This window comes from Pholcus phalangioides, unplaced genomic scaffold, assembly GCF_987345545.1.
Source record: "Pholcus phalangioides strain wild (caught in Gottingen) unplaced genomic scaffold, Ppha-v1.0 ptg000003l_1, whole genome shotgun sequence".
Taxonomy (NCBI): domain Eukaryota; kingdom Metazoa; phylum Arthropoda; class Arachnida; order Araneae; family Pholcidae; genus Pholcus; species Pholcus phalangioides.
Window position 1 is genome coordinate 8,791,074 of NW_028301596.1, and position 1,153,433 is coordinate 9,944,506.

At 36.5% G+C, this 1,153,433-nt stretch overlaps 11 protein-coding genes and 1 non-coding gene across 26 annotated transcripts in view; 6 read left to right on the plus strand and 6 right to left on the minus strand.

Annotated features, from left to right (window-relative positions):
• Nucleotides 1–355: 355 nt before the first annotated feature.
• Nucleotides 356–88,164, plus strand: LOC149088013 (sodium/potassium/calcium exchanger 2-like). Of its 2 annotated transcripts, none has more exons than XM_089243722.1 (9): nucleotides 356–676; nucleotides 38,454–39,885; nucleotides 55,306–55,408; nucleotides 62,609–62,916; nucleotides 64,609–64,827; nucleotides 65,700–65,843; nucleotides 71,188–71,307; nucleotides 77,250–77,386; nucleotides 78,460–88,164. In XM_089243722.1, the coding sequence occupies exons 2-9, from the start codon at nucleotides 39,049–39,051 to the stop codon at nucleotides 78,707–78,709; spliced, it is 2,118 nt and encodes a 705-aa protein (XP_089099848.1). In that variant the 5' UTR covers nucleotides 356–676; nucleotides 38,454–39,048; the 3' UTR covers nucleotides 78,710–88,164. The 2 variants fall into 2 exon arrangements, with proteins under 2 accessions (XP_089099848.1, XP_089099856.1); XM_089243730.1 differs by having other exon boundaries at nucleotides 62,609–62,907.
• A 2,900-nt stretch (nucleotides 88,165–91,064) lies between these two features.
• On the plus strand, nucleotides 91,065–98,203 carry Amacr (Alpha-methylacyl-CoA racemase). Its single transcript, XM_089243744.1, has 6 exons — nucleotides 91,065–91,346; nucleotides 93,668–93,806; nucleotides 96,533–96,676; nucleotides 96,820–96,980; nucleotides 97,076–97,271; nucleotides 97,386–98,203. The coding sequence occupies exons 1-6, from the start codon at nucleotides 91,239–91,241 to the stop codon at nucleotides 97,775–97,777; spliced, it is 1,140 nt and encodes a 379-aa protein (XP_089099870.1). The 5' UTR covers nucleotides 91,065–91,238; the 3' UTR covers nucleotides 97,778–98,203.
• Nucleotides 98,204–100,093: 1,890 nt separating this feature from the next.
• LOC149088015 (uncharacterized) lies at nucleotides 100,094–617,909 on the minus strand. Of its 3 annotated transcripts, none has more exons than XM_089243788.1 (29): nucleotides 617,838–617,909; nucleotides 511,872–513,155; nucleotides 483,819–484,010; nucleotides 309,341–309,394; nucleotides 243,296–243,680; nucleotides 242,249–242,548; nucleotides 220,610–220,792; nucleotides 220,157–220,277; nucleotides 215,150–215,249; nucleotides 214,908–215,000; nucleotides 214,696–214,812; nucleotides 212,671–212,918; nucleotides 211,034–211,172; nucleotides 165,037–165,159; nucleotides 122,089–122,340; nucleotides 119,699–119,902; nucleotides 118,803–119,572; nucleotides 117,387–117,581; nucleotides 115,338–115,413; nucleotides 113,659–113,832; nucleotides 113,369–113,458; nucleotides 112,283–112,426; nucleotides 110,739–110,816; nucleotides 110,362–110,541; nucleotides 109,519–109,696; nucleotides 108,583–108,699; nucleotides 107,000–107,212; nucleotides 105,464–105,636; nucleotides 100,094–103,543 (listed from the first exon to the last, which is right to left on the minus strand). In XM_089243788.1, the coding sequence occupies exons 1-29, from the start codon at nucleotides 617,892–617,894 to the stop codon at nucleotides 103,523–103,525; spliced, it is 6,261 nt and encodes a 2,086-aa protein (XP_089099914.1). In that variant the 5' UTR covers nucleotides 617,895–617,909; the 3' UTR covers nucleotides 100,094–103,522. The 3 variants fall into 3 exon arrangements, with proteins under 3 accessions (XP_089099914.1, XP_089099905.1, XP_089099923.1); XM_089243779.1 differs by having other exon boundaries at nucleotides 117,387–117,584; XM_089243797.1 differs by lacking the exon at nucleotides 617,838–617,909 and adding an exon at nucleotides 549,736–550,421 and having other exon boundaries at nucleotides 117,387–117,584.
• Nucleotides 494,032–496,210, minus strand: LOC149088016 (uncharacterized). Its single transcript, XM_089252718.1, has 2 exons — nucleotides 495,769–496,210; nucleotides 494,032–494,307 (listed from the first exon to the last, which is right to left on the minus strand). Exons 1-2 carry the CDS (start codon nucleotides 495,934–495,936, stop codon nucleotides 494,089–494,091), a joined length of 387 nt encoding a protein of 128 aa, XP_089108844.1. The 5' UTR covers nucleotides 495,937–496,210; the 3' UTR covers nucleotides 494,032–494,088.
• Nucleotides 617,910–660,368: 42,459 nt separating the features above from the next.
• nesd (SHC binding and spindle associated nessun dorma) lies at nucleotides 660,369–680,888 on the minus strand. 2 transcript variants are annotated; one of them, XM_089243821.1, is made up of 10 exons: nucleotides 680,506–680,858; nucleotides 680,049–680,310; nucleotides 676,718–676,929; nucleotides 676,218–676,307; nucleotides 674,742–674,975; nucleotides 673,017–673,128; nucleotides 671,970–672,123; nucleotides 663,218–663,474; nucleotides 662,697–662,944; nucleotides 660,369–660,885 (listed from the first exon to the last, which is right to left on the minus strand). In XM_089243821.1, the coding sequence occupies exons 2-10, from the start codon at nucleotides 680,304–680,306 to the stop codon at nucleotides 660,741–660,743; spliced, it is 1,710 nt and encodes a 569-aa protein (XP_089099947.1). In that variant the 5' UTR covers nucleotides 680,307–680,310; nucleotides 680,506–680,858; the 3' UTR covers nucleotides 660,369–660,740. The 2 variants fall into 2 exon arrangements, with proteins under 2 accessions (XP_089099947.1, XP_089099955.1); XM_089243829.1 differs by having other exon boundaries at nucleotides 660,372–660,885; nucleotides 680,814–680,888.
• Nucleotides 680,889–681,174: 286 nt separating this feature from the next.
• Nucleotides 681,175–692,781, plus strand: LOC149088018 (ADP-ribosylation factor-like protein 2-binding protein). The gene is made up of 7 exons (XM_089243841.1): nucleotides 681,175–681,268; nucleotides 682,735–682,768; nucleotides 684,415–684,470; nucleotides 687,045–687,151; nucleotides 689,429–689,514; nucleotides 690,233–690,335; nucleotides 692,366–692,781. The coding sequence occupies exons 1-7, from the start codon at nucleotides 681,253–681,255 to the stop codon at nucleotides 692,411–692,413; spliced, it is 450 nt and encodes a 149-aa protein (XP_089099967.1). The 5' UTR covers nucleotides 681,175–681,252; the 3' UTR covers nucleotides 692,414–692,781.
• A 31-nt stretch (nucleotides 692,782–692,812) lies between these two features.
• On the minus strand, nucleotides 692,813–725,177 carry LOC149088019 (nuclear pore complex protein Nup93-like). The gene is made up of 24 exons (XM_089243839.1): nucleotides 724,913–725,177; nucleotides 723,329–723,514; nucleotides 721,885–722,002; nucleotides 720,932–720,994; nucleotides 720,425–720,553; nucleotides 719,774–719,848; nucleotides 718,495–718,593; nucleotides 718,160–718,299; nucleotides 714,552–714,684; nucleotides 714,216–714,313; nucleotides 712,464–712,523; nucleotides 712,296–712,373; nucleotides 710,647–710,825; nucleotides 708,969–709,160; nucleotides 708,018–708,144; nucleotides 706,095–706,167; nucleotides 705,945–705,989; nucleotides 705,191–705,307; nucleotides 703,639–703,757; nucleotides 702,434–702,551; nucleotides 700,761–700,844; nucleotides 698,971–699,041; nucleotides 697,094–697,154; nucleotides 692,813–694,257 (listed from the first exon to the last, which is right to left on the minus strand). Exons 2-24 carry the CDS (start codon nucleotides 723,511–723,513, stop codon nucleotides 694,135–694,137), a joined length of 2,487 nt encoding a protein of 828 aa, XP_089099965.1. The 5' UTR covers nucleotide 723,514; nucleotides 724,913–725,177; the 3' UTR covers nucleotides 692,813–694,134.
• A 10,965-nt stretch (nucleotides 725,178–736,142) lies between these two features.
• On the plus strand, nucleotides 736,143–743,028 carry LOC149088020 (uncharacterized). The gene is made up of 3 exons (XM_089243851.1): nucleotides 736,143–736,393; nucleotides 738,293–738,479; nucleotides 740,835–743,028. Exons 1-3 carry the CDS (start codon nucleotides 736,357–736,359, stop codon nucleotides 741,220–741,222), a joined length of 612 nt encoding a protein of 203 aa, XP_089099977.1. The 5' UTR covers nucleotides 736,143–736,356; the 3' UTR covers nucleotides 741,223–743,028.
• Nucleotides 743,029–743,747: 719 nt separating this feature from the next.
• LOC149088021 (uncharacterized) lies at nucleotides 743,748–767,727 on the plus strand. The gene is made up of 8 exons (XM_089243863.1): nucleotides 743,748–743,794; nucleotides 745,154–745,354; nucleotides 747,795–747,953; nucleotides 749,721–750,253; nucleotides 752,824–752,911; nucleotides 756,113–758,721; nucleotides 761,551–761,653; nucleotides 763,117–767,727. The coding sequence occupies exons 2-8, from the start codon at nucleotides 745,214–745,216 to the stop codon at nucleotides 763,186–763,188; spliced, it is 3,705 nt and encodes a 1,234-aa protein (XP_089099989.1). The 5' UTR covers nucleotides 743,748–743,794; nucleotides 745,154–745,213; the 3' UTR covers nucleotides 763,189–767,727.
• A 19,426-nt stretch (nucleotides 767,728–787,153) lies between these two features.
• Nucleotides 787,154–931,870, plus strand: LOC149088022 (high affinity nerve growth factor receptor-like). The gene is made up of 14 exons (XM_089252728.1): nucleotides 787,154–787,370; nucleotides 858,553–858,627; nucleotides 880,724–880,795; nucleotides 890,545–890,613; nucleotides 912,953–913,149; nucleotides 915,497–915,847; nucleotides 917,531–917,710; nucleotides 921,361–921,471; nucleotides 922,267–922,379; nucleotides 922,479–922,758; nucleotides 923,635–923,941; nucleotides 929,732–929,972; nucleotides 930,062–930,220; nucleotides 931,478–931,870. Exons 1-14 carry the CDS (start codon nucleotides 787,159–787,161, stop codon nucleotides 931,661–931,663), a joined length of 2,553 nt encoding a protein of 850 aa, XP_089108854.1. The 5' UTR covers nucleotides 787,154–787,158; the 3' UTR covers nucleotides 931,664–931,870.
• Nucleotides 931,871–992,235: 60,365 nt separating this feature from the next.
• Nucleotides 992,236–992,309, minus strand: TRNAT-GGU (transfer RNA threonine (anticodon GGU)). Its single transcript has one exon. It is a non-coding gene; the product is annotated as a tRNA-Thr (tRNA).
• A 67,344-nt stretch (nucleotides 992,310–1,059,653) lies between these two features.
• The window catches only part of LOC149088024 (sodium channel protein para-like), a 270,116-nt gene continuing 176,336 nt past the window's right edge, over nucleotides 1,059,654–1,153,433 (minus strand). For 3 of the 11 annotated variants that reach the window (XM_089243876.1, XM_089243882.1, XM_089243942.1), the window contains 26 exons: nucleotides 1,151,771–1,151,862; nucleotides 1,148,874–1,149,086; nucleotides 1,147,530–1,147,587; nucleotides 1,145,662–1,145,806; nucleotides 1,143,503–1,143,694; nucleotides 1,140,773–1,140,982; nucleotides 1,133,684–1,134,070; nucleotides 1,128,759–1,128,846; nucleotides 1,127,868–1,127,933; nucleotides 1,124,538–1,124,830; nucleotides 1,115,670–1,115,843; nucleotides 1,114,134–1,114,309; nucleotides 1,110,449–1,110,623; nucleotides 1,110,194–1,110,352; nucleotides 1,108,845–1,109,034; nucleotides 1,108,579–1,108,676; nucleotides 1,106,010–1,106,211; nucleotides 1,105,653–1,105,927; nucleotides 1,103,978–1,104,151; nucleotides 1,093,517–1,093,639; nucleotides 1,089,667–1,089,939; nucleotides 1,088,680–1,088,733; nucleotides 1,087,781–1,087,918; nucleotides 1,076,334–1,076,441; nucleotides 1,068,898–1,069,168; nucleotides 1,059,654–1,064,082 (listed from right to left, as the gene is read on the minus strand). In XM_089243876.1, coding sequence (XP_089100002.1) covers nucleotides 1,063,025–1,064,082; nucleotides 1,068,898–1,069,168; nucleotides 1,076,334–1,076,441; nucleotides 1,087,781–1,087,918; nucleotides 1,088,680–1,088,733; nucleotides 1,089,667–1,089,939; nucleotides 1,093,517–1,093,639; nucleotides 1,103,978–1,104,151; nucleotides 1,105,653–1,105,927; nucleotides 1,106,010–1,106,211; nucleotides 1,108,579–1,108,676; nucleotides 1,108,845–1,109,034; nucleotides 1,110,194–1,110,352; nucleotides 1,110,449–1,110,623; nucleotides 1,114,134–1,114,309; nucleotides 1,115,670–1,115,843; nucleotides 1,124,538–1,124,830; nucleotides 1,127,868–1,127,933; nucleotides 1,128,759–1,128,846; nucleotides 1,133,684–1,134,070; nucleotides 1,140,773–1,140,982; nucleotides 1,143,503–1,143,694; nucleotides 1,145,662–1,145,806; nucleotides 1,147,530–1,147,587; nucleotides 1,148,874–1,149,086; nucleotides 1,151,771–1,151,862 — 5,392 coding nt within the window. In that variant the 3' untranslated portion in view covers nucleotides 1,059,654–1,063,024. Of the gene's footprint in view, nucleotides 1,064,083–1,068,897; nucleotides 1,069,169–1,076,333; nucleotides 1,076,442–1,087,780; nucleotides 1,087,919–1,088,679; nucleotides 1,088,734–1,089,666; nucleotides 1,089,940–1,093,516; nucleotides 1,093,640–1,099,602; nucleotides 1,099,726–1,103,977; nucleotides 1,104,152–1,105,652; nucleotides 1,105,928–1,106,009; nucleotides 1,106,212–1,108,578; nucleotides 1,108,677–1,108,844; nucleotides 1,109,035–1,110,193; nucleotides 1,110,353–1,110,448; nucleotides 1,110,624–1,114,133; nucleotides 1,114,310–1,115,669; nucleotides 1,115,844–1,124,537; nucleotides 1,124,831–1,127,867; nucleotides 1,127,934–1,128,758; nucleotides 1,128,847–1,133,683; nucleotides 1,134,071–1,140,772; nucleotides 1,140,983–1,143,502; nucleotides 1,143,695–1,145,661; nucleotides 1,145,807–1,147,529; nucleotides 1,147,588–1,148,873; nucleotides 1,149,087–1,151,770; nucleotides 1,151,863–1,153,433 lie in introns of all 11 variants that reach the window. The other 8 variants (XM_089243917.1, XM_089243900.1, XM_089243909.1 and 5 more) reach the window with 8 other exon arrangements.

Genomic DNA, 1,153,433 nt, shown 5'->3' on the forward strand with positions numbered 1-1,153,433 from the left:
AGTAATCACCCTATATAACAATTGCAGCCAAATAATAATTTGGAATTCTTCGATAGGAACCCTTTTCTACGGTCAACTTTTACAGACAAATTGTTTTGTCCCACCGTTGTGCACAAAATAGGGGGGGGGGGGATTTCACCGTATTTTTAAGTGTTAATCAGTATTTCTCAAATGCACTCAAAAAATTCGAATTTATATAATTTACTCTTATTTTCATTTTCTCTTCGGAATGACGAAAAGAGAATGGTTCGTTGGCGACATTTCGATCAAATTTTTGGCGATGCATTTGGCGACGTACCACAAGCACGGTTTTTCGTTCCCTTTCTCTCCAGTCGGTGGGAGGAAAAAAAAAAAACCTTCAGCGGCGTAGCTACTCGGAGAAATAATATTACGTTACTGTCTAGCAGTAACCGCGTCGGTCAGTCGGTCGGACGGTACTTTTCGACGAAACCGGAAGGCCTATGACCGCTCGGACTTTTCCCGTTTCATTTATTCAATTTTCCTGTTTTTTTCGAAAAACTAATTTGAATACTATCGAAAAAAGTGCCCTACGATGAATAAGAGTGAATTATCATTTCCAGCTTTTATCGCATGTACCAGTACTCGTACCCTTAAATATAACTTTGGACATCGTCACCGTCATCTAAGGTGGACACAACGCTGAATTCTCTTATAGGTGAGTCAATATACATTATATTTTGTAAGTACCGAAAAAGTATTGTTGTTCTTGCAAATAGTGTAGTTTTTGATAGTGTTAATAACAATCAACCATAAATAAAAAAAATAAATATTTATTTAATTATAGTTCAATGAATCAATTCTTAAATTTATATTGATTATGATTTGTTGAACATTTTTGAGGTATTATGTAGATAAAAATATTCTGTAGGCAACAGTTGTTTTGAGATTTTCTGTAGACAACATTATTTGGTAGTTATTATGTAGTAGACAACATTATTTTCTAAATATTGTGTGGATAATAATTAATTTGAGATTTTCTGTAAACAGCAATAGCAGTCCAATTATTCCGGGGGTGACAATTTTTTTAGATATTTTGTAAACAATGGTTTTTGAAGTATAATGTAGTGTAGATGATATTGAGATACGCTGATGTTCTATAGACATTACTTTATAGATAGTCTGATGACATTAATGTTTTAAAGATATTCTGTGTATAAAAACATTATTGAGGTATTCTGTAAATAAAAATATTTGTGACATATTCTGTAGACAACAATTGTTTTGAGATTTTCTGTAAACAACAATATATCGAGATATTCTGAAGGCTAAAAATATTTCCGATACCCTATAGTGTAATGATATTGACAACAATAGTTCTGTGATTTTCTGTAGACAACATTATTTTGTAGATATTGTGTGAACAATAGTGAATATGAGTTTTTCTGCAGACAACCATAGTAGTCACATATTCCGTGGATAACAATATTTTGAAATATTTTATAAACAAACATGGTTTGGAGATATTCCATGGAAAACCAAGTTTAGTGATATTCTGAAGGCAACAATATTTTCACATATTCTATTAAAAATCTGTTCGAGATGTTCTGCAGACAAAAATTGGTTTGAGATGTTCTGTTTACAAAAATCTGTTTGAGATGTTCTGTGGACAAATATGAATCGGTTTGAAATGTTCTTTTTACAAAAATCTGTTTGAGGTGTTCTATAGACAAAAATCGGTTCGGTGTGTTCTCTAGACCAAAATCGTTTGAGATGTTCTGTAGACAAAAATGGGTTTAAAATGTTCCGTAGACGAAAATCGTTTGAGGTGTTCTGTAGATAAAAACGGTTTGAGATGTTTCGCAGACGAAAATCAATTTGATGTGTTATTTTTGACTAAAATAGAAGTATTTTCGTATGCAGCAATATTTCTGAGATTTTGAATAAACAAAAATGGTTTTTCAATTTTCTTAAGACAACAATATTTCAGACAACTCTGTATATAACAATATTTCTAGATATTATGCAGACATATAATAATAATTGGTTTGAGATATTCTGTAGACAAAAATCGGTTTGAGACGTTACGTAGACAATTGATGCATTCTTTAGACAACAATGGAAGTGTTTTGTAAACAACAACGGAGGTATTCAATAGATAACAGTGTTTTGTGATACGTTTGTTGACAAAGTGGTTGCTTAAACCAGTGGGAATGCAAAAATTATTTTTGAAAAATATTTCACATGATAGATTATAATTGCTGGCAGAAAATTGTAATGGATTCCCCAACATGTTGAAATGCCACAGATAAAATTTAATTCCGGGAGATTAATCGGTATTAAGATCAGGAATGTGAGCTTCAAACTACGACAATCATGAACTATTTCAGCGGGATAACCCACGACAAATTTTGTGAAAACAAGTAAATTAAAAACAATCAAAAAAGAGTTATAGTTCCCAATCAGTACCTCACAGGACTTTTAAGTGCCCCGGTGTGCCTCAAAGTGTGCCTCAAACAATGCTTCATTGAAAATATAAAGATGTCAATTATTCTTTAATAATAATGAAAACTTTTCAGCTTTAAAGCTTAAAAAAAAATAAAACACATACATAGTGTAATTGCCTATAAAGCAGAATAATATAGATGTCACTCCGGTAAATGTGGTAAATCTGGTTACTATGCATAATCGCAGAGCGTTTTCGTAAGTTTTATAAATTTGCCTAAACTTATCACTTAGTTAATGCATAGTACCCAAGCGCCGTTGGTAGATTTAATAAGTACTAAAAAAATTATCACTTTTGCTGGTGATTATGCATAATAACAAAGCGTCGCGCCATTGGTAAACGTGATAAATGTTTCTTGTGTCATAATTCATGTATGCACTGTATCATTATATCGGAGCATGATCGTAAAATTTGTTACCGTTATATAGAGGTCCGACTTATATTCATCACATATACTAAACTCATTTGCATTTTTTTCATATTTATCAAATTCACTAATTACATTAGGCTTTATGCATAGTCAAATTAGATTAAGGGCATAAATATCAAGTATTTATAAAATTTTTGTTTACCTGCGATCACGCATAGTACCCAAGCGTCGTTGTTGAATTCAATAAGTACTAGAAAAATAATCACTTTCTCCGGCGATTATGCATAATACCCAAGCGTCGCATCATTGGTACATATGATAAATCGTACTACATGACTAGTTCATACATGCATCGTACCATTATATCGGGGTACGATCGTAAAATTTGTTATCGTGAGAATCGGGTTCATCAACTATATTCATCACACATACTAGACTCATTTAGATTCTTTTTCCCATACTTCTCCAATTCAACAACTACACTAGGATATTTTGCATAATCACAGATAAAAGCGATAAATGTCAAGTATTTATTAAATTTACCAACCAATAGAACTTTGGTATCATGCATATTGTCCGGTAAAATATTATTTTTTTTAGTATTAATCAAATTTACCAACCGTGCATGGGTGTATTATGTATATTCACCGGTGATAAATTTATCAAACTTACCAAAACAATTGGTAAGTATGTATAATAACCGTTTATTATGTATTATAACCGATGTATCAAATTTTAACCATAACATAGATATCTTTCTTGAAATACTGTAAAGCAACTAATGCGTAGTCAGAATACCTACATGCTTGTTTCTTGTCACATACACCATTAGTGCGGTGTAAACAACTTACATCTTACGTTATGGGAGGGAAATGATAGGTTCTTATTTCATTCACGTAGAAGATTCATAAAATATTTTTTTTTGTCCGTAAAATAAAAGCATTAAATTATTTGGTTTTGCGTTTCCCGTTTCGTGAACGTGTAATGGATGAAATCCTAGAACAGAAATAACTCGCTTTGTTTTTATTTTAGACAGAGAGTCCATCATCTTTCGGTCAATTAGTATTTTTGTCACGGCCATGGACATATAATAACAAAAGCAAAATATCCCTGAGTAATTACTAAAAGGTTTTTGTCTCCAATCATTTTGTATTCATAAGGCGTGGTCTGAATCTCGACTTTGCCGTGAATTACGCCACTGTACAAAAACAGTGTTGAAGAAACGTGTTATTAATTTTCATTCTGATATAGGATGGAAATAGCCATGCGCATTTTCTTCCCCCCTTTGAAAACTTATTAATTATAAAATTAAGAGTTCAATAATGACGGTTATCAATCATGAAATTGTTTCCGTCGGAATGAGAATTTGACGTTTCTCCAACTTCAGCTTGGATTTATCCTTCCAAGTAATGAAAATATGCCGTAAATATTTGCATATGAGAGGGAGAAACTATTCGTAAGTCGACGTCAAACTGAATGTCGAGCAAAGTTCAAAAATAATTAATTATCTCAGGATAATTACAAAAGCACTCGTGCTGATGTCCTCCGTAGTTATGCACTTTTAAATGAGTGCCATAATGCTTTTAAAATCCTTGGTGTTTTAAGAAAATTTATTTAATTTTTGTTTTACTTTTTCAAAATTCATTTCTCAACATGGAGTTCATTTTCGACATTTTTTGGTTTCTTTTTTCATGTAAAATTAATAATAACGATAAAATTAATCCAAATTTTTGACCCTAACGGTTTTTCATAACAGTTAATATTTATTTAAATTTTTAATCAAATTCAAATATACATTTTTTCCCACTTTTAAGCTGTGATTGGAACTGTCATATGATATAAAATAATAACAAAACAGAGAATTCTAAAAATTGAGATTTTACTCCAAATTATTTTGAATGGAGATGAAGTAAGAATTATTAAAGGGTGTGTGTGCCATAAATCTGGTTCTAGTTGATTATATGATATTCAATAATCATAAAATGATCAAGTTCAATAGTTATTCATCAATACTGAATCAGAAATCGGTTAAAATTACTTAAAATTCACTTTTAGTGATGATATTTTATTCGTTTTATCTCATGTCCATTTAATTGATTGATATTGATATATTTAATTTTATTAATTTATGTAAATGGTACATTAATCAGATTTCCAGATGGATTTTGTGCCTGCTCCATGTATGTTTTTATTTTGCTCAAATTAAATGACTAAATGTCTTGAATTGGAAAATAATTTATTATTGTTATTATTATAAAAACAGTTTTAATCAGCACGATAAGAACAATTATAACCGTATAAATTTCACTAGCAGTAGAAAGATAAAAAAAAGACATGAAGGATAATTCAGTCAACAATAACAATTAAAAAAAATAATAACTAGGAAAGTCAAAAAATTTTCAAATATAATATAGGTTAAATTCCATTGTAACTTCATATTTGATTATATGAGAGAGCCCTATATTATATTTATTAACGTATAAAATATATCCTATCAATAAACAAATTTCTCGTTTAATATATTAGTAGCATTTAGAAAAATCATTTATGTGTCTAAATTATACTTGAATAAAATTTTTACTTGATGTGCTTTTATTTTTCGTTTTTTTTTTAGTATGAAATTCATTGCACGAAAATACGTAAAAATTAATAATATAATTACGTAGATAATACTCAATATATATATATATATATATGAAATATAATAATTTATTGCAGAGATTTCATGTTTTAAACTAATATATGAAACTATGAAAAGACAAAGAAGAAAATTGTTACTTGAAGTATTGTTGAATAAAGTTTTCATACAACCGAAAAACAAAATTTATTTCTAAGTTGAATTTATTGTATAATTTCTAAATTCACATAAAAATGCCAAAAAAATTTGTAGAAACAATTTTTAAAAGAAATAGTGCTTCCAGAATATAGTTATGTGTTTGAAAGGCATAAGAACATTTCAGAAAGACTTTTACCACGCGTAAAAAAGATACTGTAAGAATATTAACGGCTTCTAGTGATTTATATTTGGTCTAAACATTCACAACAAGATAACATTCAAACACTGGTAATAAATTTTTAAAGGAGAGAAAAGAAAAGTACGTTTTTTATATAAAGAAAGAAAATATTCTTGAATATTCGCTGAGAAAATATAAATGATATCCGAGAGTAAAGACTATAAATTTTAAATAATAACAATAAATCATACATAAAGTATTTCCCTGAATGGCCATTAATTTTTCAATATGTATCCCATGCCAAAGCTGTCCATTACCAAAGCAGTCAATTAATGTAGTAATACCATTAAAAAAAATCACCCATGAGACTAGATTATTATTTAAATAAAATGGTGTTATACTTAATTTACTTCTATTTTTAGTATCTTTTTCCAGTATGAAATTCATAGCAAAATCCCAAATTAACAGCATAATGACGTGTATTATTTATGTTCAATATAAGCAAGCTTATCGAAAGGCAACGAGAAAAATGGTTACTAGTATTGTTGAACAAAGTTTCCATTCTCCCATAAAACAAAATTTATTGTGGAATTTCTATGTCCACATAAAAATGTAAAAAACAAAAAAAAAATTTCCAGAAACCATTTTCAAAAGAAACAATACTTCCAAGATATATTTATGTGTTTGAAAGACATAAGATCATTTCAGATAGACTTTTCCCCCCTCATAAAAGAAAATGCTGTAAGAATATTAACGGCTTCTAGTGATTTATATTTGCTCTAAACATTCACAACAAGGTTACACATTTAAACACTGGTAATAAATTTTTTAGGGAGAGAAAAAAAACGTTTTTGAAGAAAAAGATTGTTCTCGAATTTTCTCTGAGGAAAATATAAATGATATCCGAGGATATATAGAGCCTGTGAACTTAAAATAAAAAAGAATAAATCATACATAATGAGTTCACTGAATGATCATTAACTTCATGCATTAATATGTCTCCCATGCATTACCAAACTTGCCGTTTAATATAGCAATATCATTTACAAATTAATCTGTGAGTAGATTGTTACTTTAATAAAATTACTATTATACTTCATGTTCCGCTAATTTTATCTTCTTTTATTAAAAATCATATAAATTAACAGTATGATAACGTATATTATAGATACTCAATACAGGGTGGCCCTAAACTCATGAGCCAAACTTTAAGAGTAGGTAAGATACACTATAAAGAAGGTTTTTTTTGTGTAGCAATGTGGGGTCAAAAATGAAAAGTGTTGGCAAAAACACGAAATCCACTAAGGAAATGGAAAAAGCTTTTTATTTGCATTAATAATTACAGTAAGTGCTTAAATGTGCCACCAACATGGATACAGGCCTGGCAGAGTCTAGCAAGTGATTGGCGTGCCCTTTCGAAGATGCCTGTGTTTCACGAGCAGTAGCCAACTGAAAGTTTTTCATTTTCTCAGCATTTTTCGTGTTTTTTGCGCCATCACTTGTCATTTCCGATCCCACATTGCTATAAAAAAAATGTATATTTCACCTCGCCTTAAAGTTTAGCAAATTTGTTCAGGGACACCCTGTATAAACAAATTTATCTAAGCGCATAAATAAAAATGGTTACTTGAAGTATATTGGTGAATAAAATTCCCATTCAACTTTAAAAAATTTATTTCGGGGGGTTAAATATATTTTAGTATTTCCAAGTTCACATAAAAATGCCAAAAAAAGTTGTAGAAACCCATTTTCAAAAGAAAAATAATACTTCCAAAATATATTTATGTGTTTGAAAGACATAAGAACATTTTCAGAGAGACTTTTTCCACGCATAAAAAAAGATACCGTAAGAATATTAACGGCTTTTAGTGATTTATATTTGCTCTAAACATTCACAACAAGGTTACATTTAAACACTGGTAATAAATTTTTGAGGGGAGAAAATATAAAAAAAAAGAAAATTTTTTAGAATTTTTTTCTTTTCGAAAATATAAATGATGTCCAAGGAGGGCAAAGCCCATAAATTTAAAATAATAATAATAAATATATGCGCAAAGTTTTTAGAAAAAAGGAGAGATCGTTCACTGAGAGCTAATCTCACGCATTTTGCCGTAACGCCAAAGTTTTACGATTGCCATGTTAAAGTGCGTGCCAACTTCTCCTTTCCACTGTAATCGATACCCTATCGGGTCGATTCCGGAAAATGAATCGCTCTCGTCCGTCCTCACAGCGGATAGCAATTGGCTCCGGAATTACTACGTTGGAAGGGATATTGGCTTCTTGTAATTCGTTTACCCAGTCAATTGACTTACATGCATACACGTACACACATGCGTATATATATACATATATTAATAGGATGCCCATGTCGGTAGATGTGTAGCTATAATGTCTTGACCAATGCACTTCATTAGAACGGTCGTTTATTTGCTTTCTTTTCATGTAATCGTGATTACATTGGATTTGAGATGTATCAAAAGTAGATTTATATCTTTCCAAACAAGTCTTAATCGTTGTTTTTTCTATGGAAATGTATTTGATGGTCTTGGAAATTGGCTAGAATTATTTTTTTGTTTTTACAAACTTCGTTGGATTTGTCATTATGTCAAGAGTGTGTATCCGCCAGGATAAATTGAGCTTAGGAAAGCTATTGTTGTTGTCCAATAAAGGATCTGAAAAATCCAATATACTGTTAAATTCTGAAAAATTCACATGAAATAAACAATTCATAAAATACTGAGTAATTTTTAATACTATTTTTGCATGCACACACGCACATGCGTATATGTGTGTGTATATATATATATATATCTTACGTTAAATGTGGTAAGTCTGTTATTATATATAACAACCGGTTACAATGCATAGTTACCAATGGTCTTGATAAGTTTGACAAATTTATCACTTGCACTGACGAATATGCACAATACCCAAGCGTCGTTGGTAAATTTGATAAATACTTGAAATTTATCACCTTTATCTGTGATTATACTCTAGTCTAATCGATGAATTTTATAAAATGAAAAAAAAATTCTAGTTGAGTCTAGTATGTGTCATGAATATAGTCGGACCACGATATAATGGTAAACAAATTTACGACCGTACCCTATATAATGATGCAATACATGCATGGATATAGTACGATTTATAGTAGTCATGTTTGCCAACAACGCTATGCATAACCGCCAAAAGTGATAAATTTAGAAAAATTCATCAAAATGCTCGGTGATTATGCATAGCAACCGTCAAACCGAAAGATACCCATACCTCCATCGCCATATGGCAATATCGGCTCATTGTCCACACGAACTGGATACCTCTGACAATTTATTCATAAAAAAGCATACATTACAAAATATACATTACAATCATAACAACTATAAAATCATAATCTAAGTGTGAAATCATAATCTAAATATAAAATCAATTGCGAGATCACAAATCTACGTACACAATCGGAAATCAAACATATAATCCTATATATTCCATATTAAATCTTAATTCGAGTATAAAGTCCTGAATCACATATTGAAATCAATAATAAATCAGATAAAATTCATAATCGATTTCATCCTCAATTTAAATCGTTCGATTTCCATGACATTATACTGGTCTTGTGCCATCAGTCAGTCTTCTTTGTAGTTGATCAGTTTCTTTTTTCTTTGTGAGCGGCGAGGTGGTGCAGTTTGTACTTGTGCTATAGGCTGATGAGGCGTCCGTGGGATCACTTTGTCTTCATTGATTCAGCCATCGTTGATTTTCCATGGAAAATGTCTTTGATGGTCCTGAATATTGGCTAAAATTATTTTTTGTTTTTGAACTTCATTGGATTTGTCATTGTATCAAAAGTGTCCAGAGCAAATTGAACTTAGGAAAGCTATTGTTAGGGTCCAATAAAGAATCTGAAAAATCCAATATACTGTCGAATTCTGAAATTCATATGAAATAAAATATTCATAAAATAGTTTTTAATACTATTTTTAGCGAATTTAATTTTTTTAAATCTTTTTTTGTTACCAAAGAGTTTAAAAAATACTCGGCTTTTCTTAGTTTTTAGTTTTTAGAGTTTGATTTCTATGAAAAAATTACTAAAACCGAATTCTTGAAGTTCCCTAGTTTCTAGTATTCGATTTGCATAAACTTCTGAAATTTCTAGAGCTTGGTTTCAGAAAATCTTTATCATTTTAAAAATATTGTTTCACAAAACTTTTAAAATTCAAAAATATTTTTTCACAAAACTTTTAAAATTTGAAAATATTATTTCACAAAACTTTTAAAATTTAAAAAAATTTGCTTCCATGATCCCTTGAAATTCCTAGAACTTGGTTTAATTATTTGAAATTCCTAGAACTTGGTTTAATTATTTGAAATTCCTAGAACTTGGTTTAATTATTTGAAATGCTTAGAACTTGGTTTAATTATTTGAAATGCTTAAAGCTTGTTTCTCTAAAGTATCGCAATTGCTAGAGCTTGTTTCTCTAAAGTATCGCAATTGCTAGAACTTGTTTCTCTAAAGTATCGCAATTGCTAGAGCTTTTCCATCCATATAAACTTTAGAAACTTTTGAAACATGTTATCTTCTGAAATGCCATATATTCTAGCACTTAATTTCTATGAACCTTCAAGAGATTCAAGGAATTCCCCCCCCCCCCATCAATCATCAAAATTTCTAGAACTCACATTCAGAAATGTATTTTTTGCTCTTCAAATTCATTCGAAAACGGACAAAGTTATCAATAAAGATTCCAAACTGAAAGGATGCAATTATAAAGATTTTGAACCATTTTTATTATAATGTGCGGAAATGACTTCTGAAATAATTTCACTGAAAAATACAGCAATTGACTCGTTGAATCCTCGTAACGTAACCGTGGTCAAGTGACATTTCTTGATATAGATCAGTGTTTCCCAAAGTGGGCAATATCACCCCCTGGTGGGAGATGAAGTGGTCCAGGGGCGATAGAAGCTACTGGTATAACATAGGATCTTATGGGCTCACTTGAGGGGAAGGGGGCGATGAGAGAAAAAAAAATTCTTAAGAAGGGGGCCATGGAACCCAAAGTTTGGGAAACTATGATAAATATGGACTCTGTTTCTAGAAATTTCTCAGTTTTACCAGAGCTATGCAGTAGCCTAAGGGCTGCTTCATCTCTTTGATATTGCATTTGCCACCTTGGCTCGGGGGTGTGGTCTCGGAGGTGCTGTGTGACGTCATGGCCCTGCTACTTCATTTTTTTTTTTTATAGCAGATGACATCATTATACGATTGAGAGAGATTTCTTATTTATGATCTTGTTTTAGTGTCCCCGGTATACGTATGTAGTATTTTTTAATATTTTTATGATCCCCCCTAAATATGGATTAGAAATGGATTAAATCTAATCAATAGTCTGTTGCATTATAATGCTTTTTGATATTAGCATTCGGAATATTAATTGTAACTTATAACACTGTATGTTAGGAGTTTCCTATTGATGCACCTTAATAAAATGAAAATTATTTAAAAATCGCCCTAATGGAACCTCAGAAAGATCTCTTCGCGTTCTCCTAAAGTGATCCACTTTTCCGGGGCTTAGTTCGTCCTGGATTGGAGTATGCCGCCAGCTTTTAGAGACCATACCTACAGAGGGACATAGACTTGGTAGAAGGGGTGCAGAGAAGAGCCACGAGTGCTGTTGATGACACACGGGCTTCTGATCAAAGATCAAACGATCATTTTTTTTTTAGATATGATCAAAGCGTTTGTATTTTTTAACGCGATGATTAAAATGAACCATGAGTTATTAATACACCGTCAATCAACTGCTTCAACAAGGGGACACCAGTATCGATTGGTAAGAAACAATTCTAGGTTGTGGTGCGCCACTGAGAGGTTTTTTTTTTTCTAACAGGGTTATGAATAGGTGGAATAGTCTACCTCCGGGAGTCGTGAATTCGAACACAACTGATACGTTTAAAAAGAAATACGATGAACCTGTTGCGATAAATCGAGAAGCTATCCGTACTATGATGAGACAACCATAATTTTTATAGGCAGTATATGCATATTTTTTCATAATTATTGGGTTTTTATTGGTTCTTATGGGGTTGCTGTATTTTTCATATAGTTTAAATATATATATATATATATTCCACATCTGTATTATTTTATGGGCATCTTTTTTTTCGCTCGCACCAGCGCCGCCTATCGGCTGTTTTTTGAGGGTTTTTCTGTAAAAAAAATTACCGTGTCGCAGCGATGCTAACCCTGCAAACCGTTTTTATTTCGGTTATTTTTCCGGTTTTTAATGTAATAAATCGGTTATTATGCATACTTACCAATCGTCTTGGTGAGTTTCAAAAATTTATCACTTTTACTGACGGATATGCATATTACCCAAGCATCGTTGGTAAATTTGATAAATTCTTGAAATTTATCTCCTTTAACTATGAATGTGCATAATACCCTAGTGTAATTGGTGAATTTGATAAGTATGAAAAAAAATCCAAATGAGCGTAGTATATGTGATGAATACAGTCGGACCCCTATATAGGAATAACAAATTTTACTATCGTACCCCATGCATATATCAATTACCATGTATGGTATATCGTATAGTACGATTTATCATGTTTACCAACGACGCAGAGGTTGGGTACTATGCATAATCGTCGATAAAAGTGATTAATTTAAGGAAATTTATCAGACTTATCAAAATGGACGACGATTTTGCATAACAACCGGTGATTATGTATAATAACCGACTTTATCACATTTACCACAACATACATATCGGCTGCGTATTAAGTTAAGTGTAAATTTTTAACCAGCATTAATAGTTATTATCTTGCATTTCCATTAATTCATTTCGGCAATATGGGGGAAATGGTTTTTTTTTCGGGGTCGAACGGCGTTTAAATGTATCGCGTAGTTGCTACGAAACGCTTTTTTTTTCATATTTATACACAGAAAGAGAGAGAGGAAGGGTTTCAGGCCATTTAATATCGAATTCTCGGGAAAGATTGGGCAGTTACGAGCGCGATTCCAACCGTATAAGCCCTGCGGAGTTTAATTCACTGATCACAGTTCCTCTAGTGCAAATAGCGGAAATCAATCGATACTATCGTTGTACGCGGAATTCGCCACGATTATTGCGAGGGTACTTCTACATTCGGGCTGTTAGATATTAAAGTCCACACAAACTAACGCAAATAATGTGCGAAATTCTTTAAAGCCTTATATGTTCAACCGATGGCCCGCGGGCCAAATGTGACCCCCCCCCCCCAGAATCATCTGATGTGGTCCGCGAACTCAAACCTAATTTTGTAAAATTTAACTACGGTTAACGTCGCATTTACTGATCACTTTAGCGACCCGCAGCACGTTTTCAGTGACATGTGACTGGTTCCAGAGCCCTTATGGGCACGCGGTACAGTTCGAAATCACATAAGTTACTCGTGACACAGTTACAGATTACTCAAGTGGGCAAAGTTACATTTCCATACCATTTAAATGGATCACATCGTATTTCTAGATAACTTGACTGATCCACGGCACAGCACCGGTGAGTTCCACCTGTTACAACGGTTCACATAACTTACTCACGGCACAGTTCCAGAGCACTTAGGTGGCACGCGGTGCAGTCCCACATGATTTAAGTTACCTGCAGCAGAGTTACAGATGACATAAGTGAGCCCGAAAAACATACATTTACTGAGCACTTGAACAATCCGCAGTATCTTTCCAGATTACTCAGATCATTAGTTCTCAAAGTGTATCCTAGTCGTGTCCTCTTCGTGGCTCCTGGGGGCCGCGCAGTGAGCTGGTGATATTGATATGCGCCTGTTCGGTGCTTTGGAAGTTTTTGTTATACTATTCTGGGGATCCGCAAATGTACCTTTGACCATGGCAAGGGAGCAGCTGGCGATAACTCCAGAACTACTGACTTAAGGGATAGACAGCGCCTTTGCAGATAACTTAAGTGATCCGCCACACATTTACATCAATCATCCTCTAGTGATTAGCGGCACAGCTTCAACTTGAGCGTCATGAGGCACATTTTCAAACCCCCCCCCCTCTCATACAGATTACCTACACTTTCTTTATGGTTTTTCCTAAAGAAATGAATCAAATTGATTTTGACAATAAGAGATGAAATATCTACACACCTATTTTAACTAATTAGAATAGTTATGAGTTAAAAATGCCTTTGGTACACCATCGTGATCATCCTCCAGAGTCACATGCGAAGCTGCTTATCTCGATTATCTAACTAGGGCTTTGTATTTGCATTTCAGTCTCCTAGTTGGGCATTTCGCCTGTCGCGGCCTTTTGTATTTGTATTTTTAGTTAAAATGTACGAATGTATTTGAATGAATTATATATTATGGAAAATAATGGAAGAGATAGAATGCTGCGTGGGTAACAGAGCTTATGACATTTTACTGGCGAACCATGGATCCTAGAGACATGCTTTCAAGTGAAAAGTATCCAAATGACGTGTCAGGTGATTCATGTTGCAAGTGGTTGTGTAATTATCAAAATAAAAAAAAAATAACTTTTTATACGGACACCCTGTGCTCCAAAAAAATGCAATTAAAAAGCTGTTGCCCAGTCTCTCCTGATCAAAACAAAAAAAATGTTTTTAAGTGTAATATTCACTGAGATACTCGAATTCGAAAAACGGAGAACAGTTGGGGGAAAAAGCAGCATTAAATGCGGCTAAAGCGGGTTTCATGGACATTAATTGACATGCGAGCGTGACTAATAGAAGGACATATGTACAGAATCTGTGCTGAGAAAAGTGTTGGTGAAAGGGCAGTCACGAATAACACGTGGGTAATAATCACAGTTCACAGATCACTATGACCACTCGAACACAGTTACTAGTCACTCAACTGACCCACAACATATTTCTCTTTGACTTCAGTGGCTCACGACATATTTCTTTTTGACTTAAGTGGCCCACGACACATTTCTGTATGACTTCAGTGGCCCACATCAGACATTTCCACATCACTTTAGCGACTTACAGTTTCACATCACTCAAGTTACCTGTAGCACAGTTAGAAATCACTCAAGTTACCTGTAGCACAGTTAGAAATCACTCAAGTTACCTGTAGCACAGTTAGAGATCACTCAAGTTACCTGTAGCACAGTTAGAAATCACTCAAGTTACCTGTAGCACAGTTAGAGATCACTCAAGTTACCTGTAGCACAGTTAGAAATCACTCAAGTTACCTGTAGCACAGTTAGAGATCACTCAAGTGACCTACGGCACTTGTCGGGTTCGTTTTTGACGATTGATTACCTTCAACCCCACAAACACTGTCACTTTTTTATAATAGTTGATTTATTTACAACTGTTAAAAGTAAACATTAAAACATCATACATATCCTCCTCGCTTACAGCGAGGTTACACATATGAGTTGTGCGATTGCAACGTACAAGAAGTACACTCGGAGGACAAAAATGCTTTGGGATATACAAGTTGCTTATCATACTTTTCTTAAAGACCCAGAAACTCTCAAACTATAGGTGTCCGAATGTAAGAGACTCAGTCAAGTAAACTGTAAGTTAAACTCATATTTGACTCATGTGGACAAACTTCATCCTTTGGTGGATTAACAGTGCCGTCGGAGACATGGAGAAGAACGGTTGATATAGCTTCGAAAGAGTTTTTAAATATCTCCATGGACAAGCATGAGACATTAAACCACCGAAAAAAAGGTGTTATTAAAGAGCTGAAAGAAAGACTGACGAAGGTGTTCCCTCATGCATTCCCACAAGCTACACACATTCATTCAAGCATAAGCACTTTTACCAGATCTAAAAGTTTGAATTTCAATAAAAAGTGTATTAGGAAAGACATGGAAAGACTAAGAAATGGATTAAATCCAAAAACTAGTATGTAAATAGCAATGTCTTGATTATAGCAATCAAAATAATAATATATTCATTTTATATTAGGGTTTCTTTTATGTTTGCTTTCCATGTTTTACATTGCAGTTATATTGGTAATAACGAAGTCTCAGCACTTCTAAAACCTACAGCTAATTCAAATGAAAATAGCATAAAATAATTAAAAATTATAGGAAGTTCGAAAGAGATAATTGAAATTATTTTTCTCGAGTTGGCTCTCTATTAAAATTAACTAACGTACGTGATTCAACTGAAATAAAGAAGAGGAAAATATTTTCAGTGGACGTTCCCACATATAAGCAAATACAATATTTTTTATTTTAAATACTTAAATGGTTGGATAAAGGAAGCCAATAATTATAAAAATACTAATGAAAAAAATCGAAAAAAAACGTGAGAATCTCACGCGATAGAAGTGAAACTTCTAGGTTTGATACATGACTAGATTCACCTCAATTGAATTTATTTTTAATTATTTAAAATTGAGTTTAGAAATTTTAAATTTAATTAAATGCCGTAATAATCCCACAGTAAATCCCATGTGTGGCAAATTTGTTCAGTAAAAATTTCTGGTGGTAATCGTGGTTGGCTCTATAATCGCCCAAGCAGAACCTACAGTGTGACCGACCGCTTAGCTACCCTGTTAAATGGCTCTACTGCCCATTTTATTGGATTTTTTCAAAAACTAATTTGAAGTGAAACTTCTATAGCGACGTAAGAATGAACGTTTGTGAGGGAAAATAAACCATCATAAAAAGTGAAACGCTTTTTTCCACCTTCAAAACCCATTCTGTAGAAGGATCGATTGTGTGATGAAGTTCCAAGAAGCAGATCGGTTGTGGTGGCGAGGATGTCAATAGACATTCGGCCGTGTAAGAAAATGTGTTAGGGAAGGGTTCGGACGGTATGCGTCGAACAAAGACCGTTTATTATTCCCCCCCCCCCCCGGCTACATGAGTATATTTATCACGCGAATGCAAGTTCTGTGACGTCACAGTACCAGTTCCTAATTGGCTGCGCTGTCATGAGCGCGTCATTTCTTTTTCTTTCTTATTCTTCACTATACTTCAGTCCCGATAAGAGGTTCTGCTCCCCCCCCCCCAGCAGAACCTACAGTGTGACGTGATGTCACGCATGACGTCAGCTGGTACCGACACCAGCGCCTCACGAGACAGCACTTATTACATAGCCCTACCTTTATAATTTTCCTACAGAAACGAATCAAGTTTATTTTGACAATAAGAGATGAAATAGTCATGCGTATTCTAATTAAAATAGTTATTAGGGAAAATGGTCTTTGATACCGTCATCGGCAATATTTCTTCAGAGTCACATGCGAAGCTGCTTATCTCGAATATCTAACTGAAATGTACGCGAATACGTATTATAATGAATTAAATCCGGTGGAAAAGAATGGAAGGGCATTACATTATCGACCTAGTATATATCAAAGTCACGTGTCGTTTGTCAAACAGTCGTTTTGATGTCCGCTTCCACGATTCGGAACTAGAATACTTCATTAAAGCACACGAGCAGATTTAATCTTTCAAAGTCTTTTCATGGACATTAATTAGCACGCGACTGAGAAGAGAAGGGCGCACATACAGGAACTGTGCTGAGAAGGGTTGGTGAAAGGACAGTAGCGTACACAACTTCGGTAGCTACGACCAACGTACTTGTTCTCTAAAGGAGTTGAAATTGCGACGAGTCATCCATCAGGATGTATTGTGCAATTCAACGGACGGATGGTTTCAATCCGAAATAATTGGAGTCGGATTTCAGAGAGGATTCGATTCATTAACGTGATTATTTGAATCGGGGGTATAATCGTATGGATAGCTTCTGAACCATACAAATACATCGTATTTGTTGTACAATGCACGATGTATTTGTTGTATACTTTCTCCCGAGTTTCCATCTTTTATGCGACAACGAGTAACAATCTTAAGAGATTGTTATTCGTTTATCGGCATGAATTCTTGATTTTGAATTTATTTTATACGTTGTACGGTAAAACCCCCACTTTTGCGGGCACTTGCCGACAAACATTTGTCCATAAAATAGGGGTGACAGTATCAGAAGGCGTTTCTGTTGAATTTTAAGAAATAATACCAACAATAACTGAAATGCGAGGGTGTTGTCACTCTCCTCTATCCATACGAACACATCAGCCAGCTGTTAAAAACCTCCGTATGGATAGCGGAGAATGACATCACCCTCGGAAAAGTCGCCATCTGGTGGCAGTGTCAGCAATTATGATCTCTGGCTTGAGTTAGATCGACTGTCCATGTGCGGTTCCGTTCAGTGCGCATGAGCTCCAAGGAAAGATTAAAATATTCGTTGCCTTTGTAGTCCATTGGCCTAGGGCGTTTACCCGGAAAGTGAAAGGGCGTGGGTTCTATTCCCCGCAAGGGCAGTTAAATTATTCCCTTTTTCCTAGATATATCTATGCATCCGCCAGCTTTTTAAAAACCTTCGTATAACTGAAATGGTTCATTACATGAATAAAATGCTGACAATATGCGATGCATTTAATGTCACGAAAATGCATAATAAATGCACGTAATTTAGATAACAAAAGAAAAGCTATACAAAGTTTACATGATGAATTTACATCTTTCTGAAATACTAATCAATCGATGTTGGGCCGGTTTTTCTGAGTGTTCCAACTCCTTCAAAATGTGTTTTACGCTATGAGACTGAATTCGATGCTTTCTGTCACTGTGTTTATAGGAAAATGTATTCAAGCAATTTTCATTTCATTTATTTGCAAGAGCACGAACTCCGATGTTACGTTTTTCACTGTATTCGATGACATCAATTTTTTCTCAGTGATAGAGAGCGACGCTTATTAGAACTGGTCATATCAAACAGTCATGTGTAAAATATACGCGAGCACAACCAGCTACACGTGATATCAGATCAGATTCTAAACCTACATCAAAGTTGCCAAACATATTAAATAAACTCCAAGCCAAAATTTCATTCAAAAGTAGCAAAGTATGAAGAAAAGGTCAAATATTAAATCTTGCTGCCATTTAGTGATCATAATTCGAACCAAAATCACAACTGTTGTCCGTGCAGGGTTTCAGTTCAATGGAAGAACGATACAAATGTTATCTGTCACCGTTAATCATGGGTTCGAATTATTCTACTTAGACTATTTACTTCAAATAAGTTCTAAGAATTTGAAAACTTGATCGAACATATAAGAACATTGTCGAAGACAAGTAATACAAATTTAAAACCTTCGTTCTAAAAATTATATCAAAAAAGTTTTATTGAAACTAAATTCTTAAAATTTTGATACAGCGTAAAAACCAAATATTGCATTAATTTACACTCACGAATAACCCGGTGAATGTTTTAAAAACGCAATGTAATTCAATTTGAAATCATTCTATACATATACTTTTGAGTTAGGTTCAAACATGGACTTCATGTGAAAGGTACACATCATGAAAAACATTGATGTTCCAAAATAAAAAAAAGACAGTACGCAAAGTATTATAAACCGTTGAAACAATATCAAGTATTTTATCCATTCTTTTATATAAAAATTGTTGTCAACACCAAAACGACGGAAGCGGTCGTTTTGACCGCAGAGTTAATCTGACATGCGGTTACATCCAAACGGTTACCTCCGGTTGATGAAATTTCATGACTTTTCTCATCTTGTTAAGGCTTTAAATTCCAACGGTATAAATTTTCTACGTTTGTTGGTTCAGTAGTGAAATGAAGTTCTACTTAGAACGACGGTAGTAGCAATTTTCACAGCTATAGAGATATTTAACAAATATGATTGCAAAACATGCTAAAATGGACAGTCTTTTTTTTGCGAGCATTAACATTTAGAGAAGAGATCTCTTCTATCATGGCGTTTGCTCATTTTGTACAATTCAAAGGTACACATATTTGAACATGCTCGTGTTTGTACGTTATTCAATTCATTCAGAGTTTCTACGGATCTCTGCGTTTTTACTGCATTGAATTCATTGAGTAAAATGTCGCACGACGAAAGGAATCTTCATTTTTCACGATTTTACCCATGGACCGGGCCCCCCCCCCCCATCTCGGAGGCCGAGACGATTCTTATCATTTTTTGTTTCTTCACACTATAAATTCACTATAGAGGGGCCCCGGAGGCTACACCAAATATCTCAGCTTATTTTTAAAGTAACAAAATACGGGATTAATCTTTGCCATAAGAAACCCTTTTGTCCAAAACTGCGCAAAAAATTGGTGCATTAAAAAGGGTTTTTCACAAAAATAAGTCCTAGAGATTGAACAGATACTGTTGAAGTTTCGGTAAAGAAAAATAACTTATGTTGATTTTTTTTAAATTGCGGTCAAAATAACACCTACCGTCGTTCTAGTGTAATCCCTGAATACCCTGCCTTAAACCACTCCTAGAGATAGAAGGCCTCCGCACTCTGCTTGTGACGTCAGTAAGTAGTCCATTTTCCCTCAGAATATTCAGGGAAAAAAAAAATACCCCTGCTCGTGCCAGTATCATCTTTGTGCGGAAAAGAAATAATCGGGCCCAGAATTGGCGATTTCTATGCCTCACGTCCAATCACTATGCGGTACTTGTGAGCCAATCAGGAAGATTCTACGCCAAAGTAAGAAGAAACGAAAATAGGATGCTGTGTCTCAAAACGTGACAAACTTGTTAGGTAGTCTGAATGACGTTTATGGCAACCCGTGCGGAGGCCTTCTATCTGCTTAAACACACACATGAACGCAACTTCGAAATTCTATATTCAATTAGGATCAATCCTGCAATACCTAAAATCTTCAAAATGCAGTTCTTCCATATTTGAACAATCGATATCGGAAATTCATATCATTTCTCTCTTGTTATCAGAAAAAAAATAATTAAAATATCTAAGGACATGATACATATAATTATATGATTCCCAAGACATCGATTTCTTTGAGGAAAATACATAATAACATTTATCCTTACAGTATTTGAGTTCAAATAATGTATGTATTTGTTTCCAATAATATGTATATACCAGGTGGGATCTCATTATTTTATTTGAAATGATGGAGCTGTAAAAATCGGATCAGAATTTTATTTGTATTCAATGCGACGAATCAGATTGGAAACTTCAAAATTTCTTGATTGGGACTTGAATGAATTTTTGAAATTCGCAAAATCAGTCCATTTTATGCGTATGGGAGCAATTTACGATATTGGCGTGTACATCACTGTGATCTTAAAATGTGTGAAAGGTTTATACACCCCCTTTAAAACACGTGGAAGACTTCCTTATCGCTTGAGATGAGTGAGAGGTCAGTGTGATTTGTGTACCTCTTTAAATGCTTAAGAGGTTCGTACCTCTTTGAATGAAGACCAGTGAATCTCTTGAAAAGAAATCATATATAAGAGGCTCTAGTACCTCTTGAAATGCGTAGGAGCCTTTTGTACCCCTTTAAATGTGTGAGAAGTTTGTGTACTCTTAAAATACGTACTCACTCACTTATTCAGCTAATTGCACATTCACACAAACGGTCACTCACTTGGTCACTCGTACAGTCATCATCATCATCCTTTGGTGTCCCGTAAGGGAAAAGCCTAGGCCCATTGCTCTAACACCAAGTGGTAATAACATGAGTTGTGGGTCATGTGGATATGAAGAGAGACATTATTCTGTGGAAATTCCGAGAGTTTGTGGCCGCTCTGGGGCACTCGTACAGTCACTCACTTGGTTATTTATACGGTCAGTCACTCACACAAACGGTCACTCACTTAGTAATTTATACGGTCATTCACTGACACAAACAGTCATTCACCGACACAAACAGTCATTCTCTGACACAAACAGTCATTCACTGACACAAACAGTCATTCACTTGGTCACTCTACAGTCATTCACTGTCATTCATTTGGTCATTTGGTCACTCGTAATGTCACTCACTTGGTCACCGGCGTGAGTCACTCACTTGGTCATTTATACGGTCACTCATTCACTCATACATTCAAGCGTACACACTTGGTTATTTTTATTCATTATTATTTTAGTCAATCACTCACTCATATGGTCACTCATCCACTTATATGGTCACTTACACAGTCAGTCACTCATACGTTCAGGGCAGGCAAAATGTCAGTTGCGAAATTTCCGGTAGCGATACGTAGCAGGGATGTAATGTCGAAGGCGGAATTTGCAGATCCCCATATTAAGCGGGGTGAACTATATTTCGCATCCATATTTTTAAGGGCATCTTTTCACAGCCAACTCGTTGGCCAATGCGCCTGTTGTGGCCTTTGTATTTGTACAGACAGTATGAAGATAACGAAGTTTGCAGCTGCTACTAATTATTCTTTTAAATTCAATATTTCTTTGAAAATTTAACATACGGACGGAGTAATGTCCAAAAAACAAAATCGAGAAATTTCTTCGAAATACGGGACGGGATCGTATAAACGGGACTTCCGCTTTCCCCGATATGAAGCTAAGTCCATGAACGCAAACTACAAGCGCTTTAACATCAAGAAAACGCATTCCATTCTACTATAACATTAAAAAAAAATATATATATATATATAATAAGTTTATTTTTTTTGGTATTTAATGCTATTATTTTTTCCCTTTTTTTGCTTAATACCGCGCATTGAAATTTAACGCAGCGAAAAACTTATTACACAGAGGCAAATATTCAAAGAATTCCCATTTCTAGCATTATATTAAAAAGCATCTAAGAAATTGCCTTCCTTTTATAGCATGAGAAATTGCGGAATGCGGGGGAGAAAAGAGAAATTTCTCTTCTCCTCTTGGATTTTTATTTTCCTTGTTGTTGTTATTATATGCTGATATAAGAAATCTGTTCATAATATGAACCTATTTCCGTAAAAATGGTGTCGCGGTTCAGATTTTCTTACCGAAAGTGTTCATAACTGTTACCGAGCTTACGTAAATATAAATTTGTTTTTTTTTTTTGTTCATGTTCACATAATATTGATTATAGCGGATAGAGTATGTGTGTGTCGTGTTTGAGGATGATTATGATGAGAAAAATGTTATCGAAATCCTAAATGGTATGTTATAGGAAAAATAACCTCGTATATAGACTTGCTTCCAGAACTATTGCGTGTGATGAACGTTACCTATGATGGTAAGATTCGGATCATGATGGTATACGTATCAATATAGATTTGAACTGTTTTAACCTTCTCTTTTCTCGCAGAAACCAGTCGGAGATTTACCTTTTGTGTTGTTGTAGTGCTTCTACTGCTGTGATCCTCATGGGATCAGTATGATCCATCCAGAAATTTTTGACTTTGATTTGGATTTATACTCCTGTAATTGGACTTGTTATTCTGTTATACAAATTTATATAGATTTATATACATTTATATACATATACATATTTAATAAAATTCCGAATGCACCCATCTTTCGGGAACGCTTTGATATTTCCTTGAGATGGCAAGCGGGGTGTGTCCGGTCCTTCAATGTTCAATGACTTTGATTTGACATTTCTGGTGTGATAGATGGCATTTCTTAAAATATATAGATCAGGGTTCAATCCTTAAATGCGTAGATTTGCATACATGAAAAGTATGTTTTAAAAGCTCATTACTGCAGCCAGTTTGAAGATAAAAATGCAGAACCGCCTTTGCACATAAGGTGAAGTCGTATTCTTATCGTTTTATGTTTCGAATTAGCTGGCAGATGTCATATTTAACGACAACTCTTTTTGTTTGTTGCATAACATGGCTGTGATTTCACTAATTTTGTTAGGATGTTTTGTTTTGCATTGCGCTTTTTTTATACCGTCAAATTTGCAATCCGAATTTTTTTAAGATTAGTTTTAATCACAAAGAAGGTAGTTAGTTATATAAAGTAAGTAAAGGTAATATGGCAATGATAAGCTCCAGTGATTTTTGCTGAGGCCCGTATTATAAATTCTGAAAATAAAATAATGTTAAAAAATAATTTGAAATCAGTGTTGAGTTGTTAAATGAAAAAAAAGGATCCACGGTACATCTCAATGAAAAATATTGAAAAATTTTGTAAGAGTCCACCTTTTGGACATATACCCAACAGGTGAAGGTTGAATTTCCAGTGATGTCCTCAACAGACAGGACAGATAAATCCATTTTCTAAGTGGATAGAAATTTGGAAAAAGGGGCCCTAGAGACCTGGTCGCATGAAAATTCTGACAAAAAAAAAATTGATACTCGTGCATGCGTAGTGAATATAGAATACCTGACTCCTTTTAAACGCGTAATCCGAGTGCATATTCTTTGAAGGGTAGAAGACGTGTGCTTTCTTTAAAAGGCGTAGAAGGCGTATATATTCTTTGAAATGCGCAGAAGGTGTATGCATTCTTTGGAATAGACAGAATGCGTTATCCTAGAAATGTCATTAGCGTGCGTAATCCATGGGATACAATAGACGTGAGTAGTCATGAAATATGTAACGAACATGTAATCTATGAAACGCGCAACAAGCATATGTATGCTTTGAGCATGCGCGAAAGGCTTGCGTACTCTCTAGAAATACGTAAAAAATGCGCTTACTTCTCAGAAATAATTAGAATGCTCCCCCTCCCCAGAAATAAGTAATAAAAATGTGCATATATTCCTTGAAATGCATAGGAGGCTTGCGTATGCTTTGAAATGTACAGGAGAAGTTCCTGCCCTTAGAAATGTGCGAAATGTGTACTTACTCCTGTATCAGAAGCTTGTGCAAGCAGTTTATATAAGATACAGAAACCTGATATAACTGGTGTGTTTTTAATCGGTCACTCATGTGGTTAATCACTTGGTCACTGATACGGTCAATCACTCAGTCACTCACTTTGGAACTCATACAAGCAATCACTCGGTCACTCATGTGGTCAATCATTTGGTCACTCATACGATCAACTACTCGGTTACTCATACGGTCAATCACTCACCTGGACACACATACGGTCACTCACTCATACAATCAATTCCACACTCATAGATACTACTTCGCCAAACACCAACTCTGGCCATATCGCTACATTGCAATTTACTGCCATTAGTGAGATGGGTTGGAAGTGAAGGCGCTGTCTATCGGTTTGTCGCCTCGAGTTCGTTAGGGAAAATATCTTATTCATATCCTCCCTTGGGTTCGAACCCGGGACCCTGACAACAACCTTCACGATGGTAGACGAGCATGTTACCACCATGCCACTCGGGCACACTCATAGATACTGTCACTCACGTGGTCAGCCATTCTGTCACTCACTTAGTCATTTGCACGGAAGCTAACTCACTCCTGAAACCGATTTCACACTCACTTGGTCACTCATCCACTTTAATAGTCACTCACGCGTTCAGGGCAGGTGAAATACCAGGTGCGAAAATTCCGTGGGCGAAATGTGATGGGGACGAAATTTCCTCATACCGATATAACTGGTGTGTTTTTAACATTCTTATTACTACACTCCTTTGATTATTTGCACGTACCCATTTCAGGAGGTACACTTATCGTAGTAGATAGCATATTAATCTCATATGGAAAAATTCGAAATGCATCTTGTTTCCCGAATTTCTTTTCCGAAACTTTCCTCTGATGTTCATTTCGGATGGACAACAGGTACATCGTTTATAGTCATAGCAGCAATTGTTAGAGCCCGCTAAGAAAGAAAAAAAAGAAATTCTCCCCTCGTCCTTATGAAAACTTCTGAGATTACTATACTGTGTACGTGTACTTTACTAGACACCTGAGTTGGGATTAGGGTTGTGTATATTCGACTACACGTATCCGCTTAATAGCATCACGCGCGAAGAAATGGTGGAAAGCGTTTTTAATAATAAAAAAAAAGAACTTATCCAACTTTCGTCACTTCGTTTCACGTCCACGGACATTTCTTCGCTGAAAGATGTCGTGCGCACGTACTGTGTATGTATAAAAACAAATTATTTATAAATTTCTATACCTGAAAAATATACTAATGTAGCCTGTATTCATATAATAAGGTTCTCACTATATTTGTCATTGGAGAAAGGTAGAATGCTTGAGTATTTGCCCTATTAACAATTTCAGTTTTTTTTTTTACTTAAGGTATCCGACTACCTTTCTTGTTACTTTTTCTTTAAAATGGTTCTGGAGTGAACTTTAAATACATTTTTTGATAGAAAGTGTCTCGAAATGGTGAAAACAGTTACAAAGTTTTGTCTATCTATTATATTTTCTATGAAAAAGTCGTTTCTACGTCAAATTTTTAGGTAAAATTCATGTGACATTCGAAACACGATTGCAAAAAGTTTTATTAATTAAATGCTATGTGATTTTCACAGTGCATTTAGCTAGTAATGTTGAAGGTTATGAATTAAAATTTGAAGGATTGCATGATATGTTCATAAGTTACATGTTTAAGTACGTGTGAATTTTCTGAAATTTCATCCTACATTTTGTCTATCAAACACTGTAATTCAAAAAATATATGCGATAGACCTTAGATTTTGGTTCATAACCTCAACAATATGTAGCAAAATACCACATTAAAATTACCACATTATTTCGGCATTGAACACCTCACGAAAATACCTATAATCCTGTGCACAGAAAGTACCCTACATTCTTACTTGGGCACTTGAAATACCTAACATCATTATTTAGGGAATAAAAACACTTGAACGTCATTTAGGAACTTGAAATAGCTGAAATAATTATTTTGGCAACATAAAAATACTTTACGTCATCATCTTACACTGGAAATGAATGATATAATTATTCAGATGCTGTAAATATATATATATATATATATATATATATATTCCAGACATCATTATTTAGGCACTAAAAGCCACTGAAAATACATAACATAACTTTGCACTTAAGCAATAAAATCTTCCTGAAAACACTACATCATTATTTGGGCAATCAGAATCGTCCGAAAATACTTGACATCAAATATTACTTTAAATAGAGAACATTCGAGCTGGATCCCTCTGCTGCCACCTGTCTAATGAAACCAAAACTATTTGTTATAAATTCTTATTAAAATTCTATTAAAATTAACTATTGTTTTTATACCGGTATGAAGCATGAAAATGAACACGTGGTATGACGTCGTATATTTTCTATTTCATTCTGCATACCGATGTAAATCTTATGCGTCATATAATACCGGTTATACTATATTCTAGCGTTTGCCGCAAAATAATATTGCAGCAAACATAAAAGCATAGTAACCGGTATCACATAGTACATAAAATTTACTCCTGTAAATACGTCTATGTAAGAATCAATGTCGTAAAGCCCGTTCTCTGCGGAGAGACATTTTCAAATGAGAAAACGTTTCGCATTTGCGCCTCGAGGTTTGAAAACCGCAGAGAATCATATCTGTGTCGCCTCACGACGATGAGTCGATGCCCACACGACCGCCATTCAACAATTAATAAAGTATTTAATTATGATTTAAACAGCCATTTATCTTAAGCATAAATGTCAAAGGCATTATTTATTCAAGTACTAAATGCGTTCGTCTCGCTGGCTATTTCGGCTGTGACTCATTTCTGAGGTTGGTCTTGTGTTACCGAACGTGATAGCCAGGTCAATAAAATGCTTTCCTAAAGTACCAGAGGACGTTTAGAGGTATCACGAGTTCGGCAACTGGTTCATCCTTGTCAGAAACTTTCCTGACACGGAGATACAACAGAAACGCCGACATAAACCAACACCACCTATAGAACAAGGCCTCCGCACGAAGCTTGTGACGTCAATGAAGAAGCCTCCTGAATTTCTCCTGTTGCCATTGGATATACTGCAAAAAAAAAAGGTAAAGATATCGCATGCGTCGGCCTGCTGTATCCAATGGCAATAGGTGAGATGGCCTTCTTCAGTGACGTCACGAGCTTCGTGCGGGGGTCTTGTTCTATATGGGGTGTTGAATGAACACGGAAAAGAATTGCTGTAGCAGAGAACCCCCACACCGAGAGGTCAGCGCGCGAACCTCTGGATGAGTACATAAAGGGTGCTGTTCGGAATTGGCAATAATTTGTAGATCCCAGTCTAATTTCCCTGCCGCTGTGGTGGTCGAGTGGTCATAATGACGGACTCGCATCGCGGGGATACGGGTTCGAACCCCACCGTCACCGCAGTGGTGGTCGGCTGAAGTTGGTTTCCTGTATTTCCCAACTTCGAGGCGCAAATGCGAGCCGATCTCCCCATTAAAAAGTCTCGCCACAGAGAGCAACACGGCTACAACGATAAATTATTCAATCATTACACTTCACTCACAGTTAGAAAAACTGATGGCAGATGGCAGCACGACACATAACAAGCATTACACAGAAACAAACTTCACGTCAGGTTTCACTACACGTACACACACATTCCCGCATGTACCAATTCGTTAAAGGTTCCGCAGAGGAATATGGACGAGGTGCACGTGTGGTTTAGTAGTAGTAGTCTAATTTCCCTCGTGTGCAGAAAATGACCATGGTGTGACAAAAATGATTTTAAAAAAATGTGCTTATATTACGAGTATCCTGAAAAACCAAGGTCTTACTTTCCGGAAAATCCTGTTTATTTTCGTGGCAGTTACTAACGTTAGTGATTCAATACCAGGCATCGATCGACCGGGAAACCCATATCCATGCAATCCCCATATGCCCTTGCAAAAAAGAAAAGTACCTCAATCTCACTCATGAATTTTATAGGGTACGAAACTGTTAGCTAGTATCTACAATCCGTATGATTCTTTTGTCCTTCTAATCGTTTATACACATACATCCAGACCAGTCTCGGATACTTGTCCCGCGATATCACGAAGGAGAAGCCGTCGTACCTGGGTGTGTCCCCCCATGAAGTCAAATATTACTTTGTTCCTATTACAAACCACTCAGCGATTCGTTAACGGCCTGGGAATAACTCAAATTTTATTGCCTGTGAAAGCCAAGAGAATTTATTCGGGAATAGGGCCACTTATACATACTGCGCACATCCTTCACGATCTCCTCCTCCTTTTTTTAAGCCAAGTATCCGTCGTCAAGGTCACTGTGGTATCGAAATAAAATACTCCTGTGTATGTTTTATACATACAACGTATATTCATGCAGAGGTGGAAAAAAAGTATCTTGGATTAAGGGTTTGAGAAAATATTGATCCACTTTCATGTGTGTGTGTGTGTGAAACCTATTTTTTTTTTTCGTTTATTATATTTTGCTAGAGTGTTAGGGTGTATGTTTCCAGGGGGAAATGAATCTGTTACTTAGGCGATGTCGTGAAGAAAAATCTAGACACCAATATCTATAGATATTTTTTTAAAAGAGAAATGGAGCTTTAAGAATATTTTGATGAAAATCCATTGAATTTTTACTTACGGGAAAAAGAGGATTTTTCCAACTCTCTCTTTCTCTCTCTCTCTCTCTCACATACACACACACACAACTATCCTCTAATTATTCAAAGTTAGGAATCGATATTTATTAGCAAGCGCATACAGAATGTGGGCATGCACCAATTTTCTACAGCCAGCCCCTAATCCTTGTATAAGGCATCGATTTTTGATTGGATTTGGATTTAAATTTTTTTTAGGGCAAGAACCATTAGCTAAGGGTCACGCAGCCCGTTAATGTTTTACTTTGAATGATTTTTACAAATTACACAGTAAAACCTCACAACAACGGTCATTAACGGGACCGAGCAAATGTTATCGTTGTTTATTTATTTACGTCCACAAAAGGCTGGTTGCACTTACATTGCGGGGAAAAAAAGCAGGATAAAAATCAAAAAAGAAAAATTCCAAGTAATTACATACTGTGCACACATGGGGAGCATTAAATTAAAATGGAAATCTGATCAAGAAACTCGAAATGTCGAAACCTGATAGTAGTTTGCAAAATTACGCGTACGTTGGTGTGCAAATGAGATCAGATGGAAGTCTATTCCAAGTTCCGCCAGCCCGACACAGAAATGAATACTGTATAATCGGTTTCTTCTCTCAAATGAAATGCGCATGCACAGCTGGTGACTTCTGGTACGAGAGTTCATGAACTTTATGTTCGATGAAAGAGTCGATGCATATGTTAGACCATAGTTTTCCTAACTTTTTGTTCCATCACCCCCTTCTGCAGAAATATTTTTCACCCCCCCCCCACCGACTCAAGCGAACTCATAGGATTCTATGTTATTTTCGTAGCTTCTATTGCCCTCCCCCACCCCTGGACTATCCCATCGGGCGATATTGCCCACTTTGGGAAACACTTGGTTAGACCATTCACAATTTTATACAGCAGTCTCAAATCGTTGATCAGTCTACGCCATTCTAGAGAATGTTGCCCCTAGAGTTGCATTCGTTCGGGATAAGAGAGGTCCCGGAGACTAGGCAGGCACTTCGCGAAACGCTTTTGGGTTTTTTCAATTAATTCGATGTCGCCAATCAGATAAGGGTTCCACACTGGCGATGCGTGCTCGAGAATCGGACCAACAAGTGTTGAAGGCTCATATCACAGTCACGCTGACGCACTTCGAATAGCACCTTCTTATCATGTAAGCAACGGATTGCTTACATGATACTTACTTGCTTTACTTGCTCACGATTTTTCTTATATAGCTGGACATTGAAAGGACTCTGATCTATATCGATACCTAGGTCATAGTGTATGGCTACTGCTTTCATTACACAATCATTTAGAAGATGTCGGCATTCAGGATTGTTGATTCCTATGTTTAACACAAACGTTTTATCCATTTATATAGGCAGTGAATTTTGTTCACTCCATATCAAGAGGCGATCACATTCCAAATGACGGTTATAAGCAGACAGAAATTAGTGGCTCAGTATTTATGAAACATATACTGAATTTTTTGATTGCTTGTAGAGAATTATACTATGCTATAATTAATTACAAAAGGTTGTTTTGTAGCACATATCATTTATTTAACAATTGAATATGCGTGAATTTTTCGTGAAGAACTTTATTTGTGATTTTTTATTGTTCATTTCGTTCAAATGAGAGAAAATACGTACATTTTTGCCCTAACCTTCGTATCCTGAAACATGTATTCTTTAGATCAGATTCATCCTCCGATGCAATCATCTACTTTTTGTTGTAACCTGGATCAGTATTATGAGTTAGTGCTTACCCGGGCACCCTTGACTAGAACAGCATCGAAAACAAGGACTCTCTGGTCTAGGACATAGCCACTTGCCGAATTCCAACCCTAAATTCCGCTTTGTTCTTTCTGAAACGCGTCTAATGTATCCGTTAGCATCTACTTCAGGAACCTCTGGGGGGGGGGGGATCCGCAGACCCCATTTTAAAAACCACGGACTTTGGAAAGTGCCCATAGATATTTTTATGTTCGAAGGATTCAAGGAAGGAAAAACTCTTTCAAAAAGGAAATCTCCAGGGTTATTTTCCTTATTTGAAAAAATTCATAATTTTTCATTTTAATTTCCAAAAGCGGCTGTTATTCGGAAATCGTTGTTCGGAAGTGACCGGAGGTTATACATATTCAGTTTGAATAACCAAAAGTCACTAGGCTCTCCCAGGCTAGAGCACTGCACATCTTCCATAGGAAGGTCCATGATTAAGAGGAAAATGTGTTTCATTGAGAGATCAGCTTCACAAAATATCTGAGCTTGTCATTGCTAAAATAATGCGCTTATATGAATGCGATTTATCTTTTCAATGCCGGTCAGAGGGTTAGTAGACGGCATATGCCGTCGAGGCCGCATTGCATACCGTCGAGAGCCGCAAATTGTCATCGCACCAGGCCGAGAAACAACCAGGTCTCGCCGTGATTTCGGCCTCCTGTTCTTTCTTTTTTAAACCGATCACAACTCCGGTCCACCGTATGGCTATAAATAAATAAATAACGCGATCTTCACGTATTTCCCAAGAGATCCGCAAGATCTGTTCAGCGAATTTGTTTTAGTGTTAGTAGACATCCATGCCCGAACCGGGATTCGAACCCAGACCTGCACAGTCCGAAGCTAGTTCTCTTCCGAAGTTGCCTCTGGTCTGTCCCATGACTATATTTTCCTTCTTTCTTTTTCCAACTCAGCACAAATCCGGTCCGGTCTATAACAAGTCAACTTTTCAAATGGCCAACGACTGCTACTACTTCCAACAGTACATGGACTTCGTACACATTCCTCTACAGAATTTCTAACGAACCGGCACATGCCGGAATGAGTGTTCGGAGTGTATGTGTGGCCCTAACGTATTTATGTTGTGGAGTTGCGCTTGTTTCGTGTACGTGCTGCCATCTGTCTTGCATTTTCTGAAGTAAAGATTAGAATTTCTTGAATTTTTCATGTTATGCCAGTATCGTGTTGTTGGTCTGCCCTGCTCTCTGCGGAGAGACTGTTTTCAAATGGGAGGCCAGCTTGCATTCACACCCCGAAAATGGAAAACCGCAGAAAGCCAACTTCAAGCCAACGAATACTGCTGATTGAGCTCCCCTCAACACACAATGATGGAAGAGTGTGTGCCAAAACACACTCTTCCATCGGTGAAAAGCCGTTTATTAATTAATGGCTGTTTTTAATTCTTTCACACTTTGATGCTGCTTTCTCACCAAGTGATTCAATAATGTAACCCTTCGCACCCCCATGCCTTCTTCTTCTTCTGGATCTGTAGTGTCCCACAATCAATTGTATAAAATATTTTTAAAAATCCTCGTATAAAATTCCAACACGAGAAGAAATTTATCGCTGGTAATACGAACACATTTGTATGAACATCTTAACAACTTCTTTTCTTTGGCCGTTTAAAAGATTCATGATATCCTGACATCTTGCCAAGAAATATTCTCCGGAAAATGAGGATAAAATAAAAACACAAAATTTCTGTTGGCTTCAATTCAGAGGAAACAGTTAACGCCGTGGAAGAAGCTTTTTTTTTCACTATTAATACAATAGAGAAATTAATTTCGGTCATTTAACAATAAACGAGACGACAAGAAGACCAAAGAATTAACTAACCACTTAAAAAGATCAATAGATAAATGCTCAAGTTCCAGGGCAATTACCGAGTTTCTTCGCCAAATTTTATTTTTGTTCTTATTTTATTTCGCCAAGATTCACAAGAACTCGAAAAACAATTAATTTTTATTTCTTTCATTTTAATGAAACAAGAACAAACGAATTTATTAATTGGTTTTTCCTTCAAGAAAAAGTCAAAAGTTAATGAATATCTGAAAGGAATAGAATGAAGTCTATTTGGTGATAAGTACATATAAAGATGTTTAAATCTGTATCAAATTTTTGTTTTATATAATGATACAGTAATTATGAAAAACTCATTTTTTCTGTGAATTTAGCCTTTTTTAAATTGATTCAAATTAACTTATTTAAATATTAAGGTAATTTTATCATATAATTGCACCATGAGTGTGTAATTTTGATCGCTAAGACATCGTCAGTAGAAGCCAAACTGTACCCGTAAACGCCAAATTCGGCACAGAATTGTACCGAATTCGAACCAGCAAATTAGTTTTATTTATTCATAATTCTGTATGTTGTTTCTTCTTTTCTTCATCCATATTGATACAGTATCGGATAAGCTCATTTTTCTGTGAATTCGCAATTTATTTTCAGATTTCATGAAAATTAATAAATTATTCTTGTTCGTTAAAATGGTGTATGGTCTTTGGAAATAAACGCCATATTCGGTACCAAATTGTGTCAAATATCAAAATTCGAACTACCAGATACATCTTTTGTATAATTTATAAATATATATATTACACAAAAGAATGTACTATTTTTAAAAATATAATAATAAATTCTCATAGATAAGTTCATTTTGTTGTGAATTTGCAATACTTTTTTTCTCATATTGCACGAAAATTGATTAATTACTCTTGTTTATAAAAATAACATATGACCTATAACAACCAAATTCCTCACCAAATAGTCTAATAGCAACAAATTCGAACCAACGACCATTCAGAAACGTTTTTTGAATGTGTTATAATATTTTCCTTTATTTACATAGTTATAGAGTGTTCAATTACCGAAATTAATTTATCATTTTGACAGTGAATCCGACATGTTTTCCAAGTTGCGTGCAGATTAATTAATTAATTGCGGGTAATTTCATCCTATTATGATTTTTGCCATGTGTGTAGGTATTATTTATCGCCAAGACACTGCCAATGAAAGTGAAATTAGCACCTATGCGTGCCAAATTCGGGGCCTACTACAATGTGTTTTTTCTTTTCTCTTATATACATGGTGTCCTGTAAGTCCTAATTTGGCCTTTATCTCATCAACCGTTTGTCGTAGAGGTATGGTTTCAGTTTAAAAAAATGCTCAAAACGTATTCAAAAATCTCCGTGTAACACTTTTGGTAATGGAAATAGTGTGTCACAAGATACAAAATCTAAATTCTTTCATGGACACTCTGTCCTAAAAAACCCAACTAGGAAGTAGTTGCCTTGTCTCTTATGAGACCAACCAAAGAAAAAAAACACGTTTTCAGGTGCAGTATTCGATGCGACACTTGAATTGAAAAATGCGGAGAAAAGTTGAGAAGATCAGCATGAATGAGGGAAAGAAGCGTTACACGTTAATTTATGCTGTTCTTTCCCAACTCTTCTATTTTGGAGCGCACATTGCACTCAGAAACAATTTCGTTGTTGTGGACCTCAGGATAGATAGGACAACATCTGTCTAATTCGGTTCTTTAGAACAGAAGGGCCGTTTAAATATTTAGATTTTTTTTTACTTTGCGACGCATTGTATTTTCACTCTCAAAACTGGCACAGATTGGCTTTTGAACACATTTTGAGCTTTTTTTAAAATCGGAACCATACCTCTATCTACAACGAACAGTTGATGAGATAAAGGCCGCATTAGCACTTACAGGACACCCTGTATAACAATACAGTATCAAACATTTTTTTAATTCATTCAAATTAAGTAATTGTATTAAAATAATTATATCCTGTTATCATTTCATCTTGTGTCGATATTTTTGATCTCCGTTACACCACTAATGGAACCCAAACTATCACCAAATTCATCGCTGAATGTCACTGAATTCATACCAAACATTGTGCCGATACGTTTCCTTCATCTACCTGCAAATAATACACGTTATGCCTGGAAAAAAAAAATTCATTATAATCCCATTAAAGCTTTTTCTTGTTACATCCACGCTATTTTCTACAAAATCCAAACTTCGATTCTATTCGAATACATTGCTTAGGCTTACGTATCATTATTTCTTCTTCTTTTTTTTTTAATGTGTATTAACCAACTTCCAAGATATATGGTGGGGCAAAAAAAAAATATATATATTTGCATTAATTGCTTCTAAAGAAAAACCATTAATACTCTCGTTTCCATATGATAATGATATTAAAGAACATCAAGTATAATTTTTGACGCCTATTTACGCGTTTCTTTATAGCAATAGTATGCAAATGTAGTACAGGATAAATCGTTATTTCCCGATGAAAACAAAAAAGAATCGCCATCGATCGAGATAACATCCGCAGTTAATTAATTTTGGAATGTTTCCTCTTTTTTTTACTGCTTATAATTCACTCTAACATCATTTCCACATGGGGGCTAAAAAAAATTAATTAAGCTTATTCCAATGTAAATTTTTCCGTTCGTTTTTTTTCCTTCACCGGAAGATAATTGAGCAAGAGGGAATTACAATACATCATTGAGCAGTGCAATGTAGTGAACATACAGAAAGAACAGTCATTAATATTTACATAAATTTTTTTTTTTTTACAGGTTGTGGTTTTGTATTAAACAAAAACGATTGTTAATGATGAAATAGCTTGTATAATTCCATTTTTTTCCCCCCTCACTGGAATACATGTAAGGTAAATTGAAGGGGAGGAGGAAAAAATCGAATAATTTCGTTTCCGTGTTCATGAAAAATTTCTTTGATTAGAAATCTAATTAATGGGTAATTGTTTCTTTTAATTCTTCTAATTTGTTTTATTTTCGAATGATGGAAAAAATACTTTTTTTAAAATTTTTCTCAGTGAATTTCAATTTAATTTGTTTTTTCTCCTCTTAATTGATTGCTTTTATTGGAATGGTTAAACTTTTCTAAAGAATATGGAGAGGTGATTTTTTGATAGGTTTCTTTTTATTATGAATGTTCTGAACAGCTTGGTTTTGTTCTGTTAAATGGTTTTTCTTATTGATGTAAGAACGTATCCTTCAACGGCCAGAGTTATTGATATAAGAAGATCCCAGGCTAAAGAGCCAGGGGTTTAGAGAAAAACTATTTCCAAAAATTCTCATTTTCAACATGAAAATTTGAGATATTATAATTATTCGTGTATTGCAAATTAATCGCTTTAATCACTTCAAAAAATGCTCGATTTTTTTTCCTTTTTTGCTTTTTTTCAGACGTCGAGGTTTTAGGTATCAAATAGCACACAGGGTCTTTAACCTTTAACAAAAACAGTGATCATCATAGAATAAGTAGATAAATAATGATAGTCTATAGAAATTAACTTTTTGAATAAAATAAGCTGCTTTATATGAATTTTTTCTTGTTCAATGTGAATGTTATTTGGATTTTTTCTCATTCGTCTAAAAAAAACTAATAAAGATAGACATGAACGGTTTAAAGCATTTCAAACAGAAGGTTTGGAAGTTTCTTTTACTTGCTGAAAAATTTCTACATGGGCACTTTTAGTAACGCAGAGTATGTCAAACACATATAGCATTTGTTGCCATGTTATTAGTAACGTGGGTGTTACAAGGAACTAACGGTGGAAGTAAAATGAATGGGAATAAATAAAAACAAATTGAACCTTCTCTTTCCAATGCTTCAAGCAGTTTGTGTCTATCTTTAAGCGTTTCTTTTTCATTTCCAAAACAGATCCAGACTCTTCTGGACCACCCAGAATTTGATGCAAGTACAGATATGAAATATGAAATTAAAAATCCACAAACTCAATTAAAAACTTTCGTTTCAACAGCCCAACAGAAATAAAATTAATAAATTATAAATCAAACAGTTTTTTTTTTCACTTCCATCTATTTTACTTCCATCCTTATTCCCATCTCTTGTAATGTCCATGCTACAAATAACATTGTAAGAGAGAGATATGCTATATACAAACTTGACATCCTGCGCGTCACCAAAGGTCAGCATGTAGGAATATTATGTAGGTAAAAAAACTATGAAATCTTCTCTTTCAAATTCTTTAAGCTGTTTGTCTTCATCTTTAACAGTTTTTCGTTTAAATATTTTATTTTCACACAAAACAGGTCATAACACATCTGGACCACCCTATACATCTCATTCTGGCATGCTAAAAAAGTTATAACTTATACCAATGTTTTCCAACCTTTTTGATGACGCGGAACCCTTTAGTGAAATTCAACGCCTCGCAGTCCAAGGTCAATTCTCCACAGCCCCGGCCCCCCAGACCGAAGACCGATTTGGAGCACCCCTTTCCCATATAATCTAAAATGTTTTGTGTACTTTGCATATCATAAACAATTGGCGTAATAAATTATAATTTCACAGCACTTAAAATGCGTTATTCATGTGATTGTGGTGAATAAAAATTGCAACAGGTTGCGAAACACTGAATTATACACGATGACTTTCAAGTAAATTTTATTTCATGTGGCTGCTTTCTATTCAAATCCAAATACAAAACCTAAGAAACAAAGGGCATTTGCCCAACAAAGTGGCTGGAAAAAAAGTAAAATAAACAAAATATATCAAACTAATATACAGGGCGCATAGCAGACATTGGCATTTTTCTGGCGAACCGTTGATCCTAGAGGTATACTTCCAATTACAAAAAATTTCCAAGTAACGTGTAGTACTCAGATAGGCCATTCATGTTGCAAGGGATTTTATAGTTATTAAAGTAAAAAAATTAATTTTTTATACAGTCCCCGTGTGTGTCCAAAACCAAATTAGAAAGTTGTTGCCCTGTCTCTCTTGATGCAACCAACAAAAAAAGACTCCAGGTTTTGATGTGCAATATTCACTGGGACATTCAAATTCGACAAACGGAGGAAAGATGGGAAAAAACAGCATTAAGTGCGGGTAAATTGGTTTTTCCGCATTTAACGCTGTTTTTTTTTTTTTCAAATTCCCTAGTTTGCTATGCACCCTGTATATGTGAATAGAAACGTTCGTGGTAAATATACTGTAAGTGCCCATAAATTCTAAATACGCTAACCTGAAATTAAGAATCCTAAATTAGAACTTCTCCTAAGCTAAGCATAACCTCAATTTATCGGCAATTTAATGCCTCAATCTATCACTATGGGTAATTTAAAACCGTTCTACCTCTTTTCAAGGCTAAATTGCGCCGTGTATGTACGCGTCTAGTGTTATGCGTAAAGTAAGTAACCGTCTTCTTTTCCAATTGAGAATGACGTTGTATGATTGCATGTTTGTACGGTTTATGTGGTTCCATTGCTCTCTGTGGCGAGTATTTGTCCCGTAAAATACGGGTGATATGCTCACCGAATGGATTACTGTATTATGTTTTTATGTGGTTCCTTTAATGTTAATTGCGTGGAAATACTCAATTAAATAGGGCAAATAAAAATTTCATGTTTCAATAGAGCCACCATTTTGTATTCTTGCGGAAAAAAAACATGTTGACCAGTATAGTTATATCATCTCCAGCGTGGTTCAACGGGGTAAAAGGCTTATATCCCTTATGGGACAGAGCCTGGGCCACGACCAGTCTTACAGTATAGTTATATCGATTCTTTTTACTTTTTAAATTGCTGCATACATAGACTTTGTGAAATTTGTTTTCTCTGTTCAACTATCAATTAAAATTATTTATCATTTTCTACAGGTCTCTGAACTGACGATTCACCATATAGTGGCTTCATCTTGATTACAGGAATAAAATAATTAGAGATGCCAAGCATTGTGAAAAATTTCAGCTCGACCAAAGTGCTTTTCCAACTAGTTAGCTCGACCAAGAGAAATGGAGTCTCACAACACTTGCGGCTAAATCGCCAACAATCGGGATCAATACGAGAGAGACCCGAAACAAAGAACATTCCTTGAAGGATCGATTATGAATCGGAACCAACAGAAAGCCTATAGTCACGTGGTATTTTCTACATTCGGAACTTATCATATGATCTTGATATTATAATAAATAAAAAAAAAAAAAAAGCACATTCTGAGATGCTAGCCTTTGAATGCTCGTGACAAAAGCCTTCGTCACCGGAGCATTTTTATCGCAAGTGCAGTTACTAGAAGAGAATTATATTGAATAATCTATCTCTAGCTATTTTAGAGACACCAGCTGAGTAGTGAAAAAATGCACATTTCGACAGATATCGTGGAACTTTATTTTTAGAATAATTGCCTGTTTCAAAATATTCCTATTCGTCAGTGTCTGTTTTACTCTCAACGAAGTAAAAACAAGTAACTTAATAATGGCCTTGAAACGTTTCCACAGGCAACGATGGAGGAACCCTCTGTTAGTGTTTCTCTCGGCAGTGTTCGTCGTCGTGTATTTTGCAGTGCAGAAAGGTGTTCCCCTCGGGACGTTGTTACCATGTCCAGGTAGGAGAGGTTCCTCAGCCTTCGGTGATGAATCCCTACTGAAAAAACTGGACTTTGTTCCGTCTTCGGTCTTTCACGGGCGCCACACGCTGTCCGAACCGGAGCACAAGAACGAGACGAAAACCGCACAGTTTCCGGAGGACCTGTTCACCCTCGAACAGCGGCAGCAGGGTGCTGTCGTTCTGCATCTTCTTGGACTCGTTTACATGTTCGTGGCCCTGGCGATCGTCTGCGACGAGTTCTTCGTGCCATCACTGGACGTCATCACTGAGAAAGCCGAGATCTCGGAGGACGTGGCCGGTGCCACTTTCATGGCCGCTGGCGGCAGCGCACCAGAACTATTCACCAGCATCATAGGCGTATTCATCAGCTACGACGACGTCGGTATAGGAACCATCGTCGGGTCGGCGGTGTTCAACATCCTGTTCGTCATCTCCATGTGTGCTATATTCAGCAAGACTGTCCTGGAACTGACCTGGTGGCCGCTGTTCCGGGACGTGACTTTCTACGCGGTCATTCTAATCATCCTAATGACGTTCTTCCAAGACAGCATTATCTATTGGTACGAGGCCCTGGTGCTGCTCTGCTGCTACTTCTGCTACGTCGCTTTCATGAAGTTCAACGAGCATGCGGAGAGGTTCGTCAGGAAGCTGCTGAACAGGAACAAGGTGACGCGCGTCGGAAGCGCCGACAAGCTGATGCCGCACGTGAGTACATTCGTTCACCAAACTTGTCTTCCATAATACGTTTTGATATCATGTGGACCTCTGTTATAGCAATTATCTTCGATCCATGTCAGCTCAGTATAATCGGACGGAAGTTTTAGAGCAGAGATGCACATCAGCTCCGGCCCGCGAAATGTTTCGGTAGAAAAGTATCAACACACTTAACACTATAAATAATGACTAGCATGACCGCATATCCTTCATAAATATACGGAAAATTGGGATCCATACGAGGATCTACTAACAATTATCGCCATAAAAATGCAAATGGTGAAATGCAAATAAAGTTGCCAGTTAAAACCAAAAAAGATTATTGTCAGAACTTCACGTTTTGCTAATTACAGCCAAAAGAAAATTGACGGTATTACAGCCAGAAAAGTTGCCAATTAAAACCAAAAACAAAGTTGTCAAAGGCAAATAACGTTGACCAGAGTTGTCAAAGGCAAATAACGTTGACCAGAGTTGTCAAAGGCAAATAACGTTGACCAGAGTTGTCAAAGGCAAGTAAAGTTGCCAATGCTAGCCAAAAAAAAAAATTTCAAACGCTAAAAAAGCTGGCAACTATCGTTAAAATTGCTGAAAAATCGCCAATGACGAGAAATGCAAGTCGCAATGGATAAAAATGTAATTCATTTAAAAAAACGAAGATGTTTGACAAATACGTGCTAATTTTTTTGTTTGACCATAGCTAATTATGATAGTCATAGTTATCATAATGTAATTTATAAGTCATGAAAATAATCTTAATTCGTGATTTCGAAAATTCTATTCCCTTAAAAGTTATATATATGTATATATATATATATATATATGTATATATATTTTATATATAATATATAAGTATATATTTTATATATAATATATAAGTATATATTTTATATATAAGTATATATATTTTACGCTTACGTTTTTGGCCCGCAAGTGGCAGAAATACCGCATATCTGGCCCGCGGACTGCAAAGGTTGTGCAGTGCACCCTTGGTTTAGAGATTTAGAAACAGACATCGCTCTCTAATCAAATCCCCACCCATTTCTGCTTAGATATTGGTAAATAAAAATGTTCACACGATTTATTTATCGGCTGCGTGTTCGTGCAACACCTAAAGTACTACTGCCCCATATATTATCAAATCTAATGGTTAATACAGTCAATATCATCATCATCATCAATCGTTGTGTTACTGATCGTCGATCGATTCGTCGCACCATGTGTGATTTCGTTTCCTCTCAGACAGATATCTCCTCATAAAAACCAAATGTTATCAAGATATAATGGCTGTAACAAAACGATTCACGAACATACTAATTATGATCCTATCATCAAGCTGCACTGGGCGAGTATTTGAATCCCGCGCTCATTGTTTCCTCGGCTCCATTTATGGACTAGTCATCTTATTATGACTTAGTCTCGGAGTTTCTATTCATCACTTTGCTATGACTAACTAGTTTCTAAACTTTAGGCCCCTGATACACATGCTACTAAGCAGTACGAAAGCATGACACTTTCGTGCTACTTAGTAACATGTGTGTATCTCACAGGCCGAGATACTCATCATCTCGCTATGACTAGTTTGCTAGTTTCTAAACTTTATTGTCATTCTCCTGCTATGATTAGTTAGTTTGCTGGTTTCAAAACTTGATTCAAAACATCATGTTGCTATGACTCGTTTGGTGGTTTCGAAACTTGATGTTTTCATTTTCTTGCTTTGACAAGCTTGATAGTTTCGATAGGTAATCTTAATTTCGAGAGTTCCATAGCCATCATCTTGCTATGGACTCAGTGTTTTAATGCTCATCATTCTGCCATTTTTTTGCCGTGTCTTTGAATCCTCTGCACATTACTTCTTCGGCTCTCAGTTTATAAATTCTTTGGTCATGGCATTGCTATGACCCAGTCTTAGTTCCATGTGGTCATCATCTTGTTATGAATTTGCTATTAAATTCCCATGGCTGATCATCAGGTAGTGACAGTTTTCAAAATATATGTCTCTCTCTATTGTGGGAAAAATGAAGATATCTGTTGCGTGATGCTAAAACAATAAAGAACATATCAACGACAGAAACAAATAACAAGAGAAGACCCAGAATTTCTTTACGGTGTTCATTTTACTGTGGCTGTCTTTGGTCACCATCTTGCTGTGAAACATTTTGAATCCCATGCCCTTGTGGTTTTGCTATGAAGTCTTTGAAACCCACGGCCATTAACTGGCTACGACTCAGTCTTTGTATCATATTACATCTTACTACGATTCAATCTTCGAATCTCACGCAACTTGATTAATATCCTGACGGTTATAAATCAATATCCCATCCAAAGTGTCTTTCCAATTGTATTACAGTCGTCATTCGATATAACAGGCGTTATATTGGGGAGGTCGTTACGTCAAAAAATACGTATAAGATAGTCGTTCTATAAACATATTTGGGACTTATCCTACCAGTCGTTGTAATGGAACAGTCGCTGTAACGTGTGGTCGTAATAACGAGCGTCGAGTGTACTACACAATCGGGCAACGCATCACGTGTGTAATCTGAATGACTGAAAATCTTTCGTCGTATTTGTACAGGGTGTCCCACAAAAGACTCCCTGATTTTAAAATGAAATAACTTGGAAACGGCGATAGGTAAAAGAATAAAACAAATGATACGTTCATTTTTAAAGCCGTAAAAAATCTGATAAAGATACAAAATCAGTTACAAATGCTGCCGGAAGGTGGCCCGTAAAATCGCAGTACGTAGTCCTAGAGACCGGCTATAATATGTCCTTTGCAAGTAGTTGTTGCAATCACATCACAAAAGATTCAAAATATGCACTTTCACAGAGATGGCACAAACGAAGAACGGAAATTTTCAGTCACCCTCTCAACGGAAATGGATGCACATGCCTCACAGATCAAATCTTAAACCTCGTCTATTCTTGCAGGATTGATATGGATAACGGTGCCCTTCCATTCACTCCACAGAAACTTGTCACTGGATAAAGATAGGGTGTGAGAATGGAGGCCGATTCATGCCTGTTTCCAAAAATTTGGAATAGTTCAGTGCAGTGACTCTATTCCCGAAGAGTTCTTCAAGAAAAGCAAAAAACCGTTGTGGTTGCTCCCCCCCCATATCTTGCATGAACCACGAAGTGCCCATCCACCCTCGAACCCATGCCGCAAATGTTTCCAAAACGGAAACGTACCTTTCAGTTAGAAACGTTTGCGTCATCTCTGTGCTCTGAAAGATTCTTCACATTTCAATTCGATTGTGATGTGATTGCAATGGCTGCTTGCAAATGACAGTTTATGGCAGTGGTCTTCAACCTTTCAGACATTGCGAGCTAATTTAAACTTCCCACGGAGCCCGCGGGGCCACTCAGCCATACCGTGATATCCACGGTTTTTGTACCAGGTTCCCCGAATTTATTGAACACTTTTTTTTTTTTACTCTGAATTTATTTCATTGAATTTGAATTTTTATTTATTTGCACAAATAACTTCAACTAATTAATTAATTACTTTTTTAGTCACTTATTTCTTTTACTAAATCTTAAATTTCGATAATTTAAAAATTTAAGATTTTTAAAAAAATATTTAAATTTAAATTTCTTAATTCTCGCGATAATTTTGAAATTATGTTTTACTAGTTTTGCTCATTTTTTCTAATTATGAAATTATTTCTTTCAAAAATTGTTGAATTATTTCATGAATTATTGCTTTTAGCAATTCTGAAATCACTCTTGACAATTCTGGAATTATTTTCAGTAATTCTGAAAATTTCTATCAGTAGTTCCACAATTATTTATTTCAGTGATTCTCTATAACTATTTTTTCATTATTCATAAATTTTCATCAATCATGAAATTATTTTCCCTCAATCAATTCTAAAATTATTTCTTTCATTAAGGTGTTTTAGCCTTTTTATAGATTCTGTAATTATGTGAGCCTATACCATTTGGATACCGAATAAAAAATCGTAGGCTTCAAAAACTGTTTTGACTCCAGGTTCCCCGTAATTACAATTAATTTTAATAATTCTAATAGTAATTATATTATTAATTATTATTATTTTGATAAATTATAAAAAATAGCTATTTTCTAAAAATGATTTGCGGGTCACAGCAAAAAAAAAAAAAAACGCGATAGGCCTGGTTTAAGGCCTATTTCTCGGACTCTGTACTACTTAACCGTACATGTATTTCATACACATTCATTCCTTTACGAAATTTGTAACGAATTTGTACAAGCCGGAATGTACATGTTATAAAGCTTGTTTCTGTTTTTAATGCTTGTCTTATGCAGTATTGCCATCCTCCATCAATTTTTCTAACTATGAGTGAAGTGCAATGATTGAATGATTGTACCGTTGTAGGCCTGTTGCTCTCTGCGGCGAGGCTTTTTAAAACCGGGAGATTAGGTCGCATATGCACCTCGAAGTTGGGAGCCACGGAAAACCAACTTCAGTCGAACACCACTGTGGCGACGCTGGGATTCGAACCGCCGCCGACATCGCCACCTGTCGGCACCATTTGTAACTAATTACGAAAATTAGTTAATTCGGAAACAGATTTTTACGGCTTTCAAAATAAACGCGCCATTTGTTTCATTCTTCTATCGATCACCGTCTCACAGCTATTTCATTTTAAAACCAGGGAGCGCTTTGTGAGTCACCCTGTATTAACTAATCACCTTTGAGCATTTAGGCTCATAAAATAAACTTTTTGTAAGAAGTAAGGACAAGTTTTTTTTCCATTCGATGATTTTTACACCAAGTTTTTTTTTTTCTTAGTTTCCATGTCGCCAATGGTGTTAAGGTCAATGGCCTACGATGACCTCTCTTTATCACATACGTCCATACAAGCGAGATTTCGGTACCGATTCAATCTGAAAGGTTACTAATTCTCTCTCCTGGGATCTCACACACACATATAAAAGGGGGAAAAAAAGGCTCGTTTTTTGAAAAATATCTTTTCCCATGGATCGAACTCTCATTCAGTATTTATAGCTCAACCCATCAGCTGCTCTTTCGGTATCAAGTTGGCGAATAGCCAAAATAACCTCTTCAATACGATTCCCGTAGCTAGAGTAATGGCCGTAGTTATTCGGATTTATACTGTGTGTGTGTGTATTTTCTTTTTCTGTTATTCTGCCTCTAACCGTGATTCTATTTCTTCGCAGCCCCCCCAAAATGGCGTGAAATTCTTTTTTTGTTATCTCGTTTATTGCCGTAGCATTTATTACATTTATGGGCTGTACATATAGCGTTTGTTTCGAATGCGTTACATTGCCGGGGCGATGCGTTACCCCAAGGCTATAGCAATAAATAGCGATCGTGATGATCCAATGTTCCGTGTTACATCCAAAAAAGAAGCCTATATATGTATATATATGGTTTCTATTGTCCAAATTCACTGATACGAACATTATAAAGCAACCAATAGTTTTCTATGTTATGTTTTAGTGAATACATTATTGAGCAGGTGTAAGACAAAACTAATATTTTTTAAGAGTAAATGCTCTATATCACTCACAAAATTCATTGTAATAGCAAATTGATCGATGATTATTTAATTTACAATGAAATTAGTTTTGGCCGAGATTTATAACTTCGTGTGTGATTTTATACTGTATAGTTTTTTTATGAAGTTCATTGGAAGAAAACAGCACTGTGTGTATGTGTGTGTGATAGAGAGAGAGAGAGATGTGTTTTATAATGTTTCACATCATGCCGAAAACAAATTCAAAGTCGAGGGGATGGAGGGTTCTAAACAAATTTTCACGTTCCGAAAACATTTCTTCCGCGGAGATGGAAGGGGCCAACAACTGTTAGCGTACCGAAAACGAATCCAAAGTCGAAAGGACCGAGGGTCACTAACTTGTCTACGTACCAAAAAAAAAACAACAATTTCCTACGGAGACGGAGGGAGCCCAGCAATTGCAATCGTGCCGAAAACAAATTCGAACTAGAAGGAACAGAGAGTTCCTAACAAACTTCCACGTGCCAAAAACACATTTCTATGGAGGAGGAAGAGGCCCAGCAACTGTTAGCATGCCGAAAACAAATTCAAAGCCGAATGATCCTTAACACAATTACCCACGTGCTAAAAACATTTTCCCCACGGAGGCCCAGGCGGATGGGGCCCAGCATTAGTCAGTGGAATGTTTTTTTAATTTTATGTACCATGGGAAAATAATCAGCAATGTATAAAAAAAAAATGAGTGAGTAGTAAAATAATGTAGAAAATTTGTTATGGCTCAGAGTTGCCAGGGTTTGCTCAAATTTCCTGTGCAGTTATATTATTACACAAGGTTTTCTGAATTTACATTAGCACACGTGCTATTTTTGCATTTCTATCAACACGCAAGTCTCCCACGCAATTTTCCAAGATTTCAAAAAGCTTTTTCTTCACATTTGAGATATCACGCACGTCATCTAGGCTTCTCCAAGAATACGTAGCGCATCCGTTCGTACTAATTCTTTCAGCTGACATTTCCTGTGCATTTTTATACAAATACAAATACAACGCCACAACAGGCAAAATGCCCAACGAGCTGGCTGAGAAGAAGATGTCCATAAAAAAAAATATATTTCAAAAATACAGCAACCCAATAAAAAATGCAATTAATAAAAATTATAAACTATATATACACGTGATAAAATATTATACAATGTACAGTTTAGTACCCATCCCACACAAACCTCCTTTCCAAAATTCCCAAAGCTTCCTTCGTATTCGTAGATACACGCACGCCTTTTTTAGGCATTTCTAGGAATTAAGTAGAGAATCTCTTCTTATTACAATTCATAAGTCGACTCATACTATGTATTTTTATCAGCGCGTCCATAAGCCTCCTTACGCATTTCTAATAGCTTACAACAGTATGAGTTGGATGTATATCGGCTATCTCCACTATCTTTTAATTTTTAGCATAGTTGGGACAGATTATCTCGGTGAAATATCTATAGTGAGACATCCGATAGGTCGTAGCACATTCTTGGCCTTCTCGCAAAAATTCAAAGCGCAGCATTATATAGTTTTGAAATGGCTAATCTCTCTCTCTATATATATATATATAATCAACACTTAAAAAAAATTTGCCAAAAATATCTCTTGGCACCTCTGGCCAAGACATATGATCTGAAGACATCCTAAATTCTCACGACATCCTGATATGAGATCAGTTGTCCATATCGCAATTACTCCGTTAATAGCTTGCAGGTACACAGCTATATCTATGCATTTTGGCCTATTTATATTAATATCGGTTAAGTATGATGACAAATAATATTTTATTGATAAATTTATCTTTATTCCCCTTTATTGATAAATCATCAATAAAGTTCAAATTCTGTATACCATGTTAAATGATTTGTCGATGTGTAATATCAAAATAATTCGAAACATTCCATCGACAATTTACTGACATTAATTTCCGAAGAAAATACTAAGAAACAATCCAAAATCTATACGTAACCAAATCTCTCATTCTATTATACGAGTGGTTTAAATTTAGATTTTTTTTTTTTAGAATTTTGAATTTTTTTCCCTTAAAATTTTCTTAGTATTAAAAAAATTCTTAGTTTTTTTTTGCGAAAAATTTTAAAATATTAAAAAAATCTTTAAAAAATGTTTTAACATTCTAAAATTTTGTTCTTAATATTTGAAATAGAGATTTCTTCACATTCTCAAGAAGTTTTTCTTATTATATAAACATTTCCTTAACATTATCATAAAAATGTTCTCCAAATATTTAAAAAATATTTTCTATTAATATTTAAAAAATATTTTCTATTAATATTTAAAAAATATTTTCTATTAATATTTAAAAAATATTTTCTATTAATATTTAAAAAATATTTTCTATTAATATTTAAAAAATATTTTCTATTAATATTTAAAAAAAGCAATTTTACTAATATTTGTAAAAGATTTTTTTCTCTTGACATTCAAAAAAAAAAATTCTCTTGACATTCAAAAAAAATTCTCAATATTCCCAAAAAAGTTTCACTTGATATTTAAGAAAAAGTTTCTCCTAACAGTCTCTTAATCTTCTCTTAATCTTAGTTTCTCTTAATCTCTTAATATTAAAAAAAAACAAATTCTTAACACTTTTAAAAAGTTTCTTTTGATATTTAAAAAAAATTCTTTTAATATTAAAAAATAAATTTCTCCGAATATTAAAAAAAATTCCCAATATAAAAAAAAAGTTGTCCCAATATGTAAAAAAATTGCTTAATATTCTCAAAATTTTTCTTGTAATACTTCAAAAAGATTTCCTAAAAAAAATGTCCTTTTTTCGAAAAAAAATCTCTTGTAACATTCTGAAAAAAACTTTTGCTCTTCCTATTCTCAAAATTTTCTCTCATTTTCGAAGATGTTTTAAATTAATATTTGAAATGAATCATGTTAGTGCTCCGAAGACGGCAGTGAAACCGATCAAGAATTAGTCGCTTTGATGGAGGACGAGCCAGTAAGCGCGAATCAATCGACTGATAGTATGGAAGATACGCAAGTGAGTTTGTGAAATGGTTCAACACTTTCATAACCACGTTTTAAAGTCTTTGACGCTAGTGTTATAAGCGCAGGTTGATTCCAGCTATATTAACCCTTTGCGGTCCAGAAGTTTTTTCGGCACTTCACTGGTACGGCTCGCACTTTATAGCCCCCTGCCCGCAATGAAGAAGGCCTCTGGATGTTTGTTCATTTGCGGTTTTTGTATACCTTATGAGTTCTGCTAAGAAGCCAAATTCACTGGGGGCTTTCCTATTAACACGAGGGGCAGTTGTAACAAAATACCGTTGCATCCTGATGAGGTCCGATGTCGTATAATATTATCATTCCCATGTAAAAAGTTTAGAACTCGAACCAGGAAAAGTGCTTGTACGTATGCTGCACAGACCAGCCTGTAAACCTAAACATGGAGTTGACCTTTATTGAATTTTAACACAGGATTCACGTCTACTGTGATCGTGAAATTCAGTTGAGTAGAGTGTCACAACTGTCATTCTTGTAGAAGGACAGTCAAGACAGCTCTTCAAAAAATTTTCAAGTTTATAATGGAATTAAAGTCTGAAACGTAGGATAGCTGCTGCGTGCGAACAATAAATATCTTTGCTTATTAGCAAACATTTAGGCAACGTTTTTCGTTTAAAAAGGAAAATTTCCAAATGCTTTTCTTTAAAATTTTTGTATGAAATTTATGAAAATTTCTTGGAATTGAATGGTCTAAAGAGTGTAATAGTATTTTGTGAAATTTTTTTACAAAGAAATTTGATATTTTATGATTTTTCAGAAATTTTATTCCTTAATTTTCTTGACCATGAACAGAAATAAATTTTAAAAAATAATAATAATAATAATTTTTTACCAATTTTTTTCTGTCACAAGGTACATGAGGTTTTCGAAAATTATAATTATTAATTATTTTGATTAAACTAAGACAATTAATCAGACAATTAACATAAATTAGAAAGTTAATTAATTGGAAATTTACATTAATTACAAAGAAAAACATGCTAAATTGGTGACCAAGTTTTTGAGACTTCGAAAATGTGTTATTTAAGTAGCCAGTCACCATATATAATAACATTGCGCTATTTGGTCACGAATTGTAAGAGCGCAGTCAAAAATGGATTGGTGTGCTCATCCATCGGCGTACATCTGTGAGAAGCACCATAACCCGCAATAACTTCTTTTTATTGGAGGCCTGTTTTGCGTTATTTCTGTACAGCTATCAGACGCATTGCAGTCGAATCCCGTCATAACGAACTCCAAGACACCGTAGAAATCACATCGTTAAAACGAAATTTCGTTATAAAGGAATTCAAGGTTTTTGCATTGTTCCTGTGTAAACTTATCTGGGGGATTAGAAAAGTGTTCGTTAAAACGAGATTTTCGCTATAAAGGCGAAATATCTCGCCTCCTTAAAAGCCTTGTATTTTAGCATTGACAAGCCCAGATAATTTTTAGAGTTTATTTCGCATACGGAATACTTTTCACTTTGTTGAAATTCGCAAAACAGCCTACTTCATTAAAAAAAGATAGAAATTTTTGAAAGGGGTTTGAGGATTTCTTCTGTGCCGCTCAAGGGTTGAAAATAATAATCAAATCTGTTGTTATCTCACATTATGATGAATTAAATTGTATAAATTAGTTTAAAAAAATCAATATCTTATTAAATGACTTGATATATTCACTCAAAAATATTTTTTGTTGATTTAGAAATAATTTTTAAGAAAAATATCTTTTATTTGTTCGGAAATTGTTTTTATTCAAAAGTAATTTCTGAATTATTCGAAAATACAATATATTATCTGTAAAATTACATAGATACATTATTTACAAATTGTTTTTAATTCAAAAATAATTTCTGAATTATTTAAAAAAAGTACAATATAATACATGAAAAATATACACATCAACATTATACATAATATGCATTATTAACAATTATTTTGATGCAAAAATAATCTGTTTAGAATTTATTTTTGTTCAAAATATAGATTTGTTAACTCAGAAAATTATTTTTATTGAAAAAATAGTTTATATGAAAATTATTTTGATATAAAACATCTTTTGTTAGTTCAGAAAATATTTTGATGTGAAGTATCTTTTGTATAGCAATTATTTCATACAAAATTAATCTCTCTTTTTAGAAATTATATATTTTTTCCAATTTAATTTTTATTTGTACGGAAATTATTTTTATTCCAAAAATAATTTACATAAATTCTTATTAAAAAAACTGTTTAATTGAAAATTGTTTAATTTAAAAGTATTTTGATAAAAAATATATTTTGTTTATTCAAAAATTATTTTTGTTTAAAAATATATTTTAATTAGAAATATTTTTTCTTTGTTCGGAAATTATTTTCATTCAAATACAATTCTAAATTTATAAAAACTAAATCTCTTTGGAAATTATTTTTTATCATGATCGATGTATTCAGAAATTAATTTTAAAATTTTATTTCAAAAAATATTTTACAAGAACTCTAATCCAAAAGTAATTTAATTGAAAATTACTTTAATATAAAATAAATATATAATACAGTACATATTATCTTCTTTGTTTATTCAGAAGCTATTTTTATTCAAATAAACTTTTTATTCAAGAAATTATTTTTATTCATAGCTAATTTTTATTTATACAGAAACTCGTGTTGTTTTTTACTGAGAAGGATATTTTTCAGTCAGATAATATTCATCATGAATGTAATAAAATATATGAGTAATTCGGCCCGAAAAAATGTCGTGTTTGTGGTAATATTGTTGTCAATATTGATTCAAGGTAGTTTTTTGTCTCCTTTGTGTGTGATGTCATTTGTATTAGTTACAAATACCTTAAGAGCCATGATATCCATAACCAATAATTATATTAAGCACGATCCGTGTGACCACGGGATGAAAATGTTCGAGGGAGACGACTTTTGATGAAAGCTACATGTGAAGTCGAATCAAGCCCTCATTTTCGCAAATTTGATGTATAGATTTTTTTGACCGGTCGATAACACGCCGTAAATAGAGTAATGGGTGGTGCCATTTTCTGTCTTTCGTGTTGAGTTTAACATCTAGTTTGCGGTCAAGGTTGGTCCGGAGGAGAAAAGGAGAGAGAGAGAAAAAAATGGGTGGAATTCATTGAAAAGTCAAACATAGCAAAAAACGATCGTATGTCATATTACGGACGTGAAACGCGATAATACGTTTTCTTTGGGATTGACCACACTTTTTTTCTTCTGAACGTTCACAATAAAAAAAAGAAATGAATAAAAGCAATTTACGTCAAAGAAATCTTAAGTTTTTTAATAATGTAGTTATATACTGTAATTTGGTGCATGGTTAGGCATAATAAGTTTTAGTTTGTGGCTTTTTTTTTAGGGTTTTCTTAGTGGAAGTCGCAAGGCCGTCCGTGACCAGTGGTGGAATTACGTTCAAAAGAGAATTTCGTATTTATTGCCAATAAGAATTGTGTATTATCAAAAAAAAATAGGTTTGCCGCTTTAAACTAATCTCGTTATAACGGGGAAAAATTATGAAATGATGACAAATTGATTTATCAAACTTAATCCAGAAATATATGGAAAAGTAAAAGTGAAAATTGTGTAAAAAGATAATTTTACGAAAGTATTCATTTAATGGAGTTTTTGAAGTGAAATAATGCTGTATATGATTTGATAAATGTGATGTAATTAGTGAATATGGGAAACTAAAATCTGCAAAGAAGATACAACACGAAATTATTGTTTACTTATTTTATGAAAGAAACACAAGTTTTTTGCCATTAATTTCGGATAACATAGAAACCCAAAATTTTTCTATACTAATTCCATGGAAGAAAAAAAGCACAAAATCCCTGTATAATAATTTAATAATTTAGATGGAAGGAAGGAAAACATAAAATTCTTGTATTCTAATTTCATGACAAAAAACACGAATTTTTTCCCTACTCATTTCAAGAAAGAAAGAAAAAGCAAAATTCTTGTTTACTAATTCCACCACTAGATAATTTGCTGATGATTGTGTACTTTACCGTATCATTCACCATGAATCTGATCAAGAACTTTTCCAACATAACCTGGCTTCCATCGCAGACTTGGGTTCTTTATGACAAATGGCAATCATTATCTCAAAAACGGTTCACATGAAAGTTACCCGTAAATTACTTCCTCTTGAATACTCGTACTCCATCAATAATTTAACGTTATCCCCAAATTTCTCAAATCAAATACCTCGGTGTCATAATCTCAGCCGACCTACGTTCGAACAAATATGTGTTGACCACGTTTTCCACAAGTTACTTAACAAACTTATCTTCCTCCGCCCAACCTTAAACACTCCCCTCGGGATATCAGACTACTCTGTTACCAAACTTATATCTCCCCCGTTCTTTCCTACGCCACTGAAATCTGGGACCCCTACACCTCCAGTAATATAGACAAACTCGAATCAATCCAAAATAAATCCACCCGACTTGCTCACGACTGCTGGTCATCTTTCGTTTCCGTGTCTGAACTGAAAAACGAACTTCATATCCTCCCCCTCTCTACTCTTCGTCTAATATATATATATATATATATATATATATTTATTTATTTTTTTTATTTTTTTTTTATTTTTTTTTTTTTTTTTTTAATTGGACAAAACAGAACACGTTACAAAATACATAAGAAAGACAGATGACAAAACAAAATACATAATAAATAAACAAAAATAAACAAAAATGGACAAATGGACATACATATACACCCACTCTGTGACCCTCAAGGGACTACTTGTCCTTCCAGAAGGTCGAATAATTTGTAATACTATATTTCTATTTTTCAAGCAACCTTCATTATTGTTCTATTATCATAAACAAAAACAAAAAAACATTAGTAATTTATGATCGTGTGCACGCACAATAATTGGATTTTTAAAACATCAAAAAAATATTTTGAAAATATTTAAAATTAAAACTAAAAATACATCTTGTTCGTAGTATTATCTCTTCAAATTTTGATTAGTGTTCATGAAAATTGTTGAAAATATAGATATTTATGATAGATATCTCTATGCACAAAAATTAAACACGTATTGTAAAAGTAAAAAAATATATATATATATATTTTTTTTGTATTAGTAAATATTTCTATTCTATTATCTCGATTAACATTGTTATATAAATTTTTCCAAAGCCAATTCAGCATGGATACTTCTGGCAATCTTAGCCAAACCATCCTATATCTCTAGAAGACTCGACCATTCCCTTAAAATAAAACCTATTTTTGCTTCCACTGACTGCTTTGAATATAGCTTCTTTCCTCATACCATTGGTGAATGGAACAATCTCCAAGCTCTATTGTCGAATCCCCCACTATCGCTAGTTTCTTGTCCAATATCAAACAATATCTTTGTCATTTTCAATCGCATCCTCTTGTATAGGCCACAGGGACAACAATATTGTATAAATAAATAAATAAAAGAGAAAAAAATTTTTGTTTACTAATTTCATGAAAGAGAAAACAGCCGAAATTGCTGTGTACTAATTTCTCGGGGGGGGGGGGGTAAACGAAATTCTTGTTCACTAATTTCTTTTTGATAAAATAAAAAAAACTTTAAAACTAATGAAAAACTCTTGAAAACTAATTTAACAAAAACGAGAAAAATTCTTGTATAACTTCATGAAAATGTGAGATCAGGAACTCTTTATTAGGCTTTCCCGTGTCCACGCTATACGTCATCGACAGGTGACGACAGCTGTCAATCATTACAGATTTTTTGGAAATCAAATCACAATGTTCTCGAAGTGACCGCTATATTTCCCGGAAACCACACGAGATACGAAAGCAATAGATATATTAATTTCTCTGCAACTGTGCCGCGGGTAAACTCAAGTGAACTGATAATGCACCGCGAGACATTTAAATGCTCTGGAATCGTCGCGGGTCACTTGAGTGATCTCAATATCTGCCACGGGCAACTTCAGTGTTCTGGAACTGTGCCACAGGTCACGAAAGTGATCTGGAAATTTACAGTGGACAACTTGAGCGATCTGTGAGATCTATAAATGTGCCGCACGCTATTTAAGTGATGCGGGAATGTGTCACGCCCCCCCCCACCCCCCGCGCGAGATATGCAGAACTACAACGTGGATCGCTTAAGTGGTCTGAAAAGAGTGCAGCTTTGTTATTTTTCAAAAATTGGGTTTCATTTCACAGGCCCACATCAAATGACTCCGGGGGCCATTTATGGCCCACTCACCACTGGTAGAGATTGTTTGCTTTTAGACACATACAGCGCCATACGTCGGAGACATTGTGTATGTAATAACACGTGGAAGCTTACTTAAAAGCTGAAAGTCGAGCATTGATCTCCTGAAGAAAAATAACTTTAATAACCATCACCGTTTGTTTGCTGTCAGAAAAAATCAGTTCATTTTTGGACACCCTGTATTTTCATCATTAAAAAGATACCGATCAATAAATCGATCGGTTGGACATAAAATTTATGGGTTAAGGCTTTTTTCTCAGTCGCATTAACAGCCTAACAAACATCAGAAGTAATAAGAAATTCAAGAACAAAATATTTCTCCGAAGCGTCAAAATTTAATTGAAAATTCTCATTTTTCCCTTTAACGAGAGGTCAATAAATTTTGTTTCTTCAGTCTTTATGACCTGTATATTATCGAAATTATTTCCTCTTCTAGTACTGAAATCATCGTAAATAAACAACTCCCGAAACGAAAAATAAAATATTGATCTCACAGTTCCTCCGTGTTTTATCGGGCTGTGAATCTTTAACAATGTTAGTTAATTATTAACAATAATGCCTGCTTTTCCTTTAATCACTTCCACGAGAGTGAATATGTTGTTGTTGTTTTCTTTTTCGTACTTTCACATTGCAGTAAAATTTTAATAATAAATTTGTGTTTGTTTTTTCTAGATGACTAAGAGAAAGATGAGCACTCCGATGCTCCATGCGGGAACAAAGTTTCGATCCGGGTTATTACAGCTAATGATCCATACTATTGATCCTTTACATGATGGTGAGGACTCGTCATTTGAATTAACTATTAGTTTTTCTCATTATTTTTCAGGATACAAATTTTAATATTTATTATTCGAGTTCTGAATGTTTCTAATGGTAATTAATTTTTCATTACGATATCGATGGCACGCCCGTAATAACATAATGAAATTTGGATGATTGAATCAGTCGAAAGAGAGTCAATATTCAAATGCTTCTCAATTCTAAGTTATTCTAGGTATTGGGTTCTCGCTGAAGTATCTAAGAGTGCTTATTTCGTGCTCGTGAGTTCCATATTGGCACCCTGATCAAACCATTGCATTCAAAAAAATGCTCCTGATTATGGTATATCCCTTTCAGATCCGGGCATTCATTTTTTTGTAATTTTCAAGATGTTTTTGCATTTTTGATGCTCAAATATTCATAAGAAACATAAATGTCAGCAATTTTTTTCTTCAGATTTTCATGTTTTTCGTGAAGAAATAATTCACTTCCTTCAAGTTTTTTTCAGCAAAGAAGGTACAGGGTATATCCGTCTACACAGATAATTTTTTATAGAGATTTATTGTTAAATTTTTTGTAATAAATCACGATTTTTTTGGAATCATTATTTACTGGAAGTCATCTTAAACTCCCCCCAGGTTCAAGTGCTGCCCTCTTATTAAAGCCCCTAAAGTTCATATTCACCACATTTCTAACTCGAAATTTTCATAATCCTTCAAATCAAGACAACTCCCTGAGGTTGAAAGAAATAATTTCTATAAAGCGAAAAAAAAAGCAACCGACACATTTGTGGCACCTGCGTCTGAAAGTGATAGGGTGCTCACTGAAGGGTGTAAGAGTGCTGATTTCATGCATGCGAGATCTTGACCGGCACCCTAATCGAACCATTGCATTCAAGAACTTTTCTTGAATGAGCAGTGCTCACGACTCGAAAAATTTTTAAGACTCCTATCCTATCCTATGGTGTCTAGTAATCTCTCTTTCTAACCGAGTAAAACTCCGTCTACCGCCATTAGCAATTTACTACCGAATGAGTTTTGCCGGAAATGCGCATGAGTAGGGGTGGCTCAATAAAAAAAATACCTACTCAAGCTAGACTCATTTTTTTGACGCCCCTGACCACTTTTTCTTTTGATCTACAAAGCTTTTTTCCTGCCCTTTCAACTTTGATTTTACACCCCTCTTAGATCGGTGCCCCATGCTGTAGCATGGGTAGGACGACCAAAGAGCCACCCCCTGTGTATGAGTACCGTCAACTGGGATGAATCTGCCAAATTTTTATATTGAAATTAAAATATTTCATTCGACCCATTGATTGAGAATCGAAAATACAGGGTGATTATAAAAAAACTATCCCGACATATGGACCCCTCCCTAACTATCATACCATTCACAGAAACTGAATGAAATTTTGGCATAAGGTATTTTGATGTATGCGCTCAAGAATGATATGGAAAACAACAGTGTCACTCTAACAGTTACGGTTACAGTGAGAAAATTTCGAAAATATCAAATGGCAACACCAAGTTTTTTGTATTGGAATGCGATCTCCATACTGAAAAACACTAAATAGCGTTGGAATGGCACCTGTAGCACGAAAATCCCCGGAGCTAGGCAAGGAAAAAGTGAAAAGGACTTTGCCGTGACTTTACCAGAGCATTAATGTTCGTTTCATTCGTCACACCGTTTGAGATCCCAGCCTGATTAGTCCTCCACAAGGTCATGTGGAAAATTTGTGAAACACAATAAAATGCTGTATTTTATGCTGCTTCTCTGTCCTTATTGGTTGTCCTCACTTTTAGCCTATCTACCGCGGGTAATTATCATGCTACAGTTGCCGTTCGAACGCTATTTAGGGTTTTTCACAATGGAGATCACATTCCAATACAAAAAACTTGGTGTTGCCATTTGATATTTTCGAAATTTTCTCACTGTAACCGTAACTGTTAGAGTGACACTGTTGTTTTCCATATCATTCTTGAGCGCATACATCAAAATACCTTATGCCAAAATTTCATTCAGTTTCTGTGAATGGTATGATAGTTAGGGGCCCCATATGTCGGGACAGTTTTTTTATAATCACCCCGTACTATTGGTTGTAGGCTCGTGGTTCGTAGATATGATTTATGTAGTTTTTCTTTTAATGGGGTCTCCCTTTTTATGAAAAACTAAGAACAGCGTGGGCAAAATCACCCGGTATTTTCCCACCACCTGATTTGTGTATATAACATAGATGGGAGGGGATTTTGGGGAATGTGACCAACACGGGTTGTCAAGAGAGCGAAAATGGCAACAAAGATAACAACAAAGCAAAATGCAATGAAATTTTATTTTTGAAACATATAACTTAATTACACTGAAGTGCCAAAAGTCATGGGGTACCTCTTAATATCGTGTGGGACCTTCTTTTACTCGGCGAAGTGCAGCAATACTAAGAGGTATCCCATGACTTTTGGCACTTCAGTGTATGACTTTTTCCTTAAAGCGGGTCCAAGAAATATTACGATCAATTAGAAAATTACGCGTGAAATTTAAATTAGGTAAATTATATGCATTAAAAAATTCATCTGTTATTATAAGGATGTGTGTAAGCTTTCTAGAAAAAAAAATTGGAAGAGAACGAAGGAGAACGTAGGACTCGAAGCGAGTAATAGCTTCATAAAATACGTGAAATCTGATATATTGAATGCTATGGGAATTGGGTTGACATTTTCCACTCAAATAAAACTCTTCTGGTAAGGTGCGGAACCAAAATCTTCGTTTCAATCTTTAAAATCTTCATTACATGTACTAAATATAATTTATAATAATAACTGATGGGCTCACTTCAAAAACCTACAGAAATGAAAGTTAGGGGTCTTCAATTTTTTCTTGATATTGAATTTCGTCGAAAAACTGGCTTATTGGCGATACCGCCGACTGCAGCGCCACAAACGATTAACCAAATAAGTTTAACATCCCCAGGAAACATTTTTTTTTTTCAAAACTGGACAAAATCATCCCATTTGACAGTAGCAAAGATTGCAACAGCGTTTAAAATCATTACAGATTAGGACTACGTCAAAATTGCCACTGATAGTCATAAAATTATCACTACATCTAAATTTAAACCGGATTAGAGCCACATCCCAAATTATCACAGGTAACTTTAATAGTACCTATTAAAGGGTCTCCTACCCTTTAACATGGTAAAAACACTTTTTTATGTAGAAATATCATTAAAAATATTATTTATATATCCATTGATTCATTTCAAATTTTCATATCTAATGCCAGTACAAAATTTTAAATATCTTTAATACTTATTTTTTTACAAATTTTCAAAAAATGCAATAAAAACAGCTTGCGACATGATAAAATTGCACGAAATGTATGTAATTGAAAAAGAAAATTAATTTAAAATGGAGAAAACTGTTCAATTCACACACACACATAAAACGATGAAGAATATGGAAATTTTGTTGAACTCAATCTTATGTAAAATCAAATTTTTTAATATTTTAAACATTTAATTTTTGTTATAATATCAGTATTTATTCATTTTGATCTCAAATCTTTTCTGTCATTTTATCAGCTGAATCCTTTATTTTGAATCAAAATTTATTCAATCTTATTGATGTCATACTATTTTATCATGCTCAAAATCTGTTTTTTAATGGTTTTTTTTTTTTTAAAACTTGTAAAGCATTTGGTATTAGAGATATCTAAAATTTTGTTCTGTCACATAGGATAGCATACATTATCAAATGCATGTGGTATAATTGATTAAAATAAATCATTGGATAAATGATTTTGTCATTTTTCTGTGTAAGAAAGTTTTTACCATGTTAAAAGGTAAAAGACCCCTTAACTGATGTAATTGCCGCTGTGGTGGTCGAGTGATTATAGTGACGGACTCGCGACGCGAGGATCCGGGTTCGAACCCCACAGTGGTGGTCGGCTGAAGTTGGTTTTCTGTGGTTCCCAAATTCAAGGCGCAAATGCGAGCCGATCTCCCCATTAAAAAGTCTCGCCACAGAAAGCAACAGACCTACAACGATAAATCATTCAATCATAACACTTCACTCATAGTTATAAAAACTGGTGGCAGATGGCAGCACTACACATAACAAGCATTACAGAGAAACAAAAAACTTCACGTCAGGTTTCACTACACGTACACGCACATTCCCGCATGTACCGATTCGTTGGGGGTTCCGCGGGGGCGGCGGGGGGGTGACGTGGGGGGGGTGCATGTGTGGTGTAGCAGTAGTAGGTAGGGCCTCCAAAAAATGGCTCGGGGATCCATGATGTTCTTAAGTCAGCCACCTCGTTGGGCAATTTGCCTGTTGTGGCGTGGTATTTGTATTTGTAAGTTAAATTATTATTTTTCAGTTATTATTCAGTAATCATCTAGATATTAAATATATTCCCGGCACTTTGGACGTACATCAATTTCTCATAGGAAATTGTTTGAAAAAATATTGCTGGATATTAATTATATATTCCCAATCGAAAATATAAATTTATTCACCATGGTTTTTGAATTTTCACAAAAGCAAGGCGTTATATTGATTTATCCCCCCCCCCCTTTATAAATAAATATTATATTTCTTTTCCCCAAGTTCTAAGCGAAACTCAAGTCCGTCGAATAGCCATTAGCATGAGTTAAGAGTTAAGAATGTGAATCAGAGAAAACTTCCATATTCAAGAATGAAAAAGGGACGGAATATAATATTAAAAAGCTTCATTTTTTTCCCCCTTCCTTTTAAAAATAGAAACTCATATGTTTAAATCATGGAGAAAATTTTAATGAGAAAGAAAAATGTGGCGGCAGTTGTGAGATTTATAAATTCATAAAAATAGCGTCTGAAAGAGAAGAACAAATATCGTAAGATTTTAGGAAAGAAAGTCCCTCTCTCATAATGATAATGTCTTGAGAATTAGACGGGATCACCCCATGGGCTTTAATAAAGACTTTCTCGGTGGAAACACAAAGAAGAAATGTATTTGGATGTTCTTTTCTCGACCTAGAATAAACGTTAAGTAAAAACCACGAATTTAAATTACTTTTGTTTCCGAGAAAAGTCGTAAGTTCCCGAGAATTTAAAAGATTTCCCGGTTTCCTCAAAAAGTATTTGAGACATTGCGCGAAATATGTTTCGTGTTATGACATCAGCTTAAGTACAGTAGGACGTCATTACAACGGACCCTATTATAACGGACAGTTGGAAAAATTGTAATAATAATAATAATAATAAAGTTCTTGTTCCCGTCTGACGTGTTTTACATTTCCAAGCAACGATTAAAATTCAATCGTTGTGTTTGTTTTGTGTAAACATGGAACGCTGAATGACTCATTCCGTTCCCCAGCCAGAAAAATTAAGGTTAATACATGTTACTGCCAAAGCCCGAAATAGGTCAGTTCGTGAACTGGTCTGCCCATTCATTCCGGCCAATGTCTGAATTTCGGGCTTTCGCCGGCAGTTATATATATTATATATATCCTTATATAAATATCGATCATCATGATCGTATAGTCATTGTCGTATCTTTTTGGGATAACTATGTCCATTCATAGTTATGGTTTAGCTGTGAGGACCCTAACAATTACAGAAATCGGACTATAGATACACTTGGGATCGTTGTGTAGAGGCCGACTAAAGCCCGATCGCTAAATGCCAAAGAAAATTCTGCTCGCCCAGGAATATCATTACCGCAATTTAATTTATGTAGAAAAACATTTAGTTTAATATTCAATCCATCTTATATAAATTCGTAAATAATTTTTAAGATTTATAAAAATTTATATATTTGAGTCCAATTTGCGAAAAAAGTTACTTTCACGAAGGTAATTTTTTTTTTCCATACAGAAAACAAATAGTTTAAATTTCTGTCGATAAAGAGCGCTGCACGAAAGCAAATCACTGAAAATTTGTAAATCGGAGTCCTATAAAATGCAGGGTGTACTCAGCATGCCTAGGCGTTGTACGGACTGTATTTTATTGCATGGGAGGCATGCAATGTATTAACCATCATACCAACCATGTAATAGTAAGTTTTTGTAAAGGACATATTTTTTACAATTGCTCCAGGGAGCAAAAATCGTAGTTTTTATGAATGGTATCATACATACACCATCGTTTTTGTTCTTTATCTTTTGTTTAATAAATGGGCTTTATGAATAAGTAACGTTTGTTTTGTTTCTGAACCTTTATTTGCCGGAGCTGGCATTATCCTCAATTTATGGACATGAGTGTATATAGTATGAGAGCCTAAGTCGAATCTCGATACAACGATCTCTTCTTTTGCAAATTTCACGATCGTACACCGATATAAAACGAACCCTCATTTACAAATTTTACTATCGCACCCGATATGATGATATTTTACTTAAAAAATTTCATGAACATACCCCGATCTAACGATCTCTCATTTAACAAAGTCTTTGATTTAACGAATTTATACAATTTTTTGTGAGCATTCAATTAGACCTCGATATAACAAACTCCTACTTAACGAATTCTACAGTCGGACCTCGATATGTTTAACCCCCCATTTGACGAATTCTACAATCAGACCTTGATACAATAACGTCCTTTTTTTTTACGATCGTATCCTATATTACGTATAATTTTATCAAATTATCATCACCCATAATTCCTATAGCGTCTATCAAATCTATCGACCCTTGGTTATCGTGCATAATCCCCGGTAAAAGTGAACATTTTTGAGTATTTATCAAATTTACCAACGTTACTTGGGCATAGTATAAAACTGGTAAAAGTGTGATAAATTTTTAGAACTCACTGAGACGATTGGTGATTATGCTTAATAGCCGATTTATCACATTTACCGTAATATTGACATTGACGGATAAATCACTATTGGTGAAGTTGTTTTACCTCAGCAGCGAATCACTGGTTTTAAGCTTTACGAACGTTACAGACACAGAGGAGACTAAAGAAAAAAAACAGTTCGGGTCCAGTCAGTCCTGCAGGAATTTCGTAAAGTGCTCTCTATCGACGAAAACTTGAACTAAATTCTATTTCTGTATCAAAAAAAAATTCCTCCTCCGTAAAAGTAACTTTTTCGCAAACTGCATTCAAATATACCAATCCCATCAATTTTCATGAATTTTTAAACAGTTTTTTTAACATATGGGACACCCTGTATGTCTAAATTCATTTTTTGGAGATGGAAATAGTGATTGTCTTGAATGTATATTTGACGGCAGGTAAAGTCGATGACAAAGCGAACCAACTCCACGCAATGGCATCCCTGAAAGTCCTCCTGGATTCCCAGAAAGTGAACGGAGCACCGGGCATAAAACAGATGCCGGCGAAACCGGGCGGCGTCCCAAACAGTGCCTCATGTCCGGCATGCTCGGACTGCCCGTCTTGTACGACGCACGGCGCTCAGAACCACCCTTCGATGATGGACAGTGGGCACCTCGTGCCCGGTGGCAACTCTGACCTCAACGCGTCGTCCGACGAAGACCAGATGCCGCCGGTGGAATCCGCCAACAACGTCCGGGTAATTTGGGTAAAACATCATCATTATCCATTATCATTACCTTAAGTATAATTTTGATACCGAATTTACGATTATTTCCGAGAGTTACGTATTTCGATTAAATTTTGCATCTGTATAATCCCTCACTGACACATCGCAAGTAGCTAATAAACATCAGTAACAAATAGTTATAGTAGTGCACCAAAATACAGTAAAACCCCCTCTTAACGGACACCCCCCCCCCCCAGATGCGGTCATCCCTCTTTTACGGCTGAATAATAATTTCTCCCTTGTATAATAAAAGTATTATACAAGAGGTATTACTGTACTATCTTTCTAATTTACACTTACCCGTGGACCCTTGGTCAAACAACGAGGATACCAAAGAGGCCCCCTGAGCTTTTTCCACGGATTTCTAAGACACCTTTTGCTAGTCCCTGGGGGTCCGCAGATTACTTTCTCAAAACCAGTGTTCTTCAAAGATTCCCACACTAGTGGGTATCCTGTAACAATAATATTGCATATTCAATAGCTCTTTATAACAGTGTTTCTAAACCTGGGCCCTAAATAAGACGGGCGGAGGTGGGTTTGAACCAAAAAAATTAGAGAAACGTTGTTCTAAAGCATGGATAAACATTCAAGGAGAGTTCTGTGGAAACATTAATATTTTTCCGAGGGTTCCCTAATACAGCATGGATACTAATTTTGGGGTTTACTAAAACATGGACATTAATTTCATGGTTTACTAAAACACGGACATTAATTTCATGGTTTACTAAAACATGGACATTAATTTCATGGTTTACTAAAACATGGATATTAATTTCATGGTTTACTAAAACATGGACATTAATTTCATGGTTTACTAAAACATGGACATTAATTTCATGGTTTCCCAACACACATGGATTTTAGTGTTTCCTAGCACATGGATCTAAATTTCATTGTTCCCTAACTCATGGATATTACTTTCGTTCCCTAAAATATGGATATTGATGTCAAGTCTCTTTGAAACATGAATATTAATGTCAAGTTTCCTTGAAACATGAATATTAATGGCAAGTTTCCTTGAAACATGAATATTAATGGCAAGGTTCCTTGAAACATGAATATTAATGGCAAGGTTCCTTGAAACATGAATATTAATGGCAAGGTTCTTTTCCTTGAAACATGAATATTAATGGCAAGGTTCTTTTCCTTGAAACGTGGATATGAATTTCAGGGTTCCCTAGAACGCGCGTATATATATTTTTGAGGCCTCATGATACAGGATGTTGCAATTTCCTCTGAAAAAAAAATTGATATTATTTCCTAGCATATGCAATTATCTCTAGGGTTTTCTTGAACATTGATATTATTAACATTGGGTCTCCTATAGGAAAAGAAACTTATTTATAAAAGATCCACAATGGGGGCGTTGAAATATGAGAAACCCTGGACCGGGTCGCCTCCCAACCCGGGAAGCGCCAGAAAAAAAAATTCAAATTTTTAAAATTACTCAGTAATTGGATTTTTTAACATTGTCTCTATTTGAATATGACATTGTGGAGCTCTGCGCGCAGCTTTCTGATACTAAGGATGCAGCCACAGAAAAAGATATTGAAAACCCTAGTCGGTACTTTTGATAGAAATTTGTCGATTTCTCTAAAATATACGCTGTATTCTTGATATTTTTCACTTGGTTTAGGCCTTTTTCTATCTCTTTCTTTCTCGAACTCACAGACAGCCAATAACTCCACTGCAAGTTTCATGACACGAAGTATCAGGAGCGATCCCGGTGATGGAACCGTGATGAGACCCGAGTCGGCCAACTGCGAGCAACAACAGGAGAACTGCGATTCCTCAACCAATGTCAATATAGTAATGCCCGAATCGAAATCTCAAACGATGAATTCGAATCAGAACATCGTCGTGACACCGAAAGATGCCCCTACCCCTCAGGTGACGATGAAACTCGTTATCCTACCAAAATATGTCAGGGATGCACAACCTCCGGCCATCGGGCTTAATGCGGCCAGCCAAGAGGTGTTCGGGTAGAAAAGTATCAATGCACACACAACACGATAAATGCCTCTGGGCTGACTGATTTCCTTCATAAAAATACGGGAAATAGCGATCCATACTGGTTGTCACCAAATTATTGCCAAAAAAACTGTCAAATTTAAGCAAAGTTGCCAATTACAGCCAAGAAATTTTCACAGGCAAGTCAAGTTGCCAATCACAGCCAAGAAATTTTCACAGGCAAGTCAAGTCGCCAATCACAGCCAAAATTAATTGTCAAAGGCAAGTAAAGTTACATCATAAAATTACATCATAAAAAATTGTCAAAGGCAAGTAAAGTCGCCAATTACATCATAAAAAATTGTCAAAGGCTAGTGAAGTTGCAATTAGAGCGAAAAAAATTGTCAAAGGCAAGTCAAAAATTAGAGCGAAAAATTGTCAAAGGCAAGTAAAGCCACCAACTTCCGTCCAAAGAATTGTTGAAGGCAAATAAAGTTGCCAATTACAGCCAAAAATAAATTGCCAAAGGTGTAATTTATGTCATGAAAATAAACTTTTGATGTTGAACAATGTACATATGGGGACATTGGTGGCATTATGAAAAAGTGGGATGACCCAAAAACTACGAGAATGAACCGTAAAACGCAGGTCACTTTACATATTCAAGTTTCTGACCCGCGAGCAGTGGAATCATTGCTTATCTGGCCCGCGGACCGAAAAGGTTGTGCACCCCAGGTATAAATAAATGATCGATAGTTTTGTGAAATTAATCCACCAATTTTTGATTATTGGAATCTTTTGTCCATTTGCAGCCTTCAGACCCTCTAGAAGAAGATGAACCAGACAAGCCTCTAGATATCTCTTGGCCAGACACGTGGCATAAGAGAGCCAATTACATTCTTCTCGCTCCTATCATTTTCCCATTGTGGATAACGCTTCCAGATACCAGGAGACCGGTGAGTTAATTTACTTACGCTTTTCTTTTTTTTATTGTTTAAAATTCGGTTTATATCGATAGTATCTTATTTATCGTCTGTATTCGGAGGAGATTTTGCTTTCAGCCTTGTTTTGATGAGGTTGATCAATACCGAATGTCATCTAACTTCAGATTTGACAGCAAACGATTGGCCTGAGACAGCTTTCCTTGATGTTACCTCTAGTCTAGATCATACACCAATTCCAGTCGTATCGCTATGCCAATTTACTACCTTTTTAGTTAGTTATCTACGGGTTTCTTCTGTCGTTTTTATTAATTGGAAGGGTTTTTACTGCTCAAATAAACACATTGGAAGTTGAATCGGAGAAAAGGTCAGCCGAAGTAGACTACCACGCCGTTTATATACAAGATGGTTACTATTTTAGCGAACACCAACTCCAGTCATGTATCGCCATATAGCAATTTCCAACAATTGGAGTTGGGTGGGGAAATGAAGGCGCGATTCTGGTCGCACCAGGATTGATAAAGAACTTTTCTGATGGTCTTTTGGCTGGATTCGAACCCATGGACCATGACGGCAACATTAATTTAATGAAAGACGAGCACCTTACCACTACGCCACCCCGGCGGTAAGGTGTATACTATCGATCGCCCAATAATTAGAGTTACATTTAGAGTTTATTTACATTACAGTCATTTCCCACCCAACTCCTATTGTTGGAAATATGGCGATATAGAATGAGCTTCATTTCCCACAACTGTCAATTTTTCGACGATATTAGTAATAACCGACAATTTCCCTTAATTTTTGCGGGCTTAATGATTGGAGATTTTTCGGTGACGTTAGCAAGAATTGGGAATATTTGTGTGCCTTTGGCACCATTTTCCACAATTAGCACTCAAGGGAATGTGGTCAGCCTATTTATAAAGGCATCTTTTTAGGTTTTTTGGCATATTTTAAGATTTTAGGGCATAAATTCATTTTTATACAGTATATTCAATCGGTTCTTAATTCATAAAAATCCTAGCCCTAGATATTACGCATTATCTCACCCTTACGAATCACCTGGAACATACGCTCAATAAAATGACTGGAAACAAGCGTTTTTGACAAAAAAATGCTAGCAACCCCCACAACAATTAAGGCCAACACATGCTTCCAGCTTATCTTTCCCACTTCAACAAACACATAGTATCTTTGAATTAATACATAAACATCTATCAAATCATACAAACGGCAAGTCGAAAAATAAAAAAATTTCTCTCACACCATATATCCTGCCATTATTACCTACTTCGACAGATATATAATCGATTTCACACCATACGTTTCGCGTTTAATCGATTCTAGATCCGGTATATATCTATATCATTCTTTTTCTTTGTCTAGGATACAACTACTACTACTACTGTCCTCTAAGTACATAATAGTCTTTTTTTCCCTCTATATATATATCCACCATTTTTTCCCCCCTTGGTATATACTGTATTTCTCTTCCTTCGCCATTACCGTTTATATTTGATTGAAACTCCCTGGTGGCGTTGCCAAAGATCTTTTGTTCAAAACCTTACTGTATAAAAGAAGATGGGGGGAAAAAAACGTTATAGAGACGTTGATAACGTCTCATCCCCAAACTTTCTCCGCTTAATGAAAACGTCTGGTTGATCTTGACATCGACTCTTTCTTCCTTAATCCATATTTTTCTTCTTTTCTTCTCTTTGGTTCCTTTTTTTCCCACCCTTTGGATATACGCCTTTCATTTCCTCTGAAGGATACTCGGGGAAAAAGTTTTCCGAATTGTTCCTGGAAGAGACGTCCTCGTTTTATCACAGTTCAAAAATGCTTCCCAATTACCCTCGATTCACTTGACACAAGCCGTGAAATTTTCTTTCACACAAACGTCTACCCTATTTTTCTTTTTCAAAAATTCCGTATTCCTCTTTTACCGGAATTAGAATTTTTTGCTGTTAAAACGGGAAAATTTGGAAAACATGCGATCCCTGATAAAAAGACGGGACACGATAAGCATGTCAAGTTTCTTTTAAATCGCTTGACGGTACTACTTCAGCCCACACTAACTCCGGTCATATATTACCATACGGCAATTTCCAACTAGTGGAGTTGAATGGGAAATGAAGGCTCCATCTATCGGTGGTCACCCCCAGGTTCGTGAGGTAAAGAAATTTTTTCTGGTGTTCTTGGCCCGGATCCGAACCCGTGGAGATTAGCGACAACCTTCATATTGGAAGACGAGCATCTCACCACTGCGCCACTCTTGCACGCTTGACGCTACTGGGAGTATTCGCAAAAAGTTACGTGACGAAATTGTTTAAACGCTCATATCTCAGTACCCAACGCAAGTCAAAAGCAATAGCATCGTCAGTTGTACATGGCAAAGGCGCACCTAATGTTATCACTTCGGTTTCAATATCGCCTTCGTTCTCGGCCTTAGGCCCGTTGCCCTGATTCGTAACAATTTTTTCCCCCGCTATATCTTGAGCAGTTCACAACGATAATAGACGACATTAGTATCATTTGTTAGCTATTCCAAAGACAAATCCGATGAAAATGACATAATTTGATTACGTCAGACAGGGTCGGAACCAGAGGGGAGCGGGGGACAACTGCCCCGGGAGGCAAAATTTAGTGGGGGGAGTGGTAGTTCTAGTTGGGAACACAGTTACAAAATTATCGAATTTTAAAGCTGGAAGCAAAATAATGTTTGCCCCTGGCAGCTGAATCATGTTTTCCCCGGACTGGTAAAATCCTAGTTACAGCTCTGATGTCAGTACCTAACACGCGATTCAAGGCACAAAAAACGTATTCACGTCAGAACTTGAAGCCGTGTTCTATGACCAAGCCTACCCCAATTTTTATTTTATTTTGACCAACCCCAGCGGCGGCTCTACCTCATGCATTTCCCCTAAAAATGTCCCTAGTAGGAGAATGAAATTGTTTTATTCAAGTCCGAGAGAAGCCACATGTCATTGTTTAGTCTACACAATGTCTTTGACCGTACGTCCCGCTTTTAAAGGAGCTGTCTTGTGCAGAATTATTTTACCGTTCTTAATTATGCCTGATAACTTTTTTCCATGATGATCTTGAGACGGCCTTGTCATTAAAATTCCGAAATTATTTCTTTCATTAATTCTATAATTCCCTTCCTTCCTCATTTTCGTTAATACTTCAAACCTTAACCTTACCTTAAAAAAATACCATGAAAAAAAACTCATTTCCTTAATGGATGCCATAAGAAAACGGGGATTGACGTGTCAAATGATCTTCCAACGAATGATGTTTGGGGCACCATTCTCCGCTAACGTCATGCTCCCTCCAGTAATATAAGCTTGATGGATTGAAGCGATCTTGTAATTTTTTATTGAACGTTTGTACGGTAGAGATAAAGGGGCCTGAAACGTTAAGAGTATTTCCACTCCTTGAAACAATTTGGAATAGTAAAATTGAATTTTCATGCGTGAATCACGTATCTAGATGCGAATTGGCGAACACTGTTAGGGATTGAGTTAGATGTTGCAAGACAAGTAGGCTTGATATCTCTCAAAGTTACCCTTGGTTTTCGCTCATGGAGAGGACAGTGGTTGTCTTTTATTTGAAAAGGTGGCTCCATGAAAAGAGAAATAACGTGTACTCTACTTTTCTTATAACCCTTCCAGTACTGACAGTACTTAAAAGGGCCATCAATATTCTTACCCCTGTAACATCCCTTATATCCGTTGTTTGGTATGTAATTTTATGTATGTATTTTTTTTTTACTTTGAAAAAATAAATGCTCCCTTCCGGGAACCCCCGTATAGCGAATCGTATTCGCCGGGTCAGGGTTAAGTTATTCCGGTAAGTTATTCATACGTTGTTTGGTGTTGATATTTTGAAGTTTAAAGGCTGTATAACTAAACAGATGAAAGTTTTTGAATATGAAAAATATTCAGTTAGATGTTTTTCAAAAGCAGTGTTTTACTGCATTACATTTCTGTTTAATGCAGTAAAACGCTGCTTTTTAAAAAAAAATGCTACCTAACAAATGTATGAAACAAATTATGCCTTTCTTTGTGTTAACATAAAGAAATAATATCAATGTTATGCATTATCTAACGTACTCTTGAGAATTGGTATTTTTTTATATTTACTGTAAGCATGTAATACTGACGAAATCTTCAAGTACCAAGTGAATTAATTATTATTATTTTTAATTTTTTTGAATTATTTTTCTTTTTAGGCCTTAATTAGAACTAAAATGACCTACCAAAAATTAACGCGATAACTATTACATTTTTTCTTAATGTGGTACTGAAAGGATTAAATCAGACTGCTGTAGAACAAATGTATCTGCATATGTTGGGAAACTGACTCATGCAGCAGTTGTAAACTACCAGTATGAAATTCGTGTACGTTCCCTCCATATCCATGTCGGAAACTCTTGAACACCTGATTACGAAAGCGGTAGATAATTAGTGTTGAAAATGATGATTAGCAACTGTTGCTATAGCTTCCCCGTTCCCTAGATATATATATAACCCTATAGTAAACCAAAAAAATAAAGAAAGCTTTATGATCCCTTCTGTATATAATTGTGAAATTTTATTACCATGCGTCAAATAATTTGCCTATAATAAAATCTTGGAACAACTTCAATAATTTTTTAATATTCTATATAAGTGTCAAATTTCAAAACGTAATCTAATTTGCTGGAAATGGATGGCGGGGATTGAAAAAAGGCTGAAATCCCAGATGCGTGAGTATATACTATCTGCGAAAAATCAAGGGTCGTGAGAGGCAGCTTTAATGTCTATGTCTATTTCTTGTTTAATTAGATATCATCTGATTAGTGTAGTCAGAAATAGAACGTTAATTTGATTTTTAAATGAGAGTCACGCATAGAGATACGTAAATTTTGCGACTAAAAAATACGAATTTCGGAAAAAAAATTGCAAAATCGGAAATTTCACATTTATTGGCAAAAATAAATTTTTCAAGTCAAGATACTGTGTGTACACTTGAAAGTTTCAGAATTCGAGTGCCCAGCAAAACTACTGCCGATTTTCGCTTCAAAATGTATAAATTATCAAGATTTCGCGGAAAAGTGGTAAAAATCAAATTTTTTGGTCAATTTATAATGATCAAAAATGGCAAAATTGCGCATTTATCGGATCTATTTCGTAAATATGAAAGCTATGATATCTTTCGTTGCTGGATTGAAGTTTTGCCTTCGACGTACGTGTCTTGTAAGGATTCGGAATAGAATTTCTGAACAAATGAAAAAAAAAAAGACAAACGTAGCATTTAATTGTCAAAAACTTTTGCAACTGTGTATTGCATACGCTTTTTTTGTTTTGCTATCCAACAGGAAAAGAGGAAATGGTTCGCGATAACGTTTGTCGGCAGCATTCTATGGATCGCCATTTTTTCTTACCTCATGGTCTGGTGGGCATCTCTCGTCGGAGAAACTGCTGGAATTCCCAATGAGGTAAATATGTAGCGAAATTCCTCAAGGTTTTCCTGCGTTAATATAACAACTTAAAAAATTCTTTATGAATATATAACTTCAGATTATACGTGCGTTAAGCATGGCCAGTGAGCCAAATGTGTGTGGTCACTTGATGTGGTCACATAATTTTGTAAAAATTAACTAATCGGCACATTTCCGGATCATGTGACCCGTGATGCAGTTCCACGTCACTTGAACACATAGGCAGATACGTGGAGGAAGGGGACAATGGGGGGGGGGGGGCTGATCGCCGCCCCTCCCTTCCTGTTTAGCAAAAAAATTCATTATATGTGGGTGGGAGAACGGAGTGGACATTCTCCCCCCTCCACCCGCTCCCCACCTTCGAAAAGTCTGAATCCGCTCTTATGCTTGAGTAACCCGTGACATATTCCTAGAACACTTGAATTACCTGCGGCACATATACAGATCACTCAAGTGCAGGCGCAGATCTGTGGGGGGAAGAGGGATGATCCCCCCGATGGCAAATATGATTATATTTGCATTCAATAACTCCATTGAAAATTATTTGTATCAGAGTTTTTGATTGAATAACAAATTCAAGAAAACTTCCGACTAAAAAACCAAGGCTTTTTTTTTTCAAAAAAAAGTCGGGAAAAAGAGAAACTGTCCCTTAAAATACGGTACAAAATGTTTGGCGTATGGTCAGTCTATTCATAATGATTTGAAAAATCGCCCCTCCCAGCAGCGAGTGATCTGCCCCTTCTCAAGCGGCCCGTAGGATAATCCCAGATTACTAAAGTGACCCGCGATTCAGTACCACGTCACTTAAATGACCAGCAGCACATTCCCAGGTCACTTGAATGACCCGCAGCATATTGACAGGTCCCTTGAGTGACATGTACCACATTTACAGAGCACTTAAATGACCTGCACCGCAGTTCCAGAACACTTAAGTGACTTGCACCACATTTACTACCAGTCGAGGTACCCGCGGTGCATTCACAGATCACCGCGGTGCCGTTCCGGAGCACTTGAGTGAACCGCGGCACATCGACAGATCACTCGAATTACCCACGGCATAGTTCCAGAGCACGTAATTAAGTTGCCCGCGGCACGTTTTCAACGAAATTAAGTAGCCAGCACTGCCCTAAAGCCTAAAAATCCTTACTTTAGATATTTCAAGATGGAAAATGATCAGTTAGAGAGAGAGAGAGAGAGAGAGAGAGATCTTTAAGTAATGGCATCCATATTTCACAATCATGTCCACTATTTTTCAAAGGGTAAAGACAGGAGTGTACAAACTCGGAAAAAGAACATTACTCTGATACTAGGCCTATCCGATTACTCTCTGCTAAATCTTCTACTTTCTATGCATCAACTGCAAAGAGAGAGCGGAGGGTTCTCTAATATCTAAACCTTCGAGAATATTCCGAAAATATTCATGAGAAAAATATGTGGCGGAAAAATTCTAGAAATTTTCAGGAATGTCTGCGATATGAATGATGCCTGTTCTTCGGACAACTCTTCATCGGAACAAGCAGGAAAATTTGTGAGACCTGGAAATGTTCCATAACTTTGAACTTCGACTCTTTTTCTTCCCCCCCCCCCACCCCCGCGCTTTCTTCGAGTCGAGATCCATATTTTTATCTTAAGAAACTTATGTTATGCCGATGAAATCGCTGCGCAGTCTGTGAAATAGGTGTGCCGCGGTTCCTGGAAGTTCTAAGGGAACACACGGAATGCACAGCAAAGTCCTTTTACTGTTGAACCGCCAATCACAGAAGCATACAGTAGGACCCCCGATTAATCCTACGCTGCATTATTTATTTCTCTTTCGAGCTGATAACTTCTCTCATAGTTAATGCCACATATAGAAAGAAAGAAGAACCTATTTCGAATTTTACTGCCTATACATGGCCTTAAGAGGACGTACAGAACTTTAAAAAACCGCATATAAAATATATGTATTGAACTACAAATACAAAGGCCACAACGTAACGGGCACATCGCCCAACGCTGAAAAGATGACGCCCATAAAAAATGTGGATGTCAAATACAACTAGAATACAGCAACCCAATAAAAGAATATAGAAAAACCAATAATTAATAATGTGTAATACACCCAAAACTTTTTAACAGCTGGCTGATGCGAAGATATATTTTGGAAAGAGAGAAAATTCAACTGCCCTGAAGGTAATCGAAACGCCCTAGACCACTAGACTACAGAGGGCGTTCACCTGGAAAGTGAATGGATGTGGGTTCGATTCCCCTCAGGGGCAGTTGAATTTTCTCTCTTTCCAAAATATATCTTCGCATCAGCCAGCTGTTAAAAACCTTTGTGTGTGTATGGATAGTGGAGAGTGACATCATCCTCGGATATAACACACCGATCATAAAAAGAATATTGGTCATCTTATTCTAAGTATGGATAGCTTCTCGATTTATCCCAATTATGTTTATCGTATTTATTTTTAAACGTGTCAATTCACGACCTCTGGAGGTAAGCTATTCCATTTTTTTGACAACTCTACTAGACAAAAATTTCCTTGCGACACTAGAACCTGGAATTGCCCCTTACTAAACGATACTGGTTTGTCCAAGCAGTTGATTGACGATGAATTAATAACTCAGGGTTTATCCTATCTATCCCGTTTTAAAATTTTAAACACTTAGATCATGTCCCCCTCCCCGACACCTGCGTTCTCCCAATGTAAACATATGTAGGAAAATATATATGTAATATTACTTTGAAAGTAATATTGCATTCCAAATGTATAACTACCTTCTTTGTGTGATTCAGACTACAGTAAGGAAAATATATTCGGATTGTAAGCTTCAAGGTGGAAAAAAATAAATTCAAATGCCCCCTCCGGGTACTGCCCGGAAGGGAAGGGGCTGGAGGTAAGAAGAATTGCTACTAATTATGTATAATTGTGAATAATCAGGGTCTTACTATAATTACAATCAGGAAAATTATTCTAATAGCATATGTATCTTAGAGGAAAGCATTCATTTTACAAGGGAAATACTGTACATTGAAAACAAATTTCGACTCCTTATACAGTCCCGCTTACCTGTTACTAATATTTAGAAGTTTTTAGACCTGCATTTCAATCAGTCAAGTAGAAATAAATTCCCAAATACAAAAGTTAATCAATTTGTGTTCATCTGCAAAATAAATACTGTATATTTTTACTGGTTTCGTGTCCTCTTAATAAGAAAACTCTGCTAAAAAGTAAAGAAATAAATATCCTCCTCTCATCCTCAATTTTCTTTAAATTAAAATGTATTTATATTTCGCTCACATACAAAAAAAAAGTAATTTATATGCTAACACTCTTCCTATATTATATTCATAGTAGATTCTAATCAAGTTTCTCGAGAAAACTTATTAATACAGATCTTTCGGGAGGGGGGAGAAAGAAATTTATCTACTTTCAAGCCTTCACGTTGTATTTCTGGTATTTCTGACGCATTTTTTCGCGCTTCTTCAATTTAAAATACTGATTTTTATCATATTGGAAGAAAAGTTAATGCTATTCCACAAGGATGAAAATTTCCGACAGATATGGGATTTTACTTCAAATGAAAAACCAGCGATTCCTTGAATGATGACTTCAAGGAAAATTGAAGTTTTCTAAGAATTATTTCCACTGCATTTAAGAGATAAGATTCCAGGGAATGACTTTCAATAAAAATAACAGTTTCCACTGTTTTATCACGATTTTTTTGTTTGTTTTTTTTTTTTTTGAAATTTGAAAATCTCTTGAATTCTGGAGACTAAATTTCTCTGCACAGATTTTCTTGAATTTAAAAACAAATTTATTTCATTCCTTATAATATGCAATGGAAACTTCTTTTTTAAATTTTGTAACACAAACTTTTACAAATTAAATATTAGTACAGCGTATAATATAATTCTTCGATTACAAATTACATATTAAATTGGAAAAGGAAACTTTTCTTATAGAATAAAGAAGTATAATTTTTTTGTTATAAGCAATGGATTTTAATTTATTTATTTATTCATTTTGTCAAATATGTAACTATAAATATGTGCTATAAGTAACTAAACTTCAAAGGGGTCTTTCTTTAAAGTAACTATACATAACTAGATATGTCTTTCATTTTTACTTCTTTTCTTCAGAAATAAATTTTCATACTCACAAATAGTTTTCTGAAAATTAATATCGCCAAAACAGTATTCCGTGGTTTTCACGAAACGAAATGGAAATATTTAATTTGAAAATTTTCTGTTAGAAAAATTTCGTACATATATAATTTGGACATACATCCACTGGCCTCTTTCTTACTCCTCTTATATTGTCTTCAGAGACAACAAAAGGCTCAGTAGATATAAGGGCCTTATAGTTCAGTGCACTCTATATACTGAGACGCTTGCCAGAGCACCCTCAAGCGGTCAGGCAGCAACCAGCTTAATAATTTCCTCCTCTTCGTGAATATGAATTAAAATTGAATATACAGTCCGAAGCTGTATTAAAAAGTTATTAAGTCTGTAATACACTTTGATACAGTTTATCCAGCCCCTCTTAGAGATAGAAGGCCTCCGCATGCTGCTTGTAGCGTCAGTAAGTAGTCCATTTTCCCTCAGAATATTCAGGGGGAAAATTACCTGCTCGTGCTAGTATCATCGTTGTTCGGAAAATAAATGATTGGGCTCAGAATTGGCGATTTCTATGTCCCACATCCAATCACTATGCGGTATTTGTGAGCTAATCAGGAAGATTCTACGCCAAAATAAGAAGAAACGAAATAGGATGCTGTGTTTCAAAATGTGGCAAACTTGCTAGGTAGTCTGAATGACGTTTATGGCAAACACTACAGAGGCCTTCTATCTCTAGGAGGTGCTGGTCCCTCTCGACGCCGCTTATTATAATTACGGATAATGAAATCATTCGTTGTCACTTTAGCAAAGAAGTCCTGTTTTGGGGATTAAAGTAAAAACAAAATAGAACGATATTGAGAGTATTTTGCAACCAATTATGTGGAAAGAAAAACAGTTGTCTCGTTTTATCATGCACGTTTACCCTACATTCCGTTTGACTTTTATATATATATATATATATATATTGGTTATTATTATCAGAAACCCCCCCCCCCGAAATGTGATCGCATTAGGTGGCATGGACTGTAATTTGTTTTTATTTTTGAGGAATTTCTGTATCAATGTAATTGATCTCGCATGCTTCTTAAAATTGTTTCTCAATGCACATACATGACTATGCGTTCTTTAGCCCTTTCAGACCCTGGTGCTACAAATGTGTGAGTAGCTTTATCTCACTGTAGAGTTTTTTCTTCTGACCTCAGAGAGTTGGGCCCTGACTTTTAAAGGATTGTGTAAGTTTTGATTTAGAAATACGAGGAATACGAACTTTGGGGGCTTTCATCGTAGGGCAGTACTTAAAGTTGAACTTTCAGCGGGGGGGGGGGGTTAAGATGGCTTCCAGGAGAAAGTGCCTCTGAAAAAAAAACGTGATTTATTGCATGAAAGTTAGCAATAAAAATCTGGAAAAAAATTATGTCAAGATGAGTATATATCCTACATCCAGGGCGTATGAGTATATATCCTACATCCAAAGAACATGTACTCTCAATGTATTTATAATTTATATATATATACCATTTTTAATGTATTTTTGATACTCAAAAATGCAAAAACATTTTAAAAATTCCAAAAAAATTATGCTCGGGTCTGAACGGGTTAGATCCCACGATACAGGGGAACCCCTCCCCCAATTTTATTGGTAACTCAGAATTTTCTCTGGCACGATGACGTCCTTCGGGGCAATTAGGTTATATCGCGTAAGCTGCAGAGCTTGGTCGTACTCGGTCCGTTCTGCTCTGCATGAATATAATAAAGACTCTTCGCTAATCAGTGATTTATGTGCATGCTTTAATTTCGAATTGTTTAATGTGATTTATTCACAACTAAATCCTAGGTCATGGGTCTGACTTTTCTCGCTGCTGGTACAAGTATCCCTGATCTCATAACCAGCGTTCTAGTCGCCAGGAAAGGTTTAGGTGACATGGCTGTTTCCAGTTCTGTCGGAAGCAATATTTTCGATGTATCTGTTGGGTGAGTATTTGAAAGGATCAACAATTACAGTCACACCTGGTTAAGGCGTCACTCTCGGAACAGTGAAAATATAGCTTCGTATGACTCGCTAAACGGAGTAAGCGAAGGCCTCCGCGCGAAGCTCATGACGTCAAGGAAGAAGTTATTTCACCTGTAGCCATATTGGATATAGCAGGCCGATGCATACGATATCTTTAATTTTTTTTTTGCAGTAAATGCAATATGACTATATGTGAAATAACTTCTTCAGTGGCATCACACGAACTTCGTGTGGAGGATTTCTGCTGTAGATGGTGTTGTGCAAGCTGTGGTTTTTGTTTATGACTATAGTGCCACCTGGATTGGCGCTCAACTAAAACCTGCTTATACTATTATTGATATAGGGTGCAAGTTCTGGAAATATGGCTTCCGACTGTCGCACTAAAATAGAGATTGAAAAATTGCCCAGCAAAACCCTTCTTTGTTATTGATAAGCCAATATAAAAAAGAACCGGTGATTACGCATAATACCCAAACCTCGCTGGTAAACATGATAAATCTCGTTCTAAATTCATCGTATTTGATAAATTTCAAGTATTTAATAAATTAACCAGGTACGCTTGGGTATTATGCATCACCGGTAAAAATTATGTAATTTTTTTAGTATTTATCAAATTTACCAACGATGCTTGGGTATTATTCATAATCGCCGCAGAAAACAATTACGAATCTTACGGAGACGATTAGCAAATAAATCGGTTATGCATTACATAACCGATTTATTACATTTTCTGTAACATTATATACTAAAACATTTTGAGCCCCTTGCCTCTTTGGCCCCGCCTTCCTTTTCAGTGACGTAATAGTGATCTCGGCCAATGAGCGTAACCCCGTGTTAAAACCCTATGTATAGGATGGAATAACGCGACCCGGTAACCCGGTAAGCGGTGCGACGCGCTATCCTGGTGGCCCACTAACGAGGTTTGACTGTATTTAAAAAAAAAAAAAATTATTGACTGAAACTGAATATGAGTTCTTCAGAAAATTTCACTTTGTGAATATTGATCGGATGTAATTCTTCTTTATCGATACAGTCTACCTCTTCCGTGGTTCTTGTCCTGCCTCATCTTCGGGCCAGTTACAGTAAGCAGTAAAGGCATGGCATGCTCTCTCCTGCTTCTATTCATCATGCTCCTATTCGTCATCATCTCGATAGCGGCTTTCAAATGGAAGATGAACGTCGGATTGGCCATGGTCATGTTCTTCCTGTATTTCGTATTCATAGCCTGTAGCCTCCTCCTCGAATACAACGTGGTCAGTTGCGAGAAGATCCTCAGACACTAAAAAAAGGAACCGAAGAAAACAGAAAAGAGACATTATAATTGTGTAACGGAATGATAGGAAAGGGGAAAACTCCTCTACTGCCCCCCCCCATGTGCCGTGGATCTTATTAAAACAAAGAATGCAATAATTATAAATATATATAACTCATATACGACATGTAATATAATATGTATACATGGCTGTATAAAAAAATGGGGAAGTACAAATACGAGAAATGAAGGGGAACCCTTCATTCACCATTCTCATTCACTTTGCAACGAAGATTTTGGACATTGGATTTGTAACTCGCTCTGCGATCCACATCTTCAATAATCCTTAGATAATTAGGATAATTAGTTGTTAATTATCATTTCTCTGGTTACGTTCCATGTTGGTGAATATTATGTTTTCTTTTTCGGGTGTGTGTGAAAAATTCTCAGAAATATAATCAAACCATTAAGTGTACATATTTAATTTAAATTAATTTTTTTAAAGGATGGATATTATATTATTCATTTATAAATATACAATCGATTAATTATTGAATTTCTTTTTAAATAATCATATATATATTGTTATACCTTGAAAGGAACTGTTTTTCTCCCCGTTATTTCCTGGTGAAATCAAAATTCAAAACTCGAGGAAAGAAAATGGCTAATGATAAATGGTAGTACTATTTTAGAAAAGATTGGAGACTGAGGATTTATAGTCAAAGACCAATTCGTGATGCCCTCAATCGGGTTTCGAACCCAGAGTGTTAAGAACTGTACAATATATATTACGATAATTATTTGAATATGATTGGAAATGTTACTTGTTGATTTGGGAAATGTTTTTTTTACGATTTGGTCAAATAATAATGATTTTCAAAATGTCGGTACTTACACTGAGGTCTCATTTGATGATGGCCGCCTTTTCCTTGACATCAAACATCTTTCCGTGGTATAACAAGATCGAAGCGTTTTACTAGATGGAATACTATTAATAATTGAATGTTTTTCTGTAAATTCGAGTATAAAAAAGTACAGTATATTGATGGCGGATTTTAAACATCGATGTTTCAAGCTAGAGACACATAATAGTCATTGGGGGATGGTGGAATTAAATTGAACTCCAATCAGAGAATAGATATCGATCATCATTTTATGATCATAAATTTTATACTTGTTTACTGGCAAAGTGTATAATGGCACCTGCTTATGTATATATATATCTTGTTCAACCCTTATTAAATTGTTAGGTTCGCTGGAGGCACCCAAATCCCCTGGGTATGACAGAGCCTGGGTGTCTCTCGGTTCCTATCACTATCACCATCAATCAAGGAATAAAGGTATTACAAAGATATAGTCTATTTATGCTCCAACAGAAGAGAGAAAACATTCTATATTAGAGAAAGGGAGGTGATATCTCCGCTTTTGGAAAACACTACTCTATACGTAAGGGGGACATTCATGGGACATCAATTTAAAATTCACAACGACCAATCAGAGCCTAGCAGTGCCTGACAAAAAGCATAAGTACACGACGTGACCAATAGTCGGTAAGCTATTGAAAATACTTGGACTTCTAGCTAGAAACAAATCCTCGAATTCAGTACCCAGCAATGCAACTCATACACCTCCTGATGAGGTCAACCACTAGAGATGAGAAAGTTAAACGTTTAGAAGAAGCTGGCAGCTATCGGAACGGCGGGGATTATTACCCCTGAGAAACTCTCTTACAAATGACCAAACAGCCGACAAAAAATGGCCAATTACAAACCACCCTTCTATTCCTCAACATTTCATTATTGATTTATTGACTACAGATAGACAGCAGCAACCAGAAATTAGCATATATGGATTAAAGGATATAACTTCCTTTCTCTTAACACATCGCAAAGCGAAGGACTGAGATCTCAGGTCACCTCGTCTCACTGGAATTTAAAACTTGCTCTTTTACTGCAGAAAGTTGCAGAGTGTGCAATACTTTGTCAGATTTTGAAAACGGAGAAGAAGAAATGTTTTCAGAGTTAAATCTATTTTCCTTCCTTTCCCTTCGTTGATGGAAAAATACAACAATATGCGTACGGTATATATAATAAATGATAACAATGTTTCTTTTTCTGGGTTTTATCTGCTGATGAGAAGAGGAAAAATAAGCAAGAACGGGGCAAATGTTCGTGTGTTTTGTATGGAGTAATTCTGTCTTCGACAGGGTTGCAATACCATGCCAGTGCTGTGCCTAGTTGAAAGGATACAACAATTTCACCATTACAGCTGAAAATCGCCAGCGTAAAAAAGTGTTAAAGTAACGGCAGGTGTATCTTCGGATATTTAACGAATGAAATATTACAGTATCTAATCGAATTTGAAGTTTTACACTAACCGTGATTATACACGTGTGATCTCACGCTTTAATACTCGTAACTTTTCCCACAAAGGTCACAAATTGGCAGGGACTTATCAACGAAAATCCAGTTACTTCTAAAACAGCCTGACAGTTCATCTGTAGATAAAAAAAATCATAATTATAATTGAATTCTTTTGAGATGGAAGTTCAATACGATCGAAATGGATATGAAAGTCTATAATTCCACGCTGAAACAGCGCCAATCAGACCATTTCTTTACTTGTCATAAAGTAAGACAAAAAAAAATAAGGAATTTCACTTTAATTTATTTCTCTATAGTGCTTCCATAAAACGTTCACGATAATTTCGAATTCGAAATTGTTCATTGTTTAATGAATTATTAATTCACTTCAATGTGTAAAATCATGCTTCACCCGTTAGAACTTTTTTTTTTTTTGGATGCCGATGCAAAGAAAGAGAGGATTTTCTCTTAGCACAAGTAAATGTTTTCGTAGAGTGTGCACATAGTAGATTAGCACATGAATATTTATTCACATCAAAAACTTTGTGATAATTGACAACAACGATTTTTGAACTCGACTGTACTATACTGTTCAATGATTTGTGGTTTATTTTGAATTCATTTATGTTTCTGATATTTTTCTATCTGGACAGATAACAGTTTATAATATATATTGTATTGCTTAGCAATATATTTAAATGTTTTTCTCCTATTCCTGTATACCTTTAACTTACCCTTCATCTGTCAACGAAGTGTGTCGTTCGGTTGTGATCAATGCCTTTAGCGACTGAAAATGTCACCAAATTTCGATTTTTTGGTTAAAAAAAATTAGGTCAGACCGGCATTGTATGTGTATGCCATACATGCGCAACAGCGAGCCAAATATGGTCCTCGGAGAAATCTGATATGACCCGCGACCTCAACCTAATTTTGTAAAAGGTAATTATGTGGCACCCTTATACGGATCACTTAAGTGACCTGCGGAGTAGTTCCATACCACTTGAGTGACTCACGGCACATTCCCAGATTACTTTAGTGACCAGTGGCACATTTACAAATTACTCCAGTGACCTGCAGCATATTTTCAGATCATTTGAATGACCTGCGGCGTGATTTCGCAGCAGTTAAGTGACACGCGATGCAGTTTTGCACCAATTAAGTGTCCAGCGGAACACTTCCAGATCACCCAAGTGACCTACGAGTTGTTTTCTAAATTTTACATCCAGGGAAATCTTTTTAGAATATATTCGTTCTCCGAGATCATTCTCGTGTCACATCTCTGCCCACGACACGTTTCCAGATCACTTAAGGAACTGCGGTACATTTACAGAACACTCAAATGACCTGCAGCTTATTTACAGATCATTTGAATGACCCGCGGCACAATTCCAGAGCACTGGAGAAACTCGCGAGGCATTTCCAGATCACTTAAGTGGTCCGCAACAGGTTTTCAAACCCATGAAACAGCCCGCATTCTCCTAAAAGTTAAGCAACCTTGGTGTATGCTGCGTGCGTGCGCGCACGCTTGTGTTTTTTTTTTCCCCCCTCTTTACGCGGAAGATAGCATTACGCCTAAATTAGCGTAAAAATGTCGCCAATTGGCGAAGTACCGTATTTTCCACGAACTTTGACAGTTAAAGGGTTAGCTGCATTACCTTGTCATGTTTCGAGGCAGTTTCTTCAGATTTTCGTTTCTTTCTTTTGTATCATAACAATTCACGTAATATAGCGGATAATATAGGTGCCTCTCTATTCTGAAGGCTTCCATTACTGATACATAATAAGCAACGAAATGATGCATCACTTACTGTGAATAATGATATTTACGAGCACTTGGGCTTTCTAATGCACCGAAAAAAAAATCAAAATGCTTCCTTAATGTGTATATAGAAAGAGTATATGATTTTTAGTTATTTTTTAAGACATTAATGCACATAGTGTGAAATGAATGATGTCAATAATGTATCAACGAGAGAAAAATGTATTGTTATATATCAGAGTATGTGTGTGTGTACGTAAAAAGACGCAGAGATGAATATCGAAATCTCATCTATGATGTGAACTGCATAATATGGAAAGAATGTATATGTAACTGGTTGATACACACGTGCACGTAGGTGTAACAATAGTATTTAAGGTGAATATTTGATGAATTTATCAGAGTATTGTGTATATGTGAATGTACTACAGCATTACCAAAACAGTTATTTTGTCATACACACCAATTGTCTATGAGTGTCTATGGTATTTCCCTATTGAAGAAATATTGTTCCGTTGAAATTAATAACTTTTAGCCAAAAATAAGGATTGTTGTGAAACTTGGCGAAAATTTGAAATGCCGATGGGCTTCATTTAAGTATACAGGGTGGATACTATCGACCGTCTAATAATTGCACACGTGATTCCTTGTGAAAAACTGATATGGAAAAAGTATGTTCAGTTTTGTGATTTGACCAATTATTATGGAGTTATATATATATATATATATATAACGCATTAAAAATTTATGACGTCACTTTCGAATCCTGCCAAATTCACCGAACATGCACCAAACGTATAATGAAATTTGTCAATAGAGTGGGACGAAGGTATTAGTATCAATATCAGTATAGAACCGAGCACGCCCAGGCTCTGTCTCTTTTGCGATATAAGCTCATTGATCGTGAGATCGTGGGCGTGCCGGAATGGGACGAAGGTAACACGTAATAACTAGATTAACATCACTCTGCATGAAGAGCAAAGAGCGCCAATCGTGAAAGTAAATAACCGAACTTGGCTTCTAACGGGGTTGAGTATTTCATTTCATTTTCGATTAACGGCAGTCCCAAAATAGGGAAAAAACTTTTTTTTCGTTGGGTGTTTTGTGCGTAACTGGCCATTACAAAACTGACGTCACGAAATTTCGAAACGTTATAACTCGCTCAGTGTTTGTCCGTTCCTAAAATGTGTGAAAAACACTTTTCTTTATTCGTCTTTCACAGCGAATCACGTAATGTGATTATTGGACTGTCGATATCCATCCTCTATACATTAAAGCATTTAAAACTATACAATTTAAGATAAATACAGAATATTAAGCCAGGATGTTTAATTTTCGGAGTGCTTATTAATTTACACTTGAAAATACGAAAAATTTCTAAATATCTGAATGTTTTCTACAAATTGCATAGTTACTATAATTGGCTACCTATTACTCTTGTAAGACACTAGCGGTCGTTTGGCGATATATTAAAGTATAATATGAACCTCAGAATTTTAAACATCGACAGAGTAAACGTAAATAATACTAAACAATACAGGATCAATACAGAATATCGAACTCATATTAGATTCTTTTGAAATTCGAACCACATAAAATAAATTCATAAAATTACCAATAATTTCAACCTCTCCCATCATTATTGATATGATTACTCAATATGGAAAACTTAGTCAATTTGGCTACATTTCTTAAGGCACTGGTACTTTAATGGGCGAAGTTTGGTGATGAATTGGAGACGAAATATAAACTTCGAGCAGATTTTCACTGATTCTATTTTTTCTTCTTTAAAATAAAAGAAAATTATGCATTAAATAAAATTAGAACGCCCTCTTTATGCATTTACCTCTATCTCTCTCTCTCTCTCTCTCTCTCTCTCTCTCTCTCTCTCTATCTTTCTCTCACTCTCTCTCTCTCTTTCTCTCTCTCGGCATCAATGAATTTTCAGTAACATAGGTGAATACTGTGATACTATGGAATTATGGTGGAAAACTTAGCAAAATAATAATAATTCGCTATATAATTATATAAACTGCATTCATCAGTTATAGACGTTAAATAGCAGCGTAAATATATTTCCTGCATAAATAATAGTTTTCCTATAATTATCACGGATATTTCACCAACGATGGAAGAAGAAAATTATCCTATTGTGTTTCAAAGTCTATAATACATAATTACATGAAAGAGCCCATTTATTGTGCCTGTTATTAAATATAAGAAGATTATATAGATATTATATAGAGACCTAAAAATATTTAATGCATGCGAGATTAAGTATAAGAGTATATTGAGAGTTATAATGATGTTTGAAGAAAAAATATGATATATAATAATATTCTACGAATTATACTCAATTATTCGAGATAATTATAATTGCCCGAAAATTCATTATACTTTGGAAAAAAAATGAAGGAATATTCATGGATTCAGATAATTTTAAGCATTTATGGTATAAGTTATCTTCAAGAAATATATTATTACATATAAGCAGTATATCGTAATTTTGCATCAATAATATGCGATAGTAGAAGAGTAATACTTTAGTTTCCGCTTTGTAATATAAACGTGCATTTATATAATGTACAGTATATTGAACTAAACTGAGACAACGAAGTATGTCACTAAATGTAGCACTAAAGTACCTCGAGTACGTGTCGATACCAAACAAAAAAAAATAATAATTGTGCCTGCACTAATGTGTAATGTTTCATGACGTAAGAGGATATAAAAGAATTATAAAAATACATTGAAAGATGAGCTTTCAATGCATGTGTATAATAACAATAACAATTTCTTTTTTTTATAATGTAATCCTACGCAGTATAGAGTGCTATTATACATATATAATTTTTATAGGAAACTATATTATTTGTGTCTGTGTGTCTGTGCGTGTATGTGCTGTTTAATATTACAAACGTCCAGCGAAGTGAGTTCTAGAAATTTCCAAGTCTGTTGTATTTACTCGAGTATAAATATACACAGGTATATAGTACATATGTGCATAGGGCACTAGGAGAGTGGTAACAGCTAGAAGGAGGAGGATAGTTTCTGTTATGGTGGATTGGCGGGCTTTTTCATAATTATAAATACCACGTGTTTTGCAGGTGTGAGGAGTCGATCTTTATCAGTAAAATTCAAAAGAAAGCATGTTAGGTTATCAGAAATTCAGGATTGGACTTACCCGCACGAGGCCGTAAAACGGAATCCTGGCAGAGCGTGCGCAAGCGTTGAGTCCAATAGACAACATTCCTTATAAGGTAGACTCGTAAGGTAGATACTTTATTGTATATATGTATATCATTGTTATTTTCACATAAATTAATAAATTTCCGGATACACCCATCCCACGGGAAAGCTTCGATATCTCTCTGATATTGGGAAGCGGGGTGTGTCCGGTCCTTCAATATTCAATGTCAATCCACGAACGTGAGCTTCTTCCAGTAGCTGATTTTCATAGTGCTGCTTAAAAACACGTGTCATTTTGGTCATTAATTCCTTTTTTTCTAATTGGAAACTGGTGTCTGGCAGCTCAGTGGACGTTTTTCGTGATTTGGCGATGAGAGAAAGACTATTTTGGCCGCCAGAAACGGTGCGGGTGGAAAAGATTTTCGGAGGTTACGACAGAGTTATCGATGAAGTACTTTCCAGCGACCATGAGTCTGAGCTGCAGTTTGAATTGCGACTGAACAGCTGAAGAAACGAAGAATGCAATTTAGACGAATTGTCAATTATTCTTTGGCAGAATGTCTTTTTGTCCTGGAAATAGTTATCTGCATTAATCACCATTTCAGATGCCACAGGTAATTTCAGAAGGAAAATTTTTTCCTATCGAAAATGGTATGATATGATATATTCTCGTCCGAGAAAAACGATTTCTTTATCAATCAGTGTAAAATAACTTGGTGGAAGATGCTAGTCCCCAACAGGCGTTTGGCATGCAGATAGGTGAAAGAGTCTCTTGTCATTCTCGCATCGTCATTCTACAAAGGTTGTTCGTTATGGTTTTCTCACTGTCTTGCAGAGGATTAGAAGGCGTGTGCAGAGTCCAATTACACTCAAAAATCACTGAAAATATTTAAAAAAATAGAATTTTCACATACAACTTATTTGGCACAAATTTGAACAATCTATACTTCAAGTATCCGCGATTAATCTCAAAAACTGTTTTTCTTATTCGCATATTAGAAATAGGAGAGGGAACAATAGGGTAAATTTGTTTTTCGTAATTTTCACGAAAAAATAAAAATCCGTCACGTGGGAGGAATAAATACTTACACAGCTTCATAAAGAAAGACGACAAAAGGGGGGGGGGTGCTGAAGTGAACGGGGAGGATCTGGGAAAACAACACTTCCGCTCAATGAGTTTACAATAAAGCCTCGCGATTCCATGGCTAGGACAAGAGATATTTTCACATAAACAATCAAATTTGTGCTCAATCCTGGGGAAAAGTCAGTGATAGCACAAAATTCACAACACTTTCGTAAAATTTGACACCTTCGCATTTTGCTGACAAAGAATGGCTGCCCACCCATGCAAACCACCTAGTATTTATGGGTGTAAGAAAACTGAAGAATTACCGCCAAAACAAAAACCAACCATCTCAGTCTGTTATCTCGGAGTCACGAAATTCCTTCCTAGTACCCTATGTACAGTAATTTAATATGCACGGTCAATGACAACAACAACAACTGTGGTCACTTAGCACACTTTTTCGATTATTCCTCGATAGCCCTAATGGAGGGCTTGATCATTGAGACTTCATACTGTATGTATATGTATGCTACGTTTTTACTGTGATCATATGGAAATATATTATGCATATGTAATTTTTTTTCCATCAAAATGTCCGCGCGTTGTCCCGCAGTAGACTTCTAGGAAATCTCACTCTGGTAAAAAAAAAAAGAAAAAATGAAATTCTTCCGTACTCTTTACATGTACTTGATGATAATGCATTAATACATATACATAATGGTTATCGAATACATTCATACATATATTATATAAATTAGAAAGATTGTGAAATTTGAATGAGTTTTGCAATCTTATAAATCGTTAAGATGTAGATATTACATGATATATATATATATTTTTCCTTGAGGACTATGCATTTTAGTGGATAGAAAATTCCATTTTTCGCCGGGTTTTTTTTTTCTTCTTTCTTGATAAAATATATATATTATATATTTAAAAAAAATAAAAATGTCTTCAGGATTATCTCGATGTCGTAGGCAATGATAATAACGATGATGGTCGTGATGGAAGAGGTTAAAAATAATGATTTTAATTGGTGCTGTCGGAAAGAGTATTTAAACATATAATATAAGAGAGAATTAATTAAAAACTTCTTTATATAATATCTACATGGGTTGTGTCTGTGTGTGATTTATTTGAGATTTTGATTTCCTCGTATTTATGTTGTTCCCATTGATTTGTATGCACTTGGTCCAGCATGTATGTCCCATAAACGGAAGACAGGCTGGAACTTTCACAATCGCATCTGCTTTCAGAATATACGTTGATGAGCGAAATAACCGGTCCATCAGCTCCGATTTCAATTTGACTCATCTTCGCGGTTCTGGAGAAGGCCGAGGTGATTTGAAAAGCGATGTCGTCAGAAAATACCAAAGCACGCTGGGCCAAAGAACGCAAGGCCGTGTGGGAAATTTTGTTCATTCAATTATGTGGAGTCCAGCATAATTCAATGAACATATGAATGAATTGGTCATATTTCACCGGTAAAAGTACGATAGAAAAAATAGGAAAAAATCGAGCGTCTTCAAAAAAAAGGGGGGGGGGCACCGTGGGTAGAACTCGAAGAAATTAATTGTTGACTGGTGAAGACTCCCTATATACGTAACTTAATAGGATGATTGTGCATCCATTCAAAGAATATAAAACTTCCCAAGTTATAAATGAATCACACCATCGCTAAAGTCATTCGTGTCACTGCTGTAGCCGTAGGAACTATAAATATGGAAACAGTGAGTTTTATGGTGGAAAAGCTTTAACTTAAATTTGTGCCCGAGGTTACTTCTATTTACCGTACCAATCGGAAAGATTATAAAAGACATTTTCACGTTAGGTTGATGAAAGATACAGATCGATGATATGGACATAGCATAAATCTAATAATTAATTAAATAGCAATCTAGATACATTGACGCGGAATTAATCGAGATGACGGCTTCTGAAACTGGTCATATCCGCATGAAGATCGAGATGACGGCTTCTGAAACTGGTCATATCCGCATGAAGATCAAGATGAAGTAGGAGGCATACGTTCACCATGGCAACATATAGCGGATACGCCTCGTAAGTTTAAATCACCAAAGAATTACAGTCAACTCTTGGTTTAAGAACGTCGTGGTTTGCGAACAATTCGGTTTACGCACAACAAAATGATTCGGTTTAAAAACACACAAAACGGTCTATATCCCGTAAGGAGCATATTTCAGAAGTCTGAGATGACTTTGTTTGGCAGAATTAGGTTTAATAATTACAATTTCATCAGAGTACAATTCCCGCCACCAAATACAAATCCTTTTATACAGCCCTTATGGATCAGCAGGTGATTTCAAACTTTATGAAGCTCTGTAGAAGAACTTTTTTCAAAAGGGTTTTGCTATAACATCTGACAGAACTAACAGTCAGTGTAATTTCTCGAAACGTTATGTTATTATGCTGCATTGCCTAGTTCTTATTCACAAAGCTCGGCAGAAAGTGCCTTAAAGAACTGTCATTTTGACTTGAAGTATATTTTGCGGCCAGATACTATTGCACGCGGAGACTTTTGAGTGCTTTGACATTGAAATTATAGATGATACATATTTACAAAAGCAAACTTTTCCCTGGCATTATTTTCATTTTATCTCTCAAATTATGGTAATTTTTTGTGTCGGTTTAATGATTACTATCGGTAATGCCCAAGAGCTTTTGTAAAAGGTAAAACGCTGGAATGTGTCACGCTAGAAAACGTTGGAGTCCCAAGAACGGTTTAATCCATTATACATCGATTTCCGTGGGAAAAAATTACTTCGGTTTGTGGATAACTCGATTTAAGAAAGAATTCAGTTCTTAAACCGAGGGTTGACCGTATTACATTCGCAATGAAATACATGATAATACCGATTCTCCACATGTTGAAAACTTAATAGATGAAGCATCGCCTCTTTTCGTTATACGGCTCCAAAACAAAATTATCTGGTTTTGATTATTCACGGATTCTCCGTATTCGTGAAAAAAATAATTTTGTTCCGGAAAATTCTGGACGAATGATCACATTGATAATGGCTGAAATCAATTATAGTTATTTGGTTGCCAGGCTTCTAATGAGGCTTTTTGGATCACGTAATATTTCTCTCTTTCTTTGAGAGAGAGGCAAACCGTGTCCAAGGCAACCAACATGGCGACTTCCTCATGAAAGATTGAAAGCTTTGGCAGCTCATGAAAGATTGAGAGAGCAAAAAACAAAAAAAACGAAAATTAAAGAAATGTAGAAATGAAGTAGATTTACTACTTCATTTCTACATTCTATGGTGCTAAATATATATTTCGATTTTTTTTTATGTTCAAGTTATCTATCTGCCTGTCCAATTATATTAATCAATTGCTGCGGAATTATGCTATCGTAATTTATGAGAAATTAGTAATTTAAGAAAAAAAAAAACTTAACCTGTATGAGTTGATGCAGTTGTGAATATTCGAGTTGGATATCGTGCAATAACATATACTGTAAAGTTATACACTCGAAATCCGTAATAACGAACTCCAAGAGACCGGAGAAATCACTTCACTATAACGAACTTCCGTTATTAAGGAATTCCAGGTTTTTCCATTGTTCCTATGTAAACTTATCTGGGGGAATTAGAAAATTGTTCATTAGAACAAGATTTTTACTATAGCGGTATTCGTTAAAACGAGATTCGACTGTATGTTATTGCATGGATATCCAACTCGAAAATAGGTCCCGCTAATTATTTTATATTTAATTTTCTTGGCTTCGTATCTCTAAGCGAATTCAATTATTTCAAAAATGGAAAACTCAATTCAATTTCTAAAATGATTGATGTGGCGGAAATCTCCACTAAATATCCGTATTTCTGTAGTAAAGTCCTCAGTTTTAGATTGATTTCTATGGCGGGTCAACCCGTGCCTGTCCCTCAAAGTGATGCTGCTGATGATTATGACGTAGTTCAAAAGAGTCTTATTGCTAGAAATAGTTTTTTCAGCTTGGCAACACTTCTGAGAGATGACTAAAGCCGTCCAGACGTAAGCATTTATTTGTTTACTTCCTTGTTTATTCACTCACTTAATTCGTTTATTGGTTGATGACTTCCTTATTTTCAAGTGCAGACGACAGTAATTAATCAAGTCAAGACTTCCTCATCTTGCTCATACTAACGATATAATTGCTGGTAAAGAAGTTCAATTTTCCATGGCTCTGAAAGGCATAAAAGTGATCGAGCTAGCCGGACTCGCCCCGGCTCCATTTTGTGGCATGATTTTAAGCGATTTCGGGGCGAATGTCATAAAAATTGATAAGGTGAGTTCTTCCATGACCTTTTAAGACTTTCCTCAAATGATCGGTGATTTTCATTTCCTTGATTATACCAATAGGTTTATTGGTTGTTTTATCAAGTTTTATAAAACTTTTATAGTGTTATCCAGGCCTTATACTGAGAATATTTATTTACTCTGAAGAGCCAAAAAAACTTGCCCACCTGCCTAATATCATGTAGGGCCTCCGCGAGCCCGCAGAAGTGCCGCAACACGACGTGGCATGGACTCGACTAATGTCTGAAGTAGTGCTGGAGGTAATTGACACAATGAATCCTGTAGGGCTGTCCATAAATCCGTAGGAGTAAGAGGGGGTGGAGATCTCTTCTGAACAGCACGTTGCAAGGCATCCCAGATATGTTCTATAATGTTCATGTCTGGGGATTTTGGTGGCCAGCGGAAGTGTCTAAAGTCAGAAGAGTGTTCCTGGAGCCACTTTGTAGAAATTCTGGACGTGTGGGGTGTCGCATTGTCTTGCTGAAATTGTCCAAGTCCGTCGGAATGCACAATGGACATGAATGGGTGCAGGTGATCAGACAGGATGCTTACGCACCTGTCAGAGTCGTATCTAGACATATCAGGAGTCCCATATCACGCCAACTGCACACACCCCATACCGTCACAGAGCCTCCACCTGCTTGAACAGTCCCCTGTTGACATGTAGGGTCCATGGATTCATGAGGTTTGTCGGTGTTGTCGGGCCCAGGCGAGGCGTAAAGCTTTGTGTCGTGCAGTCATCAAGGGTACACGAGTGGGCCTTCGGCTCCTAAAGCCCATATCGATGATGTTTCTTTGAATGGTTCGCACGCTGACACTTGTTGATGGCCCAGCATTGAAATCTGCAGCAATTTGTGGAAGGGTTACACGTCTGTCACGTTTAATGATTCTTGCCAGTCGTGGTTGGATTTCTACAAAGGCATATATATTCAGGCCTTCAACAATACACTAGTAAATGACAATAAATCTACACCCCGATCACAACACTACGGCTTAAATTCATTTTGAGCGGGAATTCAAAGAAAATTTGAATAGACCAATCGGGTAGCACTATTCTGCAAGCGTCCAATCAGGACACTGCATTAGTATCTCACGCAGGCTCACGGCTTCATGCTGACCACTACGTTTGAAGTGAACAGACCTAATTTTTTCGCTGAGCAACTGAACATTAAGATTTGGTATTCAATTCAAGTGGGAAACTCAGTGAGTGTGACTAATGGTTTAAATATTTTTCCTGTGAAGACGACACCCATTGGTGTCAAAATGCATTAGGATTTTTGTATTTTCGTGCATTTTCCTTATTCGTTGGAGTCTTCTTAATATTGTTGGGCAAAGTCGATCAACTCTTCCATAAATTTCCCTATCAAAACATGTCCCTCCACACTAATGAACTCGTACACAAAATAATATTCAAGTGTGTATTGTTGCAATACATATATGGACGGACATTATGTCTCTGTATATTGTGAAATTGAAAAGTGTTGCTATTATTATTATAACTGACATATTCTGTGGAAGTAGAAGAAAAGTAACGTAATTATGATATATTCACATTAAATTTCCCCGTTAACATTTGTGCCCCACATTAAAGAACACTTCACGTACACTCATCAATTGTCCTAATTAATGCTATGTTATTATATGACCACGTTCAAAAATTAAACCCTCATTTTTGACCACTTAATTCCGTTTCCCAATGTCACGAGTAGTACCAAAAGATGGCGGAAAATTCAACAAATCCAACTTTAAAATTTCAAGGCATTCGAATCATAATTTCAGCTGAAATTCAAAATCTTGAGAATTCAAAATGAGAAAATTCAAATCCTCAAAAGATGAACCAGGGTGTGTGTACAGTCAAACCTTGTTAGTGCGTCACCCGGTTAACACGTCAATCCGCTTAATGGGTCACGTTTTGGAAGTCCCAATTGTCCTCATTCAGGCATTGGCACAGCTATGGCTTACTCCGTTTAACGACTCACTCCGCTTACTAAGACATATTTTTGCTCTCCCAAGAGTGACTCATTAACAAGGTTTGGCTGTATTTCCGAATTCCCCCCCCCCCCTCTCTCTCTCTTTCCACTGTCTTCCCTGTACTTAAATTCTGAAATTTATGATCACTAAATTTAATGAATAAGTCAACTAATGGAATTCAAATGACAATATAACATATACGGCTGAAAAAGCACCTAATCCTCCCTTCTCGCCAAGAAAGCAATAAAGGGACAACTACGCTTTACATTAGAGAGCTCGTTGAACAAATCTCTTATGCATAATTTTCATGCTGAAACAACATTTTTATTTTGATTACAGCCTGGAATACAATTTGCTCCGGATACTATGGCAAGAGGTAAGCGGTCCATAGCCATCAATTTACGCAAGCAGCAGGGAGCTGAGCTGTTCAAGAAATTATGTAAAACTGCGGATGTGCTGATCGAACCATATCGTGCTGGTATGTTCATTCCTTGACTAAAACTATTTTATTCAGATAGGTCTTTGACTGAGATTATGCTGTAAAAGTTTGATAAAATATCTTTAGTAAAACTTGAAAAAAAAACAATAAGCTTATTTCTAGTGCACTTATTGGTTTGTAATTTTCAAGTTTTATAAGAGAACTTTCTAAGTCTTTTATAGTGTAATTCTGGCTTTATACAAGGCATGAAAGCTACAACCAAGGATCATCTGGACTAGCCTACACCACAGCAGAAAATATATCGAGCTTTTATGTTTTTACACACATCCTGCAGACCCCTTATCAAGAATTTTACCATTTTTGTTACTAGTTGATTATCGGGACAACCATATGCACACTTTCACGTGATAGTCTATGTCTTTTAAATCATCCGACGATTCTAGATGCATTTGCAAAAAGTTGTGCAATGAAATAATTTAAACATCCATATTTCAAGACGTATTCAGAATAAATCAATGCTTTTTTGATGTCTGCTTGTAGATTTTGTTAAAGCAAATCTAATGATATCCCTCTGGTCTGTGCATGAGGCTTGCAGCCTGCTTTCGTAACAAAATTGTTTTACACCATGTCTTGAAAGGTTCGCAGTTCAAATAAAAACCAATGGTTTAATCCAATAGCCACTTTTAAGACAAATCCAATGATATCACTCTGGTTTCAATACCTCTTCTATTTTTAGCACCAGGCTTGCGGCCCTGCCTCTGTAACAAATTGTTTTAGGCTGTATCTCGAGAGGTTTGCAATGCATATAGACGACTTTATCATCTGTTAGCTATTCTATAGACAAATCTGATGATATCAGTTTAATTATGTCATCACCTATCACATGATTCAAGGCACAAAGAATGTATTCATGTTAAATTGCAGCCTCCTATATGACACAGCCTACTCCAGCTTTTTTTTTTAAGTAACATGATTTAGAGAGCTATCGATGGCATAGGTACCAATGCTTCAGATTTATCTGGAACCTTTCAATTTTCTCAGCCTTATTGAAATCTTGCAGTTGAAAACCAGACTCTTCCAATTTTACATATCTTTATAGATAAAATTCCTTAAGAAAATACCGTTTCAGACCTTGCGATTCCAGGCTGCCCATCTTTCCTCAGGGGAAAAATGTATGGGATATTAGGATTTCAAGTACGGGAAATCAACAATTGTTGCCATATACAATACAAAGTAAGCAAAGTTTCCAATTACTGCTAAAATTGCCCAAAAATCACCAATAGCAAGAAATGAAGAGCTAAATCACAGTGGATTGAAATATATATGACTTTTTTTTAAAAATAGAATTTATGACAAACGTGCAAGATACACCATGTTTATAGTCATTTTTGTTTATATGAGTTGGCAAATTAATATTAATCCTTGATTTCAGTGAAGAATGAAAAATTCATATAGGTTACTTTGAAAATACTGAAAAAAATAGGGCATTTTAATATATGGAGGCATACCCAAAAATAACTGTAATCGACTAACAGTAGGTGGGGCATCCGTAGTACACAGTTTTTCAGGAGGCCACACCTCCTGAACCAGTGTGCCAAGCGGCATTGTTTGGGAAAGTTGTATTTAGCATTTGTGATTTTTTTTCATTGAAGTTTCCTTTGTTTCTCGTTTTCAGTCGAGGCAGACTTGCATGAACAGCGTGCAGCAGCAAAGTTTTGCTTTCTGATCGGGCAAAAAAGCTGCAGAAACCATTTGGCTGTTGAAAACAGCTTATGGGATTGCTGCTATGAGTAAAACTCAAGTGTACAAGTATTTTTCCTATTTGGAAAAAAAGTGAAATGTCAATTGATGACCAACCACTCTCTGGACATCCCCAACTTCCCAAACAGATGAAAATGACAAAAAACTTTGTGACATTGTGCTTGAAGGTCAATGATGTATGAGAGAGGAAATTGAGGAGGTATATGGAGTGAGTAGTAACTCGATACAGTAAATTTTAACTGAAGATTTGAAGGGTCAGTGTATAGTTTGTGCCTCTGCTCTTGACTGATGATCAAAAACAGTCTTGCTTAGAAGCATGCCATGCTTTTAAAATCCATCCCCAAACAGACCCAGATTTTATTATCCAGAACAATTACTAATGACAAGATGCAGTGCTATGGCTATAATCCTGAAACCCAAACAGCAATCAAGCCAGTGGAAGACTTCATTGTTGCCTCAGCTGAAAAAAAAAAAAACTCGGCAAGTGAAGTGCTCATCTCATGTTAAAGGGGACTGTGTTCGATTCCAGACTAAGAGACTTTTATTTCCGAATTAACCTCCACATAGTATCTGGGAAAAAGGCCTTTCCTTCATAGATGAACACTATCTAGTTTCATCTTGTCAAAAACCTTTTCGGTTTGATTAAAATTATGATAGCATTCAAATTTACACCTAGAAAGGTCTATGTCAGTGGTGTTCAAAGTATATGTCATGGTTCCTAGAGACGTATCTAACTTTTGTCAGAGGTGTCAACAGGAGATGGTGTTATTGTTATATGTATGCCCACGGTGCACATTATGTCCTTCGAAGTGTTTTGGTTCTTGATTATTCTGAGGAGCCACAATTGAATGATAAGGCCAAGGGAGTGCCATTCGAAAAAATTTGAGAAACACTGGTTTATGTGAATTGCTGTTTTTTTGAATAGTGCTGAACCATATCCAATTATTCGTTCAAAATGTTTTTATTCACGTAACTATTACAGCATATGCTTTTGGCTTCTCTAGGAACCATGGAAAAACTGAAGCTTGATCCCCTAGTCTTGTGCGAGGAAAATCCCAGATTGATATATGCTAGATTAACTGGTTTTGGACAGCATGGACCATATTCAAAGATGGCGGGCCATGACATAAATTATATCGCCACATCAGGTAAATATTAGATATTATTGTTATCACACTTTAACTGAAACAATATTTGGCGTACCTATTCCCCACCCCTTATGCCACAGCTTGACTTTAAATCATTGAGCAAACTCCAATGAATATCTATTGTTTTTTAATTTGTTTAACAGGAATATTATCAAAATTTGGTCCTTATGGGCAGAAGCCGTCTTTTCCTATAAATTTACTCGCCGATTTTGCTGGTGGTGGCTTAATGTGTGCCTTAGGGATATGTGTGGCTCTTTTGGAACGTACACGTTCCGGAAAAGGACAAATCATTGATGCCAACATGGTATGTTGGTTTTTTTTTAAATCATTTTTATTTACATTACCGGCAAAATGTTTGTCATTTCCATAAGATAAAATTATGACCATTTCACATTATAGGTGGAAGGATCAGCTTATGTGGGCAGTTGGCTGTGGACATCACTTAATGTGGATTCAATACCACTGTGGAGCAACGAACGTGGTAGAAACTTACTAGATGGCGGTGCTCCGTTTTATCAGACATATAAAACTAAGGACGGGAAGTACATGGCGGTTGGGGCACTAGAGCCTCAGTTTTATGATCAGTTACTAAAATGTAAGTATCTGTGGTACAGTAGACACAATTCAAAGCTATAGTTGATAAATGTCAGTTTCTCTGTCCATCAAGTGTAACAAGACTGATTTATAAGAGTCATACGTTTCATTCAAGGTCTGGAGTTGGATCCTAGCACCCATTCGCAAATTGGAGATTGGGAACAAATGGAGAAAATCTTTACGAATATTTTTGCTTCCAAGACCCAAGAAGAATGGTGCAAAGTGTTTGATTTCAAAGACGCTTGCGTGACTCCGGTCGTTGAATTAGAAGACGCCCATACTCACAAACATAACGAAGCTAGAGAGTCGTTTAAGAAATGCAAGCGTTATTATGTTCCTCAGCCAGCGCCACAGCTGTCAAGGACTCCTGGTTATGCATCTACGGGAAAAGTTGAAGGAGGGCAACATACCATCGAGATCCTGAAAGAAGTAGGTTATGATGACTCTAGAATCGAGAAATTAGTGTCCGAAGGGGCAGTTGAAATCAAGCAAAAATCGCAGCTGTGAACTCATCGAAAACCTTCACTGGCTTTAAAAAAAATAATTCTTGCCTTATCGAATGTTTTGTAATTTTGGAATCGGTGCAATATTTTACATAAATGTGATAGTCCAACGAGGAAAATTGTTTTGGGAGGGCGCCCTCTATAACATATATATATATATATTTTTATGTTTATAATATGGTGTAATATTGGATGTTATTTTCTTGCAATGGCACCTGGTATATGCCCAGTGAGCACTTAATATATTTATGTACCACATAGAAATTTTAATTATCATTACTATTCGCCATGAGATGAAAAAGAAATTGAAGTATGCTTTTTTGTGAAGTTGTATAATTATATGGCAGTGTTTTTATGTATACAATATACATATATATGATCTCGTTTGATTTGTTGAGAATTTGGTTAAATACATATATTTTTTATATGATTTTCGTGCTTTTCTGATGTGTCGTTTGACTAGTCTCTTGCTAAATATGTTTTGAGTTGAAAATCAGGTTTTTATATTTTTCAAAATTACGAGTTAGGTTTTGGTTGCTGTCGTTAATTGATATGAATGCATTTTTTTTTTACTGGAGTACGTTTTTGGTTGTCATTAGCATCAAATTGATTTGAATAATCTGTACGGTTACACTGTTAGCTTGTGTCAAAAAATGGTCCCCATAGAGGTCGATTTGCTCATCGAATGTTACTCATGCATTTTAGAAGCAAATATAATAACCAAAATCCCACCAATCATCGTGCTGTTTTTAAACATACAATCAAAGCTCGTGTTTATGAACTTATACAGACGTGAAAAACTAGTTTGTGAAATCAAAATATCACAAGTGAGAAGGCAATTAAAGAATTGGTATATTTTTTTTTGGGACCAGCAGAATTAGTTTATAAAAACATGCAATTGTAAACGGGAGATTCATAAAACCAAGTGTTGACTGTATTAATACTTTTAATCAATTAGCATGGTGCAATGGTTTGCATATCATGCAGAATAACACTATTGCTGACAAGATCAAAATGTGGTATATAGTAGTCTGACATTGCATTGGCTTATGATTAATTTGACTTTCTTTCATATGAACCGTCATTTTCTGAAAAGCATTTCATGTCAAATTGAATAAGAGTCTAGACTATTATTAAACTTTTTCTTTTCATAATTTGGATTGCTTGTTAAAAATTAACATTGGCAAGTCAAATATTTTGCTACACTATCAATATTGTGATAGCCAAGCATTGTTAAGCAAGCAAGGTTTTAACCCCCCTCACAGATAGCATAGTACCATAATTTCATGCAGCTATGGTCCAAACACTTGTTTTCACTAAAACATCGATAATTGAAATGCTAACATCATCTAGTGAACTATTCAATTATTAAAGCAAAGAGCATAGATAGTGTAATATGGAGATGTGGTTAAGAGATGCTTGATCCGATACTTTCCTGCGAATCCGCTGTTAGTTGGGGTTATGCTTTTCACATAATCTTGTCAGCTGTTAACTTTCTGGGCTACAAGTTACTACAACAAGCTGTCCTGCGTTGATATTCTTTATTACAGGTAATTTGATATTTACACATGTTTAATATAAACAGTTTTACAGTAAAAAATATAGTAGAAAATTGTGTGTACATTGCTCTCAACTATAGTTCAAACATTTTTATGGACCACAAGCTGTTACGCGCGTGGATTTGGTAATCTGACGGAGCATGTCTGACAAAAGTCAGCGTACGCAACACCACCACTTGACTGGTTAATGTTTGGGTTGGTCCACGTTAGCTTGGATAATCCAAAATACTCAATCGTGAAACCTCCCTCTAATTCTTGTATCCTGAATAGACTTTTGCCACATAATCAGACCATGATATGCCGGATGTTAATTTTTTGCAAAAGCAAATTTAAATAATATAAACGTGTGAGCACACAGATATGCACAGTGATATGTTTACTCCTCTCCGCTCAAAGAAAAACATTGGATTATGGAGTCTACTATAAACAAATCGCAATCAGCTCAAAGTCACAATTGGAACTTATCAATTATTATTTCAAGAACTGCCAAGGAAGAAAAATATATAACGCCACACACACAAAAGAAAGCCACAACAACCAAATATTACTTATATATAATTAAAAAATTGTTTTTATTATTAATTCCCACAAAAGTGTTACAGAGTTAAACATATGATGATGACTTTTCAAATATAATTAAACTGTTGCTTGTGGTTCTGTTGTTTTTTTAAATTAAAGGAACACCTTTTAATGGCACTGAAACACCACAAATAAGGAAAACGAGAAACTCTCTTAAATTAAAATTAACTAGGGGGAAAATATGTTGTTAAGTTTATTTCTGTACAAGTGCAGAAGTACATTTACATGAGTGGCATCTCTAAAACAGTGTTACTCATTCTCTGTTAAGTTCAGGATTGTCTCGCCCGTTAGCAACATAAGCTTTATGTAGGTGCTTCTATATATAAGTATAGATTATTCATTTTGACGGCATAACTGTACAATAAGTATATATATCTCAGTGATATTTCTCAAACATAATACTGGCTTAAAAACTTATATACGAGTACATATTCTGTAATAGACGTGACTCAAACCACAGTCTAAGTATCTAATGTGATACTTAATCCTTAAAAAAAAACAACAACATGCATTCGACTGGAAATAATTAACCAGCAAATCATGTTAGTCAAGATGCCTCTATATTGCTCTAGTTCTTAAAGCGATAACATAGCCATATATTCTTCATGCAACCTTGCCTGTGTATGTTACATCCTCTGATTCAACCATACTATAATGTATGCTAATGACATGAAACGACCATGGTCTTGGTGAATTTACGCAACCCACATGCAACTATTACATATAGTCTTCGTAATCTTATTTTTCCGTCCATGCATGTTAATCTAAATAAACCACAGTGAAGCCAGGATTATGCCTGAATGATACAGTGACAAATGTGTACGATATTCAAAATTGATTATAATGAAAATATAATTCATACTTCTATAAACAAATTCAATTTCGACACAAAATAAAGCTCACAATATAATTGAGTTACATACCATCCATGCATAAGATATCGACAGACGTGCAGGCATAGAAATGTGTAAAAAAAATTTCCACACATTATATTTACATATATATTGCCACTTTAACAATTAAAAACTTTGCACTAGTTGGAGTCATTAAACGCTGTTGATATTTCATCTGCCGATACCTTATACTAGTTATTCATGCTATGCGATATCTTCAGAGAGAATAACCAACTTTTAATACCCTAATACAATATTAACCCTAGAATACCAACTCTATGCCTCAGAAACGTAGAGGTATAGGCAGTTAACATGCAGTTTTTATCAGCTTTTTTTAGTTAGTATTCTAGGATTAAGAGACATGTACATTACTTAAGTACCATCAAACTTGATTTGTAACGAAACTTGCTGGCCCAAAACCATAGGATGTTCGCTTATTAGATCGGATCTAACAGACAAACTTTCCAGTTCCTTGAAGTTCATTGTAATGAGGTTTGGCTGTATTTTATGAGAAATAATTTTGATGTGGAGGAGAGCAAATATCGAGAGAACATAGCATAAAAATGTTCATGAAGCACAAGGATAACCAGATCCTTATCATATCGTAACTTTGAAACAAAATTTCTCAGCCATAGAAATAAATATTTATAAAAAATAGACTATATCTTTAGAATTGTTTCAATTAACTCTATTGCGTTACTTCATTTTCTTCCCGATATTTACAACAAGCATCAGGTAAAACAGAAAATAGATTTTAAACTTAAAAAAATAAAATTAAATGACAAAGTTAAATGATAAATCATATTGAAAGGATGACGAGAAATAAAATTTCCAGATCACTTATTTACATTTACTTATACGATATATAGCTTGTGATGTAATTCTAAATCTCTTTTTAAATTTATGTACATGGGTGCGGGAAGATGTTTTTATACATGCCTAAAACAGCTATACAATATTAGTTTGAAGCTTTATGAGACCCTATGAATGTTAGTGAAACACCAATGATAATCAAGCAAAGCAGAACTCGTTATCACTTAAGAAAAAACTTTGAAATGATAGAACTGTAGATATTTATAGCAGTATGAAGGCAGATCTACTACTACGTTCAAAACGCTTCAAGACTTATTTTATTGCGAAATAATTTAATACAGATAGAACGTGATTATTTGGCATTTCTATTGAACTAACTACTCTGTGCAATTATGAATTTTTGCTAATGTTCATACAAAGATGTAAATGTGGATTGCAAGCCTTTGGGCCTTCGTTGCTGCACTTCTTTGCAATCTCAGAACTGTTGCCCATAAAGCAAATTCTTTATCCAAGGAAAAAGTCACATGGGGCAAGAACAGGAGGAGATTACCCTGGTTGTAGAAGTATTAGAATGTGATGTTTTGATAGGTAATCCGACACCAGGAGGGACATTTTAGCCGGCGCATTGTCATGATAGACCACCCACGACATGACCTTCCAAAGATCTGGTCGTTTATGTCTCACCGAAGCATGCAGAAGTTTAGGGACTCGTAGGTCGCTCCTGGTGCCAGATTACCTGTCAAAACATCACATTCTGATACTTTCATAACCAGCTTATTCCCTTGATCCTGATCCGTGACTTTTCCTGTGGATAAAGAATTTGCCTAAAGGTCAACGATTCTCAGGTTCTAAAGAAGAGCAGTGACAGAGGGATTGGAGGATGTAACAGCAAAAGGTTTGCAATCTGCATCTACATATTTGTATGAACAATAGCAAAAATTTATAATTTGCACAAGGTGTTACTTCGAAGGGAACACCAAATAAACAGGATCTATCTTATTCATTCTTCCGTAATAAAATAAGTCTCAGAACTTTTTGAACCTAGTAATATTTTAAAATGTCACATACATAAATACTAAAACATATTTTCTCATATTAAAAACAAAAAAAACAATCATCAACATGAATTAACTGCAAACGAACAAACTGGTACGATTAGTCGTAAAACTTATTGCACGATAATAGAACATTACATTGTAAACATCACACACTATTCTATTTTTTTTTTATAAATCACACACATAATCTGTTCCATGAGATGCCACTTGTAATCATACACAAATATATATTAATTTAAGAAAATTATATTCGACGAAATATTATATTCCATCCGATAATAAATCTCTGGTTAGAAGATAAACACACATTTTGATTTACAACGTTTTCATCAAGACATTCAGAAAAAAAAAAACAAGCTTTAATGAATCGTTACAAAACATGTTTTCATCAAGAGGTAGAAAAAGACTGTTTTCATACATTTAAAAAAAAAAGGCAAACTCGCCTTCGGGAAAACAAAAAACCTTTGAGGCACATTAACACCATTAAGATGTCCTTCCATTTTCATATATATGGCTATCAAGCGATTTTATAACATAAGTTACAGAAAAAAAAAAAAAGAAACAACCTAACTATATCGTGAAAAAAAAATTCTTGGTTAAACTTCATAAAAAAATTTCGAGGGAAAAATAATGTGATTATTATAATCAATTTTTTTCCATATATATTTATTATATGTTATATATATGGCACACTAACGTTTGTACATCCATTAACTTTTCCACCGAATCCCTTTGTCTTCGCTGTTGATATTCAACAGTATATATCTTATAAACTTGTTAAATATACATCGGGAATACAGAAATGTACACTGGTGCAGTTCGCATTTAATAACTTATGTTATCAGCTTCACATGGACGTCGTTATACTCTGAAAAGAGATTAGAAAATAAATAAGTCATCCAATGGCATTATTGTGAAACAAAATGAAGTGAATTTTATTAAATAGTAAAAATGAGCCAGCATTTCACTCTTACTGTGACATTTCAACCTCTTCCGGAGGGGGAAGGACGTAAAGAACATACATTCAATGTATATATATGTATATATATACATTTTATATATACACACATTTGGCTACAAGCAGAATATTCCAAAATCTGCAACATACGTCACAGAACAAGCAGTGTTACTGAAGAACAACAATCTGGAAGAATTTTAAGAAAAGTGCACAAAACACTATTATGGAAATTTTTCCAGTTAGCCGAAGGCTCTGTGCAGAACAATGCAAAACATTCTGCTTTGGGGTACATTTGTGTGCATTTATATATATACATATTTTTTTAAGCCGGGCGAGCCACCCCCCAAATGACAGGCCTGTGAAAAAAATGCATTACAACATATTTTAGGGATGTTTTTACTTTGTTCAGAAATGTCAGCTTGGGTATCCACAAATATTTAATTACAATGCATATCATTTATCAACAAAATATTATTTTATTCTGATTTGCTTAATTCTGATCGCTCAGTAATTAATACTAAAATTCATATAAGTCTATCAGAAATGTATCTTTTGAATTATTCAGTGATCCTAAGCCTTGCTTTTTCCCAGCATACGGGGATGGTTCATTCCCAAAGATGTTCATTCAAAAACATGTTGTCCCTCGAATTTTACAGGATGCTGGAGATTATATATATATATGAAATGCACTGAATATGATCTGTATCAATATTACTTCAAATTTTAAAATGCCCTGTATTGCAATACCAGACGAGCCAACTTTTGGAATCCAGAAATCCGGAGATTCTCCGGGGGGGAGGGGGGTCGACACTCATAGACTCGATCAAAAAAAAATTCACAAAAATAATTTTCAATTTTTGTTGTTTTAATCAATTAAGAAAAAGTTCCATCCGCGCCCCCCCTCCAAGGCAGGTTCTGCATCGCCTCTGAGCAGAATACAATTCCATGTCAGTCTTTCCATGTAGAATAGAGAAATCACATCTACATACTGTTCATAAAACATAAGTGTTTCCTTTCGTGGATGCTATCAGTGATTGATAATCTTGGGTATAAGAACTCTTAAAAGCTTCATATTTCGCTTCATATAGCTTAAAGTTTTATATTTTCTTTTTGAAGACATGTTTAATCAGAGGAAACAATAAAAAAAACTTCAAAATACAAAGCTGTTGACGAAAAAACTTGTGTTTACCGCACGGCGGTTAATGGAATACAATAACGATTATACAAGAATTTCAGCAACCAAGGTCAGGCCCCCTGATAAATTATTGCAGATAAACTCTACATAAACAGTCATGTCTTTGCCAGTTGCTTAAATGCGGTCACCAAGACTTTTTTACGGCTGCTCGACGGAAATGACCACGACTGTCCTCTGTGGGTGTTTTCCCTAATGACAACGGTAGTCACTGACGCCACGACAACGTGAAAGCTCGCGTAAAATTTAATTTTCTGCCAAAATCCAGAGAAATTTTAACAAATCCAGAGAGCAGGAGGTAGGGTGACAAATCCGGAGTCTCCCGCCTAAATCCGGAGAGGTGGCAGGTCTGCAATACACTTAATGCCAACCATGATAACACATCCTAAAAAGTCATACTAGAGCTTATTTTCAAGGGAAATATGGTACAATAAAAATGTGAAGTATTTAGTTTTTAACCCTTACAGCAGCAATCCAGAGATATCTCGTCAAACTTGATCTGCTGTATTTCGGCCACCCCGAAATATCTCGGGTTCTTAACACACTTTTATTTCCAATGTGGCAGTTATAATGAAAATCTGGAAAATTTCAAAAGCTGCCTAAAGGGTTAAATACAAGTTCACTTGAGATATATTTACCTCTTCGACTGGGTCTTCACTGGGCAAATAGTTAAGCTCTAGAGGAGAAGTGTTCGTCGACAAAGAATCACTAGATAAGAGACTATCACTTCGTTCGGCTTTCTTATGGCAAGAACGCTCCGAGTCTGTCGGGCTGTCACCTGCTGTGCTAGTGTCCGTGTAGAAGCCACTCTCTGAAATTAAAAATTTGATTATATTCTTCATCAGCTGGAACTTGAAAATATATATGAGAAGTTACAAGTACCAAGAAATACAGAGTATGGGTCAGTGCACAAAGAATTAAAACTTATGATACAGAGATTTATATGAACAAAAGAGAAGGACGCATATTGCCGAAGAACATCTGCAATAAAAAATAAACAAAGTAAACTAGAGTTTTTTGGAGAATATATCGCAAACATATGGTTACTAGTTTTATTAACTACAGTTTAGTCTCAATAATCCAAGGTGAACAGGACTTAAGCCAATTTGGATTTTCAAAAAACAGGAATTACTCAAAAAACAATGAAAAATGCTAAATATTAGCATACAAGCTGTATGCTAATTAAGCCACTATTTTTAATTTTTGAATAAACTGTATTTTTAATTCTTAGATATAGATGCCACACGATGTGTTTCAAAAAATGAAAAAGGTGGGAAGATTAAGATCAACTCATCTCAATCTACCATTGAGAATAGTTGGGGATGGGATTGATGGTGATGCTGAACCACTGATAGCTTTCAACTGTCTTTCGATGATTTTACATAAACAATTAGGGGACACTGCCATTGTTCACCATTATGAAGAAAATGGTCAAACTTGCTCCTTTTTCTCGGCGACCCCCCAAAAAGTTAATATGGTCTACATTCATTCAAGGACGTTTAATATTTTATTTCACCAGTTAACCATTATAGGGTTGCCTAGTCCCTTTCACACTATAATTACTGTGTGGTTCCTGGAAAAGAAATTAAGAAGTTGGATTCTTGGGGAGAGAAAAAAAGAGAGAAAGAGGGTCTCGAGAAGAAAATTAAAAACTTTCAGTGCCTTGGATTATCCGGAAACTTGAACTTTCATGGCTCAGATTTTCGAGACTCTACTGTACTCGAATTAAAAACTGTTGCCTTTGTTAAACAAGTTCCATCATGTATAAGCTCAGCCACCCATTTCTATGAACAAAAACTTCTACATATGACACACATTCAATTTCATAAATTCTTTAATTATCATCTCTAAAAGATTTTGGAAATTTAATTTTCATGGCCGAGAAAGAAAATTCAGAAGATAAAATATTTGGTACTAGAGGGCAAACTGTGGAAATCTTTGATTAGTATTGTGCGTGCTTCTAAATCACAACACACAACAATGCAATACACAATTTGACAAAGGCAAAACGTTAGATCTGATCAAACTTTCATCTCAAAAGTGAAAAAAAAAAAAATTCAATCTCAACCTCAAAAATGTACTCTTCTCTCAATACCAATGAATGGTCACAAGAAAAATAAATCAGTTTAATACAGCAAAAATAAATATGAACATGGCAAGTTCGAATCAATTACCTGTCGAACACTGAGACTGTTGCGTTAGCGACCTGTGCAAGGGCCGAGGACTATCACCAGGTTCAAAGCCCAGATTCAACGTTCCATAGAATGTGAATGATGACTGACTGCTACCAGAGGAAGAGCTGCTGCTGACAGATATGATAGAATGAGGTCGTTTGTTGGTCTTTGAGTCATATGGAGACATGCCAATAGAATTCCTGAATCTGGGAGCTAGTAAAATCAAGAGGAGAAAAAATCAATTCCCTTGCTACCACTAATACTCGCATATCCCAAAGTAAATAAAATAATGAAGCATTCATACAATTACATTATCAGACTTGTCTAGAAATATTTTTACACTGAATTTTTCATGACCATTAAACATCTCAAGTTTAAAATGCAAATATAGTCAGATTTTTGTAACTGGATACCGTTTAAGCCAGTTAAGAGGAAAATTCTTTGTAATCCCAGTTCCATCTTCAGCAGATTTCAACAGAAAAACTGGTTAGATTGACATCGCAACCTTACTTGTCATGCTAATGTATAAAAAATTTTATATTTTCCAACTTGATTGAAGACCAATACATTTGTAATTTTATGAGCGCATGTGTCAAATCAATGATTACTGTGATTACTGAACACATGAGATTTTCCCTTGATATTTTTAGCAAATCAAAAAGTTCCCAAACAAGTCAAGGTTTTCCCTGGCTTTATGAACTTCATAGTGATCTGCCTGGAAAGAATCTGGGGCAGTGTTTGCCAATACACATCTAGATACATAATACACACACATCAAAATTCAATTTTACTCCCCCAAAAATTTCATTAAGTGGAAATGCTTCAAATTTTTAGTTTTTTAAATATTATTTATTATCAGATATATATATTATTCTCACTGATGAAATAATAATATATAATACCCCTTAAAATTTTGGAAAGGAGTAAAATTACTCTTCAAAATTACATTTTCAGATAATACTGGTCTGATTCACACAGTATAAGCCCTACATAAATAACGCTCCCTATGTGGATATTGATTTTTTTTCTTGTGCAATTTTGAATGATGGGATAAGTGGATAAACCACTCAGGTGAACATTTTTGCAGTCCCATCAGTGTACACATACACGTATAATAATGGCTCTCAAAGTATGTGCATTGCAGCTCCAAAGTGTCGCCAACCTTTGTCAGGAGGGTCACAAAGAATTGCAGCAATGTGTGTTTGTTCAGTGCTTTGAAATGAATTTTTTCTAGACTATTATGGGAGACCATGGATAAAAAATGACAAAGTTAATGGAGTTGCAGGTGGAAAAATTTTGATAACCACTGACTTGGACAGTTATTTATACAATTATAATAACTGATATGCTAGAATCGTATTTCTATTTAGTGAAGAAAAAAATCAAACTAAATAACAAACTTCCTATTAAAAGGACATGCATTCTACATACAATTATAGGTGCACTAATAATTCTCATTTTTATACTAATATTTACATTACAAAATTATTGATAGTTTTGAAATCATTAAATTTTTAACTTAATCTTTAATATTTCACATTTTTATATACCTATAAGATGGTTACAAAAATGTGAATACCGACCCTTAACTAGTTGGTGGAAAGTTATGGATCGGTCACTTATTTGATCCTCACTGGGTTTGATGTCCAAACATGGTTTGTTTCCGATGCCCATTGAAGACATCTCAGCCAGGCGCATCTCTGCAAATATAAAAATATATATACACGTTAAAAATTCAGCAAAAAATATATATATCCTATAACAATATTCCTCCCTGGTCCTGACATATACTTCCTACAGTACTAATATATTCCACCCATAATGATAGATCCCATATAATAATACTACAGTGGAGCTCTTAATAATGGACACCATGTGACCCAAATTTTTCTTCCCTTAACAGGGAGTCACAATATATAGTGAAATGCACTGAGGCCCTGTCCCACAGACTTCAAAAGTGCTTGTTAACAGGAGGTGATCACTATAGAGCAGTGATTCTCAACTTTTGAAAGCCTGCAGCCAGGTTTCATTTACTTTTATAAGTAGAAGGCCCGGTCAAACATACGACTAAAGGAAAATGAACGGGGGAAAACACAGCCAATCACTCGCGGCAGGGTATGAACGATGTCGGGGGCCCAGCGGTTGAGAAACACTGCTATATAGGAGTTCCACTTTATTTCCTGGTCCTTTTAACATCATTATATCAGAGTTTTGCAAAATATTTTGAAAAAAAAACTACTCAGTGAAAATCATGAGCAAATTACTCTTTCTGGAAAGAATAATAAAAAAAATTAAATAACAAGTAATTATTCTCACGCTTTTTATTTTCCAAGCAGTTACCAACTCTGAAATTCACAAAACACCGTAACATAAAAAAATAAAGATTATTTATACAATTGTGGCGAAACAGACTAATTTTAACACACATAGGCCTACATGCATTATAATTTTTTTTTTTTTTTGAAAATTAATATATTTGTTAGCTATACCATATATACAGTAGTTAACAGAACTCTCACCTCTGTTTCGTAGCGCCTGCTTCCACAACAGCTTGGACAGCTCATGTACCCATGCATTTTTGATGTCGGGACTTAGAGCCTGAAGTAGATATGTATCATTCAGCTTCCTTTTTCTGAACCAAATCTCAAATTTGGTAGGGCTGTCACCAACCTGTTCAGTAAGGCCCATGTCTGTTGTCTGAAATCATAGATATCAAATTCAATCAACATCCTTTTCTTGCATTTGTGCTTCCACTGCAGCAAATTTAAACTATTCAAGGTTCAAAAAGACTTTTTCTACTGTTTACTTTTCACGAGCAAAGAAATTTTTGTAGCATAATAGAGAAATCAACACGCACGTCTAATATGCAGGGCTACCATCTGTTCAATTCCTTTTTTGCCTGAGCTACAGTCAGGAACGGCAGATCGCTCATCCTAGAAATCAGCTCTGATTAAGCTAAGTAGCCAGTAATGCATAATAGATGACAAGTTTGTTTTTTTTGCTTCAATTTGATTTCCCTGATTTTGTAATCATGCTTTTTGTAGGATTTATGATAGACATGCAGAAAAGTGGTTACAATTTGCAGAATATTACATTGAACTAATTGTGCTCTCAAAAATGTTAATAGCCACTTAAATAAGTAGATATGAATTGAACAAATGGAAATTTACATTACAGAAATATATTTCAGCAAAGTTACAAAGCAGGTTTTTCCCCTTAGTAATGAGAAGCAAAAAAAAAAAAAAAAAAAAAAAAAAACCCTACAAATCACAATAGTGTGACAAATTTGGGATTATGGATTATTAATATCATAAATTTTCAAAATCTAAATACTATTTAAAGTACAAGTAGAAATTTCACACCTTCATGCTATGTTTGTACTGATACATCTCGTAGCCTTTCCTCTGAGGGTCACGTCGCGCCTTGCTGAAAAGAATAAGATCCTCAAAGAGGAAAACATGGCGAAGAGATTTCCTCGACCTGCCTTGCCATACTAGGAACTCGTCTTGTCGCAACAGCCTTCCTTGCTCTTTTACATTAACCTACAAGGAAAATAATATGAAACCAGGAATGATGAAATAGCACACAAATATGTTTTGCAAGTTGAAATTCAAAAACCATCTGATAGTTCAGATTATATTTTCAAAATAGTTTTTTAGTATTCAGTAACAAAAATAATTTGCAGAAATAACAATCAGTAGCATTATGTAACAGATACAGAATAAGAATGGCAACATACATCACAGTCTCTGAGTGCATCCATGGCTAGTAAATCATTCCCATGACGCAACTGAAATCTCACCATTTCTTCAGCAGCCTATAAATGAATACATAATTTTTGTTAGAAAGACATTTTTATTATAAGCCATATCTTTGCTGAGAATAGCAATTTGCCGAATGTTTTGAGATTTTTTTTGAAAAAAAAAAATCAAGCACATAATTGAACTGTGTACGATATAAAAAAATAGAGAAAATAGTTTTTCCCCCTCAATTAAATGAACTAAAATGTCTTCAAATGAATGCCTTGGGGTTTTTTTTATTTCATTCATACACTTTGTAACTCTTTACATTAAAATCACAGACTAGGATAAAGGGAAATAAATATTGTGTAAAACACTAGTATACAATAATCCTGATTTAACAAATGCACATTGAAATTCTTAAGTGTATATTTGTGATCATGTCAACCTTGGTTTAATGAATAAAACTATTAGTCCTGAATAATCTGATAAATCCCAGTTTTATTGCCCTTAGAATAGGAGTCATAAACTACAAGTAGCACACCACATACCAGATATGGCCCTCCACAGCTCAGAATGTGGTCCACAATTTGTGTTGTAACGTAGGCCGCTGTGGTGGTCAAGTGGTTATAGTGACGGACTCGCAATGCGAAAATCCGGGTTCGAACCCCACAGTGGTGGTCGGCTGAAGTTGGTTTTCTGTGGTTCCCAACTTCAATGCGCAAATGCGAGCCGATCTCCCCGTTAAAAAGTCTCGCCACAGAGAGCAACAGTCCTACAACGATAAATCATTCAATCATAACACTTCGCTCATAGTTAGAAAAACTGGTGGCAGATGGCAGCACTACACATAACAAGCATTACACAGAAACAAACTTTACGTCAGGTTGCACTACACGTACACGCACATTCCCGCGTGTACCGATTCATTGGGAGTTCCGCGGGACGGTGCATGTGTGTTGTAGCAGTAGTAGGTAGGGCCTCCAAAAAAAAATGGCTCGGGATCCATGATGTTCTTAAGTCAGCCACCTCGTTGGGCAATTTGCCTGTTGTGGCGTTGTATTTGTATTTATAAATGAACCCATTAATAAAGAACTTGTCTCTATTTATATCTAAAATTCCAAAGTTTAAATTGGCAGTGGAGTGGTTAAGGAGCATCTGACTGTGCAGGTATGGGTTTGAATCTCAGTTCAAGCATGGGTGTGTACTAGCACTAACAAAGTCCCTGGACGGATCATACTGATCCCTCGGGAATACATGAGGATCATTATTATTATTCATTAAATGATGCCTATAATTTATGAAAATGTGCAACAAAAGCACCTTTACTGGTACTTTTTATCGTTTCTTCTGTTTAAGATTTTTGTTCACAGAATGGGGCTAGCATTTGATATACTTAGTTCATTGACTTTTTGCTTCATTAGAGCTTGAGACCCAGCTTTACAGACATTCATAAACATTTGTGATAATTTTATGGAAACAAAGGCTGATCAGGCCAGAAGAGACATACAGGTTAATCCCCCTTTCACAGATATATTTTTACCTTCAGATCCTGATGAGCAGCTTCTCTCTCAGGACACTCCTTCAGCAGCTGTTTCAAAAGCAGAGCATATTTGCCCATTCGCTGCACAGGTTTCAATAAATAACTAGCCAAATCCATCTTGTCCTCCAGCTCAAGTTGCTTTTTCTGAAATAAAGTGATCAGTATAATATTATATACTTTAAGTTTGCATAAAACTACATTCTAAAAAAATGGTCTAGTACAGTCAAATGTGAAAAAAAAAATTGTAACCCTTTGAGCAGCAGTGACGAGAGATATCTCTCACCTCCTTGAAAGTCTCTCAATTCAACATTGACAAAACAAGACTAGATATTTTGTAAAGTTGATTTGGTGGATGGAATATTTTCCCCTATATCCCTTAGTTTGCACTTACTGAAAATTGAAAGGAAGCCTACTTTATTAAAAGAGATACAGTATTTTGAAGGGGATTTGGTGATTTCTGCTGTGCCACAAAGATTAATGGTGTCAATCAATGGTGTAATTAATTTTTAAAGGATTAAATTAACAGTATTATTCACAAATAATGTATCAGTTAAAAATTTCAAACTATAGAAGATAAAAAAAAATTCTAAATGATGAATTACTTGTACAATCGGCAGTTGTACAGACGTTTGAAAACTGCATTCACTCAAAACTGAGTGAAAATGAAATGGCAATTTCAACATGCAACATAAGATTTACAAGCACAAGTAACTAAATTGACATTGACCAGTGTTTATCTAGAAAACATGAAAAGGAAGAAAAAAATCTTTGAATTATGCACATAGCACCATTAATGGCTCTCATCTGGAGTTCATATATTTTCTTCAATTCATCTTATTCCCGAAAACTTCAACTGAGGAAGAAAACTTAGAATATAGGAAAAATATTAACACCAAAACAGAATTTGGGGTTCTGGAGCCATTTGAAAACTCAGAAATTTGACTTATCAGCATTGGACTTATCACAAACTGACAGTATCTAGTGAATTTGGAGAAAATGAAACATTTATTTTAAACAGTGTGGGCACAAGAGAGAATTTGCTTTGTTTATTACAGTGATTCAACATTACTTCAGTGATAGACTTACTTTGAAGAAGGCGTTTCCATATTCCATCATCAATGCATCTGATTTTGGCTTGTTTTTGTTGTATAGAGCATACAGATAAAACTGCGGCTCCTTCAATGATACCGAGAAAAAATACATTTAGTGAAAGAAATATGCAAATGAATTTATATACCAAGAATAGACAAAAATATGCAAATTTTCACTCAATAAAATGGAGGAGGAACCAATACTCCTGTTAATCAGTATAAAAATAAAATCCAATAACAATCACAAAGCAATCAATAATGGGGGACTTCTGGGAAAATACTCACATATTTTAGGAAGCACTGGCCAACAATAAATGGAGTATTTTCGCACTGTTCCAGCTCATTTAGAAAGAACTGGCTGTGAAATTCGAATATCTTCTCTATGTTTCCGAACACTACATTCCTTTGTCCCCTCAATGCTTGGGGAATATCTTCACGAAGAAGTTCAGGAATGTAATTCTGAAAGAAAAAAATAATAATTAAGACTTGAAAATGCTTATTGAAACAAACAAAACAGATCAATTTTCATTATTCCTACATTTTAGTTTCCCTTGCTTCCATTATCCTAGCTGAAGTAAACTGCACATTGATAATGTTTGCTCACATCATCTAAAAATATGGATGGCTAGTTGTAATATATTTTTAAATAATAGCTGAATGTAAATTCTGTCAAACCAGTTGAGAGTCAATGCGCAGTTTATCCCAACCCGACCTTAATACAGGATAGATTCTGAGGATCCTGGTCGAAAGCGCAAGAGGCTGAGCGAAGCTGTAATTCTCATCTTTTATTTCAACGAGTTTTCCACAGGCTGGTCGCAAGGGCATCGAATTGACCAACCCCACAGAACTGGAGTTTATTATTTAAAAGGGATCACATCAGAAGGGTAAAAATTATAATGCAACCCACCCTTTTTGGTTGTGTGACAGTTGAGAGTCAAGTGTCTTATGAGAAAAGGTTAGTGTCAACAAGTGATACAAAAGCTGTGAAGTGTAAATATATAAAGCTGTTTCCATAGGTGAAAATTCACACTCGAAAAATCTGTAGTTTATCACGTGATGGCACATTCCACATAAAAAAAAACATGTCACACAAATAAAAGGAAAAACACAGACATTTTTTTAAAATTTCAACAGGTCACCACACATAAATCTCGTTTTTCCTGGATGGATTTTTTGTAGTCCTGATTATTTTAGCAATAATTGGCCATCTTGTATGCTTTTGGTATCATATTTGGCAACAATTATCAATTTTTCGTACTTGAAATCCTCATTCCCCATATTTTTCCTGAGAAACTGGGGTCAGCCTGAAATTGTAAGGACTGGGTTCATTCGGGATTTTCTATTCAAACAAACCACAATTTAAGAACTTTTAGGGATTTTTCTATGAAATACAAAAAATTGGAAGAATCTGATTTCCGACCGGAAGATTTTAATAAGGCTGAAAAGTTGTAAGCATTGGGCACCTACGTGTTTCATATTTTCATGCTCTCAAAATAATTTATCTAATAAAGCAAACTGCCTTGCAATTTATTTTGAGTTACATGTTTGCGAGCATGTTTAAATGGCAAACTAAACACTGTATTTGTATACTTGATCTGTGTTATGCATCATTGGTGCTAGAGAAGCATTTTATAGTTTGTTGTACCTCCATGTTAAGAAAGGTTTTGGTAAGAACGAATCTGTGGTATCGAACTCTCAACACCTGTAAACATCCTTTGGTACTTTAGGCAAGTATATAATCAACCTGAGCTATTGCACTCCCTACAGAGCCATGTGAGTAACATTTCAAAGAATATGCCGCACCCACATTCCACTACTGAACATGCTATTTAAATATTTCTGCTCTAAAAATAAATGTTTTTTCATTAAAAAAATTATTAAAAAAATCTGTAAACATTAGGGAAGGGGAATACATTGTACAATATAATTTCACATTGATTGGATGTAATAAAATTAAAACTTACTTCTATGATATATTCAAGTGATTTCACATAATCCCTTTCCGTTTGAATCATCTCATTCATCACCAACATCAGCGTTCTTGAATGAAAAAAACAACAAAGTTTTTTGATTCTATATTCTAAACAAATACAAAATATTTGTATACGAAACACTGTAGTTGTATTTTACATTTTGAGGCAAAATAAATAAGTTAGCTATCATATAACTGTTTCTCTATATACTTTTTATAGTACAGATATACCTTGCTTTACGCATTCTCGCTATAACATGTTTGATTTTAGGCCTGAAAATACATTTGAAAATTATAGATGCAGTGCAGTTGAAATGAAAAAGTCTGTTGGTTTGAGGATGTAGATGAGACAAATGTGCATGAAACACTCGAATCCTAGTCATAAGAATGTCTTTTGGGAACACATTGATAATGCCATCAGAATTTTGACTGAAAAAAAAGATCAGAATGAGACTAGAAGTTGTCATATTTGCAAGGGGTATCCAAAATTCTTGCTTGAAACAAATTTTTATGGGGATGAAGAATGCTACTGATTAGCTGAATCTTGACTATTTCATTGAAAGCTCTCCAGCAGAGAAATAGATCAATGCTCACCAGAACCAATTCATTAATTGAGAACAGCCAGAGCAATAAAAATCTTAAAATTATTTTATACAACGTGAATTCCCGATGTTTATTTATCCAGTTTAAATAATTGATTCATTAACAAAAATTTATTTCACGGCTGGAGTTTTTATTTTTCTATCCCCTTCTGAAGAAACTCTCCCTATTTCAATCTCACCCATTAAATTCAACTCTCTTTACACGATTCTGTCTTATTATTTTCATTGATTATTTTACAGAATCAATCAATTGCGTGGAGTGAAGGACATCTATATATGTTTTTTTAGGGTATACATGTTTTTCCTACAGTACTGGTCACTAATGCAAAAAGGAAAATCAGTATTGGTGCCAAAAAATTTCTACATGATTACACCAGGGATTGACAAATCAAAAAATAATATTTAGGTGCCAACCCAATTCCTTAAGAGCCAAGCATGACTTTTGCACAAGAAATATACTCCTGAGAGAATGAAGTTTTCTTTTTCCTATTTTAAAAGACATAGCGTAATGAAATCAGAAAAATTTTGTGTCATCCTTACACTTCAATTTAGCAACCACATTTAGAAAATTTTAAGTGTCAACACTGATTTTCTAATCGCCATGGCGACCTGGTATTTGTCCAGCTGCGGCCTACATATGTAGATATCAAGTTCGGGAAAGTAAAGAAAAAACTTTAAGACAATTTTTCTAGAGCAAAAAGCCATGCTTGATCCTGAGAAATTTGGTTAGTGCATAATTCCCCCCACCCTGATTCGTCAAAAGCCCTGGTGTTTTTTTTTTTATGGTAAAGTTTCAATCTGCCTGGAGAACTTAATGACTACTGATAGGTATTCTTCTGTGATGACCTACTGACAGACGGTTGTGCACTCCCTGCCAAGGCTGTAACTAGGAATCACTTAGCTGTAACTAGGAATCAACTAGGGGTCATTTTCGTCAGGAAGGGACAGGAATACAAATGAAATTTTAATGCCCTCTTTAATTTTAAAAGTATTTTTTGTTTCCCTTAAAATTGCTGCTTGGGACAACTATCCCTACTTTAGTTCCAACTTTGCACCCCTCACAAATTGGAGTCTCTGAAACTCTGGTTTTGTCCTCAAGAACCCCCCCCCCCCCAACATAGAGAACAAAATTACTCAGTTTATACAAGTTTGTGTGGTAGGGCTATACCATTGCACAGCTTACAATTTGAAGGATCTACAATTAACAAAATGACAAAATTGAATATAATGGAAATATGTTGAACTTAAAGCTCAATGGCACAACAAATCACATATTATGACAAAATTACAACAAAATCAACTTTGTAAAATTAAATGTAAAGTAATTCATACAATGTTTATCGAGCATAAACCTACAAAACTCACTCGAACATCAATCTTTTACAATGGTTTTGTTTTTGTTAATAATTTGGGAAATCTTTCTTATCAAGTTCACTCACTTTTTAGCTTTGGCTTCTGCACTTATAGCAGGGGAATCACTGGATCCATCCACTGCATCTGCAGCATCACTGGATGAAATAGGACTCATGAGATGTGTATTCACAGGCACCGGACCACGAATGGGATCAGACTGCGTGTGAGTGAGAGGTGCTTTGCTGCAGTTGTCTGAACTAGGCAATGACTCAGTCTCAGCACTGCTGAAATCATGATAAACAAAATCATTATTATAATAATCAAAATATTTTATATATGCCCTCGTACATTATAAGCATTTGTTATACAGTACTCCCCTACATCAGCCAGCCAACACCTAGAAAATGTTGATCTTCAAATCCGATGAAAGCTGAATCTATAATAGTTGCCTGTAAGTTTTTGCTGACTCACAGAAAAGCAGTTACGGAAAACAAAGCCATATAGATCCCGGTGCACAATTTTTTCAGCCCAAGTACCACATTTGAGACACTTACTGCTAGTGGCCTAGAAACTGGTATATGTATGAAGTGACCATATGGCCCGTGTCTTGTAGGACATACCCATAATTTTGGCTGTCCCAACTACTTCATAAAAGTGTCCCATATTTTCAATGAAGCTCTCTGATTTGAATTTTTTTTTCTTTACTGAAATTCAAGATTTTCATTACTTACAAACTATTACCACGATATAATTAAGGCTATAAATATTCTACCCACATGTTTGGCATGTTAACCTTTTGTCCCCCCCCCCCTTTAAAAATACACTTTAATCTTCAGTGATTTGCAGTAGTGCTTCATTTCCCACCCTTGACAATTTTTTTTAGTGATAATTGCCGATATCCTGTATGGGTTCCACATTTCCCATATTTTTTTCTTAAATCAAGTAAATATTGTTAAATATATTTATAGCAAAAATATCGTGGGTGTACCGATACTTTTCTTCCAGAATGCCTTTTGAGGGGTGGATGGAACCTCTTGGTGGGACACATTGGACCCCGTGTCAGATGTTGTGCACCCCTGCTACAGGGCCAAAACTAGAAGAGGGTCAGGAGGCAACTACTCTTGGCTGCAAATTTTAGGTGGAAGATTGATATCAATAGACTTATCGATCTTCTAAATGTATCCTCTACATCAGCGGATCTCAACCAGTGCTCTGCAGAACCCTTGGGGCTGCACACTTTGCAGAGGTTCTGCAGCTGCTCAAGAAAAACAAAACATATCAATAAATTTGGTAAATAAAAAAAAGAAAGATCAATAGGACTCAATAAGTCAAGGTTGAGAATCACTGCTCTTCATGATCCTGCCTAAACCTTGTTACGGGGAAAAGTCCAGATTTCAAAATTTAAAAATCTAGTGTAAACACCCCAGTTTTATGACACACTGGCTAATGCAGGGGGGAAACAAAGTGCTTACTTTCAGTGAATAAATAAAACGATACTATACCTGCAAATGCTCTCAGTGTTGCTGTCTTGCGATGGGGATCGTAACCGTTCGACACGAAGCAAATCATTTTGTTCTTTGACTTCTGTTTTGATTTTTTCCAGGGCTTCATCCCTTAGCTGCCAAGACTGGCACCTTCTAGATCCCCCTTTCTTGCTCCATCTCAAGCTCACGCCTCCAGATCCACTCACATTATAGGAACCTCGGCCAGAGCTCCTTAGCACACTAGTCACAATGCCTTTACTGCTGGATGATGATGAGGAGGAGGAAGACGATGATGAGGAGGCGGAGGTTAAGCTATCCCTGTGAGCCATACGAGAGTCCAGAAAACCTCTAGAGATCGAAGTAACCGGGCCCTGGGAAGTCAAATCCTCTGTAATAAGGCCACGTTGTAGTAGCTGCTCTTCTTTTTCTTGTATATAGGAGTCCAAATGATATGAATCTTTGCTGGTCGGATAATAACTACTAGGAAAAGATGTATAAGACCCTATGGGAGACCCATAAGTTTGAGGAACACTGTGCATGGCAGTTGAATCGGAACATCTCCTGTGGTGTCCGAGGCAGGAAGAATATGGAGTTCCGCTGATTGCTCCCATCCATACATTGGAGGGCTGCGAATTGGAGCGTGAGGTCCTCGGAGTAATTGAAGCATCATCAGATTCCCAAAGCGGTCCACGGAAAGATTCAACCTCCATCTGCTGTTTTACTCTCATCAGGGTGGCTAGCCTGGCTTGAATAAGATCTACGGTTTCTTGACATCGCAGCTTGACAACCTGTGGATAACCAGAAATGAAGTTAAAAATATGAATTATTCCTCTACACTCAGAAGGGATCGGCAAAAATACTTTTTATGAAAAAAGGGATCGACAAAAATACTTTTTATGAAAAAACAAAGTTACCCTGCATTGTTCGAGAAGCTTATCACTGCCGAGACGAGACGCGATGTCAGCAATCTCCTGGAAAGTCTCTTCAGATATCGGAATGTGGTTGTCTAGATATTCCTGCAGGCATCTGATTTGCTGAACGATGCCCTCGGCGCTACATGTATTTGCTAGGCCGAGTTGAGAAACAAACCTCATAGCATCCAAAGCCCACTCATAGGACTAAATGAAGAAATAAAAGCACAGAAAAATTAAGCATTAGCTAGCTACATAGTTCTAGTAAATTACGCCAACTTTTGATTCCTTCTATATTATAAAACCATACAAAAATTTTCATTTCAATGATGTGTGGAATGATGAAAGGTTTCAGGAATCGAAGTCAGGTTTGAGAAAAATTCTAAGCAAAATTATACAGAAAATTAGAGAGGAAAAAGCACGGCAAAATTGAAAATTTAGTCAATTATAGCAGAATAACGGGCTGCCAGAAATATTTTAAAATTTGGATACAGTGAACATACTTACAAACTTAATGGGGGAAAGAAATCAATTGCATTTAGTTTTTTTGCAAAAAAAAAAAACATTTTGCTTTCAGTGAACAGAACGCTAATTAAACTTTCACATCTATCGCTTGACAGATGTAACCCTATTTATTGAAATCAACCCACTCTATAGTAAACTTATAGAGTGGAAGCTTAACTTAAGGCTTAACTTAGCTCATAGGCTCATTAGGCTTGGTAAAATTCATATACATAGGATGATTATAATTAAAAAGTTCCCGCACTCTCCGAGTAGTTTTTCCTCAAAAACTGCTTATCCAAATGCAGCCAAATTTTTAGGATATCTCAATGAGACCATGGGGGGAAGAGATTTATACAAAAAAAATAGTTATATTTTTTACCACCAGGTGAAAAAGTGGCAATTTTTTTTATTGCATTTTACATTTTCCTATGGTCCATATAGCACACACACATATATATATATATATATATATACACCAAGTTTCAATGGAATATGTTTACAACGGGCGCTACATAGGTTTGACTAATTTCAGTATACCGATACTGCTGAGATCAATGTAGCGCCCGTTTTGGAAGACGCATTACATTGAAACTTAGTGCATACGCTATATGGTCCATGGGAGAAATGAAAACCAAATAAAAAAAGCCACTTCATCTGGTGGCCAACAATTGAGCTTTTTTTCTATTTCATAAATCTCTCACATGGTTTCATGATATAAGATATCCTAAAAGTTTGGTTGCATTTGGATAAGCAGCTTTTTTAAGGAAAACCTCAGAGCACGAAAACTTTATAATCACCCTGCATATAGATCAGTTCCTAACAGAGTGAAGGAAAATTTAGACGCATAAGCATTACATAAGACCTAATTAATTAAGTCCAAAGATAGTTTTGCTCCTCCTATATTCCCATCTGTAATCCTAGCAAAAGGTAGTACGGAGTTCAGATATCAGACTAGGTCATAACCTTCAGAAAGTTGTCAAATGTGGCATTTTGGTTACATTTATTTTCTCTGCGCTTGCCTGCTTGGACTGGATTTTACTGTCTCGTTTGTCTATTAGGGCTTTAAACCAAATAAATCGCCAAATATTAATAGCAGCATCATCGTATTAATAAAACTGATGTGATAACAAGTTTCATGTCAGGATCACAAAGCGGGAAAACAGGCGAGCTGTAAAAAAGTATTTTTATTTCCCTCTGTGTTATGTGTGTTGCAACCGAAGGTCTTCGCACTCGATAAAGGTATAAAGGTAAATAAACTTCATTTTCCCTGAACTGAATCTTCATATAGACCTACTGAGATCTGGATACAACTCTCAAGAAGGATGCATGTAAATTGGTAAGCATGTACTTATTACAAGGCTATTAGACAATATAAAGCTCATTAATTGCTAAGTTTGTCTTCAGAAGGTAGATGGCAGCACATAAACAAATAAGCCTATATGATGGGTGCCCGCAAAAGATCCCAGCCTAGGAGTCCCGCTACAGGATGTGGCACAAATTTCGGAATGTGTGGGAAAAATTTATTCAAAAGGGAAATTTCGCTTGACGAGGTTACCATCACTGCTGAGGTGTAATGGTAGTAACTTCTCTGTGGCAGCAGTGTATTTAGTGAAATAAAGCCCTTAAATAAATGATTTAATGCTTTGGAAACTTTACAATCAAGCATGACCCCCCCCCCCCCACAAGAATGGGACTGACAGGGCCCCAGCCCTGTATTCCGGTACACAATTGCTCTTCTTTTGCACGGGGCCCCACCAGAGATCCCAATCCAAGGCCCTGCTGCAGGATGTGGGTGGGGATGGGGCAAGAAATTAAGTTCACGAAAATATATTTCATAAAGTGTGGGGGGGGGGGAATGGGAAAGTAAACGCCATTCTCACATGACTCACCTTATCGACGAGCTGATAGCACTTGGCAGTGTCTTCGATTCGTTCCCTGGTGCCTTCCAACTTCTCACTGAATGAACCGAGGTGTTGACGTAGGGAAGCCGCAAGTTCTTGGACACCATCGTTGTCTTCGGTGGTGTTCGTCGCTTGCGGCGGCGGCGATTCTTCGCGGATCTTCGGAAGTGTCGTCGATTCCTGTTGGCTGCTGAGGACAGACACTTCTTCGAGGAGGTCATTTCCTCTCTCGATTTGTCTCTGCAGCAGAAAATAATTAATCAAATCATTGTTAGAAAACATCGGCAATTACACAAATACAAAGTTAGGAGGGCAGGAGAAAAAAACCCCTCAAGTCACAACAAATTCAACATTTCGCGCGGGAAACGACAGTCGCAATGGTCTTTCCGCCGTCGTAAGGAAAAATATCCCTAACCATGCATCTTATTAATCCAAACGGGACGGTCTGATCGTCTGGTCTACGGCTATAGGTGCGTGAATCAAGCAATGAAAGCATTCGCATTCGGTTGTTCAATGATTTGTATGGTTTTGTGAACGATTCTTGAGCTGTTTGAACTGGACCCACCGGGAATCGGTTCCTTGAACGAACAGAAAGGAAAGAAAAGGATCGCCTCAGAAAAAGTTTGGATACCCACGAACGGATTAGAACCGCTGCAGGGGGTCATACGTTGCAAGATCGGCGCACTAATGTATATGCGCCTTATAGCAACACCATCTACAGCAGAGGGGCCTCCGCGCGAAGCTTGTGACGTCACTCAAGGTGGTCATTTCACCTATAGCCATTAGAAAGATCAGGCCGAAGCATGCGCCATCTTTACCCTTTTTTTTCTATATCCAATAGCGAGATGAGATGATCCCAAGGGCGTAGCCAGGGGGGGGGGGGGGGACTTGGGGGTCTGGTCCCCCCCCCCGAAATGTGAGAAAATGACCGAAAAAAGGGAAAAAGATGGCCAAATCCATTGTTCTGTCACTGTGGTCCCCCCCCCCGAACGAAATTTCTGGCTACGCCCCTGGATGATCCTATAGGTGAGATTATATATATAAGGCATCTGTATATTGGCGTACGCAAAGGGGAATTTTGGGGTTCTAACCTCCTCGATGGTTCTAACCCCCCCCCTTCCGAGCAAAGATTATAGTGTTATTTTGCAGGAAAAAAAGTTAAACCCCCCCCCCCCTCAGAAGGGAAAAAATCTTAAATTCCCCCCTCGAGAGAATTCTGCGTATGCATCTGTATAAAGCTTATTTACAGTGGCTATAGGTGAGATAACCCTCAATGACGTCAAGAGCGTCGCGCGGAGGGCTTCTGCTACAGATGGTGTTGGCTAGAGCCACTAGAAACCCAAGACCGGCTTCTCATGTCTCATTAGTATGAGACTTTTGGATCACGTGATATTTCCCTGTTTCTTTGAGAGACACATAAAACATATCCAAGGTAACCAATATGGCGACTTCCTGCGCAACTCATGAAAGAACCAAATCTAGATTAAAAAAACGTTGAAATGAATCTTCCCCCCCCCCTTTTTTTTTGACACTGATTTCAATGGGGATCATACTTTGCCTGACCGTCAAAGTGATGCTGATTCTGACGTCTATTCGAAAAGTCTCGGCCACTGTAAATCCCGGGCCAACTTATCATCTACCATTAGTGGTCACTGGAGAGAGAAAACCCCAGGTCCAATCATCATTTGCTATGAGTATATAGCCACTGGAAACAAAATGCCGACTTATCCACCGTTTGTGTGCAAAGTGTGATGCCAGTTTTGCCACATTTGCTGTTGTTGGGCATTCCAAGGTATTCTGAACATTTATCACAAAAAGTTTGATTTATTATTTTCTGATATTTTTTTGAGTAATTTTATTATGAGGAGCGCGGCAAATCTGGTTGCGCATCAATGGAGGACAATGAGTCCACCAGGGATTTCTAAGTTGCCTTACCCCCAACCGACTCGGTGTTTGTATCCGAGCTGCATCTAACTCCATGTTAAATTTCTGTTGTATTAAATAGTTGAACCTCTCGATAATGATCGCCCTTGGGACCGAAAATTTTGTCCGCTAACGGGAAGGTTCCATCGAATAGTTCATTGCTTTTGATAGTTGCTAATCATATGTAAAATCACTAAACGGTTGTTGAGGAACAGGGAATGAAAAGCTACTGTGAATCTCAGTGTATTAAAATACATTTCACAAAAGAGAAACATTGTGTATGACTCAATCGTGTGAGATGATCATTTGTATTTATCACAGTCATAATTATCATGATATAAATCAAAAATATCAGCCTTGATTTCAATAAAAAACAGATAGCCTATTCAATTCTTATTTCTTTACTAAAAAAAATGTTGATGCTGAGTTTACTGGAATCTGTTTTGCTGGTTAAAACCCTTTCATGAACACGGTGATTTCACACCAAAAGCCATGCAAGGATTTCGAAAATTCTCTTTTAAGCCTTCATTAAGACGTTTCTAAATTTTTCGATGGGTTTTTAAGGCTGTAGACACCATAGAGCTTCAATTATAAACACCCATTTTACTATATGAATTGCATTTTTACATTCTTTTAAAAGCTATGCATTTTAAATAGAAAATAAAGTGTGCATTATGTACACAAATACATCTCATCTGACAATTTGCCAAGAACAAATCTCTTTTGATCATGGATGCAAATTTCGAACAACAGTTAGTAAGGGGGAAAAAACAAATGTAATATATTTCTTATAGTAACCAAAAAAAAAAATTCCAGAAACTAATAAAAAATTTTTATTAGAAGACACTCTATTTCAATTTCCGGAATCTTAAGTTGATAAACGGCTAGTGAAAGTTCTCGTATGAATCCCACACGAAGGGAAACCTGCCAGAGAGCTTTTATAACAAAATGTGGGCGTTCGTTATGAAAGTTCTGAAGCAATAATATAAAAACCACGAAGGACGCCTCCAGGCAGGGAGGAGCCCCAAGCTGATTTTTCGGTTTATCGTTTGGATTCGGGCATAAATCTAAAACGCCAGAAGGAATTTTTTTAAAATTTATGGCAAAGATAGGCTCTTTAAACAACAGGCACGAAAGATAGGAATATATCTGACATATTATATGCATTGTATTATATTTTCTTCAATGCTTCGAGATAATCTTTCTCCTTTTTACCCGACGTATTTGCAAAAAGCTCACTGGGGTTCAAACGAAACTAAGATTGAATTCGTGTTATCTGTAAAAAATATGTATATGACTGCGATAGTAAAATAAGGGGCGGGGAAAAAACAGATCTGCAGTAAAATCTAGAGAAAAGTCAGTCATTCCAAAAAAAGGAAATTTCTACACACAGACAGAAGAAAAATTGATCAATTAGCAGTTTAGCTGTACTCTTTCACTTGCAATCCATGAGCTAGCATAGCTTCCAGTTTACTTACCCTCAGAATTTCAAGAAATAAACCGTTTAGCTACACAATATGGCCAAAAAACGAAATTGTTGTGTTCAAAAATAAGCACATTTTTGATGAACGATTTCGTATTCAAATCGATTACATAAATTCAAATTCGCAGTCAAAACAAGTATTGTATTTATTAATTTATGCTAATTTTTAATTACAGCGAAAAAATGACATTTTTAGTTGGCTTTTTTCCGAACTAATTTACGAAAAGCAGTAAAACCTGACGTTTAAACCGGTTTACACTACTCTTAGGATCCAAACTTTACTGGACAACTAGAGCCATCTATTAGAAACACTGCAAACTAAAAAAGACAAAAAGCCGGGCAAATTAGAGGATTGGCGTAGAAAAATACGCTGCCCGAGTTTTCTTCAATTACTGAGAGGATTGAAACAGTGACAAACCATTACAAAGGCATGAACTATCACGCATAATACTGGCAACATTTAAAGAAGTGGCAAACCTTTGTAAAGGCATGCACATGTCTGATACGCATTGTTATTAGGGAACCACGGTAACCAAAGTAAACATTCCTAATGTTATTGTTAAGGCGGAGAAACTATTGTTGGCCGTCGGGTTTTCGTCCATTTCGGGCACTTGCCCAGCTCTGACGAACTTTTAAAGTAGCCTACGGTTCAATCTTGGTCCTGTTTGGTATATGTGCAAAATTTGGCGACGATCGGTCTAAAATTGCAGATTTGTATAAAGAGCAAATATAAGATTTCACCCATCACACTTGATACTGAAAAATAAAGGTAAAATCAAAGAAATATTAGGCAATGCTGGAGATCAAGCAAACAGACTTCATCACGTGGCATCTCAATAGGAAATTTGGCAGGGCCCGTTAAACGAGAGACCCATAGCACGTCTAGCTACTTCTTCAAAAGACAACATCGTAGGCGGGCTTTACCCACCAATGTCATATCTCAAATCTTCCGTCTCTCTGCCTTCTCATCTCACTTGACGTTCAAATACAAACACGGTCGATAAGAAATAATCACAGCGGCAAACCTCTTCCCCCATTACTTTTGACTGTATGCATACTTTCTTTTATTTCGTGTCTTCTTTGTATACAGGGATGGTAACATACAGTGCATCATCTCTAAAAAATTGGCCCTGAAGACTGGAGACAGGGAAAAGTCGTAGGTAAAAGAAAAGTCATTCTCAACCTACAAACACTTTTTCATGACTGGACTCCACCTGATCCACGGCGCCATCGAAGGCTGGCTTTGTTTTATTATATTCATTTCACGTCTTGGACACGTTGCGAAACCCTTTTTTCAGTCGAAATGAAAGAGGAGTATGCGACGAGACGAAAAGACAGCGGTAAGTTTATGCGGTCATGAAAAATACAAATTCCCTTCCCTTTTTAGAATGAATTATTTGGTGAATTAATACGATGGAAATGTATTATCGGAGATAGAAAAGAAAGCAAAACATCAACTTGAGAGGTGTAAGGAACCTACAGAGAAGAATAAACTGTACATTTCAAATGGAAACGTGTACATCACAAGGTGAGAGGGTTTCCAGCTACTCAACGACTGTGTCTTAGAATACAAAAGAAAATATACAAAAATTACCCAAGTTTGTTAAAACAGCAATTGATATTGGCATGGAAAAATTGTTCACCACCAATACAGCTGATCAGTAAGTTCGATTGTTTGGAATTTATCCCTTTATGTACATACAGACAAGTCACAAGTAGATGCTTGATGAGCCTGTGCAAAAAAACATTTTAACTCCCCTCATAATGTTAGAGAAGTTGAAAGGCGAAATTTGAACCATTTCTGGTCTGGCACCCGGGCACGAGACCCGACCCCCTCAGTTGTGGCTCTAACACACAGTACTTGCTTATTATTACTATTAGCTCTGTTTGTAAGAGCCGATAACATTCATGGCAATCTTTTTCGTCATTTGGCAGGAATAAGGGTGATAAAACGCCAACAATGAAGCTTCGATCGAGCTTGACCGCGTTTGCACAGTTTTTTTCTTGGTAGCTAAAGACTGCAACTGAACCGCTACCGCATTTGTTAGTTTGAGGTGAAACTAAAGTTATTCACCAAACATGTCAGGCTTTCAGTCATCATCGTTGATATTGTTACAGTGATAACGAAAGTTATTAAATTTACTATGAAAGGGAGCTGAAATCGTTGGGAGGTCATCAAAAGAGCATCGGTTTTTACTATTACTTGATCTTCATTCAATTGTATAATAATTGAATTTATGAAGATTTTGTATAATACCCTCTGACGAACTTTCAAAGTAGCCTACGGTTCAATCTGGTCCTGTTTGATATATGTGCAAAATTTGGCGACGATCGGTCTAAAATTGTAGATTTGTATAAAGAACAAACATACACACAGACACTTTCACATTTATGTATAAGATTTCACATTTTTGAACCCGGGCCTCCTGGAAATTTCGCAGCTCTAACCAATAATTGAAAACGCTTATTTGAACATATTACGGAACAAAAATAAATGAGAAAGGGAAATCAAATGTTAAAAATTAAATTTTACACGGTTTCTCTCTGAAAGTAGACATTTATCTCAAACGTATGTCACCGTTTTCTGCTAGTCGGGTCCTGCCAAGTGTCAATGTTAAATGCGGTGGATATGGAAGTTGAAATCTGTATGGCTCGCATATTTAAATCAATTTCACATATAAACAATAACGATATCCAAACCCGGAAAAGCCAATTTCTCGTAACACATGGATAAAATGTAAGACAACCGGGAAGTATTAAATATCAAGCTACTGAATTCGGTGAATAGATAGCGCCAGAACAATTCCTGATAATTTCAGGATTCTCATATGTGTTAATAATACTTCATAACTCTCTCATGCGATAAATTCATCAAGCACGTCAAAATGGAAACAATGCCCATAAAATATCTCATATACGAACCAGAGGTTAAGTAACAACCGAGTGGATTGAACTCCCGCATAATCTTCCTGTTATAATAATAGTAGTAAGACATCAAGTGTGGGGGTAAAAAAAAAAAAACAGTTAAAGGTCAGCGAACGAAAATTGCAACTGCAAAAACATAGGTTAGGAGGAGAGCAATTCCAGTCCATTTAGGACCGAGCGAGACGAGTAAAAAGAATGGCAGTAATTGAAACATTCAACAAATAACCGAGAGATCAGTCAGTATATCAATTGTAACATCCAGTCCATTTAACGTCGGGGAATTACACAGAAGCCAAGTGTAACAGCCAACTGTACTCAAATTGAGAGTCAAGTGCAGGTTCAAGGATAGACGACTCCAGAATTTTTTTTACATTTTAAATGTATAACATATAGTAAAATCATTCCCGGAAAAGAAGCAAAACAAGACGATTTCTTTAATCGTTCTTATTCTTGTCTGGGTGTATGCTTCCGATGCAATGCTCTCTCTAAATGCAAATGACCTCCTCTACGGTAATTATATGAACATTTTCTTCGATGGAATTTGAGCATCTGTTGTGCACGTGCCATCATTTAATCTCATTAACAAAACCATTAAATTCTACTCAAAAAAATTCCTACTGTTTAAATCTTTTAAAGTATTTTTCCTCTTGCTTTTTAGTTACAATAATACTAAAATGTTGAGATAAAGAAACTGATTTTATCGTATGTGGTAATGCATCATTTTCGAGGCACTTTTCTCCCGATTCTTATAGTAAAGGCAGCAGTTCTTCCAAGTGAAACACTTTCAGTTCGGCCAAGTAGTTCAGCTTCATGCATTCAATCGATATGTAATCGTGGTCAGAGCCAGGGCCGTCTTAAGAGCATCACGGACCCCCGGGCCAAGTGGTTTTTTTGAGGCTCTACCGGGTAAATTCTAGAAAATTTCAACCAAATCTCATTTTTGTGAGCCCCCCCCCGCTTCTTCTCTTGAGGCCCCCGGGCCGTGCCCGGGTGAGCCCATGCGTTAAGACGGCATGGTCAGAGCAATATACAGGGTGTCTCAGAACTCAGGATGAGAGGGATGATTGAACTCAAGACAAACAATTCTTGCATGGAGCCCAGGGTTGCAACTCATTTATTCGGGGGATACGTGCATCACTTTTCTTCAGAAGTCACTAAAATATAGTAACATTGCTCACATCATGAGCTGCGACAGGGAAATCTCATACACGGCTGGAGAGGGAAGGGAAAAAAATCCTTTCTTTCAGTCACCATATTGTTCCCTTTTTTCTCCAAAGGTGTTATGTGTGTGCGTGTGTTTGTGTGTAAGAATGGGGGGGAGTATCTTTTCCCTCCTTCATTCTTAGGGTTACTTTAGGAACTTCTTCCTGATTTTTTTTGGGGGGGGGGGTCGGTGTCTTATCTTGCGTTGACCAACAAGTTTGTTTGCGATCCCAGATTCCATTGCAAAAATTGTTTGTTTGACAAGATTAAATTTTCTGGTATGCAGTAAAGGGCCGAATTTGACTTGAGAGTTCCTAAAGAAAGCCACCGTCATGATTCTACGCGCGCGCGACTAGGGTCAAAGATGTCAGTTCATGAAATGGTTTCTAAGTTTGGAGGGGAGGCCTCTCTCAAAACTATATAGCTGTAAGCAAATGCCCCCTAGTATGTATAAATCCCCCCCCCCAAAGATAAAATGCTAACTGACCAACATAATGCCATTCAGGCAATTATTGTCATTGACATAAGCGTAAGCAGGATTTTCTCAAGGGAGTGGTGTTCAATTTTTTTTCTCTGAAGGGGAGGGAGTTATGTTTTTTCCTAATAAACACTATAATTTCGACTCGAAGGAGGTGACCCTGGTCCTTTGCGTACGCCAGTGGTCATTGATGACATTCACTAAATTTTGCCAAAAATTGCAATTCATTGCTTTAAATGCAAATGGATAATTACTGCTGAAGGGTGTAGAAATAAAGAAATATGTGAAAATCACATTATCTCACCAGAATCAAGCGAGCTTGAAATTCTCCGATCGTTCGTAGAAAGTCGATGACCAGAAAACTTGCTCCACACACAGAGCTGACAGCTAACGAATGCAGGCGTATTTTCAATTTCTCTTTATAGGTAGTCATGTCTAAATATCTTTCTCGCGACGGTCGAGATCGGAACTGGGTTCTGAATCTTCTTTTGAAATTAGCTATTGATTTGGATCAGATCACGAAACATTTTCGGAAGTACTTTTCTTGATTGTGCCACCAGTTTCTTATTTTATCAAATAAGAATTCGCAAATAAGCGAAACAATTGGTAGTACAGTAAGAAGTCCTCCAACGAATTTGCAAGATTCGTTAGCGAATGGAAGTAGATTCCTATATATATATATATGCGGTTTTATTTTGATTAATGGAAATGTATATCGCATTTCACGTCTGCAATAATCTCATCGTTTACTTGCAGTACAGCCTGGTATTGAATTTATTACTCGCAGCATATTTACTAAAAATAAATATGTAGTACTCATGAAAAAAATAGAATTTTTCCGTCTTTCTTGAATAAATTTTCGAACACGTATCACTCACGGTACAACCAACGCTTTCACCAACGTTAATTTGACGAGATAAACTCATATCACGTACACACATGGGGGGGGGATGACGTATGAAATACTTTCCACGCAGTCATCTCCATTCTCGACGAAGTCCTACATTGAAGAACGTTTAGGAAGAAATGTTTGAAAGAGTAGATCCAATACTTCAGTGCACAGGCAAAAATTAGGAACGGAACGATAATATGAAAAATTCAAGAGTCATCTTCATAGACTTTTCACAAGAACGGTTTCCAAGTCCGTTTCTTTGCGTAATGATGCAAGGTTTATCACTACAGAAAATCCACCTCAATGATAAATGTGGAACCTGTAATAATTCACAATGTCATACGAATTCTCTTTGATCCCGTACAAGCTTTCTAAAAAGATATCCAGAGACACCGCTACAAACCGTACACTAGCAAGATAAGCTTCAATATGGGACATGATAAGAAAATGTTATTTTGCAACTGCGATGTTTGTTTTCTCTGTTCAAGAAAAGGCGAAGATATTTTATTTCTCCCCCTTCATGAATTTATGGCCCGGGCAAAGATGATGATAATATTAATGACACTGGAGGCAGAGAGAGAGAGAGAGAAATGTATTTGATAATACGATAAAGGGGAACAAATTTTCTCTTGAAAGGATAAGTGCAGTAAATGATAAGAACGACACTTTTTTAATGATTTTTGAATACCTCACCGACGTCATCACACTCATTTCATTTCGCTGGTAATGGAATTATTAAATGCAATTTGCCATGTGTATCAAGATTCTGAAGATATTGGTATTATTTATGTTCTCGTTTTTCCTGTCTGAAACTGTAAATGACTCGAATTGACACACTCTCCCACGTTACTAATATAAAGGGTGTCCCATAAATTTTCTGAAATTTTAGTGAGAAATTTAAGTTTGAAAATTCGTAAAAATCGAAGAAATCAGTATATTTGATTGCGGTTTGCGAAAAAGTAGTTATCATGAAGAGGGATTTTTTTTGGAGGTGCAAAAAAAAAAAAAAAAAAAAAAAAAAAAAAAAAAAAAAAAAAAAAAAAAAAAAAAAAAAAAAAATTAGTTCAAATTTTTGTCGATAGAGGGGGCTGAACAAAAAGTCTGGAAATATGGAAATCAGAGTCCTATAAAATGCAAGGTCTACGATCAACGGCTCACTTCTGAATTTTCCTATTGCTCGCGCTTGCATGAGGCTTTCACTTCAACCATTGTTGAAGTTGTTTTACCTCAGCCACGGATTGCCGGCTGGCACTTCAAGAACATTTCGGACGCAGAAGAGATTGAAGAAAAGTTCAGGTCCAATAACTCCTGTCGGACTTTCGTACAGTGCCATCAATCGACAAAAAAAATTTGTCTATTTTTTCTGTACCAGAAAAAAAAGAAGATTGTTTTGTGTATGCGCCCCCCCCCCCCCATATTGCAGCAGGGTTCCTAATAAAATAGGCTAGGATCTTTGGCGAGCCCCACAAGAGCGATTTTTTCTGTGTGAAAAGAAAATGGATAAGAGTCGTCCCGCGCCCTGTCAGCTCCTCTTGTGGGTGCCATGGCTTTGTGGCAATGATAGTGTCACGAGTTAGGAAAAAGTTGGCCACCCGAGTCCTAGAATGAGCTGGTAAACCCGGTTAAGGCGTTCTTATAGAACAAGGGTTGTTAACCTTCATCAGCCACGACCCAAAATGAACGGTAAAAAATCAGCTTCGGGACCCATGGGATTGTTTGTTTTTTAAAATTAGTGAAATCAGTGCCGCAATAAGTACAAATAATAAGCGTGGATTTATGCGACCCATCTCGGAAGCCCCCCTCGTTAAGAACCCCTGATGAAGAAGCTACACATCTGCAGATAGATAGCATGATGGTAGGAATTTCATGACATTTGAGCATTTCAAACATGCTTTTGGTGGTGTTTAAACACAGTGATGATCAGGGTGGGTCTTTTTTATTTTTCTTCTATGCAAAATCACACAAATGTAAAACACATTCACTGGATACTTCTTTCAATTAAATTCTCAGACCTGACGAATTTTAAGAAAAAGTAAAAAACCCAAAACGACCTTAACTCCCTATTTAAAGAAATATTCACGCAGAACGGGAAACATGGAGGATTTAGAACTATTCCCTCGTGGTATTTTCAAGCGATGCGAATAGACAATTATCTAAACAACTTCCTTCTTCGCATTAAAACAAATTATAAACATTAAACTGGAAAAATTTCAATTCAAGGTTACTAGTCATTTATCTACTTCAGAAAACTGAACCAAACCACGACACTGAAACGGTAACTGCACCAAATTAAACAAATTATGTCTTTTCACCAATTATAAGTTCAACCTTCGGACAACTTCTTTCATGTTCTCCCTTCATGTTGAATTAGAAGATATGAAAGAAAACAACACACAAGTTTGCGAACAGTCGGTTGGACGTGAATGAATTATGGTCCTCCCATGAATGCGCGGCGGGGTGGGAAAAAAAAAATGAACGGAGTGGCCGTCACCCGAACCAAATTGATGATCGGGATGAGTAAACACTATGCAAAACAGCACAGAGATCGAGAAATCGAACGTATCAAACGCTGAATGCCACATGGTTGATATATATGTGTGTGTTCGAATTAGTGAATAGGTGCTAAAACGTGATGAACAAGAACACCGACCTACCTTGACCCACTAATAACAAAAACAAACTCGGTAGTTCACTAAATCTTGGGGTGGAGGGGGGATGGCCATTGTGAATGAAAACAAGGAAATCGGGGTCTTTATCAACAAGAGACCCGCGAATAGGACCATATCAGGCTGCGTGACCTCTATCATTGCTAGTTGCGGCGGCGGAGGATAAGATGGTGGTGGTGGCAAAAAATAAAAAAATAATAAAAAGTAGGCGATTAGATTAAAAATGCCTCGCCTTATAATTCACACTGACTTTTCTGCAAGGGTTAAACTGAGCTGCACGACACCAATGATGCCGAATTAGCTGCTGAAATGCACACGATATCCCTTTCAGATTCTGGTGCCACAAATGTGTATGGGCTGTCTTTTCTCGTTGTAGAACTTAAAATTTTCAGGGGTTTTCGTTGAGATAGTTTCCGGGAGAAGGTGCCTCCGGGAAAAGTGTGATTCATTACATAAAATTTAGCAAAAAAATTTGCATGTGAAAATTAATATACCCTGCATCATCTTTGCTTAAAAAATTGGAACGAAGTAAATTATTGCTTCACAAAAAAGAAAATAAAATTGAAAAAAAATTAAGATTTGCTGACATATTTATGTTTTTAATGCATTTTTTGAGTATCCCAAATCCAATTTTTTTTTTTTTTTAAATGACAAAACATTAATGCTCGGGAATGAAATGGATAAGAAACATTCCTGTGAAAAATCGATGATATATTCGTTAATTTTACATTTATGTAGTAGCTTTAGTACTGGAGATCATTAACATCTGGTGACTATATGACCCGTTTTTTAGGATTTTTTTGCACAAATGTTCGTTTATTCCGAGTACAGTAGACGCCGCATATTAGAATCGCAAACAATGTTATCAATCGGGTTTGTTGTCACTTTCGCAAAATACGGAACAGACCAATATTAATCATAACATCGAAAAAAAAAAATCTGTTCCAAAAAATGGATTTTTTTTTACATACATGTAAGAGAAAATCGGCAAGATTAAGCATTTTGCAAACTGTTATAAGAAAAAAACAGAGTTATTCCGTTTTCATACGTCCTGTTTGACCAAACGGGACTTAGATTGGCTAATCGGGTAATTAGATTGGCTTCTGATTTCTTTCAGATATAGTTATGAATCGGCTATTGATATCAGAAACCCCGAGTCCCTATGTGATCGCATTAAGCGATCGGCACTATATTTGAGGAAGCTGAAAACTTGAAAGCTGCAGAATCTCTACCCGACCCCTTGAATACGTAAACTTGAAGTTGCCTGTATAGCAAAAGAGTGACGTCAGTACTACCCCCATAGCCCAATGGTTCTCGATGTGTGTTTCGACAACCTCTGTCAGGGGCGTCGCAAGGATTTAGTGAGGTCTTTTGTGCCAGTTCAGTGCATTGAAGTGATATATTTTTCTAGGGTATTCTGGGGAGCCGCGGAGAAACACTGATAGGGCAAAGAGAGGAGTGGATGAAAAAAGTTTGAGAACCACTACTATATGCAATTGCTGTTATCTTGCAATTTTCAGACGTCACTTGTAGCGGCAAACCAGTTTTTAATTCAAAGATTGACGAACGATGAACTCGCTCTCCTCCAGTGGCGTCGCAGCCAGGAGTGCAGTGAGTGCTAGAGCACCCCCCCCCCCCTCCCCACCGAATTGATTCAAAATCTCTCGCATGAAGCAGCACCCACAGGTTTAAAACACTTCAGACGTCCCCGCGTCTCCTTTTAGGAGTCTTAACATGCACTTTCACCCAGTACTTGAGTGAAATGTATTTCTCGCGGTGACTTCTCATTAAATATACAGAGTTGTAGCCGAGCATGTGGCTCGCTAGTTTTTCTCGTAGCTTTAATAATACTCTCTGAACAAGTCATTCGCCCTCTGGAGGAGGTTCCTCTAACCCCACGTGTTTCCCATTAATCATTTTTACGTTCAGATGAAGGCAGAACGACTTCTGCACTTATTTACATTAAAAAAAAATCTTTTCAGCTCGATTCCACACGTGTTCGCGAATTTCGCAATAAGATCGCGTTGCAGCAGCGGGAAAAATAAATATAAAGCGAAAATATTTCTGTAAGTAACACGAAATTCGATTAATGTTGGCTAGTATTGCATGCAAATGTTTACACAGGCACAATTAGCTTGGTATAGTTCTTGTAAGCTCTTTGAGAGCGCGTGTGCCGAAAATTCATCGACAAAGTGACATTGTAGGTGAGTGAGTTAGTGAGCAGATGGGCAAATGAGTGAGCAAGTTACTCATACGGTCGTTCACTAATTTGGTAACTCACCTACTAACGGTCACTTATCAGATCAATCATTCACTCTGTCATTCATAATATCACTGACTTGCTCAATCAATCACTCACATGGTCACTCCCTCATTCACACTCACTCAATTACTTATTCAATTGGTAACTCACCCACTCGCTCGATCACTAATATGGTTACTCTCTCACTCCCCCAAGCACTTGGTCATATGACCACTTACTCACTTTTTCGCTAGTTCATTAAAAAACTCATTCGGTCACTCACTCTATCAGATATTCATTCACATGTTCAATGATCCGGTCACTCAGTCGTTGGTGACGAACCTTTGTAGGAAAATTGTTGGTTTGTGTCGTAAATCTTTCGATTTGAAGCCCCGGGCGCAGAAAAAAATACTGACCTCGCCCCCAAATTAGAAATAAATGTAAAGCTGGAGTTTTCGGGATCCTTCAGAAGTCAGGGTCCTATGCGCCCGCCGTTAAATCTTCCTCTGGATATAATACCTCATTGCAAGAAACATGAAGGTGTATGTCACGCTCCAAAAGTTTGAGAAACAATACAAAATACAACACATATTCATGAAAAGCAATAATTTGTACATCTCTGCATTTTATTGATGAAAGTAACATTATTTCAGAAATTCAGCTCCTGCACTGAAAATTTCTGCATAAATGTGCGTGAGAGCATGTGTGAAAAACATTGAGTAAAATTTACATCCCTAGGATGTCTTGCGAATAAATAGTACCATCAAAATGGGGGTATCCGAAGAGGTATAATACAATCAATACAAACCACCCGCGAAATGTCTTCCATTGAGAATGATGTCCCCCAACTCGCTAGTTGAGCTCGCTAGAACGGCTTTACCAGCTGCGAAACATTGAGATAATCGCCTTGATCTCGAGGTTATTGTGTTCCTTATGGACCTTCGCCCACAGCTGCAAGAAAAAATCTCGCCGATTTTTCTAAGGGCATTCCTACAAACGCAAGTCCATGATCTCACCGTGATGTATCGGTCAACCATTCTCTGAAGCGTACGGACGGTTCTGGAATCTTTGACAATTTCGTCGTGCGTAGCGAGTCTGTGAATATCTAAAACATTACCTGACGGATAATTCGAAGTATCACATTCCAGAAGTCTTTGTTCTGGATCGACAAATACTCCTTTCATATCCTTAACACCTAGTTTTCCATACACGGCACAAAACGTAATAGTTGCAAGAAAACCCAACAAGACCGTTTGACCCCCCTGCAACAGTAACTCCCACGTTTGTTGAGATGTTTTCATTCTAGACCAGAAGGTCAAACTACCTGCTGTCACAGCATTCCAAGACCTCTTCGATATCAAGATCTGAAGTTCCCAACTCAAACTCATTCCGTGAACTAAAAAGCACCAAATGGTGTCATTTAGGTCACAGTTGATGCACCAAAAACGGCTAAGTGTCGAGCAGAAGCTCTTCCATAAAATCGGACAGTTATTTTGGATGATAGTCCAACATGCAGGAGAATAAGAGCAGATAAATGACCATAATATCGAGGATAGTTCGCAGACCATAGCCCAAATTCTAGGAGATATCAATACGATCCGCGTCCAGAATCCTGGAAGCGTGGACTTCGTGAAATTCCAATACCGAGCCATAGATTGACTGAAGTTAGAGTACAGAATTGGCGCAACAGTTGTCGATACGTTCCATGTTTCACGGCAGATAGAGCAATAGCCTGTCCACATCGCTGGAATCAGCTTGGTTGTAAGAGACCATAGTTCAGGAGAAATCAATCTCACCCATTTCCATAAAATCGGACATGCAAAACAATTCAGCTGAACTGCTTTAATCAATGCCTTGTAAGTTAGAACAATAGAGCTATGGGTAATTTTCTTCACGAGTTCTTGTACGAGATTAGAATCACATTTTAAAACGGGAGCTGCTCGAGATACGACCATTTTACAAAGGTACCCACTAAGTGGGATTATAAAGCAGAATCCCAATGCTAATTGAGAGCTAATCGACGCAGCACGAACCACGTTATTTGATCCGAGAATCACGCTAAGCCGGGCGTAATAATTCGTGTAAATTTGAAACATCAAAGGTTCGACCTTTTCATAGCAACTTCTCACGATTTGGACGTTTGCGTCGTATATTAAGGACAATGCAAAAATATTGCTTTTTGATACAAACACTTTACTGTAAAGTGCTACTTTTTGAGTCATCAACAGCATACTTTGACTTTTCTTCCTTATTTTGGTAGTAATGGTAGTGATGTTGGCCGCGGAAGTCCCCGCCAATTCAGAATCTCCCGCAGAAAGCGGCGCGGCCGATTTCAGGTAACCTAAGATCCGAATCGTAGCATGGACCTCGTGCAGAGACGTCATAACAGAAACAAAAGAAGCGTCAATCGCTGTCGTCACAGCAGAGTTCAACTCGTCCAGCGAGGTCTCGGCACTGTTCATGATAACGCATACTGCATTGGTTACATCACCGATAACGGTCGTGACGCCACGAGACAGGGAACCCGTCATTTTCGTTAGGGCGATAAGATACGCGCGTCTGATTTCCAGGATCGAAGAACGAAATGAAGTTCCGATTTCCGCGGACGCCGCAATCACGGCGGGACTCACTTCCTTGATTGCATTTCGCAATACCGGCTTCATGACTCGGACGGAATGCAGGACTACCGGGCCCACGACGAGTGAGGCCTTGGTGAGATCACGCGAGACTGTAACGAATGCTCTGTAACTTGTACTGGTCACTTCTGTACAAGCCTTCAATAAATCGGGTTGCACAACCAGAAAAGCCGCGAAAATAACGGGTGACACTTCGCGAACAGAAAAGACCACAGAAGTCAGAATCTCTCGCGTAGACGAACTGATCGCTGGCGCAACAATTTTGGCACTGGTGTATGTGTCTTTCGCTAGCACGGAAATTCCATCTTTCAGTAAGGGAGCATAACAGCAGATATCGTTCTTGGCCATGGGTGCAATATCGCGCGTCGCAGATATGACACCGAAACTGACGCCTTTCGCCACGGCAAATAAATATATCAGTGATGAATCGTTGAGGATCAGTGAGGATCCATCACGGACACAAACGTACATCACAGAAGCAGCTAGTCGACCAGATCTCGTGACAAACCAAAGAACTCGAGACAAGTCCCAGCATTGCAGAGAGCAATTTAGACGTGACGCAACACACGTGAAAGCTGGGAATAGCGTCTCTAATGTTCTGAAAGACAAACGGGCCACTACAGGAGTGATCTTGAAAACATTGGCGAAAACTGCACTGGTGACGAGCCCGGCCACTGGAGTTCCTTGACGGATGATTCGACCTATTACCTGAGTGAAGTCTCCGAAATATCCGATAACTTCGGGGGTAGACGAAACGACGAGAGGAACAACAGTCTCGGAACATGTTGATGAGACGGAGCAGAACTGTCCGTAGGCTCCGGAAAGCAGGCCCTTCAGCTCAGGAACTTCTTCGAACAATTTGTTAGACACCAATCCGATCTTCGCACCACTCAAACTAGTTATTTGATACGCCACTTTCACAGATCTGATGAGCATGGGAAACAGATGCGATGCAACTTTGCCGGTAGATTTCACAGTGAGTAAGAGGATGGTACGCACAGCTTGCTGATTCTCGTAGTAAAAGTTTTGACATTCAGGATCCCTGAGCATTTGATATATTCCTTTATTGACATGAATTAGGCATCTCGATAGTCTCTGGAGCACATACGCAATGTCGAAAGCATGGAAACAGCACTTCCCAACAGTCATTTTGACCACCGAACAGCTGACCCGACCAGCTTCAAACACCATGGGTTGTGCCCATTGGATGAAATGCGCGACACTGACGGCATTATCTTTCCATTGTTCCACGATTGCAGGGATCGTCTCTTCACAGAACGCCATGATATTCTGCTTGTTGCCACTGACGCACCTGTACACGAATGCCGATGAACAAGTCCTGCAGGTGCTCCCGTCATAGTCCCGTTCGCAATTACCACCACACGACGGCCTGGTAGTAGCCTCGATTAATATTAGACCGTTCTTTATGGTGAGGAGGACCGCTTCGTTCAGTCCAGATCCAAAGTAGCACAGTACCCTTAACACTTTCTTGCTGTGCTGTAGGAGCGACAGCGCCGATTGCAGGTTCGCCAGCTGGTCTTTCTGAATATCGTATTCAGCGTCATGTTGCTGATTGCGATACGATTTCGATGACCGAAACTTCTCAAGTGAAAGGAAACGTGGTATCCTGAACCATCTCCGATTCCTCACATTTTCGTCGTGGAATGTTTGAACGCCATTTCGAGCATCACTTTCTTCGTCGCTGGTCTGCTCCTCAAGGTGCTTTCTACATTGAAACATGCGTGAGTTTTGGGGGAGTCCCTACTGAATGTAACAAAACATCATCGCCGTCGCTGAAATACTCGTGCCGATCACGACTCGATCAGCAGCTTTTATATTGATCTCGCAGCTCCACGTGGATTCGTAGTAACGCAAAGATTGATCAGATACCTCAAGTGAAAAACAGTTGCACAAAAATGTTTACGCTAAAATTTTCGAGCAGCCTCTTATGCTAATTATTTTTTATTTCGCTCACGTTCGCTCGTTCGAATAGTCTGGATACTTTAAAAAAAGAAGCCAATCTTTTTATAAATATTAGTACTATCAGAAAGAAGCCAGTTAGCGGCATAATTTCGTCATTCCTTTGGACTTTCCACTCTGGAATCTTTGCCGAACTTTGAACGAGGTCTATCTAGCATGTTTAGCACGACATTTGGATCGATCGCCCTCCAAATAAGTCACGGTCCATTGTTTTTTTTTCATTTACGTTTTTGTTATCACACGTTTACCGTGATTTCACTTTGATCCTGGCTGTTAATCAAAATGAGAAAAAAATCGATGAGCTACGCCTAAAAAAAAGTCGTCAATAACACACGTGCGCTCGCTTGAAGTGGCGACTGATTGTAGTATTATATAAAAGAGGTTATTTTTAGAACCAAAATAAACAACAAACACATTAGATTTCACTGATAAGAACATTTTATCAAGTGCTTTTCGTAGTTTCATGGGGGGAAAACAGAACAGCTGATGTTTCATTGTTATTTTTCTTTTCGAATTGAGCGATTAATGAAAGAAAGAGTTGTTACGTATCTTATCATTACGAGCAAGTTATATACGCAGTACGAAAATGAAATCGAAAGACAGATTCGTGAATAGAGATGAGCGTTTTTCGAAAACGCCTTCAAGGTATTATTGAGCACATATTGAAAAAATTATTGCTGTGTTGCCAGATTTTACCTTTGATAAAAAAATATGTACAAATATCTATTGGAATTTTTTCCCCCAGTATTCTCAAAAAATTTCTGTGATTAGAAGTATTGTTGGAAAAGTTATTGCAAGGAAAAAATTGTTGAAAAAGTGTTAAAAAAAGCATATTTGAAAAAGTGTTAAAAAAAGCATTGTTAAAAAAGTTTTCAGAAAAGAACTGCTGAGAAAAAATGTGGGAAAGAGATCATATTGTTGAAAACTATTTATAAGGAAAGCATTGTTAAAAAAATATTTTTAAGGAAAGCGTCGTTGAAAAACTATTTGTAAGAAAAGCATTGTTGAAAAATTATTTGTAAGGAAAGCATTGTTGAAAAACGATTTGTAAGGAAAGCATTGTTGAAAAACGATTTGTAAGGAAAGCATTGTTGAAAAACTATTTGTAAGGAAAGCATTGTTGAAAAACTATTTGTAAGGAAAGCATTGTTGAAAAACTATTTGTAAGGAAAGCATTGTTGCGGGAACCACTTCTAAGGACAATTTCATCGGAGAAAAAAACTAATAAGACGCAAAAGTAGGACAGAGAACAATTATTATTGTTAGTCTCAGACTATAAGACTATCCTTTATAAAAAAGGCATATTTTATTTTTGTTTTTTCTTTGTTTATTTCTTTCTGGAATGCTCCTCTATGTTTTTTTGTGTTCTGGTTACATACTGAGTGTGTGGTTGTGTAATCGTTCTGTAACATATATTGATAAATCCACGTGATATATTTTCGTCTTTACTCTGCAAAAAGAGCAGTTTGAAAAAACTGTTAGGAAGAAAGAATTTTTCTAAAAAGTGTAGAGAAAAAGTACTGACAACTACTGTAAATAGAGCATTTTTTAAAATTGTTGCAGTGAAAACATTGTTAAAAATTTGTAGGGAGGAGAGCATGGTTGAAAAACTATTAACTATTATAAGTAGAGCTTTGTGGGGGGAAAACACTCAAAATGGCAACTTTCATAGAGGAAACAAAAATTGCGAAGACAGAACTGAGGGCTGCCAGAAAAGCATTGTTGAAAATGTGTAGGAAGAAATGCTTTGTTGGAAAAAGTGTTGGAAGGAAAGCATTATTAAGAAAACCACTACAAAGGAAGAATTTTTGAAAAAAAAACCTATTGCAAGGAAAAAAACTGCTGAAAGAAAAAGAAAAGCTGCAAGATAAGCACAGTCGGACAAAATTGTTAGAAGGAAAACATTGTTGAGAAAACTACCACAAAGAAAGCATTTTTGAAAAAAATATTGCAAGGAAGCGTGTAATAAAAAAAAGCTAACTACTAAAGAACAACGCATTGCAATGAAGCACCCCATGAAATGATGTTTGTTAGAGAAAAAGGAGCTAACATGAGATGCATTACGGCAAAACATGAAAATGCTGTGCAGCCGGGACCGGATGCGCTGAAAAAAACATTTGCTCGTGTGTGAGCCACTTCCAACGCTAAAACTTATTCCGAAATTTAACACCTCTCAGGTAAATTTGGCTTTTCACATACATACATACACTGATAAAGATCGTGTCCAGAAAATTCACCGAAAGGGAAATTCATCGGTTGGATTTGAATGAATGAATGAATGAGCGAAACCGGCCGTCACTAGAGCTTTATAGCTCGTTCTCACTCACTCACAAGGATATTCGGTCAATCACTACGTACGTAGCTCATTCTATCACTCGTTCGCTATCACTAGGTCACTCATTATATCACTCACTATGTCACTCGATCACTCGTCTACCACCATGAAGATTGCTGTCACGATCCCAGGTTCAAACCTGGGGAAGAATAAAGATAAGGTATTTTTCTTAACGAGCTTGAAGCAACCACCGATAGATGGCACCTTCATTTCCAACCAAACTCATTCATGGCAGTAAATTGCAATACATCGATATGTCCAGAGATGGTGTTTGGTGAAGTAGTGAATATCTAAAAAACCCATGAATATATATATATATATATATATATATATATATATAGGCCTATGTTTTCCCTATGGCCTATGTTTTTTATTGATTCATTCCTGAAAGTTTTGCCTTTCTACTTTTTCGAGCCTACATGTTACCGTAAGATGACCTTCTTACGAAATGCGATTGCGAAACGAGGAAGTTCTAATACCCGAGAACATATTATTTTCCATTAAAAAAAAAGTAATAATAATCGAATCGTATCATTCATTACACGACGATCAATTCACCTCCCACCGCGATCGATCGGTGCAGAAAAAAATAATAATAAAATGCATCTATTACTGGCTCCATCTTATGTCCGTTACGTCAATTCATACTCTGCGTTAATACATACCTATATTCGATTTCCCCGCTAATTACAACAATTAAAAGGTGTGACAATTTCGTGCGTGGGATAAACCTGATATAGGGAAAAACCCTCGTCTATTAATTTCTTATAATTATTATTTTTCTCAGATACGTAATAATTCGAAGAGACTTTCTTTGTAACACCGTGATTGGCCAAAAAAATAAATAAATAAATAAGTAATTTCTGAAATATGCATAAAAAATTCCTTTACGTTTTTCTATAGATTGATCAAACATATTTGCCCGAGTCTGTGGGGACTCTCATGTCAAAGTCAGACCTTATCAACGTTAATTTCAATCAGAATTTACAGTGATAAAATGTAACTTTTAAGAATGCTCACACATATATGTATTAGTGTTTCTCATTCTGGAGACATGGGAGCCTCTTTCGGTCTCGAGATATTCAAAGAGAAGGGGGTGGACACGAGTGAAAATCAAGTTGGAAGGGAAGCCACAAAGAGCCAAAAAAAAAAAAGATTCAGATGTAAAGAAATGAAGCTTTTACCTGAAATACAGCGGGGGATAAGTGTGAGTTCTTTCAGAATGAAGCAATCCATATAGAACAAAGGTCTTCTGATCTCCATAAGTAATGGGGCCTCATCCGGATCCAGACACCCCCCTACCCTACTAAATAATGAAATCTGATACATTATGCTTTTAAGGATGTAAATATTGGTGTACGTTTTACTTTTAACCAGGTAGGGATTATCTGATGCTGCTAAAATGGGCCTGCATAGAACCAGTCATCTTAACGCGTGGGACCCATCCGGGCATGGCTCTGAGCCTAATGTTAATGAAGGGGAGGGGGATACATAATGAGATCTGATACCATGATTTGAGGGATTAAGTGGTGAAGGGGAAGGCGCAGAGAGCTGTTAAGAATGAAGCTTCCAAGTGAAATATTGAAAGAAAAATTTTTACTACTTTCGGAATGCAGCAGAGCTGCCCATAGAGCCAGGATCACCTTAACTAATGGGTGCACGTGGGCATGACCCGCGCCTCGTATTCAAGGGGGGGGGGGCTACACGATGGCTGGTGCACTACTACACTACACTAATCTGGTGCTATGATTTTCAAATGCTTAATGTGGATATGTAAGTTATTTCCGGTCAAGTACGGAGCCCCCAGAATACAATTTTTCTAGAGGGGTGTTGAGACGGCACTGCATAGAACCCTCACTGAATAAGGGGTCGACTTTGCTCCTGAAAATTTTGTTGACAATGAAAATTTGCTCAAAAAACAATCTTGACTAAGTACGTAAGGTCTCACTTCTTTATAGGGAATGAAGAAGGTGGGGGGGGGGGGGAGGTTATGAGTAAGATAAGGGGGAACCATGAGGGATAAACATGATTTAAGAGGCCACGGGAGAAAAAGGTTAAGGAAACACTGTTTTAGTGGTGAAATTTCCTCATTCCTCATCAGGTTTTGAATGATGGATATTTTCCCACATTCAACAGACAAAATATTCAATTCCGGAACTTTTAGCATATAAAACGGTTATGAAAAATAATTAATTAATCGATAATTAATTACATCGAGAATCTAACCAATGTCAAACACTTTGGATATATGGTAAGTAATTCACCAAAAGGTCTATTTACCTTCTTGAAAATCAACTGACCGTATCCGTAAGAACCACAGCCAACGCTAAGAAGTAAACTCGATTCTTAAACTTAAAAAAAGGGGTGGGAAATATTAGTGAAATAATAAATATTAAAAAGATAAACAGTTTCTTAATAGTTTTTTTTTAACTAATCTTTACTACAATCATAAATAGTGGAATTTCAGACGTGAAAAGTAAATGAGACAATAAATATTGTTGCGTAAGCTCAAATTTAGGGTCTCATGGATTCATTATACAGAATAAGGCTTATCACAGCCACATACCCGACCTTTCTTCCCATCTTAAATCAATCGGAAGAAATTAAGTGGGTAGTTACACGGTAATGAAATATTTAACAAGCGACTCATGAAAAGGAAAGAAAATACTCCAGGACTCATGAAAGCCATCCAAGATTTTGACAATATTCATTTAACATGGGAGTCGATTAATTCAACTATTTAAAAAACAAAAAAAATAGGGTGAGGCTTAGACTTGGTTACTTACGCGCTCAGTAACTTAATTGCTAATAGAAAGGGGGAAAAAAAAAGTGAACATCTGAATTAAATTACGTTTCCGAACAAAGGGTTTTTTCTGCTTCTTTTATATCGCACGGGGAAACGTATAGAGAAGGAGTTTCGGTATTTTCCCCCGTCGTACCTTCAGCTCATAAGTTTTTACACAATTACAAATTAATTTCGAGGTCAGAGCAACACAATCACGATTTAACGTCCCCAAGACAACACGTTATTAAGGTCACGTATAATACAGTATGTATATTTTATGTATGAGGTTCCAGTCTCACGATTATTTTTCAACTAGGAAATCACAATGGAAAGTGAAATGTTTTTTAGGGTTTTGTAGAAAAATTCTGATGTGGGGAGGGGGGGGGGGGGGGGAGAGAAATTATGCATGCGTGTTTTAATGACTCAATGAGGTAAAACAATGGGCGGGGGAAAGTAAAGCGGTTTTGGTCATATCCATACAGCAGATAGAAAAAAATTCGAACGTTGGTAGATACTACGTAAATAAAATAAAAGTTTCTGGCAGAGCTTTTCAGATTCAATTTTCTTGTGTAATAATGCTATATAATTTCAAGTAAAACTCTGAACTCTTACTCTACAAGCGAAAATTGTATGTCTTTCAATGATTTTTGTCTTGTCACCCTAACTTCATTCACTGCTTAGCTCTGTGAATTCTGTATGTATGTATCGATATCTGTATTTCTTTGAGGAGAAGTGAATTAGCTGGATTAGTTTAATAAGGTGTTTCTCAAACGCCGGGTTTCAGCAGGCTCCTACATTAGTCCTACCAGGTCGCAAAGAGGTCCATTTAGATATTTCCCATTTTGTTTCCCTCCCCCATTCATATTATCCTCTATTTTACGAATAATCTCATATTATTGATAATTCAACTGATTATTATTCGACTATAAGGTTATCGATTCCATGAATAATCTCAGTCATATTCATAATTTGCAGTCACATTTGTTATCATGCGGAATACGATGTCAGAATCAGTTAGCAATCGAAGTAGATATGCCATACTTCGATGATTTCTAAATAGAATCTTCGGTTTGTATTTTGAATCGATATTGGAAGTACAAGTCCCTTATTGAATGTAGGACCTCTCTGAGAAAAGATCAAAAATGTAAAGATATACATCAGAATAAATATTAATTATCTATCAACTGAAGCTCCCAAGATACCAACCATTATATAGACATCAAGAGCTATTTCTACAAATAACTACTCATAGCAGTGGTTCACAAACTTTTGTCTTTCTCAGCTTCTTTGCTTTAGTTTGTTTGTCCAGGCTCATCCCGTGCAGATAGATTCCTCTGGTAGAAATCCCTTTACCCTAGTGGACATGTATTTGCTGCTCCCCAGAATAGTCTAACAAAGAACCACTTCATGGTGTTGAATAGGCACACATTAATACGGATAGTTCACTACGGCACCACTGACAATGATTGTCGGCACCCCAAGGAGTTGTAGAGCGCACTTTGAGATTTGTGGTATTATCAGTAGCTAGCGGTGGAATGCCAAGTTCCTGTCAAATTTTTCACTAAAAACCCAGTGGGCAAATCTGGCTTTGCACAAGGGCGAGAGCTGATACAGTTGTGCCTCGCAGTTCGACACTAATCCATCGCCGAACTACTGTCAAATTGAGGGACAATATATTATCTCAAATATTACACTTCTTGCGATTTCAGTCACGTGCATGAGCTGTGTATCACTAACAAAAAAAGACGACCGAGTCTGGATTGATCAGTTCGTTTCCTGCACTTCTTGCAATCATAGTATTCAAACTTTCCTCGATGATTTGAACACCAAATAACCATCTGAATACAACATTGCAGATGCAAACGCATCAGATCGGTCAGAAAAATGCTGACGGAAAGTCGGGAAGACAAAAAATGACCGCGAATATACTTAGAAAACTTTCATTATAGTCACTGAATTGAAAAATCCATCACCACATTTCGATTAAAACTTGTGAGACAGCTCTGTCTAATCATTCCATCGAGCACAAAGTCACCGCAGAAGTCGCCATCATGCCACTGATTCTATAATGTTAAAAGCATCAACACATGAATGAGATGAACATTTTGAATCCCGCTGACAAAGTGCGTCTATGGATACGTTTAATTGCGTTTCGAATCCATTTCGATAAAGTCCAAAAAAATAATTCTTTTTTCATTTCTTCGTTCTAATCTGATACATAAGACTTAAAATAGAACTGGAAAATATATTACCAAAAGCCCTAATACGTCTTCGTTATCTCCTTCTCCAAAGGACTCGAGAAGAGCCCACTATAACACAGAGGGTTCTCTCTCTCTCTTTGCATAATGGTTGTGGTGATAATTTACGTCCGCAAGATCCGTGGGTGTGTCTCTCTCTCTCTCTCTGATGCAGCCGATGGATCTTTTGTCTTATATTATACGTATGAAAATAAAATACTTATTTTGACACCTACCCGTTCCTAGGGTTCATGAAAGATGCTTCAACACTTTGTATATAGTGAATGAGCGAGTGCATTCGCCCTCCGAAAAAAAGAGAAAAGACATGACGCTATACATAAACTATTAAAAAACTTGAAAGGATCCATTTGTTTTCGGAATCGTGCATCAAGATTCAACTAATTTCAGATTCACAGGAAATGTGTTTTTTCCCTCCTTTTTTTTAAGAACATGTACGAAAAACATGTGTTCACAAAATTTTGTACAGATCACAGTAATTTGAAAGTTTAGCTTTTAGTAACCGATTTTTAGACTTTTTTTTCCAAAAAGATTTATTGCCAAAATTTTGAAAAAAAAAATACAATCTGAGATTTAAAATGTTATAACAGCACTCAGAGATATTATTGAGTTAATTGACCTAAGAAAGCAACTTTTTTGCAATAAATTAGCTTCAAGTTTTTTGTGATAGTGATTGGTTTTTAAGAAAATTGAAGAAAGATAAGTGTATTTTAAATTCTTGTGTGTTTGCGAAGTTTGAAGGATCATTACCAAAACACGAAATAAATCCAAATATACATTCAAATAGTTTTGTCTTAACAAGAGCCTAGATATTGTACATGTAGCTAGGTCTGTATCCTAGATCCTGCAGGCAATGGTTAGATTCTCATTCGGGCTCTAGATTTTTCTACTATACTGAATGATGAATCGTTGAATTTGCACAGTAATTAATGCTCGCGAGTTTTCGGCAGTGCGTGTGGGGGGGGGGGGACCTAATAGGACGGGGGTGCAAAATCTCCGGTGTGCGGGCCAGATGGGGCCACTAAGGAGGTTCCAACCCACCAGCGAAAGATGTTCCTAAGAAAAGTATTAATCCACAGAACATCTTAGGTAAGCAAAGATGCTAGCTTTTAGTCCACAAGTGGTTGACAGATCGCATATCTGGCCTTCGGACTGAAAAGGTTGCACACTCTCGCCCCCATCCATCCTACAATAGACTATCTTTCTAGCAGTTGTTTGAGTTGGATCTGACTCTATGAGCTCTCTTATAACTGGGCATGACAAATCCTAGGCACCTGGTCACCATAGTGATTGAAAACTTGACATTGACGCTTTGTTGTTTTTTTTTTTTTTTATCATGATCACTGAATTGAAGTCTGACGACAGAATGTAATTTTATGAAGCTTAAATTATGACTGCGTATCAACTAGCATGGAAAGGGGTTTCCAGAGTTACGAATAAGTCAAAGAATACACTATTTTGTCTGGGAGGGATGCTCGGCATCTATAAAATTTTGCTAGGACCTACATTTATTTTTTCGATGTGTAAAAAACCCCTGGTGTTTTGTTTGCGAAATGTTTTTGAAGACGAAGTCTTGAACTTACAAAAAATGTCATAGTAATTTACAAAGCCGTAACTAGGATTTTTGTGGTGGGGGGGGGGGGACAACATGATTTTTTCTGTGCCCGACCACTGCAAAATTCGATTATTTTCTCACGTAAAATTTTCCTGTCCGAGCAATTTCCCTCCCCCCCCCCCGCCTCCCTCTAATTCCGGCCCTGCTCAGCACTTGCGATCACGGAAAGCAGTTTGCATAAAATTTTGTAAGTCATTGTATATCATTTGGAAATCGGACCATTACACTGATTTCTCTCGTAGAAAAAATGCCTGCTTTACCGAAAAATTTTGTTAGTTTCAGAAATCAACTGTTTCACTACATATGGCTTTTTAAAAACCACAGCATCAGGTACGGTAACGGTTTTTACAAATCCAAGGGTGGGTGAAGTAGAACTCGCATTGTATTTTGTATGTTTCCCCGTTAGACAAGTTCCGTTTAATCCAGGTTTTCTAATGTGTATTTTGGCATTGAAATCCCGGGACCACGATTTTTTTTTCCTTTCAAGACAGGTTCCCGCTTAATGCAGGTTCTCTCTGTTAAAGACAGGTTTTACTGTATTTTGAAAGCAAAGAGAGGCCATGGAGGAATTTAAAAATCCCGCAAACCTTAGAGAGAGACGCCATTCAAACAATAATTGCACCGATAATTTCTTTGTTTTTATGCATTTCTGGGTAAGATGAATGTACTTAAATTTTTTCATAATTTTTTTGAGGACACCTTGGGACCCATTCGTTGTGAGTGATATAAGCGAGACAAAATTCATCCACTTCTGCGGTGCTTGGTTATTCCCATATACGGTTCTTATGTTGTGGTGAAAACATTGTTAAGCAGTGCCGTCTTAACGCATGGGCACGGCCCGGAAGCCTCAAGAGAAGAGGGCCTCAGAAAAATGAGTAGTTGAACTTTTCCGAGAATTTGTCAAAGTGAAATCACTTGGCCCGGGGGGGACCCCATGATGCTATTAAGACGGCCCTGATGTTAAGGTGAGGTATTATTGAAAATAAATTGTGTGTGTGTATAAATTGTTTTCGGATGATTGATTTTGCAAGTGACGTTTTTGAACGGTAATTAAAATACTCTCTAAACAAAACAAAAAAACAATCAGATTCTGCCCAGTCATTGCCCAGTGTGCTTTGAAAAAGTTCTTATTGTATTGCAAGAGTTATTCATAAAATCATTTCAGTAACTGAATTCTTTTTTTTTTGTTTTGTTTGTGAAACATACATTTGAATACATGGAAATAGTTTCAGACACAGTCCATTAAGAGAACTAAATCTATTCTATCACGAACCAGACAGGTTTAATCACCCTTATGTCTAGGACTTCATCATTAGCAGCATCAAGCGTCATCGGGAAAATATTCGAGTAATTCAAGGGGCGAGAATGGCATACTTTGATGATACGTTGGTACAGTTAGCGACGTTATATTCTGAGCGGATACGATCATCATTTGTTTGGGTTTATTACATTCATTATAAATAATTAATCCTGCCAAAAAGAAGTAGTCGGAACCAGGCTTGAGCAGATGCGAACCGGGACGCTATACTGTATACGAGGTGGTCCGTAAAACGGGATCGAAATAGATTGACCACGTATTAATTTTGATTTTAACCTCTTGACTATGCATTAAAATCTTATCAAAGCACAAAAATGTCACTCAAGTTTTAAAAATGTCTTTGTGTTGAGTCTTGCACCTAATTAAAGACGCGGCTAGAAACAGATGTTATAGAGCAATGGTGTTAAACTTCCAGGGGTGTAGGGGCCATTTCACATTGATTTGAAAACGTGTCGCGAGTACACTTCATTAGTGATTTGGAACAGTTCCGCAGGGTTACTTGAGCGATATGTAAATTTCCCCCCTCCGCGGGCCACCCAAGCGATCTGGGAATGTGCCACAGTGATCTGTATGCGTGCCGCGGGCCACTCTATAAATATACCGGCGGCCATTCAAATGATCTGGAGATGTGCTGCGGTGGCATGTAAATATGTCGCGGGTTACTTAGGTGATCTGGTAATGCGTTGGGGGCTACTTAAGTGTTGTGGAACTGTACCGCAAGTCACTTAAGCTATCTGTAAATGCACCGCGGGTCACGCAAGTGCTTTGGAATTATACCGTGGAGATCTGTAAATATCTCATGGGTCACTCGAGTGTGTGATCTTCAAGTGTGTCTCGCGGTTCACTCGAGTGATCTTGGAATGTGCTGCAATCCACAGTGTTTCCCATAAGTGATCTAGAAATTGTGCTGCTTACTTTGCGAAATTAGGTTTGAGGCCCATCAGATGAGTCCGAGGGCCAAATTTGGCTTACGGGCCATTGGCTAAGTATGCGTGTTATAGAAGTTCACACTATTATTTTTCACATTAGGTAACAAAATGCTTAAACAAGACATTTGAACAATAAATTATGACTTCATTGTCTTGTAACCTTCCCCAATTTTGATCAGACTGGTTATTGGATAATGAAATTGGTACTTACATGTGATGAACAACTACCGTCCAATATCAGTACGCTATTCGCTCGCTTGACACCAGGAGAACACCCAAGTCGAGACAGATCCTCTTGGGATTTAGCATTTCTTAGAATTTTATCCTTGAACGACAGCACCTCGTTGTTACGATGCTCCACGAAATTGCCCCTGTACCTCACGCATCTTCGAGGAATTTCACAAATTTTATCGATGTCCGTGACATCTTTTACGGATGGAACTTTCCCGGCACAACCATCATTACAAGGCGACGCGGATATAATTTCGTCTGCGTCACTCTCTTCCTCGGACACCCGTTCCAAATCACCGACGGTCATTTTCAGCCGACGGACATCAAATACATGATATAATATTCCGGGGAATTCCAAGCGTTAATTTCAGATCAAGGACCACCAACACTGGACAATATAATCCAATTCAAACATGTAATGAACATTTGACGATGACCACTCCAAATTCCAATCTCGGACCAGATGATGACGCACACACACACAATTCAATAGCACATACAATCACTTCCGGATGAACGTAAACAAACAGCTATCTCAAAAAAATCCCATCGTCTTCCTGCTCGAAATTGTTGTTATACATAAACACTTAGAAAAACTTCTTCTCTCCTCTTTTTAGGGCCTAATTATTGATACAAAATGCTGTACGATGGGAAAACTAAAAGCCATGGGCCTCAGAAATTATAGAAGAGACCAGATGTGGCCTGGTGGAAGAAGAATATATATATATAAAAAAAAAACATTTACGCTAGCAACGAGAGAGTTTGAACTTGCGGAGTGGAGAAAACAAGAACTTCACTTCCCATTCATTCACTACAAACTACCGCTTTTTGCCTTGCCTTTTCCTCTTGTTGCTCTCCCTCTTCTCTTTCTGTCTCTTTCTGCTAGTTTTTAGGGCCCTTTTTTTTACTCTGTTCTACCAATTGCACGATTTGCCCGTAGCCTTGAAAAGCCCACGCTTCTGTTGCGGCAGAGATTTGGTTCACTCCTCCTGTTATGAACCTTTTTTTTTTGGCTAACCAGCCCTGTCCCCTTCACATTAGAACCACCCTCTCTTCTCTCACGTAGTGGAAGAAGGGCTAAAGTGTGCGAATTCACTGGATTCGGACCAAAATATACAACTGTGATGCTCAATTTTTTTTTTCCCCCCACCCGTTCAGTTCTCTTCTCAGGGTTGTTAGTAATATTTTAGGATAAGTGATTTTCGTGTTTACGAAACAGATGCGATAAATGCGAAATTTGCCAGTTTCTAAAGAATAAATGCGAAATTTGCCATTTTTTTAGAATAAATGTGAATTTTGCCATTTTTTTAGAATAAATGCGAAATTTGCCAGTTTCTAAAGAATAAATGCGAAATTTGCCATTTTTTAGAATAAATGTGAATTTTGCCATTTTTTTAGAATAAATTTGAATTTCGCCATTTTTTTAGAATAAATGTGAATTTCGCCATTTTTTTAGAATAAATGCGAAAATTTAATTTTTACCATTTTTTCACTAGATGCTGCTAATCACGCTTCCTCTCCCCCACAACGGCGGAGCTGACAGGGCTCTAACCCTGGGGCCCGGGACCATTCACCTTTTCTTTTGCTTTTTCACGCTATAAATTAATTATAGAAGGGCAGGTGGAAAGTCTGACCGGGGTCACCGCAAAAAATCCACAGCCTAAGTGCTCTGTTCTAGAATGTGTGGGGGGGGGGGCACGTTGATAATTTACACATTTTGAGTCGGAAAAATACAGTCCAAGCCATTTAATGGGATCACATCCAGACTTAGAGTTTCTGATAAAAATAACCGAATGTTAACTATATCTTAGAAGTATGAGCGGGTTGCGTTCAAATTGCATCTTCTTTTCAGTGAAGGTCCCGAATCTATTGACATCCACTATTCATGTATTTTCCATCTTACATTCTTATTTCGTAGCTTCATACCTTGCCAGATGAATTGTGCTTCATCGGCAGTTGGCCTAAAGCACGTTCTTTCTTTCTTACATAATCTTATATCACTCGTGGTCGCCCTGCACGTGTTCTTTACAACTACCCAAAGCCAAGTTACCAAACACAAAGTCTCAATACCACACCTGTTACCTAGTCACCTTCCAATTAACCTTTTAAATACAAAATAATCCTTAAACAATTAACCATTTAAATAAATTAACAATTTTAACTAATTACCTTTATATTCAAATAATTAACGAATAATTATGAGCGGAACGGCCCCGCTCATAGAAGTCCCGTTTGCGATTTCATTGACCATACATCCCGTTTGGTTGAACAGGATAAATGTAAGCGGGTATTGGTATAACGGGACAACTCCACTTTTCTTTGCCACATAATTGGCTGCAAAATATATATTCGATCGTTTCATTTTTTTTTTTTCAAGAATTCTATTTTAAAACGGGACTCTTTTCCTTTGAGCGAAAGATCCTGCCTTTTTGAATTTTTCAATCTTGCATTTTTGTTATTCAGCCATTGTGAGGCGTTAGAATGGAACTGTCTATTGTATATAACGAATTACGAAATTTTCTTAAACGTACAAAAGTTTTATAGATCCCTTGAGAAAGTCTCTCGGGAAGATCAACTGAAAGAAACCGATTAGGAACCAAAGAAAAAAACATTTTTCAGTCGCATATGGAATCACAGTGATACTACTGACTGATTACGACATTAAGTGCGGCAATGTTTGTCAACAGAGAAAAAGTGAGAGGAGAACACCTTCCTAGCCTCCTGCATAATCTGCCAGCCTGATAACGATAACTTACAGGAAAAAAAATTAAGTTTGACAAAACATTAGCTTGAGATTGGATAATGTTATCTTTTTTTCGTTGGTGTTTTTTTTTTTTTTGCCAATGTCCTGATAACTATAAACTAATTTTTCCTCTATGCTATGATATTGGTCCGTTCCGTTCCTTGCGAAAGTGACAACTAGAGCCCGGATAATATGCGCTATAAAAAGCGGTAAAATATACACTGAAAAACTCCGAAATATGCACTAAAATTGCTGAAGTGTTCCCCTAAAAATAAAAAGCATGCACAATAAGAAAAAATATGCATAAAAACACAAATATGTACAAAAAGAAAAATACGCACACAGAAAAAGTGCAAAAAAATGGAAAAATATGCATAAAAAAAGCATTGAAGTATAAGGCCTAACCTAAGAGAAAAGAAAAATATGAGCAGTCAAAAATATGTATGCTGGAAACTATGCACAAAAAATGAAGAACGTGTATTTAAAAATGCAGAAATATTCATTTAAAAAGAGCCTAAAAATATGCCATAAAATGAATAATACTTGAAGAATGGAAAGATGAAAATCTTGCAAACATTGGTACAATACCATAAATAGGAAAAATGCAAAAAATATGTATTTTTCTAAAATTTTGATTTTATGCATTTGAATCCACTAACTATAAAAAATACTTAGAATATGCATTTGCATATAATCCGTGCTTATAATCTATGTGCCGCAGGCTCTAGTGTGCTCATGGGCGGAAATACGGGGGGGGTGGCGTGGGGGCATTGCCCCTCAGCATCAAAGGTGGAGCCGACTGATCTAATGTATATATGAAATGACATGCACCCCCAGCCTTCCAAGTCTATCTCCGCCTATGAGTGTATCGCGGGTCACTTAAACGATGTGAAACTGTGCGTGGAGCCAATTAAGATAAATGTGTCGTGGGCCGCTTGAGTGATTTGTGAATTTGCCGCGAGTCATTTAAATGATATGTAAGTATACCGCGGGCCACTTGTGTGATCTGGAACTGTGCCACAGGTCACGTAAGTCATCAGTAGATATGCAGCGGGTCACTTGAGTGATCTGTAAATGTGCCATCAGTTCATTTGCACAAAATTAAGGTTTGAGGTAACGGGCCACATTAGGCCCGCGGGTCATGATTCGAGCATGTATGGCTTACGGCAACGTATGATTGAAATCTGCTTAATCGTAATTCTTGAATGCAATTTTTATACAGGGTATTTAATTGACGAGTTGATAGATCAATTGCTCGCGAGCACGAAATCTGGCATGAGCATTGAGCATTCTTGGTGCTTCGGGTTCGGGGAGGATGCTTCCATGATACTTGCGAGCAATAATGTTGAAAATGGCCGTCTTAAAATATCCCAGCACCTCAAGTGGGGAGGGGGGGGGGGCGTTTAGCTCCAGGTTGAGAAAAACCGCGACTTCACCCTATTGGTTTTCAACTTGTTCCACTGAACTCTGGGTTCTGTAACCAGTTCCGTCTCAACGCATGGACCTAGCTGGACACGGCCCGGAGGTGCTCAAGAGAATAGGAGAATCACGAAAATGAGATATAGGCTATTTGAAATTTTCAAGGCATCAGAAAATCTCTTGGTCCGGAGAGCCCAAGGTTCTTTTAATACGGCCCTGTCTATGACAGTTTTCTGGGGGGGGGGGGGGTTCTGCGGTACCAACAGCTGTAAAAATTTCACATTCAAGTTGAAATAAAAACATTCATGTTCAAGAACAGAAAAATTTGTTAAACCAGTTAAAACAATCACCATAGCTACGGAGAGAAATCCCATTTTTCTCCCTAAAAAAACAAGACCCATGTTGAAAACCAGGAAAGTATCATCTCTGGCATGCCAGAACGCATGGATACAATGGCTTATCTCTTCAATAGAGTCAAATTAACCCATTCGCTTTTATTTTTTCAAACAACTTGGATCAGACTCGTGAGAAGTTTGTGCACGTGAACCCATTATTTTTCTGTGCAAAGCCCTCCTACTTAAAAAAAAATGAAATCGCCAAAAAAACTCGGCGCGTGGGTTTTAATCACAGACCTGCTGCTGCTGCTCATTTAACAAGTGGTGTCGTTGTCATCATCGTAGATTGGGGCGTGGGCCCCGGTGGCTAAACGCGTACACACACACACACACCGCACCATTGAGCAACATTTTTTTTATTTAATACATACGCGTGTATATAATACAGTTTTTCAACAAGTGTCACGTGGCGTCTCCCTCCGAGCTAGCTAGAGCTATAGACCCAAGAATCCATGACCTATCATCTACCTCCCCTACAGACGCCCCTAGAGATTTTAGCGCGATCAAGGGCCTCCATCTGCCGCCGATTTTTTTTTTCTTTCATTTACGGAATCGAATGTTAATGGATCAAAACCTTGTATCTGATTTTACAACCGCAACATGTACAGGGCCCGTCATCATCATCATCATCGGGAACAAGGAACAACGATTGCTGCAGCAGATGGCTTCGTGGCATCGTAGATGTCGACAGAGATATATAGAAACGAAAAAAAAAATAAAAAAAATACAGTATATATAAAAACACTTTCGAAACGGAAATACGCGGTCATTGTAGAGTTCATAATTACCCGGTCATAATTTCGCTAACTCGCACCAGATGGCCAACTCGTGAAACATCAGCAAGTTTTGCCCTTAATTTTTGTTTGGGGCCTCCAAACAGAGAGAAGAGAGAACCGTAGAAGGTCTTTTATACCACTTCGCGGTCAATCATCGGCCACCCACGAGAACATGCGAGATATGAATCTTGACTTGGTGACAGTCGCTTTGATAAAATGGCTGTGGGTTGGTTGATTTTGTTGTTGTTCGTGTGTGTGTGTGTGTGTATATATATATATATATATATATATATATATATATATATATATATATATATATATATATATATATATATATATATATATATATATATATATATATATATATATATATATATATATATATATATATATATATATATATATATATATATATATATATATATATATATATATATATATATATATATATATATATATATATATATATATATATATATATATATATATATATATATATATATATATATATATATATATATATATATATATATATATATATATATATATATATATATATATATATATATATATATGAACAGTGTTTTATATATATATATATAAAACACTGTTACCAGCTAATGTACCCTCAAACCAAATATTATAACCCGAATATTTCTGATTGATTAGCATAATTACATCTCAAAAGAGATAAGAAGGCTTCTTCGTTGATTTTAGAAATAGCTTCGCCATATCAATAAAGGATTACAGAAAGTCATTTTTAATGAATAGGTTTGAGCAAAAATAAATAAATCGATCAATAAATGGGCACATTATGAAAAAAAAATACCGTTCAAATTTAAAATCCCATTAATTTAAATGGACATGAATAGAATGTACAAAAACAAATTAAATCGATGTATGTTACAAAAAAAAAACATTACATAGATGGCTTTGCCTAGCGTGTCTTTTCCTCTTCAAAGTCTAAGAAGTAGCATAATCACTATTGAAGATGATAACTCGCTGACGGAATCGTGCTCAATATCCATAGTCATTCGTGAGTGTGTTTTTTTATGGCCGGAGAGGCTAATAATCGATAATTTTTTTCCTCCAGTCTCGAAAATCACGCTCAGATTTCTCTTAAACAGCACATACAAATGAAGTTTGAAGGAAAATTATACAAATGCCACAACTGGCAAAATTCCTCCAATGTAAAGATATTCAAGGAATCATGTCTTCATAGCTCAAGCCCTGTCTTATGGCATCGCTTTATGTCTAGATCATTCCCAGAACCCATCTGTTACAAAAACTCTGACGTTGTATCCGGACACCTGCTCTTATGATCAAATTATATATATCATACTTTCTCTACTGCCATTCGAGACGTCATAATTATTGTTATTCATCAATATATTGTATTCTTCATGTGTTCGAATGTATACCGCCGGTGAATCTACTATTGAACACAACTGAACTTTATATATTCAAGTGAACATTGAAAAAAAAATTCTCCGGACTTGCTCATTAGGACTATAACATACAAATATGTCTCTAACTGGCAGCGAAGTTCTCTCCAGCTCCTTCAGTCTTGTGATATCGATGCTAGTAATTGGTCAATATCGATAATTCCCAGTTACACCTTTTTCTGCTCGAAGGCGTGCGGGAGGTCTTGTATTCTGGATGCTGTTCCAAAGGAGGCATCGAATTCATCGTTTAAGCTCCTTTTAGATATTGCAGGGGGGGGGGGCAAAATGCATGCTTGCCCTGGCTGACGTAGCATCTAATTGGGGCATTTGTCTTTGGGTTCAAAAAATTTGAGAAACAACGGCTGAAACAATTGGTTCCGTGAGAGAAAATACAGTAAAAAGTTCTCTCTGCAACAATAGATTAATTTATTATTACAGGTGTTCTAAACTGAATGGCATTCGTTCAAAATTGCAACTCGGGCAGAGTAGGCTGTCATGGAATGGACGAGTTCATCCACAAGAAAATCAGTGGTGATCTCCATCACAAGCCCCCCCCCCCCCCAAGATCCATCCAAAGAGGGGGAAAATGAACAACACGTGTCACAAATAATGCAAGGGTACGTTAATGCAACATCCCCCCCCCAAAAAAAAAAAAGCATAGAAGATAGTGTCAGTACCAAGATCGGTCCCTTTGGACGAGACGCTCCCTTTTCATTCATTGCCAATCATGACCACAGGTGAGGCGGAACCCAATCCCCTTGTGTACCTACAAAAATAAAAGCTTACTTCTCGTTCAAAAAAAACACAGAAAACCCTGTACATTTTGCCTGTTGTGGCCTTGTAATTGCACACTTGAGAAGGGAAAAACCCGATCCTTAAGATTGAGGCGGCCATACGTCCCGTATTTTCATGTAATTTCGACCATCTCGACTTATTCGTAAAAATGTATTTTCAATGAAGCCAATTTGGATTTCTATTTTTTTATCGAAATCAAGGATATTATCTTCCCAACTCATAAATTATACAGTCAACGCTCGATTCTACGAACTTCCAATTTACGAAGTGCACACTTTTACAAACTAATCTTCTGGTCACAAACAATATACTATTCCTTTAAAATGTGCAGTAGAACTTCCCGTTAACGGACACTTTTCTCATCCCCGGTCCCGTGGGGGATAACATATAGGAACCCATTTCGACAGAAGCCAAACATCGTATAAATGTGATAGTCGTAGAAACGAGGTTCTACTGTTTATCGTACCTCCCCAATAGCAGACAAAAGTTTTGGTGCCATGGGTGTCCGTTATCGACAGGTTCTACTGCATTTCTGTTTACGAACTGTTTTTCACGTCCGTACGGGTTCGTAAAAACGAGCGTTGATTGCATTATGATAATAACGACTATATTAAGAATATTCAATTTATTTCGTAAAACTCCTTTTAAATCCACTGTAATCTGCAGTAGCGCTTCATTTCCCACTTTATTAGTGATTTTAGTAATGGCTGACAACTTTGCTCGCTTTCGACATCATTTCTCGCGATAATTGACAATGTATGTCCCGTATTTTAAATTCAAATACCCCGTATTTTTTTTCGAAGAAATATGGTTAGCCCACTCAAGATAGGGGAAAAAAATTAACCAAAAGTTGGTAAATTTCAAGGAGACAGAAATTATTTGCCATCGGAAATGGAATTTTACACAAATGGAAACATTTTACGCATGTTTGTTTTTCGAATGAAAGTATTCACGTGGACAGCGATGGATACTCAAACGAGTCCTGTTTTAGGGTCACGGTCAACGAAAATCACATTACGTAGGTTGGTCGTTATAGCGAAAAAAAAAAAAAGACATCGAGCGACCAGTCAGCTCTGAGAAATTCAGAAGGTAGGCGGAACAGTCATCATCAAACGATGAAGTCGATCTCTTGATATTGAACTTGCAACTAAACTTTTAGGGCAAAATTTTCAATTTAAAAACAACATAATATTGATTTTTCTTATAAATCCCATACGCATAGTGTAACTTTAAATGGCAAAGCGATTGAACCTTGATACTGAGATTGTAATCCGATTTTTAGGGCAAATTTTCAACTTCGAATGAAAATTGATTTTTTTCGCGATAGCGCAACATTGGTTTTTCTGATCAAAACTCCCGGAGACATAACTTTAAATGACGGAACAAGAACGCAGTCAAACTTTATTATAACGGTATCTAAGATTCCGCAGAATTTTGTCATTATAACTCTTCACAGTTACGATCAAAGTTGAAATTTTCAAGAGCTTTCAAACATGGAATATATGATCAGATGCAATACGGGAGATGGGGATTATAAATACGGGAATCAATTTCAACGTCAGCTCTATTCTTGCATACTCTCGGGGTCACTATTTTGGTCGCTCACTGACCTGGTCATTCGCTCTCTAGGTCACTCCTTTGGTCGTATATTGACATGTTTCTTCGCTTTCTACGTTACTTCGCTTGCACACACTCTCTATATCACTCTTTTGATAACTCCCATACGTGCAAACTGTTTTGGTCACCCACCACATGCCTGCACACTTTCTAGGTCATTCTTCTGGTCGCATACTGGTAGTGCCATCTAAACGCATTGCCCGGGTGAGGGCTCATGATAATGATATCTCGTTACTGTTAAGCAGGCATTTTCAGTCAGCTGTAGAGTCTCAGAAAAATCAATTTGCTCGGGGGCTTATGCTCTTAAGATGACGTTGCACACTTGCCGAATCTCTCGCTCTTGGTAGCTTACGTGTATGCACACTGTTACTCCCATGCTCGCAACCCTCTTTTATGCTGGCCTAGTCAATCGTTCTCGAAGTACTTGTTTGCTTGCTCACATGCTTGCACACTCTCTTCGTAACTCTTTCAGTCGCTCACTGACATAGTCCCTTGATATCCAGGAAGAAGTGATTTTATGAATTTGCACCCTTTTCTCCAATTCTATTTCAATTTTCTTGACCACTCATTCCTGAAATATGTTAGCTTTACGAATTTGCCACACTGTGCTACAGGTCACATAGCCCCCCACTCCTTGTAAATACGCCTCTCACCAATAATTGATGTTATAACTGTATTTCATTTTTTTATTTGCAGCTTTCTATATCCATCCACCTGTTTGAAACCGAATTCAATATTCAAAAACTTACGTAAAATATTCCGAATCACTGATGACCTCAATGAAAAATATCACCGAACAGGTGCGCTTTAAGATAACCATCTGGTCATTAAAGTTGATTTAGACGCTACTATAATTTTTGTTTTAGATGGAATGATTCAATTTACTTACTCCGCGGCGTGAGTAACACTCATGTTATCGCACCTAAAACCCATATCCGACCTACTATAGTATTCACAGCATAGCACGGACACTAACGCCGTTTAGATTATCAATCGCCCATCAGCAAAGCAAACACATAAATAAGCCTTAAAGCCAATAAACGAGCGAGCAAGATAAGTTAGAAGCAAGAAGAGGGCTATTAAAAAAAATCGGGTAATCGATTCCATAGCCGCTGTAATATCCAAGGACTTCCATTCCCTTATATCCCAAAACGAACACCATGATCTTTTTCTTCTATTTTTTTTTTCTTTCTTACATTATATCCTGTTCTTGGTAAAACGCTGAAAATTGTGTAGGGCATTATAGCTGAGGGGTCTCGTGAAAAGAACTTAGCTTTTGACCTCCTCTCTCTCTCTCGCTCAGGTAGGTCCCAGGTACTCAATGACCCCTCCTTGCTTTTTTCCATTCTGGAAAAAAAGTCCATGAACGTGTCGCCCGCAGCGTAGCATATAACTCAAAGTCGGTCGGTACGTTGCTTATCTCACGTATGTGCCATAAAAGAATAATAATAATAATAATAAACAGAGTATTATGAGAAAAGAAAGATCACTACTTTGCTTATAGCGACAGGTAAGAAGGGCAGAAAAGAAGTATCGAACCTTTGTCGTAAACAAATGAATACTCTGTATCCATCATGTAACTGTAAGGACGTTGAAAATCCATTATTTTGATCCTTTTATGTCGTCGTCCCCGGACACACTACTGAAAAATAATTCGAATTCGAAGATTGGTCTTCTCTCGTTGCCCTGTCTGTATAGAAGGGCTCATAGACTCGACCGTTTTACGTTAAGCAGAGGCGCCGGCAGGAGGAAACCATTGAGAGGGTTGAAAATCGCCAAACGTCCTGTATATAAGTACTCAAGCCTGTATGTAGGATACATGGCCCAGCCGTAAGGTGACCTGCTTATATCCCACAAGGGACAGAGCGGGGGCCATGTTTGGTGTATGTAGGATACGGGAAGGGGGGGGGGAGAGAGGTGTGTTGCATCTTTTGTTTTCTCACTGACCGTCCCTCACTCTCTGGGTCACTCTTTTATGTCACCCACTGAAAGGTTCTTTGCTCTATTGGTCACTCTTTTGATCCCTCACATGCTTGCATACTCTTTTCTTCACTCACATGCTTGCTAACCCCGTAGTTCACTCGTTTGGTCATTCACTGATCTAGTGTCCCACTCTCTAGACATAGGCAGATTTCTGTTTTAATTGCTTGTGGGCTATAAAACTTCTTACCAAGCTTCTTCCATTTAAATAATTTTCTTTACCACTCATTCTTCAAATTTGCCCCCCCCCCCACCTCTGAACTTGCCGCTTTGGACAACAGCCCGCTACGCCAAGTCTCTCTGTAAACACGCATATTCTGACCTTATTTTTTCACAAGGCTATATATCCATTAGAAAATCAATGAAAGCGTTCAGCTAAAAGTCCTTCCGCACCACATGAAGATGTATAGGATTGTGAGGTACACATTTAATGAATGACTCAATGTGGATCTTAAATCCGAGTCCCAACAACAATCTGGACTTTAATTCGAGTCTTAATGATTTCAAAGAGATTAGTGTTCACATTGTAAATCGGGAATAATGTTCCTATTCAGAAATCACATTCGTTTGAGAGAGAAATCCAATCTGATTTACCTTGTGGATTCTAGCAAATGGTTTCGCACGATAGGATTTGATGGTTCGAAAATTACTGAAGTTCTCGACCAACCATAAGTTCGGCGCTAATTACATTTTAACGAGAGGAGGGGCAAAACTCCCCCAGGATCGAACACAAAGAATAGCATTCATTAAAGCTGCTCCCCAGAGTAATTGCTATTCAATCTCGTTTATAAACAGCGGTTTGGCTTGTACAAAACGGTAATGTCGAGATCAGGGACAACGTTTAGTTATTAGCGTTGATTTAAGAAAGAAAATATAACCTCGAAACAGGGTCACCCTCATCGGACGCAGAGCCCGGTGAGAAATAATTTTCGGGGCTCCTTAGCCCCGATTTTAGGTATTTTTTGGAGGGAGGGGAAATCGAGCATCTGAATATTCATGCATTATCGCAGAATATAAAAATGCACAGGAATAATGAAAATCAATAAGTTAACACAAAAATTAATGAACATTTTGAATCAGTAAAATAATTTCAATACTGATGAGAACTGAAGCCTAATGATTGATCGAAAATTCAGAATTAATGAAAGAAAGAAATCCCAGGATTGATGGACATTCAGAATTAATGAGAGAAAAAAATCCTAGAATAGATACAAATTCAAAATCAATGGGGGAAAAATCACAGAACTGAGATAAAAATTCAGAATTAATGAAAGAAAGAAATCCCAGAATTTGATGGAAATTCAGAATTAATGAGAGGAAAAAAAATCCCAGACTCGATATAAAAGTGCGAGAAAAATCCTAGGATTGATGAACATTCAGAATTAATGAGGGAAGTAATTCCTGAATTGACGAAAATTCCAGAATCAAATCTGTTGAAGCTCAGGCACCTTGTTTAATGCAAAAGAAGAAAAAAAATGTAATTGATATATGTAGGCATTTTACTTCTATTACGGTTTGTGCGGGTTCCCACAAACCTCGGGTCTTAGGTGACATCTATGATCTGTCACACACCTCCTATAAGGGTGGCCTGCTTCGAAATACACTTACGACTTGACTTATGCGGTGGGATTCGTACACATAGACATCAAGTTCGAGAAAACAGGGCCCAAGCATTCTTTGGGGCTCTTTGAATCAAATTTACGTACTAAAAACGTAACTACAAATCTTCAATAATTTAGTGCCTCTGCTTGACTCGATACCATAGATAGGCTCCGTTGGCCTACCAGTTGAGACACTAGTGAGTGGGGGAAAAAAGGCACCAAAATAAAAAAGGCGAAATTATATCACAAAAAAGAAGCTTTTGACTCACCATGGCCAGGAAATAGAACTTTTCGAATTCCTCTTCTTGCTCCTTGATGCCCACCAAGGAATCCGCGACGGCTTGGTGTTTCTCCAATGCGTCCGACCCCTTGCGGCATAGCCATGATAACACCTGCAGAGAAAAAAAAGAGAAGGAATTTAATCAATGTCGTCAATGAACCAATTGAAATGAAAAAGCACCTCTAAAAATCACTCTAATGGGATTCAATTCGCAAATCCCCGGAATGAGAATCACCCCCACAATCTTCTATGGCACTCGAATTCGAGAGCATTTTTCGTGTGTTTTCAACCATTTGGCCATCAGGCTAACTTTTCTCTTGTGAACGGATCATGTTGCCGGAAAGGGACTCGCAGATAGAGCTGTAAACACAGAAAAAAGGGGGGAAAACCCCCTAAGGAAATCCCTTTTGTGACTTACTTTTTATTATTTTTTTTTAAAGTGAAATACAGATCTATTGTATTGTTATACCAAAGCCTCCTAGATACTACCAATCTCTAGGAGGCTTTGGCTACCCACTTCAGGGCGAACGGATACAGAAGTGGATGTCAAATTCAAAAGACAGCCACGGAGAATTACTTCCCATTGAAAAAAAAAAAATCGGCAGGGATTTCACAACCCTTTATAATACGAGCTGTTAATCTCGAAGCAGGTTGCCGTCCCTCAATGCCATTCATTCATGAGTCACGAATCAATTATGGCTATGAAGAGTTACTATTCATCACCATTTCCACGACTGAAACAGATGTTGATTTGGGAATGATTATGAAGACTGCTACAATAGAGCTTCGATTATCCGAATACCGATCAACTGAACCATCAATTAACCGAAAGCGTCCCAGTCGGCAAATTCAAATTTTAAGCGCTGTGTGTAGAGAATCCGCTAGCGGAAGATAGTCTCAGCTCTGAAGCAAAAGAAAATTTTGGATTTTTCTCAAACTGTAGGCCTAGTATAACGGCCATTTTGAACTTGTTAAACTAGGCTAGTTAGTTCTCAGTGTTATATGTAAGACATTTGATACAAAATATTTTATATACAGTTTTGTGTTTAATATCATTGTTTCTTTGTTTCATATTGCTCCTGTGACACTGGTATAATTTTTTTTTCTATGAATGATCGGTTATCAGAAAAATCAGCTACCCGAACACCCCCAGTCCAAAATTGTTTCGGATAACCGATGATCTGTTGTATATTAACCGATGGAGAGGAATTGATTGTATTCCGAGTAACTACGTTGAATAATACTTCGTTAGAAATTTAAAACCAACTATACCTAAGGCTAATAGACAGAACCGAACAGAGTACGATCAGGCTGTTACTTACATGATATAAGCTCATTGCCCCGGAGGGCATATTCATGCCGGAGAAAATTCTGAGTTACCAAGAGAAAAAATTATAATAATTGGGGTCCCTATGTATGTACATAGAGACAGCCATGTAGTCATTCATATAGAATTACAAAAAACATTTGCGAGGTCAGACATACAACGAAAACGAAGAGAATCAGATTATGCAATGAGTTCGGGGGCCGTCTAGTTTTGGGTGCCTACAGGACCCTTTGACATTATGCATTCAAATACGAGATTCAAAGTAACATGTATTAGTATAAATTTATATATAAAAGTGCAAGACTGTGCATAAAATATGAGTAAAAATAAAAAATAAATCGGGGAACCTGGCCTGGGACCTAATGGTTCCCGAGTCATGGACATTCAGATCATAGGCGGAGATTGACTTGGAAGTCTGGGGGGGGGCAAGGTCATTATTGCTGGGGGGGGGCACGATGATGATGATGTCAGCTCATATATACATTAGATCAGTCGACTCCACTTTTGACGCGGGGTGGGGGGGGGGCCGTATCTCTGTCCATGGAATGCAATTTCAAAAAGCATGTGTGAAAGCAGGCAAATACGAAAATGATCAGATTATGCAAGGAGCTAGAACTCCCCCACCCTTATTTCACGCTATGTATAATAATTACGCTTATTATTTGTATGCATCCGGTGCCTAGAGGACATTGATAATATGCATTCAAATACTAGATTTGAAGAAACGTATACAAGTGTACAAAATGAACAAAAGGGTAAGAGACAGGGGGTCGGGCTCAAGTAATTTGCAGCCCGTAGCAAAAACAGCTTTTCGGCCCTCTAAAATTGGTTTTTCCTCCAACCTTACAGAGTCCTCGGGCGCCCTGGAAAAATGGTTTATATTGGCATTCGAAAACGACTACCCGCTGGTAAGAGGAAAAAAGAATCAAGTATGCTACCGGGCACTTAATGGTTTAAGACAGCTGTGTTTGTAGAATAACGCAATATAAGGGCTGTACGGGCTAGAGAACCGATTATATGTGTTATCTACTATTATCAGAGCCGCCACTGAATACGTTTGAAGCAGAGGCAAGCATGCGTTTCGTCTTCCCCGAGTAATTTTAAATAAGAGGTTAAAGAAAGAAATTAGCTTCCATCTTCTGGTTCAGCCCCCCGGGCAAGAAGCCCAAGTGTGACCTCTCTTGGCTTGTGGGTCTGTCGAAACAAAAGGTCTGAGGGTTCCCTGTCTTGGACAGACGAGGTTCTACTGTTTATCGTACCTCCCCAATAGCGGACACTCCCCGTTAGCGGACGAAAGTTTTGGTCCCATGGGTGTTCGTTATCTAGAGGTTCTACTGTATTTCCTATTTACAAACTTTCGATTTTATGAACTATTTTTCACGTCTGTACGGGTTCCCTGCCTTGGACAGAATTTTAGACTGTTGCTTTGTTAAGAGGTTAAAATCAAATTTTTTGTCAATCTCATAGAAGTAATTTTACAGCCCTAAAATTTAGCAGCCCGTTGAGGGTGCACCCTTTTCCACCTGCCAAAAGACCGGCCCTGTTAACGTAGGACAAAAGCTGAATCAAGGTCAAGGAACATTTGATACTGTCAAAATTTTAGTTGAGACAGCTGGGCCGTCAAAAAAAAAAAAAAAAAAAATCATAGGTCCCCAGGCAAATTGATGTTCTGGGACTCCCTACCTGACTGGAAGTACCAGAGTACTAATTCACACTCTCTCACAAATGATATCGAAAATTCCTCATCGAGCCCCTTTTTTTGTGCCGTCTTAATGCACCACCAGGGGCCCTCACAAAAATGACATATAACAGAAATTTCCGACAAGTATGCATGCAAATTTTCCCGGTAGGGCTTCAAAAAAAATCACCTGGTCTGGGGGCCCATGATGCTATTAAGACGGCCCTGGTGTCTTATGCACCTGAGGTTTATCCCACTAAGCTAGTCTGGGCCGGATCCAGAAATTGGCGATCACCCCCAACAAGAACCTAACATTCTTGCAGAATACACAGAAACACTGAAAAATATCTATACAAAAATGTAAACACACGCTAAAAACAAAAATTAATGAAAATTCATAATTGATGAGAAATTTGAAATTGACGAGAAATTTGAAATTGACGAAAAATTTGAAATTGACGAAAAATATGCACCATTCAAGAGTTAATGAAAAATGAATTAATTCAAGAATTAATAAAAAATTTGGAAGTTATGAAAGAAATAATTTCGGAGTTGGTGAAAGCTATCAATAGAATTCGTAAACCTTGTTTGATTCGGGGCCCCGACCCGTTAAGCCCTTTATCCAGTAACGAACACCCGGCGTTACGTCACGACGAAAGAGAGTGGTTCTTAGACTGAAGTGACAATTTCTTTTCACTTCAGATCATGAAAAAAATTGAGATTTCATTCAAATGGACATGATTTGGTGGTGATTATTTATTGAAAGGGGAAGATAATAAACACTGGTCCTTGCAATTACTGCATAGCAGGCAACCCGTTGCTCGCGAGCACCATGGTGCTCCCTGAAGTATCCAGAGTGCTCGTGTCCGATTTCGTGCTCGCGAGCACTTGATCAACGCTCCAATTAAACGCCTTGTATTCAAGGATTGAAATCGTCATTTCATGCATTCGTGTGTTAAACTTAGCGTAAAGGTGCTATTTTTATGATGGTTACAGGAATGGCCAGACACATCTTTGAGCAGGGACCCCGACGCCCCAGGGCTGGGATCCTTTGCGGGCCCCCTGAAAAGGACTTTCACGACCCCTTTATGATAAATTTATATCATGAAAAAACAAAAAAAATGAAGAGAATCCGGGTCCCAAAGATTTGTTTCAATACAGTCGGATTCCCTCGGCCCGTGCCAGTTCCGAGTCGGCCGGCCACCGAAGCCTCGGGAGAGCGGGGGGGAGGGGTTCCCTCTCGACACAGCTGCGGCATTCCACCGACACTGGTCCGAGCTCGACCAGCGCCATCTTTAGCTAGGTGTTTTGTAAGGTGCTGCTTTAGAAAGTGTTGGCGCGCCTCGCATCCGCCGGTATCGCCCACTCCCGAAGCAGCCCGACTCTCAAGAGCCAGTCCTTCTCCCTTCGTTACGAATCCGTCCCGTCGACTAGAGGCTGAAGCCCTGTCAGCCCAGCCCATCGGTACAGACAGTCCTCCAGCCGCAACTAAGGGGGGGGGGGCACAAATTTCATTCTGAAATCTCTCATTCAACATTACAAGGGGGCGTCAAAATGCGCGCTCTCGTCCCGGGTGACCAATCATCCACTGTAGTTACGGTTCCCTGCTATACCCCATTCGAAATAACATTCCAGAGACAAGACCAGAATTGAAGGCTGTATCCATAACAGAGGAGATTTAACGGGAGTTTAAACAAGCATAAAATAATTTAAAATTATTTTGTATTTGTAAATAATTTCCTTTTTATAATATCAACCGATTTTGAAATTAATTTCAAATAGGATTAAGATTATAATTTTTGTAAAATATATGTTTTTTTTTTTTTATCTTTTCCAAAAGATGGAAGTTGTATCAAAGATGACCTTTTTTGAAAGATGCTGCATGTAGCTGCTGCCATCTATGAGACTGCGGACAAACTACACACGGAAAAGTGGGAAATTCAAAAAAAGAACCATAATTTCTTTACGGCCAGAGCCACTTTTTTTTAGACGAAGGGCCAGGGGCGTCACAACAATTTCGGGGCACAAATATATTTAGGATCCCCTTTGCCTCGACGTATGTATATATATATGTGTGTGTGTGTGTGTGTGTAATGGAAGAATGGAAGATGTAATTTAATTTCCATTATAAAAATTCAGAATTAATACAAGAAATTATTTAAGAACTGTTGAAAGCCGCCAAAAATTCATCGTGAATGCTGGGTCTGGTGCGACCACGCCTGTCGCACACACCCATGGCCCACATCCTGGGGCAGGGCTCCTTACGCTGCGATTTTTGGCGGGCCCTAGAGCTAGACTTTTCACGGGCTTATAGGATGAAAAAAAAGATGGTATTTGTCTCGTCCCCCCCCCCAGGGCTAGAGCCCTGTCAGCCCCGCCAATTTGGGGGCCACGCATACATCCCTTAAGACGGCTCTGCTTACGGCTTCAAAATAAGAGCTCAGGTATTTTGCGACCTTCAGGAGTGATTTTTGCGGTGCTTGGAGGCGACCGCTGTGGTGGTCGAGTGGTCATAGTGACGGACTCGCATCGCGAGGATCCGGGTTCGAACCCCACTGTCGCCGCAGTGGTGGTCGGCTGAAGTTGGTTTCCTGTGGTTCCCAACTTCGAGGCGCAAATGCGAGCCGATCTCCCCATTGAAATGTCTCGCCACAGAGAGCAACAGTCCTGCAAATAGTACAAGTTTTCAATCGTTACACTTCACTTCTGAAACATAGATGGCAGCACTGAAAAATCAGACTGAATTAGGTACTTACACTTCCGGCACAGCTCACTAGGTAGTAAATTGCGCATGGCGATAGACCTGACGCTCGGTTCGAAAGAAAGCTTCCAGTGCCTTATGCTAAGAACCACGGTGCAAAATGTGGCTACTATGCCTACAATATCTGTAGTACCACAATGAAAGGGCTGTCAGGGATATATATAGACGACAGATTATCTGTCCAGAGTTTCAACTAAATACTCTTTCAGATGTGACAAGTATGCATTTTGCCAAAGCCTCGTGTAGTTTTAAATACAATACATCATTAGAGTGCGATTTCAGCGCTCTTCCTTGTCCAGCGTCCGGGGCACAAAACCCGAGTGCACTCTTGGCTTGGGCAGTGCCTGTTACTCGCATGGGAAAACTGGGCACGTGCCCACAAATTATCACGGCACCGACAATGGCTACCTTTTGCATTGTAGGCATGAGTCCCTCCCCAAGCCTCTGCCCAGGACCCGAACTGATGAGATACAGGTTCTGGGTTTGGAGGGGGGGGGGGGTGTCAAAATTCTAGACCTCGAGCGCGACCTGTCTTGGAGAGAATTCTTTTAGCTATTGCTTTGTTAAGTCAAAAATGTTACTCAATGTAATCAAAGTGTTTTTACCCTGGTACCCGCCTAATCGAATAAAACCCTCTGGGACCAAATTTTCTCCGTTAAAGACAATTCACCATTGCCTTTAACTGTGTCCAATCTGTGGCTCCAGTATATTTAATTATATTATTTTGTTTTTGTTCTCTGTTTGACCCATAGAGGACGCTAACTTTTTTCGATGAAAGTGAAAATCTGCACAACGTCATGTCTTCATGCAATGAATGTCTCATTCAAATAAAACGAAAAAAAAAACCAAAAAAAAACCCACATTTAATCAATGAATCAATCATTCAAAACGAACCATAATACTTTCGGTGCTAAACCACAATTTGTTCCCCGCATAATCGGACACCCTCACTTAATCGGGCATTGTGTGCTGGAACCGTCGATATCCATTTGAGCGGGGCCGACTGTACTTTAAAAATACATTTCCCCCTACCCTGTGTTTTGTAGGCTGTGATCGTTAGCAGGTACTCGTGCCAGATTTTTTTACGGTCGCTTTTCAGGGAATTTATAATTCGAAATATAGATGAGATAAAAACCATCTCGGGTCCTCCTGGGCTGGAGCCCAGACAGCCCCCATCGTTGTTGGAGTGACATTTATTTTGCACTTTCACATTTCTTCCAAAAAATATCAACGAAAAGAAAGAAATCGGGCAAGTAAATACTTTACTTACACAAACATTATGCCATCTGAACATCTGACAGTCAACGCTACAACATTCTTATGAAGGACATTGACATGAATGAAAACGCAGATGTTCACATGTTTCATCTCTACAAAGATCTATAAACGGCCACACCCTGAAGATTTTAATTCCATATAGTCACTCTCTCACTATACCATTTATATATATTTCTTAGATCTGATCCGTTAGGTAAACAAACACACACACTAAAAGCATAGTGTTCAAATCTACTGCCCTTCTAACCTTAATCCCATCGAAACCATACCTGGGTTCGAACTCACTCATCTGAGAAAAAACTGAGTGTTGTCTTCCAAAAATAGGAGAAAGGAAGGGTTTCTATCTTCATTTAAAGAACCTTCATGTAAGAGGATTAAGTCTCGAAAATAAAGTTTATTTTAGACGAGTTTCGGCCAAGAAAAGGGTTTGCTTTTTTTGAGTCAGCAGGTGGCGTTCGTTATTCCCCCACATACAGCTTTATTTTTTATAAAACGATTCAACTGGAATTATCAGAATAGAACTTGAAACAATTTAATAGATATTGTTACGGAAATGGCTTGTATAACCAAGTTTTGTTGTTAAATATTGTTACAACTAAGGTTTTTCCCACGGGATAATAATGGTCAAAATATAAATTTGACTCAAAAAACGAACAAATTAAGACGAATTAAAATATTTATAAAAAAATATCAGAGATAGTTGCATGTCATTTCCAATGTTCTAAGTGTTTCCTCTTGTGAACTTTCGAGCGAAGTTATATTCAAGATACTTTTTTCTCACATTTTTAAGCTTTTTTTGGCAGCCAATTTCTTAATTCTATACTTGAAGTAAGTTCCTTTCGAGGGGAAAAAATTTCATTCATGTTGCTTTTTTGAAAGCACCGCATAGACAGTAGCGTTGGAAGTGTTTTAGACTCGTGATTGCAAGACTTGAGCTTTATTTAGAAGATTTTCAATTTCCTGAATTAATTCTGGGGGTTGCTCGACGCAATTATACAAAATACTATGGGCTCCCAGCGTTCGAAATCATTGGTGGTCCGCTGGTCCGAGACCAGTAAAACAATTGGACCACCGAGAAGAAAATTGTGGTGGTCCGCGGGACCAGTAGTGGAAAACGTCGCGAGAGCCAGTTTGACACCTGAAAATGTCTTTATTTCTTGCTGACGATGGTAAAAAAACACGTGTATATATGTGAAGATATTTTGTTTTAATTATTTCGTAATAAATGTTGCTGTTTGAATCTTCAGTGGTGGCTTCGTAAGGTTTGACTTCAGTTCTAATTGTTTTTTATGGCTTTTTTCACCTCTTGGTGGTATATCACTCTTCTAAATGGTAATATATTTATGCTTATGTCCCATGTGGGATATAAGCATATTACCCCTAAGGGTTGGCCTCGTATTCACTGGTCCCAGAGACAAGTGACTTTTATTTTTCAATTCGATAACGCTGGCTCCTGAGTATTCACAGCAACCCCAGCGCATTCCGTCGCGCGATGACTGGTCTGTATGATGGATGGGATGGAAACATCCGAGGAAACATCTTGGAATTCCATTTGGGTGATCGAAGAAAAATGATGAATTGGAAATAGGTCTTTTCCATCGCGTATCAGAAGCGTGTCATACCCTGAATATTGTGATCCCGTCAGTTTTTCCTCCGACGAGTTTCACCAAAAATACCAAAAATTTAGGAACGACACTGCATCTCTGCGAGTGTGGTCAGTTTTAGGTTTTTCGCCTATAACATGTCATCCGCATTCCATACCGGGATTTTTTAACCGTTTGTATTCCACGGACCCCCCCCCCCCCCAATGCATGTAAAATGAACGCCAGAGAAATTCCTTTTGAGAATACTATTCAGTGTTTAATACAAAAATAATAAGTCAGTGATTGCTATTCATACACGGTCCTCCAAGGTTCTTAAGGGGGGTCCGTGGACTACCTCGGTCCCGGATCTTAATTATAAGATTTAATACTTCGAGTAATTGTCGAGTAGTTGATTTACGTAAAGCATAACCTTTGTAGATTTCTTAGGCATGTGTTTGAAAGTTTGAGGAAATGTCATTTTAAAAAAGCGCGTCCTCCCTAAAATTCCATTTTTGATGTGTTCCATGTTTAAAAGCTGTAAAAACAGGGCCGAAACTAGAGGGGAGCAGGAGAGTCTGATGTCCTGGGTGCTGGACAAGGGGGGGGGGCAAATTTCACTCTTTAACCTCACCTTCAACACTTCTGGTGGGGGGAGTGATTATACCTGAACCTTTTTTTCAATTTCTTCTGTGTCCCAAACGTTCGTGAAGCTTCAGCCGGAGATTTGTGACTGAGGTAAAACAACTTCACCAATACCGCCAGTAACAGGGAAATTGAGAAATGAGCTTGTTAATCTTATAGCTTGCATTTTATAGGAATCTGATTTGTATACATCCAGTGATTCGCTTCGCCCTTTATCGACAAAAATTCAACTAATTTCAACAAGATTTTTTTTTTCTGAACCAAAAGGCCCGCTTTTTCACACACCGCATTCAAATATACCAATTCCACTGATTTTTTTATGAAGTTTTAATTCATTTACGAATTTATGGGACACCTTTTACATTGACCCAATGGATTTAAGGAGAAATTGTTTTGGGTTTTCTCTTCATAAATAATACAGTCATCAATAAATAACATCATTCAACAAATATTTCGAAAACGCACTTTAGTTTCTCAAACGTATGTAATTTTACAGCAAGGAAAATTATAGAAAACTGCGCATACCTCGAAATTGCTCACTTTTTTTAAATATGATTGCAAAAGCTCTTATTTAACGTTCAATAATTACAGGCGTCCACAAATGATGAAAGGAAAAGCCCAGGCCATTGAAAACAAGAAGCGTGCAAAAAAAGAAGAAAAAGAGCTGGTTCTTGCTCAATTAGGAAAGAAGAATGCCTTACATCAGACGGAACAAAAGGTATGCATGTGAAAATAACATGACTGCACAATCAATCTATACAGGAATAAGATAAAAATAATAACGGAAGAGTTATTGACACCTTTTTCTATATAACCGTGGTAGTGATGAAAGGTATCTGGGTTCAAAAACTCCTTGTGGAAAAAAAAGAAGCTTCAAGCAATGATTGTGACGACGACAGGAACAAGCTTTTCTGGTGGGGATTACAAAAGATGTGGGAAGAGAAAAAACCACCAAAACTAACCTCATCACTTACCTTTACCCAATTTCAGGTTTTTCTTAAGTAGCATAGAAAGAGAGAGCAAAGTTCGTAAGTGAGCGTCGAGTACGGTTGAAAGATTCGGCCATTGTTTTATAGGTTGATATAAGGGTATATAGACAGGACAAGGGTTACACATGGTTGTTAACCATTTCTCTCCACTTCTTTTTTTTTACCTTTCATTTCACCTTCAAAACTTACTGCTGCACAATCAAGGTATTGAACATGACCAGGCACCAGAACAACATCTAAGAATGAGCATGGGTAAGTAAGATGCATTGAATACACCAAAGACTTTCCGAATCAAAAAACTTCGAATACAATAACGTAGGGCAGTTTCTCCAATATTTTCGTCCTACCGCCCCCCTTCTTCAGATATTTATTTTGTTCTCATCACCACCCAAACTTGAGCCAACCCATAAAATCTTGTATTATACTGTTAGCTTATACCATTCCTCTCCCAGGCAGCGGCGTATGCAGAGTTTACCTTTGGAGGCGGCACAAGGATTCCTTCCACAGAAGTTTCGAGTAACTAGGCTTCGAAAAGCATTTTAAATAGACAAAATTTGATTAAGATTGCGCTTAAAGCGGTTTCTCTTTCGGCATTTAATTTTTCGCGTATGCCTCTACCCCCCCCCCCTCGGGGGCGACATACACTCAGGTAAAGCAAAATTCTAATGCATTTTTAGAGCAATGTCTAAGCTGTAAAAGTTATACGAATCGGTGTTTATTTAAACTCATTTAAATGAGCTGGATAATAAGCAAATCCAATGTTAAGATAGCCCCGATAATGATCACAATTTTTCGATAAAAATAACCTCCAACGAGAATCCAGAATCACGGTCCTCCATAAGGGTAGGGCTCCAGCCTGCAGCCCCAGGAAAAAATGCCCTGTCTTATCATTTTACTTTTTTCATACCATAGATTGTCAAACATTGGAGCCCGTTGAAATTATGATCGGGCCAAAGATCCTAGGCTATTAATCCTGTTGCAGTATGTGTGTGTGTGTGTGGAAGGTGGGGGCACGTTCCCTAGTGTTATCTCCAGGGGTCACTGGTTGAGAATGCATGGTTTATACAACGGGTTTTTAATCTTTTTTCCGCGGCGAACCAAAATCAAAAGGATCAGCTTGGTTGTCTATAGCAATGTTTTTACTCGAAATTAGTAAAAAAAACCAGTGACGCGATAAGCGCGTTTATAATAAACTGTAAATGGATTAAAACGACTCACCTAGGAAGCTTCTGCGAATAAAGATTAGGTCGAGACCCTTAGCTTAAACACCCCTGGCTGCAGAGGATTTATGAAATCCATCTCGAAAGTGCCTTCGAATCAAGTTTGGATTGTGACCCATGGCACGAAAACCCTTTGCTCTCAGTGGATTCATACGACCCTTCTCGAAAGCTCCCGCGAATCAAGATTGGGTCGCGATCCATAGCTCCAGAGCTTTTAATGTTAGTGGATTTGAGCGATTCATCCCTCACACAAAAGCCCTTACAATCCCAGGTTGGATCGCGACCCTTAGCTTGAAACCATCCTGGTATATACCTCAATCCGAATTTCTTTTCTTCGTAGGTCTCAGACTGAAAAGTCTAGCAACGTGTTGTGCGAACCTCTTGGTGCCGTTCCTGTTGTGAGTTACATCTTTGTTACAAGAAAGACGCTACAAGGGCTATTTCGAACTCGCGATACCTCTTGATATTCTTTGGTAATGTAGGCGCGAGCGTCTTATCCACCTGGGTTACCGAACCCCTACTAAAAACGGATCGAGTTGCTATTATAATTTTGAAGAAATTCATAATATACATCGAAAAATTTCACTTAAAACAATTACCCCTTTCTGCTGAGGAGTCGGTATAATCCAGTCAAGTTCTCCATTTTCTTCACGAGACCTTAAAACTGCTGAAAGTCGACACATCGCTAGAAAAACACGTAGGAATTCCTACTTCACACGGGATAGAAAGCGCGAGAACCTTCAGACACATCCGAAACGTATGGAGTTTACGACACCGAATGAGAACGACGCCAGGCTTCACACTGTGACCAGGAATTATACGGAAGAAAAAAAAAATTCCAATGACTCACGAATGAATGCCTTAATAGAACGACGCAGGTTAAATGAGAGAAACAGGCTAATTTGCGTATGCTAAAAAGCCTCATCACCCGATAAGCATTTGCGATTGCTCGTATACCGATGGCAGGAGGGCTAGCGATATCCAATGTAAAACATGGGGGGAAATGAAAAAAAAAACAAAAACCTCGAAGAGATCAATGGGTGGTCACTCATTAAAACTGGAAGAAATCGCTGAGGAAAATTGGCGGTGAACCTTTGATGGCATAATGATGAGCAAGATAGCGGAGTACACGCACACACGAATGAGAACTAATATATCCGTTCGACAAAAAGGGTGTCGAGGATTTTCGGCTTTAAAAATTATGATTTCCTAAAATCAGGCGACGACAGCAATGACTAGCCATCGTGAAAATTTTTAAAAAGTCTTGGAACTAGAACAAGGACGGAACTTTTGGAGCGGCGACGTTGGCAATTGCACTTGCAAGTATATATAAGGGGCGGTAAATTTTAAGGGAAATGAAAAGCACAGTTATGAGATCAACTTTTACAGTGAAGGGGTGACAAATTCACGAACCCCCCCCCCCCCCCGACGAAAAAATCCCAGTTACGTCCCTGAGCATGAAAGTATATGCAAATGATTCTAAAAGTGAGCGTTGACGCTCTAAGGGAGAGTCACCAACCTAAGTCAGGGGCGTCGAGAATAATTGGTGTACTGATGTGTGCTCGTTCAGTGTTTTGGAATTATTACTTTCCTTGAGTAGCATTCCTGAAGCCATGAATGAATGAACGCCAGAACTTTGCCACTGGACTTATCCCGTTGCCGAGATCTCTTCCAGCCCAGCTTCGTGGCAGAATCTGAAACACTTTATTTAGTGTCAAAACAAAAAAAAAAGAAATCAGTTCAATAGGGGGAAGATGTTTCCTTCATTGTATCAGCGTTGTAGGACCTTGTATAAGACGGCGAGGGCCACGGGGAAAAATGGTCCGAAGGCGGCCCACGGGCGAAAAAAAGATAAAAAATACTGTTCAAGACTACTATTGTCATTATTTTTGTAAAATAAGGATAAATAATATAACATGATGAACGATAACAAAGCTGAGGAACACACTCGTGAAAAACATTTGAGAACCACTTTTATATACCATCATAATCAACCCTTCGGCACCGCAGAATCCAAAGAAAGATTTTCAAGCAGTGATTCGGAGAAACGAAATTTTGAATCTGAACACATTTACTCTGCGTTCTTACGGGAACATAAACTTAATGATGAATTCCCCTTGGAGTCCAATACCCTGTAAATCGGCCCCTTTGACCGGAATTTTTAACTCAATAAAAAATACGACTCATCTAGAGCCCTGACAGCCTATGAAGCGGGGACCATGACCGCGGTTCTAAGCCCATATTGGAAACATCGGATACCAATACATACAGAAGCGATTTGTGATTAGAAGATTCTCTTTTTTACCTGAATGGAGATGAGAGTGATGATGGTGTGACTCACTCCTGAACCCCCGCGAGCGTTACCCGTACATGGGCACCATTAAAAAAAATTAACAGAAATAGCTGGAGGGTAGAAAACGCGTGTGGCGTCGTAGTTCGTCAACTGATTTCGTATTCATGTAAACAAGAAAAGAACGAGTTCAGTAACTAACATTGAGTCACCTGTAGTTGTTATACCCACTAAATCAGCATGGCAAGGTTAGTAGGGAGAGGAATAAAAAAAATCTACTCACGTCAATGGAAAATTCGATTCGAATGTAAATGGAAAATAAGAATTATAATTCGTAGAAATAAAATTTAGAAAGTAATCTTATGTCACTTCATTTTAATACCACGGCCATCAGACCCTAATTGGTCAAATTGGACCAAATTGAAATTTCACCACGAAGCCAACGCGGGTCAACAACTTATACCGAGATATTTATAATTGTAAGACAGGATCGAAATTTGCAAGGGCTTCTCATGCAGAATACAATGCCATCTTAACAGAAGGTGGCAATGGGGTCCCGAGTTGAACGGGCCAAATGTGACCCGGGAGCCACGCGCTGACCGGATCCCTGGTCTAAGCTATCGTCGGTACATTTAACTATTTTGTTATTTTTGTTCTATGCTAAGTAAAGTATCTAAATCCCATAGAAGGTGCTAGCTTTTCTATTGGAAGTGAAAATCTCAAACGATCTGCACGAACGCCATACGGCTTCATGCAATGCCATGAAATAAGAAAAATGATCGGGAAAAGAAAAGATTTGAATTTACGCAACAAGTTGAAAGTTTTGAAACTACAATTCCCAAAGAGTACGGAATTTCTCAAGATTAGGTATCGAGCATTAAAAAAACATCTGGATGAAATTGAAGATCGGAGAAAGAACGGAAAATTTGATCAGAAAGCGGAAGAGAAAATCTTATTTCCGTGTCGACCAAGCTGTATATTGCAATGATTTTCATGCTGAAAGATGGAAAAAATGCATTAATCAACAGTACCAAGATTAGGCAAGAAGCAGAGAAAATCGACAAAAATTTTGAAAACTGAAATTTTGTTCAAAAGAATTGTTACACAGATGGCAGCAAACGGAGAACTTGATGTTTAAGACACTGCAAACTGTATATAATGCATTTTACAAACTATACTTACGGTGTGAAATGGCAATTAAATTGTTCCCCCGCATAATCGAATACTCCGCTTAATCGGATAATATGTACTGCAACCGTTGTTATCCATTTAAGCGGGGTCAACTGTGTACAGTAGAACTTTGTTAATTCTAGTTCGGGCAATTCGAATTTTGGTTAACTCGAACTTTTACGAACTCCCCTTCGACTTTTCTATCTAATTTAATGTTATAACTTCTTGGTCAATTCGAACTGTTTTCGAATTTTTTTGGATAATTTGAAGTTAATCACGGTTTTTGTATGAGTAAAGTTAGTTTGAAAAAATTCTACAAGAAGCCAGACTTGGTTTTTTCCGATCAAGTTGGTGAACAACAAACTTTTGAAGACCAATAAAAATGTTTGGCAATCCTGTTTTTCTCTACTTCTTTTTTTCTTTGACGATTTAATGCTTATTTTAACATTGTTCAGCTGGAGTGCATCGACACTGTATCACTTGATACCGATTATGTTGCTCGACTGATGTATCAACAAGTGTACCATTCAAAATTTCAATTTTTTTGTCGTCATTTAGGAGTATGGGGGAAAAAAGTATCGGAAAGTTCAAATTGCAATACGTTAATGAACATATATTTCCTTGTAGCATCAGAATGATAAGCAATATTTGGGAAGCAGTTTCGTAACGGATGATCATGAACTGTTTCTATAAACCAGGCTTTAAACATGGTCAAGAAATTCTGCACTGATGCTGATTCCAGAACAGAGGAATAATGTAGTAGCTAAGATCAATTACAATTATAAATTATTAAAATTTTGGAAAAAGGTTTCATAACATTTTAATAACTGATAATTATTATCCTATGTGTGAATGTTGATGATTAAGGTGCAATTTGTAGTCACTTTACAGATCCAGGATAGAATAAATGTGCAATTTGAATTTTTTTTCAGCAACTTTGGTCTTCGAATTCGGTCTTCAAGTTCGAGTGCATTAACTAAATGTATCAAGAACAGACTAGGAACTTCCCTTGGAAGATAATCTGGTTTTTCCACCCTTGGGGTATTGAGAGGAATTTTTTAGATAGATCATACCAATAAATTGTAACCATCGTGCATCCAATCAAATAGAAAATTTACTGAAATTGAATTTTCTGAATGTTATGCCGAAAAGAATATTTGGAAAGAAATGTGACTTGTCTCCACCCGGAATCGAACCCGGGTCCCAATAATGCGTGTTATAAGGAATTGAAAAGTGTGTTTCTGGGGGTATTGGTTAGCGCACTTGCCCGGTATGCAAGGGGACCCAGGTTCGATTCCCGGAAGAGACAAAATCACCTTACTTTCCAAATATTCGTTTCCGCATAACAAACATCCAGAAAATTCAATTTCTCACTACATTTCGGGCCGAAAAATACCATCTGTAAATAGAAAATTTCTCATCAGAGAAAACACGCTAAACAATATATTGCAAGAAAAAAGACCACACAAGATTCAGATTAATTGGAAAGATAAGAGAACAGGGCCGTTCAAGTATTACGTCAGCAAATTTTTAACCATTTTTGACCCCCTTCTCCCCGTCAGCAATCACCCCCTCCCCCCCTTTGTCAGCAAAATGCGTCATCTCTATCCATACCTTCCTCTTAACACATATTGGTGGGATGAGAAAAATAGGGGGGAGGGGCTCATGCTCTCCCCCCCCCCCCCAGCCAGACGATCAAAATTTATTTTTTGAATGAAAAAAAATTTTTTTTAATTAAAATTTCGAAAGAAACTACCTTTATATGTTATTATAACCAATTTTTATTAGTTCCAATGCTATTTGAAGGCAAAGAACTCAAAATTTATTTTTTAGAAATTCATTGCGACTCACCCTCCAAGCCACATGATAAATCCTTACCTGTGGACCAAATGCGTTTCTGGGGGGTTTTTCTGATCTGGCCTGCCTACTCAAGCCTAATTTTGTAAAAATGAAGGAAGCGGCACAGTTATAGATCGCTTAGGTAACCTATTGCACAATTCCAGAGCATCCAAGTGGCCCGTGGCACATTCACAGATCACTTAAATGATCCGCGACACAGTTCCAGAACACTTAAGCAATCCGTGGCACATTTAGATATCAATCGAGTGACACGTGGCGCAGTTTTAGAGCACTTAAGCGGCCCCCACTGCAGCTCTACATCACTCAAGTTACCCGTGGCACATTGCCAGATTACTCAAGTGATCCGCGGCATAATTACGGATCACCTGAAGGATGCGTGGCGCAGTTCCAGAGCACTTAAGCGGCCCAGACACATTTTGAGATCACTTGGATCAGCGAAACATTTAGAGATCCTAAAGTGGCTCTGTAGAGGACTTATGAATAGGGAGAACGTTAGCTCAGGTGCCCACGAACTAGCAAAAAGTTTTCTCGTTTTTGGCGCACCGAGTATAAGATACCATTAATACAAATACAAATACAACGCCACAACAGGCAAATTGCCCAACGAGGTGGCTGACTTAAGAACATCATGGATCCCCGAGCCCCTACCTACTACTGCTACACCACACATGCACCCCCCCCCCCGCGGAACCCCCCAACGAATCGGTACATGCGGGAATGTGCGTGTACGTGTAGTGCAACCTGACGTAAAGTTTGTTTCTGTGTAATGCTTGTTATGTGTAGTGCTGTCATCTGCCCCCAGTTTTACTAACTATGAGTGAAGTGTTATGGTTGAATGATTTACCGTTGTAGGACTGTTGCTCTCTGTGGCGAGACTTTTTAACGGGGAGATCGGCTCGCATTTGCGCCTTGAAGTTGGGAACCACAGAAAACCAACTTCAGCCGACCACCACTGTGGGGTTCGAACCCGGATCCTCGCATCACGAGTCCGGCACTATAACCACTCGACCACCACAGCGGCCATTAAGAATATTTTATATTTTTATGAAGGGTGGTTTGATACACGTAAGCATCATCCAAAAGTCAGCAAATCGGAAACCCCCCCCCCCTCCCCCACCGATGCTGACGTAATACTTGAATGACCCCTTAAGCGTTATTTTTAGTCAGATTTGTTCTGAAGGGTTGAGCTCACAGGAAAAACAAAGTAATAAAAAAAGACGTCATTTGACATAGAAACCTAAAAAAAATAGGAAATTTCGTCATGTAAAAAAAAAAAAACATTGAGAGGGTAACATGATTGACGAAACGTATTTGTGACGACAGTCCATTCGAAAAAAAGCTTGTTAAGATGGAGGAGCAACGAAAACAGTTTATTACGGAGAGGAAAAAAAAACACACACAACAAAAGCACACCATTGATGGGTGTTTCTGCGTATATCACAACAGGGCAAAAATATAAAGAAAAATATATATAATACCTATATTTTTTTCCACGAAACAATAGGAAAGACGATAATATAGCAAAATAATAATAATAATAAAAGATGGTCTCAAACGGCCTTGCACTTGACCCATTTCAAATGGTTTTTTGTCTGATCATTTAACTCGCGTAAGTACCTATATAAATGTATGTGTGGGACACCTTTTCTGTTAGGAATTGAGAAGTGGCATGTCAAGACATCGTTACGTTTTATACGAATATACTCTCCATAGAAAGTCTTTTAAATTCGTGGGAATAATCTTTTTTTTTTTCCATTCGTTAGACGTTTTCGCTACTAGGTTACGCTTAAAATATAAGTTATATCATTGAAGACGTTCTAAAGGAAGGCGTGAACCGAAATTCCTTCCACATATTGTGTATATATATAGAAGGAACTCCGTTGTTTGCTTGTTATCAAATTGCAGCTTAGGAAAAAGTACATGATTATTAACATTATTATAACTTGCAGTTGGAAATGTGTCACTTGAGTTGGCCTCTTTGTGAAGAACCCTTTGTTATCAACTTTCTTTCTTATTCGACTAATTCGAATGTGCCATTGAGAAAGAATACTCTCTTTCACAGCAAAGGTCACGATTTTTTTTTTTTTTTGAAATATTTTTCATGGAAGTCGGAATAAAAGAGTTACAACGGAACAGCGTTTCTTAACCTACGGGCTGTAGACAAGAAGTGGTCCGCAGAGAGACGATAATTTAATGAAGAATTATATTTAAGAACTTAATAAGAATTGAATGAAAAATTTAGCTGGAAAACAATTAAATTGCGTCTGACATGAAAATATACGATTCCAAGTGAAGGAAACAGATATTTTCTGCATATTGTGCTATAACGGTGATAAGAAAAGTCATCTTGTCTCCGCCAGGACTGAAAATATCTGTTTCCTTGATATCTTGGGCTGAGAAAAACAATCCGTCAATTCCAAGTGGTTGTGACTTGTTGAACACGAATATTACCATGAACAAGTTTTATAGGATTTTCATTTTTGAGATATTACTCTCTGTCAACAGTAATGAATCGGCTGTATGAGCGTTATTGTATGGTGAGAAAAGTGCTGAGGGCGTTAGAAAGGAAAAATGGTCAACCTTGATGCTGACTGACTAAAGTTGGACAATTGTAAGAGACTTGACTTGTATCCAGCACAACCGCAGTGTAAAATGAAGTAGCACGTCACATACCGACAAATGAACTATTCAGTGCAGTCTTAACGCATGGGTCCACCCAGGTACAGCCCGGGGCCCTCAAAAGAAGAGGGGCCTCTAAAAAATTAGACCTGGTTGAAATTTTCTAGGATTTACTAGGTAGGGCCTCCGAAAAACCACTTGGCCCGGGGCAAATGACTCTCTCAAGACAGCCCTGGAGATATTGTGCTGTGATATACGTTTATATGTATTTTTGTTGTGTTTTTATTTATCTGTGTTGTGTTTTATGCATATTAATGCTGTGACTCAATATTAGTGAAGTTTCCATATGTTTGTGTGTTTATTTTTTCTATATACTTATGCTGTCTTTCAATGTATTGTACATGTGTTGTTATAAAAATGTGTATTAAATGCTGAAATTTCAGCAAAAACCGCAGCCAAATTAGCTTTTTATGGTCAAATTCTTGTTCCGCATCTCGAATTACATAAGAAATTATTATTTTTGTTTTGGACGCAGAAGCTATGCCAAAATTTGTTTTGCTCAGTGTTATATTAAATTGTTGTAATTAGTATCAGTAATATCCGCATGGATTCGAAAGGAAAATCGAACCGTACTCAGGATAAAATATTTCAACTAGAAAAATACGGAAAATTGCGCTCCTAAATATGGGATATCACCAATGTAACTTATTATTATCGTTAATGTGGTAATTGTTATTATCGCTAATATGATAATTGTTATTATCGCTAATATGATAATTGTTATTATCGCTAATATGATAATTGTTATTATCGTTATGATAATGGTTGTCAAAAAATGACACATTTGCTAATTTTCTTCTAAAATTGATAAAAGGCGGGGAAATAAAGAGCTGCTCTATTTCACGAGAAAATCGTTCATCGTTTGAAAAAACGGTGATATTTCATAGCAAAATTTAGGATCTTAAATACAGGAAAATGCATTGACATCGCGTATTGTCACCAAATACGCTGCAATAAATCAGCAGAAGGGTTAGTGGAATCGCAGTGAATTGAAATCACGGGAAAATACGCAGAACCTGACTAATATACAAGTATGCGAGAGCTTAATACTTAGTTATAACCATAATTTACATCATGACTTTAAAACTTAGGTAAATTATCTTCATTCACGATTTTAGTAAAGATTACAAATTCAAATATGCTTCGTTGAAGAAAAAAAGGGCAATCGTATAAAATAGTCGGAACAAACAAAAACATATGAATGTCCCGTAAAATAAGGGTCATATGGTCACCCAAGTTCGTGGTCTGTTGAATCGTTGAGATTATCCGTTGTCCCAATTTGGTGCCATTCGGTCAAGTAGAACCACCTTCCACAGCAAACTCACCAAAAAAAAAAAAAAAAAAGAGCAAAAGACACATCTACATAATTGATTTCAAAAGCAACTCAATTCCCTCCTCTTTCAAAAATGGAATTTCCGCAGTAGTCTGAACAGCATAAATAATTCATTCAATACATTTTTTTAAAATGAAATTAAAATGACCAAAATATATAAGAAATCGAGGATTAAAACAAAATTTTTATGGCTAGCTTTTGAAATTTCATTTCTGTTCCACGTTCTGGAATCACTATTCTAAACAAAAAAAAATTTCATAAATATGCTTGAATAATGAATAATTCATGTGTATTCATTGAAATTCATTATTCTGATTGCAATTTGATTTCCGACGAAGATTGATATTCGATTTCTTCCCCCCCCCCCCCCCCGATTTCACCTACCTTCATTGTGATTTCCCCATCTACTTTTATTTCAGAATCTATCTGGTTCGTGGAAATAATGTTAATGAAAATCATGCTTTTTTTTTTTCATGACATTTTATTTTTAGCTTTTGCGCATAATTTCAATGTTGTGAATACATGCTGTATGTATTATGAAATGGTTCAATAAAATTTCTCTTAAAAACTCCTTAAACTATACGAATTTTCTGCATATACACGAGCGCCCTCTTTAGCTCGGGCTGCATCCAGACCAGTGAAAGGGTGCTCGTGTTGAATTGTGGCAGCAGTGCGCCCGAGAATGAACAAGTTTTTCAGTACAAAAGTAAATGAATAAGTTTTTGACAATAAACGTAGATATTTACGTTCGCTGCCCGAACGAAAAATTACGAATGCGCTCAACCAACTACCAGGCATTGGGTTTCCAACTGGGGTTCCGCATGATCAAATGCCTTAGAACCTTTAAAAATTCCGGAACCCGGAGAGCTTTCAAAAGAAAATGTTTCTTGTTACTAACACTCGCAAAGTTGCTCTTTATTTTGAGTTTTAATGATATAATGTCTCTTAAAAAAACTCAGCAGATTGAAAGAATAGTATAAATCAGAGGGAAAGAAGAGTCGTCCATTAGTTTATGCTGTTGTTTTTTTTTCAAATTTTCCCTCGGTTTTTTTTTAAAATTTAAATCTCTATGAATATTAAATTTCGAAATGTGTTTTTTTTATTTTTGTCATTAGGAGAGACAGGGCAACAAGTTTGTAATTAGGTTTTTGAGGACAGGGTGCTCGAATAAAAAGTTATTTTTTCTTTTATTTTGATAACCCCTTCCAACGTGAATGACATATCTGAGTTCTACGCGTTATTTGGATACTTTTTCTAGTTGAAAGTATGCCCGGTGCCCCAATCGTAGGGATCGAGGGCTGGGGATTCCGGGGCTTGCTTCGTGAGCCTCTTGGCCCGGCGTAATCAGTTCTCTCCAGCGTAGCCCAACCCTTCGGGGTAATGTGCTTATATCCCACACGGGACAGTGCCTGTCTATGCAGTTGGAAGTACACCTCTAGAATAAACAGTTTCTCAGTAAAATGCGCCAACGGGAGAATTGAATAATCATACTGAATATATATTATGTAAGAACATCGCTGAACTAGAACTACTGCTGTCACCTATCAAACAAAAATACAACCTTTGTGATGCTTCTATGGAAATTGCGATGGATGACCGGTTTTCGATCAATGCGCCGCATAGAAAGTTTATATAATATGATATTGATAAATATTTTATGATTAACAGTTAGTTTATCAAGTTAGCTTAACTATGTTAGCAGTTGATGTTTACGTTCGGTAAACAAACACTAGTGTGACACGTAGAAATGTTGAGGTATATATTTGAGAGAATGAAAAATTCCAGCCATCAACATATCAAAGACTTGGTTGATTATAGTTCAGCACCTACACCAAAAACATCGGCTCGAACAGTGTATAGGAGACCCCAGCAGATTTTCCACCTCCCTTGGGAGGAGATTGGATAATGCAGGAATAACTTGGAAGCCTCCTAGGCTATAATTAGGACTGTAAATATTATATATATACACTTATTCTCTACTAATGTGGCACCTATTTTAAACGCATTTATCTATGTGGCACCTATTTTAATCGCATTTATCTATTTGGCACCTATTTTTTCACTTTTTTCCGCATCTAATTATCGTATTTAATTAACACCTTGTACATATGGAAATTACTATAAGGCACATATATTGGAACTTGGAAAAAAAATAATAAAAAGCCACCCGGACGAATGGCATTTAATTTGACGAGTGTATAAATTAAAGCTTTGGATTATAACCACCATTCTTTTATTCTGATTGAGTTCACTTTGACGCATGCAGTTACCACTAAGATAAATATGTGGGTTGGACCTCTCTCCATCCGGCAGTGACGTGTCATCGAAGAGTTGTGGTGGCATTTTCTTAGTGATTTATCTGCATTTAGGCTAAATTCTGTATAGCTATGACCGTGACCTGGATTTGACTATGCTTTCTTTCCCACACAAAACACATACATGCACACACACTAATTATCTTACAAAACTGACAGTCTATTTTTTCCCCCATCTTCATAGGCCTTACTGGGCCCGTTCGTAACCCCACAATCAGCCAAGAGCTGGGCATGGGGGGTAACAATTTGATTCTGTTCTGTTCTGTTTGAGGTATATTAGCTAAAATTATACAGGATATTATACTCATGTTAATTTACTTTATACACACAGCAACTGTTAAAATTTCGAAACAAACTCCCCAATTCAACTAATATTATTGCTCAAAAAGTAGTTATCAACATTATGGTATATTAACTTTTTCCATGTGGCACATTAATGAAAACCAGTCATCTCAATTTCAATCAAAGATACAGTAGTCGCATTTTTTATTCGATAGGTGACAACAGTAGTTCCAATTCAATGATGTTTTACATGCAATATAAAATGTATATACTGTACACTTATTTTCAATATTTCCCAGAAGGCACATTTATTAGGTACGTCATATGTGCAATATAAAATGTATATACTGTACACTTATTTTCAATATTTCCCAGAAGGTACATTTTTACTGATAAAATTAAAATTTTTACCCGTTTATAGGTTATGGACAAAAGTAACAAAGAAAGGCACAACTCTTTTCATGGTGAATAAGTTTGTAAAGTATGGACGTGTAGAGTTTGAAAATGACTAAGAATGCTCCCCTTTTTTTGGCTGAGCAGAGAAAAATTCCCTGTAATGTTTGTTGTACAAGGTAGCATTTTATGTCGTCATATCGCGCAAATATCGAGACATAAAAATTATGTGTGCAGCAGCGAAACAACAGTTCTCAGAAGGTGAAATAAAAGGGAATGCGCCCACTATTTGAAAAAAAAGAAAGAAAAGAAGTTAGAGTAGTTTTAATGCAGAAATAAAGAGTTTTACTTCCCCCCACAACTTAGAGCCAGAGCCAGGCTTCCTGAACCGAGGTATTTGGTAAGCTTCCTCTATAATGAATGCATCGTGTTATTTATACCCTTGTGGAGGGATCATGATTCCACACTCAGATGATGTTCATCGACAACTCGGATGAACACCCAATGATTCACAATGATTAGTATCGTGATTATTTCAGTTAAAGAATATGTCAGCGTTCTTGTACGGAAGGTTATTTTCTGTGTGGTAACGGTTATAATCAAATCTCTTGATTCGTTTTTTTTTTAAATTTTTTATCCACTAGAAGTGAGGATTCTTGGATTGCAGAATTTACATGTACTTTACGGGGCACCCAGGACCATCTCAACAGGAGTTTCATCCGAGCACACCGCGGGGACCCATGGCCCCCACATCCTGAAGTAGAGACCCTAGGGTGCAGAGATCTTTAGCTGGGGCCCTCAGGTCAGACTATTAACGAGCTCATCTATTATGCATTTGTTATGGAAAACGAAAAATGATGGGGGAGAATCATCTCGGGCTGGAGCCCTGTCAGACCCTTCCATATGGGGGCCATGCGGAGACCTTATTATATAGGGGCTTCCACGATAAGATCTGGCACAATGATTTATGATTACTGAAGGTGGTGCCTAAAGCTCTTTCATTTTACCCTTTTGAGACGGCAGTAGGGACATTATTATTTTTGTATGAATATTCAAATATTTGTTTGAGTTGCGTAAAACAGCCTTACCATCAAGGGTTCTGCGAAACAACCTAATAATTATCAAAGGTTCCGCGCGAAACTTTACGTTGGAAACCCTTGCTCTAGGCACATGAAAGTCATGAACTACTGCCGTAGAAAGTTCCGAGCTCTAAACCCGAGAAACTGAAGGCTTGTTAATTATCGGGTCAATTCAGTATGAAGATTAAGAGTTTTATGAACCCTCGTGCTGAAGTCTATTCTGTATAAATAAGTTAAAAAAACAAGTGCTTGTTGCTAGTTAGATGGATAGTTTCGTTACGTGTTCACCGTCCTATCATCTATCGCACTTTGAAATCTTCACGGGCTGGTGAATGTATGATCAAGCAGACCAAGTCCACACGCCCTTTTCCTACCAGACACTACATTAAAGAGAGATCAATGAATCGAAAGAAACAATGACTTTTACGAGACAGGTAAGTCTGGATTTATGTGCGCTCTCCAATATATTCTCGGAGTGCCAAGTAATTACGTCGATGGAGACTATCCAGCACCCTCTCAACCACTATACCACACACCACTATAATCTCTAGGCGAAGAACTATTCCCCAATTAAGAAGATGGCCTTTAAACAGACAAGAAATAGGGACCTCACACGCAAGCACACACACAAAACACCGCTCATCTCTATTTGAACGCAGAGATAGATCTTCTCTTCGGGTTAATTATCACAGCAATAAGTAACTTCAAATAGGAAAGAGGGGAACTTTCTCACTGAGATAAACACCGGGTAATCGATGGTGAAGATTTAGGAAAGATTAAACTTACATGACGCAAGTTCAAGGGTTCCGGGGACTAGTGGAGACATCAACTCTGCTTAAAGTTTAGATGAAAAGCATTTTCCTCCCGTCTCTTGAATCTGACAGCGAATATCTGATGTTTAATGAAGAGAGAGAGAGACCTAAATTGTGCTTCAATAATATTCATATCTATACAGAATTATCCCGACTCTTCAAATATTTGAAGAAAAACGAGAAATAAACAAATTCAAATAAAACAAAGTTTGATGTAGGGATGGGATGAAAGGGCTCCAACCATAATCATCTCAACCATTTCCTTGACCAAAACTCCTGAAGAAAGAGATCGTAACATGCGAAATGTTTTTCCAATTTCAGCTTTTTCCCTTCATAGAATATGTTCCCTGATTTTTTTTAATCAAATATTTGCTTATTTTTTTGGACTTTTGTTTTGGCAAATGTTTTACATTTGCCCTGACTTTCCCAGTCGCTGATAACAGTGTGAAAGATTTCCATGACGGGAATCATCAGTGTAAATTTTCAGGATATACAGTTGTAGTGCAGATGAAAAATTTTCAACTCTACCACAACTATCTACAGCGAAGAGGGGGGGGGGGGTGCATAAATTCCTTTCCGCGGGTCAAACGCGGCCCGTCAAGGGTTTTCATCCGGCCCTCCAAAGGTGTTCCGGTAGAAAAGTATTAGCGTGTAGAAAAACATGCAGCATGATAAAAGTCTTGGCTGTTCATATTTCCTACATAACAATACGGGAAATCGGGATCCTTGGAGGTATTGCTAATTATAACAAAAAAAAAAAAAAAATCTGAAGTTACCAATTATAGCCCAAAAGCTGTAGAAAAAAGCTAATAAATTTACCAATTACGAAAAAGAAAAATTGTCAAAGGCAAGTAAGGTTGCCAATTACAGTCAAACAATTTGTCTAAGGCAAGTAAAGTTGCCCATTATGACCAAAAAAAAAATCGGCAAAGGCATTATTATTAATCCATGAATCATGAGTATAGTTTCAATTCTTGATTTCAAAAATTCAAGCAAGCTTCGTTGAAAAATAAAAGAAAAAAACTGGAAATTTTATAAAAAAGTTGGGAAGACCAAAATTACGTATTACATAATTATGTAATTAATAATCAAAATTATGTCCCGTAAAGTACGGGTCGTTTAGTCACTACATATAAGTTTCTGGCCCGCGATAGTGTTTCAATAACATTCGTGTCTATATAGAATAATCCCGACTCTTCAAATACCCGAAGAAAAACATGATGTAAACAAATGCAAATAAAACGAAGTTTGATGTGGGATTATAAGGGTACCCAAGCAAAATCTTCCTTATCATTTATTTCCCCTGACCAAAACTCGAAACTTTCCCTTTCTCTGACCAAAACTTCTGAAGGAAAACGTAACCTGTGTGAAATGTTTTTCGAGGTTTTTCCCCCTTCATAGAATATTTCCCCCTTGATATTTTATCTAATACTTGCGTTTTTTCCTGACTTCTGCCAAATGTTTCATATTTTCCCTGAAAATTTTTCATTTCCCAGTCTTTCCAGGTCGCTTGGAACCCTACGTCTGATTTCCACGGCTCTTCGGCCCTCTAAGTTTCTACTGATAACGTAAGGTTTAAAATTTTTTTAAAAAGGCAGGGACCTTCAAAAGACGATGTATGAACTTTCTGGTAAAAAAATAAATAAATCGCCAAGCGGATATTGACAGCGTTGATGAAAACATACGCAAACACAGACTGAACAAAATTACTCGTTACCGAGACATCATTTAAGCCACTTCAAATATTTCTTTTTCTCTCCCCAGTGAAAAATAGTCGACATTAAAATGTTACACTGGAACCACAAGTAGGTGACACAGAAACAAAAAGAAAAGGGCTGAAGTAAATTTTGAATGACCGGCTTCCATCTTTCTTTTACGTCAGTAGACAGAAATGCATCGCACTCCTTCAACATCACATCGCAAACACAGCACAAGAGACGAGACGACAAAGCTATTCAACACGCACCAGCTATTTATAGAGGCCTCTCATTAATACATAATTTTTCATTTTCTTTTTCGGAGAGGAGGTATCCCCCGCTGTCTCATTATATACAGAAAGGGTAATCATCGAGATAGAAATTGGGTAAAATACCCGGATGAAAGAAATATTTTAAATAACTAACAATAAGATAACAAGGTTAAAGGTTGGTTCTGATAAGAAAAAAAGAAAACCATTCGAAGTTTGATTCAAGGTGATGCTGATGCGCTTGACCTCAAGACCTACGAATTTACTGCGAAACTATGAAAAATAAACGTAATTTGTGTGTGTTTATCAACTCGTGGACAAAAAGAAAATGTGCACTTGTTTAGCATTTTTTGAAGGAATAAAATTCAGTATATTCTTATTTTTTAGTATAAAAACTGACCTTAAAACAGCCACTCCCCCCCCCCCCTCGTCGGGATCAGAGACGAGGCAGCCTCATTTAAATACAACTAAGTTGATAGAAGTTACGCTTGAAAAGTTAAAAAAAAAACCTTTTCAATGCAAGATTTATAACAGTGTTTTTTTCCAAGGGGGGCATCGCTTTCTTTGTCAAAGGCGCCGCAGTGAGCTGTTGACATTGAATGCTTATTTCAGGGGGTGGCAAGCCACGGTATCAGGATGCACGCGAGAACGCTTTTCAAAAACTAGAGAAATTCTGTTCAATTTTTCAGAGTTTAAAATATTTTTGTCAAATACCACCAAGGTCAAGTCAGTATTTACTATAAGTATCGAAAAATTAGTAAGCCTAATGTTCGTAAGTCGAGGAGTGGCTGTATTTGTTCGTTGATATTTCAAATTAGGTATTTAGCAAATATTCTGGTGATACTTATGGCGATTTGGGATCAAATAACTTGTTAAAATAGACATGAACGGGTACCAGCATCGCTGCTTGCCTCATTCACATTCATGTACATTAAGGTTTTTGTACGGACGGTTAAGTTAGATGATTATTCTCTCTTTCCTTCATCTGTGCTATTAGCCGATCACTCATTATAATAGATTATTGTGTATAATGGAAGAACATTACCCCCGTACCAGAAAATTGCGTTGTTTTTTCTCGGAATTCCCATGGAAACTGGAATAGTTCCAGTCAGTAGATGAAGGTGAAGCAATGCCAAGAGCGCACTTCAGGAAAGGTCAAGGCGGACATAACGAGGTGAATTTCAATGCCACTACAGAAATGAATTGGGTAAACTGAAAAAAATATATATCTTTGAGGACCGACAACTAGTCGTTGTCGAATTCATAGTTGATGCCTTGTTGTCTAGCTCATAGGGTTTGGTATTGGCTCGGAAACACCAGGAGCCCCGCCCTTCCTATTACAATTAGACAGCGCCTTCATTACCATAAATTACAACGAGTTTGATGCACAGTAGCGAATATGCCACATGGAAACCAACAGCTACCGTTTCCATCGCATGTGATTAATCACTGAAATTTGCATTCGCACTAGAAATGAATTCTTCAGAAGTTCAAAAAACTCAATCAATTTTTTGAATGAGAAAAAAGATTCATCAACTTTCCGTGTAATGCATCAACTTAGACTGACGTTTTGGCTGAAAGCTTTAGTACTATCTCGCAAATATTTTTTCACGGCCGCCGACTAACCAATTTGAAGCAGAGGACATCCTTTTCTAGTTAATTTACCGTGTAAAATATCCAGGTTGAGTTACCGATTGAGTGAGTGGCTGTATGAATGAGTGAGAAAGGTTGGGGAGGGGACGAAATGTCAGAAGCCAAACACCCGTAAATTGTATCATTCATACTTATCAGTTCACATGGGGAAATGGAAAAAATTGCACCTATGAATTTTCACCAATGTCTGCTCCCCATTTCTTTCCTTACGAAAGAAAAAAGTCGTCAAGCGGGTGTTAGAACTCCCAATGCTACCGCAATATTTGCACATGAGAACGGAGCTATCGTGGCACTAGGGGGCTTATAATACACAGTCGAGTCACATTATAATGACTAACCCTACTCTTGATATCGACTGCAAGTCTCTGATAATGTAATATTTCAGTTTCTTGCGTCAATTCCTGCGAGATGCCACGTGACTTCAAATAGAAATTACTAGAAAAATACCACGTATTGTTCGATTCACGTTATTCAGTTTCCACCAAATAAAACGGTAAGATGTTAGCAATTAAATTGAGACAATTTCTTCAGAGAAAGTGTCAAACAAGACATCTCAATTGCTTTAGCCATATATAGGACCATCAAAGAAATCAAGGCTAAAATATCGTTTTAATATTCGATTCACCAGCTCTCAAGCCAAGTAACTTGCTGCTCGTGGTCACCGTGGTGCTATTTAAAGCTTTTAATGATTGCTATATTTGTGCTGAATAATTCCCATGCTTCTGAGGTCTTGATCAATATGCCGCGTATGAACAAAACCATTGACGATACTTTGACTTTGCATTGAGTATAAGCATACGCCAGATTTGAAAAGTGGGAGAATCTTCTTATAATACTTGCCATTAATGTTCCACGAGACCCCAAAAAGGTTGAAGACATTTGTCCTAGACCAGGGAGGGAGGTTTCTTAACCTATTGATCGAGACTCAAACTTGGTAGCAGGAGCTTTTGGATATGGGTCGTTCAAATTCACTGTCAGTCAGGGATTCTTTATTTGATCATGACCGAAACTTGATTCAAGGGGTTATCCGAGAAGGGAAACACGAATCCATTCCCAGCCAGGAATTCTTTTCCCAACTTCAAGGCGCGAATGCGAGCCGATCTCCCCATAAAAAAGTCTCGCCACAGAGAGCAACAGGACTACAACGTTACAAATATTCAATCGTTACACTTCACTCACAATTTGAAGTATAGATGGCAGCACTAAAATATCAAACACAACACTAACTACACACTCATACTGTTACGTGCACTCACTTTGTTCCAGACTCTGCCACGAAGCTGGGCTGGAAGAGATCTCAGCAACGGGATAAGTCAGGTGGCATAGACCCTGGCGTTCATTCATTCAGCCAGGAATTCTTGATTACGACCCAAACTTAATTCGCACGGCCTTCCGAGATGGATCGTATAAATCGACTTACAGCCAGGGATTTCCGAGATATGGGTGGTCACGACCCAAACTCGATTCTCAGGAGCTTCCTAGATGAGTCGTACAAATCCACTTACAGTCCGGTTATAAATGAACTTATTGCATCACTCTGATGTCACTAATTTTCAGAAACAAACAGTCCCATGTGTCAAGAAGCTGATTTTTTTTTTTGTTGATTTTGGGTCGCGGCTGAAAAAGGTTAAAAACCCCTGTCCTAGACGAACGTTTCCTCCATAAGTGTGCGAATCACGACCTACCCTCCTACCTTCAATTCCACCAGCGCCAAAAAGCAGGAAGGTTTTTCTTTCTACACATCCAGCTGGATACGAAAATACCTCTAATTCTTTGGCCATAAAATTGCTGAATAAAATATAATAATAATAATAATAATTCGATATGATCAAGGAGTGAGTAAGATGAATAACTTCCTGAAGCACTCTGTATGAAAGGAAGGAATCGATTATTTTTAAATGATGAGGAAATGCAGCAATTTTCTTCGGCATGAGAAGCTATTTTGATATCTTAAACGCTATTCACATAAGTCCTGGTCAATTGAAACCATATCATCATCATCTCGTTCCTCTTCTTTCAAGAGGTCAAGAAGTTCATATTCACACCTCCGAAAATTGAAATTCTGTCGGAGAATACGGTTTCCCTCATGTGTGAGAAAGAAGGTCATATCTCTGCGAATGTTTAAAAGAGGAAGAAAAAAAAAAGGCTTGAGAGATTCGAACCCCGGACATTTAACAAAGAAAGAGTGAGAAATATGAAGTGGTTTTTTTTTTGTTCCAAAAGGGTTAAGGATCCGAAAACATTAATAAAACGACCTCATCCCGACTCGATTCTATTCAAGGAGGTCTCGACCTTCTTACGTATGTGTGTATTGACCGATGGTCAACATATCCTAGTAATTGAAAGGCTTTCGCGAAGAAAAAGTTAACTTAGATGTTATCGTCGTTAATGCGAATGCGAAATCAAACAAAAAGTTGGGAAGAAAATGACCCGGGATCGTGGTAAAAAAACAACTTCATTTCAATAGAAATGCTTCTCGATGGTTCGAGAACAAAACTAAGCCAAGGGAAGTAGCTTATATCAAGAAAAAGCGAACTTATCTTTTGAATGCCGTGTACAATATGATTAAGAACTCATGATAAAAAAAAAAAAAACTTTGAAGAGTGATAGAACACATTTGAACAAACAGTTTTCGTCGCAAAATGCATGGTCGCAACACAAGCGGCGAACCGCTAGACGATGTCATTGAACACACAAATTTACTATAGGAGGGCCTGTGAAAAATCTGGATTTTAGACCCCACCAAATATCCCAGTCTAGTGGCCCTGTTGCAGAATGTGGGGGGCCATGCCCACAAATCTAGAACACTTCCGACGTCTCTGGTCGCGTGTATGCGCAAGACTATTACAGTAATATTGCACATACAAGCGTCTTGTTTTCGCTCGTAGCTGCTTCCATTGGATCACCGGCCTAAGTGACAAAATGAGCACTTCATGTTTTGAGTGACACCGCCATGTAGCGGTTCATAACCAATTTTTTTGCGGTTTTCCAACCACGAGTAGCGAATGCAAGGTACTTGTATGTCCCACTTGAAAACGTTTCCCCACTAAAAGCAGGCACTAGTTCAACACAATAACTACATACCATGTAAAAATTGCCACTTTCCCTTCCGAATGTGGAAGTCAAATGGCAGCACTACTAGAACACGAAACAGCCCAACTCTGAACTCTGATAACATAAACACGTTAAGGCCACGCATATGCACACACTCAACACGTTCCTGCACGTGTCAGTTCGTTAGAAGTTCCCGAGAGAAATTTCGAAGCGGTTCATCGCTTGTGAATTCATAAATGAAATTCACCACCCAGTCCCCTCCCCCTCACCCGGGGCAATGGCGAAAATTGACAAAGGTCGACAGAGCCTGGGCGGTGCACGGTATGAAATAAATGACATGCGTACTCAAATTTTAAATTCAAGCGATTGACGATTCCGTATGAGAATTTCAATTAAAACTCTCTGAAGGACTTCTATCATAATATGTGAGATCAGAAAGAAAGGAGAAAAGATAATAGCCCTATATCTTAAGCTAGAAAGCTAACCAATTACACTCGATAATAAATAGTCTCTGATGTAACTACAGAACGAGAGAGGGGCTCTACAACACTTCAGCACTTTATAACGAAACCTGTGTAATTAAAACGAGATAAATACACACTTGACATATCGTTTATTTATGCTTTCATCTCGCAATTTGCATCATGTCAAATGGGTTTCGGCCACGAAATCATATTAAATTCGTACCGTAGGAATATTGATGGAATTAAAATAGGTAAATAAAATAACAGGAGGCGTCGGTCGATGAAGTTCTTAACCTTGGACTCAATCTGACAGAAGCAGTCCGGGGATGAAAGATGGAATCCATTCGAATAACTCTGACGAGGTTAAGAACTAGTCACTCTTATTTATTTTTGTAGTTATATCGTGGTTAGACATGATTGGAATTTTCTTGGAGAGTTTTTATTTGTATGTATAGCGTTTCGGAATAGTTTTAATTTGCCTCCTCGATGTAATCGATCGACTGGTAACTAAAATTAAAAGTGGATTTTTAACGAAGCTATATAAACATATGGGTGGAGTTGAGAAAACCATTTTGCTTATCATGATAATACGTGCATATATTTTACGAATCAATCTCGCCTTGATTTTTTTTTTTTTTTGGACAGTGAAATCTGCGATGAACAGAACTCATTTACATCAACTTGAATGGACTGATGGAAATCAATAATGTAACGCGATTCAAGATTCTGAAGTGTATCTACCTTTCTACCATATCATCTTATATATAAATGTGAAAGTATGTATGTATGTATGTATGTATGTATGCTCTTTATACAAATCTACAGTTTTAGACCGATCGTCGCCAGATTTTGCATATATACCAAACAGGACCGGGATTGAGCCGTAGGCTACTTTAAAAGTTCGTCAGAGCTGGGCAAATGCCCGAAATGGGCGAAAAACTGTCGGGCAACAATGGTTTTGGGGGCCTCAACAATCACTTTCGGAACGTTTACTTTGGTTACCGTGGTTCCCAACAATGCATTTCAGACGTGTATATATCTTTACAATGGTTTGTCACATCTTTAACGCTGCCATCATTACAGTTTATTCCTTTATAATGGTTTGGCTCTTTTCCAATACTCCCAGTAATTAAAAAAAAACCCTGGAAGCGCCAGATATTTTTGCTTGCATGTATACAGGGTGTCCTGTAAGTGCTAATGTGGCCTTTATCTCATCAACCACCCATCGTTGAGGTATAGTTTCAATTTAAAAAGTGCTTAAAAGGAGTTTGAATAATATTCGCTGCAGAAGCTGGACATCTGACGTCACTAACAACTACGGCGATAAAACTGGGAATAAAAATGTTAAACGCCAGCTGATGAACTCAATGCTTGCCTCAAATCATCAGCACTCTACTTCACCAAACACCAACTCTAGCCATATCGCTACATTGCAATTTACTGCCATTAGTGAGATGGGTTGGAAGTGAAGGTTCTGTCTATCGGTGGTCGCCTCGAGTTTGTTAGGACATCAACACTCTGGCACGAAGCTAAAAAATTATCATTATCCACCAACATGCGAGTTCAACTGCAAAATGACTCAGCACTGCTATCATTTTCACATCAGTTGATCAAACTTGGCAATAGAAGAATTCCCGTAGACCCAAGCACTGGACTGATAACGTTCCCAAATGGATTTTGCCAGTTATTATATATATAAACTCAGTTCAAGAACTTGCAGACAAAGTCTTCCCAAACATTCAACAAAATCACCGAAACCATGAGTGGCTTTGTGAGAGTGCGATTCTGGCACCGAAAAATGAGTGTGAACAAGATCAACGGAAAAATCCTAAAAATTATTCCGGGAGACTCCACATCTTACAAATCGGTTGACACTGTCACAGACACAGCGCAGACAGTTCTGTATCCTGCAGAATTTCTGAACTCTTTGGATATTCCGGGTGTGCCACCACACAATTTGACCCTCAAAGTCGGATCACCTGTAATGCTTTTAAGAAATTTGGAGAAACCGATACTCTGCTATGGCAACAGACTCTGCGTGAAGAAATTGCACAATTGCATCATTGAAGCAACGATTCTAACTGGATGTTACAAAGAAAAAGAAGTCTTCATTCCACGTATCCCAATCATCACCGAAGAAATGCCATTCACTTTCAGGCGATTACAGTTCCCGATTCGTTTAGCTTTTGCCATGACAATCAACAAAGTGCAAGGCCAGTTGTTAGCAGTGGCAGGTATCAACCTACTTGAGCCCTGTTTTTCACACGGACACCTTTTCGCGTGTTGGTAATAGCAAACATTTGTACATCTACACACCAGATGGAAAAAGAAAAAATATTGTGTATCCACAAGCGATTACCTGAAGATTTTAATTAAAATATTTAAATATAAAAGTAATTTTCTCTTACTTGATGCAGAAATGTTTTTGATTAAGAAGTAATTAATAAGCTATACATATATAAATTTTTTACGGGGTGGGCAACGTCGCCGGGTATCAGCTAGTCTTATATATAAATGTGAAAGTATGTATGTATGTATGTATGTATGTATGTATGTATGCTCTTTATACAAATCTACAGTTTTAGACCGATCGTCGCCAGATTTTGCATATATACCAAACAGGACCGGGATTGAGCCGTAGGCTACTTTAAAAGTTCGTCAGAGCTGGGCAAATGCCCGAAATGGGCAAAAAACTGTCCGGCAACAATGGTTTTTGGGCCTCAACAATCACTTTCCGAACGTTTACTTTGGTTACCGTGGTTCCCTAGCGATGAGTTTCAGACGTGTTTATGTCTTTACAATGGTTTGTCATTTCTTTAATGCTGTCAGTAATGTATAATATTTTATGCCTTTATAATGGTTTGGCACATTTTCAATACTCTCAGTAATGAGGCTTTTTGAATAGACGTCATAATCATCACCATCATCGCTTTGAGGGTCAGGAAAAGGGTGATCCCCATAGAAATCACTATGAAAATTGCCGATTTAACTGCATAAATACGGAAATTTAGTGGGGGGAGGGGGTTTCCTGCCACATCAATAATTTTAAAAATTAAATTGAATTCTCGATTTTTGAAACATGGAATTCACTTCGAGATACGAAGCCCAGAAAATTAAAAATATGAATAATTTGCCGGATCTACTTTTGAGTTTGATATCCATGTAATAACATTGATTTCAACTTTTTATTTATATCTTCTCAAGCATGAAAATTAAGTTCTCCGTATTGTCTTTTGATATTTATTTGCATAAATTCATATAGTTTAGGATGTTTTTAAAATTAGTTTTGGGCCCCGTAAAGTGCATCGAAAAAATTCCACAGCTTCAATTAAGCATTTTTGGAAGCTCAAACTGGCAGAAATAGATAACTTGAAGTTCAGGGGGAGGGAATCGAAATACCTAACACCCATAAAAAAAAAGTTGGGGGGGGGGGGACTATTCATTTCTACGTTTCTTTAAATTTATTTCTTTCATGAGTGGCGCAGGACGTCGCCATATTGGTTAACTTAGACACGGTTTGCATGTCCCTCAAAGAAAGAGGGAGATATCGCATGATCCAAAAAGCCTCATTGAAGAAAACCCGGGCAGCGCCGGGTATTGTAGCTAGTCTTATATATAAATGTGAAAGTATGTATGTATGTATGTATGTATGCTCTTTATACAAATCTACAGTTTTAGACCGATCATCGCCAGATTTTGCATATATACCAAACAGGTCCGGGATTGAGCCGTAGGCTACTTTAAAAGTTCGTCAGAGCTGGGCAAATGCCCGAAATGGGCAAAAAACTGTCGGGCAACAATGGTTTTGGGGCCTCAACAATTACTTTCGGAACGTTTACTTTGGTTACCGTGGTTTCCAACAATGCGTTTCAGACGTGAATATATGCCTTTACAATGGTTTGACACACCTTTAATTCTATTATTATAACAGTTTATTCATTTATAACGGTTTGTCACATTTCCAATCCTCCCAGTAATTGAAGAAAACCCGGGAAGCGCCGGGTATTTTTGCTTGCCTGTATACAGGGTGTCCTGTAAGTGCTAATGCGGCCTTTATCTCATCAACCGCCCATCGTATAGGTATAGTTACAATTTAAAAAATGCGTAAAAGGCGTTTGAATAATATTCGCTGCACAAGCAGGACGTATGACGTCGCTAACAACAGAGAACAACAACTACGCTGACAAAACTGGGAATAAAAATGTTCAACGCCAACTGATGAACTCAATGCTTGCCTCAAATCATCAACACTCTGGCACGAAGTTAAGAAATTATCATTATCCACAAACATGCGAGTTCAACTGCAAAATGACTCAGCACTGCTATAATTTTCACATCAGTTGACCAACCAGTAGACACAAGCACTGGACCGATTACGTTCCAAAATGGATTTTGCCAGTTGTTAAACTCAGTTCAAGAACTTGCAGACAAAGTCTTCCCAAACATTCAACAAAATGACCAAAACCATGAGTGGCTTTCTGAGAGCGATTCTGGCACCGAAAAATGACAGTGTCAACCTAAAAATTATTCCAGGAGACTCCACATCTTACAAATCGGTTGACACTGTCACAGACACGGCACAGACATTTAGTTCTGTATCCTGCAGAATTTCTGAACTCCTTTGGATATTCCGGGTGTGCCACCACACAATTTGACCCTCAAAGTCGGAGCACCTGTAATGCTTTTAAGAAATTTGGAGACACCGATACTCTGCTATGGCAACAGACTCTGCGTGAAGAAATTGCACAATTGCATCATTGAAGCAACGATTCTAACTGGATGTTACAAAGAAAAAGAAGTCTTCATTCCACGTATCCCAATTATCACCGAAGAAATGCCATTCACTTTCAAGCGATTACAGTTCCCGATTCGTTTAGCTTTTGCCATGACAATCAACAGTGGCAGGTATCAACTTACTTGAGCCCTGTTTTTCACACGGACACCTTTTCGTCACCTGTTCGCGTGTGGTAATAGAAAAAATTCGTACATCTACACACCAGATGGAAAAAGAAAAAATATTGTGTATCCACAAGCGATTGCCTGAAGTTTTTAATCAAAATATTAAAAAATAAAAGTAATTTTTTCTTACTTGATGCAGAAATTTTTTGGATTAAGAAGTAATTAATAAGTTATACATATATAAATGTTTTACGGGGCGGGCAACGTCGCCGGGTATCAGCTAGTGCAAAATAACAGTGAAAAATTCAGTTAATTTTTAAGTGAATTTTCATTTTTATTAATTTAGAATTTTTATTAATTTAAGATCCTTATTAATTTAGATTTTTTATTAATTTAAGATCCTTATTAATTTAGATTTTTTATTAATTTAAGATCTTTATTAATTTAAGATCTTTATTAATTTAGAATTTTTATTAATTTAAGATCCTTAGAAATTTTAAATTAAAAAAATTCTAAATTAATATCAATTTAAAATGTTTATTAATTTAGAAATTCAAATGATTTTAAATTTTTATCAATTTAGAATTTTTATTATTAAATTGTTATTTTTTAAAATTAAATTAATGTTTTTATTAAATTTTCATTTTAACTTGGTATTTTTAATAAATTTCAATCCTTCAAGGCATGAATTTTCATTTCATAATTTAAAATTGACCATGTGTAAAATAAAATTTTTACCACGGTATTTTGCTAACATTTTTACCACGTTTATAATTCACAATTCATGCTCATTTTTCGCGTATAAGAACAGCACAAATAATTTAATTTTTTTTTCTTATGCCAAAGTTAAGTAGGATAGTGTTTAATATAGATTGATTGTAGCTTTTTAGCCCCGCAATTCATCGATGGGTGAAATTTCCAGAAAAATTCATTTCCAATTTCGATAACAATTTAATTTTTTCAAAACTCGGTTTAATATAAAAATGCACAAGTCTGACCAAATAGTAACCCACTGTTCTTGTTTGTACAAACGATGGGTGATTTTCTTAACAGAACATTTACTTATTATGACCTTTAAGTTTGTATTCACAGGATGAGAAAAATTAACTTTCAGTTACAGACATAGTGACATTATTAATTTTATTAAAATCTATAACACAGACAGAATTTAATTTTTCTCGTCGCTTCCCGAAGGGGCTGTCTGGCTCTTCTATATTAAAATTCAAAATTGTTATCGATAGAGAGCGCTACACGAAAGCAAACCACTAGAAATATGCAAATCGAAATCCGACAAAATTCGAGTTGTGCGATGCAGGATTTAATTTTTCAATTTTTCTGTTGCTGGCGCAAACAAGGTTTTCGTTGTGATGTTAACATTGGTGGATGAAGCACTATTGGTAAGTTGCTTTACCTCAGCAACGAATCACCGGGAGAAGATTTACGAACTTTTCGGATGCAGACGAGATTGTAGAAAGGTTCAAGTCCAATCACTCCTACCGGACTGGTTTCCCTGGCCCTCTACAAACAAAAATTTGAACTAATTTTTTTTTGTATCAAAAAAAGAAAAAAAAAATTCATGAGAATAACTTTTTTGCAAACCGCATTCAAATATGCCAATTCTTTCAATTTTTAGGAATCTTCAAACTATTTACGAATTTATTGGACGCCCCGTGCAGGCTCTTCTGAGACAAATACACCACACACAGAGACTGCGTTTTCGTAAATGACATTTCTGTTCCCGATACATCAGACCACACAGAGAAATGTCATTTCTCATTTAAATGGCTCGGAACATATCTCAGTAATTAAATAGAAGTGTTCCGACAGTGAACTAGGCTTTGCTAAAAGATTAATAAAAAAATGCTTCCTTCCCCCCCTTAGAAGTCTTCATTATGCGAATTGTTACACATTCAGAGAAGCGTAAAACGATGGCGGAACTTAATGGACAAGTAACTGCTAAGTCGGAGTAATTTTGGTCGATTATGAGCTCGACCCCTTTCACTTTATTTGCGTTCGTTCTGGTGATGATGGTGGCGGTCCATTCTTATACGTGCATACATAAGTACACATATACGTACATGCTCTCATTATCTTTAAGACCTTAAAACGATTGGGGATGGTGAGGCGGGTTTGAAAGAGAGAAAACCGAACAGCTAATATGTATGGTGCACGTAATGGCGAGGATATCTGTATAATTGCGTTCCAACCACCAATGATAAATCAACTTGAACCTACTTCACTAATGATTGAATAGGCCTGTTTCATCAATAAGCATTGATGAACATCATCATTAACTTCCTCGAGACGCCTAATATAGACAACGAGATACGGAACTAAAGCTATCCATAAATTTATTGATTTTTTATGAATAATAATAATAATAAAAACATGGCGCCAGTCTTTTAAAGTTGTGCGCTGCTAATCACTGCAATAAAAACTCGTGGTTTATGAGATCTATGTGCAGTAAAATCTCGATACGACGGTGTTCCGCGGAACAAGGAAAATTTCGTTGTACAGGGATCACAGTTTCGAAAGCGGCATCACCAAGTTTATGCTGATGATGACACCTTCTAAATCGGCGTTTTTGGTGCCACAAGGATATTCACTTGCTGGCATTTATCGGCCAAATAAAATTATAACTAGTTACTTAAAAGCAATTCAGTTGATCGTTACACATTATTCACTGATTTCGATTACACAGTTTCTTGTTTTTCAAGAAACTCCTGTCGAATTGTACTTGTGAGGAGATGAACTGATGCTTCCACTAAGGGGCCGTTCAAGTATTACGTCATCATTGATTGGGGGGGGGGGCAAGAGGGGGTTTCCGATTTGCTGACTTTTGATGACAAGAGGGGAGGGGCTTTGGATAATGCTTACGTCATCAACCACCCTTTATGAAAATATGAGTTGGATTCAGAGGGGCAGAGCTGATGACGAAATTTTGCTGACAAGGGAGGGTTCAAAAATGGCTAAAAATTTGCTTACGTAATACTTGAACGGCCCCTAATACAAAAAAGCTAACGTCACAATGGAGACAATGAATTTTGGTTGTCATCTAAAACTCACATCAAACTCAATTTCAAACTGAAATCATCAGTTTTTGTTGAATCCAATTTAATCAAAATATTGATTGAAATATTTTTTTAAAATATGGTCATTTATCCAAAATGTTCTGTATAGAGCATGATTTATAAGGTATCTAATCAGTTTTTTAAAGAAAAATCAAGTCAATTCACAAACTTATAATAATAATTTTAATCGAATTGATCGATACGATTAACAGAACTAAAATATTTAACTGCGATTAACAATTGATCGATTAACCGATCCGATTAATCGATTAATCAAATACAAATACAAATACAACGCCACAACAGGCAAAATGCCCAACGAGGTGGCTGATAAAAAGATGCCCATAAAAATATGGATGTCATATGTTTCAAAAATACAGCAACCCAATTAAAAATGCAATTAACACAAATTACAAACAATATATACACATGATAAAATATTATACAATGCCCATAAAGAATACTTATGGTTGTCTTATTCTAAGAATGGATAGCTTCTCGATTTACCCCAACATGTTTATCGTATTTCTTTTTAAACGTGTCAATTGTGTTACAATTTACTACCTCCGGGGGTAAGCTATTCCATTTATTAACAACCCTATTGGAGAAAAATTCCCTGCGACACCATAACCTTGCATTGTCCCTCACCAATCGACACTGGTGTCCCCTTGTAAAAGCAGTCGATTGACGGTGTACTAAAAGTTCATGGTCCATCCTATCCATCCCATTGAAAATTTTGAACACTTCGATCATATCTCCTCGACACCTGCGTTCATCCAATGTAAACATATTCAAAAAATGAAGTCTTTCTTCATAACTCAAGCCCTGTGTGCCAATAAGGACACGCGTAGCTCTTCTCTGCACCCCTTCAACCAAGTCTATGTCCCTCTGTAGGTATGGTCTCCAAAACCTTACAGCATACTCCAGTCCAGGACGAATTAAGCCTCGAAAAAGCGGAAGAATGACTTTAGGAGAACGCGAAGAGACCTTTTTGAAAATGAGACCAAGCATTCTATTCGATTTTTTGACAACCGCTGAACAATGTTCAGAAAACTTAAGTCGCTCGTCAATGAGAATTCCCAAATCGGTGACTCTAGTTGCATCCGGGATAGTGACACCATTCAACTCGTAAGAGAACCGTGGGTTGTTCGAACCAAAATGAGCGACCATGCACTTATCTACGCTAAACGTCATGCTCCATTCATTTGCCCATGCTGCAATCTTGTTTAAGTTGGTCTGGAGCAACTCCCTATCGCTTTCATTTCCGATTACCCCCATTAGCTTCACATCATCTGCGAATTTGCTAGTAATTCCATCGATACCCTGATCGAGTTTGTCGATAAAAAGTGAAAAAAGTATGGGGCCAAGGACACTTCCCTGAGGAACTCCACTTGTGACGTCTGTCCAACCAGAGAATTCCCCGTTCACCATAACTCGTTGCGACCTATCTCTTAACCACGATTCTATCCAATTCAGCAAGTTGCCCCCTATTCCAATCTCGTGTAAACGCTTCAAGAGTTTGCCATGTTGGACCCGATCGAATGCCTTCTGGAAATCAAGGTAAACAACGTCGACATTTTTGCTCTTACCCAAAGCCTTAGTCACGTAATCATAGTAGCAAAGGAGGTTAGTTACACATGACTTCCCCTTCCTGAACCCATGCTGATTATCCGACAATACATTATTCTCGTCTATCCACTTCACAAACTGCCTTTTGATGATAATTTCCAAAATTTTCGAGAGGGAGCTCGTCAAACTCACTGGACGATCGGAGCAGTTCTAAATTATATTTTCGGTAAGAAGCAGTTTTTTGTTTGAAAAGAAAAAAAAAAAGTTATGTTTACCTTAACTTATAAAAGTTTGTAAATAATAATGTTTTTTATTCATATTAACTTTTTAAAATGGTGTAAAAATAGTTTTAGGCTAAACAAACATCCGAAGGTTTTTAACAACTGGCTATTGCGAAGATATATTTCGGAAAGAGAGAAAATTCAACTGCCCTGCGGGGAATCGAACCCACGTCCTTTCACTTTCCGGGTGAACGCCCTAGACCACTAGACTACAGAGGCACAGAATCTCTCAATTCTAGTGGTCTAGTGCGTTCACCCGGAAAGTGAAAGGACGTGGGTTCGATTCCCCGCAGGGGCAGTTGAATTTTCTCTCTTTCCGAAATATATCTTCGCAACAGCCAGTTGTTAAAAACCTTCGTATGGTAGCGGACAGTGACGTCATCCTTGTATAAACAAACATCGCCTGAATTGGAGTAGGTAGTAGGGCATTCTACTGTGAATCTAAAGGGCAAAGGTTCAAATCCGGCTTGATAAAGTCGCCTTAAATTAAATCAATCGAGGGGAAAAAGTCTCTTAATATTTCTTTGCTGATCTTCAGGTGCGTGTACGAAATGTTCGATATATTTTGTTCACTCCTAAATATAACTATAGTTTTTCTCACTTTAGAATATTTTTTCTTCGACCTCAGGAAGTCAAGTCCTGACTTGAAGGATTGTGTAAGTTTTTTGTTGGAAATGATGAATTTGAACTTTGGTGGAGGGGGGGGGGGGCTTCCATGGAAGGGCAGCACTTGAAGTTGAACTTTTAGGATTTTTTCTTTAAGATAGCTTCCAGGAATAAGTGATTTAGGGAAAAATGTGATTTATTACATAAAACTTAGCAATAAAACTATGGAAAAAATTGTACTTGAAGATGAATATATCCTGCATCATCTTGACCTGAACTTGAACGAAGCGAATTATTTCCTCGCGAAAAAAATATATATATAAATATAAAGATGTGATGACATTTATGATTTTAATGTATTTTTTGTATATCGAAAATGCAATTTTTTTTTTAATTTCCAAAAATATGAATGCTTGGGTCTGAAAGGGTAGATGGACCTGGGCTGTGTATGGTACCGAAAGCAGAATGTAATTTCTGACTGCTGAAGTAAGTATACAAAAAACACAAGCATGTACGACAAATTTTCAATACATTCATTGTTCAATTAAACACTTTAGAATATTTGAAGTATTCAAGTTAACTGCTGTATTTTAATAGTTTACGCCACTTATTATAATCACGAATAATGTTATCATTCGGGTATCGTTATAATTTTTGCAAGAAACGGACCAATATCGCAACATAGGAATAAATTTTCATTATCAGGACTTCGGATAATGTTATGAATTTTTTTTCTATCGAAACTTCTTTTGCGCATTCTGAAACTAAAGTTCAACTAAACTTATGTTCTCCAATTCATCCCTGTAAATTATCGTTATGACGCTGCAAGATTATGTTGAAGGTGTTCTCCCTCAGCCCCCGTTGTTGACAAACATTTCCATATTTAATGCCGTAATCGGCCCATAGTATTCACTGTGATGCATGTACGTGGGGAGCTGCTTTTGCAATGGCCTTCCCGTAGTGAAGGCAAATGTAAGAAAAAAAAACCTTTTCCGTTCAGTTGTTGATCAGTTTTATTTCAGTTGACTTGATTCGAATTGCTTTTTCCAAGAGATTGTCTCAAGGGAATGTATATAAACATACAGCACATTATGGAATGTATCGTGATTCGTAATAAACATTAGACAGTTTCATTTTAACGCATGGCTGAATGCAGCTTTTTATCTTAAATGCAGAAAAAGAAGGAAAAAAGGTCCCGTTTTGGAATTTAAAAAAATAAAATATGGAACGATTGAACATTTTGCAACTACTTATGTGGGAAGAAAAACAGTTGTCCCGTTTTAACTATTCCCAACACCCCGTTCGACCAAACGGTATGTATGGTCAGCGTACTTGCAAACGGAACTTTTTCAGATGTAGTTATCATTCGGTTATTATTAACAGGAAAACTGATGTGATCGTATTAAGCGGAGTGTATAGAAACACAGAATGTCCAGGAAAACACCAAATTCATCGAGGTAATCAATAATAAAATCCTTTTAAAAGTAGGCATAGGTACATAAAACATTATAGAAGTATCCCCTATATAATATAAGATGAAACCATCGAAATTCGAGAAAAAGTATAAACGAAAAAGCAACAAAATATAATTCATTTCTACGAAAACCACGAACACATATATTTGAAATAACTAATACGAGAAACATGACAACACTTTTCACGATATTTTTCTGCATTACTTTGAATCATATAAGCAAACAAATAGCTGCGTACACCTCAACCCTAGGCAGATACACAAACTAATGTATTTTTGGACGAGAAACGCTTTTTTCTTTTGAGAATTATACACATTTTCTTATGCCTTAAGGAGGAGAAAAAAAAAAGAGCGAAATTGATTTCTGGTCACGTTCAAGCGCGATTTTTCCATCTCGGGGCGTAGACCACAACATCTTTTCTTATATTTTTTTCAGGGTCAACCATTTCCCAGAGAGCAATATGCATACATAAAATACATTTCTATTACTTTGTATCTTCATACAGAGTGTGACTTTTGTACTTCCTGCCTCACACCAGCGAACTTTGACTCTCTCTGACTCTCTCGTGTATTTCTCTTTTTCATTCAAGATTCTCATTTCATTACTTTTTTTTATGGGAATTTCGCACTTATATGGGTTTCCCTCTTCGGTATTACAGAACAGAAAAAAAAATGGGCAGGTTGTGTGAGAAGAGCAAAAAATATATATATTCATGAAAGAGTAAGTTGAGAAGTGTTTTTTTCCCTTCTTGTCCGCAAAACATACAATTTTTTTGCCAGGTTTTCTTTAATTTTCCTATTTATATGCATAAGCATCACACTGAAATGATATGTGATATTTTCAGAAGGATTAGCGGGACAATCAACACTGTAAAGCTGATGATGATAATGCACTTTTTTTTTTTTGTTTAGGAACTATCAAGGCTTCAAGGAAGGCTTCTTTCAAGATTGTGATTGACAAACACGCGATGGAGATGAAATATTTGAATAATTTAACTTTTTCTTTGCCCTTTTTACCCCCAATATCATCGATACTACTTAGTATTCATGCAAAAAATAAAGTTTTGGGGTTTGTAAATGATACCTTAAGAAAAAAAGGTTAATTTTTTTTTTTTTTTTTGTCATTTTCCTCGAACCAAGGTCACGTTTCACGCATAAAGGCCAATTAGACCAGGGCTTTGGGTTTAAAAGTCTCGTACGCGATAGGTAAAAATCGAGCTATAGGATCCGACCTACTGAGATATTTAGTGGGACTTACTTGACTAGATTCTTCTTGGAACGTCCTCATTTGCAAGCACTCCTCGAGGCGTCGCAATCTCCTGTCGGCGAGTCGAGAAAGCTTCGACATGGCCCTCTTCAGCTCGTCGTACAGGACGGTGGTGCGCTCCAAGTTCTCACTGATATTCAGACACAAAAACAATTATAGAAATATGAAAATAATCACAATAAATAACGAGAAATATGCAGGGTGATTCCATAGTCCCCCTTTGCCGCAAATTACTGCTGAGCCCCAAGAGGCATACTTCTAATTAGAAAAAGTATTCAAACAACGTGAACTCAGATATGTCATTCATACTGCAAGGGGTTGTATAGTTATTAAAATAAAATAAATAACTTTTATACGGATACCGTGTTCTCAAAAGCCCAATTGGAAAGTTGTTGCCTTGTCTCTCCTAAAGCCAACAAAGTTAGTTTCATGTTTCTAGTGCAATATTCACCGAGATATTTGATTTCAAAAACTGGAGAAAAGTTGGGAACGTTATTGGATAATTTTTCTAATTGGAAGTATGCCTTTAGGATCAACGGCTCGCCAGTAATTTGCGGGAAAAGGAATTAAGTAATCACCCAGCATATGCTATGTGAATATGATAAATTAATTTATTATGCATAATAACTGGTTACTATACACATTCGCCAACCATTTTGGTAAGTTTGGTAAATTTCCCTAAATTTTTTATCACTTTTACCGGTGATTATTCATAATACCCAAGCGTCATTGGTAAACACGATAAATCGTACTAAATTCATCACATTTGCTGGTTATTATGCATGATCACCATGTCTTATTGGTAAATATGGAAAATTGGTCTCATTGCCGAGGAAAAATTTGTTATATATATTTAGGCGACCTCACTTGTGAGCCAGAGTCTCTCTGCACCTGATATGATGAACCCTGATGTAACGATTTTTTCCGAACACCCCCGAAATAACACTTATAGTTCTGAAATCGGGTCTCGACATAACAAACTCCTATCTAAAAAAATTTACGATCGTACCCCGATATAAAAAAAACTTGTATTTAACTAATTTTTTGATTTATTACATTTTTTAAAAGTTTTTGTGAGCTCTCTCTCTCTCTATGCGAGCTCTTACTTGCCAATTTTAACTATAAGTTAACTAACCAACAACGATTGCATATTATACATACAGTCAAACCTCGATAATGAGTCGCTCTTGGGAGAGCAAAAATATGACTTAGTAAGCGGAGTGACTCGTTAAACGGAGTAAGCCATAGCTGTGCAAATTCCTACCTGAGGACAATTGGGACTTCCAAAAAGTGACCCGGTAAGCGGAGTGACTCGTTAAACGGAGTAAGCCATAGCTGTGCAAATTCCTACCTGAGAACAATTGGGACTTCCAAAAAGTGACCCGGTAAGCGGAGTGACGTGTTAACCGGGTGACGCACTAACGAGGTTTGACTGTAAACCACAGACAAAATGATAATTTTTCAGAATTCATAAAATTCAACGACGACACGTGGGTATTAGGCATAATCACAGGTAAAAGTAATAAGTTTATCGAATTTACCGAGACGATTGGCGATTGCACCTATAATAACCGATTTATCACATTTACCGAGGGGAAAAAGAAAGGAAAGTATGTGTAAATAATTACCCATAATCGGCATTGTGAGGGGACCTCGTCCTGTACGAGTCAAGCTCCTTGAGGATGGTGTCACCTTCTTCCTCAAGGTGCCTGAGCTGCTCGTCCTGGAAGGTGGTCCTGACAACACTCTTCTGCTGTTCGATCATCTGGTGGGTGAGCGCGGACGAAGGCGGCAGTCGGCTTCCCCTCAGCTCTTCCAGAAGGTTCACCAAGTGACGGCCAGACAGCCGGCAGCCGTTGATGAACGGCTCTAGGAACTGTATACGGGACAGATCAAATCAGAACTTCACGAAGAAAATAATAAATTTATTACATATATATACATACAGTCACATTCGATATAACTGGTCGCCTCCAATGAAACATAATGAAAAGCTATTAATAGAATACTGAACGGGTTTTCTTTCCCCAAATGCATTATTAATGTTTGGAAAGAAAAATGATTTCATGAAAGTTATTGAAGCGAAATTATTTAGTAGAAAAATTAAATAAAACAACGCAAGCTTTTCATTATCTTTAAAACAAAAAAATAAAGTGTACATAATTCCATTTGTTTCCGCGCAGATCAAAATCCATTTAATAAGAACTGAAACAACATAGAAGGGTTCCGAAAACCCTCAATGAGGACATTGTATCATATTTCTCCAAAATTATCCTAATAATTGCAACCCACTCGAAAAAAAGACGATGAAAAAAAGAGACTTTCAAAGAAACTGTCGAGCTTTGGGCAATTCGAAACCACATATAAATAGAATTCCAATTACCCAGGAGTGCTCCAGAGAGAGAGAGAAATGCTTTCTGATCTCAAGTATCAGTACATTATAAGCGTTATCCCGCCCCCCTCCACACACACATACCCTCTCGTAAAGTTCTAGATATAATGATGAGTTATTTCCTCATATTTGAGAAATATTCTCTTTTGATTCTTCCACTTCTAGAAAATGGGAAGAATTAAACTGGTAATTATGAACTCCGTTACTATCATTGCAAATTAATCTGTTCTTTATAAATTATGCAAGACTTATTAACATTATATATATATATATATATATTTTTTTTTCGATTATTGTTAATTAATATCTTCAATCCGTATATTCTCGTCTTTCAACGACCGGATTTATCTTCGCTGGAAAACGTTAGATACAATTATATTATTATTTACTGTACATGATTATATTTTATTCAGATAATTTGTTGGATAAGATCACAATGTAAGCTAAAATAGTAAAGGGTAAGGGTGCGCACCCCTTTAGTCTGCGTGACAGATATGCGGTAAATCTGCCTCACGCGCGGATCAGAAACTTTTATATAAAACGGCGACCATTATGACCGTATTTCACGGGATATATTATGACCGTATTTCTCGTTTCTGGCCATCCTAAATTCTAAATCAAACGTCCCGTGTTTCCCCTATTTTAAATAGTTTAGTTGAAACCACGAATTAGGATTATTTTTTCATGATTTATAAATTATGTATAATTCATGGCTCTATCATAATGAATTACAATCTAATATATAGTCTAATTCATCTCAAATACTTGTCGAAGATATACTTTTTTTTGAAGAATTACATCTTGATTGGCATTACCCATAATTTTCCGCGATTGGAATTTTTCGAAAATTTTAGCAATATATTTGGCAACTTCACTTGCCAGGAAAGAAAAATTAATCTCTGCCGTCATGGGAACTCGAACTCGGGTCTCTCTTATGCCGAACGAGTGTTCTAAGCTATGAAAGCAGATATTCTCTCCTTGGAGCGTATATATGTGCTGAATGGCTCTGTGCAATGAACGGCGGCAACATTCTGCTAATTAATAGCTTGCGAATGAAATCATGGCCACAAGATGGTGGCGTAGAGGTAGAGCACTCGTCCGACGTACCAGATACCAGAGTTGGAGTCCCCGTAAGGACAGAGGTGAATTTTCCTTTCCTTAACATAAATATCTCTTCACACAGCCATTTTTCCGTATATGTTGTATTTACAAACGGGAGGCCGTCTTTCCCAACTCAGTTTATCGAATGAAATAAGAATACCTTCCGGAAGCTGATCCATTCCTGATGGTCGTAAGAGAAAGATCCTCCGTGACATGATAGGAGTTGGTCTTTCGGAACAAAAGTCTGAAGCATTTCTTTCGAAGAAACAACTTCACACTGAAAATTTAAAAAAAAAGTATAAACCATCAAAGAAAGAACATTCTTCATACGCTTATCACTGATAATAAAATCAAAATTGGATTCTTCACTACCTGTATCCTACTCGTTGAGAATAGAGCAGCTATATCGATGGAGTCTTCACCGCTCAACAGCACTATTTGACTAACAGCATTTGACACATTGGCCTAAGTAATAAAAAAAAAAAATCATAGATAGCTATCAAAATTTGAACATTTAAAATTTAAAAGCAGCAAATAATCATATTTTGACCTCCAGACAAAACTGGTTCAGGGGTCACATTTATTTGTTGAGAACGTTAAAAACTGTCCATTACCTCTAGAAGACAAAATGTTTCGTCCAAAACGTTCCAGAATTCTTCGCATGGATTCGATCCATCGATCAACATGAAGAAACCACGAGAAATTGCCTCTTTCCTGATGATGATAATAATAAAGAAACGGTCAATATAAGTGAGCACGGCAGGGTAATAAATTGCGTGGCACAGCAGATATTATCGATTTTCGAGAGACCTCACAAGATGGGGAGTGACACACAGATGAAAAAAAAAACACACACACACACCAAAAAAAAACATAACCATAGGCATATTTGAGTCTCTAAAAAAATGCTCTAATGATTATATTCCAGCATGAGGTCTTAATTACTTCATCAGGACGTTGCCTGCTTGTGCAATATACTGAAGGATAATGAGGGGTTATTAAGTTGAAAGTTTTGCGGACGGAGGGGAGTTTAGGGCTCCTGTAATTGGCACTTCACCAGTAAACGATCTTTTTTCTCCCCTTTAAATCCGTCGCCACTCCTGTATAATTACCATCACGCGACAACGTCATATATAGGTCCTCTTACTAATTTTTTTTTGTTTTTAATTTCGATCATTTTAATCAATAACTTCATCCTAACAAATACGTCCATGTGCAAAAAAAAAAAAAATGATTCGATTAAAATGATCAAAATTTAAAGAGAATCTAAAGAGTGCGTTCAGAAAAATCAAGGCTTTTAATACGAGACTCCCAAAAGGCAGGGGTTCTCGAAGTGCGAGTCGCAGTTCCTAAGGACGTGGCCAAACATTGTCACTGAGTAGGATAATTACGTAAAGGACTATTTATAAGGAAATTAATGTTAAGAACCACTAGAGCGATTAACATGCAAGTAAATGTTTTGGCTAAGTAAGACCAGGGAGCTGCACTGGCAAATTATGACTGTCATAATTGAAATAGCTAGCTAAGTAAGAATGGTTGTAAAAGATTACCACTCGTGAACGCAAGCCACTGGGTAAACGATTTCTGGCTGAAGTAATTGGTGAATAATGCCTAAATAAGATAACTTGTTAACGATGTCTAAGTAAGGCGCCGACAAACGATGGCTAAAAAAACAGCTTATAAACGATGGCAAAGTGAGGTGGCTGAGTAAGACAGCTGGTGAACGATTTGTGGCAAAAACCATTGACAAACGATGGCTAAGTAAAGCAGCTCGTAAACGACGGCTAAATAAATTGGCTAAAAAAACATCTTGACCAGGATGACTAAGTGAGGCTGCTGGTGAACGATAAGTAAATGAGATTACTTGTAAACGATGGCTGGGGCGCGGTAGCCCAGGTCGATAAGATACTCGCCTAAAGTACCAAAGGATGTTTAGAGGTGTCGCGAGTTCGATACCAGGTTAGTCATTGTCGGAAAACTTTCCTGACACAGGGGTACAACAAAAACAGCGACATGACCGCCGAAAAAGTTGCTACCGCAGGGAGTCCCCCATCGAGAGGTTAGCGCACTAACCTCTCGATGAGTATAAAAAAACAAGCCTGCCGTTCGGAATCGGCAATAAATTGTAGGTCCCGGTCTAACCATCCCTCGTGTGCAGAAAATGACCGTGGTGCGACAAAAATGATCAAATGATAAACGATGGCTAAATAAAAGATTGTAAACGATGTCTAAGTAACGCTATTGGCAAATGATGGCTAAATAAGACAGTTTGCGAATGGTGGCTGAGTGATCCAGCTAGTAAACGATGACTCAGTAAAGCCATTGACAAACGATGGCTAAGAGAGGACACTGCAAACGATGGCTAAATAAGACAGTTTGCAAATGAAGGATAAGAGTTAAAGCTAGTAACTGATGGATAAGTAAGGTGCTGACTAAAATTTAGCTGGTGAACGACGGCTGAGTGAGACCCACTGATAAACAACGTCAACGCAAAAGGAGCAAGGGGCAAATACAGGACATTAATGATCAAGGCAATGGAGCCACGAATAAATTATCTCAAGGGTAACACTGGGGGCTAAAAGTTTAAGAACCACTGCCAAAAGGAGCGATGAAAGATATTTTTCGGAAAACAATTATAACGAACATTTTAATAGGGCTATGATTCCAAACCAATGTATTACCACTTTCAAGGTTCAAACCGAAAAATTCTCAATTAAAATTCTTATCCTATTCCCAAGGGTGCAGCGGATATGTAGTAAAAAAAAACTTGTCAATTCCTGCTTCACGATAACATCCTCTGAGAAGAAATGATCGTAAAAACAATCGCTATCATATTAGCGATGCAGCAAAACGAAAAAAAATATAGCTCTGACCAAAAAGTTAAATTAATTAATTGCATATCACATATGATGCGAAGACGTTTGAATGGATAGTTTATGACCAGGATATGATGGGAACCGGATGCGATCCGTCTCAAGATGTGCGTTGGAACGCATCCCCCCCGTCTTTAAAATAATAATATCCGGAAAAATACAATGGGAAAAAGAAAATTTTCGTAGTTTTTCCTGTCAAACAAAGCGAGATAAGCGGAATGTAACATCGCCAAATCTGCATCACGTACTTTTCAATGAACGAATCTGCATAAACATGCTTTACATTTGAATCGAGGAGAACTTCATTGGGAAGGGGTGGGGTTGCATTCATTAATAATTCCGAATCGAGTTCACTTTACTTCGAATTATATAAGCGAAGATTAATAAGCGTGCATCATTAGTATCATAGTACACGCGCACTTATTTAAATCTCTTATCAGGCCTAATTAAGGCCAAGAGTGGTCAGTTGAGAGAAAATCCGATTAAAAAAAAAGAGAAATACCGTAACTTTATCGTAATATTAATAATTATGTATGCACAGTACATATGTTGGGGGTATTTCGAACAGGAATATTACATTATAGATACCTTTCATTTGAGGGGGGAGGGTGTAAAATCAAAATAATCTTGAAGTCATTCAAAGAAGAATATTGCGCTTTACAGAGCCGATAGTCACATACATACTGCTACTTAACATTCTTAGGTGAGCGTCGTACAGATTCCTCCACGGAATATCTAACGAATTGGTACATACAGGAGCTTGTGTGCATTTATGTCACCCAAACATATTCATGTTATGCTTGTTTCATTTTATACTAGTGCTGTGCAACTGTATAAAATGAAATCATATACACAGTAGTTCGTTTGCCATACATATTTTAAAGTGAAAATGACGAATGCTTGAATTTTCATGTTATGTGAGTATCGTGTTGAAGGTCTGCCTGCTCTCTGCGGAGAAAAATTTTTAACTGGGTGACCATTTATATATACGCGAAGACCTACATGCTACGAATTTCTGTACACACCTATTATAATACAAATTACCCCATAAGTTCCTGAAAGGTTTAAAAATTCATAAAACTTAAAGGAATTAGTATGCTTTAATGCGATAAAATTTCGGAAAACAGAAAAAAACAATCTAGTTGAATTTTTTGTAGATAAAGGACGCTGAATTCGGGTAGGAGTGATTGGACCAGAACCTTTTTCCAATCTCTTCGGAGTTCGAAACGTCCGTATAGCTTCAGCCGGCGATTCGTGGCTAAGGTAAAACAACATCCATAAATGGTGAATATCACAATGAAAACCTTATGTCGCTACCAGTGACAGGGAAATTCAGAAATGAGTTGTTAATTGTACTCCCTGAATTTTATAGCACTCTGATTTGCATATTTCCAGTGATTTCCATTCTTGAGGCATTCTCTACCGATAAAAATTTGAACTAATTATTTTCTACCAAAGTAACGCCCCCATAATCAAAATAACTTTTTCCGCAAGCTGCATTCAAATATTCCTTTAATTTTTATAAAGTTTTAAAACATTAACGATTTTATGGACCACCCTGTGCATTTTCTTAAAATCAAATTTTAGAGGAACCTCTTCATTTAATTCAATGATGAAATCAAATAGGTTTCCGCGATTTTTTTGCCAGTAAATGTGATAAATTTTTATTAATAGGGCTGTGTTTCCCAACTAGTGGGTCACGGCATTTTTGGGATTCAATGGAAGTGTCACGATATCGCGTAGACACGACTGACAACATAACCAAATAATTTCAATCTATTTCTCAAAGGTGACGTAAGCATTATGGAAAGCCCTCGGAATCCTTCACTAAATATTCGAGTGAAAAAAAAAACGGAAAAAAAGATATCGCACATCAGAGTTTTCATTCTAAGAAATAATGAAGATTTTGCTTTTTACACGAATTTAAGAAAGATCAAAAGATTTTCTGTATCTATAGATTTCCATTGATTCCATTCGATTCGTGGAGCTTGAAATTCAAAGTTATTTGGAACGTTTCAATGATTTTTCACTTGGTAAATGAAAAAGAAAAATGCACGTTGTGATTTTCTAAATGGCAAAAGGTACACACACACACACACACTAAAATAAAATTAATGAGAAAGATAAAAGAAAGTTTGACAGTTCTATAGCACCGAAATCGAACCTGATTTGTGGGAAACATCGAGCTCAAAAGACAATGCACGCATTTCGATTTTTTCCAGGTTCGGGTCAATGGTCAAGTACACAAAGATTACGCACGACGAATTGCAACGGAGGAATGCGCGAAAAAAAAGGGGTGTTGACCACTTTCCCACGTTCTTAAACAACGGAGAAGGGAGAGAATGAACGCATTCACTTGTCATGGAAATCGAATAGGTAATCCTTATTCCGTTACGAAAATAGTTTCATATGCTAAACGAAAATTGGATCACGGCAGACATTGTCTTATAGCATCCATTCATTTTATTGTGTTTCGTTCGTAATTGATTGTTATCAAATTGACTTTTTGTCAAACATTCTTTTCATTTCTGAGACTTTTGTCAAACACTTTCCATTTCTCTTAGAAATTTGCCAAATATTTTTCATTTCTCTGACCCTTATCAAATAATTTTTTATTCCCCCCCCCCCCTTTTGTCAAATACTTTCCATTTTTCTGACTTCTGCAAAATATTTCTCATTTCTAACTTTCCCTCTGATTTTCCAGGTCTCTGAAAACCCAGTAAAAGTCACTCATTTCCCAGTACTTACTTCGGTATGGTTCGAAAGTACAGTAACAGTTGCGCCAGCTGGCACGCGGATACTGAACCGAACTCTTTCATCGCAGGGCTTGATACTATCACTATGCTCCTTCCTGACGAGTCTCGAGACCCTAAAAAAATGAAATTATAATTATCAAGCTCATGACAAGTATTCACTTCTTTCTGAATCACTGATTAAGATCAACATTCTGGAGAGTGCCACAAGTTTGATTGAATGAGGGTTGGCTATTAATGACCACCATCCGAAAAGGCTGTCAGAGCTGTAGTTTGGGGGACCCAAAGCAGTGCACTGTCAGTGTTTTCTCCATGTGGGAAAGACATGGACAACGTATACCCACATGATTCACCCACCCGACAATGTCAGCGGTTCCCCATGTGGGGAGCCATTTACCCCAAATGATTCACCGGAAATAAAACCCAAAACCTACGACAAGACTCGTACCTGGAAGGATGGCAACCTCCGAATGGAGAATGTCTTGGTCGACTTGGCCAATGGCAGTTGGATGCGTTAGCGTGTGCTCGTAGTAACCATCGTCTGGTTCGTCATCGCCATGCTGACCGATGACGGACAATCGTATGACCTCGTCGGTCATAGTCGTTGCAGAATCACGATTCTTTGATTTATCTGTTGAAAAAGACAAAAAAGAAAAATGCATAAAATGTCTCCCCCACAGCGGGCGACAGACGCACAGTATAACAACACTATTTAATTCAACATCACATTTGCTCACAACAGAATAAGATAATAGGTGGCAGCCCCTGCCGAAGTAGATGTTCAGTAGTTTCAAAAACGACGAGAAGCGGCTAAATCTTTAAAAGTGTCTAGTCACAGCATTAGCTCATATATAACCGAATTCATTCTTCCAGAGTTTGTTCCTATCACTTTCTTTCGATTCTTATCACTAAGTAATTTTAAGAAATCAGTAAGAACAAAGTTCGAGTCAGATCTAAGATGACACTACTTACATAATAACATATACATTATGTACAGGGTGTCCAATAAATTCGTAAATAGTTTAAAACCTCCTAAAAATGAAAGGAATTGGGACATTCAAATGCAGTTTGCGAAAAAGGTTCTCACGAAGGGGGTGAATCTTCTACAATCTTTCATGACCTTACCCACCATCACAATGAGAACCTTATGTAGCATCAATGGCGGGAAAACTAAGAAACGAGACGTTAATCTTAAATCCTACATTTTTATAGGAATTTGGTTTGAATATTTCCAGTGATTTTGTTTTCATGAAGCGTCCTCTATCGACAAAAATTTTAACTAAATTTCTTTTCCTATCCAAAAAGATTTTCCTTTGGACAGTAACTTTTTAGTTCATTTGTTCAATTTTTATGAATTTTTAAACTATTTACCAATTTGTGGGACACCCTGTATAATATGTTGATATATATAGGTTTTGTACTATTTTAATCTTATCTTCGACACCTTAATATACGCGTAAAGGTGCAAGCTTGTACTATCCACACACACACTACTGGGTTCATCAACAAAATATTTAGGCACAGCCACTTTTTAGGTTGATTCCTCAATAGAAGGAAAGTTAGGACCTATAACGGTGAATAAAGAAACGCGAAGCCGATTTCAGATACGGGAATTAATGCTTTTCCTGCAATTCTACAGAATTTTCAACCAAACCATACTGAGGAATTTTTAGCAACATTTAAAGTCAGTTTCCGAAATTTCAATCAAACATGACCATTATATAATGTATATTTCCGAAATAATACAAATGACGAATGTCAGAATCGAAGTTTATATCATAAAAGGGAAGACGCTTGATTTGAAATAAGTCTGATTGATAGATTTCTTGGTGTTTCGAGGCAACATCAACTCTGGAATTTAAAATACACTGATGCTATATAATTCAGTTTCTTTTATTTTTTTTCTTTCAAAGAAAAGAACCAAGGATTTTGCGTATTTGGTTCCATTTACTGGCGCAGTTTGAAGTCCGATAAATTTGACAGATTTATCATCACCGAATCGCTCCACGTGGGCTTTAACTCAAGGCCTCTCCGTCTTTCTTACGACGGTAGCATTTTAGAGGAAACTCATTCCGTTTGCAGATTAGTTATTTTGTAAGAGGATTTACCTACTCACGACGTCATGCTCATACCGTAATAAGGAGCGCGACGGGCGTAACGCCACAACTACGACTGTGTGGTCGAATGTCAACCCATGCATCTTATACAAAAGTTCCATTAGTGGAAGTTACTATATTTAAACAACATCCTCAATATTTGTTAAAACCGCCTCACAGAATAACAAAGGCAAAATATTTTGATTTTCAACAGACACGAGAGATGTGGTGTATGTTAAGGTAAATGTGATGGATCAGCTACTTTGCATCACCTCATCTCGTCTCAGTAAATTGGATAAATTTATCAATTTTACCTGCGATTATGTCTAATACCCAAGCGTCGTTGGTAAATTGGATAAACACTAAAAACATTATCACTTTCACCGGTAATTATACATAATATCCGGGTGTCAAAATAGGAGTTACCGATTGTAGAACTCGTTAAGCAGGAGTTTATTATATCGAGGGCCGATTGTATAAGCACAAAAAATTGTAAAAATTCCTTAAAGAAATCTATTAAATGAGCATTTGCTATATCGGGTAAAAATCGTAAAATTTGTTAAATGAGAAACCATTATACATGAACGTGTTGACGAATATGGACATAGTGCCTTTTTTACCTTCGCCATACACATATTCAGACGGTAGTTTATAACGATTTGTACATGTGGATGGACTGAAAACTAATATATTGCAACCAAAAGTGAAATTGCTAAAAATTTTATCTTTTGCACACAGTTTGTGTATTCATACAGAAATCCAATTTCTCATATTGCGCTTTGTATAAATTTTTGCTTTCCATATATACATACACACACACACGTATATATATATATATATATATATATATTGCCAAATGCAATCAAATACTATGCATGAAGTTATTTCATTGTAGTTGGGATGACCATATTTTGATCGAGGAAAAATATAAAAAATCGGAACCATAAACACGAGACATCACCAATGTCGTCAAAAATGTTGCCAATAGTCGGCAAAATTGCTAAATATTCCTCATGAATAACTCTAGACGAGCAATACCGTGCCAGAGCAAGTGTTCTAAAATACATTTTACGGAGGAAAATGAACATGGAAAAAGTATGTTAGATGAATATATATGGTCATTGTAAATGCAACACAATTTATAAATTATATAAATTATTTATATCCTCGATTCTGGTAAAAATTAGGAATTAAAATAAGCTTCGTTGGAAAAACGGGACACAAAAAAAGAAATAGTCGAGAAGGAAAAAATACTGGGATTTACAGGATTCGGGTCGGTTTACGGAAACTTTGCCGTTTCATTCCGTTCCTAGCACCTTACGTCCCTGGTACAATTGACCCCCCCCCCCCCCGCAAATTTCACCCTTGACATTTCGCCTGCCCTGACTGTATGAATGACCCATATAAGTGAACGTATGAATGATGGTACGAGGGAGCATACAAGTGATAAGTGAACGTATGAATGATGGTATGAGTGACCAATTACCGTATGAGTGATTAAGTGGGTGGAACATTTACCACCCGACATTTCGCCTGTCCTGACCGTATGAGTGACCAAGCACATACCCGTACGAGTAATCAAGTGAGCGACTAAGTGAGTTGGAAGGTTCAGCTCCGGATATTTCACACCCGACATTTCGTTCGTGTCTAAATATGTGAATGTGCTGAAAAAATTTCAACAATGTAGGCCTATATAATGTTTTGAGTAACCGTCACTTGGCCATTCACTCAACCTCACATAGTCACTCACATTCACACATTCAAACGGTCACTCCGTTGGTCATTTACACGGACACTCACCCGCTTATATGGTCACTCACACGGTAAGTTACTCATACGTTCAGTGCAGGCGAAATGTCAGGTGCAAAATTTCCGTGGGCGAAACGTGTATGTAACGGGGAAGTAATGTCGGAGGCTAAATTTCCGAATCCCACTCAAGTCAAGTAGATAAGCTTAAGTCGGAGCATCAAACATGTAATAAAAAATCTTTTTCAACGTTAGGTATCAACAAACATAGGAAAACAATGTTAGGAACAGAAAAAGCATAGTTTCATGTGAATGAAGTGAAATAATGTTTATGAATTCTGTAATTCTGGGAATTTTAAAGAAAAAAAACATAAAACCGTGAGCGAAATTGACGAAAAAATTGCCGTTTCATCCGAGGTAGAAGTCTGCATTTTAGATTTGGAACGAATCACGAGAGCCACTACATTACACCAAAGAAAAAAAAAAAAAACACATTTCAGGAAGTGCTGCCACCTATCTTTTTGATAAGAAGTGAGAAAACGGCAGATGATTGTTTTCCTTTTTTTTCCCCGAATAAAAGTAGTGAGTTTGGTTCTCGAGGTCCTTAAAATTTGAAAAAAATAAATATCACAGTTCAAAAATTTCAATAATTAATTTTTAGAAAGGTATTATATTTCCTAATTATTTAAGAGTATTAATAATTGTATTGATGATATAATATTTCGGTAATTGATCAGATACCCTTCACGGGGATAGTAAAAAAATCAGCTTGTGGTTTTGATTTTTCTTCTTAATCTCAAGCCAGAGCGATTGCATTATCAGTGAAGATGTTAATGTGCACATTACCTAGCTAAGCTGTAGATTAACTGATTTCCGCACTTTAGCGGTAACAAATACAGCAATACAAGCGACTACCACATGAAATAAATGTAAGCTTGACACAAGCATGCATGTTCTATTTTTTTATACAGGCATGTTTGAGAGCCTGTGTGAAAATTTTACGCACGTATTTTGATTGTATAAGCCGGCTTGATGATTGAATGAATTCTGATATGCACGTTCCGTGGCGGGAAATAAAATTTTGAGCTGAAGGAGTGGTGTCCAACTATATTTCAGCGAAAAGAGTGCGGTTGAAATCTAGATCTCAAATAAGGGACATTTCTAATTCTCATTCGAAAAAAGTTCCAAACATGAAAGAAATTGCCAGTCATGGCTAATAAACACCGATAATAAAGCCCTACTGCAAGTAGCAGGAAATCAAATTGAATTTCACGAGTGAACGTGGTACATGGCAAACATTGCCACCATTTATTTCGCATATTTCTGGTGACACAACGAGTTTTGCGTAATATGAAAACATGGTTAAACTCTTGTAATACCTATATTTATGAAAATTTGTGGTTCAAACCAGGGTTGGCACGGCTTCATAGGGTGCTATACCGGATTTCAACTGTATTTATATTCATAATTATAATAATATAATTCATCAGTTTAAAAATTTCTTGAAAGAGATGAAAAAAAATTCACCACGGGAAAAGCTAAGCGTCCTTAGAAAAAAGCTGGGACAGCAAAGAAAATGTCCGTAAAATACGGGTCATATGGTGACCATAATAAAAACTCAATCTGCATCTATGGTCGTCAGAAATTCTTTCATCACGTTGCCGTTGACTAAAAAAAAAAATTCGAAAACTATAGTCATATCTTTCCGACCACGTGACCAATCTGGTATCCCAAGGTCGTCGTAACGACTTCCGAAAGTGCGCTTTTCACTCGTTATGTAAAGAAACAGTGACAGCAGAAAATTGATTCAACCCAACCTTTTGTCTCTTAATTTAAAAGACTAACGACACGCATGATCAAAACTCAACTGCCCAGAACCTCCACCTTTAATGGAAAACGTTGAAAAACGATATAAAACAAAAATATAAACATTACTCAAAAAAAAAAAAATAAAAAGAACGGGGAGAAATGGCCGTTAACAAATTACAACCGCTATTTCGATTACGTTATAACTGCCGTTGGACTCTCAGAAAGAAAAGTCGTTGAAGAATAAAAAGACCAAACCTGATTGGTCACACCTACGCATACAAGAGTTTCGGGTTCGAGTCCTGGTACTTATACATTCGAGTCCATTCAGAGTATAAAAAAAAATGAATCAGAAAGGTAAATAGTGAGAACCTTGAGCCGGAATGGAGAAAATTACTTTCTTCACGCACTACCCGTGAAAGTCCCTACGGAATCACTTAAGTTGAGCAATTCACCTTCAGGATGAGATCTGGATGCTGTAAGAATTGAAGGTGAAGAGGGTGGCCCAAAACCTACTACACGACAAAAAAAAAAAAGAAAGAGAGGTCCTTCGCTCGTCGATCTGAGGCATCGCCTCGCTTTCTTCTCAGATAACCCTTTCACGAAAATTCAATTTACCTCTGGCTTATTTCTACGTGACCCTCCTCAGTGGCTGTTATTCTCACAAACCAGTGTTTAACGACAGGGTAGAAAATGATATTAGCGTCATCTTCTCCAGTCCAGCAATTCTCTTTAGATAGAGAGAGATCGCATGGCAATAAGTAATAACAAATTGATGTTTGTGTGTGATTTGGTAATTACGATAATACATGGGTTATAAGTAAATTGTTGGTTTCAATTACTTTCGAGAGAGGGGGGTTTTTACTTTCGCATCATTTGCTGCCGATTTCAGATCCGTTTCACGAAAATGGCAATTGCATTAGCTGGATGATGATGGTGATTGCCACCGAATGGCCATCGGGGTATTGAGAGACACGGGTAGCTATATACAGCCAAGGAATGGAAATAAATGTTTTCGAATAACAAAAAAAAATTTCGTCAACTTTTAATCAAGCTCGCTTCTTTCGATTTAATTGTATTTGAAGGCGTATGCCGAAAATTCACCGACAAAAATTCACCGCCACGCAATTTACCGAAAGGAAAATTCCCCGACAAGCAATTCATTCAACAAAGTGGCATAGTGAGTGGGTGGTAGAGCAGGTGAGTCAGTGAGTTTAGTGAGCGACTGAGCAAGTGAAAGGATTAATAAGCAATTGGGGGAGGATGTGAGTAAGCGAAGGAGTTAGTGACTGAGTAAGTGAATGAATGAGCAGGGGGGGGGGCAGGTGAGCAATGAGCGAGTGAGTGAGCAGGTTAGTAAGCAACAAAACAATGTGCAAGCATGCGAATAACCAAAACATTGTGTAAGCATGTTAGTAACCAAAGAGTGAGAGCACCAGGTCAGTGATCAACCAAGACAGTGCCTGTGAGTGGCTTAAAGAGCGAGGGACAGTTACACTAGAGCAGTGATCTAGAGCAGAGGTTCTCAAACCACCCATCGCGGCCGCTCAGGACAATAAAATAAACCAATAAACCAGCAAACTTGATAAATGAATTAAAAAAAGCCATACGGGGCTCTGTCATAGAAACTATATGCTGGAAAAGGCTTCGCGATTCATAAATGTCGAGAACCGCTGAACTAAAGAGTTTGAAGCATGTGGACGATGAAAAGAGTGACTTAGAGATAGATAGATAGAACTGCTCACAACCCCGGACTGATGCAAAGCAACTTACTTCCGTTACCTCAAAAGAGGCAGAGTGACTTAGAGAGTGTGCAAGCATAAGAGTGACTGTATGTAAGCATGTGAGTGACCAAGAGAGTGGCCGAGAAATGAAGAAGCATTTGGGTGACCTAAATAGCGACTTGGAACGATTACAAGCATGTCGTTGACCGAAACAGTGAGCAATCTTGTGAGTGATCATAACAGTGACTTAGAGACAGAAGCGTATTTACATGGTTGCAGGCTTCGCGGAGGCATAACGGGCTTTGCTCAGGGCGGTAAAGTTGATTAATGACTGAGTGGTCAAATAAGTTAGACTAGAATGGAAGAAGGACGTCAAAGCTATAAATCCGCCTCTGTAACTGCACACAATTTCGTCATTTTGGCGGACGTATCGAACGATATCCATGAGAAAGATGATCGGACTCACCCATTGCGGATCTAAAATAATGAAGCATGTCACGAGAATATGTGAGCCAACATAAACGTGCTTCGTAGCAAATCTGACCAAGAAAATGAGAGGTTCCAGCGTGGAGAACTGATCGCAATACCCTCAATAGTCCATTTTAAAAGCATTAAATAATGATTACTGATATAATGCACCTATTCTTGTCTTTTAAAAAAAAAAACTGCTGATACCAATTTAACTGTGAGAATAATGTCAAAGGGTGTACACAAGGAGATATTGTCGTTAGTCGTCTATAGAAGTGTGGACAATGGAGTACACAGTACATGAACAGCTTCTGTTCATGACTCATATAATAGAATTACCACCATACATTTTATGAAGATATTGTTGTCTCATTGTTTTCATAAGGGCTTAAAAAAATAGGAAATGCTAGAACAATAGGCATAGGTTCCCAGAATTCCTCTCATAGCTCCTTAGTTGGGGCCCCCACTCTTCGAATGGGCCATTGAATGAGCATCTCTCGAACCAGGTGATTCACCTTTCTTACCGAATGTTGTTAAATGAAAAATTACTTCTTGAATGATGCTGACAAGCGATAATTGGAACTAAAATGATCTCAAAACGAATAGCGACAAATACTAGTGCTCTTTTTGAAACCGATCAAAATCTGAACAGATCAAATCTCAAGAAATTGATAGGAAAAAAAAAATTCCAATTTCAATGTGACGATGGTAGAAAAAAAACGAAAGAGATACATTTATTTAGAGGCTTCCTGGAAGAACTTCATGTTGTTGAGGTGGTCATTAAATTCAAATGATTTCAACAAATTTGGGGTCATTCAAGTATTACGTCAGTCCTTCGGCAGTTTTTGACCCCCCCCCCCATCAGCAAAATTTCGTCAGTTCCGCCCCCCCCCCACCTCTTAATGCATATTGGGATCAGAGACGTACGCCTGAGGGGGAGGGCGATCAAAAATTTATTTTCGATGGAAAAAAATAATTGAAATATCGGGAGAAAATACCTTTATATGTTATTGTAATCAATTTGTGCTAATTTCAATGCTGTTCGAAGGCTAAGAACTCAAAATTTCTCTAAGAAATTCATTGCGATTCCACTTCTCTTCCCCCCCCCCTTCCTGCGTACGCCTCCGATTGGGATTTCCCTCCGAGATTATACTTAGGGCGGTAGGGTTAAAGTAGACAATTCTTCCCCCTCCCTCGATCATCAGGCAAACCCTCGATGAACCACACCCTCTCATTCGAAAAGCTAATGTACGGGAGTTCAAATCACTCAAGGACAACGCATGTGTCAGGTTGAGTTTACACAAAACTGTTTAGCTGCCCCCCCCCTTCCCCTATAAGTTAGAGAGGATTTGTGTGGGGGGGGGGGTCCGCGAGAGGTCTGCTAGAGAAGAAGGTTTTTTGAAGACATCAATAGGAGGAACATTAATTCAGGTGAGGTAGGTAATTTTCTGTTCGAGCTACGCGTGTGGTAATTGTGGTCCTATAAATGACCTGAGGGACCTCAAATACTTTATTTTGGACTAGAAATAAATTTAACTTGGATTATCAAGTTATTCAGTTATTAGTAATAATTAAAACAATAGACGGATAAAGTGCAACCAATTTTTCAGCTAGTTTTTGGACCCTTAATATTCCTTGGTTTTTAGTTATATTTACTTTCTTCCATAAATTATAAATGCCTTTTTAGTGCCTTTTTGCCTGCCTATTTAGACCATTTTTAGTGCCTTTTCATCAACTAAACAATTGCATTTTTTTTTTCTGTGAAAATCTCTCACAAATGCATTTTATTGTGGTGCTAAAAACGTCAATTCTGGGGAGATGAAAAAATCCATAAATTTGTCAGTGCCTGATGATATAATGCTTACCCTCGATATAACGATAATCCCTTTACACAGTCCATCTCAAAAGTTTAGACACTATAGCTGCGCCATGGAGACCGTTTCAAATTTCGATTTCTTCTTTTTTTTTTGTTTGCGATCACAATGCAAAAACCTACTTTAAACTTCAGTGTTTGTCGAGGAAAATAAGTTTTGGATTTTTTAAACTCAAAATTTCGAAAAATGCTGTCTCAAAAGTTTAGAAAAACATTCGATTATAAGCAAATTTCGAATATTGTGTCTATATGGCGTATCAGAGACCTGATTGTATAAAAGTGGAAACTACCGGATTGGGTTTAATTAAAATACAAGCAGAAGTCGTCGCATATTTTGTACGATGAAATCCTTTGAGGCTACTTTATTTGAAAGCAAAAAAGAAAGGCTGTAAAAGCCATTACTATTGCTTTGAATAGGTCGAAATGAAGTGTCTGACGTATATTGAATCAACGTGCCTCCCAAAAGCCAATCCTGGTTGTGGTAGGCAACGCAGTACAAATTTACGCGAAGGTAAAACCGTTGGAAGATTGGCTTCAACGCACAAAACGACCATGCATGAAATTATGAAAGATCTTGAAGTGAAAATTTTTCAACAGATACAGTTCACAAATGGATCAGAGAAGCTTGTGTTTGATTCATAAAAGAGTGGTTGGGAAATCGCCTGTCACAAGGAGACCGGAGCTTCGATAATGGTACGAGTAGCTTTTGCTTCTAATGGTCAGGCTTCCTTAACATTTGAAATTGGTCTCCTAACCTCTGGTGCTTAAGGAGATCCTCGAGAACAATTTGCTACTGATGGGAGAAGATTTAGGGGGACCAAACTTGACATTTCAACATTATAGCGTGTATATTCAAAGATCTGCTTCACAAAAAATCTCTTTAATCGCAAAAATGTATCGGTTTTAGACTGGCCATCGATGAGTCCTGACTTGAATCCTATTAGGAATGTATGGAGCATACTTACGATAAATGTGCTTAAAAATGAAGTACAATATTCAACTGTCGATGACTTGAAGAGCTCTATCGAGGAAGCTATGGTACAATTTTGCTGTTGAAAGCCAACAGAGTTTAATTAGATCTAGTGATGATAGTCTGTTTGATGTTAGAAAAAAAATGAAAAGTCTATTAGCTGTTAAAAGCCTGTGATTTTTGTAAATCTGAATTTTCTCTAAACTTTTGAGACAGCCATTCACAGTAGTTTCGATACTATAAATATTCTATAAATGTTCTTTCGTAGATTTTTTTTTCTTATAAATGCAGGAAATCTTCAGGTATTATCCATTAAAAGATGCTAATTTTACCCGCCGTATTTTTCTTGCTATTTTAAGAAAAGTGCATTATCTAAACCTTTGAGACAGACAACGATATTTCTTCTTGATCCGCTGAGTATAGTTTTATCGAGGTTTCACTGCACTGACAAAGGATTGTTGACTGATTCCAAATTGAATTGAAGATTCAATTCAATGCAACCAACTAAAACAGATATTCTACACACACAATTATATGTATATATATATATATATATACACACACCTAAAAGCTAACAAAATACAAGTGTTACGTTTCTACCGTAAACAGATTAATATCTGTAACACGTATCTGTGACTAGATGCATAGAAGAAAGAAAAAAAAAAATCAAAAAGAGAAAATGTTTTCACCAGCTGGTATTAAGTAGACAAGAAAACAATAGTAATAATAGTAAAAGAAAAAAAAATGGCGGATGAGTCATTCAAAACAAAAAGAAAAACATAAACCTGCTTTTCTTTCTTTTCAAGGCCATTGGCTTGTGTTAGGTAATAGAATATAAAAAGAAAAAAAAGGCAGGAAAATAACAAAATAAAAACAGTATTGAAATGAAAACAAACAGGTAGGTAGCAGCAGTAAGAGGACCGCCGCCATGTTTGTTATCCCTCAAAAAGAATACAAACTTATTCCTGACAGGAAAATGAAATACGACACCAAGGGTAATAAACATGCAAACACATTAAAGTTTCGAAAATAAAAAGAAAAAAAAAATAAAGACAAAGGGATAAGCGTGGAATTGTTCTCTCCATCTGAGATAAGACCCTTTTTATATTTGCTTCTCTTATCATTCCATGAGGAAGACTATAAACAAAAACCAGAACTCACTATGGAAATTGTAAAACGACTTATCACGAGTGGGATAAGAGAAGAGGATTTTATTTCCCCGTTAATGCCTTATTTTGTTACTGTATACACACGACTCTAAACCTCGATTTTCTATGTATCGAAATACATAAATTACGTCGAAATATTCAATTCACTAAGTATTAGAGACTTTTCATTGTAGGTAACATTCAAGCATAATTACCTATTGATAAAAAAAAAATTGAACGTTGATGACTTTAAGAGAGATTAATAAAAATGGCCCGCATAAATTTAGGTAAACCCTCACTGTTTCTCATTTTATGTTCTAATTTATTTATTTTTCTTAAATTTTAATTTATCGTTTATCCCAAATTGATAAGTTTGAAATTTCATCATCGTCATGAATATTATAAATTAGGAAAACGGAATTTGACATTGGGTTATTCATCCATTAAATGAGGAACGAACGGATATTTCTTCTTTTGTGATTGGTGACATATTGACATACTATTCACTAAAAATATGCAAACCACAGAGTATTGTAGAATGCAGGGAGTACTATTAAGAGTATCATTTACGAATTTTCCCTGTTACTGGCGCTTTCATAAGGTTTTCAATGTGATGTTTGACATGGGTGGACAAAACACTATTGGTAAAGTTTCCTCAGTCACGAATCACCGACTGAGGCTTTACGAACGTTTCGGTCGCAGAAGAGATTGAAGGAAGGTTCAGGTCCAAAAACGTTATTTTATTTTGTGCAGTGCCTTCTACTGACAAAATTCGTTAAATCAAAGGATTTGTCAAATGAGAGTTCGTTATTGCGATTGTGAAATTTGTTAAAGATGAGTTCGTAATAACGAAGTCCGATTACAAAATTCGTCATATAGGAGTTACTTATAAGAATCCGGTACAGAATCTGGTTCACAAGTATGGTCATCTAAATAATAAATCTTATCACGGCCTTATTAATCTTACAGGATCCATTTACCATATTTAGCATTATGAAATGTCGATTATGCAAAATAACCGGCAAATGATGAATTTAGTACGATTTATCATGTTTCCCAACGACGCCTTGGCATTATGCATAATCACCGGTTAAAGTGATATACTTAGGAAAATTTATCAAACTTACTAAGATGGCCGGTGATTATGCATAATAACCGACGGGATGTATTACATTTACCGTAACGTACGCGCCACAGTGGAAACCTCATTTTAGCCCCTGTAACAAGAAAAATTCAGAAAGAAACTGTTGATCGTACACCCTGCATTTTATAGGATTCCGATTCACATATTCCCAGTGATTTGTTTTCCTGTAGCGTCCTCAAATGTCAAAAATTTGAACTAAAGCTTTTTTTTCTGCACCAAAAAAAGAAAAAAAAATCCTCTTCATGAGAAATTTTTTTTCAAACGCAAACTGCGTTCAAATTTACCAATTCATTCAATTATTTCTTCTGCATTTTTAAACTATTTACATATTTATGAGTCATACTGTACATAAATTACATTGATATATTAAATTAACCATGTGCATATTAAACTTTAAAAATTTAAACAATATACATTTACTGACAAACATCTAATATCTAGCATCTATCTAATATCTAACATCTGTCTAATATCTAGCATCTATCTAACATCTGTCTAATATCTAGCATCTATCTAACATCTGTCTAATATCTAGCATCTGTCTAATATCTAGCATCTATCTAACATCTGTCTAACCAAAGATCTTTGGCCATAGTTGCATGGGTTAGACATCTTTCTCCTTTCTTGCATTTATCTTTAGCCAAAATCGACCCAAATATCAAAATATTGCATGGGAATATATATCATTTGCAAAGTAAAGAGTTGAAAGATCAAAACAACCCTACGACGCATATTGTTGCCAATTGGCAACATCTACTTTTAACACTTTGAACGAAATTGCCGTGCCGAGATATCTCGCCTCCTTGGCATTCTCGCCATATCTCGCCTCCTTGGCTCTCCTCCTTCTTATTTTGGCATTGACCAGCCCAGATATACTACCAGATAGACTAGCATTTAAAAATAATTACCTACTGATAGAGAAAAAGAGGGAACGCTGATGACTTCAGAACATTGATGAAGCTGACCCGTATTAATTTAGGTGACCTTTCACTGTTTATGAATGTGTTTTCCCTCATTCCGTCCTAAAATTTTGTTCTTTTAAAATTATTGGTTTTCCGGAATTGATGAGTTCGAAACTTCATCATCGCATCAGGATTATTGAATATTGAGAAAACGGAATTTGGAACTAATTATTCATCCAGTAAATGAGAAACAAACGGAACTAAGTATTTTTTTTTTCATGTCTTGTACGATATTAGTTTTTCTCTTCTGCGAATTAGTAAATGAAATATGTTATGAAAATTTGCTATGAGAATATTATTAAGTCACGATAATTAATCTAATCGACCATCTTTTAGTTTGGTTTTCATTGAAGAAGTCTCTGAACATTGGTTCAATAATATCCAAAATTAATATCAGCGAGCAGCTCTTTTGAAACACACAATTTTATAAAAAATATATTGATCACACAAACGTGCAACATTCAGTCTTGGCTAGATATAGTATTAACTGTTGATGTTGCACATTTTTAACCACTGTGTGATTTTAAGCTTTACATCATTTCCTTACATCATCATATAAGAGTTTTTACATAAAAATAGATTAATTTTACAGGAAATTTGCTGGAAAAAGTATGTTATCCCAACAGTCCATGATTTATTTTTGAGCCGATAATTTTTTTCCATAGTTAATAAAGTGTAGAGAAGGCTGGAAATAATATTTGAAAAGTCTATTTTGAATTGCACTGTTTATACGGGGTCGTACAGAGGACGAAGAATCACACATAATTTGAATAATACATAGAATAACAATTTGAATAACACATAATTGAAGCAATATTACTTTACAAATATATATCTACATTGTTTGTGATTCAAACTATAGAAAGAACAGAAATTCGGGTTGCAAACTTCGACGTAAAAAAAGAAAGAAACGTAAACAAAACCTTTCAACCTTGTCCACTTCAACCACGACTTTCTTTTTTGGCGAGTTACAGAAAATTTTCATTTCTTTTTTAAATAACGAGTTTCAATGCCATCTATGAATGACTTTCAAACGAAAATGAAGGAATAGGAATAAAGAATGTCTCAAACATGAAGTTGCCAATCGGCAACGGGAAAAGAAATACATTAACCCTTTAAGCAACATAGCAGAAATCATTAAACTCCTTATAAAATGTCCCGAGTTTTTTAATTGAGTTGACTTTCGCCCGATTTATAATAGCAGGTGCAAAGTAAAGGGTATGAGGGAAAAGTTTTCCATTGAAAAATCAACTGTACAATATATCTGGGCTTGTCAATGCCAAAAAAGGGGCCTTCAAGGAAGCGAGATATCTCGGCACGGCAATGTCGTTCAAAGTGTTAAAAGTAGATGTTGCCAATTGGCAACAATATGCGTCGTAGTGTTGTTTTGATCTTTCAACTCTTTACTTTGCAAATGATATATATTTCCATACAATATTCTGATATTGTATGGATTTGGGTAGATTTTGGCTAAAGATAAATGCAAGAAAGGAGAAAGATGCCTACCCCTGCAACTAAGGTCAAAGATCTTTGGTTAGACAGATGTTTGTCAGTAAATTTATATTGTTTAAATTTTGGGGGCTTTAAAGTCACGGGGCTTTCGGCTGACACTACACTTGCTCATACGGAAATCGGACTTAGCCCTAAACCATAATAAGACGCACATTGATTATTCCCCCCACCAAAATTTTCAGTCAGGAACCACTCAGGACCACTTCTTTAACGCACTCATACGCTGAATGAGACCAAACCGCTTTAAATAATAAAGATTAAATTTAATAAATGAACTTAATTATGATGTAAATATCACTAATAGGAAAGATTAAATCATAGATTAAAAAATATTGGTTCGGTGGTCAAATATATTTATGGTTTTCAAATTCTCCATTGCCGGCCTGCATTATTTTGATAACAATAATATAGTATACAGGGTGTCCTGTAAGTGCTAATGCGGCCTTTGTCTCCCCAACCGTCCTTCCTAGTAGTATGATTTCAATTTAAAAAATGCTCAAAAGGCGTTCAAAAATTACCCTGTACCAGTTTTGAAAGTGAAAATACAGCGTTTCAAAAAAAATCGATGCTCTTTCATAATTTTCTCCGATTTCTGAATTCAATCATCTTAGCGAATGTTGCAGTTAGAAACATGGAATTTTTTCTGTTAGCCTCAAGAGAGACAGAGCAACAACTTGCTAATTGGAATTTGAGGAACAAGGGGACAGTATAAAACTTTGGATTTTTTTATTTTTGAAACGCTGTGTTTTCATTCTTGAAACTGGTACAATGCAATTTTTGAACGTCTTTTGAGAATTTTATAAATTGAAACTATACCTCTACGGCGGACGGTTTTATGAGATAAAGGGGGCCACATTAGCGCGTACAGGACACCCTGTATACAGTATACGTACAAATGAGAAATACATTAAGCTGAAATTCACAAATGAAAACGAACAAAATAAAAATACACGACGTGTTTGTCAAGAGACTGGTGTACTTGTGCTACAGTTGGAATCATGTTTTTCTCTTCTATTTTGATCGTGGACGGAAAAGAGGTACGGGGAATAAATGAAAATGTGACAAGATAGGAGAAAAAGGAATTCGATTGTTGTGATAACGAGATTCTGGCAACGTGCTCAGCGAACTGTGTAATTTCCCGAGCAAAAAACAATGAATTATTAGATTCTAGTGAGAGAGAGAGAGAAATAGAAAAGGGAGGGTTCACTCATACAACATATACAGTCTTCTATTAAGTAGCATCGCAGGTTGACGGGAACTAACCGCACATACGGTAGAAAATCAATGCACATTATATATATATATGTATGTGCAATTTTATTTCTTTTTCTCTTCATACAGATGAATTCCTTGAACTCCTTACCCTATTCTGCCATTATTAGAAGGAGGAGGAAAGAAGTCAGTGAAACTGAAAGGAAAATAGGTCTGCCATGGCAATGAAAGCTGAAATGGTCCATGTTTCTGAAGTGTATTTATTTATTAGATTTATTTAAGTATAAGATTCTTGTATTTCTTTGTAATTGATTGATTGTATTTACACATTTGTTTTTTCTCATACACAGCGAGATTCGATGAAAAGGGAAAGAGTAAACTTGAAAATCATAAGAGAAATAAACAAAGAGCTAGCGACTGTGTAATACAATACTACAGCTTCGAGAAATCATTATAAAATCATATTATAAAACAATAAATATTCAGTGTTGAAGCAACGGATATGCTAGCACACGTTTCGTTCGTTTTTTTAAAATTTACTGAGCATGACCCTCCATAACTTAGCTCCTAAAACAGGGTTTCTCAAGGTGTGCATCGCGGCTTTTAGGGGCGTCGCCAGCCTTTGTTAGGGGCGTATCGACTAACTGAAAATATCGATGTGTGTGACTATTTATGCTTTATAAAGTGGTCCTTTCCTGAATAGAATATATATAGAATAATAAACTCACGTGACTCACTGTTCGATCGATTAAAACTGAGGTTCTTAACCTTTTGTGTTCCCAAAACCCCTTGTGATGAAGACCACGGACCTCTTTACGCAATATTATTCGATATGAAATAATTTAAAACCATATAAGTGAAGTGTTTTATCATCCAAGCTCACGGGTCACCCTGTAACCTCTGAAACGACCCTCAAGGAGTTCGTGAACCAATGTTCAAGAGGGCGTACTCAAAGTGGAAGTCACACGAGTTCTTTTTCTTTTTTTTTCAATATTTTCACCCACCACGTTGCGGGCAATTTCTCTTAGTAACAATTTTTACACAAATATTACGTGGGAACCTTCTCAGAGAATGATAGTTAAAAAAATATTGTTTTCAATAATCATATTCCTGACAAAAACGAACTGCCCGAATTCCACTGACACCATTTCCACTCACTCTCTCATAGAAATTTACTACTAATGGAGCTTCTCTGACAAAAAATAATGCAAAGAATAAAGAAAAGTTACGGGAAAAAAAACTCTTCGTAGGTGGGCACCAACACAACTTTTACATAAAAATTTACATTTCCATAAACAATATTTGAATACGTATATATGTATTGTTTTTCCTCACGAGACACCAACACATCCACAAAACAACAAACGCCATAATCTCATTTGACCGTCTACCCTATTACAATTACCTTAATAATCTCTCTCTGTAGCGGAATAACGGTATAATGACGACCGTAGCAACGACCTTACACGACTGAACAAATTATCCACATAAAACAAAACTTTGATTAGATTGCACGGAACACATACAAAACAAACTGGGAAGAAAGAGGTTTTTTTTTCCATGAATGTCGAGTGGGTGAGTGCCTTCATGAGAAACAAACAAACAGAGATAGGAAATGAGAGAAGCTCCGCTCTTACATTCTTTTCCCTTCCGTCGGGAGGTCGACGGACATTAAAAACAGCACGTTTTGAATATTTAATTAGTACTTGAGATTATTATTATTAAAGCTGAGAACTTCTCTCTCTCTCTCTCTCTCCTCGATTGAAATTTAACTTCAATCTCCTTTCACGTGAGGTACGTACAGTGAATTCTGTAAATTAAGAAGTGTGGGATGTTAATGATGATTCAAAAAACAAGCGGGGCTCGGCCCCAAAAGAAATTTACATTTAAAAAAAAAATGGTGGTCATTAAGGTCAGTGTTTTATTTGCGATTATTACATCCATTTACAAGGGCAGCTATTAGTGAAGACAATTTACATTTTCTTTCATGTTATAAGGGGGAAAAAAAGGTCGCGAGAGAATTATATATTAAAGGTTCCCCTTGAACTAGTGAAAACCTCTAAATACCAGGGAAGTAATAAATGTGGTCATTTATTATTACTATTTTCTTCTTACTGACCGTTCCTCTTTTTAATATTCAGGCTGACAGTTGGAATGGTCTGAGGAAGTTCGTGGGCTTTTGTTGTGTAGTTCGAACTGCTTCCCTATTATAAGCTTTATATATTTTTAGTGATCAATAAAACGGAAATACTGCGTGAGCCCATTTTGTTTTTATTTCACACTTCAAGGCTGAATATTACTTCCAGGATATCATAAGGTGTCTTGCAAAAACCCAGGTCATTTCTGAAAAGCAGTCGAATATCCACTCGATATTAGAGCGTATTCAGAATGCAAACAGAATTTGTTTCTATGGAAGAAGTATGAAATGTATAGCTGTTTTCCTAACATCAGTACCACTTTCTCGCATGAAGTATGGTTAATCGAAGTATATCAAGGTATAATTTAATTTGAGTCTATATGGATATTATTAATATTAATAATAACGAGTGAATAATTTTATCAAGTCCGCCTGCGGTTGAGAAACGATGACGTAGATGCAATTAATAGTAATAATAAATTACACCAATTCTCCTGGTCCCGCCCGTCTGCAGAAATTATAGAAGCAATTGAAAATCAATGAACGTAACCAGGATTGTAGCAACGATTTCGGGAAGATGTCTAAAAACCGAAAAATAGTGACTGAATCCGATTTGATTTAAACCTCTATTAAAAAGAGTTATAATTGAAAGGGAAGAATATCGGGTTTGAATTTCGGTGTCGCCTGTTCTGTCTACACAATGAAGAATAAAAGAAAAGAAAGAAAAAAAAAGGATTCTGTGTGACACACCATTGCACATCATCTCTATAATTGATACAGAATCCAATCGATGTTTTCTTTCCTCGAAACAACGAAAGGTAAAACCAGCATTTTTCTAGCTGAAAAGTTGAGCTTTTGCTTCATTCATATCTTGGTAGATGCAGTTCCGCGAAAGAACAGTTAGAATTTAAAAAAAAATAAAAAATTCTATTCGCAGAACGCACCTTATCGTGTTCATCAGAATGTTTCATTTTTTGTTAATTTAGCAAAACAGTACACTAGATGGAGGTGTGTGTGTGAGATGAAACTCTCTGCTATTCATGAAAGGTTTCAGACAATTGGATTATACGCGAAGCTGAATTTTGGACTACCTCTGAGGGGAATGGAACCACCGTCCCTATGCAATCCGGGCGAGTGCGTTAGACCACTACGCTACAGAAACACCGAGCTTTTGAGTTTCTCAATCGTTTTTTGTCCATGGGGGGACACCTTTGACCATTATTGTCTTTTCATGGCTCCCTGTGCCATGAAGGCCCTAAACCAAGAGAGGGACACTTTTCTTCTAATTGAATGTTTTTTCAGTACATTAAGGGTCGATCTCCGGACCGCTGAGCTAGGATGCATTGAACTTCCCCTCTTGCGGGGTTTTATGCAGGGCTGTCTCAACATCACGCGCATTCCCGGGAAAAGTGGTTGCACCCCCCTTCCCGTGTTGAGATAGGCCCTGATTCTATGGGCATTATTGTTGAAAAGTGAAAGTGTAGTCATAATTTTCTCGTATTTCTCTCAAAAGCTTCCTTTCCTTGCAACTGAATTTTTTTTTCAGTTCTCTGTAACCCTACTTGGCCACCTTTCATGTCTCTCCATTTCATTTTCACCTACGGCCCTCTTAGAATATTCCAGGACCATGAGAGTCCCCTATGACTTTAATTTCTTATATGTCGAGCCCTGAATGATTCACTGTTTCATTCTACCTCCATTTATTTCTGATTAGTCGTGTTTGTGACCTGGCCTTCCACTCAAAAAAGAATTCAAACTGGTCGCGGGCTCTCAAAGGTTGAGAAAAACTGCCTTGCAGCATAACTTTCTATGTTTAATTTTTTGATTCAAAATAGTGTTCCGGACTCATTGCCTTACAGCATATATGTGTATATTACTGTCAAAGCCCGAAGTGCGGCAGATTCGGCCACACTTCACGAATTAGTTGAAAGTTATGGGCATCTTTTTCTCAGCCACCGCGTTGGGCATTTAGCCTGTTTGGACTTCGGCAAAAATACAAATACAACGCCACATGTCCAGAAATGATTCGGGCTTTTTCCATTCAAGTCGCGAAGTGGCCAAAAACCCCCGACCGAAGTTCGATGTGCTGATGCAAGACGGTCCGGTAGGTGCCAAATACATTTCTTTTCATCGCCGATATGGGATACGTGGCTGCATATAGTAGCCGTACTGGATTAGCTCCATGTGACGAGAGAAAAAAAAATGAAAGGAAAAACTATTAATATGAACGTGGTTTTTCTGCCAAAGTTTGAAGAAAAAAATTATTACCGCATCGTGACTGTGTGGTTTGATAGGTTGCCGTAGCTATGTAGACATAAATATCAAGTAAAAATATGTCAACTTGGCGTTGACCCCCAATCAGTCTTTTGTTATCGGACTTTGGTCAGAAATCTCCGGCAACTTCGCGAACTGACCAATTTCGGGCTTTGGCATTTTCATTTCATTCCGTGCACCGCCCGGGCTTTGGCAGTAACATACAAAAGTACGCAGAACGGAACTGGGCAGTCAGACCTATAAGTCAGCAATTAGCTCATATACTGTATTACTGACATTGGCCCACCTGACCTGATGCGACGAACATGGACATTTTATGTCACTCTCCACTATTCATCAAGGAACGCGAAAATGAATTTTTTTTTTTTTGGGGGGGGGGGGAATTTACAAGTCCGGGTACCATCTCAAATTGTCTGGAAGAAGAATTGTGTAAAAGAGAAGTATCAAGCCCAATAGTCTAAAGCAGTGTTTCTCAAAAAGTGCGTTGCATCTCCGAGGGGCGATGACAACATTAATTCAAAGCGTCGTGGTCAGCTGTCGAAATTGATTACTGTTTTTTTTCAGTGCTTTGAAGTGGTTCTTTGTCTAAAGAAAGACAATTCTGGGGAGCTGCGGAGTCATGGGTGAGAAATCTAAAACTAACGAGGTACTGTGACACTCGCTTGGTTAAGGAATAGGGTTGCCCCTCTTAATGAACACTTCAATTTGAATCATTCAATGCGATATTGCTTTGTTTTGTGAGTTTTTTTCAAGGAGGGAAAGCCAACAGTACATAATATCGAGCCTCCTATCGAGAAACGATCACATCCTTTTATTTACATCAAGGAAAAATTAAAATTCACTGGTTTACTCATGATGCAGGAAACTTGCGTGGTGAAAAAAATGCTGTAAAGCGTTCGTGTTTGCGTGCAGACACACCGTACCGTGTGTGTATGACCTTCAAATCATTTTAGTTCAAAACAAATAAATGAATAAGCTGGTGAAAAAAAACAACAAAAACAGAAAATGCATTTACCCGTGTTCAGTCCGTAGCCGTCATCAGGTCGACTAGCGCTTCTCATCGTCATAACTTTTTGATGGTGGTGATGATGGTTGAGGTGATCATTATCCTTCTCGGTAGTGACTTCGGTACCGCCGTCTAATGAATGGTGTTGCTGAGACTGGGATGTCTGGACCTCATGCTCGGGGCTGGTCTGCACGGAACAGTCCTTTGTGTTTGAAGCGACGAGATGGCAACACCGGCTAGCGACACCATTCTGGCCACTGAAACCCGGCCAGTACCTACAGACGCCATCCCATTCCAGCCTCTCAATCCCTTGAAGAAAAAAATAATAACACGAGAGTTTAATTGACACATTGAAAATCGTTAATTTAATTATATTTTTATATGGAATTTCTTACGGAACATTTTATGGCATTATTATTATGTCACACATGGAGTCGAATGTTCATGTTCTGCGTTCATAATTTATAAGACTCAGTATGCTTAACCCTTTCAAATTGTGTTTCTCAAAGTGTGCGTCGTAGCTTCTGGGGAAGCAGTGGTGAGCTAGATATATTAATTTGTGTTCCTATTTACGGTTTGAAGAGGTTCTTGTATATGGGGAAATATCTGCAAAATTTTTCTGGGGAGCCGCAGAAGAACCATAAATTGGGCAAGGGAACCGCGTGTGACAAAAGTTTGAGAACCACTCTTTTAAGCGAATGAAAATTTCACACTGATCCGTATTAAAACTACCACAGTGGAAATTGCCAAGCCCTTTGTAAAACGCGTCCCTTTTTTCAAGACGAATATTTTTTTTTCAGATTTTGTACAGGCGATAGTGTTTTTCCCGCCAACTACGATAACACGAAACCGAGGAAGAGAAATACTCTGGCTTTTTCTGCACACATATTCCTGTACTACCCTGAAGGGGCAAGAAAAAAACACACCACCTAATCTCGCGATTGTCGAAATACAAGGAATCAAGTTAGGCGAGATATCTCGTCAATGCCACTGTAAGGATTAAATATATTTGTTATGAAATTCAGAAGCAAGGAGATGGAATGCGTTCAGACATACCCCGCTCCACGGAGAGTAAGAGATGCTGGAGGACGTTGGTCAGTTGGTCGTCGCTGATCATGGCAAGATCAGATTCCCCGGACTGGAGCCAGTCCATGGCCGAGAAAAGATTGCCGAAATCCTTCTCATCGATCCGGTGTTCCTTGACGCTTTCGACGGATTCGGACTCCGTCTTAGGCCTGTACTTGATGCTCAAGTATACAGGACGGCACCTCGACGTCTCGGGCGATGGTTCCTCTCGGATGCAGATGTACGAATCTCCTGGCTTCACCAGCCCTTCCTCCAAGTCGCCGAGATGAACGACCAGGCGGCGGTTGTGACAGAGAGGCCAGCCGGCGCTGGAAGGACGACAGTCGACAACGAACTGACGATGACCAGCGGCGTCCTGTCGAAGAAATAAAATGAGGACTATTTATTATATATATTCGTACTAAACATCAAGAAACACTCATTTATTACATGTATCAGCGTGGGAGACTTAATAAGAAATCGAAAAACACTAAAATAGTGGGGGTTTTTTCCGTGGAATTACGTCATGTCTCGTGAGATAATGTTTCAAACACTTGACACAAAAGCGAAATCGGCCACAGACCGAGACAGACTTAGTCTGCCCTTCACGTGGCAGGGCCAAACGCGGGCACCCGGCGCTATATCATAGGAAATGTTAACGTCACTGATGATCCCAATCTTAAGCTATCAAGTTTCAGTGAAGCTGAAATTTTAAAAACATCTTTTAATATGAAGTATCCGAAAGGAACCATTGACTTATAAACATGCCCCCTTCCAAGGGTGGAGCTGACGGGGATCCAGCCAGAGTGGAGCTATGGTAAGCCGCTCGTGTACCACCATGAAGGTTACCGCCAGGTTCGCGGGTTCGAACCTGGGGGGGGGGGGTGAGAACATAGATAGCAAGTCTTTTCCGTACCAGACCTGAGGCGATCACCGATAAGACCAGATGCATCCCATCTTCTACAGATTTCAAGGCGTTCCCAAGGGATGGAAGCGTCTAGCGTTTAATTATAAATCAAACCTTTGTATACAACGAATATGATGGAAGTATCTGAGCATACGAGCGTCCTCGCGCACTTACAAGTGTCCCGTAGTGCCTGAGTGCGATACATTATCGAAGACCACAACGGTTGTCTTATAGTTCTTGACGTCCGTTGGTCCATGTACCGGACTTGATGAAGTGTCGCTTATTTCCTATCAATGTTTTACGGTCTTGATGTTCCGCGATAGCAATGGGTAAACTAAGGCGACCACCGATAGATGGCGCAGTCCCTATGCGGTTGTGTGATCATAGGGAAGGACCCTGGTTCGAATCCCCCCCATCGGCAAAGTTGGTGGTCGATTGAAGTTGTTTTTCTGTAGTTCCCAACTTCGCGATGTCCGAGTCGATCTCCGTATTAAAATGTCCGACCAAAGAGAGCAATCGGGACCCGGAGCGGTTTTTTAATCATTTTTTTTGTCTTTTCACATATATCACCTCTCCATGTACAGCGCATGCAATGTGGAGAGGCGCGTGAAAAGTATGTCCAGGGGGGCCCGCCAGAAACCCCAAACTGGGGGCCCTGCTCGAGAATTTGAGTGCCATGATTATACTAGAAAAACCTAATTTTTGGTCTGTCGTTTACAGATTCTACGAGTTTTGGGCGGTTGCGATTTCGACAAGATAACTAACATGGCTACCAGATTCAAGCTCCTGACCTACAGACCGATCGGATTAACACACCACAAGATGCCACGATGAGAAACAAAAGATTTTTTTCCCCTGGAGGTCAACAATGTTATGTTATTGTATACATAGATAGTGCATATATAATATCTCTATAAATCAATACAAAAGTCCAAAGATTTCCACGAAAACTTCAATATTATCTTGTCACAGAACAAAGACGGAATTCAGCCAAATGCCACGGTGTGATAAAGAAAACATTATATATATACACACACACACCATTGTTCGCTTCCCCTCGTGAGAATGAAAACTCTGGACGTTATTATAACTACATTACACGAACAAACAAATGAATAATTTAAGGGGGGAAAAAAGAACAGCGTGAATACATAATATAGCGAGACCTCCCTTTAGGTCAGCGGATAACGTGGGCAACACGCAGTGACCTCCGAAAAACAACAAGCTTGCGATGTAACGGATGATGAGGATAATATTCAAGATGACCACAAGAGATTCCAATGTCCAATCGGGGCGAGATCATTTTGGATATGAAAAATTATTCTATTAAACAAAAAAGGTCATGCAATTATGATATTTACGATCGCAGCATTCGTATCTCGAGCTTGGCATTGGATGCGTTCGTTGCATCAGGGTTGATCAAAGGAAAACCGTCCGGATATCTATTCATTGAGACAGACGCAAAAGCATACCCGAAGGCATAGAGTAGTGTCTCTTGAAGTGTGCGTCGAGGCATCTTGGGGAGCCGCCAACCTTTGTCAGGAGATATGTGTTTATGCCTATTTATGCTTTGAAGTGGTTCTTTTATGTAGGAAAAAATATCTACTTAACAGGCATTCAAATACGCAAAACTTCTCGGGGAGAAGGCAGACACTGCCCGTTTCTCATTGACTGCACATGCTGGTCACTAGGCCCCCCTCACTAAAGGGCCCTTTTCCAAGACAAGTACAATTTTTGTTTTTTAAATTCTGGCCGTTTCTCCGGTTTGAAATAATTCAAGCAGACCACGCTGTCCGGGCAATGAGCTTATATTCGCAAGCGACAGAGTCTGGTTGTGGTCGGTTCAATCTGTCTCTATAGCCTTAATACCCAACAGAAAGTTATGAAACTTTAAGAAACTCTCAATGAAGGTACAGTGAGAATTTTAGAAGCTTCTTTTGAAAACCGAAAATCTCCGCATAGCATTTGCTGTGAAACCACCATGTTTTTAACGGATTTTCACCGAAAGCAAAGAGATACAGGCTCCTCGAACGGGGTGAGGGCAATCACTAATAATGTCCGTCTCCTCCCACCCAAATATGCCAAAAATACAATTTGTTACTGGACGGGGGGGGGGGGGAGCAGCATCACCCTCCGCCTTTCCCTTGCATCCACCTAAGAGTTTCACCAGCAAATCACGTTGTTGTAAACTCAACGCAATGCTTTTTAGGCCGGAATCGCACCATAAAAAGTTCTACAAAATATATTTTACAAAACTTGAAAAATAACCAATAAGCCTGCTGTTCGATCGTATGTAACTGATACGCTAATTGGTTGCATTTTTCAATTATTATGAAGGAACTTTTATCAAACTTTTATAGTGTAATCCCAGCCTAATTGAAGAAATAAAAAGGAAACGGTTATGGGGTGGGATTTTTTAGATATCCTCCCAAGGAACTTGAGCATTTTTGTCACAATCTTTTGGAAAAAATTAGCATGTGTGCTAAAATTTTCATAAAAAAATGTCTTTTAGTGATGAATATTGGAATTAAATTTTCCGTTCTTGATTTCTTCCCATCATTTCATCAAAACATCCTCAAAGTTTCATCACTTTGGATGAATAATATAATGGCTGTAGATAGCTCTGAATAGGTGAACTTACGTAACCCCTGTGCAGCATCATTTTGCTCATCAAAGGTGTTCCAGGACACAAGCATAAGTAAAAAGCTGACCATATTTGTTTCATATAAATGCGGTAATTCGAGATCCAAACAAAACATCGCAATTATCGTTAACGGTAAGTAAAATTGCAATTATCGCCAAAGAGATTGTCAAAAATTAGTAAAGTTGCCAATTACTCGATGTCAACCACTGACCTAGAATTTATTGAGCTCCCAGATAGTCTGAGTTCTATTCAGGGCCTCCTCAACATCATGGGCCCCCCTAGGCAAAGTGATGCTATGATAGTCCCATACTTAGCTGGAAATAAACAGCCTACATATTTCCTCCTTATTTTCAAAATTTATTGTATTATACAAAATATCATAAAGTGGGGTCACTTATGGACATGAGACCCCCCCCCCCAGGCATGACCTCTCACAAGAGTGGGACTGACAGAGCTGCAGCCCGGGACCTGATATGGTTTTGATCATTTTTTGTTTTTCACACTATGAAATTAATATAGAGGAGGGGTCTGTGAAAAATGTAGCCGGGGGCCTGCGGAAAACCCCACCCTAGGGAACCTGCTGCAAAATGCAGGTGGTGAGCCCGGGTGGGCCCATGCCATAAGATGGCCCTGGTTTTATGGGTGGTTTTGTTGGATTCTATAAGTGTATAGTAACAATATAAAAGCTTTATTTCTTCACACCTTAATTTTTCTTCTCAGCTCTCTGCAGCCCTCCAAACCACCTGTCATGGCCCCTTTCCCCATTTTCTTCCGTGGCCCCCTTGAAGTATCCCAGTACCACTAGGGGGCCATATGGCCCCCGGTGGAGAACCACTGTGTTAGTTAGTCTAATGTTAGTTAGTCTATTATAATGAAATGAACACATTTACATTACTATAAATAATTATGATAGTTGGAGTCATAATTATCATAGTACAATTTATTAGCAAAGAAGAAAAATTGAATTATATGCTTCGTTCAATAAGAAAAGATTTTATAGATAAATACAGCTTCGCCAGATAAGCTTCGTTAAAAACATAGGGAAGAACGGGACATTTGATAGAAAATATCGGGACGGCCAAAATTACGAGAATGCCCTGCAAACTACGGGTCATATGGTCACACGATATATTACAGTTACTGGCTCACAAACGGCGGAAATATCGCATATCTAGCCCGTGGACTGAAAAAGTTGCGCACTCTTGCTGTACAGTATATACTGTATTTCTTTTCAACTCTGTTGTATCATGAGAGACGTACCTTTACATCCATTTCAGCGCATCCCCACTCGAATGATTTGATCGACCCTTACGAGAAGTGAATTCTCTCTCATCACTTATATTCTATCATGAAGGTCATCATTTCAGCCTCGTATTTTCTGATATACACAAGCTGGTATGTGCTTCTTTCCGCTTGATTCTCTATCGCACATGCAAAAAGGTAAAATCTCCACGATGAAGACGTCAACTGAAAACGTTCATGGCTGACTTCATTAGCTCATGTTTCCCCTCTCAAATTCTGTGCCCCGACGACGATGATAGTCACGCACCAAGTGTCCGACGCTTATGAAATCAACACATTGAAGTGACGGATGAGTGAAAGATGCGGCGAAAGTTTCAAGGTGATGCCGTTTCCTGATGATTTTATTATCGCCGCGGACGAAAAAAGTGAAAGAAAAATTGTATTGTATCATTTTTTTCCTTTTTCTCACAGCTTTGCTCCCAGACGAAAATGACCGCCCATTTGAGGTTTATAAACGGTTATTTACGAATTAAACTGTCATGGGGGGAAGAAAACAGTTTTCGTATGACGTCGCAATTATGGCTGATGGAAGTTTGCCGCAAACAAACAAAAAAAAAAGACTTTTATTATAGTAGATGTTGCCTTTCTTCATAATATTCGTCAGGATCCGGTACCGCGCGTGACTCCAACCACCCCAGTCATGAAATGCGCACGTTCCTTCTCACACGAAAGTGAATTTCTTACGTCGGTGATTTTGACACATTTCATACAGGGTGTCCCGTGAGAATTCGTATATGGTTTAAAAATAAATACAAACTGAAGGAATTGGTGCATTTGAATGCGCTTTGCGGAAAAGTTATTCTTACGAAGGGGAGATTTCTTTCGATACGGAAAAAAAAATAGTTCTGTTTTTTGTGGATAGAGGGCACTTCTTTCTTTTAAACCGAGCACAACTCAAGCCTATCGCCACGGGCAATTGTGCTGGAAGCGTGCGTACCTAAAAGTCTGAGTGCGTATCAAGTGTTGTGTCTGAGTTTTCAGTGCTGCCACCTATATTTTAGAAGTGAAGTGAAATGATTGAATATTTGTACCGTTTGTAGGCCTGTTGCTCTCGGTGGCGAGACTTTTTAAAGGGGAAATCGGCTCGCATTCTGCCACCTCTGTGTCGACAGTGGATGGGACTGCACGAAAGTCTGGCAGGCGTGATTGGACCTGCACATTTCTTCAACTTTTTCAGTGTTCGAAAAGGTTTAACCGGTGATTCGTGCTCTTACAGTGGCAATCCCGAGATATCTCGTCTAGCTTGTTCTGCTTTATTTTTGTAATGCCGAAATATGTCGGATTCTCAAAACGCTTTCATTTGGGCAAACCCCTAGCCCAGATATCATTGTAATTTTCTTCTGTTGCCAACATGTTTTCCTTTCCCCTCAGATTCAGAACTTTGAAATACCAATTTTTCCTTTCCCCTAGTCCTGCCAATCAACTTCCAACGTGCGAAGACAGCTTTGGATAGAGACTTTTTTCCTTTTCTCTATGAATTATTTATTGTGTACACTTAAATTTATAACTAACAGAAAACGATAGTTTTTTGTTTGGTCTTCCTTGTTTATTTTCATTATTTTGTGATGAGGAGGAAATCACTCATCATGCTCACGCAATCGGAGGAAAAAAATATTCTTCTTAACAGTAGATGACAATTTGTAAATGGTTTAGTCAGTACCCCTCTGGCAGATAAACGTTCAGGAAAATTTTAAAAACCACCTTAAGAGTTAAATAACTTCAGTAATACTGCTTTATCCATCAATGTGAACATCACAACGAAAACCTTATGTTAGCATCCGTAACAGGAAAATTCAGAAATGAGCTGTTAATCGTAAATCCTGCCTTTTGCGATTCTGATTTGCATATTTTCAATGACATGTTTTCGTGCAGCGCCCTGTATCGACAAAATTCTGAACATTTTTTATCGAAGAAAATCCCCCTTTGTGAGAATGTATTTGAATGCGGCTTACGAAAAAGAGTATTTTTTTTTTGTATACGGTATCTGTATACCGATTCCATTTATTTTTTGGAATTTTTAAATTATTCACGAACTTATGGGACTCCCTGCACATAAAAAATGAAGCTATGATGAGAATTTTTTTTTTTTTAGAATTTCTGAAAGCTATTTGCAACGTTTATGTACGAAAATTCATCAACAACTTCGATGCATCACAAAAAATCTCTGAGATAAATGAAACAAGCACAGAATTACTTTTGGACATACCTACCAGCTTCGACATCCCTTCCTCGTTAATTTTTTTTCCCCCATCAGACCTCAATATGTCCCATTTTTTATCTCAGCCCCCCTTCCACAATACACAGGTAAAAAGACTCCTAGTTATTCCAATCACAAAACGATGGAATTCAGCAAAAAAAGGACCTAGATATTCACCTCAGTATTTGTAATGATGACAAGTCAGCGTCAGTTCATCCTCCCTCATGATCAATGGCTCTGTGCGTTTAGGAAGTCTTGATCAAGATATCACTTCCAAGAGCATGAACCATTCATCATTTTTATAACTCATTTCTCAGCCATAACCGAGCCGCGTATCGTTTTCCACCATTGAGCTATCAGAATGCGATATCTTTTACATAACAACGCTCTATCAACCATTTTTCAACTGTCATCATGATTATCTGTCATATCAACTCCCCTCCACCACTCCACACCGTTTTCCTTCAGAAGACGACTGACGAACAGTTACCTGAAGTTGATTAAGTTCGCATCACACCAGGAAAGTATCTAAAGGAATTGAGGTATGGAGAGGAGAGAAATTCCGAAAATATATTAATGAATAAATAAATGGAGGAGGAAAAGCAAAAAAGCCATCAACTGGTTCAAGGTTGACAGTTGATGAAGTTGTGCTTTTTTTTTCCTTCTTATAATCGCGTTGTGCAATTATAAACGGCCCTATAAGCTGTCGGACCGGATGCCTTGGATCGCCCCAGGAAATGCCCAACGCGTGTATATACGCGTCTAGTCTGTGGGACAACATGTTGTCATAGTACGTGTCCTATTCGACACGCCTTCGAAACACAGCAGGTCTGATGAGTCACTGGTGACTACTGAGTAGACAATTCATTTTTTTTTTTTTTATGGGTTATACGACAGGATGGGTTAGCTGTCTCCAACCGACAGGAACACCGAGGAAATCCGCCTTTCACTTTCGTCTCGCGTTATTATGAAGAATCGCTCGCATTGATTGCACAATAGCGTGCTCGCAATACTGAAAAAACAAACCACAAGATTCTTGAAAGGATGCGTGTGCGAGTCACATCTTGCAGGAGATGGATGTGTTTTCTTCTTATTGATGTTTTACTTATTTTGGAAGGTGTCGGGTATGATGAGAATCACAAATTATTGATTATTATAATCATTGCGATCATAAGTTCGCAATGGTTAATAGTGATGGCAGATTAAAATGCTCAAGAATGCGAATTAGTAACGAAAATGAGTGGCTGAGGAATGACCGTATTGACGTCAATAATGGTGGTTACACCTTAAAGATATGATGTGAAGTGAGATTCGATCGAATACATGGACTACTTTAAATTATGGAGGTAATTAGAACAACAGTGTTTCGGGAACTTATTTTCTCCTATCATCACAATAAGGCTGGATGCACACCGGTTAGATACGACCAGACAAGACAGCCTTAGGAAAGCTAAGCCATTATTGTTCTCATTTATTTGTATGACACAACGTTTCAATTTGTCTGACTAACCAGTGTGTGCACAGCCTAAGGGCATGAACATAGTGCACGCTATTTTCCGATTCTGCGACTCGGCGCAGCGCCTCCTAGAGATAGGCCTCCGCACTCTGCTTGTGACGTCAGTAAGTAGTACATTTTCCCTCAGAATATTCAGGGAAAAAAATTCCCTGCTCGACCCAGTATCATCGTTGTGAGGAAAAGAAATGATCGGGCTCAGAATTGGCGATTTCTGTCTCACTTCCAATCTATATGCGGTATTTGTGAGCCAATCAGGAAGATTCTACGCCAAAATAACAAGAAATGAAATAGGATGCTGTGTTTCAAAATAACGTTTATGGCAAACAGTGCAGAGGCCTTCTATCTCTAGGAGGTGCTGGTCGGCACTGTTAGATTGGTCAAAAAATCTGAAATTCAGGTCATCAACCAATCAGCAACGACGCAGACTTGCAGAATCAGAAACCAGCGTGTACTATGGGCACACATAGGTTAGACAAAATAAAGCAAGACAGCTTCAGATAACCTAGTCATTATTGTTCATGTTGATTTGGATGGTGCACCGTTTCAGTTTTGTATGACTAACCGTGGGGCTCTATACAAATCAACGTGAACAACATTGGTCAAGCTTGTCCAAAGTTTTCTTGTCTTTTCTAACTGGTGTATGCCCAGCTTAATTAAGAAAAAAAAGTTCTTTCGCAGCTTCCTTTTGTAATAATTGACGAAGCCCTATATATTATAATTTAACCTTCTTATCCCCTCCCTCCAGTAACTGCCACATGGCGAATTCACCCATTTTTGGTAAAACAGACATTTTCAGTGTTGCCACTTTGGTAGCTGGAATTCGAATGATGACTAGCGTATGACGTTTTGATCCCATGCAACTCGTGTTCTTAGAGACAAAAGAATTCTCAGAAAAAAGGTACTGTGATAGCTGGATATATAGAATAATTTATTCAATTTATACAAAAATCGCCACGTTTTTAAGACAAATAAATTCAATTGGTCGAATGGTCGACGCGTTTCGGCTCTTCAATGGAGAGCCGTCATCAGGACCTCGTGGTCAGAATTCACACGAATGAGTCGTGGAGGAGTGATGTCTACGTCTGGTCGTCCGAAGAGTTCGCCTTTGTATTTGCTGCGTCCGAGTGGTCTTTGGATGCGCATTAGGGAGCCATCTATTGACAGATGGCTCCCCAATACAAAGGCGAACTCTTCGGACGACAAGACGTAAACATCGCTCCTCCACGACTCATTCGTGTGAATTCTGACCACGAGGTCCTGATGACGGCTCTCCATTGAAGAGCCGAAACGCGTCGACCATTCGACCAATTGAATTTGTCTTAAAAACGTGGCAATTTTCGTATAAATTAAAACCAGGCAAAGTTTCTCATTTTTGTGATAATTTATCCAATTGTTTCCTCTAATATAACAATTCATCTATTATCACCTAAATTAGGGAGAAATATAACTTTATAGCATAGTTTTTGGAGTGGCAAACGCCTTTGATGACGTGAGGCATCAATAACTTGTAATCATTTCGATACGATCTTGAAGTCGAAATTGACAGATCAACATCGATATGATCTTTGTATAGTAACTGACTAATTATCATGATTATAATATTTTAATCGTAATCGACCGATTTCCATCAATTTAATCATACACATAGAACCATAATCGACCGATTACTATCCCCGTCTTGGAATCGTAACTGACCAGTTGTCACCAATACCTCTTGGAATCGAACCTGGCAGATTGCTACCGATGCCATCTTAGAATCAAGCTGTTGGAATCCATCAATAATGACTTGGAATCGCACCTATTATATTTTTATAATAGGATCTTGAAATCGTAACTGGCCATATCTGTGTCATCAATACCATTTTGGAATCACGGGCAGATTGTCAATAGTACGATCTTGGAATCGTGTTTTTGGAATACATCAATATGATCATGGTATCACGTTTTTAGATTCAATCAATGTGATCTTGGAATCGTAATTAGCAGATTGTAATAATACGATCAGGAATCGTCATCGGCCAGCAATACTATCTTGGAATCCAACAATATGATCAGGAAATCATAAATGGCCAACTGCCATCAATGTGATCTTGGATTCTGAACTGACTGATTATCCATTAATGGTTAAAATATATTTCATAAAATAAAAAAGGAGGAAACACACAATCATTTTGCTTCAGCCTTTAAAAATTAAAAGAATTTGTTGCTGATGATCATTGCTCATCCTGACTTTTTCTGTCATAAAATAACATTCGTTAGAAGGATCAAACCCGGATGATAAGACATAAAAAAAATCAGTAGGTACCAACTAGATCTATCTACATCAACGAATACGGAACTGGGTATGGTCTAAACATGTTCCGTTCTAATTAATATAAACTGATCGAATGGCCAGTGACTGTCGTGAAGACAGAAGGAAAGGAGGGAGTGTTCGGTTATCGCGGCCTTCCAATCAACTAGTACCACTAGACACACACATGTGACCAAGTGCAACCACGCCCCCGATATCGTGTGAGACCGTTCCCCGCAAGTCCTATTAGTATGCTAATCCCGTATTTATAAAAAAAAAAAGAAAAGAAAATCCAAAAGAGAGGTCACTAGTTTAGTGTCTCAAACGGATACCGCAACTTGAAAAGGGCAAAACATGTATTAATATCAGGAACACGGGGGCCCGTGTCATCATGTCCAACAGACATCCACTGAAGACGTTGTCTGGAATATGATAAGACAAGGGGGAAAAAGTATCAATACCGAAAAACCATTAATCTTTTTGATACTTCATGAAAAAGAAAAGAGAAAGAAATATATTCTGATGATGCTGTGACCAGATGACCTCGAGGACTTATTTGAAAAAAAGAAGTCATCATCTTATGACCATCCCTGCCTCTTTCGTTTCTTGTACCTCTTTCGCGTACCTCATCGTTGATGAACTTGACGAACTAGAAATTAAATCATGCAACCAATATAAACAGATGTTCACAACATGGATCGTTGTAATTTCCTATACGCTTATGTCGTCTCGAAAATGGGTTAATGAGAGAAAAATTCACTTGATGACCATTTCACGTACTCGCCACATTTTATAGTGGACGCAGTACGTACCTCGTTAGAATTTATTCAATGTTTCTTTGAAGGGGCGAGGTAGCCCAAGCAGATAAGAAAGTCCCCTAAAGTACCAAATGATGATTAGAGGTGTCGCAAGTCCGAGATACCCGATTCGTCCTTGTCAGATACTTTCCTAACACGGAGGAAGAACAGAAACAGCCGCAGGAGAAGATTGCTACCGCAGGGAGTCGCACATACACACCGAAGGGTTAGCGCACTCTCTCCGAGCATAACAAAGGCTGAAATATCAAACGTTGCCGTTGGGAATCGAAAATAAATTGCAGGTCCCTTTGCGACAAAGCCAAGTCATTATGAATTCTTGGTTGTCGATTAGCAGCGTTTTCAGCCGATTCCTACCGAAAAAATCACGTTAATCAAACTTGATTTCAGTGTCACTAAATGAAGCGACCACGCATATACGAATACATTTTTTTAGAGAGATTTTGCTCCAGCTATCTCTCACAGTTCATTTTTCTTCCAAATAACAGTAAAGATTGTTTTAACGAAACACTGATAGGAATAATTATGGTCACCACAAAGAAGCGTTTCACAGAGTCTGGCTTTTTTGCCGACCGAGGATCGACGTTATAGAATGTTTTTTGTTTTGTTTGTTTTTTTTTCTACGCTGTAAATTCAGAATTTAAAAATTGGTACAAGGGGTGTATTGAACGTCATACCTTGAAAGCCCACCGAAAATCCTGTCCTGGTGACCCCACTCGGAGATGCGGGAAGGGGGAGCATGTGAACGATCCACGTGATTTTTCCGTTCTTCTAAACAGTTGAATTAATCAAACGAATATCCTTTTCAGACATCACTGGCTGAGGCGAACGAAAAGTGTTTCCGCCGGGAATCGAACCTAAGTTCTCTGGCAACTAGGTCTGGTCCGTTCAACGATCACTTATATATATATAATGAAATACATATGTATAATTTTATAGCATCTATTAATATTATATGGTCACAAAAAATATTCGATTAAAACTCGATTAATCGATTAACATTTTTTGATTAACCAGTTAAAAATTTTAATCGATTCCCAGCCCTACTGGCAACCGATCAATGCAATATAGAGCCAGGGTTCAATTCCCAGAAGAAAAAAACAAACCTTTCTTTCCTAAGTAAGTTTCAGTATTGACACCTGAAAAGTCTTTTTTTATGTGTTGTAGAAGGCTGAGAAAAAAAATAACATCTCTCATTTTTTCCCACAATACAGCCATTGCGTACATATATAATTAGACCAGGTCTCACAGTTTGAAGCTGAATAGTTAAGCTTTCATAACCCTCATCGACATTCGAAATCAGACTTTTAAACCCTGTGGTCGTTCATCCACATAAATGCTTCCAAAACTGGAAGCGTTGAAACGAATCACGGGGAATGATCGAAGATACCGGCACAATATGAAATCCTGTGGCTCAGCTTAACATGAGGGGATGTTGAGAAAGGAAAAAGTTTCCGAGACTGTGCGTGAGTATTAAAAATGTGTATTTTTTAATTTCGATATACAGACTGAGTCTCATTTACATATTCGATTACGACAAATAAAATCTCGAAGTTGGCACCATATATTAGATTGTTTAAAATTTGCTTGCGTTTAATTTATCCATTTACATTGCATGATAAATTTATGCAAAAAATATTCGCAAAATAGGTCACGCAGTTGTTGTCTGGCACCCTAATTAGCAATATGAAAAAAATATCAAGCAACGCAATGAGCTTAGATTATGCATCCGAAATTTCCATAAATTTAGATTTAAAAAAATTCTATTTAAAAAAAAAATTCTCTCGAAGATGCTTTTTCTTTTCAATCATTTCACACTGAGCTGCGGACAAAACACAAGGTCGACTGACAAGGTCAAGACGAATGACGAATCACGGCGCCACATACTGGAGAAAGAGGTGAATTATCATTACCTATTCTTCTCTATATACTGCAAAACACATAAGCTCTCTCTCTTTTTTTTCCCCCTTTGTAAATGCTGCCTCTTTCTGCAAATCACCAGGAAGGTCTCGGAACTGTATGCAAGATTTTCACATCGTCATCATCATCATAATCCCACGCGAGAGTGCCACATTCAGGTAAATAATCGTACGTAAATGGGAGGAAAATTATCCTTGTCCACATCGGCGTTACGTCGGTGATGGACTTCAAAATAAGAAACAAAAAAAAAATGTATTCTGCGTGGGCGGGATCAAGACAAGACGAAAATAAAATGAAATGATGCATTCGTAGAATACCTTCAGGTATATCGAGAGAATAGGCGCTTTGTGTTTCTCCGATATTCTCCTGAACTCTATAGATATAGGGGCCATTTTAAGATCCCTGAAAGATCTTTTGGTTTCTAATTATTTTAATAAAAAATGTTCATTTTTCAGCAGTCCAGATGTTGTTTTAAGCGTGAAGTGTGGTACCCTAAAGAACGCAGCAGGAGAAAATACGATAACTTCCAGACATGTGTCCAAAAACTTTGCATACCCAGACTTGCTTGTAAATTTAAATGATTAATACATCTCCGAAAAAATATTTTACACACCAGATAAATATTATAAGTTGATTTGATTACTTCAAATACAGTTTACGCTCGTTTTTACAAACCGTACGGACGTGCAAAACTAGTTTGTGAATGGGAAAGACGTTTAAAGGAATAGTATGTATACGCTGCTTGTGAGACCGCGTTAGTGAAATCATGCGTCGACTGTATTTAAAGCAGAATTTATTATTTGCATGAGGTAATATCGGAAAATTATATAAAATAACTTTAAAACAGAGTTGTTCTACTTTTCTACTTGAAATTAAGCGAAAAATTACGCGGGGACCAGCGGGAGAAATACTTTGCAAACTGCCGGAAAGAAAATAATTTCGGAGGAAAATTCCTTCAGTCGGACTTGTGTTTCCATTTGTATATACTGTACTATTTATTAGTATACATGCGATGATCGGCTACAACCGTGAAGGTTGCCGTCAGGTCCGAGGTTCGAATCAGGGCAGAGGCGTACCTAGAAATTTCGTTCGGGGGTGGGGGGGGGCCAAAGTGATAGAACAATATAGATTTGGGCCTCTTTTCCCTTTTTTCGCTCATTTTCTCACATTTCGGGGGGGGGGGAGGCAGACCTCCAAGTCCCCCCCCCCCCCGCCCTTGCTACGCTCTTGAACCAGGGGAAGAATACATGTAAGGTATTTTCCGTAACGAGCTTGAGGCGGCCACAGATAGATGGTGCCTTCATTTCCGACCTAACTCGTGAATGGCAGTAAATTGCGTGCAGCGAGGTGGCCGGAGTTGTTGTGTGATGAAGAAGTGATATACAAGCGAGAAACGGCATTGACTCCTTGTGTTGTTGCCTATTAAATAAATACAAAATATGTGTTGTAATTCTTCAAGTAAAATTGGTTGTTAGTTTATATCCGCGTGCGCGCAGCGTGAAAATGAACGATAGATTTGGTTACGAGACCGGAATCAATTTCATTCGCCAAATTATTTTTGTCGCTGAACTTTGGCAATATTTTGTGTGAAGAATATGATTATAGTTGAAATTGAATGATGTGCACTTTTTTCGATTTTGTTGTAGATGGGAGCAGGAGTATTTGTGCGACAATAATATGCTCCATTATTATGACGAGTGCTGCTACCTATCGAATAAAAACAAAACTCTGTTAAGATTCTTTGACGGGAAATTGATTGATGGTTTTAAACGGGTGTGCGGCATTTATTTATTTATTTATATATTGATTTCATTCATTCATAATTTGCTCTTCCATTGTCTTAATTGTGCATAGCTTGCAGTTGAACTTCTTCCTTATGTTTGCAATATCAGCAATATGGTTATTTTCCGCATTCTAGATTTTTGTTGTTATAATTTCATTCTTTTTTTTTTTTTGGATGAACAAATAATGCATCAAATTCATGTGATATTGCAATTGATTTGATTACTATACAGCGATGGTGTGTGTCATGTCTTCATTATAACTTTTTCTTTGAGGCCCTTGATTATGGTTATATGACAGATGCCGGTTCTACAGTACCTGTACTGCCGAGTGAACTAGTTTACACAAAAATTTTGCCATGAACTAATCTTTTATTGATTTAAACATCTCCGATTGGTCTCTCGATTATGTAAAATTTTATAATGTTTGAGGTTTTTAGGTAGCATACCATCAGCTACTTCCCTTATGACATTTCCCCCCTTTTTCTTCGACTGTGTTGTGTTTCATCTCGATGAGCATTCATTTCGCAAAGATTTGTAAACAATACTCTCTCATGGCTCTTTCATTCTCTACACATACATACACTACACACCTTACACACATGCACAAACTTGTCTTTTTCCTTCACATACGACCAATGGTAATCTGTTAGTCGCCAGGCAGCCTGCAAAGGCTGGACGGAAACGTTCAATTCTGGTCTGGTCTGATATTTCAGTAAATCAGGTATTCTGGTCTAGTATTTCAGTGAATAAAATTTTCGCCGGTGCGCATTATCAAATCAAATAAAAGATTTGATCAGGGCGCTTTTTGTTCGTTTCATGCTACGTACCGGTTCGAAACCAACAACAGCGTTCACTTAAAAAAATCATAACGAATAGTTCAGGTTTTATTTGATAGGTGGCAAGAGTGGTCCATATTTTTGTGATATTTTTCTCCGATATTTTTGTGTAGAAGGAAATGCACTTAAATATTGCATGAATTCGATATTTTAAGGAATATTTATGTGCTTTTGACTACTGTAAAATATCAACTGTATAAATGCAAGATTATTCTGGCTTGAGTTGTCAATAGCCATTTGGCAGCATGTAGAATACATACGCAGTAAAAATACCATCAAATTTGACTCCCGTGTTTCCAAAGCATTGAAACCGTGAGTGTGTAACATAGATAAATGAACGAAGTGACCATCCCTGCTCTAATCTCATTAACGAAGAGCATTGGCTATATTCTAAGCTCCTAATAAACTGAATCGAGTTCTCCTTAGGGGCACCGAGTTTATCATTAACAAAATTAAACCGAGTCCTGCGTCCGTTAGACGGAAAGTAAATCATTACAAAAATTTATAATTGTTTCCTTTTTAACCAAAAGAGTCCACATGACTTCAGTCTTGACGCAGGGTCTCCTCCCACGACCAGAAGAACAAACAAGATAAGGAAAGAACAAAAAATATATATATATTCTACCATAAAACTTATATTTTGCTATTTACATTCTGAACCCCATTAGGGAAAAGCATCCACCGAGAGGTGGGGTTCGACCTCTTTAACCTCTTCAAAACTGATATTATTACTTAGCAGAATGAAATCCTCCCCACTCTTTTAGACTTAATTGACGGAAGGGGGCGCAAAACACGAGCACCGAATACACACACCGCAAGACATGAGATTATGGGGGAAGGGGGAATGATGGACGGTCGAACTAATTAACCTGATTACAAGCAGCACGTGGATTGAAAAAAAAAAACCGGCCTAATATGACAAGATTTTGAGGAAGAAGGAAAATAATATAGTTAATAATTAGCTCTGCAACAATCTACTACATAATATAATTTTTTTTCTATATTCGTGATAAGAGTCAGAATTGGGCAGTTTAAAAGGAATAACGGTCTAACATGAGGTTTATCGGATAGTTAAGAACAGCAAGTGGAACGAAAACATGGTAGTGTACGATAAATTGCTTGGACGTACTTGTTACAGATTTTCTTCTTATAGGCTTATAAAAAAAATGGCCAATTCGTGTACACCAAGGGACTAGAAACAAGGCCACCCGAAATAGAGAGGCCCGTCCCAGTTATATTGAAGGGGGCCATGAGATAGTAACTCCCCCCAATGGAATTTACACGTTTCTCGAACGGAGATGGCCTTCGAATTGTGTCTATATATGTACAAGTATATATATTTTGACAAGTACGAGTATGAAAGTCTGGAGCAGGAAGATGAGAAATGGATGTGTAGTTTCGAACAACAGATAATTACAGACTAGGGGATACCTGAACATGGCATGCGGCTCGAATAATATATAAGCTTTAGATTTCCCTCGAGACAAGTCTACCTTTCACATGGAATTACTGTCTTTAGCGCGTTAACCCAAATAACAATAGCTGTACTATATGACCACAATATATCTAAAATCAAACTTTCAGTTTCACGGTAAATCCATACACAGTTCACGCCGTTTAATGTGATCACATCGGTACTCTGATAAAAATAACTGAACGATAACTATACCCGAAAAGAGCCCCGTTTTCAAGTATGGTGGCCAAACTCTGACGTTGTACCCGGACACCTGCTTATAAGCACATTTTATATACTTTCTCAACTGCTATGAAACGCCATAATTTTTGTTATTCATCAATATATTCATGTGTTCCAATGTATACCACCGGTGAATCCACTAGTGCGCAGCTGAACTTTGTATGTTCAAGTGAACTTTGTAATTTCTTCGGACTTGATCTCATCATTAGGACTATAATAACCAAATCTAAACATGTCTCTAACTGGCAATGAAAAGTCCCCCCCCGGCTCCTTCAGTCTTGTGATATTATTAACACCAGCAATTGATCAATATCGATAATTCCCACTTACATATTTATAGTTCATTGGACCTGAATTTGTACATGTATCCTGTTTTTCATGTTCTATTTGCAGATTCGGACCTATGAAAAAACCCTTCCAACAAAAGACAAGATGAGTGAAGTTGGTGTTGCAGATTGGCTGATGGTTGGGGACAGAGTACAGTGATGATGGCGGATGGCTCGAGATGTTTTTGTTGGCCTCTTGCGGGCGATTCGCCCGGGCTCCTTGGCGGGGGTTTCCGGGGACTTTGGGGGTGTAATTGCCAGGAGTCGGGGGCGATGGGGGGCCTCGGCGGGATTGGGTCCTGTGGCTTACGGGCCGGGGATGCCTGCCGGGCCCGAACATCAAGATAGTTTTTCCAGCATGTCCCAGCCGCTGGGTAATCTGCCTCAGAGCTGGGCCATGTTTGGTGTTGGTGTCTGTATTCCTTTCCGTGGGTTGGAGGTCGGACAGTGGTCTTGGTGGCTAGCGGGGCATTTTCTTTTTTCCAGCATGGCCCAGCCGCAAGGTAGCCTGCTTATATCCCACAAGGGACAGAGCGGGGGCCATGTTTGGTGTTTGCATACATCTCGTTTGGTCGAACGGGACGTATGATAAATTGGTTTGGGAAAACGGGACAACTTTGTTTTTCTTTCCCACACAATTTTGGTTGCAAAATTTTCAATATCGTCCCATTAATTTTTTTCCCTGCTTAACTTATTTTACCCCTATCAGCTAAAATTCTGCATTTTTGTTATTCAGCCATTGCGAGGCATTAGAATTTATATATAACTATTTAATGTATAGTGTATATCACGAACTACCATCCTTTTTTTCAAAGTACAACACGTTTCATAGATTCCTTGAGAAAGTCTCTCGTAAAAAGAAATTTGCGTCTGTCAACTGAAAGAAATTGATGAAAAACTAAAGGAAATGTCTTTTTTCCCCGTCATACATTTAACTCCACTATAGGGGAAACCATTGTAAAAGCAGCTTCATACCTACATAGATCACAGCGAATGCTAGGGATTGATTACAACATTAAGTACGAAAATGTTTGTCAACAAGGGAGGGAGGAGACAACATCATCTAGTCTCCTACATAGTCTTGCAGCCTGATATTTACAGGGGGAAAAAATAAGTTTTTAGCTAAACCTTAGCTTCAACATGCACACAAAAACTTTCGACGGGTGAAAAAAAATTAACATTATCCAAAGTCTTGATAACGATAAACGAATTTTTTTTCCCATCTTATGATATTGGTCAGTTCTGTTCTATGTAAAATTGATATCAATGCCCGAACGATAACATTATCAGTGATTCTGATAAGCGGTGCGTCGACTATATAAAATTGATTTTCTCTGTGCGCGCGCGTGCATGTTCTCTACAAATTTACAATTTTTGTCCGATTGTCGCCAAAATTTTGCATATGTAACAAACCGGGCTCGACTTGAACAGTTCGTCAGAACTGCGAAAATGCCCGACACAGGCAAAAAACTTTCGGTCAACAACGGTTCGTCAGCTTAAACAATGACTTTTAGAACGTTTACCATGGTTCCCAAACAATGCGTTTTAGACATGCGCCTTCACCAAGGTTTGTCATTTCTTTAAAGCTGGACATATGGAGCAAACCCGGGCTGTGTCGGGTGTTGCAGCTAATGATGTTTATATATTTTGTTACAATTAAGTATACAGTAAATACAGAGGCATAGTAAAAGTCCGCTATAACGAGTGATTTGTGATTTTTAAACAGCTAATGTTAAAGATACAAAAATATTCGATTATAGCGAGTTGAAAAAAAAAGGAAGCTTTCGTTATAACGTCAACAAAATTCTCCGAAGAGGTCAGTTCCCTTTCTTTCTCTTGAAGAATTGATTTGAAATGATGAATTACTATCACTTATGAGCAATGATTACGAGGAGCACGTGTGTTTTCGTAATCATTGCTCTGAGGTACTTCTAACAAAGTTTCCTTTGTTAGAAGAACCTCAGAGAGCAATGATTACGAGGAAATTTCCCCCCTCCTCTTCTTCATATTTTTAGACTTTCCCTCTATACACACGGAAAATGCGAGGATTTTATCCGACTTTTATCTATCCCAGACTATTAGGTCATGGTCAGCCAGGGTTTGTTTGAAACTTGAACGGAACTTGCCGTTTAGAGTCGCTTCCGAACGGCTGAACAAAGTGCTAAAACGGGAGGTAAAAAAATTGAATTAGGAGAAAAAAATAAACATGTCCATGAAGCAAGCGTGAATTTCCATTGCTCGGCCGGTCTGCCAAATGGATCCCCACAAGGTTGAGGATGACAGGGCTCCAGCCCGGGTTTGATTTTCATCATCTTTTTTTTTCCCGCACTATAAATTCACTATAGAGAGGCTTGTGGAAAGTTTGGTATGAAAACCCTCTTGCAGGACATAGTGGCCATGGGGCGGACAACTCATATTTTTCCCAGCTTCTCTGTAAAATTCGATGACTTCATAAAGGTGTTTATTTATTTCTCCTAAAATTTGCTATCTCCTCAAAATCACCGCCAGGGGAAATTGCCCAGTCACTCCTATTTCCGGCCCAAGGGTTTAATCGAACAAATTTTTCAATCGAAAAATATTTCAAGACTTGTCCGAAATCTGATTATACTGGATCCAACCGCATTCAAATGCTCAAACCTATTTATTCCCCGAAATAACATATCCTATAATATCTGCGTAATGATAATTCACGCACAGAAATGATATATAAATGACGCAATAAAATATTAGAATGATAACTCGCATTTGATGATAATCTAAATCCTATGTTCAAGCAATCAGATTAGAGAATGGTCGAATGGTCAATTCTATTCATTTCATCGGAATTTTGTGAGCTTTCTGAAAAAAACCCACTAGCGAGCCCATCTGGAAAACTCTAATTATCATACTATAGATACTACAGGAGATGTCTCTCGAATGCATTATACATTAACTCGTTTATTAATGGTAGTCATGAATTCAATGGCAATGAAATAAAAATTAGCATTTCGGGAATGGGCCTTGCATCTCATTACAACGATTAGATCGTTTATTCTATTCTCGTGTACCCCAATACACGATGATTCCTAATGATAAAGAGAAAAAAATGGTAATAAAAATACAAGAAGAAATCTCAATCTTTGGCTCGATAACTCGATAAGTACCAGCTGAAGTACTAAGCCAAGTCATTTTTACGTGTGGGGGATTCTCTCCCCCCCCCCCCCCAAGAACGAGATGAGTCATAAGAAATTTCAAGAAACAACCCGAAGAAGTTCACTGACCGGAACCGTTTCCGGTGGTGGTTGGCAACAGAGATAACATTGTTGAATAGGAAATCGAACATGACAATGAAAATAACAATAACAGTAATAATAAATGGGACGTAACGAGATGCCGGACTGTCCACAAGGGAGGTTTGGACACCATTAGCACCGAGGACACGAGCTGAATATCAAACAGGTGACGATTCGTCATCATCTTCATTAGAGGCTGCGATGTGAAGAAAACGTTGGAGGGAGGTTGCTGGGGGGACGTCCCGTATTAAACGGGATTCAGGGGCGTGCACACCAAGTCTAGGTTCGTTGCATTTTACATTCACAAATGATTATACGAGAGGCATCAGTCCTCCTGAAGTTCTATCGGAGTGGGGGGGGGGGCTCAGGTGACTCAAACCCCACCACCAGATTGCAGTACACAAGATCATGCTTCCCCCCCCCCCTCCTTAGCATGTTTCCTCAGGTAAAACTTTTCACTGGCCCCACCAGTCTCAAAAAAAGAAAAGAAAAGACAATCGCCTCTGGCAACAGTACACTGCATAATAATATACAACTACTATAGCTGGCGTTGCTCGGGCTCCCGGACTTTGGCCGTGACAGCTTCACCCCAGAAGGATCGTCATTCCAATGCAACACCTTCGAGAGCAATAGGACAAAGATTTTACGCCAACATGAATTTTTTTTTTACAAAATTCCAGTGCTATATCGAGTTTGGCTTTATATGGTATTTTACATTTTGTAACCCTCAAGTTAAGTCCACACTCATATCCAGCCTGATCTAATACTCATTCGCAAATATTTGCTTCTAATGTTTGTCTCCCCACCACTCTGCTGTCATGAAACACCAGTGGCATAGGCTAGTTACACACTGATCCAGCCTAGCTCAATGTTCTTTGGTGAATATTTGACTTCGGAACACACTCTGTTATGACTGTTGGCGTTCTACGACCAACTTGTGGCCAGACTGATTGGAACATAAGGAAAGATGGCGGCTCTCTTTCGACTTTGGATAGGACTGGAAAGGCCTGGTCATTCTCTTCGGCCAGCCTTCAAATAACTTCCAGACATACATTTGACGGTCATTGCCAATAGTGAAGTGGTCGCACTTCTAGCCTATGACCAACCATGGAACATATTGTGCTAGGCAGGACACGAGTGCGGTTTCCATATTTATATACGTAAGAAATTTTCAGTGAACAAATCTTGAGTTTAAGCGGTGTCGCCACTATATCGGGGTTCAACTGCATTTTTTTTTCACCACCAGAAAACATCATGGATTGTTTCACTATTGGCGCAAAGCGAATGGCGCGAGAGGATTACTCCGCATTTGCTGTTTATGGGGACAATAAAAATTTGCGGAATATTCCGCTTGTTTATACAAATGGGTTGAGAACTAGCCATGTAATAAATGCATGAAACGATCCGATTCGTATCCCAGCACACACAAGAGCCATCCCTCCCACAGATGATATAAAATGGATTTATTTCAAAGCCAATAAAGGGGGGGATACTTTTCAGAAGAGGGATTTCTGTATTCGATACGCAGAAGCAAGGGTGTATGCTATGCGCACGTGACTCAAAAATACATATATATGGTATTTACTCCTGCGTGGGAAGAAGAGCTAGAGTAGATCCGCTGGTGTTTCTTTGAAGTGATGGTAAAATACGCGAAAAATAACAGGGGGGGGGGGGGAACGAGTTTGGTAGTCTAACATCATAGGCAGCTCACGTCAGATGAGGATTATATCCTCTGAGGAGCGACCAGAATTCCAATACATAGACTGGGAACTTTTTATGGTGAAATTTTATGCACCGACTGTTTACTTTCGACTCCATCTCGTATAGGTGCAGCGCTCAACCACCACTGGGGGAAAAAAACACTAGAAAAACGAAAGCTAAACCGTGCTCCCCTTATAAATTCATTTCTTACTGTACTCTGCAAATACGGCTTTTGAAAAAAACACATTGATAATATAGTCGACGCTCCCATTACAAGGACCGGTAGAGAGCAAGTTCCAAATGGAATCTGAATTTTTGACCGAAAAATTTACGTTTAATAAGTCAATGTATCCCAAAGTGGACATTATCGATCTATGGGGGGAGTGGTGATGAGAAAAATGATTTTTTTTGGAGAAAGGGTCGATGGAACATAAAGTATAGGAACTATGCTCCTAGTCATAGTTTTCTAAAATCTGATTCCATTAAGACTTCTGCGCCCCTCTGGATCCTCCATCGCTTCCAGGGGGTGATAGTGCTTACTTTGAGAAACACTGCTGACCAAGTCAATAGGCGAATAACTGTATAAATGATCAAGTGAGTGACCGTATGTCTGGTCAAGTGAATGACCATATGAGTGACCAAGTGAACATACGCGTACGCAGAATTTTCCATTTTTTTCTGCGAAATAACACTACAATCTCTGCTCAAGGTTAGAACCCCCCCCCCCCCCTTGCGTACGTCAATGCAAGTGAATATATGAGTGTGAGTGACCGCATGAGTAGCCAAGTGGTTGATTGACCGTATTAGTGAGCACTTGGTCACTCATACGGTCCCACACTTTGTAACTCATTCGATCACTCCCTTGGTCACGCATACTATCACTAACTTGATCATTAATACAGTCAATCGGTCGGTCCCTCATACGGCCAATCACCCACTAACTTGTTCACAAATACTTTGGTCCTTTTTGTCGCACTACGGTCATTTTCTACACACGAGGGCTAATTAGACCGGGACCTACAATTTATTGCCGATTCCGAACGGCAGGCTTGTTTTTTATACTCGTCGAGGGGTTGGTGAGCTAAACCCCTCGAAGGGGACTCCTTGCGGTAGCAATTTTTTTCCTGCGGTCTTGTCGCCGTTTCTGTTGTACCCCTGCGTCAGGAAATTTTTCTGACAAGGACGAAGCGGGTATCGAACTCGCGACACCTCTAAACACCCTTTGGTACTTTAGGCGAGCATCTTATCGACCGGGCTACCTGCTCATAAATACTGTCACTCACTTCTTCACTCACACGGGTAAGGTCAGGCGGACTGTCAGGAGTGAAATTTCTCGGTGCGAAATGTGCCGGGGACAAAAACGTCGGAGGCCAAAAAAAATGCCCGTAAACCATTTGCCTAACATTTATTTGGTATGGAGAGGTTACCCATACATATCCAGCCACCATATTCTTGTAATTCCACAGAAAATGACTGGCGGTTCGTGAATGAATGACTCAATGCTGGTACCGTCATTAAATTTTATGATTTTATTTTTGTTAAAATATAGTTTCACACGTTGTATTTCTAGAATGTTTCTCTTGAAAAAGAAAAAAAAAAAACACAACATCATAAGCGATTTCTCTCATGTATGAAACTATTCATCAACCCATCAACTTCTGTCGTCGAAAATCAATAAGATTTTTACAAACGAATCAAAAAGCGTGTTAAAACATTTTTTTCCCCCTTATCATCTCCAGCTTTTATTGTCCCGCCGGTTCAAAAACATTACCGATTCCATTTACCGGCAAAACTTTGTGTCTCACCGAAAAATTTCAGTCCGCTGTCAAAATTCCACACAACTATGTAGACAGGTAAAGAAGAACAACGAAATAGTTGCCAGGTTCAAAGAACGAGAACCTGTAACTTTTTCAAGAACTAATCATTTCACTTGCCTTGAAAATTTTTCTTTTATAGGATCATCAACAGAGCCGAGTGGCCCGTCTACAGCAAAAAAAAAGGGGGTGCTCGTAATAGCGAGAGTAAAGTGAATGCCCGTGTAAAAGAGAGAAAAAAAAAGAAGAAAACAATAAAATAATGAGTTTTCTCTGGTATAATACTACGGTGTGTTGCGTCGACGGAATTCCACAGAAAATGACTCGAGATAATCCTTTCGGAACGAGTGGTTCAATGCCGGTAATGTCCGTGTGTGTGTGTGTCATTTTCAAGAACGTCCTTGGGGATCGTTATGGTCTCCGCAATTCAGGTCACAAGAGCGTATAATGTGACTTACCTTTTGTTGTTGTTGTTGTTTCTTTCATCATCTTTACGAGAGAGAGAGAAGAGAAAAATTCTTTAATTGGTTGTTGAGAGAAGGAATTCTGTTTTTTTCTCTTCATTACAGAAAGAAAATGATTTTATTTCTTCAGAATTGGCTGATTGGACACACGCATTATGCTGACCCGCTTGTATTGAACGGAACTGTTAGAGAATAGGAATATTTGCCGTTTTCTTCACAATAAAATGTTCTCGTAGTTTTTTTGAAATTGCGCATTGGGAACCTGATTATTTTTTGTATAATTATGCGAAATGGATACAAATTGGAGGAGTTCTTGATTGAAATTTAATTTAAATTACGAAAAAAAGTGTCCTTTTAAATTGTATTTTTGATTGCAACCAGATCATCGCCCGCCGCTCTCTGTCTCAATGAAGAGATATAAGCTGGTAGTCGAAGACCTGGGCCATGCTGGAAAATATGTGCATGTGTTGTGAACCTAACGTGAAGTTTGTTTGTGTAATGCTAATTTATAGTCCTACCATCTGCCACTTACAAAACTACAAATTTTGGAAACTTTACTTACCTTCGGCCGTAACTATAAACTGTACGTGCCTTTAACAAGTTTCTGTTATTTATTTTTACTCATTTATTTTCTATTCTTTTGTGTGTAACTAGTAGCTTTGAATAACTTTTGCATTTGAAAATATTTCTTGACCGTAACTTGCATGTTTACTCACCTTTGACAATTCTTTTTCGGTATAACTGGCAACCATACTTGCTTTAGACAGCGTTTTTTTTTTTTTCCATTTTTGGTTGTAATTGACAACTTTACTTACCTTTGACAATTTTTTTGAAAGTAGGGGTTTTCAAACTTTTCTCTGAATATGCAGACTTTCCTGAATTCCCTAAATCTATAAGACGCCTTCATACCCCTATGCCTTTCCCTAAAAATATATTTTTTGTGAAGTTGGTTAAAAAATTCAGAATTTCTCTCCTCCCCATCCTTCCCGTAAACATTCTTGCCCTCCCCCCCCCCTCCCCAAGGAGGCACAGATGACAATTTTACGCACAGTATGTAGCAGAATTAGACAACCCCGGCCTAAATGTGGCCTATAGAGGGTTTTTATTCTGGTCGCAGCAGAAATTTTTCCATCAGAAAACTGTCGATACACGCAAGTGGTCTGTATTTTGGCTAACCATGTTTCCTCGCTATAAATACTGTAAATCAGTACCCCTACGGGAATATATGGGACAACGCCAAAATAGTTGTCAAAGGTAAGTAAAGTTGCCATTTATCACTGAAAAGTTGCCACAGAGGTGGAAATCGAAGCGTTACTGCAAAACGAAGTGGATCGAAATTTAAGTCTTGAAAAAAATTAGTAGTTTGTCAAATGATATAATTTATAGGTATAACAATAATCTTAGTTCTTGATTTCAGTAAAGAATAGAAAATTCAAATAAACTTTGTGTTGTAAATTCTGGAAAAACAAAAAATTTAAAAATGTCGGGACGCGAAAATTACAGCAATGTCCTGCTTGATACTTGGTGAAATTTATGGAAGCAAATCCAAATCTGGAACGAAGAGACCTATCGACCATAACAGTCAAACCAAGCACTATCACGATAAGTCCCCGAAGATCCTCAAGAATCAGAGGACCGGTTCTTTCATATGCTGAGATGTCTGAAGACGAGGTGCTTTTGAGTGAATGATGTTTCAATTTAGGAATTAGTCGTTGCAGAGCTGTGTCGTCCCTTGTCAAATTTGCTTCCCTCTCGATGGCAAATTCTATTTCTAAGTATATATATATATGTATTACTTTTTTTTGTACTTTTCCCTCTTTTGTGTTTTCTCAATATGCTAGACGTTTCACGCATTTAATATCTATCTATCTATCCATATATTATATATAATATTATACAATATTATATATATATATATATATATATATATGTATGTATGTATGTATTGTATTTTTGCATTGCTTTTATATTTTTGCACTGTTTTTGAATTCTTCGTTGTTTTTGTGCATTTGCATTTTTTGTGTTTTTGTTTTCACACACACATTCACTGTTTTTTTATTTTAATTTTCTCATTTTTGTGTTGCAATATTTTGTGTGTATGAGATTCTGTCTATGCACATTTGATTATCAGTAATAAAGTTTCCTCTGACATGGTCCCGCCCCTTCACAGGACAATGGCTGAAATTGGGATGCCTGGGCCGTGTTCGGTACGAAAGAAAGCAATGTCCTGCAAAACACGGGTCATATATGGTCACCCTATATATACAGTGGAACTTTGCTTAACGAGTGGTTCGGTTAACGAGCAATACGCATAACGAGCAAAACTTTTGAACAAATTTTGATTCGATTAACGAGCTATGATTCGCATTACGAGCAAAAATTTTGAACTTTATTTATTTCCCCGTTGTCGCAACTGAGCCGATGGTTTTCCGCTTTCGTCCAGACACGTGCTGTGAAATTGGGGGTAATATTCTCTCCCTACAATCTCCAGTCAGCGTGCCTAACTCGAAAAAATGAACGCCCGTACGAAAGTCGCGGTTTACAATGTGAAACTAGATGAACCATCGTAACCACTTAAAGCATATTTTTAATTGTGCTTGGAGAAAACTGTGAGCCGATTGCATTATTGAACGTGATTTTGAGGGGGCTAACGCAAGAATAAGGAGAGATTGTGTCCTTAGGGAAGCCCATGGGACTGGAGGTTCATCAGCCCCTCATTCAAGAAATAGTAGTGGAAGAACATGGTCATATCCATAGGCGAACTGATGAATCTCCATCGCGTTCCTCAGCATGAGCTTATGCATGGGATCGATCTCGTCTGAGGAATACAAAGAGAGAAATGAGGAGTCCCCCACTTCAAATGAGATTAAGAGATGTGTTGAACGTGGAATTCTATGCAAAACTTTGTAGAAGAGAACCACCCCAAATAAAGCTGTAGCAGTGTGAGCAACACATCTGTCAAATGATAGTGCGATTTCTCATTTCCGAAATAACCAAAAAAAAAGAGGAAATAACAAGTGTTGTTTTTCAAAGTCACACAAACAGAATACAGAAGTGACTCATTAAGTCACCCTAAACGATAATCTTCCCCTCTTTGATCGTTTAGAGCGAGTTAATTTGCAAACATTATCGTTATTGTATATTTATTTATGTCCTTGTTATATTTATTTCATTGTATTATTTATTATATTATTTTGCATTATTGAATGACGTTTTCATTACTAATTTTCATGTGAATGAATAATTGTGGAACGAATTATCCAAGTTTCCATTATTTCCCATGAAAAAGTTTGATTCGAATAACGAGCACGTTGGCGGAACGGATTAAGCTCGTTAACCGTATTTACAATATTCTGTCCGTGTGGTTTGAAAAGGTTGTGCATCCCTGGTATACAGCGTGTTGTACTGATAATAAAGATTAAAAAAAAAAAATGTAATTCTTACCAAAATTTACACAAAATTATTCAATGAGTAAGAATAGCTGTGAAAGTTATGCCATCATCCTCACAGATACACTAAAATCTATGCACAGAAAAGAAAAAGAACTCAAAAATTGACTCGGGGGCAGTACCATGGGGCTGTGAAATTATCCAACCAACGACCTGCTACCACGATAGTAGTACACCCAATTCTCGTGGAATAATATGTTCATATACGGATGCTCATTATATACAAGATGCATAGTCAACAGGGCGTGTGACATTCTACTGGCGAACCACTGATTCTAGAGATATACGTCCAATTAGAAAACGCATCTAAATCATGTGCTGTACACTCAGGTATGCCATTCATGTTGCAAGGGATTGTGTAGTAATTAAAATAAACAATATTAATTTTTATATGGTCACCCCGTGCCCAAAAAATATGAGAACGTTGTTGCCCGTCTCTGAGGTAAGTGGGGAAAAACAATAAAATGCGGGAAACATTCTAACAGCACCCCCCCCCCCCCAACGTTCGCGTTTTTCGATTTCAAATACCTTAGCGAATATCCCACGCAGAAACGTGGATTTTTTTTTTAAACTGGCATCAGGAGAGACAGGGTAACAACTTTCTCATTGGGTTTTTGGGCACAGAGAGTCCATATAAAAGTTAATTTTGTCTATTTTTAATTAGTATACAACCTCTTGCCGCTTGAATGACTTATCTGAGTACTACATGCTATTAGGAAAATTTTTTTAATTGGTAGTATGCCTCTAGGATCAACAGTTCGCCAGTAAAATGTCGTGCGTGCTGTTCTTTATGCGCACTCAGCATATAAGAATATTAAGCTCAATCCGTGCACAGATCACACCGATCTCGTTGAAAAACGTAAGGATTTCGTTATTACTTATTAAAAAACAAGCAAACAATACAGTAAATAAAACCCATTAACACTCAAATGACCGCATATTATTCCCCGTAGGCTTACTCTAAGACCGGCGATTTCTCGGCACTGAAACACGAGAAATCTCGTGAGTGGTCGTTTAAGTGTTAAGAGTTCAGTGATTCTGGCAGTGGAAATAAAGATGCTTTCAACAAGGATTCACAAGCAGAAGTGCACAAGTAAATGCGAGATCACACAGTAGTTATACGAAACTTGACAAGTCAGAGAGATGCGATTTCTCGGAGAGAAATGCAGTTTTTCTCTGAAAAACGACGCCCACTAAAATGCATTCAATAATATATTACACATTTATTGATCGTTATCAGTACAAGTTAAGATCTCCCCAGCGTGGTCCAACCCCTCGGGGTAAAACGCTTACATCCCTCTTGGGACAGAGTGTGGACCATGTCTGGACTTACAGTACAAGTTAAGAGAGGAACAGCAAAGTATGGGCACTGAATTGCTTATCGAAAGGAAATATCTATAGCTCTTAAGAAAGAAAAACACTTGAATTGTTCGTAGGCATAGTTCACCAAAAATACTTGTAATAAATAGACTTCATACCAGGTGCAATATTAAATACTGCTAGTACGCAATTCCCACAACCGACTGTTGATATCAATAACAATTTCCCATTTTTAAACTCTCACAATAATGCTAATGATCAAGAGCAACAACGAGAGGGGCATCATTAAATGAACCTGGAGAAGAAAAGCAAAAAAATATCATATTTTCAGAGCAGCTTAAACGAAACACGTGAATTGAAATTGTAACAGGTATCGCCGAGTAGAAAAAGAGCGCTTCCAGAATCAAAGAAGAAAAGACCAAATATAATCCGAAAGGGTCAATGTTGATAGATCGTTAGACCGTCAACCTGGCATTTCCCTTCATCCAACGGCTTGATGAATGAACATGACTCGAGTGATAAATAGCTATTAAGAGTTTAAGCCGCTTTCTTTTAAGGAACAACAACAACAAAAAGTCCAGCTAGGGTATAAAGAGTTAATAAAAAAAACTGAACTTTTATTTCTTATAGGCGCGGTTCACCGCCCTGTATTTCGATATGCCTCCTACCTACGGGGGTATACAAGTCCCATATAAATTTCATCTGGTAAGGCGCGAAAGAATTTATTCATTGACCTTAAACGCCGCATACGTATAGCAGAGTGCTTCAAATTTCCTGTTCGCCCCCTCAAAGCATTCGGTTCCACTTGCGTAAGGTAGTTCATACGCTTTATACAGAACCGAAAAGGAATGGTATCAAATATCAAACCTCATATATTTTCCTACTCCTCCCTGTTATTTAGATACGCTTTTAAAAAATATGTCTAACAATAGAGAAATCTCCAGATTGATTATCTTACAATAACACTGAAATGCTAATGTTATCAAACATTTTCGGGTCAAAGTTTACAATTCAGTTCAATATCTTGAACGGTAATTTCATTTATTGGAAGCTTAATTTTAGGTTAAAAGGGGGGGAAAAAACCATTTTTAATACATATTCGAGCATCAAAACCCCAATTAGAAGATCTAAATGAAGAACAGAGGCTAACTCATCATAAAACATTTTTTGTTCTAATTACGAAATGATGGAAATATTACTATATAAAATGCAATTAATCAAAAAGAGATGACCAATAATAACCAGTGAGGGAGGAAAAGGTGTTATTCTCATAATGCGCTACCGAATACGGTGTTAAAGCAGTACTGATAAGATAATAATAATAATAATCATAATTGAAAACCATCACCTTGATTCACCACGGACGAACTCCAATTATAATCGCGACCTAGTTAATAAATAGAAATTTCTGCCACCGGAGTAGAGTCATATTCCTCGTATCATATCGGTGATGGAATGCATGCACGTTATGATGAGCAAAGCAAGGAGTCTTCATGATGATGAGAGCAACAGAAAAACAAAACAGACGCAACCACAGGTGTTACAAAGGAGTAATATCCGTAGAGGAAGAGAGGAAAATGAAAAAAATAGCAACTAATTCTGTCACTATTTGAGTAATGGCCATGTTTCGTTATGAAAACAAAACACTTATTTTTCTTGTCTTCAAAAAACCGTTTAATGAAAAATCGAGAAAATACAAGAACTTGACGACCAAGAGGAAATTGTTCATTGCTCTTTTGAGTAAAACGAGTCATAATACCCGTTGAGGGTAGCTACAGAATTGGAAAAAAAAATAGCAGTATATTTTATGAGTGGAGAGAGAGAAAAAAAATGATAATAATGACCAAAAAATCCAGACTCCATAAACAAAAGCTGTAATTGAGTTCATCGAACACAAACCGGCAAAGGTCATCAAGTAATATAATGAGCACCTGTCGACGATGTACGTACGTACTTCGATAGTTAGTTAGCGAGGAATGTTTACCATTGAACTAGGACATTGCCATACTTTTTGTTTTTTTATAATCTATTCTACGCGTGGTCAATTCCATAACGTATGATATGTGACTGACGATTATTCCACAACTGATAGAAGTTTTTGAGAAATAAAATTATTTATTGGAAATTAAAATTCGTGGTGATATCACTGTTTAATGTGTTTCGAAAAATATAAAAAATACAATTAGAAAAGAACTCATTTCAGTGTATTTAAAATTTTAATCAGGAACTTCGTGCACATGTGCAGAAAATATTTAGTTTCTGATTTGCAATTATAAGAAACTTACTGTGAAAAAATTGGAGGCTTATTTTATTTTTACGATAACAACTGGAGTAAGGGTGCACAACCTCTGGCCCGTCGAGGAGTTCCATCCGGCCCGCACACGTTTTTCCGTAGAATAGTATTCTCACTCACACACATCAACAAAATACGATAAATACCTAAGCTGAACCTATTTTTTCACAGAAATACGGGATATTGCCAGAAAAAATTATTAAAGGCAAGTAAAGTTTGCAAGTCGAAGAAAACAATTCACAACGGCAAGTAAAATGGCCACTTACAATTGAAAAAAAAAATTGTCTGCCTCAGTTACAGCCAAAAAAAATAAAATAAAAATAAAACAATTCACAAAAGCTGAGATTACACTATAACCTTTCATATAGATCTTTTACAAAATTTGAAAAAAACAACCAGTACGCCTATTGGTTAAATTCGCTCTAATGTAATCGATACGCTTAATGGTTGCATTTTTCAAGTTTTACAGTGTAAATCCAGCCTAAGGCAAGTATTGCCAATTACAATTAAAAAAAACTGTCAGAGGCAAGTAAAGTTGCCAGATACATTTGAAAAAATTGTCAAAAACAAATAAAGTAGCCAATAACAGGTGAAAAAAATTCTAAAAGGTAAGTCAATAGTAAGTTGCCAAAATTTGTAGTTGTTTTGTAAGTAAAAATACAATTAAAAAGCACTCATTTTCTTTCGTTATTGAAAATTTCAATCAAGAACTATGAATTGCCTAAGTTTCGCATGAATCGACAAAAAATAATTGTTTCCAATGCGCAATTATGAAAAATTATAAGCAAATTTAAGACGTAGTTGAGATAATATCTGGGGAGAGATGTTTCATGGCATATAATAAAAGTTTATACAATATTACATTTTTCTTCCTCCAATATTAGATGAAAAATTCATTTAGAGGAGGTTCGGACCTGTCAGCACGATATGGTTCTAATGAATGGTTCCTTCATCATCGAATGGTGCATTATAGTATGTAAGGTATAATCGTCGTCAATGACTGATATTAACACGCCATAAAAACCCACAAGGAAGTTTTCGATATTCTTCACCTTTCACAAATACCATCAACTTGCTTGGTTTAGTAACGCCCTCTCATTTTTTTTTAAACTTCTTTGGAACAATAATAGATAAACAGCAATAATACATCATCCCTAGGGAGAGGGCGCATCATCTTCATTTTTCCGCGAATTTTGAATAGAATTGTATGGTTATAAAAAATATACATATATGGGAAGATCGCCATAAACAGCTGTAAATACGCAAGACACTGTCATTATTGTAAAACTCAATGAAAGTTCAAGCATTTACCATCTCACTTTAAAATATGGAAAGCAGATGGCAACACTATTCAACACGAAACACGGAGAGCTCTGTCAATATGAATACGTTAGGACCGCACACATACACTCAGAACACAGATTCCGGCATGTACGTTCGTTAAAAATTCCAAATATTAGTTCAGGAGGTGCATGTACGGTAAACACTAGAACGACGGTCCATACCCGGGGTTCGTCCTTGTCAGAAACTTTCCTGTACAACAGAAACGGTGAAAAACTTCTCAAAACAGCATCTATTCAGTGTTGTTTCGACTTATTTTTGCAATAAATTCTTGCTCATGGACCTATTTTTTGGAATTTCGGACAAAATGTCTTGTTATCAGCAAGACTAAACCATCCTTTTGCTATCCAGCAGGGCTCCTAGCCTGGGATTTTTTGTGGGGGTCCCGGGACCTCTCTATAGTGAATTTATAATGTGAAGAAACAAAAGAATAAGAATCGTCTCGGCCAGGTGCATGGGTAAAATAATGAAAAATGAAGATTTCTTTCGTTTTTCAACCTTTACCAACGAATGCAATGCAATAAAAGAGCAAAGATCCATAGAAACGCTAAATTAATTGAATAACCTACAACGACGAGGTTATTCAAAAGTGTACTTTTGAATGCCACAAAATGAGTACTGGAGAAAAGCAAACACCACGCTAGAACATCTGTTTCCTCAATGTTAATGTTCGCTAAGAAGACTGTCCGTTTCAACATGTTTTACAATCATATCAATTAAATATCAAATATAGCGGTCAAAATGACCGCTACCGTCGTCGTAGGTATAACTTCATTTTACCACTAAAGTAAGCATGCTAGAGCATTTTTATTTTAGGAATTTAAGAGCCTCAACAAGATGAGAAAAGTCATACAATTTCAATAACTTCAGATAAACCATTTTGTAATAATCACATGTTATTGCCTCTTAAAGCCAGAGACCCGTACACTAAATGAAAGTGGAAGTAGTAGATTTGCGGTCAAAATTACCGCTTCCGTCGTTCTAGTAGTAAAGTAATAGTACTCCTAGATGAAAACGTTCCCACACATCTAGTCTCCTCGTAGAGAACGGCTAGAAGTCCTTCTTGGAATCTAACCGGTCATTTTTGTCAATATATGCGATTTCGCAAGCCATCGAAATGGCGGAAAGTTGAGTGATTGATCATCGGCAATTCGACATTTATAGTGTGATGTTTACTAATTGAGATCTGGACAGTCTCAAGGACAGTCTGGTAACTTGTTTGACAGTTCGACCCGTCACCAGAGAATAATCACGTCCTTCTTATTACAGTTCGTAATGCCAATCGACGTCAACGTCAAATTTATAACAGGAAGGAAACGTTAACTATCTTAAGGGGGGCACAGGACTGTTGAAGAAAGAAGATAGTCGATAGATAGAATGTAGTTATATGTCATAAAGTTATAATTAAACAAACGTCATCAAATCTACGACTGAATTCAAGGTTATTTTCATCACTACAGATATTTGTTTTCATCATTTCTGATCATTCACGTGAAGTTGATTGATATGCAAACATTCGCCTGACATCGAATGTTCTTTCGGAAAGGGGAAAAAACAACGTTAATGCATCCAAAAGAAACATTATATCCTCATAAAGATAATGATATGCAAATTTACTATACTAATACAATAATATGATGTAAATTGACCCAGTCTATATTACATCAACATGGCTGATGTTTACAAACAAATCGCAGACAATGATAACAGCGCCAATGAGGGTCCACAATATCTCGGGATGCATTTAGGAAAAGTAAACACAAACACACCAAAAAATAGAGTCGCGGCCTCGTGAACTTCAAATACTGTCAGTGGTGTAGATGGGGATTGACCCTCAATTGTTTTCGACGTTTCTTCAGGCTGAAGCTTTATTACCCATCAAGAGGAAGGAAGTTTCTTTTCAGATCGAAACAACAGCGTCATAACAGATGGACGGGACGAAACCCAGAGCAAGTGAACAAACAAAAGCCACAAAAGTATACATAAAGGACATACATCAACATCATTTAACTATTTCAACGTAATAACCTTTAGATTAATGAGTAATTTGAAAAAAAAAAAAGTGTCAACATCGCCAAATTGTCAGGGAATGTCGCGGAATAAACAGAATTTTCTTTCGAACCATTGAAATTTAGATTGAAAATTTCGTACCAAGAACCAGTATGTGGAAGAACATGTCCCTTTTATGGGTGTGAGCAATTCGGAGGAGACAAAAATGTGATATATTCAGTTGATCCCGGTTATAACGTTCCCACTTATAACGTTTTCCCCTTTGTGCGACTTATTTTCAAGGTCTCACTTCTAATTCTCATTAAGATCTCCCGTTTAAAACGTTTTCCCGCCTACAGCGATTTTTCATGGCAATTTTTTGAAAAATACGTCATAAGCGGGGTTCATGTTGTTTATTGTTAGATAGCAATGGAAAAATTCAATCAATGTTCTGACCTCTAGTTGTAGGAATTTCTCGGGAAAACGTTATAAGAATGAAAGCAAAAGCGAAGAAAAATTAATCTTTATATGCAAGGCTGTTGCGGTTTCATCAAGGTTATAACACACTATTCTTTGTGAAAATCAGCGTGACCATTATTGACAATTATAGCCGATGTGTCATTACAACCGAATTAGACTGTATATAGGAAATGTTACGTAATTTATCAATATAATGTAGTTGAATCTCCATTAGTTGAATAACATAGTTCAAAAAATTGTGAGGCTATCCAATTCTCTGTCTCACACACAATATATAGATTAAAATTACATGCAGATTATTCTGCAGCCACATAATTCTGGGGGGGGGGGGACAGGTACGTTCCGGATTCCGCCCGTAAAAACATGTTTGATTCGAAAAACACCAGTTTTATTCGTAAATTAAAAGAAATTTTCCGTATCCTGCTTGTGTCTTGATGCAAATCTTTCTCTCGCTCGTTGTGTATTTCCAATCAATTATGCATGCAGTCATTCGTTTCACCCATTAAAATCTCAAAAATTGCATCGAAGGGGGATATCCAACACGGCCGAAAGTATTTGACCCAACAGGGTCTCTCTCTCTCTCTCTCTCATTACTAATCTATTTCTGATATTTCCTCGAACGTCGATCAATATGGCTTCGCCCTCAGAATACACAAGACGACTGCATTAATTCAGTTCATCTGTCCAATCTTGATGAATTTATTTATCATGTGTGTATTGTCTCTCTCATAGGGCATTAATCATACCACGAAAGCTCGAGATTTGTTTTGCCTGTTTTTGTATGCTACGAGCATAGGCGAGATTATTCTTAGCTCTGTCATATGAAATCCATCTCTACATGTTGGATCAAGAAGAAAAAAAAAATGAAGTAAAATGATATAAATAGGCCCTCTTCTTGGCCCTAACACGTCCTACGAACATCCTTTTTCAAAAAAAAAGATTACTTATGGCGATAGAAACCTAAGCTCTTAGAATTATTATTATTTTGAAAAAAAATGCTTTTCCCACCCTATTTCATATATTTAAAAAAAAATAAGTCTAAAAGGTATGTTGTAATTGCAGGAGATGAGAAAAAAAAAAAGGGACAAACGGGTTCCATAACGAATATTACGCGTTGGAGAACCACAGAAAACCAAACTTTCAAGACCAGAACAAGGTCGGTTAAGAGAAAAAAAAAAAGACTTTTTGATAAGGTGGGAACTACATAGGGAATCGGACAATTCAAGAATATCACTCGGAGGCATTATATATATAAGCTATGGGAGAGATTTTTTTTTTTTTTTGGTACTCGAACTCTTGGAACTCTTTTCGGAGTTGAACACCCTTAGGGGTCAAGCTGTTATAGCTCGACGGATGGACGAATGTTCAGTGACCTCGTTTCTCCGACATGAAGTTACATCGGTCCGGTACATGAGGTCTGTAAGAGGGTCTGACCAATTAACTAAAGCACAATCAAGCGAAAAAAAATGAGTTTATATATATATAGATATTGGGTCCGGGTAAGGGATGAGAATCATCATGCTATCATACGGTGGCAGGTCAAATACAGGAGTTATGATTGTTAATTAAAATACTTGGGCGTCGATTTCGTAAGATAGGAGTAGAGGAGGGGGTTTTAACGGATGATGAATTGAAATTAATTTCCCACGGAGCTATAAAATATATTTTTTTTCTAGTCCAGACAACATCGACTATCAAAAATGTCAGCCTTTGTCCCCCATCCTGCAAGGACTGAATTGTCTCGAAAGTTGCTTATTGAAAAATTCTATGGAGCACACACATGACTATATTCTCACTGGTGGTTGACAATACTATGAATAGTTAGTTGCAGCTATACAGCGTGTCCAGGAAGTACTTACCCATGTTATAGTGGCCAATTGTGGGGGGGAAGTATCCATATAGCATACTCATTTTATATATGCCATTTCTTTTACTGGAGGGTCATATATACAAGTGTCTCATAAATTCGTAAATAGGTAAAAAATTCATAGAAATTGAAAGGATTGGTATATTTCAATGTGGTTTGCGAAAAAGTTATTCTCACAAAAGTGGACACTTGTTGTGTAAAGAAAACTTTAAATTAAAGTTTAAATTTTTGTTCATAGGAGCTGCACAAAAGCAAATCAGACTTTTAGACTCTTGAACCTTTCTTTGATCTCTTCTGCGTCTGAAACGCTCGAAAAACTTCAGCCGGCGATTCGTGGCTGAGTCGAACTACCTTTACCAAATTTAGTTGCAATTTCTGTCAATAGGCGGTGTTGCACGAAAGCAGATCAGAAGTGATTGGAACTAAACCTTTCTGCAATCTTTTCTGTGTCCGAAGCATTCGTAAAGTTTTAGCCGGTGATTCGTGGCTGAGGCAAAACAACTTTACCTACCAATATCAACATCACAATGAAAACCTTATGCAAGCGACAGTGACAAAAAGTTCAGAAATGAGCATTTCGAACTCGCAAAGCGACTAGAATCGTACTCCCTATTTTATAGGACTTGTATGCTTCATGTGATTTGCTTTCGTGCAGCGTCCTTCATCGAGAAAAGTTGGAACTAAATTTGTTTTCTATACCAAAAACACCTTCCCTACTTATGATAACTTTCTAGCAAAATCAAATTCAAATATACAAATTCCTTTAATTTTTATGATTTTTTAAATTTTATTTGGAAATTTATAGAACTTATATAACAGTCAGTCCCAATTTTTGTTATAAATCTAAAAACATATTCCAACAATTTAATAATAAAGTTTAAGCCCCTCCATCTAATGCATGTATGGCAAAAACTTCAGATCGTTATCTGCCGTCTCTTCAATCCAGGATCTCGAAAGAGAAACCGGATCCAGCACTTGGTTCCATGGTCACAACTGACGAGCCAGATAATCACCCAAAATTGACGAAGTCACAGAGATCAAAAGCTAGAAAAAAGGCAAAAAAGATGTCTACAAGAGCAAATGAGGTGATGCTCTCCACGGGAATTAACAACTCCACTGGAGCTACTGCTACCCCCATATTTGAAGATAAATCAACAAATGAGTTTGCAATCGCTTCAACAAGTCATCGAAGTCCAGTGAGAGACTCAGGTGGGGTTGGAGAGTGCAATGCAGAGTCGGATTCAGTGGAACCGAGTAGGGTAGAATCTAGAATTGACAATGATTATCCTAATGGTGACAACGATGAATTCACTCAAGTCAACAGAAGACGAAAAAAAGTTAATGTACCCCAAATTGTCTTATCCTCTTGGGGATCCAACTGGCTTGCAACCTTTCGAGATATAAAAAACAATTGTGAATTTGCTCCAGTGTCTAAAACGACAGAGAAGAACATTCTGTTAAATTTATTTAGTGAAAATGATCACAGGAACGTCACAAGGTTCTTGGACGATAACAGGTTCGAGTATCATACGTACCAAATGAATAGTGAAAGGTCCTTAAAATTTGTAATACGTGGTCTACCAGCAAATGTTAACCACTCTGACATCACTAATGACTTATCAAAACAAGGATTCGATGTGATAAAAGTATGCAATCTCAAAAACTATACTTCAGGAAGAGTACTCCCGCTCTTCTTGGTGGAAGTTCCGATCAACTCTAAAGAAATTGCCAACTTGGTCGACATCGACGGGGTTCCAATAGAGATTGAAAAATACAGAGGAAATCGTTTTCCCTTGCAATGCAGGAACTGCATGAAATTCGGACATACAAGTTATTTTTGCCATAATCAAGCCATATGCGCATTTTGTTCAGAAGGACACAGTACTAGAAGCTGCTTGGTTAAGGGAGATCTGAACAAGATAAAGTGTTACTTCTGTGGAGGCCCTCATACAGGAACGTATTCTAAGTGCCCTGCCAGACCTGCTTCCACAGGTGAATCTGGAAGAACCTTCATCTCCAAGCTTCCACCTTCGCTTCGAGATTTCCCCCTTCTAGGCAGCGTAGGAAATAACGTAGTTTTAGAACGAGGAAGAGACAGAAATGGGGAAAACAACTTTTCTGAAAATAAGTTGTCTACTAAAACGGAGTCAAATCCTTGGGTCAAGGCTAGTACAATCCCGTTGGTATTACAACGTTCTGTAGATGAAGTCTTAAAGGGACCACATATTCTTGGAATAGGCAAAGTGCATCTCACGGAAGCCGAACTGGTCGAGGAGCTGAACAGAAAGTGTAACGAAGCCGAGCAAGTGAAAATATTAGATTACAAAAATAATCAATTTGGAATTAATTTCACAGATGTAATTCATGAATTCAACAAACATCTTAATAATCGTGATGATTCTTTCGGCGATCACATAGTTAAGCCGTCTGAACTTTCCAAATCTTATAATAATTCTGTAAACAGGCAAATGCCAGTACCTTACCTTGTCATTGATGAAACTGATGTCATTGATTCGTCTCTACATTCAGTTCGTATGTCTTCAACTACTAATGAAACAGTGGAGAATTCACAGAAGAAAAACGTCGAGAACTTTTCCAATGTTGTGCGAGAACTTTTGGTCAATATGGGCATTTCTGAAGATAAGGCTCATAACCTTATTCAAATTCTGATTGGTTTTATTTCAGCGCTCAAAAATTAATACACCAGTGTCAACTATCAGCAAACCGCTGAAAATTCTGGCATGGAATGCCACTGGGCTTAAACAGGAACTACAAGAATTCAAACAATTACTCTATGACCTACAAATTGATGTAGCACTGGTTTGTGAAAGTTTTTTAAAACCTTCTCATACTTCCAATCTCTCTAATTTTATCTGTTTACGTGAAGACCGTCTACATGGAAGGGGTGGTGGAATTGCGGTGTTCGTTAAAAAGGACATTCCTCACCAAAAACTTTCGATTCCTTCTTCAACTGAAATGGAAGCTTTGGCAGTAAACATCTTCATCAACAGATCACCAATAACCATTTGTGCAATTTACAAACCACCTAATAACCATGTTGATATCAATCTCCTAAACTATCTCGTTAATATCAACAATCCGGTACTAATTGCTGGCGACTGGAACTGTAAAAGCCCTACATTCTTCAGCCATTCCACAAATAGACAAGGTAGAGTTCTAGAAAGATTTTGTAGGAATAATTGCTTGTGCATTCATTCATCGAACATTCCAACCAATTATCCTACTAGTCGATTTTATCGACCCGATGTTCTGGACTATGGAATCTCCAAAAACTTTAGGCACAACATCTTTTTCGAAACAACTGCCAAACTTAATTCAACTCACAACCCTATTATTTTCACCATCGATATAACTAGACCAAAGGATATTCCATATCAACTGGTTACCAACTGGGAAATCTTCCGCTCTACGCTGGAAACATTACCAGTGTGGAACTCAGCGGAATTGACGACGAACTGTATTGAAAATGCAGTAGTTGATGTGACTGAACAAATTAAAACAGCTATTCAAGCCTCTACCAGGAAGATTAAGGCAAAAGAAAACAGATTTGGCATTTCGGAAGAATTACGGGACAAAATCAGACTAAAAAATCGGGTCCGAAAACTCTGGCAAAGATTTAGAAGACGGTCTGACAAAACCACTCTAAACAGACTAGAAAAGGAAATAAGACAAGAAACAACTGAATATGTCAATGAGAGATTCACCCACTTCATTGAGGAGGCCACAGCATCCGATGGCTCACTTTGGAAGGCGTGGAAAATCTGTAAACGAAAATCTCCAGCGGTGGACAAAATTACAAACGAACAAGGTCAACTGTTGTATACAAATGAAGAGATTGTTGAAACGTTTGCTGATAACTATGAAAAGCAATTCATGCCAAACAGTCTGCAATCTCGAAGTATTGCTTCAGCTCATCATGGAAAAGTTCAAGAATTCCTGGATAGAGTTCGCTCGGATGCCTTGCGCGGAATGGGTGCTGCCGGTTTGACCAATGTTGACGAAATCAGGGGCATGATTAACAAACTCAAAACTAAAAAAGCTTCTGGTCATGATGAAATTTCAAATCTCGCTCTTAAAAATCTTCCTCTTTCTATCCTCAAATCATTCACTAATATATTTAATAGCATGCTTCAGACAAGCTATTTTCCTAATGTCTGGAAACTTTCTATTGTCAAACCTCTTCATAAATCTGGAACTGACCCACTTTTCTCTCAAAACTTCAGACCTATCAGCTTACTCAGTAACATTTCTAAAGTCTTTGAACGTATCTATATTTCACGTCTTGACGCTTTCCTGTCCTTCAACGGCATTCTTCGAAGTGAGCAGCACGGATTCAGGCGGGGGCATTCTTGCGTTACTCAGCTGCACAGAGTTACCGAGTTCGTGATGACTGCGTTCAACTACAAGGAACATGTCTGTGCTCTCTGTCTGGATATATGTAAGGCCTTCGACAAAACGAATCACACGACCTTATTATCCAAACTAATTGACCTGGGTTTGCCTGACTATTTCATCATCTTTTTAAACAGTTACCTTTCCAATCGAAGATTCCAAGTCAAAAATGGCAACTGTCTCTCAACTGTTAGACCAATAAGAGCGTCTGTCCCGCAGGGTTCTTGTTTGGGACCACTGCTCTTTGCGTTATACATCAATGACTTCCCAGCTCCTCAGCGCGGAATGCTTGGTCTATTTGCTGACGATGCCATCCTGTTGACCAATCACAAAAAAGGGAAAAAATGTATTGAAAATTTACAAGAATCAACTGAAGACGTTGAGGACTGGTGCCAAGACAACGATATAAAGTTGAATCATCAAAAATGTCAATATATTCTCTTCACAAGACGGTACAAGTTTCCAAGAACTCCCATATACATCGGCAATACGGTGTTGACAAGAAAACTCCAAGTCAAGTATCTAGGTTGTATACTAGATAAGTCGCTCTCATTTTCTCCTCAGGTGATGTACGTAAGAAATAAGGCCTCACAAGCAGTTGGGATGCTATCCAGAATCACATTCCCACAGGCCAGGCTAACATTGAGGAATAAAGTAATTCTTTTTAAAACTATTATTCGTCCTATTCTGACATATGCTGCCACAGTGTGGGCTCATGCCAGTCTTGCAAATATGAAACGTTTACAGACACAGCAGAACATCATTCTTCGTCAGTTTACCAGAGCCCCCTGGTATGTGAGAGGAAAAAACATCCGTAAAGATCTTGACTTACCACTAATCTTGGACTATATCAAGGAGCTTGCCAATGCTCATTTTGACAGGCTACGATCTTCTGAACACCCGCATCTTAGAGAAATTGTCTATTATGACCCTAGAATACCCACAGTACACTCTAGGCCAATGGACTTGCTGAGCGTGGATTGGGTGACGAATTGATGTAATTTTCAGAACATTTTCATGATTTTGATTTTTTTTTTTTTTTTTTTTTTTTTTTAATTAATTTATCAATCTAATATCAGTTTTGTTTGATATTGCGGATGCTGTGATCGCAATTCAGAGGCATTTATATGTTGTTTTTTTTTTTTTTTTTTTTTTTTTTCGCAATTAATAATTTTTCTCATTTATTCATAATTTGCGCTTGCATAAAATGGTGCATTGGGTTCGTGTCGTGTTGAAACTAATGTTATTACAATACAGAGATGATATATATGTGTCATGTCTTCATTATAACTTTTTCTTTGACGTTCTTGATTATGGTTATATGACTGATGAGGGTTCAACAGTACCTCAAACATCTCTGGTTAGTGTCTCTCGATTATGTAAATATTTATAATGTTGGAGTTTTTGGGTAGCATATCATCAGCTACTTCCCCTAAGACATTTCCCCCTTGTTCTTCGATTGTGTTGTGTTTTATCTCGATGAGCATTCATTTCGCGAAGATTTGTAAACAATACTCTCCTGGCTTATTCATTCTCTACACACACACGCATACACTACATACCTTACACACATGCACAAACTTGTCTTTTTCCTTCTCATACCACCCCTGGTGATCTGTAAGTCGCCAGACAGCCTGCAAAGGCTGGGCAGCGACGGAAACGTTCAATTCTGGTCTGGTCTGGTAATAATAAAGTTTAATCTGGTAGTTAACATGAATTTCAGGTGACCAGAATGTGCTTTCTGCATCTAAATAAGTAGGTTCGAGCTTGCATTTGCAACAGTGTGATATTCATAAACTCTTATTACTATCATTACCTAGTACGAAGAGACGGAACAGATAAAGAAGTTCAGAATTGACAGCTTAAAATCTGAACTTCTCACTCAGCATTTGATGTTTTCAAGGCGCGTCAAAGTCTCTTAACGTTCATCTCGAGTTCCTAAACGAGGCCTAGAGGGTGAATAAGAGGTGGACACACAGTCGATCAATCATCTTAAAGATTGTACAAGATTCAAAAAAGAAGCAACAAGAAGTAGACCACAGAAGTTTTGACCCACAACATCCGCCGGAATTTCTGAGTATAACATGACGGCTCTGCCTGGGGATTCCCTCGAGTTAACTGATATATTAAAATACGAAGGTCACCCCGAGAGACGTTCGTGGACGCTGGTCAAACCAGACGCAAAATGAGTGTGAGTGTGTGTGTGCGCGCGCGCGTGTAAGCACCTTTCAACCAATTAATCAACTCGTTCACGTGTCCCACTTTTATTACACCACCCTAGAGAGTTGCACATTTCATGACTCAAAATTTCTATATCATATTCGGTGTTTACGGTCGACTTCCGCGTGATATCAAGGGGTGGTCAGCCTTTAGGAAAGTGAGGGCCACTTCACACATTGATTTGAGGAAACGAGTCACTTGTTTAAGTGATCTGGAACAGAGATTGTGGCAGAGTGATCTGCCACGTGAGTGATCTGGAACTGTATCGCGGGGCATTTAAATTATCTGGAAATTTTCCGCGGACCGCTTGCGTAATCTAGAACTGCACAGTGGGTGTTCCAAGTGATTTGTAAATCTGCCGAGGGCCGCTTAAGTCAGTGGTTCTCAACCTTTGCGAGCCCGCGGCCCGGTTTCGTTCATTTTTGTGAGTTGAAAGCTCAGTCAAACACGCGACCAACAGAAAATGAATGACGGAAAAAGGAAACGGCTAATCACTCGCGGCCCGGTATGAATGATGTCAGGGCCCGGCGGTTGAGAAACACTGGCTTAAGTGATCTCAAAATATATCGCGGGTCACTGGGGTGCTTTAAAACCGTGCCACGAGTCACTTAAGTGATGTAAATGTGTGCCGTGGTACGCTTACATTGTGATCGTTAAAAGCCGATTGGCTATCTGAAACAGACAACCGGTCATTTAAGTGAACTGTGAATGTACCGTCAGACACTTAAATTACCTGAAAAATGTGCCGCGTGCCCCTTGAGTGCTCTTAAACTGTGCCACCGGTCTTTCGCATGATATGTAAATATGTCTGGTGCGGGCGGGCAATTTGAATGATCTTGTACAGTGCGGCGGATCACTAAAGTGATATGTAAATATGCTGTGGATCACTAAAGTGCTTTGGAACTGTATGGTTCTTAAGTGATCTGAGACAGCACCAATGGTCATTCAACTCGTCTGTAAATTTATCGGAGGACACTTAAATTATCTGAAAATGCGTCGCACTTCCCCAAAGTGCTCTGAAACTGTGCCACAGGTCACTCAAATGATCTGTCAATGTGCCACGGGAGCACTTAAGTGATGTGGAACTACACCGCGGGGATCACTTAGGTGATCTGAACCTACGCCACTCAGTTCATTTTTACAAAATTAGGTGCCAGGGCCACGGGCTACATTCGGACCTCGAGCGATGGGTTGAGAATGCATGTTTTAGTGTGTACTAAGGTCGCGTTGATAGGTAACGTGGGTTTTGTTTCTGGGATTACTCCCTGTAAGAATGGGCATTGTGACTACGGCTGATGTGTGTTTCTGAAACATTCATAATTTATTACAGTAGATGACAAAATTTATTGAGCGGTGCCTGTAATCCATAGCTGATTGCAGTAAATGATGTCGTTTGGGCACGAGATGTAGCCTACTCGGTGCACGCGACTCTCAGAGGTCACACACACACAAAACTTGTTCTTGTTGTGTTTTTTGGAATTTTTTTTTTTTCGGAAGCCATGAATATCATCATCATCCTTCCCCTTCTCCACGACAAATGCAAGGCCATGGCAGTGGCGTATCCTTTAAGATAACTGTTGCTTATTCAACAACCACTGCGCCTCTCACCTGAACGTACACGTATATCATTTGAACAGCTGCATTCATGTCTACGAAAATCTCGAATGCAAAAATAACATACGGTAAATATCTCTCAAACGAATTTTTCTTCTTTTCCTGCTTGTAAGAGCCGTTTTCAGGCTATTATAATGATTAAGAAAATTTCATCTCTAGATGCAATTCTATTTTCCTCCCTACCATCGCAAAACTACTTGTTTACTCTCTCTCTCTCCGGTTGGGTTTGTGCCACGAAAAATACGGAACAAGTACACTTAAAATAAATACGAAAAGTATTTCACGAATATTTTCCAACGCATTTCACGGCAATGTTTGAAGATGGCATGTGTTAACAAGAAAAATATATACACACACATCTGTTAAGAAAGTATATACACGGTTTCCGCATTGCTGAAGATCCGTATAATGTATAAATATGCTATGGTTTTAGAAACCCTGCCCCAGAAAATACCAAAATACATAGAGAAAAATGCAGGAATGTGTTTATAATAAGCAAACAACGATGCATATTTTCTTATACAATGTACCATAGACGCCGCTTATCAGAATCACGGATAATTTTTATCACTGTCAAAGTAAGGACGGGACGTATGTCCGAACATAGGACGGGATCGACAATGTGCCATGACGTCTAAAAAAATGTGGAATTGCCGACTAAATTATTAGGGCTGGCCCGATTAATCGGGTCGCTTAATCGACCAACTGTTAATCGCAGTTGAAAATTTTAGTTCAATTAATCGACTGGATATTAAAGTTCGATTAAAATTTGAGTACAGTTAATTTGACTTGATTTATTGAACGGAACTGATGAAATGTCCTATAATATTGTACCAATATATAACATTTTCAATAAGTGGTCATATTTAAAAACATTTGAATCAATTTTTTGACCAAATGTTCCTGCATTGGGAAATGCAAGTCCATTCAACGAAAAATTGTGAACATTTCAGTTTCAAATTGAGTTAATATAATGTGTGTGATCAGAACGTATTCCCAAGAGATCTTTACGATCTGTCCAGGGAATTTGTTAGTGTGTTAGTAAACATCCATGTCCGAACCGGGATTCGAACCCAGACCTGCACAGTCAGAAGCTAGCTCCCTAACCTCTGGACTGCCAGACTTTGAGGGGAATTTTAAAAGGCAAGACCAAAATTTATTGTCTCCACTATGAACAGTAGCTGTCCGTATTCTTGGAATTATCAGTTCCTCTCCCTACCGCAGGGAGTCTCACATGAAGAGCGCACCAACCTCTCGATGAATATAAAAAACAAGCCTGCCGTTCGGAATCGGCAGTAAGTTGTAGGTCACTGTCTAATTAGCCCTTGTGTGCAGAAAATGATCGTGGTGCGACAAAAATTATCAAATGATCAGTCCCTTTCCTCACAATCACCATTTGGGAGGAATTTTAAGAACAACAAACAGCATGATGAAAAATACGATTCAATATCAGTGACTAACCTAAAATAATCGATTTAAAAAAAACCACGAGATCCAAATGAAGAAATTAAAGGTTTTTAACAAAATATGTTTGTTCAGCATACGAGTATTAAATTGCTTCAATTGCCAGCCTTAATTTCTTAGTCTATTCCACTGTTTCCCCAAAGTGGGCAATATTGCCCCCCCCCCCCCCGCTAGTGGTCGGTGGAATGATCCGGGGGGATAGAACCTGCGAGTATAACACAGGATCCTATGGGTTCACTTGAGTCGGGGGGAGGGGGCGATAAGAGAAAAATATTCCGAAGAAATGGGCGATGGAACAAAACGTTTGGGAAACCATGGTCTATTCCTATATATATTTACATCTATCGAATAGGTGCGTGAAATGAATCAATTAAATTTTTATAGCATTAATTAATATTATATAAGTACGAAATATATTCGATTAATCGATTGAAAATTTTTGATTAACCAGCTAAAACTTTTAATCGATTCCCAGCCCTATAAGTTATTTTACGTGTGGTTAAACTGAAATTTAACAGCAGTACAATGTTTTCTTGAATTTATGTCGGTGTCTCAGGTAAAAAGGTCATCAAATAATCATGAAAGCGGGAAAAAATTTATGTTGGACTGATATCTTTCCGGGGAGGAAAATGCTTCGCTACTAAAAAATCTCTGGCTGACTCCTAAATTTTTCCATTGATTTTTCCAGCTCCAACAAAGGGATAATGTCATTCCAGCATCCAACCACCGTCCCAGCCCTTGGTTTGAAAACAATACGGTGAATGAATTTCAAATGCTAAATTTGCTTTATTTGCACCTATTTTGCTCATTTTTTAAAAATAAATTGGGGTCAAATTCGTAAAATGAGGAATTAATTCGTAGGCAAATGGTTAAGACTTCATTATTGGTAAATAAAATTTTCTAATGCGGACTATACGGCTATATTTTTTCCAAGATGCAGCGGAATTTACTTCAGCGGATCATACGTTGCCACGGATTAAATGCAGTAAATTTTACGGTATACAGGGAGCAGCATCCACCGCATTTTACTGCCGAACCGTTTATCCAAGAGGTATACTTCCAATCAGAAAAGAGTATTCAAGTAACGTGTAGAACTGCGATACGTCATTCGTGTTGCAGGTAGTTGTATAGTTATTAGAATAAAATAAAAATTAACTTTGTATTGTCTCTGTGAATGGCTGATTTACTGCGATTCGAAATTTTTTTCACCAAGGTTATCAGCAATAATTCGATTACCTGACGATGACTATATTATATTATAAACGGCTATACAACCATGACCTTATAATCTCATTAATAATTTTAATAGCCCGCTGGCATAGTTTGTTTACATATTATTTATCTATTGTACGATTTCAGATTGACGATTGCTGATGTACCATAATGATTATCTCAATTCATTTTGTTTCGCCCTCGGCTGTGTTAATTTTGTTTTAACGAAATTTCCGGATACACCTATCCTTAGGGAATGCTTCGATATCTATCTGAGATGCGAAACGGGGGGTGGGATTTTTCTTTGTGTTCGGTCCTTCAATGTGCGATGTCTCTCCTGAGGCCAACAAAACAAAACTATAAGTGCAATATCCGTTGAGAAAACTTGGGAAAGAACAGCATAAATAAGGGAAAGGAGCGCTGTCCCTTAGTTTTTTTGATGATCTCGAACAAATTTTCTCCGATTTTTGAATTCAAATATTTCTGTGAATATTGCAGTATAGAAACGTGGAGGTTTTTTTTTTTGGCGTCAAGAGCGACAGGGCAACAACTTTCTAATTCAGTCTTTGAGAACAGGGTGTTCATATAAGAAAATATTTTTTTTTAATTTTAATAAATACACGACCCCGTTTTTCCAACATGAATGGCGTATCTGAGGTCTACGTGTTATTTAGATACTTTTCCAAATTTTAAGTATGCCTCAGGGATCAACGGTTCGCAAGTGATTTGCGGTGCCAGTGTCAGCTATGCAGTCTGTGTGCATATTTTGGAAAATATTTTGTTCTGTAAAACTTTCTATTCAGATAATGGGAAAACATTTTTTTTAAATTTCCCGCTTAAGCTTAGGTACAGGGATGAAGGGTTTTACAAAAGCGAATGTTTTCCACAAAAACAGTACAAAAATTACAAAATAAAATCCACTCACCTATGCTATGATTGCACAACACGCAGCAAAAACCATCGAATACCAACCACTAAAACTCGTAAACGAATGAATAAGTGAGCACATAACGCAACAAAAAAAAAAAATGGTGAATCATCATCACACAGAACCACAATGAGCTAAAAATAACCCGAGAGTGTTTCTCTTCCTTTTAATGTGCGAAACTTCCTTCCTCCTCCTTTTCTTTTTGCTTAAACAGACTTTTAATTAGCACCTAGGCTAATTAAAGCCGAAAATGGACGAAGATGGGTAGAGAGACAAGTTGTGGCTGGAAATATTCTCCTCTTGCCTCACGGGGACCGGCGTCCCATTTCACGGGTACGAGAACGCCACTCAAGAAATTAAATAATAAAGCAATTAAAGGGATATATTGACAACCAAAGACTCAATACAACTCGCTGAGTGATTCCTCATCAACTTGTGGACGGCGAAATTCGCGCAATTTTAAAATAATAATAATAATAGCAAAAACAACACCGAGGAAACGTTTTTGGATCCCGAGAGGGATTGTTCTAGATTTTTACGACTAATAAGCGTTGGATCCGTTGTTTTTTTATTACCACTTTGGTATTATTTTGCATAGATGGAAGAGGCATTGTAATAATCTCGTGGTTAAGACGTTATCGGCCGAATCTTTTTGGGTGAAGAGATAAGCCTTTCCTTCTCTCTTGACCCTTACAAGGCCCTTTTTTTGAAGCACGGTTCTAGATCGAATTCTATCTTCCGAAATAGTAGACCAGGCAGCTCTAATCATTATAATGCTGCCCATATTTTATTTATATATATATATAAAGTTGTATGAAAGATGTATATATTACGAGAGAAGACATGTGGCTGCTGGTATCGACTACCTCATGCATTATCTCGAAAACCTTCATGTATTATTCCACCCACGGATATGAACCAGGTTTATGGGCTTTCATATTTATGGTTGTTTTTTTTAAATGTATTATCTGAGTGATTGCTTGATGTATTTTGATGATGTATTAGACAGTCCAATCACGCCTTTTGAATATTCCCGTCTTTATTTTATATATATATATATATATATATACACACACACATACCTAACAGCATAATCATGAGTTATTAGCCATCATCTTTGAGTTTCTTATCCTTAGGGGCCTAGAAAAACCTTTCGTTTCAACAAGCTTTGGAACCTCAGTACCCTTAAATGCTGCTCCATTTAATCGCGAGAGGAAAATTAGTGAAAATAAGGTAAAATACGTGGTACCTTTAGACATCACAAGCGCAACTGATGAAACTTTTTGTATGCAAAACCCCAGTTGATTGGTGAATTGTCGAGGAACATAAGATCAAACTGGGACCTCTCATGGTTTCAGTAACTACCAAATTAGCTCTTTTCATATACGATTTATTAAGCAGTATCGACAAAAACGCCTAAACTGATATAATTTTCAGTTTGTCTCCTTCAAGAGCCAAAAAAACACCCTATTTTCCCAGGTTAAGTCTAGCAGCCCCCCACAGTTCGGTCCTCTCTGGCCATTATTATTTTAAATTTATACAAACGATCTCCCTATTTCCATCAATCGCCATATCAGACTCTTTGCAGACGATTGTGCCATCTACCGAACAGTGCACAACGAATCTCTTCAATATAACCTCAATATATGGTATGATGTCACTCTCCACTTGTTAATGCAAGATATACAGAAAACTGGATGTTGTGAAGATATTTATATTTTGGAGATGATTTTTTAAGGAAGGGGAAAAAAAACCTCATCTCTGCCTTTACCGGGAGTTGAACTCGGATCCCTCATTTGGCGGACGAGTGCTCTCACCACTAAGCTACAGAGAAGATATATTCCTTCATTGGAGCGTATACATGCCAAACGGGACCGTGCAATGTAACCTCAACATTATATCAGAACTGTGTTCGTCCTGACAATTACCCCCTCCTCCAACTCCTAAAAACAGTTTTTTTGAAAAATACTTCCCCTTGATTCTTTTTAATGTATCACAACTCACCGAGGTTTTCCATTATGAGTGTTTGGGTGTAATTATATCTGCCAACCTCCGTTCTCTTTGTCGTCTCCTCCATTTCACGATCATTGCCAATAGTGGAACGCATTGAGCCAGCCTTGACATGAGTATGGCCCCTGGCTTAATACGTACAGTATCCATCGTCAATACATATTATTATGCAACCCTATCGACACCAATCTGGCGAAAATATTGCAAAAAATAAGACACCACGATAATCTGGAATTTTACTACGACAGGTATCAGGAAACAACATTTCTCGAGTTACATTAATGAAGTTCGATTGCACTTCACTCCGTTTTATTTGAATAAGAAATTTATTAGAACCAAAAGTACATTTAAATGATGCAAGCAATAAAAAAAAGGGTGTCCCAAGGTGAATAAGGTGAACAAGAAAGAAGCTGCTATTACAAAATGAGACTATATATAATAGTAATGATAATAATAAAAGAAAATTTAATCCCAACGAAATATGGAGCAGCTTTATATCCATATCCACACGAACCAACATCGACCTAAATTTATTTATATATATGTGAATATAACGGACCGCAGCTCATTCCGCTTATGAGCCGTAAATCACTGGCGTCATATTTTTTTTTTCCAACCATCACCTTGCGAATTGCTTCATAGCAATAATATGGGGAGAATATGGATAGAGCGAATAACGAAAAATGAAAATGTGCCTCTGAATATGGGTACGCAAGCAGATTCCGAGTAAAATTATCCATTTCACCCGAGCTTTCGGGCCTCGCCTTTCCGTTCAATATTTCTAGGTCGCTGTTGTCTCGCTAATTACCGAGACAGGATTTTTAAAGGTCAAGTTGTTTATTTTTTCTATGTATACACAGATGTGTATATAAAAATAACATTATATCATATTAACTTTTTATGCGTTACCTTAGCGTAGCTCGTTTTGTATAGCGACGTAATTACGTGGCACCTCCAATAAGAGATGCTGGTTAAATCATTGTGTAAAGTATGTCCTATTTCCGAACCTCGAATCCAGACGTTATAGGCTTTGGAGTTATGGATACTACGTAACATGATAGTTATGGGTTCTCGAGATTTCGGAAGTGAATTGTGTCTAGCGATTAGAAATTTATTTGACCGTGCATATTTCTCCAAATCGGGAATTAGCTCCACCCTAAGGCGACTATACAGGAAATTCATCGCATAAAGAAGAGGTTTTCTGTTCTAAGTGATGTCACTGAAATTGTTAAAAAAAAGATAGAGAACAGCGATTGGCTATACGACAACCTGGGGTTTTAACCCTGAACTGGCGTTGTGAAAATTCTGTGCGTAACTGGCATCGTGTGGCCATTTTGACCCATGCAAGTATTAAGGGGACGTTCAAGTATTACGTCAGCAAATTTTAAGCCATTTTTGATCCCCTTCCCTCTTGTCAGCAAAATTTCGTCAGCACTGCCCCCCTACCTCGTAACGCATATTGCACCTAGTGAACATCATTCCCGAGAGAAATTTCTATTGGTACAAGCGGAATGCGTGTTGTGTGTGTATATGTGTGACCCTAACATATCCCTTCAATCGGCGAGGCCGTGTATATCCGGTGTCAATTACAAACCCAGATATTTTGTAAATTTGGTTTCTCGATGGGGCTCATTTTCTCTCAACTCCTTTACTTTGCACCTGCTGAAATCTTATTTCATTAAAAAGATGGTGTTTTGGGTTAGTGGATATTTAGTGATATTTGCTATGCCAGTTAAAGGGATATTTGTTTTCAGAATTATGCGTGTTTCACGTGCTAATAGTAGTACTGACATATATCTGTCCTCTATGTCTTGAAGTGAATACGGTAGGTGCTTGAATTTTAGTGTTTTGCAAGCATCGTGTTGAAGGTTTGCCAACCGACTTTCTCAAATGGGAGGCCAATTTTGATTTTTATTGGATATGCGTGTAGGTTGGAAAGGTACTAGGAGACATAATTCGATGCTGTAGCCTTGTATCTTCTCGCTACTATCACGGCCATCTAAAAAATGGAAATGACAATTTATACATACATATGGGTGTGCGTGTGTGTGTGTGTATATATATATATACACACACACACGCCTGTATATTCACTTTAATTTTCCCCAATGTGTTTCAATTAATCACAAAAAATTTCGCATTTAAAAACCTCGTGGAAAGAACTTGCATTCCTGATTCTCGGTCGATACTTCCTATCCTATTCTATTTGGGAGAGAGGCTACTACTACTACTTGACCGTACATGCACCTCGTCATAGGCGGCGATAGACTTGAAGTCTGGGGGTCACGATGATGTCAATTCTCTCCCTCTCATACATACATTAGATCAATCGACTCCACCAGGCCCGTCATTTGGGGGGGGGGGCGTGTTGCTTCCCCCTGGCTTTTGAAAATACACTAAAAAATGGTATATATATATGCATACACAGAGTACATGTTCTTTGGCCCCCCCCCCCCTGGAAAAAGTTGAAATGACGGCCCTGGACTCCACCTTTGACGCTGGGGCCCCCCACGCCCCCGTATCTCCGCCCATGCACCTCGTACACATCCTCTAGGGAATTTCAAACGAGCACTGGTACATGCCGGCATGTGCATGCACGTGTTGTGAACCTAAAGTGAAGAATGTTTCTATGTATTACTTGTTATGGTGTCTAGTGCTGCTATGTCACCAATTCTATCCATGAATGAAGTGTAATGATTAAATAATCGGGCCATTGTAGGCCTATTGCTCTGTGGTGAGACTTTTTAACGGGGAGATCGGCTCAAAATTGGAGCCACATGCGATAGAGGCTGCGGAATTTCTGAACATATTGCATACAGGACCTCAAACAAACCCATTTATTGCTAGCAAAACAAAAAAACACTATCAGCGTATTACATTATTTTTTATAAGTTCCTCGGAGGATGTGCAATTGAATATAGGGGTTCTTGGGTGCTCGAAACCCACAGTGTTTAGCATCATGGGGCTGATAATTCCAGAATAAACTCAGAAATCAAAGTCTCTAACATAAAGCTTGAATACACCGCCCGAAAATACTTCCAATGCCTCTACTCATTTACGATTAACTCAAGTGCCGTGTCAGAGACCCTATATCCAGGTGAATTTTATACCCCTGCCCTGAATCCAACAACATTTTACAAAATTTCCGTCTTAAAATTTTGTACTAATGCACATTCTGCACGTGTCTAAAATACAGTCATACGTACGCGCGAAGGAGCACGAGGAGCCCGTGTCTTCGTCCAAGACGATCAAGAATTAAGAATATTTTTGAGTAATATGGGAAGTAACATTTTTATATATGCAATCTTATAAACTTCTATTAGTTTAGAAGGCGCGCGTTTGTAGGAGATATGCGGATTAATGGAGAGCACGTATCCCCTACCCACATGCGCCCGCCCGAAGGTTAAAACACTTTTGAAGGTTGTAGACCAAAATTTCTCTATAGAAGATATTCCTTGTGCCCCCCCCCCCCCCACCACCAAAAGGTGCATCCCGGGTAATCCGAGTAATTTGAATTTCAGTTATAATATCTATCGACGGGTTACCATACTTCTGGGAACTCTCTTGGTCATCACCCATTAGAAAAATAACTGGTAAAAGAAAAAAAACCGCTTTTAATACCAGACGAAGATGGATCGGCGGATATAAAACCGAATAAATTAATCCCCGAGGACATCAAACACAATTCCTACGAAAAAAAAAAACAGGCGCAGACCTACATTTTCAGTTTGTTTTCTTTAAATCCCAAATTCAAGTTTTCACAGCCATTTGGGTAATAAAGTATACACATCTCAGTGTAAAGAAGCGTTTTTCCTGACACTCGGCTGTAATAAAACGCATGTTGGGGGAAAAATAAAATAGCAAAATGAAACGAACACAGCCTAAAGGAGAAGCTATCAACATGCGTGATGACAGCTGAAGATAATGTCTTGAAGCTGGTAGTTAAACACCGGGTGCTAAGATCGTATCCAGTACTTATAAATACTACTTCGGGAGAGGAGAAAAATAATGTCTGTTCCCACTAAACTATTGCTATGGAAGCTATTGAGAACACGATGTTATGTAGAAAAAAGTAATAATAAATGGCGAGCATGTTATCAGTGCTAACGCCCTACAAGTGGGTCCCTCTTTTAAATCATCGGCCAGAAATACGCCTGCTACTTGGGCATGAATGATCCGCTATTAAATAGCTAGTTTCGGATAAATGAAGAAAAAGAAAATGTGTGTATATATCAGGGGGAACAAACAATAGCTCTTACGATCGAAAGGATGTCGACCAGATGCGGTAATCATAAAAGAAAATATGTAGATTGCATGCACAGCAAACACCTTATTCGTAGAAAAGATTTGAGTATTATTTCCATTTATGATAGGATGGTATCGATATTGATCAAATTGAGGGGATTTCCATTACCGATTCGTTAAAGCAGTGTTTCATTAAACTTTTTCACATGAATGGCCATCTTTGGACATCGTTTTCATGATGGTCCAGTTTTTATTTAGCCCCCCCCCCCCCATCCAGGAGCGAGACACCCTTTCTACTTATTGAATTAATTTGTTTCGAGTAAACAAAATTTTTCTAGCTAGGTCGATCTCCGAACCCCTGGGGCTACAATTAAGAGAACTTCTCTGGTAGGTGGTTTTATGCAGGGCCGTCTCAACATCATAGGTCCACGGGCAAAGTCATGTTCTCCTACCTTGTACCATAGGCGGACTTCAAAGGCTGGGGGGGGGGGGCAAGATGATGTCAATTGATATATATGTATATATAGACATTAGTTCAGTCGGCTCAGTCATTGACGCTGTGTTGTGAGCGTTTCAACCTCCCCACAACAGCTGGGAATGGGGCAATGCCCCCCCCTCCCCCATATCTTTACACACGCAATGCACTAAGCTGGAAGCAGCAGTTTGCATGTTAACATCCTTACTCTCGAAAATCATAACACCCAGATATCATCATGTAGGCCCCCTACGGATATGAATGCACCTCATCCCCCGAGGTATGGCGGGATGGCCATATGCATTAAGACGGCCCTGGTTTTATGGCAAGTCATGTTTTTCAATCATATTTCCCTCAAAAGCTACATTTCTTCACATACGAATTTTTTCCACAACTTTCTATGATTTCTTTAGCAAAGTATCATAGCACCCCCTTTGATGTAATTTTCCTCCGTGGTCCCCCCCCCTCTACATTATTACAAAACCGCAAGGGAGTCATATGGCCCTAGGTTGAGAAACACTGGGCTCATAAGCTCATATAAAACAAACTCATACAGACTCATTGACGGGAGAGAGTCTGAATGTCCACCTTCACCCTCCCACCTATGCCAACAATACAATTTTTTTACTGAACGAGTGGGGGCGATCGTTTCCTTGTATCCACCTATGGGTTAAAGCGGTAATTTCCTAAGTGTGCGTCGCGGTGAGAGTGGTAATATTGATGCACGCCTATTGAATGCTTTGGTGGGGGGGTTCTTTGTTCATCTGGAGAGCCACCGGTGAACGTTGACCAGGGCAAGGGCGCCGCGGGTAATGAAATTTTAAGAACCACTGGGTTAGAGGTTTGTTTGAGTTCAACAACAAGCCGAGGGTGGAGTTCAATTTTTAACTAGTTTATGAAATGCGGACTTGCATATTCGCCGTTGCCGATTGGTTAAAAACCTTTAAATTAGTTTTTTTAAACAATCCGCGTTACAACGCTGATTCGCAAAATCTCGGAAACTAACTAGTACCATTTGAAACACACATTTTCTGCTCAAATGAGTATATTAATTTTTTTAATGTAATTGGGCCCTTATATAATAATCTTCAGGTCACATTCGTAAAAATACAGAGGGTGTTTTTTCTTCTTGGGCAGGTCTAATCCAGGTCAGAGCCATAAATCACGACTGGCGACAAATCTATGCTAATTCAAGTAGGAGTGCTCGTCACAACCTGACAGAGTTTAAGGAGTGGTTTCGGATGGATATGGCTATTGTTTCATATTATTTACAAATTCCACGAAACTAATCACACTTCGTCATGCGAAGCCGTCACTGACAGTGGAAAATTCTGGAACGGGCACTCACCGGATTGGAATATTCGCCAGTACAGTATATGAGAATTATTCACTGAAAAATCTGGACGTGCGATGTCCCAACTCGAAAATTCTCATCCCTGTGTTATTAGCGAGATGATAACATACGTAATTACCCACAATAAAATTTTTTCGCGTTTATCTCAGGACTGGGAATCGATCAAAATTTTTAACTGGTTCATGAAAATTTTTTAATCGATTAATGGAATCTTTTCGTGACCAAATAATATTAATGGATGCCATAAAAATAATTTTGTTCCTTTCACTCACCTATTCGGTAGATGTAAACAAATATAGGAATAGGTTATAAAATTAAGGCTTGCCCGCTTGAAGCAATTTAATATGCTGAATGTAATTGCCTAAATAGTTGATAAGGTTTTCGCGGCCATCATTTGATGAAAATTGTTTGTTCTGGTTCGAAGACCGTAGTCCGTTTGAGTTAGTTCTCAACGATTCCCCAACACCAGTGGTTGTCGTCATCAGGAGAAATTGGCCTCATGATGCCAATCACTAGTGTTGGGGAAACGTTGAGAACAAGCTCAAACGGACTACGGTCTTCGAACCCGAACAAACAATTTTCACCATAACTGCCTAAACCTGTAATTTCTTCTCTTTGATCTTGTCGTTTTTTGAAAAAAAAATCTGTTATTTTTTATTTATTTTCACTGATTTTGAAAATTCTTTCGATTATACAGTTTTTTTGCTTGTTTTCCTCTCGAATGGTACTTGTGAGGAGATGAGCTGATGTTTCCAAGAATACGAAAAACTACTGTTCACAGTGGAGACAATAAATTTCGGTAGCCTTTTAAAACTCCATTGATATAGAACACTCGCAGCGACACCTACACTCCCATAAAACTCAATTTAAAACTGAAATCAGCACTTTTTATTGGATCTAACGTGATCAAAATATGTGATTTTCATGATTGGTAAATGCGACAGCGAATTTACAGGATTCGGCTCATGAGACGTGTCCGTAGGAGAGAAAATATTTTTATACACTATAACAGTTTTATGAACGTCTTTATAACGTCTGAAGAGACTCTCGGCTCCTCAGTATATTCCACGAGTGCACGAACTTCTCAGTCAGCGAGCCAGATAATATCAGTGATAGCTACCATTCGTGAGTCACATATACTAATATTACTAGATGCACCTCATAAAAGATTCCTCTAGAGAATTTATAATGATTCTGTACATTTCGGAACGTATTTTCTAATTGTGTGTGGCCCAAACGTATTTATGTTGACAAAGTCCAGTTAATCGCATACTGGTAGTGCCATCTTTTTCCCATATTTTGAGGTGAAAATTGAAGGTGCCTGAATTTTCGTGTTATGTAAGTAGCATGTTGAAAGTCGGCCGCCTTACTCCCATTCGCACTGGGCCAATTACTGGTGCAGTCAACGTGTTGTGTGGATCGATCTTTTTCTGGCGAACACCTTTCGTGGGCCGTAAGTTGTGCACCCTTAATACATGCCACTAAAAAAAGTGACAAAAAATGCTAGAAAAGCATTTTCAATAGTACGCATTTTGAAGAAAACGAGAAAAAAACCCTGATGTTTGCGATTAGGTAAAAACTCCAGTAAAATTCGTAGCGCCCCCCCCCCCACCCCCACATTTTGAAGCCGGGTTCCGTAAGTTGAAATTTTCAACAATTGTATTCGTCAATTCATATTTAATCGGCTTCGGTGAATAAGGTGTAAAACGGATAGATGTAGTGAAATGTAAAATGGATAGATGGGAAAGCTTCGATATCTCTCTGATAGGGGAAGCGGGGTGTGTCCGGTCCTTCAATGTTCAATGTCTAAATATTTAGTGGTACTACACATTTTTCAAAAGTAGAAAACGTGATGGAGCTAAGCCAAGCTTCACCAACAGGATGCTTTGATATAAGACGACGCTTATAATCGACAACCAGACACACAGGTAGCTTTCACTCTTAATAAAGAACTGAAAAAAAAGTGAGAGGATTCACTGAGAGGTACCACGTACTCTCAAGAAACTACTTCCTGATATCTAATGCATATCCACTTGATACATGCGAGTCCTACTGCATAATAATTCCCCAGCTTCCTCCTCCCAACCACTTAAAACTCACAGCAACCACTCCTATTTTAATTTAAACACATACAGAAATAATAATAAAATAAACCTCGCCGGGTATTTAATTTCCCCCCCCCCCTCCTCCGATATCTATTATACATGCAAAAGTAATAAAACATCACACACCACTCCTTGGTACTACATAATAGCAGTAACATAAAATATATATTTAAAAAAAAACACAAAGGGAAGAGAAAATACAACAGAAAAGAGAGAGAGAGATCAGCCCTTGACCCGATCAAAACGCAGATGGTGGTCTTCCGGCGAAAAAAAAAAAGTCTCATGATGACAAAGAGAAGATCTTTGTGGCCCACTTTTCACGATCAAAGTGCAGATTTTTCTGCCTGTCTCTGACTAATAAATGGCCCTTACGTCAAAATAGCATCGAGAGAAATTTTAGAGCAACGGGAAAGAAAAACACCTTAAGAATTCCTTTCGCAATATATGTATATATATATATTTGCAACATTCAAATGAAGGTCTTTTTAAGAGTAATCGTTCGTTACGTGAACGTGCAGGCTCAAGTTTTCAAGTAAGTCAGGTGACTGATAAATTACCATACACGTGTTAATTTATGTGGCTCTTCTTTCTTTACTGTGCTGCGGCATTTTAACAGAGAAAGCCCTAGGGGTCACGCACATACGAACGGAACAAGCCACTTACGTAATTGAAGTGGAAAATATATATAAAAAAAAAACTAGGGAAACCCGAATTATGGCAATTAACAGAAAAAGATATTGAAAAAAAATATGTATACGGCCTAATTAAGAACAAATGTGATCACGATTTTTCCGATTCGTGATAGGAATTAAGCCGTTCCAGTAACACTTGCATTGACTAACACTCCAAGGTGTTTATCGATGATTATGATTAATGTGTTTCCGAGACGAAATTGAATTAAATTGGTTTATGAAACTTTTGAATGTTCTCTTATGTGCTGCGAAGTGTTACTTCAGCTGATGTCTAGAGCAAGGGTGTTTAAGCTTTGATAGTGTGCGAGGTCATTTCATCGGTTTGGAAAAATGTCGCGGACCACTTAATTTATCTGCAAATGTGCATCGAGTCACTTAGGTGATCTAAAAGTGTGCTGCGGGCAGCTCACACGAGTGATTTGTAAATGTGCCGCGGGCAATTTAACTATCTGTCAGACCAGACACGACCCAGGCTCTGTCCCTTCCGGGATGTAAGCGTTTTACCCGTGTGGGTTGGGTCGTGCTGGGGTAAAATTTAACTATCTGGAAATGCGCTTCGAGTCACCGAATTGATCTATAAAAAATGTCATAAGTCGCTTAAATGAATTGTAAATATTCCACGGGCTGTTTAAGTGAGCTGTAAGTTAATGTATTTCTCACGGGTCGCTAAAGTGATATTCAATTGTGCTGCGGGACGACGCAAGTGATTGGAAGCATGCCGGGAGCCATTTAATTACTTTTGTAATACTTCGTGGGCCACGTGGGTGATTTGGCAATTTGTCGCGGGGCACTCAAAGGGCCATATTTAGCCCGTGGACTATGGGTTGAGCGTGTATGGTCTGAGTGGTAAACTGGAAAATTATCAAATAACTTAAGCGGCCCGTGGCACATTTACAGTTCACTGAAGCGACCAGCTGCATTTTTATAGATCATTTAAGTGGCTCTTGACACATTTCCAGATCACCTGAGTGACTCACGTCGCATTTCTGGGTGAGTGAAGTAGCCTGCGGCACACTTTCAGATCACCTGAATGGCTCGAGGTGCATTTCCAGATAAGTGACCATCAACACGTTTCCAAACCAATGATGCTCACTCATTAAAAGAGGTTAAGCATCCCTTGGTTCAGAATTTACGGTATCGAATCCAGTTTGAAAACACTGAATAAAAGAACTCAATTTGTGAATCAACATTCAGAAAATTATTTTTTATGAACGAGTTTCCTACGAACCGACGAGTAATTAAACCCGCATATTCAAAGTACAGTGAAACTTCCACAGGCGGCTCCCTGTATTTCACGGCCAACTTCGCCAGTTTTTCTCGGAACGGAAGATATATATATATAGGCTCCACACACACACATAATACAAAAACTACCCCTGTCCCACGGCCACCACTGTATGCGGTCAGCGGCCAATCTGTCCGAGCTCACTTCATTGGGGGCCATTCAAGTATTACGTAAGCAGATTTTCAGACATTTTTGACCCCCCCCCCCCCGTCGGCAGCTTAGAATATTTCATATCTTCAAAAAGGGGTGGTTGATGACGTAAGCAACCTTCACACCACACTCCCCCCCCCCTTATCATCACAAGTCATCAAAGCCGAAACACACCCCCCCCCCCCCCCGATGCTGCCGTAATACTTGAAAGACCCCATATAGATTAAAAGTTGAAAAAAAAAGCAGTTTGTGTGCGGTTTTTTTTCCCCCCTTTTACTTATTCTGCGTAAAATGTTAAAAAATCATTCAAAGAGAAGTAAGATGTGGAAGAATATAAATATTCAATCGATATATTTCTCAAAAGACATCGTGTACACACGAGGAAAAACAAAACCACGAAACTTTCATGTACTTTCACCATAAACACTCATCCATGAAATTTCCATATATATATTCAAACATTAAACAACATCTTCCGAACGTTTAATTTTTTTTTCCCCCTTTACGCGTCAACTTTCTTCGATGTAACACTGGTCACGAGTTGTTAATAAACACCCTTCCTTCGCCATTCTCGATGGTGTTTACCGAGAAAAATAATAAATAAGAGAATAAAATAAAAATAAAGTAGCCCATGTTGGATAAAAATGTTCAAAATAGTGTTTACTTGTGATTTTTTTTTTTTCTTCTTCTTATGTGAAAGCTAAAAGATGGCATAAAGTAATTTGTAATTCAGCAAAACACTAAAAGGGGGGTTTGGGGGAGGGGGAATTCAGTTTGAACCTGACAAGCGGGAGGAAAAAAAAAAAATCAAAATAAAACTCGAACACACGGTAATGTTTTCCCTACGTGATGTTACTGAACTTTTCCCCATAAAAACTTTTTATACGTGTGTGCATATATTTATTATGCATTTGTTCCCCCCCTCTCTCTTTTTATCCTAACGTATCCTCTTCCATGACGCGGAAGGAGTCAACCCTTGTTTCACATGTGACAATGACCCAGACTTGTGAATTCATGACTACTTAAAAGCGCGGAAGAAATAACAAGAGAGTTCAAAAGCATTTCTATTTCAAGAGAATTGAATCACTCTCGTGTTTGCAAACACGAGTTCGCGAATTCTTTTCGCCCTCTATTTCTTGTCCCTGTTTATGCGTAAGGTATATATTGTCTAGTTTTAAGGAAGCGGTTTTATTCTCGAGTTACACAAAAGGAAGCATATCAAATTATGGTTTTGTCTTGTATGGTTCTGTACCCATGTCCCGATATGTCATAAGAGTGAGATTCTTACGTGAAATATCGATTGCACACTCTCCATCAGATATGCATATCTTTTGAGAATAGAGAGTTAGTAGAATAGAACTCGAAAGAAATTTCCGTTTCCTTCCCACAATGGATTTATTTCGACTAGTGGAACTCGACTAGTTTTAACGTTTCGGACACGGAAGAGATTGAAGAAATGTCCAAATTTTCCGATTTGATTCCATGCAGCGCTCTCTACCAACCAAAATTTTAACTATTTTGTCTGTACAAAGAAAAAAATCTCTCCTCGAGAATAACTTTTTTTCGCATTTGAATACACAAAGTCCTTCAAATTTTATGAATTTTCAAATGATTTACACATTTATGAGACACCCTGAGTAATGCCAGTATAAATCGAATAAAAACAAACTCCAGTACTTATATAACATATATTTATTTAACATTTGATCTTTTTAAAACACTCACGACAGGCCATCTCTATGAGATAGTGGTTTACGACCCAATACAGAGAACAGTATACCATAGGCTATAAAGGGTGACACTGACTGGACACTCAACTGATAAAGATAATTATGTATTCTATTATTATTTTTGTTATAAATTTTTCAAATTTAAAAATATATATTTATATTGTGCATTTCTATTTTTATTGTTTTGTGTGTATTAGTCATCCTATTATATCCCACTATCTACTTTGTCACTGTTATACAGTCAAACCTCGTTAGTGCGTCACCCGGTTAACACGTCACTCCGCTTACCGGGTCACTTTTTGGAAGTCCGAAGTGTTCTCAGGCAGGAATTGACACAGCTATGGAGCTACGAGTCACTCCGCTTACTAAGTCATATTTTTGCTCTCCCAAGAGTGACTGATTAACGAGGTTTGACTGTACTGTATTCATTCTTGTATCCGTATGAGTTATCTCTACATCTTATATGTGTTGTTTTAAGCATATAAAAATAGTGTTTTTTTTAAGCATATAAAAATATATATATATATACATAATAAAAAAAACATTTTTTTTAGCCGTACGTAATTTAGAAACATTTTCTTATTGGAAGAGTGTTTTTAAAAGCAACCACTACAGAGATAGTCCAATCGACAAACAATTTGCAGTCAAATTTCGTGTCATAAATTCAGCTACGTGAGAGAAAACCGACTAACAAAAAAAAAATAATAAATTCATTCGTATAATTTTCATATCCAAGCGTTGCCATACGTCGAATTTGTACGATTCATATTTCTCGGAGACGTGGCGTCGAAGAAAAATATAACATCGAAAGTGAAGGAAAATATATCAAAACATGTCCTACAGCAATCAATCATTCCAAGTTCGTTATATCTGGAGCAAATAATACACACCCAACATCCGTAATTGAAGAAATCAGAAATGATAGTCAACGTCAAATTCGCTGAACCTAGTTCTAGAAATTCTATATTATGGTAATACGATATTCTAATTGCACGGTCGCATATGCTTACACGAATGCAAATCATGTCCGTCATGTAATATGGTTTTTCGAGGGTTATTGGATACCACAGAAGAAAAAAATCGATTAAACGTATCTGGGGAAAATATTCTGAATCATTAATAATTTATATCTTTAATGCATGTGCACGTTGATTTCGAAAGAAATTTTAAATTCCGTCGAGTATAATATTTATAATACCGACCATATTCCCCAAAATCACATGAAATGAGACTTCTTACTTGATTTATAGCAATATATAGTGTCGTAAATTCGTAAATAGTTTAAAAATTAATAATTTGTATATTTGAATGCAATGCAGTTTGTAAAATATTTATGCTCACCAAGGGGATTTTATTTTTTTTTATATATAGAGAAAAGAATAAAAAAATATTCAAATTTTCGAAAATAGAGGACGCTTCACGAAAGCGAATCACTGGAAACATGTAAATCCTATAAAAAGCAGGGTGTACGAATACCAGCTTGTTTCTGAATTTTCCTGTTACGGTCGCTTACATAAGGTTTTCATTGTAATGTTGATATTGGTAGATAAAGCACTTTGTTTAATCTCAGCCATTCATCACCGACTGAAACCTTACAAACGTTTCGGACAAAGAAGACATTGAAGAAATTTTCAGGTCCAACCATTCCTGACGTACTCACGTGCACGCTCTATCGACAAAAATTTTAACTGGATTTTATTCTCCTCTATAAAGAAAAATCCCTCTTCGTGAGAACAAATTTTTCGCCGACCGCATTCAAATAAATATACAGATTCTTTAATTTTTGCATTATTTACGAATTTATGGGACACCCTGTATTTCCAGATATATAAAAATCTATAGGTTTTAATCCAACGAATCTTTTAGGTGGAGACTCATTTTTAAACAATAGTTCAAATATTAGAAAATAAACTTACGTTATTCCTGTAACAACCAAGCTTCCCGCAGACACAATGCGAATTCTTGGAGAACTGAAAACACAGATGGGAATAACATAATCAATACATTTTCAATCAAGTGACAAACTCAGCAAAAAATAATGACAAAAATTTATAAATAAGAGCCGGATGGGGGGGGGGGGAACTGACATAATATAATTGAAAACTTCGTGGAATGAAATTAAAGAAAAATATTTAATGCAAAAACAATCTTGAAGATTATTGGTGAGTACATTTTCAACGGTTAATTTTTTTTCCCTGTTATTTAGGTTGATATCGATAGTGATTTTTGTATTTATTTGGGAAAGAACAATGGACAGTGATTGTGTACATCGTCTTGTCACAAGGTCCACAGTCCAGTCTATCTATCAATGTCCATGATATAAAATGGTGAAAGTTTCAGTAAAAAGTTCGTTCAAATCAATTAATACGAATATCCAGATATTGCTGATTGCAAAAAGTAAACAGTGGAAATGTGTTGTGTTTCAGAAATTCTTCCACCACCCTCACATTTCCGACACACAGTTCCGATATTATTCTTCAATAATTTCATTTGAATTAAATTTTTTAAAGATAATTTTTTCTATAATTTTCGGTAATTTTTTTTTTTTTTGATAATATTATCGAAAAAAATATTTGAAGAAATCATTTCAATATTTCCGATGATTATTCAAAATTACAGTATTTCAATATTTTTTGATGGCTTGTTTTCCAAATGTTTCTAATATTTTTGTCGATATTTTTTAATATTTTTTCAGCATTTTTCGATGTTTTCCCCCGGAAATCTTTTCAGTACTTTTTTAAATTGTTTTCCATGTGTGTGTGTGTGTGATTTCCGATTTTTAAAAATTTTTTTTCAAATATTTTTCGATAACTTTTCGAAATGTTTTCACGATTTTGCTTACATTCATTCCCAGACTGGTACATTGTATTCAAGTTTCATCTTTCTCTGAGTTTCTTATAGAAGAAAAGTTAAAAATAACCATTTTTAAAACATTGAATTTTACTTCTGGTTAACACTAAAGTAATATAGCACAACAATTAGTTTTGCCAGAATAATTTTGGAACTCTAATATTTTTTTTTTGTCCCCCAGATCGTAAGATTATAATAAGAATAAAAAATTTTCCCACATTTAGCTGCCTAAAAAAAAGCTAGAGGCTTAAGCAACGTCAATAGACATTGACTCCGAACACATACTCAAAGTCGACACTAGGATCTCAACCATAAAACCAACTTCCATTCATTCCAGTCATTTATGCGACAAGAAAAAAGCTAATGGTTAACCCGGTTGAATGTAAATACTCTCACATCTTTGTCTCATTTGAAGGTGAGCTCATCACGTACGGTTGGTTCAGGATGCGATGGATTAATCATCGTTATCATGCGAGCTTTCTCCAGTTTTCTGATGATCGAGAGGTCTGGATGGTCCTCGAGTAATGTGTGGAGAGATAGAAGAGAGGGGAAAAAAAGATGTCTGGCTGGAACAGACATCGATAGCCCGGAGGAACATGTTGATGAGGAATGGAACCTCATCAGTGATCTTTTGTGTGTGTTTTTGCAAGTGATTAGCTTTTTTTTTTTATGTACATGATATCTTTTTTATGTATACTTTCTTGATAATAGGGTGTGAGCTCATGAATGGTCCAATTTTTTTTTTGTGAGTAATTAATATGTCTTTTCTTTCTATATTCTTTTCATATTCTGTCATCAGATTTTCGTTTACATGATGCCTCTCTTTAGAGTTGCATGTTTTTCTGTTCTAATCATTATTAATAATAACCTACTTGATGTCTAAGTTTCTTTTTTTTTCTCCTTTAATACTTTTTTTCCAGGCGTAACAAGCATAAGAAACGCCAAGGAAATGTTTGTTTTCGAAATGGTCAATATTCGGTTTGTCTGGACATTTTTTTTCTTCTTCTCTGTCCAAAACCCACGGGGAAATGACTGAAATCTCTGGTGATGGTCAGTAATTATATCCATTTTGGGAACGACACGTTTTCATTTCCACCCCTCCACTTGCCTGTCTACGTAACAAACGTCTCCCAGTAACATGGTATTATTCTGATGTGTACAAAATGTTTTTATCCTTTACACTAATAAATACATGCGTATTGGTCCTTTTCCTCGAAGCAATTACATTTTTCTACAAATTGATAGCTTTCTGATTATTGGGCAGATCGTTTGGATTTTTTTCCTGAACCGATAAATTAAAATTTTTCTAGTTTTCCACGAGGCCTATATTCACAAAACTTCTTTCGAAATTTTGAATAAAAAGCTAATGAGTAATGATTCAAATATCTTCTCTCATTTATCATATTCATAAAACCCAAATCTCAATTTTATAACAGACAAATACGTTTCGGAACAATGGAATAAATACAGGTTAAATGACGTACTGTTGCATTCTTCATTGCTTTTGATTAGATATTGGAGGTTATATTATATATATAATGGATGGGGAAAGTTAATTCAAAGACAAAATCGTTAGCTCTTCCATCAACGATCCGTAATTTATTTATTCAAGAATTACAGTAAAAATGCGGTAACGAGATACGCGCCCCCTCATCTAAAATTTATGATGTAGCATTCCCGTTCGAGTGAGTACGAAATGCCCCATTTTTAATACAACTGTTGTCAATTTGAAACAAAAAAAATTAAGCAGTTAATGATAGAAATTGGTGATGGGTATCAAGTTGCTATAGATACCCGTAACAAATGATATTCTTCTTAATCATCTATATGAAAAAAGGAGCACATCAATCGCGACTGATTAGTATATATGTTACGGAAAATGTGATAAATGCAGCGTTTTTGTAAGTTTGATAAAGCTCCCTAAATTTACCACTTTTACCGGCGATTATGTATAGTACCCACAAGCGTCGTTGGTGAATTTGATAAATTTCCCCTAAATTAATCACTTTCAACCATAATTTAGCTTTATACCCAAACATCGTGTCGTTGGTAAACATGATGAATCGTATTATATAAGGGGTCATTCAAGTACTACGTCAGCATCGGGGGGGGGGGGGGGGGGGGTTCGGATTTGCTGAATTTGATGACAAGGGTGAGGGGGGGGGGGGGGGTTGAAGGTGGCTTACGTCATAAACCACCCTTTTTGAAGATATATAGTGCCGGACTCGTGATGCGAGAATCCGGGTTCGAACCCCACAGTGGTGGTCGGCTGAAGTTGGTTTTCTGTGGTTCCCAACTTCAAGGCGCAAATGCGAGCCGATCTCCCCGTTAAAAAGTCTCGCCACAGAGAGCAACAGTCCTACAACGGTAAATCATTCAACCATAACACTTCACTCATAGTTAGTAAAACTGGGGGCAGATGACAGCACTACACATAACAAGCATTACACAGAAACAAACTTTACGTCAGGTTGCACTACACGTACACGCACATTCCCGCATGTACCGATTCGTTGGGGGGTTCCGCGTGGGGGGGTGCATGTGTGGTGTAGCAGTAGTAGGTAGGGGCTCGGGGATCCATGATGTTCTTAAGTCAGCCACCTCGTTGGGCAATTCGCCTGTTGTGGCGTTGTATTTGTATTTGTATTTGTATTTGTATATGAAATATTCTAAGCTGCTGACGAAATTTTGTTGACAAGGGGGGGGGGGTCAAAAATAGCTAAAAAATCTGCTTACATAATACGTGAATGGCCCCTAATGTTTTATGCATGATAATTCATACGTGTGTTGTATCATTATATCAGGGTACGCTCGTAAAATGTATTATTATTATACCGGGGACAGACTATATTCATCAAACATACTAGACTCAACTGAAGTTTTTTTCTTATTTATCCAATTCACCAATTACACTTTTATTATGAATAATCACAGATAAAGGTGATAAATATCATGTATTTATCAAATTTACCTATGATGCGTGGGTATTATGCATATTAGCCGGTAAAAGTGAAAAATATTTCAAGCTTGCCAAGATAATTGGTAAGTATGCATAATAACCAATTTATCATATTTTCCATAACATAAATATACAGTGTATCCTGTAAATGTCTTTATTTATCTCAAACCGTCCGTCGTAGAAGTACGATTCCAATTTAAAAAATGCTCAACATGCGTTCGGAAATTAACCTGTACCAGTTTTGACAGTGCAAACACAGTGTGTAACAAAATACTCTTTTATACGGTCCCCCCGTATGCAAAACATGGAAACATACCAATACCAATAAGAAGGTAAAAACATGGTAAACGTTTTTTGGCCAAAATGGTTTACATCAGTATGTAGCACGAAAATGAGCAATATATGATTTCGTGACTCCTATTATTGACTTTCATGCTGCTCACCGGTTTAAAACCAAAACAGTTAATTTTAGTTTAAAAACATAACAAATGGTTTCGGTTTTATCTGATAGATGACAGCAGGAGGTCTCATCACGAAGCCTCTTCATTGCAAGAAATATTTAAGCACATTTTTCTATTATACAAAATATCAAAACAACAAAGCTAACAGAATTGGAACTTATTCATCAATGTTGAAGGCAACATAATTCATCATTCTGACATTGTCTTCCATTCGCACATCACTGCTCTGAAAGCCAAGCATAAGTCGAAGGGGGCCCTTAGCAAAATATATCGACGATAATGTATTAATGACTATCAAAGATGATTAAGAGGTTGTGAGCCGTTATAGTATCATCTATGGCACCCTTATGAACGAATTAAGGTTCAAGGTTCCATTTCTTGCGAGGTTGGACATCCACGGTTTCCGCAGCTTCAGCGGTGTTTGAGATATAAAGCGCTGCATTAACTTCCATTCGATTTCTCAATTTGGTTTATATTACTTGTTTACACGGCTGGAGTTCCCCCCCCCCCCCATAAGTGGAAATTTCAAAAGCATATCTTTCTTACTTAGCTAGAGGTTTTAGGAATTTGGCAAAATGTTTCGCGGACTTGTGGAAATTCCCACGGACCGGCCCTTGTCCACGGATTAGCAGCACCGTTCTAACTAAACAAGCGCACCCTTCGATTCCAATCTCATAGATTTCCAACATTAGCCGAAAGTAATCCCGGAGTCCCAGAAGTTTCGTCCAATAACTGCCGATACTGATGAGCCATAAATTAATAACTTTGCTCCACTTAGAACGCATGAAAAATCACATTAATTTTTAGAAGCACGTTAAAATGAAGTTACACTCCTGATGAACTTCATCATGCCAATTCCGATGACATTAAAAAAAAAATCAATACCGGTACATGAAAACAGCTTGAAGAAACTACACCTCAATTACCTGATAATTTATGGCCCATAAGCAGCTTATAATAAACCATCCAGACAAACAATTACAAGGATTTAATCTGTATCACGCAAATCTTGCATTAAGGTCAAAGGATGATGGAGTATTGAAACAATCGGCGGTATGAAATATTAGCATGACGGGCTGAATATTCGCAATCTTTTCCCATTCAAGATAATAATGTAGGGGCGAGTAATTGATCATTTTACCCAGCATTAAATATTACAGAACAGAAACGTATTAGTTTCTTTTACTGGAAACATGGTTATATAATACATGGAAAAATTCATGCAAATCCAAAATGAAAAAAAAGAAAACATTTGTTGATTGAAAATGTTTTAACTCTATATATTATAACAATTTTTCATCGGAATTTACTACTCGTATCTACACATTTCATCTGTTATCTTGAGTATTTAATGTGTACATACATAAATTAGGGAAAAAAGGAACATTTCAACCTTTTTTTCGAAATGCTCTTTTAACGGTTTCTGAATCTTTGATGTGAGCACTGTCGGATTATGCAACAGGGTTTGCCCCAACTGGAATATTTTTGGTCGAAATCCCAATGTAAAGTGTGTTGTTTCTACCAAAAAGGAATATATCCACCTGAATCATTTACTTCGGTATATTTCATTCAAAAGGGGACATAACAAAGCGGTTGTCCTATTGGCGTTAAGGAATTTTTTTTCGAAAAGCAGCACATTTTTCAGAAGGGTTTTCGAAGTCACATTCTACAATGGAACCTCTCGATAACAGACACCCATGGCAGGCCCGTCATTTGGGGGTCAGGGTTGCTTTTGAAAAGACACTAAAAATGGTATATATATATACAAATATATATATGCGTACATTGAGTACATGCTATTTGCCCCCCCCCTTCTCCCGGAAAAAGTTGAAATGACGGCCCTGACCCATGGGATAGAAAAAAATTTTCCGCCAACAAGGGATGTCCGTTAATGGATTGTCAGATACATCGAGTCCCGTCGTTGTAATTTAAAATAGTGTCCTTTAGTGGACATGTCTCCTATGGAATGTCCGTTATGAGAGGTTCCACTGTAGAATGATCGTGTTTCTTATGTTCCTCACAAGAGAAGAGTATGGGTACCTTCCTTGGCTAGGTGAAACCTGGAATCAACGGGTGGGAGTAGAAATTTCCACAATTTCAGACTTGTCCAGCTCCAATTTTGATCACAAGGTAACATTTCCACTAGTTTTTTTCCAAAACGGAAAATTTCCAAAAATTTGAATGTAAACTCCCTTGAATGTTGATCAAGAAACATATTATTTAAATGTTCTTATACCACTCACATGCTTCCTGTTGGGCTATGTTCTTCTTTTGCAAAACAGTCCATTCCGGAAGAATACGTCTTTTACTTCTACTGTAAATTTAGCAAAAGTGTAAATGTTTCCCCTTTGAAAATAAACTCCTCAAACGACAAAATCAAAATACTTTTTAGGCAAGAATAATTGAAAAAAAAAACCAATTCACAGGAGAGGTATTTATATATTTAATATCTTCCTGAAATTTAAAATTATCAAAATTTGTGGGTCATAACAAATATATTTCTCTTAAAATGGTTTGATATTCTGTACGATATGTGATTACTTTATTATTTTGTTACTTTTTAAAAACCTTAAGACCGGATTATTTCTCGAAATCATTATGGACAAACAGACCTGATAGTTCGGCTAATTAATCGATACTTTCACAAAAACGTTCCATCGATCTCATCGATAAACGTGAATAATTCATTTGATAAATTCGATTCATTAATCAAAAATACTTTGCGCACAATATCAAATGAGTAACCAAACCAGTGATTCCGTTGAATCACTCGTTCAAAATTATCCAATAAGAAAAAATTAAATCGATTTGAAAAATTTAATTTCTTTTCAAGTAATCAGAAATCTAACGTAGGACTAATCAATTTCAGTAAGATAAATGAGTAATAAACGACTTTTTCAGTCTTATTATTCTCTCATACTTGGCATGTATACATAGAAATACCCTGCGTATAATTCGTAGATGTGAATTTTGCTACTTTGAAAAAAGAAAATGTTATCATGCAAATCTCATTTACCAGCAATGAAATCTTAATGAATCATAGGTTATTGGTCGCGTTTTTGTAGAAAAGTAACATCTATAAATCTTCAATGCAAATTAATTTCTAAAAATAAAATGTATACTCAAACAGCATTAACTTTCACTAAGTTTATTTATGAAAATTTTGATAAATCCCCCAATGTAATAACCATATTATTAGTTATAAGGAAAACATCTGGTAATATAAATCATGAGATATACTACTTTGGGGAAAATCAGTAGGCATCGCAAGTGGCACGAACGATTTGATGAAATCTCACACGGAAAATGGGATCCAAAGAGTCAAATGCTTTAATTTTTACAGTTCCTCCTTCATTATTAAAAGGGGAGTCCCTTAGGGTTCTGTTTTAGATCCCTGACTATTTCAAACATTCATAAATAACTGATGTAATATAATAGTTTTCGTGAAATTATTTTCTTCACTGATGATACCGTGGTTTTGCTTATGCTAGTAGTGATCCAATAGAGATATTAAACCAAAAACTTAATGACGACCTTCTGAAAAAATACGAATTCTTTCACAAGAAAATGACAAGTAAATCAATATTAAAAAGAGTACATACGTGAAATTTTTCCTGCGAGACGATTGTCATGACCGTGTTCAATTAAAATTACATGCTAACCAATGTAGAAATAAAATACCTCTTGGGTTTGATAATACGATTGAATAATCGACGTTTGCGTGTACCCAAAATTCCAAAACGAACACGGCTATACGCGTTTCGGAGAGTAGAGTAAGAGGACGACGTCCTCTTACTCTACTCTTTTGTTGCCGGTTCATTTTGAATTTGTCTCTTGTTTACAACAGCGAGTAACTCCCGCTATAAGGAGCTTCAATATTTTCCTTCCTTCTTTGTTTCTGCTACTGATGAAGAAACTTCACATAGTTCCGAAACGCGTATAGCCGTGTTCGTTTTGGAATTTTGGGTACACGCAAACGTCGATTATTCAATGGTATAACAAATGTAGTTTCTCCTCGTGTTCATGTAGTTGTCTCGAAAATGACAAAAGCCTTTAAATTCTTGGTCTGCATGATCATTTAAAATGGAAATCACTTGTAAAAAATTTGCATTATAAATTGAGGTAAGGTACATGATTTTCGAGATTTATCATCTTAATGATCGCATTAGCAAAGTATTCATTTTTACTGACAGATTGCTGAAATTATTCATGAAAAGGAAAATACACGTCCCGACGAATTTTCTAACATTCATCAATATAGATCGGAAGAGCAATCGATGAATTTCCATTTCTACTCTTTGCAAATGAGCAAATAAATTAATACGATCCCCAATATTATTAAGAATCAATTGCTGAACTGGCCAAACCACACACACACACACACACACACGTGTTTGAGTGTATTTAAATAGTGATCATCAATCGGAGGGGAGAAAGCGTTCACCTGACAAGCGCGCGGAGATTATTAATGATGCTCACGAAGCGAGTAAAACAAAATATTAATCGACTATTCAGATCACTCCGATGCAAAACGTATATCTAAAATGTTTAAATAGGTTAATTCGATTCTTTTTCTCTCGCTACTATTTATTCCCACGAATATTATTATTATACCTAATTATTATCTTGTTCGAGCTCTAAATGTGCTTTTGATTTCTTATGATAAGAACTTTCGATACATTGTAGCAGAGAACATTTCTCAGCATTGGAATCTGTATTTGAAGAATTATTATTATTATTATTTGCGAGACTGTATATTGTCAAATACATTTCAGTACTAATTGACAGATATTAATCGAAATTCCTGTATGCATTTATTAAACAACGGCATGCTGCATAAAGCATATGATTAAAACTTTTCTAAAACTTAATTTTAAAAACAACTTTTTGAATGTATAATTTCAAGAATTTTCCAATTCAAAAGTTGGCATTTCAGAAACCGATTGGTTGACACTTTTTTCCAGCTACGTTTCATTAAGCAATGGAATGCAACGATGCTTAATAACTTATTTGCTAATGTCCTAATATAGTATTAGCAGAAGTACCCGGTGTTATCCTGTTCTTCTCTATAATATGGTATTCGATCAATACAAACACAAATACAAAAAGGTACAGCCCCAAAGGTGAATTGCCCAACGAGGTGGCTGAAAAAAAAATGTTCATAGAAACCGTGCATGTCAAAAATAACTGTCATACATCAACTCAATTTAAGAGCATATACCACAAAAAACTAATAATAATATATCATACACTGTCAATAAAAAAGATTATGGTTGTCTCATCTAAGTATGGATAACTTCTCGATTTATCCCAATATGTTTATCGTATTTATATTTTAACGTGACAATCATGTTACAATTCCCGACCCCGGAGGTAAGCTATTCCGTATTTCTTAACAACCCTATTAGAGAATAACTCCCTACTATACCACAATCTGGAATTCTTACTAAACGATACGGGTTTCCCCTTGCCGAAGCAGTTGATTGACGGTGTATTAATAATGCAGAGGTAAAAAAGGGGGAAGTATTACAGTGTTACCAATGAAGAATTAAAAGAAGAGAGACAGAGCTGGAATGAATTTCTTCCATTTACTCAGGTCCGAAATATCTCGCCCTTGTACGTTGAATGGTTAAGAATTGTTTGGGGAAAAAAAGCAATCATTTTGTCCAAGATTGTTGCTTTCCGTTGACGTTCAAAAAGCCGAGGCTCATAAATATTATTCGCTGTGGTTAATAATCGACATCTACTGACACTTTTAGTCATTATAGCCAATTTGAGACCATGACCACCAATTGGTTGGACCATGAGTATTAACTCATGGTTCAACCTGTCACTGCGACACATTGGCTATAACGTCTAATATTAATAAGTATTATATAATAAGTCAGGCGGATATTTCGGACCTGAGTAGATGGAAGAAATGCATTCCAGTTCTGTCTCGCTTCTTTTAATTCTTCATTGGTAACCCAGTAATACTTCCCCTCTTTTTACCTCTGCATTATTAATTTCTTTTCTTCCTCGCTACCTTTTGAAGAGTAAAAAATACCAGGAAAGGGTCGCTGAGAGAGGGAGAAATAAAAAGATGAGAAGAGAAAGTTTCTATTTTCTGTCTTATTTTACTATATGCTAACAATAATGCCAGCCTAAGAGATTTACCAATGGATCTTCATTTGTGCATAGTTCTAATTTGTTGCCAAAGGTCTGGGCAAGTAAACGGGGTTAAGAAAATTCAGGTTCATATCAATGAAATTTATAATCGGTTTATTCTGTTGAATAATTACGACAATCAAAATAGGATGCGTTACAAGATTATCGATAATTGCTCAACTCCATAAAATTCGCAGATATTATATTTTTTCGTTTTGGTATACATAGAGCTAAAAGTGTAGCTCTTTAAAACCCCAGGGTGACCTGGGGTATATCCGCCATATTACAGTGAAGGTGTGATGTCATTATTATCGCTATAGCCAATCGCTGTTCCCACACAGGTACTGCTATTTTTTCCACGATTAGACGTCACACTTAGAGTGGCAAATCAATTTTTTTTTTGTTCAAACATGGAGGACGACGAGTACACTCTCGTTTTACAGCGCCTTAACTAAAAGTCTCTCTCAAGGGGTCATTCACTCTTTTTAATCCATGTATTTGTTATCTAATTAATCTTTGCTAGAAGGAACGCACACACTTTTGAGATTCACATCAGAGTAAAAAAAAGACATACTAGTCGTGTTTATCATCAATTAGGATTTCAGAGGAGTGTTCTCCACATTTTGGTGTAGTTGAAATTCTCATCGTGAAGTGACAATAGCTGGTTGGTCACGTTGCAGCATTATGTGTCTGAAGTCTGCCACTGTGCCCCCCCCCCCCACAGGCGACGGCACAGTTGATAGTCGTTGAAGTTTGTTTTCTGTAGTTTTCCAACTTCGAGAAGCGGATGCGAGCCGATCTCCCTATTTACCCATTATTTAACATTTTCCCTTTTTTGGGACACTTGTTTTCAATTCTAATTAGGTAGAATTTTTAATTTTGATTGTTGTATTTGAGTTTTGAACTGACCGCTATAAACGTTACAAACTCAATAAAAATAATGTAAAATTATTAATATATTATAATTAATAATTTTAATTTAATAACACTTCTTCCCCAGACAGTTTCCCTTTGATATTTCATTCATGCTATCCTTTATATTTTATTTATTTTTGAAAAAAAGTTAAATAGCAACAGGCCTACAACGGTACAAACATTCAATCATTACACTTCATAGTTCGAAAAATAGATGGCAGCACTATAGAAAGCATTTCACAGAAATAAAGGTGAACTTAAGTTCACAACACATGCACGCACATTCCAACATACACTCATTCGTTAGAAGTTCCGCAGAGGAATATGGACGAGATGCGTGTCGGTTTAGTGCAGTCGAATCGTATTATAACGAACGCCAAGAGATCAGAAAAATCGCTTCATTAAAACGAAATTCCGTTATAAAGGAATTCCAGATTTTTGCACATTGATCCTATGTAAACTTTTCTGGGGGGGGGAGATCGGGAAAGTTTTCGTTAAAACGAGATTTTTTCGCTATAACGGTGTCCGTTAAAACGGGATTCGACTGAAGTAGTGTCAAAAGAGATCTTAGCAGGTTTTCCGCGACATAATATGCTAATTTCTCACACATCGGCCTGATTTTTTTGCCACTTGTCAAAAGGGGATAGACTAACAATGCATATGGAAACAACCAACGACGCAAGAAAAGACATTGACCTTAATCGAGCGTTTTTGCGGGTAAGTAATCGCTGTCACAGACACGTATCAATAACAATGAATGTCTATCCCGGTAAATACTAATGGGTATTCCATCATCGATGTGCATACATTATTTACTTCATCGTTATTCAATCGGATAGCGTTAACAATAACGCTTTACCGTCGAGTGCACATCCAGAAAGTGAAATAAAATAAATAACGGCACACATTCTTGTAAATCGTCAATTCCAATAGAAACAAACAAACACGTTCAGGGAGAGAAACTGACCGCAGTCACTTCCTTATAAGGATATGCTACGGGAGAGTCTACCTGTGAAACGAAAGACACAAGAGAGGCCAAAAGAGGCCATGATATGCTAAACGGTCCAAAAGGGCGCCAGGAAGGGGGAAAAAAAACAATTTAAGGTCGCGCTTTCACATATTCCATTTTTTCATTCAATGCGTAAAGATGGAAATTCGCGTAAGAAATGAGATATTATTCCGGGTGTAGATGACGACAAAATGTTGAGGAAAGTGAGGAGAAACGAGCATGTTGCATAATGCTTCCCATAACGATTAATGTTGACTATCGTTTCTCAATCTTTCTCAAACCAAGCAAATGTCTAAAACCATTCGAAAGACTTCCGTCCCGTATTACGGGATATTCCTGTTTTTGTTAAATTTACAGTAGAAGTAAATATCTTTTTTCTCAGTACTGGTCTGGTTTATGAAAGTATAAAATACCCCAAAAGGTATCATGAATGAGTGGTATAAGAATAATTAAATATGTTTTCTTGATCAACATTCAAGGGAGTTATTATCTGCATTTTAATTTTGGAAATTTTCCCTTTTGAAAGAAAAATAAATAGAAATGTTACCTTTTTTGATCAAAAATAGAGCTGGTTAAGTTCAAAAATTTGGAAATTTCTGCAGCACCCGTTGATTAAAGGTGGTTTCACCCGGAACCCGCACTTCTGTCGTGAGTGACATAAAAAGCACGATCATTCTGCAGTGTAACCTCCCATAACGGACACCCCCACCATCGGACGCTTTTTTTTTTTAATTGCGTCGACGGGACTCAATATATTTTACTAAAGGCCACTCCCCGTTAGCGGGTAAAATTTTGGGTCCCGTGGGTGTACGTTGTCGAGGGACGTTATCGCCTGGCATTATCTTGTTGGAAAATAGCCCCAGGATGACGTGCAATGAAGGGAAGGCCGCAGGATGTCACCAACATATTGTTGAGCTGTTAAAGTTGTACGCAGGATGACTAGCACCCCCACACCAGGGGTAATGGCTGTGTATGCCTCTGTAAAACAAAGCCGGATTGGGACCGCTGGCTCAGGCTCTTCCACACTCGGGTGCGATGTGATGCCAGTCTGCTGGCAGCAACGTCACCACTCTAGACGACTCTGCTGATGTTGTGGGGGGTTAAAGGCAGACGTTTTGAAAGCCGCTGTGAGCGGAACCCGCCTCAACCAAGCGCTGTGAGATGGAAGGTACCAAGGGAAATATGGAAGAGCCTTTTTTTTTTTTTTTTCAAACCGAGCACACCTCAGGTCTATCGCCATAGGCAATTTTCTACCTAGTGAGAATGGAAGAGCCTGTAGCACATTGGATAGCGGACAATGTAGTTAGGGGAGTTCAGGGTTGTCGCACAATCATCTGATCTTGGCTGACGTGCACCTTGGCCTTCCAGAGACTTCATTCCGCTGATGAATTCCTCGCAGCAACCATTGCTGCCAGCATCTTTGCACAGCCGTGTCCATACGGTGCAGGCCTATCGCTCGATATGACCAGCCAGCTTCATGCATCCCGACTATGCGACCACTTCCGTCCAATTAGCTATAAGGTTTTCAACAACTTCGTAACGACATTATTGGTTGTGTCTCCAGGGAATTGCAGCGCCGACAACGAGAAAAGATAAACCGTCCGCGATTGTCCTGTTTTATACAATGCTAATTTCACAGTAGAAATGCGCGCTATTACCGAAGATTAAATTTTCCAGGCCAATGAATGTTATCAGAAAATTTTTACCTGGAAAATTTAATTTGTCAGTGTAAAGAAATTTGCATGCGAAATTTCGAGATGATCGGATTATTTTTTTTTAGGGGTGCTTCATTTATGTTGCAAAAGATTATTTTTCATTCAACAAAAGTTTAATTATCAGGTCTGCCTGCGGAGCCTCTATGCTACCGTGACGGACCACCACTGGTCCATGAACCATAGGTTGAGAAACGCTAATTTGGATCGAAATCACATTGTACGAATACATCGATATTAGATATTAGCAATCGCGGAGACTGTCATGCGTAGCTAAAAAAACAAAAAACAAAAAAAAGAGACGCGATATAATCAAATGTATCCACTATGCCAAATCAGAACCTCCAGAGCTCGGTAAACTAGACCAGTGGTGCACAATCCATGGAGACCACTTCCGAACTACGAGAGTCGCAAGAGATTCTCCAAAATAGAAACTACCATATAAGAAATTCATTTTTATTTCAAAATATGCCAAAACTAAATTCCTTTATTCAGCTGAACTAATTACCATGTATCATACAATGTAGTTTTATCAAATTGTACTTGTGTACAATAATCAACGTATCGGCTCAGTCATGTTAGACTCACGAATGTGCAATGTTCTTGCAAAAAAAAAAGGACTTGGGAAATGACATCTGAATGACATTGACTCTACCAATGTTACTCTACGGTAGTTATTTTCCTAAAATGTTTCGTAACGTGTGTTTCAATAGGGATACGCATTCGCGTTTCAGGTGCTTAGATAGCAAAACAATGTATCCAAACAGCTGATAATAAAAAAAGAAAATTTGTACATTCGTGCTTCTGGTGTGCATGCTTTGGACGATATCAAGTTAGTACTTTAACAGGGTGACGGAGAGGATCACCCGATTTCAAAATTGAATATTTCTTAAAAATTAAAAACACAATAGAATGATAAGTCATGTGAATGTACGGGGGAAGTGTGTACGTTTTATGAATAATTTTTGTTAATGGTCGATTTCGAGTGTAGAATCATTTTGAAATCGGATAATTATTAATCACCCTGTATACGAAAATCAAGGACCATAACCTCGCTACACTTCTATCTTGCATAGGGACAATAAGTACATCGAAAAACTAAGTAAATATTTATATAATATTGAAGAAATTGAATATCTTTGGAAGTCAATATCTCTTAATTAAAACTGAAACAAGTGTTCTGAACAGGGTTTCGAGACAGCATGTTTACTGCCAAAAAATTGGAATATACAGGAAAACCGGTCTATGTAGGATTCGCAGACAAATGTTTTGGTCAGAAGGGAGGTCGCACTTGAAAAAGTTTGCACACCACTGAACTAGACTGTGCGAATGACAAAATTAAGACAGCTGAGTATCCCTGCATACTTAATGATCATGTTTATCCAACATTTAATTCTCTATAAGCAATGGTTTCTTCCATTGCTTTTAGAGCAAAAACTTTTTTTTCAACCAAAAACTTCCAGAACTACAATGTCAAGATACAGTATTAACATGTCGAAAGATTAGGAGGCATCATTTGAACACTCAGAAGTCCCAACCTAAATCCGATCGACAGTGAATGAAACTTTTAGAAAAATCGAGTCATTTGTCTCCTCTCTATCAGATCTGAGGATCTTGATAAGACATAAGTGTAACTTTGACAAAAAGTAAGTTTTCGCATGACTTCATGATTTTTTTTTTGCCACAACCACTACAAGCACAATTTCTTGAAAAAAAAACGATCATATGAAGTGTGTTATTTATTTATATTTTTTTGTGTCAGATAGCGTGTGTTAAGCAGCTTAGAAAAAAAAATGAGACTGATTTCAGAAATTCTCATTTCCAGGGTGATTATGATTAATCACAAAGAGAGCGTTCTTTTTAATTATATTTTTTGAATAAACCATATCACAAAAGTTACGAGAAACGCCGAGATGGTTAAGGTAACGTAATTCGGAAATCGCTAAACACATCTTAATAGGCGATGTAATTCATTCAAAGCCATCCGAGAAACAAACTTTTAACGCTTTAATAACAGGATAATCTCGAAAAATAATTTTTAATAACTGGGGAACAAGAAATCACCGTAGCATCAAGGATAATTTACGAGCCGACGACTTCCTTGTAATAATATGCAAGCGTTGGCGTGAATATGATAAATGGTTCCTTTTATTTATTTTTTTCTGGAATGGTATCGGGTGGTTAATATTCGCCAAATAACCAAGGGCACGTTTGTGATTTATCGCGAACAAGAAGAGACGAGAAAATTAGTTATTATGTAGTCGACGAAGAAGAAAGTTGGACTCGAACCCTGGAGCAAGATGGAACCGGATACTTTTTTTTTTCTTTAATACACCAATTGTTTCGAACCCTTTAAAGTCTTACCATAAAACGCAGTAGCATCCATCATCAATGGCCAAAGGAAACGATGTTCTGACCTTCAGATGTTATGGAGCAGTGAAAATGAAGTTCATCATAATCACGAAGAGAAGGGAAAAGGTCTTCTCTCTCTCTCTGTATTCATGAAAGCGGACCACAAACAAGATCCCATAACAAAAAAGAAGAAGAAAACACAAACTAGAAAACGATCAAAGCCTCTTTCACATGAATGGAGAGTTCTTGAAATGAATGTCTAATGCGAAAAATGAAGGAAAAAAAAAAAAGGCTTTTTAAATATTCATGAACACGAGAAAGAAATCACTGCCCTATACAAGATGAAAGCTATTCACGAATACACGAGTGAATCAGTGAAATGCTAACAAAACAAGAAAAATGAATCTCTCGCTACTATTATCAGCTAGCATTTGCAGAGAATTCGGACATGGAAATTTTCCAAATTTTAAGGACGGACTTTTTTGATACAATGAAAACGGGAGGTTCTCTTGTGGAAACCATTTTAATGGATTCAATAAATTTTAAACGCAATAATGCAACGGAAACTTTTGCTTGGACTCGATGTGGTTTGAAAAAAATTAAGCAAAATTTTGTTATAAGGCCGATCGTTCACCGGAAGCGACTTGGAGAGATAACAAGTCGCACGCAGATGTCTGTATCCACAAGACTGATCCCATTGCGATTTCGTAAGTGTCCTCCATCTAGAGAGAGAGATAGATGGCTTTTTCTCAGCCCGAGATATCAAGGAAACAATTATTTTTCCGGATATTATGCTGAGGTGAACTCGGAAAGAAAAGTCATCACGTCTCCACCGGGACTCGAACCCAGGCCCTCTTGCATACCGGGCAAGCATGCTACCATCTACACCACTGGAAACATGACCCTGCCTTCGTTATTTCACGCACTGTGGCGTGAGGCGCTGAAGTAGAGGCATTAGTAGCCTCTGATGACTTTTCTTTCCGAGTTCACCTCAGCATAATATCCGGAAAATAACTGTTTCCTTGTCCTCCATCTGTTTGTCATTTGGTCAGCTCATTTCTGATAGAGTAAACTTGTCAGTTTAGACACCTCTGTATCCTGCACAACTCCCTACATTGGAAGGTTTTGAATGGAGCCGACCGTTCAGTTAATTTTATAACACCGTGTATTCCCAATACAGTAGTATCTTAGATACCTAACTTGGATAGATTTTAATGCAACCATAGATTTCCACAACTTGGACAGGTTTTTTTATTGTACATGCAGATGGAAAAGCTGCTGAAAATTCCAGTTTCATGCGAATATTCTTGCACTGAAAATATAAGATCCTTTTCTTTCATCAAGGTATTTTCTATTAGCCGAATCCCCATTTTTACATGAAAAAATTCAAAAACTTTCAGAGGAGACACATGTAGAAAAATATTCCGAAGTGAACATGAGTTAATCGGACTCGAGTGATAGCAATTCTGATGATGATTGGCGCTAAAATTCAGCTCACGACGCGGCTGATTTATGTTAGCGTTTGCGTCCATATCAATGAAAATGCCGGTCAGACGAATCTACGTATACCTCGTATTCGTTAGAAGAGACAGAAAAGTCACACACAAAAAAAATTCGTTAGAAGGGAAATTCGTAAGTCGAGGTATCATTGAATATTAAAAATATGATTCAAAAATGTACGAGTATGGCGATGTAGTATGGGCAATTTACTACCTAACGAGTTGTGCCGAAATGTAAAAAGCGTGTACATAACAGTCTGAGTGCGTATCTAGTACTGTGTCTGATTTTTCAGTGCTGTCATGTATATTTCAGAAGTGAAGTGAATGAAGTGTAACGGCTGAATTACATTTGTACCGTTTGTAGGTCTGTTGCTCTCTGCGGGTTCCAGAGTTCACAGGCATAAGGGAGAGCAGGGAGGATGTATTCCTGGTAGCACAGACGACGGACATGACGGGTGGAATTTTCCAGGTTACGACGAAGGAAAAAGAGTTTTTGGAGACATTTACTAAAAATATATCAAAGTGAAAAGTTAAATGCCGTTTATAACAATTATTTTAAAAAATACTCAAAGATTAGTATTTTTACATTTTGAGAAACTAGATAAGAAATTTTGGAAAAGAAAGTTTTAAATTGTGGTACAGCAGCATTATGGCACACTATCTATCAAAAGATGGCGCCATCGAGATGAAATACTACGATCTTTTCTATTTTTTTTTTAATGTTATGCATATATGCATTCGTGTGCAGTAACCGTGTTAGACCAAAACTATACTCGTGTCACCCAGTACCTCCATTCTTATGTGTTATGCATATGTATAGCCATCTTTGACGTTTTACTGAGCGTGATTCCTGGTGACCATGTATGAATATGTACAGCTCATCCATATTCGACGATCTAACATACGGGAGAACATAAATGCGATCCAAACAATTGACGAACCAGTGAGTTGAAACAAATGTTCACAAAAGAAATCCCCGAATTACTAGAATAGGAGATGTAATATTGTTATACTGATTTGGAAGTATAAACTCTGCTTGAAAAATCACTAACTCATCGCAAAGTGCTTCTGAACATGAGTTGATTCAAAGTAGTACAACGCATCTCCACAAATATATATACAGGGTGGGCAAGGATTCCAGAGAAACTTTAAAAATTAAAAAAGACTGGAAAAATAACCGAAATAAAAAATGTTTGCAGGGTTAGCATCGCTAGGTCAGGGCAATTTTTATTTAAGACAGGAAGAATAAAAAAAAACTCAAAAGACAGCCGATAGGTGCGCTTACGTACACAAGTCAGAGAAAAGATACGCAAATAACGAACGGAATGCCTCCAAATCGTTTATTACAGCAGTATGTGTTCCATGTGACGACGCCGCAGGGGATGACACATTGCAGGCGAGTCACAAACCCAGCAACGGCAGTCCACATACACGGTTTGCAACGGTGAACTGATTGTGGATTAGAAGCGCAAGTTCTTATAACCGCCTCATTTGCATATTTCCACCGAAGTCGCTCGTGCCAGCGCCACCTATTGGCTGTTTGAGTTGTTTTTTTTTTCCTGTCTTAAATAATTTCCTTGACCTAGCGATGCTAACCCTGCAAACCATTTCTGATTTCGGTCATTTTTCCCGTTTTTATTCATTTTTAATGTTTCTACGGACTTCTTGCCCACCCTGTATATAGTTCCCATATTACCTTAAAAAAATTATTCTTACCGAGATTCATTTCAACCGTAATATTTTTTTAGATTGAATTATTTGGTTATCAATTTCTGGAAGAGAGGCCGTATCTATCTCAAATGCCGAACTTGTGGAATTTTTTCATAAAATACCTGAAATGAGTCAGTTTGGTGGGAATCGTTTGTTTCTGAAGAATATGAAAGTAGTTGTACTTTACAGTTGCTTATGCACAGTAGGGGAGGGGGTGTGTAGGAGATATTTTAAAAACGAGTATCAAAATAAATCTTTCATTACTAAAAACTTTGGGAAATTTTATTTTCCGAAATAAAACTGAGCAGAATAATAAATGTACGATACGATAATAGAAGAAAAATCAAACAGGCTTACGAATGAGTAGGGGCAGAAGTGCTTCTCAAAGTGTGTGTCACGACTCCTTGGGGCGTCGCGAACCTATATCGGTCGGGATGTCATGACGAGCTGAGAGATATTGATTTGTGTGCCTATTAGCGCATTGAAGTGGTTCATTTATGTAGAAAAATATCTCTCAAACTCCAGTGAAACCTCGATATAACGATATTCTGCGGGTCAAGAAAAAATACCGTTTTAGAGGGATTGTTATATCGAGAGAAACATTATCATTACGAGAACCCAAATATATGTTTGCATATTTTTTAAATCTGCGTTGTTGGTACTATCAGAAAACGCGCTTGAAAAACTGTAGTTAGTGAGTCGATTGATTGAATTCGTTCACATGCAATGCCCCTGTAAAGAAGTTTACCGCATTGCACTTTTTGTGTCTTGAAGAAAATGGCGATATCAACATCTTTATCAATATTTTCGGTGATCATGTGGTGCAAAACACCAATGTTATTAGACGCTCTTGGCAGAATGAAAACTAGTGACAAAGTTAAAATTAAATTCAAGGCGATTACGATTTTGAGCGAAACACACAATATACATATATATCGTTGTAGCGGTTTCAAAATTTCCTAAAATATATCATTATAGAGGAATTTATTGTAGTACAACATATCTTAGTAGAGATGTGTTTAACATCAGACTTTAGGCGATTCCAAACTGCAGAGGGATTTATCCTTGTATCGAGGTTTCACTGTATTCTGGGGAGCCACAGACGAATCATGAATTGGGCAAAAGAGCCGCGGTTTTGACAAAAGTTCGATAACCACCTATATTATTGACTTTGGACGAATACTTAGTAACCTGACAATAACGGGTTGCAGGTTCGAACCACATTCTCATGGCCCACAAAGACATGGTAGTATCATGCACTTATATGAAACATGAACGATGGATAGCACGCATAAAAACATGAATAAGTGAACTCGAAGAAAAAAAAGACAAAAAAAAAAAGTTCAAGTAAGTGACGTATAATATATATAACAAGTATTACGAATCACTTTGCACTGAACTTTCCTATTTTCTCTAGAATAACTGTCGCTTCAGTTACGCCAGGTGCTATTTTCACAGTTGAATGGAAAATTCCGTTACGCCAACGGATTTCTTTTATTTAAAAAAAAAAAAAAGGAGAATCCCTCAGAGTGATAAAAAAAAAAAGAAACAATAAAACTTTTTTTTGAGAACCCAACACTATAATTTTCACAAAGTGAACTTTCTAAGAATTAACAAGAACGCGCACGTTCTTGTTATGCGCGGTGTATGTCTCCCATGAACCATGAAGAGGAGGAGGAGCACCCGACATGAAATACTGGTACCCATAAACAGTGAAAGCCATTTTATGCAGGTATATCATTTTTTTTTTTGTTAAAAAATCTTTCGATGACCGAATATGTCAGAGACGTGTGTATAAAGGTACTGACATTTAGGTCGAACATCAAAATGATACACAGTTCTTGGTAGACAGGTTACCTCACGTTGAAATCAGGAACTATACCGAATACAGCACACGTGTCATGCGCACATTGGGAGATAGAATGTGAAATTCATGTCCCAAGGGAAAGAGTGTTCGATCGGAATGTATTCCCTCGGTTCCTCATTGAAAACATTCAGGGCACATACGTAACATGCAATTAAATAGGAGAATTCTGAAAGTATGTCGCAATTATTCATTCATAATAAGAACTTTGATTAACACAAAATTTTCATTAGAAATAACAGGCAATTGTATATAATAATAATAAACACTTTTTATAAACCCTCAAGGCACGCGTAAACTACGGTAATTACGCGCTTGCTACAGCATAAAACAATGAAAGGTGTGAAAATAATGACCCAGTAATTGAAAACATAATTGAGCCGTGTTTGACGTATGAGTTTCATAATCAAATATTTACAACTCCTAATCAAAAATGCTGAAGAAAAAAAAATTGCAACGAATAGTAACTAATTGATCTCCAGCAATCACGAGCATGGCCGTATTTAGGCATGCGCAACATGTGCAGCTGCAAAACATGAGTAGTAGTATTTAAAAAAATATACACATTTGAGAGAGTGGTTTTGGGAGAAGACGGGGGAATGGGTCCTAAAATATTTGACTGCTACTACTTATCCCTACATGCACCTTTAACACCAAGGGTGTTCAATCTTGAGGAGAATGCGGACTACTTCATTGATTTGATATGATTTAAGAACGCATCGCAGGTTACTTGAAACAGTGATCTGATAATATACCGTTGGCCGCTCAAATGATATGAAACTGGGCCGCGGATCACTTAGGTGAACCTTTGAATGTAGCGTGGTTTACTTAAGTGCTCTGCAAATTTACAACAGGCCGCTTGATTGGCTCTGGAACTGTGCTGCGAACATGACTGTGAATACAGGCTCTTCGAACGGAAAGGGGGCGGGGTTTTTTTTAGTGAACGGGGGTATTGGTTGTCTACCTCCACCTACCCGTCTATGTCAATGATAAATTTTTTTTAGTAAATGGGAGATCACGCCCTTCCCCCCCCCCTGCTCCCACCTACGGCTTCGAATCAATGAAGTAATGTGGAACTACACCGTGGTTCACTTGAGTGAACTAGAAGTGTTCCACGGACCACTTGATTGATCTGTAAATATGCCGCGGACCACTTGAGTGATACGAGAATATGTCATGGGCTACTCAAGTGATGTGGAACTGCACCGACGCTCTCATTTATCAGAAAATGTAACAGCTAGTTCATTTTTACAAAATAAGCTTTTGGGTTGCGGACTGCAGCAGATCACTCCAATGCCCACATATGGGCAGCGGTTAAGCATGTATATCGCACACATTCCCCGGTGGAATTTAAAATATTTTAGTTTACAGGTGCAAGAGTGCCAAATACGGATTGCACACAGGGTAAATAAAAAAAACGATATAAAACGCTTAAATCTCTCAATTTCGTAAACTCACATTTCTGACAAGATATCATATGAACGTGGCAAATTTGTTTCTTTACTGCTGGAAAGGATTTGGTGCAGCACGACTTGATGGTTCCTGACACCATGAAAATCCAATCCTACTGCATGGATGGATTTGTCATTACTCATAACTTCATCTCACCACCTGCTGATGGACGATCGATTTTCAAACGAATCGAAAAATGTCAGTCCGATCTGATCAGACATGAAACTATTCATTACGCCACTGTCAATCACAACACATAAAGTAGAAGTTATTCGGTGAAAGACGAGTCAGGTCACCTGCCAATAATGTTATGGCCTATTTCATGATAATATTTCTTCTGAATTTATTACCCGTCATGAATATCTGGGAGAGAGAGAGCGGCTAGACTAGAATAGTTAGAGACCATAGGATTCTTGTATCGTCCCGGACACCGTACCATCATTTTCGGCGATTGTGATTCAAGTAAAGTACGTGATCAACATTTATAATTAAAATTCCACCGTGGAACGAACACTTTAAGTGCCTCCTAATGGCCCTCGAAGGGGGAAGAACACGATGTGCATAAAAGCCGCATTATAATTTCAAATTCAGCGAGCCAATCCAATGTGGGAAAAAAAAAGAAAGAAATGTAATCCAGTTTTGAGTTCACTCTTGAAAGATGGTCCCTTGGACGAGAAATGACTAGCGAATACGAATGAAATACAAGAATATCGGGTAGCCCTAACCATTCTTCCGACTACTGCGCTACAATAATGGTCTTTTATTCGCCAATTCAGAGCGAAAGCTGTGGCCAAGAGAGATTGAAATCATCCAGTGAAAATATGCCTTATACATATAGGGTGTCCCAAAAATTAGTAAATAGTTTAAAAATAATAATCCTTCCATAAATATGAAAGGAAATTGGTATATTTGAATGTGGTTTACGAAAAATTTATTCTCGGTGTTTTTTTTAATACAGAAGAAAAATTAGTTCAAAAATTTGTCGGTAGAGGGCCAGGGAAACCTTCCCTGTTAGTGTGATTAAATCTGAACTTTTCTTCTCTCGCTTTGCTGTGTCCGACATGTTCATGAGGTTTTAGCGGGTGATTTGTGGCAAAGGTAAAACAACTTTACCAACAGCATTTAACCAAAAATTATCAACACAATGAAAACTGCGATAGCCAAAGATGCAAATGAAGCGATGCTCGTTCATGACGTAAATGGCGTGCGCCGAGTCCAATTCACTTCAGAAACTATTGTAAGCACAGCGTGTGCAGAAAATGACTGGTTATTGGGATCGAATGTATGAGCCGTATGTATCTCAAACGCATCGATGTTGATTTGTATTTGCAAGCTGCAAGTTTAAATTGATATAGTTGCATCAAAATTCATTTTTAGCCCGTTTCGAATCCTTTATATCACTCGGACATCGTAATGGCGACAGGCTGTTAATCGTACAACCTACATATTAAAAGACTATAATTTGCATATTTCAAGTAATTTGCATCCATACAACGTTCTCAATCGCCAAAAATCTTTTTTTTTTCGTACCAACAAAACAATCTTTTTGAAAATAAATTTTTCGCATACTGCATTCAAATACACCAATTTTGTGGAATTTTTCTCAATTTTGAGACTATTTACGAATTTATGGGACACTTTATACTAGCCTCAATAAACAGAAAGACTAATAAAGTCACTTAAGTTATTTATTTCTTACACAGCCGGAATTTACGGTTTCGACTTACGAAACGGTTATCGACGGGTTCAATGATATTATCAGAATCATACATGACACATATAAGGTGAATTCTCGATATAGCGATACTCCGCAGACCAAGAATAAAATATCGTTGTAGAGAGATTGCAGTTGTATATCGGCATTACGATCATCACGTGCCAGATAAATTTCTTCTACTGTTGACATCTCTTAAACCCGTTATCTTCTTCACAGAGAGAAGTAGAATAATGAATGAAATGATGAATAAAATAAAAATATTACGATAATGTTAAAAAAAAACAAACTACTATGTTAATTATTTGGGGAATAAGCCATTTCAGTTCTAAACAAATACTGTCTTTCAAAAAAGTAAAAAAATATCGAATCTGATACTTTGCTTTTCCTCAGTAGATAAAGGGTTAAACCATTGTTGGTACCACCAAGAAATTACACTTACGAACATCCTATGCTGACTGCAAAAAATTGGTTCAAGAAGTGTACCGAGACTTTAAGACTCCCATAAGCTTCCCTGTTCGATACTGCTCCGTAGGAGCTGGATGAAGAAGTTATGAAACTGTTTGTACGTGTTAGTTTGGTGTTGAGTACGTGTGTATAAGAGGCGTGCCGATAAAAGATAATAAAATTTACAGCCTTATGCTGTACTCAGAGAGTCAGTACATGTCAAATTAATTGAGATAATTTTAGAAAATATGAATTAGATAAGTTGTAGCTTACTTATCATAGAAATTTGGAATTTATTGACTTTATCTTATATTATAATTTTTTTTATAAATTGTTTACATTTATCTGCAATATACAGTGTCCATAATTTCGTAAATTGCATAACCTACATAAAATACAGAAAACATTAGTGGTATATTTGAACGAGTTTTGCAAAAAAGTTATTTTTACGGAAATGGATTTTTGAGTAGAGAAAAAATATAGTTGAAATTTTTTATCAATAGAGAGCGTTACACGATTGAAAATGAGGAGTGATTATATAGGGACCTGAACATTTCTCAATCTCTTCCGAGTCCGAAACGTTCATAAAACCTCAGCCAGCGATTCGTGGCTGAGGTAAAACTACTTCACCAATAGTGCTTCATCCACCAACGTCACAATTAAAACTTTATGTAAGCGCCAGTAACAGGGAAATTCAGAAATGAGCTGTTAATCGTAAATCCAGCATTTTATTACTCTGATTTACATATTCCCAATGATTTGCTCTCGTGCATTACCCTCTATCGATAAAAATTTGAGCCAATTTTTTTACTGTACCAAAAATAAAAATTCCCTTTGGTGAGAATAACTTTCCGCAAACTGCATTCAAATATATACCAATTCCTTCAATTTTTACGCTTTTTTTTTTCCATTTTCTGAACAGTTTATTTATCATGATGAAATATTGCATAATGATGAGAAAAACAAATTCATCAAGACATCACGTGGATCTGTACTGATGAACACGAAGTATTAATGATTATACATTTCGTTATTGATCACTGTTCCATAACGATTTTTGTTGGTCCACAGAGTATTGTTTTTACCGTGATTTCGCTTCAAAAATCAATTCATAGAATTCAATTACGCACTCTGCCCTCACCATGGAGTTTATAGCACCATACTTTAGTGCCTTATGTAGAAAATAGTTCCATTGGAACTTCATCAACACATTACAAGGGCAAGTGATGTGAAATACCGATATTAAAAGATGCTCTCGAAAGAACTTATATTTTCAAAAATATATTTGAGGCGATTGTGAGCGAGATATCAAATAAATATTGTTGAAACATTTCCAAAATCTCTTGAAAAATATATAGTTGTAAGAGGGAGGAAAGGATATCGTTGTATCGAGAGAAGAGTCAATTCGAATCAAGATTTGAAAATATCGTTTAAGAAAGATTTATCGTTATATAGAGAGGTTTCTCCGTACCTAACGGTTTATTCTAGAGATTTCTTGTGATTTTTACTTTTAAATGTTCATTTCATGCGCGATCAAGCATCAAACGCACGCAAAGTATTCGAAAGCGAGTCAATCGATGGACCATCAGTAAAGCAGGTCAAAGACAGAAAAAAAAAAAATCCTAGAGCCACTGTTCGTATAACAGAGGAAAAGTGTGTAATCAATCGAATCAATGCGAAAGATGTCTCGAAACTGATACTTATCTTAATAACTAGGTCATAAGAAAAAAAATATATCACTTTTTTTTTAATATTTCTTAAACTGCCAAGGTTATTCGATTCAAATTCGTTTATCGGGGAAGGAGGGGAGAGCGTACGCCTAGTGTTTGTATGCACATGTGTTGTGCGTCTGAAACGTTCAGAAATACATCGAGTAAACTTAGTTATGAAATTTAATTTAAAACTATATAAATTTGAATTGGGGACCCCTTGTAAATTCAAAAACATATTTCTTATATAAAATAGCAAATTCACCGTAATATCTCATAATAAAGATGCTGTTTATTCAGTCATAACAGTTAATTTTTAGTATTGGCGAATAATTGAAAACCATGGCCTTTCCAATAACTTTTTTTTCCTCACTTTGCAACTTTGTGGAATTTTTATGAACATTAATCTACAAAAATGTCTAATAAGTGATATATTATCAAATTCTCAAAGAAAACTGAGGGTAAACTGAGCATACAAAACCGAGTTTTATTCAAAAATTATCGGGGAGTTCATAAATGCTTATACCAGGCTATGACACATAAAAAACCGTGGGGCTTAAATAATAAGGGGTCATTCAAGTATTACGTCAGCATCGAGGGAGGGAAGGGGGTTTCGGATTTGCTGACTTTTGATGACAAGGGTGGAGGGGGGGGGGGGTTTGAAAGTTGCTTACGTCATCAACTACCCCTTTTTGAAGACATTAAATATTCTAAGCTGCTGACGAAATTCTGCTGACAGGGGGGAGTGGGTCAAAAATGGCTGAAAATCTGCTTACGTAATACTTGAATGGCCCCTAAGTATTTTTCTACAAATACAAAAATGTAAGAAAAGAGAAAAAAAATTTACCACATAGTCAAGAAAAAAAAACGATTTGATGCAAATTAGCTTCAGTTTACGAAACCAATTTTTTTTTAATTCTCCGGTCTTTTCCTGTAGCTTATTCACTGGAAATTGCTGTACTTTAGAAATTATATCGAAGTTGAAAAAATATCTACACGTGTAACCATGATCTGGAATATCGAATTTTTAAATATATTCAAGCCTGTTTCGTATATATTAAAGAAATCTCGGAACATTTTACTTTAGAATTTTGTATGTTTGCTATGTTATACTAAATATCTTTCAAATATGCAGTTAATCTTATTACTTCATGCTAACATAAGGAAGAAAAAGGTTGTTTTTTTTTGGAAATTGCATATTTTTAATGTTTTGTTACTTTTTATATCTTATCTTACATTAAAAATTTTCCCGTTAGTCTGACATTGAGAATTTTGTCTTGTTTATCGGATAAAAATAATTTTACAATATGTACGGGAAACCGGCTGAGATATTGATGTTTTAGGCCGGGATTACACTATAAAATTTATTTTATAAAACTTTAAAAATCCAACCAATAAGCATATGGGTTACATTCGAGCAAGTAACTGATGATCTTATTGGCTGCATTTTTCAAGTTTTAGAAAAGAACTTTCAAAGTGTAATCCCCGCCTTCGGAAAGGAAAATTGATCTCTGCCCTGACGGGGCCTCGACGCCGGACGAGGCCACTAGTCTGGCATACTAGAGAACGGGGCTCGAGTCCCCGGTACCCGTGAGGGCAGAGACGAATTTTCCTTTCCTAAACAGACAGTTCTCTGCTTATATTGTATTTTCAAAGATATCACCTTCCCTTCAAATAAATAAAAAATATTGCTGTTGTTGAATAAAACTGTGACAGAAAGAATTTTCGTCTTGTTTCTATTGTTTCGTATACGTTTAATATTTTAATGAATTGTTTATTTTGTATTTTTAATTTGGCAATACTTAATCATGCTCTAATTCTTCTTATCTTCTGTACAGGCATTTATTTGCCTCTAAAATGAGAATGTGTATTTTTTTCATTAAAAAATTCATTTCAATTTTTTTTTGTATGCAAAATGAATAAAGTTGGTTCAATTTAAAAATCGAAACGCATGAATTTGAAATATGGTTCCAACATGAATGCCAAGATTTTCGACAAAATAAAGACCTTGTTTCTCATGAACATAGGAAGCATCCTCAATTACGAATTATCGTCTCTAACTTGGGATCAATCTAATCATTTTCTAGATAATTTTTTTCTGAAACAAAAAAAAAAACACATCATTATTCCACATGCCCATGACATAGAAAAAACTACCCGGATCATGTCTGAAAAAGAAAGAAAAGAAACTGTCATTAATTCACAATCTAGTTTCCGCCAAAAAAAAAACTGCTTTTCGTGTATCATCAAAAAGAGAAATGGATGGAAGATGATCTTCTTTAATCCGAACAGACGGAAGGAAGGGGGTATCAGTGGTTGGGCTGGTGGATACATAGTTCATCATCCATTCATCAATGAGGGTTCGACCATCAAAAGGTGGAAGGTAAATTGAATGGAAGCATCCACGTGTCACTTTCGCTGAAATTGCCACCGATAGGAAAAAAAAGAAAAATTATTGGGCAATAGCTCAGAAGATGGGAGACAAAAAAAAAAAAACAATAAAGAAAGAAGTGACACCCAAAAAGAGATATGGGGAGTACGTTAACCTCGTTCCCCTATGCTTCGAAGCGAAAGACCATTGTCCTCTTGTCCGTTTTCTGTATTATTTATGAGAACAGAATCCGTTCTTCTGCTAGCCCAGGTACAGTATACAAACCAACCTGTTCAGAGACCAGACCAGGCCCACGTTTGCGTGAGCTAGACTTTGGAAGATCATTGATGGAACCACTGATATATGTATAATACTCTGTACACACACACACACACACACACACTTCTCTTTTCTCTTCTTCTCAATGTCTGCGAATGGTTTAATGATGTGTGATCAGTGCACCGTAAAAGAACAACAACAAAGAATCAGAGAAAGTCTGTTCTTGTTGTTATCGGTTTCGGTTATCAGAGGACGTTCGTTAATGGCGACCTTCAAAAGGACATGCACCCATGAGACCAAGAACTTCATATTTCCTGAGTTGACAACGTCGTTCCGCTAAATGCTGCTTGTGCATTTAGCTCAATTAGGGGAAAAATTATCCGACATTTCAATATATAACATCTTTGTCAAATATATCGATGCTTGATTAGTATTAAATCCCACCCAACTCCACTGTTGGAAATTGCCGTGTGGCGATATATGACTGAAGTTGGTGTGCAGTATGATAGAATATGTATAACAGTTCCTTCCATTATAATGATTTGTCACTTTTTCAATTCTCCCAGAAATTAAAGCAAACCCAAGCAGCGCCGAGAATTATAGCTAGTACTATATAATGCACAGCTCATAAAAAAAAATTATGATTGTCTTAATTTAAATAATGATAGCCTCTCGATTTATTCCTCTATGTTTATCGTACTTCTTTTTAAAACATTTAAACGTTTAACTGTGTTGCGATTCATGACCCCCCGAGGTAGGATATACCATTTATTGACAACCCTACTAGAGAAAAATTCCATGCGACACCACAAAATGGAATTGTCCCTTACAAAATTATACTGGCGTCCCCTTGTCGAAGCAACTTATTGACGGTGAATCAATAACTCATGGTCCATCCTATCCATCCCCGTTGAAAATTTTAAGCTCTTTAATCATACTCCTCCGACAACTGCGTTCCTCTAATCTAAAGCTAATACATATCGATAAATATGCAACAACAAGTCTTTCTTCATAGTTCAAGCCTTGTGTGCTAATAAGAGCATGTTTAGTTCTTCTCTACACTCACCTTTAACGATGTCTATGTTCCTCTGTAGTTATGGTCTCCAAAATCTTACGGCGTACTCTAGTCCAAGACGAACTAAGTCTCGGAAAAACAGAATAACCACTTTAAGATAACGCGAAGAGACCTTTTTAAGAATGAAACCGAGCATTCTATTCACTTTTTGATAACAAGCATTACTGTATATTCCAATCAGATAAAATATTGCCTTCGAAACGTTATTTGGAATTGGTAGAGTTCAAAATGCATATAAGTTACATTTATCCTTGAGCAGCTCATTCTTTTCCGTTCGCAGAAACATCAGTGTCGTCGGAACCAGAAATGCTGCGGGTGCTCTTGTGATACGGGTCTGAGAATAACTCCCGGAATTGATTTATAGATATAAATTTCCAATATAAAGCTCAAGACAAGGACCCACAGGTTCGAAACACTTCCGACACCCCTTAATGCCTAAGTTAGGATAAGAAATACCGACTAATCATCATTATCACAAGCTCTTCATCGTGAAGAACTATATTCCTAAGAGCAATTTGATGTATTTGATAAATCCAAGGCAAAAAAAAATTAAATAAAAAGGAATATGCACCCTAGATGATGAAAATCCAAGATGGGAATGACGTTTTTCGCTAGAGAAACGGAGCCATCGGCTGAACAAAACACCGCCAAAGACTACTTAAACGCTATTTCAGGATACACACTTTCTGAAAAGTAACGTTTGTTTTTGGGACTCCTCTAATACGCACCCTTAATTATAACAATTAATCTTATCAAAAAGTGAATAGAATGCTCGATTTCATTCTTAAAAAGGTCTCTTCGCATCATCTTAAAGTCGTTCTTAAGATAACAATATCTAATACGCACCCTTAATTCCAATAATCCTATATATCTTCAGGGAACAAATATAATTATACTAGAATACAACATATAGTATCAACCTAAGAGAATAAAACAAACTAACAGACGCATACAACGGGACACGACCTGTAGAGATGATTAATACGTCCAAACATTACGACACAATTTATTGGACACGAGAAGGAAGTTCTCAAATTTCTTGGACAACCGAAAAATGTCTGAAGAAAACTAAATTGGAGATACTTATAGAAGAGGGAAGAACGTCTTGACAAGATGTTATGACAAAGAGAAAATGAATAGGGCTTCTCCCGCTAACATTTTTTTTTTTTTTTTTGAACCTTAACTTAGAGGGAGGGGAAAAATCGTACATCAAAAATTTTAAGATCTAAAATGTAGGGGAGGAAGAAACGGTGAACTGATGAACAAGGTACATTAGAAAAAAGTTGGGTTTAAAAAAATATATATATATAAAATAGAGAGGCGTTCGAAGGGTGGGAAAAAAGGCTCCCGACTGAGACGTTTAACCTCTTGTCGTCATTTAACACAGAAGTGAGCAAAAAAAAAAAAAAAAATTGGAGGAATTTCGAGAGATTCTTGAAAGGAATTCGATCATGGCCACTTGGTGTGGGAAGAAGAAAAATGTTAAAAAAAAAAAAAAAAAAAAAAAAAACTTTTAGGAATTACCCAAAATGGGAGGTGACTCAAGATGTTGATCAATCACGATTGCTATAAATTTTGTGGTTGAACTCTCGCTGATGGGGAATGAAACATCGCCGGAATGACGAATCACCTTTCGATGAAGCAATTAAAGTCATGTTATGTGGTAGTTAAGACCACAACTAAAACTAAAAATCTCGTTAAGACGTCGATTGTTTTACAGCTAGAACGAGAGAAAAATATGTTAATACACCGAACACATACATACATACACACACACACATACTCTTCAAGTATTTCCGAGAGATATATGCATATTATGAATAATGTTAGTCTAGTGGTGAAAGAATATCTCAATAGTGTCAATATCTCAATAGGTAGGATAAAAGGTAAATGGATATTGCGGCTGATAAGGAAGATGTTTTGAAAAATTAAAATGAATCAGGACGAGGATGTTGATATTATCACCACATTCACTACATAAATATCCCTCTGAGAAATTTCGCACGAATTAGAACATGCCCGATAGTGTTCAAAAATATTGGGGGAGGGGACCATGTTGAAACTTTATTTGGAAAAACGAGAAATCCGCGGAGCCTCTGCCTTCAGTGCATTAAAAGCGAAGATACCTTATACATGTACAAATGTCATTCTGAAGGCACAGTTACTTTTCTGCCTCTGCGATGGTCTAGTGACTATTTATGGCTCCATATCATTCATTCTTCAAATATTTCTACAAATGCATGGAAGCAATGCGTTGGATATCCCTAGATACACTTAGAGAGGGTCTTGCACCCTTTGAGGTTGGAGCACATACGTAAGCAGGATTTTTTCGGGTGGAGAGGGAGGATTTAATCGTTTTTTCCCCTTCGTTACGTTTTCTCTTGCAAAATAACGCTATATTCATCGATTCAATTCCCCCCTCCCCCCACTGCATACTCCAATGTATTTAAGGATTGTGTATCTCCAGAAATCGAGGAGGTTTATCAGCTAGAATGCATGGTAGATGTGCAAGCTCCACCTCTAGGAATGCGTGGTAGATGTGCAAACTACTACTAGAAATGCGTGATAAGCTTGCATATACTCCTTGTCTATCATGCCATTAATTGTTTTGCACCGTCTCATTACTTTACGCGTTCTATCCACTACTACTGTTAATTTTTCGTGTACCCTTTTGAGTTGCCCGTCACGTACTTCTAGGATGCACGTGTTCCATAGTTTGGGAAGCACAATGGTATGGTTGAAAGCCGGAGAGAACTTTTTACTACAGCCGACCGTTCGTTCAATTTGTTGTTTTTTTCTATGTGGGGCACCCTTAACCGATCTTGAGGTATCGTAAAGTGAGACGACATACTCTCTGGTAATCACTGTAAAAGAGGAGATGCAATAGAAGCGAGGACCTGCATATTGGTTATGTCCGCAAGTTCCAGACAGGCTTGTGGATAGTTGTTGCCTGTCAGTACCCTATAGCCAACAGCATAGCTGCCAAGTCTCCCGAATTTTTCGGGAATCTCCCGAATTTTAGCTTCATCGCTCGACCTCCCGAAAAGTTCTTAAATCTCCCGAATTTTTACGAAAATCACGAAAATCCCTAATTGTCCCTAAAAATTCCCTACTTCATTAAAAAAAATCCCCGCTCATGAAAACAATCCCTAAGGAATTTCTTGTGGGGCATGAAGCCTCTTTTTTTCCCTTTCGAAATGACGTCACACGTCGTAAATGGGGAAATTTCCTTTTTAAGGAAGTTTTACAAACCCTCTGATGGTAACAAGAAAGTTGTTCGTCTTATCGTGCAGGGAAATGGCTTAGCAGCCAATAGTCCTGGATAATAATTGAAGATTATAGTGACGCGCATGTGATCAAAATTTCTTTTGTTGAAGTTACGTACGTGCAATATAACAAAGCATGAATATTGATTAGCAAAAACATATTTAATCAATTTTAAAGATACTTATTCCGATGAATTTCCTTTCATCAAACGTTACAGAAGAGGGCCGAGTTTTCCTTTTTGTACAACTAGTGTTACGGACATAAACATCGGTCATGGAAAGAAAAAAAAACATCAAGCAAGTGTCACAAAAAGTCAGTGTTCTTCAAAAATTGACGGCGTGTTCCTTCATCTTCCGATGATTTTGGGGTTATTCGCGCAGAATGTTTGTTCACAGCGTTTCTGATTGAACACAATATTTATTTTTACATCATTGAAGTTTTGGCCTCCAATTTCACTTGTTTTTTGCGTAGGAATTTTATTCCCAAGAGTTTAACTTCCATGTGTGTAAAATCCCTATTTTAATTTGACTTCAGTTTTTGAGTAGGGATTTTATTCCCTACGCTTTAACTTTTATGTTTGAAAAATCCCTATTTTATTTGGAAAAATCCCTATTGTATTTATTAGGGAGTGGGTTTTAGCATAAAATACGGGTTTGCGCGAAATCTCCCGAATTTTCATTTTCAAAAGTTGGCAGCTATGCAACAGCTACGGATCGCGGGTGGTTGATTAGCAGACGAGCTCTAGCAGTCGAAACAAGAAAAACCAATACCTAAAATACAACCAATTTCTAGATACTTCATAAAAATCGTTATCTAAAATACTATCCATGGTTATCCAAAGCAAGCCTGTTTCAAATTTATGCACTTCTAGAAGTTCTCAGCGTCGAAAATAAACGAAGTGTGAAAGCTGATTGTTCGATGATTAATCATAGTGTTCCGGTTACACACTACCCTCTTTGCGTAACACAACAATCATTATTTCACAGCCAGCATGATACTAAACAATTTTCTTTCTCTTACTATACTACTGTCATTTCAATCTAATAATTCGTAAGCAAATTCAACCACCGAAAAAGGATTAAGCAACCGCGAGAAACGCGGAACTAGCTTCGATTTTGATGGTCATGGACTAACTTCTTTCGGATCACATGCCTCATTATCCAGATAAGAAATCGGAATATCCTAGCATATAAAAATCCAATCGATAATTTGGATTGCGCAAAATAAAAAGCAAAAAAAAAAAAAATGAAAATGAATAAAACAAGGCAATATTTCTAAACTACTTTCGCATGATACCAATCGGAAAAAGTAACTGGGGATGTTGTGACCTGAATCATTTGATATCCTCTTAAAAAGCTCAGGAATGAATAAAATATGAAAGCCAAAAAAAAAAAATCCGGTCGTTTCTCATTGCCTTTTTTGAATCGCCGCCGGAACCGAATAAATCTGCTAAGGTAAAAACGTTTCTCCTTCCGGTATCGGAGAACATTCCTAATTGAATGGCGTCAAAACACCCGTAATAATAAAGAAATTTTTTACCTGGCAGTAGGAAACCATAAAAAATAATAAATCATCAGAGTTCTGGTGATACTTAAACGCGATCTCTCGTACGACTATCTTTCTTTTTTTTTTAATATTATCTTTGGGTGATAGTAAACACTGAATGAATGATCTCTGGTCAGGCAATCCTCTCGTAGTGTTGATCCCCCTTCAGTTTTTTTTTCTTGAATATGAAGTAGCACATAAAGATTAAATGTCGATCGGCACGCAAAATTTCTATACGGATTCGATTTCGTTTTACCCTCTCGTTAAAATTTATATGGTAATCCAGCCTGGTCCAATTTAACGAATACGCGAACACGTGTGATTTCTTTTTTGTATGAGAAACCAGTGAAGAGTGATTTTCCGTCACGAATGTGTGAGCAACTACTTCCAGGTAACACATTTTTCTGAGGTTTTTTTTTTTTTCTTCTTTTGATTGGGATATCTTTGTTAATAATTTTGGTCTCGACTTGGTGCTTTGCTATTACAGAAAAAAAAAAAGAAATTGTAATCATTTGAGATGACAGTATAATTGAAGTGTGTATTTCCAATGGGAATTTTTATATTGAAAAGCAATGTTTGAGGTTATTGACGTGACAGTTTGAACCTCAGTTTAGAACGTCAAAAACCTGCCAATCCTGTTCAGATAGTCTTGAGCAAGAACCAAAATTATTTAGCTGGTTGATTAACGAATTTAAATGCCCACACTCAGTAAGTGTCGCATCATGGGGGACAGCATTTGACTTGTACGTAAAAATTACAATTTCATTCTACAAATATATATATATTAGAAAATCATTGTTTTATGCCCGAATCAATTCTGCATAGTTGGAAAGTAGTTCAATTATTTGGTATTTAAAGGTTATACGACGAAGCTCATAATTTTTTTTTAGATTGTATTCTTGAAAAAGTAATATGTGTGCATCGCAAGTCTCTGGTTAAACTTTTTACCCCTTAAATGGGGCGGTTATTTCAAAAAAATACATCAGAATTTGTTTGTTTTCGAAATTTCTTTTCCCTGTTTAATTTTGTTCAATACATAAAAATAATTATCAAATGCGTATTCTGAAAAGTATCGGTAGAAAATTAATGTTTATAATTTAATTTCATTATTTTCCCTTAAATGCTCAATTTGTTTTTTTTTTCGAGCTGATAATTTTTTCATAGTTACTGACACGGATAGAAAGCTAGAAAAATCATTTAAAATAATCTATTTCGATTGCATTGCTTATAGAAGACCTTCAAGAGAACGTACAGAGCCTCAAAAATCACATAAAATAAATTGTATTGAAGCAATATTACATTTCAAATATATTACTACCTTCTTTGCGATTGAAACTATAGTATGAAAAAAATTTCGCATCGCAAACTAATACAAATACAAAGGCCACAACAGAGAAAATACCAAACGAGGTGACTGAAAAAAGTATGTCCATAAAAAATATGGATGCCAAATATATATCTAAACTATATCAAAAATACAGCAACCCAATAAAGATCAATTAAAAACTATTAATTATTTTGAAATATATATATATTGCCAATAAAAAAAACTATGGTTGTCTCATTTAAGTATGGATAGCTTCTCGATTCTTTCCAATATGCTTATCGTATTTCTTTTTAAACGCGTCAATTGTTAGAATTCCTGACCCCATCTATTCCATTTATTTTACAACCCTAGGTAAAATAAAAGAGAAAGAAATGCAAAACATTTTAATAAATTAGCGAAATCACAGCCAGACATGCTCTGAAACAAAGAAGACCGTTAATTAGAACCTCTGTCAGCTAATTCAAAATTTACAAAGGGAAAGAATATGACCTTATGCGATTCTGAATTTTTATCGTCAAACTGGCTGCATTAATGAACGTTTGAAGAACCCTTTGCACATGTGTAAAGCTATGCATTCAAGGGTTAATATAATTATTGCTTTATTTTACTTAATAATTAATATAATATTTGTATAAAAATATTTATTAAATTGGTAAAACTGTCACGAAATTGATATTTTTTTTTTCAAATGATTGCTGCACAATTATATTTCGACATTATGTGAAAGATCAATGGATCAAATCACCGATTTTCTGGAAAAAATTGAAATGATTATCTTTTCCACAAACATAATAATTTCGATAATGTTAATTAATGGATCACGGGAAGGGAACACCAAATTTTTCTCCGGGCATCAAAAATATTGTACATTCTACAACACAATTAAGGGGTTAAAATCGAAGGATAGGCCAAGAAATACGATACATAGATTTGTGCTATCAGCAATTTCAATTTATTAATTTCCTTTCTCACGAAAAATTCAGAATGAGGAAAAAGAATCAGCCAATGGGGAACAAGAGAACCAGACTGGCTGGCGTATTGCAAATTTATAATGAATAGACCGAACAAAAATGCATCTTAATAAACAAAATAACGAACAATGGAAAAAAAAGAAGGCAATTAACAACGTTAAATACAGTGAAAACTCGATATAACGATATTCTGCGGACCAAGAAAAATATCGTTGCAGAGGGATCTATCGTTATATCGAGTATCTTTGTAGCGAGGTTTCACTGTATAAAAGTTTGAATCCGGCAAAACTCGCAATCACATGACTGGAATATTTTTTATATATAATTATTAAATACCCATTGAGTACGTATTCAAGAAAATTATCATCTAATGAACTTTTAAATTCAAACAGATTAATTAAAAAGAAAATCAGCCGGATGAAGAATTTTCAAAATTTTTGCTCTGAGCTCCAAAATTCTGTTTGAAAATTCCGAAGTTCTCACCCCATCTCTAAGAAACTGACGCCTTTCCAGGTGGTTACGTCTCAAAATTTAAACAATTCCCTTCGCTAGATAATTCTTGTGGTAATGTTCAGTTTGAAATATCTATTTTTAAAATACGCGTGACACTTAGACACACATTGAATACTGTAATCAATTCTCCGTAGGGTTTGCTTTGAACTAAATTCTCTACCAATGCAGTGAGTACATCTTCCCAAAAAAAATTGCAGGAAATCTATATCTTTGAAGGGGGAACTACGATGAAAAACAACCTACTTAGACGGGGCAATGTCAGGTGCACGATTTTTTTTTTAAATTGCTACTCTCTATTTGCCCTTACAACTACCCAGACCCAGCGGAAGTTTCGTATGTCTTCTCAGTTCAAAGGATAAATATGCGTATATATAGGCCTACTATATGAATAAAAACTTGTTCTTCTCTCTACAAGTCTTTCATGCACCAAGTCATTCATATTTTTTTTTTTTTTGTACGCCAGCATTTCTGTGGGAGGAAATAGAAGCTAGAGACGGGGGTACAAAACTCCATAATAAAAGAAGAGTTCCTTTGATACCATTCATGGCACCCGCAATTTTCCAAGAAGCGAGAACAGTTTTTTTTGTCCCTACATACACACATTCAACCTCGGCATTCAGGAAGGTCTGTGCGTGAAAAGAGTGACACATAAATTGGCTACGAATGCGTACACCTGAATGAGAAATAAAAAAAAAATTCTGCAAAAATGGGTGAAAGATACGGCATCTCTCTCCAAAACAGCTGTTTTTATAGCCGAGGAGCATGCCTGAATAGCCTCTAGCACCTTCCAGTTTGCGCTCTTATACACTCCCATTCAAGCAAACAGATATCGTCATCGAAAACATTAAGAAAAACCAAGGGACATTAGGTGGTGTGTATGTGTTCAGAACAGTGGAGTATGTCGACCCTTTCATTGGCCGATGTGAAAATCGAGATACAAATACGGGTATTGCAATCGGGCTGGGAAGCTATGCGACGACGGTGATTTTGAACGCTCCTAGTTCAATAGCAGAACCACTTTGATGATTCTTACAGCGAAAACAGTGGAAAGCAAGAGAAACTTGAACGAGGCCGAATGACAAGGATTAGACATGGATTATGATGTGACGACTACTCGTTATTATTCTGACTGGGCTGTCATTGGACAATGAAAAATGTGAAATATTTGGAATTTGTCTCTAACCCTGATGATTTCTTCACACAAATTTCAGACGTGAAACTAAGAAAAGTTGCATATAAACCAGCATAGGCGTACGCAGAATTTTTTCGAGGGGGTTTCAGTTTTTTTCTGCAAAATAACACTATAATCTTGGTTCAAGGTAGGGGGGGGGGGAAGGGTAGAACCCCAAACACTGCCCCCCCCCCTCCCTCCCTTGTGTACGCCAATGTAAACCAGTGCTGCTTTTACCGGACGCGATGCCCGGTGCGAAAATAATAGCGGGGTTGGAGACGTGTTCATAAATTTGGTGCCCTTTAGCACAAAATTTTATATATTCTCAAGGAGAGGGGACTCAAAAATTCATAGAATGAAAATTCATAAAATGAAAATTCATAAAATTCATAAAATGAAAATTCATAAAATTCATAAAATGAAAATTCATAAAATTCATAAAATGAAAATTCATAAAATTCATAAAATGAAAATTCATAAAATTCATAAAATGAAAATTCATAAAATTCATAAAATGAAAATTCATAAAATTCATAAAATGAAAATTCATAAAATTCATAAAATGAAAATTCATAAAATTCATAAAATGAAAATTCATAAAATGAAAATTCATAAAATGAAAATCATGAAAATTCATAAAATGAAAATCATGAAAATTCATAAAATGAAAATCATGAAAATTCATAAAATGAAAATCATGAAAATTCATAAATTGCAAATCATGAAAATTCATAAATTGCACATCATGAAAATTCAGAAAATGCAAATCATGAAAATTCAGGATAAAGGAAAGAAATAATTTTAAAATTGATGTGAATTCGAAATAACTGAGAAAAATAATTTTAGGATAAATGAAAGAAATAATTTAAATTATTCGTAATTCCAAAAAATGATGAAAATTCTAAAATTTGCAAAAAAAGAATTCATTCCAGAGAATTAGCATCTTAAAACGCTCTACAGGACACAAAATTTTCTAATATGCCACGGGCGTCTATGGCAGCATCTCACCATATTGTCATACCACACGGTAAAAAAAGTTGTTCTAACGTGGGGGGGAGGGGAAGAAACGTTGATTGAAAAAGCAGCATGAAATGAGCAGTCAATGGTTTTTTTAAACTTAAATAATTTCGATTATCAGCCTTTAAAGCACGTTACGTATCCGTAATATTTTTTCATTTGTCTAAGCATGCTAGCTAGAAAACTGATTTTCAACGGGGTTGGACGAATCAGAGAAACATTTAGGCACCAGAAAAATTTCTTAGAAGAAAAGCACGGGTTTTGCACAAGAAAAAAACTGTCCAAAATAATGTATTCTATTTCTACATTTCTCATGAAATCATAAACTTTTGTATTATCCACAGATTCCAATTTAGCAATCACTCATGGGGAAATTTTATGCGCTAATACCGATATTTTAGTCACCACGGTGGCCTGGCGAATTCGATTTGCCAGCCCTGCTTTTCGATGAATATTCAGTCGAGTATTCCTATTTATCCCGAAGGATTCAAAGAATCTACTGTATTAACACACTGGTTCTCAAAATTTTCCAAGCGCCCACTTCCCAGATGAGTCTAGAGATAACCATTCAACACAGTCAAGAGGCGTGCAAGGTTAATATCGCAAGTAAGTCAAGAAGCAGCTGAGAGCCACGATTCACACATTGAGAACCACAGCCCTAGCCTATCAAGGGCACTTTGCATACCTGCCAGCAATCATTGGTGTACAGATGCATTTGTTTATAATTTTCTTTTAATTTCTACTTTGTTGCGAAATACACCGCAAGGGCACATTAGCATTCTCTGGCAAGTACGCGGACCACCTATTACAGTATTAAGCACCAGAGTCCCCCTGAGACAATGTGCCTACATCACCTAGTGCTAGGGTCTTCACTAGGTGATGTCTCATCATCCAACAAAGTACACCCGTTACGGCAACTTTCACATACTCATGCCGGAAATTACATAATTGTAATCCTTGAATGAAATTTTTACAGGGTGTACAATTGAAGCGTTGATCAAGTGCTCGCGAGACGAAATCAGACACGAGCTTGTTGCTTGCGAGCAACAGGTTCAGGATGGCTGACCTAGTATGACAGAGCCTGGGTGTCTCTAGATTCCTATCACATAACATATTGGAAGAAATTACGCTATGTATAGTTAGCTAAGATGGTTTCGCTGTTATACGGAATTTCATTTATCTAAATTATCATCGGCATCTTAACAATCCGAAATTACTGTGAAAGGCAGGGACCAAAACTAATGAGAAAGAAAATTATAGAATTTCAAGATTTGAGTGCGATTTGAATCGCAAAATTTAGTACAAATGAACTTGAATCAACCACAACGATTTCATCCTCGAAGGAATGAGTTCATAACAATGACTACGAAAGAAAAAAACCGAGTATAATCCTCAGATTTTTTTTTTCTCAGAATTCAGTAAGTCACTCCTTACGAAATCGACTTGATCAATCATGCATAAATTTCTAAAGAATAGTTTTAGCACTTCATAACTTATACATAGAATTGGCAAATAGGCAAAATTGACAGGCCAAGGATGATTTCTGACACCTAAAAAAAAATGCCACGTCAATACTACTTTGAAAAAGTAACATCAAATCGAGGATTAGATGGTCCCAAGAGATTATGTAGAAACTGATGGGGACATGAAAAAAAATGATAATTTCTCCACTCATTAGCATAAAAAAATGTTTCGCCATGAATTTTTTCATCAAGATTTTGTTCGATGCAAGTTCCAAAAATGCAAAACTATTTGAATACAATTGTTTCAGAAAATAATTCATTCACTGAAATAGAGAGAAAAACTCGTATCGAGAAATAATACAAAAACAACTGATTTTCGACAGTAACAGGAAGTCGAACGCAATATGTCGTCTCGGAATAAATGAACGTTTCCGTGTTTGTTTGAAATATCAGACTGATTATGCATAAAACAAATGCGAAAAAATATATATACAAATATAAATAATAACTTACTCAATTCACCAATCCATATCTAAATAATATAGCATATACGATGTGTTAGAAATATATGTATTTCTTTTTTTTTACGGAACAGATTTTCCGTCTGCTTTATTATGTATTTGTTATATGCAGTCGATGACGCCGCTTATTAGAATCACGGATATCATTCTGGTTCACTTCTGCAAAGAACAGAACGGACCAAGGTCATAAAATGGGAAAAAAATCGTTTTTAATTATCGGGACTTTCGATAATGTTATCAATTTCTTCTTCCCTTTCGAAAGTTTTTTTTTTTTGGGGAAGGGCATTCTGAAGAAGGTTTATATATATAACCAAACTTTCCCCTTCCCCCCGTAAGTTATCGTTATCAGGCTGTATGACTAGGTAGGAGGCTGGAAAGTGTGGAAAGCTCCACAATCACTTTCCCTTGTTGACAAACATTTCCGTACTTGATATATATTATTCGCTGTGTCCTATAAGACAAGTGTATGACGAGAAAAAACGCCCCTTCCTTCAGTTCTTGATCAGTTTCTTTCACTTGACCAGATTCAAATTTGTTTTCCAGAGGAACATTCCCAAGGAATCTATGAAACGAATCCTACATTTAAAAAATATCGTGATTCGTAATGTACATTGAACAGTTCCACTCTAACGCCTCATAATGGAAGAATAACAAAAATGCAGGATTTTAGATCAAAGGAAAGAAAAGTCCTGTTTTAGAATAGAATAAGAAAAAAAAAAATTCCCGATGTGATCATATTAAGCAGCGTGGGCTGTATTTAAATATTTCTGCAAATGCAGAGGAAACCAGGGCAGCATAGGGTATTTTTCTGCTAATACAAAAAAGATTTTCCTGTCTGTAGGTCCTCGATATAATTGAAATACTCAGATCATTGACTGACATTCTTCAAATATCGAAAATCAAGCACCTATGAACGATAGGCTACTTCAAAGGGTATTAAGTGTGAAAAAAATTTCCGTCAAAAATGATTATTTATAGGGGAGCCATTGAAACTGTAATGCATTTTTTTAACAAAAATTTGAATAGGTGTTTAGCGCTTCACAATGACTTAGTTACTTCTGTAATGCTTCGTTTATATTGCATATACAGATGAACTCTGTTATAATGACCTCGGTTGTAACGAGAACTCGTATATAACGTCGATAATCATATGCCTCGGCTGATTCCCATAAAAAATTATGTGAATCAGAATCGAGATTTTCGTCAAGGGTTACTTATAAGCAATAGTTGGCAATTTCAATCACAATCGCTAACATTTTTAGCGAGAACTGATGATGTCCCGTATATAAGGTAGTAAGGAATGTCACTTGCCAGCAATTTTCGGGCGCACCTTTGATCCTGAAGGCACACTGTCAATTAGAAGCATCCAAATAACGTGTAGACCTCAGATACGTTATCCATACTGCAATCAGAGGAGCATTCACGGTTTTTCAACCTGTGTGCTACACGAATTTTGCCGATCTCCTTCCATTCTTGTCTAATTTTTTTCACTACTCTTTTCCTCGAATTCTTGTGCTATATATTCCCCACCTGCAAGTACGCTTGTGTCTCTAAAATCACTCTTTCAGTTATTCACATGCCTGTACTCTTTCAGTCACTCAGATGCACGAACGCTCTGTTTTGGTTACATAAATTTCACCGCTCTACTCCCATTCTACTGATTTTCTTGAGTACCCTTATTTAAATTTGCCGCGTTGGGCTATAGCCCACTAATTCTTCTTGCAAATACGCCATTGCATTGCAATGGGTTGTATAGTTATTAAAATATGAAAACTAACATTTTAGACGGACAACCTGTACTCAAAAAACATTTAAAATATTTTTACTCCCCCCAATGTGGCCAACAAAGAAAATTCCACATTTCTAAGTGCAATATTCGCTGACACGCTTTTTTGAATTCCAAAATCGGAGAAAATTGGGAAAGAACAGCATAAAGAGCTTGTCTGTTAGTTTATGTAGTTCTTTTAATGGTATTTTATCATGTTCAAATTGTTAACAATACTTCCCCTCACCCACCTTGATGGTTTTTTGCAGAAAAATGCGTATCTTAGATGAGAATTACACTATAAAAGTTTGATAAAAAATCTTTTACAGACGTTAAAAAAAACAACCAATATGCCTATTGGTTACATTCGCTCGAATGAAACCGATACACTTATTAGTCACCTTTTTCCAAGTTTTATAAAATAACTTTTCCAAAAGTTTTATAGTGTGATGCCGGCCTTTGGTATATATATGAAATATCATGTTCGATTGACAAAACACATATAATCAAATATATGCGTATCAAATTTCAAATACATTAATAGTTGAATAATATTTTTAATGTTGTTATTTATTAGAGCGTTGTTTTTGAAGGTTTATGTTGTCCTCTTAAAGGGACCCCTTTAACAGAACAAAAAAAAAAATATCCGTCGCATATGCATATTTTCCTCAATAAATATTTCACCTTTTCTGCGTATCATGATGATAAACTTGAGCCGCATAGCAAAACACGCACTAGGAACGTCCAACACGTTCCAAGTTCAAACACAGGTGCATTTTTAAGTACATCGTTGCTAGAAGACGACGCAATTCAAGAATAATAATATCGTCTAGGCACATGCAGGTGAGTCTTTTTATTTCCGTCAGAGAAAAAAAAAAATCGTGACGCGTATACTACCACGTAATCATCCGTCTCATGGAGGATCTCTGGAAGGACTATTCCTTCTTTGAAAGAATAGAGAAAGTAGAAAGACATGAAGGTCGGAGGATGTCACAGCGGATGGATATAATAATATTATCACGAGCATCTTCTGTACCAAAAAATAAAAGATGACTATAGGAAGCGAAGAGAATCTCCAAGAGTAAGAAAAAACAACTTTTCCACCCTGATCGTGCCTCCTCGTCAGAACTATTTTCTTCTCTTATGAAAAGACATTTCTCTTCAAAGAAAATTCTTTTTTTCATCATTTATTTATTAAGTATAAAACTACTACCGCCAAAAAGAGAAGCAAAAAAAAGAGAATTCCAGAGAAATATAAACATCTGTCACGTAAAAATGCATTCACGCGACACAAAATTGACGTAACCGGTAATACGAATGAACCACGGATCACGGACTGCCTTGAATACGTTCAGGGTCAGGTGACACAAATTTGATATGCAAACTTAATCTTTAAAATGGCAACTTCATTGCGCAGGTGCAAAATCAAAAACAATAATAAAAAAAAAAAGAAAATTATGAAGAATTGCTTCCGGCGACCCAAGGATGGATAGCCGAATGCAATCGATGTTGATGTGTAATTACACACGATATAAAAAGTAATAGGGGGGAGGGGGCTTAAATATGGGTTTACAGGACCTTGAAATATTTCCCCAAGTTCGTGCATGCGTGGCCACCAAGGCCAGGGCCCTCCCGGAAGATGAAGGAAAATTACTAACATTTGGGCCTGAAACAAAATGGGGATGATCTATCTGGTATACGGAGTATATATTAAAGGATTATGTTTGTTTACATACGTATGGTGATTATTGTACCGATTAAACATGCACAATTATTTTCTTCCCTGAAATTTCTGGTTCGAAAATCCAGGGGGCTATTAAATAAGCGATTATAAATTATCATTAGAGTAAATCGTTAAAGAGTCAAAATTAATAATTAGAGTAGCTATTATTAAAGTGACTCATCGGAGATAAGTTCATGAATTCGAAACAAGGGTTCCGCGAAGCTTTGAGGGTTCTTGGAGGTTTTTTTTTAGAGGAGTCCGTGAGCAAGAATGAAGGAACAATCAACTTATTGTTTTACATAAATTCATATCTAATGTTATTTTGTAAAGGGGTCCGTGACCTTCATTTTAATGAGCCAGGAGGATCCGTAGAACAGAAAAGAATTAGAGCCACTGCAATAGTTAGACTTACGCACAGAGCCAAGCTCGAGAACCTCTCTCAAATTACCTGTATATGTAAGTTGAAATAGTAATGGGCAAACACGACTCCTTCAAAGGGAAGGTTGTCAGGGCTCTAGCACAGCCGCTGTGTGGTCGTGTGGAACAGAATTCCACTGACAATGGTGGTCGGCTGAAGTTGGTTTTCTGTGGTTTTTCCAACTTCAAGACGTGAATGTGAGTTTATCTACAGGTTAAAAATTGAGCAGCAGAGAAAACTGACCTTACAGCAGTATAAATATCCAATCATAACATTTTTACTTGAAATTTGAAATGTAGATGCAACAGTAATAACTTCACACACCACAGAAGGTACGCACGCAGACTGTTAGGTATAGAAACACGCACACTTGTTCATAACTAACTTATCCCTACAAGAACAGTAAAACAATAGCTAACCTTTTGCGGTCCAACGTCGAGGTAAAATCGACATCAGGGAAAACCGGTACTTCTTTGTTATAACATCTTACGATCACAGCAAAGCCCTTGTGTGAATTTGGCTTCTTAGCAGAATCCATAAGCCAAGCAAAAAACCGCAATAGTATCTAGGGGCCTTTCTCATTGCGAGTAAGGCGATTTAAAGTACGAACTGTACCGATGAACCACAGAAAAACCTATGGCCTGTAAAGGGTTAAAGAAAGGATTACAAATAACCGGGGCCCGGCTCGGCTGTATTCTTCGAGCCTGCACAGGCTTGGTTCTACTGATGAGAGTGGTACTGATGTCTCGTATGTCTCGACCGTCGCGTCGGTCAAACGTGTCAGAAGGAGGTTTGATTGATTCATTTTAATTGAATTTCAGCAATACTTCTTTCCAGTTCAATAAAGTTTCGCAACGAACCATCCACATATTAATCACGGGATGATAGATTGCTACTGAGCTGTCGAAATCTGGATTCGCTGTCAGAAGAAATTTCAGTTAAATTTATTTATCATTAACCCTTTATTTGGCAGCGTTGCTTTCAAGTAACATGTGTTTCTTATATTTTTCAAATAAAAGCAATTTATATTTTGAGCTCGTTTCGGCATTGATGCTTCTATATGTAAGCCACTTCTGAACATTCGATTTTTACTTAGGAGTTGTTTATGAAGTTTCTATAATTACGATCAGGATGGCTCAAAGGCAGGGTCGTAACTAGAGGTAGGCAGGAAGGGGGCAACTGCCCCAGGCGGAAAAATTTAGGGGGCAGCAGTTTTAGGTGGGAGAACACTATTACAAAATTATCGAATTTTAAAGTTGTGGGGACGGCAAAATAATGTTTGCCCCCGTCCGGCAAAAATCCTAGCTACGGCCTTGCTCACGCAAAGGTACACATTTATACTATTTCTCTGATAAGACCACTAAGAATGACTAATGACCCTTGCATTTTGGAGGGAATTATCATATGTTGAGGAGACATTCAACAATGATAGAAATGTAAGTTGCCAAACAATGAATTACATTTTTATTCTATTCAAATTTATACAAATCATAAATGCAATGTGTTCCCCTGAAGTGCAACATCTCATATTTTTTAAATATTGACAATTATTTTCTTTTGGTATGTGATAATATTCGGAGATCTTCATTTGCACTTTATATAACCCCTAACATTTTTCCCTCCTCTGGATATTTCAATGCTTGTCAATTAAAGGGCTAAGTTCACCAGAAAAGGAAAAGATACCCAAGTTTTCGACATCCATTTAAAGCTCATTTCCTGTTGCAGATAGTGGAACTACCGTATCTCACTATTAAACTTCCATCTCGGCCAAAAATGAAACTTAATTTTAAAATAAAAAAATTTAAATTGATATATCTAGGGAGTTCAGAATCCCTCCTTCGCTTAGCTTCAGACAGACTTTTTCTCACTCAGTGGAAAAAAAACAAAAAAAAAACCGAAAATCACAAAAAAAAATCGTCTTTCATCCTTCATTAATGTAGCGTTTAGTTAGAACAGCCTCAACTTCCCGCCCATACAAATCGGTGGAATCACTTTCACTGAACTCACAGCTTCGTTCCCCACAGCTCACTTTCTTCCTTTATATTATATCTATCTCTATACCAGCTCCTAAACTTTTTTTCCCCCTTTTTTTCATCTCTGATGAAAAGAATTTTTCTCTTCATAATAAAAAGAAACGTCACACATACGTGAGCCTAACAGCAATGGATGCTGGATCAATGCACACTATAGTGAGTAAAATAAAAATTCCCACTCTACTATTGTGAAAGGGATTCGAACCCAAGGTCGAGCGTCACCTTATTTCCGCAGTTGTAAGGCTGCCGGCACACTACGGTTCGGCTGGCGCGGTTGATCTTATCAGCAACCGTGGAATTTCGCGTGAAACACACACTGCTGTTAGCAACCGGGGTTTTTTTATTTTTTAATGTCACGTGACATCTCGGGATTGGCTAAATTATTTTCGCCAAGCTGAAGTTGGCTCCAGCTAGCATGCAAATTCGTGCTCCCCCTCTTAACGGATATTCCCTCTTTTACGGACAAATAATAATTTAGTTGTATAATATATAAAAGTATGAATTTCAAACCTCTTTTTAACGGTCACCCATTTTACATGTATTTAATTTTTTTGTCCTGTCCGTGTTCACAAAAAGGAGGGGTTTTACTGTATATACTAATAAAAATATTCATGTAATGAAATTTAATTTTCTGTAACAATATTTGCCGTTTGAAATTAATTCAAAGTCGAAGAAAGACAACCTACAAGTTGACCCATTTTTGATGCTTTTACGATTCGTGACCAAATCGCACAAATTTTTTTATATATCATGACTGGAATCATCATAATTTATTTAAATAACATATATTAAAAACTATTTAAATAACATATTTTTGAAGTTTAAAAAAATTGGCCATGAATTTAGCACGTTTTTCTTTGTAATTAAAGTGAATTTCCAATTAATTAAATTTCTAATTAATGGAAATTAAGCACAATAATTGTAATTTTGGGAAACCCCATATGACCAAAAAAAAAATCAAGAAAAAAATTATTTTCACCTATTTAAAAAAATATATATTTCTTTTGATGGTCAGGAAAAAAAAGTTCAGATAGGAATCGAAATAAAATTTCTGAAAATTTAATGTTTTAAAAACTGTAAAAAATCAAATTTTAAAAAACATTATGATACAACATTATGAAGGGTCGTCTTAAGAGTATTATGGGCCCCCCGGACCAAGTGGTTTTTAAGAGGCCCTACATGGTAAATCCTTTAAAATTTCAATCGGATCTCATTTTTGGGAGGCCCCTCTTCTCTTGAGGCACCCGGGCCGTGCTCGGGTGGGCCCATGCGTTAAGACGGCACTGACTGATGCCCCGAACTCCGAGCCAGACAGGAGCGCAAATGTTAACCTTTCATCTCTCCTTCAATATTAAAAGGGGGCGCCAAAATGCGTGCTTGCCCCGGCTGACCACGCATGTCGTTGTGGCCGTGTACATCAGTATGTATGTTGCAGGGTTTAAGGTACACACAGGGCCGCAGCTGGATACTTTTTAACTGGAGCTAGCAAGCTTTTGGCGTCCCCGTATAAGGAAAGGTTAGAAGGAGTGGTGTTAAAGGGGCAATTCGGCGCCCCCTTTAGTTCAGCACTCGATACAGTGGACCCGCTCTCCCTAGTTGTGGCTTTGTGTGTGTATGTAAATTAAAAACTGCTTGAAAAGAACGGTAGGTGTGAAAATTGTCTTGGTGCACTCTTCGATATTACCCGCATACAACGTTTTGTCTAAATCAGCGGTTCTCAATCTTTTTTGACCCACGGAGCCCTTTCCATGTAATTTCTATGTAATTTCTATGGCGGAGCCCCGTAGGCCTATTTTTTATTTATTCATCAAAGTTACTGATTTATTTTTATTCAAAAATATTAATAATTATTTTTTTCAAATTTACTGGTTCTTTTTTTATTTTCCTCGAGGGCCGCGGAGCCCTTGGGAGTTCACACGGAGCACCGGTTGAGAACCGCTGGACTAGATGGGTTTTTTTTCATTGCAAAAACAACAGATAGACAGCCACATTCATATACGATACAAAAATAAATACCAAAAAGACAGAATAATTAAAGCAAAACACACGCAATGCAGCTCTTAGGGACGTATTTCATCCCCGGTTCATACTTAGGCTTTTAATAAATGTTTCAAAAGTTTGATATGGAGAATTTGCAAATATAAAAATATATTCCTTCAGATGTCTGATTATTTTTACTTCTAATTTTTTATGAATTTATTATAAATGGTTGGGCCCCGTGGTAATTTGTACTCTTTTGGAAGAGGTAACTAATTGTTTTTTGCTAAAACGTTATAATCGGGATCCAATGCATTTCATTCAAGTGTTCTAAAATATACATCTCGGTTTTAGCGTAATCACGTTAGTTTATGAATGTCATTATAACCGAGTTTCAATGTATGCTCATGTAGGAAAGCAAAAAAATTTCACTCGTTAGAAAAATTTAATTTTTTCTTCATTGGTTTTTTTTATTGTTATCAGTGCAAAAGCGCCAAACAAAAAATTAGTTTCCGTCGCATGGAACTTCACCATACAGTTCTTCGAATTTGTCTTCTCCTCTCATTTTTTTATGGCAGCCTGAGAAGGAGAGCAATTCCTTTGTCCAGTGCATCCGAAATCGCATCACCCTCCTTGTCAAACCACTTAATAGACAATGGAAGAGAGCAACCGCAGGTCCAGCCGAACCGTCATCAGGGAGCGCAAGCCTTTGCAATACATGATGGCAGCTTTCCGGTTACCCCAACCGTCCCAAAAAATGTGGATTTTCTCGGTTGAAAAAACCGCGCTCAGCGGTTGCAGTTGTATCTGTGCGTTGACAGAATAAAACTATAGATGATGCCTTCCCCCCCAACCTCAACCGCGTCCAACCGCGCCGTAGTCAGGTCCCAGCCTAAGAGTTTTAAAAAGAAACCCATAGAATTGTCACGGTTAAGAGGAAGTCTCAGGTCATAACCCAATGGTAAACTTTTACATAAAACAGCTTTTTCTTTCCATAAAAACATGTCATTCAATTCCAAATTCTATTATCGGTTTTCGATGTCGCACATCCGAGGTCTGTAGACCGAGATGACTGTATGGGAGGGATGATTCGGCCTCTCACTTGCGTGAACAGCCCTGTTTGTTCGCATAATAGTAAAACTTTTTACTGTATTAAAATTGTCTGGATTATTAAAACTATGATAAAATTTGTATTTGTTCTGAAAGTCTCTCCACCGAGAGAGCGCAGACCTCGACATGCACTAAAGTTATTAATGGGGGATAGAAATTTTATGCGATAAATAGTTTGTTTTGAATATTTCAAAACTTTTTTTTTTGTGAACCTGCCTTTCATGAGCTTTTCCTGCTGTAAATGATAATTTCGACATCGTTTTATGCTCATTAGAATTTTAGAGCCTATATTCGATGGAACTTAATTTTATTTAGCTCAACTTATTACCGAAGCGAGCCGACTAGAAGCAACTCTGTGACGAGACTAAATAAATTAACATATGTATAAATATATATATAACTGTACTTTTAGAAATGATCAACCGTGTTTAAAGCATTTCACAAATTTGAAAATAATTGTATAAATTATTAATTTTAATTGTTTTTAATTCCGTCATTTTCAGCTAGTTGAATTTCAGTAGTGGAGAAATAAATATTGTTAAAAAAAAATAGTGTCCATTTTCGTTTAACAGATAGCAAACTTCCTAATGGTATATCAAACTATACGAGCGTTATGTTATTTTTTATCACAAAAACATGAAAAATTGACTTCGTTTTGAATTGTACTAAAGAGGCGGCTGTCCCAAATTGTTTTCTCAGCCGATTTGATTTTACTCTTTCACACAATGCAGGGGAAACCACCGTGTCAAGTTGTTTTTAGGCCGGTATTACACTATAAAAGTTTGATATAAGTCCTTTTATAAAACTTGAAAAATGCAGCCAGTAAGGTCACCGGTTGCATTTTCTAGAATGTTCCCAATAACATTATTGGTTAGATTTTTCAAGGTTTATAAAAGGGATTTTATCAAACTTTTATAAGTGTAATACCGGCCTTAGGCATGTAAAAATCATTTCCGTCGAATTGAAACGATGATCTTTCAATTTTCAATATATGCCATTAAAAATATTTAATTATAAATTCAAAATTGAAACGATGGTCTTTGTCTCTCTGCGGTCCAGAGGTTTTTTTCCGATACTTCGTTGACAATTTATAGTTCGTATCTTCTAGTGGTCACCTCCCCCCCCCCAGCAATCACGATTGCAGAAAGGCTCCCCAGATGTTGTATTATAAGCTACAGGGTGGGCAAGAACTCCGTAGAAACTTTAAAAATTCATAAAAACCGGAAAAATAATATAAAAAAAAAACGGTTTGCAGGGTTAGCATCGCTAGGTCACGGGAATTTTTTTGACAGAAAAACTAACTAAAAACACAGCCGATATATACGTGGCGCTGACGTACACAAGCAAAAGAAAAGATACGCAAATAACGAACAGAATGCTTCCAAATCGTTTATTACAGCAGTATATGTTCCACGTGAGGAACATATACTGCTATATATGTTCCCTACTACACCACCACAGGGAATAACACATTGCAGGCGAGTCACAAACCCAGCAACGGCAGAGTGCAGCAGGTCCACATACACGGTTTACAACGGTGAAGTGGTAGTGGATTACGAGCGAAAGTTCTTATAGCCGTCTCATTTGCATATTTTCAAGTCGCTCGTACCAGTGCTACCTATCGGCTATTTTTTGAGTTATTTTTCTTACCGTCTTAAAAAAATTCTCGTGACCTAGCGATGCTAACTCTGCAAACCTATCTTTATTTTTCTGGTTTTTTTTTTTATTTTAGTCTCTACGAACTTTTGCTTACTATGTTATATAAGATATTGTACTATAACTAAAATAGATATTTAAATAATATAATAATTAATGTTGAAGAGTTTTCCCTGTACTCGTAAGGGACTGTTGCAACAATGAAGTCCGGAATTTTTCTTGGTGTCGATTCCACTTCGACACAGAACCGCAAAGACGTGAAAACGATAGAGCAACTGAATATGAAGTTCAACGTTTAAGAATTCTGAGGAATTATGTTCAGTGAAATAATAAAAATAACGCTCTCTGATACAAATTAAGTAATTATAAGTAGTATTCCGTTGAATCCCCTCCGAACTACCCTTGAGGAAACCACAAACAATTTTTTTTGGCATGATAATACATCAACATAGCTTGGCTAATAATGCAGTCATTATTAACTGTTATTGAAAATATACACAGAATAAGTGCAGCAACCTTTTTAACCAGTTTTTAGGCCCTTAATATTGTAGATTTTAGTTATTTTCCCATAAATATGTAAGAAACTATTTTCCGGCATACAATGATTCGTTAGAAATTCCTTAGATTAAGAGGTTTATAATGCTTAATCAAATCTAAAATTACAGGCTTAGATAAAAAATAATTTAGTTTAATAAAGGATTAGACAAAAGTTTTCGCCGGCCGGCACTCGGCCTGTTAACCAGCGGTTGATGTATACAGATGTAGGGTCTGGGGCTTTGAGCAAGATTAATGTGGGGAGGGGCGGGGTTTTCTTGCCCTGAATAGTAGAATAAAGTTCGAAAGACTGATCTACTGATTAAAACAGGTCTTAATAATCGAACACATCAACTATTAACGTCTAAAAGCTGATTACGTATTTTTACAGTCGTCCTTGAAACCGGTGTAGCTCAAGTTTCAACCAGCGGCTCCCTTAGCCTAGTGATCATATCTCCATGGCACCCTTAAAAGAATAATTTTGTGAGTGACAAGAAGGAACCAGCATTCATGGTTTACAGATATTTCGCCCCCGATGATTTGTATCATGACCGGTGGAGTGATCAAGTTAGTGACCGTATCAGTGACCAAATCTTAAGGTTGGTCACTCACCTGACCAGTTATACGGTCACTCATATGGTCACTCACCTGAAAAGTTATACGGTCACTCATATGGTCACTCACCTGAAAAGTTATACGGTCACTCATTTAATCACTCATATGGTCATTCACTCATCCAGTCATTTGCACTCACTTACTCATACAGTCACTCCCCCAATCACTTTGCCACTCATTTGTAGTCCCTCGCTTACTGACTTGATCACTCATGACGTCATTCACTTGGTCACTCAAGGGACATACTGGGGACGAAACGTGCCAGATTCGAAATGTCAGGGATGAAACGCCGGGGGGGGGGGTGAATTTCTGGATCCCGAATTCGTCCGAGTAGACTCAGCTCGATATGAAGGCCTTGGCTTTTCTTGACGTTGACACTGGAAGCAGCGACGCATATTTCGGGAACTACTACCTCTAAAAATTGCACATGATACCCCGATTGAAACGAAAGACCTTCGAAATCCTCTCTCTCTTGTAAATATAATAATTCCAAGGAGAAAAAAAGAACTCAACACTTAATTATTTAAAAATTACATGGACGTGCACAAACAAACTAAGAAAAGATTTTGAATGGAAGCCATCAGTAAAGACACAAATGAACGTGGTTCTCCATGACAAAATGATAGTCCACGTAATCATACATGCGCTTGCTAAGTATGACATGTCCGAATTATATAGTATGAGAAGGTAAAGGGGAAAAAGAATTAAAAAAGGCGCAAACAATACAAAACAATTCTGACCTCAACCAACGATAACCAATAATTAAATCTTGATAACGGAATGAATAAATAAATAAAAAACGCCGCGTTCCAAACAGGGAGGTTCGCTCGTACCGCGGCAATTAGAGACATCCATGAACTCTGTAATTAACACAAGGCTAGACAAGGTGAATAATGAATGAGAAGAGGCAATTTTCCGGAATTAATTGCGTTACAGAAGTAGGCAGTAATAGTTGGATCAAGGAAAATAACCACGGCTTATAATTGTGAGGGATCCGGTCAAGGACGAGAGATTTTAGAGAGAGAAAAAAAAAGATTTCAAAATTTGATTCCGTCAGAAAATACAGAGGAATCGCAAAAAGATGATACTGGAAGTTCAATGTCACCAAAGAAAGTTAATGTTCTGTTAAAAAAAATTTTAGTGCTGCTTTAAAATCTACACACATCGGACTGCCAGATGTCCCGGTTTTCCGGGAGAGTCCGAGTTTTTTGATAATAAATGCTCTGTCCCGAAAAATGCTTTCGAGACACCTCTTTTAACCGGGTTTTTAACGTTTTTACAAAAAAAAAAAAACCGCCATGAAAAACGCTTTAAATGGAAAATATCAATTAGTATCAGTTAAAGCTGCGAAAACGAAAATTATTCGTACTAAGTGAGAACGTTATAAGCGGTATCTACTGTAAATTAAATCATTTTCAACATTTTCTTGGCCGTATTGTTTTACTATGAAATTTCACACTACCCACGTTCGGTTTTTAGTTTCGACTGTCATCGTTTACTTTACTGTCATCAATACAGCCGCAAGTTTTGACACGGAATTCTTATGTTACGTCTTGTAAAAATACAGATTGGCCCAAACTGCTGGTACTTATACTCGGGGTCTCTTACTATAGCCGTGGGGCCTACTGCGAAAATAAGCTTAGGTTCCTTCGTAAAACGAGTGATTTTCGCTAACTGGTTATAAGATTCAGAATATCCTGAGCATTCTCATGGTTTCGGAGTAGCCGCTTTTCGCTTTGTTATACAGAATTATTTTTCAATTAATACTTTCTACTAAAGCGAGTGCACCTGTCACACACCCCTACGCATGGCCGCCACATCCAGGAGTAGGGCCCCTGGCTGGGATCTTTCGCGGGGCCCCCCGGTCAGACTTCTCACGGACCCTTCTATAGTTCATGTATAGCGTGAAAAAGCAAAGAAACTATGAGAATTGTCCCGGGCCCTGTCAGCTCCGGCCTTGTAGGGACCATGCCCCTACGGGCTTGGCTACTGTGCCCAAACTCGAACACATATTCACAATATGGTGTCTTTTTATTCATAACAATAAAAAGCCCTCCCAACATCTTCATGCAAAAAAAGTAATTTCAATTTTATTTCTCTTTTATTGCAAGTTTTCAATTCGACAATGAACTGAACAAACCGTATAACAGACCAACGCCTTCTATAGCAGTTTCTCTCAACCTTTCTGAAAACAAAGACCAGTAAAATGTCTGAAACAATTTGACGGATCATTTATGTCCGGTATTACGGGACATTGCTGTACTTGGCGTTGATCCGGTTTTTTTTTATACATTTGTGCCGTTTCTAAACGATACTTATTTGAAAATTTAATACTTAAGTCATGAATACACACAACGATTTACAATGTAAATCATACTATAATTATGGCAAAAATTATTAATATCGCATATTTCTCAAGTTTAGCGTTTTATATTGAATTTTTCTTCGAATTTTAATTACGATTAGTGATTGGGCGTACTTCTGACAATATTTTTGACGACAATTGGTGATGTCCCGTACATATTTTAAGAATTATTATATAAGATCCCAATATGACCATATGGTCATCAGATCATTTGAATATTTTTTCGTGTTTTTGTAGCAGCCCATTATTAGCACGCCCTTCAACTATAGCAGTAATTAGCAAACGGCATTTAAAGCAATAAATTGCAATTTTTCGCAAAATTTAGTGGTATCCCGTGTATAGGATCGCAATTTCTTGCATTCTTCTCGATGATGTATGGTGAACCTAAGTAAGCAGATATATAATTTTTATTTGAACCCATTATGGTGTTATTATTAATATCAATTACAAATAAGGAATAATTTTTATCAGGTCTGCCTGCGGACCACCTCTAGTCCACGGACCATAGGTTGAAGAAACGCTGTTCTATATGTTAGGGAGAGCCCTAGGTTTAATAATAGGTAATAAAAGCCAAATAAAACATGTAATTTTAGCCATTGCCGTGAAATTCGTCCTTGGAATGTTCTCTAAGAAACTTGTATTATGTCTTCGTTTTTGTTGAGATTTGTCCCGGTTTTCAGTTGCATGATCTGGCCACCCTATACCAACATAATCTCCCGATCTTTCGATTTCCAAAACCAAAACCAACGCCACTAAAATGGCGACTAGTGGCATTAGACATTTGGGCTTTTTATAATATTGACTGTTCTCAAGTTTTCTTGATTGATAATCTTAACGGTTCATAGATCCCCCATACGGCACCGATCGGGTTTTATTTTCCTTTCCTCTCTTCGAACCTACAAAAAAAACACGGCACGAAAAATTAGAACGGTCATATCTCTCTGCCATCATCATCCAACTTCATGACAACCGGAATGCATGGAAGAATCTATTATATCGAACGCCTTGACAGAAAACAGTTCAAATCATGGGTGCAGTTTTGGCCTTTAACCGATCAATTTTTTTTTTCCCTTGAAGATAAATGAATAGCATTCGTATCATAAAACGATGAATAAAATAAAAACCCGTTGAAACATGAAAAATTTCAATCATCCGTTATTCAGAGGAGTGGGTCAGTAATCCTTGAGACTGACTCAAAAGGGAGCAAAAAATAGTGGAACTGACACATAAAACGGTTAACACCATAACTAAAATAACACTAGGAAAACATATACTGTATATATATAAGGCTTGCACTACCCTTTTGCAATGATTGTTTTTTTTATATGGCTGCCATCGAATATAGACAATACTCATAATTCATCGAACGTGAAGATAATAAATCCTAACACGAAGATATTTGTAAGTACAGGGTGTCCCATAAATTCGTAAATAGTTTAGAAGTTCACAAAAATTGAAGGAATTTGTATATTTGAATGCGGTTAACGAAAATATTATTCTCACAAAAGGGGTAAATCTTTTTTTGGGATAAGAAAAATCAAAAATTCAGATTTTTTTTTTTAATTTGATACTTGCTGTATTTTCACTTTCAAAATTGGTACATGGTAATTTTTGGAAGCCTGTTAACCATTTTTTCAGATTTGAATCATACCCTAAAGACGAGCGGTTGATGAGATAAAGGCCATGCTAGCACTTACAGTACACCCTGTATAGTATTAATTATTAGTTTTTTTCTTTCGTGATGTATGTTTTTATACAGAGTGTCCTGTAAGTGCACATGCGGCCTTTATCTCACCGCCTGTCGTAGAGGTATGATTCCAATTTAAGAAATGCTCAAAAGATGTTCAAAAACTACCCTGCACCATTTTGAGAGTGAGAATACAGTGTCACAGAATAAAAAAATCTAAATTTTACACTGTCCGCTTTGCGTTTTTTTTTTTCAATAGAAAAATAGAGCAACGCCACCCCCGTATTTTCTGAGCAAAAAACTCTTTTTAACTGCAATATTCACTGAGATATTTCAACTCAAAAATGAAAGAAATGTTGGGAATTACTGTAACTACAAAAACTAACGGACAACGCTCTTTTTCCCTCATTTATGCTGTTCTTTTCCAACTTTTCTCCAATTTTTGAATTCCAATATCTCTGTGAATATTGTAGTTAAAAACAGGGGATCACCTTTGTTGGACTTGAGAGATACACAGGGCAACACATTTCTAATTGGAAGTTAAAGACCAGGGGGATCTTATAAAAATTTAGATTTTTAGTAAACGATTGATGAGATAAAGGCAGCATTAGTGTTTACAGGACACCCTGTATATTGGGTTGCTGCATTGTGGTTATATATATATCCAGATTTTTTATGGGGCCCTTTTTTTCCCAGCCACCTAGTTGTGGCCTATTGCGGCTTTTGTATTTGTATTATTAAAGCAGCTGTTGTTTTTAGTATCTGTTCGGGCGTAGTCCCTTTACTACACCGTTATCTAAGTTGCATGGATGTAGTGCTCGCCATTCGAGGCCGAAAGGACTTTCTCTTACGTACCCTCCATAGTTGATGCAAATTTGATAACTAGACATAAGCCATCAATTATGTATTTTCCATACTAACGCCTCTCGACTCTTTACAAACCACCTATAGAAAATCTCAGACAAAACATGTATTTCTATAGTTATACTGTATCGTTATGCCCGATATATAATGTATGGTGAAAAATGTTTAATAAAACTTGACATTAACCTTCCAATTTATTAAAATACTTTCAAAATTTAACTTCAGTAGAAAATTCACTGTTTTGATTACACAAAAGAGAATTAATGTGTATGAAAGCGAATGCAGTTTTTTTTTCATGTAAAATTCATACAATTCCGATGAATTTCATATTATAATGCACTTGGTATCTTTAGCATCAAGCACTACGGAATTTTCTGAATTTAATTTAAATATTTAACTTCATTCATTTGAATATCATGCACTCAATGGTGAAATCTAAAGGGATATAAATCATTCTAATGCATTCAAACTAAAGCAGAACATACACGTATATAATGAGCATTGCTTTCGAAATTTTAGAAAACTACCGTATATTTCGAATTCCGATTTTCCGATCCAAAATTAGCATTTAACGAAAGAATCATGAAAAAAGGTACTCGTTAATTCCGGCTGTAATGAACTCGGTTGTAACGACAACTCGGCTTTAATCTAATTGACTACCCCGGCTGATCGCTATAGAAGATAACGCTAACAAACCTTGTTTATAACCTCAATGAAATCTCAATATAACGGCGCATTGTTATCACTTTGCTTCCGTTTCCCCCAATGGAACTTGCTTTCATTCAAGTGCTGCACTTAAATCTGGGATGAATGTAATAAGCAAAATTTACAAAATTATATCATTAGAATATGCTTTCTATACAAATATTCATCTAGGTATAGTTTTGAAAAAAATATTTCTTTGTTTTCAGTAAAATAATTTTGCAATTCCTTGCAAACTTGTTGTGTCCCTGCATTTTTTGGAAATAATGGACAAAATTATTTGGCAATAATAGGCGATATCCCGTGTTTATTATGGTCCTAATTTACAGAATTCTTCTCGATATAAGTTCAGAGGGGAAATAACTATCTTTCCGATCGATTACCTCCCATTATATTTTTATACTTAAAATGCCTTGGAAAACGTCAGTCTCTGTTATAACTACACCACGGGTATAACGAAAAAATTTCGCGTTATTAAACTGAGATTGACTGTACTTGTCTTAAAACGTTCCGCATAAAATTTTCCAATCAAAATATCGAGAATGGAAAAGAGACTTTAAAGAGAAATTTTCCTAATAACGATACTATTTTCAAAGCATTTGCACAGATAAATGAAAAGTTTCTTAAGATCAAACAAAGATATTTCGGCTCTTTTGATGATAGTTAAGGTGATATAAACTACAAAACATGCATTTCTCCCTTCGTGTGTGTGCTCGTGTTATTTTTAAGCAAATACGAATATAAAGTTAAAATGCTCCAATTAGAAAATAAGACGAAATGTTAATCGTGGAGGATTCAGGTTGATGAACTAAGAAAAGGAAGAGCATGTCATAAGAGAGAACAAGACTTTCTCTTCCCCCATTACGCACCAGGCCTTTTGCTTGCTATGGATAATACGTGTGTGAATTTTTTATGTGCCCTGGATGAGTCATCATCATCCCGTGAGTCTTTTCTCTCTCTTAGATGTCCCCCACTTGCAAGAGAAGACGCGTGTGTGTGTGTTGTTGTATATATATGCATCATTTCCACATCGGTAACCATCACTTCTTTTTTCTTAACTCCCAACCATCATTCCTTATGGAACGTACCCAGCGCCATCTGTAAGGAATGAACGCAATATTTCGAGAGATCTTGGAAGGGGGGGAAGAAAGATGAATTAAGAAAGGCATGGAGTAACTACTGAATGATGATATTTTTTTTTTCCCCCGAGGCAAAAAAATGCAGACGGGAGGATGAAGGAAACTTGCATCACCAATTTCCCTATATTTCACTTTTCCTCATTTCTGATGTTATTGAGCAATAAAAAACGTAGGGAAACAATGAAACAGCATAATGTTTATTGTATTAAAATACACACCCTGTGTGTGTGTGATGTATACTATACATCGGTAATAGTATTTTCCTACAGGAATTCCTCAAATTTTAATGTCCTAGTATCCTTCGAAATGGGGAACGTATTTATATATTTATTTTTCAGATACATATTCTTTTTTACAAGCAAGAAAGGAAAAAATAATTTTTCGTAACTACCTCCTGCGTGTAATTCAATACATGTAAATTTCGCTAAGTATAAAAACAAATTTTATCGTATTATCCGTATATGAGAATTTCTGGTCGATACCTTTATTAACAACAATGAAATACAGTATTTGGATAAAACGTGTTTTTTTTTTCTTTTTGTTTTAGCGAAGAATATATTATAATCGTATCTTATTCTTTCTGTAGTACATTGTTTTCGTGAAATATTACTAAACAATTTCATTTTTATGCCATGACAAACTAGATAATATGCGAAAACCGCACGTAATAATCCACGGGTTATACGCAGGGTCGTCTTAATGACATAATGTCCCCCCCCCCCCCCCGGGCTAAGCGCGTTTTCTGAGTCCCTACCAGGCTAAGAATGCTTACGAAGGTTTTTAATAGCAGGAAGATGCGAAGATATATTTTTGGAAAGAGAGAAAATTCAACTGTCCTTGCGGAGAATCGAACCCACGTCCTTTCACTTTCTGGGTGAACGCCCTAGACCACTAAACTATAAAGACAGCGATCTTTCCTTGGAGATCGTGTGCACTGAACGGGGCCGTACATGGACGGTCGGACCTAACTCAGGACAAAGCTCACAATTGCTGACACTGCCACCAGATAGCGATTTATACGAGAAAGTGAAAGGACGTGAGTTCGATTCCCCGCAAGGACAGTTGGATTTTCCCCTCTTTCGAAAAATATATCTTCGCATCAGTCTGCTGTTAAAAACCTTCGTGTGGATAGCGTAGAGTGGCATCATCCTCGGATAAGAATGCTTGCCTACAAATTTACTTGCTCATGTTCAAAACTTTCAATCGGATATGATTTTTGTGAGGCCCCAGGGACGTGTCCGTGTGCTTCCATACGTTAAAACATCACCGGTTATATGCACTTAAAATTATAAGGTATAAATATAACTCAATTTTTTATTGAAGGGCTCTCATAAATAGGGTCAAAGACAAAGAATTAATCAGTGAATAAATGCTATCACATTTTCAGGGCCCGTTTCTCATCAATTCGCCCCCTCCCTTATAAATAGCGTTTTTGGAGCATAGTTATTATAATTTTGCAATTATGTATAATTGATTACTAACAAAATAAGTTCTGAAGTACGGCGTTTGCTTACTCTGCTTCTTCATCAGAACATTAAATTAAAAAAATTCAACAAGAAGGGAAAGTAAATACGCAAAAGAAACTTTCGAATTTTAGAATTTGGGAGGGAGCGCCTTAGAATTCGTAGGCCATGTGGAAAAAGAGGTAATGATCACATTTGTTCCTACATTATGGCGGCCGTGGACAAACACACTTTCCAGTGGAGGTATCAGACACAGTTTGTACGTATTTTCTATACCTTTTCGCTAAATACAGCAACCCTGATTAAAATTTTAACATTAAAGGACAATAACGTTAATAGTTTTAAAAAAAATGAAATTAGAATGAATGGCATCAAGAAAAGTCGTTCACACTCATCACTTTAAAACAATAAACAATTGTTGCAGTATCCAGAAATACACCTAAGAGAATAAAAATAATACTGATAAAAATTATTTATTCATAATGAGAAGTCAATGCGTACATATTACGAAATAAATGAATTGGTTTCTGATGAATTCAGACTATATTCACGTATATTATAAGCTGGAATAAGATTTAAAAAACAGAAAGGGATGCCGAATTCATTTTAAGACCCGAGTCTGGGCGAAACAGAGCAGCAATAATCTCTTTTAATCACTTTAAAGTCGTCGACGCTTTATGAGTACGACGAATCATCTATAGTTAAGTGTAACCTTGTTTCAAAAAAACTCGTATTCTTATATTTTTTTTAAGTAAATCCCTAATCATCAACATGTTTAATACCCAAGATTACTAAGAATAAATAACACCTCTTAAAGGAGGAAAATAAATGGGTATTTTTATTGTTTACTATATTTAAAAAGTAGCACTTCCCACATTAAATTAAGCTGAGAATTCGGACGTTTGAATCTAGAATTTTATGAAATCAACGTAGAACATAATCTGATGTTTAAAAATAATCATGTTATTTGTCGACATGATGTCAATAGACTAAAGTCTTATATTAATCGGTATTAAAAGCAGAAAGGTTTTTTTTTTAATTTTCAGAAGAGGAAAAGAAACGAAATTAGTTACATATTGGAGATACTTTAAAAAATTGTTATAGGGATTTCAATAAATTAATAATTTTTCAATGTGAAATATGAGCATTCCGGCCGAAAATCCGTACAGAGAGATTAAACCGTGAGTGTGTGTATTCAACATTAAATTTTAAGAAAAAAGTAACATCCATTCACATCAAAGTTTTCAACTCGAAAGGAGAATAGAAATTATGCTTTCAAAATTTGATTCTGATAGCATAAATTTTCAAATACAAAGCCACAACAGGCAAAATACCCAACGAGGTGGCTGAGAAAAAGATTTTCATAACAAAAAAAATATGGGCATCCCATTATACTACTGAAATATTGCTGTATGTATGTTCCGAAAATTATAAATTGCAATTGTAATAAACAATCAGTACGATTTTCTTTCATATAAAAGAAAGAATTTAGAATATGAAATTTAATTTCATCCCTCTATGATCCCACGTATGTTTGAATACACGTGGTCAAAAAAAGCCCATTATACCTCTATTTTCTCATTCTTTTTTCTTCCTTTGGTATTTTAGAAAGTACATCTTTTAGTGTTATTTCAGTACAAGCTATTTATATGAGTGCAATTATTTTTCATCTAGAGTTGTTGATTCCTTGTCGGTGTCAGTTTTTGAGAGCAGCTAAGATTTTACGTGTTCAGTGATTTATAAAATCGCACCAAATTGAGGAAATAAGAAATAACATTTCACAGGAAACAACAATTCAACTTTTCAAAGCAAGATTTTAACAATTTATACATATATATATAATTAAAATAACATGTTAAACTTTGAAATTTTATTTGAAAAAAACCCCATTCCAGTTAAATTGCTGTGTTGGTGTATTGTCTATGAAAAAAATATTTCAACAGCACCCATTTAAATCACTAATTCTACAAAAAAAAAAAAATCGTTTTTATGGGAGTGAACCACCGAGGTTTAACATTTTCTGTCTCCATTGAATAAAATGGAAAAGATAAAAGATATTCATTGTCGTACATAAAATATTAGCAGCTATAGTAAGGAATACAGAGTATGGAAAAGATTCAATTCACAAACAAATATTTTGTCCGTTCGCTATGGTGGATGAAAAGTTTTAAAAATGAAAATAGCATATATAAAATACAGGAGAGTCTACATAAAACGAACTTTTATATAACGTAATTTTCCTCACAGCATTTGGTATTTGGTCAATTTGTTCTATAACGATTTCTCCACACGTAACGAATGTTTTGATGGAATAAAGCGAAGTCATTATATAGGGACTCGTCTCTACCAGCTAAAATGGTTAATTAAGGATGGAACATACAGTTTGTCTTGATTTTAATGTCATCTATTAACACATAAAATCTTGCTGAGCAAGGTTGAATAGTTTCTTCCTACAGTTTTATTTCCGATCCCAGCAATTTAGTGCGACCAAAGAAAATCGTAACTAATAGAAACTAACTCTTCCTAGAAAGAAAATTTTTCTACATGCATGGTGTATTTTGTACTGAAATGACATTAAAAGATGTACTTTCTAAAATACTACCAAAAATTAAGAGAAGAAATTTGTATACTAGATTTTTTGGCCATGTATTTACCGTCTATATTCAAACATAAACGGGACCATAGAGGGTTTTGACATTGGTCATCACCATTCCATAAAATGTTAAAGATATTATAGTCGTACAAAAGTTATTGTTAACAATGACTTCAGAGTATGGAAAAGATTGAATTCGCTAGCAGTAACATGTTTTTTTCACTCGCTATAAGGTGATGAACAGTTTTTAAAATGAAAGCGAATTCTCCGTGAAACGAACTTCTATGTAAAACGTAATTTTTATCGTAGCACTTAATATTTTGTCAATCCAATCTACACTGAGAATTATTTTTCTTTGATGATTGCTCCACATATAACGAATATTTAGATTGAGTATAGCGAAGTGTATAAAGTATAAAGTATAGTGAAGATATGGAGACTCTACTGTGATTATTGAAAATTTCAGAAAATTAAATTGAAAGATATGAAGTTAATTTCAAAATAAATTACAAAATATTCTAAGAAATAGTCAAAATGAAACAAAATCATTTATAGTCAAAATGAAACAAAATCATTTATAGTCAAATGAAAGATAAGCAGTTTCGAAAACGGAGATAGCGTATTTAAAATACAGCGAAGTCTCCGTAAAACGTAGTCTCTGCTATTTTATTATTAAATTTTTATCATTGCAACTCAATATATAGTGAGTTTACTCTTACACTGACAGTTATTTCTCTACAACGATTTCTTCACGTATAATGAACGGCGGCCTTTTTTTATATGTACTCACCGAGAGATTGGTGTGCTAACCTCTCGGTGTGGGACTCCCTGCGGGTTACCATTTTGGAAGAATCGTTACGAGTATCGAAAAGATAAGTTCGCTAGACAAACACTTTGTTTACTCTCTATAGTTGATGAATAGTTTTAAAAATGAAGATACTTTTATAAACTCTACAGGTAGGGTCTCCGCGTAAAACGAACTTATATGCAACGTAATTTTTATCATAGCACTCAATATTCGGTCAATTTGTTCTATAACGATTTCTTCATGTATAACGAATGTTTTGATGGAACAGAGCGAGATAATTTTGAGATTTGACTGTACCTTCAGTTGATGAAATTACAACCAAAGAGTTAAATTAATTACAAAATAAATTACCAAGCATTCTATAAATAATAATCTAAGTTGAAAGAAAATTAATGAAATTATGACTTTAAAAGAAAATTCACTTGGAATTTTCATTAAAAATTAATTTTTTTAAGATGATAATATTGACTAACAATTGTTCCCTATAAAAATATTTTTCGATATACTTATTATCAATTTCGAAAACAAATTAGAAAATATTCTTAGAAATATATAGTTAAATAATAAAATAAGTAAAGGTTACGAATTTTGAAGAATCGTCAGGAGAATTACCTTCCCATGACAATAATAGATAATATTCTCGAAGAATCCTTACCTTTATAAAGGTGATTCAACACAATACGAATAATCCACAATAGGCTGATGCAATAATAATATAAAAAAAATAAAAGAAGAGTGGGAAAACTACACAGAGAGAGAGAGGAACAAGAAGAAATCAATCCCACCGGCAGAAGAAACACTCAGATGATGTAAACTCACAACAAAAATTCATGTCCGTTATAAACCGAATCCGTGTTAAGTTTCCATTTTTTTACACCGCACAAAATCTTCCTAATAACAAACGAAAAAAAAAATTAAGTCATTGAATATTTTGAGTATTTTTTTTTTTTAAATCCGAATATCAATATTATCACTATAGTATTTCCACTATGAATGATCGAACACAAACACACACTCACAGACTCGCCCGATTCAAAGGATGCCGACGGAATGATTCGTTTGAGGTGGAAGGGAAAAAGAGCCGTAGGAAAATTCCGAAACCCGTCGCCTTTGGCGCTTAAAAGATTTCGTCCGGACGCCAAGATGCTCATTGAAATTGGCGCCAGAATTTTTTTTTTTTTTTTTTTTTACACAAATTGGAAGAATCCGTGGATTTTGAAGAAGTTGGCGAGATCTTGTTTTTCCTCCCTTCTTGTATTTTATATAATAGATTTCCTGTTCGCGGTTTTCTGTAGCACGAAACCTCCACATTAATCTTTTGCCCGTGCACTGTATTTCTACTGCAAAAACTCTCTTTTATCGTCTTTCCAACTTTTTTTTTATTTCGTATCCAACGTTTCGGAAACGTTTCTACTTCACTCCACATCAAAAAATTGTTCTCATTCGCTTATATTTGGATTAATAATAATAAAAAATCTACTTTGTTATAAAGTAAAAACTTTGAATGCTTCTATGGTTTCTCAAATTAGAAACGAAGTTTTATTTGCATTTACAGCTTTCCTATCAAATTTAAGCTGAAGTCTTATGACATGATAATTTTTCATTTGCAAGATTCTTAAGACATCACTTTCTTAACGTACTAGGCAGTGTTTGATGTAATACTGGTTAAAATCTCATTAAATTGTTTAAAGACAAATTAACCCTATGTGGTCCATTGTGTATTTGAATATACATGACAAATACGTGGTCGAAACCCACACATTACACCGATTTCTTTTCTCAATTCTTTTTTGGCATCATCTTTTAGTGTTATTTCAATATAAAAAATTACAGCTATACCTCTTCGCTCCAGAAGAGGATATCGCTGATTTCTCATTTTTAAGTTTCAAATGGTTTTTAACACATTATTTACTATTGCCCTTTCTTTGGAACGCTGGGGCTCTACCATACCCTTCCCCCATGCTTATAAAAGAATATCCAAAAGAAACTGAAGTCTAGCGCTCGCGATTACTATACATGTTCATTCTGAGAGAGCAATTGCTATATTTAATTACGAACGACTAGCATCAATTGGGGAGCAGTTGGTACGACAACGCGCAACCGACAATCCTACTCGTTTTTATTGCTACTTTTTTTCCTGCTTTACCTTACATCTTCAATTTTTTGAACGATATTTATTTATTGTTAACTTGCACTCAAAGCTGTTATTACATCAGCTGTTATTAATCACAAAAAAATATTTTTGTTCATGAAATCACTAGATTTTTTTCCCCTGAACGGGTGAGATTCCAAACTTAATTTACAAAGCAAAAATTTCAATCATTTCAACACAATGCGCTATCAATTTTTTTCAATTACCTATTTTTAAGAAAGAATAAAATTTATTTCTTTTGTTTTTAATGTTAATGTTGTTTCTATGGACATAAGCAAGTCCAGGAAACATACAGAAATTATTTTTTTTCCCATGAATTTTTTATTAAAATGTCTAAACTGAAGGATCAGTAGTGGGAAAGAAAACGGAAAAATTGTAAAAATCAATCCAAATCTGAATTCGGCCGGTAAAATGTTAAACCTCCTGACATTTTCCCGGGGGTATGGGATCAAGATGCACTTGCTGCAGGGGATGGCGTATCAGCCAGCCGCCCCACACGTTTTATTACTTTTCACATAGTAAAATGAAAGTATTTGAGGTTTTGTGATTGTATTGTAATAATTTTTCTCAAAAAATAAATGAAAACATGAATTTTTTTACTAACACAACGCCATCGTTGTGTAAATACCGTAATCCTAATCTCACACAGTCAGTGGTACCCTCCACTTCTTGAACAAGCATTGTTTTCCCTCGGTGTATTCGGAGGAAAACCCAAAGAATTATCCCAAGTAGTAAGGAAAGAGAGGGGAAAAAAAATTTGGGTGATTTTTTTTTTTCGAACCATGAACCGTTTGGTTGCTTTCCATTCTGCATCGTCGTCCGACCATTCATAAGCTATAAGTAAATATATCAATTCTCCAACATCTATTTGTCTCTAATGCGCAAGCGCTCTCAGAATGGACATCTATAGTAATCGCGATCTCTAGACTTCAGTTTCTCTCGTATATCCTTTCATAAGCATGGAGGAATGGTGTAGGGCCCCTTGTTTTCATTTCTAATTAAGCATTGGAGTTTTCAGTTTTGATTGTACTTAAATTCTGAACTGCCTGTTATAAACGTTACGAACTCAATAAAAATATTCTAATATTTAGAATAAGTAATGATTAATCAATTTATACGTTTATTAATTCTAATTTAATAAAAAAAATTCCCAAATAGTTTTCCTTGCATAAAAATGATAACGTGAATGAAATACGAAAGTTTTTTTGGAAAAGTTAAATAATTGAGTTTTGGCATATAATGGTTCTTTTTTCAAGATCTGAGGTGCACATATATGGGTACCTAACTGAAATATATATATATTTTTTTGTTTATTTTAATTATTTATCTATTTAACAGTTCAGTTTTTGTTCATCTGTGAAGAGGGTGCAAGTACAATACTATTTTAACTAGAAATTTTTGACTCCTTGTCAGATTCATTTTTTGGGAGCTGCCGAAATTTTATGAGTTGAACGATTGATAAAATCAAGCCAAATTGAAGGAATTGGAAATGAAATTCAAGATTAAAACTATTCAACTTCACTGAGCAAGATTTTATCTATTCGTAGATTGCAGAAAAATAAAAGCAAACTGTATATTTTACTCTTAATTAACCATTTTAGGTAATTGATAATGCTCTTATTAATTTGTTGTGCTGATGTATTTTTTCAACTAAAAATATGGTAACAGAACCTACTCAAATCCTTATTTGTAAATATGAAAAAAGTTCACTACGTTTTTACGAGGGTGAACCATAAAGGGAAAAACATCAATTATTGAGAACACTAACTTGTTTTACAATCACTTCTGGGAGCAGGATTAAGGCAAACAAGAGAGTGACTAAGAAAATGTAAATACTCATTGAAATGAACGCAAGTTGTATGTAGTTACAATTACATTATTTGCCATCCTCAACTAAAAGATACCCGAAACCATCACAAAGTAAATTTCTTATCTATAGAAGCTGTCATAATCCAGAAAAACCACCAATTTTTTTTACGCATGTGTATTACAAGATATGCATGCGTGATGAAAGAGGCAGTGCAAATAACTCGTGAGAAAATTTGGTTTGATTTATGCAAATTTTTGCGAATTAAGCAACGTTTTGTCCTGCATTAAAGCCTCTTTCTTTCGCTTTTAAGGAAAAATACCCTTATCCGAAATGGGTTCTTCTCCGCTTTATTTTAGATACGAGAGAGGTTTTTCTGCATACGAGTTTTCATTCACGGATAAAGTGCTCTATTCTGAACATCTACACGGGGAAAAAAACACTGACGTAATTGAAATGCAAAAAAATAGGGGGAAATCCTTAAATGTTGGCCTTGGCGTTAAGGAACTTCAAGCATGAAAAGGAAAAATATTTAAAAAAAAACACCCACGGCAGGAAATATGATAAACAACTAGTACAAAGACTTTCTGTACTTTCAGAAAAAAACATTTTCATTTCGAAACTCTGAAGTATTTTGAATTGAAAATAACCCCGCGTGTATGTATACTGCACGCGATGCGAAAATTTAATGAAATACACATTTAAGTTTTTCTTTTTGCATTAAAAATACATTGTAGAAACTTAAAAAACAGAAATTCTAACCTTACACTGTTCACCCCATAAAAATTGGGGGGAAAAAAAATTCGCGTAAATATGCATGCAATGAAATGACAGCAAAAGATATACTTCCTAGAATTCCGCAAAAATTGAGAAAAAGTAGCAGTTATAATGAGTTTTTGACCGTGTAATTTCCCACGTATATTTAAATATGCACAAGACCGTAGAGCGGGGGATCGTCGACGCATGGCCTGCGAGCAACATTTGGCCTTCGGACCTTTTTGTAGTGGCCAGGTGGTCATATTCAGAAAATGGTTGAAAACATTGAAAAACGATTAATTCTAGAATTAAATGAATTTGGAATTAATTCTAGAATTAAATGAGTTTGGAATTAATTCTAGAATTAAATGAGTTTGGAATTAATTCTAGAATTAAATGAGTTTGGAATTAATTCTAGAATTAAATGAGTTTGGAATTAATTCTAGAATTAAATGAGTTTGGAATTAATTCTAGAATTAAATGAGTTTGGAATTAATTCTAGAATTAAATGAGTTTGGAATTAATTCTAGAATTAAATGAGTTTGGAATTAATTCTAGAATTAAATGAGTTTGGAATTAATGAAAGAAATAATTTTCTAGAATAAACGAAAGAAATAGTTTTCTAGAATAAACGAAAGAAATAATTTTCTAGCATAAACGAAAGAAATAATTTTCTAGAATAAACGAAAGAAATAATTTTCTAGAATAAACGAAAGAAATAATTTTCTAGAATAAACGAAAGAAATAATAATAAAATAATAATAATTAAAAATAATTCGAAAAAAAATCGTTCGAAAGAAAAGAAATCGTTCGAAATAATTTTCTAGAATAAACGAAAGAAATAATTCCTGAACAAATTGACGGAAATTCACAAATAATGAAAGAAATAACTTTAGAATTTTTGAGAATTAGTGAAAAAAAGAAACATATCAATGAGAGAAATAGTTTCACAATTTCTGATAGAAATTATTTCACAATCACTAAAAGAGTAATTGCGTAATTAATTATTGAAAGAAACGATTTCAAGATGTATTGAGTAGGAAAATAATTTCAGAACCATTTAAAATGATTTCAGATCGAAATAATCACAGAAATAATTAATTTTATCAGTAATTAATTAAAAACATTTTAAGAATAAGTGAAAAAAATTAATTCAGAACAAATCAAAATTGATAATTAAAAAAAATAAATAATTTCAGGACAAAAATAAGTCTTTAATTATATTTGTCCGTACTTAATTGGAGGCCTTCTTTCTATTAAGTTAATATAATATTGGTCCCTAATAGTATATTAATATTAGTCCTTTCTAGTAAGATGCCATTTGGGGTCTCATTGGCTCTTTCTATTAACCCTTTATATCCTGACAGTATTAAAGTACCAGGTTAGGTAATTTATATTGAACTGTTTCACAAACATTGTTTTTTTTTTTTTGTCTTTTACTAATGAACTAAAATAACCTAATAAATAGTTTCGTAAATTATTTGGTATCATTAATTTATACTTTTAATTTAATATAATTTTCTTCTTTCATTTCATTTATTCAATATTGCTTGGCCGAGGCCTATACTAGGGAATGCGGTGGTGAAGTTTGACGAAGGAGACGGTTAATGTTACAAAAGAAATCGGAAACTGTTGTACAATCGAAAATGTTTGATGGGAGGTTACTCCAATTGGTTATTGTTCGAGGAAAGAAACTAAATTTGTGAAACAATCTGTGGATGCAAAGATGGGTTTCAAGTTTTGGCAAAAAACTTATTCTACTCTTCACAATGTCGGATATAAAGGGTTAAGATGGCGCTAAATTGCATGAGATGGTGGTCCGCAGGCTTCGTGGAAAGTATTAGTTTGGCCCGCCGTGTCTGGAAGGTTTGAGGCCCCTGTCACAACGGATTGTAACGAAACCGACATTTGAATAAAACTTTAAAGAAAAAAATACAATGCCGAAGAATAATATCAAATTATCGCAAACGTTCGATGGTGTATGCCTATTCTAATGTTGCATATTATGTGTATGTTTCACGTTTCCTTCCGCTAAAAAAAAAAACATACGTCAGGCTTCCGAGTTGCTAAAACAGCGAACTAACATCAGCCTTGAATTCGGCGTGTGTGAAAGGCGTGTTTCAAAACGAAAAGAAAAAAAAAAAAAAGAAGCTTCATAGAGAAAGCCAGCAACGTCAGAAAAAAGAACAATCAGCACTGACCCATATGCGGTGAGAAAAATAAAAAAGAATCGTCTGAAACACAGATGTTTCTCGTTTACCATATAAAAAAAACAAAAATACCGCGCGACGCGTCACGCTAGAATGACGTGTAATTTGTGGGTGGCTCCTACGGGGGGGGGGGGGAGGAAAAGAAAAGCCAACCCTTTTCTACACAATTACATGCACATTTGCTGCACGAAATTAATGCAGCGATGTAATACAGAAGGAGGTAAAAAGAGTCCATATTTCCATACAAAGAATCGCTCCAGGGTTCCGAAGTTACGATATACGTATGCGATCATATTTTCAATTTCACGCCATTTTTTTCCCCCTCTAGTCCTCGTAGATACATTAATTACCTTAATTAAATGCCCTCCAACGAACCATTGTATTTCTTGATCCTTTTATTATCAAAATATCGGTCATCGGAGACGTGTACATATATGTGCAATGCGTATTTCAGGAGCTGTGGCCCGTGAGCAGGCTGGTAATACGAGTCGTGTAATTAAGTCGGATTACATTCGATTCTAGTATAATGGATATATTGGTTGGGAAATGAGGAATTGGAAAAAAAAAATTCTTAGCTATATAGAATTACGTATGGATACGAAAACTAATTATATCAAGTTTTTAAATTATGTAAATCGAATTGTTATGACTCATTTTTCTGCGAGTTTTTATAAAATAATTTCTAAAAAAAAGCATTTTTTTTCTGATTTTTTTAAGGGGATTGGTGCATGACCTTGGCTTCTCCTGCTTTCCTATGGCGAAAGCCTCCTTCCTTTAAGAAAAATTTTAAAATTTCGTCTTAACTTCAGCCACTAGATTTTTTTTCTCAAATACTGTGGGTATTTTTTATACAATTTAACACAAGCATTTTGGATTTTACTAGTTGGTTATTATTATTTTTTTGAATTTTAATTTCAACAACATTCAACATTTGCATAAGTCACCAAAATTTGCTTATATTTTGTGCCATAAAAATTTTGTAAAAGTATGTACCACTATAGTGTTGAGAGACACAAAGTTTCAAGACATTTGAATGAGGGTTGTTCGGCAAAAATGTTCCTTATCTAACAAAAAACAGTTGAGAAAATTTTAGTGAGCATTTTAGTGGAAAACATTAGCATATATAATGCCTGCCAGCTGTTTATATTCAAATATTTCAAAAATATTTCTACAGTACAGGTAGAACAAGAACTTGAACACAGAAAATTCCATAGTATTGGAAAATTCAAAAATGTGTTTTTTTTTTTTTTAATTTGCGTACATCAACCCTCTTAAATACTACCAAATACGAATTACAGGCCAAATTGCATCAGTTATTATCAAAACTGGAACTCAAATTGTTAGATTTATTTTAAAAAAATTATACATGATTTCTACACAGACATCATTTTATTTTCAGAGTAGAATGTATTACAATGTATTAGAATGTTTTTTTAGAATTTATTATAATTGGAATGTATGAATTACACAGGTCTGTTATGAAAAGATTTCTTAAAAATAATTAATGTTTCTTAGTTTTTTGGATGTTAATAACTGAAAATTAATTACAAAGTTCCATTAAGTTTAATTTTTAAGATAAAATGAAAACTGAATGTCAGTAGCGATGCATATATGCAGCACAGAAACTATACCGAAACTGTGCGCTTTAAAGGGGTTGGTGCACGATTTTGGCTTCCCATGCTTTCCTATGGGAAAAATCTCCTCCCTTTAAAGAACATTTAAATTTTTTCTATTCACTTTAGGCACTCAATTTTGTTTTTCTCACATACTATAGATATTTTTTTACAACTCAATGGGAGCATTTAGGACTTTAATTGTTGGTTATTTTTTCCTCGAATTTTAAGTTCAACAACATGCAACATTTTCAAAAATCACTAAAATTTACCCATAAAAATTTGGAAGAATCCTCAAGTTAAAATATGCATCACCATAGTGTTCAGAGAGACAAAGTTTTAAGATATTTGAATGAGTGGTGTTCACAAAAATGTTCCTTATCTAACAAAATCAAAAATTTTTGAGAATGGAGCATTTTAATGGAAAATATTAGTAAATTAATGACTGCCAGCAAACTTTATATTAAAGTATTTCTAGTACAGGTAGAAAAAAAACTTGAACACAATAGATGCAGAAAATTTCATAGTATAGGGTCATTCAAGTATTACGTCAGCATCGAGGGAGGGGGGGGGGTGCGGTTCGGATTTGATGACAAGTGGGGAGGGGGTTTGAAGGTTGCTTACGCCATTAACCACCCTTTTTGAAGATACGAAATATTCTAAGCTGCTGACGAAATTTTGCTGACAAGAGGGGTGTCAAAAATGGCTAAAAATCTGCTGACGTAATACTTGAATGACCCCTATCTAAAAATTGGAGAAAATGTGTTTTTTGGAAAATTTGCGTGCACCAACCCCCCTCCCCACCTTAAACAAATATAGTAAATCATCGAGAAAGACAATTCAGTGATATTAGGTCGATTTTTTTTTTTGGGGGGGGGGGTGCGTTGATTCCGGATCAAGCATTGGTTTATCTGAAAAAGAGCCCGCATGATCAAAGTGAAAATCAAATCCCAATGGTATTAAATAAGCAGTATACGAATCACATTGAAACTGAGTTATGAATAAATGTAGTACATAATTGCCAAAGATAGTTCAGTGATTTTAGGGGCCTATCATTATAATGACAAAGCTACGATATAAATGTGAAGTATGTATTTACGAGGTGATAAAATGAAAATAAAAATTCCAAAATGTTTGGATTCGGGTTCTTTTCCCCAAAATATGAAATCATTTTGAAAAAGCCTTACGGGATAGATAAAAATGGATTGCATTTTGAGAATCAGCACTGGAAATAATGTAAAAGTCAATTATTAAAACGTATTCTTTTTTGTATGCCTACGTTATTAGAAAGTTTTTTTTCTACTTTTTGTTCATAGCTTATAATTATTAATTATTATTACCCGCACATCTTAATGTTTGTTTTAGGGGTCGCACCCCGCAAGTTGAGTATCACTAATCGGTTCAATAACTTTTACATAACATATTCTCAATTACATCATATGCTAATACAAGATAATGCAAGGTCATATTATGGTAATTATTTATACAGAAACTTAACATTGTGATCGTCTGACACGAATGTCCTAAAATCTATCATTGCTAGACAAAATATTGGTACAGCTTTCAACAGAAGAGTGTTCGAGAAAATACTTCGTAAAATCGACTGTTTTTCGAAAATTTGTGAGAGTGGAAAATATTCAGTTCATTAGGCATTAATATTTTATTGGCTCGCTATAGTGGAAGAACAGTTTCAAAAGCTGAGATAGCTTTTATAAAATGCAATTGAGTCTACGTGAAACAGACTTCTTTAAAACTTCATTTCTGTGATAACATTCAATATTTTGTTAATTTCCTCTTCACTGGCAATTATTTCTCTATGGGATTTCTGCACATATAACGAATATTTAGAGCCGTAGTTTCGAACTTAGGGCTAAAGGTGTATAACCGACGTTGATTTTTAATGAGCGCAATTTGAGAATGGTTAACTGACAGAGAGAATGTTATTTTTATGGTTCTGTTCTTTAAATAAATTTTGTGTGTGTTTAAAGCATTTCAGTTTTCTGTAAGGTGTTTTGAAACTTAATTTGCTCTTTTCTGTTATCGGTTCGAATAATTAATGTGATACTTTTTTTATCCGTACTTCAAGGAGACAATAAAAAATAAAATTGCTTCTTTGCCGTCAAGTTATTCAATACTAATATTAATAAATACTATGCTGTATAAACAAACTCAGAATTTTGTAATGAGCTTCTTCGACATCTGGATATACAGTAATGCCTTGCTTTTCGGTGACTTCGGTTTCGGTTTTCGTCGATTGCCTCGGATTTCGTTGGCTTGCTTACAAAATCTCGTTGCTAATTTTTGTTTTCCTGCTCAGTATGGCGTTGTTTCTCGTTCTGTGAGCATCAATCACCCCACGCGTCTAGCTGAACAATCCCATGGGACCAAATAAATAAAATGGGACCAAATGTTATAGAGCAGCAGCCCTTCGAAGAAGAAGGTCTGGAACACGATCGAGTTGAAGAAAGAAATCTATTGAGAAATACGGGAGCGGCATTAAGATTGCTGAAATCGGCCGCATGTACGGAGTCTCCATCCACGATAAGTTCTATTGTGGCGAAAAGGGAATAAATAAAAGAGGCTAATATAGACAAAGTAAATGTGCTAACGAAACAGAGATCGCAAACAATTCTACATGTTGAACGGTTATTATTGATTTGGATCGATCAAAATCCGTTAGAAGATGATTCTGTTTCGGAGGCCATCATTTGTGAAAAGTCCAGACTGCTGTGTACCGATCTCACCACGAAAATGCCTGGGACGAGTGCTGGTGTACTTAGTGATATCAAGGCCAGCAGAGGCTGTTTCGAAAAATTCAAGGGACGCACTGGCATGAACAGTGTTACTCGGCACGGCGAAGGTGCGGTTTTTAGAATTAAACACTATTTATTATCTATAAAATTGTCTTTTTCGTATTAATTTGGTGAGTCTAGAACGAATTAAATGGATTTACATTGATTCGTATGGAAATAATTGCGTCGGATTTTGCCGATTGTTTTCGAACGAATTATCGACGAAAACCGAGATATCGCTGTATTTCAGTCTCTTACCGACTTTAGATTTTCGTTATGATTGCGTTGTATATATCTTTGTGTAAAATTTCTGTATTTCGTGTAGTTTTTGTTACTTTATGCGTATTTTATTATTTATTCGTATTCTCGGCTAATTGTTAGTTTTACTGCAAGTTGTAATTGGGTTCAACCTGTTGATTTGTGTTTAAAATAAATAGACAAAGTGTTTTCATTATTTTACTTTCCCCCTTTCATGGACTTTGAATCCTCTCATGTATGTTTTTTCTTTGAACCTTCCCCGATTTCAGCATAACAAATATAAATTAATACCTTAAGTCCTTCCGCGAAACAAAATTTTCAAAATTTATTAAATATCCATGGATATTTAAAGCACAGCATCATAAATATAACTTAGGCCATCACAATTTATTATTTTTTCCGAAAATATGCAAATGGAATTTTATTATTCAGAATTCCCATTCGACGTATGATGAGAAACTGCCCCAAAAACCTTAATAATAAAAAAAATATTAAGATAAATCAGAAAAAAAAACAAAATCACTATTATTAGTGACATTATCGATAAGAAATTCTCGTAGACAGACAAAAAAAGAAAAGAAAAGATCCAATCCAAACTATTTGAAGGAAAAAAAATGATAAATCATTACGAAATTTTTTGAATTCTTCAATTTTTATTCAACCAGTCTACAAAGAAATAAACTACAGGTAGATGGATAAATACCGAGTATAACGAAAAATTCCAATCTATATTTGCATATACGGCTATTCCCGGATCGATTCTTTTTTGAACATATCACAAATCTTTGCGCAGTGACGCGTGTAGTGTTTGTTATCGTCTATTGGATCGTCCCCCCCCCCCCCACCGTAGTAAAAGTAAACAACTGAAAGAATAGATCGAAGACAATAATTTGAGAAACTTGAAAATAAGATGGAGATAGGTATAAATATAAAAATTGAGGTATTTGTGTGATCAAACGTTTGTTTCCCATGAAAGTGAAAACCGAGATAAAGAACAAAATATAGACTATAACTATTTGTTCAATGAAGTTGAATAACCGGAAAGAAATCTTTGTTTCGAATAATCAAATACTATCGATCTTAGAATCGCCTATAATCGGTGAAATTCGACGATGACGATCGTGTCAGTGAAAAGATCTCATTAATGACTCAACGGGAGTCCCTTAACCTGCAATGTGTATTGTTGTTTACGAGATTTTATTTATTCATTTCTTTTTTTTCCGACAGCCATCTAGGAGAATAATAACTTCCGGGTAATCAGTTCAGAAAAGACCGAAAATCCTCGAGTTTCTGAAAACCAGGGGGAAAATTTAAGCAATTAACTCCCTTTTTTTTAGTGAAAAGCCGAAAGAAGAACCAAATCCCAGTTTAAACACTTTCATCTACTAAATTAACTTTATTTGATTTCGGGTGATTTTCTGGCATTTTCATGTTTATCTTTCTTCAACGTGGATGCAGGGCTTTCTAAATGATTTGCGAAAATTAATTTACTTCGAAGTCTTTACTGTCTACGTGTCAGTTAATCAACTAATTTTATCAACTCCATCCGTGTTGGCTGATTAATTATTATTCGTGGTTTCCCTTATACACAAATTTCTGGGATCTTTTGAGAATTAAAATCGTAATCCAAATGGTGCAAATTTCGTTTTATAAGCCAAACGTAGAGTATTTTAATAATTAATAAACGAAAATATTTTGAAAAAATACACTTAATTACCTTTTAAACTCCCCTTTATATATTTAAGGGAGCTCTTCTGTAGTTGCGGAAGAAACAGACTCGTACATGAACATAATGAATTTTGATCCACACCCGTGATTCCCATGACGCTGCACAGAGGAGCAATGCAATATCTGATTGGGGGGGGGGGGTATTTTCATTTTTAATGGGACCAACCAGGATTTGAGAAATAATATTTAATGACAGAAATAATATTTGATGAAAGAAATAACATTTGATGAAAGAAATAATATTTGATGAAAGAAATAATTTCTCAGAATTAATGAAAATCCATATTCAGTGGGAAAATAATTTCACAACCAACGGAAATTCGTATTTGAATAATATTGGATGAGAGTGAATTTGATATATAATATGTACAAAGTATATAAAGTAAGTTATAATAGCTTAAGAATTAATGAAAATTCAAGTTTGATAAAAAATAATTTCCGAATTAATGAAAAATTCATATCCAATCTTTATATATATAAAATAACATGTACTGACTAATTGATTCACTGACTGATTCATCATCGCCGAGCTAAAATGGCTGGAGTTTTATTTCATGACGTAAAGATGAGGCAATCATCGCTAAGCCTAAAGCACTGGAAGCTATAAATATTAAATTCGTTCAGTATTATATTTAGTAATATAGAGACGTCAAGACGGGATTTCTGGAAATGCAACCCAAGGGGATCATGAGGGATTCAAATGTTATTGGAGGGAATCATAGTCGAACAATTTTCACATTACCAAAATCAACGCGAGCGAAACCGCGGGTAACAGCTAGTGAAAACATAATTTTAAAACTGATGAAAATCCATATCTATTAAGGGAGCAGTATTTAAGTAGCGATGAGACAATTCATATTTAATGAAAATTCGTATTTAATAAGAAAATAACTTTATAATTATATTGAAAGTTCTTATTTAATGAAAAAATTACCTCAGAATAAATAAAATTCTCAAATAATGTGGGGCTCCCTATTCTACTTGGAGCCCTGCATCCCGTTAAGACGCCACGGTGTGAATCGAGATACAATATGACTAGTTGGCCATTGGGCTTCACGTTTTTTTTTTTTTTTCGCCCACACTGTCTCCTCCAAGGTTGAAAACTCTTTCTTTAGACCAGGTAAATAATATTTTGGGCTTTCTCTTTCGTGGATAGGAGTTCCCTTTTCGAATAATAAGAAATATGTCTCACGGAAAAGGTGCAGGGGCAAAAGCAGGACCCACTTTTGGGGTAGGAAACACACAGGCACCAATTTGAGGTATGAGAGGAGCCTAAAGAATATCTCTAAGGGAATTTTCAGTTTTTAATTTTCAAAAAGCGTTTCCAATTCACATAAATTGATTGAAAAACGTGTATCTCTTAAAATTGAGGGCATCAGGATTTTACAAGATGCTCATTTGTGGCATGGCGAAAAAAAGGTCGGAAAACACTGATTATGATTAATACAGTCATTTTAAATATCATATAGCATACTGCGGTATTACCTTCGTGTGTTTTCATGTATCAGTCCCAGCATGGTCATCGCTTTATATAAATCCATAAAAATGTTTTCTTGAATCAACGAGTTGGAGAACTGAGCTTTAATACCGCGAAACCGTCTGGTCACAACTGAATATAAGTAATAATGTCCGTTGCATATACATAATCGGAAGTATGCAGAAATGGCATCCGCGAGAAGAATATGAAAGTAATTAATTTTTTTTCTGAAGCTTAAAGCCACAGCTAATATTCTTAATATTCTTCCTCTTCCTTATTTATTAAGCGATCCTCAATGTGTTCTCAAACTCCAATGAATTTCAAAACCTGCCAAACTCGTAAATACTATAAGTGAATACCAGAAACATTAAAATACATATGCGCACCCGTAAACATTTAATTTTTTTTTCTTCATTTTCGTCATAGTAAGGTTCGCCAGTAATTATTGCTATTCTTCGCAACTCACGAGTGAGCAGTACATAAACGAAAGTTGTCCTAATAAATATGTATCTTAATAATAATAATAGAAATGAATAAAAACAAATGAGTATTATACACAGCAACAAGATATTTATGACTCGCAGAAATAGCCCGCACCATTTCTTTTTTTTCTTAGAACACTTGAGATACAGAGAGGATATTATGTGGCCAGTTTAACAACCGAAACGATGGTTTAATGGCATGAGAACAACCGTAAACAACGACCTCACTGAGCGAATGTATGTCTAAATATAGCATCCAACAACGACGCGGTGGATGTTTTGTCACGCTGTGGTAAGAAAATAATATTTAGACCAGTCCGAACAAACACAAGAACTTCATCTTTTATAACATATTATTCCGTTTATTTTTCAAATCAAACTTGAAAAAAAAAAAAACACCCAGAGATTCATTTGAAGAAAACTTCCTTTCCCATGAATTGTAAATATTTATTCCAATATTAACAGAATATCAGATATTATTTATCGGTGGTTTCTCCCGAGACACGTTAATTCTACTAAATCAGGGGTGGCCAACAACTGGCCCGCAAGGTGATTTTGCGTGACCAGATGAAAAATGTATTTTATTTTTTATATTAGTTTCGGTTTACGAAATTGTGGTTAATGTAGGAACGTAATGTTTTCATAAGTTCATTAACGCACAAGTTCCCAGAAGTGATCAAATCTGTTATTTGTTCTACAACACACACAAAGCTTTTCTATTTAATTAAAATTCAAAATTGACTACTCCCTGGAGGGGGGAAGAGACGTTTACAAATGTAATCATAACTGATATATATATATATATATTTTAATGAAGAAAAACTTTGGCTGCCAGTTTAAAACACCTTATAACTATCTAGTAAAGTAGGCCCCACTTAATCGGATAACAAATAAACGTTACCCCGCTCTTAACGAATAAAATCCTGCAGCACCAAAACTTCTCCCATAGAGGCAATGTTCAAGTTCCCTGCTTAATGAGATAATTTCAACGACTTAATCGAATATTACCCTTCACACGTCGCCTGTTAATATACATCAACTACAAATACAGAAAATGTTTTTATTGAATGAAACATTTGAAATTAATGGGAAATATGTTACTAAGATAAAAAAAAAAAATGCATTTGAGAGTAGGTACTGGCCTCCAAGTATTCAGTTGTCTTCAACTGCCGCTGTGGTGGTCGAGTGGTTATAGTGCCGGACTCGTGATGCGAGGATCCGGGTTCGAACCCCACAGTGGTGGTCGGCTGAAGTTGGTTTTCTGTGGTTCCCAACTTCAAGGCGCAAATGCGAGCCGATCTCCCCGTAAAAAGTCTCGCCACAGAGAGCAACAGTCCTACAACGATAAATCGTTCAATCATAACACTTCACTCATAGTTAGAAAAACTGGGGGCAGATGACAGCACTACACATAACAAGCATTACACAGAAACAAACTTTACGTCAGGTTGCACTACACGTACACGCACGTTCCCGCATTCGTTGGGGGGTTTCGCGGGGGGGGGGTGCATGTGTGGTGTAGCAGTAGTATGTAGGGCCTCCAAAAAATGGCTCGGGGATCCATGATGTTCTTAAGTCAGCCACCTCGTTGGGCAATTTGCCTGTTGTGGCGTGGTATTTGTATTTGTATTTGTATAATACATACGTTTAAATATTTTAATTTTGTTCTCTGTTAAGCCAATAGAGGATGCTACCTTTTTTTTAATGAAAAGTAAAAATCTGGGGTGTTGTGATTATTGTAATATTAAATGTAATTTGCAGTTCACTTTTGATGTGTGATTCATTCGAGAAGCTTCATTAATAGTGATCCTTTATCAGTTTTCAATATACAAACTACACTAACGTTGTATAACGGCGAACTGAATTGTTCCCCTGCTTAATTGGATATTGTGCGCTGGAATCGCTGATATCCGTATAAGTGGGACCGACTGTATTTCAGGAAGTGACCAGCTCTTTCGTACCGAAAAAATAAAAAATACTTATTGATAAATATCTGTAAGGAATCTAATAAATTCAAGCTTCAAAACATCAAAAGACCGTCTCCAGCACCTTAAAGCATCGAAATTACTAGTTTTGACTCTTTCTCCCCTCCCCCCACCCCCCAATGATCTCGTCCTGTTTTAATCTGTGAGAATAGGTCTTTTTGTATAGCGTGTGTAATGATAGATTACTATAATTCCTTCAGCGATGTTCTAGTTTAATAAATATTCTTACAAAATCACACGCAGTCTACGAAGAAATAAAAAATAAGTGGAGACAAAAACAAAATGGAACTTAACTTCGAATCAATCGATTCACGTTTTTAAAATGTCAGTGTTTGTATGAAATTTGAATGGAATCGATAACACTAACTTAAATTGATGTATAATTTTCTCAGAATTGCTTTTGATATTTGATAAGTCGAAATGAAATACGGATATTTATAAACATAGTAATTACCATTATACAAGTATATTAATTTCTTAGAAAAAAGGGGTCTTAGGAAGTCAATGGAATTATATGCCGAATTTATTTTTTAGGAATAATATTGGTTGAAATCTTTAAAATTTTTCTCATACAGGGTGTCCCATAAATTCGTAAATAGTTTAAAAATTCATATAAATTGAAGGAATTGGTATGTTTGGATGTGGTTTGTGATTATTATTCTCACAAAAGGGGAGGTTGTTTTTTTTGTTTTTGTACAAGGAGAAAAAAAGCTTAAAATTTTGTCGATAGAAAGCGCTGCACAAATGCAAATCACTGAAAATTTGAAAATCAGAGTTCTTTATAATGCTTTAAAAGTGCGATTAACAGCGTATTTGAGAATTTTCTTGTAACTAGCGCTAACAATGAAGGTTTCTCATTGTGATTTTGGCATTTCTGGATAAAGCGCTATTGGTGAAGTGGTTTCAGCTAAGCCATGAATCTGCGGTTGAAGCCTTACGAACGTTTCGGATACAGGAGATATCGAAGATTTAGTTCCCTACCGGACTGGTTTCCCGTGTCCTCTATGGAGAAAACATTTGAATTAATTTTTTTTTCCTCTGTGCCAAAAAATACCCCCGTTCTTGAGAATAACTTTTTCGCAAACAGCACTAAAATACACCAATTCCTTCAATTTTTAAACCATTTTTGATTTTATGATTCCCTCTTTTTCCGTCAAACTCGGTTATGACGACATCAAAGATTCTGCGAAATTTTGTTATAACAGAGTCATCGTTACAACCGAGGCTGACGATTTCAAGACCTTTCTTGATGGGAAATATAATCAGAATTAAATACTGTCCATAAAGGAATTTCATCGTGATTCGGCTAACCATCTTATCAATGAAAAATACGGGAAATTGTGGTTGCAAAAATACGGGACATCACCGTTCTCGCTAAATTTGTGTATTGTAGGAAAAATAGTCAAATATTGTTTATAACTGAACTTTGGTGAAAAATACGGATCTGCAGCGAATTAAAATGCATTTCATGACAAGAAAAATTAACACAAGCATGTGAGATGAAATTTATCTGCATACATATAAATCGTCACGATCTTCGCGATCTTAAGATCGTGAATGAAAACAAGCTTCATTGAAAAAACAGGACATTTTTTTATAGAAATTTCAGGCAAAATTAAAGGAAAACACGAGAATGTCCCGTAAACGAATTATATCAATAAACAATTAAAAAGTATCAAAAATATGCAAGAATTTTTTCTTTAATCGTGGAGTTTTGGTAGAACAAACATTCTCTTTATATGATGAGCTGTGATTCTAGAAAACGCCTCAAAAAAAAAAAAAGAAGGAAAAAGTGTCATTATATCCGAAATCGTTGCACTTTCATCGACGTTTTAAACATGTCTCATTAACATTATTCTCAATGTGAATCATCCGGGAACAGCAATTATTGACGTTATGTCTGAGGTCTCGTTACAGCCGAGTTTGACTGCGTGTCGCTTATCTCACCGCAATTCAAAATTTAATTATTCCACCATTTCTTCGAGCTGTTTCGCTTGTCTAACAACCATATTCTATGGTCCGTTATTGTTTAATAGCAACCCAACATTTAACCCTATAAGATTCAGCATTTTGTGACTAATGATAGCAGAAAAAGATTCTGTCTTGTATACTACAAGACAGAATCTTTCTCTGCTATCATCTTGTAATACACTCCTCGTGTGTTTCAAAAAAAAAGAAAATGAACACATAAATAATGCTGATACCACCATATCAATGATTATAAATAAATGTGATCCTTATCAGCCAATTTAGAAGGGGTGATCCTCTGTTTCTCTCGCTCTCAACAAGACTGAAATGAGGTTGGTACTTCAATACGCAACTTGAAAAAAAAAACCAATTCTGAAAAAGGTTAAACCGAGTTAAATATGGAGTGTCAAGTACGATTCACATGAATCTGCATACCACTATAAATCAGTAGATATTGAGAAAAGTAAAAAATAATAATAATTCTTAGCTTTATGTCCGCGTAATCTCTTCGTGGAATCTACACTCGTGAAGATAGTTATTGTTACTGTAACAATGTTGAAATGCTCGATCATGGCCTTTTTTTCGTAGCAGAGAAATTGTAACCGCACCCAATGTGAATCATGAACGGGGGGAAAAAAAAGATGCAAATTTATCACATAAAATAAATTGGGTTCTTTTTCGGTGAATTCTTCTTTATGTATTTTTCATTTTAACATGGCAGAAATTCATGTTAAACGCATGATATATCTTTTCAATACTTCAACCAGATTTTGTTTCATGTTTTAATAGCATTGAAGTCTTCTTACTCCGATTTGAGGATACTACAAATAATCGAATTCAGCGTCTGGTGGTCTGTTTCTCAAATGAGGCAGTTATTCATCCTTTCCCGCTTCGTTATCAGATGATAAATATCAGTTCTGTTCCGTCATCTGTTCGAATGTTGGTATCTTAACCATGGTATGCTTGCGGTAAAGGCTTTAAATTTTTTTCGACTCATTACGACCAGGGGAGTCTTTACCAGACGAGGAGCCCGGAGGCGTTTTACTAATTTCGGGGCTCCTTAGACTCGATTTTATATGTGGGGGGGGGGGGGTAAATCCAAATTCAAAAATTCATATAATACGAGTATTGCAGAATATGCAATTTCTGAAAAATATCAATACAAAAAAATGTAGACATAAATTAAATGTAAATTAATACAAGTTAATTCTCATTAATTCTAAATTTTAATTAACTGAAAAAATTTGAAGAATGGCTTCGCGCAGTGTTGAAGCCTGTTCATTTTCCAGCTTCACAAGGTAGTTAGTTCCCAGAGATAAACCTATTCAAAGAACGTAGTAAGATTTGTTGCATCTGATACGTAAAAACTCATTTTTAGGCATGCAGATGGGCGAGTCCATGTGTACCAAATAGAGGAGATCAAACAAACATCAGAAAGATGGATGCCCCGGAGCTTCATCATCGTAAACGAGATATAGTAATAACCTTAGACTTTAAAGCTCGGCGAGTTAAGTACAATCGTAAGCGAAACAAATAGTGCGAGTTTCCGTGTTAGATCTTTATCTTTATTTCTTTCTCTATCTGCATTAATTTTCAATCTTCCTGCTTTTCCTTATATCCATTTTCTTCTCTTAAATCTACGTTTGAGTTCATTGTCACTTCGAAATACACCAGGGTTATCTTACCTTTAATTCAAATGTTATCCAATGAAGAGAGCTTCGACACTTTTCCTATGAAAATGGTGCCAGACTGGAGTAAGAATTCATTGTTCTTCGCTCACAGAAACTTATGCAAGTAAAAAAATTTAATGTCACTTCACCCAGTCTCGAATTATCCCCAGTGATTATCATTATTTGTTTCTCACTCAAAGAACATTTATCCGGTAATTGATTCAGCTCTGACAATTGCGTGCTGCACAAATATGGCTGCAATATGCAGGGCCATGTTTTTTTTTCCTAATTGAAAAGTTGATCTTGTGGTCAAATAATTTTCGTGTCCCTTTAAATGTTTCTGTCGGGAAAAAGTTTACGTATGAATACAATGGAACTCCGTAAATACGATCAGTGAAAAAAGTCTGGCATTTGCTCGTATTAGCCGGCATTCATTACATTCTAGACAAAATAGGAATGTGAAAATCAATAAGTTAAATTGTTCCAATTAGAGAAACATGATAAAAAATCGTAATAAACACATCTACCGATTCCGTATTAAATTATAATAAAGTATAATATGTTTCTTCAATTAGCGCATGCTGGTGATCCCTCTGAATTAATTATTCACTGAATGAATCAAGAGAGCCAATGTGAACTGTGAAACACTGCTGTGTGGCCAGAATCAGCTAAAACTATTTTCAAATCTGAGGAAATTTACACCAGAAAATATTTTAGGAAGGGCAAATTTTCACGTTACCTCAACATGCATAGATGTTTACATCTATTCTCGGTTATATAATTTCAAATTAAGCTAGGGAATCCCCTCAGAAATCATTCCACAGAAGCTGCTTCAAAAAATATATACATAGTGTACTGCAGATTATACTAATCAAGAAAGCTTTTTGAAAATTTTCATTGGTTTTTTTCTTCTTTGCTCGTGGTGAATTTTACAAAAACAATTTTCTTTGTAAAATTCTAACAGAATTAATTCAAAGAAAATTTAAAAAAGAAGTAATACAAAAAAGTTATACTTGTATAAGACGAACTTTTTATTCGATTGCTCCTAAAAAGAGTGAAACTCGCAGTGCTATTTACAAAAAATATATTGGTTCTAGGCACTTTTGTGTTAGCCGTCATATTAAACAACGCAAATATTCAGTATTCATTTCCTTACATCCCACTTTTCTCTAAGTTAAGGTACCTTCTATTTGGATAAACCTTCGTATGTGTTCTAGTTTTACGTACGAAATGTACAGCTTCATCTCGGAAGTTGATCGACGTCAATACTGCGATGTCAGCAACACAGTACGTAATCTCATCACTAATCTAGCTGTACGAGTACTCCGACACGAACAGCTTAAACTCGGAGTGAGCTTGCCTCGAAGAATGAAGTACGTAGGTACAGTTTCAATGGAAAGAGTTCATTGTCCTGTGTAGTATAGGGGATGAACTTTTTTTATTATTTTCCTCAACCCAGATACTCATTTTATTACAATTTTTAAAAAAGACATTGTTTGAATATCATTAAATTTCAAGGAATTGGCATCCAAAAATTTAAGCAGCATAAAAAACTGAATTCTTATGCGGAAAGAAAGATATTCATAATAAATTTCCTGCCCATACAGTCGTTCCTGCTTGATCGGATATCAATTCCGATTCCAGCACACAATATCCGATTAAACGGGGAACAATTCAATTGACATTTTACAACGTTAGTATAGTTCGTACATATAATTACAGTGATCACTATAAATATTTTTATTTTTAATAAAAAAAAGTTAGCGCGCTCTATTGGCTTAAAAAGAAACAAAATTTAAATAATAAAATGTGCGTATTGAAAATGACTTGAATACTTTGAGGCCAGCACCTACTATCGAATGCATTTTTTTTCTTAATTTCAACTTAGTATACTATATTTTCTATTAATTTTAAATGTTTCATTTAATAAAAACGTTATTTACATTAGTGGTTGATATACATTATAAGAGTTATGTATGAAGTATAATATTCGATATAACAAGAATACTGAAAATCCAGGAAAACGAATTGTAGTCGAAGAATTTCACTCATTGAATTGGGGTGATGTTTATGTGCAATCCATTAACCGGAGCCGACCGGGTTCTACGTTATCATAGATTCCGGCTCGTGAATAAGTGCACACTTATTTTACCTCTCCGAATTACTTCGCGCATCTTCTCGGTCCATTCATTTGTGTTTCTGTGATGTAATCTTGCAATTTTCGGGTGACCTATGATACATTTTTTTTCTCGGTGTTATTCCCCGTCGGAATGAATATAAGTTATATACCAGTCGTGTATTACTTGACCTTGTGTGTAGGCCCATAGAAACTTAGCATTACCGTCATCAAAGGCACCGGCTCCTCTAAAAGAAAAACTCCAAAATGCATTTTTCTCTCTCTCCCGTCTTTTTTTCTTTTTTCTGAGGCATCATTTTTCACCTGTTGATCCTTTATTTTACACTTATCGTTCCCGTTAACCTTCCTCGCCCTTTCCAAGTCACGTGATTCGATGAATATTATATATACATATATATGGTAAACAAACGGTTTCGTGGCCTACACACCCTCGACAATTGTTCAGCCGGGCCGCATATTTTGAAGCTGAAACAAGCGTATGGAAATTGCGACTGGGTCGTGATTTCTTTCGAATTTTTTCCGGCCTTTTCATATTTTTTTTTCTTATGCGGTTGTGGGTGTGAAATGGTCGTGTGTCATGCTACAGTCGGTGGTTCGGTGGCTGTTTGATACCAGATTTCGTGGAAAACAAGGAGGAAGTGCGATTTGATGAATGAATGAGGTCTAGATTTAGAAGAAAAGAAAAATTACAACACCCCAGTTCTTTCTTTGCTTTTAACATATATACACCGTGAGAATGTAGGTGTGGTCGATATTTATACCTGAAGGAAGATCGAAGTGCAGTCAATCTTCAAGTCACAGCAACAGGGTATAATTATGATGTATATATCAGTGTAATTTGCTAATTAGAACGCGAAAAGCAGTCACTTTTGAAAATTGTTCAAATTAGATGTGGATGTAGAACAAATACCGCATTCTTACCTATCGGAAAACATACGAATTATCTTATCAGAAATTAATTGTGGGCTTTTATCTCATTAGCTTCCTTGTTAGATGATCAAGATACGCATCAATTATATCGACAGACATGATTTGACGCACAGGGTGTTCCATAAATTCATCAATAGTTTAAAAATCCATAAAATTCGAAGGAACTGGTACATTTGAATGTGGTTGGCGAAAAAGCTATCCTCGCGTAAGGGGGTTATTATTTGGATGCAAAAAAGTAAACATTTTTGTCGGTAGACGGCGCTGTATGGAAGCGAGTCACTAGAAATATGCAAATCAGAGTCCTATAAAATGTAGAGCGTACTATTAACAGCTCATTTCTGAATTTTTCTTGCTACAGGCGCTTGCATAAAGATTTTAATGTGATGTTGGCATCGGTGGAAAAAGCACACTACTGGTGAAATTGTTTTGCCTCAGCCACGAAGAACCGGCTGAAGTTTTACGAACGTTTCAGAAACAGGAGAGATTGAAGAAAGTTTAGGGTTTAACCACTCCTTATTTGCTTTCTTCTAGCGTCCTCTACCGACAGAAGTTCGAACTAACAAAAAATTATCTGCACCAAAAAACAAAAAAAAAACCTGTGTTGGCGAGACATTTTTTCGTCAACCGCATTTGAATACACAAATTCCTTCAATTTCTATGAATTTTTTAACTATTTGGGAATTCATGGGCTACCATGTAACTACATCGAAACAACTACTGTATGTCTTATAAGCAGCCAGTTCAGAGAGAAGAGGGTTGCTTGCATCATAACCACCGCGCGGAATATTCAGGAATACTCAACTTTTATTCCCACCTATGATTATTCGAGAAAGCTAAGTAAAACATGGTGACTTATTCTCATAATGGAGTTAAATTAATTATTATTCGGAGTCATATTAGGTTTATTGTTTCGACTGCGTCGATACGATGTGATTAAAAAAAATACATACCACTCTTTTCTTTTTTCATTCAAAACAAACACATATAAAGTTACACCTTGACACAGTTAACCATCTTCAGCTTTATTCGTACGAATAATAAACGTACGAGCCATAAATTATACCAATATTATGAGATATAGCTGATAAATACACTACCAAGAACATCGAGTAATCTTAATTAAACATTGATTGAACGCTAGCATATACAGAACACTGCTTCCTATCTTCCCTCCAAAATTGCACGCTCTATTCGATTTGGGACCAGCGGCGGTCGAAAAGGGTGGTGGAGTCCTTGGTGTCTATGGAATAGTTAATGCTCAATCGATAACAGCATCGACGTTCGTGAGAAATCCGCTGTGGATGCAACGTCAGTGCATTTGACATACGACTTGCTACAATGCCCAGATAACATTTTATGTTCACTGAACCGTTCATAGATTCCAGAGAGCCTAGTACATGCCAATCCATATGCGTCTACATCAATATCTCTCGTAGCGAGTTACAGTTGGGCCCCGATATAACGAACTTTGATTCAAAAAATTCTTCGATTAAATTTTTTTCTCTGAAATTCTGACGAAAATAAATGTCAAATCCTTATTTAAAGAATACAAAACCTTGATATAACGTATTTTTCGAACTATCTCCTCAATTTTTTTTCTTATTTCTCGTGACCTAAAGCCACTTCCCAGGATATGACCTTCAGTTCTTCTTTAGAGAAGACCAAAAAGAGCAGTAGAAATCTATTACGTCTTTTACACAAAAAGGAATAAAATCATTTACAATGTGCGTGGAAAGGTTTCAGTCTTAACAAGCAAGGAATTGCGTTTCAGCTGAAGAGGAAGGGCTTTTTGATTAGGGAAAAAATGGCGATTTCGATATAGAATTTGATAAAAATGTTGGACGTTCCAAACTTCCATCAAGCAATTTTTCCGCGCATTCTGACTTTGTTCTCGAGTTTAGTGTGAGTGTGTGTGTGTTTTTTTTTTTTTTAATTTTCAGAAATAAGTACTAACAGTAATCCCAATGTAAGAGACGAAATTTTCCATTTAGAGCATGTACATGTTCCTTATATATTTGACCCCGATTTAACGATTTCCTCAATTTAACGAATAAAATTGTCCGTTTTGGGTTCATTAAATCGGGGTTCGACTGTATATCACTCTCTGGGGAGAGCTGGTATTAACGAGAAGGTTGGCTATACGTACAACATAAGGGATCCTATGATTTCTCACCCATTCACATTTTGCCGATGACATTGTTATTATCAACAGTAATCCAAATGAACTAGTAGTAGGGATACGTGAACTAGTGATGGCAAGTACTCAGGTGGGTTTGAAAATGAATATGCATAAGACTAAAGTTATATTGAGCATGCTTGTTTCGAGAAGGATTTTGCTCAACAACGAACAGATGCAAGAAGTACAAAGTTATGTATACCGGGGGTAGGGGGAGAGAAATTACCAAAGATAACAGCGTCGTTGATGAAATGAACAGAAGAATCAGGATGTACAGCACTTCCAGCAAAAACTGCGTGATTATTTTCTGTGTATGCCTGAAAAAAAAATCAACCAGTGTGGGCTACCAGCAATAACTTATACAGCTGAAACAAGCAAAGCGATACGAAGACTACAACAGCACAAAGGAGCATGGGATTATGTATGCCAGGCCTCACAAGGAGCGACAAAAGACGAATCACTTGGATAAGAAGACAACTAAGGTAAGTACGATATCATGGAAAGAAAAGCGTTTGAAATAGAAATGGGCAGGACATATTGCAAGATATCAAGGCAACAGATGAACCACAAATGTTCTAAATTTGTATTCCAGTGGTGTTAAACGTCCAAGAACCCAAGACACGATGGAGCAATGATATCCGAAAGATGGCTGGAATCAACTGGATGGCAAAACATCAGACAGAGAAAAATGGGAAAAATTAGGAGATCTTCATCTAGCAGTGGATTGAAAATGGTTGAGGATGATGATATAATTGCTTGAGAAGGATCGATTCTTTAAGGATTTATGAACTTGCGACATTTTTCTATGTGTATGATAAGGGACACAGTAGGACCAAAATAATTTTAGAAGACTGGCCCAATACCGACTTATGACAATCAAGCGATGTTTGTCGACTCATAGTGAAAGTGATACGGTGGATGGTGGGAAATCCATCGATAAGAAACCAAAACTTCGGCAATCAATATGGCTTTTTTCCAATACTCCACATCCATTCATAGGTACTCTCTACTCAACCATAAGTGATCATCCCATTTTATTGATGTATTGCTATTATCAACCCCAAAATCAGAGGGATCATCAACCTTCTCAAGTCGCGAGCACTATTCATGGCTAGTATTAGAAGACCACCCACATGACATATGCCGATACTCAGACCAGTATAATTAATGAATTCTTGAACACAACTTTAACCGGTTGGTGTAATTTTGAACTGATCAAGATTTCTCGGGAACGAACAACTGGTCACAACCATTGAGTATTCTTTAACGCTTCGGGAAGTACAGGTAAGGACAAGAAGTTCTAGGCACAATTTAAAAGTTGATTTTAAAAATAATCACCCAACTGACATAAAAAGTGTGGTTTGCACTAAAATACTTATGGCCTAGAGAGTTTCTTTCTTTCTATTATAAATTTAAAAAAAAAAAAGGTTCAAAATTCATTCACAGGTCGCTCTGTAAAACGAAAAACTCGTCATAACATATAAAAGTCAACATAAACAGTATAATTAATTTTTATGACAATTTCAGTTACATAAAACTAAAATATTCCCACACATGAGCGCCCTTTCACCAAGTTAATAGTCCGAGCTAAAAAGAGCGCATTGTCCGTAACTCAAGATGTTCAAATGAAAACCATTCCATACAAAACTTTAACTCTTCTAAACAACCCGCTATGCAGTTCTCTTGAACTGATTATATAGATATTCCATTCCACGTAGGTATTACAATTTACGTTGAAACATCATTTCACAGACTTTAAACACCCCTGAAATTCTCCCTAACATTACCGAATCTAGTTCCATGAAAACAAGATCAAGATTCTTCAACGCCGCTGAAGTGAAAACGTTAATCATAATAGGGTTGAAAAGTGGTCAAATTATACACACACACTTAAAAGAAGAACATGGATATTACCACAGCACACAGCCGACAGCAAAAGAGAGATAGATGCGTATCTCTTTCTCTCTCCCATTTAGGAGAATATATAATAATATCATGCATATGGTGTGATGATTTATATGCTTATAACGTGCATTAATGTAAGAATAGAACAATGAGAGTTCATAAAAGAGTACGCAGAGAAGACAGAAGAAAAATCAAATCGGTACGACCTAGTTGTTGTCCTGCGCGTTATTATTATTATGAAACCGAAACCCGCGTGACCTCACATTATGCTAAATGCCCCTTTATATACATAAGAGAGGGAACGCGCGATGGAAAACGAACCACACGTTTTAAAATAAATCGGAATGTCTTTTGAGTACCAACGATGAAAAGGAGGAAAGATATTAAACCCTGATAAAAAGATGTAGAAAAGGGTAATTTTCATGATCGTCTTCTAGTGGTCATTGCGGCTATTTTTCCCACCATTACCAAAGTCCCTCGCCCTTAAAAAATTTGAGTGCACGAAATTTCCTTTTCCCCGATCTAAACTAGGGTATGGATTAGAATAAAGACGGGACTTTCCAACGAGAAATCAGCTCGTCATACTTATGAATATTCAGTGTTAGCATTATTATTATAGTTATTATTGTATAAAAGCCCGTGATAATTTATTGTAAATACCAGGCGGAACATGAAAAGTGGAATGATTAAGATGAATGGAAGAAAACACACAACTATAAGTATCATTATGTTTATTTTTTTTTTTTTTCATAAACTTTAGGAAAGAGACGGAGATGCAAGATTATTATTATTATATTATCATTTTCTGGCATGAAGACTGTAAAATATTATTTCTATATTTAGATCTAGCGATTGTAACAACCGTTGTATAGTTTTATGGAATTTTTTCTTTTTATTTCATGCATGCGTGAAGTTTTACTCATTCGAGGTACCATGAGTTGTTTGATTTATTAGATATTCATTTTGATCACGTTTATATCATTTTCGATTTTAATCGAATCATTTATCATTTTCAATGCTAACCACCAACGGAAAGAAAACTTGGTAAGTTCTATTTAATGCATACTCACATAAATATTTTCAATATATTTACGTTTTAAATGCAGAAAATTTTGAACACATTTGGGAAGAACTCTATTACTGCAATGGCAACACTGGAATTCAGCAACAATAGCGCCTCTGTTCAAACGACTTAATCGTGATAACTTCCCAATCTTTCGTATTAAGAAGCAGTTTGAAACATCCAATATCGGAAAAGATGAGTGCTGTTGCTTATTTTTCTGTTTGGAACAGGGAAACACATTAAGTATGTATACATCAAGAACGGAAATAGTAACGAAAACACCAGTGGAGGGAACTTTCCGCATCTTTCCTTGGCGTCAGACAGCACTTGAGTCAATATACACCACATATAACCAGTAAAAAAAAAAACATTTTTTTTCCTCCTCAATAGCAATTTGAAACATCTCCCAGAGCAACACAAAGCTTGTAACTCATGTAATAAAATACGATTTTTCCCTATTACTTTTGATGCTCCAAGGGTATTAATTATATATAAGTGGTGATCTATTTGGTCAAGAAACATTTTGTAAAAATGATATAAATTTCTTCAAGCATGAATACAGCGTATTGGAAATCGGAATATTGGAAATTCGTGTTCATACTGATTTCATAATTAAAATAGACTTAAAAGAGTTTTGCATAGGAACATCCTACTTGCACCGGCACAAATGGGGAAAAATATATTTATAAGCTAATAAAAATAAAAATTGAAGGAAAATTCCCTGTATAACTGTCTAATATACACGGTATCCCACTATAGACATCAGGCAGGTTTTGAAACAGCCTTCAAATAAAAAAAATAAAACTTCCTATTCTCACAGATAAAAGTTCGTGTGAAATTGATTTCAGCTAACACAACACGAATATTTTAAAATAATTATTTTTTAAATATTTATCCAGCCCTTATAAGCACTTCGAATGCACCTGCGCAGGTTGCTCGTTCAAACGCAATGGCCCGTGTGTTCACCGCAGCATTAAAAACACAGATAAAAGCTCATCGTTTGAAGAACACTAGGCTCTAAATAGTAATAACTATCTATTAAGAGCACAAAAACAACATAATAAGGGAACAGTTGCAATCTCAAAATAGGTAACAAACTGCTTTTGACTTATGAGTCAGTGAGCCTACATAATATATTTCATATGTTTATAATTTACTATTACATACGGGAGAAATAACGTTAAGATGTGACTTCTGCTGCCACCTATCAAATAAAAATGAAATTATCTGTGTAAATCTTGAAGTGAAGTTGGTGGTTGATTTTAAACCGGTGTGCAACATGGAAATAAACAATTATGTGGTTTGATACCACATGTATTGCTTATTTTTATGCTGCATACTGATATTAATTAATTTTATTCGCAATAGTTCTGGTTATTATGTTTCCGGGCTGTTGAAATGATTTTGTGGCAAACTAACGAACATATTAATCAGTATTATGACACAAAGACTTAACCGGTATTAAGCATAGAAATCTTATATATAAACGTGAAAGTATGTGTGGATGTTCCCTATAATTTTAGATAGATCGTCACCACACTAATTTTCCATACATACCAAACGGAACCCGTCTTGAACGATAGGCTACTTCAAAAGTTCATCATAGCTGGGAAAATGCCCGAAATGGGCAAAAAGCCGTCGGGCAACAATAATTTCTGGGCCTCAACAATCACTTTCGGAATGTTTACTTCGGTTACCGTGGTTCCCCAACAATGCGTTTCACACATGCATATGCTATTACAATGGTTCGTCACTTCTTTAATGATACCAGTATTATGTATATCAGTTCATTCCTATATAATGGTTTCTCACTTTTTCAATCCTCCCAGTAATTGAAGAAAATCCGGGAAACGCCGGGTATTTTCGCTAGTGAAAAATAAACAACATATATTGGTATGATACTGCCTATTTTCATGCTGTACACCGGTTTAAAGCCAAAATCAATTTTACTTCAAGAATTATAACGAATAGTTCTGTTTTTATTTGAAAGGCGGCGGGGGAAACCCTATCGCAACGCTTCTCTATTTCAAGCAAGTTTTATACGCAAAGCAATATTACTTTAGCATTTCTATTTTGGAGTACAAAAATATCGGAACAGGAAAGTGAATGGAATGCGAATTATTTCATTTCTGATAAAAGCAGCATAATTCGTCAGAAGTACACACTTATATATTTAGGGGTAACCTTCGACAAATGATGGCGCTGAACTAATTTGTATTAAGTTAACATTGAACACCTAAAGATGTGATTCCTATAAGTAAATATTATTAAATATTCAGATAGAAATTAAATATTCAGATGAAATCCAGTTACGAAGAGTGCACAGACATTTAAAATTTTGTAGAGGCGATTAAAAAAATGTTTTTAAACTCTAATATGTACTACTGCAAAACCACACATGCACCTCATTAATATTCCTCTGCGGAACTTCTAACGAATTAGTACATGTTTGAATGTGCGTGTACGTGTTGTGAAGCTTCTTTCTGTGTAATACTTGTTATTGTGCTATCTCCGAGCTATTTTTCGAACTATGTGTGAAATATGATATGTACTGCAACTTTTCTGTGTTAAATTGCAGCTTCCATTTTTCACATGCTTGCGTGAAATTCTACATTAGTGTTTATCGCCTAAAAACGGTCTTCGATTATGACAAGCATTTTACTGCAAACCAACCTTGAATCATGAACTGATTGATTTTGTATTAATTTTTGAAATCTTTTGGAATACTCTATCTCCCTTTTTATCCACAAAATATCTCGCAGCTGCCTGACTGATCTCATGCCAACATTAGATGCAACACACAACCTTTGGGATGCAGTGTACACTAACGTAATCAACTACATTATGGTTATATAGCTATCGTGTTCCTCGAAAATAAGACCAGGCCTTATATTAACTTTTGCCCCAATAATTGCGTTAGGGCTTATTTCTGAGACGTGTCCTATTTTCATACTGTACAAAAAATCTACATTAATTATCTGTAAATACTGTACATAAGAATTTCGACTTAAATTTCTTACGACTCTTACCGAGAACCATTGGCCTTGATCTCTCATATACAGCAAGAGGTATATCCTAAAATGAGCATTTCTTTTCTATGGGCCATCTCTTAGCTGATTGGCAATGAAGCTGTCATTGATTTGATCCTTGGGTAGCCCATACGTTAAGACGGCCCTGCTTTCAATAGGTTGTTTAATAAGCCTAAATATCTCGAGGTAGTTATTCTTGTGCGAATCCTTAACCCCCTATAGTTTACTTGAAATAAAATCGTATCGTATTTTTTTTACAAAAACGGATGTAAATTGGTGCTATTCGCATACTTCTAATTGAAATAATACATTTAGCAATTCAATCGCACTTAAAATCATAACACTTATGTATCCGTATTTTTGTACCGAAATGCTACAGAAAGATGTACTTTCTAAAACACCAAAAATGTGGAGAGAATAAATTGGTACAACAGGATTTTTTGGTCACACATTTGCCAAGTATATTCGAATATACACGGAACCACAGAGGATTTCTCTAGAGGCATTCACCTCTCGTCTAAGTCATTTGAGTATTTACGATTATTTGACGAATATTGCCATTTATTTTAAGTAAAAATTTAATTTACAAATGGTAACCAAGTAATAAAATTTATATATATTAACATTATTATCTTATAATTCGATGCATTCGTGGAATGAAGCAACGGGCTAAGAATGTTTTCGTCTGTGGGGCTGACGATTTTAACTAGGACTTATTTTCGGTGTATGGCTTATATTAGGAGCATCCTGAAAAATCATGTTAGTGCTTATTTTTTGGTTAGGTCTTATTTTAGGGAAAACTCAGTACGTACTATATTCGTGGAAACAGATACAAAAGCAATAACGAGAAAAAAAAATAGTACATCTTATACTTGGTAAATAATTCAATCAAAGATTTAAATTCTAATTAACAAGTAAAAATTGTCGAATTCAAAGGAACTCAATAAAACTGTCTCTTTGACGACAATCAAAGCATTCAAAACACAATTCAGGCCAAACGACCAAGAAGACAACACAAGAGTAACACATTGTCTCTTTTTCCATGTGCTCTCATTCCCTACACGCGCACACACACACACATTCTCTCTCCCTTACTTTCCCGTCCAAATCCAAGAACACAGAACATTGAAAGAAATTCGAAGTTTTTGACAGACAAGGAAAAGTGTTCGCAGCATTAAAAATGTAACAAAGTGTTACGGGAGATAAAACAGGGTCGAGCCATTATTACATAAACAGGTGGAATAAAAGAAATATATTAAACGATTGGAATGGATGGCGTAAATAAACGGTCCGACCACACCATGAAAGCGGCCCTATGTTTCTTTCCATATTTTTTTTTTTAACACATATTCTGAAACGATGGTAGGAATTTACAACGCCTGACATGTGGGATAAAATACTGCTCTTTTCCTCATGCGCAATGAACAAGTTTCTGCTGGACCACACCTGATCAAAATGCATAAAAAGAATAATAATAAATAAACGCACTATATATTCAATCTAGTCACGGAGTACGGACTTCGATATGGTTGTCCACACAAAGAAAGGGTTAGTCAGCCTATAGGGAGAAAAAAAAAACAAGGCGAAAACCCATTGGTTATGTTCAAACTAGGTGTCGAGACGACGAAAAGTCAGATTATTACTTTAAAAATAAAATGTACCGCGGGAAGAAAACAACAAAAAAATGAGGTCTCGGACGAAAATGAGAAAAATCGAATGTTTATATGAGAAGCACGAACGGAAAAGATCAATTTGTTGGACGCATTTGAAAATCGGGTTCTCAATTTTTTTTTCTGAATGATTTCTACTGAGCACCTATTTAATTCTTTTTAAATAACGTTTTTATTTCGCAGAATTTTAATTTCAATCGGAAGCTTCGGAATGTTGCGTTGTTACATTCGGAATATGCTCTCTACTCGAAGACGCCCATTGAGCGAATCTACATTGCCGGGAGAATCTTCATCAAGGGTATTCAACCTTTCGAAGAGCGAGGGTCATTTCACTGATTCGGAAACGTGTGTCACTGGCCACTCAATTGATCTGGAACAACGCTGTAGGTTACCTGAGTTATCTGTAAAATTATGTCACGGGTTACTTAGTGATCTGCTAATGTACCGTGGGCCACTTAAATAATCTGAAACTTTGCCACGAACTGAACCACTGAAACTTGAACCACTTTAAGTGATGTGGAACCGTGCCACGGTTCACTCAAGTGATCTGTAAATCACTTAAGTGATAGGTAAATGTCCCGCAAGCCACCTAAGTGGTCTCTGAATTTGTCTCGGGTCACTTATGTCGTCTGAAACACCGCTACAGATAATTTAAGCTAGAGGTGCACAATCTTTTCGGTCCGAGGGCCAGATATGTGGTATTCCTGCCGCTCAAAAACTTGCATACTATATGGGGTGGCCATTTGATCTGTATTTTTGGACATTCCACAATTTTGGCAATCCTGATTTTTTTTTAAAACAAAAAATGCCTATTTTTCCCTTGTTGTCATTATGATATATCGATATGATAATTATAAATCATATCGTTTATTATGATAATTTTTAATTATATTGTTTTATTACGATCTAATTGTCATATGCAGTTTTTGGAATATGCCCATTACGACTTTCAGCAGCCATCATTGCAAGCCATTGGTGATTTTTCGGCAATTTTAGAGATATTTGGAAACTTAACTGAGCGCTAGAACTCTGCCACCGGACTTCACTACTTGCCGAGATCTGTTCAAGCCCAGCTTTGTCACCAAAATTATCTGCTGTAATAAATTTTCTGCGGATAACTGACAATTTGCCTTTGTTAGTTTTATTAACGACGTAATTGGTAACTTTACTTGCATTTGAAAAAAAAAATTAGTGATAATAAGTAAATACGGTCAGTCTAGGTATTTGTCGTGTTTCGTGTCTTGATACTTTTCTAGCGGAGCATCCTTTGCGGGCCGGATGGGACTCTATAGCGGGCCGCATCAGATAACTTGAGGGTCACATTTCTCTCAACTTAAACTGGGGAATGTGTCGATCTTGTGTGATCTTAATTAAAACCTGCAATATACGGAAAAATTTAGAGAAATATTATATTCTTACATGAAAATTCTGGAATAACAAATGTAACTAATTCATGAATGTCGATTCCTTTTCGAGCCGAATAAAGCTTGAACACAATAGCAGAATTTGAGTTCAACCGGCAAAAATAAGTATAAGAAAATGTACTGTTTCGGAAAAAAAATCACCGAAAGTGAAACTCTTCAAGGCCTCTTCTCTGATCACACGATTCATTCCGAATTAATTGAACCAAAACAAATTCCAAATGGAGAAACTTAAGGCTTCGCTTCGAATTCAAACTTCCGCTACTGATTAAATTTTAGACGTCTGATTTTTATGTTAGGGAGGGAAAAACACACAAACACCGCAACAAGATTATTTGTATACACTTTTTGAGCATCCGTATACATGAAAGATACGCCAAATAAATACTTCCGGATATAATCAGTTCGTATTTACAAAATCCGACGTTATCGCTTAGCTTAACATTTCCCACATGTGGCAAAATGAGAATCCAAGGCAATCCATTGGTCGGCGTCGTTTCTATAACCAAAACAATAAGAACTTGTTTTGATTTTACCCACGGATACAAATTAGTGTTTGCTTCCTCTGAAAACAACCACGAATCTTGACGAAAAACAGTTTGGAACTCATGAAAGATGGTGCTTAGAATTTTTTTTTTTTTTTTTTTTGAGAAATCCGATTATAATTTGGCTAAATCCACAATCATATTCCGAGTTTTGGGATTATTATTTTAAATCTTAATCTTTTGCATGTGAATTTGCATTTGATAGATTCTATTTTTTTTCTGCTGCCAATTAAGTGAAATACACAAGCTTATATCCACTGCACAATGTTTTGAAGCATTACAAAGTAGCCATTTAAAATTCTTTAAACTAATACTTTGAAATTGTTTTTCCTGGTGCATGATTGGCAAGAGAACAAATTTATACAAAAATTGCCACGTTTTTAAGACAAATTCAATTGGTCGAATGGTCGACGCGTTTCGGCTCTTCAATGGAGAGCCGTCATCAGGACCTCGTGGTCAGAACTCACACGAATGAAGAGTGATGTTTACGTCTGGTCGTCCGAAGAGTTCGCCTTTGTATTTGCTGCGTCCGAGTGGTCTTTGGATGCGAATTGGGGAGCCATCTGTTGTAAAGTGTTGAAAGTTTTTTCACGACTGAGGTTAATAAAGCCTGTCCAAGCTGACGAAATAGGTGGTGTGTTTCTTCCATCATTAACGAGGAAATTCTGGCATGTTCTGATGAAGTATCCCTCGAGAAAATTCAATTCCGAATTGTGTGTTGCTTTTTTAAAAACAAATGCTTTGTCAAAATCAAAATAATGTGAATGTTGCCAACAGTGTTGGGCAATAGCCGAATTATCCGTCCGTCCCTTCTCAACATGCTTTCGGTGTTCGAGAACTCGAATATTTAGATTTCTTCTAGTTTGGCCAATATATCCATTTTCACAATTCTTGCATGGGATGAAGTAGATACCAGATTCTTTGGAGGGTGAGATAGGATCTTTCAGATGGGAAAAGGTGAGTATATTTGTTGGCTGGAATACTGTATGGAAGTCAAATTTCTTGAAGATAGAAGAGATCATGAAACTTGAAGAAACGAATGGAAGAACAACGGTATTAGAAAACTGTTTTGAGTCAGCTGGGAGCAGGTTCGTGGTGCATGTCTGGGTCATTTTTCTGAGGACCTTGTCGATGATAAAAGGTGAAAAACCCCGATTAGAAGCGATGTCACGAAGGATATTGAGTTCATTCTGGAGGGAGGCTGAATCACTGCAAAGTTTTAGTGCTCGATGAACAAAAGAAGAAAATGCCGAAAGTTTCTGATTGGGAGGATGAAAGGATTTTGCATGAGGTGGCATGGAGATATCGAATGGCTTACGGTACACAGATGTATGAAATTCAATGTCTGTCTTTTTAATGAGCACGTCGAGAAAAGGCAGCATATTATTTTTTTCCATTTCATAGGTGAATTCAATATGTGGGTCAATAGAATTCATAAAATTGAATAACTCAGTGACATTAACATCAGTCTCATCAACTATAGTTTCATGATCTCTTCTATCTTCAAGAAATTTGACTTCCATACAGTACAGTGACATTAACATCAGTCTCATCATCTTCTGGGATTCATCTGGTAAAGTTGATCCTACTTAATCGTATGACGGATAAACGGATATCCCGCTTAAAAAAGAAGATCCTCCGACACCAAAAATTCTACATAGGGACAATGTTCAAGTTCCCCGCTTGATATGATAATTTCAACAACTTTTATCTGCTTAATCGAATATTACGCTTCACACGTGAATTGTTAAAAAGGCACTAACCACTGTATAAATAATGTTTTTATGAATGAAACATTTAGAATTAATAGAAAATATGTTACCAAGTCAAGATAAATGCATTTGAGAGTAGGTAGCCTACTCGCCTCCAAGTATTCAAGTTGTCTTGAATACGTACATTTAAATATTTTATTTTTGTTCTCCGCTGAGCCAATAGAAGTCGCTAACTTTCCTAATGAAAAGTAAAATCTTGGGTATTATGGACATTGTAATTAAATATAATTTTCTTTTCATTTTTTGATGTCCGATTCATTCGAGAGAAGATTAATATTCATCCTTTATCTCTCTCAGTTTTCACATATACAAGCCGTACTAACGTAATAAAATGTGAATTGAATGGTTCCCCGCATAAACGAATACCTCGCTTAATTGGATATTTTGTGCTGGTATCATTGATATCCGATTAAGCGAGGCCGACTGTACTTTATAACTTCCTTGAAGGAACGCCTAGAAAAGGGCTAATTCTAATTCCGCGGCACGTTCGAATAATTCGAATACGTTTTCATCAGCCATAAATGAACGACAAGTGATTTATTGAACGAACTCAATTCACCGATCGTTAATGGAAAGATAACAGCGCGAGGCACTCCCATCACTAGACTAATAATACAATTATATTATTAGTGTATACTCCCATCACATCCACAAATATTATATTATAAAATGTTAAATGGCAATAACTGGTGCCTAACATGCGGAAAGACTATTGAAAACTCGTAAACGTTTTAGGAAGTAGCATTTTATTGCATGTACGTTACATTTACAAATACGATCTTTGACTCTTAAAATGAAGATTTATCACTTTTTTGCGAGGTTAAAGAGCTTCGGAAGCTTCACTCGTACAATTCACAAATAAAAGTGAATTAGGATAAAAAATCTAGAAATTAGCTATAAATTCTTCGTTCTCGATTACAATTGACAATATAGTTCATTCAGGCAAGTGTAATCGAAAATCTGTTCAGGCTAAATTAAGTTTGAAAAAAAAGGGATCCATATCTGTTGTTTCACATATGTTTTATACATATCTATTGTATAAAAATTTATGAATGACGATTTTTACTATGGACGAATTAAGGTTGTTACTATGAAGTAACAAAAAAAAACCATTTGGTCCGCAATGTCTGAAAGGATGAAGACCACCCCCCACTCCTTCCTAATACAGTGATAGCGAGTCAAAATATTTTTTCTCAATGCCGAAATTCTGAAGACAAAATTGTCCCACAAAAGAATTGAATTTTCAAATTAAGAAAAATTTATGCCCTAATTAACATATCATTATACAGGGTGTCCTGTAAGTGCTAGCACGGCCTTTATCTCATCAACCGTTCGTCGTAGAGATACGATTCCAATTTAAAAAATGCTCAACAGGCGTTAAAAAGCAACCCTGTATCAATTGTGAAAGTGAAAAAGCTACAGTGTGTAGCGAAACAAAAATCTGATTTTTATACGGTCCCCTGTGCTCTAACTTCCAATAAGAAAAATGCTACACTGTCTCTCGTTATGCTGCCAACAACAAAAAAAACCCATGTTTCTGAAGGTAACATTCACAGAGATATTTCAATTCAAGAAACGGAGGAAATTTGGGAAAGAACAGCGTTAATTGCGGGTAAAAAGTTTTTTCCGCATTTAAACGCTATTCCTTTCCAAACTTCCTAAGTTTTCCGAATTCGAATATCTCTGCGGAAACATGGATTTTTTTTTTTTTTTTGCGCATCAGGAGAGACAGTGCAGCATTTTTCTAATTGGAAGTTAGAGCTCAGGGATGAACGTATAAAAATTATTTCTTATTTCTTTGCACATTGTATATTGACTCTCAAAACTGGTAAAGTGTAATTTTTAAACGCCCGTTGATCATTTTTTAAACTGGAAGCATACGTCTACAACGGACGGTTAATGAGATAAAGACCATGCTATCACTTACAGGACACCCTGTATACATATTAAAAAGTTCACGGCGCCCATTCGCAAGTATGACAATTGAATTTTTCTTATTGAGGGTTTTTTTTCATTAGAATCGGTTTCGAATAATCAATCTACGTAAATTACGAGCTAAGATACTCATCGAATAGCACTCAAAACCATTTTCTTTTGTAAAGAGAGTCCCGATGGCCTAAATTCAATGAATTTATGTACCAGTAGGATATTAATTTCAAGTCCTAAATTCCAAATGAAAAAAAGACAGAAGGAGACCCCTGCACACAAGATGAAGAGAGCAAACCATTCACATAATTTAACCGGTTCGGTTCTCAAACCCAGTTTACTTGTATTTCTCTAAAGACAAAAAAAAAAAAATAATAATAAAAATCACAGTATGAGAATGTAGAGGTCAAATCAATTTCAAAACAAAAATTGTAATTTGTATCCCACAACGAAACGTTATTCAGGAATAACAAAGCAATGATATAAATATTTTCTACGAGGACAAGAGATTTATTCGAAAGAAATTATATATACAGGAAGAGATATCTCGCTCTTACGAGACAATGCAAAGAATTTAATTGTGTATTTCCGATTAGGTTATTTTTTATTTATTTATTTTTCACGTGATTTTGTGGGTAAAAAAATTATCACAAAACAAAACCAATGGGAGTCTCTATCCCTCTTTCACATATGCGTGATTTGCTCCTCCCTTCTATTAACTAAAACTGGCCTTGGATAACACTCTCTCTTATACCTAAGAAGCATATAATGCTCACCCCTCAAATATTTTTTTTTCTTTCATTTTAACATGCAAACTTGTAGAATGAGTGAGGAAATGAATGACCCATTTTTCATCCTTTTCTGATATGTCTCTTATCACATATTTTTTTTTTTTTTCGGTTTAGTTCTGTTATTACAGAATGAGTGGGTAGCTAGTGGAAAATAAAAAAAAGTTGATAATGAGCCTGATACGTGCACAAAGTGGCATTTAAAACGTGCCAGAATTCCCGCGGAGCTCGAAACAAAAGATGAAAAACTATGCACGTGTAACTCGAAGCTTCAAGAATCTAGGAGATAGAACCTAATCTGAATCGATTTCTTATACAAACAGGAAAAACCACAAGCAAATTGTCCAATTGCAGGGTTCTTTATCTGTTCCTGTGGTTTTCAACCTTCGTTGCTGAAATTACTGCCCGGAAATGCGTAGGAGGCTTGCATAAAAGCTCGTAAAGCGTTTGGTTCAGACTGTCATTCATGCTCAACCTGTGGCCCTCAGATTCATCTTTTGTGTGGCCCGTGACCTCAAACCTAATTTTGTAAAAATGAACTTGACGGCACATTCCCAGATCACTCAAGTGACCTGGGCCGACTTTAAGCGGGCCGCGGTGCATTCTCACTTCGATAGACTGGTCTGCAGCAGATTTCCAGATCACTTTAGTGGCTCGCAGGCCATTTACAGTTTACTCAAGTGAGCCGGAGCAAATTTACATCGCTCAAGCGACCTAGGGTGCTGTTCCAGATCACTTGTGGGTGGCCCATGGTACATCCTCTCCTCAAATAAGTGACCGGTAGCACATTTACAGATCACGTAAGTACCCCGCGATGAATTTGCTTCACTTAAAGGACGCGTTTTCAACCCAATGAAGTGGCCCGCACTCTCCAAAAGGTTGAGCACTCTTGGTGTAGGACGATAAATGATCCGCGATCTGTCCCGTAGGGGAATGCAAGCTTTACCTTTCAGGGTTTAGCCACGATGGAGAGAACTGTGTTTTGCAGCGGAGCTTCCTGCGGGAGGGCGGGGAGCTCCGGTACCAAAATCCTATCCATCGCCACGGCAGCGAGAGAGAGCAGCCAGTCCAAAATTATTACCGTAAACGCCGGTGCAAGACGCAGACAAATAAGATCCCTCCAAGGGGTTGGTGCGCAAAACCCTATGAGAGACACTTCCTGCGGCAGTAATATGAGTTACATTGATTTTTCCAACATGTTTCTCTGTCTCCAATCTATCGCTGGCATTTATCATGCTACAGGTACCGTTTCGACGCCATTTATTGTGTTTTACCGCACCGCTCACTTTGCAATGCGAGAAAGTGGATGTTGCCATTTAAATTTTCCCAAAGCCTGTTGCTGTCACCTTTTTGTTTTTGTCTAATTCTCGAGCACATACTCCGGAAACACCTATTTCCTGAGCTTCATTCACATTCGTTGATTTTTGCGACTTCTAGGGGCTTGTATACCTATAGGCAAAATTATTTTATGACCATCACGTACTTTGCAACCCCTTATGGTATCGGTGAGATGTTCGGTTCGAAGAACGAAGTGAAAACCATGTTATGTCTGCGATAAAATAAAAAACAGACATGACTATGAAACGCTTGAACAAGCACATAATAATGTATTCACTTTTATGGACATCGAAAAAAGAAAAAGTCTTAGGTTACGGAAAAAAAAATCGTTTAAAATAGATCGCGCTTTAAATGATCGGAGATCAATAACCTTTCATTGTATATACACGCAATATTTATAGAACGTAGTATATAAAATATATGCAAGACTTATCAATTCAAATTATCGTCTAGCTACGAATGCATCCGACTGTGTGACATTTCCCCGGCAAAACATTCATATACAGATCATGTACGTTCACAACTAAAACAAAGAGAATACGGTTAAACATGCACAGCGAACTTTCAAACTTCGTCGTGACCGATCAGAAGCCACCTTCTTCATCACTGCACACGGGCACTTCAATTCGCATATCCCGAATATAAACACGAAAACGTGAGTAAATATAACACCACACGTACCGATATCTCAAATCGTCCGAATTTTAGAGGTTAAAGAATCTGAAGATATTTTGTAGGGATTGAACTTTCTCTCCGATCTCAGTCGAAATTTCGACATCTTATCGATTATAGATGGCATTAACATCGAATATATTTACAGTCAATTCAAATTTGCGTTGATCTTAAAATGTCTTATCAAAAATCACCGATACGTCATATTTTCCCGTATCAGTGTCCTAATAACCAAATAATGGACCGAATGTAAAAGCAGATTTTAATTTCAATGACTAATGTATGTTCTAATGTATCATTTTATCAAATCTACTACCAATAATAAACGTCTATGAGGTTTGAAAAAAAGAAAAACATATCTTCACAATGAAAGTACGTGGTGCTCCCAAGTTGTTCTGGGTCATCTTCATGAATCGAATAGCAATAATAAGGTTATGTGACCAGTAAAATGATATTTATCTTGGAGAACAATACCGATTTATATATATTGACTCTGATGGAGATCTAGAAACGCTGGTACATCTCTGGTTGTCCGGAAGGAATGGTTCATGTCTATTCCATATTTAAAAAAGGAACGGCACGTGTGGATGCATTGAAAATAACTGAGCATTTACACAATTAGCTGTGTGTTCCACATGATCGTATTACCACATGTGAATATTTAAGGACATTTACATGGAATTAAGGAAGTATTTGCCTTATATTCATCAATATACATCTATAAGGAACTGAGGAAAAATCGATATATATATATGTATCGGCCTAATTTATTATATTAAAATGTATCAGATATTTTTACGTCATCTAAAAGAAATATCGTTTGTTAGCTGGTTTTGATTTTTAAATGCATACAAACATACAAGGTGTATTGCAAACAGGGACTTATGACATTTTACGTTGGAATTAATACGTTAGATTAATACGTGACGTTCCGCCATTTACGAAAAATTGTGTCATCGGCATAGGCAGTGGGGGAGAAATTAGATAATTCGCCCCGATCACTATGCACACTCTCGGTGAACCACATCCCCGAAGACATGACGTGGGGGGACTCTGTAGAGGTGAACTGGTGAAGAAGGTCTATAGAGGACTTATAAATAGAGGGAAATGTTAGTTCAGGTGCCCACAAAGTGAGGAAACGTTTTTCTCTTGTTTTTGGCAGTCCCAGCAAAGATCTCTCATTAAGAATATTTAATATTTTTATAAAGAGTGGTGTTCACCACGTAAGCATCATTCCAATCTCTGCCCCCCCCCCCCTCTCATCAAAAGTCAGCAAATCCGAAACCGCCCTTCCTATCGAGGCTGACATAATACACTTGAATTCTTCCCCCCCACCCCCAACACACCTAAATATTGTATTTGAAAAATTATTAGTTATTTTATTATTAGTTAGTTTTACCCTACTTGTATTATGCCCTTGCGTGTAGGGTAAGGCTTTAGCTTGGCGCTGCTGTTATATAGCGCTAAGCCCTGCGGTTGAAAGCTATGGATCTGTATCTATTGCAAAAACCACTACTAAAGCACACATGCACCTCGGACATATTCCTCTGGGAACCTCTAACGAATTGGTACTTGCTGGAATGTGCGTATATGTATAGTGAACCTGACATTTCTGTCTGTGTGTGGTACCATCTGCCAGTTAGATTCGAGTCTGTCACTATGGCCACAGCGACCTATAGCAAAAACCACAAGACGAACATTAAGAGGGGTGGTACCCCCTCCCTTCCTCGAACTTAGTTCCGGTGGCTCTCAATTCAAGAATTATTTCCGTCTCCCCCTGGCAGATATGTACTGAGCAGGATGGTGGCGTCTGGTTCACGGATTATCCTGCATATCCTTAGGGGTGGATCAGGAGTGCATCAATGAAGTTTATTAATACTTTGCAAAGGAAATACAAATGTAAGAAAATTCAGATAATCAGAGAATTAAAAAGTAATAATAATAAATGCATAATTCCTTCATAAACTGCAGCTAAAATTGGTCCGAGTTATAAATGAAAAAAAGAAGCTAGATTTATGAAAATAGTGATGTTATACAACGATGTTAAAAACCCAAGAAAAAAATTCACGCTGACGCAATTTTAATTATAAGTACTTCAACAACAAAAAATCACTAGTGAAAGTGAATTTTCGAAGAATACAACTACAACCTTAAGTGATTGGATATATATATCTCAAAGAAATAAACACCATAGAGAGAATAAACTCGTCAAAAAAGCTCGATTTAAAGTGTTGAAAGACTCATTCCTTCTTCCTGGTAGTCATCAGTCACCGCGTGGAGAAAAACTAATAGAATTATCACAAACATAATCGATTTAACAACTCTACTGAGAAATATCTATATTTAGTCATCCATTTACCAGGAGCTGATGTGAGTACCACACATGCACACACTTCTCTAGTATAATACCAATTCCATACAAACTCACCGATCGACTTATAATCGTTCAGACAGAACAGAGATGCCGATAAAAGAAGAAAAGACTGTGTAAAAAAAACCTTTCACTTTCACTTCTCGTGTTTGTTCCCTGGGAGAAAAACTTTAAAAAAAAAAAAGAAAGGAACTTAAAAGAACAAGAAAGTTAAATAGACCGCGGATTATGGTTGGAAGAAAAGGAGAAAAACTATCACAGTGCAGACTTGACCATTTAGACCAGCTGCTTAATCTTCAGGTCAGCCATTAAGAGATAAAAGAGAAGCACAAACTCTTTTGGAAGAGGTTGGTGCAATCGACCTTTCAACTGAAGAAAAAGTGCTATATTAAAAAAAAAAGGGTTGAAAAGATTAAAAAGAGTAAATAGCATCAATTTTCTTTGAATTCCTTTTTACTTTTCTTGACTGGTATTTTCGTGGTTTTTCTCTTTATTATTATTTTTTTAAAGCAAAAAAGGACTGTAATTGTGCCACGGATGTACGAAAGTTAGCAAGACTTTTTCCCTCTCTTTATTTCGTTGAATGTCTTTTCATATAATAATAAGTAGGGTAAGAAAATAGTTCTATTGTTCAATTTTCTATTTTTTATTTTACAAAAGAAAACACACACTCGAGTTCTGTACCAGCCGGAACACATACATTCTACGCAATATCATAGAGGATAAAGAAATTTATACGTGCTTGAGAAATTCCGAAGCAAAAAGTAAAAAAAATTAACCGTGATTGATTATTAATGAGATTTCTTCAAAGTAAGAAATTTACAAATTGCGATAAGAAATGATGTGGAATTGAAAAAAAAAAAAAATCTTGTTCGCGTAAAGAGAATGCGATGAATTTATCAAACGAACTGAAAAGACGATTACTTTCCTGTCCGAATGCATTCAAATCGCATTTATATGCAAATTTGATGATATGAAGGTAGTTAATATGCAAGTTGTGGCTGAAACACTTCATGAAATATCCAAACGGATTATGTATAACTTATTTAATATTTTATACGCGGCGTGCGTGATTGTGAATAAGGAGCATATTCTCCGAGTTTCTGCAAAGCACAGTCAAGTACGCTATTGAATATTGCCTCAACGTGCTTCAAGAGACGTTGCCGAGAAACAAGCGACTACTCATCAGATATAGATGAGATGTCGTATTTCCATCGAATAGTGCAGTAATACTACTTCTAATTTTCCATAATGTAAGATGCATCACAAACAGTAAAGAAAGAGACATCGATGTGAAATTCTAAATCTCTCTACTTCATGGATAACGGGATGATATGGAATATTTGTTCTAGATTTCATCCTCAAAGAGAAGCGACGAATCTTAGCTATAAACCTCATCGCATACATATGTTAGGATTTATAACCAAGTGGATAATTGATGTCACATCTAATTCGTTTTTCGATTTTCTCACAACTTTAGGCAGACTTTCTTCTTAGTACAGCGTTTCTGAATTTATGGTTCACGACAAGGGCACAGGTTTTCCTTAGGTTGATTTTATTTAAAATCAAATAGTGCAGCAGCAATAAAATTGCTAATTATTGCAGAAATTAAGAGCTACTTTAAATCGCAGTAAAAAATATATTTTGCGAAAAAATATTGTAACCTGGTTTATTCAGAAAAATATAAGGAAAATTCAGATCTTAAATACCATCAATCTCAGGGCCGTCATTTTAACTTTTTCTGGGGGGGGGGGGGACAAAACACATGTACTCAATGTATGTATATATATATATACCATTTTTGGTATTTTTTAAAAAGCCGGAGGGGGGGGGGCCCTAAATGACGGGCCTGCCATCAATTTTAGTAATAATTGTTAGTTGTTAAATGATAGGCTACTGGAAATCGCAGTGAATTGCAGTTCAAGGTAAAAAGTTGAATATAACAAATGTGTGGGATAAGCTCCAATCAAAAATACAGGAATGTCCCTCAAAATATGGGCCATATGATCACTATTCATAGTGGGCCGTCGAAATGTTTCAGACATTTTTGTCCCTCGGTACAAAAAAAAGTGCGAAACGCTGTTCAGGCGTTGATAATATTTGACATTGAGGATTCGGAAACGATTTCATTCTATGATAAAAAATGTTTGTTTAGGTGTCTTATATCACTTCTTAAAGTTTGTATTTGTTAATCTTGGAATATTTTCATCAAATAAGAATTTTCATTAATCTTGGAATTATTTTCATCAAATAAGAATTATTTTCATTCATCTTGGAATTATTTTCATCAAATAAGAATTTTCATTAATCTTGGAATTATTTTCATCAAATAAGAATCTTCATTAATCTTGGAATTATTTTCATCAAATAAGAATCTTCATTAATCTTGGAATTATTTTCATCAAATAAGAATCTTCATTAATCTTGGAATTATTTTCATCAAATAAGAATCTTCATTAATCTTGGAATTATTTTCATCAAATAAGAATCTTCATTAATCTTGGAATTACTTTTATCAAATAAGAATCTTCATTAATCTTGGAATTATTTTCATGAAATATGAATTTTATCTAATTATTTCCCATTAATTCTTAGATTATGTCTCATTGATTCTAAAATCAATTCTGTCATTAGTTGTGAAATGTTTTCTAAAAGTAATGATGAGATTACTTATTTCACCCATCGGTGGAGATACGGGGGGGGGCGTGGGGGGCATTGCCCCCCCCCCCCAGAGTCAAAGGTGGAGTCGACTGATCTAATGTATATATGTATATATGAATTGTCATAATCATCATCTTGCCCCACCCCCCAGCAATAATGACCGCCCCCCCCCCAGACTTCCAAGTCTATTTCCGCCTATGTTTTCACCACACATAATCAATATGTACATTTTTTTTCATTGAGGTTTTTAGAGAATAGTCAAGAAATGAGATTCGTATAGACAAAATAAAATTTATATCCATGATAACCAATGTCCGTTTAAGAAATGACATCATATGATGATGGTACATGTCAGTACAATCAGGTACACGCGTTTGAAAATTCAACCAGATATATAAGGATCATATAATTATTAATAGAATTTGAATTGAAAAAAAAAAAAGAAAAAAAAAAGACACATATGAGCCACGTAGAACTGCAATTTCTAACGTTTTCCCCAGCATTGCAAGTAATAACGAAATCGCATACTACACACAGCATCGAGTATTCAAAATCAACCTCCCATTTACCATACCACCGTATTGCAAACAACTCAAAAGGAACAAAAACCGGTCCACGTCATAAGATTGATTTTGCTTCACTTTACCAGAATTATTTGGAATTCCCATAATAACCGCGACATTAATTAATCGAAGGTTATGTAATAAGAGAGATGTCAAAACAAAATGTGGGTCGAAATAAATTAATGGATAATAGATCTTTTCCGGTCAAGATTCACCTTGTGTTGATATTATTTCACAATAATTACAAGAATCGGTAGGAAAACTTAGTAGAAAAAAAAAAAAACACAAGCGTTATTCGAAAATGTGCGATTTCTTCTACCAAAACCGATTCCACAAGAAAAACGTCTCTCTTAATCTTAATTAAGATATCAAGGGGTAGATGATTAATCACTATTTATTTTATTATTATTTTAATCCAACTTATTTCCTGCCGGAAAGAAAAAAACGATTTCTCTCCGAGATACGTAATTTGGAAATTTCACAATATTTTTGCTGCTCGTAATCAAAGGACGTGTTTATCTTGCGCGTGAATTCGATTTTTATGACATGGAGTTTTCTTTAATTATAAAACACGATTTACCAGTACAGCGAAAACATTTTAATTAAAGTCTACGTTTTTTTTCCATGTACTATGAAATAATAATAAAAAGGGAAATAAATGGTTTTATATATTAAAAAAAAAAATTATCTATTCGATAAGATAACACACTACTAAATCATTTTCATGAGTTACATTAATTGAGAAATGTTTTTTGCTTCTGAAACTATTATATCAAGATCTTTTTTTTCTACAGAGTTCAAAAAGGATATAGAAGAATAGTTTATATTCGCTTATAATTAGTTTTTTAGCGTATCAAGAAAATCATATAAATTCTGTGGGAATAATTTCCAAGCAAGTGATAAGTATATATCACGTTCACACCTTATTCTCTTACTAGATAAAAATTAGATTGCCTTTCAATATTTATAGGGAATGAAATGTACTCACAGTGAAATTAAATTAGAGTTCACATATTAAATTTATTAAAATATTCAAATTTAATCAATAATTTTATTTGGATAATTGAAAATGATTGAATTTTGATTATGGAAACTATTATATCAAGCTTTTTTTTACGGAATACAAGAATATATAGAAGAATAGTTTATATTCTCTTATACTGTGAAAATTATGTGTAATGATACTGTTTATAACGATGTGAACCTACCTGTAACGATATTTTCTTTGGTTCCGGAGGAATTCCTATTTTCTAATTCCAGGAAATGCGCAATCTTTCTACAATGATAACCTGTCTGTAACAATACTTGTCCTAGGTCCTTACAGTATCGTTGTAGACAGGTTTCCGTGTAATTAGTTTTAGGGTATCAAGTAAATCATAAATTTAGTGAAATATTTTAAAGAAATGTGATCAGTACACATCACGTTCACCTTAGTTTCTTACTAGAAAAAACCAAGTGTTCTATCAATACTTATAAATGTATATATTTACAGTTATTTTTGGTTCATATTAAATTTATTAAAATATTCATATTTAATTATTGAATAACAAAGGAAAATATATGGATTTATATTTTAAAAAAGCATATATTTGAAAAGATAACACCTTACTAAATCATTTTCAGGAGTTACATTAATGAGAAATGTTTTTTTTCCTTCTGAAACTATTACATCAAGATTTGTTTTGCAGAATTTACGATATAGAAGAATAGTCTATATTCTCATAACTAGTTTTAGCGTATCCGGAAAGTCGTAAATAATGTGGAATATTTGTAATGAATCTGATAGGTATACATCGCGTTCACCTAACTCCGTTTCTTAGTGGGAAGAAATTGAGCATTCTCTCATTATTTATGGGAAATTAAATATTTACATTGGATTTAATTAGATTTCATATCAAATTTATTTAAGTATTCAGATTTAATGAATAATTTATCTTTATTATTCCCATTCAAAGAAATCTCTAATAGTTTAGCTATCGTTTCATTCTCTCTGTGAAAATATTAATTTGCTTCAGAATATTGAAACACCACATCGACAAATTACCTTTTTCTCTTAATTTATAGGTCATTCTGTCGATTAATCTCAGCTGCACTGTAAGTAAATAATTTTATAGCATTTTCACACACGACATACAGTAATTTTGTAGAGTTGAATCCATGACTTGCTTTCATGGTCGAAACCCACGCGATTGGGAAGCCCATGGACCAGTGAGGCCAGCTGCGTCTCAATAATTTCAGGCCACAAAACATACTTAGGACCCTCTTTGCCTCCGATTTTATAAATTTTCTAGAGGAGGAGGAGGAATCCGCATCCATTTTTTCGAAATATACAGAAAGCCGAAGAAATATCCAAAAAAATTTTTTTTTTTTTTTTGAATGCGCAATTAAATGTAAATCAACACAAAAATTGTTGAAAATTCAGCGAAGAAGGTAATTTTAAACTCTAATTAGAGAGGAAATTTCCGAAAGCAGTGAAAATTTTAGACTTGATGAATTAAAAATAATTAAGAAATAGTTGCAGCACAATAGAAAATTCAGAATTAATGAAGTAATTCAGGAATTGATGCGAATCCAGAATCTGTAGGGCACTTATCAATATAGCGGGGGGGGGGGGTCATTTCAAGTGCCCACAAACTATCGATAAGTTTTTCTCGCTTTTGGCGAACCGAGTAAGATGCTATTAAAAATATTTCATATTTTCATAAAGGGAGGTTGATGACGTAAACATTATCCAAACCCCCTCCCCCTTGTCATCAAAAGTCAGCAAATCGGAAACCCCCCTCGTCCCATCGATGATGACGTAATACTTGAACGGCCCCTTAGACCGAAAAGTTGTTTAACGCAGATTCCGAACAGTCAAAGAACCAAGATAGTTATGCTCAATCTGAATGGTAGCTTGCTTGAAAACCAGTGTTATTTAATAGCTTCGAGGTAGTTAGCCGTATTATATATAATGTGACTTTTGAGGCAATTTTTGAATAAACACAAGCGGAAGTACTATAAATTTACCCACTTACTTTCACACACCTACACAAAAAAAGGAAATACGATAGAGTTGTATTTAAAAATATATATCTTTCACGTCTGCTAATCAGTATACAACTCGGAAACATGGGCTAACAGAATAATATACAAAAAACGAACACAGTACACAGCCATCCTCATTCACCTTTATCTCATTAAGATTTGAAATAAAAAACCCAACTCCACCCAGTTGAAAAGGTTTCCCTTTTTATAACAAGGCAGGCCCTTTTCTTCACAGTTTTAGAGAATGAAAAAAAAAAAAGCACGTCAAAAGAAGAAAGCCAGAGCTTTCCGGCCAAACGCATACGCGCGCACACAGCATATTGTCAAAAAATGACAATTACAAATGACTTGCCATCTTTCATACGAAGTTTTCTTCGATGACGGGAAACATACTCATAATGAATCGTGTATTGTGGTACTCGTATAAAGTTTCTTAATTGTGAGGAAGTAGACAAAAAAAAAATGGAGAATGTTCGAGGACAAAATATTTGCATTTTCTTTCAAAAATATCCTTTTTATATGGAAATTCAACTGGGGGGAAGGAGGAACGTGTTTAATGATAATCACCCACCTTCAGTGGTTTTCCCCCCACTGATAATCTCGCGAAGATGTATGAGTGAGGTAGAAGACCTGCTGATTTCCCGTAAAGATATTAAAACACATTGAATTTATATTTAAAATAAATAAATCGTACATGTAAAGTGATCGATTCGTTTTTAGTTATCTCGCCTTATCTGATTGGGACATGTTATGTTGTCTGCGTGCGTGCGGATTCTGGACATACACTGCAAGACTGTGTTCACTTTGGAGTTCGAACATTTTTTGTCGAATTTGTAGTAAAATACTGAACGAATAGTTCTGAAATTTCAGTCATGTGAACCACATGCTGGCTGTAGAGTTGCGAAAACGCAATTGGACAAAAACTATTTTAAAACAAATTTGGCAGTTATTTATTAGATAGCCCTCGATACCAAAAAAAAGTTGTTTATTGTTCAATAGAATACTGATCCATACCAGATTGGTATATAATGTGTGTCGAGTTTAATGTTTTCTAAAATTAAGGTGTTTATTACTAAGGGAATATGTTTTTCCTGATCGATGAAGGATCTTGATATTGTTTAAGAAAACTAAATCCGGCTTCAAACATTTTCCAGACCTATCTAAGCCATTTGTTTTTAATATTATTATTCATGGCTTTACGTTCAAGTTCGAACAGACATATTTTTATAAATGCAGCATCATTCATTAATAAGATGCGAAGATAAAATTGTGAGATCACAACTTCAACAAGACAGACTCTTGGCTGACCCAGTTCAAAGCTAATCACGTAACCAGGTATTTTATGTTATATGGGATATATAATAACGATTTTTACCATACATACCAAATATATTTTTGAATTCATATGAAAGTTTAATTGCCCATATTGGAGAGCTATGCGAAAAGACAAAGTATCAAGGATCTGACAAGTTTAAGAGTAAATGACAGAAAATAATCGAAACTCAACGAAAATCGATTTTTAACGTTTTCAAATACTCTTTAATAGAAAATTTGGTTGAAAAAGTTTTATCATTTTATCAGGCTATATACATTTATTTATATCTTGACACACAATATCATTCTTCTAAGAATTATTCTTTATCCCTCAAAATAAAAAACAACGTCCTAAATATAATAATCTGGAAAAAAATGAATTCAAATTGAAAACAAAATGAAAATTTCCAAAAAGCTTGTCTGGATGGATAAAAAAAAAAAAGTGACACGGAGTTCAAGCACATGCCATATTAATAAATGTACGTATTTGAATATATATATAGTGTGTGTGTGTGTATATATATATAGGGAAAATAATTGGGATACGTGTGTGCACCCATTTTATAAAAAGACATAAAAGCCACCCTGAAGTTTACTCAGAAAATAAAAACAAACTGAAGGAAAAAGTTGGAAATGAATTTAGGATGAGAACGAAAAACACACATTTCCTGATTCCGAATAAATATTTCAAATTCTACAACAAAAGAAGCGTTTAAAATATTTTTCATTCTTTCGTATTCCTTTTTTTAAAGAATCGTTTTTTATTTATTTGAATGACCAATTGAACTCGAGACTAGTTTGTCAAATGACCTATTGAGCTTTCTTGCTTTCTTTCTCACATACAATACGACGTCTTTTCCTATCTTTACACCTCAGCAAAACGATTTTCTTTATGAGACAGACAACTATCAACCAATCCAAATACTTTTATTATTATCAATGTAATAATGAAATGTCAGTGAAAGTATGGCACGAATATCTCAATTTGAAAATTTTCCTTGAAGTTAGATATGAGCTTGAATGAACTTTTTTATGCATTCAAGTATTGCTTATATAGGTGCAATTTTGTCTTTTTTACAATGCAGTTCGAAGAGTGAATTTTAAAAAATAATAAATATTCTGTATTTCTAATTGCGATAAAACTTAAATACATATATGTTACGATAAATGTGATAAATCCGGTTGCTATGCATATTCGCTGACCATTTTTATAAATTTGAGAAATTTCCCTAAATTTATCATTTTTTTCGGCGATTATTCATTATACCCAAGCGCCGCACGGTGGTGCGTTTTGTGAAAATCGTGGCCAAAACGCCAAAAAAAAAAGTTTTGCCGTTCGATTCTGATTTTTTTCACAGATGAAGAGTGAAAAAACCCGGCTTCTCGGCGTACGTTTTTTTTTTTCGTTCATCACCTCTTAGTTTTCGCCCAGGACCACCTCCAATGTGGCGATTCAAGTAGCAGTATACCGTACATCAATCTGAACCTTTTACAAAGCCGCTCTTGTTCAGAAATTTCGTAGCCCTCCAGGGAATTTTAGGCAGTTATTTCTTTTCTTTCAAGTATGTGAGCAATTTAGAATTTCGTTTTTGATATTTTTATTAAAAAATAAATTATTCTTAATACCAAGTCATTTTTTAAAAAAGTTCATTTTTGTGAGTGGCGGTAGAAAAAAAAAATGACCTGATGTGACCTCCTGAAATTCATTTCTTTATAAAACATGCTTATCAAACATACTTTAACATGTTTAGTTTATGAAAAAGGTGAAATTAGCTGCTAATATCTGCTACTCCGCAGTGACTTTTCTTTAACATGCCATAGCTGAGGCTTACCTATACAAAGGCGGAATAGATTTGAATTTGAGAAAATTTCTTTAAAAATGGCAGATAACTGCAAATTATTTGAGATTTAACATTGAAAGCTGCAAAGCATGCCTAACCTTTTTTAGTTTCAAACTCAGGGTGCTCCACTGAAAAAAATTTAGATTTTTAACGAAATACTTACAGGTAAAAAGGATCAGAGCTCAAATTTTAAGCAGCAACGCACCGATTTAGAAAATCGCTTAAAGAAATGAACACAGAATGACGTTTTAAATGCTTAAATTAAGTAAAATTTGAAGGATGTACAGAAAACGCAAAAAGAATGAATTGCAAGACACGACTGGCCTTAACGTTCTCATTTTCTGCGAAGTACACACAAAGAATCGGTGGTGAATACATATCAGACTTTGCTGGCACTAATAAGAAAACAAAAAGAAGGACAATAACCGATTCATTAAGGAAACAGCACATACATCAAAAACTTAAATAAATTCGAAAGCGTTTCTTGCAAAAATTTTCAAGATGTGATGCGCGAATTAATAACTTTTTCTCATCCATTCATATCTAGCATGGGGGAAACAACGGAAAAAAAATTTAAGGTTGTCGCAAAACGTCTTCAATAACCCAAAACAAGTTTTGACTATTTGAGCGTTATCTATACATTTAAAATTGATTTTCTGTGTGTGTCTGTGTATATACTCTTTACAAATTCACAATTTCAGATAGACCGTTACCAAATTTTACATATACTCGTAAACGAAACAGAACCCGACTTGAACGATAGGCTATTGTAAAAGTTCGACAAAACAGGTCAAATGCCCGAAATTGTCGGGCAAGAATGTTTCTTGGGCCTCATCAATGACTTTCGGAATGTTTACTTTATTCACCGCGGTTCCCTAACAATGCGCCACAGATATGTTTATTCCTTTACAAAGTTTGTCACTTCTTCAATGCTCCCAGTATGTTGAGAAAACCTGGACAACGCCGGGTATTATAGCTAGTTGTTAATAAACCATAATTACGATCATAATATTATGATACACATTAATATATAGTTGTGACCATAAGATTTTACACCAGACCATGACCAGAAACATTTTTCCATCCATTACAAACTTTTTTATTATAAATTTCTGTGTTTAAATTACGTTTTATGCTTATTTTAACTTCCGGTTTTTACTTCTTTTTGAATTCTTAATTAATTTTTTTATGCAGCATTTCTATGTTATTATAAGTTTTTTTTAATGCTATCAGCAATATTACATATTACTGCAGTTTAAATGTCATATATGTGATGATGGGATATCATGAACAAATCCATGCTGTTTTTTCATCGCAATAGCCATAATTCACAAACATATCAGTTTTTATCCCGTTAAAATTCCTTTAATCATATTATCCACGCCCTGCCGTTAAAAAAACATAATATTTATCGTTCCAAACAGTTTTCAAGAATATGCAACAAATTTCAAGGCGAGTAAAGAGTTTTGACCACGTTTTTCGCAAAACGCATCACTGTGCGCCGTAGATAAACGTGATAAATCATACAAAGCTCATCACATTTGCCGGTTGCTATGCATCATTGACATTTTATATTGGCAAATATGATAAATCTGTCTCATTGCCGTGATAAGATTTATCATGTAGATGACCGTACATGTGAGCCAGAGTCTGAACCGGATATAATGAACTCTGTGTGTTGTAACGAATTTTTCCAAACACCCCAGAAATGACTGTTACTCCTATTTGACGAATTCTGAAATCGGACCTTGATATAACGAACTCTTATTTAAGAGATTTCTCGATTGTACTCCGATATAATAAACTCTGATTTAACAAATTTCTCGATCATTCTTCGATATAATAAACTCCTGTTAACGAGCTTTTCTATAGTACCCTGATTATATACCCCGATAACTTCAGTAGTACACCTGCCATTTTACAAATTCTTTGATTTAACGAATTTTTAAATCACTCAAATTCGATTTTAATCGTTAAATCGTGAAATTCATTTAATAGGCGCGTGTTATATCGGGATCGAACTATAGTATATCAAACACTAGACTCATTTGGAAATTTTTCTTCGTATTTATCAAGTTCACTAATTACACTATGATATTATGCATGATCACCGGTAAAAGCGATAAATTTCAAGTATTTATCAAATTTGCCAGGTACGGTTGGAGTTATGTGTAATCACCGGTAAAAATGGTAAATTTATCAAACTTACCGAGACGATTGGCGATTACTCATAATAACCGATTTATCACGTTTACCGTAACATGTATACTAGCAAAAACACCTCTATAAAAATTAACTTATATACAGAGTGGCACGTATCTACTAACTTCAAATCAAAACCAAAAGGGAGTGAACCGTTTGCAATTATTTCACATAATTATAAAATAAAGCTCAGCAGATAGTCCAATTAATGCAATCTGCAATATGAGCAACATCAGATACAGAAAAAGACTTCAATGGAGCACCTGATCATATCCTGTGGAAACTCCACTGATTACAATAGTATTCCTTTAATTCGTAAGTCTTCTGATACTTTGTGCAAAGACTGTTTCCCTTAAGTATAATCACAGAGAATGTAATTGTGGAGTTGTTAAATCCGAAAACGGAATGGCTAAGTGGAAATGCCTAAACTGAAAATCAGACGATTTGGTGAAATCTTTCGACAATTTTCCATCTACACCAGCCAATGATCTAATGGTATATTAATTGCCAAACCCACCATTCAACTGACACGGATTCTTTCGTGAAGATTCTAATTAGATTCTATCCAACACAAAGGGTAGTTATAATTGAAGTTGGCGTGTTTTAAGCTATCTACAGCCTGAAACTAACAAAAATCAAAGAGCTTAAACTGCGGGAGTACCTTAATGAAGGGATAAAACAAAATTTGGAGCAGAAGAAAAATTTAACATTCACCACTAGAGGGTGTTTTCTATGCAAATTTTGGTATACGTACATGCTAATTTTTTTGCAAACCAAGGTAGCGTGCTCGTTTCCGAGAATGCTCTTAGTTCAGTAGCATGTGTATTCGAGGCTTTGTTCACTGAAGAGGTTGTTCATGCCGTTTCGCAACGCGTTAGCATTTCATGTTGGACCATGCATTCTTTAATAAAAATTGTTTGTTTTTGTGTGTACTACCACCTCTTAAAGTTTTTCACATCTTTTCTAAATCACCCTGTATGCAGGGCCGCAACTAGTGGGAGGACACCGGATCAGAGAGGGCAGCAAATTTCATCCTTTAACCTCTTCTTCAACATTCCAGGGAGGGCGACAAAATGTGGGCTTGTCCCGGTTGACGAAGCATCTAATGGCGGCCCTGTGTACGGTATGAAATATTCAAACTATCCGGAACATGTTTTGCGTTCTTCAAATGAAAAAGTACAGTCCACGCCTGTCAATGTGATCAAACCGTGAATCGGTATTTTTGATAACAATAATCAAATCACAATTGCATCCGAAAAGTAGTCCCGTTTGCAAGTTTGGTGACCATACATCCGTTTAGTGGAGCTGGACGTACGGTAAATCGGCATTGAAAAACGTAATGTGTCTTTCCCACATAATTGGTTACAAAATATTCAAAAATCTCTCGTGGCTTTTCTTTATTATTTTCTAAAACGGGACCCCCCCCCCCCCCCCGAGCTGAAATCCTGCATTTTTGTTATTCAGCAATTACGGAAAGTGAAACTGTTTAAACATTACCGTTCCATTCTATCACAAATTACGATACATTTTTAAATGTATACAGTATATTTCATAGATACCTTGAGAAATTCTCTCAGGAAAAGAAATTTGAATCTGGTCAACTGAAGGAAACTGATCAAAAACTGAAAGGGTTTTTTTCCGTCAATACATTTGCCATCACTACAGGAAGGCCATTGCCAGCAGCTCCACACGTACGTGAGTCACACCGAGTACTATGGACTGATTACGACAGTACTGAAGTACGAAAACGTTTATCAACGGGGGGGGGGGGAGATGACACGTTGTAGCTCATACATAGTCTTCCAGTCTAATAAGGATAACTTACAGGGAAAAACGTTTGGTTGAACATTAGCTTCAGAATGCGCAGAAAAAAGAGAACATTATCAGAAGCCCCGATAAAAATAAAGAACTTTTTCCCCCATTGTTACGATATTGGTTTGTTCCGTTCTTTGTAAAAGTGATAACAATATCCGAATATAATTACCCGTGATTCTAATAAGTGGCGTCGACTGCATTAACAAAAACGCATTGGCATTCGATAGCACTGGTGCTTCACCATATATTGATATCAACTCCTTTTTTATGCCCCCCCCCCGATCAATCGTAATTAACATTATAATTGACTCATAACATACAAAGAGAAGGTATCACAATGACGGTGGTGAAGAGGCCCCTCGATGGGTATTTCTCCATATGAAAGGAACAACTACTACCGACCCAAAGAAACCACGCATGCAACAGCAAGACTACTACCACAATGCCAGACAAGAAAGAACAAAGAACTTTATGAGGAGAGAAAGTATAATAACAGTCAAAAAAGGAAAAGAAAACGTGGATGGAGTAGGAGGGCGAAAAATCGTTGATTATTGACCCTAGAGTTCTTCGACTTCCATCTCGCCTCTGCCAAGCCTTGCACCGTACTTTCAAAAAGCGAGAAAAAAAAGGCGCCGTTCCTCAAGGGGTTCAAGGACGCAACGTCCAAAAAAGCGCACACATTCCCTATCTCTCTTGAAAATCCGCTGGAGGCCCGAACCTTTTCTTCTTGACAGAACAGGCCTCTGGAGTAGTAGTATTGCCATATAGAGAGAGACTTACTTTCTCTGTCTTTAACCCTTTCCCCTCCTCCTTAAATCTTTTTAAGGGGTCACGAGCCCCACGATCACGTTGAGGAACAAGGGCCAAGACACAAGTGAAATAGATGACCTCTCCCTTCACTACTGGAATCTTTCTCCAAAATGGAAATTGAAAGAAAAAAGAAGGAAAGAAAGAAACACATAAATATATGGGGATAGGGTAATGTTTTCTTTGCCCTTTTCGAAGGAAATTTGTTCGACAGTTTTCGGAAAATTCCACTCTGGGACTTGCATGGATTGTTACCGAGAGCGATTCCGCCCCGTAATTATTATCAAATGTAATGATGGCAGAACGAGTCTGTAGCTAAGGCGTTATACACGATAAATAGGAGAATAGGGCTGTATAATGAAAAAAATTGCGAGGGTTTGTTTCGTCTTATGAAATGAGGTTCCACTTAAAAAGTTTGTCCATATTTCCTTAGGCAATTGTGTTTTATGGTTGGCATGATTCTCGTGGCATCCTAAAGTACGTCCTATGCCAAGTAGCTAAACATTAACATCATCACTATTTCATTGCACTATAAAACTCTCTCTAAATTATAATTAAAAAAAAAATTATTCACTGACTGTCATTCCTCGAAATTATCCATCGAACTGACATTCTTCAAAATTAGAAACTGAATTGCCATTCTTCAAAATTAAAAACTGAATTGCCATTCTTCAAAATTAAAAACTGAATTGCCATTCTTCAAAATTAAAAACTGAATTGCCATTCTTCAAAATTATCCACCGAACGACAGGGCCGTCTTAAGACCATCATGGGCCCCCGGGCCAGGTGATTTTTCTGAGGCCCTACCTGACAAATTTTCGAAAATTTCAACCGGTTCTAATTTCTCTGAGCCCCCCCCCCCCTCTTCCCTTGAGGTGCCCATGAGTTAAGACAGCACTGTCGAGAACTGAAATTCTTCAAAATTAGAAATTGATAATTGTCATTCTTCAAAATTAGAAACTGATAATTGTCATTCTTCAAAATTAGGCCCCTTTCACACGGAGCGGATGCGGATGCGGACGCGGATGCGGAAGCGGGTCCGCATACCCTTTCACACGAGCACTGAAGATGCGGGTGTTTCGCCCGCATCTTTAGGTTGAAATTCGTGCATAAAAACTATTTTTTCGCAATTTTTATAACTGTTTTTCTCCTTCACCCCTGATTCAGTGCCCATATGCAGCCTAGAGGTATTCTTTGGTGGTTTAGTCTAGAGCCACATAGAATATGGGAATAAAGATATCTTCATTCCGATCCTCACAAGTAGTCGATGGGAGAAAATGTCTTAAAATATTTTCAAAAGATTTTGAAAACAAATCTGTCTTTCCGGAAAAATATGAAAGAAAAATTCCAAAAACATCCAATGTTCGAAAAATCCAATCCAAAAACATCCGAAACTAATATGTTCCTAAAAAAAAAATTCGGGAGATATCAAAGAATTTGCAAGTAGAAAAAAAGGGGAGGGGTGGGGACGTTCAAAATGTCTGTGCTTAGAAATATTCACATCACAATTCTGTCTTAGGCCGGGATTACAGTATAAAAGTTTTATAAAAGTTAGTTTATAAAACTTGAAAAATGCAACCGATAGGCCGATCAGTTAAGTTCGCTCGAATGTAACAGATGTGTTTATTGATTACATTTTTCAAGTTTTATAGTGTAATACCAGCCTTAGGCCGGGATTACACTATAAAAGTTTTGTAAAAGCTCTTTGATAAAACGTGAAAAATTCAACCAATATTATCTTATTGGTTGAATTTTTTGAATGCAAAATGTGTGTGCGTGTTTGTGTGTGTGCACCGGTTGCATTTTCTGGAATGCAACCGATGCGCCTATTGGTTGAATTTTTCAACTTTCATAAAAGTTCTTTTATAAAACTTTATAGTATAATCCCGGCCGGATTACACTATAAAAATTTTATAACAATTATTTAAAAAAAAGCAACTAATAAATTTATCGGTTGCATTAGAGCAAATGCAACCGATAAATTTATTAGTTGCTTTTTTCAAGTTTTATAAAATAACTTTCATAAACCTTTTATAGTGAAATCCCATCCTTAGATTAGTCATTTCTGAAATATAAAATTTCATTTTTTCAAGTTTATAGACTGAATATCGTGTAAAATAAACTTGTAGGTATCGGGGGAACCACCAAAAATATTCAAGTGCTAGGGTCTTCAAACGACTTAATCCGGCCCTGAGTGAACGTCGTACGGGGATAACGTTGTTTATAAAAGTATTTTTTTTAAAGTTTAAAAAAATTAACAGATTAAAAATTTAAAAAAATAACAAATATTTAAAATAATATTTCAGATATTTATATTTTTAAATAATTTAAAAAATTTAAAAAGAAAAAAATTAAAATTTTTAAATTAAATTTAAAAGTTATTAAAGTATGTAGTCAGTTAAATATTCGTAATGCACAGAACGGCTTATCATTTTTGTTCCGTCAGTGGCCGTTGTTGGCAGGTTTTATTGTATAAAATTGTAAAGTATGGACAAAAGGCAGTTAAAGTTGCTATATCTCAATCTCAGAACGAAACAAAGGGATAGACGTATGTAGGTACATTATATTAATGAGCAGGGACCATCATATGGTGTTTTATGATGGTCATTTTATCATTATGGCAAATAATTAAAAAAAATTCCGTGAAAAATCACCTTCAAAAAGTACCCAAAGATGCGGACGAATTCGCTCCGCATCCGCATCGTCTGAATAGCCCCGAATGAACCTATTGTCAAAACTTCTATGTGCGGATGCGGAGCCCGCACTTAGGTTTTGACACATGCGGACGACGTCCGGACCCGCATGAACATTTCCTAGGTGCGGAGATTTTTCGGCTCGTCTGAAAGGCGCAGTATATCCCAATTGTTAAAACTTCTTCCGGACCCGCATCCGCATCCGCGTCCGCATCCGCTCCGTGTGAAAGGGCCCTTAGAAACTGATAATTGTCATTCTTCAAAATTAGAAACTGATAATTGTCATTCTTCAAAATTATCCACAAAATTATCCACCGCCAAGTAGCTAAACATTAACATCATCACTATTTCATTGCACTATAAAACTCTTTAAATTATAATTTTATAAAAATTTATTCACTGACTGTCATTCCTTGAAATTATCCAATGAATTTTCAGTATTCAAAATTATCCACCGAACTGACATTCTTCAAAATCATCCACTGAATTTTGTCATTCTTCAAAATTATCCACTGAATTTTGTCATTCTTCAAAATTAGAAACTGAGAATTATAATTTTGAAGAATGACCCACTGAATTGTCATTCTTCAAAATTAGAAACTGAGAATTATAATTTTGAAGAATGACCCACTGAATTGTCATTCTTCAAAATTATTCACTGAATTGTCTTGTATGTCCTCATTGAAAATTATCTATTGATTTCTTACTCCTCAAAATTATCCACTGAATTGACAGTGCCATAAATTGATCTGACCTTAAAATTATACTTTGATTAAATTAAAAATTTTATACCAATAATTTTCCTTCGTCAAATAATCTCGTATTTGATTTGAACATGCATGAATAATACGATAGAACTTCAAAAAATTATCTCTAAGAAATATTTAAAAGGTAGAATATGCTGAGAAATTGAATTTAAAAACAAAAAACATTATCATTTAAAATTTATTCTTCATTCGGAGTCGTATGTTATCAATGTAAGTGAAATTGAATTCGAAGGAGCGGTTCGGGAAACCCCATGTCATTATAAATTGAATGTGTTTTTTCTTTTTAACATGCAAACAAGCTGGCATAACTATCATCCTACGTGAACGAATATGGCTTTGAAAAGTTTTATTTTAGTTATTTGTTTGTTTGTCTAATATATAAGTTTGTTTCCACGTGTGTGTGTGAATTGGATCCTCACGAAACAAGTGCGTGGGAAACGAGTGATTTTTCGAGTCGTTTGTCAGTTTCATTGGATTTTCTTCCTACTTTTCCATGATCATTGTGTTGATTTACCTTGATCTACTTTCTTGCCAATAATATTTCCCGCATTTTTAATGCCTTCAAGGGAAGCGAATTCAAAATTTATTCTCCTTTGCAGTGATTATATTTGTGTTATTTTTTTTTGGCATTGATGCTTTGTTTTGATGGACTAGTATTTTATAATATTGCTTCAATTTTAGTTTTTTAGAGGCTTCATTTCACATATAGGTATGGGTAATTTCATTTAAATCTTCTCAGTGTTTTTTTTTTATTAGAATGCACGGATTACAAATTGAGGTCTAAGTTATGCTCTCTTATTTCTGGAAAAAGTGACACTGAGGATTCACGAAAAATTCACCGACGGAAAAAATCACTGCTGGGAAAATTCACCGACAACAATTCGTTGCCAGTGAGTGAGTGACAAATGATTAAGAAAGTGTGTGAGTGAGCGAATAAGCCGGTGAGTGAACTTTGAGTGGGTGCGTGAGAAACCGCATGAGTGACCGAGTGACGGTATGAGTAACAGTGTGAATGAACGAGTGACCGCGTGATTGGACAGATGAGTGACCGTATAAATGATCGAGTAACTGCATGAGTGACCGAGTGAATGGATGAGTGATCAAATAAGTGGCTGAGTGACCAAGTGAGTGAGCGGCAGTATGAATAACCAAGTGAGCGAGCGATTGGGCGAGTGACCGTTTGAGTGACTCGCTCGCTCACCTGCTCACTCACCAACTCGATTAATCACTCGTTTGCTCATTTACCTGTTCGTACAATCACTGTCACTTTGTCGATGAAATTTTTGTCGGTGAATTATCCCAGTGGCAGTTTTTCCGTCGGTGAATTTTCTTACCGATGAATTGCGTGGTGGTGAATTTTCAGGCAGATAATTGTTGGCGATGAACTTTCCGCTCACGAACAAAAGGAATGACAAACAACCAACTAACCTTTGTGAACATTTTATAAATTGTTTATTAAACATGTGTTCATTCACACGATGAGTGTTAATATTGCATTTTTCATGTCAAGAAACTATTAATTGACCATTTTACAACGGCTTAGTCACGAATTTTGATCATCTCAACAGCTCCAACGTAATGATTGGTTGTCAATAACCATAATCATCATTAGACATGCATGCTAATCTTTAAGATCAATGTGACACACTGATACATCAGCCATATGCAAATGTTGTTCTTCTAGGTCCTGTGGTGTACAGTCGTTTCATTCATTCACCTCTAATTGGCTGAAACGAAATTCGCATTTAGAAAAGTAGGAGAGAAAAAAAATGCCGGCTCTTAAATCCTTTGGGCACGCACGGTAGATTTCCTGCGAGTGTTTGTTGTACGTTGACAGACACACTGGCCTCATCCACGAGAGAGACCTTGAGAATATTGATGAATCGATCGGCCAGCGCTGTACATATATAGTCTAATAAAAGATGAAAGGGCTGCAAAACCTTCGACGCATGAAATGAGTCGCGCCGGCATTCAAAACAACACCATCGCGTGCTCTCTGTCTCTCAGGTAATTTTATTCCCACACACGTTGGTAGAAAGAAAAGGAAATGAGCGAGGACGTGAACTCAGTCCAAAAAGTCATTGGTTTCTCATATAATGCAATGTACAACTTGTGTGTGTGCTCAGCTTTCAGTGATAAGCTTAGGATGATAATCGTGTCTAAAAAAATGTAGATTCACCTGAACATCTCCTTTTGAAGTATTAGACTCACCGACATGGCCCCCCAACAAGAATGGGGCTCTAACCCTCCTGGAACGATTCTCATCATTTTTTTGGTGCTATAAATTAACTATAAACGACCCCGTGAAAAGTCTGGCGTAGGGGCCCGCCATTGCTTGTATATATATACTCATAATAACTTGTGTAACTGATTTTCGTGGGCCCCATTAGTGGCCTGCAGGCGATGTGCGTCTGTGCACCTGCCCATGCCCCCCCCCCATATCTTTGTATTTAATGTCATTTTTTGTACGGTGAATGGGAGGATTGTGGATGCGGGGGGGGGGGGGGAGTGTGAAAGGAGTCCTGCTGTTAGTTGGCTTGAGGCTGCCCGGCCTGCTGCGGGTGGTTTGCCGGTGCCGCTCTTGGTTGTCGGATTTTCCACCATGGCCCACGTCTCCTGAGACGAACCAGCTTATATCCCCTATGGGGACAAAGCGGGGGCCATGGTTGGTCTGGAGGTCTAGGGGCCCGCCAGAGGCTTCAGCATAGCTCCCACATCTCCATAAGATGTGGGAGCCATGCTCGCTGAAGCTTGAAACTGTTTGAACGAAAGTCTTTGGTTTATCACTCTTGGACTGAACTGAAATCATATTTACCTTAGATTGAGTTTGATCATAATTGAAAATGATAAGTGTTTAATAAATAACAAGTGTGGAGGGCGTGTTTGCCAATTATTGCCGTTTATAAATTGAAGTAGAGAAGTTTGTCAACCTTATTTGATATTTTCAATACACTTCTCAGAAAAAAAATTTAAAGAAACAAAAGCACGAGTAGAAAATCGCTCCATACGTTTCAACGTAGCCTCCAACGTGTTGGGGGGGGGGGGGGGGTTGAGTGACCGCTTCTTAGTTTTATAGTTTGCGTACCACAAAATGCACGTCCCTTGAACCTTTTAGGCGGAAATCAGAAATCATTCTTCAAACTTATCTTCAAAAAACATCATCTTTTTTAATGAAGTATGCTTTCTTCCGATTTCCAGTAGGTGCAAACTTTACAAAATATATGGGCTTGACAATGATAAAATGGACGGCTTTTATTCAAGAGGTACGAAGCGCCATTTTTAATATTTTTGAGATATACCGACATCTGAACTATTGAAAGAGATGGGATTTTTTTTCTAAATAGAATTAAGTGACACTGTGATGCCGTCTGTGTGTACTTGATCCAACTACGAAACTGAAGAGATAACTGAATGGAAGATAACTTTAAATAGCTTTTCTCAGTTTTGATTTAATGGCACTTGGTTCCTTTAATATAAAAGCCGTCCAAATAAGAAGATATTATGAAGACGAGATATCTCGTCAATGCCACTTAAAGGGTTAATGTGATCAGATTGACACACGGGATTTCTAGCAACAATAATGGACTCGTGACTGAATCCAAAAGAAGTCCAGAAGCGATTATTACGTTAAAAATGGGGCAGATCTCCCCGTAATATTATAATAAAATCAGCAATACTTATTTTCTCATCGCAAAATTCGAACTGTCAACATCTTTCGGACTCGGTTGGCAGAGAGGTTGGGCAGTCTTTCCCAAATCGGACAACATTGCCTCATGGAAGTACTTGAACGCACAAAGGCTGTATCAGCTTGCTGATGCAATATAAGGTGTTTCTAGAAATGCAGCCTCCTATGGATTTGCTGTGAAAGCGGCAGCATGCCCTTATAATTATAACTTCGGTATTGGCAATTTTGGTCAAAAAAACCTACTGTCTCTTGGGAGATGATGTATAAGTCGCACTAATAATGTGATGAAAAGTATATAGGTTACACATTATGCATTTATAATAATAAAATTTATAATGAGAAGTTTCCAATGGAAGTTTCTATGTACAAAGAAGCAAATAACATCAAACAGTTATGGAGAATTAGCTATAGTCATTTATAGCAATATTGTTTTTAATTCCACGTACAGCAGAACCTGCAGACCTATTTGCAAACCTTTTCATTTATTTTGTTTCCAACATTCGAAATCAGTTTGATACCAAGGTTCATGTGCTATAAAAACCGATCCGCTCTATTTTTCTGATATCCACGGCATAAAGGCTCTAGAGAGAATCTAAATAAATACTTCACGGAAGTACTACATTCAATGTTAGAACGAAACACACATTAGAAGGAAAACACTACGCAACAATGCAGTTCCACATTTTCATGTTCATCTCGGTTATCATAATTGAGCAACAATCAGAAGTTCTATTATATGCAAAAAAAAAAGAAAAAAAATCATTACAAACATAACAGTTGAACGCACCCACATAAAACATGACAGCCAGTTCACTGTGCTGGAGATCCGTGAGAAAATGAAGCTTCTTCATTGGACAACGCCTACGTTTTTAAATAAAATAAGATAAAACTTGACCCATTAATTCCCTTTGATTTAGGTAACATTTTCGTTTCTGGAGAAAAAAAGAAAATGTATATACACAAATACGCATAATAACCGGAACCGAGTGGACTTGATAATTTCAAGGAGCGGTCATCCGTTCTATACGCATAATTTTCTCTATCACAACAAATCTGTGTGTGTGGCTTCCGGGACAGTGGTGGTCCCAAGGTCAGAGGTCAAGACTCACTCCCAAATAAACGTTTGAAGACTCACTTCTACAGTACACAAACAAAACCCACTGCCCTACATAATAAAAGGGAATATAACAGTAGCATTATTACTATTATTTCTTTAAGCAGGAGAGCAATTAGGCAATCTTCCTCTGACTCCATGCTACTGTCTCTTTGGATAAGCTTCTGGCCAAAATGGCACCTCAAATGATACAAGCATGTACACAAAACAACCTATTTCCCTTTTTTCACCAATAAAAGAAAAACCGTGTCAAAACAACTAACGGAAGAAAAACCACGTTTCTTGTTGCTCAGGAGTCATTATTAAAACGCGAGATCTTACGACCCCTTTTTTTTCAATGGTAGTGAAAAAAGGTGGATGAATATTGGGTAATGGGCCACGATTGAAGCCATGGCAAATCGCTCCATCAATCAAAATAACGGTTCTACAAGGAAAAGTGGCAGAGAATCGGAAGGAAAGCACCTCCTTTCCTCTTCCCAAGGCCAAGGTGCATCCTTTCTTAATTGATATTCCAAGTGAGGTGACAAAGGTGTCGAGAAAAAGTCTTCGTGAACAAAGTTACCGGAAGGTATCCCTTCAAGGGGTGAGAAGTATCCACAAATCTTGAAGTCTCCTTCTGCCCTCCCCGTTCATTGCATTGATAATTACGGTCACCCAAATTCGACTTATTCTGGTTCCGATTTTGTTTTTAAGAGATTCCAATATGTGTTTTGCGAAAAAAAAACATACGAATGACATGTATACGGCATAAATCTTTTCCTCCCCCCTCCCTCTTTTATTTTCTTCTATCGTGATAAATCGTTTTCTCGAGTGAATGTAGGTAAATGGGATTCGTGTTAAGGTCGAAGGGAGTGTGGGATCGATTCCCATTCCCGATGTTTTTCTAACATTTCGTTCGCATCGCGTGAAATCTGAATAGTTCCGATTCGATATCCCAAATGCCACCATGGAGGTACGAGCGAGCGGAAACTAGAACAAAAAAATGTCGATGGAAGAAACGTATACTACCCTCAGCGGTTGAAACATTCGACCACCCAATACATGACCTGATATTTTAATGTCATGTCAAGTGCTATCATCATCATCTCGCGCATCTTTAAAAACAAAATCATATCGGTCAGTGAAGACACGTCAAGATAATCTGAATGTTGATACTCGTTCAGGAGAGGAAGGAAATATTCTGAGCAATGAATTAAATACAGTAAATCCCCCCCCCCCTTTTCTTTGCGGACACTCGCGGGACAAAAAATTCGTCAAGACAGGGGGTGAAGGCATCAGAGAGGAGGGTTCCTCTTGAAACTGTAAAATACAGTATTAACAATAACTGAAATATTCTTTGCTTGCAAATGAATGAAATTCCAACAATATAATATGCGTTCAAAATCATGAAAATATTATTATTGCACAGATACAAAATTAAAATTACAAAATAAATATTATGCAAATTTTACATAATAGATTTACATATTTTGAAAAAAACTGAATTATCGTTGTTTGGTGAGTTCTACTGAGTATTCTAAGTCCTCCTCAAACATGCGGGCAAGCTGTTGCCCCCCCGACAATGAATTTTATTTGCAAGAGCGCAAACTCCAATTTTCCGTTTTTCCGTGTTCGATGACAACAATGTTTTCTTGTCGGAATCTCCCGTTGCTAGTTTCTAGTTATGGCCCTGAAATTTTTGGTATTACGGGTTGACGTTAAAAGTGACTGACGGTGTACCGAGGTCTAGCAGATTAAGAAATATCAATATATATATTCTGTGTGTTCTCCAAAAACAGTGATTCCCAACTATTTTGCCGTCATTCAAAGGTTCTAAAATCGTGCGCTGTCAACTTTTGTCAGGAGCGCAGCGGCCCCGACAAAGGTTTTCGAAAGAGATTCTTCGTTAAACTGCTTTTCGGAGATGTGGGGGGGGAAGTTTTGCCCTGCCCTTTCATGGGAAACCCCCCCCCCCCCACTCATATTGCAACGATTTCCCTTAAACAAGGGGTATTAAACACTTTCCTGCACCATCAATGCTCATCATCATCAAAAAGAACACCCATAGGGCAACCATAGGCGTAAAGTTTCTAGAAATATTGAGGAAAACCTAACCCAATATTTCTATAGATATTATCTCCCATAGTATGAGAAATATGGGACGGGGCAGGGACCCGTGGGTAGGATTCAAATTCACGCCTATGATGGCAACCGATATACGCTCCAACACTAATCACCAACGCAAATGAGGAGTTTAATAGTTGTCCATAGTAAGTACGGAAGATAAAAATGAAGGAAAATACATGTCGTTGAGAAAATAACTCCCATTTAATTCCTATTGAATTGTCGTACAGGGGGCAAAATCAAAAAATTCAGATCACATACAACTCGTATGTGATTTTATTTCGGCACCCCCTTTTTTCCACGGGAAAGAGGAGAATCACAAGAAATTACTAAGATTCTGAAAATCGCTTCCTCAGCAGGTCACGACCAACCATCACGGATGAATTAAATAAACTGAATCCGATTTCATGGCATAAATGGGAATAAATGAAATTTCTCTCTTTGATATTTTCCACACAACATAAACACGGTTCCCACAGAAGAAAAAAACAACAACAATTTCCAGACGTGTGTAGAGAATTTCAAAACCTCATTTCCAAGGCGGAAGCCGAAATTGTGATTTAAGTCATTGATAATAAACTCGATTTACCGAATTCGGTGAACATTCCTTTATATATGACTGCAATCACCAGAAAAATCAGTCTAAAGAGAGGAAAACCATAAATTCGTATACATCGTTCTAGGTATAATCAAATTTAACACGATGATTGCAATGAGGAAAAAATGAAAATGTTACTAGCAGCCAATCAAAAATACAGGGTGTTCCATAAATTCGTAAATAGCTTGAAGATAAAAGCATAAGAATCGAAGGAATCAGTCAATTTTAATGCGGTTTGCGAAAAAGTTATCCTCACAAAAGGGGGATTTTTTTGGGAAAAGGTTTGGAACAGGACAAAAAAATAGTTCAGTTTTTTAACGATAGAGTTGAGTCTATGACAATGCCAGTCAACGGAACTGAATCTTTCTTCAAACTCTTCTGTGTCCGAAACATTCATGAAGCTTAAACAGGCGATTCCTGGCTGAGATGAAACATCTTCATTTCATTTTGGATTTTGTGGTGCAAGGACCAATTTGATCAAGCTGCGCCATGAAACATCTCCAACAGTAAAATTTTATCCGCCAATGTCAACTCACAATGAAAAAACTTATGTAAGCACCAGAAACGGAAAAATTCAGAAATGAGCTGTTAATCGTACACCCTGCATTTTATATGACTCGGATTTGTATGTTTCCAGGCATTTGCTTTCGTGCAGTGCCGTCCATCAAGTCAAAATTCAACCAAATTTTTTTTCAGTTTCAAAGAAAAATAAAATCTCCCTTCATAACTTTTGCGCAAACCGCATTCAAATATACCAATTCCTTCAATTTTTATAAATTTTGAAACTATTTACGAATTCATGTCACTGTATTTCAGAGATGCAGTAGACTGTCTTCACTTAGAAATTATGAATCAGAAGTACCTCGGGTGTGAAATATAACCTGAGTAGTATACGAAAATATCAGGCAAAAGAAGGAAAAGGAGATGTCGTGAAGCCGAATCAGATCTGTTATTAGTGGCCTTTGGCTATTTCCGCTATATGCGTGGTTTGCAAGCTCGCTATTAAATTCAACAGCCTGTGAATTGAGGAAATGCAAAAATTCGAATTTTCGAAACTAATATATTTTTCAAAAAAAAAATGTTTCGTTAAATAAAATTCGTTTTTTCCTCTATTATACCGAAAGAAATTTGCCACATGATATTCCAATGAAAATTTGGGGTATTGCCACTTTCCAAGTACAAAAATGAAGAGTCAAGAGGAATACGAAGATAGTTCTAAAAAAGTGCCAAAAATCGAGAATTTCATGTCGATGTCTCGACAAATTTGCATCCAAAAGTTAAGCAAAAATTTCATTAAGTATAATACATTGATTCTTAACCCATTTGTGTTCCACGGCTCCTTTGTACCAATAAAATAAAGTTCACGGACCCTTTGTAAGAATAAAATGATGGCCACAGAACCCTTTACAAAATAATATTCAGCATGTATAAAACAATGTAACAACTATGAGGTAACTGTTTTTTCTCCTCCAAGCTCATGGTGTCCCCTGTGAAATCTCTCCGACAGATTCTCTCTCGGTTAAAAAAAAACCCTTTTATATACATCTATATATAAAACTGATTTTCTGTCTGTGTGTTGTCCTCTATGCAAATCTACAATTTTAGATCGATCTACCGTCAAAACCGAAAGATACACAGGCCACATCGCCATATGGCAATATCGGCTCATTGTCCTCACGGAAGCTCCTCCGCCAAATTTCACATACGTAGTAAACAGGACCCGACTTGAACGATAGGCTACTTTGAGGTGGGAAAATGCCCGAAATAGGCGAGAAACTGTCGGGCAGCAATGGTTTCTCGGTGTAATAGGTACCTGTGTTGTTTTCTTAGATTTGTTTTGATCCATTTCATGAAAAGATTCTATACCTCTTCTAATGTGTGACTATATTTCCTATTTTTCCCCCAATTTTCACCAAAATTTTTCTTTTATAGAGTTGAACAAGTGGATCTCGTTTGGACATGATGATAAATGTTAACAAGTTGCACATTGATATTCCGAAATAAATGAACAATGATGCTAGAGAAATACGAATCTTGTCTACATTTCAACCAGACAAATGACCAGAAATACACCACACCAGCTTTTAACAATTCCGTCTATTGTGCAGCTGATTACCCAAACACTTTCGTATTTCCTTAGTAGTAGCATATGCATCTGCCATTGGAAGGTGCTAATGATGTCAATCAAGATCCGTTGAAACTCTAGCAGCCCGCGGAAAGAGAACACACTGTGTGCGTGCGAAACTAGTAACGAAATCATTGCTTTTGTTTAAACCCACCCCAAAAAAACTACAGATTTTAATTATTACACTTTTCCCCCAATATTTGCTACAAATACAACACCACAACAGGCAAAATGCCCAGCGAGGTGGCCGAGAAACATATTATCCTCCAGAAAAGATTAGTAAACCACGAAATAAATAAAGAAAAGGATGACTGAACGTTGAGAGAATTTGTCGGGAATTTGAAGAAATTCCTAATTAGACGCATCTGAATCAAATTTCGAATTACACAAAACATAAGTGGAAAATATTGAATTAAATATTCAATTTTTCCGACACAACCCTGCCTCTTTTGAGGTAACGGAAGTAAGTTGCCATGCATCAGTCCGGGTTCAACATTGAATGAGAAAGTCAAGGGGAATTCCTGAAATTCGAATTAACCAAGTTTAAACTATCCAAGTTTCACTGTGCTAATGCGGTTAAGTTGTACGACACTTCAAAAATCAGCCTAGTATTTCAATAATCCCTTCCCGAAAGTTTCGGCATTGAAAGTGCAAGCGCCGAATTTCGCAAGAAATCAAAATTTGACGTAATCTATTTATCATTATTCAAATTGGACAACAGATTATAAACGCTTCATAATTCAAATCATCTTGTGGAAAGAAACCATTTTTTCAGACATCTAAAAATAAACGCGTTAAGATCACTATTTTATTCGAAATAACTAGGAAGCACAATATGCGGTAGGGCGAAAGCCGGATAAATTATATGTATGTATATTTCCCACCTCGATAATACTGGAGAAAAAACAAAAAATTGGCAGTAGTTTATGAAGTGGGTCACGCGAATGATGATAAACGTCGGGTAGCAGTTAAAATAATGTCCCGACGAAATAATATCTTTAATCTGCGTCCACAAAAGCCAGACGCACAATTCGGTTGCGGACTCTTTGGATTGTTCAATTTCGTTTTCGACACCTTCTCCTGACAAAAGAATAACAATAGGCCAAAATAGAAAAATTGCGCATAAATATATAGGTGGGAGAAAGCGCAAGCCGTGTTCAAGCAAGCACTCGCACGCGCGACTTACTTCATATAGTAGTGATCGGCGCCGTTCACTTTTATGGATATGGGTTACAGCCCGAGGTATATTCAAAAGAAGTTTCGGAAATACACTTAGACGGAAAGCGAGAAGAGAAAATTACACAGACACATAGTTTATTTGCCATATAGCACAATAAACATTTCGGGAAGCCGCATGAGAAATTGCCAAACCCTGCCGAAGAAGCATTTGGCATTCATGTATGAGGAGAAACGGCTGGAATATTATCGGAGTCACAAAGAACGGAAAGTGAATACAGTAAACCGCTATAAATATGGGAGAAATACATATTAGCATATGCTCTAAAAATAGCGTATTGCTGCATTTTCGTAGTAGACAATATAGAGATGAATTAACCTACTAATTTCATCCAGTTTCAAATTTCCAATTTTAATGTTCAAAACCTGAGTTTCGATTAAACCTTTTTAAAATATTTTCTCGATTTTGAAAGTACGTATTATGAAATTTTCCACCTTATCTCTTGAAATTAGCCTTTTCAAAAGTGGAGGAAGTTATACTCAAAACAATATTTAATTGAGAATATGAAACTGAAATTATATAAAACTAATCAATCACTGAATCTAATATCAATCACTAAAAACTCAACTGAAATCCAAGCTCAAAAAACACAATTCATTTCATTTTTTTAATTGTTATTTTCAGTATCATCATTACTTGTGAGGTACAGTACACGCGTACAGCGTGAAACACAATTTTATATATTTACAATTTTTATATCATGCAGTATGTTTATATCATCTCTTGAAATATAAATTTTTCATATTGCCAGAGAAATTCAAGTGACAATATTCGGGTGACTTTAATACTATATTTCGAAGTTTTTAGGAATGAGAGAAATTTAAAAAATAACATTTAGTAATGGAATTCTTACTTATATATTATACTTATTCCATATTCGTGAATAGCACTGTTATTACAATATTTTTTTTTTTTCTCTGAAATAGGAATTTTTGATAAGTCGAAGTTAACGATAACTCCAAGTTTTTTGTCGGTCGCTGCAAATTCGACATATTGGGATTTGACTGTATTTCTCCTGCCCGTCTGCGAACTGCATTCAATGCCGGTCTACGGAATTATTCTCTTAATTTCACCGGTCCACGAGTGTTAAAAAGGTTGAAGAACACCGCCCTAGAGTATGCCCAGAGTCTTCTTTCTCCTAATAACACGTCTATTTTCGAATTTCAGAAGCATATATTTCCAGGTTCCCACCTACACAATGATTTCACCATCGGAAGGAGATAAATGGATGCGTGAAACCCCTAAGGTATTTTTTTTGGCATTTTATACAAGACATCGCGAAGAGACCCACGTGAATAGCAAATATTCTAAATGTAGCATCAAATAAGTAAAATACGGGGAAAAAAAAAGAAGCAATGAACGAACGAACAGCCAATTCAACTGAATTTGAAGTGGGTTAAAAATAAGAAAAGAAAACTAAAAAATAAAAAAACTGGGTTCAGAAAATAAAGAGAAGTTAAAAGGGCGTGAGAGAAGTAAGAGGAGGAGGAAGAAGAAGAGATAGTGAAATAAGAGGAATGGAAAGGACCTATGTTGGAAAAAGCACAATGAAACCACGCAGTGGGAGAACCCACCAGGAGGGCACGGAGCTTCTCCAAAAAAATCCAACTGTGACATAATACACAAAACTGCAGTTTTATGATGATTATTCTCGAACTTTCTGCATATAAAAGCGGCAGTTTTCTCTTCTTCAAAGTATTGAACATTTAGACGAGGAATGGAAAAAAAAAAAAAAAAAATCTCTTTATAGATGGAGGTGTGCGGTTTTATTTTCCATTGCATTGGTGGCCGAGACCACCCCCCGCCCCCTTGAAAAACCTCAAAATAGAATTAATAAAATAAAATATGTGAATTCTGGTTCTTTTCTCGAAGAAAACACATATAAATGCTCTGTAATGAGAGGAATGGGCTAGAGTTTCTGTTTTTCGGGTGTGGGTGTTGTAATGAATGGATATACGCATTGCATGGTTCTCGATAGAGAGTAGAGACCTCCGAACAAGACCACACGCATGCCGTATCTGCCATATCTATACATATAAAGGTAGGTTTTGTTGTTTTGTCCTCCGACTTTCTTGTGTTTCTTATCATATCCTGGAGGCAGTGCCATAAAAAGCTTTGGCATAAATCACTAAATGGAGAAACTTATATCTGATGGCCCCGAACGTATCACGTTTTCTCTATCATTATCGATATACCGTCTCTCCCCCCCACGCCGCTTTTTATAATTATATCGGGACCAGGTGTTTCTGACAACAATAGCGAAAAAAGTCCCGCTTGTAAGTGGAGTGACCATACATCCCGTTCGATCGAATGGGACGTATGGTAAGTGGGTGTATTTGAAACGGAACAACTGTTTTCTTTCCCCCACATGGATAGGCTGACCACATTTGCTCGAGGAAAAATACGGGAAATTGGGCTTCGAAATACGGGACATCGGCAATCATCGCCAAAAATGGTACCAAAAGTAGGCAAAACGCCAACTCGTGCTGAAATCACGGAAAAGTCGCCAATTGCAAGAAATGAAGTGAAAAAAAACATGACAAATATGGTATTTTTATTTGCAGTCGTAATTATCTTAGTATAATTTCTGAGTTGGGAAGATAACTTTTATGCAAATCAGCGAATAAAATTAAGTTGGCGTAGTTACAAAATACAAAAAAACAAAGTCGAGACAACCAAAAAAGACCCAAAAAGCCAGGACTGTCCCGGGAAACACGGGAGCTATGGTCATACACATAAATGGTCAATCGTACCATTTTTGCTTTTCGTGCATTTTTGTTATTCAGCCATTGTGACGCGTTTGAATGAAACTGTCTAATGTATAACCATTAATTCATTTTATTAATGCATAGGCCTATGGAATGTTTCACATATCCCTTGGCCGCTGTGGTGGTCGAGTGGTTATAGTGCCGGACTCGTGATGCGAGGATCCGGGTTCGAACCCCACAGTGGTGGTCGGCTGAAGTTGGTTTTCTGTGGTTCCCAACTTCAAGGCGCAAATGCGAGCCGATCTCCCCGTTAAAAAGTCTCGCCACAGAGAGCAACAGTCCTACAACGGTAAATCATTCAACCATAACACTTCACTCATAGTTAGTAAAACTGGGGGCAGATGACAGCACTACACATAACAAGCATTACACAGAAACAAACTTTACGTCAGGTTGCACTACACGTACACGCACATTCCCGCATGTACCGATTCGTTGGGGGGTTCCGCGGGGGGGGGGGGTGCATGTGTGGTGTAGCAGTAGCAGGTAGGGGCTCGGGGATCCATGATGTTCTTAAGTCAGCCACCTCGTTGGGCAATTTGCCTGTTGTGGCGTTGTATTTGTATTTGTATTGTATTGAGAAAGCGACTCGGAAAAAGAAATTTGAATCGAGTCAACTTAGACTGATCAAGGGAAAGGGTTTTTTTGTCATAATTTCCCTTCACTGTGGAGAAAAGCCATTGTAAAAGCCGCTAAAAACGCGTACATGGATCACAACGAATACTACGGTTCGATTACGAAATTCAAAAATCTTTGTCTACAAGGAAGGGAGAGGAGATCACCTTCTATAACCTCTCGCGTAGTTAGCTTTTCAGCCTGATAACAAGAACTTACAGGGGGGAAAAATAAGTTTTGTTAAACAGAAGCTTTAGAATGCGCAAAAAAAATAACGGGGGGAAATGATAACATTATCGGAAGCCCCGACAGCCACAAACAATTTTTTTCCTATGTATGATATTGAGTCGTTTCGTTCGGTAAAGTGACAACAACACCCAAATGACAGTATTATCCATTACTTTAATAAGCGGCGTCGACTTTTTTATTAAAGTGTTCTTGATAATTTTTTTTTTTTTACGCATAATTGAAGCCTGTGCTGCCATCTGACGATGAATCGACCGACTACAAACAAAAAAAATTGATATTGCACCAAATTCTTTTTTTTGTGTGTGTGCGCGTGTTTACGTTATCAGGCCAGACGAGGTACTTGAGAACGGGGGGGATCCTGGAACTCTTAATTAAGATACGGGGGACAAAACACGGAATCAATTACTGAATACCGCGACATTTTAGAAACATTCTTTTGGGGGCATTACAGTACAAAAGTGCTAACTATTACAATCGTGCACCAGTGATTCCCAACGCCCCCTTGGGAGCGATGGAATGTTCTGGGGGGGGGGGTAGAAGCTACGAGTATAGCATAGGATCCTATGGGTTAGATAGCGTTGGGGGGGGGCGATGAGAGAAAAACATTTCTGAAGAGGGCGATGGGATAAAAAGTTTGGGAATGTATGCTCTACACCAGTGTTTCGCAAAGTGGGCGATGGAATGGTCCAAGCGGGCGATACAACCAACTGATTTAACATAGGATCCAATGGGTTTATTTGAGTTGGGGGGCGATGAGAGAAAAAAAACTTTTAAGAAGGGGGCGATGAAACAAAGTTTGGAGACACAATGTTCTATACAAAGAGTCAAAAATGAGTAAAACATCAGTACAGGGCTGTGTGTAAATGTCAGACGTCCCGTATAAAACGGGACTGAAGATCGTACTCCATGAAGGAGGGGGGGGGGTTGTTTTTATTGAATCCAAAAGTTATTTTAGTGGCACAAACAAAAATCTTTTCTTTTCCGCGATCATTTTGCTAATTTCAAGGTTTCATGAAACTGGCATTTGTGCAGATTTTTTCAGATCTTTATCTTAATTAAATTAATGTTAGCGTCCTCTGTTGACTCTACGAGTAACAAAAATAAGATAAAGTAATTCAATGTACGTACTGAAGACAGCTTAGACACTTCGAGCCCTCTCAAGTCTAGGCTTTTATATGTCTTAACAGCAATATATTTGACATAATTTTCAAATGTTTTATCCAAAATAAAATATGTACATATAGTGGTTAATATACGTTTGCAGTTGCTGCGTGAATCGCAATATTCGATTAAGCGGAGGAGAGTTGATATGCCTCTAAGTAGTGTACGCGTCGCTTGACCGCGATAATGTCAATTTCCGCCACCAGATGGCGCCACCGGAAATGTTTTCGCGCGTTTTTTTTTTTTTAGCCGGACTTCGAACCGGATTACCTGTCCGATATATTTCGAACCGGACTACCTGTCGACAGTGTTTATTTTCAAAATGGCGGTATTTTTTTATGTCACTGTCGAGACGTTATCTTGACCATGGGATGTTGTCTGTGGTTATCAACTAATTCCCGATAATTACTATACGCTCTTTGGAGTTCAAATCCAAAGTAAAACTAAAAGGGGTCATAGCGTTATCTTGACCATGGGATGTTGTCTGTGGTTATCAACTAATTTCCGATAATTACTATACGCTCTTTGGAGTTCAAATCCAAAGTAAAACTAAAAGGGGTCATAGCGTTATCTTGACCAAGGGATGTTGTCTGTGGTTATCAACTAATTTCCGATAATTACTATACGCTCTTTGGAGTTCAAATCCAAAGTAAAACTGAAAGGGGCGGGGTCTTACTCGTCCAACTGCGAGGGTTCCTTGATTTAAAAAACGTCGCTCCTAATTTTGATGTGCCTATGATCGACGATCGTCCACGGAGTTATTGGTGAAAAGGGCGCATATTGTGAACCATATCTACTGTTTTTCAATTATTTTCCACGAACCATTTTTTAAATAAATTTTTAAAAATTTTCTCAAGATGGTCGATCACGTGACCCACGTTGATGACGATACTAGATGGCAGCACTACCGATATTTAACTTCCGTGAAAATTATTCACTATGTCGTTATATAAAAAAATTTATGAAATGTCGTCCCGATTTTCTCTTTGGACATGAAGCTGTATTAGAAATGAATTTAAAAGAGAAAAAATTACGTCGCCAAATTACGGCGAAAATGTCAATTTTGGCACCAAACTAACCAAGATTTTTCTCTAGCTATTTTCAAATCTCAAGTTTGAAAAGATATAGTTCGTTTGTGGTTGATGATGATGCTAATTAACCACTAGTGTTCAAATTATGCTGCTTCGAGAAGACCCTTTTTATAAAAAAAATATCCAAGTTAATCAAACATGATCCAAAAAAAACGCTCACTTTCCAAGCGTTATTATTTTTACCCATCGTCTTTGGATCTTTAAGAGATTAGATACCAAAAATATGCACAAAAAAAAAAAACCACACACAAGTTTTCATTGTCAACATTTCTATATTTCCTTCCATAACGAAACGAGATTTGTAACTACACCCTTAAAAAGCTTATTCTTTAGACATCACTTCTTATACCACATAAATAAGAAAGATATTGTGTCTTCCCGCACTTTATTATTTTATTTCTATTTTAGTTTTTCATTATGTCACTTTATTCATGGCTTTTATTTTATTCACTTCAAACACTTAAAAATTTATTTATTTCACTTTATCCAACTTATTCTATATTTAATTATTCAAACTTTTATTCAAAAATTTTTAATATTTTCTTTATTTCATTATCTTTTTCATTTCGTTTATTTTTAATCATTCAAAATTTTATTTTTTAATGTTTCATCGTTATTATATTATCTATTTGATTTTATTATCTTTGTGTGAACATTTTATTTTCATTGATATTATTTTTTTAAATTTAAACCTACTTTTAGTTTTTCATTATGTCACTTTATTCATGGCTTTTATTTTATTTTTTATTCACTTCAAACACTTAAAAATTTATTTATTTCACTTTATCCAATTATTCTCTATTTAATTATTCAAACTTATATTCGAAAATTTAATTTTTTCTTTATTTTATCTATTTGATTTTGTTATCTTAGTGTCATAATTTTATTTTCAGTGTTAGCTTATTTTTTCATTTTTATTTTATTTTTTATTCACTTCAAACACTTAAAAATTATTTATTTCACTTGTTTTAGTTCACTTTATTTCCATTGATATATATTTTTTTAATTCAAGCCTTTCCAACTTATTCTATATTTAATTATTCAAACTTTTATTCAAAAATTTTAATTTTTATTTATTTTATCTATTTGATTTTTATTATCTTAGTGTCATCATATTATTTTCATTTCGTTTATTTTTCAATCATTCAAAATTTCATTCTTTAATGTTTCATCGTTTATCTATTTGATTTTTATTATCTTTGTGTCAACATTTTATTTTCTTTATGTTTTTATCGTTACTATTCATCTATATATCGTTTTTTCATTATTTTTGTTATTTTATTTTTATTTACTTAAAATTGTTTATTTTGTCGTTTGAAGATTTTACATTTCTTAAATAATATATTTTTAAATTAAAATGTCATGTGAATAAATTTCACGCGTAGTTCAAAAAATGAGACAGACTACAAGTTTATACAGTTCAAATATTTATTCATATCAAGATATCGATAGCATGCTCGATAAGTTTATACATTTGTCTGGAATTTAAATTAATTCCTTTTATCGTCGGTGTGTTATTGACAAAAACACGAATGTCATAAATTGTATTACATTTCGTGAAAAAAACACCATCACCAAGAGGTTGGGAACGAGAACAGTTTCCTCTAAATTTGAAGCTGGGGTCGTCGTACACATTCAATGCAAGGCTAGATAACGTGATAATCACGGACACAACGATGATCCCGATCAAGGCTTTCCTGGTCTCTTCACGGCTAAAAAATTTTCTCTGGGCCGTCACAGCGCTATCCTTTGATACGTCTTGCATAACTCTGTACTTATCACGATCTCCACTGGAAATGACAAATGCTAGCGGGATTTCAGCAATTAATATGCTTCATTATGAAAAATCGACGTGGTCTTTCTAGTGTTAAACTGTATTTACGTTGAATTGGGTATGAAAACCGTGTCTCTGACATGTCTCAATGAATAAAATTTTCATAACTTAAGAAAATATTCATTTCCCGGCGTTTTATGAAATATGAATGTTTCTTACATTTCTGCTGAAAAGATTTCTAATGTTTATCAATCCGGGAAGTTACTCCGGCTTACGTACTATAAAATATTATATCTGTATGTTTATTAGAGTTTTTTTTTTCATGAATTTTACGTTCCTTAGCAGACATTGTTATAACGAGAGGCATGTTTTTTCGAATAGTGATGAGAATAACAAAAGGCTAAAAATAAACTACTGAATCCGATATGACTGGTGTCAACTAAAGAGTGGACATGACATTTTAACTTTTATTCTTTCTCGCACCAATTTTCTCAGAAGCATGTGTGTATTAAATAAAATAATAATACTTTTATAAAAAAAGGGATAAATAACATGAAAAAATGATAAAAATGTTAAAACTCATAAAAATGATAAAAATAACCCACTAGGAATTTTTAGCCAGCAAGACTTCAAAATGAAAGTCCTTTTTTTACTGTTTCTAAATCGCATGTTATATCGTGACTTAGAACGTGATCTACGTGAGTGGCACTTATTACTTTCAAAGGTCACGCTTAGAATGACCAACTGAACACATTATTCCGCCCTAACTATTCAGTGTGAATCCATTGTTTCTTTCATAAAAGTTCTCACAGTGAATGCTTTCCAAAATCAGTTTTTGGTTTCCAATCTTTAATTCCGACATATTCAATTTCTCGAGATGGACGAATTCTCAGCTGTTTTCTCTCATTCAATTTACTATCTTTTTACTAATTTTAACATATTCTATTTCAAATGAAATTAAATTTATTATTTCTATACATACAGAAAAAAAATTGAATTATGGGAAACATATATACCATCTAGAGAAAAATGCCTGTACCGACGATTAAAAAAATTACATTGTTATTAAGGGATAAATAAAATATTTATAAAATTAACAAAAAAATATAAAAAAACACAAGACAAAATTACTGATGTCAAATAAAAAATAAGCACAGAAAAAACACAATATATAAGGGAAAATTCTTAATTTATGATGAAAAATGCAAGAGAAACAAGACAATTTTACGTTCACATAAAATTCCAAGATTTAACGAAATGAAATGATTTTTTCAGCTGTTGTCGTAAAGTACTCCGGATATCACACTATAAAACGAAATGAGTTTTTATATATATAAGTTATTCTTCTTAGATTATTTTCACAAATTCAACAAAATGGGATACATGTCGTTCTTTTAGTTTTTCTTAGATTTCCACAGTGGTTTCAAAGGATTCAACCTAAACTTTGCGCTAGTCAACTAGTTGATTTGTTCTCCCACCCCCCAAACAAGAGCGACAATAGAGAAGGTAGTATGGATACAGATGATTGCAATATCAAAGATGGATAGACGAAACAAATACAGAGATGTTTGGTTTATGGTGTATGGATGAGATGAATAATGGTTTCTCAAAACTGAATTGTTCAAATGGATAAAGTATTCACGTAATTTTCGAATGATGTTCAATATGATGAGACTTAACAAACCTCTTTTATTATTTCAATGCATTAATTCCTTTTGACATATTTTCTTTGATTTCGTGATTTTTCCCCTTTTCAAATTACCGATTTTTGATTAAAAAAAAAAGACACAGTTGTATCATTTTCATCAACTTTTTTAACAGAAAATACTTTAACTACCGTGAGCTAATAAAATATGAATTCGATTATTTTACTCTTCGTATGCTCATTCAAACTTTTCCTTGGACTCATCATTCGCGACGTTTCAAAGAATTATTTTCCGATAAAACTTGCATTTTCGATGAAAAGATTTTTCGTCGAGGTTTCTTCCCGCTATCTTTCTATTGTTTATTAACCTATTGCCGCGAAGATACTTCAGCTTTAATGTTATAAAATATTATCTCTGTACATTTCTTCGTGTTTTTTCATGAATTTTACGAGTCTCAGCAAAATTACATCGGTACTTGATAACTCTCATATCGAATTGTTGAACATCAACGAGGTCACGAAACCCCCCCATACCACATTAAATACTCAATATTTCTCACCCATATGAGCGTTAATGCTGAGAGTAATACTTTGATTTAGACAAAATTTATCACTTTAAATTCACTTTGAACGTATACGCCTGATAAAAAAAATTTATTACCCATACCAGACTATTGAAAAAGACGATTAGGTCAACAAAATTTGGGCGTTCACTCTTAACTTCGAGAACTTTGATGTCCTATATTACGACACAATCTTGATCAATCGATGGGTTTGTAATCCAAGAATGTCGTTCAGAACGGGTACAAATTTAGGTGAAAAGACGGCATATATCATCAATATAGTGGAAGAGAAATTACATCAAGCACAAATATTATAGAAAGGCGTTTATTCAGTAAAATAATTATACTTTAAAATAAAAGAGGTCGATAAAAATGATTTAAAAAAACATTGAAAATGGTAATAAAGAAAAAATGGTAGAAAAAAATATTACAAATTTTAAAGAGGATGAATTTGAACAAAAAGTGTGTGGGAGACTGCCATGTGTCTGCCTTATCCACAGAGTAATAATACTTTATATCTTAAGTCTATGGCCTTATCCTTGCAAAGGACTATCAACAAAGATGGATGCCCAGAGAATGGAAGAAGGGGGTCATCGGTTGCTACAAGATCTGAGTACTATTGCGAATGACAATAGCTACCGATATATATATATCATTTAAGAAATGTAAAATCTTCAAACGACCGAATAAACAATTTTATTTTTTTTTATTCACTTCAAACACTTAAAAATTTATTTTTTCTTTATCCAACTTATTCTCTATTCAATTATTCAAACTTATATTCGAAAATTTAATTTTTTCTTTATTTTATCTATTTGATTTTATTATCTTACTGTCATAATTTCATTTTTAGTTTAACACTGAAAATAAAATTATGACAGTAAGTACTGATAGTACTCAGCAATAGTACTCAGATCTTGTAGCAACCGATGACCCCCTTCTTCCATTCTCTGGGCATCCATCTTTGTTGATAGTCCTTTGCAAGGATAAGGCCATAGACTTAAGATATAAAGTATTATTACTCTGTGGATAAGGCAGACACATGGCAGTCTCCCACACACTTTTTGTTCAAATTCATCCTCTTTAAAATTTGTAATATTTTTTTCTACCATTTTTTCTTTATTACCATTTTCAATGTTTTTTTAAATCATTTTTATCGACCTCTTTTATTTTAAAGTATAATTATTTTACTGAATAAACGCCTTTCTATAATATTTGTGCTTGATGTAATTTCTCTTCCACTATATTGATGATATATGCCGTCTTTTCACCTAAATTTGTACCCGTTCTGAACGACATTCTTGGATTACAAACCCATCGATTGATCAAGATTGTGTCGTAATATAGGACATCAAAGTTCTCGAAGTTAAGAGTGAACGCCCAAATTTTGTTGACCTAATCGTCTTTTTCAATAGTCTGGTATGGGTAATAAATTTTTTTTATCAGGCGTATACGTTCAAAGTGAATTTAAAGTGATAAATTTTGTCTAAATCAAAGTATTACTCTCAGCATTAACGCTCATATGGGTGAGAAATATTGAGTATTTAATGTGGTATGGGGGGGTTTCGTGACCTCGTTGATGTTCAACAATTCGATATGAGAGTTATCAAGTACCGATGTAATTTTGCTGAGACTCGTAAAATTCATGAAAAAACACGAAGAAATGTACAGAGATAATATTTTATAACATTAAAGCTGAAGTATCTTCGCGGCAATAGGTTAATAAACAATAGAAAGATAGCGGGAAGAAACCTCGACGAAAAATCTTTTCATCGAAAATGCAAGTTTTATCGGAAAATAATTCTTTGAAACGTCGCGAATGATGAGTCCAAGGAAAAGTTTGAATGAGCATACGAAGAGTAAAATAATCGAATTCATATTTTATTAGCTCACGGTAGTTAAAGTATTTTCTGTTAAAAAAGTTGATGAAAATGATACAACTGTGTCTTTTTTTTTAAATCAAAAATCGGTAATTTGAAAAGGGGAAAAATCACGAAATCAAAGAAAATATGTCAAAAGGAATTAATGCATTGAAATAATAAAAGAGGTTTGTTAAGTCTCATCATATTGAACATCATTCGAAAATTACGTGAATACTTTATCCATTTGAACAATTCAGTTTTGAGAAACCATTATTCATCTCATCCATACACCATAAACCAAACATCTCTGTATTTGTTTCGTCTATCCATCTTTGATATTGCAATCATCTGTATCCATACTACCTTCTCTATTGTCGCTCTTGTTTGGGGGGTGGGAGAACAAATCAACTAGTTGACTAGCGCAAAGTTTAGGTTGAATCCTTTGAAACCACTGTGGAAATCTAAGAAAAACTAAAAGAACGACATGTATCCCATTTTGTTGAATTTGTGAAAATAATCTAAGAAGAATAACTTATATATATAAAAACTCATTTCGTTTTATAGTGTGATATCCGGAGTACTTTACGACAACAGCTGAAAAAATCATTTCATTTCGTTAAATCTTGGAATTTTATGTGAACGTAAAATTGTCTTGTTTCTCTTGCATTTTTCATCATAAATTAAGAATTTTCCCTTATATATTGTGTTTTTTCTGTGCTTATTTTTTATTTGACATCAGTAATTTTGTCTTGTGTTTTTTTATATTTTTTTGTTAATTTTATAAATATTTTATTTATCCCTTAATAACAATGTAATTTTTTTAATCGTCGGTACAGGCATTTTTCTCTAGATGGTATATATGTTTCCCATAATTCAATTTTTTTTCTGTATGTATAGAAATAATAAATTTAATTTCATTTGAAATAGAATATGTTAAAATTAGTAAAAAGATAGTAAATTGAATGAGAGAAAACAGCTGAGAATTCGTCCATCTCGAGAAATTGAATATGTCGGAATTAAAGATTGGAAACCAAAAACTGATTTTGGAAAGCATTCACTGTGAGAACTTTTATGAAAGAAACAATGGATTCACACTGAATAGTTAGGGCGGAATAATGTGTTCAGTTGGTCATTCTAAGCGTGACCTTTGAAAGTAATAAGTGCCACTCACGTAGATCACGTTCTAAGTCACGATATAACATGCGATTTAGAAACAGTAAAAAAAGGACTTTCATTTTGAAGTCTTGCTGGCTAAAAATTCCTAGTGGGTTATTTTTATCATTTTTATGAGTTTTAACATTTTTATCATTTTTTCATGTTATTTATCCCTTTTTTTATAAAAGTATTATTATTTTATTTAATACACACATGCTTCTGAGAAAATTGGTGCGAGAAAGAATAAAAGTTAAAATGTCATGTCCACTCTTTAGTTGACACCAGTCATATCGGATTCAGTAGTTTATTTTTAGCCTTTTGTTATTCTCATCACTATTCGAAAAAACATGCCTCTCGTTATAACAATGTCTGCTAAGGAACGTAAAATTCATGAAAAAAAAAACTCTAATAAACATACAGATATAATATTTTATAGTACGTAAGCCGGAGTAACTTCCCGGATTGATAAACATTAGAAATCTTTTCAGCAGAAATGTAAGAAACATTCATATTTCATAAAACGCCGGGAAATGAATATTTTCTTAAGTTATGAAAATTTTATTCATTGAGACATGTCAGAGACACGGTTTTCATACCCAATTCAACGTAAATACAGTTTAACACTAGAAAGACCACGTCGATTTTTCATAATGAAGCATATTAATTGCTGAAATCCCGCTAGCATTTGTCATTTCCAGTGGAGATCGTGATAAGTACAGAGTTATGCAAGACGTATCAAAGGATAGCGCTGTGACGGCCCAGAGAAAATTTTTTAGCCGTGAAGAGACCAGGAAAGCCTTGATCGGGATCATCGTTGTGTCCGTGATTATCACGTTATCTAGCCTTGCATTGAATGTGTACGACGACCCCAGCTTCAAATTTAGAGGAAACTGTTCTCGTTCCCAACCTCTTGGTGATGGTGTTTTTTTCACGAAATGTAATACAATTTATGACATTCGTGTTTTTGTCAATAACACACCGACGATAAAAGGAATTAATTTAAATTCCAGACAAATGTATAAACTTATCGAGCATGCTATCGATATCTTGATATGAATAAATATTTGAACTGTATAAACTTGTAGTCTGTCTCATTTTTTGAACTACGCGTGAAATTTATTCACATGACATTTTAATTTAAAAATATATTATTTAAGAAATGTAAAATCTTCAAACGACAAAATAAACAATTTTAAGTAAATAAAAATAAAATAACAAAAATAATGAAAAAACGATATATAGATGAATAGTAACGATAAAAACATAAAGAAAATAAAATGTTGACACAAAGATAATAAAAATCAAATAGATAAACGATGAAACATTAAAGAATGAAATTTTGAATGATTGAAAAATAAACGAAATGAAAATAATATGATGACACTAAGATAATAAAAATCAAATAGATAAAATAAATAAAAATTAAAATTTTTGAATAAAAGTTTGAATAATTAAATATAGAATAAGTTGGAAAGGCTTGAATTAAAAAAATATATATCAATGGAAATAAAGTGAACTAAAACAAGTGAAATAAATAATTTTTAAGTGTTTGAAGTGAATAAAAAATAAAATAAAAATGAAAAAATAAGCTAACACTGAAAATAAAATTATGACACTAAGATAACAAAATCAAATAGATAAAATAAAGAAAAAATTAAATTTTCGAATATAAGTTTGAATAATTAAATAGAGAATAATTGGATAAAGTGAAATAAATAAATTTTTAAGTGTTTGAAGTGAATAAAAAATAAAATAAAAGCCATGAATAAAGTGACATAATGAAAAACTAAAAGTAGGTTTAAATTTAAAAAAATAATATCAATGAAAATAAAATGTTCACACAAAGATAATAAAATCAAATAGATAATATAATAACGATGAAACATTAAAAAATAAAATTTTGAATGATTAAAAATAAACGAAATGAAAAAGATAATGAAATAAAGAAAATATTAAAAATTTTTGAATAAAAGTTTGAATAATTAAATATAGAATAAGTTGGATAAAGTGAAATAAATAAATTTTTAAGTGTTTGAAGTGAATAAAAAAAAATAAAATTGTTTATTCGGTCGTTTGAAGATTTTACATTTCTTAAATGATATATATATATCGGTAGCTATTGTCATTCGCAATAGTACTCAGATCTTGTAGCAACCGATGACCCCCTTCTTCCATTCTCTGGGCATCCATCTTTGTTGATAGTCCTTTGCAAGGATAAGGCCATAGACTTAAGATATAAAGTATTATTACTCTGTGGATAAGGCAGACACATGGCAGTCTCCCACACACTTTTTGTTCAAATTCATCCTCTTTAAAATTTGTAATATTTTTTTCTACCATTTTTTCTTTATTACCATTTTCAATGTTTTTTTAAATCATTTTTATCGACCTCTTTTATTTTAAAGTATAATTATTTTACTGAATAAACGCCTTTCTATAATATTTGTGCTTGATGTAATTTCTCTTCCACTATATTGATGATATATGCCGTCTTTTCACCTAAATTTGTACCCGTTCTGAACGACATTCTTGGATTACAAACCCATCGATTGATCAAGATTGTGTCGTAATATAGGACATCAAAGTTCTCGAAGTTAAGAGTGAACGCCCAAATTTTGTTGACCTAATCGTCTTTTTCAATAGTCTGGTATGGGTAATAAATTTTTTTTATCAGGCGTATACGTTCAAAGTGAATTTAAAGTGATAAATTTTGTCTAAATCAAAGTATTACTCTCAGCATTAACGCTCATATGGGTGAGAAATATTGAGTATTTAATGTGGTATGGGGGGGTTTCGTGACCTCGTTGATGTTCAACAATTCGATATGAGAGTTATCAAGTACCGATGTAATTTTGCTGAGACTCGTAAAATTCATGAAAAAACACGAAGAAATGTACAGAGATAATATTTTATAACATTAAAGCTGAAGTATCTTCGCGGCAATAGGTTAATAAACAATAGAAAGATAGCGGGAAGAAACCTCGACGAAAAATCTTTTCATCGAAAATGCAAGTTTTATCGGAAAATAATTCTTTGAAACGTCGCGAATGATGAGTCCAAGGAAAAGTTTGAATGAGCATACGAAGAGTAAAATAATCGAATTCATATTTTATTAGCTCACGGTAGTTAAAGTATTTTCTGTTAAAAAAGTTGATGAAAATGATACAACTGTGTCTTTTTTTTTAAATCAAAAATCGGTAATTTGAAAAGGGGAAAAATCACGAAATCAAAGAAAATATGTCAAAAGGAATTAATGCATTGAAATAATAAAAGAGGTTTGTTAAGTCTCATCATATTGAACATCATTCGAAAATTACGTGAATACTTTATCCATTTGAACAATTCAGTTTTGAGAAACCATTATTCATCTCATCCATACACCATAAACCAAACATCTCTGTATTTGTTTCGTCTATCCATCTTTGATATTGCAATCATCTGTATCCATACTACCTTCTCTATTGTCGCTCTTGTTTGGGGGGTGGGAGAACAAATCAACTAGTTGACTAGCGCAAAGTTTAGGTTGAATCCTTTGAAACCACTGTGGAAATCTAAGAAAAACTAAAAGAACGACATGTATCCCATTTTGTTGAATTTGTGAAAATAATCTAAGAAGAATAACTTATATATATAAAAACTCATTTCGTTTTATAGTGTGATATCCGGAGTACTTTACGACAACAGCTGAAAAAATCATTTCATTTCGTTAAATCTTGGAATTTTATGTGAACGTAAAATTGTCTTGTTTCTCTTGCATTTTTCATCATAAATTAAGAATTTTCCCTTATATATTGTGTTTTTTCTGTGCTTATTTTTTATTTGACATCAGTAATTTTGTCTTGTGTTTTTTTATATTTTTTTGTTAATTTTATAAATATTTTATTTATCCCTTAATAACAATGTAATTTTTTTAATCGTCGGTACAGGCATTTTTCTCTAGATGGTATATATGTTTCCCATAATTCAATTTTTTTTCTGTATGTATAGAAATAATAAATTTAATTTCATTTGAAATAGAATATGTTAAAATTAGTAAAAAGATAGTAAATTGAATGAGAGAAAACAGCTGAGAATTCGTCCATCTCGAGAAATTGAATATGTCGGAATTAAAGATTGGAAACCAAAAACTGATTTTGGAAAGCATTCACTGTGAGAACTTTTATGAAAGAAACAATGGATTCACACTGAATAGTTAGGGCGGAATAATGTGTTCAGTTGGTCATTCTAAGCGTGACCTTTGAAAGTAATAAGTGCCACTCACGTAGATCACGTTCTAAGTCACGATATAACATGCGATTTAGAAACAGTAAAAAAAGGACTTTCATTTTGAAGTCTTGCTGGCTAAAAATTCCTAGTGGGTTATTTTTATCATTTTTATGAGTTTTAACATTTTTATCATTTTTTCATGTTATTTATCCCTTTTTTTATAAAAGTATTATTATTTTATTTAATACACACATGCTTCTGAGAAAATTGGTGCGAGAAAGAATAAAAGTTAAAATGTCATGTCCACTCTTTAGTTGACACCAGTCATATCGGATTCAGTAGTTTATTTTTAGCCTTTTGTTATTCTCATCACTATTCGAAAAAACATGCCTCTCGTTATAACAATGTCTGCTAAGGAACGTAAAATTCATGAAAAAAAAAACTCTAATAAACATACAGATATAATATTTTATAGTACGTAAGCCGGAGTAACTTCCCGGATTGATAAACATTAGAAATCTTTTCAGCAGAAATGTAAGAAACATTCATATTTCATAAAACGCCGGGAAATGAATATTTTCTTAAGTTATGAAAATTTTATTCATTGAGACATGTCAGAGACACGGTTTTCATACCCAATTCAACGTAAATACAGTTTAACACTAGAAAGACCACGTCGATTTTTCATAATGAAGCATATTAATTGCTGAAATCCCGCTAGCATTTGTCATTTCCAGTGGAGATCGTGATAAGTACAGAGTTATGCAAGACGTATCAAAGGATAGCGCTGTGACGGCCCAGAGAAAATTTTTTAGCCGTGAAGAGACCAGGAAAGCCTTGATCGGGATCATCGTTGTGTCCGTGATTATCACGTTATCTAGCCTTGCATTGAATGTGTACGACGACCCCAGCTTCAAATTTAGAGGAAACTGTTCTCGTTCCCAACCTCTTGGTGATGGTGTTTTTTTCACGAAATGTAATACAATTTATGACATTCGTGTTTTTGTCAATAACACACCGACGATAAAAGGAATTAATTTAAATTCCAGACAAATGTATAAACTTATCGAGCATGCTATCGATATCTTGATATGAATAAATATTTGAACTGTATAAACTTGTAGTCTGTCTCATTTTTTGAACTACGCGTGAAATTTATTCACATGACATTTTAATTTAAAAATATATTATTTAAGAAATGTAAAATCTTCAAACGACAAAATAAACAATTTTAAGTAAATAAAAATAAAATAACAAAAATAATGAAAAAACGATATATAGATGAATAGTAACGATAAAAACATAAAGAAAATAAAATGTTGACACAAAGATAATAAAAATCAAATAGATAAACGATGAAACATTAAAGAATGAAATTTTGAATGATTGAAAAATAAACGAAATGAAAATAATATGATGACACTAAGATAATAAAAATCAAATAGATAAAATAAATAAAAATTAAAATTTTTGAATAAAAGTTTGAATAATTAAATATAGAATAAGTTGGAAAGGCTTGAATTAAAAAAATATATATCAATGGAAATAAAGTGAACTAAAACAAGTGAAATAAATAATTTTTAAGTGTTTGAAGTGAATAAAAAATAAAATAAAAATGAAAAAATAAGCTAACACTGAAAATAAAATTATGACACTAAGATAACAAAATCAAATAGATAAAATAAAGAAAAAATTAAATTTTCGAATATAAGTTTGAATAATTAAATAGAGAATAATTGGATAAAGTGAAATAAATAAATTTTTAAGTGTTTGAAGTGAATAAAAAATAAAATAAAAGCCATGAATAAAGTGACATAATGAAAAACTAAAAGTAGGTTTAAATTTAAAAAAATAATATCAATGAAAATAAAATGTTCACACAAAGATAATAAAATCAAATAGATAATATAATAACGATGAAACATTAAAAAATAAAATTTTGAATGATTAAAAATAAACGAAATGAAAAAGATAATGAAATAAAGAAAATATTAAAAATTTTTGAATAAAAGTTTGAATAATTAAATATAGAATAAGTTGGATAAAGTGAAATAAATAAATTTTTAAGTGTTTGAAGTGAATAAAATAAAAGCCATGAATAAAGTGACATAATGAAAAACTAAAATAGAAATAAAATAATAAAGTGCGGGAAGACACAATATCTTTCTTATTTATGTGGTATAAGAAGTGATGTCTAAAGAATAAGCTTTTTAAGGGTGTAGTTACAAATCTCGTTTCGTTATGGAAGGAAATATAGAAATGTTGACAATGAAAACTTGTGTGTGGTTTTTTTTTTTTGTGCATATTTTTGGTATCTAATCTCTTAAAGATCCAAAGACGATGGGTAAAAATAATAACGCTTGGAAAGTGAGCGTTTTTTTTGGATCATGTTTGATTAACTTGGATATTTTTTTTATAAAAAGGGTCTTCTCGAAGCAGCATAATTTGAACACTAGTGGTTAATTAGCATCATCATCAACCACAAACGAACTATATCTTTTCAAACTTGAGATTTGAAAATAGCTAGAGAAAAATCTTGGTTAGTTTGGTGCCAAAATTGACATTTTCGCCGTAATTTGGCGACGTAATTTTTTCTCTTTTAAATTCATTTCTAATACAGCTTCATGTCCAAAGAGAAAATCGGGACGACATTTCATAAATTTTTTTATATAACGACATAGTGAATAATTTTCACGGAAGTTAAATATCGGTAGTGCTGCCATCTAGTATCGTCATCAACGTGGGTCACGTGATCGACCATCTTGAGAAAATTTTTAAAAATTTATTTAAAAAAATGGTTCGTGGAAAATAATTGAAAAACAGTAGATATGGTTCACAATATGCGCCCTTTTCACCAATAACTCCGTGGACGATCGTCGATCATAGGCACATCAAAATTAGGAGCGACGTTTTTTAAATCAAGGAACCCTCGCAGTTGGACGAGTAAGACCCCGCCCCTTTCAGTTTTACTTTGGATTTGAACTCCAAAGAGCGTATAGTAATTATCGGAAATTAGTTGATAACCACAGACAACATCCCTTGGTCAAGATAACGCTATGACCCCTTTTAGTTTTACTTTGGATTTGAACTCCAAAGAGCGTATAGTAATTATCGGAAATTAGTTGATAACCACAGACAACATCCCATGGTCAAGATAACGCTATGACCCCTTTTAGTTTTACTTTGGATTTGAACTCCAAAGAGCGTATAGTAATTATCGGGAATTAGTTGATAACCACAGACAACATCCCATGGTCAAGATAACGCTATGACCCCTTTTAGTTTTACTTTGGATTTGAACTCCAAAGAGAGTATAGTAATTATCGGGAATTAGTTGATAACCACAGAAAACATCCCATGGTCAAGATAACGTCTCGACAGTGACATAAAAAAATACCGCCATTTTGAAAATAAACACTGTCGACAGGTAGTCCGGTTCGAAATATATCGGACAGGTAATCCGGTTCGAAGTCCGGCTAAAAAAAAAACGCGCGAAAACATTTCCGGTGGCGCCATCTGGTGGCGGAAATTGACATTATCGCGGTCAAGCGACGCGTACACTACTCCTCTATGGGAGAAATTTTGGTTCCAGAGGATTCGTTCGAGAGGGCCATCCGTTTATTCATTACCCAATTGAGCGGGACAGACTGTATTTAAAAATTATTCTGTTTCATTCCTGCGTATAAGGAACACCACTCTCTTCAGAATTGGGACATGTAGGAACACAATGCAAATTGAGTGCGTGCGTGGCACTAACGTATTTATGTTGTCAGAGATTTGCTCGTTTCGTGTTATGCTAGTGCTGCCATCTTGTATTTTGAAGTAGAGATGGTAAATGCTAGATGGTATCTTGAACTTCCGCCAATCCTCTGTGGAAAAATTTCTTGTTGTTGTTGCGCCTTGAAGTTAGAAAACCGCAGGAAACCAAATTCACCAAAACCAAACTGGTGTACACTGAAGAAGCTTTATACAACCCTAAGTTAGACAGTCTCCCTACCTCAAAAAACTGGCCTTTCATAGAGGTGTACGAACATATGGCATAATGTCTCCCAAAGTGGGAGATATTACCCCTTGTGGGGCAACGGAACGGGAGTGTGGTAGAAGCTACAGATATAACATGGGGGGATAACATGGGGGGATATAACAAGGGTGAGCAAGACAAACGGAGAAGGCGATTAGACAAGCAAGTTTGGGAGACGCTCCGGTATAAAAAAAATATTTCGCCCCATAAATTGATATGACCGATTAAGAGAGGCTCTACAATATTTCAAGTTTATTATATTCTAAAGTTTATTATTATTATTATCGATCGGGTCCAACATTGTAGCGTTTATATGAGACTGTGATTGGGAGCAACTTGTTGAATTGGATAGAATCGCAGTTTAGAGATAGGTCACAACTGATTATAGTAAACGGGGAATTTGGTGATTGGACTGGTGTGAAGAGTGGAGTCCTTTAAGGAAGTATCCTTGGGCCCAAGGTTTTTACAAGGTGTTTTTTCGATAAACTCGATCAGGGGATTGTCAACAAATTCGCAGATAACCTGAAGCTAATAGGGGTAGTCGAGAATCTAAGCGATAGGGAGAGATACTCCAGGTGAACTTGAATATGATTGCAGCATGGGCATTAATGAATGGAGGATGAGATCCTGGATGCAACTTGGGTCACCGATTTAGGAATTCCCATTGATGAGCGGCTTAAGTTTTCTGAACATTTTTCAGTTGTGGTCAGAAAAACGAATATAGAATGCTCGGTTTCATTTTTAAGGTTTTGGAGTCCATACCTACAGAGGGGCATAAACTTGGTTGAGGGGTTGCAGAGAAGAGCTAGGCATGCTCTTGGTGGCATAAGAGAGACTTGATTTCTTGAATATGTTTATATTGGACAACGCAGGTGTGAAGGAGTGATATGATCGAAGTGTTTTAAATTTTCAACGGGATAAAATGGACCATGAGTTATGGTTCGATATGCATCGTAAATCAACTGCTTCGACAAGGGGTCACCAGTATCGTTTAGCAAGGGACAATTCCAGGTTTCGCAGGGAGTTTTGATCTATATAATAGGGTTCATAATAATTTTTTCCCTCCAGGTGCAAAAAAACTTTGCGAAAATTTTTGTAAACAAGGTCTGTTTTCAAGTAAAAACACTATTTTTCGAAGAAATTTGCTGAAATTTTCAAAAACGGACTTTTACTGAAAAAATTGCCGGAACACGTACCGGTTGCTTTTCTCATATGTATAATTTTGAATTCTTAATAACAATCCTCAACAAGCGTTTTTTTTTTCCTCTCATCATGGAATTCATGATACTCATAAGAAAAAAGTATAAATCACGGAGTTGTTTCCAGCGCTGTTTCTCTTTTTTCTCTCCATCTTAGCTTTCAATGACCTGCACCTGAGTGCTTTCTCTGGAAGATTGATGAGTGCCTTTCCCCTGCTTAAACAAAAAAAAAAACTTCTCAAAGAAAGTTGTTTACGATCACGAGGAAAAACCCCCACGTGCAGAAAAGTCATGGTAGTAATAATAATAATATTGGAAGCTTATAGAAAAAAAGAAAAACTATGCCAGGTACGAACCTAGTTCTCTCTCGAAACCTCCCCTCAAGAGAAATAGAAGCCATTGGAAATTTACGAAGTTTCTCCGAGATTAATTCAGAACTTAAAACTTGAAATATGCACTCCATTGGAAAGTTATTCGTACCAAAAACTCGATATAAACACAAGCATTAAAAAAAATCGGTGTGATCTCAGAAGTATTGAATTCACAGAAAGATTCATTGAACTGATAAGCAATGAAACCTAAGGGCTGTCAGCACTCGTTCCTCAGAGAAAATTGACCCTCCAGAGAGATGGCCTCTATATGACGGTGAACTCGTACGCAGGAGAAAAATGGCAGACCAGAAAATTTTTTCTTGTCGCAAAATTTTTTTCAGAGCTGCTCCACTGTACTTGAAAAATCAAAGCTTTTGTCAACATTCTTTAACATCATTTTTTGATGAGAGGATAGGAACAAACATAATGTGCAAGCATCTCGAAGGGTTTTATCTTTATTTTACTGGCCGTTTACCACCCTGGTTTATTAACATACGCCACATAGAGCAACAGGCAGCGCATAAACAAACCTTACATTCCTAGATACATTATAAGGAATATAGCTCATCGTGATTGGTCGCAATGAGCGGAGAACGATTACGTCACTCATAGTGAAATATTTTGTGAAGTGGTGTTTTTCCCCGTCTATCATTTTATTTTCTCACGTGGTTGCAAGTGGTTTTTTTTTAATCGATTCATTGTTTCATTTTATTAATTTCAAAAAGGCCGTTTTAAGGGTAAAATTAATTTTTCCAATGGAGTTGCCAGGAATCTTTTTTGAATAAGATCGTAGAAGTGAAGGGAAAGGCTTTCGTAACTCAACTAAAAAGTGCCTAGTGGGTTATTTGACGAAATTCAGTTTCGTTAAAAGCTCCGCCCGTCTTGCTATCTTTCTTGTTCATAGTAACCAATCACTGCGTACTAATGCCTCTCGTGTTACTAAGAATGTAAAGCTTGTAATTTCGTCAACAGACCTACAACGATAGTTATTCAATCGATACACATCCCTCAGTTAGAAAAATTGTTGGCAGATGGCAGCACTATGACAAGCATTACACAGAAATAAACTTCGCGTTAGGTTCCCGACACCCACACGCACATGGCCCAGGTGTGTTCTGTGTTCACCTGCTTATATCTCTTCACTAAGACGGAGCGGTGGGCCATGATCTGGATAGGACGAGAAAGTTTATCTTCCCTCCCCCCCCATAGATACAATATGCTACTTAACCCGTCGTAAATATTCCAGTGGGAAATGTATAAGCAATATACCACCATTTCAATCCTGTGTCGGGAAGTCATTTATTATGGAACCTTATTTATTGTAGATACATGCGATTGTCACATGTTTTGCGGTCAGGTGCTGCCGATTTGTCTTCCCGAATCAAAAGTGAGAGGTAAACTCACACTACTTTACCGCACACCAACTCCGGTCACACCGTCATTATCGCCGGCGATTTGCTGCCGATAGTGTTTGGATCCTCTAAACAGTCCTTACATACTTCCGTTCTCACCATGATCATAAAGGGGACTTTGTGAGGGCATATTGAGAAGGCGCCATCTATCGGTGGTCGCCTCAGATTCAGTAGGGAAAGAACTTATCTATGTCCTTCCCAGGGATCGAATCGATCGCGAACTTGATAGTAGTGTTTTTGGTAACAGACGAGAATCTTACCACTGCGCCAAAAAAGTGGCAAACTGACATCAAGGTATTTTTTGGTTCCTTCAATAATTGAAACGTTCAATACCCGCTGTGTAAGATTTATGTTCAAAGGGAGAACTACTGGCTGGCATTCGCCTCTCGGAAGTTGCAAAAACATAGGAAACACACTTCAGTCGAACTCCTATTGCTTGCGGACGTCGAACCAAGACTATCGGGATACGAAGACATCACGACACCCACACAACTTTACCAACCATACTCAGCTAGGGTCTTATTTCCACTGGAGCACTGCTTAACTGCACAGGATCAAAAATTCCAGGTCGTTCTTAAGCTCCATTGAGGCAGCAAAGTTTAAATAATTAGATTTAGAAAGAAACCTCTGCGAAGCAAACAGTGCTCGGCCATACTATTCCACGTACATTTGACTTCGAACAAACTAATGAAAATTTCGGTGTGGGTGCACGCAATTTCTACGTGCTATGCCACCGCTAATCTTGACAAACAGACTTTTATCCAGACACGAATTACAAAATCAAAATTTAGTTCGAACTGGGTGATATTTCTCCGAGGAATTTCTAACGAAATCGTTACATGAAAGAACTATTGCGCGGAGTGTATACATGACCCCAACATATTTATATTGTCTGAGCTACGCGTGTTTAGTGTTCCAGCGGTGCTACCATCTGTCTTTAAAATTTTGAAGTGAACACTGAAGGTTCATTTCGGGCTTTCTATTATTTCATTCCGGTGGCCATAAGCATCCCATTCTCTATCAAGGACTTAGTCCAGCCCCTTGCGAAACCGAAGGATAACTAATATTTATAACGTACGAATACGAAATTGGGATCCCTCCCAACCATGGGAAATACAGGAACAAACAATGACTGTTCAATTTTACGCATAGCATGATACACGATTCGTCATTTCAAACATACATATATTCCCGCAACAATACGCGGAAGTTAGCGACGAGAAAGCACCACTGATTTCCTCACTAATTAACAATACGTATACGCCGCATAATACTCAGTAACCTTGACGTAACAGAAAGAGACCCCGAACAGGATATTCTCCGAAAGACAGTAATCCGTGCAGAAAGCAGGTGTTTGGCCTGATGGGACTCACGCACGTCAGTCGATCAACAACCAAAAAAAAAAAAACGCCAATAAATAAGCTATACCAAAAATAAGCAGCAGCTGTTTCAAATCATCGAAAGGGGTAAACGAAAAGATACGTGTGCATCCGCACATAATATATAAACATATTTCTCCAGTAATCACGTTTCTTTCGAAGCAGGAATCAAATAGCGGGTGGCAGCAGCAAACCGCTTAAATTTTACACGAACTCAAGAAACTCCAGGCAAAACGCGTCCTTCCATGGATATAGCATAAGGCAGATGTTCAGCAGAGGATTCGATATCACAAAAGAAAAGTGTAAAGGATCAAGGCCGCACCCGATTCCTCAACAGAAATGGTTTCTAGTATAACCGTATATTGTGTGTGTGAGATTGGAAAATTTACTCTTCTTTTTTTCCTAATACCAGTATATCATTTCGTCGTTTTCTGCACACGAGGGCTAATCTCTCAGACCAGGACCTACAATTTATTGCCGATTCCAAACAGCAGGTTTGTTTTTACACTCATCGAGAGGTTTGTGCGCTAACACCTCGATGGGGAGTAGTGTAGTGACTGTAGTAATGGTCACTGTGTAGCGACTCCCTGCGGAAGCAATTTTTTCTGTGGTCATGTCGCCGTTTCTGTTGTACTGGGCTACCGCCCCCAATAGCAGTATAGTTTAATGAACCTTAAGGACAGCATCTACAGAAAAGGCTGTAATTTTTCCAGCCCGCAACACATCAAAGAAAGAGACTTTCTAGATCATACTTAGATCAGTGTATATATATAGTGAACCTTATCTCGCCGCAGAGTGCAACAGGCCTACAACAGTATACTGTTCAATCATTACACTTCATGCATAGTTAGAAAAATTGATGGCAGATGGCAGCAGTACACAGAACAATGGGCGGGGTGCATGTGTGGTGTAGCAGTAGTAGGTAGGGCCTCCGAAAAATGGCTCGGGGATACATGATGTTCTTAAGTCAACCACCTCGTTGGGCAATTTGCCTGTTGTGGCGTTGTATTTGTATTTGTAAATACTAATGACAATAACCAGAAAGATAGTTTTGGAAGTAAATCATAAAATGGGCAGCGCAGCGATATAGCAAACAACCGTAATTAATAAGGCAGCAAAGCAGATGCACTCGGTTCCGCAGGGGAATGACGTCAGCTGGTTCCGACTCCAGCGCTTGAGGAGACAGCCCTTGTTATATGGCCCTGGGATGTACTCGAGAATCAAAGCGATAGGGAGCTGCTCCAGGCCAACTTTAATACGATTGGGCAAAGGAATCGAGCATGACCTTCAGCATTGACCATGGTCGCTCATTTTTGTTCGAACAACGCATGTTTCACTTACGAGCTAAATGGGTAATCTATTCCGGATACAACTAGGCTCACCGACTTCGTAATTCTCATTGGCGTGTGACTTGGTTTTTCTGAACATCGTTCAGTGGTGGTCAAAAAAAGCAAATAGAATGCTTTCTATCGGTTTGATTCTTGAAAAGGTCTCTTCGCGTCCTCATAGAGTCTTCCTTCAGCTTTGCCCAGACAGTTCATTCTTCCCTACAGTACAGTTTCGGAAAAATATAGACTTGGATGAAAGGCTGCAAAGAACAGCCGGTACTGGCGGGTACGCAAGACTTGAGGTATGAAGAGAGATTTGATTCGTTGAGTATGTTTTCTTTGGAATAACGTAGGCATCGTGGAGATATGATTGAAGTATTCTAACAGGTTTTCAAGGAGATCGATATGATAGACCGATAAGTCTAAAACCGATAGAGTCTGGGCCGTGTTCATTTTGAAAAAAATGAAAGAAAGAACCATGAAATAATGTTACTCCGTCTTTCAAATGTTTCGACTCGGGGAGATCAGTTTCTACTAGTTAGGGATAATTCCAGGTTGTTGTGTGGTCTTTGTGCTTTCCTTCCAATGGTGTTGCAAATGCATGGAATAGCTTACCTTCCGATGTCGTGAATTCCCCACTATGGACACCTTCAAGGGGTAATATATTAGATGGGTGGGGTTAATCGAGAAACTATCCTTATTTCAATGACAACAATATTTCTGTGTGCAGATCTTTTAGTTACTTTTTCTGGCTTATTATTTTTGGGTTGCTGAATTTAGGCCTCGGATAACCTTAATCTTATGGACGACTTCTATTATTTATTTTTTTATATATATTTTTTATTGTCTCGATTTTCGTATTTTCCAGCCACCTTGTTGGGCAATTTGCCAGTTGTGGTTTCTAATTTTTTTTATTAAGTGACCAGCGGACCAGTTTCAGACCAATTGATTGACTTGCGGCACAGTTCCAGAGGACCTCAACAAGAACTCAAGAAACTGTTGGCAAAACGCTACCTTCCACAAGCATAACAAAAGGCAGATGTTCAGCAGAGGATTCGATATCATAAGAAAAGGTGTAAAGGATCAAGGCTGCACCCGATTCTTCAACAAGCCGCCGGCCTTACCACACACACACACGTAAAATTACGTATTCGACTTAATATGTTGTGGATGAACGCCGCTGCTGTAATTTTTATCATTATTACATTTCAGTGTTCGCCCACCGAGCCTCTGAGGAGAATTATACTTACTAATACAAGTATAAAGCTTGTAGTAGTGTGTAAACCAGCGCCCACAGATAATTACGCGGGCCGTAAAAAGTCGCTAAAAAGCAGCGGTATCATCTTCGCACAGGCATTTTGGAGAGAGATAAGAAAAAAGAAGCCGGCAATGTAATTTGATTCTAACCCACTACCCTCTCTCTCTCTATCATGTATGAAAGTAATCGAGGCGCAAGGTAATGATCGGGTATCAGAGCGAAATGACAAGTGCAGGGGATGGCCCTGAGAACTAGGCTTAAATTTACATTTGCCGAACTCACAGAAATCTTTTTTTTGGCTCGTGTTGCGATGGGTAATACTAATAAGTCGTACCTAGTAATCATGTCACTAACGAAAATTTTCAAAATTCAGCGGGAAATGCTTCAGCTGTGCAACAGTGTTGATTTTAATCTACACTCTTTTCTGAAACAGCAGCAGAGGATAATAAACAGTTCAGACTTTTAAGAGACAGCAGGCTTTCACGACCGGTGTCATTGGAAGAAATTTCCAAGCTCTAGAGTCTATGTCCAGGCGGAATTAAGCAAGACTTTTCGTCTACATCTACGGTAGAAATCTTCTGCGGCGACGAAATAGACTATTTTTAGCATTTAAAGAAAAGAATCATCCTTAGATATTTTACAGCAGTTGAAAGAGCTAGTAATTGGATTGAATCAAAGCAGAAATCTCTGCACGGGCCTTTTTAGCATGAAGGCCTCATCATGAGTAATCCCATCCTGCAACAGGGCCTCGGGTCAATTTTCTTAACTTCCCCCTCTACAAATGTATAGCGTAAAAAACCTGAAAAAATAAGAATCGTCCGGAGCCCCCAGGCTGGAGCCTTTAAAAACCCAGGAGACCATGGCCCCTCGTACACAGAGCCGGAACTATGATTTTTGTTGGCAAACATGATTTTGTCGCCTTTCCCCCCCCCCGCCCCCCATACCAAGATAATTTTATTCATTTATATATATATATATTAGATATATATATTAAATATTTCAAGGCTAAACTGGCTTGCAAACCCTGAAAAATAATAATTTTCCTAAGCCGATACAAATAATAATGAAAAAAAAATCCACATAGTGTATACGTTACGGAAAAAATCTGATAAATTGATAATTATACATACGTAATAACCGGATTTATCACATTTACAGAGACATACATGTATGTAATACAAAGAAATAAGTGGCTACGGGAATGGACTTGGTGAATGTAAAAAAAAAACGGTATGTAGCAATTATAAAATTCCGTAGTTCTAATGAGAAAAAGTGTGGTTTTTTTTGCATTGTGTTTTTTACAATTTTTATCACTGAAAATTTTTTTGCATTGTTTTGAAGGAAAAAAAAAATGTTTTCCAATTTTTATCAAATGAAAAACTTGCCAACCGAGACAGTTATATACCACTACTTCCAAAACTCTACCGAGTATACCCACTTTGCCCCCTATAATTCTGGCCACGCTAGTATGTCTATACTAATTTATATCCCAATTCAATGACTAGATCAATAGCTAATTGAGCTTCAACTTACCAATGACTCGTGCAAAACTTTCTGCTGCTCACCATCACAGAGTAGCCTTAGTACATGGAAGTTACTTTTACTCATGAAAAACAAAGAATTTTCTCGAAAAACTGTCGCATATCTTGAAGCAAGATCTTATATATCAATGTTCAACTTGATTTTTAAAAAAAAAACCCTAAAAATTTCTGGTATTGGAGCATGTCTTGGCCAATGGCGTATTGTACGTTTCTGGGAGCGGACCGTATTCCTTCGAATTTTGGGGTTAGCAAGGGAATATCACCACCAGTTAACTACTGAAGTTATCAATCAGTTTTTTATACGATTTATTCTAGTGTCAAAATCAGATAATGAACTAGACAAATGTGGAAAAGAGTGTCATATTTCTTAAAGTGTGTGTCAAAACTCAGTTGAAGCACTTCTTTGCACATTTAATATAAATTGCAAACACTTTTTACTGCAATCCCTTGTTTTTTCCAAGTACCACTTCAGTTCCATTGATAGGGAACGTCAAAACAAGGCCGCGCGTGAATGACTACGAGCTCTCGACACGTTCTAAGGGCTATCATGGCCATCGAACCTGGAATTCCATTTTTATAATTCTTTTGTTTCCAGTTCTCTCTAATTAAACGTTAGAGGCCCCCTTGTAGGAGAAAATTCTCCGAATACCACGTAGGAGTCAAATGCGTTTTCTCATCTCTCTTACTCCGGTGATGCCATAAATAGGTTCAGTGAAAGCATTACAAAAACTTCAGTGAACACCAACACACACAAAAAAAAATTCTCTTTTTTTCATACTTTTGTGTCACTTGTAAAAAACAGGCAAAAAAATTTTGTTTTACTAGAAAAAGATATTTGCGGCGGAAGTTAAAACGCGCGAGAACAACTCCATTTGTCAGAGAGAAGAAAACAAAAGATTCAACGAGACAAAAACATTATGTCACAGGGTGGAGGAGCAGCACCATAGTGTAGTGGAATGTCAACTGAAGTGGTAGTCACCGCGTGTCTCAAGTTGCGAATTCCAGATGTCACTGAACTTGAAAACACACATACACACACCTCAGAAAGTTCAACAAAAGATGAATGAAATACAAGAGATGAATCAGTCTTCCTCCTTCGTTCAAGTTACCGATTCTCATTGTTTTTCCCTCTTTTTTCCTGATGAAAAGGAAATATACGGGAAAATTCATTCTCTTGCCTTGGCATTCATTTGCAAATACAGTCCACGCTGCTTAATGCGATCACATTGGGAAAGCAATTACCGAATGATATGCATATCGAAAAAAGTTTGAAAGCACGGTGACCACACATTCCGTTTGGTCGAACAGCACATATGGTAAACGGGTATTAGTAAAATGGAACTGTTTTTCTTTCCCACATAATTGATTGCAAAATATTCAATCGTTTCTCCTTTCTTCTTTTTTAATTCTATTCTGAAATGGGACTTTTTTTCTGTTTGAGCTAAAATCCTGCATTTTTGTTATTCAGCCATTGTGAGGTGTTAGAATGGGACTGTAATATGTATATCACATATAACGATACATTTTTAATGTGCGTACACAATATGTTTCATAGATATCTTGAGAAAGGTTCTCGGGAAAAGAAATTTGAATCTGGACAAATGAAAGAAACTGATCAATAACTGAAAGAAACTGATCAAGAACTGAAAGAAACTGATCAAGAACTGAAAGAAACTGATCAAGAACTGAAAGAAACTGATCAAGAACTGAAAGAAACTGATCAAGAACTGAAAGAAACTGATCAAGAACTGAAAGAAAAAATGTTTTTTTTTTTCCGTCATATATTTGCCTTCACTACAGGAAGGCCGTTGCAAGAAGCTCCATACGTACATGGATCACGCCTGCAACTCCGGTACCAGCACCTCCGTTGAGGAGATCGCGGCGTCTTCACCCTGACAGTGCGCTGGTGGCACTGTTTGAAGGCGGGGAGCAGGATGAATCCTAAATCTATAATCAAGTGTCCCGGAGATATTTTAAAGACCTTCAACTGTGATAAATGCGAATTGGACTGAGTGTACTGAACTGCCCGAGCGCAATGGGGTGCTCTGCCTTTCTGTCAAACAATCCTCGATCAATAAAATTTATTTATTTATTCAATTTCAATTTATTTATTTATTCAATTTCAATTTATTTATTTATTCAATTTCAATTTATTTATTTATTCAATTTCAATTTATTTATTTATTCAATTTCAATTTATTTATTTATTCAATTTCAATTTATTTATTTATTCAATTTCAATTTATTTATTTATTCAATTTCAATTTATTTATTTATTCAATTTCAATTTATTTATTTATTCAATTTCAATTTATTTATTTATTCAATTTCAATTTATTTATTTATTCAATTTCAATTTATTTATTAAATTGTGGAATGGAACGGGCACGGATAATAAATAATCATGGAAATTATACAACTTTCCATGATTATTTATTATCCGTGCTCGTTACACTTTGACTTTAATTTGATTAATTTGATTCTTCTTTTTACATAATTTTTAATTTCCTTTCACTATATGTAATCCTTGACGTATCAATAAATAATGGTTTTGCCCGAGATGCCCTGGACCTTCCCCCTTCGGGGAGGGGGCCGAAGAGCTTACGTTGCTTCTTGCGACAGAGCCTGGGTGTCTCACGGTTTCTCCAGTTCTCCAGTCTAACAACGATAACTTACAGGGGAAAAAAGCTTGGTTGAACATTAGCTTCAGAATGCACAGAAAAAACTTCCGTCGGAAAAAAAGATAAAAATTGGAGAAAAAAAAAAATCAACAAAAGTTGAAAAAATTATCAGAATCCTCGATAAAAATAAAGGACTTTTTTGTCTCCATGTTATGATATTGGTTTGTTCCGTTCTATGTGAGAGTGATAACAATTTTCTTTCAATGCGTTTTATAGATATCCTTGAGAAAGTCCATCGGAAATTTGAATCTAGTCAACTGAAAGAAACTGATCAAGAAAATTTGGAAAGCACTTCTTCCCCCCTCATTGGCCTTCATTATGGGTAGGCTCTTGCAAAAGCAGCTCCACACGTAGGCCTACATGGATCACAGCGAATGCAACGGTCTAATTACGACATTAAGTACGGAAATATTTGTCAACAAGGGGAGGAGGCGAGAGAATACCTTCTAACCTCCTATAAAGTCTTGCGGCCTGATAACGATAACTTACAGGGGAAAAAGACGTAAGTTTGGTTAAACCTCCGCTTCAGTATACTCAAAAAAGAAAACTTTCGACGGGAAATTTATAACATTATCCAAAATCCCAACAAATTTTTTTCCATGTTTTATGCTATTGGCCCGTTCCGTTCTTTGCAAAAGTGATAGCAATACCCAAATGATAACATTATGAATGATTTTAATAAACGGCGTCGACTCTTTTTGATTTCCATCCAATTATATTGGTTTGATGGAAGAGGAAAGCTACAGGAACTAGGTCTCTGATGGCATAACGGCTTCAGAGATATTAGCCATCTCGGCATACATTTTTCTGAATCCATAAGTTCCATAATTTCCTGCCCATATAATACATTGAATATACGTCAATAAAATGTCTGAAGTTCTTTACACTGATGTTATTTGCACTTTTTTTTCAGTATTCAACAAATAATTCACAAAATTATTATTTTAAGATGAAAAATGGCCTTAAAAGGCTTGATTAGAATGATCGATAAGTTTTCCTTAACAGTTCATTAATGATGACACAGATCACTACCGGCACGTTAACCTGCGGATCTTTACCGCTGGTGCTTCAACGCACTGCCGTGTCCTAAAGACTATTTCAAACAAATAGCTAAATCGAGTGACCACTCAATACATACAGGGTGTTCCCTTAAATTTGTAAATAGTTTAAAAATTCGTGAAAAATTGAAGGAATTAGGTATAGTATAATTTGGTATAAGTGCTGTTTGCAGAAAAATATTCTCGAGAACGGTTTCTTTTTTGGACCGAAAAAAATAGTTTTAAATTTTGTCGATATAGAGCGCTGCACTAAAGCAAATCACTGGGAATATGCAAATCGGAGTCTTATAAAAGGAGCCGTTCAAGTATTACGTAAGCAAATTTTTAGCCATTTTTGACCCCCTTGTCAGCAAAATTTCGTCATCAGCTCTGCCCCTCTGAATCCTAACTCATATTTTCATAAAGGGTGGTTGATGACGTAAGCAACCTTAAAAAACACCCCCCCTCCCCCCCTTGTCATCAATAGTCAGCAAATCGGAAACCCCCCCCCCCCCCGCCCCATCGATGACGACGTAATACTTGAAATTTTTGTAAAGTAAATAATATATATTCATGTAATTCAAATGTGAATGCCCAGCACTGTCAACGGAGGCTCTGTTTGATTATTCCCGTTGCAGTGCAGTGCAGTGTGTGTGTGTATATATATTGCATATTCTGCAATAGGACAGGCAGAACTGCTCAGCACTGTGGACGGAGGCTTTGTTTCCCGTCACAGTCGAGGCGCTGTATATATGTAATTTGTATACATTGTGTATTTTGATCATTCTCTAAGCTCTTCCACTTCAACTTGCCAGCTTCTTCCTCTTCTTTCTTGCCCACAAGTCTTTTCCACATTTCTTTCGGAATCTCAGGCTCCGGTCTCCGGCCCTTATGTGCCACTGGGCGAACGTGCAATTTTTCTCCCTAGTCATTGGATTCAGTCACCCATTTTTGTCAAATGGCTTGTATGTTGCATTGGTTGATGGCTGTCTTCCTGGGGAGAACGACGCGAGTAATTCGAAACTTGCGGGCAAGGGGAGCCACCACTATAAATCTTTGCTAACTTTTCCGACACAACTCTGCCTCTTTTGAGAAAACGGAAGTAAGGTGCTTTGCATCAGTCCGGGGTTGTGAGCGGTTCTATCTATCTATCTATCTAATAATTGAACGGCCCCAAACGCATGCTGCTCCATTTACAGCTCATTTCTCAATTTTCCTGCTGCTGTCGCTTACATAAAGTTTTCGTTGCGATTTTGACATTGGTGCATGAAGCACTATTTCTGAAGTTGTTTTACCTCGGCCACGAATTGCCGGCTAAAGCTTCAAGAACGTTTCGGACATAGAAGTGATTGAAGTAAGTTTCAGGTTCAATCACTCCTGCACGACTTTCATGTTGCACCCTCTGTCTGCACAAGAATTGGCAGAGTCATGATGAAGGGGGTTTGATGGATTATAACTATCCATTGGAACCCCGTTCCACCAATTACGGTTTTCAATTTTCATATAATGGTCATATGTTAATACACTACTGTCGAGCTAAATTATTCAAGCGCTTTTACCGAAGGTGGAGATATCTTGGATAAACTTGGAAGTCTGGGGGAGACACGATGATGTGAATTCACATATACTGGGTGGACAAAAAGTCCGTAGAAACTCCAAAAATTCATAAAAACCGGAAAAATTAACGAAATAAAAAAAACGGTTATAGCATCGCTAGTTCACGGGAATTTTTTTAAGACAGGAAAAAAAAGCCGATAGGTGGTACTGACGTACACAAGTCAAAGAAAATATACGCAAATAACGAGCAGAATGCCTCAAATCATTTATTACAGCAATGTGTTCCACATGACCACCACTATAGGGAATAACACATTGCAGGCGAGTCACAAACCCAGCCACGGCAGAGTGCACCAGGTCCACATACGCGATTTACAACGGCGAACTGGTTGCGGATTAGGAGAGCAAGTTCTTATAACCGTCTCATTTGCATATTTCCACCGCTTCCTCCCCCCCCCCCAAAAAAAAAAATTAGTGAAAATCGCAGATGCTGGATTATTGCCGTGGGTTATTTCGCAGAAAATCATGAGGGATAAATAAACATTACAGAACTTACCTTTTCTTTCAATGATGATAATAGATCAGATGCAGGTATCAGGTAGTCATCCCGAAAGGTGACGAAATCTCCCTGGAATCTTACCAGCAGTATGTCTCGACACTGTCTGACGAGTTGCGTTCTCACAGAATCGAAAGGCACAAACACATCTCCGAGATGCTCTTCCACGAGGAGAGAAAGCTCCGTCGATTTCTGAAATATAAATATTTCGACATCACTATATAGTGTATATTTCTACATGAAAAACGTTCAGTCCTTGAAAAATGAAGATAATTTTCCAAATTAATTAACGCAACTCAAAAATCTACATCTAATCCGTAATCTGAGGCTCGACAATACCATGCAATGAGTTTTTCCTTCTTAGTCTCTTTCACAAACGTTTCACTCCAAAACATTCGCCGACCATCGACGGAAAATTCACCGACAAGAGTTCGACACGAGTCAGTAAGTGAGCGAGGAATGGCCCAGTGAGGAAGATAATAAATAATACCTAATTAGTGAGTGAGTGACAGAGTGATTAGTGAGTGAGTGACAGAGTGATTAGTGGTGGTGAGTGACAGAGTAAGTGACCTATTGAATGCGTGAGCGAGTGTCATAGTGAGTGAGAGACGCGGTAGCCCAGGTCGGTAAAATAATCGCCTGAAGTACCAAAGGATGTTTAGAAGTGTCGCGAGTTCGATACCCAGGATTCGTCCTTGTCAGAAACTTTCCTGACACAGGGGTACAACGGAAACGGCGACATGACCACAGAGAAAGATTGCTGCGCTCAGGGAGTCGCACATCGACGAGTTACTCACCGAGACGGTGGTGCACTATTAAAAAAAAAGCCGCCATTTGGAATCGGCAACTGTAGGTCCCGGTCTAATTAGCCCTCGTGTGCAGAAAATAACCGTAGTGCGACAAAAATTATAAAATGAGTGACCCAGTGATAGAATGAGTGAGCGAGTGACTTACGACCTAGTCAGTAAGTGACTGATCCAGTGATTTACTGTGCCTGCAGAATGAGTGACCTAGGCAGGGAGTAACAAAGTGAACCACTCAGTGAGTAAACGGCCCAATTAGTGAATGAGCGAGTGATAGAGTGAACGACCAAGTGATTGAGTGTGTAACAGAGTGAGCAACCTAGTGAGTTGAGTATAGAATGAGTAAGTGATAAAGAACGAGTGACCTAGTGAGGGGAGTGACTTTGGGAGTGAATTACAAAGTGAGCGACATAGGGATTAAATGAGCGGACTTCGCTCCATCACTCACTTGCTCACTTAAGCCTTCATTCACTCATGTCGAACTGTTTTCGTTGAATTGTTTGTCGGTTAATTTCCCTAGCGATGAATTTTTTTCGTCGAATTTTCGGACACACGGTTTAAAAAAAGATTTCACTCTATGGATTGAATAAGTACTGACGCGGATATTTCATGAACTGAAGGAAGAAAATTACTCCAGAAACGTTCAGTGTAGCCGCGTAAACTTGGTAGCAAAGTCGATCGCCAATCTTGCCTTTACACGAAGAAACTTCAGAGAGGACAGGGGAACCAAATAGCGTTATACAAAGCTCTGAAGCTCGAGGCAACGTGTCATGAATTCGGAGAGATACATCATTTCTTTTTGGCAGACTAATACCCACGTACGTGCTGACCCAGGAAAGAACTCGATAGATTTTCCCCATGCATCTTTTAGTACAATGTTTTGGGTACTAGTGATCTAATTATGCCCATACAGCTGCGCCATTCAAGAAGGTGAATCTTCCAAGGTTCGGAGGAGGAGGGAACAAACACTTCATCCTACCCCAGGTGCGTGAGCAATAATTCGCATTTTAGCTCCCAAACAGAAAACATTGTCTTACAAGCTGATGGACAAATCTAATACGGCCGTAGTCTTGCCATTATTCTACTATGTCAAATTTGTAGTATTCATCAATATATCGCGTCTGTAAATATCAAAGCAATAGGCAAGTAGCTAGGCCTAGAGACTACCAGCATTCAAGTACTACGTAAGCACTGGATGAGGTTTGCATTTGCTGGCTTTTGATAGGGAGGGAGGTGTTTGGAATGGTGATTACGTAAGAAATAGGGAAAGAAATTTATGAAATTGGGAAATGATCTATGATTTACGTATGTATTCCAAATCGGAATGTTATCCTTCTGGTACTTGCAATCCGGGCGGGGGGGGGGGGGGCATGATGCTGTTACAGACATGGGTCATAGCAGGATCATATCTGTCATCGCTCAGGGCAATGAAGATTACCAGTTATGGGTGGCAATCTTAAGAAGACGGCAAGTTTTAGGGGGCGGTGTTGTTTTCCTTTGGTGAGTCACTCTGGTTGGTTGAACTTTTGGAAAGGGTCGAATAAATCTTCCAGAGAAGTTATAAGTTACTAAATTTCAAAAAGGACAAATTGAACAGAATTTCATCAAAACAATATAAAAAGGTAAATTTTCTTAAATATTATTTATTTTAAACAAAAATATTTAAATTTTGAATGTTTTGGAGGTATGTCCCCCCCCCCTCCGCCTCTGCGTATTGTCTCTGGGGGGGGGCGGTCAGTAAAGTCTCCTAGATAGGAACCTAACTTACTCATTTTTGCTGACGAGAGAGGGGAAGGTGAAAAAAATGGCTGAAATTCTGTTTACATAGTACTTGAATGGTGTTTCAGCAATAGAATGAAGAGATCAGACTGTATTTAAGATCACATGGAAAACGTTTTAATCGGTCGAATCTTATTAAAATCATAGACTAAACCTGGTCCTTAGCCAGAAATTTCTTTCGGAGAAGGTGGGAGGCAGCAACTGGTGTTTCAGGACGTGTGTGTGTGTGGGGGGGGGGGGTGTTATAGTAATAGAGCAACGAACTTATCCATGTTGTTTTGAATACATATGCCCTTTTCAAACGTTTATGACAATTTATTTATTCATTTTTGTTTTTGTGTAATCTAAAACAAATTCGATAATTTTGGTCGCACCATGGTCATTTTTTGCCCACGAGGGATAATTACACGGGGACCTGAAGTTTATTGCTGAATCCGAACAATAGCGTTCGTTGTTTTTCCTCACATATTTCATCCAAAGGTTGGTGCACTAACCCATCGGTGGGAGACTTCTTGCAGTAGCAGTATAACCTGCGGTTATATTCTCGTCTGGTGGTGGTCATATTATCGCCGTCAGGAAATATTCCGACAAGGACGAATAAGGTGTCGAATTCGTGTCACTTCTGGACATCTTTTGGTACCATAGGCGAGTATCTTATCGATCTGAGCTACTGTACCCCAATCTAAAATAATATCAATGATCATGTGAGGTAATATTTATGTATACAGGGTGTCTCATAAATAGAGGGAGGCAGAGAACATCGAAAAGATTGAGAACTGCATAGGGGCCCAAGAATGGAAACATCGTACGTCGGTACGTGGCGCTGTTGATGAGAATGTGGAGGGAAATATGCGATTTCTTCTTATTCGAGCAGTAATCACGGAAAGAAGATCACGTAACTTTACACGAACAGTTATGCACTTAGAGTATGAATTCTCTTATAGTAATGCACGAGCAGCTGAAAGACTGCATCGAGAACGGTTTCTACAGAGATAATAGATCGGTCACCGCCCTTTTTTGTTTTTTATTTCGCATATTCATCACAGTTTGTGTAAATATGAGTCTTTAACCACTTTACGATCACGGACGTAATACTGCGTCCACGTGCCAGTGAAATAAATTCAAACAACTTTTGTGTTTTCTTTCCTCTCTTCACCATCGCGTACGGTTATAGTAACGAAATCAACTGAAGTTGCTTTTTCACTCCCTTCCTTTCCATACTCCTTCTATACCCATATTAGTGATTTTTTTTCCTTCCACTTTTCTACTATATACATGTAAGAGCGAAAGAGAACACCTTGGGTGAAGGTGTGAAAGAACTAAAAAATCTCCCTTATCTATAAAATTTTTTCTTCTTTTATATATTTTTTTTCCTTTCCCCTTCCTTTTTCTAACGTGCCGTTAGGTTAGGACGAAGTTACCAGATTTATCGCTGATTCGTCAAATAGAGATAATCCAAATTTGTTGGCAAAAGCTTGTACGTGAAGTGATTAAGAGGCAACAGGAATAGTGAGGGCAGGCCACGAGCGACTCGTATGCCATAGAAGAATATGTATTGGGATGTCATAGAAAGGAATCTATGTCTTGTGTCCTTTAATTTCTTGTACTTCCATTATCATTTTTCCATGATGTCTCCGATCACCACCGCCTATCGATGTACGATGGTATTTCCGGTCATGGGTTCCTGTGAAATGCTCAATCTTTTTCATGTTCTCTACTTACCCTTAAAATCGGCACCCCTCCCCCCCCCCCCCTCCATTTATAAATGAGACATTATATCTTTTGAAACTTGAGATATTCAAGCGCAATCACCAAACTCTTTCCCCACCGAAAGTAAGTGAGGTTTGGGGTAGTAGGCAAAGACTTGCAAGGAAGAATTTGATAGGAAATGGTTTTTTATTGTACTGTATTAGATCTCCGTAATGGCATTAAATCAAAGACACGACGCTATTAATAGATTGTAAGAGCTCTATGCAATCAATACCGGATTTACTTCATTCTGAGAGGCAACTACTGCTTGCTGCTGGTATCGTCTATTCTAAAGAAAGGCAAAAACTACGGCGTAAGAACTTCCAAAAAGAAATTGCCGTTTTGTATTTTTTTTTGTCATTCGACTTATTCATTAAGGAAATACCTTTTCAACGCCAATATCACATTGCCGGGATCTTCATAATGTACTTACTACTCTTTCACAAGAATCTTTTTAATTGGAAAAATTCATAACTAGAATCCCTTTCTCTACCCCTCGAGAAAATTCTTTTCCAACAGAGACCCATTTAGGATCCTCTTAGTTACGCAGGAATTTCTTTTAAGAATTCATTTTAATATGGACTTCAAAGAAAATGCGGGAGAAAATATTAAACGAATTTTTTTTTAAAATCTACTATTTCTCTTTTGCTTAATCGCGTACAAGAATGTTTTTAATTAAAAACACTCATGAGTATTTTTAATTTGTTTAAATTATCGCGAACTCAAATATTGATAGCCTGCTAATGATCTTAACAGGGTTTTTTTCTTATATGCAGCATATAGCACGGTAACTTTTCTCATACTAGTAATTATTTTTCAATCTCTGATTAAAAAAAAAATTGTTATGTTAGATGATAAGTTTCAATCATTATTTTGCACAAATGTGTATTTTTCTTCCGGTAAAGAGTTTATGGAAAACTGTATTTTAATGAATGCCAGATGATGCAATGGTCCTATCAGTGCTCTTCGAACGATGGTCTGTGTGATTTTCCTGCCTATCCACGAAATTTTTCGCCAAATTCTTGAAGAAACTACATGATCAGGAAGCTCCAATGTTGAGAGGCGAGAAAGATATATTTTTCACATGAATAGAAATTTCAAAAGTAAGTTCAGAGAGAGAGCTATGGTAGTCGTATTATAATAAAAAACTAAGACAGCAAGGCCACAATAATTTGTAATACTGTATAAGGATGTATAATAATATTGTTGTATGATTTTTGGGTTATCCCCTATGCAAGTTTCGATGTATAATGGTGTATATCGATCGTTTTTATGATGTGGTATATATTGAAGTATAATTGTTGCATAGTGATGTGTAATTGTTGTGTAATGCTGCTTATGTCATCTTATATGCTATTTTTATCTTACTTATATGCAGGGTGCATAGTCAACAAGAGGTATAGCATTTTATTGGCAAACCGTTGATCTTAGAAGCATACTTCCAATTGGAAAAAGTATCCAAATAACTTGTAGTACTCCGATATGTTTATTCATGTTGCAAGGGGTTGTATAGTTATTAAGATATGGTAAAACTTGACTTTCTATACAGTTCCCGTGGCCCCAACAACCCAGTTAGAAAGTTGTTGCGATGACTCTTATTGCTAACAAAAAAAAATCCACGTTTTTAAGGAACTATTAACCGAGATATTCGAATTCGAAAAACTGGGGAAAGTTGGGAAGAAACAGCGTTAAATGCCGGTTGACCGTTTTACTTGAATTTGAATATCTCGCCAATAATGTATTTAGAAACGTGAATTTTTTTCTTGACAACAGGATAGTCAGATCAATAACTTTCTAATTAGGTTTTTGCCCACACGGGAATTGTATAAAAAGTTATTTTTTTAAATTTTAATAACTATATAACCACATGAAACATGAATGAACTATCTGAGTACTACAAGTTATTTGTATACATTTTCTAATTGGAAAAAGTACGCCTCTAGGATCATTTTAATGTGAATCTCAACCCTTAACGGTCCAGAGGTTTTCTGCAATCCGTTGATACTTTGTAGCGCCTTCCCCGAAATGAGGAAGGCCCCTGAATGTTTGTTACCTTGTGGTTTCCGTATTGCTTGTGAGCCGAATTCACAGGGGTTTCCTGTCATCGTAAGGGGCCGTTCAAGTATTACGTAAGCAAATTTTTAGCGATTCTTGACCCCCTCCCCCCCCCCTTGTCAGCAAAATTCGTAAACAACTCTGCCCCTCTGAATCCTAACTCATATTTTCATAAAGGGTTGTTGCTGACGTAAGCATTATCCAAACCCCTCCCCCCTTGTCATCAAAAGTCAGCAAATCGGAAACCCCCCCCCCATAGATGATGACGTAATACTTGAACGGCCCCTAAGGAACCGTTGCGTGTAATGAAGTGTCGTTGTTTCCGGATGCGGTTCAATGTCAAGTCCACCTCGACATAAGACCGCAAAAGGTTAATTCATATACATAGGGTAAAAACGCCTATAATAGCTCATCTCGCTTCGCTAATAAATTGCAGTTAACTACAGGGTGATTCAGAAAAGATGGGAAAAACTTTAAGAGGTGATAGCACAATACCAATACAAACAATTGTCATCAAAGAATGCTTGGTCTAACATGAAACGAAAACGCGATGGCGTGTTTCGAAACGGCATTCCTGTTGAAAATTATCGGGAGGAAAAGAACACCATGCGTGTGAATGTAACCTGGGGAACAAGAACCTCCCGTATGCAAATGTGCGTCAGAGTGAATAAAAGCCGCGGACTCTATTGCTAAAGTGTGCCATAATCCCGTACGTTACAACTGTTAGAACGGTTACACGCTGGAATAACTTCACAGAGCTGGCTCCTCGCCTTTTATTCACGGTGACGCAAATTTGCATACTATTTCTTCTTCCCCAAGTTAAATTTGCATGCATGGCGTTATTTTCTCCTGATAAATTTTAACAGGAATGCCGTTTTAACGTTTGCGGAGCGGCTGTTTCGGAAAGCGCTACCGCGTTTGCGTTTCATGTTAGACCATGCATTCTTTGATGACAATTGTTTGAATTGGTGTGTGCTATCACCTCTTAAAGTGTTTCCCATCTTTTCTGAATCACCCTGTAGTTCTTAATCAATGCAGATATTGATACTATATGCTAAATGCCAGAATGCTGAATTTTGTTGCCTGGAACATGGATGAATGAGTTTGAATTTTTTTATAGAAGAGAAATACGCATAGATATCGATGAAATAAAAAAAAAAACTTTGCGCTGGGACCCCTGCTGCCACCTATCAAATAAGAACAATATTTGTCTGAATTCTTCAAGTAAAAGCGCGCACGCGCCTGTTTCCATACCAGTGTGCACCATGTAAATGAGGCGTCATTCCTAAAGCAACAGCACAATGCAACGACGAGGAAGGACTCTTCTCAAAGTGGCAACTAACTCTAAAAACTCAACAAAAAACAGTACCATCACAGTACACTAAAATCTCATTGGATTAATGACTCTCTAACAGATCTCAAGACCAGCAACAAGAGAATTGATTACAGTAGGGGAAAAATGGGGTTTTCAGGACAATAGGCACTCCCCACTTGCTCCCCACCAGGACAATAGGCACTCCCCACTTGCTCCCCACCAGGACAATAGGCAATCCCCACCTTACGAGGGGATGTATTCCGCAGCCCTCCGCTAGATGGCGCTCACACGCGATAAGGGATGCCTCGATAAGAGGGATGACGCTTTACTGTTTTTTTTCCCTAAATTAAATTGTTTTATTGGGGGTCGTTCACAAAATAAAATTTTTTATGCCACGCCAGGGATCTTTCCTAAATTACATTTTTATTGGGAGTCATTATTAAATTAGAATTTTTTTATGTCTGGTTGTTCTTGAATTAAATTTTTTTGTCACACAACACTCCATCTTTCTTAAATTAAACTTTTTTATGTCAGTTTTCCAGTCAATAACGTCACCCTGTGTATACCGAAGCTAACAAGAAAGAGAGGGCTATGGCACTCGAAAGTCACGTGATCAACTGGGTTATACTTTTTCTCCCAATCATCCTAGAAAGTTAAAGCTAATGACGAAAATTAAAGTTTCCAACATCATTAAATTATCGCATGACGTCACATTAGGGATCGTTCTTAAATTATCGTTTTCTCTAACTTACTTTTTTTTTCAAACAGGTTTGATGAGGGCTTAAATTATTTTTTAAAATAAAAAAATTATCGTGTTTAGCAAATACGATACCAAAGAACCTTTCCCAAATTAAATTTATTTTATGTCACATTTTCTGAGGAAGTTATTCTAAAAGGCATCGTCATTAGATTGTCGTTTGGAATTTTCTTTTCTATGCCAAGTGATGAGATTCTGTTCAAAGAGGGGTCATTCCTAAATCATAGTTTATATATATTTTTTTTCCTATCCCCATATTCAAATCTGACGTGATGCGATTTTCCACAAGCTCGTTTATAAATCAGCTAGTAAAAATGCATGTATAACAAGTTCTTAAGGAACAATTTATTTGAATATAGCACCACTTTATTTTCGTATACGTCCTTCCAAAATGATCGTTTTCCCTAATACACTCCGTAATGGGATTTTTTTTTTCAAAGAGGGGTTGTATCGCTCGTAAAACTTTTTTTGTGAAATTTGTCACAACTCTGACGTCACATCCAATCAATTTCACATGCCCATGATTTCAGTTTTTCACAAGGGTCGTTCTTGAATTATCGTTTACACGTCATTAAATTATCGTTCGGGTAAACTTTTCATGCTCTGACATGTTTTTACAATCCTGTAACTTTTCTTGAAATATGAGTTCTTTTACCTAACTGAGAGAATTTTCCGAGCTGTAAAATAAAAGAGCTACCGCGCAAATGAATTACAAAGTCTTTTCTACAAATCAAGTTTTCATTTATTCAATATTTTAAATAATTTTCTTCAATCATGCATTTCAAATTTTCGTAATTAATCAAGCAATTTTCCGCGACGTTATGATTTTCCTACTGGAATTTTAGCGATGTCATGAAAGTCAAGACATGATCGTAATAGATGCAATATGTTATGTTATCATGCAACTGTAGACATTCGTGCCCAGCTGATAACCCATGGCGCATCCATGACGACTAAATATTTTTCCCCGCGAAATCATATCTTTTTTTTTTTAACTTCCGACTATAGCATCGATAATGTAGAACTCGTGTTCATCACTTCAGATTGGTGTGTGTGTGTGTGTGTGTGTGTGTGTGTGTGTGTGTGTGTGTGTGTGTGTGTGTGTGTGTGTGTGTGTGTGTGTGTGTTTTTTCGCTAGCTTCTGTTATTTTTTTCAATGACATTCTCTCTAATGTTCTGGTTACAATAAAATAGTTTATGTTGGAAAAACTATAAATTGCGAAGGAAGGAGGAAAAGCTCCAATGCAATTCTTCCATCTACCGAGATATCACACTTAGTACGAGAAGAGGTTAAATAAATGTCGAACTAGCATAAAAAAACTCTTGATCAGTATAGTTCATTCTTAATAGTCAACCAGCAGGCAGACTTTCTAGCTTTCATACAAAATAGTAATTTTTTACAGCATGCATTTGTTAATCTTAAAGAAACCCCCGCGACGTTTTAGTGGTCTCACAGTCAAATAGTGTGATAAGACAAAATATTTTATCCGAATTTATATGATTTCATGAAGTAACAAAACATTAAAGGTAATCTTTCAACGAAGAGTCGAGAATCACTTACCGAGGTGGATGCTCATTCATCGTTTATTGAGACTGCAAAAAAAAAAGTTAGCTTACATCGTTTAATACTAACTTCAACCTTTTACCTGCAAACTTGCGCATTTGTGAACATCGGGGAAAAAATAACAGCGATGAAGAAGATGCTATAGAAACAATAAAATCAAAAATGTAGTAATACCACAAGAGGCTATGAAATACTTTTAACATATATTTATTTTTATTGATTATTCTAGATAATTTCTTTGAATCGTATCATTTTCCACACAACTCAACATCATCATCACCATGATTCATTAGTGGATCTCCATTTGGATTTGCCCGCAAGTTTCCATCCGCAAGAAGTTCTGGGTACAACTGTGAATCTGATAATATCGGGGAAGTCGCCTCTGATGGTAAACTTGAGATGTCGATTAAAAGGACTTCATTGGCTGATTCACGATTACACACCCAATCTCGAACCCGTTGTTGAGTCTAAAAAATGAAACATTTGGGGAAAAAACCATTTAATTTAAAAAAAAATAGTTTAAGTATTAAATAATTTAAAGAATAATTTTGCTCTTTTCGAGTTTTCATACAAAAGATTTCAATTTTAGTGATGAGGATTATATAGACAACCGAAGAAAAGAACTTTTATTTATTTTTTGTTCCCCTATGAGATCACAAAACAGTTTATGAAACTATGACGGTGAAACTGAATAAATCATGCCGATCAAAAGGCGTGTTGCACTTCGATAGTATGTTTAAAATGTTGATACTAATAGGAAAACAAAAAAAATATTTTTTAGCATCGATTTTTATTTTTCTATTCAGCATAAAAATAGTTTAAACAAAATTAAGTGTCAGGAATATTATGTTTATTACAACTGACTACGTTCGAGAAACTTTTAAAAATAGAGCAGTCTATACAAAACGTATGATTTTAATCATAATTCACAGATATTTTTGAGCTATTACGCATTATTTCCTCGAAATTAGCTTATTTTTATACTTTCGCTGAACATTGTATACTGAAAAACATTGTATACTATAAACATTGTATACTATAAACATTGTATATAGTCATTTTTATACACTACGTGGCTATACTAGTTGTCAATGCAATGAATATGCTAAATATTTTCTGAAATATGTTAGTTTTTATGAAACAATACATGAACTTTGACAGAAAAGAATTTCAATATTTTATATTTAAACAGTTGTAAAATGCAACTGAACATACAGCCAGTTCATTGCACAGTTAGTATCATCTGAAACCACGACTAAAAAAAATGTCATTAAAATATCGAACACACTTTTGAGGAAATGAGTTTTGCGCGCAGTGTAGTTACGAAAAACACGAATCTTCATGAAACACGTTTAAAAATTAGTTGAGATCTATACTCCGATTGAATTGACACAACTAGAATTTTTTTCAACACTTCAAATGTATAAGAATAAAATAGTTACGTATTTCCATGAAAAAGAAAAGAATCGTCAATTTCCATGAAATTCGTCATTTGAAGATAGTCTGCAACCTTAAGTTCAGATCGAGAAACGCCCATAACGTTATATATATATCGATCGCTAATAAATGAGAGATGCACATCACACACGGTTCTTATTTTTACCTTTAAAACCAAAAACGATCCAAACTCTCTTGGATAATTTTCACCGCTTGATGGATGTACATCATTCTTCACGCATATTTAAAATGCAGGTTTAACACTCCAATAAAGCCGAAACCACTGATAATTTTTTTTATACTCTTCTAAATTTTTAAATTTTCATGGCAAGAAAGGACTGAAATTTTTCTAATCAGAGACTAATTCAACCTCAAGAGTCACAACAGGCGAAATGACCAAGACAGTCAAAATTAACAGGAAAACAATATAAAATAATTGTTTGATTTCACAATAAGAATCAATAAAACAGAATAAATTGAAAACTACTTACATCAATTTTCCTTTTTTTTTTTTTTCGTTGATGAATTTCCCTCCTCAGGAGACCTTTCCATAGATGACCGGGCATTTTCCCTTCCAAGGCATCACGCATCTCATGTAAGGATTCTATGCTCATTTCAAACTGAGTGAAGTCATTGAGTAAATCACACTCTTGCTGCATATTGTAAGAAAACCTAGAAAAATTCAGCTGAAATGTGAAGAAAATGTCGCTGTCACAGTGAGGTGAGTATCCCGACGTGCTCTTGGTATAAACTAAAAACTAACTAAACATATACCAATGTGTGTGATAATCAAGTGAAACCAACAGCTCCATAATATGCAACCCATGTTCATGAAGTGAGGGGTGCTAAACCGCGAGATACTTTTAAATAGTCATATATGAATCAAAGAAGAGGCGTAAGGATGGGCAAACACTCAAGTGGCTGACTAACACTAGTGCCTCTATTCTGAGCCATTTAGGTTGCCATGTTAGCTGCGGCTGCAATCGCGGCGTAACACATCACCCCCCCCCCCAAATTTAGTTGAACTTTGATATTTTAGCATAATTCTATACGAGCTGAAATCCTCAACTTGGTCTAATCTAAGTTTATTTGAACTGGTGTCTGATAAACTGTAATCACCTCATTTCTTTCGTTTGATTCCAGCTAGTGCACTTAGATTTCCCATCTCTGTCGCTACACTCTATGAGTAAGTAAATTTCTTCCTGTTTGCTATGACATGCCTGTTAGATGACTAGGGTTATAGGTTGAGTTCGCGAGAATTTATTATTAAGGAATTAAGTTTCTTTAACTTGGAAACAGATGACACATATCATAGCATTTATAAAGCGCCATTTAGTGTTCACGTTTTAAGTGATGGAGAATTCTCCCAGGTTTCATGGGTGCGTGGAAACATCACAACCTTGTGTGGTATTTGGATTTTAACCCGTACGAGATGGTTGTAGCAGACGTTAACCCGGATAGATGAAAATTATCACACGATTTTCGTGAAGGGCGAAGAAAAAGCGAAAACTTCGGTCTTCGATCCTATATACTATTAGATTCCCTGATGAATGTTTCGTCTGGTTTCATGTTCATGTCACCCAAAGCAGCTGAGCCATTGTGCTTTAGCTAAAGTTTTAGCGTTTTGGGAGTGGTTAAAATGTAAGAACTAGATCTGGGAAAGAGTTTAACCATTTTTTTAAAATTTTTTTATAGTTTCAAACAGAAAAAAAAATAATTAATTTAAAAAAAATGCGCTATATTGGCTTGTGGAGTGTAGAGACAGAGATGTGAAGAAAAAAAAAGTCTATACAGTGATCTGAGTGACGTAAGTAAGAGGGATTTTCTTCACGTGGAGCTTCAAAGTTGTTAAAATTTTCATTACCATTCTTCGCGAGGGTCTCTGAATATGTGATCGATACATAGTGTTCTCGCATGTGTCGGGTGATATGCAACTACTTCATATGGCAATTCAAGAATGGAGTCGAAAGAACTTTTTTTCATGTCTGGTTGCGACTTTCTTATGAGAGGTTGAATTATTTCAATTACGGATTTAGAAGATAGTGATATTTTCAAAAGACAGAGTGAAATTGATTCGAAGTATATTTTTGATAAGAAGTTGCTAATTGAAATTATGTTGTAGTCCACGTCACGGCTTTCCGTATTCATTCTTTTATTCGCGTTACTTGTCATGATGCGTCATTGACTGATAAGAGAGTTTAAATACCAAGAGCACGTCGGGATACTCACCTCACTGTGACAGCGACATTTTCTTCACATTTCAGCTGAATTTTTCTAGGTTTTCTTACAATATGCAGCAAGAGTGTGATTTACTCAATGACTTCGCTCAGTTTGAAATGAGCATAGAATCCTTACATGAGATGTGTGATGCCTTGGAAGGGAATGCCCAGTCATCTATGAAAAGGTCTCCTGAGGAGGGAAATTCATCAACGAAAAAAAAAGGAAAATTGATGTAAGTAGTTTTCAATTTATTCTGTTTTATTGATTCTTATTGTGAAATCAAACAATTATTTTATATTGTTTTCCTGTTAATTTTGACTGTCTTGGTCATTTCGCCTGTTGTGACTCTTGAGGTTGAATTAGTCTCTGATTAGAAAAATTTCAGTCCTTTCTTGCCATGAAAATTTAAAAATTTAGAAGAGTATAAAAAAAAATTATCAGTGGTTTCGGCTTTATTGGAGTGTTAAACCTGCATTTTAAATATGCGTGAAGAATGATGTACATCCATCAAGCGGTGAAAATTATCCAAGAGAGTTTGGATCGTTTTTGGTTTTAAAGGTAAAAATAAGAACCGTGTGTGATGTGCATCTCTCATTTATTAGCGATCGATATATATATAACGTTATGAGCGTTTCTCGATCTGAACTTAAGGTTGCAGACTATCTTCAAATGACGAATTTCATGGAAATTGACGATTCTTTTCTTTTTCATGGAAATACGTAACTATTTTATTCTTATACATTTGAAGTGTTGAAAAAAATTCTAGTTGTGTCAATTCAATCGGAGTATAGATCTCAACTAATTTTTAAACGTGTTTCATGAAGATTCGTGTTTTTCGTAACTACACTGCGCGCAAAACTCATTTCCTCAAAAGTGTGTTCGATATTTTAATGACATTTTTTTTAGTCGTGGTTTCAGATGATACTAACTGTGCAATGAACTGGCTGTATGTTCAGTTGCATTTTACAACTGTTTAAATATAAAATATTGAAATTCTTTTCTGTCAAAGTTCATGTATTGTTTCATAAAAACTAACATATTTCAGAAAATATTTAGCATATTCATTGCATTGACAACTAGTATAGCCACGTAGTGTATAAAAATGACTATATACAATGTTTATAGTATACAATGTTTATAGTATACAATGTTTATAGTATACAATGTTTTTCAGTATACAATGTTTTTCAGTATACAATGTTCAGCGAAAGTATAAAAATAAGCTAATTTCGAGGAAATAATGCGTAATAGCTCAAAAATATCTGTGAATTATGATTAAAATCATACGTTTTGTATAGACTGCTCTATTTTTAAAAGTTTCTCGAACGTAGTCAGTTGTAATAAACATAATATTCCTGACACTTAATTTTGTTTAAACTATTTTTATGCTGAATAGAAAAATAAAAATCGATGCTAAAAAATATTTTTTTTGTTTTCCTATTAGTATCAACATTTTAAACATACTATCGAAGTGCAACACGCCTTTTGATCGGCATGATTTATTCAGTTTCACCGTCATAGTTTCATAAACTGTTTTGTGATCTCATAGGGGAACAAAAAATAAATAAAAGTTCTTTTCTTCGGTTGTCTATATAATCCTCATCACTAAAATTGAAATCTTTTGTATGAAAACTCGAAAAGAGCAAAATTATTCTTTAAATTATTTAATACTTAAACTATTTTTTTTTAAATTAAATGGTTTTTTCCCCAAATGTTTCATTTTTTAGACTCAACAACGGGTTCGAGATTGGGTGTGTAATCGTGAATCAGCCAATGAAGTCCTTTTAATCGACATCTCAAGTTTACCATCAGAGGCGACTTCCCCGATATTATCAGATTCACAGTTGTACCCAGAACTTCTTGCGGATGGAAACTTGCGGGCAAATCCAAATGGAGATCCACTAATGAATCATGGTGATGATGATGTTGAGTTGTGTGGAAAATGATACGATTCAAAGAAATTATCTAGAATAATCAATAAAAATAAATATATGTTAAAAGTATTTCATAGCCTCTTGTGGTATTACTACATTTTTGATTTTATTGTTTCTATAGCATCTTCTTCATCGCTGTTATTTTTTCCCCGATGTTCACAAATGCGCAAGTTTGCAGGTAAAAGGTTGAAGTTAGTATTAAACGATGTAAGCTAACTTTTTTTTTTGCAGTCTCAATAAACGATGAATGAGCATCCACCTCGGTAAGTGATTCTCGACTCTTCGTTGAAAGATTACCTTTAATGTTTTGTTACTTCATGAAATCATATAAATTCGGATAAAATATTTTGTCTTATCACACTATTTGACTGTGAGACCACTAAAACGTCGCGGGGGTTTCTTTAAGATTAACAAATGCATGCTGTAAAAAATTACTATTTTGTATGAAAGCTAGAAAGTCTGCCTGCTGGTTGACTATTAAGAATGAACTATACTGATCAAGAGTTTTTTTATGCTAGTTCGACATTTATTTAACCTCTTCTCGTACTAAGTGTGATATCTCGGTAGATGGAAGAATTGCATTGGAGCTTTTCCTCCTTCCTTCGCAATTTATAGTTTTTCCAACATAAACTATTTTATTGTAACCAGAACATTAGAGAGAATGTCATTGAAAAAAATAACAGAAGCTAGCGAAAAAACACACACACACACACACACACACCAATCTGAAGTGATGAACACGAGTTCTACATTATCGATGCTATAGTCGGAAGTTAAAAAAAAAAAAGATATGATTTCGCGGGGAAAAATATTTAGTCGTCATGGATGCGCCATGGGTTATCAGCTGGGCACGAATGTCTACAGTTGCATGATAACATAACATATTGCATCTATTACGATCATGTCTTGACTTTCATGACATCGCTAAAATTCCAGTAGGAAAATCATAACGTCGCGGAAAATTGCTTGATTAATTACGAAAATTTGAAATGCATGATTGAAGAAAATTATTTAAAATATTGAATAAATGAAAACTTGATTTGTAGAAAAGACTTTGTAATTCATTTGCGCGGTAGCTCTTTTATTTTACAGCTCGGAAAATTCTCTCAGTTAGGTAAAAGAACTCATATTTCAAGAAAAGTTACAGGATTGTAAAAACATGTCAGAGCATGAAAAGTTTACCCGAACGATAATTTAATGACGTGTAAACGATAATTCAAGAACGACCCTTGTGAAAAACTGAAATCATGGGCATGTGAAATTGATTGGATGTGACGTCAGAGTTGTGACAAATTTCACAAAAAAAGTTTTACGAGCGATACAACCCCTCTTTGAAAAAAAAATCCCATTACGGAGTGTATTAGGGAAAACGATCATTTTGGAAGGACGTATACGAAAATAAAGTGGTGCTATATTCAAATAAATTGTTCCTTAAGAACTTGTTATACATGCATTTTTACTAGCTGATTTATAAACGAGCTTGTGGAAAATCGCATCACGTCAGATTTGAATATGGGGATAGGAAAAAAAATATATATAAACTATGATTTAGGAATGACCCCTCTTTGAACAGAATCTCATCACTTGGCATAGAAAAGAAAATTCCAAACGACAATCTAATGACGATGCCTTTTAGAATAACTTCCTCAGAAAATGTGACATAAAATAAATTTAATTTGGGAAAGGTTCTTTGGTATCGTATTTGCTAAACACGATAATTTTTTTATTTTAAAAAATAATTTAAGCCCTCATCAAACCTGTTTGAAAAAAAAAAAAGTAAGTTAGAGAAAACGATAATTTAAGAACGATCCCTAATGTGACGTCATGCGATAATTTAATGATGTTGGAAACTTTAATTTTCGTCATTAGCTTTAACTTTCTAGGATGATTGGGAGAAAAAGTATAACCCAGTTGATCACGTGACTTTCGAGTGCCATAGCCCTCTCTTTCTTGTTAGCTTCGGTATACACAGGGTGACGTTATTGACTGGAAAACTGACATAAAAAAGTTTAATTTAAGAAAGATGGAGTGTTGTGTGACAAAAAAATTTAATTCAAGAACAACCAGACATAAAAAAATTCTAATTTAATAATGACTCCCAATAAAAATGTAATTTAGGAAAGATCCCTGGCGTGGCATAAAAAATTTTATTTTGTGAACGACCCCCAATAAAACAATTTAATTTAGGGAAAAAAAACAGTAAAGCGTCATCCCTCTTATCGAGGCATCCCTTATCGCGTGTGAGCGCCATCTAGCGGAGGGCTGCGGAATACATCCCCTCGTAAGGTGGGGATTGCCTATTGTCCTGGTGGGGAGTAAGTGGGGAGTGCCTATTGTCCTGGTGGGGAGCAAGTGGGGAGTGCCTATTGTCCTGAAAACCCCATTTTTCCCCTACTGATTACATTACCGGGACACTGGAACAGATACCTATACCTAACGGACAAGCTGGAATACTAAAAAACGACCCTTCAAAAAAACGTCCGAGCCACATAAATGGCTTACCTCAGGTGATTCTTCTTGCAGAACATGATAGCCCCTGTTTTCACTATAACTTATTACAATGACTCAAGAAAAACTAAATATACTGTGAAAGTTATATTCATGTATCTTTTAATATTGGATTCTACTTCAAATGGCTTGTATCTGAGTACAAATATTCTCTGTTTTTTTCTTGAATAAAATTTGAATATTCTTTAGCGCAATGACCTCTTGACTCAATGATTTCATTACTATGAAATTAATTTTTTTCTCTTTTCTCAGCAGAGGATGACATAGAAAGCTACTTCCCGGCATTACACTGACGTGCTATACAGAGAAAGCCTTCCATTCAGTGAGTTTCAGAGGCTTCACTGCAAAACTCGCTTGCTCCTTAAAGTTGGCTCAACTGTAAAGCTTTGCCCATGAAAGTTGATGAAGTATGATCTATATACAAATACAAATACAAATACAACGCCACAACAGGCAAAATGCCCAACGAGGTGGCTGATAAAAAGATGCCCATAAAAATATGGTTGTCATATGTTTCAAAAATACAGCAACCCAATTAAAAATGCAATTAACACAAATTACAAACAATATATACACATGATAAAATATTATACGATGCCCATAAAGATTACTTATGGTTGTCTTATTCTAAGAATGGATAGCTTCTCGATTTACCCCAACATGTTTATCGTATTTCTTTTTAAACGTGTCAATTGTGTTACAATTTACTACCTCCGGGGGTAAGCTATTCCATTTATTAACAACCCTATTGGAGAAAAATTCCCTGCGACACCATAACCTTGCATTGTCCCTCACCAATCGATACTGGTGTCCCCTTGTAAAAGCAGTCGATTGGCGGTGTACTAAAAGTTCATGGTCCATCCTATCCATCCCATTGAAAATTTTGAACACTTCGATCATATCTCCTCGACACCTGCGTTCATCCAATGTAAACATATTCAAAAAATGAAGTCTTTCTTCATAACTCAAGCCCTGTGTGCCAATAAGGACACGCGTAGCTCTTCTCTGCACCCCTTCAACCAAGTCTATGTCCCTCTGTAGGTATGGTCTCCAAAACCTTACAGCATACTCCAGTCCAGGACGAACTAAGCCTCGAAAAAGAGGAAGAATGACTTTAGGAGAACGCGAAGAGACCTTTTTGAAAATGAGACCAAGCATTCTATTCGATTTTTTGACAACCGCTGAACAATGTTCAGAAAACTTAAGTCGCTCGTCAATGAGAATTCCCAAATCGGTGACTCTAGTTGCATCCGGGATAGTGACACCATTCAACTCGTAAGAGAACCGTGGGTTGTTCGAACCAAAATGAGCGACCATGCACTTATCTACGCTAAACGTCATGCTCCATTCATTTGCCCATGCTGCAATCTTGTTTAAGTTGGTCTGGAGCAACTCCCTATCGCTTTCATTCCCGATTACCCCCATTAGCTTCACATCATCTGCGAATTTGCTAGTAATTCCATCGATACCCTGATCGAGTTTATCGATAAAAAGTGAAAAAAGTATGGGGCCAAGGACACTTCCCTGAGGAACTCCACTTGTGACGTCTGTCCAACCAGAGAATTCCCCGTTCACCATAACTCGTTGCGACCTATCTCTTAACCACGATTCTATCCAATTCAGCAAGTTGCCCCCTATTCCAATCTCGTGTAAACGCTTCAAGAGTTTGCCATGTTGGACCCGATCGAATGCCTTCTGGAAATCAAGGTAAACAACGTCGACATTTTTGCTCTTACCCAAAGCCTTAGTCACGTAATCATAGAAGCAAAGGAGGTTAGTTACACATGACTTCCCCTTCCTGAACCCATGCTGATTATCCGACAATACATTATTCTCGTCTATCCACTTCACAAACTGCCTTTTGATGATAATTTCCAAAATTTTCGAGAGGGAGCTCGTCAAACTCACTGGACGATAATTAGACACCACTTCTCTACTACCCTTCTTAAATATCGGAACAACGTTAGCCAGTTTCCAATCTCTCGGGACGATACCCTCAGCAACACTACTCCTGTATATCTGTGCGACTGGCCCCAACAATTCATTAGCACCTTCCCTGAGAACCCTGGGATAGATATCATCTGGTCCTGGTGCTTTGCTTGCACATACATTTCTTAGAAGATTTAGGACCTCCACGTCTTCCACTTGAATATCGTTGAGCGTTTTATTACCCCATGCAACACCCGTATATCGAATATCATTATCTCCATTAAAAACCGACGCGAAAAAGTCATTGAAAGCACTACACATGCCTACATTGCTCTCTACTTTTGAGCCTCCTATCGAGAGGGGGCCAACTGTCCCCTTACATCCATTATTGACGTATCGAAAAAATGATTTTGGGTCAGAGCCAATGTTATCTGCCAACCTAGATTCAACTTGCTTTTTACTATCCCTTATCGCTTTCTTCAACAGTCTTCTTTTATCAGTAAACAATGATAGGTCACCTCGTCCACTTCTATACTCTCTGAATGCTCTTTTCTTTTCAAGATAAAGGTTCCGCACGCTATCCGTGAACCATAGAGGGTGTGATGTACAAACACGCTTTTTTCGAACAAAGGGTATGACGTCGTGCAAAACAGAGGACAGCTTCGTACTAAATTCTTCCCATTGACTTACCACCCCTACTGATTCCAACCGGTCTTTGAAAACTTCCGCTAACCTTCTTCGCAAAACATCAAAGTTAGTTCTCCGAAAACAAGGAACCAATCTTTTGTTATCAACCTTACCCGAGGAAAAGTTACAGTGAAATCTGACGATACGATGATCACTGGAAGAAAACTCTTCCCCCACCGAAACATGTTCAACTAGATCCTCAGAACTAGTAAGAACTAAATCCAAAATAGCAGTACCCCTAGTGGCTTCTGATACATGCTGATACAAAAAATTTTCGAGCACCAACTTAAGAAAGTCTCTTTCATACTGATTTCCAGATGAAAGGTTCTCCCAATCAATACCCGGGTAATTGAAATCCCCTAGTATGAGAACCCTCTTTCGCTTACACATGTAGGAAATTTCATCGTGCATTTTGGCGATGTAGTTTTGATCCCTATTCGGTGGATTGTAACAAACCCCAACAATAAGCTTATGACGTCTTTTGTTCTCAAGTTCAACCCATATGGTTTCAATATCACTTCTCTGTACGTTACACTCTCTAGCCTTCAAACATGATTTCACGTATATCAACACTCCACCCCCTTTCCTATCAGATCTATTTCTCAAAAAAGTATCGTATCCGGAGATGTGTAAGAAAGATTCATCCCCATCGTTTGCCCAAGATTCTGTGATGGCTATAAGATCCAAGTCCTCCACAACTATCATAGTTTCTAAAAAATCTTTCTTGTTACCCAAGCTCCTGGCATTTATTAACACACATTTTAATTTGCCCGGTGGTTTGTTGTCAATCGAGAAGCCATCCAAGTCAGAGGTGGGTAATTCCCCGTCAGTACTGTTGTGATTATCATTAACTAACCCGCATTCCCGACTACGTGGTCTGGGAGTAAAAAACCTGACCTAAGACTATCGTAAACCTCCCAGACCCCTCTCTTATTTAGATGGATCCCATCCGAACGAAGCCACCTATCGGTAAATGCGGGAAGCTCCAAGAACGTGACCCCAAGTGAGGAGCAAATGGAACTCTACAAGCTAATATCATATAGTCTACAAGCTAATATCATATTAAAAAAGAAAATATTTTTCATAAAACGCATCCAAAATTATTGTTTTCAAATAGTAAAACCGCTGAAGGTGAAGTGAAGAAAGTCGACTGGCGGTGATGTAAAAAAAAGCGAATCTGGAAGAGACGTGTGTGTGTGCCACTAGCCACCGATGAAAATCCACAAAAATCCTGGCTCTTTCCTTTCCCTACTGGCAAAACCATATGTTTAACACAAATAAGCTTTATGTTCTGCAAATGACGAGCAAGCGGGAGGTTTGGAAATAGGTTCCCTATAAGGTGCATTCAAAGAAATCTCTTCTCACTCCCATAATATTGAGCGGCAGGGTTGGATGGAGAGGTCACGAACGCACCTGTGCATCTTCCCAAAGCAATATTTGACATTGATTATCCCCGTAGGAGTTCGTACGTACGTAACATTCCTCCCTACATCGATTTTTTTTACCCCATATCGTCCCTTTGAAGTCCCGGAATACTCGGAAATTCCTCACCGACTCATCTCCCGAGTCAAGTTCCTGGTGGTAAAATGAAAGAAGAGTGGGGGAATGAATGCTCAAGAGAGAAGAACGGGAAAGCAGTTTTCTTTTCAGCTTTTCTTTTCGGGAATCCGTTTTCGTTTCTCTATCTGTTCGGTAATAGAAGATGACTTCTCTCGATGATATTTTTTTCTTGTTCTTTTTATCTGAAATTTTCACTCTTTTGTGATAAAAGCCTGGATTCTCATAGAATCGACGAGAAGAGGAAAAAAATGTATTTCTGCCCAGAAATACTTAAATATATCAAAGTTCTTGCGGAAAATATTTTCAAGAGAATATTTTAAATTTTTTTCATCGCTGTATTTCTTACATCAGTTTTTCTCAACCTTTCTGAAAATAAGGCCCAGTAAAATGTCAAATAATTTGACGAACCACTTGCGCCCCGTATTACGGGACATTCCTGAATTTCCGTTAATTTTTTTTATACATTTATCTCGTTTTTTCAACGATACTTTCGTTTGAATTTGTAATATTTACTAAAGTCGTATATACACAGAGAGAGAGAGAGAGAGTGTCCGTCCATATATTATAAATTATATTATGATAATTGTGTGGCAAAAATTGTAAATATTCATCGCATAAATTTTTCAGGTTTAGCGTTTTGTCCACAGTATTTTTGGAATTTTAACTACGATTAGTGATGTCGCGTACTTCTGACCATGTTTTTGATGACAACTGGTGATGTATCGTATTTTATGGACGATTATTTAAGATCCCAGTTTACCAAATTTGATTTTTCTCAAGAAATGTGTTCATTAAACGATTTGAATATTTTTTTCGTGAAATGAATTTTTATTTACTGCGATTTTTATATAATAGCCCTTTATTTCCACTCTAATTTTAGCAGTAATATACAAATAGCGTATAAATTGCTATTTTTCACAAGATGTAAAGTGACATCCCTTATTTAGGATAGCAATTTCCTGCATTCACCTCGACGATGTTTTGTGAACCTAATTAATACCTTAATGAACCTAAATGTAATTATACATTTTAATTACATTTTAATTTATATTTTATTTTACATTATAATTACATTTTAGTCCTCTTGGATATTACTAATATCAATTACAACGGGCGTAGACAAGGGAACCTAGGGGCTGGGATCATTTGAACGTCTCCCAATAAATTTTGTAAAGAAGCTTAAGCCCCCCGCCCCAATAATTTCTGAAAAAAACCATGCAATGTACTTTCCCTCTCCTGTGTACGTGTTAGAGTCCCGTATATACGGGACGACAAGCAACTTTCAGCCCCCCCCCCCAAATGTTTTCTTCATGTCCGCGCCTCTGGCAACAGTGAATAATTTCATCAAGCTTGGCAGTCATCGTCGCGGAATATAGGTTAAGGAATGACGGTGTGCAGTACACGTATTTTTCCATAAAAATTAAACTAAATGGAAATAAGGTGTCATATACGGATACAAACATATAAATTATTACCAGTCTTGTAACGTAATATATATATTTTATCACCACCAAACAAATCCATCGTTATTCTAGGGAAACGTTTCAGCAAAATGTGTCCGGTAAATTCAAATCATTCATTGACGATTTATCATACACCAACACGAGCTAGGGATTATAGATAATTACTAAAATTTAAATTCGAAAAATTTATCAATCTTATTGAAACGGTCGGTGATTAAGCACGATAACCGGCGATTATGTATAATCACAGGAGTTATATTTACCGTAACATTATACTGCACTTCTCAAACCTCTTGCGTACGTGTGCTTGTCTAAACACAAGTTCCTATAAAACTCCCCTGTGTAATCTAGGACAGTGGTGGCCAACTCGCGTCATGCGTGCCACAAATGGTACACTATGGTATCAGGAGTCGCAAGCAAACGCTTTTCAAAAATTAATGGAGCTGAGTGACTTGCTCCTGAAACTGAAGCTGTACCAGATGAAGAAGATCAAGATAAAGAAGTAAAGACCAATTCAACATATGTAACGCAGCGGAAGGGCTTCGCAAGTTTAAATCAGCAATACATTATTTTCATGACATAGATCCTTCTATGGCATGTGCTTCACATGTAGACAAATTAGTAGAGGAAGTCATCAAAAAACATACTCCAGCATACTTCATGATATGAATAAACGGCAAACAGAAATCACAGTGTTCTTTCAAGAAAAATCTCCACCCTCTTTTACATATCCTTTCTACCCCTGCGTCACCCTGCTCTTCTCCTGATGTTCAATAAACGAGATATACAAAAAAAAACCTATGGTTTCGGTTATTCGTGGATTTCTGTATGCGCGGTCACCTCCGGAACGTAACCCCCGCGAATACGGGGGGACCCCACTGTATTAGTGAATACGGTTATTAAAAGGAAAGGTATAACGAATATCAAAGATAATTGAATAATTTCCCATCCAATTAGAATCAAATAATGAAGTCTGGCTGCAGACTACCTATTCAATCTTAGCAGACCGTCTCTGGTCCACCCACGGACAATAGGTTAAGAAACGCTGCCTTAGATGAAGATACCATTGACAGAGTCCAGGGGAAGCAAAATTAAATTTTGAGAAATACGGGTGTGAAAAGTTTGGAGTATAATAGTCAACCCCCCCCCCCCCCCCCCACTAAACTGAAACATTATCGCTATTTTCTAGGACTTTAAAGTCGTTCTACCGCGAAAATGAATGCGCGTGCGCATGGTACTCATTCAAAGCTATAAGACACTATCTCAGTTTCGAAAAAATTGCTGTAAAGTCATTTTTTTCCTGGACCCTTCAAATGAATAAAAATGTTTCTATTTTGAAAATTAAATGTATATTGTAGAAAGATGATAGAAAGGTGGCTTCTGTGAAAACAGAAAAGAAAGGACGCCTCGGAGCTAGATCGGTCAGATACGACTCCTACGAGCATGAATCACGGGCCTCGACTTGACCTGTTAATCGAAGGGTTCGAGGGCACGTCGTGCACGCGCTTTTCCATTCTAGCCGTATTCAACGGCCTTTCGAAAAGAAATAACGTAATTCCAGCAGGTCCTACCTACGGATCATCAACACGGCGGGAGTGAGTCACATGAAGAGAGTACGGGAAAAAAACATGTTCATTCTGGATATATCGGAAAAAAAGGCGGATGAAACTGCTACAAGTATAAAAAAAATATAGATAAATGAATAAGAGAGGAAAAAAAAAAAGATGAAACTTAACTATACTAACGCGGCGGACGTGTAATAGGCCTTGTCACGTTTCGCTGACGTAACGATGCATGGCAAACCCTGAAAGGAATTTCCTTCCCACCATGTTTGTAGGTAGGGCCCTCCCAGAAGAAAGAAAATGACATGGCAAGACCACCTGAAGAAACAAGGTTAGTAAGGGAAGTAAAAAAAAACCAAGATGGTGCTCCTTAGAGCGAGACACTTTCGCTACCGTTCAGTACTTCACCTCAAAAAAAGCCTGGTATTTCAATTGACACCATATACTCAGGTTCTTCACCTTCGATGACCCACAACTTCACATTGTGGAGGTTTTATTTTTTGGATGAAGATATGGGAATGTTATTAGATGTAGAGGCCTTGTCTTTAATTAATTTACGATAGAAATGGTTCATTCTTTCTGGGCAAATAAACTCGATTGCTTTTTGTAACCCTGTGCGATTCTTTAAAATTTGAGAAAAAAATATATTGTATTGTATTTACTGCCCCCGGGGATAAGCTATTCCATTTATTAACAAACGTATTAGAGAAAAATTCCCTGCGGCTCCATAATTTGGAATTGTCCCTTACCAATCGATACTGGTGTCCCCTTGCAAAAGCAGTCGGTGTACTAATAATTGATGGTCCATCCTATCCATCCCGTTGATAATTTTGAACACTTCGATCATATCTCCCCGACACCTGCGTTCAAGTCCCTCTTCATAACACAAGCCCCGTGTGCCAATAAGGACAAGCGTAGCTCTTCTCTGCACCCTTTCAACCAAGCCTATGTCCTTCTGTAGGTATGGTCTCCAAAACCTTCCAGTCCAGGACGAACTAGGCCTCGGAAAAGCGGAAGAATGACTTTAGGAGAACGTGAAGAGAAAGATTTACAAAAGAAATTGTAAAAATAAAATTGTTGAGAAGAAATTGTAATATGCAGATCAGTGTTCACCATTATGCGTCAAAATTCAATTTTACTCTTTCAAATTTTGTTTGAGTGAAAATACTTCAAATTTAAGTTACTTTTTTTTTTAAATACAGTTATTTCTTACTGATGAAAGAAAATACCCCTTAAAATTTTGGAGTGGAGTGAAATTACTCTTCAAAATCGTACTTTCGGAAGACACTAACACAGATACAGGTGTCCCGTGAATTCGTAAATACATAGTTCAAAAATGCATAAAAATTAAAAGAATTGGAATATTTGAATGCGGTTTGAAAAAATGTTATTCTTACGAAAAGGGATATTTTTTCGTAAATTTCCTTAATTAAAAAAAAAAATTCCTTCAAATTTTGTCGATAGAGGGCACTGAGGTGGAGTGATTGGACCTGATCCTTTCTTCAAACCCTTCTGTGTCCGAAACGTGCTTAAAGCACACAAGCGATTGATGGATGAGGTAAAACAACGCCATGAATAGTGCTTTATCCGCCAATGTCAACATCACAATGAAAACCCTATTAACGTCAGTAGCAGGAAAATTCAGAAAAATGAGCTGTTAATCGTACAACTGAGTTGTTACAATCTGCAATTTATAGCAGACTGCTTTGCATATTTCCAATGATTGTCTTTCGTATAGCGTCCTCTATTGATGAAAATTTAAACTAGACTTTTTTCCCCCCTAAAAAAAAGGGAGAAATGGTCAATCAGCAGATAGAGAAATTACCACCATCGAGATGAAAACAAACACTGTCGTTCGAATCTCGCACCTCGTTGAGTGCCTCTTCCTCTCGAGTATGTGAGGTGTAGAAGAAAACAATACAATATTGTCGTCGCTAATTCCCATTATCCACTCCCGTACCTCGTGATCGCCTAACTGTATTCGCTATATACTGCCTTACGCTATATCTGGGGAGATTCACACTGGAAATGGAAGTCATTGGTGTCGTGCGAGAGATATTTTTGAGGTAAATTCAATGGTACCACTACGGCTTTGATACCTCTAACGGTCTGGGCACGCGGCCCACATCCTTAATGAAACAGTTTTCCGTTATATCTCGGGATTTTCACAACACATAAAGATGACAGTGGTATCGCCTGTTAAAAATTTGGAAGATGATACCCAGCAGATGTTAACACCGGAAGAGGTGTTAACATCTGTGGTCCGCATTCACAATGAAATTGTTCTACGCTGTATCTCGGGAAGTGTTAACAATAGAAATAGAGACGCTAATGGTATTAGATATTTTAAAGAAACATTTGATGATAGCCATTTCATTAAGTCAGTACTCACCGTGCGATTCAAGGCATAAAAAATTCATTCACGTTAAAACTTGCGGCAGTGTTTGTGACACCGCCTCTGCCCCCCCCCCCACCAAATATTTTTTGCACCGAGTACACGAAGACATTTTCGTCTTTAACGTAATATCACAGACAGACATCGTTAGCCTTGCCGTAAATTTTCTAAAAACACATTTAAAGCCTCACCACAGCCGTGTCTCAGCTAGGCTTAAGAAAACAAGACCGCAGACATTGATTGTAGCCATAAATCACAACTAAAAGTCAAGAAATGTACTTTGGGTGAGCATCAGTGAGTGAATGAAAAAAAAAAAAGATATAAAGAAGTACTTACCTTGAACACCAGGGAACTACGCTGATACCCGTCCCTTTTCAACTTCCTGGAAGAGATACGCCTCCTGTCCCCGTGATCCACATCCGCTTTGGTAGTAGTACTAGGACCCTCTCTTCCAATTAAGGACCCTCCAGGGTCAACATTCACTTCAGAAGCAGCTCTATCTTGAAGCATAGTAGATGAGGAGGAAGATTTCTCGAAATCTTCTTCCACCCCTGAAATGCAGTCTTCGGAGCCAACAACATCAACAAGATCGTGGTGCTGGTTGTTGTCGTCGAGGGACCCCCTACAGAGAGTTAGTGGAAGAGATGGGCCTGGTCTTTCGGAGGCAGGAGAAGACAAGCATCCTGTCTGGCACTCTGAAGTAAGTAACCCCTGATCGTAAAGCGGGTTTATCACCGACTCCGATGCCGAATCATTTTTCATATCCTCTGAGTAGTCAGAAAAAATGCCGCTCTCGCTGGTCGGGAGTTGAATAATCGCATTGTCTACAACTTCAGAAAAGGTTCTGACCTCTTCCAATCTGGTCTCCTCAGACGTGTCATTTGTGTCACAACTGAGACATAAATTGTCGATAACATCCGCCAGTAAATGTCGAACTACATCGTAGGTATTTTCGTCTTCGACTATGTGTTTTTCCTTTCTTTCAGCCTGGGGAAGAGAATCGTGTCTCGGTGTTTCCGCGCGATAACCATCAACACAGTGGCACCCTGCAGAGTTTTTGATTACGCTAAAGATTTCGTGATTGTTGTCACTTGACCCATATTTACAGAGATTATCATCACCATCATCTCCATCCTCGATGTCCGTAATAGATGATCGATCACTTCTGGAGAGCTGGCTAACGCTAGGTCTTGCAAGATCATCGGTACTTGCACAGATATGTATTTGGCCGATACGATCATACGCTCGAGATACTATCCGGTCTACCAAATCCGACGCATAATCACTAAAACTTGTGCCGGATTCAACACGACGATCTACTTGTTCGACAATGACACTTGGATTTCCCAATCGCGAACTATCCTCATCAAGGCACGCGGCAATATCCGTTTCATGAATGACTTCGGCATTGAACTCTTCTACGACGGCATCAATCCAGCAAAGTCCAATCTTTCCACATTCATCACCAAAAGCGCTATCCAATGGACACGGGACAGATTTATTATTTTCAGAGGATGACTCTCTTGCATCTGAGGTTGAGCCATCGGACAGAACCTCCTCTTGATGAGGAACAGCAGGAGGTGGACGAAATGACGCTGGTGGTTTACTTTCTTGAGGATTCTGAAATAATAAGATTGGTGAAATATAAAAAACAATTAGCGTAGAACTACAGTGAATACAATTCCGCCTTCATAAGCTGTATTCGGAGTCATCAAAAGAAAAGAAAATTAGAATCTTTGTTATCTTTTCACACAAGAGGCTAAGAAGGCCGATATACAAAAATTACAATCATTTCAATGCACATGCTACCAATTTAATTTTTTTTAAATCACTCATTTTAAGCATAAAATATGTTATTTATACGTATATGGAGATATGGGAAAGTCCGGAAAATACAGAGAAATTTTTTTCATGAATTTTTTTGTGATTGATATGTCTAAAATTCTAAACTAAACAATCAGAAACGGAAATAAAAGGAAAAAATTATAAAAATCAATCTAAATCTGAATTAAATTTTTTAGACAAATTTATAGTTTGGCCACCCTACCTCCTCACTAGCTTAATTTTCTTGAACATCCATCCGAATTTGCCCTCTGGGGCTATAACCTCCCCATTGCCAATAAAGTATTCCTCTGATTTCCTTGGGACTTTACCCAAACAGAACCAAAATCGTTTCATATCAAGGAAAAAAAATTTTACAGTGTACGTAAAAAGCAATTTGATGATTATTTTTATTCAAATTACTTAATATACCGGATAGTTCTAGAAAGAGAATTGCAAGGAGCAAATTGGCACCAGATTTAGTAGGGGTTCTTGATGCTTTCGTTTCAAATCATAAAATGCCATCTCTGCGAGAAAAAGAATAGGGTTCGAAAAAATTCTGACAGTTCTAAACATGGCGCTGCATATGTATGAAAATTTATTTTATTTCACGATACAAATTTCTTGCAAGCAGTTGAATGTTTGTGCCACGAAAAGCCATCAGAAAAATGGTTGTGTGGCAATGTTCGACGATCGTGGTAGTATCTTTCGCTGTTTGCGCATTCTTGATCATTTTGATCATTTTTGTAGCACCACGGTTATTATCCGAACGTGAAAGCTCTGAGGGATGTGGGGGGGGGGGGGGAGTGTCCTCCTTAGTGGCTTTACTCTCCGCTGCAGCGATGTGCTCGGTAATCTTGTGACGGTTTCGGTTGTCGGAACTTTTCCTTCTACGGAAGAGAAGGACCAATCAGATATCGAACAATCTTTCGTACTCCTATGTAGACCAGCCGTTCTTAGCCCGAAACCTACTATAATCCCCGCTCTATTCCCCATGGGGGACATAAGTGGTGCTTAGAAGGGAGCCCCCTGAATATTCCAGAAGGGGGGGGGTTGTAGGAGAGTAATATCAAAGCCTCCTTTAGAGATACTTGTATATTATTAGTCTCTATCTAAGAGAGTTTTTTTAGTGTATATAGCCTGGGGACTGGACATCCATCTTTTTTACAATGTTTTGGTACACTATAAATTTATTGAAATTAAGCAGAACTTGTCTCACTCCCTGATGTATAGAGCCCCGTGGTTAACATAGGGACCATAAAAAATACATAGTTCAAAAGCAACGGAAAAAAGGTTAAGTGTGCAAAAATAAAATCTTATAGACCTCTATACAGTTTACCGCAATCCTGCTCCCATGCTGAGAAGTTGTTTTACAAGAAGGATCAAAACGTGTCCAGATCACAACAACGAAAAATTCATAACCTATTGTTTATGAGGGCTGGTTCACAATCATTTTCATTAGCCATTCCGTCAGTGATCACTTATGGGCATACCCAAAAAATAAAAATATTTTCCCATGATCTGAAATTCAGTCAAACTCGGTTATAATAACATCGAAGATTTCATGAAATTTTGTCGTTACAACCGAGGTTGACATTTTGAATATAAAATATATACTCAGATGTAATCAAATACAAAAATTAAGTTATTTCACTATGATTGGGGGAGGGGTGACCATATTTTATCAAGAAAAATACGGGTTATTGGGATCATAAACACGGGATAGCCAATTTCTCACTAAAAATTCTGCCAATTTTCGGTGAAATTCTCAATTATTGCGTGTAAATACCATTGGTTGTAAATAAAAAAAAACAGCAAATCTGTAGGGAATTAAAAATTATTTTACACCAAAAAAAAGGTTCTATGTCACAAATATGCGAGGATTTTGGTGTTTGTAATAATGTTCTTGTGATAAAACTTGTGAGCAACTTTCGTCACAAAAACGGGAAATTTCTCGGGGAATTTTCGAAGAATTTCTTGAGAAACAGAAAGCAATAACAAATGTGTAGTTTTTTCCTAGGTTACGTTTTCATCGACGTTATGAGCAAGGTTCGTTAAAATTCGCTCCGTAGGGATCAGCCGGATATCGGCATTATAGCCGAGGAATCGTTATATTCCAGTTTGCATTTTACCCTAGTCAGGTGTCGTCAGTTTCACCCAGATTTTTCAGAAATCATGGGCGTCAGAGTGGCGCACGGTGGTAAGACGCTCGTGTTCCACTATGAAGATTACCGTCAAGGTCCACGGGTTCGAATCCGGACAAGAACACCAGAGTGTCTTTACCTACCGAGCCTGGGGTGACCACCGATAGACGGAGCCCTCATTTCCCACCCAAATCCACTGACTGGAAATTGCCGTATGACGATTATGACCGGAGTTGATGTGCGGTAAATGTAACCTTTCCAGAAAGCAATACATAATGATTAAACTTTTACCAGCCAAATTACATTGGTTTCATTAATAAAAGAAATATTTTTTGCTCATGAAAGTACTTGATTTTTTCCTCCTGAAGGTGTGAGATTCTAACTTGATTAACAAAATTAACAAAACAAAAATTACAACCATTTCACCACATTTTATGCTATCAATTTAATTTTTTGAAATCACTTATTTTTAAGAATAAAATGTGTTGTTTGTATGGACACACATGGGTAAGTTCAGAAAATCATACAGAAAATTGTTTTCATGAATGTTTTGTTTGACAGGTCTAAACCAGTGGGGTTTCTAACCCTTTAGGCCGCCACCAAATCATCTATTAAATCCTGATACCCCCCCGACTCTTTTTGTATGGGGGTTGGGAATATCCCCCGTGATGAAACTTCATATGCTCCACAACACAGTTCGCCCCGCCCCCCACCAGTATGTGTAAGAACCATTATTTTTTGCATTGCCTCCTTAAATTTTAAAACCAGGGGTCTATGCCCCCCCCCCCCATTATTTCTGCCGTCTACTCTTACTGAAGCCACGATTTATGCTACAAAAGTCCGATAAAAGATCTTTCCCAAAACTTAAAAACACAACCAATAAGCCTATTGGGTACATTCTCTCAAATATAACCGATTCGCTTTACATTTTCGAAAAGAACTTTCTAAAACTTTTATAGTGTAATCCTCAGCCAAAGTCAAAAGCAGTGGGTCTTAATCAGAGGGCCGTCAATGACACTTCAGAAAGTCCGTGAGCATGGATGAGAACACAATCAACTCATTGTTTTTACATCGCTGTACACAGACTATTATTTTTTAAAAGGAGTTTGTGACCTTCATTTTATAGGTACAGGGAGGTCCATGGACTTAATCTTACCGACACAAATTTCCCATGGAACACAAAACATTGAGAACTTTTGGTCAAGCCCCTTCCATTTAAAGAGAAAAATAAAAAAAAAGTCAAGAAATTGTTAAAAAAAAAATAAAAATTCGAACCGATTTAAAAAATGGAGTTCGGAAGGTTCCAAGCCTTCATAGAAAAACTCAAACTAGTCCTCTTAAAAATCAAATTGCCCCACCTTGGGAATCACCGGTCTAAACTGATAGATCAGAAGGGTAAATAAAAGGAGAAAAATCAATCCAAATCTAAATTCGGCCGGTAATAGGTTTGAAACCCGTTTATCCCAATGGGTCATTTTTGATCCTAGCATAAATACCCCCCATTGAGACGAGTTTGTGCCGAACGGGTCGTTTGCAATTCCTGAAAATTTTCTGTGTAAAATATTTCGAATTTTGCTAAAAAGTATATATTAATTAAAATCGATATCACATTCTTGGCTTAAATACAGCAAATATATGAATTAACTCGATTTTGCCACAAAAAAAAAAAAACGTTTCCGGCACAAATGGGTTGGAACCGTTAGTACAAACAAAATATTTATTTGAAATCACAATTTAATATGTAGGTATACGGGGCGTCCTGCAAGTGCTTATGCTTTACATCCTCAACCGTGTGTCACAAAGGTATAGTTTCAATTTTAAAAAAAAATTCTCAAAAGGCGTTCAAAAATTACCCTGTACCAGTTTTGAAGGGGAAAATATTGCGAATGTTGTACTTAGGGACAAGGAATTTTTTTTGTTGTCCTCGGGAGAGGTACAGGGCAACAACTTTCTAATTGAAAATTAGAGGGCATGGGGGGACCTTAAAAAAATTTAGACGTTTTATTTTGTCACACACCGTATTTTCACTCCCGAAATTGGTGCAGTTGGTGCAGGGTAATTTTTGAACGCCTTTTGAACATTTTCTAAATTGAAACTATACCTCTACGACGAACGGTTGATGAGATAAAGGCCGCATTAGCACTTACAGGACACCCTGTATAATAACAAAAGAAAGTACGCTACAATGTCCGAATTTTATCTTCTGTCAAACTCGATTTCGGCTCATATTTTAATAAAAATTGACTTCTCATGCGTCACAGAATATAAAAAACAATCTATATAGCTTTAATCTTCTTAAAACTTTTCTTTTTTCAAAGACAGAAGAAAAAACAGTAAAAAAAAAGAAGTCATAAAAATGTTTGCAGAGAGCCTCATCATAATCATTATCAAAGTAATGATAATAATAACCATAGCGAATTGCTTAAATGAAGAACAAACTCGCATAACCTATAATAACAAATGACAGATGGGTCTATTATTAAATTATTAGCGAAAGTTATGAAACGTCATTGTCTTAACCTCAATACGATGCGGTTTTTAAAAATGATAATAATAACCAGGAAGCACCCACTTGCGCTTTCACTTTTACATTTATATTTTTGTAACTCCGTTTAACCTATTGATTACTTATATATGAGTTATGTTTCTTCTTTCTCCTCAAGCTCACCGTTAAGATCTTTGAAATAGTTTAAAACAATCCACGAAAAAAAAGAAAAGTTCGTTTTGGTGGTTCTGGTTTCTTAAGTATGCCGATTGTTCTGACGCTGTCAATCAATAACAGAAAATAACAACTCTTGATCGGAAAAATTGGGTTGATTGGTGATGGTGGTAAAGAAAATAATGTCGATTATGTGTAATATACATACGTGATTGTTACTCTTAATCCTCCGTTGGTGAGGCATTGACATTTCAGGAGCAAGCCCTCGCCACATTTTTTCAAAAAAAATAATAAGGTTGAGAGCATTTATAATAGTAGTGAGTAATTTCTCCTAATTAGTGCTAAAAATAATTACTACGTACAGTTAAAAAATCAGTCACAAATTATTTCCAAGTTTATGAAAGAATTCGAAATTCTTTTGTTTCAATGTTAACGGCATTATACGTGAGGTTATTACAGTTATTATTTACTCATTCGCTCATCTGCTCACTCACCTGCACATTCACTCATTTGCTCATCTGTTTTACTCAGTCATTCGCTACTCGCTCACCTGCCTATTTGCTCGCACACATTCATATGCTCACCTGCTCATTCACGCATTTGCTTATCTGTATGGCCCCAACAAGGGTGGGGCTGACAGGGCTTCAGCTTTGTCACTTTGTTAACGGCATTATACGAATAGTAAAAGTTGTGTACAAACCCTACCCAAATGTCAATTCGATGTTTAACGATTTACGGAATAGTAACCGATATTAATATTCACCGACAGAAAAATCACCGCTGGGAGAATTCGCCGATAACAGTTCGACACCATTGAGTGAGGTGACAAAGTAATTGAGCCATCGAATAAGTTGGTGAATGAGCTAGTAAGTGACGATATAAATGATCGCATGAGTGACTCCCTCATTTGCTGAACATATCATTCACTCACCCACTCACTCACTTACTCGCTCATTAGTTCAATCACTCGCTCAGCTGCCCCTTTACTTCATCAGCCACTCATTCACCTTCTCACTTGCTCAGTTACTCGTTCACTTGATCGCTCATCTGCTCAGTTACTCATTCACCTGTCCATTTGCTCGCTCATCTGCTCAGTTACTCATTCACCTGTCCATTTGCTCGCTCATCTGCTCACTCGCTCGCACATTGTCATTTGCCCTCCACTTACACATTCACTCATTTGCCCTCCACTTACACATTCACTCATTTGCTCGACTGTTCACTTACTTGCACATTCGCTCATCTGCTCACTTGCTCAATCATTCGCTCACCAGCTTAATTTCTCACTCGCTCAATCATTCGCTCACCAGCTTAATTTCTCACTCGCTCAATCACTCGCTTTTACCAGCTTATTTACTCACTCACCTGCTATTTACTCATTCGCTTATCTGCTCACTCACCTGCTATTTACTCATTCGCTCATCTTCTCACTCACCTGCACATTCACTCATTTGCTCATCTGTTTTACACAGTCACTCGCTACTCGCTCACCTGCCTATTTGCTCGCACACATTCATATGCTCACCTGCTCATTCACGCATTTGCTTATCAGTATGGCCCCAACAAGGTGGGGGGGGGGGGCTGACAGGGCTTCAGCTTTGTCACTTTGTCGGTAAATTGTCATGTCGCTGAATTACCAGCCGTAGATTTTCTTTTCGGCGAATTGACAGTCAATTTTCCAAACGGTAAATTCCCTTTTCGATGAATCATTGTTAGTGAATTTTTGGCGATTAATTTTACGCACACGATGATCACGTCATAGATCTTTCCACACGCAGAGGGAGAAACAGCATAGTATACAACATAAACCTTTGTTTGAACAATCTCAAAACCCCGGGGGAAGGTTATTAGTTAGAGGTTGTTTGAAAAAGAACCACAATCGAATCCTCCTAATGAATCGGTGATCGTGGGAGGCATTAGCATTACAATGCAACGGGATGACGGAAGAGAAGGAACTTCGTGATGATGCCTGGCTAATTGCGAACAAACAAAGATTGGAATCGTTCCAAAATGAAAAAAAAAAAACCTTTCTTCAAAATAAATGCATTTTTGGTTATTGTATTTCCGTGGGTAATGGGCCCCGAAGAAACAATCTGGTCTTTGATTTGCATAAGAAATACAGTGATCTCTCACTTATGCGTCGGTGTAAGGGGACAAGAGAAAAACTCGCAGAAGTGAGAGAGGTGTATAGTGTTAATAAACAATAACTTTGACCGGGAGTTGCAAAACAACCGTCTCATACGTGAGAGAAACTTGTGAGAGGGTGTATAAGTGAGAGTACACTGTATACCATTAATTGTATACCACAGAGATCACTGTCCCATAAATTCGTAAACAGTTTAATCATTCATAAAAATTGGAGGAACTTTTACATTTGAATGCGGTTTGTGAAAACATACCCCCTCCCCCCCTGGGGAGAATAACTTATTTTTGGTACAGAAAAAAATGGTTCAAATTTCAGTCGGGAGAAGGCACTGCGAGAAGCAAATCCGGAGTGATTGGACATGAACCTTTCTTCAATATATTCTAAGTCCGAAACGTACGTAAAGCTTCATCATGTGGTTTGTGGCTGGAATAAAACAAAATTTCAATAACAATACCTTATCCACCAATGAAAACCTTATGTAAGCGTCAGTAACAAGAAAATTCAGAAAGAGTTATTAATCATTCATCCTACATTTTATAGGACTCCCATTTACAAATTTCATGTGATTTGCTTTCGTGCGCAGCTCTCTTTAGACAAAAATTTGAACTGAATTTGATTTCTGTACCAACAAAAAAATCCAAACATTATGAGAATAAGTTTTTAGCAAACATCATTCAAATATACAAACTCCTTCAGTTTTTATGGATTTTTGAACTATTTACGAATTTATGAGACACCCTGTATAAACACTGTGACGTCTTCGTCGTAGTAACTTGACACCAAGTTTCAAATTATACATGCTAGACTAAACATGAAAATCTGACAGAATAACCACTAATGACGGTGGCTAAGGAAATGATCAGTGCGAAACTACTCAAAAAATGACGCTAACCAGTGTGACTAATGAGAACAGGTGTGGCCATCATCTTGGATGATGAAATGCAAAAGTCACACACAATTTGCGAAATCGCGAAACCGCAATGCGTCTTTGGCAGGCAGAAGACACCTTGAGCCCGAAAATAGTAACAGGTAGTTAAAAGAAATCGTTTCGTGGGAGGGTCGGGGTTATTAATAGAATTTTAAAAAAGAACGGGGGAAGCAGCATTTCTATCTCCGACCGTCATTGTGTAAGCGTTCAGGTGCTCAGAACATTACTTTTTTTTCGAGATAAGAGACCATGCTAAACATGAACCTCTGAGGGCCCCAGACCTAGTCAGGGATGAATCTCATGTTAATTTTTTTTTATTAATCTACAAATTTCTTATAGCGTAACATTGGAGTCTTCCATATCTTAGGCATTGCGGGCCAGAAAAATATTTTCATGAAGCCCGAGGGCCAACCAGTCGCACTGTGGCATCTAGATTCGCACATTGGCGTCTTAATCGAATGGGCCCCAGGACTCTGATTCAAACGGGGCTCTCCTATACTATTTTTTCTGAGACAATTTTTTCACCAAATGTAAATTTTCATCAAGTCGGAGATAATTCTTTTATTGAACATGAATTACCATCAATTCTGAAATGTTTTCATCAAACACGAATTTTCATTATTCCTCGAATATTTTTTCTTATTAAATATGAATTTCCATAAATTCTGAAATTATCTTTTTAATGCGACACAATGAATTCTTAGAAATATTTTTGATTTGATATTTCTTTCAATTCTGAAAACATTTCCCAATCAGTTATCAATTTTCTCATGAATTGCGAAGCACTCTTGTTCTCATTAGTTCCGAAATTACTTCTTTCAGTAATTGTGAAATCCTCATTAATTCTCAGATTTTTACTTAGTACATGCAACTCGTTGACACTTATGTTGTTGGATTTGTGCTTGTTTTTGCGTTCTTCCTGCGCTCCCGTCAGCGGGCCACTGCATGAAACCGCGTGCAGCTACATGCGGGACATGCGTTGAAAACCCTCACTATAGAGCAGCGGTTCTCAACCGGTGCTCAGGGGGACCCTTTGGGGATCCGTGTGCACTCCCCATGACCTCCACGGACGCTCAAGGTAAATAAAAAGAAACAGGAAATTAAATTTTTTTTTTAAATAAAAACAAATCTACGTTTGATGAATAACTTTAGAAAAAAAAGTTCTACGGGGCTCCGCTAGTCAAAAAAGGTTGAAAACTTGAAAACGGCTGTTATAGAGGGTTCTAAACACCTTCAGCAAATCTAGCTTGTAGCCCCCTCCCCCCAGTACGGCTACGGGAAGTGGAGGCCTCACAAAGTTTCACTCCTTTCTAATTATTTTATTAAATATGACGAACATACATGCTAAAAGTCTTGCTTTCCAGATATTGTTTTATGTACCGACAAATAAAAAACTAAAAAATAGAAAGTCATCATTATATATGTATACCGATATCAGACTGAGCTCTGAACACGGTATTCACAAAAGGAAAATTTTGCGATTTCCTACACGGAAAAATAAATAGCAAATCGGAACTGATAAGTGATCCTGCTTTGATCATCACCCATAAATTGTCGGAATCGGAACTGTGGAACATTTTCAACGCCCCTCTGCTATTCATTACTGGAAACAATCGAATGTATAGATGGCGATACACGGTGATCGGAATACTAATCACACACCCGTTTCCTACACACCATCAAATTCATCCTGCAACAATAAAGACAATAGGTTTGTTAAATGGGTCTTTTTTTATGGATTAACTGGACTACGTGCGAGTATCCAAGCTAGAAATCTAAAGCTATATTTATCGGAAGGGAAGTATAACACGTTCTTTTATAATAGAGAAAAAATATACTTCAAGTGTCACCTGCAGTATTGAATATTCTTTTTAACCGCCTGTTATTGGGTTAATGAACTATTTTCCAGGCCAACCACTTTATTTAGTAGTCCTCTACAACGATCTGAGTATTGTGTGTGACTCTGATGATCCTTTGATTTCGAAAATGTGTGACTATAAACACTCTAAAAATCGGTAAAAAGAGAAATTATTACGTTATTAGGTAATTATCGTTTGGAGTAGCCTACATTTGGCTCATCGCCGCCGAGTCCCATTCAGTGTATGATTCCGTTCGAGTTTGTTTTTTGGTTGCATTGTTATATGAAATTTAAATTGTTATAAATTAATTATACATCACGCAACAGAACGTGAGGTTCCGTGGGAAGCACTAGTTTTTGGCTAATCAGCAAACATACTGCACAGCATGGCAATTCCCTAATTGTGTAAATGATGCCAAATCTTACTACATAAAAAGATAGTCTTTGCATCAGCCCCCCTTCCCCTGGAGAATTTCACTGCATTTGTGGAATCGTTTAGTGATCAATTATATACTATAATTATTAAAATTTGAGAAACAGTTTCATAACTGATAAAATTTTAATAATTAATAATTATTATCCTGCGTGAATGTTGATAATTAAGTTGTAATTTGTAGTTGTTTTACTGATCCAGGATAGATTAATTGGATAATTCGAACTTTTTTCCAGTGATTGGTCTTCAAATATTTGCCAAGCTCGACTGTATATGAATGTTCGTAAGATAATGCGTCTCATCAAAGCGGTGTGTGGAAGGATTTTTTAACACACAAAAAAATATATATCCCCATATCGAAAGGGTGTTTGGAAATATTATCTATAATAATATATAAGTCTAATAGGCTAGAAAATTATTTAAAAATGGCAAAACTTTATTGTAATACATTCAAACTCGGTTATAGCTACATCGAAGATTTCACGAAATTGTGTCTTTATAACAGGTTGACATTTTTAAGGCCTTTTCTGCCAAAATACAATAATCAGTGGCTATCAAATACCGATTTGATTTCGTTATGCTATTAAGTCACCACAATCACAAAGAGAAAACACGAAAAATAGAAATAGAAAATATGAAAATACCACTCAAGAAAAATACCGTTAACTGCTATAATTAATGCTGGACATCGCCGATTTCCGCCAAACATGTTGCCAATTGTCGCCGAAATTACCAAATATTTTTTTTTTTACAAATCACACTTGGTGAGAAAATAAAAATGCTACAGCAAGTCTGCTAAAATGTATTTGACGAAAAACAAAAATCGACAAAAGTATGAGATGAATATTCATTGTCATATTCGTTATAACACAATTTCTAAATTCTGTAAATTATCTGCATTCCTGATTCTAGTAAAGATTAGGAATTTAAATAAGCTTCGTGAGAAAAACGGGACATTTTAATAAGAAAAAGTCTGGAAGTGCAAAGTACGGAAATGTTTTGTATAATGGTCATTTCAATGAGCAAGTTGGACATTCCCTGCATGTAATCAGCCCCAATCTTAGGAATTTCTTAGGGAAACGTTATTGAAAAGAAAACGAAAGTGACGAAAATATTTTCGTTATATCTAAGTCGGTTGTATTTCATGGACGTTATAAGAAAGGTTTATTAACATCATTCTATATGGCAGCATTTCTGAGCCTATGGTCCACAGGCAGACTCGATAATTTAACTCTCACTGAACGAAAAATTATTCAAGCGTTGTATAATTGATGTCTGTAATATATACCCATGGGTTCAATTAAATATATACTTTCAAACTTGGGTTCACTATACATCATCGAGGAAAATTGCAATCGTAAATACGGGACATCACTCAATTTTGAAAAAAAAAATGCAATTTAATGAGTTAAATGTAATTTTCTAATTACTTCTAAAATCGCTGAAGGGTGGTAAAATAAAGGGCTGCTACAAATTACAGTATACGCACTGTATTTCACGCAAAAAAGATTCAAATGATCCGACGACCATATTTCATTGAGAAAAATACGGTAAACTGGTATCTTAAATAGCGTAAAATACAGGGACATAATCAGTTGCCATAAGAAATAATACCGGGAGTAGGCACAATCACTAATTTTTTATTAAAATTGTTGAAAAACTGCGGAAAAAACGTTGAGCCTGACAAACTACGTGAAATGAATATGCCTGTCTTTTAAATTTACAAATTTTTAAATGAAAGTATCATTGACGAAAATGGGAAAATGTATGAAAAAAATCGAAACAACCAAAATTGCAGGAATAGCCCGTAAAATTGTTTCAGTCATTTTATGGTGAGAAACACTGCTTTATGGGGATAAGTCCGGACGGCCAATTATTGACGTTATGGCTATGGTGTCTCGTTACACCCGTTTGTCTACATCTTATATGAAGAAGTAAGATTTTACACGTTTTTTTACTGATAAGAGAAATTTTCACTTCAGATTTTTAACCGTAACTCACACGGAAGTAACTCTGCCTTGCATGAAGTATTACCAAACAAATGGATCTAAATAAAGAAAATGATGACATCAGGTTAAACAAACTAGATACGATCTTGACATTATCTTGAGTAGAGTTATTATTAAGCAATGAATCACTTTTCTGACTCTACCTCCAATCACACTGAGAAATGTAATTATATTTAAGTCGATATAGGAGAAGAGTCAACCGGAATCATTTCGAATATCAAGTTCAATTAGAACAGAGATGCTTCAGCACATAGAGAGACAGGCTCGGTTTTGGGCTTGCCTATCAACAGAATTATGCAGCTTCACGGTATACTGTGGAATTACGTTACAAGGAAGGAAATATAGAATAAAAAAAAACAAAACCCGAAGGGAAGCCGACGTAGTAATTAGATGCTGGAAGCTAATTAGAAAATAACCAGGATGCGTGAGCTTTCCTGACCAATCCTATCTCTCACGTCAAAGTCAGGAGCCACCCAGAAATTCATCTCAAGAAGGTTGTTAGTTTTTTTATGGAAGCTGTAAATCGGGGCATCACGGGAAGATTCTAATTTATTTGTCGTTAACCCCGTAAAAGTTGAAGATGACGAGGAATTCGAAGAAATGAATTTAGAAGACACATTTGATGTCTAACTTACATGACGTCTCATAAATTCGTAAAATATTTCGTTCTTCGTTCCGTCGAAGAAATGGATGATTATTATTTCGACTTTGCAAAGTAAATAAGAGCGTTTAACTAAGCATTTCATTACAAGATGTAATTTTATAGCCTATAGTGTGAATATAAATATATAAATTTTAAGTAAAAATTATATATAAGAATAAAATTGCTGTAAATGAAAAAATTAAATTCAAGAAAAAAAAAATACACCTTGTCCTATAAATTCGTGGAGGTTAAAAAATTGAAAGAATTTGTATATTTTAATGCGGTTTGCGAAAAAGTTATTCTTAGGAATAGGTTTTTTTTGGGTACAGAAAAGAAAGTTCAAGTTATTGTCGATAGAGGGCCAGGGTAACTAGACAGTTGAACATTAAACAGAGCAGTGTTCTTCACCTTGGAGTAACACAATATTAAATTGGCATAAAACGATAATACTTGAAAAGAAAGAAAAAAATTGTCTTATCCACCAGTTCGTCTTACATATTTGATGTCTTCCTTCGTGAGACTGTCTTAAACATTATCTTGAAAGATTAACTAATTCATGTTTGAATATTTACAAACATATATACATGTATACACAAGCACGCACACATTTTTCGAAATTTTAACTCATACTTCGTATGGATACGTTTTTAGACTTAGATGTTTCAGAAACTTGTGAGCATCATAATTAGAGATCTCTCTCTCTCTCTCTCAGGTGTTGGTGAAACGACCTTTCTTTGTTAGCGAAATGATGCTGTTAATCGTGCATTTTTCCTGTGATTGCTTTCATGCAGGAAAATTTGAACTAATTTTTTTTCTGTATGAAAAGAGAAACCCTATTCGTGAGAATAACTTTTTTGCAAACCGCATTCAAATATACCGATTCAACCAATTTTTATGAATTTACGGGACCCAACTATTATATTTTTTCTCAAATCCCATTTTTCATTTACAACAACTTTCATTACAAAAAAATATTTATAAAATTTCTATCTATTTACTTTGCAAAATGCAATTTTTACGATGGGACGAGAAATTTTAGTTGTATGTTGACTAGAATCTATACAGAGTAGAGCCGAAGCAATGAAACCGCCTGTCTAAAATGGAAAATGTATGCTTCCTACAACAAACGCATAGCATGAGTTAAGGTCAAGGAAGTCGTATATAAAACACGGGTCGTAGATCTCGTATTCAGTGCTTCGTTTTGCCACTGATAAAGAGAGGATTCACATCTGATTTTGGCAAAGGCCAGATCGTTATGGCTGCCGCCTAGGTGAGATGATCTTCGTAACAGCGTTGCTGGTAGGTTGCTCATGCTGGGCAGTGGTTATCATGGATTACACTTCGAATAAGATGGGAAAAGTCTCATTGATGTCCAGAGGGGAAGAAGGCTTTCTCTTGGCTTGTCCATTGAACGAGAGTCATACTATCACACTGTTTTGTCGGAGCCGGGGTGGAGGGAATGTGGATGGTCGAGAACCCACAATATTTTGTATCACGCGTCAGAGCACCTCCAAAATCGATTCAGAAATCGAAGTTTCCTATGTAAAATTCAAGTCGAGCACCCACAGCTCTAAAACACTTCCGATGCCCTTGATATATGATATGTAAAATTCGAAATACTGTGAGAGATACCTCATGCAAAATTCAAACTCGACTGCCAGGCGGCCTTGCTCCGTCCAATGTTTAACTCGACAGTAAATTTAGAACAAAGTTTCAACTTTAGATTTGTTGGAAATATCCTGTCAGTATATACTGATTGCAGGATTCGTATCTGAGAAACTAATAGCATTTCTTTAAAATTGCTCAAAATTATTTCTCAAACTTACAATTATGTGTGTACACACACACACACACACACACACATTCATTTTAAATTATTTTTCTAACATTTCATTGCACTGATTTCTCATGGAATAAATTTTAAGACTAATTTCTTGCCACAAAAAAAATATATATATATATATTTTTTACGGTGTTTCAAATTTATTTTATGCACCCAGAATTTGATATACCAAAATCGAAACTTATATTTGCATTCATAAAAGTGTCATTTTAATTCTATTACTATTGTTTGTTTAAAACTAGGCGTAAAAATACTATTAGTAGAGCCTTTAAAGAGAAAACGAGATTTATTAAACAAAAAAATAGAATTTTCCACGACGTATATTTCGACACAAACCAAACGTCGTGATTCAGTATATAACAAAAGGGTTAAGAAAACAAAAATTTAAAAAAAAGAAACAAGTCTGGTGACTCCCACTTAATATACCGTAACGCCAAACTTCCTATTCAGACGTCAATAAACTTTCACTTTTTTCTTTTAGTTGCAGAATCACCAATGACATGACAAATACATACCAAAGTCTGGTTACCACAGGGGCCAAAACGCTGGTAATGTATACTCTCACTCACACACGGGCGTGTATTGTCATGTTCTGGAAGTGATTACACTCATTTCTCGCTTTTTTTTTAAAAGAAGAAAAAAGCTCTTTAGGCGTTTTTTCCCCCTTTTTCTACTTCACAAACTTGAATAATTTACCTCGTCTGGTAAATTCTCAATAGATATTTTTGTTGAAGTTTGACTAACTCATCACAGACAAAATAGGCGTTATTATTATTATTCATCGCTTCCGACTGTGGTCCGTCCCCGTCCCCCCCACTTTTAAGTTATAACCAGCAACCTACGTCGTTTACCCAACAGGACACAGGTTTTACTTTTTAAATATGCGTAAACAAACTTCTTTGTTAATTTTTTTTTTCTCTCTGGGATATTCTTTTCAGTCTCAACACGGATTTCCTTTCACCGGGTCATTGGATGATACAAATACAAATACAAATACAAATACAACGCCACAACAGGCAAAATGCCCAACGAGGTGGCTGATAAAAAGATGCCCATAAAAATATGGTTGTCATATGTTTCAAAAATACAGCAACCCAATTAAAAATGCAATTAACACAAATTACAAACAATATATACACATGATAAAATATTATACAATGCCCATAAAGAATACTTATGGTTGTCTTATTCTAAGAATGGATAGCTTCTCGATTTACCCCAACATGTTTATCGTATTTCTTTTTAAACGTGTCAATTGTGTTACAATTTACTACCTCCGGGGGTAAGCTATTCCATTTATTAACAACCCTATTGGAGAAAAATTCCCTGCGACACCATAACCTTGCATTGTCCCTCACCAATCGATACTGGTGTCCCCTTGTAAAAGCAGTCGATTGGCGGTGTACTAAAAGTTCATGGTCCATCCTATCCATCCCATTGAAAATTTTGAACACTTCGATCATATCTCCTCGACACCTGCGTTCATCCAATGTAAACATATTCAAAAAATGAAGTCTTTCTTCATAACTCAAGCCCTGTGTGCCAATAAGGACACGCGTAGCTCTTCTCTGCACCCCTTCAACCAAGTCTATGTCCCTCTGTAGGTATGGTCTCCAAAACCTTACAGCATACTCCAGTCCAGGACGAACTAAGCCTCGAAAAAGCGGAAGAATGACTTTAGGAGAACGCGAAGAGACCTTTTTGAAAATGAGACCAAGCATTCTATTCGATTTTTTGACAACCGCTGAACAATGTTCAGAAAACTTAAGTCGCTCGTCAATGAGAATTCCCAAATCGGTGACTCTAGTTGCATCCGGGATAGTGACACCATTCAACTCGTAAGAGAACCGTGGGTTGTTCGAACCAAAATGAGCGACCATGCACTTATCTACGCTAAACGTCATGCTCCATTCATTTGCCCATGCTGCAATCTTGTTTAAGTTGGTCTGGAGCAACTCCCTATCGCTTTCATTCCCGATTACCCCCATTAGCTTCACATCATCTGCGAATTTGCTAGTAATTCCATCGATACCCTGATCGAGTTTATCGATAAAAAGTGAAAAAAGTATGGGGCCAAGGACACTTCCCTGAGGAACTCCACTTGTGACGTCTGTCCAACCAGAGAATTCCCCGTTCACCATAACTCGTTGCGACCTATCTCTTAACCACGATTCTATCCAATTCAGCAAGTTGCCCCCTATTCCAATCTCGTGTAAACGCTTCAAGAGTTTGCCATGTTGGACCCGATCGAATGCCTTCTGGAAATCAAGGTAAACAACGTCGACATTTTTGCTCTTACCCAAAGCCTTAGTCACGTAATCATAGAAGCAAAGGAGGTTAGTTACACATGACTTCCCCTTCCTGAACCCATGCTGATTATCCGACAATACATTATTCTCGTCTATCCACTTCACAAACTGCCTTTTGATGATAATTTCCAAAATTTTCGAGAGGGAGCTTGTCAAACTCACTGGACGATAATTTGACACCACTTCTCTACTACCCTTCTTAAATATCGGAACAACGTTAGCCAGTTTCCAATCTCTCGGGACGATACCCTCAGCAACACTACTCCTGTATATCTGTGCGACTGGCCCCAACAATTCATTAGCACCTTCCCTGAGAACCCTGGGATAGATATCATCTGGTCCTGGTGCTTTGCTTGCACATACATTTCTTAGAAGATTTAGGACCTCCACGTCTTCTACTTGAATATCGTTGAGGGTTTTATTACCCCATGCAACACCCGTATATCGAATATCATTATCTCCATTAAAAACCGACGCGAAAAAGTCATTGAAAGCACTACACATGCCTACATTGCTCTCTACTCTTGAGCCTCCTATCGAGAGGGGGCCAACTGTCCCCTTACATCCATTATTGACGTATCGAAAAAATGATTTTGGGTCAGAGCCAATGTTATCTGCCAACCTAGATTCAACTTGCTTTTTACTATCCCTTATCGCTTTCTTCAACAGTCTTCTTTTATCAGTAAACAATGATAGGTCACCTCGTCCACTTTTATACTCTCTGAATGCTCTTTTCTTTTCAAGATAAAGGTTCCGCACGCTATCCGTGAACCATAGAGGGTGTGATGTACAAACACGCTTTTTTCGAACAAAGGGTATGACGTCGTGCAAAACAGAGGACAGCTTCGTACTAAATTCTTCCCATTGACTTACCACCCCTACTGATTCCAACCGGTCTTTGAAAACTTCCGCTAACCTTCTTCGCAAAACATCAAAGTTAGTTCTCCGAAAACAAGGAACCAGTCTTTTGTTATCAACCTTACCCGAGGAAAAGTTACAGAGAAATCTGACGATACGATGATCACTGGAAGAAAACTCTTCCCCCACCGAAACATGTTCAACTAGATCCTCAGAACTAGTAAGAACTAAATCCAAAATAGCAGTACCCCTAGTGGCTTCTGATACCTGCTGATACAAAAAATTTTCGAGCACCAACTTAAGAAAGTCTCTTTCATACTGATTTCCAGATGAAAGGTTCTCCCAATCAATACCCGGGTAATTGAAATCCCCTAGTATGAGAACCCTCTTTCGCTTACACATGTAGGAAATTTCATCATGCATTTTGGCGATATAGTTTTGATCCCTATTCGGTGGATTGTAACAAACCCCAACAATAAGCTTATGACGTCTTTTGTTCTCAAGTTCAACCCATATGGTTTCAATATCACTTCTCTGCACGTTACACTCTCTAGCCTTCAAACATGATTTCACGTATATCAACACTCCACCCCCTTTCCTATCAGATCTATTTCTCAAAAAAGTATCGTATCCGGAGATGTGTAAGAAAGATTCATCCCCATCGTTTGCCCAAGATTCTGTAATGGCTATAAGATCCAAGTCCTCCACAACTATCATAGCTTCTAAAAAATCTTTCTTGTTACCCAAGCTCCTGGCATTTATTAACACACATTTTAATTTGCCCGGTGGTTTGTTGTCAATCGAGAAGCCATCCAAGTCAGAGGTGGGTAATTCCCCGTCAGTACTGTTGTGATTATCATTAACTAACCCGCATTCCCGACTACGTGGTCTGGGAGTAAAAAACCTGACCTAAGACTATCGTAAACCTCCCAGACCCCTCTCTTATTTAGATGGATCCCATCCGAACGAAGCCACCTATCGGTAAATGCGGGAAGCTCCAAGAACGTGACCCCAAGTGAGGAGCAAATGTCCTTCAGGCCTATATTGAATTGGTGGATCCTACTCCTATATCCCCTACTACCCCTTGGCAGCACTGGAATCACTGCCACATCTGAACCCCCCTCCCTAGCGGATAATAGTAAATCCCGGTATTCTGACAGAGACTCACTAATATTCGCTCCTACCTGATTTGTTCCCACCCACAGAATCACCCGCAAGGGCAACTTTCGGCGATGAAAAACGTCTCGAACGTTGCCAATCTTCCCCCCAGGAAGACAACAGCGCTCGAAACCCCGAAAATCCCTACACACTCGGTTCCCAAGTTCCCTAACCATAGAATCGCCGATGATTAAACCCCTATCACTATCCCCCTCTACCTCATCCACGACCACCCATTCGCCCTCTAAAATGTCGTTGTTCGTGGAGATTGCTTCTTCATCAACAGGTGGCTCGACGACCAGAGGGTCCGTTATAACCGGACCCTCTAGCACCCTAACTTTTTCCCGTAAAGCTTCGACCTCGTGTTCCAGCCTTTTTCTATCCAAGCACCCTTTACAATTGAAACTATCAGCTACTATACCCCTAGACCAGGGAAACCTCCCGTCGCAAGCTCTACACAACACTAGTCGAGGTCGAGGCATACTAACACTATTGCTAAAGCTAGATAATAATAATAATACTTAACAATACGAAAATGAGAAACGTTAACTGGAAATTAAAATAATGTAAAATACATTACTATGCAAAATATACGTAAGAGATTATACGAAAAAATTACGTAAAGTAGAATGCTCAGCACTAAATCACGAAGAATAAAATAAATATGTATATAAAGAATACAACACCCTCTAAAAAAAGTATTAAGCTACGAAGTACAATTTATACTTATTAGAATTAGCTAACTATCTCAAAACACTAACACTACAACAATAGGCCCAAATGGAAGGAAAACAACGTTATTGAGAGTACCCGGGAAAAAGTATACACTGTTTGCTAACACTAACGTCCAAAACCTACGAACTTATATCAAAGAAGCGAGCGAACCTGGCGAAAAAACAACGAAAATGAAATGCGAACGAGAAAAATAAATATAAGTCGATCGAAAATACACAACGAAAATTTAAAAAAAAAATGAGAGCAATATAAAAAAAAAAACCACTTATCTCACAATCCAACGTGCGCTAAAAAAAAAGAAAATCACCGCAGAATATGACCCAACAATAAACAACACGCTAAGTAAAACTCACGAGAACGAAGAAAAACACAAAGAAAGACACAAAATGGCGCACTGGCGTGTCGGTGAGCGGAGCGCGATAATAGCACGTCCGTTCCCAACGACGGCGAAGACGATGATGATGGTGATCAGCCTTTTTTCTCAATATTCTCGACCTCTTCGTCATCTTAACCTGATGACACTAGCAAAGAAACTGGTGGCTGGGTCATGTACCCTCGAGCCGCCTTCTTCTTCTTGACATAGTACCTAAAGATAATTGACTTTTTCCAGCAGTTTGTGTTTACATTCGTAATGTTTACGATGTTCGTGAGCTATACATTCTTATAATTTGAACGTTGAACGCAGATTATGTTCATCAATGTAGAAGAATGACATAAAAAGTGAATAAAATAAAAAAAAATGAATTTTCTCGATACTGGTATTTAATTTTATATGCATTCAAAGTATCACGAAAACATGCACATAGAGTTTCTATGCATCACGATGAATGCCAGCTACGAGTTTATGATTATCTTGCTACAGTGTTAATAAATCAGTTGATAATTATAAGAAATTGAAAACTAAAAGCTTTATTATCAACGAGTTTCCTTCAGAAATCCATCAAAACAATTCCTTTCAGTCGTAAAATTATTTCGCGATGTCTCTGAGATATGCGTATACTAAAAAAAAAAGTTCTACTATATTTTACAGTTTTTCTACCACATTATAAAAAAGTGAAATAAAATTATCACTAAAGCGCTATAGTGGTAATAAATAATTATAACTTCCATCTAATTAAATTAAAAAGAAAAATACTATTTTTGAAAGAGTGGGTACAAATCATACAACTTTTTTTTACAAAATTTTCTCGTTTGTGTTACCTATGTATGTGCGAGTTTCATCCCATCCCCATATTTTTTATTTAACGTTTTGTTTATTTTACATAACTCGTCATACATTGAGATTTGTGTCTTGGTGTGTTGTATGTTTTTTGTTTGTTTATTTTTATCATTGTGCTCTTTATTTAACATTTATAATTTTGTCTTATGTTGTATGTCTTTTTTTTAATGTTTCTGTTCGTGTCGTATTTTATTTTATTCCTTAATTATTATGCCAGTTTTCAATCATCCTTATAAGCTTCATACCCTCTGGATGGTAAATATGTTTTACAGAAATTAATTTTAAATCTTTCTGTATAAGGGAAAATGAATAAATTTGATTTGAATAATGAAAAAAAACCCTCGAGTAACGACACGCTTTGGAACAAAAAATATCGTAATAAATGGGTTATTATATCAACAGGCAACACTGTCATCACATGCCACTAAATTTATGCTGTTGTTGACTAATAATCATAATAAAACAATGAACAGTGATTTCTCATTTATGCGTTGTTGCAAGGGAACAAGAAAAAAGACGATTTAGTGAGAGACGCGTGTAAATGAATAGCATTACTTACCTATATCTTTAATCGGGAATGCAGAAAATAGTTTTATAACTGAGAGAAACGTATAAGTGAGACGGTGTAAGAAAGAGATTACTGAATACGGAAAACTGGCTGTATGAAGAAATATTGATGTTTAGGAAAGTTCATCTTCGCTTCCACACGGGAACACGAAACCCAGTCTCTCGTATGTCGGACCAGTGCTCTACCACTAAGCTATCAAAGCAGATAGAATATTCCCTCATTGAAGCAATTCGGCATTTTATACATATATATATATATATATATATGCCAAATGGCACCGTGCGATGGACGGTGATAACATTCCGCTAATAGCTCGCAAATGGCATCAAGGACACCAGATAGCAACGTATATGTAGAGAAAGACTTCCTCTCCACTTGTTAGTACAATATATACGAAAAACTAGCTATATGAAGATTTATTTTGTTTAGGAAAGTAAAATTCATATCTGCCCCCCCCCCCCCGGCAACAAAATGATTGCAATCTAAACCAGTGTTGTCAGTAGCACCAGAAAATTCACGTGTTAGTATTCATTTACCATGAAATAAAAATTGTTTTATCAATAAAATTCGGTTGGCTGTTTTACCCCACACAAAGGTTTACCGTATCCACTTTAGTGTACTACACAGAAAGCACCAAAACAAACGTCTTCATTAACACTTCCGGTGATCAGTTGGTACAAAATACCGACACCAATAAAACTAATAGAAAGATACAATAAAACTAACGATAATAACTAACTAAAAAAGATCCAAGATCTAATAGACCCGCTCGCAGGAAAAAGAACAGGTGAGTTTAACCCTAGATAACTAAACTTAAATCAATGTTACTCAGTAACTAATCTATTAGACGAATATTTAGTAATCTAGGGTTAAAAATATACTGAAGCGTCATATAAAAACATATCTTTCTTGTGATCTCAAAATCTCTTCGAAAAATATTGTTACAGAGGGATTCATCGTAGTAATGAATATCGTTGTACGTATTGAAAGGAGTTAGACATTGAAAGGACTGAGACATTAGACTACAGGCGATTCTAAACAACATGTAAAAAAATATCGTTCTTGTAAGAGATTTATTGTTATATTCGACCATCGTGTGATATCAGTCTGATCCCGCTTCTATGATTTGTCAAAGGAAAAACCAGAAAAAAAATTAAAGGAAAAATTCATTTTATGAAGATTATTTGTCACATAATTTACTTCCGAAAATACGAACAGAAAATTTCCAAAATGTCTAATTACAATCGATTCTATAGTCATTAAGAAAAATGAAATTAACTTCATATGAAAAGCAAGAGCATTGAAAAATAATTTTTTTGGGAAAAAAAATGTTTACGACCTGCATTAGTTTAGAATGAAAATAGTCGAATATTTTATGTTACCTATCAAATCTAAAAAATACGTACATCATATAAATCTAAGCATGCCTTTTTTCAGATCTAAAACAAAAAATTTAATTGTATTTTTGTTTTTGCTAGAACATTTAGCGCCATCTGTTGCTGAAAGGGTTAAACAAATGGCAATTTGATGGAGATTCGAAGCACGTACGTACCAATACGTGAGCCTATATACAGCAAGAATTCCCAAACTCACATAAGATAAATTTTTTTTAACATTTTGTTTTTTGAAACTAAAGCTATGTGCTGGATCAATGTAAATGCCGCGACGCTATAATTCGAAGAAATACGATACTTATTTATTAGTACTTGGCTAGTGTGTCGCTTCACAACACGCACTAATTTCTTTTGTACACGCAATTCCGAAGAACAGTTTCGGATGCACAGCAGATGCATCATTTAAACGGCTTTAAAATTATTCTGTATTTGTGAATAACTAAGATTTACAACAGAAAAATGAGTTTGCCTTCGGTTTATAAAATCAATATTAAAGTTAATATTTAAAAACTTCATATGCACTTGTTTGAATTTGATCGAATTCTGATCAATTCTAACTATTTAGGTTTGCAAAAAAAAAATCAATCAATCACAAAACGGATTTTTTTTTTCCTGATCATCACGTTCAGTATCAATATCAAGACAGTTGAATCGGTTTGGTGGTGCGTTAGAGGTATGGGTGTCGGGCGGCCTATTAAATATTTTTGAGAGCTCTATCGGACTTTCAAAATATACATTGTGAAAAGCATTACGTGACTAAATAAATAATTGAGGGGACGGCCCTGTCATGGAATCTAAATCACCCCTGGTATGCACATTCATATACAAATACAAAAAAACATGTGAGAGGTCAGACATATAAAGACGAGAATCAGATTATAAGAGTTTGGGGGGGGGGCCCTATTTTAGGGTACCTAGACGATCTTTTGACAATATGCATTGAAATACGAGGTTTAAACTAACATTAAATGTTAGTTTTCTTATCCCCGTTTATACGTCGATTCAGTTATACGACTTTCACGTTTATACGACGTTTGGCATGGGTTGGTCGCAATTGGTTCCTATGCATTTTAATGTTAAAATAACTCATTTACTCGACGTAAAATCCTCAATTACTCGTCGTTTTCACATCGGCTCGAACTTCGAATCTTTTGGAAAAACGTCATTTACAGAGTTTATCCAGCAAATGCACACAATTCTTGTATGAAGTGAAAACCCTTTGCTTCAACATTTCGTCCTGCATATTGTCACCGTAACAGCCATAAATTTCAAGGTGATTGCTGACGCATACGAAAATAGTCAGTGACCTGGTTGATGGTCATTTTTCAGAGTGGACACACTGATTATTTAGATTAGTGATTTGTTTATTGCTTGTGTCTGAGAATACGCAGAAGCAGCGAGAACCAAAGAAACGGATTACAATTGCTTTGACGGTCATATGTCCTTTCAGATTTTTTCTCTTCGAATGTTTTCAGTGTTATCCCCAGAGGTTAAGATAAGCGCATTGTTATCACGCGGAGGGCACAGGTCTGCCGATAAGACACGTATACGGTACACATACACAGTAAGCTGTTTCGATCATTTCCTGTAGAATTTTGTTTCGTTGTGGTGCTTTACTTGCTGGATGTGTTATATCCGCCGTTCATAATGTCGACAAAACAAAAAGCTCTTTCTCTAAAAAAAGAGAAAACTGACAATTTTGGAAGAATTGGACAAGAATTTTAAATTAGTGTGACGATAGTTGATTTTTGAACAATTTTGAAAAAGATTATGAGGCAGAAAAAAAAAACCGAAGACCAAGCTGCAAATCATCTACTACGACAAAAAACGAGAGTCCAAGACGGAAAATTTCCCATCAATTCCATTTGTTGCAATTTATTACCCAATGTCGCGTCATAAAGGTAATGTTCTGCTAAATTCTGCTAATTTATTTCTTTATGTAATTCGAAATGCGATTAAACTTTTTCCCTCAAGTATGATTGAAATAACATTTTTTTTAAATGACAGAACTGGAGATGCAAGCAAAACGCATTGAATTTTATAATATTCTCTGTGTGCGTGTGTGTGTGTGTGTGTGGGGGGGGGGGTGTCTTCTCTTTAAGTCTCAGTTATTCGACTTAAACATTTATACGACGTTTTAACTCGGCCTGTTGAACGTCGTATAAACGAAGTTTCACTCTGTAGTATAAATATATTCATAAAAGTGTGGAACTGTACAAAACTAAAATCACTAAATGTTCCGCGGATCCTTCAAGTTATCTGCAAATGTGTCCGTGCTGCTCAAGTGCTCTAGAAATGTGTCGCGAGTCACTTGAGTGCTCTAGAGCTGTGCCGTGCGTCACTCAAGTGATCCGTAACTATGTCACTGATCAGTTAAGTGATCTGGTAATGTACCGCGAATCACTTAAAATAATCTGAGAATGTGCCGCTGGTAAATTGAATGATGTAGAACTGCAATGGGGGCAGCTTCAGTGCTCTAAAACTGCACCACGTAACTCAAGGATCTCTAAATGTGTCACAGAGAGCTTAAGCGTTCTGGAACTGTGTCGCGGGTCACTTAAGTGATCTAAAAATGTGCCGCTTAATTCATTTTCAGAGTTAGGTTTGAGGTTGTGGGCCATGTCAGATACCCCCAAGGGCCACATTTGGTCCGCGGGCTATGGGTTTAGCATATATGACTTAGAGGGTGGGTCACAATAAATTTCTTAAACAGAAAAAAAAAATTCCGAAATTTTTTAAATTTTTTAAAATATTTTTTGCATCAAAAAATATAGTTTTGATCGTCAGGGTGGAGTCGACAAAATTTTGCTGACGGGAAGGGGGGGGGGTGGTCAAAATGACTAAAAAATCTTCTGACATAATACTTGAATGGCCCCAATCACAAATTTCCAATAGAGGTTTTAATGTACACGTTCTGAATGACTCTGCTTTACATTTTGAATTCGAATCCAATCCAATCCCACCCTTCGTTCAGCTTGCTTTAATTTGTCTTTTATTAGGAATGTTTAGGTATTAATGAGATTATATATTCCCCACAATATCGTTTCAATGCATGTCGTAAACCCTCAATCCTGATCATATTCGTGACCTGATGTTGAACGAAGAATGACTAATAACTTCGTTTCGGTCTGTTTCGATCTCAACAACGAAAAGTGAATTTCTTCCATCGCCTTCAGGCGCTACACATTTCTCTACTCGATCGACAAAAAAGCTTTCTTTTGTGAAATTGGATTACAGCAAAGTATGTAGCACGTATTATATTCTGCCTGTAGGCTGGTTTTTTAACATTGATGGTGAAATTTATCTTTTTTTTTTTTTTAGCTGAATATGATAGTATTAGAGGCGGTTGGAAGTTCCATTGAAATTCGGTAGCTGAGTGTTTAATAACTGAAATTATCGATTGACTGTCGAAGAAGTTTATATCAATGGTTGATTCGTTGAAAATGGACTTCGGTTCGCTTCCAGAAATAGTCGATCCCGTAGAATGTTAAGATGATAAATGGGGGAAAACTTTAACGATTTCTTCTCATTAGGACTGCTTTTAAATAGTCTGACACACTGTTTTTCAACTGCCGGTCCGTAGGAATTTCTTGCCCATCTACGAGACATTTGGCAAAATTTTTAAAGTCACTAAATGATTGGGGAGCTGCATTACTGATGGGTGAGAATGGCGCTTTTAAAATTTTTATCGATGTGAAAAAATGGAAATAAAATTGTTCAGACGTGTAAGTAATAAAAATCATGAGTAAGCGAGTTACTTTATGAGTGACTGAGCGAGTGACATGGTGGTAAGATGCTCGTCTACCACCGTGAAGGTTACCGTCATATTCGAGCCGGGCGAAGGATATATATATATAGACAAGATATTTTCCCCTAACGAGCTTGAGGCGACCACCGATGGCACCTTCATTTATAACATGGTTTCCCAAACTTTTCGTCTCCTCACCTCCCGTCTTCATAAATTTTTCTTTTCATCGCCCCCAAGCCAAACCACAGGATTCTATACTAAACTCCAAACCTCTACCGCCCCCGGATCTTTCCATGGCCCCCAAGGGGGCGATATTGCCCACTTTAGGAAACACTGATTTTAACTCACCTCGTTAATGGCAGTAAATTTCAATGTAGTGATACGGCTCCGGAGTTCGTGTTTGGTGAAATATGTAGATAGTGTGACTTTTTTTATACGAGTGACTCATTTGCTCTTCTGTTCACTCACTAACTCCCTGGCTCACTCACCTGATCATCACTCGCTCACTATGCCACTTCGTCTATGTTGTCATAAATGTTCGTCTATGAATTTTTAGGTGATGAATTTTCCGCGCACGAGAAATACGTACACGACAATTTCCTGCATATGAAAAATGATCATTCTAAATAATTTCATAGAATCCAATGGAACATTAGTCAATAAAAATCATTAAAACAATCACCGAATTTCAATACCCTAATTCAAGTAATGCAGTCAATCGCGTATCCCAAGTTTCTCTGTAACAAAATACGGTAATTTAATTGAACATGATAAACATAATATACCAACTCAATTTTTTTTTTTCCGTCACGATAATCGTATATGAATGCGCTTCGAAGCAATTAACATTCATTAATATTCTTTCGACAGCAAATAAAAGTGGCCATTCCGTGTTGTTCGTGCATATAGAACACATGCAAAAAAAAAAAAAAAATTCAATTCGTGAGTATTTTAGAACATCACGCATCTAAAATCCATTAAAAGCAAATGGAAGAGAAAAAATAATTTACGGTAATTAAACATATGGAATTTAATTAACTTTTTTTTCCCCCTTTCAGCCGTATAACGGAGATACATACATTTAAGAAATACATTTTTTTTTAGGTTATTAAATTTAATGGTTTAGGTCATTAATGTCTTCTTTTTTTTGTCTTCCAGTTCCAGTATAATGAAGGGCGGTAAAATATTCCTAGAATATTTCTATAAATATTTCATTTCCTGAACATACTCTTTAAATAAAGCTGAAAACCAGATCTTTTCTTGAAATATATGTATTCAATTTCAAACAAACGTGTGTTATTACTGACCGTGGGAATAAAAAAAACCAAAATTTTTTTTGTTTAGTTTTAAGACTTTTTGAAATTCATTTAATTTGTTTGCTGTAAAATGAGAAAACACAAGAAAAAACTGGAATTTTTGAAATCTTTCGGTTTTTGTGATTTTTTTCTTCTTTTCAACATGAATATCACATGATGAGTGGAGGGAGTATCGTGGGAAAAGCAACAAACGCTTAAAAAGGAAAAAAAAAAGAATGAGTTTGGAGAAGAGATATGATTATTTTCGCAACTTTCGGTTTTATATTTCCAGAGAGAGAGAGAATGTCTTCCTTTTCTAATTTCGAAATAAATCTATTTACTTGAAATGTTTCCGCGTATTTTTCTCCCAAGGGATCTGGTTTCATAAATATGTTTCTACGGGTGCGATGAACTCGCTGCATTGTAACCGGGTGTTAGACTCATTTGCATATGCGTATATCTTAATGCGATATCAATATTTTTTTTTCGGCGTATGATTTGGTGGAAAAATAAATTTTCAATGACTTCTTTCATCTTTCACGAACGGTGTTTTTTTTTTTAATTGATGCTAATATCAATCGCCATCTAGTTGTAAAATCTGTGTGGTGGCGATTTATTTCAATAAATTTTTACTATGCAATGCTTTGTCGAAACGATTTACAGAAAAATCACCGACAAAAGTTCGTCACCAGTGAGGGAGTGACCAACCGACTTAATCATTGAGCAAGTGTGAGTGACCGAATGAATTGGTGAATGAGGTAGGGAATAAGCTGGTGAATAAGTGATTGCATGAGTCAAAAAGTGTACTGACTGAGTAACCGTATAAGTGGCAGAGTAAGTAAATGATTGCGTGAGTGACCGTAATGAGTGCGTGAGTGACCGTAATGAGTGACTCACTCGTTTATCTGCTCACTCCCTAGATCACTTTGTCGGCGAAATTTCCTAGCAGGGAAATGTGTCTAAATTTTTATTTTCAGTGAATTGCGTGGCTGTGAAATTTTCTTTTCAGTAAATTGTGTTGCGGTAAATCGAAAAATCGCACGGTCGTACCGTGTCTGTTGAAAAAGTTGAAGGACTTTACCCTGTAAAAAAATGGATTTTGCATGCTCATGATTTCTTCTAATGTTCAACATGGACTCTCCCTCTATATATTTTGCAACACTAATTTCTTAGCCGATTTTCCCATTCTCACATAGAATTTAGTTGCGGTACTTTGATGCATCGCCTAAAACGCAATGTGGTGAAAAACTTTAGCACAAACACTAAGCATGAGCAATTGGCCAACCATGCATTCACCTCGAAAACATTCCTCTGGGAGAATTTCTAATGGATAGTGTGTGTTAGTTTCTAATGCACTTTTAATGTCAGAGTGGTGAGTTTCTTGTGCAAAGAAGTGCTGCCCTTCACGTTCTATATTAGAAGTGAAATTAGCAAATAGGCTTCCTGAATTTTCGCAGTTTTGTACGTATCGTGTTTAGGTCTGCCTGGTTATGAGAAGACTTTTCAAATGGGAGATCGGCTAGTATTCCCGTCTTCAAGTTTCGAAACGCGCCAGCGCATTTGCGTTTCATGTTAGACCATGCATTCTTTTAAGAGGTGATAGTACACACCAATACAAACAATTGCCATCAAAGTTTTTCCCATCTTTTCTGAAAATCACCCTATATATAGTGTAACATGCATATCAAGGAAATGGTAGCTAGAAGGGAGAGAAAGAAAATCCTGTGTGTGTGTGTGTTTTTCACACTTTTTTTCCTTTCATTTCCTATATATTAGCAATAATACCACTTTATGAGATTTAACTCTGCATGTTCAACTGCACATCCTCCAAATTTGTAGCAAATAAAAAAATCATATACGTAAAGGGGTTGAGGTGTAGAATGTAGTTCATCTTTGGCTTCATGGGTTATTTTCAACGTAAACATTTTTCGCCAAGATCACACACGTTGCTGATGATGAGTTGTTCATCACAGATCAACAATAACAATATATTTGTAATTATAGAACACGTCTTTCGTATTTTTATTCGCCTGTTGGGTTGATCGCTGGTGAATGGAACAAGTTATCAGTAACTCGCCAGTTAAATTTGATTGCCGACACCCCCACCCCTCCCGGCTCAAAACCATCATTCAAAAGTATAGTTTTTGCTTATTTTCAATTGGAAAGAAAGTTACCTCCCTTAACCCTTTAAAAAATAAGCAGAATTCACTAACCTTCTGTAAAATGTCATATCTTTTTATACGGTAGGTTTTCTTACGATTTTCAGCCAGTGCAAAGGAAGAATAGGGAAGTATTTTGTTAACCCTCACAGCAGCAATCCCGAAATATCTCGGATTTTTAAAACACTCTCAACCCCGACCCCACATACCGTTGAAAGTTTTCTCCTGATAACATACTTTTCTCCCCCCCCCCCCCCGTCCTGCCAATCAACTGCCAGTGGGCGGAGTCAGCTTTAGTCCAAAGTCTAATAACAGAAGGGAAGAAAGACGATGTTTTTTTTTTCCCTTCAAGATATTACAGTATTATTGCGTACAGTATAAATAAGAGGAAACAATAATAATACAAGGAAGAGGGAAAAACTATTATGTTGTGAGGGGGGGGGGGGGTGTAAGCATTTATCAGCTATCGCAATCGAAAAATAAATCTTGAAAATAGGTGGCAATTTCTAGAAGCTTCAATGATTTTCTATGTGGCAGTTATAATGCGGATCAGAAAAACTTTAAAAACTGTTTAAAGGCTTAAGAAAATAGGTTTGCAACATATCTGCCTATCATTGCTAAAATATAAGGCTTTTAAGAAAGCTAGATATCTCGTGAATGCTTCTGAGAGGGCTTACAGCATAGTTTTTCTCGACTATAGAATTTCAGATCTTTCTTCTTCGCTCAAGATTATTTCTTCATCGCCAAAGAAAAAAATTACTGAGAAAACACAACATCGGTTAACGTTGCCCGGATAAACGAGTTTCTACTGTCATCACCAGGTATGTTCCACTTTTCAAAGATTTGATCTGCGTCTTCCAATTTCGTTAAGATTCCTTTGATCTAACGGTAAAATTTAGGGGAAAAAAATCACGATTCTATAAGGGGGCAGAAAGGAACCTACAAAATTATGATGAAAGAACATCTTTCATTTTCCTGCTCAAGACCTTTTGTTACGTTTCAGTTGCGAGATAATATTAGGGGGGAACCCATTTTTTTCCTCCTCTCTTCTCGCCAATTAATCTCTTCCCCGAATGAATAATACATCGAAGAATTTTACAAAAAAAAATTGCGTTTCGTCTTGAATTAGCTGCAGCTATTGTGCATGAAGTTCCGGACCTTAAATGATTAGACACGACTTGCCGGTGAGATCATTATATATATATATATTACTCATAGGCTTTTGCCCCGAGAAAATAAGTTTTCGCCTTTGGGCGTTTCCTTATAAAAAAAAAGTAAGATAAGCAAAAATGTCTTCTCTCTCACACATTTTCATGTCTTAGTATCGTTTCAGATCATTCATCGCAAAAGCAAATCGAATAGCTCTCCTTAATACAAAAATACAGCGATTCCTAAAAAAAAACAATTGCATTTATTTTTCTTCAGATCAGGGTCCAATAGCACTAGTAACCGGATCTCCAGATCCACGGTCCGGAATTGGATTGGCTTCCGGTTTCATTGTCTCTATTATGTACCTGTGCTCAAGTGGAAATACGTAGTTAGGATACGTTTTCTGTAGATCGAATAGCCTTGGTCTGCTGTGTCTTCATGTGGAGATAGATGGAATTTATAGAACCCACCGTATGTTATCATCGATAGGGAACATCAAATAAATGGATTCCTCATCAAAGGAGAAAAAAGAGGATCATTTTCCCATCGTGAATTCCATATTTATTTATTCAATATTGTTTGGCCGAGGCAAGAGGATGCGGAATTTATATATGACGAGAGTGACGATTGATGGAACAAGAGAATTCTGAAATCGTAGTACAATCCAGTCGATAATAGTTCTTGGGAATAAGTTAAATTTGTGACAATCTGAAGAGGCAAAGATGGGCTGAAATTTTTGGGAATGATTGAGTCTAACGGAGAAATGTGAAGGTTGGATTAGAATATTAAAAAAACCCATGGAGTATTTTGTAAAGAAAAGTTAAACGAGAAATAAGTCGAAAAGAGGAGAGCGGTTGGATATTGAGACAGAAGACCAGCAGCTAAAAATGAAACGAGTGGATTTATTTTGGATAGATTCTAATTTGTCTATGTTGGTTTGGGTGTCGGGATCCCAGACTTCACAGGCATAGGAGAGGGCAGGAAGAATATATGTCTGATAGCACAAGTGACGGACATGATGGGTGGAGTATTTCAGATTACGGCGAAGGAAAAAGAGTTTTTGGAGACATTTATTATAGATATAATCAACGTGAAGGTTCCAGCGGAGATAGGAAGAGATTATAATGCCCAAGTATTTATAATGGGAAACCTCAGAGATCAAAGAGTTGTTTATCGAGTTTAAGGGAAATCGTGGGGAATTCTTTTACGGGTAACTTTCATAGAAACAGTTTTTGAGAAGTTAAGAGGTAATTCCCAGGTTGAGCCACCATTCGGAAATAATGTTAAGGTTGCGTTGGAGATTATATAGAGAGACCATATAACTGCTACTAGTCGTCAGAACTACTTAGGATATTTATACAGCCGATTTCGAATGCTTAACAGTGTTTTAGTGGGATTGTAACCCAGACCTAAAGAGGTTATTGATCCCGGTGAATTAAAATAATGTAACTGTCGGGTGAAATTTTCGTTAATGTTTCAGAGTAAGATCCACCACATGGGTATTGGGAGTGTTTCAGAACAGCGGATGTTCAGCTTGAGCTTCACGTGGGAAGTTCTCAACGAGAAATAATTCCAGCATTCCTCTGTTCTAATGTCATTGATTACCGTCAAGAATTTCATTATTATTCTCAGGGTGGGCCCGGTGCGAAAACAGTTTGCAAGTCTTCCCCCCCCCTCCTTCATCACATATCTGCAAGTGTATGGATATTGTTAGCACCTGTAATTTCGGGAAAAGGCTCTGTCAAGAAGTAAACGTGAAAATGAAATACGTAAAAAATGCCAATAGGAATCACATGTCCTCAATGTATTTTAATATAGTGCTTTAAAGCCTCATACAATTGTTTTGAGACACGATGCGGCTGCACCCTTAGCATTCAGGTCCCGTCTATCACTCCAGGTGAAAAAAAAACACGTTACGCCAGGGGTTCTCAAACTGTGCGCCGCAGCGTCCTGGTGCGCCTCCAACCTTTGTCAGGGGCGCCGCTGAGTTGTGACCCTTTTACCTTTGAAGATCGGGCACAACCCGCTTCCCATCTCAGAGATACATCGAAGCGTTCCCGAAGGATGGGTGTATTCGGAAAGTTTTATAATAAACAACAAAGCATTGTCGCGATGGGAACAAAAATAAAATAAATATAAAAACGATCGTCAATCTGAGATCATATAACAGATACTTAAAATCGAAACAACAAACTCCGATAGGCAATCAAAACCATAAACAAGATGACATTTTCATAAAGAATCTAGTAATCGTCAGTTAATCAAATGATTGTCAATAATCTAAAGAGTTGTGACCCTGGCGAAGGTTTTTTGAAAATATTCTTTGTTACAGCTTTGGGGGAGCTCGCGGATAAGTATTGAATAGAGGAATGGGGCGACGCGGGTGAAGAAAAGTTCGAGAACCCCTGCATTATGCGAAAAAAAAAACCCATATTCTAAATTTTCGACCAGCAGTTAATGACATCGCACATGTCGATTCAACAACCATCATGTGTAAATTATATGTAATATACAGAGTGGACGAGAAGAGTCCTGGGTGTATTTTAAAAATTAATACCAAATCAACCAATTGACATAAAAAGGTGTGGTTTGTATTCAAATACTTATGACAGAAAGGTTTGTTGTTGTAAAATTGAAAAAACGATTTCAAATTCTACTCACAGTGGCGCTGTGAAACGAAAAACTCGACATAACCAACACCATCTATAGCAGAAGGCCTCCGCGTGAAGCTCGTGACGTCACTGAAGGCCACCTCACCCTATAACCATTGGATATGCAGTCGAATCCCGTTATGACGAACTCTAAGAGACCCGAGAAATCGCTTCGTTATAAAAGGCATTCCAGGTCTTTGCATTGTTTTTATGTAAACTTATCTGGGGGAATGGAAACGTGTTCGTTACAACGAGATTTTTCACTATAACGGGATTCGACTGTACTATAAAAAAGGATGGAGGGGTGGAGATGGCGCATGCGTCGGCCTACTATATCCAATGGTTATAGGCGAGATGACTTTCTTTAGTGACATCAGGAGCTTCGCGTGGAGATGCCTTCTGCAGATGGTGTTGGCATAACATAAAATGCAATACAAACAGTGCATTTTTTATATTAATGACAATTTGCGTTACATGAAACTATCACATTTCAATGCGAGTGCCCGTTTTAGTTCGGGCTTCATCTGAACGGGTGAAAGGGTGGTCATGTTGAAATATGAGTATTATACAACGCGAATTGTGTTATAAACACTAATTATATACTGTGTTGCGTGTTATGTCGTATTTTCTGTTTTACAGCGCCACCTATGAGTGAAATTTGAACTTTTTTTAATTTTACAAAACCCCAGGACATGAAAAAAGTGCGATTTGTTATGAAGTACTTGTCAATTGGTTGTGATTTGTTGTAAAATTTTTAAATGTGTCCAGGACTTCTCGTCCAACCTGTATTTTACAGAAACTGAAAATTTCCGATTTCTGTAATGGGAAAGCAAATTCTGTTAATGTTAGCCAAGTAATGTTTCTGCGCACGAACATTTCCAGTCCGTGATTCAAACAATGGTAAGTTTCATTGACTTGAGCGACCCCCACGTGGTCATTTCGAAATTTACCGAACTTATAGGGTTCTTTTTCAGTGCTACGTCAACTATATTCATCAATTTCACCAGTTCAATCTTCCTCTATTAGAATTTCAACGTAGAGTTTTTATTATTTCAAGTTTGATCATAGCAGGTCGGGTGCTAAAGATCCCCATGACAGAGAGAGTTGTCAACGGAACTGTTCGCCCTGTAGCCGAGCAACGCGATTACCGCGTTTCATATTCCATAAAATTTCGCGAGGTACGTTGTTATCGCGTTCTATATAAACAGAGGGGGATTTGCACAGAAAATTTCGTAAACCACACGCGGCAGGAAGATTAGCGAGTTTGAACCTATCATAATTTCCTGCGTAGAATTCCACATATACATGTACTAATTTTGTTAATTTGAGGGGAAAATGTCATCCATTAATCCTCTGCCGAGGCTGATGGACATAATTGCTGAAATAATTTTGCACATTTCGGAATATTATTTTTAAATAATATGTTTATACCGGCAACTCGGGGGAAGGGAATAAAGCTCAGGATATATACAACGCAGTGGTCTATATTCCCACTAATTATTTTTTTAAATATGTATTCCGTTGATTATATGGAAAATTATAGTACATTCGAATGTATTTTGTACGGCACGGTTTATGTTACGTACTCATTCCCCATCGGTTCACCCGTTAAGACGCAACTTCGCATTTTCATTGTGTGTATGACAGAAATGTTTTCTTAATGGAGCCGCCACTTGTATATAGGATTTGAGTTCGTCAGGGCCGAATTTCGGTATAGGCAATCGGGAAAGTTTGCCCAAGGCTTCGTGATTTCGGGGCACCAAAAATTAAACATGCAGCCACTTACTGATGAAACATCTTTGACTTCGGGGAAAGGGCCCTATGATTTCTAGTCACAGGGCTCTTCCCTGACGGCCAAAGTCGGGTAATGTTTCAACTCATTTTTTTTTTTTTGGCTGACTTACATTAGCCCAACGCCTTGTTTAAAATATTTTTTTTTTCCAATTTTCATACAAATTTTTGTATGAAACGAACATTTTTGGAAATGAAAAAGGTCTAACGAGTTCGAATTTGTTTACAAAGATATTTAATTTTTTCATTACATTTCAAAAATAACCATCAAAGAAATAAATTTTTAAAAAAATAGAAAAATAAATTATTCCTCCATTTTTATTTTTTGTCACATCGTGAACAAGTTAATGCGAGTTAATTAATTTGAAATTAAAATTTATTGCAAAGAAAAACATGCTAAAGTCCAATTTTTAACAACTTCTCAAATATGTTATTCAGGTAATCAGTTATAATATATAAAAAAAAAAAAACTGAGATTTGGTCATAAATTAGAGTGGTCAAAAATCAGTTAAGGTAATATTCATGAAGAGAACAAAACTTTTTAACCGGTTCGGGGGCACGACCCTTCCAATTCTCCCCCTCCCCCAAGTGTAACACAAAAGGTTAAAAAATCCTGTAAATTAAGGTATAAATTTCGAAATTTACAACAAAAGAAATTGTAAATATGAGAAATAAAACTTACAATCGGATGAGTATCGATATCCATCACTGTTGAAGTATCCAATCAGCACACATTTAAAATCCTTATACAACGCTGATATTGAATGCGAATCATATCCTCTTGGAACGTATCTTTCAATCATAGAAAATCTCAAAGTAAAACAGCACACACCTCACAAAAAACACGCACTTCACAAAATATTAAATCCCACAAAAGCAAATAACAGTATCCACAGCATTTGGTACGCAAAGCATTCAACCGCACAGAGGGACAACGAAATGATAATGAAATGTGACTATGATCAAACTAGTCACGTGGAGCTTCAAATATCCCACAAGCGCACGCAGCAGGTACACAACAAAGGCAAATAAACAAAACCGGTATATACCAAAGACACTCTCTCTTTGCTAGTGATTATCTAGTAATCAAAGTCAATAGTCAAACATTATATATATAATTTACAAATATATATATATATATCATATTGAATATTTTTTACTATATCTAGTGAATTTGATATTTCATTCATAAAATTCCGAACATTGGAGAAACTAAGAAAAATAATTTATCTTTCCTCCGTAAAAAAATCAGGAACCCGCCGTATATAAATAAACAATGTGACGACTGTCGTCTGCTACAAAAATCCGTCCACGTTAGAAACACACGGCATTAGGTCCGTACGTCCCTGATCTTTCCCGTCGTCTGCTGTCAGACTGAATAGTGAAGTGTATGAAACGTAGAGAGAAACTCCTTCTCTCTCTCTCTCTTCTGTTCGTTGTGTGTGTGTGTTTGGAATAGTCCATTACGAACATCTCGTTGAGGGGGTGTAGAGTCTTTTTTTTCTTCCCCCCCCCCCGATGTGTAGGGAAAGTCTTATTTGTTTTTATTCATATAATTCCTAGTATATACTATATACATAACAAAATGAAGGTCGGATTCTTTCATGATAATGGATAACGTGAGTATTAACAGATGTGTGTGGTTTCTTTTTTTCTTTTTGAATTTATTTATTTAAACGCTTTATCGTGATGTAAATATACGCTTCACAAAGTTTTACGTGACTTATTCTCACCTCCGTTTTAATAGAGTCTAAAGAATAGAGAGGAGGGGGTTTCCCCCTAACGTCTATACTTAGTCATTTGCATAATGCTCCGTAATGTTTCCTCCATTTATAAATACCCTTCCCCCCCTCCCATTCCCTTCTTTTCTTAAGGCATCCGACTACCTTTCTTGTCACTTTTCTTTAAAATAGCACTGGAGAGTGAACTTAAACATATAACTTTCTTAATAGAAAGCGTCCCAAACTGTTGAAAACTGATAAATTTTGGACTACCCAAGTCATTTTCATGTCAAATTTTAAACAAAATGCATGTGATATTTCAAACGCGATTGCAAAATATTCTATGTGGATGGAATGTTTTGATATTTTCACACATACATTCAGCTAGTAAACGTGCAAGTCATGAATCAAAATCTAAAGGATTGTATTTCATGCTCATAAGTAACACTCAAATATGTTAATGCACATGTGAATTTTTGAAATAACACTAGTAATAGTCTATAAAACACTGTAAACCTGATAAATGTACGTGATAGACTTAAGATTTTGGTTCATAACCTCAAAAATGCATAAGAAAATACCATATTAAAATTTCGTAATGATAAAATGAATAGATGTTTAGAAATCATGTTTCAAACTGAAGTAAAATGTCAAAACTAACGTTAAACTCCGTTAAACGCGTTTGAAGTGCTTATTCACATATCACTTAGATGTAAAAACTAACACTAAATGTGGATGTAACTTCGGGTTCTGAGCATCATTTAAACAAAACAAGGATTCTTTTAGAATTACAAAATAGTGCTTTCGTAAAAAATGAAAAAAAAATAAAAATCGATATTTTGTTCCAAAATGACCCGTTTTCAACGTACCTCAACATTAACGTCAGTGATAGCTCAAATAAACTTTTAAAATGAAAGAAAAGTGCAATAAGTGAGAAGTTCATCGATTTTAAAAGTTTTATGGTGAATTTCTACCCCCGAAGGGATTGAAAAACATGTCGACTTAAGCAGATGTCAAGTCAGAAAGGATTTATCTGACCTTTATAATTTTTTAGAATCGTTTATCCCTTACACACCCATCGTCCATCTTAATGGACATATAACCCTGAGATATTCACATCAAATCTGTTTCTCATGTAATAAGGTTTATTATTGACTTCTTATCATTGACAACAATCCTTTTACTGCAGTGGATCTCAAACTTTTGTCACCCACGTCTCCCTTTCCCAATTCATGGTTCATTCATGCATTTCTTGTATTGTACCTTAAAACATGTAAACAACAAGAGCAAATTTTTTTACATAAATAGTAACAGAACACATTTCAATTTGGACATGTTTTTCACCAAGCATCATTACACTTTGATGGATACACCCTTTGTAGGCCAAGCAAGTCGTATCTTAACTTCACTCTATTTCAGTTCGTGCATTTGTTAACAGGATGCGCAGTATCGGTTCTTTGCGTTATTCGTCTCAAAGTGTACAATTTTAACCTATTATAAACGTTGGAGTGTAATCTATGCATGAAATTTTGAAATTTATTTTCATTTTCTACCAAAATAAATCTGTAGAAATAAGTTTATTTCACTGTCACTGTTCTCTCATAAGGTCGTTGATTTTATATAGACCTAAATATATGGATTATGAAATGTGGCACAGTATTCTACCGTGTATAATTTGATCAGATGGATCAGATATTGACATGTTAGGAAGTGATGAAAACCGAACAGAAATTTCAAATCAATAAACTCATGACCCATACATTCTGGATCCCTAAACTAGATTCTTTGGTGGACCCACACAGTCCAGGATTTTTCATAGCCCCTTCCAATTATAAGCTTATAGATTAGAGTGAGAAAACAAAACCATTAAGATACGTGACGGGATCTTAGGCCAGACGCCTGCCAGCTCTCCCCCATATGGGCAGAGCCATATTAACAAAATCATAGGCCCCGGCCTGAGCAATCCAATGGACCCCCTTTAAGTTCTTTTAAAATTGATGTTAATTGAGCCCATGTGTTAGGCCACAAGGTTCTTACATGTGGGACCATGAGTGAACTGCATTCAGATGCAACTATTTTTGAATCTACATTTTCGAATACAATCTTTTAGAAGTTGGCATCCAAAACAAGATTTCAGAAGTTTTTTGCAACCGTTGAGACCCAGTGTCCATCTCAATGCACAAAGCTGTAAGTTCTTTAAAAATTATATTTTCATTTTTTTTTTCAACATAGGTTAATATAGGCTCTATATAAATATATTTTTACTATCTGCCTGTATACAGGGTGTCCTGTAAGTGCTAATACGGCCTTTATTTCATCAACCGTCCGTCGTAAAGGTATGATTCCAATTTAAAGAACGCCATCAGGCGTTCAAAAATTGCCCTGTACCAGATTTGGGAGTGAAAATACAGTGTGTAGCAAAATAAAATACTAAACTCCCCTATGCTTTAACTTCCAAGTAGAAAGTTGTTGCCCTGTCTACTCTTGATGCCAACAAATAAAATTCAACAAATTAAATTCAAATAAAATGTTTCTAAGTGCAATATTCACAGAGCTATTAGAATTCGAAAAGAGGAGGAAATTTGGGAAAGAACAGCATTTGAAAGCGGAAAAACCATTTTTACCCGCATTTTTAAAGCTGTTCTTTCCCAAATTTCTTCCGTTTTTCGAATGGGGGTATTTTTCTGCATTTAGGATAATAAGTTCAGTATTTTCCTCCATGAAATATGGTCAACCTATTTATACTATACTAATACTGCGTAACCGTATTTGCACCTCGTGTACATTCTCCTCTATGGAATTTCTAACAAATCGGTACATGCCGGAATGTGTATTCTGAGGAAAACGTGTGGCTCCGTACGTATTCATGTTGTCAGAGCTGTGCTCGTTCCCTGTTCTCGCTGGTACTGCCATCTTCAAAATCACATATTTTGAAGTGAAGATAATAAATGCCCTAATTTTCATATTATGCAAGAAAGTATCATGATCTGGCTGCTCTCTGCGGATAGAATTTTTCCCCTGCTCACATTCACGTCCTAAAGTTGAAAAACCACAGAAAACCAATTTCAGTCGACCACCACTGCGCCGCGAACGAGGTCCGAACCTGGACGCTTATTTATACAGATGGTCATTCCCGGAGTACAAGTTAAGTTAACGCACATTAGTTTCGTGGCGTCACTGGCATCACGTGACCTCCTGAAGATATAGACTTTGAAACGTGCTCCGTTTTATCTATTACTAATACTGGCTCTTTATTGTAAAAATTTCATTGCCTGTGTCGATATTTTCTTTTTAGTTTCTAGAACCTTCATTATTTGTGTGTTTATGGCTTCTTATCGTCTTGCTGGAGTTCATATTTAGTTCATTTTTACCAAGTTTCTAGGGAAAAAACAGTAAACAGCTTGAAGTATCGAAGACAAAAAAAAAAAAGAAAATGGCGGTAGAAGTTATAATCGAGAAGCTGACGACAGCTTTCGACAGCCATTCGTGTTTTGACGCGTTGATTTATGCGAGGGACAACATCATGGGAAACGTGGACAAAAGGAAATTTGATCTCGTGGAAGCTGGCATCGTGGAGATACTCATGAGGATTCTTCGGGACGAAACTTTGGACCCGCGGCTTCGAGCCGAAGCTTCTACCATTGTCTGTAGCCTCGTCAAGGGACCTCGCCGTTGCCTTGATGTCGTGATAGGTTCCGGAGGAATGGAGCTGTTTTTGAGAGGAACGTGCTATCCTAACTCCAAATTAGCGGTGGCGTGCTTGAGGACGGTACGAGCGATAGCTGTTCGGTCGCCCGCTCCGGAGACGATATCAGAGTTTTATTCCGTCCCAATGATTTTACCACACCTGATCAGGTTCGTCTCGACGCACCAAGAGATGGTCATGGACATACTGTCTTCGATCTGCATTGAAAATGATCACCAGAACGTCCTGTTCGCGTACGGTGCCGTGGACGCCGTTTCGATCTCCCTGTGCTCTGGATCGCAGAAAATTCTCATCCCCTGTCTGAAGTTCTTGGCGAGTTTCTGTCGCGGGAATCTTGCCGTCTCCAGTTTCGTTGCCGTCGCGAGTAGTGATTTCATCCGGAATATTCCGGACAAGCTCGTCGAGCTCATGGGTCAAGAAAATTCGCCCGAGATCCAAGTGGAATCCGCGAAGTGCATGACGTTCATCTGCGAAGCCGGGGCTATTCCCGCCCGTGACAACCGGGTCATTTTCAAAGTCCTTCCCACCTTGATAAGGCTGTGCAAGAAAGAGTATGATGTTCAGGTGAGGATCGAGGCCGCCGAAACACTGGGTCTGTTGATGAAGTTGCAGGTGGAGCTCCAGCGTCTGGCAAGCTTAAGCGTTCACTTGATACGGTCGTTGTTCAAGCTGCTGAGGCATTGCCCGCCTTTGTGTATGAAAGCCGCCGAAAGAGAAAGAATTTCTCAGTCATCCGCGATTGCCGCCTTCAGGGCTTTTGCGGCTCTCGTCGCCGACAACAGAGACATTCGAGAAATCCTGGTCGAAAATGGGGAGCTCGTGGATCACATCATGCAGGCACTGAGCTATCCGGGCCTCGACGTCAAGATCTCAGCCTTGCTATGCCTCCACAATCTATCTAGATCTGTTCGCTCGCTGAGGACTGTGTTCCACAACCACGGGGCAGTGATCTGGGCAGTGCTGATGGAAATCCTGAAAGACGAATCCTCCCCACTCTACGCTCTCTCCATCGCATCAGGGATGCTGTGCAACCTACTTCTCGGATTCTCGCCCACGAAACAGCAGATCATCGAATGTCGCATCACCGAATTGCTATGTAACCTAGTTGCTCGACCCGAACCTGATCTTCGTTTAAACGGTATCTGGGCCCTCATGAACATGGCCTTCGGTGCTGATCAGAACGTCATAACGTTGATTCTGTCGTCCGTCGGCATGGGCAAGATAGCAAGTTTAGTCGAAGACCCCGACAAGGACGTGCGCATGAAAGCTCTTGGTTTGTTGAGGAATTTCGTCGGCGACGAACTGTTTGTCGATTCGATCATGGCCGTGCACGGAAAAGCCATCCTCGACGTCGCAGTGGCGATCATGAGATCGGAAAAGAGCGGCGCCGATATGCTGGAGCAGGTGCTTTGTCTGGTGGCTAACGTGTGCGGGGGAGAACTTTCCGTAGACTTCGTCATGCAAGACGAGAACCTGCTCGGAAAGGTGGCGTTTTACCTGGCGTGCGACAACGTGAAGCTTCAGACAGCCGCCACTCTCTGCGTAAGAAACCTGGTGGACAGGAAAACCTCCCAGGCCGCGAATCGACAAGCAGTGTTCAGGAAGATAGGAGTGGAACGAGTGCTGCAGGAACTTGCCGAGCGAGCAACGGATGAGACCTTACTCGATATGGTTAAGGCAGCTCTGAAACAGTTCGAACCCATTCAGGAACAGACGCAAATACTGCCCTGCAGTTAATTTCGTGACAATTACGAGTGTATTTAATGATTTTTATGCACGCATTTAATTGCTTTTTATGCACACTGTATGTGTGTATTTGTTGAGCATTTATTTTTGTATTCAGCAAGTGTTGTGAACAAGTAAAGCTGGGGAACTTAGAAATAAATACCTGTAAAAGCAAAGAATATTCGCGAATGCTCTTATGCATTACTTCCTTCTCCTTAGGCCGGTGTTGCACTGAACAAGTTTTATAAAAGTGCTTGTATAAAACTTGAAAAATACAAAATAAGCTGATGGGTTACATTCAAGCTTATCCAACCGATCAGTTTATTGGTTGTATGTTTCAAGTTTTATCAAAGCACTTTTACAAAACTTTTACAGTGTAATACCGGCCTTAAACATTTTTTGTACAAATACAAGACCACAACTGGTAAAATGTCCAACCGTGTCACTGAGAAAAAGATGCCCATAACAAATATGGATGCCATATATTTCTAAAATGCAGCGCCACCCAGTTGGCAATCCAATTACAGAAGCTAAAAACTATATATTCATGATAAAGTATTATACAATGCCCATAAAAACTATTTATGGTTGACTTATTCTAAGTATTTATCGCTTCATCCCAACATGTTTATCGTATTTCTTTTTACGCATGTCAATTGTGTTGGAATTTACTACCCGTGGGGGTCCATTTATTAACAACCCTATTAGAGAAAAATTCCCTGCAACACCACAACCGTCCTTTACCAATCGATACTGGTATTCAAACCGAGCACAACTCAGGTTTATGACCATCTATGGGCGATTTACTACCCAGTGAGTTGTGCCGGAAGTGTAACTGTGTGTGTACCTAACAGTATGTAGTGTTGTGTTTGTTTTTTCAGTGCTGCCATCTATATTTCAGAAGTGAAGTGAGTGATGTGTTTTGATTGAATTACATTTATACTGTTTGTAGGTCTGTTGTTCTCTGTGAGCGAGAATTTTTAAAGGGAAGATCGGCTCGCATTCGCGACTTGAAGTTGGGAACCACAGAAAACTAACTTCAGCCGACCACCACTGCAGCGACGGTGGGGTCGTAGAAATCAGTAGAAATCACTAAACCATCTCGAAATTGCGACCTATGTTCAAGATGAAAAATTTTTTCGTTTGAGTGTGCACTGATAAATCCCCCCCCCTCCTCCTCCGCAAATAATACACATTAAAAAAAACAAGGTGAAAGATAAACCGTCAGTTTTCTGTTATTTTAAAGTCGCAGCATCAAGTACGGGAACAGTTTTTGCTAATGTAGGGGGCGGATGGTGCAGAACTCTCACATTGGCAAGCAGAGATAGCATAAAAAATTTCGGTAGAACACTTCAACATTTCGTGTGATTCCCTTGGTCTGGGAAACATTCGTAGTGTTTGTATGAAATTTTCCGTTAAGGGGCCGTTCAAGTATTACGTCAGCAAATTTTTAGCCATTTTTGCCCCCCCCCCCCTTAGCAAAATTTCGTCATCAGCTCTGACCCTCTGAATCCTAACTCATATTTTCATAAAGGGTGGTTGATGACGTAAGCATTATCCAAACCCCCCCCCCTCCTCCCTTGTCGTCAAAAGTTAGCAAATCGGAACCCCCCCCCCATAGATGATGACGTAATACTTGAACGGCCCCTAAGAGCATACAAGTTTCATTTCCGTTTCCGCATTAGACAGATTCTGTTCAATCCAGGTTTTTTAATGTGTAGTTTAGCATTGAAATTAAGGGACAAAGATTTTTTTTCTTGGTCTTTCAAGAAGACGGGGAACGTAAGGGTTGAACACGGCTCTGGCTATGATATTTATGTGGTTAATATGTACGTAACAATCAAAGTTTTTCGATGATTCAGTGTAACATGATCGTGTCCCATAAATTCGTGTTTGAAAATTCAGGATGGCACCAGTTCTCCGCCATTCCCTATATATAAAAGAAACCTTTTGGAGTTTTATCTCCGCTTAGGATAATAAAAAAATAGGAATAAATGATGAATATATTCCTCTTCTCATAATAGAATATATGATCTTTATAACACCCAAGCACCGATCAGAAATAAGTACAATCTTCTCGAGTAACATTAATTTCGATATTGTGTAGTACTTATATGTCCGCATTGTTCAAGTTTTGTTTCCTTTGATAAATTGCGTTATTGTTTTGTCCGGAAGATTCTTTTAATAGAATGAATTAATAGCAGAATAAAACTTTTTTTCCCTTAATGAAAGAAAGCATATAAGACTCGAGAATCACCAAGGCCCCACGATGTGTAAAAATCTCGAGTGATTTTATTGAGTACTGTTATCATAGAAATTAAGGAATGGTGCCAAGAAAATGTATTAACAAAAAAGGACTATTACCCTCCCATTACCCGACGCTTTCTGTTAATTAACAGGCGGGGACCCGGACATGCGATCATTCTATTCATTGGATGGTCGCCAATATCATCAATTTTACTACTTTTCGGCTATAAAAGCTATGGGTAATTTTAAGTCATTATAAAAGAATTATTCTTATTTGTTGTTCTTAAAGATGTACGGAAAATTCACTGCTGGGAAATTTCACCGACAGAAAAATCATCGCTGGGAAAACTAACCGGCAACGATTTGTCACCAGTGAGTGAGCGACCGAGTAATTCAGAGAGTGAGTGAATACGTTAGTGAGTGGTGCGAGTGCCTGAGCAAGTGAGTGAGTGAGTGAGTGAGTAATCAGATGAGTGACAGTATGAATGACCGAGTGAGTGAATGACGTATTATTGATCGAGGGTGGGGGGGTGGTGAATTCAACTCAGGGTCTGTTGGTCAATCTATTGAGACACACATCCATTAAATCACATTAAGTTTTGTGAATCTGTGTACCACCTAACAATTCTGAACACCACAGTCACAGTACGGCTTAGTGGTCCACGCGGTCTTCATGGAAAACTATAATTTGGTGCGCAGTGTATGGAAAGTTGAAATCCCCTGTATTAAGAAAATTATTGGCACACGTGGATGCCGTTTAGAATTTTTACAGAGTGACTGTTGGAAGAATTACGCAGTTTGCACTTTTAGAACAGCAACTAATGCGTAACTGAAATTTTTCGTGAACGGTCTGTTCAACGAAAAAGTCAAATTAGTCGGTTTGATGCGTACGATATACACTATTATTATTATTATAAGACTGCTATTTCTCCTCTCTCCTTGTTGTTGGCTCGCCGGAATTTCGGACTGGTGACTAGACAAATTAGTGTGGTCCTTTTTTTTCCATCATTTCGAGCTCGATTGAGTCGGTCTCATTCAAGGCCAAATAACTAAAACTAACTGGATGATGATGATAAGTTATGGCACCGGAAATCGCAATGAGCTGGGAGGAGCCTTTACGCCATTTTACTTCTTTTCCTGGACAATAATTTTCTACTGTCCCCTCGTTATCAACACAAAAACCGAGCAAACAAAATTCATTCATAAAACAGGTTTCTCAAAATGTTTTACGAATATACTGGGTGGGCATAAAATAACGGGAGGCGCTCAGAGCCCCATAGCTATGTACATGTCTGATTCAGAAAATTAGAACGTCGCAGAAATTCACAAAACCAATTCCTGAAATGCTCAAGTTAGAAAGCCCAAATTTGCAGTGTGGTTGTAATTTGCATTTTTATCTTCCATGAGGTTGTTCTTGAGCAAAAAAATTTGCTTAAAGTAGATTGAATGCGTCCTAAAATGCCAAATTACTTTTTCCTCTTTGTTCAAAAAAAAATATATATAGAACATCTGTCTTGAAACGGATTATTACTGGGGCTGGGAAAATCGATTAAAATTTTTAATTTAGTTTTAATTGATTAAACGGCAGATTAATCTAATTTTAATCGAATCTTTTCACACGCTACCCTTCCTCTTCCTAACAAAGATAAAACTCCAATTAAAAAAATTAGAATAACTTCGAAAAATGCATTACATGATTTACAAATTGATTTTATTTCACCGGAATGAAAATGTCCACAATTTCCAAACTACGTCGACTGATTCTACATACTTTGCCAAAAAATGTAACATATAAATAAAAACTGAAACTTTACAAATTCAGAAAAAAATCGGCATTTCGGAAAAAATCCCAAAATTATAATAATTTTTAATTTTATACAAAAAATTACGATAATGTTATAAAACTTGTGAGAACTCATTCAAAATGAATTGATTTAAATCTTGAACATTTTGTGGCATCTCCCTTAGCTTTAATAATCTCTCGTAAATGATTTTGCAAAAAAGGATTGCAAAAATCCACTAGATTTTTCACTGATACTTTCCCACGTAGTCTTGAAACTCATTAAACGTTCATTTTTGTCTTTTGGAGCAAACTTTTGAAGGCGCTTCTTCACGACACCTTATAAATTCTCCATGGGACTCAAATCTGGTGAATTTGATAGCCAAGGAGAGAAGAAATTTCATTTGTTTTTTCTTCGAGCCAAGCAGTGTCGATTCCGGAGTGTGAGAAAATGCACAGTCTCGTTGGAAGATGAAATCAGCCTCCAATAAATTTTCAGCCGATTGTATAGTGCATTATTCTAGAATTTTTCGATATACATCGGATTTTACTCTTCCGATCGAAATACAAAACCTCCCGGGTACTCAGCGCTCATACAACCCCATACCATAATAGAAGTAGCATTCATTTGCTTGCGTGTAAGGAGCGGCTTCCTCTTGGGCATACCGCATTTATATCCATAATGATGAGTCGTCTCAGTGTGGTGGAGGGCGACGCATTGACACCAAGTCCTTTCCACTATTTATGTATGAACCTGACGCTATGATAGCGGTAAAATCTCACGATGTTTTTTAAGAGTCTGTCCTGCCTCGCTGTAGTAATAGACCACTATTTACGCGTTTTCTCTGAAAATTACTATCACTTCAGTGATTTCTTAAAAGTTTACTCACACTTGCTTGAACGCACTTTGCTTTCTAGGCGATCATCCGCTCAGTAAATCCTTCTTTGCGGCGATTCACTACCAGAGATTTTAGACCTTCTGTAAAATCTTTATGTCCACCCATTTTCAACACCAAACCGAATAAAGCAAGTTTGCAAGCCTGCCTTTATATGTCTAATGCGATAGCGTGATTTATGCAAATTTTGGCACTGACGTTTATCCAATAATAAATTCCCCATTATTCTAATATTTTGAGCCATCTCTTCTGTGTGATTCTTTTAATTTTTTGAATATCTTAAATATTTTTTTAAAAAAATGTTATATTGCAATTTTTAACATGCAACAAACGTCACAGGTAAGTTCAGTTTATGTAAGTTCATTCACTTCCGTTGTTTATTTTTCTAGTGATCCTCTGTTGAAGAAAAGAGAACGACTTTTTACGTTATTCTAATTTTTCGAATCGAAGTTGCAGTATTGGTGACTATATATAATATTAATTGACACTATAAAAATATATTTCGTTCATTTCAAGCACCTATTTTCTAGATGTGAATAAATTTAGGAATAGATTAAGAACTTCTGGCCCCCTGCATGAAGCAATTTAAATACGCTGAACATATTTTGTCATATCCTATTATTTTCGATAATTAGATTATTATCTTTACATATTGTTGCTTGTTTCCTTCAGAAACTGTAGGAAATATGGTGGGGTGGGGGGGGGGGGTTCGCTCCCAAATGGTTCTGGAGGGAGGGGCATGTTTCCCAAACGCGAAAAACCGGCTTACACATTGGAGACAATATATTTTGAGCTTTTCTTTTAAAACTCAAGAGTCAATGTCAATTTGGAATTGAAATATTCCCGTCGAATCGACTTGTATTTCCGATTCCCCAACAATTTTATGAAATTATTGGTTGAAAAATATCTAAATATGGTCACTTTTATCTAAAATTTTATAAAGAGGAACATCATTTAGGACATCTAATCAGTTTCGTCAAGTAAATGAATTTAATTTACATACTTTTAATGAAAGTTGTAATCGAATTTAATTTTAGTCGGATAAGTCCGGCTACAGATATGGACAACCACAACATAAATTACATCGTCGCAATAGAGCCGATAGCAGCGGGTTTACAACTGATAAGCTTCTTTTTTTTAGTACCACTCCATAATCACTTGATAGGACCAGCATCAGGTACAATTATCAGATATCACGAACCCCCGAAGTATCGATGATGTTTGATGGAATTGTGGAATTATTGATCGAATCTGTGTTGTTTTTCTCTCCTATATCCAAACAAAGTCTTCAGCTGCTGGAACCAAAAAAAATGGAGGCCAATGAATCGGAAGACTTCTCTGTGAATGCAGGTGCATTAGACTCTCTACCTCTTGATTAAAGAAGTTAAATACTTGTATGTGGAGATGGAAATGTCATTTGCCATCAAGATTTTGACCATGTCCAAGAAACTGTATCGATGCTACATCAATTCACATAGATATGTAGCTCTTGGAATATAGGAATCTGGTCATATATACACTTAATTGCAATTAACAGCCAACGTTTTTAGGATACTAAAAGTGTACCCGAGTGGTGTGGTGGTAAGATGCTCGTCTACTAACTTATAGGTTGCTATCAGGGTTCCAGGTTCAAACCCGAGGGAGGATATAGATAAAATATTTTCCCTAACGAGCTTGAGGTGACCACTGATAGATAGCGCCTTCATTTCCAACCCATCTCATTAATGGCAGTAAATTGCAATAGAGCGATATGGCCAAGTTGGTGTTTGGTGAAGTAGGATACTAAAAGTCGTTTACAAAATTTATTTTGACTTTTCTCATGTGGCATTATTAATGCATTAATTACACATACCGCTAAGCAATTTTATTTGCAGCAAATGTTCCCCTATTAGCGACTTCCGGCATTAATTTTTCCTTCAAATATTCAAACCGCATGTTATCCTACGTATGTATCAAATTTTGCTGATTCGTCTAATAGGCAACCTTTACTCGCTAGAAGGGGCTCAGATCAACTCACTTTATTTTACACCTACCCGGTGTTTGATACTAAAAATATTGTTCGTCTATTACGACTGTGTGTGTGATCGTAATTTTTACCTTACATATATAATGATTCCAATCTATATTTTTTCACTCTAAGGCGGAATCAAAATCCTTGACTCGATATCTCAATGATTATCTCCATGTTAGTAATGTTATAGTTTTAGACTTTTAGACTTTTATGGTGTATTCGGAGGTAGGATTCTCCCATGCTTTTGGACACCGGGACCTGAAACCTATACGGAGGAAATCTATCTATTTCACAAACATTTGAAAATTTTTATTTAATACATCTTGAAGTGTCCATTAAAAGGGTTTAGATTCGAGATTATTTGCTTCTCTTGAAAAGGTTTATATCAGTAATCAGTACTATCCCGTATCTTTTGAAGAACATACACTAAGAAATCGATTCCGTCGTTCCTCATGGGCAATGGGTTTACCAAAACCTCTCTCTCTCCCTGTACGAAGCTTAAATGTGCTTATTTCCCCCGACAACCAGTACGTAATCCGCACGCATGACTGTAATGGACGACTGAGCGCAACAACGAATGTGCTGAACATCGGCGGCAAGATTTGAAAGATTGGGGGGTAGAGAAACAGAGGAACTAACCACACATCGCATCCAACCGGGTTGCTTGATGCAAATTAAGAGAGATGGTATTTCTCGGAGAGTATTTTCAACCGAGCGATCACGCGACATTGACTGATTGATTTGATTTGATTAGGGAATTGTTTTTGTTCTTTTCTATTTTCTTTTGTGTTTCTTTGTTTGTCTCTTCTTTTGATTGGGCAATTTGTGTATCGTGTTTCAGAAGAATTACCATCATTTATTTCACCCAGTATGCGTTTATTCTTTTCAATTGCTTTTAGGAAGCCAAGTTAAGAATAAATAAATTATTTTATCCGCAGTGACCTGAGGCAGAATATTGCTGAGGTCTATCTCGTTCGTGTCCTGAAAATTCACCGCCAAACAGTTCACCCAAGGAAAATTCACCGAAAAGAAAATCCATCGCTGGGAAAATTTAACCGACAACAGTTCGAAATGAGAGAGTGAGCAAGTGAAAGAGTGTGTGAGCAAATGAGTCAGCGAATGAGCAGTTAAGTAAGTGGTTTAGTGAGCAAGTGAGCGAATGAGCTAGTAAATAAGCAATTAAGTGAGCAAGTTATTGACCAAGTGAGAAATGAGTCAGTGAGCGAACAAGTGAATCAGTGAACGAGCAATTAAGACAGGGGTAGAGTGAGGGAATAAATGGGCAGTTAATAGAATGGGTGAGTGGGCAAGTGAATGATCACTTAATAGAGTGGGTGAGTGAGCGAATGAGTAAATGATTCAGTAAATAAGTAAATGATTCGGTAAATGAGTAAATGATTCAGTAAATGAGTAAATGATCGAGTGAATGAGTAAATTCAATTATTCAGTGAATGTATGATTGAGTGAATGAGCAATTTAGTGAGTAGATGATTAGGTAAGTGAATGAACAATTAAGTGAGTCTAATATGAATGAGCGAGTGCGTGAGCATATGAACAATTAAGTGAGTCTAATATGAATGAGCGAGTGAGTGAGCATATGAACAATTAAGTGAGTCTAATATGAATGAGCAAGTAATTCAGCAAATGAGTTAGTTATCGAGTCAGAAAATAAGTGAGCGAATGAGCAATTGGGTGACCAAGTGAGGGAGTTGGTGAGTGAGCAAGGAAATGTTTGAGTTACCAAAAAAGTGGGTGAGTTACCAAGAGATTGAGTGAATTAGCATGTGAATGGGTAAATGAGCAAGTGAGTGAATAATTGCTCGAATAAGCAAGTCAGTGACTGAGTAAAACAAGCCTGTAAACCAGAGCTAACTATCTAGCGAACTCTCACTCACTCTTTCACCAGATCACTCACTTACCCACCCTACACTCACTAATCACTCTATCACTTACTACTACTACTAAACCACACATACACCTCGTCCATATTCGTCTGTGGAACTTCTTACGAATTGAAGTTGAAATGTGCATGTACGTGTTATGAACCTAACGCGGTAGTTAGTTTCATTGTAATGCTTGTTGTGTGTAGTGATGCCATCTGCCATCAATTTTTCCAACTATGAGTGAAGTGCAATGATTGAATAATATTGTATCGTTGTAGGGCTCTCTCACTCACTCGGACATTTCTCGTCACTTATTCGCTCACTTGTTCAATCACTAGCTCATTCACTCGTGTCGAGCTGCCGGTGAATTGGTAGTCGGTGAATTTTCCTTGCTGCAATCACCTGCCGGTGAATTGTTGCCCCGGTGAACTTTCCGTTAATCTATGTCGTGTGGGAACATTAGCGGGTCTGAATTACAATTTTGCGCGCTATGAATTTCTCATTTATTTCCAGCAATTTTTTTTTTTTTTATCTCGTGGCGTTAACTTTATTACGAGTCATAATTCCCAACCCACCAAAATTACACATTACACAAACTCCCAAAGTAATCACCTTTCATCAGGTTTTGAATCATCTCTCTCGACATCTATGCCTGCTATTTATGTAATAGCGTTCCTCATGAAAGATATGGAAAAAAAGCATGTTTGTGTGAAACAGCCACGAGGAAAAAAAAATTTCAATATCAATGAGCGTTTGACAAGGAGTGGGGGGACAAGACATCAAGACCACGTTGATGAGAATCACGACGATGATGATGGTGATGTGTTCGAGGGAACTCATCAGCAATGGGAACATCATATTCCCATCGTGATGACCTACTGAATTTTCCTGAGAGATTAACGCAACTGCACTTTGGTAATGTACTGTTGGGGGGGAAGGGAGAGATTCCCCCCACCCCAAACTCTTTAATGTACCGTCAATCTTCCAATTACGAGCTCCCGTGGGGACAGTTATAGGGGGAAATATGGGGGTCTTCATTACCCTTGCAGGCAATGACTGGGTTTTGAAGGGGAAAAAACTGACTTTGGAATAGTTGTTGCACATGTTTAGTCATTTCGCCTTTAGGCAGTGGACAGGCACATTTAATAGTTTTTTTTATCACTAATATATAGAGTGTTCGTGTAATATGCAATAGTAGGCACCGCTTGTTAGGATCGCAGATAATATTATCATCCAAGTATTGTTATCACTTTCGCTAATTAAGGAAACGAATCAGTATCATAACATGGAAAGAGAATTCGTTTTTTGGCATCAGGACGTATGTTATCAATTTTTTTTTTCGTTGAAGCTTTTTTTTTCCTAATATTTTGAAATTAAAATTGAAAAATATTTATTTTCCCTAATAGTTATCGTTATCATCTGGCAAGACAATATAGACAATATAGGGGGGTCAGAAGGCTTCCTCATTGACAAGAATTTCCGTACTCATGTTCACAGTGTCCCAATCAGCCGTGATAACTGTTATGCTTGCTCCTCGTACTGGTAGCGCTTCTTTTACAAAGGCCATAACGAAAGCATACGTAAGATAAAAAAAAGTCCCTTTCTTCAGTTTTTGGTTAGGGTTGGTTTCTTTTATCTGACCACATTCACAGTTTCTCCGCTGGAAGATTTTCACAAGGGGAATTATTGAATGAACCGTACATTATTATAAATTATCGTATTTCATAATACACATTAGACAGTTCCATAAATTTGCAAATTAAAAAAAAATATTTTAAACTTTTTTCCAAAGGTCGACAATTCAACCTTTCGAAGCATTGATACACAGTGTATTTTTAATGAATATCGTCCTCACACCGACGGAGAATGTTTCAAAATTAAAATTTGAAAGCGTGGTAGAGGAGTTTGGAATTTTTTTTTTTTTTAATTAAAGAAAGAGGCTGAAAATTTTCCGTTTAGAGGAAGAAGGTGGAACCCCTGTTTATGTCAGTTGATAACTTTTTTTCTTTGGCGTAATTCGTAAGTCGTTCTCCGATGGGATTCTCGATTTCGACTAATTCTTAACTTTAATATATTCATTTAATGATGAGGCTGAGAACTAGAACGGTAGAACTGTTCAAAGGTTCTACAAAGCACGATTACCAACGAGACAATCGCCAAATGCTCCAGCAGCTTCGAGACAGTGAATCCTTCATAACCAGAAAGCGTGGTGTAGGCTGGACAATAGGTTTCAAAACTCCTGGAGTAGAAGAATCTGTCTTAATTCAGCTACATAAGTAACAGCAAGCTTCACAGGAAAGCAGGTTCAATCTTTTTGTACAAGCATGCTTTTAGAGTCTGTATGAGAATTTTGATTGAAACATTTCCATTGTTCAAGCGCTTGAAGATTGTGGATGAATTTTGATAATGCATGCTTGTACAATCAAAACTGAAGGTATGTACCATCTGCTTGGTGTTGATATTTTTTGTTGGCGTTTTTATTTCGTACACAAGGACAAAGGCAATTATATGACGAACCCCGGCCTGGCGAATACGATTCGCCATACGCGGCTCCCCGAAGGGTTTCATTTCTTAGCAATTAAAAAAAAATTCTTACCCCGGGAATCACCATTAACATTTCGCGGGCAGAAAGTTAGTGCCCCTGGGGTTTACGCATTCTTGCATGAAATTAAAATATAATATACATAAAATATTTATACGTCACCCATCCTCATTAACAGCTCGCGAGCAAGTGTTTGAAAACACTGACAATTATAAAATCTTCTCTTTCATACAAATATTTTCCAGATAAGTTTATACATACAGTATTGTACAACTTTTCATGTTTTTGTCATTATTACTTCCCAGAATTTATTTTTAACTATATTTAGCTTACAGCTATGGAGCTATAGTTTACTGGCATTCACTGGCTGAAAAATACTGGCGCAAATCAGTTCAGCTAGTTATATTTCAATATAAATTATCAATTACTGTTATGTTGATATCAAGTACTGTACACACTATGAAATCTTATATTCCAATTTATATATATTGTATGTGTATATTACTTGTGTGTGAGATATATCCCACGCACATCTCCACCAATATATACCGTATTTTGCTGATGAGGATATTTTTGTATACCACGCCACTCGGACCAAAGACAAAGGCAGGCAAAGCCAGCGCATCATCTCCCAAGCTCAACGTATTCCTGTTACAAAGTGCTTCTTAAGTATGTGCTTCAAAGTGCTTTTTTTGTGTGTGCTTATACAAAACAAATTGAACATGCATGCTTGTCAAGCTTGCAATTGCGTATATACAGTTCAGTTGAATCTCGCATCAAGCACGACAGCTTCACTTTAATAAAGTAGCACAACCCCTGGCTATAGCCACACGACCGATTTGCCATCATCTTATCTCTGAAGAGGTAAAGTGTATTGAAATTGCCGATGCTGCCATCTACCATGCAAATTAGATGTGAGAAATTGGCATTGGAAGATTATTTTCGCAAACTTTATTTGAAATCCTGGCGTGTCTTGCTCGATTTCTGCGGTGACTTTTTTCCAGATGAGGGGGGGAGAAAATCTAGCATTTGCGCCTCGAAGTTAGAGCACTTAGGAAAACCAACATCAGCTGACCAACACTGTGACGATTGAATCCTGGCTTTCGAGATGAGATGCCATTGCAACACCCATACGGCCACACATCTGCTAAGCACGGGAGCTGTTGCATATCTCCCGGGTCAGAGCCATTCCCTCACACAGCGGATTTTAAAAACAGTCAGAGCATAACAACGACGCGAGTATGAGTCGGTCTCCCTAAAAAGTTTCTCCGCAGATAGCCTGCATTATACTTATATAACACGAAAATTTGTCATCTGCCTCTTTCACTTCGATTGAAGACGGGTGGAAACACTAGTAGAACACATCCCGGCATGAACCGATTCGCTAGAAATTCCCCAGAGGAATGTTTACGAAGTACGTGCACGGTAAAGTAGTAGTTGTACATAAAAACCAAAGACATCTATTTATATTTCAAAAGGTATAGGCGTTGAAACCGGGACATTATCTCCGAGTGAGCTTTTGAATCATCATTTATATTTCGCATCATCGATTTATGTCGGATTTTAATTTATTTAAACGGTTCTTTTAAGGTCACGGAAACCGTTGATTGTTATCTTTCAGTTTTTTAAAACCAGGTTATGTTAGTCGTCCATAACGTCAGTTTATGGCCAAAATTTCTTCTTTTAAAATCTTCAAATATGCAACCGCCTATGAAGATATTTGCGCTTACATTTTTATCACAAACTTTCATAATATTTACTGAAGCGCAAAACCAATATCACTCAGTATTTTATGTGTTTTTTTTTTCTTCTTCTGTAAGCTTAAATAAATTCCAATAATAATTCCGATAGGTTAGCTCATCGTAGAAAGTATTCTACAAACTAAAGGGAAAGCAAGTAATTAGATTAAATTTTCCGAATTCCTATTTCCTCCCCCGAATTTTATTTTTTTTAAAGGAAATAAGTAAAATTCTCCAGAATTAACGAATAATTATCGTAGTTTAGGCATTCGTTATTGAAGAACCAGATATTTTTTTTAGTTTATTGAGAGCCACTGGTATTCATTATGAGTTCGTGAGAGGAAGAAAAAAATTCGATTTTTTTGGTGAAAGTTCTCCTGCTATACATCTCGCATTTCAAAATCAATATCGTGGTTCTTTTTTATTAGCCTTGGATTTAGTGATGTTTCGTATTCATAATAAGTAGGATTTTCATGAACTCTCGTAAATCATCCTATATTCTTTTTCCCCGATACAACTGAATATAGAAGGTATCCTCGAAGTACACGACGCGCAATAGTACACGTCAAAACGAACAATTTTTGGTGCGGAACTCGGGGTCGGTTATACTTATTTCACTCTAGAGGAAAGAAGAAAACTCTAACATTTATGAAACAATCCTGGATCTGTTCATCTGAAACCACCGAATGAAGCACATACTCTTGTGCATTCCTTGCACAGATTCAGTCTGTTTAAACGCTTCTCGTGCCTTGATTGTCACACACACGCAATAAGAAAGATTTTAATATTTTTCTGATTGAATCAGTGGATGACGATTCTGACTGTGATATCGAATAGACGTGTACTATTGATACATAATTTCCGTCGTAGTCTGCTATTTCTTTCAAACGTTACGTCGGCAGCTGTAGCTGGCATCTTCAGAGGTGAGTCCGGTACTACCAATTGCCGACGACAACAATCTGTAGCAAGTGAGGCCGGGGGAGTTGATAAGAAGGGCATCTCGTAGGCACTAAGCAGTGCCAGACTCACCTCTGAACATGCCCACCACAGCTGCGGGCGAGGCATCGGGAAAAAAAATAGCAGACCACGGCCTGACAGCCCGGTAAGTCCTTATTTTCAATCAACTCATTGTTAAGACATGTCTATATACAGAATATTATTTTGTAAAGGAGTGGTGGCCTTCATTTTTCTTCATTTTATGGGCATAGGGGACTTCATCTCATTGGCACAAATTTTCTGTGGAACACAAAACATTAAGAGCCCTTAGACAAACCTCTTCCACTGAAAGAGAAAAATAAAAGGAATAAGTAATAAACAGAGAAATTGTTGAAAAATCCAAAAATTTGAACTGATTTAAAGAAATGAAGGAAGTTTCAGTTCCAGGCGTTCATAGAAAAACTCAAATTGCCCCCTTGGGGAACGTGGGCCCCACGTTGGGTATCACCGGTTTAGATGGAATGCATAGGCAGACTGATTAGCTTAGGCAGTCGATGTAATTAATACCCTCCATATTAAGAGCTGTAAGTTTCAACTGCTAATGTTGAATGAGATGTTGCTTTGTCCTCCGTGAAATGCAAGTCATTTATATTGAAATGTATTCACACGTTTATTGCAGCTATTATTTGAGAAGTACCTTTAATTTATTTGAATAAAAAATTAAATAATAAATTCAAAAGAGGGAAAACTTAAAAAAAAGACATCATAACTAAAAAAAGCGCAAAAAATTTTGTTCGTTAAATTCAAAGTCCGTGGAATCGAGGCCCCGTAAATCGAAGGTTTACCGTGTTTGACATGCTACTGGGTTTCTATGTTAGTATACGCCTATCACCCAAATCAGCTTCACAACTTCTTGAAATTTTCAAATAAACACCTACGTTTCGTGAATTTATGGTGAATATACCTTACAGTGATTCGTATGATAAAATATCGAGTCATGTGTGTTTAATGCAAGAAAAATAAAATTAAAAATTATTATGTAAACAATCGTGGGTGGACCCGAGGTCGAAATTTCCACACGTGATGCTGGTAATCGGATGCAAATTATTCGTCATCTAACGCGGCGTTTCTCTCTGAATTTTGCATTACGTGGGCGATTTTTGATCGACATTGAAAGGATCGGAGAAAAAAGATACGTTTCCTATCTTTTTTAATTGAAAAAAAAGGAAAATGAACTTTATATAAAAAGGGCGTTTTCTGAATCCGAAATTCAGTCGAATTAGGACAATGGTCTGAACGTGCGACATTATGCAAATCAAAAAGTAAACATTCACTCACACAAACACTCTCTCTCTTTCTCTCTCTTTTCTCTCAGTATAAAATAGAAAATTGCTTTGCTCTTGATCGTTAAATGAATGTTACGACACCAGGGAATTTAAAGCGCCATCTGTATTCTTTACAGAAGCATTGTACGCCTGATATCTAAGCTGATTCAAGACCCACTGCACAATGAGTTACGTATGTGTTTTTTCTTTTATCCAATTAATTGGCACACAGAACTTTCTCAAAGCATTATAATGAAATAGCTGTATCCTCGTTAAAATACGATTTCGATTTCTTTTAGTGATACCATTTAGAAGTATAGAAATCCTCTATTTGGATATTCGAAATCATTCTTCGTTGGAAATAAAATGCAGTAGAACCTCTCCATAACGGACACCCATGGGACCAAATATTTTGTCCGCTAATGTGGGGAGTGTCTGCTAATGCGGAGGTATGATATACAGTCGAACCTCGTTCATGCCACGTTCACATTTATACGACATTTGGCTTCGGCCGCGATTGGTTCCCATAAAACGGGTTCTGAACCTATGGGTCGCGGCCCAAACTTGGGTCACCGGGCTCCCAAGATGAGTCGTTGTCCAAATCCATTAACACCAAAGGACTCTGAGCTACGGGGTCTCGACTGAAACGTAATCCGACGAAACGTAAAGTACGAATCCCCCTAAGCCAGGGACTCGAGCTATGGGTCACAAACCAAACTTGATTGGCAGGGATTTCCGAGGTGGCTCATAAAAGTCCACTAACAGCCAGGGATTCTTGAACTATGAGTGAAGTCCGACAATTGTTGTGCAGCGGCTTGCAAGATGTGTCGTACAAATCCACTAATAGCCAGGGGCTCTTGAGATTATGGATGACGACCCAAATAGTGATTCGCAAGGGCTTCGTGATGAGCCGTACAAATCCACGTACAATCCTGTTATAAATGCACTTTTATTGCGTCTCACTTTTTTCACTAATTTCGGAAAACAAAGTCACATGGGTCGCGAAGCTGATCTTGTTGCTGGTTTTGGGTAGCGGCTGAAAAAGTTAAGAACCCCTGCTATAAAATTTATGTCACTGTAAAAGTAATATACCGGTGCGGGGTATGCATAATCACCAATCGTCTCGATAAAGATGAATTGTCGTCTCGAGTGAAAGATAGATTAAATTTCACTACATTTGTCGCTTTTACCGTTGGAAACTAATTTTTCCATTTAGCTCATCTAATCTACGTGAATGAATATGCTGAGGATCCGACATTTATAATATAGTACTAAGATTTATGATGGCAAAAGCAGACGTAAAACTAGAACTATCTGAAAACAGTTCGTAAAACACAAAGCATCCAAAAAGCAGAGAACAGACAAAGTCAAAACCAATCAATTAAATAGATTCTTAGAGCCCAGGCATTTAAGAATCTTCTAGAATCTGTGACACGAATTTCCAGGCATACCAGAAAATACGAGTATTACTGTTCTCCCCAACTGTTTCACGCATGCCGTCAAATGGGGGGAATACGGTATACACATCACAATGGGATTATATATGCTATGTACTCCTATATATACGTAGGCCTATAGAGCCCCTCTTCCTTTCATGTACAATTAAACGATGACGTCAATATCAACCCAACTCAAATGTGTCAAACATAAATTTCCGAGTATATTGAGCAGTTAAGCACCTGGGCGAAGGATATGGCACGTCTTTTACCGGGGACACGTTCCCTTCTATTTCGAGGATACCTTTCCAAGAAAAAAAATTATTCTTCAGAAATTGAATCTCACAAATTCTCGGCGAGATTTCATCAGGTTTTAGAAACAGTGTGAGAACATTTTGGAATTGCAATTTCAGCTTCACAACATGGAAATGGAAAGTATATGCACAAACTCATTTTTCATACATGTTGCTCTCCAAGTCTCTCTCAGAAATAGATGCGATAAATGCGAAATGTGTGCCAGGTTTTATGAATACACGAAAATTTGGTTTTAACCACTTTTCCGTGAATCTCGATAATTTACGCTTTTTGAAGCCAAAATAAGTAATAATTTCTAAGCACTTAAAAACTCTCGATTTTTTACCAAGTACAGCACTTTAATAATTAACCTCACCATTAAACTTGTAAAAAAAAAATTGTGTCGTTAGTTTACTTCGCTTTTGCGAATGAATTCGGAACTTCTGATTTGAAAAATATTTTTTGCCAACAATTTCGAAATTTTTTATTCGAAAGTTGTTTTTGCCAATAAATGCGAAATTCCCGATTATTAGATTTTATTATTTTTATTATTTTGCGAAATTTAAACGTCTCTATTGATTGAGCAACACGAAATAATGTGTTTTTTTAACGAAAGGTGGGAAGCCAGGCCCGTCATTTGGAGGGGGGGGGTCATGTAGGGGCCGTTGTCCCCCCCCCCCGGCTTTTGAAAATACACTACAAATGGTATATATATATATCTATGCATACCTTGAGTACATGTTCTTTACCACCCCCCCCCCCCCCCGGAAAAAGTTGAAATGACGGCCCCGTGTGGGAAGCTATGCTTTTAGGCTCGAAGTTTTCACAGAAAATTATGTGTACGATGTTTTTCGATCTTATCAATTGTTCCTTCGCAAAAATAAACAAAATCGTTCAGTAATTTTAATATTACATTCGACACTCCATAAGCACTCAATATTCCTGTAAAAAATAAATTTGAAAGTTTCCCATCACGGCATTGTTATAGAGTAATAAAAAAACTTGCTTCTTTCCCTGTAACTGCTATCTAGGATGGAAAAATATACCTTCGTGCGATTCAGTAGTGTGCTCTCTTGAATAAGCTTGCTTATTTCGAATACACATGCTAATCTTTTGCTTATTGGTAACATATGCTAGAAATTAGCGTGCTTTCGTACTACTTCGTAGCAAGAAGTTAGTATCATGTAAGTAGTAGTAAGAAGTTAGTAGCATGTGTATACCGGCCCTCAAACTGATTCTAGAAGAGTGGAATATAATGTAGCAGCCAAGATCAATTATTATAATTATAAAATTACATTAAAATTTTGGGAAAAAGTTTCGTAACTGATAAAATTTCAATAATTGATAGTTATTATCCCCTATGGGATTCGAGATAGACTAACTGGATAATTCAATCTTTTTCCAGTGAATTTGGAGTTTGACTTAACAAATTAAATAAGTCCGCCTTTACACTATTTTGAAGTTTGGCGATGCCCAACCCCCATTCGAAACAATTTTTCATAGGTATTTCATCGTCGATCAATAAAATTCATTTTCATGAAATCAGAACTGTAAGAAAGTTCTCACAGTGTTCTGTGTAAAATTTCTCATTCTACAGGGCGTCCCGTAAGTGCAAATGCGGCCTTTATCTCATCGACTGTCCATCGTATATGTATGATTCCAGTTTAAAAAATGCTCAAAAGACATTTAAAAATTACGCTGCACCAGTTTTGAGATTGAAAATATAGTGTGTAAGAAAATAAATAATTTAAATTTTTATTAGGTTCCTTGTCTCCTAAATTCAAATTGGAAAGTTGTTTTCCTGTATCTCCTGAAGCCAACAGAAAAATTCCATTTTTAAAACTGCAATATTCGCTAAGATATATCAATTCAAAAATCGGAGAAAAGTTATGGAAGAACATCAAAAACTAACGGGCAATGCTCCTTTTGCCTGATTTATACTGTTCTTTACAAACCTTTTCAGATTTTTGAATTCGAATATCTCAGCGAATATTGCACTTAGAAACTTAGATATTTTTTTTTTTGGTCTCAGGAGAGACAAGACAACATCTTTCTAATTGGAAGTTAGAAGAGAAGGGGATTGTATAAAAATTTAGATTTTTTTTATTTTGTTACACACTGTTTTTTCACAATTGGTAGAGGGCAATTTTTTCAACTCGTTTTGAGCAAATTCGAATCATACATCTACGACGGACGGTTGATGAGATAAAGGCCACATTAGCACTTACGGGAAACCCTGTATACCCGGAAATGATACACGACTTTCTGTCACAATCATATTTCGACAGGAAATAGCATCGAGTCAGACGAGAGCCAACAACAGTTGGAAACCATTCAACTGATCACCGCGGGAGGCAAAGTTATCAAGGAAACGAATTACATAAGCGTAACAGAGTGGCCAAGATAAATCCCCCGACAATTAGCGTTTCAATGCAGTTTGATAGTAATAGAAGACAACGTTTTTCTGTAGCAGTGCTTTTTATTTTGTTTTTTATTGTGGGAAAAAAGTTGTTATTCACCATATAACTGTTGTAACAGCAACTTCCTACACTTTATTTCAAAAAAAAGCAGAGCTCCGGTACTATGTACCGCCTGAAGAAGGGAAAAACAAGCATAGCGCCAAGTACTACTAAACAGTGCATGTGCCCGTAAACATTTCTTCACACAAACAAAACGGACCGAGCACGACCAGGTTCTGTCACTTAGGCGATATAATCTCATTGCTTCGGAGGGCGACCAGAGAAAATCCTGAGTTACAAGGTGAAAAAAAATTCAGGTCCCTAGCATGATACCTAAGGGACCACTAGTCATGTATGCGCATTCATATACAATTACAAACGTGCAATGTCATTTTAGGTTACCTAGAGAACCTTTTGACAATATGCATTCAAATAGTATACATTTCTTGACAGATTTTGTAACGAACTGGCTCATACCGGAAAATGTGAACACGTGTGGGCCCACCGTATTTATGAAGCACGATTTGCCACTTTGAAACCTGTTATATGCGAGAAAAAAAAAACGAATTTGTTCCATACGTCCCGTTCTACCAAAAGGGACATATGGTCACAGAACATACGACCTGGATTCATTTTCAGATATAGTTATCAATCGATTAGTTATCAGAAACTTCGAGTCCAGATGTGACCACATTGGGTAACGTACATTGTACAATGATAAAAGATATTACACTGCACACATATACATCATATATATAACTTTAACAATATATACATAGATGTTACTGCCAAAGCCCGAAATTGGGCAGTTCGCGAAATTACCAATTTCGTTGAATTTTGACTCGGCTAATATCCAAATTTTGGGCTTTGGCCAGCCAGTTCACGAAGTGGTCGGAGATCCCTGGCCAAAGTTCGAATCACTTCTGAAAATAGAACTTTGGCCGAACCTCTCGGCCATTCCGTGGATTGTTCGCATATTTCGGGCTTTGTGAGTAACATTATATATCCCTATCTTAGATTTCCCTTATTGAATACTGTTTCAACCTCCGCAAAGTTTTTACCATCGATTGAGCGATTCCTGTTCCATCTAAAACTGAACAAGTTTTGAATGTTTGGTCATGGATTTGTCTTTCCCAGATTACTTACTTAGCTCGATGGACGATGAGCTACACGCATCCAGCGAACGAACAGTCATCCAAGTGTTATCCAATTTATGCAGCTGCATTCGGACCCTGCATCGCTAATTACGATTGCAAACACAAAGTCCAAGTATTATTCATCCCAGAGAAATTGACTCCGTCTTTCTTTTTTTACGACAGTTGGATTTCTTCTACGCAGAGTTGATCAGAAAGAACGGGAGTGTTGTATTACATCGACATCTCTCTACTCCTAGGTTTTAGTGCTCTTCCGGATAATCAGATAAACCTGAGCCTATTCCAGGGATACCCGGTTAATGGAGGAAAAAGACTTTGGGGACGCGGGAGAGGGTGGGGGGGATAGCGTTTACTTGTACGGTGTTGTGTTCCCTTTTCGTCTTCCCTGTTACTTTATGGACCGTCACTTCGTTTGTTATTCCCCTCCGAGTGCGTAGTCTCTTTATGCGTGCCTGGAATTTCAGTTGCTTATCCGGGATATTTGAGAAACAACATGGAAACATAGTCAAGCTAGAAAACAAAACAAAATTTAATTTGTCTAAAATCAAGGTCCTCGTGAATATTAATAGGAGAAGGGGGGTGGGATAAGGTACCTATATAGCGTCACTGATTGTATTGAATTTCATTCTATTAGAAGAATATACGATTCAAATTTAATTCAAATGTTGATACGTTTAAAAATTTTTAGAACAAAGATAAAATTAATATTTACGATTAAAAAAATATATGTAGTTTTTCATTTCTGTACTTTCTCGGTAGGGTGGCCATATGTCCAGTATTTCCCAAAACAGTACCGGTTTTTTCGGGTTTTCTGGCTATCCCGATTTTTTCGCAAAAATGTCCCGGTTTTTCACGTATTTTCAACGAAGAAAACTTGACTTTTTACTCGTCAAATTAAAGACTAATATTATCACCCCAACTCATAAATCATATTACGATAACTACGGCTATAAATAAGAATGTTCATATAATAATTTATCGTGGTTTTTTTTATTCACTGCAATTTGCAGTAGCTGTACATTTCTTTTTAATAAGAATCCTATATAAACATTTATATTTCTCTCAATTATTCTTATACATAAGTATCCTTATCACAGAGGAATTCCTCTTGATATATATTTTTTCACATATTTTACTTTAACAATGAAATCAACCGAAGAATTGCCATTCTAGATGATACTCAGTGAAACCACCATTTATGTGCATAACCAAAAATACAGAGTAATCCTTTTGTTTTGTTCTTTAAAGATGTTTTTCAACCAATCCCTGTGTTCCCCTATCCAGAAATTATGACTATAGTTTAAACCAGTGGTTCTCAACCGGGGGCCATATGGTCCCCCCCTAGTGGTACTGGGATACTTCAAGGGGGCCACGGAAGAAAATGGAGAAAGGGGCCATGACAGGTGGTTTAGGGAGCTGAGAAGAAAAATTAAGGTGTGAAGAAATAAAGATTTTATGTTAGTGACTAACACTTACAGTGAGAGAGAGAATCCAACAAAACCACCCATAAAACCAGGGCCTTCTATACGGCATGGACCCACCCAGGCCTCACCGCCTACATTTTGCAACAAGTTCCCTGGGATGGGATTTTTCTCAAGTCCCCGGCTAAATTTTTCAGACCCCCTTCTCTATATGAAATTTATTGTATGAAAAACAAAAAAAATGATGATGAAAACTATACAAGGCCCCGGGCTGTAGCTCTGTCAGTCCCACTCTTGTGAGGGGTCATGCCCAGGGGCCTCATGCCTATAAGTGACCCCACCTTATGATATTTTCTGTAGTACAATTAGTTTTGAAAATAAGTAGGAAATATGTAGGCTGTTTATTTTCAGCTAAAGTATGGGACTACCATAGCATCACTTTGCCTAAGGAGGGGGGCCCCCATGATGTTGAGACGGTCCTGATAGAACTCGGACTAGCGAGGAGATCAATAAATTCTAGGCTAGTGGTCTGGAGGCCAATTTTCTTTGCAAAATTTTCGTTCAGTATAAATTCACTGAAAAAAATCATTTCAATACGTGTAAAGTGTCTTGCTTCTAGATGAGAGTTGAAAACTCTGGGTAAGACAGGGGAGCCACGGGGAAAAAATATGGTTCAAAGGAGGCCACGGGCAAAAAAAGGTTAAGAAACACTGGTTTAAACCATGTCGGCGTATACCACCCAAAGACGTATGCTATCAGACTATTGATTAGAGGGGTTTATGTGGGGGGGGGGGGGTCTTCCCCAACTACGAATGTGGTGAGATGGGGGGGGGGATACGTAGGTCCGCAAGCGTTGGGAGTGGCCACAGCTCTTACTCTAGTGATTACCTATTCACACAAAAAAATCATATAGCGATCACGAAGCGGTAATTATTTTTGTTCCAAAATTTGACAGAAAATTCTATGAGTCTATATAGGTATTGGTTTGCCCTCATTTAGTGCTGTTTTTTCCCATCATTCCTCCGTTTTTCAAATTCGAATATCTCAGCAAATATTCCACTAAGAAACGTGGAATCTTTTTTGTTGGCATCAAGAGAGACAGGCAAAAACTTTTTAATTGGGTTTCGGCTCAGGGTGTCCGTATAAAAAGGTTAATTTTCTTATTTCAATAACCTGTACAATCCCTCGCAACATGAATGACGTTAGAAGATCTAAATTCTACAACGTTATTCGGATAGTTTTTATAATTGGAAGTATGCCTCTAAGATCAACTGTTCGCCAGTAAAATACCGTGCGTCCTTTGCACCCTGTATTGCCATGTTTACGTTGGCGGTGGAAAAAAAATCGATGTGGCAACAACTGCCAGACCATCTTACATCAGCACATCGAACTTTGGCCAGGGATCTCCAGCCACTTTACGAACTGGCTGGCCAAAGACGAATCATTTCTGAAAATCTGATCTTATCCAAAACTCTAGACCAATTCGCGAACTGGCCAGATTTTGGATTTGGGCTGTAACACAATTCAGCTATTATATCAAGTATCACCATACGCGCATCTCGCATAAACATTGAACAGAACCTAGGGGATGAATTATTAATTTATTTTTAAACTTATTGAAAGAAAATGCACACACTCACAACTCTCTAAAAAATATTTTCTGATGTTAATTAGGTGGAATAGTTGATTGCAGCAGACAGCCCACAATGCATCGAACGGTTAAAATTACTTTAAAAGAATGTAAAGGAAAACAATGTGTGTTTTTAGGGGGGTTTTTTCTATTTCAACAATTGTTCAGAAAATCTTGAAAGTGATAATTGATAAATTGGGAAATCCTGGCTAGAAATCCGACAGCCAACATTAGTTCAAATATAATTTGATAATATAATAGTGTCTGTTATATATTGCAGATGCTTTTTGTCTTTAATGTGTCCTAATGGGATTTCTATTGAGTAAATACTAATTTCAGCATTCATTTCCTCTTGTCGATGTACTTCAGATTCGAATTGCATCAATGAAAACGTAAGAACCCATCATAAAAGTTCTCTATTCAAGTTTCCGTGATTTATTTATTGTTTTTTCTTGAAGTAGAAAATACTTGTTTACCATCGACAGTCAAATATTTGAGCTGGAAATCGATGCGAAAATACGAGAGTTCATCCACAGAGCCGTTTTCCTGAATCAATATAATTACTTTTCCTGTTTATTTGCTTTGAGGTGTTTTACATCCTTTCGTATCTATAAGAAATATTAGTCAATAAGAGCTCTCAAAGTGGTTCAATTGGTCCTTTCTGTTTATATGAATAAGAGATTTGTTATTTGAAATCATGCATAACATTTTAGTTTGCATGTTGGTGCAGAATTTCCAGACATCATTATAAAGTATTAAAAGGATTTTTAACTACTTGAAGGTTCCAATTCCAAAATTTTCAACGATCATAGGATGGATCATCATTGAACGAGCTTCACGTTGAAGCTATTTAAATATTGATCCTATGACCGTTGAAAATTTTAGAATTAAAATAAAGTATTCGACTCTAGATCAATACATAGCGTTCGTGGGGGAATGTACAGGGTGTTCCATAAATTCGTAAACAGTATAAAAATTCATATAAATTGAAGGAATTGGTATATTGGAACGCGATTCGCGAAAAAGTTATTCTCATTGGGGGGGGGGGGGGGCTCATTTGGAACAGAAAAAAATTAGTTTAAATTTTCGTCGAAAGAGGCGCTGCAAGAAAGCAAATCTCTGAAAATATGCAAATCAGTCCCATAAAATGCAAGGTGTACGATTAGTAGCTCATTTCTGAAAATTTTCCTGTTACTGGCACTCACATAAAGTTTTCATTATGATGTTGAATTTGATGAATAATAATCACTTCTTCCTAAACGTACATGTATCTTGTACATTCCTTTGTGGAATTTCTAGTGAATTGGTGCATGTCGGAAAGTGTTGAGTGAGCATAGTCCTAAAGTATTTGTTATTAGAGTTGCGCTTGTTTCGAGTTCTTGCTGGTGCTGCCATGTGTTCCATATGCTCGGGTAAAGATGGTGAACTCTGGAATTTTCATGTTATGTAAGTATCATGTTGAAGGTCTGCCTGCTATCTGCGGAGAGACTTTTTCAAATAAGAGACTGGCTCTTATTCTCGCCTCGAGAAGTTGGAAAATATCAGAAAACCAAATTCAGCCAACCACCTCTCTACCTTCAACGGGGTTCGAACAGGGATCCTCACGATGAGAGCCAATCACGATGCTCACACCACCGCTCAAAGGCGATGATAATCACTGTAGACCAGAATTTTAGGCACCAAATATTGTAAAAAAAGGCAAGCAAAAAAGGGGCGCAGTACCCAGGTCGATAAAATACTCACATAAAGTACCGAAGGATGTTTAGAGGTGTCACGAGTTCGATACCCGGTTCGTCCTTGCCAGAAAACTTTCAACTAAAATAAAATCGCTTCGGTTAGGAACCGGAACGGACAATTCAGTTCAGTGGAATATGGGCTCAAAATTCACGAATGAACATTCAAAAACGTCGAAATGCACATTTACAGCAGGAAAAATTAAAAAAAGAAAAAGACATTTAGTCTTTAGAACTTCCGGGGCCTAACTAACAATTACTATTGGTGAAAAGGTTTGATTCCAGCCACGAGTCGCTAGCTCTAGCTTAATGAACGTTACAGACCCAACATGAGTTCGCCCTCTATCTACCAAAACTTAAACAAAATTATTTTTCTGTACCGAAAAAAATCCCTCCCCCGTCGTGGGAATAATTGCAAACTGCATTCAAAGAAACCAAATCCTTTAATTTTCACAAATTTTTAAACTATGAATTCACGGGACACCCTCTATCTATTTATGTAAAATAACACGTCCTCATTCACTGATTCATCATCACCGAGCCAAAACCGCTGAAGCTATAAATATGAAATTCGATCAGTTTTATATTTTATAACATAGGTACGCATTCTATAAGATGAGATTTCTGAAAATCCAATCCCCAAGGGAATCGTGAGAGGTTCCAATGTTATGCGGCGGAATCATTGCATGGAAATTTTCAGATTATCGAATCCACGTAAGCGAAGCCGCTGGTAAACAGTTAGTAATTTTATAAATTCAAATTGTTGTAATTTCAGCTCAATAATTAATTATAGAAAGTGAAATTATATTTTAAACATATTTTTTTTCGTGTGCCACTTACTGTATAAAATATCCCATCATAAAAATCTGTATAGACTTGATAACGCATAAAATGTATATTTGTTTTCAATATTTTCTCAAATTCTATATTTACATTCAACAGAGTCTGCCTCATTTCCAAAAAAATGTAATTAAGTGCAAAGCAGAATACTTTAATAAAAGAATTGAAAGCCTTCGAAAGGAACAAAAAGAAAATGTCAATTTAACTTTAGTTTGAAAGGGGAAGTTCAGCTTTCCCAAGGAAAGCTGAACTTCCTTTCTCATTTTGTTCCTTTTTCACAATGTAATTTTATGGTATAGATGTATAGAGAACAGAGAGATAAAAGAATACGAGGATGCTGGAAGAATAGATAACCTTTTATAAAAGATATCCAAACAGAATATATATATATATATCTGTAATAAAATGAAGTTCGAGAACGTGGAAGGAAAGAGACTCCCATACCTTATCTTCGGTGGAAAATTAAATTCTATTTTTAGACGAACTTCTCCAAAATACTTTTTACTTTCCTCCTCCTTTCCCTTGAACAAATATCAATAACACTGGAGAAAAGTTTCTCATTTAATAAGATTGGCTCGTGTTTACTATTTCTTAGGAATGAAATCTGAATTAAAAAACAAAACTATTACAATGGAATTGTTCAAGTTATTTGTTATCTTTGTAAACTACTAAGGTTGGAATTAATATTTTTTGTCGTGTTTATAGACGGATTTATTTAAATAAATAAATTCTTTGATTATATTGATTGCGCTTTTTTTTTCCTTCTTATTCAAATCTATCTATATATAAAAAATTTATTTTCTGTCTGTCTGTCTGTGTGTGTGTCTATGTTCTCTATACAAATCTACAATTTTAGATCGATCGTCGCCAAATTTTGCATATATACCAAATGGGACCCGACTTGAACGATAGGCTACTTTAAAATTTCGTCAGCCCAGGGCAAATGCCCCAAATGGGCAAAAAACTGTCCGGCAACAATGGTTTTTAGGCCTCGACAATCACTTTCCGAACGTTTACTTTGGTTACCGTGGTTCCCTAGCAATGCGTTTCAGACGTGTATATGCCTTTACAATGGTTTGTCACTTCTTTAATCCTGTTAGTATATGTATATGTATAATAGTTTATGCCTTTATAATGGTTTGCCAATACTTTCAATACTACACAATACTACTATTCAATACAATTACATTTCAATACTCTCAGTAGTGAGGCTTTTTGAATAGACGTCATAATCATCATCAGCATCGCTTTGAGGGTCAGGAAAAGGGTGATCCTAATAGAAATCAGTGTTAAAATTGCCGATTTTACTGTAGAAATGCTGAAATTTGGTGGGGTTTTCCGCCACATCAATAATTTTAAAAATTGTATAGAATTCCCGATTTCTGAAATATTGTGTTTGCTTAGAGGTATACTAAGCCCAGGAGATTGAATATGAAGTAATTAGCCGGACCTACTTTTGAGTTGGGTATTCATGTAATAACATTGATTTCAACTTTTTATTTATATCTTCTCAAGCATGAAAAATTAATGTCTTCGTATTATCTTCTGATATTCAACTGCATCAATTCATACAGTTTAGGTTGTTTTAAAATTAATTATGGGCCCATAAAAAGTACATCGAAAAAATTCCACAGCTTTAATTAAGCATTTTTGAAAGCTGAAGCAGCCAGATAATTAACTTGAAGTTTGGGAAGGGGGGGATAGATACATACATAGCGCGAAACGTCACGAAGCTTCATTGTAATCTTATGAACGGAAGTTTGTTTTTTTTTCACCGATTTGCCGATACAACTGTTTAGAAAATTTTTCCCCATACATAATGACATTATATGTGGAAAGATATAAATTACAACTTTCTTCTTTTTTACAGAGTGTGCCATAAATTCGTAAACATACAGTCATTTAAAAATTCATAAATATTGAAGGAACTGGTACACATTTGAATGTGGTTTGCGAAATAGTTACTCTCACGAAGAGGATTTCTTTTTTTGTACAGAAAGAAAAAAATTTAGTTAAAGTATTTATTTATTGAAGATGACGCAAAATTTTGTCGTTATGATTGAGCCGTCCTTACAACAGAGTTTGAAGTGATCAAGACCTTTCAAGTATGTAAAATACAGTCATATTTCGTCGAAAGAACTCCTCGAATTACGAAGATTTTTTCGAAGTTTCTCCTCCTCAGCTAATGAAAACGGATTCTGCTAACTTACATTATTGTTGATATGGATGCATCCGCTAACATAAAACGGCCGCCGTGTCGTGAGCTCAGTGTATACTACTACTCCTTAACTTGCTACTTATCTTTAAACGTATACGGATCATATTAATGAGCAAGTTAATGCATGTAACATACAGGGTGCATAGGAAACGGGGAGTATGGCGTTTTACAGGTGAACCGTTGATCCCAGATGTAAACTTGTAATTAGAAAACGTACCTTAATCACGTGCAGTACTCAGGTATGCCGTTCATGTTGCATGGGGTTGTATAGTTATTAAAATAAAAAAGGCAACTTTTTATACCGTCCCCTTGGGCCCAAAAACCCAAAAAGAAAGTTTTTTCCCTGTCTCTTCTAATGCCAACAAAGTAAAATTTTAAGTTTCAAAGTGCTGAGAATATAGGCTACACTGAGATACAGTATTTGAATTCGAAAAAAACAATGTAAAATGTAGGAAAACCGTTTTACCCGCATTTATCACTGTTTTAATCCCAAGTTCGTCCGTTTTTCGAATTCGAATATCTCAGTGAATATCGCACTTGGAAACATGGAATTTTTTTTCCGCATCAAAAGAGCAACTTTCTAATTGGTTTTTTTGGAGCACACGGGGACGGTATATTATTATTATTTTTAAATAACTGTACACCTCCTTGCAGCATGAATGATGTAGCTGAGTCCCACACGTTATTTCGATACTTTTTTCTAATTGGAAGTATTCCTCTAGGACCAACGGTTCACCAGTCAAAATACCACCGATCTCCCCCTTAAAAAGTCTCGCCACAGAGAGTAACAGGCCTACAACAGTACAATTATTCAATCATTACGCTTAACTCATAGTTAGAAAAACTGATGGCAGATGGCGGCACTATACATAACAAGCATTACACAAAAACGAACTTCACGTCAGGTTCACAACACGTTCAAACATTCCAACGTGCATTAATTCGGTAGAAGTTCCGCAGAGGAATATATACGAAGGTGCATATGTGGTTCAATAATAGTAGTCAAAATACCATACGCCCCGTTACTATGCACCCTGTATAATAAATCTTCTAATAAATCATAAACTATTCCTTAATGCTCTGAGCTTTAATTATATTAATTTCTTTGAAAAATGTGCCATAAAAACCATTTATTTCTAAAATGATGCATTATAGAAATCTATTATGCAATGGCATCGAAGTGTTTATGTTACTCTTCTGTCTGAAAATGTTTAGTCAATCTTCAGCATGATGTAGAAATAGGCCTATGATTTAAAATCAGAGGAGAAAAGTTCCAATTATCTGTTATCAGATGAAAGCCACTTTCGTATAGCTTCTATCTATTATGATAGATTATATAATATATGGGAGAGTTTCCCAAGTTTATAAATAAAATGAATATCGGTCACATTTGAATATATGGCGCACATCAATCTAATTCACTTAAGTGTTGGATTTCTCGTCCATCACCTTCGCTATTCAATGTGATTTATCAGTCCGGATGCCGTCAATCATGAATATCTTTTAATAATCGGATTATATCACATTAAATAACATATACGTATTATTATTATAATACTATGCATTTAATAATATACGTATTATTACAGTTTAATGATTGATATTATAAACCACTTATTTTTTAATGATTACGCTACTGTAACTGGGACGTTCATAAACGTGATAAGATTCTATTCAAGTGTGATGACGAGGCTTAAATAATTATTGTTATTGCGATATTTGAGTTAGGAATTGTGTAGTGTCTGGTTCATCTATCATTTCAAATGTGTTGAATTCCTTCAAGCTTTAATGGAATAAGTTTTGTTTTTATTCGGGGTTTCAAATTAGAAAAAACTAATTCCGCATCAATTTAATCGGGACTGGTTTTTTACAATAAAAAAGGATTGGGCGCATAATTATGTAAAAAATCGTCATAGAGAGAAGCGTATTTTATCTCAAAATACATCTCTCATTCATCAAACTTATTATTTTAGGTTTTGTCTTAAAAAATGTGTTAACATTAATAGATATATTAGCTGGAAATTTTAATATAGTCTTGGATAACCATGATTCAAAATTTGTGGGTGACTCCATAACTCCCCTTGCCACATTTTACTGGCGAACCGTTCATCTTTAGGCGCACTTCCAATTAAGAAAAATATCCAAATAACATGTAGGTCTCAGATATGACATTTATGTTACAAGTGGTTGTATAGTTATTTAATTTAAAAAAAAAATAACTTTTTGTATGGACACCCTATCCTCAAAAATTCGATAGTTGTTGCCCTGTCTCTCCTGAGGCCAACAAAGTTCGATATTTACTGAGATATTTGAATTCAAAAAAAGGGGGAGTTAGGAAAAAACAGCGCAAATGACGGTAAAAAAACATTTTCCGTGTTATTTTTTGATGTTTTGCCCCAAGATTTTCGAATTAAATATTTTTCTCAGATTTTTGAATTAAATATCCCAAGAAATATTGCACTTAGAAAAGTGGAACTTTTTTTTTGCTAGTCTCAGAAGAGACAGGTCCACAACTTCCCAATTAGGAGATACAAGACAGGGAGGACGTATAAAAATTCAAATTGTTTATTTTATGACACTGCATTTTAACTCATGAAACTGGTACCGAGTGATTCCCGCACATATTTCGGGCATTTTTATTCCTTTCAAATTAAAACCATCATGAAAGCCGAATCAGGACATACAGGAGACCTTGTATATGCTATTAAAGAATTACGGGAATCGTGATTTTTCTCGTCTTTAGTGCAGTGGTATCTGGACGATATATGTATACGATAAATCCTAGTTATAAGTGGGAAAAAAATATTTTTTGAAAATGCACCAACTTTTGTAAACAAATATTCGATTAACGAGCATAAAACGTACGAAAAGAAATCTGATTCAACTGCTCTAAAATAAGTCGAAACCGACAGTGATTGTCGGACAGCATTCTATATGAGCTTGTATTCAAATTAAGAGAAAAAAAATCATTCTACGATTTATATTATACTGTACCATTAAAATTGGTTTTGCACGAGTTTAAAAATTTTTTACAGGAAGGAACTAAATAGTGTCCAGTACGAAGAAATGACGAACCTCCGTCACGTGATACAGTACAAGATATATATATAAAACTGTTTGATATGTAGAGATGGTGGTTTTTTGGAGACCCATCTCGAACCACAGCCTTCTTGCAGTCCGAGTGAGGGCACTATCACTACGGTATAGAAACAATGAGAAATTTCTTCCTTGGAGAGGACTGTAGTTCTGGGTATGGTAAAGGAAACGTACTTTTCTTTCGAAAAATCATCTCTGCATTGCAACAAGTTTCCTGCATATCTTGTGTTAACATTGACGTCGACAGTGAATACCGACCATGGACCAGGATCACTTCTCGCATTAACATACTCATACTTTTTATGATGTATGTAGCACGTTCGGTACATTTCCTCGAGAAAGTCTCTCGCAAAAATGAATTTGAATCTGGTCAACTGAAGGAAACTGATAAAGTTCTGAAGGAAAAAAAGTTTTGTTTTTTGTCATACATTCGCCTTCATTATAGGAAGGCCGTTGCAAAAGCAGCTCCACACGTACATGGTTCGCAGCGAATACTGGGGATGGATTACGAAATTAAGTATGGAAATGTTTGTCAACAAAAACTTTCGATGGAAAGAAAAAAAAGATAACATTTTCCGTGATAACATTTTTTTTTTCCCCATGTTATGATATAGATTTGTTGCATTTTTTACAAAAGTGATAACAATACCTGAATGATAACATTATTCTTGGTTATAATAAGCAGCGTCAACTGTAGTATATAATGTACATAATTATATAATTTTTTCACTATTTGTACAATTTACAGGGAAAAATATAGTGCTTCTGTATACACTAACCTCTAGTTTCCCAAACTTTTTGTTTCATCGTCCCGTTCTTTAGAAAGAGTTGAACTATTAGTACACCGTCAATCGACTGCTTTTACAAGCGGACACCAGTATCGATTGGTAAGAAACAATGCGAGGTTATGGTGTCGCAGGAAATTTTTCTCTATAGGGTTGTTAATAAATTTAATAGCTTACCCCCGGAGGTAGTAAATTCTAGCACAATTGACACGTTTAAAAAGAAATAAGGTAAACATGTTGGGGTAAATCGATAAGCTATCCATACTTAGAACCAGACAACCATAAGTATTCTTTATGGGCATTATATAATATTTCATCATGTATATATATTGTTTGTCATTTTTAATTGGGTTGCTGCATTTTTGAAATATAATGACATCCATATTTGTTATTGGCATCTTTTTCTCTGAAACCTCGTTGGGCATTTCGATTGTTGTGGCGTTGTATTTGTATAAATTTTTTTCTCTCATCGCCCCCCAACTCAACGAACCCACAAGATTCTATGTTATAATCGTAGCTTCTATCGCCCCCCTGTACCATTCTATCGCTCACCAGGGGACGATATTGACCAATTTGGGAAACACTGCACTAACCCAACATGAGTGCAGTACGGTAGGATTTTCACTTGAGAATAATGCTTTTCTCGCATACTGTATAAATAAATTCCATAAATTAAAATGTGTTTAACGTCGCATTCAATAGAAAGAAAACTTTCAGGGCATCCTGTTTCTTATGAAAAATATTTTGGGGAAAAAATCAGCTATTAAAGGAGTAAAAAAAGGGAAAAATCTTGTTATCCTCGTATTCTTTTGAAGGAAGAGAATTCGGGAGAAAAAGCACAGAGAGATAGAGAGAATCCGGTTAATATATTATTTACCTGTCGTTTAAGGAAGACGGAAGAGAGTTTTTGCCTGAAGAGAAAGAGATGCCAAGGATCGATTCTATTGCAGCGTGTTTTCAGGAAATTGTATAGTAGCCGGCGGATACACACATGCACATGAGGGAAATTTTTTTTTTTCATCATCCCTATCTCTTTATTATAACCGAGCTTCTATTCAATAGGTTTCAAAGGTTGGCTAGGTTGAATTCCTGCATTTTTTGCTATCGGATTCGTACGGTAGTGCTATTGAGAAAATACGGTTGTTGATCGATTTTTTTTTTCAATGGTTTACACAATCATTCTTTTTTCCTTCACTTCTTCATAAAGAAGCAGTGAAGGAAATAACCACCCAATACAGGGTGGTTATAAATAACCTGGCACTAGTCAGACGTATGTAGCCCACATTCCGATGGTGGTGTTTTGACAATATTGGTGATGTTCGATAATGTTTGAGAATGTGGTGGTATTTGATAGCAATGCCAACCTGGCATAAAGGATATATTGACTATAGGGAAAATAATGCTACTTTCTGAACAATTAAAAAAATAGTTCACTTTTTTACCACCAGGTGAAAAAGAAGCGCTTTTTATCGCAGGAGTATTTTTCCTCAGCTAAATTATACTACTTCACCAAACAACCAACTCTGGCCATATCGCTTTATTGCAATTTACTGACATTAATGAGATGGGTTGGAAATGAACACGCTGTCTATCAGTAGTCGCCTCAAGTTCGATAGGGAAAATATCTTATCTATATCCTCCCTCGGGTTCGAACCCAGGACCGTGACAGCAACCTTCACGGTGGTAGACAAGCATCTTACCACCACACCGCCCGGGCACAGCTAAATTATACTGGTAACATTCCTACCTATGTAGCACCCTTTATGATCGACGTATTTTATTGAAACTAGATAAAGTATATTGGTTTTTTTTTTTTTTGGACCATGAAAACAGGTAACTGCGACAAGAAAGCGCCACTTTTTCACCTGATTATCAAATGTTGAACTATTTTTAATTGAAACATTGTTTTCCCCCATAGTACATATATATATATATATCTTATGTACTAAGTTTTATAGTAGTGTCAGTTTATTTATAATGTAAAGCGCCCGAGTGGCATGTTGGTAAGATGGTTGTCCACCACCGTAAACGTTGCCGTCATGATGCCAAATTCAAACCCGGGAAAGAATATAGATATTTTCACTTAAGAGTTTTTGAGGTGACCACTGATAGATGGCGCCTTCATTTCCAACCCAACTCAATAATGACATTAAATTGCAATAATGCGGAGTTGGTGTTAGGTGGAAAGTTTATTTATAGTCCCCCTGTACATTATACATACAATATTAATTACTATACCTATAATATTCCATGCTTTTTGGAATTAGTATTTTAAAAATTTATCTAGAGAGAAATTTTTGGTATAAGCAATTATCTCTAGACATTCCAAGTAAAAATTATTAGTAATATAAACATCGATATGCAGGGTTGTCAAATTGTTTGCACAGCAGATATCTCTGCAACCGTTGACTTAAGGAACATACTTTCAGTTACAAAAAGTTTTCAAATGACGTGTGGTCATGTATTTGAAATCTAAAAATTTGTTTTAGGGATCGTACACATAAAAAATAAAGAAATTCACTTTTTATGCAGTCCCCTTGTGCTGAAGCTCCCAATTATTAAAATGTAGTTCCCACTCTGGAAAATCATTCACAGAAAAATTCAGATTTTTTAAATGCAATATTCATCAAGATATTAAATATATAAAATCACTATAATTTGGCGACTTATCACTGTTAGCATGTTTCGATAGGCTCAAAAATAGTCACTTTTAGGAACTGTGCACAAATGAAATTAACTCGACCATTTTTTTTCGCAAGACAATTACATTTTTTGACAATTACAGAATTTGTACAACTGAATTCAATTTATGTTTTCCTATTAATGAGCCACTCCCTTAATCATTGGTGATAAGTGCTGAAAACTTGAGAGTCAAACACAGTTTTCGTTGAAATTTCATTTTGAAATATGCAATGTTTGTAAATGGCATCTGAGAGCCGCATTTATATTCACTAATTGGCAGTTTTTGCGCACAGGATCTATATAAAAACTGATTTTTTCTTCTTTTTCTTAATATATACGACCCCTTGGAAAATTTCAGACATTTTAAGAAACTTGCACGTCATTTGAAAACTTTTTAGTAACAGAAACTAGGTTTCTAAAGTAAAACTCAGAGATATCTTCTGTGCAAACAACTTGGGACAACCTGTACAGAGATTTTTCAGGGGTTTTATTCTGCCAGTATACACAATGCATGAGATATTTCCTTATTACAGTCGAATCCCGTTATAACGAACTCCAAGGAACCGTAGAAATCACTTCGTTATAACGAAATTTCGTTATAAAGGAATTCCAGGTTATTTAAAAATGCCCCTATGTAAACTTATCATGGGGATTAGAAAAGTGTTCGTTAAAACGAGAATTTCGCTATAACGGTATTCGTTAAAACGGTATTCGACTGTATTTAATAGTGGATCACTTCATCAATGTCTACATCAGTTGTTTCCCGAATGGCAGGAAAGTAAATTGTTACACACGATCAAGATATTGCTTTTTCGAACGAAGTTTTCCTTCTCACCGGGTTCTTCGGGAATACGAAGGATAAATCACAGTCACATAAATCACGCTTTTTGTTACAATTTTATACACGCTTGGAAATATTTTCAATACACATTAAGATTAGAAGATTGTCATATGTGTAAATCTCGACGCTTCATTTTGAAAAAATGTATATATAAATATATATATCTAGTTATTTTTACCCAATTCAAAAATCTTAAATTTCTATTTGAATTTCATTTTGCAAAAATACTAATTTTGTTGAATGAGAAGAAAAAAAAATAAAGTGCGTTTTTTTTTCTCTGGAAGGGCTGAACTACAATATTTTCACACACCAGCTTCCACTACCTGTAGGTATTTTATCCAAGTCTCGCCACAGAGAGCAACAATCGTACAACGGTACAATTATTCAATCGTTGCACTTCAATAATAGTTAGAAAAATCGATGGGAGATGGCATCTCTACATATAACAAGCATTACAGAGAAGCAAACTTCACGTCAGGTTCACAACACGTACACACACATTCCGAAAACGTACCGATCCGTTAGAAGTTCCGCAGAGGAATATGGACGAGGAGTGCGTGTGTGGTTTAGCAGTAGTATAGTAGGTATTTTATCTGAATTAAAGGTCTTCAGTCAGTCAGGTCCGTCTCTACTCCGAGAGGAGTCTCATCTCTCCCAAGTATCGGATTTTGTTAAACAGGGACAAAAATAATTGAAGACATATTCATTCTGAAATTATTTCTTTTATTAACTACCAATTTTGATTTGTTCTGACATAGTTTTTTCACTAATTCTGAAATTATTTGCTTCAAAAATTCAAAAATTACTTCTTTCATCAATATTCTGGAAATTTTTTTCTTCCATTAAATCTGAATTTTCATCTTTTCTTTCATTTGTTCTAGGATTTCTTTTTTTAATTAATTCTGAAATTATTTCTTTAATTTTTCTAGAATTATTTGGTTCTCAATGTTTTCAACCATTTTCTGAAAGTGGTGAGCTGGCCACGACAAAAAGCTCCGAGGGCCAAATGTGGCCCACGGAACCTGCGTTGAAGACCCCTGCTGTAATAACAAATCCCAACGATCCGTCGAAAAACATTTTGTATTCTTCATACCCCCTTGAATAAGGCCTCCCATCTACTCTATCTTATGGGATTCCCGACAGGAAGGAGTTGCGAACCTGAGAGTTCCGACGTATCGATATAATGAAGTCACGGTCATATTTGGTATCTCGGTAGTCTAGCTTTAGATAATATGCTGAACTCCAGATATTTCTTTTCGTTACACCAGTGAATGTTATAGCAGTGTATAACGAAACGATATAACTGCTCGACCATTCGATTTGTCATTCAAGGTCAACCGTGTAAGCTATAAGAGATAATTTACCCACGTGTGGAAGAAAGAGTCACCAGTCATCAAAGTAAAATGATAGTCAACTTCCGTCCTGTCACTATAAGGAATCGTTTTCTTCAGTTAAACTTGAAACGAAGGCCCCACACGTCACTAGTACCCCCTCCGGAAAACGCCAGTTTAAGATTTCAAAGGATCTTGTATTTCCAATGATTTAGAGGTTCAAGGCTTCTGTTATGACACATACACACACGCATAGTATACAACATTAGAGACACTTGATTTCAGCGAAAACTTGAATAACATTACGGGTGGGGAGGGGGGGGGGAGAATGAACGAATATCTAGTTACTTTTCTGTTCCTAAAAGATTTTAAAAATTGCATAGCACGATACAGTAACAGTTCTTTCAAATATTCTCTTCAGAATTTTAGACTGTCTTACATCGCGTCTCCGTCATGCCAGAAGAACTGAATGTGCAAATTTTCAATTTTTGCGTTCATGAGCTGGTTGGATCTGATTTTTGCCAGAAACGCGAATGCTTAACCCAATACTGAACCTATTCCCCGTGGGCCAAATGTCGCCCTCGTAGTAATCTGCTGTGGCCCGCGACTTCATGTATAATTTTATAAGAATGGACCAAGTGGCACATTTTCAAATCGCTTAAGGGACCCGCGACACAGTTGCAGATCACTTAAGTGCACTGTGTGCTGTGCAGTTGCACATCATTGCTCCAGATCACTCCAGTTGGAAGCCCACGACACATTCACACTATGCATAGATCACTCAAGTGACCGGCGGAATAATCTCAGAGCACATAAGTGGCCCGCGGTGCAGGTCCACAACACACGCGGCACATTTATAGATGACTCAAGTGACCTGCGGCACAATACAGGTAACTTAAGTGACCAGTGGAATATTTACAGATAGATTACTTAAGAGTTACAAGCAATGCGTTTTTAAACCAACGAAGTGGCCGCACTCTCCCAAAGTTTGAGCACCCTTGGTTTAACCCCCACTGAAATGCATGTTACTAAGCATTTTAGAAAAATAACATTCATGGAGAACATGGGTTGAGATGAAAATCATGGATGAGCTGAATCTCAATCAATTTAAACGGATAGCACATCCACCGGAGAAGACGAGCGTCCTGGATGTCCGGTTTAGTCCACCACCTTAAATAATTGATAATGTCCGTGGTATCTTCATGGTAGATCGCAAAGTGAAACTGCGTGAGATTGCAGATAATGTGGGTACCTCAACACAATATTCTTCCATGAGAAATTGGAAATGAAAAAAAACTTTGTCCAAGATGGATTCCGTGATTGCTAGCGATTGGTCAAAAGCTAATGTGAAAGACATTTCAAAAGAAAATTTGTCGATGCTGGCGCATAACTCTGAAGACTCTCTCGGTGTCGATTTTTGACTCTGGGTGAAATATGTATTCGCCACTATACATCATAGTCAAAACAACGGTCGAAGCAGTGGATGGAGCTATGTGAAACGGCAGCAAACAAGGCAAAGGTTATTTTGTCTTCTGGAAAAATTAGGCCAATTTTTTTGGGAGATTCTCAAGGCATTCCCTGCATAGGCTACTTCCAGAAGGGTCAGACAATAATTCGAAAACATTATGCCATATTTCTGGTAAATTTGAAGGAACAACTGCTGATTGAACGACCAAGATTGGCATTCAAAAAAAAAGCCATATCTCATCAAGCCAATTCCTCATCTATCTGATACACCATTGCGATTGCCAAATTGCATGTGTAAGGATTTGCACCAATCTCTCATCCACCAAATTCTACAGATTTGGCCTTACGTGACTTTATCCTGCTCCGGATATTGAAAGTTCCGTTTGGTTGAGAAAAAAAAAATTGTTCATCAAGTGCGAAGAGGTCATTACAGCTGCAAATTACTTTTTTGAAGTGTTAGAGAAAATATATTTTTCTGACGGGATAAAGAAAGAAACTTGAACATCATTGAAAAGAGTGTGTAGAGCTTGAAGAAATCAGGTGAAAATAATAAAAAAAATTTCAAAAAAAAAGATAAAGGTTTTTTACCTTACTTATCAAACAACCCTCGTATATGCATATTTTTTGTACTCAATTTTTATACGGAGTTATCTGAAAAAAATCTATTCATTCTTGAAGCTAAATATGAATTTAGCACAAGCTAATGAAATTCACCATTAAAACAAAGTAAATTTCAAGTGGCATGTTTTGTTTAAGGTTATTTAATTCGTTTAGAAAATGTTCAGAAATTCTAATCTCCTATTCCACCGACGGAAATGCAATATTTATCCTTAATTAACTCGGATAAATTTACAATGACTCGTGTATAAAACACGATACCTGAGGATAATATTGATTTCCGTAACTTTCATTTTCCCGATTGCAATTACAAAATTGTTCGCCTTCAGCGAAGAAAGGCTTCAATAACTTCTTTGTAAATACTACTATTATAACCACTTTCTCAGCAAATAGTAGGATTATAAGAGAGAATCGTTCTTATAAAAATTTTTCTTCACGGAAGAAATTTCACGAAAAGAAGAATCAAGTCTCCGCCGTCACACATTGAAATTCTTTCTCTCAAGAGGAAATTCAAATAAAGCTCTTATTCTGTCGTCAGAATAACAAAATATTCGGATTTCGTGGATAGTTAATTAAGAGTAAAATCCATTGTGTGCATTTCTTTTAAGGACGGAACGCCTTGAGGAACAAGATTTTGATTCTCATTAATGAGGTTCCTCATTTGCATAAAAAAAATACTATCAATCCGTGCGTCTGTTTCAGAATGAATGAAATATTTACAACTTTGTTTTTTTTTCAAATTGGTTTTTTTTACGGAATTTAAATAAATCTTTGAGAATACAGAAATCTCGGAAAGTTAACGTTATCGGGACATTAAAGCCCTGGAATGGACATCGAAAACAGTGACCAGGTCAATAATGATTTACGGAAAATTCCTTGCCAATTCAATGAAACAATTCACCGATGGGAAAGTTCACCACCGGTAAAAACCATCAACAATTAATTCACCGACAGAAAGATCATCACTGGGAGTGGGAGTATTCACCGATAATATAAGTTCACTTATAGTTCATCACCGGTTAGTGAGTGATCGAGTGATTCAACAAGTGAGTGTGAATATATGAGTGAGTGAATGATTGAATGAGCTAGCGAAAAGCTAGAGAGTGTGACCGAGTGTATGAGCGATTGAATGAGTGACCACATGAGTGATCAAATGATTGGATGAGTAACCGCATTATTGATCAAGTGAGTGGGTGAGTTAACAACTGAGTGAGCGATGTGTATTGATGGTATGAGTGACCAAGTGAGTGGGTACGTGAGCGATTGATTGACCCTATGAGTGAACCGGTGAGTGGGGAGTCACAGAGAGAGTGAGTGACTGAGCGGGCCAGTGATCGTATGAGTGATTGAGTGTGTCGGTAACCTATGAGTCACCATATGAATGGCCCACTCGCTCACATCTACTCACTCATTTGCCCATTCACTATCTCCCTGCCCACTTGATAAATCACTCACTAGCTCCCTGCCCACTTGATCAATCACTCACTAGCTCCCTGCCCACTTGATCAATCACTCACTAGCTCACTTACCTGCTCATCCATTTACTCACTCATTATGTCACTGTGTCGATGAATTGCGTGCCGGCGAATTTTTCTAACGGTAAATTTTCCTTTCGGTGAATTGCGTGGTGGTGAATTTTCTGCACACGGGCAACAATAGTCAATGATAAGAAAGCTCATCAGTAAACAATGATTAACTATTATAATATTTATTTTAACGTAGAAAAAAAATTTATAATTGTATACGTCGTTTTAGATTTGGTAGTGTTTCAGTATAGGGTAAAAATTCTATTAGTCAGTTTTAGATTCAGGTTCCAGTAGTAAGGAGATATTCAGGCTGCATAGAGACTGGTTTTGATTCTGTTTAGGCGCCTGTTCAAGGTGAGCATTACTATACACAGATTTATTACGAATGCATTTATCCATTTTATTATAAAATAACGAAAGCCTTTGGAAGGATCTAGAAAAATTATACAGTAAAACTCGGTTAGAACGACCTCGGTTGTAATGATACCTCCACTTTAACAACAATAACTCGCGTTCCGGCCTAGTTCTCATAGAAAATAATGTTAATGAACATTGTTTATATAACGTCATTTAAAACGCAACGACCTCGAATGTAAAGACACATTTTCCATCGCTTCTGCTTTTATATATAGCGTTTTCCCAAGAAATTCCTAGAATTATAGCTCATCACATTGAAGGAATGTTTGTCTGTTGTTCTATGGATTGCTAACGTCGGAAAAAAAAAATTGTTTCATGTTTGCTGCTCCGATATGAAGATAATTTGTATAATTTTATAAATTATATATTACGATATCAATAATTACTAATATAAATAAATATTCATCTGACATTTTCCGTGAAAATACATTTTAACTTACTGCGGACTTGCTGTTGCACTGGATTTCTCGCCAAGGATTATTTCTTAAGCTGTATAAGCAATACAGTTGGCAATATAACCGCAAAATTCACTACATTTTTGGCGAGTATTGGCGGTATTCCGTATTAATGATCCCGTAGTCTCATTGATCGAATATGGTCACCTAAAAAAAATTAATAATGAACCAACAATTTCATGCACAGTATGTGATTGCATCCAATTGTATTTTTCGTCGAGAAAGGTCTTGAAAATATCAACCTCGATTTTAACGACGAAATCTCGCTGAATCTCTGATGCTATAACCGAGTTTTGTATGTTCTGGTTGTAGTCTTCATTCATTCTGGACTATAAGCATAAATTTGAATGCAATTTATGATCCAGTTATGCTTTTTCTTTAGCTTTTCGTGGTATAAAAATTCCTATTTTAATAATTTGTGAATTTTTCTTTCCGCATCAAATTCCAGAAATGGCACCTCGTAAAGACGATATCTGGAAAAAACACGATTGCTACCCACTGGGGCTCAGTATTGACAGGATCGTGACCCGATCGCAGACCGCTTTCTTGAGAATGAAGGTATTATTTATACCACTTTATACCATTATAGATCGATTAATATTTTGAGCCGGGGGGGGGGGGGTTGCACAACCTTTTAAATCTTAATACCTTTCACGGGGCAAAACTTACGCATGCAGAGGAAACGTATGACCCGTATTTTACGGGACATCACCTTAGTATTGGTCATCCTAACTTTTATTTTTATTTTATAAGCATCAAAAAAATGTTCCGTTTCCTCCTTATTTTCAACAAGGTTCACTTGATCTTTTTTTAAATTTTCTTTACAGTAATCTATGTATAACTAAAACTATTTTCATATGACTTATTACGATAGCCGATGACTTATGTCAATTACTTATTACATATAGCCTCATCAATATAATCGTACAACATATTTGTCAAACATATACGTTTTTAGGTGAATAAAAAAAAAGTTCCTATTTTGTGACTTTTTTGCGCAGTAGCTCTCTACTTCCCACCATTGGAGATTTTTCAGTGATTTTACAAATAGCTGGTAACTTTACTTGCTCGGTCGTATTCACCGACAGAGTTTAAACTACAATCGCAGGTTAAAGAATTAGAGATCGATACGGAATGGTTAAAATCCTGAATTTAACCAATCCGTTTCGATCTCCAATCCTTTCGTGGTTCGATCTCCAATCCTGATTGTGGTGTAAACTCTGCCGGTGACAGCTGTCATTGGCAGTAATTGTCGGCCTTCTTTGTATGTATTTGACTAATTTTCCAGGGTAACAGGCGATGCCCCGTATAGATCCCGATTTCCTGTGTTTTTATTTAGGAGATATGGTCGCAGCCTAGGTGTTTATCGTATATTGTGTGTATTCATACTTTTCTAATGGAACCCCTTTCGCGGGACGGATATAGGTCCTTGGCGGGCCGCCAGAGTTAGTGCACTCATGTTTTAAGCCACGTTTTCATTCTATACGTACGAGGTATGGGAGGTGGAATAAATAAATTCTATTCTAGAAATGACTTGCGTGATTGTCTCAGATCCCGACAGAATTAGAGTGAGAGCAGTGGAATAACTAATTTTTAGAATAAGTTTCAAAGCCCCGATTAGGGTAAATAATACAGTCCGAGAGGTCTTCAACGCATGGCTCTCGGAGCTTACTGCCGTGGGCGCCGACCATTTTGAGGAAATGGCTACTTTACACTGAAATGCGCATATATATATATATATATTTTTTTTTTTTTTTAAATTGTTAAAGTGGCTACTCGTGGAACAAAAACGCATTTACGCACCCCTTCATAATTTTTTTTTTATATTTCTCTCTTTTCACACACACTTCATACATTTATAATTTCATATATTTTGGGAGGGAAATGCAGCACCCGGCAGGTATACACAACTACGGATTTGCTGTAATAAAAGAGAAATAATTTTTGGATTATTTCCAAAATGATTCTGATATAACTCGTGAGAAAATAATTATCCTTGAAAGACAAAAATTGTAATTACTTTTGGGAACAATCACTTAATTGTTGAGATAATTTTATAATTAATTTTAAGAAATAATTTCATAATGGATTTTAAGAAATAATTTCATAATGGATTTTAAGAAATAATTTCATAATGGATTTTAAGAAATAATTTCATAATGGATTTTAAGAAATAATTTCATAATGGATTTTAAGAAATAATTTAATAATTAATATTGAGAAATAATTTAATAATTAATATTGAGAAATAATTTAATAATTAATATTGAGAAATAATTTAATAATTAATATTGAGAAATAACATCACAGAATTACTTTTAGAATTAATTTCAGAATTGTTGAAACACAAACAATTCCAGGATCATTGGAAGAAATAGGCTCAATCTCAGGATTAATTTCTGAGATTGATTGATTTTTGAACGTAATTTCTATTATAAATAATTTCAGACTTATTGAGAGAAATAATTTCATAATTCATGGAATTAATTTCAGAATTTCACAATAGAAGAACAAAAATTTTAACTAAAATCCAGAATTGGTGGTGAGAGAAATAATTTCAGAGTTATTAAAAGCTCATATTTGATGAAAGGAATAATTTCACAGAATAAAAAATTCTGCATTAATTTGGTGTCCCTCGTTAAATTCGATGCTCGTTGACCCATCTGTCTGAAAGTTGAAACACATTACGCTAACGTGACGTGATTATCACGTCACGTCAGTGTGTTTAGGCCTTAAAACACCTCAGTACATTGTATTAAATGTTTAATCTGTGTATCCCATCTTAACATTCCAAATACCACTTTATGACATGGCTGCCCACAGCATGCCCCCCTCCTGGAGCCGGGCCGCTTGGCTGAAATTTTTGACGGACCCCTCTCTAGCGAATTCATAGTGGAAAAAAAATTGATTTGTCCCGGTCCTTGCCCTTGTGGGGGGCCATGGTCCACGGGTTCCATTGAGCACTTTAATTTGACACCAAGTATGACAATACTTCCATCGGATAGTTCAAGTAGTTTTTAGGTATCATGAGGAAATCATTTGAAAAAATTCTAATTGTAGTCGGATCCGCTTATAACGAAGTCGGAAAAAACAGCGAAAACATTCGTTGTACGTGAACTTCGTAATGTGCTTATAGAAATAAGCAACACGAAAGGGGAAAAACTTTTTTATGAATGAAAAGTCGTCGTTATAAGCGAATCCGTCTGTATTGTGGATGATGACATAATTTCAGAAAACAAAGTCCAATTTCGAACTGTTTGCCGATCCCAAGAAAAACAACCTCCAGGGTTATCCGCAGCCCATGGAAACTGCCAAGGGTCCTTACGGGGGCATGCCGATGACCATCATCACTCGATCGACCGGAATATATCTCCACCAGGACCCCAGACTTCAGGAGCTCTTGGATGAACAGAAGAAAGATGGTCAAGACGTCAAAGTACAACCAGAGGTTCCTAAGACCGACGTGGTGGTGGCGATGGCAAGCGAGAAAAAAGAAGCGCCTCAGGAAACAACACCTCAGCCAGAACCACATGAAAAACATGAAACCACTCATTGTGCCGGTTGCTTCGGTTGGCGGTGGTAGCTGATAATTACCTGCACGAGACCAACCATTCCCCTATCTTGTCTACCATATACCGAATAATACACAACTCAAAACCTATCAGTTTAAAAAAAAAAGTAATAAAAACAACAACTCTCAGCAGTACGAATAGTTGATAGTTTCAGGAAAACAGCTTCAGATTGATTACAGAAGAAGAAAGGGTATGAGAGAGAAAAACTGCACGAATTTAGAATTTCTTAAGGTTCTTTGAGCTAAGGATGAAGGTAGAAAGAAATAGACGATGTAAAGTGCCAAAAAAAAAGACTAAAATCAGCTGGTGAAGACGCTTGCTTGTGCCAATTACCCAAGACAACCTGCACCTATCCTAGTCAATTTATTAACTTAGAGTACCGATACTTGTCTAGAACCGACGCCTTACAGACAACCTAAAGATCTCCAGCAAATCGGAAAGAAAACAATACTAGAATCCGGTTATAAGACTATTCCGACGAATCTGCTTTGTACAGATCTGTGATATGTATAACCGACAATCCGAGACTTACTGGCTTTGTGTGTCAGTGAAACGATGAAATAAAATATCTTCACCGAGAAATCAGTTGGTTAGAACTTTGCTCATTCATATGCGACTGAAATTTATTAAATGCTTGGTATATGCAGGAAACTGGTTATTATGGAGAGATGATGATTTTTTGAAGTAATAAATTCACTTATTCACCTGTTTACTTACTGTAAAAACAGTAATTCACATCTGTTTTTTGCTGGGACTCTAATGACGGTGCTTTCGTAGTATGAGTGAGGGCGCTACCACTAAGCTATAGAAGCAATGAGAGATTTCTTCTTTGCAGCGTATATAGACTACGATAAATGTAATAAATCCGGTTATTTTATACATAATCGTTGAATATTTTGGAAAGTTTGGTAAATTTCCCGTGAATTCATCACTTTTAACCAGAGATTATTTATAGTACCTAAGCGTCGTTGGTAAATTTAATAAGTACTAAAAAATTATCACTTTTAACGATGATTATGCATAATACCCTGGCATCGCGTCGTTGATAAGCATGATAAATCGTACTATATGATATATTGTACATGATAATCCATATATGTATTGCATCAATATATCGGGGTACGTTCGTACAATTTGCTATCATTATATTGGGGTCTAACTATGTTCATTCATTACGCCTACTAGACTCATTTGGGGTTTTTTTTCATATTTACAAATTCACCAATTACATTAGAGTATTATACATAATCTCAGATAAAGGCGATAAATTTCAAGTACTTATGAAATTTACCAACGACACTTTTTTATTATAATAACAAGTCATTATGTATAATATAATAAATACATATATGTATGCTGAACGGTACCGTGTGCAGGTACCGATAGGCAGTGATATCAATCAGCTATGGCTCGTAAACGACATCAATGCCATCAGGTGGCGACCTACGAGGTGTCCCATAAGTTTATAAATAGTTATTCTTACGAAGGGAAATTTTCTTGTTCAAGAAAAAAAGATAGAGTACGTTGTGTGAAAGCAAATCACAGAATTTTGGACCTGAAACCTTTTCTTGTACCTCTTCTCTGTTTGAAACGTTTGAAAAACCTTGAATAGGGGGTTCCTTATATCGCGGTCCGGCAATATTCATCAAAAATACTACCAAGACATATTTGGGATTTCTTTTTTCACATTTATCAAATTCACCTGTTATATTTGGGTAGTATGCACAATCAGGGCCGTAACTACATGGGGCAACTGCCCCGGGTGGGAAAATTTAGGGGGGTAGCAGTTTTAGGTGGGAACAAAGAACACCGTTATAGAATTATCGAATTTTAAAATTGTAGGGGCGGCAAAATGTTTTCCCTGGGTGAAAAAAATAAAAAATCCTAGTTACGGCCCTGTGCATAATCACCAGTAAAAGCGATAAATTTCAAGTATTTATCAAATTACCGCGTACGCTTGTTATTTTTTTCAGCACGTCCCACAGGTCTTCTTCGAGACCACCTGATCTCTTCCTTGAGACAGAGCGGCGGTCCATGATCTGGTAAATAGGAGGAAAGTATGCTTTTTGGGCATTATGTATAGTCACCGATAAAAGTGATAAATTTATCAAACTTACCGGGACGATAAGCAATTATGCATTTTATTAAATTTACCAATGACGCGTGTGTACTATGAATAATCGCCGGAAAAAGAGATCAATTTTGAGAAATTTATAAAATTTTCCAACGACGCTTGGGTACTATACCTAATCACCGGTAAAAGTGATAGATTTATGGAAATTTATCAAACTTACCAAAATGCTTGGTAAGTACACATAATAACCGGTTATTTATAATAACCGATTTATCACATTTACCGTAACATATCTGCAATCTGCGTCCTCTCGGGTCATTAGCGTTTAAAATATTCTAGAGCATGGTCATACATATGTAATGTCCACTGGCTGCCTAATCAATACGGTATTTGTCTTCGTCGTTTCGAAACGTCCTCTCAGGCACCAATGTATTTCTTGATAATTCGCTCTCACGAAGCTTCTATGAAGACTGGTCACACATCCAAGCAAATCGGCCTAGTTGCAGCTAATAATGGATCATTATAGAGTTGTGTGAAATCGATATCTGGAGAGCGAACGTTCCCAGAATATAATTTACCCGTTGTAGATACGCTTTCTGATTCACTTATATACGCGCCATAAATATAAAAGCTCCCCTGTGTGTATTTTTTTAGCTCTTGATTCGACATTAAATCGATCACTTATCGTCTTCAACACAATTCAATCCAGTGTTACAGAGCGATAACGCACCTAGCAATGTGAAGGCGAGGCACACAGTGAATAATATTATTGTCCTTTCGGAGAGAGGTGAAATCTTTATTCTATAATCGTACGAATTACAGTATTGTATAGAGAAATGCGGCGGCACTCGTGTATGTTTATTAATAACCGACTACTCTAATTCACGTATAGCGTCAAGATTTCATTATTTTGTTTTCCGAATGGGAATACAGTAATTTATTTTGATGATTTTATCGCATTTTGCCAAGCGCTACGTAAGAGTGAAAGTTAAGGGACTCTTATTTACATATTCGCTTTCGTGCAGAACCTTCTATACAGACTAAAATTTTAACAATTTTTTTTTCTAAACCAAAGAAAATCCCCTTCGTGAGAATAACATTTGCGCAAATGTGGCATTCAGAAATATATAAATTTTTATCAATTTATAAACTATTTACGAATTTATGGGACACCCTTTATACCTGAACAATTGTTCTTACTATTAAGTAAGAACGTTAATAAGAATGTAACGTCCATATTTACCATACAAATTTCACTATGGGTGCTGTGTTCAACCCTTATGGTGACTAAAAATTAAATTTATTGGAAAACCCAAAAGACATTTGTTATTTTATTAGTTGTTTATGTAATAAATAGCATTCAATATGTTTCAGCAGATATTTGTAAATATGATGAAAACCAATACTCTGTAGATATTTTAAAAACTCATAACATTTTAAAAGATTATTAGTAGATCAAGCGAACAAAGCTATTTTGCGAATGATAATCATGATCATGTTTTCTCGGTGCAAAAAAAAAAAAAAAAAAAAAAAAAAAATAGTTCAAAATTTTATCGATAGAAAGAGCGCTTAACACATTCAAATACCGTTAGAATCTGCTCTTAAGGGTTTTATACCCTTTAACATGGTAAAAGCACTTTTTTATGCAGAAATATTATTTATTTATTTAATATTTTTACCACATATACAGTATTTGATTGTGTATGCTATTGTATGACAGTACAAAATTTTGCATATCTTCAATACTTACTTTTTTCACAAATTTTCAAAAAAATGCATTTAAAAAAAATCTTGCGCGCATGATAAAATTGCATGAAATTAGTGTAATTGAATAAAAAATGATTCAAACAAATAAAACTGTTCAGTTCATAAAATGATCTAAAATACTGAGATTTTATCGGCTGAATATTACTCAAAATTAAATTTTAAATTGAAAAAAAAATTTATAGCCCAAGTATTTATGAATGGTTCGAAACTATTTTTCGTCATTTTAAGAGAACTGAACAGTTTTTTCCTTTATTTTCAATCATTTTTTATTCAATCACATTGATTACATGTTACTTTATTATGCACGCAAGCTGTTTTTAATTTGAAAATTGTAAAAAAGTTAATTATTTGAGATATGTAACATTTTGTACTGGCACGAAATGGCATGTACAATCAATCAGCATGTACAACATGCGGTAAAAATAAAATTTGAAATGAATCAATGATAAATAACATTTCTACATAAGAAAGTACCATGTTAAATAAGTAGGAGACCCCTTAACTTATGCTGTGAAACCTCTGCAAAAGGTCTCCTTCGACCAATTTTTCTTTTGTTCACCCAAAAAATTTTCCTTTGCGGTTTTCCATTTCTATTGAAAGGCCACCTATTTTCTGGGCCTTATTAAGGGACCACCTTCATAACTTCTTAGTGAGAGAAACGCACTGCATAGCGAGACGTAAGGGTGAAGGTTGACATTCACCCTCCCCCCCCCGTTCGAGGTCTCGGTATAACCGCTTATGAGGAGGACCAGGGTTCGATTCCTGGAGGAGCCAAGAAATTTTTTTTCCAGAATTCCTCTCAGCATTAATATCCAGAAATTGTAAATGCGAATATAAGAGTATTTCTAATTTTATATTTACATACACTTGTTACCCACGTGATCATCATAATCTAAACATTCCCCACCCCCTAACTTTGATGATTACGTAATACTTGAATGGTCCCTTACGCTCGCGCAAACGTTCTGAAATTTGCTTTCACAGCATATGACGAGAGGAAAGATATTTCGCGTGCACAACACTCAAGAGTGCGTGTCCTTTTAAAATTCATTATTCATGACATTCTGGAACAAAATGGCATTTGAATTCCGGCTGAAAAGATGCAATCTTGGATTAGATTCGTTTTGCATAATAAAATATTTAGCTCCAAACTTCACGTGTCACGATGATGTCACGTGATGATGTATTTAAAAAATAAGACATAAATCTTTGAATTTAAAATTTTAAAAAGTTGTCGGAATGACCGGATTGAAGGTCAGTTTTGACCCCTTTAAGGCCATAAAACGCATCCCTAGACCTTCAACGCCAAAATCTTATGTTACATCAGGCAATCATTAATCACTTCTTTGAAGCAGGCGGAGTTAGATTCCGAAAACTGGCATTAGCAGGTTATCGTATCCCTCATCTGGAAGATTACCAACAGTACATACACGCAATCTGGACTTGTTTGATGACAGATCGGGCCGTATTATAGTATCATAGCTTGATATATGGACGCGTAGCCCCACGGGAATCCGAATCCGTACCTTCCTCATAATGAGGAGGACTCTTTCCCGAGAGAGAAAATTGATGGATTCAAATCAGAAAATATCTCCGTCCTTTCTTATTCTACATTTAGATTTACACAGGGTTCAGTTACGAGCCCCTCTATCCAGCTCAATTAATACAAATACAAAGACCACAATAGCTAAATTGCCCATTGAGGTAGCTGAAAAAGAGGCTCACAAAAAATACGGATATCAAATATAACCAAAATACAGCAACCTAATATAAAATCATGTATTATGAAAGAAAAGCTAATAATTAATAATATATAATGCACTGCAAATAAAAAAGATTATGGTTGCCTCTATCTAAGTACGGATAGCTTCTCAATTTATCCCACTATGTTATTGCACTTCTTTTTAAAAGTGTCAATTGTGTTAGAATTCACGACCCCTGGAGGTAAGATATTACATTTATTGACAACCCTATTAGAGAAAAACTGCCTGCGACTTAGAATGGTCCAAAACCTTACGGCATACTACAGTCCAGAACGGACCAAGCCTCGGAAAAAGCGGAAGAATGGCTTCAGGAAAACGTGGATAGACCTCTTTAAGAATGTAACAGAACATTCTATTCGATTTTTTCACCACCGCTGAACAATGCTCAGAAAACCTAAGTCACTCTTCAATGAGGATCGCCAAATCGGTGACACTAGTTACGCATCCGGGCATCTTGAGTATCTCCCTATCGCTTGGATTCACGACTCCCCCATTTGCTTCACGTCATCTAATAATTTGCTAACAATCCCATCGATGCCCTAATCGAGTTCATCGATAAAAAAGAGAAAAAGGAGCCAAGGACACTTCCTTGAGGGACTCCAAGGAAGCACATATCTTCGACATAATTTTTGCAGTTATAATTCGTTGTGGAAATGCAACTATTCCACATACGATGAGCATTAAGTTTTCAATTTCAACCCTTTTAAAAACGCATTACGTTACTTTGTGACGTTATCATCTCCCGTAACAGGAATCATCTACCACGGTGATGAAAAAACGTTTCAGCAGCGGGCCCATAAAAAAAAAATCTGACCAGTCAATTATAATTCATTATAAAGCATTTATACAGTATATGAAATACTATCAGATGAGGGCAACGTTTGGTCCGCGGCTGTAGTTTTACCATTACTGATCTACATTAAAAATGTTCAACCTGTTGGAGACTGCGGGCCACTTCACTGATTCGTAAACGTGTTGCGGGCCACTCAAGTGATCAGGAAGAGTGCCGCAGATTACTTAAGTGATCTGTAAATGCGCGACGGGCCACAGCAGTTTTGTGGAACGGTACCGCGGGTAACTTAAGTGTTCTAGAACTGTGCCACTGTGATCTGTAAATACACTGCGGGTCACTTATGTGCTCTGGAACTGTTCAGCGATGATCTGTAAATATTCTACGAGTCACTTAAGGGTCGTATTCACCGACATGGTTTAAACTGTAGTCACAATTTTTGGATAAGCGATCTACATACATTGGTTGAAAACCTGAATTTAACCAATCCGTGTCGATCTGTTATCAAAAAATTGTGACTATAGCTTAAACCATGTCGGTGAATACCGGCCTAAGTGATCTGGAATTGTGTCTCGGGTAGCTTAAGTGATCTGGAACGGTACCGCGATGATCGATAAATATGCTACGAGTCACTTAAGTGATCTGGAACGGTACCGCGATGATCGATAAATATGCTACGAGTCACTTAAGTGCTCTGGAACTTTACCGCGGGTAGCTTAATTGCACTGGAACTGTGCTGTGGTGGTGATCTGTAAAATATGCTGTGGGTCAAATAAGTGATCTGGAGCTGTGCCGCGGTTCACTTAAGTGAAAAATAAAAAGTTTTGTGGGGAAATCGCCACTCCCATCCACTATTTAACATGATGTAAATTAACTGCGCATCTTAAAGCACATAGCTATGCCCGTGTTGAAAATGTCACGCTCTGGATCAGAGAGATTTTTAAAAATAAAAGTATATTGAATAAAGTCAAGAAAATAATAAGATGGGTAGAAGACAATGAAGACAAAGTGATCCCACAGACGCAATTTCAACCTAGTACAAACTGCATCACCTCGCCGTTCTCAAAGAGAAAAAGAATGTGATCATCTATAAAGAAGCCTGACTGATGGCACAAAGGAAGAGTATAATGCCGTAGAAATCGAACGATTTAAATTGAAAATGATGATGAAATGATTATGAATTTTACATCTGATCCCCATTATCGATTTCAAAATGCAAGGATTTTATATTCGAATTAAGATTTAATGTGCGGTATACGAGTATATGTTTGATTTCCGATTGTGTACGTAGATTGTGATCTTGCAACTGATTTTGTTCTTAAGATTATTATTTTAAACTTGTGATGATTATAATGCATTTCGTAATATGTATGTTTTTTATAAATAAATTGCCACAGATATATATCCAGTTCGTGGAGGACAATAATCTAATATCGCCATTTGGCGAAGTGGCCGGATATCTTTCGATTTGACGGTTATTTAAGTGATATAAAAATGCGCCGCAGGACACAAGTGATCTTGCAAATACACCGCTTAGTTTAATGTAACAAAATCTGTTTTGAGGTCGCGGGCCACATTTGGACCGCGGGTCATGGGTTAAACATGTATGATCCACAAGATAGACGGATGAAATCGTGAGAGTCCACTGGAACTAAAGCATTAAACTCATACCGAAAATTTGATGCTGGAAACGTTAAACCATAACCAGTCCTGACAATCCTCTCTGAAACTGATTAGATTTTGTTTCTAATTTAGTTGCGTTCCGCTTCATTACAAATGTGTAGTAACTTTCATTGTATGCGTGTGGTCGTCGGTAAATGGTAAATCATCATCACCATCATCATATTTCAACTGAGATTGATCCTCTATCTCTAAAAGGTAAAACGCAATTACCTTTAAATGACGTCACTGGGACTGATTTCAGCTGCTATTACTGCGTGGGAGTGGCTGAATGGATAGATAACTCCTGAGAGATTTACGGTCTAGGAACATCCCCCCCCCCCGCTATTCGTTCGGACTCATTAGTCTATTTTGTATATCAGTTAGAAAAAGGATTAGGAGGTCATTTATTTCTGTGGATCGATCTTGATTCCATCTCTCTTATCCGGATTCAATCCGAGATCATAATAGAGAATAGTGTTCTTCAATCTTTTTCTACAACCGGGAACAGTGAAAGTAATTCAAATATTTAGCAGACCGACGGAAATTGGAAAATTTAATAATAATTATCAGTTACTAAAATGTTATCATCAGTTATGAAACTTTTTTCCCAAATTTTAATAATTTATAATTATAATATATTTGATCTTAGCTACTACATTATTCCTCTGTTCTGGAATCAGCATCAGTGCATAATTTCTTGATCATGTTTAAAACCTGGTTTACAGAAATAGTTCATGATCATCCGTTATAAAAATGTTATCGAATGATACGCAAAATTTTCTTATGCTATCAAGGAAATCAACTTTCATTAACGTATTGTAATCTGAACTTTCTGATATTTTCTCCATACAAAATCACGACAAAAAGATTCTGATTCTTGAATGTTAGAGTACGAATACAGTGCACGATGGTTTCCGATTCTTCCAGTCCATTAAGTAGTACACAGTTTCGATGCAGCTGAACAATGTTAAATTTTGATTATCCAAAAAAAGGATAAAGGAAAAACAGAATTTTCAAACTTTTATTAGTCTCCAAAAATTTGTTATTTAACAACTTGATCGAGAAAAGCAGTCTGACTTCTTGTAGAATTTTTCCAAACACAAACAAATCATGGTTTTTTGTTTCCCTCCAACTTCTCGAATTATTCAAAAAAGAAATTCGAAAAAAGTTCGAATTAAACAAGAAATTTTAACATTAAGTTAGATAGAAAACTGTCAAGGGGATTTTGAATTATCCAAAATTCAAATTAACCAATTTCTACTGTAGTAGAAGGAATTTGCGGACCAAAAAAAAAAAAGGGTGTTGGTCGATTGCCCCCACGATGAATTAGTCTTCAGAAAAAGATGAATCAATTGCCCTCACCTCAATTTTAGAAAGACGGGTGTTTTTAATAATTGGGGCAGAAGAAACATAGTATTAACTGATATTTCTCTGTATGCGATTTTTTATAAGTAGCCACAACTTATCAAAATAACCAATTATTCCGTAAATTATTGAGAAATTGATTTCTTGGATGAAAAAAAACAATCGAAAAATGAAAAACATGACGAAAATTTATACGTGTAAAATTAGAAAGAACGGTAGATGACGTAAACATAACATAAATTTCTGCAAAAAAAAAGAAGAGAGAAACATTTTCTACTATATGCATCAATTCAGAAATTAGTGTTTCATGTTAACAGCGGAGGACGCTAATAAGAACGTTTTTTCTGGCACACCTATCAATATATTTTGATCACTTTCACAATTTGTTAACCAAACTGCGCATAAATTTTACAAATGATTACTTAAATAAAATGCCTGAAAAGTTCTAAAATCGCATACTCCCCCCCCCCCCCCCACCACCTACAATGACGAAAATCAGACTGAGGGCAAACGACCTGTTGCGGGAACACGTTAAAAATTCAATCAATTCTTCCATTTTGAGGGCAATCGATCAAGCCCCCAAAAAATAAATAAACAGGAGAAAAAATAAATAGTGGGAGCAACTTGCGCACCACCAAAAAATGTATGAGCAAAATAATTTTTGAACCAGCAAAAAATACACAGTTGGAGGAATTTGCGGACCAGAAAAAAAATACACAAATAGGCGAAAAAATAAGTGGAAATAATTTACGGACCGGCCAAAAATTGAAATAAATGTGAGAAAACGTACATGTAGTAAATAATTTGCAGACCGGCAAGTAAATGAACAAATGGGAGAAATAATTTGCGAACCGGAAAAAAAAATAGAAGCATTTTGTGGACATGCAAAATGTAAATAGTAGAAGCAATTGGCAGAGACCGCGGCGGCAAAACAGAAATAAAAAAAAACTACGGACCGACTAAAAACGAATGGGCAAAATAATTTTCTAACCAGCAAAAAATAAATAAATAGGAGAAAAATGAATAACAGAAGCAGCGCCGTGACTAGGCAAGTACAACGAGTGCACCCGCACAGGGCCCAATTGGAGGGAGCCCAGACTGGGGCTAAATGGAACATTCTGGGCCAAAGAATGAGCCAGAAGGGGCATAAATGCAAATTCTTGCTTAGGGCACAGGAAAGGCTAGTTTTAAGTTGAGTAGAAGAAATTTTCAAACCTGAAAAAAATTAATTAATTGACATTTGGCCAATTTTAGGACGGACCGGTGAAAATGAAAAAAAATGGAAGAAATAATTCACAGACCTGACGATGGATGAAAGCCGGCATTGCACTATTAACGTTTTAGAAAAGTTCGTTTATGAAGCTTGAAAAATGAACCAATAACTCGGTTACATTCGTGCGAATACAATCAATAGGCATATTGCTATTGTTTTGTAAAACGTCTTTAATCAAATTTTATATTTTACACTATAAAAGTTTGATAAAAGATCATTTACAAAACTTGAAAAAAATGACCACCAGGGCCGGTATTACACTGCAAAAGTTTGATAAAATCCCTTTTATAAAACTTGAAAAATCTAACCAATAAGGTTATTGGCTACATTCTAGAAAATGCAATCTGTGACCTTATTGGTGGCATTTTTCAAGTTTTATAAAAGGACTTTTAACAAACTTTTATAGTGCAATACCGGCCGAAGTCTACTGTTTACATTCGCTCCAATGTTTTATGAAAAAAAACGTTTATAAAACTTGAAAAATGCAACAATTCAATATCAAACTTTTATAGTGTACTCCCGGCTTAAGATAGAAGTAAAAACAAATACAGATAGAGATACGGTATAAGTATTTAAGTTAAATCTGAAAGGTAAGTATACATAGTAACCGGTTATTATCATATTTACCGTAACATATTGAAATAGTACCAAATTTTCGCATATTTTATACTGAAATTGAGATAATTTCTAAAATATTTAATCTATATGACATGCATCGTATTTGCATATCCAGGAGGACGAGTAAATTTCTAGCTAATATACGGCTTTCATAGGAAAAAAAATTACCAGAACGATCTTATCTCAAAATTTTACTTGCCTTAATTATACGTCTTCTTTAATTGAATGAAAGTCTTTATCTTCTCTGTGAATGTTTAATGCTTGGCGACGGAAAACAATTCGCCACAAAAAATAAAGTTAATTAATATTCCTTCATGTAAACAGAGATTCAATTAAGATATGGCTTGGATGAAAAAAGGCAGAGAATACCGTATTCTCTCGGAGAATCCGGAGAAGCTTCGCGATATTTACTATTAAAACAAAGAGGTTCCATAAAAATTTCTTTCATTTTTTTTAAAATTTAAATGAATAATTTTATCTTTTTTGTAGAAGATATTTATGCTGATGATGCCATTTTCTTATAAATTATAAGGCACTTTTGTTGTGGATGAGTCATAATGTCTGCGCTGTTTTCAGAATGAACACTGTTATTTTATATATGACGCATTCCTGGCTGAAATGTTTGTACATCCTCCCCCGATCTAGACCAGGCATCTTCAACTCATTGCTCGCGAGCATCACGGTGCTCTCTGAAATACCCAAAGTGCTCGATTCTCGTGTCCGATTTTGTGTTCGCGAGCACTTGGTCAACGCTCGAATTAAATACCTGGTGCAAATTGCCTTCAAGGATTAAAATCATCTTGATTTCATGCATTTGCATGCTAAACTTGCCTTAAGGGTGCTTTTTTGATGATGGGTACAGACAGTGCTCGCGACTGGAAAAAGGTTGAAGGCCTCTGATCCAGACAATAGGTTTTCACCTGATATTCCGTGGAGCCCTAAGATTCCGCAATAACATTTCAGGAGTTCCGCGGAATCAAAAATTTTTTAGGTTCCGTAGAGCAATCTCATAACTATTAAGGGTTCCACGTGAACTAAAACGTTGGAAAAAAACTCTGATCTAGACACTTCGTCAATGCCTTGTCTATGTGACTGGTTTCAAACTTGTGGTACACGTGTTGCATTTCCTCCGAGGTGCGATATGATCGTTCCCCCAGTACGAGGGGAAAATAATTGGTAACGGGGAAAAGCAAGTAAATTTATTGAAAAAAATGCAAAGCGTTAATTAGGCTGGATACGCGTCTAACAATGCCACTTCCATATACCCGTATCAAAAGAAACACTATTATCTTATCCTCTTCACTCCAGACGTGTACATTCATTTTTAATGATTTTAAATGGTTTTGACGATTCTTTTTTCAAGTTACGACCTGAAAAACATCTGGACCGCAAAAGGTTAAAAAAACATTTTGACACACAAAAATCAATCTTCAAAAAAAAAATTTTTTTTCAATAGAAAATTTTTTCTTATGTTTGAAGAGGTTATTGATAAGTGTACACATACAAACAGCCCTCCATCCTAAAGTCAGGATTTTGAAATCCTATACGGTCAGGACTCTTAGTGGGGTCTCTGTCCACATTGATAAATTAATGCTGAAAAAACTGAAAATATACATGGTGTTTATAATAATTGTTCCCGTACTGTGAACAGCTTTCTCAAAAACTAACTTACCCGAATGCAGTCAGATTTTCAGGATATCTGACCCTTTAAGCGGCAATTAGAAATAACTATCCTTCCCCCCTCAAAATGCCATATATTTTTAAATGAAGTAAGCTTTCGTCCGATTTTCAGCAAACTAAAGGTCATCTTTACAAAATATCTGGACTTGGTAATGCTAAAATAAGAGGATTTTTTTGGAGGTGAGGTATCTCGTGATGGCCGCTTGGAGGTTTAATGAGACCATAGGAGAGAGAGATATTTATGCAGTAAAAAACATTTCGTTTTTCACCACCAGGTTATGAAGTGACGCTCTTTATCTCTTTATTGATTTTTTTTTCCCCTTGTGGTCCACATATAACGTATATACCGAGTTTCAATAGAATACGCCCACCAGAACCAGCGCCACATAGGTTTGAGCAGTTTGTCTACTGACACTGCTCAGACCAATTTAGCGTCACGAGCACACACACACAGTCAGTATTCTGAAACTACTCATACCTATGTAGCGGCCATTCCAGTGACATATTCCATTCAAAACTTGGCATATACGCCTTATAGACCATGGGAAAAAAGAAAATGTAATAACAAAGAGCCACTTCTTTCACCTGCTGGTCAAAAATTGAAATATTTTTTACTGCATAAATTTCCCTCCCATGGTCTCGTTAAGATAACCTGAAAATTTGGTTGTGTTCGAATGAGTAGTTATTGAGAAAAATTACTCAGAGTACACGGGAACTTCAAGCACCCAGTGCATATATAAGGTCAATTGCCGGATCCCAACGTCACAGTTCTTTCTGTCCAAGGGCGACTTAGGAGAAAATCCCCTACACATCAGGGACCTATTTTTGGTGCCCATGCCGCAAATAAGACGGCTTCCCCATGTCCACGTTTCTTCGGCCGACAAAGCTTTTTTTTTCGCATTTTCAACGTTTGATTTATTGCCCTTCTCGGAGCGGTGCCCCGTGGGACCAGTGCGGCCACGTCTGGTTTCTGTGAGCCTCTAACTAGCAGCAACCACATACACTAGATATTTCATAGGCCTGTAAAATTAACTTCGCACGGAACTCCTCAACCTCGACAAGAATCCCAGTTTTTATACTTTCTCGCATGTGTTTGGTGATGATCTATCTCGTCCGTGTGATCATCAGATTGAGAACCTCTGGAACGAGGGGGGGAGGGAATCGTTTATTCACACGTGTGCGTAACACCTGGAATGAAAGGTCAAAATAACACTCACGTGTATGTGGAAAAAAGAACTGGTGCATGTTGGAGAGATGAACCTAAGGCGGGAAAAGCATACACACACACACACAGAGAACGATGTTGAATCTACGCGTAATGCTGTCGAAACAACAACTCGTGAGCTTCAATTTTTGACGATAGGGCGTTACCGAGCAGCTGGTTCCATACGGGACTCACAAGTTCATATACGTATGCCCTTAATCGGCTGTTACCGTGAGTCATCGATTAATTTCACAATGAGAAAACTTGACGAGACATGATCATGTCTCAGAAGACAATCAATGATATATACTGGTTCAGTCTATTCAAATGTCATCTCTCCAGACATAAAACATACCGAGCATATAATCATTATACTATAAATCAAAACCTTATTTATTAGACTTTCGATTATCCAACACACTCTCATGACACTTGTGGGCAAAATAAATCATTATTACAGATTTTTTTTCTTAAATTTTTGCCGCAATCGAACCCCGTTATAGCGAACCCGGCTTGTAACGAACCACCAGACGTAACTAGAGAAATTTTATCCGTATCCCATAGTATGTTTTCTTATTAGGTCGGAAATTTTTAAACCGAATTTTTAGTCCCTTCAAATTCATTATAACGGGGTTTGAATGTATTTTCCTTTTATTTCTACCTGCATAGTTATTTACGATGTAAAACCTCTAATAACTCTTTATAACGAACTTCAAAGGAGGACAGAAAATTTTGTTCCTCTTATACGGAGGTTCGCTATATTTTGCATCTGATGAGGGAAGGGACGAAAAATTTCGCTCGTTATATTCGAGGTTTGCTATACAGTGGGGACCGCCTTCATAATATTTATAACAAGGTACTCAATCTTTACAAGAGTGCTTGCCACTTAACTGTTTTGAAAACTTGTCACGAGCCGATTGAGCGATCTGGGAATGCGCCGCGGGTCACTTAAGTCATGTAGAAATCTGCCGCGGGCCGCTTGAGTGACGTGGAACTGTGCCGAGTGTAACTAAAGTGATGTAGAACTGCGCCACGGGCCGTTTAAGTGATGGAAATTCTCAAGTAAGTGGAACTCTGCTGTGGGCTATTTAAGTCACGTGGAGATGTGTCGCGGGCAGCTTGAGCACGGTAAAATTTGTGCCGTGGGCCACTCAAGTGATGTGGAACTGTGTCGCGAGTCGCTCAAGTGATCTTTGAATATACTACGGGTCACTTAAATTATTTGTAAATGTGCCGTGAATCACTCGAGTGGTCTGTAAATGAGTCACTTGGTTTAGTTCATTAAAAAAAATTAGTACAAGATATACAGTTGACAACTGTTGTATACAGTTGTATTTCAACTGTATATCTTGTATTAACAAGTGGAGAGCGACATTCATGTCATATATATAGCCATCTGGTGGCTCGTCGTCCATGAGCTATTAGCTGATCGGTTTCACCGTCCATTGCACGGTTCCGTTCGGCATATATACGCTCTAGCGAAGGAAAATCTCTATCTCCTCTGTAGCTTAGTGGTCAGAGCACTCGTCCGGCAATCGAGGGACCCGGGTTCGACTCCCGGTAGAGGCAGAGATGAGTTTTTTCCTTCCTTAAAAAATTAACATCTAAAATAATAAATATCTTCACAACATCCAGTCAACTGTATATCTTGTATTAACAAGTGGAGAGCGACATTCATGTCATATAAAAAAAATTAGGTTTGAGGTCGTCGTTTATAAGTTAGGTTTGTATTTGTACACAAAAATCACAACCGTCTGATAATTATGTCCTCGCGGTTATATCCAACGATTTCGATTATTCCCCTTGAGTGACAGATAATCGGGAATCCGCTGTATTTCGAACGGTCACAGTCGTCCGCATCCCAGCTTCAACTTCATAATATACAAGTATAAATTGAAACGAACTAGTATAGAGGACACTAACAGGTAAATTCGTCAACAAATTCATAAAATATGAATCAAATAGCTTATAATCACTATAATAATTATGGTTAAAAAAATTGTTCAAACAACTGTAGTTCCGATTCCACAATTTCGAAACATAAATGACCATTGATAAAATCTGTTATGGGTAATTATGTTGATATATATATAAATGCTTACCTCTAAGAAGAACATGCGCTTCAGGATGAATATCCATTTAGGGAGACGTAAAGCCATCCGTGGGGTATTTCCATTGGGATTCACATGTTTTTACAGAATAATCGATATACCGGATATTAAATATCAATATGTAAATAGAGATGATAATGATGATAATAGTGTCTCGATGATGTAGGTCAAGAAGAGACGTTTTAGTGTCACTTCGCGCAGTATTATGAGCGTGTTCGCGCTTTTACGTCAGACTCAGACTGAAAGAATCAGACCTTCATGATATCGATCCGATCGAGCATGTGGTTAAAAAAAGACCGGATTTTTTTTTTTTTCCTGGACCGCTGTTGTTCTTTCATCCTTTGAATCCAAGGTTGAAATTGAGGGCATTCGTTGTGTCCTTCACTATAATGTACATTTTTAGATTATGTGTACTTATATGAGCTAAAAGGAAATGATTCGAAGTACAAGGTGTACGCCACTTTTTTTTTATCATAGGAACTCGGGGGTATCTGATAACAATGAACGACTGATAATTACATCCGGAAAAAAATTCAGTTTTAAAGACGATGACCATATATCCCGTTCGATGGAATAGAATGTATGGAAACGGGACAACTCAATTTTTTTTCTTCCTTTTAGCAGGTTTCAAAATGTTAAATCATCCTGGTTTGGTTTTCAATTGTTCTAAAACAGAATTTTTTCCATTTTAAGCTGAAATAATTTTAACCTTTTATATTCTGACGGCCCTTTAAAGTACCAGGTTAGATATTTTATTTTGTACTAACTAATTGTTTCAATAACATTGATTTTTTTTTTGTCTTTAATTAGCACTAAAATGACCCTACCGAGTAATTTACAAGATAGCAATTTATTATTATCATCACATTTATACTTTTATTTCAATTTATCATAATTTTCTTCTTATTCTACTCTTTACAATGTTGGATATAAATTTAATTCAAAAATTGTGAGGAGTTTCAATGTAACTGTCTAATGAGTAGACCGATAACAGGAGTCCTCAACCTTTCAGACATTGCGGGCTAAATTAAACTTTCCACGAAGCCCCCGGGCCACCATGTCATACTGTGGTATTCTCGGTTATTAAACAGGGTTGGTCCCCCCCCCTCCTCCTCCAAAAATTCACCGAATACTTTTATTTGCTATCAATTATTTTCTTTCGTTATATATAAATTTGAATTTTTATTTATTTTCAAAAGATTAGAAGAAGGGGACACACCAAACCAGCTCGCATCTGTCGCGGCTTCCGACAAGGAAGCCTACTACTTCACCAAGCCTGGCCATATCGCTTTATTACAATTTACTGCCATTAATGAGTTGGGTAGGAAATGAAGGCGCCATTTATCGGTGGTCGCCCCAAGCTCACTAGGGAAAATATCTTATTTATACTCTCCTCTGGATTTGAACCTGGGACCGTGACGACAACCTTCATGGGGATATACGCATCTTACCACCCCGCCACTCGGACGGTCAAGCATGCCTCCTATCACCAGGGTTATTGAAGGTCTTTTCAGAAATAATTTTAAATGAGACTGATGAATGCAGTGCTGGTATCCGAATAGAGGCCGGATAGTGAAAACGGTAACGTTTGCGGATGACCTGGCTGAATTGGCAGGATGCCAGGCAACATTTACGAGACTACTCTCGAGGATTCACCACCACGATGTCCAGAAGTACGGGATGAGAAATAAATATCAGCAAAACGAAAGCAATGTCAATGGGCAAGAAAGCTCATCACTTCACGACAAAAATCAAAGATCAACAACTACAACAAGTAACATCGTTTACATACTTTGGGGGCTGGATCACAGAAGATGGATACTGCAGCAATGGCATAAGTTCTAGAATCGCCCTTGCTAAACAAGAATTCCGCGCTAAACAAGGATTGTTAACGTACAAAAAAAATTACCGATTAAACTACGAAAACGCCTGATTACGGTATATGTGTGGTCCACCACACTATACGGTTCAGAGACACGCACCATAAACAAGAGAGACGCGAAACGATTGGAAGTGGTGCTGGAGGCGCATAGAGCGCATAAGGTGGACACTGAAGAGGTCAATTTCACAAGTACTAACACAGGTTGGAGAGAGTCACCAAATCCTGAAAAGGATTAAATACAGACGCTTACACTGGTTGGCACATGCCCTCCTTCACGGCGGATTGCTACGAGATGTGATGGAAGGCAGGATAGAAGTGAAAAGGCTCAGGGGAAGGCCCAAGATCACCTGGATCTCAACCGTTGAGACTCAACGCATGCACCTCGTACACATTCCTCTACGGAATTTCTAATGAATTGGCACATGCTGGAATGTGTGTTCTGAGTGTATGCGTGGCCCTAACGTATTTATGTTGTTGAGCTGCGCTTGTTTCGTGTTCGCGCTGCCATCTACCTTCGATTTTCTGAAGTGAAGATGGAAATGCTTGAAGTTTCGTGTTTCTTCGGAGAGACGGATCTCAACGCTACAAAAGGGCGCAGAATGTACCAGCTATAACCAACTAAAGAACAAAGTCCAAGACAGAGATGAGTGGCGGCCGCTCAACATGGAGGCGAACCAGTCTTAGGACTGATGTACGATTGATGACGATGATGATTTATATTTTGAAATAATTTCGTTTCTCTCTTTAAATTAATTAATTAATTTTTAAACCAATTATTTCTTTTATTAAATCTGAAATTTGTCCCGATAATTCTAAAATTATTACTTTCATTTAGGATTTTATCAGCATTTTTGTACATCTTGTAATTATGTAGACGGCCTAAAGGTCTAATATACAGAATTCAGTGGCCAGAGCTCTCTAACGAATTCTTTTTCTTTTTTTTTGGAATTAAATCGTTTTTGGAATGTAAAGTAGCCATTTTCTAAAAACGGTCTTCGGGCCACAGCAAAAAGCTCGGAGGGCTGCATTTGGCCCGCGCGCCATGGATTGAATACGGTACCGTTTATAATATTTACGGTACGTTCTATAGATTCCCTTGTGAAAGTCTTACGGCCGAGAAACTGTGAATGTGATCAAGAAAAATACCTTTTTTTTACCTTCACTACAGGGAAGAATTTGCAAAAGAAGCACTACAAATTTTTACGAACTGAATGTGAAAATTTTTCCTAAATAAAGGAGCCTTTTGATTTTCGACGTAGTCACCCAAATTGATAACAAGAGGGGGAAAAGCGAGTCTGGTTCACAGGCCTGTCATTTAGGGAGGGCAGGGGGGGGCCCGTTGCCTCCCCCCCCCCCGGCGTTTGAATATACACTACAAATGGTATATATAGGCGATATACAAGTATATATATATGCGTACCTTTAGTACATGCTCTTTGCCCCCCCCCCCTGGAAAAAGTTGAAATGACGACCCTGCTGGTTTATCTTTAGCTTCAAAATATGCAAAAAGTTTCGACTTTTTTTTTTTTCTTCAAAATAATTCGTAAAATAAAATCGTCTTCACAGTGAATTTTTCACCATGTTATGATATTAGTCCATTTCGTTGTTGGCGAAAGTGATAACAATACTCGAATGATAACATTTTTCGTGATTCTAATAAGCAGCGTCTACTGTATTGGAGTGTTATATGTGAGCATAGGCGGGGATAGACTTAAAAGTCTGGGGGGGGGGGTACGATGATGATATGTCAATTCATATATACACATATACGTTAAATCAGTCGACTGCACCTTTGACGCTGCCCCTCCCCTTGTATCTCCACCCATGCCTGTGAGATCGGTCATTTTTGTGGGAATTCTTCGATGACGGATCTATAACTCAGAGCAGTGTCTTTTTAACCCTTTTTTCGCCCATGGCCCCCTTTAGACCACAGTTTATTCTCATGGCCGCCTTTCCTATTAACGACAACCATCTTCATTTAAGAGCAACGCCCTTTCTGACTGATTGAGTCAATTTATGAATAAGGCTGTTGTAATGGTAAATAATTAAAACATTTATCAATAAGGCCAGTCTCTGGACCCCCCGGGTTAGAGTTTCACTTGTCTTGGGGCAATTGAAATATACAGGACCCTTTCATCATCATGGGTTCCATCCAGGGAATGGAACAAATCAAAAATAATTTCATAACTATTGAAAGAAAAAATTTCATAACTATTGAAAGAAAAAATTTCATAACTATTGAAAGAAAAAATTTCATAACTATTGAAAGAAAAAATTTCATAACTATTGAAAGAAAAAATTTCATAACTATTGAAAGAAAAAATTTCATAACTATTGAAAGAAAAAATTTCATAACTATTGAAAGAAAAAATTTCATAACTATTGAAAGAAAAAATTTCATAACTATTGAAGGAATAACTTCAAAATTATTGAAAGAAACATTGTCAGCATTAATGAAAATTCATAGTGAATGGAAAACTAATTTCAGGATTAACGAAAATTTGTATTCAACGAAAAATGAAAATTTATATTCAATGAAAAATGAAAATTTATATTCATGAAAAATGAAAATTTATATTCAATGAAAAATGAAAATTCATATTTTTTTCAATGAAAAATGAAAATTCATATTTTTTTCAATGAAAAAAAGGAAAATTCATATTTTTTCAATGGAAAATTATTTTGGTGGGTTGGATAGTTTCCTAAGTATTTCTTTTGGTTACGTAAGACTCCTACGCACATTCGAAAGTGTGCGCACACAAATATTATTTTTTCCGTTCTATAATACAGGAATATGGGATCGATTTTGTAGGAATATGGAATACTCCTCACACATTTCAAGGGGTACGCACGCTTCCTATACATTTCAAGTAGTATCCACGCCTCCTTTATGAAAGTTCGTTGTCTTATGGATAAATTCAGGAGGGTGGGGAACCAAATGTATCCCGTCTAAAGTTTATTCACACAGCAACTCTTTGGACTTGTTATGTTAGCGGCTGTCTGATTCTGAAACAGAACAGATGGCCAGCCCGAAAACATTTATCCGCCTTCTGTGCATTATTTTCCCCTAGGGAGGAAGATGGAAAGCCTAAAACTGAACGTCATCTCGTGAGTTATGGTTTATATGTCACATTTGGAATATATATATATGCTATGCCATCAGTATTTGCTAACATGGCAAATAGTCTCGACGATGTCTCTTCTTGCTTATTATTTTCGTCTACTCTGGAGACAAGGGGAGACGAAAATAAAAACTTGTGAGCCATAAATTTGACACACGATCGTCGACTACTTCACGTGATTAAACTTTATGGAATGTCATAATGGATTCCAACGTGTCATCAAGATGGAGTGCGTGGAGAAGGATTTCTTTGACAAAAACCACTAGTGTTTCCCAACTTAGGTAGGCTATGATGGGCAAACTACCGCCCACTACGAGATTCAATCTAGCCCAAAACAGATTATAAAATATGATAGTATAGAAAAAAAAATTTAATTTCAGTATTTCAAAAAAATTCCATGTAAGCGGTGTTTAATTTTTTGCACATGCAAAATATAGTTGTGAGAATTTGAATAGAAATTTGTTTAAAACATTTTGCATATGCAAAAAGTGAGACGCCAACAATAAATATGCATCAAAAGCACATAATATTTTCAGATGTGAGACTGAAAAAAATCTCGTGGTAGAGTATATCTTGTTGATCTACGACTGGTGAAAGATCGTTTTGAATTTTTAGGCTTATGCATCTTGAAATAACCGTAGGAAAATGTTTTCTGAGCGCAGTTGTAAAGGATATCGTGATCTCATTTGCAATGAAATCGCGGCAGTCTTCAAAGTATGTAACACATACTTAATTTCTAAGCATAAAAATTTCAATTATGAATAAATGTCCGAATATGTCCGTCACTGGGGTAGGTGACGGGCCATTCAGTGGGGAGAAAGAGCTGTAATGAGCAAATGCGGGAAAGAACGAGTAAAGTAATTCAAGAAAATGTAAAACATTAATTATGCACAGTAGAAGGAGATAAGTGAAACATTGGTAAGCAAATGCTTCACGCCAGTGTTCTTCAACCGCTAGTCCGAGGACCACGAAACATTTCGACCAGTTCATATAGCCACTACACAATTTCAGATTTATTAAACTTTACACCGTTTCTATACTCGTTTTAATTTCTGTCTCAGTCGTCAGAGGCCCATGAATTAAATTTATACATTTTGACGGACACTAATTATTTTCACTACATATTTAATTTTTTGCCGATCCGAAAATTATTTCTTCCAGTTCTTTATTGTTTTTAGTCTCGTCCGCAAATAATTTTTCCTATTTATTCATATTTTTTTCCGTTTGACAATTATTTCTCCCACTAATTGGTTTTTTTTGTCATCCACGAATTATTTCTCCTATTTATTTATTTTTTGCCGGTACGAAAATTATTTTTCTAATAATATTTATTTTATTTTGTTCCTAAATTATTTATATTTATTTGTTTTTTGCCGTTTGACACTGTTCCGGAGATTATCATAAATAACTCCTCTGAAAATTCTGCCTCTTATTCATTTTCTGCTGGTCCGCCAATTATTTATCTCATTCACTTATTTTTTGCCGGTCTGCAGCACAAATTACTTTTCCTATTTATTTCTTATGTCTTCAATTTACTTATTTTTGTCGGTCCGCAAATTATTTTTTTTTTCCTATTTATTTATTTTTAGCCGATGTTCAAACCATTTCTCGCATTTCTACTGCTCCGCAAATTATTTCCCACATATCTACCGGTCAGCAAAATTGTTCAGCTACATTCACCGGTCGGCAGTGGTAAAAAGACTTTGGCTACAGGCCTATAACGCTACAAACATTCAATCACAATTTGAAATGTAGATAGCAGCACTGAAAAATCAGACACAGCACAATAAACGCACTCAGACTGTTAGGTAGGCACACTTTGTTCCAGACTCTGCCACGAAGCTCAGCAGGAAAAGATATCTCGGCAACGGGATAAGTCCGCAAAGTTCTGGCGTTCATTCATTCAGCTGTAAAGAAAAAGAATGAAGAACACTGCTTCTAACATATGTAGTCGTACACTAAAGAGGAGGGCTTCCTCTCAAAAATTTTTGAGATAGTTGCTCCAGCGGCCTAAGCCGCCGGGTCCTCGTGTGCGTGGCAAGCGCCACAACTAGATGTTTTGATAGCCTTGGCAAGCACTCATTTTGGCGCACCGTGTAATGTAAAAGGAACATTTAAAACCAAAGTCGGTTCTCAAACCCCCTTTCCCCCCCCCCTTGTGGACCTACTCATCGCAACTATTAGAAGATACATTTTATTCAACCATCTCTATCCATTCACTGCGCCTTTTTCAATTTGAGTAGTCCATTAAACGTTTTCTAATTCATATCAAATGGAAGTGCCGGCGTTAATTGAATCTAACCCGTGGAAATAAGATGAATGCGAAGGGTGATATAATTGAGCGTTGACCGTGAAGATAAGCAGCTGCTTTTCGCTCGGAAATCACGAAAAGATCTGTCGAACGATCATCGTCACCATTTGTTAATCGATGAATCAATCGGCAGATGTTCTTAATCTCTCTCTTTACACGCTTCCTCTCTCTCTCTCTCTCTCTCTTTCTTTCTTTCTAGATGTTATTTCATCATAATAAGACCACAAAACAACACACAAAGTATGTTATGTCATTGATTATGTCATTATTTATGGGATACAAGGTCAATGGTGATCAATAATTACACATATGGAGAACGGAATATAATTAATTAATTAGGGTTATCAAAATTAAACTAACCAACTCAGAGGATTTTGTGGGGGTTATTCTGTGGTCCGAATGGCGCAAAACTCGGATGACACTTCAACAAACACTTCAGGTCATGCGCTCGTCATCTATCGAACTTGAAAAAAAAAATATTCACGAATAGGTAGCACCACCGTACATCTGACAAATAAATTTTCCCATAATATGTCATTTTAACCATCTTCCATGTTTCGTTTCCGTCTTGACCACGGATGCACAGCTTCCAGTCAGCGACCCAAATGTGGCCAACCAAGTGGTTTAATCCAGTCCGCGAAAAATGCTCTGGTAGAAAATTAACAAAGCACACAACACGGTGCATATACCTTGGCTGACTATTCATCATTTTGATCATTTTCTGCACACGAGGGCTAATGAGACCGGGACCTACGATTTATTGCCGATTCCTAACGGCAACCAATTTTTTTATACTCGCCGAGAGGTTGGTGCGCTAACCCCGTCGGTGTGGGAACTCCCTGCAGTAGCCATCTTTTTCTGTTGTCATGTCGCCGTTTCTGTTGTACACCCACGTCAGGAAAGTTTCTGACGAGGACGAAGGATGCACACCAAAAAAATTACGGGAGGTCACCAATTATTGCCAAAAAAGTTGGAAAAGGCAAGCAAAGTTTCCATTAATTATTGAAATCACACTGAGAAATCACTAATGTTGGAGGTGGGGGGGGGGGGGGAAGGAAATGAAGTGCAACTGCAAATTGCTGTGGATCAAAATTCAATTCACAAAGAAAAAGGTTTGTTTCACGAATACTGTATGTGATAAGTAGAACTCTGGTTATATGCAAATTGCATAAGTGCATATGGAAATACATATTTTAGCACTTTTTATAGTTTGTACATACGAATGCATAAAATCACCGAAATTTCAGAATAAGTGCATATTTATAGCATTTTTTCTATTGATGATATCATACTTTTGTTTGCAAAAATAATTTTATTTTTCCATTCTTCAAATTTGATAAAATTTCTTTATCATATTGCATATTTTTTCAAGAAAGTAATTTGCTGTTGAGTATTGTTCGTTTTAGAGCATATTTTTAGGCACACGTAAATGGAAGTTTTTGCACTTCTTAATTCATGTATATTCACTTTTTCGCGCTTATTTTTTAGTTTTACTGCATAGTTTTATTTCCTCTTGTTAGACCATACTTCAGTGCTTTTAATATGCTTTTTTTTTTCATTTTTGTGCATATTTCTCTTTTCATGCATATATTTTTTTTGCGCATGTTCATCGTTTTTAGGGAAACTTCATTTTCAAATGCATATTTTTTCATTGATATTTTCCAATATATGTATTGTGTGCGCGTCTTTTATGACATATTGAAGAATATTTGAGACATATTTTTTTATTACATTCACATACTTCGGTATTTTCAAATCCATATCTTCACAATTTTTATGATCTTTTTTCCTTTTCTCGGCACTTTCAAATGCATTTTTATGTAATTTTTCATTCTTTGTGCATTATCAGATGTATTTGTTTTAATTGTTATCACAATATGAGATTGCTTTTGTGAAGAAAAATAGTTGATGTATATATGTCACTATAACAACTGTTTCGGCCAGCTAAAACAATAACACAGATGAGATTTCGGCACCACAAATCAGAAAAAAAATGACTTGTATTCAATGGTTTTTAAAAGTTGTGGGCGAGATAGAATTCCGCAAAAGTGCAAGACATTCCTGAATTTTATGAAGGAAACCTTTTCTCAAAACTGTTTTACAATTCACAGATATCAAATACTGTGCGTGTTGTTGAGTGTGTGTCTGATTGCCATTCCCTAGTCAATAAAATATACAAATCATCCTTCATGACGTATAGAAACTTGGTATTATCGCGAATATTGAATGGGTTGAGCGCTCTCTATCGGCAAAACTTTTGGCAATGCCCTTTTTCAACTACAAAAAAAAACGGGATTTTTTTTTCAAAGGAAATGATTATCATTTAAATAATTTATTTTTTAATGTTTTAATTTCATCATAAATTAAACTTTTGTTGAAATATCTTAAGGATAACTTATAAGATATATAATTAATAGTAATTAATTAATAATCTTTTGCACCTTCAAATATGATTAATATGTGCGCTACTTTTTAATAGTGAAGTATGTGCTGGAATTTCGCAACATTTATAAATTTCACCGAGGGGATAATTTCTGAAAAATACAGGTTGGACGAAAAGTCCTGGACACATTTTAAAAATTAATAAGAAATCAAACAATTGACATAAAAAGATGCAGTTTGCACTAAAATACTTATCATAGTTTAGTTTTTACTTTTTTGGTAAATTCAATTTCATTTACATGTGATGCTGCTCACTGGGGCAGAATGAAATTCCTTATCACATTGAGAAAATAAATACTCTCTCCGGAGAACCCCTGGATGGCGAATCATATTCGCTGGGCTGGGGTAAGTAGCTCATAATATTTCAAATCCCTAAGATGTCGATATTCTGATTTCTTTGATCGTTAGGGTTGCCATAGCTAACAATAATTCTAAATGGCCACAATTATCCTAAAAATATACGCCAAGATGGCGATGCCCCGAATTATAGGGATCTCTATAGAGGGATGTATAGGAAAGTGGCTGGAGATCTCCCCCCCCCCCCGGCCAATATACTGATGTAAGATGGTCCACTAGGCCCCAAACTTTTTTTCAATCGCCGGTGTGATACATGTCTATATATAATAGCTGTATCGGATTAGCTCTATCTGCCTGGGGGAAAAATAGAAATTTGAGAGGAAAAAACTATATTCATAAAATCATGTAGACATACAGTTTTCCTGTCAAATTTTGAAGAAAAAATGATTACCGCATCGTGACTGCAATATGAGAGGTTTCCATAGATAACGTTTACATAATTATTGTGAAAAAATACGTCAAATGGCGATGACCCCAAATTATGCCTTTTCTTTCGAACTTCAGTCAGGGATTTTTAGCCAATTCACAAATTGGCTGGCTAAAACCCGAAATTTAGACATTGGCCAGGTCAATTCACAACGAAATTGAACGGACTTCGGCCAGAGATTTTCAGCCACTTCGCAAATTGACTGTCCAAAACCCGAAATTCAGACATTGGCCGGGTCAATTCACAATGAAATTAGCAATTTCTGAACTGGCCGGCCACTTCGCGAACTGTCCAATTTCGGCCTTTGGCAGTAGCATACATATATACAGGGTGCATAGGTAACCGAGAGTATGACATTTTACTGGCGAACCGTTGATCTTAGAGGCATACTTCCAGTGTTAAAAAAAGTATCCAAATAAACATGCACTATTCAGATATGTAACTCGTGTTGTAAGGGGTTGCATAGTTATTAAAATAAGAATGTTAACTTTTTATACGGACACCTGCGCTCCAGACCCCAGTTACAAAGTTGTTACCCTGGTTTTCTTGATGCCAACGAAAACATTCCACGTTTCTAAGTAAATATTCATTGTGATATTAAAATTCGGAAAGTGGAGGAAAAGTGAAACAGCGTTAAATGCGGGTAGAACGATTTACCCGGATTTAACGTTTCCCCCCCCCCAAATTTTCTCCGTTTTTCAAATTTAAATAACTCAGCGAATATTGCACTTAGAAGCGTGGAAGTTTTTTGTTGGCATCAGGAGAAACAGGGCAACAACTTTGTACGTAATTGGGTTATTGAGGGCAGGGTGTCCGTATAAAAAGTTATAACATTCTTATTTTAATAATATTCTTTTTTTCACCAGAGTGAGTGGGAGTTGTTTTGGAGGAGTGTATAGATCACAAGAACTCTAGAATTAGTTCCCCCCCCCTTCCCCCCACCTCACTATATTTATTTATCTTATATTGTCATACATGTTACGCTGATAGAAAGGGACATTATGAACAGATCTAAAATTTAGGTCGAGTGTCGCCCTGAAAAATCACGTCAAGTGCATGTTTTATGTTCGTCTTCACTCAAGTCAAGACAAGTCGAGTGAGAGCCTGTCAACAAATACTCAAAGTTTTCAAGAGCATAACCGGAATGAGCAAGTGAAAAAAAAACCATATTCTAGTTATTCTGAGTACCCCCCCCCCCCCATTTCATTTTTTCATTCCTCCCTCGTGAGTTTGCAGTTTCTTTCATTTTGGTAGTACTCAATTGTAACGACATTCCGTCTTTTTTGTCAATATTTGGCGGTTCCGGTTGATTCACGTAGAGAACAATATTAATGAACCTTGCTTATAACGTCCGTAAAATATAACTACTATATAACGACGATTTTTCGTCACTTTTGCTTCCGTTTTTCTACGGTGTTTTCCGAAAGAATTACTATAATTAGAGCTAACGTGTGACGTTTATTTCTATACAATGCTTGTTGTAGCGCTGTCATCTATATTTCGAACTATGAGTGAAGTGTAATGAATGAAAATTGTACCGTTATAAGTCTGTTGCTCTCTGCGGGGAGATTATTTAACGGGGAATTGGGCTCGCTTTCGCGCCTCGAATCAAATGTACTGAACACAGATCAGACAAGAGATTCTTAACCTATAGATTACAACCCAAACTTGGGTTGCAGTGGGCGACTTCCAAGATGGGTCGTACAAATCCACTAACAACCAGGCTTTCTTCAGCTTCAGAGCCACACACATCCCCACGTTAATATTCCAACGGAACCTCTAATACATAGTTTTCCCAACTTTTTGTTCCTCGCCCCCCCCCTTCTCCAGAAATTTTTAATTCTCATCTCACCCTGACTCATACGAACTCATAGGATCCCATGTTATGCTCGTAGCTTCTACCCCCCCCCCCCCCGGACCATTCCATCACTCACCAGGCGGCGATATTACACACTTTGGGAAACACTGCTCTAAAGTATAGGGAGCATACAGGAAAGCAGTCAAGTCTCCCACTGAGGACCAAAGCACCCCCATCAGGCGCAGAAACCCAACCTATTCTCCACTCATCTGCTACAAAGCTACCCAAAAAGGGGGGGGGGTATTCTTGAGCTATTGGGTCACAACCTAAACTTGATTAGCAGGGGTTTCCTAGATAAGTCACACAAATCCACGGGTCCTGTTATAAAAACACTTACTTCGTCACTGATTTCTCTAATTTCGAAAAACAAACAATCGCGTGTGTCACGAAGCTGATCTAGGTGATGTTGGGTGGCAGCGGAAAAAGGTTAAGAACCCGCTAGCTTAAACGTTTCAAGAGGCTCGAGATCTAGATATTTCATGGGCTTCACCTGACTACATATTTGCTAACATTTTCAAGTTTTTTGTCTAATAAAAATATTATGTACATAGCGATTAATACCTATAGTTGTCCTGTGGAGTGGAATATTGTTATAAGCGGGAAAATGTTGAAATCATATTCTATGAAGCTATTAACATTGTCTATTTAGGACTTTGGTTTCAGAGGATTTTGAGAGTATGGTGAAAAAACTTTCCTATGTAGAAATATTATTTACTCGTCGAATGTCACTCTAACCCTCTCAATTTTTTAAGCGAAATGCATTTCAGTTTTCTATGAGCAGAAATCAGCCAAAAAAGGAAGATACGATTACATTTATGCGCGATAATAAGAACGGAAAAGAGATGTCTAGTTATTCCCCATGAGTGGATTCCAAACTGGTTTTCATGATGCTATTTGTGTGTAAAGATAAATACAAGGTGGGCAAAAAGTCCGTGGAAATTTTGAAAATTAATAAAAACCGGAAAAATAACCGAATTAAAAAACGGTTTGCAGGGTTAGCATCGCTAGGACACAGGAATTTATTTAAAACAAGGAAAAAACTCGAAAAACTGCCGATAGATGGCACTAGTACGAGCGACTTCGGTGGAAATATGCAAATGAGACGGTTGTAAAAACTGGCACTCCTAATCCACGACCAGTTCACCGTTGTAAACCGTGTATGTGAACAAGGATGCTGAGAGCGCAGGATAAAGCTTTGTTGGTGAAGTTGTTTTACGTGAACCAGGAATCAACGATCATTGACTTGCGTAAATTCCGAGTTCAGAAGAATGTGAGGATTGGAAAAGGGCCTTTAACAGCGATTGGCCTCATAAAGCTCGTTTAACGGTTTGAGAAAACTGGAACGCTGGAGGATCGTGTAATAGCCGGACGATCATGTTTAAGGAAGGCACCAAAGCGTATCAATAATACGCTTTGGAAGGCACGTTCGCCGCGTGTTGCAGCCGAAATGGAAGCGTTAGCGTCCGAATCAGGTGCAGGGACCAGCAGTGCTCGCTCGTGAAGCTGCCAGACGCTTGCTCGATAAGCAATACTCTTCATAGAGTCCTTTATCTGTACCCATACAGATTGCAGTCGTGCTATGAACTTTTACCATCGGATACCGTACAGGAAGAAGCATTTGCGAGGTGGGCTTTCTCCATAATCGAACAGAACTCCACCTGGGTCTTTAACATCTTGTGGACAGATGAAGCTAATTTTACGTTAATACCCACAACTGTCGCATCTGAACGACGTCTAATCCACGTGAGTACACGCAGACACCATTGCATTCCCCAAAAGTGACAGTATGGTGTGGGTTCACAGGTTCGTTCATCATAGGACCCTTCTTATTTGAAACGCAGTGCCCAGTAAATGGGTGGAAAACGGCTAAGGTGAATGCGCAGCGTTATTTAACGCTTCTGCGCGAGAAAGTTGTGCAATGTTTTCGTGAAAGAGATGTGCTTTCTACCGTCACGTTTATGCAAGATGAAGCAACTTGTCACACTGCTACTATGGTCAAGGCATTCCTGATACAGACGTTCGGGGAAGGACAAGATCACATGCGGGGGGCAAACGTGATCGTGCCGCCCTTACCACTGTCAAATGTTCTTTATTCCTCTTAAAACGTCATCCCGTCCCTTGAAACTTGAAGGGGCAATTGCCCCTTTTTGCTTCCGCTAGTTCTGACACCAGTCTGATGAAAATTGCCACTATTTACACTGCTTTCAAAACGGTGAGCGCAGGATGGAGTTCCGAAAAAAATTCAGGACGTATATGAATTTTATCGGGCGACTGTGTGTGTGTAAAAAAGTGATTGCAATATCCCTTTCAGACCGTGGTGCCAAAAATGTGTGTGGGTTGCTTTTTCTCACGATAGAATTTTTTCTTTTGGCCTCGGAGAGTTAAGCACTGACTAAGAGTAGTTAAAAGAGTGTTTGAGTTAGAAATATGGGTGAATATGAACTTTTGGGGGGGGGGGGGCTTTCATCAGAAGAAAGCTCTTTCAGCAAAGTTGAATTTCCGGGAGTTTTTTAAATGGCTTCCAGGGAAAAATGAGATTTTAGCAAAAAAAACTTTGGAAAAAATATTTTTGATGTAGGGTAAAAAATTTTTTACCCTACATCATCTTGGCTGAAAAAAATTTTAGCGAAGTAAATTTGTTCCACAAAAAAAATCGAAAATTTGAAAAAAATAAAGATTTGTTGACATTTATGTTTTAACGCATATTTTTTGAGTATCAAAAATGCAAAAACATTTTGAAAATTCCACAAAATGAATTCTCGAATCTGAAAAGGATATATACTGTCGGAGCTTGTTATATAATGAGCATACGTATTTCGACCGTTCCATTATAACAAATGGTACGACAAGCCCGATTAATTTCCCTACTCAATCCATGTTTTTTTTTTCATCCAATACAGCAACCAATATACTATCCAATACACTACATACACCATTTAATGCAATATAATGATGTCCGAACACAACTCTGCCCCGCCTTTTTTTTTTTAATGCAGAGAAATGAATCAGTGTGTTTGACCAAGGCCGAAACTGGGGGAGGGGAGCCGAACCAGAGGATTCACCAATATCACCATCTAACCTCATTATATGGGAGCGCCAAAATGTATGTTTGCCCCGGCTGACGAAGCATCTAAGCCCTGCGTTTGACATTGACCTTTGATATTGAAGAATTTCGTACATAATAGTGTGCGTACATGCAATTATAAAAATTTTATTTTCCAACCAATGCATTTTCATTGCAATTTGCAACCGTTTGCATTTTTCAAAACGAATAAAATAATTTTTTATTCCATCCAAATAATGAGTTCTTTTAAAAAGCTATGTTTTCTAAACATTCGATATATAACACCCTTTTTCTGTAGAACGGTAGTGGTCGTTATAACAAGTGTTGGCTGTATTTGAGATGCACGTCACTATGGAAATTGATTCGTCACAGCTGAGATTTCGGCACCACAATCGGAAGAAAATGACTTGTGTACACTGCTTTCTAAAAGTTGAGCGAGAGATAGAATTCCGTAAAAATTCCTAACTTTCATGAATTTGATCAAGGGAACCTTTTCTCTTAACTGATATCAACTGCTCTGTCTGATTGCCATTTGCTATTCAATAATTATGCAAATCATCCTTCATGACGTACGAAAACTCGGAATTACTACGGATTTCGAATTAGGTGAGAACCCTCTATCGGCAGAACTCTTGAAAATATAATTTTTGGACAAAAAATAATTTAAAGAAAAAGATTTTTATTTTTTGGTCTTTTGTTTTCAATGCTGTAATTTTTGTCATTGAAACAAATTGCTGTTGAAATACATTATAACTAATTTTTATCATAAACAAATAATTATAATATGTTTTTTGAATAACAAAAAGAAGGTGTTATATGTCGTCAAGGTACAAAGCTCTGACGTTTAATTATGTATGCCGCTTCCAGTAGGCCTATGATTGCTTTCTATGGCATCGGGGACCACAAGCATTTTGACGGGATTTTTAACTAAACTCTTCATTCGATTAAATATACTAATTATAAATAATTATCGATGAATAATTATAAGTTATAAATTATAATTAATAGTTAATATTAATAGTTAATTAGTTATAAATTATAATTATTATTAAGAAAATATTATATTTCAGAAAACTTTTTCACCTTTCTTGAAAGGGAAATTTTGCTCGTCGAGATAACCATCACTGGCCTCTGGATTGAGCAAGGAAAATCTGCTATTGCCATAACTCCCGCAGTAGGTTTTCCAAATCAGTCATGTTGCCTGTGTGTTTAAGGAGGTTTTGTGTTTGCGTGTTAAAACTACACATTGTTTTTGTCAAATCAGAGATATATGTTTTTTTCTACATTAACCACTGTTTCGTCAACCGAAACTAATATCAAAAATATAATAGTTTTTTTTTCTTCTTGTCCGGCTGCACAAAATTACTTCGCTGGCCAACTGTTGGCCACCCCTGATGTATGCTAAGTACAGTGCGTTTTACAAAATGAGAAGAGAAACGCTGAGATATGTGTAGCACTATGCAAAATGATTCTGTCATTATTCCACTGGCTTAAATGATGCAGGTGTAACCGAGATCCCTCAAAAATACACAGTGGACGACAAGTCCTGGACACATTTTGAAATTTATAACAAATCAATTGACATAAAAAAAAAGTTGGTTTGCACTAAAATACTCATCATGCCTACAGTTTTTTTTTTATAAATTAAGAAAAGTACAAGGTGGGCAAAATGTCCTTTGCATATACAGCTTCTGACAATAAAGTTCGGTGAATGAAGTCAGAACGGCCGATCTGGCAACACTGGCGAAGCAAAACGCTGCACATGCGTAGCGCAGGTGTTGACCATCTGCCGCCACCGTTGTTCAGTTGAGCGTCGTTTGTGTTCTGTGAAAGACTTGTTTTACAAAGTGCTTGTTTAGTGCGTTGGTTCTTAACTGAGAACAGGAAAATGAGCGAACAAAAGATCAATTTAAAGTTTTGTTGTTGTTTTCAGCTTGGCAAGACACCGAAAGAAACTCACGTGATGCTGGTACGTGTTTATGAAGATCAAACACTGTCCATGAAGTGTGTGTGTACGAGTGGTTCGCCCGTTTTAGAGAAGGCCGGGAAAGTGTTTCTGACAACCCCCGTCAAAGCATTATCCACAAGGAATTTCTACCTGAGGGAACGACGATGAATGCTGCAAGGTACATTGAAATTTTGACCCGTTTCATGAAACGTCTGCGCAGGGTACGACCTCAGTACGCACAACAAGGTTCATGGTTTCTTGTTCACGACAATGCTCCCCCTCACACAGCCAATATCGTCAAACAGTTCCTGGCGAAAAAGGGGGTAGTGCAAATTGAACATCCACTATACTCGCCAGATTTCAATCCTCCAGACCTCTTCCTATTCCCACGACTCAAACTCGCTTTGAAAGGAAAGAGATTTGACGATATTCCTGACATTCAACGAAACGTGATGAGGCTTTTGAACTCCATCCCAAAAGAAGACTTCTTGCAAAGTTTCCAGGACATGTATAGGAGATCTCAGCGGTGTATAGTAATGGGAGGTGACTATTTCGAAGGACAGTAAGGTAACTTTCAGCTACGTTAATGTTACAGGACTATTCACCGAACTTTATTGTCAGAGGTTGTATAATAATAACATAATAATAATGAATATAATATAAGAATTATAACAAATCACCCAATTGACAAAAGAAAATATAACTTTACACCAAAATACACATCATCATGGCCTAGAGTTGTTTTTTGATAAATTAAAAAGTAATTCAAATTTCACTCACACAAGTGTCAGGTCAAACTAGAAATTAGACGAAACACGTAAAATTCCAACACAAACAGTGCATAACTGAAGTTCATGAGAATTTTTCTAACACGAAACTATCACATGTCGATATTAGCTGTCTTTTCCAGGCCGGCTAGTTCAAAACGGGTGAAAGGGTTAAAATATGGTAGTTTTATATATGGTTCCATTTTTTCTACAGCGCCACGTATCAGTGAAATTTGAATTTTCCGTTAAATTTATCAAATAAAAGATCTAAGCCATGATAAGAATTTTTAGTGCAAACCACACGTTTTTAAATATATATTTTTTTCATTAACTCCGAAATTATTTCTTTCACTATTTCTGAAATTATTTTTTTACTTATCCTGAACTTTTTTTTGTTCGCTCATTCTGAAATTATTATATTTTAAATATCTTTAAATTTTCTTTAAAAATATGCTGAATTGTGCGTGCGTGCGCGTGTGTTCTTACATCCATCACAAATCCTGAAATTATTTTGTGATATATTTTCTGCATTAGTTGTGATATATTATTTCATTAACTGGTTTTTTTTTCTTGCATTAGTTCTGAAATTACTTTAAATAATTTTAAAATTATTTGTTATAATATATATTTCAAAATTGTTTTCATCAGCTATTCTAAACTTATTTCTCTCAATAATTTTTAAGTTATTTATATATATTATTTCTGAAACTATTAACGTCACTTATTGTGGAACTATTAATGTCACCTATTCCAAAACTAGTGATGACACCTATTCTGAAACTATATAAATCCCTAATTATGAAATTATTTCTTTCAAAAATTCTAAACTGTTTTTACTTCAAAGGAGCTTTCATCTCTAAATTGCGCAGTTATGAATGCCGACTTTTTAATTTAAACGACTTTAAATTTAGGTTTCAAAAAAGTGTTTGAGAGACCCCCCCCCCCCCATCTATTTAAGACAGCCCTGGTAATCAACCTGGTATAAGACCTTTTGAATCGTACGGCGGGCGTGTTTTTTCACTTGATTTTCACCAGTGACCCTCCCCTGAGGATATAAAATTGGGAACCACTGGTCTATACCACAATAAAAAAAAAAGTTCGTGCCAAGCAGATCACAAATTAGGGGCAAAAAACCAGACATGTAGCCAGACATATTATGATATATGTACGCCTATAAGCATAATCAACGTCAAAGACTTTCCTCGTTTAGCTTTGTTTCAAACAATAGATGTGAGTCAAAACTATTGTTATTTTAAAATTTGGTCTTTCCATTTCAAATCGATTTGTGTACACCGATGAGCGACATTATTATGATTAAACCTTATCATGACCGTGCTCATTCGATTCGAAACAGTCTGGCCTGAGGGGAGAGGGCATCAAAGATCCCAGCCTCACCGTCCTGCTTTAGGATGTGTTGGGGGGAAGATGCATTGTTTATTTTTTCATTTCGAATCTGAATGAAGCCTGTATCGGCTTAAGCGTGACGTATGTCGTCTTCAGCTCAGACGAGGTTTGAAGTACATCCACTATGCCTGAGATGAAATGTCTCACGCCTCTCTACTGTCGACTACGATAGGACGTACGCAAGTGTGAAAGAAAGGTTTTCTTCGCGATGTTTCGTATGATTTTCTCCCCCCCCCCCCCGTTTAGGTTTGAACCCCGTTGGCAGCACAGTGGTGACCGACTGAATTTGGTTTCCTGCGGTTTTCCAAATTCGAGGTTGGAATTTGAGTCGATCTCCCATTACAAAATACAAGACGAGACAAAAAAAATCAGCCAAAGGGTCTGGAGACCCATACTGGTTGATACATTGCAAGTTTATAATTAACAATAATGAGCACAGTTACTTATTAGTGAACAATATCAACAAACTAAAATGGCAAAAAATAAATATTTAAAAAAAAACCACCAAGTTCGCCATCTTTACTTCAAAATATGGAACACAGATGGCAGCACTAGCAAGTACGAAACAAGGCAAAAAAAAAAAAAAAAGTCTGGCAACATATAATATGTTAGGGCCATGTATATACATACATTCACACAACACGTTCCGACATATACCGATTCGTCAGAAATTCCCCTAGGGGGATGTGTAAAAATTACGTGTTAAGTATTAGCAGTAGGATTTTCTTCCATGTGGTGGTGAAATGCGTTGAACATTTATGTTGTTTTTACATTCTCAATCGAAAATGAATGTTCGCTGCATAATACAGATCAGCGTTTCCCAACCTTTCTTATACCGCGGACCTCCTGTTGCGTCGATTAATGATCCGCGGACAACCCCCCCCCCCCTTTCCTATAGTGCCCGAAAGTCAATTTCGATGCACCCCCTCCCATAATATAAAAAAAAAATTATTGGGCTTTTTTTCCAATTTGCATATCATAAAAAATTGAAAAATTACAATTCCGCAGCGCGAAGTGTGTCAAATGCAATGGTAGTAAGTAAATGAAAATGATTCTGTTAACCCTTTACAGAGTACTCACGGACCCACAGGTTGGGAAATACTGATCTAGATCCATTTCATGTATTTTGTTAACTTGGTGCTACCTAAATGGTGATAATTATAATTATTTCCGTCCCCTTTTGTGTCAAAAAAATCCGACTCTTCGACAAGTTTAAGGGTGCAAATCGCACCCTGGGACGACAATTCGTTGATTACCTATGTTTTTTATTAATCCGTCCAAACTTCCATTCGATTACCATTAAAAACATTTGAAAACAGATATTTGAAATAATTTTTTACATTTAATACAGTCTGTTTTTGGTTCGGTCTGTTTAAAAATTCCATTGTCACTTTTTGCATTATTATTTTACCTTGATAGTCAATGTACCCTAGTGTTGGATAATGATCTGTGATTTTGGTTTTTAAGACGGAAATTTTTTAGATCGAGTGTGTGTGTTCCTTTTGTTCTACAAAATACCAGATCTATACAGGTACCATTTATTTCTATCGTTATTCATTCCTGTAATGTCGTAGAACCTGTATTATACAGGTATTCCTGTATTGCGTAAATATCGAGGTTGTTTGACACTTCTCGCTGTATTCTAGTACTATTTCATTAGTGATAATATGTATGATGTTTTAGTTCAGGGCTACATAGAGTAAGGGCTGTCTTATGACGCGACGAACTAGGTACCAGCCAATGTTCGCCATTACGTATCTGGATGCGTGATTCACGCACCAATTTTGATCCTCCAAATTTGGTTGAGGAGTGAAAACACTCCTTCAAATTTAAGGGTTTTTATGTTTTGTGTTTTTCGTTATTTCTCTTTTTTTTCATGGGAAAAAACACCCCCCCCCTTTTCACAAAACTACCCCTTAAAATTTTGGAGAGGAGTGAAATTAATCTTCAAAATTATTTTCCGGATATCACTGGTACCAGTTGACGTAATGAGTGACGTCACTGCTCTGACAGAATTGAGAAATCCTATCTTCGCTACCTTGTTAATTACGATGGTTTGCATTCGCTGTACTGGTCGTTTTAGTGAATTATTTCCAAAATTATATTTTCGATCATTGTCACGAGTATCTTTATACTTATTTTGGCTGACTTCGTTCAACCATTTAAACATTTAAAATAAAAAAATTTTCATTTGCTTATGTGAGGTGACTTCACTGAGAATATTTCTCTTGGATACATATTTCAGTTGGGTTGATTGAAATGCAACTTGACGCAGATGATTTCAATTATCTTTTGAACTTTCTAATAATTTTTAGTTATCTCTTAGACAATGAAAAACAAGCGTTCTATCCAGTGAAGTACGGGACGTTTATTCACTGTACGCGTCCTTTACTTCCACAAATTCCCCGTTCTCGATATATGGGCCTGGATCCGCACCTCGTGTACCTGTCGTGTTTCATTACGTGTTCAACTTCCTGAAGAATGATATCGATAATTCTGCAGGAAATATCTTTCGCGGGCGTTGGTCGGCCCACGCGTCAGGACTGGCCAGTAAGTCCAAGTAATCATTCACTTAAAACAGTGGAATAAATAACTGAAATGTGAAATAAGCCGCATTAGTACACCAGGTGCTAAAAAAGTATCAGAGCAGTGACATCACGCAGCAGCTCCAAAAGCACGCCCACTGAGCCAAGGTGGCAACAGCGACTTCAAGGAGATGAAACAGCCTTGCTATCCATCCCTGTTCCATCCCATCCAGAGAGGCAACTAGAAATTCATTCCGATTTTCGTAGATAACTGCTAATTCTTTGTTTTTCTAGGGGTGCAAGCTGTTTCCTGAAACAAGATGCCGAAATTTATCAAGGATGAGGACCCGCTGAAGAAAATCCTTCTGCTCTCGAAAGGCAAGAGTAGCGGCGGCGCTGGTAGTGGTACGAATAAAAGGAAGTCTTGGCAGAAGCCGCTCCCACATCTGTTCGAGTTTGACCAAGGCTCGACGGGTTTTTACCTGACTCGAGGTCGAGAATACGACACTGGCCCGTTTCCCTTCGTAACAGACAGTCGAGAATCAGACAACGTTGGAAGAGGGAGTGATATGGTGCACGCTGGCGACTTGGAACCAAAGGAATCGTCAAAAAACTACGTAGTGACGACGGCAAAAGACTACCACTTGGAGAATCGCTTCACGGACAAGAACGCCGAGTCATCGTTGTTTGAGACAACCTTGGAAAATAACTATACAAATGCCGATTTCGGTCAACAAAACGACCAGCGTGCTGGACCAAGCAGTCTTATGATTCTTCAAGGAATCGGAATGATCAACCAACCCTCCCAGGACCCTGTCAATGAAGTTCTGGATACTATCCTATGCAGTTCGGACGGTTCTTCAGGCTGCAATACAGATGCGCAAAGCGACGAAGATTTCGAAGAGCTTAGGAACATGCTCGAAAAAGAATTGGGGGAAGGTGCCGTTTCGTCCGTACCCAACGAGGCCGCCTTCATGACACTAGACGACAATAAGAGCAGTACGACTACTTCATATTTGTCTACGGCAACGGTACAGACACACATCCATGCCGCATCAGATGAAGATGAGAGCAGTCGTGTCAAAGGGGATCGCCGAACCGGCACAGGGGGTCTCGAAATGGAATGTCACGTTTTCAAGAAGAAAAAGGCTAGCAATACAAATTTCAAAGTGATATCGTCCCCTGGCATCGCGGATTTCACAGAAATAACGCGCAAATTGGCTCAGGCCGATTGGCACGAAAAATGTCTCGACGAAGACCAACCGCCCGTTCGCAGATCCCCATCGATAATTTCAAATGTTCCCAGCTTCGTCACCCACGGTGGAGAATTTGACAATGAGAAGGAACAGCCGAAAAATATCCAAAACGATCTGGACGATGATGCCAAAGAAGTTATTGAAACGGAAGCCATGGCTCCAAAACGATTTCGTTCGCATGAAAAGCTTCATGAAAACATCCAGCTCGTCTCAGTGCATCATGATATCGGTGAGGAGGATTCTTCAATAGTGGAAACGCCATCATCCGAACCATACTTCGGAGTCTGCGGTGGACCGACTGTAGATCACAAAGTGGATGGTGAACTGAGCGGTAATCGCGAAGAGGGAGAACACTTGTCCGCTACCAGGATGGCGGGATCAGAGAGCAGCGTCGAATCAACCAGCGTTTCTCAAGTCCGCAACGAGGATGCCGAGAAGGCAGCCAGTGAGCCATCAGACATCAGCGCGGGTGGTGACAAACTGTGCCTCGGAGATGTCAAGCCTGAGGACACTCAGTGACATGAACAGCCAGTCTTTCCTGTCAGCGGTGACTTCAAGTTAGGGGAGAAAAAAAAAGTCAGTTACTGTTTACGCGCGCGTCGCCAGTAATTAGAATGCTTTGTCCCTGAATTCAATATTTATTTTACATTAAAGTGAGATGTTAAGTAAGAATAAGATATTTTTTATTCACCGAAAATATATGTTTTCTTTTAGATCGGGGACTCACAAAAAGAAGGTGGGGGGGGGGGAGGCGTCTTTGGAGAAATACTCATTTGCCCATGGGAATGAATCTCGGGGTCATCTTTCCAATTTTCTCTTACGAATATAGTCCCTCGACTACACTCATCCACCCTCTAAAACGGTTCTCATCCTGGGGGCCATATTGTCAGTGCCGTCTTAAGGCATGGGCCCACCCGGGCACGGCCCGGGGGCCTCAAGCGAAGAGGGGCCTCACAAAAATGAGATCTGGTTGAAATTTTCGAGAATTTGTTTGGTAGGGCCCCCGAAAAATCAATTGGCCCGGGGGCCCATGATACTCTTAAGACGGCCCTGCATATTGTCTCTTTGTAGTCCTGGGATATTCTAAGAGGGCCACGGGTAAAAACAGATGAACGGAGAGCCTTGACAAGTGGTGATAGCGGGGAGGGCCCCCATGGAGAGCTGTGAAGAAATAAAGCTTTGAAGTGAAATACGGTGAGAAAAAATAATACTTTCAGAATCCAACAGTGTTGTTCTGAACCGAACAGTGTTGTTGTTCAACCAGGGCTATCTTAACCCATGTGCACTTGCGAGCATGACCTGCACCTCATATTCATACGGGACCTACACGATGAGATCTGGCACTGATTTTCAAATGTATGTGAATATGCGAGTTGTTTCTTCCAGCTAAGTATGGGAGCCAGGACATCAATTTTCCCAAGGACCCATGTATATGTTACCCCCCCCCCCCAGGATCACGAACAGAAAATATGGTCCAAAGATGGGGGCATGGGTTGAAAAACGTTGGGAAATACAGCTTGAAAACACCAATTAAAGCACCAGAAGAGGATAGCAAACAGTGTAGCCTACACATTTCAATTCAATTATCATCGAAAGCCAGATCGATATTTCGTCCCGGATCCACTTATTACTAATGAACGGCAATAACGATGTCGCGTCGTAGTAATGGCACTATCCTTGGCAGTTTAGGATCCTAGAAATTGGGATTTATAATATAATACTACCGCTGCTCCCCGGGAGAGCTCCATTCTGAGCGCATCTCATTCAAATCGGCGACAAACCCCCAGCTTGAGACATACTCCCTCTCGTACCTGCAGCGCACTTTTATGACACAATCGCTACACGAAAAGACATTCGTAAGACACCCGAGAAGAACAAGAAGGACCGGAACGATCATCACCGTCATCTGCTCCAGGAGCAATTTTTCCCATAAACGATGTAGAATTCCAAGGAGAGAGAGAGAGAGAATGGCCATAACTGTGTGCTTTTGCCTCCTAGTCGTTGAGCTCAGGAGAAAGCTCTTGGAAAGTAATGGACAAACACGCGAGAGTTTTGAATTCGTTTCGAGCCATTTGGTGCATTTGTGTAAAGTACCTTGTACTCCTCGACCCTCTTAATTGATATTAATTGCGCCATTATAATGTATAACAGCCGTTCTCTTAATTTTCACGACCAGTGAATGCTCGTACCAGCAAAAAAAAAAAATGTCATTGCCTTTTTTTTCTACAAAAGCAATAAATGACGTTTCTTTTTTGGGAAAGAATTTAACGGCAGTTTTTTTTTCGAGCATTTCCCATGCCCCCTCCCCCTCTTATACCATACCCTTCGTCATTTATGCAAGACCCGTTCTTAGGACGTGTGGTGCAGGGGCATACCGGGCACCACTCTTGAAGGGGACACCACATTCTAGAAAAAATTATCAATCAATTATTTTTTTGCATTGGTAAAACAAAATAGCCGTGCTTCAACCATGAAAATGGTCATAAAAATCTAAATAACACAAAATAAGGCATCATAGAAGTATATTCTTCTGGTGGAGAGGCGCCTTCCAACCTTAATTATTTTCGCACAGTGCCTCATGTCTGATAAGAGCGGTCCTGATTTATATATCAGTGGTTCTCAACTTTTCACGCTTCAAGTACTCCGCTGGAAATTCATAGAAGTCTTGTGCACTATCTAGAAACACGTAGAAGGTGCATCTCCCTTTTGGAATACACGTAGGGTGCTTGCGTGCCCCTGTAAATGTGTAGGACACCATTAGCCGTCCCTTTTTTAGGAGGCTTTTGATATCCCCCAGAAATTTTTGAGAAGCTTTAGTATCTATAGAAATTCTTGAAAGGCTTTGAGAGAGATATCCCTGGCAATTATTCGGAGGCTAGCAGTGAAATCTTAACGTTTGGGCCGACCTAGGCATGGCATGGGTGCTCATGAAAGTCCAATCTGATTAAAATTTGCGAGAGTGAGCAAGTGAATTGGTAGACAACCATTTCTAACTTGATAGGGGCATCAGAAAAATCAATTTGCCCCGGAGCTAATGCAAAGGTGTACGCAGGGTGGGGGTACATCCCCCCTCCCTCGGCAAGCCTATCAAAAATTAGAATTTTTTTTTAAATATCTTTGTAAACTAAAATTAAAATACCGAAAGAAAATACCTTTGTATATATATATATCTATTATCTTAATCTGGATCTGAATTCAAAGACTTTAAGCTAGTCCCATATATTGAATTCTGATGGATGATGTACAGAGCGAAAACATGAGTTAATCTCTGGGCCTAACCCTCCTATCACATCTCTCTATCTCTCGTAATATTGAAGAGAGCCGCAAAACCTTTCTCGCACCGGGCTGCTAAATGTCAAAGTCCGGATCTGCCTGGATCATTACCTCAAAGAGAGACTATATATTTATAATATTTAGGAGGTATACTAGGAGGGGTCTACCCAGGTCCGCAAGGAGGCCAGATGACCAGAGGTGGAGAACCACCTCGACAGAAAAACAACAAACATCAGGCTTAGCCAAGGGCTTGACCACACATACTATATCTCCTCGAGAAAAAAATATAGGAAATTTGTTTAAAATTTTTTTTATTAAATCCAAGTATGGTAATATACGAAAAATCCCTCCAATTATCTCCAAAAATAATGCCAAGAGGTGAACAAAGTCGATAACTATAGTATTGCTAAAATATTTGAAAAATCACTGAATGTGGCAGGAAATGCCTACTGCAAATTGTTGTGGATTAAAATGAGTCTACGAAATAAAACTACGAGATTCAACATAAATATTTGAGATGAATATTCAAATGTAGTTACAATTATCTCAATGTAATTTATGAGATGAAAAATGTTTTCAATTGGTTACAATAAAAAATAAAAATTCATGTAAATTCGTTGAAAATATACGTGAAAAAAGGGCATTTCTTTGCAAAAACAGTCGGAATGGCCAAAATTTACATGAAAAATGTGGCATGTATGGTCACCCTAGACTTAACGCAAATGCAGTTTTGTGATAATACTAACGTGACTAAAACTGTTTCAATGGGACCTTAGTAACAGTATTTCTTGATATTTAAAATTTGCACCGTAGAAACTAAAATTTAATTACAGTAATGAGATGATGAAAAATAATCATTAAAAACGGGGGCGTCTGAATTCTATTAAACCTGTGGGTGCTCGGCTTGAGCTTTATGACAAAAACATTTTATTTCTGAACCAATTTAGAGATTGATCAGACCGTTCAAGATGAAATAGGTGCTCGAGCACAGCATCTTGAAGGGTCCAACCAATCCTAGAATACGTGCAGAAATAAAAAATTTTACATGAAGCTCAAGCCGAGCACCCACAGGTTTAATACAATTCGGGGCCCCTTTGCTCTTCATCATTATTTTTCATCATCTCATTACTGTAATTAAAGTGTTGTGGGCGTTCGAACACCCACAGCACCTCCGGCCACGAAGCCCCTGAGAAGGATTCACGGCAGACATGAACTCCCCAATATGTCGAACTTTTTTCTTTCTTTTTTTCTCGCTCACTCTTATAGCGTACAACTTAAGAATCTTCTTGTGGAAAACGATCATCTCCCGAGATTCATATCCAAAATTATATAAATGTGATTGTTTTTTCGGAATATGGGACAACTTTATGGGGTACTGTTATTTCTCTTCAACCGCAAATTCTATATGTAACCAATTTCCAGATCATTATACCAAAGCCAAAGAAAAGCAAAAGGGACTATGGACTTTTTTTAGTTTTGATGATATCTTCGACGACTGACCTATAACCTGTAATCTTAATGCGTGGGATACGCCGACTCATTACCCTCAGTCGGTTTTCCAACTGATTGCTTCCTGTGTGTATTGTGTGTGACTTGGTGTGACTATTATTAGGTACATTTTGTGGATACAGTGACCTTTTTTTTTGCTAGTTTGTGTCCCGCCAATGTCCAAATGGATATGGAAATAGAACTTTTTTTTTGATTGCGGAAATAAAACAATCGTTTCCGCGGAATTTGCGATAATTACGCTCTAGAAAAATGCATTATGCTCTATAAGAAATGGGTTGTAATCTCGTCTACTTCATTTTGTGGTTTGGTTTTTGGGGGAATCGGGGAAAGTGAAAGATCATTTCTTTTTTGAATAATGTCTGAGAAGACAATATATAGGTTCTTGTAAATTATATGGAACTAAATTTCGTCTCGGATGCAGAAATTTAACGTGTCTGTGTACATTTAATATATTCGTCTCAGTTCTTCAAGTCAGAGGTTTTCAAAGTGCGCGTCATGGCTCCTAGGGGCATCGCTAACCAATATTAAGGTCATCTCGGCGAGCTATCTATACTGGCATGTGCCAGGTTTGAACAAAACGATTGTTCAACATGCCCGGGGCTTATGTAGAAATTTTGCCTGGGCATGCATTTTTTTTTTTTTAAACCCCGTGCCCGACGGTAGTACATAAAATATTCTGTGATTCGGGCATGCATACTTTTAAGTCAGGCATGCAAATTTTTGGAGATTTGTCTAGCCCTTGATATGTGCTCGTTCAGTGTTTACTCCTAGATTGTTCTGGGAAGCTTGGATGAATGTTGTAGGATGGATGCAAGGAAGCGGTGGATGACAAAAATTTTAATCTCCTCACGTCTGAGCCAAAACTGATTAGTAAAAAAAAAATTTTTTTTTAATTGATTTGTGTTTATTGCATGCCAAAATGTCCTTTAAAAAACAATAATAATTCATTTGGGTCGATATCTTGGTCTAAATGAAGAGATGGGGGACAAATTTCTTAGACTGTGAAAATTTCCGGAACGCTTGTGATGCGAAATCACCGTGTTCATAAAAGACTTTCCACCAGTAAAGCATATTCGTGTGAACTCGACATCACATTTATTAGTGAAGGTAAGAGAATACCAGTGGTACTACTGAAGTTGTTTTAGTACATTGGCCACACGAAACTTAACCAGTTTGGTCACATATATGCAAAAATTAGCTATTTTCGATTTTTCAGAAAAGAACCAAAACGTCTTAAAAATTTTGTAGCTTTTCCGATAAATAGTTACGGCTGTAAACAATTCAAACCAGAGGAACTTTATATACACGTTGTACTTTTCGTGCTGACCTGGGATAACCGCATTTCGTCCAGACAAAAACGGTGAAAAAAAATGGTTGCTGAAATAATCGGAAAATGTTGCTTTTGCAGTTATAAAGTTATGCAAATTGTCTATATCCACCAAGATGGCGAATTTAAGTTGACTTCGTTGAAAATATGGTACAAAACGGGACATTCTTATTAAAACGACTATAACAGTTTATTTTCGTAAAAGTAATTTTTAATGTTTAACCATCTTTTGAGGCTCTCGGTAATTGATCGAAAATTAGCGCGAAATCGTGGAAACAAAAGCCTCAAAGCTTAATCTTTGTGCGAGAGAATTACCTCTCTTGCTTCCTCTAGAAATATATAGAGAGAAGGAGGTAAGAGTATACCCGAAGGTTCTGTCCTCCTCCTTCTCAAACCGATCAATTGGAAGCTCTTCAAACACAATAATGAAATTTCCGCGAACCATTCATTCAACGTTAAATTTCCCCGAAAGCCTTTCATCTTCAAAAAAGAACGACTCGTTGCTTTCGGGAATTCATATTATTTACCGGGATGCACACGAGAGAAGGGATGCCCGGTACTGTACTTGGGTGCTTTCCGAAGAGAAAATCGGATGTCGATTCCGGGAAAACAATCGAGCATGAATGAGATTTCCTATCGACTTCAAATATATTTCGTAGTTTTTGACGTGAATACGTCTTTTATAAATCATCTGACGATAAAGGATGCATTCGCTAAAAGTTGCATAACGAAATAATTTAAACGCTCATGTCTCAGAAAGTATTCCGAATATATATAAGTGTTTTTAATGTCTGCGAGTAGATCTCGTTAAAACGAATTCAATGGCATTCCTTTAGTTTTAATACTTCTTTCGGTCTAGGCGCCAGGCTCGCAGTCCGCTTTGGTAACGAAACTGTTTTACGTTATATCTTAAGAGGTTCGCAACGCAAGTAAAAGCCAAATGCACAGCATTACGATTTAATCTGAAAAGTATCCCACAGTTCTAAATAGAGCAGTACAGATTTTAGTGGCCCAAAGCCTCTTTAACACTAGGTTTACCGGGCGGGTCATTTTGACCCGTTTCGACTTCGTGAGTGAAATTATATAGAAACCGTTTAAATTTTTTTTCTGCCACTTGCACTGACTTCTATTCATTCAACGAGAGGTGAGTACATATCGAAATTCGTCTTCTTAAAAGCCTTCTAATTTTGAAGTTCTCTATGAGATCTCTTTCTACCGATACGGGTCAATTTGACGCATTAGTAAAATATGCATTAAAGCCAAGAAATTGGCTCTGTTTATGCGCTACGTATTAGTATTGGAAGACCCCTGCAAAAAACAGAGATAAGCATCGGAAAAACAAACGAAAGTCAATCCGCAAATTACTGTCTTAGCAGTTTCAGTCTGTCCATTAAAGAAATTCTCTTACATTTTGCGTATCAGCGACATCGTATTATTCAATTTTACCCTGTTTCGACAAATAGCCCTGCTTTATTCTTCCTAATATGCCTAGAAGTGATATATTGAGAAAAATAGTCGGCATAAGTGAGGAGTTCTCTGGTACAAGCAGTGAAGAAAATGAAAACGAGGATGAGATTCTCGAATCCGATCAAAGTCGGCGAACAGAAGAATCGTCAGATAGTGAAGAGGAAAATTTCCTCTCCAAGTATTCTTCAATATTTTGGATTTAGCAGCGATAAATGCATGAATTCTATACAAAGAATGTACTGAATCAAAATTATCCAGAAATTGTTTTCTTTTTCAATTAGTCGAAGAACTTGCCGGCAAAGAAAAAGACCAACAAAACATTGATCGTCCGTCACCAAATATTCCACAAGGACGAAAGGCTTGCTAAATCGCATATTGCAACAGAAACAAAACCAACAACACCTGTGCAGAATGTGAAAGGCTGCGGGAAATGTGTAAGCGAAATTAAGTACATCTGTATAACATGCGCGGAATAAATGTAATGTAATATAATGTTAAATATTATAAATTTTATGTAGACATACATATATAACTCACAGTTTCATTTATAATAGTACGTTTATATATAATAGTATATAGCACGTTTTTTAAGTTGTTTGTTTAAAGAAAATGTGTAATTTTGTTCATAGTTCAGATTGACCTGTGTCGGTAGAGATAGGTAAATAAGAAATGTCGGTAAACCTATATAGTGTGTGTGTGTGTGTGTTAACGATTTTTTTTTTTTTTTTGAAGAACAGAATTTGCCCCGGGGGCCATGGTTCGAAGACCATGTTCTACTTAGATAGGTTTTACTGTACTTGAATTAATTTTTGACTTTTCATTTTTTGGTTAGTATGTTAACATCATTGTTTTGGTATAAACATATTAATAATTGCATCTGTACATTATGTAATTACTTGCTCCTTTTTCTTCTTTTATTGAAAAATTAAGATTAAAGGAGATCCAAATTGTGTTAAACTACTTAAGACTGAGCAAAACCATTCACTTAGACAACAAAGACCACCAATGACCAAGCTCTTGAGTCTACAATAAATAGATTCCGCCAGATGTTGAAACTTTCACTGCATCACAATTAATTAATCTTAATTAAAAAACAGCTCTTCAAATTCATTAATATCAAGCGGAAACGTAGGTTCATTTTCATAAGTGGCATTATGCGTGCCAGGCAGCCATTAATATCGCAAGTTCCACATAAAAGAGGAAAAAAAAGAAGTAGAATAAAGGGTAGTTCTTCAAGAAAGTTTCAGAGGAGGGAAGAGATAGAAAATATTTAATGCTGTGAAGAGCGCGCCTAGTATATACGAGAAACCATCGATCTAAAGCCTTTAACGTTGACATGCATTAAGGGGATCTCCGGGCTTATTGCCCAGTATGTACGGAGTACGGTACTTTACGGTACACTCCGTACGTACAAGAAAAGGAGGTCTGGATACTTTGTTCTTTCCTACATTTTTATTCTTTCCTATCCGGCGGCAGAAAAGCCTTTGATGGTGAAGGTCGGCCGGGATCATCACTATAAAGTATGTAAGAGGGAGAGGGAAATGATGCTTAATGCATTTTACTCTCTCGTCATCCCTCCCTGCCCGCCATTTACTATGTTACAGATAGGAAAAATGTATACTTTGGCTCAATTTACACAAGAAATATAAGAATATAGTGCTCTCTTCATTAAAAATAAAAAGAAGTAAAAATATATGCACCGCGTAAATCTTGTTGAAGATAATTCACTCACTTCCGTTGGCAACGATTCTACCGCGGCAGTTTCCGTAATGCGGTTAACAAGATCATCTTTGTTGTTTACTGGTACTAGAAAGTTTGACGTGTAGAGAGTTTGTAAATTGGCGTCTCAAGTATAGAATGTGTAAATGGATTTCCTCCTTAATTGGATGTTGTACAAAATATTCAAATCAGATACAAAATCACGTCGTGATATTGTCGTGTTCCTAATCGAATATTCGAATTTAGAAGAATTTAGACTTTTATTCCGTATGAATACGATCTGAAAATTATTATTATTTTTTCAATTAGATTACTGGATAAATCTCAGTATAGTTCACCAAAGTGAAAATTATTTCCGGAAAAAATGTATAAAATGACTTCCTATTTTACAGTCTATCTATTTATTCCTCGATGACGTTTCTATGAAATTATCTATGAGTGTATTCTTTCGATGTTCAGTCCGCTTCCGATTTACATGGTGAAGAGTTAAAATTTATTAAATTGTTCAAATAAATTATTCTGGAATTATTTCTTTCTAGATAGAAATGCAGAATTTTACATAATTGATGACAACTCGAAATTAATGAAAGAAATTATCACTGTAAATGTGCCCCCCAAAACATGGGACCAGGTGCGACCACACCTGTCGCACACCCTCTAAGGGCGGCTCTGATTCTGTGATTAATGTTCAATTATTGATTTCTGTTGTGGGAAACTCCATTGCTTTTAATCAAGGGAAACATATTGTTTCTACGTAGATTGATTTTTGAAGCGGTGGTGCCACCTATCCATTGACTTTTTTTTATCAATATCTTGATTGAATATATGATGCGTAATTTCAGTTGTCCAAATTCAGTGTCATTTGGACCTGAAGAACGTCTCCACAAGCCTCTTAGATAGGAAATTTCTATTTCGATAACCCTGTACACATATTGAGAACCTCCGGAAATATTTCTCAGCTTTTAGCAAAGCGCAAAAAGTCATTTACTGCACGAAACTCATAAATTCAAAGATTTAAAGACTGATGAACAATCGCGTCATTTCCGACTCTACGACCAATTTCTACGCTAAAAATTAATACCCGGAAGATCGTAAAATTAATTCCTGGAATCTCCTCTCTCACAAGTTTCAGAAAGAAACACATAAAGAAAAATCATGTATTATTCAAGCTGGTTATAAATCTACACACCACATAACAAACGCAATTTCATCCAAAAGAACTGCAAATGAGATGCAGCTAGCTTACTGGGAAACAACCCGAAACCCATTCCCGAAACAAGCGAGAAAAAATTCTTAGAAAATATCGAATTCCTTTAAAGCAGGAAAAACTAATGCGAATTTTTTTATTTCTTCTTCTTCTTCAGTAAAACAATTCCTTTGAAATTGCTATTCATGAATTCACACATATATGGAATATTTTTCTAATTCTTTTCTACATTTCTTCAGCATAATATATGGCATATTTATATTGATTGTTATAATCAATCTAACGTGGGGAATTCCTCTTATATTGCAATTGGAATTTCTGAATTATACTTTTGTAAGGATTTCTATAAAATGTAGAATTCAAAATCTAATGAGGTATTGAATTTCCTGCATTGTTTTTTGTTAGAATTTCTACGAAACGCAGAAATTGAAATCTAATGAGAGGAATTGAAAATTTTTGAGTTATTTTTGTTGGAATTTCTCTAATATGTAGAATTTAAACTATAATGAGAATTAAAATTCCCGAGTTATTTTTTGTGAGAGTATTTATAAAATTCAGAATTGAAAATTAAATGAGGAGAATTGAAAATTAAATGAGGAGAATTGAAAATTTTAAATGAGAAGAATTGAAATTTCTGAGTCGCTTTTGTTAGAATTTCTGAGTCGCTTTTGTTAGAATTTCTATAAAATGTAGAACACAAAATCTAATGAGAGGAAATAAGATTTCTGAGTTGTGGTTTTTTTTTTGTTTTTTTTTTTTTTTGCTGCTATAATTTCTACAAATATTAATTTCAAATTGAAATTTCGGAGTCCTTTTTGTTAGAATTTCTATAAAATTTAAAATTTAAAACCTAACAAGATGAATTAAAATTTCCGAGTTAATTTTGTTAATGCAGTGTTTCTATAAAACGTAGAATTCAGACTTCAATGAAGGTAGTCGAAATTTCTGAGTTGTTTTTGTTAAAAATTTCTACGAAATGTAAATTTCAAAATCCAATGAGTGGAATTGAAATTCTCCAAGTTTTTTTTGTTAGAATTTCTGTACAATGTAGAATTTAATATCTAAGAGGAATTTAAATTTCCGAATAATTTTTTTTTTGTTAATATTTCTATAAAAAGTAGATTTTTTGGACTCTAATGAGAGAATCAAAATTTCTGAGTTGTTTTGGTTAGAATTTCTCTAAAATGTAAAATTCAAAACCCAATGAGAAGAATCGAAATCTCTGAGTTATTTCTGTAAGAATTTCTACTATTTATGGAAGTGGTAAACAAAAGCGCCCTTCCCATAGCAATGCTGTAAGCTGACGGGCAGCCCACTCTGTCATTTTTACTTGGATAGGACTCTCAAGGCTTAACTTTTTCCTCAATGGTGTTTCCTCTCTCAAGATTTTTTTGAAATAGAACACTCGAGAAAAGAAGCAGAGAGTGAGATATTATTTTTGGTTTTCTTCCAGACTCTCTCCATTTTACTACTTCTTCACACTTTCTTCTTGTTGATGCCTTGAATAAACACCATTACGGATCCTATCTTAAGAGAAAGAGAGCCCAATATGTGTGTATTGTAGCATCTATCTCACTCTTTGAGTTTTTTTGAACGTTTGTTTTCTTCTTTCGGAATAAACTTATTTTTTAATCTCTTGATCTTGAAGTGTGTTTTCGGGTTTTACCCTCGTTTGAAGGTTCTTCCTAATCCCATGTTTAGCGAGGCTTCTATGGCGGTGTGTTTGTATTAGTTTCGAAATGATAACGAATTATAAGGTCGTTCATGTTGCATCATGATTATTTCACAGCTAAAGTTTGAAATGGTTCTTGTGAAATTGAATCCGTAATGAGGAAAAGATTTTTTTTTAATTTCTTAATTATTGTAATAATTAAACTTCTTAATTATTTGGAATCAGTATAAGGATTTCAATTCCGCGGATATTTTTTAAACTTTTCAATTTTCTCTTAGGAAATTTCTGTTTCAATTTTTTTAGAGATAATTTAAAGGGCTTAATTTTGTGATTTTTTCCCCTTTTTGTTAAAAAATGGTGTATTTATCTTTGTAATATTTAGTTATTGGTTAAATCTGTTTAGAATTTTAAGGAATTGATTTTTTTTGGTTATATTTCATATTTTATATATTTGAGTGTTTTTAATAATAATTATTATTAAATGAAATAATGAAATGAAAGAATTAATGATATGAATGTAAATGAAAGAATTAATGATATGAATGTAAATGAAAGAATTAATGATATGAATGTAAATGAAAGAATTAATGATATGAATGTAAATGAAAGAATTAATGATATGAATGTAAATGAAAGAATTAATGATATGAATGTAAATGAAAGAATTAATGATATGAATGTAAATGAAAGAATTAATGATATGAATGTAAATGAAAGAATTAATGATATGAATGTAAATGAAAGAATTAATGATATGAATGTAAATGAAAGAATTAATGATATGAATGTAAATGAAAGAATTAATGATATGAATGTAAATGAAAGAATTAATGATATGAATGTAAATGAAAGAATTAATGATATGAATGTAAATGAAAGAATTGTAATTCTAGAAAGAATTAAAATAATAGAAAATATTGTGATTCTTTCATTCAAATACTATTATTTTCAATTTTTCAAACTTTTAAAAAATTTTGAATAATTTCCCAATTTTTTGTGATTTTTCATATTTTTCTTCCATTGTTAAATTTTCGAAACCTTTGTAAAGTTGTAATATATGTATCAGCTCAATTTTTTCTTCCAATATTATTTTGTGACTTCAAATGCTTTTAATATATTTTATATTTTCAATCTTTTTTTTAAATGTTTTAATTTCTTTCCTTTTCTTTTTGTGCAGTTCCGAAAACTTAAAAAATTCAAAATTCTAAACAGATTTGAATATATCTCAATTTTGTATACTTTAAAATATTTTCTTCTACATATATTTTAACGTTTTCTTTATAAATAATGAATGATGATAATTGAATTTATCGAAAGTAGCGAGAAAAATAAAAATTGTAGGAAAAAAAATTAATCTCTCCAAAATAAAAATTATAATGAAAAAGAAAAATTTTGCATGAAAGTAAATAAAAGTAATCAAAATATTGATTATACTTGAACTCTGTTAAATGGTCAATCAATCAATCATTGAGGAGAAATAAATAATTTTCATCGAGGAGAACGTACTCAAATTTACATCCATTTATAATAATTTAAAGAAATTGAGCAAAAGGGGGAGGGTGGCGGGAATATAAATTGAACTTCAATACCTCATAGACTCATGCTATCAAATTTAATACGTATTTTAATTTATTCCTCATTTTTTTTGTAACTTTGATGGTCGGCCTATGCAATGAAGAAAATACTAATCTATTTCTTTCCTTTTCGATGATTATGTCATAGTCCGCAATGTTTCCTGTTTCCACTCGAGAAAGAATCGGTTTCCCCAAAATTGGCAGAATTCTATTCTATTTTTGGTTGTGAAGATTGAGCCCCACTAACAATCTCTAAGAACCCAGCTGTGTTTCCGATTCAACGAAGAAATAATTCACTAACAATGTTCGTTACAAGAAGAAAAAGGAATGATACGCTTATTCACTCTCTTTGGAGAAATGAAATATAAATGAACTTTTCTTAAATTTTCTTCCCCGAAATGATGATTTATTCTAGTTTCTAAGTTTTACTCTGCGTTTAGTTTTGTACCTTTCATTCAGGCAGAAAGCTCGAGGGGTTTAGCTCTCAAGAGAATGATAAGTGGAATGCCAAATTTTATCGACTACTTGATTGATTGTATTGATCCCTTATCAGGGTGAACATATTTCTTCCAGATAAATAAGGGGAATTGAGATCTTAAATACGGGACGCAAGGGTGACTCTAGATCAAATCTCTGCCTGTGCGGGACCTATTTTTGGCGTCCTTTTCTTACCTCCCATTTTATCCTCACTATTCGTAACAAAAAGAAAAAATATATTTTTCTTACCTTTTTTACCCTTTCACCTCGGATTTGGCGCCCTTCTATAGAAGCGCCCCTAACGGGACGTCATCAATATATTGTTGGCTAAATTTTATATTTAAAATTATAAACGCGCTTTCAATTATGCAAATTTCCTTAGTCTATGGTTTCAGTAACGATTACAAATTCACTTTGCCTTCGTTGGAAAGGGGTCAATCAAGTATTACGTCAGCGAATTTCTGGCCATTTTGATCCCCCCCCCCCCTGTCAGCTCTGCCCCATCTCCTACCGTATATTGGGATCAGAAGCGTACGCGGAAAGGGGAGGCATAGGGGGGGGGGGCTCGTATCCCCCAAGACAATAAAAAATATTTTTTTCAAAAAAAACTGAAAAATATCGAAAGAAAATACCTTTATACGTTGTTATAGTCAATTTATATTAATTTCAAAGGCTGACAACTTAACATTTCTCCATGGCCACCTGCAAGGGTATGGCTGACAGGGACCCAGCCCTGGGGTCCGAAACGATTCTCGGCATTTTTTCATTTTTCACGATAAAAATTCACTGAAAGGGGCCCGGTAAAGGTTCCAGCCAGTTCCAGGGTTCTGCTCCAGGATGTAAGGGCCATGCGTGCCCCACCCCCTAAAATTGTTGTGACCCCTTCCAAAGGTCGATCCTGCTCACTCCCCTATTTGAGACTGCCCTTCGAGAATATACATAGTGAGTCCGACCCAAAGGCGGAGATTGACTTGGAAGTCTGGGGGGGGGGCAAGGTCATTATTGCAGGGGGGGCACGATGAGGATGGTGTCAATTCGTATATACATATATACATTAGATCAGTCGACTCCACCTTTGACGCTGGGGGCCCCCCCACGCCCTTGCCATATCTCCGCCCATGGTCCGACCACCACTGTCTTACACTCTGTAATGAACTTTGCTATGAATGCACAGAGATCATTTTTCACATAACAAACTGAACAGTGAACATACTATATTTTTAGCTTGTGTTTTAAGTTTTGAGCATTAATTAAGGGAGTGGTATAGATTGCATTTGCTAGTTAGTATTCGACCGAATAGTAAATAAATACACACAAAAATACACAAAGATGTCATTAAGAGTATTTCGCATTTTCATAAAGGGTGGTTGATGACATAATCATCATTCGAACCCCTTCCCCCCCCCTCCCTGTCATCAAAAGCCAGCAAATCAAAATTCCCCCGCCCAATTACCGATGCTAACGTAATACTTGAATAGCCCCAAAAGTCGGGAGGCAAAAATACGGGAACGTACATAAAAAAAAAGGGGATCATATGGTCAAACGTAATCTAAATCTACCCAACGATATTTAAGGGGAGAAAGAGAAAAAAAAATGATTTTTTTTTTCAACTTGCAGTTCTCCCCCCCCCCTTTTTTTAACTGCAAATTTAGTCTCGTACCACAGACTTTACTGCCATCTATTGACTTGATTTCGTATTTACGGTTTCAATGCACTACAGTGCGGCAAAAAATCCGCTGAAAAATATAGATTTTTTTAAATAAGAATGTAATTTTTTAATAAAAAACTATAGAATATCAGAATAGAAGATTTACGACAGGGCTTAGCCAACACCCCCCACCTGGTCTCCTTTAGGGGATGTTGGCTTAGCCGTGGACCAGAGCTATTTTCCAAGGGCAAGGTCCTGATGTGAGAGAATCATTCATTCTGGTTCTGATTCTACCTAAAAAATGTCTCGCTACACAGCGATCAGGCAACTTGTTACATTACAAATTCACTAAGAAGAATATTCATTCAATCAGCCATTTTCTCAATTTTAATTCAGTAGATGGCAGCTTTTCCTTAATACTTAACACACACGACACGCGCGCGCGTATAGACTGGTAGGGATCACAAAACATAAATTTAAACACAATTTTTCTGGGGCTCGTAACGGTTACCATTACGCCGAAGTTGCATCATGTTCTATGAGCCTGAAAGTTTGTTATGGCTGAGAGCTTTGTACGTTAGTGGATGTGCTAATGACTTTACATACACCTATCGTACATAAATATTCCTCTGAGAAATTTTCAAACGGATTAGTTGCATGCAGGAATTTGTTGTGTATGCGGCGTCATGTATTATTCATGTTGACAGAGTTGTGCGTGTTCCATGTTATACCTTGAAACTGAAAATCCGCAACAAACAAACATCAGCCGACCACAGGCGTGAATTCACATCGTCCTGGATACCAATCCCATCGAATTATGCGAATTATTTTGATCGTCCCGTATTTCATGGGGGCAGATAAATTATTCCCGATGGTGACCGCCTTCTGGTGGCAGTGTCAGCAATTGTGAGCTTTGGCCTGAGTAAGGTCCGATCGTCCATGTACAGTCCCGTTCAGTGCACACGAGCTCCAAGGGAAGATTGAGATATTCGGTTCGGTTCCCCGCAAGGGCAGTTGAAAAAATTTTCCCTTTCGAAAAATATATCTTCACATCAGCCAGATCATGGATAACGGAGAGCGACATCATCCTCGCGGATATCTTAAGTTGCGAATGAAGCCGAGGCAAATATTCTCTAGCTTTGAATGAGGCGAATAAGGCAGACATATTATCAGCTGCCAATGAAACCGAGGCACATGCCATTTTACGAGACAGACAAATTTTTCCCTGTATTATTCGGCTCGGGGGAGGGGGGGTTTGATCGCCCCCCATACAAGGGGTTATGGCGCATATTATCACTTACATTCTAGTGATTCATGAATTTTTGTTTTCATCAAACCCCCCATTTGGCAAAGGTGGGGGGGGGGGAGGGTTGCAAATGATACAAGTGTTTACGAAGCCGTCTTCCCTAATTTTGGAAATGGTTACAACTGAGCACACAGAAAAATTTTGCTAAATCAAAATTTTGAAATTCCGTTTGAATGCAAGCGTTGACTTGTATTTGAATGAAATGCGAGCATCTTGCAATTAAATTACCATCATTCATGGAATTAAGATTTAAAAAAAAATGGATTTTTTTAGTACAATTAACAGAAAAAGACACTTTTGCAAAAGCATCCGGAAATTGCTACTAAATTCCTTTTAAGTTGGGAACATTCAAATTTCACGCAGCACATATTTCTGCGACCGAAAGCTAAAGAAAGGTGTCAAAATTTAAGTACGATTCGTATTTTTGAATTGAAAAGTTTAGTTTTTGGCACATCTTTTCAATTTCCCTGAATAATCAATCAGCATGTTTTCAATTTCCTTTCCTTCCCATCTCGCACTCCTGGACGAACACTGGTATAACGTATTCCGTAGGTCCCAACTCTGAAATAAAGATAACAGTTTGATCATTCGAGATGGAAATCTCAGATAAGAAACGAATAAAAAGAAATGCTGTTTCTTCTTTCAGGCAACGTCATTACCAAGAGCAACATCTCCGTGAATTTCCTTACGCCTCACAAAAAAGGAAACATTATACTACTCCATGGTGACGCTTTTCACGCATCAGACACTTTCTTCAAACTACCCAAAGCTCTACATGCAATGACTTCTTCCCCGTACGGAATATATCTCTTTTTTCGGTTCTTTTACCATAAGACTTAGCTGCCGCCGAAAATAAGATCTCATCATTAACAAGAAAAATGTTCTCCCCCTCCCCCCTTATCTTTGCTGAGAAATATATTCTACTTATAAAAAAATAGGACCTCATGTGTATGCTGCACCTCTGAAAGAAAAGGGGCCTCTTTTATATAAAGACAAGCCCTATGTGTATTCAATGCGTAACGAGAGAAGTCTGAAGCGGTTTCATTTTCTTTGGCTTGTACAGGGTGTCGCAAATTGTTTGTACACAGCAGATATCTCTATAACCGTTGATTTTAGAATTATACTCTCAATTACAAAATTTTAAAATTTGAGGTGTTGTATGCATAAAAAAGAAATTAGCTGGATTCAAAAATCGGAAAAAAGTTGGGAAAGAACAGGATAAACCTAACGGTTCTAAAGGACGATGATTCTTTCCCAACCTTTCCTCCGATTTTTGTGAATTCAAATATCTCAGCGAACATTGCACTTGTAACGTGGAATTTCTTTTGTTGACCTCAGCAGAGGCAGGTCAACATTTTAATAGGAGGTGGAAGACAGAGGGACTGTATATATAAATCTGGATTTTTTTTTTATGACACTGAATGGTACAAACTCTCAAAACTGGTACAGTATGAATCCTGAACATATATTTTGAGCATTTATTAAACTGGAACCATTATTTCATCAACCGTTTGTCCTAGAGGAAGGCTGAATTACACAACTTGCACAGGACACAAATTTTTTTTTTTTATCTTTGCTATCAGATGCATTGTAATTCCGATTCTTTTATCTCGTGAAACGCCATCTGTCGACTAGTTTTGTAATTATTTTTAAGATTTTCGATAAATCCCTTTGTCGTTTCTAGCATGTCAATTTTTGTACTTCTACTTGGATTATTCAATGAATTATTGAACTTTCCTCTGGAATTTCTGTTTTTTGACTTTGCCATCAGCTCTGACTTTTGGATCATCCTGTACTTGAGAATTAATGAAAACAATTTCAGAAATTAGGATTCAGAATTGAAGCAAATCATTCAAGAGTCCCTTTGGCTCTACCCCCACCCCACTCCTCCCCATTGGCCCATCTATCAAGTCCTATTGTGCGCAGCTATAAAAATCCAAAGGAAAAAGATCACACAAAATAATGAATATCCACAACTCATTTTGTAATAATAATAATGACGATAGCAATTTTTATTTCATTTTTCTACAAAGTCAATAAAAATACCAAAAATAAATAATTTCATTCGTGCATTTTTGATAAAAAGAGTCATCTACATCACTGGGATTGCAAATAAGAAATTGACTATAAGACACACACAACATACAATAATTTCAATAACGATTCTAAAAAAAATAGAAAAAATTATTTGATTATTAAATGTGGCTAAAAGAAATCGTATATGTTCTAAAAAATATGATTAGAATTGTATTATGCTCTACATTAAAAAATAATAAATAAAAACAAACATGTGCAGGATGTTGATTATAACTCATAAATAAAATTGGTCAAATAGTCGAAACTCAAAGAAAATCAACAATTATCATAGCTCAGCTGCCTTGAGTAAGTGAAACAGGGTATATTCTTAACTGGTCTGTAAGCGTTCACAACACCAAACTCTCCACCTTTGTTCTGAGACAGCTTTGTATTCTCAATTTGGGATTTTATCCATGGGAATCTGTGCGGAAAAAAATGAAATAAATTTTTTATGAGTTGCTAAAGTGAAAAAAACTTTCCAGAACATTTCATCCTCTTCAAAATACTATTCATAATACAGTCGAATCCTGTTATAATGAACTCCAAGAGACCAGAGAAATTGCTTTGTTATAAAAAAATTTTGTTATAAAAGGAATTCCATTTTTTGCATTGTTCCTATGTAAACGTATCTGGGGTTAAAAAGTTTTTGTTAAAACAAGATTTTCGCTATAATGGTATTCGTTAAAATGGGAATCAGCTGTATTATGAACTACTCTCAGAAAGCTATTTATCAAGTGATGATAAACACTATGAAAATGATTTTACTAACTGTACTAGACCCCAGAATAAATGCAAGAAATAATCAGCACTGTCAGAAAACTTCAAGTAAAGTAATAAAAATAAATGGTGCAAAACATTAAGTTATGGTTCAATAAACAAGGTGGGCTTGCACACCTCCCAGGCATTTTTAGAGGAACATTAACCTCCTATATTCAATGCATGCCACTCAATATGATCACAAACATTGGGACTGTGGGTTTCTAATAACAATATAACTGATTGATAGCTATATCTGAAAAAAATCCTGGTTGTAAAACAATGGCCATGAGGAACAATCAAACAGGACAATTCCGTTTTTCTTCTTTACATTAACACGTTTCAGAATGTTATATATAAATCGTGAATTCCCCCCCCCCCCCAATTACTCTAAAACAGGATGCCTTTCAGCTATAATTTTTTTTTAAATTCAGAAATTGTGAGGAGTAAGAATGGAAGTATCTAATATGTGTTGGGAATTACGATACTTTTCATAATGAATGGTATGTTCAATAAGTAGATTCCCTTGTGAAAGTCTTTTGGCCGAGGAACTTAGAACATGGTCAGTTGAAATTTTTTTTAATCAAGAATTGAAGAAAGGGACTTTTTTTCACCCGACACTTGCCTTCAAGTGTATTTTGAAATATATGACATCCATATTTGTTATAGGCATCTTTTTCTCAGCCACCTCGTTGAGCATTGTACCGTTGTATTTTTATTTAGCGATTATGCAATGTGCTGGGATACATTATCCATGAAACCAAGGCTGGACAAGCGCCAGATCGCCATGGCAACTAAAAAATTGGTGCTGGTGCTTAAAATTTTTCTATGTATAGTTATTAAATTGCAGGCTGAGATCAGCACAAACTTTTCGGAATTTATAGCAGCATATCTACCAACATGAAAGAGGGTCACTGTGTCCTGACAAAGTCAAAAGCTTTATTTTGGGCCTTTTTTCTTCGGGTAAAATGTTTTTTGAATAAAAAATTGTTCTGCTGCCTAGATTTTTTTTTTTTTTTTGCAATTCATCCAGCCCTGCATGAAACACATTTCCTGCTACATTGTGCACAGCACACACAGGGAAAGTATTTTCTCGATTTTCCATAACTAAATATTGTTTGCAATAGCATTTATCATGATTTTTGTTCCTCTCAATACCTACTATCATTTTTTTTAAGTAGCATTAACGAAACACCTTTTATACAAATATATTTACACAAATATACAGGAAAGGGTCCATCCAGTGGAAATTCAGCCCTTAAAAAAGTAATAAACTCTAAATTTAAAATTTTTAATTTTAATTTAATTTTTTTCGTACAAAATTAGCTAGATTGCTTCATTTCTTACAAATTGACTTACTTTCACAAAATAATAGATCATTTTCACAAAAGCAGGGCCATACAGAAAAGTCTGAACAGGCCCCTCGCAAATGATGCACCCTCTTTAAAAGTGATACATTACTTAAGTCAGACTTACAGATTCATCAAGGACAAGTCTTTTCTTGTAATTTCTGTTTCACACTGTTGTTTCAAGTCATAGCTGCTGACGAATATACCATAACCCTCACAGGATAGAATATGGGAATCGGAGAGAGATATCTCAGTGAGACTAGGTAATAAAATGTCCTCGCCAACATCAATGTGAATGCCATTTCCTCCGCAAGAAATTACTTTGCTAGACTTCAGAGAGAGGCAGCTTGCAACACGTAGTTGAATCCCATCTTCCTGAAAGGACAAAGAAAAGTTAATTTTTCAGTAGTATGCGTACAAGCATCACTTTTCTTCATATATTAATAATTTGCGAATTATTATGTACATCATGTCATTTTTTTCTATGCAAAAATATTTTATTTCTAAGCTTTCCAACGTTTTAGAATCACAGTCATACTTCAAAACTAGGCTTAATCAGTTTAATTTCAGTGAATTTATGTTAAAAATAGAAGTTGAAATTGGTGTGTTTAGGACACACATGCGAAAGATCCCATAACTACACTTTACTTTAGCATTGCAGACTTCACTCTCTTTGAGAGTCAACTCAGCTCCTCCGAGAAGAGTTATGCCCACGCAAGCACCATCGCTGTCTACCACGCAGTCTTGCATTGTCACATTTCCATGATGAACTACGACTGCGCTCACAGTACCACCAGCAGACTTGAATGTAAGATTTTGGAACATGATGAATTGTGCATCGCAGTTTAGAAATACTTCACTGTTTCCACTTGCCTCCAGCAAAACTGAACCACTTGATCCTACGCCTAAAACAAAAATGTTAAAAAAACAGAAATCTCAAACTTCTTGTCAAATACTAAAATTAAAATAACAAGCCTTAACAGCATGAAGCAATGGTCCTAACATGTTTGGACACACTTGCCATTGTCTGAGGATGCATATAACCATTATCACACTGACAAGTGATCCTCCTTGAGTCAATTACAAAATTAAAATTTCATTCCCCTACCCAGGCAAATATTCTATAATGCAGAAAAAGCAATGGGGTATTTATTAATATACTGTGCAATGGTAACCTGAGTTACATAAAAAACAGACCTATAAAACAGGAGATTAAACCCTTGATGCTTTGAGAATCAAGAATGTCAAATCAACTATCCAATTGTATTGTCATGACTCGAGTTCAGTTTGATAAAAATTCTAAGAAAATCCAAGAAAAAACCCAGGGCCATAAATAGGATTTCTGTAAGGATGGGAGGACAATTGTTTTGATGCCTCTTACCACTGTAAAATCTTTGTTACGTAACTTCATGAAATATTAGCATCGAAGGACCAATTCAATTCAATTCGCCGACAATAGCCCCGGCAAATCGTCTAGGGACAATTTACTGCCGAATCCCTTTCGGGGGGGCTAATGCGGGTTTTTTATTGTTTATGAAAAAATATTTACAAAGCAAGACAAAAGAAAAATATTTACATGATATATACATTATATACATAAAGATTTCACGCCGCTATGTAAACCGACATTTTTCATTTTTTTTTTTTTTATGCACAACCATTCATAGCCCTGATCACAGTTTGTCCCGGGGGTCTCTTGGGCAGTGACTTGGTCGCTAACTTATTGTTCAATGGCGCCGTGTTGCTGCCTGTGCTGCTAGTCTGCTGGATCTTCTCGTAGGCTGATCTGGTCTAGTTGTGTGGTTGCCTATGTCTATTCTCCTCCTGTGGAGTTTTTCAATGCCCTCTTTTTCGAGATAGCGCACGAGATTCTCAAGAGTTCGTGATTCTTTTTCGAGCCGGCTCATCCTCCTAAACCACTCCTTCACCAGCTCCTGCCTTGGTTTGATCAGGTGGAAGACTTTTGTGTAAGGGCAGCTGGTGGCATAGTGGAGTGGTGTGCCGACTTCTCCACACATACATTTGTTGTTGTTAGATATTTTGAATCTCTCGAGGTAGCTGGGGAATGGTCCATGACCAGTAAAGAAAATGGCTTTCTCTCGGGACCATCCCACAGCCCTCCATCCGACTCGAGGTAGGATATCGTGAATCAGTCTGCCTGGGTGTTCAGGTTCGTCCCAGTCCTCCTGCCACATTTTTAATAAGTGACTTTTCAGAAGTCTTTTGGCATGGGAAGGGGGAAGCTTAATTAACATTGCGCTCTGAGCAGATTTGGTGGTTTTCTTGGCGAGCTTATCCACCAACTCGTTGCCATGGATACCAGAATGACCTCGCACCCAGTGCAGACTGACATTTCTGTTGGTGGTCAGGTAGTTGCGGATCTGTCTGGCATTGTGGTGTCGTGTGAGCGGGTCTCTTATTGCTTCCAGGCTAGCTCTGCTATCCGTGAAAATCCTTATTCTGTCCTCTGTTTTTATGGCTTGCTCTGTAGCCATTTTGAGGGCCCACAGCTCCGCTTGGAAGACACTGCAACCGTCCTGCAGCCTCGCGGCCCATTGATTGGTAGTGATTCCATCAGTCAGCCATATAAGGGCTGCTGCCGTCCCGTCCGCTGTTTGGGAGCCGTCTGTGTAGATTGCTTTGCATTTGGGGTCCACGAGTTGCTCATCGGTTGTTATCTGGGCATCGATGGGCTCACTGGCAGGGTGTTGGGTCCATCCTATCGCATTTCTTTCATAATTGGTTGAGTCAAGGTGTATTCCTGCTGACGTGATGTTTCTTCCCAGCCTGGTGAGTCTGGCGGATTTTGCAAGGAATTGCGTGATCAAGGCCAACGGAGGAGTACCTGCCAGCACCTGCATTGCCATGGTAGACGTCTTGCGGTAACATCTAGTCATGTACAGGAGAAATCCTCTTTGTGCGGAATTCAGCATGCGCTGCGTTCTAACCGTCATAGAGGACCCCCATGCGGCTGCTCCATATGTAATTATCTTAACCGCAACTTGGGTATAGAGAATCCTTCGGTATTTTGTTTTGAGGCCCCACTGCGGTCCCGCTGCATTCCGCATTCGCTGTAGGGTCCTCATTGCCTTTGCCTTTTGCTCCTTCATGTGTGCTAAAAAATTTAGTTTGCCATCTATGGTTAGACCTAGACACTTGAGGGTAGCAGAATGTCTAATTGGCTCCCCATTCAGTTTGATAGTGGGACGGGATTTCTCACTAAACCAAATGTACCGGCACTTGTCTGCAGCAATTTCCAAGTCGTACTCTGTTAACCAATCACTGACTATCTTCATCGCAGTCGCCCCTCTAGCCGTCACGCCATTAATTTTCGGGGCCGATAAAAGGAGGAGGACGTCATCTGCATACGCTTGTATTCTCACTCCTTCCGGCCAATTGCGTTTGAGCAGTTGATCTGCCACCAGGTTCCATAGCATGGGGCCCGAGCATGATCCCTGCGGGCAGCCTCTGGTCTGGTGATGAGAGACGAACTGTCCTTGTGTCTCCATGCCTATAACTCTGTCCAACAGGAGATTCTCCAGAGTTGCTGTTATTTCACGTGGCGCCGGAATTGATTTTAGGAGCTTTCGGAGAATGGGGAATCTCAGTGAATTAAATGCTCCTTTTATGTCCAGGGACACAAGTGCCACATAGCGGTTGCTTCTTTTTGCCCCATCGATGGCGTCCAGCAGGTCACAGAGTGCCTCTTCTGTGGAGCGGCCCATGCGAAAGCCATATTGGTGCTGGTGAAAACAATTCACTTTGTCGAGGTGATAAGTGAGACGTTGCACTAGAATTCGCTCCAGAATCTTGCCCATGTGTGGCAGCAATGTGATGGGCCGGAACGAGTCCAAGTTGTCGGGGGATCTGCCATTCTTAAGGAACATTAACATTTGTCCCGTTTTAAAAGCCGCAGGCACTGAATTCAGTCCGAGGCATTTGTTGTATAGGGCATCGAGGATATCTGGAAATTTTTCGTGTATAATGGTCAGCATGGGGATCGTTATTTTGTCAGGCCCTGGCGACTTTTTCTTGCCTGTTCTCGCTAGTGCTCTCTCGATTTCGTTTTTAGTAATGCTAGGTTCCGGATTGACATTGGTTGCGATGTGAGAAACATTTTCATCTTCGTTAGATATATATTCAGCCAGATCTGCGCTCTCATCTATTGGGTATAGTGTGTGTAGTTGGGCCTCTACTGCTTCGAGGATCGTTTTCTTCCCATCACCTAGGAGTAGCACTTGTGGGGGGAGCGTGGACTTTCTCACCGTAGCCTTGTAGACAGCGCCAAATGGGTTGACTGCACTATGACAGAATGCGCGCCATGCGTCCGTTTTTGCTGCTGTCATTTGTTTGGTGTAAATGGCCTTCTGCTTCTTATATTTGGTTAGGGCTTCTGCCTTGTTCGCATCAGCTGATTTCTCCCATCTTTTGTGCAGGGCCCTTAGTTTTCTTCTCTCTTCTGCCAGCTTAGATGACCACCACCTCACCTCTCTATTAGCCAGTCTGTGTTGGGATTGGAGTGTTCTTTCGCCAATTAACTTCAACGTCTGCATGAGAGAGGTGGTGGTATGCTCAAGTTGCTCGATGTTGTTGCAATTTGATATTTTATCTAGCCAGTCTGTGGCTTGCTTCCCGAACTTGTTAGCAAATATTTTCAGTCTTCTCTGGGAGGAACTAAACTTTACTCTGTGTTCCACCAGAGGGGCGTCATTGAGCCACCAGTGGAGATACTTGTGGCTGCTCTGTGTGACCTCTTCCCCTACCTGCCAGTTAGTTGGGCTTTCCTGTCTCGTATTCGTTAGTGAGAGGTCTGGCCATCCTTCTGAGTCCCCGAGCTGATATGTCGGTCTGATGTTATCCCCGTTGAGGATATACAGATCTCGCTCTATGACCATATCCAAGATGGCCTGTCCCCTATCGTCCTCCCGTTTATAGTTCCAATAACTATTTTTACCGTTCAGGTCCATTGCAGTATGCGTAGGTAGCCTGCTTTTCTATATATTGTTGAAATTTCCTCCAATGCTGGCGTGATGTCTTGAATTGGAGAGCAGTAGCTGCTGATGAGGATATGCTCTTTCCCCATCAGGCCGATTTTTATTGCAACCGTGTGGTCGTGCACCGCCAGCGTTGCTCCTCTAATATTTGGATTTGGAATAAATATGGCAGCCTTTAGGTTAGCAGAGGACCATTTTTGCCAAGCCATCGGGATCCCCTTTAATTTCCCGTTTGCAACCCATGGCTCTTGAACGAGGATTATGTCCACCCGGAGTTCTGCCACTGTTTGCATCAGTTGGTTTGTGGCTTTCCGAGCATGGTCCATGTTAATCTGTAAAATTCTGACTTTGCTGTCGGGTGATGGATTTACTCCCACGTGAGAAGGAAGCAGTTTATTGGTTGATAGTTTAGACATACCAAGTTAGTCACCGATGCTCTTCTCTTTTCCTGTCTTTAATGACGTTTGATTATTGGTTTGAGTGTCTCTCGACCTGTGCTGCACTGCGCTGCGCCCCGTTATATGCTTTGAAGCAGGGGCAGTTCAGACTTGAAGCCATATGATCTGACCTGAATCGGGTGCCCTTTGCCTGGTTTGACCACAGACAGTTTATGCAGTGCAGTTTGTTCATCTGGCAGTCCCGGGTATTGTGTCTGTCTGCGCATTTAGCGCAGAATGGATCGCCTGATCTGCAGTCTGCTGCTTTGTGCCCGAATGCTTGGCACTTAAAACAACGATTGGTGACCTTGAATTCCGATATCCTATAGTCCAAGAAGCCCAAGAGTAGATGTCCCCTACGCAAGGCTTCAACACTTTTTTTACTTATTGGTACCTGAAATACCAGGTGTCCGGTGTCTGGGTTCTTAGAGCGTAGGGAGGTCTTGAAGATAACCGCGTCTTCGGGGATGGAGAAGGCTTTAGCTAGTAACTTTGCCACCTTCTCTGAGGTCGATGTACGTCTAACTTCCCTCATCATAATATGGTGTCTTGCTTTGCCTGGAAGCTTTGTATCTAGGGTTTCTCTCAGGTGCTCAACGTTAAGTATCGCTTGTCGAATGGTCTCACTATCCCCCTCACTGAAACAGTCAACAGCAAAGCCTCGGGATATTTTTCTGATGGCTTTGATTTTGATCTCATTTTCACAGGAGCTGAAGTGATCTTCTAATAAATATGGAATATTCGTATCTTCCCCTTCCAGGCGAGGGTAGATCAAAACTGTGTGCACCGTATTGCGCAGCAAAGCCTGTGAGTACAGCTGGCGTGAGCCAGTATTCCTCCACACCTCCCTTAAGTTCTTGTTGGGATTGGCAAGGCTGCTTTCCTCTCCGTTGCCTCTGTTTATCCTTGTCTCAACTCTCTTGGGTTTGGTGTTGTCTGTTGCGGTTCTTTTTTTCATATTGTTTTCTATTCCCCCTGCCACTACTTTTCCGATCCCTGCTCCTTCTCTTCCTTTACCATCTTTAGCTTGGGGTCTGCTTACCGTTCTTTTGTTGAGATTGTATGTGGCATTGCTACTTGTTGAAGGGGCGAGATGATTGTGGATTGCTATTTGTAGTCTTTCTCCATAGAAGCCACTGTTGATCCGGATCTTATCATTTGACTTGACTTGTTCAGTTTCTTGCAAGTTGTGGACAGGTTTGTGTTGGCCGTGGTTGTCACTCTTCTCCTGTCCATGGGAATTAGTGGTCATTAGTTGTGGCATCTTTTGGTGCGTTGCTGTGGGCCCTGAAGTTAATACGCTCTTATTTGCTCCAATGTCTTGATTCCGCGGAACACCTGGATGCGTTTCAATATGGGGATGTTGTGCTCGCCACCTTTTCCAGGGGTATCCTGCCATCGCCAATAGTCTCTCCTGGCAGCTCTTTTGTGTGATACTCTGGGGTACGTTCTTTCCCACTTCTGTTTCTCCAGCCGTGAGATCCTCACTGATTGAGGTGGGTACTTCCGAATGAACTTTCTGCTCCGCAACTTCTGCCTGTACGCTTGACGCTCCCGATCCCGTCACTGGATCCTGTGTCTTAGTACTCTCATTGCACGCTGTCGGGCTGGATTCCTCCTCTGTTTGTGTCCCTACTGATGTATGAGTTTTTTTGTATTTTATTTCCCGCGGGTTCCTCTTCTCCCGGTTTCGACCCTTCCAAATCGTTGAATCTGTGGTGCCCCCCTCTACTTGCTGGTGGCTGTGTCCACTGAAGGTTGTGATTATCCGACTCATCTTGGGGCATATCGTAGGCCAGTGGGTCAATTTCATTCGCCAAATACAACTGTAGTAATTTGCTCCCATTCGGGTCATCCGTGGGAAATATTTCCCCTTCTGCCATCCTGAATGTATCGATTGCAGCGTTGGGGGCGTGGCTAATCCTGGCTTGATCTATAATTTCTCGCAGGAGGTTGAATGCCTCGTGTTGCCTCCCTTTCGGTACCAAAGGGCGCTCTTTCTTACCCCCTTTCCTTGGGGAGGTTAGTAGAGTCCACAGTTGCTGTGCCGCTTTTACCTCAAGATGCTCTTTTTTTAGGAATTTTGTCACCTTACACTTGCGTTTAGAGGGTGTGAGCACCGGCCTGAGTGCGCCCCCACATGCTGACTGTTCAGTGTCCTCTTTATCAGGGGGAGGGGACGCAAGTTTGTTTGTTTTCTTTTTTTTTAACGTTATGGCCTTTCGCTTGACACGTTTAGGCCAGGGAGTCGATATTTGTCCCTTGTTTTTTGGGGTTGCGAGAAAACTACAATCGGCACTGTTTTGTGTTTCCACTTCTGTGTCGCTGGTTATCCATTCCTCAGAGTGGAGATCGGCATTAAAGCCCTCCTGCAGCAGGCTGGCCCCCTCGATGCTGCCATTTTGGGGGGTTGAATTAGGATGGTCCGACATTTCCAGCATAATTCTTTCCTCAGTGGTATCGGGTGTCCATATAAGCAGGGATCTCTTCATTGTTTCTATATAACCCCTCTTTCTTTTTACGAGATGCAAAAAAGAATAGTAGCAGCAATTCACAACAAAAATTTTGCAGTCCAAAAAAAAGCGATGGGGGTGGAGAGGATGTGTATGCAGGAATCGTATTTACGTGAGGGAAAAGAAGAAACACCCCTTGAATGGCCTGGGGCGAGTTTGTGTGGACGATTTCCTTTCCCTTCCTCACAGATTGAGTGAGAGAGGGGGGGTCGTTGTCACCAGCTTGTCTTCCTTCATTGTCCTTCTTTACATATGCTCGTAGTGTTTTCTTCTCTCTTAGGCCAGTGGAAAGAAAATGGCGAAGAAGAATATTTAAAAATGTTATGGAGTCTGAACAGCTCGATCCATAGAGACAAAAATCTTTAAGGTGGATTAGCGCCTTTAACGAGTCTTTGGACTACTAGTGATTGAGATCAGAAATTTAGGGCGGGTGAGTATATCTATTTCCCTAAGGGGTTGCTTCGTGAAAAATATAAAGCAGATGACTTACCCCGTTATTCAAAAGTGGATTTCCATTTACGATTATCCAATATGATACGAAAGAGGCGAGGATCACATATCACTGTCACAAAAATATCGCCTGTATCCCATGTTGAAACAGTCCACACCCGAATACACACACACACACACACTCACAAAAATGTTGCTTTCTGCTCCTTGAAATCAGACCTGAACGTCAGAATATCGTGATCAAAATTATCCAGAATATGCGCCGCGAATTACACTCTACAAAAACAAAGACAAAAGCAAAACTTGGGTTTTTGCTAACAGTTGATTTTTACAGCAGCTCTCGCACTCTCCGGGCAGGGAAAAACTTAGCATCGAAGGACCATCGCATTCATTCAATTGACAAAAGCTCGCCGACCAAGCCCATCTTGACAGCATCATGGCCCCCAGGCCAAGTTTTCTGAGGCTCTACCTGGCTAAAAATGCTTGCCTACAAACAGAGGGGCTGATATGAACTCATTGAAGTGACTGAAAATTGTCATTTGTCCTGTACACAGGAGGCAGAATGGTATAATGCATTATATTTTCATGAATTAATGGGGATGAGAATTCAGTCCCCCCACCCCCGAAAAATTTACTGCGGGAGCTCAGATGGTCTCAGATCCAGGTTCTGGGGCCTCTATGCATACTCTCAAAAATTTCAATCAAATCTAATTTTTGTGAGACCTCTCCCTCCCCCCCCCTCCCCCGCAGGCGGCCCCTATGGGTCAAGACGGTACTGCTAAAGTTGATTCTATGCAAATTTTCTCAACTAAAAATCATACACAAACACTAGAAAGCATTCAAATCCACAAGTTCATCAGTATTTCGATCAAGCTTAGCCAAAAGAAAAAAAAAACCATCTTCAAAATTTCATGCAATATAACTATGCATTGAAAACTTTTGAGAGATAAATCTGAGTGAATGAAAAAAGATTGTGCATTCAATTTTTTTTAACTTAAAGCTTTACCTCTGACAGTTATATTGCTATCCAGCCAACCAACCGTATCCAGCCTATAGTGACCTGGGAATATCAGTACTGTATCACCATTGTAACAAGATTTGAGAGCACGCTCTGGAGAATGATCAAATTTCAGAAGAGTATCTGGATTCAGGTTCAAACTCTATAAATGTAATACAAAAAAGAATAAATCAGCAATTCAAAAATTTTTTTTAATTACCAGTGGGTTTTTATTGCTAAAAGTACTTCATAAATTATGGTAATAAATTGATTCATAAATTGATTTTTTCCTAATGTATCATAAAGTCTGAAAACACTCAAGGTTTACGAGTCCTCTAGAAGGTCATGCCCATTTCATGATTAAAAGACATCCAGCAAGCATTTTTTTAAATCTTTATTTAACAGCGACGCGTAAACTTAAACACTTGTCATATCATGTAATGAGGTTTTTGATAATGATTTCACGTCCATCTTTGTACAACTTCTATTGGCATTTAGTGAGTCATGCTGCAACCCCATTAGTGAGTCATCATTCTTTATGAATTTGCCAACCAAAAGGAGAAAATTAACTGCAATGACAGATGAGTTCGCTCATCATCATGATCGTTCCTGTTTTCAACAGGTTAAAATTTCAGAGTTTTAATCACAACATCGCTACCATCATTACGGGCAATTTTCAGCAAACAGTTCACAAATTCATAAAGAGCAATTATCTTGTCACAATTGAACAAACAAATAAAGCACTTTCAGTGGAGAAACAGGAAGCTGGTATCACTAAACTCAATACAACAAGTGTTTGGATGTGCATTGTGATTATGTGCAGAAGGGTAAGATATGTTTTGCTGTTATAGAGTTTTTTTTTTCTCCCAAAAAATCTTGGCTGGTTTTTTTTAACTACGTATGAAACAGGTATTATTTTCTGTACCACTGTCATACTTGTAATATTAAAGACATTTTAAATTTGGGATGGTGAGTGGTGATACAATTCAAAAATCATTAAGTAAAAAAATCAATATCAATTTATTCTTAATTTTCTAAATATAGAATTTCACTCACTAATATCATTCCAACTGAAAACTGTTTCGCCACTATATATGTAAATGGACCTGTATTTTCTGGTTGTTTCTGTGGAGACTTATACGGAATGTACTTCTTCATGACTAAAGTTCTGCAAAAAAAAAAAACTATACATAAACACAATCACACATGATGTGATCATATTGTACAGTAATATTTACCATAGAAGCACCTCATAAACATTCCTCTACGGAATTTCTGATGAATTAGTATATGCAGAAATGTATGTTTTGAGCATACAAGGACTGGACAAATCTCTAAAAATTCACATGCCTGTCAAGCTAGTCATTTAAAATCATACATGTGCCTGAATCAATATTTCATATAGCAACATTGCAAATGCGGTTAAAAAAAACTCATGCCCTATCAAAATTTTAACAGTCCTCAGGCATGTTGGGCAAGATTTCCAGCCCTGAAACATACATGTGGCCCTAATGTATTCATGTTAGAGTAATCTTGATTATTTTTATAACAATTTCCCTTATTTTTGTGAAAATGGTCATTAAGTTTAGATAAAGCAAAAAAATGAAATGTCAAATTTATGGTTTTATTAAGTTTTATTTTATAAAGAGTTTGGAAACATTACATATGTCTGAACTGGACAGACCCCTGGTTATACATATTTCATGTTCGGAAGTCAGTCAGTGAGGTGTTGAAAATTATTATATTTGTACTTAGACATATCTTAATGATGCCTGCCACTAACAGTGGAATATGTAAAAAAGAAAATGAACTTGTATCAACGACAGCTCTTTGCTCCGAGAAACTCCAATAACATGTTAAGTAGTAAGGGATCTGATGCCTAAAACACTAAGAAATCGAAATGATGTATCTGAGATTTTTCAAGGAATATTAAATAGCTACTACTTAAACTCCATTATTTTGATGAAAGTATTTTTTTTTTAAATTTTTGATATATAAAATGCAGTATCAGTCAAATATCTGACAGTAAATAAAGTATAGAGTAGCGTTGGGATTTTTGACAAGGATAGAACACAAGGTTCTGTTCATTTAACCTTGTCTAAAACTGTTCATAACTACCAAACACCAGTTGCAAAACTGCCCTCATGTGCCAAAGTATGAAATAAAAACCAATGAATATTGAATATATATGCTAACACTTAAAAAGTTTAAAAAAAAACATTGAACCTAAAACTATCAAAAAAAAAAATTACATCTAATATCATGTCATTGATGTTTTTATAGTAATTTTATCAACAATTTTAAGCTGAAAATCTGATGTATATATATAAATTGATTTTCTGTGTGTATGTTCTCTATAAAAATCTACAATTTTAGACAGATTGCCACCAAATTTTACACAGGAATATATGAAACTGGACCCAACTTGCAAAATAGGCTACTCTAAAAGTTTGTCAAGGCAGGGCAAATGCCCAAATTGAGTAAAAAAAACTGCTGGGCAACAATGGGTCATGGGTCTACAAACTGACTTTTGGAATGTTTACTTTGGTTAGCATGGTTCCCTTTAATGTTGCCAGTATATTGAGAAAGCAAGGCTAAGCTGAGTATTATAGCTAGTAAATTAATACAGACCAATAATTGTTAATATAAAAACCAATTTTCAATATACAGTAACTTTTCACTTGGTTCATTCACAACAAGAACTGCTTGGTCCTGTACGTGTTAATAAATAGAGTAATATAAAACTGTTAGCACATGCAAAAAGTAGTTTTCTAATCTCACCTAATAACTGGATTCTCAAGAATCTCCATCTTTCTCTGTAAATCTTCTAATCTTTTTCTTAAGCTCAAAGTCTTTAGAACATCATCTTCGAGTAAATCAGTTTCGGAATCACTGACATTCATATCACGGTAAAGAAGTTTCAGCTCGCTGAGGATATCCCAACCTTCTTTCAATATGGCATTTATTTTTGTAATCATCATTTCTGGTAATACTTTGTTTTGGATGTCGAAATACCTGTAGAATGCAGAATAGAAGGGGTGTTTTATTCTGAACGTACAAGGAATAGAGACGAAAACATTGCATTCGCTCAAATCTATCATGTCTCGGAATCTAATGTGTTGTACCTCAACCTTTTAACAAAAATGCATATTTTTGAAATTCTCAGATTTTAATGTGCATCCAGCTAAAAAAAATGAGAAAAGCTGATATTTCAACAGGTTAATGACAAAACATGCCTATAATTATGTGGTTGTATTACATTCTTCCGAAATAGTGCGAGGGAGTAAAAATTTATCTTGCTTGAAAAGAAATGGGGAATTAAGATTGTTCTCAAATATGGCAATACCCTGGCTAATGAAGATTTTTTTTTTACTGGTTTCCTCTGGAACGGCTAAACCAATTAAAACATTGGTTTAGTGAATGCACATGCTAACATAATACAGCGTTCAAAGACAAAGTCTTGCACCAAACATCTTCAGAGTTCATGTCACTTGAGCTTGACATATTTATGTGAGCCTCTGATCCCCCACATTGCAGAAATACCTGTACTTCATGGGTGCTCCTCCCAAGGGTGGGACTCACAGGGCTGTAGCCTAGGGACCTAGAACGATTGTTTTTTTTTTAATTTTCACACTGTAAATTCATTAAGGGAGGGCCAAAAAAAAAATCCAAGCATAGCCCCTCCCCCTACAAGGATTAGGCCTATGCTATACTTCCTGTTTTAGAAAGTTTGAGATATTTCATGCAAAAGGAATGAATATGCTATAAGAAAATGGAAACGGTTTTTAAAGAAACCTGGACCAAGGTTTTTTTTTCAATACACATGGTAAGACTTGGCATCAAACTGAATAATCTGGTTTCAAAAGCTGTTTCTTCAGTAAGTAAGAATGTTACATCTGTATACCCCCAAGCACAACAGATGGACCACTAGTATTCTGGATTGATACCCCTGTGGTGTTAAACGTCCGAAAAGGCATCCCCAAACAAGATGGATCGACAAGATTTGAAAAGTAACTGGAGTCAACTTGATGACAATAACAGACAGAGTAAAATGAAAAAATTAGAGACCTTCATTCAGCTGTGGAATAAAAATGGTTGATGGTGATGGCAATATAACCTCCAATACACTGTATGGTCCTGAAGGCTGGTAGAGTGCAAAATCATGCATTTACCCCACAAGGTACAAGCCCAACCAATATCTACAATACACAAAACTCATATAAAATACAAAATGAATTTATATAAAATGGTACTAACAGCTGAAGTCTAGGTCTCAAAGTCTTTTCTGTGTAGCATATGTCATCATCTTCAAGCTCCCATGGCCGACACAAGTACTTATAGAAAAGCCTACGAAACACAAGAGAAGGTGAATGACATTGTTAATAACAGTAATTACTGTAATGATTGTAGCTGTGCTTATGCTCTTAAGAAAAACCCCTCAAAGCCTACAGCTCATACACTATTTTGTGTTTTGAAAACTACAATTTTAATCAAATTAATGAAACAAATGACAAAAATTTATCAGTCCTCATATTGTTCTTTGAATTAGCCTATCAGTAATTCATAAAGAAATATACACAGTGTTATTAAGATGCATACCCACAAAATCAGCAACACCTGGCACATTTCAGCTACCTAATGGATGTCATTGTCAATCATTATTGATTGACAACGGCAATAAAATTACATTGAAAAACATTGTAATACAAAATTAGAATTGAATAAAATAACAATCATAAAAACAGCCAATCGAGTACCTAACATGTTCAATAGTTATGGCAGTTTTCGCAAACATTTCATCATCATCTTCTTCACTTATAGGATAAAGTTCAATCAGAGGTACCGTCCTGCAAGTGTTTGGCTTTACTTTGTTCCGAATTATGTCAATTTCTAGGCTGGAGGAATCCAATGAAATCAACGCTTTCACAACAACATCAGCTTCCAATTTTTGAAGGCTCACATCTACAACCTACAAGAAAAAATAACCAATTAGAGATTTTAACTAAAACTAATGAAATACGGTAGTAGTCTGCTTGTGGATTGTGAGCATAATTTTTTCCATAAAGGTGCTCATAATCCAAAAAACCTCTTAAATCAAAATGAACTTCCCTATAAGAAACATTGGACACTCAAATGATTTTTTCCACAACAGTCCACCTCACACTAGTCATGATTCCTTTCAACTGCAGTAAAAATCCTATATAATGATATTACTATTTGGTCCTGATGTACTTTTCATAGTGTTAATATATTCCACATGTCTCCTTAATATCGTTATAGGAATTTCACTGTATTAGACCTAAAAAATTTTTTTTTCTTTGCAATTGCCACTGATAAAAAGACAAACTACACTAAAAGTCCACAATAACGATATCATATAGCTTATAACGAGAATCTCACTGTAATAAGTGATTTGCAAGTGACTGTGAAATAGCTAATGCTAAAGATACAAAAAATATTTAGTTATAGCGAGTTGAAAATAAGGAAACATTTGTAATAAAGTCAAAGAATGCAAAAAAATGTTTGTTTTTCCTTCTCTTTCTCCAAAAATTGAACACTACTCTTATTATGGCACTTGCTCCTCATTATAATTACTCTGGAGCTAATTTGAACAAAGAATGGATACTGAAAAGTCAGGGTTTTCCGACTATACACATGGGTTATGTGATAAAATTATTTGAATTTTACCTCTACTAACGACTAATAGAGCGTGCAGTTTAAGTTAGTTTTCGTACCCCACTGGCGTCACAGTGGTGGTTGGTTGAAGTCGGTTTTCTGTGATTCCCAACTTCGAGGCGCAAATGCAAACTAATCTCTGAATTAAAAAGTCTTACCACCGAGAGCAACAGGCCTACAACATAATTATTCAATCACTACACCCCATTCATAGTTAGAAAATTTGATGGCTGATGGCAGCACTATACATATATAACAAGCATTACACAGAAACAAACTTAACTTTAGGTTCACAACACATACACGCACATTCCAGCATGTACCAACTAGTTCAATTTCGTTATATGAAATTTTACACAAAAAAATTTAAAGAATTAACTGCAGTGAAACCAAAAATTGATTTCGTCATTAGAGTTCTGTTCATTTGTTAATATTACAACGAGGATGTCAAAAATATATTTCAATGCAGAAAAAGTAACAGTTTGCACTATAATTTTATGCTCGGAAAAATCAACTCTTAACCAATTAAAAGTAAGTAATTAAAATTTCACTGAGTTTTAATTTTATAACCTGTAGCGTTAATAACCCAGAGCAAAAGATGGAAATTCGCTTATAATGAGAAGTCTGTTACAATGACAATTTCCCTCATGATTGTGAATTGTCCTTATAATGGACTTTTGCTATATGTTCATGACAAAATCACTGTTTTGGCGCAATTTGATAATTGGTGAGAAAACAGCAATCCTTCTTCAACAGGCATGTTCAAACCATTGCTCGTGCCCAATTTATTGCTCGCGAGCACTTGATCAACTTTCCAACTAAACACCTTGTACAAATTGCATTGAAGGACTCAAAATCACCTTGATTTCATGCATTCATATGCCAAACTTGCCATCAGGATGCTCTTCTTTTTTATGATCAGCACAAGCAGTGCTCGCAAGTACAAAAAGGTTGAAAACCTCTGTTTTAAGAAATGGCCCAGTTTGGAAACATTGGACTAATAAAATTGAATGAAATTAGATTCGGGACAAACCCTATACAGTTATAGGTCCACAAGTTAATTACTGACCAGTTGCATAATGGGTAGGCTTAGGTGGATAGGCTAATGACAATTAGACCTAGAGCTGTAATTAAAACAGAATTAACCCCCCCTAAATTAATGAACTGAAAAACAATTCATCTAGTCATTTACATCATAACCCATACTTCAATTCTATAATATGCTTAGATGACTGGTAATTAAACACATGCAAGATTTTTAATCTACAATCCAGGCTTAATGGGCATCCCAAACTCGTTAAGACAGTCCTGTCACTAATTACAGATAAATGATCATATACACATATGCAGGATTTTCTCAGGTAGGTGGTTAATAAGTAGGTGGTTGTTTTCCTTCTGAAGAGGTTTTTTTTACATTTTTTCATGCAAAATAACACTAGAATGCCAGCTCGGGTTAGAATCCCCAAAACCTGCTCTTGCATACGCCAATACATATATGCGCCATAGAATGTATGGTGAATACAAGATATTTGAATCTAAAAGACCATATACAGTCGAATCCTGTTTTAACGAATATCGTTATATATATATATATATAATGAATATATATATATCTCATTTTAACTAACAATTTTCTAATCCCCCAGATAAGTTTACATAGGAACAATGCAAAAACATGGAATTCCTTTTTAACGAAATTTCATTATAATGAAGTGATTTCTCGGGTCTCTTGGAGTTTGTTATAACGGGATTCGACTGTAACAAACACCAGGACTGCAACTAGATACTTAACTTTGCCAGCAATTACAGATAATTGGCAATATAGGCCCTATTTACAGCAAAACCTCTTTTAACATACACCTGTCGGTGCTGCCACCAGTTTTATGGCCAAATAATTTCCCTTTGTATAATAAAAATATGTATATCAAACTCCCTAATTAACGGTTACCCCTCTTTTAGAGGAATTTGTCTCACCAGTGACCGCAAAAAGAGAGGTTTTACAGTACCATGGAGGTGAAATACAAGATATTTGAATTTGGAAGATCAGAGCTGCAAGTATGCACAAAGTCAGCTGAGGCGAGCATGCACTTATCCAACCAGTGCAATTTTTAAGAAACAGGTCAGTTCCCAATATATGGTATGCCTATCTGTCACCAAGTTTTCAAATATACCTAAACCCCGATATGCCGCTAACACCATCCTCTCTAGCATATTTTCAAACGGTATTGAGAGTTGTCCTGTCATCCTTCCCGTACCTTAGCAAATAGCACCAAAATGGTCACCAAACAGTAGTATACCATATATTTGGAATTTATCAAACGTTTAAAGTATTAGTTTGGCATCCAATCTACTCCAGTGCCCAGTGGCAGCAAACCTGTATATCATAAAGACACTGATACATTGCATTATTACCTCAACAACGAAATCACCCTCCGTATTCAGGTGCAGGGATTCTTGCGTCGCTCTCCAGACAGCCTTCCATCCAACTGGATCTATCACCCGCGTGACATAGTCCACAACAGCTTCTTCTACTTTACTGCACGGGCACGCTTGAAGAATTTCATCGACGAAGAGTTGAAGGATTTTCTCGAAACTTCCTTGATGAATTTCCACTTTATACACGACCGGATATCTCCCATATAACTCTAGTTGATCATAAAAGGCGTCCATGATTCTGAAAAAATCCATAACGTTTAGAGCTATGAACTCAATACGAGACCAAGCACTAGAATGAATGAACTGGAAGTATCCCTCACCTTTTAGTCATCTAATACTTGAGATAAGCGCTTATCATATCTCTTATCTTAATCTACCTTGAGTCTAATTACTCATAGTTAAGTCATGAAAATAAGATAGATAAAATACTTACGAATCACATCAATTACTCAGCCCCCCACCTCGCATTCAAAGTTCTGATAAAGCGTATAAGAATCTAATTTTTTAATACAAATCACATACACAACCGCTCAGCTCATTATTACCATCCCAATTAGATTTATTTTATAACTCTTTGTAATTTCATTTCACTCGAGAGAGAAATTATTATAGCATGTTATTAAGAACATTGATCAAGTCTAGGTATACATGCGATTTAATGAGATTAACGGAGAAGCGCTCATTGTAATGAAAGGGGTATTTAACACGCGAAACGGTTGGGATTTAAATTTAAATTCCTACCGCACAGCAGCTGCTTTGTTTTCATTCGCTCGAACATCTGCTGTTCATTTCCGGTTGCGCGATTCGCTTCGATTCACAAGGGCGTGAAATATTAGACCAATCACAGAATCGTTTTTGAATATAATGATCAAATTTATAGAAATAAGCGCAATTTTAATTCGTCAAACTGGAGTGGGCATTAAATTCCCACAATACGTCACATGAATTTCAAAGTAGGAAATAAAAAAAAATATATTGATATTTTTCGAAATATTTTTGTGAACTTTTAGTGTTTTTGAATTTTATTATCCCAATTTTAAGAAAGAACTTTCCGGGTTTTTTTTCAAGATGGGATTTTTTTTCCCTGTCTCTGACAGTGAAAAATATTGGTCACAGTCGTCCGTATGTGTTTCGCAAATCGAGAATTATTTTTCATTTTTCGTCTACGATTCATATTAAAATGGAAAGATCAGTCGGTAATGTACTGTTTTTATTTAAAGCGTTACAAGATATAATATGTAGTTCTTGTTAATTGGTAATGTACGAAATCTTGTTTAAGGAGGCATTTATTAATTGCGGAATAATGAAATATATATTTCAATCTTTTTAATAAATGTCAGTGAATAATTGTATGCACGATCATTTACAGTCCCATCGATTTTACAGTGTTAAATGATAAAAAAAAATTAGATTCATCCTCTCCTCCCTTCCTTTCCGAAATGAAACCAGTCGACTTTTCCATAGGGAGGGTTGTTGGACATGTCCCCCCCCCCCCGTGAGGGCCATGAACATTTTTTCTGCATTAATTTTACCAACGAATAAAATCTAGTCACCAGATCCAGTAGCGGTTACCCATGATGCAGAATTTTTTGGGAGCCTCAGACTAGATTTATCTCAAGCTTCCGCTGTTGTAAATTTCACAGTGTTAAACAACAAAAAACCATTCATTCGAAGCAAAGCATAACTCAGGTCTATCGCCATGGGCAATTCACTTTCTAGTGAGTTGTGCCAGAAGTGTAAGTGTTTGTACCAAACAGTCTTGAGTGTATATCTAGTGTTGTGTCTGATTTTTCAGTGTTGCCATCTATGTTTCAGAAGTGAAGTGTAATAAGTGGATACTTATACCTACCGTTTGTAGGTCTGTTGTTCTCTGTTGCGAGACTTTTTAAAGGGAAGATCGGCTCGCTTTTGCGAGGAATCACAGTAAACAAACTTCAGCCAACCACCACTGTAGTGACAGTGGGGTTTGAACTCGGGTCTGAATCTTGTCACCCCTGAAGCAGAACGTTTAGCACTGTTCTGCAACGAGCCCTCAGCTGATCGGAAATGTTCTGCGGTGAAAATCCCCATGTATGTAATAGTGTTTTTTGCACTTTTTCTTAAAATTCTTCCCAATTGTTGTGCGACATACGTTGCAGATTTTGGCACATTCTGCTTGGAGGTCTCTCACTATGACCACTCGACCACCACAGCGACATAAAAACTTCCCACACCATGAATCAAACCTTGGCCTCCTGGGTGAGAGCCAGGTATCCTAACCAGTAGACCATGTGAGAATTAAAAAAAACAACGAGCTTCATCTGGAGGCCTTCTTAAAATGAAACCTGTCAACTCTGATGAAGGTATCTATCAAATGCCCCACCCTGGATAGGACCCTGTGTGTTGGGAGCACTGATGTTACATACATATACATTTGCTCTCGGTACATAAATGTAACTTGATCCCAACGGGTCAAACAGTTTTCCATATACATTCATAGTTAAATGAAAACTTGACCCAAAATCGTAACTGATTTCCATTGTATAGAAAGAGGCACTTTTCAAGTTTTTGATTTTATATTATAGAGTAGATTTGGATAAGGGAGCAGCTTTAACCCATTAGTTAAACTAAGAAATATTTGAAAAATATTGAAAAACGTTATTCAATATAAATTTATTTTCAGATCTTTTTGAGGATGATGAAATCCTAATAAAGGGGTAAGTTGTCATTATCTCTAATTATTGTCATGCAATTGAAATGTTAGTTTGGTAGAAGTCCCAATTTTACATATGCCAGGGCTTGACAAATCGTAAAAATATTTAGGCAAAAGTCATATTTCTGAGGAGCCAAGCTTGATGTCCGCTCAATAACCATGATTCTAGATGATATTTATTTTTTTTCCGTTCTTTTCCAGAATTTCGTAACTCCTTCCCATTTTGAAAAAGGTAATGTAAGCCAAAAATTCTATGTCATCCTTATAGACTCTAATTTAGCAGTCATGTACCTATAGAAAATTTTAATAGGTGCCAATACAGATTTTCTATTTGCCATAATGCCTGACGCCTGGGATTTGTTTAGTCCTGGTATAGGCCTTGCAGTATACAATCGCTTGGTGAATTTTTTTTCATTGCCAGACTTGATTCAGAGCTATTTACCAGGGTTACCAGTGGAATGGTAGGAACACCTTATAATATAATATATGAAAATGCCCCCAGGGAGGACGATGTTGCTGAAATATCACTATTCTGAAGTAATCAAAAAATTAGCAACGGTAAATAAACCGTAGGCAATATGAGGGAATTGATCATTAGTTCTGTTTATGATTAGTGTTTTCTCTCATCCAGGCAAATGCCATAAAAAAATTGTGAGTTGTCTGCAAAATTACTCAAATTTCCATTGATATGGAAAGTAAAAGGCGGCAGCAAATGTGCCGTGAACAAAAATGTATTTCATGAAATGCATACATGTTGACAAGTGTGCGAGTTGAATATATTTAGTGTTATATCAAAATATACAGTTGTAACAACACCCCACGTTATAACAACCATTCCATTACCATGACCAATAGGATAAGTCCAAAATGCTTTCATATAACTAGTCTCAATGTTTTCCCTTTCGATTTAATGACCTGATATAACATCCATTTTTGCTGGGATGATGATGGTTATAACAAGCATTGACACTAATAAGTTATGCAAATAGCTGTCTCCCATGATTTCTGTAAAAATTCACGGATCAAATAAGCTCCTTGGAAAAAACATTTTTTTGTCGTAAAGACAGAAAAACCAAAAATAGTAGAATGTCTCTTGAAAAATGGGCACCTTTCTTATTTTTGGCTGTTGTATGGAGCACCCTTCGGCATAAGTGAATTTCATTCTGTAATTAAACCCTATATCATGAAATAGGCTATGTAATACACATGTATGAAAGGCGGGTGTAAAATTTTAATGGATTACCAAAAATTTAGTTAATACAAACAGGGCCACAACTGGGGGGGGGGGGCAGGTAGGTCTGATTCCCCAGGCGCTGGACCAGGTAGGGTGCCAAATTCATCCTTTAACTACATTCTTTTTCTACATGGAAGGAGTGTCAAAATTCCAGCTTGCCCATGGTGACAAAGTATGTAGTTGCAGTCCTGAATGCAGAATAACTGCCTTAGTCCCTTCAGTTTCTCCCCTGCCTGATCCAACCCACACGGTTAAAGGGCTTACATCCCAGAAGGGACAGAGCTGGGGTTGTGTCTGGTCTGACAGTTCCTTCTGTTTCATGTTAATGGAGTTCAATCGTATTTGAAATATTATGGGTTTTTTTCTTTCTCCAATTTCAAAATGATATATTGAAACAATGTATTATCTTTGAACAGGGAAAATGAAGATGGTTTCGATATGGTTATCGGTCATATTGAAGAAATAATTATATGTAAGTATTTTTGTGACCCCAATCTTACTTTTATCATAGCAATCAATGACGTGGATGTGAGAACCAGACAGCTCTAAATTTTCTGAATTTTCCACACTTATCTGAATATAATTATTATTACACTGTCCATTGACTCACTTGAAAGGTCCTCAGAAATCCTTAACATCACCATAACTGGATGCCAACGACTGACTGATGCAATGCGGGAAGCACTGTCACTAAGCGACCACACGTTGAACCAGTTGGTGCAAAAACAAGATAATTCTTGCTTCTCGATTTCGCGTGAGACACCAATACTGCTCCTTTCTCCTTTATACACTGACAAAAACAATTAATGGATATGTTTTATTTATCTAAATTTATTCAAACATATTATAATTTAGTTGATGATTAACTCTTGTGACACAACAATTTGTGAATGCCTCGGACTGTGCTCATAGTGGAGCGAAGAGGTGTGAATTGTGGCTACAAAGAAAAAAATTCATAGGGGAGGAGGATAGAGAAAATGGTTGGAGGGTTTCGTAAATGTAAGAGTGTGATGACCATTCTGCAGAAGAGGAAAATTTAAAAAAGGGGGAGAAATATGGACCAATCAGCAGATCAAGGTGAAAACAAACAGCAGACCTGCCAACTCTTCGGATTTAGGCGGGAGAGACTCCGGATTTTTCATCCTTCCTCCTTCTCTCTGGATTTTGGCCGGAAATTAGATTTTACGTGAGCTTTCATGTTGTCGTGACATCAATGACTGCTGTCGTCGTTAGGGAAAACACCCATAGAGGACAGCCGTGGTCATTTCCATCAAGCAGTCATAAAAAAGTCTTGGTTACTGCATTTAAGCAACTGGCAAAGACATGACTTTGTTTATGTAGCGTTTATTGGCAATAATTTATCAGGGGCATGACCTTGGTTGCCAAAATTGCTGTATAATCATTATTGTATTCCATTAACAGCCGTGTGGTAATACAAGTTTTTTCTTCAGCAGCTTTGTATTTTGAATTTTTTTTTAATTGTTTCCTCCGATTAAATATGTGTTCATATACCCAAGATCATCAATCACTAATAGCATCCACGAAAGGAAACACTTATGTTTTATGAACAGTATGTAGATGTGATTTCTCTATTTTGCATGGAATTATATTCTGCTCAGGGGCAAATGTAGAACCTGCCTTGGGGGAGGGGGGGGTTTGAACTTTTTCCTAATTGATTAAAAAATTGTTTTTGTTAAACTTGTTTTTGATCGAGTCTATGAGTGCCGGGGTACCCCTTCGGGAGAATCTCCAAATTCTAAAAGTTGGCACGTCTGAAACAGGTTTGTTCAAATTGCGTACCTCGTTGAGTGGCCTTTCTCTCGCTTCTCGAGTATGTCCAGTATACAACAAAATTGTTTTCATCGCTAATCTATATTATGCACTCCCGTACCTCTTGGTCACTGCTGTATGTGCACAGCCTAATAATGTTCTTTGTCTATATTTTACCAATTGAAATATTTAAAAATCCCAATTAAATAAAAACTGCATTTCCTCTAATTGTTTTGAGCAGTGTACAGTAATACCTTCATTGGTTTTCATTGACTTCGGTTATCGTCAATTTTTTTCGTAAAAGAATTTGTCTCGTTTTCGTCAGTTGCATCGGATTTCGTCGCCGTGCTCACGTGACCTCATTGCTAATTTTGGTTCTCCTGTTCAGTGTACCGTTGTTTCTCATTGTCTGAGCATCACCCCTTGTGTCTCTCCAAACAATTCCATGGGACTAAAGGAAGTTTCCAGAGCCAGTAGCCCTGTGAAGAAGAAGGCTGCAACTTGTTTAATGATAATATCTTGCCTCATTTTAGGAAAAATCTTAGAGGCTGCAGGAAACACCCCCGCCCCTGGACAGCTTTCTTGCACAACATGGTCGACTGACTCTAATGCTGGTCCTAGTGCCAAAAGACCAAGAAGGGGAAGTAACCCCCCTCCACCCCAGATAGTGCCTTGATAGCTAAAGTTCTCAAGGAGGAAGGGATTCCCCTTCCAAACAGTACTATTTGCACCTCTCCTCCATATGCCAAGAAGAGTCTTCAGAAAGGTATAACAAATGTGAATCCCATATTAAATATTCATTTATTCTTTACATTAGTCTTTTATATTAATGTCTTATTGTTTTTAAGTACTAAGCGGTGCATTTATTCTCTATAAAATGCATTATTGGTAGAACAAATTAACTGGATTTATATTGATTCATATGGAAATAATTACCTCGGTTTTCAGATTTTGATGATTGTTTTTGAACAGATTATCAACGAAAACTGAGGTATCTGTATATCTATAGCCATTCCTTGGAGCTATATATAGTTCTTGCACCAACAGGTAGAGGATTTTTCCTTTTATAGGAATAAGTGAAAATCAGGAAAAAACAGTGGAGTTGTGTCTGGTTCTTGCACCCATGTCTTTAATAATTTAATGGCTTGTATGTGATTTTTTTTATCGCTATATAATGTGAACTTTTCTCATAGTTTTATTTATTCACTGGTCAAGTAGATATGATTGATGTTCCAAAATCAGATGTAATGATGTGACTTTTATTTTATGATAATAGCCCCAGAATTTCTACAGATGAAAGAGAGTTTCTTGGATACGTGTTGCGATGTATTCGAGAACTGTGATGAGAACAAGCATGAATATATGCCTTTTTTTACCCGATATGTAAGTGTGCTTGCTCATGGAACTCTCTTACAGATTCCTAATATATTTTCTTTGTGTTATCAGGAAATTTTATAAATCCTACCATTTTCATCTTGTAGATAGCTTCTCTTTTGGATGACTCATTTAAATAACTTCGCGAAAACAATGGAACTTTTCGGTTCACGAGTATAATTTGTTCTGTGAATGTGCTCGTAATCCGAAACACTTATTTATTTATTTAAAATACAAACTACAGGCAAAAGCCCAGTTACAGTTTGCATAAATGAATACAAGATAAAAACATATGTATATACAAAATTAAAAGTAAATTGAATCGAAATTTCCCCATGGTAAATAATGGACACTCAAATTTTTGTACCACAATATTTCTTTCCCATGCCACCCAAGATTCTTTTCAAAGATAAAAAGTGCAGGTTGATTTATTTGGTATTTGTACTATGATTATAGAATAAGGGGTTTCACTGTGAAATTCCTGCTTGCATTAACACCCAACAACTGCGGGCTGTCTTTCATAGGCTTCTGCTAGAAATGCCACTGCTGTTGTCAATTATGTCTTGACAAATCGGCCCTTAAACTATTGAAGGGTTTCATTAATACACATCTGCATGCAGAAAATTTTTTTTTGATATTTCATTTCATCAATGTAATAAACACGCCTGGAAAAATGCTTGAGCTTAACCCATTTAACTCATTAAGATGGCATTGACCACAGTGAGAGAGCGAATCTTCTGCTTTTTAGTTGTAATCATGTGACACTCAACAAACAAGACAAATACCTCATTCAAGTCAAAATTTGTCAGAAAAAGGTCAAAATTTTGCTTGCCTTGCGAGACATCGTCAAAATTTTTGCTAAGCTTACAGATCCCCAATGAACTGAAGTTCCACCATAACTAGTTAATAAAAAATGTATCTCTGGGAGATATTCTTTCACTTTAATTGTAGCTGGATCATCAGCATAAATTTTGCATGAAGATTTGGTGGATCCTGCTTATAACGTTTGCCAAATAACTGTTATGAAGAAATGTAAGCAAGAAAATATTTTAAACTGGAAATCTTAACACATATTTGTAATAATTGTGACTACAAAAATGAGTTGTAGTAAGCACTAGGGTAAAAGAGTAATTTTGTTTAAAATTTCATTCCTATATTTGGGAGTGGGGAAACCAGAGTTTTACCAATACTTCTCCCCCCCCCCCATCCCCACAACAGTCACGCCTAACCTGTAGACTCCTAAATAGATACCATCTGGTCTGATAAGGTGTTGCTAAATAAAATATCAATCCATACAACGCAATAAGTGCATTAGTTTGAAGCCTGCAAACAACGAACCATTCCACATACCTGGCCTGTGGATTGAAAAAGTCATGCACCTCTGCCTTTTTGACGTGTGTAGCCATTGCTAGAAAAACGTTATCTTGTAAAGTGTCAGTAGGGAAGATTTTGACTATTTTTCATGATTTTTATATTATTTGCTCTTAAATGTGTCTATTCTTTTGTGGGGGGGGGGGGGGGTGTCAACTTGTTGCTGATCATCAAGTGAGGAAGTCCAGCTTATACACAAGCATATACAGTATCTCTTGCAACAAGGGTTATATGTACTTGCTTTAAAACATTAATTTTGCACACTAATGTAACTGTTGTATAATTTTTTCATGAAAAAGTCACTTTGCTGCATTTTATAAATCTGTGCTCAGATGTCAAAATGTAATAAGTCACATTGAGACTGCCTTGAAAACATTACGCAGGATGATCAAGAGTAGAAGTGAAGGACATGTGCATTGGAGGAAATGAACGAATACTAAGCAGCTGGAACTGTGGGTCAAAGAATGACGCACGTGGCAAATGGTCTATTCAAAATTTCACGAGGGCAATTTGTAAACAATATTTTGCAAAAATGTAATGCTGTGGCTTTTTGACTTATTGCAATTTTCCTCTGTTGGTTCCTCATAAACCGAAAGAGGTAGATGAAATTTTGTCACCTTCCAAAATTTTGACAAACGAGACACCAGAATGTGAACAACTGAACTTAATTTTTTGGGAAAACTCAGCAATTGCCGCCTGGCAGTTGAGTGGTTAGGGAGCTAGCCTCTCACTGTGCAGGTCTGGGTTCAGGCATGGATGTTTACTTACACTAACAAATTCCCTGGAAGGATCATGCTGATACCTTGGGAATACGTGAGGATCACATTATTATTATTGACATTTTGCCATCTGACCACAGAAATAATATATGCTGCTACATAATAGTAATGCTATTTTTATTTTCCCTCAATGCAGGCAGAGCTAGTCGAAAAGCACATTGAATCAGAGCTAACCAGAAGAGTACCTGGTTTCTGCATGGGAGAATTTCTTGCCCAAATCAAGTGGGTTCTGTTTATTGATTCCATAAGTTTTCAGTTTTTAGAAAATAAACTTTTATTGAATGTTGATGAAGAAATACAAATGAATTTGGTTTAAAAGAAAGTTGATGGCATTATTCATGTAAAGCTTATGTGGTTCAATTTTCATTTGTGTGAAATATTAGAATAAATTCTACTGCAGTGGTTTCCAATCTGTGTGTACCCAAGCTAATATTCAGTTTTTAAGGCTTTCAGGCTATCATTCATAAAAGTATTAGATGTGTGAGTTTCCACTCAACATTTCTCTCAATGGTTTGAATTTCAATGCTCTTTTATGATCATGTGGTTTTTGTCTGTATCATTTGATTGGGGACAAACAGCTGATCAAATCGAGATCACCGATGTTCAGAGTGTGATTTTATGATAATAAAATAACAAATCAAATTACACATTCAAACAAGAGCACTTCAAATTTTAGCAAGTAGGACATATAAATGTGGGCTTCATCCTAGACTTTGCATTACTCCTGAAGATGCTTGACACTAGAGCAAACAAAACATTGAGTGGAAACTCTGATCAGCAGCATTGGGCCTTATTGCCCAAAATACTAATACAGTCCTCCAACCACAAGATGAGCTTTGGCTACGTCATGTCTGATGATTTTATTACCTAGATATAAGCTCATGTATTGAATAACTTTCACAGTGCCACTAAAATGTATGGTTTGCGTATTCATTTACAGCATAAGACACAATGAAGATCTTCTGGATGGAGAGATATTTGATATTTTAGTCAGTTTCACAGATTTTCTGGCTTTCAAGAGTATGGTTCTTGACCATAAAGCCGTAAGTATTCTTAGACATTTTGAAATTATATCATTGAATACATAGCAACTTAAATAATAATTCTTCATTCATTAACAAAATCTAAAACTTGACTAGAACAAATGTACATTAAAGTTCAATTGCAAAATTCAAGAACTAATAAAAATGTCTGTGTGTTCAATTTCTGAAAATTAACATAATATCCGAACGCCTAAAACTCATATCTATGGGAGATGTTCCCCAAGTTTCATGTAAAAATAGCTGAAAAGAAAATGGTATTACCATAATGGGTAAAAATCAAATTGTGAGACTGCCCTGAAAACATAGGATGATCAAGAGTAGAAGTGAAGGGCATGTGCATTGAAGGAAATGAAAGAATACTAAGCAGCTGGAACTGTGGGTCAAAGAATGGCGCACGTGGCAAATGTGTGACAGATATAAGAATTTGCAAAATTCCTATGGGGCAATGTAAATGGTCAAGCACTGCACTTCCAAACTATGCAGAAGTCTAATAGGCTGGCAATAACTTTTATAAGTTGCAGAGCACAGAATCTTATAAGGAAGGTTTATTACCCACTGTTACAAATGTATCAATACTGACTACAGTTGGCATGTGTTTTTACAAAATAGTCCTCTGGTCTCTAAACAATGTGCTATTTCTTCAAACATCTTTTATATAAGGGTCGTTCAAGTGAAACATAGACTGGTGTCTGAAAAATTAGATATTATATTGGGAATTGAACAATACAGCAATTGAGAAGCATAGCAGTGAGCCTTCAAGAGAGCTTACAGATAATTTCCCACCATTGTTCAGGCAAATGTCCCAACATGGTATAAGTTCTTTGATACCTTCCGTGAAGAAGGACAAAGTCTGATGAACCACTCTTCCACACACTGCTTGATTGCAGGTGAAGAGTTGACCTTTCGTGGTCTTCTTTAATGGACCAGATGTGTGGTAATCGTAAAGCGATAGATTCAGACTGTAAAGCGAGTGAGTCAATGTTTTCCATTGAGTGAAAGCACTCCGAGTGCTCTTTGTTACTTTAGCAGTGTATGGCCTTTTGTTATCTTGAAGCAAAATCACACCTTGTGACAATTTGCTGGCTGCTTGCTTTAAATAGCACTTCGAAGGTTCTGTAATGGGTGTCAATAGTATTGAGCCTTGATTGTGGCCCCGACGGGCATCCACTCCAACATCAATGAATATCAAAGAACATGCTTAACATGACCTTCCCAACCACAGCAGATGACTGGCCCTTCTTTGGCCTCTGTGATGATGGATGTCTCCATTCCTGACTCATCCTTTTCGTTACCGGTTGGAAATGGTGGCACCATGTTTCATTCATAGCCACAATGCACTCTAAGAATTCGCTTCTGTCCTTATGGTATCGGATCAAATGTTTCAGGCAAACTTCCATGCGCCATTCTTTCTGCTTGTTGCGAAGGTGTCGAGATTACCTATTGAGCATAAACTTTCTGCAACTTCATCAGTTCGCTGTTCATGATCGAGTGTATGAATTCTGCGCTAATGTTCACAGCAGTTGACAGAGCATGTACTGTAATGTAATGTAATGTAGCTATTTGTGCCTTCACCAAAATGTCCATATGACAAGCTCCTGTCCAGGGAGGTCTGTCGTACTTTGTTGGCCACACCACTTGAACAGTGGTTCATTTGAGGCACGCTACTCCATACAAGACTTCTATTCGACAAAAAATTTCACTTGTCACACTTTCTGGGCACAAAAATTGAATACCACTACACTGTACTTGCTTGGACGTATCTATCACACATCTCTGCTGTACATAAGCCAAGTTATCTCTGGAAATTCACACGTTTTGCACAGTTTTGTCACATTGCCAGCTCGTAAACACATGGCAAATATTCTCAATGCTGCAGGTTTTATTTGAATCCTTGTATTGATGAAATTTGATTTCAAGTCCATATGTGTAAATAAAAATATGTTATCACATGTCTGTTTGTGATAAAGCTTGCCTTTAAAAACTAAGATACTTATGAGGGATGATCTAAAAATAATTTTTTCCACTTTCAGGCCAAAGAAGGCACGACGCCAGACTTATCTTTGGGAAATTCGACATGAGTTTCAATATCAGGAGAAACTTCATTTTGCATTCGGAAGAACATTTTGTCCTTTGTTTCATATTCAACAAAAAAAAAAAAAAATGTTTAATTAATTAGAAGAAAAAAAATGTGTCAAATTTTTAACTGGTTTCTAGTCAGTCATATTTGTTTGAATCGAGTGGTGGTATGATTCATGGCAACTTTGGCTTTTTATTGTGTTGAAAAAATTTAATGCTGGTTTTACCCCTTCTGTATGGATGTCGTGTTCTTCATGTTTATATAGTCAGGCTTCGAGTTGCAGTGAATTCAAAGTACAAATTATGTCTCGGAATATAAATGTATATTTACAAGTTTTTGAAAACGGATAAACTTGTTTTAATAATGTTGTGATTTTTTTTTTTCTATTGAACAAATGCAATGAACACCCATAGCAACTGTAAATGCATGGTCAAGTTCAATTAAATGATTTCTAAGCTCATAACTCAACTTTTAAACTGTACAAATACAGTGACAGGTGGAACCAAGGATTACACAAGTTGAATTTGCACATAAAAAATTAACTGGGGACCAAAATTTACTGAAATATCTATCTTTTTATTTCTTTTATTACGATACTTACTCAGGGATGCTGCTGGATTATTTGCCTGGGACCCAGGTTATTGGCAAAATATGGGTCCCTCTTGAAAACAAATTGAAGTTCATTCACTAGTTCCTCTGTGAATCAAATAACTGATTTCCAAAAACTGTTCAGTTCAAAAGAGATTTTAAAAAAAAGTTTAATTTGCACAAATCCCAGGCACAATATTGCCATGATGACTAGAAAATTACATAAGTCAGGGTATTACAGTAATCAGAAATATAACTCCTGTGTGTGAACGGGAAAAAATTCCCCCACTCTATCGCAAATCATCAGTGTATTCAATCTTATCTCAGCACGACAACAATTCAAGAGCTAAATAAATTAGCCTATTTTTTTTCTACAATTGCTATAGGCATTACAAGACATTTTTAGGTGGAATTGGCACTCAATATTTTCATTCTGCAAAGACAAAATGGTGTGCATTAAGCTCTCGTTAACCCAGCACATATAAGACTAAGGGTGTGCAAATTACTGAAATCATCAGATTACTGGAAGTCAGTTAAAAGAGCCAATTTAAATAATATAGACATGCAGTGACATGTTTTCCTCCTCTACACTCGAAGAAAAAATGTCAGACTAGTGTACAGAAAGATTATCAAGAGACTACTGTATTTTTTTTAGTGTTGATGCAACATTTTCTCCTAGATTGAAAAGAATTCATGATTCTGTTACACCCTGTTAATGGTCCTTTCTTTACGTAGAAACTCGAAACGCTTTTCTCGAAAACTCTGCCTTGAAATTTCTTTCGCTCCCATCAATTTAGAAATATAGAAAGACACCACTGTACCACAAAATGAAAGTCCAAAGCTATTACTTTGAACCTAGCATGAGAATTTACATCCTGGTTCAAAGATATAAAAAAACCCGGCCATATTTACTTTCACCGCTGAGAAATAAGGTTTATGCTAGAATCAAGTAAAAACAAAAACTATATTAAGTATAAATTTTGATGTGAAAAAAACTTGTTACACTTTTCTCAACTAATCAAGTCTGGATACTTTTAAACACATTTTATTGTTATTTGGGATGTGATGATATAGAAACCTATAAAAATACTGTAATAAGGAGATTTTAAAAAAAAACACACACACGAACACACCTCAGTTCATCATCATAACCTCTAACTGAACCAACTTGGCGTTTGTGTCACCCGGCATCCTATAAGGAATCATCCCAGCAAAAGTGATCAATGCTTTGGCTTCGTTTCTGAGATAAATGAGATACTAAAATGAGGAAGGAAAAAAAACAAAATCAATATAAACATTTTAGGAAAAGTAAAAAGTACTTGATGGAAATTTTAATTAAAGTAAAATGTAATATTTATAATTACTATAGTGAATAACAAAAAAAATAAACACTGTTACGAATAATTTGCAAAGTACCGTCAATAATAATACTTAGTTCTTATATAATAAGTTTGTTACATTGAAAAAAGTTTCCCAATATTATGGTCTAGTTAAAATGAACTTTCATCATATTTGAATAGCATATCTGGTTTTTCCATAATTTTTTAATGGTTCAAAATACAGTAGAACCCCTTCTTTGCAAACACCGGTAGGACAAAACAATAATTCTAAAATTAATTTCTAAAAACAAATCATGAAATAATTTCAAAAATTAATTTCTAGAAGTAGTTATAAAACTGTTTCTTTCATTAAGTCTGGATGTATTTCTCAAAGCAATTCAGAAATTATTTCTATTAATAATTTTTTTCCTTGAAATTAATTGTAAAATCATTTCATTCAATGATTCTGAAATTTCTTTCCGAAATTATATACATCTGAAATACTTGGGAAATACAGTTCTTAAAATATTTATTTTGGAAATCATATTCCCTGATATTTATTGAAAATTCTGTAATTCTAAAATCATTCCTTCAATCAAGCTGATTCTCAGTAATTCTGATACTGAATTCCCCCCCCCCTCCAAAAAAAATATTATATGAAATTAGGTGTTTGGGCCCTGAGCCCTCCGAATTTCTTAGGACTACTCTTAATGTATCGAAAGCATATTACAGATATTAATACCGCAGTACAGCTCTCTATGACCAGCAAGCTTTTGCGGATCTTAATTTAATTCCCTTTTCAATAAAGTTATTTTTTTCAAAGAGGTCCGCAGGCCACTAGAAAAAAAGCTGCAAGGACCACATTTGGTCCATAGGCTATGGGTTGAAGACCACTGTATTAAGATATCTATTAAACGAGAAACATGAAACAATACAGTGAACAGATTACGTGCCAACATTGGTGAGTAACCGAAATAAGAGTCCCTCCCATACTACTTAAGGGTCATTCAAGTATTATGTCAAGATAGATGGGGGGTTGGGCTTGCTGACTGTGATGACGGGGAGGTTTGAATAATGCTTACCTCATCAACCACCCTTTATAAAAAATATGAAATATTCTTAATGGCGTCTTTACTGAGTATGCCAAAAACTAGAAACCTTTCTCTATTTTGTGGGCACCTGAACTAATATTCTTCCTATTCATGTCTTCCATAGGGTCTTTTTAGTGATCTCTAAATGTTCTGAAGATCCTTCAAGTGATCTGGAAATGTGTCCCAGCCACTCAAGATCTCTAGAAATGTGTCCCAGCCACTCAAGATCTCTAGAAATGTGTCACAGGCTGCTTAAGTGTGCTGTAACTGTGCTGCAGGTCACTCAAATGAACTGTAAATATGTCACAAACCTACTTAAGTGATCTGAAAATGTGCCGTGAGCTTCTCAAATGAGCTGGAATTGCACCACAGGTTGCTTAAGCAATTGTTTCTTCCACTTGGTTCATTTTTACAAAATTAAATTTGAAATGGTGGCCACATCAGGCCTGTGGGGCCATGGATTTAACATATATGGCTTAAGAAGTGAGTCACAACGAATTTATTGAAAAGAAATTTTGAGTTCTTAGCCTTCAAATAGATAGCATTGAAATTAACAGAAATTCATTATAACATAAAGAAAAGGGTATTTCCTTTTTAAATTTTAATTTTTTTAAAAATTTTTGCATGGAAAAAAAATTAATCGTCTGGGTTAAGGGTGGGGGGAAGGGAGGCTCGGGCTTCCCTGCATGAACACCTCTGATCTCAATATGCATAAGGAGGTTGGGGGGGGGGCAGAGCTGACGAAATTTTTCTCACAAGGGGAGGTCAAAAATGGCTAAAAAATCTGATGACGTTAATACTTGAACGGCCCCACTGTTGCCAATCTCGCCAAATAACGAGTGCTGAATCGCCAAACAGTGTTGAATTTTCCGAAATTTTCTCCCATTTTACAAGAATTTCTTTCAGAGTATAAAAAAATTTAAAAAGAACATTTTTAGGCTATTTAAACTGCTGCTGTTCCAGACAGCAAATAGTGCCCTCAATAAGCAAAAAGTGTGGCATCTTAAATAGACTGGGTGTGAAAAATTTTAGGACAGCTGCTTCTTTCACACAAGGTGTCAAAAGCCTGAAACACCAAAAACAAAAATCAAGCCGATGAAAAGATGCTTGATAAAAAAAGACAGTGCAGTTGTTTTATTTTGAAAAGGAGTGGGAGTAATGAAAATATTCTTGTAAGTTAATTTCGCTGCTCCAAAATGAACTCATCACTTCCCACCCCTGCCAACCTCGTCATAACCCAAGCCACAAACAAGACCACAAACTTTGTTTGCCATCATTTCATTTTTTTTAATCATCACTGTCACTAAAGGTCACAAAAAGCTGTGTAATACAAGAATATCTTATATCTTGGAGAAATCTTGGTGTCCTAAAAAATTTGAATTAAACTTGAAAATTTTAATATTTTTTCAACCTATTGAAAATTGTTTCATGGAGCTCATGTATCTTCATATATTTCAAATATTTTGCAAAATTAAAAAAAAAGAATTAACGCATGCCGCTTAGTACTATGGCATGAAATGGATCACCACTCCTGATTAAGATGGAAAATATTTAAAAAAATATATTGACTTTGAATAGTTGATTTTTTGTTTAGCACACACACAAACAAACAATAAATCACCTCTACTGATATTAATATTTGCAAAAATATATATATTATTTAATTAATCTTTTCAAACTTGCCTTGTCCTGGGTAATGCTGTCTCCATCAGGTCTCTGTTCATGAAGTAATCCGATCTTTTGTCTGAAAAAAAAAAAATCAGTTTTAGGATAGTGTAAAATTATAACACATATATTTGGTTGAATATACCAACTCATAAAAAATTAATAGAATGCACGGTTTTATTTTCAAAAAGGTGCTGAAAGTACGATTTTGAAGAGTACTTTCACTACTTTCCAAAATTTTAAGGGATATTTCCCTTTATCAGTGAGAAATAACTGCATTAAAAAAAAAATTAACTGAAATTTAGGGTATTTTCACTCAAACGAAATTTGGAAGAGTAAAATTGAATTTTGATTCATATTGGTGAACACTGATCCGCATATTAAAATTTTTTACAATTTCTTTTGTAAATCTTCGCGTTCTCCTAAAGTCGTTCTTCCACTTTCCTGAGGCTTACTTCATCCTGTACTGAAGTATGCTGTAAGGTTTCGGAGACCATACCTAAGGAGGGACACAGACTTGGTTGAAGGGGTGCAGAGAAGAGCTATGTGTGTCCTCGTTGGCACATGCGGCTTGAGTTATGAAGGAAAGACTTCATTTTTTCTAATATGTTTACATTGGATGAATGCAGGTGTCGGGGAGATATTATCAAAGTGTTCAAAATTTTCAACGTAACGGATAGGATGGACCAGGAATTATTAGTACACTGTCAATCGGCTGCTTTTACAAGGGGACACCAGTATCGATTGGTAAGGGACAATGTTAGATTATGGTGTCACAGGGAATTTTTCTCTAATAGGATTATTAATAAATGGAATAGCTTAACCCTGGGGGTGGTAAATTCGGACACAATCGACAAGTTAAAAAAGAAATATGACAACATGTTGGGCTAAATCAAGAAGCTATCCATACTTAGAATAAGAGAACCATAAATACATTTTATGGGCATTGTATAATAATTTATCATGTATATATATTATTTATAGTTTTTGTAATTGCATTTTTAATTGGTTTAATTTCAGTAATATATGACATCCATATTTGTTATGGGCAACTTTTTCTCAGCCACCTCATTGGGCATTTTGCCTGTTGTGGCCTTGTATTTAAAACTTAAATTCATCACACTCATATCTTCAAGTATTGTATTCAAAAATTTTTGGAGATGTCAATTTATAAAATTGATGCTATGTCGAGAACAACCAAACGTTAAACACATAAAGCAACAAAAATTTCTTTAGATATCAGAAGAAAAATCCTACATTTTTGGCGAACTAGAATTTACCTACTAGTAAAATGATTTAGCATAGTGTTTCCCCAAACTTTTTGATGACGTGGAAACACAGTATCATAAAGTCGATTTCAGTGCCACCCTCTTATAAAATTTGAAATACTATGAAACACCAATATAACTGAGTACTACACATACTGTGCGGACCGGGAAAAAAATGTATTATTGTTATAGAGTATTGTTGTAGGGCGGTTTCACTGTATATTGTTTTCTATAATTTGCACACCATAATAAATCTAATAAACGAACAGTTCACATGGCAAAAAATGTGTCATTCATGCAGCAGTAGTGAATAAAAAAATGATCCGGTGGCCCCCCTTGCAAGTACTCAGACTTCCAGGGGTCAGCAGACCACATGTTGATGGGTTGATAAATGCTGATTTAGTATATTAGTGGAACACTTGGCCACATAACTAATGTGAAAATTCAATAGTTCATCCATCACAAGTAGAGAAGGGAAGACATTGGATACAGGCAGAAGAAAAAAAATCATAATCATAGTGAAATCAAATAGATACAGCCTTAATACATTTTTGGTGTCACAAAAGTGATGCAACTAAAAGAAAAGGGGAGGGGGAGGAATACTATTTTCTTCTTCAAAAAACTCACTTGGTCTTCTTGTATTCCAAGTATAAAATATTCATGGTTGCCAATAAAACATCAGGGAAATTCCTCCTAACCTGTAAAGAAAGTCGAAAAGTTTAATCTCATGTTCAATTCATATCTATATCCACTTCAAATAAATATATGTCTCGGTTCTTGTCTGAAGTCCTATCTCCACAAAATGGTTAGCATTTGGTCAGTCACTCTGTAAGGTGGACAGTTTCTGATCCATGAGCAATATGTGATATACAGGTTGCATAGGTAACTGGGCATATGGAATTTAACTGGGGAACCGTCAATCCTAATAGGGGGGTATACTTCTAATTAGAAAAGCATTCAAACAATGTGTAGTACTCAGATATGTCATTCATGTTGCAAGGGGCTATATAGTTATTAAAATATAAAAAAATAACTTTTTATACAGCACCTGAGTGCCCCAAAACCTAATTAGAAAGTTGTTGCAGTCTCTCTGGATGCAAACTAAAAATATTCCAAGTTTTCAAGTGCAATGTTTGTAACAACGCTACAGCAGGGTAAAAATGGGTAAAACAGTTTTCCTGCATTTAATGCGTTTTCCCAACTTTCCTCAGTTTTACGAATTTGAATATCTCAGTGAATATTGCACACTAGGATACGTGATATTTTTTTAGTGAGCATTAGGAGAGACAGGGAAACTACCTTGGAAATTGATTTTTGAGCACACAGGGATGGTATAAAATGTTAGTTTTTATATTTTAATAACTATTCAACCCCTTGCAACATGAATGACATATTTGAGTACTGAAAATTATTTGGATACTTTTTCTAATTGGAAGTATGCCTCTAGGATTAATGGTTCACCAGTAAAATGCTCCATACACCCTCTTACCTGTGTGCACCCTGCATATATATATATACAGAGTGATTATCAGAAAAGATGGGAAAATCTTTAAGAGACGATAGTACACACCAATACAAACAACTGTCAAAGAATGCATGGTCTAACATGAAACACAAACGCGCTAGTGCATTTCGAAACTGTCACTAAGCAAATGTTAAAACAGCATTCCCATTCAAATTTATCAGGGGAAAAAGAACACCATGCATGAAAATGCAACCTGGCTGGGGAAAAAGAAGAAACCGTGTATGCAATATATGTGTCACAATGAATAAAAGACATGGACTCCAACCCTGTGAAGTGATTCTAGCGTGCAACCATTCTAACAGTTGTAACGGATAATGCAGCACTTTAGTAATACCGAAAAAGCAGACATGCATTTCATTTACAGAGCTGCAAATGGAAATACCACAGAGACAGCACGAATGTACAGTTTTCCGCACAGGCCTGCCCAATCCGAAAACATTTGCACATTTGCAATAGCAGCTGTGTGCAAGGGGGCTGGCATCCGTGCCATTTATTAACTGTGACGCTAATTTGCATGCGGTTTCTTCTTTTTCCCAGGTTACGTTTGCATGCATGGTGTGCTTTTCCTCCTGATAAATTTCAACCGGAATATCGTTTTAAAGTTTGTGGAGCAGCCGTTTGTGGAGCAAAACGTGCTAGCACATTTGCATTTCATTTTAGATCATGCATTCGTTAATGAAATTTTGTTTTTGTGTGTACTACTGCCTCTAAAAGTTTTTCCTACCTTTTCTGAATCACCCCATAGAATACATGCATACAAACACCACTATAACAAAAATTTAGTTTGCTATAAATATCTAATCAAAAAATATGAATCATATCATGCAGATAATAGCTCTTGGCTGTATAAAACATTCTCCATCAAAATTATCGAAACAACGAAGTAACAAACCTCTTCGGCATACATCGAAAACGCAGTGACTTTTTGTTCCACTTCCTCCATTGAAAATGGTAACAACTTCAGATTCTTTATACACTAGAAATAAATCAAAATACCACAAAAAGTTATCAAAATCAATTATGGTGCGACTTATTTTTTTCCTATTTTCATTGTTTTGTACACACAAGACTTTGGTTGAAAAGTTTTAAATGTTTTCCATGCTATAATTCATTTTACTCCCTCTCTGACCTGTTTTTATTCATATAGTAGAATTACTTAACTTCCCCTTATATAAATTGGCACACTTTTTTTCAAGAACGAGACTCTCTTCCGATTTTGAGAAAATTGGTCTCTTCCCCCACCCTCCATCTTTGGGTTGTATGCAAATTTATTTCACTTCTTTGAATCAGTCAAAGGGAAGAAGAAAAAATAAAATTTCTTTCAGAACATATTTTTCCCACTGTTCTCAAAATATGAACATAAGAAAGAAAGAGAGATCACCAGAGTATCATCTACTGTAAGTTAAGCCAGGGGTAAGTACAACCAACCTCTGAAGCTTCTGTGAATTAAATTTGGTCAAGACTCATAGCTCAAGGACCCAAGGCTTTAAGTGAATTTGCACAACTCATCTTAGAAGCCCCTGTGAATTGAGGTTAGGTTGTAAAGCACAACTCAAGAATCCCTTGCCGTAAATCGATTTGTACGACCCATCTAGGAAGCTTCTGTAAATCAAGGTTGGGCTGTGAGAATCACAGTTCAAGAATGCCTGGCTAGAAATGAATTCGTAGGAGCCTTCTCAGAAGCTACTGAGAATCACGTTTGGGTCATAATCGATAACTTGAAAGCCCTAGCTTTTAATGGAATTAAACTACCTGTCCTCGCGGAAGTACCTGGAACCTAAATATTTTGGCTGCAATCTATAGGTTAAGATCCTCTAAGTTAAGCTGACAAGATGGTGTTTCGGGGGGGGGGGATGGAATTAGAAAAATGTGTACAATATAAAATGTCTTGGCTCCTTATCACAAAAATAAGAGGCTTTTGAGGAGGCAAGTTATCCTATCATTGCTGAAATACAAGGCATCAATTTAGGTGAGAGATATCTCGTAAATGATGAATGAAAAGTTGCTGCCCCAAAAGTAACTAAATGTTTAAAAACTTTGGATTCATAAAAGCCAGGGCTGGACAAATCCCAGGGGACCAGATCACCTTGGCACTAAAGAATTGGTTATCTGTGCCAAAAATTTTATTTGTTTAGTTACTAAATTGCAGGCTGGGAGTAGCACAATGTTTGGAATTTATACCAGCTTATCTGTCAACATGAAAAATGAATGCCCTGATAAATGATGAATCTATGGCCTCAAAAAGTCAAAAGAAACATTATTTTGGATAGACCTTTTTCTTTAGATAAAATGGTGCATAGATGTTTTTGCAATTCATCCAGCCCTGATAAAAGCATAAGAACTTTTTGAAAAATATGATTGCATAAGATAGTCTAATTAGCAGCTACTAATCATTTTAATTGTATATGTTTTGTAGCATTTGGGATGATAATTTTAAAAAACAGGAAGTATGTTTAGGGTTTTTTGGGTTGTTTAAATGAAATTGTCTTACACATTACCACCTCCAATGAATTTCATGAAGGTGGAAAACAATGCCAAACAAAAAAAATACATAAAATAACTCACATCTATAGCCTGAATGTGATCATTATTGTGAGCAAAGTTGAAAAATGACATCAGTTCCAGCAACAGATAGAACGTTCCTGCAGCATCACTTCCTGCATTATGGCCCTGAGATTTATACCTATAGATAAGAGAAATCACAAATACACTATATCAATACACACATTTACAATAAACAAAACTGTTACATAATAGTTTTAACTTCGAAGGTTTCTGTCAACACAAACATGCAGAATTTTTTTTATAAATTGAATTCTAATGCATAATAGTAAATACTAGGCCAATTAGAATAAAGCTCTTCTTTTTAAGCTTAAAATTACCTCAGAAAGGTTTATTCACCCTACTTTGTGGCTGTTCATCACCAGGCTCCTTTGCAGGAAGGCTGTCAGGCCAAATGGTTCTTTAATTTTGATTATTTATCCCTTTATGGCACGATGTCCCTCATAGTGGGCCTACCTTTAATATTGTTTTCTATGGATTTTGGAAAAATTTCTGCTCTTCAAAGGATTACAAAGTACTCCCCAGCACTTTATCCTGATTGACCAAAGGATCTCTGGAAAGGTTATAGAATTTGTATCCATGTTTAACATCTTGGTGCCTTTCAGCATGAACCAAGTTGTTATAACACAGCAATTTGTCATGTGTATGAAAAAATGGTATGCAAAGATGCGATTGCAAAAGTAGTAAACGAGTGCAAAAAAAAATTTGTGCTCCTCTCTGATTAAAATAAGGATATATAAATATATTAGTCTGCATATTCAATCATGAAAGTTTGAATATTTTGAAGTGGAAAATTGTGTTTACAGCAGCGATAAAACTTACAATTTGCTTTTTTTAACGAACGGAAATGTGAAAATAGCATTTGTGTTCAGAACAGAGCACAATACTAAAATAATGAAATTATAATTTTAACAAGGTTTCACAATATATTATAAATCTAAGTTTTGATCTATGTGCTATTTAATGCTGGTCCTTTCACAGATACTGAGAAAATGTTCACAATAACGAAGTTCCAAAATCCTGATTACATACACAAGCGATATATCTTCAAAAATCTCTTGGGATAGCTAGAAAAAAAATTTAATTCACTTGCTGTGTTTTAAGTGCTAGCTCTAAATGAACCTGAAGACACTCAATATACTTTCTGATCTATGCAGAGAAAAAAAATTTTTAAATAAAAGCCAAACCACTAATATTAGTAAACACACCTATTAGCGATAGCTAATGCAATACTTTCCCAACGCTGTCTGTTTGATCCTAAGGTATTCACGCTCGGCACAACTTGCCCCAATAACTTGTTCAGTATCTCTATGACTTTTTGATGTTTCTAAAATTAAAATATAATCATGCATCAAATATTTAATAATTTGTTTTAGAAACCAATGTGAAATAAATTTTTATAAACATAGGAGAAATTCAATAAATGCCAACATAACTTTAAGTACCATGATTTTTTTGAGTGTGTAATCTGTAGATTATACATTAAAAAACAGCTGAATGTCTTAATGTGGATTATATACTGCTGTGTCTTATCTGCAGCAAGATATATTTCTCAGATGACATATGAGTACAAAAATTATTCTTTTTTGCTACCATATATAGTCAGCCCTCAGAATTCATGGAGATCATAGTCACAGTTTTGGTATACTTGTGTCTCTTTCCCATTATTTTCCTGTGAAACACTATTGCTGTGATAATTCTCGTATTGGAACAAAATATAGGTTGTACATGTTATAAAATTCAAAAAATCCCTCCTAAAGGTTTTTCTGATGCTTTTGAAAATGTTTCTACAAGGAAAATTCAAAATATTGGCAAAGGTTAGCTTCATTGCTGCAATTTTCCATTATTACGGCAACAAAGAATGTTGTCAGATATTTCAAGGAAAATAACTCTAAATTCAATCAGCTGTTGCTGCACCACTAATGTAACCCTCATCCCATGTCTGTCATGTAGAAAGGTCTGTTGTTTTGTGGGTGCGATAAAAAGGAATGCAAGTTATGCAATAAATAACTTGCATGTACTATAACCATCATCATTAAATCTGCAAATCTGTGAGCATTGGTGCAAAGAATATAAGTACCATATCCCTTAGAATTTTTATGAACAATATAAAAACTTGAACTACAAAAACTTTTTTTCTGGAAGGGTGTATTGATGTAGACGCAGAACAAATTAGAGAATTAATTAACAGCAATACAGCAATTCAGAAATCCACAAAAGTGAATTGAGCTAATTGCCCCTTAAACTGAAGCGATACCCCATGAAGATGATCTAGATTGAGAATTAGAAGACAAGTTCATTATGAACAACATAGTGAAAGGCTCCATTAATTTAAATCAACACTGGATTATTTCCATGAAATAAACTCATCATACATTTTTCACGTGTAAAAAAATTGGGAGAAGAAACCTTATTACTATACTGTAACATGTAAACTAAATGCCTAAAAACAAAAGTTTATGGTTTAGATCATTCTCGGATTTTCATATTCATCGTCTTCCCTCCTGAAACGTAACCCCCAACCTATGAATAATAAGGGATGACTGTATGTATCCATTTTTTTCCTTATAATTTTGTTTTGATAATACAATTTTCACACTGGGATTATAAGTTGCTACATACTATACTGAGATTTTTTCTCTCGAAACAGGGAAATTTTCATTTGCAGATTATACATAGGAAATTCAGACAGAAAAATTTGATAAAACCAGTTGGTAAAATATGTATTATAATATCAAATAAAACACAAAAATGCCTCACCCCAGCAAGATCATACAGTTTGATAGCATCTTCATAACGTCCTTTAACCTCACTGTCAGCAGCCACTTTTTCTATCACTGCTTGAGTGTCGTGTCCAAATTTGTCGATCGCACCAGGCTATAAAAAACACAGATGTTTTCAGATTGAATCGAGAAAATCATGACATCAAATGTTACATCCTTGACAAAATTCAATATTTTCAGGCATGTTTTGAAGTCTGTAACAATAATTTTGAGATTGTTCAGGCCTAAATTTCTATCAGAAATGAAGCTGCTAAAGGTAAAGGGGGGGGGGAGGGGTTTATGTCTGTCATCTGGGTGAGACTTTGCCTTTATATTAGACGAGCTGAATTTTTCAGAGCAAATTGAGGTGCCATCTGCTGCAGCATATGAAAAGACTTCTGCCCACTGTGGTCAATTAAGTTTGACAAAGATGATGATTTTGGCAACTCATTTCTTCCATCACTTACAAAGAAATCTTTGCAAGTTCTGATGAAATATCTTTCATGGAAATTCAGGTCAGAAGTGCCTATTTGTTAATATTCTATAATAAAACAATTCCTATAAACACTGGCTCATTTTAGCTAACCTTTTTTTCCATTTTGGCAACAAAGTTTGATTACCCAAATAGCTATAATTAATACTGGTATAATACAAAAATATTCACTCATGCAAATGTATATAAATCATAATATGTTTAATCCAGTAAATATACTGCATAAAGCATAAAAACTTGATATTTTCTGTAAACTTACTTTTCGGCAACCATCAGGTTCAACTTTGCCAAGCAGCATCTCAAACTGAAAAAAATATTTCATCAGGCTATTGAAGTAATTAGGGAAGTTGAAAAAATTATTAAAATGTAATAGTCTATAATTTTGCTTCATACGTGAGGAAAAACTCACTTCTCTAGTTTCAAGGACAAGTTCGCTAACACAAGACATAAACAGACTGACATCTTGTAGACCTTTCAAGTCTCTGCAAAAAAAAAAATTAAATGATACAGTCGGACTCGCTTTTTATGAGCACAGATATTAATCATTTTTACATATAATGAAGATTTTCAGTTTTCAGTGAATTCCATATTGATTACGTATGTTATTTTGATTGCTTTCAATGAACTCAGATTTCAGCAAAGTATGTCTATAACAAATTTCTTTATAATCTTATCTGAATCTTCTAAATTTACCTTTCTGCAACAAATAATTTCTCCTTTCTTTCTTTGGAAGACATTCTATTAGGGTTATTTTGGGTATTGTAGCATTCTACTTGCTTTTTTTCCTACCTTTCTCTGTTATTAATCTTATTTTGTCTGCGGAAAACCTCATTAGGAAGAAAGGATTGCAGTTATTTATTTCCAAGAATCTAAATCGCATTTAGTGCGCATTTGTAATTTTTTTAGATTCAAACATTGGTTGTGGTGGTTTCATCGGGTGCAAATTAATTTTGAAAATGTCCAAAAAACAAAGTGTTACTCATTGCTTCAAAAATTGTAGCTATGCAGTTGGTAGAAAGCCAAAAATTTAAAAAAAAAAAAGAATTTTATGTATAAAAAAAATAGGATCACTCAAAGTTCTTTATTCTATCTTTGAATGATTCATAAAAAAGATTAAAAAAATTTCCGGTGTCTATGATCTTATCAAAAGAAAAGACATCACATTTTGCATGCATGCTTATTCGGGAAAAAAGATTTAAAAGCAAAAAGAGTTCCAAGGTCCACAAAAATACAAAGGGTAAAAAAAACAATGACATATTTTTATTGATGTATTCAGTTACGTGAGATTTTATTTAAATTTTTAATCTTCATTAAAATGTTAAATATTTTAATCTATTCATTTTAAGAATTAATCAGATTACTGAAAAATGTGTAATGTGCATGTTGTAAAATGTTAGCTAATATGAATATAAAAAGTTTGCATTTAACAAATAGTTTTGATGTTTTTTCCTACTTCATTATAAGCAGGTCTAACTGTATTTTTTTGGTTGATGAAAATTTTTCTTTCTTCTTCACTTTTTAATGCCCCAGAGAATATTCCAATAAGGATGAAGCTATAGGAGAATTATTTTTTGATCAGGGACAGGCAAGATGAGGACTAATGACTACCTATCTCTGTGCTAGTGTTACTGATCATTCAGGAGAACATTTCTAAAGTAGCATACAGATAGCTGTGAACAGAATAGCTAAGATGGCCAAACGAAAAAAAGAATAAAATGCCTTTTCAGACTGTCCAGACAGCATGATAAAAAGGTGAAGGGACGGATGCGTCGAAAGATCTGGCAGACAGACATTAGGGACCTGTTTAGAATTTTTTTAGAGGATCCTCTTTTTTTAAAGCTCTTCCTTATTTTTTCTGGAAACGATCCTTAATTTTGGATAGAAATATGGCAGCAATATGTGAGCTGAAGGCATGGTCAAAGATTGAAGTGTGTGCCAGGGTACACTAGAAGTGGGAACATGGAAGTTTGTGACAAATATTGATAGCCTCTTATAAAAGATAAGGTCATGCCTCTATCAAATGGTTGGGACACCCGTGGTCAGGGTATTTTTTTAGAATCGATGCAGAGATCCAAAAAGCTCTCAAGACTTTTGCCAAATCACAAGGGTACAGAGTTTTAGGAAAAAGGTTCCTTACACTCTATTTCACTATACAACAAATGTATCAATGTTGGAAGTGAATATTTTAGCTGAAAAATAGCTGAAATATTACATTATGTTCTGGCATAGTACAAGTATGTCTTAGTGATAAAGCTTGCCACTGAAGATAAATCTTACTTTTGGCACATTCTTAAAATTATGATTTTCCAGAAAATTAATAAGCAATAATCACCTCAAAATATAGAAGTACTGCAAGGCCTCCCGAGGATCTGTGACTTCAAATTTTTTGGTATACATCATGATCAAGCGGGATAAATTCAATCGGCGCATCGGTTGTTTATCAGATGGGACTTTAGATACTGTGCAAATATATAAAATTTACTAAAAATAAATACAGGAAGTATTAAATAAATTTCATACATAAATAACCATTAACTCTTTAAGAAAATGCACATTAAAGTCTATGAAGTTTCAACTGGAAAATATGAGAAAAAATAGTCAGAAAATTTATATATATTCAAAATTATATTTTCAACACAAATACGGAGCAAATTAAAATTTTCAGAAAATAAATTTAACACAAATACACATCAGTATAATACATAAATGCATAACAGTATCAAAATTCTGAAATTTTGTAAACTAGATAAGATAGCCCATCGAGAAAATGAATGAACACAAGCTTTTATGGCAAATTTGGATAATTTTCCTCAGCAAATGAAACATTTCATTGTGATTTAGCAAAATAGTGAATGTTGGTTGTTATAACCCTAAGTTTTGAATAATAAAAATTACTGAACTACCATAACACATGTCACAAAGTGTGAAGAGGGAAGAAAATTCCCCCCCCCCAGAATAATTCTTTTAGAATTATCCCCCCCCCCCGGAAAAAAAAAAAACTTTTGCAATTATGTTGAACATTCTGGAGATTCAAGAACTTTTACAGTGTCTGCAAGATAGAATTGAAATCCACAAGACTTGGTGTAGCTACGCTTAGTATACCAAATTACTTACACCAAACTTTACCATTTTAATTACATAGACTTTGAAGTATTACTTTTTGTTTTTTTACTGAAAGATAGTAACAGGACTAGTCAACCAGAAATTTCATCTGCAATTTATTATCCAAAATCTTACAATTGTAAATATGAACTATGATTATAATTAGAAAAAAATTACTCACGAAGAGGTGCTTGATGGCTATGTGGTAAGGCAAGCAAGTTCATTTCATATAAAACAATGGCCACGTGCACAGCATGGCACCTCAGCTGCTCAATACGTGACATAAACTCAATAGCAGCTTCAAACTGAGCAGTGAGAAATAGGACACGGAAATATAGGAATGGCTGTTGATAAGCTTGAAAATGTGATTCACCTATGGGGGGAAAAAGAGTTCACATGAGTACCAGGTGTACAATGTATGAAATGTAGATTTTTTTTTTTAAAAAACACGTTAAATTCGGAAGAATGATAAAAAGTGCTTTATTCAAAGTATGCTCCATTGCTTGTTATACATTTCCCCTATCTTTCCTGAAATTTGTGAATACCATGCCAGTAAAAATCTTCCCCTTTTGCTGCGAACTATTCATCGAGCTATTTTTTCACATCTTCGTACGAACCAAAGCGCTGCTCAGAAAGTGTGTGACCCATCAAAGCAAACAAGTGGTAATCCGAAGGAGCCAAGTCTGGTGAGTAAGCCACATAGGGTAGAACTTCCAGCTGAGTGCTTCCAACGTGCCGCGAACCGCTTTTGCCGTATGTGATGGAACATTGACCATTGAACATTGTCAAGGAGCATTTCACATTGTCATGGGGCATTGCCATTGGAAACAGCTTGTTGACTAACGCCCAATTGCTCTGCGAGTTGTTTTTGTGTCTGTGTAGTATCATCTTCGTCCAACAATGCTTCCAATTCCACATCTTTTTTTTTGGCGGTTTTCCACGTCCCTCGTCTGCAACATCGAAGTCACCACTTTTGAAACACCGAAACCATCATTCACACGTATCTTGCGATGGAGCATGTTCACCATAAGCTTCTCGAAGTAATCGGTATGATTCAGCAGCAGTTTTCTTCAAATGAAAACAAAAAAATTAATGCTGTCCGCGAATGCTCTTTGTTCAGTATAACTTTCGACATATTGAACACAACAATACAACACTATGCACACACTTTTCCAATTTATCACTCGTGCACATCTGACACTTGTTGATGACACAACAGAATGGCGCAGTGTCAAATCTTTATAGCACAAACTGCATTGGTGCACCATCTGTTTTCTGAAATCCGCATTTCATACTTGTACACCTGGTAAAATTTAAGATACTTTTGCTATGCATGGGGCTGAAAACATTTTAATTTCATTAATAGTAAATGTAAAAAACAGCACAATGAACATCCCATTTGCAAGATGTGTAAAGTCAAGTTTCCACTATCAATGTCTACGAATTCAGACATGTTCCATAACATTAAGGTGGGTCCACACTACACTTTCTTTGGTTTCTCGTGGAACATGCCCATCTTTCACCTTTTTTTTTCAGAAAGTAAACTGGTTGTGACCTCAACATCACAGCTTTCTGTTAAACTCAATTCAGAGAACATGGAACGTGTCTCTTTGATATACAGACAACAGACAGATCTTCTTGGGCCACCAATACATTGGCTCGTATATTTTCATTAGATGCCTGTAAATGTTTCAAGCAAATTGAAGACCTGAATACAGATGTGATAGTAATTCGAGAAATTAAGAGGAATTTGATATTAAAGTTCAATAAAAAAATTAACCTTCACACAGGAATAGATAATCATTCAAATGAAGTTTTGTAAATTTGTTCATTTTTGCAAAAATTGATAAGCCACTAACCATATTCTTCTAACAACAGTGTTTGTAATTGAGATAAAGTCATTCGAGATGGAGTCACATTTCCTCCATCTGTTTCAGGATGTAACTGACATAACTTTATCCACAGGTAATCATCTGTCTTTTCTGCAACTTCTGATGTATCGCCAGTCATATCACAGCCTAAAATTCCACACACAGCCCTACAGGAAAATAAAACAAAAATATCAATGCCGACATTTAAATAGAAACAAAATTAAATAAAACAGCATACACTGAAGCACCACATTTTCATTTCAATCAACACAGTGAGTTGTGTTTGGACAGGGATTTAAAAATTTAATTTAACAGAAAAGGAGCAAAACACAACAACAGGGAACTGTGTTTTGATTACCATGCATTACAACTTGGAGGAAATATTCTCAATCATTAGCTTTAACTGCAGCAGCCATTTCAGTTTGGTTTGGTTAGACTTCAGGTGATTCATATAATAAGTTGCTGGGACACATGTTTTGAAAGGTGATCTAATAATTAAATTTTAGTTAAAGTTGGCATTCTATTTAAGCATTAGACATTCTATTTGAGGACCTTAATTGCCCATCAGAAAAAAGACATCAATGAGCTGCCACCTTTTTTTACCATCTATTTTTGATCCCTTGACAATTTGTCACCCCACAATCATTTTCTGTACATGATAAATACAGTAGAGCCTCGAAAATCTGACCCCTTAAAGTTTGAGTTTCCAGATAAGTCGAGGTGTGTACAGAAAAATTTTGAATTTTGAGATTCCCCTTTCTCAGTATATTTTTCCATGAAGAGAACTCAGCTTTTCTATTTTTTCCCAGTAGTTCTATGCAGTATGTACATATTGCACAGTATTATTTCAGTTTGAAAGGGACTAGGCAGAACCCAGCCCTATAATAGGTATAATTGGTGTAATAAAATTTTACACTCCCTTGAATAGATGTAGACCATTTTAACTTTCGGAAGGGTCGCAGAGAAAGAGGGACAAGTTTGACTGTTTTTTAATAATGGTGAACAATGGCATTGCCCTGTAATTGCTTAGGTGAAAGCAGTTGAAAGCTCTGTCTCAATGTCATTCACCATCAATTCCATTCCCACTCTTCTCAGACTCGATCACTCTCTCATCTTCAAACCCTTTTCACATTCTTCATTTTTTGAAATACATTGTATGGCATTTATATCTTATTCATCAATAAAAAATGCAGTAAGTATGCTGGTACTGCTTTTGCACTTGTCTTTTTTTTTAAGTAAAACCAACATTTAAAGCATTTTTTATTTATTTTTCGGATAATTTGATTTTTTTTGTTAATCGCTGGTGGACTTGATCCCATCCACCTTGGATTATTGAGGCTCTACTGTAATTAGAACGGGACCTACAATTTCTTGCTGATTCCAAACGGCAACTTTTTCTGATACGGATCAAGAGGTTGGAGTGCCTTCATGTGGGACTCCCTGTGATAGCAATCTTTTTCTGTGGTCATGTCTGTTGCAACCCCATGTCAAGAAAGTTTCTGACAATGATGAACCGGGTATCGAACTCACGCCTGTAAACATCCTTTGGCACTATTGGCAACTATCTTAACAACCTGGGCTATCTATGCCACTTGGATATCTCAAATTTTCAAACAAAGAGATTTTGTAATTATTACCTTTTAAATGGATCAGGACTCGATTTTACATGCCGCCTGTACTGCAAACGGATTTGACTTTCGCTACTTGGATTCAACCTACAAGAAATGACAAATATTAATGATAAAAACAAGTAATAATGAAAAAATATTTTGTCTCTGTGGCAGTGGATAAAATCAAATGCCCACCTCCGTCCTTCATTTTCTTTATATTCTGTTAAGAAAGGCAAAAACTCAGCAAGCCTGTCTCTGCAAATGAAGATACACAAATATTAATGCTTCTCAAATGACAAACACCTACACAAAAACAACTTTTTTCACTAATTAAAGCAAATTTAAAGAAAATTTCAACCATCATACATATACATTTTTTTTTTTTTTTTCTCATTTAAATAGATGAACAAATCCCTGTACTTCTCTTACCACACTTATGGGTTATTATACAGGGTAATGGTACTATCGTATTCAAATAGCAGTCCACTGATTTCAAATGAAGGGCATTAATATGGATTGTTTAGCTAATTCTACAAAACGTTTATTTGTAGATTCCATTTGAAAAAAACAGGTATTATGTGAAATTTAAACTTTATCATAGAAAAAGTTAGTGAAATCTTGATTTAGCGCTAGTATGATATTCTAAAGACCAACAATGAATATATTGGAAGTTATAAGTAACTGACAACGTCAGTACCACTATCACCAGGTGGTGCAAAATAACCATGTTATTAACCCTCTAGGGTCCCGTGTATATTTGAATATACATGGTCAAAAAAACAATTTTATACCAATTTCTTTTCTAAATTTTTGATGTTTTATGAAATAAATCTTTTAGTGTCATTTCATTACAAAATAGAGATATGTAAAAATATACTACTTTTTTCATCTAGAAAGAGTTGATTCTTTGTCTGTGTCATTTTTTTAGAGCTGCTTTACGTGTGCAGAGATTTATAAAATTACACCTCATTGACAGAATTGAAAATAAAATTCACGGTGAAAATTGTTCAACTTTGCTATGCAAGATTTGATCTGTTTATGGGTAACATTCAAATCACGGCAAACTTTATAATTTACTATTAATAATATAACTATTTTACTTAATTAAAAATTTACTACTAAAATTATTTACTAATTAAATAGCTGTGTTGATGTATCATTTCAATTACAAATGTGACAATATAGCCCCAACTTACATCCATTTTTTTTGTAGAAAAGAAAAATTTTTAATATGTTTTTATGGGGGATGAACCATAGAGGGTCTCTCAGAAGAACAAAAACTGGTGAAAAGTTTGAAAATATATTAAAAGTGATTTTAAGTGATATGTAAAAGTATACAGTTATATTGTTCAAAATCTCTAAAAAAATATTATTATAGAGTTATTAGTAAAAATGATATCATTATATCAAGAGGAGTTTAATATTAGACTAATGATGATTCCAAACAAGATTTGCAAAAATATTGTTGTAGAGGAATTTATCGTCAGAGTGAGTATCATTGTAGCAAGGTTTCATATTGCATATTTGAAACTTAATTCATTTCCAAAATAATATTTTGAACAAATAACAAAGATTTATGTACAATATTACTACCGCACCTGCACATGTATATTGTTATTCCGCCAAGTAGCTTCAACATTTATAAATTTGATATTACTATTAAACCACACATACATTTCAAACATTTAGTTTTGTACATATATATGCTATTTTCATTGAATGATACTGAAAACAGAGCACTTTGACATTCTTTAGTGGATTAAAAAAAAACAAAGGTGTTTTAGTTGTGTTCTTTCATTTTCTACTTCCTTGAATATTTTGCATTTACTACCTAAATATTGAATCTGAATCATATAGTTTGAATAAGATTATTTTCCCATCTGAAAAACCACTCCTGAAATTTAAAAAAATATATATTTATTTCCTTTAGAAACAAGTATTCCATACCCAGCAATTTTTGCAGCTTCTAATGCTGCTGCATGCTTTCCACATCTTAAGCAATAATATATCACAGCCCAGATTGGATTGCCATCAACATTACCATCCTGTAAATTAATAAAGATCAATGATCATTATTTAAACTTCAATGCAATACAACAGTGTTTGACTACATAACAATTACAGTGCACATATTAACAGCAGATATATATATATATATAGTACATTCATGAGTGATCATTCTAAGACATACACTTATTATAAAGAAAAAAAAGTTCATACGCATAATTTTTCTCATGATCATTTGATTGGAAAATTAACATTAACAAAATGATTGTAGTTCACCTCTAGACCAGTTGGCAGTGATGACCATCTGATTTTCAGGAAACTCCTGATAACAAAATAAGCACCAGGCCTGGAACCAAGCTCCGCTTGATGTAAATTTCCATACACAACCGACTTGACATATTCAAAGTACCTGAAAAATATCAATTAATCCTTTAATTGGTTTTACAAATTTTACTGATTCACATTAAAACTGGTACAGGGAAAACAACCACAAACCCTCTGTAAAAAATGGCATATCTTTTTCACGAAGAATTTTGGGCAGATGATAGTGTGCTTCTCCCCACCACAACTCTGAGAATAAAAATAGAAGTACTCTAAATTTTTCTATTATTTATATTGTATGCATACTCCTATACTACCCAAAAGGAAAACTTATATTCTGAATGCTGTCTCTCTCTCCTTCTGTTATCAAAACATGAAAAATAATGGCTGACTGACTACTGGCTCTTGTAAGACAGGTTGGAGGGGAGAGAGAAAAACATGCTTGAAGATAAAGCCAAATTTACAAACATGTTTGGGGTCATCATTGCTGAAATAAGAGGAGGGTTTTAAAGAGGCTAGATATCTCATAATTGCTGAAATTTAAGGGCTGTATATACACTAATGGACAAAAAAATTCAGTTCATTATCCCCCCCCCCCCACCAACTTTGAATTAGAAAGTTATTACCATGTTTGTATTAACATCAAAAGTAATTATTATTCAAGTTTCTAAATGCAATATTAGCCAAGTTATTTGAATTTGAAAATGAGAGATAGAACAGCATATGTCAAGAAACAATTTGAAACATTCTTTGGCAGTTGCAGTCAGGGTTGGCAGGTTTTTGATGCACAGCAGTTTCTGACGGTTTAAACCGCAGTTGTATGTGACGTCAAAAACCTCAAATATTGCTTTTCAATATAAAAATTCCCATTGGAAATACACACTTTAATTGCATGTAATGTTTAAAGTGACTATGTTATACAAAGAACAAGTTACTTGATATGATTGTACAATAATTTTCTACTCTCTACAGAATTGTTTTGGACAATATATATGTTCTTTTTTCTTATAAAGTATACAATTTGAATAGAGCATAGCATAAGCGCTGAAGGAAAAACTATGGAATGATTTGATATTCTTCAAGATGATTCTTGACCTTCCAAAATCTCGTTTGTATCTATATGTATAGATACAAACATCTGCTGTACTCTTTTCATAATAGATAGGTATTTAAAAAGTTCTTTTACATGATATATATATATATATATAATGCTGATTTCTGTTATTAAATTATTTAGATAATCACTGATATAAAACAATACCCATATTGTGCATAATTTGATAATTTATCATGCCACAGTTGTTTTTTTTTTTTTGTTCAGAAGGGCTAACTACACTGGGACCAACAATTTATTACAGATTCCGAATGGCAGCTTTTTTCATACTCACTGAGAGATTGGTGCGCTAAACCCTTGATGTGGGACTCCCTGTAGATGCAATCTTTTTCTGTGGTCATGTCGTCATTTCTGTTGTACTCCTGTATCGGGAAAGTTTCTGACAAGGACGAACCAGGTGTCAAAATTGCAACACTTCAAAGCATCCTTTGGCACTTTGGGCAAGTATCTTATCGACCTGGGCCACCACGCTCTTATTGCATATAACATTAGAGTGTATCTAGCATTCTAAGTTGCAGGACTAAAATGCCCTTTAATTTGACAGTGCTGAATTGTATATGATGCTTAAGAAGCTTCTATAACTTATTCTTGATGCAAAAGTAAGAATAACTAAGTCTGACTATGATATTGTGTATATACTAGCATTTATAATGCAATAGTTTTCCAATTGAAGCTGTATATAAAAGTGCAAAACAATGCTTTGGGTATCAAGTTCTGCCAGCTCTGCTTTGATTGAAAATACTCTAAAATTCTGGATTTATACAACCTGAGCTAAGAAATTTTTAGGTGAGAATGAGTTTGATTAATGAGTTTAATTAGCTCTTTCCGGCACATCCTATCACACATATTTTCGAATAAACAGTTCTATTTTCCTTAGCAAATTGAACACATGTAATAAGTAATTTAGATCAGTGATTTTCAACCTTTAGAAGCCTGTGGCCCAGTTGATTTTTTTTTTCTTTTTTTGTGAGGGGGAGCCCGTCATATACATGGCTAACGGGGGAAAACGAGACAATGAATCATTCACACCCTAGTTTAGCTGATGTCAAGGCCCAGCAGTTGAGAAACACCGGTTTAAATAAATGAACCATAAAATTATATATTTTATATGTTCTCTACTCTTTCTATGTCAAAAAATTCAAAATTGCAAATTATAATTAATATTTTGTTTTAATGTAATAAATTAACATTAAAGAAATAAAGTATTGTAATATGCAAAAAGTTTTCCATAATGTTGTATATTTATTTTTTTCAAAATATTATCCAAAAGCATTCATTTAGGTTTTTGTTGGTTCAAACCAGTTTTTGATGCTTGTTATGTCAAACAAAAACCCAATCCTGGTTGCAGTTTATTAACACTTCATTAAATTCTGAGATTTCCCCTTGACTTCTAATCAGCAATATCTTGACAAAAATTAGTTAGAAATTTGGATTTTTTTTTTCCGGACTCGGTACAAACAGGGCAACAACTTTGTTAGGGAACAAAGGGGTCCCCTAACAGAAGTTAGGGGGACAATGGGATAGGAGAGAAAATTAAATTTTTTCCTTGATATATAGACTGCTCCTAGTAAAATAAATGAGATATCTGAAATAGGCATGTTGTTCACATACTTTTTCATAACTGAAAGTATGGTTCTGTAAGCAACAGTGCAAAAGATAGTGAATAAGGACTTGAAGCTTTACACCTTGTATACTGAATTAGTTAATCTCAGAAATTATGAAATCCACGGCAATGTTCTCTCTAAGCTGTGTACTTGCATGGCGACAGATGGCAAAAAGCTTCTACAAGCACAAAATTTTAATGCATATTATTGGCATATATTGTAGCATTTCACTACAGTAGAGAAAAAGTGGGTTCCCTCATGTGGAAAACATCAGAGGGAACATTGTACACAGTTCTTATGCCCTGTAACCATATATATATTTGGTGCCCTCATGATAACATTTGTATGATTCAATTAAACTCTGGTTCCTTCTAACTAGTGAAAAGGTATACATCAATATTCCTGGTTGATATGACACTCTTGAAAAAATTTGACATTGTTCATGGGAGCAGTAACATACACTTTTAGAAGTACTGTACTAAGCATTAATAAAAATTATCAAAAAGGCTCAACACTTTGCCAGGGTTGGCAAATCCAACTTCCCACGTTGACAAAAAATTTTAATTGACAGCTAAAATTTTCTATGTGCGATTACAAAATTAAAATGTCGAGAAAACAAGGAAAAACATTCATATTTATGCCAGTTCACAAAGTCATAGAAAAAAAATGAGCTATTTTTCTCCAAAGAAAGAAATTTACTTGGAACCTGTAAATCTCCCCCCCCCCCCACACCAATTTGTCAAGCCCCTGCACTATACTCTAATAATATTAAATTTTTATCAGGGCCATCATTTTATATAACTACATAAAGCATTATGGCTCATTTAAAAACAATTCAAGATTACTGGTCTTCCAAATGTTTCCGAGCTTGTTCAATAAAAGCTGTTTGCATTTGCAAAGAACATCGAGCAGCAACAATATCTTTCTGGGAACCCAATGGTATTTTCATCATTTTGATGACCATTTCCCAAAGATCTGTAGCTTTCTGCAAAAGAAAAGAAAATTATTGTAGTCAAGTGAATGTGATCACAACAGGTTAAATAACGCACATACGCCAGACCAATTTCTAACACAAATTATGCGTTGAAACTTTGATTAAAAAACTTCATGGCCATCAACTGAAGACTCAATTTATGGTCAGGAATTTCGATAACTGGAAATTTAACAACTTAATTCTTACTTGATCATCGATTTCATTGAAGATGGCTTGGAAACTCTCTCCCAGGTTGTAAGGGCCACCACCACCGACTGTTAACATATGTTCATTGTACTGATAAATCTATACAGAAAAACTTTGACTTATACATTTTGATAATTCACAAATGCTGATGAGAGAATAATTTGATGACACTTATACAAAATATCAACATTTTGTAAAAGGTAAAACATCACAATTTCAGATATTTTCTCACTTTAAGAAATGTATGGTAAATAATTTAAATGTGATGCAAAAGGTGTTGCACATGCTTTATACCAGTGTTTCCCAACCTCAGGGCCCTGACATTAGTCAACCGGGCTAGGAGAGTGGTTCACTGTTTCATTTTTACACATTTATCTCCCATTAGTCTTATGCATCACTGGGCCTTCCACTCATGAAAAGGAAATCAACCGGGCCATAGGCTTCCAAAGATTGAGAACCGTCGCTTTATACAATGTACAACTACTTCACCAATTCTAGCCATATCGCTATATTGCAATTTACTGCCATTAATGAGATGGGTTGGAAATGAAGTCACTGTTTCTCGGTGGTCGCCTCAAGTTTGTTAGGGAAAATATCTTATCTATATCCTCCCTTAGGTTTGAAACCCAGGACCGTGAGTGACAGCAACCTTCACAGTGGTAGACAAGCATCTTACCACCATGCAACTCGGGCTCTATACAATATACAGTGTGTCTTCAAATAAACCAAATTGCTTCAGTCAATCAAGTAATTATGTAGTAGAACTCCACTAATTCAAACTAATTGAGACTAGAGCTTGTTCGGATTAGAAAAAATACTTGTATTACTAGAATTCGTACTTGTAGACATGATTTTTAAAAAGATATTTAATGACAGGGGATATCCCTGCATGTTAGACAAGGGATACTGACAGTAATTCTGTGCAACCAGGATCAATCTGAGTTGGGGCGAAACTTTTTGAGAGTTCTTTCCTATTTCCATGATTTTATGAGAGATGATACAAGATCTTATAACACAATTAGCTTATTTTTTACCATAAAGTTATATTAAACTGATTCTCCCAGCTAATTTTTGTCTAATTTCTGAGCCAAACAAATTTTATTTGCTCCAATTCTTTACCTTACTTATAAATACAAGTAAAGTAATTGTAACATCTACTTATAAAATAAAAGATAAGCTTAAAAAAAAAGAATAGGTATTTCAACCAGCATGTTATTGGTATTTTGCCCTGATGAATGTGAATTCATAGATGACAAAAATAATAAAAATTAAACCTCACCACTTTAGCATAAGCCATTTCTATATTGTCCATGGCACTTCTTGTTCTCAAGTTGATTGTTTCACACAGGACAGGCTGAAATAGATTGTATATTCAGATCAACAAAAATAATCATTCATTAAATTAAAATCAAACTCTTTAATTCAAAGTTCAAGGAGACTGCAAAAAAAAAAATTTGAATCATCAAATTCTACTATATGATATTTGCAAATTGACACAAATTAGAACTTAATCATAAACATTCACAGAGGATTAAATGTTCATGTTTTACTTGTAAAATTTGGTTTTTCCCCCTCCTCTAAAACTTTAAATTACCTAAAACATTTAACAGGAAAAATGAAACTGAACAGATAATTTAAACATTAAAGTACACAGGAACACTTCGAAAGAGTTTGTTAAAATTTGATTTAATCAAGTCCCATTGTATTTAAATAATAGAATTCCTTAAAGAAAATTCCTTTTAACAGAAAAAATATGTTTATTTCATTGAGTTTTTTTTTTTAGTTCAATTCAAATGTTTACAGAATTAAGAAATCATTTTGTTTATTTTATGAAGATTTGAAATTTTGATTTTAAAAAAATACAAGATTGTAATTTCACATCCAAATCAAAATTCAATCCCATATAGCCAAAGGGACTATGTTTACTCACTTCAGGCTCTACATTGAACTCCACTAATTCATGTGATGGTCCCATCATAGTATTCAATATTCTTTCTTTTTCTTGCTCCCACTCACTTTCTATAGTTTCCCATAACAAACGCTCAGCTCGACCGAAAGTCTGGAAAAGAGTTATAAAGCAATTAACATTACTAACCTGGAGTACTCAGCAATCAAAAACCTTGAGACAATTTTTTTACTTTGAACACCAGTGATAGCATAACAATTAACTTTCTCATGCCTCAATAATAAATTGATCTTTGTTATGATCATGTAAAAAAAACGCCATCCTGACAATTGCGACAATATTTTTCACCTATTTGGTGCTAAATGATTTTCATATAACAGTTCTGCATCTAGTCTTCCGCTTAGCAATATATCAAGATAGAAAATACGTCTATCTGGGTTATCCACAATTTGCATCAGCAGCTAAATATATTGCATGCAGCTAATATATCACATGAAGCAAATTCAAGAACAAATCATGAAACTAACTCACAGCTTTTTTAGATTCCTCTATAGCTGTAAGCATGGCATTTTCCCGTTCATTCTTCAGGTATCCCTTTGAAGAAATAGACAAGTAAAATATTTGAAATTTAACTTCTGATAAATTCTTTTTGCATAAAATGAAATGGTTCAATTTTCACACGCTACTATTAAAGAACACATGTCGGCACAATTATAAAATTTACTAAATTTTATTATTTATTCAAATAATTTGCTTAATGTTTATTACACAAGTTACTTCTGACTTTTATTAGGTTAAAAAACAGTCAAATACAGTTGGATCCACTAACTATGAGATCAACTGCTAACAAAGCTGTAAAAATACTTGTCGTATATACACCATTATAAATATAGTTTAGTTTTCTCAATCGATATTTTTGCCATCTTTGATGATAATCATTTTCTATTATTTTTTTTTTTTATTAAAACTTCATTTCACCAAAAAAAAAAGTTGCTCCAGTCAATTTTGAAATTTTAAGATAAAAGGTCTTATTGTATAGTTGAACCACATCAAAACAAACTTTAAGGGATCAAGCATTCAATTTGCTATATCTGCCATGAATAATAGGAGTCATCAATATTTTTTTGTTTCATTGCAGCAGCTCAACGATTTATGACTGAAGAAGTAGTGGTAGTGTCTGCAAAAATGCTTAGGCGTATAAAAAAAAAATAATAAGTGAAATAAGTGAAGAAACCATTGCATGGCCAGTCTACACGTGTCGTGATAGTGAAGGACTATCTCCGTACGAACTCCATCTAAATTTTGTTTAGCTTTCATTTTCAACTTTAATATTAAGCTATGATTGTGGATAATAGTAATGTTATAATTATGTGTAGTTCTTTAAAGTTAATAAATTAGTAAGATTATGATTATCAGCAACCATCGCTCTCGTCTTTAATTAAACATAATTGTAATTTTACATAAATTACAAAAGTAATTCTTACTTGAACGTCTGTTTCTCTAATCGGCTCTATAGGTTCAAATGATTTAGTGCTACTGAGGGCTTCCAGTTTCTGAGTGATTTTGGGCAAATCAAAACCTTTACTTCCCAACAAAATCGAACTGTAATAAAAAATTACAAATAAAGACATAGTGCAATGAGAACTATGGTGGAGGGAAACATATTAGGCATTTGAGGCCATCGTTGATATTTCAGTAGAAGTATTTAGAGTTGTTTGGCTGCTGTGAATGAGAAAACTTAACTTGCTGCTTCACCAGCACAAGAATGGAACAATGAGCTTTATTTACTCGGGCATGATGGCACCCCCTTCATCACAAAATTCTTCCACCATGATGAACTAAGCTCTCAGACAAATTACTAATTTATCTTGTATCAGGAAATCATATCACATCTCCCCCCCCCCCAACTTCTCATTATATTATGCATGTCAGCAGATAATTAAAGAACATAATGTAGCTACTAAGATTATTATGACCAACGTGAATAATAGTAATAGAAAGTGCTTTTGATATGGTTATAATGGAAGAGTACCTAATTCAGCTGAACCCATTATAACTTCCCCCCCCCCAACAATTTTGTGCCAAGCCCACTTAACAGCAAAAATTTTCAGTGCACAAACAACTAAATTCAGTGATCATAACTAAAATTCACAATCTATTTAACATGCAAAATTATAATCCATTCTGTAATTGATTACAATAATCATAGAATTGATTATACCAGAATGTATGATTGTATTAATACCGTAATATTATACTTGATGAATCAATAGGGCCGCAACTTGAGGGGATCTGGCACCAGACCACAGGGGGTGTAAATTCCAACCTTTAAACTCCTTTAACATAACAAGAGAGTGCCAAAATGAGTGCTTGCCCTGCCAAGCATTTATTTACAGCCCTGCAAATTGATCTGTGGGACTATTTTGGCATCCTAAAATTTAGGCTTGCATTGCTGAGGTAGAACACAAGAGAAATGACTTGGCAAGAAAACATGATGTGGACCAAGACAGTGTACCAACAATTCCCAAATATTTATTCCCACTTACAATCAAAACTAGCCAATACCAATACATACTCATCATGATGCGCAGGCCAAATATGACCCCCGCAGTCATCTGATGTGGCTCACACATGATCTCAAACAAGACTTTTTCAGTAACCTGCAATAAATTTATAGATCACTTCAGTGACCCATGGCACATTCACAGATCACTTAAGCGACCTGTGGTATATTAAAAGATCACATAAGTGGCCTACAGCACAACTACAGATCACTTAATTGGCCCTTTTTCTCTCTCCACTACTTTTAATGCACCCTTCTAGCATTTGCATTTTGAAAAACTTAGCATTAAAACACTAGCATTTTATTGAAAATCAAACATAATGCAAATTGGTTTGAAAAGGGGAGGGGGGAAAGGTGCTTCTTACGCTTTGACATCACAACTGTCTTTACTCGTAGTCAGAACCGTTCTTGACCACAGCTGTTGCCCGGCATCTACTATCTGTCTGAGATTCCTCTCAACCCTTGGAAGCTCACCATCTCCATCCATGTCAGCAGTGAGCTGCTCCGCCTGTTGGAGCAGGTCATTGAATCCTGCCGCCTCGATATCCATTCTAGTAAAAATAAAATTTATATTAATTATTTATTTGGCATATACAAATCGAATTTGAATACTGTATGTAAGTACCACACAACTTTATTCTAAACAAAGACAAACAAAAACAAACGGGGGCACCCACAAGATGGAAATGCTGCAGAGGGTGACCAGAGGTGGATTTATGGTTTTGTCGCCCTTCTCTTATTCGAATCTAATCTGATTGACCACTCATTCCTCAGATTTGACGTCCTGGGCCGCCACCACCACTCTGCTGTAAATATGCCTTCGTCTCCAAGTCCTGCTTTTTGTCACTCCCATCAGGGGATGCACACAGGATCAACCTTTAAGAACACAATGCTTGGGGGCAGAGGGCGGCAGGAAAATTTTTGAGTTACTACCCTTCATTAAAAGCATTTAAATTAGCAGAAATTGGTTAACACAACAATAAAGAGTATTTTCTTTCTATATTTCAATTTTTATACTGAATTTTTTTTTTCTTCTCTCGCGCCATGCCCGAGTGGACCCTTATGCGTTAAGACGGCACTGCTTGTAGGTCACTCTGTGCAGGTAAAGGTGTTGGGAGAGGTAACTTATTGTAGGCTATAGCAAGACTAGACAAATCTCTGGCAAGAGGTTGCCATGGCGACAAAAAAATTGAATTGGCGCCTAATATTCATGTGTGGTAACTTAATTAAGGTCGAAAAACAGTACAAAATTATCATAACTTAGCATGTCTGCTAACATGTAAAGGGTGCATGTGTGGTTAAATAGCTTGTAGAGTCTCCAAGTTCTAGACAAATAAAAAAAATACACTATTTCGGACGAGTTTCATCTTGAAAATTAATGGCACCTGCAAAATTTTGCTGGCGCCTAAGTTTTTTTAATTATTTCCCCAACCCTGGTTTTTTAATCATCTCTTATTTTACAGGAGACATACCATTTTTCCCCCATTGTTCAGCTCTTGAGAGTGATGATCTCAAACATATTTAAATGCAACCAAAAGGAACATGGCCCCCCCCCCACAAGGGGGGGGGGCTGACGCGGCTCTAGCCCTGGGGCCCAGGAAAGTTATCATTTTTTGCTTTTTCACGCTATAAATTAACTATACAAGGGGGGCCCGTGAAAAATCTGACCGGAGGGCCTGCAAAAGATCCCGCCTAGGGGCCGCGCTCCAGGATGTGGGGCATGGTTAAGTGAGGAGGGGGAGCAACTTTATTTGGCGGGATGTGTGTATGAGGGGAAGGGGAGGTATGTGTGTGGGGGGGGCATAGTTTAAATAAGGTGCATTCTCGGATACCTAAACTTTGGTTCGGAAAGGAATTTTTAAATCAATTTCGTTACATCCATGTATAATGAACCCAATACATTAAAATCATTTCTGATGCAATCAATGGAATGAAATTTCACAAATTACCTGGATCAGTGAGTGCTTAATTCGTTTTTTCCTCTAACTACTTAATTGTTGTTTATTGCTTCTACTAAGTAAACATTCCGCCTCATGGAATGGAGAGACCACCGGCAACCGCGGGAAACACGAACTACGTTGCCACTCATTTTTGCAATTGTTACAATCGAAATCAGTTGACCAACTTTCCAGTTTCCAGTCAAAGCTGCAAGTAAGAGAACTTGTAAGTAAGAGAACTTACAAGCGGCTTTGGTTTCCAGTAGAGCTTGCTCGTCGGATGTGGTCTTGGTTATTTGGCGCGATTGTTGACTGGCACCATTGGCGATCAATTCATGATCAAGCTCGATGGCGCGCGCAGAACCATTGATATACTACAAGAAATCCACATCCGCAATTGGTACAATGGTTAGACGTTGAAGTTGGTTTTCTGTTGTTCCCAACTTCAATGCGCAAATGCGAGCCGATCTCTCCGTTGAAAAGTCTCGCTACAGAGAGCAACAGTCCTACAAACAGTACAATATTCAGTCATTACACTTCTGAGATATTCATGGCAGCATTAAAAAATCATACGCAACATTAGATACGCACTCAGACTGTTAGGTACACTTCCGGCGTAACTCACTAGGTAGTAAATTGCCCATGGCGATAGGCCTGAGTTGTGCTGGGCTTGAAAAAAAAATGGTTAGACGGACATACGAAAGCACACAAAGGTTCCAACTACAACATCTTTAGCCAAAAAACTCGCCGAGAAATTTTTCGAGAAGCTTTCTAACTCCGAGTTCGATCGCCTGGAGGAAATCTCTCCCTATGACTATGCTGACCATATTTCCTCGAGAGGAATACGGGACATTGGGATTCCAAATACGGGAAAATACGGGACATCGCCAAAACCGAACAAAGTTGCTAAATATTGCTGAAATTATGGGAAAATCACAATGGCGGGAAATGATGCATTACTGCAAATTGCAGTGGATCAAAATGTATTCCATGAAAAAAAAAAAAAGTTCACCAAGGCAAATGTGGGAGATTAATATTCTCACATATAGTTGTAATTATCTTAAAATAATTTATGAGTTGAAAAATAATGTCAATCTTTGACTTCAATAAAGAATAAAAATTCAAGTAGGCTTCGTATAAAATACGGAAAAACCGGGACACTTTTGCCAAAAAGTCGAGACGGCCAAAAAAACAGGAAATACCGGGACTGTCCCGGGAAATACGGGACGTATGGTCACCTTACCTATGACAGCAAACTCACATTCCCACGGTCGAAGAACTTTATTCATATGCCTAAACCAGTCCGGGGGAAGGACTGTAATTTAATGAAAATAAATTTTTCTTGTACATTTTTTTTTTCTCCACTCCAAATTGTTACTTTGCATGTGTCAAAAAAAATTCTAGAATTATTAATGCTAGTTACTCTGGTCTTGATAAGATCCCTCTTTGAATAGGGGCAACTGGGAATGACTTCGGATGTTAAAATCCAAATAATTAATTAAATAAATTTGTAACGTATTGTTACAATTAATAGGTGGAGGTATATAATCACTTTTTGTATTGCACTTTGATCACGGTGGAGATACATTTCACTTGAATCCAAAAATATTTTATGGGAGGGGGGAACGGTCTGATCCAAAGCCTCCTAGTAGTATCTAGGAGGTTTTGTCTGATCCCACCTCAAAAACATTACAATTTTTCCCAAACCATATTAGTTTCTTTATTACTGCCGTCAAAGTCGCCCGGCAGTTGAGTGGTTAGAGAACTAGCTTCTCATTGTGCAGGTCTGGGTTCGGGCATGGATGTTTACTAACACTAACAAATTCGCTGATCCCTTGGGAATACGTGTGGATCACGTTATTAAAAATTAAAAAAAAATGGTGCTAGATGCACATAGCGTTTCGCCACACTCCTATGCTTTTATTTCAATCATGGCTTATACGCACTACTGCTCTTGTAATCGGCAGTGTTATTTGACAAATGGGTTTGCTGAGTTACTAATTACTCAGCCGGGGTTCGTAATAATTATTACGCAGTGGAACCCCAACTCACACCAAATAGAGTCTAACTAAATACCTTCTAAGGTCGCAAGCGACTAAGTTTCGCTTAACAGACACCTGAGGTCGTGCGCAATGCGGCAATAGCCTCGATCAGGTTTAGTAAGATATGAAAGGATGACGTCGCTATCCATACAAGGTTTCTAACAACTGGCTGTTACGAAGATGCATTTTTTTTGGAAAGAAAGAAAATTCAACTGCCTTTGCGGGGAATCAAACCAATGATTCCCTTTCACTTTCCGGGTGAACGCAATTGACTGCAAAGGCAACGAATCTCTCAATATTTCCTTGGAGCCCGTGTACACTGAAAGAGACCGTACATGGACGGCCGGACCTGACTCAGGCCAAGCTCACAACTTCTGACGCTGCCACCAGATGACGACTTATGAAAGGATGACGTCAATCTCCGCTATCCGTACAAGGTTTTTAAACAACTGGCTGTTGCGAAGATGAATTTGCAATTGTATTCTAGTAGTCTAGGGCAGCGGTTCTCAACCTTTTCTGACACGCGGAGCCCTTTCCAGTGTATAATTTCTATGGCGGAGCTCTGTTTAACTCGAGGAGCCCTTTTTAGTATATTATTTATATGGCGGTATCCTTTAGGCTTCTTTTTTTGTTTGTTCATCAAATTTATTGATTTATTTTATTATTCTCGAGTGGCCCCGGAGCTCCTGGGAAGTGCACAAGGAGCACCGGTAGAGTACCGCTGGTCTAGGGCGTTCACCCGGAAAGTGTTCGATGTATGTTCGATTCCTCGCAAAGGCAGTTGAATTTTCTCTTTCAAAAAAAAGAAAAATTCATCTTTGCAACAGACAGTTGTTGAAAACTTGGATAGTGGAAAGTGACGTCATCATTTCCCCAGTAGCACAACGATATCGTGCCGATACCGCTCCGACGTCGGAACGTCAAATGAATACCGACCGTCGGAAATTTTTGTGTGTACGATATAAAACGATATGGTAAAAATGTATTCACTTAATAAACTACGAAATATCTCCTTTTTTACTCTAAAATAGTTTTACTCTCACTTTTACAGCATTTCATTTCGAAGGAGAGCATCTTGTGCGATAATTAGTCCCTTTTGAAATAATCCAAATTTCTGTATGTCGAACTATGGCGTCAACATTTCTTCGTCGAAGAATTGGTAACGATTTCGAGCGGTATCGAAATCTCTACGGCCGAACACATACTGGGGATGTGAGCGGAGAGGTACGAAATAGCGGCGAAAACAAATGCACTGTTTTGTTCTGCGCCTCACATACTCGGGCAGCGAGACAAGAAGGAGAAAGAGGCAGCTCAAGAGGTACGCGATTCTTTCAAGCCGGTTTGTTTTCATCGCGAGGTAAAATCAGACGCTATTTGGGGATTGGTCAGTTTTCTCCCCTATTTTTTTCTCCTCACTCTCTTGGGAAAAAAAGAGAACTTCTGAGGGGGATCATCATCATCACCACCCATTTGGTTTGGAGGGAGTGCTTCGGATTTTTTTTCACTTTTGGCGCTCCCTCTTCTTTTCGATTCCCATTTTTTGTGCTTAACCCAGTCTATCCTAATTTAAAAGTTTGACGATTGTTGTGGTAGCATTTTACGCATTAATTACCCCCGTCATTTTTTTAGACGTGAATATTTTTCAAAATTTTACTGGGACTAACGAGATAGATATTTCGCAAATTTCCGCCCATCCCATTGCGCTTTTTGCATGGAAAACTACACTATGTGCAAGAGAACTTCCTTCTGATGAACGGACAGTGCTGCAACTAGGGGGGGGGGGTTGGTCTGGTTTCCTGGGCGTAGTATCGGGAGGGGCGCAAATTTCATCCTTCAAATTTCATCTTTTCAATTATCCCTGAATAGTTTTTAATAACAAACGTACTGCCATGGGACGTAGGCACCAAAACATGGCGGGGAGGGGGGGGCTATTTCAACCCCCCCCCAATATATTTTGTGTTGGGGGGGGGGCTGAGAACCCCCTTCCCCAATTGATGAATAAATAAAGCGGGGCACTGCATCCTTCTACATACGGGCTCGAGGCTCGTCACGGGACGACTGGCAACTTTCAGCCCTCTCAATGTTTTTTCATGCCCACGCCTTTGCTCTGGGCTGCAAAATGTAAAGGGTGGCAAATTTCTGTCGGAAACTGGAAAACCACTATAAAATCATAAGTTATATACCACTATATATCATTATGCAGTCGCTGGAGCGGAAAAACCCTGTCCTCCCCACAAACACATCAAAAATCTTTAAGAAAGAAAACGTTATCTATGTACTGTCTATATCAGCAGTTCTCAACCAGTGCTCCACGTTCACTCAGTTAAAGTAAAGTGAATCAGTAAATTTTATGACCGAATGAAAAAAAAAAAAAGTAGCGTACGGGGCTCCGTCGTAGAAATTATATACTAAAAAGGGCTCAGTGACTCAGAAAAAAGGTTGAGAATTGCTAGTCGACGCTAATTTTCTACTCAATACTGAACATATTCTTAGAATTTCAACGAAAATTTGTGGAGATTTTTCCAGGAACGTCATTTCAACGTTTTCCAGGGAAGGGGGCAGGCAAAAAACATGAACTCAATTTATGTATATCTACTCTATAATATAAAATCACAAACTCGAAAAGGGCCTGTTTCTAAGCAACCGAAATTAGTGACGATTTTATGTTACGGAAGTGAGTGACGTTTTTTGAGTGATGGAAATCGGTTACGATTTTAGGTCAAGTATTCATTTAACTCTAGCATATTCGGGACCCATTTAACCCATCGGGACCAAGTTACGTGCATGTACTGAGAGGCTCCACATCCTACAGCAGGGCCCCTAGACTGGAATAGATGGCGAGCCCCCAAACCAGCTTTTCGGGGGCCCTCTGGGGTTAATTTATAGTGTGAAAAATCAAAAAGTGATAAGAATCGTTCCGGCCCCTGTCAGCCCTGCTCTTGTGGGGGTCATGCCGAGAGGTATGTATACGTAAAATTGATCGTCCCGTAATTTACATACACCCTTTTTTACTATATAATTTGACTCCTGCGATAGATGATAATCCATCACTTGAATCCGTGCCTAGCCAGGATTCTAGAGATCGACCTGATTTATTAAAATTTCATTCATAATAAAAAAATAGAAAGTATCTCACTCTTGGATGAGGGTAGAGGGGGGAACCCTGGGTAGGACAGGGGGCCATGAGAAAAAATTGTGATCCATCGGGGGCCATGAGCTGAAAAAGTTTAAGAAACACTGATCTAGAGGTCCTCTTGACTGAAGCCCTGCCAGCCTCCCACCAGGGAAGCCTTTAGGGGCGGCAAGGCAAGCTCGAGCCGCCCCTGTTTATTGGCATGAGTGTTTGCGTGTCTTTTTTCCCACACATTTTTCACGCTTTGACCAACGACCTCGAAATTCCCAGACGAATCGAATTCCAGACAGGGCAGCTGCTATTCTAACAATGGCCCAACTTGCCCCAGAATAACATGAAAAATACAGAAAAACAACTCTTAAAGAAGAAAACCGCAATATCCATTTTTTGATTCCTGGATGGCAATGCCCCCCCCCCTCTCATATGCAAATGCATAGGCGCACATGAGAATGGCGTGCGATAGCGGAAGCCCAATGTATATCCAGTCTGGGGACCCCATAAAATTTGCGAATTCGGTCACGGGTAATTGGGGGGGGGGGCTGGAATTTATTCGTTGGTAAAATGAATACAAATGAACATTTGCTGTGGCACTCACGGGGGGGGGGATGTATGACAAGCTCCGAGGGGACCGTTTCATTTTGGGGGCCCTGGATGAATGTCATTCTTTTCTGTTATTTAACGTTTTAGAATTTACAACAACGAAAGCACAAGATAAAGCCAATCTGGGGGCCTCACTAAAAGTATGCGAATTGGTGTCCCAGGTAATTGGTTGGGGACCCTGGATTTTATTCGTTGGTAAAATGAATGCAAATGGAAATTTTCATGGCGATCGCACCGGGGATGACCGACAAGCTTCCAAGTCGGGGGCCCCATGTTTACAGGTTCTCCTTTGGGGGCCCTGGATGAATCTCATTCTTTTCTGTTGTTTAACATTGTACAATTTGCAACAGCGGAAGCCCGAGATAAATCCAGAATTCAGTCTGCGTCCCCCACTAAAAATCTGAGTATTGGGTCCCTGCTGCTGAATGGGGGCCCTGGATTTCATTCGTTGTAAAATTGATAAAAATTAAAATTTTCGTGGCCCCTCACCGGGGAGATGTCCGACAAGTCTCCAGGTCGGGGCCCAATGGAAATGTTGACAGGTTTCATTTTGGGTGTCCCTTGATGAATCTCATTGATTTTTGTTGTTTAACAATGTAAAATTTGCAACACATCGGTAGCCCGAGATAAATCCAGTCTGGGCCCCACTAAAATTCAGCGAATTGGAGTCTGGGGACCCCCATGGGCAAGTTTTCTGGGGGTACTTGATGAATCACATTTGTTTTTTGTTGTTTTTTTATTATAAAATTCGCTTCTTCAGTAAGCTGGTGCTTTCACATGTCCCTTTCCATAGTACGCTGATGAAGTGGGACGAAATAAATAAGATATGTTGTGATGAGAAAAGGGGGAGGGGTTGGTCGCCAAAGGTGACAGGGGGGAGCAGAGCCCCCCTAGTATATATATATATATTTGTATGTATGTATACCATTTTTAGTGTATTTTCAAAAGCCCCCCCCCCCTCCCTCGAATGACGGCCCTGTATTTGTCAACACGTTGATGGATTAGCAGGGGTTCTCAAACGGTGTGCGCCAACCTTCGTCAGGAGTGCAGTTTCGCAGTGGTCTTGACAAAGGTTTTTCAAAGAAATGCTTTTCTTACAACTGCTCTTCACATAGACGTACGCAGAATTTTCTCGGGGGGGTGGGGGTTCAGATTTGTTTTTCCTTCTGGGGGGGTTTACGTTTTTTCCGGCAAAATAACACTATAATCTTGGCTTTAGGGGGTGAGGGGAGTATTAGAACCCCAAATCCCCCCTTTGCGTACGCCAATGGCTCTTCATAAGAGAAATGGGCTGCGCGGGTGGAAAATGTTTGAGATTGAGAACCCGTTTTTTAGGAAAACGGATAAACACCGTGATGATTGCTCATCGCTTACTAACATTGGCGAACCACGGTTTCTGTTTTTTTCTCTTTTATTTTATTGTACTGAATATCTGTTATTTCCGTGGATTTGAATTGGAATGTCGTGTGTTATGAAAGAGACACGAGCTTTTTTCTGATACAAATAATGAACATCTCACACACAATACATATCTCTATATTTCTTACAGAATCAAAACCAGTTTATTGCATCATCCGCGCGTTCATTGAAATTGGTTATGTATAGAACACTGCCAAAAGCAGTGCCATCTTAAGGCATGGGCCCACCAGGGCACGACCAGGGAGCAGGGCCGTCTTAAGAGCATCATGGGCCCCCGGGCCAATTTTTCTGAGGCCCTACCAGGAAAATTCTTTAAAATTTCACCCAGATCTCATTTTTGTGAGGCCCCTGGGCCGTGCCCGGGTGGGTCTATGCCTTAAGACGGCACTGCCCGGGAGACCTCAAGATAAAAAAGGCTTCACAAAAGAGAGATGTGGTTGAGATTTTCGAGAATTTGCCTGGTAGGTAGGGCCTCAGAAAAATCATTTGGCCCTTGGGCCCATGATGCTCTTAAGACGGCCCTGCATATAGGAGGAATCTATAATTCCGGGGTGTCATAAATAATGGATCCACTCTGATAAGTTGTGATTAACGACCACGTATACATTTATCGCTAATAACAATCATTTTCATAATGATAAGGTGGCCATAAAAAAATTACAGTTGCGTCATCGAGGTGTATGGATAACTTCTCGCTTCATCTCATTAACGGTGATATTTCCTTCAGAAAGTATCGAAATTAACTTCTGCGGATTATAGGCATGTATTTTTATTCAGTGTCTAACTAATTCTGTTGTCTCTCTATCTTGATTGAAGTATAATTATTTAAATATTTATGCAATAATATTATAATATAATAACATTATGCAATAATAATATTCGAAACAACGGTTTGATACAAGAAGTCATTAAAAACATATATCAGGACTTGTAGTCTTTTGAGGATTAATGGGTTTATTGCAGCGCTTCTCAACCTTTTTTGACCCACGGAGCCCTTTCCGGTATGTAATTTCTATGGCGGCACCCCGGACGCCTATTTTTTATTTATTCATCAAAGTTTCTGACCTATTTTTATTATTCAAAAATATTAATAATTATTTTTTTCAAATTTACTGGTTTTTATTATTTATTTCCTCGAGTGGCCACGGAGCCCCTGGGAGTTCACACGGGGCCTTAAGGGCTCTACGGAGCACTGGTTGAGAACCGCTGGTTTATTGGAATCCCCCAATATTGCCAAACTGATTGATTTGGCATGAACAGGTTGGTAGGGTTACTAGTTGGCGAGATGTCACTTTTCCCGCTCAAAGGCTTCTCTTCTTTACCCTTCAGAACGCTTGCGGTCATTTTCGCTCTCTCCGCCTCGTCAGTATGTGAGGGGACATCGAGATCAGCATCGATGTATTTTCTCTTTTGAAATCGCTCTCTTTGTCGACTCCCCAGTATGTGTTCGGCCTACGTCGTTCTATATCGGTGTGCTACAGGGGTTCACGAGTCGTCATCTGGGGGCAGTGTCAGCAGTTGTGAGCTTGGCCTGAGTCAGGTCCGGCCGTCCATGTACGGTCCCTTTCGTGTACACGAGCTCCAAGGAAAGAGTGAAAGATTCGTTGCCTTTGTAGTCTAGTGGTCTAGGACAGTGGTTCTCAACCTGGGGGCCATATGGCCCCCCTTGCGGTCCTGAGATATTCTAGGGGGGCCACGGGAGAAAATCAGAAGAAAGGTGATCCACGACAGGTGGTGAAGGGAGTCAGAGAACTGCGAAGAGAAAAAAGCTTTAAAAGTGAAACGTGGTTGAAAAATATTACTACTTTCAGAATTCATCAGATCCGTCCATAGAAATAGGGTCATCTTAACCCTTGGGTCTATGTGGGCATGACCCGGGTATTCATGTCTATAATGGAGGGATGGGGACTGCACTATATGGAATCTGATTCTATGATTTTCATATGTAAGCTGTTACTTCCAGCTAAGTATTTAGGGCAGCCAGAGCAACGGTTGGTGTGTTAGGGATGTCGATTTATCGTGCATGTTCGTTGAATCGTACCGTATTTTACACAGACCGTTTTTCAACATATAATTTGACTCCTGGGAGAGATGATAATCTGCCATTTAAGTCCGTGCTTAGCCAGGATTCCAGAGATTGATGCGATTTATTAAAAATTCATTCATAATAAAAATATAGAAAGTATCTCAATCTTGAGTGAGGGTGGGGGGGGCCTGGATAGGACAGGGGGGCCACGAGAAAAAAATGTGATCCATAAGGAGCCATGAGCTGAAAAAGGTTAAGAGACACTGATCTAGGGCGTTATTTCGATTCCCCGCAAAGTAAGCTGAATTTTCTCTCTTTCAAAAATAAAATTCATCTTCTCAACAGCCAGTTGTCAGAAACCTTGTCTAGTAAGATATGCCACAAAAATACAAGGCTCTCCATTCACAATAAGCTAACCGTTTATAAACTGATAATATGACCAGTATTACGTGAAACCTGTCTTCAAGGAATCGCAAGGGACTGAGACTTTTTTCCGTTGAACTCAGGTTTTCGCTTAATAAAGGTTCAACTGATATAATGTGTAAAACTACGTAACGATCTCGTGTGTGATTGAAATAAAATAAAAATAAATAAATTGGAGATAAAGAGTAAATAATTTAAAAATAGATTAAATAAATAATTAGTCTATAATTACTAAATACTGTAATTAGGTCTTGACAGCATCTGTATAAAATTCCGATCAACACTGTTTTTCTTCTAAAAAATAATTACATTTTCGTTCTTTTCAACTTCTTCAAAAGGGTGTTTTCAATTAGGGTGTCATTATCAGCTTCATTTTGTACATTATCATCTATGTTTATGTACAATGTTTTTGCCCCATTTCAGCATCAGAGCCGTAACTAATAATTTCCTGAGGAAAACATACACACACAGCAACAAGATTTTGCCACCTCTAACACTGTAAAAATTTATGATTTTATAACGGTGTTTTTGTTCATACCTAAATTTTGCCGTCAGGGCAGTTGCCCCATTTGCCTCTCTCTGATTAATTCCGGCCCTGCTCGCGATCACAGAATACACACAGCCTGCATAAAATTTTGTGTCTTGCATATCATCTGAAAATTTAACCCTTTCACTGATTTTTCCGAAAAATTTTGTTTCAATTTCAGAAAGTAACTGCTTTACTACAACACACATGGCTTGTCAAATCCACAGCATCAAGTACAGAAACGGTTTTTGCTGAGTTACATCATCCACCCAGCAAAAGCCGTTGCAAGCATGGATTGCATAAACAATTTCGTTGGAGCACTCTTAACATTTTTTATGATCCTTTGGCCTATCTGTTTATAAACACTCAGTGCTTGTGAGAGATTTTCCGTTAAAGGGTACAGTTTTCCTTTCCATTTCCGCGTTAGACAGGTTCCGTTGCGGCTTTTTGTATGTAGGGTACGCGTATTAAATGATTCCCTGGGATGCTCACGATTTTTGTGTGAACAAGGGGGAGGGGGGACCCCTTCTTATAAGTTCAAAGGACCGTTTAGGCCGACTACCGGCCTCCAAGGAGCATGGGGATGATCAGCCTTTGGTAAGTCCCTTTTGAGCATATGTGTGTCTCATTACGATAATGTTTTATTTAAATATTGTGTTTATTTTTTAAATTGATACTTAAACATTCTATCACGGCACAATTGTTGTTTGGAATTGCTCGTTAAAGGCTAATTTCTATGGCTGACTAATTATTTGAAAAAAATGTCTGAATGCTTCACTATCATATTCAAGTTTATATTGTGGTACAAACGTTAATGTTTCAATTTTTTTAAAATTGTGTTTGTATGTGCTTTTAATTTTAATTTCAAATGTGTGGTGATCCGGCCTTGCGACTGCAATCACAAGTACTTATTTCTGTATTTCATTCCGCTTATTGATAATAAGTAAAATAAAAAATAAAATCTTTTTTTGCCAGCGAAATCAACAGCATCCGAAAGTTTTTGCTGTTTATAAAGCTCATCTGATAACAATTTTTCGCTATGAAGAAGAGAGAGAGAGAGAAATTCACTAGTAAGTTCCGGCAGGAAATAATTAAAAAATGTTCTGGGAAATCTTAATTTGGCGAGATAGCTATTCTTATTAGCTCTAAAAAAAGAAGGAAGTTAGTTAAACAACGTATAGTTAAAAACACATATAGCTTCGATCACCATAAATATCAAATATCATAGTAAGCCCTATGTTATTCTACTGTTTTTTCTATCCATATTAACAGATTATTTGTGTAAAGATGTGGTTCTTGTTTTTCGTATGTCTATTAGCTTCTGGTGAGTCCATTTTGTTTTATTTATAATATGGAATTACACAGTACATAGTTTATTTTCTATGTTTATAGAGCACGAATTGTTCTTTTTCGATTTCAGAATCATGATCATGTTAAATATATTCTTTTCGTATTCTCGGAATGACGTTTTTATTAGTTCCGATTATCGGTAAATCCAATAAAAAAAAACCAAAAAAAAAAAAATTATTTAAATCAATGTACAAACATGCTTTATAGCAGAATAGAATATTATCGGTTATATATTAAAAAAAAATTCCATCATACAGTGAACCTGCAATACCAAATAGTGTTAAAAGTATTGTTTATAATGAATTGCCATTTTTATGAATATCGGATATAACGAAGTATTGTCAAAAAGGGAATTGCTTTTGATGGGATATTAAGTTCCATAAAATCAGAAATTCTCTTTCACAAACAAAATTAAGGTTACGAAGTACTACCGCACTATTCACAAAGGCTGTGCACTTTCTTTGTGCACAACCTTTCGCAGCTAGACGACGATCTCGAGCTACAGATAGCGCTCTAGTTCTGTTTATTCCCAGAGCCGATCGAATAAAAAGGGGATCGGCATAACCCCAGTTTCATTTATATCAGTGTTTCTCAGTTTTGTAAATCTCAGGATCATTAAAATATCTGTAACAGTTCGACGGACCATTTACAGTAGTGGTTCTTTGATGTTCTGTCGCCCACGGCTCCCTTGCTTCAGTCAATATTTATATTCGCGGCTTCCCAGAGTAGCTATTTCTTCAATAAAGAATCGTTTCAAAGCACTGAACCGGCACACACCGATCGACAGCTTGCCTCTGCTATACGTTGGCGGCACCCCTAAGAGCCGCGAAGCACAGTATCATAATAGCTGATTCAATGTTTCATTCTAATCCATGTGAATATCATTAAATGACACACGTGAGTAACATGATTTTCATTTTAGTTATAATTAAATTCTCACGTCTGTTTGAGGATCACCCCTGGTTCACCGACCATAATTTGAAAAAAGCTGCTTCAAGTAAGCTTATTGCTCTCATTAGACTCGAGTAATTATTGTGTATTGGTTATAACGAATATCGAATATAGCGAATGTTTTTGACGTTTTCGGGCGACTTCGTTATACCCGGACGCGTCTGTATATTCGAAATGGGTGATACCATTGGATATTGAGAGAGAGAGCGGTTTCTTGAACATTAATTTTCTTTACCTGATCAGTTTCTGTTTTCAAATGCCTTCCAATATATCATTTGATGGTGTTACAGTGCAATACCACTTAACCCTTTGTTTACAAAAAACTTGAATTCGAATTTTACTCTTCATTCAATAAATTTTGTTTAAATAAAATTGATTACTGCAGCAGCTAGACGTAATATAGGATGCGTATCTTCTAAACTCGAATGAGAGTAATTTGATTCTTGCTAGTCAATAAAGGCTTGAAAAGTTTTAAGTGTCTGTTTTTCACTGTACTTGAGTTTGTATTTTTTGTTTTTGAAGAATTAAAAAAAAATTAAGTAGTTTTTTACTTGTGCGTGTGTGTGTATGTATATAAACATTTATTAGTTTAAATCTATTTTATTTTCGTATGGGGTCATTCAAGTATTATGTCAGCATCGTGGGGGGGGGGAGGGGGTTTTGGATTTGCTGACTTTTGATGACAAGAGGGGGGGGGGGGGTTTGGAGGTTACTTACATCATCAACCACCCTTTTTGAAGATATAATATTCTAAGCTGCTGACGAAATTTTGCTGACAAGGGGGGGGGGGTGGTCAAAAATGGCTAAAAATCTGCTTACGCAATACTTGAATGGCCCCCTATGTTAAAAAAACGGGATTGCTCAGACTCTCCGAATGAATAAGCTTTTTGATTTCTAAGCTGGTTTTGATTTCGTTGGACAGGAAACGCCAGGGAGTTAGAGGGCGATGACCAGGAAAATGAACTGGAACAGTGTTTGAACGATCTCGCCGAAAAAGACTCATTCTCTGATACGATCTTACATTGCTCGTTTTCCGGCTTGAATCAAGCTGTGAAGCTTTTGGAAGAAAACAACGCACAAGATGGAGTTGGCATGAAAACAAAATGCACGTGAGTTGAAATATTGATGACATTTTTACTCTTTTTTTTTGCTCTCAATATCAGCGTGTTTCGATTCTGCAATTCCTATGACCCAGGAATTCATACGAATGACCATAATTCGAAGTACAAACATTTATCAAGTGCGCATATCGAAATGATTCTTTGTGATAATTAGTGATCTAGTTATAAGCGGATACATGCCCTCCGAACGTGAAGAGGGGGGGGGGCGAATCGTCGAAAGTATGCATAGTGAAACCGGGGGGGGGGGGTCTACAGGGTTAGCATCGCTAGGTCACGGGAATTTTTTTGACAAGAAAAAAAAATATATATAACTCAAAAACAGCCGAATAGGTGGCTCTGGTACGAATGACTTCGGTGGAAATATGCAAATAAGATGGTTATAAGAACTTGCGCTCCTAATCCACAACCAATTCACCGTTGTAAACCGTGTATGTGGACCGGCTGCACTCAGCCGTTGCTGGATTTGTGACTCGCCTGCAATGTGTTATACCCTGTGGTGGTGGTCATATGGAGCACATACTTCTGTAATAAACGATTTTGAGGCATTCTGTTCGTTATTTGCGTATCTTTTCTTTGACTTGAGTACTTCAGCGTCACCTATCGGCTGTTTTTTGAGTTATTTTTTTCCCTGTCAAAAAAATTACCGTGACCAAGAGATGCTAACTCTTGGAACCGTTTTTATTTCCGTTATTTTTCTATTTTTCCGTTTTTTATTTATTTTTAAAGTTTCTACGGACTTTTTGCCCACCCTGTGCAATTTTTTCATTGAACGGGGGGGGGGGGGGTGATCACCCGTATCCCCCCCTTTTCTGTATCGGCCTATAGATCAAGTACCTTGTATACCTTAACGGCGGTTAAACAGGTGGTCCGACGGGGCGGAGTCACACGAGTCCCAAAATTACTCGACTCATTATTCTGAAATCATTTCTTCCATCCATTTGGAGTTTTCATCAGTTCTAAATTTTCATTAATTCTGAAGTTTTTTCAGAAATAAATTCTTCATTATTTCTGTAATTTCTTCAGAAATAATTTTTTCATTGATTCATTGAATTTCATTGATTTCATTGATTATTTGAAACGTTTTAATCCTTTTCATTATTATGAAATTATTCCTATCATTTATTCTGAAACAATCCCTTTCATTTATTCTGAAATAATCCCTTTCATTTATTTTGAAATGATCCCTTTCATTTATTTTGAAATAATTGCTTTCATTAATTCTGAAATTATTTCTTTCATTAATTTTCAGTGATTCTGAAATTATTTCTTTCATTAATTTTCAGTGATTCTGAAATTATTTCTTTCATTAATTTTCAGTGATTCTGAAATTATTTCTTTCATTAATTTTCAGTGATTCTGAAATTATTTCTTTCATTAATTTTCAGTGATTCTGAAATTATTTCTTTCATTAATTTTCAGTGATTCTGAAATTATTTCTTTCATTAATTTTCAGTGATTCTGAAATTATTTCTTTCATTAATTTTCAGTGATTCTGAAATTATTTCTTTCATTAATTTTCAGTGATTCTGAAATTATTTCTTTCATTAATTTTCAGTGATTCTGAAATGAATGTTTTTTTGATGATTTTTAATTCTCACTAAACACATGGCCACATGCATGTGGCCATCTGGTTGGCCTATGTCATTCACGAGCTATTAGTTGATTGTTGACGCCGTCCATGCACGATGCCTTTCAACATATATATATATACATATATATACGCTCCAAGATTGAAATATTCTATCTGCTTCCATAGCTTAGATGGTAGAGCACTTGTCCGGCAAGCGAGAGACTGGGGTTCGTGTCCCCGTAGGGGCAGTGATGAATTTTCTTCCTTGTAATCTTCATCTTCACAAATATAACCAGTCTTTCGATGAATCTTGTATTGACAAGTGGAGAGGACATTTCTATATATATAATGACTTGCACCCTGAGAAAATCCTGCGTACGCATGTGCTCCACAACAGGAGTGTACACTGTACAACCTCCGCCCTGTGAAATGTGCTCGGGTGGAAAAGTATCAATACTCGCGACAAAATTGTCAATTAATGCCAGAAAAATTGTCAAACGCAAGTTAAGCTGCCAATTAAAGCCAACTCAACGTTACGTACACCAATACAGGCAAACAAATTTACGTTTTGACTGTTTCAGCTACTTATAACGAACAGCGTAATCTTATCAAACATCTCCACACCGGGAAAAAAGTTTAGAAACAAAATAGAATGCAACCTCTCACTCACCGATTTTTCATCCACAAATTTGGGTTTACACCCATTTTATGTTTTTTGGTATCAATTAATATATTTTTCTACTTTTCAACGATATCTGTTGCATTATTTCCAGGACAATGTATCTGGTTCGAGAATGCCTAATAGAATTCCTGGAACACGAATGTGGTGAATTTCCGGAGGATTTTGGGGAATTCATCAGGAAAGAATTCGACGAGGGTGCCGAAACCGACAACTGTGCGGAGGATGATATCTTAACTAATGTCTTCGAACTGGCTAATGACAGTGGTGATTTCCGAGACGATGGCAATTATTACAGATACAGATATCGCAGGTCGGCTGCTACTGGTACAAGAAACAAGAGGGATGTATCTAGAAATGCTGCTTCTCCAAAGTTCTCGAACAAGCGCCCGTTCAGAACGCAATTTTATTCACCAACCCCATTACATATTCTCAAGAGAAAATTTGAACAAAAAAAAGCCATGTTGGAAAAATCACAGTAAATTCAATTTCAAAAATCACTTGGAAACGTTGATAATTTTTTTTTTTGAAATGCGATGTACAAAACTATGTTACGAGAAAATTAAAATTTCTAGATATTTCTCTCTTCATGTTCTTATCACAACTTTTCCGTAAAATTGGAATTTTTTTTGTCAAACTTTAATTTTATGTGTCTTATGTGATCAATTTTTATTTTTAATATTGTCTATTGCAGAAAAACTGGTTTCACACAAATGCAATGTTAAGAACAGAATTATTGCTTTCTTTATAACATTTCAAAGTGTGCCATTAATCGGTTCTGAAATTTGAATCTATTACTTACCAAGTTAAACCAAAACCTAATATCTATTTTTAATAGTTCAATTGCGATCCTCTGTAATTTCTCTCAAAACTTATTCTCTCTGTTACCCTTTCTCCTTTCTTGCAATATTTTAATTAGCTGACACCACCGATACACGTCAAACCAGCGTTACCCAAACTTTTGACTCGAGAGAGAGAGGAGCCCTTTTTAAGAAAAAAATTATGCATCGGAGCCCGCTTTTTTAGTTAGTCACTGAATATATGGATTACAGTCGGCCCTCGATATTCGCGAATTTCGTATATATTCGGGGGGTGGGGTGTCTCCTTCCTAGTTTTCTACGGAAACACCGTTTACCAGTGCTAATTATCGTATCGAAATAAAATATAAATCGCACGTGCTAAGTAAATGTTTCAAGACCCCCTCCGGAAGATTTTGCTTTTTCTTCATGGCTCTATATGCCTTCCAACTCAGCATCTAATATTCAGCTGCTTGTTCGGATATTATCTGAACATTTAGGGCTCGCTATGCGCATTACTCAATGATGATTGTGCAAGCATTGGAAGAAGATGCAAATGCAGGAGACGTCTTAAGATAATGGATGAATTTCACCGACACCATTAGTGTTATTGCTAGAACTGTAGAAGCTATTAAGATGGGAACATCTTGTATTAAAAGAACTTTCGGCCACAGCGTGCTCCCGAAGACTGTATTTCTACGGAATCAGTCGAAAAGGTTATGAAAGATATTGCTATAGTAGCGAAGCAGATAGACGGAGAAAGGTTCAATAAACTGAGCAAAAAAGGAAATTGGAGAATTAAAATTAACAGCAATTCAAAAATTGACACGGGAGGTACTAATCGAACTGATTGCTCCTAAAACTCAAGCAATACGGCATGATGATCAAGATTAAGAAGTGGACGATGAGTTCATTAAGTTTTACAAAGCACAAGGGCTTCGTAAGTTCAAATCGGCAATGCATAGTTTCCATGACATAAACCCATCTATAGTACATTTTTCCACATGCAGAAAAATCGAAAGAGGAAGCCTCGTTACCACACTCATGGGGTCCCCGGGCCAATTGATTTTTCGGAGGCCCTACCAAACAACTTCTCGAAAATTTAAACCAGATCTTATTTTTGTGAGGACCCTCTTCGCTTAAGGCACCTGGGCCGTGCCCGGGTGGGCCCATGCCTTAAGACGGCACTGCATAAAACAACCCTTAAAAAGTCTCTCCACAGAGAGAGCAACAGATCTACAACGGTACAAATATTCAATCATTACACTTCACTCACAATTTGAGATGTAGATGGCAGCACTGAAAAACCAGACACAACATTTGATACGCACTCAGACAAGGGTTACCAACCATCCCCCTTATCGATGCTATTTCAAGCGCCCTCGTATGTTTCGTAAAATTCTATCTTTCATCCTTATTTTCAGGTTCCCAGAATTACTTTCTTTTTTGCTTTTTATTTCCCCCACTTTGAAATATATATATTTCATCACTGATATGAGTGTTTTTGTGAATTTTTTTGCTGCTTTTTTTGGCGGTTCTGTTTTTAGAGTTGGGCTAAATTATTGTTGTGGCCGGTTTTATTCATCGGAATAGTGGCACCATCTAGTGGGAAAATTGGGATAAGTAACGCCACTAAGGATGCGTACATAAACGTCTTCCTTTCTGAGTTTGCGAATTTGATAACCACAACCAAAGCTGTATTAAAGATGAAATCTTGAGCCGCTTTGACCACAACTCAGACTGTTAGGTACGCATGCGCACGTCCGGCTAAACTCAGTTCGGTAGTAAATTGCTCATGGTGACAGAGTAGAGTTGTGCTCGGTTTGAAAGAAAGAAAATATGCCGCGGCACACCGGTTGAAAATTCCTCGGACAAACACAAAGTTATCGCCGTAGAAATCAATGTTAAAAGTTTCGATTTCACTGCAAAAAATTAAAATAGTTATAGATTTAATTAAGCTCAGTAATTTTGAAATTGAACTTGATTTTTAATTTTGGTTATTTTCAGTTTTTGTTTACTCTGTAGTAACTTCATAGAGATATTTTTTCCGAAAGTCGTCAGAGAGAAAGCGAAAAATAACGGAACGAACCGTAATGAACGGAACATATGGTCACGTAGATAAAGTAGCCTTAGGTTTCCCCCTCTCCCCCGCTGTGGCTAAACGACCATCATGCGCCTTTGTCGACCAGAAAATTTAAAATTGAACTTGAGCCGGGGGTTTATGCTTGTGTTGCTGTAAACAAAGTCCATCAACAGCGTGAGTAATGGTTACAAGTTTTGCAAAGAGAGTTGGAAATGTAGAAATATTTCTCAATTGTCACTTAACAATGAATTGTTTTTAGTTACATATTAGGAAAAACATTGTCACATTTAATAGCTGCTAATCATTTAATATCTCATTGACATTTCATTGAATTCGAATGAGAAATCAAATCTTGCCATGCTGTCAAATCTTGTCAAAGCAAGATATTGTTTGTATTCTTTCTTTTTTGTCCAAAAAAAATTATATTATGATTCGCTCAATGATTGAATTGTAAAATATATAAATCACTTACAACAGATATAGTTGTTTTTTTATTTAACTAAGCGCAACTCTTGGAATAACATAGAATGCTATTGCAGTGAAAGTTCACTGCATCAATATAATGTTAAATCCTTCTACAACAATATTTTTTCAAGCCTTGTTCGGAAATGCCTATAATCTAATATTAACCTACTGCCTCTCTATAAAACAATAATCCATCTAAAACAATATTTAGTTCATTCTCAATGTACAGTATACGTTTTTTGTAGTCAGTTTTTCGACATTGGCAAAACAGAGATATGCCATCATCCCTGGCGCTTAAACGTGTTTGGGGCTTTCTTAACTCTTACAGTGGAAATCCCAAAATATCTCATGTAACGTGATCCGCTTTATTTTGGGTATCCTGAAATATCTCGGGTTCGCCAACCCTAAGCCCAGATACCGGTGTAAGTTTTTTTCTCTTGATATGTTGATTGCAATAATAAAAATATCACTAAGACTAAACATCAAAACAACATAAGGTATCCACTCTTTTAAAGGAATTCCCTTTTAAATAAACAACAGTTCTACATGTGTACTGCATGTTGTATAAATAAGTATATTCTATGCATAAAAAATTAAAACCCGACTCTTTCTGGGTATCCAGATTCTTTTAAATAAAATAAATAAGAAAAATAAGTAAAAAGGATATAACCTTACTGGCTGACGAAAATGTTATCCTAATGAATCGGAAGAAAAAAAGACAGAATGGCTGTTCAAAAGTTTGAAAAGATGCGCTAGAAACAGCAACTAGCGCCACCACGGTATCGGGGGTACATTCTGGAACAACGACAACCCAGCAGAACTACAAACCAGAGCACTGGCGTTGGTGACCTATCGTTTGAAAAAATCTGCCAACTTGGTGTGTCCCATATACCAAAGCTGTTCTCTCGCGATAAGAAATATTTGCTAGACAGCGCTATACCGTACATTAGGTATTTACCCAATATTTTTTCTTAGTCTGCAGAATATCGATCGTTATATCTAGAATTTACTGTGTTCTTTGTTTATCTATCAATGGCTGGATAATATTTAAACCTTGTTTATTTGTAGGAGATCTTCATGAGATAATCAGATCGATGACAAATCAAGCGTTGAAGAAACTTGATTTTGATGGATGTCCCTGTTGAAGACTATAAGCTTGCCCTCGCAGAGTTGGAACTATTTTTGAGCGAGATGGAAGGGGTTATTGGTGCAACACTGAGGGAAACCAATGCGCAAATGTCAGTTGAGAAAGCTCGACTGATCTTGAAGGTAGGTTTTTGTTATCTTCTCATTCTGTTGCACATCAAATTACAAGTTTGATTTGTTCTTGAAAGTTACCATTATATCCTGCGTATAAGTTGACATGTTGTAAAACTCTGGGTGGGGAAGGGGATGCAATAGCTTTTTTAATGTTACAGTGTGCTCCATTCCAGACATATACTAGAGGGAAGTTTAATGAGCATCACGAAGTACATTTAGAAAGCAGTATCAAATATAAAAGGAAGGAAATATCCAAATGCATATTCAAAATTCAAATCAAATACATAGGGCATGGTTTTTTTACTCAGCAAACTGTAGCAAGGACGAAACAGACAAAAATTGGCTGAGGAAAATGACGAAAAAGATCAATTCAGTTTGTATGACACAGTATAATGCCACAATGGTTAACAGAAAAAAAATCAAACGATAGCTCTAAAGTATTCATGGTTCACACGAGAAAGCCTGGAATTGTTATGGGAAAATATTTTTACAAAAAAGGCACGGAATTCAGGGAAAATAGCCATTTTTTTTCTAAAACCTGCAAATTTCAGACCACAACCTGCAAAATGGTCATGATTGTCTTCTCATTGAAAAAAAAAAGATAAAAAGTAATAAAAAGAAGAAATAAATTCCCTCAAAAAGGAAGGGGGGGGGGGTTAAGAATATAAATTACTGTCCAATAACATTGTAAATATTGATAATCCGTAAAATATTGCAATGTATTACAAAAAATATAGATACTGCTATGGAGGAACGATGACTTTGTAAGTCAGTATAGAAAAGCCTATTGCAGCGACCTTATTGTAACTAGTTCTAGTGTTTTCGGAAACATGGTAATTATGCATCATGGGTAAGTAGCTCACTTGTAATAATTGACTAAGTTGACTTCAGTGAGCAACGCTGGGTGAAGTGTGGGCTTATTTTGATTTTCCACGTGAGTATTTTCTATTTGAAGAACATGAGTAGTTAGAAAACAGTTTTTAATTTATAATGGGCAGATGAAAATCCGAATCCTCTGGATTTATTAAATTAAAGCAGTTAAAATGACCTATATAAAGCCAACACCACCACCATAGGAGCCAGAACCTAGGGTCTGAGGCATTTGAAATTTGAACCCCTCCCAATAATTTCTGATAAAACAACATAATGCACGCTCCCTCTCCTATGTATGCGCTTGAGTCCCATATATGTGACGATCAGCAACTTTCAGCCCTCCCAGTGTTTTCTTCATGTCTGCATCTCTAAAAACCACCTATAGAAAATATCCTCCATAAGCAGCAAAATGCTCAATTTGGGCAACATGGGCAGATAAGCTATTCAGAGCCATGCTAAGAGTGCCAAGCATGTGGAATCGGAGTTCTGTAAACCCCTGATTACCAAGCTTTTCGGTTCTAATGCTAATTTATTAATACATTATTGTTTAGCCAAGGCCTATACAAGAGGGTGCTGTGATGGGATTTGACATAGGCAATTGATGCTACATACAAAATCAGAGATTGAAATACAGTCTACAGAATTTGACGGAAGGTTGTTCCAATCAATAATTTTACGGGGAGGAACGAAATTTGAAGCAATCTGTGGATGCAAGAAAAGGTTTCAATTTTTGGGAGTGATTGAGTCTATCGGAAAAATGTGAAGATTTGATTAGAATGTGGTTAGTGTCAATGTTAAAATAGCCATGGATAATTTTGAAAAGTAATGATAGGCGAGCGATATATCTATGGGAGGTAAGTGGGAGGATATATTAAGTTGGCGTTTGAGCTGTGTGATGGAAACAGGAAGACCAGCAGTTTAAAATAAAGCAGTTAGATTTATTTTCAATAGATTCCATCGTATCTATATTGCTGTGTTTATAAGGATCCCAAATTTCGTAGGCATAGGAGAAGACAGGAAGGATATATAAGTTTAGAAGCATAGATGTTGGAGGTGGCGGGTGAAATATTTTAGGTTACTATGAAGGAAAAAAGTTCTTGAAGGCATTTTGAAATATATCCATGTGGAGGTTCCAACGAAGATCAGCAGAAATGATCACACCCATGTATTTGTAATTCGAAACCTCTTGTAATTAAAGAATTTTATTAATTGAGTAATTTTGAGTTTAAATTGAGTATTTTTACAGTTCATTATAATTAATTTATATTACATTTTAAATTAAAAAATTACCTGGAATTTTTTCGAAGATTTGACTGGAAAACCTGCAAAAGTCCGGGAATTTTATTTCATGAAAATGAGTATGAACCACATGAGTTTTTCTTCCAACTACTCTAGTACGATGAGAGATTATTATTAAGCTTGATTCACTCAATTTGTGGAATTGATTGACTATTTTGTTTAAGGAAAAGGGTATTTTGTTTCAAGCATTTTAAATGCAAAAAAAGTTCCTTTTTGTGCAATTGCGGATAATAATTAAAATTTATGTAATAGATAAAATATTTTTTCTTTTTTGCAGCATGTTCTGACTCATCCAAGTACATTAGCTTTGATTGAAAAAGAAATGGCATCCGAAGCTCTCATCTTCATGGGAACTGCACCGAATGAAATTTCTACTGAAATTCATGAATCAAGTTTCGCTGTTAAAGCTGATGAAACTACTCAAGATTGCTTGAAGGTAACTTCAACTATGTTATAGAAATGATTAGAATTTTTTTTTATTACACTTGCTGATCGATTTTGCAAACCAACACATCAACATGAAATAATTCTTTGTTCCCAAACGATATGGCATTTCTTTGAACAGCTTTCTCATTCGCAAACCTCCAATTTTACAAACTAATCAAGTTTTTTTTTTTTTTGAAACGAGCACAACTCAGGTCTATCGCCATAGGCAATTTAATTTACTACCTAATGAGTTGTGCCGGAAGTGTGTGTACCTAATAGTCTGAGTGCGTATCTAGTGTTGTGCATGATTTTTCAGTGCTGCCATCTATATATCAGAAGTGAAGTGAGGGATGTGTAGTGACTGAATATTTGTACTGTTTGTAGGACTGTTGCTCTCTGTGGCGAGACTTTTTAATGGGGAGATTGGCTCGCATTCGCGCCTCAAAGTTGGGAACCACAGAAAACCAACTTCAGCCGACCACCACTATGGCGACGGTGGGGTTCGAACCCGGGTAATCAAGTTTGTAATGATATGTTAATGTAAGAACATGTTAATGTATGTCTAAGAGTGGTTATATAGGTTACAGGTAATGTTCATTAATCAAGTTTGTAATGAACGTTACCTGTAACCTATATAACCACTCTTAGACATTAACATGTTCATGTTCAACTCATGGCCTGCAGGCCAAATGTGGCCTGTGACTTTAAAAATGATTTTGTATTTGTTTAAAAAATGAACTAGGCAGCACTTCTTTACAGATGACTTAAATGACCTGCCGTGCAGTTCCACATCACTTAAGTGGTCCATGGAAGATTTCTAGATCACTTGAGTGACCTGTGGCATAATTCCAGAGCACTTGAGTCGCTCGTAGCACATTTACAGATCACTTAAGTGACCTTTGGCACAGTTTCAGACCACTTGAGTAATCAGTGACACAGTTAAAGAGCGCTGAAGCAGCCAGTGTAACAGTTACAAATCACTCAAGCAGCTGCAACACATTTACAGATCACTTAAGTGACCTTCAGCAGATTTACAAATTAATTTAGTGACCCTTTAAAACATTTACAGATCACTTAAGTGAATCTTGACATATGTAAAGATCACTCAAGTGACCCGCAATATATTTACTGATCACTTAGGTTAGGTTCATACTGGACCTATACTACAACAATATGATCCGTGATACTAATACTCAAGTTTTACCCAATCAGTGTAGATGTTGTGGTTGTACCACTTATCGTATATCGGTTCAGTGTAAACTGGACCTTAAGTGATGTGCATTACAGTTTCAGAGCATTTAAGTGGCCCTCTGTGCAGTTTCACACCACTTACGTTACGCCCACCACTGTTCCTGGACACTTAAGAGGTCTCGCAGCACATTTCGAGATCATTTAAGGGATCTGCTGCACATTTACAGGTCAGGTAAATGACTAGTGGTGCTGTTTCAGATCACTTAAGTGACGTTCTACATGTTTTGAAACTAATGAAGCTGCCCACATTCTCCTAAAGGTTGAGCACCCTTACATTAACTTATTCCAATGCAAACACCAAAATACATGTCAAATGGTTTAAAAGTCTGAATTGTGAACACAACCCACCCACAGGCCAATAATGTTGTTTTTGAAAAGCCCCTCGTAACTTAAAATAGTATGTGTACCAATTATTTATATGAACCAATTTCCAGTGTTATTAAAATCGGAATTTCGATTTGATAGTTTCTGTCAGCAAAAGTTTTCATGATATTGAATAAGAACTTTTTTATTTAAATTCTTTCAGACAGAAACAAAAAAACGTAAAAGAAAGCGAAGTGGCGAAAGTAAAAAACACGATAAGGCTGACAAAGTCAGAAAGCTGTCTCAGTCTAAAGATTCTAGTAGCAAAAGTTCTAAGAAGAAGCATAAAAGCCGATCCAAAGATCGTGACAAGAAAAGTTCCCGTAAAAAGAAATCACGTAAGAGATCCAAATCAGAAAGTTCTGATAATTTAAAAGAGACTCCAGCAGTGAAAGAATTGAAACCAACCGAGAGCAATATACCTGCAACTTTTATGTCTGACCACGATGAAAATAGTTCTGAAATTTCTGGTTTTTCCATATCGAGCACCAGTGATGAAAGTATCTTACCAAAGACCAGTATTTGCCTTCCAGCTGATTCGAAGTACACAACTAGCAAGTCTGATGTCAGTAAAGAGAAACGTTCAAAACATCATGGTTCATCATACTTCAAAAAAAAGAAAGACAGTTCTTGTCCCGAAGTTGAACCTACAAAGGAACTTGAATTGGTTGATGGCTCTGATTTATTGAATGACAGGTAAGAAATGCACAGAAATACAGGGTGATTCTAAATTCATGGGACAAACGTTAAGAGGTAACATGAAATTCCAAAAGTTTAGAACCTAAACAAGCATTTTTGGTCATAGAATGTGTGGTAGAATTACAATAGCAAAGGTTTTAGAAAGTGCTGCATAGGTGTAATGCAGAATTTTCTTGAAGGGGGTTTCAGATTTTTTTCCTTCTGAGGGTTTTACGTTTTCTCCTGCAAAATAACACTATAATCTTGTATCTGGGGATACAGCTTAACTTGGCTTTAACAGAGCTCTAAGCCTAATTAGACTAGACCTAATGCGTATGCCAATAATGCACAGCAACACTTCACCAAAAACAATAAACAAATACTGTGCATATCATATTTTTCTGATGGATTTTTCAATCAGTGCAATCAACCATTCGAGGGGGTGCAAGATAATGTGGTAGGCCTTCGTATGGTGCAATCTGGATAATGCAAATTCTACCACAAGTCATGGTACCGCTTAATCATCATATCTTATTCCGACATGATTGCTTATACTGAAAACCAATGAGATTTTATTGCCTACATTTTGCTACTTAGAAAAATTCAGCTTCATATTCCCAAATCATTCACGGTTTTAACCACTTCACATTCAAGGTGTTGGCGATGAATTTGAATGATCTGTATCTGTATTAGACATATCAACGATAAATGTGGTAGCCTTGGTCCACATTAAAAAAAATTTAGAAAGGGAAAGAAAGAAAGAAAAAAAAAATAAAGGTGGGGAGAAACAATACATAGAGATATTGGATAAGGGAGTATTAGTACAATGCCTTGCTTCTTCGTCCTCACCTAGAAAGTTGTTGTGTACTTTTTTTACTAGTTTTCTTTCTCACTTTATATACAGTATATGTATAATGGAAGGAAGGATTAGTTCTGAGAAATGTCATTATGTGTGTGTGGGAAGAGGATGCTGAGGAGAACCACCATTGTTATCTCAGTTTCTCGTTGAGATATCACTATAGTGGTGGGAGAAGATAGGGGTCCTGGCAACATGCATAAAACTTTGTTTCATGTGGTAAGCATGTTTACTGTGTTTCACAGTAAAGCTTACATGAGGAAAAAGCTTCACCATGAGGGAAAAAGAGGTTGAAGAAAGTCAGTTTGATTGAATTTATTCCACTCGTATTTGGAGGCAATTATGTCCCTGATCGTGAAGGGGTTAAAATATTTTTTTTTTTTTAATACCAAGCACAACTCAGGTCTATCGCCATAGGCAATTTAGGGGTTAAAATCATACGTGATGTCAGATTTTCAAGTTCTGTCTAAAGCAGTGATGTTCAGGCCATAATTGGATGCATGGAAATACAACTTAACTTGGCTTTAACAGAGCTCTAAGCCTGATTAGACTAGACCTAATGAATGATGGCAAGAAAATTTAGAACCCTTGTGTATAGGGATCTTCATGAAAAAATTTATTGTGAATTTATTTTTGTCAAAACATTTAGTTGTTTTAGTAATGTAACAGTATTTCAGGTGAATCTCAATGTTCTTGCAGCTTTTAAGTCTATTCACACACAACAGTCATGGCATATCTTCATTCTACGAGATCTTTTCTTTCTTTCAAACTGAGGACAACTCAGGTTTATCGCCATGAGAAATTTACTACTTAGTGAATTGTGTCGGAAGTGTAAGTGTGTGTACCTAACAGTCTAGTGTGTAGTCTAACAGTCTGAGTTTGTATCTAGTGCTGTCTTATTTTTCAATGCTGCCATATATATTTCAGAAGTGAAGGTAGTGATTGAATATTTGTACCTTTTGTATGCCTGTTGCTCTCTGTGGTGAGACTATTTAATTTGGAGATTGGCTTGCATTCAGACCTTTGAGAACCACAGGATATCAACATCAGCCGACCACCACTGTTCTAAGAGATCTGTCTTGCATCTCTGAAACACATTAGAATCAGATTCTGAACTGCTCCCGGGAACCTTTAACCAAGCCATACTTTTTGAAGAAATACTCAAAACTACTCCTGTTGTTTATTTGCCAATTTATAGGTCTATTTACCATATTAACATTTTCATTTCCAGAAAACTTTTCCCTTCTGCAGTAATTTTAGACACTGACTGTAGTAATTTCTTCATCACTAAAAATAAAAGTATGAATGAGTCAACTGACATCAGTTAACGATAAATGAGAGCATCATAACTGAGTGTGTACTGTGGTTAAAAAAATAATTTCATCCCGCATGAAAGGAAAAATCACATTCTTGAAATAAAGTGTACCATATTTTAACGTATATGGAGAACCCCCCTTCCCCTGGTTTTCTGGGCTTAAAATTAAAAAAAAAAAGTGTGAAAGATACATATCTATAATACACTATCCCTGTACAAGAAACCCCTTATATTTTTGGGATACAATTTTCAGCAAGAAGGGGGTTCTTTATACATGTCGAAATATGGTAGTTTCGGGAAAATAATGACATGGGAAGTAAAATTAGTCATTAATTACTTGGAGAAACTTGTTGGTGAACTGTGTGTTTTCTTGTGCTGTATACATGCAAAATGCACTAATTTTCTTTTTCTTTTTAGCAAAAATGTAAAGTCTTCTGATGGAGCTCATGTGGAAAGAACAACGTTGAGTACTTTTGAAACCAAGTTAGCAGTGATTCCTGAAAAGGTTTTTATTCTACTGGGATTTTCATTACATTTATTTTCTCTTTCAATGGTCAAACTAATTACCGTATTTTACTGTGTATAAATTGTAATACGTGATCGAGAACAGGCTCAATCCCTTAGGTATTTTTCTTCTTTTTCCTCCACTGCACACCAACTCTCATATCGCTATTTAGGGCTCCCACTCATCCTACTTTTCCTACTTTTTTGGTAAAATGTCCTACTTTTGTCCTACTTTCTCGGTTTTGTTCTACTTTCTAGTTTCTGTCCTACTTTTCCTACTTTTTTACCAAATCCTATCGACAAAATGTGTGTAATTGATTTTAATTGAGCAGGAAATCATTGATATATTGCCACATATTACAAATGTTGAAGAATGCAATTAATGATTCTGCCAAAGCAGAAATTTTATCATTTTTAAGGTTATTTGGGGGGGGGGGGGGTTGTATGTGGACCATTTGGTTGATTAATTTTTCATTTGCTTAGTTTGAGGGTTCAACATGTATAGTAGTCATTAAAAACTTCTGTCTGGATGGGAAAAATAATTTTGTATTTATTACTTCATGGTCTTGGACAGTAACTAACATTCATTATTCAAAATTACGGTGCAAATAGGTGAAACAACAGTTTGCATTTCAAAGCAGTTGGATACATAGGCCTATTCTAGGTTTGTTGATTCTGATGCTACCCAATAGCATTCAGTTGTCTTCTGTATTTTTAAGGCATGAAGAGGCATAAACAATATTTACAATGCTCAAGAAAGAGTTAGAAATTGAAGTGCTTCATTTGTCAAAAATGATTACACTGGCATTGAACAGTAAAATGTGAACAAGTCCCTTTAAAAAATGATGGACAATGCAGTAAAACAGGTTCACCTTGACTTATTTACATCGGATCTTGTAATCTACACATTTTGCACTGTGCTTTTGAAAGTGGTCTCGAAGGAGCGTCATTCTTAAAAAACATACGTCTTCAAAATATGATGTGCCTTGTCGAAGAGAGTTGACAAGCTCTGCACTTTGGAAGACTCCAAAAAAAGAATGTAATATATATGAGGAGACAGCAAAGAATTATCTGTGGGTGCCAGTACACCGTTTTGGCCAAAAATTGGTTTTGTAACCAAGTCATTTATCATTTTGCTTTGGCTTGAGTCAGTCTTATAGGAAACTGAAATAGTGCTATGAAAAAAAAAGTTAATTCAAAATTAATTTTTTTGCAATTTTTTTTTTTTTTTTTTTCAGGGATTTTTTTCCCATTATGCTATGATTATGTTGTCTAAGGGAGTTACCCTCCCCCATCCTACTTTTTAGTCCTGCATTTTCGTACTTTTTCTCATTTTTTTAGTGGGAGCCCTGCGCTATTGGACAATTTAGTCATTGAATTGAGTTGAATCCTTCCTCTCTAGAGCAGCGTTTCCAACTTTTTTTTCACCATGCCCCACCTATGTATCTTGTAAAATACTGATGCTCCTCATAAAAGACGGGAAGGGGTATGTGGCCCATGCTCCAAAGATGATCGAAAATGTTAAAAGAATTCTGTAAATGCTGTTTCAATCTATTTCTGTGAATTTGGAACTGTTTTTGAAGGTTAAAAACTCGAAGTTGATTTGGAGAAGAGATTCCCTATGCTCTTCTAAAACCTTAAATTAGCCTGTTTGCTCCCGCTCCTCAGAATCTATGTGCAGGAAGCCCAAAACCTGGAAATCCCTATAACCTGGTGTTAAGCATGAGCATTCAATCTTTAAGACATTATAGGTCAAAAAATAAAATTTTCCATGAAGCCCATGGCCAATAAGTCATACTGTGATATCCTGGTTCTTGCAGTAGCATCTTAACATGTAAATCCAACAGGGTCTAGGTCTTCAAGATCAAATAGGGAGCCCTGTATTATTGAAGAATTTTACTAATTCTCACGTTTTTTTATTACGAAGATAATTTTTTCATTGATACTTAAATTGTTTCCTCATTAAATATGACATTGCATTAATTTGTGGATTACTTTTTCCTCTGGATATGAATTTCTTTTATTTGGAAATTATTTTTCAGTAATTCTGAAATAAGTTCCTTATCATTTATATTAAGTATTAATTCTCATTAAGTTTCAAATGGTTTTTTTCATTGAATTTGAATTAATTCTGCAATCATTTTTTCATTAAATATGAACTTTCATAAATTATGATTACTCCTTTAATATATCAATTAAAATTGCCCCCCCCCCCAAAAAAAAATCATATTGCCCCACATTGAGTATCACAGCTCTAGAGAATACTTCTAGACTAGATAGAACCACATAGTATCAATGTTTTTATATTCTTTTAATGGATGGTTTTACCACCTCTTTCTGAGGTAAAATGATAGTAAATTGTCTCTGGCAATGTATGTGGAAAACCTTATCAATTACTTGCATCTAGAGATGATTTGCGCTTTGTGCATAGGAGATGGGTGACCCTAGAAAGCTAGTGGTGATACAGATAGCTACAAGAAATTTTACATGTTTGAGACCATTCACGGCTGTGAATTAAGTTATAAGCAGGAAATTATGGTACTTGTATTGAAGCCATACAGTAAATGATGTCTTTTATGACTTTCATTGCTTATTGAATTACGCTGTGTACATTTTGTTTATGAATAATTTGCTTGGAAAACATTGTGTTCACATGGTTTACATGCAGGATGTACATACATTTTATTGGCCAAAGATTCCAAAACTATCACATCCTCATTTTATGGGACACATTACGCCTACAACATGCATCTTTTAAAACAGAACTTTTAGGCATGCCTAGTACTTTTATCTAATTGGTTTTAACCCTGGAGGTTGCCTCATAGTGTATGATCTGTATCACAGATAAGGGCTGACCAGAGTAAATTAAAAGAGCTGAACGTCTCTCGAATGACTAAATGCTGGTATTCAATTCATGGTTCTGCCCATCTTGCCCTACCAGTGCTTAATTAGCAGGATTTGCAGCTTCTGGTGTACTATTTTTCCCATTTACCTTGAAAGGGGGAGGGGGGGAGTCGGGTATGCATACAACTGGATGCTTAATAGTTACTGATTATTAATTATTAACTGATTATAAAATCAGTCATTCCAGTTATCAAATTTGTTGAGATTATTCAATTGATGTTCCAGTATTTTGAAGTGTTTATTTGGTCATCAACATGTCTGTTATTGCATCATTAGTATAATCAAAATACCATTTCAGGATGAACTGGAGTCCAGATCACCTGAAAATGAACAAATCATTAAAATTTCCTCAGTCATGTCGTGCATATCAGAAGACTCTGTGCCAATTGGTCAGTGTGGTGAAAACTCATATATTTTCGATGAGTTTGCTATCAGAGGAGGGGTAGAGACCCCTGGAAAGAGTCTGTATCCTGATTTAGAAGCTGAGAAAGTGAACGTTGATCAACAAAGCATTGCGACAACATCTTCAAACCTTAATCCTATTAGTGACAATCTTGAGACAAAGGATGTTGGAAGTTCGATTTCTGCAGTGTCTGAGGTTAGAGAAAAACCTGAACAAGATGAGGTGCTCATTACGACAATGGAAAAACCTGTTCCATCAAATAGTTCTAGGCACGGTAGTATATGGAATGTTTCCAAGTCCTCCCTCTCACTTGAGAAATTGCCTGTGGCTCCAATTTCTACATTAGCCAAGGTACCAGAAAAACTGGAGAAAGATGAGGAACAGCTTATTATGACAGTGGAAAAACATGTACAGTTGAATAGTTCTAGTTACAACAGTGAATGTGATACTTATAAGCCTTCTATTTCACATGAAAAGTTGCCTGTGGCTTCGATTTCAACAGCCTCCAAAGCATCAGAGAAACCTGATAAAGATGAGGAACGGCTCACTATGACAATAGAGAAACCTGTACAGTCAAATATTTCTAGAAGGAAAAGTAGATGGGATATTCCTAGGCCCTCTGTTTCATATGAGAAGTTGACTGCAACTTTGATTCCAACAGTGTCAGAGGTTCCAGAAATATCTAAAAAGGTTGAGGAAAGGCTCATTACAACCCAAAAACTGATGCAGTCAAATGATTCTAAGCACAAAAATAGTTGGGACACTTCTGATCCTTCTGTTTTGCATGAGAAATTCTCTGTGGCTTTGATTTCAACAGTCTCGAAAAAACCAGAGAAACCGGAAAAGGTTGAGGAAAGGCTCGTTATGATGAAAAAACCTGTTAAGTCAAATGGTTTCGGACACAAAAGTAGTTTAGACAATTCTAAGCCTTTGATTTCACATGAAAAGTTACATGTGGCTTCCATTCCGACAGCGTCAGAGGTTCCAGAAAAATCTAAAGAAGATGAAAAGCTCATTATAGCAACAGAGAAACCTCTACAGCCTAATAGTTCTGGACAAAAAAGTAGATTGGCCACCTCTAAGTCTTCCGTTTCACATGAAAAGTTACCTGTGGCATTGATTCCGACATTGTCTCATGTTCCAGAAATCCCTAAAAAAGTTGAGGAAAGACTCATTACGCTAATGGAAAAACCTGTACAGTCAAATAGTTCTAGACAGAAAAGTAGATGTGATACTTCTATGCCCTCCCTTTCACAAGAGAAATTGCCGGTGGTTTCAACTCCAACAGTGTCCAGGGTTCTTGACAGAGTAGAAAAGTTCATTATAGCGACGGAGATACCTGTGAAGTCAAATAGTTCTGGGCACAAAAGTAGACTGGATACTTCTAAGTCCCCCATTTCACAGGAGGAGAAGTCTGTGGTTTCGATTCCAACTGTGTCCAGCGTTCCTGAAAAAGATGAAAAGCTCAATACAGCAGCAGAAAAACCTGTACAGTCTAAAAGTTCTGGATACAAAAGTAAATTGGACGCTTCTAAGCCTTCTGTTTCACATGAGAAGTTACCAGTGGATTTGATTCCAATCGTGCCTCGGGTTCCAGAAATACCTAAAAAAGTACAGGAAAGGCTCATTACTATAATGAAGAAACCTGCACAGTCAAATAGGTCTAGACAGAAAAGTAGATGTGATACTTCTAAGCCCTCCGTTTCAAAAGAGAAGTTGCCTGTGGCCTCGATTACGACAGTGCCCAGTGTTCCTGACAAAGAAGAAAATCTTATAACAGCAACAGAGAAACCTGTGCGATCAAATGGTTCTGGACACAGAAGTAGATGTGATATTTCTAAGCCCTCCGCTTCTCAAGAGAAGTTGCCTGTGGCTTTGATTCCGACAGTGTCCAGTGTTCCTGACAAAGAAGAAAATTTTATTACAGCAACAGAGAAACCTGTGCGATCAAATGGTTCTGGGCACAGAAGTAGATGCGATATTTCTAAGCCCTCCGCTTCTCAAGAGAAGTTGCCTGTGGCTTTGATTCCGACAGTGTCCAGTGTTCCTGACAAAGAAGAAAATCTTATTACAGCAACAGAGAAACCTGTGCGATCAAATGGTTCTGGACACAGAAGTAGATGCAATATTTCTAAGCCCTCTGCTTCACAAGAGAAGTTGCCTGTGACTTCGATTCCGACAGTGTTCAGTGTTCCTGACAAAGATGAAAATCTTATAACAGCAACAGAGAAACCTGTGCAATCAAATGGTTCTGGGCACAGAAGTAGATGCGATATTTCTAAGCCCTCTGCTTCACAAGAGAAGTTACCCGTGGCTTCAATTCCGACAGTGTCCAGCGTTCCTGACAAAGATGAAAAGCTCATTACAGCAATAGAGAAACCTGTGCAATCAACTAGTTCTGGACACAAACGTAGATTGGACACTTCTATGCCCTCTGTTTCACACGAGAAGGTGCCTGTGACTTCTCAGCAGCAGCCACAGGAACAAAATATCAAATGGACTAAGTAAGTTGCAGTGAAAACAATATATTTTGTTCTGTTCTAAGTTTTAACAATCTGTTTTTGTCATGGTTGGCAGGTTTTTGCCGTAGTAGAAAAACCATCCTGGCAAAAACTATTTGAAGAGATGGTTTTTTTCCCTATGTCGACGACACAATCAACTCAAGAGGTTTTTCGGTATTGTGTCGAGATGCACTCGGGAAGAAAAGTTAGTTCCTGAGCTCATCTCGGCATAATACGTAGCTCTTGATTTGAAAAATTGATTGAAATCAAAATTTGAATGTATACTTTGTAAAAAAAGTTCAGAGAATCTTAACTTGCAAATCTCTATAAAGGTGTAATATTTGAAAGTAGAATTCTCCCCCTTAAAATCAGCTATTTCCTTTCAATCAGACAAAAAAAGCCAGAGATAAATATGAATAAAAAACAAGCAGATTGCCCGTAAATCAGTCCTTAACAAAGCACATGTAGTTTCTTAAGGCAGGACTTGATGAATCAAAAAAAAAAAATTAGGTGCCAGACAAATTTTTATTGTCGCAGTACAATATCCCCAGGTTTTATTTTTGCATCCCGATTCACAGATGACAAAATAAAAAAATATGAAATTCAAATTTTCACAAGTCATTTATTCATGTTAAATGTTATTAACAATTTAGATTTCCAAGTTTATATTGATCAAACCTTCAGAAACAATTTAAAGTTCAAAACTTTGCATTTTAAACTAGATCTCAATTTTTTACCAACAGTTTCATTGGTCAACTGACCACCTTAGGATGAGGAATTCGAAAAGAACATCTGCAAGAGGCTTAAGCAAAAACTTGTTAAATTACTAAAACATCCCAACTAGCCATGACTAACTTAGTGCAAAGGCACTGAAAATGCAGGTTAAAAGATCATGTTAGGCTATGAAGTAGCTGCGATAAGTGAGACAAAAATTCAATTGTGAGTTGTTTTAAGCAATCTCAAACAAAGTAATTTTTAGAGCAAGTGATCTGCAGAACTACTCTGTCTCTAAAAGAATTAACTTATGTCACATTCAGACAAAGAAAATTTTCATAATCACCAAACAGGAAAAATAATAAATTTTCAAATGTTGGAATAGCAGCAACCAACAATACTGAGTGAACTGGTTAGGTCCACCCAATAATGTTTGGACCAGTATATGATCAAGATAAAGATCATATTTCATTAGCTGAAGTCTGTGACCCTCTGCCAGTGAAACAAGGTGTATTAATTCAAAAATATAATTCAATACAACAGCAATGCTGATCGTCTGTGATCGCCACTCACGCGACTGACAGTACAGTAACCAATTTGAAGTCTAACATTGGACTCCTACTCCCGGTAACAAGTATTGTTACAAAGCCAAGCACTGTTCTTTTTGCAAGGAAAACCATTCTTTTTGAATGTTTTCATAAACTTTTCTCTGACTTAATGACCCGCTTTCCATGTTTGAAGATTGAAGACACATGATTATGAAATCAGGAAAGTTTTTCAGACTCTTATTTAGCAATCATATACAGTAAAACCTCTCTTTTGCAGACGCTGATGGGGCAAAAAAAAAACCCCATCCGTAATAAAGGGGTGACCGTTGATCGGTTTGAAATGCATACTTTTTTTATACAAGGGGAAATTATTATTTGGCTTTAAAACTGGTGCCTGCAACTGAGGGGTGTCCGTTAAGAGGTTTTTACTGTATAAGTAGAAAATTTTGGGTACCTATACCAATTTTCCAGTCGATATGGTCACCTGGTATTTGTCAAACTTTGTCTTAATGAAACACATTAATGTGAATGGTAATGGAATGGAGTACAGTGAATCCTACTGCAGACAGAAGTAGGGCCTCTTAGTTCTGATCTTACTGAACATTCAAGTTGTTGTTTAAAACTTACCCTGTGGAAAAAATTACTCAGCGATTTGGTGTCATGTAGCAAAAGCAGTAGACTTCATTATTGTGGCACAGCAGAAAGGTGTTGAATTTTAGGATAAGGGTACCTGGAGAAAAAAGACAAAAAAGAATATGTCTGTAGTCTAGACAGTTGACAAGTCCTAAAATATAGGACAAGGTGGTGGTAGAAAACCAGTGTACAACTAAAATAGTGAACAATTAGATTGTGCTGGTATTCTGCTATTGTCAATTAACTGCTTTGATGAGGGTACACCAGCATCAATTGGTAAGGGATAATTCTAGGTTGTGGTGTTGCAGGGAGTTTTTCCTCTAATAGGGGCTGTGCATAAATGGCACAGCTTAATTCCTGCGGTCATAAATTCTGACAAAATTGGTACGTTAAAAAAAATACGATAAACATATTGGAATAAATCGAGAAGCTATCCATACTTAGATGAGACAACCCAATTTTTTATGGGCAGTATGTTTCTGTATTTTATCATAATTGTTGGGTTTTTTATTACTTTTATTGGGTTGCTGCATTTTTGATATAGTTTAGATATATATTCAACATCCATATTTTTTTATGGGCATTTTTTTTCAGCCACCACGTTGGGCATTATGTCTGAAAACTAACATTGTGGAAAAAATTACTCAGCAATTTCGTGTCATGTAGCAAAAGCATAACAAAATAAGCGTCAGTATAATCTAACAGGTCTTTCCACAAATGAAAATGAAATAAAAAATCATTCAAATAAGAAGTGAAGCGCAAACTTCTCGAAGTGCATGAGATATTAGTCAAAAATTTATTAGATATTGTGACTCTATCATATTTTAGCCTGTGTTCATTACCATTTTAACAAGTTATGTTTGTAAAAAGAAAGTTTGAAGAATTTGTGGTGTAAATTGATGGAGTATTACAAATTTATAGTACTTTATTGTTTCAGGGAGCAAGATAAACAGATACTTATTATATGTCAGAAGCTTGGACCGACAGACACATCTTTCCAACTGGCCTGTAAAGCTGTTGGCATCAAAGAATATAGTCTGGTTAGTGTTATTTTTCTATTTATGTACAAAACTCTCAATGGGCGCGGTATCCCATGTCTATAAGATATTTGCGTAAAGTACCAAAGGATGTTTAGAGTTGTCGCGAGTTCGATACCCAGTTCGTCCTGGTCAGAAACTTTCCTGACACAGGAGCACAACAGAAACGTCGATGTGACAGCAGAAAAAATTGCTAGCATAGGTAGTCCCCCCCCCCATCAAGGGATTAGCGCACTAACCTCTTAAGTATAAAAACAAGGCTGCCATTTGGATTCTGAAATAAATTGTAGGTCCCAGTCTAAATTCGTCCTCTCTGAGTATCAGAGGCACTCTTTTTCCTGACTAAATACAAATACAAATACAACGCCACAACAGGCAAATTGCCCAACGAGGCGGCTGACTTTAAGAACATCATGGATCCCCGAGCCCCTACCTACTACTGCTACACCACATATGCACTCCCCTCCCCCCGCGGAACCCCCCAACGAATCGGTATATGCGGGAATGTGCGTGTACGTGTAGTGCAACCTGGCGTAAAGTTTGTTTCTGTGTAATGCTTGTTATGTGTAGTGCTGTCATCTGCCCCCAGTTTTACTAACTATGAGTGAAGTGTTATGGTTGAATGATTTACCGTTGTAGGACTGTTGCTCTCTGTGGCGAGACTTTTTAACGGGGAGATCGGCTCGCATTTGCGCCTTGAAGTTGGGAACCACAGAAAACCATCTTCAGCCGACCACCACTGTGGGGTTCGAACCTGGATCCTCGCATCACGAGTCCGGCACTATAAACTAATTAGCCCTTGTGTGCAGAAAATGACCATGGTGCAACAAAAATGATCAAATGATCAACAGAGCTCTCTGATGCCTTTACTGATTTTATTAAACCTTCACTGCCTATTGGTCTATAAAATTTAGGGCTTACTGTGTTAAATAAATAATCTGTAGTTCTAAATTAATCACAGATGCTGGAAATTAACTTTCAAAATCGCATAAGCCATAGATTTTTCATAAGGAAAATATGGTAGGTATTGTGATTCTAAAAAGCTCAGATGCATTTAATAAGACAGTGTGTCTACCATCCATTAAAAGTCATGAAGTCCCGGAAAAGTCATGAAAATAAGAAAAAGGTCACGTAAGTCATGGAAAAGTCACAACATAAAAGGGGGAGTATCAGACATAAAGGAAGTATCGTGACGTAAAGGAGAAGTACAGAAGAAGATCTGCTTAGAAGATAATTGCTTATTCTCTGTAAGCCCCACTCTATGCACATAACCCATAGGTTATAATTGAATAAATCCATGCATAACACATGCCCTTTAAAAATCTCCATCTATTAAATATTTCAGTTTGTGAAGTATTATAACTGTATAAGTTCAAATTTTATTAGTTAATTTATCACAATGTAAATTCCGTTTTATCATCCTGTATGCTAACTCCTAAATATTCATATTTTTTTCTAATTTAAAGGTTAAGAAGAGATTTTATGAACTGATGGAGGCCATAGCCAAAGCTTTGAAAAATAAAAAAGCAAGTTTGTGATGCTCTGCTGTGATAATTATATGTTGTTGGATCAGATGATTCCTTTCTTTTATTGTTTTATGACTCGGAAGTGTTAAGGACAATTTTCCACTCGCGATCAAAGAGTAAAAATATGTTTATTTTCTATTGCTTGATTAGAATAGCGTTTCTCTTGGCTGTAATGTGAATGCAATATTACTGAAAGTGTCTTTGTTGGAATGTTTTAGAGAGATACAAATTCTTTATGTTTTTTTATGTATGATATTCTACACCACAAAGAAATAACTACAGTCCATCCTTGGTATTTGCTAGGGTTTTGTTCCTGAGATCACAGCAAATATGAAAAATCCTCAAATAAACTGAACATTATATTTTAGGCATGTATATTGCCTTCAGTCGATATATAGGGGGGGGGGGAACATGATTTAGGAGCGACAGTGGTAGAAAAAAGTGGTCAAATAAAAGGTAGTGATTCTCTGTGATGTTTCCTGGAAATGCCATTTTTAAAGCAAAAGGAATAGAGCTTGCTCTGTGTGTTCAAAAGTAGTAGATCATTTCAGTGTCTTCAATTGTATTTTAACACTTTTTCTAAAGAAAACTTATAATGATAAAGCAGGAGGGGGGGGGGGGGAGAACTTGTGATTACGAAATTCCAGAATGTGAAACTTGCTAACACCCAAGGGTTAATTATATATACTTATTCTTATGTTGCATTGTGTCATTTAATGGGTGAAATCATCAAAATGTTGACTAGATTTATGTAGCTTCAGGCTTGTTTTTTTTCCACCAGGCATGGTTTTGACAAATTGAGTAGAGAACATGCAATATGATAAGGCTATCAGACATTCCTATTTTGAAGGTTCTGCCCGCATCTATTGCATTTTCGTTAAATATGCAGGATGTTCTATATTAAAAATATTTATTATAAAATAACTAGCTATAATACCCGGCGCTGCCCTGGTTTTTTTCAATTATTGGGAGGATTGAAAAAGTGATAAACCATTACCGAATGGACTATTATACATAATACTTTGCATCATTAAAAACGTGAAAACCATTGTAAAGGCATATACATGTCTGAAACAGATTGCTAGGGAACCATAGTAACCAAATTAAACATTCCGAAAGTGATTGTTGAAGCTCAGGAACCATTGTTGCCTGAAAGTTTTTTGCTCTGCTCTGATGAATTTTTGGAGTAGCCTATTGTTCAATCTGGGCCCTGTTTGGTATACATGCAAAAATTGATGACGATGGATCTAAAATTGTAGATTTGTATAGAAAAAACTCACGCCCACATACTAATTATATATATAAATATTTAAATCAATTATATAATATTAATTGCAATATTGCATTATTTAAATATTCAATTATATAATTAAAACTAAAATCATGTTTCATACTTCAGTTGATTTTGTGTAAGAAAACTTTCATAATGAAATTATTGATTGTATGACAAAGAAAAACGAGGGGTTGTGAAATTACTTATACTAGGACTGGTACAGTAGAACCAGTACAGTTTGATTAACCGAAGGTAATGCTTCTGGAAACAACTGATAATGAAATTCTGCTTTTACAGAAATAATCTCTAAAAATGGGAAAAATAAAAGTTTGCTAATCACAGGTAAATTTATTTGCAAACAAATGAAGTTATGGGAAAAATATTTTTATATCGCTATTCATTATGTGCAGCATTGCGCCAGAGAAAGGCATATGGTCTATCGATCTTGGCCTGGCCATGTGCCTCAGTTAATTTGAGGTTTTATGATGCACCCTCCCATTTTTTATCCCAAATTGGCAACTTTCTGCTTGTTGTAGTTTTATCTTGCTTCTGCTGATGGCATAATTTAACCTATTGTTGGGTGCCAATTAGGGATGATTGTCAGTCTTACTTTAGTCTCAATGAAATACGATTGGAGTTGAGTATGTCTGTACTTCAAAAGTTGAAAATCTCGCAACCTTTCATTTTAAAAATGTCACAGATGTTGCTGTGACATTTTTAAAATGAAAAGAATAGAATGATGACTACAGCTTTTATCGCCCAACATTTTCTTGTTAATTATGTTTGCAGTAGTGATATAAATCAGGACTTGATAAATTAGGAATAAAAATTTAGGTGCATACTTATACAACTTGTTTAGTCGTCATAATGACCTAGCATGTGGAATCTTAACATCCTCGACATACAGTCGCCCCCCTCGGTATTCAAAGAGGTTATGTTTTGGAGGTGGCAGTGAATAACACAAACTATAAACTTTAGTTTTTTTGACATCTCATTTATAACTGATTTGTGTAGCAGAAGTAGAAAGGGGTATCCAGTGAATCTCTTCTCAGCGATGCTTTCTGAAAAATATTATAAGGTCTGTAAGCCGTTTTTTCCTCATTTCAGTTTGTTAGTTAGTCTAGCTCTGTAGAAATGGATGTGTCCTCTGGCATACATTGTGACTAAAAGTTCTAACACAAGTTGACTGTTTTCACCTTTATAGCTTCGTCAGCTTAAGCACTGACGCTGATGGCAGCAGTGAAACTTATCCAGACTTTAAGACATTTCTGCATTGATATCTGCTTTGATTGCTTGCACAATTATCATCAAGTAATATTTGTAGTGAGCCATAAATGTTTGCATAACATCCGATGAAGCAGCTGTATGCTAGATGTTGAGTTGGAAGTCATATAGAGAACTTAAACGCAAAGGACATTATCCAGTATCTAAAGAAGTTTGAATAGCATGTTTTGACTGTCAAAGCACCTTCTGACTTCTGGAACAAAATACAGTTTAAACCAATCCAGGGAAAAGTGTTTTCTGTTGTTTATAATGAATATTTTGTTCATATACAAAAATTAGCACCGTAACAGTGCTTTTTAGAAAACTGGGAAAGAGACTGCGAATATGAAACAGGGCCGACTAATAAGTAGAAGTTTTTGAAATCAAATCTTTCCAAACTAGCATCAAATCTTCCATCTTGTAGATAGTTATTGTCCCCATACAGTGCCATCTTGGCTAACAAAGATTTTTATTGGCAGCTTTTAAGACGTTGGGTAACAAATGTTTTGAGTTCATCATCAAGCTTTGTTGCATGTCATTCACCTTTTAAAAATGCCTCTATTTCTCATTGAGGTGAGTCTTTCTCAAAAAGGCTCACGCATACACACGTAAAACTTCATTCATTTCACACCAAATAAATGAATAATATGCAGATCATCAGCCGAAGAAAAGAATAGCAATAAAAAGAGGGTACAGAAATTATTATGGCTGCATTATCTTGGAAGAGTTTTTAGTCTTTGGCTACAAAGTGACATTCCAACAAAGCTGAAATGAAGACTTTGAGCCTTGGGTGGAGACGTGCCTCAATCACTTTAACCCTTACAGCTGCAATGATGAAATATCACACTTAACTTGATGCCCTGTATTTCAGCAAATATGAGATATCTTGCTTCCTTAAAACACTCTTCTTTTGGTAATGCTGAGCCCAGCTACTGTTGTAAGTTTTCTTCTCTCCTGATAACATGTCTTCCCATTCCCTCCAACATCCCAGATCAACTGCCAGTGGGTGGAGTGAGCTTTTGTTCGAAGTTTAACAGAAAGGAGAGAGAGAGATGATGTTTACCCCCTTCGCTTCAAAAATAGAAGAAGGTAGAGGGTAGAAAAAGGAATATGTACAGTATAAGTAATACAAAATATATTTTTCTTCCTTGGTTTTTTTTAAATACATTATTCTTTGAGTTGGGGGGGGGGAAGGAGAGAAGGGAAAGCATTTTCATTTGCATAAATCGGAAGTATTCTTCCTGAAAAAGATGATAGCATTTTGCAGAGGCTTTAGTGCTTTCTATTCAGGCAGTTATTACGAGGATCAGGGAAATTTTAAAAACCGCGTTTAAAGGATTGAAACATTCTACAAAATGAGAGAAACGTTCAATCAATTTTGTAAAATTTTTGGACTTCTTCAGCAAAGAATGATGCACTCACCCCATGAACAAATTTTAAAAATCTAAGAAGAACCATCAAAATGTTGTGTACATAGTTGTAAAATGAGTTTTTTATCCGTTTTTCATTTCTGTATCAGTTTTATCATCCTCTTTTAGATTCTACTTCAATCAAGTGAAGGTGTACAGGAATATACACACAATGCACATCAACACATTTATATCTAAGACTGTATTTCATAAGACATCACAGATAAAATGACTGGTGCGACAAAAATGATCAACTTTGCAGATAGTTTAGCCAGGTATTTTCTGGCCAAACCACTGACCGTTTAGGACTGAAAAACCATGTATAAATTTATGTGAAAAACAAATTATTATTACTATTTTTTTGTGTACGAAAAATATAACACTTTTAATGACAAAAAAATTGGATCTTTCAGTGGATTGTATTAATCTCATTTTTTGATTGTGATTTTGCTCAACTCTGCGAGTAAAATTAAGTGAAAAAATCTTTTAAGTTGAATCTTTTCACTGAGAAAATGATTTGTATATGAAAAAGTCTTGTTGTTTGTTATATTTTTTCATTTTCATTTGTATATAGACCATATATTTGATTCTAATTATATTTTGCCATTAAACTCTGAGACTAATGCTACATATAATCTAGTATTTGTGTTGAATGTTCTTCCTCAATTATACACTCTTCTATATGTACAGGGTGATTCAAAACTTGGGCTACCCTTGTTGCCAAATTTGGCAACACTTTTCTAGTGATATGCATTTCAAGTGGTACACAGCTACACATGCCTTGTTCACATTTCTAAGGTGCATATATGAGCCTCTTAAGCATGCTGAGGGGTAAGTAAATAAACATATGCATTACTAGGTCTATGCTTCCACAAATTTATGGGGGGTAGGCATGTCTCCTATGGATTTCTAAGGGTGCACAGGCTTCATAGGCATGTCTAAAGGTACGCCTACAAACCCATTTCAAAACATAAGTATGCCTTCTGTAAAATTTAGAAACAAGAAAATCCTCTGTGTAATTTTATGGGGTACACAACACCTCATAGGCATGTTGGGAGGTAAACAAGCCTTCAAAGCTAGGGATAAGAAAGGATCCCCCTAGATTGCAGAATCCTCCCCACCCCCTGAAAAAATTTAATCTACCCATTTTCAGGGGTGGGAGGTTCATAAAACATGAAAAGTTGAAAACAACTGTTCTAAAAAAAGTTTGCTTAGGTGTGTTCGATGATCTCTTACATTTTGGCACAGTAGTTTGAATCACCTCATATTTTTAGCCGTACATGCTCAACCCACAGCCCGTGGATCAAATGTGGCCCTCAGAGTTATTTGACCCGTGACTTCAAACCTAATTTTGTAAAAATGAACTAAGCGACACAAACAGATCACTTAAGTGACCCGCTGTACAGTTCCACTGCACTTGAGTGGCCGGTGAATGCAGTTCCAGAGCACTCGAGTGTCACGTGGTGCATTCATAGATCACTTAAGTTATCTGCGGTGCAATTAAACATCACTTAAGTGACCCGCTGCACAATTCCAGAGCACATATGTGGTCTACGGTGCAGCAGATCACTCAAGTGACCCGTGGCTTATCAATAGATCACTCAAACAACTTGCAGTGCAATTCCATATCACTTAATTAAGTGGCCCATGACAAGTTTTCAAACCAATGATGTGGCCTGCACTCTCTTGTAAAGGTTGAGCACTCTTGTGTTATAAGCAATAATTGATAGTTCAGTCATCAGTTCATTCAAAATACACGCCCTCCTAAAACTTGATATAATTTTATCCAAGTTGAAGAATCCTACAATGGTTTAACAATACTTAATTATGTTTTCCGAGAGAGTTTCAAGGTGTCATTTCATTCACTATTTAGCCGGTAGAGCATGTGTTACTTTTTGGGTAGTATTGCGATAAATAAACGCTGCTTTGGGAGCATCCCAAGCATGCTTATTGGATTGAGTTCAGCAGATGTTGCTAAGCAATAATCTTATGATATTCCTCTGATTCAAAATATTCCCACGTTTACATCAGGAAAGCTTGGAGTGTCCATTTTTATGAAATCGGTTTCAGAGCTGAGCCTTTGAATAGGAGTGGAATTCCTCACAAGATTGTACGTATATTAGGAAGTCTTTAAAAACTAAGTATTTTTAGTACCACACTTTAAGGCAGCAGCTGGTGAAGGGGCGAAAAATGGAAAAATGATTTAACTGTGTGTGTGCCACAGTAAGATTTGATGTTTTTAAAATTTTGTTTTTGTTCCCACTTTAAGGTTTCCTGTCCCCAAATTTTGCCACCCTGGGCAGTTGCCCCTTTGCCCACCCCCCAATTCCGGCCCTGCTGTATTTACTCAAATTTAATGCAAATTTTTTTCTCTATTTGTATATAAGAATCAAGAAAGCTTGAAGATGAAATAAAAAAAGAAAAATCTAGTGCCCGAGTGGCGAGGTGGTAAGATGCTCGTTTATCACCGTGAAGGTTGCCGTCAGGGAGGACATCGATAAGATATTTTCCCTAATGAGCTTGAGGCGACCGCGATAGATAGCGCTTTCACATTTCCAACCCATCTCATTAATGACAGTAAATTGCAATATAGTGATATGGCCCGAGTTGGTGTTTGGTGAAGTAAAGTAATTGCTTGAATTTTAATTCAAGAAAATTGCAGATTTCAAATTGGCGGAAAATGTAGGCCTATCTATGCGCTGCTATAACATCTGCACCTGCCATTTTCACTACGGAAATCTTAGTTGCTGTTGGCTCGTGATGTACACAATGCTCTACAGAACGATATAGACCAAGGTAAGGCGTCTACAAAGGTATACAGTATTCTAGAGCAGGGGTTGCCAACCTTTCAATTCGCGGGCGAGAAACATGTATGCTGTACGGGGTGACTATATGGCCTGTATTTTACGGGGGCAGTCCCGCAATTGGCCGTTCCAACTATTTTAAAATAAAATATCCCAGTTTTTTTAACGAGGATTTGTTGAATTTTCGAAATCATGGATTATAAGGTTATTTTCATGATCTATAAATTATGATAATTATGATGCCTATTACAATTAATTATAGTCGTATAAATATATTCATCTCGCACATTTGTCAAATATTTCCATTTTTTTTGTCGTGTTAAAATTGCATTTTAATGAGCTGCGAATTGCAGTAGCACTTCATTATCTTGCCATTGGCAAATTTTCAGCAAATTTTAGCCATTGTTATAAACTACTTGCCTTTGACTTTTTTGACTGTAATTGCCAACTTTACGTACATTTGACTCACGAATTTTTTGACTGTTATTTGCAACTTTATTTAATTTGAAGAATGTTTTGGCTGCTATTTGCAACTTTTCCTTGCGGTTAACTGATCGATTTTCTGGCTTTAAATGACAAGTTTACTTGCATTTGACTGATACGTTTTTTTCCTCTGTACTTTAGAGTCTCGTTTATCCGACCTTCGCTTATCCGACGTCCCACCGCAAAGAAAAAAAAAAAAACCTGCATCAATCAGCAACAAAAACTGCAAGTTGCAAGCGTGAGCGTAGTCTATTTTTTGTTGCTCTCGACTATACAGTAGCGTGCCCGCCGACACTATAACTCATGCATCTGTTATTCACCCACCCTCACTCACTCACTGTCACAACTAACTACTCAATGCAGTGCACAGCAGTTTATTGTCTGTTGCATGCGTATGTGTCTGTGTGGGTTAATTTGCCAAACGTTATTGTGGTGTTTAAATTTCCGCAAGTATGACGACAAAAAAAAAGTTGTAAAACATGATAATTAGGTTCGTATAATGTGTAAAATCATAACAGTTTGACGTTTAGTACTTTTTTCTTAACACCTCCCTATTATCCGACGTTCTGCCGGCCCGTTTATGTCGGATAAGCGAAGCGAGACTACTGTAATCAGCAACTTTAGTTGCACTTTGACTGACAAATTTTTTGGCGATATACTGTATTTAACGTATTAATTATATCTACTTTATTTCTTCACATCTTTCTTTTGTCCCCTTCACTACTTGTGGCTTCCCCTTTCATCGGATTTTCACCAGTGTGCCCCTCCCCCCAGAATATATTCCATGAGCACAAGGGAGCCATATGGCCCCAGATTGAGAACCACTTGTTTAGATTACAGAGGAGGAAACCGTTTTCTTGCAATTTTCAGATAACACTGTCGGGGTTTGAATAATTAATGCCCAGGAATTTAAATCTTCTTAATTCGAGCTGGAAATGATTCACATTACTGTACACGTGCATGCACCTACGTCACGCGATTGAGTGCTTGAAAAAAGTGAGATCGTTCTCATTATCTTTCCGTGATTCCAGAGGAAACGTCGTGGAAATGTCACTGAATACACGCTTTTCTTACCATGTGGGGGAAGTAATATCACCTTGAAGAAAGCTAGAGACGCGTGTGGGTGGCTTTCCCTCTTCTCTTACTATAATTCATCACGTGCAAGGAGTAAAATGTTTTAATCGATATTTTTTCCCCGCGGCTATTCATTAGAGGATTTTTCGGTCATAGACACTTTTCATCTCCGCGTTCGGATTTCGTCTCATCCATCATTTATGTGCGATTTCCGTTTGCCCGATATAGACTTGAGTGTGTCACGAATGAGATCGAATCCCGCAGTGAGGATAATTACATTAAAGAGCCTGTCTCTGACGTTTTACGAAACGAATTAGTGACGAGTTAATTATTAACGCATCGTTCTTTTCATGATGTCGGTGGTAATTTGCATTGAAATACATTATCTAATTTTAGGGGCGAGAATTTTCGAATAAGTATTAATGCATTGGAGAAAATTCATGCAATTCGCATCGGAGTATTTAGATGCTACAGTGGAACCTCCCTTAACGGACACTACACTACCCGTCAGTAGACACCTCTCGTTAACGGACATTTTCCTGATCCCCAGTCTTGCGTAATTTAATAGGGCTTTAATGTATTTCACCCCCCCCCCCCCGTTTAGCAGACACTCGGTAGCGGACAGTAAAATCAGGCAATTTTAATTTTTTTCCCCTCCAATCTAATTTGTGAATTTTTGTTCATAAATCCGGAATTCATCAATCATCATATTCAATGGAAATTATCCCAAGCTCATATTGGTAAATATGATGAGATGCAGCATTCAATTACTCGATTAACGGAACATAACTATGGTCCAGGATGGTGATTCCGAATGGTAATGATAGTTTTGTTTACACATGTCGATACTTGTGAAGAAAGCCAACATTACAAGATTGATAATGTGTGTTGTTATATGAATGTTATACCTTCTTCACACTTAATTTAGTTTTTATTGCAAAATACGCATAGTGCGCGCATGTACGAGTGAAAATAATTAATTGGTTTAATGAAGAGAAGAAAGGTTATACATTTTTTTCTATATTTATCAGACTTTCCAATTTTATTTGGGTATTATGCATAATCACTGGTAAAAGTGATAAAAATGTATCGAGACGATTGATGATTATGCATAACCACTGCTGTATCAATTTTATACGCAGTTACATATAGGAACCAATTGCGATCAAAGCCAAACGTCGTGCAAATGTTAAAGGCGTATAAACGAGGTTCTACTGTGTATCGTACCTCCCCAGTAGCGGACAAAAGTTTTGGTCCCATGGGTGTTCGTTTTCGAGAGGTTCTACTGTATTACTGCTACTCAAATGTACATGCACATTGTATACGGGGGGGGGGGAGGATCCGAGAATTTCTCCCTCGACGTCTCCGACATTTTGACCCCTGACATTTCACCTCCCTGACCGTATCAATGACCGAATGAGTGACTAAGTGAGTGATTGTGTGGGTGACTGCACATGACCATATCAATGATCTAGTGAGTGAGTTATCGTATGAATGACCAAGTTAGTATGCGAGTGATCGTATTAGTGACCAAGTGAATGACCGTATGAATAATCAAGTAAGTGAGTGACCATATGAGTGTGAATGACCATGGCTATAGGAATGACCATATATGGTCATTCCTATAGCCATCCTTCTATCTGGTCACCAACTTGATCACTAATATGGTCACTCATATGGTAGCTCACGTACTTGATTACTAAGTACGGTCACTTGGTATTTCATACGGTCACTAACTTGGCCACTTCCTTGGTTACTCATACGATCACTCACCATTCATATGGTTACACACTTTGTTACTCACAGTTGAACTTGATTCGAACCCAGACCTGCACAGTCAGAAGCTAGCTCCCTAACCACTGGACTGCCAGGCGGCAAGTTGTTGCTATGTTGTCACAGTTGCACTTATTTTGTGTTCTTGCTGGTGCAGCCATCAGTCTTCCATATTTTGAAGGAAAGACAATTAAATGCTTTATTTTTCATGTATTTGTCATTTTGTAGGTGCTTACATCATGTGCGAATTTTGCTGGACTCTCATCGCGAGGATCCATGTTCGAATCCTGTTGGAGGCACAGTGGTGGACACACGGCCTGATTTCTCCATGAGCATGTCAGGCATTCGATATGGGCCCCATGATTTTTAGTAGCCTGAAAATTAAAAGAAAAAAATCTATTCACCGACGAAAAGTCTTTGACCAGATTCACAGGGGCTTCTTCCCTTCCTTAATTCCTTTTTTTTCTCAGGGCTCCCACATGTGTAAGGGCCCTGGGTGGTCGGCTGAAGTTTGTTTTCTGTGGTTTTCAAACTTCAAGGTGAGAATGTGAGCTGGTGTCCCATTTATAAGAAAGTCTCTTCGCAAAGAGCAGGCAGATCTACAACATGATACCAGGGACGAAAAACAAGTGCTGTCTCATGACGCGCCGGAGTCGGTACCAGGTGATGCAATCACCCTGACAGAACCGGTTAGTTGCCATTGGCTACCCTGGTATTTCAAGGTCGCGTAAGTGACCAGTGACGTAAGGCACCTGATCGAAGACTACGCCCACTGAGTAAGGTGGAAAGAATAACTTCAAAGGAGGCAGCACTTACTATGCATATAGCATGATTTTTACACAACATTAAAATGCAAGCATCTACCATCTTCACTAGAAAATATGGAAGTTGGATGTTAGCATCGGCAAGCACGCAAAACAAGCACAACTCAGAAAACATGAATACGTTGCGGGCCACACACACACATTTCGGAACGTACATGCCGGCATGTACCGATTATTTATAAATTCCGCATAGGAATGTGTACGAGCTGCATGTACGGTTAAGCGGCAGTAGTACAGTCGAATCCCGTTATAACAAACTCCAAGATATCAGAAAAATCCTTCGTTATAACGAAATATCGTTATATCGGAATTTAAGGTTTTTGCATTGTTCCTATGTAAACTTATCTGGGGGATTAGAAAAGTGTTCGTTAAAACGAGATTTTTTTCGGTATAACAGCATTCGTTAAAACGGGATTCGACTATAGTAATGCAGTCGAATCCCGTTATAACGAACTCCAAGACACCGGAGAAATAAATCACTTCGCTATAACGAAATTTCCTTATAAAGGAATTTAGGGTTTTTGCATTGTTCCTATGTAAACTTACCTGGGGGCGCGGTAGCCCGGTCGATAAGATGCTCGCCTAAAGTACCAAAGGATGTTTAGAGGTGTCGCGAGTTCGATACCCGGTTCGTCCTTGTCAGAAAACTTTCCTGACACAGGGGTACAACAAAAAAACGGCGACTTGACCGCAGCAAAAAATTGCTACCGCAGGGAGTCCCCCATCGAGAGGTTAACGCACCAACCTCTCGATGAGTATAAAAAAACAAGCCTGCCGTTCGGAATCGGCGATAAATTGTAGGTCCCGGTCTAATTAGCCCTCGTGTGCAAAAAATGACCGTGGTGCGACAAAAATGATCAAATGAAACTTACCTGGGAGATTAGAAAAGTGTTCGTTCGAAAAAAACGTGATTTTTTCGCTATAACGGTATTCGACTGTAGTTGTAATACAATCGAATCCCATTATAACGAACTTTAAGAGACCGGCGAAATCACTTCGTTATAACGAAATTTCGTTATAAAGGAATTTAAGGTTTTCTGCAACTGGGGGATCAGAAAAGTGTTCGTTAAAACGAGATTTTTTTTTTCACTATAACGGTATTCGATAAAACGGAATTCGACTGTAGTAGGTACTTACATACCATGAAATTTTATAGCATTATCATTATTATTAGGTTCGGATTGTATGCACGTTTTTAAGTGGCGAAATACGCTCTAAAATATGCTAATATGAACTTGAAATGCCATAATATGAACTTGAAATGCCATAATATGAACTTGAAATTCAATAATATGAACTTGAAATGCCATAATATGAACTTGAAATGCTATAATATGAACTTGTATGAACTTGAAATGCCATAATATGAACTTGTATGAACTTGAAATGCCATAATATGAACTTGAAATGCCATAATATGAACTTGAAATGCCATAATATGAACTTGAAATGCCATAATATGAACTTGAAATGCCAAAATACCAAAATATGCGTTATAAATTATTCTTTTTCAAGTATATTATTCTGTATTATTCTTTTCTTAAACCGTAATAAAAGTTTATGTGATTTAAAAGATAACGTATCGGAGCGAAGACCTCACATGAGTTACCGGAGAGATTCCTACTTTCAGGAAAGAAATTTTTCCTAAACACTTTTATTATTTAGCTCCGAAATTGTATAATTCATTACCACTAGAGAAATGCAGAGTAAACCCACGCACTCCGCATTTGAAAAACCATTATTAAAATTATTAATTTCAATAAGCGAAGCAGACTCTTACTTTGACCTTTAGTAGGAGCAATAATATTTTATCCACTTCAGCTTTGCCACTTTAATTGTGCATGTATATTTTTTCTAATTCAAAACATTTGCTCTTGTTTGCGTTAATATTTTCATTTAAAAGAGTTTTAAGAGTTTCATTTCCTCCCAAATGTTTTTGTTTATTCTCGTCGTCCATTAAGAATTTTATCTTTTTTGTGTGTTGTATGCTTTTTTTTCTCCTTTATTGTCATCATTATGTTTTCTATCTGACATTCATAATTTTGTCTTTTTTATGTTGTACGTGTGTGTGTTTCTTTTAATGTTTCTGTTCATGTCGTAACTTTTTATTTTATCCCTTAATTGTGTAAGTTTTCAATCATCCTTACAGGCATCATCACAGCCCAGACATCTTCAACCCATTGCTCGCGAGCACCACGGTGCTCTCTGTGAGCACCCAGAGTGCTCGATGCTTGTTCAATTGTCCAATTAAAAACCTTGTACGAATTGCATTCAAGCATTGAAATCATCCTGATTTCATGTATCCGCATGCCAAATTTGCCAAGAGGGTGCTTTTCTTTTTGATTATGGGTACAGTTAGAGCTCGTGACTAGAAAAAGGTAGAAGACTTCTGTCATAGTCTCTGGATGGTAAATATGTTTTACAAGAATTAATGTTAAAACTTTCTGTATGTGTGAAAATTGGAATAAATTTGATTTGATGCCCTGGAAAAGTTAAAAATTCCAAAATATGTACCAAAAGTGAGAAAAATGCGTTAAAAAAATCACCAAAAAAAGCAGATGCGTTTTTTGTAACACTAGAAAGACGTTTCGGAGGACCATACCTAGAAAGACGGGCAGGAGTCTGTGTGACCCCATAGCTTCTACCGGAATATTTTTTTGAATATTTTAATATTTTAAAGCATGATATAATATTTTTTTAATGATAGAATATAGTTATATAACAGAAAGAATATTAGTGTTTCGAAGCATTGGTCTATTAATATATTTTATTATTATTTATTTTTTTAAAGCATTCTGTGCAAACGATCTCTTTCTCGATGTGCTTCATCTGGGGGGCATAGTGGGTTGGCTCGGGCCCCTCCACTCGCGTACGTCTCTGATCCCAATATGCGTTAGGAGGTGGGGGGGGGGGGCAGAGCTGGCGAAATTTTGCTGACGGGGGAGGGGAGGGTCAAAAAAAGGCTAAAAAATCTCGAATGACGTAATACTCAAATGGTCTTCCTAGTTATAGGCATTTTATAATATTTAATCATGTATATATAGTTTTTATGACTGCATTTTCAATTAGGTTGCCTGTATTTTTTAGAAATATGTGCCATCCATATTTGTTATTGGCATCTTTTTCTCAGACACTTCGTTGGGCATTTTGCCAGTATTGGTATTAGCCGTGGCTGCTGAGTAACGAAATACCAGTAACAAAAGAAATTGCGATGCTATTTATGAAAAGAAAATTGGACAATTTTGACTCCATCTTTAGAAATAGCGCTACAATCAAACAGTTGATATTTTGGAAATATTGCGAACATTTCTATTAATTCACTAAATCCCATCTGCGGAAAAAAAATACCTGGGCATTAAGAAAAAATTATGAGCAATTATTCATTTGAAAAACACAACTCAACAAATTTTCACGAAGTCTTTGTAAATGCATTCAAATGAGTTTATTTACATTTCTATGACCCACAAGGGAAACTGAATATTACCGAATCGCTAAATCATTAGCTCTAGTATTTAAAATTTTAGGTATGGGACGATTAAATTAATGAAATGCAGAATTCATGGTTATACGGGGTATCCTGTAAGTGCCAATGTGCTGCTATCTCATCGATCATCCACCGTAGAGGCGTAGTTTAACAGCTTTCAAAAATTACCCTGTACCAGTTTCGAGAGTGGGAATACAGTGTGTCATAAAATTTAAAAAAAAAAATCGAAAATTTGTATATTGTCTCCTCGTCCTCTAACTTCTAATTAGAAAATTGTTTCCCTGCCTCTCCCGAGGATAACAAAACAAATTCAAAGTTTCTAAGTGCAATATTCACTGAGATATTTGAATTCAAAAACCGGAGAAAAGTTGGGAAAAGGACAGCATAAATGAAGGAAAGGAGCGTTGTCCGTTAGTTTTTGCTATTATTTCATAACTTTTCTCTGATTTTTGAATTCGAATGTTCTAGCGAATATTGCACTTAGAAACATGGGATTTTATACGTCGGCCTCAGAAGATACAAGGCAACAACATTCTAATTAAAAGTTAGAAGACAAGGGGACCGTATAAAAATTTAGATTTTTATTTCATTTTGCAACACACTGCATTTTAACTATCAAAATTGGTACGGGATAACTTTTTTAACGCCCTTTGAGCACATTTTTTGAACAAGTGAGAGGACGTAGGTTCGATTCCTCGCAAGGGAAGCTGGATTTTCCTCTGTCTTTCCTAAATACATCTTCGCATCACAGCCGGCTGTTAAAAAATCTTCATATACGGATGGCGGAGAGTGACGTCATCCTCGGATAAGAAAACTTCTGCCTTTTATATATTTGCATTTTTTTATTCCAAATGTCACCGAAAATGTCAATTCGTTTTTGAAATATTGCGAAATAAGGAAGTTATGACAAGTGTATGCTCTTCTTTATGAATAAGAAAAAACAGAAATGAATTCCCGTGAACACTTTTCCCTATGATTTCGCAAGAGAAGTAAATATGGCGGAACGGAAAGATTTTAGTAAGATTTGAAGTAGTATTAAGAACTTGTATTGCTTTTAATTTTTTTATTTTTTGAGAAAAGTAATGAGCCTTTTAAGACTTTCCAATTTGTTTGTCATGGTCTTGTTTGAAAAAAAAAAATGCGCGTAATGCAAAAAAGTAATGAAAATGAAGTGCCAAAGGCGAGCGAAATAACAGGTATTGATTTGTTGCGAAATGAAAAGTTTGAGGATATGTGAAAAATGTTATAGGAGTTGTAGAACTGATATAGATCTCTGGACCGTTTTTTTTTTTATTCCAACGATTTTGCTTTGAATAAAGTTCCAATCAGGGCCGTCTTAAGAGCATCATGGGCTCTCGGGCCAAGTGATTTTTCCGAGGCCCTACCTGGAAAACTCTCAAAAAATTCAACTACTACTTGTTTTTCTAAGGACCGTCTTTTCTTGAGGGCCCCCGGGTGAGCCCATGCGTTAAAACGACACTGGTACCAATAGAAATTTACGGAAACATAAATCGTAAAGAAATTTTCAGCTATACATAAAAGATTGGCTGTAATCTAAAAAAAGAGACAGAAATAAGTAATTTTTTTGGGAAAGGTTTCCAAGGTTTTAGTTAGGAGGAGGAGGAGGAGGGGGGAATCTTGGTGGTTACGAAACTGTTGGTGATTCTGTTCAACGGAATCCTTGTGCTCTACGAGAATGTTCCACAGAATCATTATGCGCTTCAAGACTGTTCCTTGGAACTCTTGGTGACACTGCTCCATGAAACCCTTGGTGATACTGTTCCGCAGAATCCTTGATGATTAAGTAAGTGTGTTTCGCTGAACCTTTAGCGATGCTTTTCCACGGAACCCTCGATGATAGTGTTTCATGGAACCCTTTTCTGTACTGTTTCAAGAAACCCTTGGTGATATTGCAGATCGCAATGAGACTATTACTATTATTATACCGTATATGTACACCGTACACACACTATGAGTGAAGTGTAATGATTGAATAATTGTATCGTTGTGTGTGTAGGCCTGTTACGCGAAGTTGGGGAAACCAACTTCAGCCGAAGCCCAACTTCTATTCGAATCTTCTCACGATTCCTGCTCGTAATGAACTTAAGCCATGGTGCTGCAATCGACACCACTGATCGCAGCGCCATGGCTTAAGTTCATTACGAGCAGGAAGATTGCAAGAAGATTGGAATATACTGATCAGATAGCTCCACTTCGCAAGCAGCCAATCAGGACGTTATAGAAGACTTACACGCAGGCGCTCAGCTTCATTCTGGTCACGACGTTTGACTTGGACAGACGTATATTTTTTCTTTCCGCTGAGCAACCGAGAGTTAAGATTTTGTAATCAATCCAAGTGGGATCCTTGGTGAGCGTGATATTTTTTTTTATCCTCGAAAGACGACACCCATAGCGTGTCGAAATGCATAGGGAGTTTTTTTTTCTTGAGTCTTGTAATGTTGGTTTTCTTCACACATACCAACATGTACAAGCAGAACTAACATCACTGGACATCGATTTCACCATCCTGGACTATAGCTGTATTCAATTAATTTAAGTAATTAATTGAAATTTTAACGTATTTACTAATTCGAGCGTGAGATTAAACATAATCTCAGTTGAATATGATAAATTCTCGAGTTATGAACAAAAATTGATAAATTAGAATTTGGAAAAAATTAGAGTTTGTCTGATTTTACTGTCCACCAACGGGGAGTGAAATACATTAAAACCCTGTTCCGCTGGACCGGGGATCAGAAAAGTGTCCACTAACGGGAAGTGTCCGTTAACGGAGGCTTTACTGTATCTATATACTCAACCAGATAATAAAAAATTCTCTGTGACAACAACAAGTAAAGTATTAAGTGCTTTGAAAAGCCGACCACGTCTGCTCCGTCAATGGGGTTCAAACCTGGATCCACGAACGATAGTCCAGTACAATGCCCACACGACCTCAAAGTGGCATTGAAATAACACTAAAAGATGTATTATCTAAAATGCCAAAAATTTCGGAAAAGAAATATGCGTAATGAGTTTTTTGACCATGTGCTAGCCTGGTGTATGGAAATATACACCGGGCCATAGAAGGTTAAATTTCGTTCTTCGCTTTCGTCACCCATTTACAAAATTGTAAACTGTGAGTCAGTGTCATGGTTGACTTATAAATACTTCGTCACGCACTTTGCCTTTGCTTGAGAATTTTTTCGTTTGTCATTTTTGTTCTCCATAATAACTTTCCATCGCCATATTTCCTCTTCATAGGGACCAGTAATTGGTTCTGAATCAATATTTCGAGACATTCCACATATTACGATAAATATGCATGGGGTTACTAGGCATCCTTATCGAAAAACGAATTTATGACTAAAATGACGCGTGCTTTCTCAACAGCATTATGAAGATAACGACTTTTAAACTCTGCTACTAAAGGAGAGGAAAAAGCTCACGTGTTTGGGTTGGAAGGACGAATCTAATTTGTAAAGAATATTATCAACACACGTGTTGACAGTCAACAAGAAAAACCACAACACCCAAAAAATAATTTTTCTTTGATTCATCATCATTATTATCAGTATAACTTTTAAATTCCCAGGAATGAAACAACATTTTTGATTCAGTTTAACTTGTAAATGTTACTACCTTACAATAATAATGATACTGCAAAGAAGCCAACATACAGAAATCGATATTGCTACAAACCGATTCTTCCACCGAGTAAAAAAATAATAATACAGTAGAACCTCTCGACAAAAAACGGACAGCCATAATTTTTGTCCGGTAACGGGAAGCGTCCGCTATTGGGAAGGTACGAATGCAGTAAAACCACGTTTGTACGACTTTCACATTTATACGGCGTTTTTTTTCGCGGTCGCAATTGGTTCTTACATGTTACTATGCGTAAAAGTGATTTACCGGTGGTTATGCAAAATTATCAATCGTCTCGATAAAGAAAGTTTGATTAAATTTCACTATATTTGTCACTTTTACCGGTGATTATGCATAATTCCTAAGTAAAGCTGCAAAGTTTGATAAATATAGAAAAATTTATAGCCTTTCTTCTCTTCATCAAACCAAGTCATAATTTTTATCCTGCATGATACTTGCACTACACATATTTTGCAAAAATTGAATTGAAATAAGTGCATGTTCATAGTAGCATGTGCAAAAAAAAAGCACCATAATTTTTCGGAATCATGAACTATAGTTGTGTTTAGTTAATCAAGTAATTAATTGACGGATTAACATATTTACCAATACGAGTTTAGGATTATACATGATCACCGTTGAATATGATAAATTATCGGTTTATGAACAAAAATTCACAAATTAGAATCTGGAAAAAATTAGAGTTTGCGTGATTTTACTCTCCGCTATCGAGAGTGACAGCTAAAGGGGAGTGAAATACATTGAAGGCCTATTCAACGGGACCGGTGATCAGAAAAGCGTCCGTTAACGGGAGGCGTCAGTAGTAGTAAAATGTGCTAACGGGGAGCGTCCGTTAAAGAAGGTTCCGCTGTAATTGCAAAACACGTATACAAACACATTACACACAACTTCTGCAAAAAATACAAAAAAAAGAAAGAAAAAAATACAAGAGGGATACAGCATATACATAACACACGCTATGCGACTCCAAAGAATTTATTTTATCTAAATACAAATACAAGGCCACATCAGGCAAAATGCCCGACAAGATGGCTGCGATGAAAATGGTGGCTGAAATTTTCTGCGTAACTGTTTTCCCGAATAAAGAGTCAACTCCCAAGTAATTCGGTGTGCTTAATACGAATCTAACCATAAAAAAAAGCTGGATTAGCTCTGGTTTGTTTTTTACAGTTGCACATTTAATGCACATGTAATATTACAACAAATTGAAATGCAATGGAAAAAAAATCATAAATATATGCAAAAAAACCTCATAAGTACACAGAAAACTCGCAAATAGGTAAGAGCAATAGTTCTTGACATTTTTTTCTTCCTACAACCCAATTGGATGATGCGTTTTTTTATTTGTTAGAAAATTCCGTTTTTTTTCCTGTCAAAAAATTCCCGTGACCTAGCGATGCTGACCCGGCAAGCCGTTTTTTATTTCGGTTTTTTTCCGGTTTTTATTCATTTCTAAAGTTTGTACGGACTTTTTGCCTGCCCTGTATATTACAGCACTTAGTTAATTCATTCTTGACATGGTAATATCTCAAAAGAAAAAAAAAAAAATCCCGATACAACTTTTTCAAGTTCATTCATGTTCAGTAGATGAAAACCATTCGCAATTGGCTATTTTCATGTCGGCAATTTCATTGTTGTCCACAGACACCGCTCGTAAAAGTACTTTTTTAACACTTTACACGGTAATATCTCCAAAAAAGGCCGATAGAACTTTTTCATTGTGATATTCGTGCTCAGCAGGTCAAAACCATTCAGAATAATGTATTTTCATGTCAGTTGCACTTTCACTATTGTCCACAGATACCGCCCATAAAGCATTTTTGTGACACTTTTCATGGCGATATATTGTAATATTTCAATAATATACGTTATCACCACGAAGACGTTTTATATAACTCTTTACATGGCGATATTCGTGTTCAGCTGGTCAAAATAATTCGGAATTGAATATTTTCATGTCGGACGCAATTTCATTGTTGCCCAGTGTTACAGAAATATTTCGATGTAATACTCAGGCTTAATCTTTGGTCATTCATTTTCAATTCAATAAAATGTCCCCAAAACTTACGTTTTCGGAGACCCGCAGCAGACGCTTACTTCGCGGAACAGAAGTTTGGAGAGAAAACGCAACATCTTCGCATCTTTCGCGATACAGCGTTCCAAGTGACAGCGTCGACTTGAGTGTCGCTTGACCCCAGTCATTAATTTTCTGTTAAGCGTCAGTTCCAGGTTGTGTTCGCCATTAAAACGGGAATCGTTTGTTTCTCAGGCGGACATCTCCAATGATAGAATAACCAGTAGCTTCGTTCCAAGATATTTACGAGTAAATACACGGCTGTTCTTGAATGTTTTTAATTAAATACAGTTAAGGAATTTCAATCAGGTTAAATTTGAAGCCATTGAGATTCAGATTAAGCCATTCGGAAGCTGCTGAGGGTGACGTTGATATTAGAAAAAATCGAATAGATTTCATGTTATGAAAGGAAAAAAAAAAACATAAATTGCCAAGTCGTGTGGGGAGAATTTATGTGTCAAAACATATACTATGACTTTTTCCAACTAAAAGCACTGGGTGGACTAGGGCTGTATAGTAAGGGCTGTCTCATCTCCTTAAAGTTGCTTTTGCTGCGTTGGCTCAAAGGGCGTAGTCCAAAGCGTATTAATAATACGCTTTGTCTTTAATACGCTATTTGGCGTAGTCTTATAACTGTAACACTTTTTTTAACTGAAGCGTTACCTTGAAATACCAAGGTAGCCAATGGCAATTTACCGATTTTGCCAGGGGCGATGACGTCAGCTGGTACCGACTCCGGTACGTTATGAGACAGCCCTTATTATATGGCCCTGGGCGTGAATGACAAGTTCTGAACACATTTTAAAAACTTTTTGAAAAACAACCAATTGACATAAGAAAGTAACTTATGGGTCGAGATCCCATACGTGGGTCGCAGGGGCTTCCAAGGTGGGTCGTTTTCTACATCCGAACAATCAAAATTAACAACCGGGGACTCGGTGCTATCCCTATTCAAGCTTGATTCGTTGGAGGTTTACGAGATGGGTCATAAAAATCCACTAACAGTGGTGATGTTGAGCTATGAGCCGCTACCCAAACTTGTTTCGAAAGGGTTTCCAGAGATGGGTCATAAAATTTCACTAACAGCCAACGCTCTTGAGCTATTTGTCACTAACAAAATTTGTTTCGTGAGTCATAGAAATCCACAAACAGACAGGTACTCAACGGGTCATGACTCAGACTTGATTTGCAGGAGCTTCCGAGATGGGCGATAAAAATCCATTGATACCCAGTCGCTCTTGAGCAATGTTAAACAACCCAAACTTGATTCGCATGGGCTTCCGAGATGGATCATAAAAAATCTACTCGCAGCCCTGTTATAAATGCTCTTATTGCGACACTGGTTTCATCAATTTCGAAAAACAGTCATATGGGTCGCGAAGTTGATCCTGTTGCTGATTTTACGTCGTGGCTGAAAAGTTTAAGAAATCCTGATTTCCGGTGTCGTCTTAACACATGGGCCCACCCGGGGGTCTGAAGAGAAGAGGAGGGCCTCACAATAATGAGAAATAACTGAAATTTTCAAGAATTCAACAGGTAGGGAAGTAGAAAAATATTTTGGCCCGGGGAGCCCATGTTGCTAATAAGAAAGCCCTGTGCATTTTTTCAAGATTTTTTACAGAACGGTGAAAAAATGTTACAATGGGAAAAAATTAGGTAGAGGGGGAAAAGGACACAAAAAAAGAAAAACAACAAAATAAGAAGAGAGTAAAATTTTTTAATTTAATAGAGACAAAAAAAACAACCACGATTTGTTGATGGGAGAATCTAGTTTGACAGCCAGCCGATAGATGGCGCTCAATACATCACGATTCACAAGCGCATCTAGAGAGAGGGGGTTTTTATTCATAAGACTGTACGTTGAATCTTGTGTGGTGTTTACTTCATAACACTGTCGTATTAGCACGTGGGCGTTCGCGTGAATAGCCTGTCTCTGGAGAACTTTTAGGTATCAGTGTGATGAAGAGAGGACTCGGCTGAAGACGTCCGGAAGCGGTAGTCCTCTTGGAAAACAGTCTACTCCCGGCCGGAAATTACCGACTTTTTTCCGGGTTGGCGTAACCAACGGATAACTGGAATTGGTGAATTCAGTGAATCGGATTTAAAAACAAAAAAGTGACTTGCTCTATTTTTTTGAACTGTGAAGATTTTTTCATCGCACGTGAGATTATACAACGATCATGTAAGGCAGTAAATTGAAAATATGAAAAATCTTGAATTTCTCAAATATATTTTAAATTTAATCCAGCTAAAAAATTATGAATTTAAATCTTACCGCATTTATCTTTTTGAAAATGAATTAAATTCTGCTCATTGAAATTAGCATTCATAACGTGAGTTTTGCTTTAAAAAAAGTGATCAAATTTAGTTCTTGTTGAACTTCTTTTTTTTCTGAATTCGATTTCTAAAAAAATTATTAAATTCAGTTTCTGTATGAAAATACTGAATTTAAACGATTTCTTTGAAAAATCGTTGAATTAAGGTTCAAAAATTTTCATTAAATTTTGATTCCCTAAAAAAAGTATTGAATTATAACTTTTTTTTATTTATAGAAAATAAAAAATCATTGAATTCAGTTTCTAAAAATTTGTGAATTCAATTTCTAAAAATTTGTGAATTCAATTTCTAAAAATTTGTGAATTCAATTTTTGAAACCATTGAATTCAATTTTTGAAATCATTGAATTCAGTTTCTAAAAAATCATTGAATTCAGTTTCTAAAAAAAATCATTGAATTCAGTTTCTAAAAAAATCATTGAATTCAGTTTCTAAAAAAATCATTGAATTCAGTTTCTAAAAAAATCATTGAATTCAGTTTCTAAAAAAATCATTGAATTCAGTTTCTAAAAAAATCATTGAATTCAGTTTCTAAAAAAATCATTGAATTCAGTTTCTAAAAATTTGTGAATTCAATTTTTTGAAACCATTGAATTCAGTTTCTAAAAATAATTGAATTCAGTTTCTAAAAATAATTGAATTCAGTTTCTAAAAATAATTGAATTCAGTTTCTAAAAATAATTGAATTCAGTTTCTAAAAATAATTGAATTCAGTTTCTAAAAATAATTGAATTCAGTTTCTAAAAATAATTGAATTCAGTTTCTAAAAATAATTGAATTCAGTTTCTAAAAATAATTGAATTCAGTTTCTAAAAATAATTGAATTCAGTTTCTAAAAATAATTGAATTCAGTTTCTAAAAATAATTGAATTCAGTTTCTAAAAATAATTGAATTCAGTTTCTAAAAATAATTGAATTCAGTTTCTAAAAATAATTGAATTCAGTTTCTAAAAATAATTGAATTCAGTTTCTAAAAATAATTGAATTCAGTTTCTAAAAATAATTGAATTCAGTTTCTAAAAATAATTGAATTCAGTTTCTAAAAATAATTGAATTCAGTTTTTGAAACCATTGAATTCAGTTTTTGAAACCATTGAATTCAGTTTCTAAAAATCATTGAATTGAGTTTTTGAAATTCCTGAAAAAATCAAACTTTTCCTATCTCCAATTGTTTTAATTTAAAAAGTAAAAACTCAATAAATTCTTAAATTCTACAAAGTGACTCTTGCAAATATATTTTTTCTTGAATAATAATTTTAAATTTGCATAATTAACAATTCAACGATTGTTTCCTTCACCAGTGATCATGGAAAACCCACCTAATAAGCTCGAATTTTTCCTTAGATAAAATTATTTTCGAAGTTTTAGAAATTCCACAGAAGATGTACAATTATTATTAATTATAAAGTCGATTCTGGAAAATCAGGAATATAACGATAACATATATATAATATATAACATCACACAAAGAAAACAAATATTTAATCACGAAACCAGCGAAAAAATAACTAGTTTCGTGATGATGGCGGTCTCCCGTGTCACCGAAATGTGTGCGATAGTGTTGATGTTCTACTTCGCAACATCATGCGGATTAAAAACGGATTATAGGTCAACAGTTTGTGAGATTTGTTGGTGCCATAAGAAAGACACTCTGGACTGCAAGAGGAAAGACACGTTGGATTCCATCCCAATATTGACATCTAAAGACGAACGGGAGAAGATAACAGAAATGTAAGTCTTTTCTTTGTTAAATACTGTTCATATTTCTATTCCATTATTTGCTTTAGAATAATGAACAGGCTGAGGCGGACTTATGGTTATTTCGCCTTTTAGGGATAAAAAGGTTATTATACATAAATAACTGGTTATTATGCATGCTTATCAATCGTATCGCTTTGGTAAGTTTGTTAAATTTATCACTTTTACCGATGAAGGTGCATAATACCCAAGCCGCATTGATAAATTTGACAAATACTGAAAAAATTATCACTTTTACTTCCGATTATGCATAATAAGTGTCGTTGTTAAATTTGATAAATGCTTGAAATTTATTGCCTTTACCTGTGGTTATGCATAATACCTTAGTGTAATTGGTGAATTCGATAAATATTAAAAAAATTCCAAATGTGTCTAGTATGTGATGAATATGGTCGGATCCCGATATAATGATAATAAATTTTACAATCGTACCCCGATATGATGGCACAATACATGCATGAGTAATCATGAATAGTGTAACATATACAGTCGACGCTCGTTATAACGACCCCCCATCGTCCACGGAAAACGGACGTTATATTGCAAGGTCGTTATATCAGAAGGAAAACATATAGCACAGTCGTTACATGAAAACATTTGCACTTTTCTTACCGGTCTTCGTAATGGGAAGGTCGCTATAACGCGGGGTTGTTTTAACGATCGTGGACTGTAGTACGATATATCATGTTTACCAACGACGCGAAGCTTGGGTATTATGCATAATCGCTGGTAAAATGGGTAATTTTTTGAGTAAAGTCGGCCCCCCCCCCCCGTACTTGAAATTCCGGTGTTCGCGGGTTTTTTCTTTTGCTTTATTGGAAAATATTTTTTGCAACACAGCAATCGTCATTCATATGTTTTGTTCACAAAATTTGAGTTGTGCGTGTTTAGGATGACTCATTTGTCTAAGTGCTATTGATGAATACTGATAATGATATTTCGAAAAGACCAAAAAAAAAGTGAAAACTTTACAAGAAAAATTGGATGTATTGACTATGATTGGCGAAAATAAGTCAATTGCCGTTGTGGAACGCCATTGCGGAATCAACGAATCTACGGTGAGATATATCAAGAAAATGGAATCTGAAATTCGATCAGCTGTGGCTGTAGCTGTACCTGTGGCAGCGAAAACTTTGCATCTCCTACGGAATCCACGTGTTTCTCGTAAAAAAAAAAAATGCAGTTTTTTTTTTGTGGGTACAACACTGCTACAAGAAAGGTATTCGAATTGATTGTAATATTATAACGGGCGAAGGCGAAAAGAATTTACTCTTTTGTAAAGAGAAGGGCTGATGAAAAATCTATTTCATAAGAATTTTATGCAAGTAAAGGTTGGTTTCATAGGTTTAACAAACGATTCGGATCACGCAATGTAAAAATTACTGGGCGGTAAAACGGGCAAATGAAATATCAGCAAAAATATGCCTTCTAGAAAATATTGAAAACATTTATACAGTACAGTATTATATTACATATGAGAAAGACATCAGTGAAGTAGAACCCCTTCTGTCGCCTATCAAATAAAACTGTTATAACTTTATTTGATAGGTGGTTTTTCTACTTCGATTGAAATTAGCAACCGGATTGTCATTAATGTGCCGTATGAAAAAAACACAATATATCATACTAATTAATATATTATGAACAATAATATTATCAAATTGTATAATATTATCAGTCTATAATATTATCAATTAAATTATAAAATTTGCCTCGAAATTTTAACAGTTGTTATTTGTGCGGGGTAGAACAAAGAAAAACTTGCAAAGTGTTTTGCTTTTTACATTGTTTTTGATTACAATTACAGAAAGATTAAGATGAATATATATTACGAGTTTTACTAACGTTGTTTTTCCGCATACAAATAACAACTGTTAAAATTTCGAGACAAATTTGATAATTTAACTAATATTATGTTCCTAAAATATTAACATAATATATATTACTCTTTTCATACGCCACATTAATCAAAATTCGTTTGCTAATTTGAATTGAAGAATTGTAATAGTTTTATTTGATGGGTGACGGAAGGGGCGCTACTTCATTGATGACTTTTTCACAGGTAGTACGAGGGGATTTTAAATTTTATGGGACAAACTTTAAGACGTGATATGAGACATTTGAACAAGCATTTCTGATCATAGAATGTGCGGTCAAGGGTGTTTTTGGAGAGTGCACAACAGCACTTCACCAGAAACATATGATATTTTTCCGACGGATTTGCTGCGATATGTGCCATCAACCATTGCAGTTTCATACCGTAGCATAGATTTTATATTGAAAAAAATAGACTATATATATAGTTATCACATTATCCGAGCAGAAATATATCAGAACAAAGTAAATTAAATAGATTTTTAGTTTAATGTTCATAATAACACACCATTATCAGCGCCAAAGGCAGTTAGAATATCTTGTGATATGTATGTCGCTGTAAATGTGATAAATTATATATATATGTAATAACCAGTTATTATGCTTACTTACCAATCGTCTTGGTAAGTTTTATCTCTTTTACCGGCGAATATGCATAATACCCAAGCCTCATTGATAAATTTGATAAATACTGAAAACATTATCGCTTTTACCGACGATTATGCATAATAACCAAGTGTCGTTGGTCAATTTGACAAACACACGAAATTTATCGCCTTTATCTGGTTATGCATAATACCCTAGTGTAGTTCGTGAGTTTGATAAATATGAAAAAAATTTCCAAATGAGTCTAGTATGTGCGATGGATATAGAAGGACCCCGATATAATGATAACAAATTTTAGGATGGTATCCCGATATAATAATACAATACATGATGAATTATCATGTATTGTATGATAATTCCACCACGCCGCTGTGGTGGTCGAGTGATTATAGTGACGGACTCGCGATGCGAGGATCCGGGTTCGAACCCCACAGTGGTGGTCGGCTGAAGTTGGTTTTCTGTGGTTCCCAACTTCAAGGCGCAAATGCGAGCCGATCTCCCCGTTAAAAAGTCTCGCCACAGAGAGCAACAGTCCTACAACGATAAATCATTCAATCATAACCCTTCACTCTAGTTAGAAAAACTGGTGGCAGATGGCAGCACTACACATAACAAGCATTACAGAGAAACAAAAAACTTCACGTCAGGTTTCACTACACGTACACGCACATTCCCGCATGTACCGATTCGTTGGGGGTTCCCCGGGGGGGGGGGTGCATGTGTGGTGTAGCAGTAGTAGGTAGGGCCTCCAAAAATGGCTCGGGGATCCATGATGTTCTTAAGTCAGCCACCTCGTTGGGCAATTTGCCTGTTGTGGCGTTGTATTTGTATCATGTGTAGTATATTATTTAGTACGATTTCTCATGTTTACCAACGACGTGACGCTTGGTTATTATGCATAATCACCGGTTTACTTTGTTCTGTAGCTTATAGTATTTATTAAATTCACTGACGACGCTTGGATACTACATAATTGCCGGAAAAGAGATTTAGGAAAATTAATCAAATTCACCAACGACGCTTATTCCAAAAATGAATAATTTATGGGAATTAATCAAATTCACCAATGACGCTTGCTACTATGCATAATCGCCGGTAAAAGTGATTAATTTAGAGAAATTTACGAGACTTACCAAATTGCTTGATAAATATACATTATAACTAAGGCTGGGAATCGATAAAAATTTTTAATCGATTAATCGAATATTTTTGTGACCATATAATATTGATGGATGCTATAAAAATACGTTTTTTTCATTTCACTCACCTATTCGGTAGATGTAAATAAATGTAGGAATAGGTTTAAGAAATTAAGGATGCCAGCTTCAAGCAATTTAATAATGCTGAACATAGTTGCCTAAACTTGTAACTTTTTCACTTGGCTCTTCTCGTATTTAAAAAAAAAAACCGGTTACTTTTGATTATTATTCACTGATATCGAAACTACTTCCGATTATACAGTTGCTTGTTTTCCTGGAAACTCCTCTCGAATGGCACTTGTGAGGAGATAACCTGATACTTCCAAGAATACGAAAAACTGCTGTTCATAGGAGAGACCATAAATTTTGGTCGTCTTCTAAAACTCATTTGATGCAGAACTTTAACAGCGACACCTACACTCTCATAAAACTCAATTTGAAACTGAAATCACCAATTTTCATTTAATATAATTTTATCGAAATATTGATTCGAATATTTTTTAATACGGTCACTTATCCAAAATTTTCTGTATAGAACATGATTTTTATCGCATCTAATCGGTTTTTTTAAAAAAAAAAATCGATTTAATTCACAAACTTTTATAAAACATTTCAATCGAATTGATCGAGTGGATTAATTCAACTAAAATTTTCAACGGCGATTAACAATTAATCGGACAGCCCTAATTATAACCTGTTATAATGTATAATAACCGCCGCATTTACCGTAACATATATAGGACGAAAATGAATTCGAAAAGCAAATTAGCCCAATGCTGTGAGAGAAAATAAACAGAAATGAATCTTCGAATTGAAATTTCAATTATCATATGTTTTTATATTTTTCCGGAGTTTTAGAAATCTTTGACGATTTCCCCAGCTTTTTGCCTAATCATGGCGAGGTTGATTGATGATTCCCTTGGCTTTTCAGTATAAAACCATTGCAATAGAAATTAGTCGGCACCGTAAAAATTAGATTTTCCTCTTCCGTTTTTTTTTTTGTGATCAAGAGCTTCCGTTCTTTCACAAATCTTCATCCACGTTTTTTTATAATGCTTAACACCCGAGTTTCAGAAATTCCATTGCTCTTTGGTAATTTCAGTTCGGGTTTTATTATTATTATTATTGCATTCAAAACTTTCAATCTGTTTCACATACTGAAATATTTTTACTTTTCGCGTAATTTTTTCTAATTTCAAGGCATTGCATGAATCCATGGCTTGTGCATTTTTCTCTCCCTTATTCAAAAAGTTAGTTAGTTTATGGGCCAAACAAAGAACAAAAATAAAATAATCAAATGTACTGGAGATAATTTTGACATTACAGGGCACCAATTCCGGATTTTTCATGTTTTAGCTGCTTACATACGTATTTTACGTAGTTTCTGAATACTTTGTTCAATAAAAAGATTATGTACATAGTTGGTGATAGGTTGATATATATATGTATTTGTCGTATGAATTCCAATATTCTATTAAGTTGGGAAACGTTTTAGAAATTATCACTAAGCGGGGAATTTAAACGTTGTCTCTATGAGGAAAATTTTGGTTCCAGGGGATTTTATCAGTAGGCCCTATATGCGGGGTATCAGATCATCCGTTACCCGATTAAGCGGGCCGACTGAATGAATGAACGCCAGGGGCTCTACCACTGGACTTATCCCGTTGCCGAGATCTCTTCCAGCCCAGCTTCGTGGCAGAGTCTGGAACAAAGTGAGTGCACCTAACAGTCTGAGTGTGTAGCTAGTGTTGCGCTTGATATATCAGTGCTGCCAGCTATACTTCAAATTGTGAGTGAAGTGTAATGATTGAATATTTGTTACGTTGTAGGCCTGTAGCTCTCTGTGGCGAGACTTTTAAACGGGGAGATCGGCTCACATTCGTGCCTTGAAGTTGGAAACCACAGAAAACCAACTTCAGCCGATCACCACTTTGGCACCGGTGGGGTTCGAACCCGGATCCTCGTGATGCGAGTCCGTCACTACGACCACTCGACCACCACAGCGGCTAAGCGGGCCGACTGTGTATGGTAGTGAATAAGGACCATAAATGTCTGAATTTGACTTGAGTGGATTCTGGGCAAATATTGTTCGGTTCCCACGGTCAGGAACATACATAAAATTAAGTAACCAAATTCATTTTATTCCAATACGGGCCTTTTAAATTCGAAGCTCTGGAGAAATACATAACTCGCCTATATGCAGAAATCAGGATCGATATTGGATGAAGAAACGACACACTGAATTTAAAAGAAAGAGAGAGAAAACAAAAAAAACTCCAATTTTTTCAAAATTATTTGAATTCCGAGTTCTTTTTCCTTCTTGAAAAGAAAAGGAAAAAATTATTATTATTTTTAAAAATAAATCTAATAAATATTATTTAATACTTTCTTAAATATAAAATAGATAGCAGGAGTTTGATTGTATAAGAAATGTTTCTAAAAATGCGATTTCTCTGCCAGAAAAGAAAAAATGAATTTGAATCATATTTCACGACGTAGGATTTAATTTAAACAAAAGAAAACCAGTCTTATCTCTTGAGTTGAACAATTATTTCAAAAATAATAAAATTTTCTGTTTTTCTTATTCCTAAACCCCGCTTTTTTTTGCTGCTTTTCTTCCTCTTCGGAATTTAAGTATTTAATGAAATTCTTTGAATATTTCTCCGGTTTCTAGAGCAACGGAAATGACAGTAATAATGAGAAAATATTTTTAGTTTCAATGAGCTGGGCAATATAGAAAATTAATTATACTTTATTATATTATTATTTTCGTGTTTTAAGGTATTCCATGTGATTAATGTTTTGTAAAACATGTGGCACACATTTTCATGACGGAGGTTCGTTATTTCTTTTTAACCTTTCACTAGATGGGTGGTTTTTCAACCTCCGGGCAGCGGCCCCGTATCAGGCCGTGACATCATCCGTACTAGGCCGCGTTAGTTGTTTCCTTTTCCCTATTCATTTTCCGTTGGTCGTGTGTGTTCAACAGGGTCTTTCCACTTACAAAAACAAATAAAACTGGACCACGGGCTTCCAAAGACTGAAAACCGCTGCCTGGTCCACGGAATATTTCGCTCATTTTATACAGCTGCTATGGTAAATGTGATAAATCCAGTTATACATAATAACCGGTCATCATGCATAATCGCCGAGCATTTTGGTAAGTTTGATGGTTTTTTTTTTATTTGCAAAAACATACGCATAATACATTTAAAAGACAAAACAAAAACCACCTAGAAAGGACAAGACATCAACATATATACAACATATATAAGCCATTTCCCGAAAACCGTATGCTATGTTAGTATAAATTTTATGTAATAAAATATGTATTTCAATATATGTATTCACTGTGAATAAAATATGTATTCATTGTGAAAATTTGAATCATCAGAGCTGAAATAATGAAATAAATTTACAAATACATGTCATATAAATAATGAGTCTATGTAGAATAAAAATACACCTTCTATTTCCCTTAAGTAATTAATTTTACCAGCGATTATGCATAGTATCCAAAAGTCTTCTTGTCGTTGATAAACATGATAAATCGTACTAAATTATATACTAAACATGATTATTCATCCATGTATTGTATCATTATATCGGCGGTACGATCGTAAAATTTATCATTATATCGGGTCCTACTATATTCATCACACATACCGTCAGACCAGACAGGACCCAGGCTCTGTCCCTTTCGGGATTTAAGTCCTTTATCCGTGTGGGTTGCATCGTTCTACGCACACGATCACTCATCGATCATGATCAATCATCACACATACTAGAGCCTCATTTGGATTTTTTTTTCACATATATTTATCACTCACCAATTACACTAGAGTATCGTGCATAATCGCAGATAAAGACGATAAATTTCAAGCATTTACCAAATTTACCAAAGACACTTGATCATTATGCATAATCGCCGCTAAAAGTGATAATGTTCTTAGTATTTATCAAATTTACCAACGACGCTTGGGTATTATGCATTTTTGCCGTAAAAGCGATAAATTCACCAAACTTACCAAGACTATTGGTAAGTATGCCTAATAACCGGTTATAATCACCCGGCCCGCAAATAGTTCTATTTATGTGTTTCTTTTGCCGCTCCAAAAATGTTATTTTAAGGAGGAGTAAAAATATTAAAAAGCTGTAAAAATATTAAATAGCTGTAAAAATATTAAAAAGCTGTAAAAAAAGGGTGAAAAGCTGTAAAAGGGGGGTTCCGAAATTCGAAGCGGAAATGCGAGCCGATCTCCCTGTTAAAAAGACTCGCCACAGAGAACACCGGGCCTACAACTATATGTGTGATGACTGCCTAATATGTATGATGAATATAGTCAGACCACGATGTAAAGATAAAAAATTTTACGATCGTACCTCGATATAAGGATACAATACATGAATGAATCATGTATATCACATAGTATGATTAATCATGTTTATCAACGACGCGACTCTTGGGTATTATGCATAATCGCTGGTAAAAGTGAAAACTTTTTTTTTAGTACTCATTAAATTTACTAACGACGCTTCGGTACTATGCATAATCGCCAGTAAAAGGGATAAATTCAGGAAAATTTATCAAACTTACTAAAATCCTCGGCGATTATGCACAATAACCGATTATTTTGTTTATTAAATAGATTTACCGCATTTATCGCGTAAGATATACACGCACACAATACATTCCGGCATGTAACTGATTCGTTAGAAATTCCACAGTGTTTATGAGCTGCATGTATGGGTCAAGAAGTAATCAAATACGTAGTTAATTTCTTTCCGAAGCTCATTTCGGCATAAATATCCTAAAATTATCTTCTCTTGATGTGTTATTGGCCGATAGAAAGAAAATATCTATTCTAAGATTTTGCGACCCCGTACGTTTGTTTTTTCCTTCCTTCATTGAAGAACTTTATGAAACTTAACTCTGAAATGCAGAGACGTCATTAAGTTTCTTTGCTGGTTTGAAGGGCAGAGCAGAAAGATGTAGTGGATGGATTGATGGGGAATCTGGTTCTTTCATCATGCGCTCGAGATATGTAGCCCTCTGAAACTTCACTTCCCACCGCTCATCAACATCGGTCATATCGCCATACGACAATTTGCTACCAATCGACATTACTCGAAAGGGCAAAAGCTGCGCCGCATGGGCAACTGTCGCGAGGCATCTCACTGAAAACCGCACTTATTAGGCAACTGCTCGCGAGGCTTTTGAACTTTGAAGACTCGGCAACGAATGGCCAAATGTGGCGAGGAAGCTTCGTGTATTTTGTGAGATGTGATATCTACATATATAAAATTGATTTTCTGTATGAGTGTGTGTGTGTGCGTGTTCTCTATACAAATCTACACTTTTAGATCGATCGTCGCCAAATTTTGCATGTGTACCAAACGGGAGTGACTTGAACGATAGGCTACTTTAACAGTTCGTCAGAGCAGGGCGAATCACCGAAATGGGCGAAAAACTGTCGGGCAACAATGATTTTTTCGCCTCAACTTTCGGGACGTTTACTTTGGTTACCGTGGTTCCCTTGCAAAGTGTTTCAGACGTGTATATGCCTTTATGATGGTTTGACACATTTCCAATCCTCCCAGTAATGAGGCTTTTTGAATAGACGTCAGAATCATCATCAGCTTCATTTTGAGGGTCAGGCAAAGGATGATTTCCATAGAAATCAGTGTTAAAATTGCCGATTTAACTGTAGAAATGCAGAAATTTAGTGGGGTTTTCCGCCACATCAATAGTTTAGAAAAATTTTATTGAATTCTCGATTTTTTAAATATTGAGTTTGCTTAAAGATATATGAAGCCTAGAAAATTAAATATGAAAAAATTAGCCGGACCTACTTTTGAGTTGGATATTCATGCAATAACATTGATTTCAACTTTTTATTTATATCTTCTCAAACATGAAAATTAATGTCTCCGTATTATCTTTTAATATTCAACTGCATAAATTCTCATATAGTTTAGGAGGTTTTAAAGTTAATTATGGGCCCGTAAAGTACATCGAAGAAATTCCACAGCTTTAATTAAGCATTTTTTGAAGCAGAAACAGGCAGATGCATAACTTCAGGGGCATCGAAATACTTGGCTCCCCTTGGAAAAGGAAATAAAAATACAGAGTGTTTCAAAAAGAATCACCCGATTTGAAATGCGTATATTACGAAAAATATTGAACACATAGACATTTAAGATTAATTTTGCATCCACTGTTTCCACGGCTACTGTTATGCGTATCTTCAGTTCGGCTAATGTAGCTGTAAGACGAGGCACATAAACGTAGTCTTTTTATAAACCCCCACAAGAAGTAATCGCACACTGTGAGGTCCGGTGATTTTGGAGGACAGTGATGTTCAACTGAATCTCGTCAGGTCCCGTTCGGCCGATCCATCGTTTAGAAATGCGATTGTTCAAAAATTCTCGAATGTCCAAGCTCCAGTGTGGTGGTGTCCCGTCCAGCTGGAAAATGAGGTTATCCGAATCGGTTTCTAACTGGAGGAAAATCCAATCTCGACAAACACTGAAGTGGTGGTTGAAGGAATAGTGTTAGCGCTACCTGCCGGCAACTGCGTGAAACTCGAGATTTCCCTCTTTCTACCCATACATTATTTGATCAAAATGGATTAAAAGCTGAATAGTTATGATTTTTTTAAATCGGATGATTCTTTTTTGAAAAACCCTGTATATTCATTTCTACGTTTCTTTAAATCTAGATTTGTTTCTTTCATGAGTCGTGCAGGGAGGCGCCATATCGGTTAACTTAAACACGGTTTGCATGTTCCTCAAAGAAAGAGGGAAATATCACGTGATCCAAAAGTCCTCATTGAAGAAAACCCGGGCAGCGCCGGGTATTATAGCTAGTATTGTATATAACCGTTTTCGCGGGAGACCCAGGAGATTTGGGGGAAAGGACACACACTCACATACTTCGGGCACAACTCAATTGGTAGTAAATTGCCTAGGCGAGATAGACCCGAGTTGTGCTCGGTTTGAATGAATGATACCAATGGAGTTGGGTCAGAAGTCTTTCTCTTAAGAGAAATTAATGCTATGCAGGGTGGTTATAAATAAACTGCCACTACTCAGACGTATGTACCACCCATTCTGATGGAAGTATTTTGATGAAACTTGGTATACAGGATACATGAACCATGGGTGGAAAAGAAAGATTCAATAAATACGTCCACCACAGCGTGCGCTACATAAGACGGAGCAGTGTTAGTTTAATTATACTCACCGTTTAATTATGACCGTAACCACTGCGGCTGAAGAATGCTAGATATCTCGACCTCATGCTGAAAGAACAAACAACGGAATTTTCCCGACACTCGCAACAATTCATTCATTACAGCTTCCATCACGGCCCTTACTTCAAAACAGCAAAGAAACTTTATGACCAGTCTTTGCGTGTACTGTATTGGAAAGAAAACTAAGCATTTCGTTGCCTCTTCACTCAGGAATATAAAATGCAATAGAAAATCTCTTCGGAAGAGAAAATCTGAGAGAGTCGGGGGATTTCAGCACAAATTATTTTCATTTTATAAACTGATTCAGCTAAATTCGTTTTTGATGTTTGTCTCTTTCATTCAGAATTGCTGCGAAATCGACCTTTAATAATAGGTAGTAACGGAAATAAGTAAAAGAAAATCTTTTTTTAATGTTCATTTCGGTGCTTTTAATGTAATTGAAACAACTCATTAATTAGGACTCGAGTTTTTCCTTTCATCAATGCTGCAGCCGTGGTTTTCGGAATGGGATTTCCGAAAAATCCGTGGAAATTTATAATCGAATTTCTTTTAAACTTTGTCAGAATTTCACTATCTTTTAACGAGTTAATCATTTGGGAACAGACGGAACAGATTATTAATTGTCCTCTTCCCCATTTCACTGATAATTCATTTCAGGCGGTTATTCATTATTTTCTTTGAAATTGATTGTAATGAAAATGTGGTATTTGCGTAGTTTCCAATGGAGTACCGTATAATATGTATAGAAGAGACACAGTTCATTCCTGACAATTTTTCCTTTCAGTATGGATATCTATATTTTTCACCATGCTAACATGGTGATATTATGGTGTCCCAAATTGTTTTCTCAGGTATCGTATAAATAAAAAAAATACAAAAATTAACTTGCTATACAGTCCCCGTGTGCTAAAATGTCCAATTAGTGGAATGTAGAACCTGCTTCAAACAGTCATTTGATAAACTCCGTATTTTTTAATGCAATATTTATCGAGATATTGAGGATGAAAAACTATGTTTTACCGACTTATCGCTACGTTGGCAAGTTTTTATTGTTTGAAAATCTCCATTTTTACGGACTGTATACAAATGGAATGATCTCAACTACTTTTTTTTTTATTACTATTGTTATTTATTTTACTGTGTATTTAATAGATAAATGTTTTTCATCACTCACTGTGTATGACAATTCTTATAATTCTTGGACAAAATGATTTTTAGTAATTATTCAACGTCTTGAGGACCAAGAAATGAAATGAAAGACCCGAAAAAACATAATGTGTTATAAAAACTCTGTTTTCGAGGGATAAAAAATGCATTGAATGTTGCAGTTCCAAATATATCCAAACCACTGATCACATGAGAAAGGCAAGTGAAAAGGTGGTTTCGTTGCGAAACAATATTACTGTGGAAAGGCTTTATTATTAAATCCTGAAAATTGTATTGAAAATCGTAAAAAATATTTAACATTTTTTGTCACAATGACAATTAAATTTTTTTAAATAAAATTTTTACACTTTAAATTCAATTAACCATTTGTGTAACATGTGTGAACATTTATGCCACAAATCACGAAAACAGGTTTTCTCAATTTATGATCCACACCCTCAATCATTTTGGAGGTAAATAACACTGCAAATATTTTATTTAAAAATAAGGGATTTTCTGCGAATCACTTTTTCGAAGCAGGTTCTACATTTTACGAACTGGAAGTTGTAGCACGCGGAGACTGTCGAAAAAGTTAATTTCCTTATTTTTTCATGTATACGACCCTTCAGAAAAATTATGACATTTTAAGAAACCGCATGTCATTTGAAAACATTTCATAGTTGGAAGTACGCTTATAAAGTCAACGTTTGCAGAGATAGTCCTATGGACAAACAATTGGAATCAGACTGTATATTAGCGAAACCTGTTTATTTGGACCGTGATATGTTGAAAATTTTCAAGTTTCATCTTCGAAATAAATTTAGAATTTTCAGTCGTAATACGATTTTTGTAAGTTCGTTGAGATGAAAATCGTTGGAGCTTTATTCAAAGAAGCTTATCGTCAGATACCTTATATGCAATCCTATCATGTAAAAATGTGAAGATTTTTACAGATCCGCGAATGCTTTCGGGCCCATTCATGCATTATTCATTTCAGTGCTTTCAACATTACTTGCTATTCTGATGGATAAAAGAATCCATGAGCTTTTTTTCTATCTTATAAGCTAATCCTTTTTTGTTTATATAAGCTAGTTCTTTGTATTTCAGTGTTAAAAAAAAGCAATGGGCAGAAGCCCAACATGCATCTGTTAACTGCTAGAGCCGAAGCCCGAAATAAGCGAGTTCACAAATTGCCCAATTTCGTCATAAATTGACCCGGTCACAGTCCGAATTTCTGGCTTTGGCCAGCCAGTTCGCGAAGTGGTCGGAGATCTCTAGCTATAGTACGAAAAACAAAAAATCATTATTCAGGACACACAAGCACCATTTCGCGTATGTTTTCGTGATAATTATGCCTACGCAACCCATTATATCACAGTCACGATGCGATATCCGGGTTCAGAGGCGCTGGTTTAAACCCCACCGTCGCCGCAGTGGTGGTCGGCTGTAGTTGGTTTTCTGCGGTTCCCAACTGCGAGGCACGAATGCGAGCCGATCTTCCCCGTTAAAAAGTCTCGCCGCAGAGAACAACAGGCCTCTACAACGGTATAATTATTCATTCATTACACTTCAATCACTATGAATTGAGAAAAACTATGAAATGTTTAAAAAAAATTGATTGCAGATGGCAGCACTACACGAACAAGCATTACACAGAAACAAACTTCACGGAAAGTTCACTATACGTACACACACATTAAAACATGTACCAATTCGTAATAAGTTCCGCAGAGTAATATGGAAGTGGTGCATGTCTGGTTTCGTAGTAGTAGTCACGATGCGGTAATCATTTTTTTTTTTAATTTGACAGAAATGAATATGAAATAATTATTTCTCTGCAATTTCTTTTTTTCTCTCGTAACAAGGAGCTAATTCAATACAACCGCTATGTATAGTATGCAATACAATTACAGTATGTAATCCAATACAAACGTATGTATCACACGTTAGTGATAAAAAAATAAATGGATTTGAGCCTTTCTTTCTTCCGAACCGAGCACAACTCAGGTCTATCACGATGGGCAATTTACTACCGCTTGAGTTGTGGCGGAAGTGTGAGTGTGTGTACTTAATAGTGTGAGTGCATATCTAGTGTTGTGTCTGATTTTCAGTGCCGCCATCTATATTTTAGAAATGAAGTGAATGAATTATAATGAGTGTTTGTACTGTGATGAGACTTTCTAACTGGAAGATCCGCTCGTAGGGATTTGGGGCCTACCGGACCGTCTTACATTAGCACATCGAACAGGAAGATTGAAGATCAATACAAGTGCCTCTTGTGTACGAAATTTAGCATAGACAAGAAGCCTATACTTTTTTTGATGATAATTTATTCAAGCCATCTTCAGCCTTTTGATCTCAAGCATCGCGAGTGCTCCCAAAAGAGCTCAAGAGTAATTAACGTCTGCGCCAGATTTTGTACCCGAGAGTTATTGATCGACGTAACAATTGAGAAAACCTCCCGCCCCCAATAAAGACGATACGAACCCCATGAGGTTAGGAGCAACTTGTTGGATTGAATAGAATCATTGTTATCGGGTATGTTTCAATGGGTCATGGTATAGACGGGAATTTTTCTGATTGTACTTGCTCCACTAATGGAGTCCCACAAGGATGTGTTCTAGGTCCCATGCGTCTTTCAATCTTTATCGATAAACTCGATCAAGGTATCGATGGGGCTGGTAGCAAATTCGCAGATGGCGGGAAACTAATGGGTGTAATGTGGAATCCCGGCGATAGGGAGTTACTCCAAATTAAATGAGGCCACAGCATGGGCAAATGAATGGAGCATGACTTTTATCGTTGATAAACGCGTGGTCGCTCATTTTGGTTCGAACAACTCACGTTTCGTTTACGAGTTGAACGGCAAAAATATTCAAAATGTGTCTAAGCTCGCTGATTTGGAAATTAACATCGATGAGCAACTTAGGTTTTCTAACCATTGTTCCACTGTGGCTAGAATGGCAGAGTATTCGGATATCTATTCAGATATGTCTCTTCGCATTCCTCTTAAGTCATAATCCCACTTTCCCATTGCTTGATTCTTCCTGGCTAAGAGTATGCCGTACGGTTTGAAGGTCATATCTCCAGATGGATTAAAAACTTGATAAAGGGGAGTGCAGAGAAGAATCACTAGAACACCATTGGGTGCGCAGGGATTTGAGCTATGAAGAGAGACTATTCTGGAATAGGCTTTCTTAGGAAAAACGTAGATATATCAGGCAGATGTGATTGAAGTGTTAAAAGTTTCAATGGGAATGATATGATACGCCGTCAGTCAAGTTCTTCGACAAAAGGTATCGTTGGTTATTCTTCGTATCGTTTGGTTAAGGAAAATTCCGGGTTATTGTGTCGCAAGGAGTTTATTTGCTATTGTGAATGGATGGAATCATGGAGGTTAGAATTCCCTGGAGGTGGGGTCGAGGTACTAAAATTGAAGCCGTTGTGGCGCGCGCACACACACACACACCACCACCACTATGGATTGACTAAGACCAAACAAACCACGCTTATCCACATACACAAGGTGTCCCATCAAGACCGCCCAAACTCTGCACAGCCAGATTCCTCGCTTGGAATACATAGAAAATGCTCAGAGAACTGTACCCGTACGACACATAGTTTTCGAGAAAAATGCGAAAGAAAAGTATGGCGTCATATATCCTATGCGAGGGAAAAAAAAACTTTATTGGAAACATGAACTATCGGTATTAGCATGTTTACATAGGAAGATGTTCAAAAGATCTACATCGAGGCATGCATGCACGCGCCGTGGAATGACGTCAAGCCGCCGTTTGATATAGCACAAGATATGACGTCATACTTTTCTTTCGCATTTTTCTCGAAAACTATGGGTCGGACTAAGACGCCTTCATATACTGTGTATTAAGGAGTTCTAGGTCGGACAGGTAGTTCTCTGGGCATTTTTTTATGTATTCCAAGTGAGGAATCTGGCTGTGCAGAGTTTGGGCGGTCTTGATGGGACAGCCTGTATAACATGTGTTTCTTCGTCATAGGTCTTTAGTTTAGTGTCTTCAATTAATTTTAAAAATTCGATACGTCCCATTAAGGGGAAAAGAATGTTCAAAATGAAGATTATAGTTCTTTAATATTTCCAGCTAATGTGTTTTTTAAATAGCGTAAACACACGCAATATATGCATTTTGGTGAATCTGTAATGAATAATTTGAGAAACAACGCGGCAAAACTGAAATGAGATATATATTTCAAGATTCATTGAAAGACTAGTTATTTGTGGAGATGAAGATTACAAGGAAGGAAATTCATCACTATCCCCACGGGGACACTCGAAACCGCAGAGTTAGAATAATATCTAATAATAGATATTATTCTAACGGCCGACAAGTCCTCTGCCAATAGATTCGACATTATACTGAGGTAGAGTAATATAAGTATCCACAGAGTTAGAATAATATAGAGAGCGCGCGAGGGGTTACAACGTGAAGAAAAGATCGGAGTCACGTGCCTCCGGTTAAAAGGCTGGTCAGGGAATCTCGCTGGCAATGCTTTCCTTATGGCTATTCGTATGACGATCTACACGTGCTGTCCTATTTTTGATTAGAATGGTCTATACTTGCGCAGCTTTCGGATGTTCTGAACGGTTTAGGAAAGGGGGACCAGTACCCTTTCACATAAAGGAATACTTTTTTGCTTATTCCCCTTCTTATAAATTAAAAATTGGAATATTAAATTGACGATTCAATGGATTTCTGACGTATTCGCAGTTTTTAACGATTCCATTTTGGATTTAATTCAATTAAAGTTCCAAGTTTTGGTAAAATTCAAATGTCATGAGCCATTATTAAATGTTTTAATAGAATTTTTGGTAATAAATGATTGAAGTAATGAGTTTTATTAACTTTTAACTGAAATATACGTCTCCGCAAGATTTGGCGAAATTTGGCGAGCTAGTGAGTTTATTCGAGTTTCGCTCAACTTGAAGAAAATATTCTTTTCAGAATGAGGAATTTATGGCAAATATTTTATTTAAATAGAATGTAATGAAAACTCACCCTCTAGACAATGGGAGTTTAGCATAAAAATGTATAACTACCTCTAAAAATAGTATTTTTACCTCTCTTCACGCCTGAGATAAAACTATTACAGAAAATAATTTTTTTTATCGATTAATTTGTGTTCGTTGTATGTGAAATCGCCCTGAAACAAGAAAATCAATTAATTAATTGCTTAATTAATTTTCAGTCAATATCTTTATTAGGACCATCTGAGTTAAGATCTGAAGTCACTATGTGTACCTCAGATGTTAACTTGAAGAAAGAATCATTCTAAAAACTACTTAATGCCTAAAAAAAAATGAAGATTCACATATGTATACTTCTGGAGCGAAGACGTTACACATATGTCACATGTAACATACATTTACGTACTCTAAATTATTACATATATACCCTACACGAAATTTCATTTCTGATAATTTAGAAAAGTACTGACAATGAGAGGTATTGCAATTTTCTTGAAAAATTCATTTTATTCCTGAAATATTATGTAAGTGTTTACATTTTTGTGTGATAAGGTTATAAAAGGTTTTTCAGGAACGTTGGAAATGAAACTTTTGCTTATTATTTAAATATTTCATAACTGAATATGGTATGAGTGTGAATGTGTTACATTACATAAAATAATATGATGCATTATAATTATATACTCAAAATAAATGTATGATTACAGTAATTTTAATGTTCTTGGAAGATAATTTTTATGTTTTAATAACCCCTGGTTAAAATAAATTTTCTAAATTAAAAGTGACAAAGTGAATGAGAAGAGAATATTTAAAAATATAAATCAAATAGGCTGTATATATATAAGAGATAGGCTATAGATAGCCACTCCTATGCCAATAGATTCGACAAGTTTTATGAATAGCGTGCGCTGTCTATTATATCTTTAGTCTATGCTCGAAACCCGGTCTCTCACTTGCCGGACGAATGCTCTATCATCTAAGCTATGGAAGCAGATAGAATATTTCAACCTTGGAACGTATGTATATGTTAAAAGGCTCCGTACGTGGACGGCGGCAGCAATCAACTAATAGCTCGTGAATGACATAGCCCAACAGATGGCCACATGCATATAGAAATGTCCTCTGCACTTATTGATACAAGATTCATTGAAAGACTGGTTATTTGTGGCGATGAAGATTACAAGGAAGAAAATTCATCACTGCCCCACGGGGGACTCGAACCCGTCCTCTTACCAGACGAGTGCTCTACCATCTAAGGCATAGTTTTCCAAACTTTTTATTCCATCGCCGCCTTCTTCAGAAATTTTTTTTCCTCATCGCCTCCAACTCAAGTGGATCCATAGGATCCTATGTTAGATCTGAAGCTTCTATCACCCCCCCCCCCGGACCATTTCATAGCCCACGAGGGGGCGATATTGCCCACTTTGGGAAACACTGATCTAAGGCATCTAAGCTATGGAAGCAGATAGAATATTGAAATCTTGGAGTGTATGTATCGGGGTTCGAGTCCCCCGTAGGGCAGTGATGAATTTTCTTCCTTGTAATCTTTATCTTCACAAATAACCAGTCTTTCAATGAATCTTGTATTAACAAGTGCAGAGGATATTTCTATATGCGTAAGCCATATTTGCCACCTGCATCTCTTATTTTGATGAATTCCATTCATATTTTTTATCGTGCTTCCTTATAGGCATGCATTTCAGGATGTGTCGAATGGTATGTGAGAAAAAATAAATAAAACCTAAAAAAAATAATCTCGTGCCAAACGCAATTTTTTTTATGCTTTTTGACAATTAATTCTAATTTTTAGCAGTAAATGTTGATGTTGAAGGACTACTGTGTAGTCGTGGGGCATCGTGCTGGACTCTCAGTGCGAGGATCTAGGTTCGAATCGTGTTGGCGGCACAGTGGTGGCCGGCTGGATTTGGTTCTCTGCGATTTTCCGAATTCGAGGCGCGAATGTGAGTCGGTCTCCCATTTAAAAAAAGTCTTTCCGCAGAGGACAGGCAGTCCGATAACACGATACTGACACAACATGAAAAATTCAAGCATTTACCATCTTTACTTCAATATATGGAACACAGATGACAGCACTAGCAAGTACACGAAACAAGCAAAAGTCGGGCAACATACGTATGTTAGCGTCATGCACTCCCACAACACGTTCCGACATGTACCGATTGGTCAGAAATTCTGCAGAGGAATGTGCACGAACTGCATGTCCGGTTTAGTAGTAGTAGTAATAAATGTTGATGGATTTAAAAACTGATGCTTTGTTATCTCTTAAATAGGTCATAAGAAACAAGTGTGTAAAATCTGAAGTATGAATGAAATTCGGTTCGTAAGGGACATTTCGAATATCAGTTTGTGACGAAAAACGAACACAGAGAAAACTAGGAACGGCGATAATATTTCCCCTAGACAACCATGATTTTTCAATTATAAAAATCGCAGTAGAAAAATATCTGACATACAGCTTTAATGCGGTTTGTGTAATTTTTCTTGTATACTAAAAAATCATTTTCATGACTTGAACTTCCCGTGTTCCATTAATATCTACGGGAATATGATTAATTATATAAAATAACATGAAACAATTTTCACATAATTTTTTTTCAAAACTAATGATAATTGCCTTTTTATTTCGTTCTTTATTAAGATAGACAAGGGACATTTTGGAAGTGTTTCAGACCTGCTGGTGCTCGTTTAGCTATACGTGGTGCGTTAAGGCTGTTGGACGTCGCACACGCACAGCATTTTTTAAGCACCGGGTCAGAACATCAGGGAATAAATACAGAAATCAAAATTTCCTACACAATGCTCAATAGAGTACCCACAAGTCTAAAACACTTTCGATGCCTCTGAGTGTTATGTAGGACATTTCGATTTCTGAATTAATTCTCAGTGTGCTCGGCTGATATTGGCATCGTGAATACCGTTAGTGCCCCATCACTGTGCATTTTTGAATTTTTTCGCCGTCCTTCCTCCGGCCTAATATTGTTGAACAACTTATAATACTGAAATCTGCCACCCATCCGAACTTTCACTCTGGGCTATAGTATCGTGGAAAAAAAATATTGGAAAAAGTTTTTCAGGAGCCAGGATAAACTATCAGAGCTTAATTTTTATTCATTTATACCTAATATTTTGCCTTTAGTAATATGGTGATTACCCTGTGACACCATCTTTCACTTGAACATTCAGCTCCAATTTAAAAATGCAACTTCACGATAGAAGTTTGAAGCATTTGTTTTTAATTTTTCTTGCTGAAATCGACAATTAACGATGACACCCCTTTCCGATTTACGATTTGTTTGGGTTTACTAGCCCCTTTAAAAAAAACGATCACTGGCTCCATACGACAATCTTGATTCCCTATGCTTTCTGCACGGAGGCACTGGTAACGCCACGCGCAGGGAATTCTAACATCCTAGGGATGGAATACCTTACCATCTGCTGTTGTAAATTACCCAAAAATCGACCCTCATTATTCACCACACTATGAAAAAATGAAATAATTATCATGTATATTTTTTGGTAGCGCATTTTAGTTCTAAATAAAGCCTTAAAAACAAAAGGATTTTTTTAAAATTATTTAGTTACAGCGTGAATTAATTTACCTGCTACTTTAAGTACCGTCACCACTATACACTAACAGTAAAAAAAAACCAATTCAAATATGTGTTGAATAATGCAATAGCATGGATATTTATTCATTGTACCAGAAAGAAAAGCATAGTTTGCTTTTGTCCATTAGGGAACACTTTAGGGGGAGGAGGTGTATTAAACAAAAACGTAATGCGGTGAATACTTTTACATTGGACAAAAAATCTAACTGAATTTTGTTAATTAACGGGGTTTGTGCACGATCTTGGCTTTACGTGCTTTCCTATGGGAAAAATATCCTTTTAAGAAACATTCAAAAATATTTTCTATTCACTTTTGGCGCTCAATTTTTTTCTCAAATAATATGTATATTTTTATACAATTTAAAACGAACATTTAGGATTGTAATTGTTGGTTTTTTTCTCTCAAATGTTAACCTCAACAACTTACAACTTTTCAAAAATCATCAGAATTTACCCATATTTTGTGCTAAAAACTTTTTAAAATAATTTAAATAAAAAATTCTCGTCTTAAAGTATGTAACACCATAGTATTGAGACACATACAAAGTTTCAAGATATTTGTGTGACTGGTGTCCGAAAAAATGTTCTTTATCTAACAAAAAACTTAGTTTTGAGAAAAGAGCATTTTAGTGGAAAATATTAGCATATGCATAAATATAATGCCTCTGCCAGCAGTTTACATATTAAAATATTTTGAAAATATTTCTAGCACAGGTAGAACATAAACTTGAACAGAGACGCAAAAAATTCCATAAGATTTGAAAATTGAGAAACTCAAAAATGTGTTTTTCGGAAAATTTGCGGGCATCAACTCCCTACCCCCTAACATATTAATTATAATTTTTTGATGTGAATGAATATAAATGTTAATACCAACGATGTGAATTTTGGAAATATGCCAAGAGCAGCATAAATTTGGTGGAGCAATACGGTGATGTCTACATCTCGATACAATAATAATCCCCATACAATTTGCTAGGGTTTTTTTTCGAATTTTCTCTTAGTTATAGGATATTATAAATAATTATTCTTTTGTGTGCTAGGGACATTTTTTTTTAAATATTTATCTTGTTTTTCATTTAAAGTCATTATTTTCGTTGAAGTAACTTTTTTAGGAAATTGCTGCCGTTGATTAGATTTTACAGTTGTGTAATCAGACAGTTGTGAAACTCGCTCGTAGAGAACGTATCTTTACGTATGAACTTCTTACTTAATGCAAAACTAAATGAGAAATTTCTGGGAAACGATGCGGAACAGATAGGACAAGAATTTACGGATCATGTCAATCAAGGTCTCAATGCCCTCGAGGATTTTGGAGTACTTCTTTGAGAAACAGCGTTTATTTATAAAGTAACGAAGGAAAAGTCCTCACGCTGATTGGATCTGAAGAGATTGTAGAGAATGGACTGGTTTACATTTTACCTGAATTCAGCGAATCCGGTTTATATAGCATGCGTATAACTTTGAAATCCATATGAAGTGAGAAGAAAATGATTAATTTTCTCCGAATCTCCCGTGAATTCTTAGAATTTAAAATCCCGAAAGGTCTCTTTATTACAAAACGGTGGAAATATTCGACCTTTCTCGAGTAGCGAGAGATTTTTATGAGCTACAGCAGAAAAGAGGATGCTTATACTGAAGCTATTTTGAAATACTGATCGGATATAGATAAATGGAAGCTCTTTAAATGAAGACTGATTGAATGGATGGGGCCAAAGGGACAAGGGCTCCGAGTCCAAAAGGGGCAACCAAATTAGAGAAGGCTTATAAATTCTGAATTTCCATCAAGTCTAGATTCTCTATGAATCTCATAATTTCTTTCATTAATTTCGGATTTCCATCAACACTGAAATTAATTTCTTTCATCAAGTTCGAAATGATTTCTCTCATGAATTCTGAAATTATTTCTTTAATCAATCCAGAATTTTCATTCGTCATTTAATTTTAATAAATCAGAGTTTTCATTAAAAAAAAGATCGCATCTTTTCGCAATTCCGAAAAAGATTTCTTTGATTTATTCTGAATTTTCAACAATTTTGAAACGATTCTCTCATTAATTGTGAAATCATTCCTTTCATTAATTCTGAAATCACCTTTCTTACATAATTCTGAAATCAATTCTTTTGATTGACTGTAAATTTTCAATAATTCTGAAATATTTATTTCAATTACTCTGAAACATCATCATCATCGTGTGCCCCCCCCCCCAGACTTCCAAGTCTATCTTCGCCTATGCTCTGAAAACATTTATTTTAATTATTCTAAAAAGATTTATTTCATTAATTTTGAAAGCATTTTATTTCATTAATTTTGAAAACATTTTATTTCATTAATTTTGAAAACATTTTATTTCATTAATTTTGAAAACATTTTATTTCATTAATTCTGAAAAAATTTATTTCCTTAATTCTGAAAAAATTTATTTCATTAATTCTGAATTTTAATTATTTATGAAATTAATTTTTTCATAATTCTGAAATCATTTATCTGCTTGGTTCTGAAATAATTTCTTTCATTAATTCCAAATTTTCAACGATTCTGCAATAAGTCCTTTCATGAATTCTGAAATCATTTCTTTCACTAATTACGAAATAATTTTTTTCATTAATTCTGAAATTATTTCTCTTATCGAATCAGAATTTTTATCAGTTTTAAAATCATCCTTCTCTCGATTCCGAAGTACATATTTTCTTTGATTTGATCTGAATATTGAAGAATTTTGAAATAATTTTTTTCAATAATTTTGAATTTGAAAACATTCTAAATTTTTTTTCGTCAATTCAAAATTTTAATTATTTACGAAATATATAACATAACGTTCATTTCGAAACCATTTCCTTTCATTGATTCCGAATTTTCATGAATTTTCGAACGTGCTCATGCTTTTTGTTTCCGTATTTTTCGGCATTTGTAAATTGCTTTACAATCACGCATGTTTGAATCATCTTTTTTCGAGAACGCTGACTTTGAAATCGTTATATTCTCCGAGCTCTCACAATGTCTACGGGTAATAGATTTTGAAAATAGAGTAAAGGTTCCCCAAATCCTGTAGATCCTGCCCATAGAGGCCAGGATCTTTTACGGGTCCTTTACTAATAAAATTATTACGTCATTCTTGCGGGGGGTATTGACTGAAAGCTACGGATATATTTACATCAATGCATTATTTATTACACTGTAATTTTGATATCAATGATTCATATACGCATACGGTATTTCATTTTATATCTTTCCGTGCGAGTATACTTTCAAAAATATACAATTCAGAACATAAATTGTATTTTAAAACGCAAATACAAAACACCGTCAAAGTTCGTTCTAACGATTCCCTTCGTTCCGCGGGTTTTCGGCATCAATTTCTTGTCAAATTCCACAAAAAACTTTCAATTTGAAATCTAAAGATATCGCGCTCCGTTTAGTCATCGCGGTTTCTCCCGTCTTCCTATGCGACTTATGCCGCGAACATTAATATTGTGGGAGAGAGAATAGAAGTTCTGTCATATGGTGCTTGCTTTTCTCCAGTACTCATTTTGTACCATTCAAAGATTCACTTTTGAAGGAGCTCATCGTCGTACGGAATTCAATTCATTTTAGCGTTGTTATGGATCGTTATTACCAGCGAAAGGAATGCAGTAAAAGCGTAATGATGCACGATGAAAAGAATCTTAATTTTTCAGGATTTTATCCGTGAACAGTGATACAGCCTGGAGAAACCGGGATGATTTTTATCATTTTTTTTGTTTCTTCACACTATAAATTAACCATGGAGAGGCCCGGAGCCCCCACCAAACATACCAGTCTACGGTCCCTTCTGGGTGACGTAAAGATCGATCCAATATTTTACCACATACCATGCTTTTGACTTGTCAAAAAATAATAATAATGATACAGTTGGTAAGGAGAGAAAATTTAAGTCTCTCCATTAACACACAAAATTGGAATCGTGGACAAAGGAAATTTCTGCGAGAAATCATGAAATTTCATTACTCTACCAATGAGTGTCGTTGATGTTTTCAGCAAAATGAATTCATTAAGTGCACAATGCGATCGACAATTGAAAAGATGTCTTACATATGGTATTTTGCATTGAATTCCAGAATTGGCGGCTATTCACAATTCTTTCATTTCACGCATGCAATCTCTCCGCAAACTTCTCAAGCGTATTATACATACTTCAAATACAATACAAATACAAGGCTACAACAGGCAAAACGCCCAACGATGTGGCTGAGAAAAAGATGCCCATAACAGTATGGATGTCATACACTGGTGTAAGAAATTAAGAGAATTTGCAGACTTGGTCGATTATCTCTAGAACTACTGTACCGATTTTAATGAAATTTGATATGTACATACATTGATACAATACAAAACAAATAATCATTCAATAATTGTAATACACACGCATGATCGTGCGTAACACTCGTTGGAGTCGGAAGGTATGAAACAGCGGTTGCAGAATAAACAAAAAAATGGGTTAATAGATGGGTTAATAGGGGGTATGGGTCCCCTCTTACAGATATACAGGTCTCGCAGCGTGATTTCACACTTGAAATAAGGCAGTTTATCATTTCCTGTGGCAATTGGTCAAACTCATTCAGCAACGCTGTTTTCATTCCCCTGGATGGTTCCCGGAGGGAAGGGGGGGGGGGGTTGCGAGTTGCAATTGGCCTCCCCAGAGCGTCCCAGACATGCTCTATAGAGTTAAGGTTTGGAGATCTGGCTGGCCAATCCATCCGGCGAATATCCTCACTCTCTAGAAAATCGTCGAGCAGAAGAGCTCTCTACGTGGCCTCGCGTTATCGTCCATTAAAATGAACTCAGGGCCAACTGCACCCCTGAAAAGGCGAACATAGGGCTCCAAGACCTCATCCCTATACCTCACACCAGTCACAGTGCCTCTTTCAAAGATATGGAGAGATGTGCGGCCATCCAACATCATTCCTGCCCAGACCATTAAACCTCCTCCGATATAATGGTCGATTTCGCGGACATTGGAGGGTAAGTAGCGGGTCCCTGGTTCTCTCCATATGAACGTACGGCGAGAATCGGTGCTTAGGTTGAACCGGGACTCATCAGTGAAGAGAACGGTCACCCATTGATCCATACTCCAATCTCTATGCTCTCTGCACCATGATAAACGGATTCTTTTGTCCGTAGAAGTGAGCGGGACGCAAACTGCAGGTCTTCTTGCAAACAACCCTCTCTCATGAAGTCTTTTGGGAACAGTCACCATTGATAAACGGGTTCCTGTTGCTGCATACAAGTCACGAGAGAGCTTGAACTTGAACTACCAGACAGATAACCACGTTAATATTCCTTACGGAACCTCTAACGTAAAGGGTATCTGTTGGAAAAGTAGCAACACCTTCCCCAGCCCATCAAATCCATCCACCCTACCCGATCAAACATGACAACACTTTTGCAAAGTACATGGGGGGGGGGGGAGACTTAAAATATATATAGTAATTGACAAAATAATGTGAAAATTAAACATTTGTGGAAGCACAATGCACGTCACAGTCCAGGTACATATGTATGAAAAGGGTGGGGGAAAACATCAGTTATATATACTATATATCAGTTATATAACACTGGAAAACACAGAACAATGAAAAATAAACATCTGCGGTAAGCACAATGCAGGTCACAGTCCGAGAGAAAAAAAACGGGGAACAACAGAAATGCAAATATGAAGAACACGAAAATGCAAATATGAAGAACACGAAAATGCAAATATGAAGAACACGAAAATGCAAATATGAAGAACACGAAAATGCAAATATGAAGAACACGAAAATGCAAATATGAAGAACACGAAAATGCAAATATGAAGAACACGAAAATGCAAATATGAAGAACACGAAAATGCAAACATGGTAAGCACAAGAAATATTCAAATCTTAAGCATCTGTGGTAAGCACAATGCACGTCACAGTCCGAGAGAAGGAAAAAAATGTGAGCACATATTTTTACAATTTCAGCGGAGTCATTAGATTTGGGGTGTCTGTCACGAGAGAGCTGAGAAGCTGTAGCACTCCTGTTACGCCTCGCTATAATCGAAAAATGGCGATCTTCTCTGGTCGTCGTGGCTCTTGGACGACCTTGCCCAGGCTTTCTCTCGATGGATCCGGTATCCTGAAACTGTTTCCATAAGTTACACACGACGCTGGGCGTTAAATTGAACTCTCTACAAATCTGGACTTGAGATTGGCCTCCCCACAATTCGCCACCTCATTCCATCATCTAAACGTTGGTGGTTATTCATTTTTACGGTTACAATTTGAAATTAACCGATTGCTGCAAAATAACACCAAGAAATTCGCCGAGGTGTGCTAGCGAACGAAATGCGTCTTAACTTACGCGCGCTTATAAAGCCTGTTACTCTACTGGCTCCGCCTACACACACGTGTACGCTTACGTATTTGACGTACAAGATTTGCATTTTTGTCTAGAAGCAGTGATTTTACATTCAGTTCAGTTCTTTTCATGAAATTCGATAAAATATGCAAATTATCTCAATTTATTTCACCAGTGTATATTACTAAAATACACCAACCCAATTAAAAATGCAATCACTTCAAACCTTATCAGTGAACAAATGAAAATGATTCCACGAATTACGAGTTCAAGAAATCAAATCAAACCACTTTTTAAAGTAACAAAACACGGAATAAGTCGTTGCCATAACAAGCATTTTTGTTCAAACTTCCAAAAAATCTGTACATGAACAAGGGTTCACTGGAAAAATTAGTCAAATAGATACTGTTTTCAGAAGTTTCAGTAAAGAAAAATAGTTTATGTTGATTTTTTTCCCATTGTGTGGTTGAAATGACCGCTATCCGTCGTTCTAGTGTTAAGGCAGTTGTGTCGAATGAATAATTTCCAGATTGAAAGCGTGAGTTTCTCTTCCCTGCATGTTATTCCATTGAGAAATGAAGTGAAATTGGGAAAAATTAATTACGTGGAACGTGCTAGTGATTTACCATGTGATAAAATAAAACCGAATAGCATAGAGGGGAGGAAAGAAACATAATCATCATCCAGTGGACTCACGCGAGCGCAGTGTGACTCGCTATCGTTTCACCCCTGTTTCCAGTGATAACGCTACTTAACCACAGGGTTTTTCGTAGAAGTGACGACGCCTTATTTTTTTTATTCCCCGAGCATCAAATATCAAAGTCAACGATGGATTTTGCCCATTTCTTTGCAAAACATACCAAAAAACGGGGGGGGGGGGTCTGCTGTACACCATTTACAGCAGAAGGCCTTCGCGCGAAGCTCGTGACGTTACTGAAGCAGGTCATTTCGCCTATAGCCATTGGATGTAGTAGGCCGACGCATACGTCATCTTTACCCTTTTGTAGTATATCCAATGGCTATAGGTGAGACGTGAACTTCTTCAGTGACATCACGAGCTTCTCGCGGACACCTCCTGCTATAGATGACGTTCGCCGAGCTGAGTTCGGTCGTAATGGATGGAATGATATTTATCGGTCATTGCATTGGATAAAAATAACATGGCGGAGAAATATGAAATAATTGGGACCTATCGTAACTGTCGTTACAATGACTGTATAAACCAAAAAATATCAAAAATTTCTCCAACATTAATGTCCGTAAGATATATTACGAAAGAGAATATCTGTTGTAAAATATTACTTGTTTTAAATAAAATTCTAAAATACTTGACTTTAATTTAAATATTTAACTTGGATTTAAATATTTGAGACTTCAATATCTTGCAGAATATTTCTCTTTTGAAGTATTCAATTAGGTTAACCACGTGTCTTTTAACGTGAGAATTTTCACACCTAGCTATTTTCTCAAAATTTAAGTCTAACAAAGTCTGTTTCACACATTGCCGAGACTTTGCGTAAACAGTTATAGGTGTCATTTAAATGTCAAATTTACTCAAATTTTCAAAATTAAAATGAAAAAATGTGAACGAACCCAGAGAGAAAGAGTGAGAAATTTTTAAGTTCAATTGCACTATACTCAGTCGGATAAGACCGACCTTTAAGGTCACGTATGCGCCTTTCATGGGTCACATACATGTTGTCCAAAATTGACGTCCCCCATTTGAAAAAAAGATAAAAAAGTACAGGGAGTTGCAGAAATGCACCGTTTGGCGCATTGTGTTTTGGGATATGGAGCCCTTACAAAATCAAGGACATACAGCTCCTCGAAAAGCCACAGAGGTCGTTTACTAAACGAATACCTGGCACGAGCGGTCTATCTTATTGCCAGAGACTTCAATTTCTGGGTTTACACTCACTGGAATGGCGTAGAATCGCTGCAGATCTGAAGATGCGCTACAAACTAGTCCACCAAATTGTTTATCTACCATCGAGAGAGCCTTTCTTTGAGATCATAGACAGGCGAGTTAACCTACGTAGGCATCGCTTCCAAATAAGAATACCAACGGCTAGAAGGGATTGCTTTTTCCACGGATATAGATGCCGTGTGGCAAGAATATGGAACAGTCTTCCATCAGAATTTGTATGTGCCTCCTACGCAAGATTTGCTTCCACTATTGGGGATTTCGACCTGACTCCGTATGCGAAGTGCTTCCCGTACTGACTATTTTTTTCTTTTCTTCCAGTGTAAGTGCATTTCATGCCTTCTGGGTTATTATTATTGTAAATAAATAAATAATAGTAAATTTCAGGTCCCACAGAATCTAAAAATTAGTGGTGCTCCAGTCGGAATAAAAGCTAAAATATGATACATTAAAAGTACATATGCACCATATGCAGCAACAACGTGTTGTAGTCTCAGAACAAATTCACGGTAACCCGTGAAAATTTCCCATCCGGGATGACCCGAATTGATTCAGACAGAATTTCCAAATTAGTTATAAAACTCATTAACATAATGGCGTTGCAGTCTGGGGAACTGAAATGAGGCATTTGCAAAATCCCAGCTGAGCACGTGTTTCTGTGAGTTTTGTCTCAGTGGAATGACCATACGTCCCGTGTTCCGAGACATTCCCGTATTTGCATCCAATTTTGGTCATCGCGACCCTTTTGTAAACATGTCCCGTTTTTCACGTATTTTCAACGAATTCAAATTGAATTTTTACTCTTTGTGTAAATCAGGGAATAAAACTGTCTCCCCAATCCAAAAATTATTTTAAAATAATTGCGGCTGTAGATGGGAATATTCATTTCACATATTTGTCATGTTTCAGACGTTTTATTCCGTAGAATTAATTTTAATCCACTGTAATCTGCAGTGGTGCTTCATTTCCCGCAATTGGCGATTTTTCAGTAATTTTAGTAACAATTGGAAACTTACATGAAATCAATGGGCTTTCTGGATATTATGCCGAGGTGAAGAGGAAAAAAAGTGTTGCTTCTCTCCACCGGGAATCGAGGAAAGAAACAACACTTTTTTCCTGTTCTCCTCGGCATAGGGCTGTCTTAACAGCATCATGGGCCCCCCCCCCGGGCCAAGTGATGATTTTTAGGCCCTAAATGGAAAATTCTCGCAAATTTCAACCACTTCTCATTTTTGTGAGGCCCCCTCTCCTCTTGAAGCCTCCGGACGTACCCGGGTGGACACATGCGTTAAGACGGTACTCTATTATGCCTCGGCATAATTACCTCTATTATGCCTCGGCATAATATCCATAAAGCTTATTCATTTCATGTATTTTAGCCGAGCAAAAATCATCATCCATCTCGATTGGCAACTTAACTTACTTTTGGCATCCTTTTTGACGATTAATTAGCGATGTCTAGTATTTCGATGGCTTAGTGCACATGTGGCAAGTGACATTTTGCTGATTTTTGAGAGGTTTAGTGTTGCATAAAAAACGCATTCACATAGCACATCAGTGGATGCCGAAACTTCGCTTTCCTGTCTACTTATCACTTACCTCAAACTTGTGCATTACAGTATCTGGAACTATGGCCTCCAACTTAGACACTTACTCCATTTTTGCAAAAAATGTCACTTACTACAATTGTGCATTGATGGTGTTGTTAGTGCACAATTTTAGTAAATTACATTTTAAGAGAAAGTAGAAAGCCTCTGCGCGAAGCTCGTGACGTCACTGAAGAAGTCCATTTCACCTATAGTCATTGGACACTACAAAAAGAGGTAAAGATATCGCATGGTGAAATGGACGACTTCAGTGATGGTAAAGCTTCGCGCGGAGGCCTTCTGCCATACAGTTATGGTGCTGGCACTTATTGATTTGGAATCTCAATATCTCGACTTTTTTTTTCACTCGACTAAAAGTTAATAAATTATTTTGCAAAAAAACTTGGAGTTTACCTGGTTTCACTGCCAGCTAACGAGTATGTTCAAATGGGGAGTGAAATACATACTAAACCCTCATGCCAATGGACCGGGGATCATAAAAGTGTCCGTTAACGGGAGGTGTCCGTAAGGGGAGGTTCCACTGTATATCATATTTTAGTTCTTCCAGACAGCATCGTCATCTGTTTCAAAAATTCGTAGCTAGTTTTGAAATTCGGTCTGAATGAAGATTTACAGTTTTCCCCAAGCACAATGTAACCGGCGATGCATTTCTATCGCTCCCAGTTGTTTTTTATCCATTTTTCAAGTGGGTTCATCATCAATTTTGCGACACCCTACACCTTGTGGTCAAAAAATTAGGAACATCCTATTACTCACCACTAATATCTCGTGGGACCTCCTTCGATGGCAGCAGATATTCTTCCAGGCATGAAATCTACAAGTTGCTGAAACCATTGACCAGAAATATTAGTCCCATGCTAACGAAATGGCAACTCTTAATTCCCTTAGATTAGAAGGTGGTGTTCCAGAGCGTTTAACAGACCTTTCAACTTCGTTCCACAAATGCGCAATTCAGTTGAGATCGGGTGACTGAGGGGGGGCCATTGAAGCAATTGAAACTCCGAAACACGTTCCACAAACCCAAACTGAGATAATTCCAGCCCCGTGGGGGGGGGGGATGCATTGAAATGGAAGTAGCCATCATCATCAGGAAACATTATGGCCATAAACGGGTGCACGTGGTCAACAACGATGTGGAGGTAGGCGCTGGCATTGACGGTTGTTTCCAATTGAAATAAGGGACCAAGAGTATACCAGGAAAATGCTCCCCAGATCGTGATTCTGCCACGCTCTTGGTTGGTTGTTATGTAGCATGCCGGATCCACGACTTCATGCTGCTTGCACCCCATACTGATCCTGCCATCAACGTCATGGAGAAGGAATCTCGACTCGTCAGACTAGACAACCTTCCTCCCATTCATCAAGTGTTCAATTTCGACGTTTTTCTAGCCCACAAAAATCTTTTTCTTCGTTTTTGCAGTGAAATCAAAGGGACTCACGTTAGTCGCCGGCTATTAAAACCAATTCGTTTCAAGATCCGTCTTGTAGAGCGTACAGATATGCTTTGCGATGATCCTGAGTTGTATTGCTCTGCAATTTGTTGCGTTGTAGCTCTTCTGTTGCTGCTGCACACAATGCGAGTCAATCGCCTGGCACCGCTTTCGTTCACAAGTGATTTCCGCCCACTATTCCGCTTTCCACTCGAAGTTTTTCTTGCCTTAGCTGCCATTCTTTGAAGACTCAAGATACTGTTGTACGAGAAAAAAAGAGGAAGTAGCGGCTTCGGAGATATTGGAATCACGCTCCGCTGGAATCATGATGTACGTTCAAAGTCCCTCAAATCTCTTGTTTTCAAAATGAACAGGCTAATTGGAACGTTAATTGGTGCCTCTGACGAGAAGATAATTTTTTTATCTTCTGCAAACCCGGTTTATTATGTCAGTGCACGTGCTGCACGGACGAGTCGAGGTTTCAGTGGGGGGGGGGGGGGGGTCCCTCACTCAAACTTCGGCAGGTTCCTAAAAATAGGTTACTAATTTTATGGCCACTGAGTGTATATCCTGTAAGTTCCGCATTCAGCCGAAGTGATGTCAAGATGTATGACAATATCTGCCATACTACGTTTTTGGAAGGTATATTACTAATTCCTTGTCGGATAAACGCAGAACCGTTTCAACAACATTATGGTAGCTGGGCAAAGTGGTGTTCTGAGAACTCCCTACATAGCTGGAAGTCACAGCCGAAAAATCTACGTACTTAATCTGGAAGATCACAGTACGTTCTAGTTATTACCATTAAGACTCTCGGGGACAAGAAGGCTTATCCGGGTGAGGCCTACGTGAAAATTCAAGCATTTACTATCTTCCAAGCATTTACTTCGAAATATGTGTGGCAGATGGCAGCACCTGCAAGAACACGGAACAAGCACAATTCTAATATAAACACATCAGAACCACACGTAAGCTTAGAACACGTATTCTGATATGTACCAATTCGTTAGAAATTCCGTAGAGGAATGTGTACGAGATGCGACATCTGCCTCGGCTTCATTTGTAGCTGAAGATGTATGCTTCCGCTCTATTCGTAGCTTAAAATGCCTATCTCCTCTACATTTGATGCCGAAAATGTTTGCCTTCACTAAGGCTCTAATCTAGAGAGAGGTGGTGGGAATGACCGATCCTCCCAATAGCCGAATAATATGGGAAAATGTTTCTGTCCCGTCGACTGTCAGACGAACGGGACGATCAATCGAACTTACACAATTCACCCCCTCCCCTAGAATCGTCCTGGATCCGCACCAAGTATTACTCACCTCTATCCATTAATTCCTAAGCCTGTTCTTATATAATCCCACTGAATGATAATAGTAATTGCTGGACGCGCGTGTGTGTGTGTGTCCATTTTAGATTTCCTAAAAAAGGAAGACTCGATCACTTTCCGGCACACGGACGGACACCACACACCAACCCGCCAGCTCAAGAAGAAATTGCGTGCAGCATAGAGTGATTATACAGCGATGGTAAACAAGTACATTCAAGTGCAAAACCGGAAAGACCCAGAAGAAAACGCGTCAACACGGCGTCGTGAGCAATCTCATCGCACGGAACTCGTTTATACGATGCTGAAAAGACTCACGAGTCTTCTTCGTACAAAAGATACTTTCAGCAACGAACAATAGCTCACTTATTACAATAGAGCTAAAATCTCTCCAACGTGAGCCTTAACGATTCTCCTTTAATAACACTCATTATAAATTCCCATATGGTCAGGTTTTCTTCTTCGGAGTATCAAAATATATTTTTTATATTAATGGACAAAAAATAACATTCATATTGTGCATCCGATGTCTTGTAGACAAGCTGAATTTACGTAGAGTCATTCATAATTTTAACAATAGAGTTGAGATGGTGTGCAGATGTTTACTAGTCCTTTGTTGTTTTTTCTGTATTTAAGGTTACTAACCGTCCTCCTTTTTGATGTCATTTCAAGCGTCCTCCTACTTTTCGGAAAATTCGCCTTTATGTCCCCTCTTTTTTCAGATTTCCGGAATTATTTTTGATTTTTTTTTCTCTCTTAACACTTTTGAAACATAAAGTTCTTCATTGATGTGAGTGTTTTTGTGATTTTCTTTTCCCATGCCCATTCACCAATAGCCGTCGAAATTCCCGGAATTTTTCCTGTTTTCTGCTATTTTCAGCGGTTCTGTTTTAGAGTTGAGGAAAAATTATTGTCGTGGCCGGTTTTATTGGTCGGAATAGTGGCACCATCTACTAGAAAATTGGGATCAGTGACGTCACTGAGGCTGCGTGCGCAGACGTCCTTCTTCGTCAGTCTTCGGATCACTGGTAACACTATCATATTGCCTTCCGCGAGCTCTCTCTAGATTCTTTATAACGATAAATGAAATTCTTATCTAGGGTTAGGATTAGAAAACTTAGGAAAAGGAGGAAGAATGCACGCACTCTTTTGTTGACGTCAATTTTCCCAATTTCCACAACAGATGGCGCCACTGTACTGACTAAAAATCTGTCACCAAAATAAATGATCCCAGAAACCAGAATCGCTAAACAAGAACAAATAACGATCCGTCTCCCATGGCTTATAATACATTGTTCCTATCGTCTGGATAGCGTTATTGCTTTACTTGAAGCATGGCAATAGCTTTTTCTTTGAAAGAACCTTCTCTTGTTGCATTTATTGGCATTTCTTAAAAATGCCATGGCCTTGTTAAACTCTATTTTCAGAAGATTTCTTTATTTTTCGAGATCGTTGAGTGTTTTTTTTTTCAAGGCCGATTTGCCATAGGAATCAGCATTGCGGGTGGGATTCACATCCTATTCCATTATTTTTGAATGGAAAAGGTATAACACCTGTTTCCTCCCAGCCCTTAGAAATTATTTCACAGACGTTCAGCTTGCAGGCCTGATAAGTTAATACATAGAAGCCGAACAACTTTTTATAAAACCTCTTGGCCTATGTATAAAAGCTTGATAACGACTTATACGTATAAAAGCTGAACCATTTCTCCGAAATCAGTATTAAATCCGAATATAGTATCTCTGAGGGTCATTTAACATCTCTGAAGGCGTGTATACAGTATCAAGCAGAACATGTAAGGTAAGACCCCATGGTGTACAAATTTCCTTTCTGTCTCTTTTCGCCGTATGAAATTTGAATTACTTCTTGTGGACCATATGAAAGCTGAATGAGCTCTCCGTGGCCGTACGAAACATCTCTTCAAGCTTCAAATAACTTCTTCATGAAAGCTGAACTATTCCTTCGATATCCGTATAAAATCCAATCGACTTTTAGAGCTGCATGAAACTGAACATTTTATATTTAGATCATTTAAAAGATGAGTAAATTCTTTCAGGGTCGTATAACAGTTGAGAGACAATTGAGTAACCTCTTCGGGGATCGTCGTATAATAGCCTTAAAAAATGACAATGGCGTCTATAACTCGTTCTAGAGAATCATGCAAAAAACAGAGTAATATCCTCTATAGTGGCGTATCGAAGCTGAGTGAAGTACAGGAGAGCATCGATTATCCGAAACAATTGGGGAGGTCTTCGGGTAACTGATTTTTCGGATAACCGATTATTCACGTAAAAAAATTGTATAAGTATCATAGGAGCAATATGAAAAAAGCAGCAGTGATATTAAACACAAAATTGTATATCACACGTCGTACAAATAACACAGAAATCTGACTAGCGTGGTTTGACAAGTTCGAAATGGCCATTAAAGTAGGCCTGCAGTTTAAGAAAAGAAGTTCAAAATTTTCTTTTGCTCCAGAGCTGGGACTCGTTATTTTGCCGCTAAATCTCGCAAACGTTTTAAAGACAGCAACTCTTGTTGTTCTAATCACTTCATAGCCGTATCAAGGCAGTGGATTTGCCGACTACTACTTTACCGCACGCCAACTCCAGTCATATATCGCCATATGGCGATTTCCAACAAGGACTTGGGTGGGAAATGAAGGCACCATCTGTCGCCTCAGGCTCGGTAGGTAAAGAACTTTTTCTGATGTTCTCTTGGCTGGATTCGAACCCACGGATTTTGACGGCAACCTTAATAGTGGAAGACGAGCATCTTACCATTGCGCCACTCTGGCGCTGAATTTTCCGACTAGAACGCTTTCGGTTAACCGATGTGTCAGTTGATCGGTATTCGGATACCCGATGCTGAAATGCTTCTTCCGTGCGTTATATATAAACCTGAAAACTGCTTCGAGGTGCTCTCAGTATAAAAAGACCGTCTTTTGGGCAGTGTGACAGGTGATCGTTAAAAGCCCAATATAATCTATAGCGCAGAGTTCATTGAAGCTCAACATTAGCAGCTCAAATTCAAACTCAAATATTCTCAAAACTATATCCGAAGAAAAATCATGTAGATTTTGAAAAATTGATGTCATTTCTGGTTCATTTCTTTGTGAAAAAAAAAACATTGCAACATCCATGCTCTTCTTTTTTTGAAGCAGGTACTTACAGCTTACGACTTCTTATTAGATATCCTACGAGTTTCAAACAGAGAAGATAAACAACGAAGAGATGAGAAGATGCTTCTGTGATGTTTCCGCTATTTCTTTCACAAAATAAGAAAAAAAAGGGCAATTCGTGATTTGTAACATTCTTGTTTCATTTTTTTCTTCTTCTTCTTCTTCTGCCTTTCGGGTATTCATTCAAAGTGTTTTTATCCTGGAGCGAAATTCAGTATATATTTTTAATTTTTTTTTTCTCTTCCCTTAGTACTTACTTTAGAACGTGATGTCACTTACGGCGTTTTCTGCTGCTGTTTTTATTCTAGTATTTTTTTTTTTTTATCGAAAAATATTCTTTTCACTGTAAAAGAATATATTTAGGATATACATCTACGTTGCTTTAGGACATGCTAGACCTTATTTTTTTTGGGAAATTTGTGTCTTTTCTGGACAAAATGCCTTTATGGAATAGAATCCACTTAGTCTTTTATCCAAAACAGTTACGCTTGTAGAGAAAACTCATAGTGTATATACGAGTCCGGTACATGCGACCATTTTCTAAGATATAGAAAGCATGGGACGTTTGAAGTTTCTTGCAAGATTCGAGTTTCTAGAGAAGGGCAGGGAAAAAAAAATACTGTTATGGATGTAGAAAGGAAGAAAAGCAAGTTTTACGTGTTTCCTTGGGTTTTTTACTTATTCATTCAGGATAAACTTGATGTAGTTTGAGATCACGTATGGGTATAAAATATTTCCTTTACCATTCTCTTACACACAACAATATATTTTTTTCTCCACAATAAATTTAAGTGTGGCCTGGATTTCTAGAAACATGTGGTAAAACATGGACTGAAAATTCATACTAGGACAAATTCGTACACGCTCACAAATGGAGAAATTTTATACTCGAGATGAAGTCTCGACAGTAAATTACAAACGTAAGTTTTACTCGATGTATTTTATGTCTAGAAAATACCAATTCCAACATTCTCCTAAATTTTTCGATTTTCCTGAAGCTTTTATTATACCAGGGTCAATCGGGTGGTGGCTGGTAAGATCTACGATGCCTCTATCTACACTTTTTACACGATTCACATGTTTTTAAACATATCAGCTCAGGTATCTGGTATTCCCCCTTTAACGTATGGAAGACAGATACTTGCAGCGCTTAACACGCATAACTCTGACCACATGATACGTTACGGTCACAAATACACTCGGAACACACGTTCCAGCATGTGCCGGGTTCGTTAGAAATTCCGCAGAGGGAAATGTTTATTTCATTTTTATTTATTTAGTATAGAAGGGAATCTTTATTTCTTGGTTCGATACCATTCGCAAAACAACCATGTGGCAAAAATTGAAAATCATTAGCAACGCACATAGGTAAATTTTTCATACTGAATACATTATATATACAGGGTGATTCAGAAAAGATGGGAAAATCTTTAAGAGACGATAGTACACACCAATACAAACGATTGTCATCAAAGAATGCATGGTCTAACATGAAACGCAAGCGCTCTATCGCGTTTCGAAACTGCCACTCGCCAAACGTTGAAACGGCATTCCTGTTGAAATTTATCGGGAGGAAAAAGAACACCATCCATGCAAAAATAACTTGTGGAAATACGAAGTATTTTCGTACTGAAATGCATGTCTGTTCTTTCAGTATTACTAACGTGCGCCATTATTCCATACGTTACAACTATTAGAACGGTTGCACGCTGGAATAACTTCACAGGGCTGGTGTCCGCGTCGTTTATTCCCTGCGACGCAGATTTGCATACGGTTTCTTATTCTTCTTCTCCAGTTTACATTTGCATGCAGGGTGTTATTTTCCTCCCGATATATTCCAACAGGAATGCCGTTTTAACGTTTGCGGAGCGGCCGTTTCTAACGCGCTAGCGCGTTTGCGTTTCATGTTAGACCATGAATTCTTCGCTGATAATTGTTTGTATTGGTGTGTACTATCACCTCTTAAAGTTTTTTCCATCTTTTTTGAATCATCCTGTATAGGTACGAATGAATTACATTAATTTACCAAGAATATATAAATCCGTTTCTGACGTACCTAGACAAGCAGCGCACTTCATACATCCCCCATAATTCAAATAAATTTCTATATCTTATAACATCTGACAGAAAGAAAAAAACATTTTTTATAATTAGTTTCGTGATATTTAAGAAATTCAGACTTTGTTGGTGATTGGACTTTTAAATCAAAATATTTTATAACCTGTGAAAGTTATAAAATATGCAACGAAGGGAAATATGTTCCCAACGTACATGACGTTAATGGAAAAATAGTCAATGTATTATCTTCGATGTAGATTCTGTCCAATCCTAGCCGTAACTGTGCATATATTCTCTTAAGTTTTAAATTTTTATGGGATGATAAATATTTATCGGCACCGAATTCTTCTTTAAGGATTTTGTAAAGGGGAAAACTAGTTGTTCAAGATTCTCTACTGGTTCAAGATGTATGAAAAATCATATTGTATACTTTGGTCACAAGAGATCTGAAGTATTTGTGGAATATACGGGGGTGTTGCCTTGAAGTGGCGACAAACTCAGAGAGGTGAGATTAGGCATAAAGAGTAACAAAAATTGACATAGAACACGATATCGCAAACCACGTTTAGTCGATGAAAATCGCAAAAATACTTATCAAGGGTGGGACAAAAAAAAGCTTATAATAAGTAGAAAAAAACATTTATTTGACAGAATGTATACAACATACCCTGAGGTATACAAAATAAAGTACAATTATGAGTACAGAATAAGTACAAAAACATTTTACTTGACAGACTGATTGCAATACAGCCCGTGTAACGCAGTTCAATGTCAGAAAGTAGACGAAGAGAAATGATTATACAGGAGTTGTTTGAAGTTGCGGTCGTGAAGGTCACAGCCGACAGCAACGGAGTGTGTTGTAACCATGCTGTCAAATAAATGTTTTTTCTACTTATTATTGGCCTTTTTGTCCTAGGACAGAATATTCTGCCTTGGTCCTCTTTTAAATTTAATTTAATTTAAAATTTTAAGTCATTCACCCAAGTTCGAATTTTTAGGACCACAACAGGTTAAATTTACAAAGGATAAGAGAGAAAACATAACACATTAAAAATTGAGTCCGGCAAATTTACGTTAAAGAATACTTAATTTTAACCATTAGATATTATGGGAAACAAAAAATGTAGGTAACTACCGAATGGATATATAAATTAACAAAAATCGTTACATAGATTGACTTACATGACATAGGCTGTTGTGCTTCTGTCCTTTCGCTTAATGAGTGGGCAAAGAGCGTGACATAAAGTCTGTGTTGGGCTTTAATGTTCGAAGTTAATTGATGCGACCTAGAGCCAAAGAGCTACCGCTCGTTAGTTGTCGGTGGTTGACATACCACTAGTTAGAGAAAACGTATCTGTCAATGACGGGTATCAACTTCTTGGCCACGAGTCGGTGAAAGAGACTCCTAGTCTCTGAGACGCAGATGACGATGATCCGACAAAAGCCGACGATGGACGATATCATTTCCATTTGCACAAATAACAAAAAACTACGTATCAGGCCGCACACGAAAATAAATTCCTTTCTTTTTTCTTCTCACATTTTCGTCTCACAATAAAATCACAAGAGAGCGAGAAAACACCTCACGTTTCCCGCAGCAATAAGAATTTTCAACAGAGCGATTTTTCTCAGAGGGTGTGCTAAAAAGGCCCCCCCCTGGCGAGACAAAACTACATTGAAAAGTACTGGGTGCAGGTCCTGATGGGAATTATTAGGCGTTTTAATTTACAGTTGGCGGAGAAAATAGTTCAGAAGAAGGATTGAGGTACAACTAGAAAAAGGGGAAAATTTTAAGAAGACCGTCGAGATCTTTGAAGATTTTCCTCTCACCAAGGACCCAAATCACATCCCTTGAAAAACATACATTATGGCTCGACGGCCATCTCCTCCACTCTCTTACAACCCTTTATAACTCGATCCTTGCCTCTCATCTGAGGGCCTCAAGACAGCAGTACCCTGCACAACAGTATTTAAGGCCTATACTTTCTATAGAATAGCATGGCTTTCCAACTTTTATCATTATGCATATTATACGATATGATACAATTAAAAAATATATATAAGCATCTACTTAATTATGCAGGACATACGTTGTACAAATTAATAATCCAACATCCCATGAAGCCATGTAGCATAATCCCATCTATTCAATGTAGTATAATCTTTTCTTTTCTCTATAATTAAAACTATTTTAATATTAATGTTAATGAATTTGACAATTCGACATAACAATTTTTTATTGAAGAAAATACTAAAAATCAGGATCTTAAATACTTCGAAAAACGAGATATCACCTACTCTCACCAATTGTCATAACTCAGAAAAATCACAAATTTTAGCTAAAATTGCTGGAAAACTACCTATGGGTAATACAGGGTGATCAGCGAATAAGCCCTTATTTCAAAATTAAATATCTCTACAACAAAGATCAATAGAATTATGCGGTAAACGGTACGTTTATTAGCAAAACTGTAAGAATGTTGTACAGAAATTTCGAAAATTTAGTTTTTTTTTAATTTTTTAAAATTTAAAGAAACAAAAAACAAAACTGGAGATTTTTGGGTTCCGAAAATCCTCATTTGTGTGAAGAGAAACCACTTCATTCGCCTAAAGTTACTGCATGGGCTGCGGTATGCGCTACGTGTGTTGACAAATTGTTCCAAAATTGTAACGTAACGTTCAGTAGTAATCGTTTCTCGCACGAAGAAGGGGCCGATAATGCCTCTGGCGCATACCGCAGCCCATGCAGTAACTTTAGGCGAATGCAGTAGTTTATCGTCACACAAATGAGGATTTTCGGAACCCCAAAATCACCAGTTTTTTTTTTTTTTTTTAATTTTAAAAAATTAAAAAAAAAACTAAATTTTCAAAATTTCTGTACAACATTCTTACAGTTTTGCTAATAAACGTACCGTTTACCGCATAATTCTATTGATCTTTGTTGTAGAGATATTTAATTTTGAAATAAGGGCTTATTCGCTGATCACCCTGTAAATGAAGGACTATTGGAAATTGTAGTGAAATAAAATGTAGTTCAGGGGAAAAAATGTTGAACAGTATGTGATGAGTATTTATAAATCATAGACCTTAGTTATGAATAATTATAATTATATGATTTTTATAAGTTATGAAAAATTATCTCCATTCTAAATTTCAGTAAAGATTTATAAATTTAAATAAGCTTGAAAAAACGGGACAAATGTATGAAGGATGTCGAAACGGCAAAAAAAAAGATGTAAATGTGGGAATGTTTCGTAAAAGAAGGGATATATGGGTCACTGCTCGTGCTGAGAATTAGTAGTCCGTCGAATTGTTTCAGACATAGGCTGTTACTGGTCCTTGGGTATAGAAAGGTTGAGAAGCTGCCCTATTCCATATACTATTGAGTGGGTGGGTTATAGAAGTCTAAAAAAAGGCATATAAAGTTACATAATTCTCCGAAATGCCGAAAAACACAAAGAGGAACCCGTCAGGATCCATATGTTCCATGGTAAAAAGATTGACAAAATTATAAAAAAAAATTTCCTCCCGATTTGGCCACCGATACACAGCACCACCACGAGAAGTTTCATTTTATATAAATGGGAAGCGAAGTCTTAATTTAGCACACGAAGGTTCTTAATATTCCGAATTAAACACAGTATATTACAAAAAACGAAACGATACTGTACAAACCATTACAAGATTCATTGAAAGACTGGTTATTTGTGTAGATGAAGATTACAAGAAAGAAAATTCATATCTCTGTCCCCATAGGGGGCAAACAGAATTTGTTTTAAGACAATTTTCTGCCTTGTAATCTTTATCTCCACAAATAACTAGTCTTTCAATGAATCTTGCAATGGTTTGTACAGTATCGTTTCGTTTATTGTAATATACTGTGTTTAATTCGGAATGTTAAGAACCTCCGTGGGCAAAATTAAGACTTCGCTTCCCATTTATATCAACTTAATCTTGTATCAACAAGTGAAGAGGAGACACACACATTTCTATATACACACCATTAATTTAATTATATCTAAAAGGCACTTATCTATTACGACAACCAAATTATCGAAATTCGGAAAATATTTCAAACAGCACCGTTTGAAGATTATATATAATTATATATAATTATTGTATTTGTGGCATAAACGAGAAGGAGAAAAAGTAATCAGAAAATGAATTTAAGCAGCTTAACATATATAAATACTGTATATTTAGAGAGGTAGAAAACAAAATAAGTAAGTAAATATTGAAATTGAAATGCCAGACGTGTATACAAAATAAAGAAAATGGTAAAATTGGAATCTAATCTGAAGTAATTGGAAGCAAAATTGACAATGAGAATCGAATTTCTTAATTACATGATTAAAAAAAATATGATTATGTTGACTCAACGTAACGAGATGTGCTAAAGATATCTAATTAGAAAAAAGTGTTTATGAATAATTTCTATCTCATGCAAAAGGAAATTTTAATTTATTTTAGATATTTTCACCAATTTTGGATTTTTTTCCCTCATTGAATAAATTATTTTTGTCTCTTCAGAGACTTTTTGAATTGCGTTAATTTTTTTGTGTGTTTTTGTAAGGGATGAGGGAGAATCGATTACACAGAGCCGGCGTAAAGATTTGACACATTTTTGAAATTCATTAGAAAATCAACCAATTGCATAAAAAAAGAGGTTCGTGCCTAATATTTGTTATGACGTAGAGTTTTTTATTGATGAATTAAATAAAAAAACTCGCAGATGGCGCCGTATCACAATGTTCTTAGTGTATGTTCTTAGCGGCTAGCTGCAAACAAAGTATGCCAAAATGCTAAACAGCTCATTACTGGATCCGTTAAATAAGTTGTGCAAATGTAATTGACCATGTTGCGTCATCTACATTTTATTTACGGCATGTCTTTTTTATGTAAGTTGAGATTTTATTATATAGCGCCATCTGCGATTGAAATTTAAAACTATGTTTGACAAAAAAAAAAACTCTACGCCGTGAAAATTTTTTTATGCAAACCGCATTTTTTATACCAATTAAGGACTTGAACTCCTTACCTTTACTTCTCATCTTGAAACTCCTTGAATGGAATGGTGGAACGAGGGTCCCCGCTGAATGTTGGCTCAGCTCTGATAGCCTCTTCATCATATCTATGTCGATTCAAAAATATCAAGTGCGCTGAGAAAATGGCATTAATAGGGTATTAATAGCGCGTTTCTTTTGGGCTAGAAAAATACCACGTATCCAGCAAAATCAAGTCACAGTAGGGGAGGACAATGCCCTTATATCAGGTATAATGTTATCAGATTTTGAATAGAATAAGAAGAGTGAGCATGATAATATATAATGATCAATTTGAGTAATGTTGAAAATATTGTGAAAAATACGATTGATTGTGAAATATATATACACAGGGTGCATAGCTAACAGTACACACCGCATTTTACTAGTGAACCGTTCATCGCAGCGGGATACTGGTAGTAAGGAAACGTATCCAAATGACGTGTAGAACTCAAATACACCATTCATGTTGCAAGGGGTTGGTACAGTTATTCAAATAAAAATAACTAACTTTTTATACGGATACCCTGTGCTCAAGAACCCAATTGCAATTGACAGCTGCGCTGTTTCTCCTGATGCCAACAAAAAAAACATTCCACGATGGCTAAGTGCAATATTCACCGAGATATTTGAATTCAAAAAACGTAAAGTTAGGAAAAAAACAGCCCAAATGACAGTAAAAACCATTTTCCGTTAGTTTTTGCTGTTTGCCCCACCTTTCCTTCATTTTTCGAATCCAAATATCTTAGTGAATATTGCACTTAGAAACGTAGAATTTCTCTTTTTGACCTCAGGAGAAACAGCACAGTGAATTCGATATTGGGTTCTTGAGCACAGGGTGCTCGTATAAAAAAATTAACATATTTATTTTAATAACTATGCAATCTCATGTAACACGAATGACATATTGGAGTTCTACACGTTATTTGAATCCCTTTTCTAATTGCAAGCATGCCTCTAGGATCAACGGTTCGGCAGCAAAATGCGGTGAGTGCTGTTAGCTATGCACCCTGTATATACACATATAATAAAATATTATCATAATGAATATTTAAATTTGCAACACCGGTATTATGCTAATGTGGCGAAATAATATGAACTGAATATATGAATTATTTACACATTATAATTCCTTTACGTCAGGTCTGAGAGAGAGAGAGATGACCGTCACAGAAAATTTTTAGGTCTAGAAAATCTGTCTTTTGTGTAATTAAGGACTTTTCATCCATTGTAATCAATGTCGTGATTTTCCCTCGAAATGTGATTTTTCAAATGGATTCTGTATGATAATTGAAACCAACCATTTCTAATTAAGATATTTTACTTAACCTTGAGCATTGACATCATCTGAAATCCGCATCCTGGAAACTCAAAATAATAATAATAATAATAATAAAAAATACATAAGTGAAATACATTCATTGCTGAATTACATTTCTTCACTGCAATTTCGGAAGATAGATGGCACAACCTACAAACACATAAATAGTTTTCATTTTTGACATTATGTACTTAAAATATATGGTATCACAAGAGAACTCAGGGTACCTTTAACCTTTGCAAATACCATCACAACCAGTACGGCTTACACCAGATTTCCAGAAATGGAAATACAGCACAAACAAAGTACAGTATAAGCAATAAAATTCAAATGGTGGTTATTTAGAGGTCACTCATCCATCATGTAAGCTTCCCTCAACCTGAGAATTCGGGGCCATGGATATCTCTCACAGGGATAATTCAAAACCGGGAATCAAGCGAAAAATAGATTTATGGATCAATCTTCGGCCTGAAGGTGTAGAAATGAGAAGAGGAAAAAAATAATCCATTTCTCTCGGACGTGATCTTTCCCATTGATTCCAAGTGAGGGGATTCATCCTACAAGAAATCTTTGTTCGAATAGAGTATATACTGTATATATATAGAGCATCAAATGTACTTATAAATACGCTATATACACATTCACATATCAAAGTAAATAGGAAGATTTCCGAGAACGCATTTCTTGGAAAATTCAACAGGAAAATTGGAAAGATTTATGTCATATAGTCATTTATTTTTTTCAATAACCGTATTGGTAAGGTTTTCGCAAGTTTACTTTGTTTCTAGAATATTATTATTCCATTTATTTCAAATGTGTTTTTCGAAAGAATTACTAACCGTGAAATAACGTAGGTATCTGGGATCGGGATTTGATGAAATATTATTTCCGCCACGGCTTTTATTCCTCCATAGGATTGAAAATGGATAAATGTGTTAACATTGGAAGAAAGAAATGCCATAATACAACTGCAAATGTTTAGATATATATACGAAGGTTATCCCATGAATTCGTAAATAGTTTAAAAATTCATAAACATTGAAGGAATCGCTATACTTGAATGCGGTTCACGAGAAAGTTATTTCGCATGAACGGGGATTTGAAAAAAAAAAAATTAGTTCAAATTTTTGTCAGTAGAGGGAGATTATTAAAAATATGCAAATCAGAGTCATATAATATGCACGTGAACGACTGATAGCTCGTTTTTAAAGTTTCCTGTAACTGGCGCTGCACAAGGTTTTCATTTGTGATGTAGATATTGGAGGATAATGGACTGTCGTAGAAGTTGTGTTACCTTAGTCAGGGATCGCCGGCCAAAGCTGCACGAACGTTTCGGACGTGAAAGATGTTAAAGAAAGCATCGGATACAATATGATTTCGTGCAGCGTTCTCTATCGACAAAATATCGAACCAATGTCTTTTTTTTCTGTAACAAAAAAAATCCAACCTTCATGAGAATAACTTTTTTGCAAACCACACCAACCAATTTCTCCAATTTTTATGAATTTTTAAACTATTTACAAAGTTATGGGGCACCCTGTATTTATTATCTGTACCGCTATTGGGCTGCTTTTCGTGGGGATTTCCTGCTGATTCGAGAAATATTTGACCAATCCGCTACATAATTTTTGATAATACAGTGTGAGCAAAAAGTCCGTAGAAACTTTAAAAATTAATAGAACTCGGGAAAATAACCGAAATAAAAAACGGTTTGCAGGGTTAGCATAGCTAGGTTACGGGAATTTTTTTGACGGCAAAAAAGAGCAACTAAAAAAAGCCGATAGATGGCGCTGACGTACACAAGTTAAAGAATAGATACTCAAATAACGAACAGAATACCTCGAAATCGTTTACTACAGCAGTAGATGTTCCACATGACCACCACCACAGGGGATAACACATTGCAGGCGAGTCACAAATCCAGCAACGGCAGAGTGCAGCAGGTCCATATACACGGTTTACAACGGTGAACTGCTTGTAGATTAGGAGCGCAAGTTCTTATAACCGTCTCATTTGCATATTTCCACCGAAGTCGCTCGTACTAGCACCACCTATCGGCTGGTTTTTGAGTTATTTTCTTTCCTGTCTTAAAAAAATTCCCGTGACCTAGCGATGCTAACCCTGCAAACCGTTTTTTATTTCGGTTACTCCTATTTATTTACGTTTTGCCAGTCTGCAAATAATTTCTGAGATTTTTTTATTTTTTGCCTACTCACAAATTATTCTTTCTATTTATTCATTTTTTTGCCGGTCTGTAGATTATTTCTCCTATTCTCATATTATTTGCCGGTCCTCGAATTATTTCTTAATTTTTGGCAGGTCAACGAAATCATTCTACTATTTCTAGGTTGAACACTTGTGAGGTTTTTTCCCCCTTTCCACCCGAATTGAGTGTTACGAGCGAATGGACTTTCTCCCTTGGTGATGTGTGTGACGATATTGTGTATCATGTGGTGGTGTTGAGTATGTTGTGGCGGCATTGAATGTGTCAAGGGAGACAGACAGACCATGACCGATTGGACTTCTTTCTATCAAACACATACACACACATGCACACCACAATTCTATACACAAACAATATATACATATATGCTTTCCTTAATTCAAAGGCCTTCTTGGCCAGTTTGTATGCTGACACGCGGCCCATAGGGCTGGGAATCAGCCAAAATTAAATTCTGGTCTGGTCTAGGTTGAACACTGGTCTAAAAAAGAACTCGTTAAACTTACGCGGACTATATTTTCGGCAATCGCGAGTTTTCGCCAAAAATGATGCCAAAGTTGAACAAAACTGCCAATTATGACAGACATCACCTAATTTTCAGACTTGCGACTTGAGATTTTTACTTTGCAGATATATTTGGCATCAAAAACTGTATGGACTTTTTTTTTTCAACCACCTCGTTGGGCATTTTGTCTGTTATGGTCTTTGTTTTTGCATTAGACTTATCACGTTGCTGAGATCTCTTCCGTCCCAGCTTCATGGCAGAGTCTATGAATAGCAGCCTATTCCTAGATCACTTGAGCGAACCGCGACAAAGTTCTAGAGATCTTTGAATGAACTATCAATCGTTCAACTGCATAGTATAGGACTCTGATATGCACATTTTTAGCAATCACCCTCTATCAACAAAACTTTTAACTATTTTTTTTCGGATTCCCCTTCGTACGAATAACTTTTACGCAAACCACATTCAAATACATCCGATTCCTTCAATATTTATGGATTTTTAAAGTATTTACGAATTCATGGGAGAAACTGCACGTGACAGTATTGTATTGTAGCATTTCTTTCTTCCATGATAACGCGTTTACCCACTTTCCTTTCGATCCATTATTCCCAATATGGAAGAATAAAAGCTGTTGAGAAAGTAATGTTGCATCAAATTCCGATCCCAGATACCTACGTTATTTCACGGCTAGTAATTCCTTCGGAAAGCACATTTGAAATAAATGGAATAATATTCTAGAAACAAAGTAAACTTGCGAAAAACTTGCCGAAAATGGTGATACGGTTATTGAAATAAATGGCTATATAACGGATAAATCTTCCCAATTTTCTCGCTGAATTCTCCGCGAAATGCATTCTGGGAAATCCCCTGTTTACTTAGATATATAAATGAATATATATAGTATATTTAAAAGCACATGCGTGATTCTTCCTATCTATGTATACTCCATTCGAACAAAGATTTCTTGTGGGATGAATCCTCTTGGAATCAATGGGAAAGATCACGTCTGAGAAATGGGCTTTTTTTCCCTCTTCCCATTTCTAGATCTTCAGGCCGAAAATTGATCCATAAATCTCTTTTTCGATTGATTCCGGGCTTTGAATTATCCCCTGTGAGAGATAGCCATGGCCCCCGAATTCTCAGGTTGGCGAGCTTACATGATGGATGAGTGAACTCTAAATAACTAGAATTTGAATTTTATTACTTATATTTCATATTTTATAAATACGTTTGAGCTTTATTTTCATTTTTGGAAATCTTCTGTGAGCCGAACTAGAGTTATGATGGCATTTGTAAAGGTGAAAGGTGTCCTGAGTTCGTGATATACGATGCTGATTTCAGATGATTTCAAAGGTCAAGGTTAATTGAGGTGCCCAGCTGCTCATTCACAGATCCTTTAAGTGACCCGCGACACAGTCACAGATCACTGGAGTGACCAGTGGCATATTCATAGATCCCTTGAGTGACCCGTGGTCCATTTACAAATATTTATTAACCTACGGTGCTGTTCCAGATTATACTTAATAAAGTGATACCGCGGGTATTCCTAGATCACTTAGATGACTCGTGGCACTGTTGTAGATCATTGAAGTATCCCGCCGTCCATTCACAGATCTCATAAGTCACCCGCGACGTATTCATGGATGACTTGAGTGACGCGTGGCCTATTTACCGATCTTTAGCAACCTGCAGCGCCGTTCCAGATCACTTTATTAAGTGGTCCACGACAGGTTTTCAAACTAATGAAGTGTTTCGTCCCCTCCGAAAGGTTGAACACCCTTGACAAGGCAGAGAAAATACTGTCTGGCCCCCACAAAGACGGACGCTGACAGGGCTCTAGCCCTGGGTACGGAAAAATTTTCACCATTTTTTGCTTTTTCACGTTATAAATTGACTATAGGAATGACCCGTGAAAAGTCTGACCATTGGGCCCGCAAAAGATCCCAGCATAGGGTGCCCCTGCTCCAGGATGTGGGAGCCATGTTTGCACCCCAAATTTTTTTTTCCCGAGCTCATGCATGTAATGTAACGTTAATGGGAAATTGCTTTTCTCTCTAATAGCCGTATTCACTGACCAGGTTAAAGGATTAACGATCGACACGGATTAGTTAAAATCCTCAATTTAAATTAGTTAAAATCCTCAATTCAACCAATCCATTTCGATCTTCAATGCTTTCGCTTGCGACTGCAGTTTAAACTGTGTTGGTGAATACGGCCGTAAGTCTGCGAAAACTGAATTATTAGGAAATGCCATACTTGGTAACTCTTCCGTTATACTTATAATAAAACCTCTTGATTCGCGTGTGAACATGCCTTCTAATAGACTGATAGGGCTCTAACCTCATGCATCGAATTCAGAGTCGCATTTAAGGCTGTACGACAGGTGCGGTAGCACCGGGTCCTGCGGTTTGGGCCCCTCCCCGTAATTATGGTACTAGAAGAGAGAAAATATGCATACTTGTATATCAAATACATTTTTTTTCTTAGTAAACAACGTGGCTGAGCGATTGATTTGATTCTGGAATTTCATTTTATTTATTTCATCGATTGTGGAATTATTTCTTGCATCGGTTCTGAAATTATTTCAGAATCGATGTTAGGAGGCGGGGGAACCGAAATTTTGCTAACGGGGTGAGAGGGGGGGGGGTCAGAGTTTTGCTGAATTTTTCAAAAATACTTGAAAGGCTCCTAAGCCGTGCGTAGTCGGCCTACTCACACCTACCACGGATTTCTAGTGAAAAGCCATCTAGGAATTTTAGAGACACACGTAATACAGTATAACCGTAAGTCGACGAACGACTGTATATATTTTGAATAAATGAGTATAGGGCCTACTTGAAACAAAAGACTTTAGATTGGTGGCCAATGTCAAAAACAACAATGTCTGGTACTTGTTTATGTATTGGCTTTTTTATGTTTGTATTGTATTAAAACACGGAGACGTTTTTGGAATGACGATGACTGCTACGTCTACGCCGTATTTTTTGTTTTCTTCTCATTTCCGACAGTTTATGGCTTTTTTCCGCGCAATCTCGTCCTTTTCCGAAAATTGGAATTTCTTCAGGGGACGTAAACAGAGAATGGAACGGTCCCTATAAATACAGTACATTTATTTTATCATAAAATGTATGGTGTGGTGAGATGAAAAAAAAGTGACAGGGACTACAAAATACATCACATATTATGCAATATCCACATCGCGATATCAGAAATGACATCAACAGCTGACACAGCATTAGCTATGGGAGAGCTCAATCCATCATTGATGATGACCTGTACCCTGGAGCATTGAAAAGTGTCTGCTAGAACCCACTTAACAAGCCATTGTTCCTAGAGTTCACAGTATTCCTAGAGCCATTTTTTTCGCCGATAATGCTAAGCCATCACACGATGCTACAGAGGCGTACGCAGGGATGGGGATATTCAAGAAGCCCCTCCCCACCCCACAAGCCGACTGAAAAGTAGAAAAAAAAATGCAATGCTTCGGTGAAAAAATTGAAATATCGAAAGAAAATACCCTTTATATATGCTATATTGTCAAATTTCTGTTAACTTAAATGCTTTTTGAAGGATGGTTATTCAAAATTTCCCGGGCAGAAATCTTTTGTGCCTCCATCCCCCCCCCCCCCCAAGACATCTGTACTCTTTGTAGAAGTTGATCTGTGCGTATGCCCCTGCACGGCTGCACCTCACCATCAGAAAAGCTGAAAGTGGTTCATTGGACCAGTATTCTTCAACCATTGGTGCCCGCACCGGTGCCGTTTCGTGGGAATTTCCTGCCTATTCGCGAAAGTATTTCATAAAATTGTTGAATCCACTACACATGATTGGGATGTATCGTTGTTGCGGGATGAGAAAGGTGCATCGAAACGAAAAGCTGGTTGTATTTGAAGAACTATAAAAAACTCTTTTGTTTTTACTGGATAGATGGCAGCAAAAGGCACAGCTCAACAATGTTTCTCTCGTTTGAACTCTACGACAACATAAAAACATAGTGCGGCATTAAAATGAACACAATTCCGAAAAATGGCGTCCAGTTTTTCAACTCCTTCTTATGAAAAATCATAAAAAACGTATATCTTTATTATATAGTGCACTGATGGACTAATTTTTTCCCTTTTTTTACCGAAATATCACTAATTTTTAAGTGATCTATTAGTGGCAGAACAATTATATAATGTTGGAATTTACATTACATTGTCATAGCCGCCCTAAAAGATCGGAATATTTTTCGAAGTTTTTTTAACATGCCATTAACTATTCAATTTCGGTCAAACTTTTACAAAAGATGTGTTATTTTAAAGTTCCAAGTTTAGCCGACAAAATATACACAAGAAACCCATACATCATCACACAAATTTCCGCGCAAAACCGCAACAATAGTGGAGATACAAGACCTGGTTTTTATTTATTATCCTATGAGTACGGCGGAGATCGGTTATTACACAATCTTTCAGTTTGAATATTCAGTTGAAAATCAGTACACAAAAAAAAAAAAACAACCACATTTTCACAATTAAAAAAAATTTCAGGCATTTTCACACACGATTCAGTGAAAAAATTAAAATAAAACAACTAACGGAGCGCGTAAAAAAATTCCTCCGCTCGAAACGCACCCATCCCTCAGAGCTGGTTACAACTATTGGTCACGTACCAAATTTTCAAGGAAACCAATATCTTCTGGATTTTATGCCGATGTAAACGCGGAAGAAAAAAAAAAGTCATCTTGTCACCACCGGGACCCGAACCTAGGCCCTCTTGCATTCCTTGCCTGGAGTATACTTGCCCAGAATGAAAGATAGCCGGGGTTCGGGTCCCGGCGGAGACCAGATGACTTTTCTTTCCGAGTTCACTTCGGCTTAAAATCCAGAAAATATCGGTTTCCTACATATATTAGGATGAGGAAAAATCGTTCATCTATAGCAAAGTTTGTTCATTTTGACGCTCCACCGGTCTCAAATGAACGCCCAATTTTACTTTAAGAATTATAAGAATAGTTTCGCATTTATTTGATGGATGATAGCGAGGATCCAACGCTTTTCACCTGTAATAGAGATATTAGTGTTACACTGGAAGCACTTGCCATCTACAACAAATAAAGCATATGCGTAAAAAGATCCCATTCCTTTTAGTTTTAATAACATTTATATTCAACATACCCAGAAGTATAGAATATTTTTTTATTTAATAATATGTAATGTAGCGTAATCATGAAAATAATAACACGGAATAGCTGAAGCCTGCGGCCAACATAAAAACATATCAACTAGCATAATAGCGTATAAAATTTACAACGGTGAGTAGCATGAAAAAACAATATCATTCCATTTGTTGCTCATTTGGATGCTACATTTTAAACCAACAATCAATTTCAATTCCAGAGTTGTAACTCTAAACAGATAGTTTTGCTTTTATTTGATAGGTAGCAGCAGTAGTCCCAGATGAATTTTGTTTCTCAAATGTCTGATAAGTCAGAAGGTCAGGAAATTTTTCTCTCGTCATTTTTTTTTTCAGGTTTGCAAATCATTTTTCTCCCATTAATGCCAGTCCACGATTTAAATTTTCATTTAATTTCACTGGTGCGCAAGTATGAAAATGTCGAACTCTGCACTAAACAGCTCTGTAACTCCCTCCCCACAGTCCGGATCTATCCCCTCCTGTGACTACCGTGTTTGGCACGCTTTGGGAGGATAATGATCCGATGATGATGCAGGAGTGGACTAATACTTATGTGCAACTGGCTTCACACACAAACTTCTTCTTTCTTCGAGGAAAGGATCAGAAAACTACCAATTCGTTCAAAAAAAAAAAAAAAAAATGCATTTTAAATCTGGAGATTATGTAGAAAAGAAATGTGCATGGGAACAATATTATTGTATAATTTTGTTCCTTTGAAATCCTGTTTATAATTGATTTGCCCTTGTAACAAATCTTAATGAATGTTGATCGTGGGTGTTGGTTATTAAACGTTAATGCCTAACTACAGTTTACCGGTAATCAATTTTCTAGCTAAATTTGACTCGGAAGTACTGCAACATCCTTCCTGCAATGTCATCCTATGACATTCACTCGTTCGGTGCACAAAAAAGGGGAGATAAATGGTGGCAAATTATATATATATATATATATATATACCAATGGTGTTCAACGAAGGTAGTACAGCGTAATACAGCAAACGGTACCCTTTTCGGCATTCCGATAAACATCGATAAAAAAAGTTTACTATTTATCGATTTTGCAAAAATCGTTTTAATTATTCAAATCAACATCAACGCATATGCACAAAACGTGAATTTTTTGGTAATTGAACGTACTTAACCGTAATTAGCGTCCGAAGATAAATCATTATTATCCAAGCGCACCTGCTTTTTGGGCGGAGTTTCCTTCTCGGAAAATCACATTTCATGAACTAGAAATAACATAAATATGTGTTGGCAGAAAAAATTCTATCTTTCATTTTGGAAGAAATTGAATCGAAAGTTTTCTTTTTTGGAAAACCGCCCGATGAAAAGCGAGTATTGAAGTTCACGTGTTGTTGCCGCCCGCGTTTGCAAAAACACACACGTTCCATCTCAATTTACCGTTTTCGTGATTCGTGTAATAAATTGCGTTGAGAATAAGGCGTAAAAATATGCTATTTCACGCATCACTTGTGTTATTTCTCATTCATCTCCGTCATAAATGCTCTTGTATGCACTCTGAATTATATTATCATCGAAGAAGAAAAATAAAGTAGATCTAGGGGAAAATATTAAAATCTAATAAATAATAAATCTAACAAATATACAGTGGAACTTCGGTTAACGAGCTTAATTCTTCCCACCAACGTGCTCGTTATACGAATCGCTCGTTATTCGAATCAAACTTCCCCCATAGGAAATAATGGAAATTCGAATAATTCGTTCCACAATTATTCATTCACATAAAATAGAGACTAATCAAAATGAGTTCATTCAATAATTACAACACAATAATAAACTTATTCTTTTTGTTCGACTTTGAAAAATTACGTATCTAATGACACTTGTTTTTGCCTCCTTTTCAGGACCTGTCAAAAATGGGAAATTTGCATTTTTTTGGACTGATTCATTTTCTGCACGCTTCTATACAGCTTTATTTGACAGGTTCTTTTCTACAGAATTTTGCACAAATTCCCATATTTTACACGTTTCTCTTACCTTATTTGAAGTGAGGCACATCTCTCTTCCTCATAAAAGACATCCTCCATAAGATCTTGCTGGCTGTTGCAGGCAATGGAGGTCCATCAGTTTGTCTACCTTTCAGCCAAGCATAATTTATAATGAAAAAAACTTCAAACGCTCATACGTGTGCTTACAATGCGACATCTAGTTTGATATCGTAAGCAGTTAAGTCCGTAGATATCTAAGTGCGTAGATATCTACTACGCATTAGATACATACTTTCGAGTAAGGCACGTTGACTGGAGACTGTAGGGAAGAGCATCGCCCACAATTCCACAATGAATGAACGCCAGGGGCTCTGCCACCGGACTTATCCCGTTGACGAGATCTCTTCCAGCCCAGCTTCGTGGCAGAGTCTGGAACAAAGTGAGTGCACCTAACAGTCTGAGTGTGTAGCTAGTGTTGTGCTTGATATTTCAGTGCTGCCATCTATAGTTCAAATTGTGAGTGAAGTGTAATGATTGAATATTTGTTACGTTGTAGGCCCGTTGCTCTCTGTGGCGAGACTTTTTAACGGGGAGATCGTAATCGTTATGCGAATTGTTCGTTAACCGAACCGCTCGATAACCGAAGTTCCACTGTATATAAAAGGAAAAAGTGATATAAATGTATTTACTTATATATATAAAATCTTGGAATATAAAGGTCCTTATACATTATTTAAAACGTTGATGTAGGAACGTGATTTTTATATTCGGGAAAAAAATATTCAAATAATGCGTAGGAGTGATAAAAAGATGAGGAATTTATTTTTCACGAAGCGCCTTAGGTGAATTAAAAATACAAAATTGATTTATGCTACTGTAATTTAGAAACTACTTGTTCCGCTGAAGTAATACGTTCCACGTTTCCGTTAGATGTAATATCCGTTGAGATTGTCACATTTGAACACAAAATATATTTTAATGGGGCGTCTCGAGTCAGAAAGGTTTGATCTCCACTGTGTATCAATCCGTGTATCGTTCCATCTTAGTATCTTAGTTCATTTGCGATTATATACAGCAGGGCTGCACAACCTTTCCCGTCTGCGGGCCGGATATGCGGTATTTCTGCTGCTCGCGGGTCAAAAACTGGTGCGTATATAGAGTGATCATATAACCCGTATTATATTACTGGACATTCCCGTAATTTTTGCCGTCTTGACTTTTCACGTGAATGCGTCTTTTAAATCATTTGACGATAATGGTGGCATTTGCTAAAAGTTGCGCGATCAAATTCTTTAAACGCTCATATCTCAGAAAGTATTCAGAATGCGTCAGTGTTTTTAATGTCTGCAGGTAGATCTCGTCAACATAAATCCAATGACGCCACACTCTCTGGTTCTAATACCTCCTCTCCGGTCGGAGCACCCAGCTCGCGGTTCGCTTTCCAAATGAACTTGTTTTGAGCTATATCACGGAAGGGTCACAAAAAAGTAAAAATGGTGTCATCCGATAATCATTTCTAAGACAAATCTTACGTTGCTATTCCGGTGTTGATACCTGTTCTGGTCTGGGCGACAGGCTTGGGCCCGCTTTCGTATAATGAAATTGGTTTTCATTATATCTCGAGAGGTACGCAACGCAAAAGAAGCCAAATCAAAGTAATTCAGTGAAAATTCAGTGAATAAAGCCATATACAATTGGCATTCGCAAAAAATTTCTCCGATATCTATATTGGCTAAGATTATATCAAGCCAGTTACTTGCAAGAAATAATAAGTGAGTTTATACAGCGACTCTGTGTGTTCAAGCGGAATGGCTATGAATAAGTAATAATAGTATCGGAAGAGGAAGAATGCGAATCCCTATGGGTGTATACTATTATGGATAGTATATTTATCTATCTCACATGAAAAGATGCACTCCATGAGAACTCTCACGTATTCCATGCGCAGAACGAAATTGCAATGAAATGATCGCGTTCACCGGAGAGGGGAAATAATGATTACGTTTCGTTTCATTTGGGAATTACTTGATGAGATGCTAATATACATATATAGGCCTACTGCATGGAGAAATGATAAGCTATTGAGATGTTTCTGATCCCATTAAGAAATGGATCTTCCTCTCTTTCGCGTTGAGACATCGTATCGATAACAAGGAATAAAATACGCAATATTCTTCGATAATTTATTTATTACCCTGAAGAATGTTATCTCTATTAAGACACTTTTAGCATCCGCAATCGCTGAAATTATAGTGACCAAACGTAGAAAAGCTGGCCTGATGTCCAAGCCTATGATGTGTTGCCCTTAGACGCATTAAACAGCGTACACAGCTAACTCCTCGCCCGCAAATTACTAGCGAACCATCGATCCCAAAGGTATACCTGCAATTAAAATTAGTATATAAGTAACGTGTAGACCTCAAATACGTCATTCATGTTGCAAGGGGTTGTATAGTTATTATAATAAAAAAAATTAACTTTTTACACGAACACCTTGCCCTTATAAAACCAACAAGCAAGTTGTTGCCTTGTCTTTCCTGAGGCCAACAAAAACAATTCCATGTTCCCAATTGCAATATTTGCTGAAATATTTGAATTTAAAAAAAAAAATTGCTAAAGAAGTGAAAGAGAAAAGCATCATAAACAAATGTACACAACACTTCCTTAATACATTTTTATGCTTCTTTTTTCCACCTTTTCAGCGATTTTTTGAATTCCAATAGGAAAAACTCTCTAGCCCATAAAGTTGTCTCACGTGTAAGGCTTTACTCCTAGAAGGTGGCTTTCAGGCAATACATCTAAGTGGTCCAATCCACACACCAGCTAAACTCTAGGACAGAGGTCTTCAAACTTTTTCTAGTCACGAGCACTGTTTGTACTCATCATCAAAAGCAGAGCACCCCTCACGTCAAGTTTGGCATACGGATGCATGAAATCTGGATAATTTCAATCCTTGTTTAAGGGGGGTTCTAATGAAGTAGAAGCATTAGCAGCCTCTCTTAGCCGGTCACAAGGCTTGCAGTGTTTCTCAAAATATGCTCGTGGCTCATAGAATTGTCACCAACCTTTCTCTGGTGCATCGCCATGAGCTGGAAATATTTATGCTTCGATGTGGTTCTTTTATATGTATGCACAATATAAACTAAAGTATTCTGGAGATCCGCAGATGGACCATGAATAACGCAAGGAAGCTGAGAGTGACAGAAGTTCGAGAACCACCGCCTAATGGGAATTTAGTTGACACATCAGTTCATGTCTGCAATGACCAACCAATGCGGAAAAACACCCGACAAGTTGCAAAAAAAAAAAGCAAAAGTACGCGCACCGATCGTTGGTCAGTTGAAAATGCTCAGATTCTGCACCCAGCAACGAATCTTCTAGTTCCATATCCATTAAATACAACCTAAGACACCCATAATGATGACGTCAATCTATATTTTTCCTCGAATCGCGTTAAATTAAAGCTTTATATTCTCATAGGGGGATCCGCTTATCCTTGTAAGGATATTCACTAGCGATGGCCTCTTCTCATTTCGCTTAATTAAAGGCCTGACACGACGAAATTCGATGTCACGGGGGAATCCATTTCAAGAAGACACTCCATTAACTAAACTGAAATCGTGCTAATTGTTTCCGACAGGAAGGAACCTTGCAATGGAGAACGAGTCTCTATTTATATATAATTAATTTTTTTCCCTCCAAATTCTTTCATTGCGTTTAACTATGAAATTCAAGCTATAGATAATTGTAATTGAATTTAAAAACTCATGTAATGCTCCACTTGATACATTTTTAGGCACTCACATGATCTAGAATAGTGCTGCGGGCCACTTGATTGACCTGTAAATGCACTAAGCGTTACTTAAGTGATCTGTGAATGCGCTAAGTGACACTTAAGTGATCGGTAAACGCAACGCGGGCCGCCCTTGTGATGTACAAAATAGGAATGTTCCGCGGGTCACTCAAGTAATCTGAGAATGTGTTACACAGGCCACTTGAATGATGTGGAATTGCCACCGCGGCTCACTTATGGGATCTGGAAATGTTTCGCCAAACGCTTGAGTGATCTGTAAATATGTCGCGGATCTGTAAACTGAAATATCTGAATAAACTGCCACTTGAAATATCTGAGAATATGTCAGGAGTAGAGCCCGGAAGTTCAGGCACTAAAAATGGTCAAAATAGGCAGGCAAAAAGGCACTAAAATAAGCATTAAAAAAGGGATTTATAATCAATAGTTCGAAAATAGATAAAAAAAAGAGGCATTTTTATTGCCTGAACTTTCGGGTTTTTGTCATGAGCCACTGAAGTGATGTGGTACTGCACCGCGGGTAACACAAGTGATGTGGAAATGTGCCGCTAAATTCATTAAAAAAAAAGGTTTGAGGTCTCGTTTATGAATCAGATGAGTCCGAGGGGCTCAGATAGACTATTCTATCTGTATTGACAAATGGAGAGGACGTTTCTATGTGCATTATTTCAATAGTTCTCCAGACCAGAGGTTCTCAAAGTGAGCGTCGCGGATTCTACAGGCATCGCCAATCTCTGTCAGGGGTTTCACGAGAAAAGAGTGGGTTTATTGATTCTAATTATTTCTCCCATTGTGCCATTCATCTGCCGGTTTCACTCAATTCATTTCTCCCATTTATTCATTTTTAGTCGGCCCACACAAATTGTTTCCCCTTCTGATTTACCTGCCTTCCCGCAAATTATTTTCCCCCCATTTATTTTTTGCCGGCCCTCAAACTATTTCTCCCATATGCCTGACCTTCTCACTCAAATTATTTCTTCCATTTATTTATTTTTTTCCGGCCTTCTAATTAGTTCTCCCATTACGCCATTTATCCAAAGATCACTCAGTTTATTTCACCCATTTATTCATTTTTTTTCCGGTCACTGAAATTATTTTTTTCATTTATTACTTCTCGCCGACCGTAAAATTACTTTCTTCATTTCACAATTTACCGGTCACTCAAATTGTTTCTCCCATTTATTCATTTATTTTTGCCAGTCTGCAAATTATTTTGCACACTTCCACCAGTCCACACACGAAAAGGTTAACGCAGTTCTGACCAGTGTTTCTCAACCTTTCTGAATCCAAGGACCAGTAAAATATCGTAGATGAACATCTCTAACTTATAGCACGATTACCTTTAACCGATGAACCTCTAAGATATAGCATGAGTTGCGTGACCATGTGACTCGTATTTTACGGACATCCCTGTATTCGTGTTCGCTCCGACAATTGTTGTTTTTTTTCAACGAAGCTTATCCGAATTCGTTAACTTTACTTAAAATAGTGAATGAAGATCACTTCCAAAACTTATAAATTTTATTCTGATAATTATGACTATATACCAATACTTATCTCACAAACTTGACATATGATCAACGTTTTTTCCGTCAACTATATTTCAAGTTACTGTGAGTTTCAGTAGTCCTTCATTTTTCACTCAATCATAATTTTCAGCCATTTCAGCAATAATTGGTGACTTGTGGCAATGTTTAAGAAAACAATTAGAGAAACATCCCGTATTTTTCAGTATTTCGCATCACAGTTTCTCGTATTTTTCTTAGTGGAAACGGTCCCCCAGTCATGATGAATGCTTTTTTTCATGAAATAAATTAACTGCGATTTGCTGCAGTCCTTTATTTCTCCACTGTTCAGATTTTAACAATATTCAGCAAATTTTTACTCCATATCTAGTCTTGCAACAAATAGAATTTTCCGCGATTAGATATAATACCTTAAATGAGAAAATCTAATTTCTATTTGAACCCATAAGGATATTACTAAAATTACAAAAATTTACCGATAGAATATTGCTAAATCAACAAGAACATTTTTCATTCAGTTAGAATTAAAATTAGCAAGTTTTCCTGCGGACCACAGGTTGAGGACCACTGTTCTAGACTATTCTGGAGAGCTACGGATAACCGGTGACATGGTCGAAATGGTGTCGCGGGTGAGAAAAGTTTGAGAACCACTGCTTTAGGCCATTGTTTCCCAAATGGTATACCTTTAGGGCAGTTTCTCAACCAATCGTAAAATCCCCGGAAGAAAATTCGCGAAGTTTCATTAATTTAAACACAACGTAAATCACAGGAGAAAAACAAATACGTAATAAGGATTGCAAGCAACGTGATCAAGTTATTGTTTTCCTACAAAATTTCGATAATTTTATTTATTTGTGAAGTATTAAATTGCTTCACGGATGTTACCGAACTTTGTTAAATGTCTTCCACAAGGATATATTGTTTGTCCTGGAAAAAGACCATAGACATTGAAAACATTTTCTTCTGATAGAACAATTTTAAAAATTGCTTTACACGGGTTTCCCCCCTCATTCTCTTTGCAGATTGCCATTAAGCAAAGAGAGAGAGAGAGAAACCTTGTTATTTCTCTCGAAATTGCGAAATTTTGGCTACCTCCAATAACACTTCTTTTGTCTTTAAAAATTTTCTAAAGGAATTTCCGATAATAACAACACGTCGATGAAGGATGATTTCCCAATGGCTTTGGAGCCACTCCAAATACACAGTATGCGGATTTTACTGGAGGGTGTAAAGCTGCGAGGTTTATTTTTATAGTCCATGATTATATGCCTTGATACTTGGGAAGTAGTTGAAATCGCTCTTTGAGCTTATATTTGTTATTCCAAAAAATATTATACACCACTGGTTTGTGGAGCCATGGCCCTAAGACAGCACATTAGCGGCATGCTTTTCGGCTTCGATTTCGCCGCGGGCGGAGGAATCTGCCATTTTCACACACAACACTGCAATCTGCCATTTTTAACTTGCACAGAGAAATAGTGGATTTATGTACAAATTATTCCAGTATTATTTTGTGTTCGAAGTGGTTACACACTGCTTGGCCAAAAAAGTCATTACCTATTTCGTTAGAAGCTCACGGGAACATTGAAAACGTCGGAATATGCGCATGCGTGTGACTATCGAAAAAAGGTTACTTCTCTCAATTGGCGCTAACATTTACTTCGGCTATTAGGTGGATGTTTAACCCCCAGGACGCTTCCATCATCTAAATGGAGCATTGAAGGATCCCCGCTTCACATGAGATGTCGAAGAGTTCTCGGAGGATCGGTGTATCCGGAAATTTAATTGAAATCAAAGGAACATAGCCACCTCAGACGAAAGCAATAAAAGATAAATTGATATAACCATCAATGAACATGAGAGCTGCATGAATTTAAATCTGAAATCATGTAACAGATAAATGAAATTTCCATCATCTATGAATCAGATGCTCAGTGTACTATCCTGATAAACCATCCTCTGATGATTTAGATTGATTTTTCTTGAAAATGAAATTCTCAAAATAACGCATAGATGGCGTGGGCATATTAATGAATGTCAATAAATATTCCAGTTTTTTATTTTTTATTTTTATTATTTCTATATTCTTTGACGAGTGTGCTTGGACTGCATGGGATGGGTGCACATAGGATGGTGTACTGGCAGAATGTCTACCTTCAACTACTTTATGTGCTGGCAGTGACGTAAATAGGCAGGTGCAACAGGTGCACCAGCACAGGGCCCACTTAGAGGAGGGGGGGAGGCAGAAAGTGCCTAAATGGGCCATTCTGGGCCCAAGAATGGGGCTAGAAAGGGCTAAATGCAAATTCTTGCACAGGACACAGGAATGGCTAGTTACGGCACTGTGTGTTGGTCACAGTTAAAGGACAGAGGGACCGTATAAATTTTTTTATTTTTTTGGTGCACTGTATTTTCATTCTCAAATCTGATACAGGGTGATTTCTGAACGTATTCTGAGCATTTTTTAAAACTGAAAAACATGGTTTCACGACAAACGGTTGATGAGATAAAGGTGCCGTTGAAGTATTACGTCAGCAAATTTTTGTTTCAGCCATTTTTGACAACCTTACCCCCCTTGCTGACTTTTGAGTAAAAGTGCTCCCCCAAGACTGTGCCCCCTCCCCCTGTCAGCAAAATTTCGTCAGCTCTGCGCCCAACCTCCTAACGTATATTAGTATATTAGGTGGGGTCAGAGACGTACGCCGGGTTGGGTGCTCGTGACCCCCACGAAGACGATCAAAAACTTATTTTTTCAATGCAAAACAATATTTAAAATAAATAAAAGTTTGAAAGAAAATACCTTTATATATGTTAGTATAATCAATTTCTGTTAATTTCAATGCTATTCGAAGGCCAAGAACTCAAAATTTCTCTTCAAGAAATTCATTGCGATCCACCCTCTAACCCGCCATATACGGTAAGCCCTTGGCTCGCGGACCAAATGTGGCCTTGGGGGTTATCTGATGTGGCGTGCGTGCTCCTCCACACACACACAAACGTAATTTTATAAAAATAAACTAAACGGCACATTCCCAGATCGCTCAAGTAGGCCCGTAGCACATTCACACATCACTTAAGTGACCCGTGACACAGTTCCAGAACACTTAAGTGATCCGTCGCACATTTAGACATTCCTTGAGTGACATGTGGTACTGTTTTAGAGCATTTAAGCGCACCCTCCCAGTGCGGTTCTACATCAGTCAAGTTATCCGTGGCACATTCCCAGATTACTTAAGTGATCTGTGGATCACTTTAGTGGCTCGTGGCACAGTTCCAGAGCACTTGAGTGATTCGTGGCACAGTTCCAGAGCACTTGAGTGATTCGTGGCACAGTCCCAGAGCACTTGAGCGGTCCAGACACATTTCCACAGCACTTGAGCGGTCCAGACACATTTCCAGATCACTTGGATTCGCCAAAAATTTAGAGATCACTAAATTGGCTCTGTAGGGGGGACTTATGAATGTTAGTTCAGGTGCCCACAAACTAGCGAAAGGTTTTTTCCCGTTTTTGGCACACCGAGTAAGATGCCATTAGGAATATTTCATATTTTTATAAAGGGTTGTTGATGACGCAAGCATCATCCAAACCCCTCTTCCTCCCTTGTCATCAAAAATTGACGTAATATTTGAATGACCCCCTACACAGGCAGAATTAGGACTTACTGGACACCCTGTATAGCCCTTCCTTACCTTAGAGCAGTAAGTCCCGAAGGGTGTGTGTGTGTGTGTGAGAGAGAGAGATCTTGGAAATAAAATTCTGCTGAATGTAGGAATATCGCTGTGATTCCCGAAAACCGTATCGCAGATGTTTAGGATGCAGCCAGATCAGAGACAAGGATTCTTCTCCGCAAGATATTTTAAATTTTCCACTATTGTAGAAAACTTGTGGGAATTCCTACATTTACTTCTGAGAATCAGTTCCTCTTTGCAATACTTTCTTTTTCTTCTTTGAAGTGTTTTTTTTCCCTCCTCCTTCACCAGCATGAGTATCTTATTATAAAATAGCCTGAATCTATAGACGTTTTCTAACGAGGTAATATACTGATTACAATTAGAAAAATTTGGTGCTGATTAAAAATTATTTCAGGCTCCTAATATTTCCTCCGTAAACATTTTTCTTTTGATTTTGAAGTATTGGTAGGCAATCTTTCATAATACCGAAATTTCCCAAGAATTTTCCACTACATGAGCCGAAATTCCTCTGGAGGCCAAATAAAAATTATTTCAATTTCTCCTCCAGACCAAAGTAATCCTCTATAGACTCATCCATTATGCATTAGATCGCCCATTAAAAAAAAAAAAATTGACAGATAGGGAGCTGCTTCATACGAGAATTCGAGAAGTCTCGCGGCAATTTACTCTCATTTACATCTTTTTCTTGTTGCGAGTTTTTTTTTTTTCAGTAAAATATCTGGAATTATATATGTGCCCAAAATCTTCGAAATATACAGATTAAATATGAGTGTTATTGTAGTAAAAATGTACTGCCATTTTGTTATCAATTTGATGAAGGATGAGGAAGTGTACTAAATGCATTAATAATACTTACAATAAATGCATTAGTACATATTAATACTAATGTAAATGCATTAGTAATACTTACAGATAAGAGAGAGGGAGTGTAGTAATACATATGCCGTTTTCCTTTCATTCGTTTTTTTTTTCTACTTTTTTTCCTTCCTTTTTCTAACATGCCATTACGTTAGAACAAGGTTATCATATTTATCCCGATTCGTCAAACAGAGATCATTCGAATTTCTTGCCAATTGCATGTAACCGAAGCTGTTAAACAACTAAATTGCACTACGCAATCAACAGCAGAATATTTGTGTTAAGGAACATAAGAACTTTCAATATTAAAGTAATAGAACAAAACATTTAATCTATCATTTTACTCACCATAAATTAACTATAATAATAATAAATACATGGTCACTCACCACTATCGTACAGTCGGATCCCGTTATAATGAACTCCAAGAGATCGGAGAAATAACTTCGTCATAACGAAATTTCGCCGTAAAGGGATTCCAGGTTTTTGCATTATTCCTATGTAAATTTATCTGGGAAATTAGAAAAGCGTTCGTTAAAACGAGATTTTCGCTACAACGGTATCCGACTGTATTTAATTATTTGGTCTCATCTCGGTTTTCGAACCTGCTCACAAACGCCTTAAGCGCTACGAAACACATAACTCTCACTGACTCGGAACATAGTGCCTTAGCCCTATTAACCACATCTTCAATGGTATGTTTTTTGAGTCGTGATTCTCTCCCTCTTCATCACATCATTCGAATACTTTTTGGTTTTGATTCTTTTGTACAAATTAAAAACCCTATTTCAGACTGGTTGAACAAAACTCCTGATCGGACTTAGATTCGTGAGGGGTTCAAGGATTAAAGAAAAAGACTCAAAATATGTCGTGAGAATGTGTTTCATGTAGGTGCCAATTCTGTTGATGTGTCGCAGCAAGTTGGGTATGGTGCAAACAAAAATGACTGGTTGTAGGACTTTCAAGCGTGAGAAAAAATTTAAGAACACGTAATCTTGCTACTTATGTATTTGGAATGGAATTTTTAGAATGAATTACTCTAATGGGGAATTGCACTCTCGACTACAGGGATCGGCCACTTCGCGGATTGGCCGGCCAAAATCCGAATCAGTTCTACAAATCTGACTTTGGCGAAACCTCTCGCCATTTTGCGTATTGGCAGCACTTCGGGATTTGGCAGTAACATATACAATTTTAAAATGATTTACAAAGCTTCGGCATGGGCCATTAAAGGATTAAATTGCTGAGGCGATATGGACTTTCCACATGGAAATTTGACATCCTTTTGATCTACGGTCGGTAATCATTGTCAAAGTCAATATCAATCATTGTTCCTAAGTTATGCCATTTGGAAGGTGGGGAGGGGAGAGTCCTTTCTGAAACACCCCATACAAATAACCGCAATGATCAAACAATTATATGACAATGGGTAACATTAAGACAAAGACATTATGTCTTTGGCATCAACAACAACTGTGTCGGGAATTTATACTTTAAAATTACCATTGATTGTCTTTCCCACCATTTCAGAGACGTATCTACTAGGGTGGGTCGAAAGGAATAAATTTTTAATTTTCAAATCGCTTATAGTGCGGAAAAGTTGCCTCCTTTAATAATAAGAAAAACGACGTAAAAAATTTTAAAATCGGTTGATATCTTCCGGTCGCGCATCGTATTTGAAGATTATGGAAATGACGAAAATTAACATTTTTCTTAAAGATATTTAAATATTACTTAAAATTCTACGATCGACACGTTAAAGCTTTTTAAGCTTATTTTATGGTTCAATAAAGTGAAATAAATTAAAACACCATTAATATTTCAGTGTTTATTGGTCGCGCAAAATGTTCGAAAAAACAGGAATTTACCGAAGTTTCATTGTGCAGCTCTTTACCCGTTTTGTTCCAACAAAACGACCCGTAATTAATTACAGGAATGTAGCTGCACGTCGAGTTCCACCCACACCCTACCCAATCAGCCATCCGAAGTAGGCGCGTGTGTGTGTAATTTACATTATATTTCAAAACTAGTCACCAAAATTGACACATTTAAAATCTGACTTTTGGGAGAAAGCAAGCATAACGTATCTTGATAATAGTACAGATATGAAGTACAGTACATCTCTAGCTTCATGTCTTTAGTTGAGGCCTCGATATCTCTCAATGTATACATTTCTCGACTGTCTGAGTGTGACCAGGAAACTTTTCGGTGCCCTCTGATGTGGTTAGTGTCAGAATTGATGAATGATATAATACCATCATCTCGTACTTCCAGTACCATTGGCGGGGGGAGGATGATGCAACAGCATGTATACCAGAAAATGATTTCAGTGTAATCGGTAACTTCAAAGTTCATCTTATATATCCACGAGTGCCTAATAGTTTTTCCTTTAGAGGCGGATTATCTTGCTTTTAAAGTTCTTCTATATCCAAGCTCTATCGAATGTGTTCTCTGTCATCAACGATCATAGCCAACAGTAAATTTTTAGGGTGTACGAAGAACGCATTATGTTCAATTATTGGATTAACAACTTTAAGTAAACCGTCAAATAAATATCACTCTGGACAATGTCCCGAAATTATTAATTTGGATATGTCCAATACAATACTGCTTGTCTTTGTCCAGCATCTTTCTCTCTCTGTCTACTTTTAGAATAAAAAAAATCTACAGATTCATACTCCACTACAGGGAGCTTTCACATCCAGTAAGATATTACCCAATGGGTCCAGAAAAAGATTTTGGCCCTGTGTATGCACCATCTATATAGGTGGTTCCCCACTTCGAGGCGCGAATGCGAGTCGATCGCAAAATCCGTTGAAAAGTCTCACCACAGAGAGCAACAGGTCTACAAAACTGTAGACCTGTTGCAACTGTAGAAAAACAAAATTCCTGTTTCTCGAACATTTTGCGCGACCAATAAACATTGAAATATTAATGATGTTTTAATTTATTTTATTTTATTGAACCATAAAATAAGCAGAACAAATTTCTGTGTGTCGATCCTAGAATTTTAAGTAATATTAAAAAATTTCAGAAAAAATTTTCATTTTCGTCAATTTACATAAACTTCAAGCACGATGCGCAACCGGAAGATATCAACCGATTTTAAAAACGTTTACGTCGTTTTTTTTCGATCCACCCTAATGTCTATCTCTGTGCAATATGTTTAACTTTTTAATGCATCGTAATCTTCAAAATACAGAGTAATACTCGAGTATATCTCCCAGTAACTCACAAATTACGCGTATGTGGAATTTCAACAGCAAAATCCGTTGACATTGTTTTTAATACGTCTATGCAGTGTATTACATTGCTCAAGTATTCAATGAAATGCCTATACACAGTGTTGTAAGTATACATTAAAAACTTCGTATAAAAGTGGTGAGATGCGGAAATGAAATTGGAAAACCCCCGAGGAATACCCAAAAATGAAATAATTTTTGAAGTTTCTAGTTTATTTTCCCACTAATATTTTGCTCTGTGGATTAAAAGTAAATTAAAAGCAACACGAGACATAAAACAGGATTCCCTTTCAAAAATAAATATTCTATACTTTTTTCGGAAGATAACATTAAAAGACGTTTCATTGGTTTCAACGAAAAATTGATAAGTAATAATTGCTTTTATCTTTTTTATTTCGTTGAACAGTATTTTCCCATTCCCTATTTTCCGGGACAGAAAACAAGTAATTGCAGTTCTTCTTCTGCCTAATTAACCTTGAGCTAACCTTTTTACTCAATATATTCGGATTTTAAATTTGATGTTATTGTTTCGGAAGTTTCTATTTTTTTAAAGTTAAAATAACTAATCGAAAATAGAAAAAAATATATGCGTATTTTCATTTCCAGAAATACTCATTCACTAATGATTTATGTGTTTGTTCATTTGATCATTTTTCTATTACACCGCAATCAATTTTAATGTACACGACATATAATTAGACTAGAGCCTCCACTTTACAGCCGATATGAATTGATGTACGTGCGCGTTGGACTTGGCAACGTGTCTCTTCCAAAATGGATGTAGCACTTCTGTAAGTTAAGATTTTGGGGAATACGGTGGGTTTTTTGAACCCACAAAACCTCGGAACGGTCAAGTTTGACGGCTTTGACACACTGCGTGCCTTGTGCCATATGCGTGTGCAGCAACGTTCCTGAAACTTTGAATTTTGACAGAAATAAATAAATTAAGGTTATAATCTTTTGTTGTAGCAGGCTTTTCTTAACTTCCAAAACATTTTCTGAGCACGCAAAAATTTTCAAGCCTCTTTCCCTAGCTCACAGAAATCTACCTCTTTGAGCATAAGAAAAATCTGCAAGGCACCTTTCCTTAAACTTGCTAAATCTGAGCTTCACCTGATCTCGAAAAATGTACATTTAAACATAATTTAAATATGTTTAGATTTCTACGGGACACAAAAGTTCCCGTTATAGCGTTTGTTTTCTTTGGAACGATGGGGGGTTGCTATAATGAACGTGGATCGAAATAGTAAAATTCTCATAACTGATTGCATGTCAAGCTCAAAACACATTCAAGAGCGGATTTGTCATCACTTCAACAACTTCATTGTTCTTCAACCCCATCCTGCTGGTCCGCAAAACTTTCTGTTATGTAGTAATCAATTTACTTAATTTTATACTCAATATATAAAATGCAGTTCATATATTGCTTATGTATTTTGTGGCGGTTCTCACAAATTACTTCCCCTGCTCTCATATGTTGTTTTTACCTGTCCATAATTGAATCGTCTGTCTTAATAAGGGAATGAGTCCAGAAATCAAGTTTTTGAGGAATCAAAAAACAAAACTATATTCCCCTAATATTTCATTCCCCTAAAACTACCAATTTCAAGGTGCTAAGTTTGCATCTAGAGACTGGTTTTTGTTTTTTTCTTACGACTCATGCCTAGAGCAGAACCTGGAGATATTTTAGGGAAAAAAATGTAATTTTTCCATTTTTGGTGTATATTTTATTCTTTAAACCTGACATGATTCAGTTATTCTTCCTATTTATTCTTTCATTTCAAGTATATTCCTCATATTTATTTACGAGTATTTATTGCCGGTCTGCAAATTTTCTCGTATTTGTTTACTTTTGCCAGTCCGCAAACTATTTCTCCCATTTATGCCGGTTTGGGAAGTTCTCAACTATTATCACCGGTCCGCTGTTGCAAAAAGTGTTGGAGAATATTGGGCACTTATGAGTATCATCTGCGCCAGGTTGCCAACACTATCCGCCCGAGTGGTGCAGTGGTAAGTTACTCGTATTCGACCATGAAAGTCGCCATCAATATCCACGGGTTTGAACAGGGAGGAAGAACACGTAGAAAACAATTTCTTCACCTACTGAGTCTGGGACGACCACCGATAGATGGCGCCTTTATTTCCCACCTAACTCCAATGATAATGAACTGCAATAGGGCCGTTCAAATATTACGTAAGCAAATGTTTAGCCATTTTTTACCCCCCTCCCCCACTTGTCAGCAAAAGTAAGCGAAACGCTGACCCCCTTCCCCCCTTGTCAGCAAAATTTCGTCATCAGCTCTGCCCCTCTGAAACCTAACGCATATTGGTGGGATCAGAGATGTACACGGGGGGGGGGGGCATAGGGGGGTTCTCTCGTGCCCCTTTTCCACGATCAAAAATTTATTTTCTTGATCGTGGAATTGATATAAAGGAAGAAAATACCTTTATATGTTATTATAATCAATTTATGTTAATTTCAATGTTATTTTTAGGCTATGAACTCAAAATTTATCTTTAATAAATTCATCGCGACCAACCCTCTAAGCCATATAATGATAAATCACATAAAGTTCCTTGGCCCGCGGACCAAATATGGCCCTAGGGGGGTTACTTGATGCGGCCTGCCCTCTTCAAACCTAATTTTGTAAAAATGAACTAAACGGCACATTTACAGATCGCTTAAGTGTCCCGTGGTACAATTCCAGAACATTTAAGCGGCCCGCGGCATATTTTCAGATCACTTAAATTACCCGCGGCACATTCTCAGATTATTTAAGTGATGCGTTGCACAGTTGCAGAGCACTTAAGCGGCCGAACACATTTCCAGAGCTCTTGGATCCGCGAAACATTTAGAGATCACTAAAGTGGCTCTTTAGGGAAGGGGGAGGTTGCTATAATTTACGCTGTAATTATCACTGGTACAATTACTGGCAGTTTATCTTCCTGGCACGGATTATACGTAAATACCGAACATAGTGCAAGAATTTGAGAAACTATTCCCGTATCTCTGATATGTGACAGAGAGTATGTATAATCTGTGATGATTGGAAATACAAAACACGTCTATTTAAAATATGCACTTGCATTCATAAAAAGAAGCAAATATTTTTTATCAGGAATTTAATGGATATAAGTTTTCTTTCCTTATCCTGTGTGAAAATGGTTATTCATATATTTTTTTTTTCTGTGTGTGTATTGCAGAATCATAGAGCAGCAATCAAATTTGAAGTTTCTGACGAGAGAACAGCTTTACATTTACCCGAATCTTGAAAAATTGTAAGTACCTTGCAGATAATATTGTATAACATTCATGTGATAGGCTGTGTGTAATACGAGTAAAGTACACTGGAACTTGGGTTAACGAGCTTAATTCGCTCCGCGCACGTGCTCGTTGTACGAATCGCTCGATATTCGAATCAAATTCCCCCACAGGATATAGTGGAAACACGGATAGTTCGTTCCACAATTATTCATTTACAAAAAATGACTAATAAGAACGGCATTTAATCTATAATACAATGCAATAGTTATATATATATATATATATATATATATATAATACAATAAAATACATGTATTGGAAGAGCCACTTAATTTTCAGAGATATTGACTTCGGCCCGCGCCTACCCTGGGCTAGAAATCAAACTTCCCTTTTGGCGGGGAGGGCGTCTCAACCTCGTGGGTCCCCACGAAAAGTGCAGGGTCGTCTTAAGAGCCCCATCGGCTTCCCCCAAAGCCTCCTAGATACTACTCTAGGAGGCTTTGCTTCCCCCCCCCCCAACTGAATAAAGTAAGTTTTCTAATGCCTGTCTTATTAGTATGCTATTCACATATTGAAGCTCTCGAAAATTTCGACCAAATATCGTTATCATGAGCATCCTTTTCAAACTCGAGGCCCACGGGCCGTTCCAGTGTGGGTCCACGTTTTAAGACGGCACTGACAGTGTTCTGTGGTCACCCGTACTTGGCTGGAGAGAATTAATAGCTTACATATAAGTAATTACATCCAGAAATTGTAGTACCAGATCTCATCATGTGCCCTCCCCCATAGATACGAGGATTTAGATGGGTCCTGGTTCCATGCTGAATTCAGAAAGTATATATATTAACATTTTAACCCACCATAATTTACTTGAAATCTATCACCTCTTTCTGAGGGCCCTTCTGACAGCACCGCTCAAATACCGAATAAAACTAATATGATTTTTCAATTGACATTGATAAAAAGTTTCCGATTGAAGAACAATATTGAAAAATAATATATAATGTGGTAGAATAAAACATATTTTTATAAACACCATTTATTCAATCATCAAATTTACTTCAAAATTTTAATGGTTGATGTTATTGTAAAGTAGAAAAACATGAATAAATTTGTAAAATTGGTAGTCTATGATTTCGTGAAAACCTAACTATTCTCGTTTACCTTCTCTTTGATGTCAATCGCTCATTGAAGTCATAGGCAATCCTATATGTGGCCTACGGGTTTCGGCAGGTTATCGAGATATAAGTGAGTTTGAACGTGGTGCTGTAGTCGGCTCACCAGAGATGGGACATAGCATTTCCGAGGTAGCGATGAAATTTGGATTTTCACGTACGACCATTTCACGAGTGTACCGTGAATATCGGGAATCCGGTAAAAAATTAAATCTACGACATCGCTGCGGCCGGAAAAATATAATGCAAGAACGGGACCAACAACGACTGACGAGAATCATTAAACGTGACAGACGCGCAACCCTTCCGCAAATTGCTGCAGATTTCAATGCTGGGCCATCAACAAGTGTCAGCGTGGGAACCATTCAATGAAACATCATCGATATGGGCTTTCGCACTCGTGTACCCTTGATGACTGCGCGACACAAAGCTTTACGCCTCGCCTGGGCCCGACAACACCGACATTGGACTGTTGAGGACTGGAAACACGTTGCCTGGTCTGACGAGTCTCGGTTGCAATTGCTTTGAGTTGATGGACGTGTACAGGTATGGAGACAACCTCATGAATCCATGGACCCTACATGTCAACAGGGGACTGTTCAAGCTGGTGGAGGCTCTGCGATGGTATGGGGCGTGTGCAGTTTGCGTGATATGGGATCCCTGATACGTCTAGATACGACTCTGACAGGTGACAGGTACGTAAGCATCCTGTCTGATCACCTGCACCCATTCATGTCCATTGTGCATTCCGACGGACTTGGACAATTTCAGCAGGACAATGCGACACCCCCACACGTCCAGAATTGCTACAAAGTGACTCCAGGAACACACTTCTGACGTTAGACACTTCCGCTGGCCACCTAAATCCCCAGACATGAACATCTTACTCCTACGGATTTATGGACAGCCCTGCAGGATTCATGGTGTCAATTACCTCCAGCACTACTTCAGACATTAGTCGAGTCCAGGCCACGTCGTGTTGCGGCACTTCTGCGGACTCGCGGGGGCCTTACACGATATTAGGCAGGTGAACCAGTTTTTTTGGCTCTTCAGTGTATAATGTAATAACGCCATAAACAAGCATACGATAATGTATATAAATTAATTTACTCTAAACAACGAGAGAGAGGAGGAATATCTCGTGTTGTACGATTTACGGACTCACTGTTGTTTGCATTCTTATTCTTTTTGTGCGATTTTAAATAGAGCGTATCCGATGACACTTGATTTTTGTCTCCTTTTTAAGATTTTTCGGAGAATTTCTCCTTTTTAGGATTTATTTCTTGCTTCTATTTCATTGATACAATTCTACAGAATTTTGCTCGGATTCGCACATTTTACATATCTCTATAAACACATTTGAAAACTGAGAGACTTCTCACCTCTCTTCCTCAGAAAAAGATACCTTGAATTGCTCACCTTGCTCTTGCATGCAATGGAGGTCCATCAATTCATCTATGGTCAACTCCTGGTCAAGCAGAATTTATATAAAAAACAAGCGCACACATACGCGCGATTACAATGCAACATCTAGTTTCGTATAATAGTCACATTCAAATTTTCCAGTGAGGCACGCTGACCGGACACCATAGGGGAGAACATTACCTACAATTCCACAGTACGTGTGCACCAAAGCGAAAAATCATCAGCTCAGTTGTGAAAACGTGACAATAAATAAACAAAGCGTAAAAGTTTCGCTAGTAATGCGAATCATCGCTCGTTAATCGAATCAATTCTTTTTCGGAAATTTTTGCTCGTTATGCGAATTGCTCGCTAATCGAAGTTCCACTGTATATGTAAGTAAATAAAGTTATATGTATGTATTTCGAAATTACCGCAGTTTTCGGAATCTTAATTTTTTTCCAGATCATTTTCAGTAATTTACGAGATTATCATTTTTACCAGTTTTTCATAGAATTCCAGGAATGCAACCCGGTACTCACTTAAATGCGGTAAATGCTCAAACAGTGCAGCCGTAATGAGGAAAAAAAGCAAAACTAGAGCTAATTTCCACACACAAAAGTTGCACATAGAGATCCAAGATCTCCTGTGCATGATCTGTGTAGCCTCAGTCGTTGTAAATTTGGTCTTTAAATCAGTTTTGATGCTTTCCCCTTTAAACTAAATTGTTTGTCCCTTTTTTCAAATTTTTTTACAACTTTAACCTTCTAATGTAAGGTCACAAATGCAGATATTTTAAACTTAAAAAATCTTAGCCGGACATAGTCATTAGTAGATTAGTTATGAGCAAATGGCGTCGAATGAGGTAACTAAGAATAGCAAGGTAATAATAATCAAACTAATGTTAATTATAGCATTTCAAAACTATATCATAAGCAAGTAACAAAGTAATGACATTTCATGTCCACTAAGTATTCCTTCTCACCGTTAGATGAACATAAGAACTTGGGCGTAGTCATCTGGTGACACTTTCACTAACGAAGTAGAAATTGAAATGCAGTCTGACTCAGTTATAACGATATCGAAGGTTCCGCAGAATTGCCGTTATAACCGACGTGATCCCTAGCAACAAAAAACTGCAACCGCTCTCTCAAATGGTGATGATAAATTTATTGATATTAAATTTATTCGCCATATACACTCATTGCCATAAAAATTTGCGCACCAAGAAATAATTGTGGGATCGAAACGAAAGTTGGCCTGAAGGTACATGTCGGGCAGATATGCAAATGATTAGAAATGCAGCGTGATTTCGCATTGCGTAATGCCACTAGAGGGCGTTGAACTTCGTTCTCCTTGGAGTATAAAACCGGTAAGCAGAGCTTGCTGGAGTGTATTTAATCGTTTGCAAAGGAAATGCTGAGGTAGACATGCCGTTACGCCGCCGTCGAAGACCATATGAGCAGTTGTCAGAGTTCGATAGGGGAAGAATCATCGGGATGATGGAAGCTGGGTGGTCAGCTCGGCGAGTAGCTCGTCAACTAGGCCGTTGTGATTTTACTGTTAGGAGGTGTTGGGACCAGTGGACAGAAGAGACGTCATTTACACGGCGACCAGGTTCAGGACGCCCTCGACAGACCAGTCGTCGAGAAGACCGTCACATCATCCGAAACGCACGCGTAGAGCCAACTGCCTCATTGGCCGCTATCCAGACACAGGCAGCAGCTTCACTACGGGGCCCCTGTGTCTTCACGAACCATCGCAAGGCGCCTGGCTGAAGGACATCTGGTATCGCGGCGCCCATTACGTGTGCTGCCAATGACACCCACCCACCAACGCCTCCGTTTGGAGTGGTGTCGAGCACGACGGGATTGCACTGCAACGGTCGTCTTCAGCGACGAATCGAGATTCAACTTGAGCAGTGATGACAATCGTGTTCGTGTGTGGAGGCCCCGTGGTGAACGCTTCAATCCTGCCTTCGCTTTACAGCGACACACCGCTCCCACAGCTGGTATCATGGTATGGGGTGCCATTGCTTACGATGCACGGTCACCCCTAATATTGATCCATGGCACAATGACAGCCCAGCGGTACGTCCATAACATCCTTCAGCCACATGTGTTGCCACTCATGGCAGGGCTCCCAGGAGCCATTTTTCAACAAGACAATACTAGGCCACACACAGCAAGGATGTCACAAGACTGCCTCCGCCACATTACCACCCTTCCCTGTCCTGCTCTATACCCAGATTTGTCACCAATCGAGCATATCTGGGATCATTTGGGACGGCAAGTTGGACACCCTACGAGGTTGGTCGAACTAGAGGCGCATTTACAGCAACTGTGGAACGAGATGTCTCAGGACATCATACGGAACTTGTATGTCTCAATGCCCACTCGTATCGCATCGTGCATTCGCGCTAGAGGGGGGTCCAACAGAGTACTAAAACTTCTGTTCATCTGTACTTTTTTCTGCAATAAATGATCCTTTTTCTTGGATTTTCTAATCAGTTACTTATATCAACGTAGTACTTACATGTGTAAAATTTCGTTTCATTTTGACGACTTCTTCTGGGTGCGCAAATTTTTATGGCAATGAGTGTATAAAGTTGGAATCTTTCTATTTATTTTCCTATTCATTTCCCATTGTTTCCAGTGGAACTGCGCGTGCACAGATCACTTAACAAAATGAATGAGTGGTAATAGATAGGGACAAGTAATATTTGCCGGAACCCTCGGGACAAAACAGCCACTGCCGTATTCATTGAGGTGATCGGTGGGCTTTGAAGCCATTTTTGGATATCCTTTCAAACGAAATTCAAAGCTTGAAGAAATAACGAATGTAGATGAGCGAAATATCAACATTCCGCTCATGTACGTGGTTTTTATAGGTACACATTTATGGTGTTTTCATGGTTTGCTATGAGTACTAGAAATAGAAGCAACATCAATAGAGACCGTGGGCGTTCCAGGGGGGGCGGTAGAAGCTACGGATATAACATAGGATCCTATGGGTTAGATTGCGTTGGGGGGCGATGGGGGAGAAAACATTTCTGAAGAAGGGGGCGATGCTATTTAGAATGGATGGAAAGTAAAGAATGAACACATCCAGAGTTAAACATGAAATAAATTTTTTTTTTCATCATTCCGTATGAATAGAACAACGGACAAACATTTTCTTCATGTTCTGCCCTTTAATTCTAGGAATTTCTCGGGGAAAAGCCATAAAAACGAAGCAGAAATAGCGAAAAATGCGTCGTTATATCCTAGTTTTCCGTGTTTTCGTTGGTATTGTAAGCAAGGGTCATTAGCATTATTATCTTTAAGAATCAGTCGCAGGAACCACTTAATGTCGTTATACCCGAGGTGTCGTTACAACCGAGTTTGACCGTAATACGTACTTTGGATAACTTTTAATTAATCATTCTGAAAATAAAACGCACCCTAAAGCATTAATCGCTTATGTAGCCACTACAAAATTTGACGCACAATTCACTTTGAAACCCGAAGATTTCACAACAAGAGCCGTATAAAAAACAGGAAATATGACTTGTTTGGCGCAGTCTTTGTGCCACTTGACACCAATGAAATTTAAAAAAAAAATAAATAAATAATGAATGGAAGACAAAGTGTTGGCACAAATTGGAAAATTTAAATTTTAAACTTATTTTCGGTTGGCTGAAAATTGATCAAAAGTGGAACTACCTGTTTTTCGCTGAGAAATTCCTATTTCAGAGAAAAAAAGACACAACGGAAGTGGAGAAAATTCTCGAAAATTGTCTTGAAAAGAAAGAAATTTTTATATTCTAGGATTTGTTTTTTTTTCAATTTCAAGTACTTTTGAGAAATTCTTCTTATTAATGACTTCACCACACAAGAAAATTCATTTTTATCTGTAAAAGACAAACAAAATGAAACCTCTCCAATATCCCATTTCAACGTTGCTCAAGTGATTTGTAAGAAACACGAGATCTCTCTTCATTTCTAGTGCGTTGCCACCGATTCAGACTTTATTTCCTCCAAAAACATTTCGCTCATTTGAAAGTTTTTTCGTTTCAAATTACTGAACAGGTACTTCGAAATTTCGTCACTTGTAAGTACAATGTATTCAGTTTGTTTTCCGATTTCCTGGTATGATTTCAAGCAGGAATAGGAAAAACGTCAACAAAATTTCGAAAAAGAATTTTCGCTCGGAAACCACACATTGTGTGAATAAACTTTACAATCTTAGCTGAACATTCGCGGATCTAGGATGATGTGTCAGGAGAGGCGAGTTGTCTAAATTTTTGGAATCATCCCGTATTTTACGGGACAGAAATATTTCCCCGTATTATTCGGCTCTTGGGAGGAACGATCGTTCCTCCCCCTCATAACGGAATCTGCGATTGAGCCAAGGCACACACATCTTCATCTGCGAATGGAGTGGAGGCAAGTGGATCCAGAGATGTGTCTGGAGGGTGATAGATAGATAGATAAAACTGCTCCACAACCCCGGACTGATGCAAAGCACTTTACTTCCGTTACCTCAAAATAGGCAGAGTTGTGTCGGAAAAGTTAGCAAACATTTATAGTGGCGGCTCCCCTTGCCCCGTACGCACAAGTTTCGAATCACTCATGTCGTTCTCCCCATGTCTGGAGGGGTGAATAAAGGTGATTGGATCATCTTTTATTTTACAGGACAGGTGAATTTACCCCGATACTTTTCAGCGGCTCTTGGGAGGAGAGATAACCCCCACCCCTCCCCCATCACTTTTCCTGGATCTGCGGGAATCCTGAGTTGAACTGGGAGAACATGACCCTCCATGCTCGGTCAGACCCGAGCATTGAATTTCTTTTTGAATTTTCAAGATGTGTTTTTGCATTATTGAAATTGAAAAAATACAATGAAACAAAGTTCAGCAAATATTTATTTTATTTTTTCACATTTTATCGACAGGATACGCACAACCTCCGTCCCGCGGACCAAAGGAAGCCCACCAAGGTGTTCCATCCGGCTCGTGAAAAGGGGTGTCCCGGTATAAAGTGTCAATAGACACAACACAATAAATACCTAGTATGAACATATTCGAAGCAGGCGTTCCTGGTTTAACCCCTTAAGCGTCACAGCAAAAATCGTAAACTATTGAAAATTAATGATTGCTTGGTATATACAGGGCGTCCATAATTAGAAGACCCTATTTTAAAGCAACCTACAGGCGAAACCGGTCATCAGAAAATTGTGAAATTTTGTGGAGGACTTCATGAAGTGATAGGAATTTGTTCCAAGGGGAAAAAAATATTTGCACATGTCGCCACCAGAGGGCGTTTCACTTTGAATACCTATGGTAAACATGTAAATTTATGTGATGTTTCACGCCGCAGGTGTTGTAAACCTAGAAACATTCTCTCACTCCATCATGTGCTGATTCGTTTGAAATTTCGTAGAGGAATGTGTACGAGGTGCATGTTCGGTTAAGTAGTAGTAGTAGTAGTAGTTAATACTCACAACTGCCGAATTTGGGAACCAGAAAATCCACACGCTATCTTAGAGGATCCGTTGCATTCACTAAAAGTGACGGTATGGTGTGGATTTACTGCATCATTTATTCTAGGTCCTACTTCTACGAGGTGTTACGTTCTACAGCTCCAGTAACATGTTTGATCGCCAGGAAGCGATATGCACTGCTGTTACAGAGTGATACTGCTCCGGCTCTGCAATCACGTCACTGCTTTGCAGACAAAATCTTTATGCAAGACGGAGCACATTGCAGTGTGTGTTAAGAATGCTCTTAAAACACATTTTACAGAAGAACGTGTCAACAGCCGGCACTTCCCTAATATATGGCCTCCCCGATCCCTGGACCTCAATCCATCAGATTTTTGGCTTTGAGGGCATTTGAAACTTCTGGTAAGTCGTGACAAAACAAGAGCTTTACATAACCTTAAAAGCAACATTTCAGGCCACGTGCTGAGCATTTCCCCGCACACGCTTCGGTCAGTTGTGGAACATGCCAGCTTGCGATTCCACATGGTATCTGAAAATGATGGCCATCATATGGAACATGTTCTCTTGCAGTAAAAATTGTAAGTGTTTAACAATTGTTAAGTTGTAAACTTAATGTGTCATTTCTTAATAAAACGCCCTCTAGTCGCGACAATGTGCAAATACTTCCCCCCCCCCCGAAACAAATTTTCATCACTTCATGAAGTCCTCCACAAAATTTAACAATTTTCTGATGACTGGTTTCGTCTGTAGGCTACTTTTTAAAATAGGGTCTTTTAATTATGGACGCCCTGTATTTCAGTCAATGTTTATATACTCGCTAAACACAAATGATGGGCGATAAATAGATGAAAAACATACGAGTGAAGTTATTTTCTATTTGCAGTTTGCTTCAAAGCAAGTCAATGTGAAAATAATAGGTGTGTGGAGATCAGCCAACGTTGAAATTATTGTATTTTTCTTTTGCTCACGTTCATGAGTGGCTACTTGATTTATCAGGTCTAGTCACCATTGGGCACTAGGAATTTCTTTTTTAATTTTCACCTCTACTCTATGATCAAAGGTTTGCCAGTAATTTGCGGTTCGTTCTGTTAGCTATACACCCTGAATATAATATTATAGACATAAACGAAACTAAATGTTATTTCAAGATCTCAGAAACATCAGGAATTTATCTATTCACAATGAATGTCATTTTAAGAGTCCTTTGAATTTGATTATTTTATATTGTTGGTAAATTAGTAAAAGATAGCTTCAAATTTTAATGTGCCATACAGGAACTTATAACGAGGATTTCATGTGTATGGTGTGCATTGAACAAATAATAATGCGAAACTATACTTTTTATCCCTTTCATTGTCTGTAAGGACTCTTGTCTTGCGAAGTAATGTCAATATTGAAAGGGGGAAAAAAATCTTCAAGTAGAGTCAAGTACCATCGTTTTTATCTAATGAAGAATTTCTACACTTATATGTCGCTGATGATGGAGTCTTAGGAAATTAATCCGTATAATAACAAAGATAATGGAATGAACGTGGAAATTTTTTCTCTTAGACACTGATTTCACGCACGTGTTGTCTTAGATGGATCCACCGAAGTATACATAGATCCAAGTGTATTCAAGGTTTTTGAAGTATTTTATCGATTTTAACCGTATCTGAACCAGGCTTTGACGCCTATAGGTGATGTTAACTCATTGCTTTGAAAAGCGTCAATTATGTTGGAGAATTTTTCGAGTCATGAAAGTATATAAAGTATAACACAAATATATGTTCACAAAAATATCTTGATTGTCTTGAGTCTGATTTCGCGGTAAACTTTTCAAACACTTCAGAAGTTTGAGACTGTTTGTTCATAGGAACAAGATTGTGACTGTTGGTCATTCTATGCAAGAATACGTCTTTTACATCTCTTAGTGGAGGAAAATTAGCCCTGGTTCAGGAAGGGAACGCCATGCGTGACCAACCTACTTTGCTTCTACGTGAACATGTGACTAAAGCTATCCGCAAAAGCAAAAACGTCGAAGTTATCTACCTTGATTTCCAAAAGTCATCCGATAGGGTCCGACATTATAAACTCTTGAAGCGTTCAAATGAATGGGATCAGGGGCAACTTATTGAACTGGATGGGATCGTGGTCGTGAGATGGGTCACAGTGGGTTATGGTGATTGAAGCATTTTCTGATTGGACAAGTGTCACAAATGTAGTCCCTCAAGTAAGTGTTCTTGGTCCCATACCTTTTCATTTTTTATCAATAAATTCGATCAGGGTATTGATGAGATTATTGGTAAATTTGCAGTTTGAGATTTTTCATACAACGTGAAACTAATAGTTGTAGTCGGGAAACCAAGCAGCAGGATGTTAATGTAGACCAATTTAAATGTGATTGTAGTTTGGGCAAAAAATAGAGCTTGTCCTTTATTGCTGACAAGTGCATGTTTGCTCATTTTGGTTTGAACATCCCAGAGTTTCACTTACGAATTGAATGGTAATATTATTTCGGAAGTAAGTGGGCTCCCCAATTTTGTAATTCTAATTTATGAGCGGCTTAGTTTTTTTGAACATTGTTCAGCGATGGTCGAAGAAGCAAATAAAATGTTCGGATTTATTTTTAAGAGGGTCTCTTTATGTTCTCTTGGAGTCATTCTTCCGTTTTTACGAGGCTTAGTTCGTCCTGATCTCGAGTAAGCTGCTTTAGAGATCATATCTTAAGAAAGGCAGACTTGTTCGAAGAAGTGCATAGAAGAGCTACCTGGGCTGTCATAGGTACACGGGCCTCGAGCTATGAAAAGAGACTTGGTTTTTCCAATATGCTTACATTGGAAAAACGCAGGTGTCGGGGATAAGATCAAAGTGTTTAAAAATTTGATCGGAATGGTAGGACGGACCATGAGTTAATAATACACCATCAATCAAGTGCTCCGTCAAGGGAACACCAGTACCGTTTAGTAAGGGACAACTACAGGCTGTGGTGTCGCCCGGAGTTTTTCCTTAACAGGGATGTGAATAAATTGATCAACTTATCTTCGAGGGACGGGAATTCCAGTACACGCTTAAAAAGAAACATCACATTTATGTTGGGGAGAAACGAGAAGTTATCCATACTTAGATGGAGAAATGATCATTTTTTTATTGGCCATACATTATATTTTTCCTATAAGTTTTAGTTTTTCATAAAAATTGCTTTTTGCGTTGCTGAATTTTTAAATGTACACTCATGTCCATAAATTAAGGATAATTCAGAATCACACGGAAATCGAAATCTAAAGTAAAAATTTCACCTGTAGAATTATCACACACATCTGCAAGAATGATATGCAAATTTCAGGAAGTCACCACATGATGCCGATAGTACGTCACAATGACGAGAGTGTAAAAGGGGGGTATATAAGGAATGGTGGCAAAAAAGTAAAATTGTTCACAAGAGTTCTGTAAGGTGCTCAGTGCCATAAGCGAATAGTTATGACACAGAGGACGCATGTGGATGAATTTTTTTACGTGGTAGAATTATCGGCTGCCTGGAATGTGGGCGTACTCAGATGGAAGTATCCGAGGAACTTGGAATTGCCCAAAGTGTCATCTCTAGGCTTTGGCAACGATTCCAAGATAACGGAAATGTCAGTAGACGTTACAGTACAGGTCGCCCCCGAGTTACAACGCCGAATGAAGACCGGTATTTGGCAGTAACTGCCAAAAGAAGCAGACGGAGCACAGCATCCGACCTGTCTCGTCAGCTATCTGCAGCCACGGGTATCACAGTTTCAAGGCAAACCGTGTACAGACGTTTGGGAGATATTGGTCTATATGCTCGCAGCCCTGTCAGATGTGTTCCGCTCACGGCAACTCACTGTCGGCAGCGATTAGCCTGGAGTAGAGAACATGCAATGTGGACATCGTCACAGTGGGCTTGTGTGATGTTTTCCGACGAGTCCAGGTTTAGCTTGCAGTCTGATTCACGTCGGACTTTCATATGGAGAACGCCAGGTACCCGTTACCACCAAGACAACATCATTGAACGACACCGTTACGGTGGTGCAACATTGCTCGTTTGGGGTGGAATTATACTGGGTACCAGAACATATCTGCATGTTCAAACTGGAACCATGAAAGCCCAAATTTATCGGGACATCATTCTGGAACAACATGTACGTTTGTTTAGGGGTGCCATGGGCGCAGAATTTGTGTTTATGGATGACAACGCCCGTCCTCACCGAGCAAACATCGTAAACGAATGCCTTGAATCTGAGGATATAACCCGTATGGAATGGCCAGCATTCTCACCTGACTTGAATCCGATAGAGCATGTGTGGGACATGCTTGGCCAACGAGTTGCAGCCCGTCAACCACCTCCTACATGTGTACCGCAACTTCGGAGAGCATTGCTTGCTGAGTGGAGTGATCTTCCCCAAGATCAGATCGATAATTTGATACTGAGCATGCCTAGGCGTTGTACGGACTGTATTTCATCGCATGGGAGACATACAAGGTATTAACCATCATACCAACCATGTAATAGTGTAAGTTTTTGTAAAGGAGATATTTTTTACAATTGCTCCAGGGAGCAAAAATCGTAGTTTTTATGAATGTTATCATACATACACCATCGTTTTTGTTCTTTATCTTTTGTTTAATAAATGGGCTTTATGAATAAGTAACGTGTGTTTTGTTTCTGAACCTTTATTTGCCGAAGCTGGCATTATCGTTAATTTATTGACATGAGTGTATTTGGAATTCATATTTTTATGGGCCTTCTTTCGCCTTTTTGTAACCATTTCGTGGGGCAGTTTGCCTATTGGGGCGAAGTACTTGTATTTTTTGTAGGACGGCTTGTTCGGTACCCAAACCTGAAGACGCATTTACAACAATAAAAGTGGAAGTACAGTCGAATTTGTGAGAGCAAGATTTATCCATTACACTCCTATGGAACAGCAACTGACACATCAAGAGATATTGAACATTTGTTGCGATACGATAGAGCATGGTCAGCATGGTGTTCAAATCTGTAAAAAAAATTGCGTTTTACACAACCGGGCTCAAATTTTATCAAAGGTCACCAGATGGAGGTAAATCTTAAACCATTGCACGAGAAGCAAAATTGTTTCGATCGAAAGACCTCAAACAGAAATGATTAACGATGTAGGTACGAACATCCGAGATTAGGGATTATATTCATTAGAGGACAATCCAGAATCACAAGACGGCGATTCTTTAGTGAATTCTTCGAAGGAGCAGCGCCAATGAATAGCGTTTCCAGTTGGTTTGCCCCACTCTAATTATTCACGGGACTAGAAACTAACGATTTCTCTTGTGCGCGGATCAAATGAAATTTATCGAACAAACAACTTTTTGTTTCTACCATCTACATTTTCTTTTTACGAAGGAGATTGAATTTTATTTTGTGTCACCGTTCCTTTCAATATATTTTCATGAAAGTACGATGAAATTTCAGTGTAGGATTGATTGTGTGTATTTGAATAAAACATTTAAATAAAACTTTCAGAATTTTAACATTGGATAGATTAGTTAAAATGGTGTATGAGTGGACAATTATTCCAGATGAGTTGAGTCGGGCAGGGCTTCGGGCCGTGCTCAGAGATGTAGACCGTCTATATTGGAAATGCGGGATTATGGAATGAGATTGGATAACATACAATACCGAGTTTATTCGACTTTCAAGTATGGTTGACAAGTGGAACAGTGATAACATACTTTAAATTGCTCTCATGATGTTCAACAGTGAGACTTGCTTTATTGTAATCACACTAAAGTTTCGTAAAAGAGAAGCTTTGTTATTGAATTTCTAGAAATTTAATGACACACAGAGAGAGAGTTTTGAATAAAGTATTTATTAATTATTGGAAGCGTACCTAATAATTTGATACCTAGCGCAATGCATATCAGAGTTACATTTTGTTATGTTGTGCTCATTTCTTCTCGCTAGTGATTCTCTCCAGTTAGCTAGGACGATTGTTTTCAGAGATGGCGTACCGGTTATGAGGAATACTGTAGGCATCATGTGAGTTATTAGGTTTTTTACCACCTTACCACATAAATGCAGCACATCTTTTCAAGACGGAAAGTTTCCGTAATACAGAGAAAGAGAGGTCTGGTAATAATGCGTGTTCTGATCTCTGTGAGTACATTAGGGCAATATGGATCATTTCACCCCTCTAAACTGGCGCTTGTCGCCTTGGCTCAGTGGGTGTGGTCTCTGAGCTGCTACGTGACGTCACGGTCCTGATACTTTTTTTAGCAGATGTCATGAGAGCACACAAAACGAACTGTATGGACGTATTTTAGTTGCTTTTTTTACTGTTTTTAAGTGAGAGATATCTCGTTATAGTGTTGTTTTAGTGTCACTGGTATGTGCGTGTGGTGATTTTATAATCTAAGAGCTAAGAAATGGATTAAATCCAAGAAATAGTAGTTGAATAATGTTAATTATTCATCTGATTTTTATAATGCCTTTTAATATAAGCATGGGAAATAATAACTTCAAATATTGTATATATTAGATTTTTTAAAAAAATATTTGCTTCTCCTACTTTTATGTTGTAGTTGTTTTGATTATAACGAAGTCCAAGGCTTTTAAAAGCTACACCGAATTTCAAATGAAAACAAAGAGCTAATTGAAAATTTTAGAACGTTTAAAAGGTAATTGAAATCATTTGTCTCGAGTTGGCTTCTAATCATCCAAATACAAATTATCTAACGTACGCGATTCAGCTGAAATGAATCCGAGACGAGTATTCTAGCTGGAAATTGATTCTTAAAAAAAATAACAAACTTTCGCATTATAAAAGTTTAAGTGGTTGAACGAAAAAAATCAACGAATATGCAGACGCTATTGACAATAATCGAAAACATAATTTTGGAAAACATTCAGTAAAATGGACAGTACAACGATTGCAAACTATCGTAATTAACAAGGTAGCAAAACGGGCGCATCGCACGTGGTTTTGTTAGGACAATAACGTTACACGTGACGTCAGCTGATACAACGACTCCAGCAGTCATGAAACAGCCCTTATTTTAGACGCTTATTTAGGCTCTGTGACGGTTTCGAGGCAGAGAAGTGAGATTGCATCCATGACTTTTGGAGACAAATGAATTTGTATGACTTCCAACACCATCTTCAACTATTCAAGCAAACTATGAAATACAGGGTTTTTTTCTCAGCCCAACATATTAAGGAAACAGATATTTTCTGGATATCATACCGAGGCGAACTCGGAAATAAAAGTAATCAGGTCTTCGCCGAGACACGATGGGACACAACCCAAGCCCTCTTACATACCGGGCAAGCATGCTGCAATCTACATCACTGAAGACACGACCCTGCCTTTCTTATTTCACGCATTGTGGCGTGAAGGCTCCCCCCCCCCAATATAGGTACTCCATCTTCGCTGATTTAGAAGAAAAAGAGAAAAATTTGCTAAATTTAAAAAAAAAATCAATATTTTATCGGAATGCAAACACTTGGGAGCTTAGACACCGTTTCATTGTATATAGTAGAAACAATGATCAACAGATGGCGAAACAAACAATATCACTTCAAATTGAGTTGAATGGTGGAACTTCCTCCATATAGAGGGTGATGTTTTCTTCATATGGATATTTGTTTGTAGCCCCGCGTTCTCAAAGCAGCAGAAACTGAATATGATTCGGATGAAAATTGAAATTTATCTAACATTATCGGAACATTTGGGGAATGAAATTATCGTGAGATTTATCCTTATACTCCGTAGTACGAGGAAAATCATATGAAATCAATTTATCCCGGTAAAACTAACACAAAAAGAATAAGAGATACTGCGACAGTTCCTTCAAACGAAGAATTCTATGTCCGACCGAACATTCTATTTATAGGAATCTCTTATTATACGGTATATTTGTTGAAATCAATTTACTTCTTGTGAGGCCTCTTGAACCACAACCGCCTTGCGAAACTCTCAGCCAAATAAAAATCCAATTCTTTCCTTGAACACGACCAAAACATAAATACCATTAATTACATAAAATGCCGAAAACTCTTTCAGTGAGGTCAGAATATCTGAAAGAAAAGACACAGAAAAAGCTCAAGTCTCATTTGATGGGGTTTTTTTTTGAAATTCTACATGAACATTCACATGGAACAGGACACAAAACGAACAATGAAAGAACCAAAATGTGATTTTATTCCTTGGGGAGTTCCCAATCCCAAAGTTTTACGTGCACGCAAACGAAATTTTCTCCAATTGATACGAACCAAAAGAAAAAAGAAGTTCTCGAAGTTGAATAATGCGTCGAAATACGATTTATTTTTGGAATAAAACTCTTCGACACAAATTCGCAGTGACGCAAGGATAATCTAGAATTGATAGCTCTGCATCTCAAGAGGAGCGAAGTCGACACTGAGAGAAAGTAAAAGCTCTTTTTTTAGTTACATTCTTTCGGACGGCTAAACAAAGAAGGCAAAATAAGCGTGGATATACATTTGTATCTAGACCGTTCATCGATTTTTCGTCTAGTTTGTGTGGGTGTTGAGAGCCTTTACAGCCATATAGGAAAAAGCAAGAGAAACAATTTGGAGGAGGGGGAAAACTCGCTGATTATCATGCCTAAGGAATTTCTTCTGTGGCATTCCATTGTAACAGATTATATCTATTGTCCTTTCTCTCTCTGTCTACGTGTTCATTACTTATTTCTTTCCGGTAAAAGTACTTATTCTTGGTTTCTTATTGACTTTACTTAATCGTCTTTGACTCGATAATTGATTGGTGAAGGAATAAATGCCGTGAGGTACCGCAACGAGATCTTGAAATACCTGTCGTATCAAGGATAAAAATCAGACAAAATGTTTTGTCTGATTTAGAGCAATGTTGTGCTATTTGTGGACCGGTTGCAGTCCTCAAAATATTTCATCCTCCACACCAACCGAATATTTCAACCAACTCGAGAGATTTCATCCACAATTCGTGAAGCGAATACTTAATTTCAGATTTAATAAATAAAATACAGTCCATTTAATGTTGTGTATGTGTATGGGGTCATAGTGACGGACTCGCGATGCGAGGATCCGGGTTCGAACCCCACAGTGGTGGTCGGCTGAAGTTGGTTTTCTGTGGTTCCCAACTTCAAGACGCAAATGCGAGCCGATCTCCCCGTTAAAAAGTCTCGCCACAGAGAGCAACAGTCCTACAACGATAAATCATTCAATCATAATACTTCACTCATAGTTAGAAAAACTGGTGGCAGATGGCAGCACTACACATAACAAGCATTACAGAGAAACAAAAAACTTCACGTCAGGTTTCACTACACGTACACGCACGTTCCCGCATGTACCAATTCATTGGGGGTTCCGCGGGGAGGGGAGGGGGGTGTGTGGGCGGGGTGCATGTGTGGTGTAGCAGTAGTAGGTAGGGCCTCCAAAAAATGGCTCGGGGATCCATGATGTTCTTAAGTCAACCACCTCGTTGGACAATTTGCCTGTTGTGGCGTTGTATTTGTATTTGTATTAAAGTATTACGTCAGCATCGAGAGGGAGGGGGGTTACGGGTTTGAAGGTTGCTGACGTCATCAACCACCCCTTTTTGGAAATATGTAATATTCTACGCTGCTCACGAAATTTTGCTGACGGGGGGGGAGGAAGGAAGGGTGTCAAAAATGGCTGAAAATCTGCTTACGTCATACTTGGATGGCCCCTATTTGATTTTATTGCCGATCCGCAGGTTGTTCCTCTTCCAGCGGATTATTTCTGTTATTTATGTATTTTTTCTGTTATTTTGCCGTCCCTGTAGGCAATTACCGAGAAAAAGAATGTCGTCCCCTTTTTCCTTTCTAACGGTGTTATGTGCGTGGGGAGATATTTTTCCTCCTTTTTTTTCTCGTGAGTGGCTGAAATTTCAAAGTACTGAACAAAAATGTCGTTTGCGACCCCAGGTTCCATTGCAAAAGCTGTTTGTGCTAGCGTGTACTACATCTCATTTTGACGGAAGAGATCTGAGGGCACCCTTCGATAAATGCAGCATCGATTATCCACTGGGCAAGCCTCTTCAAAACACAAACATACACATTAACCATTCACGTTAATTATTAATGGTACATTTTGCATATTGTCTCTCTCGAGATTCAGTCGTCGAAATGCTCGATCATGCATTCGTCGTATGAACGTTGATACGCTTCGTATACGTCAAAAGCATATGTTATCCAAAATCCCCGCATCGTTAAAAGCTAGGAGTTTGTGCGTACAATAGGGTTTTTGCCGCAGGTGACTATAACATTTTTGTTTCCCGTTGTGGACAAAAGAGACTTAGAGACTTAGATCCCCTTATCAAATGGGGGGGGGGGTGACTTCAATAATTGAAGATTTCCAAAACTTGGAATTATTCTTTTCCTTTATTTTCAATTTTCATCAAATTTGGAATAATTTCTTTCATATTTTCTGAATTTTCATTTACTCTGGAATTATTTCTATCATTATTTCCGGACTTACATCAATTCTGAGGTTATTTCTTTCATTAATTCTGAAGTTATTTCTTCCATTAATTCTGAAAACTTTTTACATCATAAATTCTGAGTTTTCATGAATTCTTCAATTCTTTCAGAATTTTCACAAATTCTGGAATTTTTCCTAAGTTTTCACAATTCTGGTGATTTTTCTGAATTTTCGTCTACAACATTTTCTGAATTTTCATCGATTCTGAAGATATTTCTCAATTTTCGTCATTTCTGGAATTGTTTTGGAATTTTAATTAATTCTGGAATTATTGCACTCATTGTTTTGGAATTTTAATCAATTCTGGAATTGTTGCACTCATTGTTTTGGAACTTATATCAATTTATTTATTTCATTAATTCTGAAGTTATTTCTTTCATTGTTTCCGAATTTATGTATACATGTATCTGGAAATATTTCTTTCATTAATTCTGAAGTTATTTCTTTCATTAATTCTGAAGTTATTTCTTTCATTAATTCTGAAGTTATTTCTTTCATTAATTCTGAAGTTATTTCTTTCATTAATTCTGAAGTTATTTCTTTCATTGTTTCCGAATTTATGTATACATGTACCTGGAAATATTTCTTTCATTAATTCTGAAAACTTTTTACATCATAAATTCTGAGTTTTCATGAATTCTTCAATTGTTTTAGAAGTTTCACAATTCTGGAGATTTTTCTGAATTTTCATCGATTCTGAAGATATTTCTCAATTTTCGTCATTTCTGGAATTGTTTTTGAATTTTAATCAATTCTGGAATTGTTGCACTCATTGTTTTTGAACTTATATAAATTTATTTATTTCATTAATTCTGGAAAATTATTTCCTTCATTAATTCTGAATTTTCATCGTCTAAAATTTTTTTTTAATTTTCACCGATTCTGAAATTATTTATGAATTTTTGTCCATTTCTGAAATTTTAATCAATTCTGGAATTGTTTCTGAATTTTCATGATTTCTGGAATTGTTTCTGAATTTTCATGATTTCTGGAAATTTCATCAATTACGGAAGAAATTATTCTTTTCTATTGTTTTTTTTGTTTTTAGTTAATTTCTAAATTTTCCATTAGTTTTGTAAATGTTTCTTTCATTAATTTTAAATTACCTTCAGTTTTAAATTTTCATCGATCAGAAATTTTCTAATTAATATTTGTGTCAATTTATATCCATTTTTGCTCACATTTTTTTTCAGCATGGACAATTTCAGTATTCCTATATATTCTGTGAGAATGTATCAATTTCTGAATGCTGATTTCCCTTCAACTGTCAGTTTTTTAAAATCTGGGATAATAGGATCATATGAACATTTTACTGCCCCGAAATTCTTGAGACACACACGCCCCTGTCCTTTTGTCATTATTTTCACACTGTTTTCCAACTTGGAGGCGCGAATGCGAACCAGTTTCCCATTCGCAAAAAACTTGTTCTCAAAGAGCACAGGCAGACCTTTAACATGATACTTACATAGCATAAAAAAAGAAAATCAAGCATTTACCATCTTTACTTCATAATATGCAACGCAGATGGCAGCATCAGCAAGAACTCGGGAACAAGCATAACCCTGGGAACTTGAACAAATTAGGGTCACGCACATGCGCGTGCACACAAAATGCTCCGTCATGCAACCGATTCGTTAGAAATTCCTCAGAGTGATGTGTACGAGGTGCATGTAAGTATCAGAGTACTAATATTATTATTTCTAACCGAGCCTCGCATGGGGTAGTGCCGTCCCTGTAGGCAATTACCGAGAAAAAGAATGTCGTCCCCTTTTTCCTTTCTAACGGTGTTATGGGCGTGGGGAGATATTTTTCCTCCTTTTTTTTCTCGTGAGTGGCTGAAATTTCAAAGTACTGAACAAAAATGTCGTTTGCGACCCCAGGTTCCATTGCAAAAGCTGTTTGTGCTAGCGTGTACTACATCTCATTTTGACGGAAGAGATCTGAGGGCACCCTTCGATAAATGCAGCATCGATTATCCACTGGGCAAGCCTCTTCAAAACACAAACATACACATTAACCATTCACGTTAATTATTAATGGTACATTTTGCATATTGTCTCTCTCGAGATTCAGTCGTCGAAATGCTCGATCATGCATTCGTCGTATGAACGTTGATACGCTTCGTATACGTCAAAAGCATATGTTATCCAAAATCCCCGCATCGTTAAAAGCTAGGAGTTTGTTATGTTGCAGAGAGTTCCTGAATAAGTGAGTTTTATCCTTGAATGATTCAATTACCATCCACAAATTTACGTTTGAATAGTCATAGTGAGTAACGAAATACAATACGGACGCTAATGATCGAAAATTTATGTGTTACGAGCGTCGTCCACTTTGCAGATCCAGGATGAAATGATGATGTTGGAATCTTCGTGTTGTGGCACATTTGAAAAGTTAAAATACGGGATGCATAATGTCGGGGAAGTGTTGGTTGGGGAAAAACAGATGGCAGCACATAGCGAAAAACATAATCGTTTGCGTGAGTCGGGATATTTCTCGGGAGTTCCTTGCCATCTGTATGTAATGCATGTAGTAAGGGTTGTTTCACCTCATTGATTTTGAGATTGCCGCCTTGACTCAGTGGGCATGGTCTCGGAGCTACTGTGTGACGGCCATACCAATTTTTTCTCGTAGACAACATCAGCTTACAAAACGTACTATATCGAAAAGGATTATTTAAAATTTTAGTTGGTTATTTTTTTTTACTATTTTTAAGTGAGTGATCTGATGGTGTTGTTTTAGTGTCACTGGTAGCGCAGGTGGAATTTTTATATATTTTTTTGTGATTTTTGAGTAAATCAATGATGAACAAATGTGAGTTCTTCAGTTCACAATTCGCTGAAGAGAAAGAAACTTGGGATTCAAGTTACTTATCATAACGAGGTGCGGTAGCCAAGATCGATAAGATAATCGCCTAAATTACCAAAGGATTGTTAGAGTTATCAGGAGTTCGATACCCGGGTCGTCCTTGTCAGAAATTTTCCTGATACAGGGGCACAACATAAACGGCGACATGACCACTTAGAAAGATTGCTATAGCAGGGAGTCACACATCGAGGGGTTAGCACACCAACCTCTCGTTGAGTATAAACAACGCTGCTGTTCGGAATAAGCAATAAATTGTGAGTCCCGGTCTAATTGGGCATAATGTGCAGAAAATATCCGCGGTGTAATAAAAATGATCAAATAAACTTATCATACTTTCCCTAAAGACCCAGAAACTTCAAAATATGGGTGTCCGGAAATTTAAAAGTCTTGATTGAGTAAACTGTAAGTAGGCTTATATTTGCTTCTCATGCTTTTATGTTGCAGTTTTATTGGTAATAACGAAGTCCGAAGCTTTTAAAAGCTACGCTTAATACAAATGAAGTCAGTCATTCACTCACTCGGTCACTCATACGGTCAGGACAGGCGAAATTTCCGGATTCCGACTAATCTGAATCTCTCATATGAGGAACGATCTTCACCGATTGAAAGAAAATTATTTTCAAAGTACATTTTTTTATTATATTTTATTCGATTATTAACAAAATTGAAATTCAATATTTCTTTTTGTAATATTTATTTATACAGAACAATACAGAGCAGTGGACTAACGTACGTATCCGAGGACGTTTTCAAGAGCAACAGGAACTTGAAAGAAGTGTAAGATATTTTAAATAATTTAATCGAAAAACATTTTATACTGTATTATACAAAAACATCGTGAATATTTAAATTATTCCATCTGTATCGAAACAAATTCATCTTCATAACTACGGAGTGGCTCAGTTTTCATCTACACATACTTAATATACAAGTACGTTACACATATAAAGCATACCTGAATACAAAAATGCCAGATTTCACCATATATATAAGTAAATTAAATATTAAATGAGGAAAGTTGTTTTATAAATGCAGATAGTTAATTGAATTAATTATGCGCATTATTCATTTCGTAAGTTCTCAAATTCTTTCAGATTAAGCAGGTTAAGAAATTTTAATTATTAATTTTCAAAATAGTAAATCATCGTTATTACGAGAGAAAGTTATAAATGTGAGAGAGAATGGATTTTCTAAGCGTAGTTTATTCGATCTCAAAATTTTGCATTTTAATGAACATTCGGGAAATTAGTAATTAGTTAATTGTTGCATCTTATTTCGTCTGTTTTCAGTAAATATACTATCCGTCTATTCCAAATTAGTATTGAGAGTAAAGGGTGATTATGGTCCTCCAATAATGATAATGAACTTAGATAGGCCACGTTCCCGTGACAAGAATTTGTTTTATAAGTAAAACCTGTTTTAAGAATCAGTTCATCAACTTTAAGTCTGATATTTCTTGTTAGAATTCTTCAGCACTATTTTAGCATACTATAAATTTGCATTCCAGGTTTGGAATCACAAATTTAGCGAAAAAAACTAGTTATAGCGATGAGACAGCGTATCCCAGCTATTCAAGAGAAACACATACAGGGTTTGCACAAAAAATTGACAGAATTTCAAAAATTTATATTTTCAAAATTATTACACATAATACAGGGTGATCCAAAAAACACGTTGCCTGTTCTAAAATATTTTATTTTTAAAATGCTATCAAGATATAAATTAAAAAAAAAAAAAACCTATATAGTTCGAATAAGACAACATTTTTGGATACAAAAACTAAGTTTGTTTCGAAATGTTACAACATGTATTCAAATTGTGAGCCTATTGCGTGAATGCAATGCGCATTCTTTCTTGCCAGGTTTCTGGCCACTTTTCTCAGATCAATCACCTCTTCAATCTTTGATTGAATGTTTTTTTTAGTTAATCAATGAAATGGGGATTATTCTTGTACATCCATCTTCAGGTTTCCTCACAAGAAAAAAATCAGGGGATGGCAGGTTCTAATGATATTGGTCGCCATAATCCTTTTAAAATAGTGATCATCGAAAGATGTGTGCAGTGAGGCCATCATTAGACGTATGGCAGGTTGCTCCATTCTGTTGCAAAAAGCAAATATGTTCATTTTCATCCAACAGTGCAATGAATTACCGGATAATATCCTTTTACAGTTTCCCATCTACTGTTTATTAAAAAAGAAAAATGAGCCCACACTTTCTTATGGTGTGAAACTGAGCACCACCCACCGATTTTGATCGAATGCAGAGGCTTTTCATGATGGACGTGCTGATTTTCGGTGCACTAAATTCTGACGTTTGACCTGGTCTGGAGCTTGATTTCAACTACGGAAGAACCCAAACACGACAGGCGCTAAACTTCAATTTCTTCAGGGCTGTGTGAACAGTACAACATTTCAGTATTTTGTTCTTTAGTTCGCGCATTCCATGCTGGCTCAGTACAAACGGGCGCCTACAAACGGGCGCACCTGCAGTCTTCAACATTTCCAGTTTCTCGAAAATGGGACAACAATCTTCCGATTGGTGTCCTGTCAGGCACAGAAACATTTGGGAATTCATTTTTGAATGTTTTAATAACGGCTTCAAACGAATGAGTTGAAAAATATTGTTTAACCATAAAATGTTTTGCTTCAAACAATCAAAGAGCCACCAAGAGTGGGCATGGAAAATGAAAAAAAAACGACTTTTCATCTTAAACAGTATAGTGCTGCTGTCTATGAAAAACGTTTCATTTACAATCGGTAGAATTTGACAAATTAATTTTTTTTATAAGGGGTTGCGTCACTTTTGGATCACCCTGTATAATCTATGATACATAAAAGTAAAGAAAAACATTCAAAGTTTTTTTTCAACAACGCTCAATAGTTGGCAGCACTCCCGTAGACCGCAGGGTCTGAAATTAAAAATGGTGACAATGAGCATCCGCATCATTCGTGGACAGGATTTCTTCGTCCCGGCATATCAAACGGGGGGCTTCGTTACACTTTGAATGTGTTCCACTTTTCATAAATCTCAGTTGAATTTTCTTGTGAGAAACAGGCTCTGTTCGGATTTGAAAAATAGTATAAAGTTTCAGCCCTTGAGAACTAACGGGACAAGCATAGAGATTTGTGCCCAATAAAGTGTTTTCCCTCAAGCAAGAAGGAAAACTTGAATATTTGGCAGTGGCATCAAAGCTATACATTTGATGACCGACAATTGGAACCAAAGTGCTTTCATTTCATAAACTTTAGCTGAAACATAAAAACTCTTGAAAAATTATGCTAAAATAAGGCACGACAGTGGTTATAAATAAACTGACACTACTCAGTCCATTCTGATGGAGGTATTTTGATGAAACTTGGTATGTGGGATATATAGACCACGGAGAAAAGAAAGATCCAATAAAAAAAAGTTAAATTTCGACCATCAGGTGGAGAAATGGATTTTTTTTTATCGTAGTAATCGTTTACCCACGGTCCAAATAACGTATATACCGAGTTTCAATGAAGTATGTCTACTGCAACGGGAGCTACATAGATCGGAGTGGTGTCAGTATAATCAATTTGAGTACTGTCACTTTATTTATACCCGCCCTGTGCAACAGATTGCAAAAGTACGTAAGATGACGATCCATTAACAACATTAACGCTTAAAAATTCATTAAAAACCATGCTAATTGGTGAACTGAACTTCCATGAGCGTCCTGTCATGCTTATTGAATTACTAATTTGTTAATTGAATTTTTTTGAAAATCTGATTTGAAATCACATTTGTATGAATTGTCAGTGATTATTTGATTATCAAAATCCGACAATAATCATCATTAGATGCCAATTTCCCATATATCATCTTTATAGTCTTGATCAGCAGGAGTTGGTATTGATTATTAAGAAGATCTATATTTCTTTGCCTCCACTTGTAACACTACTAGCTTTTATAGCCGATTTAATTGGGTATGGCAACACTACTATCAGTCGATAAGAAATGCAATTATTATCATGACAATAAAATTCGCCATTATTTAAAAAAAAAACTCTCCTCTTTATGAAACATCCGCTTTCTTACTGCCTATTTTTTCGAGTTTTGAATTTTCACTTTTTTCTGTTGCTTTTGAATCACCTGGTAGTTGCATGTATAGAGTACGCCCTCTGTATAGACAGGGATATATTTCAGGTATTAGAATTAATCCAGCATGGCTTCAGGAACGCCATTAACGCACATTCTATAATTAGCACTACAAACAGCTGTGGCGTTACGATATGTTTGCGAATGGATAAGCGTTTGGAACTCATTACTGGAAACTCGACATTATTTAATTTATAGCAATTGAAAACTATGGGGGGATAAGTATGATCGAGACGTTTATCAAAATTAACCCGTGCGTGGCTTTTAGCGCAATTAATTAAATTTTCCGCATGGTGACGTCAAATTGTCAATGGAGCAAATGACATCTAGATAATGACCAACGATTTTAAGGTATTCACAGCATAAATTATCTTTGACGTTAACACTTTTAAGCGGGTGTTTTGATGGTGACAGAGACCGAGTGGTTTTAAATCTGTGGTCGATAGCCGCGAAATTAAAGTCCACCACCAAGCAGAAAATGAAACAATAATAATGGTGAGCTATTTACGAGTATTAACTCATTTAAGCTCATTCAATTCTCGTATAAAGTTCATTATTCCATATTTGGTAGTGTAATGTCAATAATAAATAATTGAAGGGTCGAGGGGGAGGGGAACGGTTTCAGTCCAAAAATACGGTTTTTTATAGCTCAGTGCCGTCTCTTTCAACCACGTAAAATACCAGAGGAAAAAATTATTTCTGTGCGCTGCAATTAAGGAAGAAAGGTCCGGCATAAATAATGATTTCAGTCACTGCGCGCAGATGAAAAAACGCTTAGAGTCCAGCACTTGCGCAGTAGAAACGAATTTGAGACATGCGGAGAAAGTGGTATTTGAGTATTTGTGTTTTGTTTTGCTTTATATTGATGTGGGTAGTTCGTGCTTTGTGCTTATGGCTTTGAGGTCAGTTCCTGTATAAAAGTATCACTGAGTATAGATAATTGTTGTGCCCAAACGTCGTACGCCGAGATTCAAAAGGAATGAATGGATAGGAGTTATAAGAAGCGATCGTGTAAAATCATCTCTTTTCAGAGTGATTAACTGTAAACAAGAAATTTTCAAAGCTTTGACAGATTTTTTAGAACCTATGAACCAGAGGAAATGCCCACTGTCGACAAAGCCAATCAGATGTCCTCATGTAGATAGTTGTACACTTCTACATTCAGTGTACCACTGTTCCGGTTTCTTTGGTAGTTATACCGGCCATGAAGCTGCTGTTAAAAGCAAGCAAAAAGGGAAAAGGACCATCAACAACAGAAGGACATGCCTATCGAAGAATTGGAAGTTTTGTGCAAGGCCCCCCCAATCTCAATCTCTCGTGAAAGTACAATGACCTGCAATCTTCAACAAGGTTTGTCACCAATCCCAAAGCTAGGAGCTTTTACGGCAACTTGACGTGGGATGGACGTGAGAGTGATGAGCAGTATCATGACGAATACTTGCAGTTTATAAACGACAATGATGACTAAAGATAATAACATTTTTTTTTACTGAATATTTTTCTGCACTAACCACCAATAATTTTTCACCTACTTTTAACTTAATTCACCATGCCATGATCCAATATCATTATTATTCAAATTTTATGCAATGTTTGGTTGTGAGTTTTACATAACATGTACCTGATATAAAATTAAAATAAACTTTTTAACATTGTAATTAAATCAGATTTTTAAAGGAAAACTTTGTTCCTCGTCTCCTGAAAAATTTCGTTTTATGGACTGAAACAATCTTTCCCCCTGACATTTCAATTGATTAGTATACAGGGTGTCCCAGAACTCTATAATCGCCCATAATTGCATAGATATAATAAAAACCTAATAAACTCATCTATACTAAGTGGATTCTTTTATAGCGAGTTAAAATATGCCATTGTACATCTCATTTATAAAATAGGAGAGACAAATAACTTATTGAACTACAGACCTATATCAATTCTTCCCATTTTTTCAAAAGTGATAGAAAAAACAGCTCATAAGTTTCTTAAATTATCAGAACTATCTAGCACCTAACTAATATGGTTTTCAAGAAGTAAAAATGCAGAAATGGCCATTTTAGAACTAAGTAATTATTTGAACATCGGGTTTAACTACTATAAATATTCAATAACGGTTTTTATAGATTTAAAAAGAGCTTTTGAAAATGTGGACCTAATTATACTAACAGAGCAACTGTCATTAGCTGGTATACGAGGTAATATATTGAACTGGTTTAAAACATATTACTTTAATTGAAAACAAGCAGTTAAAATAGGTGAAGAAAGCAGTACATTTCTAGAAGTAAAAAAGGATACCCCAGGGATCGGTTCTCGGGCTGATTTTGTTTCTTGTTTATATAAATGACATATTCAAACTGAACATAAATGGTAAATTAATTTCTTTCGCTGACGACACAATACTATACGTTGAAGATACCGAAATTACAAATTTACTAAAAAAAAAGTCGAAGAAGACCTATTCAACACCTGGCTTAAGTAAAATAAACTTAAACTAAATATACAAAATACATATGCTTAAAGACAAGAAATATAAATAATTTAACGAACATAAGAATCAAAATCCACGATCACTGTCCATGCCAATATATTTCACAATGTAACTGCCATGAAATTGAAAGAGTTCATGAAGACAACTACCTAGGAATAATAATACAAGATGACCTAAAATGGAACTCGCAATATGAAAAATTAATAAAGAAATTAAGAACATATGCCGCCATTTTATACAGATTAAAAAACACAATCGACAATAACTTTCTAAAAGATTTATTTTATGCTTGGATATACTCAATAGTAACATATGGAATCACTTCTTGGGGAGGTGTTTAGCAAACAAATATTCAAAAAACTAGATAATATATATATAATAAAATAAGGTAACAAACACCGCAGCAAACAATTATTATGCAACAGATGGTATTTTTTCGGCCTGAAATATACTGAGAAATTGAATTTTCTGGATGTTAATGCCGAAACTGTTATTTGGAATCACCTTTCTTCCCAAATATCAGTTTTGGCATTAACATCCAGAAAATTCAATTTCTCAATAATGCAACAGAATGCCAAATCTAACTACAAGACAAAACTGTATTTATAGACTAATAAAATTTTCATTCTTCAACAATAAATGGCTAGAAACAAAACAAAATAGAACCTCATCAGATTGAATAACATATATCAATTGCCGAAAACAAATAAAACGTTATTACAAAAGAGTTATACAAATAATAACATAAGATTCAATCACACTATATTTATATTCTCAATAAACACTAGTCTAGAATCCATACTACAACAATAATAGATCATAAAACAACATAAAATAAATCATTCGAAAAAAAAAATTCAAAAGTATAACGATACCTGCTAATTACGTTCCATACCAACGACAGACATATTAGCATATAGTTTTGACATGCAACATAGAATAACCGAGTTCAGTTAACGACTATACTATATTATATTTATTGAAAATATCAAAAATTTTAGTGTTACAAAAACGTTTAACTGAAAACGTAGTTCAATCCAATAGCCATGTTTCCGTGTTTCTTTTTTTAATCACCATAGCAAACAACAAAACTTGCAATATTCGAATTTAACTCATAAAAGTATTTATTTATTACCAGTTTGTCTATAGAGTAGTGATTCTCAACCTGGGGGCCATATGTCCCCTGGCGGTCCTCCTGGGATATTCTAGGGGGGGCCACGGGAGAAAATCAGAAGAAAGGTGATCCACGACAGGTGGCGAAGGGAGTCATAGAGAGCTGTGAAGAGAAAAGCTTTAAAAGGGAAACATGGTTGAAAAATATTACTACTTTCAGAATTCATCAGATTCGTCCATAGAACCAGGGGCATCTTAACCCTTGGGTCTATGTGGGCATGACCCGGGTCTTCATGTCTATAATAGAGGGAGGGGGGGGGGACTGCACTATAATATTATGGGATCTACTATTATGATTTTCATACGCAAGATGTTACTTTCAGCTAAGTATGGAGAGCCGCCACAACGGTTGATGTGTTGGGAGGGTCGATTTATCGTGCATGTTCGATGGATCGTCCCGATATTTTACACAGACCGTGTTTTACAATATAATCTGACTCCTTGGAGAGAGATGATTACCCACCATTTGAATCCGTGCCTAGCCAGGATTCCAGAGATCAGTCTGATTTATTAAAATTTCATTCGTAATAAAAAAATAGAAAATATCCCACTCTTTGATGAGGGGTAGAGGGGGCTCTGGATAAGACAGGGGGGTGGGGGCACGAGAAAAAAATGTGATCCATGGGGGCTATGAGCTGAAAAAGGTTAAGAAACACTGCTATAGAGGATAGATGGCAGCTCCTGAATTCTATCTTTTCCGCATGTGATGCGTAACGACGGAGAAACAAACAGCATCGCATGATACACTGCTGGCCACCCAAATTGCAACACCAAGAAAGACAAGAGATATCGCAACAATATTTATTTTGTAGATAACATGTTGACCAAGCATCAAATGATTAAATTTATAGACTTCTGTGAAGTGTGGTTCCTGCCAAAATCAGTAGCCAGAGTAGCCGCCATTGTTGGAGATCACCGCTGCCACACGCCTCGGCATTGATTCAAAGAGACTTTGGATGTGTTCTTGGGGTACAGCAGACCAAGCAGCTTCCACGCGTTGCCAAAGTTGATCGGGTGTGGCAGCTGGGGATGTAATCTGGGTCAATCGTTAAGCAACCATGGACCACATGTTTTCTATCGGTGAAAGATCCGGAGAGCGAGCTGGCCAGGGAAGCAATTCAATCTGGCGATTGACGAAGAACCTTTGGACAATGCGTGCCACGTGTGGTCGCGCATTATCCTGTTGAAATATGGCTGTGGGCAAGCCCTGAAGGTAAGGAAGGACAACTAACTCCAACACCTCGGAGATGTAGCGCTGGCTTTTTAAAGTACCGGCAATGCGTACTAGAGGAGTGCGAGAGTGATATCCAATACCACCCCATACCATAATACCCGGTGCAGGACCAGTGTGGCGGTGCATAACGCAGCTGTTCAGCATCCTCTCTCCACGGCGTCTCCAGACTCGAATCCGACCATCGTGGTATTGCAGACAGAAGCGTGACTCGTCAGTAAAGACAATTTCATTCCATTGTGCCGTCCACATCCTTCTTTCATCGCACCATTGGCGGCGGAGACGTCTGTGGTTCTGCGTCGGGTAGACGAAGCAATGGACGTCTTGCGGACAGACCACTCTGCTGTAAACGGCGTCGAATGGTACGCGCAGACACTGGATGATGCGGTACAGACTGAATGTGCTGTACTATGGTTCGTGATGTGGCTGAGCGATCCGTCACTGCCATACGCACAATACGCCTGTCATCACGTGAAGTGGTGCACTGAGGTGGATGCGATCGAACACGTCGGTCCGTCGTACCCTTCTGCATCCAACGATCACATATCCGCATTACAGTTGTTTGGTTTCGTCCAACACGACTACCGATTTCCCTGAAAGATAATCCACAATCTCGGTAGGCCACTATCCTTCCTCTGTCGAACTCGGATACTTGATCAAAAGATGATCGCTGTTTTCTACGAGGCATAATTGATCGTTTTTTGAAAAAACCACAAGAAAAACACAATTGCCGTACTTCAAATCGCCGAAATCTCCAAGCCTTAAATAGCGCTTTGAAGTGGCGCCACAGGCGCGCGTGATGTGTGTCTGCGCTGAAATTCTAATCATTTGCATATCTCACCTTCGCTAATGCATGTTGTAAATTTCATATTATTTGCATGCTTCCTTCAGGGTGTTGCATTTACGGTGGCCAGCAGTGTATATTTGAAATTCGTAAAAAAATAAAAATAAGGGGAAGTCAAATAGAAATGCGCTTTTTTCGTTGCATTACGCTTGGGAAAACAGTCAGATAAAATTTCAAGTTACTCAAAATTTGTAACAGATACACCACTGCAATCTTGAAAAAAAAATCAACTAAAATACGTATAATATTTTCAAAATATCCACGATTTGCGCAGCAGCAACATGGTGTGGACTCAGAATAAATCGTTCAGAAAACCCATGCAGACAGCCGAAATCTTGGAAATACCGTATTTCAGTTTTGAAGATTGCAGCGCTATCTGTTCACGAGTTTGGTGACTAATTTAGGAATTCTTTTTGAATTCAATTCAAGCCATTTCGGCTGAGACGTCTGTACAGGTTTCTGCGAAATTGTTCTGAAACTGCACCATGTTGTTGCTGTAAATGGTAGATATGTTGAAAAAATATTGTATTTTAGTTTTTTTTCTCGCATTTTTCAAATGAGTCCGTCAATTTTGGGACACACTGAAATAACAGAGTTCAATAACATATTCACTTGTCTTATCAAAGTCCATGTTAATTCTATTTTCTGATGTGGTGTTTCTCATTCTAGAAATTTCCGTAAAAACAACATATCCTTCCTACCATGGAAAATAACGAAAGGATTGAAGCTAATGGAACTGTAAGTACATTAGTAAATTGATATATACAAACATTTCTAATAAGTATCAACGTTATTAATGTTGAATTAACTGAAGAAAATAATATTTATATCGATAATACAGATCTTTTTTTGAAGTTTAAATGATTAATGTATATAGATGGATCCATATTGTTTTTGTATTTCTTATTATATGAGGTTTAAAATGCATATTGAAATTTTTAGAACTATAGAAATTTTTGCGGTCAGATATGATTAAATATTTAGAAGAATTTTTAGTAGTGTTATATATGCACATGTGTTATTGCGTGTAATGTGCTATATAAGTTGGGCCAGAAGTTATAGATTTCTATAATTAATTTAAAATTAACTAACCAATGATATAAATGTAACTATGTGTACCTAAATACAATTAGTGGTGAATATCGAATGATCATTATTTTGTAGCCATCGGCTCAAAACAAATCAGGAGAAAGTTGATTACCCCAACCAATTAAAAAGCTCGGATCAAAATTCTTAAATGAAAGTGCCAACAGAGATGTATTGAGAAATTAAGTCATCCTTAATTATAAAACCTCGTTAGAATTCTTTTACGATGTATAACTTTTGCATTATAAATATTTAATCTCCTTATTTCAAAAATCGAAAAAGTTGATACGATTTTTGGACAAGTACAGTATTAATGTTTATCGACATGGCGAACATATATGCACTTTGATACCGTATTATGATTACTTCACAATACGGATCGCAGCTCTCAGGGACGTCACTGAATTTTTTTAAGAATGTTGCAATGATAGAATGTGAATAGTGATGTGCGTATTTTTTGTAATTAAAAGCATATGCCACCCAAACATTTGCACAACTATTACAGCCATATGCAGTGCTATAACTGCCAAAGATAAGGCCATCGGGCAGCGGATTATCATTCAGATCTACATGTGTGAAGTGCACAAAATCATTCAATGGCGGAATGTACACACTTTAAAAGCACCGGTGATCAGGGCTGGACCTTGGATCCTGCGAGTTACGTGGAGTAGAATGCTCCAACTGAAAGGGGTCGATTTTTTGAGGGTGCCAACTGAAGGGGGAAGGGCGATTTTTTATCACCAAAATATATTCGCTTACACTTGAAAAATACCCAGAACTGGTCCTGCCGGTGATCCACAATATATACGAATTTCATCATCATCAGGGCAAGAAAGTCGCAGAAAAGTGTTCGCCATGGGAAGGAAAAAGAAGCGGTAGGTGAAATATCATCAGGGCTAGGTAATCGCGTCATGAACGTAACGGCGTGTGGGGCATGGGGGAGTAGCTTTTTAACGAACAGGCTCATGGGTGCTTCGAGAGTAGAGTTCAGCACAGAATTCAGCAAATTAATTATTTCCATTCATTTGGAAAGTTAAAATTTTCGATTTTTTACTGATCAAGTTTTTTTTTACTCCAAAAAAAATGTATAGAACCAGACAGGACCCAGAACTCGTTGAGAAGGCCCTGGGCACAGCAATGAAATCGCGAACGTATGCATCCCTGGGCGATCAAGCAGCAACCGAAATGATTGCTGGTACAGAGAAGCCGTAGATGCGAGAAATCTGAAAACCACGACTTTTATAGGTCTTTCGTGACAAATCAATTATGTAAGATGATAAGGAAGGAAATTTATCAAAAAAGCGGCAAAAGATGGAGGATACAATTTCCTTGGGGGACGCCATTATCATTTTCATAATCCCCGGGGAGGAAAGTAAGGCAGTAATGTAAGGCAGTCTGTGGGAATTATATTATTGTGATTATTCGGACGGACTAAAACTGCCAAAACAAATTTTATAAAGATAAGTTTTTATCTCCCAAGAATTCCTTTTTTCATTCTATTGTGTGCTTTTTTTTTCACCGGAGATAAAGAGAGATAAAAATGTTTTAACGAGATTATATCCACACACTACATTTTTATCTATCAATACAGCAAGATTTTTTTTTTCCCCTTATGAAAGATATGAAACGAATTGTTCAATTATCTCATGTTCTCTTGACGAGAAGGAAATTAAAGATGGCGTCATAGGTGAATGAACTGATTAAATGTGAGTTTGTTTAATAATGGCCCGCAATCAGATTAGCCGAGTCTGCTGGAAATACGTTGTTAATAAAAGAACTCAAAAAATGTGTTAAAGCTGATTACATAGTACCAACCACTCTAATGTAATCAGGGCTAAGTTTTTAGCTAAATTTAGTTTTTTTATTAAGCTTATTAAAGCTGATCTCAATTAATTGAATAATCATCCATTGTGTTTTAGACAGCACGGTGGGACTTGAAATGATAAAAAAAATTATCTGTAGATGGCGCATTAAATGAGTCAGACATTATTAGAAATTGAAATTTTAAAATTTTAGAAATTATGTTACGTTAATTAGTCATAATTATGATCATATATAAGTTAAGTTACTATATTTAATCATAGTCATATAAATATTCATATCTTTCATGTTTATGAAACTAAACGTTTTCCCCCTTAAATTATATTTCAATGCTGTGTGATTTGCGCAGCAGCGCTTTATTTCCATCAACTGGTGATTTTTCAGTGATAAATGGTCACTTTACCCAACTTTACCAATTACAGGGTAGTTGTAAATATACTGTACTGGCACTACTTAGACGTATGTAGCACCCGTTATGATGGAGGTATTTCGATGAAACTTGGTGTATGGGATATATGGACCACAAAAAGAACGATTTAATAAAAGTTGTAATTAAATTTTTTGACCACCAGGTGAGAAAGTGACGCTTTTTTATCTCAGTTACCTTTTTCCCATGGCCCAAATAGCTTAAATACCATGTTTCAATGAAATACGCCCACCAGAACGGGAGCTGCACGCGTCTGAGTAGTGCAAGTTTATTTATAACCACCCTGTATTTTGGCAATACCGTCAATCTTCGGTTTACAAATGAAGTTCTGGAACGGATCAAGTGAATTATTCACATAACGAAATAATTTTTTCCTTAACAATCGATGTAAAATGAATTAATTCGTTCTTGGGCCACATTTTTAGTTCGAATTTTACAACAGTTTCTGTGCATAACCAATGGCTATCATTAATCCAACACTGGAAAAAACTACCGTAATTCCAAAGAGATGAAATGCTAACTGCAAACGATGCTAGGGCAAAGTCTGGTTTTGTAAATATGTATCATCTATAATCTTAGTGTCAAAAGCCCTCAAAATTTCCGCTTGCAACCCTTCATCTGGCCACAAAATATACTCCAAGCCAAACTGATGGTTCTGTTAGACAATTGCTGCTAAGGTTTGTAAATAAGAACTGTGCAATGTCGGATGATGAAGTATAATGTTTCTAGAAGATACTGACTGTTAGTTCTGTGCCAGATATTATTGCAAATCAACTTTTTAATAAATGTTTCTCTCTTCAGAGCTTTATAAAGATTGAAATGATTTCCTGATCTATGGGATGAATAAAAGAAGTAGTATTTGGTGGTAGGAACTTCACTATGATGAAATATAATTCTTCAATTAAATTCTATCGAAAAACATTTAATCTCAGACTTCTGAAATAAGCTTCTTTCGGGATTTAGACCGTTTTGCGTGTTCGTAAACCGGGATTAGTTCGTAAACCAAGGATTTATTGTAATTGTGATCCCATCAAGATCCTGATTTCTCGTACTTTTCTCGTGGAAATACTGTCGGTTTTATTAATTTTAAGGATTTTGTTGAGAAATGCGAAGTCTCCAGTCGACGCTTCTACGGTCCAGAAACGCACATTTCGCTGCTACTATTTTATCGTATTGAATGTACTAATTACATACCGGGCCGAATGGAATCCTTCAGCAGGCCGGATATATATATATATATATATAATATATATATATATATATATATATTTAAAATACAAAATAACTGGTTTAAACCTAATTACAGCTTGCAGTAAAAATAAAAATTAGCACAGAATAGAAAATACGACTGCATGATAAAATACACAAGAGACAAATTAAAGAGTAACAAAAATTACGCAAAATACAAAAACTCTACACAGATATACATATACAACGCAATCACAGCAAAAATCTTCTGAAGTCGGTAACAGACGAATGAAAAATATCCGGATGTCGAGGAAGCTCATTATAAAATTCGGAAAATCTGTTTACAGCACAGTAATTACCAATATTAGTATTGAATGATTTGACGGCAAATAAGCAATTAGCTCTTGCATTGTGGCACTTAATATTGAAACATATTTAGTTAAAAATGGGTATGCAATCAATTTGGTTAGTCAACAGCTTCTTCAAAAAATAGCGCGAGCAAGTAATCTTCACGTTTTTGTAAACTAATGACATTGAAACTGTTTCGTAGATGAGTGGCAGATAGAATATTGTTATAAGGACCATGTTTTTTTGAAATATAAATACCTTAGGAAATTGTTTTGAATAATTTCAAGATTCATAATATGGCAAGCGTGAAATGGGTTCCGGATAATTGAAGCCTATTCCAGCTTAGATCTTATAAGTGTATTAAAAAGGGATATTAAAGGATTACTATCGTTGAAATCTCTCGACATTCTTTTCAGCAAGCCAAGTTTTTTATATCACACAGAACAAAGATTTCTAATATGATCAGCAAAGTTAAAATTGATACTATAAATAACGCCCAAATCAGTCGCAGTCTGAGCAATTGGCTATTATTAATGCTATACGTAAAAAATATTGGATTCTTTTTGTCAGTGAATGAAAGAACAAAACATTTATCAATATTGAGATAAAGTCTATTAAGTAAACACCATTCGTGAAGTAAAGGCCACCATTTTGTAGGCAATAACATACATCAATACAATCAATACATTTAAAAATCTTCAAATCATCAGCAAAGACATATATCACAACCTTGGCATGTTCTACTACGCCTAAAAAATTTGACTATCCTTTTTTTGAACATGCTTATTTACGAATCAATGTCACAGAATCGACAAGAGATCCTTAACGGTTTCAAATATGTTTGTTTTCCTATAATTTTGGTATTTTGTGCCAATCTCGATTCAGAGTAAATAGTAAATAAAAAGTGGATATGGGGAAAAGATTTTACTGTCAGTAGATTCGTATAAAATAAAAAGTCGAATTCTATCTACGGTCCGTAACTTTATTTTCCTAAACTTTCTTGCTTTTTTTAAGCAAGAAAAAGCAAAGAGCAAAAAAGTAAATGGCAAAACTAGGTGAAAAGCTCATCTTTTTTCGGAAAAGTTCCGTAAAATCCGGAACTTCTACGAATAACATTTTTTTATCCGTGTTCCGCTTTCAAAAATAGGAAGTAATGAAGCGGAAATGACGCTAGGAAAAAAAAAAACGGAAGTATTAAAATATATAGAAAACTGGAAAATATTTCCTTCAATATCGTAATATGGAAAAGTTCCTCGTTGTCTAGTTTTTCTTTTCTCTCCCATCGTTTCGGACGTAAATACATAAAAATATAAAAAAGGGCCCTATATAGAGAGAGACGATCGGAATTTATATGCTTGTGTTCCATTTTTGAATCTCAGCATTTATTTTAATCGTGAGTCCCGTGAAACAAATGACAAAACGGAAACAGCGGAAGAATTCGTGGAATCATATGGACATCGTAAATCAGGGTTTTTTTTTTAACCTTTCAGACACTGCCGGCTTAAACAGAACTTCCCATGAAGCCCGCGGGCCATCACATCAGGTTATACTGTGGTAATTATGATTGTAGGATAGGATCTGAGGATTCACAAGAATCTAATGTACTGTACAATGGCGTTTTAACGGACTGGTCAAACACGGTCCCAAGTATAAACAAGGTCCCGAAATAACTGAAGATTTTCATTCATTCTGAAATAACTTCTTGTACCAATTCTGAAACTATTTTTTGTTCAATTATTTCTTTCTCTAATTCTGAAATTAATTTTTTTCATTCATTCTGAAATTATCTTTTTTTTTCATTCATTCTGAAATTATCTTTTTTTTTTCATTGATTCTGAAATTATCTTTTTTTTTCATTGATTCTGAAATTATCTTTTTTTTTCATTGATTCTGAAATTATCTTTTTTTTCATTTTAATTCTGAAATTATCTTTTTTTTCATTTTAATTCTGAAATTATCTTTTTTCCATTGATTCTGAAATCTTTTCCAGTAGTTCTGAAATTACTATATTTTTATCATTTGCGAATTTCCATGAATTCTGATTCAGAAATTAACTTTAACTTATTCTGGAATTATTTCTCTCACTTACTCTGAAATTATTTTTGTCACTTACTATGAAATTATTTTTGTCACTTACTCTGAAATTATTTAACTTAATAAAAAATTATTTTTCTCTCTTTTCTGAAATTTTTGTTATTTTAGTTATTCCAAAATTATTTATGGTAAAAAAACATACTTTTTTTCAGTAATTGAAAAATTATTTTTATTTGTTATTCTGAATTTTATTTTTTGAAAATTTCTGAAATAATATTTTCTTAAAAATTCTGAAATAATATTTTCTTAAAAATTCTGAAATAATATTTTCTTAAAAATTCTGAAATAATATTTTCTTAAAAATTCTGAAATAAATTTTTTCCAAATATTCTGAATAATTGTTTTCCAAATATTCTAAAAACTTTTTTTTAGCTTCTGGTTTTTTTTTCAGAAATTCTAAAATTACATCTTACCTCTTTCTAATTCTAAAACTAATTCTTTCATTCTGAAATAACTTTTTTCGTTGATTCTGAAATTATTTTTTTCAGTAGTTATGAAAATTTAGTTTATCATCAATTACGAATTTTCTCATCAATGCTGCCATTATTTCTTTCATTTAATCTGAAATTATTTATGCTAAAAATAGTGAAGAAAATTCAGTAATTTAAAAATCATTTCTGTCACTTATCTGAATTTATTTATTTTTTCAAAATTTCTGAAATTATTTATTTTTTCAAAATTTCTGAAATTATTTATTTTTTCAAAATTTCTGAAATTATTTATTTTTTCAAAATTTCTGAAATTATTTATTTTTTCAAAATTTCTGAAATTATTTATTTTTTCAAAATTTCTGAAATTATTTATTTTTTCAAAATTTCTGAAATTATTTCTGTTATTGATTCTGTAATACATTCCCAAATGAAATCTCACAAATTAATTCTGTTACTTATTGTTAATTTTTTTTTCTCAAATTCTGTATTATGATTCTCAAAAATTCTGAATTATTATTATTTTCCGAAATTCTGAAATTATTTTTTCCTTAAGGATATCTCAAGCATTCTCCTAAATTGTATAATTATGTATGCTTCTTAATACCGACTTCTCCCTTCGGCAATAATGAAGTTAAGCTCCCCAAAAAGTGTAATTGTCCCCATTCCCAACTAGTTAAGACGGCCATGGTAACATATCTGATACACGGGGAAAATGGTAATGGAATGCAGACTTCATCGAATTATTACTTTTTTCATTCAAAAAATTGTCTTTTTTTAAACTATTTGCTACAAATTGTCGGTGGTCACGGCGAGAAGTTTTGAGTTTCGTGCGTTGGCGACCCCCTGGTGCAACTAAATACATTATTGACGTTATCAAACATTCCTGATTGATGTCAACCACTAGCGTTGGAGAAAAATTGAGAAGAAAAGGTACTGAAGAAACGTGAAACTCTAAAAAAAAAATCCGAAACGAGAAAAGAAAATGGGAATTTTTTTTTCAAATGGAGAAAATCTCAGTAAAATGCAAAAAATTTCTTTTAAAGATTCTGATTAAATCCAACGTCAACGACATGAACAAAAATTATCCGAAAATAATAATAATTTAAATGTAACCATTCGCAAAGTAGCAAAAAATACAGGGTAGATACTATCGACCACCCAATAATTAAACTTGGGAAAAACAGATATGGATAAGTGTTTTCGGGTTTTTGATTTGACCAATAAATTATCGAATTACAACGCATTAAAAATTGATGATGTCAATTTCAAATCCTGCCAAATTCACCGAAAGTTCATAAAACGTAAAATTTGGCGTTTTTAAGCTGATATCAATGATATAACTCCAAGAGTAATCAAGAGAGCTAAAGCTGTGCAAAACAGTTTTTTTCCCTTGCTCTTTCCCTCAAAAAATTTGACATAACAAGGAAGGAAAGAAAATTACCACAATTTGGCAAAAAAAGTGCCGATTTTGGGAAAACAATTTTTACAGTAGATCTCTCGTGTTCTGCTAACGCTTTACGAATCTGGTGATAAATTTTCCAATATAGTGGGGCGAATGAAGCATGTAATAACAAGGTTAACATCAGTCCACACAAAGAGGAAAAATGCCAGTCGTGAAAGAAAGTAACTGTGAAATTGGCTTTTATAACGGGGTTGAATAATTCAGTTCATTTTCAATTAGCGTCATTGCATGGGGAAATTTTTTCTTTTGTTGGATATGTGGTGCGTAACTGACAATTAGAAAACTGACACGTCACAAAATTTCAAAACTTTATAACTCCCTGAATATTAGCCAGGTGTCCTGAAAGGAAAAACACCTTTTATATAAGTTTTTGTTTTTCTCACCTACTAAAACTACGCGTGTAATTATTAAGCGGTAAATATCCACCCTGTATAACTAAACAACATCATTTAGTGAATCTTAGATGTCAGTGAATTAATTAATTAATTTGTTTAAAGTTTGATGCATTCAATCAATTAACGGATTTTTTTCTGGTAAGAAAGAGAAATTCCAGAGAAGTTCCCAGCAATTAAACAGGAATGGAAACGGAACTGAAAATATAAAAAGTATCATTTTCTGGAAACAAAATATCTTTGCATCTTCACCAACAGTTTGGCGACTCCATTTTCAATCGAAAGAATTTACTTACTATTAATGTATACTGTTCCGGATAATTTTTCTCAAGTCCTTGAAATAAGCAGAGGAGGGAAAAACTTCGCAGAATTGTTATTATTTATTCACAGAACAGCAATTTTTACATGTATTTACAAGCAGAGATATACGCTAACTAGAGTAGAGTTCTCTTATCGAGCATTTAATCCATAGTTTCCCAATTTTTTTTGTCATCATCGGCCCCTTCTTCAGAAATGTCTTTCTCCCATCGCCCCCAACACAATTATAGCCCATAGAATCCTATGTTATACGCGTAGCTTCTACCGCCCACTGGAACATTCCATCGCCCTCAGGGAAGCTTTAACGCCCACGTTGGGAATCACTGATCTATATAATCTAACAAATCTGTCTCTTCTCTGTTCTTCGCGTCGTTTTAATAGACTAGTCGAACCTTTGAGAGACAGTTTCCAGAGAATTCTATTTCATAGTACCAAGTTGGTGGCGCAACTTTCTTGGGGATGAAATCTTCCAGAACATTCTTCACCAATCGGGATGGTGGTGCGAAAAAAACGAAACTAGACCAGTATGCCGTTTCCATCATAAAACTGCGATACTTTTTGAGGGACCCTAAAAATTTTTATTATGGTCAATGGCCCTTTGCGCGATTGATTAATCGTTTAACTTGATCGTAACAATGAGGCGTTTTGGATCACGTGATATTTCCCTTTTTGTTGAGGGACATACAAGGTAACCAATATGGCGTCTCCCTGTGCGACTCATGAAAGAAACAAATCTAAAAATTAAAGAAACATAGAAATGAATCAGTTTTTTTTCTTTTTAATGGGAGCTAGATATTTCGAAATCTTTTTGTTAAACTTCAAGTTATCGATCTGCCTGTTTTCCCTTCAAAAAATGCTTGATTAAAGCTGTGGAATTTCTTCAATGTAATTTATATGGGCCCATAATTAATTTCAAAACATCACAAACTATATGGATTGATATGCAATTGGATAATGTGAGACAATACGAAGACATTAATTCTCATTTTTGCGCTTGAGAATATATAAATAAAAAGTTGAAATCAATGTTATTGTAGGGACATTCCACCTCAGAAATGGTGGTCTGGCTCATTATTTTATATTCAATTTTCTGGGCTTCGTATCTCAATATTTCAAAAATCAAAAATTTAATTCAATTTCTAAAATTATTGATGTGGCGGAAAAAATCCCACTAAATTTCCGCATTTATACGATAAAATCGGAAATTTTAACATTGATCTCTATGGGGATCATCTAGTGTTTGTTCCCTCAGAGTGATGCTGATGATGATTATGACGTCTATTCGAAAAGCCTCATACTTCCAATACATCGATTATTACTGTAATCTACTGATAATAAGCTTCACTTCAAAGAACCATTCGCATTTAGTTTCCATAAAGCTTATTTCACGTTGAAATCTATCGCATTTGGAAGCTCGTGGATTTATTTATAAACAACGCACTCCCGGTGTATAGTGGGTAGCTCAAAATTCTGGGAGGAAGGGGAATGTTTTAACCCTTTTTATTTGGCAATGTGTGTGTGCAAATACAACATGGGTTTTCTTATATTTTTTCAAGTAAAGGCATTTTATATTTTGAGCTCGTTTCGACATTCTTGCTTCTAAGCAACTCCTAAACATTCGATTTCTACATGCGAGCTGTTTCTATAATTACCAGCAGAATGGCTCAGCATGTCTTTCCTATTTCTTGACAAGAGAGGGAAGGAAGAACGATTTTTTTGAGAGACGTTTGCATTCTGGAGTGAAATGCCATTTGTGGAGGGCAGATATTGCTCTGAATACTTCAACGGGATCCGGAAATTTCGCCCCTGGAACGTTTCGTCCCCGGAAATTGCGCCCGCAGTAAGTTTCGTTCCCTGAAAATTTCACACCTGACATTTCGCCTGCCCTAAAATATGAGGGACTGACTGTGAGTGACCAAGTGAGTGTGAAATTGACTGTATGAGTGTGTGACCGTATAAATGACGAGGTCAGTGACTGAATGAGTGACCAAATGAGTGACCAAGTGAGTGACTGAATGAGTGATCAAGTGAGTGAATATATGTGTAAGTGTGCAATTGACTGTATGAATGAGTGACCAGGACTAATGACCAAAAGAGTGATTTTATGAATGCTTAAGTGAGTGACTGTATGAATATCCAAGTGAGCGACTGTATAAGTGACCGTATGAGTGACCAAGTGAGATACCGTGCGATTCACAGAATGAGCGACCCAGTAAGAAACCTCATGATTAACTGAGTGAGTGACCTAATGAATGGTTAAGTGAGTGATTGTATGAGTATGTAAACGTGTGATTGAGTGAATGGCCATGCAAATGATCAAATGATTGACCGTATGAGTGTCCAAGTGAGTTATTGAATGATTGACTGTATGTGTGACCATGTGATTGACTCTATGAGTGACCGAGATATTGACTATATGAATGACCAAGTGAGTGACCGTATGAGTGTCAAAGTGAGTTATTGAGAAATTGACCGAATGAGTGACCAAGTGATTGACGATATGGGTGACCAAGTGATTGACGATATCGGCGACCATCATACCATTCGTATGTCCACACATGCGGCCCCTCATTCGGTTAGGGCAGGTTAAATGTCAGCGGGTAAATGTCTAATCCACTTGGCTATTCATATGATCACCCACTGGTTCGCTCATATTGTCTGGGCAGGCGAAGTTGTCAGGGCGAATTTTCCGGAGGGCCAAATGTACCGGGGACGAAACGTGCTAGGGGCGAGATGTCGGGCGGCAAAGGATCCGTAAACCAAATAGTTTGAAAATTCTTTACAAAACTTGAAGGAATTGGCATATTTGAATGCGGTTTGTGAAAAAGGTATTTTCTCACGAAGTAGAATTTCTTTGGTACAGAAAACAATTTAGTTTAAATTTTTGTTCATAGAGAGCTCTGCAAGGAAGCAAATCACTTGAAACATGCAAATCTGAGTACTATGAAATGCAGTGCGTACGAGATTAACAGCTGGTGTCTGAATTTTCCTGTTACTGTCGCTTTCAAAAAAGTTTTAATTGTGACATTAGCACTGGTGGATAAAGCGCCATTGGCGAAGTTGTTTCACATCAGCTACGAATCACCAGCTGAAGCTTTACAAACGTTTCGGACGCAGAAGAGGTTTAAGAAAGGTTCGGGTCCAATCAGGATCGATAGGAAAAACACGCAGCACCATCTATCGACAAAAGTTTGAACAAAATTTTTTCCTATAGGAAACAAAAATCCAATTTCGAATAACTTTTTGTCAAACACCATTCAAATACACTTTTATATTCCATCAATTCTTATGAATTTTTGAACAAACTTACGAGACACCGTGTATGTTAAGTTTCAAGGTCCACAAAATCATGCGCAAATGCCAAATCCACGCGGTAATCATGTCGCGAAACTATGGCCGGAATAATATTCGGTAACGATGATTGTCCAAGCATGTGTATAAATAAATTGCTTGAGATCGATGAAGCGTCGCTTGTTGCTGTCCTTGGAACGCTCCACGTGTATCAATTTCTTCAGACAAATGACGCTAGGTGGGGGGGGGGGCATTGTGATCTATTATATATCCTCGCTTGTACATGACAAGGGCGAGTTTATGGAATAATCGCCCACCAGGGAACATCGTTTTTCGCCATACGAACCATACGTTCACATAAAATGCTTCTGATCACATTTATCTCGATAGACTTGATCAATTATTCCTTTCGAATTCCGTCGAGATTTCACGTGGTTTAATAATGATTCAATATCAAAGCTTTGATCAGTTTAGCTCTTTGGTGAAGTTAAAATAATCTGCTAAGATCGTTTATATTGGTAGGGTTACCAGACGTCCTCATTGTTTATGCCAATTTAAGCGTCTTCATTTCATCCGTTTTCGATCGATATTTCTCCCGTTTGATCCCATTTTACTACTTATTATTACTAATTTTCCACTGTAAGTGCATTTCCATGCCTTCTGGGATTATTGTAAATGAATATTATTTTCGGATTTTTTCCCCTATATTGTTTCTAGAAATAAAATCGCCATTGCATAGCTGCCAACTTTGGAGAATGTTTTGTCGAAGAGTTCGGGAGGTTTTTCGTGCGGATTCAAATTACGTTCAAAAATAAATGTAAAAGGGGATCTTTTAAAAGAATTTAGGGAATTTCATTATAGTAAAACGGAAACTTCAGGGATATTTTCCCCGTTGCAAAAACCGTGACATCGCGCAGGCCATCGCCAATCAAGGCCAACCAGTTCGTTAAAGTTCTTGGGTTAAATTACCTCTGAAAAATCAAATCTCACAAACCAAATACTACGTCGGGCCCGAAACGGGACATATTGATAAAGCAAATACACGCGATCGTGCTAATTTCGAAAGGCCAGATTGGTGCTTGCTGATTGGCTAATTTTGTGTTTTCTCCCCAAAAATGAAATATTTTTTTGTGATTTGACGAAATGACAACAATTTACATAACTCTTATGAAGCAGTTTTTTTTTTTGGGTAAATTCTTGGGGAATAATTTTTTCCCCTACACGTAGGGATTTTTTACAATCACGAGTAAAATTCGAGAGATATAAGAATCGTTCGCAAGTCCGGGAGATAGAGTAGAAATTCTGGAGCCTTCCGGAAAATCCGGGAGACTTGACAGCTATGCCAGTACGAAACACATCTCTTTATCAGTGCGTTCACATGGGTTTTCCCCAACTCTCCATACATATACGCTTTGATCATTTTACAAGGGAAACTCACAGAAAACGGGAACCCGATTTGCCTACATACAGAGCAGATGCTTTTCTAGGCACTGCCTACGTGCTCCATTGTACGTACTCGTAGTAGTATTAAGGCCTATTCACACACCACAGTACCGCCTTTGTCAGACGCCGATGCATCCCGACCCTTTACAGTATGGGCTATTCTCACACATCAGTTCAGTGTCGGTCAGGTTCCAGTCACCACCACGCAATTTACCATCACCAGACTAACCTTGAACTCCCCCCCCTCCCCGCTCTGTCCTCATAGGGGGATATAAGCTGGTTTGCTAAAAGGGCATGGGTAAATGTGGAAAAACACTAGCCGTACCAAACGAGGAGAAATCGAACTATCGTACACAAAATGAGTGGAAATACATAAGGCAGGTGCACAAACGCACATCGCCAACAAGCCACGACTGGAGCCCACAAGAAGAAGGGGTAAAATCACAAGCAATTTTCAAGTACTATAGCTAGTGAGTGGGATCATGAGCAAGTGAGCATCAAGTTGCTATCTCATTTGCTAAATCGCTCACTCCTATGCTCATTAAATTGCTCATTGAATACTTCTGCATTCACCTGTTCACTAATTCACTCGTTCAAGCATTACTATGCTCACTAACTTGCTTATTCATTACTTTTGTGCTCAATTGCTGACGTATTTTCTCAATCACCACTCCTATATTCACTTGCTCATTGATTTGGTTATTTAATTATTTAATGATCCACTTGAATGGGCAAATTAGTGAGCAAGTGAGCATAGGAATGAGTGATTGAGCAAATCAGTGAGCGCAAGTGAGCACAGAAGTGAATGAATGGGCAAGTTAGTGACAAATGAACACATCAGTGAGCAAGTGAACACAGAAGTAGGGAATCAGCAACTTGGTGAGAGCATGGGAAAATGATCAAATCAGTTAGCAAGTGAGCATAGGAATGAGTGAATGAGCAAATCAGTGAGCACAGAAGAGAGAGAATGAGAATATTATTAAAAATTATAAATAAAAAGAATATAGTTAAAAATAGGAGTGAGAGAAAAAAACCATTTCACTCAAAACTCGGAAAAAATTGGCTCATGGAAGCCCAGGAGGTTTATAAGTCTTATTTATCAAAAATGTACTTCCAAAGAAACCGAAACCTGACAGACTGACGGATCGGATTCTGCACTGCGTCTGATGAGTGCGAACCAAAAGGCTAACAGAGAGGCGACAATAACATTTTTTTTTTCAACTGAAACGAGGCGGGACTCTCGTGGCTGTAACGAGCCGTGGCGGATGTTTGTGAATACACCTTAGAAGACGGAAACAGCCCTAGGAGAAAAAAATCACACAACATCGGAGAAACAACATTGAATGCGTGGTTTCTTGATTTATACCAACGGTGGTGAACCTCTTCCCACAAGCCGTGCCACAATCAAGATTATTTTCATTGCGCGCGTACCACTCTATGAATTTCAACACGCAGATCATGCATCCCGTTTTACGGGACACGAGCATTCCCTCCGTTCCTGCAAAATATTGTTCGGCTCTTATATGCGTAGAAATGTTCAGTGTTTTTCACTCTTTTGAATTTTAAATTGTCTTTATTTTTGAGTTACATTCGATTATCGCAATGCAGATTAAGTATGTACGTACATCGGTATAGTTCATATTACCCGCGCTTTTTGTTAGGCATAGATACCGGAACCTGAGGACTCAAGGTGCGTGAGCCCACCCCTCCCTAATTTTTTTATTGATCTTCAATGCATTATCAAATGCAGCCCCCCCCCCCCCAATGCGGACTATCCTGGATCTCGTGCACATGGGTCGTCCAGCAACTATGCCCAAGGTTGAAAAACCATATACAAAAGCATTGAATGGAAAGTCATCACATAATTGTTATTTTAAGAGTGCCTACCATACTAAATACAGGGTTGGCAGCAAAAAAAAAAGGCCGCCATTCATTTGAAGAGCGTTGTTTAAAAGTTGGAAAAAATCTCTTCGATTTTAAAAAACGGAATGAATTTTTTCCATTTTTGGAAAACATTCGCGTGCCACTCCTGATACCATGTGACACGTGTGTGCGGTGGGTTAGCCACCTCTGATCACACAACCATAGTTTCCTCAATTTTCTGTTATCTCTCATCAAACAAAAAAAGAATTTTTGACAAAAAAAAAATTAATGCTGTGCAATACTTCTCTATTGTAAAATACTTGATTACACATTTTCCCCGGAAGATGGCAGCACACTACTGAACGCGTGGGAAATGGGGGACACTTAGTCAAAAGGGAAATTTTTGAGGAAATTCTGCTCGACGAGGTTATCACCACTGTCAGGCCAACATATAGGATACTGTACTAAGTATACAAAGCTTCTACAGCCCCTCTTGGACCATTCCATCACCTATTTATACCCTAAATATGGAAAACACATATTTATACCCTTCATTAAAAACTACGCCCTAAAATACAGTATCCCATTAATTGGTAAATTGTTCAAAAATTAATAAAAAATAGAAGGAATTGGTTATTTGAATGCGATTTGCAAAAAAAGTTATTTTCACGAGGGTGGTTGTACCGAAAGAAAGGTTAGTTCGAATTTTCAACGGTAGAGGACGCTGCACGGAAGAAATTCCCTGGAGATATGGAAAAATCCGAGTCCCATAAAGTCATAGACATAAGATTAATTATTGATGGCTGTATTATATCCATATATAAAATGCAGTGTTTACGATAAACAGCTCATTTACGAATTCTCCTGTTGCTGGAGCAAACATGAGGTTTTCATTGTAACGTTGGCCATTGCCGGGTAAAGCACAATCGGTGAAGTTGTTTTACCTCAGCCACGAATCACAGGCTGAAGCTTTACGAACGTTTCGAACACAGAAGAGATTAAAGAAAGATTCAGGTAAAATCACTCCTACTGAATCTTTATACAGCATCCCCTATCGACAAAAATTTGAACTATTTTTGGTTTTTCTGTACGAAAAAAAATCCTTCTTTGTGAGAATAACTTTTTCGTAAACCGCATTCGAATATACTAATTTCTTCAATTTATTTTATGAATTTTTTAAAAAATTTACGAATTTATGAGACACCCTGACATTAACTTTCAAATAAGAAAATATTTTCTTTTAATTAAATGCTTTTATAAGTCTTCTCAGATTATTCTAAATGAATCTACTCACACATTTAATAAATATTTTCATATTTCATAATTTCCATCCTTTTAACATCAATTAAAATTGTTATTTTGGCCGAAATAATTTCCTTCAGTATATCTTGAAATTACTTATTTGAATGTCTCGAAATAATTCATATTCAATAAAACTCTGCGATCATTTCTTCTTATAAAATATGAAATAATTTTGAAACCTTTTCCATCACTGATTTCAAAATTATTTCCTTCATTGATTCTTAAATTATTTATTTCACAAGTTCTGAAATTATTTTGTTTCAAAAATGTTTTTTTTCTCATGAACTCAAAAATTATTTTTTCAGTATTCCTGAGACTGTTCTTCCATTGATTATAAATTTTTATAAATTATCAAATAAGTGTCAATAAATTAGAATTTTATGAGAGATTATTTCGTAAAAATTGCTAGTACTTTTCATCTAAATAAACAAAAATAAATATATCCAAAGGGGAAAAAATTCATTCCAGTAACATTTGTCAGTTCAGAAGATCTCAAAAAGTAATTAATGATTAGTAAATTAATATTTTTTAAGCGGGGGGAAAATATTAATCTTACCACCTTTTATCTTATAATCTCCTTGAACTCATTTTTCTGAAACTATTATTTATTGTCTTAATTTATGCACGATGTAAATTGTAGAGAATTAACCCGCAAACGTAAGAGGATTTAGCACTTGAAAGAGCAATAGGCTTAAGTACATCAGAAATTTTCTCGAAAACATGCAACCCACGTGTTTTCTTGGTAATTGCTTCTTCTAAGTCAGTTTAAAAAAATTATTATTGATGCGTCGTTTTTTATTTGCCATTGAATGAAGAGAGAGAGAGATTGAATTAATTCATATCGTGCTATGAAAGACTCAGTTTAAGAAATTTTCAATATTGAAAATTTCCATTGCAAAGTACTTTACAGAATTTTGTCGAGAGAATTTTATTCCGAATTATTAATAGAATAAGTTGTTTGTCTTTCTAAATGCTATCTAATCCATACAAATACAAATAGAATATCGCATTAGAAGAATTGGGCAAATATTTTTCATATTTTTATTATAGAAATCAAGTCAACGACCAGTTGGAGTGTTTGTGCTTTTGTGAAGCTGTGATTTATTTTCCTGTCTTTAAGTATATTTCACCAATTTATTTTATTTCCAAACGCTCTAAAGAAAAAGATACATAGTTAACACAAGTATTCAATCTCATGATGGATGCGCAATATGTTTTATTTTCCTAAACTAATATGATACCACTCTAAAAGCTCAATCGCGCTCACACGCTTAAAGTTGTTCATCATGGCGGAAATCTTGTGCGGCAAATGTGCGGAGAAAATTATAGCACCCGAAGACGAAATCAGCTGTACGAGATGTAAAACCCATCATCAGTATACTTGTGTGGGATTCACCGAAAGAATATCCCACAGACTAGGACATCACCTATTATTATTGATGCATCGTTATTTGCCAGTAAATGAAGATTGAATTGATTTCATATCGTGCTATGAAAGACTCAATTTAAGAAATAATGCTCTTGGATTTGCCCGAAATGCAAAGAAACAGCCAAAGTAACAGACTCTGGAGCACACAAGATCTTGCTACTGTGAGTGTACTGGATATCCCAGTCGTCAGACAATGAACCAACCTTACGCGCCTTGGATATTACCAATCTGCTGAGTGAAATGAAAAATATTGCTAACGTAAAAAAAAAAATAAATAAATAAACGAGGCGTTCCGCAATCACAGATCGAATCCTTAACTGTTCATATATTTCTAATTTAAGAAACTCGTAAATCAAAACATTATTATACCAATCGCAAATTAGTGACCTACAGGAAAAACACCATCCTGAAATCGGAAGTAAAAAAGAACTACAGCAATACTCCCGAAGAACCAACATTGAAATTCAGGGCCTCCCGGAAACAGAGAATGAAGACATGACTACATCAAAGAAAATTTGGCGAATCAAATACAGCCCGATCTGATTGATACCATAACAGTGATTCACAGAGCGCCCACAACCAAAAAAGATAAAATAAAGCCGATCATCATTCAGTTCGACAAAAAATCTAACCGTGACAAATTCCTGAGATCCGCCAAATCTAAAAAAGCTGGTTGCATCTTCAATTGAAAGGAAGCTCGGATCCTTACCGATATACAGAGTGAAATACTGTTGGTGGACCGACAAACTCAGAGGGTTTTTAGTAAACATCAAGGGGAACAAAAATTGCAATGGAACATGGTGTCGCAAACCACGTTGAGAGGGTGAAAATCACGAAAAACGCATGCAGGCTCTGAGTCTAGAGGAGACGAAAAGTGGATGTCAGTTGACCGCTGAATGCGTTCGTGGGTCCGCTCACTATATATCTGACGTAAGCAGCGTCGCGAAACGCATGCGCTGGGGTAGGATCACGCTGTGCGGACGACGCAAATTAACGCTATTGTGGTAGTAAGCATGTGCAGCAGTTGAGCATCGTGAGTATCGTGATGGCTGACACCATTGATATTGAGAAAAGCTGAAGTATCACTGACAGACTTTCAGAATAGCCTTGGAATATTTTCTAGACAGACGAAGTGCATTTTCACTTGGATGGTGCAGTCAATACTCACAACTGCCGAATTTGGGAACCAGAAAATCCACACGCTATCTTAGAGGTTCCGTTGCGTTCATCAAAAAGTGACGGTATGGCGTGGATTTACTGCATCATTTTTTTCTCTGTCCCTACTTCTACGTTCTGCAGGTCAAGTGATCGGGAAGCGATATGCATTGCTGTTACAGAACGAAACGGAGCTCCTCCACACATTCCAGTACATGTTGAGAATGTTCTTAAAACACATTTTACAGAAGAACGTGTCATCAGCCGGCACTTTCATAATCTATGGCCTCGCCGGACCTTAATCCATGCGACTTTTGGCTTTGGGGGCATTTGAAACGTCTGGTAAGTCGTGACAATCCAAGAACTTTATCTGCCCTTAAAGGCAGCATTTCACGCCTCACTTCGTTCAGTTGTGGAACTTGCCATCTTACGATTTCACATGGTATCTCAAAATGATGGCCATCATGTGGAACATGTTCTGTTGCAGTAACAATTGTAAGTGTTTAACAAATGTTAAATTTGCAAACGTTGCCTCTTAATAAAACGTCCTCTGGTGGCGACATGTGCAACTAATTTTTTTCGCCCTGAAACAAATTCCCATCCCTTACTTCATGAAGTCCTCCACAAAATTTCACAATTTTCTGATGATTGGTTTCGCCTGCAGGCTACTTTAAAATAGGGCCTTTTTAATTGTGGACGCCCTTACGATGGTCTATCACTTTTCTAATCGTGTCAGTATATATATAATAGTTTATACAAAGGCATATAAACTATGTAAGTGTCCAGTAATTGAGGAAAATCCGGACAGTGCCGGGTATTATAGCTATGTTAAGGATTATTAAAGGGTATTATAGCTATATTAAGGATTATTAAAGGGTATTATAGCTATATTCATTATTATTAAAGGGTATTATAGCTATATTAAGGATTATTAAAGGGTATTATAGCTATATTAAGGATATAAAACTCATCACGCACACTAGGATTTTCATCACTAAACTGGCTTTACCTAGGGGAATCCCCGCACTTTTGTATTTAATATAAATATACTTATTTGAGATTTATGGACATTTTCGTATTTGCATTATCTCTGTGGGAAATTCAATCATCTTAGTACTGCCAAATATAACCTCGAAATCTCTTCCGATAGTTATCGTCGGCGGATCGTATGAATAATATTTCCGTACGATGAAAATCGGATTTTCTGTACCGCAATTCAATCTTTAATTGGATATTAAGAAATACTATGTATATATCACCCAGATGATACATACATATGCGATATTTCCTTCCATTTAAATGTCATTTGTATATAACGTGGGTTGTTTTCTGAGAGTGAGATTCGTTGTACGTCTTTTGAAATACGTCTCAGAATTTTGCCAATAATGGGTAATAAATTTATGGACGTGAAAATACGTCCATATTTTGGAAGTCCTATCCTTGTCCATGCCATATGCCAGGGGTATATAATACGCTCTAGAGCCATCCAACAGGTCAACTTCATGTTCGATGTAATAAATTTGAAATGAAGGGGAGGGGAATTCAATTTCAATTCGGATTTTAGCATTTTTCTTTCTGGAAGTGCAGTATGAGATGTTGCCGATACCCTTAATTTCGTTAGGGGTATCGACCAAAAATCCGTTTTTTTTTGTCCCGAATTAACGACCTATTGCTTGAAATCGCTGAAATATTGCCTATGGCAGGAAATGATAAACTACAAAATTATGTTTTTTAGACATGAAATAAAATTTAATTTTTTTTGTCTCATTCTTATCGTAATATAATTTATGAAGTTATAAAAATTAATTTTTGTCCAAAATTGGTGACCTATTGCTTGGCTCGATTTTGTTTCGGGTGTGCTAATCACACAATCCGACATATTTTTGGTCGCCGAGTGTCACTGATTGGCAGGATATATAACTTCAGGTTGGCGTGATTTTGTTTTGCTCATGTTGCGTAATTAAACTATTGTTGGGTGCCAGTCATAAATGATCATGTAGATATCCTACTTTTGTTTCAAAGAAATAATGTCAGCCATGGGTGTCCGTATATCTGAGTTTAATATCTGGGAATATCCTTATTCTCCCAAATTGACAATGTATCATCGATAAAAATACGGGATATTGCCAATTGTCACGAAAAAAGTCGCCAACTATCGCTAAATGATAATGCTAAGGGTAGGAAACGGAGCGCTACGATTTACGAATTGATTTACACAGCAATTCACCGAAATGCAGTTTACCGATAGGAAAGTTCACAGACAACAGTTCGTCACCAGTGAGTGAATTATTGAGCAAGTGAATAAATTTGTGAGTGACCGAACGAGTTAATGAATGAGCTTGCGAATAAGCTAGTGAGTGAGTGACCGACCGAGTGAGTAACCACGTGAGTGGGTGAGTGACCGTATGATTCATAAAGTGAGGGGGTGAGTGAGCGAGTGAATGTGCAACCATGAGTGATCAAATGGGTGGGTGAGTTAGCAAGTGAGTGAGCGATTGTGTGAGTGATCGTACGAATGATTCACTTACTTACTCCCTTGCTTATTTGCTCACTTGCTTACCTATTTATTCACTTACTCACTTTCTCACACATTGGCACTCACTTGCTAACTTATTCACTCACGTGCTCAATTCCTCACCTGTTTATTCATCAACTCCCTGACTTCACTTGATCAATCACTCACTGCTACTGACTCACCTACTCATCGATTCACTCACTATATAACTTCATCGATGAACTGTTTGTCTGTGAATTTTCCGCACACGAAGTGCTACTGCAGTGAGTTCAAATGTTCAATAAAAACATGAAGTAGAATTTTGTATTCAAAGTCATGATCATCATAGTATATTTTAATCATTTGGTGGGAGTTGTGAAAATTATCTTCATTCATGATTTTATTGGAGATTACAAAGTCAACAAGGCTTCGTTTAAAAAACGGGACATTTTCATTAAAAAAAAAAAGCCGGTACTGTCAGACGGGAAAGTACGATGATTTGGTTACACTACGTTTCCTATTTCTCTATATAGTATCATCGACAACAACCCGATCACTTGCAACTGCAGCGCCAAATGGTTGCAGAATCTCATGTGGCAAGAGAAGAACATCCTCGGACCTTTATGGGATCAAGTGAAATGCATCGACGGGCCTAACAATGATGGTGATCGCCAGCACCTCCTACAACATCATCATCATCAGCTTGCTAATGCTACCATCCAACCCTGCGGTAAGGAGATCTGATGAATTTCTCATGAGAAAAATTATTTTTCAAAAATTTCATAATTCACGAAGAAAATTCCGCTCGTACTTCTCGTGTCGAAACTAATTAAAGACTTCCCTGTGATTATCATTTTGAGAAACTCGTTTTAGATATTCATCGCGAAAAATACTTTGAAACTAATTATTATTAGCATATTGTAAATAAAAGTACAATAAAGACGCTGTGGATAATGAAAAGAATGACGTCACGTTAATGACGTCACATAAGGAAATTAGAGATTTTAAAATTTAAATTTCTAATTTTCTGAAAAACATATCAAAAATTTATCATAACTAGGGCTAGGATTTTTGCTATTTAAATCTCAGAAAATGCTCGATAAAAATGCATTTATGCCGTAAAACACTAAGAAAAGCTCCATAGAGCAGTGTTTCCCAACCTTTTTTGTCCCATCACCCCTTCAGAATTTATTTACTCCCGTCGCCCCCCAACGCAATCTAACCCATACGATCCTGTGCTATACCCGTAGCTTCTACCGCCCCCTAGAACTTTCAATCGCCTACGTTGGGAATCACTGGTATAGAGCAAAAAAAACCGGAAGATTTCCTCTCCTCCCCCCCAAGTCCACGGGTCCTTTAAAAAATAATAATATTCAGTATAACCCTTCTTTGACGGACTCGCATCGTGAGTACCCGGGTTAGGTTACTCTCTGCGGCGAAGCTCTTTAACGGGGATATCGGTTCACATTTGTGCCACGAAGTTGGGAACCACAGAAAATCAACTTCAGCCGACCGCCACTGTGGCGACGGTGGGAGTTCGTTTTCTATTGTTCCCAACTTCAAGGCACAAATGTAAGCCGATCTCCCCGTTAAAGAGTTTCGCCGCACAGAGCAGCAGGCCTACAACGGTATGCTATTCAATCAATAGACTTCACGCAAAGTTAGAAAAATTGATGACAGATGGCAGCACTACACATAACAAAACACTACACAGAAACGAACTTCACGAAAGGTTCACTACACGCACCCCTACACATTTCCAACATGTACCAATTCGTTAGAAGTGCCGCAGAGAAATATGGACAACGTGCATGGTCTGGTTTAATAGTAGTATAACCTTTCAGAACCTGGTACTACATATGTATGGGTTACTTTTCTCTCCCGCTGTGGAATATTTATCCTTTGACCTCACGGTGTTAAGCCCTGACTTAAAAGATTGTGTAAGTTTGCAAAAACATTTTGAAAATTCCAAAAAAATGAATGCTCGGGTCTGAAAGTGTTAAAGCAATGTAAAAATAACGATTTTTCACATCTAAAAACGACGGTCACAGACCGCTTAAAATCACTCCAAGTACCCCTGTTTAAGAATCCTTGATTTAAAGAGGGGGGAGGGGCAGGGAGAATAATAGGTACGAACCACAAAATACAGTCTATTGGCTGAACGTTCAAGTTTCGGCGCGTGTTTTCCTCTACTGCAGCCGTGGACCAGAGTTATATGGCGAGGAATGTGAAATGAATGGTCGTAAATGAAGAATAGTGAATATATAGGCCTACGTTCCGTATTTTATGGAACAACACCATTATTTTTCATTGTGTTTATTGCTCTTGGGCACACGCCCGCTCTCCTCCGGACTATACAATAATGCAGGTTATATATACAGGAAATTACACGGTACATGTGTTAAAAATTTTGAATTATTCACGGGGTCGCGCATATTGTACCCACCAGCTTCAATTGGCATTCCTGTCAGAATGGTGTACTAATGCGTGGTATACCGAGACCTTTTTCAAGAGTTGCCCATCAGCCAAAGACCGGCGTAGATGACGAATTTTGAGTGAAAATCTTTGATTTTTACATGAAAATACTTAGACGAGGCAAAAAGTTGTATATTAGTATCCTACATACTATTATTATCCCTATCCAATTTGGATGGATAGGGAATTATTGGTCCTTGAGTTTTTCGAGGATAATGCTAGGTGATGAACTCCAAGTTACCGTAGTTCATCATGTAGGACCATCATGAAATTCATCATTTTTTTTCATTCATCAATTCCCTACTTATATCAAGGATGAAGCTACTCTACCCCATACATCATAACAAGAAAAAATGTAGGGATGGATAATCACACAAATTCAAATTGCATAATAATAACTTCTCATAAGATTCCAATTCGCGTATGAACCATCAGTGATATACTAGCAATTGCTCAACGGATATAGGTAACAGCTATACACGCATGCGTATAGTTGTTCCGCTTCTGTATGACTGAGTTGCCAATTCAAATCGATGAATGCACCACACAATACGCATCATGACCATGCATTTTTATTTATCTCTTTGACGTACTCGTTGCAGAACTACCGAAACTGACGGTTTTTCCGAAAGACGTCGAGGTGAACGAGTCGGAATCGATCAACCTCATATGCTACGCTACTGGCGATCCAGTGCCCGTGGTGTATTGGAACACCAGCTCGTTGACGTCGACATTCACGACCGGTTCTTGGGACCTGATAAGTGGTACAATGTCGTCTTCTAACAACAACAACACCACTGATATCAATTATGACTATTACGCTGACGAAAATGCTACCAGTGCTCAGATCTTGAGCATATCGATCGTGAACGCGTCTGATAATGGAGCAGTGGCCTGCGTTGCTGAGAACTCTGTCGGTCAAGTTACAAGTGACGTTTTTCTTCAAATACGAGGTACGTAACCCTTCTACTAAGCCTACTTTATAATTTATGATTTTTGGGTCTTTCCGATGAGTGTGTCTAACCAGCACCTCCAAGAGATAGAAGGCCTCTGCACTGTTTGCCATAAACGCCATTCAGACTAAATAGCAAGTTTGCCACATTTTAAAACACAGCATCCTATTTCGCTTCTTCTTATTTTGGCGTAAAATCTTCCTGATTGGCTCACAAATAGCGCATAGTGATTGGATGTGGGGCATAGAAATCGCCAATTCTGAGCCGATCATTTCATTTCCTCACAACGATGATACTGGCACGAGCAAGGGATTTTTTTCCCTGAATATTCCGAGGGAAAATGGACTACTTACTGACGTCACAGAGGCCTTCTATCTCTAGGAGGTGCTGGTCTAACAGTAAATGAATTGCGTTGAGCTTTATATATATTCTGTTGATGCTACCATCTATTACTTATGGTCGTATGAAATAATAAATGAATTTCATAACACGTTTGGTCATCGGCTAAATCTGGCGAGATCTTTTCAATGGATAAGAAAACCGTTGCGCGACACAACTATTGTCTTCCAGCTTAAACAATGCTGTTGCTCTTCTCAAAGACAGCTGATATCGCTGAAGAAAACCATTCAGGTAGTGTTTTAAATTCTGCTGCGAATATGCCTAATTGTAGTGCCATTGAAAGGACAAATGTTCGAATATCGGCCCTGCGCACTACCAAAACCCTTGCCCTCCTGTCAGCAATCCATCCACAGATAATGTCTTCCAGTTCAAGAAATAAAGGTTGCCTACCTGCCCTACGCTTGAGCTTTCGGCATTTCCATTGTCCGCCTATTGATTGAGGTTATGGTACTCAGGTCGCCATTTTCGGACCATTCGGAGATCCAACTTCTTCTCTGTGCATATTGTCGTAAGATTCTGGATTCCTCCATGATTTCTTTCTTGTACTCGACAGAATAGCTCTTTCTTTATGAAGAGATTTTTGAATGATGGTTGCACAAAAATCGACAAAAAACTGCGAACGCTGAGCTTCATAAAACGCGTCTTTTGGGTATTGTCGTTTGAAGTAAACAAAAGAAGTTCAGTTTAGATTTTCAGGACCCAACGAAGCGATGTGTCGACGGCGGCGGCAACAAATACTCGTCGCTTCATTCGGTCCTCAGCGTCGAACTGTACTGGTTGCTCGTTATGACAGTATAATTTCTATATCATTCATTTATATTTTTATTTGATAATAAATGTGGTAATAAAGCCATCATCTTTTTATATAGTTCAGTACATCTGTCGTGTGTTGGGAAACGCCTAATTGACTACAAAAACTTGTCTGATTGACAATTTTAACTAAGGCTTATTTTCGGGGTAGGGCTGATATTAGGAACATCCTGAAAAATCATGCTAGGGTTTATTTTTGGGGAAACACTGTACATATTATGATTTTTCTTACGAAAACTTTTTACACTTGGAGACCGATGAAACGGCAGTTTTGTATTATAGAATCGTTGAGCGCATGTATTGAATAGTATGGGTATAAGAAGTAATTTTGGTATCGATCCACCTACTGGTCACAGCTGCTGAACGCTCGGAACAAACAAACGTAGTTTATGCAAATGTTTTATTTCCATATTAATTAATTATTTTGTGAATGAAAGGGGAAAATAATTATTCGGAGCCATATTTTTTCATTAGCACCGCCGAAGATCGTGCACCTGGAAGCCACGAACAATTTCTACATATGCATATCGTATGAAGTTACCGGTTTCCCGAAACCGGATCGAGTCTGGTATTTCAACAATCACCTGATTGCGAGCCCTAAGATTAGAGATCTTGAGAACGTGTGGAGCATGAAGAATCCTTATCGGGCAGATGGTGAGTTCTGACATTATTATTTATAGAAACGTTACTCATGAGAATATTCAGCCAATCACACAACTCGGAAATGGTCCACATTGATATGGCAAGTGATGACACTTGGTTGATACCATATTATCATTGAGTTTTTGTGATACCATATCGATTGACCCCTTCACGTACAAGCTTTTGGCAACAAATTTTTTGATGTCTATTGATCAATCTGATAACCTTGTCCTAACTTAACCACAGTGAAAAGGGGTCATTCAAGTATTACGTAAGCAGATTTTCAGCCATTTTGACCCCCCCCCCCGTCAGCAGCTTAGAATATTTCATATCTTCAAAAAGGGGTGGTTGATGACGTAAGCAACCTTCAAACCCCCCTCCCCCCTTGTCATCAAAAGTCAGCAAATCCGAAACTCCCTTCGCCCCCCCCCCCAATGCTGACGTAATACTTGAATGACCCCAAAAGGAAGGAGGAAAAGAAAGAGAAAAAACAAGGAAAATATAATAGATAAGTAGATAAGAGAGTATACAGTACATTTCTCTTTTCACCCTCACCCTGAGTATTCGTTTTGGCTCTTATATTGTATTTAAAGTAAAAAAGGTATACATTATATGTGGGAGAAAAAATCGCTAACATGAATAGGGAAAGAACAGGGAGGAAAAAACAACATCGGCTCATAGGATTACAATCAAGTTTCGTGATGGTGAGGAGAGAGGACAGAAAATAGAGAACTGAATTGAATTTATTCAATTTATTTAATCCAACGGACGTTTGGATGAAATATTTCGTCCGTGATCGTAAAGGGGGTAAATACTTCCTAATAACGTGTGTCGCATCTCCCACGAACACCGGTAAACTTTGTGAAGGCCGTTTTGCTAGTTGAAAATATCGATATTTGTCTACAACGAATCAGACCACTTGTGTATTGGTTACTACCATGAGCGCGGAGATTATTGATCACTACGGCAGAGTAACTACGGGTATTTGATTGTAAAAGCAGAGAAGCTGTAGCACCTTTCACATTTGCAAATATTGCGGTAGCGTTGGGATTTCTAGCACCTGCTGTCGACTTTTTTCCTTCGTAAGGAAAGAAATGGAGAGCAGTCATTGGTGAAAATTCTTGAAGCGGGGTTTAAAGCAATTTACTACCGTTAACGAGTTGGGTTGGAATTGAAGGCGCCATCTATCGATGGTCTTCTCAAGTTCGTTACGAAAAATATCTTATCTATATTCTTCTCCCAGTTCGAACCTAGGACCTGACGGCAACTTTCATGGTGGTAGACAAGCATCTTACCACCACACCACTGGGGCGCTTAACTCCATAATTCCTGACCGATTTTGGTGCTACCGTACGGCAGCGATTTTGAAACGTGGCATCCCCAGCTCCATTGCTGTAGTCACGGTGCTGTAGTACGGTGCTCTCATCCCGATAATGATTGGGTGAGTCGAGTAAACTCCGGTTCATTTTTAATCATTGAGTAGGCCTAGTACAAATATTCTTGACTACGTGGTGGCCTTGACAATGCTTTGATGGCATCCGTGAGACCCGTGACGCATATTTTAGAAAATTAATGTCGTACTAGTGATGCACGAAGTTGCATTTCTGCCAGTATATCACAGGCCGAGTCAATGAATCAGGAGGAAGGGTTCGGATATCTCGGGTCAAGATATCGATACTTTGTTCACTTTTGAACAAACCAGATCTCACCAGTTTGCACTTGAACCTCAAGTTCGAGGTGACGATTCAAGATGAAGTTCCTGAAAGCATCTGGTATGAACTCCCTGCCTCTCGTTAACGAGGCAACCACTTAAAAACCAAGTCCAGAGCAGCGACACAGTGCCACGCCACCGAAAAAAACCAACATCAGTATAGTGAAGTGGATCAACACAACCAATGCTTCCTAGATACTACGTAACGTAACCATGTAGAAAGTATTAGCTCAACACGCAACAAGTCGGTCGATCTTTTGATGCAACGACAATGAGTGGAGTTGTTCGTCTGAGCGTTGTGCACAATGTTGCGCACTTTGCAGTCCGAATCCCCCAGATTTGCCTCTCTTCCCAATCGGATTCTCTCTTGTTTGACGCCACTGTAATCCTTGAAAACGGCATTGGATGATTCGCCTTTTGGTGGGACTGGTTCAATCATACTTTTAGGCAAAAGTGGTGATGTTGCTGATTTTTTCGGAATGCTCTACAGGATTTTCAATACATAAATGTGTGTATCTGGAGACGTATATGGAAGTGATTGCTGCCGTCTACATTTCAAGTCGGCACCATTCGTTCGTTGTAGTGGAGAAAAAATTTTCCCCATAAACATAGAAATACATCTGGATGCGCACCAAGTCAACTGCGCGAAACTAACTCTAAACGACAGGGCCGTCATTTCAACTTTTGCCGGGGGGGGGGGGCAAAGAGCATGTACTAAAGGTACACACACACATATATATATTTGTATATATATACCATATACCATTTGTAGTGTATTTTCAAAAGCCAGGGGAAGGACAATGGCCCCCCTGCTCCCCCTAAATAACGGGCCTGCTAAACGATCGGCTATATGGTGGGGGGGGGGGCACAGATACACAGATCTTTTGTTGAATTTTTCTCAATACGCTGGTAATTTAGCCAGAGTGCAAGAATGCAGGTGGAATAAACTTTATTCTAAGAAGAACAATAATCATTTCGCATTCAAATCATTTTGAAACATCTCGATGCAGTTTTGTTCCAGAAATTGAATAATGTAAACATTTGCCAAGATCTCGAAATCATGTTTTTTAGAATAGTTAAAATAAATTAATAAATATATATACACATACACACATTGGCGTGGGAGCTTTGCGTTTTCCCATATAAGTACTCCCATAAGTATCCCCTTAAACTATGCTCAGTGTTTATTTTACTACTCCATATGCAATGTTAATTTACATTCACCAAGAGCTCCTTGTTTGCTCTTTTATGTTTCGGTATACAGTTGATCATGTTGAAAAATGATAAATCCCCATTGATATGAATATAAAACGACGAAATACTTACAATCTTTATTTATTCAATAATTTCAACATGAATGCTTATAATTTGAATAAATATTTTGATTATAATATTATCACTAAGTACAAGGTGTGATAAACAATGTAAGGTTAGCGGCAAACGCTGAGGTACATTCGTTTTCACTTTTAACTTGGTTTCACCACTTGGATGCCTACCGCATTGATTATAAATAAAGGGTTCGCAATAATCTTTTTCAGCAGCAACCCAAAATCGACAACATGGACAACTTTGTGACTTGCCGGTGTATTTTTGATTTGAACATCCTAAATACTGATCCATTCGCACAAACTTTGAATTTTCATTAATCCAAGCATTCGGCCGAACAACGGTTTGTCTTTTTCCCAAACTTTAGAGGAGACACAATTAAAGTAATCCATTAATTAAGGAAACACCTTCACCCCCCCCCCCCGGATTGCAGCTGTGTAAAAAGGCATAGCAACGTCATCTGTTGATTTCTGCTAGAACACGTGTAACGGAAGCTTTAAAGCCTGTTGATATGTACCTGTTTTACATTTTCTCCTATTTTCTTACTATGTATATGTTGTTGACCATAACTGCCTTCTCCCGAGACCCTGTGACGTAATGTCACTGAATATGTAATTGATTCCAGGCTGCCTGCAGCTCGAAAGGGCGACGCCTGTCAACGATGGGGTGTATACTCTTGTCGCGATGAATGCATACGGAAGAGATAATATGTCAGTCGAGGCCAATTTCCATAAAGGTATGATTTTACGTACTTATACATTTTTACATACCTTTACATAGCTATACATTTTTACACATTCCAATTTACAAGGTGTCCTATATATTAGTAAATAGTTTGAAAATTCATAAGAATTGGAGGAATTGGTACATTTGATAGAGAACGCTTCACGAAAGCAAATCACTGGAAATATGCTAGAGTCCCATAAAATGCAGGATGTACGATTTTAATCTAAATCATAATTTCCTAACTTTTTTCGTGTCAACGCCCTCTTCTTCAGACTTTCCCCCCCATCGCACCCCTCCCACGCAAACTAATTCATAGGATCCTATGTTATACCCGTATCTTCTACCGCTCCCGTGGAACATTCCATCCCCACAATGGGGCGTTAACGCCCACGTTGGGAATCACTGACATAAATCCTGAATGTGTATTCCTGTTACTGACGCTTACATAAGGTTTTCATTGTGATGTTGACATTGGTAGATAAAGCAAGCAGAGTTTTACCTCAGCCAATAAATCGCCGGAAGAGACTTAAGAACGTTCCCAGACACAGAAGAGATTGAAGAAAGCTTCAATCCTAATTTTTTCGTGCGGTACAAAATTCTGCTGCCAAAAATTTGAACTGAATTTTTTTTCTTGTGCCCCACCCCCTTTCGTGGGAATAACTTTTCCGCAAACTGCATTCAAATATACTAATTCCTTCAATTTTTATGAATTTTGTAACTATTTACAAATTATGGGACACCATGTAGATCGAATCTCTGCAAGAGTAGTAATGAAATACAGTGATGAGTTTCATTTCTCTAAAAGATCCAGTCCCGATGGCTCATCCAACGTACGTGCCACAAGGACACCCGATGCCACCAGGATCTACCGTCTCCAAAGTGGCTGGTGCTGGTTCGCAATCGACAGAGACCGTGATGGTAAACAAATGCTAATACAAAGATTTTATTTCGAATAATGTGATTCCATTGTCTCCAATACTACATTCATGATTACCTCTTTTCACGTCTAATTGGCAGTTCTACTCGTTGCTGTTCGGAGGCATCCTGTTTTCCGTCTTGGTGATGGCCTGTTTGTTGTGTTTCGTTCGTTGGCGGAGAATCCGCTCTTCTCCGGACGGTGCCGACGAGAAGATGTGGATGTTGCCGTCGAGTTTCTGCTGGTTGTTCTGCCCCGGGACGACGACCAACGACAACAGGAAACGCAGAAGATTCTTCAGCGAGGGCATCCCGCTGAATCCGGCGAAAATGGTCGAGAACCCTAACTATACCAAAGATGGCGAGAAAGACAATTCAGCCGGTTGGTATAGTGAGAAATGGAGATTTTTAAACATCCTGGCTGATGCGAAGATGAATTCATGAAAAGAAAATTCAAATGCTGCTGCGGGGGAATCGATCGTACGTCTTCCCACATGCCAGATGAGCGTGCTGGGTCACTACACCTACAAAGGCAAACGGGACTGTACACGGGACAATCAGACCTAATTCAGCCAACAGCTTTCAATTACTGACACTGCCACCAGATGGCTACTTTATGCACAAATACAGTCGCCATCTGGCGGCAGTGTCAGTAATTGAGAGCTGTTGGCTGAGTTACGTCTGATTATCTGATTATCTGTCGTCATCTTACAGATTCGCCATCAGTCGGCAGAGTTAGGTCTGACTGTCCAATTACTGTCACTCCTCCTCAAAGTGACTTTATCTGTGTATATGGCCGCCATCTGGCGGCAGTGTCAGTAATTCAGAGCTGTTGGTTGAATTAGGTCTGACTGTCCATGTATGGTCCTGTTCCGCGCACGCTAGCTCTTGTTAAAGAGAAAGGTGCGAACGAGTCGGTGTCAGGAAGAAGACTATTTATTATACAAGAGCGGACACAATATACAAGCGCGCACACACACACACCTACGGTTCAGCCCTAAGAAGAGATGTTCGTTGTTTTTGTAGCGTAGTGGTCTAGCGTTCTCATCCGCCATTTGAGAGGACGCGGGTTCGATTTCCCGCAGAGGCAGTTGAATTTTCTTTCCACCGATTCACCTTCGCAACAGAAAGATATTCATAACATTCGTATGAATAGCTGAGAGTGGCATCACATATACATATCTTCTGAGAAGTGTCGATTTCCAATATATTTTTTTAATAATTTCGTCCATTGACGTCACGTTTATAATTTTTGCAGAGATAAGACACGTCGCCCGAGAGAAAATCAGTTTCGTGCAACTTCTCGGAGAAGGAGCGTTCGGTAGAGTCTACCTGGGAACCGTCGATTACCTGACACCTGAAGAACCGACCACTCTAGTAGCCGTCAAGACTCTCAAGGACTGCCAGTTCGAGGACGCTCGAATGGATTTCGATCGAGAGGCCGAGCTGCTGGCAAATCTCCAGCACGAGAACATCGTCAAGTTCTACGGCGTTTCCACAGATGGCGAGGCTCTCATGATGCTGTTTGAATACATGGCTCATGGTGATCTCAACAATTATCTCCGGTATACAACGCTCTCTATTTTCTCTCTCTCTCTCTCTCTCTTCCTCTGCGTTAAGGTCCATTAGCAATTTTTGACAAGCACCATTACTCGTTGGAGTTCTGACGAGGCACCTGTGCGGTTATTTCGTCATTATAATGGATATGATTGAGATGGGTGGCATGTTTACTTGTTTATATTAGAAGTAGTGAGATGCTAAAGTGTTTATCTCTTATATTACTATAATCAAAATTCCAAATTGCACTTATATTACACACACCTACATATATTCATCAGTTGTAGCAGTTTCTCAACTTTTTTGAAAACGACCACCTGTGTCCCGTATTACGGGGCATACGTGTAATTTTCGTTGCTCTGATTTTTTTTATTTGCCCCGTTTTTTCAACGATACTCATTTGAATTTATAATAATTATTGAAATCGTAACAAAAAAAACCTACACAAACGCGTGCGCGCGCATACACAGTATTTTCATATTATAAATTATATGCCTAATGGCATGTCAATAAATGATAATTATGGCACAAACTACAAATATTAATCTCCCGTATTGGTCGGGTTTAATGTTTTCTACACCGTTTTTTCAGCAATTTTAATTACGATCAGTGATTGTGGCTACTTTTGGCAGTTTTTTTATATCAACGTATTTTACAGATTAATAAATTTAAGATCCTAGTTTATCGTAATTTTCTTAGTGAAATATGTTTATCAGATCATTTGAATATTTTTTTTTTCCGTGGAATACTGTACATTTTTCTTAATTGCAATTTGTAGCAGCCTTTTATCTCCACACCTTTTAGCAACTTTGTAGTAGGAATTAGCAAATTGCATTTAAAGCAATAAATTTAAATTTTCGGCAAAATTTAGTGACATCCTGTATTTATTACCGCAATTTCCTGCATTCTCCTTGATGATGCATGGTGAGCCTAAGTATCAAGGTGTAACGTCATTTGAACTCATATGGTAATTTTATCAAGTCTGCCTGCGGACTATAGGTCGAGAAACGCTGAATTTTAGTATAATAATCGTACCGGTTAGAATTTTCATTTTCATAATACCAATAATTATTTTAAGACGTTAACATCTAGACTTCAAGTCTCGTCAACAAAAAATGCTTGCTTCATACCAAACCTGTGCATTCGTGGCCGTATTTAGGAATGTGCAGCTGCACAAGGTGGCCAAGTCTAGGCGATTCGTGAATTCGCCAAAAACTGGTCTACTACTTCGTGGAGTGACAAGATTTCGGACTTTTGCTGAGGAACGGCGAGATTTCGTGCCATGATATGATGGAAACTATTCGAAGGAAATGAAACATACATAATTTGTGTCGCAGAAGACTTCCGTGTCTCTTTATGAAATTGAAACAATTCAGACTGAGCAGCAGGGACAAAAACAGAGAGACGGGAATAATATAACAATCTTTTTGAGCATGACGGGATATCGTCGTAGTAAATGCTAATTTTTAGAACAGATCTTACAGTCTCGGACATGGTAAATCATGGCAAAGGATTTGCTATCTTCACTTCAAAATATCCAAGACCCCAGATGGCAGAACACAAAACAATCACAACTCTGACAACATAAATATGTTAGGGTCACTCGTACACTCACAACATACGTTCCGGCATGTACCGATTCGTTAGAAATTCCACAGAGGAACGTGTACGAGTTGAATGTACGGCTTAAGCAGTAGTAATCTGGGACATACCACTCGAAAAATTGCCCCGAAAACAAATTTACATCTTCGCGCCTGAATAAATCATGGCAAAGAAATGTTCTTGAGAGATTCTTTTGGGTCTTGTTGGCCTTTTCCTCGGAGTAATCGGTCTTAATTCTATATATAGATGAAAAACCACCTTTCAACGTCACTCCAAATATGCAGGACCTGTAAATTACCTAGCTAGAATTATAATGCCGAAGTTTAGCGTCAGTCTTGAGGAGAGCATGCAAACCGACGTCGAACACGTAATGCAGTTCGAGGGATCCAGAAATTTCGCCTCCCGACATTTCACCCCTGAAATTTCCCCTGCCCGGAATGTGTGAGTGATCAAGTAAGTGACTGACTGTGTGGATTACCAATGATTGGGCGAGTGACCATGTGAGTGAGTGACTGTATGAGTGATCAAGTGAATGACCTATGGGTGAGTGAATGACCAAGTGAGTGTGTGAGTGGCCGCATGAGTGGCGAAGTGAGTAAGTGAGTGACTATGTCAGTGACCGTATGCGTGACCAAGGAAGTGACCGTATGAGTGGCTACACTCACTTATTCTCTCATGTGGTCACATACTGTCACTCACTCATATGGTCACGCACCCACTCATCTGGTCATTCATTCATTTGCCCACTCATGCGGTTACTCATCTCTTCTTCAGTTGGTTACTCGCACGATTAATCACTCATTGATTTGGTCACCTATATGGTCACTCAGCCACTCACTCACTCATATAATCATTTACTTTGTAACTCATTCACTCGGTCATTCATACAGTCACTTACTTGGTAACTCTATCACTCATTTCGCCACTCACACGATCAGGGCTGGCGACGGAGTAACAAAACGTGTCAGGGGCGAAATGTCGGAGGCGAAATTTGCGTAAACCGTAGTTCGACGATGCCAACATTCTACCGAGACTACACAATCTGTTTGCCGTCCCAGAATGCTCTATACGACCTCTTATTCTCCCCCCACCCACAATCCCTGAAGCTCATTCTGAACTGATTCCATAGACACACAAGTCCTCTGATGAAAATTGTATGTTTCATCCTCTCGGTAAGTGTCCACACATTAACAGTGTGGCACCACACCATACAGTTCTTCAGAAACTCACTGTCAAGGGGAGTTTCTCGGGGTAAAGAACTCTATCATCGATATTCATCCGAATTTTACTGTTTGACATCATCGGTAGATGTTCGACGGCCCTTTCGCCAGAGAAACCTCTCCCGTTGACTGTATGTATATATTTTTTTGCATACATTATGTATTTAGACCATAATCAAATTTGGTTCAGCTGTCCATTTCAGTTAAATGTCTTGTACGTTGCATCGAGTTGGTGGCTGTCTTCATGGGGAGAACGACGCGAGTGATTTGATACTTGCGAGCACGGGGCAAGGGGAGCCACCACTATAAATCTGCTAACTTTTCCGACACAACTCTGCCTCTTTTGAGGTAACGGAAGTAAGGTGCTTTGCATCAGTCCGGGGTTGTGAGCGGTTCTATCTATCTATCTATTCTCCCGTTGACGATGGCCGCAATCTGATCAGTTGTTGCTCATGATTATGCTTTACAGAGGAAACTATTTTAAAACAAACATGAGTCCTCGAAGAAAAAAAAAATTTTTTTTTTGGCATAGTATCAAATCGCTCAACGCCATTGATCATCGATGGCCATTAATTACTTCCATCGTCATACCCTATTATCTTGAAAAATGATGTTATTTTCGTACATAGAAGAAAAATAGTTTTGAAATGAGAGACTAGGTACCGTTCCGTCATTTCCCGGTCCATCGTCTGGTGCCGTTTCATCCTCAATTAGATGAAAAAGGTCCTTTTTTCTTCAGTTCTCTTCTTTCTTTTGCCTCCTCTCGCAACCACTTCACGCCGAAGAAGCGAGAAGTTCATACACGAACTTTATATTAAGGTATTTTTTAGCCTTTCTGCAAAGCACTGAGAGTGCTCAGTGTGTACCTAATTTCACACTTACAAGGCCTTTTGGCCTGCCTCTATACCATATTCAAGAATTTACCCATTGGCGTTCTGCATCTGATGGATCAGTGCTCTCAATTTTAAAAACATTCAAGACCATCATGGATTCCACACGGGTGGGGGGATGCAAGCGCGGGGGCGATTGTCCCTCGGAAGAGTAGAATAATATGGAGAAAATTTGTCTGTTCTTCTCCGTCCACACAAAAAGGCTGGTAACACACTGGACCGATATCTATTCGTAGCTGAATATATCTGTCTCAGCTCATTCGCGGCTGAAGAAATCTGCTTCAATCCTTTCGCAACTGAAGATGCCTGCCTCGGCTTCATTAACAGCTGAAGATATCTGCCTCGGCTTCATTCGCCGAAGATAGATAGATAGATCCGCTTACAGCCCCGGACTGATGCAAAGCACCTTACTTCCGTTACCTCAAAAGAGGCAGAGTTGTGTCGGAAAAGTTAGCAAAGCTTTATAGTAGTTGCTCCTCTTGTCCCGTGCTCGCAAGTTTCGAATTACTCGCGTCGTTCTCCCCATGAAGACAGCCATCAACTCAATGCAACATATAAGCCATTTGACAAAAATGGGTGACTGAATCCAATGTCTAGGGAGAAAAATTGCACGTGCACCCAGTGGCACATAAGGACCGGAGACCACAGCCTCGGATTTCGAAAGAAATGTGGAAAAGACTTGTGGGCAAGAAAGAAGAAAAAGAAGCTGGCATGTTGAAGTGGGAGAGATTTGAGAATGGCCTAAATACACAATGCATACAAATTACATATATACAGCGCCTCGACTGTGACGGGAAACGAAGAAACAAAGCCTCCGTCCACAGCGCTGAGCAGTTCTGCTCACCCTTCCCCTTACAGAACATGCAATATAAACACACACAGAATACACACAGAGCCCGCATTGCGACGGGAACAATCAAGCAGAGCCTCCGTTGACAGTGCTGGGCATTCACATTTGAATTACATGCATACATTATTTACTTTACAAAAATTCCCCTTTTTTATACTATTGGGAATGCACATAAACATTACTATGAAGGTAGTATTGGGTACAAATATCACCATGAGCTCATACAAATATTCAAGGTTACAAAATTACTATCATCATTCGCCAAAGAAGATGCCTGCCTCCGCTCCATTCGAATTTGAAAACGTCTTCCTCCGCTTTATTCACAGCTAAAGATATCTGCCTAGGCTTCGTTCACCACGGAGGATGCCTACCTTCTCTCCATTCACAGCTAAAGATGTCTACCTTCCCTTTATTCGAATCTGAAGACGTCTGCCTCCACTTAGTTGGCAGCTGAAATGTCTACCTTTGCTCCCTTCGAATCTGAAGACATATTCGGCTTCATTCGCTGCTGAAGATGTCTGCCTCCGCTCAATTCGTAGTTAAAAACGTCTGCTTCCACTCGGGTCGCGGATCCATGGGCGGGGAATGGGAGATCACCGCCTCTCCCAAGATCAAAATAAAATGGAAAAATTTGTTTGTCCCGTAAAATAAGGGAAAGTCAAACGAACTTGTAGGAGATCATCCGATACACCTACACAATCCACTTCTCCCGTTACATCGTCCTGGATCCGCACCTGGGGGGGGGGGAATGGCAGAGCTCCCTCTTGAGGGACCGGGATGGATTCCATTTCATTTTTATACTATACTATATAGGGACCCGTAAGAAACTGACCTGCCATATCACGAAACGTTCCATCCTATGGGACAGGATGGGACCATCCTCTCCAGGTTGCGAGGAAAAATAAGCGTTCAACATCCTAGTAACTGATTTTAACCGCTTATTTTCCTCCCAACCCACACGGGTAAAGAATTGATATCCCGAAAAGGACAGAGCCCGAGCCTTGTATGACAGGTTATGGGGCGATGAAGACCACTGTCGTTCTTGAAGGTAAGATGAAACGATATAAAGTGGGGAAGGGGACGGAACGGACAAAACAGAACTGGATGACATCGGGGCATCCCCGTTGAAATTCTGGAATGAAGCGTTGGAAATGTCTTATGCATAAAATTTGTCGTCAGCACCAGTCATTCGATAGTAAATGACTACCGGTAACGAATTTTGCTTTTTATTATCAGGGACAGAGCTCCAGAGATATTAGGCAAAGATGATTTCGACTCGAAGAAGAATCTCCCGCTCACGGTGCAGGAGCTGTTGAACGTATCGCTCCAAATAGCTGCTGGTATGCAGTACCTCGCTAGTCAGCACTTCGTGCACAGGGACCTGGCGACAAGAAACTGCCTGGTTGGTGACCAACTTGTAGTCAAAATCGGAGACTTCGGGATGTCTAGAGATGTTTACAGCACGGATTACTACAGGGTATGATTTCGTATATTTCATTATTCAATGTGGTAATGAGCTATTCATCATGTTAGTTATAAACATGTTATTTCGACGTTGCATTGCAGGTAGGTCGTCATACAATGCTGCCTATCAGGTGGATGCCACCAGAAAGCATACTATACAGGAAATTCACTACGGAATCTGATATATGGAGTTTCGGTGTCGTGTTATGGGAAATATTTACTTTCGGGAAACAGCCTTGGTATGAATTGTCGAATCTAGAGGTAAGTTTGATTACTAGAAAAATTTTAATCTTCTTCATGCACTGAAATGCCACTGAATTGGGAATACCTACTACTGTACTTACCGTGATGCAGATATTGGTCGAAGAGAGAGACCAGGATCTTCCAACCCCAACCTAAGTCAAAGGAGTCGCCTTCCTTCTAAGATCTTAGTTCGGCCACACATTGGTTGGAGAACGCCAACAGTCAAAACACGCGGTGGCGTATTAATGTTCTTGGAGAGTGTTCTGGGAGTGAATATTCTCCAAGCGACATTGTGCCAGGATGGGCAAGTGTCTAGCCTGTCTATGTAGCAGTATAAAGCAAACATTGGAAGCAAATATTTGTGAATGGCTATTGGACCAGGCTGGATGTGAGTGTGGCCCTAGCTTAAGAGAAAGCACACAAGCTATTATTGAATCACCCTGACCTTGCAGAGTACCACCCTAGCATGCGAAATCTTTCGGCTCATAGGGTTGCCGCAATATTTTTAGACCACCTTTAGCGTGATATATTTTGAAGTTATCAGCATGATCCTTACTCTTTGACCTGTGTCCTAGGCAAGACATTGATGGCATGCATCAAGAAATTTTACTTTCATGGGTTTTGGTTCTCGAACCCTTCGCATCCGATACATATTATTCTGCCGCGATCGAATTGGTCCGAATCGAGGGCTATTCACCTTTTGTGTTAGTCCATGGACCCTTCCTGACAATAGGATGAAAGTCACCTTTACACAGAATAATATTTAGTATGTAATAATGTAATAAAAAATAAAATAAGTTCATTTTTTTCCCCTTCAAGCCCAAGGACCACTTGAAATCTTTTGAAACATTTCGGGGAGTGGGAGGAGGGGCCTAAGAACTCCTGGTGTAGAGATCTAGATCATGAACTCTAACTGTTATACTAATAAGAAAGACTTATGTGAATTTGTGAATAGCACACAATTGGCTATATACAGTGAAACCCCTCTCAACGGTCACCTTTCAGATGCGGTCACCTCTCTTTTACGGCCAAATAATAATTCCCCTTGTGTAATAAAAGTACGAATTTCAAACCTTCTGATAAACGGTCCTCCCCACTTTAACGGACCAATTTTTTCGTTCCGCTGGTTTCCGCGAAAGAGAGGCTGTACTTTATTTGTGATTCCAATACCGCTATTATTGACTGTTATTTCATTGCAGTTTAGTGTATGTGTATGAAATTTCTATGATCCATGAATTTCATTGTTTTTCATTTATGCGTTGTCTTCAAACGCAGGTCATCCAGAAAGTAACTTCGGGTAAATTGCTATTGCGGCCGGAACATTGTCCGGAAGAAATGTACCAGTTGATGTTGGGTTGCTGGCAGATCCGCCCGCACGAACGCATAACCATGAAGGCTATCTACAAGCAACTGAATCAGCTGTGTAACAAGTATCCAGAATATATGGAAGTCATCGAGTAACATTATATGGGCTTGAAAACATGAACCGTAAAATTCATGGAATTTCCATTGTTTTTCATCGGGGGTTTTCCTTTATGGAAAGAATCTTGGAGCTTTTACGTCCGTCATTGTAAAGTGTGTTGTAAAATGTAACGCATCATTTCTCATCATGAAAAATCGAAAACAAAAAGTAATATATATAAAACGAAATATATGTATGAGTATTATTATATTTTGTCTTAGTTTCTGGTGTGTTCTCGGACTCTGTACGAAATGGATATGTAAAAAAATAATTTTCATATGGATATACTCTAATTATCATCTGTATTAATTGTCTGAACACCTGCATTTTCTTTTCAAAGTGGCTGGTTTTGGTTGGAGCATTTTTCTACGATAGTGGTTCTACCTAGGTCCCATTTTTGTTGTTCCTGCTGCCATGACGGGTTATAAGGGTATGAGGGTTTTTCATTTGACCCTCTAATGTCCAAAGACAGCCGAAGATGGCTCAGATAGAGAGTATGAGTATGTTTTTCTGAGGCTTCTGTAAACGGCGGGGATGAAGATGAAAGCTCTCGCCAGAGGTGGGAACTAGAAACACAGGTCCAAGTTCCACAAAAGGATGGGTAGAAAAAAAGTAGCCAAAACTTGTGTGTGTGGACGAGTTCACTTGAGAAAAATATCTGAGTGTTAAAAACTCTCTCTTTAACAAGTTAATGAGAAGTGACAAGAATTCTCAATGATAAAATGTGCGTACCAGGTAGAAGTAAATGCAATGCCTTGGACCTGAAAAGAGCATGTTCAATATATTTATCTTACTATATATATATAAAATTGATTTCCTATGAGTGTGTGAGTGCGTGTGCGCGCGCTCGCGCTCTATACAAATCTGCATCTTTAGATCGATCGTCCCCAAATTTTGCATGTATACCAAACGGGGCTGGACTTGAACTATAGGCTACTTTAAAAGTTCGTCAAAGCTGGGCAAATTCCCGAAATGCGCAAAAAACTATCGGGCAACAATGGTTTCTGAGCCTCAACAATCACTTTCGGAATGTTTACTTTGGTTACCTTGGTTCCCTAGCAATGCGTTGAGACAATTTTTTATCACTCCTTTAATGATGCCAGTATTGCGTGTTTATATTCCTTTATAATGTGGTTTGTCACTTTTTCAATCGTCTCAGTAATTGAAGAAACCCCGTGCAGCGTCGGGTATTATAGCTAGTTAATTTATATTTTGGGAGGGGAGAGGAGTGTCAAGTTCGGGCTATAGAGTGGTTTGTTACAGTACTTCTCAGTGGAATTGGACAAAAATTCGGCGAAAAGATTGGTTGTTGGCGATGACACAAACGGGAGATGGCATTCTAACGCAAAAATACAACATTAAATATTGAAGGATCAGACACACCCGGCTTCACATCGCTCAGATGACATATCAAAGCATTCCCAGGTGGATGGATGTTTCTGAAAGAACAAAGAGTTGCCTGAAGGGAGGAAGGGAAACTCAACACCCAAGGAACCCCAGGACAGCGCCCCCCCCCCCCGCGGGATAACCCAACCAAAACTCAATCCTCACATTCTTGAGCAAAATGTTGTGTGACGACAGACCCTCTCAACAATCTAGAACAGTATTCTTCACTCTTACGTTTGCGGACCGGTGGAAACAAAAGAAAATTTGCGGTCGGCAAAAACATTTGAAACAAAATAATTTGTGGACCGGACAGGAAGAATTCAAGGAATATCTTACGGGCCAGATGAAGACAAATACATTTGAGTGATAACTTCAAGTGTCTTGGCCAAATATAAATAATTCGTGAAAATAATTTGAAAAATAATCAAACTGGAAAAAACCGAAATACAAATAAATTTGAAGACAGCATTTTAATTTTTAAATATGAAATTACTTAACGGTTACATAGATTGTGCCAAATTTTAAGCAAACTGGCAGGAAATTCCCACTGACGCATCGGTACGCAGACCAGCTGTTGAAGAACACTGTTCTAGTTCACATTCAGTTTTCTTGTAGTATCGACGTCGACGATGGCTCCAGGTTCGAGAAACTGATCGGCGGACTAGATCAGTGTTCTTCAACCATTTAATACTTGCGGTCCAGTGGAATCTTGCGAACAATTTAGTGGACTGGCATTAATGGGAGCAATTATTTGCCAACCCGCAAAAAAAAATAATTTGTATGAAAATTTCCTAACATTCGGACTTGATTTTCAAATATAAAATCTAATACATACAATTCGAAAAACAGATGAGCTGCTGCCACTTATCAAATAAACACAAAACTCACTGTTGCATTTCTGGAAGTAAAATTGGCCGTTGAGTTAAAACCGGTATGTACAGCATGGGAATGAAAAATATTGTGCGATGTTATATATTTTTTTTGTTTTCTTGCTGCACACCGGTGTGAATTTTATGCTCTATAACACTAGTTGATATGTTTTATGTTTGTCGCAGAATTTCTCTCTCAGGCATCGAGCTTATATTACTGTAGGGAGTACGACGTCAGTTGTCTCCGCCTTGGAGAGCTGAAGATACTCTCCGACACGACCCAGCTTTCCAGGAGGTGAAGAGAGGAAGTTGTCTTGCACAACAGCTCTGGGCGTGAGCGGTCATCAATCAATCAATCAATCCGCCTTGGCAGTGCATCATTCGTTGGGAGATCATGTGACGCGTTGTGTGACTGGCGGCGCGATCTCCGTTATTTTGGAATGACATCCATAAGAGTTTGAAAGAGTTTAAAAGAATAAAGTACAGAAATAATTTCAGCATCAATGAGATAGTTCCGAAATTAATACAACAGATAATTTTAGCATTGATGAAAAAGCTATGATTCCAAAATTAATGAAAGATGTAAATACAGAACTGATAATTGAGATAATTCAAAAATTAATGAAAGATGTAAATACAGAATTGATAATTGAGATGATTCAAAAATTAATGAAATAGATGATTTCAGCATTGATGAAAGTTCAAGAATAAATGAAAGATAATTCCAGAATTTACGAAAGATAATTTTAGCATTATGAAAGAAACAATTCCAGAATCAATGAAAGAAGCAAATCCAGAATCGATGAAAGAAGCAAATCCAGAATCGATGAAAGAAGCAAATCCAGAATCGATGAAAGAAGCAAATCCAGAAATAATGAAAGAAATTATTCTAGACATAATGAAAGAAATTATTCTAGACATAATGAAAGAAATTATTCTAGACATAATGAAAGAAATTATTCTAGACATAATGAAAGAAATTATTCTAGACATAAAAGAAATAATCCTAGAATTAATAAATGAAATTATTCTAGACATAATGAAACAAATTATTCTAGACATAATGAAAGAAATAATTCTACAATTAATAAAAGAGATTCTTGAAGAGATATACTAACGAAAGAAATAATTTGATTTTTTTTGATTGTGAAAGAGTTCTCCATCCTTTTTCAATCTTTAAAAGATAAATTAATTGCAATATTCAGAGACTGAACTGTTTATAGATAATGTTTTAAATAGTTTCATTATATATATTACTAGCTATAATACCCGGCGCTGCCCGGGTTTTCTTGAATGAGGCTTTTTGTATCACGTGGTATCTCCCTCTTTCTTTGAGGAACATGCAAACCGTGTCTAAGTTAACCAATATGGCGACTTCCTGCGCGACTTCATGAAATAAACAAATAATGATTTAAAGAAACGTAGAAATGAATATATATATATTTTCCCCCTTTTTTAAGGGTCGCTCAATATTTTGACCCCCCCCCCCCCCCGAGCTTCCAAAAATGCTTAATTAAAGCTGTGGAATTTTTCGATGTACTTTTTACGGGCCCATAATTAATTTTAAAATATCTTACCTCACATGAATTTATGCAGTTTGAATATCAGAAGACAATACGGAGACATTAATTTTCATGCTTGAGAAGATATAAATAAAAAGTTGAAATCAATGTTATTGCACGAATATCCAACTCAAAAGTAGGTCCGGCTAATCACTTCATATTTAATCTCCTGGGCTTCGTATACCTCTAAGCAAACTCAATATTTCAAAAATCGAGAATTCAATACAATTTTTAAAATTATTGATGTAGCAGGAAACTCCCAGTACATTTCCGCATTTATGCAGTAAAATCTGCAATTTTAACACTGATATCTATGGGGATCATCCTTTGCCTGACCAAAGTGATGCTGATGATGATTCTGACGACTATTGAAAAAAGTGGCGAACCATTATAAAGGCATAAACTGTTATACATATACACTGGCAGCGTTAAAGAAGCGACAAACCATTGTAAAGCCATATACACGTCTTAAACGCATTGCTAGGGAACCACGGTAACCAAAGTAAACGTTCGGAAAGTGATTGTTGAGGCCCAAAAACCATTGTTGCCCTGCGGTTTTTTGCCCATTTGGGGCATTTGCCCTGGTCTGACGAAATTCTAAAGCAGCCTATCGTTCAAGTCGGGTCCCATTTGGTATATATGCAAAATTTGGCGACGATCGATCTAAAATTGTAGATTTGTATAGAGAACACACACACACACACACACACAGACACACACACAGAAAATCAATTTTATATATGTAGAAGATAGATAGATTAAATAAAGAAAAGTATTTCACACATTTTGGTGTGTCGAATATGAAATAATTTAATCGAAAATAACGGGCATAACCTTTTCTCCTTGTTCCCTTGCACTGACGCATTAGTGAGAGTTCACTGTAATATGCACTGTAATCAGTCATAGACAAAAAAAAAAAAACAGTTTTATTGCTGATGCTACCTATCAAATAAAAAAATTATTTCGCACAATTCTAAAAGTATGATTTATTATTAGTTTAAAATCGATGTAAATTATCAAAATGAACAAAATATAGTATGATATTATACACAATTTACTTTTTTGCTCCCAACTAGACTAACATTTTACCGGTTACTAGATTGTAGCGGTATTTGTTATTAAATATTATTTTTTGTACTTTTGCTGAACAAATCTCTCTCTTTTACGTAAAAAAGAAATTTCACAAGCATTCTTCTCACCTCGAAGAAGGTAGTAGCTAAGAATTTAGCGAGTTTCTCGGGGACCGACGGAATATTCCAGCACCGATACGTGATTGAAGAACACTGCTCTAGATAGCCAAAGACTGCTGCTGCTTCTATTTCTTGCCCATCGAAGTTGATGACCAAGCTGAAGCTGTGGGACCTATATTTGCATTGCTGCTTTCAAAAGAAATAAAACCTTTGTGAACGCACGTAAAATCAAGAATTCCGAGTTTACCGAAATGCGTTATGTGTGTTTCCTTGCAGCTATTGTGTGCTAGTCTTTTCATTTGATCCCATCAAGTACATTGTCATTCTAAACCAAGGGTGATCAATATTTAAGAGAGTACCGGGTTCTTCATTAGTGTTTGAAAACGAGTAGCGGCCCACTGGAGTGATCTATAAATATGTCGCGGGTCACTCAAGTGATCTGGAGATGAGCAAGGGGCCAATTTGGTCATGTGTAAATAGGCCGTGGGCAGCTGCAGTGCCCTGGAACTGTATCACGGGCCACTTAAGTGATCTTTAACTGTATCGCTTAGTTCACTTTCATAAAATTAAGTTAGAGGTCGCGGGCCAAATAAGATGGCTCTGAGAGCCAGATTTTGCGCAGCGGGCCAATATAATGGTCAGCTATATCGTCGCGGGCAGCATCAGTATTGAAACTTCGGTGTATAAGCCGCTTCATTATTAATTGAAATAATTATTTAGTTATTAAATTAATATCGTCCCTAGAAATAAGAAGTTTGTAAGCAGTTTGTTAATCAAGAAATATGATGTTGGAACCGATACTTCAAATAATAAATCACAAATTTAATTTTTTTCATGGTACTTTTACTTTGTCGCGGGCCGCACAAAATCACTTCACGGGCCAGTTGTTGGCCACCCCGTTCTAGACAATCATGTCATTCCTGCTTCAGCACACCGGTCTTAACAGGATGACAGGTTGCCTTGCTGCCAGAAGTGGAATACTTTAATGTTTAACTATCGTATCGACGTGTTCAAGATCTTGTTCTCAACTTAATCGTTTTCGTACGATTTATGGATCAAATGTTGTGGATTTTTTTTCTCTTTGTCTCAGGCAAAGCTGATGAGAGTCGACCTACTGAACTCAGAGCACTGTACAGTGGAACATGGTTGATTGGTTCTATTCTACAAAGTTTCTCACAGATATTTCCACGTTCTACACATCGCTTAATCTCATTTAAAGCTTCGTCTTCCTCAGACGGGGTCCCGTGCATAAGCTCTTGCTGTTGAGCGCAATGGAGATCCATCAGTTCGTCTGTGAATATGACCATGTTCCTCCACTAGTTCTTGAATGCCGGACTCTTGCACGTCGAGTCCCATAGTCTTCCCAAGGACACAATCTCTTCGACAAATGTTGGTTCCTATTCATGAGCTAGCCCCCCTAAAAGTCACGTTCAATAATGCAATCAGCCCACAGTTTTCTCCAAGCAGAATTTAAAAAACACTTCAAGCGCACATTGCTACATCTAGTTTCGTATTGTAAACAGTTACGGTCGTACGGGCGTTCATTATTCGAGATAAGTACGCTGACTCAAGAGATTATAAGAAGAAAATTACCCACAATTTCACAGCATGTGTGCAGGCGAAAGTGAAAAACCATTGGCTCAATTGTGATAACGTGAAAATAAATAAACAAAGCGCTAAGTTTTTGCTCGTAATGCGAATCATCGCTCTATAATCGAATTAAAATTTGTTCAAAATTTTTTGCTTGTTATGCGAATTTCTCGTTAACCGAAGTTCCACTGTAATTGGTTTGTAACCGCAATCCCAGTTCAGATTCGTACCACACTCACTAAATTGAGTTGTGATAAGGAGTTGCGATTCCACCACGACAGTCGTTTCGCACCAAAGGTTTCGTACGACATGTCTTCACTTCTGTCGCAACGTGCACTATCAAATTGGGAGAAAATTTACTAGTACAGTAGACTCTCGGTAACACTCCAAAAGTATCGACAAACATGTCGACTTAAGCGGATGTCGAGTTATCGGGGTTTCGCTCTAAATTTTTGTCTGATCGTTTTTGTGTACGCAATTATACGCATTCAAACAATTCGATTAAATAAAATGCTAATTCTCTCATTAATTTTAATTTGGGGTTGTTTCATAATAGAATCAAAACATATAAAAAAATCTACCTCATGAAAAATAATCAAGTATATTTGTTTGTATTTCTTTCCGCAGAGAAAACAAAAATCCTTCTATACTGTTCAGTTTATCCCGCGATTGTTCGGCTTTTTCCTGAGTGCGTAGGAATCGACGTATCACATCTACAGCGTTTAATGCATCATGGCGAAATGGTACAGATACTTCTTCATCTGAACTTTCTGATTCTATTTCTTCGGAACACGAAGCACTTCCTCTTTGATTGATTGATTCTAGAATATCGTCGTCTTCTAAAAGTCCTGAAGTTGCAAGATCAGAGTCAATGTTCACAAATTCATCCTCAGTGAAATCACCCGTAGCATTATTCATGCTTTCTCCACATGTAATTTGAGAGGAATCTTCGGTTAAATTTTCGTTTTCCAAAGACTCGGAACAAAAACCAACATCACGAAAGCAGTTCCGAATCGTGGCACTCGTGACTGACTTCCACGAAGAAGGAATCATTTCAATAGCATCTAAAACAGAAATTTTTGCGTCCATTCCAACATCCAAAAATTCAAAAATGTTTTTGGTCTGTAATTTTCTGTAAAAAGTTTTCATACTTAGGATAATTCCTTGATCCAGTGGTTGTGAAATTGCTGTTGAATTAGGTGGTAAAAAGCATAATTTTATTGCAGAAAGGTCCGTTATTTTTGGATGAGCGGTGCAATTATCCAAAATAAATAAAACTTTTCTTTTCTCACTTGAAAATTTTCTATCTAACTTCCTCAACCATTGTTCGAAAATATCTGATGTCATCCATGCCTTTTTGTTGCCATCATAGTCCACAGGAAGAGTTTTAACTTTTTTAAAGCACTGCGGGTTTTTTGATTTTCCGATAATTAACGGTTTCAATTTTTCAGAACCGTCTGAGTTTGCAGCCAAAAGAACTGTCACACGATCTTTGTGTTTTTTACCTCCTTCACATTTTTCGCCTTTGAAGGCAAGCGTTTGGTTAGGTAAAAGGCGAAAAAATAAACCTGTCTCATCACAATTAAACACATCTGCATATTTATACCTTTCTATCATTGGTCTCAGAATATCATTCTTCCAATTTTCAACAGATTCTTGAGATGCAGATATGCTCTCTCCACAAACTTTCCTAAAAACAATGCCATGGCGCTCTTTGAATCGGGTCAACCATTCACTGCTCGCAGTAAAATCAGCTTGATCGAGACTTTTTGTGAAATCCTTTGCTTTCTCTTGAATTATTGGTCCTGATAATGGGATTGAGTGAGATCGAGCGGATTTGAACCACAAAAGAGTTGCTTCTTCTACGTCACTGAAGTCTGATTTTCTTATGCGTTTTCTGCTTGGTTCATAAGAAGATTCAAATGCTGACAAAATTTTTTCCTTATTTTTGGCAAATGTTGAAACAGTGTTCCGTGCAACTTTATATTCTTTGGCGAGTTCACTCTGAGTTTTACCCGATTCTAGTTTTTTCAAAATTTCAACTTTTGATTTTAAACTTAAAGTGTGAAGTTTGCGGGGAGCCATTGTATTCACGGCCGTCGATACTCAAGATGAAAACGAAATGATATATTCAGCGTCTAACCAGGCTTTGGCCCTTTTTCTTCTACTCCTTTTCCAAGAAATCGTAAAACTGAGTTCCACCGAAAACATTCTTTACAACAGATGATATCAAAACTCACAATAGATAAGATTTTTATCCCTATTGGATGTTGACAATATCCAATAGCCGTGACATTTTCTTTGCACTTTGGATGGTGTTTGTAAAAGTGAACACTGTGACAAATTGTAAAATTATCAAATACCATAGCACAGTGTTTCTGAATCTGCTTGAACCGAACGACCAGTAAAATGTCTGAAACAACGCACCACTTGTGTCCCGTATTACTTGCTGTAATTTTAGTTGTTTCAATTATTTTTATGCACTTGTCCCGTTTTTTCAACGATGCTTATTTGAATTTGCAATATTTACTAATGAATACACACAGCGTTTTATTAACGGTATATAAATTATACTGTTAATGAAAACGCTGTGTGTATAAACAGAATATAAATTATACTATGATAATTAAGGCTAAAAAATAATATTCACCTCACGTATTTGTCAGGTTCAACGCTTTTTCCTAAAATTTTCAGCAGTTCTAACAAAAAATTAGTGATTGTAACTACTTCCTGCAACGTTTTTGATGGCTAATGATAATGTTGTCTAATAATAATAATAATCTTCGAATTGATAATGTCCCATATATTTTGCCCAATTTTAGATCCCAGTTTATCGTATTTTTTTTCAATGAAATATGGTTATCCGATCATTTGAATATTTTTTTCATGAAATAAATTTTTGTTTACCGCTATTTGTTGCAGCCCTTTATTCCCTTCCCTTTCAGCAATGTCCGAATTAATTAGCAAACTGCATTTTCAGGCAACAATTTAGTGATGATATATCACTAAATTGTTGATATATCACTAAATTTAATGGCGTATTTACAATCGCCATTTCCCGCATTTTCCTCGATGATGTATGGTGAACCTAAGTATGAAGGCGCATATTTAATTAAACCCATATGGATATTACTAATTACAATGGTTGAATAATTTTTCATTTAGTGAGAATTAATTTGTTTTCTACCACCCATGCCATCGTCGCGGTCCACCTCTGGTTCGCAGACCATAGTTTGAAAAACACTGCCATAGCATATTTCAGAATCTATTTCGAAAATATTTATGTTACGGCCAAAGTCCGAAGTGTAGTAGCCGCAGCATCCGAAGAAAACTCTCCAAACCAAAACTGCTGAGTGTTCAGACAATTATAGGTAGTTAGTTTATGACTTCATTAACTTACGTTGGGAAAATTCTGCATACTTATTTTTTCGGCGCTTTTCTTGTGCATATTGATGGTTTTTCTTTTTTGTTCAGTGTTGGAAAATCGATGATGATGATGTTTAAACATCGATTGACAATGTTTTTGGTGTCCCCCCCCCTTTTATATGTTACAACTGTTATGTAAATGAGTTGAACATTTGTGAAATTTATATGGATTGTGCGTATATACATAAAAAAATAAATGTACATTTCATTCTCGTGAATTGCCTTGTAATTAATTGAAGATTATATGACTAAAATTTCCACAGTGATTAGAGCCACGGAAGCTCTAAGCTATGCATATTGCCTCACACCAGAAACATGAATATGCAAATTTTTACTTTTTTTTTTATCACAGCTGGATTCCTTATCTAGCTATATTAAGTTTTGCCAGCAGTGAGAATGTGTATCCCTATTGAAACACACGTTTCAGAACACTAAAGAAAATAACTTCCGTAAGTAAGATGGGTAGAGTAAAAAAACATTCAAACGTCATTTCCCATGTTATTTTTTCCCAGCGACACATATATATTGCGCACTTATGCTTCTGGCATAAGGACAAGGCCGTAGCAGGAGTGGGGGGGGGGGGAACTTGGGGGATCCTGTCCCCCTCCCGAAATGTGAGAAAATGACTGGGGAAAGGGGGAAATCTATTCAATGACTTTGGTCACCGTCCCGAAATGCAAGTGGTCCTAAACGAAATTTCTAGACGATATGTAGTATGTACACTGGTGTAAGAAATTAAGATAATTTTTTGCAGGCTTGGTCGATTATCTCTAGAACTACTGTACCGATTTTAATGAAATTTGATATGTACATACATTGATACAATACAAAACAAATAACCATTCAATAACTGTAATACACACGCATGATCGTGCGTAACACTCGTTGGAGTCGGAAGGTATGAAACAGCGGTTGCAGAATAAACAAAAAAAATGGGTTAATGGCCCCCCTCTTACAGACTTGACGTACAAGATTTGCATTTATGTCTAGAAGCAGTGGTTTTACATTAGTTCAGTTCTTTTCGTGAAATTCGATAAAATATGCAAATTCTCTTAATTTATTTCACCAGTGTATATCAGTCGGTTTATTTTAGATTATTTGGAAGTTTTCAACTGATTTTTAATGTCGACACTTGTTATATCTTTGGAACTTCACTTCTAAAAATTAGGTTTTCAATCATTTAAAAACCGATAAATGAAACATATTAGGTGCTAAATCAGTTAAATAAGACTAACGTGAATTCGACATTCATTTGTGCGTACGACATAGAAAGACATGAAAACAACTTGAGTATTTCCCGACTAATGTCATTCAACCAAAAAAAAAAAATTATAAAATTTCAACGCCATATTAACAATTTTCTAAGCGTCAATCATAAATAAATGTCACTGAAGTCACGTTAAGCGTCATGCAGCTACATTGGCTTTTTTGCATAGCAAATTACGCACGATTGGGCACTTCATCTGGCATTTACGTATCATCATCAGTTTTTTCATCCACTTTCAGTCGGGAAATTCAATAATATTCTGTTTATGAACTGCGTGACCAAAGGTAAGCCTTGCATTTAACGATTCAACAGAAATTAATTCCCCAAATGGGAGCATTTGTAAGGGAAAAGAAAGAAAAATCTCATCTTGTACTCATTAGTAAATATTTGTCCATTAAATAATGAAATTGAAGTGATTGAATAAAACTATCGCGAAATACTATATCCTCGGATAAGAGACTGGTCTTTATAAGAGAGACCCTGAATTGGATGGCATTTCGCTTACGATATCTTTAGAGAATTTTTGTTCGAAACCAAAGCAATCTTTGCTAATGATAAGCGCTATCTATGAAAAGACATCAATCCCCATGGAAGCCTCGAGCATACGTCTTCCCCATCGGGGGACCCGGAAAGAAATTACGTCCCTTTTCCGGGTAAGGAAAGTCATTACCGATTATAACCGGAGTGAGTGAAAGGAAAAAGAAATAGAGTTGAATTTATCTGCTTTTTCGTAAAAAAAAAAGCGGAATATACTCTTTTTAGCTATCGGAAATGAAAGGAAAAACTCTTCTAATTTGTGGCAAATAATAAAAAACGAGGGATTTTCTAGAATGTTCTAAAACAGTGGTTCCCAAACTGTTTGCCGTGTCTCTCTGTGGGTAAAGATGCTAGGGGAGTCATGAAAGAATTTCCAAAGTTTAAACGTCTTAAAAAATAAATTTATTTTATTTTTTCGCAACGTAAAACACACCCTAACTTTCAGCTGTGGTACTTATTATCCCCGTAGGCCTACTCACTCCAGGCGCGGATCTATGGGGGGAGAAGGATCACTCCGATCACCTCACTGAAGCGAAATGCGAATACAGTCAAACCTCGTTAATGAGTCACTCTTGGGACAGCAAAAATATGACTTGATAAGCGGAGTGACTCGGTAAACGGAATGAGCCATAGCTGTGCCAATTCCTGCATGAGGATAATTGGGACTTCCAAAAAAGTGATCTGGTAAGCGGAGTGACGTGTTTATCGGGTGACGCACTAACGAGGTTTGACTGTATATGATAATATTGCATTTAATAAATCCGTTGGAAATTACTTGTATCAATGTTTTTGATTAAATAACAAATTCAAGAAAAGTGACTGAAAAACGGAAAAAAATCGATAATTATTGGGTACCTGAACTAACATTCTACCTATTGATAAATCCCCTACAGAGCCACTTTAATGGGATCTCTAAATGTTTCACGGATCCTTCAAGTCTTCTGGAAATGTTTCCGGGCCGCTTAAGTGCTCTGGTACTGTGCGACGCATCACTTAAGTGATCCGTAATTTATACCACGGATCACTTAAGTAATCTGGAAATGTTTCGCGGGTAATTTGAGCGATGTAGAACCACACTGGGGGCCGCTTAAGTGCTCTAAAACTGTGCCACGTGTCATTCAAGGGATCTCGAAATGTACCACGGATAGTTTAATTGTTCGGTAACTGTGTCGCGGGTTACTTTAGGTGATCTTTGAATGTGAAAGTGATCGTTGAGGCCTACTTCAGTGATCAGAAAATGTGCCTCTTAGTTCATTTTCACCAAAATTAGGTTTTGAGGCGGCGGACCGCATCAGATATCCCGAAGGCCACATTTGGTCAGTGGGCCATAAGTTTGGCATTTGTGGCTTAGAGGGTGGGTCACCATAAATTTCTAAAAGAAAAATTTCGTGTTCTTAGCGTTCAAATAGCTTTGAAGTTACAGAAATTGGTTATAATAACATATAAAGGTATTTTCTTCCAAAATTAAACATTTGTTTTCAAATATTTTTTTACACCAAAAATTTTTTTTTTGTTTTATCATCGGGGGGCGGGGGCGGGAGGCGGCTCATGCCACCCGCGTACGTATCTGATTCCAATATGCGTTAGGAGGCATAGTGGGAGTGCCGACGAGAAAGAGAGAAAATTTGCTGACGAGGGGGTTCCGAGTTTTGGAGGGGGGGGGGGTCAAAAATGGCTACAAATCTGCTGACGTACTACTTGAACGGCCCCTCAGCCGGGATGTCCTTCATTGAATCCAGACAGAACGAAATTAGTTACATAGATCGTCAACTGATAGCGCTGCAGTCTGAAAAACTAAAATACCTCCAAAATTCAGGCTGAGACGTTTTGTACGCGTTTTTGTGTGTGTGTGTGTGTGTGTGTGTATGTCCCAGGACCATATCTCATATTGCTACTGCTGCTAATGGTGGATGTTTTCGAAATTAAGTATTTTAGGTCTTTCTCAGACTGCGGCATCATCTGGTAGAAACATTTACAACTAATTTTGAAATTCTGTCTGACTGAAAATTTAGTTTCTCCAAGCACAAATGAGCGCATTTTTTTGAATCTCCCTGTTTTGATTTTTTTTAATTTTTCAAATGGGCCCCAAAATTTTAGGGCACTTTGCTTGTTGCGTGATATTTACTAAATTTAATGCTTAAATTCTTTTTGATCGTATATTATATGAGAGATTTAGACTAAACATTTATTTTTTTATAAATGTTTTTCAGTTTTATTTCGGCAGGACGGCATATGTATAATATTTCTCTGCACAGTGGCGTAAATACCCTAAACGTTGGTGTGTGTGTGTAACAATTACATATTGAAATACTGAATAAAATACAGGGCGTCCATAATTCACAGAACCTATTTTAAAGTAGCCTACAGGCGAAACCAGTCATCAGAAAAACGCATTTTACAGAAGAACGTGTCATAGCCGGCATTTCCCTAATTTATGGCCTCCCCGATCTCCCGGACCTTAATACACGCGATTTTGGCTTTGGAGGCATTTGAAACGTCTGGTAAGTCGTGACAATCCAAGAACTTTACCTGACGTTAAAGGCAGCATTTCATGCCACGTGCTAAAAATTTCCCCGCACACACTTCGGTCAGTTGTGGAACATGCCATCTTGCGATTTCACATGGTATCTGAAAATGATGGCCATCATGTGGAACACGTTTTGTTGCAGTAACAGTTGTGAAAGTGCTTAACAATTGGCAAAATTGTAAACGTTGCCTATGTGTCATTTCTTAATAAAACGTCCTCTGGTGGCGACATGTGCAACTAATTTTTTCCCGCTGAAACAAATTCCCATTCCCCTACTTCACGAAGTCCACAAAATTTCACAATTTTCGGATGACTGGCTTCGCCTGTAGGCTACTTTAGTATAGGGTCTTTAAGTTATAGACGTCCTGTACTTTGATACTTTCTGCAGAGGCCTTAGGGGCCTTCAAGTATTACGTCAGCAAATTTTTTAGTCTTTTTTGATCCTTCCCATCCCAGACGAAAACAAATTTTATTACAAAATTTTTTTTTAAATTGAAATTTCGAAAGAAACTTCGAAAAAATCCTTTATACGTTGTTATAATCGATTTCTGTTAATTTCAATGCTATTTGTAGAATAAAACCTCAAAATTTCTCTTTAAGAAATTCCTTACGACCCACCCTTTAAGCCACATATGGTAAACCCGTGACCCGCAATTTTGTAAAAATGAACTAAGTGGCCCACTTTTAGATCACTGAAGTAGGTCTCAAAGATCACTTCCACATTCAAAGATCACTTAAGTAACCCGCGACACAGTTCCAGAACACTTGAGCGATCCGTGGCACATTTAGAAATCTCTTGAATTTAGAATATTTTTAGAAATATTCCAACTATTAAATTAATTAATTATGAAAATTCTAAATATTTAATTAATTCTAAATATTTAGAACATTTAGAAATCTTTGGAATGTTTGAAGAAAATGGCAATATATGGGTACGAAATCTGGTACACAAATACAAGAACGGAGGATGACAAATTAATTTCCATCCAGAGGAAAGCTTTATATACACAGTTTATATATACACAGTAATCTAAAAATGCTATATTACTGTTTCTAATGAAGCATTGGATGTACTTACTGGGATACCACCCATACAGATCACGCTTCAAAACCTGCTGAAACATTACAAATTGCTTCAACTTGGAGAACAAATATGCATTAATCAAAATATTGTTAAAAGAGAGCACATATAAAATATAAGCCAGCTCTAATACCACCGTGGGAGAAGAAGAAGATCGACTGGAATGATGGTCGGAAGGATACCATGGGAAATTCAATTTACGCAGATGGATAAAGCATTGAAAACGCGGTTCGCTGTGCTTGTGCATTATAAAAACACACAGATTGAAAAGGAGCAACTAACAAGGCTTAGTGATCTTAGCACTGTATTTAGAGCCGAAATTACATCGATTTCACAGGCAGTGCAATATACTCATGAAAAATCACCTTCAAAATGTGCACATTTTTAGAATGTGCACATGATTCGAAATCGGCACTATAAGAGCTAGCAAACCCTAACAATTATAATGAAATTCATCGCACAATACAAAGTCTGTCTACGATAAATAATATCAAATTTCATTGGATCAAAGCATATGATAATAATAAAAGAAATGACTATGTGAATAATAAAGCTAAAGAAGCAACAAAAAAGGAACAATCTGACATTAAAACTAAAATCACTAAACATACAACTTAAAAATGTCAAAATATATATACAGGATGAATGGCAGAGGCTGCGGAACTCAACTACAAAAAGTAGATTTACACACTCAATAATGCCGAAGGAAAAAGCAACCAACATCTATGGAGACTTCTACATCAACTCAACATGGGGCACTGGGAATCTATCAGGCAAGGTTCCACGGACGAGACTCATTATGTATCTTCTGCAAGAAGGAGGCTAGCGACGCTCAACGTATAGTGTATAGATGTGAAGCATGGGACAAAGACAGAAAAGAATACAATTTTATAGCAACCACAACATAAAAATCTTAACATTGGTGAAAAAAAAGAAAGTAGCTAATTTCTTAAAATCCATCATGCAAAAAAGCATTAAATATTATATACATCACCATTAATGTCCTATTATGACAAGATTTAAATGAATACATATTATGTTATATATGTTTAAATACGTATATAGATATTATTGAAAAGTTATTTGAATAATTGTAAGGTGTTTATATAAGTGCATTTGATGAATACAAAAAGAATTTGCTGATTTAGACTGGATTAGCATATACCATTTTTTAAATGTAAAGTTCTCACTTGAATCTTTTGTGTTGCTGAGTTATACTGTTAATGTATACAATGTACAATTTTTTTTTTCAGTTTATGTCATATACTGATTTTTTACGAAAATATGTAATCTTATAGCTCGTGATAACATGCGTATCGCAGTGCATATAAAATATATGTTAATATCTGATACTGTAAGTTATAATGCATAAATTGACTGAAATATAACTTGCATCACAGTGTTTTGCGATCTCGTGGAAAATTGGGTGGCTGACGGACTGATTTGCTTTTGTATATTCAAGCTGACCCGATGTGCATATAGGTTTTTTTTTCTTTTTTTTCTTTTATTTTCTGGTATCCAAGAAAGATTTCGTGATGGGAGAAAGAGTACTGAAGATTATCCATGGCCAGGCTTTGTGTGTACCACACACACTGACGGACGATCAAAAAGATTGCAAAGTGGAGCACAGCAGAGATTTGCAAAGAGCTGTTAATACGGATCCAGACTTCACGCCAACCGTTGCAACAAGTGATGAGACATAGCGCTTTCAATATGAGCCACATACAAAGCGCCAAAGCTCGGAATGGAAGGGTCCAAGATATCTAAAACCGAAAAAAGTGTGCTTGCAGAAGAGCCGAATCACGACGCTGCTCATTGTTTTCTTTAATTCTAAAGGAAATATCCATAATGAATTCTTACCAGAAGGGCAAACTGTGAATGGTGACTATTACATGGGTGTTAAATCGTTTATAGGACAGAATTGTTCGAGTTTGACCTGAATATCGGGAACAAGGGTCAAAATCGTTGTTGCACGACAATGCATCGGCCCACAAATGCAAGATTGTGCGCGCTTTCTTGGCCAAAAAAAGGATTGTGGTGCTGGATCCCCCACCGTAATCACCTGATGTAGCTCCATACGACTTCTGGCTATTTCCAAAACTAATATTGGCAATGAAAGGAAAGCGTTTCGACACGATTTTAGACATCCAGAAGGCTACGACCGCGATTCTCGAGGCAATTCCAAAGAACGAGTTTCAGGAGTGCTTCAAAAAAATTTTACAACCATTTCCAGGCTGTATTAACTCACAAGGAGTCTATTATGAATAAAAGCTAGAGTAAGTAAAAAAAATAAACGTTCTTTTTATTTTATTTCCTATCACCCACTGGACAGACTGTGTACTTGAATGACCCCTTATGGCATGGTCAAAACTCCAAAAGTGAATTATTTTTAGTCGTACACCCCCAGAAACCTTGGTGTCTGCCATGGAACTCCCCCCCCCCCCCGCCATTTATAGCAGCAGAAATACGGCGTTTTGGGGCCGTTCAAGTATTGCGTCAGCAAATTTTTAGCCATTTTTGACCCCCCTGTCAGCAAAATTTCATCAGCTCTGCCCCTCTGAATCCTAATCAAATCCCCTTCCCCCTTGCCACCAAAAGTCAGCAAATCGGAAACCCTTATCGATGCTGACGTAATACTTTAATAGCCCCTTTTCAGCAAGTGTTGAACAATCTACCCAGGAAAAGTGAATGTGGGGCGATAGCATTGCCATCTATTGAACTGTAGAAAAACTAAAAGAATATTTCATACTGGTGTATGTTTTATACTCAAGTATTATTTCAAGACATTATTTTCGCAAAAGTACACCTTTTTTTTGTCAGATTATTGTATTTATGAAAGTTTTTTAACATTTAACGGTGCTTCTGCGTGTTAATTTAATTAAGTGCTTTTATTTTAAAGTAATTTTATATATAATATTTAATTTTTGTGTCTCCGTCCGTGGTAACCATAATCTTTGATTCATGAATGTGTGTGGACCTTCGGGATTCTGCGCATCCTCCGTTGGGAACTGTCCCACGGTTCTTGGTACGCAGGGTAAGGTAATAAAAAGTCGCTGTTGTGTGTGGACATAAGACCACAGCCAGCCTGTGTTTCTTCCGAACAAGTACGGGATTTCCTTCACGCCGGCTGTGGTTTATGTCCACCAAAGACTTTTTATTATCTTATTATACAGTAAAACCTCGTTAAGTCGTCATTTTTCTTCAGACCCTTCCAGCTCTCATAGACCACAATGTTATTAAACCCTCGTTCACTCGTCGCTAATTTCGGTTAAGTCGTCACTATGAAAAAGTTTGAGAAAGAGGAACAGACTATTTTTATAGCTCCCATTAAAAAAAGAGATTGTTAACAGCATTGCCATATGCTTAAAAGTCACTATAAAATCCTACATACCCAAACGTAACAGTTTAAGTAACAAAAGTTAAGCTGGGGAAGTTCATTTGCCTTATAAGGTTTTTGGAACGTTGGGGACTGTTCAAGCTAGATCTCAATTCTGCCTGGGCTCCATTGGAGGAAACTGGACAAAACGCGAGACACCCATGCTCTGTCGCAAGAAGCAACGTAAGCACTTCGCCCGCCCGTCCCCCCGTCTAAAACCAAAATTTATTGATATGTCAAAGATTACATAAAGAAAATCAAAAATTACGTAAATCAAAGAATCAAATTTATCAAGTTAAAGTCAAAGTGCAACGGGCACGGATAATAAATTATCATAGAAAGCATGGGTTCTTGTAATTTAGGGCTTGAAATTTAAACAAAATATCTTTGTTGAAGAAAATTAGACATTGTTTCCCAAGTTGAGGTCTTCTGTTTACTTTTCCCTACCCAGGGCCCCTCCATCAAGTCAAAAACGAGCAAAACATCTGATCTGGATGTAAAGAAATACGGGGAGGAGGTATACCAGTGCGAAAGAAAAAACTCGTTTACAACTCTAATAAGAGTCGTAAATGCTTCAAGAAATTTAAATGCGATTCAACAATCGTGTACTTAGCAAATCCTCAGGTAATTAGCACCATCTAGACTTTTAAAACTCGGCTAACTGAATATTCTCTTTAGAAATTTCACGTAATATACCTAACCAAAAAAAAAAAAAAAAAATAAATAAATACTCGTTTCCAATATCATCCGTCCTCTTTCCCGCATTATAAGCTCGTTATGAGTCTCTTCTCCGATTAATACTGAATAACACCACTGTATATCGGCGATTTCACCCTGTTATATGCCTTAGAACATTTATTTTTCTATCTTCTTTTGCTTAGTCAGTTTTACTGTAGAATATTACTGATTCTATTTTTAGTGTCTGAATACTGAATGAAACATATATGAAATTTAAATTCCTCCTCCTTTTTAACTGCAATCATCAAATATGGATTTTTCGAGAAAGCAAAAATGTTCCAAGGATGGTTCAACATTCCAACATCGGTCTTTTTTGTACTTTAAAACAGGACAAAATTTCAAAAAACAAATACAACTAGAAAATAAAATAAAATGCAAATTCACCACTGTTTCTCAAAAATGATAAAATGGTAAATTAAAATATGGCTCACATAAGAAAGGAACAATTGAGTGTTTATAATGTGGCAAGTTTGTTGAGTGCATTACATAGTTACCGTCTTTATGGTAATAACACGTTGCAATGTGATTTAAAATAGAAGGAATGGTACGCTTAATTTCGCTTATGTATAGGGACCATACATAAGGATAGCCATATTCGGATAAAATATGTTTTACTTACGATACCCAATTAGAAGTAGTATTGCTATTTTTCTGATTGTTAAGGGCAATAAAACATTTCTTAGTCAGCTTGTTATTATCAATACTAAGAATGCGGACCCATGAGCTTAAAATTATTTTAATTGTTGATCGCTTTAGAGAGAGAGTTATTTGCTATTAAATAAAATATTTTTAAAGTCATTTTTGAAAAATCAACTTCACACACACACAAGAGATCGCGACGCCCTTTAATTCTCCGAATATGAATACATAAAAAAAAAAAAAAAATTGATGAAAGAAATAATGTCGGCTAATAAACAAGTCTTCCAAAATTTTGGGCCCCTGTTCAACTCGGAGGCCCGTCAGCCCATCCGTTAACACGCCGCAATACATTCATCCTTGTAAATCTCTTGATACCATCCAACAATTCCAAATACCACAATATAACTTAGTTGCCCATCGAGCTTTACGGAAAGTTTCAATTTGTGCCGCAATGTCTAAAAAATGCCCTGTATTATGGTCAGAAATAATTAAAAACTATAAAATAGTCTATTTATTAAAAGTTGAAAAACAACCACTAATTCTGTCATACAAATTAAAGTCTGTTTAATGTAACTACTAAGGAAAATAATGACTATACACAGCAATGTAAAGACACATTTTTTAGAGAATAGCAATGACAAATCTCTATTCTTTCTCTCCGTAACAAGAATTAAAGAACAAAACGTTTTTTTCTGCGTCAGTCTAATGAGAAACGATTGATCTGCGGAGGGTTAACGCCCATTGATCCGTGGGAGGCAAATAATAGACAGGATCCCCGCTGTAAATCATGGTCTAACTCTAAACAACGCCCTGTCCACGTCTAACAACTCACTTGATTGAGATTCCTTTCCTCTGTGTTTATCTCCGTGATTTTATTTATTATGCTGTTTTCTGCGATTTTTTATATGAATATTCATTTTTCCTATGCAATGCTGTGCGAGTAAAGTGGAAAAAAAAGACGTAAACAAATTAAGCTCATCATGTCTGTACCAATGTCTATTATACCTATTACCATGTCTGTATACTCAGACTGGAGCTAAAACCTATTCCAGTTCTCTGCTGACGCATTCATAAAGCTCATCAAATGCTATGGACCTGGGTAATATGGACCTGTATATACACCTGGGTAATATTCAGACTCCCATTAAAACAGTGTTTCCCAAGGTGGGCGATGGAAAGGTCCAAGGGGGCGATAGAAGCCACGGGTATAACATAGGATCCTATGGGTTCACTTGAGTTGGGGGACGATGAGAGGAAAATTTCTCTGAAGAAGGGCGCGATGAAACAAAAGTTAGTCAAAGACTAATTGGGGTTTTGGGAAACTATGCATTAAAACATTGACAATGTCGTGTATGTGTGAGCGCCTTAAAATACAGTCCTCTCCTTAAATCTCGTTTGAGGACACCGTGGGACAAAAAAAAATCCGCAAAAGGGGGGGGGGTGACCTTTAATCAGGGGTTTGGAAAGTAGTTCCATTATACACGGGGAAATTATTATTTGGCCGTAAAAGAGGGCTGGCCGCATCTCGGAGGGGGTTGTCCTTTAAGAGGGGTTTTCTGTATTCGAACTAAAAATTAAAAAAATTGCCTGTCATATAGTCACTTCATGATCTGAGTATAACACGTACCTTCGAAGTCTATAACACAGTCATTTTTGTTTGAACCCGACATAACTTGCTGCGACATAACAACAGAATTAGCTCCCAATATTGCGATCGTTCTCACACTCACGACATATACAGTTGAAACCCCTCTTAACGGACACCCCTCAGATGTGATCAACCCAGTTTTACAGCCAAATAATATAATTTTCCTTTGTATAATAAAAGTATGCATTTCAAACCTCTCATTTATGGTTATCCCTCTTTTACGGACAAATTTTTTTGTCTCGCCAGTGGCCGCAAAAGAGGGATTTTATTGTGTATATATATTTCTTTTAAATTCTTGAATCTATCACCAATCGGATTCCAATCAGGTGTTTCCTTTAAACAATCAGAGGGGTTTCCGTCTAAACCAAAACTATTCGGGGAAGTGGATGAATAGAGAGAGGATCACACGCACACACTTCTTTTGCGGTCATTTTGCATGTAGAGTTCACGTATTAGGTACAGTCGATCCCGCTTATAATGTTACTTACCCACTTAGAACGTTTTCCCACTTAGTACGACTTATTTTCGCGATCCCAACTCTAATTCTCATTAAGTTTTCCCTTTTGAAGAGTTTTCCCGATTACAAAGTTTTGTCACGCTGGTTTTTTGAGAAACGTTATAAGTGGTATCCGCTGTAGTTCCCTGGGTTGCTCACTATTCTTGAGCAGGGGACCCCTTTAAAATGTTGAAAATGCAGTTCGAAGAACAGTTTGTGCTGACTACCGACCACAAAGAGGATGGTGATGACCAGCCTTTGGTAAGTCCCTTCTTTTTGTGTGTGTGACATTCCGATAATGCTTCCTTTTATTTTTTGTGAAATACGTATAAATTAATTGACTTATTCACGGCTGGAATACTAATTAAATATCTGTATGAAATGTTTTTCAGTCCGGTCGATTAATGATTTAAATATTTTTTTTTTTTAAGTTCTAAGATTTTTATTGATTAAAAGTTAATATGCGGCACAAACGAAATTTTTCCTTGTTTGTCAATGTGGTATATATAGGTTTTTATTTAACTTGTGACATGAGTATAATATGTTGTGGCAGACAACACAGTTAAATTTTAACTAATTTCGTTTTTGCTGGAAGGTGATAAATTTGGTGGATAATGTGTGTAAGTGGGAAAAAACAGTTAATGTTTGGCAGGAAACCCTCATCGACTGTGAGCTAGCTCCATCTTGGACTGCATCTGAATTTGATTATCACGGTTTGTCGGTAGCACCGAAGAAGACTCCATTACCACGCTTAAAGAACTGCCAGTAAACGGCTGTGAAGGGTAAAAATTGCGGGTAGAGAAGTGTGTGTGTGAGAAGAAAAAGAAGTCCGGGGAAAAAGAGGCAATTATATTTTCAGTAAGCTCTTTGCACAGCGTCAACATGGCCATTACAACATAAGCAATCTCCAAACACATCAGCCCAATAACAATCACTGAGTTTGGTGGGGGAAAATAAAAACCTCTCGATGTAATTCGAGGAAAACAAACCCCCGTAACAATTGTCCGTAAGTTACTGATCAACACTCTTAGACTCTGCAAAGTCTTTATGCTGGTATTTCTATATGCAAGTCTCTTCATACATGCATGTATAATAACACTTATGTCAAAAAAATAATATATTATCAATTTACATAAGAATACCGTATTTCCTTACAGCGATTTGCAATTTTTCAAATAAAAACCTAATGCTCTAGTATCGTTCGGGCTGCATAGTAACAAAACAAACATTTTATATTCCCGTGATTGTTGGCGGTGTTTTTGGCGAAATTTTAAGACCAAAGTATAATTACTTTTTTTTTTGTTTCATTTTTGTCTATCGTTCTTTTTAGTTTCCTCTTGTTGCGGACGTTTTCGTTCGAAGAATTAACAAGTGAAAATTAAGAAAGATTTAAATAGCAGAAAGGGTTTGCGACGGTGAGAGAATGTAAAAAAAATGCACTGTTGCCAAAAGAAGCGAAAACTCGGCATTCGAACTTAAACATCGCCAAGACCAAGAGTTTCGCCAAAAATGATGTTATACTTTCCTTTGTTTTTCGTTGCAACCAATCACAGGATGATAAATTTCTTCCCCACACGTGTGTCAATGTAAGGATTGTTAATAATGCTGTCGTTCTGGAAATTCGGTGCCTTTTTCTCTCACGAAGAACATCATCTTTATAGACTAAGAAAATAAAATATTTACGATGCCATTTCTACTCTGAATTTATAAATAGTACAGATGTCTATTTATCCTAATAATGAGACTTTCGTGATAATTTCACCAGTCCTCGACTGAATCTATTCTTTCTTATAAAATTTGCATATCATCAAATGCGACAACGTACTATTTCAAAGAGCTGTCACGCGCAACACTAATTTGATCTGAAACAATCGATAAATGACGCTAAGAAAAGTGTATAGTATTTCACGAGAAATAGTTATTTTTTCTGTCTTAAAGTATTCAATTCTTGCACTGCATTAACTTCTTGTACTAGCTCAGTCCTACACAGCTACTTTGTATGCTCCTCTGGGGATGACTTCAAATGTTGAACTAAAAATTTTATCATACATTTCACTTTAAATACACATACAGTGTCTCACAACAAATGCATACTTCTGAGCTGTAGTTACTCTCGTATCTCAACCAAACTAAACTCATTCCCTTTCAAATGACGTTAGGTACCTTTCGAGGGAATGGTCCTTCTTTACTATTCTACCCTAAAGGTGTCTTTTTGTGCTATACTTGAAGGATATTTCGAATGTATCATAATTACTTTTACATCTGTGAATTCCAGACGAAGAGAGAATTCAATCCGATGGAGCGGGAAGGAAAAAGGTAAAAAAATATATAGTAAAAGATGAATTACAGTGAAACCTCGTTTATACGTCGCTTGGTTATACGACTTCCACGTTTATATGACGTTTGGCTTCGGTCACAATCGGTTTCTATGCATTTCAATGTTAAAATTATTCATTTATTCGACGCAAAACCTCACTTATTCGACGTTTTCACTTCGACTCAAACTCCGAATCTTTAGAAAAAACGTCCATCAAATGGGCAAAATTTTTGTATGAAGTGAAAACGCGTTGTTGCAACAGTTCTTCTTATACATATTGTCGCCGCAAAAGCCATAAATTTTTGGGTGATTGCTGCCGTATACGAAAATAGCCAGTGAGCTGGCTGATGGCCCTTCAGAGTGGACACTTAAGTGATTTGTTTATTGCTTGTTTCTGAGAATATGCAGACGCAGTGAGCTCCAAAAGAAATGTGTTTCAATTGCTTCGACGGTCATGTGTCCTTTCAGAATTTCGCTTTTCCCAATGTTTCCAGCGTTATCCTCAAAGGACAAGAAAGTCCACACATTGTAAGCATTTGGGGAGTACAGGTCTGCCCATAAGAGACACACACACACGCACGCACGCACACTCTCTCTTACAATTTTCTGATGACTGGTCTCACCTGTACGCTACTTTAAAATAGGGTCTTTTAATTACGGGCGCTCTGTATAATTGAAATATTTTTTATAACAGTATTAGAGATGCAATTTAACACATTGAATTTTATATTTTGTGTGTGTGGTTTGTGGGGGGGGGGGGAAGAAGAAGTAATTTTTGTAAAAAGTCTCAGTTATATATATATTTGACTTTCATATACGGGGTGATTATAAAAAAACTATTCCGACATATGGGCCCCTAACTATCATACCATTCAGAGAAACTAAATGAAATTTTGGCATAAGGTATTTTGAGGTACGCGCTCAAGAATGATATGGAAAACAACAGTGTCACTCTAACAGTTACGGTTACAGTGAGAAAATTTCGAAAATATCAAATGGCAACACCAAGTTTTTTGTATTGGAATGCGATCTCCATACTGAAAAACACTAAATAGCGGTGGAATGGCACCTGTAGCACGAAAATCTCCGGAGCTAGGCAAGGAAAAAGTAAAAAGGACTTTGCCGTGCACCAGAGCATTAATGTTCGTTTCATTCGTCACACCGTTTCTTCGGCTGAGATCCCAGCCTGATTAGTCCTCCACAAGGTCATGTGGAAAATTTGTGAAACACAATAAAATGCTTCATTTTATGCTGCTTCTCTGTCCTTATTGGTTGTCCTCACTTTTAGCCTATCTACCGCCGGTGATTTTCATGCTACAGTTGCCGTTCGAACGCTATTTAGGGTTTTTCACAATGGAGATCACATTCCAATACAAAAAAACTTGGTGTTGCCATTTGATATTTTCGAAATTTTCTCACTGTAACCGTAACTGTTAGAGTGACACTGTTATTTTCCATATCATTCTTGAGTGCATACATCAAAATACCTTATGCCAAAATTTCATTCAGTTTCTGTGAATGGTATGATAGTTAGGGGCCCATATGTCGGGATAGTTTTTTTATAATCACCTCGTATATATGCAATACAGAACCCGATGACCATCCATGTCATGGCTAGGGATATTCGGCAGGTCCTCCTCAAGAACCCAGAGATTCGCATATCTTGGATCGAAGCGCACGTGGGTGGGGGGACGGACGAAGAAGCAGACGCAATAGCCAAAGCAGCGACAATCAATGGCACACAGTTAATTAAAATATTGTTACCAACATCTATAAACAAAAAGCAAGAAAAGAAATACTCAATCTATGGCAAGCCCGATGGAATGATGCCAAAACTGGAAGAAGTATCCACCAAATAGTACCAAAAGTTTCATACAACGCAAAAAAATTGGAGCAGAGAACTTGTGTTTTTTGCAACCAAATCACGGTCCTTTTCCAATTATCTTCACCTCTTCAAAAAACGAGAAACAGATCATTGCCTTTGTGGTTAAATTGGCACTCCCATCCATTACTTGACAACATGTAAATTAACTGCACATCTAAAGCACATGGATATGCCCGCTGCTAAAAATGCCACACTTTGGATCAATGAGATTTTTAAAAACAAAGATAGAGTGAATAAAAAGTGAAGAAAATAATTAGATGGATAGAAGACAATGAAGACAAAGTGATCCCACAGATGCCATATCAACCAATAGTACAAGTACAGACAGCACCACTTCGCCGTTCCCAAAGAAAAAAGAAATTGACCACCTATAAAGACTGACTGAGGCACAAGAACAGTATATAATGCCATGGAAATCGAACGATTTAAACTGAGGATGAAATCGATTATGAATTTTATATTTGATTTATATTATTGATTTCAATATGCGATTTAGGATTTTACATTCGAATTAAGTTTTAATATGCGATACAGGATTATATGCTCGATTTCCGATTATATACGTAGATTGTGATCTCGCAACTGATTTTATACTTAGATTATGATTTTATAGTTCTTATGATTGTAATGTATATTTTGTAATGTATGTTTTTTTAAATAAATAAATTGCCAGAGTTATCAGTCGGTGAGGACAATGAGCCGATATTGGCATATGGAGATGTGGCCTGGGCATCTTCCGGATTGACGGCCTCTTGAACGTCGCGTAAACGAGGTTTCACTGTGTGATCTGCTTTACCTGCCTTTGCAAACATGGCAAAGGAATGATTCTTGATGCCGATATACAAGAGCAGGTGCTTACTTGAACGTTACATCCTCCTCCTCCTCCTTACTATACCATAGCCTGTTGCTCTGTCTCAAGGCATTAATTGAACGTTATTGACTATATAGAAAGCTTATTTTACTAAAAGACACAGATGGATTGGTACAATTCAAAGTTAGAAATAGAGGGTGAGAAACTGCCTCGGGTAGCAAACTTGGGGGAGGGGGTGGCAAACTGGAGGAATGAACAAAAATATCATTATAAAATCATTGAATTTTACAGTGATGGAGGCGGAAAAATAATGTTTGTCTGATAGAATTCCAAACTACAAACCTGAAAGAGGTGTAAAAGTCCCCAGGATCGATCCCGGAGTACGCTTTGCATCTGCGCAATATCACGACACGCCAGTGACGAGGAAGTCGATCGTTTACATGTAGCCACATGTTTTGTCTTGTTTTAATCCATTTTGTTAATAAATAATACTTATAAGTTTATTCTCATTCCGAACTGGAGTCAGATTATTCAACGTCACCATCGCATCATTTCATCACGAAACCCTCGAACATGGAGAGGACATTGATAGATAACGCTACAACCGCAAAGTTACCTCGTTCAAATGAACTATGATCGAGAGTTTGGTGAACGGAAGTGAAACTTGACACGTGAATACCACTTTTATGGTATTTGTGCATTGACAAATAATGATTGTCTTTCCTTCAGGTAATGGAATCTTCCCTGGGAGTATATGAGATTATATAAGGGGTTGTAATCAGAGGTAATAAGACACGATATGACGTCACGCTTCTTTGAAATATCTGATAAGTGTTGGAAGATCATAAGTCGCATTATTGCGGCTCGACGATCAATACACACTCGAGTCACAATAATGATAATTAAGAAATCGTGACTAATTAAGTGGCAAGAAGGGTTGCAAATTTACCACTTGAAATTATTCAGGAACACCTAAAGCAGTGGTTTATTTTCCAAGGACCGTATGGCCCCTTTGTGGTCCTGGGATATTCTACTGGGTCATGTGTGAAAATCAAGTGAAAGGAGAGCATGACTGATATATAGTTAAGGGCCTCAGAGAGCTGTGGATAAAAAAGTAAGATTTGAAGAGATAAAAATCTCTCTCCTAAGTGAAATATTGTGAGAAAAATATAGAGTCCAACAGAACTGCCCGTAGATCCAGGCCCCTCGACTCATGAACCTATGTCGGCGTGGATCTGAGCCCTGATACACAGGAAGCATACATGATGAGGTCTGGGTACTATGTAAATACTGTATACAAGCTGTTAGATCCAGCTAAGTATGGGGCTCATGATGTTGAAACTACCCCTGCCTAAAACCCCAGACAGCTTACTAAATTCTAGCTCAGAAGCCCGGAGATCGATCTAAGTTATGAACTTTTTGTTCAGCATAAATTCATTCAAAACATTAATCCAAAAATAGCACAGATCTCATTTCTGGATGATAAGTGGGTGTCCTGGATAAGACGGGGGGGGGGGGAGGAGTTCAAAAGAGAACGCGCGGGGGGTTGGTTACGCATGGTCCCAAGAGCGCCACGGGCGAAAAAAAGATCAAAGGGCAACAGTTAAAAGGTTGAATAGTCACATAAATAACAAGAAATAAAGATAAATTTACTATTCATTCATTCTGCTTAAAAGCGCCGTTATTTTTAGATGGATATGCGCATTTGTTAAAAGCGACCCTGACATAACATAAAATATACTTGTATATGTTACGGTAACGATATATAATACATTGATTACCGTAACATAAAGCGGAAAGGCGCAGGGCTGTCATTTCAACTTTTTCTGGGGGGGGGGGAACTTTTTCCAGAAGGGGGGCAAAGAGCATGGTACTCAATGTACCAAGGGCGTAGCCGAGGGGGACTTGGGGGTCTGGTCCCCCCCCCCCCCGAAATGTGAGAAAATGACCGAAAAAAGGGAAAAAGATGGCCAAATCTATTGTTCTGTCACTTTGGTTCCCCCCCCCCCCCCCGAACGAAATTATTAGTGTTTTCTCAAAAGCCGGGGGGGGGGCAACGGCCCTCCCCTGACCGCCCCCCAAATGATGGGCCTGAATGAATGAACGCCAGGGGCTCTGCCACTGGACTTATCCCGTTGCCGAGATCTCTTCCAGCCCAGCTTCGTGGCAGAGGCTGGAACAAAGTGAGCGCACCTAACAGTCTGAGTGTGTAGCTAGTGTTGTGTTTGATATTTCAGTGCTGCCATCTGTACTTCAAATTGTGAGTGAAGTGTAATGATTGAATATTTGTTACGTTGTAGGCCTGTTGCTCTCTGTGGCGAGACTTTTTAACGGGGAGATCGGCTTGCATTCACGCCTTGAAGTTGGAAACCACAGAAAACCAACTTCAGCCGACCACCACTGTGGCGGTTCGAACCCGGATCCTCGCGATGCGAGCCCGTCACTATAACCACTCGACCACCACAGCGACCAAATGATGGGCCTGCGGGTAAAAAGTGGGTAAGAGTACGCAAAAAAAAAAAAATCTGTTCTCGCAAAGGACAAGTAAAAGCGGTTATCACCAAGTAAGCACGTGTGTTTTGAAGTGTCTTAAGAAATTGTCCTACATACTGTCCTATTGATGACATCCTTGATGTTCCCAACCTATTACGTAAAATGTGTGATTTTGTCATAGTAGTATGAAATTTTTCTTCGAAGGGAACTCAATATTTTTGTGGATAGAAGATAGATGAAAACTCTCAAGGTTTAATTTATTATGAATTACATTCTCTATCGAACAGTATGTTGACGTTGGGATTCAACTCTATCTTAGAGTGTTGCTATGTATGAGCGATTTAGAAAAGATGTGTGGCTAGGAGTACGCACACAACTGTGATGCAAGTTCTATCATTCAAAATAAGCTGAAATTGAAGAAAACAATCGCCACCAAGATCATTAAATGAAGAAAGAGGCTGATTGCATTGAAAAGGAACTGAAATCACAGAAAAAACTGTGAACTCCTTGAAAAGAAGTGATTCTCTCAACAAGTTTGACCATACAACGAAAAATGCATCTGCCCAGCATGTAAACAATCCTACGATGAACGATTGAGCTCAGTTTGAAACATGTAAGGATTGGTGGCATAAGGAATGCTTATAATTGTGAAATTACGAGGACATTCGTTCGCGTATGCTGTGAAAAACCTTCGGTCGCGTATTCTTAGCCGTACACACTGAGTACTCTTACCCGACAGAGCGGAAAAAAAGTACGTATTCTTTTTTTTTTATACAAATTCAAACCTAAAGGCCGCAAAAGACAAACTGTCCAACGAGGTGGCTGAAAAAAGATGTCCATAAAAAATGTGTATGTTGAATATAGTATATATCTAAATTATATCAAAAATACAGTGACCCAATAAAAGCAATAAAAAACCAACAATTATGATAAAATACAGAAATATACTGCCCATAGAAAATTATGGTTGTCTTATTCTAAAGTATGGATAGCTTCTCGATTTACCCCCAATATGTCAATCGTATTTCTTTTTAAACGAGTCAATTTTGTTAGAATTTACTACCTCCGGGGGTAAACTATTCCATTTATTCACAACCCTATTAGAAAAAAACTCACTGTGGCACCACAATCTAGAATTGTCCCTTGCCAATCGATACTGGTCTCCCCTTGTCGAAGCATATGATTGAAGATGTATTAATAACTCATAGTCCATTTTAACCATCCCTCGAAAATTTTAAACACTTCAATCATATCCGCCCGACATCTGCGCTCTTTCGTTTTCAAAAAATCAACTCTTCATCATAGCTTAGGCCCCCATTCGCCATCAAGAGCACGCGCGGCTCTTCTTCGCATCCCCTCAAAAAGTCAATGTCCCTCTGTAAGTATGGTCTCCATATAAATTTATAACTCATTTATTCATGTAACTACTGCTTTGAATTCTTGAACGTTCATTTAATAAACTATGTTAAATATAACTTTTTGATACTTTATACATCTTTCCATTTTTATAGTCAAAAATCCTCCAGGTGAATACTCCTACCCGCCTCTCCTCTGAATGCTAATGCGTAAATCGCACAGGCAACGTTAACAGAAGTTGTTGCACAGATTTTTACAAGAACTACATTGGCTATAATTCTATTTTAACATCTAAATTCAAATAAAATAAAACTAAAAATATATATATAATTCCACTTTTCTATCCTTAATAAGATGTCGTTACTCTGAAAATTTTAATACTGACTAGTTGGGGAAAAATTACTTGAAAATATTGGTAATTTTTCGCTTATATATGGGGGGGGGGGACGCATCTGCTTTATTTGGCTGTTCCTTTTTATTATGCAAATTACCATCGGCATAATGGAAGAACACAGAGAGTCTGGAAATCCATTTATCCCCTCGAATTTTTTAAACGCATGTATAAAGTACATTAAGTAAGTTGCTCCTCTAGCCTCAAGGCGAAATCCGATGACATTTTTGTCACTTAATATCGGTCTCTGAAACAAATCAAATTAAGGGCATGGATGCGATGAACTCCGAATACTCGTGACTGGCATAGCTTAAATGGGTTTGAAAAGAGAAAAAATCGATTATTTTTACTTCAGAAGACTGTCTGGGATGTAATAAATAGCATTAAGAAGGATCGTGTCTCTCTCCACAAGGAGGAACATATGATGTCGTTTTAGGATGTTTCTCAACCAAGGACGAGGAAAATGTCTGAAACAATTTGACGGGCCACTTGTGCCCCGTATTACGGGACGTTCCTGTAATTTCCGTTGTTCCGATTTTTTTGTTTGTCCCGTTTTTAGCGATATTTATTTCAATTCGTAATATTTACTAAAGTCGTGAATACACACAGCGTTTTCATAATATAAATTATATTATGGTAATTATGCCAAAAATTATGAATAGTATCCATCTCACTACTGTATTTGCCAGGTTCAATGTTTTGTCCTCAATTTTTTTGGAATTTAAATTACGACTGGTGGTTGTACCTACTTCTGGCAATGTTTTTGATAACGACTAGCGATGCCCCGTATTTTACGGACTATTATTTAGGATCCGAGTTATCCAAATTTTATTTTTCTTAATAAATATGGTTATCGGAGCATTTGAATATTTTTTCGTCAAGTGCATTTTTGTTTACTATGATTTGCGGTAATTAGCAAATTTTTACATGACGGAACGTATTTGTATGTATATGCGTGGCCCTAACGTATTTAGGGCTGGCTTCTGCTGTTTCGATTTATACTGGTGCTGCCATTTGTTTTCCATATTTTGAAGTTAATATGGTTAAATGCTCCAGTTTTTATGTTATGTGAGTATTAGTTAAAAGATCCGCCTGCTCTCTGCGGAGAGTTCTTCCTGAAATGAAAATCACGGAAATATAATAAGCACGAATTTTTTAAATACAGTGATACCTAAGACGGACACTGTATGAGACGGAAGCCTGTCTTAAACGGAAGCAAAATATAGTCCGTTCAATGATTAGTGCTTTTATTTGCACCTTTATAAAACTTAAATTTGTCTAAAACGGAATATCATTTCAATCTGTTGACTTTCCGTTTCGTACAGGTTTCACTGTACTGATAATGAACTTCAAGGGATGGACAATATTTCGATGTTCAGATGAGAAGAGCCTATAACGTGGCTCTAATCCATAGTTTTCTAAACTTTTTTGTTTCACCGCCCCCTTCTTCAGAAATTTTTCTCTCTCATCGCCCCCCAACTCAAACAAGCCCATAGAATCCAATGGTATAAACGTAGCTTCCATCGCCCCCCTTGACTATTCCATCACCCACTTTGTTAAACACTGCTCTAATCCAATGGGAAGACACCAAAAATCCCAAGTATTATTACTATTCCCACACAGGTGATCAGGTCCTTATCCCGAGGCATTTCTAATCGGAAGACCACCGCGAGAGTGTATTATCAACCTAGCGCTGACCCTACCATGACAATATTAGAAACGGGGTTAATTCATAACAAGCATTAGAGCTGTATATAAGTCGGGTTCGAGAACAGTCTTGAACATCTGTATAAGAAGAATCCACCCGAAAATTCGAGAAACTTTTCGATAACCGTAAACACAGGAAGATGTCGAAGTAGTTTCAAACTTGGAAAGATTTGAAAGCATACTCTAGCTAATGAATGTTTTCTTCGGATTGTACATTACACGGGTATGGCTATATACTGTATATCCAGGGGCGAACAAAACACCTAGGTTTTTTGGTGAGGGCATACTAGTAGATTGTAGAGGTTTGAATTGAAAAAAAAAATGTATGCGTATTATGTGATTTCCTATTTATGGTCCGATTATATTTCTCGTATTGTGTAACCAGAGGAAGATGGCCTGTATGACCTTCATGGTAAAAAGAGAGGGTTCATTCTTCAGTAGAGATAAATGTGGGGGGGGGAGAGTAAATAAATATCCTCAATGGTTGCTGCTGGAGTCCTTTTACCCCTACTGAAGAATGACTTTTCGTTTGGTTATAGTGCCGGACTGTGGTTATAGTGCCGGACTCGTGATGCGAGGATCCGGGTTCGAACCCCACAGTGGTGGTCGGCTGAAGTTGGTTTTCTGTGGTTCCCAACTTCAAGGCGCAAATGCGAGCCGATCTCCCCGTTAAAAAGTCTCGCCACAGAGAGCAACAGTCCTACAACGGTAAATCATTCAACCATAACACTTCACTCATAGTTAGAAAAACTGGGGGCAGATGACAGCACTACACATAACAAGCATTACACAGAAACAAACTTTACGTCAGGTTGCACTACACGTACACGCACATTCCCGCATCTACCGATTCGTGGGGGTTCGTTGGGGGGTTCCGCGGGGGGGGGGGTGCATGTGTGGTGTAGCAGTAGTAGGTAGGGCTTCCAAAAAATGGCTCGGGGGATCCATGATGTTCTTAAGTCAGCCACCTCGTTGGGCAATTTGCCTGTTGTGGCGTTGTATTTGTATTTGTAAGTAATGAAAGCCATTCAAGGTCAGAGGCCATCTTTCCTTGGCCACATACAAAACCAGTATTTAAAAATTTTGAAATGTCAACCCTGATGATAAAATAAGTAAATTTTCCAGTATCTTCGATATGATGATGAACTAGCTTGACTGTATGTGTAAGGTATGCCATAAATTGGTAATTAGTTTAAAAATTCTTAAAAGTTGAAAAAAATCGGTATGTATTTGAATTTGTGAAAACATATCCTGACGAAGAAGGATTTTTTTTTGGTTCAGAAAAAAATTTAGTTCAAGTTCTTGTCGATAGAACATGCTGTACAAGAACAGATCACTGGAAATGTTCAAATCAGGATACTATAAACAGGCTTAAGTCCCAATGCAAAATGTACGATTAGCAGCTCATTTCTGAATTTTCTCTGTTACTAGCGTTTACATAAGGTTTTCATTGTGATTTTGACATTGATAAATAGAGCACTATTGGTGAAGTTGTTTTGCCTCAGCCCCGAATTGCTACCTCAAGCTTCATGAACGAACGTTTCAGACACTGAAAAGATAGACAGACACTGATGATTGAAGAAAGATTCCGATCCAATCACTCCTCCCAGACTGGTTTTCCCCTCATCTTCTAACAACAGAACTTGGAACTATTTTTTTTTTTCTGTACTAAGAACAAATCCCCTTTCCACAAACAACCACATTTATACAGTCGAATCCCGTTATAGCGTATTCAAATTGAAAAAAAATCACTTCGTTACAACAAAATTTTGTTATAAAGGAATTTCCGATTTTAAAATTTGTTCCATTTGTTAAAAAAATTTCGTTGTAGCAGAAATTGATTCAGAGGGGAAAAATTACTTAGTTACGTTATAGATAATAAAAAGAATGAAGTTAAATTCAAAAATAACTCAAATAATTAGGCACTGAATTTTTTTGGATTAGTTTAAGATCACCACTTAACATATTAAAACAAATAATAAGGTTGACAATTTTTTTTTTACACATATTGTGGGCGAGGAGGAAAAAAAACAAATTTCTCTAAAGCAGTGTTTCCCAAAGTGGGCAATATCGCCCCCTGGTGAGCGATGGAATAGTCCAGGGGTGGGGGGGGGGCGATTGAGGTTACGGTTATACCATTGGATTCTATGGGCTTGTTTGAGTTTGGGGGCGATGAGAGAGAAAAATTTCTGAAGAAGGGGGCGTTGGAACAAAAAAGTTTGGAAAACTATACTCTAAAGCAAGGGGTTCTGAAATTGTGCTCCGCCAAACTTTGTCCCGGGTGCCACGAAACAGCACCCCTGACACAGGTTATTTTCCCAAAAACATTCATAAACTTATCTGGGAATCCGCGGGTGGGAAAAAGTTCCAGAACCCCTGTTCTAAACTACAAAACAACACAAACGCGTGCAATGCTTGATAGATTCCGCATCCAAAAGCACATGCGAATTCCAAAGTCTTTTCTCATATGAGTGGGCTGGTAACTAGCTCATTTCGGGAATGAATGTTACGAAACAATGTATGTTTCTAGGAAAAAATGTTTTGAACAAATGTCCTGCAAAGACAGCTACATCCACGTATTAAAAACTGGGAAAATCCCAGTTTTTAATACGTGTCATACATAAGAAAAACAGTCTTTTTCCCATGGGATCCTATAACTGCCGTTTGAATTTGAAATTCCAATTTAGTCTGATTTTTCAGAAATGGTGAAAGAGTAGATGGAGATATGCCGTATTTTAAATGTCACATTGTTTGGATTTACTCCAGCATCAGCTCCAGAAATGATCCTGTTTTTCTTTAATCGAAAGCTGTTTCGTTTCAAAGCCACTCATTTTGAAACAGAAATATGAAATATTTCTAACGCGTAGATTTGATTTATATACCATAACATATTTAATTTCTTTTTCACTCACCCGTATTATTTAAAATGTCTTCCCCACACAAGCTATAAACGAACAATCTTTCTTCTTCAACAGTTCAGCAAGTTAATTCTGTGAAACCGATTTTAGGGGGATTATTTTTGGAACGTTTTGTACTTTTTTGTTGATTTTCAGAAACCTATTTTTGACTTAGTTATAATGGATTTTTCATTTCGCAGTATAAAAATTCTCACTGCATTGCTCCTATGTAAACTTATTTGGGGATCAGAAAATTTTTCGCTTCAACGAGATTTTCGCTATAACGGTACCCGTTAAAACGAGAACCAACTGTACACCAATTCACTTCAGTTTCTATGAATTTTGAAACTAATTATGAATTTATGGGATGCTCTGTACAATGTATGGTGCAGCTATATTCACATAAAATATTTGCAAGTAAATCCGATCGTAAATCGATCCAAAAAATTGTTTTTAAAAAATTTTCATCCAAATTATTTCCCCGTATTTTCTTAAATATGAATTCACCATGGCACAACTATTAATAAAAAATACTTATAACTTTAACAAAATACTTATTTTCAAAATAACGATAATGATTTCTATTATAGTGGATATTTTTGACATTATTTATTCAGGTTTTTTTTTCATAAATATCCTCAATTTGTATGCTTATTTTTTAAGAGAGAGAGAAAAGGAGGGATTTTCTCCTTTTCTCTCCCTTCTTAAGAGTTTTTCAGCACAATATGTAAGTAGTAATAAGTGTCTCAAGGGTCGTTGGTCTCTGAAGAAAATCCTCGTTTAAAATTCTATCGGAAATAAAACTGATTAGATGGAAGCATATAAACGTTGCTTTTATACCGAAAAAATGTATAAGAACTACTAGAAATTTCTTCATACTGTTATTTTAAAAACACTCATGTTATTTAAAACTGCAACATCATAAAGGATTCCTTGGATTCAAGTGAAATTTATTGTACGTATTTTTAATGTTGATAGAAATAAACGGTCAAAGTTTCGTGCTAATACAGCCATATTACAGACGTGCAATCGATATCTTGTGAAACCTAAACAATTAATAATTAGAACTTGTATATCAGGGGATTTTCACAATATTTTGTGTCATAACGACCCCTTGTGCTAATAAGATGAACGTCATGTCCTGTACCAATAGCATGAAGACACAGTAGATTATCTTGTGAAATCGAAAATACAAATAATAGGAGCTTCCACATGGTGGGTACTGTCGACCACCCAATAATTACACACGTGATTCCTGGCGAAAAATTAGTAAGGAAAAGTTCCCGTTTTAGGATCGAACGAATATGAAAAGAGTTATGTTATGGAAATTTTTTGACGTGTCAGTTTTGTAATGGTCAGTTACGCGCCAACGATACGAAAATTTTCCCCCATGCAGCGGGTTGCCGTTAATTGAAAATGAACCGAAATATTCAATCCCGCTAGAGGCCAAGTTCAGTTATTTTCTTTCATGATTGGCGCTTTTTCCTCTTCGTGATGTTGACCTTGTTATTTCTGGTTATCTTCGCCCCACTATACATTGGCAAATTTATCACCTGATTTGTAAAGTTTTAGCCAAACGAGATCTATTAGAAATTTTTTTTCCCAAAATCAACACTTTTTTCCAAAATGAGGTAATTTTTTTCCCCTTAACTGTCAAGTTTTCGAGGGAAAGGGCAAGTAAAAAAACTGGTTTGCACCGTTTAAGCTTTCTTGATTACGCTCAGGGTTATTAGCGTTTCTATTGCCTTAAAAACGCTAAGTTATACGTTTGGTTCACGTTCGGTGAGTTTGGTAGGATCCGAAAGTGACGTCATCAATTTTTAATGCGTTATAGCTCCATAATTATTGGTCAAATAAAAAAAAACCTGATAAAACTTTTCCATACTAATTTTTCACAAGGAATCACGTGTGTAATTATTGAATGGTCGATAGTATTCACCCTGTATACAACAGTGTTTTCAACCTTTTGTCTTCCCTTCATCATATTTGCACAGTTGGATAGGCAGTATCTTGTGAAACCCAAACTAGGACCAATAAGAGCTTCGATACCAGGAGTTCTTAATCATTTGTGTTTCACGGACTCCCTGTGCTAAGATAAGATGAAGTGCACGGGCCACATAGGGCTAACTAGGTCTCAGTATCTTATGAAATCAATACTGGGGGATATAAGAGCTTCTTTTTTTTTCAGGGATTCTTAACCTTTTGGTTTTTCACGTTTGGATAATCAAAAGGTAAAGAATCTGACTTTCGTGATATCATCTGAATTTTGTGCTATGAGATGATAACCACGAACCCCTTATGCCTATAAAACAAAGAATCAGTATATTGTGAAACCAAAACTAGAAGCAATAAGAACTTCTGTATAAGGGATTCCTGGAATCTTATGTGTCGTCCACTGACCCTTTGTGCTAATTATATTATGTATACAAACCTCCCATGCGAATAAAAATAAAAGCTCAGTATCTTGTGAAATCGAAACCGGGGCTACCCCAATCCCGGGCTAATAAAATAAAGGTCACAGGCCCACGTGAAGTATAATATTCAGCATATAAGAGCGTAAAAACAACGAATTCATAAGCAATCACGCTCATGTGAATACTCTGAAATCTCTTTAAGGCCGGTATGACACTATAAAAGTTTGATAAAATCCCTTTTATAAAACTTGAAAAATCTAACCAATAAGGTTATTGGTTACATTCTAGGAAATGTAGCCGTTGACCTTATTGGCTGCTTTTTCCAAGTTTTATAATAGGACTTTTATCAAACTTTTATGGTGTAATACCGGCCTCAGAGCAACAGGAATCCGTAAAACCCTGGTCAAGAACCCTTTTTTTGTTTCTTTGAAATGAAATGCAAAAATTGGGATAGGATGTGTCGTAGACACTGCCTCAAGTCTTGACGTGAATGGGGTTTTGTGCCTTGAATTGCGTGGTAGGTACTCACATAATGAAATTAAATCATTATCATATGCTTCGTCTTTGGAATAGCTGACAAACGATACCAATGTCGTCCATTTTCGTTGTGAACTGCTCAGATATAGCGTAAAACAATTTGTTACGAATCAGGGCAGCGAGACTGGTGTCATTCTGCGAATCTGGTGCAACTTTTTGCGAATGCTCCTAGCATCTTCAGGAAATTTAAAAGTTGTATTCACGTGAAAAAAAGAGAGAAAAAATGTGTTAAATATGACTAAATTAAAATAACTTATGTTTTCGAATTTCTTCATCTTCAGTAATTTGGCATTTTACTAATACAATATTCGTAAATAGCGATGTTGTTTTGATAAATCTTTCTTGTTCCCACTCTAAAATCAGCACTTCCGATATTTCGAACTAACGATAACTCGAAGTTTTCTGTCGTCCGCTGCACATTCGACTTATCGAGATTTTCATTGTAAATTGTGCCTGTATTTTGAAATTTTCTTATTACGAACGAGACTTTATTACAAGAGACTGGTCCGCAATTATCTAAATTCCAGGAACTCTACGGACGCAATCGGAAAACGTTCATCAAATGAATAGGATCTTCAGAGAAAGACATTGAATAAAATTTCTTATTTCGATTTCAATATTAAGTGTGACACGTGAGTTTGATTAATTCTAGAATTCTTATCCCGAAGAAACGCAAATTTTATTCAAGTTACGAAACATTTCTATGAATTCACCGACAGAATATGAATATGTATAACCATACGGTTTTCTTGTAAAGGAGATTAATACATTTTTCCAATATATTTTAAAATTAATCGAGGAAAGAAACTCGAACGAATGGAAGCAAATTCATAAATATTTCCTTTCAAAACCATTCGATTCATTTCCGTATTTTACTAAAGCTAATTAAAAAGTTCTTAAAAAATTCAAAGGATTCTGATAATCAATATGTTTCCAATCACGCCATGCGTTGGAGAGGAACATCAATTCAACGTTGCCAAAATTTCTTTGTCAATTAATGCCATGAAATGAAGTAGAAATAAAAGGTAGTCACACCATTTTATCGCCGTATTCCTCGCGGTAAGTGCCCATTGGGTGTATGATGAGCGCAAATTTTAAAAATATATTTATTTATTTATAATCATGTGATAAAATTTAACTTTCATGTACAGTAATTGCTGTTTCCGTATATACTAGCGAACGAAATTGAAGGACAGCCAACAAAATATGGACATTGCGTACACAGATTTTTTCTTAATTTTTACAATTTTTTTAGTTTCTTTACTTAATTTTCGTATTTTTTGACTTAATTTTCGTATTTTTTAACTTAATATTCGTATTTTTTAACTTAATTTTTGGTATTTCTCCCCCACATAATTTATAATATTTTAACTTAGTTCTTTTTACTTAATATTTACTGTTTTTATTTTATTTTATAATTATTTGCACTTAATTTTTTATATTTTTTACTTACTTTTATATACAATTTTTTGTTTACTTCTACTATGAATTTATTTATGATACATAAATAAATACACAAATACAAAAACAACGCCACAACAGGCAAAATGCCCAACGAGGTATCTGAGAAAAAGATGCCCATAAAAATATGGATGTCATATATTTCAAAAATACAGCAACGCAATTAAAAATGCAATTAACAAAAATTATAAACAATATATACACATGATAAAATATTATACAATGCCCATAAAGAATACTTATGGTTGTCTTATTCTAAGAATGGATAGCTTCTCGATTTACCCCAACATGTTTATCGTATTTCTTTTTAAACGTGTCAATTGTGTTACAATTTACTACCTCCGGGGGTACATATATACTATATTTTTACTTACATTTTTGCTCTTAACTTTTTACTATTTTTACTTAATCTTTACTTATGTTGCTTCACTGTAGTATAGTTATTTATTTTGTTTAAACCTGAGATTTATATAATACTTATACATTATTTTAGGGCGTCCCAATTTTTTTACAGAGCAGTAACTGCGATTTTCATGGGTGTGGGGGGGGGGGACATTATTTTACCGCCTCCTCTACCTTATATAAAATCCTTCTATAAATGTTTTTTCATACCCTTCCAAAATTTTCCACCCGAATTTTTCTTTCTTTTACTCCCACCACCCAAGTTCCAGCCCTGCCCATGTGATATTCAAGGCCCTTGGAAATCCCTGTAAAAGTACAATATCGGTACACTTAAAAACTGCTAATGATAATATACCTTTCCAATCATCCGACGATTTCGATTCGAAATGTTCTTTTTGAACATGCTATACAGGGTGATAACTATCGACCACCTAATAATTACTCACGTGATTCCTTGTCAAAAATATGAAAAAGGGAGTTTTTTATTTGGTCCATTAATGAGTTATAATGCTTTAAATACCAATGACGTCACTACGAAATCTTGCAGAATTCACCGAACTTACACCAAACGTACAACTTTACGTTTTTGAAAATGGATTTAAAAAAAAGAAACTGCGTTAAAATCTCGCCCGGATAGACGTGAAACTTTCAGATTGTTAAATCTTAAAAATCTTAAATTCAACAAAGATCTTTTCCAGATTAGTTTTCTTATACTAGCTGAAATGAGATATAAAAACTTTTGATTACTAATATCTCATCGTTTACAGGTTAAATGGGCGTTTAATGTCCTTGGAACTCTCACGAACTTTCGAAAAAGTTTATTTTTGTTAACTGCATTATTTTATTCCTAACTTTTGCTGTAATTTTTCATCAATTTCGAATTTGATGTAAATGCTGAATTATCACTTTAAATAAGTTCCGTGGAGAGTTATTTCTCACATTAGTTTCCATTTCCATTAATGCATGATTTGGACATAACTCATCTATACCAAACTAGCTGTTACCAGCAGCTTCGCGCTCGCGTGGATTTGATAATATGGAAATTGCTCGGCGATGATTTCCCCTAATATAATAATTGAACTCCTCATGACTCCCTTGGAATATGAATTTCAAAAAAAAAAAAACCTTCTTAGTGGGTCTTAAATTCATAAAATGAAGCTATTGGTGAAATTTCATATTTATAATTCATTCGGTTTCGGCTCGGCATAATTTCTTTATATAACCTTTGAACCCTCTTATGACAACCCCCTAGGGGGGTCGAGTTTTGAATAACCCCTTTTTGGTTGGTCTTTACATCATAAAGCGAAACAACTGACCAAATTTCGTATTTATAGTTTGAGTGGTTTCGGCTGAATTTGATTTCTCTGTATAACATTTCAACTCCCTCGTGACTCACTCGCGTGTCGAATTTTAAAGAACCCCTTCTTAGCAGTGCCGTCTTAAGAGCATCATGGGCCCCCGGGCCAAGTGATTTTTCTGAGGCTCTACTAGGCAAATTCTCGAAAATTTCAACCAGATCACATTTTTGTGAGGTCCCCTCTTTTCTTGAGGCACCGTGCCGGACCGTGCCCGGGTGAGCCCATGCTTAAGACGGCACTGCTTCTTAGTGAGGCTTTAAATCATGAAATAAAACTAGTGACCAAATATCATATTTGTATCTTTAGCCGTTTCGGCTCGGCGATGATGAATCAGTCAGGACATTTCATTTTTTATGCATACTGGTTTCAAGAGGTGTCGGAAGTGTATATGCACTCGTGAGTGCTCAGCCCTAGCTTTACACAGCACAGTATATGGGATTTCGAATTCTGAGTACTATGCTTAGAACGGTTTTACAAAATATTGTGAGCGCTCATTATTGAGAGCTCGCTCGATAATATCCCACCCTGTATAGTACAGGGTGTTTCAAAAAGAATCATGCGATTTTAAAAAATCGCAACTATTCAGCTTTTAATCCGTTTTGATTGATTAGGTATAGGTAGAAAGAGGGAAATCTCGAGTATCACGCAGTTGCCGACAGGTAGCGATTAAGCTCTTCCTTCGGCCGCCACTTCAGTGTTTTTCATGATTGGCTTTTCCCACGGTTAGAAACCGATTCGGACGACTTCATTTTCCAGCAGGACGGGGCACCGCCACACTGGAGCTTGAACGTTCGAGAATTTTTGAACAATCGCATTCCTAAACGATGGATCAGCCGGACGGGACCTGACGATTCAGTTAAACATCACTGGCTTCCAAGATCACCGGACCTCACAGTGTGCGATTTATTCTTGTAGAGGTTTATAAAAGACTACGTTTATGTGCCTCCCCTTCCAGCTACATTAGCCGAACTGAAGATATGCATAACAGCAGCAGTGGATGCAAACACGCTCGCAAATGTTTGGGACGAATTTGACTACCGTATAGACATATGCCGTGCAACCCAAGGTGGACATATTGAGCATCTTTAATTTAGTTTGTAAAAACTTTATGAATAGCCATGTAATATAAAATTAATCTTAAGTGTCTATGTGTGTGCAATATTTTTCGTAATATACGCATTTCAATACGCATTCAAATCGGATGATTCTTTTTGAAACACCCAGTATTTTTTCCTCATTAAATGAATAAATTAAAAAAAGACTTTTATCATTCAATTTATGAATTTGATATATCTAGAGTAAATATTTCAATTCATCTACAAGTAGCAATAATAAATGTGAGTAGGAGAAGACGATAGAATGTTTTCCCAATAAACTCTCAAATACTGTCTTTCAATATTTTAAGTAGCAATAAAATTTATCAATAAAGCTCTTATTTTTTCATGGAGAAACATCGGTTGATAAGTTTAATATATGATTTCATTGTATTCAAATTTTGAGATTTAAGACAAAACGAAAACATCTTAAAATGTCTCGATAAAAATAACAGAATTTCGAATGAGCGAAAACAATTTTTTTTTATTATGACATTGGAAGACTAGGATAAGTTTCTTTGACCATTATCACACACACGTGGAGAGTTATCAAGAAAAACATGAATTTTTAAATATTAATAGCGCAGTACTCATTCCATGTATCTTCTTTGATATTAGATTTCCGTGAAACTTTATTTTACGTGAATGAATAAAAATAATTAATATATTTATAATAACCCAAAGATATTATTAAGCTTTCACTAGAAGAATTTCAACGCCAACGCCTTAAGGCTTCCACTGGTGAAATTAGATGTTTATTTGTCAAATATACACAGATACAAATGCCACAACAGGCAAATCGCCCAATGGATAGTGAGAAAAAGATACTCATAACATATAATATGGATGTCTAATGAAACTAAAATACAGCAACCCATTATAAGAGCATATATCACGAAAAAAAAAAACCCTAATAATTAATAATGTAAAACACTGCCCATAACAAGATTCCGATTCCCTTATTCTAAGTATGGATAGCTTCGCGGTTTATCAAAATATGTTTATAGTAATTCTTTTTAAACGTGTCCATAGTGTTAGAATTCACAACACCCGGAGGTAAGGTATTCCATTTATTCACAACCCAATCAGTGTAAAACCCCCCGTGACACCACTAACTGGAATTATCCCATCCTAAACGATACTGGTGTCCCCCCTCGTCGAAGTAGTTGGATAGATAGATAGAACCGCTCACAACCCCGGACTGATACAAAGCATTTTATTTCCGTTACTTCAAAAGAGGCAGAGTTTTGTCGGGAAAAGTTAGCAAAGACTTATAGCAGTGCCCCCACCCTCCCGCTCGCAAGTATCGAATCACTCGCGTCGTTCTTCCCATGAAGACAGCTGCCAACTCGATGTAACGTATAAGCCACTTGACGAAAATCAATAGCGGAACTTAGTGACTAGGGAGAAAAAATTACACGTGCGCCCAGTGGCACATCGACACTACGTCGAAGTAGTTGATTGACGGTGTATTAATACATCATGGTCCATCCTATCCCTCCCGTTGAAAATTCTAGAAACTTCGATCATATCCCCCCCCCTCCCGACACCTGCGCTCTCCCAATGAAAATCAAGAAATCAACTCTTTGTTGAAAGCTCAAGCATTGTGTGCAAGCAATAGCACGCGTAGCAGTTCCCTACATCTTCCCCCCCCCCCTCAACCAAGTCCATGTCCCTCTGTAGGTATGGTCTCCCAAACTTTACAGCACACACTAGTCCGACAATCAATCCTATCACTATCAATTAAGTGTTTCCATTATGCGTGGAAAATTCTTTTGACTGTGAATTTCCCACCTGTAGTCCGCGGTAGAAGTCCTGGTGAATATCCTTAGAAGAAACGAAATTTTCGATATTACTTCGTTCGTGTATTTGTTTTCACTTTACGGCCGGGTGTTCAGATCCTTTTTTGTATTCCTCGGAACCAAATGTGCCAATACAAAGTAATATTCAATTAATATTAAATTCTTAATGAGTCTCATAAAAGGTAACGGACTTCCTGTGTGAAATCTCTCTTCAAGGATCCAAGAGCTCTGTGCTGCCTCTAGCCAATAATTCCCCCGACTCTGTACAGAATACTAATGACAGTAATGTAGGAAAAGTAGCTTTCAAATGATACTGTAATCTTGGGCTACTTCACAATGCTGAAAAAAAAAGATTCCACGTTATTTAGCGGTTATTCTGAGGAACATTAATAAACAATTTTGATTCTGCCCGGCAGGACATATTATTGGTGGAATTATGTATCAGAGTTTCTGATACATCCGCCATTTTGGATATCGTTTGCTAAACGTACTCGTACTGCTCATTTCAGCTACCACTTTACTGCACACCAATTCCGGTCATATCGCCAAACGGTAATTTCCAACCAACGGAGTTAATCATAATTTTATAGGTGTTTTTATAGGTGGGAAATGAAGGCGCAATCTATCGGTGGTCGCTCTAGGCCAAAGCTGCATCAAGAGTCGAGCGGCGTTGCTCTAGGCTTGGTAGATAAAGAAATTTGTTTTTTCGATGCTCTTCTCCGGATTCGAATCCGTGGACGTTGATGGCGACGCTCATTCTAATTTTGAGGACCCGTGATGTCACCATGTGGTCTACCACGGATATTGACCTCGTGAATTTTTTTTTTCTATTGTGTTCCAGCGCGTCCCCTACACGTTAGAAGTTCCACACGAATATTAACGTGTGGGCGCGTTTGGTTTAAATATTTCAGACGTCCTTGACTTGGATTACGGAAAATGAAATGAGAGTTTTCAAGAATTCTCCCTTAACAAAAAATCACTTGGTTTGTCAACGACATTGGCCGACCCTATTGAACAAGAAGGAACGTTCCGAATTCACGTGCATAACTTACGTAGTTAAGCATGAAACTGTAGTCAGCGTAGACGGAGATCTCTCGTACACATGCATAGTGAATTGTATAGCAGTGACCGTTATACAGAGCATCGAGTTCAAATGTGAACCCCCATTATACACTTCAACTCTGATACTCGTACCAATAACTCACGATAAGCACACAAGCACGAAGCTCCTGTATTGTAAAAATTAATAAATAAAAAATTTTAACATATAATATAAAAGTTTATTGAAAAACATAAAAAATAGTACTGTTCAAAATATATAACTGAAGAATTTAGTTTTATTTTACATCCACCTACTCATAAAAAAGTTTTTATAGCGAGTAAGAAAAAGCCTGCATTACTCATATTTAACTCAACAAAATACATTCATTATGTTGGTTTTCATGTTTTTGCTCGATCAAATTCCATATTGAGTGGATATGCAAATGTAAGTACTGCGTCGGATGACGTAGTGAGATTGTATAAAAAAGATTATGTGAACTCCGATCAGAGCTGTGGTGATGAAGACGGAGACCGATACGGGTATGTCGATTGATAAGGTTTTTGAGCTTAAGGATTTGAAATAAATATATGTGTTAGTATGAAAAAATTCGTGTCTTTATTTGAATTGAATTTTTTTTTTTACAAGGTTATGGGCCTGAGCACCCAAATCCTAAAAGCTCTAGTTTAATCGTAAATGTTATAAGTAAATGTTATAGCTAGCGAAGTTTTCCTAGATATTGATGAATTATGGCTGAAAGTTGCTCAGATCGATTTGTTTTTCCCAAGTTGAACGAGTTCAATTATTAAACATGGAAAATGGACATGAAAGTTATGCTGATGGATCGCAATTGTTGGGACTTTGTGATGGGCACAGCTCAAGAATATCCTGACGATGCTCCGGAACGAGACAAGAGACTTTGCTTGGCGTAGGCAACGGTGTTACACCACAATTTATCAAGGTGTGGAGCGAAAATTTCTTCCTCTGATAAGCAACACTAATGATGGAAAAGAAGCTTGGCAAGTTTTGAAGGAAAATTTCGAACCGACATCCAGAGCCAGACTAGCATGTTTAATCGACGAATTTTTCGAGCTGAAATTTGATTCAGAGAATGAGACGATTGGCATATTTTGCAAACGAGTTGCCGAGAAACGACTTGAAGTCAACGATGCGGGATTCAAGATCCCAGAAATTTTGTGCTGTTTCCAGTTGATCCGACGTCTACCACAAGAGTACGATAATTTAGTACAAATCCTATATCGATTAGCGGACGACGAATTCTCTTTCTTGAACGTCGAGAAACTAATTAGTGAAGCTGGTAGAATCCAACTAAAAGAAAGACTCTAACGCAACAGCAATCGACTGTGCATATGCAATGAAATCAACAAAACGTAATCGGGCTAAATCGAGTCGCCGTTCTCAAATCGACAGCAGTGGATGCGTGTTGGACAAACCAAACGAACAATCTAGGCCTTCAACCACCTACGATCATCTTATGGGGCCGTCGAAATTCTGCACGTACTGTAAAGGGACTAATCACAAGGTGGATCGATGTTTCAAAAAGAAAAAAAGTGAGTGATCATCGAAAGAATACTCAGACTATGTTTTGTGATAGTGCAATCACCGATCAAGAACAATCCTTCTCATCGACAAGAAAGATGGAAGAATTCCTGATTGACACAGCAGCGACTTCACATTTTTGTAATCAACGATCATGGTTCAAGAACTTTAGAGAACTGCCATCATCGGAAGCGCTTATAGCTGACAAGGACTATATTTCCAAGATCCTTGGGGTAGGTGATATTGATTTTGTTATTAAAGATATAAAAGGTGACGTTAACGTAACTCTCACGGATGTATTGTATGTACCAAATATGAGGAGAAACTTACTAAGCGGAGCTAAAATAGACTTGGGCGGAAACAAAATTATTTGGAAAAATAACAAAATGCTTGTATATAACAAATGGTCGAAATATTTCTTTACTGTTTTTCGTAAAGGTTTGTTATATGTGTTACATGGTTATCCAAAAATTAATGAGGGGAATGATATTGAAGCACATGGCTTAGATTCTGACTGTATGCATAAGAGGTTTTGAGGTTTTGTCACATAAATGTTCCTGTAATTAAAAATATGAGTTTAAATAATAGCGTAAAAGGTCTAGAAAATGTGAAATTCAAAAACGCTAATTGCATAACTTGTAATATCGCTAAGTCTAAGCGAGTATGTCTGACTAAAGACTATGAATATGCCAGAAATACAAAATGTGTTCTCGAAAGAATCCACATGGATTTATGGGGGCCTGCTCCCGTGAAATCGTTAAATGGAGGAAAATATTTTTTGTCAATCATTGACGACTATTCAACAAAAGTTTGATGTATTTATCTTAAAAAAACAAAGATGAGGTGTTTGAATATTTCAAAAAATATTTGTCTAAAGCTGAAAGAGAAACTGGTAAAAGGTTGAAGTCTGTCAAAACCGATAATGGGTTAGAATTCATTCACAAGACGTTTGAAAATTTTCTAAGAGACTTGGGAATAGGAATTGAAAGGAGCACAACTTTTACTCCAGAACAAAATGGTGTAGCGGAGAGGTTCAATGGCACATCGATGGACGCTGTACGAGCTATGCTACATGACAGTAAACTAAAACCATCATTTTGGGCTGAAGCTTTACTAACCTATGTTCACGTCAAGAACAGGTGTATACACACTCACTAAAGGGTTAACGCCTATACAAATTTGGACTGGTCATAAACCATCTGTCCGGCATTTTCGAAGTTTTGGATCTTTGGCTTTCGTGCATGTTGCAAAAGCTTACAGAAATAAATTTCAAGCTAAAGCGAAAGTTGGAATTTTCTTGGGATACGCTAACCAAAGAAAAGGATACCGAATTTGGATTCCTAAAGAGCGTAAAGTTGTTGAAAGTATTCATGTAAAAATTGATGAATCAAAAATTGGTGTTATTTCACTGTTCGGTCATGAAAATAAGTTTGAATATGGTTCTTATGAACTAGACAAAAATGTTAGAAAATTTGAAGATTCGGAGAAAAAATCTATTGACGTATCAAATTGGATAAGGGAAGAAAACCCCAGAACTACAAGTTCACGTGTAGATGTGTATTATTTCCCTACATCCAAACGATCGGAAAGACTTAGAAATTTGAATGATGTCAAAAAATATTGCGAGAAAAATAATTTGAAGTTTGATCCAGATCAATTCAATTTTAAACCAGTTGTGAAAACTGCAAGTGAAAAAGTGGAATCTGATGAAAGTGCGGATTTTGTGGATATTTTTCAATGTGAAGCTTACAACGTTGAAATTCCGAAAACATTCGAGGAAACGCAAAATTCACAGTTTAAGGAAAAATGGGATCAAGCTATGGATGATGAAATTGAGATCATGAACGATCGACGAAGTTTGGGATCTTGTTGAACCACCTCCAAATGCGAAAATATTAGGGTGCCGGTGGATATACAATATCAAACGAGATGACAAAAATAACATCAAGAGATTCAAAGCAAGATTAGTGGCTCAGGGTTTCAATCAGAAACGAGGTATTGACTTTACTGATGTTTTTTCCCCCAGTCGTAAATTTCGATATAATCAAGTATTTGTTTGTTATATTAGTTAGCTTATTGAATTGGTGTCATTTTCAAATTGACGTTAAATCGGCTTACTTGTATGGTAATCTTGATGAAACTGTATATATATGAGACAACCCGTTGGTTATATTTCCGAAAAATATAAAAATTATGTGTGCCTACTAAAAAAGGCTATATATGGTTTACACCAGAGCGGACGTCAATGGAACTTTGAATTAGACAAAATATTACTAAATCTGGGATATTATAAATGTAAATGGTGTAATTGTGTTTATAAATTGAACAAAGTAATTTTGATTGTATATGTTGATGATATTGTAATATTTGGTAAGACTGAAAAAGATGCAAAAATCGAGATCAATAGAATTAAAGACGTGTTAGATATAACTGAATTAGGGCCAGTAAAATATTTACTTGGCGTAAATTTTGAAAAAATTGGTGATTCAATGTATTTACATCAGGAAACTTATATTGATAAATTGATTTCTAGATTTAAAAATTTACCGAAACGAAATGTACAATTACCTTTAAAAGTTGGATGTAAATTACCGGATAGAGCGAATGAAATTTGTTAAAATGACTTCATGCGTGAAATACCCTATAGATCATTAATAGGATGCTTGTCATTTATAGCAAGTCGTTCGAGACCCGACATTTCATACGTAGTTAATACTATGGCACAATTTTGTAATGGGTACACGTATCACCATTGGACAGTTTTAGTTGATGTATTGAATTATATTTTTGAGACTAGACAAATTTATCTTATAATGCTTAATGTAAAGAATTTTTTATTGAAAGCATATTCTGATGCAAATTGGGGATGTAATCTTAGTGAAAGACATTCAACTAGTGGATATTTGATTATGCTCGGAGAAATCCCGGTATCATGGAAATCGCAGAAGCAAAAATGCATTGCATTGAGCTCCATGGAATCGGAATTTGTAGCTTTAACTGAATGTTCGAAGGAATTAATATGGTATTCGAGGATACTTAAAGAATTGAATGTTCTTGAAAATGAAATTGCTATATTGTATTGTGATAACCAAGCGGCTATTCATTTTGCTAAAAATAATGTTGAAAATAATAAGACCAAGCATATAGACATTAAGTACAAGTTTGTACGTAAATTGTTGAATGATAACTTATTTCAATTGAAGTATGTAAGTACGAAAGATAATCTTGCAGATTTTTTAACCAAGCCTCTTGTCAAGGAGAAATTTTAAAAAAATTGTTGATGGACTTTTCAATTCTTTGATTCGATCAATGGGGCCGATTGTTGGTTTTCATGTTTTTGCTCGATCAAATTCCATATTCAGTGGATATGCAAATGTAAGTACTGCGTCGGATGACGTAGTGAGATTGTATAAAAAAAGATTATGTGAACTCCGATCAGAGCTGTGGTGATGAAGACGGAGACCGATACGGGTATGTCGATTGATAAGGTTTTTGAGCTTAAGGATTTGAAATAAATATATGTGTTAGTATGAAAAAATTCGTGTCTTTATTTAAATTGAATTTTTTTAACACATTAATTAACCGTTTTGTTTTTAGACGGTAGATGGCAGTAAATGAAATAACATATTTCAAACCTGAAGAAATCAAAGAAAAAAAAGAAGGGGGGGGGGGATTAAAGAGGAAAAATACACTGTTTGCTGCATTGCGCTTGGGGGGGAACGGTGAATTTTCAGTCAGATAAAATTTCACAATTAGTCACAAGGTTTTTGCGACACATAGTACTGCAAACTAAAACCACAGTGGATCCGTTTATAACGTCCCTCCCAGCGCTTGGAACGTTTTCCCGCTTAGTACTACTTGCTTTCGTGATTCCAGAGATTAGAAATGTTCATCGATATTTTGTCTAAAAGCGTTTTCAGCTTACAACGTTTGTCCATGACGAAAAAACGTTGTGAGCGGGATTCGCTGCACTAACAATATTTTCAAAACATTTGCGCTGCAATATCATTATTTAGTCTCAGAGGAAAAAAAAAAACTCGTAGAAACGTCTTAGTCGGGATCTTGAATGTTCCGTATTTTATCAAATTTACCAACGATGCTTGGGTATTATGCATATTTTACCGGCAAGTGATAAATTTATCAAACTCACTAAGATGATCGGAAAGTACGCATAATAACCGTTTATTATACACTGCTCAAAACAATTAGGGGAGCAAGCAAAAAAGTGAAGAAAACCGTGCGAGGCAGCCACGTATTGGCATACAATGGATAGTACACGCGTATCAATGCGCAATACAGAAAAAAGACGTAAAAAAATTTGGAATTAATCTTTAATTCTTTGAAAATATGGAAAAAACATGAAAAGATGATTTAGGGCAACAATTTGGTTACATGTAAACGATAAAAAAAAGTACTGTTTAGACATGATGCATGAGTTTTAATAGGGCGTGTGGTCTCCTCGAACAGCTAAGACTGCTGCACACCTGTTTGCCATGGATGCGATGAGGTTATCGATCAGACTTTGGGGAATACTGTTCCACTCCTCAAGAAGTGCAATCTGCAAGTCTCGGACAGTAACAGGCGGCCTTGGTCGCGCAGCAATGCGTCGCCCTCGATTGGATTCAGGTCAGGAGAGCACGCTGGCTATTCCATACACTGTATTGTTTCAGCTTCAAGCATGTCCTCCACCAGACGAGCTCCATGCGGTCGGGCATTATCCTGGAAAACAAAGGAATCTCCAATGGCTCCAGCGTAAGGGATGACATGAGGTCGCAGTATCTCGTCTGCATACCTTCGGGCCGTCAAAGTGTCATTGCGAATGATATGCAGGTCCGTACGTCCGCCTATGCTGATTCCACCCCACCCCATACCATCCAACCAGCTCGTCTGTATTGTGACCTTTCATGTGTGTCCCTGTCCCTCCATACCAGAACACGTCGGGTGTCACACTCCAGACTGAATCGGGACTCGTCTGTAAACAGCACTTGGCTCCAATCATGTTGCTCCCAATCTCTGTTCAGCAGCCCATCTTCTTCGGGTCGCACGGTGGCGTGGGGTCAACGGAATGCAGACCATTGGCCTACGTGCATAGAGCCCTCCCTCATGAAGCCGATTACGTACTGTTTGGCTGGACACCCTTCGTCCTGTTGCCAAGAGCAACCGTCTTTGCAGCTGCGTAGCATTCTCTGTTCTGTTTCGACGGGCTGTTAACCGTACATACCGGTCATCAGTTGCTGTAGTGGCGCGTGGCCGACCTTGCCTTGGTCGACGTCTAGCATTTCCGGTTTCTTGGAATCGATTCCACAGCCTTGCAACAACACTTCTGGCGACTCCAACAGCGTCCGCGACACTACGTTGTGTTTGCCCGGATTCCAGTCTGCCTATAACATGCCTATAACAATCACGTTGTTGAGACATCCTCAAGTCACCTTGTCTCAAAAAAAATACTGCGCAATCGAATTTCAGTTACGGCAGTAAAACAGACGTTTCTGCAACATCCCGATTTCTGCCCTTATCTCCTTTTTCTGGTTTTTGACGTCATGAACTTTGATTTGCATATGAAGTTTTCTTCTTCCGTTTCCTGCTAGGCTTTAAATTATGGAGATTCATTTTATGTTACTTATCGGTATACATCTTTGCGTAATTTTGTTAAAACCATGTGCTCCCTTAATTGTTTTGAGCAGTGTACATATTGAATGCGCATTCAAAGTTTTTCTTGAGCCTAATGGAAATATTAACCTACGAATATTTGAGTATGTGTCGTACACGTGTTCAGGATCAATCTAAAAAAAAAAGGAAGGTCAATTAATTAGAAAAATGCTCAAATGACAGAGAACGAAAGAGAGACATATCATAACCAAAAATAGAATCTTCGTCCCATTTTCATAAAAAGTAGAAATAAAGGAGAAATAATTGGCCTGAATATATCTACCTCCAGAAATCTGGAAAACATTTATTATTATTATTATTAATTGCAGTATAAAATTCGTTCAACGTGGCTGATTCTCAGAGAATGAGAGCCTAATGAGACGATTCCGGATATTCAAATCGATGGGTGGCCTGGAAAATTTCCCGTAAAAACAAGAAAATAAAACATTTAGTGGAGAGAAATCGCCTCACAAAAATCTTAAAAAAACTGCAGAATTTTTGTAGGAAAATTGTAATTTTTTTTTCATTAAAAATTGTAAAGGAATTGTAATAATTAATAAATTTCTTGAATATGTTTACATTGGTAGAGAACGTAGGTTTCGGCGGAAGGGGGGGGGGGAATTTGATCGAAGTGTTTAGAATTTACGACGGAATGGGTAATGTGGACCAATAATCTATATACTACAACTGCTTCGACAAGGTGGCAGCAGTATCGCGTTTAGTGAGGAAACAATTCCAGATTTTGGGTTAATAGGGTTGTCAATGAATGGAATAGCTTATCTCCGGGGAGGGGGGGGGGTCGTTAATTCTAACACATTCGACACGTTTAAAAAAGAACATAGTGGGATAAATTATATAAGAAGCTATCCATACTAGATGTTAGACAAAGCCGGGTTTTCCTAGGAGCAGGCTTTCTGCGGCGCGTCAATCGATTAAGGTCATTTCGCGACGTCAGAAACGTCCGACTTTATCACGATACGCGTTTGCGTTTTCCTAGCGTGGCGCATCATATGTTCTGCCGTCTGCACATCCAACGTGTTTTTGCACAATAGAAGAGGGAGGCAGAAAGGAAGGGGAAACACAAACCACAACAAAAGTGAACAGAAGATCCGCGAAATGCGCGGCGCATTTGACTCCTCCACAGAAGTAGTCTCCCAATCACGCTCGACGTGGAGCGCTGGCATGAGGCGTGTTGTGCTCTGTAGGAAAAGTCATACCAACTTTTTTTCCTATTGGTCAGTGGACGGCACGTCGCGCTGGGCGATTCACGTTGCGCGCGGCACCGGGAAACCCGGGTTAGCCATAATCGTTTTTACCTGCTTGTGTATTATCTGTTCTTCTTCCGTGATACGCGATTTTACATTAGGTTGCGGTATTTTGGTTGTATTTGCCATCCATATTAGGTTGCGGTATGGGCGTCTTTTTTCAGTTGGTCGATTGGACTATTGTGGCCCATTTTTGTTGGTTTGATCATTTTTGTCGCACCACGGCCATTTTCTGCACACGAGGGCTAATTAGACGAGGACCTACAATTCATTGCCGATTCCGAACGGCGGTGGCGGTAGAGATGTTTTTATGTGGTCACGTCGCCGTACGTAATTGATTAAAAAGTTCATTTCAACTTGATGCATATAAATTTAATGTCGAACTGCAAGGTGTCCCATAAATTCAAGAAATAGTTCCAAAATTTGCAAAATTTCCATGAACTGATATATTTGAATGCGGTTTGCAAAAAAAAGTTATTCTCACAAAGGTGGGCTTTTGTTTTTTTTGGTGCAGAAAAAGATTAGTTCAAATTTTGATGGCAGAGGGTGCGCTGCACGGAACACAATACACAGGATTTCTTTCACAAAACCGTTCTTCACTCTCTTCCGTGTCCAAAACGTTCGTAAGGCTTCAGCCGGCGATTCTGTCTGAGGTAACTAGGCCTAGTCTGAGAAAACCTCATGTAAGCGCCAGTAACAGGAATATTCAGAAATTAGCTGGGTTTTGGGGAGCCTCGGAGTCATGTGATGTGGCACGTAACTTCAAACATAATTTTGCAAATAGGAACTAAGGGGTCATTCAAGTATTACGTCAGCATCGAGGGGGGGGGGTTCGGATTTGCTGACTTTTGATGACAAGGTGGGGGAGGGGGGGTTGAAGGTTGCTTACGTCATCAACCACCCCTTTTTGAAGATATGAAATATTCTCAGCTGCTGATGAAATTTTGCTGAAAAGTGGGGGAGGAGGGGAGTTAGTGTTTTGCTGACTTTTGGTGGCAAGGGAGGGGGTCAAAAATGGCTAAACATCTGCTTACGTAATACGTGAATGGCGCCTAAGCGGCATATGATCTAAACAGATCTCTTGCAACCAGCGGCATATTTACATTATTCGCGTAACATACGGCGCATTTCGAGAACAGTTGAGCGGACCGCGGCAGACATTCAGATACTTAAGTGAAGTGAGGTGCAGTTCCACATCACTCAAGTGGCCCACGGCACTTTTATTTCCAAGTAACTCAGTGACCTGCTGCACTGTTTCAGGTTTCTCAATTGGCCCGAGGCACATTTTAAGATCACCTAAGTGACCCACAACACATTTTACAGGTCACTTGATTGACCCACAAAACATTTCCACAGCACTTAAGCGGTCCGCGGAACATTTACAGATCACTTAATAGACACGCGACATATAGAACAGCGGCACTGTTTCAGATAACTCAAGCGGCCCGAGGCACAGCTATATATTACTCAAATGACTTGCGTCACGGTTTCAAGTCCCGCAAGCAGCCAGCGGTACACATCTCAAACCACTTAAATGAACCACGGCATATTTACAGATCACTTAAGAGACACGCGACATATTTACGGATCATCCAGATCACTCAAGCAGCCTGTATCACTCAAATGACTTGCGTCACGACTGATTTGACCCACGGCACATTTAAAGATCCCTTAAGTGACGCCTGGCATATAAAAGTACTGAAGTGTCCTACAGCACATTCCCAGATCGCGTACAGCACATTCCCAGTCACATTCAAGTGACACGTGACATATTTACGGATCACTTGAGTGACCCGCGGCACAGTTCTAGATAACTCAAGAGGTCCGTCGCACATTTACAGATTACTTAATTGAGTGGCCCGTGACAATTTTCATCCGGTGAAGGGGCACGCACTCTCCCAAAGGTCGAACACTGTAGTTTTAAAGTATTTACGAATTTATGGGATAGTCTGGAAACCAAAAAAAATTCATATTATCCGGAATGCCACCACCAGACCAGACCAACCTTGAACCCGGCTCTGTCCCACTAGGGGATATAAGCGGTAGGACCAGTCTGGCCCAGGATCTATCCCATGAGGGAGGAAGGGGATATAAGCTGGTCCGTCCGCAGGAGACGTGGGCCACGGTGGAAAAATCTAATGACATCCAAGACCAGCGAGCCACAAGCCAACCAATCCGGAATACCGGGAATCACCAACTGCACCAAATCAAAAAAAAAACTAATGTCACGTGGTCAATTTTTTTTTTTTTTTTTTTGACAAACTGGTGTCAATTTTTTTTCGCATTAGTTTGGAAAATATGGCATTAGATTGAATACAGATAAGTTAATATTCCTTCCGCACCGAAACAATTTGACAGACCCAGAGAACGACTGCAATTTGAAAAATAACCATCATTCACGTTTAAGGTCATGGATTTTTACAGAGAGAAGGAGGAGGGTGCGGGTCGGAGATTTTTGGAAATGATTAATATGAATTAATATATATACATTCCGGTGACGACAGACAGGATAGTTCCACCATCATTTCAGTGCCCTGGACAGTAATGAAATCGGAATAAATTTCACTTTACCACCTCCCTGTTATTCGTTTGGGTCGTCGCGGGGGTATGTTATTAGGATGACACGCACATCAACTGTAACTAATATGCGTAGGGAGAAGAAATATGACCGCTTACCACCACTGACGACCATTCATCTCTATTTAGATCCGTCGACGGTGACGTGCGCTTGTAAATCGTTGAGAGCGGTTTGGAAAATGGATAGGATTCGTTGATGGACAAAAAAAAAAAAGTACGCGCATATTTATATGAATGTTAATATTAGAGAGGATGTGTGCGCGAAAAAGTTTGTATATCATTTGACTCTGAGGAGAGTATGAATATACCAGGTTAGGGGCCGTTCAAGTATTACGTCAGCAGAGTTTTAGCCATGTTTGATGCCCCCCCCCCTCCCCGTCAGCAAAATTTAGCAAAATTCTGACCCTCCTCTTATCGTCAGCCTATCTCTTAACGCATATTAGACAATTACATGCAGACCCCACCTCTTAACGCATACTTGGATCATAGACTTACGCGAGGGGGAGCATGTCCCAGCACCGATGATCAAAAAAACATTTTGATGGTTGTTGGCGAAAGCATCATACAGAGCCCCCCTTGTCATCAAAAGTCAGCAAACCCGAAACCCCCTACCCCCTCCCCCCCCCGATGCTGACATAATATTTTAATGACCCCTTATACTGATATTTGACAGCATTTACCCAATTAAAAAAACATATCAAATAATGATATTGTGAATATGTTAAATGTGACGTTAATTTAAAAATTTATGTACAATGTGATTCTCAGAACTCATGCGAGAAACGAGCGACAGAACACATCTGAACATGCGGTTTTAGCCGTGCAATGCATGGTTGTAACGAAGTGGTGAACCATTTCATTGCATTCCGTGCACCGCCCAGGCTCTATCGACCATTGTCAATTTTAGCCATTGCCCGGATGAGGGGGCTGGGCGATGTCGGGTGCTTCATTATGCATATAAAAATATAAAATACATGAACATTGAATATAAAAACACATTATTAAAAAAAAAAAGTATATACAGATTTAAATATTTCTATTATACAATATACAATTTATTCCGATGAGCTCCTCTGATGTCCCCCTCAGCTTCACTGAGCCTGAGCCCCTTGTTTTTCTCTGTGGCCAAGCGCCAGGTCCTGAACCACGTTTTCCCCTCATTGGTTTGTTGGCTCGGGTGAGCCCTCCGCCGTGGTCAGGCCAGGTCCTGGACCACGCGTCTTCCCTCGTTGGCTTGTTGGCTCGGGTGAGTTGGAAGTGGTGAACCGCTTAGACCGCGCTATTATCGAACACATAAAGCGTGGGGTTATGTCAATTATCGTAATTTCCATCATTGATTGTAGGATGGATGGCTAGTTTCAGCAATCAGCAGAAAAGAGCGGTGATCAATAACTTGCCATTCTGGAAAGAAGATCTCTCTCTACCATTCGTCTCATGACATTTTTGAAAAAACACATACTTCCTTACAACTCTCATAATCCTAGTTTCCAGGCATCTTGACCTCCAACATAACAAAATTTAATCACACTCCCGAATTCACAAACGAAGTTTAAAACATAAAATTGCTATTCAACATGTTGACAAAACAACATAGTTTTTTTTCGTAGAGCAGCCGCTTCTGTTGGAGCAACAACAAAGAAATGAATCGACTGCATCATCGAACAAACGTCCATCGTTGTGAAGAGATGCGATACCATTGTTGAAAAGCAAATAAAAGCAGGAGACGTAACTGTATTAGTTGAAGAGTTCGGGAGGTTGGCTGGGCGTTAGGTCGTGGCTGGGAGCCGAGTCTGAGAGGAAGTCTCTTTGGCACCCGTTATTCTTTTTTCAGGTACTATGGAAAAGATGTCCCTTAAAATCAGTCTATCAGAGACGCTCCGGCGATAAATCTCGAGAGTCAATATCCTAAGTACAAATTTAGCATAATGGGTATCTAACATGCTTCACATGACTTAACTTGAGCCTCCAGCTGGCGCTGTTGTCATAAAAGTAAAAAAAAACCGAAGCCATCACCTCCTCTCGTATAATGCATCAACCCCCCCCCCCTCGTTTACAAGCTTTTGGTGACAAATTTGGTTGATCTCAATTCGACGAATCGCTGATAAATCTGGTAACCTCGTCCTACCCTAACCGCACGTTAGGAAACGAGAAAAGGATAAAGAAAAAAAAAATAGAGACCAAAAGGAGGGGAAGAAATAAGTGAAAGGAAAGCAGTTTAATAGATAAGTAGATAGGAGAATGGGTATATATAGTATATTTTTCTTTTCACCCTCACCCTACGTGTTTTCTTTCGCTCTTATACGTATATAGTAGAAATATTGTATTATATGTGGGGGGGGGATCACTAACAGGAGTATATAAAAACACGGGGAGTAAAAAAAAAAACTTCACTTCACATGGTTGCAACAAAGCTACGCGATGATGAGGAGAGAGGAAAGAAAATACCACGAAATGGATTGAATTTATTCCACTGGTGTGTCTGGACGAAATATTTCTTCCGTGATCGTCAAGTGGCTAAACATCATCGGTAAGTGAAATTCAAGCTATAACGGCAGATAATGCTGAAAACCTGAATTTTTCTACGATTTTGTCTTATAGGTCCATTTTTACGCTGAAATTGCCTATAATAGTTTTTATAACTTCATAAGAATTATAGATTAATATCATCTGGCTTTCTAAATTGTGAAATCATACTCACTATTAGTCAAATTCGATTATACTACGACGCATAGGGTAAAACGTTGCTAACGGCCGATTCTTTTAAAGAATGAAGGTAATATAGACTTTGCTAAATGTCGACGAACACGCAATGAGAGACCTCGGACATAACATTTTTAGGAAGTTGGGCTAACAATTTCTATGTAGAGATCACTATTTCACCGTTTCTCCCTACGGTTTTGTCTTATTGGTCCGTTTCTCCGTTGAAATGGTCTCTAATCGGTCTCACGTCACCATAAATAATTGCAGGTTTATGTGATCTGGCCTTCTAAATCTAAATTATGCTGTCAGTGGAATTCGGTTACCGCGACACCTCGGATAAAATGTCAATAAGCGATGGTTTTCACAGCGAATGTAATGTTAAGTAATCTTGCTTATCACACTATATAACAAAAATAAAAATGTTTTTTCTTTTTGTTTCCTGGGAATAAGTAGTTATTTCTATTCAAGGAAACAGTTATTTTCCGGATATTATGCTGAGGTGAGCTCGGAAAGAAAAGTCATCACGTCTCCGCCGGGACTCGAACCCAGGCCCTCTTGCATACCGGGCAAGCATGCTACCATCTACACCACTGGAGACACATGAATCTGCCTTCCTAATTTCACGCACTGTGTCGTGAGGCGCTGAAGTAGAGGCATTAGTAGCCTCTCTTAACTTCAGGAAATGGCCCCCGGGTGGGACGGTTTAGAGAGATATAGATGGCTTTTTTCTCAGGCAGAGATATCAAGGAAACAGTTATTTTCCGGATATTATGCTGAGGTGAGCTCGGAAAGAAAAGTCATCACGTCTCCGCCGGGACTCGAACCCAGGCCCTCTTATTATTTCTAGTTATTATTTAGCTATTATTAGCTATTATTTCTCTAGTTATTTCTATTGTTTGCTTAGCCTGAATAATTGTGAAAATAATTATTATATTTCTCTCAAACTTTGTTTTGCGGATCATGTATGTAAATTAGTTATTAAACATTGGCTGATTTTGTGACTGGAGTAGTGTAATTGACGGGAAAAGATATTTCACACTTATGAAGCATATTAAAAAACGGCAAATATTTTTCAGAATTTTTTGTCGCGTATCTAAACGTTTCTCAGAAAAGAAAACTAGAGTAAAATTAAAAGTTTAAATTTTAAAAAAATACTTCACTTTCCTCACATTCGTTCTCCTATATACTTTCATTACCACGTTTCTTGTCCCCAATCTCTGTCGTATTTTCTCTCGTTTTGTTTTCCTTATGTAGATGCTGTTGGTCGAGATTTGCTTGATGAAGGTGCTCTTCTGTAAAAGCACTCGTGCTTTCTTTGAATTTGTCGATATGAGTGTGGAGAATGTGATGTATGGCATTCAAGTTTTGTATAGACTTTTTGTATGTTTTTCCACAAGCTCAAGATGCGGTTGGCCTCGGGATTATCTAGGAAGCCTTTTTAGAGCATAAATGATCGACCTACGGCCAGGGGCACTCTCAGTCATTGGACGTGGCCCGCGACCTCAAACCCAATCTTGTAAAAATGAACTAAGCGGCACATTTCTACATCATTTGAGTGACCCTCGGAACATTTTCAGTTCACTTGAATGACCAACAACAAAGTTCCAGAATATTTAAACTGCCCGTGAAGCCGTTCCAAGCCACTTAAGTTACCCGCGGTACAGTTAAGGATCACTCAAGCGTCCCACGCCACATTTTTACGTGCCTCGAATGGTCCCCAGCACATTTCAAGATCAGTTGAGCGACCCGCGACAACCTTTTAGGGGACTTAAGTGGCCCGCGGTGCAGTTCCACATGATTTAAATGACCCGCAGAACATTTCAAGATCACTTGAGCGCAGCCAACCGATCGTGCTTCCATCGTAATACCAGATGATTATCATAACTACTAGCATTTACCAGGGATCTTCGAAAAATTCTTGATCGCTGATTCCTGTAAGGGCGATAGAAATCAAATTTCAATCTGTTGCCAAAAAAAAGTGTTCAGGTTTGGATTGGTCATCTGAAAAACGTTTCATTAAAACTATTCACATATTTAGAATAAACAAATAAATAAGACGTAGAGAGAGTCAATATGTGATAGGTTCAATATTACAACCATATTTTAATAATCGTAAAATTACTATCAAATAATATGCACATTAAATATATAAATTGACCGGCATCCAAACGGCACAAGTCCAAGTTTCTCGCGTCCAATGAGCTGTGTCCAAACGTCCTGCTTCGTGATTTTTTCCGTAAGGTCACGTTTATTTTTGCACTGCGTACCATTTCTATACACTTCTCGTGCCAAAACCCCCCACAAGTTGTCTACAGGGTTCAGGACGTCTGGCTGGGCAATCAACGAGCTCTATAAGCCAACACCTTCTATAGCAGAAAGGCTTCGCGCGAAGTTTTGACGTCACCGAAGTCGTCCATTTCACCTTTAGCCATTGGATATAGCAGTCCGACGCATGCGAAATCTTTACCTTTTTTGCAGTAAATTCAATGACTGTAGGTGAAATGGACGACTGCAGTGACTTCGCAAGCTTCTCGCGCGGAGGCTTTCTGCTAAAGAGGGTGTGGGCTCTGCCGAACTGACTTCAAACCAAGACTTCGTAGACTCTGAAACTTGTACAGAAGCATTGTCCTGTTGAAACTGGCACTGTCCAGAACTTTTCAAGCTTACAAGCACGAGTTTGCGAAGTACAGCGGCTTTTTCGGTCGTCCTAAAACTTTTTTCCAACACATTATTTAGTCGGACGTCACTGAGAAATTAGGCTGGCTAAACAGGAACAAAAATTGTGTTACATGGTGTGATTTGTATTTATAATCACTGACAAGCAATGAGAATATGCATATTCTAAAATTAATTATACAAATTATTCTTCCGATACAAAGGGGTTTTTTCTTGGAAATAAAGATCATAAACGAGATATTTTCTGCTCTTAAAAACTCCGAATTTTTTTCTTTTGTGCTCGATTTGATGTAGAGAGCTTCGGACGTATATATCCGGCCACTCAACGATGGCCTCCCTATTTTTCATTATTTGCCAAAAGAAGTAGGCGGATCACAGCGAAAAATGATGAGGTAAGTATAACCCTCTCGTGTATCTCTATCATTATTTTTCGAAGCACTTTTTGTACTGTACCACTTCAGTATCTATAGGTATGGTCTCAAAAAGCGAAGTACTTGTTATTTATCACACGTTCAACAATAGACGGTTCATGAAAGAAAAATCCTTTCTGGCCGTCTGTTAGTGACGCAAATGTTTTTCCCGATGAAAATATCAACTCCTCTAACAGAGATGTAAGTACCTACCTGCCGAGTCCAAAGTATTTTATAATTTTTTTTTTAGAATTTCAGGAAATATTTCTTTTTTGGGTCATTTCATGGTTTTTTTCCCCGTTTTTCCAGTTACTTTTCTGTAAAAATTTATAACATAAATTTTTTTTTTCAATTTTTCTGAATTAATTTATTTATCAATTTGTATTTCTTACAAGAAAATTTAAAAAAAATTAGTTGTGATTCAATTCTGTGATTTGATGCGATGCTTATTTTAGTTTTGTTCAAAAGTATTCAGTTGCTATTATATTGCTGATCCATATGTAACATACATTTAAATGGTATAAATAAGAGATGAAGAGGCAGCTTATAGGGCTATATCAACACCATCTATAACAGAAGGCCTCCGCGCGAAGCTCGTGACGTCACTGAAGAAGTTCATCTTACCTATAGACATTGGATATACCATAAAAAAGGATAAAAATGGCACATGCATCCGCCATATCCAATGGCTATAGTGAGAAGACCTTCGTCAGTGACGTCACGAGTTTCGCGCGGAGGCCTTCTGATATAGATAGTGTTGCCTATATAATAAAAGGGCTGTTTTACCTCTTTGATGTTGCGCTTGCCGCATTGGCTCAGTTGCCGTGATCTCGGAGGTGAAGTGACGTCACGATTCTGGTACTTTTTTTTTGTAGCAGATGACATCAGCATGCGATTGTGAGAGACTTCTCGTTTATGTTGTTGGTCCCAAGTATTATTTTTCATCTTTTTTTTTACAATCCATAATCTAAGAAGTTGATTAAATCCAAGCAATATAGTCGGTGATTCATGATGTCTCTTGATATTAGCATTAAAGAAATAATAGCTATAACTTCAAACATTGTATATTAGCAATTTTTTTTTTTACATTTGCTACCCATAGGGTGTTTGAAGTGTTTGGAATTTGTAGGTGTTCGTTTTGATCTTTACGTGGAAAATTTTGGTTTCTGAATCAATTTAATTGGGTGCTCAGACCTATACTATGAATTACCGTGGGTGTGCTCGAGCAACCCACAACACGCCCGGCTCCGACGTCACTGGATTCCCATGTTTCGCTGTTATAGTTGCATTGGTAATAACGAAATCAACACACACTTCTTCAAACTACACCTAATTGAAGGGAAGACAAAAATATAATTGCAATTTTATAAAACTCAAAAAAAACAATTGAAATTATCTGTCTCGCATTGGCTTTCAATCAACCCAATGAAAATCGACTAACGTACGTGATTGAACTCAACTACATCAGAGAAATATATTGCTACTGAAAGTTAGATCATAAGCAATTGCATAATTCATTATTTTAAGTGTTTAAATGGTTGAATGAAGCAAGCCAATAAACAAACAGACAGTAATGAAAATAATCGAAAAGATCATTTTGGAAAGAATTCAATAAAATGGGCAGTACAGCGATTTTGCAAACTATCGTAACTGACAAGGCAGCAAAGTGGGTGCACCCCGTTTGTGGGAGAATGACGTCACACGTGACGTCAGCTGGTCCCTACTCCAGCCAGCACCTCCTAGAGACAGAAGCCCTCTGCAGCGTTTGCCATAAACGTCATTCAGACTACTTAGCAAGTTCGCCACATTTTGAAACACAGCATCCTATTTCGTTTCTTCTTATTTTGGCGTAGAATCTTCCTGATTGGCTCACAAATACCGCATAGTGATTGGATGTGAGGCATAGAAATCGCCAATTCTGAGCCCGATCATTTCTTTTCCTCACAACGGTGATACTGGCACGAGCAGGGAATTTTTTTCCATGAATATTCTGAGGGGAAAATGGACTACTTACTGATGTCACAAGCAGACTGTGGAAGCCTTCTAGCTCTAGGAGGTGCTGGTGCATTCCGTTTGTAGGAGAATGAAGTCACACGTGACGTCAGCTGGTACCTACTCCAGAGCCTCGTGAGACAGCCGTTGTTATATGGCCCTGGGCTATGTAAGACTATATGTAGGACATCCAATCTTGTCATTTAAAAAAAAAATTAGTAATTTTTTAGCACTGAAAAATAAGTAAATACTTTCAGTTCAAAAGCCGATTAAATTACAATATAGAAATCTAAAGGGGGAAAAAAACGCAAAAAAATTATTCTATCCGGATTAAAAAGGCATATTTTTTTTTGGAAAAATTAAATAATAATTAAAATAGAAACTAAAATTAGATCGACTCAAAAATAGAATTAGCAATCCGTTGGCTTTTCCTTCGAAGGCTGTCTGAAGAGATTAATTCATTTTTTTCAGTGAGAAATATAAATTCGTTTTTGAAGAATGACGTATAAAAACTTCATTATGGAATACCATTTATAAAAAAAAGTTAGTTTTTCTAATCCGTAGTGTTTTATTAAATGACAACATACTTTTATTTCATTATTCAACGTAATTTTATCCAACGTAAATTTTACTAATGTTGAAAACCACTAAAAGTGAGATTCAATGGTTATAATTAATGAATTCTTGTTCAAAAAACGTAATTAATTTTAAAAGTTTTCATTGCCGATTAATTTGAATACGGTAGCACTGTATATATTTATTTACTTAATTACTTTTTTTTTTCTCTAAAAATTTATATTAAATTTTTTTAAATATTTATCAAATTTCATTTAATTACGCTTATGTTTATCAGTACGAAATTTTACATCTTGAGGCGCTTACGTTAATTTTAAAGGGGAAAAAAATTATTCGTTATAATATTGCGAATTGTTATTAGAATGTGCAACATAAAATTAAACGGAAAAAAAAAAAGAGATTAAGAGTCGAGGTAATATACACAGGATGCATAGGTAACAGGGCTTTTGTTATTTTGCCTTCCTAGTAATATTCTTTGGTATTCCTAATTATAATGCGTTGATAGAAATTTCGTATTATCAATTGCATTGGCATCATAATGGAAATATTTGTATGCTCAACTGTATGTTTTCGTAGGAATATTGTAGTAACAATATTTGCATAGCTTAATATGCACGTTCTAGTGGTATCCAAAACCTAATTTTTTTTTTTTTTTGTAAATAGATGTCCTTTATGGGTCCATTATGGTACGTACATGTCCCCGATTCTACCTAGCGACCCATGTGTTGCTCAGTTGGATGTGTTTCTCCCCTCCACCATATATATATATAAAAAATAAAATTTATATAATGTAAATAATATATGTAAGTATTTCAAATGTAAATGCACAGTACTGTGAAAAGAGGTTGTGTTTGATTACTCCCGTCGCAGTGGAGGTGTTTTTCATATGTATATTGTGTATTCCATAAAAGGAAAAGGAAGCAAAACTGCTCAGCACTATGGACAGAGGCTCTGTTTCCTGGTTTCCTGTCACAGTGGAAGACCTGTATATATTTTGTATATGTTGTGTATTTATATAGAGACCATTTCTCTCCAATTTCAACATGCCAACTTTTTCTATCTGGTTTGGGTTCAGCTATACATTTTTAGTGAAATGGATGTACGTTAGATCGACTTGATAGCTGTCTTCATGGGGAGAACGACGCGGGTGATTGGATGCGTGCGAGCACTGGGAAAGGGGACCACTGCTATAAATCTTTGCCGACTTTCTCCGACACAACCCTGCCTCATTTGAGGTAACGGAAGTAAAATGCTTTGAATCAATCCGGGGTTGTGAGCGGTTCTATCTCACTACTTTATTTGTTTTTGTTAATGTGTTTATTGTTTACAAATGGACAAAACTTATTATGGACTTACGACAAGGGATGTAGAAAGGATGAAATTTCAAATAGCCATTGGAAATAATTTGCGCCACTCTTTTCTGGAAAAACAAAAAATTCAGGTAGGAAGTGGCTTCATCTCTCTTTTTTTTAAGAGACACCTTGTCTTTTGAAAAAAACGGGGAAAAACACTGTTGCTTGAAAGTTCGTCAACTTCTGGAAAAACATCACGAAAGCTTTAAAGTAACCAGTTCCAAAAAAACGGAAATCGGAAAAGATGAAGGAAGTTTCCTACTCTTCAGAAGATGATGAAGAACCTCCATGCGTGTAACTCTGCCTCTTTTGAGGTAACGGAAGTAAGATGCTTTGCATCAGTCCGGGGTTGTGAGCGATTCTATCTATCTATCCATGTGTATCCAGGGTCGTCTTAAGAGCATCAAGAGCCCTCGGGTCAAGTGGTTTTAGTTAGTTGATACACAACTAACGACAACGACAGCAGTTGTGACGAAGAAGATAAGCTCAATATTCAATTTGTGACGGACTTTACACAAACGATTATCCTAGAGAGCATGTGTGATATATATGTAACAAATAGTCTCACGAAAATAAAAAGTTACGAATGCTTCCAAGTTCTTTTTTTGTTCATTGTGATGTTGTATTTAAGGAAAGTGTTAAAAGAATACGTTAACTACATTTGCAAAAATACAAAAAATCTTTCTTGTGTTATTTTCAATTTGTTGTGTCTCAAATTTTCACGTTTAGTAGAGAAAGTATGATCATAACATCAATGAAACTTTATTTCAACCCATTTTAGACGTAGGCAATATTGAAAACATATAGTGGGTGATATTAAGAACATTTTTATGCCGTTAAAAGATTAATTGGAAAAATTCCGCGGTCGCAAAAAAAAAATTAGGGTATGTTGAAATGATGTGTAAGATTTGTAATTCAGTTTATTTTTTATAACAGGCAAGCTCGAGGGGTGGCCAACACCACCCCTCGAGGTAGTTTTGCGCGGCCCGCGACAAAATGAAAAAACTATTACATTTTTGGTTTTAGTTTCGAAATTGGCGTTAATGTAGAGAAAAATTATTTCTTATTTGACAAAAACCATTTGTATTTTCAGCACACAATAAAAAATTTCAGAATACTATCAAAAGCGATCCGATACTTGCCATGGTGAATTCGACCAATGCTGATATCGAAAACGCAGTCACTTCGATAACTGAACGAATAAAACAAGTGATCAGTCAGTCTCAGAAAGAATAAATTCTTCTTTAAACTGCCTCAATCTTGAATATGATATACGACAAAAAATCAAACAGAAGAATTATTAACGGAAACGTTGGCAACGTCTCAGACGGCCCGAGGATAAGAGGGCCATGAATCAACTAGTGTATGAGATTAGGGATGACGTCATTAAGTCCCGCAACGAAAATTTCTCAAATTATATCCAGGAGGTAAATGTGTAAGACGGCTCCTTTTTGAAGGCAACAAATAAGTGCAAGTCTTTCTACTCTAGGATCGCGAAAATACACTCACAGAATGGTTTGGTCTACACAGATGAAGACATAGCGAATGCTTTTGCTGATCATCTGGAGTTGAAATTTATGCCTAATGAGAATCAACCCTGTTAAATTTCAGAAGAAAACGAGGAAAGGTTAAAACTTACATTGCTATGGTCACTCCTCCTTTTTCTTCTGGTGATGCGGACCCGTTAACATCGTTGGATGAAGTGAAAAAATTTTTTAGAAAACTGAAAAGCAAGAACTCCAGGATTTGAAAGAATATGTAATCATGCAATAAAAAAATTCCCTGCAAACATACTTTCATCTTTGACAAATATTTTCAACACAATGTTTACCAGTTGCTACTTCCCAAAATTCTGGAAGGGGGCAGTGGTAAAGATGATACCAAAAAGCGAACAAGACTTGTTGTTTCCGCAAAATTATAAATCAATTTCTCTCTTTTGTAACACGGCCAAAATCTTCGAGTGGCTACTGGTAAATAAACTCGAGAATATACTTGAAGAGAGAAAAATTACTAGGGAGGAACAATGCACCTTCAGAAGGGGCCATGGTTGTGCGCAGCATGTCCAAGAGTAGTAGAGGTTATTTCATCCGCAAAAATTCACAAAGAGATCACTGGAGCGGTATTTTTAGACATCAAGGCGGTTTTAGACCTGGTAGATCAACGCACACTTTTGGTCAAAATGATAAGTCTGCAATTGCCTGCATACCTAATTGTTCTCCTAAAAACAACTAGCTTAGAGAAAAAAGTTTTCAAGTCCAGTTCAAGACTAAATTTTCACAAGAAAACCTATCTCTGCATCTGTCCCATAGGGTTCAATAATTGGTCCACTATGTTTCAACCTATACATAACGACTTTCCAGATCCACTAAGAGGACCGCTTGCGCTTTATGCTGATGACGCTATAGTAATGTGGTTTAACAGACATGACTATAAAGCTCTTGAGAATCCTTCAAATTGCCAGTTTTTATGGTTCACAAATCGACGCAGCTACTTGAAGGAGCATGTAATTCACCATAAATGGTACTGACTTGACTGCACAGGCATCCGCAAATTACTTAGGTGTCTGGCTGGATATTAAATTTATGTTCGGAAAACATGTAGAGGAAATTATCAGGAAGGCAAATGCGGCTACTAACATTCTATACAAAATATTCTTCCCCAGAAACAAGCTGTCATATTACAACAGGATTCTCCTCTCCTTTATAAAGCGATTGTTCGTCCAATTCTTCTCTACGCATGTTCTGGATGGACCTATGCCAGTAAGCCTATGCCTAAAATGTACATACTTGAAGTATTCCAAAACAAGTTCCTCAGAAGGATCACCAAGTATCCATATTATATTTGAAACGAAGACATTAGGAGGGATTCTAAGGTTACAACTATCTTTAATTAAGTTAAAAATCTGTGCCGAAAAAAATGTAAGAGCAACAGAGAATCCCCATACTCGCATATTAGAAACATCTCAACCTATAGATATGATAATGTGTCTAAATACGCAAGGCCAAAGAACATTCTGTGAAGGGAGTGGCAGAATCTTACTAATTAACCGAATATGATTCTTTATTTTGTATTTTATGAGGTCTATAGGTACCTTATTATCGTTATTTCTGTTTTTATTATGGTATATGTACATAAAATGTAACGTACAAAAAAAAAAAAAAAAAACCCACAGAGTTGGAGCAAGGTGGAAAAGAAAGAAAGAAAGCAAATGTGCATATGTATATGTATAAACATAAAACACTGAACGCGAATTGGAATCTGTAAATACCATTATTTGATTTAAATTGATTATATTTGTTTTCATATTATTTTGAATTTTGTTTGTTTTCCTCGAATTACATCTAGAGGTTTTTATTTTCCCACACCAAACTCACTGATTGTTATTAGGTTGATGTGTTTGGAGATTGCTTATGTTGTAATGGCCATGTTGACACTGTGCAAAGAGCTTACTGAAAATATAATTCCCGGACTTTATAATATTCTATCTTTTCCCCTATTTTTCTTCTCACACGCACACACTTCTCTACACAATTTTTACCCTTCACAGCAGTTTACTCCCACTTCCTAAGTCTTCTTCGGTGCCACCGACAAACCGTGATATTCAGATTCAACACACAAACACAACTTCTTCAAACACACAGGTCACGTGATTAATTTATAAAACTTACTGTGAGAGTTATGGAAGTAGCAGTAGCAGATTTTATTGCGCAATCATCGGAAGTCAGTGCTTGGAATCTCGATGAGAAAATTTTTTATTTTATCATAAAAATTCAAAACTAATGTGCTGACGTCTTTTGGTGAAAATATTCAGTAAGTATTTATTTAGCAGAGAAAAAAAACTATATAGGAAATCTTTTTTTTTCACGTAAACAAGAATAACAAATTCTAAAATATCAAATGATTTTTACTCTTTGTTCGATAAACTTTAAATGTTTTATGAAGTAACATTCTCCACTCTGGTGAGAGCAGAGCATTAACATTAATAATTTGCTGAAAGAAAAGGCAGATAAATAATTTCTTAACAACCATTGAATAATAATTATTTATAACTAGCTGATACCCGGCGACGTTGCCCGCCCCGTAAACAATGTATAGATTATTAATTATTTCTTAATCAAAAAACTTCTGCATCAAGTAAGGAAAAATTACTTTTGTTTTTAAATATTTTAATTAAAAACTTCAGGCGATCGCTTGTGGATGCACAATATGTTTTTGTTTTTCCATCTGGTGTGTAGACGTACAAATTACGAACAGACGATGAAAAGCTGTCCATGTGAAAAACAGGGCTCAAGTAGGTTGATACCTGACACTGCTAACGACTGGCCTTGCGCTTTGTTGATTGTCACGGCAAAAGCTAAACGAATCGGGAACTGTAATCGCTTGAAAGTGAATGGCATTTCTTCAGTGATAATTGGCATACGTGGAATGTGAAGACGTCTTCTCCTTTGGCACATCCAGTTAGAATCGTTGCTTCAATGATGTAATTGTGCAATTTCTTCACGCAGAGTCTGGTGCCATTGTAGAGTTTCGGTGTCTCCAAATTTCTCGAAAGCATTATAGGTGCTCCGACTTTGAGGATCAAGTTGTGCGGTGGCATGCCCGGAATATCCAAAGAGTTCAGAAATTCTGCAGGATACAGAACTGTCTGCGCGGTTTCTGTGACAGTGTCAACTGATTTCTAAGATGTGGAGTTAGTCTCCTGGAATAAGTTTTTGGATTTTTTTCGTTGATCTTGTTCACACTGTCATTTTTCGGTGCCGGAATCACTTTCTCACAAAGTCACTCATGGTTTCGGTGATCTTGTTGAATGTTTGGGAAGACTTTGTCTGCAAGTTTTTGAACTGAGTTTAACAACTGGCAAAATTCATTTGGGAACGTCACGGTAACCAAAGTAAACGTTCGGAAAGTGATTTTTGAGGCCCCCAAAACCATTGTAGACGTACAAATTACGAACAGGCGATGAAAAGCTGTCCGTGTGAAAAAGTTTTTTCACACGAAAAGAACCGACAGTTTTTCGCCCATTTCGGGCATGTGCCCAGCTCTGACGAACTTTTAAAGTAGCCTACGGTTCATTCCCGGTTCTGTTTGGTATATATGCAAAATCTGGCGACGATCGGCCTAAAATTGTAGATTTGTGTAAAGACCAGACATACGTACTTTCACATTTATATATAAAATAATTAGTATATAAATTGAATTTCTACGAATTAAATTCAATCAAAACTAAATTTATAATGAACAAAAATTTTATAAATGAGATCGATCCCTAGAACCCTCGGCCAGGCACGAATGCAGGAAGTGGGTGGTCATATCTCTCGAGCCAAATTAAGTGTGGAAATGGTCTGAGTAAAATTGGAAACGATCCAACGTGAAAATACAATCGACCCTCCCAACACATCATCTTGGGTCCGCGCCTACCATGGGCTAGACTTCAGTGAGCTTTTCCTCATGGGCTGAGCGCGTAGGTTTATGCAAGGCTGTCTCAACATCATCGGGTTCTCGGGCAATATGATGTTCTGGGAACCCCTACTTAGCTGAAACCAACATCTTACATACTTACATTTGAAAATCATAGTACCAGATCTCATCATGTAGTACCCCATGGATATGAGACCCCGCGTCATACACACATGAGCTCGTGGGTTAAGGATGGCCCTGATTCTACGGACAGTTCTGCTGGATTCTGAAAACCGTAACCTTTTCTCACACCATATTTCACCGGAAAGCCGTAATTCATTCTCCACAGATCTCCGTGGCACCATTCCATCACTTGGGGCTCCCCCCCCCCTTCATTTGATTTTCACCCGTGGCCCCCTTAGAATATCCCAGCACCACACGGGGGCCACATGGCCCTGGGTTGAGAGCCACTGATCCAAACAATAATTCGTAGTACTTAAATCTTATAAAAATCTCTTTATTCAAGAGTTCTTTCTCAGAGGTCTGAAATGTACGGTCACGGTTAACAAAACAATTATTCGGTGCTTTAGAATAATAAAAACAAATTCTTTATTCGAAACTTCTTTCCATTTAATTAGGTTTCATTCTCTTCATTTTTAATTCAATTACCCGACCCGACTAAAACATTTATTATTACACATTATGGTATCAACATCTATAATAACCATACCTAAATAACCTACCTAGGAAGGTAGCTGAGATGCAATGGAAACGTACAGGACTTGACGAATCGAAAAAATATTAAGGAGCCAAGCCAATCCCATAAGAGCCAAGCACGGCATTTTGCTCAACGGAAACGGTCCTAAATAATGTTTTCTTTTACTATTCCTATGTTAAAATATGTAGCGTAGTGAAATCAGCAAAACTTTTGTGTCACCCTTAGACCGGGATTACACTATAAAAGTTTTGCAAAAGCTCTTTGATAAAACACGATAGATTCAACCAATAAGATCACCGGTTGAATTTTCTCGAATGTAACCACCGATGCGCTTATTGATTGAATTTTTTCAGTTTTATAAAAGATCTTTTATCAAAATTTTATAGTGTAATCCTGGCCTTAGACTTTTAAATTTACTCCAATTTAGCAACCACGTTTAGAAAATTTTAGGCGCCAGTACCGATTTCCTAGTCACCAATGGCACCTGGGATTTGTCCTGCCCTGTCACAAATCGTTGTTCTAATTATAGAACTAGCGATTGCAGCTGTTTAACATGGCATGACAACGATATGCGTAGGTTTCTGCTGGAACTATCCCGGGAACCTGCAGCCGAAGCGAAGTGAAACATTATTCAGTCAGTCCAAAAATCGACTTCACGAAAATACATATAACATAGACCGTTATTCGTCCGAACTCTTCAATTAATAATTAGTCAGCAGGAACCACAACCAGTAATAAAAGCGTGATTCGGAATTTCCTCAACCACTTTTAAAAATTGAATTAGATGTTTCTATGCACACACAGACATTAAAAAATCCCGTAAGAAAACGTGTAATATATATTTGATGGTGGGAAAAATCATATTTCCCGAAAGAACAGAAAAATTCCTTTTCTTAAATTTCAATTTTTTTTTCTTTCCAAATCCTTGAATATAACATGAAAGAAATCCTCACACTGAGGAACGTATTTTCTTCACATGAAACGTTCCATATGTTCTAGAATAACTCATCCGCAAATAAATGCCGCTACTTAAATATGCGCATAATTTACATAAACATACTTATATGCATGTAATATGCAGACTCACGTTTAAGAAAAACACGCAGTCGTAATACGGGCAGCCTTAAGACGGGTAACATGTCAGAGAATAACATTAAGTATTTCACCAAGAAGAGAGAGAAAAATGCATAATTTTTTAAATTATTTTTATATTCTACGAATTTAGAGAAATTTGTATCATATTTTTCTTTCTAAAGTTTCGAAATTTCAAGAACGCTAGGGAGTAAATTGATGGCTTCCTTTGTACTTCGAAAGATTATAATAATGTTTCTGCGGATGTGGGGCTTCAGGATGTTGCCGTGTGTTTGCCTTGAATAATTGGATGAATATAAATTAATGTTCTCTATCACATGCATAATTTATTGTTGACGTTTAAGGTGTTTGTCCTGTTGTCATGTAAATCGATTTTATCACTCCACTATGTCAATATGAATACAGTCGACCCCGGCTTAATTAATTGGGTAACGCGGATTTACCTCCCCTTACGCGAATAAAATCCTCCGGAACCGAAATTTCTCCCGTACAGACAATGCTAAATTTCCCCGCTGTAATAATTTAAAAAAAAATTCCCCCGCTGAATCGAATATCGGAATTTACACCTTGAACCTTCACTCGTATATCGGGGTGTTGTAGATGAGATTTCAAAAGCTCATACCCCCTTCCATCATCGCTATGTCAATTAAATACAGTAGTGCATTGAAGTCATGGTTGTTATAAGACAGGGTTCTTCAGGACCCAAACTTCACTCGCAGGGTCTTCTGAGATGCGTCGTTCAAATCCACCAACACCCAGAGTCTCTTGTACTAGGGGATCACTACCCAAACTTGATTCGCCAGGTTTCTCGAGAAAGGTCGAACAAATCTATTTACAGCCAGGGATTCTTGAGCTATGGGTAACGACCCAAACTTGGGTCGTATGCGCTTTCGACATGGGTCGAAAAATCCACTTACAGTCAGAGATTTCTGATCTATGGGTCATTGCGCAGTTTGATTCTCAAATGCTTCCTGGATAGGTCGTACAAATACACTGACAGCAAGGGGTTCTTGTGCTATGACTCACACTTGAGACACTACAGAAATTTGATTCGCAGGGCTTCCAAGATGGGTCGTGAAAATCCACTCACAGCCAGCGATTTGACCCAAACTTGATTCGCAAGAGATTTTGAGATGGATCGTACAAATCCACTCTTACAGTCCCGTTATAAATTTTCACTAATCTAGAAAAGCAAAAAATCCCATTGGTAGCGAAGCTGATCATTTTGTTGATTTTGTGTCGCGGCTGGAAAGGTTAAGAACCCCTGGTATAAGATAATAGTGACGATGGCAATTAAAGAGTCATCTCATACCATCTCTAAGATGGCGAAAAATTTAGAAACGCGGCTGGAAATACATCTTTATCATGGGAGTTACCAGCCACCTCCACAGGAGCTAATGGATGTCACATATCCATGATAATTGATGCTAACTAATTATATGTGATAATATTATGAATATATGAATTAATGATGATAAAGTCACCATATTCAGATTCTTCAGATGCGGAAGATGTATGTTAATAGTGGGCGCGATTAATGATATATGAATATGATAATGAAGGTATGTAAATAATTATGAATAGTATTATACTATAGGTAAATAAAGAATGTAATATTGTAGTCATATATCTGAAGTATTTTACAATGCAGCAATTACACGTGCAGCGAATCAATTTTGTCTGCACCAGAATGAATAAAATGTGTCATATACAAATTTTTACGCTTGTTAAGTGTAGAACTATCAGTACTACTGTGATTGGAGTTTACAGCCAGAGTTGAGAAGAGAACCACAGCAGTTTCTGGAGAGCCCAATGGTATAAGGGGCCGTTCAGGTATTAAGTCATCATCGATGGGGGGGGGGGTGTTCCGATTTGATGACAAGGGGGGTGAGGGGAGTTTGGATAATGCTTACGTCATCAACCACCCTTTATGAAAATATGAAATATTCTTAATGGCATCTTACCCGATGAGCCAAAAACGAGAAAAACCTTTCGATATTTTGTGGCACTTGAAGTAACATTCCCCCCACTATTAATAAGTGCCCCACAGAGCAACTTTAGTGATCTCTAAATTTTTCGCAGATTAAAGTGATATGGAAATGTGTCCGGGCCGCTTAAGTGCTCTGGAACTGTGCCACGCATCACTCCGTCATATGCCGCGGATCACTTAAATAATCTGAGAATGTGCCGCGGGTAACTTGAGTGATGTAGAACCGCACTGGGGGACACTTAAGTGCTCTAAAACTACGTCGCATGCCACTCAAGGGATCGCTTAAAAAATTCTGGAACTGTGTCCCGGGTCATTTAAGTGATCTCAAAATGTGCCACAGCCGCTTAAATGTTCTGGAATTGGACCACGGGAGACTTAACCTATCTGTAAATGAGCCGCTTAGTTCATTTTTACAAAATTAGGTTTGAGAAGAGCAGGCCGCATCAGATAACCCCCAGGGCCATATTTGGTCCATGGGCCTTCATGCGATTTATAATAGGTAAATTTTGCGTTCATAGCCTTCGCGTAACATTTAAATTAACAGAAATCGATTATAATAACATATAAAGGTATTTTCTTCCGAAATTTCAATTAAAAAAAATATTTTTCGCATTAAAAAAATAAATTTTTGATCGTTGGGGAGGGGGCACGAGCCCCATATGCCCCTCTCTCCGTCTCTGATCCCACTAATATGCGTTAGGATTCAGAGGGGCAGAGCTGATGACGAAATTTTGCTGACAAGAGGGAAGGGGCCAAAAACGGCCTAAAAATTTGCTGAAATAATCCATGATCGTTTCGCTCTTGTTATCAAGAACGAATATCCAGTACGAATGCTAGATCATTAAGAAGTTACCATAATAAAAACTTTTAAAATAATAATTACTTTATACATAATACTTTTATTAAAATGAACATTTAGAGATTACTGCAAATATATTTACAATTAACACAAATAAAACATATATTTAGAGGTGAGTACTGGCCTGAAAGAATGTTTTAATTGTCTTCAGTACATTTCGTTATTTTTGTTTTCTGTTACGCCATAGAGGGCGCTAACTTCCTCTATGAAAATTAAATCCAAAAAAATCCGCAAAAAACGCTATGGCTTCATGCTTCATGCGCAATGCCTTAAGTAAAAAAAAAATGAACGCGAAAAAAAATATTTGAATTTTTGCGCAACAAATGTAAAGTTTTGTATGCAATAGGAAACAAAAAATAATAATAATAAATCCGGAATGAAATCCTAATAGAGTATGAAGTTTTTCAAATTCATTCAAGAAAAATTGAAGGGAAAAAGGTCATTTATACCGATTATTTGAAAAGACTAGCAAGATTCCCAAAATAAATTTGTATCGATCTATCGTTTCCATTTATGGAAATGAACCACCATCCCTGTGCTCCGACAGACCAGACACGACCCAAGCTACCATCCCTGTGCTGACATCAATAAATCTCAAGGGACTATTCCAATGATTGAGGTTATCAAGGGATTTAGTTCAGAAAACAAATTCTTTTTGTGATCTATTGGTTTTTATTATTGTTTCTGTTCAGAGCTTTGCAACTTTTCAAGCTCGGTGCACCCTCACGGATATGCATAAAAGGCTTTAAGTGCCCAGAAAAACTCGGTGTGCGTCAGAGAGGCGGGTGCCATATGGAGAAATCACGCCGAGCTCCCCATAGGATATGTATAAAAGTTAAAATTTCTGTACTTCCTACAACAATTATTTTCCAAAGCATGCGTTGAAAATAATTGAAATTCGTTGGTGATTTACTTATTCCCAGAAATGACGTTCAAATTGTTTAGACTCATTGAAATATTTCTGGGGGCATTGCTTGCAACGCGTACGAGGTATGCGTACTACTTGAAATACGTATGAGACGTTCGTACTTTTTCCAATGTGCTGAAGGCTTTCATAACTTTGTAAATAACTAGGATGCTTAAAGGAAAGACTGTTTTTTCTACATATTACGCCGAGGTGAACTCTGCACGGAAAGTCGACTGCTCCTCCGGGAATCGAACGCAGACCTCTTGCAAATCGGACAAGCCTGTTATCTGTATACACCACAGGAGACACGACGTCCTTTCTTATTTACGCACTGTTACTCACTACTCACGACGTAGCACGCAGTGAGTAGGAGGGACAAATAAGCATTCTACTCACTGCGTGACACGCCGTGAGTAGAATGCTTGTTTGTCCCGTCTAGAAAGACGTAGGAGACATGCTGATTCCTTAGGCTGCACTCAGAGTGGAACGAAGAGGTGCGAGTTCCAAGAATTGTGACTAGGAATAAAAAAAATGTATGGTGAGGGTGGAGGAATAGATGTCCACGTATAGTAAAAGAGGAAGAGGATAGAGAAAACGGCCGGAGGGGTTCTGAAATGTAAGGGTGTGATTATGATTATCATCCGCAGAAGAGGGAAAGAGAAAAAAGGGAGAAACGGACCAATCAGCATATAACGAACATCAGCAGATCGAGGTGAAAACATACTTGTTCAACTCTCGCACCTTTTTGAAAAGGGTATCTTTCTCTTCTTTGGTCTTGTTCGCCTCAATATGTGCACGGCCTTAGACCCGTATACCGGTCTTCTGTAATAGCACGAGACATCCCTAGAAATGCGCAGGAGACGATGCGTAGACCTATAAATCCATAGAAGATCTGCTGATTGCTCGTAATCGTATTACGCATGCGTGTTTCTTGAAACGCGTAGGAGGCTTACTGATCCACAGAAGTGCGTAGGACTCTTTCGTATCTCTAGATTCTGGAGAAAGATTCTTACGTATCTCTAGCGTCTAGAAATGCTTAGAAGTCTTCCGTATGCTTAGAAATGCATACTAGTGTTCATGATCCATAGAAATACGTAGGAATCTTTCGTACATCCAGAAATACGTAGGAGTCTTCCGTATCCCTAGAAATGTGTAGGTGGCTTGTTGATTTTGTTTAGAAACCACACACCATATTGTTCACCACCCTGCATCTATTATATAGGTAGATATTTTGATAATATCGTGTATATCGCATTCGAGTTTTTGTATATTACAGCGTCATCTGTTGCAAAAATTTACGACCAATTTTGATATTCTCTCTAACTGCAAATTTATTGTTAACCCAATAAATTGCAGCGCACGGCACATTTCTATTGCTTCCCGTTGTTGTTATTATTCATTTTTCCGAATAGGTCTGTCAATTTTGGGACACTTTGCAGTTAAAAATGTGTATTATTGAACAAACTGGAAATTTTAGGCATGCGTAGTATTTCACGGAGATTCGCGTCGATCCGTTATCAACATCACGATTTACAAACTCTCGGTAGAGTTTTTGGAACGTTGACACTAATTTAGGTCGAACCCGAGATCTGTCAGATGAGTAATTATTCTACTAATTACACTCCGCTGATACTTATCTCTCAAATAACGTTTGTGAGAGAATGGTACGTACGTCTGCGAAATGAGAAGATGGGAAACGAGATTCTAAACATGTCGAGAGAGGAACTATTTAAGCTGCCTTTTCGCCTGTTGGTCTTTCTGTAATCCTAGTACGTGCTTCAGTCCCGATTCGCTGATGGATTTTGCTAAAAGGGATGAACTCTACCGGAATACGTTTGTGGTCGACTGGGATTGATGATGGGTAGGGGTGTGTACCATGGGAATGCGATTTAAATCATTTTGTTATGTATGAAGGGAAGTCTAAAGAACCTCTTTGAAATTTCTAAATAACATTAACATATATTGCAATTCCCCTTTGTTTCTTTGTAAATATCTGGGAACAAAAGACATTTTTTATATCAGGGTTTTATATTTTGTTTATTTTTCGTTTTAGTACCCTTTGAAGAAAACTACAAAAGTAATTTTTGTCTTTTATCAACAAATATACAGTCGAATCCCGTTATAACGAACTCCAAGAGACCGAAGAAATCACTTCGTTAAAACAAAATTTTGTTATAAAGGAATTCCAGGTCCTTGCATTAATAATATTCAAACTTATCTGGGGGATTAGAACAGTGTTCGTTAAAACGAGATTTTCGCTATAACGGGATTCGACTGTAGTCACATACAGGGCGAGACAAAAAGAAACTGGACATTTTAATAATTTCTAAAAATCGAACATGTCCCTTTGAGTTTGTGGTTTGCATCGAAAATTCCGTGCTTTTTTTTTAAATTCTGAAATATGAGTAAATAGTACAGTACATTCAGCAACGAATATGTTACGCTAGTTCGCACTGCAAATAGGTTACGCTACGCCAAACAATGATCAAGCGGTGTGGTGATATGTGGTAGAATTTGCGTTACCCAGGTTGCACCATGAAAAGGCCTACCACATTACAATACCCTGCACCCTCGAATGGTTGATGGCACTTAATCCGTCGTAAAAATATGATATTTGCTTTTGGTGAAGTGCTGTTGTGCACTCCGTAAAAACGACCTCTACCGCCTTTCTATAGCAATTAGACCACACATTCTATATATGATAAAAAATTGGGTCTCATATCACCTTTTCAAATTTGTCCCCTGAATTTAAAATCAACCTGCAGATCAAAATGCATTGACATTTGCATCATGGCTTGCCAAACAAAGCATTTCTATAGAATTTCACGCAAGCGTGTGTAGCTTGCATTAGTGTCGATGAAAAACTTACAAAATTAAAACCGAAAGTTTATTGACTTTTTTAAATTAAAATAATTTAAAAAAATATATTTTTTTAAAATTAAGTTAATTAAAAAAAAATTTAACTTTTTTGCTTTAAAATAGTTAATATTTAAAAAAAATCATAACTATTCAGCTTTTAATCCGTTTTGATCGAATAATGTATAGGTAGAAAGAGGAAAATCTCGACTTTCACGATGTTGCCGACAGGTAGCGCTAACGCTCTTCCTTCGGCCGCCAGTTCAGTGTTTGTCAAGATTGGCTTTTCCCACTGTTAGAAACCGATTCGCATTCCTAAACGATGGATCGGCCGTACGGGACCTGACGATTCAATTAAACATCACTGGAGAACTGGAGAAACCGCGAGACACCCAGGCTCTGTCGCAAGAAGCAACGCAAGCACTTTGCCCCCCCCCCGAGGGGGGGGGGGAACAGGGCATCTCCGGTAAAACCAAAATTTATTGATTCGTCAAAGATTACATATAGTGAAAGGAAATCAAAAATTATGTAAATCGAAGAATCAAATTAATCAAGTTAAAGTAAAGTGCAACGGGCACGGATAATAAATAGTCATGGAAAGTTGTATAAAAATCGTATCGCAAAAGGCGCAATCAGAAATTTGAGTGATCAAGGATTGAATCAAATGACAAGAAGGGCAGAGCATCTCATTGCACTCCGGCAGTTCAATACAGTCAGTCTAATTTCTCCGAGACGTCATTAATTACGTTTGGGATTCATCCTGCTCCTCGCTCGCAAACAGTGCCACCAGCGCACTGTCAGGGTGAAGACGCGGCGATCTCCTTACCGGCGCTGGTACCGGAGTTGCAGGAGCTGGAGGAGACGGATCCCTTATCTTCTCGGGATGTTCCTCAAGGAATTTCACCATTTTTCTTATCTTTTCCTTTGATTCTTCTCGACGTAGTATGCCAAGCATCCATGGTCTGTGTAAATGGGCAGCCGGCGAACAGAAGTGAAAGGGCATCGTTTCTGGACAGCATGTGGCGTAGTGCAGGGGCGTGCCAGGCTCAAGGCAAGAGCATTTATCACTGGCAATCACTTTAAAGCGATGTAAGGTTGCTGGGAAAGGCCCATGACCGGTGACAAATAAGATGAGCTCTCGTGACCAGCCCCTGCTCCTAGTATCTACTTTCTTTATAACTTCGTGAGTTGATCTTCCTGACGCCTCCGGCATATCCCAATGCAATTGCCAATTTGCTATCATGTCCCTCCAGAGGAGTGATTTTGCGTGAGAAGCTGGGTATAAGAGTTCGTCGTAAAAGACTCCGGTATTGGTCGCTTCTTTGGCCGCCGCATCCGCAAGCTCGTTTCCCCACTGGCCGTTGTGGGCTTTTACCCATTAAACATCACTGGCCTCCAAGATCGCCGGACCTCACAGTGTGCGATCTTGTGGAGGGTTCATAAAAGACTACGTTTATGTGCTTTCCGTTTCCCCTTCCAGCTACATTAGCCGAACTGAAGATATGCATAACAGCAGCAGTGGATGCAAACATGCTCGCAAAAGTTTGGGACGAATTTGACTGTCATACAGACATATGCCGTGCATCCCAAGGTGGACATATTGAGCACCTTTACTTTGGTTTTTAAAAAAACTTCATGATTAGCCATGTAATATAAAATTAATCTTTAGTGTCTATGTGTTCAATATTTTTCGTAATATACGCATTTCAAATTGGGTGATTCTTTTTGAAACACCCTGTAGATTTCTGCAGCCCTGATAGCGTAATATACCTCGGCTGATATTTTTATCCAATAGTCTTTCATCATAAAGAGAAGCACTAATGATGTTATTTTTCACTTTAATTTTAGAATAAACAATGGACAATTTTTATTATTTTCTAACACTCTTTTTGAATAACATTGAAATCTCGAATGTATCTTAAAATACACCATTTCCTATCGAAAACTCCATAAAATTCAAAACATAACTAGACATCTCTCTTTCTCTCTCCATGCTTGACATGAAATGCACTTCAATACGTCCAAAAATATCATCTCGGATCAAATATTGAACTACAGATGGATCCAAAACAAATACATACATACAAATCTAAATTATAACCTTCAGCAAGAGAGTAGGCGTATTTCAAGAAAACGTGTCAAAGTAATAACGATGTCAGTTCGTGGACGGCATGAGCACCTACGATCCTCTTGGGGAAAAATATGCTTCGCAACAAGACTATTTTGAAAAACCCTTTTTATTTTCTTGAATCCCAGAGGAAAAATCTTAAAACAACAAATATCTATATATTATATGTACATAGAAAGATAGGAAACAATATTTCCAATTTAATGCGTATCTAGTTTTTCACAGAGATTACTTTAAAATTCTCTTTCCTATCTAAGGAAATATTTAAACAAGATTCCAAGTTTTAAAGTGATTTACTCAAAAAGTAAACACACGTTATAACCCGAAAGTAATTATTTACTCTCTCTGGAATTTCGCCTCTTTTATCTTGGAAGAAAGTTTCGATACCTTTTCTGTGTGATTTTTATTAAAATATTTTCTCGAATTTATAATAAATGGTGAAATATAAATGAAAAAAAAAATACTAATAATTATATAATAAAAATCTATAATAAAAATCATATAATTTTTATGAATTCCCATTTCAAAAATACATCTAATTTATTGAAATATTGAGATATTTAAATTAATATCCAATGACTTGATATACAATTAATATAACGAATGAAGTCATTATCACCAACGATTGATGTTTTTCGTCACTGAGAGTGATCATGTGAATCGTGTTTTATTGGACATTCCCGTCTTCTTGGCCGTCACAATTTTTCTTTTACTTAGAAATGTCCCGTTTTTAACGAAGTTTTCTTGGATTTTTTATTGGAATCAAGGATGAATACTTTCACAAGACTTACAACTTGTGTAAAAGTATAAGTTCTAAAGTATATATTTTGATAGGGTGACCATATAACCCATTTTTTTTATGTGACATTCCACTAGTTTTGACCGTCACGACTTATTTTCTGTAAAAATGTCCCGTATTTTCCATGACGCTCACTTGTATCTGTAAACTTAATTGAAACAGTGGACGACGATAATTTTTACTGTTTGATCAGTCATAATTACAATAATTACAACTACAGTTATAACTCTTTATCTGATATATTCACCTTATTTCACTTTTGCCCTCTATCTTCCACAGAATAAGAATTTTTTTTAACGGTAATTGGCAATATGTTATGCAAGCATCGTGGTGAAGGTTTGTCTGCTCTCTGCGGGGGAAACTTTCAAATCGAAGGCGGGCTCGCACCTCGATGTTGGAAAACAACCAACTCGAGCTGACCGCCATTGCACCGCCAACGGAGCTCGAACCTGGATCATCAAGATGAGAGTCCGGCGTGATGCCCGAACGACTGCACAGCGGCTCTGCAAAGAGGTGCTTGAAATCAGAAATTCGAAACTAGCAATAGATCTAATAATCGAGTGTAATTTCAATGTTGTAGGTCTGATGTCTCTGTGACTAAATGGTTTTTGATGGTACCGAGACTAATGCACTCATATACCGCTACTGCACCAAGCCTGCATTCAAAAATCGCAATCTAGGCAAAGAAAGTAATCCATAATATTTACTTGGGCGATAATCATGATAATTAAGTAATTATGACTGGAAGAGCAAATGTGTAAATAATTTGCTAATACTGTTCTTAGGAATCTGTTTGTATGTCATTGCCGCTTTAACGCGCAACAATGCACTTCATCGAATGATATTTAGTAGTCACCATAGGTCAATACAGTAGCAGTATTGCTCGATAAACGCGAGTATTGCAACATATTATTCTATCAACGATATTAGTGTAACGAGCGGCATGTGAGTTTGGTTTGCGTGATATCCTCACCTTTAGTGAAAGCTCCAATATTGTGTGTCTGTGTTGCGTCTTATACGTGTATTTCCAGAAATAGGGCTATACATGTACACAAGCAAGTCGCGGGAGGCGACGGGACGTCACTGGCAAAGGTAATTTATGGGAGCTGTCAGCAAACACATTAACTCTTAAAGGACGATCGAACGAACGGAAGCCTGATCTACGCAGTAATAAACACACCCATAAAACAAGTGAGTTTACCAATGTATATATTCTTGACCATGCCATACATACTCCATCTTAATCCACCAAGCGACTGACAAAAGTTCATTGACAGAAGACATCAGAAGACACGTCCGGGGTTCGATAAAATCAATTTTTCCTTCATCACTAACCTTATAAGACCCTATTTACTCGAGGGAAAAAAACATATTTTAACATTTGCTTTCAAACTAAATCTAATAAAGTCGGTGTGAAATTCAATTTTGTCAATATGGTTAGACGTTCGAATTTCCACATGTAAGAGCAAATGCAAACGAGAATCTTTCGGTATTCTAATCAGTCAGCATAGTCAACCTTTTGGCATTTTTATGAAGCCAATCGACATTTTTATTGGGTGTAAGGTAGCAAGCCTCGCTCAGCCCTCCCGCCTCCGCAAATGCTGCCAACAATTCGTCACTATATGGAATTTTTAGTTTAATTTAGTTTGAATTAGCTCGGCAGTGCGTGGGTGACGTCTGACAGATCCCATAACTTATGAAATGAACTCGTCCTCTCAACTAAGCGCATGAGAGAGGGAACCTCTTCACACCTTCAGCAGCTGAGTGGTGTGTTTTTAATAGAAAAAAAAAAATATGCGCACATACATTACACAAATACTAGACAGTAACAACCAAATAGGAATACAAAAGGAAAAAGGGGGAAAAAAGGCATGTAACGAATATAGGGAGCGGTAGCCGAGGTCGATAAGATACTCGCCTAAAGCACCAAAGGATGTTTAGAGGTGTCGCGAGTTCGATACCCGGTTCGCCCTTGTCAGAAAACTTTCCTCACACAGGGGTACAACAGAAACGGCGATATGACCCACATAAAAAAATTGCTACCGCAGGGAGGCCTACATCGAGGGGTTAGCGCACCATCCTCTCTATGAGTATAAAAAAAAAGTGCCGTTCGGAATTGGCAATAAATTGTAGGTCCCGGTCTAATTAGTTCTCGTGTGTAGAAAATGGCCGCGGTGCGACTAAAATGATCAACTGATCAAAGTAACGAATATACACTATGCAGCCCCAAGGGACACTATGGATGCCCTTCCAGGAAACCAAAATGTATTTGTATTATTTGTTGCTGCCACACATCGTAATCAAAGTATCTAGTATAATATATGTAAAAAGACGTGATATAACAATTCAAAGTATATCAAATCGGATTTAGTGATTTTAATTAAACAAAATGATGCGAGGATGTAGTGGGAATTCTTACATTATTACTACTTTATACACTGAAGAGCCAAAAAAACTGGTAAAACTGCCTAATATCGTGTAGGGCCCCCGCGAGCCCGCAGAAGTGCCGCAACACGACGTGGCAGGGACTCGACTAATGTCTCAAGTAGTGCTGGAGGTAATTGACACCATGAATCCTGCAGGGCTGTCTATAAATCCGTAGGAGTAAGACGGGGTGGAGATCTCTTCGGAACAGCACGTTGCAAGCCATCCCAGATATGTTCAATAATGTTCATGTCTGGGGATTTAGGTGGCCAGCGGAAGTGTCTAAAGTCAGAATAGTGTTCCTGGAGCCACTTTGTAGCAGTTCTGGACGTGTGGGGTGTCGCATTGTCCTGCTGAAATTGTCCAAGTCCGTCGGAATGCACAATGGACATGAATGGGTGCAGGTGATCAGACAGGATGCTTACGTACCTGTCACCTGTCAGAGTCGTATCTAGACGTATCAGGGGTCTCATATCACGCCAACTGCACACGCCCCATACCATCACAGAGCCTCCCCCAGCTTGAACAGTCCCCTGTTGACATGTAGGGTCCATGGATTCATGAGGTTGTCTCCATACCCGTACACGTCCATCAGCTCGAAGCAATTGCAACCGAGACTCGTCAGACCAGGCAACGTGTTTCCAGTCCGTTTTCCAGAACGTGTCTTCGTAATTGTGCACGCTTTTGGCATATTTGCCAATTTCATATTTTTGGTAATTAGTTGTTGATTTTTTTGATCGAAAATTAATTCATTATAATGAATTCAAATTATAATGAAAATAATTATTTTAGGATCCTAATTATTTCTGTGAATTTTGGTATATTGCAAGAAATTAGCATTTAACTAAAATACATTCCGTAAACCCTAACCCAATTAACTAATTTTTGAAAAAAAGATGTTTATTGCCACTTGTCTAACAGATGACTATTCTTATAGACCTACTGGAAGGACGCGCTAGTCCCTTGGGTCACAGAGCAAATGTTCCTAATTTTATGTTTATTTATTTTTATGTATGCACGTATTTTCATTTTTGTTGCAGTTTTTTTTTGTTTGGCTTTTTGTACTAATCTGTCACATTGTTGTCACAAATAAAACAAAAAAGGAACAACAAATGAGAAACACTTTTGAAAGAGATGTTTTCTTGTTCGCCGCTGTGGCGAAGGTGAGTTATATATGTCACTTAGTTTCGTGATACAACAATGGTATGCTCCACCCCATGCACATAAATCGTAAGTTATAATTGAGAAAACCCACGCGTAAAAGACATCTTTCGAAAAATCCTCCCCTATCAAATACTTGAGCTTTTGTGTGTATAAAAGAACTTAGTAAAATCGAATGTCTCTTGTTACTTGCAGTCCATGCATGACACCCCCCACAACAGTAAATTTTGTAACGGGGCTGCCCCCCCCCAAAAAAAAAAAATTCATGAACATACAACGGAACGCGCCATTTCGCCTCCTACGTAAGGGTTTGAGACCAGTATACACTGAAGTGCAAAAAGCCATGGGATACCTCTTAATATCGCTGCACTTCGCCGGGTAAAAGGAGGTTTCGAACGTTATTAAGATCCCATTACTTTTGACACTTCAGTGTATAAGAGACGAATGATGATTTTCAGCCCCCTCAATATTTTATTCACGTCGGCGCCTCTGATCATAACAGAAAACAACGTTATATTCAACTGAAAATCCTTAGTTGAACCGAGTAAAAGATCTTACATCTTAATGAAACCAATTATTTCATAGTTCTTTTCATCAACATCTATTTCTGAAAAACACAAGTCGGGGAAATTTTTTTGTTTCCTTGAAAAATTTCCTTCTTTTCATCTCCCGGGATTTGTTGGCTATTACGATTTTTTTTTTGAAGAGAAATTAAGATGAGAGAAAAATCCGTTAAAAATGACTAAAAAAAATCTATACCGATATTTTTCAATCGAATAAAATTGATTAAAAACCGGAAAATGAAAGAGAAAATAACGGGTCTTTGAAAAAAAAAGATGAAAAAATTAGAAAATAAAACTATCTTGAAAATTGAGGGGAAAAAAAAAACAGCTGTTGCTTTTCTGAAGAAATAAAATAATGATTCTACGTTTTCTCCAAATTATCACAGCGGAATTTATTATTATTTTTTCCGCTGATTATCTTTCATATTTTACTTTGAATTTTAAAAACTATAGTTAATTATTTTTTGTTTCCCATATGGTATAATACAAAAACGAACATATATTTACACTGTATTTCAATCACATAATTGTTAAGAATTATGCAATTCAAAACCAATCCCCTACTACAACTCAACTGTACTACAAAAATACTGCTACTTTTTAACCGTACCTCGTCTGCATTCCTCTGAGGAATTTCTAAACGAATCGGTACATTCCGGAATGTGTGTTCTGGGTGCATGTGCGGTGCCTAACACACTCTTGCTGGTGCTACGCCGTCTGACTTCAATATCTCGAACTGAAGATGGTAAATGCTTAAATTTGTTGTGTTATGTACAAATCGTGTTGAATGTCTACCTGCTCGCTGCGGAGAGACTTTTTCGAATGGCAACCGGCTCTCATTCGTGCCTGAGAAACAGCAGGAAACCAACTTCAGAAGACTGGAAAGATGATGACTCAATACAGAAAAGAATTCTGAAAACTTTTGGAAAAAGAGTAAGTATTCGAAATGTAAATTTGTACATAAAATAAATAGTAGTAGGATGATTATCTTAAGACTTTTAATCACTTTTTTGTATTACATGTCCTATTTAAGTAATATGGGAAAATTGCTTATATAGTTGGAAAATGTAAGATACTCCTAGAAAACCCGCATATACGGGAAGTATGTAAGTTATTTAATCACATCATATGCAATATGTATCACATATTATAATTGAATTAGATAACTTTTTGTTTTAATTGTATGTAATGGCCATTACTTTAAAGATATGCACATTATAATATCAATATTTTGTGAGAGTGTGCAAAGTAACTCAATTGGATCATTTATCTAAAGAATTGTAATTGTAATATCCAATTCTGTTGAGGATAATAATAAAAAATAATAATAATAATAAAAAGTAAGGAGGGAGAGAGATATGATTATTGATGAGAAATATTGTGATGACATAATATCAAAAGAATTAATATAAATAAAGCAGCAATATTTATATTGAAAGCTGAAATAAAATTTTTTATGTCTGTAAAGATGTTGAAGGTGATTGGATCATATCAAAAAAATTTAATGATGAATAGTTCTGGATGATTGACGATCCTGCGTAATGGGTGAATAGCACAAATGGAACTGTAATTGCTTTTCTGAGGGCTGTCTGTTCGGACAGGCGTGCAGTGCCCTCTATCGGCAAAAATTTGAACCAATTTTTTTTCCTGTATCGGTGAAAAAAAAACTTTCGTGACAATAATTTTTTAGCGAAGCGTATTCAAATATGTCCATTTTTTTTTCAATTTTTTGAATTTATAAATTATTCACGAATACGTATTGGACACCCTGTATTTCTTATCTCTTCCTGTTAGAAGGAGAGCGATGGGTATTCGAGATATCAATGAAAACAATGATAGCAATTGCGTGCCTTAATGAACGTGATTAATCAGAAAGTCAGCTTCAGAGAGAAGAGCTTTTCTTCATTTCATTTCTTTGACCTGTATAGTTAATATTTTCGAACTTGTCCAATGCTCTATTTTTTTCTGAATGAAATTCCAAGTAAATTTCCGAACATGCCGAAAAAAATCAATGAAGTTTGAAGGTACAAGCTGCTGGCGGAAACGTGATGCTTTGCGTATACGTGAGAAAATTGAACTTTTGAAAAACTAGAACGTAGAGCTTTTCCCGTACGAATATCGTGTGGAAAACATGAAATCGGAAAATCTGCCACCGTGTACCAACTTCAAAAAAATGGGGAAAAATATATTATTCTTCAGTGTTTTTGTTTTTTGTAGATCCGAGCAACGACTACAAAAGATGTTTCAAGAATGAGGAATATTTTTTTTTCCCCCGTGGGTAAGATGTAGTGGTATGCAAATTAGAATTATAGTTTTAATTAAATTATCTGTTACTATACGCATATATAGTGCCTTATTAATTTTTTTTTCAAACGAAGTTATGAACAAAAGTGTTCGAAGAGGTATATTACTGCTTTAAATATGAAAACTTAGGGAATAAAAGTGGATCCATAATTTGGACAATTTCCCTTAATCCGGAATCGTCAAGGTCCCGTAGAGTTCGGATTTGAAATGTCCTACTGTATTATGGCTTGAAATTCTTAGGAAAAAAAGAAGACGTACGAAACTAGGTAGACAGCACTGTAGCAGCTGGTACCTATTGGCATGCCTTTCTTTTGCTTGTGATATTATTGGAATCAAAGTGATGGTTGTATTTCCCGAAATAGTGGAGACAGATATCAATAGGTTAATTATGTGGAATATTGTTGAAGATATTTTTGGCATCAAAATGTGAGTTAATGGTGGAAATGCGATGTTTTTTGACAATAAAAACACAACTTCAACGCAATTATAAATTATTGCATTACTGTTATTGATGAGTTAGAGAAATATTTTCAATGTATTGAAGAAAATTTTGCGATGGTGTATGTGCTAATGCCACTAGAGAAAAAAATGTGAAATTTTTTTAGAAACATCTTTTGACCTTAAAATTCAATACATCCGTATAAATCAATATACATATACACTGTAAATATTCATAATTTCTTGATGCAATTAGATACCGTCCCGCCAATTCACCTGACAACAGCTTCTTAAATGGCAATTTTTTCCCCCAATCCACCAAATGATCTTTGAGGTGAATTTTTCTTTTCTTTTTTTAAAGGCTTGTATATTTTTGAAATTTCACATTTTTTTGACATTTTTATCTTCGTATACATACATATACAGCGTCTGTCATCTTATATATAAATGTGAAAATACAGTATGTCTGTATGTATGTATGCCTGTCTGTTCTTTATACACATCTACAGTTTCAGACCGAACGTCACCAAATTTTGCGTATATACCAAACAGGACCATGATTGAACCGTAGGCTACCTTAAAACTTCGTCAGAGCTGGGAAAATGCCCGAAATGGGAGAAAAACCGTCGGGCAACAATAGTTCCTGGGCACCCCCCAACAATCTTTTTCGGAATGTTTACTCTGGTTACCGTGGTTACCTAACGATGCGTTTCAGACATGCACATGCCTTTACAATGGCTTGTCACTTCTCTAATGCTACCATTATAACAGTTTATTCCTATATAATGGTTTGTCACTTTTCCAATCCTCCCAGCAATTGAAACCTAGTACTGTACATCAAAACTGAACTTAAGATGAACAAAACTGAAGTAACTCCTACTGAAAATTAATTTCTATAAGTTTTCATCCTCTACCCAAGGCCAATCTGTTGCTGTAATTCAGTCACAAAAATGAAAAGACGAGGTCACATCCAATATGTGACATAAACTTTTATCTTACAACAGCCACATTCTCCTACAAGACTGCTACTACCACTCACAAGAAGAATCAAGAGAGAGAGAGCTTCCTCTCCCTTTCCTGTAACCAAAACTAAAACTAAACTCAAAGGGGCCCCCCACACAGATGGGCCCGAAATGACAACAGGCAAAATGCCCATCGAGGTGGCTGAGAAAAACGATGCCCATAACAAATACGGATGGTCATATATTTAAAAAATACAGCAACCCCTGCACAAGGCCGTCTTTAGAGCATCATGGGCCCCCGGGCCAATTGATTTTTCTGAGGCCCTACCTGGCGAATTCTCGAAGATTTGAACCGGTTCTCATTTTTGTGAGACCCCTCTTCTCTTGAGGCCCCCGGGCCATGCCCGGGTGGACCCAAGCGTTAAGACGGCAATGCCCCTGCATACATGTGCATACATGTACATAAATATCCACTATTTCCAGTACTGCCGCAATGTTTCATAATAGACATATTTACACTGAAAATAAAATATAAATGTATACACATAAAATACAGATTAAAAATAATATAATGTACTCAAATAATCCAATTTAATTAAAAATGAAATAAAATCACACACATCAGAACCTCTGTCGCCATCTAGCGACAGTCAAACTCGTCACCAATTTGCAGACACCCCCCCCCCCCCTAACAGTGTCCATCGCAAACAGGGGATATGTCATTTTACTGGTGAATTGTTGAGCCTAGAAATATACTTCCAATTCGAAAGAGTTTCCAAATAACGTGTAGTACTGAGATATGTTATTCGTGTTTCAAGACGATTGTACAGTTATTGAAATAAAAAAATTAAGTTCTTAATCAGTTCCCGTGTGCCCCGAAACCAATTGAAAAGTTGTTGCCCTGGCTCTTCTGATGCCAACAAAAAAATTCCATGTTTCTAAGTGTAATATTCACTAAGGTATTCTTGGGTTCGAAAAACGGAGGAAATTCTGTGGAAAAAAAAAGAGTTAAATGCTGGTAAAACGGTTGTGTTTTTAGAGCTGTTTTTTCCCTATTTTCTTGTGTTTTTTCGAATTTCTAAGTACTACACATTATTTGAATACTTTTGCTAATGGAAAATATACCTCTAGGGTCAACGGTTCGCCAGTAAAATGTCATACGTCCCTTTTTGCATGGTTGTTTTTTTCAGTAAAATTCTTATCAATATTTTTGAGCATTTATTCCAGCTTTTTCAGCACATTTTTCTGCATCTGTGCTTTTAAATTTTCCATTGAATTTTTTTCTTCCATCATTTTTTTTTTTTTTTTGTAAATTTCATTTTTTGGAACTTCAAATTTGTATTCTAATGTTCAGGCACGTGTTGGGAAAAATAGAGAATTTTTTTGCCCTATACTAATTTCTCAATGTTTATTATACAGGTTTCTGTATAACTTGAATGAGGATAAACCGTTTTACCCGCATTTATATACAGTCGAATTCCGTTTTTACGGATACCGTTATAGCGAAAATCTCGTTTTAACGAACACTTCTCTAATCCTCCAAGTAAGTTTACATAGGAACAATGCTAGGTAAACTGGAATTCCTTTATAACGAAATTTCGTTTTAACGAAGTGATTTCTTCGGTCTTTTGGAATTCGTTATAACAGGATTCGACTGTACTATATAATGCAGTTTTTTCCCAACTTCCCCCCGTTTTTCGAATTCGAATATCCCAGAAAATCTAATAATTATACAAGCTGGGAAGATACGCCAGCGCCATCGTGCGGGCAGCACTACAGAAATTAAGATTTTTTTTTTTTTGGTTGGCATTAGGAGATACAGTGAAAAACTTTCTAATCGGGATTTTGGACACAGGGTGTCCATATAAAAAATATAGATAAGTTTTTAAATTCAATAACTATACAACCTTTTGCAACATGAATGACGTATTTGAGTACTACACGTGATTTGGATTATTTTTCTAATTGGAAGTATACCCCTAGGATCAATGGTTCACTAGTAAAATGCCATAACCCTCGCACGCAGTATATTTGTTATTTTTAAATAACCACTGAAGTTTCCTCTTAATTCTTGTTTGAAATTCCATTATAACGCGAAATACCCAAATCGGAAATACACATACTAGGTTTTGCAATTTTACATATTTCATTTCATTTTTCGGAGTCGAACCCGGGTCCCTCGATTGCCGGACATGGACGGTTCAGAGCACTCGTCCGGCAATCGAGGGACCCGGGTTCGACTCCCGGTAGAGGCGGAGATGAGTTTTTCCCTTCCTTAAAAAATTAACATCTCAAATTACAAATATCTTCACAACATCCAGTCTTCTGTATATCTTGTATTAACAAGTGGAGAGCGACATTCATGTCATATATATTTCAATACTTTTCGTTTTGAGAGAATGTCAGAGATTTATTATTATTTTAAGTACAACTAATATCAAAGAAATAACAAATATCGGTAATAACTGAAAAAATATTAATTTGAAAAGTAATTATGGCTTTAAAATGCTGAGAATTTCAAGGAAAACAAATTGTGGTAATCGTGTTAAAATGATTTTATAATTACCGAATGTTGTTATTATTTGCTTATAATTCTCAGTATGTGGGGATCTATATATCTGACGTGGATCTAAAAGAATTTTCAAAAAATCTGCATTAGGTTTTGAGAAAATATTCTTTTTCCTGCTAAATTTATATGGACCACTGTGTGAAAGGGGCATCGTAAAACTTTAGAACATTGTGTTCTAAAAACTACGCTATGCATTACTTTCTTTGAACAATTATATTAAGCCTCAGAGTTTGAGATTTAATCATACGCATTTAGCTTATTTATGATGACAAAGACGATTACATGTGAAATGGCAAATATTCGCCTCTGTACGAGAGTGCAAAAGATCGGATAAGTAAAATACTCGGCAATTATTAAGAAGTTTCGTGCATATTTATTGTCTTTAAAAGTAAAGGAATCCGAAGAAGCAAAAAAAAATTCTAATTTGGATAGTAAAATTGCCAGATGTGCACTAGTGAAGATTAATAGCCTCAAAACCTCAAAAAGTGACTATTTTTGGTCATTTCTGGTTGTTCTCGTTGGAGAAATCGCGTTTCTTTCTCTGTGGATTATTTAATCATTTGCCTGACATGCATTTGTTAGACATGGGCATCGCTTCTTCCTGAAATTAACTTGCACGTGATAGGCGCTGGCATCGTAATGCTTATCCCTAGAGAGCGCTAACGAAATGTAAGCATTTGAGTAAATCTGCACAAACGATATGGCTTCATACAACAGCAATAAAATGATATCTAGATACAAAAATATTGTAATCAGGTTAATATCCTGGTTGATACAATAACCAGGGGCCCGGATGTTGATGTCTTTTTGTTTTTCATCTTTTGCATTTTTCAACTTTTTTTCACTGTTAGGGAATTTTTGGCATTTCAACGATGTTTTTCATTTTTTAAATATTTTTAACGATGGGAAAGATTGAAAAAATTATATGAATGGTGATTGCATTGAGCAACTTATGAAAAATATAATAAAAGATGCTTTTCGGCTTCTTAAGCATATGCATACACAGGGTTTCCTCTCAGGGCCGTCATTTCAACTTTTTCCAAGGGGGGGGGGGGCAAAGAGCATGTACTAAAAGGTACGCATATATGCATTACTATATATTTGTATATATATATATATATACCATTTGTAGTGTATTTTCAAAAGCCTTGCCGCCCCCCCCCCAAATGGCGGGCCTGGGTTTTCTTATGGGGAAGGGGAGGTTATTTTTGGTTTTTTAACTGCAAAAACCCTATTCCCTTCCCCCGCTCCCGAGTATGTCAGTCATGGCTCCCACATCTAGCAACATCACCCTCCGGTCAGATTCTTCGTGGGCCTCTCAATAGTGAATTTCTTGTGAAGAAACAAAAAATGTGATAAGAATTGTGTCATTCCCCCAAGCTGGAGTTTGTCAGCCCCACCCTTTATGGAGGGGGAGTGGGGGGCATAACGCCAATGCTCCTAAGCGAGTCATGAATTATAACTCGTTTATTAAAAAAAATTATTATTTTTTATTTGATCATTTTTGTCGCACCACGATCATTTTCTGCACACGAGGGCTAATTAGACCGGGACCTACAATTTATTGCCGATTCCGAACGGCAGGCTTGTTTTTCATACTCATCGAGAGGTTGGTGCGCTAACCCCTCGATGGGGGACTCCCTGCGGTAGCAATTTTTGCTGCGGTCAAGTCACCGTTTTTTGTTGTACCCCTGTGTCAGGAAAGTTTTCTGACAAGGACGAACTGGGTATCGAACTCGCGACACCTCTAAACATCCTTTGGTACTTTAGGCGAGCATCTTATCGACCGGGCTACCGCGCCCTATTATTATTATTATTATTATTATTATTATTATTATTATTATTATTATTATTATTATTATTATTATTATTATTATTATTATTATTATTATTATTATTATTATTATTATTATTATTATTATTATTATTATTATTATTATTATTATTATTATTATTATTATTATTATTATTATTATTATTATTATTATTATTATTATTATTATTATTATTATTATTATTATTATTATTATTATTATTATTATTATTATTATTATTATTATTATTATTATTATTATTATTATTATTATTATTATTATTATTATTATTATTATTATTATTATTATTATTATTATTATTATTATTATTATTATTATTATTATTATTATTATTATTATTATTATTATTATTATTATTATTATTATTATTATTATTATTATTATTATTATTATTATTATTATTATTATTATTATTATTATTATTATTATTATTATTATTATTATTATTATTATTATTATTATTATTATTATTATTATTATTATTATTATTATTATTATTATTATTATTATTATTATTATTATTATTATTATTATTATTATTATTATTATTATTATTATTATTATTATTATTATTATTATTATTATTATTATTATTATTATTATTATTATTATTATTATTATTATTATTATTATTATTATTATTATTATTATTATTATTATTATTATTATTATTATTATTATTATTATTATTATTATTATTATTATTATTATTATTATTATTATTATTATTATTATTATTATTATTATTATTATTATTATTATTATTATTATTATTATTATTATTATTATTATTATTATTATTATTATTTTATTTTATTTTATTTTATTTTATTTTATTTTATTTTATTTTATTTTATTTTATTTTATTTTTTTTTTTTTTTTTTTTTTTTTTTTTTTTTTTTTTTTTTTTTTTTTTTTATATGAAATCTAAATGCTGAGAAAACTATTTACACATGATATTTTAATGCTGTCAAAACTTTTTCTTTCTACATTTAAACATAACCGGTTTTTCAAGGGAACTTCCATTTTATTACTTTGATGGCATTTTTTTTTCTCATTTTTAGGGCATTTTTTAGTCATTTTTCAAGATTTTTTTTGGGCAACAATACCCGGGCCTTGCTAATATACACAATCTAGTTCATAATCTAAAAACTAGAATATACACTGAAGAGCCAAAAAAACTGGCCCACCTGCCTAATATCGTGTAGGGCCCCCGCGAGCACGCAGAAGTGCCGGAACACGAGGTGGCATGGACTCGACTAATGTCTGAAGTAGTGCTGGAGGTAATTGACACCATGAATCATGCAGGGCTGTCCATAAATCCGTAGGAGTAAGAGGGGGTGGAGATCTCTTCTGAACAGCACGTTGCAAGGCATCCCAGATATGTTCAATAATGTTCATGCCTGGGGATTTAGGTGGCCAGCGGAAGTGTCTAAAGTCAGAAGAGTATTCCTGGAGCCACTTTGTAGCAATTCTGGACGTGTGGGGTGTCGCATTGTCCTGCTGAAATTGTCCAAGTCCGTCGGAATGCACAATGGACATGAATGGGTGCAGGTGATCAGACAGGATGCTTACGTACCTGTCACCTGTCAGAGTCGTATCTAGACGTATCAGGGGTCCCATATCACGCCAACTGCACACGGCCCATACCATCGCAGAGCCTCCACCAGCTTGAACAGTCCCCTGTTGACATGTAGGGTCCATGGATTCATGAGGTTGTCTCCATACCCGTACACGTCCATCAGCTCGAAGCAATTGCAACCGAGACTCGTCAGACCAAGCAACGTGTTTCCAGTCCTCAACAGTCCAATGTCGGTGTTGTCGGGCCCAGGCGAGGCGTAAAGCTTTGTGTCGTGCAGTCATCAAGGGTACACGAGTGGGCCTTCGGCTCCGAAAGCCCATATCGATGATGTTTCGTTGAATGGTTTGCACGCCGACACTTGTTGATGGCCCAGCATTGAAATCTGCAGCAATTTGCGGAAGGGTTGCACGTCTGTCACGTTTAATGATTCTCGTCAGTCCCGTTCTTGCATGACCTGCCGCAGCGATGTCGTAGATTTAATTTTTTACCGGATTCCCGATATTCACGGTACACTCGTGAAATGGTCGTACGTGAAAATCCAAATTTCATCGCTACCTCGGAGATGCTATGTCGCATCTCTCGTGCGCCGACTATAACACCACGTTCAAACTCACTTAAATCTCGATAACCTGCATTGTAGCAGCAGTAACCGATCTAACAACTACGCCAGACACTTGTTGTGTTATATAGGCGTTGCCGACCGCAGCACCGTACTCTGGTTGGTTCCATATCTCTTTATTTGCATACGCATGCCTGTACCAGTTTTTTTGGCTCTTCAGTTTATATATTACATGCAAAAACATTCAAAATAAAAGCTTTGCAAAAAAAATGTGAATTTCAAAAAAAGGTAAGTAAATAAGTAAGAAATGTGTGTGTGTAAATAAGTGAATCAAAATTTTGAGTTTTTTAAACAAATATTAAGTACGATTCTCCGTAATTGTCTATTATTTGTAGTCATAGACATAATGAATAGAATGGGAGAAGAAACTGACATTTTCTGTGCAGAAAAAAATGAGAAACCCTGCCGGCAAGTGGGCAATTGAAATTTTCGCATGATGTTTCAGCGCGTGTTGGTTTCGAAGAACCTTCACTTGAGTCCCGATTTTGAATATTTTTGGAGGCGTATTCCAAGTCTGTATCCAAAAAGGCATAGGCTGTATTTATAAAGAATACGTCTAGTGTAGGATCTTTGATATCTAGTTTTTTATTTATTTTTTCTCGTGTTTTTTGTGTACTTGGTTCTAAAGTGAATAAAATTTGATTATAAAAAATATAAAAATATATACATGTGTACAGGAATGCGGAAAAGGGTGATTGAATTATTTTTTTATGAACGCATGTAATTTCACGAATATAACATTTCATAATTTCAGAAATAATAAAAATTAATGAAAATTCGAAACTGGTGAAAATTTCAGGAAAAATGGTTTCAGAACTAAAAAATTTATTACAAATAATAAAAGAAATGATTGCGGAACAAATGAACGAAATAATTTCGCGACTAATAAAAATTCAGATTTGATGAAAAATGATGAAAATTCAGATTTGATGAAAAATGATGAAAATTCAGATTTGATGAAAAATGATGAAAATTCAGATTTTATGAAAAATGATGAAAATTCAGATTTGATGAAAAATGATGAAAATTGTCGTAAGGGTGCTCTTCTTTTGAAGATGGGCACAAGCAGTGCTCGTGACTGGAAAAAAGATTATGAAAATTCAGAATTGATAAAAGATGATGAAAATTCAGAATTGATAAAAGATGATGAAAATTCAGAATTGATAAAAGATGATGAAAATTCAGATTTGATGAAAGATGATGAAAATTCAGATTTGATGAAAGATGATGAAAATTCAGAATTGATAAAAGACAATGAAATTCGGAATTAATGAAAAACAATGACAACGCTCTTAAGACATCATTGTCCCCTGGTTGTGAATAATGTTGCATTACAAGCATCAGAAATGTTTCGTATTGACGGTCCATACCGGTTATAATCTTTCTAAAATAATGTCTGATTCTAATTACAACTCGCATAAATGTTATCTCATCGTGTCCAAGAAAACATCAAATGAATGGTCACTATACAACTGTTATACGTATCATAAAGGCGTCTGCGTCATTTATTGCTTCTGTAATAAAAGAACCGCGAATCCTAATCATGTAACCCAATCTCGAATTCGGTCATAAAATAGGAACAGTCACGGATTCTTAGGTCGTATCATCATCATAAAGACTGAGGATTCCAAAAAATAGAACCGTTCCATATTTATCGGGGGGAGGGGGGGGGGTATTACGCGTGTCATGTAATGCCATGTCTGGCCCTTGTACCAGTTGTCATGTATTATCTGTCGTTGTCTGTGTATATGCAATAATTTCCATCGTCCAAAGAGACATGCTGTACTTGGAAATTTTATATACGTACAGTACCTTCATTTGACGAAAAGCTAATACCTCGAACAGAAAATATAACAAAAATAAACCATTAAAATAGCCATAGAAAACCAAACAAAAGCCATAAAAAATACCCATTTCCTTTCTTTGCTGTAACTTTATTTCAAGAAGGCTTCGCCATATCAACGTCGTTGTTTACAGCAAGAGTCCTGTACGTTGGAAACGTTGTATCAGCTCAAATTTGTCATCTTTGAGACATACGCATCCATCGCAATAGATATATTTCAGTAAGGCGGCTTTAAACTCCACGGAGACTTTGGCTCCATCTATTAGCCAAAGTTATGTCTAACTTCACAAACCGGCTTGGAATTCCGAGAATGTCCCATTAAATGAATTATTTGTTTCATTGCTCCCTCTCTCTCTATCTCTTCTCTTCTCTCTCTCTCTCTCTCTCTGTCTGTCTCTCTCTCTCTCTCTCTCTCTCTGTCTCTCTCTCTCTCTCTCTCTCTTTGTCACTGTTTTGAAGTTATGTCCTACTTTTGAAGCATCTCCGCATTTTCCGAGAGGAAATCCACGGAATTCGTAACTCGTGAATAAAGTATTTTCTCAATTGTAAGTTCTCGAAATTCCATCGAAACACGTGGAGATGACGTGAGTCTAGACTCTAGAGTGAATAAAGATTTAGAAGAGTTTCTATCGCGTTTCTTTTTCTTTAGCATGCCCTCCAGCTGGGAGACGTGTATGAACTAATCGCTCACTTAAGCCTTGGTAAATACCGAAACTTGAAAGTTCTAAATTTGCCGGAAAAGTTCCTTTTAACGGGTTTCTCGTTACTTATTTCTTGAACCTATTATTTTCAATGCTATCGTGGACGAATTATTTAGGACTTAGGCCGGGATTACACTATAAAAGCTTGATAAAAATACGTTTATAAAAGTTGAAAAATGAAAAAATACAACCAATAAGAGCATTGGTAGCATTCTAGCAAATGCAATCGATCACCTTATTGGTTGTATTTTTCGAGTTTCATAAATGAACTTTTATGAAACTTTTATAGTATAATCCTAGCCTTAGAATTAGTATTAAAGTTGGCGCCTCTTATTAGAATCACGGGCAATGTTATCGTTTGGGAACGGTTATCACTTTTGCAAGGATTAATATCATAACATGGGGAAAAATTCGTTAAAAGTTATCAAGACTTCGGATAATATTTTCGTCGAAAGTTTGAAGCTAAGGTTTTTTTAACCAAACTTAATCTTTTCCCTGTAAGTTATCGTTATCAGGCTGCAAGACTATGTAGGATGCTAGACGGTGTTCTTTCCCCCTTCCCTTGTTGACAAGCACTTCCGTACTTAATTTCTTAATCAGTCCATATACGTGTGGAGCTGCTTTTGCAATGGCCTTCATTTAGTGAAGTCAAATTTATGACGAAAATATAGAGCGCTTTCCATCAGTTCTTGATCAGTTTCTTTCATTTAACCAGATTCAAATTTCTTTTCCGGAGAGACTTTCTCGAGGGAAACATATAATTTTCATCAATTCTAGAATTCTGCATTTTCATCTAGAAATAAATAAATAACTCATTCCGGAAATATTTCTTTCATGAATTCTGAATTTCCGCCATATATCTAGGACTCTTTTTTATAAAATAAATTCTGAATTTTCATCAATTCTGGAATTCTGAACTTTATCACACAAGTGCAGTTTTTTTCTGAAGTTTTTCAGAATTTGAATTTTTGTAATTCTGAATTATTTTTCCTAAAATTCTGAAACTATTTTTTTTTCTCATTTATTCTGAATTTTCATCAATTTTTCTGGAGTTATTTCTTTCTTTTATTCCAAATTTTCGGCAATTCTGAAATTCTGAACTTCTCTCATTTTTGGAATTCTGAACTTTCATCTTAGATTTCGTCTCTCTTTCAACAAATATTATAAATTAAAATAATTATTTCTTTCATATTATTATTTTTTTGAAAAAATAAAGTTAAGATAAGAAAAAAAATAAATAATTCTGGATTTCATCGATTCTGAATGATGAAAGAGTTCAGAGAGAATTCCAAAAATGAGAAAAGTTCCGTTTTTTCTGAAGTTTCTCAGAATTTGAATTTTTTGTTCTGAATTTCATCAATTCCGAAACTATTTTTTTTTTTCATTTATCCCGAATTTTCATCAATTTCTGGAGTTATTTCTTCCTTTTATTCCAAATTTTCGGGAATTCTGAAATTATTTCTTTTATATTTTTCTTGATTTCCAATTTCCCTCTCTCACAGAAGAGAAAAATCGGGGCTGGGGTGCCCCCCACCAGTCTATTATTTTTGCACCGAGCAACGTGCCTGGTAAAGTGGCCCTGGCATATTGTGTACATTAAAAAACTACCGTAATTTGTGATAAACATTCAGCTCACAATAGCTGAATAATAAAAAAAATGCAGGATTTTAACTCTTAAGGGGGAAAAAATAGATCCCGTTTTAGAATAGGAAAAAAAAAATAGAAACGATTCAGTAATATTGCAATCAATTATGTGGGGAAGAAAAATTGTTGTCCCGTTTACCCATACGTCCCATTCGTTCAAACGGTATGTATAGTCACTTCTTGCAAACGGGACTTTTCTTAATATAGTTATCTTTCCGTTATTTCTATCAGAAACTTGAGTCCCGATGTGATCACATTAAGCGGGGGAACTCTATTACTTTAGTATTTGTTCCATTTCTCTAAAATATCCCTTCATTGGTGAAATGTCTCACTTTTAGACAATTTTTTTCCTAAGGAAAAAGAAATACAGTGAAATCTTGATATATTGATATTCTGCGGATCAAGAGAAAATATTGTTGTAGAGCGATTATCGTTATAACGAGAGATGATAGTTTAACATTAGACTACAGGCATTTCCAAACAAGACTTGAAAAAAGATCGTTGTAGAGGCATTTATCTTGTTATATCACGTATCATTGTAATGTGAGGTTTCACTTTATTTCATGTTTGAAATTAAATGGTGAAAATCCTTTAAAATATAGATGGCGGACACACACACACGATAGGTGTCATGAATCAGCATCTAGAGCAGTTTTTCTCAACCGCCGGGCAGCGGCCCGGTACCGACCTGACATCAGTCATATCGGGCCGTGAGTGATTCACTGTTTCATTTTTCCTCCTTTATTTCCCATTATTCGTGTGTATGACCGGGCCTTCATAAAAAAGTAATCAACTGGGCCGTCGGCTTTCAAAGGTTGAGAACCACTGATGTAGAGTGGAAACTTCAGAATAGGGTGGCCTTACAAGACGCTGAGCCCGGTGCGAAATACAAGGTGGACAAAAAGGCGGTGTAGAGACTTTAAAAATTTATAAAAACTGGAAGAATAACCGAAATAAAAACGATTTGTCGGGAATTTTTTTAAGACAGGAAAAAAAACTCAAAAAACAGCCGATAGGTGGCGTTGACGTACACGAGTAAAAAAAAAAAAAGATACGCAAGTAACGAACAGAATGCCTGCAAATCGTTTATTACAGCGGCCACAACAGGGGATAACATATTTCAGGCGAGTCACAAATCCAGCAACGGCAGAGTGCAGCAGGTCCATATACACGGTTTACAACGGTCAACTGGTTGTAGATTATTAGCGCAAGTTCTTATAACCGTCTCATTTGCATATTTCCACCGAAGTCACGCGTACCAGCGCCACCTATGACTGTTTCTGGAGGGTTTTCTTTCCTGTCAAAAAAAATCCCCGTGACCTTTAACGATGCTAACCCTGTAAACCATTTTTTATTTCGGTAATTTTTCCGGTTTTTATTCATTATTAGGCCCCCACAGGGGTGCCCATTGATAAGACCAGAAGAATGGCCTGTAAATATGTGCCGTGGAGCCGGCGTCACAGTCTCAATTCAGGTCAGGTTTTTATTCATTTTTAAACTTTCTACGAACTTTTTGACCACCCTGTATTAGAGGGGAAAGAGAAGTAAATAATTCCGAGGGCCCCCTTAGCCCCGATCTAATACATTCTCTAGGAGAAGGGAATATACATCTAAAAATTCGTACATTATTACAAAATATGCAGGAATGCTGAAAAATATCCATACAAAAAAAATATAGACTGAATGTAAATTAACAGAAGAAAATAAAAAAGAATTAAAGTTTCAAACTGAAGAAAATTTTAAATTGATGGAAGAAATAATTCCAAAACCAATTCAAAATTAGGACCTAATGGAAGAAATTGTTCGGGAACTAATGAAATTTCAGAATCTAAAGTAGGAAAAATAATTCATTCAAGGCAATTCAGAATAAATGAAAGAATTAATTCCAGAATTGATGAAAATTCACAAAATAAATGGGGAAAAAATAATTTCAGCCCCCCCCCACTAAAAATAAAAATTATTCCAGAATCGATACATAATTTTTTGAAAAATAATTCCAGAATTTTTCCAAGATGAAAAATCTCTTTGCTACTAACATCATCGAGGAGAATGCAGGAAATTCCGATCTTAAATACTGAAATCTCACAAAATTTTGCCAAGAATCGCAATTTATTGCCTTAAATGCGATTTGCTAATTAATGCAAAAATTGATGAAAGCTGTGGAAATAACGGGCTGCTAATAATCGTGATGAACAAAAATGTACTCCACGAAAAAAAACATATTCAAATCATCTGATGACCATATTTCATTGTGGAAAATAAAGTTCGGCAAATTGGGATCTTAAATAATAATCAGTAAATTACGGGACATCGCCAATTGTCATCCAAAACATTGTCACAAGTAGGTACAACCACCAGTCGTAATTAAAATTTCAAAAAAATTGAGGACAAAACGTTGAATTTGACAAATATGTGATATAAATGTATTTATAATTTTTGCCATAATTATCATTAAAAATATTTGTATTATGAAATCGCGCGCGCGCGTGTGCGTGTATAAGTACCGTTGAAAAAAAACGCAATAAATGTGTAAAAAAATCAGAACGAAAATTACAGGAATGCCCCGTAATACGGGACTCGAATGGTCCGTCAAATTGTTCCAGACATTTTACTCGTCCTTGTTTTCACAAAGGTTGATAAACTAATTATTAATTAATAATAAACTAACTAATCTAATTGTCTCGGCGATGATATGGAGGTGGGTATATGAGCTGTTATAATCTTATCTACTGTAGCCCGATATACGACTGATGTTCAAGATGTAGGATGCACGTACGTTCAATATTTTCCTCTCAGAAAGGACAACTTCTGATACCCAGGATCCTACCAAATTCAAGATGATTTCCCAATGGACGTTTTTTTTTCCCGGCAGCTTTCTGCTGCTATGTACAGTACATATATACATTGTGAGTCACCTTGTATAGGTTTTTTTTTTTCAGTCAAGAAAGATATGAGGTACGGTCAAAGTGGATTACATAGCGATCCAACCTAGTGATGCACTTTTTCTTTTGTATGAGATGCAAAATAAAAGAAAGTGTCATCCATTTCGCTTCCGGACGTAGGATGGCCATGACACGTATGTCCCGAGACACCCTCCTATTTCCTAAAATTTGGGAGTACCCTGAATTTTTATGAAAATGCCCCGTTTTTCCCCCGCAATGAAGCCTTCGTGAAATTTTAATTCCATATAGTAAACTTTAGCTACTCTTTGGCCTATTTTCAAAAAAATTTCAAATTCACTTTCTAATATAAACCTGATATTATTATTACTTTTATGTTCTTGTGACCTTTTCTATATCGATAGGCTATCTTATGTAACAAAAATTATGTATGTAAACAAAAATTTTGATATAAAAATTATATTTCAGCTTGTATTGATCATCAAAATAGCGTTATCTGCATGGGTTACCTTTGAAATTTTTACTTAATAATGTTATGTCTTAAAAGTTGATCAAAGGAATACCTCTTTTAACAAGCTTTGAAGGCCAAGGAACCAATAATCACCCATTTTGCCACGTGACTAGGAAATGCTAGTTCTTTCTCGGCACTAAAAACCTTGGGGTGACCTGGTTTGCTAGAGAATGCATTTTTGAGTTTGTTTTTGATGGTGCTTCGGGTATTTTGAAGTTATCTATAGATTGCCTTTGGTTTATTTCAACAGGTCTAATCTCATCTGAGCAGTTTTGAAGGTGACCATTGCTGTTGTCTGCATAACTTCGACTTCCAGGCTAACGCTTGTTTATAGATATACGACATCTTTCCAGACTTTCAAACCCCGGACTCTGGATCGGGGGACTTGGAACCCAAGCCCTTCGGCCCGGCGCAGTCAGCTCTCTCCAGTGTGGTCCTACCCCTCGGGGTAAAAGGCTTATATCCCTCAAGGGACAGAGCCTGAGCCTCGACTGGTCTTACAGACTTCCAAACCTATCGCCCGATGGGTAATTTACTACCGATTGAGTTGGGCCGGAAGTGTGAGTGTTTGAATGAATTTTCTTTATTGTATTCATCATCTCCAAAAATATAACCAGTCTTTCGAGGAATCTTATATTAGCATGTGGAGAGGACATTTCAACATTCATGTCCAAATGTATCGACTGATTTTCCGAATTATCCTGTTCGGAATCCGAACCGTTCAGGCGTGGGTAGGCAGTATTTGGAGAGAACTAAAGTTTTAGTCTGGTTGACACGTAAAGTCCAATTCTGTATTCCAGACATTGATAAAGAAACATAAATAAGCATCTGTTATGTTATATGTGTGAATTTTGATTTTATTTAACAAACTTTTCTATAAATAAGTTTTTGCCATTGCTACAAATTTTTATTTTACATTGAAAATTATTGTACTCACTGTAGTGACAGTAAAATATGGTAAGCATATGGCAACACTAGCGAGAACAAGCACGACGAAAGTAAGCACAACTCTGGCAACACAAATACATATTAAGGGCCACACATTAAATCACAACACACATTCCTCCGACATGTACCGGCATTCCGCATAGGAATGTATACGAGGGACATGACAAGCGGCTTAGGATTTCTGAGCATTGTCCAGCGGTGGTCAAAATAAGCAAATATAACGCTCGGTTTCATTCTCTTCGTGTTCTCTTAAAGTCATTCTTCCGCTTTTCCGTGGCTTAGTTCGTCTTTGGAGACCATACCTACAGAGGGACATGGACTGTGTTGAGAGGGGAGCAGAGGAGAGCTACGCGTGCTCTTGTTGGCACATAAGGCTTGAGCTAGTAAGAGAGACTTGATTTCTTGAATACATTTAGATTGGAGGAACGTAGGTGACGGGGGATATGGTCGAAGTGTTTAAAATTTTCAACGAGAGGGATAGGATGGAACACGAGCCATACACCGTCAATCAACTGCTCGGACAAGGAGACACCAGTATCTTTTAGTAAGGGACAAATCCGGGTTGTGGTGTCGCAAGGAGTTTTTCTTCAATAATGTCCTTAATAAATGGAATAGCTTACCTCCGGGAAGGGGGTATCGTGCACAGTAACACAATTGACACGTTTAAAACGAAGTACTATAAACATATTTTGATAAATTGCTAAGCTATCCATACTTAGAATAAGACAACCATAATATTTTTCATTAAGCAGTGTATTATGTATTATTAATTATTTTCGAGATGTATGATTTTATATTGGGTTGCTGTATTTTAGTTACGTTTGAGATCCATATTATTTTTTTTGGGCCTACTTTTTTTAAGTCACCTCGTTGGGTAATTTATCTGTTGTAGCCTTTGTGTTTGTATTTGTATTAAGTAAGTAGTGTAACAACATTGTAACAGCTATTATTTAATTTTTGATATATATCTGTAGTTGGTTGTTTCTCTTCCTGCAATATATAAATAATTTTTGTACTTGGTATTAACCTGAATAAAATTTGGTTCGGTTCTAAATCCACCCGGAGCGACTATAAACCGTGAGTCGAAGCGTAATTGATATGACAAAAAATGAGCGGGATATGAATTCAATAAGCACAATTTTTTTCCCTATGAACATATCAATTAAAAAATAATCTGCGCTTAATCAAATGAAAATTTGATCTCGGCCTTTATGAAGGAGGGGAAACTAATTAAAGACAACTCATAATAACGAAACAAGACAAAACTAATTATGCGATCATCCATTAGGTAGAGGTACCTTCTTAATTAGCTTCCAGTCCAGTAATCAGATATGAACCTTTCATTAAAAGTGGTTACATTTGAGACAAAGTATTATCTTATTTTATTTTTATCATCAAGGTTTCCACGTGCTCACCGTATCAAATTATTAGCGGAATCTCGATTACTATAATTCTCAAAACGAATGTAAACACATTCATAATTATCTTATTATTCGTTGTTTGTACGTATGTGTGATATTCGATTCTCCTGAAACGTGTGCGTGAATGAAAATCTATAGTTTATTAAATGTCATCTCTCTCTAAACTATAGACAGTATAGATTTAATGAATTTGAATCTCCCATCTGTGGTTCTGATACTTGAGAATGTACTAATATTTCGGATCGCGTGACTGATCACGTACATAATCAAATTTGTATGGTGATCATTCACGAAGGACGTGGCCTATGTTGTTTGAGTGACACAAGTCTGATCTGATACTATTGTGGAATAGCCTACGAAATGTATAATCATAATTTCTTATTATTAACTTGACAGGGCACGTGGGGAGTCCAACTGACCCCCATTCCTTATAAAGTGGACTCGTCTCCTCAACCCACGAATGGGAATCTCTTTTTTTTTCTCTCTCTTCTCAAACCTATTCGGTTTCTACACATAACAAGTATTACATAGAAACAAACTTCACGGAAGGTTCGCTATACATACACACACATGTTAACTAGCTCGTGCTAGTTAAATAGGAATAGAGAATAGAGGGAATATTTAAAATTATTATTTTCAGATATATTTAAAATTGATAGTTTGGGAGTATTTAATTTGATTTTTGGATTTAACTATTTAGAACTGTAGGTCAGGCACCGATAGCAGGCGACAGTAACCGATCTACTATATGTACAGCAAACAAATAATTGAACAATAGGAACGTAAATAAGAATGGTTGTCTATGGATGGTAGACATGTTTCTTGAGGGTTTAAAGTAAGCGGCGTCATGTCGATGGAAGAAGCTTTGTCCAAGCGGTGGGAACATAGTCCCAATTAAAAAGAAATACAATCACAGACCGATGTAAATAGATGGGGCAATCGCCATTCATTAGGGAATGTTTTAGTTACCGTCACAAAGCATCTGGTCGGTTGTACTTCAGGGGTGCCCTAGGCAAAAGGGATCGTCCGAGGAGTGTTTTCTTGGAGAAAAAAAGCGGGGAATCGTAGAAAATAAAGGGGACCAACGAATGAATAGACAAATTTCAAGATTGAGAATAGTTGACGGCCATTTAAGTAGAAGTAGAATCCCTTTATTTAGGGGGTGCAATTAAAGTATAACAGAGGATCTAAAATGCCGAGTGTTAGTCATGGGAAGCTTCGATGTAGGTTAAAGGTTAGGCCATGGCCGTTGGGGTTCTCGGGGTCCTGAAGGGAGAGTCGCTTGGACAAAGAAATTAGGGATGGATCGGCAGTGGCCAATCTTATGAATAAACCTTCAAGAAACGAATAGAAACTTAGAGATGATGGGTAAAATATCAAATCAAATTAAATGGGTGGAGTTTTCCAAGGGACGGGGGACGTCCGTAATGAAATCTTAAAGGGATGAGAAAATCTGGATACGGGGGAATTGAGAATTGGAGAGTTAGAAATGCAGTAACAAACTAGACTGAAAAGAGATGACTTGGGAAGACGAGAGTTGTAATCAGAGGAATCGTTTCTTGGCTGCGATGAGTGTCTAAGGGGCTAAAGCTAAAGACTGGAGAAGGGTCTCACCTGGTGAGTGATGCATGGATTATATTCTCTCTCCCATATGTGACATATAGTGTAGGTACTAGTAATTAATTGTTTTGGGGGCGAACTGAGATGTAATGGAAAATCACGGGTCATATAATGTTCAGGGCCAAGAGCTTAATTGTTTTGGGGGCCAACCGAAGATTTTGTTAAGTATCCTTGAATGGAATATGTATTAATAATTTTTAATAAGGATGATGATATGGCATGAAAAATACAAGTTGCATTAATTCAATTAACTAGAGTGTAAATAAACTAATTAACTTCCAGCATCTCGTGTATGACTACTTTGTGTAAACTTTGCCTGGGTTATTATACTTTATATATACACAACGCAATTTGAAATCATTGAACGGCATTCGCTTACGTACTTACGAGAACGGCCTCAAACCCGAACGGGCTAACACACATTCCAAAATGTACCAATTCGTTAGAAGGTCCGCAGAGGAATATGGACGAGGTGCATTTGTGGTTTAGTAGCTCTAAATGCGGAAAAGGTGTTTTTTACCCGTATTTAATGTTTTTTCCCCCAAATTTCCTCCATTTTTCGAATTCGAGAATATCTCGGTGAATATTACACTTAGAAACGTGGATTTTTTTTTCGGTACACAGGGAAACAACTTTCTAATTGGGTTTTGTGGCACAGGGGAATGATTAAAAAGTTATTATTTTTTTTAATTGACTATACATCTCCTCGAAGCATGAATGTCATATTTGAGTACTACACGTTACTTGAAAACTTTTTCTCACTGGCAGCACCTCTAGAATCAATGGTTCACCAGTAAAAAGCCATACCCCTGTTTGCTGTGCACCCTGTATATGGCGCCTACATATCTTTAGGAAAATAATGAAAGGAAAAAAAGGTTCGAAGAAGAAGAAAAAAAAAGGTCATGTGGGGTTCGGTTAAGCATGAGTGCCACAAATTCCACTCACATGATTCTCTCACTCATCAAAGTTCAATTTTACTCCCAAATTTCGTTTAGGAGTGAAAATAGTCATTAAAATTTTAGAGTTTTTTAATCGAATTATTACTCATTGATGAAAAAAAAGCTATCTTTTTACAAAAATTGGCAGCTCGGCCTTCGAGTGGTTAGGGAATTAGCTTCACACTGTTCAGGTCTGGATTCGGATCCCGGTTCGGGCATGGATGTCAACTAATTATGCCTCATGCCTGTAGGGAAATGATTTGAGGACCCGCAAAACAGAGTAAAAAGAAGAAATAACTTGAGGATCGGCAAGAAATAAATGCAATAAAAGGGAGGAAATAATGCGGACCAGCAAAAAATGACTAACCCCTTCGCTTGCAAGTGAATTGATCATTGATCATTTTCGTCGCACCACGGTCATTTTCGGCTCACGAGGGCTAATTAGACTAGGACCTACAATTTAATAGCCGATTCGGAATAGCAGCCTTTTTTTATACTTATATCGAGAGGGTGGTACGCTAACCCCTGATGTGGGAATTTTTCTGTGGGTCATGTCGCCGTTTCTGTTGTACCCCTGTGTGAGGAAAGTTTTCTGACAAGGACGAACCGGGTATCGAACTCACGACACCTCTAAATATCCTTTAGTACTTTAGGCGAGTATCTTATCGACCTGGGCTACTGCGCCCCCCAAGTGAATTGGCAAGAAATTCGGATGCTTTCTATTTGACGAATCGGTAATAAATATAGTAACCTTGTTCTAACCCAAGTGCACGTTAGGCAAAGGGAAAGAAAAAACACACAAATAAGAGAGTAAGACTATAAAAGATAGGGTGGTAAGAATGTAGGCACAAAGTTATATTTCTTTTCATCCTCATCCTACCTCTTCTCTTCCACTCTAATAAGATACATCATATGTGAGAAGAAAAAAAATCACTATCAGGGTTTACAAAAACCAAACCTACAATTTATTGCCGATTCCGAACGGCAGGCTTGTTTTTTATACTCATCGAGAGGTTGGTGCGCTAACCGTCGATGGGGGAACTCCCTGAGGTAGCAGTTTTTTTCCTGCGGTCAAGTCGCCGTTTTGTTGTATCCCTGTGTCAGGAAAGTTTTCTGACAAGGACGAACCGGGTATCGAACTCGCGACACCTCTAAACATCCTTTGGTACTTTAGGCGAGTATCTTATCGACCAGGGGGTCTATTACGCTCACGTCGTTATACAACGAGGTCGTTAGTGACGTCACGCCCTTAACGCAAATTCTCAACGAGCCTGATAACGCAAATCTCAGCGACCATTGTCAAAAACTTGATTTTTCTCAGCAACCCGGGGTATGTCGTTATCTATTTTACGAAAAACTCCCTGGTGCGAGAGTTGCGTTAGCTCCGAAAGGGATGGACCAATCGGATAATTTTTTCCGCTGCTGATAATCATCATCACTATCAACGAGTGTTGCAGCACGTGCGTTATTATTATTTTATTTACTCGTGCGCGTTGGTTGTCCCTAATTTTCTAAGCTACATTTTCTTTTTAATTCATCCGGATTCTTTTTACTTTCATCAAATATTTGAGAAAAAGGTAGGCTATACACGCACATGATATTGGCGCGGGGAAATTTTCTAAATTATTACGTTTAAAAAATGATTTTCTATTGAAGTTCAATGATATGAATTTGCAAAACGACTATCAAAAATATCATCATCATACATTACCATGTTTTTAACACATTTAATCTACCGTCTTGATATTAAGTCGAAATCAAGAACAAGTAACCTTTTATTTACATCATCAATTAGACAATTGGTTTCCTTATTTCACACATAAGAATGAAGTGCCACTAAATTTACACTGTTGTTGACATCTTTTTTATACTCCGATCAGAAAATGCACTCAAGGATTAGAAAAAATTTATTTGTTGATTAATAAAATTTACTTTGATTTTTTATATTGTACTTAGTGCGCAGAGTATAGTGTGTGTGTAATGGTGTTTACTGCATTACGCTTCTGTGTACTGCACAGAAAGTAGCAATACTTAATTGATATCACAAAATATCAATGTTATTAAACGAATTAAGAAGGGGAAAATCTGGAGACGTTTAAATATATATTAACGTCGATTTTGAACGAGATGTAAAAAAAATATTATAGTGAATTTCAAAATGTCTTGAAAACATCGCGGTAGAGAGATTTACCAGTTAAATAATAATCTTATATTGAGATGAGTTTAAGATTAGAATAAAGGCATTTACATGCAAGATTTAAAAAAAAACCGTTTTGTAGAGTGATTTATGTTTGTACCGAGTATAATAATTTATAACGATTTACCACTATGAATAATTTTTTCCAATCAGTATGTGTACAGATAACATTTTAAACGATAATGCTGTCTCTAAATCATGTTACTAAATTAAGGAACGTAATTCAGAGAATTATTATTCATTATAATGAACAATTTGATAAATTAATAATGAATGAATAATTTCCAATTCTAACTAATTTGTCTCCGTTGCTCTCACCTTCATCGAAAAATGTACGCGCGAGCGGCCATGTTTATTTCCGTAACGCGAACATAACGAGTGGTCTCCGGTTCTCGTTAGTTAACGTTTTACGTAGCGATGTCGATAACGAAAATCGCTAGTAACGATGTGAGAAAAATCAACCTTTAGCGATGGTGACGTAAATCTATCCCACAATGCATCGCAAACCCCAAACACGTTTGAAACGCGGGCATAACGACATGAGCGTAATAGACCCCCTGGGCTACCTCACCCGAAGAGTCCCGAAAGAAGGGAGAGAGAAAGCGAATGTGTGCATTTCTTCCATCTACACAGGGCGGAGATATCTTGTCCCAGCACATTAACCCCTTCAAGAGGTTTTTAAAACTTTCTTGATCCGCATTATAACTGCCACACTGGAATCACTAAACCTTCTGGAACTTGTCACCTATTTACCAGAATCTCCCTTCCCCCCCCCCCCCCGATTGCGAGCCGATAAAAGCTTTGCAGCACAAAATAATAATAATGATAAAAAAACAAGGTAGAGAAAAAAAAAATCGTTTGTGTTATTTATGGAACTGTACGCAATAATACTAAGCCTATGCTACCTCGAAACGAAAAACATCGTCCCCTTCTGATATCAAACTTTGAACAAATGCTGACTCCGCCCACTGGCAGTTTATTGACAGGACGGGAGGATAAGATGGAAGGAAAACGTGATATCAGGAGAAGAAAACTTTCTACAGTATGTGGGCTCAGGGTTGCCGTTTTGAGAGAGTTTTTAAGAGCCCGAGATATTTCGGGATTGCCGTTGTAATGATTAAGGACTCATTATCACGGAAATACAAATTGGGGTCTGACAAACCCCCACTTGCGTCCTCGAGTTAGTATTTTAACGTTCGCGCTGCACAGTTGGATCATCACTAAAGTTCTGAACAGTGTATTGTAAAGAAAAAAAGAATCTTAAATCTTTACCTCTATCCTTCGAAATGCCCAGTAAAAATACTGGGCATTTCGATATTGTATTATTTTGCAGTATTGCTTGTTTCCTCTCCAGATATTGGCGATCTTCCGATGAGTTCAATAATAGGCAACTTCGTTTAACTTTGGAATCATTTTTGGCGACAACTGGCGATTTTCTGTATTCGGGGTTTCAATTTCCCTCATTTTTCCCTGATGAAATATGGTCAGCGTAAGCAAGAGACTCGATCACTCGTAGAGTGGACACAACCTTGAATATACCCGAGATTGGATTGCACTTCCATGGTATTGGACATTTAAAATAAAAAATTCTGAAAAGACTGTGAATATGTAAATATTTTGACTTTAGAAATATGAATGATATTCGTAGACATATTTAACATTAAATGAAACGAAAGTAAAGTTATTTCCCCTTCCCCCCCCCCCCGACCAAATTTCCTCATAAAGTATGGCGAAATTTTTCTGATGGTGTCGGCAAGATGACAATTTTTCTGTCGTCAATTTTGTGGTCCATATACAAAAAATATCGTTTACTATATTACAACGTGCTGATTCGAATTTCTGTCAAATTTGTAGTAAATCGTAGAAAAATTTTTACGCCATGTCGAATTTACTATTGGCTAGTTTTTAGTGATTTTTGTAAAATATAGCATAAATATTCCTTTTTCTCCCGCTAAAGTTCAACAAAAACATCAGACGATATTTTCAAATCCTTTGTAGAATTTGGTTGGTTTGTAGGCAAAAAGGCTATATCTCTTATGTGTTTTTTAATGTATATATATATTTTTTTCTTCTTGTAAAGGAAATGGGATCTTACAACATTACTTAACTGCTTTTAGCAGCGTGAAACATTCCAGAAAATCTCTCTTTTCTTATGATTTGCTACAAAAATCAGATGAGCTTTTCCCTATAATCTATAAGAGCCAAAGAGAATATTTCGCTTTTACGGAAAAGCAGATAAATTCAACTCTAACTTTTTTCTTTTTTTCTTACTCACTCGAGTTATAATCTTTAACGAATTTTCTTATCCGGAAAAGGGACGTAATTTCTTTCCGTGTCCCTGATGGAAAAGACACGTGCTCGAGGCTTCCATGGGGATTGATGTCTTTCCAGAGATAGTGCTTATCCTCAGCAAAGATTGCTTTGGTTTCAAACAAAAATTCTCCAAGGATATCGTAAGCGAAATGTCATTAGGATATATATGATTAAAGGATCAACTCGAGGTCTCTTATAAAGACCAGTCTTATCCAAGGACGGTATTTCGTGATAGTGTAATTCAATCACTTCAAATTCATTATTTAATGGACAAATATTTACTAATGAGTACAAGATGAGATTTTCCCTTGTAAATGTCCCCAAATGGAAAATCTCATCTTGTATTTTTTTGTTAATTTTTCTTCGTTTTCCGTCCGCTGTATATATTTTTTGTACACATTGTGAATTTAGACCATTTTGAAATCTCTCCCACTTCAACATGTCAGTTTCTTCTTCTTTCTTGCCCATAAATCTTTTTCACACTACTTCTTTCGAAATCCTAGGCTGTGGTCTCCGGTCCTTATGTGCCACTGGGCGAACGTGTAATTTTTCTCCCTAATCATTGGGTTCAGCTATACATTTTAGTCAAATGGCTTGTGCGTTGTATCGAGTTGATGGCTGTCTTCGTGGGGAGAGTGACGCGAGTGATTGATATTTGCGAACACGGGGCAAAGGGCCCACAACTATTAATCTCTGCTAACTTTTCCGACAACTCTGCATCTTTTGAGGTAAAGGAAGTAAGGTGCTTCACATCAGTCCACAGGGTTGGGAGTGGTTCTATCTATTTATCCATTTGGGGAATTAATTTCTGGTTAATCGTTAAATGCTTAAATTAAGTTGATCACGTGGTTCATAAATAGAATACAAATGAATTTTACGAATGAAAGCGGATAGAAAAACAAATGGTGATACGTAAATGTCAGGTGATGTGTCCAATCACGCGTGATTCGCTATGCAAAAAGTCAATATAGCTGCATGACACATAATGTGCAGTGCCGTGTGAACGCATGGGCCCATCCGGGCACGGCCCGTGGGCCTCAAAAGAAGAGGACCTCACAAAAATGAGAACCGGTTCAAATTTTCGAGAATTCGCCAGGTAGGGCTTCAGAAAAATCACTTGGCCCGGGGGCCCATGATGCTCTTAAGACGGCCTTGATAATGTGACGTCAAAAATTGACTTCAATGATATTTATTTATGATTAATTTTGAAAACTGTTAATATGACGTTGAAATTTTATCATTTTTTGGTTGAATGATGTTATTAAGAAAAAACTAAGTTGTAACCCGAATCATTTACGTGATTCGCTTGACGTCGGTAGACCCTATATCGGAGACTCGTGTCACGCTTTCTGAATCGGACATGGTAAAAACCATTAATACTGCGGTCCCAATCGGTTTGCACGCTTTAACATTTAAAATGAAGAAGTAAGAGTACATTGCTAAGCGCGATCCGGTAAAACAATAGTAGGATCACCATATCACTAATATTTTCGCATTTTTCAGTGACTTTTTTTTATGAAAATACACCATGTTTTCCAGTATTTTCATCGGAGCTTACTTAATTTCTATTCTCTCTTGAAATCAAGGATCAAGTGGGTTGTTGCACACAAATTTTCCAAAAAATACATTTTCGAATTTTTCCATTTCAAATGCTATGAAATTTTCTGCGTCTAACCGTGTTTTTATTTTACCTGTACTAGAAATATTTTAAAAATATTTTAATATAAACTTTTGTCAAGCATTATATATATGCTAATATTTTCCATTAAAATGCTCCTTTCTCAAAAATTGTTGATTTTTGTTAAATAAGGAACGTTTCTTTGAACACCACTCATTTAAATGTCTCGAAACTTTGTGCGTCACTCAACACTATGGTGTTACATACTTTAAGACGTGTATTTTTTTATTAAAATTATTTAAAAAAAATGTTTGGCACAAAATATGGGTAAATGTTGGTGTCTTTTGAAAAAGCTACGTGTTGTTCAACTTAAAATTCAAGAAAAAAATAATCCACAGTGAAAATTCTAAATGATCGTGTTAAATTGTTTAGAAATATCCATAGTATTTGTAAAAAAAAAATTGAGTGCCTAAAGTAAATAGAAAATTCTTAAATGCTCCTTAAAAAAATTGCGATTTTCCCCATAGGAAAGCATGGGAAGCCAAGATCGTGCACCCAAACCCTCCCCCCCCCTTCAAATCATTTCCCTAACTTATGAATTATAATTCATAAGTGATAATGATAGTGATTCATAAGTGATAATGATAGTGATTCATAAGTGATAATGATAGTGATTCATAAGTGATAATTATAGTGATTCATAAGTGATAATGATAGTGATTCATAAGTGATAATGATAGTGATTCATAAGTGATAATGATAGTGATTCATAAGTGATAATGATAGTGATTCATAAGTGATAATCATTCATAATATGATAATTATAACGCGAAAAAAAAAAAAAATACAGTAATCATCTCGCATGTTTGTCATGTCGAACGAATTCATTTTAATCCACTTCCTCTCCAGATATTGGCGATCTTCCGATGAGTTCAATAATAGGCAACTTCGTTTAACTTTGGAATCATTTTTGGCGACAACTGGCGATTTTCTGTATTCGGGGTTTCAATTTCCCTCGTTTTTCCCTGATGAAATATGGTCAGCCTAAGCAAGAGACTCGATCACTCATAGAGTGGACCACAACCTTGAAAATACCTGAGGTTGGATTGCACTTCCATGGTATTGGAAATTTAAAATAAAATAAAAAATTATGAAAAGACTGTGATTATGCAAATATTTTGACTTTAGAAATATGAATGATATTCGTAGACATATTTAACATTAAATGAAACGAAAGTAAAGTTATTCCTCTCCCCCCTCGACCAAATTTCCTCATAAAGTATGGCGAAATTTTTCTGATGGTGTCGGCAAGATGACCATTTTCCTCTCGTCAATTTTGTGGTACATATACAAAAAATGTCGTTTATTATATTGCAACGTGCTGATTCGAATTCCTGTCAAATTTGTAGTAAATCGTAGCAAAATTTTTACGCCATGTCGAATTTGCTATTGGCTGGTTTTTAGTGATTTTTGTAAAATATAGCATCAATATTCCTACTCCTCCCGCTAAAGTTCAACAAAAACATCAGATGTGATGATAATTTCTCTTCCCCTTTTCTATACGGAAAATTATAGTTCTTCGATAAAGCAATAGCAGGAAAAAGAGGTGCCACACCCAATCACAAATTGTTTCTCTAAAAAGTGCTAAAATTGATGGCGTGCCACGTGGTATTAAATAAAATTGAGCTTTTCTTGGATATGTTCTATTTTTTAACCTATTCCACGTAACCTGGTATTAATTTCATTACTTCATACAATATTCCTGTTCATGGTACACTAATGTGTAAAAAAAAGAAGTTAATAACATATAATTTAAATAGTGTGATTCATTACGTGTCAGCTCAGAAGAAAAAAAAAATCTCACGAGCGCGAGATGCATTGGATAAGAATTTTTGACAATCACCTTCGAGGCAAATGTATGAGAGATTTTTCGAATGCAGAGAGAGCTTTATGATCTATTACATCAGTGATTGCCAACGTTAACGCCCCTTCGGGGGCGATGGAATGGTCCAGGGGGAGGGGGCGGTAGTAGCTACGAGTATAACATAGGATTTTACGGGTTAGATTGCGTTGGGGGCCGATGGGACAAAAAAAGTTGGGAAACTGTATTACATGCATAAAATAATAATAAAATCTGATTAGTACAGTATAACCCCTCTTTTGCGTAAATTCGCGGGATAAAAAAAAAAATTGTCCGTAAAAAAGGGGTTACTGTATCTGAGGGGGGTTCCTGTGTGAAATTGTATTACACACGGTGTCCTGTAATTCCTAATTCGGTCTTTATCTCATCAACCGTTATTCATAGAGGTATAGTTTCAATTTAAAAAAAAAAAAAAAAATGCTCCAAATGGGTTCAGAAATCACTCTGTGCGCGTTTTGAGAGTAAAAATACAGTGTGTCACAAAATTTCTGAACCGAACAAAAATGATTTCACGTTTTTCAGTGCAATATTCGCTGAGATATATTAGAATTCGAAAATCGGAGAAAAGGAGCATTTTCCGTTAGTTTATGCTGTTCTTTTGCAACTCTTCTCAGGTTTTGTTGAATCTTCAAAATTAAAGTTCCGAGAAAACTGTTTTTCTCTACTCTTTCTTTAATACAGTGGAACCCTTAATGGACACTACGTTAGCAGACGCCTCCCGGTAACAGACACCTTTCTGATCCTCCTGATCCCCGGTCATAGGAATAAGGCTTTATACTTACTTATTTCACTCCCAATTAGCGGACACTCTCGATAGCGGACAATAAAATCAGGCAAACTCTAATTCGTGAAATTTTGTTCCCAAATCGAGAATTTATCATATATCCAACGGGGTGATTATTTATAATTCCAAAGCTCGTATTGGTAAATATGATAATTCCGTCAATTAATTACTTGATTAACTGAACATGACTATGGTCCAAGATGCTGATTCTGAATGGTAATGTTGGTTCTGTTTGCACGTGGCGATACGTGTGAAGAAAGCCAACATAACTGATAATACAAAGGGTTTTCACAGCTATCTGATGCGAAGATATATTTTGGAAAGAGAGAAAATTCACCTGCAGGGAATCGAACCCACTTCCTTTCATTTTCCGTGTGAACGCCCTCGACCCACTAGACTACAGAGGCAACGAATAGCTCAATCTTTCCTTGGAGCAGCTCGTGTGCACTGAACGGGACCGTACATGGACGGTCGGACCTAACTTGGACCAACGATCACAATTGCTGACAATGCCACCAGATGGCGACTTATCCAAGGATGATGAAGTGTAAGCCTTCACCAAAATGCGAAACATAATATTAAAAATGTATTTAAAAAAAATAGTTCCTCTGTAGCTTTTAAAAAAATGGTAGTATTTAAAATTGCTCCCATTACATTAACACGTTCAAGGAATGTTTCACCCGCTTTTCTCCAAAAGGGTGTGATGTGGTCCACTTTCCTTATAGCTCAGTGGGCGCGGTAGCCGAGGTCGATAAGATATTCGCCTAAAGTACCAACAGGCCCATATTAAGAGCATCATGGGCCCCCGCGCCAAGTCGTTCTCCGGAGGCCCGACCTGGTAAATCCTAGAAAATTTCAACCGGATCTAAATTTTGTGAGGTCTCTCTTCTCTTGAGGCCCCCGGGCCATGCGTGGGTGGGCCCATGCGTTAAGACGGCACTGATTACCAAAGAATGTTTAGAGGTGTCGCGAGTTTGATGCCCGGTTCCACCTTGTCAGAAAACTTTCCTGACACAGGGGCACAACAGAAACGGCAACATGACCACAGAAAAAGATTGCAACCGATTGCAATCGAAGAGTTAGTGCACCACCGCAGGACCGGACTTAGGCAAGTGCGAAGGGTGCAGTCGCATCGCGCCGCTAAATTTTAGGGGCCCCAAAGCCAATTAAAAATGCTTTGTTTACATTGAGAAAAATACGTTGATTTCATTGAGAAAAATACGTTGATTTCATTGAGAAAAATACGTTGATTTCATTGAGAAAAATACGTTGATTTCATTGAGAAAAATACGTTGATTTCATTGAGAAAAATACGTTGATTTCATTGAGAAAAATACGTTGATTTCATTGAGAAAAATACGTTGATTTCATTGAGTTAGTGCTTTGGTAAGAAGTCAAAATATATCTTAAGATTCGGTCTAAGACGGGGACCCTCCAGATCTAGGATTTTGACAACCCCCTCCCGAACCCGCGGCCTGCATCTCATAATTTAGTGCCCTAGGCAAATACTATTTTTGGGTGGCTCTTGTACAGTTTTCTTTGAGGCAGAGGCGTGGGGAGAGATTCGCCTCAAATTCCGCGCCCTGTAAATTTGTGGGCACGTGCCCGATTTGCTCAGGGGCGCTGGAAAAGAAAGAGCGCTGAATTCTCACTCCAACGACATACTTACTTCATTCTATACCGGGGGGGGGGGGATGTGCGCGGCAAAATGCATGCTTTTCACTGCTGAAAGAGTATTCGCGACTTATGTGCTGTGTATAGATGTTGTAGAGATGGCGACCATATTTTGCAGCAGAATGGGCCCGATGGCTATGCCAAAGAATAGCATAGGCATCGGAACCTGGTGGGGGGGGGGGCTGAGTCTTATTTCAGCCCCCTCAAAAGGAGATCTTGAATAATTAATTGGAAGGGCCGCAAAACAGCTGTTTTCGCACCGGGCCGCAAAATAGTTAAGCCCGTCCCTGCACCACCGTCTCGGTGAGTATAAAAAAAAGTTGCCGTTCGGAATTGGCAATAAATTGTAGGTTCCGGTCTAATTAGCCCTCGTGTGCAGAAAGTGACCGTGGTGCGACAAAAATAATCAAAAAAAAAAAAAATGACCAACTAACTACTTAAAAAAAACAGCAAAAATTCTGGGAATTTTGATACGGCTATTGGCCAATGTGCTTTGAAAAAACACAAAAACCCTTGTCAATGAATATGTTCCAACGTGGGGGAAAAAAAATCCTTAATTAAACCTGAAAAGGGGGACAAAAGGGTGAATTTTCTGAAACGTAGGACGACGCTTGAAGTGAGATAAAAAAGGGGAACGTCTAGTCATATCTTGTCGTGGGCATTGGAAAAAATGTCGTTATAGCCACAAGACATAAATAGGGTTACCAACCGTTCTCCTTTAGGAGGACATGTCCTCCATTTGATGTCATTTCAAGCGTTTTGGAAAATTCGTCTTTTTGTCCTCTTTTTCAGGTATCCGGCATTATTTTTCCCTTTTTTTCTGGAAATATTTCTTCATTGATATGAGTATTTTTTTTTTGTGGGTTTTTTCTTCTCACACGCATTCACCAATAGCCGTCGAAATTCCCAGAATTTTTCCTGTTTTTGCTTTTTTTAGGGGTTCTGTTTTATACAGGGTGGGCAAAAAGTCCGTAGAAACTTTAAAAATTCATAAAAACCAGAAAAATAACCGAAATAGAAAATGGTTTGCAGGGTTAATATCGCTAAGTCACGAGAATTTTTATTTACAGGAAAAAATAATAACTAAAAAAGCCGCCGATAGGCGGCGCTGACGCGAGTGACTTCGGTGGAAACATGCAAATGAGACGGTATAAGAACTTGCGCTCCTAATCCACAAGCAGCCCACCGTTGTAAACCGTGTATGTGGACCTGCTGCACTCTGCCGTTGCTGGATTTGATCCGCTGTGATGGTGGTGGTCACGTGGAACACATGCTGCTGTAATAAACGATTTGGAGGTATCTCTTCCTTGACATTCTTTCAAACCGAGCACAAGTCAGGTCTTTCACCATCTATGGGCGATTTACTACCTAGTGAGTTGTGCCGGAAGTGTAACTGTGTGTGTACCTAACAGTCTGAGCGCGTATGTAGTGTCGTGTTTGTTTTTCAGTGCTACCATCTATATTTCAGAAGTGAAGTGAGTGATTCTTCTCTTTGACTTGTGTATGTCAGCACCACCTATTGGCTGTTTTTTTAGTTTTTTTTCCTGTCTTATAAAAATTCCGGTGACTTAGCGATACTAACCCTGCAAACCGTTTTTATTTCGGTTTTTATTCATTTTTAAAGTTCCTACGGACTTTTTGCCCACCCTGTAGTTTGGAAATATTGTATTATAATTGTTGCCGGTTTTATTGGTCGGAATAGTGCCTCCATCTATTGGGAAAATTAGGATAAGTCACGTCACCAAAGATGCGTGTGCAGACGTCCTCCTTTCTCAGTCTTCGGATCTAGTAACCCTAGATATAAATAGAGATACTTATTCCAGTCGCCTTAAATATCGTTGCACGAGGGCGTCCTACTTTCTCAGTTTTCAAATCTCATAACTCTATGGGTCAAAGTATTTGTTGGGAGAAAATCTTTCGAATCAAAGATCTTTCCACCCACACATTCGAAATCTTTATTTCTTTTTATCGTCGTGCCATAAAGAGTATCGAAAGTAAACTCATTAATTTGTTACAGAAAATATAAATTGTAATACGTTAATGAAAGTTATATTATATTTATAGTATAAAAGAATAATAGTCGCAAAATTTTGGGAAAGTTTCTCAATGGATCGCAGTAGCACAAAGATACAGATCTGTATCATAAAATTCTGTTTCAAATATAGATTATATCTGACTACGATATCATTCAAACTAAAAAAGGCATAGTCAGAGATAAATAGATCTATATCGCGGATACGGCCGTAGCTTGACTTCTCGGGGGCCCCCCTTTTTGTTTTAATAACGTGATCATCACGTATTCCTGAGAGAAATTTACGATCTGTTCAGGGAATTGGTTAGTGAGTTAGTAGACATCCATGACCGAACCGGGATTCGACCACAGACCTGCACAGTCAGAAGCTATAGCTGCCCTAGCTCCCTAACCACTGTACTGCCAGGCGGCTCTTCAAAGGCTTATTACTAGTCAAAACTGCAAACTTTTGTGGGGCCCCCATTCGACTCGGGGGCCCAGGGCAGTGCCCGATTGCCCCGGCCTAGTTACGGCCCTGGCTATTATTATGAAAAATAAGTGTATATATTTTTCTTTGGGGGGAGGGGTTCTTCAGCTCGATGCCCCGGTTACCCCAGCCTAGTTACGGCCCTCATCGTGGATCTGATATAGGTCCAGGGCCGGAGAAAGGCACGAGGCAGCATTTTTTTTTTATCCCAGATTTATTATGATGGTGCTCTTTCACTCTCGGAAATTTCTGCGTGATGAGCACCGAGGTGCTAGCGCGAAACGGGAGCGTTTTATTCAAACATGAAATGTACCCTTTAACTTTTTTTTCCTAGATGGAGGCACATTACCTTTTATTTCATCTGCGACCTGTTTCTTTGCTCAGAGAATTTCGATATCAGTATGAAATGATAAAATAACATGCTGCCTTATGCAGTATAGGGAATTTTTTTTTTCTGCGCAGCAAAAAACTCTGTGTACATGGAAGCATTTTCAGACTCTAAACGGTCATAATTTGTAAATTTATGCATTATGAAAAAAAGGTGCCTTTCTTAGGTATTTTGTCTATATACAATAAGAAGGATGGTGTAAAAATAAAATTTTATCAGTAATGCCTTCTAGAAAATATTGGAAACAATTATACAGTCATGAAGTAGAACTCCTTCCGCCACCTATCAAATAAAACTGCTACAATTCTTCTATTGAAATTAGCTGAATAAAAACGAGTTTTGATTTATGCACCACATGAGAAAAATCAATATGGTATGATATTTGTTAATATTTTACAAACAATAAAATTTGTTAAATTATCAAATTTGTCACGGAATTCATATTTTTTAAAATGATCTCAATTAATTTGACATATACTGACTCTCTTCTCAGTATAGCATAGGCTGAAAATTTTATTATCTGTTATTGACAAACTTCTTATAGACGTACACTCACACACTCAACTATCATATAACAGTTTCTTTACTTCTTCATCCAGCTCGTACGGAGCAGCATCAAACATGGAAGCTTATGTGAGTCTTAAAGTCTCGGTACGCCCTGAGAAAATGTATCTACCTCAGTCAGTCAGCCGTCCTTAACTTTCATATTTATAATTAAAATCATAGAAAATCTGACTGATCGCAGAAAAATACTGGGGCCTACCCATCCTTGTAAAGGATTATCCGAGAGAAACTGACGTCTAGCGATCGCGATTACTATAGCGATCACTATATATTACCGACAATGCATGCGCATTAGAGACAAATAGATGTTTGAGAATTACGATCGGCCAGCCGCAATTGTTGAGTGGTTGGTATGATGACGACGCAGAATCAAAGCCAGCTGAAAGGTTCGCAGTTCGAATCCCGCCCGGGACGCTATTTTTTACCTTACTTATTAAATTTTTTTTGAATGATTATATATATATTTCTTCACTTTCACACAAAGCTGTTATTAAACGTCCCAACATTCCCGGAGGTGTGTGGAGTCACGATTCGCTTGCTGCTGGGAATGGCGTATCAGCCAGCCGCCCCACACACGTTTTATTACTTTTCGCATAGCAAAATGAAAGTATTTGAGGTTTTGTGATTGTATTGTAATTGTTTTTCTTAAAAATAAATTTAAAGAAATGAATTTTTCACAAACGCAATGCCATTGCGAGTGCAAAATACCGTACTCCGAATATCACAATCAATAGTGATGCTTGTTCAATTCTTTTGAACAAGCGTTGTTTTCCCTCCGTATGTTTGAAGGAAAATCCAAAGAATCACCCGAAGAAAAAGTAAGAGGGGGAAAAAAAATAGAGCTTCGGGTGGGATTCGAACCATGAATCTGTCGTCCTACCAGCTACTCTACAATTGCAGCTAACCATTTGTAATTAAATATATCAATTCTCGAACATCTATTTGTCTCTGAGCATGCGCTCTCAGAATGGACAACTATAGTAATCGCGAGCGCTAGACGTTAGTTTCGCTTGGATATTCTTTTATATAAGCATGGGGGGATGGTAGAACTACACGTTGGGAATTTTACTGATGTGTTCTTTACCACAAACAAATAACAACTGTTAAAATTTCTAAATGAACTCAACAATTTTACTAATAATTATTGTTTATAAAATCTTAACTAATGTGACATCAAATTGATTTTTTTCATGCGGTACATTAATCAGAATTCAATCGCTGATTTTCATCGAAGAATTGTAAAAGTTTTATTTGATAGGTGGCGGAAAGGGTTCTACTTCATTGATGTTTCTCACATTTAATATACAAGGCGATTCTGAATACATGGGGCAAACTTCAAGATGTGATATAAAACACCTAAACAAGCACTTTTGTTCATAAGACTGTGTGGTCGAATAGTAATAGCAAAGGCAGTAGAGGGTGTTTTGGAGAGTGCATAAAGGCACTTCACCAAAAAAACATATTTTCAGACGGATTTGCTATCATTTATTCGAGGGTCCGTATGCACCTTCGAATTGGAGTTTGTTTTTTATTGGCGCAAAGACCATCAACGTTACGCTGCGTCAATGATCAAGTGCCATAATGACTTATGGTAGAATTTGCGTTACCAGTTGCACCACGAGAAAGCCTACCACATTATAATACTCTGCAACCTGGCGTACACAAGATCGGCCTTTAGAGGGGGCACATTAGGTTTGGGGAAAGTACAAAGAATCTCTCTCAGAGGAATTTTGAGTTACATTAGTAGTTCAAAAGCATTTGAAATTAACGGAAATTGATATAAAGATAACATATGGTATAGGATAAAGGTATATTTTCTTCTATTTTCATTCTTTACTAAAATACTTGAAAACATTTTTAATTATTGAATCTTGGGGAGGGCACGCCCCCCCCCCCATGGCCCCCCACAAGGGGGAGGCTGACAGGGCCCGGGACGATTCTCATCATTTTTTTGTTTTTTCATGCCATAAATTCACTATAAAGGGGCCCGTGAAAAGTCAAGTCTGGGGGCCCGCCAAATGTCCCATCCTAGGGGCCCCGCATCAGGATGTGGGGGCCATGCCCCCCCCCCCTGTTTTTTCCTGCGTACTAACTGGTCACAAACGTATGACCTCAGGGATGCTATTTCGCTGCTACGTCTAAGTAAAAAGGTAAGAAAAACTATAGCCACTACAATAGGGGTCCCTATCCAGTCGCCTTAAGAAAAACTATAGCTACTTAGAATAATCCTTATCAAGTCTCGCCTTAGGAAAAACTTATCTTTACGCTACGCGTATGTAGGCAACATAACGCGGGTAATCATGATTTTAAAAACTATAAAATGAGTTATTCTTGGATTTTCAATAAGCAAATTTTGTCTTTGGATTCAGAATATAAATATTAATTAATTTTCATATTCATCTCAAAAGTACGCAAAAGCGATACTTGATTGTGTGAATACGATTTTTAGTAAATGTTATGTAGGATTTTAATGTGTTATACGATATATATGTGACAAATAGCTCAATTATTTCAATTAAGAGTTCAGAATTTTTTCCCAAAACACATAAGAAAGAATATAAACAGGACCACTCTCCCACTTCAAAGAAGCGTTATTAAATTGATTTGATATATTTACTCTCATCAGGGCGTTTTTATTTAGAAAATTCTCTCGTGATATCGTAAATCATCATCCAAGGTGGTTGTGACCAACACTTTGGGAACCACTGTAGCAAAAAGTAACAGAGGTCAAGAAAGACAACTCTTTTCAGAAAGTTGTATCTTAAGGGAGGCAAAATATTATTCTCCTCAGGCGCAGAATTTCTAGGATCGGTCCTGCCTCTCACACATATGCGTCTCTTTTCTTTGTTCCCTTGCACTCATGAATTAATGAAAAATCACTATATTTTAAAAATTAGTTCTCTACCTGGATTATTCACTCGAATGCAGCCGATACGCTTAATGTTTTCTTCCCCAGTTTTGTAAAATAGCTTTTATAAAATTTTATAGTGTAATCCTGGCCTAAGGAAAAAAAACTTTGAAAAAATGATGTTTTAAGATATTAGTCTCCACCATAGGTGTACACAGAATTTCCCCCCCCCCCCCCCGCATACGCCAATGGTCTCCACTACTGGTTTTTTTCTTTGATAGATTTAATATTGAATAAAATATACTTACATGGATGTGGGAGCACCAATACCATTTGAATGCGTAGGGCCTTTGAATAACTGAAACAAACACAACAAAGAAAGAGACAGGTGGAAACAGCATATTCTTGCTTGAGCATCTTTTCGTTGTGATAAATTATCAAAAATTTATTCAATGATGTATTTACAGGCAGTTATGGTACAAATTGTGAAATTCAAAACATCTTACAAAGTACAAGCTGAAAAGGCAGAATTTTTGAGAATATTTTGAGAATGATTGAAATTTTTCCGTCTTTCTTCGCATGTTTTTTTTTTTTTCAAAGATGGAAATGGCGAGTAACTTTTTTTTTTTCCGAAGCATTTTTTTCTTGTTTTGAATTTATTTATTCCAGCATGTTCTTAAAGTTGAAAAAAGTTTTTTTTTCATGTTTGTCGACATATTATATTATATAGCCAGCCTTGTTCAAAAATCAAAAAGACATAAACCAAGGAGGTAAAAGAAAGCCAAATACTCTTGTCATTATATTACATATACAAGAAAGATCAATTTTTGCATATTTTATTTAGTACTGGCCATTTCTGAAAAATCGCAAATTCCACACTAAGAAGAGTATGAATTTTGTGAATTACATTATTCAGTTCTTAGTATGTTCCGAAGCTAATAAAATTTTAGTTTTTTTTTCTCTTTTTAAATGCTAGAAGGAGCATCAATTTGGAAATGCTCCCTCATAACTATTCAGAGGCGTCATCTAGTCTTTGTTCTAATATTGGATTAGTTATTAATTCTAAACTAACTCATTCCCCGCTCATAATAACCGGCGAGTGATGATTGATTGATTGAATCTAGAAATTCACTCTTTGTGACTTTACACAAAATTGGTAACTTTCTCATCTTTATTTATTTTGCTCGAAAGAGGTTGGATAAAAATAAATCATACATGATCGATAATGCAGAGTAATTGAAAAGGATAAGCAACTTGTGTCTCCCCTCTCATCCCTTTATATTTTGCTCAGGCACTAAAGTTTGTGATAATCAAGGCGATTTATCAATTAATGCTTTAAAAATATGCAAAAAATAAAAGCAAAGTCTCCTGTTAAAGAAAAGAAACCTTATTCAGAATGAACTTGAGGTTCCGATAAAAATAACTCTGGAGTACACTCTGGAGTACGACTGTAAAATCCTTCACTTTTGGACACAGTAGTCGAAAAGTGGAAACAAAAACTTTACTTTTAAATTTGGAGAACATTTTGTTCCTTGATTTGAATGCTATTTCCATCCTACTTGGATTGTAATGGAACAGACAATTCATTTTTGATTTTAGTCTCCCTCCAGTAACGTTTCTAGATACGAGTAAAGAGCATGATATAGAACCAAATGCGCAGGAATATCTTTCTCACTACATACTTATTTATAGTAATGCTTTGTTAATGATCAATATGAAAAACATATGGTTTATTTTTTTCACCAGAACCTCGGTTTTTTTAAATGCAAAATATGTATTCTGATACACACACACATACATATATATATTATATATACTGTGAACAAGGGTTAAAAATTTGAAGATTGCAGAAAAACTTAAGCAGCAACGATAATGACGGATATAAAACTCATCTTAAATACTCTGTATAATTTTTTTCCATCAGATTTATTTAAATACTTTCGAAGCTTTGGTGGATACTTGAAGTGCTAATAGACATTAGAACTTGTATTTCTAGGCAAAGCTGAAATTGTTTTGCAGCTTCTGACGCACAACCTCATAACAGTTGATAACAAGGCAGAAAGGCACATGTTAATGAAATGAAAAAGAAAGTTTGACTTTTCCTATTAGTCTTTCTTTATTTTTCTTCTTCCTCACACAGGCTCTGTTGACGCTCATCAGACAGTTTGTAATACCAGGCACGACGTCTCAACACCTTTGTACAAGGTTTATGCGTTTTGTCATTTAATGAGAAGGGATAATGTTTATATATATATATATATAATGGTGAAACAGAGGATCAACCAAAAAACTGAATACTCCTCCATTTTATATTGATTTGTGCAAATTCGAATAGGCACTACGTTCTCTTTCAATTCCTTCCTTGCCGCATTCGGTGAATTTTCAAGAATAAAGAGAAAAATAGCATAAAGCACGAGTCAGATGATTCAGACAAAGTTATTTATCACTCTAGTATTGCTAAATTTGTGGCGTTGTGTGTTGTTTCAAATCTAAACTCATAGCTGATCAGCGGTTTCCCCTATTGAGGCAAATGTGGCTCCGGTCCATCCTACTGCAGGAAAAACCGGTAAAAGCTAAGTAACAAGTAGCAGAGGAATCCGTTGACAACTTGCATATCACAAAAACGAGAGGAATACGAGTCCATTACGTTCCCTTCTTTTATTCTCTCTTTGTCTTTCCTTGGTTTAAGCAATGAAAAAGTTTTGAAACATTGCTTAAAATTTTAAACAAAATGCTCTCTTTCAGGCAGGCACATATTTCTTCGATTCCATCTATTTGTATGAAAGCTGTTGAGGCAGCTCCCTCTTAAAGTTGTTTTCTTTCTTGCCAATACTCTTTGTCACTGTCAACTTTTTCGGAAGCATTACACACACATCTTGATCAATGAGCTGCTATGCACTTGGAGGTTTTCCAAAATAATTAAAATTATCATTAAATTCAACAAGCTAACCATTCAACAAACTAGTAACATTAGTGAATCAGAAAAAACAACATTTTCCCCCTCCCAACATATTCTTTTTTTTTTCCTGATTTCCAACATCACATGGGCGAATTTTTTGCGATTTGTTTGTAAGAAGATGGTTCAAGTCAGGTCCTCCTACATAAAAAACGAAGGGAAAAGGAATGGTAAATATGTGTAATATACTATGTATCTTCTCGATAGCCCATATGGAAGCTGTAAAAATGTTTTCTCATTGATTTGCCTAGGTGGCAGTTAACAAATCGTTGTTACAACAAATAACAGAGATTAAAGTTTTTTTCACTTGATCCCATTTTTTTCAATAATTAAATGCACACAAATCGCATAAACAGAATCGACGAGAAAATCAACAAACGACACATGTTAAAATGATAAACAAAGCCACTCATACAGTCTCTTGACAACACATATGTCACTTAAAATTAATACTGGCAACAATCAACTAAATCACATACGCTTAGCAACGAATCATTATACATTTATATATATATGTATATATATAGCTGTATGCTATGTTTCCTCTCTTAATTTTTCTTCTTGCACATATGTACATATTTAGTGTAAATAGATATTGTAAACTAATATTTAGAAAAATAACAATGGAAAACACTGTTTTAGTCAACCAAGTACGCCGTGTTTGCAAGCAGACTAATACACAACCTCCGCATAGAGAATATAAAAATAGACACTTCAAGCAGCTGCGTTTGGCAAGTTTCTGCATGTATCACCCCCTAAAGTGTCGTGTCTGTACAGAGCCTAGGATATTGCCCTTTTTTAAATTTTAATTTAGATATCACACATCTGTCGAGCGACTAGTAACGCTTGGCGAACGCGAATGAATTATAACTTTGTGACCATTCTTCGTCACATGTCCGTCACTTTCGATTACAATAGCAGTTTGCTGTTGCTTAGGTTCGAGCGTGTTCTGGCCTCTATAACGCCGCCAGGCTTGCTGTATGACACGGGCACAGTATTCCTCTTTCTGACGCCAGAGTGTGCTGCTGATAGCTTCTAGACCACCTCTATCTTTATTGGGAACTACATCTGCCATTTCCGCTGTTTCTTCTATCACGTGACCTTTCCTTGCAAAGAAGTCCTTCGTTAGAGCATCCAGAATGTCAACACAATATATAAGGTCACCTTTGCATATTGCAATATCCATTGAGATGATTTTGTACTTATTAGGCTTTGGTATCTGCAACGGCTCCTCCAAAGCATCGAGGAAATCCGTGAGGTTCTCATACTTGATAAACTGTGTGCCATCGGGATCAAACCTCTGCCAGATCTCATAGTACATGTCATAATCATCAGCTGTTAGGCCTTCTTGCACATCCTCTGTAGCCTGACTGTAGTTCTCTAAGATGACAGCAATGTACATATTAATAATAATTAGGAAACTAATTATGAGATAGGAAACCAAGTAAGCCACTGCAATTCCTTTGCTACCACAATTTCCGGTGATTCCTTCTGCCTCGTTTGGCTTTTCACAGTCGTCTTCGTTCATGATGCCTGCAAGCACACTGTCCCATCCCGCAGATGTGGACATTTGAAACAGCAAGATAAAGCCATTTGGAAAAGTCTCAAAATTGAAGTTCTCTGTAATGCCATACTTTCTCTTTACATTCATGAAGAAAGACATGCCGAAGATAGCATAGATGAACATCACCAAAAATAGCAGAAGACAAATGTTGAACAAAGCTGGCAAGGACATAGCGAGTGCAAAAAGTAGAGTACGTATTCCTCGTGCACCCTTAACTAATCGGAGCACTCGGCCCACTTTCACTACACGAACAACTCTCAGAAGAGTAGGTGAGACAAAGTATTTTTCAATGAGGTCCTTGAGCACCACACCTGGAATTTAAAGATGGGAAAAAATCTTTTAGTAAATAATTCCAATCTATCAATAATTCTGCTAAAGAAAATGACAAACATAGAGGAGTATACCCAATTGAGTACTTCTGGATAGTAGGAAAACTGTAAGAAAAACAAATGCAGATGCATCATAACCAAACTCAAGTTAAAATTTGTAGTGAATGTTGAAAATTTAAAATTAATTCTAACTGCTAACAATCAGGGCCGTCTTAAGATCATCATGGGCCCCCGGGCCAAGTGGGTTTTCTAAGGCCCTACCAGGTAAATTCTAGAAAATTTCAACAGAATCTCATTTTTGTGAGGCCCTTCTTCTCTTGAGGTGCCCGGGTGAGCTCATGCGTTAAGACGGCACTGCTAACAATGGTATACTTTTGTATTCTTATAGTGGCAACACATGGGTTGTTTACATTTGCTTGTGTTTCATTTACATCAATCAGACAATGTTTTTTCTGTTTATTAAAATTCAACTTGACTCCCTGCATTTTCGTAAATTCAATACTTCAAAATGTTATGCTATCCAATTACCTTGTTCAATGCAGAAAGTTGATTATTTATTGGTCAAATGTGGATCCATCTCCCGGACTCCCAAAAAAAATTTTATGTCTCCCAAATTTCAACCATGATTCCAAAAAGTCCCCACTTTTTGGAGAAAGAATTATTCCTAAGGAATTTATTTGGTAAAAAAGATCATTGCTTTTTTTATGCCTGAAATTATGTCACAAGCATAATATAAATTGTTGCCATTTCGTCAAATTACAAAAAAAAAAAAATTTGGGGGAAGGGGGAGGGGCAGGAATTGAAAAAATTTGCCAAACAGCTAGAATTAATGTGGTCTTTTGACATCCAAAATTAGAAAGAAGATCTGTATCTGCTTCGACGATATTTCCCGTTGAGTCTGTATAAGTGCTATGAGCTGGACGGCTTCTTCTTGTTGGCAAGATTTGATTTGAGAATTATAATGGCAGGTAATTTAACCTACTGGTTGGCAATGACTGACTATTTGGCACTAATGATTATTTGCACGATGTTGTGTTTCTGCAAAGGGAAAAAATACCTACAGTTTTACTTTTATTAATGAAAAATCCCTTTATTGTTTTTGAAAATCCCTTTTACATTCATTTTTGTACAGAATTTGGATGTGCACAAAGTTAGCAATAGTTATATAGCAGCTATAATATATGATTGGTTCGAGTGTTCATGGTGAACCAAACCAGCATATTCTTACCTGCAAGTCTGGCAGAGATATGTGGAATGCTTTATACATTGTTTATGAACAGAAAAACAAAAGATACTTTGCAGAGGCGGATTCAACGGCGGGAGCCCAGACTTCTAAAGGGCCCCAATAAACCCAAACTTCACACTTTCTTCTAATTTATATAAGGCGCCTAATATTTTCTTTTGCACCCAGGGCCTCGGTCGACTTTAATCCGTCACTGATACTTGGACATTGTATTTGCAATTGTCCAGATATAATAATTATCCTGCTGACAGTATCGCCTCACATGCAAAGGTGGATTTAACGGTGGGCTATCCGGGCCCTCAACTTCTGAAGGGCCCCAAAAAACCTAAACTTTACACTTTTTCTAATTTAAGGGGCCAAATATTTTCTTTTGCGCCCGGGGCCTAAACCGACTTTAATCCACCACTGCTCACATGGGTAAAAAGTATGACATTTTTTTTTTGGCAAGATGAGATTTGTAAGAAAAGATAAGGCTTCCTGTTTCGATGTTGCTGAATAAGATACTCAATACCCTTCTGAATGAGTATCTCAAGTTCCAAACCGCTTGGGAATCAGTTCCACATAAAGAAAGAAGTGCAGCAAGTTTGACTGAACGTCTAAGGCTTCAATAGCAAAATACTTCTTTTTTTATGTGGAACTGATTCCCCCATTGATTCCCAAGCGGTTTAAAACTTGAGCTACTCATTCGGAAGGGCATTGAGTATATTATTCAGTAACATCGAATTGACTATATCTTCACTCGTGTAGCAACTTTGATTCAAGATTGCTACATGAGTAAAGATGTAGTCAATTCGATGTTGCTGAATAAGATACTCAATGCCCTTCCTAATGAGTATCTCAAGTTCTAAATTGCTTGGGAATCAATTGGGGAATCAGTTCCACATAAAACAGAAGTATTTTGCTATTGAAGCCTTAACGTTCAGGAACTTTGACTCAACGTCAAAGGCTTCACAAGCAAAGACTTGAAGAACAGAAATCTCATAGTTCAGAACCAAGCACCACAGAATTTATTGAAAAAAATACTAGTTATATGGCTTATAAGGTTATCATTTGTCCTTCTTTTTGGTGTCATTTCAAGCAACCTCCCATGTTTTAGAAAATTTGTCCCTTTGTCCTCCTTTCCAGGTTTCCGGAATCATTCTATTTTTCTTTTTAGGGGATTTTTTTTTACTCTGACACATATATCTCCTCAATGGCATGAGTGTTTGCATGTGTGTGTGTTTTCCCACACATTTTTACACGCTCTGACCAACATGCTTGAAATTCCTAGACGAATCCATGTTGCATCCCTCCAAGCAGAGCAGATGCTATCCAAGTAGTCACCTGACGTCAAATATGATGTGAAAATTTGGTAATTTTCTCTAAATGACATTAGTAAAAAAAAATAAAAAAACCACATCATTTCAAAGTCATTTAATGGCCATGGACAATAAAGGTCACAAGAAATAACATGGTACTTGATGAAATTATATTAAATGGCGCAAATGATTTTGCAGCATAAAAATAATGAATTTCTTTTGAACTGGAAAGTTCTATTCCAGACGAAAATATCCAAAATTATAAAAAATGTTTGTAAATGAAAATTGAGAGAGTGTTTCAAAATTGTTACTCTTAGGCCTATTCGTTACAGATTGTCACAAGAAAAATGAAAGTATTGTGATTTTGTTTGAATGGAAATGTAAAACTTTTAAATGAGTATAATTTGTTCATATAAAACTTATCAACATGATATATAAATTATAATTGAATCCATATGTTTTCTAAGGAAGATCAGAGGATCTGTGAAATCTGTCACCGATTGAAAAAGATGCAGTGGGTTCTTTGACGTGTACAATGAACTAAAAAATTGCGGGGCGGAGGGGGGGGGGGCGGCGGCGGCTATGATCATTACTTACACTTATCCCATAAACAGAGACGTCAGAAGTAATTTGAAATTGTGGGTACACGTCCTAAACTTTATGTAGAAATTTTTTATTTTTGTACCAGTTCTGGGGGTGCTTAGACCGATGCCACAAATTCCTGTCACCCACAGCATCTCTGGCTCTGATGTAACTGCTCATAAAGCTGAAGTAAAAATTAGACAAATTTTATTAAATAATTCATTCAAATTTGTTTCTTGTGCTCCATAGCTGCACAAGTATTCTCAAGGTCAATTCTCAGCTACCTCGTTGGGAATTTTGCCTGTTGTGGCGTTGTATTTGTATAAGTAAGAAGAAGCAAAATTTTTCCTTTGCCTTTATTTGACCGTTTCAGAAAAATTACTGATAGGGGCACCCAAATTCAGGCTTGTTTCACTTATAGCAGAGTTTATTCTTGCTTCCGGTACTATGTGCCCCAAGCCCTGTCTGTTCCCTCAAGTTTTCTCAACATATTTGTTGTCAAGGTACGGCTCAAAAGCGTGATATCATGTGGATTTTTACCATTGGAAATTTTTTTAAAATTTTGTGGCTGACTTAAGTGTAAGCTACCACTCCTTACAACCTGCCGTCCAGGTGCATGGCACCCCATTGCACCCTTACTTAAGCTGCCCCTTATACTTTTGTAATTGACACTAAGGTGCGAATTCGCAGACTTGAAAAATCTGTAGTTTATCACATGATTACATACAGTATTTTGCATTAAAATAAATGTCATACAAATAAAAGGGAAAATCTAGGGACTTTTTATTTTGGGACTGCATTGGATGGCCATATATAAATTTCATTTACCATGATGCATTTTTCCCAGTCCCGATTTTTTTAGCAATAATTAGCAACTTTGCTTGCTTTTGGCATCATATTTGGCAACAATTACTGATTTTCATACTTGAAAAATTCTGATTTCCCATATTTTTCCAGAGAAAATGTGGTCAGTCTGGCAGCGTAAGGACTGAAGGAGTATTTTCTATAAGGAATTTTTCAATTCAAACGAAGAACAATTTGAGGACTTATAAGGATTTTTCTTATGAAGATAAAAAAAAATTGAAAGAATCTGATTTCTGAAAATTTTAATAAGGCTGAAAAATTGGAAGCATTGACATATGTAGTTTGCTTAGATTTATTTGTTTTGTTTGCATTTCGTTTAGATCAGACGTCACATGTTTCTCTGTCTATTTAAATTCAATTTGATTTTTTGTAATTTTTTTGTAAATTCAATAAAAAATCGTTAAGCACCCTGCAAGCTTCAGAAATCTGCTTGTGTCTTCACACGCACAGTTTTTTTAAAAATCAATTTAGCACTAAAAGGAAAACTTGCAGCTGATAATTTGTAGAAACTTGAAAGATTTAGCATCTTCCTGCAGAAAAAAAATCAAGCTGCACTCCATGTAGGTGCACCTCATAGTTTGGAGAGAGACCCCCCCCTACAATAAACCATAATTTTCTTGCATAATACATATTACAGACTGTAAAAAAATTGGAGCAGAAATAACTATTGAAAAACATTTAAAATTCAAAAGAATAATTGTATATCATCATGTCTGACTTCATGTATCAAAAATAGACAAAAAAAATGTTATAAAGAACATTGTATGGTATTCGAGTCTAAAAAAGACAGGAGGGAAGAAAATTACCTACCTAAAATAGAAAGTGTTACAACTACGAAGTCAAATACATTCCAAGGCTCTTTGAAGTAATACCAGCGAAAGGCAAAAATCTTGAGCACACACTCTGATGTAAATATAGCAATAAAGAATATATTTAGTCTCTCCAGAACAGAGTCAAATGTTTCTTCCATCTGGAAATGGTCCATAGACATCACCACCATATTCAGGCCAATAAATAACATAATGGCCATGTCGAATTTTGTGTTGGTGGTCAAGTCGAAAACTATTGCTTGAGGTTTGAACTGTAGCAAAAAAATGAAAAATAAAAAATAATAATAATAAGTAATGTTCAAACACATTTTTCTCAAAACATCCAATATTGAGTTACCTGGTAGTAACCCATGGCTAAAACTACAAATGTTTTATTGCATATGTAATATGAATAGGAAATTTAAAAAAATTGATCATTCCAACACAAATAATACTTTATACACTTCCAAAATGCATTCCAGAAAGTATTTGTTGAAGCATTGTTACTGGTACTAGTTGGCTGTAAATAGAAATTTTATAGGGGGGGTGGGGGGCAAACACGATTTTGATGCCCCTTCCCCACTGTGAAGTTTGATCATTTTAGAACAGTGTTTCTTTTCCCCCATAAAATTTTCAGCCTCCAACAGTTTGCCATCTGGGACAGTTGCCCCACCCCCTCTAGTTTTGGCCCGGAGGAAGTACAGTTCTTTGACAATTTCAAACATCAAAGACATTTAAGGATAAATCTAAGATAAAATTTTAAAGAAGCTTGTCATACAAGGCGAAAACTTAAAATTGTTTAAGCTGAAATAAATAATACACCATTGGTTATAGAAACATACTTTACATGCATTTTAGGAAAAAGTATTCCAAAAACTTCCCATTTTAGATATATCTAATTTCTTCGACTAGGAAGCCCATTAATATTGACAAATAAGAAATGATCCAAAATAAATCCAGTCGTTTTATCTACAACTGCAGGTCTTCCTTTGTATCAGTTTCCGAATTAAACATGAATTTTTAATCTTCACCATCTCCCTACTCACTTCCTGATTAACTATGCTATATAAGATTCTCCATGGTCATCTAAACTTTGGTTACATAGTATTCTAATCAAGCTATCCTACTTCTCTAACAAACTTAACTGTCCCCAAAAATTAAATCTTATTTTTGCTTCTACTGACTGTCTTAAATACAGCTCATACCATAGTTGACTGGAACAATCTTCCTTCCAATATCATTGACCCTCCCATGACCGCTGAATTTTTGTGCAACATGAAACAGTATTTCTGTTACAATCAGATGCATTATCTTAGGTCTCGGCTTAGAATATTATGCAAATAAATAAATGTACCAAGATACAAATTTAATTTTTTTATGCTGTGGTCTAACTTTTTGATTAAAAGATTGTTGCTGACTCTTCCTAGCTTAGCAGTAAAAACTTCCACAATTCGAATTAGAATGGTAACTTAGATATTTGATTTCTCAAATCACTGAAAATGAGGGAAAAAACAGCCCATATTAAAGGACAGATTTTTTTGTATGTCACAGAACATGCATCCCAGCTTCTAGGGGGCATCAATAACCTTTGTCAGAGGCAAACTGGTGATATTTATGTGTACTGGTTCAGTATTTGGAAGTGGTTCTTAGAATATCCTGTGGAGCAACAGGTAAACATTGACTGAGGCAAGGGAGCCAATGATGGCAAACATTTAAGAACCATTGTTGTAATTGGTCTGTTGAACAATCATGTTGCCAATATTTTAACTGTTTTGGGGTCTACAAAGACTGAAACTCTGCAGGGCATCAACTGGCTCACTTTAATAAAAATAGTAGGACACAAGTGTGACGATTATAGTTACGATAATTTAGTCAAATGGGATAACCTCACATGCAATGTTTGATAGTATAATAAAGAAAATTGACTTTAAAATCATAATTAATGAGATTAATTTCAGTATATATATAAAATTTCTTAATTATTATGACTGTACATCAAACCTTTCTTTGGCATCTTCACAGCATTATTTCAGCATCCTATAAGATTGAATCAAGCCAAAAAGAAAAACACAGAGGATGTGACAGAAATGACTTAACTGCTTCGCGTTCAAGCTGTTGGCGATAAATTTGAATGATCTGTATTAGACGTATAGACAATAAATGGGGGTGGCCTTGTTCCATGTTTAAAAAGGAAGAAAGGGAAAGAGAGAAAAAAAGGAAATAAGGGTGGGGAGGGACAATACAGAGAGATATTGGATAAGAGAATATTATTACAGTGCCTTGCTTTTTTGTCCTCACCTACAAACTTGTTTTGTAGTTATTTTTACTTGTTCTTTTTCTCACTTCAATGTACAGTATATGTATAATAGAAGGATTAGCTCTGAGAAAGATACATTATATGTGTGTGGGGGGGAGGATGCTGTGGAGAATGAGGAAGGGAAAAAACTGAGGAGAACCACCATTGTTATCTCAGTTGCTTATTAACAGTTTATCACTATTTCGCTAAGATATCACGATGGCGGAGATATCTTAATCACTGCCAGCACGATATTGATGGCGGTGATATCTAAATCACTACCAGCATGATATTGATGGCGGTGATATCTAAATCACTGCCATCATGATATTGATGGCGGTGGTGATATCTAAATCACTGCCATCAATATCATGATGGCAGTGGTGATATCAATGGCCTTGAATGGGGACACACACAATTTTTTTTTCATATGGTTACAGTAAACCTTTGCCTCAAGGAAAAAAAGAGGTTGAAGGAAAGTCAGCTAGATTGAATTTATTCCACTGGCATTTGGACGCAATATTACGTCCCTGATCGTAAAGGGAGATAATAATAAAATAATTTTTTACCAAGACTAGCAACCACAGATAATTCTTTTTCGTCTCTCCCCGCAATAGATTACATTCTTTTTTCCAGGGATGTTTCTAAGTCCAATTTGTCAACTGTTCAATATTAATCAGATCAATTACTCTGTAGAGCAGGCATCTTCAACTCATTGCTCACAAGCACTTGCTCCCTGAAGCACCCAGTGTGCTTTATGCTTGTGAGCACTTGATCAACATTCCAATTAAATACCTTGTACAAAGTGCATTCAAGGATTGAAATCATTTGGATTTCATACATTCATATGTCAAACTTGCCGTAAGTGTGCTCCTTTTTTTTATGATGGGGTACAGGCAGTGCTCGTGACTAGAAGAAGGTTGAAGACCTCTGCTTTAGAGGTTTGATCTTGAATGTTTGTATCAAATAACAATAAATTCTGTGATATTCGACTCATTCTTTTTTGCTTGAATGTTCTATGCCATCATCTATCTGATATAATCACAACTGATCTAATATTTTGCCCTTGTCACAGTCACATTCAGAACAAACAGAACATCCAATAAGTTAGGCATCAAAAAGATACATAGCTCTCTTTCTCAATGTACAGCAAATTATGAAGACATGCAATTTTTTTAAGAATGATGCTTTTTTGAGACCATCACACTTCCAAAAGCACTGGGCAAAATGTGGAAATCACAACTTGCAATGTAAATAAATCGATAGGGAAAACATAGTTTTATTGCACTGTCCATTCTTTTGTAAAGGGATTTGTGTACATTTAGACTGTTCATAGTTAATATGATCATTTCTGAAAAATGAAGCACTTTCAATGTAGCTCTTTGCAAAGCTTTGTAAACATTGTTTACGTCTCTGCATGACTTTAAAATACCAAATACAATTGAACATTATTGAGTAACATCAGAATCACGAAACAAAGAATAGGATTATGTATGCAACTACTTTGTTATGCAAACTGTTGTTTCACCTATACACAAAATATGAACCATAATTTTGAAAGATGAATGCCAGTTACTTTACATTGAATAGTCCAAGACCACTAAGTAGTCAATACAAAATGTTTGTTCCATCTAGACACAAGTTTTAATAACTGATCAAAACATAGACAGAAAATAAGTTTTCGAACCTTTCAATTGAGCAAAAGGAAAAGTTAATAAACCAAATAAACATACAACCCCAAAAATCCTGGAAAAAACAATACAATATTCTGCTTTGGCAAAACCAATTTGCAATCTGCCATATTTGTATCATTAAGCAATATATTTTGATAGTTATTTCTTCATTCACAAAAAGCTTCACAATTTTTTTACAGGATTTGGTAAAATCAAAAAAGGCAAAATCGAGAAAGTAGGACATAATAAACATGCACCCATAAGAACACAAAAAAGGGGAGGGGAAGCCATAAATACTACTGCATGTATAGAAAAACTGGTATTATATTAAATTTATACTGTTGAACATAAATCTGCAAAGAAATGTTTTAAAACCTTCCTACGTATCAAAAAATATAATAATGCATCATTCACGTATCACCTGTGTATGTACGTAGAAATACAGAGAGCTGTTATACTATCAACATGTAAGGTATCAAAAAGAGTAATAAAAACCCTTCACTCATGTACCATATTTTAACGTGTATAACAAGCAGTTTTTGCCAACAATTGGGTCCTGAAAGTAGGGGGAAGTTTCTTATACATGGATACCATTACAGACCAGAGAATGCCGCTGTACTCTAATTTATTTGGGACCCAGGTTATTGGCAAAATCTGGGTCCCTTTTGAGTGAAAGTGGATCACCCTAAAAAAATTAAGCCTGGTCTCCACACACCATTCATTGGTATCCTTGTGAATCAAATAATTGATTTCTGAAAAATGTTCAATCCAAAGGTTCATTGAAAGAAAAAAGGATAAATAGCTTACAACAGGTTCATTTACTTTCATTGTCTACTAGTAGAGAAAGCTTGCAAAGAAACCCATTAACACTGAGAATTTAATGTATGGAATTTGACACAAAACTAAATCTTTAACTTTACTTTAAACTTAACTCAACTTTAAATCTAAAACAAATATAATTAATTATAAGGCACACATTTATATATTTAATAAATCAACCCATAAACTCTCTTCTGATTGATTTTCCCTTTCAGAAATAAAAAAAAAACAACAACCTCAGCTCTTTCTTTTATCTTCTGATAAAATATAAAGCAAATGATTCTGAAGCTTATCTTCTGATTTCCTACCCATATAAATCCTTGTGAAGCGATTTCTTAGTGAAATGATTTTCTTTTCCCTCCCTGATGGTCCAAAACTCTGATCTACCACCATTTCTTTCCTCTCAGAACGGCTACATATTTTCACACCTGAATTGAAACTATGTCAGATTTGTGTTGGTGAAACTTAAGTGTGCTTGTTTGTGTATCCAGCATTTGGCATGTTTTGTGTTCAGTAGGTAGTGCCAATCTATCTTCCGAATTGCTAATGTGTGGATTTGAAATCAAATGTATACATATTTGCGTTGTAGGTCTGTGTGATCATTCGTGGCAAAAGTTTTTTTTTTCAAAGGGATAGTCGACTGAAAGTTAGGAAACCTTAGAAAATCATATTTAGCCAATTACTACTGAGCAATCGTGGGCTCCAAACCCAGATTTTCGATAAAGGCGGAATCCGAGAAAACCATGGGAGGAGGGGCAGTGAAACCCAAAAATTTTAAAAATTTAACAATATTTTAAAATATTTTTGTAAGAAATTAAAATACTGAAAAAATGCTTTCTCATTAAATTAATTAGTTAATTAAATTTTTCTTTTGAGTGTTACTGACCCAAAATTTCTGTGGAAGAAATCCTTGTGCCCCTCCAAAAGCAGATTCTGCATACACAGACCTGATTTTCGCAATGCGAAACAGTGACGACCGCATAATGACTAGATGACAAAACTGTAGATATTCAAGATCAAGTTTTCAGATTCTGTCTCTCCCACCCTCATTGATCTATTGATCTGGGAATTTGTTTACGATTTGAACGTGCGTTCCTATCATTTAAGATTTTGCAAAAATGCACATTCACAATCTTGTAGGAATGAAGCAAATTTATGCCGTCTACACACTGTCTATGAACACCAGCTGATTTCGGGGACATAACCCAAAGGGAGAAAAAACTCTCAGAAATTGGAAAATTTTGTATATGGTGCCTCATTCATAGAGACGCAACTAGATATCTCTCGTCATTTTATTCTTTAAAACCCGTGTGGTTTATATATCAGTATAGTATAGTAAAATACTTGATTTGTACTTCAAAGTTGTAAAACTACTTTTCAAGGTCATGCGATCATGGCAGACAATGGGAAAAAAGTTAGGGAGGTTTTCTCTCTGTACTTTTTCTTCTTCTTGGAACTAGGAAAGGATGTGTGGACCAGGGCTGTAACTAGGCTGGGGCAACCAGGGCACTGCCCCAGGGTGCAGAGTCGAATAAGGGGGCCGAAAAATTACTTATTTTGCATAATAATAACCCTTTCAAGAAGAGCTTCCTCAAGGAAAAGAGCCATGAAAAGGCACACTACGGCCCTGGCGAGGACCATTTTTTTGTGTGTGTCCTTTTCCGAAATTCTGGACATTTGATACACGTCAGCAGCACCCCTGATAGAAATTAACACTTTAGGCACTGATAGCACGCCTTCAAAGTCAAATTTTAACATAATTTATTTTTTGCATGAATGTTAAATATTTAAAATATAATACAGAGTAGGTTAATGCCACCGTCTGGTCCCCAGACAGTAAATAGAGTGTGTGTGTCTTTTTCCTCATCCTTTGCCTTTGTGGTGTGCTGGATCAGCAAGGTGCTGGAAAAGCAGGTGCAAGCAAGAAGCAGGTGCAAGAGTTCGCCACATACATGTACTGTTGAGTCACCTAACTCTGATGATGATAATGAACTAGCTGATGATTGTGAGGTATCAAATGAGAGTGATGGGGGAATTGGATGGTTTTAATGACAAACAAAAAATATCTTCTCTTTTTTTAATACCTTAAAAAAACTTTTTTTCTTAACCAAACCTGAAAAATCAGGGGTTCCTTATACACGTTAAAATACGGTAATGGATTAATAGCTCTGTACTGTAGCAAAACTTACAGTAAATAAATTTTTTTTAAGGAAAAGGTTGTGTTCAAATAGTGACCATATGTCCTGTAATTGCTAGGACAAGCCAGGTTTTTTTTCTGTTTTTCTGGCTGTCCCAAGATTTTTTACAAAAATGTTCCGATTTCTCACTTATTTTCAACGAAGACACAACTTGATTTTTATTGATCAAATCAACGATGAAAATTATCTTCCAAACTTAGAAATTACATTACGATAATTGAGACAACAAATAAGAATTTTTATTTCACAAATTTATCATGTTCTTTTTTTTTAATTCACTGCAATTTGAAGTGGCGTTCTCTTGATTGGCGACTTTTCGGTGATTTCAGCACGAGTAGGCAACTTTGCGTAGTTTTGGCATCATTTTTGGCGATAATTGGTGCTCAAGCAAATATGGCCAGCCTACGTTTGAAGCGCCAATTTAGAAATGTGTATGTTATTGATAACTTACCCTGGGCCTGGGAGTTGCTTTCACAGGCTTTTTATCTCCCATTTTCTTCATTGCATTATAGTATTTCTTCTGGTCTTCAGTCATGAACATCTCTAACGATCCTCCTGCGTGGATATCAACAGGGTTCATAAATATCGTGATATTTTTGAAAATATCCGATATTTTGATATATATCGGATATTTTGATATATATCCGATATTTTCGATGAAATTGTCAACATATTGTTGATAATGAACATTTTCAGGCTTGATGTGAACTAATAGTTAGAACATATCCTTTAATCTAAACACATCCATCTGATATTTATAATAATTTTATATGTTTTTAACATAACTTTTCGCATTCAAAATAAAAATTGTGAACTGATAATTTCGATAGAATAGTCAAGCTATTGTAGGTCATAAATGTTTCCACAAATGGTGTTAACAGTAAAATTTAGAACATTTCCAACTTGACATCAAGGTATACATTTGATAATTATCAGTAAGATTATTTTAAATTTCATTTTTCACATTTAACTGGAGGAGCAGGTTTTGTTAGTATGATATTTTTGAAAACATCTATACCTTTTTTTGACTGTAAATGGCAGTTAATTCTCGACTGAAAATAGCAAACCATTCTCGATTTAAAATATCAGTCGATTCTCGACTGAAAATATTAAACCATTTACAACTGGAAACATGAGACTAAAATATCAGACCATTCTCACAAAGCAAAATATGCCAAAATCTGTAATGTATGTTGCAGAACAATCAATGCTACACCAGAATAATTTGAAAGAACTTTAAGAAAAGTGTAGTGTTCCCACTATTATGGGAATTTTTACCGCAGAACATTTCCAGTCAGTCAGCTGAGAGCTCGTTGCAGAACAATGCAAAACATTTTGCTTTGGGGGGGACCATTCTTGACTGAAGATATCTAGCAATTAATTCTCAACTGAAAATATCAAAACCATTCTTGGCTGAAAATGTGAGGGTGAAAATAGCCCATTCTCAGCTGTGAATATCACACTTCTCAGCTGAACTTATCAGCCCAATATCGACTGAAAATATTAGTCCATTCTCGACTGAAAATATACCCTTCTCAGCTGAAAATATATCCTTTTCAGCTGAAAATATCACCCTTCTTAGCTGAAAATATCACCCTTCTTAGCTGAAAATATCACCCTTCTCAGCTGAAAATATCATCCTTCTCAGCTGAAAATATCAACCCATTTTCAACTGAATATTACACTTCTCAGCTGAAAATATCAACCCATTCTCAACTGAGAATATCAACCCAATATTGACAGAAAATATCAGCCCATTCTCAACTGAAAATATCACCCTTCTCAGTTGAAAATATCAAACCATTCTCAACCGAGAATATCAAACTTCTCAGCTGGAAATATCAGCCCATTCTCAACTGAGAATATCACACTTCTTAGCTGGAAATATCAGCCCATTCTCAACTGAGAATATCACACTTCTTAGCTGAAATTATCAGCCCAGTCTCGACTGAAAATTTCAGCCCATTTTCAGAATATCAAAATTTTCAGCTGAAAATATCTGCCCATATTTGACTGAAAATATCACCCTTCCCAGCTGAAAATGGAAGATTATTTGTACTACTCATAGCTTACAAAATTGTTTATTCCATGTTTTTAGGTTGTATAAGATCCTTATAACTGGTATTAGACCCTCCTCTACTGAAAATATCACCATTTTTACCTGAAAATATCAGCCAATTCTCGTCTGAAAATATCAAACCATCATCAATTGAAACTATCAGCCCATTCTTGATTGAAAATATCAGCCCATTCTCAACTGAAAATATCAGCCCATTCTCAACTGAAAATATCAGCTCATTTTGACCGGAAGTGTCAAACTATTCTCGATTGAAAATGTGAAACTGAAAATACCAGCCCATTGTGTCGACTGAAAATATTACCCTTCTCTAGTGAAAATATCAGCCCATTCTCGACTGCAAATACCAGACCCCTTCTATACTGAAAATATCAGCCCAATCTTCACCGAAAATATCAGACCATTCTCAACTAAAAATATCAGCCTAGTCTTAACTGAAAATACCACCCTTCTCAGCTCGAAATATCAGACCATTCTCAATCGAAACTATTAGACCATTCTCAACTGGAAATGTCAGCCCATCCTCCACTGAACATAGCAAACCATTCTTCACTGAAAATATCAGACCCCTTCTCTACTGAAAATATCAGCGCATTCTGGACTGAAAATACCACCCTTCTCAACTGAAAATATTAGTTCATTCTTGACTTAAAAGATATTTATTTTTGAACTTTTTATTTATTTAAAGAGGAACTAATTTATGATTGAAGAATTCATTTTTCATTTATCCATAAAAATATTATATCATTTTTGACTGAAATTATCATATCATGATATCTTGAAAATTAATATCGGATGTATATCGCGATATATATCATGATATATATCGATTGATATATATATACGAACCCTGGATATCAAGGAAAAAAAAAAAAAAAAAAAGTTAGACATCATATAGCAGAAATGTTTCACAAAAGAAAAATAAATAAGTTTTTTCTTTTACATAACTGCAATTGTGGCAAGGTATTTCCCAGGGCAATTGTGTACTATTGCGATTAACAACTATGATGGTAACAGATGAAATTAGGTTCGGAGAGTTGTTTGAGAAAAGTCCCAGGGTTTTAGTTTGGAAGAAAGAATGTGCTATTATTTTAGAATCAATTCAAAGGCATGTCATCTGTTATCCCACACATCACATCATATTGTATATAGAACACAGTAAAAACTGTTCTCATTTGTATTATATAAAATGTCCACCTGAGTGAATCATCTTGCTTGAAAACTTGTAGGCAGCGCCATAACCAGGTTTGGGTGACCGGGGGTCCCGAGCAAAATTGAGACCTCACAAAAAATGCACACTAATTTTCATAATTTGTTTCCTTTTAAGGGGTCCAAGTATATATCTGCCCCGGGGCCCCCAAGGCATGCTACAGCCCTGCTTGTAGGTGAGCAAAGAAGATTGATCGGTGTTGTAAATTTCTGGTCTAGAAGATAGCCACAATTTTAATTGGTTGAGTTCACTCTCTTCATCTGATCAATCACTCTGATTGATAAGATGAAAATTTAGAAAATATGATGTGTGTGAAAGAATATATACAATTAGGGGCCACTGATTTTGGCAACCATTTTTAACAATACGACAACATAGGTGTGTTGTGGACAGGAAATGCAGGTATAACTGGGAAATACAATCAGCCCCATTTAATAAGATAAGAGACACCTCGCTTATTCTGATAAAATCATCCGAAACCAAAATTTCTCCCACAGAGACAATGCCAACTTTCCCAGCTTAACTGAATCATATGATTCACACTGCAACTAGTAATACACGTCAACCACTTTGTATATAATTTTTTAGATACAACATTTGCAATTAATGACAAATATGTTGTCAAGTAAAGACTTAGAAAAAACTTAGACTTGAGAGTGGGTATTAGCCTCAAATTATCAAGTTGTTTTCAGTATGTCCCATTTAATTATTTTATTTTTGTCCTTCCATTGAGCCCATAGAGGGCGCTAAGTTTTGCAATAAAAAGGAAACACAGTGAAACTTTCATACGCAGCCACCTCGATTCCCTGGCCACAACTTCTCTTTGCCGCCATTTTTTCTCAGAAAGGGACAATATGCTCCATAGACATAATACAAATAGCACCCCTATTCTGTGGCCACCTTTCTATGCGGTCAGTGGTCAACCCATCCATGGCCACTTCCTTATAGATACAAGTAAAAAACAAATTTTTGGGAATTTTTTTATTCCCAATGCAAAGAGAGCTCGCAGTTCTCTTTGTATAACCTTATAATCTTTATACATCAGCATAAATGTTTTTTCGGATCAATCAGATTTTCTGTTCATGTGTGACAAGGTTGGAAACATTTTTAAATAGGATGACATAGGCTAATGCTATATAGTTGCCAAACATATACAAATATAACCATAAAAGAAATGCAGTTTTCAGTACCTATTCACTGCAAAATATTTGAATTGATTAGCTGATAAAAGAAATTCAGTTAGATCCCTTGTAAAGGGGTTTATCACAATAGACTATGATGTATCACACAAAAAGATTTTAGTGTTATTCTGCAGGAAAAAACTTAAACCTTTCCCTTGACAAAAAAAAAGAATTTTGAAAACCCCCAATCAAGAAAATTCGATGTATGCCTATGATGCCCAATACCGATATTATTAGACATCCTCAGAAGAACTGAAACATGTGATATGAGTTTAAAAAAAAATTACACTGATATTTTGAGTGAAAAATAAATACAAATAAAAACCATTGTAGCAGTTTCAAAATACTCTGAAAAAACACTGTCATAGAGGGGTTTGTCATAGTAAAGGATATTGTTGTATCGAGAGAAGTTTAACATTACAGACTACTAATACTACTTAACTGAACATGCACCTCCTTTACAGAATTTCTAACGAATCGGCACATGGCGGAGAGAGAAAATGTGTGTTCTGAGGGTCTGAGTGTATGCTTGGTTGTGTATGCATATTTATGTTGTCAAGTTACGCTTGTTTTGTGTTCATGCTGTCACCTGGCTTTTATTAGATGGAAATGCTTGAATTTTCATGTTTTGTCAGTATCATGTTGTAGGTCTGCCTGCTCTCTTCGGGGAGACTTTTTCAAACGGGAGAACGACTCACATTTGTGCCTCAAAGCTGGAAAACCTTTGAGGAAACAAATGTGAGCCGGTCTCCCATTTGAAAAAGTCTCTTGAAGAGAGCAGGCAGACCTATAATATGATACTGACAAAAACATGAAAATTCAAGCATTTCTATCTTAAAATTACAGACTATAGGTTATTTCAAACAGGATTAAAAACCCATTATAGAGGGATTTATCTTTATATGGAGTATCGTTGTAGTGTATATGTATTCATTCTATATGTACCCGTTTTTTTTGGCATTGTAAATAAATTGAGCTCAAGAGTTTTTTGTGATTATTGAGAACCTCTATTTTGACACATCCCTTGTGCTTTTCCTTTCATACAACCTCTATTCAGTGGTCAACCTTCCAGACAGTCACTTTTTTGAGGAACGCTGAGTGGCCGTCTTAGAGGAGAGTTTCACTGTATCTTGGATATTGTGATTGTTGTAATTCATTACAATTTCCATTTCATTTTGATGTATGATTTATTCCAAAAGCATTATTAATATTGAGCCTTCATCAGTTTTCAATATACAGTAGACTTTCTGCAATCCGGCCCGTCCAGTGATGCGTTTTCTTGCATTATTTTGTTTGCTCGTCGGGCCAATTTTTTTGATAGGAAAAACATAGGCATATAAACATATTCAACAAATACGCAAACGAGATAAAAACAAGAAGACAGACAAGGAAGAAAAAGAGGAAGACAAATAAAAAAAAACCAGTATACACTGTGTGAGTGTAGCCTCAAGGGATTATATACTATATGCCCTCTATAAAGATCTCATCCATGAGAGGTGTTTGCTCCTTGCAGATGTGGAAAAATGTAAAATGTCACCACATGTCTGCATGCATCTGCTGCTGAGAGGGAAAATAATACCAAACAATATTTGTTATTGTAACCCACCCATAACTTCTATACAGCTCAGTCTATGCCAGAGTCATCTTAAGAACATCGTGGAACTTCCCTACCTGAAAAATTTCAACAAGTTCTAATTTTCGTGATGGCCACAAGAAGTTCTCATTTTGGCCAATATGTTAAGAGAGCACTGCTCTATGATTTGATTTGATTTTCCAGTCTCCTTCATTTTGAATGCTCTTGTCTTGAGCCTGGCACGCCCCTTCACTATGCCACATGCTGTCCAGAAAAGATGCTCTTTCACTTCTGTTCGCCAGCTGCCCATCTCCACAGACCATGGATGCTTGGCATACTATGTCGAGAGGAATCAAAAGAGAAGGTAAGAAAATTGGTGAAATTCCTTGCATAACATCCTGTAAGGATAAGGGATCCAACTTCTCCAGCTCCTCTACCTCCCATACTAGCACACCCGTTAAGGAGATTGGCGCATCTTCCCTCTGACAGGTTGCACGTAGGTGCCACTGTTTGCAAGCAAGGATCAGGATGAATCCCTAATCTAATGAAGCTCAGAAGAAATTTTCAAGATATTCAACAGTGCTCAAGAGTGAATCAGACAGGGTGGACCAAACTGTCAGAGTGGATTGGGGTGCTCTGCCTCTCTGTCATACAATCCTTGATAGATCAAATTTCTGATTGCGATACGGAGCCTCTGGTCGTCAAGCCACCTGTTGATGAAGAAGCAATCTCCACGAACAACGACAGTTTAGAGGGCGAATGGGTGGTCGTGGATGAGGTAGAGGGGGGATAGTGATAGGGGTTTAATCATCCGAGATTCTATGGTTAGGGAACTTGGGAACCGTGTAGGGATTTTCGGGTTTTCGAGCGCTGTTGTCTTCCTGGGGGGAAGATTGGCAACGTTCGAGACGTTTTTCATCGCCGAAAGTTGCCCTTGCGGGCGATTCTGTGGGTGGGAACAAATCAAGTAGGAGCGAATATTAGTGAGTCTCTGTCAGAGTACCAGGATTTACTATTATCCGCTAGGGAGGGGGGTTCAGATGTGGCAGTGATTCCAGTGCTGCCAAGGGGTAGTAGGGGGTATAGTAATAGGATCCACCAATTCAATATTGGCCTGAAGGACATTTGCTCCTCACTTGGGGTCACGTTCTTGGAGCTTCCCGCATTTAACGATAGGTGGCTCCGTTTGGATGGGATCCATCTAAATAAGAGGGGGGGGGGTCTGGGAGGTTTACGACAATCTTAGGTCAGGTTTTTTACTCCCAGACCACATAGTCGGGAATGCGGGTTAGTTAATGGTAATCACAACAGTACTGACGGGGAATTACCCACCTCTGACTTGGATGGCTTCTCGATTGACACTAAACCACTGGGCAAATTAAAATGTGTGTTAATAAATGCCAGGAGCTTGGGTAATAAGAAAGATTTTTTAGAAACTATGATACTTGTGGAGGGCTTGGATCTTATAGCCATTACAGAATCTTGGGCAAACGATGGGGATGAATCTTTCTTACACATCTCAGGATACGATACGTTTTTGAGAAATAGATCTGATAGGAAAGGGGGTGGAGTGTTGATATACGTGAAATCCTGTTTGAAGGGGCTAGAGAGTGTAACGTGCAGAGAAGTGATATTGAAACCATATGGGTTGAACTTGAGAACAAAAGACGTCATAAACTTATTGTTGGGGTTTGTTACAATCCACCGAATAGGGATCCAAACTACATCGCCAAATTGCATGATGAAATTTCCTACATGTATAAGCGTAAGAGGGTTCTCATACTAGGCGATTTCAATTACCCAGGTATTGATTGGGAGAACCTTTCATCTGGAAATCAGTATGAAAGAGACTTTTTTAAGTTGGTGCTCGAAAATTTTCTGTATCAGCATGTATCAGAAGCCACTAGGGGTACTGCTATTTTGGATTTAGTTCTTACTAGTTCTGAGGATCTAGTTGAACATGTTTCAGTGGGGGAAGAGTTTTCTTCCAGTGATCATCGTATCATCAGATTTCACTGTAACTTTTCCTCGGGTAAGGTTGATAACAAAAGATTGGTTCCTTGTTTTCGGAGAACTTTGATGTTTTGAGAGGAAGGTTAGCGGAAGTTTTCAAAGACCGATTGGAATCAGTAGGGGTGGTAAGTCAATGGGAGGAATTTAGTACGAAGCTGTCCTCGGATAGCGTGCGGAACCTTTACCTTGAAAAGAAAAGAGCATTCAGAGAGTATAAAAGTGGACGAGGTGACCTATCATTGTTTACTGATAAAAGAAGACTGTTGAAGAAAGCGATAAGGGATAGTAAAAAGGAAGTTGAATCTAGGTTGGCAGATAACATTGGCTCTGACCCAAAATCATTTTTTCGATACGTCAATAATGGATGTAAGGAGACAGTTGGTCCCCTCTCGATAGGAGGCTCTAGGGTAGAGAGCAATTTAGGCATGTGTAGTGCTTTCAATGACTTTTTCGCGTTGGTTTTTATTGGAGATAATGATATTCGATATACGGGTGTTCCATGGGGTAATAAAACCCTCAACGATATTCAAGTAGAAGACGTGGAGGTCCTAAATCTTCTAAGAAATGTATGTGCAAGCAAAGCACCAGGACCAGATGATATCTATTCCAGGGTTCTCAGGGAATGTGCTAATGAATTGTTGGGGCCAGTCGCACAGATATACAGGAGTAGTGTTGCTGAGGGTATCGTCCCGAGAGATTGGAAACTGGCTAACGTTGTTCCGATATTTAAGAAGGGTAGTAGAGAAGTGGTGTCTAATTATCGTCCAGTGAGTTTGACGAGCTCCCTCTCGAAAATTTTGGAAATTATCATCAAAAGGCAGTTTGTGAAGTGGATAGACGAGAATAATGTATTGTCGGATAATCAGCATGGGTTCAGGAAGGGGAAGTCGTGTGTAACTAACCTCCTTTGCTTCTATGATTATGTGACTAAGGCTTTGGGTAAGAGCAAAAATGTCGACGTTGTTTACCTTGATTTCCAGAAGGCATTAGATCGGGTCCAACATAGCAAACTCTTGAAGCTTTTACACGAGATTGGAATAGGGGGCAACTTGCTGAATTGGATAGAATCGTGGTTAAGAGATAGGTCGCAACGAGTTATGGTGAACGGGGAATTCTCTGGTTGGACAGACGTCACAAGTGGAGTTCCTCAGGGAAGTGTCCTTGGCCCCATACTTTTTCCCTTTTTAGCGACAAACTCGATCGGGGTATCAATGGGATTACTAGAAAATTCGCAGATGATGTGAAGCTAATGGGGGCAGTCGGGAATGAAAGCGATAGGGAGTTGCTCCAGACCAACTTAAGCAGGATTGCAGCATGGGCAAATGAATGGAGCATGACGTTTAGCGTAGATAAGTGCATGGTCGCTCATTTTGGTTCGAACAACCCCCGGTTCTCTTACGAGTTGAATGGTGTCACTATCCCGGATGCAACTAGGGTCACCGATTTGGGAATTCTCATTGACGAGCGACTTAGGTTTTCTGAACATTGTTCAGCGGTGGTCAAAAAAGCGAATAGAATGCTTGGTCTCATTTTCAAAAAGGTCTCTCCGCGTTCTCCTAAAGTCATTCTTCCGCTTTTTCGAGGCTTAGTTCGTCCTGGACTGGAGTATGCTGTAAGGTTTTGGAGACCATATCTACAGAGGGACATAGACTTGGTTGAAGGGGTGCAGAGAAGAGCTACGCGTGTCCTTATTGGCACACAGGGCTTGAGTTATGAAGAGAGACTTCATTTTTTGAATATGTTTACATTGGATGAATGCAGGTGTCGAGGAGATATGATCGAAGTGTTCAAAATTTTCAATGGGATGGATAGGATGGACCATGAACTTTTAGTACACCGCAAGGCTATGGTGTCGCAGGGAATTTTTCTCTAATAGGGTTGTTAATAAATGGAATAGCTTACCCCCGGAGGTAGTAAATTGACACAATTGACACGTTTAAAAAGAAATACGATAAACATGTTGGGGTAAATCGAGAAGCTATCCATTCTTAGAATAAGACAACCATAGGTATTCTTTATGGGCATTGTATAATATTTTATCATGTGTATATATTGTTTATAATGTGTGTTAATTGCATTTTTAATCGGGTTGCTGTTTTTTTTTTAAAATATATGACATCCATATTTTTATGGGCATCTTTTTATCAGCCACCTCGTTGGGCATTTTGCCTGTTGTGGCGTTGTATTTGTATTTGTATACCTGCCCTTTGCACTTTGAATTTCACTTGATTCATTTGATTCTTTGATTTACATAATTTACGATGCACTACATGTAATTTTTGAAGTATCAATAAATTTTGATTTTGCTGGAGATGCCCGGGTTCTTCCCCAGGGTCGAAGTGCTTACGTTGCTTCTTGCGACAGAGCCTGGGTGTCTCACGGTTTCTCTAGTCTCCTTCATTTGTGACTTGCTGTATCTCTATTGTTACTCTTGTGTGTGCAATGTCATTGCAGTCTAACAGTCCAAATGAAAGAATAAAGCATTTGCTCTCATTCAAAAAAATGAGGTGATTAATAAGCTTGCAGGTGAAAAGTTGGTTGACCTTTTGACCTTGCCAAGGAATATGCACCCGCGACCCCAGTTTTTTTACTCAAATGAAATAATTATTATCAGGAATAATTGTTTTTCTCTTACAAAAGATAAATATACAGATTCATTATGCAAACTCATTTCGTAGTAAATTTATAAAATGTATAATATCCTAAATTAATATTTAAATTCAGTTCATTTTTGGCTTTATATGGCATTTTGTTAATAAAAATCTGGCATACAGTAGTTTAAGCAATATGAATGCATTGTTTTTTTGACTTTCACAGTAATCCAGCGTACCCCTGGTCTGACATGTGCCAGATTACAGAGAGTCTACTGTACAAACTACACAAAAGTTTTAAATGGAAATTGCACTGTTTCCTGATAATCGGATATTGTGTGCTGGAACCGTTGATATCTGCTTAGGAGGGGCCAACTGTAAATATGCTTTGCATAACTGCTTGGGTGAGTTGTCTTGCTCAACACCCATTTTGGTGAGCAATGTTTCATTCGTTTAGCTGGTGGTTTACCAAAAGAGAGCCATAGCTGGAGAGGAGCTTAATTTTCACTTTTTGGTTATTGAATTATGAATATGAAATATATGGAAATTGAATTAATTATATGACAGATAGTATAGTAAAAGAACAACAAAATATGCAGTTTGCAAATACAGTAGAGAGTAGAACCTTGGTTATCCATGCACAGATTGACCAGGAAGCTGATTAACGGTGCTATAAAAATTTCAGTTTCATGATGTTATTGTTGTTGTTTTTTTTCATTGGTTATGTAAGATTCCGTGAAGGTTTGTGATGAAAACTAACATTTCCATTTTGAAGAACTGGATTCCTTCATTCTTTAAAAGAACTGCCCCCCCCCCATTCTCACCATTCTCAGATCTGAACTCCCATGTTAATGCAGTAAAACAGAATAGCAGCCTACCCGCCCATATGCACACATAAGAACCGGACATTGTCCTGGTGGGATCTCCACTAGAAGATTTACAGCCAGTTACAAGAAATGCCAGCAAGTTAGTGGAAATGTATTGCTTTTTTTTCTTGCAACTGAAAGATAAGTCATAAGAATACTGTAACTTTGGATGTGGTCACATCACCACATGGTTCATCGGCTAAACCAGCGTTATTCCTTCTTGTGCCATTCTTGTAGTACATTTCATAACTGAGCAGAATGACTGACAGAAAAAGGATAACTGTGCTTTTTGTTTATTTGTGACCATCTTTCCCAACATTAGCCCCGATAATCAAGGTTCTACTGTACATGATTAAAAATGTTATAATTAGTAGACTTGATACTCATCTTTTTCTTCTGCTCATTAAAATTGTCAATGATGACACCAATGAACAGATTCAGGGTGAAAAATGATCCAATGATGATGAAAAATACAAAATACAAATACATGTAGATGTTCACTTCATCTATTGGTTGTTCATTTTTCTGTTAAAAAAATAAATAACAATTAAAATCTTGTGAAATTCGTGCCACAAAACCAGTATAATGCAACTATGCCATCAATAGTAGCAAGAGTATTTGCTGATAAAACAAATTAAATTCTTCAGAAAATGAATACTGGGCTACTTGAAGTGAGAGTTCAGTCTCCAAGGAAAAATTAAATATACACTATTACAACCTTTGAACTGGACTTTACCGCTGATAGGAAGTGGGCTTGGTTTCCCACTTCAGTACATCAACAAGGACTGTAGCATCGGCAAAAACTGTTTGTGTTGCTGATCTGAGTCAAGGAAATTGCTTTCTGATATACTAATCTTTTTTTTCATTAATCTCCAAGAGGGTTCTCTAGTTGTAATTTTTTTTCTAACAATCTACAGAAAAAACAGTCATAGAAACATTCCCATTTCTCAGATGAGATTTATGCTATTCATGAAATTGAAGATTCCCCCAAATTGAAAGAGAAATTGCACAAGCAACAAATTGTGGTTTGTGTAACATTATCGATCAGAAACAGCAATTATCCTTAGAGAAGAAGAAAAAATATTAATTTGCTACTCTCTTAGTATCATTCAATGAACATCTCTCAATTTAAATAGAAAAGCACTTCAATAGCAGATGCCATCACCAGATTGGTACTTTGTGTAAAAAAAAGTACAATTAATGGGTTCTTTTAACACGACAAATGTGACACATTAGATCTTTACTGAAAAGAATGTAAGGGGAGGGGGTGGAAAACTTTTACTCACTGCTTGTGTGTCGATAGCACTATTCATGATATCGATCCACCCTTTGAAGGTCGCCTAGAAAATAAAAAATCATAATTAGGATATATTGTTATAAAAATTATGTTTGTGTTTGTCTAGTGAAATAAGACCACAAAATCATGATTATTTATATAATCATAGTGGAACTATATAATAGCAAACTTACAGATTTGTGGTATGTATATATATAGTAGGACATCCCAAATTCGGACTGTTGGGACCTACGTGGTCCTGGATTAGGAAATTTTCCAAATTATGGATCCACATTTGTTTATTTCCCAAGTTTTCATATTTATAGCAATAATAAATCTCCTCGAGCACTTTGATTCATATTTTAATCAAAAATTAATAAAGCAATATATGTTATTCGTAATAGTGATCTGCGCTCTAACTTTGTCAAAAGTTCAACATTTCTTATATACAGCACTTGAATATTGTTTTCTTTTGCAGCTTCTGTGTGTGTATGCAACATCACTTGACGTTTGCGGTATGTTCGGAAATTCACTTAGATGATCACAGAAAAAAATAGAGCAAAAAGTTATAAAACACTAAGGTTAACTGTACAGTGCAGAGAAATGAAATGAAGAAGAATGAAGTGATCAAAGCTACTTTCTGGCTAATCACATTCATTGAGGCGCGCACACACACAATTGCCATTGTTTCTTAGAAGCCTTAAAATCACAGTGGGCACCAAAAATAAGGGTTACAAAAAAGAAATAAAATGGTTGATACATTAGAAAAAGCCAAAGTATAATTTAAGTGAAGAAAAGGCATCAAAAGTCTACAGTTGAAAAAAAAAAATCGGCCAAAGTGTCTGGATTATGAGTGTCTCGATTTGGGAGGTTCTACTGTATAACAATCCCTAAAATATAACAGGATAAATCTTTAAAAAAAACTAAAACATTCACACAGAAATGTGAAATGAATAAGAATGCATAGATGTAAATCAGAAGGGAAGAAAAGACTTACCACTTGGAACAAGGCTAGGTAGGCATTTAACACATTATCAAAATTGATCTTAGGAGCATCCCACGTCAAATTCTTAGCTTCACAAGCATCTTTATTAGGGGTATAGCTGTAATTGGTACGTTCTTTTTGACCATCAACTTCCTCAAAGCAGTAATGGAACTTTCCTCCGAATAAATTCACACCCATGATTGCAAATATCAACCAGAAGATCAGACACACCAGCAAGACATTACAAATGGCTGGTATGGCTTGTACCAAGGCGTTAACAACAACCTATGTTTATGGTATGTCAACATATTAGTACTCTGCCACCAAAAAAATATTTTGGAAATTCAAAAAATTTCCAGAGAGATTAATTCAATATATATCCATTACAATACTTCAGAATTGAACTATTCTCTCTGAATTGTTTTATACACAATATAAGGAATTTCAGCATATATTCTTTAGTAAATATGAGTGAATAAGCAGCATTCCCACACAGTTGCCAAAAATTGCAGAATAAAATTATCTAATGTATAATGATCATTTTGGAATTCAAATGTACCATAATTTCCCGTAATAAAGCAACAGCTTATATAGCTTCAGAAGTTCATTTTTAGCTTCAAGGCTAATTCAAAACCGAGCTTATCTACTTTTTTCCCGACAATGAATGAATGGATACCACCGGACTTATCCCATTGCTGAGATCTCTTCCAACCCAGCTTCATGGTAGAGTCTGGAACAAAGTGTGTATCTAACGGTTTGAAAGCGTATCTAGTGTTGTGATTTTTTAGTGCCGCCATATCACTTATTTGAACTATAGGAGGGAAGTGCAATGATTGCAAGGCCTGTTTCTTTCTGCGGTGAGACTTTTTAATGGGGAGATTGGCTTGCATTCACGCCTTGAAGTTGGGAACCACAGAAAAACCAACTTAACCAACCACCACTGTGGCACAGTGATGTTTGAACCCGGTCTTTGCTATGCAAGTCTGTCACTATGGCTACTTCATAGCTTTGCAGCTTCACAGCAGCTTCATTTTTTTAATATACTGAAATTCTTTTTGTAATCCAGCTAAAAAATCCAATTCTTACTCCAGAATAATGTCTAATGTCATGTTATATCACACAACTTCCACAGAAAACTTGAATGGCAAGTTAAACACACAACATTTGACTTTATTTTTCAATATCAGAGGTTTTCCTTTTTTCATTTTTGAACAAAAATCATAAACAGTTTACAAAATGGAAACAACAATTTTTCTTATTGCTGCTTATGAATCTTAGTGCTCAATTACCTGAAATTATGGTATTCTGACTGTATAGTGGCCTATCTTGTGTGTAATATAAACTAGTGAAAATTAATTTGAAATTATATATTTTTTTTAAATTTAGATTTTTTTAACATAATTTGCCAAGTAAATTGATCAAAAGTTAACTAAAACAGCAACTAATGCAGTTAGTTTATATGTTTAATGATGAAATGAGATGTTGATAAAGCCCTTGGTTACTAAATCTATAATTTCAATGTTTTTTTAGTTTTGATACTTTCGTTTGGTTCATACCTAAATAATGTACAAGTGAAGTTATATCACACTGAACCAGTACAATTACAGCGTAGTGTATATTTTTGACTGGTGTATATACCTTTATATATATGTATATATATAAATATATATGACACACAAAATAAAGAGTTCTGCTTGTTGTGATACACCAGTCAAAAATATACACTACGCTGCAATTGTACAGGTTCAATGTGATATAACTTTACTTGCACATTATTTTAACTTCAAAATGAAAGTAAAAGACGACAAAGCAATAAAAGTTGCTTATGATAATACTTTTGCAGGAATTAGACGAAATCATTCTAAGCAAACTTTTCATAATGAATTCAGAGTCATGCAGTTGACATTTCATGTTGCACTGTACATTAAATTACAATATACCATTGTTTAATTATATATATCCTCCATTTTAAATTCAATATGTATGTATATTTGATGGTTTGAACGCAACTGAATGTGAATAATATCTAAACAGGCAATTCAGCCTATTGCTTTAATAAATAATTAATAAAGTCAGCAAGTTCAGATTTTTCTCTTGGGAAACTGCTAAAATTATATTTTTTTAAAACATAAGCAATGTGCCAATTATTCTGAGAAATATTAAAATTTACATAAGAGATAGAATTAACAAAATATGTGTAATGTCATAAAAGAATAATATGTCATATCACTTATATATTACATTCCATAACATAATGCTAGCAGACAAGACAAAAGTAACACAAACATAAAGACACAATAATGTTACAACACAACACTGCATTGCACACAAGAATATTCACTAAAGAGTTTATGTTACTCAGAAAAACATGCCAAAAGAATGGTAATTTCAAACAAAAAGCATAAAATTCATGATAGAAATGCATCTTCAAGACAAAAAAAGACACATTTAAATGCTCTCTCACATCACATGCAAACAATGCGACAGAAGCGCAACTTACCTTTGACTCATCTTGCCAGAAAAGTTAAATAGAAAAAATCTAAGCTAATAAAAATAACTAACTATATAGTTTTTATTTTTTTTAAATATCTCCTTACTGGAGAATGAAACAGATTTTAGCAATTGACGCCATTCCCATCAGAAACACATTTTTTGTGTGTCTCCCCCATGCATGCAATGAGAATGATTATAGATATTTTATTGCTGAATTTTTTTTTTGGGTGTATGATTTTTAGAAATACAGTGCATGCAGAAAAAAAATCGGAGATTAAAAAGAAAACTTAAAACAAAATTATACATAGAAGATGATAAAACTTTGCATATTTTCAGAGTATCTTTTTATTAAGAATTTCAAATGGATCAAAAATTGAAACTTGGAAGGGGACCAATGTACTAAAACTCTCCCTCACAGTTTTTTGTAACACCGAATCATACACAACTGCTGGCGGGTCACAGCATGCAATGATCAACACTATTCTTGAAACGTCAACATTTATTAATAACTTTTTGAAAAATATGTGGTTCAATATTCGTTAATATCTTTTAAAGACTTCACAAGGCAATAGAGAAAATGCATTTAAGCACATGCCTATATATATGTAGCATATTCAAAAAAACACTGCTCCACAGAAATAAGATCTTGATTGCTAATTCTAACACATGTATGTTTGAAAGTTAAACTTAGATTGTGTAACAAAAGAAATGAATTCAGATGTTTCTTATTGACTATATGTTTGATGGTATACACTCAACCAAACTGAAATTTACTGAAATATTTCAATGATGACCAGATTAAAAGTAAAACTTATAAAAAAAACCACTATATTCTGAGCCTATTCTCATAACATTCTAAAATTTTTTTATTCATTTCGTTGTGATAACATTTGATGCACATAGATGTGCTAACTAGGTAAGGGTTTAATTTAAAGACAATTTCAGACAGCTATAAAGACATCAAATGTATGCTCTGGCCAACATTTATACCTATAATATTGATGAATAGTACATAACTCACTTGGCTATCAAGTGGTATTTGTGTAGGAAAACCCACAGACAAATGAAATGCCTACCTTAAAAAAGCACTCTGAAAATAAAATATGAAGTAAACTTTAAACTGTGTTTGGGATTATTAAAAGGTGAAACTGAAAATATAGAATAAAAGGCTTCCTATACTAATGTGGATAAGATTAAAGAAAAAGGCCAAGAGTGAGAAGGAAATTAGAGTGAAAAGAAAATAAATATAGAGAAAGTTTTAATAAATAAAAGTAGGTGAGTTTATAATTTTTGAAAGCATGCATAGATGAAATTCATCTTGGTGCTCGTGAGATGGATCTCAGAACAAGTCCAGTCTCCCGGCACTCACCCGCATTCCTTGGAAGCGCGACAGAGCTCTCAACGGCCTAAGCGCACGAAGCGTTCTCATTGTCTTCAGCGCTTGGATATTTCCGGCCCCAAGTTCAGAAGCTACTAGATTGATCACAGATACCTGGCGAGGGGGGGAGGGGTAAGAATTTCAAGTTTATGAGCACACTGAGTAATTTTCATCTACTTAAGACAGAAATAAAGGATGGAATGATAGTGCAGGCAAAAAAAAGGGGGATTTGAAAAGAAGAGGGTCAGGCAAAGGTTGGGAAAATGTGACTGAGGTTGGTTGACGGCTGGGGACTACGCAGCTGAAGCATGTGATTCCCATAGATACCATTTTTGTTTTAATTTGAACCTCATCATCAACTTTGTTGTCTCGAATTGAGTCTTGTTTCACAAAAAATGAGTGCAATTTTTTCCCCTTTCAATATGCCTCTGAAATAGCTAAGACTTTCAAATAGATTAATAATAGTTTTTCATTTTATTAAATTGCAAATGGATCAACTGGAAATCAAAATATACCATTAAAAATGCAACAAAATGTTTAATTGGAGATGTATGGAGCTCTTTGAAAAAAAAGAGCTATGATGTTGCAGACATGCATTTTTGATATCTCCAGTTAATACAAATACAGTGATACCTCGGCTAACGAAGATAATTCATTTAGTAATCATATTCATTAGCCGAAATGAATTTGTTTCATAGGTTTCTATGAACAATTGTTTAATTTGCTCTGGATGCAGCTCAAAATATAAAGATAAGTTTTATGAAGCAGCAAAAAAGCACTATATAAAACAAGACGAAACTCATTACAGGCTGAAATAGGCAGCTTGACATAATTGGAAGTAGAATTTAATAAAGAGTCAGAAACTGTAGTTTTTTTCTATTTAAAGTTTGTGCATAATAAAGTTAGGCTCCTAGTGATGCAATCATCTCATTTCTCTGTCTCATATGCAAAGATGAACTCTTAAGAAGGCACAACAGTTTAGTTTGATGATGAAGTCTCACCGCATGCTTCTAAAATACCAAAGTCAGGATTTTTTTTTTCTAATAGAAGTGTTTTCCTCTCAGTGTATTCATTTATTTCACATGAAATGGCACAAATTTCTTTGAAAGAACTAAAGATATCATTCCTGGAAAGGGATGGCAAAGACAAATTAATTGAGCTTGAATAACACTAATTCTAGTGGTAATTGACACAAAAATCCAGCTCAAACCATAGGTGTGTTATATTAGCTTGGCATCCACTAAAACACTCATTAGTCAAGCCTGAAAACTGCGTAAAAAACCTTCATTAACCAAGGTATCACTGCATAACACCATTTTGACCTTACGAAGAATCAATAAATTTTTCTGGCAATGAATCTGGCAAACTTGCAATAATCATAAGCTTTTTCCATTGCACAACCTTCACACAAACATACACATTAGTTCATACACATGCAGAATTCTTGCTGCAGGACAATGTAATGTCAAAGGCACATAAAGGCACACACACACACGCACACATAGCCTGTTCGCATGAGAGCAAAACAACTGTTATCAGTTTTTCATTTCAGAATTTTAAGCAACAGAATTCATTTTAATATATTTAGGGAAAAAATAGATTCAAAGTAATAACATTTTGATCTATGAATTTTGAAAAGAATTACAGAATTCATCATGATTATTTTAAGTGCAATAAGTTCCAAAAGAGAGATTAGAAAATATCATGCTTTTTAATCAACATCAACTGTTCAAATAGCTAATGTGTATAGTGATTGATAATTCTATAGAAAATGCATAAATATTATACTCCCATGAGAAGTGCATATTATATTGAGGAAATATTAAACAGAAATACAGTCAACCCCACTTAACATATAAACAAATAACTGCTTATACAAATAACATCCTCTGGAACAAAATTTCTCCCATGGAGATAAGTTCCTTGCTTGATGTTTTGATTTCAAAAATAATTTTCCCACTCACTAAAATACTAGGGGGATTCACACGGCAACTGTAAATGCATATTAACCACTACTACTAAACCATGCAAGCATCATTAATTGGATCAATAATTTGCTATCCTTCAGGTGCATAAATGCATATCTATGTGGAGATAACATGACGACTCATGCACAAGCTGAATGCCTTTAGGGAGGTGTACTCTCTCCGATCTTGTGGTGTCTAGTTGTGGACTCACTTCTGGACAAAATGGCTAAATCTGGAATGGCTTGCATTGGTTATGCTGATGTAATTGTCGCTAGGGGCAAATACATTGATACTGTATCTAGTATTATGTCTGATGTCCTTAGAAAGGTTGAAAAGTGGTGTGACAGTGAGGGACTTTCTGTTAACTCACAAACTCACAAATGAGTATCATGGTTGCATTTACGAGAAAAAAATACCTTTCTTTGAAGAACATCAAGTTCTTTGGCCAAACTATTGAATATCCCAGTGAGGTTAAATTTCTAGGTGTGTACCTAGATCAGAAACTGACCTGGAAGAAGTACCTTGAGTTTTGTCTGAACAAAGCTAAGAGAGCTTTTTGGGCTTGCAGGAAATGCCATTGGAAGAACATGGGGATTAAATCTTAGAGCCATCCACTGGATATACTCAATGATCATCTCTCCTGTTATTACTTATGGTTCTGTTGTCTGGTGGTCCAGAACCAGGTACAATACGGTTAAGTCCAACTTGGCTAAACTAAGAAGAATGGTTTGCATGGCCATCTCTCTGGCTGTATGAAAACCACTCCTACTGAAGCATTCAAGCTTTTACTCGGGTTGTATACGCTACATGTGCATATAGAGGCTGAAGCAATCATCTGTATGAAAAGATTCAAGAATTTGGGTCATTAGAAAGAGTACTCACAGTACTTATCATGGGGGTGGTCTTGATGGAAATGTCACACAGCATCCATATCTCAACACGCCAAGTGATGGCATGCTTTCTAAATTTACATTTAATAAGCCTTATATGGTTTAATTCCCTTCTAGGGAAGACTGGGCATTGCTCCCACTCACAGTGATGGAAATCTTATTTGGTATACTGATGGCTCTAAGCTTGGAAACAGTACTGGAGCTGGAGTATGCTGTCCTGGAGATAGTACACAGTTATCATATCCTTTAGGTGGTTACACACACTGTTTTTCAGGCTGAAATCTTTGCAATTCTCATGTGTTGTAAAACTTGCATAGATAGAGGTTTTATTAGAAGATGCATTTTTATATATGCTGATAGTCAGGCTGCGCTGATGGCTCTTCAGAAGTCTGAAATCACTTATCATGTGGTCTGAGAGTGTTACACTGCACTCTGTAATTTATCCAACAATAACAGAGTGAAGCTTTTCTGGGTACCGGGTCATTCAGGTATCTCAGGTAATGAATTGGCTGACAGGGTTGACCATTGGGACTCCATTTATTGGTCCTGAGCCAGCTTTGGGCATTTCAGGGGAATTGATCAGAAATACTGTTTTTAACTCACATTCAAGAGAAAACAGTACCAAGATTAGCTGAACACTGAAGGTCAGCGACAGGCAAAAGAGAAAATGTGACTGCCCTAGTTTTAGGCAGAAGGAACTGATGAAGCTCAGCAAAAATGGTATTTGTAGAGCTGTTGGTCTACTTACTGGCCACTGTACTCTTAAAAGGCAGCTTAATGTCATAGGAGTTAGTAGTGATTCAACCTGTAGAGGTTGTTTATATAAGGAAGAAACAGCTACTCACTTTTTTTGTGAATGTGAAATGTACTCTGCACACAGGTTTGAGCACTTGGGTTGTAATTTGATTGAACCATGAGAGCTTCAAGACATTCCTATTAGATCTCTGTTAAACTTTGCTTCAGCTACAGGTCTCTATTAAAGACTTCTATTTTCTTTTGTAAGTTTGGATAGTACAATACACCTTAGGTCACAGTGTTAGGTTCTGTGGAACCACCCATCCATAAGTCTAAAACCACACATGCACTTTATCCATATTCCTCTGCGGAACTTCTAATGAATTGGTACATGTTGGAATGTGTATGTACGTGTTGTCAACCTAACACGAAGTTTGTTTCTGTGTAGTGCTGCCATCTATTTTTCTAACTATGAGTGAAGTGTAAATGATTGAATATTTGTACCATTGTGGGCTTATTGCTCTCTGTGGTGAGACATTTTAACTACATGATATGTGGGAGATTGACTTGCATTTGTTTCTCAAAGATGGGAACACATATTAACCACTATATACATATTATGTTCATTAGATAAAACATTTAGAAATAGTAGAAAACATCTGACCAGTTAAGACTAAGAAACCTAGATTTATGGCCTGGTAGTGTGCAAGCTCTCTTCAGTACATTGAATTATTTTGTTCTATTTCTGTTCTTTGTTTAGCCCATAGAAGGCGCTGACTTTGTCAATGAAAGTAAAAATCTATACAAATCTACAAATGCTTATATGGCTTCATGCAATGTCTTGAAGTGAGAGAAATGAGCATGAATAAAGAAAAATAATTTTTGTTTATGAAACAAATTAAAAGTTTTGGATGTAATAAAAAAACTGAAATGCCAAAAAGGTAATGTAATTTTCCAAGCTCAGGTGTGTGAAGCATTAGGAAAATTCTGACAAGATTGGTGAAAGAACAGAAACGTGATCAAAAAATAGAAGATAAAATATGATTTTGATGGTGTTGACCAATTCGTATTGCACTTGTTTCATCCTGAAAGTATCTAAAATGCATTAATCAACCTTGCCATGATTCTGCCTCAAAATAATTACACTCATGGAAGCAAAGGAACAATTTGATATTTAAGACATTACAACGACAGTTAGGTTCGGTACGTGATACAATATTGTAATGTGTGAATGGTTTCATGAAATTTAGCTCCAGTTCTTAGTGAGTATAATCTGGAGGACATTTTCAATTATGATAAAACAACTTTGTTTTACCAAGCTATGCCCACTGGGACTATAGCTGGATTCTTGGGATACATATACTTTTACTTATAGGCTCTAAGGGTTTCAGGTGGAAGATTCACAGAAACTTTAAGTTACACAAAAAGAGATTTCACAATTCATCAATTTAGGCTAAAATGAAAGTAACAGAACTTATGAGACCTCAGACTGTTTGCAAGGAAGATGTAGATCCTCCACATCTTTGCACAAAGTGGAAAAATCATTAGCTTCAATCCAAAGACACTTTGAAGCTCAAGGAGGTGATTGTAACATGCTTTTAGCATAGGATCTAGATAAATTTTCTCAAGAGAATGACTAAGCATGAAATGATGAACCTCTCCACTAATTATACAAAGTCTGCATGGGTATTTTCTACTTGTATATAGTCACTGTATCTGTGCGTTGTTTTATTTTATTTCCTATTTTATGTATTATTATTATTCTTGTATAATAAAGTCTGCCCCACAGTCCAGCCCCATTGGGGATATGCTAAATTTGCCTGACGGTTATAGATCATGGACCATGTTTGGCTTGAAAGAAAGAAGAAAGCAAGCAAGGCTGACTGTAGTTGTGTAACTGAGTGCTCATCTCTCTTGACATTTGAAGAAAAAGAAAGAAAAGAAAAACATATCAATCTAAGGCAAATTAAACTTAAGTGCAAGAAGTATAAACATGATAAAATTCTATGATATCTTTTAATTTTGAAGTTCTAAAACTGTGTGGAAGATTAACTAGCAAACCCTATAATTATATATTTATAAAGAATCTATTTATTTACATTTTACTAATGATATTGCATCATGAGTGTTCGGAAAAAAAACATATTAACTTTAACTTATGCTGGAAAACCCTTTGCATTAGACAAGGGCAAAAACTAAATGTATGCATGTATATGATATTGATTCCCATTTGAGACTAACAACCTGGGTTGAGGAATAAACTAGAGCGGTATATTGTATCACATTATGAAAACAAACTCACATTTTTAAGAAATCACTTCATAAATATACACATTTTTTTGCAATACCCTCTACACAACAGTTACTGTGCTCTCAGGGGGACAGAAATCACAGGACAGCCAAAGACGTTACAATTCAGCAACACACTGAGGACCTTTGTAGCAGTGCAACAAGCTACACAGATCACAACATCCATCTTACTTACTCTCATCCCCTCCAGTCGAGAGAGGGCTCTGAGGGGCCTCAGGGCCCGGAGAGTGCGCATTGTTTTAAAGGCAGGAATGTTGCCCATGCCCATTAAGCCTACAGCGAGGTTAAAAATGGATACCTATGGAGTGGAAGCAGGAAGTGTATAATAAAAGCAAGGAGGCAAATGCAAAAAATTCATAAAGCCATATGTGGATGCCATGTAGGGGGAAAAACACAAGGTAAGGGGAAATTGAAAATATCACATGAAATTATGCAACATGAACATCATATTCAAATCACAAATACAGAGGAAAAACAGTTAAATCCATATTATGGACTTCATGAGCCAACATCTGTAATGAGAAGAAGAATATGAAATCACACACAAACATAAAAATTAAACTTCATGCTTTCAGATTAATCAAAGTGATATTCTAATGAGGAATTATAGTTTTCTTTATGGTGAATCCTAGAGAAAATTTAAACAAATAAACGACAGACATCTTTCTAGTACTTTTTTTTACTTAAGAATTTTTGATTCGTGTCACACAACAGTGGCCTATGGTTTGTTGAATACAATGATTGAATTGAATTATTTCGAACTGGAGAAAAGCATACATGCCCCAGCTGAGCATCAAACCCAAGCTTGTTTAGTTGAAGGCTAGTGTTGAAAACACTCAATCTCAAAAATCCACATATTTTTTGCTTTTCATTTCTTGAAGTTAAAAGCATTATAATTGTTTTTCTTACAAAAAAATGTAGTTTCTTGTAGAAAAAACGCTAGCATTAACCCTTTATTTGGCAGTGTTGATCTCAAATATTCATATACATGGTTCTTATATTTTTTACAAGTAAAGACATTGTAAATTTTGAGCTTATTTCGGCATTGATTCTTCTAAGCAACTTCTAAACATTTGATTTTTATGTGAGAGCTGTTTACAAAGTGCCTATAGTTACCAGCAGAATGGCTTAAAGTACATGTGTTCTCTATTTCTTGACAAGCCAAGCAAAGAATGATCTTTGACCCTTGCATTTTTGGAGAGAAATACTATGTGTGGAGGTGGCATATCGCTATGCATCCTCCTTCAACAATGATAGAAAAGCAAATTGCAAAACAAAAAAATGGAATTTTTAAACTTTTAAAATATACGTAAATCATATAAATACAGTGTGTTCTCTGAAATGCAATACCTTTACTTTTTTAAATATTGACAATACATTTTTTTTTTCATGTAATAGCATTCAGGATACCCCATTTGCTTAATATAACCCCTCAAAATAATTCTCCTCTGGTTATTTCAATGCTCGCCAATTAAAGGGTTACAATTTTAACAAAAATGCAGAAATAAAACGTGACTGCTCTTAAATCAGTTGGCCTAGCATTGTCTTAGAAGCAATATTTATGAAATCATGTATATTATTTTGTAAGGCTCTGCCATTGTTTTTGATAGCACACAGAACATTTTTTTAACAAGCTGTTTTTCTTTTAAATATTTACAGTGTGTCTCAAGAAGGGGGAGCAAAAAAGGAATAGGTTCAAAATTCATCTACACGAGCTCCACTGTATGTACTCAAAGCTGCACACACTGTAAAAATGTTTAGTTAGAATGAACCTCGGTAGTCACATATATGCACTGATTTGGAGCATACAGAAGTAATGCCCTTTTTTTGCTACATAAAAATGAATCGTGTTACTTTTTCAATTTTGGTGCTTCCTTATTTAAGGATTTTGAATCATGATATTTACGATGAAAAATTTTACACAAAAAAATTCAGTGCTATTGTAACGCTAATATAATTTTGCAAATTCATTGCCAGTGAACAAAACTTAATAAAATGTGTACTTGCCATACATTTCCTCCCTGAATAAAATGAACATATTGGGTTTGTGTTTTTCTCTTATCATTTCATTTTTAAGAAATAATTAAAGGAGGTGTAGGGGAAGGGAGGGAAATGTGCAAATTTTTTTATACTCTTTTTTATCAATTTGTTTCTTCGATGGGACTCGGGTGGGGAAACATTTATCCTCTAAGAACGCAATGTAAAAAGTCTCCAAGCTTGGATCCACAGTGGCTGATCGAAAAAAAAAACATTAATTAGTATGAGTATATTGAAATATGTATTCATCTTCATTTTATTTAATTAAATTTGTCATTATCAAAGAAGTCTAGCTTCATTTACATGCTAACATGTAGCATTAGTGCTGTAACAATAGAATTAGGAAATGTCTAGTGTTAAGTTAGTCAATGTTAACTGTGGTGTGTGAGAAGATCATTTCTCAAAATTAGTAAGGACTTTAAAACAATAAATAAATAAAAAGAGTATATAAATTATGACGACAAATACACTACATGGCCAAAAAAGGTCACAATACATTCTATTGCAGGACTGCATAGTAGATAGCCTCCTAACAAAACTATAGAAAAAAAAATCTATTTTGATTGCTTCGTTGCACATCGCCATCTGGGGGCTAATGTTGTTACGAGCTATTGTTGAGTTTGGAGGCTGTGTCGACTGGACAGTCCCATTCAGTTTAAAGAACATATTTTTCTAATTAATAGTAGAGCACTCGCCAGTGAAATTAGAGGTTGGTGGTTGGATTCCCCTACAGAGAAATGTGACTTCAGGAGTTGTTTCTGTTGTTCTGGACAAGGATCAACAATATAGTGAAGTCAGCTGAGTATTTCAGCATGTCAAATGACATTTTACCACTCACTCAATAGAAATTTTCTTGTCTGAAGCTGATTGTTTCAGAATGATTATAGCAAAATGAATTTTTTCTTGAATTGCGGAAAATTGGTTAAAAGAGCAGGAGTGAATTGAACATTAGAACATTTCGATTGTCAACAATTGCTTCTAGACCTCATTTCAAACAAGAAACTTGTTAGAGTAGAATCTGAGAAGCAATTCAACTTTCTTTTTTTGATTCACACAAAGGATCTTGATAAAAAAAAGTTATCCAAATCTGGCTAAAAGGATAAAAATAGGTGTTGAGATATTGCATGACTTCCATGAAAAAACTAATATTGGGCAAATGTACGCTTAATTTGCGTTAGTGATATCAAACAAATTGTTATAGTCACTTTTTTTTCAGCCAGGCAGTGAAGATACACATCCAATATAAAGAATACAAAATGCGTTGCATCAGAACTTAAAGTAAAATCATAAAAAATCAAGAAATATAGGTACAGCAGGGCATAACAAATCACAAAAAAAAAAAAAAAAAAAAAATTTAGGCATTAGAACAATTTATTTAAGAGCCAAACTTTTCCCTAGCAAAACAGATAAAAAATAATGTTTCTCTCAACTTTTTTAGGACTTAGTGTCTACCTTTGGTATTGATAGATATGCTGACATGAATTCCAAAAATTTGTGGTGCCCTCTCAGATTTCAATTTAGTGACCACATAAAGATGATTTTAGGCCCAATACCTATTTCTGAGTTGCCATGGTGACCTGGTTTTCAGGATTTGTCAGGCCTTGGGTACAGCCAAAAACAATTTATTCCTTTTCACACTATTTTCTGTCGGATGATACTCAATGGGCCTATAGTTCAATTTACTTTTGAAAAAAAGTAGGGAGGCTTTTTCCTAGAAACTGCCTCAGTGAACCCTGCACAGCTGAAATTTCTACCAGTTCATGATGCTTTCTTGATATGTGCTGTCACAAAATTTTGAAACCGAAATATAATATACAAATGCAATATTAGAATCATGCCATGGTGTATTTTTCCATATTTCCGGTGTTACAGTCTGGATGTTGCATCATGCAATTTCGGCTGTTTCTAACATTGAAGGAGAAGCTACATGGAAGAATTATTAGTTATTTCAGCTGTGTAAGCCTCACTGAGACAGTTTAAAGAAAAAGCCTTCTCTTCTTGCTTTGAAAAGTGCACACTAAACGCTGGAATCATTAAATATAATCTGAGGAAAGATATTTTTAAAAAGAATAAATTATTTTTCGCTGTACCTATATTTCTTAATTTTACTTTAAGTTTTTATAGAATGCACATTGTAGATAACACTAAAATAATATATGAATGACATTTGATGACAGAAATTTGTAAATTTCTAGAAAATAGACATAATTTCACCAAAAATTGAAAAATTTAATAAATTTCTAGGGTCTTTCAGAAAGTGCAACTTATGCCTTTATTTAATTTAGAATTAAATCATCATCTTATCCCTAAAATTTCATGATTTAAATATGAAACATACTTCTTAGAGCATTGGAAGTGTTTTCAAATTGCAAGAATTAATTACTGAATGAAAAATGTTTAAAATAAAAATATAAAATTTTTGTTGAAATATTTCACAGACTGTAAAACTCAAAAACTAGGCAAAAATATGATAATATAGACCTGGCTACAGAAAAAAAATGGTTGATGCTCACCAATACAATGACAAAATCCAGCCAGCACCACGCGTTATTGAAGTACTTTCTGAATCCCAGCGCCACCCATTTGAGTATCATCTCGAAAAAGAATAGGACGGTAAACACCTTATCCATGTACTGTAGTGAAATCTTCAGTGTAGGTCTGGTATCTATATTTACATCTTCAATGGCCTATTATAAGAAAAGGTAAGTTAGGTTTAATAATATTACAATAATATCAGAAACCAATAACAAAGAAAGATACCAATTGACAAGTTAAAAATTTTCAGAATAAATGACAAGATCGGGGGTGGGGAGAAGAATCATGGATAAAAAAATTGTATTACACAACATGTTATACATCTTGTGTGTTTATGTAGAACAGCATTTCTCAACTTTTCTGAAAACGAAGGACCAGTAAAATGACTGAAACAATTCCACGGACCACTTGTATCCTGTATTATGGGACATTCATGTACTTTTAGTTGTTCAAATTGTTTTATACATTTGTCCTGTTTTTTCTAATGATGCTTACTTGAATTTGTAATGTTTACTATAATCATGAATGAATGGCGTTTTCATAACTTGTTGTGATAACTATAGTAGTAAATAAAAATATTCATCTTACATATTTGTCAAGTTCAACATTTCCCCCCAATCTTTCAGTGATACAATAGGTGATTTAATCTACTTATGGCAACATTTTTTTATGGCAATTGGCAATATCCAGTACTTTACCATACTTAAAAGATCCCAGTTCCTCTTATTTTTCTCAATGAAATATGGTCATCTAGTCATTTGAATGATTTTTTTTCCATCAAATTAATTTTTGTTTATTGAGAGTTTATTTCCTCCCTCCCCACCATTTAGGGAACTACTACTTTGTTTATTTTCCACCCTTAACTCATTTTTGCAGTAATTAGCTAACTTGTTGTAAATTGCATCATTTAACTACAATTAGTGATATCCCATATTTAGGTTTGCGATTTCTTGCATTTTTCTTGATGCTATATGGTGAATCTAAATATAAAGGAACAATTCTTTTTTATTTGAATCCATATAAATATTATCAATATCAATTACAGCAAATAATTTTTCATTCGGTTAGAATCAAAATATCAAGATTGCCTGCAGAACACCTATGCTATCACCGCAGATCATAGGTTGAGAAACATGTGGAACATACTTTCACATATGTCTTGCATAAGATATTCGTTTTATATATTATTATGTGTGTATTAATATTGTAAGCATTACCATTATATACCGTCAGACCAAACACGACCTGGGCTCTGTCCCTTCCAGGATGTAAGCTCTTTACTCGTGCGGATTGGATTGCACAGAGGAAGGCCGGGGATTCTGGGCAGGAGTGCCCACCGGTGAACCATGAGCGACTGGCCCTTCCTGACCCTATTACCATTATATACCAACATCATTCTGTTTAAAATCGCTAAATCTGATGTCATATACTTTGAACTGTTACATTACATGCCCTGAATTTATGATTTTTTTGTATACTGTATTATACTGGACACTTGGATCAAAATGGAGGCTAAACAGATCTTTCTGGTTTTCTGTCCTTTTGGGCTACATAGTGTATATGTATATGCTTTTTTCATTTGTATTCTTTTTTCTTGTTATTATCTAGTATTAGTGAGTGTGCATGTATTTTTTTGCAATTAAAAAAAATTACCAGTGCTAAACTGCTGACCATAATCATGGTGATGATCACAGTTTCAAAATATTTGTCTTCAATGAGTATAAAACATTTGGTACGTATTTCCTTCCAATTGGCCCAGAAGTCAGGATTGTAATCTTCTGCACAAAATGCAATTTTCTTATAGCAGGAATCCGGACAACAGTCTGCTGGCGTATCGTTGTCGAAAACATCTGCTGTTGTGGTCTCTAGTTTGTCTGTGTCAACATCACCTTCAGTTTGAGGACTAATTTCACTACCAGCAATAACATCTGAAAAATTTAAACATTACATTTAGAAAATATTTCAAATGAAAATAAATAACAAGTGAATAAAAATGAATAAAACCATTACCTTCACCCAGATCCTCCTTACTGGCATCTTTCTTCTCATCTTCTGAACCATATTGTGAAGATCGGCTTGTTTCCTTGGACGGTTTTTCAACTATGACTCCACGGTCCTTAAGGCCATTATAAGACTTGTTGCTCAAAACATCATCATCTTTTGGACCATGGACTTTATTGCCAAAGATCTCCTTTTCCTGGCAAAACAGCATCTGTTTACCCAAAACCGAATCAGTGAAATAAAAAGAACAAAAACTCTTCAAAATTACTAACAAAATCAGCAGATTGTTTTTTGCCAAGCGACTACGTGAAGTTAAGCCATTTATACAGCTCCAGCGTTTCTTTTCATTTAAGAAGCAGAATTTGAGACAAGATGCTAAAGCGACACAAAATTAAAATTTAACATTGAAACTAAAACTAAAATAAAGTTTTTGTAAACTTCATTTGCAAACTCTGTTTACAGATCTTTTTTTAACACATTGTTCTTTCTCAAAATATGTACTACTACAATAAAAAAGTTCTGAGACTTATTTTATTGCAGAAGAGTGAATACAGGACCTGTTTATTTGCATTTCCTTTGAAGTGACTACCTTGTGCAATTATGCATTTTTGCCATTGTTCATACAAAAATGTAAGTGCAGATTGTGAGCCTTTTTTTGTCACATCTTCAAGTGCCTTCATTATTTAACATCATCGGAACCTGAGAAATGTTGCCTTCTGAAACAATTCTTCATCCGAGGAAAAAGGAAAAAGTCACATGGGGCCGCTGTGGTGGTCGAGTGGTTATAGTGCCGGACTCGTGATGCGAGGATCCGGGTTCGAACCCCACAGTGGTGGTCGGCTGAAGTTGGTTTTCTGTGGTTCCCAACTTCAAGGCACAAATGCGAGCCGATCTCCCCGTTAAAAAGTCTCACCACAGAGAGCAACAGTCCTACAACGGTAAATCATTCAACCATAACACTTCACTCATAGTTAGTAAAACTGGGGGCAGATGACAGCACTACACATGGCAAGCATTACACAGAAACAAACTTCACGTCAGGTTGCACTACACGTACATGCATATTCCCGCATGTACCGATTCGTTGGGGGGTTCCGCGGGGGGGGGGTGCATGTGTGGTGTAGCAGTAGTAGGTAGGGGCTCGGGGATCCATGATGTTCTTAAGTCAGCCACCTCGTTGGGCAGTTTGCCTGTTGTGGCGTTGTATTTGTATTTGTATAAGATCAGAACAAGCTGGTTGTGAAAGTATCAGAATGCAATGTTTTGGAAAGAAATCTGACACCAGGAGGGACTGGTTAGTCCTTAAATGTCTGCATGATTCGGTGAGAAACAAGAGACTAGATCTTTGGACAGCCAAGTCACGGATGTTCCATCATAACAATGTGCCAGCTCACGGGTTCCGCCTATTGCCAGACTACCTCTCAAAACATCACATTCTGATACTTTCACAACCAGCTTATTCCCCTGATCTGCCCATGTGACTTTTTAATTTTTTCTGGAATAAAGAATTTGCTCGGATAAAGAAGAGGGGCAACAATTCTCACATTACAAAGAAGTGCAGTGAGTAGCGACAAAAGCACTGGAGGATGTGACAAAAAAGACTTGCAATTCGCATTCACATCTTTGCATGAACAATGGCAAAAATAATTGCCCATGGTAGTTACTTCAAAGGAAACACCAAATAAACAGGTTTTATCTCTATTTATTCTTCCGTAATAAAATAAGTCTCAGAGAATCTTTTTAACATAGTAGTATATATATTTTTTCAAATATATAAAAGAACTGATGAAATTTTTGAAAGGTAATAAGCGTTTACTTATGTATATGTTACAGTCGAAGTCAAAAATCTGATCATCCTACACATTGATCAATTTGCAACATGACCAGGAGCTATGTGGCCACTCTAACATTTTTTCCTATTTTTCGACATATAAAAATATTGCCTCATTTACACAAATTCTAGACTATAGTTGTACACTTTTATTCAAAAACGATGGACCAGCACTTTGGCACAAATTAGAGTAGCCCAAATAGAAGTAGACTTCTGGAGAGCAAAGCTAACAATTCTAGAAACTATATCAAGTTGGCGCAACAACCTCTTTGAATCTTATCTGTAGGAAGCTTTGATCCGTGCAACTAGAGGATCTCAGAAAAAATTCTAAAAATTACTACCATACTATGGGGAGGTGGGCGATTTTTTGTATTTTATTGATTATGAGGACTTTTTATTGGCATTCAAATTATCTGAGCTTTACTGTGTATATTTACCGTGAATAAATGGTGAAATTTATAAAAATACAGACAAAAAAAAGCAGCTGTTTATATTAAAAATGAGCCAACAGAACCAGCAGCAAAACTGTCAAAATAGCTTCAATTTTATCACATAATGCAATTTAAAAAGAGTAATTTAATTAAAAATATTTTTTTCTTCTTGACAGAATGAGGATAATGTTCTCCTAAAATTTGATGTGCAAACTTAAATATCCAATAGTATGAAAACATTGGTTGATAGAGCGAAATTATCAGTTCCAAAACATGTTATAAATTAAATTAAATTATTCAAATCATATAAATTTACCATTTCTCTATTGTCAAGCGGCTGGACTTTGTTCTGGACTGAATTAACCAATGTTTTTGAATTGTTTTTGTTTTTCATCTTGTAAGGCTTCCCGTCTTCTGAAATAGAATGAGAAAGCGTTAATATATATACAGAGTGAATCTTTTTCAGCATATAATAATAAATATGCAAAATAAAAAAATGATGCAGTTTTAATAGAGGAACAATTAAGCTCAATAGATATTCAAATGGATGAAATCGACAAGGGAAACTGAACAGAAAATAACCTTGATATCCTATGTCGTAACCATCTGGAAGAACAATTTCTAATTCAGTTTTTTCTTTTGGACTCTTTTTATCTTTCGAAGGCAACTGTCCATCCACCATGAGCACTGCAGGAGGTGCTGCTGATTCTTCTGCATCTCCATTTTCCATTGTCTGGTCTGCTATTTGATTTGTGACTTTTGCACGAAGGCCCTGCAGAGCAGAATGCATGAAAATTCATTTATACTATATAAAATGAATGAATAAATACATGAATTATTTAAAAAATTGCAGCCTAGAGAAAATAACTACTGAAATACATTTTGATTCCCCCCCCCCCCCAAGTATTATTATCTGATCAAATTTATCATCATGCAGTTAGATCTCATGCTACTTATATATATATTGGTATATAAGGTCAGCTCATAGTTCGGTAAAATATTTTGATACATTTCAAGTGTCTTTTTTAAATTACAAATAATTCAAGTTATTAGAGGAAAAACTTTTCTTAAAAAAAGCCCTAAATTACAAGCAAATATTTTGCTAATACTAAACTCTACATGCAACTCGTAAACATCTAACTAGAGAAGTTATGTTGTCAGAGTTATGCATGTTTTGTGTTCCCGGATGCTGCCATCTGACATATTTTGGAGTAAACACTGCAGATGCCTGAATTTAAAAAAAAAATATATTCAATCGAAGAGTACGAAACATGGGAGAAAAGCTCATTTGATATACTACATGAGTTCTGATGCTCTGGATATGTAGAAGTTAATAAATGGAATAGCTTACCCCCGGAGGTAGTTAATTGTAACACAATTGACACGTTTAAAAAGAAATACGATAAGCTATCCATACTTAGATTAAGACAACCATAATATTCTTTATGGGCATTGTATAATATTTTATGTGTATATATTGTTTACAATTTTTGTTAATTGCATTATTAATTGGGTTGCTGTATTTTTGAAATATGTGACATCCATATTTTTATGAGCATCTTTTTCTCAGCCACCTCGTTGGGCATTTTGCCTGTTGTGGCATTGTATTTGTATTTAAGTTGATAGTATTGTCACAATGTACTGTGTTTTATAAGCGAACTACTTTTACCCTTGCATAGAATACTGGATATAATAATATAACAATATTATACTAATTTATTTTTATACAAGTATTATTATTTTGAGGAGTGTGGAACAAAGTAACTGGATGTCTACTATAAGGGAAAGTAAGATTGGAGGTACAAGATTTTCATAATGCACGTAACTTTCAAGAACAAACAATCTCATAAGTTGAAGTATTACTCAAAAAAAAAAAGAACATAATGGAGACGAGAAACCATAATTGTAGGCTATATGGAGAAAAAAAATACCTTCAGTATATTGAGCAGTTTTGATTTGACCCAGTCAATGGCCCTGGAGATTCGGTTGAAGGCTTCAGCAATTCCTTTTGTGTCATCTCCAGCAGGAGCTTGAGATAAGTTTGAGGCACCAAATGAAGACAGCAGGAGCGCAAGAAAGAGATTAAGCACCTAGAAGAAAGCAAAAAAATTTGTGGCAATGCTTTTTCAAAATCACAAACCTTTCGAAATGTGGAAAGGAACATTAAAAATACCACAGCTGCTTACCACAAGATTGCCAATAACCACAGTGGCGAGAAAGAATGGCACACACGGCCATCCTGAAACTAACATACAGTCCCACATGGATTCAATCCACTCTCCACACAACACACGAAAAACAATCATGAAAGAATGCATGAAGTCAATGAAATGCCATCGTGGAATTTCACCACCATAAAATCTGAAAAGAAATTATTTTTAAATTATTGAAAAAAATTTAAGCAAGTAAAGTAGGGATTTATTTCAAGTTAGGTATATACAGTGGTGTCCTGATTTTCAAGTAATTTAAGTAATAAGCAAATATATTCTATAAAAATGTATGCAAATATATTTTGAAAAATATCATAATTTAATATAAGAAAACATAAACACTTTAAACAACAATGTTGAACCATGTAAGCGATATTATTCTAATTCTTACTCCAATACACTACTACTACTAAACCCCAAATGCACCTTGTTTATATTTCTCTGCGGAACTGCTAACAAATTGGTACATGTTGGAATGCGTGTGTACATGTTGTGAACCTAACGTGAAGTTAGTTTCTGTGCACTGCTTGTTCAGTGTAGAGCTGCCATCTATCATAAAATTTTCTAACTATGGTGAAGTGTAATGATTGAATGATCATACCATTGAGGGTATGTTGCTCCCTGCGACGAGACTTTTAACAGGGAGATCAGCTTGCATTTGTACCTCGAAGTTGGGAACTATAGAAAACCAACTTCGGACAACTACCACTGTGGCGACAGTGGAGTAACATATAATACACTGTACAACAATGTCAAAACTTGTAAGCGATATTACTCTTAATTCTGCATATAATACACTGTACTACCAAGCAAATAAATTTTTATACTATCATTAATATTTTTTGTATATCTATATATATAAAATTGATTTTCTGTGTGTGTGTGTTCTCTACACAAATCAAAAATATTAGATCCATTGTCGCCAAATTTTGCATATATACCAAATCGGACCCGACTTGAACGATAGGCTACTTTAAAATTTCGTCAGAGCACGGCAAATGCCCCAAATGGGCAAAAAATGGGCAATCACTTTTGAAATGTTTACTTTGGTTCTGTGGTTCGCTAGCAATGCGTTTCAGATGTGTATATGCCTTTACAATGGTTTGTCACTTCTTTAACACTGCCAGTGTATGTATAATAGTTTATGCCTTTATAATGGTTTGCCACTTTTTCAATCCTCCCACTAATAAGAGCTTTTTGAACAGACGTCAGAATCATCATCATCATCATCACTTTGAAGGACAGGCAAAGGATGATCCCCATAGAAACCAGTGTTAAAACTGCCGATTTTACTGTAGAAATGTGGAAACTTAGTGGGGTTTTCCACCACATCAATAATTTTAGAAATTGTATTAAATTCTCGATTTTTAAAATATTGAGTTAGCTTAAAGACATACGAATCCCAGAAAATTAAATATGAAGTAATTAGCTGGACCTACTTTCAAGTTGGATATTCATGCAATAACATTGATTTCAACTTTTTATTTATATCTTCTCAAGTATGAAAATTGTCTCCACATTGTATTTTAATATTCAACTGCATAAATTCATATTGTTGAGGAAGTTTTAAAATTAATTATGGGCCTGTAAAGTACATCAAAGAAATCCCGCAGCATTATTTAAGCATTTTTGGAAGCAGAAACAGGCAGATGAATAACTCAAAGTTCGGGGTGGGGGGAAATCGAAATACTTAGCGCCCCTTTAAAAAGGGGGGGGGGAAAACATTTTAATTTCTACGTTTCTTTAAATCTAGATTTGTTTATTTCATGCGTAACGCAGGAAGTCGCCATATTGGTTAACTTAGACCCGGTTTGTATGTCCCTCAAAGAAAGAGGGAGATATCACGTGATCCAAAAAGCCTCATTGAAGAAAACCCAGGCAGTGCCAGGTATTACAGCTAGTTTAGTATAAATCAAGGGAAGACACACATACATTACTTTATATCAGGTACTTTGATTTAAAATGTGAGTTGTTTTTGGACAAAACAATATTGAAGAAGGAAATATCATGAACACATATCTTTGGGTTAAATCCGTGTAAATTGTGTTTTATCCCCATTTACGCTGGTTTTTTTCCCAATTTTTCTCTGATTTTGAATTCAAACATTTTAGCAAAGATTGTACTTAGAAACACTAAAATTTTTTTTGTTCTCATAAGTCGTCATCTGGTGGCATTGTCAGCAATTGAGAGCTTTGGCTTGAGTTAGGTCCGACAGTCCATGTATGGTCCTGTTCAGTGCACACAAGCTCCAAGAAAAGATTGAGATATTCATTGCCTCTGCAGTCTAGTGGTCTAGGGTGTTCACTCGGAAAATGAAAGGAAGTGGGTTCGATTCCTTGCAAGGGCAGTTGAATTTCCTCTCTTTCGTAAATATATCTTCACAACAACTATCTTGTATATATAAGCATTTTCAGAAGCACCAGAAAATCTTTAAGAGGGATTTTTTAAATGTTTATTTGACGTAAAGCTTTTTATATAAAGCTTATATTTTGTCCCAGTACAAGAATTATTTCCTGAAAAATGGTTTCCTAAAAAACTAGGTAAGAGACAGCAAATATTAAAACCACAAATATGAAATTTGTGAATACTGAGGGCAGACTGTGTTACTAGAAATTTATATGACATTCACAATGTTGCACATTGAAACTGACAGCACTTCACTAAAGTTATCATTCCCCTTAAGCTGTCATAATTTCTTGATAATGTGACAACTAAATTAGGTTTTAAGTTGTATTTTGATATTTTTTTTCTATACAACCTCTTGTGATATGACTTATTTGAGGTCTACACATTATTTGGATACTTTTTCTAATTGGAAGAATGCCTCTAGGATCAACAGTTAACCAGTAATTTGTGGTGCATGCTGTTAGCTAAGCACCCTGTGTATATGCAGTGGAATCTTGATTTATTTTATTTATTTTTACTTATCTTATTTACATTTGAACATAAATGCATCAAAAATCAAGATTTAAAAATTATATTTAGACAAAAAAATTAGACAAAATAATAAATTAGACAATAATTAGACAAAATAATAAATTAGACAATAATTAGACAAAATAATAAATTAGACAATAATTAGACAAAAATTATAATTAATTAGTTAATAAAATTTGATTGGATGTTTCATCCTAAAAAAGATTTTATTGCACTACTTTCATGTCAAAAGAAAGACACTTTCACATCAAAAGAAAGTAGCACCTGTGTCGAATTCATCAACACTTTAAAGGGTCATGAGTTGGAAACACCAATGCCATTCTCAGAAGAACATGCACTACAGAGATGAGTAAAATATATTTATGTTTTGCGATATTATAATATGTGATTTTGAGGGAGATATTTAGAAAAAATGTGTTGTAGCAAATATTTCAGAATCTCTAAAAAATATTGTTGTAGAGGGATTTGTAGCAGTAAAAGATATCAAAATAAATTTAACATTAGATTAAAAGCAATTTCAAAGAAACTTTGAAAAAAAATAACATCATACAGAGATTTATTTTTATATCCAGCATCATTGTAACATTTCACTACATATATTTAAAATGCTTCCCAATGGTTAGGTGAGGAAAACATATTTTATAAAATTCATATTTGTTTGCATATTCTGTTTAAAAATGCAATTAAAAAAATAATAAACTTATGAAAATTCTTAAGAACTCACTTTTCTTTATTTGTTTCATAGTTCTTGCCAAAAAGCTGCATCCCCATCACAGCAAAAATAAATATGATGATACCTAAGACGAAAGTCAAGTTTCCTAATGCACCTACAGTTTTACCCATGATGGAAATGAGCAAATTTAATGTTGGCCAGGATTTGGCTAGTTTGAAAACTCTCAACTGAAAAATAAAGGAAAAATAAATACCTTTTAATATTTGAAGTTTAAATGTTACATTGGATTGATATTTAAAAAAAAATATTATTTTTGTATCAGTCACATGCCTTGTAGATGACAAAACATGTTACACACCAAGTTTTGATAACAAATAATTCTCATGAGGAGCTTTTTGGTTTTTGATGGCTATACATATTATTAAATAACTTATCAGCTGCATTATATGCAGTCAAGAAGTGGAAAAAAATGAACTTACTGAATAGTCAGAACCAATCCTCAATAGTTGAAAAAATTATTCAATTTAAATTTGAATGCTACACAGTGATTTTGAAATTCAATTTCTTAGGAATAGTATTTTTTGAAGAAAAAACTTAATGTGCAAACGCCACAAGCCTCTAAAATTATGTTTCTAAAATGTAAGTGCCAAGGAGGGTGAGCATTGTATGGTACATATTATAAGAGATATAATATATAACTAGATTGTCCAATATACGGTAAACCGTAAAATTCCTATATAACAATACTCAAGTAATCAAAGAAAAGTATCACTATAAAGGATATATTGTTATAGATGGAATATATTAAAACTATGGAACTCAGAGAACTAGAGAGTAATATTGTTATATAGATGATTATTGTTACATAGAAATTTTGTTGTACAACAATACCTTAAAAGGTGGGATTGACAATAAGTGTGCAATTTGAATTCACATGAGTCAATTGCAATTTTGCATTCAAAAAACTAAATATTGGTTAGTTGGAACCAATGTATCTAAAAAACACTGATTTTATCAAAAAGACTGCAATCAAAAATGCAAGTTTTCCTATAAAATAACTAAAAATTGTCATTCAAATTTTTAAATTACTCCAAAATGTGTGCAAACATAATATGCAGTGTAATATTTGATAATATTTTGGTCTATCAAAGAAAATATGTTTCTTGTGTTGAAGCTTAGCTACCTGTACTCTGATTGAATGGATATTATATTCATACTTGATAATCATATCATAATTTTAAATAATGTGAGGATCCAGTTAGTCCAAAAAAGGAAAGAAATTTAAGCAGTATTAATCAAAACTTATTTCAATTTTAGCTACAATCCCACAATGCTTACAAATTGTACTAAATTCAAGAACCAGACATTTCTCACAAAAATCACATGAATTGGGGCACTGTAAGTCTGGGTATAACTCTATATTATGAGAGGAAATTAAACTATATCCTCATGAGGCCTGTATACATTAAGAGGGTTAAGAAGAAATGCATAATTTATTAAATTCATCTATATGCAAACTTTATCAGTAATTTAAAACTTACAGGTGCAACAGACACTGACTATATATAAAATTGAAAATTAACATACCAGCCTGAATGATCGTAATACAGACAATCCTGATACATTCGCCAATCCCAGTTCCATTAGTGATAAGGCTACAATAATAAAATCAAATATGTTCCACCCTTCTTGAAAATAATATTTTGGACTCATGGCAATAAGTTTTGTGAAGGCTTCTATAGCGAAGGTTGCTGTAAAGAACTAGAATACAAAAAAAGAGAGGAAAAAAACATAATGAATTAATCAAAAGCAATGTTCTGATCCCTCTTTGTTGAATTATTTAAACCTGTATGATATCAGTCAAAACTAATGTTATCGAAAACAAACTAATATTGTTTTCAATCATCCAATTTCATTTTATTAAATGATGGAAAATAACATTATGAATTTAATCCCATTGTGAATTTATCCAAAATTCAATATAAGTTGATGTTTTACAGATGATCAAGCTTTGAAAATTTAATGATCAAATGATTTTAAAGATAGATAGCATGTAGATGCAAACAGAAGGATGAATTTTTTCCCTAAAAAACATGATGAGTAACGCCTTTCACTTCTTGAGCTATGTATGATTAGCTAATTATGATTGAAAATAGCTAACTCATCACATTCTTATAGGGAAGTAATGTGAATTCAGAATACAATAATTGACTAGTCTGTAGCTTTACACAGAATATTGAAATTTATGAAAGACAAGAGATGCTAACTCAGTTTTCAGCTTTTCACAGACATTTTTCTACACTACTACTAAACAATACATACGTTTATTAATATTTTTCTGGGAAAATTATAGAGATTAAAAGAGGAATATAAGGGTCTACAAAGAGATGAATTTTTTAAGTAGCTCAATTTGATACACAGTAGGGCAAAGTATATAAGTGATTTTTATCTTCAAGCAACCCCTTTCTCTAGAGAGTTTCTTGGAAAATCTGAGCTGTATATCATCAAAGTCGGATGTTGAAATACACCCGATTTGCCTCTCGGAGAGCAAGAGATGAATCGAAAGAATTATGTGTATGGATCATTTGAAGAAGTTCTTAATGATATGGTAGTTTATTTATTCAGTTAGACATGAATATTTTGGGTAGTTAATTCATTGACTGTGAAAGCTGCAAGTTTTTAGATTTCTTCGTAGAAGTGTTTGTACACCAAAAAAAGCAAAGTAATAGCCAAAATTACTGTCAATCAATAAAACACCATTTTTAGATCAAGAGTAGCGAATAAAAAAGTTTTGGCAATTTTGGCAATGAACCAAAAGTATTTCTAATATAACTATTTTTGCTTTATACTTTCCAGAATTAGTCATGTTATTAATTTACCAAGTCAAAAATGATTGTCTACACTTCATGGTGTTCAGTTATCACTCACAGAACGTTACCATCAAGTTCACTACAATACTCTTGAAGATGTTAGCCACTTGCTTGAGAACCTCAATTTAAAAAAAAACCCTTCCAACTACCATGGCCAAATCTATAGCGCGCAAGATATTTCCAATTTAGTCATTAAGTGCTTGCTGTGAACTATATTTCAACTGATAGTCTCTATAGACATTTTAATTTTTCAAGACAGAAGATGATACTAACCCATTGATCATGCGTCGACACTAAATATGCTGTCATTTAAGCTACCACTTTGCATTCTAAACAATACTTTATTGTGTATATTTTTGTTGGGGTATTTTTAATTTAAAAAGTTATGAATATTATTAACATTGTTTTTGAAACCAAACTTAAAACGATCAGTATGTTTAACCCCATGACTTCTATAAAACTCCAAGTGCTATTCAATGAATATAAATTTGTTCATTATTTATAAATACTATATCAAACAATCATATGCCTTTGCAAGAATAAATAAATATGGCTGCAAGACAGCAATAGACAAAATGGGTAAAAAATGTATGAGAAAAGGAAAATAAGTATTTATAAAAGCTGCATACACACACCTATAGGCAAAAATTAAAAGAGAGCACAGCTCCATACTCTTACTTACCATTAATTATGCATCCACTTTATGAAGACTGGGTGCAATGTATAACAGCATTTGCACAAAGCAAGATGAGGGGGAAGGAAAAAAGTGCAAAAGCTAAATTAGGCTGCACGGGAGAGTGTCAATGAAAAAAATAACAGAAATGAACATATTTTTTAGGTGAATGGCACACTTCCATCGTCTGCATGATGGGTATTCTCGAAATAAAAAGTGCAAATATGCATTCTGCTACATAAATTTGCAGCAACTTATAAGAGTGTAAATAAAATTCATTTGCATAGAACTAAAACAAAAATATCTTCATAAAGTATTTGAAATTTTCTACAAAAAAAAGTTAATAAAATGAAAAGAAATATGAGGGATATTAATAAATAAAATCTTTGTTTCAGTAGCTTTAATGTGAACATTATAACCTGAAAAGCATTTATGAAATAATATTTTTGTTTTAATTGCAGAAATGCTAATGTTAATGAAATGCTTAGCAAGGCTAAGAAATAACTGAGTAAGGAGATATACAGCATCCCATTTAAAAAATTTCTGCTCAAGATGTGTTTTCCTATACAAGAAGTATTATTTTCAGAGTCCTGATTTGTTTTACAATAAAGAAACATTTCTTACAGTAAAACCTGTCTTTAACGGAATCCCAAGGAACCAAATTTTTTCTCTGCTGAACACAGAGGTGTTTCCGCTTAATAAAGGTTCAATTGGCATAATGTATAAAATTATGTGACGATCTCCTGTGTGATTGAAATAAAATGAAAATAAATTAATTGAAGATAAAGTAAATAATTTAAAAATAGATAAAATAAATGAATAAATAACTAGTTTATAGTTACTAAATACTTTATTTAGGTTTTGACAGCATCTGTATAAAATTCCAACCTACACTGTTTTTCTTCTAACCCTGTAAGCTCGAGCCCAAATGATCGTGTGAGATACTAACAAAAATCCATGCTTTCAAAAAATTTCCTGGTCTTAAATTGCTAAAAACTAATGACATTTACGTTCTTTTTAACTTCCTCAAAAATTTTCAGTTAGGGTGCCAATATCTGTCTCGTGTCAGATTCAGTTTGTACATTATCGCCAATGTTTATGTAATCCTAAGCATCAGGGCCATAACTAAGAATTTTGTGAGGGAAAGAGAGAGCAACATGATTTTGCCACCCCTACCACTGTAAAATTTGATGATTTTATGAGTGTTTTTGTTCCCACCTAAAATTGCCATTCCCCCTAAATTCTGCCACCAGGGCAGTTGCCTCTCCCTATTTAATTCTGGCCCTGCTCAGCCTTGCAATAATGGAATGTGCACAGCTTGTACACAATTTTGTAAGTCTTGCATATCATTTGGAAATTCAACCATTACACTGATTTCTCTCGTGGAAAATAATTCTTTCCGAAAAATTTTGTTACAATTTCAGAAAGCAACTGCTTACGGCTTTACTGCTATGGCTTATCAAAACCACAGCATCAAGTACAGAAATGGTTTTCGAAAATCTAAGGGTAGATGATGTAGAACTCACATCTACAAGCATAGAATTGCGTAAAAAATTTCGGTGGAACACTAACATTTTGTATGATCTTTAGGTCTATTGGTCGCCAAACATTCACAGTGTTTATGTAAAATTTTCCATTAAGAAAGTGAAATTTCCCTTTCCGTTTTAGACAGGTTCCATCAAAAACAGGGGTTTTACTGTAAATATATTTTTAATGAATGATCTTGACAGCGATGTCTTAAGCAGGATTCACAGTATCTGAATACCAAATATTTAGATACATTATCTCATCAAAACCTACTTTGGTCATCTTTTGAAAAACCTAAGATAAGTAAAGATTTTCAGAAAATTTTCCCATTAAGAGGTTATAGAACAATTTCTTCTTCCAATAAAATTACTAATCAAACAGACTGATATTTATGTAAAGACTGTCAGGCAAAACATTATACCTATTAACATGCTTATGAACGTAGAGCAAATCTTCATAAAATATTTATATTCCGATTAAATGACAATTATTTTATTTCTATAAAAAAGTGACTCCGTTGGGCTAAGGATAGCTTTTTAAACCTTCACCTAATTTTTAATCATGATCTATTTGTGTTTCATGGGTACATTTTTATTCACTATTGACTGATTCAATGTAAATATAACTTTTGTGTGACTACTAACAACCTTGAATTATATTATGAAGGTGGATGTAAGAGATCTTTGACAAAAAAACGTTTTTTCACTCTTTTAACCAGTTCAAAAGAGAACAATAGTGATTAGGAGATACATTTAGCTTATTTTCTCTCATATATGCAAGAAACATGTATGATTTAAAATTTTTTTTAATCTTCACTAGTTACTGATATTGTCTTATCTTATACATTTTTAAAAATTTTAAGTTGGAGTTCAAAAAAAAACTTAGAGGACATTTTATTTTTAGTATTCTATCTAAAAAAACTAGGACAAAATAACTTATATAATTTTCATTAGATAAGATTTTAACAGGGTAGGAATTAAAAGGATAAAAACATCCAACCCTAGGATTCAATTTTTATAAACATATAAGTAATTCTAAATTACTAAATTACTCTAAATTACTTCAATTCTAAATTACTTATTAAGAAATTAGTATAAAATATTTGTTAACGCACACTCAGTATTAGCTGATGTAGGCAATTAAACATAAAAACACATTGCATAAAGGGAGTTCCTGAACTCATGGGCCAAACTTTAAGGGATGGTACAATACTTACAAAGAAGTGTTTTTATATAGCAATGTGGGGTCGGAAATAAAAAGTGTTGGTGGAAAAACACGAAATGATAAGGAAATGAAAAAAACGTTTTATTTATATGAATAATTACAGTAAGCGCTCAAATGTGCCACCACCAACATCGATAAAGAGCAGCATCTAGCAACTGATTTCCCTTTTAAAGACGCGAGGTGTTTCATGAACAGTTTGTTTTGCAATAAAGAACACAGTAAGTTTTGCAATAAAGAATACAGTAAGTTTTGCAATAAAGAACACAGTAAGTTTTGCAATAAAGAACACAGTAAGTTTTGCAATAAAGAACACAGTAAGTTACTTGATAAATCAAGTGAATGTGCTGGCCAAGCACGACTGGTCTACCTTGTCCAATCCATGAAGGGCCAAACGTGGCATTGAAGTAATTACGCACATTAATGTTGAAATGGGCTGGAACCCAGTCATGCAGAAACTGCATGGCATTTTGAACAACTGGAACATTATCAAGAAATTCTGGTAATACCTTTTTGAGAAAGATGTGATACATCATATCATCAAGTCGATGTGGTAGCAAGTATGGGCCAACAAAGAAATCATTCACAATACTCACCCACATATTAACAGGGAACCGTTTTTGGAAAGCATGTGGGTTAGAGGTGACCCACACACGGGAATTGTGCAAATTAAAAACTCTGTTGCGAGTAAAGGTTGCCTCATCTGTGAAAGTACATTTGCAGAGAAGCTCGGAGTCAATGTACTCTGCTGCAAAAACCAATGACAGAAATCTATACACTGAGGATAATCAGCTGCATTCAGTGCTTGAGTTCTCTGTAAATGGTACCGTAAAAAGTCTTTCCTTGTGCAAAACTTTCAATATAGTGTTTTTACTCACATATTCAGTTCGTGTAATCGATCTTGTGCTTGGATTATCTTCAACCTCTCTCAGAACACGTTCTTTCGTTTCCATTTCTGGAAACCGTACACGTCTCGAGTGACCGTATCCTGTCTCCTTACATGAAATGAACTACTCTCACAAAGCTGGCGGTGTAAACACGGGAAAATGTTGTGATCAGGCATTGTCCTATCGGGGGAAGCGTTCACAAAACAACCTTAGCGCTGCTCTTCTGTTACAATTTGCAGCCCCATTTATAAGATGCGAAGGTGCATGTCTGTTTTTGATCCATCATTTTCGAAATATGCCTTTGAAATGATGTTAACTGCTTGCAGCAGAGAACCACACTGTGCTGCCTTCTACCAGACACAGTGTATATCAGTCATAGCATCGACACTTCCAGGAGTTCATCACTGTTAATGGTCAGACGTTTCAGCATTCAATTGTACCAAAAAATTTGTGGCAAACTTTCACACAATGATTTAAATAAAAAGTTTTTGTTTTTTTCATTTCCTTAGCATTTAGTGTTTTTCCACCAACACTTTTCATTTCTGACCCCACATCTGTATACAAAAAATGCTCTTTATACGTATTGTACCTTCCCTTAAAGTTTGGCCCATGAGTTTACGGGCTCACTGTATGTATTATGTATATATATATATATATATATATATATATTAGTTGATAAAATTATTGCATTGAATGTTAATTTACACAAAAAATAGTTGTATTATATGGTGACAATATAGGTGTCAATGATAGCTATTACAGAAAGCTATTTTTTGTAGACACCAGAGGGAAGCAAAAAAAAATTTTACCATTAAGGAGGGGTGACTGCACAAAATAAGTGGGGGGTTCCTTTAAAAAAAGGGGTAGACTTTAATAAATTAAATTCATTTTGAAATAAACACAGTTTTGATAGCATAAGTAAGAGATTATGTGGGAAACTAGTATTGTGTGTAGAAACACATAATTTAATTTCCGATTCTATCTTTGAGATGTTTCATTTCCTTCTCCCCAATTTTTTACTTACTAACACCTGCTTTATAATCTACATTATCATGCTTACATACACAACTTAATTTTTTTTCATTACAACTTATGTTTACTGAAATTTCCAACACATATAGATATATTCACCTCATTTGTTTTACTCTAATGCACTCTCTGATTTGTACCTCATTTATTTCATTATTGAATTGTTTTTTTTTAATTGCACCACCACAACTGTTTGCCACAAAATTTTTAATAATGTATTAAATTTTTCTTTTCATGCACTTGTTCATTCTAATATATCAAATATTCATTTGTTACTTTTTCACTAACATCCAATAAGAGTCATCATTGTTCGCTCCTTGGATATGCATTATCTGTGGTTTTTTTTATGATGATAAAAAAAATTAGAATGGCATCAGGGTATTATCCTGGAGAAATTTTTTTTTTTTAATTGATATGCATATGAACATGCAAAATTGTTTATAAAAGCTCATTAAAATTACTGAAAATCAGGAAATAAAAAATACTGAATAGGCTGTTGATTTGATTAAGCCACAAGTGCTAAAAATTAATTTTATAGGCTTGTAATAAGCCACAGCTTTATTACAAGAAATTTGTACAAATTACGGTAAAGGAATATTCGAACATTTCAGAATACTTGTAACCATCCAGGGGGTTCTAACTCAATGGAATTTAATAATTCACGAACACTATTTTCATCAGGGTTTCTAACCCAATGATGAAAATAGTGTTCATGATCGCATGTAAAGGGCGACTGTTAAGAGTTGTTTTACACTGTATTCATTATAATTATTCAATCAATATTATTTAATATACTAATTAAACGTAACATTACAAAGTAAAGTATTCAAAAATTAAGTAAAATAAACCGAAAAAAACTTATGAATGGTTAACCATGTATGATTGAGAAAACAATCACTTGTGATTGCATTTTAATAGTACAGTCGGATCCCGTTTTAACGAATACCATTATAGCAAAAAACTCATTTTAATGAACACTTTTCTAATGCCCCAAATAAGTTTACATAGGAACAATGCTAGGTAACCTGGAATTCCTTTATAACGAAATTTCGTTTTAACGAACTGATTCCTCCGGTCTCTTGGCATTCGTTATAACAGGATTCGACTGTAGTGATTCCCAATAGCTGTGCTATCTCCAGCAGTGTATAATGAGATTGTTCAAGTATGCAACTTGAATTCTCAAGAATTAAAAACTACATTGAAAGTAGTAATATAGAGCTGTGATCCCAACCAGTGTTCCCTCTAAGCTGAACAAAAGCAGAGCCGGAAATGCTTCTGCACACAGAGAAGTTTTAACGGGGCCAAAGAAATTTATTACACTGTATGATAGCATTATGTTTTGTCATTCTGAGTAAATGCCACATTTCTGTTTGCAGCATAACAAAAGGTTAGGTGCACATTAAAAAAAAGTTAGAGGACACATTGATTCCCTAACATGTGTATGATGGCACTCCAGTGTACAATTAATGCATAGAGTCATCCAGGCAAGGACTGGGTTCCGCCTCGGTGCATAAAACTTGTTGAAAAATTATGTTTGCTATACGAAATTATAAATTATGACTGCTCTTCTCAATCAATCTGGTGGGGGGGGGGGGAAAGAGAACCAACAGCATATATTTTTTCCCTGAGCCATGATAGCACTAAGACCACCCTGTTGCCATTGTAATTAAAATAAGCAATAATATAATGTCAAAATTAAGTGTTTAACTATAACATTTATTTCTTGTCATTAATTCAGAGTAATATAAAAGCACATAATCAGTGAAAGTATATTTTTGGTTGACTTGAATTCTGCAGCATGAAAAAAGTACAACATAAATATGAAAGTACTAGCAATGCAAGCAGCTAGTCAGTCATTCCAAAAGTAAGCAGGAAAATGTGAGCTGCAGGAGACTTCAAAAACCAGTGCAGGAAGGAGAAGGAGGGGAAAATGCAGAGAAAATCTGTGAATGACACTTTGTGAGTGCAACATTTATTTTATGAAAATGTTTTGAATGTATATAGGAGAAAAACAAAATTTTTGCAAGAGCCAATGCGCCAAACGTGCCAAAATAATAATAACTTGAAAGGTTGACCAACATAATAAATGCTTTTACAGTAAATAGGCTGGCTTCAGACAGTAAAATTTATCAAAAAAAAAAATCACATTTTATGCTGAAGAGTTTGATAGAATTCGGGAAAGGGGGCTTGTATGAAAGTGAGGAGAAAAAAAACTGATTTTTTTTTTCGAGTTTTGGCCACCACTTACATAATTGCCCAATGCTAGGAAATCTTCGAAACCTTTGTCCATGTTATGGTGGTCCATGGCCATAAAAAGAGTGTTCAAAACAATGCAGAGGGTAATGAAGAGCTCCATGAAGGGATCAAAGACAATAATGGCACAAAGTTCTTGTATCCATATCCAGCATGCACAGCAATCCCACACACAGCAGATATCTATGCACTTCAAGCAACCCGCTAAGCACTTCTCTTTGAATTTTGGTTTCTCTTCTTCCTCGGACTCGTCCACCCTCTCGTCTGTTGGAAAATAATAGACGGACACTGAATAATGTTTAAGTATGGCCGTTTAGTAGCCTGTGGGCGGGGATGTCTACTCTACGGCGACAAACCACACACACCACAAACTACGGGTCTCATGCGCAAGACAGAGGGGTTCAACTACAGTTCTGTATACATAAACAAGCAAAAAAGAACTATGGAAAAAAAATCAAATTCTAAACACCACAAATGCAATTCAATAACCAATAAATCAAGTCACTTGCACAAATATTAATATGCAATCCAAATAGAAATAAGAAGCACAAAACATGAATCAAATTTATTAAACATATTAAGAATGAAAATTATAATTTGAATTGATTGTCACACTATTGACACCTAAAAATGTATTACACATTATTACTAAGAGGTTTAAATCCAAATTCCTTTGTGACTTACAACTTAATATTTACACAGATGTAATTAACATATAATTTTCTAACTAAAGCAAAGGGAAAAAACGACATTCTGAGGATTGACACTTTAACTGAATGGTACAAAATAGAAAAATGTTTAGATATCATTCAAATAAATTTTGCCTTATCTGATTTTAAAATATAAATTGCTTGCCAGAAAATGTTACCATTTTTACACGTTTGACTGATTTTTCCAGCACCATTGTTATTTTATTTTTTCAGAAATTGTAAGAAAATAGCAAAATAGGACAAACGTGAAAAACCAATTCGTGGTCAAAACAAAACATATAACTGGAAGAAGTTCAGTTACATCATCCATCCATAGCAAAATAGGCTAGAATAAATGAGATGTGATGATTAAAAACATAAATTTTGAAAATGAGATACTCATACCACAAGCAAACAAATAACAATTATGTAAAAAAATCTGATTTCTAACCCTGTAACCAAATACTGGTAAAACAGTCACTTGTTCAAATAAGAAATAGATTGGAGCTTAAAGGTGAGGGATGTCTCAAAGACTAATACCAATTAAAAGGTATCTCTATAAAGTATGTAAAGATACAATTAAAAATCCATTGAAAACATTTTATCAGACAAAAAATACCACTGTAAGTAGATTATTTTTCTACATATTATATGCAACACAGTGCAATGAATTTAAAGGAATATATTGATCATTGATTATTTTTGTAACACCACGTTCATTTTCTGCACACGAGGGCTAATTAGACTGGGCCTAAAATTTATTGCCAATTCCGAATGGTAGTGTTAGACATTTTTGCCTTTTTTATACTCACAGAGAGGTTGGTGCACTAAATCCTCAGTGGGGACTCCTTGTGTTAGCAATTTTTTCTGTGGTCATGTTGTTGACATTTCTATTGCACCTATGCATCAGGAAAGTTTCTGATGAGGATAAATCAAGTATCAAACTTGGGGACACCTCCAAATATCCTGTGGTACTTAAGGCAAATATCTTACCGACCTGGGCTACCATGCCAAGAAAGGCGTATTTTATCATTCATACTAACTGTAGTTAAATATGTACATTATAACAGACATTTAAGCAATTTGTCCATCCTTTGCAACTCTATCACAAATTTTTTCTGCAACTTCAGTTCTGGTGAGTAGCAATGTTCTTGCTGCCTAACCAAGTGTGGCTTTTTTATGGGGGAAAAATTCAAAAAGTATAATTGCTTGCACTGAAAGCTAACCGGAACTGGCAAAATTTTCTTCATGATGATGTTTTCAATGGGAACAATTTTCTCATTACTTGAGGGATCAAACATCAATGATTAGAAAAAATAGTAAAAATAAGAGTAATATATTAAAATAGTTCTAGATGAGTGAGGGTTAAATGAGGACAATTAAGAACTTTTCTATCCAACCTTCAATGGACTCCTTTGATGATTTGATTGTACTTTTGCAACCAAATATATACAACCCCTGTGACTATTTTTCATTGTATCTTATAATACCCACATTAATTTAACATTTAGTCTTTTATCCCTTCTTCTTTCACAAATTTTCCATATACTTATCAAATACATGGCAAAGGGCATAAAACTCTGTCTATTGTATCAAAATGAGAGCAAACACAAGGCAGATATGAGGAAAATACTGACCTTGCATCTGAGAGATGTTTGCATTAATATTTCATAAATTTTCATTTGATTAGGCAAAATTCAACTATCATAATAAACTATTATATCTAGATTATACTGATCCTTTTAAAAAACAGTTTTCATTTTAATTTACATTAATTTTTTTTATCAAAATAAAAATTACTGATGCAGTTTTTTTTGCTATTTAAAATGTCAAGCATGACTGCATTTAAGAAATCATCATCACTGAATTTGAACTATATAAATCAAATAAATAATAATTAATTACAAATTACTTCATTCAAACAATACCTTTGTACAAAAATGAACATCAGAACACTGAGAAAAAAACCAAAAAAAAAAAAACAAAAAAAAAACCAGCAAGTTATGACAAAAAATGGAAATCATAAAACTAAAAGCTTCAGTGAAAGAAAAAAAAATTAAATGGTCTAGAACTCATAATTGAGCATAAAAAGTGAAGTGAAATAAACATAAAATTTCCTCTATTAATAACAGTGATGGAAAAAAAAGTGAAATACTGTATAGTGACTAAATAAAACATATTTTGATGACACAGAACATTGCGAGTACTATGGATGAAAAAGTGAACTATTAAAATATCATATCAGTAGCTAAGTGAAAATGAAAATCTGCGTAACTATGCAGATATAATTAAACTCAGATTGTAAATATGAATATTACATTTTCATTTAATTTACATCCAAATGCAGAGTTACTTCATGCATTACTCAAAATTGGTAATGATACATCCACATGCAACATCTTCTGTTGAATAAATAATGAAATAAAAAGAAGAAAAAAAAAAACCAAGTAAATAACTGAGTGCTACGTTCTAGTGATTCAACATGATTTTTTTTTTTTGACTAAGCAATCAAGACTATTTCTAATATTACTTAAAAAAGATAAATCTATTTCACAACTTCTTTTTTACTAAAGGATTGAAGCATTCTATCGTTTTAGAACAGAAATGCAAGCAAAAGAAAATAAAGTACTACATACCTCTATCTCTACATTTACTTTGCCTTCCTGCTGCTTGTTCAATTATGTCATTCAAAACCATCACATCTAAAAAATTAGATACGCAAAAAACATACAGTGAATGAATAATGTTTGACAATTTTAAGAGTGCGGTGCACATCATATGTCTTCCATGTGTGGTGCACATCATATGTCTTCCATGTGTGGTGCACATCATATGTCTTCCATGTGTGGTGCACATCATATGTCTTCCATGTGTGGTGCACATCATATGTCTTCCATGCGTGGTGCACATCATATGCCTTTTTTTGTAACTAATGAAGATACAAATTTGTGCATACACAGTGCAGTGACACCTTGGCCTACAAAGTTTTTGGCTAAGAAAGATTTTTGTTGTGGTTTTCAGCCTCGGCTAAAATTTTTTTAGTTTGATGTGGATGCACACATGCTAACACAACATTATTCTGTAGTGAGCTGAATTTTTTCATGTCAATCACCAATACTTACAAAAGAACCTGGCTAATTAATTTCTGCTTTTTCCCTTTTTTAAAAGAGTTTGAAGCTAATAAAATATATTTTCCTGATTAAATTTTTTTATGAATACATTGAAACCGCCTTCATCATGTTTTAAACTGTGTTTTAAATAAAAGTAAAAATAATTGAAATAATTAATTGGATTTCAAAAATTGAAATATTTAAATCAAAAATTGCCACAATGTCCTATACTCATAGCCAGGACTGGCGAAAGGGAGTATCAAGTGACAAAAGTTAGATATCAACAGATGCCATCACTGTGATTCAAATTTAACAGCATCAAAAATATTTTCATTGCAGATTATCAAACAACATATTAAAGACAAGAATAAAACTAATAAACTATGAAGTTACAAGAAAATATTGCCTTTTACACACCTTTAATGTCTAACCTCTTGCGCTGATCATTAGGATCAGCAAAGGGGTTATCTGGATGTTTCTGTTTCATCATGTAATCATCACTGTCCTGTAAAAAAGAAATAAAAGTGATCAGCAAGATCTGATCTAATCCACTCAGGAATTTTATTTCACAAAACATCAGATATTTATTCTATTGCTAACTAATTTGTATGTGCAAAATGAATAGCAAACATTGAGCAAAAAAAAAAATGAGCATTGCCAAAATGACAAGGATTCATGCAATTATAAATATACTATTCTGCAATTCTGAAATATCTTTGAATACGTTATATTCAGTTTACTAATATTATCATTTGTACTAGGTTTAAAATCTCATAAATTTCATGTGGAACAAGGAAAAAAAGGGGACTATATAAATTACTCTCAGAAGGCATTTGAAATATCGTAAAGCAGGCTATAAACGATTCACAAAAATTTGTACATGAAGACTCAGAATTAAAAAAATATGAGCTCAAATGTACAGACAGGCTTCAGGACCCTAAGCTAATCCAGTATTGTTTTTGACATTTAAGCTTGGAAAGGAAAATAAATGCAACCAAATTCATAGAAATCATTGACTTGAATTTTTGTTTATTTATAATAATTATTTTGAATTAATGTAATCAAAGATTATTAGTCTATTTTGACACCGTAAATAAATTTTACTCTTAACTTTTTTGTCAACTGCTCCATCAATACTATATATGCATAAAAAACACCTTGAGGTTTAGGGTTATTGAAAATGATATATCAACGTTTATTACTTACATTGCAAACTAAACAAAAAATCAAATAATTCTGAACTTAGCGGATGAGCTATTTCTTGCACAATCTAAGAAACATAAAACCAAAATTAAAAGAAAGAAACATAAAAATGACAAATTGCCAGCAAAACAACAATGACAGGAAAAGTGTATCCTTAATCAAAATCATGTTATCTAGAATACGTGGTATTGACCAATAATTCTAGAATAACTGGTTGCTGAAAACTCTTTATCTAAACTGCACATTCATATACTTGGTATACTTAAACTCCATTCCATAGTAAGTGCATAAATTTAGGAAGAATAACAATAAAACTCCTACCCTGACGAATACACAGTAATGGCAATCTAGACAACCAAGCTGGTTTGAAATAATGGGGACCCAAACCTTTCCAGATTAGCAAAAAAAATCAGGATTATGTACATAGATTAACAGGGTGAATAGATAATAGGGCATATTTGTTATGGGCATTGTATAATATTTCATCATGTATATATATATATCGTATGTAATTGCATTTTTAATTGGGTTACTGTATTTTTTAAATATATGACATACATATTTATTTATGGGAATCTTTTTTTTAGCCACCTCATTGAGCATTTTTCCTGTTGTGGCGTTGTATTTGTATGGTATTTTATTGGTGAACAGTTGATCCTAGCGGCATACTTCCAATTCGAAAAACTTGTCTAAAAAACATGTAGTACTCAGATATGTCATTCATATTGCAAGGGGTTTTGTATAGTTATTAAAATAAAAATCACCATGTACTCAAGAGCCCAATTACAAAGTTGTTGCCTATCTCTCCCGATGCCAAAAAAAAAAATTCATGTTTCTACGTGCAATATTTGCTGAGATATTCAAATTCAAAAAAAGGAGGTAAATTGGAAAAAAACCAGTGCTAAATACGGGTAAACTGTTTTACGTGCATTTAGCCAATGTGCATCCAGTATATATTTTTATACCAGGATTAATCTCCTAAAAGTGATTCTTTTAAAAATTTAATGACAGTGGGTAGCCCTTCCAGAGCCATATTAAGGACATCATGAGCCCCTGGGCTAGATGATTATTATGAGGCCCTACATGGATAGAAATGTGTGCCTAACAATCTACATGTTCACTCTAGAAAATTTTAACAAGATCTCATTTCCATGAGATGCTGGGTGGGCCCATACATTAAGATGGCACAGGTCCCTACATATTGGTGAAGAGTTATAGACTTGACAAATCTAGGTCGTTTTTACAAGTTCAGGGGTCTTTCCCAATTATGGTGAAAAAAAATGACTTCCTATGGTTAAATAATTAATAAAATTGAAAATGACAAAACAAAAATATTGAAATAAGAAAAAAAATCAAAACGAATAGAAATCTTCAATGATTCAAGGACTCTGGGCCCACCAATTAAGAGGTCACTGCATTCAACAGCAATCAAGAGTTGATAAAGTTCCATGCCTATCTTCACAAAGCAGTATTTGCTAAGGATACTCAACCCTCAAAGTAAATGAAGATGATTATAAAAATAAATGCAAATTAAAAACAAATGCAAAAATTAAAAATGACTGCAGGAGAGTCTCAAAAGTTTGAGCAATGCACAGATTTTTTTGTAGTTTCCTATATACTAAAGATCCCCCCCCCCTCTCTTCCACTTTTTTCTTTTTTGAGAACATGAATTGAATGAATTTTTTAGATGAATGAGGGGGTGATTTTAGTTTGAAAGGTAGCCCCCTCCACTCCATATGTTGTAATGAATAAAGCCATCAAGTTCGGAACATAATTGATATATTTGGATGAAAAAGTTCAAAAAAAGTTTATTTTATCATACAAGATTAAGGTTTTTTTTTTGTTGCTAACTTCATGAAAATGTCCCAAGACCTCTTTGTATATAGTTCTTACAGTATGATATTATTTTAAAGTAAAACCTAACGTCTTAAAATCTTTCTATTTTCCATTTTTGGATAATATGTCTTTTCAGTAATAAGAGGTAGACTTGGTTCCATCTACAATGGTTTATCAGGACTCAAGTTATCATTTTTCTATTCAATGAGGTAGTAAATATTTTCTATTACTATGGAGAGAAAATCATTCAATATTTAAAAAAAAGGGGGGGGGGGGGAGAGAGAGAAAGAAGTTAAATGCACAGCAATGCAAAGATGATTTTATTGAAATGGCTCTAGTTTATCAAATGGGAAGTTGTAGCTGTAAACATCATCTCTCTAATTCTAATGAATTCTTGATTTTTTGAAGAACATTAAGAACTGCGCTTGAACAACATGACACCAGCTATATACACTGTCTGATACATTTTCTCTTTACTATAGGTGCATACAAATTGTTCCTCATATGGGAATTCTAAAGGTAAGCATATATGAAAGCTATGATTGAAATTCTGTGTTAATAATGAAAGAGTATTTCGGTCCATTTGTACAAATATTTTTGTCCCCCTCTCACGGATGTACACTGAATTACTTTTTTATTTAGGACATATGAACAAACATCTTTCTTAAATTCAACTAATTAGTTAATCTGGTGACAACAGTTAATAATGATGGACTTAATTTTTGATTCTCTCCTCAGGCCCTCCATGAAAGGCTTTTTATGGATATAGAAGTGCAAAAATTTCTAGGTTTTCAAACTGGTAAAAAAATGCTTCATTTTGCTAAACTACATTTCATAGGGAAAACTTTTTTTACACCTCTGTGATTTGAAGTACTCCAGGGATAATTACACATTTACCCTAAGGCTTAAAACTGATAATGAACAGTTGAAAAATCATTTACGTCTGAGCCAAGATCAGAATCTAGACCTACTAGGTCTTAAGTTGTTGCATCAATCACTTGACTGCTTGGTGGCATCTTTGCCACCAGTTCTTGATATGGACTATCAATATGCATAAATTTTAGGACAATCATTCTGTTCGGAATTTTCTAACTTACAGAGTGTAATTAATTTTTTACTAATAAATTTTACTGGAAAATTAAAGAAATTTTTTTATTATCAAAAATATATTTTCTCGCATTAAAAAAACAACTCAATATTTACAATATTTTAATTAACATTAAAAAAAGTAGAGACTTGAAAAATCAGTTGATCATCATAACTGACAAGGAAAAACAAACAAGCAACAGCCTGTGTAATCATATTATAGTCTACAAACACCTCGTAAACTGACTGAAATTCTTAGTGTGATGATTTTCTTTTGATTCTTCCAATCGATATTTGATTTGATGATTCCTTTCCTATGTATTTTTCATGTGAAGAATATTACTTTCAATAGTGAATCTACAAACAATACATAAAAATCTTTTGAAATTTTGAGGAAAAACTGATTAGAAGCATGAAACTAAGCTGCCTAATTGAAAAGAAGAAAAAAAGCATCACATAATAAAAACAAAATTGATGACAAAAAAACCAAAGCTACATGTGCACAACGCTTGATTTTTTTTTGCAAAGCTGAGAAATTCATAGCATGCAGGAATATGACGGAATGGCCCTTAATTATACTGATGCACTATCATGAATAATTTCGTGAAAATGACAATAATTCTGAAAACACAAGGTAAATTAAACTTTAGAGTTCTCTTGTGATAATGATAAAAACATGAGACAAAAATTAGGTTTGGAAATATTTCAAATGCATATTATAAATCTTTAAGGGTGAAAAAAAAATTCAGAAAAGAAAAATGAAAAGTAAAATGCTGTTTTAAAATTGTTTGATGCAGCAGCTAGTATAATGTGAAATAAATAAAAATAACTAGAACAAAAACACAGAAAAAGCAATAAGTTATCAGATTTTACTTCAATAAAAAATCTTATTCCAAATTACTAACACTGCTGCGACAAGAGAAAAAAAGGTTAAACATAGGTTTTAAATTTTTTTTAAAATTTCATTAACTACCATAGCATTGCTGTTCATTTAAACCCACGCTTAGAAGAAAACGCTGAGTAATGCAAAAATTGTCATAAAGTATTCTTATGCATGCATGCGTAAAAAAAAGGTATAGCTTAAGAAATCTACTCTACAGCAACATTTCAAGAATAAGGAAGTATAAAATAAGAGGAATATAAGAAATGAAAAAAAGGGACTGGGGAGAGATAACTAGAAAAGATGAATATATGCATATACATATATATATATTAACCTCATGAGAGAGACCCAGCAGGAACCTTGACCGAGACCTCAGTTGACTTTCTTTCGTTAGACCTTTACCATAGATATCCCCGTGCGAGTTATAGGACATTCTGGATGAATGAGACGTGTAACTGGACTGCTGCAATGGAAAATTCATGTATGGGGGGATAATAATGGCTCCGTTCTCTTCTGACATAGGCGTAACAGCGTTGCTGTCATCAGCATAAGGCAAATACTCTTGGGCGTCCATTAAGGTTTGAAGAACCAATGGTTTCTTGTCCCCGTGTCGACGGCCATTTAGTCGGTTTGAACTAAACTGACTTGCTCGGCTTCCCCTTCGTAGGTTGAACGGAGAGCCAGGAAGACTAAGGCTGGCCTGTAAAGTCGAATAGCTCCCCTTCAGGAAAAGGAACAAAATCCGGGGATTGGTACACAGATTCGTTGAACATATCCACATACATTCAACAAATTGACAATTCATGAAACAAACATATACAGCCTTGAAAAAAATTTGCCTTAAAAAAAGTAAGTTTTGAAAAATGCATCATCAGGAAGACATGATAATACAAATAGAAATAAAAAAACTCTGTCCAATAGTCAGGCACTGACACTGGACATCGAAGTCAATGAGAAAAAGTCTTAGAACTCAAGAGGAAGTTAATAGGTCCCTAATATTTTTTGTAAGGTAAACTAGAAATTGTAGTCCAGTAATGCAAATTAAAATTGATGTCTACATAACAGACGAACCAATAAATTTTGCCACTGGTTTATTAAGAAGTTCTTTTAAGAAGTAGTTGTCAGTAATTATACAATAACTTAGACTAAACATATTTAAATCCTATTCAGATTATAAAAGAAAATCAGTAAATCATGCATTTTAATTTCAAAATTTGCAACATATTTCTGCATAATCACCGCAAAGTAAATGAATTTCATGACCTGATAGTTTACAAATGTCTAGTATTTCATAAAATATTCGACTCTAGTTGATGAATAGAGGGCCACTCCATTACATATCCTTCTTTTCAGTGCCAAGTGTGATACAAAACATACAACAAACATAACAAACATTCAAAAAATTATATTAGTTTGTGATAGTGAGCTACAAAGTGCCAGAATCTGAGACATAGTGTACAAGTTCAGTGCAATGTGAACCAAAGCACAGAAACAGTGCAATAGCGTGGATCTTGAAATTTGGCACACACACAGAGATACTCTGGGAATTAAACAACCTTCTGGGAAATAAAAGTCATAAAATTGTTTTTATTAAAACTAAGAATGAACTGTATGAGTGACAAACGTATGACAAATTATTTTCTTAAATACTTTTGAGTGTCTTACACATTCTTTCGGTCAGAAAAAAAAATCACATATTGAAAAAAACACCAAGATAAAACAAGTAGCCTCCCCTAACATAAAAATTGACATTATATCACAAGGAGAACCAGAACATGCAAATGAAGTGGGCGAACCTTTTCCTCTGGCTAGATTAGCTAGAAGTGAAGATTGGTGCCATGAATTTTATCTTGGAATTGCATCAAAAATAAATTGTGGTCATGGGTCGACCAGTTATGGTGTTACACTTGGAAGGATAATATCTTGAAAAATTTACACTTTTTTCATTCAACATGTCTCCTATCTACAATCAGTTTCCATCCCCTTGGTTCAAGGAAGCTCATTGGTTCATGGTTATGCCTTATTTGAAACAGGTTCACTCAATGACCCCCAGGATTTTAACAACAGTCAGCTATGGCTGTGAGAGAGTAAGGGCCATTCAAGTATTATGTCAGCATTGATGGGGGGGGGGGGGGGGTTGGATTTGCTGACTTTTGATGACAAGGTGAAGGGGGGGGGGATTGAATGATGCTTGTGTCATCAGATATCCTTTATGAAAGTATGAAATATTTTTCATGGCATCTCTATTGGGAATGCCAAAAAACAAGAAAAAAACCTTTTTCAGATTGTGAGCACCTAAACTAACATTAACCCTATTGATGAGCACTCTATAAACCTCTTTTTTTAGTGGACCTCTCAAATCTCTATACACTGTCCTGTTTCACTTATGGGGGGGGGGGGAGTATCAGCTGAACTGTTTTGTGTCAACTCAGCATGTCACATGCATTGTCCTTGAGTGATTTGCTGGACTCCTGTGCATAAGTGGATACATGCTATTCAAACGGGAGAGGGGAATGTGGCTCCTTTGGATGGCAATTAAGGATGATTATAATATGCTGGGCCGTAACTATGATTTTTGTGATGAAGCAGAAATGATTTTCCCACCCTTGCCATCGTGAAATTCAACGATTTTAAAGTAGTATTTTTTTTCTCTCATAAAATTTGCCACACTCCCAAAAGTTAGCCATCTGGGACAATTTCCTCCCTTTGGTCCCCTTTAGTTCTGGTCCTTAATATATGAAATCGAGTTTCAAGTTGAGGTAGGCTACTTGCAACATAACTAATTATTTGATTAATGCATTCTCCAGCAATAACAGAAACAATAAGATACCATCAACTTTTCTGAGCTGTTATAATGTGTAGTTTAATCATGAAAATATCAATATAGCAACAAAACAACTAGAAAACCTTCATTGGAGTGACACTTAATGAGGTGATTGCACAAAAAACAAAAACTCATATTTAATTCAAAAACGTATGGAAATTGATTCTGAATTGGTGGAACTATCATGTGGATGAGAGATTTTAAGTACTTATAAGTAAGGGATATCAAAAGAAAACCATAAGGGACAGAAATCACAAAGACTTACTGGGCACACAGTTCCTCTGTGAGATGAACAACAGGAACTAGTTACTTTCCTCAGAGGCCTGGCAAGCTTAAAAAGGTTAAAGTTACAGCAGAAACCAACCTTCAGAGACCAATTTTGCCTTTCGTCTCATACGAATAGAAAAATCAACATGAGAACACTCGTAACAAAAAAAACTGAATACAGTGAAACCCTGTTTGGTTTCGTGGATAATTTATTGATCATTTAGAAAAGCATGAATACTAAAAACGAGTAAGGAAATTTAAAAAAAACTAATAGTTCATTATTCTTCCAACCATTTAATTTTTTTTTAGTTAATTGGCATTCACAAAGCACTTAGTTTTTAAACTAAATGATTAATTAATCTCAGGTAATTATATATAACTGAGCAAAATCAGAAATTGTGAATCATCAGAAAGTGATTGAGCAGGATACTAGGCTCATCCTCTATAGATTATGGGAATATCTTAAAAGTTAATTGAATTCATCCGTTTTATTCAGATAACAATTTTTTTCATCACCCTTGCTCTAAATTGTTATACTTATACTTTATTTAATGATCTAAAAAAACTTGTTTACTAACGACCTCGCGCACTGTAATAAAACATAAAACCTAATTCTATAGAAAGTGATAGATTTCAAAAATATTTTTCTTAAAATCGTACATAAATTACCTACAAACTCACTTCCTGCATTTGTGAGTTTTTCCATTTACATTTATCTTATCATGAGATTGACTTTTAAAAAAATTATCTGATAATAGTTAGTCATTGATAATTAGTAGTAATTACCCATTTTTTGACTGAATCTTATCAGCATCTAGTATCCCATCTTTTGAATGGAACTCTTCTAGTTTTTCAAAGACTCTCTTGGAATTGAATTTCCACTCATGCTGTATTATAATGTTTAAAATAAAATAAATTGCAAAAACACTAATTAGATTATGTTTCAAAATATATCAGAACCTGGAGGCTTGAAAGGCAAAACAGTGTCTGAAGATCGATTTTCTATTTTTTTTCTAAAACTATAACTACCTAAATCAATTTAAAGAAATTTGGTACTATATCAAAAATTGTATTTTCTGAAGAAACTAAAAACTACCAAAGGATTGAAGGGAGTTTGGGAAAATCAAGAGAGAAGAAAAAGGAATGATACAATACGAGACACTAATATATAAACCCACTATGGAAAGTTTATTCAAAATGTCTACTTCTACAAAATATAAAAGGGATTAAGAAAGATTTAAAAAATCTTGAATTAATCGCCTGTCAAAGAGAAAACCATGTTAAACAGAAGACAATGCAATCAAATAAAATAGAAGCTAAACTCACTGGTGCAAAAATTCGATGAAGAGCATAAATAATTACTATTATCAATAGTAAAACTTCATTCATAACTTCAACTATAACTGTTTGAAGATAGGTATGTATGAGCATAAAACAGAAAAATTCCATGTTCTTATGTTCTGGATAAGATATAAATCCTGTTCTTGGATTATTTCTTCAAACTTCAAAAATAAGTATAGTGATATCTTGACCTACAAATCTAAATGCATCAATGTGCATCAAATATTCATCTATATGGTAGATAGAAAAAGTTCTCATTCTTCACAAAAAAAAAAAAAAAAACTATGGAATTTTCAAAAATAGAAGTCAACCACAAGAATTGGACTGTACTGTGGATTGCATTTATCTTGTAAAACTTACTCTGAATATAATAAGTATAGTCTGTCTCAACAAATCATTTTTCTTAAATAACAAATATTTCATTTTTCAATCTCATATTTTTTATGCATGAGTTACATGCTGGTAAAGTCATTGCACAATAGTTGAATAGAATTTTGCTTAAGAACTGAACTGATAAAAGTTAAAAAATTAAAAATATATACAGTTGATGCTCGTTTTTACAAACTTGTACAGACTTTATAATTAGTTCGTGCAATCAAAACTTTATAAATGGGGGAGACAATGAAAAAAAATGTAGGAAGAAATAAAAAATGAGTTGGTCATTCATCTGTATTGGTGATTTCTACAAAAATCAATTATTTTTGTTTGTTTCATCAAAACATTTCAGTAAATATAAGATCACATAGAATTGACGTAGGATAAAATTTTACAAGAATCTTGCTTCTCTGAAATATTTTCATGATGGTGGAACGGAACACCTCTGGAATCACATGCCATAGAAACGATTTTCACTGATCTTTGATTAGAGGACTCAATGTAATTTTTTTGAATCCTGTAGTTTTAGGCAATTTCTCTTTTCATAAGAGAGCTTGCACATTAATTTCTTTCAAAAAAATTTTTTTTTTGTTTTCATTTGCAATCAATTTTGTACAATATTTTCCACTTTGTTGACATTGCAAAGAGGAGAGTAAAGTAGGGGAGAGAGAGAGTAGACGGCGTTAGCTGAAATAGACTTCGATCGACTCTCGACTTAGAAATGGCCCATCAATGACCTAATGTATAACACCATTTCTGAAACCACCAGTTTATCCAATCATAATGCACAAATAGCGAATTACATTGTCAACACCTCTTCAATTCATGGTCACCCCTGCCAACAACTGAACAATCCTTCCTAGCACATGTTCGCAGAACACCTGTATATTGGTGATGACAAATTGACAAATTCCCTACATCTCTCCCCTCCCCCCCCCCCCCCTCTTTTTCTCTATTTTCTTTTTAAACACATAAAAATACTGGAAGAAATATGAGTTAGTAAAATAAAGAGTTGATAGAAATGAGAGTTTATAAAAAAAAGCGTGTACGTAAATTGGAGTTTCATAAAATCGAGCATCAACTGTATACACATCAGCATATTTAGATAATTTGAGTTTAACTGTAACACCATTGCCAAAAATTATTTGGGTATTCTGTTAAATAGATTCTGAAGAAAAAGAGGATCCAGAAAAAAAATTTGGGTAGTTTCAATGTGAATGAGTTTTTTTATGTGTTGAATCACATGGTAAGTACTGACATAATTGAATTGGTATCATCGGATATGCCTTTAGAATAGCTAATAGATGATACCCATATCATCTGTTTTGTGTTGTGAACTTCTCAAGATATAGTGCCAAATAATTTCATTGTGAAAGCGGGCCGTAAACCCATTGCTCAGACAGGAAGAGGTATTAAAACCAGAGTGTAAAATCGTTGGATTTGTGTTAATGAGATCTACCCACAGATATGAAAAAAAACTAATATATTCTGAATACTTCCTGAGATATAAGCATTTAAAGAATTTTGTTATGCAACTTTTTACGAAAACACCTAATATCGTCAGATGATTTGAAAGATGTATTCACATCAAAAAATTTCTAAATTTGCTGCCTGAAATACAGTAATACTTGAAAACTGACCACCACAGTAGAAACATGGTGTGATAATAGGCTCATCAGATTTTGGTCTGGGCTCATTGCTAGCTGGCCACCCCCTCCCCCCCTCAAACATGCATCTTATCTATTGAATAACATTTTAATAATGGACCTGATGAGCAGTAAACCATGCTCAGACAGATGTACATATGCGAATGAGGGACATTTTTAGTATTAACTATATCAATTACCACATCTAAGAACAACTTTGAGAATTCCGAGAAGAAAAAATTTAGTTTGAGTCTTATACTTATGGCATAAAAGATTTGAAAATCTGGCTTAAAAAGTTTGGCTTGTGAGCAAAATTGGAATTTAAAGTAAATGTATATGCAAATATGGAATTTAGAATAATAGAGAATCCATATGCATCATTTTCAGCGAAAGATTAGCTCATAAAGGAGACTTTTTCACCCAAGTGGCATACCTTATCATGTTATTAGTATGAGTAGAAAACATTAGTGATTTATTGTCATTTTTAGTCGGTTCTCAATAACAATAGTGAATAGCTGGCAAAATGGAAGCTGACCAGATATCTTCATGATACAATAAATATCCAACAAATTTCAAGACACAAAAAAAAACTGTTTTTCTTTACTATAAAATTTAAAGAGCATCTATATGATATTATTATTATTATTTTAAACACTTTTAAATTTCTTTCTAAGAACAAAAAGTTAGATATTTCTTTGATGTTCAAAATTTATACACCAATATTTTAAGCTACAACTATGTGAAATTTAAGACAGTATTCATAAAAATGACTGCTATGGACCATTATCTCATTCTTACTTTGCAACCTTTAGGAATTACCAAAGAATCAATTTTTCTTTCAAAATGTGGTGAAAAAATAAAATGCACGTCAATTTATGCAGCAATGTTTTGAATAAACTTCAGTGCGTTGAACCAAAAAAGAAAAATATAAATTCTGCATTTGTATTAAACTATCTTACATTTTTCTTACCTTCCTCACCCTGGAACTAATTTTTGCTCTAGGCTCACGAAAACCTTCTTCATCGGCACTTTTGATGCTCGCCCGTTCTCGATTGTCCCTTTCTTCTACGCCTTTTTCATTTCCTACATAAAGTTCATAGGATGAACACGAAAGGTCTGACGGACTTTTCACTACACCATCACCACTCTTTCTATTTTGCCTCTCTTCTTCTTCCTCTATCTGTACAAATAAGAAAAATTCAAATCACTTAACTTAGAGACAAATGTATAATGTCTTTACTATTTATAGATTTAATATAGGAAGCTTTTATTTTTAAATTGTATCAGGTATGCGCGATATACTGGGTTTGTAGAATTGAAACAGAAATGTTTTCAGCTGTCTACAGCAGGGGCTCTCAAACTGTGAGCCACCAACCTTTATGAGGGGTGCTGTGGAACGGTGGCCCATCAAAGGATTTTCGAAGAGATTCTTTGTTAAACTGCCTGGGAAGCCATGGATAAGCACTGATTAGCATAAGGGGCCTCGCAAGTGGAAAGGGTTTGAGAATCTCTGGTGTACAGTATTAAATTCCGATCAGATGGAAACGTCTTAATGAAGGAATACAAAATCTACAACACTGAAAAGTACCTTTTTTTTTCCTTGATGTTGATTCCACCTCTGGCCCACAAAGGGTTATAGGGAGCTATGAAAGTTCTCACCTCATTATAATAAACATTCCTACAGTTACATATTATTCTGATGGGTAGTTGAGGCTGTAGACTGCTGAGAATCCCTCCCCCCCCCCCCAACCACCACCATAAAATGTATTTATGAGCATTGAATCATTTCACAAAAATTGTAACCAATTAAATGATTGATTTTATAAAAATCAATTGTGATGCCATCAATTATTTTTTACTGACACTTGTGTTCTGTCCTGATCACAGAAATTTACCAATCACTGGAATTACTTGTGAAGGCTCACAGTCACACTTTTGTCCTGACTTGTCTGATTAAATTATTGAAGTTTACATTAATCATTGGATATTTTCTAGCTTTCTTTTTTTTATTCCTTTCTGTTATTCTTGCTAACAGTTGAAGATGTTTCATTCTGAAAAAAAGTTTATCACACTGGTGTATCTGCATGCATAAAGAATGCTTCAATATCTATCTCAGATGTAAAGCAGGGTGTGTTTAGTCCTTTAATGTTCAATGTCTGCAATTTCATAAACACCTTTTGAGTAGAGGCAGGTGGTGATAGTTGCGAGCAAAGACTGGTGAGGAGTTTGAAAAAATTTTGGAAGTGATTGTAAGGAAAATGTCAGGATTGGTAAAAAAACCGGTTTTTAAAAAAAATAAAAAAAAAACTGGGTTTTTTTGGTTTAAACCGGTTTTTTGTTTTAAATAGTATTAACATTAAAAACTACGAAATTTCTGAAAAATCATTCAAATTTCTAATAATTAACTAAAATAAAATGTTTATTAATGTAATTAACACTATTCCCATACTAATTAATCAATAAATATTTCTTACATTTTAACAAAACCAACTTTTGCAATTTAATTATTTTTTGCTTAACTCAATGGATTACTGTGTGTTTGAAAATTCTTTCAATGTTATTATTAATCATATAGTATATAAAGGTTTTTCTCCAGTTACTTTCAGTATGCTTAATTAGGAAGCTATTTTGCAAAAAGTAATAAAAATTAGGGGAATATAATGTATTTAATGAAGCATAAATAATGCAGATTAATTAGCAATGATTTACGATATACAGGGTGATTATAACTAACGTTCTGATTTCAAAACACTGTAAAAAAAGAACGATTGTCAGAATGATGAAAATTGACATGAATATTCCTGAAAAAATTCAATGTTATTTGATAAAAGGGAAAAAATACTTAAAAATGTAAAATTAATGACATCATCCAACATGTGGGAAATTTGCTCACAGAATGGAAATGATAGCTAGTCATGGCAGAATGATACCTTAATTATAGCATTTCACGATTTCATAATTCATGGAAACATCACAAAAAACGAAGTAATTGAACAAATAACTACAACTTACTTAAGAAATGTTAAATATGTTGTCCACTGCGTGTTCTGGCTATGAGGTTGAAAGCACAAAAATTCTTGTTCAACAACAGAATCGGAGTATGCCATGGTCATAATGTGGATGTGCTTGCAATTCAGCTTTATTAAACAAAACGTGCCTCTACCCCATTAATATTCCTGAAGAACTTCTAACATATAGGGAATGTGCTGGAGATTCCAATTCACCAAAGTTTGCAATCTGACCAGTGTTTATAACATTTTGAGGTACCCCCACAGTCAGAAGTTGCAAGGGTTAAGGTGCATCCTGTCAAAATGGGTCTTCAGCAGTTGCTTTGCTGGTCGCAATGTGCATCTTGATAGAAGTTCTATCCAGACACTGATGCTGTGGAAGTGCCGAAATGATGTGGTTGCACAAAATAAATTACACTGCTGGCCAAGTACAGCATCATCTACTTGCACATAATAATAATAATAATATTTATTTGCATATAGGCCATTGGCCCGTTTCATCTACTTGCACATTTTGCACTTTTTTCTTTTGCGAAAGAAACTTCCATTGCTTCAGGAGTATCCATGCAAATTTTCAAGTCATTCTGATCAGTACTTATTGTACAGTTTTGGTTCATTGTGTGTGTGTTAAGCACTTCGTGAGCATTTAAACTCCTGTATGAAAGCAATGCTTCCCAAATTTTTATACTTACTAGTCTTGCAGCCGCTTCTGCTGCTGCAGCCTCCTCCGCCGCTGCCGCTTCTTCTTCCTCTTCAGCTTTCTTCTGTAACTCATCATACGACATTGCTACAATGGCCAAAATCAAATTCACTAAATAGAATGAGCCCAGAAAGATTATCACAACGAAGAAGATCATGTGCCATGGTCCAGCTGCTATTAGGATCTAAATGTAGAAAGGAGAAAAAGATTCAGTAAGAAAATCATGTATTTTTAAATTGGTAAAACAAACCCATTTATAATAAAAAAACAAAATAATATAGAAAATATATAACTCAAAAAAAGGTTATTTTTTAATCATGCTATACAAAGCTATGAGGGAAAGTCAAATTAGAATAATTATGAAATAATTTCATTAAAAATGAATTATTACTAATAATTCAAAGATTTTTTTTGTGTGATTTTTTTGCCTCGGCTAACAAATATGGGCTGCAAACAAATATACTGCTAGTGAAGATATTTTTAACACTGACGAACACACTAACATGACACAGCAACCTTATGAGCTGAATGTTTGTTCTAATCATCATCAGAATAATTTTGAGCTTTTTAACATAAAAGGAAAGCTTAAGAGAGAATGCATTGAAAAATAACGCTAGATTTGAATATTTTTAGTGTACACATGCTTTTAGTGCAAGACTCTTGGTATTTAACTGTGCAGCTTATACATTCTAAGGGCTAATCTTTTTCATCTGCATGTATGAGATAGAAATGACAGAGACCACATTACATAGAGCAAGGGTTCTCGAACTTTTTCCATATGCGGCATCCCTTTCCCTCATTCAATGTTTATCCGCAATTTCCGAGAGCAGTTTAACAAATAAGCTCTCCGAAAAACCTTTGTTAAGGCTTTCTTTCTTTCAAACCAAGCACAACTCAGGTCTATCACCATCTATGGGTGATACTACCTAGTTGCTCTTACAACCTAAAGAGTTGTGCCGGAAGTGTAACTGTGTGTGTACCTAACAGTCTGAGTGAATATATGTAGTGTTGTGATTTTTCAGTGCTGCCACCTATATTTCAGAAGGAAAGTGAGTGATGTGTTATGATTGAATTACATTTGTAATGTTTGTAGGTCTGTTGCTCTCCGTGGCGAGACATTTAAATGGGAGACAGGCTTGCATTCGCACTTTGAAGTTGGGAACCACAGAAAACCAACTTCAGCCGACCACCACTATGGCGACGATCGGGTTCGAACCTGTGTACTCGCGATGCGAGTCTGTCACTATGACCACTTGACCACCATAGCGGCCCTTTGTTAAGGCTGCAGCTCTGCAGCGCCCCCTCCCCATAAAGGGTAGTGACACACAGTTTGAGAACCCCTCACATGGAGTATACATGCTTAATCCGTGGCCTGCTGACCACATTTGGTGAAACCTAATATCAAACCCATATGTAAAATCAGACCAAAATGAAAAATTGTGAAATCCAAGTGATGCCAAATCAACACTTCTGTAATTAAAAATTTGCAATAATTAAAAATCTGACAAGGAGTAGTGTGTTATTTCCACAATAAATCTAATTATAATCTAATGGTGATTGTAATCATGTATTTCACAGTAGTACTTGGTGTCTTATAGAACTTTTCTTCAGATTTTAGGCAGAGCGTGGAACCAAACCGGCTAGCGAAGATTTCTGCTCATGTGAATGTGATTCCAGAACAAATTATCTTCATTAGCCAAGGAATCACAGAATTTCTAATTTGTCAGAACTAAGCATATACGTATCTTGAAAGAAAAAGTTCTTTCATGATATGTATATGCTTTTATATTTGGTTGCTGTATTTTGGTTATATTTAGCATTTATATTTTTATGGTCATCTTTTTTCAGCCATCTCATTGGGCACTTTGCCTGTTGTGCCTCTTGTGTTTGTATTTTAACTTGTGTAACCACTAAAGATATGGCTGAATGTACATAACATTCCCATAAAAGAAGGTAAGTTAAATATGCTAACAAAAAATACTGTATATTTATTGCTGGTGTATATGATAATAGCAGATAATATAAGACATGTAATTTTTTCTATTTTTCAAGGTGTGTGACATGTATTTTCAGAACTATAATATACATGCAATGAAATTTAAAGTTAAGTAAAATTAAAATGAGTGATAGAGCAACTAAATGTGCATTTACCAGCTGGTATAAACTTTCCCAGAAATCCTGAGTCATTAACCTGAATGATGAGAGTAAGGCCCAACCAAACGAATCAAAACTTGTGTACCCATAGTTCGGATTCTTCCCAAAACCCTGCATACAAGTATAGTTTTCTGGACATAACCTGTAAAAATTATACAGCATTAAATTTAAAACTTACTGATGATTTTGAGAGAAGTAAAAATTGATAGGATTCCAGAACAAACTTTATGATATAACAAATATTTGTCTAGACATGTATTAGTAAATTATATCATGAGAATTCGAGAAATATCTAACATTCCCCCAAAGCAGAATGTTACGTTGTCCTGCAACAAGCCCTCAGCTAACTGAAAATATTCTGCAGTGAAAATTCCCAAAGTAGTGTAAACTACACAGAAAAAAGGTCTTTTCTTAAAATTTTTTCTGAGATTGTTCTGTGACGTACATCACAGTTTTGGCATATTCTGCTTTGGGGGTTAACGTCTTCTTATAGCAAACAAAATTTTAATATAAGACATAATTTTTCAATGAAAATAAAAATGATGATTAAACATTAAAAATATGATTGATATCAAGAAAGTAAGTTTTATCTGGCTATTGGGAAAAAAATTCAGTCAACGCTCGTTGTATTGCCCTCACCAGGTGCCATCGAAAACAGATGTTATGTTAGATTGCCATTACATCGAAAGAACAATATATAGGATATTTCTTATATGAAAGTATTTGGGAGTTATCCTACCGGTCGTTTTAATGGAACGATCGCTCTAACATGGGGTCTTTATAATGAGCATTGACCATACTTGCAAATAAAGCAAATAAATAAAATATTGAAATAGACACACATCTAATTGATATTTAATAACATTTTTACTCATCCATCATCACCTCCCTCTGATAGAGTTGCTGGAATAAATGGGAAAAACTATATATGCAGACTACACACAGAAGTTTTTCATTTTAGCATACATCTTCACTATGGCAGGTTATACAATGGTGTGAGCTGTATGTAAGAAACACAAAGATTATGAAGAATGATGGAATTCGTACCAGTCAAAGGTGGCAAGAAGTTGTATTTTGTTAGCCATGTGTGAACATACAAGTACATTATGATGAATAAAAACAGCATGTCTGGTCAGGATTATAAGTTATAAGCCATTAATTCTAGATAGCATGGCAAAAAAACCCTAAATGCTTGAAGGTTTTGTCAAATCCACTCATGTCAACTCAAGAAGTTGACCAAAATATTTCTTGTCTGTCTTGGAGCACAATGTGTAAATTGTTCTAGTCAGAAACTGTAGTCTCAATTTTGTTTAGAATGTGCCTCACCAACATGAACTGCTGTGTGTGTATTCAAGAGGTGCATGGGACACAGAAGTCTTATCACCAGTGGTAATTTTCCTCAAAAAAAGTCTAGCTTTCCTCATAGTAATGAGTCAAGAATTCCAAAGCTCTGCTCAGTCCATATACTCTGTGTTGTTATCCACGGTACACATAATTTAAGATAATTTTGTTATTATTTAGTTGCTTCCACGTGATATCATGAAGAAATGAAAGTAACACGTCTGGAAATTGGAGTGAAAGTGATGTTATAGTGAGTTTCCTATTTTGTCAAATATTTTTTTACCTGAACGTCCTCCAAATTATCAGTTACAAGAGATAAGTAATTTGCAAACTGTGTACAGACACCTGATGATGACAACCTCAACACCAAAGCATGACTCCAGTGACAATACTCAAAAATGTAACTTAATTTCTGGATGACTTAGGTGTATGGTTTCATTTAATTTGAAGTTTTATTCTTTAGATGCAAATCAAAGTACAAAATATAGCTTTGAATCACTGTGAGATATTGAATTAAAACTTACCCAGCGTTTGAGCGACAAAGCTTAGGTTCATTCTCGTGTGGTTCATAATATTGATTCGCTGCAAAGATACGATGATGGGTATAATTAAAAATATTTCTTTGAATGAAATATCAAGTAATATACTCAATAAACCAATAAAATTCAATAAAGTCTTGATAGACAGTTGTAGAGCAAAGAGGCATGCATCTATGCCATGGTGTTTATGGAAACATGGTATATGAAATTGGTTGTCTGTATGGGTGTGTGTTTGCCCATAAATCAACAAGTTTTAACCACTTCAACCATTTTTCAGGTGATCTGGAAAATCTCTAGATAGAGTATGACATAAACGATTGACTTAGCTGAAATTCAGAGAGAGAATTGTGTTTTAATCTCATAAATGACATAATTAAGTCATTACATAATTATGTGTTGCTTTGTTTCATTTGATGATGAAAGATTGGAAGACAGAAGATTTTAAGGAAGCCAAAGTATCAAACTTCATGATGTAAGATAGGGGTTCTCAAACTTTTTCCACCTGAGGCACCCCTTTCCTCTATTTAATGCTTATGCTTATGCTTATCCTTGAGCTCTGCCGGTTCCCCAGAGCTGTTTAATGAAGAATATTTTTGAAAAACCTTTGTCAGGGGCACCACGGAGTGCTGATCCTGACAAAGGTTGAAGCGCAGCACAGTCTGAAAGAGAAGTTAAGCAAAACAGTGCTCAGATCTAGAAGGATGTAAACGAGAGGTTATCAGGCAAGATAGTGCAAAATACCATGTTTTTTATGTCAATCGCAGTAATGTCTTGTATTTTATATGTTTGTGTGTGAAATAAATGTTCATAGACTGATTATGTGTTTTTCACTGTGAAGAGCCCACATATATGTGTTTTTAAAAAGTATATATTTCAAAGCTTACAATTTCTCTCTCATTCTCCAAAATTTTAGAGAAACCAGGGAAAGAGCAGCCTAAAAAATTAATGAGCACAGAATATAAAGCAATTTTTCAAATTTCTTTCAGATACAATTTTATTGAGTCATATTTAAAGTTTTTTGAAGTTATTTCACAGGTAGTAAAAGTTTGATACAATAAAAATCTCACTAATTCCAGTGTTATACAGTGTATCATCAATGAGATAATGTGAAATTTACTTATTATTGCTTATAACCAGGGATAGTAAGTTTTAATACCTTTTTTCAGAAAAGGCAGGACTACTCTAAAAAGACTTCCAAATATGCTCCCTAGTCCATATCCTCTCTGTATTACAACACCCAAATAATTGGCAAAAAATTCTATTAAGAAAAATGAGCATTTCTTGTGAGGAAAAAGAGTAATATAAAAGAATAAATATTTAAAAACTTACTCTCATTATTTGCATATATTCTGAATTCGGGATCGTCACGATCCATTGCTTCCAAGCCTCCCTCTGGAATAAGTATGCACTTCTGCGTCAATACTCCCATATAGATTTGCAACCCCAATAAGGCAAAAATTGACAATGAAAAACAAGTCAATATAATCACATCTTTGAGATTTTTTACAGATTCAATAACTGCACCTACGATGGTCTTCAAACCTATCACACACGGAAAGAAGTAAAAAATGAAAACATTAATTATTGAGTGTTTTTAACATAAATAATAATTAATATATTAATATTTAAATATACTAAATACTGTACTAATATTTAAATATACTAAATACTGTACTAATATTTAAATATACTAAATACTGTACTAATATTTAAATATACTAAATACTGTACTAATATTTAAATATACTTATTTTATATACTAAATATATTATACTAATATTTTTACATCACTGAAAAAATAGGGTCTTGATTGATTAACTTTTGTTCTTCCAAAGTTTATTTTACTATTTGAAATAATACAATACATTTAAAATAAAAATAAAAAATTGTTACTAATACAACTGATAATTTGGACATTGTTTTTGTTGAAATATGATACGTCTTGCTAACACATGTTATATTGGCTATTATTGGGAAGTTTACATTGCTAATTGCTCAGAGATTTATCACCAGTCATTTTACAACTTTTTGACAGAAAAGTTGTGTTCATGGGCTAATATATAAACTTGTGATTTTTCTTCATTTATTTTTACCTTTATTATTTGAAAGTTGTTTCCCAATTATGTTCAATATAGGCCTTCATTCTTGGTTTTACACTGTGTTAACTGCATTTGCTTTAGACTACACACAACTGAACTCAGTTAACATGTGAAGTGGAAAAGTCTAGCATTTACTTGTATTATTAGCACAATCAATGAAAATACAGTAAAACCTCTGTTTTGCTGTCACCAGTGGGGCAAAAAAAAATTGTCCATAAAAAAAGGGTGACCATTAATCAGGGGTTTGAAATTAATACTTTTGTTATACATGGGGAAAATTATTATTTGGCCGTTAAAGAGGGGTGACTGCATCTGAGAAGTGTCCATTAAGAGGGGGTTTTACTGTATAATGTTTTGATAATACAGTAGAACCTCGTTTATCCGAACATCAATTTTCCAAACAACTCGGTCAACCGAACACCTTTTCAACCTCTCATTTTCAGTTCTCTATAGTCAATGATGCTCAACAGTTGGTATTTTCTTGGAACTTGAACTCTCTTATCTCCCAACTCGATAGCTTCTTTTATACAATAATCCACTTCCAAACAATTGTGTATATACTGTATCTGTGAGATACAGATGTAAGTAGGGGTGGACTCTGTATAATTTATGTATTTATAAATGATTAACAAGCAAAAAAACGTGCAGATTTGTCTGACATCTTTTTTTTTGTCTCACAAATTCATCTTAATCTTCTGAGTATGCTTTAATGAGAGGGAGGAGCCCGTCTTCTTGATAACAAAAAAGTTCTTATCACAATTTTTTTGGGGGTATCATTTGTCCAAATTTCAATTTATTTCTTTGCATTATCGAATTAGTTTACCGCCTGTCAGTCGAGTGGTTAGGGAACTAGCATCTCACAGCGCAGGTCTGGGTTCGAATCCCGGTTCGGGCATGGATGTCTACTAACACTAACAAATTCCCTGGACGGATCATGCTGATCCCTTGGGAATACGTGAAGACCATGTTATTATTATTATTAATCTATTTACCGAACCTTTCACTTTTCCGAACACCCTTCGGTCCCAATGTGTTTGGATAATTTAGGTTCTATTGTACTACATTACATGTTTCTTTTACGGTTGAATGCAGTCGAGACAAAAAATACATTAGGCGGACTACTTGGACAAACATATCACTTTTTATCTGGTTTACGACAGATTGTGTTAAATGAGAAAAAAAAAGTGGCCTTTCCCCTTTTGTGAAGAGGAAGAAGTGTTGCAATGAAGAAATTGTTCTACGTGGCATTCAACATAACACATCAGTGTTTGTTTGAAGGTTGATGATTATTCAGTTTTTATTAGCACCTCCTTGATTTTGGACAAAGAGTGATTGGAAGTGATCAAGTTCTATTCCATTTACATATTTAAGCTTGTGACTAATGTAATAATAAATTACTATTGGGAATTTTTATGCAAATGCATACATGCCAACCTTGAGATTAAGCCTATCCGTAGTCTCAATGTTTGCCAATGGGAAGTGGAGTGGGGGTAGGATTCCCCAATTTTTTCCCCAATGAGTATATCAAAAATTCAAATCAATTTTCTTCAACTTGGCCATTTCAGGTATTTATCCAATTCTGACGAGCATTCAAAGTATTTACGTTTGGGTATCTTTGCTGAGAATATTCCACATGAAGTCAATGAAAGTTCTTTGATTTTTTGGAACAGGCTGCTATCACTGCACTGCGTTGTCACCCTCGACATCCCCTCTTCCACTTTCTTTGGAGAAAATTATCCTTTAATAAATTATACCTGTTTAATAAACTATTATATATACTTCTGCTCTTTTTTTTCCATTCAGAAATTAAAAAGATTTCGGTAAAAAGGCCAATCTGGAGATTCAACTTGCGGATGTACGTACAGCTAAACAAAGAAAAATTTTACAACGGCTATCAACAACAGGCTTGCTTCCTTATGCAACATCATGTTATACTCAGTATAATAATAAAAACCACTGAAATCTCCAATCAAAAACAAATACTTTTGGGAAAAAAAAACAGACTTCTATATTTTTTCGTGATTCACAGCAATTCTGTATTTTATGGCAGAAATCCGTAGAAACTATGGACATTCCAAGGTATTTGGCAAGCATGCAATAAAGTACAATATCGGTAACAACACATACCTGGTATTATAGCTACAGTTTTTAAGGCTCTAAGGACACGGAAGGTTCGCAAGGCAGATAGATTTCCTAAATCAACAAACATTGTGACATACCTGTAAAAGTGAAAAAACAAAATAGTAAAATTGATATCATATTCATCATATCAACATACTAACTGAATTAACTAATGCTTTCTTTTTAAACTTATTTTGACAGTAATTTAGGCTGTGTGATACCCAATGTGACATTGGATAATTTTAATTTTTTTTAGAAAAACGACTTGGAAAAAAACCAATTTACAACAGATAGAGTATACTGGCAATTCCAAAAAATTCTTCTTGCATCTTTCTATAAAGTAAAGATCCTCTTTCTAACAAGGAAACGGTTCCAGGGTAATGTCTTCAGAAATTTTTGAAAAAATTACCTGATTTTCTATTCATTTAAATGTGCACAAAAATATAAAAAAAAATCTGGCACAATAATTATAGGTGACCAAAATTTTTTTGTAAATATTAATAGTTTGAATGTCAATAGAGAGAGGTCAAAAATGAATTTAAAAATCCAAAGCAACCCTAAAGTGTTAGAGTGATCAATGATATAAAGTCGTTCAAACAACATATGGTCAAGTACAGCACAGACAAAAAAAAGAGAACTAACTAAATAACTAGTTTCTAGAACAGAGAAGCTAGAATAATGAAAGTAAAAAGTTTTTTTTATAGGTTTATGTGACAAGCAGCAATGAGTAGCCAACGGTTATCATTCTTAAAAAATGTTTGCGGCTTTAATAATTGCATTCCACAGCTTTTTTTTAAATGTGTTTCTAGGTGAGATGAATGTAAATTTTTTTTGATAATTTTTTTGAGGATGACACCATGGGACCGTTTCCATGTAAGGGTCATTTGAAACTTTGATCTTATTGTTTATAAACTTTGACAGTGTTTTGAATTTGCTGTCAGTACTCAGCTACTAAGAAGCGATTCAAAAGGTGAGTTTTCATACGATATTATCACATTAAGTTCATTATGCATAATGAGGACAGTGACAAATCTAATTACAGACAACGATGTGAGAGTTAACATCTACAAGAACAGCTATGCCACCTATAGCCACCTCTTTGGGCATTTTGTCTGCTGTGGCCTTGTCATTGTATATGTATAGGCCAAAAAAAAAATCTGAATTATGTGTCACTATTTTTAAGTAATGCTGTTTGTTTCAAGTCAAGAGTATCAATAAAAATGTGTGTGAACACAAATTTAACATGCTTTCAATAGGGGTAAAAGTTGAGATTTTAAAGTTACTAGACATAAATTCTTTCACACATTAAAGTTGTAGCTTTTGACAGTTTCGAGAGAGAAAGAGTGATAGAGTCTATTTCTCTAGAGAGAAATTCCCCAGACTTGCCGATTTGCTGTAAATTGGTTTTTGTCACAATGTTGTTCCTACTATATCTTAAGTATTTTTTTCGCTGTGGCTCTGCAAATCTATTTTACAGGATTTCGAAATGGCACTGAAGATGTTAAATGAGAAAGATTTAATTCAATTTCCTAAATTGGTTCTCATGACCATTTTACCCAAAAAAAAAAAAAAGAATCATTTGGCCAGGGCTAGGTGTTTGGTCAGCTGTGGAAAGCACACATTTTGAAGCACCTTGTAATGTCGAAGGAGAGGTTAAATAGTGAAATTC

Bases quoted from the DNA above. Each gene is read 5' to 3' on its own strand.
- LOC149088019 (XM_089243839.1), bottom strand. From the start codon at position 723,513: ATGGATATCGAGGCGGCAGGATTCAATGACCTGCTCCAACAGGCGGAG. The intron at 720,995-721,884 runs GTAAGAATTACT...ATTTCTTCAAAG, and splicing joins TTAGAGAAACAGACGTTCAA to GGATACCTGAAGAATGAACG. The intron at 714,314-714,551 runs GTGAACTACAAT...ATTAATTTACAG, and splicing joins CACTGCCAACTGGTCTAGAG to GATGGTAATGTTGATGGCAA.
- Amacr (XM_089243744.1), top strand. From the start codon at position 91,239: ATGGCTCTGAAAGGCATAAAAGTGATCGAGCTAGCCGGACTCGCCCCG. The intron at 96,677-96,819 runs GTAAATATTAGA...TTTGTTTAACAG, and splicing joins AAATTATATCGCCACATCAG to GAATATTATCAAAATTTGGT. The intron at 97,272-97,385 runs GTAAGTATCTGT...GTTTCATTCAAG, and splicing joins TTATGATCAGTTACTAAAAT to GTCTGGAGTTGGATCCTAGC.
- nesd (XM_089243821.1), bottom strand. From the start codon at position 680,306: ATGGACGCCTTTTATGATCAACTAGAGTTATATGGGAGATATCCGGTC. The intron at 676,930-680,048 runs GTAATAATGCAA...TTTTTCTTGTAG, and splicing joins AGGGTGATTTCGTTGTTGAG to GTTGTAGATGTGAGCCTTCA. The intron at 676,308-676,717 runs GTACTCGATTGG...TGTGTTTCGTAG, and splicing joins ATAACTATTGAACATGTTAG to GCTTTTCTATAAGTACTTGT.
- LOC149088013 (XM_089243722.1), top strand. From the start codon at position 39,049: ATGGCCTTGAAACGTTTCCACAGGCAACGATGGAGGAACCCTCTGTTA. The intron at 55,409-62,608 runs GTGAGGACTCGT...ATTTGACGGCAG, and splicing joins TATTGATCCTTTACATGATG to GTAAAGTCGATGACAAAGCG. The intron at 77,387-78,459 runs GTGAGTATTTGA...TTATCGATACAG, and splicing joins ATTTTCGATGTATCTGTTGG to TCTACCTCTTCCGTGGTTCT.
- LOC149088021 (XM_089243863.1), top strand. From the start codon at position 745,214: ATGGATGTCCCTGTTGAAGACTATAAGCTTGCCCTCGCAGAGTTGGAA. The intron at 745,355-747,794 runs GTAGGTTTTTGT...TCTTTTTTGCAG, and splicing joins AAGCTCGACTGATCTTGAAG to CATGTTCTGACTCATCCAAG. The intron at 761,654-763,116 runs GTTAGTGTTATT...TCTAATTTAAAG, and splicing joins GCATCAAAGAATATAGTCTG to GTTAAGAAGAGATTTTATGA.
- LOC149088022 (XM_089252728.1), top strand. From the start codon at position 787,159: ATGATGGCGGTCTCCCGTGTCACCGAAATGTGTGCGATAGTGTTGATG. The intron at 915,848-917,530 runs GTACGTAACCCT...TTTTTTCATTAG, and splicing joins CGTTTTTCTTCAAATACGAG to CACCGCCGAAGATCGTGCAC. The intron at 930,221-931,477 runs GTAAGTTTGATT...CTTCAAACGCAG, and splicing joins ATGAATTGTCGAATCTAGAG to GTCATCCAGAAAGTAACTTC.
- LOC149088018 (XM_089243841.1), top strand. The intron at 682,769-684,414 runs GTAAGTTGTCAT...ATCTTTGAACAG, and splicing joins GATGAAATCCTAATAAAGGG to GGAAAATGAAGATGGTTTCG. The intron at 687,152-689,428 runs GTAAGTGTGCTT...CCCTCAATGCAG, and splicing joins TGCCTTTTTTTACCCGATAT to GCAGAGCTAGTCGAAAAGCA.
- LOC149088020 (XM_089243851.1), top strand. From the start codon at position 736,357: ATGTGGTTCTTGTTTTTCGTATGTCTATTAGCTTCTG. The intron at 736,394-738,292 runs GTGAGTCCATTT...TTCGTTGGACAG, and splicing joins CGTATGTCTATTAGCTTCTG to GAAACGCCAGGGAGTTAGAG. The intron at 738,480-740,834 runs GTGAGTTGAAAT...CATTATTTCCAG, and splicing joins GGCATGAAAACAAAATGCAC to GACAATGTATCTGGTTCGAG.
- LOC149088015 (XM_089243779.1), bottom strand. From the start codon at position 617,894: ATGGCTTTACGTCTCCCTAAATGGATATTCATCCTGAAGCGCATGTTC. The intron at 119,573-119,698 runs GTAACTTTGTTT...GGTTATCCACAG, and splicing joins AGCTTCTCGAACAATGCAGG to GTTGTCAAGCTGCGATGTCA. The intron at 108,700-109,518 runs GTGAGAGTTCTG...TTATATTTGCAG, and splicing joins GCAGGCGCTACGAAACAGAG to AGATGCGCCTGGCTGAGATG.
- LOC149088016 (XM_089252718.1), bottom strand. From the start codon at position 495,936: ATGCAGCAAGAGTGTGATTTACTCAATGACTTCACTCAGTTTGAAATG. The intron at 494,308-495,768 runs GTAAGTAGTTTT...TTCATTTTTTAG, and splicing joins AAAAAAAAAGGAAAATTGAT to ACTCAACAACGGGTTCGAGA.